The following is a 1,033,323-nucleotide window of genomic DNA, read 5'->3' as shown; positions in this document are numbered from 1 at the left end:
CGAAACACGTGTCGAAACACGGTTTTGTGAAGAGCAAACCTCACATTGAAGTGTGTGTTTTTTAAATACTTCATGAAATGTAAATTTTGCTTTCTATTAATTGTATTTTTCATCATTTTGTTCCATATCCTTGTAAATACGCAGTTTCTTGAAAAACACTCAAACATTTCGATTTTTTCAATCTCCCCTTCATCCTTGAGAAATAGCAATCGCAACATTGAAAATTAATGAGAAGGTAATGCCAAGGCTACTCATAGGTTTGTCAAAGAAAAAGCTTTTCTGCCATATGTAAAGAATGTTACCGTCCGAATCGGAAGAGTTTTGTAAAAAGATGAAATCGATATTGAAGCGAACGAAAACCACCAAAGAGGGTCTAAGGCTAGCTAAGAATCCCAGACTTCCTTCAGCAACACCGGTTCCCTTGTAGCTGTGTATAGGTCTACATTGGAACCACGGCTCTTGGAACACAAAAATAATTGTCGCCTAGGATACACGATAAATTTGCAAAAGCGGAAGATGCACTTAATGAAAGTACCCACGTTATCGTATTTAAAGGGACCCAAATCCTTGATAAATCAGAGTTACTATCCAAGACTACATAAGGAGGCGATAGAAATTGCAAAGTACAGAAATACTTTCAACTGAAAGGAAGAGGTAATCAACATTGAAGAAATCTGGTTACCTGGACTTATTCGAAAGCCTAACAGTGATTTAACCAATAGAAACGAAACCACGCCCACAACTAAAGGAATTAATAATGAGATCCAAACTAATTCTGTGGTATCTGATTTGACGACAATCAAAACACTTAGTAAACGAAACCAGAACACGTACCTTGTAGACAAAATGTTAGGTATAAAAACCACGGCTAAAAAACCCTCGAATGATGCAAGAAAATCCATATTCCACCCTTCTGGAGTTTGCTTCAGATATCGATACGTCAGAAAATTCAGTTTTCAGATATCCTCAATATAAATTTAAATTTCATCTATACAAAGTATACAGGGTGTCCCTGGACTTCCTCTTTTCCTCTCGGGAATGCATAGATGGGGTCAAAATATCACCAGTACTTCATATAACTTTTTTTTCTAAAAGTCTTCGTAACCAAGTTACGTGCCCTCGAAGTTACAAAATGAAAAATGTTTTTCTTTGATAACTTTTCAAGTGAATATTCAAAATCATCCAAATTTTGGTAATTGACTAAACAAATGAATTCCGTCGATGAGCTTTCATGCAGGAGTCAGTTGTTTTGCTACAAAGTCAGGAACGGACTACCCCCGATGGTCCACACCCCAAAACTTTGAAATGACAGATATTTTTCAATATTTTTCAACAAAATAAGGTTACTTGGACAATTTTATGAATAAAAGTACTCGTGTGGAAAGTCGATCGGAGCAACGAGTCTTGATAAAAATGTAGTTCTACTCGACAACATCAAACCCGCTCGTCCACCATTATTTGAAATGAATAATTATCAAAGCAGAAATAATAATGATAACGTTAATTCAACAACATTTATAACAGGAATAATACAAAGTATGCTAAAATGAAGTCGTAAACAAAAAGTACAGTACCTATATGGAAGTTTAAGTCACAATTGTGATAGCAGATATTTTTTCAAAAGAAATATCAAGTTCTGTAGATTCGTGGTGTTTTTAAACTAACAAGCTACTCTACTATGAAATATCGAATTCATTCCATATTTTGTATGTACCTAATACGTGTGGAATAATCACGTTTCGTGTTGATCAGTTATCTCAATCTCATGAAACTCAACATTCGAATGTTTCAAATTCTTCTTCACAGCTAAACTGTTGAGGAGTTTCACTGATAATTATAATTTTATGGGAGAAATTCTTTAACACGAATCTAAATTTAGCTGAAAAAACGCACATCGGAAAAAATATTTACTATACTAATAAAAAGCAAACGAATGAACTACAAAAACGGCTGCACATGATCAGGTGAAAAATATCCAGGGAATAATTATGTTCCATTTCTTTCACAGATGTTGACAAAAAAACCTTTTAGAAAGTTTTGATAAAAAATGAGAAACTGGAATGCGATTTTGTTTTGTTGAGTGGTGCGTTGTCATATGACTATCATTGTATTGTCAATATTCTATAGGATATTTTGAATTTTTTTGATATGGCTGAACAGTTTACATTCAATGAATATGCAGATATGCATGTATTTTATGGACGAGCATTTTGTAATGCTGCAGAAGCTCGTCGTCTGTATTCCGAGCATTTTCCCAATCGAACGGCACCGTCAAGAGAAACATTCGAGCGTGTCGATCGCAGCTTGAGGGAGACAGGTATGTAATAATTGATAATTAATTTGAGCACGTTGTTTTATTTCGATATTATTGTAGGTACAGTTTTGCCAAAACGAGGTGGTGAGGGCGCTCCTAGGACTGTACGTACCGTTGTATTGGAGGAAAATATTTTGGAAGCCGTCGCTGATGATCCTTCAATGAGCATCAGAAATCTATCAGAACAGTTCCATACATCCAAGTCCACTATTCATAGAATAATTAGGGAACAACTGCTCCACCCATTTCACATCCAGAAGGTACATGCCATGACACCTCAAGATTTTCCAGCACGACTGGAATATGCCAATTGGTTCATGGATAGGCAAAGAGAGGATATGACTTTTATTAATCGAGTTTTATTCACTGATGAAGCAGGTTTCAGTAGAGATGGAGTTATCAACTCTCATAATCTCCATATATGGGCCGAAGAAAATCCCCATGGGATATTGCAAACCAAACACCAACGGAAATTCAACGTGAATGTTTGGGCTGGTATCATAGGAAACCATCTTATAGGACCATTCGTTCTACAGGACCGATTGAATGGAGAACGTTATTTGGAGTTCATTCAGAACGATTTGAATGGACTTTTGGAACATGTTCCATTGCAAACCCGAAGAGATATGTGGTTTATGCATGATGGCGCTCCTCCTCATTTTAGTTTGATTGTGCGTGACCATCTGAACCATATTTTCCACAATAGATGGATTGGTAGAGGTGGGCCATATTCATGGCCATCGCGGTCTCCGGATTTAAATCCATTGGATTTCTTTCTGCGGGGGCATCTAAAAAGCCTTGTTTACGCTACACCTATTCACACAAGAGATGCATTGTTGAATAGAATAACATTACATTGTGAAGCCATACGAAACGACCCTGGAATGCTATTTCAAGTACAGAGAGGGTGTCTTCGCAGACTAAGAAAATGTATAGAGAGAGAAGGTGGTCATATCGAGCAGTTTCTGTAGCGGATTTTTCATTTCTGTTTGCTCTTGAGGCTCTTGAGTTTCGTTAGTTAAACGTGTTTGCATTATAAAAATTCGTTATGAACATTTTACCTATCATTTCCATTTTCCTTAAAAACTAATATTTTCGAATAATGGTAGACATCTCAGGATAAATGTTGTTGAATTAACGTTATCATTATTATTTCTGCTTTGATAATTATTCATTTCAAATAATGGTGGACGAGCGGGTTTGATGTCGTCGAGTGAAACTACATTTTTATCAAGACTCGTTGCTCCGATCGACTTTCCACACGAGTACTTTTATTCATAAAATTGTCCAAGTAACCTTAATTTGTTGAAAAATATTGAAAACTATCTGTCATTTCAAAGTTTTGGGGTGTGGACCATCGGGGGTAGTCCGTTCCTGACTTTGTAGCAAAACAACTGACTCCTGCATGAAAGCTCATCGAAGGAATTCATTTGTTTAGTCAATTACCAAAATTTGGATGATTTTGAATATTCACTTGAAAAGTTATCAAAGAAAAACATTTTTCATTTTGTAACTTCGAGGGCCCGTTACTTGGTAACGAAGGATTTTAGGAAAAAAAGTTATATGAAGTACTGGTGATATTTTGACCCCATCTATACATTCCCGAGAGGAAAAGAGGAAGTCCAGGGACACCCTGTATATTTGCACAAGAATTGTTCAATGATGATTTTGATCAACGAATGAAATTTTTGGAGATAATTATGGAACCCCCAATGTGATATCTACTTCAAATATAAATTTTGTATTTTCCAATGAGATAAAATTTTGCCGTTGGTAAACTGAACCCTGCGAAACGCCGGTTGGTGACTAGTACCTGGTGAATCTTATTCAAACGGTACTGTTAATGCCAATACAGAAGATCCTGATGCACACGATTATAGAATTTGTTTGCAGTAAGACAGTTGCTCTCCACATTATGCTGATCCAGTTCAGAAATACTTCGATCAAGTACTTCTTAAATAGTGTATTGGCATACAAGGAGCTATTGAATAGCCAGAAGAATAGCCAGCAAGGCCAGATTCAACCCCGTTTGGCTATTTTTTCTAGGGTGTTTTCAGGTATATTTTATACCTGGAAATATTGAGATGGAACTCTCTTAATCACACCAGAAGTAGTAGACATAAAGTTATTGATTTTCCACTAAGCTACTTGTTAAAAATTTACATGAAATTTGTTGTTTTCCTAATTTCTTATTCGAATTCACTTTTTGTGACATTTATCAACTGACTTTGACAAATTTTTCTGCACTGACGAGGGACAATAGTTCGAAACTAGGCCCTCGGTGATCACTCGATTGATTTCAGCGAGGTCCTGCTGCTGGACAAATGCGAAGCATCTGCAAGGATTTTCTTTGTGATGAACTTGCATAAATATCTGTCAGATATGATTCATGTCCACGAACCACGAACTCAATTCAGTTTACTTTGAATAGTTGTTTTTACTAGGGTAGATATGGTGGGTCCAAAGTGAGTGAATCTATTATCCAGTTTCTTAACGAAGCCAACTACTATTTAGTGAGTGATCTTTCAGGACAGCTGCTAAGATTAGAACGCTGTCCACGGTGAAGCAGGCATCGTTACCAGGGACTGCAATTTACTTCTGATGAATAATTCACAGCAAGGTTTACTTATCTAGCGATGAAGCTTCCTATATCTAGCGAAAGCTTTATCGGCAGTCAGTCTGAGCCCACCTTTTGTTGTTGACTATTTCTATATATATCTTACATCTTTGGAAAAATAAATGAGTTGGTATTAGTCAAGTAGGTGAGCAACAAAAGTGTATGGTTTGGGAAGGACCCTTGTTATGTCGATAAACATGAGCCATAAGGCGTCACTTTCGGCACCTTTCCGAAGTTTTGGAATATTGATGTATCCTTTTAGTTTTGAATGAGTACTGATGTTTGTCACACGTGTATAAGTTACTGATATTAAGATGGAAATGAAACAACGCAAGTAAATGAGCAATTTATTAATTGATGTTTACCCAGATAGAACAATTCTCTTACGGCTCAATTCTGGGGTCGCCCTCTGACGATAGAGTACTAACCTACCAACCTACCAGTCAGATGATCCTCTCTGGTAACCTGTAGCCATGCAGGTCAGAATGTGTATTTCGGGAATCATACATGTAGACCATTTTCTGAAATATCCTCGACGGCACGAGTTGATTGGTCGATATTGAGATTGAAAGATGTTGAAAGTGCAAGATTCTTACCTTATTGTTCCCAGCATGCTTCCCATATAAAGGCATCTGTAAGTCAGTTATACCTGACGATATATTAGATTCAGTTTGTAGGGCTTTTTCGCTCTGTCCTGGCTCAGGTCGTACTCATCGGAGCTTGGCCATATTGTATCATTTAATGGTATTAAGTCTGGAAAGCAAATCATTGAGAGTGGAGTTCCTCAAGGATAAGTTTTGGGCCCAACTCAATTTCTCATTTATATTAGAATTGGATGAATCTCCGTTCGACCATAAATGTTCACTGACCTGAGCATGGAAGATTATTTCCATTCCTGATGGAGATTCTGTTTTAGTTGCTCAATAAATTGGTGCAAGGTGGATTCATAAGTTACCTCGGTATTGGTAAGGCGATTAAGTCGCTTCCTGGCTGCACCACATATCCTCCAAGGATCAGGACCTGGAGTGCAATGGATTTGGATCCATTGTCAAAAGAAGGACAGTTGGGATCATTTAGTAGACATCCATATCATTTGTAGACTCAAGGTCGAATTATTTTGTTATTCCAAGGGGATAGAGGAAACGTATTGGTGAGGCAACTAAGTCGCCTCTGGCTGCAGCACCTAGCTTCCTACGATCAGTAGTTAAAGCAGTGAAAAGCTCTCAATCTTGATCCGATGACATAAGAAGGGCAGTTGAGGAGCGACTAAGTTACTCCTGGCTGAACCCTCAGCCTCCTACGATCAGGATCAGGAGTGGAAGTACTGAGAAGCTCTCGATCTTGATCCGATGTTATAAAGAGGACAGTTGGGGTCGTTTGGTAGACATCCTTATCTTTTGTAGAGTCAAGGTCGAATTATTTTGGTTATTTTAAGAACCCGTGAGTGGATAGAGGAAAGGAAGATCAACAAGACAGAGTCTCGTGAGAAGGCTTTCTACGACGTTATGATGATATCAATAGTCATGCAGAAAGAAGATTGTAATATTTTGAAGTACTAATAGTATGGCTTTTGAACAGAAACAAAGAGTAACAGTTGACCTCCTTTTTGAATCACTCAATTCAACTCTGAATAAGTCCGCGATAGCACTTGTCTGTTGCAAAACTAAGAAAGAGGCCAAATACAGTGGTGTTATGCGACATCTGCCATAGGATGAATGGTACCGGAGTCTTATCAGGTATCGCCAACAGAGCCGACCTCTCAGAATACTTATGGAAGCTCCATGGAAGTGGACAACAACCCCTCACTCATACTCATGGACACTGAATAGACCATGAGTATAAATAGATCAGATAGTAAGGGGTCTTTGGTTTATTTCGCTAAAGTTATTGGAAAAGAGTAAGATATTGTAATAACTTTGGGTCTAAAGGGCATACACAATATGGGATAGATCTGTTGGGAGTTGATTTATAAGAAAACCTGAGAGCCCCACGAATATTCACGGGGGGTATGGAAGAGCAAATGATGTCCGGCGAAACGTTGAGAAACTCATTATTCAAAACGAATGACGATCAACAATATCGACAATTACACAAGCAAAAATATATGGCGCAAAGAAAACAACGGATTGTTACAAAGTAATTTTTATTAAATAATAAGTTCTTAGATAGACTAGTTAAACGTACCAAAAATAATTAGGGTTCGAACTATCTGAGAATTACTTAATTATTACACTATATCAACGTTACACGTTCAAAAGAAAACATTACCTCATTATATATACATTTTACTATTGACGATGAGAGATTGAGGAATAAAGAAATTTCAAAAATAATAAAGGCAGATATTTTTTCATTCACATTTCTTACAATGCCTCAGCGAGTTTGAGAAGCATTGATTTGACAGGCAAATTTCAAGCATTCTTATTATGCTGAGCTCATCTTGTTGTCAACTATTCTCAATAAATTATGAAAGTACTGACGATAGACAGAGTGCCAAAGAGCTAAGAATTCTTTTCACATTCCTAATCATTACTTTCCCGTTTAGTTCCGGTGTAAGGATGAGTTGTACCTATCAAAAAATGTTTTATTTTTTAATTGGCTCCTTTGAGTTTCATTACTCAAGCAATTCTTGACAGTTAGATATCTAATGAATTGGTTGTCACAACATACAACTCAACCTGAACAATATAACATAAAAATTATCTGGCAGTTATTTGCGTTATCGGTAATATTGTTAAAAGCTTTTGTCGAAATATCTCACCAGCAGTTAGTTACTTCTAGAATCCCACTTTTTGAAGCTGAAGAGACATTTCTAACGTTCACAAGAAACTTCGTCTATACATTTCGTGCAGAACTATTGAATCACATCCACTACTATTGTTCATTGCTTCATTATCACAGATATATTTACAACAAAAAAATGTTACAATTTTGAGCCTGCACTTGCACGATTATTTACAAAAACAATTTGAAGAAAGCTAGAAGCAAAATTGGAATTTGCAGAACTGTAAGCGATGAACTCGATTGGGAATTGTCAGCTAGGATGGAGGTGTACTTTTCCTCTTCTTTCAGCTCCAGTACTTCTTGTGGTGGATTGCCTCTGAAGAAAGTTTTATCTAGGTAACAAATAAATCAATAGTTAGGCAGGAAAATTTGAACTACTTTCATTATTCAGATCCTGGATGTGAATATGTGAATCATATATTCCACAATCCGTGTTATGAATAACACGTTAAAAGGTAAGACCTCGTTAGTCCTTAGCTCGCACAAGTTTCGACTTCTGAGGGTAGTCGTTCGTAGGGGTACGATAGCTGGTTAGCGGAAAAAACATTTAAAACATACATATGAACAATGAACAATGGAGACTTCACCTAGCCCTTGCTTCAAAAAGCAACTTTGGCTTGTGAAACATGATGGTATGCATGACATAATGGAATATTTGGCAAATAATTTCAAGGTTAGGCTTTACTTAAAGAACAAACAAGTAAGTATCGAAGATTCTTGAAAACAGAATCAGAGAGGAAATGTAACACAGATAGAGAAATAGTACAAGGGAGATAAAGATAACATTCAATATTGAAATTGATAAAAATAGTAACGTCATTTTGTTCAGAAAGTCTAGTCTATAAAGTTTCTGAAGTAATAGTTCGGGTCTTTCACGGGACAACTAACCGTTGTTAACACATTCGAAAGAAAAGTGTGAAGATTTACCAATAGGATAAATTACAAGCGACAAAAACGAGGTGAATGCAAGTACTTGGAAGAAATGACATAGTCTTTGGTAAAATAACCCTGAAAAAAATGTGGGAGAGGCAGAAAAAATTTGAGAGAGGCAGAAAAAATTAAGTACCTTGTTTAAAATACTCATGAACTGGTGTTTTGTATGATCAGTTAAGAAGTTACTACCAGAAGAACACTTATACAGAGAAACAACTTTTTTTTGTTTTTATGCGAAGGTACTCCTAAAACAAGAGAATGATATATTAAAACTAGCTAACCCGGCGAACATTGTTTTGCCACATAAATTTCTAGGGTAGAAAATAATAACTAACTCATTGTAAGTGTGTGTCAGTAAAATAACAGGTATAATTAATATCAATAATTTATTTCGTTTAGTTCCGTTAGTCCATGTTTAGCTCATAGGTTGCCTTTTATGTTTCGGGATTTGGCCTAGTGTTGCAATCTGACAACTGACAGCTCTATCGTAAAGTTGGACATTTTTGAGCTTATGCTTATGCGTTTTGACATACGCGCGCTATTTGTGATGGTTACAGTAACTAAAAGATTCATCTTGGCCCAAAAATGGAACTAAATCGTGAACATTTTCGTGCGATTCTTTTTTACAACTTTCGACGTGGATTAACTCAGCAACAGTGTATGGATGAACTTAATTCAATTTTTGGCGATGAAGCTCCATCAAGGACCAGTGTTTATCGATGGTATGGTGAATTCAATCGTGGTCGTAGTTCACGCCAAGACGAATTTCGTGAAGGTCGTCCAAAATCGATTGTTGTTCCGAAAACGATTGATGCTGTGCGCGAACTGATATTGCAAGATCGTCATGTGACCTATCGTGAGATTGAGACAACCTTAGGCACTGGTGGGACCAGCATACGTACAATATTGCATAAAAATTTGACGGTCAAAAAATTTTGTTCGCGTTGGATCCCACACAGTTTGTCAATTGCTCAAAAAAAAAGGCTCGTGTCGATTGGTCGAAGGAAATGCTCAAAAAATACGATCGCGGTGCTTCGAAACACGTCTATGACATCGTGACAGGTGATGAATTGTGGATTTAGGCGTATAAGCCCAAAAGTAAACAGCAGACAACTGTATGGGTGTTTCAAGAAGAGCCAAATCCAACAAAAGTTTTTCGCGCACGAAGCACTTCCAAGCAAATGGTCGTCTGTTTTTTCGGAAAAACTGGACATGTCGCAACCGTACCACTAGAACAACGCAGAACAGTCAATTATTAGTGGTACACAACCATTTGTTTGCCAGTTGTCTTCCAAGAAATCAGAAAAACCAACCGCCGAAGACGGATCACTTTTCACCACGACAATGCGAGCGCTCACAGATCGGCTCAGACAACTGCATTTTTGAGCACCCAAAACATCGATTTGATGAGTCATTCGCCGTACAGTACTGACTTGGCACCAAATGACTTGTTTTTATTCCCGCACGTAAAAAACAAACTGAGAGGTCAACGTTTTTCGACACCTGAAGAAGCGGTTGCTGCATTCAGAATGCATGTTTTGGACATACCTCAATCAGAGTGGCAAAAGTGCTTCGACAATTGGTTCAAAGGCATGTAGAAGTATATAGATCTTCATGGGGAATATTTTGAAAAACAATAAAGTGATGAAAGTTAACCGTACGAACAAACTGGATGGTTTGCCCAATCGAGAGCATGCCACGTATAATTGTCCGTGTGAAAAACAAGGCGTGCTCAAATCCAAGCCACAAACGGATATTGTTTGGCCTTGGAACTTATCAATAGTCATTGCAAATGCCAATCTCATTGGAAATTGTACACGTTTAAAATAAATTGACACATCTGTAGGTATAATAGAGATTCTTGGTATTGATATATTTGCACCTCGGAACTTGCCATTTGAAATGTTGGGGTCGACAAATCGTGTTCTGTCGCATAGCCGTGGTGGATTCAAATTACGGGGCGATCTAACCTTCAGTTGTAAATTATGCCGTGGCATGCCTGGCAAATCCAATGGGTTCAAAAACTCTGACGGATAATTCACAGTTTTGGTGGCATCGGTCTATGGATAAACAATAACAGTGATCGAAAACTGTATATGAGGTGTGAGAGAGATAGGAGACCGGCTTCGTTCCCATCCCTACTCCGTGCTGTTTATTGAGTGAGAAGTGACACCTGAAGTTAGCCTGGCAGGAATAACTGATCTATGATCAGGGTTAAGAATGATTAAATTACTGAAATGGCTATAAAAAATTGGGGTTGGTGATAAAATGGTGGAAATTGGGGGTTATAGGTATGTATTTTTTAAAGCCACATCATAAAAAAATAAAAACAAAAATTTAAAAAAAAATGTTTGGGATGGAGCACCCTTATCACTTAAGGGTATGAGGAATAGATTACAACCTATTCTCAGACCTACCGAATGTACATACGAAATTTCATAAAAAACGGTGACTGTAGTTTTGACACGAAAATTTTATATGGGTATATAGATATCTCACCTTTGACGATATCTGTTTCTGTCATTTGATTTCCCACAATGAATTTTTTGTTATTATAAGTTTTTTCTTCGTTCACTGCTTCAGAGTTTTCTGAGCCGACCTTGATGAACGAGGTTATTGTGATTTCGAAAATCTTGTTCGGATCTGCAGGAAGTTCTGAAATGGCCCTCCTTTTTCTTCCATATCCAATTTGTCCGTCACTGCATTCCACCTAGAACGAAATGTGAATTGTTTTTTATCAATAGTTGAGAAACATGTCCTCCGAAGAGTACTTTGGATAGTAGAACTTCAAACTTTGCTATATTCTAATTGTCTTCTCCATAGTATCAGTAGTTTGAAATAAAAATTACTCAAAAAATCTTACCCCCTTGCATTTGTCAAGGCAAACGTTGACTGTTCCTTTGAATTGAACGTATGTTGATTCAGGAAATTTGAAAGCTCGAAATTTGGCTGATAAAAAGTCTCCATCAACGGTGTTGAAGTTCTCGAAAAGATATGGGTCTACAGAACATCTGAAAAAATCACAGTAAAAACATAACTCAATGTCAATGTCTCATAAGAATGTGTTTGGAATAATAATCTGATAATCTGGTATCCAAATCCTTGATAAAACGCCCATGGAGAAGAGAATACATTTTTTTTGTAAAAAAAAGGTTTCTGTTAGAAGCGTGATTCACTTGATCATGTTTTTTCTCAGAGTACTTTGTCTGGTGATATATTTCCCTCATCTGTATAAAGTTGTTGAACAGTTTGGTTTGTAGAGGTGTTAAAACAAAAACTGGAATATAACGCAACTGGCTATAGATATCTCGTAGTGGCATCTGTTGTAGCTTCGTGAATACGATTTTTTTCTTTTGCATATAAGTGTCGAACTTAACATTATACCATACTAATGAAAGCCCTATCCCCGAACCACACCGTAAAAGTGGACTTTTTGGGCAGCGTTGTGTCGATTGAATCAGGCTGAGACGGCATATGCTGGGTATGCTGACAGCAAGGGCATTAGAATCTCAGACGCCTCACCGCAGGCCTTGCACCTTGTGTTGGAAACGTATATACCCATGACGCCCCTGCGGTAGAATGAAGTGGTATAGATACTATCCTTACATGCCATAATGAACCAGCCCTCAGTTTCAAATTTCAGCCCTCTCGACCTGAGGAAAGCAAAGGTCAGGTGCTTTGATTAGCCCAAAGAAGACCCTAAGCATTAGCTTATATTTCTGTTGCCGCAGGAGTAAAGGGATCTCTGCTGTTTTCATCTGAGCCTTTTGCTGAACGGGTTCCAAATCGTTGATAGAGTTTTGATCACCCTGTTCAGTATCGAAAACTAAACCGAGTTGAGCCGCTCTGATAGCTGCCTTAAAATGCTTTGATTCCTGCTCTCTCATGGTCGCGGGAATCCGAACGACTGATGACTTTACAGGCTCCATCCAGTACCATTCTGCCATTTAGACACTGCAAACTCAAAAGTCCACGGCCATCCTGTTGTGGGGGAAAGTAAAACCGTAGAACGAACGATATTGAATTCAAACTCGTATGGAGATGCATCACTTCTCAGTTTTTTACGCTGAGTTGATACAACTCCTCCTGAGTCCACTTCACTACTCCAAACGAGTAAAGTGAGACTGAAACAGTAAGCATGTTAATAGCAGAAACTTTGTTCCTCCCCGACAGTTCCGATGACCAAATATGTCGGAGTATGCGCTGATTCTTGCCATCGAGAGAGTTCTTCACTGCTGTTACTTCTTGTGAGTCGCGTTGTATCACACCAATATAAGTATAGGTCTCTCCGGCATCCAGACGATACGAGATGCTCTCGCATCTACGAGCTGCACATCCTCTCCGTAGTCCCCGCATCATCCTCTCTTGAGATGGACCGTTGCATATTTTCCTATCCCGAATTTCATACCAATACCCTTCCAACACCCTCAAGCACTGATAGATTATTATTATTAATAATAATTACTAATAATTCTAATCAACTTGAGAACAAGTTTATGGAAATATTGATGTGAATATTACTACGGTTCTCGTACCAACCTTGCTTAAATTCCTTCAACTAATTACCAATTTCATCATTAGAAGAGAAATTTAACAGACTGTAATTATTATTATTGATTCTATCTTAAAGTATCTCACCCATTGTATATTATAGTTTCCTCTTGAGCTTTGGTATCCGTCACTTGCATGTGCGTCACAAGAAGTCCATAAATAGGAGACGAGACCTTATCTAAGAATATTTCCATTTGAAGCGGAGTACCAGGAGAGACATTGAGTTCCCCTGTAACTAGTTTCCCGGCTTGTCTCACCCCAACCCCCAGAATCGGTTCCGGAGCTCTTCCTATAGTATCGTTGGTGGTCAGAATTTCAATTTCTCTGAAAAAAAAACATGAAGTAACTGCCAATGACAGAGCCATTTGAATTTGCGCACAGCATTAATACAATTGGGTAACGAATCATTACATATACACTTGAGGCGATAAAACACATACTTTTCTTTTAACGGTGAAAAACAAAGAAAAAACATGTGATTTGATCAGAACGTAATCTTCATTGGATGCTTAGCTTGAGACGTTTCTACGGTTTGAAGTATTTCATATTATACAAATAATATGCTAAGGGCATTCCAGATTTTACAGTAAATAAATTTTACATCATAATTAGCAGACTCGGCGTACTTCGGACCATATTGGAATTAATAAAAATTTTGTCAAGTTATCAACCGGGTTATAATCCATTTTATTTCGTGCACGAAGCACGAAGTCGGCCATACTAACACTGCCAGTATCGCCAGGTCATCAGTAGATTGATACAAAAAACAGTAGCAAATATATTTTATAGATACATATTACATAAATGGTTATTTTCACTATTTACAGTCATATTATTATACAAAGTACACTGAGTAATCAGATGGATTTCAACTCTCAAACAGTAAAATAATAGCTCGAGAGCCAAAAACAAGAGATCTACTGCAAAAATACTAGACCTGGCAACACTTCTCTAGTGCGATTTCTTCTTCAATTGAAATGGATTGATTATTGTGGAAGATTCCATTCTATCGATCTCGCTCATGAGTGTCATAACCTCAATTGTTTTTACGCGCACCATGATTACTGTCTTAACCTAAACAAACCAAACATCGTCAATAATTGTGCTAATCCGGGTGGAGCCAAATCCAACAAATCAAAAATTACGACAATCGGTTCAGACGTTCTTGATTTATAAATGGTGTATTTAATATGATTTTGCAACACTGTTTAATATATAAAATTGAAAATTTTACCTTCAAATTATGATTTGATATTTCGAGAGAACAACTGAGTGCGTAACACTGATTTTTTTCTGCTTCTTGGTTGTTACTTTAATTATTCCATTCGAATAGCTTTCGAATTATCTCAGTGAATAAACTGCAAATAAATTCACAAAAATCACCAGCAACACAAGTGGCAATCATAGAGAGAAACCAAGTCAAAAAATTAATACAAATGAACTTGTTTCATATGGTTCATTGACTTTGGTAAGGAATTAACTTTTGTATGGTTGTTAGCTACCGATTGTATTGACTCTCAAAGGAAGTGTCTTGGTACCATATTCATGATATTTAAAACGAGAAGTTCATCATGAACAAGGAAATCTGAAAATTGATAAAATATTTTTACAGTGTTGTCATACTGAAAACGTTTCTAAAAGTCAATCACTAAATAACTGTTATATCCGCATCACCTGATTCATAAACATTCATAAATATATATTTCCATAGCTAGAGTGTAAGCTAATTTTGTTTGGAGATTTTGGGATGTGTATATTCATTACAATTCATATTTGTGTTCTGTGCAATGATTTGCAAGAACAATGTATCGTGACACAGAACACCAATACATCGTGTGTTCTGTGATCATTAAGCATAATCCATCCAACTCTTTTTTTTTCCCAAATAGAAATAGATTACGGGTTTTTCCGATGATACGTAACACACACTTATCAAAAGTAATGGATCTATTACAATAGTATTGACATGTCAAACACTGCATGGATACTTTTCAGCCCTTCTGCATTGAAAGGTTAGGTTTTTCGGAGCAGTAGCAACGTCACCGTTGAGTTTTTATTACCTTGTCTACTCATTCCAGATGCACAAATTGTTGACGCATTTGTAAAGATTCATCGTCCATACTGTAAATAGCTCATCGCATTCGTTTCTTTAAAATATACAGGGTTCTGAATCATTAAGTTATTCAAGGCTGATTGTTAAAGGTCAATGTATGTCGGAAATCCTGTATGTCTTTTCAACAATAGTAATTTTTGCTAGACAGGCTCGACAAGCTATGTCACTTCCGTGTGTCCGTGTGGTTCATCGGTCCCGTCGGGTATTCTTTTAATCTTGCTGCAAGTGTGAAAAACACTTTTAAGAATCATTAATGGAAATATCTCGATATCGGATTACATGCGGTTAGTCAAAGAAGTTCGATTGATGAATTATTGATTTTTGTTTGTTATCAAAATATTGATTTTGCAATCAAAGAGTGGAAATTCAGGAATTTTTATTAGTTAATTATATGCGCACTTCTTCTCAATAAGCACTATTTAGAATTTTTGTTGCTAGTACAAGCATTGGTTTCTCAATCAGATTACTTCTAGAGCGTAGTTCAAGGTCATCGCTTAAAATTGTTAAAATGAGAGTTTATATTAACACGAAATGAAACAAGCTCCACAACCCTTACCTAATACGGTTAGATAATGAACCGAATCAACGTTTATTATTCAAAAGATCATTCCAATTCGAGTCTTTCCATATTCAATCAGGTTTTAAGGTGAGTGAGCTTATGTAACTCGGTATTTATTGGAGTCATTAGATCCTCTTTGTAGTTCAATCACGACCATCTAGCCATCGGTGTCCTTGACATATTCATTTCATGATAATTTTTACATATATCAATATTTCATGAACGGGTGTGCAGCAAAACTATTTTGAAGTTTATGCATCCTTTTATAGGAGACTTTGTCGAACAGATAGATCAAGTAGCTCACATATGAAGAAAAATCAATGAAGTACTGCTAAAAGTTAAAATAGAAATGAAAAAATACTTTCTGTTGCATCTGCCGATAATTAAAAAAGGAAATCAGCTCTCGAACATCTCGAGCAATATGTTTCTAAAGCGAATACTACCTTCTATATAATAAAACCTATTTCAATATTTTCGGTGTTTCCAAAAGATTTTGTTGAGTATCTTTTCGAAGTAACTCATGGCGCAGATGTCTTGCAAACTGATGCCTGTCGCCTCGAATAAAACGACAAATCAGCTGTAGCTGAACACGCTCTCACGTGATCTCATTCGAAAATACACAAATATTCGATAAAAATCAAAATTAGTACCCAGAATATATAGAGAGGCAATCGAAATTCAGAAGAATGGGAATAATTTCAATAAAAAGAAAGAGGCATTGAATTTGACGAAATATGTCTATCTGTCCTTGATTGTACATAATCAAGGTCATTTAATTCAATTACCGTCAATTGAGGTGACTGTCCTCTGCGGTAGCTTTGCCCAGTTTTGAAAAAACCCTGGGTGCAGGGTTCCTGCACCCAGGTAGTGGACAGCTCACAACCTGGAGTCACTGCAGGGTTCAAACACTGCCTCAAATCCCACCCCTGACCTATCTGAACCACAACTCTGCCTGCCGATAACCGACCATCTGCTATTGTACCCAGACCACTAGACGCAACCATCATGAAGGACAATTACCACAAAGAACCATGGATCATAATGCCCGAGGACCATGAGGAAACCCAGGAACTCTACTGATATAGAATAAAGAGCATCGTTAACAACATTGTGAAGCCAAAGCCAAAATAACCATGTGGATTAACCCCGTCCCTGAAGAGGCATACGCCTATAGCAGGGCCTCTACATACCAATCAACCTACTCATATTATTGTTATATTTTTCTCCCGGATTTGACAATAATTGACTACACTGTATAGTTGAACATAAACACTTTAACTGAAACTTCAGACTAATATTCAAATATCAATCGCCTTAATGGAATACTTCGTACAGCACTTTCAACTAAACTTCGTCGATCTGTGTGTTGGTAGCGTTTATATATCGTATTTTAAGTCTCTGGAAGCCGATAGGGAAGTCGCTGGAAGTCTCTCGAAGCGACTCGACATCTAAAACAATCGCGAAGCGCAAGTCGAGTTGAGCCGACCTTGGCCAAGTCATAATGGATTGACGACGACCAGGGGCAGCCGGCGTTATTTTTTGTTCAGGTGATGATTTACAACGTTATGTTCAAAAAGGAATCGAACATCTTATACGGACATTGTCATACATAATTTCTCGACACATCTCTATCAACTTAAAGAAATATTTCACTGTCAGATAGTAATTTTCAGAATGAACTGAATTTCAGCAAACAAATTGCTTTCAACAACGGTTCCCAAATGCGAAAACAAGGCATCCCCACCTCAAAAACAATAAGTTTTATAAGAACCCACCAATAACATCGCTCGTTTTTTGAAAAGGAAATACTTGGACAAATAATCATTTAGGGTAACAATCAAGACAAAAACTTCAGTGGTTGATTTCATTAGTGAAACTAATACTGTTATAAATCATGCCCGAAAGAAAATAATGCCGACCGCCACTGGTAACCATAAGCCAAACGTAACGTAGTTGAGAGCGCGCGAATGCACGATGATTCCCCGCCACTCGAGAAGCAGCGAGAATAATGCCACCGACATCGACAGAACTTCGGAGAAATTTCTACGGTTTTTCACTGACTATAAAACTAGGTTTGTTTCGTTATAATCAGAAATCAAACCCGAGTCCTCAAAATATTCGTGACCCAACATCAGACAGCTCTGTTTCGACCCGCCAAGATCTCATCAGTGGTGCTAGGCTGAAACATAATTGCATTGTTGGACTTAACTGTCCTTGAAGGCCAAGCCTAAAATAGTGAAGACGAATACATTTTCCTTTACGAAGACTATGAGCATGATATTTTTCTCATAAAATATGACGAAAATGGCCTCCCAGAATGAAAGGCATAATTAACAATACACCCTGAATATTTAAAGTAGAAATATATTCCACTAAATCAACACCAGATACTTTCAAAGAGTGAAATTCAATTTAATATGAAAAAGTCACGCAATATTTTCTGTAAGAATCATTTATAAGTTACTCTCGAATCATAACAAAAGTTCCCATGGATTGAATTGAAAAAATTTAAATAAACATTATTCCTTGATGTGGAACTCACATTGAATAAACATACATATCATTCCTCGGATTTGAAATTAATTTCCATTAATTTCATATTCAAATGTCGTTTTTGTTCCAAGAGGTACCTTTCTAGGCTGCCTAGTGACACCCACAGTCTCTAAATTGATAGCATATGAATAAGAATAGCTGGTTATTAGCTATAAACATTTATATGAAAGTGTTTTTGATGATCCTCCTGAAGAAGAGTTTTTATTGATGTCGTCAAAAAGTTTTTTCCAAAAACTAATCCTTCTCAACAAATATCTCATTTTCAATTATTACAAAAATTATTCTGGCTGTATTATCCGAATCGTGTGATGATTTTTGTGCTCCGGAACTACTTTTTTCTAAAACTTGCCCGTCGTATAATCATAGTTGTTAATGAAATCTTTCAAAAAAAATCAATTACAGTCTCTTACTGAATCGCTTCAGATTTCAACAACTAATCGACTTAGGTACCGGCAGTTTCCTGAAGATAATAACGTATTGCTTCGCAGACGTGTTTACCTAATAATTAGATGAATTTGATTTATGGCTTCGGCTAGCGGTTTTCTTAAGTAAAAGTAAACTTTAACACCTGCATACCACGTAGCGACCAGATACCGATTTAAATAGAACAGTTATTAATATAATATCGTTTGTAATTTATGAATTTGTTCTTATTATGATTTCTCGTTTAAATACCGCGCTGTTTCGAGCAAGACATTGATTGATGAGCTTTCAGGCTCAATCAAAGTGAATTGAGAAATTTTGGTTGATTATAATGAACATTGTACGTAGGTGTAATTCGATTCAGTCTCATTCAATCTCTTATAATACTGAAACTGATTTGTCATCAAAACTTTCAATACAAAGAACAAGTTGAATTCATCTCAAGGTAGAGTTTTGATACAGATTCGTAGCCGAAACTTCACCCCAGGCAGCAAGGGTTGCTGTAGGGTTATTTGAAGAATGAAATGTATACATGACGCCATTTTGATGTGAACCGCTTACAATAGGAAATAATAATCAATCACTATTTATTTCCATTTTTTTGACATAGCTTACATGTATTGGAATTTTCAATTAGTAAGTAAAGTATGAAATTGAAGGGGTTATATTTTTCAGGAGTGATTAATTTTTGGGAAAGAAAGTTTTTGGCTTTCTACTACACAAACTGAAAGAAAGTCCTCCTGAAACAGCTACTTTCATATAAACATTGAATTATACGAAAGAAAAAATTCTTTCGAAACAAATACTTCTATATGAACACTGAATTATACAGAAGATACTTTTCTCTACTCAGTTTGTATTTCAAACATTCGTTGTGGAATGAAAATCAGATATCATTCACATGAGTTCTACTTTAAATGAAAGGTAACAAATTGCACTTACATAAAACACTGCCATCCTCACTGGTATACACCGATGTTTCGCCTTAAGACACTTGCCCTAACGCTCTTCAGTGCCAAATTGGATAACATTATAGAAAATACACACACTTCATTCATGAATTACGATTTTTTAATGTCAGCTTGATCTGCTTATGTCATCGATGATATCGTAATGACATCCATTCACCTATTTGATTTAATCCCAGCCAAGAGGAATCTTATTTGAAATTGAAGGGGTTATATTTTTCAGGAGGATTTTCAGTGGGAAAGAAAGTTTTTGGCTTTCTACTACTCCATCTTGATACAAAAAAGTTGCTGTTTCAGGAGGACTTTCTTTCAGTTTGTGTCTGAAAGTTACTTCTTTGTATGATCTACACATCCATGTATAGAGTTACTTCCTTCCTTTCTTTGGAAGACTCCCTCATCCTTCTTTTTTTTGTAACAAGATGGAGTAGTAGAAAGCCAAAAACTTTCTTTCCCCAAAAATAAGTAAAGTAGTACGTTAAAATAAAATCCACATCAAGAAAAGGTACATACACTAATACTAAAATTTATATCAACATAGTAATTCACATAGTGTGAATTTTTATAAATTCAAATATACTATAAAAACATTTTTCCATTAAAAACTCCATATATTTTAAACCCAGCAGTACATCAAAGGACAAATTAGGCTTTCATAATACCAAAAGACTATATAAACTTTTAGCAATTTTTTTTTATATATGAGAATAATACACTTGAATAAACAGTTGAACCCACTAGCGTATGTACAGATAAAAACATGAAAACGACGAATACAAAAGTTGATTATTTCTTAACTTACGCTAGTTGCACACACACACACACCGATTTTGGACGGCCAGTATAAAATCGGCCGTTATTTTATCGATAGCGGGTGCTTGCACACTCACCGGATTTTTATCGGTCAAACAATCAGTTGCTTTGTTGTCGTAATTAGCACGCACTACCAAAACGAAGTTAGTGCGTAGTAACTACAATTTCACCGAGCATTCGAGACTGGAATGGTCATGTAGGCCACTACTTCCCGGTACTGGCCGCGATACAGTGGCAGTGGACGGCTGCTCACCGGTATTTTACCGGCGACGATCACCGGTAGGCATGTGTGCAAGGTCCCGTTCCCAAATGTGGTTCACTATTGGAATTTGGACGACCGGTACAAAGTCGGCCGTCCAAAATCGGTGTGTAACATGTCATGGGAATATTCTGAATCCGTAGTGGAACTTTAATTAGGAAATCATTTAGACCTTGACATAAAAGTAAAATATCAGTCTGATTCAGTATGTCTTGCAATTCTAACACGAATGATAAACAGCTCACTTATAGAAATACATCTCAATCAAACTTAGCTAGCTTAAGGCTAATTGCACACACACCGATTGTGGACGGCCGATTTTATACCGGTCGTCCAAATTCCAATAGTGAGCCACATGTGGCAACGGGACCTTGCACACATGCTTACCGGTGTTCGACGCCGATCACCGGTATAAAATCGGCCGTCCAAAATCGGTGTGTGTGTGCATTTAGCGTTACAAATATGAGTTTTTCGTCAATATATGAATATCTCAATGATGCACAAAAGAGTACTGTTGATGGTGTGTATAAAGAATTTGTGAACACTCTACTTTACTATGTGAACAAAAAATCCTAGGTTGATTCTGATCTTATACAGATGGGCAATGGCCTTAAATTTATTTTGACTAACAAATAAGAATGCAAAAAAAAACTATTTAACCGAAATTAACAAAACAAAACAATCGTTCTATCAAAAAAGTCTTGAAAATAAAAATGGCAGAGAAAAACAAAAATATATTTGGCGTACTGTCCAGCAAAAAACTAGAAGGAAAAAATGCCTTGCAATAAACAGTGTTGAGCTGAATTGAATTATAATAAAAAACAAGTACGAAATCAGTAATGTTTTGCTGAATTTTTCTCAACTAATGTAAAACATTAGTTGAGAAAAATTCGTCTCGTATCCACACATTGGATACGAGACGCGTGTTGTCTCGCCGACGTGATCTTAGCCTCCATCTTGTGTACACGCCGTTCAATCTTCCGAACCGCAAGGCCGGGATATCGTCCTTCCGATTCGGAAACCGATTGGATGACGCTATACACGGCGGTGTTGATTTGCCAGATGTCAGCCTCTTCTTTTAGAACACTATGTACCTCCGCATCCAAACAAGCCAGTTCTTGTGGCTTCAGGGGCCTAATTCTGTGGAGCGCCCTGCGTGTTCTGATTGTCGTCTCCATTGGTGGTATGGTGCGAGTCTTCTCTCCAGCCGTGCCAACGGGTGGTAGAACTGTCACTTCTACCACTTCATTAGCAGGTTGGGAAGGAGCTAAATAGCCCTGGCGTCGAAGATAAGATACATAATCCCTAAGGTTTTGGGCGGAAAAGGCGGCATGCTCCGGATGTGTTTTACACCACAGAGCATGCAATTTCGCCATGCACCCTCTTCGCGGAGGCTCACTACTCTCGTAGCAATGCATAAGGCTATCTCTTATCTCATGCGTCCACTCAAAACGTCCGTTTTCATTGCCAGGGTTGTCATCAGTAGGCAAATCATCGTAATGGGCCCCACCACCTTGCCTCTGACCCCTCCGAGCGGGTCGATTGTGGGGGCCCCTTCCTTGATTATTGGGAACCAAGGGTTGGGTCCACCGGGTGGTTAGGCCTGTGGACCCACGGCCGGCACCGAAGGAATAATTTTTTTTTCACCGTAGTGCGCGCTGGTCAGGCCCTATCCCCTGAAGCCCCGATACTTTCGGGAGGGCGCGCCAGCATAATCAACCAATGACCACTCCCCGCACCGTGGGGTAAGTGATCATTGGGTCCGAGAATCATGTGCCCTGAACAAAGGCAGTGAGCCAAGAATGACAGCCTTCTGCATCTGTGAGGCTAAGATTTCTGCCTTAGTGCGGCAAGCCGGTATGATTCTGAGATTCGAGAGTAGAGAGGACATCATTCCACCAAGGACTCCAATAATCAGAACAACCATCTTGACAGAGTGATCTGGATAGAGTCTGCGGAGTTCGAAGAGAAAATCTCGATATTTTTCCCGTTTTTCCTTCTCTTTTCTGACGATATTCGTCTCGCCAGGAGCTGAAAACTCCACGACAAATATCGTTTTGGTCTGGTGGTCGAGAAGGACTACATTATGATTATTATTATTATAGGTATATCCCTAGAATTAATCTTGATACCGATATCATACTAAATTGGTAATATGTGAAGATCTTATTACTAAGTCCTTGTGCCACATGGTTACCATTAAACAAATACTCACTCTGGTTCTTGAAATCCGGCTGGAAGAACGTTTCTTTTGGACACGGTGTGGTTTTTGATTGAGAAAATGGAACATTTCACATGCAGCGTCTCCTTTATCGTGTGCCCGCTTTCTTCGACATTCTCGATGATTAGTGTTTGATAGTATATTTGCTTCCCCTGTAAAAAAGTAACAATTTGAACTTGGTACAATCGCCTCAACCATGGTTATGCATTCAAAAATCGTGTTATTAAAACAAGGAAAGAGTATAAATCAACGTAATGAAGGTTATTTATGTTCACATCATCCTGTGTCGTTCTGTCTTTATCCGCAGACGTACTTAATTCGATCTAATTGCAAATTTGTATTGTAATTGTTGTTTATTATCCCCTTGGTAGGTTTCACGGTAGAGCGATGAAAAATTGTAGCTTGTATTTCATGGCCATATGTATATTGTAGAACATTTGTTTCTCCAGAGTATTTATTCTTCTTACTTTTATATAATAAAAAAAGTAAACATTCTGAATTTCATTAGATCGGGGCATTGTCTAAGATGATGAAATGATGATGAGATGATGAAATTACACCTGAAAAACTCTGAAATGAAGTTACAATAAAATAAAATACAAGCAAAAATTGAAAATTCAACAAATTAATAACAAATAAAAATAAAAGATTTCAAGCCAAGTTATTTCACCACGTTTCAATTGTTAGTATATCCACAGTCATCACCCGAAGACGATTGTAGATACTAACAATCCAAAACGTCGTGAAGTAACTTGGCTTGAAATTTTTTAATTTTAATTTCTTTTTGATTTGTTCAATTCTCAATTATTGCTTGCATTTTATTTTACTGTTATTTCATTTCAGGGTTTTTTTTGCTCAATATAATTGTTATCTTCAGCTGTACATTTCAATTTTATTGATTCTTTCAGGAATTTCAAATCATTTTTTATAAAATTACACAATGGAAGTCCTAACTAATGGAATTCACCATGAAACATTGTCAACCACCTTCAAACAAACAGGTAAACATTCTGTTGAATGTGAAATAATGCATTTTCAATTGAGACAATAAATATATCGATATACTTCTATTTAGTTCTAGGTATAGTCGAAGTAACCTGTATTGTGAGAAGTTAAAGCTATCGGCATCTCAAAGGCCCAAAAAACCAATACAGAGAAATAATTCCGCCGCTAACTAGTCCACGTGGACTGAAGAATTGGTGGTTCATATTGGATAATTTTTACTAACCGAGTTTTATGATTGGCTGAAGAGTCATAGAATTAAATTTGAAGTCATGTAACGGTGACGAATAGAATGTGGGGATGAGTATCGCCGTTGTGTCGTCAATGTTTAGTTCACGAACTGATCGCAATTTGAGTGTTGAAATTCGATATTGGTGCAGTTATAATTACTTAAAATTTTTATATGTTTCAAATTTGGCGTCCTTCGACAAGTACTAATAGTAATAACGAGTGTGATAACAACGCAGATTTTTTCCTGTGTAGTGATTCGAATAGCGATGGTGAACAATGCGAAAAAGAGATACCAGTGAATACGATTCGGATGCATTTGAATATTGAAACACAGAGAGTATGTTTCAATGTATATAAGAATCTACATCTCAAGTTTGGTTTCGAGGGAAACAAACTATCACAAGCAACATCAGAATTGAACGAAATTTCTTTCTCAACTGTACGTAAAATAGTCAAAAACAAACCATATGAACGCAAGACGCGATGTGATACGGGATTACCAAAACCATTAGATGTTCATCTAATAAAATCATTGAAAAAAACAATATACGACTTTTACAAAAGCAATGAGATTCCTACAACTGAAATCATAAGAAAGAAATTGAATACTTTCGGTCATAACGTGAGCTGCTGTGACACTCACGACACAGTTACGAAAGCGTGGACAGATGGTTCGAGAATATGTACGCCTAACATGCCTGTAAACAATGGATCGCGACTAATCATTGAGCATTGCGAAGAAAGTAAAGGATGGGTTCCGAATTCTTTGAAATTATGTGGAAAAAACTTGAGGACTGCAATGTTGACTATCATAAGAACATGGAAGCTAATATTTTTGAGGAATGGTTTGAAAACACATTGATCACAAATTTGGATGCGAATAGTGTAATAGTTCTTGACAACGCTCCCTATTATTTGCGACAGCTCATCAAAGTACCGAATAAAAATTCGAGAAAAGATGAAATACAAAGGTTTTCAATGGATAACAATTTGTATTTTGAAGATAACTATACCAAAAACCAAGTACTTGAAGTTTTACAGACAAAACCATTTGAAAAAAGTGTATGCCCTCGAGAGTATTGCTGAAAAGTATGGACGCACCATACTATTTTTGTGTTTTCAATCCCATCGAGTTGATTTGGGGAAATCATCAGGCGTAAAAATAATTTTCCAGAATTTGATAAGAGGGTAATAGAGCTGGTTTAAGAAGAAGTATCTAAATTACCGAAGGAGACAGAAAAGGATTAAAAAAGTAATTTTGGTTGAAAAAGACTATATGGAGATTGGACACTTCCATATTAATGATGGAAATACATTCATTGTTGATTTAAATGACGACAGTGATAGTGAAACAGAGAATATGGCAGAGGAAAGATGCATCTCTATATGTGTTTGCATCCCAAATCGCCTGTTCCACGGTTGTACTCCCCAGACATCAAGGAGGCCATGGCCTATTGAGTTTGGAGTATCTACATGACAGAATGGTACTGACAAAATGGTTTTCCGTGAAGGGCGGCACTGATGTCTGAGGACTTCATGCCGTTATACCATCAGTCATGAACCCATTGGTCCTTCTCGAGACCAATAATCAGCCGAAAGGGTAGGGGAGCTGGACTCCATCCCGACTGACCCGAAGATGACTTTCCACTGACAAAATGGTTAAGACTAAGGTTTTCAGTGTCACTAGCTTCACAGTGGCTAGCTTCTTCAGAGATTCAAACATCCTGAGTTTATCACCGATGACTTGAAAATTTGATGTTACTGATCGAGTTTTTTAAAATTTGTGCACTTCTGACTTCCAATGAAAGAATACTCCGATGAGAAAATTATTAAATGAAGAACAATTTGTTCATAGTCATGCTAAGTCCTTAAAATCATATCAGCTATTGATAAAGTTATTGAAATAAAATATTTTTGTGTGTTTGAAATTGTGTCCTATGAAATTTTCAATTATTGTACTTCTACTGAAGAATTTTCATCCTGTCATAAATTTTTTACAGATTTTACAGATTTTTATTATAGATTTAATATACAATAATACAATAATTGGCACAAGTTCACAAGTATACAAGTAATTGGAACAAGAGCATGCAATATTAATCATAAGTCTAAAAATTTTAAATGTAAAATTAGGTAAATTAAAAGTAAATTAATGAAATGAATAAATAACTATAGGCACTATAGGGAGGCAGGTACTAGTGCCTGTTTTGCCAACCATTATCTTCTAATAAAGCTAAAAATGCATTAATACATTGGTTGGTTTGTGATTTAATGCTTATCAAACTCTCACTTACCGTTTTTTTATTCACAGCCCTAGTGACAGCGCATCTGTAGACGTCCTGAAGGTCAAGTTCAAGTACTGCTAGGGTCCCTGTTGCTATGGGCCTACAAGCTACATCAGGATAGTCCCTTAGTCCTTCGATATACACTCCCTTAGTGGTGCTAGAGATTGGGACTTCTATCCGCATTTGATCGGGGGTACATTTTACTTTGGGCGACACTGAAACAAGATGATTCAAATGAGTTCATAAATATAGTAAATGAATAAACGAGAAAATCAATAAAATTCCTGTACTTTGACCTGATATTATTTTCATCACATTACCTGTGTTCCAGAATATGTTAACGTATGTTAGTTTATCAAATTTTCTGTAAGTGATCAAATGAGATAGGTATCCTGATTGATACAATTTTTTTTAAGTTGAGAAGAAATGAAATACCGTCCACATTCATCAGAAACACAAATATCATTTATAAATATGAGCTGAGCATATAATCCAATAGAAATATCAAAAACAAATGAACTACCTTTGAATCAAACACGTGTCACGATTGACTAGTCTATTAGTTACCGATGTTACTTTTTTGAATAGATAAGACTTTGAGTCAAATAATGTCACGATTACCTTGTCTATTCTTTCCCAATATTATGTTTTCCATGAGATAACTACTAGACTAGTCAATCGCGACAGGTATTTCACTCGAAGGCTTATTGTATGCAATAAAATTGCTTTTCTCTTGAGTATCCAAGTCCAAAAATGAAAAGTGCAATATTGCTAAATAGAGAATTGAAAACCTCTTTTCATTTGAAATTTTTACAAAGTTAGCTATCACCTGTAGGAGGTTGAAGGTGCAGTTAAATAATTTTATTGAGGAAGTATATTTTCATATAAACATTGACCTGTTTAGGGATTTTTAATTTTCATTCATAATTACGTAGAAAATGAATTCATCAGCTACTTTTGGACCCCATTGTATATTATATTAAAAGTTACTTCTTTAACTTTATATTGAAGTATATCTCTTTTCCTATAAAAAAACCGATTATACTACGCGGTTTATTTTTCTCTTCCACTGAAAAAACAACAAGAATTGAAAGTATAATGAACTCTGTTCTTATTTTTTACTATGAGAAAATTAACCGCATAGTATCAATATATTTTAATATGAAAGGAAGTATACTTCAAGGTTAAAGTTTGAAAGCTACCACTTCGTTTTGAAAAATATGCCATTTCAAAATACAAACTGAAACATACGTGAAGTTGTGAAAATTGTATGTTTAGGTCAAAAACTAAGCAAATTTCGTGTTTTCCTTCATCAATTTTTTAGACAGTAGTTTCATAGATGACGTTACAGTATGCGCAGTTTTATTATATGTATCCATCTTGAAAAGAAAAGTCAACTTCTATTACATCGTCTCAAGGACAATAATTCAATATTCTACGGTAGCCTGAAAAATAGAAGATGTCCTAAAAGGTATATTCAATTGTTATTGGTAGAAATATTCTGAATAAGGAGTGTCTCGCCTTGCAAATGATTGGATGTTCATAGGCAATGTAAGTTCGTATATTACGGCCCAGGCGAAGCTCTCTTGCTTACAGAGACAGGCTTGTTTGGTCACCAGTGGTGCCATCAGTTCCACACCGTCAGCGGCCATGGAGATCCTTCTAGATCTACCTCCTCTCGACATTTTTCTGGAGAGAGAAGCTAGATGGACTGCATAAAGGCTTGTGCACATTGCCAATTGAACAAATCAATTGAACAGTGCAACAGACTGTTGGTTAACATTAAAAGTGACTTTATGCCTCCAACTGTCAACTAAAAACTGCTTTATAAAGTACTCTTCCCGAGTAGAGAGAACTGGATAATCCGAGAGAAGGAAATATTAAGAGCAGATAGTTGTTGGTTCACAGATGGATCAAAAAACACCTTCCGGTTCCGGTGCAGCTCTTGGCTCCTACCGAGCCACGTCTAAATTGGCAGCAAATTGCCAAAAACGACTCTTCTCAGTAGGAAAACCTAGCAGATTGTCTTTGGTCTGAATTCCTGGTCATACTGACTAGGTAATGAGGCTGCTGACTCCCTTGCGAAGGAGGGTGCTGCAAGTAGCTTCCTCGGACTAGAACCTGTCATTGACCTCGCTTTAGGCTTTGTCAAACAAAGATTGAACACCTGGATGGCAGGAAGATTTATAGGCTTTTGGCAGAATCTTCCAGGATTGGTTCATTCCAAGGCGTTTATTCACCCTTCGAAGCTTGATACCAAAAAGTTGTTGGACTACATCTGATCTGAAAGACCATGCCCTCACCATACAAACTAATCGGCTTCGTTACGAAGTTGGGTTTATTTGGTTGAGTGTGAATAGGTGTGAGCCACAATAAACCCTCGTGGGTCGCGGTAGAGGGTCAAATAGACCCACTCACTTTGGACCTAACCTGACTTGACCGTATATTACAGTTTTGAATTTCCTAAATTCAAAGAAATGTGTTTATATTATCATCAAGCTTGACTCTGCATTCACATTCAATTTCAATAAATACCCATTTACTTCGAATTTCTGTCGAGGATCGTTCGATCCTGCCAATTTTTTACCACAGAAAACTAAAATGTGACCTGAAATCCGCTACCCAGTGTGTCAATTTTCCACAAATTGATTCATATCTTGTTCCTGCTCAGGTATATAAATAAGATTTAACACCGTTGTCAACAATGTAACGAACGCGAAAGTAAAAGTCTTGCAGAATAGAACGTTACAGTAATGATATTCGTACTACAAGGTTAAATTCTTTCTCCATCTGACCTCATTGAAGGAATATTAATTTACGTCATTTTATTGTTCCACACGCTTTTGCACTGCTACTCTAAATGGATTTTAAGGTCAGACGTTCCGAGATAAAGAATCTCATTTGGAAGAGTCTATGAAAAAGTTGAATTTTTTGGCTTGATTTACGATCGAACATAGCTTTTATTCGATGAGGCATTTTTGTTTTTGTTGAATTCGAATTTCTGCAGAAATTCCCATTTTTGTGTGCAACAACATTTTTCATTTCAATACCTCTTAGTTACTAGATGGGCTGAAATACGTATTGTTGAAACACTACAAACAATATTTTTTTGTAACGTAGCTGAAAACACTAAACCACTAACAGCACTGTTTGTAATAGTTTCACTTCCTTGTGGGGTTCTTTGTCTTCATTTTAGTTATTTTACATTTATATCTTTATATAATTTTATTGGATACTTCAAATTTTATAATGTTCATAATGTTTTTGGCTGATCACATTGACACTAATGTATCTTGGAAATTTCATTTAAACCATGTGGTTAGAAAACTTAGTAGCAGCTTTTATGCACTATTGCAACTACGTCAGGTTTTGGATGTAAAATCTTTGATTAACGTGTATTTTTCTATGGTTCCATCAACACTCTCATACATTTTCATCTTGTGGGGAACGTATTTTTATAGCTCAGAACCGAATTCTTCGCCTAATTTTCAATCTAGATAGAACCGAATCATGCAGACCCTCATTTAAAACAAATAAAATTTTGACTTTCCCAGCAATTTATATATATATATATATATATATATATATATATATATATATATATATATATATTAAATTAAACAATTTAGGACTTCAACCTATGAAAAGTCTCCTTTTTTATTGTTGCTGTATATTGTTGTTATAAATATACTTGTATTTGATGTTTCCTACACTATAATTGTATGATCTAAAAGGAATTGAAATTATTATTATTCAAGTATGTTCTGATATTCACATATTTACAACTGTTTTCCATACCACTTTGCAACATAGAATCTCAAAATAGATAAATTTCTTTTTGTTTATTTACTAATTGGGCTAGATTAAGGCAAAAGACCATGTGAGAAAAACGAATGTGAATAAACACTATTATTATTCATCAAGAAAGATTTGTTTGAAGGTGATTGACAATGTTTCATGATGAATTTCATTAGTTCGGACTTCCATTGTCTGATATTATATAAAATGATTCGAAATCCCTGAAAGAACTAAAAAAGAAGAATTAAAAATGAATAGCTGAAAATAATAATTATATTAACGGAAAAAACCTGAAATGAAATAATTGTGAAATGAAATACAAGTAAAAATAGAACAATTGAACAAAAAATGAAATTAAAAGTTAAGAGACTCCAAGCCAAGTTACTTCACGACGTTTCGATTGTTGTTATCCATAATCGTCTCGGGTGGTGACGGAACTGATTCCTCCGAGAGATGACTATTTATGGGTCATTCGACTACTTTCACTTTCTCCGCTTTCCTTTTTTCGCTTCACTAGTTTAGTGGGAGATGACAGTTTGGCGGCATTTGGCCATTTTTCGCTTGATGATGGGTTTCCATACGTTGCGTATCTCTACGCTAGCTTGGCTGAATACGTTGTTGGACAACATGTATGCGGCTTCTTTGAATTTCCTCCTAAACCAATGTTTCTCTCTGTGTATGATCTCAGCTTGGGACCACTCAATATTATGTTGATGGGTCCAAACATGTTCTGCTATTCCTGATTTGATGGTTTCCCCTCGCTGTGTGTGTTTCTTGTTCTCGGCAATTAGGACTTCCAATGGCCTCTTAGTTTCACCGATATAGAATTTTCTGCACTCCGGTAAATGCAATTCTTGAAATCGTTTGGTGGCCTGGTTTTCGTGAGGCTGCTACGGATAGTGTTTCCGGATCTAAACCAGGTTCTGATGTTGTACTTGGAACCAATTCTTCTTATCCTTTCCGATACTCCTCTGATGTAGGGAAGTGCAAGTACTGGTTGTGACGGCTTCTCTTCCTTACAAGGCTCCTGCTGTCTTTTAGCCAAAGTCTGTTCAACCATCGCTTTGGAGTAGCCACTCCGTTGAAGATCATTTTTAATGATATCTAGTTCCTTCTCGAGACCTTCCTTCGTATTACAGAGCCCGAAAGCACGATCTAATAGAGTCTTGATGATTCTTCTTTTAGTCGATTGACGGTGGTTGGATTCGTGATTCAGATACTATCCCTTGTGAGTGGGTTTTCGTTATACAGATGTTTCCCACTTAGTGTCGGTCCTCTTCACCAATACGTCTAAGAATGGCAATTCGTTGTGGACTTCCTTCTCCATTGTGAAAGTGATGAAAGGTCTCACGCTGTTGATGTATTTCAGGAAGGCGTCCAGTTCAATATTCCCATGGTTCCATATTATGAAGGTTTCGTCGACGTATCTCAACCAGAAACAAGGTTTCTTGTGGGCTTCTTCAAGGGGCAGAGTTTCAAACCACTCCATATATATGTTGGCTATGACTAGTGAAAGTAGCGATCCCAATGGCAGTCCCTCATCTTGTGTGTAGAATTCACCTTTCAGTTGGAAATAACAGTTTCGTACACAGCATCCTAGTAATTCCATAAGCACTTCTATAGGTAAATCCGTTCTATCTTTCAGGTCCTCGTCTTTAGATAGCTTCCTCTGTATGATTTGGAGTGCTTCTTCGGCCGAAACGTTGGTGTAAAGGCTTTCCACGTCGAAACTAATTAGTTGGCTTTCCTGTGAGACTTCAATTGCCCCTTGTAGTTCGACAAAATGCCTATTTTTTACTTTTATTTTATTTCACTATTATTTAATTTCGAATTTTTTGCTTGATATAATTGTTATTTTCAGTTATTCATTTTTAATTCTTCTTTTTTAATCACTTCAGGGATTTCAAATCATTTTATATAATATCAGACAATGGAAGTCCCAACTAATGAAATTCATCATTAAAAAAGATCTTTTATAGATTAGATACTCTAAAAGTGTGGTAAAACAGACATTAATTATGAGAAAAAAGCTCAACAGAAAAAGCAGTTTCTATTTCTTTGGATCGAAGGCATACCAAAGAGGTTGAGAAAAATGTATCCTTCGTATATGCAACGTACACAGTAATCCACAGTAATCCAAAAAAGTTTTAATTTAAACTTCATGAGGTTTCAAGAGTTGTATACAACTTTCTAGCTCAAAATGCTGTTTGGAATTTCAAAACTTTATCTATTGGAAAAATTGAGAAATTCACCTTTTTCTTCGAAAGATTTCCACACTGCTGATGAAGAACCCAAAAATTATTCTCTTCCCGTTCAAACAAAATTCTGCATTAATTATTCCGATAAAGTCATTGTGAAGCACACTTTGATCATTCAGTTGTTTTTTCTATATGAAAAAAAAATCGTTGTGTTGAGTATAAACTCCTAACTTAACACAACAAGTTATTCCCCAAATTAAGGTTGTTTCGTCTATATAGTTTCTTAAATTCCATAAAATCCAATTTTCATTCAATTTGAAAGTAATTTTCTTATTGATTTTAAAACCAACACTTTTATAATTATCATATTTCCCAACAATTTTCATGGCACCCTGTACGCCAGTCTTGAAACCTTCGATATATCAACAAGTCCACTATCTTACGGTACCTCACATACGAATGCATATATAAGAGCGCTATCTTATATAATAATTTATTCTCTACGTGAAATTAACATGTTCGGAGTCCTTGAAATGCATACAAATTAAATGTTTTACTCATATGGTGTGTTTCCTGCCCGACTCATGCGAACTCAAAAACAACATTGCGTAAAATACATTGGACGCTATTGTCCATTGTTACATACTTTGCAACTAGTTGGCTTGCTTGATCTTACGATGAAGGTGGTGAGCATAGGCGGGAAATATGGTCATTTTTCCTAAACACATTTGAATCAAACCGAATTCAGGCTTCTGTGATCACTCAAATTTACTCTCTTACTTTTTTGCACCTAAAATAGTATTTGATGGATTTTATTTTCAATGCACAACCAGAAAAGTAAAAAAAAACTTGATTGTACGTCTCGATCTGGATATTTTTTTTTGTATTCTTTAATTCATGGTATATATCAATAATCTTTGTTATCTCTTGATTTGCTCATTTTGATTGCGGACATATTAACGTGAGATCGCTTCACAATGATTTCGATATTGTTAGAGATCATTTAGAAAATTTCAAATATGACATACTGGGAATTTCTGAAAGCTGGTTGCATGAAGGAATAAGTGGAGAAATGATACAAATAAAAAATTATGATTTCATCAGAGATAATCGGAATGGGAGAAGTGGAGGTGTTGGAATTTATATAAAAAAGCATTTGAAATTTAAGATATTGTATCGGGATTTCAAAGACTTTTTGAAACAGATATGGATTGAAACAACAATTCCAAATAGAAAAAACATCATAGGAAATATATATCGCCCTCCCAATTCGAACATTGCACAATTTATAGATCACTTTTAAGATACTTTAACTGAATTATTCACTGAAACCGATGATATTCGGTAACTTCAATGTCAATATGTTCATCATATTGACATTGAAAATCAGGTTTTCGGCCAGGCTACAGCTGTAGCTCTGCATTGACTGATTCGTCAGATGATGTTCTGAGGAGAATGGACGAAAGTAAGGCAACGACCCTGGTACTGCTAGACTACACAAAAGCGTTCGATATGTTGAATCATAGAATTCTATTGGCAATTCTAAATCATATCGGCTTTTCTGTGCGAGCTTGCGATTTGATAAAATCATTCCTAACGAACAGATTACAGCGAATAGTGTATAAAAATGAGACATCGACGGCGATTACTGTCACCACTGGTATACTTCAAGGGTGAATTTTGGGTCCATTATTTTATGCAATCTATACTGCACAGTTCGTAAAGTCATTAACTCGTTGCAAGTATCATCTATACGCAGACGACACGCAGCTATACTTTTCCTTTAACCCATCAGATACTGCAGCAGCAGAATATTTCCTCAACAATGATCTGCAAAAACTTTTTGAAATATCAAATGAACATTTATGGAAAAACAATCCAAAAAAATTCATGACTATAATTTTTTTTAAATGATGGATTAGTATGACTAATGAGATTATTTCTTTCAGAACATCCGCTAGAAATCTGGGTTTGATAATTGACCATGAACTCAAATTCACGGAGCACGTCACGTTTAAGTTGAGAATTGGCTATGCTAATTTGAAAATGATCTACCCCAAGAGAAAATTTCTAAATCAAAGCACAAAGAAAGAACTATATGATTCAATGGTTCTCTCACACATGAACTTCTGTGATAGCATATATGGGATAGCATATAATAGAGATTCCGGACGTATTCAAATATTACAAAATTCTTGTTTGAGGTTGATATTTGGTATAAGACGAAGACAGAGAGTGTCGCATAAACTGAAGGAAATAAACTGGATAAATGTGTATAATCGAAGACTACTTCATACAACCTGTTTCTTCTATAGAATTTTAAAATACGAAAAACTTTATTTACACAAAAAATCATCTTTAGAAGCCATGTCAATATTCGTAGAAGAGAAATTATAACTATACTCTCCCATAAGGAAGAGATAATCAAACGTTCCTTCACATACTGCACGGTAAATCTTCTGAATAAATTCCGTATCACTGACTTCACAAAATCGATGGCGTCATTCAAAAGACTATTAAAAGAGAAGCTATCTCAACATTAATATATCTAGTACTCAACTGGCAGTTTTCATAATATTGGAAATATAATTATCTTAGTCGATTACCACTTACATAGATATACGCATTTTCCCTCTGGGCCTCAACAGCACCTGATCTCGTATCAGAAAGCATACAATAGGCTAATTCATCTGTATATCACAAAATGTATGTATACTGGTCATGTAATTGTGAATTCGGATTAATCAACGTCTTATTATTATTATTATTTTCACCGTAGTGTGCGCTAGTCAGGCTCTATCCCTCGAAGCCCCGATACATTCGGGAGGGCGTGCCAGCATTATCAACCAATGACCACTCTTTACACCGTGGGGTAAGTGATCATTGGGTCCGAGAATTATGTGCTCTGAGCAAACGCAGTGAGCTAAGAATGATAGCCTTCTGCATCTGTGCGGCTAAGATTTCTGCCTTAGTGCGGCAAGCCGATATGATTTTAAGATTCGAGAGTAGAGAGGACATCATTCCACCAAAGACTCCGATAATCAGAACAACCATCTTGAACGAGTGATCTGAATAGAGTCTGCAGAGTTCGAACAGAAAATCTCGATTTTTTTTCCGTTTTTCCTCCTCTTTTCTGACGATATTCGTCTCGCCAGGAGCTGAAAACTCCACAACAAATATCGTTTTGCTCTGGTGGTCGAGAAGGACTACATTATTATTATTATATATGAAGAACTCTGGGTATAATTCCAGTGAATCATAGATCGATTGCCACACCAGAACAAAATACTATCTTTCGACGCGCGTTTTGCTAGCCAAGTTAGCATCATCAGGAGATGACTCATAAAAGATAAACTAAAAAACAGTATGGGTATGAAGGAAACTATGTTCAGCTCATACCCGTAAGTTTTTTTCATCATTTCAATGTCAGAGTGACATAAATTTATCTTGGGTTGAAACAACACCACTCGTATGATGTAATAGCTAGTACCAATATAAATTCCAATAGACCTGGTCGTAAGAAAAAGGTGGCAACTCAGAGTAAACCACCAAAATGATCAATCTAACTCATCTTGTCGACTGCTATACTTACTTTGGGTTTAGACTTTCAAGTTTGGAATCTGTATGTAACGAAATGGTTCTGGAGTCTATAAAGTTACCAAGAAAGACCTACATATTTGATTGACACGGTAGAACTTTTTTGAAGTAGCTGCACAAGAAAGCGATGAACTTTGGCTACTTCTATTTCTACACCAAGCAGTCAAATCGACATAACCTAGTACCTATATCTCCATATTCAGAAGACATGTGAGAAGTTTTCTTTGAAAACATGAACATTCTCAGTTCATTAAAGCACCATACTTTATTCTCTCATGGATTAAGTGAGTCGAAATCTGAGCTCACACCTTCTTCTCACACCATAGTCGCATAATGGATATGGTCCTTGGTATCAGATGCAGGTGTACTGAGTGTAAGCTTATTTAACAACTACACAGTTCTTACATAAGAGTTTCAATCAAATGTTACATAAAATATATGAGTATCAAGAACCTATATAAAATGGACCCATTTGGAAAGATGTCGTATTTTATGTATTATGCCACTTTCATTTTCTTCAATTTCGGCCAGGAATATGGCTAATATGTTGTAATGTTTGCAGAAGAATTGTCGATAATGACCAAGTGACTAATCTTATCTGACATTATAATCGACCAACTCAAACAACTGTTTGATGTTTTGAAACTTTTAGTGTCGAAATAATGAACCCTGCTCTGATTATTCTTTGTAAATTTTCCTCTCGTTGACTATTATTCACAGCTGTAGATTTCACTGCTTGCTCTTGGATATAGTAAAACTATGTATTCCAAAAATCACCAACCACAAACATTCGTTACAACATTTGCATTTTTTGCAGAGTGTGCTGTACTGAGGCTCCTAATTCTGGTTGAATTTGACCAATTCCATTTTTCAACCAATAATTGAGCTAAATTTAAACATCGTGCAGCACATTCTTGAAAAAAACCTGTATCCATGGTTGACAGACTTCACAAATATTCAAAAATATTCTCTGAAGTCAAAGTTTCTATAGTTAAAAATCTGTTTAAAATCTGTTTTTTCGTTAATCAGCTGTCGCCCCCATACGAACGACAACTCTCAGAAGTTGAGAAACTTGTGCGAGCTAAGGACTAACGAGGTCTTACCATGGTTGCATGGTTGCAGAATCATCCCAGTTTCAACCAGATAAATTCTCTCGAGAAAAATATCTGGTCGAGGCAGGAATCGAACCCACGGTCTTCCGATCATGAGTCGGGCGCACCACCGCGGCCAATTCCACTTGATGGTTTGAATATTATTTTACATTTGTGTTTTGCATCTGTAGAGTAGGAAGGGTGAGTGTAGCCTACAGCACTTAGGTTACTGTGACCCATTGTACATCATCACAAGGAGTTGTCCTCCTAGGTCATCGTCCATCCTGTCCTTTCCAGGAAGGTGGGATGTATCTGGGAGACATCTCCTTTATATCGCCAGGTGTGGGCCAAGACTCGCCGAACACACACTCTCTTATTGACGATAACTCCGGGCACTCGCATAGGACATGCCTGACAGTTTCATCTTCCTGTTCACACATCCTGCATAGAGGTGTGTCCACTAGCTCCATATTATGGAGGTGTTTCCTTAGTTGACAGTGGCCAGTTAGAAATCCTACTGTTAAGCGTAGATTCTTCCTGGTCATCGCCAGATATTTCTTCGGCGCCAGCTTCCTAGGGTCGCACAGGGTGATCCTGGAAAGATGGCGTCCTTCGATTTCATCCCATCTCTTTAGGGATTGAGCATGGGTGTGACGCAATTGTCGAAGCCACTGGGTTCTAAAATTCTTAGTCCAGCCGCTTCCTTGGCTAAAGAGTCAGCAATGCGATTACCTTTACTCCTTACATTTGTGTTATTCAGGAGGCTTTTCTGTTCGTACACCAAACACCAGTTTTTTGATGACCATGTTTTCATTTCTCTTCAGTTTTTTTAATCTCCAATTTTCCATGCAGTATCGAATAACGTGAACTATTTTCTACATTTCAGGATTTTTTTTTCAGTCCAATAGAATTAGAATTAAAAGGTAACAGGAATTGAATTGATGCATCGTTCTGGGCTGGTAACATCTTATAATAAGTTGGTCGACGCCGCTGATTACAATGGCATAATAAATTATAAAACTAGTGAGATTTCGACGGGTGGTTTGGCATGAGACTGAATTCAAAATTGCTGAAAACCATTATTTTTAGCCGCTCGCAGGTCGACGATCCGTATATCACATGTTGAGCTTCTCCGGAGGAAGTGGATACGTAGATTGATATTGAGATAAAGTTGAAATGGTAATAAATTGGTTAATAATGATGTGGAAGAAGAAAAGAAGGCGATAATGATGATTCGTTTCCACATGCAAAGGTTTTACTCCAGGTTTTTTCAGTTGTGGGATTTATAATTTCTTGATGAAGTATCACTTACTTGGATTATTATCAAATGCATTTGAAAATCAAAAGATTGATATCAAAAGATGATAGTCCAGTTTTTCATAGTCTCAGTTCACTTTCACACAGAATAATTTACGAATTAAGTCATGCTATGCTAACAAATAGTTCAGCTAACAGTTAACTTTTGAAGATATTCTAAATTCAAAAGAAAATCTTCAAAGAGCAAAAAATATACCGGAAGGAAGTCCAATCATTCGAAACCCTGGGGGGTGATTGGTTAATAAACTGATTCCAAAAATCTTATTCGTTATTAGTGAGTTTTACAAAGTTAACAAAAGTTTGGTACTCAAGCCAAAGATCTTGTTTCTTCTGTTTACTTTTGTTTGTATGCAACTACGCCAAATTAACTTCAATAAACCATCTAAACACGTATGATGTTTGAAATATATCCCAATTGATCATGAAGAGTAAGTATGTAGCCTCCGGTATTGACGGGTTCATCAGAACCACAACTAACGGTGTTTTTATGTCTGGGCTCGACTGGCAATTTAATGGTTAGTTTTACACTTGTTTATGGGATATGTCGAATTTATTCTTGTATTAATATTTCATAATAATTGGTAGTCATTTCAGGTGGCACTACCGGTAAAATCTTTCTATATTAAAAATCTATAATCGGTTTGTGTGACAGAAACTTACTCTGTTTCTACTAGCTACAGAGTTACCAAAATCAGAATACGTCTGTTCCAATAAATTATTTATCTGAAATGTTTCTTTTATTTATTTGCTACTGAACTAATAATTTATTAGATATTTTTTGAATAGTTGGCAAAAATAAATAGAATTTGAATACTTGTCAAACATAAAAACCACGTCTTGTCATTCAAAGTATTTTTATTCAAAAAAAACTATTAAAACCAAAGGTTCTTTCAAAACCAAAACTAACGGAGTCAGAAACAACGTCTGATCGCCTTCATCGAAGAGATTTATATACGTATTAAGAAAATAATTATTTTGAAATGAAATTTAGAAAAATTCACCCCAAGATACGTTCCTACATATTGTTTTCCGTAAGAATATATCTCTCCTCGATATACAGCCATCTGACGTTTTTTGTTTTGTCAGAATGTTTCTTTTCGGGTTTAGGGGATTTGTTCAAGAGATGGAGCTGTTACTAGTTAACAAATCTTCCTCTCAGAGGAAAATCTCATATATACTTTCGAACCACATTTGAAACTAATCGATCCACTCAAATAATTTCAGCATGTTCCTGTTGCTGGATGAGCGTAAAGCATCCAAAAGACTATTCCCTGGGAGGTAACTTGCTAGTCTGTCGTATACCATTCAATGTCCATCTTGGTATTAGCCAGGGAAGCAGGTATGGCAGGCATTTACCAGATCCTACTGTGTAGGACCGTTAGAAGAGGAAAATTTTTCGAAATTCCATTTCGAATTAATAATTTTCTTGATACAAAGTTGTTTCTATCACTTGGAATAAAATGTAGTACTGACTCAGTAATAATTGCTGACCAACCAAATCTATTTCATAAAATGGGTTTATTCATTACCAATTTCCATTAATTTGCTAAAATACTAGACATGATGTAATGAACATACATGTTACACGTAGGATGAATTGATTGAAAGAAAAAATGTGTTGTATTTTTGGAATAGAATAAATTAAGGTATAATCTTTATTAATCGATATTATATCTTGGTGTATTGCCATGCCATATTTCAGGTACACCACGAAAAAAGGTAGTTTACCTGATATATATATATATATATATATATATATATATATATATATATATATATATATCTGTTTTTTCCGTTAACCAGCTGTCGCACCCCTACGAACGACAACCCTCGAAAACAAGTCGAAAATTGTGCGAGCTAAGGAATAACGAGGTTTTTTCTTTTAATGTGTGATTCCTGACACGGGTTGGACGATAGCAAGTGAAAATCGATCGTTCATCCTAGAGCTTGAACCAGCGACCAACACGGGGGTCGATTTGAGTGCGTGAACAAAGCACCACGTCGAACCGACCGGCTACTGTCCTAAATAGTTACCAAACGTCGGCAGTTTCTTTGTATGGCATGGGCGGCCTGGTATAATATGATAATATATTGTAATTTTATTCTTCATAAACCTACACGGATTTTTTTATTAGTAGTTAAGAGTAATGTTATTAGTTTTTTTTTCACCTGTTCGGATTGTTCAAATGATAACATGGTTCACGAAAGATATGAACATTGAATTGTGCAAAATTCAAATGAGCTCATGGGTGTTGTGAATGTCTGCCGTCATAGAACGTGCCATCATTAAATTAAAAGTTTTTTGTGAACAGTCTATAAGTGTTATAGAGAAACAGCACTCCCATTCACGCCGGTTGGAGGCCGGGGTGGACCGGATGTCCACGTGGAGACAGGATTTTACCAAATAAATGTGTTAATTATGTGTAAAAAGTCTTGAAGTCCCCAAAAATATTAAGTGTTTTGTAATATAATAAAATATTTAGACAAAAAAGGGGTGGCAGCATTGCTGCGTGCAAGACAGCTGCGCCCCCCCCGAATCGAGCTGGCTAAATGCGCCTATCTGGAAGCAAAGGCCAAGAACTTTGAGTGAAGTGAAGTGAAATGAGCTCATGGATGTCTTTACGCACTGTAATCGTGATATGAGTAGATTTTTCTCATCCTGTCACAAAGTCGTAATGTTATGATGAGATAATAAGACAACTGCACTACTCAGTTTGTGGTCAAAATTTGAAATATGAGGAGCAACTGACTAATTAGACTCTCCAGGGGTAACTTTTGAATAATACTATTCATGATAATAATTACAAATCTTCAGATCATACACTTCATTTTCAAAAGCAGTAGTTTTCTCAGTTAGACTGCTGTACCTATATTTTTCATTTTACTTAATTGAAATCCATTATATGTACTCTCAACCTAACCAATTACCTTTGATGTTTAATTGTTTTAGATAATGAACACTTTGATTGACTGACGAATTAATCACATAATTTCAGTTCACTCAATAAATGCGCGAAAGAGTTTATGCCTCGTTTTCAATCGCCAGGGTTTTATTTCCAATAAATCACTCACAAATCCGAGATGAACGATTAACCTGTCGAACAAAAACTCAAACGACTGTTCTCTCCATTCGAATCTCATAAATATAAAACGAATCTTTGTTCGAGGATTGTATATTTATTGGCGAGATTCATGGTTCGCGGTTCCCAAAATGGAATGGCCACCATACACTCCTTGAGCTCACACTTGTTCTTAGTCACCGTTTTCGTAAAAGTTGATCCTGATGTCATTCGAGCTGGTTTGGAGAACTTGCGTTGGCAGAAGATTTAGATAAGATTGAATGACGGCCAGCACAGCGAATGTTCGTCGATGATTTTTGCACTTCAGGTAAAGACGAAGTAAATGATATTGTGCACTCTTAAAGTTGGCGGCACTCTCACAGGTCAAAAACACCAATACATAGAAATTAACCGGCATCGAACTACTCCACGTGGACTGTGGACTTGGCGGTTCGTATTTGATAATTTTTACTATGATTGGCTGAAGAGTTATAAAATTAAATTTGAAGTCATGTGACGATGACAAATAGAGATCGGGGAATGCGGTAATGGTTATCGTCGTCGTGTTCAGTTCAGGAACTGTTCGCGATTTAGTGTTGAAATTCAATATTGGTGCAGTTATAATTACTTAAAATTTTTGTTATCTGTTCAAAATGTGGCGTCCTTGGACAAGTACTAATAGTAATAACGAGTGTGATAACAACGCAGATTTTTTTCAGTGTAGTGATTCCAATAGCGATGGTGAACAATGCGAAAAAGAGATACCAGTGAATAAGATTCGGATGCATTTGAATATTGACACACAGAGAGTATGTTTCAATGAATCTACATCTCAAGTTTGGTTTCGAGAGAAACAAACTATCACAAACAACATCAGATTTGGCCAAAATTCCTTTCACAAATGTACGTAAAATAATAAAAAACAAACCTTATGATCGCACGACGTGATGTGATACAGGATTACCAAAACCTTTAGATGTTTATCTAATAAAATCATTGAAAAAAACAATATATGACTATAAAAACTGATTATTACAGTTTACTGTATGATTTTCACTATAAAGGGTTTTACCACCGCGACACGTGTTTCGCTATACAATAGCTTTCTCAAGCATAAACAGAGTTTACACATAAACAAACGTCAAGCAGTTATGGAAAGCGGAAGAATAGTGGAATTACGTAACAAATACTTAGAACAAAGAACTAAATATAGACAAGAACAACGGCAAATTTTCTTTTTAGACGGAGCTTGGTATGACACTCACAACACAGTTACGAAAGGGTGGACTGATGGTTCGAGAATGTGTCCGCCTAACATGCCTGCAAACAAAGGATCGCGACTAATCGTTGAGCATTGCGAAGAAAGTAAAGGATGGGTTCCGAATTCTTTGAAATTATGTGAAAAAAAACTTGAAGACTGCAATATTGACCATCATAAGGACATGGAAGCTAATATTATCTCGAGGAATGGTTTGAAAAACATTGATCCCAAATTTGGATGCGAATAGTGTAGTAGTTCTTGACAACGCTTTCTATCATTCGCGACAGCTCATCAAAGTACCGAATAAAAATTCGAGGAAAGATGAAATGCATGAAATGATGAAGTTTTTTAATGGATAACAATTTGTATTTTGAAGAGAAAAACATTTGAAAAAGTGTATGCCCTTGAGAGTATTGCTGAAAAGTATGGAAACACCATACTGAGACTTTCCCCCTATTTTTGCGTTTCCAATCCCGAAGAAACTGAAAGAAAAAGATTAAAAAAAATGATTTTTGTTGAAAAAGAATACATGGAGATTGGTGGAAATAAATTCATTATTGATTTAAATGACTTAGTGATTGTGGAACAGAGAATATGGAAGAGAAATAGAGAAATTATCGGAATCTTTCGAAGAAAGTTAGTGAAGTGTTTTTGAAGCGATCGATTATATATATATATATATATATATATATATATATATATATATATATATATATATATATACCGTCGTCAGTACCCGGTACTGACGATGCCCAATAGGCTGAAACAGCTGTATACCGGTGGCTCTTAAATTGAAATCAATATGGGAATGATCAAAGAGTACTTATCTATTTATTTTTTGATTTTCATGGAATTATTTTCCAGCAGCTTGACTGCATTAACCTTTCTAGATTATATAGAGATATATAATCTAGATATATATATATATTATATATATATATATATATATATATAGGTCCCATTAATAAACCAGGTGAATGTTGTTTATAGTATTCCGTGTCAATCATGTGATAAGATATATGTTGGCCAAACTTCGCGATCATTAGGTGCTAGAATTACTTCGCACAAAAGTGACTGTAGATTACACCCAGAAAGATGCTCTTTAGCAGACCATCTGAATAAGTTTGACCAACATATGGATTATAACTCAATTCAAGTGTTAACCACTGAATCAGCTCAGTTAAGAGGTCCTTTTTAGAAATGTCTTACATTTTTGAAAATTACCATTGTATGAACAAAAGAACAGAAATTAATCACTTAAATGAATGTATTCCTACTTATTGACTCTAGACAAGAACTTTAACAAGAATAATATCAATTTGAACAACTCCATTGTATGACAGATCTCAATTTTAATTTAATCATAAAAATTTTAAGCCAAACATAAATTACATTATAAACTAGAGTATACTTGGTACTCCTAGTGAAATTTTAAGCTTTCTATCACTTGTCAGTAGTCACTCTGTCATATTTCAAAGTTCTAACCTCGAACTCGTTCATTTGAATCCTGCACGAGGTCAGTAACGGTCTGACAGAAATTATAGTTAAAAAAAAATTTCAATCAGTCAGAATTGTATATCAAGTTTTATCTCCACCAATGTCTCATCGTTTCTTCTTCAACATCAATGTAACCATCCTCACATAAGATGTAAGTCATGAGCATGTAAAATTTTTTGATTTTACTGAAAATGAGAATGTTCGGTTCTTCCGTGAAGAATCCTGCACTGACACCTGTCGGATATAATCCAACGCCCTTCGTGGTCAGGAAAGTAGTCGTTTTTTGATTCGTGTCAGTCCATTAGCCTACAGTGTAGTGAGTTGAGACTGATCTGAAGGAATTGTTCTTTTGAAAACTAACCATCAACTTCAGTAAATTTACAATACTTCGTTCTTTCATTGTTCGAATTTTTGGACCAGCATGCAGCTTCTCAATTACAACTAGGTCAATTTTGTCAGATCTGCCTATAATCAAACCTGTTAGGCAAGATGAGACGCACCCAAACAAGATGGAATTGATTATCTTTCTCTTAAATAAAATTGTTCCGTTATGTTACGGACTTGAATGAGGAATATTATTTTATGGGTTCTCTTTCGTTATGGGTGTTTCTTTGATGAATGCATATGCGCATGGTTGAGACACGAAATTTATTACAACATTAATCACATTCTCATGCCACATTAGCTGTAAAAAATATTACTGATTTGTCTAGAGAAATTTTGTACAGGATAAAAGATTTTTCTTCTTTTTGATTATCCGGAAACGAGGGTCACTTTTGGCTTGGATTTATTTGTGTCAAAGCTAACTATGAAAAAGTTACATTCAAAAGGGTCTACTAAAGGCTTAATGATTTTTGTGACTAATAGTGTACCATATAATAAATAAAATATCACCAATACGAATATACTCTTTTGATGAACATGAATCTGTCGATCTAAATCATTGATGATGACATGCAAAATTATCAACAACTTAAATTGAAAGGTTATAATAAACAAGATTCCTTTGGCTGGGATTTAATCAAATAAGCGAATGAATGTCATGGTTTCATCGATGACATGAATAGATCAAATTCAATTCGTGACATTACCCTGAGGCAAGTGTCTTACGGCGAAACATCGGTGTCTACCAGTGAGGATGACGATGTTCCATGTAGGTGAAATGTTCACCTTTTATTTAGTATATTGTGTAGAAATCCAGTGAATGATATCTAATTCAGTTCCATAACGAATGTTTGAAATACAAATTGAGTAGAGAAAAGTATTTTTTTTGTTTAATTCAGTGTTCAAATAAAAGTATTTGTTTTGAAAGAATGTTTCTTTAGTGTATTTCAATGTTCATATGACAGTAGCTCTTTCAGGAGGGATTTTTCTTCCAGTTTGTGTGAATGTTACATCTTTACATGATCTACACATCTACACAGATTTTAAACAGATTTAAACAGATGTATAGAGATAGAGTAACTTGTTCTGAAATTGATTGCTTCTTTCTTTTCTTCGGAATATTCCCACAATGTTTGCATCAAGATGAAGTAGTAGAAAACCAAAAACTTCCTTTCCCATCAACAACTTCTTTGAAAAATTCTCTATACACCATCTGAAGGAACGATACCTTTATTGGTAAAATTGTTTTACACCTGTACATTAAATAGTTACATATCAAGTATTGTACTAAAGTTAAAGCTGTTTTTTGATGAATATAATAATAATAATAAAACTAAACTGTCTGAGAAAAGTTATGGTTTAACAGATTGTTTATATGCCTCTAAATAACTGACGAAATTTTTTTAGAAATCAGCTATATATTACGCCATTTCGTTTGATTCTAAGTTATTATATTTTTGCCCACCCAATTCTTCAGGAGGTATTAAAACATTTTTTACTGTTAAACTTGCAATTTTTTTAATGTTATTTTGCTTCTGGCGGAGGAGACGAACCGAGTTGTATAGTGTTTTCAAAAATATACCAAATTATTATTTCAATCCTTGATGATAAAACCATCAGGTGCGTCTTCCACAGAGATTGACTTTTTTATTGTAAACACCTGCGCCTCTTTTTTCAGGTAAACATGTGACTTTGCGAATGGTCGAACAAAAATATACATATTGTTTAAATAATATAAATACGATGTATCACAGTACATCATTGAAAATACTATAAAAAATGCTATCCAATGGTATGAATAATAATTGTACAGGGTGAAGCAATAATTGTGAGACTTAGACTTAAATGGAATATTTAATGAGGTTTTTGTTGAACTACAAATTTATAAAAAATGTCAATTAAGTAAATGTCCAAAGTGGGTTCCGTATTATTGTTTTGTAAACAATAATACAGCCTATTGTGAAAGTCTGCACGAACTTATGATAAGTGCCCGTCGATATTTTTTTTTGTTGAATAAAAACTTAATTTGCCGTTTTTGCAAAACAAGCTGGAAAGATCTGTTTTTTGGGTTCTGTCAGAGTCAATAATTTTTGGTTTGTTTGAGAATTTTAAATGTCATTAGTTTTAATCATTTGTCCGATCTGTATTGTCATTCCGCTGTAGTTGTCACGATTGTTTACAGTATACCTGAGCGCATGGAGATAATTTTCATATTTACCTCCCAGAACCAGTGTTATTTAAAAACAGCTCAAATATTTCATGAAAGGAATCCGGACAAAAATGTAAGTCACGTGTACGTCCGCAATTTAGTTGAAAAGTTTAGAGAAACGGGATCAGTGCAAAATAAAAAAAGGAATTCCCCAAGATTACTGCTGAATAAAGCAACCCAAATTGAGGTCCTTGGAAATTTTTCAATGGAGCCTACTGCATCAACACGTCAAGTATCTGCAGTGACAGGACTTTCACATGAGTCGGTTAGAAAGGTGTTGAAATTACATAAGTTTCACCCGTACTAAACACAAATTCTTCAAGAACTAGGCGATGATGATCCAGATCGACGAATTGAGTTTTGTGAACTCATGACTGAAAAAATTCGCTGAACCGAGAATGTTAAAAAATATTTGTTTCAGTGATGGATGTAAAACTGAATGTTTGGGCAGGAATATAAGGCGATGCTATAATTGGTCCCTTGTTCATACCAGGCAATTTAAGTGGCCACATTTATCTCGACATGCTGGAAAACACCATCGAACCTTCAATTGTGCATGAATTAGAGAACCAAAGGGACGACATATCTGTAGACGAAGTTTTGCTGTACTTTCAACAAGATGCAGCACCTCCTGACTATGCAGCTCCAGTTAGGCACTGGTTGGATACTAATTATCCCAACAAAGTGATTGGAAGGAGATGTCCCATTGAGTGGCCACCGAGGTCACCAGACTTTGCGCCACCTGACTTTTTTCTGTGGGGGTCACCTCAAGTCAGTTGTTTATAAAACTCAACCTGCGTCACTTGGGGAATTGCGAGAAAGAACTACGCAAGCATGTCGCGCCATTACTAGAACAACATTTGCCAAAGTTCGTGCAGAATTTAAAAATAGGCTGTATTACTGTTCACAAAACAACGGAACCCACTTCGAACATTTACTTGATTGACATTTTTCATAAACTTGCAGTTCAACAAAAACCTCATTAAATATTCCATTTGAGCCAAAGTTTCACAATTATTGCTTCACCGGTACAATTATTATTTATACCATTGGATAATTTTTTTAGTCTTTTCAATGATGAATCACAAGTAGGGGTTTGCAATTTGAACTTTTTTGTGTTTTGGAGGGTGGGGCCTAGGGGGTTGATGGGGGTGAGTTCTCTTTCATGTCACTTTAGTTCCCCCTTACTATCCTAGAAACGAATCATTTTTCGATATCAGCTTTCGTTCGTGAGATATAGATATACCCCGGAAGGTCTACTGAGTCGGCCCTTCACCATGTGGTTGGCAGAATCGAGAGATCATTGGACAACAAAGAATCCACCCTAGGTATATTCATAGATATTGAGGGAGCGTTTGATAAAACAACCTTTCCAACAATTACCCAGCAACTACACTCCAGGAATGTACCCCTGGTAGTAGGAGAATGGATACTCCAGATGCTCTCTAGCAGAGCAATAAGTATTAATGTAGAAGACATCACAGTTGAAGGAATGGTCATGAGGGGATGTCCACAGGGAGGGGTCTTATCACCCCTTCTCTGGAACATAGTTCTGGATACCCTAATTAATCACCTTAACAAAAATGGATTCTACACAATTGCATACGCAGATGACATAGTTATCTTGCAGACCGGCAAATTTGTAAACACACTGTGCGATAGAGCGCAGGATGGGCTCAAATTGATAGAAACATGGTGTAAGGAACACTCACTGTCGATCAATCCCAAGAAGACTGAGATGGTCCTTTTCACCAGGAAAAGAAGTTTAACGGGCTTAAAACCTCCCGAAATCTTCAAAAGCCAACTAAACTTCTCTGAAGAGGCGAAATACCTTGGTATTATCCTCGACAAGAAGCTAACATGGAACTCTCATCTACAGAGTAGAGCAAAAAGAGCATACGTGGCTTATGAGCAATGTCGGAGGACAGTGGGACGCGCATGGGGTCTTTCACCCCGTGTAGTCGCCTGGATCTACACTGCAATAATAAGACCTATGTTAACGTATGGAGCCATTGCATGGGGACCGAAAGTTCTACAAGCAACGGCCATCCAAAAATTATATCAAATACAGCGACTGGCTTGTTTAAACATCACAGGAGCCATGAGAACAACACCAACCGCGGCAATGGAATTAATCACGGGTCTGACCCCTCTGGATCTGTACGTTAAGGAGGTTGCGTTAATGGCCATGGTACGATTGCACACGGCTGGTGTAAACCTAGAAGTAGGAATGGGTCGATTGAGGCTGGGCCTATGGCGGGAAGCGCTTACTGCGCAACCTCTGCTGCAGGCAACAAGTGATGCAATTGAACCCAGGTTTGTGTTTAATAAACCTACAAAATACAAATTAAGCAGAACACAGAGTCAGATGCAACAAATGCAATACGGATTTATACAGATGGCTCAAAAACAAAGAAGGTTCAGGATGTGGAGTGTACTCCAGATCACTAAGCCTAAGGATTAAATGGGGAATGGGAAGAAATACCAGCGTGGTCCAAACAGAACTGGCTGGTATCTCAATCGCCACAAAAGAAATAACCAAGAAAAGAATTTCTGGCAGAAACATAACAATCTGCACTGATAGCAGACAAGCACTATTAGTCTTGAACAGACACCGTGTTACTTCAGGGCTAGCACTAGAGTGCCACCAAGATTTAGCCAAAGCCTCGGTAGATAATAACATTATCCTGAGGTGGGTTAAAGGGCACGAAAGGAGTAAAGGTAATCGCATTGCCGACTCTTTAGCCAAGGAAGCGGCTGGACTAAGAATTTTAGGACCAAGTGGCACCCACGGCCTGATGACTTCGACAATTGCGGAATTAGTCAAATGTTACACCCATGCTCAATCTTTAAAAAGATGGGATGAAATCAAAGGATGTAATCTTGCCAGGATCACCTTGGGCGACCCTGGGAAGCTGGCGCCGAAGAAATATCTGGCGATGACCAGGAAAAATCTACGCCTTACAGTAGGATTTCTGACTGGCCACTGTCAGCTAAGGAAACACCTACATAATATGGGGCTAGTGGACACACCTCTATGCAGGATGTGTGAACAGGAAGATGAGACTGTCAGGCATGTCCTGTGCGAGTGCCCGGAGTTAACGTCAATAAGAGAGTGTGTGTTCGGCGAGTCTTGGCCTACACCTGCCGATATAAAGGAGATGTCTCCCAGCGACCTGTCCACCTTCCTGGAAAGGACAGGATGGACGACGACCTAGGAGGACAACTCCTCGGGAGGATGTACAATGGGTCACATGTGGCCTAAGTGCGTGGGCTTACACTCACCCTCCCTACTCTACAGATACAGCCCATCGTAAGTTTTAATATTGACACACTGTGTATTTATCCATGTTGGCCATGGAACAATGAACCCAGAATGAAATTGGTTATACAGTACTTACCATTATTGTTTAATATTTGACAGATTTTCTAAAAGTCATAGCACTTGTCTGGCAGGAGATTTGAATTGAGTGGTCATATCGAGAAAAAAGTTTACTTCCACAAGGATTTTTTAAAATAGGTACCTATTTTTTAATGAAATTAGAAAGTGTGAAACCACATTCCCGAAGTCCATTTTGTGGTTGAAGGAAAAGTAAAAAATAGTTCAAAAGATAATTCAAAAGTTTCAATAACGCAGAATCACAAAAATAATCGGATCTGTATGAAAATATGGAAGAAAGTTAACGTTCATTTGGGAAGGCAAAAAAATTATTTAAGGTGAATAATATGGCACTTATAATTAGTTCTATGGAGATTTATATATGTTTCGGTGTAATATAGAGTTAGACCTTTGATTTACTTTTGCAGGTTTTGCTACGTATTTGCTGACGATTCGCGATTTTATTTATTGCTTTATCGCCTAAAAAGAAGCGATAAATTATTATACAAAGACCTGTAAATTTCAATATCTTGGCCTTCAATATTGAATATATTACTTACTGGATTTACACTGGATTCTGGTTTCCAATAGAATATAATTTTAACAAATAATAAGAATGAATGAATGAAGTTATAACGCAAATACCATCTTATGGGTACATCTACATGCTTTTCATCTGTTAGGAAAAATTGTTTTAATCGAAGAGATACATTTAGACAAATGTAAAACCGGCTTTACGACACGAAACAAGTCCTAGAATGTGCAAATGGCAAAAAAAAAATGTTTTTGATGTCTGCATGTAGTATACTTCATCCATTGTTCTCGACTCGGATCCAAAAGGACCCGTTCACGATTTAAGCCAAGCAAGGTCAAAAAATGAATGCCGTTTTTTTGTTTTGACCCACCTCAATTACGAAGCAGGTGGCAGGTCACAAAGAAGATTAGCCGAATCCAGTTTTTTATGGCTCAGACAATGAAGTCTGATTTCAAGATCGAGAATGTTAGAGCAACATTGTTTATTTATTCACAAGAAGGTCTACTTTATTGACCAAGTTTTTATCATGAAATAAAATTTGTAGTAGGTAAATGCCGAATATATTGAACGATGGATATATTTGAGTGCATTTTTTTTCTATTACAAATAATTTATTAAAAAAATGTGTGTGTGTCTCGAGTCGCCCCACAGAAGTGGTATAACTTGAACTAATCTAAGTTGCACTATTTAGTATTAAAATTGTTCAACCTGAGAAAAGCTTAGGTTATTACTTATATCTTATGTATATTCATATGATAATGTATAGTATAACAATTTTCAATTGAAGGTAACTCATATACAAATTGAACTGAGAGCTAACGGCAACAATCTTAAATGTTAGAACTACATTCTTACCGGGGTCATTTTTATTGTCTATGCATCGCCATTGTAAAAAATTGAAAAGTAAGATGATTCCATAAAATTTGCCCCCCGTAACAAGATAGCTTCTGCATATCGATAGGATGTACGAGCGAATAGGTGAACCAGTTCGTTAAATACTTTGAAACATCGGTAAACTGATCACACTTCACAGCTCTATTATATTTGCGTCCTTAAAATGACATAACTAGTCATTCGGTTTCTTCATTATCAAACGTCCTTATCTGCATAGGCGTAGTGTGTTCTGTTTCTTGTGAAGGTGACTTTGTTTTGTATTTATTAAATATATTTTATTATATTTATTAAATAGACTGTTATATTTATTAACTTTAAAATATAAAATAGAGTTGGCCGATACTTGTTTTTCAAACTACACTATCATAGATTTTCATCACATTCATACTTTATTGTGAGTAATGTACGAAGAAAGCGGAAGTTTATGTCATTAGAAAAAAACAGATTGGCTGTAGAGTGTACGAAAATAAAAAAAAATACACTCCGTACAGTGGAAGCTGTAGCCCAGTGTTCATTTTTAACGGGAATATTCGTGTCGACAATTGAACGCATTGTACGTGAAAAAAAGGTGACTGGGATTGTGCAAGCTCCAAAAGTACATTGTCGTGGTAGAAAAAAAATTGAATTGGACGAATACCAGAAAAATTTTGTACGCTATACCACTCATTCTTTCTTTTTTTGAGAATGAAGCGCCAACCCTTGAATCCATTAGGACAAAGGTAATGGATAATGATCTTATTCCAAAAATGAGCGCAAAGATAAGTTAAGGAAAATAATAAAAGAAGATTTGAAATTTATATATGCCAAACGATCCCGTAAATCTGTTCTGATAGTCTCATGGCGACGGAGATATCTTCGCTCTATTAGAGAAATGCGTCCTGCTAACAAAAAGATTTGTTATCTGGACGAAATGTGGGTGAATGCTGGTCACACAGTATCTAAGATCTGGCAAGATACAACTGTAACTAGTTATCGTCAAGCATTTGTGGACGGTTTATCAACAGGGTTACGCGGACCAACGGGTAAAGGGCAACGCCTAATTGTCGCCCATATAGGTAGCGAGAGTGGCTTTTTAAACGATAGTGCACTAATTTTTTTATCCAAAAAAACGGGTGATTATCACGAAGACATGGACGTCCAACGTTTGAAAGATGTCTTGAATCCCTTCTTTCACAAGTCAAGCCAAATTCGGTAATAGTAATGAATAACGCTTCTTATCACAGCCGATTAGTAGAACAGCTGCCAACTATGACCACCAGAAAAACAGACATGCAGAGTTGGTTAGGACAAAAAGGAATTCCATTTTCCGAGGACATGGTTAAGGCCGAGCGTGTTATTAAACAGCATCGTGACATATATCGCCAGCATGTGGTGGATAATACAATAGCTCGTACTGAAGGCATCACCATTTTGAGACTTCCTCCTTACCATTGCCAGTTAAACCCGATAGAATTAATCTGGGCTCAGATTAAGGGTTACGTAGCTCGTGAAAACGTGACATATAAAATTTCTGATGTCCAACGTTTATTAAAACTCGCAATGGAACAGATACGGAAAGAAGATTGAGCTAATGCTGTAGCCCATATTATCAAGAGAGAAAAGAAAATGTGGAGATTGGACGAGATGGTAGACACTGTTTTCGACCAAATAATAATAGATTTAAGTGTGACTGGGGATTCCTCTTCGGACGAGTCAATGGATTCTCAAACATAACATAGGTAATTATTTCTTTGCTTTGTAGTTCTCTTTCAATATAAAAGGAACATAATAGATATTTTGTAAATTTTTCTGTTTTTTGAAGTACTGTATTAGGCATAATAAAAAAATGTAATCAGTTTTACCATTGACACCAGGTAGCGCCACCTACTATATCAATTTTTACGTAATTACCTATGTGTTTAAATGATTAAAAATATTATTTTGGTACGCTTCTGTAGAGTTGGTAAGAGGATTATCCATTAAAGTGCGACGTCGCTAATGAATCACCTTCAATTGAAAATTGTTATAGTATAAGGAAAAGTTGTTTATTGATGAAATCTTCTATTGATTATTTTGTGGTACATATATTATAGTTACCCTAATCCAATTGTTACTCTTGTAGGATTAAATAATGATACTAATAATATACATATACAAAATTAGTAGATATCATCATTTTTAAGCCACGTTTCACATAATACAAGAATATTACGTGTTTGCTGGTTAGATTTTTATAATACTGTCAACAGTACATGTCTAACGCGCACCAAACACCGATCTTCTGTCCGACGAGAGAGGAGAAGCCTGCCTTCCGCTGACGTTACGCGTTAGGTAACGAAGTGGTTTGCCCTCTCATAAGTAGTCATCATTTCAAAACTTAGACGGAGCGGTGATAAAAAATGTAGAAAAAATGGCATTGAAAAAAAATGAAATCTAGTACCATTACTTTAAATTTATTGAAAGTTCATTCGATTTTATGCATCTTTTGGGTGCGGAATAATTCTTATCTCAAACATCTTAATCAATACATCAATTCCAACACATTCCATCTCATGACAAAGGAAAGCAAAAAAAAGCAACACTATAGTCGGCTTTGAATTCGAATTACAGATTTTATTGAGAATCATACATTACTATAAGTAGGTAGTATTTACCGATTCTAGTTGGTAAACTGCATTTATTATATCAACTACTTAGGGAAAACGTCAAATTTCAATGGACAGTTGATTGGAAAGGTAAGGTGAACACAGAATCACACTATTTGGCGTAAATATATCTGCTACAATTCCTAAAAATGCATCAACTAGGTGATTTATAAATATATTATGTTCATATGCCTATCAAAAGTAAAAAAATAACTACTGTTAATACGAAAAATAGACTCGAGTTGCAATATTGACTTTGAAATAATATTTTCAACAATACTGCAGGAAAATCATTAAAAACAAGTCACTATCTATTTATTCGCATCATAGTTATACATTTCATTAACTCAAACTGAAGCATTCAAAGAAAAATCAAGTATATAAAAAATAACAATACTGCTTATGTAGTCAGGTAGATATTATGTACAAGATCTTGTTGTATACTTAAAGAGAAATTAAACTTTCTATGTTTTTTACCACTTTTATAGTCCTTCTCCTACTTCTGTCATATTTTCTGACGTTTTGGAATAAGGGTGTCTCTTCTCTTCTCTTCTCAGTATACATAGTATACAAACACAGTTTGTAGAAGTGCCTTCCCTTTTTTGCATCCTTACTGGATGAATACCTTCTGGTCCTTTATATGGTTGAAATGTAGGACACAGGTAAAAATACAGTTTTTTATTTTGGTTGTCACTAAATATCTAACTTTTATATAAATACTCTACTATCTATATAATATTAGAGGTATGTTATTTTGTATATGCATATTATACATCACTTGCATTAACATGCACATAGGAATAATCATCATTTTCACTCATAAGAAAGTTTTCAGTGCCATAAAACAAAAACATTATTAATTTTCGATTGACAGAAGTCATTCGAAAATCCAATTATCTCGCACAATGTAGTTATACAAAAACTGGATGATTTCTCGAGTGACTGATGGCTATACTTCTGACAAGTAAATCAAAGATAAAAAATGTGGTCATTCGGTCAAGAACATTCACAGCATTCCATTTTGCCAATATCAAAACCATTTATAAACGTATTATTGTTTTATTATGCTTCAGACGGCTACTCTGTTATGATCTAGGTGAGTTCTTTTATCATGTGATTTATACCGGTCAAAGGATGTTCATTATTGAGTTATAATTTGATACACTTTTTATGGAAAATATCCGTGGAGGAAATAACTCAACTGGGATAATAATCTATTCCTTCTCGGTACATCTTTCTCAAGTATTTAATGGTTTTTGAGTTATGCGAAGACTTAAATGATTTGTAACAAGACGTTACATTATGAAGTTATAAAAAAAGACGAAGATAATGGTACTCGTTGTTTCAATTTCATGGTCGTTTTTCTTCTTTTTTATTCTAAAAGTTCTTACGCGCTTACTGTATCAGTAATTTTTGAGTAATAAGTATGAGTAATCTGTCAGAATTACTGGTTATTTGCTCAATGAAGTTGATTTTCATCATTAACCTATTATTAGTCTCTTCAACCAATTACAACCATCCATTATTCGGTAGAGGTGATCAGAGGGTAATACAGAAGGTTTGTTCTAGTTTCAACATCCGAAACTGTTTGGAAACTGCGCAAGACATGACGCCTACAAGCAAAAAATCTTGAGGAAACCACTGTGCCACCTATCGTATATATGAAGAGATGAAGACGAGGAAATACTGTTGATCATGTCCATTTTGTTATGTAGCGTATGCTTGTTCAGCCAGTTCAATTGTTATCTAACCTCAGTAATCAATTATTTGAATCAAATAAATAAAAAAACATCCTGGAAAATAGCCCTAACAAATTTCCACATGAATGCGCATGAACAACGGGAACAGTTCTCAACAGTTCAGCCTCGAGAGCAAGAACGATTCGGGACGGTTTAATACTGTTTGGGATCATTTCGCAGTCGAAACCTGAACAGAGAATTCATCAATCCGAACTTATCTTCAATAAACCAGAACGCTCTACATTAACTGCGCATGATCTTGACGTCTTAGAACCTGAATTTCGTAGAACCAGAACAAACCTAGAATCGCTGTACTACCTAAGCTGAAAAGTCTCGATCCTAACATATAGATGGCGCGCTAGTCTTTTTGCATTCACCGCTTTTTCAGTTAGTACTAATCTTCAACAGAAAGCTGGTGAACTTTCAGGATATTCTACCCATGAGTGTGTGTTACTGTGCTAAGTGTGACTCTACTTTTGTTATTTTGAAAACAATTTCGTGTTTTAATTCTTCACAGTTTCTTGGAAAAAAACACCGTTCAAGCGAAGCAATGGCTTGAAAAGTGTTATAAGGACTCCGCTCCATCACAAACAACAATTAAACGATGTTTTGCTGACTTTAAGGCTCGATCCACACTATGATGCCGTTCTCGGTCCGATGTCGCTCCGGTCTCGGTCCGTTCCCGGTCCGGTAAAGTATTCTCAAACAAGAAAGAATCAGAGTATTCTCACTATCGTGTCGCTCTGGTTCCGATTCGGCATCGCGCCGGTACCGGTTGGTCGAAAAGAATATGGCTCGATCCACACTATGATTCCGTTCTCGGTCCGATCTCGCTCCGGTCTCGGTCCGTTCCCGGTCCGGTAAAATATTCTCAAACAAGAAAGAATCGGAGTATTCTCACTATCGTATCGCTTTGGTTCCGATCCGGCATCGCGCCGGTACCGGTTGGTCGAAAAGAATATGGCTCGATCCACACTATGATTCCGTTCTCGGTCCGATCTCGCTCCGGTCTCGGTCCGTTCCCGGTCCGGTAAAATATTCTCAAACAAGAAAGAATCAGAGTATTCTCACTATCGTATCGCTTTGGTTCCGATCCGGCATCGCGCCGGTACCGGTTGGTCGAAAAGAATATTTGACCGGAGCGAGACTGGAGCGAGATCGGACCTGTCATGACTTGTACCGACAGTGTGAATACGTTTTTGTTTCAACTCCAGTCTTTCTTCGGTCTTGCAAGGAGACGTTACATTTTTCTTCTGGTCATGGCTAGTAATAAATCGTGGGAATCTGAAAAAGGTTAGTACTTTATTTGAGTCATTTATAACAGTTGATCATAAATAATAAACTTTTCTTCGTCGTCTATCAAATGACGATATAACGTGTGATATTTGCCTTCTTTTCTCGATAGTAAACTGGAATGTATCCACATTCTTCTTCTTTTCATTTTATGTTGTATTCTGTTCGTCCAAACTAATAAGCTATTATCGCTAATTCTTCGATTGAAAAATGAAATGCCATTTTTTGGCGAGTACAATTTATCGAATTTATCGAAACGTCCTATGTCGACCATGGATCGAGACATACTGAGTGTGAAACTAGTAGTGAAGTAGTGTAGACACAGCGAGATTTGATCGGACCGAGACCCGAGCGAGATCGGACCGAGAACTGCATCATAGTGTGGATCTAGCCTTAACGTGGTCGTAGAAACACCGACGATGCCGAACGCAGTGGACGTCTAAAATCGTTTTGAGTGATAGAAAATTGAAGTTTTATGAGTTAGCTGACATTGTAAAGATATCAAAAGAACTTGTTGGCTTCATATTGCATGAGTATTTGACTAAGAGGAAGCTCTGTTCAAAGTGGGTGCCGCGGGAGCTCACTGTTGACAAAAAAAGAACGTCAACTGGTGAACCTCGTCCAAAGGGCTGGAAAGGTTATGGTCTTGGTATTTTGGGATGTGTGAGGTGTAAAATTCATCGACTATCTTGAGAAGAGAAATACCGTGAACAGTGAATATTATACAGGCCGTTTCTTTTATCATGTGGTAAGATTGATATATTTTAAACCGTAACAGATACCAAGACGATTGAACGGATAAATAGGTGAATGTCATCAGGAACAATACAATGGTTAAAAAAATTAACGGGGACTCTCGCCCTTCTCAAGTTATACGGGAAAACAGAAAATGCTGTTTATCGTTTTTCTCGAATGGAATTGTTACTTCGGAGAGTATCAAAAAATGGAAAAGGAAAATGTTATTATATTCGAAGTGTTCTATGACGATGTGATAATTAATATTCGATAAAACGTTTCATGTCAACATGGCCACCATAAACTTTTTTTTTAAATATGGACCTGTTTTTTTATCGCAGATATTGATAAAGCGATAATTTCCCAATCCAAGGGTGTATCACATTTGATATTTTTATAGCGTTTCATTTGAAATAACTACCATCATCAGTGACAACAATTTTAAATTACGGTCCTGTCGTTACTTCTTTTGTAAATTGTTTCGATTTCTTCAAAATATGATTTGGACAACCCAATTAATTTGACAGGTAGGTACCGTAACACAATGCTCATAGATTGTAACCTAACATGGGAGGATCAAATGCAAATAGTATCTAAAAAAATCAACAAAAGCTTTTATATTTTGGCAACACTGAGAAATATTTTGAACACAGATTCATTATTACAGGTTTACTATGCATTTGTGTATTCCACAATTTCCTACAATATTATAGTATGGGGTCAGGCATCAGACATAACAAGAATTTTTGTTGCTCAGAAAAGAATCATAAGGCTTATCTTCAACATTAGTAGTCGCCAATCATGCAGACAGGTTTTTAAAACTAAACGGATCCTCACGGTTACATCAATTTATTTAATGAAACTATTAACATATTTTCAATAACAAACATTCATTTCCCATTAATAGTGATTCACATTCTTACAACACCAGAAATAAAAATGATATCAAAATGAACAAGCCCAAACACTCCTATTACAAAAAATCTCCCATCAATGCAGACTGCCGTTTTTTTAACTGTCTTCCGAACGAAATAAAATACGCGGGATCCCCGGCGGTTTTTAAGTATAGACTTAGGGAACTCCTTATCAGAGAATGTTTCTATACTGTTGAGGAATTTGAATTATACTTTTCAATTTTGAGATAATATCGAAGTGTATTTTACATAGTCTATATTAGTCATCATTGTGCTTGTTTCGTCCTGTTTGTCAATTAAAACTTAATGACACTGTTTTTGACTTATCCTATCTATTGTTAAAAATAGTTGAAAGGATTAAAACATATTTTATTTTATTTTATTTCATTTATTTAATGATAATTTGTACTTTTTTGTTTTGGAAATTTTTGTATTGCCGTAAACCTTCTTTCAATGCTTATTTCTCCCTAATCAATTATAACTCGTAATATTTTTATAATTCTCAATCTTGGAAGTAACGAAAATATCAGTTTTTGGTCAAAATTCGATTGCTTTATAATTTGGTATGATCAAATAGCATCTCAATTTATGTACCATCTTAAACACGTAGGCTTTGCTTGGTTTCCATGGCAGGAAAAATTAATGCGTTGTTGATATCTGTTGAGAACTGTCAGACGTTTATGAACATATTAAAGATGTATTCGAATGATGAAAGGACTGATATGCTATTTAGTTATGCAAAATCAAATAGAAATCCTTTTTCGGCAAGGAATATGTATGTTGACCTATACCGAATCGTTGTATTCCGAACATCTAAATGTTTAGACGATTAGAAAGAAATTTGAGGGACTATGGTGCATTTGACAGAAAGAAAACAAGAAAGTGTATGGTTTCTGAAAGTATGGGGGAACAAATAAATTTTATGGGCAAGCAAATATTACCACATAAAAATTTACACACTGAAAACATTTTTTTTAAATTCAGGATTGGCCAGTTACAAAAATTATGCTAATCAAGATTGTTCTTTACGAGAAATTGCCCACAAAATGGGTATTTCTGTAAAATACACAATAACTATTTTGAAAAAAAACAAATATAAATACTACAGGATACGCAAAGTTCACCCCAATGAAAGGGATTACGGTAGGAGAGTAGATACGATTTGCGAAGTGGTTGAGACGTAGAAATAGGGAAGTTGGAAATATTTGTAAAAAAAATAATATGGACGGACGAATCAAAATTCACCAACAATGGTTGGTTTAACAGAAATATCCATTATAGGTGAAATAATACAAATGAATATTTACATAGGGAAATCATAGGGAATAAATGTTTGGTTGGGAATTGTGGAAACAAACGTCATTTGCCCTTTCTTTTGCGATGATAATTTGAAGAGTGAAATGTATCTTCATTTTCTATTCAATGAATTCGATGTCTACTTAGATGAACTGCCACTGAATATCCGCCATGAAATACAATATTTTCAACAGGACGGCGCTCCTCCCCATAACGCAGGAAACATTTAGATACAATATTCCGAACAAAATGAATTGGAAACAATGGACCAATTAACTAGCCAGCTCGATCCCCAGATCTTACTCAATACCAAGTACAGATATCGTCCATTTTAAACAAAAAATAAGAGATGCATGTATTAGTATTTCACCTATTACGCTAGAAAATTGCTACAGTAATTGTCTAGATCAGGGGTCTCCAAACTTTGAAGCTTTCGGGCCATAATGATTTTTTCAGTTTGTTCCAAGGGCTAATTTCTGTCCTTAACTATATTTCTAGACTAGGATAATTGGTACAAGTAAAATTGATTCACAACTACAAAGTATTGTCGGTGGAAAATCACAATTACATAAATCTCATTAGTGTTTTTGTATTACTGTGATTCATTGCAATTATTTGTTAGTTATTAATACGCTTAAACTTAGATACTTGAGTTAAGTTTTCTTTGTCATCATTTCTGTCGTTAAGTTTTACCTTGCAAGTAAATAAAACCGAGTAATTATCATTCTGTGTTTTCTTCTTCAACTTATCACAGCAATAGTAACAACAATTAGGTAATCATTGGCTGTCGCGGGCCAGATTGATGACAGTAGGTAAATCATTGGCTGTCGTGGGCCGGATTGATGACACTGGCGGGCCGGATTTGGCCCGCGGGTCGTAGTTTGGAGACCCCTGGTCTAGATCGACAACAAAGAGGTCATCAATTCGAGCATTAATTGTAGATTACCATGTATCTTTGATTTTCCGTATTGATTTCATTTTTCCTAAAAGTGATGATAAAAATAAATTGTTTTTATGGTTGATTGTTGTCACTGATGATGGTGGTTCTTTCAAATGAAACGCTATAAAAATATCAAAAGTGATATACCTTTTGGATTGTGAATTTCTCGCTTTATCAATATCTGTAGTAAAAAAGACAGGTCCGTATTTAAAAAAATTGATGGTGGCCATGTTGACACGAAACGTTTTATCGAATATTTATTATTACGTCGTCATAGTATAATTCGAATTCAATAAAACATTTTTTTCTATTCAATAAAACATTTTTTTCTATTCAATAATATTCTCCGAAATAACAATTCCATTCGAAAAAAATGAAAAACAGCATTTTTGATTTTCCCCGTATAACTCGAGGAGGGCGAGAGTCCCCGTGAATTTTTTTCGACCATTGTATTGTTTCCGATGACCTTTCTTTCCATTCAATCGTCTTCGTATCTGTAACGGTGTAGTATATAGCAATGTTACCGCATGATAAAAAAAAACGGCCTGTATAGCGTTATTGGAGCGTCAGAAGTCGTTGTTAAATGAAGGCATTTCTGAACAAAAAAACACTTTTTTTTCTAGATCCGGAACTTTTCAGCCCAGGACTTGCAATCGAAAACTTATGAAATCAGTCATTATTATCCTATTCCCCTCGTATCTATAATTTAATCATAATTGCATTAGACTTGATTATGACGACACCGTGTCGGTGAAATCTTTTCCTTTTAGCCTTGTCGACTTTGCTGAGTTATGTGCACAAAACTTGAAAAACCAGAACCACTTCGTTGGCATTTTACTCCGTGGTGCAAGCTTTTGTCTTCATATGTTATTTATAGCTATATGATCAGTCACAAAAATTCCGTTTTCGATGTCGTAATGTTTCCCAGAAACCTCTCCGGTAACACATAATGAAACAAACTCAAATAAAAACCTGTTGAAATCAATAGGGAAGACTCGCAAAGCGAGTACTTGAATTCAATACTGAAAAGTGACATAAAGTTCAAATCAGTTCTGTTGAAAACACTTCTTGGAAAGTACTAAACGATCTTGTATGAGAAACAATGCTTCAAAATCTGTTAAAATTGAGAAATGCACTGGTTGAGGCAGGAGCGGATCAAGAAATAATAATAATAATAATAATAGGAGTTTTCAGCTCCCGGTGAGACAAATATCGTCCGAAAAGAGGAGGAAAAACGGATAGAATGTTGAGATTTTTTTCTTCGAACTCCATAGACTCCATTTTGACAACTCGAAATGGTTGTTTTGATTATTGGATTCCTTGGTGGAATGATGCCCTCACTACTTTCGAATCATGCCGACTTGCCGCATTATGGTAGACATCTTAGTCAGTTAAGGCGGGTTGGCTGTCTTTGTTCATATTTCACCACCTGAACCACTGTGCATGCTGTTTTTGGCGAGTGCATTGGTTTGGGATGTGGAGGTTGAGCAAACCGGCCATCGGACGCCTGCTTCCACGTAGCCCCGCTGGATACGGGAATGACAGAATCACTTGTGTTTATGTTATTCCCTAACTGAATGGAATCCCAACTATAACTTAATCCTAAGGTGTGTGTATCCGTGCCGAGAGGATGAATGCCACTGAGCCTATCAGCTGTCTCTTCGGAACCTTCGAGATACCGGGCGACCTCTCGTCGTAGCATCGCCTTGTCACGGTAATGCGGGGCTCCGCCGTGATTGACCTTCTTTCCCTAGCTACTCGTGGGACTTTTATGGACAGAGTAAACTTAAAAATTCTTTCGACGCTGAGTCTACAGAGGAAGTGGATGTCGAGCTTACGGCTCCAACTGACTTCCCTGTAAATTTGGTGGTGCAGCCAGGAGTGGTCTCCTCAAGAGCGGGGTACCTTGCACCAAATTCTTGAGCGGCTTACGCAGAATCTGTCTCAGGTGGAGGAACAAACCCCCCATGAGCAGGTTAGCAAACGTTTGCGCTCAAGTGATGATTCACCAAAACCAGAGGTGATAATGCCCTGCACGGTTGAATATGAAGCATCGTCAGGTATAGCTGACGTGCAAAAACCCTCATATGGAAAGGTTGTTTCGGGTATCAAGGTAGGAATCTTGCACCTTGACTATCCGACTACCTCATTAACGATGAAACAGCAGATCATATACTTTGACTGACCTGAAAGACCACTCACCATACAAACTAATCGGCTTCGTTGAGAAGCTGGGTTCATTTGGTCGAGTGTGAATAGGTGTGAGCCACAATAACCCCTTTCGGGTTGCGGTGGAGGGTCAAATAGACCCACTCACTTTGGACCTAACCTAGCCAGTCAAATATAGACGGCTGTCATTATTGGTTCACTGCGCTTGTTCAGGGAACATGATTCTCGGACCCAGTGATCACTTACCCCACGATGTAGCGGTGTGGCTCCGGGATTACGGAAATAGAATCCGACCGGTGCACCTTTTGGAAAAAAAAGTATTATGTTACAGATTAAAGACTGAATACAAAACAAAAAAAAATTGAGTAGTTGGTCAAATAATGTGAACTCACACGGCCGGAGATAACTATGTCATGGCTATTTTGCGGTTTTTTGGCGGTGGTCTACAGGTTTTTATGCCCGACGTTTCATCTACTACTGCGGTAGACATTATTGAAGGCGATGAGGTAACGATCAAAGTGCTCGAGTTGTTTTTCCTAACGCAGAAACTACAATGCTGGTATTTAATAATAATAATAAATGGGCTCCATTTATTGACATACATTGTTTATAAAGAAGAAGTAGATACGAAAATCAATGAAAGGGCGTTTTACAACTTAACCGGTTTTATATTACTATTGGTGGACGTGGTTTGATTATATTAATTGGAATACCTGACATTGTTTGTGTACAATCAAGGACAGGTAGCCAGATTTTATTAATGTTCATTGCCTCTTATTTTCTTTCGAGATCATCCCTGTTTTTGAATTTCTATTGTCTCTCTATATACTCTTGGATGGTAATTTTGAGTTTTATCGAGTATTACTGTATCTTCGAATGAGATAATGTGAGTTATTCTTTTTTGAGAGCATTTTTGGCTAACTCTGATTTGTCGACAATCATCTCTTGTGTAAGAGAGACGGGTAACTACACTTCATTTCTCAGTTTCAATGTAGACCGACCCGCAGCTACAAAGAATCTGGTATACCCCTGGATGTTGCAAAAGGTGCTACCACGAACGGGTCATTAACATAACTCAGCCAACAATATGGTTTCACAGCCGACTCCCACTCATGAAGCTGAAAACAGTTAACGGATCGTTGTTTTTTCGAGAAAAGAAACATTCAGATCATTCTCCTTTTCCAAAATTCCATTACATCAGGATCAGGCACACACTTTGTTTGTGAGGAAACACACAAATGTATGTCGAATATAATGCAATATTCGTCGTGGTGATAACCTAGGAAGCAGTTTTTTCCCCACAGTCATTTGCCAGATCTGCTTGTGTAGGAAAAAATGAATATTTCGTATTTAATTTCTGAACATTTTTTCCTCAATACGTAGGAATATACCTTTGATATAGTCATGAAATTAATTTCATTTCTATTCTATTTAGTACACGAGATGCTATGCCCTGTTTAAAGTATCGTTCACTGCCAGTTCACTGTAGTTAAAAAGGCTCCGGACTAGGAGAATGGTTTCATATAAGCGGTGAAGCGTCGTGGAAACCAATCGAGTAATACCTGACGACAATGCAATGAAGAGGGGTGTTACTCCAAATACGGTTTGTGGGTGATTACTCGATTTATTTAAAAAAAGTCGTATTGCTGAATGAAAGAGAAGTATCTGCAATGAATTTCTTACGAGAAAACTTGCATATATCTTTGTCGGATGAAATACAATGTTCGTCGTGGTATTAGCCAGAGAAATGCTTGTCGTTTCGTTATCAGGCAGGTATTTGTCAGATTCTACCGTGTAGGTACGTTGTTGAAGGGAAACCTTTTCAATTTTTATTTCAAATATTAATTTTCTCGATCAACGATTACTCATTCACTCATTACTACATATTCACCAAACTCAAACAATTGTTCATGCAGTCGCAGTTTCGTAAGAATGTATCATCTTTCCCATCAAGAGATTTCCTGGAGTCTTTAAAGTCCACTAGATACTCGTTAGGACAACAAGAGGATTGCTCCGAATTCTTGGGGTTCTTTTGCTGGAAAAATCCTCACTTGTTTACTTTGTAGTAAATGTTCAAGAGGTAGCAAAAACGAATGTGATTTTCTGGAACTTCAACTAGCGTTTCCTAATATAACTGATAACCAGCCCGTGCAAAGCTTATTGTTGAATCATCTGAAAATTGAATTTTTAAGTTGTGATGATTAACTGTATTGCCGAACATGCGCCAAACTGACTGACCATTATAAGAAAACAAGTATAGCTGAGGCACCGGTCAAGCTAATAATAACACTGATGATCTTCAAACATGACACAACCTCTGACGGAAGCACTAAACTCTTACGAAGGTTCCAAATGGATGAACATTTCAATCTAGCAGACCACTATTATAATCTTCATGCAGTCATTGTTCACTGTGGTTCTGGCATTGAATCTGGTCATTATTAAGCATTGTTCAAAGACGAAACACACTGGTTTAAAGATAATAGTCGTGTCTGGCGATGCAGTGAAATTATTGGAGCCTCTGGAGACACCCCACATTTTGTTTCATGAAAGAGATCTTCAGATGATTTGGTGCTGCAAGTTCTTCTGGGTTTTCCTGCAGCTGAAAAAGCATATGCGCCACTAGTATCAATGAAGTCGCCCCGGAGCGCCAATTAGTTTTTGTTGTTTCATAATCTCCTGATTTGTATTATTTTGTTCTTTAATTGAACCAATTAGTTTTACAGTAGCAGTAATAATGTATAGTGTTTTTGTGAGGCGAAATGAAGTGGACGAATTAAAAAATTGCAAGATTCACAAACATTATTATTTGTTATATTTTTTAACAAATAAATCGTAAAACAATGATTTTCTCTTCCCCATTTTTCATTCCAGAATTTAAAAAGATCATTATTAATCAAAAGCTTTTATTTAACTTGACTTGTATGTATGTTAACAAATCTTGCAAGTTTAATTTGACCCACTTCCCGGTACCCGATTGAAATTTTGCAAGCTGGTCCAGAACCGATGACAATGCATGTTAATCATAAACGTGACCTGATGCTGCTGCCAGGATCGGCTCCGTACGAAAGATCTCCTCAGCGGTAAATAACAGGGACACGCATTCGTTTATGATAGACAGCTGGTAGGTCCACCATGAAATAGATGCCACATTCAGGGTTGGCTTCAATAAAAAAAATATATTTCTAGAAAAAAATTAAATCAAGCTTTTACTTTTAAATACCTACTTCCCAACTCTAAAAAGAAGACAATAAATGGTGTAGTAGGTTGTAAGAACCCATATTTATTTGCATTGTGAAAAAATATTATCTACCACCCTCTAAGTTCCCAGGGTAAGAGGGTCCATCACGCAATGTGAACAACAGGCACAAGAGGCATACCATGACTTGTGTAATTTGGTGAGATGGGCGTCATTAGCATTGGTTCCTTAAGTTTTTCTGTTGAAGGAGTCTCCGTTTTATAAATGGATCGATAACTATCGATTGAAACTAAAAAATATAAAATACAATAATGATAAGAAACTTTTAAAACAATCTTTTATTTAAGTGCCCTAAAAAGATCAAAATAAAATTTTAAATCACATTAACCACACTCATTTATGACTTTACAGATTCGAAATTAAAATAAAAGCTTGTCGCGATGCCTGGAAGAAATCTCTACATATTCAGTCAGATGAAATTTAAATTAAGAAACATTCTGACAGATCAACGAGGTACTGCAATAAATTTCAAACCCGATAAATCCAATGTGTGCAAAAAAGTTATTCAGGGTTAAAGTTCCACATTTTAAGCATTCACGGCACTTTTATTTAATTACAAACATTATGAATTGCTTACAAGTTTAGTAGAAATTACAAAATTTCAATTACAAATTGAAATTATCACAACAAGCTTTTATTATAATTACAATTCTGTAAAGTCTTAAATGAATGTGGTTAATGTGATTTAAAATTTTATTTTGATCTTTTTAGGCCACTTAAATAAAAGCTTGTTTCAAAAGTTTTTTATCATTATTTTATTTTTGTACTTAACAAAAATATGAAATATTTTGTAAAATGGTCAAAATAAACTTCAAATTTGGCATATCAACCTACTAAATTCAATGTTAACCATTGTTATTAGATTCAATATACTAAGTGGGTACAACTGACAAACTTAAAAACCTTACCTAAATAGGTTCACAAAGTTACTACTAGGTGGGAAGTTTCAACGCGATGAGAAAGTACAGAAAGTAATATCTCTTAAAAACTGTTTCCAAATCACTTAAATTTTCTTACAGGTTCGTTAAGATATCCCTTGCGCCTTCCTTTTGAACCCGCCCCTGTATCGAAGATGCTTGCACAAGTGTTTTCCGCAAAGCACCTGAGCAAATACATGATGGGACATGCGATGTTACATCAAATGTCTTGAGACGATTACTGCAAGTTGTATAAAGGTCATGCTGGTACCAAGCATATTTCTGCGACCTATACAGGTTGGTTCAAATTAATTGTGCACCATTGGTAACTATGTTCACTCACTAAAATGCAGGAAAGATAAAACAGTTAGTAGCACATTTCTGACATTTAGAGTGAAACCTCTTTCGAGGGAAACTTCTGTATGCAATATTTTTTCTAAAGGGTATTCTATCAAGCGCTTCCTATCTTTGAATTTAAATGAAACAAAGTGTGTGTGTTGTTGCTATGTTGTTGTTGGACAAATTCAATCCAAAGATTACTGGAAGTTTTCCAAATGCATTCCTTTCCAGTGTTGTCAAATTGTTTCCCTGAAAAAGATACAATGGGTAATTGGTAGAGTTCGAATATTTGTTGCTCCAAGTTTCCTGTTACAACTAGACAGTCATACTAATAGAAACCAAGTAGACACCAGAAAAATAGACGATTCCTTTCTTGAATTGATTGCAGTAGGTATATGTTCAGGATTCTGGGCTTTCCGATACTGTGACCTTGAAGGTCATTTTACATAATGTTTATCTCGTTGAGCCTACATATATTGTGACTTCTGAGGAAGCTGATTAGATTCCTGGGGACTGATTCTCTGATCTCAGATGACAGTAGTATTGAACATTGCACTTGTGACTTCTTCAGAGGAGGAATTCTAGCTGGTGTTAGTAGTGACAACCCTTATTTTCATTTAACTGAGGTATATAAGCTCATCTTTATGAGGAGATCAGCTTTTTTATTGACTTTGGTAGTCTATTATTTTTTCATTTTATCATTCATTAGGCGCTTCCTATTTTAAAATTTGAAAATATGCCGCGTCGCAGCGCGACGCGGCATAATTTGAATCTGCCGGGTGTGTTGGCTTTTTGGCGCACCATTGTGATTCAATAGTTCGGTCGGCGAAGGATTATAAGTGGATCATCCCTAAAAACCCCATGGAATATATAGAAGTGGATACAAGTCTAAGTCTTGTTTGGATGATAAACTGTAAGTTACGAAATTACACCGCTGAAACGAATTACACGAATTATACGCATTTACCAGAAACTACATCGCCCGCTTTTTATATCAAAGAGACGACCTCAGTCCTCCGCTCCAAAATGCGTCTGTTCTTATTTACGACGAGAGTTACAGACCACAGAACTAATAAAATATAATTCTGAGTTCTGTGTTTCAAACCCTGATATTCCTTGGGCCAGAAGGTCAGAACATTGAAGGTCACCTTGAAGAGTCAGGATTATATAAAAATTAAAAAGTCTTGCACAATTTTTTTTGATCGACACCTTATATGCAGATTAACTCCAAAGGCATATGCCATACCCGATTCTGTATTCTATATATGCATGGTAATAATTGGTCAATTGGTCGATGGTTAAGATTAGTCCAAGATTTCGTTTCAAATACAACTAAACTAAATAAAGTCACGATGACTACTCCACTTGAGACAGTGATCTAAAGTAAGTTTCAAAAAACTTCAATCTGAGATTATTTATTATTATTAACCACCATTTAAATATTTTGGCAAATTACTTATCCATAATAAAATCGTAATGTTAAATTTTTATTTGGGTTGAAACGAAAGAGATTAATGCTACACCAGGAACATAAATTATTGAGAATCTCATCACACTTTTCCTTCGAAATTTTATCATCTTCATCTGAGATTGAGAGAGATGATTCGGCAGCATACATAATACATGTTGTATAAACCGTTGGGCTACTTAAACCATAACAGTACAGAATAGGTCCCAACATTGAGCCTTGGGGTACCCTACATGTGAATTTTCTATTTCAGAAATAATTTTTGAGTGAATCCTTTGATTCAGGGAGACAAATTGACGCCTAATTCTGATAAAAGATTCAACCCAATCAAAAAAATTGCCCCTTATTCCGTGAAGGTATAATTTATTTCAAATATTCGTAGTCGTAGTCAGTAGATTAAAAACTAGACAAGCGTAGGTAGAATCCTTCTATGAACCTACTACAAATTGTATAGTGACAAAAAATACGAGTACATACAGGGTGTCTCAAACTCGATCCTCACCATTGGGATCTCGGAAACTATGAGAGATACGAAGATGGTTAAATTGGGGCAAAGTTGCGCATTTACCTAACTAACAATATACCGTTGAGAAGGCAGTTTTTTATTGGCTTTTCAAATGAACCAAACTCGGTGAGATTTTGATCCAATAACTTGAACACAGTTCGATGTGGTTGTCGTCTTTCGAGATACAAGTTTAAATACATTTCCGATGTCCTAACACTGTTTCTATCGTATTTGTGATAAATCTGTATAATATCTCTTTTTTTTCATTCGTAAAAGCCATTTTTCGACAAAAAAATTATAACTTATGATACATCATTGAAAAGGTAAAATCTGGTTCTATTCAAAACAGAAAGATTCCAATGTAGCGCCCATTAGAAAAAATAAAGTTGATGATGGTGGCCGGACGACGAGACGTCGGATAGCGAATAGCAGAGAAAAAGTGGCAATGTGGAAGTGCAATTTATTTTTGAACCCTTCAAAAAAATGAACCCAAAAAAAAAATTAAAACCATTTTCCAAAATTTCTGTTTTTCCCGTATATCTCCGGATATACTCGAAATTTCAGAACTTTCTCAACGGCATATTGTTAGTAATGTGTATGCGCAACTTTGCCCCAAATTAACCATCTTCGTACTTTTCATAGTTTCCGAGATCCCAATGGTGAGGATCGAATTTGAAACACCCTGTATATCCAAGTCGTCATCCAATGAAGAATCAAAATAGCAATTTCGAGTCTTTTATGTTAACTGAAATATCTTCTCGGCCATATCTACTCACCATAAATCTTTATAATCAAATAACTGAAACTTTCCGTTGTAAACTGGGTCAGCTGTTTTTATTTGTAATTATAAACTTATTGACTGGTCGATTAGCCATACGTTTTGTGAATTTACGGTAAGCTATCTTATAGGTAGTTGTAACTAATTTTGTATATAAGTGTATATGAATACCACATGAAAAACGGCCAAAGAGAAGTCTATCGCGAAGCTACATACAGTTGTTGAATGTTACGTAAAAGTCATTATTGACTAACAATTCTACGCTTTTCCAAAAGAGCTGTAGGTCACGTTAATTTCAAATTAGACCTAAATGAGCACGTCTATTATTGTGAAGTCTGAATTGATGGGAGTGTTGACGTGAAAAACGTGTTTTTATTTTCAGAAAATTATTACCGAGAAATGAATATTCTCAACGAACAAGAAAATCGGGAATGTATAAGAAAATTGACTTTTATATCACTTCATTCTACCGTTATGCACAGTTATAATATTTGATTTGGTTGCTCAATGAAACAAGTGAATTCAGCTGGAGAAAAAACGTTCAATTGTCGTTTTTATTGTGAACAAGGCCAAGTAGAAGCAATGATTCCAATTCTCGGATAGCGAATAGTAATGAAACAAACATTTTTAGTCTTAACTGAAGGAGCTGTTAAATGAAAATAATTAGCGAAGTGGCGCTTCAAGGTTTTTCCATTACTTCTTTTGAACCTACCTAATTAATGAAAACTAGGTACAAAAATTATTCATAAAGACATTCACGCTCCAATGAATAGGTTGATTTGTACTTGTTCTGATATCATGATGTCATATCAGATATGAGGAACTTCCTCATCTTCATCAGAAGGAGCATTCGATTGTGAAAAATTCTACGAATATTATTTCTCGATTATAGTATTGTCAAAAATAGCTCAGATTTCGAAATTTTTTAAGTGTACGGAAGCGCATATTATTACTATTTGTCCTAATTTCAAGATTAAAGTCGTAATTTTCGAGTCGTAACTTCGAGTAAGGGCGATGGAATATTTTCGTACAAAGACGCCATCTATGGGATCGACAGAGAACTCAATTCTCGTAAGACGCCATCTATGGAATCTACAGAGAACTCAATCCTCGAATATCATAGATAAACGAGGCTCCAAAAGGGCGCCAGTTGCCCTTTTGCGCTTCCGTAGGAGCGTTTGTTTTTTATTATTGTTTGAAATCAGAAAACTTTTGAAGCGGTGACAGAATCATCTATAATTCATTAGATATTCATATATTTACTATAGCAACAGACTTGAAATTGGTTTTAATGCATATAATGCATGGTAGGATTATATTTCAATCAATTATGTCTAGAAAAAAGCTGTAGATCGCTTTATTTTAATTGGTATTATGTGGCTATCTTTCTTTCTTTTCGCCCTTTATCGTCATACCTTTTGTGTCGATCTTGTTGTACATCATGATTACTTGTAGCGTCTTGCCAAATGATGGCCCCACGTTGGGCGCCAGTATAACTTCTACTTTTTGGTTGTGGGTGGTTTTGAAAAGTTAGGATGATTTTGAACGGTGCGAAAATATTTAATTTGTGACAGACAAAGTTGAAGTATTAATTGATATACGTTCGGTGACCACTTCTCGCTCGTCCCTTTCGATGGGCAGCAGGTTCGACCTCGAGCGCTGGTACCTCGAGTGGAAGATCCGAGTGAACCCAGAAACAACTCAGGCGATAACCATGGGAAGAACGATATCTTCTCCGTCTAGGAAAGTGAGGGTCTCTGGTAGGGGGAACAACTGTCAAGCGCGGGTAAAGTATCTCGGCCTTCTAATAGACCGCAGGCTCACTTGGAACCCACATATTATATTAGTATAAACAAGGATCGAGGGCCGGATAGCCATTCTGTACACTCTGATCAACAGAAGATCCAAAATAAGTCTCAAAAATAAAATTACCATCTACAACACGATGTTCAAACCTGTCATCGTGTATGCTTCAGGCGACTGGGGACAGGAATCAGCGAGTTTTTGATTGCGCAGAAACTCATGAAAATCCGTTAGTTAGGGAAGTTATGGATTATGCTGTAGATGACCCCTCCCGATATAGAAGGCCCACACTCTGTCGAATGAGGCCCCTATGTCCTCCGTTAAAAAAAGAACAATCTTTTCATCCACCTCAGCCAGCTAGGGGTACACCGTGAAGGGCGGCACTGATGTCTGAGGACATTCGTGTCGCCATCCCACCATCAGTCAAGATCCATTTGTCCCTCTGGCAAACATCAGTTGAAAGGGTAAGGGAGCCAGGCTCCAACCTGAACGAAATTAAGACGATAACTCGGGCAGTAGGTAGAATGTCAGGTTGATTCCGCATTCGGGATATTTGGATCGTTACAATTTTAATTTTTGCTGTCTTCTAAACATTTTTCTCTTGTGTTATGGGAAGGCACTTATTCCTCTGATAAATAATCGATTTATTCATACGATTCTACCAATTTTCACAACAAAAACAAATTTAACGCTGGCGTAACAGTTATTACGTGGATGCAAATTGGGGTGGAAGTAACCAGTAACCACTTTCTGCTTCGATACATTTGTTGGGGGTTGCTGGTATTGCAAAAGTCGCTTCGCAAAAGCTTGTACACACCTCTGCAAATTTTGATGCTTTATAAAGCTAAGATCAGACCTTCTTTGGAGTATTGTTTTCATGTATGAAAGCTGCTGGATTTCATCCAGAGAAGAATCATCTGCCTGATTGGAGACGCGAACATCATAGCAACCTTTATAGGCCTAAACATCGAAGGAAGGTTGGATATTTGTCTCTTTTCTAAAGATACGGAAAGTGTTCAAGTGACATATTTGATTCCACCAAGAGCGGTACATATCAGAAATACGCGACGGACTGTGGCTGCTTATCATTTTGAGGTTCAGCTCAGTTTCCCTTTAACTATTCAAGAACTCTTTCATTTAGAGAACTGCGTTTTTGTGGAATAAACTTCCAGAGAACGTTTTTTTAAATGAATTCAATCTCCAGCGAATTCAAACTCAATTTGTGTTTTATCGTTAAAAAAACTGTTATATATAAATAATTATACGAAGGACTTTTCCGAAAGGAAACCACACAAAACTGAATTTTTTACATAAATACTCGAATCATACATATTAATTGCTGATATCAATCAATATAAAAACAAAATTTCCAGAAAAAATTAAAAAAGATGTTTTTGAGGACTTCCGAACAAAATACTTCGAAATACTTCTCTCTCTCTCTCTCTAAATTAATGGACGTTGCTTCCCACTTGGAAGCCACCCCTTTTTTGTCGAACTTTTTTTTTTCGATAAAAACAATATAACTTTTTATTGTCGCCTCCTATATATTCCACATATATATTTATTGGGTCGCCTCCTCTTCGGGAGATCTTTGGGTTTTTCAATTCACATACATGGCCCCCTTTATGTGGTTATCCGAATCACCCCGGCCTGGATACCGGCGTGAATAAAGGGGGCCCTCACTAAACATTTTTGACTAAACTTTCACATAAACTTTTAAATATTAATGACTCTCACATAGACAATCACAACATATATAGAAGCCCCGCGGTAGCACATGGCATCCGCGTTCCTTCTTTGTGGACGAACGTTATCGGCACGTCCGTCCACTACCACGGCCACTACGAAACTCCCTTCGAAATACTTCGATGATTTTACTATTAGAGAGGAATTATTAGAAAATGAATTATAACCCAGCTAAGCGTTCCTCAATTATACTTTCTCTCGAAAACGTGTCCATTTCTTCCTTTATTTTTCTTATGCAATGAATCTCGTCTCATTCTGCAATTTCCTACAACGAGAGTTTAGTCTTCGTACCATATAATTTGTTTGATGCCAAACTCACCTATAGAAATGAAAACTTATATTGAAGGTAGCTCTGATCGTATAAACAAATCTTTGAATTGAAAGTATGTTAGAGATGGGAGTCTTCGATAGTTATTGGGGAGGGGGATCATTGGGTTGCTGACTAGCATCTACATAATTATTTCTTGTGCTATAACTATAAGCTCAAATCTAAGGGGAAATCAGTGTTCTGCTGATTAAAATGACATTATTCTTAGAGTGAAAATGAAGTTCCTTCTTGGTGCGAAAGATAGTCAAACATTGATCACTGATTGTAATTTTTTTTCGACCGGTTACAATGCCATAAGGAACTATGGAAACTGGCCAACTGCAATAGATTGACTATCTACTGGGTGCCGGAACACTCAGGTATCATGGGCAATGAAAAAGCTGATCAAAATGACATTATTTTTGGAGTGAATATGAAGTTTCTTCTTGGTGCGAAAGATAGTCAAACATTGATCACTGATTGTAATTGTTTTATCGATCGGTTACAATGCCAATTGGAATAGATTGACTATGTACTGGGTGCCGGAACACTCAGGTATCATGGGCAATGAAAAAGCTGATCAAAATGACATTATTTTTGAAGTGAATATGAAGTTTCTTCTTGGTGCGAGAGATAGTCAAACATTGATCACTAATTGTAATTGTTTTTTCGACCGGTTACAATGCCAATCGGAATAGATTGACTATGTACTGGATGCCGGAACACTCAGGTATCATAGGCAACGAAAAAGCTGATCAAAATGACATTATTTTTGGAGTGAATATGAAGTTTCTTCTTGGTGCGGAAGATAGTCAAACATTGATCACTGATTGTAATTTTTTTTCGACCTGTTACAATGCCATAAGGAACTGTGGAAACTGACCAACCGGAATAGATTCGCAATAAAAAAGATCAATATTGTACATTCTAAGGGCAATGCCGTTTACTAATAATAGTGATCTTATATAAAAACAGTTAAATTCAAGAACACGGCCTCAATATGCTATCTATAGGAGGGCTCAGATTTAAAGCGAGCAGGCAGGTATACTCTCAATATTTGTGTGTCAATACTGAAGAATGGAAAAATTGCATTAGCTTGAATGTACGCCTACTTAGCTTTCTGATGAGTTTTTTGAACTATTCTTTCGTAAATAGTTGAGTAATCATAATAAATACTGGGGGACACCCAGTTATGCTTGAAAATTTCATAGCACAACAAAAATAAGTTAAGAAGGACCCATGAGGCCATTGAATGATAAGATTGTGTGTACATTGAATAAATAACTCCATTTGAATTAAATAATACCAGAAGAAGAACGTCTATGCCGAGGACTATACCTCCTAGCTTTCTGATAAGTTTTTCACGTATAGTCAGTGGGCATACTTGAAGACTGGCTATAAATCAAATCATCTAAAGGAACAATTCGTTCAGGCCAGTCTCAACACCCTACACAGTAGGTTAATGGACTGACACCTATCAGAAAACAACTACTCCCCTGGCTAATACCACGAAGGGCGTTGGATTATATCCGACAGGTGTCAGTGCAGGATTCTTCACAGAAGTTATTCCTGCATATGCTGTTGGCAATACAACTGCCGCAATAGATTTTCAATTATTGGAACACACTTGCAGACCGGTTTCGGGCTGTTTGGCCACTCGTCAGTGCAAGGTAGTGTATATCATCAACATAAAGTCGATGATTTCCGATAATTGAAAATCGAATTCCGTCAGAGTATCATTCCTCGAACTAAGCTGAAGACTACAACAAACAACAGGTTTGTCGTCGCTCCATCTGCCTGTGAACGAGGTAACCAACTGCATATCCAAATTTGCCCAATTCCTCGTAAAAGGAAAAAAATCTTTCACGTATAGTCAGTGGGCATACTTGAAGACTGGCTATAAATCAAATCATCTAAAGGAACAATTCGTTCAGGCCAGTCTCAACACCCTACACAGTAGGTTAATGGACTGACACCTATCAGAAAACAACTACTCCCCTGGCTAATACCACGAAGGGCGTTGGATTATATCCGACAGGTGTCAGTGCAGGATTCTTCACAGAAGTTATTCCTGCATATGCTGTTGGCAATACAACTGCCGCAATATATTTTCAATTATTGGAACACACTTGCAGACCGGTTTCGGGCTGTTTGGCCACTCGTTCACAGGCAGATGGAGCGACGACAAACCTGTTGTTTGTTGTAGTCTTCAGCTTAGTTCGAGGAATGATACTCTGACGGAATTCGATTTTCAATTATCGGAAATCATCGACTTTATGTTGATGATATACACTACCTTGCACTGACGAGTGGCCAAACAGCCCGAAACCGGTCTGCAAGTGTGTTCCAATAATTGAAAATCTATTGCGGCAGTTGTATTGCCAACAGCATATGCAGGAATAACTTCTGTGAAGAATCCTGCACTGACACCTGTCGGATATAATCCAACGCCCTTCGTGGTATTAGCCAGGGGAGTAGTTGTTTTCTGATAGGTGTCAGTCCATTAACCTACTGTGTAGGGTGTTGAGACTGGCCTGAACGAATTGTTCCTTTAGATGATTTGATTTATAGCCAGTCTTCAAGTATGCCCACTGACTATACGTGAAAGATTTTTTTCCTTTTACGAGGAATTGGGCAAATTTGGATATGCAGTTGGTTACCTCGTTCACAGGCAGATGGAGCGACGACAAACCTGTTGTTTGTTGTAGTCTTCAGCTTAGTTCGAGGAATGATACTCTGACGGAATTCGATTTTCAATTATCGGAAATCATCGACTTTATGTTGATGATATACACTACCTTGCACTGACGAGTGGCCAAACAGCCCGAAACCGGTCTGCAAGTGTGTTCCAATAATTGAAAATCTATTGCGGCAGTTGTATTGCCAACAGCATATGCAGGAATAACTTCTGTGAAGAATCCTGCACTGACACCTGTCGGATATAATCCAACGCCCTTCGTGGTATTAGCCAGGGGAGTAGTTGTTTTCTGATAGGTGTCAGTCCATTAACCTACTGTGTAGGGTGTTGAGACTGGCCTGAACGAATTGTTCCTTTAGATGATTTGTTTTCTGATAAGTTATTTCGGCCAGAGAGTTTCAATATATCGAAGTAGTATTTATAGCTGCTGGAATTTGGATAGACGGTTTTGTGGAATAGTTGAATAATCGTCGTGAGCAGAAAAAACTGATCCACCGTCTCCCTATTAGCTCCCAATTTAGACAATTTGCTAACGAGTTCCATAATTCAAACCCTCAGAAACAACGCAAGAGGGATAAGGTCAGGTGATCTGGTTGGTCACTAGATAGGCATTTCTATCTACTAGTGATTAAACAGTCAGCGCTGTGCTGATGTGGAAAGGAACAAAATACCGATCATTGCAAAACAAATTCAAACTTGTCGGAAAGGTCTTTTCAAATAAAAATATTTTGTGTGAATTCGATAACTTCCTCAATAAACAATTATTTCGAAAGCTATGCGATAGTTCGTCCGTACCTAATTATCCGTGACTGAACGATAATTGTGGTGATAATACGGAGAAATAACTGATTTCCATACGAGGTTCCGAACAAATGTAGATAATTATAGAAGACACATCTGCAAATATTAGTGATTCAGTTCTTTGATTTCCACTCTCTCCCAAGAACGTGTTCCTTCTTTTATGTCTTGTATCACTTCTAATAACTCATAACGAGTTCTATACATGATTTCCATTTTTCTGCTTCGCAGTAAATATCGTTTTCGACCATGCTTCGCGTATATTTGAAGTGTACAGTTATGTCAAGGGCCATTAACATTTATTATTCGGCATATTTTCGTTGCCATTAATTTGAAGAATGCGATATTCGTACGTGCATCCACTGTTTCAGATGTTCCTTCTTTAATGGGTGCCGATCTTTACGATTGCCAAGGTTAACACGAAAACACTTGGAAATAACTCGCGTGAGCGAATTTCAAGACTGATGTGCACTCTAATATTTCTTTGGCAGACAGTTTTCAAAGAACCTGCTCATTTATTCAACTGCCTTAGCTTGTGACAAGAAAAATGAGCAAGCAACACATGTGTTTTTCATTATACCCGTTCGAAATGATCATATTTTACTAGTTTTAATTCTGTCGACGGAAATTAACTTACTTAATAAATGAACTCGACATCCCATAAAACCAACCCGATTACCACCATGATTCTGCTCATTGAGTAACAAATAACCGGATAAATTCTTTTAATTTTTTTTTACATTACCACAGTCTCCGTGAGGTTCCAGATGGGAATAAAGAAAAGTGGTATCTCTGACATCAGTACCTAGGTATTATGTAATCCACCACCAACGTTTTTCGGCTCATGTGCGTTATCACATTGATTCTATGAGTCCAATTGCTGCAAATTTTGCTCAATAGAGAAAGGCAGAGTAAAATAAAAGCATACAAATCAAATCGTTGAAATTTATACCACTAGCACAGTTATTAACGTCAAATATTTCTATTAGATTTTAACCTACGAACTCAATTGTGTTCTAGATAAAAACCGATCCAAGTTTCTTTTTCCGATATCATAGATTCATCTACTTTTTGGGAGCTATTTGACTTGTCCAACTGTACGTTATCTTCAACTTTCGCAGTAATAATAATATCCATTATTATAATTTTTTCTAATAAATAAACAGTAGGTTGAATACACTGACTATTAGAAAACAACTACTCCACTGGCTAATACCACGAACGGCATTGGATTATATCCGACAGGCATATGCAATTGGCAATACAATTGAAAGAGTCGACCTTCAATTTTGGAACGGGCACACTTGCAGATTTCAGATTTAATATTCCATACCTTAACGGGGAGATGAGGTCAACTAAGAAGAAGAAGAACTCAGGTAAAACTCAACAACATTTAAGTAGTAGGTAGTAGAGAGTTTATGGACACTCTATCTCTGAACACGTAACGAATACCATTTTACCAGTATAGTAAGAAGTGAGTTGAACAGGGTCAACAAACTTCCGAACACGTTAACAGCACACCTAGATAATGACAAATGAGATTTTGTCGAAACGTCGGTGAAATTAGAGATAATATCACATACACGGATCAAATACCCGGAAAAACCAGTTTAGCATATATATACACACATCGGAAAAGTCTAGGGATATTTTTATAACATACTAAATATCATAAAAATAAATGCATGAGGTCGTTCAATTTCGATTAAATTGGTACACTCGACCACCCTGTAGATTTCTATGGGTTGAACAAAGCCTGCAAAAACCGTAACTAATCTTTTATCAAGTTTTTTAAAAACTGTAGGTTTTCGGCTAAAATGAAGAATCTGAAAGTGTCGAGTTTGTACATTCTATGCAGTTCTTGCTCAGCAATTAAACTGAAAATATTGTGCTTTAACATAGAACGCCATCACTTACCATTGGCTGAGATGAATAGAGCTGTACGGCTTCTTCGAAGTGGCATGCGACAAAATGATGTAGCTCTTTGTTTGGGGGTCTCCCAAAGTGTTATCAGTCGATTGTGGCGGCGTTTGCATGAAACTGGCAGTCCAGCCGAACAACATCCAGGGCGAGGACGCGCTACAACTGCAGTTCAAGACCGATTTTTGGTCTTAACCGCAAGAAGACAACCGACAATCACAGCACCTGAGTTGGTTAACGTGTTGCAGCAGACGCACCAGGTAACCATTGGTCGTGATACTGTCAGAAATCGACTGCATGAAGCAGATCTCCACAACAGTAGGCCACTTAGATGTCCACCTTTGTCGAGAGGCAATCGCGGTAGAAGATTAGTGTGGTGTCAAGAACATCAAAACTGGGATGCAAATGATTGGGCCACAGTTTTGTTTACAGACGAATCCAGATTTGGATTTCATCCAGATTCTCGTCGAGTAAGACTGTGGAGACGACCTGGAAATAATGAACGTTTGAGACACGTCCAGGAAGTCCACACATACAAAGGTGGTACAGTAATGCTATGGGGCGGAATCATGATCGGCGGCAGAACCGATCTCGTTTTTCCAAATCGCTCCCTCACAGCTCGACAGTACCTCGACACCATTCTTCTACCTATCGTCCGTCCGTTTGCTGGTGCTGCTGGTGAAAACTTCCACCTAATGCACGATAATGCTCGTCCACATGTCGCGCGTCTAGTGACTGACTGGCTCACCAACGAAAGAGTTGATGTATTGCCATGGCCAGCACAATCACCGGACCTGAATCCCATCGAGCATGTGTGTGACATGCTTCAACGAAGAATTACTCCGCATATGGGGAACATTCACACAACGTTTCAATTGAGAGAGCTTTTAATCGCTGAATGGGCAAATGTACCTCAACAAGACATTGACAATCTCATTTTGTCGATGCACGATAGATGTAGGGTCGTAATAAACCAGCGTGGAGGCCATACTTTGTACTGATTCCAATTTTTTTTGTATTATGATTTTTTTTCGGGGTGCCAAAGAAGAGCCATATTTTTTTTTTAGTTTTGCATATATGCGCACTCAGTATTTTTGACCATAATTGGTAATATAATAATTGGTAAAAATGACGATCCCATTGGCATTGGCGCTATATGAAACATTGTCAATAACTTTCAAACAAACGATGAATATTATTGTAATTATAATTCATTATTATCATTATTATTATCACATAGCAAGTTTGAATGGCCGTCAGCTGAATAGTTGGGGATATGAAGATATAAAAATACTTAAAGCATACATTTTTTCAATAATTATCACACATTACCCCTTTTAGCTGCACCGCCACTAGAGTAACTAACGTTTAAGTTTCTTCAGTAATAGGGAAAAACTATCACTGGTATACGGCGATACAACTGCCGCAATAGATTTTCAATTATTGGAACTAACTCGCAGACCGATTTCGGGCTGTTTGGCCACTCGTTAGTGCAAGGTAGTGTCTATTATCAACATAAAGTCGATGATTTCCGATAATTGAAAATCGAATTCCTTCAGAGTAACATTTCGCGAACTAGGCTGAAGCGGACAACAAACAACAGATTGGTTATCGCCCTATCTGCCATGTGAACGAGGTAAACAACCGCATATCCGAAATTTTCCCAATTCCTCGTATAAGGAAAGAAAACTTTTCACATATAGTCAGTGGGCTTCAAGACTGGCTATAAATCAAATCATTTGATTTGATTCATAGCCAGTTTTCAAGTATTCCCACTGACTATATGTGAAAAAAAATATCTAGTTTCATTTGTACTCAACCAAAAAACTACATCCTTCAAATGATTGAGTTAATGCAAACATAATCATCTCCATGAGGATCTGCAGAATTAATGCACTTGTTTCTTTAATTCACCACTCAATTTCAATAGGAAATAATTACAATGAAACAACTTTCATATTTCCTAATCACTTATTGTTAACGGCACTCACACCTACCATATGACTTTTAAAACGTCAAGGTAATGCGAGGCCCATAATGAGAAGATTGTCCTGTACACGTGACTTTATAAAGAAAGACAAATCCCAATCGCCTTCTCTAGAAATAGCTTTTAACGGCGATGACTAGAAATCAAGAATGGTTGAAAAATTGTTCGTTTGAGATTTTTCGACAACGAAGAGGTAGATTAAACTTTTTGTTTTAGTATCAAGATAAATCTCCTGGAGATTTGATCTGTTCATTTCAAGGTGAATATTTCTTGTGATATACTAAACAATGTTCTAAGCTTTATACTGAGTAAACGTTTTTTCAAGCAACAGAACCGCAACACTCTCTTTGCCGCACGTATTAAAGCGGTTTATAGGAAAGTGTTTTTGTTGTATTCCTGAATATATCTCATCACTAATTGTCCTGATCGAATTTTTTCTAGGTGTCATTGTTTTCAGAGTCCATTCATTCGTTTTGACTTAAGAGAAACATGGCGAATAAAATGTTTGGAGTCAGTAACAATAGGGTTACAAAATTTGGCCAGCAGAAAAGACGCATTCCTTTCGAAATATGATTCTACATTAGTCTGGTGCATCGATCAAATTTGTTTTAGGGTGTGTATCACAAGGTTCGTCTTAGGGTGGAAATATAATTCATTTCCACGTAAAAATTTCTCGAATATTGAGGCCTCCTCACTTCCTCAAATAATCGATTAATCTGAATATAAAAATTTCTCTTGATTCATTTATGACATGTGTGAATTTCATTTTCAATACTCATTCTAAAAGGTTGGCTACCAACGTGGGGCCACGATTTCGAAGTTTTCAAATGGGTCAGGAAACTGGAAATCCATAAATGAGATATTTTCAGAATCATATTTTTCAGATACGTAAGTCTTCCAGATTAAATGGGTAACCAGATGCATTTAAAAAAGGTTGCTAGTTAACAAATCAGCATCTAGAAATTATGGATGGGAATGTCATGTAAGTACAATATTAACAAATCGATAGTTTTGATGAAAATGATTCACATTATTTGAATTGCAGTTCGTTAAAACTTGTCACTTTTGGAAACCTACTTATCAAAGTAAAGTCAGAGTAATTATCATTTTCAAGTTGAGACAATTGGACTGAACATTTTATTATACTCGTTATAGATTCGACTCTAGAGAGCGCTGTTTTGAACCGCCAAAATATCATCAGATGTGATTCAATTATTTTTAAAGAACAATCCTGAAAAAGTGTAGAAGATGGCATCTCTCCTTATGAAGACGACGTCTAAACACAAATATTTATCCACGAATATAACAGATAAATGGTACTCCCAGAAGTGGTCAGTTGCAGACACTCAAAAACAAAGCATTTGTGCTTCAGGCTCTGGCTTCAACCGATTGGCTTGCAGTGAAAGCTACAGTGTAAGACAGAGGACGGATATCGTTCGGCGGTCGATTTCGAAGCTTGGATTTGCAAGTGACCGCTTTGGGAAGACCTGTTTCTTTGATAATTTCTCTGTTGATCCCTTGGATGGCGTTTCCATAAGGGGAAATGTCATTACATTTACATATATCTAGTACCCACAAAAATTGTGGGTATTAGATATATCCGACGCCTGTCGGATATAATCCAACGCCGTTCAGAGGAATCAGGCAAATTTCGGATATGCAGTTGGTTAGTACCTCGTGACATTTTTGATGAGGTATATCCGAGACGAACTTGAACATTCAAAGTTCATTTATTTAGATTTGTTTATTGCCCGTCTTCAAGCATAGCCCATAGACTAATAAGAACGTTTTTCTTCCCTATTCAGAGGAATCGGGTAAATTTCGGATATGCAGTTGGTTAGTATACCTCATCCACTATATGGAGTGACATTTTTGATGTTCGCCCCAACTCAACCGAGGAATGAAATACTCTGAAAGAATTTCGATTTTCAATTATGGAATATCGTTGACTTTAGGTCGATGATGGTCACGATCTTGCACTGACGAGTGGCTAAGGAGCCCGAAACCGGCTGAAGGTCGATCCTTTCAGTTGTTCAGTTGTATATGCAGGAAATTTTCTGTGAAGATTCCAGCACTGACGCCTGTCAGATATAATCCAACGCCGTTCGTGGTATTAGCCAGTGGAGTAGTTGTTTTCTGATAGGCGTCAGTCCATTCAACCTACTACGTAGGTATATCCGAGACGGGCTTAAACATTTAAAGTTCATTTCTTTAGATTTGTTTACTGTCCGTCTTCAAGCATAGCCCACTGACTAATAGGGAAACATTTCATTCAATTGTTCATTATTTTCAATTGTATCTGCAGGAATCGATTGTTTAAAGTCGATTCTAATGCAATGAGTCCTTAAAGTGATTGCAGGGAAATATTTCATATTTTTCCTCTGTTGAAGTCAAATATTTTATATTCCTTTATTCACTGAATTGTTAAATAGTTTATTGAATTTGTGTCATAAATATTCATCTCATCTTTCTCGTAGGATTTAGTTTTTTAATATATTAGATGTTTATTCCAGAATTTGTCATAAAGAATTGAACACAATGCTCGATTTTCCAAGTGTGCCTACACTCATAAAGTGAATGACTGCTTGCTTTCAATTGAAGCGTATGTAAAATAGTAAAGATACAATAGACAGGGCGATACTCTGAGGATCTTCATTCCGAGTCATATTTTCATTTGCGTCATACAGGGTCTTCAATAAATGCAGATACTTTGATCTCATGAAAAAATGAGTGGAAATCAATTTTTTCAAATGGAACACCCTGTATATTTCAACATTTTTGAGCTCTACATCTAATTTTAGATTAACTTTGTTCAGATAATACTATTTCTATTTTGAACCGTTTTCGAGATAAACTGTTTCGAACGGAAATTGACATGATGGTTTCCTTGTTCATCACTCATTTTTGTAAAACAGATTTCGTTTGATATTTCTCAATTAGTCACAGATAATACAATGAAAAGATAATTATTAAAATACTCATCAACCATCGAATGAAACTTCTCTTCAAACAATAGTTTTATTAACGCTGAAACACGAACTGAAAATAATAAACCTATATATTAATGAGTTAATTTAATCGTCAGTGTATTTCAGAATATGTTCAAACACATCTCTACCTCTACTTAAACATGTAATCTCTTCAAAAGATTGTCATGTGTAGCGCTTCTGATCAAGTCTGGAGTCAAACTATTGAAAGCAGTTGTAACTCTCGATTTCATATCTTCCATTGTTGTTATTGGAGTAGAGTAAACCATATTTTTAATAAAACCCCACACGAAATAATCTAATGGATTGCCATCCGAGGCCATCTGCCATAGGAGGCCAACAAAAAGGTCCATTATTACCAATCCATCTGTCATCGAAGATTTCGGTTAAAGCTTCGCTGACTGAATGAGAATCATGGGGTGGAGCACCATCCATTTGGTACCATACACGTTCTCTTCCTGGCCTATTATTTAAAATCATTTGAATTCCATTCCTCAGTAAATCTTCATATTTTGATGCATTCAAATTATCATCATAAAACTCGATATAAAAAATTGACTCATTCTTTATGGCACAAAATACATTGAATTGCCATCTTTCTTGAAAACCCCTTTGACGGACAACATGGGGATTTTCTGGCGCCCAATAATGACTGTTGTGTCTATTGAAAACTCCATTTTTTGTGAACTTGGCCTCATCTGTCCATATGATATTGTCAAGGAAATGTTCATCCTCTTGAGTCTTGACAAGTAACCATTCAAAGAATTCCACTCTACGAGGTAAATCAGTCTCTTTCAAATGTTGGACACAGTAGAACTTATAGGGATGCCATTTATGCTTATTAAGAATTTGACAAATTGTCACGTAGGGTATACCTATCTCCCTTTCAGCCTCGTGCAGAGAAGCATTTGGAAATGCATGAAAGTATCCTAAAACTTTATACCATTGTCATCATCATCCACTTTAGTCTTCTTACGATTGATTTTCGGACGGAAGGTTCCATTCAACCTACAGTTTTTTAGTAGTCGATTTATCACATTATTATTCGGCTTCGGAAGTTGTGGATATCTTTCATGAAATACTCGGCATGTTCTACTTGCAATTCTATTGTACTCACCATAAATTATTAATAAATTCAAGAAATATTCATTACTGTAACCTAATCTTGACATTATTCTATAACCACCAACGAAAGTCTGACGTTAAATAATTGGTTTATTTATTTTTCAAAAGCACACTATTAAAAAATAATAATGTGTACTGTTGTACGTTAGAGACCAATACCTCAATGTATACAAATTGTAACTTTTTCTAAGGTAGGTTCATACCAATTCCGAATTGACTGATCTGAAACAGTTGAAAAACTGGATCTAAAAGAAATATTACTAAGTATAAAAAATATGTTGAATATCCAAAATAAGTGATGAATTCAAAAAAACGAGCAAGAAAATCACGTCAGTTTCCGTTTGAAACAGTTTATCTCGAAAACGGTTCAAAATAGAAATAGTATTATCTGAACAAAGTTAATCTAAAATTGGATGTAGAGCTCAAAAATGTTGAAATATACAGGGTGTTCCATTTGAAAAAATTGAGTTCCACTCATTTTTTCATGAGATCAAAGTATCTGCATTTTTTGAAGACCCTGTAAGAGGCAAATGAAAATATGACTCGGAGTGGAAATCCTCATAGTATCACTCCACTCCATTTCAAATTTGATCGTTTTAGTGCAAGAGAGTTCAAGATTATCAGCATTTATGAAAGTACATGTTTGGTAAAAAAAATATCGAAATTAATTTATATCTTCTAAACGGTAATAGATAGGTAAAGGGAAATAGTATATGAATTTGTTGACAAAGTGATGATGAATCATAATATGATATTAAATACGGGGTGTTCCATTTGAAAAATCAAAGAAGCCGCTACTTTATAGTAGAAGCGACAACGCCGCTTCGTCTGAAATATTTTGGGCGTGTAGGTCATATTGATTTATGCATACTGTGAAATTTTCAGGTTGATTCGTTAAGTAGTTTGTCAGAAACGACTAATTAACCCTCTCATCATGAAAAGCCCTGTATAAAATACTAGTACCATCGCTGCTGTTCCACTGTTTTGACAGAATCAGAATCAACGAACTTAGGCGTGCGCGTTATAGAACAATGCTTTCAAAAAATTGTTCTACAGCGCCATCTAGTGGCGAGTTACAGAAAAGTTCATAGCCTAAAACTTTATGAAAAAGTACTTATACATGTTAAGTTTCATCACGATCGGTTGAACGATGTAGAAGTTTATCACTTAAACCAACCAACCAACAAACATCATTTTCATATATTAGATATAAACATTAATGTCTGCCAATGGGCTACTACCAAGTAATAAACTTTACACTTCTATTAGCGACTCTTTAAGATTCTAAACCCATATCAAACACATGTTCTTAGATGCTTATAATAACATGAAAATTTCACAGACCGGTCAACACATACTTTGAAGAACATTGAAAGTAATGTTATGTGCATTCCTTGTTACTAACTTGGCATCAGAAAATCCCAGAATTCTTCACAAACTCAGGGAAATTATTTAGTTGACTGTGAAACTTTGATTGCATTGAAAGGCGTATATTTTTAAGGCGGATTAGGTAACTTTCAAACAGCCCTCTCGAAACAACTACCTACTTCCATATAAATATTGAATTACACAAAAAAAACTTAAGAAAAAACACTTTCATAATAACTATTGAATTATACAGAAACACTTTTTCCTATTTAGTTTGTACTTCAAACATTCGTTATGGAATCGAATGAGACATTATTCACAGGATTGCTACACAATATATGAAAGAGGAACATATGGAACACTGTCACCCTCAGTGGCGGGCATCCGATGTTGCGGAATGAGATGCTTGCTTCATTGCCTCTTCAGCATCATAAATAGTTCTAGTACTAAATCAATCATTTGAAACAAAAGTTTGTATTGTACATTTTTGGAAATACTTTTGAAACTTTAAAATAGGATAAATATACTGCTCGTCATTATTAAATTTGAAGGCAATGCTTTCTAACGGTTGACTGGAATTAGTAAAAATGTCAACTTACAGAAATAGCCGTGCCTTTAGTGCATAGTTTGTACCATTGTTTCTCCCAAGAAAAAATTATACTAATGATTTGTTTTCACGAATAACTAATCTATGCAGAACTTCTTCGAAAAAGACCACGAAAGGAATTTCTCTATTGCTCTTAGGGAACAAAATTTCGAGAAATAATAAATGTAAAATAATAAAACATTTTTATACCCTACTTACACCAGTTTCATATCTGAAATAGTGCAGGTGATTGGTTAAAGATAAAAAAGGTCCCAACAACACGCTGGTTTTATTGTGTACCTTTCACTTCAAAAGCTAGTAATGGCATGACGAGCAGACAGATCGCAGCTCATAATTGATGTGATGCCAATGGAGAAACTCTGATACCAAAGAAGAAGTGAACTTTTTCACGATTTATTGTAGCAAATATGAAGCGCTTCAGAGTAAGAGACATCATGTAATAAATTTACGAGTATGTTCGAAGATGTAATATGCAGAGAATATGAGGAAGCTATTCACATTGCGCTTCCTAAATCTAACTCTTGGACCAAAAAGATGTTCAGTGAGGAATTGGAAGAGATTGAATTGGTTTCAAATTCATTTCAACAATACACGCGGCAGGGACTAAGCGGCAATCAACTAGTAATGATGCAAAAAGGTCCAAAACTTCTGTTTCAAAAACTGTGAGTGATACAGGCTGGTTAGAGTCACTTTCGTTCTGGGTAGGATTCAGCGAAGACTTCATGACCAGTCAGTCTCATAAAACTTGCACTGAGAACATCAAAAAAGCTACTTGATAGGCATATTGGGGAGCTTGTCATTGTCTAACATACCACTTTATCGAGACCAATATGCATATAGAACAGTACACCAACAGAAGTCACTGACAAGGTAGAAATGGAACATCTGGCGTAGAATAAATCCCAAATCAAGTTGGCAACTTTAGGAGTGATCATGGATACACTGCATTTTCAAAAGAAAAATGGATACATGACAGAGAAAATAGGGTTCTCGAAACTTTGAAGGGAAGAAAAATAATTGTCTGGGTAAGTTGAATATCTGGGAGCGATATCGAACCTATGACTGCCTTGGAACCAGAAAGGATCAAAAGACAAGTGGATGTAGCACTGAAGTTGACCAGATGTCCTAGATATGAATATTTAAGCCCCTGATGATTTATTCGCCGAAGAAATCTGGAAATTACGGGAGCTATAAGAATCACACCAACAACAGCAATGGAGACACTTTTGAATCTACCAAGGGTTGGCTAATTCAGATTGAACAATGCAGAGGAGTCGGCAAAATAGGAATTTTGGAATATATTGAGGATTGAACCACATGACCACATGGTAAACAATCTTCCCGAAAACATGTTCTGTAGAAACAGCTTGTCAACAGGCGGGTTGAAATGAGAAGAACACAGGTATATACTGTGCGGCTAGAAATTCATATCGCACTTGTTCTTGCGGTCAATATATGATCGTCTTCGATGCGAAATGAGCGGGTCAATATTTTTGCAAACAACCAGGTCACATTCGGGGCACTAATAATCTCATTAGTGTCAATAAAATTGGCCTGGGAATATGCTGTGAGAAACTAAAAGAATGAGTTAACAAGAATATCCAATACAGGATTTGTACAAAGGAACACTATTGGCCATCCAGGGATTTAGAAGAAATGTTCCTATTAGATAGCTCCCGAACATAGCAAAAGAAAAAGTTGTTTGGAACAACTTCAGAAGGATGGTTTTCCCAAGTTGTCTTATTACTTTCGGCTCTAGTGGGATTTGATGTAAATCATAGGTCCAACCGTCTCTTGAAAGTTCAGCGACAATAAATGTTAAATCATGAACACAAAATATTGTTAATCGGAAGGTTTTCCATAAAAACGTATTTTTCGCTTCCCCATTTGAATTAATTTCGAAATTTTCAGACAAGGAAAATCAAAGTGAGTTCATCGAGGAAGTATATGTCAAGTTTGAAACGGCCCTAAGACGTTTCCTTGTGGAACTTTTCTCTCTGTAACACCTTGATGACATTAGATTGCTACTCTATTCAGTTATCGGTAGTGGTAAATAATCAAATGAGATATTGTTCTTCTGATAATTAAACATTGGAATATCTTCTATCGAATGAGATCAGACTTCGGTTAGGAAATCGAATTAACCCCTTGCAGTCTTTAGAATTTCCTTGCGTCGAAAACCAAACATTGGTCTTTCGAACTAAAGTGTATGCAATCTTGCAAAAAATATTTTGTCGAGACCTCAACAAGATGAGCGAATCAGTGCCACACTTGGAGCACTGCTTGATCTTGAAGTAATATCGATATTGGTCTGGGACAACACAAATTATGTCCAGAAAGATACAACAAACTTCCAATAAATTACTTGTACACAAACTATTGAGTAGAACAAGAATATTAGAATGAGAGCTATGAAAAGGAGAAAGAAAGTAATGAACCAATGGAGTTAAAGCCTTTCCAGTATAAATGGCTTCAAAAACAGCAGCCAAAAATATATCCTTCTAATAACTCAAGTTTAGGATGTTACACAGAATGGACCCAACTTCGGTTAAGAAATCAAATCATCCCTATGAAATCTTCCGAATCTCCTTGCTCCTGAATTGTATCGATATTCATAACAGCTTTAATGATAATGTAGCAAACCAATAATTTCTTTATTATAACCTTAGCAGGCTTGGATGCGGCAGAAATGCAGAACAGGGTAATAAAAAGGCAGCTTCTCCTTTCGAAACGAAATTATGTTATAACAACCCGTTTGAGTATCACGAATGTTCTAATTACAGACTCACCTTTGGCATAACATATTGCAAGACATGCAACGAAAATCACCGCACTCTGACGCATTTTAATTGTTGTTTGTCGACGTTAAACCACCCGTCGCTCACTCGAAACCGGAGTATGTACCATTAATTTGAAAAGTGAAATGAGTACAACAGAACTAAGTCACAATATTGGTCATGTCTAGAGCCAGTAATACATTCTCTTCCACAGCGCAGAGCCCACTAAGCGACTCCAATCGTTGCATAGCTGAGATGCGGTTTTCTCTTTCTGTTTCAAAAGTTTTTCTTTGTCTTTTTCTCGCGGCGGAGAACCTTGTTGAGGTTTCATACCTGTCTGTGTCACATATGGGCATGCTGGTACCGCGGCGTATGTTCTTCGTCTACAGGGCGTCGCAAACTCGTCGCAAAATTACACGTATATCAATAGTTTTAAATAGTGTTTGATATTTATTGTGAATTCACAGAAATGATCATTATAGTGTGGCAAAGTGTGTCAGAATTGGCAATCTCTAAAGCATTCATTTATCTTTCGAAGTATATAGATTGATTAGATGAATTTTTGTTCTTTATTTATCCATGATAATATTCAAGCAATTTTCACAAATTAAATTTTTCTTTCAGGCGCGTTTTGCCAACACCGTAACGTCATCGGTAGTAGTAGTAAAAACACTGGTCTGCAGTTCTTATATACTTCTTGTATGTGACCACTGAATCATACATAAAACACTTTTTTCCCGCATAAAGATGAAGAAGAGGCAAACCAGAACCTTCCTTTCTCAAAAAAGATTGTCTTCTAAAAACATACCCCTTTCAATTTATTTTACAGATATATTTTCTAGTAAGAGCTAGACGTTACTCGCTTATTCCACTGTTGAAATCTCCATACATTTATAAACCTCAATTGAACTGATGTTCATTTATTTATGTGATTCACTTTAGAAGGTTTTCAGTTCTTCAATTGCACTTCAGTTTACATTTGTCTTATTCCATAGTTGAAAAACCATTCGAACCTATTCAATAGAAAGGGAACAATAATCCTGAATTCATTCTATGAAGTGGTAGTATTCCGTGTCGAAGCAAAATACTTTTTTATTTTGTGATATTTTTTATAATAATTTATTATTTATTTATAATATCTTGCACTTTTTTGTATCGTTTTGGAAGGTTAGGTTGAAAAGCAAGTATATTAGCTGAACCCTGCCCATTCATCATATATTGCCTGTTTCATTATATATTTTTATTGTTCATTTCTAATTATGATGAATAACAACCTGTCATTTTTATTCATTCATTCATCTTTTTCAAACCAAAGTTTCCGCTAAAAGCGGAAACTGGTCAGGCCCTATTCCTCGAAGCTCAATATATTTGGGAGGGCGCGCCAGCATTATCAATCAAAGACTACTCTCCACACCGTGGGGTAAGTGATCATTGGGTCCGAGAATAATGTGCCCTGAGCAAGCGCAGTGAGCCAAGAATTACCGCCTTCTGCATCTGTCCGGCTGATATTTTTGTCTACGTGCGGCAATCCGGACGATATTCGTCTCACCAGGAGCTGAAAACTCCACGATAAATATCGTTATGCTCTGGTGGTAAAGAAGGACTACATTAGGCTAATCAGCTTGTGTGAGCCTGAGGGTGGGGAACGAATGGTTCAAATAAATTCGGCATTTCTCTTTCCCCACAACAGTTTCAATATTCCTCGAAGTATAGAGTAACACCGGTGTCTCGTCAATACCGTAAGAGTGTCGTATGTGGTAATAAAGCACTATTAGGGCCGCATTATGTCGATGGAAATATGCCGAGACCGTATAGGCTAGACATGCTGAAAGCAAATGCATTAGGGTCTCGGAAGCCTCGAGGCAAGCCTTGCACCTCGTGTTAGGAACCTCTATATCCATCACTCGACTGCGGTAGACTGAGGTGTTGAAGACACCATCTTGGCAGGCCATGATGAACCCTTCAGTTTCCGACTTCAACCCACTCGACCTGAGGAAAGCGAGAGTCAGTCGCTTTCATAAGCCGTCGCTTTCATAAGCTTTCATAAGAAGATCCCATGCATTGACTTATCCTTGTGTTGTCACAGAAGTGAGGTGAGCGGCTAAACGGGTTCCAACTCGGTGACAGAGTTGTGATCATCTTGTTCAGTGTCGAAAACTAAACCAAGTTCACCAGTTGCTCGGGCAGCTGCTCTAAAGAGAAATTCCCCATTTCCTGCTCTCTGATGGTCGCGGACCATGCAGAGAAGAGGATCCGAACTCCTGACGACTTTACAGGCTCCATCCAGTACTATTCTGTTATGTAGACACTCCAAACCCAAAAGCCCACGGCCTCAATGTTATCGGGGAAAGTACAACCGTGGAACAGACGTGGGATGCAAACTCCTATGGAGGTGTATCATTTTTCGGGTCTTTACGTCGAGTTAATACAGCTCCTCTCGAGTCCACTTCACTACTCCAAACGAATAAACTGAGATTGGAACGGCAATCACATTCGTTGCAGTAACTTTGTCTTCCCCGACAGTTCCTATGACCAGATCTGTCAAAGTTTGTGCTGATACTTGCCGCGGAGAGGGTTCTTCACTGCTGTTACCTCTTGTGAGTGGCATTGTTCCACCCCGAGGTGTAGGATGATGTAGGATGCTTCCATCTACGAGCTGCACAACCTCTGCGTAGTACCCGCATTGTCCTCTTTCGAGGTGGACCTTTGCACATTTGTCTTTCCCGAATTTCATACTAATAGCATGCGTGTACTCTTCCACCACCCTCAAGGATTGAAGATATTGTGACAAATTAATGAATAAACTGTCTTATACAAATTTGTTTCCAACAATATTTCAATAATCACAAACTAATTCATTTATTACAACACTTAGCAACTAATGCTTGATTTATTTCCACTATTCGAATTTCTTGTTTGGCCGCCCGATTCACTTTCTCAACTGCCCTCTTGAGGCGGGAAGAAGGGCTTATATCGGTAAAGGTCCCTTCGAGGATTCTATAGACGGTTCGGTACTCGCCTAGAATTTTACCGGTAGTACCAATTCAACCGGTCAGGGGCGGCTTCAGATTCGTTAGAATATCTTTATTATCATTATTATTAATATTTTTCATTATTATTTGTAAAGAGGATACTCTCATGGCAACTGAGACTAAACCAATTTTGAAGGTCTCCTTAGTACTAATCCATGTCTGAGGCTGATCCGTCGATTTAATATTGCTCTATTAAGAAAAAATGCAGGAGGTCAATATAGTAGAAGCGAGGCCGGTCATTTCAGAAAAACACAGTTTTTCTGTTCGGCTCTATTGAATTGCCGCTAATCATTTCTGATGCTATTATGGATATATAGGTTACCAGTTATCCTCCATTGCGTTGATAATCGATAAATTGAAATCGCCAATCATAAAAATTCTCCTCTCGAAGAAGTCGTGATTTAATTATCGTTTAATTAAATATAAGATAGGCCAGCGAATGCCCTTTTAAAAATTGCGAACAATCACCTAGTTTCGTTAGAAAAACATGTTCGTCGTCCAGCTATCTTAATTAATTTTAATGGGTTTTGCGCTTATTTAGAAAATTTCGCTGACGCATCGTACTAAATTTGAAGAAATCGACGTTCAAGATGGATATATATTTAATTGAGACTCTTTATATTCTTGTGAGGCTATTAGAAGAAATATTTGTTTGATTGTTATCATTCATGGAATATGATATGAAGTAATTTCAAATGTCTTATTTGTTCGAAGCAAATGTTCTATGAGTAGTCAAGAAAATACGACTTTCAAAAATAGTTTTCTTCTTTCAACAGTGTAGCAATTCGAAAATGAACACGAAGAATCGCTCCAGTGCAAATCCGTTTTCTGACATGATAGTAGGGGAGACATATTAGGTTGCAAAGCTAAGACGATAAGAAAAAAAGTGTTATATAATATACACCTTTTCATCGGTGGGGGAAGCGGCTATAGATTTTTAAATATGTAAAAAAATACTGTTGCATGGACATACTCGAGCGTGTCAGATATTGATAGCATCAATGTACTACGTATTTTTAATAATGTTGGTACGTTAATCTGATCGTTTGCATGATGTGGGTGGTTGTACGTAAGAGTTAAAAGTGAAAATAAATGAAATTTATTGATCGCGTCAGATTTTCTAAGGGGGTGTTAAGTGCAACAAAAAAAGTTCTCATTCAATAATCTGACGATTTCGATCTGACGCAAACTCGCGGCCATTATTATAATGTGCAAAAAAATTCGCCATTTTGAAATACTCAAGCGCGTCAGATTAAGATATATATGGTTCATCTTTATGTCCTAGACGTGCCGTCTCATAATCTGACGATTATCTAGAGGGATTCGCATAATATGACAAAAAAAACAATTTTTTTAAATCACTGAACTTAATTGAAAAGCTCAGGAAATAGCATGCAAATAAATAAGTGTATGTTTTTTAAATAGAATACTTGTATTTATATAAAAATAATTGAAAAAATATGCTCAAAAAAATTTAATTCTTTGTAATCAACTGATTAATTAATCATCATTTTCATCTTCATCACGAACGAGTCTCTGTGATCAGCTGTGATGGCGTCATGGCAACAGAATTCAGAGTGGGGACGGAGTGAGAGAGTAATAGATAGAGAAAAAGTGAATAGGGAATAGAGGAATAGAAACTCGGAGAGGGAAATATAGGTATCACACAGCTGCACGCATTGAACTTTATCGACGAATTTTTCTTATTTTGGCTTGCGGAAATCGTCAGATTATATATTTTTCGTAATCCTTGAACTATTTCCTTCGAAATAAAAAAAAATTAGCTACGCTCGAGAATGTCAAAATGACGTTATTTCTTTACAACTTTGCTGCCCTCCCTTTTCTTTACGTCACTCTCAAATTGTCAGTTTACTGGAATATACACTTTTCAGCAGGTAATTAACTCACCCTACCTTAATCTGACGCGCTAGAGAATTTCCGATGATCAATTTTTTTTTACTAATCTGATCCTTTATCCCTCACAGGCGGCCTTATATATGGGGCTCATATTTGGTGGAGGTACTTAACCGGGTACAAGGTATCCTCCTGTATATTAATCTGCCGCGCTTTAGTAAATCCCGATATCCTCGCTTGGGCTCCCCTAATTATGATAGACATAAGTGAAAAGTTCACATATAGTCAGTGGGCATACTTGAAGACTGCAATAAAATTATCTAAAGGAACAATTCGTTCAGGCCAGTTTCAACTCCATACACTGTAGTTAAATTGACTGACACCTATCAGAAAACAACAACTCCCCTGGCTAATACCACGAAGGGCGTAAGATTATATCCGACAGGTGTCAGTGCAGGATTCTTCACTGAAGTTATTCCTGCACTCATCAGCCACTCATCAGTGCAAGGTAGTGTCTATCATCACCAGAAAATCGATGATTTCCGATAGTTGAAAATCGAATTCCTTCAGAGTATCATTCCTCGAACTAGGCTGAAGCGGACAACGAACAACAGTTTTGTCATCGCCCCATCTGCCTGTGAAAGAGGTAACCAACGGCGAAAAGAGGATCGGATACCATATGGATCCCTGTGAAACACCAGCGTTGATGTTAAAAGTATAGTAGAGTTATAAAAACCGACAAAACTTTTGAAACAACCTGATAGGAAAATGTCGATAAGGTGAACGAAATACTTCATCACAGTTGAGTATCTACGAATGAGATGATTCATGGCTAACCACTAGCTGTAGCTAACCATTAGGCTCTATATAGCTGTATAATTAGGTGTGTCGTCAAGAGAGGGATCAAATGTATCAAATGACAGATTTAATGTGTCAACTGCCAGATTGAATGTTTCTATCGCCAGATTGAATGTGTCAATCGCCAGATTGAATGTGTCAATCGCCAGATTGAATGTGTCAATCGCCAGATTGAATATGTCAATCGCCAGATTGAATATGTCAATCTACAGATTGAATGTGTCAATTGAAATATTTTTTAAATTTTTGCAGTGACACTTATGAGCCGTCGTAGTTTCTTCCTACTTTTTTCTCTGGACAGTCTATTTTATATTCTTCTCACATACAAGTTTGGAAGATTCTTCAGTTCCTTCTTCAATGTTACTTGAATTTATTACAAAAACTAATTTTATCTCCATGACAAGTTTCGCCGAATGCTAATGTATAGCTAATTTCATGGTGGGCTAATCGCATAGTAACACATAGCCACGAATAGAATTATAATGATATAAGTAAATATCAACGTTATCTCTAGGTAATTAAAATTAGCTCCTCGAATGTTTCGTAACCGATCTCCTCATATCATTACCGTTAGTTTGAATGATAGACATTAGTGATCAATTACTAACAGACGCAGATTTCTTTTCGTGATAAATATATTAAAATAACCATCATCTATATTATCGAACATATCATGGCTGTTCAAAAAAAAAACATAAAAGAACTGTGAATGATTTTCATGGTATTCGGTGCCATCATTTTTAACAATAATTTTTTTACGTTTTTCCGTTCTTCGTAAAAGACTAAAAATATCTTTAGATGTTGCGGATTTCCATGAAAATAAATCAATATTCCATAATCTTCGTCTGGGATCACATTTCCTTGGCATTGTTCAATGGATATGAAGAGCTTTCGAATTTCAATAAGGCCAAAACGAATAAAATCTGTTACTAATCGACGTATTCGCTGTTCCTGTATTTAAATACCGATTAAGAATTCAACGGCCTTTTGTTTCGATTTCATTTGCTTACAAAAACGATAAACATGTTTTGATCAAAGGAAACTACCGGTATCATTCTTCTCAGAGCAAACAAATGATTTTTTAAGTTACGGATATGGGTTTCTTTTTCAGAATAAGTAGAAAAGTATTCTCAAATAAGGTATGAAATAAATGAGGTCATTCAGGTCAATGGTCATTCAGATCATTCTCTAATCTATTAATTTCTGAGCGATCCAAAATATTGAGTTTTGAACCTTTCTCTTCCAAATATACCCGTGCTTGAATTGTGGCCCCCTGTCAAAAGTTGGTTTGCAAATGCTGAATTTGTCTTCACATTCAAGAAACTACTCCTATGTTCTTTTATTCTTTGGGAAAAGTTTCTTCCCATTTGGCCAATATATGCGACACTGAAGTTTGATTTCATTAAATTTGCCAAAATTATTGTGTGTTCGGTAGGCCACGTGCAAGTCAGTTTTTATAAAAACAATCATAAAAATTAAGACCATGTCTTTGACGAAGGCCAAGGCTCAAAATTTATAGATCTTCCACATGAATCAAAATACATCAACGGATTGGTTCAAAGTTTTGGAAAAGTGAGTACACTTAAAGGAACATGCTTTACGTATTCGGTTTCCTAAACCAGAGAAGTCCTGTTTTTTTGACTTAAACATGGAGGAAACTACTACATCAAAAAGCATTAGGTCTCAAGCCAAACTTGACTCAAATCAACAATTAGGAATAAACGAACAACTTGAGTGGTTCAAAATTAACATACAAAGTAGGGCCAATGAAAAAGTTTAACAGTATTGTTAAGCTTACATAGTTCGGCCACCTGAGCTTGACACGGGTTACCTCATTGCTAATAGAGAACTACAAATTGAAGCCGTTAGAGGTTATTTCAGAAAGCAGTACTATGAAGAGACCAAAAAATAAATTAAAAGGCGTGAAGGCCTTCTAAAATCCATGTTAACAGTGGAAAAGCTTAATATTCAAGAGGAATTTCCTTCCTTGCCAGAGAAGAACTTCCAGTTACATAAGAGGACCATCAAGAACATCAAGAGGAGACAGAACCCTCTTCGGCCAACATACAATGGTCAAGTAAAGAAACAAACAAAATGCGTAAGTCAGTTGTACGCACTCTCACATAATTACAGGTAGAAAGAAGTATTTGAATATAAGAGAGGTGACGAATAACAATAGGAACAATAACAAAATACTAGGAATTAATTCAGTGCCTCTCATTATGCAAAGTAACGATTCGTCTAGATGCATATAAAAACCTTGAAATAGCTGTTAGAAGTAGTTTCAGTCATCCCCTGACGATGTTCTAGTGAGAGAAAATATTTTAAATAGTTTCATTTCACGCTAGAGATTCCAAATTCAACTAATTGAATTAGAGATAGTTGAGGTATTGAATTATCAATTCTCAGATAGTACTGGAGATGCGGAGTTAATTCATTTTTGATTATTAGAAAAAAAAACAATATAGTAAGTGAACCATCTCACATATATCTTACCTACTATCGGTTGGTCGGTCGGTAGCCGGGCGGTTCGACGTAGGTGCTTTGTACACTCAGTCAATCGGCCGATGTGTGATTCGATGATTGAAGCCCCAGGCTGAACGCTCGATTTTTACTTGTTATCGTCCAACACGTGTTAGGTATCACACGTTAAAAAGAAAGACCTAGTTCGTCCTTAGCTCGCAAGTTTCGACTTCTGAGGGTTGTCGTCGTAGGGGTGCGATACTTGGTTGACAGAAAAACATGTTTTGAACATATTTAATTTTTTTATATCTATCACGTCCGGAAAGACGATAACGACAGTTCTTTCAACCATGATGGTATTTTATTCATACATTTGACTATATGATAAGAAAATGATCGGTAACATTCTGTGTGAAACTTTGGAGGAGTAAGCAAATTTTTTTTGTCGAATGGTAAGGTTATTGTAGCAAATCTGAAGGCGCCCCTGACCGATATGTCGGCCAGCGAACAACCACATGACATCACCGCAAAAGGAATGCAGTCGGCAACCGCCGATTAAACTCAAGTTGAGTACCGAAACGACTAGAATTCTACAACAATCGTTATCGATATATAAGGCCGGCTTCTCGTCCAGAGAAGACAGTTGAGTTCAGAAAGCGAATCGAGCGGTTAAACAAGGAATTCAAATAGTGGAGATAAATTAAGCGTTAGTTGATGGTGTTGAAAATAAATTAGTTCGTGATAGTGAAATATTGTTAAAAATAAATTTGTTCAAGACAGTTAATCCTTTAATTTGTTACATTATGTTAGGTTATCTTAGCGTAAAAATAGGGAGGGTTTTGATTTTAAAATTTTATGAAAAAGGCAACCACAATGAAGGAACCTTCACTTATATTTAGCCAGTTGTTAGTTTTCAATGTGTATGAATTCCTATAGAATTTTTTGATACTAGGCAACTATTTTGGAGCTTTTGAATTATTTTGATGTCTATAGAGTTTATACACGGAGCGTAAAGAAGATCGCGGTAATTCCTCCTGGCTACCACTAAAGTACCTACCACTTAGTAAACTTTCAATTATTTCATTCAGCAACTGTCTATTATGATAAATCAGTTTGGGATTACAGTATACTTTTTGTAAACTAATGTTAATATGATAGGAATATCTCATATCTTGGTCAATCTGCAAACCCAGATTCTTAACTTCATCAGAGAGTTTTAAAGAATCCCCTCTAAACTGGATGCTACCAAAGTTGTTTGCAATTAATTCTTTTCTTGTATTCTTTCTGCTATAAACGATTGCAACAGCCTGAAGGGTAGAGGTCCCAATACTGACCCTTGTGGTATTCCTTCCTCAAAATTTCGAGAATTTTGTAGCAGAAAAATAGGTAGAATAATGAAAATTGACAAAAATATATAATTTGAAGAAGTAGTTGAGATGATTACGTAATCATGCCAAATATGTTTTTTTATTAGTAATGCCTTCAATCTAGTTGAAAGCATGTTAATGTACATCTCAGATGATAGTAACTGGATTTTTTTCCGAACACCAAACCGTTATTTTACCACCTCGACACGTGTTTCGATACCCAAGTGATCATGTTTAAGAGGAACGAAAAATCGAAGGTGAAACAAATCTAAGCACAAAACACACTGTTTGTTAAAGGTGATTAACAATGTTTCATAATGAATTTCACTAGTTTGGACTTCCATTGTCTAATATACAAACAACAATATATAAACAACACGAATCCAACTACCACCAATCAACCATCACTTTCACAATGGAGATTCCACAACGAATTGCCATTCTTAGACGTTTTGGTGAAGAGGACCGACACTAAGTGGGAAACATCTGTATAACGAAAACCCCCTCACACGGGACAGTATCTGAACCACGAATCCAACCACCATCATTCAACTAAAAGAGGAATCATCAAGACTCTATTAGACCGTGCTTTCGAGCTCTGTAACACGAAGGAAGGTCTCGATAGACATCATCAAAAATGATTTTCAGGAGCCTAGCAAGGAAGATAAGCCGTCACAACCAGTGCTTGCACTTCCCTACATCAGAGGATTATCGGAGAGGATAAGCACAATTGGTTCCAAGTACAACATCAGAACCTGCTTCAGATCAGGTAACACTATCCGTGGTAGCCTCACGATAACCAGGCCACCAAACGCGGACTGCGATTCCAAGAATTGCATTTACCGGATACCCTGTGAGTGCGGAAAATCCTATATTGGTGAAATTAAGAGGACATTGAATGTTCGCATTGCCAAGCACAAGAAACACACACAGCGAGGGGAAATCAGCAAATCAGAAATAGCAGACCATGTTTGGACCCATCAAAACAACATCGAGTGGTCCCAAGCTGAGATCTTACACAGAAAGGAACATTGGTTCAGGAGAAAATTCAAGGAAGCCGCATACATGTTGTCCAACAACGTATTCAGTCAAGCCAGCGTAGAATTACGCAACATATGGAAACCCATCATCAAGCGAAATATGGCCAACTCCCGCCAAACGGTCATCTCCCACTGAACCAGTGAAGTGGAAAAAATGGAAAGCGGGGATAAGTGAAAGCTCTTGAACGACCCATAAATAGTCATCTCTCGGAGGAATCAGTCAGACTAACAATCGAAACGTCGTGAACTCACTTGGCGAAATCTCTTAACTTTTTATTTTTATCTTTATTTTCATTTTGTATTTCTTTATTTTTGTTGAACTGTTTTATTTTCACTTGTATTTTATTTCACTATTATTTCATTTCAGGTTTTTTTGCTTAATATAATTGTTATTTACAGCTATTTATTTTTAATTCTTCTTTTTCAGTTGTTTCAGGGATTTCAAATGATTTTATATATCAGACAATGGAAGTCCGAAATAGTGAAATACAAAAAACACTGTGTTGAGGTAGTCAAAAACATATTTGGCAGTTATATAGAGCTCAAACTGAGAGAATACTGGGACTCATATTAGCAAAAAGCAAACAACTCGTTTCTAGAAGGAATTTGATCTTCCTCTTGAAGATGAATCCTTGGTGATCGAAACACCTGTCGATGTGTTGAAATAACGGTTTGGTGTTGGGATAAAACTCCAGTAATATTCGTCACTACACAAAAAGTTCCAAACAGTGCATCACAAGTACATCTCAGATGTGAATGATGTTTCCAAAGGAGCACAAATTGCACATTTCATGGACTTCTCAGAAATAGACCAGTACTGCGAAATCTTCGTATTAGTATATTTATGGATCTGGTGGCATACATATGGTCTTGTCCAGGACTAACATCAATAGTCTTGTTTTTCCTATTTTCCCAAAGTTTTTTCCACTCGGTATACCATTCTCTAGCATCTTCTACCTTTAATCTTTCTTTCGTGGTTTGGTTTTGGTGTCCCATAACCGACAAGTGGGTCGTAGACAATGCCCTACATATCCCGCAGAGCACGGAGACTCGAAAGATATGTAGTAATTTCGAACATGAAACTTTGTTGATGGATTTTTTTCGAGTAGGTAGCTTCGTACCACCCACCGGTTGTAATTATAATAGCCGCGGCACCAAATCGAACCAATTGAGGTGGGCGAGGCAAAAATCGTGATTTCGTGAACCGCCTCCTCGTCGTATTAGCAAAAAAAGTGACTCATAACTGTCCCGAAAACGGTAAAATACCGGGTCAGAATTAGTTGTACACATATACTAATCAACTTTCTAAGACTATTGACCCGATCGGTCGGATATTCAAAGCGATCTTTTTTTGCTAATTCGTGTCAAGAAATCGAAAAAGAAAATAGCATAACTGTTAAAGGTCACTGGGAATTAACATGGTTGTATAATGGCGATTAGAAACGGTGAAAACGGTGTTTACGAATTCGATAGCTAGAAAAAACGAGTAAGTGCTAAAATCATAGTGAAGATGCAAATTTGAGCAGTGATGAAATAATTGGGAATTTGAAATAACTCAGAATTGTCAAATCAAAATTATAAAAAGGCCAGGGAAGAAAAACCCTTGCGATACAACTATTTCGTCCCTCAAAATGCACCCTTTTCAATTTAAGTTAAATTATTATGGCTGGGGTTGAGTTAACTGATCCTATGAATGTTTATATACACTGAAAGTGCGAATTTGTCTCTTCTGGTGACATAAATGTATGACATGATGTAATGAAAGAATGAGTGCTTCCTTTTGTAATGTTATCCAAAATAATAATAATAGTAAATGGTCTTTATTTTACGTGACGGAGTTTAGCAAAGCGACTCAACCACGTCTGAAGAAAAAGAAACATTACAAAAAAATAAATGGCAATTTTAGGACAATAGTAAAATGAAATATAAATGTTTGGATCACTGTTGACTGAGCAATTCAGTTTTAAGTTTACGTTTGAATAGCGGTAGTGATGAATTTTTCAAAAATTCACTGTATGAATTATACATTGTTACAGCATGAATCGTGAAAGATCGTTCATAGATTGTACTGTTATGATTCAAAATGTCAAAATTATTATTAAATTTAAGGTTTCTTTTGAATGTATTTGATGCCTGGGAACGAGTTCATTTACTTTTTATGGTACTGATGTGGTGATAAGACAAATTTCTTACCCGAAACTTCGAAGTATACCATTGAGAATGGTAGTGTTCTATGTGTGTGCCATTTAAAATCAATACTATCAAACATATCACGTCATGTAATGTTTCCATTAAGTTTTCTATCAAGAGTGTTTATTGCCGTTATTGTATGTCTTTCTTTCTTTCTTTAGAACAGAGGTTCCCAAATTTTTTTCATCATAGACACTTTAAAAATTTAGCTGGTTCCGGTGGATCTCCTGCAGTAATTTCCATCATATTCCCAAAATTTGACAAAAAATGTGAAGATTAGATCTAACTACTGAGTATGGAATTTGCAAGTTTTTACACGTAACAGTATGCCTACATTGACAGGTGAAGTCAAATCAACATTTTAGTTCTTCACTATCGAAACCAGATAAATTTTCATGAACCTCCGCTCACGAATTGTGAACCCCAATTTTTTCGTCACGCCAACTTAGACCCTCGTCGAACCTCTCGTGGCCCCTGGGGGTTCACGTGGACCGCTTTGGGAATCTCTGGTTTAGAAGTTTTCCACATGATCTAGCAATGGAAAAAAACAAAGCCAAAGGCCCGTTTGCGCATTGTCTGGGGGACAATGGATACCGTTGAAAAAGTTTTATAGAATACATAATTCAAAAACTCTTAACTTACGAGCTAAGTTTTTGGAGGTACTATGCATTTGTTGCCATCACCCAATGAGGATTTTAAACCTCCCGGTGACGGCAAATTCGTTTATTGACGTCAACATTCAAACAAAAATGTTGTGTCATCAGAAAAGACGACATTACGAAGCAAGACTTAGCATTGGGTGGTTCCAGCTTCTCTCACAAAATTTGCCGATCGAAATCATCATCGACTTTTTACGTGTGAAATTTGTGCTTGGGCGAAAGTGCGGAAACTCAAATTTTACAGAAATGGTGTGAAAATATATGAGGTAAATCGATAATTAAACAAAAAACAAAGCACTTCAAGAACTCATCAGTGAAGAAACAATAGCAAGACAAGGAAATACAATAAATAATGTAAACTTACAGCTATTAGGCAGAAATCACACTCGTGCTAGGAATCGCACGTTAAAAGGTGAGACCTCGTTAATCCTCAGCTCGCACGAATTTCGACTTCTGAGAATTGTCGTTCGTAGGAAAGCGACGGGTGGTTAACGGGTATCATTTTGTAGCAATTCTGGAAAGTACAATCAGTGGATCTGGAAATTGCGTTGCAGATCTTTTCAACAAACGGCAATCTGACAATCTCCTTTCTGGGAAAATTGTTAGCGAATTCAAAATAAAGAGCTCAGTAGAGCTAGAACCTTAGCACTATTAAGACGAACTGCAATAACTAGTATGAGTATGCTTAGTACAGAAAAATTGGCCACGGCGACGGGCGAGAGATATGAGCCATGTTTTAGGTCCCTGAATAGAACGAAGGAGTCCAACTTAGTGGCCTCCTCGGTCACCTGATTTTAGTCTTTTTTGTGGGGACACAGAAAAACATTGTGTATCGCACTCCATCTGCTTCATTGAAAGACCTGCAGTAACAATTCGTTGAGGTATGTCGCGAAATGACAACGCCAGGTCTCCAAAATGCTTGACTTGGGTTTGAAGATACCCTATATAAACACATGGTAGCTGGCGGACATTTCCAGCATTCATTCGTTCAATATGGTAAATTTTTGAGTGAAATCCATTTAATTTTTGCACTTTTGGAAAACATGTGATTAGCATTTTGAAGCTTCATATTCCGAGATTTTATTTCAAAATATCCATTTTCTAGTACGTATATATCTCTCCTCGATTCAGTTTTCAGACACGGTTTGATCTCTGTTAGCGTTTTGGAATGTTTCTTTCCCGCTCGGGACATTTTTAGATGAAGATGAAGTTGTTACTAGTTAACAATCTTTGTTAGACGAAAGTTTCATACATGCAGTTGAGCAGCGTTGAAATTAATCGAGTCCCAGGCGATTTGCTCTTTGGATCGGATCTTTCCTGCACTGATGAGAGGTAATGCCTCGAAACCGGTCTGTAGGTGATCTACTCGAATAATTTCAGCCGCTGCTGGAGGCTAAATATCCATTTCGTCTTGCATAAATGTTTGGCGGATATAATTCAATATCCAACGTGATATTAGCCAGGGAAGTAGTTGTTTCCGGCAGGCATTTACCAGAACCTATGGTGTAGGTCATAGAGAGAGATAAATGTTACGTCTTTCCCCGTGAGTTGACCAATAATTGACAACACTGAATCATTAAACAACTTTACTTCACTTTAAATACAACAAATACTTCAACTAAAACTTCAACTATTATTGTCTATCGCCTTACTAGATCGCTTCTTTTACCGCACTGTAACTTACACTTGACTGTGTCGATATGCTCGTACATTCGCGAGCTCTTAGCTACGTCACGATTGGTTTATGGCTACCAGTGGCGGCCTGCGTTATTTTCTTTTGGGCATGATTGACAACATAAATATTTTGAGATTTCATTTCGAAATATTTATTTTCTAGTACGTATTTACTCCTCTCCTACAATCTTCAGATATGGTTTGATTCCGGTTCAGTAATGTTTTTAGGAGAAAACTTCACCAGAATAGGGATATTAGCATTCGTGATATAGAATACCGAATTTGACAACGTATATTATAGTCAAGTGAGAGTAATTCAAATTTTAGTTTCTGGTGGTACCTACTACATATTTATTTTCAGTAAGAAAAGTTGATGTACCATTCTAAATTAAAGTGGTCAGATGGGAAAGTGAGAGTTTTTATGAAAATAATTTTCAAGGGAAATGAATTGAATGTGCATATTCCTCTTCAGATGCACATTTAGGAATGCACCCTTGAAGATGTTTTTCAAATGATATTGAACTGGAATGTTACTTAACTCGAATCGTAGTTGTTTTCTTCCAGCAATATGGTAGGTGATATGTTTTGTCAACATCATTTGCGAATAATTCATTAGTCAACAATTTCTGGACTATGATACGACTTCTCTCAGTTTCGTTTCTGACATGGTGGTGGGCGGACGTGCCGATAGCGACCGTTCACAAAGAAGGTACGCGGACGCCATTGTTGAAGGTGAAACTCATGTTGTGTATGTCCGCCGTTTTCTAACGTGCATGCAAAAGTTGACAAAGTGATTATAAACATTGTTTTAGTGTATTTGAATAAATAGTGCTCCCATTCACGCCGGTTGGAGGCCGGGGTGGACAGGATGTCCACGTGGGAGTGCTAAAGTGAAATAATTGTATAATACCTACTACCATTCACGCTGGTTGGAGGCCGGGGTGGACCGGATGTCCACGTGGGAGTAGGATTGCAATTAATAATATTCTATGAAAAAGACGTAAAATTTATATGTATGTTTATGTCCGCCGTAGATAGACGTGCATTTCAAAAATAATAAATTGGAATAATGCAGTATTGCGTAAAGCAAGACTTCTGCATTCCCTGGACAAAGTTTTTATTATATTTTTCAATATAATGAAAAGAGTACTGGTCATAATAGCGCCACCTGGAAGCTGGGACCATAATTAAGCTGAAGAAGAAGAAGAAGAAGACTATGTCTATAATTTTATTTCACAAATTACGTTTATACAAAATCGTCGGTGAAATGTAAGATATCTCCAAAGAGGTTTCAATGCAAACATTCTATTCACTTAATTATTGATGAGCAGGGGGACCCAGAACTGTGTCCTGGGGTACTTACTCTATATTAAATAGTTTTGAACGTGCAATCTATCTTCACGAGTTTTTTTCAAAATGTGAAATGGAAATACATACCAAAACTACACTCACATATCTGAACTACAGTGCCACATCACGTTTCATAACGCCAACTTGGTTGGCGAAACGCTCGTCGAGAAGAGTGTTGCAGTTCTGGAATGTGAAAGCCATTTTAATGGATTCCTTCTGAACACGAGTTTCTAGCTGAATAAACGCATTGCAATTGTTGCACTGTCTTCTCGATATTAACATTGTAATTTGAACAAATTTTGGTAAATGTTCACTTAGTTATGGATTTTTATATAGTTTTCTAGTAGTTGGTACAATTTTTTCCAAAGATTTCGCAGTATTTATACCTACGTTGTTTTTTTAAACACTAGAATGTAATTTCCAATTGAATTCGTGCTTATAATTTTTGTATTCGTTTTCTTTGTCATAACTTTATTTGCAATCCTTCCCATAAAAGTGTGCACTCTCTTCTAACTGTACATTCTTCAAAAAGTATTTACAAAACCATTGTCTTGCAGAATTCTCGGCAATTATAGAAGGAAATGTCACATAGTTTATTCAAATTATTATAATTACAAAAACAATGAGGCAATAAGATTAGTATCTGTCATGGGATGGGATAGATGGAAAATAATTTTCCAATGCATCACAATGAATGATTGGATCTATTAAAATATTAACGGCGAAAAATAACCGTGTGATGTAATTAAAATTTAAGTTCTCGTATATGAAATGCACTGTCTTACACATGAAATTATCCGTCAATTATTTATACAGTTTTCATGTTATCAGCTACTACGAAGTGAATATTCTTGTTTATGAAGTGAATATTCTTGCTTATTAGTTGGCATCCAAGAAGACTCTATACATGTCAAGAAATATCTGTATAAAATCGCAATACTATTTTCTGTTTTCTTAATTCATTTTTTAAAAAAAACTGTCTTCTCCACAAGTTTCAATATATTATTTCATTTCAAACATGTCTCATCATAGTATGTCAAAACATACGGACAAGACCTCAAGTTTTCCTTTTCTTCTTTTCTTCTTCGTTTCTCATCTGAAAATTCCTACAAATTTCCAACCGAAATCATTAACCCTCTTAGATATGAATAGAAACTTTTAGAGTTAGCAACTGGATCTTTTTTTTAATGAATATTCAATCGTTTGTTAAAATATTCTAAATGGGTAGGTAGCATATTCTTTCTTTCCATTTTTTCTTTCCTTCGGTGCATTTCTTCTTTAAATTATTTTTTCTCTCCTACTGAGATTGGAACTAAGATCAACGGTATCCTTACATTTCATTTGTAGTTCTAGTTCAAAATTTACTCATCGATTTATTTAATGTTATTATGAAACTACAAATAAATTATCATTATTATTATTATTATTTCACCTGAAAATAATTGCTGCTCAGTCTCTGATCCATTCGGTGGGCTTTCCAATATCCCACCCCGCAATCATGGAGTAAGTGATCTTTGGGTCTGTATGTCCTGAGAAAACGTAACGAACCAAGAATGACAACTTTCTGCATTTACCCGTCAGATATTTCTGCCGTTTTGAGACAAGATGGTATGAGGTTAGGATAAGATAGGAGAGTTTAGGAGATATTAAAAGTAGAGAATAGTGAATGCATCATTCCACCAGGGACTCCTATGAACAGAACAACCCTTGGTCTGGTAAAGTTTACGCAGGTCGCAATGTAGATCTAGATATGTTCCTTGATTTCTCTCCTCGCTTATGATGATATTCACTTCATCAGGAACTGAAAACTCCATAACTAAAACCGTCTCACTTCGACAGACGTTTAGGACATCTAGCTTACTAGCTCAAAACTGTCTTATTAGCTCAAATCTGTCTGACGTTGGGAATGGGTGATTTCAATGAATTCGGAACCTCTCATTTTCAACAGATTCAGTATCCTCCAGAGCAAAAAAGTGTCGTCGCTAAGATTACCAGAAATAATAATACAGCATAATGATTCAGCGTTGTATTGGTGGGTATAGGCTGTGGCAACTTATGTGAGACATGCTAACAGCAAATGCAAAAGGGTCTCATGAGACTTGCGGCAGACTCTTCATTTAATATCAATACGACCAAAATATGGAACATATCACTTTGACATACTGATCGATATCTCAACAAGAACTTTAAATCACCATCCAGGGCAAAAACTTGCTATGTAGAAAACACTTCCAATCGTGCCTCCAGGTTTTGTGAACCACATCTCCTTGAAAAAGAACTTCGTCATCTAGACTAAGTTCTACAGAACACTGGTTTTACAGCGGAAGAAACCAAACGTGCTCTACAATCTACAAGAAGAAATACTCACACTACTTCGACCACGATTCAGCCGACAAGAGAGATCCTTAGATTTCCGTCGGAGATTACACGTTTCCCTGTTCTTGTACCTCAGTTCACATCGGAACTACCAAAGGCAGCATCATCACAAGGATATAAGAACACAAGAGCAGTTGCCGTCTCATGCAACCGGAGAAATTCGCAATTGCTAAACACGTCCCACTAGAAACAAACCACGTGATGAAATACAAAGAAATTACCAAGCACGACTCGAAAAGAAGAAGATATACGGAATAATATAATGTGGTATTCAGTGCTCAAGAAGGCTATAAATAGACTAGAATATAACTCCGATCGACATCCCACCAATAGTATAGGTGTCAACCTGTCAACCAGTGCGGACCAACTAAAACGATCCAGAAAAGTACGGACCTATCAGAATTAAGCATTTGCCTGGGCACTCTGCCATCGCCCCACCACTACCACTATCCCCATCATAAACTCCACCATCCTCTGAAATTATAAATACGAGTGAACACGTAGCTCGCCAGTCAGTTGTTGCTGATACTTCGTGATATAAACTTTGTCTTCGTAGTTTTGATGTTTGCCTTAGTAGCAGACGAAACGTTTGGTACTTCAGATTTCATTCGATGACGGCCATGTTATTCATCATTGTGTCCCACTTAAAACTTTCTCTTATCTTCCGATATTTGCAAAATTATTACAATCTATAAAAATTCAAATGCAAATTTGTATCAACAAAACATATAATTCTAAATAAACACGTTCAAAACAATAACAGAAAGAAGAAAAACATACACAGTACTCGTTACACTGTAAACTCTCTCAGCAGACGAAATCGTCATTGATAAATCTTTGCATTGTTGTTCGTAGAAATTGTTGATAACATTATAACTATTTTTAGCCAACAAGCAAATTTGGTATCCTCCGCTCTTGATTTCTTTTCTGAAATTCTTATTGGAGTCTATCTCCAAAGATCTCTTGAAATATGGTATAGTAGCCTTGAACACTAGATTTTGGGCATTCATCATATCTCTGATGATGACTTCTGTATCTGCTATGTCAGATTCTTTCATAACTCGCCATTTGACCTTATACACACCTTTTCTCCTAAAAGCGAAAACCAGGCATTAGTTTTCATTCAACTTTCATATAATGCTGTTTTAATCATATAATAAAATATATGTAATGAATATAATCATACTTTCTATCCTATATAGAAGTAGTTTTCTACCATACACAGGCTATCTCTTAGAAAGAGTGTTTTATTGAGGAATCATAACGTTAGGAACTAAAAAACTCATATAAAACTGAAAAAAATGTGACAACCATGCAGCACAGAGACACCTGTTACAAACTTGAGCATTTGTTGACAAATGATATTTGTCAACGGTGAAACTAAAATTAGGAGCCTTGTTATAGATTCAAAACAAAACATTTATTATGAAATTGTCAAGCTACTTTTCTTATTAACTAGTTGAAATCAGAGCCCAAAAACAAAGCATTTGTGATAAAGCAGTGTTCCGACCTGCCAAGTCTTATCAGTGGTACGAGGGTGATTCACAAATGCGTTTCTGTACTCAACTGTCCTTAAAAGACAAGCCTGAGTTGTAGAGGCAATGATATTTCCGATTATGAAAATGACATCTACGGGATCGACAGAATATCAGAGATTAATGACTCTTCCCAAGGCGATCAGTTCACAAACCATATACCCTAGACGGTTCACGTAGGTTAGTTCACCTTGAATCCCTTTTTTAGTACCGATACAAATCTTAAGATGGCACTGTAAATTTGTTCTTTGGTTTTATGTCACGGACCCACATATATTCTTGTGGTTTGTGATGTATGTCAAGAATAAGAAGAAGAACATGTGCATAATATATAAAATATGGTCATGTGACTCATGTGTTGTTGGTCTGTGGTATTGTTGTCTGACTGTGTACCCTAGTGATTATTTATTTCGTTATTTTGATTGTTTTACAATGGTTTACCACAACAAATGTTGCGTTCCTTATTGCAAAAGTATATCTAGTATAAGACATGCGTTCCCTAATCCAGATAAAGATATAAATAGGTTCAAGAAATGGATACTGGTAATTAATAACTTGGAACTGATGGAAATGGACCCAAAAGAAATTTACGGTTCTAGAAGGCTGTGTGATAGTCATTTTGAGGCAAAATACATTTCTGCTTGGTCTCACAAGTTATTTGGGAACGCTGTTCCAACTACAAATCTTCCTGGTGAGTAAAAATTTTAATTCGTGAAACTTAAATGAAACAGACTTTTTTATAGGTTCGACAGGCCCAAATGATGTATATGATACTCCATCAACATCTAAGTCTTCAAATAGTTCTGCTCAAGAAAGTACTCAATTTAATGAGTTAGTCATTGAGATTCCAGAATTGAACGAATCTTCTCACAGTATTGAAGGTAATGAATATAAACATACAGTCATATATGGTGGATCTTTCACTAGAAGATTGTGTTACCCACCGTTATCATTTCTCACTTCTTTTTATGATATTGTCCAAGTGATAAACTATTGTTTAGATAAACAACCATACCCCAAACATTTAATTCGTTCGAACAGAATAAAGAAAAAAAATTTTAAGCAACCTGAACATATAATCACACAAAATGTTTAATGTTGAAATGTTCTGAATAAAAAATCTTTAATAATTCAGCTGTTTTTTTTCTCATTGCTCTGCAACATAAAGCAGTGGTTGAGAATTTGTTCTAACTATAATTTTTACATTGTTTTTGTAAATTTCAGCGTATTGTTTAAAGTCCACACAACACTCAATATAAAGTGTAGTTTGAGACTCTAAACAATACGCCGAAATTTCCAAAAAACATTTGAATAAAATGAATATTCCAACTATATACAACATTTGAATAACCAGCGTCCGTCACAATGGTACTGATACAAATCTTCAGATGGCACTTTTTTCCGTCTCTGTTGTTTAGCATTGCCGTGAACCGTCTAGGGTATATGGTCTGTGGATCAGTTGCAAAGTGGATATTCAACATCGAACGCCGAACGAAGTTCGTCATCCGTTAGTCCCATAGATGGAATATCGAAAGAGGGGGTGTATCGTATATGGATAGTTGGGACAATCGAGCACTACTGATGCAACCTAGTCGGGTCAAAATAGCGTTGTCTGGTGTTGCATCACGAATTCTTCATTATTAGGCTCTGGTTTCAACTGGTTGCAGTGAATGCTACAGGGATAACTATCGTTCGGCGATAGTTATCACAAGATTGTGTGGAGGTATTTTTGGAGGATTTGACTTTCAATGTAAATTGTACTTTTTGTTCAGTTCATTGTAATTAGAGCAACTCTGATCATTTTGACACTGAATGCACTATGAAATTGAACACATATTTAATGACACAACAGATCAAAAGTGAGACAAATTAACACATGCGTGTCTGACAGATTGTGAAACTGACGTCAATATCCAATTCCAGCGCAAATATGTCCTTGTCAAATTCGATATTTCAGTGTCCTAGTAGCCGAATGATCTAGCCTTCAGATACTGGAAAGAACCTAAGAATTGGTGGGCCACAATATATTCAACCCCTTTTATGGAAGCAGAACTGACAGCTGACTCACCAACAAGTATCAGTTCATATGAAGAAATCAACAAATTTTTTTATGGCACCTATTCCAACAAACGTGGACCCTGTGCTCATTTGTATAAATCCCTTGTTGGATGTATGGACTTAATTGGAGTTGCCCATAATTTGGGTTTTCCTCGTATGATACAGTGCCTCAGAATCGCTTAAAATATAACGAGGTGTCTCAGTTCCTCTATTGTATTACTACAGTTAAGGTCTTTGTTATACAGCCCTGTTCGGTTCATGTGTCCTCTCAATGGACACATGAGTAGACCTGAAGTTGTCCTGAGCTGATCCCTGCTTTTTTAAAGCGGTTCTTCAGTTCTCTTCTCGAATGGTCCCTTAATGAAGACTTATCTGTATGTCTACCCAGATATGTTTAAACAATACTCTCTATGTTCCTCATAGATTCACTTTCCAACCTGATTCCGTATCAAAGATGTTGGTACACCACCCATAGTTGGTTCAGGGACTAAAAACAAGGGTGATCTGCCATGAAGATGGCAGCACTCGTAAATAAAAGCTAGTGAATTTCGTTGCTCATCTCTTGACAGTTACTTAAAGTTTCAGCCATTTTGGACGAGCAGTTGTTTGTGTGAGTTGATGTAGGTGCTTTTTAGAAAATAAACGAAATCGAGTATCGAGCTGTCAATAAATAATTGTTTTTTGAAGGCAATACGCCAACGCAAATCAAAGAAGAGTTGGATTCTGTGTATGGGGACTCTGCACCATCATTCACCACAGTGAAATTTTAGGCAACTGAATTTAAACGTAGCCGAAAGGGATTGGGAGAGGGATTAACGTTTATGACGTCCAAAACCTACAACTACCAATGAAAACATTGCCAAAGTTCACCAACTGATGCTAGACGACCGCCAAATTGAAGTGGGAGAGATAGCAGAGGTTATTACCGTGTCAGAAGAACGTGTTTGTCACATATTGAATCAATATTTAAGCATGAGAAATCCGTCCCCGCGTTGGGTGCCGCGTTTGTTCACTTTAGACCAAGAACGTGTTCGAATGAACGTTTCTAACGCTCTGTTTTCGCAGATTAGGTGCAACAAATATGAGTTTAGGTGCCGATTAATTACTGTAGATGAACCTTAGATACACAATTACACGCCCAAATTGTGGACTGCAAAAGGGAAACCAACTCAAAAAAAAGCTGAGAAAGTGATGGGCACTGTTTTTCGGGATAGTAATTTTCCTTCAAAAAGGAAAAACCGTTACAGGAGCATACTACGCATCATTACTTGACAAGCTGAAGGTAGAACTTGCGGAAAAACAGCCACATTTGCAGAAAAAGAAAATCCTGTTTCTCAGATTGAACTGCTTGACCATCAGCCTTACTTACCAGATCTAGCCCCAAGCGACTTCTTTTTGTTCCCTCATCTGAATATTGCGCTCGGAGGACAGAGATTGTCGTCAAATGAGGAGGCAATCACCTTCGTGAACAATTATATTCCAGAAAAAGACGCCGAGTGCTATTTGGACGGTTTACAGAGATGGGAGTATCGCTGGGAGATGTGTTTAGAGTTGAAAGGTGACTATATGATTATTCAGCATTTTAGTTACCTGCGATGCCCAACACCCAGTATATAGTCAATCTATTAAAAAAATCATGCTTACTGTGACAACTCTCTGAATTTCAGATCCGATAAGATGTCGTAATCCTCAGCTGATTGCTTGATTAGCATGGAAGTGTTCACGTTTATAGGACAATTCAGCCTTTCTTCAGGAAGATCATACAAGGTATGATTTTCTAGGAATGAAGGTCCTCTGCATCTAACCGTCTTATAAAATGGTTTCAGGAAAAGTTGGCTCCTGAAATACCTCGTGAGCGGTCGCAAGAAACAATCGCAGTGTAGTGGATTTTCTGAAATAATAAGAGTTGTAGAGAACTTGACTCAACCGTCGCCCATTTCCGAACTAACCTTCGAAATAAACATCAACCTTGTTCTTCACTATCTCGATGAGTTCTGGAACAAACCGTTGAAAGAGATTGAACCTTAAATCTAGAACGGATAGCTGTTTAGCATCTCTCAAATATTTCCACGGTAGATCATCCAGTATATTTCCGTTCAAATAAAGTTCTGAAATGTTATCTGGCAACCTGAAGAACTCTTTATCACTTGTGAGGTCGTATAACTTGTTATTCGATAAATCTAAAGATCGCAGGCGAGTGAGGTTTCCAATGACTCCTACAACAGAAGAGCAGCAATAGATGTATTACTGAGCCGATACACACTATACACACATCGCCAAAATGCATGGAACCCCTCGTAAAATGTAAAACAAAATATTTATCATGGCTGGTTTTTTTAAAATTTCATATTTATTTCTTTCACCTGTGCTATGCAAAAATGTTTACAAAAACAATTTCCTCTAATTTTAGATACCAATGTTTAAACAGTGGTTCATATCGATTTAGCGTGTTCAAGTGACTGTTGAGTTCTTCTTTTCAATTATGCCTGGCAATATTTCAGTGTTCCATAGAGCAAGAATAGTGGCTTTGCATGATGAGGGTCTACCGAATCATCAAATTGCGGATAGACTAAGGATTCCACGCGCTTCAGTTATCCGAATAGTGCATTTGTACCAGGAAACTGATAGCGTTGACTGGAAACATGGTACTGGGCGTTTTAGGGCAAGCGCTACAGACTTTTTATCGGCCGATAGTTTAGTTCAGTGGTTCCTAACCTTTTCAATGTCACAACCCCTGTGAACAAATATGGGAATTGAGTTTACCCCTAGCTAATTTAAAATAATTCAAACACACAAATTCGAACAAAAATATCTCTATTAGGTAAGAAATTGCACGTTTAGGTAACTAGTAATATATAAATCTCGGACTTAACTAGTGTGAAGGTTGATATTGCTTTGCATTCGCAAGTTTAACATTAGGTTCGGTTTCACTCAACGCGCATCTCATGTAATGCTCCAAATTCAGACGGTTTCTGGCTTTTGTTTTTAATGTAATAAGAGTCGAGAAAACAGTTTCACATCTGTAAGTTGCAGCAAATGGAATCAACATTTTTTAATCTCTGTCAGCTATATTAGGATATTCTGCAGCTGAAAATGGTATTAAAATCCAGGATTAGGACTCACGACTATCCATGTTCGGAATAGATTGCTTCAGTGAGTCTATCACAGCAGTTAAATGTTGAACCACGGAATTTTCAAACGTGATTTTGTCTTGTTTAGTATTTACTAATTGCTCACTTAGTTGTGTGAACATTAACACATCGCCAGTTTGGACTCTACGTTGGTAAAGTTCCAATTTACGCAAAAAACTTGAGATTTTATTCTGCAACGTCAAAATGTTTGTTTTAGGTATTTCCTTGCAGTGAAATATTCATACTAATAATTTCACTGAAAAAATCAGCAAGGTACGCCGCCTTTGCTACAAATGATTGGTCTTTGATTTTTGCACAATATTCTTTTTCTTTTTGTGTTCTCTGATTTTCAAAAAACAATCCAATTTCTTCTCGTAGTTCGTAAACCCTACTTAGAACTTTCCCTCTTGATGACCAACGTACCTCTGTATGGTAAAAAAACAGCATTAAATGTAGCACCAACTTCATTGCACAACATTTTGAATAATCTTGAGTTCGTAGCGCTGCTGCCTCGAATGTGATTAACAATTTTTACTATGTTACTTAACATATGTAGCAAATCTGGTGGAATGGTGGAAGCGTCTTCACAGCCAAAGCGTAGCGGTGTATCAAGCAATGATAGCCGAAAAATGGAGGAGCAACTTGTTTCACGAGTGCTTGAAATCCAGAACGGATGCCCATCATGGAAGGCGCCCCATCTGTACAAACACCAACCAGCTTTAACCAGTCCAGGCCATTTTCCTCAATAAACTCTTTTAGCGTTTGAAATACGTCTTCGCCGCGAATAGTAGTGGGCAAAGACTTGCAGAACAAATGTTCCTCCTTTACATCATCATCTTCAATGTATCGTGTAAACACCAATAATTGTGAACACGAAGCAACATCTGTGTGACTCGTCCAACTGCAGCGTAAATATATGACTTTCCTTTATTTCAGCAATAATGGTTGCTAGAATATCGGCACTCATTTCACAAATGCGACTTTGAACAGTAGTATTTGAGAGTGAGATTTGTTTAATCTTAGCTTCATATTGCTCACCAATAACGAGTGATACTGCATCACACAAAAAAGGTTTGATGAGGTTCTCTGCTCTAGTTTGTGTTTTTTCAATTATTGCAATGCCATAAGCAATTTTGTGTGAAGCTTAAAGACACGATTCATTTGTTTTCTGCATATTATCTGTAGAATCCAATCGTGAAGACTTCAGAACCTTCTCCGTTTTTTTTTAATCTATATTTTTATTTGCGAACTCCTTGTGAACTTTATCAAAATGTTCTTTTAATTTACTCGGTTTCATGCTTTCTGGATTAAGCACTTTATTACATAAACCACACTGAGGCTTTGCTATATTCTTGTCCCCATTGTTTCTTTATAAGTGCGTTTTTTGCCAGATGAAGTAGAAGGGTAGAAGCCATCAAAAACCCCTGTAGGTACCTAAAACAAAAGTCAACAAATACATGTATACGTAACGTAAACAAATCACTCGTGACAATATTAAAAAACGCTGCTTACCTTTAAATTTGAACAATCCAAAAAATACAATTTCTGCGATGCGGTTCTGCGAACAAATAAAACGCGTGTTCTTCCTAAGGATAATTGCACACACACCGATTGTGGACGGCCGACGCCGATCACCGGTCGGCGTGTGTGCCAGGTCCCGTTCCCACATGTGGTTCACTATTGGAATTTGGACGACCGGTATAAAATCGACCGTCCAAAATCGGTGTGTGTGCATTTAGCGTAAGGTTGAGTAATTCAAAATGAAACGATCGGCGCGCGTCGCCGGCCCGGCCGCCGCCGCTAGCCACATCGAAGCCGTGCTTCACCCCTCCCACACCGCCGATCACCCGCCGTCACCGTCAGCCGCGCGCATAAGAGCGCCGTGCTACCGTACTATTATTTTGTTTATTATTTTAATACTTTTCTGTGCCAACTCTGTTACCCCCTTAGAATTGCCGTTTTACCCCTGCAGGAGTAATTACCCCAAGGTTAGGAAACACTGGTTTAGTTGGATGCTTATTAGTACAGACTCGTAATGTGAGTCCGCACATCTAAGCGATTTCAGTCGGCCGACTGAAAAATCAGAAACGAGTTGGATAGGGTTCCCACTTCTGATTCAATTACAGAGTTGGACAACTATCGGCCGAGTTCTAATCAGACTGTGTCTTTATGAGAGTACGCAGACTCATCAACTAAACAGTCGGTGCCTGCAGACTCCCCACACTATATTCCATTGTTGATATCTGATGTCAAATATCATCTAGTACCTACTTTATCTTTGAATATATTTGTGTTTTCATTGCATTTTTTTTTCATAATTATGTCGAATATTGCCGAATGTTCAGTAGAAAATTTAATTGCGGAAGTTGAAAAGCATAAATATAATAGCTTTCCTCGATAACATTCTTCAATTCTTTCAATACAACGCGTCAAAATACTATATACAGACTAAACTATCGCCCGATAAAAAGTCTGTAGTATGCGCTTGTCCTTAAGGTAACTAATGCAAGAGAAGATCGGTATCTAGCAGGATATGTACGTCGGAATAGAACCATAACAGTCTCAGCAGTCCGAACTCATTTAAGGAGAACGTTTGGTCGATTAATTTCCAGTACCACAATACGGTGGAGCCTTGCTAGAGCCAATTTACAATCCAGGAGGCCATATTGTACCCAGGCTACTTCCCAGACATATAGCCGCTCGTCTACAGTGGGCATAGGAACACAGAGACTAGCTTTAGCTCAGTGGCGAAATGTCCTTTTTCGGACGAAACCAGATTTGGTTTAGTTAGTGCCCAACCAGCAAAGTTGTTTTATAATTTCATGTTTCTGCAACAGTTTTATTTTATTGGTATTTTATAATTACTTCCAAAATGCTAATTGATTATATTAGAGGAGCGGTGAACACAATACAGTTATATGCAATAAAATTGTATTATAAATTTGTCATAGAAACGTTTATGAAATGAAATTAAAAAACCGTTATGAAATAGTTACGAAATTATCACAGAAACGTTTTAACAATCAATTTATAAAACTTATTTCCCTATAAGTAAATTGTTTTGTAGCAGTTTTATATCACTTTTCTGCGAGATTTTTATGACAGTTATGAAACTATTTCAAGCTTATTTTATAACTGTTTCTTGTAACTTTATTGAAATTATTTTATTAGAATGCTTTCAAAAAATATTTTATTTTCATTACTATATTGTCACTTTAATGATTATTTCCCAACTATTTTGTAGTATGATATATTCACTACAATTGCAAAACATTAATATAACTGTTATAAAATCAAATTGCTTTCGCGAATATATATTTGCTGCCACCAAGAATAAAATGCAGCATTTAAGAACAACCAGCTGACGTTGATTTTAGATGTCATGTAATGAAAATATAATTTGTCAGTTTTATACGACAAGCGCCCCAATAACTATATCTATAATAATGTTGTGTAATATTGGTCATTGGAAAAAAGAAAAAAAGTGGTTCGTTTAGACGAAGACTGAAAATGTTTTAGGAAAATATGCTGTGCAGTGATTGGGATATTTATGTTGTTAATGTTCAAAAATAATCAAAGAACAATATTGAGTCAATAAGTGAAAGTATTTCTACTATGGCAAGTACCAGTTCATTAGAGTATAAAAAAGAAACACTCATTTGTGTTGAAAACATGGCGGTGATCTCGATGGTGGTAGAAGGACGCCATTTTAAATGTTTGCAATCCGGAATTCTAAAAATAGATGAGTTGCAAATATGAAATACCGTTCATATAGTGATATTTACAGCTGAAAAGTACATAGATATTATAACCTTGTATTATTTAGAACAAACTGAGTTAATTTTGCGACTAGAAAATGAACACGTCGATAGAGTGAATTTTTGTATAATTAGTAATTTTTCTAGAAACATTTATAAATGAGTAGCGCGCTCAAATTTTGCTTATAATAGGCTATATTTCTGTCAATAAAATTTCATTTGCAGTGAAAATATCAATCTTCGAAACAAAAACAATGTCTTCAACAGTTTTATAAGTACAAAAGTGAAATATTAAAATGGCTTCAACCTTTCTATTTATTAGTTTTCAGTTGGTGAAATATCTATTATATTTTCCTAGTATTCAATACAAAATTACTTCTTGCGCCTTCAAGAAAACATTTTTAAAACTTTTTTATTTTATCGTTTTCGGCTGTATTATATTTTATAACGTCTTTACAAAACCACTTTTTGAGAGTATTAGACAAATTTTATAGTAACTCCCAACATGTTTATAAAACTGTTTTGTAGTGTAAAAGGCCTTACAAAATATTGATAAAGACTATAATGTTTTATAAAACGGTGCCAATTTCCTATTTATAGCTGTTTTATAAACACATACAGTTTTATAATTTGTTTCTCCGAAACTTTTTCACAACTATTATAAAATACGAAATTGCTAGTTGGGTGATAGTCAGCGACACAGAGTTTGGAGAGGGCCAGGGCGACAAGAAAGACTTTCTCGTGCTAGAGAAGTCTGAACAGGGATCATAATTCAAATGTAAAAACTATTCGAAAAGCAATGACCAAAGACATCACTATCAATAGTTCGCAATTGCTTTCAATATTTAACTTTGGTGTCGAAGCTAACGGTCAAGTCTGTCATACCACCGACCTGCGTTCAATTCTTCAACGAAAACTTTTTTTATGGCGTCATGAAACAGAAATGTGTTGAGCCAAAAGATGGCCTGACGTAAGCGCGCCACGTGACTGCATAGTCGTTCTCGTTGAGGGATACGCCTGGTCGTCTGTTTGCCTGAATTATTTATATCCACCGAAAATTCAAATCTTCCGCCACGATGTTGTGAGATGCAGAAGCGTGCACTCTGATTAGCTGGCGAGCTGCGTGACAGTTTGAGAACGCTACGTGACAACTTGGTTCACTCTGATTAGTTCACCGCCTAGCTAGCTGGGTGACAGGACACCACGTGACGGTATACTCTGGTTGACTGGGTGGTCTGTCTGCCCTGTCTGGCGAGCTGAAAGGTAACTTGACTGGTGTGATGACTTCATAGGCTGCCTGAAATGAGGTAACTTCTGTAACACCCATACCAATAATGTTTTGGGGAGGCATAATGCATGGTCGTCGTACGCAGCTTATTCCCATTCCAGATACTATGAGATTGAGAATATTACCGTGGCCAGCAAATTCACCAGACATGAATCCCATTGAGCACATGTGGAATTTCGGTAAATGAGCAATCTCAAACAGAATTATTCATTCTAGCACCCTCCCGGAATTCACACTCGCGGCACAAGAAGAATTGAACAATATCCCAATGAATACCAATAACGGCCTTATTGTTTCCATGCACAGGAGAGTTAACACCTTACTTCAGAATAGGGGAGGACACACCGAATATTAATGCATTTTTGATTATGCTCTACAATGGTTTTCTTCTACATTTCAAATTCTGGTAATCATTTTATTATGCACTATTTTTCGTTTGTATTTTTTTTTTGTTCAGTCAAAATTAAATTCAGCCAATTCGCAATGGCTACATAACCAAATTAAATGTACTTTGTAATACACTTCTTGACTTATGATAATAGTGTCTCATTTAGACAAACATAAGGGGGTCCAAGAATTTTGGCGATGTGTATATATTACAGAACTCACCAGTTCTGATATCAGCAATAGCATTATTGGATAGATTCAACCTCTCAACCTTTGAGGTTCCAACTGTTAGGTCAGCGGTTAACACTGGCATCAAGTTATAGGAAAGATCGACATCCCTCAGTTTGTACGGGATATAAGGATTGCTGGGGAAAAATTTTCTGGATAGAAAACTGATCTTGTTGTGACTCAAGTCAACCTAAAACTCAGATCATATTTCCAAGCTTTCTTTTGCTACTACAGATATGTACCTTTTCCAGAGATAGGCAGTCATCAAGCACTCCATGAGTTTTGTTGTCCATTTTCACTATTTTGTTGTGGGAAAGATCCAAATTCTGAAGAGCTACCAAACCTAAAAATTATGGTAAAATAGTATTGCGATTAAATCATAAATTTTATTATTTTCCTACCTTGGAATGCTCCAGTCGGGATGTATTTGAGATTGTTATTTGTCAAATTGAGAACAAGAATCTGAAGAAGCCCTTCGAACGCTCTTGAAGTTATGTTGCTGATGTTGTTATTGGCCAAATTCAATTCAAAGATTACTGGAAGTTTTCCAAATGCATTCCTTTCCAGTTTTGTCAAATTGTTTCCCTGAAAAAGATACAATGGGTCATTGAGAGAGTTCTAATATTTGTTGCTCCAAATTTCCTGTGACAACTAGACAGTCGTACTAATATAAACCAAGTGGACACCAGAGAAAAAGAAGATTCCTTTCTTGAATTGATTGCAGTAGGTATATGTTGATGATTCTGCGCCTTTCGGTACTGTGACCTTCAAGGTTATTTTACATAATTATTATCTAGTTGAGCCTGCAGATATGCGACTTCTGAGGAAGCTAATTAGATTCCGGGGGGACTGATTCTCTGATCTCAGATGACATTAGTATTGATCATTGCACTTGTGGCTTCTGCAGAGGACGAATTATCGCTGGCTTCAGTAGTACTAACCTTTATTTTCATTCAACTGAGGTATAGAGCTTCCTCTTTATGAGGAAATCAGCTTTTTCATTGATTTTGGTAGTATATTATTTTTTCATTCAACATAATCACTTTTCAAATACATATACGTACTATATGGTCTTTCGTTAGGCGCTTCCTATCTACAAATTTAAATAAAACAAAGTATGTTTTAGATTTCATCGAAATTTTCCTTTCGTTTGAAAGACCTATTGATGCCATTATCTGTGGAGTATAACATCGTTCGAATGTCTGCCACAGCTTCTCTGGATGGAGGGCATCTGAAACGTACAATTATCCATGACTCTAAGGCAAAAATCAGGCTGACTTTGACAACACCTACGACTACACAAGAAAAAGTCTTACTAATGAAATAGTTTATTATCATTGTTATAACTGACTTCTATCCCTTCCAGTAGGTTAAGGTTAGGTTCAAAGTGAGTGGGTCTATTCGATCCTCCACTGCAACCCGCAAGCACCACACTTATTCACACTCGACCAAATAAACCTATCTTCTTAACGAAGCCCATTAGTTTGTATGGTGAGTGGTCTTTCAGGTCAGATGGCAAGATTTCGGCTCTGCCGAACTCTAAAAACCTGATTCGGCCCCCAGCGGGGCAGACGAAAAGTATATGCTCTACTGTTTTATCATTAATGAGGTAGTTGAGTAGTCAAGGTGCAAGATTCCCACCTTGATACTCACGACAACCTTCCCATATGAGGGTTTTTGCACGTCAGCTACACCTGACGATGCCTTATATTCAATCTTGCAGGACTTTTTCGCCTCTGGTTTTGGTGAATCATCACCAGCGCAAAAGTTTGCTAACCTGCTCATGGGAGGTTTGTTCCTCTGCTTGAGACAGATTCTGCGTACGCCGCTCAAGAATTTGGTGCAAGGCGGTCTCATAATGTACCCCGCTCACCACCAAACATTTTGTTAAGGTTCAGACATTGGATCAGGAGTTGGAGAATTGAAAAGCTCTCGCTCCTGATCAAAATTTACGCGGAAGTCAGTTCGATATCCATCTCCTACGTAGACTCAGCGTCAAAAAGAATTTTTAAGTTTACTCTGTCCATAAAAGTCTCACGAGTAGCTAGGAAAAGAAGATCAATCACGACAGAGCCCCGCATTACCGTGACAAAGCGATGCTACGACGAGAGGGCGCCTGGTATCTCGAAGGTTCCATAGAGACAGCTGATAGACACAGTGTCGTTCATCCTCATACACACACCTTAGGATTAACCCATCGTCGAAATGCCATTCAGTTAGGGAATAACAGAACCACAAGTGATTCTGTCATTCCCGTATTCAGCGGGGCTACGTGGAAGCAGACATCCGATGGCCGGTTTGCTTAACTCCCACATCCTAAGCCAATGCACTCGCCAAAAACACTATGCACATTGTTTCAGGTAGTGAAAGATGAACAAGAACAGCCAACCCTTCCAGTAAGACTCCTAGTGAATGTACTCACCTCTAAATACAAATACTGCAGGGAAGTGAGATCACTCAAGGGCACCCAAGGAGGATGCTGAACACCATTATAATTCAAATTGAGCCTCTGCAGCGTAAGTAGGTTGGCGAAGTTCCCTTGACCCAAATTGTCTCCAAAATGGTTGTGGCTCAGGTCCAAACTCAGCAAAGAATTCATACTAGGCCATGCTTCTGGTGGAAATCTCTCGAACTCGTTGTGAGACAGATCCAAGTGAGACACAGAAATTGGAAGCTGGAACAGGTCCTTCAGCTTGTTGCCTCTGAGCGTCAGTTTCCTAGCACCAGAAATTCTCGCAAAAGCACTTTTTGCTACACTTTCCAAGTTGTTGTAGCTCAAATCCAGCTCTAGAAGCGTTGGAAGAGATCCGAATGCTCCCGGTTTAATGGTAACGAGGTTGTTGTGGCTCATATCAATGAATCTCAAGGAGAAGAGTGTTTGGAAGACAGCGTTGAAGATATCGGTGAGGTTGTTGTACGATAAGTCTATGGTGTGGAGTTCGTAGAGTTTGGGGAAAGTTTTTCTCGGGATGGTGGTTATGAAGTTGTGGGAGACGTTGAGGATTTTGATTCCTGTCATGTTGTGTAGAGGAATCTGAAAAATAAATCCAGTATAATATTATTTTCGAAAATCTGGAAAATTAAATATAGAGGATGGTCTTCCAGTCAATCATAGAGGAAAGTTTTGTTTTAGTGTAACTCTAGAAGTCATGATTGCTTTACAAAGCGTGTTTGTCATGTGAAAACTGATTCCTGAATAGTGTTCTGATCGCTAGTTCTGAAAGCTTGATTTAAATTAACGTATTTTTAGTAATGCTTCTCCTGATTCTTGAAAGTCCAGTAGTTGTAGTTGTTTTTATAGTTTTCATGAAAGGATGATTTCAATATCTACCATGTAAGTATTATAGATAGTAATTTGTTTTCTGAAATTCAATTTTTCACAAAAATTACTACCTGAAAGTTGATCAGTCAAGTCTCTGAAACTTGTTATTGAATACTACAAATTGTAGGGAAATCATATATGATTATGTCTGTGAATCATGGCTTGTGCTTCTATTTTATTTCACCAAAAATATTGATCTGATTAATATCCTACTTTTTTCCACTTTTTGAAGTGGAAGACGAATAGTTACTTACCATTCAATAATTTCAATTGGATCTTGTTTTCTAAAAAATACAAAGACACACAAGTATCAACCAAAAAATATTTCAAAGAATTTTTTAATTGGTTTTGATTATCAATTAATTTGTTAGTCAATTATTATTACTTTACCTGCGATAAATTACTGAAGAAATTATGAGATAGCTGCAACTCAGTGGCATAGGTAGTTTCATCGAAAGCATTCTTGGGAAGGTTAGCCAGTTGATTGAATGACAAGTCCAGGAAGGTTATGTTCGCACAATTTTCAAATGCCCCGTTTTCGATCTTATTTATTTTATTTTTAGATAAAATTATTCTGGCCAAGAAAATATCCTTGAAAGCTAACTTTTGTATTTCGGTTATTTGGTTTTCCGAAACGTCTAATATCTGGAAAAAAAATATGAAAATTTTGTTAAAAGTTAAAACATGAAAATCCATTGAAATAATTATTTGTTGATGATAATCATTTAAATGTCTAGCCGTTGAAAATGTCACTTCTATGATCAATAAATGTCACTTGAATTGATGTTTGGTTGAAGGTGGTTGACAATGTTTCATGATGAATTTCATTAGTTCCGACTCCATTTGTCTAACATGATATAAAATGATTAGAAATCCCTGAAAGCATCAATAAAATTGATGTTCAACGCCAATCGGGGAAGAATATATTTATAAGTTACCTTCCTAGAACCAATTCTATAAACCCAGAAATTTATCCACATCGAATCATTGTTCCAGACAGAAATAACTATTTTCGTCCATTAGGCACCGCACAAAAAAATCAAAGTATTACCCCTACCATATAAAATTAAGTTGGTGAAAAGTTATAACGATTTACAGGAATAACAATGTACGTGAGCTGTTCAAAAAATAAGGTGATCTTCAAATTTCGCGGACAACATGCATTCGATTAGCGATTTTTTTAAAATTTTTTGTGTTGGTATACTCGTCTCAAACATATGTTCACAGTAACAGCTGTGTTTTCAGCATGTTCAGTTTGTTGGTGCGAAGCATAAAAGATTTACGTCTTCGGCGATTTTATACTATCCAAAATAACGGATCAAAGAAATTGCATCAAATTTAATGTACTCTGAGTGAGAAAAATGTTTACTTCACAAGAAGTACAAGATTTTCACAGAAGGTCGAGATGTGAATGACGACGATCGTCCTAGACTCTCCAGCACATCAACAACTGATGGAAATGTTGAAAATCGTTACGGAGAATCGCGGAATTACTATTAGAGAAGTTGCATTTCGGTTGGCGCATGTCATACAATCTTTCAGAAATTTTGGGAAAGAGACGTGTGGTAGTGAAGTTCATTCCAAAATTGCTGAATTTTGACAATTGAACCGTCACGTGAGCATTGCTCAGGACCTGTTGAATGTCGTCAACGGAGATTCAGATTTGTTTGAGAGAGTCATAACTGGTGAAGAATCATGACATCGAAACTAAAGTTCAATCGTCCCAATATAAGAGCCCAGGAGAGCCAAGACCAAAAAAAGTACGCACAGTTCGATCAAATTCCAAGGTTTTGCTCACTGTTTTCTTCTATTACCATAGCGTAATGCATCAGGAGTTCTTGCCACATGGTCGTAGGGTCGATAACAAGTATTGTTACGTTTTTGCCCATAGGTTCACCAATAATTGACTACACTGAATAATCAAACTTTATTTCACTTGAAACACAACAAACACTTCAACTGAAAATTTCAACTATTATTTGAATGTCTATCGCCTTACTAGATCACTTCGCGTACCGCACTGTAACGTCCACTTCACTGTGTACTTGACTGTCCCAATACGCTTGCAGTCAGCGTTTAAATATCGCAATGAAACATCCTAGAATTTTCGCCGAAGTTCTTTGCTGCTTCTAGAGCGACAGGGAACATTGGGCATTCCCGCGCTCTTATCTACGTCACATTTGGTTTATGGTTTTCAGTGGAGCCCGGCGTTATTTCCTTTCTGGCATAATTTACAACAGTATTATGCGCCGCTTGCGAGAAGCAATACGAAAAAAAACGGCTGGTGTTGTAAAATAACATAATGCACGATGATACGCTTGCTCACTAAGCCAAAAACAACATCTTAATCAAAACTTCCGCCACCGTCATTTTGCGAAGATTGAGGAGATGAAAGCCGAGTCGCTGAGAGAACTCAAGTAAACGGTATAGTGCAACCAACAGTCCCCCTTTAATAATATAGTTAGGGAGCTAACTCATCTTTTTATTCAATAATCATTTGCCATTGTTCTTGTCTATATTCAGTTATTTATTCTAAGTATTTGTTATGCAATTCCACTATTCTTATGCTTTCCATAACTGCTTGACGTTTGTTTATTATTTTGAATATAAATCCTAGTTTCTTTATTCAATTCTGAAGAGTTTTGTCACAGCAGCTCACGTTATGGCCGAAAGTATTCAATTTCTTCCTTATGATTTAAGTTGTAGGAATCTCAATGCTATTGTAACAGTCATATATTGTTTTTTATGATTTTATTAGATGAACATCACAATGCGTCTTGCGTTCATAAGGTTTGTTTTTGACTATTTTAAGTACAGTTGAGAAAGGAATTTCGGTCAAATCTGATGTTACTTGTAATAGTTTGTTTCCCTCGAAACCAAACTTGAGATGTAAATTCTTATATACATTGAAACATACTCTATGTGTTTCAATATTCAAATGCATCCGAATCTTATTCACTGGTATCCCTTTTTCGCATTGTTCACCATCACTATTGGAATCACTACACAGGAAAAAGTCTGCGTTGTTATCACAATCGTTATCACTATTAGTACTTGTCCAAGGACGCCACATTTTAAACAGAAAAATTTTAAGTAATTATAACTGCACCAATGTCGAATTTCAACACTCAAATCGCGATCAGTTACTGAACTGAACATTGAAGACACAACAGCGATACTCATCCCCACATTCTATTCGTCACCGTAACATGACTTCAAATTTAATTTTATGACACTTCAGTCAATCATAAAACTCGTTTAGGAAAAATTATCCAATACGAACCACCAATTCTTCAGTCCACGTGGACTAGTTCGCAGCGGAATTATTTCTCTGTATTGGTTTTTTTGACCTTTGAGATGCCGATAGCTTCAAGTATTCACAATAAAGGTTACTTCGACTATACCTAAAAGTGCACATCAAGACTGCTTCGAGGATTAGAAAAAACGCTGCTACACGTTTATCATATCTGAAGGGGACTACTTTGAAGGAGACGAAATGGAAATTGATGATCAAATGAATATTTTTTGAGAAAAATTAAAATTCACCTTGTTTCTTGAACAGACAGCTTATTTTATTATAGGTGACTTAAATGTGTTCTAGTAATCAGACAAATAGGAATATTAGGGATTGTAGTGTTGGTTCCTCAACAAGAATGACACTTATTTATAAAGAAATCACAGAAATAACAACAATACACAAATTGTCATATTTTCGACTTACCTCTATAAAATTAAGCTGGTAAAACATCTGATAATCTATTTTTTTAAGTAAATTTCTGGCCAGATCGATGGTTCCTATCCTCTTCAAAGATTCGAAAGTGCCCCTACCGATATCAGAAATAACATTATCTGAAAGGTACAGTCTCCGCAGAAACCTCATTCCTCTGAAAGAATTCTGATCAAGTTTCTTGATTTGATTGAAAGACACGTTGAGAACTTTCAAAACCGTGTTTCTAGCGAATGCTCCCCTTGAAATAAATAATAATATTAAAAAACCTCTATTGAACTATTGATTGGTTCAATTTCAATACCGTGTAGAGTAGTAATCTTTATTCACCTGGTGATTTCTTTAAGTTTATTATTCGAAACATTGAGGAACGACAATTTGGTCAAATCTGACAGATGAGATCCATCAATTTTTGGAATCTCGTTGAAACTCAGATCCAACATTTCTACATCCCTTAGCCCCTTGAATTGGTTCCTTTTCAAGTCTTTGATTCGATTACCATGAAGGTCTAGCTTTTTAAGCCTCCTCAGCGGCTGTAAACTTTCTGGGGGCGGCGTTGACAGATTTCCATTTGTAATATGAAGTCTAAACAGAGTACCTGTCATGTTACTTCCTGCAAATGCATCTTTGGGCAATTCCGCCATCTTGTGTCCGTCCAAGTTGAGAACTGTCAAATTACCTAAAATCTAAACTTTCAATAAGGAAAAGTTTTTTGGAACACTTTTTTTATTTCTACCTTGAACGCAAGGGTTGGAAACTCTTTCAATGAAGCATTTTTCAGATGGAATTCGTTCAACGTGTTATTCACCCCCAGAAAAGTGTGTTCTTCGATTATTTCTACAGGAGTATCTTCTACATGCAACACTTTAAGATTGAGCTTGTAGAGAAGGCTGCCGTACAGTCTACCTGTAATCAGATGAAATTATTTTCCCGCGTACTAACCCCATGAAAACAAATTTTGTAACGCCTATGTTTTTCCAAAGGCTTGCTCACCGATATGACACTTGTAAATTGTTAGCTTTTCGATTGGTAGCCTGAAAGTTGCCAGATTGTTGAGTCCGATGCTCATACTAGCTAGGTTGGTGTTGTTACAGCTAACTGTTATCCCGTTATCGGATTCAGAGTCGCACGTGCAGGGGTACAGGAGCAGCTTTTCCTTTGGGCATCTATAGAAGGGGCCGGGTGGAATATATTCGGCTACAGTGAGATGGAGTGACAGAATCAGGAGTGGTATGTGGAGTTTCATGGTTTTATTTAATCTGAAAAAAATTATAAAGTTAGGTTGAATGAGAAACCCAGGCGAGTTATTCGAAAAGGGGACGATTTTGACTATAATTAATAGCAGGATTCAACCTATGGAGTAGATGATATCATCAAAAATGATGTGTTAAGTATAATAGTTTCCATATTTCAATTCACTCTGAAACTTCTTCTAGAATTTCCAGCTATTGTAGGAAATTCAACTGGATTCACCAAATCTCCGCGCACGACTGCCTTTACCTCAATTCAACTAAACCGCGAATATTTATCAATCCAGACACACTTCGCAAAACGGTGCCCTGAACTACCTCGTATTTCAGTTCGTCCAGAATCCACTCAGAACTTCGTAGGAAGTCCAACCGACCTTCTTTTGAGTACGTACACTCCTGACTTTTTACCTCGAGTAGGCTAGCCAAATGAACCGCGAATAACTCCCAAATATCGAGATCACTTCTCGAAACCGTATTTCACTCTATTCGAGTATTTTCCAAAACTCTACAGGGAATTCAACTGGCCTACTTCTGACTTCGTACGCTCCTGATTTTTTACCTCAAGTCAGCTAGTCAAATAAACCGCGAATATACATCACTACTGAAATCCCCTCGCGACCCAGTGTCTCAAAACACCCAGCACCCCAGTCCTCTCAACAGCCCTCCCAGCAACCTCCACAAAGAGGCCAACCGCCCCGGCCAAAAGCCCCCAAACGACCCTGTGGTCCGCGTATGACTGACTGCCTTAATTCTCCCAAAAAACCTTCCACCTTAACTCTGTTAGGGGATGTAATTCAAATAATCTCATAAAAATTCCGACCAATCAGAAAGTCTGAAATTGTTTCCAAGACTGGTACTCTTAACGTCCTGTACATGTCCAGCGAATAAGTCCGCAAGAATTCCCGATTGGTCTCCGATATTTCTAATGTCGTAAGCCTGCTACTGATATATAGATGTCACTGCACGGGTTATTTTGATATTTTCTCTGTCTCGAATAAGAGGTATCCCAGACGGATGCCTTAATTTTACCATGTCGTTAAACCTTTGAACTCATAAAATAAATTTCGATATTTATTATACTTTTAAGTGCTTATTGACAGTTATTCTAAATGGAGTACACATACTGAATAATATATTTTCGACCCTTAAAAAGTTCTAAAATATCAGATTTCTTGAACATTGAGGAGTTAATTTAACGACTTTTTCTTTGATTGGCTTCGCTCTCGTTGACCTAAAATTATTACTGAAAGCTGATAAAGGTTCCCTTTTCCTACGAAAACCCATCTGTTTTGGTAGTCCATATTTAGCGAAAAATAACATATCCAACTTATTACATTTAAACATTGGGAAAATTGTTGAATAATGGAAAATACGGATATAACAAAAGAGACGGTTTTTAACCTTAACAAGACAGTTATTTTGCGAAGTTTTAAATCTGGATCCGATCAAAACTTGGCTAGATATAAGCAAATTAAAATTTAAAATGGCGAAATTTTCTATTAGTTTTCATTTCACGAAATTCACTCTTATGTGGCTGATATTTTTTCAAGGGCAAAATACAAGTACTACAGGAAACCCTTAGGGTGCTCTAAGATCGGTGCCTATGCGAAAATAGCGATTCACATTGGATTTGAAAAGCTGGATTTTGAATCCATTTGGAAAGACGTCAGCAAGTTTATTCCACATGAACGCAGTTCTCCAAATGAAAGAGTTTTCAAACAGTGAAGTTCGAGGTGTACTGAGTTGAACCTCAAAACAATGAGCAGTCACAGTCCGTCGTGTATTTCTGATATGTTCCGCTCTTGGTAGAATCGAATGTGCCAAATCACTTGAACACTTCCCGTGAAAGTATCTATGAAAAAGACACAAATCTCCATCATTTCAGGGTATGCTTAGGGGCAGAGTTCCATATGTGAGAACAATACTCCAAAGAAGGTCTGATCTGAGCTTTATAAAGCATCAAAAGTTGCTGAGGTGTGTACAGTTTTCTGGTTCGGAACAGTGTTCCAAGCTATTAAGAAGCAACCTTTGCAATTCCAGCGACATGATTGTGCCAAGACATATTGATATCCATTTTAACCCCCCAACAAACTTATCGAAGCAGAGAGCGAAATTGTCTGTCATTACATTATTATATTCAGTTCGGAAACATTCTACTGCCGGTGAAGATTTGAATCCCCAGCCGATGTCCTGGAATCCAAATGGAATGACGAGACAAGTGTGCTGTCGTCAGCAAAGCAATATATTGGGTTCTTGGTTTTTCCAATGAGTCGTTGATATACAATTAAAAGAGGGTTGGAGACAATATGGATCCTTGGGGAACACCAGCGTTGATGGTGAAGGTATTCGAGATATATCCATCGACGACCACTTGCAGGGAACGTTTTTTCAGGAAGCTGGAGATTCATACACGAAAATGTTGTTTGGCCATGTCATGAATATGTTTTCCTCCTCTTTTATTATAAAAAAAATGTGGAAAGACCACTATTTTTGCGAAATATTGTGAATATTTGCAAATAACGAGCAAAATGTTTCGTTGAAATTTTACAACCTTCAAAAAGGGAATATTGCGACAGTGTGAATATCCAGAGCATGATTTTTTTGCATATAACTTCACGAATTTTCAAAATATCGATTTGTCTTCAACATATTCTTATAACTAACAGAAAACACACATTTGAAAAAAGAATGTCCTCGCCCAATCAGGAGCCGATATATTATTTTTTTCAAAAATTCGCCACTCCATTTTATATAAACATTAATGACTGAGTGAAGCATGTAAATGAAAATTGCATAATCAAATGCCAATTTCAAAACAAGAATCCTCCTACTTCCAATAAAAGTAATTAGAATTTAACAATTTCGCAAATGTGTTCGGTGCTAGGGATGCGCAAAAGTGACATATATTTTTATTATTTGTTTCTTGTAAATTTCAACTTAAACACTCGAAATTTTGAGATTGACATCGAAATTTCGAGTTTCAAAGTCATGATTTCGAAGAAACAAATTATAAAATGGTGCGTTTCCATACGAAGTAAACACAGTCAATAATAGAAATCTACATATGATTCCTAACCTTCCTAATAAAACCTCTGAACTACATCCTTTGATTTTGAATTGTTTGCCGATAGTAAATTCCTAATGAGAAAATAACGATAAGAGAGCCAAAATTTCGCCACTCGGGGTGAATGAAACATCTAAAAAGGCATCGTTTCCGTAATGTTCGCTTCTTGAATGTAAATTAGATTTTGATTGAAATATGATGGATAGGTTTATGTACCTTTTGTATCTATAGTTGTTTCACCAACATTTCAATATATCTTATAATTTGGGATTACTCGTCTTCTCATGTTACAGGCATAAGTAGTGGTTCAATTTGAAAAATTGGCTAACACGAGTAGTTGTAAAATGTGAATACTTTACCACAATTTTCGTTAACATTAACAATAACAAAGATGTTCAAATCAATGGTTGTTTTCTAAAGCCAAAATACGATTTTCAACATTTTCTCTTCAAAAATGGAGCAATCAATATCGAAATTTATTTCACTCAGTGAATGTACAATTAGGATATTGAAAGCGGTTATTGAAAATGATAATAGTCAAGGATATTGAAGTTGCATACGGAAGTCTATGCACAGTATTCAAAAACTTGTTTTTAATTTTCTCTCTAATATTTTTTATGATCATTTTGGTCATTTGCGTTTCAATGACAATCGCTCATTTTCATTTTATGAACAGAGAATCCCAATTCAAAGAAATTTATATTTGCCTAAACTGGACCACTTCATGATTATTGTTATTATTATTTTCTCAAAATATACTTCAAAAAATTCTTACCTTTTTGTCATTGAATTATAAACAGCTGTAACACTTTAATACGCTTTGAATTATATCTTGAGATCACATGAAAACATAATAGAATTCATTGTCAAATGTAACTAACTTCTTGTATTTGTCATATCGCGAGGTATACTGAGTCAGTTTTCACTTTCATCAAGGTGAGCTGCTAGATGGCAGAATTCCCTACTTTCTAATCTTCAAATTTGATTTTAATGTTTCTTTTTTTTCTTCATTTTACACGCACCCATCATTCATGAGTTGTGGGCTATATTGGGAATATTTTCAATAGGATACAGTAGTAAAAATATAATAAGACAAACTTCCTAATTATACGGGTCATCGACACATTTCAAATTTGAAAAACTTGGTTCGAATTGAACATGATGCTGCCATCTTTTGAATTATGCGAGAAACTTCAACTGAAAGTGTACTTATCGCATGGTAGATGGCGCAAAAAAATTAGGAAATTAAAAATGTAATCATTCATTAAAAGGGAATTAGAAATCAAACCTTGGTGATGAGAGTGTCATTTCAATTCGGTATGTTCAAATATAGACAATTCAAAAATATGTCATGTCAATATAGACAAAGTAACCAAAACTGGTGATTGATGAAAATGGTTATTGCATCTATTACTGAACAGATGTCATTTATAGATGTTTCCATTTTACTAAACTTACATCTTCTACCTGAGTGAATAAATTTGAAATTTAGGCCAATTCTTCATCTTTGAAAGCTTTATTAGACTAGTAGTTTTCAATAAGTATCTTATATTTTCCTAACCTCTAAGAACAAAAGATATATGAAAACATGGCCTGAGTCACGATTGAAGAGAACAAAATCCAGGCTGAAAGGCCTTGGTCGAATGGAACCTGAAGTGCCAAGCGTTTCGCGTGTTACTGCGACAGACATCATCAGTTGTATGTGCGTTGATTTCGAGATATAACCTTTGTCTTCTCAGTCAACACACATGCCACTGATCATATCTGCCAAAACGTTTGGTACTGCTGGTTCCATTCGACCATGGTCCAGCAGCCCAGATTTTGTACTCTTCGATTTTTAACAGATGTTTCTTTGATGGAGTAAGCAGAAGTCTTCGCAAAAGACTTTTATTGTTTCTGAGTGTGATAAGTTCGAAATGAGAATTTAATGTATTATTCAACAAGAAAGGAATATGACCGTTACTAGTGAGACTAAACTTCTTGTGCGTAAGATACTTTATTTTTTCTATGACTTTTCACTTTTATTTAAACAACGATAAAAATAAAATAAAAACAACAATAAAAATTAATTGGCGCTCCGGGGCGACTTCATTGATTCCAGTGGCGCATTTGCTTTTTAAGCTGCAGGAAAACCCGGAAAAACCTGCAGCACCACATCATCTGAAGATCTTGATCTAACAATGTCCTCTCTCTTATAAAACAAAATGAAGGGTGTCTCCAGAGGCTCCAATAAATTCAATGCATCGCCAGAACACTTCGTGACACGACTATCGTCAAACTTAAACCAGTCCGTTTCTTCTTTGACCAAGGCGTAATAATGACCAAATTCAACGCCAGAACCACAGTGAACAATGACTGCATGAATATTATAATAGTGGTCTGCTAGGTTGAAATGTTCATCTATTTCGAACCTTCCAAAGAGTTTCTTGCTTCCGTTAGAGGTTGAGTCTTGTTTGAAAATCATCAGTGTTATTATTAGATTGACTGGTGCCTCAGCTATACTTGTTTCCTTATAACAGTCAGTTAGTTTGGCGCCTGTTTGACAATACAGTCGAAAATTCCATTTTCAGATGATTTAACAATAAGCTTTGCACGGACTGATTATTACTCATATTAGGAAAAGCTAGATGAAGTTCCAGAAATTCGGTACTTCTTGAACATTTACCACAAAGTAAAAAAGTGAGGATTTTTCCAGCAAAAGATTTACAAACACAAGACGAGATGGGCTGTACGGAGTCATTCAGTCCAGAGCGGTCAGGAGTATTGATTTTGCTATTGTTTTGCTCACGAAGAGTATTCAACAAGAACCCCAAGAATTCGGAACAATCCTCTTGTTGTCATAACGAGTATCTAGTGGACTTCAAAGACTCCAGGAAATCGGTTGGAGGGAAAGATGATACCTTCTTACGAAACTGCAGCTGCATGAACAGGTGTTTGAGTTTGATGAATAAGTAGGAAACATTCCCGTTCTCGTTCATCATAAAAACTTCGTTCTTGAAATTCTTCGTCATGAACAACACTTGTAAAATGCTATTCATGTAGCAAGTGTTTCCTAAATTATCCAATCCAATTTTCTTCTCTAGATTTTCAGGACAACTATCTACTGATTCGTAAGGAAGAACATGTTTCTATGACTTATGCCAGAAAATGTTTAAAATGAGAACAAATTTCATGACAAGAAGCAACCTAAAAGAAGCGTTCATAACTATTTCCTATTTTTGTTATGTTATTCAATTCCTACAGAATATTGGCAGATATATTTGAATCGTCGACTATTGGTACTCGATCCCCAACTGTTCCACGAAGCTGCTTATAAATTAGTTCAATATACAGCTGTTTGAATTCAAAGTATTTTCATCTAACTACGCTCTTCAAGATGAGGCCATTAGGTTCAGGTTCACCAGGGGCTCCCCTCAGGGTGGGGTAGTATGCCTATTCTGTGGTCACTCCTAGACCTAGACAAAGAAGTAGATCTGGAACGACCTAGCAATGACCACATCGGGAAGAGAAACCTGTTATATTCGCTGGACGGCATTCATAGTCTGTATCACAGAGAGCAAAACATCTCACTTGGAACCCAACTTGGAAAGGGATTTGTGACAATCGATCGAAAAACTCAACATGCAGCAGTTTTCTAAAAATGTTTATTACTGGAGTTTTTTCACAACACCAAACCGTTATTTCAACACCTCGACACGTGTTTCGATCACCAGGTGATCATCTTCAAGAGGAAGATCAAACTGTTCGATTTTTCTCCCATTTTGTCATTTAGTAAGATATTTAGAAATTCATACATGTGATCAGTTTGTATATATTTTCGGACAAATTAATAAAGATTTGGCAGTGAACTCTAAATTCTGACTTGTGGAGTCAAAAATCAATTGAAATATTTTCAAGACCGTTCGAGTATTTATGTAATACATTTTCTTGACCGTTAGAATCTGAATTGGAATTCAGCATCAGTTCTCTATATTTTTCTCAGTATCTAAACTGATATTTTTCTCATGTATCATCTTTTCTTGGTATGACAAATTTTATTGTCCAAACTCTACGAAAACATCCATAAATAAAGTAAATAGAACTATCATCTTTCCTTGAAGTTTTCCACCAATGGGAGCTTGGCGTCTGAAATATTCGAAAAGGGTGAGAGTAAATTCTCCTTGTAACAAATCAATTTGACGAAATTTTCAATAACAACAACAAAATGAAAGTAACGAACAAAAAGTAATTGAATATTATTATTTTAAGTATATCATGTACAGGATGCTCACCCTTGGTATTTCCAAGACTGAATTGTATAGAATAGTCCATCCAACGGAGAAAAAGTTATAATAATAACAATAATGAGGATTTTTTTTAATTATTATGTTACAATACATTGTTCATTATTACGCTTTGGTCAAAGACGAAACGGACTGGTTTAAGTTTGACGATAGTCGTGTCACGAAGTGTTCTGGCGATGCATTAAATTTATTGGAGCCTCTGGAGACACCTTACATTTTGTTTTATAAGAGAGAGGACATTGTTGGATCAAGATCTTCAGATGATGTGGTGCTGCAGGTTTTTCCGGGTTTTCCTGCAGCTGAAAAAGCAAATGCGCCACTGGAATCAATGAAGTCGCCCCGGAGCGCCAATTAATTTTTATTATTGTTTTTATTTTATTTTTATGATTGTTTTAATAAAATGCTCTATATACATTAATATTTCGTGAAATGGCGAAGATCAAGTGTGTGAGGAAAATCCTCATACTCAGTCGTTCCACATGTGGGCCTAAAATATACGTCAACTAAGTTTACGACTACAACTTATCTTATTTAAACCAAAGACGATTGTGAATACTAAAAATCGAAACGTCGTGAAGCAAATCGGCTTGGAATCTCTTAATTTTTTATTTTTTGTTTGATTGTCCTATTTTTTACTTGTATTTTATTTCACTGTAATTTCATTTCATGTTTTTTTTGTTTAATATAATTGTTATTTTCAGCTATTGTTTTCCGAACTAATGAAATTCATCATGAAACATTGTCAATCACCTTCAAACTGAGATTTGATTTTTTCAATTCCATGAACGAGTACAAACTGAATAGAAAAAAGTGATTTCTATATAATTCATTGTTAAAATTTTGGAAAGTAGTTATTTCAGATGAATTTCTTCTTCCAGTTTGTATCTGAAAAAAATTACTCTGTAGGATCGATACAACTTTGTAAAGAGTTCATATTCAAGTTGATACCTTTCTTTTTGTCCAGAAGTTTTCCACATTATCTCTACTACAAATAATTTTTTTTCATTTTGGCAGATGATATATCACACTTACGAATAATACTTGTCGATGACATTGCAGACCTAAATGAGTACGTGCTAATCCTGAATGGGCTGTTCCATACGGCTGTCTATTTTCTAGATGCAAAAAACTGCACAATTCGCATAATTAATTACGACAAATGAATGAAATATCATTTCACTTTTCAAATAAATCAGTGATAAGAGATTATTAAAAAAATATATACGTTTGTTTGAAGGTAGTTGACAATGTTTCGTGGTGCATTTCATTTCATTAGTTCGGACTAATATGATATAAATTGATTTGAAATCCCTGAAAGAATCTTCAAAAAAAAATTTAAAAGATTAGCTGAAAAAAAATTTATTAAGCAAAAGACTGAAATTACAATGAAATAATATACAAGCAACAACCAAAAAAAATTAAAATATTAACATGAAATATTAAAAAAAATTTAACAAGAAATGAAAATTAGAAATATAAAATCAAAAGATTCCAAACCAAGTTACTTCCAAACCAAGTAACTTGGTTCGGATTCTTTTAATTTAATATTTGAAAATTTTGTGAAAAAATTAAAAAATTATTAACAAGAAATGAAAATTAAAAATATAAAATTAAAAAATTCCATACCAAGTTACTTCACAAAAATTAAAAATATAAAATTGAAATATTCCGAACCAAGTTACTCAGTTTGGAAGTAACTTGGTTTGGAAGTTACTTCACAAAAATTTAAAATATAAAATAAAAAGATTCCAAACCAAGTTACTTGGTTCGGAAGTAACTTGGTTTGAAATCTTTCAATTTTATATTTTTAATTTCCATTTCAGTCAATAATATTTTAATTTTTTCAGCTTGTGTTGATATTTAAATTTTTTTTTTTTTTTTTTTTGTTGATGCGTGTATGTTATTTCATTGTAATTTCAGTTTTTTGACTAATAAAATTGTTTTTTCAGCTGATCTTTTCAATTTTTTCACAGTTTCTTTCTGGGATTTCAAATCAATTTATATCATATTAGACAATGGAAGTCCGAACTGATGAAATGAAAAAAATATAACTCAATTTTCATTCCTGATAATAAATGGATTATCAATTCAAATAAACATGAGTTCTTATCGTACAGCATAAAAGATATATATTTTTTTCAAAAGATAGTACAATCAGTTATCGAAACTAATTCTGAGGATCGTGATATTGTGATTTACGTTCAATATCCATAAAAAATCAAGACATCTTGTGTTCTAATTATACAACTGATCATGGAACTCCATATACGCAACCCACACGTTTTGAACTATCTTTCATACGAGGCTCTAGTTAAAGTAAGTAAAATAATAAAAATAAGAAAACTCGGTTCACCTGAAACTTAGGGGAATGATATACAGAAATTATTGATATTGAGATGACTGGGAGGTCCCTCATAAATAATACGAAATTTTCACTACGGAATCAAGTGGAAGTGTAGGCTAAGACTCGCCGAACACTCACTCTCTCATTGACGATAACTCCGGACACTCGCATAGGACATGTCTGGCAGTTTCATCTTTCTGTTTACACATCCTGCATAGAGGTGTGTCCACTAGCCCCATATTATGGAGATGTTTCGTTAGTTAACATTGGTCAGTCAGAAATTCTACTGTTGAGCGCAGGTTTTTTCTGGTCATCGCCAGCTTTCCAGGGTCGCCCAAGGTGATCCTGGCAAGACTGCATCCATCCTCTGATTCTATCCCATCTCTCTGGATATTGAGCGTGGGTGTGTCGTTTGGCCAGTAATGGGGAATGTTCCTCCTGACGAAAATCAAGTAGCTTTCATAAAAGAGCTCTAAAACAACGCATTTTAAACTTATCATTTCAACCTTTTTTTTAATTATTCAAATACTTAAACAAGAGGAATGAAATAATGCATTCAACATTCAAAGGGATTCGTTTCTATTTCATCATTTGGCAACATCGGTTATAGCTAATGAAGGACAATGAATCTGTTACCAGTATGAGACGAACAAAGTTGACATATTTCAGAGGCGTGCTGTTCTGTTTACTCATGTTCCGAGATCCGAGACATTCTGTGATATATGACATTTTGTGCACCTAACCTGTCTTCCTCCATATGAATTAATAACAAAACAACTGTTGTTTATGTGGCTTGTGGAGGTGGTATTGAAGTATAATTTATATTTTGTCTTAATTGTTGATTTATAAAGATAATTTTCCTCTTTTAAAATAGAATATCTAAGAACGTTTAAATTATTTCAACTTGATATAGGCGTTGTTGCCAATATGTGAATTAGAGACAAATCCCTTTAAAAATTAAAACCCAACATTCGAAACATCAATTTGAATACTTTTCGAAGTGAATTTGAAAAACTCATATGAATTAAACTCAACTTTATTTTGTTCAAACTTGGATTTGCTGTAATATCCCAAATTGAGAAGCATTCCCTATTGTCGAAGTCATCAGGCCGTAGGTGTCAGTGAGTACTAAAATTTTTAGTCCAGCCGCTTCCTTGCAGATATGCATTTCTGTTATAGAATGGCTCACGGAAACTGTTCTGTTCTGGGAGGCCTGCAACGGTACGAACAGTTTAAATTAGAGAAGCTGCTTTAAATGAGATTGAAGTAAAAATTCCAGTCATGGAAAGATTCCGTATGTGGTACATGCACGATGGTGCTCTACCACACTTCAGTGTAGTGGCACGGCAATTTTTGAATGAAAATTACCATAATCACTGGATTGGGAGAGCAGGCCCACACCCATGGCCACCTCGCTCGCCCGAAATGAATCTCTAAGATTATTTTCTCTGGGGGCACCTTAAAGCGTTGGTATACAAAACTGCTGTTCAAAGTGAAGAGGATTTACGGAATAAAATCATTAATTCATGTGACATAATAAAATACACCAGGTATTTTCAGAAGAGTGCGAAATTCAATGATGCGGTGGCTAGACGGTTGTATTGAAACCGAAGGAGGCCATTTCCAACACTTAACTTAGTGCAATTGGTTAGTCTAAATGTTAATGTTATTTGACATTTGTTGTTCTTGTTACATAATTGGTAATGAAAAATTGTAAAAATAATAATTTCCAAAAGAAACATTTAATTCCCCATATTATTCCTTGTGAGGTCCAGGGATATGCAATTAGGTCGACTTTTTTTTCATTAAAACTAAGCAAGATTCGAAAAAAGTTCAAGAGACAAAAAAGTTGTATTTCTAATTGCTTAACCCAAGGAAATGCTAAAAATTGCACAAAAGTCAGTGGCGTACATTTTTAAGTCAAAAATATTCGTTCAAATCCCGCTCGAGACGCCACTGGACTTGATAAATTGAATCATGTTCGGGCTAAATTAGCTTATTAATGTTATCAATACCATTGCCAAATTACAACAAAATTAGGTGAATGATATTTAAGATATTTACGTATAACTCTTTTTTTTATTTAAACACCCTGTATCTTGAGAACGAAGGATTTGCAGACCCATGTTTATATGAACGTTTCGTCTCAAAATTACCTAAAGAATCGTCTGTTGAATTCATGGTACATACTTAATTAACTGTATATCTCAGAAATTATTAATATCGAACAATTCATAGATAAATTGAAAGGTTGTATAAAAACGACCTCGAGGATTGATATACATCTACAAATCGAAACCCCTTCATGATATAGTACTTCGGTCAACAGGAAAGTCCCTTCTGATCATAAATCCATTCCATGATATATATTTTCTGAGATATATTGCTTTGTCCATGCATGTGTTAATATGTAAAAATTACTCTCCAAAACATTATTTTTTACCTCAAGTGTATGTTTTTCTTGTATTTCTCAAAGTATTTTTCAAATTTATTTTTATGCATCATTTCTAGAAATTTGGAATAATGCTTATGTATCATATCTACTATTTATACTTATTACCCTACATTTTTTCAACCTATAAAAGAATTTGATTTCTTACAGATTTCCCACTTTGTTGTACATTATTTAGGTTACCTTATGATACTTCTATGTTGTAACGGTTTCCTTTGTGCAATAAATTATAACCTAATATCAAATAGTGGAAACTTTGACGCCTGGAAATAATTGTTTTGCAGCTATTAAAAGTTTGGGTCACTCCGTTTGTTCATAATTAAAATAAATTGTTTCTCCAATACATATGAAAGTTGGATTTCAACGATTCTTTAAAAATGATGGAAATTATTTTCTAAGACTGTTGTCCCGCTCTACGCTGAGAGTGAGTCGAACGATGTGGCGCCGCGGCGCCTTGAAATGGCGCCAATAAACTTGGGATGACTATCTCGCTTCCTAAATGCCATTTGTAAATGTGTATCCATTCCAGGAGAAGATCAGCAGAGGCATGCCCAATAGATTTGGGCAGGACCTCGCTGGGGCTCATTTCTGAGGTTCGAGTAAACTGGTCCGAGTTTTGAAGTTTTCAGAAAAATAAAATAATTTTCTGACATTTTTTCAACGTGTGATGAATTGCTTGGAAGTGGGAAAATAATTTCCACTTCCAAGCTTATACTCAGAAGGAAAATTCATAGGCATTTACACGCTCTTTGATCTGATAAAGCATTTATTAATTTAAATTGTTTTCCTAAACTTGTTTTGGTGAAATCTGTTATAGTATACTATAGTGTTTTTGTTGTTGTTTATTGAATGCTTTCGTTTATCTGTTATCATGTTCCTGGATGGACTAGCCGACAAATGTAACAAAGTAGTAGTTCTGGATAAATCGGACTACTACGAAGAGGTCAATACTCTCATTACTAACGGACCGTATTGTTCAGTAACCCGTTACCAAAGATGATTGCCGAAGTAAAAGACATCCTCAAGAAATGCGACAACATACTTACCCCTCAACTGAAACAGAACTTACAAGTTTCCAACCCAACGGTGTCGAAGCTATATTGCCTTCCAAAAATCCACAAACCGGGAAAATCAATGCGCCCCATCGTGTCAGCTATTGGAGCTCCTACCCACCGAATAGCAAAGTGGCTCATTAAGGAATTTGAAAGCTTGTCTATTGTGGAACCAGGTTTTAGTATAAAACACTCTTTAGAGTTCATACAACATACAAAAAACGTGGTTCTGCAAGAAGGTGAGATTTTGGTTTCTTTTGATGTTAGTTCCTTATTTCCTAGCGTATCAATTCCACAGACCTTGCAATACCTCAGGAAATTACTAGAGAAAAATTATTTTAATAATAATGAAATCGATGAATTCGTTTCTCTTACTAATTTGTGTATGAAACAAAATCGGTTCCAGGTAGAAGGTTGCTTTTATGAACAACAGGAAGGAACGGCCATGGGAAACCCCTTGTTCCCCTTCCTGGCAGACCTGTTCATGAGCAGATTCGAAATGGAAACCAAAGAAAAGTCTAAGTATTTTCCTAGGATTTGACTAAGGTATGTGGATGATATCGATACCAAAAAATCGAATATTGACAACTTTGTTTCCTTTTTAAATAATAGATGTCCATCGATAAAATTCACGTATGAGTTAGAAAATAAGGGACAGCTACCATTTCTTGACGTTTTGGTAATGAGGAGCCAATATGGAGGGTTAGAATACGATATATTTAGGAAAGAAACACGCACGTACAGGTATATTCCAGACATTTCACAAAACTGTGGACAGCACAAACGTGCTGGGTTGATTTCTTTAGTGCATCGTCTTTTGACTTTCCCTCTAACACATGATAGGTTCACAAAACAAAAACGTACAATACAGGAAATAGCAGCCACTAACGGTTTACCGACGGGTATTGTAGATGACATAATAAGGAAGAAGAAGTTTAGGTTAAGAATGAACGAAATCTCGACTTTCAGAAAGGACAAAAACCAAGATAAATACATCTCAGTTCCATACCACCAATACACGAAGAACTTTGGAAAGATTTTCAAGAAACTAGGTTCGAAGGTGATTTTTAAAACAAGTCATACACTACAGAGCCTTTTGGAAAGCCCAAAAGACAAAGTCGAGAATTCGGAAAAGTCTGGAATTCACGAAATTGAGTTTAAGGACTGCGATGCAAAATATTATGGACAGACAAAAAGATCTATTAAAGTAAGATATGAGGAACACGTAGCACAGTTAAAATATGGAAGACCTGAAAAGTCAGCAGTCGCCCATCACATTTTGCAAAAAAACCAATCCATAGTTTATTAAGATTAGTTATACAAGTTAACAACAACAGGCAACTAGATGCCTATGAGAGTGTAGAAATAAGTAAACATAATAATATTATGAATAACGATGACGGAGCAATACCAAATAGCATACTATATAGCTTGTTAAAATTATATTATTAGATTTACTGACTATTACATAATGACACATTATAAAAATAAATTTAGGACAAGTAGATAGGCAATATTGTGAAATTAACTTTTATATAGCTTGAAAATGGTTTAATATATACAGGCTGATTCACGGTGGATGGCACATGAGACGTTTCTGGTGAACCAGACAACGGATCACTTTGAAAATTTAATGGAGGGCATATTCGGACATTCTCTAGCCAACTAAAATATTTTCGACAATGCGGTGTTGCCGCTTCTATTAGAAAGCAGTAGCAACTTTGATTTTTCAAATAGAACACTCTGTATATAATATTATTTTTGGAATCTCCAACAATTGCCCGACAACTTTTCTTGATATTTCTCTATACCTATCTGTTACCGTTTTCGAAATAAAAATTAATTTCAATTTTTTTCTTCGAAAACTTTTCTGAATTCGAATAAATTTCTTGAGGTTCATTGGCGGTAGATTCGGATACATTTCATTGAACTTTCTACATGTTCTGCTGATAATTTTGTCACACTGTCCAAAAATAATAAACAAATTCATAAGAACTTCGTTTGAATAATTTTGTTCCATCGTTTTGAAGGTATTTGCAACTTCTGAAGTGACGAAAATGTCGATATTATTAGGAGAATGTCACAACGCTACTGTCAAATAGTAATCATGGCCTGCTTACCAAATACCGAATGGAAATACCATTCTGAAGGGACATTTTCACAAATAAATGTTCATAAGTCCGAAACGTGACTAGTTAGGTATAGGTATGATATACATAGAAAGAAAGCAAATTTCAGCAGCTTTCCGAATTTTTAATAATATACAGGATGTTCTATTTAAAATAATCAAATTTCAGCAACTTTTTCAAGCAAACGAAAAAACTGTATTTTTTTACCATCCTGTATTGAAATAACGGAGATTAGGCTGACGTGTGGGAAGTGTCCAAGTATCACCTAACTCCAAACCAAATTTCGATATCATAGTACTTCTTAACTAAAAGATATCGGCATTTTTAGAAGTCATGATTTTCGAAGAAAAAATTGAAATTAAATTTTATTTCGAAAACGGTAACAGATAGGTATAGGGAAATATCAAGAAAAGTTGTCGGGCAATTGTTGGAGATTCCAAAAATAAAATTATATACAGAGTGTTCCATTTGAAAAATCAAAGTTGCTACTACTTTCTAATAGAAGCGGCAACACCGCATTGTCGAAAATATTTTAGTTGGCTAGAGAATGTCCGAATATGCCCTCCATTAAATTTTCAAAGTGAGCCGTTGTCTGGTTCACCAGAAACGTCTAATGTGCCATCCACCGTGAATCAGCCTGTATAGCTATAACTTTTAAATATTAGATTCAACTGACCATTACATAAAGACATATTGTAAAATTAATTTAAGACACCAAAGGTGTGGTACACCTGTAAGTGTGGTATACCTGTATAGCATAAATAGGGTTAGCTTCGAAAACTTTTCAGTTTAATCTTCCTTTTGAAGATGATCATTTGGTGATCGAAACACGTGTCGAGGTGTTGAAAATAACGATTTGGTGTTTGGAAAAAAACTCTAGTAATATTCAAAGTGTTTGGTGCAAAGTTTTCTTTTTTTTTCGTTAACACCGAAAATTACTTGAAATTATACAACAGTATTATAACAATGTAACAAGAACTCAATATTCAATAATATCAAATAACAAAACATTAAAATAAAATAGGTATTTCAGAACGAACTCATTGTTTTTCCGGGGATTAAACTTAAAACACTTATTTTGGACAAGAAAATCTCCAGAAAATCAAAGAGTTTGTTGCGAAATACCTATTTTATTTTGTATTTTGTGATTTGATATTTTTGAAAGTAAGTTCTTGTTACAATACTGTATAATTTTAAGTAATTTTCGGTGTTAACAAAAAATAACTTTGCACCAAAAACTTTGAAAATTATTTAACTCTTCAAAAAAATTGACCATGGTTTACACCATAGTTGTGTAATTTGTAATATTACTGGCTCTCAAAATGAACCGTTTTGTACAGGATGCTGCCTATTTATCGTTTTAGCAAATTTTTTGGTAGTCCCCATTTAAGAAAAAATAATTAAAAAAATTAAATTTCACTTAGATGGACATGACTTCCAATCTAGATGTATTTTCCAATGCTGAACAACTTTTCTAATTAACATTTCCCCAAAGAGTACGTTACTCCTGTCTCAAAATCAAATATTTGAAGTTTCCTCGTATGTTACGTGTGTTTTACTGTATTTTGTTGGTGCATGTTCAGTTTTAGGGGGTGCACCAACTTTTATCAAGAATAACTTTTTGTCGAAAAACCCTTAATAAATAAGTTTCCCATATGGTGCATACTTTGGGGATGACACTGTATAAGGGGTTTGAAGAAGAAGTTGAACCCCTCTATCGAGAAAGTGTATTTTTATATATAAAAATTGACCTGTTTCATAATTTTTCATTTGCAATCATAATTACGTAGAAAATGATTGTATCCGTAACTTCAGGAGTTCACTGTATAATATTCCAATTTTCAATACAGTTAAATTTATAGTTCAAATGACAGAAAAGTGCTGCAGGTCATCCACCAATTTGTTACTGCTTTTGGCTCGACTTCATACCCAATCTTACTTCTTTGTATGATGTACTAAAACAAAATTACCCGACAAAGTTCCACTTGTTCAATTCACTCCGGAGAAAATGGGAAAACTCGTCGGAAAGCTCTTCCAGATATTAATCAATCAACATAAAAACATGTCAGGCAATAAATCCATAAAGATAAAATATGGGCCGTTATGGAAGATATGAAAAACTTTTACTGAAGTTAACCCTAGTCAACAAGACCATAAAAGAAATCACTAAATATATCTCGAGTAGGGAAAATCCGGAGGGATGCAGACACACACATTCACTTGTTTCTCCTAATATCCGGCTGCTGACGCATTTCCGGAAGAAGCTGCCATCGATGCCAACTATCAAGTGATCCATGACTTTTTTCTATTGTTCGCTGATAGAGACAAATTTCGCCGGAGAGGGAAATCTGGAGCTGTGTGCATGTTTTTAAGATTCGGGAATCCGGGGGATCATTCGATGTGCAAGAGGGGGAGGTGGTTGATGAAGTTGATAAGTAAAAGATGCAAAAACAATTTATTCAGTTTGAGAAGAGGAAACTGCGCTCTTTGTATAGTGAATGGAGATTATTTGACGTGTGATGATGAATTGGCCGAAGCACTCTTTCTATCATTACCATTACATGTGAGGCATAGAAAAATATGTAAATTTGCTTCATGATGTTCCAAAATTCCCTTTTCCTGTTCATCAACAATAACAGTTGGAATGCTTCCAAATATGGAAAAATAACTACCAGAAATTTAACATTAGATAAGTTTTGTAATGATACAGCACATTTTAGGCTCATCAGCTTCCATATAACGTTGAACAGAACTTTACAATGATCGGTGATCAACTATTTAACGTTTTAGGTTTCTATTTTTGATTCAGAGCTAAATACTAACGGAAAATAAAATGGGTTCCCAGAAAAGTAATGCTAGATGAAGGTAATCGGACCAGAACCTGTCATTGACATCGCTTTAGGCTTTGCCAAACAAAGATTGAACAACCTGGATGCCAAGACGATTTATGGACTTCTGGCAGAATCTTCCAGGATTGGCTCACTCCAAGGCATTTATTCATCCTTCGAAGCTTGATACCAAACAGTTGTTAGACTACAGTAGTTACAGTTCAATGTCATTTGAATCATCATATGCAGAGACTCGGACTGTCGGCTCTGTTTGGAAAATGATGAACCAGCAGAGCACGGCCTACCCCGCTGGGGGCCGAATCAGGTTTTTAGAGTTCGGCAGAGCCGTACTCTTACCATCTTACCTGAAACTCCACTCACCATACAAACTAATCGGCTTCGTTAAGAAGCTGGGTTTATTTGGTCGAGTGTGAATAGGTTTGAGCCACAATAAACCATTGCGGGTTGCGGTGAGGGAACGAATAGACCCACTCACTTTGGACCTAACCGAATCCAACCTAATATAAAATATAAGATACAATCCAGTTGAAGAGTCGTTAACATTTCAAAATCTCAATGCTGTTTGAGGGCTAAACTAGTTCAAGCTCGAAGTGATTCTTTAAATAAGCTATTTTTCAAATCACCTAAAGGAAAAATTCGTTCAGGCTAGTCTCAACTCCCTACACTGTAGTTTAATGGATTGACACCTATCAGAAAATAACTACTCCCCTGGCTAATACCACGAAGAGCGTTGGATTATATCCACCAGGTGTCACTTACAGGATTCTTCACTGAAGTTATTCAACATATTCAAATCAGCTTCTAGAAGAAAATTACATCTCTAATGAAGAGTTCGAAGTTTTGCACATAGAAAATAAAGGTTTGAAACTGAATCATTTGGAAGCAATGGAAATTAATAAACTTAAAAATTCAAACATTGTAATAAATGACCAACTAGATTTGAATAGATCACCATTATTGAGTTTGTTTTCTTAAAAACCGAGAAAGAATTATTATTGATGTAGATGTTAGGCAAAATGCTTTAGGTAATCATAATTGAGCAGGTACGTTATGTAGAGGTTCAGGTAATTTCTTAGAAGTAGTCTCAATTATGGTTACCTATAGTATATAAATAGTAATGTAAGGATAATTTGATGTACAAATCACTTGAAAAAGCTAATGTCTTAGCGAAACATGTTGTGATATATTCTCAAATAAAGTTTGCGGAGATCAAATCGTTGAGGTGTAGTTTTTGAAATCGTGATGTTTGTTGTCTGATGGATGTCAGTCCATCAATCTACGGTGTAGGGAGTTGAGACTACCCGGAACGAATTGTTCATTCAGATGATTTTAAAAAAATGCGTTTTCTTTCTTGGGCTCGCCATTCAACAAGTAGATAGGTTCAATTCATTTTCATTGAAATTACTTCTCTATTTAAAAAAAACAACTTGATAAGCTTTCCTAGAAGCTCGTTTCTGAAAATATTTTTTCACTTTTTTTTTGTATTCTTTGTGTCTTTTTTCTTATTACTAAGATACAATTCCAACTAGACTTGTTCGGTCAAAAGATTTCCATCCAGCAAAAATAATTCTCACTCAATCCAACCGGAAGGACGTTTTCTCCAGTCGCTTCTCGACACCCAGTCATTGTTTATACCCGCAAAAAACAAACTTTCGCAAGCCGAAAACAACCCTCTGCACCCACGCCCCTCCCATTCATAGAAAGGATTCCAAGATTAAACGAAATAAATGCGGATAGTTTTCCGGCGAGATTCCCGAAACATTTCGGCGCCGGGCGTCGCTGGCGCCGCTGCCACCCACCGAAGGAGCGGCGGCGTCGCGACGTAGCCGTCGACGACGCTGAAATAACAAATTGTTATAACATCGGAAAACACAAACAACGTTTTTTGACAAAACGCTACTTTCATGGATATGTCGCCTCGTTGGGATTTCGGGAAAGTGCTGTTCGATGGAGGACAATTGTTTGTGGAGTCGTCTTCTTTATAAGATGTGATTTTATAGCAACGGCAACTCTAGAAAAACACTTTTGGACATTACAAAGCATATGAGAAATAAATGAAGTTTCAGTATGTTTTTCAGTTGAAATATTTGATATATTATTTATTAACTGCCAATCGCGGTAGAATGGACGCATATCTGCTGCAAAATGATGAAATGACGGAAAAATATCGATCATATGAACATCATTCGTTACGCAGGGCTAGTACTAGAGTGCCACCAAGATTTATCCAAAGCCTCGGTAGATAATATATCCTGAGGTGGGTTAAAGAGCACGACAGGAGTGAAGGTTATCGCATTGCCGACTCTTTAGCCAAGGAAGATGCTGGACTAAGAATTTAAGTACCAAGTGCCACCTACCGCCTGATGACTTCGACAATTGCGGAACTAGCCAAATGTTACATCCTGAGCATGGAGAGTTGGGATGGAATCAAAGGATACAATCTTGCCAGGATCACCTTCGGCGACCCTGGGAAGCTGGCGCCGAAGAAATATTTAGCTATGACCAGGAAAAATCTACGCCTAACAGTAGGATTTCTGACTGGTCACTGACAATAAAGGAAACACTTCCATAATATGGGGCTAGTGGACACACCTCTATGCAGGATGTGTGAACAGGAAGATGAGACTGTCAGGCATGTCCTGTGCGAGTGCCGGAGTTATCGTCAATAAGAGAGTGTGTGTTCGGCGAGTCTTAGCCTACACCTGCCGATGTAGAGGAGATGTCTCCCAGCGACCTGTCCATCTTCCTGGAAAAGACAGGATGGACGATGATCTAAGAGGACAACTCCTCGGGAGGATGTACAATGGATCACATTTGGCCTAAGTGCTGTGGGCTTATACTCATCCTCCCTACTCTACAGATACAGATACATCATTCGTTGAAGTGGATAAAAACAACCCGGGAAACAGATATATAACGGTGGCAGAAACTTCCATTTGAAGCGAATTTTACGCACACTATGTGCGAAAAAATATCAATAAACCAGACTGTAAATTGCGGGAAAATATAGGATTTTCCAACAGGAACTTTGACAATTGATAACGGCCATCTTGTAAAAGCTACATCTGTTGAATTAGTTGTCATTTATTCAGTCTGTTTTGACAACTTACCATGAATGGATATAGCATTCAACAACACATGCAAATAATTAAATTGTTTTTTCAAATAGATGTTCCGTTCGGGCAACGTACCGCGCGCGTACGGTCGCCATGATCGTCCTACCGAGAAGACTATTCGCAATATGGTGGATGAATTTGAGTCCACTGATTCGGTAAACGATTGACCAACACCCGTACGTCGACGTAACGCAAGATCTTTCGAAAATATCGCCGCTGTCTGTGAGACTGTGCAGGAGATTCTGAGGCAGTCAATTTTGTGTCGCTCACAAGAAGTCGGTCTTTCGTCTGTCACCATTTTTGCGTCGCGACCTGGGCCTGCACCCGTACAAAACATAACTGATCCAGGAACTGAAAGTAAACGACCATAGACAACGACGTGTATTCGCAAAATGAGCTATGGATCAATTGGCAACTGATACTAATCTTCATCGTTTGGAGAGCCGGAAGTCAAGTTCCTTGGATACCTTGTTTCTGGCAAAGGCACGCAATCACTCCGGAGAAGGTCTCCTCAATTTAGGAGTATTCACGGCCCGAAACAGCAAAAGACCTCCTCAAGGGCTGGTGATAGGTGAATTATTAATCAGTCGTACACAGCGTTTATAAATAATAAAATTGATTAACAACACTAACAAACAGAAAATAACACTTTTATGAAGTTAGACAAAGAATTCGGGCATAAGTGGTTGATCCTTTTTGACTAAATTTATTACTCGACCTTTTGTCAGTGAGAAACTTACTTCCAATACAATTTTAGCAGAGGCATTTATTGATTCTGTTCTGAGATTTCGGCGGGGAACTAATCCTAATTCTGATTCATCTTCGGCGATGAGGCCCATTTCTGGATGAATTGGTACGTGAAAAACAAATTTGTCGAATTTGGGACGATACCAATCTACATGAGATCCAAGAGCGTCCTTTGCATCCCGAAAAAGTTACTGTTTAGTGTGGATTTTGGGCTGGCGGCGTCGTTGTCTTTGAGAAAGACGTTGGCCAGGCCATGACTGTCGACGGCGAGGACAAGGGTTGATGATTACCAACTTTTTTTGTCTGAATTGGGTGATCTGGACACCAACGACATGTGGTTTCAATAGAAAGGCGCAACGTGCCACACAGTCCACGGCACATTGGATATTCTGTACGAGCGATTTGAGGGCATGGTCATCTTACGTGTAGGTGATGTGAATTGGCCACCGAAAAGGTGCGATTTGATCCCGTTAGACTTTTTCTTGTGGGAATTCCTCAAGTCGTAGGTGTATGCGAATAAGCTACGAACCACAACGGTCCTCAAAGCCAACATAACCCATGCTATTCGGTCATATTCAGCCTGATTCAGGCGCCAGAGTCACACACACTTTGTTTTATTCAAATTCAAAGATAGCGCCTAATGAAAGTCCCTATACTACTAAGTCAAAGACGTACCAGGAATTGGTTATTGAAAAGAAAAATATGTATTATTCATCCAAATTTATTGCAAGGCCTTCAAAGTAGCCCTTTTCGAAATAATACACTTACTTCAGCGAACAACTCAATCATCAAAACATTTTTCAAACGCATGTCTTGAAAAGGATTTCAGTACTCGCTGCGAATACTCTTTGATGTCATATATCGACTGAAAGCGGTTGCCTCGATGTGGCAATTTGAGTTATAGAAACAGAAAAATATCGATCGGAGCCGTATCAGGTGAATACGGTATCTGTTCGTGTAAAAATGGAATAAAGTGGTCAAATACACTTGGAATATTGACAGTGGTATACGGTGATTGTACTCTAAATTAGAAAATTACTCACAAGTGGTTCAAGCTTTTCACACAAGGTTGAGAAGATGTAAATGACGACGCTCGCCCTGGGCGCCCCAGCACATCAACAGCCGATTGATATGCTGAGAAAGTGGAGAAAATTGTTATGGAGAATCATCGAATCACTACAAGAGAAGTTACTGAGGATGTCGGCATATCGGTTGGCTCATGTTATGCAATTTCTCGGAAATTTCAGCCATGAAGCGTGTGGCAGCGAAGTTCCTTCCAAAATTGCTGAATTTCGCCAAAAAATACGTCTTATGAGAATTACTCAGGATCGGCGCTCCAGATTTTCCTAAAGGGTTATAACTGGTGACGAATCATGGGTAGATGATTATAACATCGAAACCCAGTGGAGCCAAGACCAAAAAAGGACGCCAAATTCGACCAAATGTCAAGGTTTTGTTGACTGTTTTCTTTGGTTCCCGCAGTGCATCATGAGTTCTTACAACATGGGCGTATGGTCAATAAGAGTGTTATCTTGAAGTTTTGCGCCGCTTGCGAAAAGCAATACGAAGAAAACGTCTGGTATTATGGAAAAACCATGCGTGGCTTTTGCATCATTATGCACCTGCTTTCTCGCCATTGTTTGTTCGTAATTATTTGGTCAAAAACAACACCGTAGTCATGCTTCAGCCACCGTATTCACCAGACTTGGCGCCTTGCAATTTTTTCTTGTTTCCAAAATTGTAGAGACCCATGGAGGAACGGTGTTTTTCGATGATTGAGAAGATCAAAACCGAATTCATTAGAGGAACTGCAGCAAATTTGGAATACTGATTTGTTTTTTGGGAATAACTAGAGAAGAAAATGGCTTAGCCCAATGAAAAATACATCAAATGGTTTGAAAATTATAAAACTTCAATAATAGAAGAAGAATAAAACAAAACGAAAATTAAGAACATTATCAAAATTTTAATCTACCTAAAAAACTCCAAAAGCTATATTTGACTTATGGTGCAGATAATTTGGAATATATTATTCCAAATTATGATCACTTTTTTTCTTTGACTTTGCTTACACTTTTCCTTACTATCTAATAATTTTTTTATTTTTGTAACAGTTTTATAGTTTTCAGTTCTCTTGGTAATACTCACTATAACAAAATAGCTCACACTAATATAATTATTGAGTAATAATCAGTCACAATAATCACAGATGCAATATCCCAAATTACATTCACTTTCGGTATTCCAAATTAACAACATGATATCCTGAACTAAAATTTCATATCACATTTTTAATTTCAGGAATATTAACAAAATAAAAGTAAAACCATTAACTAAAAAGGTCGCTTATTAGTTTAAATAATTACAAGAAAGATTTTATGTAATATAGTAGCTAAATGATTATCAATGATTGCTTTCTTACCGAAAAAAGTTTGAAATTTGACGTTTCGCTTCTACGAGGTGGCAGCTGGAATGTCAAGATGGCGACCGCCATTAATATTTATTCCATATATACTCTGAAATAATAGCATTTCCTGTAACTGGGTACTCCCGTTGGAAATAAATCGCTTTTTTTTATTATAAACAGATTGAGATTTTAAATCTGGTATTTTGTTTGATTAGCAGGTGGAAAGATCAGGACCTCGGGAGAAATTATTGGTGAGTTTTGTGTGTGTGTGTGTGTGAGTTTAAAAGAGTCCATTATCGAAAACACATCATCTTTCTCTCGAATGTTTTTACGAATCACATACATTAACAGTATCATCTGCAGAACTGTATATGCAACCAGAGAAGTTGAAAGTAAGTTTTTTTACGACAGTGAAACCATAGTAACAAAATTACGTCACTATGGTGAAATCATTTTGAACAGCTAAATAAAAGAGTAATGTACCGGGTCTTATGAATTTACTAGTTAATATTATATAACACCTCCCACAAAAAATGATTAGACCTCGTATGAATATCACGCCGCCCATGCCATTAAAAGAAACTGCCGATGTTCGGTAACTATTTAGTTTTTATGCCATTCGAATTGACTTCGTATATACTATACCTCTCGATCAAATAGCTCTTGATCTGCTCCTGTGTTGGCCCTGAAAAATTCTAATACGAATGATTAAAATCATCAAAACAAGGTAGATATTGTTATCTTTAAAATGTAGACAGGTAGGTACTCAGTGGAAGATTACAATTTATTCAATTCACCTGCGAACTCTCATGTATTACATGAGGCACTCAGAGAGAAAATAAAACACATAGTAAGGTTTAAAAGCCTACTAAACAACTTCCATATTGAAATAATAAAGTTTATCATCATCAATAAGGGCAATAATGAATGAGAAAATGCCTATTGCAAATATTTGAGTGAAAATAAACTTTGATGCTATGACGTGTCGGATCATTTTTATGTATCGCTCTCCAGCTTCCTGAAAGAACGTTTCCTGCAAGTGGGTGTCGATGGATATCTCTCGAATACTTTTACCATCAACGCTGGTGTGTCCCAGGGATCCATATGGTCTCCATATGCATATGCATATCTTAATCAGGATCTAGAAGTGATTTCGAATTGGGGTGAAACTAACCAGGTTCAATTCAATGCCCCAAAAACCCAAGCATCGGTTTTCTCCAAAAAAGATAAATGTCTCCGAACCGGCTATAATAATGTCAGGCAGACAATTCCGCTTTCTGTTTCTTTGAGTTTCTTGTGAGTTAAATTGGAAATAATGTCTTGGCACAATCATGTCGCTGGAATTGCAAAAACTGTTTCTCAGAAGCTTGGAACACTGTTACGAAGCAGAAAACTGTACACACCCTAACAACTTATGGTGCTTTATAAAGCTCAGATAATAATAATAATAATAATTGCTTTCATTGACAAAATGTAGTACAGCATTTAGTAGACATAAAAAAAGACAGGCAGTTCTTAAATGATATCATACATTTTTGTCAAAAGGCAGAATTCAGGTTCTGATCTTGTCATTTGAGTAACGCAATCAGAACTTGCTCTTCCATTCAACCGTCTTCAAAACAATAATTACAAATGAATTCTAATCATCAACCACTTATGCTATCACCTATCCTTCTTTCGTTCAATGAACGACAATGAAAAAACAATTAAAAAAAATAGAAAAATGTTAACTTAAATCGCCTACAAATCGATAACGAAAACTAGTAAAGGAACAGAAAAATGTTGGCTAATTATTTTACCTAGAAACAGATATTTGCATGTATATACACATAGGCATTCATATACACACATATATAAGTGGATCATTATTTACAGCTAGACAATAAATTTGGTAGAAGAAATTCATTTAAAAGTAAATCATCTTTCAGCTTTTTTCTGAATTTTGCAAGCGACAGTGACTTCAATGTGTCAGGGAGTCGATTATACAGCCGAGATATATTATATGAAAAGGAGCATCGAAATAATGAAGTTTTATAGGATGGAGTGGCTAAATAATGTTTGAATCTCAAGTTCAGGTGATGAACATCGGAGCGGAAGCTGATCTTTTCATAAAGATAACTCGGTACTTTCGTAGAGATTGTATTATGAAATGAAATGCAAGAGTGGAATATTCTTCGGGCCTCCATATTCAGCCATCCTAGACTACTCAAATGATGAGAAATAGGTTGTCGCCTATTTGTTCCAATGATAAGTCTTAAACAAGAATTCTGCAACGTTTGTAGTCTTCTTTTGTTAAACTGTAACAAACGTGGGCCATATACAGTATCCGCGTAGTTTGCGTGAGATAGTACCAAGGCATCACACAGCAATTTCTTGAACTGTCTATTGAGAATCTCCCTATTCGAATATATAGTTTTCAAGCTGCAATATCCCCTCTTCAGGATTAGTGAAACATGAGGTGAAAATCTGAGAGACTGATCTATTGTGAGACCAAGATTTTTAGCGCGCTCAGACAAACTAAGATTAACATCATCAAGAAGAATCGAAACTTGATTTTGACATCTTTTTCTCATTGCTGTCCTCCCGAATAGCATGGCAACAGTTTTAGAAGGATTGATTGTTAGACAGTATTTTTTAGAGGTGGTTAATAACGAATTCAGATCTTGGTTGATTTGTTGGCAAGCTATTGCCGGTGAACTTTCAGGAAATTGCATATAGATTTGAGTGTCATCTGCGTAACTGTGAATTTTAGTATACTTGAGACATCTGGGAAATTGTGACGTATATATCACGAATAATGCAGGGCCAAAGATAGACCCTTGGGGGACACCTGCAAAACCTCCAAGATAATCTGAAGGATGATTATTCAGAATAACACATTGGGTTCGACTGTTCAAATAGTTATCAATTAGACCGGCAGAAGAATTCGCAAATCCAAGATATTTTGATAAGGCAATTAAAAGCTGATGGCATATTCTATCGAAAGCTTTGGAAAAGTCTATTGATACAAGAACAGAAAGTTCATTGCTATCGATTGATTTGTGAATATCATCTACGACTTTTAAAAGCGCAGTCGTGCAACTATGGCCTGGTCTAAAACCTGATTGGGACGATGTTGATATTTTATCACCATTTTACCATCAGAACTTTGTTGGACTATTTTTCTCATGTATGGAGCTTTGCCCGTAAGCATACCCTGAAGCTGCTGGATTCCATCCTGAAAACGGCCATCCGCCGCGAACATCACACCTTGACAGTCTGGAACGTCGAAAAAAGGTTGGGGATTTGTCTCTCTTCTCTAGATACCTTCACGGAGAGTGTTCAAGTGACTTGGCACATTTGATTCCACCAAGAGCGGAACATATCAGAATTACGCGACAAACTGTGGCTGCTCATCTTTTTAAGGTTTAACTCAGTACACCTCTAACTTCACTGTTTAATAACTCTTTCGTTTGGAGAACTGCATTTATGTGGAATAAACTTCCCGAGAACGTTTTTCCAAATGGATTTAATCTCCAGCGATTCAAATCCAATGTGAATCGCTACTTTTCCACAGGCACCGCTCTAAGTGCTCTGTTGTGCTCGTGCCTTCATCAAATATATTCATAATTTTTATTAGATTCCTTCATTAGATATTAGATACCTTTTTATACTAGTTTTACCCGCGGTGATTTTACCAATTTTTAAAAATTATTACCTAACCTAACCTAACCTAACCTACTCTACTCTACTCTACCCTAACCTCACCTAATGTAACCTAACCTAACCTAACCTAACCTATCCTAACCTATCCTAACCTAACCTAACCTAACTTGACATAACATAACATAACCTAAAGTAACCTAACCTAACCTAGCCTTATCAATAAAGTAGCTAGATTTTGAGATTTTTTTGACGAAAAATTTTTTTCTTACATATTTTTTTTTAATAAAAAGTATCGTACGTTACTTCTAATACCTCCAAGGACATGTGTACAAAATTTCATGATGATCGGTTGGGTAGTTTTCGCGTGAAACCGTGCCAAACAAACTTACATTCGCATTTATAATATTAGTAGAGATGTAACAAAAATTACTATACAAATCAGTATTTCTGAGCATTACTGAAACGCCTCTGAACAAATTGATCAAACTACAACCATGACGACTTGTTTTTATCGCCCAGATAACGCGAAGAATTTTGAAAATATATGAAAGCATTCAAATGTGTTGAAGAAAGTGACCAGTGAGCAAGTAAAATAAGTAACAAATGAAAAAAAGTAACAAATGGACGAGTATCTTGCCTCCTCGATCACCATGTTGGTTTCTATCCGATTACTTTTTATAAGAAATAGTATTGTTTATGACTTTGTGAGAGATACAGCCGAAATGTTAAGGATACTTCTGTTGAAACTCCTCCTTGAACAGCAACAATATATACATCTCGAAGTCTCAAGATCCTTATCAAAACTTTTTCGTTTTTTTTTAATTTGAATGGAAACGTTATTCTGAATTTCAATGAAATCGAAAAAAATACGCGACGTACAGTCAATGCATTTAACGGCGTCAAGTAAGTCGGGTGACTCGGGTGCCGGCTCCGCGGTGTCATGTCAAGGCACGATATATTTCAGCAATGAAATCCTGTTGTTGAAAAATACGAGTTTAGTTATTTGGATACTCTGTTTATAAATTCGAACATTGTATCTTCAATAATGGTATGTTTGTTTGAAAGTAGTTGACAATATGTCATGGTGAATTTTACTAGTTCGGACTTCCATTGTATAATATGATACTAATATGATTTAAAATCTCTGAAAGAAAATGAATAGCTGAAAATAACAACAATTAAACGTGAAATGAAATTCCAATGAAATGAAAAATAATTAAAAAATTTAAAATTGAACAATTATGAATTAAATGAAGAAAATAATTATTTCGAACCTAGTTACCTCACGACGTTTCGATTTTCAGTATTCACAAACTTCTTCGCATGATGGCTGATCTATTCCTCCGAGAGACGACCATTTATAGGTTATTAGAATGCTTTCACCTATCCCCTCTTTCCCCCTTCTGCTTCACCGTTTGTCCATGTTATTGAAGGTTTCGATATGTTGCGTATACCTACGCTAGCTTGGCTGAATGCGCCATTAGACAACATATATGTAGCTTCTTTGAACTTCCTCTTTACCAGTTGTCCTCCCTGTGAATGATCTCAGCTTTGGACCACTTGATGATATGTTGATTAATGTCCAAACATGCTCTGCTCTTCCCGATTTTCAAATTTCTTCTCGCTGTCTGTTTCTCTTGTGCTCGACAATGCGCACTTTCAATGGCCTCTTATTTTCATCGATATAGGATTTGCCGCACTCACAAGGTATCCGGTAAATTCAAGTCTTGGAATTGCATTTGGTGGGCTGGTTTTCGTGAGGCTACTACGCATGGTATTTCCTGGTCTGAAGCAGGTTCTGACGTTGGGAGGGCAAGCACTGGTTGTGGCGGCTTCTCTTCCTTGTGAGGCTCTTGCTGTATTCTAGCCAAAATCTGTTTCACCATCACTTTGGAGTAAGCATTCCGTTGGAGATCTGATGTTTGTTAAAGATCTGATGTCTAGTTCTTTCTCGAGACCTTCCTTCGTATTACAGAGCCCGAAAGCACGGTCTATTAGAGTCTTGATGATTTCTCTTTTAATCGATTGGTGGTGCGTGGATTCGTGATTCAGATACTGTCCCGTGTGGGTGGGTTTTCGGTATACAGATGTTTCCCACTTAGTGTTGGTCCTCTTCACTAATACGTCTAAGAATTGCAATTCGTTGTGGATTTCCTTTTCCATTGTGAAGGTGAAGGTTTTACGCTAATGATTTACTTCAGAAAGGTGTCGAATTCTGTATTGCCATGGTTCTATAATATAAAGGTGTCGTCAAAGTATCTCCACCAGACCCAGAACTTCTTGTGGGTTCTTCAAAGGCCAAACCACTCCATATGTTGGCTATAACTGTTGGCTATGAATTTTTTATGGTACTTTCAAATAAAAGTTCTTGTTGAAATGTTTCGTTGTTATTCACGTAATAAAATAGAATCAATTTCAAGAGTTTCCCCATATCGATGAATGCAACTGAAAATATTTCAGTAATTAATTTTGACAAATACCACTAGTTCAAACATTTTTTTCCGGTGAGTGTCAGTTCTTTCAAACTTTGCTGGAAAGTATTGCTAAATAACAAAGTTTCCGTCAGAGAATGGAAATTAATTGATATTATTACTTTCGATGAAAACCAATACTAAAACAGTTTTCTTTGCCACCCTGTAATTTTTCCATGTATTGATTGAATCAGTTAATAAACCGAATCCGACGATCTAATTCAGTATAAGCATCCTCTCTTGTATGTATCGCCGACGGCAATAAAAAGGAACCTTCTTTATTGTCCTCCATCAGAATTTACGAGCATAAATAACCCATTAGGGTTGTGAGAACTGCCCCTCGAGGACCATGACAAAGTGAGCCCTCGCGATATTATCTTGTCGACGGATTGTAAAATGAATCCCTCGGAATCGCTTCACATAAATTAATGAAATGACAATTACAGGGTATGTACGTGGTTGATGAACTTTTACTGGCAAGAATCGGTTTTCGACATATGCAGTGCAGAATCTGCATTTTTGTGAATTTATGGAAAAAATGATTGCTTGAAAAGTTCACAAAAATCGCTCACCACTTTCTTCAATGAATCGGTACGACCAATCAGCCTTACATTCTTCCTGTTGAGGAGGATACTGGATGGATACTGGCATTATATGCATCCCCCTGAACAACCACCAGTACCTATGCTTATCAAACCGGCAAATCGACAGATTTAGCATTAAACAAACTTGTAGAGAAAATCTGCCAATCCCTTGACAAGGATATTGCGATTGATGTATTTCTTGATGTTAAAGGAGCATTTCACAATGCAGTACCTAAATCTATAGGATCATCTCTGGCTAGGAAAGGTATGGAATCGACCATAACTGGCTGGATCTATGCCATACTGATAAACATAATTGCAACTACGACTCTTCAAGGCGAGGCCATTATGTTCAAGGTCACTAGAGGCTGCCCTCAAGGTGGGGTACCATCTCCCCTTCTGTGGTCACTCCTGATGGATAGCCAGCTCATGCAGATGACATTGTCATCTTGGCAAGGTTCACATCGGGAAGGGTAGCTTGTAATATCCTCCAAAGCACGATGAACGTTATTCACAGATGGTGCTTAAGGGAGCAGATGTCTATCTACCCCAGCAAAACTGTGATCATTTCCTTCACCAGGAGAAGATAAAAGGGCGATCTAACGCCACTCTCTCTCAAAGGTGGAGTCATTCTATTTGGAACGGGGTTGAAATATTTTGGCATTATCTTTAAAAAAACTCACCTGGAACGCTCTCTTGGAGAAAGTTTTACACAAAGCCAGACTGTCCTTATGGACATGTCGAAAGACATGTGGTAAAACTTGGGGTTTAGGTCCCAAACATATCCATTGGATGTATGTGATGATTGTCAGAACAATGATCACTTATAGTGCAATTGCCTAGTGGCCGAAGGCTTTACAGAAAATGACCAGGCAAAGCTCTCTGGCTTACAGAGACAGGCTTGTCTGGCCATCAGTGGTGCCATCAGTACTACACTGTCAGCCGCCGTGGAGACTCTACTACATTCAGCTCCTCTGGAGGGAGAGGCTAGATGGACTGCATATAGACTTGTGCACATTGTCAATTGCATAAATCAATTTAATGCAGAGTGCAACAGACTGTTGATTGACACTGGAAGTCACAGCATTCTGGAAATGACCTCTGACTTTAAGCCTACAACTGTCAACTACGAACTGCCTTATAAAGTACTGTCATAAATCACTTATCGAGGAACAAGTACAAATCAAAACACAAGACCTCACATTCAATATATTAAACAGAACCATACACATTCCTAGAAAAGATCTAACACAAAGAAGAGTACCTGATGCAGTACAAATACAGGCAAATTTACCTGAAGTACCTGAAATACCTGAGTTAAGACGCTCTGACCGTATAAAGAGGCAGACGACAAGATAACAAGTTCAGTTTGAGGAGTGCCTAGAAGATGACAGTACTACCAACTGTCGAAAGCGCTCGCAGATAATTAATAATATATATATATATATTATATATATATATATATATATATATATATATATATATATATATATATATATATATATATATATATATATCAAACAATAACGGTCCAAGTACTGATCCTTGGGGAACTCCATTTTTGGTGGGGCGGAGATCAGAAATACTTGAACCTATTTTTACTAGTTGTTGTCTGTGAGTTAGATAGAATGATAATAGTTTGTGAAGTACACCTCTAATGCCGTAACACTCTAACTTAAGCAACAGAAGGTCATGTGACCTTCATGATCATGGTATGACTTCCGCTTAGGAGGTTTATACACTGGTGTTTTGAACAATCTTGACGTGTTTTTTTTATTTTTCACGAAAAGTTATGGCATTTTGGTATAAAAGTTTTGGAAATTTCATGATTCTATATCTGTGGAAATCTAGTGAAATCTGGAGAATAATTTCTCTGAACTTTCAACGTTATCCATCAAATATATGGGGATTATTACAGACGTCGATATCCTGGAACGACGCTGCTGCACCAAAACCTTGAATTCAATTTGAAATTTATTCAGAATATTATATCACACTAGTAAATAACATATAGCTCTTTCTTATCTATTTCCTGGATCCCTCATATGAATCAAAACACAGCCCCTCCCAATCTCGAATATATATGATAGTGGTATCGAATTTGTCCTCGCAATGTGCTGCCGCCATTCAATATGCGAAATTGCTCATATTTTATCGTATCGCCATAAAAATCTGGCAAACAATCGAGGAAATAGAGAGATATGTTGATCAGGAGCGTGTTTCAAGAAGGAAGGGAAATCTGAATTATCCGTGAACTAGTGTCGATATTGCTTTTAAATCAATTTCGTGGTGATTTGATCATAATATTATCAGATTAAGAATGGTTGTCCGCGAATTGAATTTAATGCCAAGGACATATTTTTGACTGTAGATCATCTATCACTTCTGTATAACATATTCAGTTTTTGACAAGTGATACCTCACTGCACTGTTTTAATCTCAACATAAACTCTTCAAAGCAAATGAAGGAACACTTCTTTATGACCTTGTAATTTTTTAAACAGTAAAAAAACGTATTATATGTTATGTTATTTTGAAAGGCTCTGCAAATGGCAACCAAATATATGCTAGATTATTGAATAACTTTCTGTTGTGTATTGAGTATACGTGAGAAAAGTGAAGAACTACCAAAATCAAAAAGAAAACCCTTTAATTCATTGAAATCAAAAGTAAACAATAAGTTATTTTTGTGTTATAATCAATGGCTCAGTATCTTGCGTTTCCTCCCGGACAAAAATTATAGCTCGGATTCGCCGGGACATGGTTCTTATGAGGTTTTCTTGAGGCAAACGCTTATACTCTTCTTGAAGAGCGATTTCCAGCTCATCCAATGTGGTTGGTTTTGACGGCTTCAGATGCTTATTCCCAGTTAACCCCAGACATTGATGGGATTTTTGTCATTCTTTCTAAAAGTATCTGCCAATAATTATACTACCCACAAAAATATACTTGCATTAACTTTGTTTTATAAAGTATTTTTTGGCCGGGTGCTTATACAGAGCAAGATTTCAGGAAAAACAAGTAAAAGTAATTTTTTAACGCTCAGGCATTGAATAGTCATTTACGTAACAAGTCCGGGAAATACTGTTTTTTGAAGAGTAGAGAAAATTTTAGAGTCCAATAAAACTGTTTTCAGACATGATGCGTACACTTATTTTCGGCAATCGTGTAGAATAACAAACCAGTGAGACACATTTCTTCATTATATTTCTTTGTAGGACAAATTTTCAAACATTTCAATTCTTGTTCATATCAAATATTGAAATTCGAACAAAAGATATCTTTTTACAGAAACATTATGATTCTCTTTAATATAATTCAAGCAATTGCTAGTTTTGGAGGGACTCAATTTGTTCGAAATGTTCAGTATATTTGACTTTTGTTGAAATCATATTGATTCTTTCCATGTGATAATTTTTGAATGGTCCTGGTAAACTTTATTTTGTTCTCAGCAACATTGGTAGACTTCCAGCCACCGTGCCCTTACAAATTTGTGATGTTGACAACATTACCAGCAAATAACGTTGCTAAAGTTCGACGAATGCTATGGCCTATGTAAATTTTAGGACTGAGTAAATTTTAAAATTCTGCAAGTCTTAATCCGAGATTCTCAAAACTGTGAATACCAACTGGCTGAATTGAACATCTCTTTTTTTGTAATTCACGAGTAATCTGTTATTGACATTCTTGTTAGTTGTTTCAGTCTACACACACCACCTGACCCAAATAGTTGTTGCTACCTGAAAATAAAGATAATTAAATTGATAATTTTATACTCGTAGGTAGTGGCTGTTTACATTCATTTTCACTAAAATGATACTCTTCAACATAGAGTAGTACATGCTTCACAAGGTAAAGGCTTTGACGGTTTAAAATTTTTGCGTAAAATAAGCCAAAATTACATCCTCTATAATAGTTTCGCTTTTTTACATCGATCCAATTAGAGAACATATCCTGAACGTTTTCGTATAGTTCAAGTAAACGAGCTTCTAACAGCTCCCCTTTATTAATATAGTTAGGGAGCTAATATGTTTTGCCGTAAAAATGGGGTGTTCCATCGTGAGTGGCGGACAGTGTATATCACTTTGGCCAACCCCATTCAGGTGGTAGGTGCTGCATTTTGAGCATTTCCATCAGTCCAGAGAGTTTCATCGTTCTACCTCGAATATTACGGAAGATACGGGGGTGTTTCCATGAGAAGTGAGACACACTATATATATATATATATATATATATATATATATATATATATATATATATATATATATATATATAATATATATATAATCAGATGGTATCTTGAGGTTGCAGTCAAGGTCAATGATGAAAACTCTTTGCTAGTTTGTCAAGCTTTCGGAAATGTTTATTTCCTTCTTCAGGACAACTGAAAAGATGATTGTAAAAATATATGTATAAAACGTCACAGATATAACTTACTCAATATGAGATTAATATAAAAAATTACCAGCAAATCGAAACAAAAAATATTTTGAAAATTAATTTTGACATGAATCAATAAATGACAAGTATTTGTTGGTAACATAAAAATAATAATTTGTTTTTCATCAGTTATATACTGGATATACAGTACTATTTCTTCTTCGATTATCATTATCTAATTTAAACAAATAAGTATAAATTTGACTGAGACCATTCAAGTCAGTTCTTTCATTCATGGATTTTAATTCTTCATTTATGTGTATCATTTCTAGAAAAGAACGTTTGTAGGAATTTTGTTCAATTTCTAAAATACTAGCATTAGTATAGTCCATTTGGTGGTCTAATGAATTTGCATGTTCTGATAATGCATATGATAAAACATTTCTTCTGCAATCACTTTCATGAGACGTAATTCGACCTTTTAGAAGTCTTGAGGTCTGTCCAATATACACTTTATCACAATCTTTGCAAGGTATCTTATGAATGATATTATAATTTTGATCAGTATCAACATGTGTCTTTAATTTGAAAAGACCTGTTAATACTGATCAAAATTATAATATCGTTTATAAGATACCTTGCAAAGATTGTGATAAAGTGTATATTGGACAGACAGACCAGATATATATATATATATATATATATATATATATATATATATATGACTGACTAGCTAAGGAGAAATACGGAATATTGTTGTGGATGCAGTCAAAATTACTGAGCTGTTGTTTAAAGAATACTCTTTGTTATATGATCGAGCGAGCAAGTATTCGTGACTGTGGAAGGGGAGCCAAACAACTTAAATAATACCATAAATAATGATAATTTAAATATTTCAAATAGTGGAAATATACCTCCAAATATATTATTTTTGAAAACACTACCATATTTTTAGTATTTAACACCTAAAGTCCTGAACGGTTTCAAGAGTGAACATATTAAATTTGCTCAATGTATCGTTACCACTACTAATATTTTTTTTCCAAAATTAAAACTCTGTTGAAAACTTCAGAAAATTCAAATGTAGTAAATAATTAATAATATAAAAAATGGATTATACGAAATACAAAAAAACTGAAAAAAATGTCTTGAAGTGGATTGGTAATTTTATAGTTTCAGATATTTTTACTTGTATATGTTGTATTATTTTTGGTATGTCTTTATTCAATTTGTATGTTACACTATCCCTACTATAGACATGCAATGTTTCTAGGGATTAATACATTTGTGATTATAATTAAATAGCTGTCAGTCTTTATTTCGCTGCTATGATAATGATCAAATGCATTTATCAAACCACACCTACCAAGATGTTCAATACAATACCGATGTGATTCGTTCTGGCCTAGTGGCTGGAAAAAAATTGGTGAAAGTTATTCATTACAATATGAATACTATTTTCGAGTTCAAATTATCACTTTATTTCATATGAATTTATAAATACAACCACTGTTGAACAGCACATACGTTTCCGTTAATTTACTAACAATATTTTTCCAACAAAGTTTCTGCACCATATCCAAATCTGCCTTCTTGTCTTCATTTAATGGAAACAATTCGTATATCTACGCATTCCCTGCTAGATCAATTCGTAGCTAATGTAATTGCCTAATAGGATGAGGAAGTAACCAGAGCAGGACCAAGCGAGACACTCTAGTCTTATCCGAACCAATATCTAAGAACTAATTTGATAAACCCCCCTAGATTCGATGAGAATGCGTTTTGCAGCAGAAATCCATACAAATCAAGCGAAGTGAACGCGTACATCGTTGACACTCTACCCTCACATGATATAACTCGAACCATAACAGTGATTAAGTGTCCCCCAAGAACGTTTCGCAAGACCGATTAGTCGTTCTGATAGTCTTCCATCCCAAAGTTATTTCTCTATAGAAAACGAACGCTTAGATGTGGAGTTATATAATTTATGTAAATATCTAGGAATTCTTGAAAACACCCCAATCGTATTTCATAATCCTTAATATTTCTCAAAGTTTCTTCAGCAAGGAATGAATCTCGGAGATCCTGCCCTCATATCAGGATCCTTACTTTTTGTCAAGATCTCATTTAAAAAAAACCACAGATGACGTCAGAAATTTGAATGATAAATTCATAGATATTTGTTAACTACGTATGCTCATTGTCTAGAATATTGAATGTTTTGATTTGTATTTATTCCTCGGTAAGTGAATTATGACTCAAGGAGTACTTATCTATTTATATATATATATATATATATATATATATATATATATATATATATATATATATATTATATATATACACAAATAGAGATTTTATCGAGTGTTCATGATACAAATAAAAAATGAAACAATTCGTGGACACACCACTCCAAAAATAGCCAGAAACACGTGTCCGCGGTTTGCCCCCTTTTTTGGAGTGTTGTGTCCACGAATTGTTTGATTTTTGATATATAAATAAGTAAATATATTGATGCAGCTAGAAATAATATCTTGCAAAAGCCTCCTTCACTTTCAATAAGATTTATCCCCAGCAGTAAAAAAATTGTTATAATAGATCTTCTGGTAGATGTATTGATCGAAGAGGATTGACTAAAAGGCCATCAGGATCTTCTGATTTAACACCTATGAATTATTTTCTTTAAACTAAATAATTAAATAATCTAAGTAATTGTTAGTCATATACAATGTTTCAGTACGATACTAGCAATATCTAAACTTTTATAATGCTTTTCAGAAGATTTATAGAAAAATAAGTAATATAATGGTCAAGCAAGTAGTACATTTGAAACTGGCAATTGAAGTAACTTTGAAATACCTCCTAAACTTCTCCATTTAGGAATCTTAGATTTAAGAGTTTGTATCCAACCTTATTAGAGGAATGATGAAAATAAAGTATACATTCTTCTAAAATATACTCCTTTTGATGATCAAAAATCTTCAATTTGGTCATTATTACGCCTTGGTCAAAGACGAAACGGACTGGTTTAAGTTTGACGATAGTCGTGTCACGAAGTGTTCTGGCGATGTATTGAATTTATTGGAGCCTCTGGAGACACCCTACATTTTGTTTTATAAGAGAGAGGACATTGGCAGATCAAGATCTTCATATGATATGGTGCTGCAGGTTTTTTCGGGTTTTCCTGCAGCTGAAAAAGCAAATGCGCTACTGGAATCAATGAAGTCGCCCCGGAGCGGCAATTAATTTTTATTGTTGTTTTATAATTTCATGATTTGTATTTTGGAAGTGTTATTAAATATACATTGATATATCTGAAAAAAAACTTGTTTTTGCATGCCTTACATTTTATTGAACAGATGAAAAATCAGTTGTAGATCCTGCTCAAACTGAAACATGTATAAGATTAGTAAGGCAAGGAATAGTTGCTTTAGAAATTTTCATTGTAGCTTTGACAGAAAAACAGGTTTTTCGATAAATAGTTTTTTGACTGGAAAGCATGTTAAGAAAATCTGAATCTCTTCAATCAGAAAATTATCTTTCCGTCAGTGCCTATCAATTTCATTTCCTGAAAAATAATTTCCGAAAAAATTACTGCAAATGGCATTCGAGTGAAGTAAATTTGAAATAAATATTTATTTTCCTAAATTGATGGATGTAGCCGTTACTACGTGGTGGATCATCATGAAAAATGAGAAATAAAACGTCCTATGTTTTTTTATTAACACTATTAACATTAACACGCTTTTATTAGCTTCACCTGTATGTTTGTATGTTTGTTTGTTTGTATTTTCGTAACTTTCCTTTTCATTTCATATTCATTCCCGTATGAATGCTCAAGATCTGTATTTTTACAGAATTATCGATATTATTGCTTGATCTATTCGTGGGCAGATGGCGGTGTACGTAACCTCCTTGATATAATTCGAACTCACTTTACAGGTATTTCTTCATTTGAAAAAATTCTTTTTTTTATTTACACGCGCGCTTGCTGCCTTCCTTGGGCTTGGTAGCTGATTTTCAGGCTCCCTCTCCGGAATCGGAAAATATCAATGGTCATTTTTCTAAACAATATACGGCAAATTGATCCTGAAGTTTAGATAGAATAAATATAGTTTAAAAAAACTAAAAAACACGCTTTTATAACATACGAAACTAAAAAATAATAAAAATGAATATAGTTTAAAAAACTAATAAACACGCTTTTGAAGAACATCGAACTAAAAAGTTAAAAAAAAAATTTTGAATAAGCTTAAAACAATAACGAACGAAAAATACTAGTATTATTGTGAAAAAAGCGTGGGCGCTTTATGCCATATTTTTTTGTATATCAAGCGCCCGTCGCTTTTTTCAAAATAATACTAGTATTATTCGTTCGTTATTACATAAAAATGTATTGAAACAACGATAAAAATAAAAACAACAATAAAAATTATTGGGCGCTCCGGGACGACTTCATTGATTCCAGTGGCGCATTTGCTTTTTCAGCTGCAGGAAAACCCGGAAAACCCTGCAGCACCACATCATCTGAAGATCTTGATCTGCCAATGTCCTCTCTCTCTCTCATAAAACAAAATGTAGGGTGTCTCCAGAGGCTCCAATAGATTCAATATAATAATAATTCATTTAATAATAATGATAATTCATTTACCACCCTGTAGATTTCTATGGGTTGAACGAAGCCTGCAAAAACGGTAACTAATCTTTTATCAAGTTTTTTACAAACTGTAGGTTTTCGGCTAAAATGAATAATCTGAAAGTGTCGAGTTTGTACATTCTATGCAGTTCTTGCTCAGCAATTAAACTGGAAATATTGTGCTTTAACATGGAACGCCATCACTTACCATTGGCTGAGATGAATAGAGCTGTAGGGCTTCTTCAAGGTGGCATGCGACAAAATGATGTAGCTCTTCGTTTGGGGGTCTCCCAAAGTGTTATCAGTCGATTGTGGCGGCGTTTCCGTGAAACTGGCAGTCCAGCCGAACAACATCCAGGGCGAGGACGCGCTACAACTGCAGTTCAAGACCGATTTCTGGTCTTAACCGCAAGAAGACAACCGACAATCACAGCACCTGAGTTGGTTAACGTAACTATTGGTCGTGATACTGTCAGAAATCGACTGGGGCCACAGTTTTGTTTACAGACGAATACAGATTTGGATTTCATCCAGATTCTCGTCTAGTAAGACTGTGGAGACGACCTGGAAATGATGAACGTTTGAGACACGTCCAGGAAGTCCACACATACAGAGGTGGTACAGTAATGCTATGGGGCGAAATCATGATCGGCGGCAGAACCGATCTCGTTTTTCCAAATCGCTCCCTCACAGCTCGACAGTACCTCGACACCATTCTTCTACCTATCGTCCGTCCGTTTGCTGGTGCTGTTGGTGAAAACTTCCACCTAATGCACGATACTGCTCGTCAAAATGTCGCGCGTCTAGTGACTGACTGGCTCACCAACGAAGGAGTTGATGTATTGACATGGCCAGCACAATCACTGGACCTGAATCCCATCGAGCATGTGTGGGACATGCTTCAACGAAGAATTACTCCGCATATGGGGAACATTCACACAACGTTTCAATTGAGAGAGCTTTTAATCGCTGAATGGGCAAATGTACCTCAACAAGACATTGACAATCTCATTTTGTCGATGCACGATAGATGTAGGGCCGTAATAAACCAGCGTGGAGGCCATACTTTGTACTGATTCCAATTTTTTTCTGTATTATGATTTTTTTTCGGGGTGCCAGAGAAGAGCCATATTTTTTTTTAGTTTTGCTTATATGAACACTCAGTATTTTTGACCATTTAATAAATTTTGTTGTAAGTTACATTCGTTTAATAATCTCCCGTCAACTTTTTTTCCCTAAAGCGATCTAAAAAAAAATTATTGCCATTTTTAAAAATATCCCTAGACTTTTCCGATGTGTGTATGTCCAACCTTCCAAAGAGTTTCTTGCTTCCGTCAGAGATTGAGTCTTGTTTGAAGATCATCAGTGTTATTATGAGATTCACTGGTGCCTCAGCTATACTTGTTTCCTTTTAACAGCCAGTTAGTTTGGCGCATATTTGGTAATATAGTCGATTATCACCTGTTAAAAATTCCATTTTCAGATGATTTAACAATAAGCTTTGCACGGACTGGTTTATTAGTCATATCAGGAAAAGCTAGATTAAGTTCCAGAAATTCACATGAGTTTTCGCTACCTCTTGAACATTTACTACAAAGTAAACAACTGAGGATTTTTCCAGCAAAAGATTTACAAACACAAGGCGAGATGGACTATACGGAATCATTCAATCCAGAGCAGTCAGGAGTATTGATTTTGCTATTGTTTTGCTCACGAAGAGTATTCAACAAGAACCTCAAAAATTCTGAACAATCCTCTTGTTGTCCTAACGAGTATCTTCAACTTTTCAGTTCGATATTCTTCAAAAGCGTGTTTTTTAGTTTTTAAACTATATTTATTTTTTTTACCTCTTGTACTGTAGTGTTAGTTACAAATACAAGTGGTATAAAAATATAGCAAGTTTCTTTTTCCATTTTTCATTTATTTTCTTTCTGTCTACAATAGTGAGTAGGTGAGTGATGTAACGACAGTAACGACTATTTCTCACTGAAAAACAATCACAGGAAACAAAATGTTTTCAACAAATGTTTTCAAATAACAAACGTGCCTAGACTAAAAATGTTGTGTGCCGTATTAAATCTCACGTATCTATCTTAACTATAAATATATTACAAATATGGGTTACAGAATTGTACGTTTCACTATTAGTGGCATCAACGTACGTGTGTTCAAAAAATAAGGTGAATGTTCAAATTCCGCGGACTCGAAGGTACATGTAAGATCCATGAAGATACCCAGACATTGTTTGTTTTTGTCAAAACTTTCTTCAATAAATTATGGCATTGGCAGTCGAGACTCCTTTCCTAAAGCCATTTTGTTTTACTAGAAGTATACTGTGAGTATCTAGATAGGATGTTAAGTCATTATACATTTTTTTCTCCAAGATTTTAGAAAATACTGGCAGTATGGATATTTGTCTAAAATTATTTATTATAGATGGATCACCTTTTTTATAAGCGGGTAACATCTTTCCAATTGTCAATTCCGAAGGAAAATTGCCTTGTTCTAGACAACTGTTTATTATATTACATGATAGATCCATTACAAAATTCACACATTTTTTAAATATATATATATATATATATATATATATATATATATATATATATATATATATATGACAGATGATGACAGTTCTACCAACTGTCGAAAGCGCTCGCAGATAATTAATAGAAGATATAAAGCTTCAAATCCTTTTTGTAGAATTTAATATTGAAATACTCAAAATAAAGGAAAATTAGTTGCATCAATCAAATATATATATATATATATATATATATATATATATATATATATATATATATATATATATATATATATAATATACTTTATTGTCCAAAGAAAAAATCTTGTTCACAAAGTTAATTAATAAATATAAAAGAATACATAAATGTCATATGAATATAAAAATATAGATAAAATATAATGTAAACTTAAGTATAAAAACACTGAATAAAAAACCACAAACTATGGTTGAAACATACATACACATAAAACATGCTAAGTTAAAAATGATCGGTATAGAACTCAGTCAAACTGTAATAGGGTCTACTACTCAAAATTTCTTTAATCATGTTTCTGTACTGATTGGTATCAATATTCATCTCTTTAGTGTAAATCGGCAGATGGTTATACATCTTCACACCATTGTAAAATGAGGAGTCCTTGACCAGAGAGTTGCAAGGAATAGATCATTTTGAATTTTTCTGCACGCTCTGACGAGTTGTATAGTGATGAGTGGTAACCTCAAGTTTCACAGATGTTTCTTAATTAAACACACTGTTTCAAGAATACAGAGCTACAACCGTCAAATTTTTTTTATCTATAAACAGTTGCCTGCATGAATCACGAGGTTTAGCTTTGCACAAGTATCGTATAGCTCTCTTCTGTAATACAAATACAAACTCCAGCAAATTAAGGCTACACACACCCCATAAAGGTATACCGTACCTTAAGTGAGACTCTTCCAAAGCGTGATATGCTGTTTGCATATCACTGCATAACAGCCGGTGGGAATTTTACTTTTCATTTTCCTGATGTGAGCGTCAAATTTTAGTCCACCGTCTATATACAGCCCCAGAAATTTAGTACCGTCTCTGTTCTCAATGATACCGCTCGCTACAGATAAATTATGAAGTGAACATTTGAAAGTCATAATATTTGTTTTCGAAATATTGAGGGAGAGTAGATTGGAATCACACCAAGATTTTTTGTATGTCATGAGCTATTTATTGTCTCATTGAGTATAGTCTATACCTTTACTATGCCACAATATAGTGGTGTCGTCAGCGAAAAGAGTGAATGTTCCAGACTTATGTTCATCAAATCGTTAATATACAACAGGAACAATATGGGACCGTGAACCGATCCCTGTGGTACTTCAGTATCTATTTCAATACCGTTTGAACATTTATTCGTTTTCACAATCTGACTACGACTATTGAGATACGACTCAAACCACCGTAGTGTTATCCCTCTACATCCATAGATATTCAGCTTTCGTAGCAGTATTTTATGATCAACGCAGTCAAACGCTTTTGTAAGGTCACAAAATACTGCTGCAGCAGCATCTCCATCATTCATATTGGAAAACACCTCAAACAGGAAAGAGAATTTTGCATCATGTGTGCTCTTGTTGCTCTGGAATCCAAATTGATTTTTCCTTATAATGTTATGGCGAAGGAGAAATTCATTGAGTCTTTTCTTAACTAGTTTTTCAATTATTTTTGCAATAGTAGGAATGAGAGATATTGGTCGATAATTTGAAGGATCATCTACAGAGTTACCTTTATATAAAGGAACACTATCGACAATTGTAGAAAGGATGGAAACCTGACATTTTTGACAAGATTCAAGATTGATTAGTGATACAAGAGTTCTGAGCGCTTCTATCGGAAGATTTTCAATAATTTTAATTGAAATTTCATCATAACCAGATGTTGATTTATTCCTTATATCACCAAAAACTTCAAACAGTTCATCAATATTCGTATCATCCATTTGATGATACGAATGATGGCTTTTTATTTTTTGTTTTGATCTTTTGAACAGAAAATGAATAATTGAACACTTTGGTGAGTTGGTTATGGAAAACAAGAAAAGGATCATTTTCGGATAATATGTTTTTCCAGTCAAGTTCAAAACAGTTTCGGTAAAACCTATTATAATTCGCACTGCTGTATAGTCTTCCATATTTATATTTCTTACTTTTCATAACATCGAGATCTATGGTACATTTGATGGCTTCATGATCTGAAAGTCCTGAGGAACTAACTGTGCACTTAATATTTTCCAAGTGAAAATTACTCGAAAAATAATCAATACAAGACTACGAATATTGAGAAATGCGAGTACATGAATTAACATGCATGTACAGACTGAAAGAGTTGAATAGATGTGTTTGGGTGGTAGATATTCCATATATATCTTCAATAGTTTTACTCTTGAGTCCCATAATGATTACTCAGATATCATCAGGTGTAGTTGGTATGAAAAACATAGAATTGATGATATAATTTTATATTATATTAATCAAAGTTGTTCAGAATTGTCAGTCAATAAAAAAAATCTCAAATCTCCACATAAGGACTTTGCCGGAACAATCTGGAACTCACTTCATCGACCTTATTCTCAAGGAAATTGTGAAATTATTGTTGTTAACTAGCTGGAATTCCCGTGACATCCCGTATATCATATTACCCGACGCAGCGCACCGAAACAGTAGCAGCCGGCAAACAAATGCCATTAAATGAGACGTTTTAATTAAGATCTCTTGAATGCATCTCCGACTAACGACTCCATAATTATTATGAGTTGAATTGTTGATGTAATAAACCATCCCCTACAATATTTGTAAGTGGAAACCCTTGTAGAAAAACAACCCTAGCTGTCAACCGGCGCCCTATCCCCAGGCCTAACCGCTTTGTTATTCATATTTATGTATTATATTGATGGGTTTACGCCAGAGTAAGTAGTTTGGAAGTAATTCGAAAATTTTCGAGGAGCTCTTGGGGTCGGTCCGATGAAAAAATGGAAACTCTTCGGGGATGACAGATATGTTTTGGATCGTTAGCATGGACTGGAGATGTGGAAACACCCAGAGAAATATTGATTTCGAGCTCAGAAATGGAGTTTGAAAGTTAACCATCATTTAGTTTGTTTACAGTACTCAATTTGTTAAAAGTTATAACTTTTTTTTCCGGTCATTTTACAATAGAGTGATATCGAAGCAGACTTCTACAGGGTTTTTCAACAAATAGTTTCCACCATGTGTTTGTTTCATTTCATTGATTTGTCTCCGAAGTTGACCAGTTTCTTGAATACTCGTAAGAATACGATAAAAACGAACCATTACGCTTAGTTTTCTATTATATATTTTTTATTCAATCAATTTATCATTTTCTTAACACTCTTATGCTATTATGTCAGTATCCTATGTTATTATCTCCCAGTATTTACATACTTACATACATACATACAATTTTCACATACTTTGCACGAAGGAGATGAAATCCGCCGTATGGAGTATTGTTTATGGATGCAGGGAAATGATCTCAATGACAGGAATTTTTTAAAGTATATCTTATACAGTGATGAGGCTACCTTTACCACGAATGATGTTGTATCTTCCCAGAACATGAGGTTTTGGGCTGAACAAAATCCAAATTGGGTGGTGAATTGTAGAGACCAAATATCTCAGAAAGTTAATGTGTGGTGTGGTATCCTGAACGAAAATAACATCGGGCAATTTTTTTCGATCAAAATTTAAACGAATGACTATTCGTTGATTTTCTCGAAAATGCATTTTCTGATGTGTTGGAAGAACTACCTTTGGATGTGAGACACAGCATGATTTTTCAGTTAGATGGTTCACCAGTTCACAATAGTGGCATAACAAGGGTTTGGTTGAATAGAAATCTACCTATGAAATGGATAGGACCCAATAGCCCTCTCGTAGTATGGCCACCACGATCCCCAGATTTAACTCCACTGGATTTTTATTTATGGGGAAACTTGAAAAATAAAGTTTATGAGGATAGACCAACAAATGAGGAAGATCTCCGTGCAAGAATTATACAAGCGTGTAGAGAAATCACATCTAGAGAACTGAGAAGAGTTGGAGGAAATAATAGAAGGCGCATAGAAATATGTGTTCGATTGGAGGGAAATTTCATAGAAGGCACGAAAATATAAAATTGTCAACAGTTAAATCATTTGAAACTGATTGTTTTGATTTTTAATTGAAAGTGTGATTTTGAAAGTAGTACTTCGAAAGAATTTTGAACTACACAACATTTTTCGCCACAAAATATTCTTGTTTTTTTTTAAATAATGGGAAAATGAGAATATGAACTAACATTAACCATCCTAAAAGCCTACTGATTACATGTTTCCGTTCCTCTTACAAAATTACCATTTTGAGCCTATTTTGCCCCCTAATATGTTTTACCGTAAAAATGGGGTGTTCCATCGCGAGTGGCGGACAGTGTATATCACTTTGGCCAATCCCATTCAGGTGGTAGGTGCATTTTGAGCATTTCCATCAGTCCTGAAAGTTTCATCGTTCCACCTCGAATATTACGGAAGATACGAGGGTGTTTCCATAAGAAGTGAGACAAATTCGGATTTTTCAGGACTAAAATTTTTTCAGGAAAAAGTGTAATCGTAGTAAGTTGGTAGTCCTGATCACGAATCTGAAGGAATTTTGAGCCTATTTTGCCCCCTAATATGTTTTACCGTGAAAATGGGGTGTTCCATCGCGAGTGGCGGACAGTGTATATCATTTTGGCCAATCCGATTCAGGTGGTAAGTGCATTTCGAGCATTTCCACCAGTCCATCGTTCTACCTCGAATATTACGGTAGATACGGGGGTGTTTCCATGAGAAGTGAGACACACTATATATATATATATATATATATATATATTATATATATATATATATATATATATATATAAAGGAAAGGATTAGTCGGAACAGCACTCAAGAAAAATTATTGACAAACCGCGGACACGTGTTTCTGGCTATTGGCCTCATCAGCGCGGTGTAGCCAAGTGCAGAGATGAGCAACACTTGGTTGTCAGAAAAGAAAAAACAGCACAAACGAACAGAGTCACCAACAGGAGCCTACCGCACATTTGTGATTTCAATTAGTAGACCTAGAATTTCTAGGATATCATAACATCACCACGGAGGCAGCTACAGCTACCTGCGTGACTTCCGAGTCCAGGATATAAACATATAGAAGGAGGTGTTATCGAGTGTCTATGATTTAATTAAAAAAGGAAAGGATTAGTCGGAACAGCACTCAAGAAAAATTATTGGCAAACCGCGGACACGTGTTTCTGGCTATCAGCGCGGTGTAGCCAAGTGCAGAGATGAGCAACACTTGGTTGTCAAAAAAGAAAAAACAGCACAAACGAACAGAGTCATCAACAGGAGTCTACCGCACATTTGTGATTTCAATTAGGAGACCTAGAATTTCTAGGATATCATAACATCACCACGGAGGCAGCTACAGCTACCTGCGTGACTTCCGAGTCCAGGATATAAACATATAGAAGGAGGTGTTATCGAGTGTCTATGATTTAATTAAAAAAGGAAAGGATTAGTCGGAACAGCACTCAAGAAAAATTATTGGCAAACCGCGGACACGTGTTTCTAGCTATTGGCCTCGGTAGGCTCCTGTTGGTGACTCTGTTCGTTTGTGCTGTTTTTTCTTTTTTGACAACCAAGTGTTGCTCATCTCTGCACTTGGCTACACCGCGCTGATGAGGCCAATAGCCAGAAACACGTGTCCGCGGTTTGCCAATAATTTTTCTTGAGTGCTGTTCCGACTAATCCTTTCCTTTTTGAATTAAATCATAGACACTCGATAACACCTCCTTCTATATATATATATATATATATATATATATAAATTTCAATATTAAATTCTACAAAAAGGATTTGTAGAATGTATACTCACGTATACATACAATCGATCGCTTCAAAAACCTTTCACTACCTTTCTTCGAAAGCTTCTGATAATTCCTCTTCCATATTCTCTGTTTCACTGTCACTGTCGTTATTTAAATCAATAATGAATTTATTTCCACCATAAATATGAAAGTGTCTTTTTCAACTAAATTGCTTTTCTGACAGCCTTCTTCGGTAATATTAGATACTTCTTCTTCAATGAGCTCTATTACCTTCTCATCAAATTTTGGAAAATTGTTTTTACGTCTGATGCTTTGTTTCAAGTTTCCCCAAATCAACTCGATGGGATTGAAAACACAAAAATAGGGGAAAAGTCTCAGTATGGTGTGTCCATACTTTTCAGCAATACTTTCAAGGGTATACACTTTTTCAAATGTTTTTGTCTGTAAAACTTCGAGTAGTTGGTATTTGGTATAGTAATCTTCGTCCAAATGGAAAATTTGCCATTGTTCTTGTGTATATTTAGTTATTTGTTCTAAGTATTTGTTACACAATTCCACTATTCTTCTGCTTTCCATAACTGCTTGATGTTTGTTTAATATTTTAAATCTAAATCCTAGTTACTTTATTCAATTCAGAAGAGTTTGGTCACATCAGCAGCTCACGTTATGGCCAGAAGGTATCAAATTTTTTCCTCATAATTTCAGTTGTAGGAACCTCGTTGCTTTTGTAAAATCGTATATTGTTTTTTCAATAATTTTATTAGATGAACATCTAAAGATTCTGGTAATTCTGTATCACATCGCGTCTTGCGTTCATAAAGTTAGCTTTTGACTATTTTACTTACAGTTGAGAAAGGAGTTTCGGTCAAATCTGATGTTGCTTGTAATAGTTTCTTACCCTCTAAACCAAACTTGATTCTTATATACATTGAAACATACTTTCTGTGTTTCAATATTCAAATGCATCCGAGTCTTATTCACTGGTATCTCTTTTTCGCATTGTTCACCATCGCTATTGGAATCACTACACTGAAAAAAGTCCGCGTTGTTATCACACTCGTTGTTACTATTAGTACTTGTCCAAGGACGCCACATTTTGAACAGCTAACAGAACTTTTGAGTACAAATAACTGCACCAATATCGAATTTCAACACTCAAATCGCGATCAGTTTCTGAACTGAACATCGATGACACGACGGCGATAACCATCCCCGCATTCACCGATTACTATTCGTAACATGACTTCAAATTCAATTTTATGATTCTCCAGCCAATCATAAAACTCGGTTAGTAAAAATTATCCAATACGAACCGCCAATTGTACAGCCCTCGTGGACTAGTTTGCTGCCAGTTCATTTCCATGTATTGTTTTTTTCTGTCCTTTAAGAGTGTCGCCAATTTAAGTGGTCGTTTACTTCGTCTATACCATAGTTATTATGTAAATATCTAATTTACTGTTTCGATATTGATTGATGTATGAAAATGTTTTTCGCAAAAAAAAACACAAAAACTGCATTTTTATATAAATCATAACATATAAATTCATACAAAATGTTTAAACAATATAAATAGTTTTAGCCCCGCTTCAAAAGTTTTCTGATTCATAATTATTTAGGACTTCAGGACTTCCGATTGAAAGACCCACTGATTCTACTATTTAGACTCTGACTTTCTAGAGGAATCAAAATGAGTTGTGAAATTGATAGAGTTTCAAATGCTACGATTGAAACAGTATCAGGACTACTGGATTGAAAACTTACAAAGCAGAATTCGATGTGATCAAGCTTTCACATTTCTTGAGTGAAGGTCAAAAATCGCCCTGAAATTACAGAAAACGAATCGGTATTTATCCAGTCCGGAGAAACAGAACATCTCATATTTCAAGTTCCATCGACGAATCTTCCAATTCATAAACTAAAGAAGGATGATAACCCTCCTTCGTGAACCCCCACAATTGATTAGCCTTCTATCAAGTCAACAAAAAGAAGAAAAACATCGATTCACTTTCACAAAAAGCGAACGTGAGAGGCAAACACGCGGCTCGAATCGCAGGTTGTGGTTCACCCACGTTCATTGAGATCTGCGTTGGCGCCATTTATATGGGACATGAAAGGCATGAAATATGTGTTTGTGTAATAGTGCTGTCTTACTTTTACGGCATTCGAAATATACCTAATGTCATCGTTCGATTTGAGAATCATGGATTTCCTTAGAGGAAACACTTGAAAACTTTATATTCATCTCATTCAGAGGTTATTTGAATTCTGAAAATGGTGATCCGTCTAGCTTTTGGGTTTATTGGAAAATATGCGTACTTAACACCTTTTTTAGTATTTCTTAATAACACAAGCACATTTAATGAACATCTAATGCGGGTCCTAGTATAGTCGAAGTAAACAATATTGAAGTACATTTAAAGTTTGCGGCACTCTCAAAGGCCAAAAAAAAACAATACATAGAAATGAACCGGCAGCGAACTAGTCCACGTAGACTGTAGACTTGGCGATTCGTATTGGATAATTTTTACTAACCGAGTTTTATGATTGGCTGAAGGGTCATAAAATCAAATTTAAAATCATGTAACCGTGACGAATAGAAATCGGGGAATGCGGGGATGGCTATCGCCGTCGTGTTCAGTTCAGGAACTGATCGCGATTTGAGTGTTGAAATTAAATATTGGTGCAGCTATAATTACTTAAAATTTTTGTTTTCTGTTCTTTCCAGTGTAGTGATTTCAATAGCGATGGTGAACAATGCGAAAAAGAGATACCAGTGAATAAGATTCAGATGCATTTGAATATTGAAACACATACAGTATGTTTCAATGTATTTAAGAATCTACATCTCAAGTTTGGTTTCGAGGGAAACAAACTATTACAAGCAACATCAGATTTGACCGAAATTCTTCTCTCAACTGTTCGTATAATAGTCAAAAACAAACCTCATGAACGCTAGACGCGATGTGATACAGGATTACCAAAAACTTTAGATTTTCATCTAAAAAAATCATTGAAGAAAAACAATATATGGCTGTTACAAAAGCAATGAGATTCCTACAACTGAAATCATAAGGAAGAAATTGAATATTTCCGGCCATAACGTGAGCTGCTGTGAATTGGATAAAGAAACTAGGATTTGAATTTGAAATAATAAACAAACGTCAAGAAGTTATGAAAAGCAGAAGAATAGTGGAATTGCGTAACAAATACTTAGAATAAATAACCAAATATAGACAAGAACAATGGCAAATTTTCTATTTGGACGAAACTTGGTATGACACTCACGACACAGTTACGAAAAGTTCTGGAGCGTCCTGACACATGCACTGATCTAGGTGTTACTTTTGATTCATTCGTTTCTTTCAATAAACATATTGACACTACTCTGACAGCTGCTTATCGTATGTATGGATTATCAGTTAGAAATACAAAAGACTCCAAAAAAGCTTCAACATTGAAATTACTTTACTTCACTTTTGTTCGATCTAGGCTAGAATATGCATCTGTTGTATGGAGTTCCTATTATCAGGTTTATATAAATCAATTAGAAGCCCTGCAGAAGCGCTTTTTAAAATATATGTCTCTTAAACTTGTAGGAACGTGTCCTACCTACTGTAGGAATACCCTACTATCAATTGCTTGAAACTCACAATTTTCGTCGTTTTTTTATTCACGGTCATAAAGAATATCAATACCTACTTTCAAGTGTTACATATGTTGAGTTTTTGGGTTCTTAGACGGTCATCTAGGAATAGTGTCACCTTTTATCTCAACACTCCGCTAAAAAATTTAATGGAAAAATTGCCAATTTATACAACGTACGATACCTCTATTTTTGTCAGTCGTGTCCTAGATATATTCAACTGCCAAATTATACAAATCAAAAGACATTTTTTAGCTAACTGACAGTTCTGTTTTTGATTTTTTTTTATATAGATTCACAAATTGTATTATGTAAGTACATATTTGAAAATGCCACTATTCTGTAATTGGGTTCATCCTGTAGAATAGTCTATGAAATAAATGAATAAATAATGCTTTTTTGGTAAGGGTGATAATAGCAGAAAAGGAGCATCGAAACTATATATGATATTTGAAGGTCATTTATTCAAAAAAAAAATATATAACCCCTTCAATTCAAATGTTTCTTGTATTATCTACGTGGTTGTACTGAATGTCAACGTCTATAATCAAAGATTTTCCCACGCGATGCAAAAATAGTCACCTTATTGATTTTCCAAGATTTGGAATCAACGACAACAAATCACAAATCTATAAGTTCCTTGCAGGGCCGTAGCGAAAAGAAAAACCAGGGGGGAAGGGAATCCAAATTTTCCCAACCCCACCAGCAAAATTTTCCAACTTTCGAAAAAATCAAAGCCGAGGGATTAGTTACTACTATAATATATTAATTTTCTCACTTAACTATCCAAAGATTGGCTGAATGCTTATGTCCGTTAGGGTATGCACAAACAAAAATAAATTTTGGTAATTATAAAAATAATAATGGGAGTTTTTCTTCTTTGGACCAAGGTCCTTGGTATCCACCATGTATAGGAATATTCAATACAAATGAAAGGAAACAACACTTAAATAATATTGTGCTTATTGTTTTCTATCTATCTATCTTCACGGCCCGAAATTTTCCAACTTTTCCAAGTCGAAAAAACAGCGAAAAGTTGGGAATTTTGTAAAATTGTCACTTCAAAATATGTGGACTGTTCAGGACTGTTCTCTTACTTGGGAGAAATTAAACTTTTTACCTTTTACCTACCTACCTTTTACCTACTTTTAAAGTTATTACCTCTCCCTTTCTTTTCTCTCATTTTTATTTTTTTAATTTTTATTAATTTTTTTACTATTATTTTTTTCTCTCTTCACGGCCCAAAATTTCTCAACTTTTTCCCAAGTCGAAAAAGCAGGGGGGAGGCTCCCTCCCATGGCGACGGCCATGGTTCCTTGACATTTTGCGAGTTACGAAAGACAAAATTATACCTTCATTCTTCTAGTATAGTTTCGTAAAAGGCCTATTTTCATTTTTTACCACGCCTTTATTGATACACCTTTAAGAACAATAAAATGGTTGAAGTTCGATTAATTTTTTAGAAAGTTTTCAAGACGCTTTATTTGATTTTCATTGATATCTGAACTGATTGTGAATGAAATAATTCATCTTGTAATCAAATATCTATCCCTAGCCATATCACTACTTTTCTAAGTCATGCTACTTAAGTTACTGTTGTACACATCATCATTAACTAGAAGTACTGCCTTCATAGAGAATGAATAATTATTCCAAAATAAAAAAATGCCAACTGTTGTTTTTGTTTTCACAAAAAACTGATTGTTACGATGGATTTATTCATCAGATATTCAAAGTTATTGAATTGGATGAAAAAAAAATCGTTTATGAAAGATCTATACATAAAGAGAGACAAATATCAATTTGAAATTTGTCACTCTACAAAATGTTCATCAGTCACATTCATGAAATATATTCTATTCGTTTACGTTAAATGGACGTCTGATAAATATAACAAACAAAATTGTAAACACTCTCACTGGTAGGAATTTTTATTCTCTTTTTTTACGAGAAATGGATGCAGATGTTCAGTCATCAATGGCAATTAATTTCCAACAGATCTACTTCATTTAACTCATTAACGCATGTTCGCTTATAACTATGAGAACATATCTTTGTCATAACGGGTGACTCTGAATATGAGGAAAAAATCAGCCTTTTTCTATTGATGAATTGTGTGACGAACATTTTTCGGTAGGTAACAAATTTTCGAAGAGGAAGAATTTCAAGGCATACTTGCATATTTCATTTGCATGGACAAATCAAGGAGTGAGTTCTTCGCACAGTGTAGTGCGAAGTATTTCAAAAATGAATTTGTCATGTGTACGCCATATCACAATATGACAAAATGAGAAAAAATACTTTTATGGCCGAAGTGATGAATGAAGAGACCAAAATCCGAGCTAGTAGGCCGTGGTAGATTGGAACCTAAAATATCAAACGTTTCGTCTGCTACTGCGGCAGACATCATCTATTGGACAACATCCCCTTTTGAACAAAAATGAATAATCATTATGAATTTTTTTTTATATTGGGTGTTGTCATCTCTAGCTTGGACAAGAGCTTCCATTCTCCGAGGCATTCCACAAACTCGCGTTCAAATATACTCCTGGGACATGTTATTCCACTCCTCTATGAGCGCTTAAAACGAATACGTGAAGAAAATGAAATGCTTCATTCAATAATTCGTGAATATGTAACTAATCCCGACATCTCGATGAATGAAAAAATAATGAATAGGGAATGAACAATGCTTGCATATGGTTTTGAAGGTCATCCGAAAGCTGTATCATACAGTTCGAGCGTTACCGATAGACAATGAAAAAGCTTATCTGGACTACATATCGTTGATTTGGTAATGTTACCTATTACCTATCCTTGTTTTACTTAGGTTTCATTTAGGGTATTTTAGATGATTTTTAACACAGATATAAAACTATAGTTTCCTTAAATATATTTCAATAAATGATTTGTTCTTAGATGCCATGAAACTATTATACCCATAACGAATTTGTTTTAGTTGCCAATCGGCCTCTTGTTTATGATAAATATGGACAATAAGACATAATTATATTGAAATTTAGGATCTCTATGATTATCAGCATGTGCTAGCAATTTAAAAACTATTACTGTGAGGTGGGGCTACCGTCAATCCAAGACTAAGGTAAAACAAAGAAATAGGTATGTTAGATATTTGCAAATTGAATTCATTTCATATACTTTCTCAGTTTGAATTTCATAATACAAAAATATATTAGTTTTTTGGCCCTCCAGAAAATCGTCGAAGTATATATCAAGGTTATCGATATCTCGTACTAGCACCATAGATCTTTCACCATAGCGTCAGGTTCATCTGTCGTTTTCATATCTTAGGGTTCAAGCTTATTTCGAATCAGATCTACTTAGAAAAAAAATAACCAATTATTCAAACCAGATTTTCATGAATATGTCATTGTTCAAATCATAGTAAAGTGTTTCTTTCTCTCACTTTAATCGAAACAAAATAGCCAAAGATGTTTGAATGATCGATTTTCCAAAATTTTCTCGTGCAACTTCCAAAACACGCATACTTTAGTTACAATAGTTTTCCGTAAAATAATCAGGTGACACACCACTGGAATACAACATAGTCTTCTCTTCCTTCGATTGACCGAAGAGGTCGCCACTTTCCCCTCAGAGAATCAGTCGAAATCTAAATAATCGGGGTTGGGCGTGTTACTTCTGTAAATCGTGGAAAAAGTGAGTGTTTTAAAGATATGTAACTGTAGGATAAAAGGATTTTGGTGAGTTGAATAATTTGATACATGTTTTGTCTTCGTGCCCCAGCTTTGACCGCGTGGAACTGTCCTTTTTTGGAAATACGGAAGTCCAAAGATTCATCTGTTTGACATTTGTACATTTAAAGTGTTGAAAACAGTGAGAATAATTTGACACATTCATCCCCCAGTGCACGTGGGATACTTTCATTCACGATCAATCTTATCAGGTTGATGTAGAACTGTGTGAAACGGTTGCGATTTTACATAAGCGAATAATAGTGTTTCTCATCTAAAAGTTCACTAGAATCGTTCGGATTTTTTGATTTCCCTTGTATGCAATACAATCGATACTGAAATAAATCGGTATCAAATTTCAATTCCAATTTTTCAAGTAATCAATATATTCTGAATCTGACGTTGACTTTATTTATATTCGTGCTTGACGCATCTACTCTGGCCTGCTTCTGTGTTCTGCTTTCCAGGAAACATAGGCGTAACTGGAAGGGCCTTTTTAAGATTATTTGAAAAAGAAATAATTATTTCATAATATAACTTTTAAGCAGCAGGTTACGAATTTCATACTACTTTTCCGAAAAAAAGTGCAACATTATTTCAATTTGAATAAGTTTCTTTTTGTTCGATTTGTTTTGTAGAAATTCATGTATTCAATATATTCATAATTTCCAAAAAAGTCCAGTCTAACTATGTAACGTAAAGAAGTACCTATTTATAATCTTATCAGATCGAATGGTTTCATCCAACGCCGATATGAAGTTCATCCAACCTCTCTTGGAGTGATAAAAGAAAAGAAAATCGACTTCATTGCTCCTTTCATCAGTATAGACGCTTAGTTGAGTTATTTCCGTTTCTGCATCGGAAAACAACCACAAATTGATAAGAATGCTCGATATATACACAGCCGTTTATTATTCAAAGAGATATGCAGAGATAATTCTCAGTTGCGTTGCAAATTTCCGAATCGTGCGACAAAATATAAGTAACATTTCCTAAATATTCACTTCATCTTTCTCAGATTAATTTCAAATACTGCTCCATCGTTACTTTCAAATAAGATGGGTGGTTTTCCTTCGGGGTTCCAACCTAGGTCCTCTTTTGTTGTTATTATTAATCAATGATTAATGTGGAAGTTTGAATTGTGAACGTTTATGTTCTGCTGATTACTGATTATTTTCAATAAATAATGACACGAAGGATTGTGCATATCTCTCGAATTTTTGCTGTCTAGCACCAATGATTTTTATCGCCTCAATCATCGCGAAACACCGTCCTTTCACTGGTCTCTTCAATCTTGTGAACAGAAAACAGTCACAAGGGGGCAATTCTGGTGAATACGGTGGTTGAGTGTTGTTTTTGATTAAAAAATTTACGAACAAGTATATACCCAGCATTCGTCGCCAGTTATGACCTTTATAAGCATATCTGGATCGCCGTTGCTGTCATTCAATAATTCCTGAGGGATGCTCATGCGACGGTTTTTCTGTCAAAATTCAACAGTGTTGGAAAGAACTTTGCTGCCACACGCTTCATGCCTAAAATTTTTGAAAAAATTGCATGGCAATTTCCTTATCTCCTACAGAAATACAATGACTTCAAAGATCTATAGAGATTTCATTTGATTGAAAGCTATTATTTGGGAAACATACTTCACTTACACCGACATTCATAAGGTAAGAGCATCAATAGATTTCAGAGAAAGTTTATCAAAAACTGAACTGACTGAAAATCTATGTCAGAACTTACTAAGATTTAATTTGATGTTCACTGTGGAAGGTTTACAAAACCGCGACACGTTGAATTGGAAGAACATTTAAAGAACGCATAGAAAAACTTAGAACCAGTTTCTAGACTGGAAAAATAAATTCAACGTATGCTTCTCATTTCCTCGCGGAGGAACATGAGCTGAATCATGAATTTGAAACTAGACCTTCTGGAAAGTAAGAAAATCAGTAGGTACGAATATTCCCAATATCTAATGAACGACCAAATGGAATTGAATAGCTCCTCGTTACTTGATATGTTCTTACAGTATAATAATGTTTTTGTCGCCCTATAGTAATAAGTACTTATGATATTATTGGACACAGGCGAAGCTTACTGGCTTACAGAGACAGGCTTGTCTGGCAATCAGTGGTGCCATCAGTACCACACCGTCAGCGGCCATGGAGATCTTTTCAGATCTACCTCCTCTCCACATTTTTCTCGAGAGGCTAGATAGACTGCATATAGACTTTTGCACATTGCCAATTGCACAAATCAATTTAATGCAGAGAGCAACAGACTGTTGGATAACACTGGAAGTCACAGCATTCTGGAAATGACCTCTGACTTTATGCCTCCAATAGTAAAGTATTGTTCCCGAATAGAGAGGACTGGATCCTCCGGGAGAAGGAAATATTAAGAGCAGATAGTTAGGATCAAAAAGCACCTTCCGGTTCTGGTGCAGGTGTTTTCAGTCGTAGACCCAGGACAGAGATATCAACCTGCCTAGGAACCTGTGCGACTATATTTCAAGCGAAAATTTACGCTATTGAATAAATAATATTCTCGTACAGTCAAGTCTTCCTATCGACTCTCCTCGATAGGAAGACTTGACAGATTGTCTCTGGTCTGAATTCCTAGCCATACTGGCCTGGAAGGCAATGAGGCTTCTGACTCTTTTGCAAGCAGCTTCATCGGGCCAAAACCTGTCATTGGCATCGCTTGAGGCTTTGCCAAATAAAGATTGAACACCTGGATGACAAAAAGATTTATGAACTTCTGGCAGCATATTCCAGGATTGGCTAACTCCAAGGCGTTTATTCACCCTTCGAAGCTTGATACCAAACAGTTGTTGGACTGCAGTACGGGCAGTACGATGTCTAACGGGCCTCTTATAGTTTACTGTCATTTCAATCATCATATGCAGAGACGTGGACTGTCGAAAACAGTGTGTGTCGCCTCTGTTTGGAAACTGATGAAACAGCAGAGCACATACTTTGTGCCTGCCCCGCTGTTAACCGAATCAGGTTTGTAGAGTACGGCCCTGCCGAACTCTATTACCGTCTGACCTGAAAGATCACTCACCATACAAACTAATCGGCTTCGTTAAGAAGCTGGACTTATTTGGTCGAGTGTGAATAGGTGTGAGCCACAATAAGACTTTGCGGGTCTCTGTGGAGATTCGAATAGACCCACTCACTTTGGACCTAACCTAATATTTATCAATTGGTTGATTTGTTTTTCACGTAATTTTTATTAGTGAAGAAGTATTTTAACATGCCTTTATTGTCAATAAAATGATTGTATTCTCAAAGAATGTGAACTTTCACGGCCGGGGAAAACTCTGTGAAAGCTATTTTCTGGTTTTAATGACCGTGGTCTGCAGGTTCTTATACCTGACGTTTCGTCTGCGGTAGACATTATCATTATGAAGTAATGATCGCAGTGCTTGAGTTGTTCAGGGCAGAGCAAACTAAAAAGTTTGCCCTTTCTACACATGTAGAAAAGTAAAAACACCCATAGTGAATAATAATTCAGCATCACTCTAATTGCACTAATGTATCGCTTTATGTAAACATAAATTCAATCTGTATTCGAATTCAAAAATGACAGTTCAACTCAAATATTTTGAAAAAATGAGAACTGAAACCTGCAAATGCAAAGTTTCATTCTCATTTCATTCCGTCTTTGATGGTGACTTGCTTAGCGTTGAAAATGATGAATATGAAATTGCAATTCGCGCATTTCATCACTGTTCCTAAAGTAACTCGGGGAGTTCTTAACATAACCTGCCCCAAACAGGAGGCTAATGATCATAAGGCGTTGACTCCAACAGAAAAAATAGTTATATTGAGTCACTAAGGCAAATGATCCTGAAAAACGGTAGAAAAGATTCGCAAATTGTTCCTAAAGTGACTCGGGGAGTTCTTAACATAACCTGCCCAAAACAGGAGGCTAATGATCATAGTAGCCTAAGGCGTTGATTCCAACAGAAAACATAGTGATATTGAGTCACTAAGGCAAATGATCCTGAAACATGGTTGAAAAAATTCGCAAATTGTTCCTAAAGTGACTCGGGGAGTTCTTAACATAACCTGCCCAAAACTGGAGCCTAAGGCTTTGATTCCAACAGCAAAAATAGTGATATTGAGTCACTAAGGCACATGATCCTGAAACATGGTCGAAAAGATTCGCAAATTGTTCCTAAAGTGACTCGGGAAGTTCTTAACATAACCTGCCCAAAACAGGAGGCTAATGACCATAATAGCCTAAGGCGTTGACTCCAATAGAAAAAATAGTGATATTGAGTTACTAAGGCAAATGATCCTGAAAAATGGTTGAAAAGATTCGCAAATTGTTCCTAAAGTGACTCGGGAAGTTCTTAACATAACCTGCCCAAAATAGGAGGCTAATGATCATAGTAGCCTAAGGCGTTGATTCCAACAGAAAACATATTGATATTGAGTCACTAAGGCAAATGATCCTGAAACATGGTTGAAAAGATTCGCAAATTGTTCCTAAAGTGACTCGGGGAGTTCTTAACATAACCTGCCCAAAAAAGGAGCCTAATGACCACAGTAGCCTAAGGCTTTGATTCCAACAGCAAAAATAGTGATATTGAGTCACTGAGGCAAATGATCCTGAAACATGGTTGAAAAAATTCGCAAATTGTTCCTAAAGTGACTCGGGGAGTTCTTAACATAACCTGCCCAAAACTGGAGCCTAATGACCACAGTAGCCTAAGGCTTTGATTCCAACAGCAAAAATAGTGATAATGAGTCACTAAGGCAAATGATCCTGAAACATGGTCGAAAAGATTCGCAAATTGTTCCTAAAGTGACTCGGGAAGTTCTTAACATAACCTGCCCAAAACAGGAGGCTAATGACCATAATAGCCTAAGGCGTTGACTCCAATAGAAAAATAGTGATATTGAGTTACTAAGGCAAATGATCCTGAAAAATGGTTGAAAAGATTCGCAAATTGTTCCTAAAGTGACTCGGGGAGTTCTTAACATAACCTGCCCAAAATAGGAGGCTAATGATCATAGTAGCCTAAGGCGTTGATTCCAACAGAAAACATAGTGATATTGAGTCACTAAGGCAAATGATCCTGAAAAATGGTTGAAAATATTCGCAAACTATTCCTGAAGTGACTCGTGGAGTTCTTAACATAACCTGCCCCAAACAGGAGGTTAATGATCATAAAGCATTGACTCCAACAGAAAAAATAGTGATATTGAGTCACTAAGGCACATGATCCAGAGAAATAGTTGAAAATATTTGCAAATTCCAAAAAATTCTCAACTGCGACTTAACTCGTAATGATTTTATGAATAGATCGAACAGCAATTCCACATTTCAGTTACCACCGACTCCCATCTCGTCTATGAATCTATTTTTGCATAGTGATTCAGGCGCTCGGTAAACATCAGTTGGAAAACCTGCCAAGACATTGAGGAAATCCTTATTCTATATTCGACAGCGTTTATGAAACTAGAGGCTTTTGTTGTTTCTAATTTTGAAACGTCTCGTCTGGTTCCTTTTTGATGAAAGAGCAACATGATTAATGGCCACTTGCTCCACGGAATGGGAAGTGCCAGTGTATCGAATAATTTTCAGTATTAGACGATTTGTTGATTCAATAGTAATACTTTTCTAGCGTTATGTTACAATTTCCTATGCAAATATAATATTTCAAGTATTTCTATAATAAAAGTTCAGACGAGTCAGGTGGGGTGTTGTAGGTGGCCACTCCAGGATTCATCTTGAACATTTAATGGGAAAATGGTACAAATTGTGTCTTACGGTCAAAAATAGTGCGGTGTGTTTTCATTTTTATGAAATCTTGTTCAGATTTCGCAGCAACACTGTCTAAACCTTAATCCTAGTAAATCATCTTTAATAATTTTTGGAAAAGCCAAAGATCGTGGAAGGGTCTTAGATAATATCGATTTGCACATTATTGGACATTCTGTGGAACTTACTGACAAAATTGAATGCTTAGGACTTCATATAGACTACAACCTCAGATTTGTTCATCAAGTCAATACTCTCATTCAAAGGTCGTACGGTACTCACAACATATGTATGCAAACAGACCCTATCTTAGTAGGTCTCTCAAAATTACCCTTTCAGACGTACTGATTCTATCTATGTTTGAATATTGCGATGTCGTTTATGGCACTTGTATCGATTCCATAACTTCTGCAAGAATTCAGAAAGTACAGAACGCCTGCATTAGACTAATATTCTACTTGGCAGAGATCATGTGAATTGCATTTCACCTGTTTCATTCACAAACTGATAAAAAACAACAACCCACTTTTCTGGTAAAGAAACTCCCTCCCAGACATTAGATACATTCAAGAAACCTTAGATTTAACAATAATTTTGACATTCCGAATCATAACAACTCTATCTATGAACGATCCTTTACGTATCATGCTGTAACAATGTATAATCAATCCAGTGAATCTTTGAAAAATTCATCACTACCGCTATTCAAAAGTAAACTCAAAACTGAATTGTTCAGTCAACAGTGATCCAAACATTTCATTTTATTATTGTCCTGAAATTGCCATTTATTTTTTGTGATGTTTCGTTTTTTTTTCAAACGTGGTTGAGTGGAAGGATAGCGCTTTGCTAAACTCCGCCACGTAAAATAAAGACCTTTTATTATTATTATTAGTATGTCTAAAATTTCCGAAATCTTGCATGGCATGATAGATCCGATATGCTGACATCCTCAGCAACTTCTCTAATAGTGATTCGAAGAATCTCTATGACAATTTTATTCACTTCCTCCACGTGTTCAACGGTTGTTGATGTGCTAGGGCGTCCAGGGTGAGCGTCGTCATTCACATCTTGACCTTCTGTGAAAAGCTGGTACCACTTGTGAAGTAACCATTTTCCTGACTCGAAGCCCAATCACCGTATGCCACTGTCAACATTTCAAGGGTTTTTGAACACGCAGTTCCATTTTTACATCAAATTTAATGCAAGTTCTTTGATCCATTTTTATCGATAGCAAGAAATCGCCGAGCACGCAAAAAACTTCTATTTTTTATGCCTCTTACCAACGAACTAACCATGCTCAACAACTGAAACAGTACCAATTTAAAAATTAAAAAATCGCTAATCGAATAAGTTTTGTGAACACACTTCATGGTTCATGATACAGTCTAAAATCATTGATGAATTTTCATTCATTCCATGAATTGAAGTCAAAAATTTTGTTTCAGAAGAACATGATACCAATATTACATTCATGGTTAATGTGTCCAATTATCACATTGAAATCTCTAAAATTTACGAAAAACTGTCCGAACTTAATATCAACAAAGGCCCCGGCCCGGATGGAATTCCTACAACTTTTCTTAAATCATTTAGCTTCATTTTAGCTCGACCACTCATTTGATAATTCCCTATCATCTGGCAAATTCCCGGGATATTGGAAAACCTTATATGTCACCCCAATATGTAAATCAGCTTAGTGCAATCCCTAAAGTTTTTGAGAGCATCATTTTTGATTACCTACCTTACTTATGACTGCTTCCCAATTATAGAGACCCAACAATTCGGATTTACATCCAAAAATTCAGCCGAACTGGGTCTGATTACCTGCGTTGATTTTGTGTCTGATGCTCTGTCGGATGGTTTGCAATTTGCAAGTTGACTCTGTGTACACTGATTTCTCCAAAGCTTTTGACAAAGTTAATCATGAGCTATTGATCTATAAACTTTGTTTATATGGTGTTGATGGGCAAATATGGCAGTGGCTCAAGAGTTAATCAATACTATTCTCATACCATCGCAGTTACATCGGGTGTTCCACAAGGTTGACATTTGGGACCACTGTTGTTTAACTTTTTCATCAACGATCTAATCAGCTGTTTCCATGAAAGCGAAGCTTTGCTATTTGCCGACGATTTAAAATGTTTTAAAATAATTAAAAGTGAAGCTGATACATTGTGTCTACAAAACGATATAGATTGCGTATTTAACTGGTGTTCGCAAAATAGCATGTGTTTGAATGCATCCAAATGCCAAATTCTTCGCTTTCATCGAACACATCACCCAATCACTTTCGAATATAGTATAAATAATCGGACCTTACATTCTGCTATTGAAACCAAAGATCTAGGTGTGATCCTAGACTCCACACTTAGCACACATTTTCGATGTAATTCAAAAATCTATGAAGATGCTTGGCTTTATAAAGAGAACCACTCGTGATTTCACCAACATCACTGCTATTAAATCTCTTTATTTTTCCCTGATTAGATCTCATCTCGATTATTGTTCCACAGTTTGGTCCCCTCATTACGTTATACAAAAGTGAAACTTGAGGCCGTACAGCACAATTTCCTGCGATATATTGCCTGCAAAATGCATGTATACTATGACTATACTGCATTGGAATGCATTTTGAACATACCTTCTCTTGAGGCTCTCAGAAAACAGAGATTTAATACTTCTATTCAACGGACTTATAAACGCTTTATAAACCATATTCTTCACTTAGCCATCTAATACTTACTCTCTTCTTGTGTTGTTGTATTGATATATATATATATATATGGAAAAAAGCCAAATATAATAATGAATTATGCAGTACTTGCCAAGGTATGTAACCCTCCTTTCTTGAATTTTTAACACTCAATTTAATATGGTTTTTTTTGTTTTATCTTCCAGCTGTTAATTACTGAAAAATGTTACCCACCTTCACTGATTAAAAAAGAATTTTAATGAAGATGCCTCTGGCCAGAGGCGAAACGTTTAATTGAAGTCTTTCTTTTCGTATATTTTAATTTAACATGTGCCCAATAACCCAAGAAAATTAATCGAAAATACATACAAGGGCTCAAGAAATTACACTTTCTTATATATATATATATATATATATATATATATATATATATATATATATATATATATATATATATATATATAAAGCGAAGGGTACATTGAGAACATTACGGCAAAATTGTAAATCAAATAGGTAAAAAATGTACTTACTAACTTGAGGTTATAGTAAAAAGTCAGACGTTGCAATGAGAAAAACAAAGTTAATATTTTTCATCATGTAGAAAAGTGTCACACATTCAATTTTAGAGTTTCAGAGAAAAAGTACAATAAACTTATTTAATTTAAACATTTAAAAGATTTTGAAATTTTAAAATTATTTCACTGGCCATGCTTGACACTTACTAGTGGCGTGGTAGCAACCATAAAGAGAGAGGAAACAGGAAATATTTGAAATTTGATAATTGACATTCTATTTGAAGTTTGAAAATTCGACAGTAAAAAACAAAACAGGATTACCAAAAGGCACACCAACACCATGGTTGACACTAGCAAATTCAAAAGTATATAAATATAGCTACAGTGCTGCCAAACACTCACAAAAGAAGTGACTGGTTGTTTTGACAGACTCAGCACCAAACACTATCTGTTGCTTGGGAACCTGAAGGAATGAGTTCCAATTTTAAGATGTAATTATAAATGTTGCTGAGGTTGTTGAGCTCAGTCTATTGGTATTCCTTTTGATAAAGAACATTTCTTTAAACAACCGTTTTTGTAAATTGCTTTCAGTACACAAAACCCAGTTCTTTGACTTTGAGTTTGACTGCATTCCCAACAATAAATAAATAAATAACATAGGGTTGTGTGTGAAGAATATATGATTAGGTCTTTTATTGCTTTTTAGTTTTAGTTTATAAATAAAAATTTCGTCACGCTACCCGACCTTTTTTTTTCTTCTAAAATACAGATTTTTTTAAATCAGATCTAATTTGTGTTTCTCACATAAAATGGAATACATTGGGAATATGAAAATTCTGTAATGATTTATTTTATCATAACATGTAACTTCAATCTGACATTCAGATTTTTTCCACGGTATAATTATAAAGTAATTGTGTCCAACAGAAAAACATTTCTTTTAAATGCTCCAGTTATATTGATAACCTTGGCAAATTATCTGTAGTTAATTTTTTGTGGCAAATAATTTTTTATCATTTGCCTTTATGGGTTCTTTAATAATGAAATACTCTTCAACTAATTTATTTGAAGAGCCATAGTTGTAGCTCCTAAGTTTATGACTTCCAAAATAATGGGACAGCATTTTTTGCCTGTATTTTAGATATAAAAATCTTCAGTTGCATTGTTGCGCCATCTCTCGCTGAGTAGAACAAACCAATTGAAATGACAAAATTGAATTCAATTATTGACCAGTTACCAGGAAATAAAGAAATCTGTCTGCCTGAGAAGGTAAAAATTTTATTTACATGCTAGTTGATGAAGTTAATGATTGAAGGAGGAAATATACTGGGCGTTTCTTAATAATATTCCAATATTCGAGATAATTTTTGGGTTTGTCTTGAAAAACAACTTGATGTGAACATACTTTCTGAAAGTCTTCTAAACTGTACGGTTTTAAAGTTGAAAAAACTTCATTTTTTTGTGAACGAACAGGAATATAGGTGATGTTGAAATTATTCCCAATTCTTCATGTACTCCTACCCAACTGAATTCTAAACCTCTACATCAATTTCTGGTACTTCCTATACTTATAGATGATTATCTGGTTCAAAACTTCCCTTTTCATGACTTGTGAATGTGAACTAAGCCTTTACATTTATCTACAATGTCAGAATTTGTATGATCTTGATATGGTTCATTTTGATGACAGACAAGTGGACTAGAGAGACAACTGTCAGAACTGTTCATGAAACAAAATCGCTTTTTAACCTGCAAACATGATTGATTTTTTTTATGGTAATATTAAAAAAAATATCTGTGAAAGATGTCATCTGTGAAAGATGTGAGTCATAGTCATTTATTTTCACCTTTTGTCATACAAAGTACATAGGCACGTCTTACAAGTAACATTTCATAAAGGAACACATAAATATGTAGGTATATACAAAAAACATAATTATGATTTGTCGAATGAATAACACAGAAGTATTACATTACCAACAATCCTGAATCAGACTAATTCGTTTTAATTTCATGATCTGGTCAATTGGTCCATTGTGGTTATCTACTCAACAAGAAATGGTAAAACAAGTGATGCTTTTTTCGAAATTCACATAAAAATACATTTTTCTTCTGAATTATTTTTTTAATACTGAGATAAAACAACTCTCATGCTGAATAAATCCTTTTTCCAATGAAAGGTATCCGAGAAAGTGAGAAAAACCCCAATAAGTTTCAGCCCACAACGAATAATATCTAACTATCATTATTCTTATTATCATCGTTTTCCCGAATCGGTACGATTGGTCGTCAACTTTCCCCCGGGAGGCAATAAAAAAGTACTCCGCGAGAAACCCGGAACGGCACCTATCGACGACCTCGACAGGCGTCGTCGTCGCGTGCTGTAAAATTCGAGCGAGAGAAGCGAATTTCCCGAGAATTTTCCTGATCCGTGGAAGCGCGGAAGCTGCGGGAGTCCGGCTGGCTGGCGCCCGACGACTCTAGCTGTTTTTCATCATTTCTTCAGGTTGCGGCACCCCTCCGATCGCCCACGGAGGGACACTGGCGGGGGAGTAGAGCACTTTATAAAATGCCAGATGGAAATTTTTGAGAGAATGTTGAATAATCCGATTCCAGAAACAGAATTGTTCTCATATATCTTGTCGGTTAGAGTTTTCAATAATCATTTGGTCCTTCGAGCCGGATAGGGAACCTACGAAGCTACGGTATTCTCTATTTCGAAACAAAATTAGAGTCACGATTAACGGGGTCTTATCTTTCAACTCAGCCCAAGTCAGTCGATAAGTTGAGCACGTTTTAACTGACACACCATTTTTCTAAATGCATGTTTGTCTTCAATGTGTTTGAAGAAGAGGAAATTAATAATTAACGAATTGTCATTACTATTATCACTGGTAGTTGACAGTCACTCATAGATTATGTATTCTGTTTCGTGAAAAATAGTTTTATTTCTTCGTATCCCCTTTTTGATTTCCATCCCTCATTTCTAATCGATAGAGTTTCTGTGACATGAAAAATCGCCAGCACTTGACTCAACTATCAAATATATATCAATTTATGCAGATATTGATAGCATTTTCTTCAAGCTTACTGTCATAATCAGTTACTGATCAACAATGTTATTACTGTTATGCAATGAAATTGCAGGTTGAAAAATATTATGTAGTTTTGTTTTTCGAATTGTCCACGTTTGTAATTATTTAGTGAAAAATAAGAAACTCCGTTTTCTATGAAGCATCCAAAATCTTCGAATTTGTCGGTCAAACTTATTAATCCCATTCAATTTCCATCATTTTTAGTTTGGTTCCAAAATAACTACTTGCAACTTGTTAGTGTTCAACAAAATAGTTGAAGTGATACCAGATATGAGACACGGTATTGCGTAACTATGTTTTTAGTTTAATTTGAAATCGAAATTTCCTCTCTCAATTGGTAGAAAGTTCCTCTGTGATAACTATTTCTTTGACGACCAGAAATATCAGGTCAGGTCCCAGTCAGTCTCGCCTTTGGTAGACATCGTTTCAGAAAAATGAAATGTGAAACTAAATCCCAAATAGCTTTGTGTTTTTCGCAAACCAAATTTTTTTGCAACCCGCAGAATCAGATTGAAAATACCCAATGAGAATGTATAGTTTCCAGAAACATTTGACTGTCGCGCCGAACTGGCGCCACCAATCACATTCTCCCGTCATTTCCTACCCTCGGACCTGCTCCCCCCTCTCTCCGACCAATGAGAGCGCTCTTCGTTTCTTAGGGGATGCTGGATCGTAGGAGGTCTTGGCAAACACGAAATTGCGTCATTCGAGAAGTGAACATCGGGTTGTTCGGTAAGCCACGACGTTTTGTTTGTAGTGGCTGTTCCATCCTCAGACAGTTAAGACATAACCTCAAGTTTTTCTTGGGTTTTGGGCTTGTAGTATCTCTTCAGAACTGTTTAAGTTTCTGCGAGGTCGTGGGCTCACTGGAGTATGGCGTAAGTACACTTTTGTGTTTCGTGGTTGAGATTTTGTTTGTGAACATTTACAGATTTTTCATTTTTATAAATTTCTTATTCTCAGGTTCTTTGATATATGCTATTTCTCTTAGTCGGATATTGAAAAACAGTATGTTTTGCTGATCTACTGGAAAGTATTTTTAGAAAATGCGTAAAGTTATATACCTCTTTTCTGAATACAAATTTAAAGTTTGTTTTCATGACCCTTTGAAGACAAAATAGAATTTTATCAGCCAAAGAATCTTTTGACTTTATTCGGTATATTTAAAAAAAAATTCAAGACGACAAATGAAAGTACAAATATATTCTAGTAGAAAATAATAATGATATTGAATTTCGTACAAAATTCCTTGTATCACAACTTATTACTTTTTGCGTTGAAAAGAAAATGTTTTCGACTATTATTATGTACAAGATGTTCCAAAAATAAACTGAATCAGGTTTGCTGGTGTTTGTCTTGAGTTCTTTCAGTGTACACTCTTGAAGGAACTACAATTTTCAGATACCTCAGCACAGATTTCCTTGGCTGAAAATGGTGAATTGTCATGCCAATCAAGCTGTGCAACAAGCTACCAAAACAATCAAATCAATATAGACGGAACTTCTGAAGAAATCCTTTTATTTTTTGTCTAAATAGTAACATTTGAAATGTGATCTTTGTGAAGAAAGTATCCGTTCATTATTATTATTACTAATATTATATTATTTTTATTATCATAGTCCTCTCGGAGTCCAAAAATGTTCTTGTTGAAAATCTTGACAAAGTATTCCCTAAAATAGTTCATTAGGTGTGAGATCTGGTGATCCTGGTGGCCACTCGATGGATCCTCAATGACCAATAGGAATGAAATACCTACAAAGTATCGGAAAAAAGTGAATGAGCTTCTTCTTGTTAATACTTTCATCGTTTGAAATTCAGGACCTACTACGTTGTCTTCTCTCAGTCAGTTCTTCACATGAACGGTATTTTTATCTCTCTTCCTGTTTGAAATATGATATAAAGTAATGTCAGAAAACGATAGCAAAATAATCAAGGTCTTTCATTTGAAAGCAACATCCACGACAAACACACTGAATCGGAAGTAAATTATCTTGAACAAATTCGACACACCCTGTCGGTTAATTTACAAGCCGATTGCGTGGTTTTGACCATGAAATAGCAGATTCCTTGCGTAATATATAATGCTCATAATGAATTGAGTTAATTTATTCGTGTCATAGTGTCGTCCTTCTAATTAATCAACTAAATTTAGGAAGCATTTTAGGTGGTGAGGAGCAAAGGTTAATTGAAAAGAATTGATTTGCATCAAATAGGTATGGTTTAAATTGAAATGATTCGGTGCTACCAATTCAGGATAAAATAATATACGAGGAATTTTCATGAAGAGTTTTCTATTGCTTGTCTTTTGAACGGAGTTTTCGACATATGAGTAACTCAAAATGTATGAATATTATGTCCTAGAGGTGTTCCACAGTTTGGGACGCATAATGATAATGCATGGCCTGCGACCATGAGAGAGCTGAACTAGGTTTGGTTCTCGATATTGAACGAGGTGATTTGTTCAGGAAAAGGTCTACATCAAAGTCGCAGAGATCACCTCTCTCTTACGGTCAAATTCTTCCACAATACTGCAGACCTCTACTCATCAAAACATTTGGCCTTTGCTTTCCTCAGATCGAATAGTGGCTGAAGTCGGAAACTAGGGGTTTGTCATAGCCTGATAGGGTGATGTATTCAGCACCTTGGTCTACCGTAGTCGAATGATGGGTATAGATCTTCCTGATACCAGGTGCAGCTAGGCGACTGAGAACCTTATGCATTCGCTTCGGTATGTCTAGCATATGCGGTCTCAACCTATATTCATCGACATGTCACGGCTTTGAGAGTACTCTATTAATACCTTCGGCACTCCTACGGTATTTACGATACGCTGGTGTTGCCTTCGCTCCGGGGATATTGAATCCGTTGTGAGAGTTTATTAAAACTACTCGTTCCCCACCTCCCGGGCTGGTAATAAACCTGATTATCAAAGTGAGGCGATATTTATTGGGAATTTTTCACCTCCAGGTGAGGTGATTATCGTCCTCAAACAGAAGAAAAAACGGATGAAACCCAGACCACTCTGTTAAGATGATTGTTCTGATTGTGGAGTCCTCAATGGATTGATGCCTTTTCTACTCTAAAATCTAACACAGGCACTAAGGAATTGATACATTTCACGGGGACACTTAAGCTGCCAATTCTCAACTTATCAAGAGTGGTTAGAGGCGGCTAAGAAACGCCTATCCGGCATCAAGTCAAAGTTGAACGAGTTGTAATCCTAACCTGTTTCAGCATAATAACCGTGGCATTCAAAGAAGGACTTTGAACATTTCCTCCTATCAATTACATTTTTGGTGAAGCAATGATCAAATAAGCGTTGCCTATTTCAGTTTGCAGCTGACGAAGGCAAAATTAGACAGATGTATATTATGCATAAGGTAAGATTTAATTTTATACACAAGATTGAAACTTCTCGAAACACAAGGAGCTAGATCAGGAGCTCGAGGAACATACATATTATTTGTCCTCTTTGATAACATTTTTCAGAGAATCTAATATGACTAATAGTAGACATAAATATCCTCTGGTTCTATAGTAATTTGAATTGTACGTGGGAGGCCTTTCAAACAAAGTATTGTACCACATAACGATGACCAATTTTCTCCGTTTTCACAAATTCACCGAAAAGGTTCGCTATTGATGGCTGTCAAACAAATACTGAACAACGCAGCGTCTTCAAACTTGAAACATATGCTTCATAGATTGTGTACTTTCTAATGCCGTGATGTCTTTTAAACAACTACCGCCATCTCTAGGTCAGGCTGGGTACTTCTGGGACCACCCTGGTATTATTTGTTCTCTTAGATGACATTTTTTCAGAGAACCTGATACGATGACTTATAATAGTAATAAATGTCCTCCGGTTATATAGCATTTTGCATTGTTTGGGTAGTCACTCATGTGCTATGAAGTACCTACATTATATCGACTGATTATCAGTTGTCATCCAATAGATTATTATATCGTTTTATTACGTTGGGCGAAAGTCAGTTTTCATTGTTGATTTGAAGAGTTTTCTTCAGGGAAAATACAAGTTTACATTTTGGCATTTTTGCCATTCCCTTTTATGTGTGTTTTGTCAGGGTGAGTTATGAATTCTGTACTTATTTCTATTGTTTTCCTTGGACATTTCCATTCCGCAATTTTGAAATTTAGTTACAATATGCCTTTTTTATCTACATTTCCAATTATATGTGTTAATGAAGTGGTTTATATCCCATCGAATTGAGATAATTATGTTTTGAAAAGGCTTATCCGATTCTTTTCAATGTATCTAACAAGATATCAGTTCTATGTGCATTTGATAATTTTTTTGAATACAAGTTGAAGATATGATATATCATTTATTACTATCATCAGGGAAAGATTGACAGTCTATTTTTCTTTGTACATCTCACATATTATGAATTTACCATACAGTAACCACAAAAAAATTTGTCACTTGAAAAGCTGCTGATTTATTGTTAAATAGAGTTTCTGTTATTGTTTTCGTGATGTATGTAGTAAAGGGACGTTCGAAAATGTGTATTAGGATCAAAACTTTCTGTTCTTCACTAAATAAGTATATGGACCAACAAAATTGTCAATCCTGTTGGGTTTTTGTAATGCATTTTTTCAAAACCTATCATCATTTTCTCAAAAAAGAAATTTCACAGCCCTTTCAAGCCATAGGCGGGAACTTCATACAGTAACACTTTGACACTAATGAGAGAACTGATGATGGCTGCTGAAGTAGGAGTGGAAACGTTCGGTACTACAAGTGCCAGTCGACCACAGCTTACCAGCTCGATTTTTTTTCTCTCCGGCCGGGAAAGCCTAGGGACCTAGGCTCTTATACTAATGAATTCATTATGATTCTTGATGTTCTTGACTCGTGGCTGAAGCAGCTGACATAATTATTCACTACTCGTACATATATTTTTGTCCAAGACTTTTAAATCATTTGGACTGATATTTTGCTTCTATTGGATCCCAGCTGATAAACATTGACCCCGACAGGTTTTAAAAAACTCCTGTTACTCCGGGATTTTAAAAAAATGGTTATTTGATTTCCACTGAAGGAGAAATTATTCACTTTCATTTTCCCTGATATACATGACTACATTCTCAACAATCGCTGTAAAAGTGTGGGTGATACTTGTGAAATTTATTGATATGTTAGTTTATAATGAGTATATTATAATAATATTCTGCAAAAATTGAGGGATTTTCCTATTTTTGTGTCATACAAAATTACTAGGAACATCAGTACACAGTAACATATTTAATAGTAATTGTCATTTCTGTTATCTCAATTGATTCATTTTATTTTTGATAGTGAACAATTTCGATTACAATGATGATACTAGATTCATTTCACGGTAAATTTTGTCATTGTGTTGCAATGTACAAACTTTTCAATTCGAATCGGAAAACTTTCAAATAGTGTTCAAGCACAACTATTTTTAGCTTTTGTTTATGTTGCTTGGTTTTATTTTATACTTTGAAATGAACTGAAAACATTCCCAATTAGATTAAAAAAGGTCGGGTATATTTTTAGGAGAGATGTAGTTAAAGTTTCAACAAGTCTAAAATAATTTTGAATTTTTGAAAAAATGGTTGAAATCTGTTATTCCGTTAACCAGCTGTCGCCCCCTTATGAAAGACAATCCTCAGAAGTCTCAACTTATGTGAGCTAAGCATTAATGACACTTTGCTTTTTAATGTGCGATTTCTAACACGGGGACATAAACCAACCTTCTCATTGGGACTTGAATAATAATAATAATTGTAATAACTTCATTCATTTGAAAGGTTTGACACAACATAATAATAATAATAGTCGAATAAAGAAAAATGGCGCTTACCAACCACCTACTGACCGACTGTTATTCATATTTATATTGATTTATACAGGGTGGTCGGTAATTAATGAATAACCCGGTATGTACAGCTAGATCTACCTACCCATATCCTACTCGTGAAAAAAACAACCCTAGTCAAAGCTTCAGTTGTTTTTCTAAGGCATTTTTGTGAATTCAAACTATATTTTGAGTAATTATCTGTTTTTTTTTTCTAATTTATTCATTTATATATTTATGTCCAAACAGACCTATCGGTCTCATTACATGGATAAATTAAACATTGTAACTTAATATTAAAAAGAAAAAAAAAGTGCATAATGCAGCAACAGCACACATAAGAGCATTATACACTCATATCCAAGATATAATGCAAGCAAATGCTTTTAAATTCACTTTGTGAGAGAGTCGAATCCAAATCAAGCATTGCATTGAAGTTGTTGGGTAGTCGAAACATGGTCGCAAGAGGGGCCCTAGTAATTGTTACCAATCGAGGTATATTGAACATAGCCAGTGTTCGGGTTCTGCGAAGAGGTATATTAAATTTTATCAAAGCTAACAGTTCAGAAGAATTTATTATATTGTTAATAATTTTGTAGAGAAAAACCAACATGCAAAGGGTAAGTCTATGTTCCAAAGACAAAATTTTAAATTCATTTCTCATTAATTGTTCGTACTGTATTATAATCTGATCTAGTGTGATATTTTTTTAAAATACAAGTATCTCATAAATTTATTCTGTATTTTTTCAACTCTCTGAAGTATTGTCCGACTTTCTCCTGACCATATTATTGAAGCAAATTCTAATTTAGGCCCAACCAGTGTATAGTAAAGACACTTGATTGTATTAATATTCTTGGAATTTTCAGTTTGTCTTATCAAGTATCCCAACATACGATTTGAAGAACTAATAATTCCATGAATATGATTTGCAAACGACAAGACATTATTGTATGTTACACCTAAATCCTTGACTTCTTGGCAGCACTCATTCCTATCAATCATCCCTAACCTAACCTAATCATCTAATTTTTTTCGATTTTAATAAATAATGTGGCAGGCACTCTTAGATATTGTGAAAACTTATCACGGACGTTCATTCGTTGTGAAAATATTGAGGAAAAATTTATATAAAGAACTAGTCACTTCTTGAAAAACCGGAGCACCGAAATCAAATGAATGATACTTATGGTTGTCCTTGTAGACCCAGTTCGAAAAGAAATACTTAACAATTAGCTACATTATTATTATCTGGTTATATATAGTGCGACCCATGATAACATAACGGTGTAGTGACTTGGTGGAAAAGAACAAAGCAATTGGGTAGGACTAGGCTATTAGGCGGCATACAAAGGCTGGCGTGCCTAAGTGTCGCGGGAGCCATGAGAACGACCCCAACTTGAGGTCCTACTCGGACTTCCACCATTGCACATCTAAAGGGTTTTTCAATAAGGGCGGATAGATGTTAAAATGGAATAAAACAAGCTGTGTGTGAGGTATTAACAAAATTATTTTTTCATTTGAAAAGCGCATGTATGCCATTAAGTGTGGAATATGACATCATTGAAATGCCCGCATCGGCTTCTGACGCTGGCACGGATCCGAGTGGTCCAATTTTCAATGACTCTTTCGCATAGATCCGGCTGAATTTGAGCGATGGCCTGTGTTATGTTCACCTTTAGGGCATCGGTCGATTGTGGTTTATTTGCATAGACCTGCGACTTCAAAAAACCCCACAGGAAAAAGTCTAGCGGGGTCAAATCGCATAACCTTGGTGGCCAATTCACATCATCCCTGCGAGAGATAACCTTACCCTCAAATCGTTCATGCAAAATGTCAATCGTGGCGTTTGCTGTGTGGCACATAACGTCGTCCTGCTGGAACCACATGTCTTTTAGGTCCATATGGTTCAATTTGGGCCATAAGAAACTGGTTATCATCGTTCTGTAGCGCTCTCTGTTGACGGTGACGGCCTCACTAACGTCGTTTTCATAAAAGTACGGACCAATTACGCCGCCGGCCCAAAATCCACACCAAACGGTAACTTTTTGAGGATGCATTATCACCTGGTGAACCCCGCGTGGGTTGGTATTGGCCCATATACGACAATTTTTCTTGTTAACACAGCCATTCATCAAAAAATGCGCCTCGTCACTAAAGATGATTTTTCGGCCAAAATTGGGCTCCTCTTCCAAACGATTCGAAGCCCAGTCAGCGAACAAACGGCGTTGTCTATGGTTATGAACTTTGAGCTCCTGGGTCAGTTGGATCTTGTACGGGTGTAGGCCCAAGTCCCGACGCAAAATTCGCCAAGTTGAAGTCTGCGAAAGGTCGAGTTCTTGTGCACGGCGAGGAATATACTGCCTCGGGTTCTGCTGTACACTTTCACGGATCGCGGCGATTTTCTCGGCCGATCTTGCGTTCCTTGAACGTACGGGTGTTGGCTGATTGTTTACTGAACCGGCCACCAAACGTTGAAGAGTCGACTGTGAAGGGCCACCACGTCTACCGTAAAATGGGCGCAATGCGCGCAATGTTTGCGTTAACGAACACTCATTTTGATAATAAAGTTTTATCATTTGAATGTGCTGTTCAGTCGTGTAACTTGCCATGATGATTTGGCATAAACAACTGAATAATAAAGAAATGATTTGACAGATGTCACCAAAACAAAATGGCTGCCACGGGGTGCCAAAATCTACCCGCGCCAATTGAAAAACCCTTTACATACAAAGAGAAGCTCGACTGGTGACACACAGGCTAATGCAGGGGCAAACCCCAATCAGCCAGTCACACGGTGCAGAATATTAGAAACTGTACAATGAAGTGAAGGCGGATCCAATACTGAGAATGCCCGTGGATAACACAGTTCCACAGTACAACTTTCGAAAAGATTTCAAAATCATCATACCAAGTAGAGATGACTGGCAAAACGGTCCACCGGTAAACGCGGAAGAAACTTGGCTCAAAGACCCAAGGTCGGGGCCGGTATATACGGAGGCAGAGCAAAGATGAGAATCGCACTCAGCCTCTGACATAATGCAACAGTGTTCCAGGCAGATGTAGCGGCCATCCAACACTGTATAGGGGAAATAAACAGGCAGAAAGCCACAAAAAAAACGATTACCATTTTCTCCGACAGCCAGGCAGCAATTGAGGCGCTCAGCTCATTTCAAATCTTCTCAAGATTGGTGGGAAGCTGTCTGAGCTGAGTACCCAAAATAAGATCATTCTTGCTTGAGTGCCCGAACATGAGGGTCACAAAGGCAATGACGAGGCCGATGTTCTAGCCCGTGAAGGCGCATCCAAGTCTATGTCGGCCCAGAACCTTGCTGCGGGATAGCGAAAGCATGTATAAAGACATCCATAAATTCATGGATGCAAGCAGAATCGATAAATTGGTGGAATGAGCTCCCAGGAATGAGGCAGGCGAAAGAGTAAGAGGAAGAAACCGCACTGCATCTGCTCTGTGAATGCGAAGCGATAGCAAGATGCGGGGAAGAGAAATCGAAGGCTGCCAGCTATATGAATGGGTCAGTGTCAAGGCTATGGAGTCTCATCAAAGAGATCAAGCTAGACAATGAGCTCTAACAACCAAGGTGCATCACATTAGATCTAAAAAGGTAGCAGTGAATCAGGCCATGGGCCAGCTTTCCGACAATCTAATCTAATCTACATTATTAATCAGAAATATAAGATCGGTAAGTACTATTCATTGGAGAGAAAGACAGCTACAGCTTTTGATATTTCAGTCATGTAGTGGGAATGTTGAAAGAATTGCAATATTTGATTAATCGTTTGCCTTAAATTGAAATGCAAAAAATTTTCTGATTTTTTTTTTGGAATCAGATGATTGACGGGAATACAGGAAAGTCCTTTGTTCAATTTTTAATCATGGTAACTCCAGAAAAGTTACCGGAATTCTGTACTAATCATCTTTGTTGCCTCAACAGATGATTTTGTCGAGAATTTATTTTTTGAAAGCTATAATTCGTGCGCGATTCCACTCACGTGGCGTGCCTGGATTTCCGTATCACGCTGTATTTTAATATCGGTGGCAATAAACCGAGACATAAAAGTGAGTTAATGAGATATTTGTCGAATGATGAATACTTGAAGCGACCCTTTTCGCCTCCTTTTAACACTATTATACTGTGTGAAAGCACGCAGCGGATATTGCATATGGAATGAGATGGAAATTCATCAATTAAGTATTCCGCTTCGACATATTCGACGAAATTAGGATATTTTATATACATCCTTCAATTAAATGGTGCCCTAGCCCCTGCCCTTTGAGAAAGGAGGACAGTTTACGACTGAGCGGAATGCAGGGGAAAAATAGTACTGTACGAGTATGATTCTTTCTGATTCATTATGACATCAAATGGAAAACGAATCTTCATTTATGGAGCGACTGCTTCGGGAAAGGTTTTTTCTTCAAAACATGTACAAACTTGTGTAACTTCGCAATTTTCAACTTTAATACTCATCTCTGACGATTCTCTTGAGAACTCCAATGTCTCGATGACCAAACTTCTGATGTCAAATATAAATGATATTTTGTAATATAACCGTATATGTGTATTGTATTCATATATGGTTTTATATATCATTATTGAATATACCGACCGTTTTCATTGTGATAAATGCTCATTTCTGATTTATTTATTTTCTGAAATGAATTTGGCAGCGGCTGTCACCAGATGCAGATTTCTACGCATCAAATTTTGAATATCAAGACAGGTCCGAAAAAGCTGTATGGTTCCTGCCGAACGCACGAGGGCCGGTCTTTTTGAAACCTAACTACACCGTGTACCTTTTTGAGATTGTTATCCTTCTTAGATCCACTCCGGAACGAGGCAGGAGGCTAATACTCAAGGCTAAAGGCCTTTCAACTACCCTGAAATGGTGCGGGACTAGCTCGAATAGTGAGCCATTAAAAACAACAAGCTTCAGATTAGGCTTATATTACAAAACCAAAAAAAAAGAATAAAAGGGTATGTTTATAGATCATAACAAATAACTGTAATAAAATATAACATGAAAGTCCAACAAAACAATAAGCAAAAATGTTTGAAAAGTAAGATCAAAATTTTTATAAGAAAGCACATCTCAAATATCTGATTGTCAAACAAAAATTATCTCTTTATCGACTTGTGAAATCTTATATATTCTCTTATAAGGTAGAATTCCAACTTACACAAAAACCTAAATTACTCTACTGGAGTTTTGTGGAAATTCTGAAACGATTATTTGAAATTGCCTGTCTTCAAACTCGTGTGTACTATTTGCTGATATATTTACACATATGAAAGGGGTGTAGTGTAATTTATTGCCCTTCGTCCCCAATACGAAACAACAATAAGACAATTATTACAAAAGTAAAATGACATCTTCACTATCTATACCGACATGGGGGTTAGTAGAAAAAATCCAAATTGACTCACGATACTATACCCTTCTGGTCTCCCTCTCGGGTACGGTATCCGTGTAAAATACTGATCCGTTCTAAGTGTCACCAAAGGAAACAACAATTAACTCACTGACCGCAATTTACCGTAATTCCACTAAATGGAAAATGATATTTTTCGTTAACTATCACAATGGTAGTTATTACAAAGTTCAAAACATTCAATTCTGATAAACAAGACATTTTTTCAGTTTTTCTTTGTTTTCCAACATAGTGTCAACTCAACACACTTCTCCCAGCGACTCTAACGTCTCTGTGACCCGTTCAAAAAGTACTCGGCGTTTTCCTCTGCAAAATAATTGTTCACCAAAATGATTACCTTTTCATTCGACGAAAATTTTTGTCCTCCGAAAGCAATTTTTAGATTAGAGAACAAAAAGAAGTCGCTTGGGGCTAGATCAGGTGAGTTAGGAGGATGGTCAAGCAGTTCAAACCTTAATTCGCGCAACCCCGAACTTTGCTATGTTGGGTCACGTTTGCCATGATTTTATTTTGGGGGTCCCTTCTTCGATTCACCACCCTCATGATTTTGGATACTGAACAAATGTGCTGTAGTATTAGCGCACGTAGCATTATTCCATGAAAAAGGTCGGAATTTTGAATGAATGATAAAGTTTAGGTCAATGTTGGTGAAACATGGTTTATCGTTAGAGGGTCGCTCAATTAAAAAAAGGAAATATAGCTACTATTTATAGTGTCAATCTTGTTGCTATTCGCCTTTAATGCCATTCGACGCCTACGTCTATGCCGTCGACGCCGCAGTGTCGGGTCGTCTCAACGGCGACGACCGATTTTCCGGTTACCCCGGCAACGCAGCATCCCTTCTCCGCTACTTTCCAGAGCCACCCCCTGAATTCACCCTCACTTTCGCGTATGATTCAATTATCAGATGCGACATGTTCCCTTCTTAGTGGTTTATTGACTTATTTCTTAACTGGTCGTCGGGCTAATAGTGTGGGCACTGACGAAAACGCCGCTTATTTTTTGTTTTTTGATTTTGTTCCGGAGTAGCTTCGGTGATCGGGGGTGTTTTTTTCTTTCGATGAAAGAGATGGACGTGATGGATCATAACCTCCTAGGAAATTTGTGTAAGAGGTTTTTGTTTGTCGAGCGGCTCGCACATCGATTTCTTGTCGTGTTTTTCGTGATTGATTAATTAAATGGTGGTTGTCGCTTGTTTTCGACCGATTGCGAATCGGTTTGGGCGAATTTGGAAACAAAGGCGGCGGGGCATAACCTAAAACGCGCCCATTTAGCGAGGTTGACGAAAGCGCATTTTTCTTCATCGGATTTAGTAATTGGGCTTATTTTTAGGTGTGCCGGTAACGTCACAAAACAATTTTGATCTTTCACGAAATAATTCAGGACCGTTACGTTGGAAAATACCGTCTCGAGATCTATAGGTATGAAACGAATTTATTGTTGTATGAAAGAGTTAAAAAAAATCGCAGAGGTCAAAATTTTTAAGAAATTCGGTGTTTATTGTAGGTATAATAGATAAATATAGATGAAGTATCTCCAAAATCACCAAAAATTTGATAAAAAACATACAGCCTGCTTTGTTCATTATGAAAAATACTATATCCGTTTTTTTTCTTGTGTTTTGTCGAATAGTCTAGGAAAAATTGTCCATACGATTCAAGTTATCGTCTGTATCGATTTTATAACGTCTTTATTGCTAATTAGGTCATTGAAAAAAATTTTTCACAAATTGACACGGATTGAATTGAGAATGAGAATGAATTGAGAATTATTTTTTTCGCTCATTCATATCTTTTATTATAGACGCAACCGACATATTTTTAGTCTACTAGGCTTGTGACTTTGTTAATATTTTCTATTTGTTGTACTTATTTTTCTCGTTCTTTTTTTCGATCATATTCAAACGATCCATATTTATTTATATATTCTATTTTTTCCTTTATTATTATTTCGTAATTTGAATACACTACGGCTGTGCAACGGCACACGATTAGTCATTAAAAAATTAATTAAAAACGTCGAAGCCAACATTTTGTCCATTTATTGGACACTGCCATGAATTCATAATGTTTTATCCATGTATTTGGGTTAGCGTCTTTAATGTTTCAATAATTTTGAAATAGTCTGTCACCAATGACAGCCATTTTGACATATGATCGAGTTCATCCCTTCCAATAACTCGTTTGGCTTCCAGGTCTCCCTTATCTCCACTACTTTTATCAGAATTGATATTTCGTTTTCCGACAGCACCATTTTGTGATAGACTTTTAAAGAAACAAGAGGATGACTTGAAGTACAGCTTGTCGAATATATTCTCCTATGTTTGACAAGCTGTATATATAATATAACATTGATTACCATGCATCGTGAGAGTAACCTTCTATAAAAACTTTATTGTTTCAGATCAGTCCTTTCGAAATCAAGATGGCCTTGTCACTCAAGATCAACATACTCGACGGTAACGTTACCAAAACCATCGTCTTCGATCCCTCGACGTCGGTACATGACGCATGTCGAATCATACAGGAAAAGTGCACCGAAGCACATGGGCAAAGTGAGTATAGAACTTTTTTTTGAGATTAGTTTATACATTCGGGAGATGTGAGTTGGTCCGAAACAGCCATCTTGAGTCGCACACAAAGTTGAATGTAACTGATATATACCGGCTGTCGACAAATTCAGGCTCTCTCCTTTTTTGTATCTTCTGGCATCGATGTGGAAATTTGGTGTTCCACATGATATCACACAATTTGGATTGATTGAATCAAAAATATTTTTGTGTAATTTCTAGTTTTACGTGAAATTACCTCAAGTTTGGAATTCAGAATGAAACATCCAGTATATTTATACATTTTTGTGTTTAGCAGTTCATTTTTCATAAAAAATCCTAATTATGGGAAATCTGCATACAAAACGATGAGATTGGAATCTTTGGTGTGAAAGTTGAATAACTTTTTTCAAGATCAATTGCCCTAACACCAAACTGATATTTTTGCACTCGACGCACGTTTCGCCAACAAAGTTAGCATCCTCAGGATCCTGTGGTTGCATCCTGAGGATGCTAACTTTGTTGGCGAAACGCGCGTCGAATACAAAAATATCAGTTTGGTGTTAGGGTAATTGATCTCTAAAAAAGTTATTCATCTGCATACATGTTGAACCGGTACTTGATTCAAATCATTGATAAATAATAAATATGGGGCCCAGAACAGAACCCTGTGGAAGTGCAGTACAGAATCTGTTTCTCCTGAAAACTGCTTTCTTTGATCACTGCATTTTGACTGTTTGTGCTGAGAAAGCTATATTCATGTATCCGATGTAGTAAGATACTCTGATCCATATCAATAATAGGCAATCAAAAAGCAGCTGAAAAAAATTAAATTGTTCCATTTGGATTGTTGGCTCTACCGGTCCTATCTCTAATAACATGAAATTGAGGTACAGAAATGTTTTGTGCTATTTCATGTTTGTTATGATCTGCTAAGAATCAATTTTCAATGCGACGTTTCGTTCATTGAAATACATTATCGGTTTTTTTTTCATATCAGACCAATGGTGCATAGAAACCAATATTCTTCATACATTCACTTCAAATATCTCTCAGAAATATGCAGGTAGATGTCGCCATTCTAAAAAAGCGTCATCAAAATCCAGTCATTGAAAAAAAATCCCACAAACTGACACGGATTGAATTATTATTCATGTACTAGGTTCTAAATTAGAGGTTCATGTTCCTTGATTTCGTTACTATGAAAACTTTTTCCAATATTTTCATTCACCAAAAAGCAACAGAAATGAGCATTAATGCTTAATAAAAAAATGTTTTTGAACACTACTTGTAAATTATGAAAACTAGAAGAAATGCGTGTGCATTCACATCTACCTAAAGATTTTCCAGAGTTCTTTGAGTTCTAAATATGAAGAATATTGAACTTTTTTTGTCTGACGGGGAATTGTATAACCTCAATATATAAAACTGGTGTTTTGTAATCTATCATTATCAACAGTTTTCAGCATTTTACCATCAGAGCCTAATAATTTTCATTACCTTCTGACTACTTTACTAATCACATATCGTGAATTGATAAATGTAGTAATTAAATGAATTTTGAGTAATGCTGTTTTAGAAGCAAAGGAAACAAATGTGGTAATGATAATAAAAAATCGAACAGACAGCACTTTCATTCATTCAAGACCTGTCTGTTGAGACACCCTGTACATTACCTTCAGTAGTAATAAAATGTATTACGGTAGGTATGATTGATTTAAAAAAATTAATCCTATTTATAGGGGAGCCCAAGCGGGGATTTCAGGATTTACTAAAGCGCGGAAGATTAATATACAGGGGGATAGCTTGTATTCGGTTAAGTACCTCCACCAAATATGAGCATCATATATAAGGCCGCCCTTGAAGGATAAAGGATCAGATTAGTAAAAAAAAATTGATCATTAGAAATTCTCGAGCGCGTCAGATTAAGGTAGGGTGAGTTAATTACATGCTAAAAAGTGTATATTGCAGTAATCTGACAATTTGAGAGTGACGTAAAGAAAGAGAAGGACAGCAAAGTTGTTAAAAAATAACGATATTTCGACATTCTCGAGTGTAGCTAATTTTTTTTATTTTGAAGGAAATAATTCAAGGATAACGAAAAACATATAATCTGACGATTTCCGCAACTCAAAATAACAAAAATTCGTCGATGAAGTTTAATGCGTGCAGCTGTGTGATACCTATATTTCCCTCTCCGCGTTTCTATTCCTTTTTCACTTTTTCTCTATCTATTACTATCTCACTCCGTCTTCACTCTGAATTCTGTTGTCATGACGCCATCACAGCTGATCACAGAGACTCGTTCGTGATGAAGATGAAAATGATGATTAATAAATCAATTGATTACAAAGAATTACATTTTTTTGAGCATATTTTTTCAATTATTTTTATATAAATACAAGTATTCTATTTAAAAAACATACACTTATTTATTTGCATTCTATTTCCTGAGCTTTTCAATTAAGTTCAGTGATTTAAGAAAATTGTTTTTTTTGTCATATTATGCGAATCCCTCTAGATAATCGTCAGATTATGAGACGGCACGTCTAGAACATAAAGATGAACCATATATATCCTAATCTGACGTGCTTGAGTATTTCAAACTGGCGAATTTTTTTTGCACATTATAATGATGGCCGCGAGTTTGTGTCAGATCGAAATCGTCAGATTATTGAATCAGAGCTTTTTTTTTGGGTGCACTTAATACCCCCTTGGAAAATCTGACGCATTTGATTATTTTTGTTTCTTTTCACTTTAAACCCTTAGGTACCTACAACCACCCGCATCATGCAAACGATCAGATTAACATACGAACATTATTAAAAATACGTAGGACATTGATGGTATCAATATCTGACGCGCTCGAGTATGTCTATGCAACAGTATTTTTTTACATATTTAGAAATATATAACCGCTTGCCCCACCGATGAAAAGGTATATATTTTATAACATTTTTTTCTTCTTATCATCTAAACATTGCAACCTTATATGTCTCTATGACGCTCGAGTAAATCCCCATTCTGCATCGTGGGCTCCCCTACTATATCAAAATTAAGAATTGTAGAAGTAAATATGAAAATTGTAAACAAGTACGTTTTTAATTTACGACAAAAAATTTTGGTCAGAATCTATTTGAAAAATTTTTGTTTCTCAAGTATTTTGAGGATGATTTTTTATCTTGGAGTTTTTAGAGTTGCACTTTTTATCGTTTGGCTCAATGCTGATCCGACTTTGTTATTAGTTTTATATATTTTTTCTTTGCAGGCAAAGATTATGGACTCTTTCTCACGGACGAAGATAACAAAACAGGGGTATGGCTAGAGCCCGGAAGGAATTTGGAATATTATATTCTGAGAAATGGAGACATGCTTGAATATCGAAAAAAGCTGAGAGCTTTAAGAGTGAAAATGCTGGATGGTGAGTGATATATACTTTTTGCGTTATTGGTAAACAGTTATGAGTACATAGTTCCATTTTGTTGGCGAAAATAAGATTCAACTTTCTCTCTATTTCATCTTCATTGAATTGATGTCAGTCATAAATATCGTATTTTTTATACAGTAAATGTTTTTTTGGTTCGTGCTAGCTTTTTATGACGAATCTAAAGTGGAAACTTGGCACTACAGTCTACGAAACGATCAATTTCCTTGACACTGTATCTTTTTCAGCAAACTGTTACAAACACAATTGTTAATGAAACTGAATTACACTTTAAAAAGAACTTGGTCCTTGGTTTTGTTGGCAGTGTTGCAAATTCAAACTAGAAATTAATGCGATTTTGATATAATTTACTTTGAAGTTGCCGTATCTCCGAAAGTAGACCGGAGCTAAGTTGTGACTTCATATTCGTGATCAGAGGCCAAAAGTCTAGTTGCATTATTTTCCAAAAGCTTTCGCGATCCGAGAAAGCAAAACATTTACCTCGCATAGTATTTTCTCCAAAAACGAATGTTTCAGGCACCATAAAAACGATGATGGTAGACGACTCGCAAATAATAGCGAACCTGATGGTGGTGATTTGCACGAAACTAGGCATCACGAATCACGACGAATACTCTCTGGTGCTGGAAGAACCCGAGAACCAAGAGAACGTCGACAATCGAAACTACGGCACCCTAACTTTGAAAAGGAAGAAGGAGGAACGCGAAAGAGATGTCAAAATGGACTTGCTCCGCAAGAAGCTCCATACCGAAGACGAGGTGAACTGGTTGGACCCCGCGAAGACTCTGAGGGAGCAAGGGATCGACGAGAATGAGACTGTTCTGTTGAAACGGAAATTTTTCTATTCGGATCAGAATATTGATTCCAGAGATCCGGTACAGCTGAATTTGCTGTACGTCCAAGCTCGAGACGCCATTTTGAATGGAACGCATCCCATCACCCAGGACATGGCGTGCGAATTTGCAGGGATACAGTGCCAGATCCAGTTCGGGGATCACGTCGACACGAAGCATAAGCCAGGATTTTTAGAGTGAGTTTTTTTATTGAACTCAATTTTTCAACATGAACATTGATTAGCCAGTATACCAATAATTTTTTTCTGGGTTCTTACAAAATGATATGAGCATGGTTTCGGAGATGTTGCACTGGGATGAAAGTAACTCTAATCTGCCACATTATTTTTCTGACTAGCTCCAAGAACACCACATATCGGGCAATTCCTTCCTAATTAATTTTAGATAACAGCCATCTTCGATGTTTCGTAGATTCAAGACTCCAATAGATTTTTCCACGTCAGTTACCTTTTTAACGGCCTTGAGACTCTTCACTGGTCCCTCTCTTTATTCGAGTATTCTGGTCTTGTTCTAGTCTAAGAAGTCATTTTCTTTGAATATTATCCTTCCTGATTCTAATTATATGATGGGTTGAAAAGTAATCACTTTTGAACAACGCCTTTTGAGTTGCTGTTAGTATCCAACTAACTAGTTAGTTTATTGTATAAGTTTGAAAATGCCCGTATAGGACAAAACTGCAGTAACGTTAGTTACAAAAAAAGTGGTAAAAAACAGAAATTTTCATTTCTCTTTTCATCATAAGAACAACACTTTTATTCACTTTATTCTTTACATCAGCAGGTAGCTGATTCATTTTTATGATTAATTATATGAGCCTTCCATATTAGCATAACCGTTTTATGTTAATCCCATAAATTTAACTGGAAAATTGTTCTCCAGAATTCAGTTGTGATTCAGAGTAAAGAATAACGTTTGTGTTTCATTAACATCGTCATCACAATCAGGAAGTAACCCAGAGCACTTTTTAAGGTGCCTGATTTGATATTCTCAAACTGATCAGAATTTTCAATTGAATCTAATGATGTGGTATTATCATGTTTTGACAATAAATATCGAGTAAAATTATTAACACTTTTAATAAATAATATAGGCCCGAGAATGGTTCCCTGGGGAATCCCTCCAAGTAATTTTCTTTTTGTATGATACATTTTCAATTGACGAGATACACTGATACATATCTTCCTTTCGGGTAACTATGAATGAAAGAATAAGCATTTCGTCTCATACCATGATGTTCCACTTTCTTAGAAGAATTTCACATAATTAAAAGAATCGGGAAAGTATAAAAATGATGCTAGAATTGATTTTCTTTCTGTAATTCGTCTATGATAATATATAATATATGTGACTGCCAGTGACGGCTCATGCATTAGAGAACAGGGGAGGCTAAAGTCATAAAGACTATATACACACTAAAAGGTCCGCCGGAGACGCGAAAATTTATTGGGGTACCACACCTATTTAAAGCAGAACACGTAATATTTGCATAAATGCAAACAAAAATTGTGTATTGGTGAAAATTATACGTATAAAACTGACCATTAAAAAACAAAATCAAGGAAAAAGGGTTGTCTTTGAGTTTTTTAATATAAATGAACTCTTCTCAGTCAATAAATAATACTTTTCTCTTCTGATATAATAGTTTTGTAAAAAATTGCTACAAATATTTTATAAGCACAAGTATTTAATAATGCTTATAAAAACAGGTCTATAAAAGTTTATAAAAGTACATTTTATTGTCCAGCAAGAACCAACGGGGGGGTGAGAGTCGTTTCTTGCCAGGAAAAGAAGGATGGGGTAAGAAGGAAGTCTATCGGCAGTCATTCAAGTTCAATATAATCTGCGAGTGTCCCGCATTTTGAAAGGTGTATTTTATAATTTTGGATAGGAAGGAAAAAAATAAAAAAGAAACTAAAAGTAAACATAACTTTCGTTCTTAACCAAGACGATATAGCAGTTGCTATATTTTGTTTGCTAAACAATTTTAATTTACAAGACGAAAATATATGCTCCTCAGATTTAAAATGTATTTCTGTAGAAGGAGGTAAATTTTTTAAATCGGAGTCTTCTATTTTAGACCCCGTTTGGTATTCGGTTTGTACGAAAAATAAAACACAGGGCCAACAACAAAGTTTTTCTCGTTTAATGGAGCCGGTTAACCAATCGCATTTATCGTACCAACTAATAATAAATCCTCGATTTTGACGATTATGTCGATTATCTGACGCTTTAATTGAAATCAAACTTGTTTGAGGCCTTCCCAGAGTTTTAATAATGTAAAATTGATTATCATGAGACTTAAATTTATTTGTCAGCAACCAATCGACTATATCGTCAGATTTTTTAATTTCGTCCAACTTATCCATAATAATTGGAAAAAAACTTACCTACCGAAAAGTGAAAACACCTTGAAATTGAAAAAAAAAACACTTTAAAAACACATTAAAAATATTACCAAAAAGCACTGCTTTAATACAATACTGCCTGTTTTATACACAAATAACAAATATTATCAAGAAACTAAAACGATTCACCGAAATACTTTTCAGTCCCGGTCCGTCACGGCATCCCGTCCGAATAATTAAATAAAAAACAGACGCAGTCGTACACTAACGGAGACCAACTGGAGGCTAGCCTCCTCTGACGCTATAATTTCTGCAACTGAAATTACAAATCGGGACGTATGTCTCCGGTTGATCGGTCTCGCGGAGCTTGTGTTTTTTAAAACGGTCGGAGGCTTGGCAACGTATGGCATTTATTATTTCGGGTTGATAGTTTATTCGTTATTCGTTCATGGGCGGTGCGTTTGAGGTTTGTTGATGCAGAATACAGTGTGGTACGTACTACGTAGTGAGTGATAGTGTTTTTCGGGCATTATTATGTATTCATATTGAAAATTAATGGTAAAGTAATGATACGCAAACATTTTTAGAAAAAATAATTCTATCAAATACAGATCTCGAGCTTGAGAGTTACAAACAAACATACATACATACATACATAGAGGTGAAGCTAGTATAAAACTTGTAATAATAAAAAAAGAAAACGAATAGCAGAATTCATCGTTCATTATTCATTTGTAATGGTGACTCTCCAATTGTCAAAAGCCTTATTGATAGATTTTTCTCGACATGATTTTGAATTATTTCTTTTCAATTTCAACTACAAAGTTGTGAAATTGTTATCACCTGAAACACATACAACACGACTCAACTTACCACATGATGAACGGTTTTTCTTTCAGCTTGAAAGAATTCCTGCCCCAATCCTACACGAAAACCAAAGGAATCGAAAAGAAAATCTTCAGTGAACACAAAAAGAACCAAGGCCTCACTGAACTAGACGCCAAAGTGAAGTACACGAAGAAGGCCCGCTCTCTCAGCACGTATGGCGTCACTTTTTTCCTCGTCAAAGAAAAAATGAAGGCGAAAAATAAGCTGGTCCCCAGATTATTGGGCGTAACCAAAGATTCGGTGATGCGTCTCGACGAGAAAACTAAGGAGATACTAGAGACGTGGCCCTTGACGCAGGTCAGGCGTTGGGGGGCAAGTCCGAACACGTTCACTTTGGATTTCGGTGACTATTCCACGTCTTACTACTCCGTACAAACGCCTGATGGGGAGCAGATCCAGCAGATCATCGCCGGGTACATCGATATCATTCTGAAGAAGAAGCAAGCCAAGGATCATTTCGGAATCGATGGCAACGAAGGGTCCACCATGTTCGAAGAAAGTGTTGAGCCTCACAAGTAAGTTTATATCATCGTATTTTGTCTGACACAGTAAGAGTAAGCGAAGTAAAACATTTAATATTGAAAGACGACAACAAAAGTGATCTGAAGCAACATTTCCTTCCCAATTTTTTTTTTTTTTTAGTTATTACTTGAGTAGTACTCTCATCAACTCTACCTTGTGGACTCAACTAGACATAATCTGAAAATAAATTGAATAATATACTCAATAAACGTATAATACAGTCTAATCATGTATCCTTGCGGTCAGAGCAGTAAATTTGAAAGGAGAAATGGCATCTTCACTGACTTATATAAACCTCTGAAAAAACTATTTAGTCAGTTATTCATCACATTTATAAATTTGGCCTGTAGAATGAGATAAATTCGTTTTTAAGAATAATTTATACACTTAGCTTTCTTTACAGATGCTGAAGTTTCAGGAAACAGTCTCTTTTCATTCTCAAAACCTAAAATTCTATCTGTTTTTCTCTAAACTTCAGTAGATTCTCTGTTGATATGTTACTTTTTCAGATTGTGGAAGGATTTGAAGCCAAACAAATTTTAAAAACAATGACTTCCACAAAAAATGTCTTTCAAAGAATGATTTTTGCTCAAATTGCACACACTTTCAATTCCTTCAGAATCATGTTTTCTATTTTGCTATTGAAATTCAACCAGACATTCGAAACATATATAATAAACAGTAACCATCTATCTATTGATGCAGATAGTTTTCCTTTATTTTGAATGTTTTAATATTGATACTTGTTCACAAACAGGATTTGAAGCTTTAATAACTTCTAACTATTATATGTGAGCGCTTTCGATGGCAGACTGTGCTATCTTCTTCATGGCTCTACTTTAACTGAACGTTTTATCTTCTTGTTTATTCTTTTATACAATTAGATTGCCTTAATGAATTTGTTATTGTTGTTGATGGTTCATTAATTAGGGCTTGGGCAGGTATTTGTCCTCACCTTTCTTGGGATATCTCATTAAATTTGCCTGTACTTGGGTTATATCGGGTAATATTCTTTGTGTTGGTGTTTCTCTAGGTTCATGATTTCTAGGAATGTAAATTGTGTTGTGGAGTATATTGAATGTTAGGTCTTGTGTTTTGATTTTTATTTGTTCCTCGCTAAGTGAATTATGACTTTTGAACTCAAAATTCAAATTGAATTTTGAGTATATTGGAGTATATTGAATGTTAGGTCTTGTGTTCTGATTTGTATTTGTTCCTCGATAAGTGAATTATGACTTTTGAACTCAAAATTCAAATTGAATTTTGAAGCTTGAATTCAATTTGAATTCAAAAGTCATAATTCACTTATCGAGGAACAAATACAAATCAGAACACAAGACCTAACATTCAATATACTCCACAAACAATACATATTCCTAGAAACAATGAACACAAAAAAGGATATTACCTGATCTAGCCCAAGTACAGGCAAATTTAATCAAAACACAAACAAGTGTTGATGTTAAAATATTTATTGGATTATCTTAGCGACTGGAGAAATGTATAGTAAAATGGATTAACAGGGTCTCTCAGTCAAAAATCAAAATCAAAATTCTGCTTTACTTTGGCAGGCTTTCGCTTCTAATGGGAAGCTTCTTCAGGAACTAAAATTAATTAAGTTGTGGATTTTTTGCTATTTAATAACACTACAAATCATACTTACAGTAAAAATTAGTGAAAAACAATGAATTCTGTCTGTTTAAAAATCTTTTTTTTTCGTTAAACTAGCTGTCGCCCTAATGGGAAGCTTCTTCAGGAACTAAAATTAATTAAGTTGTGGATTTTTTGCTATTTAATAACACTACAAATCATACTTACAGTAAAAATTAGTGAAAAACAATGAATTCTGTCTGTTTAAAAATCTTTTTTTTTCGTTAAACTAGCTGTCGCCCTCATAAGAACGACAACTCTCAAAAGTTGAGAAACTAGTGCGAGCTAAGGACTAACGGGGTCTTACCTTTTAACGTATGATTCCTAACACGGTTGCGGAATCATCCCAGCTCCAACCAGATAAATTCTCTCGAGAAAAATATCTGGTCGAGGCAGGAATCGAACCCACGTCCTTCCGATCGTGAGCTGGGCGCATTACCACCGCGGTCAATTCCACAATTGAACGTATAAATGGATGAAAAAAAGTTGAACATTCATAGGATTTTTTTGGTTTGACAAATGTCATACCTTCACATTAATATCATTTTTCAATGGTCATGAAGATTTGATAATCTTTAACTCTAAAGACAGAGTTATTGATTGATACGATTTTTATCATCATTATGTTTTTGGTGTAGTTCCAGTAAGTTACTATATTTATTGCTGAGATTATCAATGCCAGTTTTCTTAATCATACAATCAGAAGACTTATTAATTTCAATAATTTCAAGAAAAAGGCGATTGGAATTATTTTTTCTGTATGTAAAACTTTGATATGTAATAGGGGGATCTGAATGTCGATTAGAGGAGAAAATAAACACCTTTTCAATTCAGAAATTAAAACTTTGATGTGAACTAAATATTTTTGTAAGGGTACCATCTTTTGGCAACTTCTGAACAACTACATTCCTGAAACAAAAACACATTTATTACCAAATGACTATCAGTACAGCAAAACTATAGTGTCATGTTCATTCAACCTATTTCTTGCTTACTTGTATTTTCATCTTCAGCCACTCTTCAATGTGGCTTTATTATGTTCATAACTAATAGTTTTTGCACTTTTGATAATTTCAACAATAAAAATTTTTCAGCTATACCATATTGCAGCATAAAACCGATCAAAAGATGATGCCAAACACTGAATCATTGTCAATGCCGGGCATATGGAGACCAGGCGATGGTAAGTTTTCATCAGTCTCAAGTATAGGATATCGTTTTTTTTGTTCATTCTTTTATTTCATGAATGTTTAATTTTTTTTTCATTTCTTCATTTCTTTATTTTCTATAAATTCAGGTGAGAAATCGTTCAGTACGGGTATAATGGGTGGCGCACAAAGTACCACTATAAGTCAACCTGTCAGTGTGGTTCATGTTCCTCCAGCGGTAAGATCATAATTCGTATTATTTTTACTAAAAAGTTTTCAATTCCGCTACTAATCAACATCTCATAAGATAATTTCAGTGGTAAGATTGAAGTCAGAGTTTTTTCGGCCATCTCTTTATTCACACTACCTGTAGGCTTCGGCTGGGCAGTTCAGAAAAAATTTGGATTACGTTTGAAACTGACCACGAAACCTTCAAGCAAAGTCTTGTGAGAATGTGTGACTTTGTCATTAAAACCTTCACTAACCGTATGGAATTTGCTAAGTCAATACTCATAGACATTCAATGATGATAGACATCCAATTTTCATCCAATGGATATATTGATGAGCACTCTATGTACCACCTTGCATATCCATAAGTTATCCTTCGTGATTGTCTATGAGATATCCGTCGATGATGCCCTTCCGCATGGATACCTTATGAACTCTTATATACAGAATATAATTCAATGTCCAGGGTGGTATTAGCCGGAGAAGTAGTTGTTTTCCAGCAGGCATTTACCAGAACGAGAGATGCATATTTATCTCCAAGTAAAATAAATATATTCATCTGCTGTTGTACAATATCTTCATAAGGATATTCATTCCAAGGCAGCTGAAGTATGTTTTATGGACATTTGTAGCAGATATCTATAACTTGACATGAATTGGATATCAGGAATTGCTTGGCTCGTTGATATTCGAAATAAAATAGATCATTCAATAGAATAGAAACATTTTTATGTCAATCGTTTGTACATCTGTCAATTTTGGTTACATGTCTATGTCTTGGACAGGGATGAGAGTAGGTACAGTAAAACACGTTTTCTGTAAATATTTTTGCACTTTAGAGTTCCACACTCCTTCGAGACCAATCAATTGCCAAATGCGATTATTGTAAATATTTCATTCACGAGTTATTGCATGTAGTAATATAATTTACGAACAAAGATAATCAATCAAGTAACATTTGCTTTTTGATTTTTGAACATTTTCAAAATGTGCATAACACACTAACAAGTAGAGGTTGCTTTCTTAACCTTATTTTCCTAGAGTTGGTTCCCTTCTCACAAAAATGCTAATTTTTTTCGTAGTTTTTTTCTGGAAAGGAAGATGTCTTCCAAAAAAACTGTTCTGTGAGGACATAATTCAAGGAAGTTGCATTGAGATACAAGAAAGATGAATTTTTATCATATATTTCATTACATTGAATTAAACCATGAATATTGAAATTATTTTCATAAACTACACCGTACGATTTGATCTCCACAATCTAATATTTGAACTTCATAAAAGGTACCTACTTGAAGATAATCTACTTGAAGAATATTCCATTTCTTTTTCAAGTGCCTGCAATAGAAACAATCTTCTGAAAGAAAATACTGGTAAAGCTATTTTACAAATATTAAACTTTCAGCTTCTTGCTGTTCCATTCAGTTGATAGTCATTTGGTTAGTATTTCATTTTATTCATAAACATTTGCTCTTTCGGCATCAGCAAAACCTGGATTCCATCTCGGGATTTGATCTCAAACCCTCAAAATCGTTTCAAACCTTGAGGCAGACCGCCCCTGACCGATACGTCGGCCAGCGAATAAACACATGACATCACCGCAAAAGGATTGCAGTCGGCAACCGCCGATTAAACTAGTTGAGTACCGAAACGACTATAGAATTCTATAACGATCGTTACCGATATATAAGGCCGGCTTCTCGTCCCAAGAGGACAGTAGAATTCAGAAAGTAAATCGAGCGGTTAAACAAGAAATTCAAACAGTGGAGATAAATTAAGCGTTAGTTGTTAAGTGTTGTAAATAAATTAGTTTGTGATTAGTGAAACATTGTCGGAAATAAATTTGTTTAAGATAATTCTTTAAATTTGTCACAGTATATTGATTAGATACCTTTTAATTTTATTTTATTAACCATCACGAAGCTGAAACATAGGTGAAGGTATTATGTACTAGAAATATCCCAACCAAGTTCATACACTTGTTTTTTCCTCAGTACTACTTATAACAAGTCGGTTATCAAATTTTGCGGTTTCAGATTCTTTAAAAATAATTAGTATTTTCAATCTACAATTATAGTTACGCCAAAAAACGTATACTGGGGTTTATTGGCCGCGGTCCACATATTTTTATCCCTGACATTCCGTCTACAACTGCAGTAATCATACATGCATCTTATCCTTTGATAATGTTCACCGCAGTTGTGGACGAAACGTTCAGCATAAAAACGCGATATTTGTCAGTTTGAAATATTTGGTACTTTTCAATTTGATTAGTTTCTAAACATTGAATTTGTCTTTACAGAACAGAATTGTTTTTGAGTTTATAATTGATCCTCAAGTTCCAGTGTCAGCATGAGTCTGGGATCAGTTTTTCTCCATTTACCAATTGTGCAAATTAGATAAAAACTCTATCATAAGTAACAATCTTTTAGTAGAAATATTTAATAAGCAAATTAGTGCCATTTGTATATTCAAATATATTGAAGCTTCAAACTGAGTTTGGGTACACGAAATCATTCACTTAACTTTTCGAAATAATATTTCAGTCTACCAATGTTCAACAAACAAAACTGACCTCAATCCTGACCGAACCGCAACGAGGGCTCATATCCACCATTTCCGCCACCCAGACTAGGATAAAAGAGTCCGAAATCGAACTGCAAGGCAAAGTTACCATCCCGGAACTCGGTACCGACCCAGCTGCCAAGAAATGGAAGAAGATGACCCTCGACACTAGGAAGCAGAATGTCGGTTCACAAATAGCTGCAATGAGCGCTGCGACAGCCCAAGTCGTCACACTAACTTCCGGTCCCCAAGACGAGGTAAACTATTTATCATCACCTATGCAAGATTCATTTAATGTTTTTTATGTTAGGTTGACCACACAGCAGTCGGGGCGGCCATTACAACTATTGGAAGCAATTTGCCGGAAATGACGAAGGATGTGAAAATCATTGCAGCGCTTATGGACGATGACAACGTGGGAGAGAAGTTACTAGATGCTACGAGGCAACTGTGTTCTGCGTTCTCTGATCTACTCAGAGTGGCAGAACCTGAATCTAAGGAGGTAAGTTTCTGTATAGATTTTTTTGCTTGGGAGTCGTCTGACTTGCACTGTCAACGAAACCTTTTCCACACTGTGTTTTTTACGAATACATTCGTAAGACTTGATTGATGCTATTACTAGTGGTGTATTATTAAACTATAGACGTTTCACTAGGAAATAGTTTCTGAAGACAGTTGGACTGACTAGACGTAAGGATTTATTAGTAAAATTTCAAAATTCAACCTGAGTATATCAATATTTCGAATTGTTCTTTATATAATGTAAAAGTATATCCGAAAATCAGTCCTTAATTTGAATGATTACAATGAAAAACCGACAATGAATACGAATAAAATTGTCGCCAAAAATAACCAGCGAGATTTACTACATTATGTATTCATCCTAAGAATATCTATGAATAGATACATCAGTTTGTTCTCTGTGGGGTTTATAAAAGTATGCGATAATCATTAAATACCGGTTTATTACATTTCTGAAAACCTACGTTTAGAACACCTTTAAACTTATCAACGATGTTAAAAGTAACTTGGATGTTTGTACTGTTAAAAACTGCTGTTTATTCATCTTTAGGGACTACTGCAAAACCATAGTTTTAATTAATGCAGTCACGAATTGTGCTATTGACTGTTTACTAAATTAAAAAGTTATAAACAGACCAATTTATCACAAAATGACGTGTCCCACGTTGGGCGCCGAATTGGGTGCAAGAGTTTCCACAATTTCGTGACGCCGCCGTTTTTTCAATTTGATAAATGAGAAAAAATGTTTTCAACGGTGAGGAATTGGTAGAGTGTCAAAAGCAGAAAAAAATGTATTCATTTGAAGTTCAAGAAAAGTTATGGCAAGGTCACTTGATTTGCTCTTATTCTCTTGTATGAAGGTGTTGCTGCTCTAGGTCTCTTTGTTTCTCAACACTTTCCAAAACAAGACGATACTAATAGTTTAATATATTTCTCACAATCAAGATTCTGGTTGAAATTACAAATATTTCATTGGATGTATATTCTGATTATAAAGCATTAGAGAAAAAACATTCTGGTTACTCTTTTTTTACAAAATATAGTGATTTAGTTGAAAAAGTAAATCCATATTTTCGAAAATTTGGAGATGTATTAAATACACATAAAACGGAAGATTCCTGAATAAATTTTCTATTTTAGCCGCGCCAAAATCTCTTGAGTGCCGCTTCCCGGGTCGGTGAAGCCAGTACCCAAGTGCTCGCCACCATCTCTGAAGAAACTGTAGAAAGCAAAGAACTTCAAGACATGCTCCTGTCGCTAGCCAAAGCCGTTGCCAATACTACAGCCGCGCTTGTTCTGAAGGCTAAGAACATTTCTTCCACTTGCGAGGATCAGCATGTTCAGAACAGGGTGATAGGAGCAGCGACGCAGTGTGCCTTGGCCACGTCACAGCTGGTTGCCTGCGCTAAGGTAGTGGCCCCGACTTTGCATTCCCCTGCATGTCAGGAGCAACTCAAAACCGCAATAAGAGAGGTGAGTTGAACTGATTGTTTTGAAGTATGACATTTCAATGTGATCTGATACTTATAGGTGGCCAATGCCGTAGAGAATCTAGTTGTTATATGCAATGAATCATGCTCGAATGAAGATTTGAACGGACAGTTGAAAAATGCCGCTGCTGATGTTACCAGGACTCTCAACGATCTATTAAACCACATGAAATTAGGTAATGTGTTATAATCAAGTTGTGGGAAAATTTATTCATAAATCTGTATTTTTAGCTTCAAGACAAAGAGCCCGGGAAACTGTGCAAGAGCACAGCGTTGAAGAAATTTATACTGCTACTGATAAACTCTCTGCAGCATCGGGAGACGCGAACGAAATGGTTCGTCAAGCCAGGCTTCTGGGTCAAGCAACTGCTCAGCTCATTCAGAGCATCAAAGGTGGGTGTTATTATTTCTTCTAAGAGGATAGAGAACATCAGTATGACATGAACTGAAGATTTTTTCTTAATAGAGCAGTTTCTTACATATATTCACATATCTGATGTTGTTTACACTAGGTGAAGCTGAAAAGCTCCCCGACTCGGACATACAGCGTCGTCTTCTGGCTGCCGCAAAAACCCTAGCAGACGCCACCGCTAAGATGGTCGAGGCCGCTCGTCAGTGTGCCAGCAACCCTCACGACGTCAACTACCAAGACATGCTACGACGCACAGCGGAAGACCTTAGAGATGTCACCGTCGTAGCCGCAACTACGCCTGCTCTCCGGGCCAAGCTAGTCGATAGGGTTCAAGTCTGCGCCAGGAAGGCTGTTTCCTCTGCCACTCAGTGCATCACCGCGGCGCAAGCCAGTCATTCTCACAATACGAACATAGCAACTAGAGAGGCGCTTTCGCAAGATACCCAAGAGTTGGCTGAGACGATACCGCTATTGGTGGAGTCTATCAAAGCTAACGGGGAGAATCCCGAGGATACGAACGGCCAGGTTGAGCTTATGTATGTCGCCGAAGTGTTCTTGCATCCTGCGTCTCAAGTCGTGCAATCGTCGAGGTGGGTACTTGTTAGAAACGTTAGAACATTCGTCTATACTGGAATATTTTCAGATCTGTACTGCCCACTTTGACCGACCATCAGATCAGAAGCCAGTTGTCATCAACTAGCCAGAAACTCAATACAGAATTAAGCGAGTTACATAGCGCTATAAGTCGAGCTAAGCCTGCTTGCCAAGGCTTAGGACTGGACGCAGCCAATCAACTGATCGCAGATCTCCAAGAGGAACTCGATGAATTCGAGAGGGCCGTGCAGGCTCACAAAATGCGTCCATTACCAGACGACACACCCGAAAGAGGCGCCCAACAACTGGCAGCCAGTAGCAAACTTGTAAATCAAGGTAAGAAATTAAGTGCTTTTCTTCAAGAAGTCTACAACTTTTTTTCTTAGGGGTCGCCCAATTGTTGAGCGCTGCAGCTCAAGGCAATGAGATGTACACTTCCCAAGCAGCGCGAGATACCGCACACAGTCTCAAGAGCCTCACGGGGGCTGTTCGTACGGTTGTTGCTACAACTGATAATGTAGAAGTTCAAAGGAAGATAATTCATTCCGGTCAAGAATTGCTAGCTCACTCTGCCGAACTGGTAATCGAGGCCCAGAAAAGTCTAAAATCGGTTGGCGTCACTCCCGGACTGCAGAAAGCAGCGAAGAACATTGGGCAGGCTTTGAACGCAACTATTGGATGTCTTCCTGGACAAAGGGATGTCGACACTGCCATTACCAACATTATAGGTATATTTACTTGTCATTAGTTGTTGATATATCAGCGAAATGTATCTATAATAACTCTACTGTGTTGTATTTTATATAATTGTCTGCCGAACTGGGCTTGTCTTCTTAATAAATATCGTTATTACAGAATGGTCGTCGGTAATAAACACCAATAACTTACCGCAAACTGATAAGAGTTTCGGAGAGCTGCAGCAAGAATTAAACTCAGCTGCTGCTAACTTGAACGAGGCCAGCTCTAGTGTTGTTCAATCGGTTTACAACCCTGTTCAGCTGTCTTCGTCTTCAAAGGATTTCGCTGCGGCATACCACGACCTGTTAACGGTATCCGCTGAAATGGCAGGGCAAACCCCCGATACCAGTGTTAGAGGTAGTATTTAACCCCTTCATTCATTCAGAGCTTTCACAAATGGTTTTTTCAGGTGAGATGGTTCATTCTCTCAAAAACGTTTCGACAACTTCTAGCGCGTTGTTGACCACTGCAAAATCCCTCTCCGCTGATCCCAATCTTCCCAATGGTAAAAACCAATTAGCGGCCGCCGCACGTGCCGTAACGGAAAGCATCAATTTCCTCGTCAATATTTGTACTTCCGCCGCACCCGGCCAAAACGAATGCGACAATGCAATCAGGAAAGTCAAGGCCATGCAGTACCTTTTGGACAACCCCACGGAACCGATCAACGAATCTTCTTACTATGAGGCTCTGGATACGGTAATCGAAAAGAGTAAGATGTTAGGAGAGGGGTTGACCGGCATTACCGCAAGTGCAAAAGCATCGGATCACGAGAAATTCGCCGAACACGTGAAGGGTTTCACAAACGCCATCTGCTCCTTGGTTGAGACGTCTGCCCAGACAGCATATTTGGTGAGCAGGATATTTTGCATAAATTTGGGTCCCACGTTGGGCGCCGAGTGATTTTCATCTGTATCATTTATACTTTAGAATAGTATTTTAACATTTCTCGTGACTTCATAGGTGATAAATGGCACTAAGTTAGACGATTCATTCAGCTATTCTGGATTGAAATATAATATTTGATAGAATATTTTAAAATATTTCACTTATCCAATTTACTACTGATCTCTTTGTCTTTTCGACTCACTTCTATTGCCTCTCTGTCTTCTTTATAGATTTTAATGAGATTCAAAAATTTCTCTTATCTCTTCAACTCTCTTTAGTTTCTTCTCCCTATGTCGAATATTTTTTCTTTTCACACTGCTCTTCCATCTTGGATTTCTAGCAATGCAATGGATATGTAAACTAGTTGACTCCTAAATTTGTAACAATAGAATTTTGCTGAATATGAAGTTAAGTAGTAACACAGATGATTAAAATCCTCTTTCAGATTGGTGTATCAGATCCATCTAGCATTGCCGGGCGTCCTGGGCTAGTAGACCAAGCGCAGTTCGCCAGAGCTTCACAGGCCATACAGCAAGGCTGCGCTGCTCTTTCATCATCGGTAAGTCCCCAGAAACAGGTTCTGGAAGCTGCCACCCTCATAGCTAAACACACTAGCGCTCTCTGCAACTCATGCAGGGTAGCCAGTTCTAAAACGTCGAATCCTGTTGCTAAAAGGCAGTTTGTTCAGAGTGCAAAAGCCGTTGCAAACAGTACTGCTGCTCTTGTAAAAGAGATCAAAGCTCTCGACGCTAATTACTCTGAAGAAAACAGAAGGAGATGCGCTGAAGCGACTAGGCCTTTGTTGGGTAAGCTTTTGCAAGACATCAGCATAAGACAGGGGTACTAATCTTTTCTTCCAGATGCTGTCGAAAATCTGTGCGTTTATGCCAGTTCCAGCGAGTTTGTTTCTATCCCCGCGAAAATATCGCAGCAGGCGCTCCAAGCGCAGAAGCCTATCATTGAGTCAGGGCGCAGACTCATCGATTCATCCTGTGCGGTGATAAACGCAACGAAAAATCTCATCATCATGCCAAAGGATCCGTCTACCTGGCAACAATTCGCTGCGAGTTCTAAGAACGTTTCAGATTCCATGAAACAACTCGTAGTTAACATTCGGTAAGACAAGCTAAACTTTCCTTTGGTCGTTTTTAATCATGTAATGTTCATTTTGTTCAGTAACGAAGCACCAGGAAGGAACGAATGTGAGCAAGCAGCGCAGATTATAACTAATCACCTGAAGTCTTTAGATGCGGCATACATGGATGCGGTTTCTCAGTCTTTGAAGCCGCAGAGATCTACTGCTCTACCGATATACAGTCAACAAGTTGAAAGGTCTGCTGCCGGATTATTGGATACTATCGAACCTTTAAGACATGCTGCAAAGTTCGAAGCTGAGAATATCGGTAAGGTTCGTCAATCTAATGTTGAAGTTTTGGTAATATCTAGCTTGCTTCTAGGTCATGGCATTAATCAACTGATTCAATTCTTCGAGCCTCTTGTTGAGAGTACTATAGGCGCTGCCTCCAATATGACGAATTCCAAACAGCAGGAACAACTTTTAGATCAAGCCAAATCTGTGGCAGAGTCCGCTCTACAACTGGTATATTGCACGAAGGATTGCGGCGGAAATCCTAAGGTTTGTGTAAGATTTTTCGATTTTTCTACAAATTTCTAATTTACCTTTTCTTTGTAGGCCTTGAACATCCACCCTGAAATCGACGAATCAGCAAACTCCACCCGCGATACTCTAAAAGAACTCGTTGCAAACCTCGAAGCCATCTCTACTCAGAGTGGAATCGTATCGGGAGTGGTGGACAACCTGACCCGCGCGATGACTCGTCTAACGGACAATCGGGCTTCGCTTATCATCTCGGATAGCGATCTCGGATTCGTAGATTATCAAACACGCATGGTGGACTGCGCGAAAGCTATAGCCAAGATCGCCGGAGAGATCTCGACCAAAGCTGCGACAGACACTCACAATATAGCTCAACTGTCGGCTAATCTATCGCATAAGTACGCGCAACTATCCAACGATAGCATTGGTGCAGCGGCAGCTGCTACTAATGGCGACGTTGCCATCAAACTAAAGGTAAGTGTCCATTATCCAAACTTTGAATTGTAGATATCAGTGACGGCTCGTGCATTGGAGGCTAAAGTCATAAAGACTATTTAAACACAGGAAACCCCGCCGGAGGCGCGAAAATTTTTTAGGGTACTGCACCTATTCAAAGCAAAATATGTAATATTTGCATAAATGCAAACAAAAATTGTGTATTGCCGAAAATTATACGTATAAAATTGACCATTAAAAAAACAAAAACAAGGCAAAAGGGCTGTCTTTGAGTTATTTATTATAAATGAACTCTTCTCAGTTAATAAATAATACTTTTACTCTTCTAATATAACATTGTTAAAAATTGCTACAAATATTTTATAAGCACAAGTACTCAATTATGCTTATAAAAACAGGTCTTAAAGTAAATTTTATTGTCCAGCAAGAACCAACGGGGAGGTGAGAGTCGTGTCTTGCCATGAAAGGAAAGGAAGGATGGGGTAGGAAGGAAGGTTAAATCTGGTTTGTTTAAGTGAATTCACAAGGCACCCGCAAACTACTTTTAATCGGCGGCCGTTCAAGTTCAATATAGTCCCGCATTTTGAAAGGTGAATTGAAAGGTGTATTTTGTAATTTTGGACAGGAAGGAAAAAAATAAAAAAAGAAACTAAAAGTAAACATAACTTTCGTTCTTAACCAAGACGATATAGCTGTTGCTATATTTTGTTTGCTAAACAATTTTAATTTACAAGACGAAAATATATGCTCCATAGATTTAAAATGTCTTTCTGTAGAACGAGGTAATTTTTTTTTAATCGGAGTATCCTATTTTAGACCACGTTTGGTATTCGGTTTGTACGGAAAATAAAACACAGGGCCAACAAAGTTTTTCTCGTTTAATGGAGCCGGTTAACCAATCGCATTTATCGTACCAACTAATATTAAATCCTCGATTTTGTCGATTATCTGACGCTTTAATTGAAATCAAATTTGGTTGATGCCTTCCCAGAGTTTTAATAATGTAAAATTTATTATAAGATGAAGACTCAAAATTATTTGTCAGCAACCAATCGACTATATCGTCAGATTTTTCAATTTCGTCCAACTTATCCATAATAAATGTAAAAAAAACTTACCAAAAAGTGAAAACCTAAAAACACCTTGAAATTGAAAGAAAACACTTTAAAAACACATTAAAAACACATTAAAAATATTACCAAAAAGCACTGCTATAATACAATAAATACTGCCTGTTTTATACACAAATAACAAATATTATCAAGAAACACTAAAACGATTTACCGAAATATTTTTCAGTCCCGGTCGGTCACGGCATCCCGTCCGAATAATTAAATGAAAAACAAACGCAGTCGTACACTAACGAAGACCAGCTGGAGGCTAGCCTCCTCTAACGCTATAATTTCTGCAAATGTTTTTAAAAAAATCTGTTTTAAAAATCTGTTTTTCCGTTAACCAGCTGTCGCACCCCTACGAACGACAACCCTCAGAAGTCGAAACGTGTGCGAGCTAAGGATTAACGAGGTCTTACCTTTTAACGTGTGATTCCTAACACGGGTTGGACGATATCAAGTGAAGATCGATCTTCAGACTAGGGCTTGAACCACCGACCAACACGGCAGGCAATTCGAGTGAGTGAACAAATCACCCACGCCGAACCGCTTGGCTACCGACCGACCAAGGCCTAAAATTACAAATCGGGACGTATGTCGCTGGTTGAATCAGTCTCGCGGAGCTTGTGTTTTTTAAAAGGGTCGGAGGCTTAGCTCCCTTGCAACGTATGGCATTTATTATTTCGGGTTGATGGTTTATTCGTTATTCGTTCATGGGCGGTGCGTTTGAGGTTTGTTGATGCAAGATACAGTGTGGTACGTACTATGTAGTGAGTGATAGTGTTTTTTCGGGCATATTATGTACTTATATTAAAAATGAATGGTAAAGTAATGGTACCCAAGCATTTTTAGAAAAAAATAATCATAATTACTTGTCAATATCTTTTAATTCATTGCGATGAATAGCCTCAAATTTTATGGGGAGGCTAATCCTCCTTTGCCTCCTCTGACGAACCGCCGCTGGTAGATATCAGGAAGCTATTGTTGTTTCAACACTTTGCGATCGGGGATCAATGTTATTTTTTAATTGTTTTTTGTTATTGACCACAGTATTCACCAATTGATTGAGGCAATTTCAATATATTATTGAATAAATATGATATAATAACTGAAAATGGTGCCACTGTATTAGTAACCCAATAACGTTAAATTTGGTGTCAGCAGTGGGTTAAGTGGCACTGAAGAAATATATAAAGGAATTTATATGTACATCAAAAACAAGAGCTACAACTGGACGATGTGGTAACAGTCACTGCTGAGTTTTTAAAGCAATGAGTATATAACTCATACCGCTAGTAAATAATGTAACAACTAAATTGAAAATGGGAATGAGATCAAAATTACCAAGAAGCAAAACAAAAGTAAAAAATGTAATTTCTTCGGTGACTAGATACAAAACGGAAATAAAAACATGGGTCAGTTTTTACAATCAAATCAACAGATTTACTATTTAGATGGCATGGTGGATGCCACAAGAAGTGGGCGGAAAATTAAACGTACTCGAAATAACAGCACACATCAAGTTTACATATCTTTTTGAAAACAAACTTAACTTTTTGTTTTGAATCAGATTTATTTATATTCATGTACTTTTCAATTAACCACTCGAAAATATTAGAGATATCTGGATACTGATCCTGTAATTTATGATTAACTATGATTCGCAATCTTGTTTGTAGGAAGTCGTCCAACAACTTGGAGGGGCTTGTGTCGAGTTGGTGCAAGCCGGAGGTCAATGTTTGGTCCAAAAGGACGACATTATTCTGCGTGAAGTCGGCGAGTGTTCCCGTAACGTATCTGAAAAAGTCTCCAGAGTTCTGGCAACTCTCCAGTCTGGCTCCAGAGGCACGCAAGCGTGTATCAACGCTGCATCGACGGTTTCCGGTATAATTGGTGATCTGGAAACTACTATCATGTTCGCCACTGCAGGCAATCTGAATCCAGAGAACGAGCAGGAATCGTTTGCGGATCATCGGGAGAATATTTTGAAAACTGCGAAGGCCTTGGTAGAAGATACAAAGACTCTCGTTGCTGGTGCAGCTTCGTCCCAGGAACAACTTGCTGTCGCTGCCCAGAATTCCGTTAAAACGATAGGTAAGGAGTTTTTATTGTTTGAGGGTATCGAAAGTTATCACAGACTGACTTATGATAAAAAATTTATTAAACAATACTGAGTTTTACACTTCTCATAGACTGCTGTTCTGGAAAATATTGTACTTATCGATAATTATGATATTCGAATTGTAAATATCCGGTATTGGCGTCATATGACTGTGAAAAGATAGGACTCATCTCAAATCTTGAGTAGTGCACAAGGTTATCATAAGCTTCTTTGAAATTTTCCTAAGCAAGTACGAGTTGTGTTCAACTCGTAGAGTTACACCTTCCAACATTCTCGATAATTTTTTTTATAAAAATCAACGTTAAATCAAAGAGGTAGAAAGTTATCTGGACATCATAGGATTTGCAGATATGACATCATAGGATTTGTATAGTGTAGACGAAGTCAATTCGAATGGCATAAAAACTAAATAGTTACCGAACGTCGGCAGTTTCTTTGTATGGCATGGGCGGCGTGGTATTCATACGAGGTCTAATCATTATTTTCGTGTGGGAGGTTTTACATGGTATTAACTAGTAAATTCATCAGACCCGGTACATTAGTCTTTTATTTATCTGTTTAGATTGACTTGTCGTAAACTATACTTACAGTATAAGTTGACAAGTAAGTTGACAAAGTAATGAGAACTAAACGATGTGTCACTGCTCCGAACAATTTGTAAAAACAACACTCTATTAGTTGTTTATCAAATTTATCAGTTTTGAAAACAAATATTTGTGTAATATAAAAGGATTGAAGAAAAACTGTCAAATGAAGTAATTCATCATTAATTGGCCTCAAAATCCAACAAATTTCCGACATGCCACGTGTTGTACCATTTGTTAATGTGATTCGTATGTTCTTTCGCACAATCTACACTGTTTTCTTTTGTTTTAGTGGATCTTGCAGAAGTGGTGAAATTCGGAGCAGCAAGTTTGGGCGCCGACAATCCAGATTCGCAGGTTATGTTGATAAATGCTGTGCGAGACGTAGCAAGTGCCCTTGGTGACCTCATCCAAGCTACCAAGGCCGCTAGTGGAAAACCCATAAACGATCCTGCAATGGCCCATCTGAAGGACAGCGCTAAGGTACGCTATTACAAAAGACTTAACATAAGATAGGCTTCTTTTCATTTTGCTGTTATTCCACTAATATTATTATTTTCTTAATAAATGGCTGTTGAACATTGAGTTTTGATTGATTTTGAGCCTGAGAAAGCTGGTGAGAACCAAGTGATGTCAGTTTACAAAGTTTGTGAATGTTTTTAGAGTATAACTAATTTTAAAAGGGAGTTTGGAAAAATCTGGGGTAAGTATTGAATTCACGTTTTGCAGGGGTGAAATGTTTAACCGCTTGAGCCTGAAACATATCAAGGTGGTTTTCGTGACTGAGTATGAAATGTGAAACTGACAAGAGTTTTTGCTGTCATTGTGAGGAGATCAGATGCTTTCAGTAATGGTTTTGAAGATATGTCAAACATGCATGTGCGTTATACTAATTTTGTTGGAAATTTGTTTCAATAAGTGGACTTTAAATAATAAACAAATATTAATATGGCGTGCATGCTGTGGTTTAACAAAATCCATTTTCACATCTAATATGAGGCTCTTCAAAACATGTTATTCTTGAAATTGTTTAAAGTCCACCATACTTGAATTTTATAATGAAAAAACGAGAGCTTTTCAGATGAACTGTAGAATTCTACGTTGAATAGAGAATTCATGAAAGCATAACTAGTTCTCTATAAAACTTCATAAAAATCTGTGTGAATCCATGCTACTCAATGATAGTCTGAAAAGCTCTGTCCAAAACTTACTGGTGGAAATTTTTAACGAGAACATGTTTTGATTGGCCCCTAGGTGACAGATTCAGAAACGGAATGGTGGATTTCCGATCAAGAGGAGGAATTGTTGAGACTTTTGAGTGACAGCAAGGAGAATGTTAACTCTGATTTGCAATCGGATATCGTTCAGTGTTTAGTAACTGCTTCTTAGTAGCTGATATTTATGGCTCTTCCCATGATTATAAAATTATCTAGTCTTCGTGTGATGCTTTGTGCAATTCTAAGTCCTTTTAGAGAATCCTAGGATTGTAGAGTTACTGCAAAGTTAAGAGTTTTTTGTTTGAATGTTTCAAAGCTATATTTTATACTTTACTGTTTGTTCTATTGGAAACTAAATAACTATTTTCCTGAATATTCATAAATAAAACACGTGTGAGTCAAGGGCTGTTTCATTCTTAGGATATCAAAATTTTTCCTCTGATACATTATCATTTGGTATGTATTCTAGTTGTTGTGTTCCACTTTTCGCATAAAATTCTGCTTCGAGTTCGCCAAAACTTCCCCTCTCCTATTCTATGAACAACATAACATTTTTCAGCTGCGTGTTTATCTAAAAGCATGTACGTGACTTTCCCGATATCAAACACTTACAAATGCCAATTTTTTTCAGGTTATGGTCACAAATGTAACGTCTCTACTGAAAACGGTGAAGGCTGTAGAAGACGAACATACAAGGGGCACCAGGGCTTTAGAATCCACCGTAGAAGCTATTGGACAGGAAATGAGAGTGAGTTCACATTTGCTTAAATTGTCTCATAAACTAAATGATGAATCAACTTTTTCCTCACTCCTCAATTGAAAAAGAAACTATTCCTAATGCACATTTCGTCAACCAAGGTCACATTGGTGATCGTCATTTAGAGATGTAACATATTGAAATATGAATGTCTCACAATTCAAATATTTGTCGATGGAATAGAAACAGTGCCTTAATAGTGAGTGCTTAACTCTAGCCTTGAAACGGTTATAACTCAGACCGGTAATGTCTATTGGTATTTTATTGTATAAATGTAAGTTGAGTGAATTTCGAGCTGATAGATCCAGTCTATAAAATTGAGGACTGAGGTGTGCACCCCTTCGAGTAGGGTAATTATGAAAGTCAGCATTTGTAAGGTACTTAGTATTAATGAAAAGAGAAATGAAACTTTCTATGTTTTTTACCACTTTCATATATAATGTTAGGTGGCTGTTAAAAAGACAAATGTATGTTTGTAATACCATACTTTGACTAAGACACATTTTCAGCTGTCTTAGTAGGAACAGTTGTGTAGAAAGTTTTTTGCGCAGACCAGCAACATGTGCTTCCCAAATTAACATGTCATCAATTTTAAACCCCAATAAATCTACATGGTTGCTTCTTCGTTAGTTGTCTAATTGATGATATTATAATTTTCTGTGTCTTATCCCTGGTTAGTTTGAGATAATTTGAAGTGAATCAAGTTTCAGCATCATTATCTGTTCTAGAGCATAGAATAGAATAGAAATGTATTCATCAATCAAAGGTTATACAAGGCATTATACATACACATACATAACACTTATCAGACTAGTCAAGAAAGAAAAGAAGGTAATCTATAAATAAGTTGTTAATCGCAAACAAACCAGAAAAATTGTACATACAATAGTCAGTCTTACAATTATGAGATATCACGAATTATAAAAGTCTTCAACATTATGAAATACTTTTTCAAGAAGAAAGTTTTTCAATTAATTTTTGAATAGAATGTCATTCAGATTCACATCTATCAAATCTCTTATTTTATTGAAACACTTGATACCAATATGCTTAGGTGAATTTTCACAGACTGATAACCTTGAATAGGGTTGTCAAAGTTTTTCTTTATTCCTAGTATTATACATATGAGTGTCTTCATTCCTCATTAGTTCTTTTTGGTTACGTTTTATGTACATAATCAGTTCAAGAATATATAAACATGGAAGGGTTAGTATGTGGAGATTCTTGAATAAAGGTTTACATGTTGTGGTTGGATGAGCATCTCAAATCGTTCTTATTATCCTTTTTTAAGATACAAATGCCCTTTTAAAGTGACAAGACGACCCCCAGAAGATCACGCCATATTGTAGAGTAGACTGTACCATCCCAAAATAACATAGTTTCAAGATGTCTGCTGATACAGTATCTCGCAGATTTTTTATTATATAGCATGTAGTGCTTAGTTTCGAACATACAGTATTTATGTGTGCTTCCCATGTTAGCTTACTATCCAAAGTAACACCTAAGAACTTGATGGTTTCCATGGATTGTATAGATTTACCAGATAAGGTTAAGTATAGTTCATAATTTGGATTCATGTTTTTTGGCAAGAACCGGACATAATTGTTTTTTTTTTATTCAGGCTGAGGCCATTCTCAAAGCTATACCTTTCTATTTCATTAGACGCCTTGTTACTTAAATTTGTTAATTGATCAGAAGTCGTTAATATTTGAGTCTGCTTCTACCGTTGATATATCATCTGCATAGCAAAACGATAAGCTTGGTAGTAAGAAATCAAAAATATCATTAATATATACCACAAAAAGAGTGGTCCCAGTATGGACCCTTGTGGTACACCGTGCAAAATGGATCTACATGTGCTAGAATTTCCAGATGTATAAACAACTTGTTTTCTCCCACGTAAGTAGGTTTTCATTAGCTCTAAAGCTCTGCCACGTATCCCGTAATATTCCAAATTACCAAGTAGGAGCTCACGATTTACACTGTCAAAAGCCTTACTTAGATCACATAGAGTTAGAGCAGACACTAGCCCCTTTTCGATATTCTCTATTATTGTATCAACTTTAGCCATCACAGCTTGGGTTGTCGATTTGTTAGACCTAAATCCAAATTGATTTTTATCAAATACTGAATGAGCATTTAAAAAGGAAATTAAGCGATTTTTAATTAGCATCTCAAAAATTTTACCAAAGATAGGAATGATAGATATGGGTCTATAGTTATCTGGAATATATGGCAACTGTCAACAAACGATTTGTGAATTGGGTAAATGATAGTGCAGCAAATTATAATAATTTCATTTCACTGTCCAAATAAAACTATTTCGCAAACTCTCACTTAATGTTTGATCTCAACTGTACATCATTTTGTCGCCTTCAGAATAGTCCTTATTAAATATTAAGCCATTATGCCAGTGCTTCTCAAACTCGATTTTTGGGATAGCCTTCAGCTCTTTCAGGGTTTTACTTTTAATGTCTTTCATACTTGCAAAACTACAGCCCTTTCTTTATATTTGGAAATAGAAAAAAGTCACACGGAGCCATGTCCAGCGAATGTGGAGGCTGGGGTATCGTTACAGTGTTTCTGTTAAAAAATTCACAAAGAGGCAATGAAGTGTGAGCAGGTGCAGGTGCCGGAATGCCTCGACGATTGACCCTTAGTTTCGACTTTATATATGTAAACCCATTTGAAAAAATTTCATTGCTTAAGCCAATCGATGTGCCAACATCATTAGCGACCTCTCTGATATCGATTTGATAATTTATTGAATTTGAATTCACTCCATCAATTGACAATTTGTTCTTATATACACTGTATCATTATAGATAAAAAATGCAGCTGTTTAAAATTCATCGGAAATAAGTTTATTCACAATTATTATAATTATATTGCATAGCAGTGAAAACTTAAAAATGCTGCTAGCTAAGGATGAAAAACATGCATTCGCTGACCTCGTATTTCCAAATCATGTAGGTAAAATGTTTGGGATTCATTAATTCACTTCCTTTTCTTCTCAGGCTATCTACTCTGCTGATGGCTATAAGCAAGGCGTGACAGCTGAAGAGATGATCCGTTGCACTAAATCCATCACCACTGCCACTGCCAAATGCGTTTCGGCCGGTATCAGCAACAAGCAGGATGACATCATCGCCGCGGCCAACTTGTCGCGAAAGTCCATCTCCAGCATGCTGATAATTTGCAAGGGAGCTGCTTACAGCTTGGCAGAGACTGAAGAATTGAGACGAGAAACATTGAATACTGGTCATGAATGCGCCAAGCAATTCAGAGAACTGCTGTTGCTCATCTTACAAGGGAATGGATCTGCGGACGTTAAACAGATGCTGCCTGCGGCATCGAGGAAGATAGCTCAAAGCGTTACGGATCTGCTCACCCTAGCCAAGAAATTGAAAGGTGAATGAAATTATTGTTTGAAAAGTGAAAATGGGAAATTTGTTCTGTAATTTCATACGCATCTGGCTCGAAGGACCATGTGTCATAAATAAAATACAGAATGATGAAACACTATTAGCGTATCAGTGATTTTCGCATTCCTCAATTTCACACTTTTAGTAATACAGACACTGGCATAAGCATAAAATGTTGGAAATGGAAAAGAAATGAAAATTTTTGAAATCTTTCTATGCATTTATTGAAAATGTGTATATATTATGTAGCATCCAGCAATAGCTCCAATATGAATTTTCTTAAATGTTTAAATATTTTTCAGTTTCAGTTCAATTATTGTTCTACAAAGATTCAAATTAAAAATTGTGAAAATTGGTGTCTCATCAATAAAATAAAACTGACATAATGCTGTCGGTTCATTGAAGATTGTTTTGAAATTCAACATTTTTCATCCACATTAATTATTATACTTCTCCATCAGGTTCCGATTTTGTGGATCCAGAAGATCCGACTGTGATTGCGGAGAACGAACTTCTAGGAGCAGCCGCCTCTATTGATGCCGCTGCCAAAAAGCTGGCCAGTCTGCAGCCGAGGCAAACCGTAAAGGTCAGTACGATTTTCGATTATGAACTTTCAAGGTAAATTGAAGGACTTTGTGAAGATGGATTCGATGCACGATAAATACATATTGCTGTGAGATATGTTTGATATTCTTGGTTGTTGTTTAGAAGCACCCAGGAGTCAAACATATTATTACAGCGGTGTGGCTACCGACAGGTTTAACGACCGATATCCCACTGGAGATGGAAGAAGCAGAATTACAAGTGACGAGTTGTTTTTCACATGAATCTTTAAAAAGTGAAGTAAGCCTTTTAGGAGGTGTTTGAAGATGAATAAATCTGTGATCCATATAAATAATTGGAGAGGTTAATTGCCAAAGTTATGTTTTTTTTTTGTTTCAGTTTCAACAAAACTGATACTGAAACTAAAAAAAATGGCTGCTTTGAAATAAAGATGAAATATTTTTTGCAAACTTCATAGGTATAGAGATATTGTATAGAATTTAAAGAAATTGTATAGAAAGCTATAGGTTAGATCTATTTGACCCTCCACCGCAACCCGCAACGGTTTATTGTGGCTCAAACCTATTCACATTCGACCAAATAAACCCAGCTTCTCAACAAAGCCGATTAGTCTGTATGGTGAGTGGTGTTTCAGGTCAGATGGTAAAAGTACGGCTCTGCCGAAGAGTACGGCTCTGCCGAACTCTAAAAACCTGATTCGGTCCCCAGCGGGGCAGGCACACATTGTCTTCCGACAGTCCAAGTCTCTGCATATGATGATTCAAATGACAGTGACCTGTAAGAAGGCCTGTTAGACATCCTATTTCATCCTTACTGTAGTTCAACAACTGTTTGGTATCAAACTTCGAAAGGTGAATAAACGCCTTGTAGTGAGCCAATCCTGGAAGATTCTGCCAGAAATCCATAAAGCTTTTTGCCATCCAGGTGTTCAATTTTTGTTTGGCAAAGCCTAAAGCGATGCCAATGACGGGTTCTGGTCCGATGAAGCTACTTGCAGCACCCTCTTTCCATCCAGACCAGAAACAAACCGTTAAGTCTTCCAATCGAGAAGAGTCCTTTTTGGCAATTTGCTACCAATATAGACGTTGCTCGGTAGGAGCCAAGAGGTTCCAACGCCGCATGACTGTCCGAGAATATTTTTATTGACTTGTGTGTGAGGTTGGACTTATCCAATCTCTCCGCACACAATTCAATAGCGTAAATTTCCGCTTGAAATACAATAATAATAATAATAATCTCTTTATTTACTCAGTTTGATTTGTATAACCACAGGAGCAGAAGTACAAATGAAAAAGAGGAAAACGTCAATGTACAATGTCACAAAGTTATAAATTAATAATTTTGTTAAAAAATATATATATATATATATATATATATATATATATATATATATACACAGATGTATACCACATAAATATAATAATAAATAATTGTTTCCTATACACACATATAGTACTGGATTAAAAATAAAAGTCATCAATACTGTAGCAGTTCTTTGACAGAAGAAGTTGCTTCAGTCTTGATTTAAAAATGTGTGCATTTTCAGAATTTCTGACATTGTCGGGGAGTTTATTAAAAAGTTTGCAGCCTTGAAACTCAAAACTTCTTTGGAAAAGAGCAGTGCCATGTTGCCATGTGGGCATTCCAGAACCGAAAGGTGTTTTTGATCCAACTGTGAACCAACAATTATCTGCTCTTAATATTTCCTTCTCCCAGAGGATCCTATCCCCTCTACTCGGAAACAGTACTTTATAAGGCAGTTCGTAGTTCAAATCAAATATGCTTTATTGTCCAAAGTATAAACTCGTTGACAAAGCTAATCATGTATAAATGAGTTTCACTGTAATAACTATACATTATACATATACATTAGTTTAATGTATGTGTCATACTGAAATATGGTTACGATTTTTAGTGCACAGCTAAAACAATTATAGATAAATAAATGAATATGCATATATAAACGCTCATAAATACCACACACATACATATTTATATACATCCTAAATGAACGAATAGTCAGACATTAACAGGTAAATAAGGAAGTAAATAGATAAAATATATGTTATATATTCCAGCTACGATACAACATATTAAAAATCAACATTAGCAGTGATTGAACAGGGAATAATTTTATTTCAGAATTCCATCTATATATTTATCAAAGTACTCTTGAACACCATAAAACACCTGGTCAATGAGAACTTGCTTTACAGACTTCCTGAACTGATAAGGTGATTGGATATCTTTAAAACTGGTCGGTAGGTTGTTATATATTTAGGCTGCATTATAGATCAATGAGTTTTTAATCAAATTTGATGATGGAATAGGCAGTCTTAATTTGTCGCTTTGGCGAGTGAAACCGATAACAACATCGTAAGATGATTTGTTCTTATGTACTAGGCACAGAGTTTCGAGTATGAATAAAGAAGAGAGTGTTAGTAATTTTTGCTCCTTGAACAAGGGTTTACAAGACTCTCTAGGCCCAACTTTGCACAGATATCAGATGGCACGCTTTTGAAGAATGAAGACTGTATTGTTGACAGAAAGTTGACAGTAAATGTAATGAGTAAAATGTGTTTCGAAGTCGTGAAAAAGTAAATGAATAAATGAGAAAATTTCCATTTTTCAGACCCATGATGTAGACGAGACACTGAACTTTGATGAAATGATCATAGACGCGGCCAAATCCATAGCTGCAGCCACTTCGGCTTTAGTTAAAGCGGCCAGTGCTGCCCAAAGAGAACTAATCGATGCCGGCAAGGTTTCCGGTACCCCCGTATCTTCTTCCGATGACGGTCAGTGGTCTGAAGGACTCATCTCAGCTGCGCGATTGGTTGCCTCCGCAACACATACCTTGGTTGAGAGTGCTAATGCCCTAGTACAAGGTAAGTACCAACTATTCACTAAGAGAAACATACTCAACTTGGGATACTATGTTTAGAATCTTTGGTGTAGTAATGAATATTACTGTTATCATCTTCAAAGGGAGATTAAACTTTAATCCTCTTGAGGAAGATTAAAGTTTATTCTTCCTATTGAAGATAATTACTAGGTGATCGAAACACGTGCCGAGCTATTAAAATAATGGTTTGGTGTTGGGAAAAAATTCCACTAATATTCATACATACTCATTTTTATACAATAAGGTAGTTGAGAAGACTTCGAATATATATTTCTGAGTACCCATCCCAAATCTATAGGAAAATACAATATATTCAAAAAACACTTTAGTGTGAGATTTTCACTAAACAGTTTTACTAAAACGCAACATGTATTTCGCTATACGATAGGTTTTTCAGGCGTGTGTATACTAACTAAAACCATGTTGTTGAAACCATCCATGAATATCAAATCACCAGCAAAAATTTGATACAATTTAGGGAAAAAATCAATTTTAATGCTGTCTGTTCAAAAAATAAGTTGAATTTTAATTTTTCTCAAAATATATTTATTGGTTCATCAATTTTTATTTTGTCCCCTTCAAAGTAGTCCTCCTCAGATATGATACACTTGTGCCAGCGTTTTTTCCAATCCTCGAAGCAGTTATGATATGCACTTTTTGGTATGTCCTTGAGTTCTTTCAGCCATTTGGGTTTTATCTCATCAATCGTCGCAAAACGCCGTCCTTTTATGGGTGTCTTCAATCTTGGGAACAGGAAAAAGTCGCAGGGGCTAAATCTGGTAAATACGGTGGCTGATGCATGATTACGGTGTTGTTTTTGGTCAAAAAATTACGAAGAAGCAATGACGAGTGAGAAGGGGCAGATGCAAGAGCTATGAATTGTTTTTCCACAATACCGGACGTTTTCTTCGTATTGCTTATCGCAAGCGGCTCATAACTTCAAAATTGTACTCCTTTTCAACTGTACGACCATGTGGCTAAAACTCCTGATGCACTACGCCATAGTAATCGAACTTGGCGTTCTTTTCTTGGTCTTGGCTCTCCTGATCTCTTCCATTGGGACAATTGGACTTTGGTTTCGATGTCATAACCACATACCCATGATTCGTCACCAGTTATCCCTTTGGAGCTAATCTGGATCGCCGTTGACGTCATTTAATAATTCCTGGGGGATGCTCATGTGACGGTTGCATGGCATAAGCCAACCAATATGGCGACATCCTCAGCAACTTCTCTAATAGTGATTTGACGATCCTTCATAACCATTTTTTTCACTTTCTCAACATTTTCATCAGTTGTTGGTGTGCTGGAACGTCCAGGGCGAGCATCGTCATTCACATCTTCTCGATCTTCTGTGAAAAGCTTGTACCACTTGTAAACTTGTAAGCTTAAGTGAAAGTCAGTTTGGTTTTCAAAGCAATAAAAATACCCACGATGCCATCTTTTCATTTCTTTATGGTATTTATTCAAAGTTTAATTCTGGTGAAGTAGCAGCTGCGGTCTTTTGTGATCTTTCTAAGGCGTTTGATTGCGTTGATCATACGATCTTGCTAAGAAAAATTCACCAATACGGCTGCAGAGAAATGACGCCCAAATGGTTTGAATTTTACCTTTCAGGAAGGAATCAAATGGTGAAAACAACAGGAGTTTCAGAAAAAAAAGGAAATTTTGTGTGGTGTTCCACAAGGATCAGTTTTGTGACCCATCTTATTCTTATTATATGTAAATGACATTGCAAATTTGAGCATTTCTGGAAATTTCAGTCTTCGCTGATGACACTACAATATTGTGGAACAACAAAAACTCAATTTTTTTCCATTTTTTACACAAAATTTGATGCAAATTCTTCAATCCATTTTTTTCGATAGCAGAAAATCGCCGAAATCGCAAAACACTTCTATGCCTCATACCAATAAACTAAATATGCTAAATATGTTAAAAAAATAAAAAAATATTTGATTGAGAAATTACTATCTTTCTTCAAATCAAGTTGTATTTGTCAGGAATAATTCTTTATTAAAATATTATATTTACAAATATACCAACTTTGTATTTAAATATAACTCGTTCCCTGTTAATAGTTAGTTTTATATATTTAGTGAGATGATACGTATGCGGATGATACGTCATTATTAGTGTCTGATAAATGCGACATTTCTTTGAAGGAGAAGTGTAACCGGTCACTAAATAATTTAGTTTTATGGTGCAATTCCAATTCTCTGTTTTTTAACTCTGATAAAACCTTTTCTATTCGATTTCACCATCGACAAAAAACTTGTTCTGACATCAAAATAAATGCCAACAACAGGATACTTTCTAATGTCACTGAATGTAAATTTCTAGGGCTTACATTAGACCACTGTCTGAACTAGAAAGGACATTGTAGCCAACTTACCTCCTAATTATCATCTACCACATATTTAATGAGAAACCTCAAAATGATTTTAACCAGTGATCAAATACTGAATTATTACCATGCTCATGTAGAATCGCGAATTAGATATGGCATTTGTCTCTGGGGTGGTTCTTCATCAGCGCAAAGTGTTTTTGTCGCACAAAAAAAAAATTCTCCGAATCTTGGCAGGAGTTGAACCTCAAACATCATGTAGAGACCTTTTCAAGCAATACAAAATATTAACTCTTGCGGATATATTTATATTTGAAATGTGTGTTTATATTTATATAAATCAATTAAAGTTCGAACGACATAGCTCCTATCATAGTATTGACACAAGAAATCGTAATAATTTCTATGTGAAACCCTATAAATACAACCTAACTGGCCGGTCCCCTTTTTACTTGGGATTGAAAATGTTCAACAAGTTACCTTCTTTTCTCAGAGAAATTGACAGAATCCATGTTTTTAAATTCAATTTGAAAATGTTTTTATTGAATTATAGTTTTTATACCGTGCAAGAATTTTTTAATGTGACTGTATGATCTTCTTGATTGTATTCATTCATATAACTGACTATTCCAATACATGTTCATGTCTTATGGAAAATAAATATTATTATTATTATTATACCAACTTTGTATTTAAACATTAGTTAGTTTTATATATTTAGTGAGATCCTTGTTTTGAATATTCATATTTTTGGGATCAACAATGATGATGATTTTTGATTTGCTAGGATTTGCCAGTGAAGAAAAACTCATCGCTTCCGCGAAACAGGTCGCCAGCTCGACTGCGCAGCTTTTGGTGGCTTGCAAGGTCAAGGCAGAGGGAGACACCGAGGCTACCAGAAGACTCCACAGTGCCGGAAATGCTGTGATCAGATCTACGGATAATTTAGTGAGAGCTGCTCAGCAATCGAAGAATGTTGAGGAAGAACACTATCTCGTGCTGAACAAAAAGGCGGTTCTTGGATATGCACAGGAATTGGATCAAGTGTAAGTTATCTATTAATGGATTCTAGTTTATAATGAACATGATTGAGATTCCCGGACTGATAGACTTCTGGTGCTTATATTGAAGAATATTCACAAATCTTTTTATAATAAATTTCTTCGAAATACAAAGCTCTCCCTGATTGGGAGTTAATAACACACATAAAAGTATAAATTGAGATATTCTTGATCTAAAAAACATAATTTATTTTCCAACTACTGAGGATGATCAAATTATTTTACAATTTCCAGATCTGAGATAATCAGAATAGAACGAGAATTAGAAGAAGCTCGTAACAAGCTGAGTGTTATCCGTCAAGCCAAATACAGGCAAAAAGGCAATGAAACTTCTGGAGATGATACCGATGGTTATGTTAGCTCTATTCCAGATCAAGATTCAATGAGGTGAGTATTGTTTTCAATAGCACACTGTTATGAAAATTGCGAACTAACTGTAACTCAACTTATTAGGGAATGAGTTTTTTAATGGTTGTTGTAACTTTGATGGTTATCGAGGCGTGAAATATAATTGAATCTGAAACATAAAGATTGAGCAGCAGTTGCAGAACCGCCATCTACCCTTCATGAAAAGATTTCAATTCCTCTAAATCATTTAAGATTAAAGTATCAATTTTTCATTGAACGAGTTTTAAAATATCTAATTCATTTCTCTCTTTTCTACAAATGAAAATATATATTTTCATCTTATCATTGAAAAGTCTTTATTTGGATCAATTTAGAATAGATTTCGAGACATTTATTTGATAAATTCCTTTCGTTTATATTTTCTATTAGGGATTTATAGTTCATGCCTTCTTATCTGTCAGTGATAATCACAATTTTCATTTTCCATTAAACAGCACCAATAGACTTGTCTCATATGTTCTTTAATACTGATTCTTTCACTACTAACTGTTTTGCTTCTGTTTGTTGCATGTACAGAGTGAAGGTAGATAGAAATTCTTTGGGTAAGTCCGTAATCAAATTTTAATTTCACTTGCAACTGTTTCATGTGTCATGTGTCTTGCAACTGTTTCAGTGTAGGTCACTTTAGATTAACGAAATGTAGCTATTCAGCACATGGAATATTTGCGTACATTTTTTGTTGTCAGAAATGATGAATGGATATTCTCTTTGAAGAGACGGCTTGCAGTGAAGCCCTTGTTCGTTCAGAATCTATATACCAGTTGAGCAGAATTGAAGAGGGAAATATTACTCAGAATATAATTTGTTGAAATAATGATAATAATCTTCATTTTCCCGAAAAAGTATAACAGTTTGTGTTAGGAAAATACAATTTTTAGTAACTTAAACTAATCAAGGAAAAAACTTATTACTGTGAATGAACTTAAATGTTCTGTTTGAGAGAGGTTGATCAAAATTACTCATCAAATATCTGATAAATACACAAAATACATTGAATAAAGTAGATACCTAAGTGGTTTTTTTTGGAGTATGAAAACATTCAGAAACTTTCTATTTTCAGTTTGAATGAAAGTTTCTATAAATTCAGCTATCATATTAGTAACCAAAAAAATTTTATATGAATTTTTTCTTATCAATGATACACTAGTTTACAAAGCCAATTTACGACTGTAATGCCAAAGGCAGTTCTTTGTTAATTTTTGGACTCTAAATGCGAAATTTCCTAACACGTAAGATTTTTGAGTTGTGATTTTTTTCACAAAAATTTAATGAACACGACATTCCAAATTTGCTTTTCCCCTAAATTGAAAAAAATGTTTAAAATTTGGCAACACAGCGGCTCTGCACATATTCGAATCTGCTTTCGCTGTATATGAGACTTTTAACGCCGCTTCTCGAACTTTCGATGCTCGAAGTTTCCAGAAAATGTTGCCAAACCTGTGCAGCAAATCTAAGTAACTGGTTAAAAGGCAAACGCTCTTCCATGCCTTTTGCAGTTCCAATGATTTGGCGAGAAACAACAAATCATTACAACGACTGTTACTTTTGCATGACAAACGTGTCTGGTTTTTCAAGAAAGAGCAAACACAAAATTGTATATCCGGATATTCCTTCTGCAAGAAGGTCGGTTCTTCATGGAGAAGGTTTACTAGTTCCAACACCCCCGGCAAATTGGAAGGAAGAACACCTCATTTAATCGAACAACCTGAATTAAGTGACCTAGTTCGGGACCTCCACTTGTCCAAAGACAATGCTGAACTATTAGGGTCTAGATTACAACAATGGAATTTACTAGCCCCTTAAACTAAAGTTACAACATTTAGGAACCGTAACCATGAGCTATCCTCGTTTTTTATTATGCAGGATAAAATGTATGTTTGTGTTAATCTAAATGGTGTGATGGAAAAATTAGGATTTGCATATAACCCAGACGAATGGCGTTTATTTATAGATTCGTCTAAAACAAGTTTAAAAGCCGTTCTGCTCCATAATGGTAACAAAAGACCCTCTATTCCTCTTGCACATGCAGTTGCCATGAAGGAAACACACGAAAGTGTGTCACGTATTCTAAATGCAATAGGTTACAATACGTATAAGCGTATGGTGACCTAAAAGTCACAAAACTATTACTAGGTCTTCAGGGTGGATTTATGAAGTTTTGCTGTTTTCTTTGCCTTTGGAACAGTAAGGCAACACCGAGCCATTATCAAGTAAAAGAATGGCCTCCGAGAGATAAATATATTCCAGGTCAAGCTAACGTGAAGAATATACCTCTTGTTAATCCCAAAAACGTTCTGTTACCTCCATTACACATTAAACTGGGGTTAATGAAAAATTTTGTAAAAGCGTTAGACAAAGAAGGTGATGCGTTTAAATATCTTAAACGCGTTTTTCCAAAATTAAGTGATGCAAAGCTCAAGGAAGGTATATTTGTTGGACCACAAATTAGAAAACTACTAAGTGATCAAAATATTAAGTAATGTTGAATTAGCTGCGTGGACTTCTTTCAAAAGAATTGTTTCGGAGTTTTAAGGGAACACTTAATACATTTCTTGCACTCCCATTTGAATTTTTTCCCAGAAAATTTGGGTGCTGTCAGTGACGAACAAGGAAAAAGGTTCCACCAAGACATACTGACAAAACGATGAAACATATAAACGAAAGTCAACATTTGCAAAAAGTTTATGCACAAAAGGCTTCCTTTGAATGTTTTTTCATGTGTATTGTAAATAAAGTCTGTTATCTTCAAAATATATTGTTTTTTTCTTATTTTGATCTTATATTTCCCTATAATATGTGAAAATTTTTGTATAAAATAAAAATAACTATAACTCAAAATCTTTACGTGATGGAAAATTTTTGATGTTGGAAGTCGCAGTCAGGATGCTTTAAACTCTCATGTATAGCCATTATAATATTAGTGGTATTTTTTTTATTTGTTGGCTAGTGGAATAGTAAATATTACAGTGCTTAACTATGCAATATACTATATATAGATATTGGTTGAAGTAGATATGAAATATTTTTTCCCAAAAATGTTCAAGGTATGTCATTCTTTACTCTGTTCCATTCATCAAATTGTTAGCTATAATTGGAAATTGTGAAAACGGCGTAAAATTCTTTTTGAAACATTTATAAATGTTATACAAATACAGCATGTTTAAACTGTCGAATCAAGTCCATTCATCATTTCTGTATATCCCCAAATATCAAACACTCATAAACATCATGAAACGTTTTAGGTATGTCCAAGGCTACGACTCATCGCACTCCCATCCCAGTCCCCAACAGAAGTTCTACGCAGACACGTACTCCCAATTAGAGAGTCCCGAGAAAGTGAATTCACTAGAGCGCAACAAAAACGTCCTCAAAGCCCATATCAATAGCCTAGATTCAGCAACGTACGGCGGTACCAACTCTTATGGACAGGATTACGGATCAGCGTTCACCCAAAATGCCCCGAGGTTTTCCCCCAAAGACAATTATACAAGCTCCCCCAGTCACATGAGGGGGTACGAGCCTTTGAAAACAGATTCTCCGTTCCAGTCTCCGAAGCACTACTCGGATGGGTATTCTAGTTCGGAATATGCCACAAATACATATAAGACTCCGGATGGGTATAAGTCGAATACGTTCAAGTATGAGAGCTATCACTCGACGCCACAGCCCACTTATTCCTCCAGTATAGAGAAATACTACACCAGCAAACCTGCAGTGACGTCCCCTTTGGAAAAGAAGTCTTTCGAGACATTCAGGAACGGAAGCAACACCCAGTATCAGTCATCGTTCTCCAGTAACGTGGAGTACATCAATGAGGCACCGCAACTGAAAAGCGAAGACACTTTGGAGCAGAAAATGCTCAAAAAGTCGGTGTCACAGCAGATCATAGAGAAGAAAACCGTGTCGATGACCAAAAGTAGTAAACAGGAGTCTTCGACAAGAAGTTTTAGGTTTGAGTGAGTTGGAGGAGTGCATAATTTTAGGGAGGAAGCCTCGGAGGATTTTAAGCTTCAGAGAGGCGAACCTAGCGGAAAGAGAAAACTTTTTTTTTCAATGCTCGAATATAGTTTTCCGAATGTTAAACTTCTATTGTATATTGTTTTTTCTGTAAGTGTCCTTACTTGCAATTGGTGCTATATATGTTTCCGCTTTCAACCTTTTACAGTTTATAACCAAATATATTAGATCTTATGTGCCAATAATATTGTATAAGCTTTTTAGAAAATAATCTTTATGGTTTCTTTCATTTTAAGTTGTAAATTTTTAAAAAACATTGTATTTAAATCGTAACTAAGTGCCTATCCTGATTATTTTTTGTAGGGTTATATTACCTAGTAACAAGACTTAAAATGGTGCCTGAATCAAAATATGCCTTATATTGATGCGAACTTTACACACTAAGTACTAGGATTGTTTTATTTGGATAATTTTATCATATATGAATGACAAATAAAGAACATTATTTAACATGTAGTGGGTGTTTCATTTTATTCTTCAGAGAGAAACCGACAACAAAAATTTCTAGTTTAAATTCTAATCTGAGCATTGCATTACATGAAATGTAGATCTTTCTTTGAAATAATTTGATTTATTAAAAACCTTTCATTCAAAAAATCATTTGGCTCATTCTTTCCTTTGTTGGTATATATAAATTATTAAACTTATTTGTTAATTTTATATTAATACATACAAAAAAAAAATCAATATGCTTCGATGATTTGAAAAATAATGCCTGTAAATGCAAAACTACCATTTACAATTAATATACAGGGGAAAAATATTTGAAAAATTTCAAAGAGATAACTTAAATACAGAATATACAGGGTAGTATAGCAGTTTGAACAAAGTTCAAACTGCTAAATAAAAAAAGGTTTTTATTTCTATCTGCAGCTTCCACTGCAACATAAAACTATGGATAATTGCAGAGCCTGAAATGCATTTTTAAGTGAAAGACAATTTTCAGTGGGTTCTTCTGGCAGAACAATGCAAAATTATATGTGGAATGTGTTTGATACCTACCAGGCAGGATGACTGTCAAAATATTTGTATGTGCCATGTTTATCGTGTATATTTTTTGATATCTGGAATATTTTAAGAATATGAAGTTATAATCAAAATAAACAAATCGGGAGTGAATACTGGAATTGTCATTTTTTCGTCTTGTCCATTTTCTAAATTCTATACCATTTTATCAGCACAGTGTTTTAAGAAAATATATAGTTTTCCTAACATGTTTACTACTCCAAAGCAATGTTAGAATAAAAATAAATTCCTTGACAATATCTTGGAACATGTCCTAACATTCCAGCCGGTTGGACGACACCAGCTTGCTCAGATGAGCTACAGCGTTTATTCTGGTCGGACCTGTATACTGTATATGCCGCTCATCGGAAAAATGGTAGGCATTTCAATTGAACAATGTGTCAATTATCTTTTATAAAAAGTATATAGGGATAAATGTACGTTATATACATGGGTTTTTAAGTGGTATAAACGTTTCGATATAAGGTGAGAAGGCATTGAAGATGCCACACCTAAGATGTTCATCAACTTCAAAGAAAGGATGAAAATAGAGAAAATAGGCAATCTCATCTGTTAAGATCTTGGTTATATTAATTTATTTACGGGTGAACCCCAATATTTGTTTACAATAAATTGTGTAACAAAAGACAATAAAAACAGACAGTATTAACTAATAAAATACATTTATATGACTAATGAGCGAGAGACTTGTTTTTTAAAAGTATTTTGATTATCACACAAAAAATTGACTTTATCACAGTAGTTATTTCCCAGTCTCAACATTTCGGATAAAGGAGAATGATAACCATAGTTGGTTGAGTGATACGGTGTAAAAAATAGCTTTTTTTATCTAGTGGACCTCTGTGGAACGTTGAAATTGATAAGAGATAGAATTTCCGGACAATCAATGAGACCAGATATAATTCTGAATAGATTAACCAATGTCGCAGTTGTTCTTCTATCCTCAAGACTCGACAGAGATAATATACTCATCACTTCACTGGAACTGTATTCACCTATAACCAACCCTAGTTTGTATGCCATGGTCCTTAGAAATTTATTTTGCACATTTTCTAATTGTTGTTTATACTTATGGTAGTAGGGACTCCAGATGACTCCATGTAGTAATACACATGCAGTGTTATTATTGAATATTGATGCAAGTATACTATGATTATACTGTATTGGAATGCATTTTGAACATACCTTCTCTTGAGGCTCGCAGAAAACAGAGATTTAATACTTCTATTCAAAATTATCAACAGACTGGGTATCAGTCCCGAGCTTCTCTCCAAAATATCTTTACATGTCCCCAGTCGTTCAACTAGACAGGTGCAAATGTTTTACGTTTCTTTTAACAGATTTAATTATTCATATAACGGCTTTATTCCCAGAACTCTTCGATTGGATAACTCTTTAAATAACATTTTTCAAAGTTTGCCTTATACACTTTTCAACTATTTTGACAATTGCCCACGTAAAGACAATGAAGAGAAGTGCGCTTCACTATGGTTCAGAATATTAATTTCTTTTGAATTGGAAAAGTTAATTGTAGCAAAAATATAAATGAAATTATTTTACAGCAATCTTAAATTTTTATTAGTCTTTTTTATACAATAGAAAGATCCTAATGCCTTGCTGGTACTAAGGTAGCTAAATAAATTGAGCTAAAATCTACCAATTCAGTTTTTTTTCTTGAAAATCTATCTTGTACTGTATCAAACCATCTGCAAACATTCAGGAATTTTTCCTTTTCAAGATTTGAAAGAGATCCCTAAAAATTTCAATCATTTTTTGTAGAAGGTAAAAGAATACATAAATGAAAAACAGTTACCATAGTCTTCAGGAGAACATGATATATAAATGCATCAGCTACAGTTATTCTTGGTGCTGCAAGGTATGTCTTTGTAGCAAGAATATTATTCAGTTCCTGGAAACAAAGTGATTATGATAATAAAACTAATTGAATATACTTTGTGACAGATTTCATTAAATTTTCTGCATTGTTCATTTCTACAGTTGGGCGAAGGTGAAGAGTTTATCTTGGAATCCAGTTATTTCCTAGTAATTACCTTTATTTACTGATTTACAAAACTTTTCTATATACAGAGAGCATTGATTTCTTTATTAAAGATGATTTTCTAAACCTATCCTCGCATCATTGAATTTTAATTAATTGATGGATGTACATTCAAAACTCCCTATAAAAATACATTGTTCAGGATGAAATTATCAACAATTGCAAGGATATGTTCACAGGTTAACTTATCGATGTAATTGGACTGTTCCTGTTAGCTGTCATCTGCCTACTTGTAGCAGGTACAAATTAAGGTTATATAAATGAAAACAAAGATTGAATTTGGAACTTCAAAAAGTATTTCGGCAGATTTTGTTACTTTTTTTGTAATGTGTGATATATGGTTCAAAATATATACATGATCGATGATGAATGAATACAATTTCACAAACTACACCCTAACGATTTCATCTTCAGTTCATTTTCAAAATTTCACATGTTTAGCTATCACAGTAACTTTTTCATAGTGAATAACATACTAAAAACGAATTCATTCTATAACTTTTATATACCCTACGTAATCACCGATGAGAACTAACTACTCAGGTACATACAAGGACATAATTACCAATAATGGTAATCTATTTAAAACCAGTTGGACATTCAGTAAAATGTTTGAATTTTCAAGTTTATCAATTCACAGTTACTGAACTTGTTTTCTTAGCAACATATGTTGTCCTAGTCATCATAGACATATTATTATTATGGTAGAATTGATATAATCGTCTCCAGGTAATTATGATTGTGTATGTACCTGAGTAGGCAGTTCTCCATGGTTTAACAGTTAGAAAATGAATTAGTTTTTAGTATGTTATGGTACAAAAAAGCTACTGTGATAGCAAAACATGTCATGGAATTTTTAAAAATGAAGTTTGTGAAGATCAAATCATTACAATGTAGTAACGGCCGAGTCAATTAAAAAAAAATGAATATAAGAAAATATTTTATTTTTACAATAATAGAATCTTGTCACTTATCAAATCGTCACTGTTCTTTTTTCACCAAAAATAATCATCATCTGATTCAGCTTTAACTAATCAGCGACAGCTTTTACAATTAATTGATGAAATTCGTCTGATGGAAAAAGGACTATACTCTTCTTGAATCTATGTTTTAGAGACTGATGAGTACCTGCAGGAAATTAAAATGTTTCCTCAGGATACGGGGTACTCTCGCTTGATTTTTAGAAAATATATATTTTGGACATCCTGAATAATATGAGTAATGATAAATTTCTAATTTTCCAATATGAAAAGAAGAATGTGGAGAGGTGAAGTTTCTCGAAGGAATTTTATATCAACTACAACTAAAGTACTCTTTAAAGTTTCTGATAACACCTTTGTGTTAAAGGGAGGTGGGTCAAGAAAGTTCTCAGAAATTTAGGACAGTTTACTTACGGTCAGAATAAAACTAATATTTTGTTGAGTTTCCAAGTGTGCCCCATATACAATTCCATATTCAATCCACTGATGAATCTCTGCAGTCTCTGTTCTATTTTTTGGAATATATTCCAAATTCTCCGTTGATTTCATAAGTTCAAAAATTGTGCTAATAACTTCATGTTTAGACTGTGGAAGAATAATGAATTTTTTTTCAATGTAATATGGAAAGAAGTAATAATTAACCTGATCTTTTGAAGTATCTTTTGGAAATTTCACCTGCAAAAGGGATGATATTGAATCCAAAATCTGATGAACATTCCCAACCATATTGAGTTGATTTGAAAATAGAATATCGGGGGTGTTTTATGGTATATGTATATAAGTATATAAGAAATTATAATGAATTAATTAATTTAACTTATTCCCACTCAACCACCCAATACCCAATATATAAATACAAACTGCACTACTGTGGAGCCGCCACAAAATGAAAATAGATTCTGTGACATTGCATTGCATCACAAAACATTGATATTCAAATTTCTATGATCTGCACTTTGCATAAACATAAGTCAACACAGAGAAGGCCAATTGGGTTAGTAAATGGAAAAAATTAGGCTTACTAGCTATTTCAAAGATAATCTATAACAGACTGGACCTTAAATATTTATACGAAATCTTAATAAAAAAGGGGTTCCAAAAATGGCAATAAACCATTCTCTAAAAAAATTAAGTTATAATTTTCATGTCAACTATCAACTTCCAAGATTACTCAAGAGAAGACGAAAGTGACGGAGAATAAAAAACGTTTCTTCTGGCATCTTTTCGAAACACTCAAAAAAGAAAGAAAGTTTAAAACAACTTTCTGGAAAATTAATGTTCGATTTGGAATATCCTATTGAGCATAATTCTGACTGAATACAATTTCTTTCATTTTTACTTTTCTAATAAACATAAATATGAAACCAGAGCAATAAACTTATAGATTAGAATTACCTAGTCCGAGAAAAACCAGAATTGATCTAAACGGCGCTTGCGCCTGACAGTCCTGGATGCAAAAATTTTAACCAGAATTATAGTATGAAGATAATACTATGCCAGAATATACCTAATAACTGACAATTCACCATAACCGGTAATTCGGTAATTTGACGTAACCGCAAGGACAGTCTATCAGTAACTCCGTAACTTCTTTAGATACTTGCGTCCAGACACAATCAGATTTTTGAGCAAATAAGCATATGAAATACGATACTCTTAAATTCATGAGAGAACCCCAAATAAAAAAATGTGCTACTGAAACAGAGAACACAAATCATTTATTGAAAATTTTCAAATGATTCCATAGTTTTACCCAACCTATATCTGAAGAAAATAAGTCTAAAAATACTTGAGAAATACCTACATAATTTTCCCAATGCACGTTTCGCCAACTAAGGTGGAATCATCAAGAAATGAGTTAACCAGCTGTATATACCAATCTTACTTTACATTATCTATTTCCAGTCTTCCAAGAAAAAGAACCCTATAATGATGGCAACCTTGATTGTCATATGTCATAGTGACGTGTCTGATAACTTTTATGGGTTATTTTTTGTGTTGAAAAGATGTTGAGATATAAACTTTTCTTATGAATTTTTAAAGTAGGCTGGCATAATGAATTATAACGCTAACAGTGGGGGGCGTCAACGTGAGTATAGAAGTCCTAATAAGCGACCTTACTAATCTCCAATCACTTCCTTTTTAGCCCTTACAAGAAAACTCAAAAGAGTTACAGATGTAAACTCCATGGGATTCAATCCCTATGATCAAGGACAAGGGCCTCAGCCTCAGCAAAACATCTATCCAAATCTGGACCCCTCAAATTTGCAGCAACAACAGAACTTATATCCAAATTTGAATCAGAATACCCCTTTTCAACAAGGTGTGTTTTCCTTAATCACTTTTGAATGTTTGAGTGTTGAGATATATCAAGGACTTATCTTTACAGGTTTTGCCAATGTTCAGTTTGACTCTTTTTCAAGTACCCCGAAGATCCCTCAGGGCCAACCTCCAAATTTCAGTCAGACCCCATTTTCTATTAATCCAATTGGAGCAACAAATTTATCAGTTCTTAATCAACCTGTTGTTCAGGACATGGCTCTTCAATATGGACAGCAGGTAATATCACAATTTTTTGAGAAATTATACTAGTGTGCTAAGTTTTCTGAGCAGCTGAATTAATCTGTTCATTTGTAGATACTTATTAAGCACTGGCCAAATGAATGTAATCTGATATCCATTTATATACTCAATTAGTCATAGGTTATAACAAGAATATTTTTTATAGCTTGCAGGTGCTGGAAAAACTATGTTGAAAAATGAAGTAGAGAGATATCTTCCTGTTACGAAACTGAAATATTATTTTGCTGTTGATACTCATTATGTTTTGTCTAAGTTGTTGTTACTATTTTTTCCCTTCACACACAAGGTGAGTTCTTATTATTTACAATGCATTCAACATCTTTATTAAGTAAATTGAATTAAACTTTCTCTGTCATTGTTTTTACTCATTTGAAAGTTTCTTAATGTTTTCTTAACATTTCAACATCTTCCGGAGCTATTGAGAAACACATTAATTAATACAATTTCTGATAAAAGTAAAAAATTGTCTAATTGAGATGTGTTCTTACTCCAGACAAGAATATAAGGCATATTTTTTAAACTGTTCGTTGGTATGTATATTTTGATGTTAACTTTTCATGCACCTGCTTTATATCTGTATTTGTTTTAAAGTGCTTATTTGAATTATTTTCTTGGTTGTTTCAAATTGATAAGTCTCAATATTATCAAAAAACAGCAAAACATTGTTCACAAAGCAACTGGAAATATTGATGATTTTTTGCTATCCAAGAACATATCAAAAACATCTGCCTCAGAGATATTGGAGAATAGATTTTACACTTTCCTATAGAAAAAATGATAACATCAATATCATTCCTTAGTTCCACAATAAAATGGTTCAGTCATCAGGAAGTAACACCAAGATTTGTTCATTTCAAAGGAAAATCTAAGTTTCAAAAAATGACGTCTCTACTATGGAGACGTTCCCCCTTCAAACCATGTTCCATAATGTATACGATTTTTGTGAAGCAAAAAAATCAGAAACGAATATATGACATAACAACTCTAACTATTAATGGACCTCAAATACAAATTGGCAATGTCATACTCACAGAACAACAAGAATACTGAAGGAATAAAATTAAATTATGCAATATGAATAAGTTTCACGGTGTTGCCAAGTTAATATCAAATGCTAGTGATTTCACCACTATCGGTTTTACTCAATTTTGAAAAAACTACTGAAGAAAAAATGGTAATAAATATAAAACGTGGTACTATTATACATGTTGTTAACTATTTACATGTTTATGTCTTATGGAAAATAAACGTTATTAATATTATTATTATTTCACCTATGCCGTTATCCTAATATCATTGTGGAGGTACAATAATGAAATATTTGCTCTTTTTAGGATTGGTCCGTGAAGTATGAACAAGATGGTCCTGTGCAACCAAGATTTGAAATAAATGTCCCCGACCTCTACATTCCCACCATGGCATACATAACTTACCTTTTGGTATCTGGTATCGTTTTGGGAATGCAAGAGCGCTTCACTCCAGAGCAAATAGGAATGTTGTCTTCTTCGGCTTTAGCCTGGTGCATCGTAGAACTCGTTGTCTATAAATGTACCTTGTACATCATCAATGTAGAAACAAGCCTACGAACTCTAGATCTTCTAGCTTATGCAGGATATAAGTTTGTGGGCATCATCACCAGTATCTCAATAAGCATTTTGGGAGGAAGAACTGGCTATTATTCTTCTCTACTATACACAAATTTAGCTTTATCTTTCTTTTTGGTTAGGAGTCTCAAGGTTCAGGTTTTAACAGAGGCGGTTCAAGACACCAGTTACTATGGGGGACCGCAGACCACTGCTGGGCATAAACGTAGGCTTTACTTTCTTTTGTTTTTGGCTGCGGTTCAACCTGTCTTATCTTGGTGGCTGTCATACCATTTGTTACCCAATGAAACTCTTGATAAACAGGTGAAGTAATATTGTGTAGGCTTTTCTGGTTTAACTTATTCCTTGTGCTTCTACATATTTATGTCTTAGGTAATAAATAATTTTTTAATTCAAGTGATGTAAAATAAATATTTTTTCAAATTTACAATGTATTAGTAGTTCCAATACCCGCCCAAAAAAGAAAAATAGTTCTTCAGTAATGAAGTCATCGACAGTGAAGAACCTGGTTTATTTTTAAAATATTAGCAAGGACGATGATCAAAACTGTAATATTTTTGAGTCATAGGAACTTTGTTCCTATTGCTAATCGTGTTGATACTGTATATTTTGCGTTTATTATCAAATTGCAGTTATATCATTCTTATGAATGGTAAAAGTTAGAGAGCATTGAGCGCGACGTATTACTAGAATAAATAAAAATCCTAATTTCACTACAGAAGGTAGAGATAGATATTTTATGATAAAATATTGCAAGAGTTTTGATGCAAGCAACTGCTGACTGAGATTGAGACCACACTAGTTCTTTGATCATATGTAATAAAACGTAATAAATAATTTTCAGTTATTACAAATATTTATCTTATGAAATGTCATTAATCAAAAACAATCGAAAATATGAATGGAATCCAACAGAAATTAAAATCAGCAAGGAAACTTGTACAAATAAATGTCTCTCGGATATAATTCAATGTTCGTCGTGGTTTTAACCAGAAAAGTAGGTGTCCCGGCAGGCATTTGCCATATCCTACTGCACAGGGACATTGGCAGGGGTAAATGTTTCAAATTTCAATTCAAAATATTCATTTTCTTAATAAATGGTATCTGTGTGAAATGAGGAATGTTCCTCAATTTGGGTTATTACAACAAATGCAAGTTTGAACAAAATAAAGTTGAGTTCAATTCATGAGTTTTTCAAATTCACTTCGAAAAGTATTCAAATTGATGTCAAATGTTGGGTTTTAATTTTTAAAGGGATTCTAATTCACACATTGGCAACAGCGCCTTGCATATAATATATCAAGTTGAAATAATTTATATGTACCTAGCTACTGTAAAAAAAAATAATTTTTATAAATCAACAATTAAGGCAAAATATAAATTATAGTTCAATACCATCTCCACAGGCCACATAAACAACAATTGTTTTGTTATTTATTTATATAGAGGAAGATAGGTTAGGTGCACAAAATGTCATATGTCACAGAATGTCTCGGAATTCGGAACATAAGTAAACAGAAAAGCACGCCTCTGAAATATATCATCTTTGTTTGTCTCATACAGGTAACAGATTCATTGTCCTTTATTAGCTATAACCGATGTTGCCAAATGGTGAAATAGAAACGAATCCCTTTAAATGTTGAATGCATTAAATTATTTAAATAATTTTTTAAAGAAGAAGGTTGAAATGATAAGTTTAAAATGCGTTGTTTCAGAGCTCTTTTATGAAAACTACTTGATTTTCGTCAGGAGGAACATTCCCCATTGAAAGTAAAACATTTTATAATCTATGTAAAATTGTAATGAAGTTTACCCGATAGTAGTAGATATAGTTCAAAAGTAATGAACCTGGCAACTCTGTCCTCCATATTTGTAACAAAGGTGAGGATTTCACCAGTGAATCCACCTTTTGGTCAAGCCATTGGAAAATTTGCCATCGTGAAGTTGGTTATGGGATAATTAACACCATCTGAATATTATAAACACATATAAGATATACCTCCTTCTTCACTGTATCATTGCCTAAATCCATATTAGACAATGACTGTATTCTGTTTTACAAACAGCTTCTACCATATTTTGTTAGATGGCAGACAGAACAGAATGAAATATCAAACACATAAAAGAATAGGTTATGTTGCATTTTATTTAAAAAAGTTTTTTCTTCTCTTTTAAAACATGAGCCTTGTTTTTGTATTCACTCAGAATATTTATCGAAATCTCCCAACTATATTGAATTCCGAAACACAATGTCTAAGGCAGTTGTCATGCATTAGCCAAAAATTTTATTATAAACTCAATTGGAGGCCTAATCAGGAGCTATTCAGAAGAAAATATTGCACAGACGTGAAAAAGCACGTAAATGTTGGAACAATAGGACATGTAGATCATGGCAAAACCACTCTAACAGCCGCTATAACAAAGGTCTTACAAAAGAAAGGACTGGCAAAATATACTTCTTATGATGAAATCGACAAGGCTCCTGAAGAGAAAGCGCGAGGTAGTATCGATGTAATAAGGCAAGTAAGTTTATTCAGTGATGTGTATTGTGCATTCAGTGGTGAATACACTCATTGATTCATATAAAAAGACAGTGAGGGTCAAAAAACAACACAACCATTTTTTTTTACAATTCAAAGTTTCATAACTTTTAAAGTAGGAGTCCGATTACGAATTTCTTTTTATTATATAGAATTCGTTGGCAGTGGCGTGGTCCCTTTTTCTCACTTAATAGGTGGATGTTTTTTATTCTACCTTGAAAAAGCACCATTACCCAAGTGAGATTAATTTTTTGATATACCTATCGAGTAGACTCCCTTTTACGATATTTTATTTAAATGTTTAAAACATTTTATTTTTGAGCCAAATTTTTGCAGGTGAGCGCTATTTTGGATTACACTGGGCACTGGGTTTGACAGGAGCTGTATTACCGGCCCCTCTATATTTGCTGTGACAATTTACAATATCATATTTGTTTGTTTTTGATTAGACTAATTCTGAAATAGCTTCATTTATAGTTATATGCATGAATATTTCTCTTGCACCTTCTCTGTATAAACCATTGCAGTTTCTTGAGATTGAGTCAAAAAAACTTTCAAACTAACGCTCAAACGTCTATCACCTTATTATCTCACTTGGCACTGTTTTTTCCAAACTAGACTCCACTGCCATGTAGCGGTAAGGCTCATATAACGTGATCCAATTATTTTGAAATAGGTGGAACAATTTTTCGATCAGATGTGGCGTGTCAGACTGTTTGCAAGTTGGGGTAAGCGTGACCTTGAACAAGTCCCAGCCGATGGAATCAGTCTCCCAAATAAAAAGTTATGGAACTCTAAATAGTAGCAAAATTCTGGTTGTTCAGGTTTTTGTGACCACCCCAGTTTACGTGGTTGACTATAATGCACATTAAAATAGCTGAATAAACTTACGTGGCTTATACTCTTCCTTCTAGGCATTGAATTTTTTTCAGGGATTACTATAAATGCTGCTCATGTTGGCTACAGCACTGGCAAACGGAGTTATGCTCACACTGATTGTCCTGGTCATGCTGATTTCATAAAGAACATGATTTCTGGCGTTTCTCAAATGGACGGTGCCATTCTAGTCGTGGCCGCAACAGATGGTCAAATGCCGCAAACCAGGGAACACCTTCTCCTAGCCAAACAAGTTGGTATAACGAAAATAATTGTTTATGTCAATAAAGCTGATTTAGTCGATCAGGAAGTGAGTATATACAAGTGAATAGTATGTTATGTTGAAACATTACTCAGTGTCTAACCCTCAGGTGCTTGATTTGGTTGAACTGGAAATTCGTGAGCTATTGGAGGATTTTGGATTCGATGGAGATAATTCACCGGTCATATTTGGATCAGCTTTGGAAGCTCTGAATGGGAAAGACTCCAAGCTGGGAGAAAACTCCATAATCAAGCTTCTTGATACTTTAGATGCTTACCTGCCGGATCCTGAAAGAGACACTACGTCTCCTTTCGTGCTGCCTATTGATAACGCTTTTTTGGTGCCTGGCAGGGGAACTGTTGTTGTAGGTACTATCAATAAAGGCACCATTAAAAAGAACACTGAAGCTGAGCTGTTAGGGTTTGATTTGCAACTCAAAACAACTGTCTCTGATATACAAGTGTTCAAAAAAAGTGTGCCGCAAGTAAGTTGTTAGTGTTTTGAGAAGATTTGAATAACCACTTCTAGTTTAATTTTTGTTCATCTTCAGGCTGTAGCGGGTGAGAATATTGGTGCACTCTTAAGGGGGATACGATTGAAAGACATTAATAGGGGTATGCTTCTGTGTGCCTTAGGAAGTGAGAAAATTAGCAATAGGTTCAAAGCAAGTATTTATTTTTTATCTCGTGCCGAAGGTGGTAGGTCGAAGCCAATTACCGGTAAATATTGTCAGCAGTTATTCAGTCGAACATGGAATGTTGCGTGCCGAATTGATTTAGGTAAGAATTTGCATTTTGGTATTATGTGTGAAAATGAATATGCCATAATAAATCAGTGAGATTCAAAATGGAATGCTTCTTTGAGTTTTACTTTTCATGATGAAAATTTGAAATGAAATAATAAACAGGTACTGAGAAAGTGAGTATCTCCTATAACTTTTTTAATCGTACCTCAAACTTATTTCTTTGGTTCATTCTAAATTTAAATACTTAATTTCGATTTGGGGACTGATAATAAAAACCTCAATGAATCCTTTGAAAATGTTACAGAATAAATTTATTGAATGAATATAAAGAAGCAACAGAAAATGTTACAGCATATTTATTTTCAACATTGCAATCTAACGGGGAATTCAGAAAGCTTTGATCTTCTTGAAAAATGGACTGAAACCGACATTGAAACTATTTATTTCATAGTTCAGTTAGTATGTTGAAGGAAGAAATATATATTTTTTATCCTTTTTTTCAATAGAATAAAGTATGTATTTAGAAAAATAAATTTATGCAATGGAATCGAATCAAATTCAAATCAAATTTATTTCACTCCACAAATAATTCAAACAAATCATTTATTTTCTTTGCCTGTTTAAACAAGAGTGACAATAAATTAAAATCAAAATAGGGGTGAAAGTCGGAAAAAAAGTAAACTGGAGGCCAGCACTAAGTAATGAGTTATTGGTAAATCATTTCAATATATTTTCAGAATATGTTGAGTATATTAGAATTTCCTAATATATGCTTTTCGATAGCATATTTGAATTCTTTAATTTTTGAAAATTTTTTAAGCTTCATAGGAAGCTGGTTATACTTGATACATTGAAGGAATATGAAGAAATCGGAATAAAATTCAATGTTCTCTTTCTAAAAACACTTATATATTCATTTTTCAATGTTATGCCATTTTATTTAGTTGGTTCTACCAATTAATTTATTTCCCTTTCATAAACTTATTCATCTCTTGGGTAAGTAGATAAGTTTTTTCAGGTAATTACATATTTTAAAAATGAAATAACATTGAATGATAAGTGAACAATTTTGAAGGCTGAGCTACCTAAGCAAAGCTTCAGTTGTAGTATTAACCTATAAACAACTAAAACGTTGATTATATATATACACATAACTTGGGAATTTTCTTTGGGTGATCAGCAGAACGGAAGTGTTCTCTTATAACACAAGTTATTCCAATATTTTGCCAAATTTTTCTATAATTTAATATTGTTGTTATTTTTTTTACATTTGAGATGATTTTGTTTAAATTGAAAATTCAAATATTACTTATGCAATAATATCTACGTAAAGCTTCAGTATAGGTCTGTTTTTGTGAATAATTATTCTGATATAAAACTTGAATTGTTCTCCCAGTTACTTAGACGCGGGTTTTAGGTGAAAATGTGGATATGATATTACCTGGGGAACACGGAGAAGTTAACTTGACACTCTTGTGGAAGATGGTTATGGTGTCAGGACAGCAGTTCACAGTGAGAGAAAACAATATTACCGTCGCTACAGGAATTATTACTGAAACTCTACCGAATGTAAATATCACTACCAGCTTAGGAAAACTAGTGTTGTAATTTTTTCAGAAGTATCAAGAAAACGTTGTTAATATATGTGTTTATAATTTTCATTAGCCTTATTACCCGAGTTGTTGGAATGACCAGTTGTATCAGCTACAGGTACCCCCACGTATAAAATCCCCAAATGGTTAGCAAAACAGATTAACACCCTATCTGTTCCACGAACCAGTTTGGGAGTCATCACGCAAGAATTCATCCAGAAAATCAAAGATGTAAGGTTGCAAGATGGTGATATTCTCGTACCTTTTGACATATCTGCGTTATTCCCACGTGTACCCGTTTCCAAAATACCCAAATATCTTAAGAATCTTTTAAAAATGAGTGAACTAAGTAGTGAAGTAGTCAAGTAGTATATCTAGTTCACTCAAATTTGCATGGAACAGAATAAAAAATCATGTTGTTTTCCTATTTACATACTTTTATTTCAATGTTCATACTTTTGTTTTTTCTACAAACAATTGTTTTTTTTTTCTATGAACTGATGATAGTTACTTCAATGTATACAAATCACTAGTATTCCTTTAAAAAGTCTGGAGGTTTCCGCCAAAAGTCAATAGATATTCCTATATATTGCGAGAGTATTACTGAAATCTTCATTTCCCAATGATGAATCCACCTTATTGATTTTTTCACTAACTCATCACATTTGTCATTAGATTTTAATGACTCCGAGTTTTTTAAGTGGGAAAATGACTATTGAGTCTGAGGGGAAAAACTAATGATGAAAAATGAGAATTGAAACTTTCTATGTTTTTATTACCACTTTAATTTGTAACTGACGTTACTGCAGTTTTGTCGTATAAGGACATTTTCAAATTTATACATTAAACATACAAAAAAAAAACAAAGTTTCAATTCTCATTATTCATGATGATTTCCTACCACGTAGTAACAGCTACATCCATCAATTTATTGAAAATCTGATGACTTTTTGTAAAATCTAGTGTCTTTTTGGAAAAATCTATTAATCTGGTAATTTTTTGAGTAAATCTAATGATTTTTGGTGAATCTAGTGGCGAAATTAACATCTTGCATGTACTTTTTTCATAAAGAGATTTACTCGAGATGTTCTTGTACTTTCATAGCATATTTACTGGTTTCAATTACTGAAACATCTAAAATATTTCAATATAATATATATTCAATATAAAATTTTAGATACATAAAGCTTTTTTAACTTACATACCACAATATATAATTTTATTTAATACGTTTCCTTAATTAATAAAAGATCACAAACCAAAAAGCAGTTTCACTTAAATCATAACAGTCTTTTTTGTACATTAAAAAAATAGAAAAAAATAAACTACTTATAACGCAGGTATAAATTTCAAATAACAATTTTCATATATAGTTCTGAAATATTTCAACAACAATAGGTGATTCGAAATATATTCTCTTTAAATCAGAGAAACTGTTTTTCACGAATTTGAAATTAAAATGAATGGTGAAAAGGCTTAGCTGAAACCTTCTGTGTTTAAAAAATGTTTAGAATGAATCAAGTAAAAACTACACTCTTTTTGAAAATAACGTATCCTTCCTATGAATATTTTTTTCAATCCTTAAATACTACGGTTCTTAGTGCATCTTCAGGAAGTACTTCGAGTAATGCTATAGTGCCATCATTGAAACAAAATGATACACCCCCATCAACCACCAAACAGGCATCAAAACAATTGGATTTTATTTCAATTTTCTTTGCGAATCCCCTAGATTTAATACCTTTTGGCTGAGGCCAAACTCCAGCCGAGATTAGGTCTCGGATTGTGTAACCCATATTTATATCATCTGAAATTATAAGAAGATGAAAATGAGTATATTCAAGTGAATGTTATTGTTTTTTTTTCTTATTAGTCAGTGGGTATGCTTGAAGACTGGCAATAAACAAATCTACAGAAATTAACTTTAAACATTCAAGCCAGTCTCGATATATATACCTACACAGTAGGTTGAATGGACTCACGCCTATCAGAAAACAACGACTCCCCTGGCTAATACCACGAAGGGTGTTGGATTATATCCGACATGCGTCAGTGCAGGAATCTTTACAGAAAATTTCCTGCATATGCAATTGGCAATACAACTGAAAGAGTCGACCTTCAATTTTGGAACGGGCACACTTGCAGACCGGTTTCGGGCTCATTAGCCACTCGTCAGTGCAAAATAGTGACCATCATCGACCTAAAGTCAATGATAATCCATAATTTAAAATCGGAATTCTTTCATAGTATTTCATTCTTGTTCCGAAGTTGGAGCGAACATCACAAAATGTCACTCCATGTAGTGGATGAGGTACTAACCAACTGCATATCCCTAATTTGCCCGATTCCTCTGAATAAGGAAGAAAAACTTTCTTATTAGTCAGTGGTTATGCTTGAAGACTGGCAGTAAACCAATCTAAAGAAATGAACTTTAAACGTTAAAGCCAGTCTCAATATACCTACACAGTAGGTTGAATGGACTGACGCCTATCAGAAAACAACTACTCTCCTACATAGCCCACTGACTCATAAGAAAATTTTTGTTCCTTATTCAAAGGACACTAGATGGAGTGACATTTTGTGATGTTCGCTCCAACTTCGAAAGAGGAATGAAATACTCTGAAAGAATACCGATTTTCAATAGGGAATGTTCCTCCTGACGAAAATCAAGTAGTTTTCATAAAACAGCTCTAAAACAACACATTTTAAACTTATCATTTCAACCTTTTTCTTAAAAAATTATTTAAATACTTAAAAAAGAGGAATGAAATAATGCATTCAACATTTAAAGGGATTCATTTCTATTTCACCATTTGGCAACATCGATTATAGCTAATAAAGGACAATGAATATGTTACCTGTATGAGACAAACAAAGATGACATATTTCAGAGGCGTGCTGTTCTGTTTACTTATGTTCCGAGACATTCTGTGACATATGACATTTTGTGCACCTAACCTGAACTCCGATCTAACATTCTAGGCGCTGTTGCCAATATGTGAATTAGAAACAAATCCCTTTAAAAATTAAAATCCAACATTTGAAACATCAATTTGAATACTTTTCGAATTTGAAAAACTCGTGAATTAAACTCAACTTTATTTTATTCAAACTTGCATTTGCTGTAATAACCCAAATTGAGGAACATTCCCCATTGTGGAATATCATTGACTTTAGGTCGATGATGGACACTATCTTGTACTGACGAGTGGCTAATGAGCCCGAAACCGGTCTGCATGTGTGCTCGTTCCGAAATTGAAGGTCGTCTCTTTCAGTTGTATTGCCAATTGCATATGCAGGAACAGGAAATTTTCTGTGAAGATTCCTGCACTGACGCCTGCCGGATATAATCCAACGCCCTTCGTGGTATTAGCCAGGGGAGTAGTTGTTTTCTGATAGGCGTCAGTCCATTCAACCTACTGTGTAGGTATATCGAGACTGGCTTGAACGATTGAAGTTCATTTCTTTAGATTTGAATGTTATTGGAGTTTTTTCCCAACACCAAACCGTTATTTAATCACCAAGTGATTATCTTCAAGAGGAAGATCACTTGGTGATCGAAACACGTATCGATGTGTTAAAATAACTAAAATGAGTTTAGTTTGATCTTCCTCTTGAAGATGATCACTTGGTGAACGAAACACGTGTCGAGGTGTTGACATAACGGTTTGGTGTTGGGAAAAAACTCCTGTAACATTCATTACCACACCAAAGGTTGCAAACAGTGCATTACAAATATTCAAGTGGTTCAACATACCCGGTGCAAAGATGAGATTTTTGTTGTAAATATCCGACAAAACTGCGGCGAGACTGTTTTTATCTTCTGTAGCTTCAATATCAAGCAATTTCAAAAGTTCGGCAACACTCTGAATAGGTAATCTATTCATGCTCAGGTGCCATGAGGTTGAACCAGTTCCTGTCGATACACATACTCCGGAGCACTTCAGATTTGTGTTTTCAGTGGAACCATTCAGTCTCATTTGGAGATGGGAAACTCTTGCTGATAGTGATTCACCGACGAAAACCTGAAATAAATTAATTGTTTGATGGAAATTTATGAGTGGAATAAAACTTGGTTGGTATACAAATATTGGTATGATAAATAGACAAAGAAAAGTTCTTTCTAACGCCAACATCTGTTATTGTTTATGAACCTCATTCAGAACTGGCTCATTTCCTTCTTCCCTGAAGACTTCCGTTGTCATTTCACTACATAAAGGTGGTAATCCCTCCAATTTGCGTACTATTTCCTTAATACCGACTTTAGCAAAAATTATTGAGAAATTAAAGTACATTTAGATGCATTCTTAAAACTGCACTGTATTATAAGCAAAAACCAGTTTGGGTTTCAGGCTTTCAGAAATATCTTTTTGGGGAACATGCAACTTATCCCTTCTCTCTTCTGTATTATATTATGTATTATTACTCTTTATTAGCAAATAATGCTCTTCATAGTACAGTCAGTCACTTATAAAATACAAAGCAATAAAAAAATATATAAAATTAAAGACAAGTCACATTTTAAAAACAAGAAACTAGAAAACAAGACGAATTATTGATGACAATTACTTGAAATATATTCACTACATTTTCTTTTGAATGAATTTAATGAATCACAGCTTTTTATATGGCTTGGCCAATTATTAAATGCAATCAGACCAGAACTATACAACGAGTCACAACCTGTTGATATAAAAATTTCCTATTCTATTTCTAGTAGAGTGTGTATGAATACTACTTGTGTAGGTTAACTGATCACTCAGATAATTTGGCAATAATATTGTGTTTAATTTTAAATATAAATATTAGCATATTCAGTGTTATCCTTTGTTTAGCAGACATAAGAGACAGTGTTTCCAACATGTATTCCACAGATGTATGTTCATTACAACTCAATATTGCCCTCATGGATCTGTTTTGAAGCTTCTGTAGTCTGTTTATATTTTCGTTGCTCACAAAATAAAGTAATGTACTGCAATAGTCAAAGTGGGGTGGTATTATTGATTTATATTGATATTACAGAAGAAGGCACTAAGAAGTCTCTGTAAAGTAAAACCCAGAGAATCGTGCAGGAATTTGTTCACTGTCAATAAAATTATAACAGTCATCGTACTTTTCATCTTAGAGACGGTTTGCCTTATTTATAAACATAAATCGAAGTTCAACTTTGCTTCTACTCCTTATGCTACTCGTAATAGCGATTATACCTTTAGACTTCCCATCCCAACTTCGAATTTAATCAAGGATTCCATATAGTATAATGTTGGTAAGTTGTTCAATCATATACCATTAGAAATGAGATCTGCAAATCTAAGCAACATTCATTTAGAAAAGGCGGTAAAGAACCTACTTGATAGACCCTATTACAGTTTGGAAGAGTATTTTAGCAAATCCTTTTAACAATAAATTAACAATGTATTCTTTGTACTATCATTTTATACATTGTGGTGTTTTATCTATGCATTTTTAAAACTTTTTTTTATATTTACAATAGTACTATGTTGCTGTATCGCTGCTGTTCCAATGTTTTGACAGAATCAGAATCAACGAACTTGGGCGTGCGCAGCGTTATAGAACAGTGCTCTCAAAAAATTGTTCTACAGCGCCATCTAGTGGCAAATTACAGAAAAATTGGTAGCCTAGAAACCTTCTCTATGAAAAATTACTCATACATGTCAAGTTTCATCACGATCGGTTGAGCGATGTAGAAGTTCATCACTTACCAACCAACCAACAAACATCCATTTTTATATACATATTAGATTAGACAATGGAAGTCCGAACTAATGAAATTCATATATATTTACCTCATTAAGAGCCAACACTGGTAAAACTTTACCACCATCACCATTACTTCTAGTTTTAACTTTGAACAAAGCATCACAGTCTCCTTCGGTATCATGTAAGTATTTTGGAACTAAGTTCTCTTCTTCGCTCACAACTAAGGTGGTTCTGATGCGGCTCCTCATCAGCCATTCAAAGCAACCCTTAAAGTTCAGAATATAATTTCAGTGAGCATTGTAAAACTCCACATTATAATTGTAAGTCATGATACTAGTCAGAAAATTGGTTATTCTTGAGGGCTTGAAGTATAAAACCTTGTCAATTTGGGTAAATTAATAGTAAGCACCATTTGAATCAGGATTTTGATCAATTCTACCCCCAAGGGGATAAAATACGGGATGACAGTTTGTATGAAACTTTGTCAATTTTAAACCGATCGGACTGAAACTTTGCATGCATAAAGCTACTATGACGTAGGCATCCCCTAAGAAAGGATTTTGATAAATTCCACCCCTAAGGGGATAAAATAAGGGATGATGGAGGATGTAAATGTATTAGTTTGAACCTATCAGTACCTAATGGAACGAATAAATTAAGACGAACAAAATAGTTTTTAGTTCTAAATGTTGACAATAGATGGCGTTAGTAGTAGTACAAAAATAATCGTGAGAGACGAAATAACGATGGTTCATAAAGGTGGTACTGAAGCCTTAAAGGATATAAGGGTTAATACAAAATTAATGGATGGCGTAACAGTTTTGCAGGCCGGAGACTTTTGGCAGACTCTACCAGTGGTGCCAAAAGGAACCAGAGCTGACAAAGTTAAGTCGTGCATTAAGAAATCTAATTTGTGGCCCCAGGTTAATATTCTTAAGCTTTCTAAAAATATGAGAGCACATTTGGGCGGGGATTAGTCTGATGGTAGATTTTCAGATCTCTTTCTTAAAATCGGTAATGGTGATTTTCCATCGTTTGATGGAATGATAACCATCCAGGAAGAATTGTGCGCAGTTGTTACTACGGTTCAAGAATTGCTGTCTAAAGTTTATCCAGACATTATTCATATACATGACAAGCCTATTGAATGGTTATGTGAGTGTGCCATACTTACTACAAAGAACGATCAAGCAGCAGCTATCAACGATATCCTGCTCATGTCGTTTGAGGGCGAAGAAAAGGTCTATACTTCGATTGATACTGTGGTTAAGACATATGGCGCTACTAAATATTTTTAAATTCATTGAAACCGCCAGGTTTGCCTTGTCATAAGCTTATTCTGCGTGTGGGCACTTCAATTATGTTGTTGCGAAATTTAAAACCACCAAAACTTTGTAACAGTAGTGGAAGCCACTATATTAACTGGGTGAGCAAAAGGGGAAACTGTATTTATACCACGAATCCCATTTATATCTAATGATATCCCGTTTGAATTTAAACGATTACAGTTTCCCCTAAAAGTCTGCTTTGCCGTGACAATAAACAAGTCTCAGGGGCAAACTCTCAAATTTGCGGATATTGTTTGCTTGGATGTTGCTTGCTCACGAGTAAGTTCACCCAATAGCTTGATAGTTTTATCGCCTAATGACAGATTAGTTAAGAATATTGTGTACAAAGAAGTTTTGTAGACCCTAATTTTTCACACACGCTAAACAAAAGTAAAGCTGCAACAACTATACCTAATTAATAATAATACTTCTTAATGACCGCGAAGCCGCGGTCAAAAGTTAGTGAATTTATAAATGAACTGTTAGTGGTACGTGATTATTTTACCTTTTGTAACCTTTCAATGGCTCCTCTTATATCTGAAGAATACCGCTTCGGAAGACATAGATATCCTTCAGATCTAGTTGGGTCTGAATTAAATCCTACAACAGGTTTCTTATTATCTAAAACCCTGCTGGCTGCCAATAAAAAAGTACCATCCCCTCCTGTTGGTAATACAACGTCTGCTTCCTTCACCATGTCTTCATTACAGTTGAGTCTAGAATTTGAAACGCTTTAAAATCTGGAATATCATCCAGTCTTACTTTACCTGTTCACAACTTCTACATCTATACCCATATCCCTTAAAGTGTTTGCTACGTTATCTTCAAATTTCTTTTGTAAATCATAAAAATGTATCAATTTTTCTACGTCGGTTCCTCTTTTTCGAAGGTGGATTTGTAACTCTTTATCTGTAAGATTTTTATGCTTGTTTCTCTCATATTCGTATCTTGACAACTTGGAAACAACCAATGCCTTTTGAATTTCAATAGGGTTAACTTCATTTGAAAAGTGTTGTAGCAATGTGTTCGAAATTCCTGCAAAAAGTGTTTTGCTATACAATAACTTTATCAGGCGTGTCTATATTAACTAAAATCTACATATTCAATGCTTTGGTTTATTAAGTAAAACACTATTTATTCAAATTAATATTTTATTTTTTATTACTAATAAAAGAAATGATTTCCATTCTTTTCAAGACAATAATAGAGTCTATTTTCAAACTCTTGACGTACATTGGCAAATGTTTCTCTGGAAATAGCTAGGCATTCTTGGATTTTTTTCCCTTTATTTGCTCTATTGTCAGGTCGAGTCTTAAAAACAACAGATTTTTAGGTGGCTTCAGAGGAAGAAATCAATAGGAGATAGGTCTGGGGACCTAGGAGGCCATTCATCAGGACCTATTCTGTCTAACTGGAACCACATAATGAGGAAGTGCCCCGTCCTGTTGAAAACGTAATGAATTATCTTTTAAAGATAAATTGCCGTGTATATCTCTCTTTGATTAATTGATAATATATTTATTGTTTAAGAATAAAATTCTTGTTACAAACACAATGTCATAAATAAATATCAATATAAACATGAAGTATAAGATGCGATGTATAAGTTTATAAAATATAAATGATTAAAATAAAATATAAACTATATATACATACATATGCAAAGGTTACATGCTAAAAACTAGGACAACGAATAAAAATATGTGTTTTACACACAGTACAATCGCAGTTTCATCACATTCTAAATTACAGGGCATCGTCAAAATATTCTTGTAGGTCATAATAGGCTTTATCACTTAATAGTTTTGAATATGATGAAAGGAGTCTCTTTGATTTCATTGGGAAGTTTATTGTATATCCTGATTCCATTATATATCAACGAGTTTTGACCCAAACATGTTTTTGGGATTGGTAGACTCAGTTCATTTGACCGCCTTGTGTGGTATGTGGCTGTAGCTGTAGATTCATAGTTCTCCCTATTTTTATGCATAACTGACACGGTTTCCAATATAAATATTGAAATAACCGTAAGGATTCTATGTTCTTGAAAAAGGGGTTTGGGAGTGAACTCGTAACTGATTGTGCTTCCATTAGATCTTTGATTTTTCTCGACTGATCCCATACTATCTGAATCAAATTGGGAAAACAAACCATTGATAGTTTTTCTATTAATGATTCCCATGAGCATTTCATCCGCTGGATTCAATTTGATTTCAGGTGGTGGGTCTCCTCCTGTCAAAAACGATTGTTTTTTGATTGTAATCGGCTGCTTTCCTTCCAATGTCTTTTTTTATTTTCATACAATCTCCTCAACTGCTCAGAGGCTCTGTAGCACACTACCGGGGCACTAGAATTAAATTCAGCAAATATCTTCTCACAATCCTAGAATTTTTCTTCAACGTTTATTCTGTTCGTTTCTTTGTTCTCCAGAATATGTGCTTATTCTGACACTATTCAGAAAAGGCATTCTTTTTCGGAAGGTGTGAAATTTGGGGTTCTTTGCTCCATTTCGATATGTATTTCACCGTTTTAATGATAGATATGACATAAAACGTTAAACCTTTGAACTATTTCAGTCAAATTTTCAGGAATCGACGACAAGTTACTTCATCAATTTTTTGTGTTTCTGAACAGACTTCAAGGACTGTTTTTCAAAAAATTGATCATTTGAGAAAAACTGTTAGAAGTTAGGGATTAAAAATGAGTTTTTGATGTTTTGATATAAATACCGGTTTTTGTTGAAAAAAAAAATGCATAGAATATAGAAAAATGACTAAGAAACCTAGGCACATATTAGACTACTAAAAAGTTTTAATTATCAATCAACAAGGAACAACTAACAAAAACCATGACATTCATGCATTCTCTATAAAATAGTACGCAAGCGCTTGAGCTTTTAGATTTTACCAGAAAAAGGAAATCTGATTATTGTGTATCTGTTATATATTTATTAACCCAGCATCAATGTCCACTTCAGCGATAATAGAAAAAAAATATTTAGGAAACATGAAATCAACATAACGCAGCTTACTATGTTTTGAAATTTGAAAATTATTAGGTTAGGTTATCCGTCAGTTTTACTGTGTGCGTCTGAAATGGGCCAATCCAATCAGCGATCATTTGCGTTCTAGATGCATACTAGAAAAATTTTTGGTATAATTAAAACTAGAAAGTCATTGTCAGTGGATAGTTATTCATATGTCCATGAAGAAAGTTGACCAACGTCTACTCGTCACTAGTTAATCGATAATTGTTAATTTTTCTGGATAAACGTGTCCATTGGAAAGTGATTAAGTTCAACTTATAATTGATAATTTCACTTTCTAATTATTACTTGCTACTTGTTAATCGAGTGTATATAAATTCACCATAAGTCAAATGTATCATAAATATAGTAGAAGGCCTGTTCTGGTTCTCTACCCGGACTCACCCAACTGAATACTGAGCATGTTGTCGCGCAAACCTTTTCAGTCCACAGCTGACTCACTGATTTTGGATGATTCGGAACAGAACAAACGTAGAACAAGAACAAACCTAGAATTGTCGGAGTCAGGACGTTATTTCAATTGATTGACACTTTGGTTCTAGAACAGTAGGTTGAAGCCATATTAATTTTATATGTGTAAAATCAGAATTTACCGTATAGGTTTTTGGAACAGTACATATGTAAAGCTAAGTTCACACTTTATATAAATTAATATATAAAGCATACTATATAATAACGATCAATCAAACAACGAATTCTAACCTATAATGAAAAAGGACATTTGTCAAATTTCGATTTTTAAACTTGTTTGGAAACTTTTTTCTACTTTTCCAATAAAACTCACCTGTGAATGTACCTTTAAAGAATGTTTTGGGGCTATACATTGAAATTGAAGATTTTCCCACTTCGAAAACCGAAAGAAGCACAAGTTTTTCCAAATCTCACACTGATTAAAGGTTAGTCCTTTCCACTGCACTTTGAACTCCACAAAAAGTTTATCAGTGAGTTTTAATTTTTAGTAGAACTTGTTTATATATACTCATAATCACTACTGTGACCTACTTGAGCAATAGTTTTATTATTGGGTCGGGTTTTTTCACAACTGAGTGCTCAATGACCAACAGCCTTTTATAAAATATAATGAAACATAACCTAACATTCGAGCGGAAAAGACGAAAACAACATTGGTAAACATTTATTTTGAGATACAATAAGATTACCTTTTGAACAACTGATCCATATGTAACAACTACAGTTAATATTTACATGTTTTTCTTACAATAGGTGAGTCTGATGTTTCCCTATTTCGGCACATTACGGGATATAAAAAAAGTAAACAAATTTAGTATCCAGTACTGTGTCGAAAATCGGGATACCTCAGTTGCGTACATAAAGTAAATAACGAGAAAAGGCCCTAAAATACTTCTGTGAGGTGGAAAATTTGTTTATTTCTGAAACTGATTGATAGCTGTGTAGTTTCATCGAAACATGCTGTATTGGAATGAAATGTGCTATATTTACAAGTCAGTGCACGTGTTATCCTAGGAATCTGCATGCACAGGTTTCTACTAAAACAAGCTTTTTTTCTAATAAATTCCAATGGGATTCAAAAAAAGGCTAAGAAAGATTCCTTTTTATCAAATTTCTCAGTGAATCAAACTAGCCTTTATCATGCACCTTTCGTAAGGTAACAAACATGCCAGTCATAGTATAAGCCTGTGCATTTTGAATTCCTAAAAAAGCTCTGATAACCAAAATGTTTCATTGAGATAGAATAGTTCAGAATAATATTTGAAAACTATGGAACATGCAAATTAAATGTTTTGAAATTAAAGAGCAAGCTTTTAACCGAACCTATTGAAACAGGTGTTTACAATTTCATTGAAATGTAGTTCAAGTTCTTTTCTGAAGGAACCACCAATATATGCAAATGAGTTTGGTTCAAAAAGGTTTGAAGATTGTATTTTTCATTAATCTAGATCAAATTGTAAGAATTTTGGTTGAAAATTCATCTGTTGACTTTGAAACTTCGGATATCACATCATGCATAACAAAATAGTGCATGTAAATACATTAAGGTGTTAGCAAATAGGTACTTGGGGATAAAATGATTATGGATAAAATATTTTTGTATGTCAATGTTAATGAAGTTGCTTCTGATTCGAACAGGATTCCTGAAGAATGATGTTTCGTGTTCAGATTGGAAATTTCTTGTGTAGTCACCCAAAAAAATTCTTATACCTTCTTATAGAAATAAAAGAATTATGTTATATACATCATAATATACAATTGCGGAAAACATAAATAGCTTTCCCACTTTGGTTCGATCCCAATGAAATAGAAGATATCGATTTTTAAACTACAGTTTTGCAGATTTTTCTAGTTGGTTTTGTGCAAATCGTGCATAACTCATGCCTTAAATTTCTAAAATATGAAAAACTTCGCAATTCTAAAAGCGACGCTTATGAGTTCTCAATGCGCTTATTTGTTGAAAAAAATGTCTTTTTTTAGTGAACTTATGTTCTATCAATAACAAGGGTACTTTTTGAAAATATACTGTAACTCTTTATACTGTATTTTTTCAAAAAAGACTGAACACTACAATGATATGGGTATTTAAATATGAGAGAATTTTGATATGCTATGAGTGTACAATCATTTATAGAGGTGGTACTTACACTTAGAATAGGAAATCTGAAAGTTGAGATGTGCGCAAAGTGACACTAGTTGGCTGTAGTCAAAAATATTCTTACTAGATCTTCATTAAAGGTTACAATCTCTTTTCGTTACTCCATAGAATCACTTTACACATAAGGTTAGAAATATTTTAGATGTAAATATGAAAATAAGCATCTACAGGTTGTATTTTTGTTCCAATTTTTTATTTATTGTCTAAGGCATAAAATAAGATGTTTTATTGAATTGTAAATGTCATGCTATTTATTTTTTTACAACTCTACCATAACTCAAAGAGTTTAAAATCGTTTGTGAGCCAGTAATTTGAAATATTTCATGGATATTTTGTGAATGTTTGAGGAATGTTTTATGCAATGTAGGCAAACTAAAAATATCCATAAAAGTTTCATTGTGTAGAATTCCTTAAAAGAGCTGCTTACTACTATAGGGTATAACATTGCTTCAAAAATTGACGGGTGAAATTGAGCTTGCCATTTTTGCCTCAAAAATATTTTGGAAAACCGTTCGAATGTTATTGCAAGTACCATTGTAGGTTTTTATAGAATCGATTGAGGGAGAGAAAAACTTCTAGAAGCACAAATGAGTACACCAGACGACAATGGAAAAACTATTGCCATGTTGATTATTTTGAAACTTGTTAATACAGTTTCCAGAAATCTAAAAAATCTCTCAGTTCTTGATTTGAAGTAGCTCCAAATTCGTATTTTATTCATAATATGGTTTTTATCACTCATTTATTGAGTAAATTGGCTCATAGGTATTTATATAACAATTTAATCGAGTCGGCTTGGTGACTTTTTACTTCATTTGAGTTATTCAGTTGAAAATAATTTTCCAAAAGAGGCTTCCATATGTATAATGTACCTACCTTTTTAAAGTGAATATTTTCCTTGTAAACATTTTGAGCAGTTTCAAGAACGTGCAGTTTGGCGTATTTATGAACAAGAAATAGATTTTTACTTTTATTACACATCCTAAAGGGGAAATTTGAATTACAACAGTGCTGAAATACAAATTGGCAGGAAGTGCGAAGAACAATTGTACAATCTTTTCAATACAATTGACAAAGATGAGATTTTGTCAAATATCAAACTAAGGTAATATAATAATTGTTAATTAATTAAATGATTCATTTATTATATACTCATTATTTATCATGTACTCATTGTTGTTTTTTTTACTTGCTGAACATTTTGGAACTTTAGTGAGGTGATTTGTATCAAAGCTTGTTTTGAATTTGTTGACCGTGGTTTATATGTTTTTCTACAACTACTTATGGTATGCATTATTTCAAAGGTGTGGAAGCAATGCATGTAGTGCTTTCGTTGTCTTCACAACTCCTAATTGGTGTTTATATAGGTTATTTTGTGGATTCTTCTTAGGTATATAGTTTGCCAAGACACCCATTTTGATGTTGAATTCACTTTCTTTATTATAGGGATTTTTTACTTCTTTTCTTGTTTGCCTACAGGAATGATGAGTTTGATTCTACTCTTTAAAGATTATTTCTTTTCATTGACTTCTAATTTCCCTAGATTTAGTTTTATAAAGTGGCTGGATTTCCAATTTTCGGCATGTTTAACCATGATATTTGGCTGTCTATTTACGCTTCTAATCATGATTCGGAGTCCAATGCAGTTTTTGTCGCTTTTCTCACTGAAAATTGATGTCACTGCTTCGAGACCTTTTCGACTACGAGTCACATTAAGGGATGCAGCAATAATGGATTGAACTTGATTCTGATCTCCTCATATTCATTAAACTCATGAAAAAGTCTTAGTAACATTATCTAAATTGATTTGTTCACCACAAAATCACATGAATCACCTCTTAGATCACATTCTTTTGGGAAGCTGTACATTTTGGAAGAGGTGACTTAAACATCTGAATAATTTGATTGAATTATAATAATAATGAAATAATTAATTTGAATGTTCGTGAAATAGTATTTCTCATGGCAATAATCAGAAAATCTTGAGTCTCTTCACATTTTGTAATAATGGATGAATTAATAACTGACCTATTCAGACTCTTATTTTCAAGAGATCGGAAATAACTACCACATTTACCATATGGAATTTAATAAAAGATTAAATTGGAACCTGTGGCTTAGAATAAATTAAAAAAGAGACCACAACTGCAATAGTGTTCTCGACGCACGTTTCATAAAGTAAGTTGACGTCTTCAGGAAGTAAATAAATGTATCAGTCATGGATAAACTCCATTTATATGGCCTTTGGAAGGACGCCAACTCATTGAATAGGCCTGAAAGAAACTAAGAGAATAATGGTAAAATATACCTAGAGAAAAATATTTTACATTATAGTAGGTACTGTACAAAACACACCTCATAGAACATGACTTATGAGTTCAAAAGAAACGGAAGCTATCGTTTGGAAGGAACGAAAAATAACGAAACAGGCAAGTGCCTGTGGAGAGATCGAAAAAGTAAATTCCAATAGATTCTCCTTCTGAATCATGTGAAGCCTCTCATTTTCATAACTTTGCCGTTAGCGACATCACCACTTTGGTTGGTATACCTACCAACCAAACTTGCAGAGCAGATTTTTATTGCGAAGATTATTTTGATGTGAACTTACAAAGATGAGTCAGATCTGAAATTCAAAATTTTAGGTACTTTGATATTACAGCAACAAACATTCCGTCTTAGATTTACTGGGTATCAATCAGTCCCAAGAGTAAATCTGACAACATAGCTACGATACAGTGAGAAAGAAATTACATCTACAGTGTTTTTCTCTCAGTAAACAAAATTATTTGATTCTAATAGGACGTGAACATTTCATATTTAATCTTGTATGACGATGATATTATTCTCGATCATTTATCTTTATTGGCCGTAACTTTGTGATTTGAATAAAAACTGAAGACATTGTTTGCTTTGAATATGTTAAAACCGTTTTTGGATTTTACCGTATTTTTTTTCAACAATTTGTTTTATGGGGTTGAATTTAAAATTACTTCCATACGCTTTGAGAAATCCAAGGCAATATTTGTCCATGATATCGAATTTGGTCTATAATGACTGTTTCTATATTGATTCTCATCAAATGAATTCAAAACAGTCATAAAACACATGTAGATAATGGATTGACTGTTATTTTACACACATCTATCGTTTTATTTGTACACAAATATTTTATCTTCAAATTTTTCTGGCGTCATTTCATTCCATATCAGTATCTTTATGAAAATATAAATAACTTATTTTTGAATACACGTGATTTCAATTATTATTTTCAGCTGTCGCTACGCCACCTTTTAGAATACATTCCAATACAAATGCTAATTTCTTCCATGAACGAATGTCGATTTAATATTTGTGCTTCTAAGCCTGGAACTCGCAGAGATGACTTTTATTTTTAAACATCTTATTAATAGTGATTTTCCAAAGGCAAAACCTCCTCCCTCCTATTCTTACTACACAAATGTGTAGTTATTATATTGCAACAAATTCTTATATCAAACATGTCTGTTTTCTGAATAATTACTCAACTTGTTTACTAAATCACTTCTCGCAGTGTACCCCATCCACTTGACCTTCGATTTGAAGCAATGTTTCTTTAAAAGTATGATCACATAAATATACCGCTACTAGTTCAAATTCGATCCAAAACAGCCTAATATCGGCCTAAAAAACTCTCTACCTCATGCACAGGCGTGATAGGAACAATACTACGGGGGGCAGGATAATCAGATCTGTCAATCGGACAGTTTTTAGTGCATCGTTGCACATGTCCTCCTCACAAAAGCACATGTGACCTGTTCCGCTACTTTCCATCATGCACACGTGATCAACCATGAATAGGTTGATCTGCAGCTGGGAGGTGCAGGTTCTGCGGACAACTTCGTACGCTGAAAAAGATAACTGTGTTTAGACGGATCGCCCTCTTCTGGTACAGTCGAAGTAACTGGTAATGTGCATACTTAAATTGTCGGCGTTCTCAAAGGCCAAAAAAACAATACAGATGAATAAAGCCGCTGCCGACTAGTCCACGTGGTCTGGAGAATTGGCGGTTCGTATTGGATGATTTTACTAACCGAGTGTTAAGATTGGCTCAAGAGTCATAAAATCAAATTTGAAGTCATGTTACGGTGACGAATAGAATGCGTGCCGTCGTGTTGTCAATGTTCACGTCAGGAACTGATCGCGATTTGAGTGTACTGATAGTAATAACGAGTACTAATAGTAATAACGTAATAACAACGCAGATTTTTTCCTGTGTAGTGATTCCAATAGCGATGGTGAACAATGCGAAAAAGAGATATCTGTGAATAAGATTCGGATACATTCGAATATTGAAACACAGAGAGTATGTTTCAATGTATATAAGAATCTACATCTCAAGTTTGGTTTCGAGGGAAATAAACTATTACGAGCAACATCAGATTTGACCGAAATTCCTTTCTCAACTATACGTAAAATAGTCAAAAACAAACCTTATGAACGCAAGACACGATATGATACTGGATTACCAAAACCTTTAGAGGTTCATCTAATAAAATCACTGAAAAAAACAATATACGACTGTTACAAAAGCAATGAAATTTCTACAACTGAAATCATAAGGAAGAAATTGAATACTTCCGGCCATAACGTGAGCTGCTGTGACAAAAACTCTTCGGAATTGGATGAAGAAACTAGGATTTGGATTTAAAATAATAAACAAACGTCAAGCAGTTGTGGAAAGCAGAAGAATAGTGGAATTGCGTGTACGCCTAACATGCCTGCAAACAAAGGATCGCGACTAATCATTGTGCATTGTGGAGGAAGTAAAGAATGGGTTCTGAATTCTTTGAAATTATGTGGCAAAAAACTCGATGACTGCAGTAATGACTATCATAATAACATGGAAGCTAAAATTTTTGAGGAATGGTTTGAAAACACATTGATCCCAAATTTTGGTGCGAATAGTGTAACAGTTCTTGACAACGCTTCCTATCATTCGCGACAGCTCATCAAAGTACCGAATAAAAATTCGAGGAAAGATGAAATACAAAGTTTTTTAATGGATATCAATTTGTATTATGAAGAAAACTATATCAAAAACCAACTACTTGAAGTTTTACAGACGAAAACATTTTAAAAGTGTATGCCCTTAAGATTATTGCTTAAAAGTATGGACACACCATACTGAGACTTCCCCCCAATTTTTGTGTTTTCAATCCCATCGAGTTGATTTGGGGAAATCATCAGACGTAAAAATAATTTTCCAAAATTTGATAAGAAGGTAATAGAGCTAATTAAAGAAGCAGTATTCAATATTACAGAAGAAGACTGGCAAAAAGGATTAAAAAATTCGCAATTTACCACAAACTGATCCATACATACCCAACTATCAATAACCATTCTTATTATCCTCATCAACATAAATTAGCAGCTCACTATGTAGCACTATTTACAAACTCATCAGTATCCTGATGTCCACAGAGAATTTTAATAAGAAATTGAATTTTACGAAACAAATAGCAGTCAACAACTTCATCGACAGAAAACTATTCAAACACGTCTATAAGCAAGTATACCCCCACATTAAAAATAACACAAATACAAAATACTCACATATACAGAAAATCATCAGATAAAATAAAAATACTATTGAACAAGTCAAAAATGGACAAAGATAACAAATCAGGGGTCTATAATCTAACATGTGGATCCTGCCCAAAAGTTTATATAGGAAGGAAATTTTAAAACAGGAATCTCCGAACATAAAAGAAGTTCTGAACAGAAAAAAACCTATACTTGCCAACTTTAAGACAACAACTTCGATTTCAACATGGACTACGACATAGAGAAAATGAAGGAGAAAAATTAAACCTGCTGGAAATCAATAAACGCGGGCAATAATGGACCCTTCATGGATATCCTATCAAAGTCGTTTTTAAATCAGTTGAAAGAAATCTATAATTGAAATGTTTACAGACATCCTACGGAAGTCCATTCAACATCCATCTTTGTGCTGCCAAATAATATACTTTTCAGCGACACCCACTCAGTGTCCCTTTCATGTCCATGGCCATAAAACATGGGCATTATGACTTTGTGAAACCTCTTATGGCTTTGTAAAACCTCTTATGCCTTCGTAAAACCTCCTATGACTTTATGAAACATCTTATAGCTTTGCAAAATCTTTTATGGCTTTATAAAACCTCTAATGGCTTTATATAACCTCTGTTGGCTTTGTATAACCTCTCGTGGTTTTGTAAATCTCTTATGGCTTTGTAAAACCTCTTATGACTTAGTGAAACCTCTTATGGCTTTGTAGAACCTCTTATGGCTTCGTAAAATCTTTTATAACTTTGTAAAACCTCTTTTGACTTTGCAAAATATTTTATGGCTCTGTCAAACCTTTTATGGCTCTGTCAAACCTTTTATGGCTTTGTAAAACCTCTTATGGCTTTGTGTTCCTCCTTATGGCTTTGTTAAACCTCATATGTCTTTGTAGAACCCCTCAGGGCTCGGTGTAAAACCTTTTAAGGTGAGTTTTTAATCTAGGATAATACCTAGATATTTCACTTCCAGGCAAATGGATATTCCGACCAGAATTTGGTAATCTATATGGTCTGTGTGCGGTCACTCAATTCATTACTCACTTGTTTTGGCATTCCGGACCATTTTCACGCAGCATCCGTTACACGTCATGAGAGGGGGCTGGTCCCTGGGCAGGGCTGTGTAGTTGAAGGGGTCTTTACATCTCATGTCCGACCATGAATCACACTCGTAACAGTAGATCTGTCTCGCTGGAAATTTAATAAACAGTTACTGAGAATTTAACAAACAACTACTGTCTTGCTGAATCCTGTTTACTCTGACACTGCCTAGACATGCGTTCAAACAACATTTGAAGTATTGTTTTGGTGTGTTCAGTTTCAGAATTGGATAACTCGAAAAGGTGTTTTGTTTTGAATGTTTTTTTTTGTTGAAATGTTTCGTTTTCAATGAAAATCAGGAAAAATAATAATTTTGACGGTATAATGGAAATACCAGAGCTCAAAACCTATGAAAGTGTATAACTTTCAACGACGATTCAAAATTATTTACTTTAAATTTTAGAGTAAAAAGTACACGAAAGATCTTTGAGAGAAAAAGTGAAAAAATTTCAACTTCTGGTTGAAATTTTGAAATGAAAGAAATGTTGCTTTTGACTTTTAAAGTTGAAATATTTGGTGACGAAAGTATTTCAAAAAATAAATGTTCTGAATAAAAAAAAAGTTGATTTTCAATCCCAACAGAATTTCGAAAAATTCATTCATAAAGTTGTTTCTTATTTAATTTTAGGACCAAGTATATGTGAAATTCATCAAGCTAGAACTGAACTGATTAATTTTGCTACTTTTAAGAAACAGTATACATTTATTTAGAAACAAAAGTTGTCTGAATTGGTTCAGATTTGTTTCTGAGTTAGTTTTTATGATCCATTTCTAGTCAAATTTTCGTAAACAGTAAAAGACAAATAAAGAGTGGGTTAAACTGTGGCAAAGTGGCCTATTTTCAGATATGAACGATACCAAAAATCAATTGTATAGCTGTTTTTGTTTCGAAGATATTCGGGAAAAACCAAAAACTTTTGTCATGGAGATTTTTTCCAGTTATTAGAATTTGTTCATAAAATGTTCATACAGGGTGTCGTTCGACTTCAACCACCCGCAACTATGAAATTTAAATAAGTTCCCAATCGCAATTCATAATTGCGATTGAACTATGAAATTTAAATAAGTTCCCAATCGCAATTCATAATATCAGTTTTGAAAAATTTGTTGCTCTACAATTCAGTGGGCTATCAATACGGAACGAAAAAGTCCAACAGCGTTAAAACAAGCGACCGGGGTGACCAATAATACTCCCAATCTGGTTCTGTAACTTTGTTTTGTAAACTTCGGTTTATGGGTGCGCCATCAAGGTGATGCCATACATTTTGCGCGGTATTGATGTCTGTATTATCCAGAACCTCATTCATTTTAGATTATTCAGAATGGGGCCTTTATTGCTATTTATAGTTCTAGTACCGATCATGCACCTGACTCAATAATTTCAAGGAATCATCCTTCAGTTTGTGGTCGTTCTACGAAGCTTATTGAGCTACCCTATACTTTTCTGATGATCTTTGAAACGAGCTCTTTCCATTTGACCAACATAGAATTTTATTATATTCGTAGCTTTAAGGTTTTCCAGTATTGTCGGTTTATTTGTTCGCTTCAGACTGCAGAAACTGGTTTCAATACGACCACATTTCACTCAGCGAGAGTATATGGTCCTCCGCGATGGCTTATTGCATCGAAAGCGGAAGAGTCAGATGAAGCAATGCAAATGTACCAGCTGGTCGTACCAAAAGTACTCTATCTATACGTTGGGTTAGGTTAGGTTAGGTCAAAAGAGATTGGGTCTAATAGAAGGTATTCACACTCTGCCAGAGGTCCATGAATCTTCTTGCCATCCAGGTGTTCAATGTTTGTTTGGCAAAGCTTAAAGCGATGCCAATGACAGGTTCTGGTCCGATGAAGCTGGAATCCAGACCAGAGACAATCTGTTAAGTCTGCTGCAACTGTACAGGAGTTTGTTAACTCCTGTGGTCATTTAAAATCTAGGTCTATGTAAACCCTAAAGTAACAGACCAGGCAGTATTTGTGAACTTTAAGATGGAATCAGGCAAGAAATACAGGATATGAGACCCGCTTTGTTACAAAATTTAATTTTGCTCCAGTAGGCGTTTAGCGGTCAATGAAACATTGAAGGTCATTACTTGAAGATAGATCACCCTGTATATTGATTTGTTATTTTGAGAATCACTCAATGAAAAAGAAAATTTTTTCTGATTTGCAATTTTCCAACACTATTGTCTATTTAGCAAATAATGCATTTTTGTTTTACTTTGTATGAAAACATTTCAACTGCAATATTATCCCAACAGCATAACCGTGAAGAACGAATTTCAGGTCTAAATTCACGACTAGTCATTTTTGAGTTATCCACTGTAGTTTTAGAAAAAAAATAACATAATAGTGTTTAATGTAAGTTATCTATATTGAAGATCTAAGCGTTGCTAAAATCTAAACAAAACCAACTAAACATATATGAAAAATATGAAGCCAGCTAAACTTTCTGTCAGAAACAATTATTATTAACACCAAACATTTAACGAAAAAACAGACAACAAAACTTACTTTGGCATTCTGCTTTAGATACTGTAGTAATAGCTATCAATATTATCACTGAAAAATAAAAGCATAGAAGATATTAATTTTTTGATGTAATTGTTATTACGTTTGTTTTTCAGTAATGGTATCAGCTTCTAGAGTTGTGTCTTGGAAAATTTGATAGTTTTTAATTTTGTTTCTGTATGAATTTAACCACATTATCAAGGAAATGGGAGTACGTGTTCAGATGAATTAATTTTCAATCAGATACTCTGATGGGGTTTACTCAATTTTATTCGAGATGAACGAACTTAAAAATGACATATTGGTGAGATGAAAGTTTAAGAAATTCTTTGTCGCATTCCACAAATATAATAAAAATAACTCCCGCTGGCTGATGTTTTCGAAGTAATTGTCCTCAAAAAATGTGTTGGGAAAGTCTATTAATTCGGTACCCTTCAAAACCCAGTCAACGTAATATGAATAATGATACACTTCTTTTATGTTACATCAAGTGTTTCTGAGATTCGTGAAATTGTGCATACCTGGCAACATCGCTGTTGATAAGGATGTTCATTTTTAAATTTTTGTCGAACTAGAAATGGATTCGGTAAAGGCAAATGTGTAAATGTTCTACAATTTTTTTGAAATGAATCGAAATAGACATCGCTAAATTTACTAATGACTTATTTTCCAAATTTGTGAAGAAACAGTCAATAGAATGCCTCGGTTAAGTTCGTTCAATAACTTTCTGACCCTAAGTGAACAAAAGCTAATATTTTGGCAATAAATCGGGTGATACGTCACATTCAAGCGCACCAATGTCACCGTATAGAAGTAAACACAAGTAAGTTCACTCTCCGCCATATTTGGGTCAAGATTCCCCACCTGGAATTTTATGCGCGGTTGACCTATAGCGCAACCGACTAAATCTGAGTCGTTGTAAGTAGTGGTTTTGTATTTGTGAAAAATTTGTGTCCAGTTTCAAAATGAACAAGTGTCGAGCTGTGGGTTGCTGTAATTTGCAGGGTGATGTCGGCATTCATTTTTTTTCGATTTCCAACTGACAAAAAAAGTTATGTTTTTCTAGTATTTATTATGTAAGATTGAAGGAATGAACATATAACGAAAATCATAAAATAAATTGTTATAGACCATAATAGTGGGGTCAGGTTAGGCAATTATCAAAAATTGAATTAATAGTTAGAGGTATCATTTCAGATTTAGGTTCTAATTTTTATAAACTTGCCGGAAAATATCTCGAAGTGACTGTACAGCAGCCATATTTTTTTGTTGATGAGTAAAAATTATTTTTTACTTTTTTGATACTCCTCATCTGCTGAAATATAGCCGAAACAATTTTTTGATGAGTTTTTGAAATTTGATGAATATACAAACAAAAAAAATCATCTTGAACAACCTAACAACTTGGATAAAGAAAAACAATATAGACTAGCACCCCAACTTACTGATTCTCATTTATTTCCAACTAACTCTTAAAGGATAAACGTTAAATTAGCAAGTCAAGTTTTCAGTCATTCGGTAGCTACAGCGTTGAATCAGATACCATCAACAATGTTTTCAAAAATCGACATTTTTCACCTTGTTTATAAACAAAACTCTCAATATTTTATGAACGATCAAACTGAATTGAATAATTTATTGAAACTGTTCATTTCCAGGTAAAAATAATTAGGTATATTTACGGTACTTTTGAAAAATTTATTGATATAGTTAACGAATTCATACCTGACCGTTTTAGGTTAGAGTATAAACTGGTTGTAATTTGGAAGTAACGTTTAGTTTATGCTTGAGAAAGCTATTTGTATAGCGAAACACGTGTCGCGGTTTTTGTAAAACCCTTTATAGTGAAAATCATACAATAAACCGTATTTATTAGTTTCAATATGGATTTTCATTAAGTATCGGCCAGTTCTCTTCAATTTACTTATTTTCGGATCATTTATTTTCTCTTTTCACAGGGGTATGAATTCATTATATTTGAAGTTTGAAAACAAATGTAAAAAAACAAAAACTCATCATTCTGAAAAACCTTTAGAATAGATTAGCATAAGTTTTTGGCCCAAATTGTATAATCTCACTTTACAAAACATACGTTTATTTCACCACCTTGTTTTATTTTTTATCAATTCACAGTTCACAATCATATGAGATATTTATTGTGAGCTCCCAGTAGCAATGATGAAGTCAGATCATGTTCACATATTTTTTGATCGAACCTCGTGCAAATGTGCACGATACATCAATAACGCCGACCGGGAGTGAATTTACTTGTGTTTACTTCTAAACTCTATACGGTGCTAATGTTTACATTTGGAAACGATTCTTGCACCATCTATCAACATGTATACAAAATTGGGTCACATTCATTTTTCGCGTCGAGATATTTTGACAAAACAGAAGCGAATCGGTTTAAATGTCATAGTAATTCTATTTCTTGGTCACATTGTGAAGAAAATGTATGTTAATAGCGATGATCAGGCGTTAGGAAATTGATCTCTTTTAAAAAGTAAGTACTGGCCGGCAAACAAAATGTTGGTAACATATTGACATTGGTGTTGTCAACATGTGTCCAGACAACTATACTATAATTCCAAAATAGTAGGCACTAAATTCTCAGAAATGACCGACGTTTTTGCCTTAATCTGTCTGTAATTATACTAAACAGATGAGGAAAAATGATGATGAATTATATAGAATCACAATCTCGACAACAACGTTTTCGTTTTAATGCAATAATTTTTCTGAGAATTTAGTGCCAACTATTATGGAATTGTACTGTAGTTGATGCTTGCTGGTCGACATATCAGGTGGCATAACGTGAAAGAAATTTGTTGCATGTTGCATGTTTCAATGTATACTGTGTTGTTAATAAGTGGTGTCGGTAGTGAGCTTTTTCATCACAACTTCATCTAGCAGGTAAGTTATTTGTGGATATTTTTATTATTCAAAAAACTTTAGAATGTAGTTCATTGTTATTCTTTTCAAAAGCAAACATGATATGGATCAAGGAGCTAATCGAAATGTTTAAAGCTGCTCCTGCATTGTGGGACATTAAAATTGTGGAACGACTTCTATCCTGAGATTAAGTTGTTGCCATAGCTCGACTCATTTGTTGAAAACTGTCTGCCACCATTTTTTTTTTTCGCTTTTGGGCATATGTAGCTATAATTATGAAAGCAGCAGTATTCAGTTCCATTTTCACTGAGTTAGTTTTGGACAGGCTAGTGGTTTTCGTTTTGACGCGCAACACTGTTGAAAACATGTATCAGGATACAAGTTGCTGTGTCCAACAAATATGTTGCCAACATCCATCAACATGTTACCAAAATTTTGTTGGCCGGTCTGTACTCACCTTAAGATTCAACATGAAGCCGTGGATACGGATAGTACCATATCTACTTCCTAACCTTGACCGTATTCTAGCTTTGCTATCACTGACAGTCTTTACAGTCGGCACGGCAAAGAATACACATGCGTAATTATTAAAATACTTAAACATTTTCTTCTTTAAGTCAATAAGAAAAACAAAACAGTTTACTTTTGCATTTGCTCACGATATATCAAAGAGATATAGCTATATAAGTATGAGTTATCGGCCATTTCTTCCTATTCTATAGTTTGACAGTTTACATATTTATCAAAAAGTTTCTTTCTGGTTACAAATTTTTTATACTTCACAACTGATAACTGTGGGCATTTTATATTTCACAGTACGTGAATTTTATATCATAAACTTATTTTAACCTCAAATTGAGAATGGTTCTGTGACAGTTCTGTCTGATATTCCGCATACCGGAAAATTCAAATTGCCAGATATCGAATTTGAAAACTGGAATATAAAATGTGTTTTTTCTGACTAATTTTCGCTATTGGTACCTTTCAAAAATAAAATCAGTTCTTCATTAAAAGATTAGATTGTCGACTCATATCGGATGCACAAATTGATGACGCATATGCATTTTTTCATTTTTCCAACTGTGCTTGCCCTTCAATGTGATAAATTCTCAGTTTTGGTCCGTCAAAAATTTTCCAGATTTCCTACAGATATATTATCTATTCCCGTAACAATCATCTCTAAGATTTATTTTTATGGATAAGATGAAATAATTTTTCCTGATTTTCTTGAAACAACCAACAAATGTAACAGATGAAAACGTGCATCGTGCATTGGGGTTCTGCCATGCGATTTTTACAGTACTTCAGTCAATGTGAATTTTATTACAGAAATTGTTCATTATTCATGAAGATACCGCAGAAAAATGGCATATTTATCTATACAGCGGTGTTGCCAAATATCTTCCAAAATTTCAACCGTTCCCATGCAACATTTGAGAACTTTAATCTCCACTAAAGAATATAAAACTCCTGGAGCAAAAAATGCATTAGTTTCCAAGAGTTCTTTAAAGTAAAATTGTTATTTGCTTTCATATGTAGAATTTAAATTACTCAGGTTATACATCGGATTTATCGGTGCTCAAAAAAATTACTTATATTTGTCAAGTCCAAGATGGTTAAATCCATATCAGGTTTAAAAATAATACAATGATATAATTTCCCATTGATTTTTGATTACTAAAAAAATTAATTCTTCTCAGTTTTCTATCCAAAACAGGAGTGAAAATAGAGTATTTTTGATAATAAAATTTACTTATTATTAATAATTACTGACAGACCAATTTTCACTACAATAATTTTGTAGACATTCCCTCACTACAATGTCAACTTCATAAAGTAATTTCGAAAATATTTGTGAAATATGTTATATCGATATAAAATACATTCAAATATATCCCTGGATATTAATTATTTCTAGTACGCCAGGTTTATTCGGTGGTACACATGACTTGTTAAAAACTTAGGTCAGCCTCTCACTCGTTTTTTCTTTGAAATTGCCACTTCAAAAACAACAACAAGTGTATATGAATTTGATTTTAATATACAAGTAAATTTCCTTTTTAATAATCGAGTTTACATTTACTTCGACTGGGTCGAAATTGCATATAAATTCAATTTTAACATATACGTAAATTCAACATATAACATGAATTTAATTTCAACATATACACAACTGGTCAAAAACTCAAAGTTAGCTTCTCAATTAATTTTTCTTCAAAATTTCCACTTAAACAATAGTTTCTTTTACATCGACTTGGTCAAAAGTGCATATAAATTTAATTTTAACCTATTCGCAAATTTAACATATAACATGAATTTAATTTTAACATATACACAACTTGTCAAAAACTTAGTTAGCTTAACACTTGTTTATCGTTCAAAATTTCCTTTTTAACATTACTTTTACTTCGACTTGGTCGAGTGCATATAAATTTAATTTCAGAGGAACATAAATTTAACTGAAAAGAGAAATGAAAATTTCTATGTTTTTTACCAATTTTAAAAGTGGTAAAAAACATAGAAATTTCCATTTCTCTTTTCATTATGATCTCCTACCACGTAGTAACGAGTACATCCATCAATTTACATAAATTTAAGTTATTATTCGATTTTAACTCTTTTTTATGAACGTGTTATTTATTCTCAAAGTTTCAACTTTTTCAAAGTTGTTGAAATTTCTTCTACAAGTAGATTAACTTTTCTAAAACAAGAAATACCGTTTTAAAAAATCTATGTCTTTGAAACCTTTGTTAGATGGTACCCGAAAGGTTTGGAAATGGAAATCGTGCAAGGATGAAATTTTGCCAAGGCCCAAGGCTGAACTAACAAATGATTGGTGCTGGAAAAATGAATAGGGTAGTGCTTGCGATGAATTGGTACACACACAAAACGTGTTTACAGGCTATACCAAGTTGAGTGAAGTATCAGGCATTTTTTGAGAAGAACAAAGGAATCAATAAAATACTTTTTTTTTTCAAAAAATCGATCGTGAGAAGAAGGTGTATCTTACAAGTTTTGAATTAAGATTCCTAACTATCGGATAGTAACGTTGAAAAATAACGTTTATCCATATGTAAAAAATTTCCGTAATGTTTTATGACCCGACAAATTCCATTTTTTCAGTTCTCCATCTTTATACAAAATCTCCCCTGAAAATATACCACTTTCAACCCGTGGGTTGGGCTACCTATCGGGCGCGTCTCCAGGTGGCGGATATGGGAACGGCCAGGGGACTGGGGGCTCTGCCTGGGAAGCCAACGTGGGCTTACGGATGGGGTCGCCGGACTCTTGGTCAGTGGCAGAAATAAGTAAGATGAGAAGAACTAAAACTCTCCAAAAGCCTTTGCGAAATATGCCACCGTGGGGAACCGGACGAAACCTCATTGTAATCAGCCTACCTTTGGTAATGCGGTAAGAGGTGACCAACTCTTCCCTTGCTACTCGTGGGAACACACATGAATGAAACAAAACCAGAAACAACAAAAACAAAACCCAATGCCGAGGCTGGATAGAAGTGCTCACCTCAATCTGAGGCGGTGGCTGCGGATGAACAGAAATGTCCAACCCAATCTACCGCTTGGAATGGGGCTGGACATTGCAGATCACCTCGTGGTATAATACAAAGGCCAAGGCGTAAGCGCATTTGCGGCACCGAGGCCAAAAGGGGAAAGACAGTGAGAAGCAGGAGTGGCAGCAACTATAAGTGCACCCTCTTCCTCCCCCACTCCACCTCCAACAGCAAGGGTATTTCCTGCGGCACACAGAGTGGTAAAAACACCTAAAACGTGGCCAAAAATGAATTCTCACTTTTTTTGAATGTTATGGATAGAAATTGACCTATTGTGATATTCTTAATAAAAATAAAGACAAATTAATAATGAAGATAATATAAAATATTTTTTTGTATCGAAAAAAGGTTTATTGCATAAGACATAAAATGAGATAAAGGCGATTGTCATCTCGAGTTTTTGTGCTTGGTGTTATACTCAATTTCTTCATTCGTGATATCTTTATCTTCTTCTATATATCTGATTCGTATATGCCTGAAAATCTTGGCGATTAAGATTGCGTGTTCTGCCATATTATTTGATTACCATTCATCGGTCATCATGCATCACTGCTTCTCTCTTCTTCAAACTTTTGCTTATATTGAATTTGGTTGGAACCATCACATCCCCATTTATACATCAGGACAAAGACGAAGTACGAATTTTCATCAGGAGCATATATTTGAGGAATAGGGTCTAAATATTTACAGAGTCGCAATGCTGTATGGTCTAACAAGTCTTGTAATTTTACCTTTGCAATAGTCTCGCTAATGTTTTTTGTATATATGAATCACCTCATATTGATTCATGGTCAAATCGGCTTCAATAATGAAGCCACAGTCCTACTCCCAATAGCAGCTGCTTTACGAAACTTCACCGCACTGGTTGGACTTTTGTTCACCTTTGCAATGCAATTGTTTCCACTAGATCGATGACTCAGCTGTGCTGCATATGTCAGTTCATCAATAACCACATTTTCTCTGAGTTCTTTTGTTTAACGACGTTTTGTGCGTTCACTTGATTCCGCGAATTCTTTGCTCGGGCGACCTTTGGAACTTCCAGGAACTGGGCCAGTAGGTAGTAAAATCTCACCATTAAGCCATTCGTGGTCTTTTTCTAAGAAACAACTATTTGTATTATTACAAGTGTATTATTACCACTTGAAAAGTCTTAACGACTTTTTGAAGTTTATCACTTTTTTCCGGGGGGCACTTGGTTGTTTAAACCAATTTTTCTTCCAAATCCTGGAGCTTTCTGTCAAGCAGTCGCTGTGGACTTGCTCTAACAAGCTCGTGTAGTTTTTTTCTTGTCATAGACATAACAGAAGGTCCACAATATGTAACAATTGATAAAATATCACTTGAATCTACAATTTCTCGGGAATTTCAAAAGAAAAATTCTATGAAATGTGAATACTTGTGAATGATTTTGCTTCATAAACTTGAATTGAAGGGGTTATATTTCTTAGGAATGATTAATTTTTGGGAAAGAAAATTTTTGGCTTTCTACTACTCCATCTTGATACAAAAAAAAGAAGGATGAGGGAGTCTTCCAAAGAAAGGAAGGAGGTAACTCTTCAATTCAAATAAGATTCCTATTGGCTGGGATTAAATCAAATAGGTGAATGAATGTCATTACGATGTCATCGATGACATAAGCAGATCAAGCTTATTCCGTGACATTAAAAAATCGTAATTCATGAATGAAGTGTGTGTATTTTCTATAATGTTATCCAATTTGGTACTGAAGAGCCTTGAGGCAAGTGTCTTAAGGCGAAACATCGGTGTATACCAGTGAGGATGGCAGTGTTCTATGTAAGTGCAATTTGTTACCATTCATTTAAAGTAGAACTCATGTGAATGATATCTGATTTTTATTCCACAACGAATGTTCGAAATACAAACTGAGTAGAGAAAAGTATCTTCTGTATAATTCAGTGTTCATATAGAAGTATTTGTTTCGAAATAATTTTTTCTTTCGTAAAATTCAATGTTCATATGAAAGTAGCTGTTTCAGGAGAACTTTCTTTCAGTTTGTGTCTGAAAGTTACTTCTTTGCATGATCTACACATCCATGTATAGAGTTACTTCCTTCCTTTCTTTGGAAGACTCCCTCATCCTCCTTTTTTTTTGTTTTGTATCAAGATGGTGTAGTAGAAAACCAAAAACTTTCTTTCATAAACTTATTCTAGAAACTTTGAAGTGTCATAAAACGTAAGTACTATTTTGTTGCAATTAGTTGCACATGTTTGAAATATCCACGATTGCTGGAGAATGGCGAAAAATACAAGTTTTTCTTTATACAAATGATTTTACACTCTATATTCGAAAATAAAGCCTATTGAAAAAAACTTATGTATCTTAAAATGTAGTATATACCTTGACCATCAATATCCAAAGCAATTTTTTTCACCAATATAACACAAATTACAAATTAATGAATAAGCAAACAAATGAGATTTGAGGGGTTATTTAAAACAAACACATGCATAGTGAACAAACGCTAGGTTTAAACTGCTCTCATGTCACAAATAATGGACATACACAGGTAAGGATGGTCACAAAGGATGACCCTTTCATCTACCTTTCCTAATGTCCATTATTACCGGTGACAATTGAAGTTGACAAATTTCATTTATGGCCAAGTTTTAGGTGATTTTACAGCTCTGTGTGGCGGGCGCAAAGAGCTCCGCCTTGAATAAAGGCAAGGAACCGGCTGCCCCTGCAGGAAAGCGCCCTCACTTGAGCACCCCCAGGGAGGGAACCCCAAGAAGGTTGAAGAAGCCGCGCAACGACAGTAATGTCGCTGTGCCTTCCAAAAACTTCGCGGAGGCCGCCGTGAGACACCTCAAGGTTGCCATCATAGATGACACTAACCCATATGGTAAGGTTACCACAGAACGGGAGAGTCTAATCAAAAATCAAATGCTGGAGGAGCTGGACGGGATCATCTTCCCCGCCTCCAGCAAACCGCCCACGTTCAAGTCGTAGACATTTCGGTGAAATTATCAGAGTGGTCTGTGATGACGACGTGAGGCTAGAGTGGCTGAAAAAAGTCACAATAAGAGAGTGTGTGTGTTCGGCGAGTCTTGGCTTACACGTGCCGATATAAAGGAGATTTCTCCAAGTGACCTGTCCACCTTCCTGGAAAGGATAGGACCTAGGAGGACAACTTATTAGGAGGATGTAGAATGGGTCACATGTAGCCTAAGTGCTGTAGGCCTCCACTCACCCTCCCTGCTCTACAAATACAAATACCACTTTCAATTTGAAAATTGTCATTACTAATCAAGAGAAAAAGTTTTCGGCAGGATGTAACACCTGCTCATAAATATAGAGGATCGTATTTGAAAAAATTAGAAAATATTGAAAAGGACCCCTATTCTACTATTTCAAACTAACATGACATTTTTCATTTCAATACCAATTTTTTTTGCAAAATAGTTTTTTTTGAGGGTTTATAGCAGCCCGAGTTGCTTGTTAGCTCCCGACTGGCGTAATCTAAGGATTTTTGAGAAAAGGTGCAAGCTAGTTTCTTCCGTTATGAAGATGATACCATAGATTGCGTCTGTTGTATCAACAGAACAAAAAACCTTGCTAATTCAAGATAAACGAGAGTTTCTACGGCGGTCAGTTGCAAAACCAAGCTGTCTAACGGGAAATCGCTTTCTCTCTGCCTCTGCAGCATTCATTGAAAGTTAACCAGATTGTACTATAGCCCAAAAATGAAGTATTTATGTCTGAGCAAAACATTTTCGAGATATACAAACACATTCTCTTACCGACTTCTCTTTTTATATTCTCAAAAAAGCCTGTTCAACTTGACTTATCCTGTATATGATCCAAGAAATAAAGTGAATAAGAAAATGTGGTTAAATTCCATCCAAGTTTGTTTCTTTTTGTTAATCTGCGTGGATGGATCTATTAGAAATGTTTTTAATTTTTTCATTTTATAGTCAACTAGCCGCTTCTATGAAAAAAAATCTAATCAAGTATTAGTAATAATTACTTCAAGCAAAATTACAAAAAAAATCATTTTTTTACTCACGAGCACACTCCCACTGAGCAGTTCCAAAAGTTATATAACAGACTGCAATAAAGTCAACTCCTTCATTAAAAATATCGCGAAAATTTTACTAAAGGGAAACTATGATTCTAATTCTTTGTCAAAAGCAGTTGAAACACTACGGTAATAATCTAGAACTATAATTTGAAGTTCAAATAATGATATTTCAAAAATATGATCACAAAAAAAAACGCTAATACTCGGTAGTAATATTTGAAAATACTCTCACATTACCTAAGGACACCAAGATTTTGAACATCTTTGTTGAACATGAGATTCACAATCACATATCAAGTACCTATTTTTACGTTGTCTTTTTTTCACTAATTTATTACTTTGTTTATTACTGTTACTATTTTGTACTGACGATGGTTTTTTATTCGAAGTTTGTTAATTCTACACATTTTTGTTCAAATAATCGAAACCGGAGGAATGCCTTTCTTAGAGCTGAACCACTATATGTACCCATATTGATTTTGTTCACCCTTCTCTTTCACTGAGGTAATGGCGTTGAGGCAGTGGAGTGCAGCAAGATGGATAACAGGTGCCTTTCATACGGGCTTTTGACACTTCAAAGCTGTTAATTCCAGAGTATCTTGAAGTATGTATTAACAATAATTATGGTAATCTGGATATTATTTGATGAACATTAATTTTTCAACACATTATTTGATAATTGATTATTTAATAATGAAAATTTTTTGCCAAAAAAATTATCCTATCAAATTTGTCTATTTCTAGTCATGTGTGTCGAAATAACCAATGAAACCATCATTACACTGATAACTACCCATGGATAGTTTTCACGGGTAGTTATCACTTATGTCATGACATTGCTAAGCAACAAACACAATAAAGTTGTTTGACATTTCAGTAATTCAATTTATTTCGAAAATGTCACTTCCTCGCTTTGGTGTTCAAAATGATGCGGCAATTGACTAAATCATTGAAGAAAATACACCAAAAAATACTGTCAATAGTAAAAAATACACTTGGAAAATATTTATGGAGTTTTGTGACGCCAGAAAATATGAATTGGATGGAAATCGTACTCTCGAAGAGCTTGCATTAATACTCAAGGATTGGGCGATTAATATGAGAAAAAAGGATAGCACAGAGTTTAAGGAGGCTACTGTTAAAACCGTATGGAATATAACAAGCAAATTATTACAAGAAAAGTATTACAAGGAGTATAATATCATGCTAGACCCCTTTAAAAGTGTTGCATTCAAACAAGCACGGAATGCACGCGACGCAGCACGAAGAAATTTACAAACAGATCCCACTAAACGCAAAACAAGCTCAGTACCATTAACTTCAAATGAAATGAGTAAAATTATAAACTTTTGGGATGAAAATACCCCTATAGGACTCCTACGCAAATTTTATCACATAGCAGCGGTGGAATTGGCTTGGAGAGGTGGTGAAGGTGCTGCTTGCTTAGTTGATTATTTTCATATCGAAAAGGACAACAATGGATCTCCAACTAATGGGATAGAATATAATCCAATTTTCAGTAAAACCTGCCAAGGGGGTTCAAAGAACTGCGCCTCTAGCAAATGGTTAGTTCAAAATAGTGATAACAATGCTTGTCCTGTCAGATTATTCATTAAATTATTATCAAAACGAGGCACAAATATCAAGACAAATAGACTATTTTTAAGGCCAAATCGTCACTGGAAGACAGGAAGCGATAACTGGTATGACAATATGCCTCTGGGTAGAAATGTAATCAACGGATGAACGAAATCTTCTGCTGAAGCAATTGGCTTGGATACGAAACAGGAAAATAACCAATCACTCTAATAGAGCAACTGCAGTCAGTCAACTAGCTAAGAGTGGAGTTCAAGAACAGCAATTGTTAAAAATTACTGGGCACAGTAATGTAAATTCCATAAAACCTTATTTGAATATTGATCAGGAACATCATAACCAAATAATCAATAGTATGCGTGGAAACACCTATGCAGTAACCAAGGCAAATACAGCAAGATCAACGGAATATCATTATACGAATTGTTCTTTTAATAACTGTGTGATCAATAAATAATTTTGTTCGAATTGCAAAAAATTTTCTCACCGAATATCCCTCGAACATTGATAAATAACTCATAATTTTATCACAACTTCCTCAAGCACGTTATTTTAGGGAACATCCCTCCGCCTTCGGCGTCTGGATATTACCAAATAATGTGCTTTCGAAAACTGTGATAACATTATTTCGTTAGTTATCAATGTCCTTGGGATATTATAGCTGATAACAATGAAAATATTGAATACAACTATTAACATAAACACATCACACACTAACATGAAATATGAAATTTCTCTATAAAATCGACTTGATAAAAACATATTTCCCAGAAATTAATGTCATTCTTTGCAAAAATTAAACATATTTTTCTGAATTTTACCAAATTTTCACAAAATTGTTTCTATTGAAAACCTTAAATAATTTTTGAAAATCTTGTAAAATAATATATTACTTGTGTTATATTTTCTTAAGCGGATATCACTTGAAATTCTCATATATGGGTGGCTTCCACTTTAGAATTGTATTCATTCTTGAGGCATTCGGGAAGCATATCATTCATGAATTTATATAAACATATGAATGTATGGACTCGCATGTTAAGAGGTAAGGCCGCGTTAATCCTCAGCTCGCACATGTTCCGACTTATCAGCGTTGGTTCGCAAAGCGGCGCTGCCAGCTGGTTAATGGAAAAACAAATGTTTCTAACTGACTTGGATGTATAGTCTTTCTCTTACACTTAAATATTGTAGAAAGATAATTACATCAGTTTTATCGCCTACTATAATGCGTTTTGAATAATGAATATAGCCTAGAAATATTTCAGTATCGTTCAACGAAAAATGTTTTATGAAAAAATGCGGGCCATATTTTCCCAATTGTTCAACCAGGATGACTCGACATCATTCAGATATGATTTTAACTGATAAACATTAGTAGTACCTATTCGTTTATAGGCAAGGAACACGTCATCCGTATTGGAAAAACACAAAGACTTCTTTCATGCCTAAGTTCACCTATGGAGCATCATAACTACTCGCACTCTCGTCAGCCATGAATGACCTCTGTGTGAAAAGCTGTGGGAACAGTACTAATGTGTCAAGAGCTGGGGACAGTACCACTGCCATGAATGACCCCAATGTCAAGAGCTGTAAGGACACCGTCGAGAACTGTGAGGATCTGTCAAGAGCTGTGCATACACTGTATCAAGAGCTGGGGACCGAACCACTGCGTACAGAGTTGATTACAGTATTATTCGCAGTATTATTCACGGCATCAGCCGTGAAAGACTCAATGTCGAGAGCTGTAAGGACACTGTCGAGAGCTGTGGAGGTACTGTGTCAAGAGCTGTGGGAACAGTGTGTTTTAAGAGCTATGCGGACAGTACTAATGTGTCAAGAGCTCGAGACAGTACTACTGTCTCAAGAGCTTGGGACAGTACCTTTGCGCACAGAGATGGGGAAAGTGCGAGTATTATTCGCAGTCTCGTCAGCAATGATGTCCCTTCTAATTTAACCTTCGAAAGATATATGGTAGCATATTTGCTTGAAGTATTGGGATCGTAAATTTTAGCTTTGAAATTATTTGTTTCGTTTTTTCGTTTCATGACACATTGTTTTGCATATTACCCCACACCGTGGGGTGAGTGATCATTGGGTGCGCAATGAGTCAACAATGACAACTTTCTACATTTGGCCTGCCAAGATTTCTACCTTGATGTGGTAATCCGACATACTCTTGAGATTCGAGAGTAGAGAGGAATAATTTCACCAAGGACTCCAATAATCGGAACGAACATATTATTATCATTTGTGGAACATTTAGCCGATTCCTCTAGGAATTTCCAAAAGCTACGCCCCTGTGATTATGCGAGTAATCCCGTGAGTCGCATAGTTACATAATATTTGCGAAAATGAAAACTGTGCCGGGAACTTCCTGACCTAGAAGTAAGGTTTCATCCCTAGACTTCCTGGCTCTGACTTGTATGCACCAGCGATAGTTTGTTTGAACATATGTTTGAACATATTCAACGAATAACATCGGTCCTTCCGAGCATGCGCATGATATTGCGGCATTTTGTACGGAACGCTGCCAAAAAGACAAAGGATTAATATCTTGTTCAGTAGAAAAGACTTCCGCACTGAAATTATCAATTATTTATGGACTAGAGACAGGCTAGAAATGTACCTTGTTAGGCTTTGATGCTAAGTTGACCACTATCTGAGCTTTCTAATCATCTTCTATTCCATTTTTTAATTTCGTAACACTCTACTACTAGAACTTTGGTTCCTAAAAATGAATTTATTAGTTTGTTTCAAAAGTTTTGTCCGTTTTGATTTTATGTGTTTTTGTATCTCCATGTCTCAATAAATATTCATTCTATTGTGTCGTATATACTGCTCGATAGAGAATTTTCTACTCTATACATTGATGCTATTCATTCTTTACAAAATATAATTTTTTGCCTCTTTTCAGCTTATCTATATGATGTCGTCGATCGATTTTCGGCCAATTTTTCTATACGAATTCAAATTGAACCAAAGCGCTGCCGAAACAGCCCGGAAAAACACCCAGGTAATTGGCAATGATAGTGTTAATGAACGCTTCGACGATGGTTTGCGAAATTTCGTTTTGGAGATTTTAGCCTCGGTAATGAGCCCCTAAGTGGTCGACCTACAGTAATCCAGGACGAGGATTTGAGGACCGTAGTGGAGACTGATTCATCACAAACGATGCGTGGGATGGCGGAAGAATTGGACGTCAGCTCCCTTGCAGTTTTTGATAGTTTAAAACGTATTAGAAATGTCATGAAGCTCGAGAAGTAGGTGCCTCACGATTTGAACGATCGACAAAAATTGTCTATTCTTTGCTTTTGTGCAACCAAAACGATCCTTTTTTGGATCAGATTGTCAACTGTCATGAAACGTGGATTATCTACGACAACAGAAGACTTTCAGGATGGTGGTCCTGACCGCATAAACAAAATGCGATACATTTTTTATTAAATGGTAATAAACTCATTTATTATTATTATTATTCTCTGCATTTTACATTTATATCATAATTATATGAAATCTGACACGCTAGACATGTAGGGCCATTAGTTTGACTTACTAGGCAAATATCATTATAGTACAGGATCCCGCTCGTGTACGGGCGCTCTAAGTCCGGCCGTACACGGATCACATATTTGCAGTTGAGGCAACCGCAACATTGTGGCTACGTTGACTGCACTTCGCGGTTGACCCAACCACATTTTTGTGGTCGACTTGCGGTCATATAAACCGCACTTGCAGTTGAGGCAACTGACATCAAAAATTGAATGCTGTGAGACCAATAGGTACGCGGTTGGGTACGACTGCAAGTTGGGGTTAGTGTACGGCGGATGTCGCGATGACATCTCGGCGGAGATCAGCAGCAAGTTGACTGCAGACGTCCGTTTTGACTTTTGTGAACGAATAAAATATAAAAATTTCCTTCCTGTTTTCTCGCAGCCAGAAGTGGATGTACCCAAAGCGATCGTACTTTTCTACGTCTTCTCCTTCTCATAATAAGAAGAAGTAGTGCTTCTTCGAAATCTATTTTGAAACTGGCACTAAACTCTGACACCACAAAATATAGATGTCAATTGCCTCAACTGCAAGTGCGGTTGATATGACCGTAAGTCCGGCCGTACACGGACCACATATTTGCAGTTGTGGCAACCACAACATTGTGGTCACGTTGACTGCACTTCGCGGTTGACGCAACCACATTTTTGTGGTCGACTTGCGGTCATATAAACCGCACTTGCAGTTGACGCAACTGACATTAAAAATTGAATGCTGTGAGACCAATATGAGAAAAAGTACACCACGGTGTACGCGGTTTGCGACTGCAAGTTTGTGGTTAGTGTACGGCGGATGCCGCGATGACATCTCGGCGGAAATCAGCAGCAAGTTGACTACAGACGCCCGTATTGACTTTTGTGAAGGCCCGTATACGTGTAGTACAGTCGTCCACAAAAATGTGGTTGGGTCAACCCCGAAGTGCAGTCAACGTGGCCACAATGTTGTGGCCATAATGTGTGGCTAACGGCGAAGATTTTTTAAATGTGAATATGTCTATATAAATTGAAAGAAAATGGGCCGGTAGTTTCACAAAAACAATGAATTCAGTCAGACTAGTGAAAATGGATTTCGAAAATATTAGTGAAGATGAAGACGAATTATCTGAACGGATACGCTGCCACTGTTGTGTGATTTATTCTGTTAAGTAGGAAATTGTTATACATGTAATTGTGTTTGGTATCATTATAAGCGATTCCATTCATCATTTTGTTGTTTATTAGCAGTCAAGGGTCAAGTTTGAATAATTTAACGAGATGATGCATCTTAAAGAACGTTTCTCAATTGATTTGGAGGTTTGGATTTTCCGTCACTAGCTATTGATTTTCCTGGCGACTTGCGTGGTGTCAAACTTGGGAATTAGCGAGTTGATGAATTGACGGAGCTTTTGGTTTGACTATTCGTAAATGTGGCACTAAAGTATTCTAAAAATGAATGAAATGTAAAACAATATATTATCCCAGAAGATATGGCGTGAAAACTACCATACAAATTGATTACAAAGATTAATTATTAGATAGAATCACGGACTGATTACAATTTTGAACATTGACGCTAACGCCACCTTGTGGAAAGGACCCTCCTTAACATTTTTGTGTTACAGAAGTTGCATGTATTTTCAAAGTTGATTTCGAGTTTGCCACAAAATTTGAAATTTGAACCTATTTCTCTGTGGTGTAATGACGTCAAAATTATCCAGTGTTAGCAATGACACGAACCGGTTTCGCACGGGTGGGAGAACATATATGCCTTCCATTTTTTCTGTCATAGTTTGGGAATAATATGGAACGTTCGGGAATATCTCAGATCATCGTGGAACGATGTTGTCATAGCCCTCTATCCTCCAACCATGAAAAAGGTTTTTTTTTATCTGAAAGGAGTCCTTTTTAATATACAAGGACTGTCATTTTCTAGGAGATGGAAAAACATTCTGGAATATATGATAATAGTCTGGATCGTTTTGGAATTTTTCAGATCATTATGGAGAGGAAAATCTAAATGACCCACTTCTGCTTTTGCGTGAAGATCAAGCAAATACTTGTTACAACTTAGATGACCGCGTTTCATCAAAACTCTTGGCCTTTCTTTTTCTCGGGTCAAGTTATTTAAAGTCGGTGACCGAAGAGGCCATGTTGACCTGCCAAAATGTTGTCTTCAACACCCATATTAACTAGTAAATTTTTGACCCAGTGGTATGACTTTCTGAGAATTTTAACAACAGTATATGTTAGCTTGTACTTTCAAAGTTGTTTTCGAAACAGTTTACCTCTCTGCTAATAAAATTTTGTAATTTTGAATGAAACAGAGAAAACTGAATTAGCTTCAGATGCTTATTAATATAATTCATATTATTTATTTTATATGGTATCTATATGATTGGTGCTGACTTTTTTCGAATTAAACCAATCTGGGTACTCCACCGAAAGAGTTTCATCTATATATGAACCTGAAAACTCAATACTAATCGATCTTTCATATCCTAAGATTAATATTTTGGAATTTGTTGACAGAGAGGTCCTTTTATCAATGAATAAAAATGATGGTTTCTTAAAATTCAAAATGTATTTGTGTATCGTGAGCCAAATATATGGTTTTTTGTATTAATTTGTATTAATTGTAAATCTCTTCGTTTCTCATTCACATCTTACCAACATCTAGATATTTTTGGCTATAAAACAAAATTGTACAGGCATCCTCGAAATTTTTTCGTATGTCAACAAATATGTTCATCATCAATTCCCTAATATTCGACCCTATCCTTGTATGGTATGACATTTAAGTCAATGATTTATTATATGTAATAAATATTCTACGAAAATAAAACGTGAAACTAATTCAGGGGATAATGAAGTGAAGATATTCCAGAGTTCAGTATTGCTGTAGCTCTTGTACAATAATTTATTTAAAAAGAAAACGTACAACGTATTAGGGAATAGACGCGAAAGTCTGAGTTAACTGAGAAAACGTTAACTTCAGAGTTTTCTATTTATTGATATTGTATTATGACTTCAAATATCCATATGTCTTAGCTTTACTCAAAATCTGAACTTATTTGCTTTGGTTTCTTCACGGGTATAAATGAAATGCCTATATTTATTATACGAGCACAATATTTATTAATAAATATCAAAATTCATAACATAGATTAAAATTTTGATGAGTGTGAAATAAGATGAAAAAATTAAACTCCAACTGAACAGAGAATTTGAAAAAATATCGTCCTCAAATATACCAAAAACTATAATTGAGACGAATTCAAATGTGAACAATTAAAGATCAATTGTATAAATTCAATCAGATTTTTTGGAAAGGTACAAGGCGCTACGTTTTTTCAGGATGTTAAAGAACTACCCTGTTACTGGGGCACGCTCAGGGCAATATTGAAAAATATGAGGTAAATATCAAAGAAGACGATGTTCTAAAGTGTAAGCAGACTATAAATCCAGTGCATTCTATTTTCTTACAATATTTCAGAACATCTCTCTTTCGGTAGCGATTCCTAATTTTGCAGCTATTTTATAAAAATCTACAATTTGGACGTAAAGCTTTACATATACAAGGCGAAATGTCTTAAAATATAACTACCAATATACAATGTTTATTTTACAATTAAAGCTTTACAGCAATTCAAAACTTGTCCGCCGTCTCTACTGGCAGTTTTCTATTTTGATACATATTTTCAACCTTCTGGAAAAATTCCTGAAATCATCGTTAAGGAAAAAAATTTAATTTTCCTTCATCGTAAAAATTGATATGGTTGATAATATCAATTAATATTTGATGGAAGATTTATGATCAATCCTGAAATAATGGAATGTATGTTTCTGATTTTTTGGCATGAAATCGATTTCTTTGTTAAGTGAGCAATTTTCTGTTCTAGGTGATTTGTCTAGATAGTCAGGCAATTATTTGATAGGTTGGATGAATAAAATCTGATATTGAATTCGTTCAAATTTGTTTATGTGCCCCCCCATAAATGCCACATTTTTTTTGTGAATGGTTGAACAATTCAGTTTTGGTGAAACATTCGAAATTTTACTATATTAAAAGAAATGAGTTAGAGGGTAAAACATTATTCTTCTTTAAGATCACAAAAATAGAAACGGAATAATTCGTCACAAAATATTAGTGTAGACATGTTTGTGACACCAGTGATTTCAGAAATTCAACCTACAGACAAAAAAATTGTCAAAGTTTCTAAACAATAATATAACATAGAACTACTTAGAAAATCAGTATAAAATATTTTAGCTTTAACAGAACATCTAAAACTAGAATCTAGTTATTCAAAAATTTCTCATGAATAAACTACACCATAACCAATTAAATATTAAATACTACTAATGTAAACATAGTTTATACACAGACGCATATAAGCGTAATAGTCAGGGTTTTGTAAATCTACATTTATAGCATCAAGACTAGGGAAAAAATATCATCTCATTGAAATAAAAAATTTCACAGATCTACTCACCACTGTTTATGATTTTCTTCGACAAAAACTTCACTATGCGAAAAAATTTGTAGAACTACGAGTTTACCGAAGGGGGTTGATTGTTTTCTCAAATATACTATAATTGATATTTTTCCAATATCAATAGAGGTACCTCATGAAGAACCTAGTACCCATATTTTTCCAATATCAATAGAGGTATCTCATGAAGAACCTAGTACCCCGTACATTGATCCAACGCAAACTATGAAGGTCTTCAAGAAAATCAAATGACAAGTCTTGACACCAGGAATGGGGTATTTACTTGCCCTACGTGATTATAAATGCCTATAAATTCATTACTCAACAATTCATTTATGTGATAAGACTTGATAGTTTACAAAATGTTTCTGTTGCGGATTAGTCTTCTAAGGTTCTGGTTCGAAAACATTTTCACAAACTGAAGAGTTATTTCGGTAAATGGAAATAATTCAACTTGAACGATCAGACTTAATAGTTTATCACGAACGTCTGCTTCAAGTTGTGAAAACTTTCGAACAAAAATATTATGAAATTCTATTATATAACGGAGCAAGGTATGTTTTGGCGGGATAAGTTTAAGCAAAATGGTCCCTATGGTTTTCTAGACGGTACACTTGACAGTTGTGTTCTAAAACGAAGATCACTCTTGTATGAAAAGCATCAGCAATATTATTTCGACAACGAAACGAATAGAACATGAAATTTTATAACATTTAAACAACAGTACATAGTCTTTTATAATTTGTACACTGAGAAAAACTAGTCAACTAGCTAACAGTTCCCCAGCGCGATCAAAACATCCAACAAGCTAAGATATACGTTATTCCATGAATAAATTAAAAAATAATACTGACAATATGAAAAGTCTACACAAAAATATAGAATAAATAATATTATTGTCATTTTCAAAAATTAAGAATATTCGAAGACTAGAGATTTAAGGAATAGTTTATAATAATATCACTTTCAGGTAAGAAGTACGTTTCTACCTGCGGAAGAATCTAAAGATGCCTTTTCCCTTTTCTGGAGCTGGTGCCATCAACATTGGCACTTGGTTCTTATGGGTGATACGTATCTGAAACATGGCACGGGAATATTAATCAAAACATCTCAAATAATATCGATGATATTACTGGTGTTTTTTCCCAACACCAAACCGTTATTTTAACATCTCGACACGTGTTTCGATCACCACCAAGTGATCATCTTCCTCTTGAAGATGATCACTTGGTGGTGATCGAAACACGTGTCTAGATGTTAAAATAACAGTTTGTTGTTGGGAAAAAAACTCCAGTAATATTCATTACTACACCAAAGGTTCCAAACAGTGCACCACAGGTAGATATTAATGATACTTTAACAAATAATATGAAAATATCATTTTTATTTATTATATTATATTCTATTTTTTTTCGAACTATTTCGATACACATATTGTTATAACCTCGAGTTTGATGATAATTAATATCATTGACAACTTACGGTTGTTGGTGGCTGCATCCAGGGTTCTCCATCAATCTGCATTGGAAAAGTCTTTTTGGTTTTTATCAGTACTGAAGAGCATTGTGCTAATCTTCTACCACTAGCTCTGAGTCCAGTTCTCACTTGTCCCATATGTAAACAGTTTTCCAGTCCTATAACTTCTATGAGGCCATCTCCAATATCTGGAAATAAGCCTGTTGTATCATTTATTGTAGGATTCTCTAACAGTGACTATTCTCAGAGAAAGTGAACTCGAAACTCAGATATATCGAAAGAATTGATAGTAGTGTACCATAAAGATATATACGGGCTTCGATAACTTTCATTATAATACTGTTTCAATATTAGATCTCAAATTATTAAACGAAATAACCTCTGTACCAAAGCAGTCCACATCTTTAAGTGATTCATTATCGAATTTGAAAGAAATCTCTCCAACAAAAGTATGTGGATATTCAACTTTGAACTATTTTCAAAGACTTCTAATAGCAGGGGAGCCCACGATGCAAAATGGGGATTTACTCGAGCGTCATAGAGACCTTTTAGGTTGCAAAGCTTAGATGATAAGAAGAAAAAATGTTATACAATATATGTATTTTGATCCGTAGGGGAAGCGGCTATAGATTTTTAAATATGTAAAAAAATACTGTTGCATGGACATACTCAAGCGCGTCAGATATTGATAGCATCAATGTCCTACGTATTTTCAATAATGTTGGTATGTTGATCTTGATGTGGGTGGTTGTACGTAAGGGTTAAAAGTGAAAGGAAAAAATATTTAATCGAGCGCGTCAGATTTTCCAAGGGGGCGTTGAGTGCAATAAAAAAAAGCTCTCATTCAATAATCTGACGATTTCGATCTGACGCAAACTCGCTGCCATTATTATAATGTGCAAAAAAAATTTGCCATTTTGAAATACTCAAGCGCGTCAGATTAAGATATATATGGTTCATCTTTATGTTCTAGACGTGCTGTCTCATAATCTGACGATTATCTAGAGGGATTCGCTTAATCTGACAAAAACAATATTTTTTTAATTTTTTTTTTAATTCATTGAACTTAATTAATTGAAAAGTTCAGAAAATAGCATGCAAATAAATAAGTGTATGTTTTTTAAGTAGAATACTTGTATTTATAAGAGACTAATTTAAAAAAAATGCTCAAAAAAATAATTCTTCATAATCAATTGATTAATTAATGAAGAAAAGAGAAATGAAACTTTCTATGTTTTTTACCACTTTTATCTGTAACTAACGTTACTGCAGTTTCGTCCTTTAAGGACATTTTCAAACTTATATATTGTATAAGTTTGAAAATGTCATTATATATTGTATAAGTTTGAAAATGTCGTTATAGGACGAAACTGCAGTAACGTTAGTTACAAATAAAAGTGGTAAAAAACATAGAAAGTTTCATTTCACTTTTCTTCATTATGATTTCCTACCACGTAGTAACGGCTACATCCATCAATTAATTGATTAATTAATCATCATCTTCATCACGAACAAGTCTCTGTGATCAGCTGTGATGGCGTCATGGCAACAGAATTCAGAGTGGGGACGGAGTGAGAGAGTAATAGATAGAGAAAAAGTGAATTGAGAATAGAGGAATAGAAACTCGGAGAGGGAAATATAGGTATCACACAGCTGCACGCATTAAACTTTCTCGACGAATTTTTGCTATTTCGGCTTGCGGAAATCGTCAGATTATTGGTATCAACTGTTATCCAACATTTCCTTTTTCCAAATTTACCTTTCATTTGTACATTTTGTACATTTGTACATTTCGAAACTCCGTTATTATTTCAAGAAATGAACCCGTTGTGTTTTCAATATCTTTGAACTGTAAGACAATTTTCTAGGTTATGTTTTCCAATAAGATTTTTAATCTGATATAATCTATTTTAATTATTTCGTTATCATTGAATTATTTCCTTCAAAATAAAAAAAAATAGCTACGCTCGAGAATGTCGAAATGACGTTATTTTTTTACAACTTTGCTGCCCTCCCCTTTCTTTACGTCACTCTCAAATTGTCAGATTACTGGAATATACACTTTTTAGCAGGTAATTAACTCAACCTACCTTAATCTGACGCACTCGAGAATTTCTGGTGATCAGTTTTTTACTAATCTGATCCTTTATCCCTCACAGGCGGCCTTATATATTGGGCTCATATTTGGTGGAGGTACTTAACCGGGTACAAGGTATCCCCCTGTATATTAATCTGCCACGCTTTAGTAAATCCCGAAATGCCCGCTTGGGCTCCCCTATTATAAATGAAAAGTCTTAATTTATTGTTCTTGCAAACAATTTTAGAATTCTTTCATATTTGCATTCGAGATCCAAATTCTTACTACTGTTTTAAATCATGCCCTAAAGAAAATAACGCCGGCCGCCACTGGTAGCCATAAACCAATTGTGACGTAGCAAAGAGCGTGCGAATGTATGATGTTCGCTGTCGCTCTACATGCAGCGATGGAATTTCGGCGAAGTTTTCTAGTGCATTCGATTACGATATATAAACGCTAGCCACGAGCATATCGACACAGTCAACTGGAAGTTACAGTGCGGTACGCGAAGCGATCTAGTAAGGCGATAGACATTCGAATAATAGTTGAAGTTTAAGTTGAAGTGTTTGTTGTATTTAAAGTGAAATAAAGTTGAGTTTGATACTGTTCAGTGTAGTCAATTATTGGTCAACCCGCGGGGAAAAACGTAACACTACTTTCTTAGTTTTGTTCCACCTTGAAAATGAGGTGTTCTGTATATGGAAACATAGAAAATAAATTGAACTAACCTTGCACCGCCACGCTGAGATCCACTGAATTAAAACTGCTGGTGCTCAAGTCTTTCTGCCGTTTTTTGGGTTTGCTTTTCCGTTTGGTGTTCGACAGATGTTCACCCCAAAGATTCGATCCTCCGTGGGTATATGGTATATTGAGGAGGGCAATCCCTTGCAACGGTGGCCCGTTGGCTAAATCCAACCCAACATCATCACACTGAAAAAATTGTCTGGACATTGGAGCATATAAAAACTATTGATTCTTACACTGATTTCAATATGTTCGTGCAGATTCTTGCAGGAAGCTGAAAACTGCTCGGAAGTAGCGTATTCAAAGTACCACAGCTTGTTTTTCATTCTGCTGTTGAATTTGTCGGGGTTCTTTTCTCTTTCAAGATGAAATTTCACACAAATTGCAGCATCCTGAATATTAATTCATAACAATTTTAGAGGAACACTTCAGAACTATATGAGACACAGTACTTACGACGCCTATTGAGAAATAATTGTTTATGATATTATAGGGAATCCTAGTGTCGATTTTCTGATCGGGATCTGGTGCCGCGGTGTCGTACAGCTCGATCTGCCATCTGTCGACCATTACGCTGGTTGCCCTAGCGATTTTGTGAAGGATTTTGTGTATCGATTCGCCTTCATAACCTCCTCCCCATCGCAAACACCTCGCTAAGTCATTTCCTGTGCCCAGGGGAATCACAGCAATCGCTGGTTGGCATTCTAGTTCTACTTTATCTGAAACGGCGTTACATATATATGTAGGAAGTATTTGGATCACAATAATTATGATTTGGTAAAACTTTCGCTTGAATTACAGATATTTCCGCAAAAAAATACTAGGTTGGAACAGGTAGAAAGAAATCACCATTTCTTAAATTCGACATTTCAAGATAATGCAAGTCCGATTTTTTACTAAAGAATGAAGAAATATTCATCAAAGTGAAAAAATCAATATTATTTATTGATTCTTCGTGACCTTAACGGTACAAATATGATAAGAAAAATGGATAATTTCAAAGAAATACATATTAGTTTTGTATTTCAAAAATATTGACTGATCATGGTAAACATACCTCAATTGAACAGTTCACATTATAAAAGGAAAGTAATACCCAAACTAGTCATAAACAGAAAGAAGAAATCAATGTGTGACTATTTTATGGTCAGAGCCAAACTTTTGATAAAAGAAAAGAAGAGTACAAGAGATTGGAAGTTCTCATTTTTTTCCAAAGCTGAAGATAAAATTAGAAAACATTAAACGTAAAGAGGAGAGGCGAGCGATATAGAAATTAATTAAATGTTACCCGTTAAAATATGGAGGAATACCAAAGGGTCATAGACAAGATAAGGACTTCTTCACGTATAACTTTATATCAAAAAGGGCTATACCACTTGATTTGAAAAAATTAAAACAATTCCATGAACTCCATGATGTAATTATTAAAAATTTCAAATATTTTCCTAGTGAGAAATTTCCTAATCTCATTTTAGATGAAAATTCATCATGGATACAACATATTCAAATGATAAGAAAGAAAATAACTTCCATAACTGGGATTTTATTTTTAAAAAATGTTCACCATTGAAATATTTCAATTTTTATTTAAAATTTCAATATGTAATAGGTATTAGTATAAGAAGTGTATGAAGTGTATATTCTAGTTAAACTACAAGGACTCTACAAACAACTTGTATAAAACAAAAAAAAAAGATTTGTTTCAAGCATTCAGATTTGACTTTCAAAATTAATAACGTTTGTGTGCGCATATTGTAGTTATAGCAGCTGAGATTTTAGGTTCGATTCAGATATTGAAGCGACATATCCCGTTGACTGCATGTTCTTTGATTCCATTAGTTGCCTAAGGCCGCTTGAGAATCTCCCTCCACCGCTTGACCTTGACCTTGAACGACGTCACATGCCCTTGACTTACGTGTTAGACTATATGGCCATGAACATGGGAGTTGATCTCAAGATTCGGATCTGCCTTCGGTATGTGACCTTGACGTTTTACCATGAAAGATGTCTCATGACCTTGATCTATGCACGTGTAGTAGTTGCCTAAGGCCGCTTGAGGACCTCTTCCACCACTTGACCTTGATCTTGAATGACGTCGCTTGACGTTGAGTTACGTGTCAGACCATATGGCCTTGAACATGTGCTTGGTGAGTGCTTGTGTGTGTAGTTTCAGTTCTGATTCATCTTTTTTTGTTGCTCTATTCGTACTTAGTTATGTTATAATTTTGAATTATTGTGTTTTTTATACTCTTAACATGTATTTTTCTTGGGAAAATAAATCTTAATTTTTTTAACCCTACTTTGCAACAGATATTTCACAAGTTCGAAATGCATAATAATGAACACCAATTATGGAAAATTTATATTAACATATCTAGTTTCGGTAGCTATTAAAACTGAAGTATCACCTGTTCGAAGATGTTACAACTGGATATTCTGGTGTATCAAGTTTTGTATTTTTATAATTTACGAACTTTAGGAAAATTATTTGCAGTGAATGTTGATTATATCAAGTTATGACAACATAAATAATTGAGAGAATATACAGATCCGATTTGGGCCCATTGGAATGTGTTGTTATCATTGGGAGTAGTTTATATCTGATCTACCCATTTTGTAGAACTAATCGAGAGAAATCAGATTCTTCATTAAGAAAATGAATGTATTTAATATTAAAGAGAGTCGGTTTGATATGACTTGAAACATAAATTAAAAAGTACCTATATCTTTTTTCATTTATTTATATCTGATAAGATTCACACCGAATACCTTTTAAATGTATTCTAAATATTAATTGAAAATACCAACCCATAGTTTCCAGAACCCATCCAACGGTGCCGTCACCTCCGCAACAGACCACCTTGAAATTCGGGACGTCCTTGAACATGCTGAGCCCAGCCATGGGACCGTTACCAGTTCCCAGGATATGTACTTGTCTTGGATTGAGTATGTACTGGAATTTTCTCAAAATTCTTGAACCCTGTCGTCCACCTGACTTGGGATTGATGAAGACCAGCAGAGGCACTGCATTCGGGGATGTCGTTATTTGGAAGGACATGGCCGGTTGTTTATTTGAATTTGATATGGAACCCTTCAAGAGATAGAAAACGAGATTGACTGTCTATTCCGGGCCATAATTTGTTTTTAAAACTTTGCGATCAACTCTACAATGAAAATCAATTTATAACCGGATACACCGGATACACGATTGAAGAGAACCTACTGGTAAGCCGTGGTCGTTTTTACCCTGACGTTCCAAACGTTTCGTCCGCTTCTGCAGCAGACATAATCAGTGATGTATGAGTTTAGTGGGATTGACAGTCGTTGCTGAGAAAATCTAACAATATATACCTTCATGTTTTTTTAGAAAGTTGATATCACTTGCAAAATGAAAAGTAAAATTAAAAAAAGACAAAATGATTGTAATTCCCGGACAAAGTTTTCTTTGCGTATATTACACAACGGGAAGAGACCTGGTCGTTATAGCGCCATCTTATGGACGCTGGGACCATCGCATTAAATAAAAGAAGAAGAAGAAGAACTAGATAATTACTTGGTTTCAAATGTATGATATAACATTAGGAAGAAGACTAGAAAACTGCAAAAAATTGTTACTTACATTATCATGTCCGTATTTCGAACCTCTTTTCTGCACGGATCTCTGCCGATCTAACACAATTGGACAAATGGAAACGGGAGGCAATATATGGACGGCATGTTCTCCTAGACCGCATTCAGCTTTTACTTGCGACACACATTTGTTATGCAACTACGAAAAAACACAAAATTATTCGTGAAATCGATGTAACTTGATGCTTGTAGCTTCTACAACGGCTCATTGGTGATTAAAAAAAAACAAAATTGAAACATACAAGATTTTACTTACCGTTATTTGACACCATCTGCAGTGCAAACCGGTGATGCCCGCTTTGACAGGTTTCCGACATCTGGCACACTTTCCGTGACAGTTTCCTTCTACCCAGAAGTGCTGCAAAGTTTGAGAAGATTTTTTACTCTTCACGTAGGTTGCGATACAGCTGGCTGGAGCTCTAGCGACACATCTTTCGTGTACCGTATATTTACAAACTGAAAATGGAAAAATAAGATTGATATACCTACATATCTACATGAAATATTCAACCTGAAAAACTTTTGTTTGAATTTTGAGACGTTAGTAATTCTGTCGAAGAAATCAACGAGAGAAATCTATTAGTAAAACATTTTCAACAAAACTGATTTATATTGAAAATTTTATCGAGCTGAGAAAGACACGTTACAATTTACCACCTCGTTAAGCAACTGTTACTCTTCTTCAAGTTGTTCATTAGTACACTCGAATCTAAGGTAACATACTTATGCGAATAGAGGTAAGCAATTTATGGTCAACCAATACTATGATGATATGATAAGCATCCAACAAAAGACCTATACAACTCAGTATACTATACAAGATTATTGAAAAAAACAGACAATGTTACGAGTATTATGAAGTGAAAATTGGAAAAAATGTGCCCCGACTGAGATTCAAACCCGGTTCTCCTATTTCAATTTATTCTTGGTATGCATTATCGATGATAATAATTATTACACATTTTCACACTACAAATTTTATTCAAAATGCCTTTCCCTACACGACAGTTTCATCAGTTCAACTGATGAAATTACTATGTAGTGAAACATGCTTCACCAGTTCAACCTTCAGTTCATAGAAGAGAATGCAAGGATTCGTTGGCGAAATAACAGAATGGTTATATTCGTACCACGTATCGCCATATGGGTGTCATCAAAATGCCGTACAATGCCCACTATGAGTGGTGCCTCTGTAATTCGAGAGTGCATAAATGTTATTGAAACACGAAACTGGAACCCGGCTTCCTTAACACAAAATTCACAATCAAAAACACAGACAACAGATATCTGAAATCCGAACTTGGCACCTACTTAGCAATGATAACTCACAACAGCCTTTGTGGAATATATTGAATCTAATAAGTAGGCAGATTGGGACCTTAGAACAGATGACGAGACCTGGGGAGTGGGCAGATTGAGGCCCCGACGTCAAGTCACATCAATTTCTTGAAAATGGCTCCAAAATCGGAGCCGAAACGTCGAACACAAAAATTCAGGCGCGGTTCAACCCGAACTCTAGGACAACATACTACTGACCGCGGAAGCGGAAGATTTTAAACAGAAACAGAAATGTTGTCTCTCTACTTCCTCATCATTACTATTTCTTAATAAAGGTGGAGAATTAGAAAGCCAAAAATCTTTCTTTCTCTATTTCACTTTTGACGGTCGCACTGCTAATCATGTGATAAGACAGTTGTTGTTGAAATATATCAGATCTTAGCGTAGAAAGTAGACTTTGATTTCTGAACTTGTCTGGTCATTTCATACTTACATACACAACTCAATCCTTTTTTGCCCAATCCAACCAACATATTCAAGCAGAGGTTACAATACGCAGGTCTGCTGAAATGCTTCAATCTCCACAAGTGATTTCCGTCCTCCTTGACATGAGAGTCCAGTCCTAATAATACTAGTAATGGTATGGTGGTCAATCCTCCTCTCTTCCACTCTTCCAGAGATACAGTTCCGTCCGCATCGTAGTCGATCTCGATCATCATATCTTGTAAGATCTACCACAAAAATATAAAATATTAGAAAGTACATAATCTATAAAGCATATATTTGAAGACGCTGAATGTGCAGTATTTGTTTGGCAGCCATCAACAGCGAATGTTTTCGGTGAATTTGTGAAAAACTTACCGGTTTCAGTTCTGAGACATCCCATCCGAGGTACTCAGCCACAGTCATCATTTGGTTAACAATACAATCCATTTCGTTTGTGTCCAACACTCCATCGCCATTTGTGTCGTATAGGCGAAACATAACTGAAAACACCGAAATGTGTTTCTTACTGAAAATACATTTCACATACAATTGAAGTTGATATTAATAGAATAACAAATTTTCCACCTTCAATTTTGAAATTGAATGTGAAGACGCATAAACTCGTCTTTGTATTTAATCAAAGGCACTTGATTTTGGAAATAACAAGAAAGGTTTTCAGTAGTAGAAAAGAAGGTCATATCCATATTTGCCTTTGCAGTCAGAAGGTATCAGATTTCATTCTTCGGATTCACCTCGTTGTTGAAACATATCTCTATTGAATGTAAACTATTTCTGTATATCAAGAGGGTAATCGGTTCAAGAGGCCCTCCTTCAGGTACACCACACTTGATGTTTTTATATTGAGTATCAGTAATAACTACTTAACAACTTCATTTTCCTTCAGTTAGTATTATTATTTCACACGGAAATGGATATTATTCAATGCAATGCTGTTTTTTCTCGAAGAGGTCGTCAATATTTCATTTTACTGGCAGAGTTTGGTTCAATACTGATAATGTTTTCAACATTAAGAAACTCTTGGAAATGCGCTAGGAGTTTGATTGAAGTGATGTTTTGTCATGTTCAAGGACGGCAATTTGTATATCTATTTTTATGACAGATCCAGTTACTCAAAATAAAGAACTTCACTTACACTCTAGTTTATCCTCAGGTCTTCCTGCTTCCAGAAGCGACAGATAGCAAACGATATCTTTCAGAGATACTTTCACTTGGTTGACATCTAACATACTAGCTTTCCTGACAATATGTCTCATTTCTGAAATAGAAAAAGGTATGGTATTAAAATGTGGTAGATAATAAAATTAATCTTTATTGCTCCAGAAAAGATTCTCGCAGGGATTTTTTCTAAATATAGAATATACAACAAAGTTTATTGCATAATTAACCAAAATTAGAATAGACAGGGTTAAAAGTTAATGGTTGAGAATTATTTAGGAATATATAAATTTATGGTTCTATACCTATTCATTCTTTCAAATGAATCCATTTATTTCGTTATAATACAATGTACATTGTGTTCTAATTCGCAGAAGTTATCAAGGAATTGTGATCAGAAGATTCATCTGATAGAGTAATTAGCACAGTCTACTTCAAAAGTCAGTATCAAAGATTTGCCCCTCGATTCATGGGTTCTGCCCATCAAGACGCCCACGAATTCCTTCGATATCTTTGAGAAGGTTTACATGAGGACCTCAACAGAATTACTGAGAAACCTGAACCGATCTTAACGGAGATTGACGAAAAATTGAGCGACAGCAGAAAAGCACAAGAGTCCTGGCTGAGATATTTGAATATGAACAAACTCTAAGATCGTTGGTCAATTAAAATCCACTATGAAGTACTGTGGACACTCATCAGTAACCTTCGATCGTTTCTGGGATTTGTCTCTTCCCATACCACAAAGAACTGGCCAATTGAGTTTGTCACATTGCTCATAAGAGAGGATGGAGATGAAAAACCAATGTGTTCGAGGTGCAAGCAAAGAAGAAAATGTACAAAGTCCCCATCAATATATAAGTTTCCCCGTACTTTAGTAATTTATTTGAAAAGATTCTCTCCAAAGGAAAGATTCAGAGACAAATAAAATGTTTCTATTGACTTTTCTTCAGATGGATTAGATATCAGCAATTATGCAGCAGACGATGTGGCTCCTTGTCATTATAATCTATATGCACTTTCAAATCACAGTGGGACTACTCACAACGGGCATTACACAGCATATTGCAGACACCCATATAGTGGCACGTGGCATGAATACAATGAATTACACGTGTTCCCAATTTGGCCAAATCCACTTGTGAGTAATGAGGCATACGTCCTCTTTTATGAACAGGAGCCAACGAAGCAGCACCTTTTTTTATTCTTTCTTCTTTCCTTTTTTTATAATCTTAGCTCCCTGAATTGATTTGTATTTCATGAATGTCTACTTGGTTGAAAAATGTTAATGACCACACACAAATATTCAATTCCATCTACATTTTTTTATTTTTTGTCCATTCATAGGAATACTTTTTTCTTGAGGTATTGCACTCAGAGGTTATCTGTCAGTTTCTGAATAACATCAATTCCGTTTTTTCAATAATGACCTTGAAGCCACTATCGTTCACCGACATATAAATAATCCATAGCAATTTGAATATATAGGGTCTTTCGTTAAGCGCTCCTCATCTTTAAATACGAATAAAACAAAGTATGTGTGAGATATCATCAAAATTTGTTATTCGCTTGAAAGACCTCTTGATGTAATTATGTGCATAAATCAGGCTGTATTTGACCAATGAAATCGGTTATGTTGGCTTTGAGAACTGCTGTGGTTTGTGGGGTTTGTGGGTTGTGGCATACACTCAAGAAAACCCCACAAAAATAGCCTAAGATGGCAAATCGCACGATCTTGGTGGTCAGTTCAATCACCTCCACGTGAGATGACCATGTCCTTGAATCGCCCGCGCAGAATATCCAATGTGGCATGAGCTGTGTGATACGTAGCGCCGTCCTGTTGAAAACACATGTCGTTGGTGTCCAGATCATCCAATTCAGGCCATAAGAAGTTCGTAATTATCAACCTATGGTGCTAGCCGTTGACAGTGATGGCCTGGCCAACGTCATTTTAAAAATCCACACCATACAGTGACTTTTGGATCTTATGTGCAGTAGTATCGTTCATCCAGAAATGGGCCTCATCGCTGAAGATGATTTTATGATGGAAATATGGTCAGTTTTCAACTGATCCAGAGCCCATTCAACGAACACACGTCTATGTCTATGGTCGTTTACCTCCAGTTCCTGAGACAGTTAAGTTTTGTACGGATGCCATGCCTAGGTAGGTAGGTAGGTATAAAGTGAGTGGGTCTACTCGACCCTCCACCACAACTGACAAGGGTTTATTGTGGCTCACACCTATTCACACTCGGCCAAATAAACCCAGCTTCTCAACGAAGTCGATTAGTTTGTATGGTGAGTGGCCTTTCAGGTCAGATGGTGAGAGTACGGATCTGCCGAACCTGAACCTGATTCGGTCCCCAGTGGGGCAGGCACAAAGTATATGCTCTGCTGCTTCATCATTTTCCAGACAGAGGTGAAACACACTGTCTTCCGACAGTCCAAGTCTCTGCATATCATGATTTAAATGACAGTGACCTGCAAGAAGGCCTGTTAGACATCGTAGTTCATCCTTACTGTAGTCCAACACCTGTTCGATATCACGCTTCGAAGGGTGAATAAACGCCTTGGAGTGAGCCAATCCTGGAAGATTCTGCCAGAAGTTCATAAATCTTCTTGCCATCCAGGTGTTCAGTGTTTGTTTGGCAAAGTCCAAAGCGATGCCAATGACAGGTTCTGGTCCGATGAAGCCACTTGCAGCACCCTCCTTTGCAAGAGAGTCAGCAGCTTCATTGCCTTTCAGGCCAGTATGGCTAGGAATCCAGACCAGAGAAAATCTATTAAGTCTTCCTATCGAGGAGAGTCGTTTTTGGCAGTTTGCTACCAATTTAGACGTTGCTTGGTAGGAGCCAAGAGCTTCCAACGCCGCTTGACTGTCCGAGAATATTTTTATTGACTTGTGTGTGAGGTTGTATTTATCCAATCTCTCAGCACACAATTCAATAGCGTAAATTTCCGCTTGAAATACAGTCGCATAAGTTTCTAGGCAGGTAGATAACTCTGTCCTGGGTCTGCAACTAAAAACACCTGCACCAGAACCGCAAGATGTTTTTGAGGATGCAGGCCTAAGTCACGATGCAAAATTCGCCAAGTTGTGATCTGAAAGGCCGAGTTTGTGAGCGACGCGAAATTGGCTGTCTCGGATTCTACTGCACAATATCACAGACAGTGACGATAGAAACAATTTTATTATTTGCACGTGTTGTTTAATGTTATATACGTCCATGGTAATTTGACAAAACAGACTGAATGAATGCCAACTGATTTGACAGATGTAGCTTCAACAAAGATGACCGTTACCTATCAATTGTCAAAGTTCGTATGGCAATGAACGTATTATACTCAGTAACTGATGTTACTGTACTAACTCCCAACTATTAAATCCCCAGAAAAACGTTTTTCTTCGTTTTCACAAACATCTCCTAACAGAAAATCCGCCCTTTCACATAAACCAATAAAGGCTCGACATACCTTCAAGTTTGCCGTTATTTACTAAAAGCGAATTATTGGACTTCTTGGACGAATTCCTCGATATCTGACTGTGGGATGGGGAGGAATCTGTGCTCTTTTTTCCGAGGACTTCATGGCACGAATACGAAGTGTGGGTTACTGTCAGCATGGGGTGGACTGTCCCTGAAAACGAGAATCCGTTAATATAAGCAGCCGGTTCACTAGCTCACGAAAATATAGGGAAATCGAATGGTTGTGTTGGCTGAAAACGGTGGCGTTTCAATCCTATTCTAACTTTTGAACGAAACTTTGTTTTAACTGTTTGGTTACTGTTTTTCTCGTATTAGCATCCTCTACAATTAATGAAGATCCACGTATTTTTAGTTCAATCAACACCTTGTTTGCATGCTTTGAGATCAGTATTTATGCACTTATACGTTTAGTTTTTAATAACATTGGTTATAGACCGCTGTATTCTTGAGGGATCACCCTCATAGTATGTTTAGAAACAAAGCTCCATATATAGTTGTATAAACAATATTCCGAAAAAAGTCTCAGGAGTAAAGGTGAATGAATGAATAAAAAAATATCAAGACTGAATATTCATGAATTGAAGGGGTTATATATTTTTTTTGAATATTCATCTGCTCCAATCATCTACACCATATGTTTCCTGAACTGACGAGAGTTAATACCTCAGAACTGATCTGTAGTTGATCTACTCGAATAATTTCAGCATGGTCCTGCTGTAGAGGGAGTCCATTTCAGACCACTATCCAGAACTATATCTAAAAGCTTAACATTTTCGCTCTTAGACACCTCTTGGAAAGAATATAATTCATTGTGTTTTATCACGATTCAGTTTCAATTTGTTGGAGGTTCAGTTCGTTTTGCAGAGAGTTCTGAGAGTTTCTGAAGACCAGATATTTCTTTGTATTGGTTGATGATTATTGTGTCATCGGCGTAACAGATACACTCTACAGGGAAACGTTGATGGAAAATGTCATTTATATACACCATAAATGAAAGCGGACCTAGAACAGTGTCCCGAGGAACACCATTTTATAAATTCAAAATCTGATGAAGTATCGTTTATAAAAACCACCTGTTTCCTGTTCTTTAGATAAAATGCAATGAGAGACACAATGGAAAGCTTTAGAGAGGTCGAATGAAGAGGCTTACGCGTGCGGGCCATACAAAAGCCTCTCGTAGATGTTGAATTGTTAAGCGACCTGTATGACCAGTATGACCTAAATTTTTCATTATTTAGGGTGTTATAAGTACATGTGTCGAACCTATATAGGTTCATTATCAGCTAATTATTTGAAAATTCTATAATAAAAGCAGAACAACATAACAATAGTTAATACAATGAAGTACTTAGATGGAGAAGAAAATTTAATAATGGAGAATACAAAATTATCACATGTTATCAATGAATAATTAGTCACAATAACGTGTTAAAAATGATGAAAATTTTATATTTGGTAATACAAAGGAAGTTTATAATATCCTAGCTATAACTGACTGAAGTATGGGAGGCTTAAAGGCTTTATACCCATCAAAATAAAAAAAACACCACATGAAAACGAATTCAAATGAGAGAGATTCGAACTGAATTGGATGAGAAAGGAGAATCAACTGTCAAAAATATATAAAGAAATAAAATCGAGATGACATGGAATAGTTTGCAGGTCTCTTGTCACTGTTCCATGTCATCTCGATTTTATTTCTTTATATATTTTTGACAATTGATTCTCCTTTCTCATCCAATTCAGTTTGGATCTCTTTCATTAGAATTCGTTTTCATGTTTTCTTTAGTTTGATGTTAATTAGTGGGTATAATGGCTCTAGACCTACCATTCTTCACTAATTTATAGCTGGAATATTATAAACTTCCTTCATATTACTAAATATAAAATGAAAACGAATTCAAATGAGAGAGATCCGAACCGAATTGGATGAGAAAGGAGAATTAACTGTCAAAAATATATAAAGAAATAAAATCGAGATGACATGGAACAGTTTGCAGGTCTCTTGTCACTGTTTCATGTCATCTCGATTTTATTTCTTTATATATTTTTGACAATTGATTCTCCTTTCTCATCCAATTCAGTTTGGATCTCTTTCATTAGAATTCGTTTTCATGTTTTCTTTAGTTTGATGTTAATTAGTGGGTATAATGGCTCTAGACCTACCATTCTTCACTAATTTATAGCTGGAATATTAAAAACTTCCTTCGTATTACTAAATATAAAATGAAAACGAATTCAAATGAGAGAGATCCGAACTGAATTGGATGAGAAAGGAGAATCAACTGTCAAAAATATATAAAGAAATAAAATCGAGATGACATGGAACAGTTTGCAGGTCTCTTGTCACAGTTCCATGTCATCTCGATTTTATTTATTTATATATTTTTGACAATTGATTCTCCTTTCTCATCCAATTCAGTTTGGATCTCTTTCATTAGAATTCGTTTTCATGATTTCTTTAGTTTGATGTTAATTAGTGGGTATAATGACTCTAGACCTACCATTCTTCACTCATTTATAGCTAGATCATTATAAACTTCCTTCGTATTACTAAATATAAAATGTTCATTACTATCAACATGTCATAGTGACCAATTATTCATTGGTAACGTGTGATAATTTTCTTTTCTCCATTATAAAATTTTCTTCTCCATGTAAGTATTTTTATACTTCATTGTATTAACTATTGTTATGTTGTTCTTCTTTTATTGTATAATTTTTAAATAGTTTGCTGATGATGAGCACGTACTGATTGATGATTTTACCGTTCTAACATCTGAGGGTGATAATTAATTGTGGAGACGAATTTGAGAATTTATGCATCGTAAACAAACATAAAAAAACAATAACAGTTAAAATATACAAAAATATTATTAAATAAAATGTACAGAAAAGTAATTGAATAAAATATACCTACAATTTCACAAGGAAAGTGAACATAAAATATGCATGATATTATAAAAGTTCAAGCACTGAGATTGTGGCAACATATTCCTCCGTACTATAAAAACTTTGTTTCATTACAAAGTCCTTGATGTGCTTTCAGAAACTTGACGAGGGTAAATTTATGATACTGGATGGTGGAATATTATACAGATTGATATCGAGTGAGTTCTTAGAGGATTTTTGTGAATTGAACCGATGATGTCTCAAAAGATTAGCCCCACGAGTATTATACCCGTGAAATTAGGAGTTCCTCTACTATCTACCTCGAAACAGGTTCGTAGGTGATCTTCTCGAATAATTTCACTCAGTCAATCGGTCGATGTGTGAGTCGATGGTTCAAGCCCCAGGCTGAACGCTCGATTTTACTTGCGATCGTTCAACCCGTGTTAGGAAACACACGTTAAAAGGTAAGACCTCGTTAGTCCTTAGTTCGTACAATCTTGAGGGTTGTCGTTCGTAGGGGTGCGATAGCTGTTTAACGGAAAAAACATATTTTAAACATAATTTTTTAATGGGTTGATTCAGTTTGAAGTTTGTTAGTGTCTTTTTAGAGCTTGTTTTCGAAAATGTTCCTCTACTATTTATTTATTCTTTGAAAATCATCTATGGAGCGGAAGGCGAATTGTTCAGTAAGTGAATTTTCGTTTTTGTTATTGAACCATCAGCTTATGATCGAATTGTGGATTCTGGCTGTTAACCAAAAAGGGCTAGCGACGTTGGGACTGGCAAGAAGTTTATTCCTAATTATTCCATTATGACGTTCTTCACTTCCGTTTATTCTCAATTCGGATTTGTTGCAAGTATTGACAAACCTCGTTTCAGCAGTGGAATTTTTAGAGTTTTTAGAGAATTTTTAGAGTTTAGAGTAACTTGAACCAAGATTTCCCGTTAGAAAATTGCTTCATTGAAAAGATAATTTATGTCAAATCAAATCAAAATGTACTTTATTGTCGAAGATGAAATCTCATTGACAAAGTGTTACTATTCTAAGAAATATAAGATGCACAACTTAAACGATATTGTCGAATATGGAACGCCGTTTTACTTTTTATTGTCACAAATTTTCATTCCTCAATTTATTCAACTAACAATTTATTTGTTTGAATTTAATTGACTCATGCATTTGTTCCACACATTAAAAACGATTGTTCGCAAAATTTGTTCTATTTTAAATGACACTTGATTTAAAATGTTACATGAATAAAATTGTTATTTGAATAAAAAAGAGTAATGAAATAACTTGAAGCTTTTATTGATTCCGAAGAAAAATATTGTTTGAGAGTATTGGAAAATGGAACGCCAATTTATTATATATTGTGCTGAAAAATAATCTATATACATATAGTTCAACTCAGCAATAAACCAACATTTTAATTCAACAATCAATGGAATGTATTATTCGAGTAAATTCAACAAACGTTTCAATTCCGCATATAATTTTGACCTTTCAATAAAATGTTAGTTATTTATATGACTGTTGAATTACAATGAATTTTTAAATTCACTTTCTAAAAGTAAGTTTGGGAATAAAATTTCAATGAATATATTTGAATGACTGTCAAAGTTTTTCCATGAAACATTGTTGGAAATAAAAATAGACTTTCGTTTGTCTAAAAATATAGCAAATTAACTTTCCATACTAAATATTTTTCTATGAATAATAAAGATTGTTATATTTCAATTTTATTGAAAGTGTTCAATATTTGCAACATTCACTTTAATGCATTCAATTTAAAATTTGGTTACAACTTTTGTGCAAAACATTCTCAAGCAAGTATCATTTTATTTCATCAGTCTTTTTAAAAAGCTAATTTCTGACAAAAAATTAAATTTTTTGATGATTCAAAAAGTTTGTTGTATTTGAAAGATACATTTAAAACGATTGTTGATAATTTTAATTCGGCGCTGGTATCGAGCGGATTTATCAAGAACTTCAATTGTTACATATGGCAACATGCTAGTTCATTTATAGTACGACAACACGCCGTTCAACCGTGGCGCCGAATAAAAATTATCAACAATAAATTTAATTCATGTATCACTGAAATTCAAGAAACAAAATAATTCAGATCATTTCAAAGGAATATTAATAAAAAGTAAAACGGCGTGGCACGCCGTTTTACTTTCTATTGGTATTTTGTGAAAATGAATTGTTTTGACTGTTGCATTTAGGTGATACATGAATTAAATTGATTGTTGATAATTTTTATTCGGATTATTACCGTACTATGACCAACGCCATACATATATACAGTTGAGTAGTTCCATAAAAATACGCCCGACGACAGCGCCGAATAAAAATTATCAACAATCAATTTAATTAATGTATCACTGAAATTCGACAAACAAAATAATTCAGCTCATTTCAAATGAATATTATTAAAAAGCAAAACGGCGTGCCACGCCGTTTTACTTTTTATTATTATTCCTTTGGAAAGAATTGAATTAATTTGTTTGTTGCATTTCAGTGATACATGAATTAAATTGTTTGTTGATAATTTTTATTCGGCGCTGCGGTCGAACGGATTTGGGCACACTAGTTCCTCTTACAGTTTTCTTGGTTGGTGTCTGTAAAATGTCATAAAGTTTTCGTTAATGGTACTGTTTGATTGTATAGATGGCAAATGTTATGCGACTTTTGAGAAACACATTGTAGACTGTGTCTAACGTAAGATGTCTAGACGTCATAGTTAACGTAAGCACAGCTTATAGTTATAGTCTAATACGCCTAATACTGACACTGACACCAAGAAATAGGTTACCCAACTGAACAGAAATTGATGGTTCAGGTTGTTCATAGTGAAAACATTACAATATTATATTTATCATGAGTGGTTTTAATGTGAAGCTTAGGATTCGTCAAACTATACTGGAGGTGAAAAGGTTTTTGGAAGAAGGAAACATATACAATGCAATACAATGCGCTGACGTCGGGCGTATTTTTGCGGAACTGCATATAATATGTATGTCATTGGTCATAGTACGGTAATAATCCGTTCGACTGCAGCGCCGAATAAAAATTATCAACAAACAATTTAATTCATGTATCACTGAAATTCAACAAGCAATATAATTCAGATCATTTCAAACGAATATTAAAAAAAGTAAAACGGCGTGGCACGCCGTTTTACTTTCTATTGGTATTTGTAAAAATCAATTGTTTTGATTGTTGCTTTTAGGTGATACATGAATTAAATTGATTGTTGATAATTTTTATTCGGCGCTGCGGTCGGACGGAATATTGTGTTACTATCACTAAACTATCATGTTGCCAGATTTAAAAATTTAGCTTCTGCAAGAATCCGTTCGACGCTAGCGCCGAATTAAAATTATCAACAATCGTTTTAATTCATGTAACTATAATTATGAACAAATCATTTTATTCATGTTTCACAGATATTGTAGTAAATTATTCGACAGTAACAAAAAAAGTATATATGACAAACATTTACTTCCAAAAATTTCAAACAATGAATCCATATTATAACTGTTCGCAACTTTTCATCAAACAAATTAATTCATGTAACATTTTAAATCAAGTGTCATTTAAAATAGAACAAATTTTGGGAACAATCGTTTTTAATGTGTCGAACAAATCCATGAATCAATTAAATTCAAACAAATACATTGTTAGATGAATAAATTGAGGAATGAATTTTTGTGACAATAAAAAGTAAAACGGCGTTCCATAGTCGAAGATAAAATATTATTGTCAGAAGTGTTATTATTTTAAAGAATATGAGTTATACAAATTGAAAGTAATATTTGAACTTTTGGTGTATGCTACATGTTGAAATAAATAATAATAATAATAATGAATATTCTCATGCAACACATAAATGTTGTATTAGAATATAAAAACTATAAAGCATAAAAATATAAAAGTGAATGCATAGAAAATAATAGTAAGTATCAACTCCGTAAACATTTTCAACTATACAGTTCAGAGCTAAATGTAAACATTAAACAAAAAATTAAAAAAGTCACATCACAAAATATTTCCTTATCAAACAAATAATTGACTACTGTGAAACTCATTGTTTCTAGTGGGGATATCGAAGATGAGGGTAAAACAAATTTTTATTATTATGAATCACTTTCTACTCCTTTTATCCCGAAAGACGTATAGAAACCAAAATCCACTAATTTGCAATCACCACACCGGAAATTTGTCTCCGAAATTGGATATGCCAGTGTGTGTCTGTGATTGAGTACTCATAAGGGTCAATAATGAAAATCCAGCTAATGATCGGATGTCGGATGATTGTGGAGTTGGAGGAGGAATGAGGAAATACAATAAACCATCAGGGCTTCCGCCTTTGAGAGCCATTGCAGATGAGAGATAATTTAAGGTACAGTAGTGAAATGTGTTTCGTTGGTGTCGGAAAACAAGACGATATTCAGAAGCGAACTGGGTGTTAGTGGATACACATCAGAGGTTTCCAAAAACTATTTTCAATTCAAATCTTCAAAATTTTTAAAGATATAAAGATATAATTTCTAATTGAAGTTCACATATGGGTTATTGTTTTTTTCAGTGCTATAAAAAAAGATTTATTTGAATTATGATTATATTTTTGGTTTAATTTCTATTTTTTTGGGAATGAGAGTAGCTCAGACGGATTAACATTATGATAGAACACTAGAAAATTCAATTTATTATAGAGTGCCATGGTTGTGACGAGCATGCATGGTCGTTAGAAGTATCCAATGTCCAATCCAATGTTCAATCATGATTTAATCATGTCGAAATCTCAATATATTTAATTTTATACGTGAATGAGAGAGTTTTGAAGAGGTAGAACTCTCTATCTCTCAACGTTAATGTTCAGTTACACAAATATTATCAGAAATCATCATTACAATTATACAATTTTTATTAAATCCAAACCAAGCACTTTTCCCTAACACGAGAACTGGGAAAAGTGCTCGGTTTTCTATGCCAAAGGTTCCAGTTTCAAGTCTAATAACATAAACTACATTTGCTACTGTGACCAGTCAAAAACCTCAACAATTTTTTCTACAGTAATGATTCAGTTATTTGGAAAACGAAATCAACAAAGTATCATAAAGCTTGTCGCTCAGATTTTTCAGTCCTTGCGTATATGCGTATTTGGCGATTATATGATAACCAGTTAAAAAAAAAGGTTTTGCAAGGTGACCGCGATTTGAAGGTAACCGTTTTATAATCTATGTTGAGTATATAATCATAGTTGCATAGTTTCCTCACATTAGTCTTGCAGATATATTTGCAAATGTCATATCAGATATAATTCAATATCCATCGTGGTATTAGCTAATGAGGTAGTTGTTTTTCGGCAGACATAAACCAGGTCCTGCTGGATAGGAACGCCGGTAAAGATGAACATTCATTTTTTTATGTATGTATCTCTTCTGGATACAGTCTCCAGACATGTTTTGCTTTTGGTTAGAATATTGGTACAGAGGAAATTTTTTTCTTGCTTTTATGTCTTTGTTCACGGGGTCTTTATTGTATAACTATTTGATACAGTAATAGGGGAGCCCAAGCGGGGATTTCGGGATTTACTGAAGCGCGGCAGATTAATATACAGGGAGATACCTTGTACCCGGTTAAGTACCTCCACCAAATATGAGCCCCATATATAAGACCGCCCGTGAAGGATAAAGGATCAGATTAGTAAAAAAAATTGATCATCAGAAATTCTCGAACGCGTCAGATTGAGGTAGGGTGAGTTAATTACATGCTAAAAAGTGTATATTCCAGTAATCTGACAATTTGATAGTGACGTAAAGAAAGGGGGGGACAGCAAAGTTGTAAAAAGGAATGTCATCTAGACATTCTCGAGCGTAACTAATTTTTTTTTATTTTGAAGAAAATAATTCAAGGATATCGAAAAATATATAATCTGACGATTTCCGCAAGCCGAAATAGCAAAAATTCGTCGAGAAAGTTTAATGCGTGCAGCTGCGTGATGCCTGTATTTCCTTCTCCGCGTTTCTATTCCTTTTTCACTTTTTCTCTATCTATTACTCTCTGACTCCGTCCCCACTCTGAATTCTATTGCCATGACGCCATCGCAGATGATCACAGAGACTCGTTCTTGATGAAGATGATGATCAATTAATCAATTAATTGATGGGTGTAGCCGTTAGTACGAGGTGGGAAATCATGATGAAGAAAAGAGAAATGAAACTTTCTATGTTTTTTACCACTTTTATTTGTAACTAGCGTTACTGCAGTTTCGTCCTATAAGGACATTTTCAAACTTATATATTGTATGAGTGACTGCAGTAACGTTAGTTACAAATAAAAGTGGTAAAAACTTAAAAAGTTTCATTTTTCTTTTCTTCATTAATTAATTATAAAAAATTAATTTTTTGAGCATTTCTTTTATATTATTTTTTTATAAATAAAAGTATTCTACTTGAAAAACATACACTCATTTATTTGCATGCTATTTCCCGAGCTTTTCAATTATGTAAGTTCAATGATGGAAAAAAAAATAAAAAAAATATGTTTTTGTCAGATTAGGCGAATCCCTCTAGATAATCGTCAGATTATGAGGCAGCACGTCTAAAACATAAATATGAACCATATATATCTCAATCTGACGCGCTTGAGTATTTCAAAATGACAAATTTTTTGCACATTATAATAATGGCAGCGAGTTTGCGTCAGATCGAAATCGTCAAATTATTGAATGAGAGCTTTTTTTGGTGCACTTAACACTCCCTTAGAAAATCTGACGCGCTCGATTAATTTTTTTTTTCATTTTTAACCCTTACGTACAACCACCCACATCATGCAAACGATCAGATTAACATACGAACATTATTAAAAATACGTAGGACATTGATGGTATCAATATCTGACGCGCTCGAGTATGTCCATGCAACAGTTTTTTTTTACATATTTAATAATCTGTAGCAGCTTTCCCCACCGATGAAAAGGTATATATTATATAACATTTTTTTCTTCTTATCATCTAAGCTTTGCAACCTAAAAGGTCTCTATGACGCTCGAGTTAATCCCCATTTTGCATCGTCATCAGACTTATTTTCAAATGCGAGTAACAATTCAAAAATTACGTAATATCAAGGAAAACATGAAACAAAAATGACTAACGAAGTGATAGCTACACTCTCATATAAAAAAGTAAATTCGTCAGTAAATATTAAAAAAGTATCTAGTAAGGTAACAAAAATTGTTTGTTTCATTTATTTCCGTATCGGCATGCTCAAATAAAACATTTTTACCTGTCTTTCCTCTTGTAGAACAGTCACTGTCGGATCTGTGATGTCCCAGTAACTTTTCCCCAATGCCATGAATTTTTTCTACAATCATCTCTCCGTACGTCACCGGTTTTTCTTCGGTGTGCCTGATCTGGGAATCGCCAACTGAGTTGACGTTTCCGGACGAACCTGTAAAAAATATAAAACGAATAAAAGACAAGGAACTTTTTATCCAAACTTTGTTGTTTGAATGAAACGTATCACTGAATATACAGAAGGCGAAGGTAGATGTGTTAGAGATTTTGGCGAAGGCGCCAACGCTACATTGTTTGTAAACAATCAGTTGCATCAACAACATTCATTGCTGGATTACTTTCCTCAATGAATACAAACGATGGAACAGTTGAAGGCTAGTTGCTTTCATAGAGCTCTGGTGATTAAATGCATTAGACCTGTGTTAACGATTGAAACGAACACAAATCGGTGCTTACGACAAGCATTGTCAATATCAATATTTTTGACAGGTAATTAGAATATTTATAGTATAGAATATAGATTCAAGAAACACTTCATCTAGAGATTTCAACTAAACAGTTTTAAAGCGCCACACGTGTTTCGCTAAACAATAGACCCTTCTGACACGTGTCACGTTTTTGTAAAACGGTTTAGTTAAAATCTCACAATTAATTTTTCTTGAATAAGTTATAGATTTTCACAATTATAGGTCGATTCCATCGCAATCATAACTTTTGATAATTATAACTATTTGAGATAATCCACATAACTTGAATTTTGAAATTGAGTTTTTCCGAGTTTTCATTATTGTTTTATTTTCCTGGTTCGTTCTAGTCATTCAATTGTCCGCTATGTGAAACGCTTGCCAGTCGATCGATTTTCATTGCTTGAAAGTAAGACCCAGACAATTTTTATGATAATAATATCGTTTATTATGCATAAAAATACATTTATACATAAAAGGAAAAGGGTTAGCCAAAGGCTATCTTCCACCCATCCCAAAAATTATACAGTACGTATAAGAAAATAATTATAAACATACTCATTTACATACTTATTTACATTACAACAATGATAGAGAAGAGAAAAAATAATACATCATCTAGTTGCTAATAACTCTTGATTTTCTTGACATTATTTTGGTCAATTTAACAATTTCATTGCACTACCGTACATTGAATTTTAAATCTTTCGAATTAGCACTGAGCAGTAAGCATCTGTGATTTTATTTCTTTCTTAAATTGATGAATATTATGATTTAAAAGGGGCAAAATTTCATTCAGATAGGAAGGGGCCATATGCATGTCAGAATGCCTGCTTAGTAAACTATATAAATAACTAGGTGTTTCAGTTTGAAGTAACTTAAACAAAAATATTTTTATCAAATATTGGACTCTGTACCTCATATTCAGCTCCTTCATTTTTAACAAAAATGGGGTGACATGTTCACCATATGGTATACAGCATACGAATCGCATGCAGGCATTTTGTATACGTTATAACTTTTGTTTGTTATATTGCGGCAAAAAATTGTAATACACCGAACAACAATACTTGATTTGGGGGTAAATAAGAGTTTTAACTAACCTGAGTTTCATTTCTTCTGATAACTGATACTTGAATTTATATAGCGATTTGAGTTTGAAGAATGATACTTTGAAAATGTTTGTCACATGTTCGTGGAAAGACAAAGAGCTATTAGCTATGGTTACGCCAAGATTTTATCACTGTCTGCGTTATCGAGAGTGAGCCTAAATTTACACTGAGGTTCTACTATTTGTCTTTGAGACCCTATGCATAAGGCCAAAGTTTTATTGGGATTGATTTTCAGTTCATGATTCTCCGAGTCATAGTTACGACCGCACCGGGGGGCCTGGGGGGCCGGTTAGGCCCCCCAGACGTACCCTGGCGTTGGATGCGATCGGGCGTGGAGGGGTGGATTTTCGGGAAATCCTTGCGGGTACCGCCCCTCACCCCACACCAACAGGATTTCGCAGGGCTTCCTCCCGCTCACCGAACCCGGAATTGCTTCCTTACATCTACTTAGTGTGGCTAACCAAGAGACAGGACCATCGGCAGCGTTCGACCGAACGTTCGTACAAGTTAACTAAGCTCTTCTTTCGCCAGAGAGTGCTCGCGTCGCACACCTGCCCCCGCCAGCCATGCCAAATCAATTGGGAATATGGTCCGGAAGTGGCCGGCCGGGGTCCTAAGCTCGGATACTAGTAGCTCCGTCCATCCGGGTTCCGACACCTCAAGCGTCTGCCTTGGTGCCCTCCAAGGCTAGACTCGGATACTAGAGCCCGGAAGGACCGCAAGCCCCGACACCTCGAACGCTTGGATCCGTACAGAAGCAGGCGAGGATCACGGAACAGCATAAGCCGTCCAGTGCCTCATGATGGGGCTGCAATGCACCCATGAATGGATTACCGCAGCCCTGTATCCCTTTACCCGCTAGCGGAGCCGCTGCCCCTAAGAGGCCAACGCCAGTTGGAGATGAGGCTCACTAGCCTCCAGCCGCGAGCGAGAACTCACCTCTCCCCTAGAACTCATGTTAGGAAAGTTCCCTTTCCAACGTGTTTTGGCCACGCAACTTTCTGTATCGGTGTTATGAGAAGATAAATATAGCTGTATATCATCTGCGTATAGATGTACTTGACAATGACAATAAGAAAGTGGGGTAATAAAAAATAAACACTGAAAACATCAAGGGTCCTAAAATACTTCCCTGCGGTACACCTGAGACTGTTTCTTTCAGGGATGACCATGAGTAATCATCCAGTTTGACCCTCTGTGATCGGCCTGTGAGATAGCTGGTCATCCATTTAAGAGAAATGTCATCGAATCTTATAAATTTGAGCTTGCTGATGAATAAATCGAAATTAACTAAATCGAAAGCTTTACTTTGATCAAGCAGTACTAAAATGGTGATTTTTGATTGATCTCTGAATCTCGCAAGATCGTCGATTACTTTCAAGAGGGCAGTCTGTGTTTAGCTCGCACCAGTTTCGACCTCATTAGTTTGGAAAACAAACGTTCTAGAAAATTGTTTTTTGTATAACTCAGTGTTTATTCAATGTTTATATGAAAGTAGCTGTTTCGAGAGAGCTTTCTCTTTCAGTTTGTGTCTGAAAGTTACTTCTTTGCATGATCTACACATTGTATCGAATAACTTTTTGAAATTGATTGCTTTCTTCGAAAGATTCCCACATGTTTTTTGTTTCAAGATGAAGTAAGCCAAAACCTTTCTTGGCCAAAAAACCCCTTTTATATTTTATATTCGTCGCGGCGTTTCCGTCACTATTTTCTGCAAAAAAGCTTATAAAGAGGGACTAACTTGATATATTCTGCACGGACCTGCTTTATAGTTAACTTGTTCATCTACCTACATCGTTTGTGAAAATCTTATGGCTGAAAATTAATTAACTAACGGTATGAATGTGTAAATATATACTGTCATGTGTTGACATGAAGTCGTAATGTTACAAAGTAATGAGTTCTTCGTTTTGTAATGTATTGTGTATATTTCATCAGTTCGGACTTCCATTGTCTGATATAATATAAATTGATTTGATAACCCTGAAAAAAATCAAAAAGATTAAACCGAAAATAACAATTTTATTAAACAAAAACTGAAATTACAAAGAAATAACATTCAACAACAACCAAACAAATAAAAAGTGAAAAAATTAAAAATATTATTAACAAAAAATGAAAAAACCTTCCGTGAAAGTATCCACAAAAGAGACAAATTTCCAACCTTTCTCCGATGTTCCGGACTAACAAGATTGTACGTGATATTCGTGTCTCCAATCAAGCGGATAGCTCTTTTCTGGATGCAATTCAACAACTTTAGGGTATGCTTAGGGGCGGAGCTCCATATATGTGATCAATAATTCAAAGAATGTCTAATCTGAGCTATATAGAGCCCCAAACATTGCTGAGGTTTGTTCAGTTTTCTGGTTTGGAACAGTGTTCCAAGCTTTTGAGAAGCAGCCTTTGCGATTCCAGCAACACGATTGTGCCAAGACATATTGGTGTCCATTTTAACCCCCAACAAACTTATCGAAGCAGAAAGCGGAATGGTCTGATCTGACATTACTATATCCGGTTCGGAGACATTTATCTTCTTGGAGAAAACCGATGCCTGGGTTTTTGTGGCATTGAATTGAACCTGGTTACTTTCATCCAAATTCGAAATCACCTCTAGATCCTCATTAAGATATGCAATCTCTTACTGTCGGTGAAGATGTGCATCTACAGTCTCTCTACTTCTTTCGTCCTCTCTTGTCCAGAGAGGAATCTCTAGTTTTTTCTCGCCCCAGCCTCTTGTCTTGTCGATAGACGGTTTTTAAGGGACTATAATCTATTTTCTTGGTGGCAGCATTGAAAAGGAAATATTTTTCGATGATTTTTCATGTTGCTTCTTGTCCCACATCAGCCTAGTACTTCACAGTATCCGAGTACATGGGTGAGACTGTATTACATCAAGTTCAAGGTCAAAACGACGAATTTCACTAGTTCGGACTTCCATTGTCTATTATATAAAATGATTTGAAATCCCTGAAACAAGTAAAAAAGAATAATTAAAAAAAAAGAATAGTTGAAAATAACAATTATATTAAGCAACAATAAACCTGAAATGAAATGATAGTAAAATAACCTACAAGTAAAAATATAATAATTGAATAAATAAAAATTAAAGGAATGCAAAAAGAAAATAATAAAAATAAATAAAAAAGTGTAGAGATTCCAAGTCACGTTAGTTCACGACGTTTCGATTGTTGGTATCTACAATCGTCTTCGGGTGATGACTGGACTGATTCCTCCGAGAGATGACTATTTTATAGGTCGTTGAAATACTTTCACTTTCTCTACTTTCCATTTTCCGCTTCACTGATTCCGTGAGAGATGACCGATTTGGCGGGAGTTGGTCATTTCTCGTTTGATGATGGGTTTCCATATGTTTCGTATATCTACGCTGGCCTGGCTGAATACGTTGTTGGACAACATGTATGCGGCTTCCTTAAATGGATACCGTTCTCTACGAACAGAAGATCGAAGAGGTTCTGCAGAAGGGACGATACACAAAGATCGTACGGGACCCAACTGCATCAATCGAAAGGAAGTTGTACCAGATTTTGAAAAAACACCAAGTCTATTTTTCGGACAAAGAAAGATCATGCCTAACACCGCACCACAGTAAGCCCCCTCACTTGTATGGTCTACCCAAAATCCACAAGAAGGACGTTCCGCTTAGACCGATCATCAGCTCCAGAGATTCGGCTACTCAAAACTTGTCTAGATTTTTACTTCCCTTAATACAACCATTACAAGGGAAAACATCGTCTTTTGTGAAGAATTCAAGACATTTTGTCGAACTACTAGGGTCAATTGAAGTCACACAGGAAGATCAACTAATTAGTTTCGACGTGGAAAGCCTTTACACCAACGTTCCGGTCGAAGAAGCACTCCAAATCATACAGAGGAAGCTATCCGAAGACGGGAACCTGAAAGAGAGAACGAATCTACCTATAGAAGTAATTATGGAATTACTAGGATGCTGTGTACGAAACTGTTATTTCCAACTGAAGGACGAATTCTTTACACAAGATGAGGGACTGCCAATGGGATCGCCACTTTCACCAGTCATAGCCAACATATATATGGAGTGGTTTGAAACTCTGGCCATTGAAGAAGCCCACAAGAAACCTCGAGTCTGGTTGAGATATGTTGACGACACCTTCATAATATGGAACCATGGGAATACTGAACTAGACGCCTTTCTGAAACACATCAACAGCGTGAGACCTTCCATCACTTTCACAATGGAGAAGGAAATCCACAATGAATTGCCATTCTTAGACGTTTTGGTGAAGAGGACCGACACTAAGTGGGAAACATCTGTATACCGAAAACCCACTCATACGGGACAGTATCTGAACCACGAATCCAACCACCATCAATCGACAAAAAGAGGAATCATCAAGACTCTATTAGACCGTGCTTTTGGGCTTTGTAATACAAAGGAAGGTCTCGAGAAGGAACTAGACATCATCAAAAGTGATCTTCAGCGGAATGGATACTCCAAAGCGATGGTAGAAAAGACTTTGGCCAAAAGACAACAGGAGCCTCGCAAGGAAGAGAAGCCGTCACAACCAGTGCTTTCACTTCCCTACATCAGAGGATTATCGGAGAGGATAAGAAGAATTGGTTCCAAGTACAACATTAGAACCTGTTTTAGATCCGGTAACACTATCCGTAGCAGCCTCACGAAAACCAGGCCCCCAAACGCGGACTGCGATTCCAAGAATTGCATTTACCGGATACCCTGTGAGTGCGGAAAATCCTATATTGGTGAAACTAAGAGGCCATTGAATATTCGCATTGCCGAGCACAAGAAGCACACACAACGAGGAGAAACCAGCAAATCAGGAATAGCAGACCATGTTTGGACCCATCAACACAACATCGAGTGGTCCCAAGCTGAGATCTTGCACAGAGAGGAACATTGGTTCAGGAGAAAATTTAAGGAAGCCGCATACATGTTGTCCAACAACGTATTCAGCCAGGCCAGCGTAGATGTACGAAACATATGGAAACCCATCATCAAACGAGAAATGACCAACTCCCGCCAAATCGGTCATCTCTCACGGAATCAGTGAAGCGGAAAATGGAAAGTAGAGAAAGTGAAAGTATTTCAACGACCTATAAAATAGTCATCTCTCGGAGGAATCAGTCCAGTCATCACCCGAAGACGATTGTAGATACCAACAATCGAAACGTCGTGAACTAACGTGACTTGGAATCTCTACACTTTTTATTTATTTTTATTATTTTCTTTTTGCATTCCTTTAATTTTTATTTATTCAATTATTATATTTTTACTTGTAGGTTATTTTACTATCATTTCATTTCAGGTTTATTGTTGCTTAATATAATTGTTATTTTCAACTATTCTTTTTTTTTTTAATTATTCTTTTTTACTTGTTTCAGGGATTTCAAATCATTTTATATAATAGACAATGGAAGTCCGAACTAGTGAAATTCATCACGAAACATTGTCAATCACCTTCAAACAAACGTCAAAACGACGGTTTTCCCGCCGACTACATTTCTACGCTTTCGTAATAGCTCGCTACTGAAAGCTTGTGAACCAACAGATAGCCGTACACCATGTTTCTAATTAATGTGATGCCCTCAAGTAGTTTCATTAACTATTCCTTTCAACGCGAGATTAAGTTATTCTCGCCGAACCTACACCTGAGAACGTCATCGTGATCCAGAGAAGAGGTAATTTATCTCAAAATGAATTTTGTCGGGGAGATTTAGGTGATAGTAATGGTTGCCGTAATAATGCGAGACGCTGAACTCGTTAATAATGCCTACGACGTGTTACGGCGACAAAAAATATTTGCCGCAGTGCTACCAATGCCGGAAAATCAACAACTATATTCCGGAGTCGTTTGACAAATGACGCAGCATGTTTCTATTAACTGAGTGTCCCATGGAACGTATAGCACCAGAGAAGATATTTTCAGATCTATAGATGATAAAAATATGACCTGTTTGATATTACCTGCTTCAAATAAAGCTCCCGAGACTATGAGATAATAATATTGGGTTGTTGCGAAAATTTTGTTCGTTTTTATAAGTCCATTTTGAACTGTAATATATCAGTGGATATTAATTCGATTCAATCGAAATAAGCGCCGTTTCAATCAGTGCATTTTTGCCAACGCAACAAGTAGAATCATTCCGTCAGCTAGACTATTGCGTGCTTGGGATTCGATGAAGTCGACAAAGGCCGTTTTGCCTTGTCCTGATTGGCGAAGGTTCTACCGGTGATACCCTCGAGAAACCGTTACTGACTGCTGTTTCCTGTATTGTCACATTTTCTTTTGTAAACCTCTCATGTGTGAGAGGAAACGTCAAAAGACGATGCAGTAGTGCATCTTTTTTTTGACGAAATCTCCACTTTTAGAAACGACGAAAACCAAGATAAATATATCTCAGTTCCATATCACCAATACAGGAAGAATTTTGGAAATATTTTCAATGAACTGGGTATTTAAAACATGTCATACACTACAGAGCCTTTTAGCAAATCCAAAAGACAGAGCCGAGAATTTGGAAAATTCTGGAATTTACGAAATTGAATATTATGGACAGACTGAAAGCACTATTGAAATAAGATATAAGGAACACTTAGCACACCTAAAATATGGAAGACTAGAAAAATCAGCAGTCGCCCATCATGTTTTGCTAAGAAACCATTTCATAGATTAGTTCATTGAGATTAGTTAGACAAGTTAACAACAACAGGCATCTAGATCAGGAGCGAGTCTACAGAGGAGATAAATGTCGAGTTTACGACTCCAACCGACCTCCCTGTAAATTTAGTTCAGGAGCGAGTCTACAGAGGGGATGGATGTCGAATTTACGACTCCAACTAACCTCCCTGTAATTTTAATTCAGGAGCGAGTCTACAGAAGAGATGGATGTCGACTTTACGACTCCAATGGACCTCCCTCTAAACTTAGATCAGGAGCGAGTCTACAGAGGAGATAAATGCCGAGTTTACGACTCCAACGGACCTCCCTGTAAATTTAGTTCAGGAGCGAGAGCTTCTCAACTCCCCAACTCCTGATCCAACAACTGAACCTTAAAATAAAGGTTTGTTGGTGCAGCCAGGAAACGTGTGAGTCGTCTCCTCAAGAGCGGAGTAACTTATAAAACCACCTTGCACCAAATTCTTGAGCGGCGTACGCAGAATCTGTCTCAGGTGGGGGAACTAAACCCCCATAAGCAGGTTAGCAAGCGTTTGCGCTCAAGTGAGGTCTCACCAAAACCAGAGGCGAAAAAGTCCTGCAAGATTGAATTTAAGGCATCGTCAGGTGTAGCTGACGAAGGGGAAGGTTGTCGTGGGTATCAAGGTGAGAATCTTGCAACTTAACTATTCGACTACCTCATTAACTCATTAACATTAACGTTGTGCCTGCCCCGCTGGGGTCCGAATCAGAGTTAGAATTCGGCAGAGCCGTACTTCTACCATCTGACCTGAAAGACCACTCACCATACAAACTAATGGGCTTCGTTAAGAAGCTGGGCTTATTTGGCCGAGTGTGAATAGGTGTGAGCCACAAGAAACCCTTGCGGGTTGCGGTGGAGGGTCGAATAGACCCACTCACTTTGGACCTAACCTAACCTAACCCTATATTGTAACCAAAAGTAAAACAATTTCTGATAACTAACAATACAATGCACAATTATGTTTGAAAGCGTATCAATCGTTTTCTGTCAGATTTAAATTCGTTAAAAATTCATTATTTGTCGAAAAATCCGGCGATAACCAATCACGAAGTGTGCATAATGTCGAGCTACGTTTCATATATGCACATTGTTCAATAGAGAACAATGAAGTTTTCATTTTGTAACGTGTATAAATTCAATGGACCGCATAATTCAAAACTGTTTGATCGCATTTATGGCATTCCTATTGAAAATTAATAATGGATTCAGTTTTGCAACAACCACTGGAAGCGATGTAGGTGGCTTAATTGAGTTTGCATTTGTTTTGTTTCGCGTTTCAAAGCCAGATATACGTTTTTTAGTCTGGCGTTAACAGTTATTTTCTGTTTCGATTTTCACATGTTTGATGTTTCAGCAGAGTTTGTGTATTGTTTCCATTAACCAGCCGACCTTCACATAAAATGAATATATTCATAGGTCTAAATATATGCGAGCCAGGGATTAACGAGTTGTTATCTTTCAACGTGTGATTCGTAGCACGGATCAAACGATACGTACGTAATACCCATTGTCTCAGAGTAGAGGTCAATCCCATATTCACAAAAGTAGTTCAGTCAATTGGTAGCTAAACAATCAGCTACTTTGTCACCATCAACTGTGATATAATTTTTAGGAAAACACTATTATAATCATCTAGACATTCTGCGTGAATATGCAAGATATTTTAGAATGGATATAGATCGTTAGTTACAGTTTTTTCACAGTCACAGTGTGATTTTTTAGAAGAAAAGTAGGTGTAGGCTGAACTCAGTCTTTCAACAAAAAAAGCCATTTTTCGTAAAACAAATTGAAGAGCATTTAGAATACTGGTAAATGTTGAGTACGACGGCCGGTATTTCATTAGAACCAGAAGCCAAATTCGATATAATTGAAATAGGACGATAATTCCGAATATCAAATAGATTTCCAGACTTAAGAATAGCACAAACTCATGATACCTTCCATAATTCAGGAAAAGTATGAGTTTTAACTGCAGTTGGGATGATACATTAGATTCAGCCATGAAAGGCTTTTCTCCTTTAGCTTAGGTGAATCATCTTTGACTAAGTGGTTGCACTATCTAGTGTCTTAAGTGTGTTAAGAGGATCAATATGTCTTGGCACAATCACGTCACTGGAATTGCAAAGGCTGCTTCTCAAAAGCTTGGAACACTGTTCCGAACCAGAAAACTGTACACACCGCAGCAACTTTTGATGCTTTATAAAGCTCAGATAAGACCTTATTTGGAGTAGGGTTCTCATGTATGGAGTTCTGCTCACAAGCATACCTTGAAGTTGCTGGATTCCATCCAGAAAAGAGCCATGCGCCTGATTGGAGACGCGAACATCACCTTGATAGCCTGGAACATCGAAGAAAGGTTGGAGATTTGTCTCTTTCTTATAGACACTTTCACGGGAAGTGTTCACGTGACTTCCATTTGGTTCCACCAACAGCGGTGCATATCAGAAATACGCGACGGACTGTGGCTGCTCATCGTTTTAAGGTTCAACTCAGTACATCTCGAACTTCACTGATTAAGAACTCTTCCATCTGGAGAACTGCGTTTATGTGGAATAAATTTCCTGGTAACGTTTTTCCAAATGAATTTGATCTCCAGCGATTCAAATCCAATGTGAATCGCTACTTTCGCATATGCATGGCTCTGAGAGCGCATTAAGGAGTTTTCTGTAGTGCTTGTGTTTTGTTCTACAAAAAAGAATCAAGAGAGATATCACAGGGAGGAAACTTGGGGTCGTTAAGTCAACGACCATCTCACAGTAGACATAGAGTCGGATTCTTTGGTTACTTCATGGTCTGTAAGGAATCTAACGAGTAGCTGAGGAAAAGAGATCCATCACAGCAGGGCCTCGCTTTTCTATGACGATGAGAGCATGTCCTCGAGCTCGATACTGAATCAGCTCAGAGCCTTTTGGCATGGATATACATACCTTAGAATGGGGCCGTCAGTCAGCAGGACTCTCACCAGTGACAGAGGTACACTGTACAATTCGTACTAGTGCCAAGTTTTCAGTATTTCAGGACAAAAGAATATATTCATCACCTTCATCAATATAGGCTCCCTCTTCCTAAATTATCACCCCAACCTACATCCATCAGTGACGTCCCCTGTATCAGCTTGGATTTACGAGCGAATGACCCTGGTAAATGAGTAATGAATAATCTGCGTGGTTTTCACCCCCAAGTTAGCGGTCGATGAGGACGGTAATCAGGCGCTCAGTCAAAAATTTACCGCAGCGTTGCTTTGAAAGGTATTATTGCAATTCCTCGAGCTTAGTATCTCGAGCTCGAATCTCTTCCAGGTTATTAAGGTGAAATGGATCGCGTGGAATCCAAAGATGGAAGCGTAAAATAATGAAGAATTGACTTACTTCCAGGCGTTTCGAGAATTGAACTCGGAACGGATAAGCTATATTAAGAAAACGCATTCACAAGGAAGAGGGAATGAACAAAGTCGTCTCGTTCTCTGCGGATACCTACTATCAGAACGAACTTTTCCAGATCTGGTTATTGAAACCTTCAGAGGAAAACAAAGATAAAACTATGAATGTGCTTGTGTTATAATTTCATTCACAGATATTTTGAGTACACTTAAAATTATCAAATATCACAATACGATATGGTTTTTCGTTTTTTTTGTCAACTTTAATAACTGTAATAATTTCAAACTAGTAAGCCGAACCGGCTTCGTACGGATGGCAGTTTTTTCTGTCATAGTGCCACATTAGCTAGTCTATGAAGAAGGTTCTCATTTTAACTGTAAGGGCGTGCTTTCGAAATAATAAGATCTGGAATTTTCGCCTTAAAGAAAGCTCTGGATCAGACCAGAACTTTCGATAAGTTTCGAAAGCATTCCCTACTATTCCAAAACTTTCCGGAACATTTTGGAATGTGGTGGAATATTCGGATTCAGTCTACAATGTTCTGGAAAATCCTGGAACATCACAGATTACTGTGGAACACTCCAGAAAAGTCTCGAATACTGTTCAATTTTCTGGAACATTATACACCCAGAGCGAAACCGGGCACCCCTGCTAGTAACTAAAATAATAATAATGACTTCGGATAAAATTTACTCACACAAAAGTATGTAGGCAACTATCAATTTTAGTTCTGAAAGTGATAAATACTAACACATCAATATTCAGAATTCAGAATTCTAGGCGTTGTTTGAAATCTTATATTTAATGATTATAATACTTATACAAATAATATCCAAAACGAGATTAAAACGTGTCTCAGAAAGTTCTGGAATTATGTAACTTCATGTAAGAATGATGTAGGTATTCCTAAAAATACCAAGTGCAACGATATGTTTGCTGAAAACGGTGAAAGTATATGCGATCTACTTGCCCAACATGATTCGTTAAAAACTTTGCCTCTGGTCTATGCTATGCCTTGAGTATTTTATTCAACAAATCCATGCAGTCTGGTGCTGGTTTAGAAAATTGCTCTCCTAGTCCCGATTTATAAAAACTCTGGTCATTGAAACTCAGTAATTTCAAAACTTGCTGGAATCGGTATACTGGGAGATCTCCTTAGATGGCTTTCACCCTACCTTCACAATCGCAGTCTGCTAGTGAGCGTAAATGGATACAGATCTACTCCATTTCTGGTAACCTCGGGAGTCCCTCAAGGTTCACATCTGGGTCTGTTCATGTTTCTAGTATTCATAAATGATTTGAAATATTGCTTCAAGCATTCACAAGTACTATTATATGCCGGTGACTTTGAAATCTTCGGGAAAGTAACGACGAATAGAGATTGTTCAAAGATTCAAGAGGACCTCAATGCTTTTTTAGAATACTGTAACCTCCATAAATTGAAACGTAACATCAAAACATCATACCGATACATTTCCAATACTCCCTGGACAATAATATTATTAACAGAGTGGGCCAAATTAAAGATCTTGGAATCTATTTTGATACAGAAACGACTTTCAATTCCCAATTGGATTATGTAATGAATTCCTGCAGCAAAACCTTGGGACTTTTCTGGCAGAATATGCAAAGGCTTCAACAACGATGCAGCAATCAAATCTATTTACATGTGTTTGTTTCCAGTAAACTCAATTTTGGAAGTGTCACATGGAGCCCACATCATGATACACATAAATTACGTTTAGAAAGACTCCAGAACAGATTTGTACGGTTCTTCCACTTCAAAACAGCGAAGACTTATGTAACACTTGGTATTAGCGAAATTCGATCTCACTACAAAATACGGCTTCTAGAACAACGAAGAATAATAACGACTTAGTTTTTATTTATAAAATTATAACAAACTGTTATGACTCACCCAATCTAGTATCAATGATTTTTTATCACGTTCCTCAAAAGAACATAAGAAACAGAAAATTACTTGTCAGTCCGAATTTCAACACAAATTTGGACAAAAACTCCCCAATCATTAGAATGTGTGATTCTTTCAACAAATACTGTAGTACGTTGAATTGCTTTAAAATAACTATGAAAAGAATATTTATCACATAGCAAAAATGATGAATAATTGGTTAGTACGTACAAAATTTATTAATTTTTACTTTTTTTTGTATCTGCTGATACCTAGTATCTCTGTAACCACTACTACTAATGTATGCTTATATTGGTATCTACCTGTTTGTATCACAAATTTTGAATAAATAAATAAATAAATTGAAATGGGTACAGTGAGCATAATATGTGAATTAACCTTTCAGTGGCAACACTTTTTATAAAAAAACGGTCTACAAGAAATGACCTAGATGGCCTTGGATACAGGTAATGCCAAGGTTCATGTCCTTGGGATATCTGTTGAGTCGAGGTATTTTTATACTATTCATGATTGTTTCAATATAAATAAAGCGCCAGGTTCAAGCGTGTTAGTATCTTGAAGTTCAAAATACGTGACAGTAAGCTATCCTCAAAAGTGGACATATACCATCGCCGACTTTTTTGTTGACCTATAAAAAACGATATGTAGGGAATTTTTTCGTTATATCTCGAAGAAATTAAGCAGCGTTTCCGATAAAAGTTCTCAAGGTAGTACCACCGCCTCGACTTTACAGGGCATATCATCATATTTCAAACAATGCACACAAAACAATAATAATACTTATAGCCGTGGACAGTTTAGCTGTGTTTCTTCTTTTTTGGAATGATGTCAACTTACACGAATACATATTTTTTAAAACTTCACTATCTGGCTAGCACAGCTTACGGACTAAAGCCCACTCTTGTGAGAGTATTCCAGAAATATGCACTAAAGCAACACGGTGCTTAACCCCAATAATTTATTCATCATTTGGCGCAAAGCGACAGTAGTTTCTCCAACGGCAAACAAAAATAAACAACTGCTTTGAAAATTGATCAACGGGAATCTTTCATGGGAATGCTGTTTTTAAAATCTGGAATGCTACCTTCTATTCATGAATCTTTCCGTTAAATTTTTGAGAAAGAGCATGAGTGAGTAGGGTTTCGTGTCAAAAATGGCAAATTTAAAGCGATATTTACTCGTATAAACGAGACGCTCTCGAACGTGAAACAGGAGAGATTATTTCCAGTAACTGGAATTGACGTGGTAAGCCTGGCAGAAATAAAAGTGCGATGGTGCAAATTTGATGCAGCATTTCAGTTCCGGATCGAACTGATTCTGACAAGTCATTCGGTTGGCGTTTGATCTGTTCGTGAGTGAATTCCGAACGACTATACCTGGATGACAAGTAAATATAGTAGATATGATACCTTGATTTATGTAGAGTGTTTCTCCTTTCAAAAAACTTTTCTGTAGCTCATAAAAGTTTACTTGACCGAGTCCTAGAACAATCCACCTTCTTCTTTTTCAGTGCGGTCAATGGACTTGTCCCTCAAATATGAACTGCAGCTCTTGTGATTCTGGTTACTTTTCAGTGGAAGAGCTTCATGAAGCAAGAGTCGAATCGATCCCTCCCAACAAGCTTATCGAAGCAGAAAGCGGAATGGTCTGACCTTACAACTATATCCGGTTCGGAGACGTTTATCTTCTTGGAGAAAACCGATGCCTTGATTTTTGTGGCATTGAATTGAACCTGGTTACTTTCATCCAAATTCGAAATCACTTCTAGATCCTCATCAAGATACACAGTAAAAATTAAAATCTTAAAGTGAAGAACATTATCTCGATTCAAAGAAATCTTGCTCTTCTATATTCATGAAGAAATATTTTTATAAACTGAGAAATATATTCTCTCGAGTTGAATTTGAATCATTAATTCAAATGGGCTGAATAAACGCTTCTTTCAAGTAAAAAAAAATATTCCACCAAGATTGTGCATACATCACATTAGCTCAAGAGAAGTAAGTATGCATTTTTTAGTGGGAGCAAAACTAATCTCGAAGCAAAACTTTTTTGGATTTTGAAAGAACACTATTTGAATATCTCCGTAGGAGAAATTAATTGTTTTCCTTTGAAGAGAAGCATTTTTCATTCAAACGCTTTTATTTGTATAAATCAAATAAACGCATTTACTTCACAAAAGATGAATTTATGCTTCTGTTCATGAACTGTCCCTCTCATACGGATGTCTTTAGTTACTTGAATCCAAAGTATCTCATGTAATATGTAATATGAACAGCTATAAGTGTTAAGGGAAGAAATTAAATAATACATTATATTTATGATTTGAAGCAATTGCAAATCATAAATATTATCCTCAAAAAACATATGAAAAAAAAAAAACAAAACATATTAGAGAAATACATTTTCTTTGCTAATCTTTGTTTAAATGTCATATTCCAACAGCACACTATTGAGAGGTCATACAGTTATACAAATAACAAATAAATATTAAATCCGAAAACATATATAAAAAAGTGACATATTTTGACAAATTGCAAATTAACAAATAAAATAAAACCGATTTGTTTGAAGGTGATTGACCATGTTTCGTGATGAATTTCACTAGTTCGGACTTCCATTGTCTACTATATAAAATGATTTGAAATCCCTGAAACAAGTAAAAAAGAAAAATTAAAAACGAATAGTTGAAAATAACAATTATATTAAGCAACAATAAACCTGAAATGAAATGATAGTGAAATAACCTACAAGTAAAAATATAATAATTGAATAAATAAAAATTAAAGGAATGAAAAAAGAAAATAATAAAAAATAAAAAAGTGTAGAGATTCCAAGTCACGTTAGTTCACGACGTTTCGATTGTTGGTATCTACAATCGTCTTCGGGTGATGACTGGACTGATTCCTCCGAGAGATGACTATTTTATAGACCGTTGAAATACTTTCACTTTCTCTACTTTCCATTTTCCGCTTCACTGATTCCGTGAGAGATGACCGTTTTGGCGGGAGTTGGTCATTTTTCGTTTGATGATGGGTTTCCATATGTTTCGTATATCTACGCTGGCCTGGCTGAAAACGTTGTTGGACAACATGTATGCGGCTTCCTTAAATTTTCTCCTGAACCAATGTTCCTCTCTGTGCAAGATCTCAGCTTGGGACCACTCGATGTTGTGTTGATGGGTCCAAACATGGTCTGCTATTCCTGATTTGCTGGTTTCTCCTCGCTGTGTGTGCTTCTTGTGCTCGGCAATGCGAACATTCAATGGCCTCTTAGTTTCACCGATGTATGATTCTCTGCACTCGCAGGGTATCCGGTAAATGCAATTCTAGGAATCGCAGTCTGCGTTTAGTGGCTTGGTTTTCGTGGGCTCTGTATTACACCAACGTTCCGGTCGAAGAAGCACTCCAAATCATACAGAGAAAGCTATCCGAAGACGGGAACCTGAAAGAGAGAACGAATCTACCTATAGAAGTAATTATGGAATTACTAGGATGCTGTGTACGAAACTGTTATTTCCAACTGAAGGACGAATTCTTTACACAAGATGAGGGACTGCCAATGGGATCGCCACTTTCACCAGTCATAGCCAACATATATATGGAGTGGTTTGAAACTCTGGCCATTGAAGAAGCCCACAAGAAACCTCGAGTCTGGTTGAGATATGTTGACGACACCTTCATAATATGGAACCATGGGAATACTGAACTAGATGCCTTTCTGAAACACATCAACAGCGTGAGACCTTCCATCACTTTCACAATGGAGAAGGAAATCCACAATGAATTGCCATTCTTAGACGTTTTGGTGAAGAGGACCGACACTAAGTGGGAAACATCTGTATACCGAAAACCCACTCATACGGGACAGTATCTGAACCACGAATCCAACCACCATCAATCGACAAAAAGAGGAATCATCAAGACTCTATTAGACCGTGCTTTTGGGCTCTATAATACAAAGGAAGGTCTCGAGAAGGAACTAGACATCATCAAAAATGATCTTCAGCGGAATGGATACTCCAAAGCGATGGTAGAAAAGACTTTGGCTAAAAGACAGCAGGAGCCTCGCAAGGAAGAGAAACCGTCACAACCAGTGCTTGCACTTCCCTATATCAGAGGATTATCGGAGAGGATAAGAAGAATTGGTTCCAAATACAACATTAGAACCTGTTTCAGATCCGGTAACACTATCCGTAGCAGCCTCACGAAAACCAGGCCCCCAAACGCGGACTGCGATTCCAAGAATTGCATTTACCGGATACCCTGTGAGTGCGGAAAATCCTATATTGGTGAAACTAAGAGGCCATTGAATGTTCGCATTGCCGAGCACAAGAAGCACACACAGCGAGGAGAAACCAGCAAATCAGGAATAGCAGACCATGTTTGGACCCATCAACACAACATCGAGTGGTCCCAAGCTGAGATCTTGCACAGAGAGGAACATTGGTTCAGGAGAAAATTTAAGGAAGCCGCATACATGTTGTCCAACAACGTTTTCAGCCAGGCCAGCGTAGATATACGAAACATATGGAAACCCATCATCAAACGAAAAATGACCAACTCCCGCCAAAACGGTCATCTCTCACGGAATCAGTGAAGCGGAAAATGGAAAGTAGAGAAAGTGAAAGTATTTCAACGGCCTATAAAATAGTCATCTCTCGGAGGAATCAGTCCAGTCATCACCAGAAGACGATTGTAGATACCAACAATCGAAACGTCGTGAACTAACGTGACTTGGAATCTCTACACTTTTTTATTTTTTATTATTTTCTTTTTTCATTCCTTTAATTTTTATTTATTCAATTATTATATTTTTACTTGTAGGTTATTTCACTATCATTTCATTTCAGGTTTATTGTTGCTTAATATAATTGTTATTTTCAACTATTCGTTTTTAATTATTCTTTTTTACTTGTTTCAGGGATTTCAAATCATTTTATATAGTAGACAATGGAAGTCCGAACTAGTGAAATTCAAAATAAAACCGAAACCTATAAACAGCATTACAACTCAGACAACAAAATGAATTAATTTATTAGTAATTTTACACAAAGAAAGTTTTAAAAACTAGATGCCATTCTGGTAAATAACATTAAAAAAATACTATCGTCTATCAAGTTCTGCATTCTGCTTTTGTTTATCCACATCAATTGCCGGAACATCACTTGGATTCTGAAAGGAAAGAAGAAATCAGCACATCATCGTTAGCCACTATTTCAAATATCTAGAAAGGTAAAACTATGAAAACAGCTGCCACTTAATCAAAAAAATATATAATTTTTTTTTAATAAAAAACTGTTTGAGTGGGTTTATTCCGTTAACCAACCCAATTGTTGTGTGCATTTCGGAAGTCAACAAACATTTACATGATGAAATCAGAAAGTGGCTGCCATATGTAGATGCTTTTTACACCTACTGCTGCCTATTTTGGTATTTTTTGTATTATAATTTATTGTCGAAACTATAAGTACCTCTCTCGTTTGATAAAAAATGAATTCGGTCTAAGAGAAAATCACATTTTATTTAGAGGAAATGCACTCATTGAAAACAAGATAAAATACATGTTCAAAACAAGAGATTGGCAAATTTGAATCAACGTGGAGGATTTTTCAGTTCAAATTAATATACACTTGCAGAGCTCAGCAAATGTAATAATGCATGCGTGAATAATTACGAAGCATTGTATAATTTTCGCAAAATGAGGGCAAAATTGAGAGTTGCTGTCAAAGTTCACCACTTTCTCTTCGGTACTACGTATACAACGCAGTACTTACTGATATAGCGGAGTTTCTTTCTCAAGTAACCTAAACACCTCAATTTTATCTAATTATAATACTCACCCATGAAAATACCTTCCAACTGTGTAAGACCCCAGTCTTGTAAAATGGTAGATACAAAATAATCGGAAAAGAATTGCACTACCTACAGACACATAAAACACTTTCTCCTTAAAATCACAACACACCAAAGTCACTTTCCAAGACATACTGGCGCGTACGCGAATACTGTTCTACATTGTTAGTTTCTCATAATACAAAATTTAAATTCTTTTCAATAATATGTTCAAACTGAAATGAATGAAATACTTCTTTAAAAGAAATCCTGTTCATTCTATGCAAATTTCCTGTTATCTTCAGTCGATCATAATATAGTTTTGTATACAGGGCTTTTCATGACGAGCGTTAATTAGCCGTTTCTGGCAAACTATTCAACGGATCAACCTGAAAATTCCACAGTATGCATAAGTCAATATGACCTACACGCCTAAAATATTTTAGACGAAGCGGCGTTGTCGCTTCTACTATAAAGTAGCGGCTTCTTTGATTTTTCAAATGGAACACCCCGTATATAATATCATATTATGATTCATTATAACTTTGTTATAATGAATCATAATATGATTTAGTTTAGAAGATATAAATTAATTTCGATATTTTTTTTACCAAACATGAACTTTTATAAATGCTGATAATCTTGAACTCTCTCTTGCACTAAAACGATCAAATTTGAAATGGAGTGGAGTGATACTATGAGGATATTCACTACGAGTCATATTTTCATTTGCCTCACACAGGGTCTTCAAAAAATGCAGATACTTTGATCTCATGAAAAAATGAGTTGAACTCAATTTTTTCAAATGGAACACCCTGTATATTTCAACATTTTTGAGCTCTACATCCAATTTTAGATTAACTTTGTTCAGATAATACCATTTCTATTTTGAACCGTTTTCGAGATAAACTGTTTCAAACGGAAACTGACGTGGTTTTCTTGCTCGTTTTTTTGAATTCATCACTTATTTTGGACATTCAACATCAGCAAAGCAATATATTGGATTCTTGGTTTTTTCCAATAAGTCGTTGATATACAATAAAAAGGGGTTGGAGATAATAAGGATCCCTGGGGAACACCAGCGTTAATGGTGAAAGTATTCGAAAGATATCCATCGACGGACACTTGCAGGAAAAGTTCTTTCAGAAAGCTGAAGAGCCATACACAGATATGATCCGATAAGCCATAGCATCGAAGTTTGGCCAGCAAAACCCTCACACCACACACGGTCAAAGGCCTTAGAAATATCAAGCGCAACAGTTCTTGATTCTCCATCCTCTTAACAGGCAAAACATGAATATGAAAACTGAATCTTGAAGTACAGTTCACCACTGTCGCAATAACCTTTTACATTTCACTATTTTATTTCGAAACCGATGGAAATATCCTCTTTAAGATCGCCTGAAAAATATTTTCAAATGGGACGCGAATCACCATCCGCCTCCATTAATGATATATTTATATGTAATCAAATGGTCTCTAATCCTAAACAAAATTTTCGAAAGACGTCAAGAAACTTTGTTTACCCGTCGCCGGCAGAATCAAAAAGTTGGCACGCATCCAGATCAAGTTGTCTCGTGTATCAATGAAAACAGAAACAAACATAAATGTTACTATAAACATGTCCTTCGATGTGCTTCCTGGTTCGTGAAAATCAAAATAAATCGGATCCCGTTGAGAGTTATAGGAGGGTCTCGGGAATGGACCGGTTATTGCATCGATCCCGTTCAGAAAGGGTATTTGATGGGAAAATATTTTTCTAGATATATTGGCGAGCTCGAATTTTAATATTTTATCCCATGAGAAAATTTGCGAATGTTTTATTCTCGGTTCGGGAATTTTATATAAAATTGAATGGGAGTGACCGCAGTGGCGGATACAGCCCTCCCTCCTTTTGGACGCAGAAAATGTTTGATTATGGGGCCAGTCCTACACTCTTACCCCCGGGTCCCCGGCCGGTGCCATCGCAACCGCTGTCCCTGCATTTTAAAGCTGTAATATCTTCGAAAATATTTAAATTACCTGATATAAAAGGCAATATTGATTCATATCAAATGCACAATGTATTTAAGGTATTTAAATGGATAAGGATTAACGCTCTATTGCTTAAATTCGCTTCGTAAATAAGACATTATTTCTCGTAAATAGTAAAAGATAAAAATGGTTATTCTGGGTTATCCCAAAGAGATAGACATAAACCATCGCGGACATTCCACCAAAAATATTTTTCTAAACCTAGCCGCATATCATTGAAAAAAATTAAATAAAAGTTCGGTTGTTCCTTAGTGCGACTCTGTACAAGCAGCCTTGTCTGGGAGATAACGTGATAATGTTTTAGAGCACTCCGTAGCTTAGAAGGACAGAGTATAGAAACCTCTAAAATTATCAGTGCAAGAATACGTTTGTTTTAGACTATCATATATAAAAATCAAACACGATGTTGTGAAAAATATATAAGGCACTTTTTTAAAAAAAAACTTCTATTCGAATGAGAGCTTTTGCATACCCAAATATTCATGCACAATATGTCCAACACGTTCCTTCAATATTGTATTTAGAGCCTCAACTGTCTCGATCAACTTCACTTTGAGGTCATCCAAAATTATTTATATTATTGGATATAGTTTGTGTTACGTTTTTTTAAAGTAACTCTTTTCTATTTAGATAATATTTTTTCAACAAATTCACCTAGTTTTGGAAATGTTATCACGACCTTAAGCTACATTTGTGTCAAGATATACTCCACATTTACGAAATCGCGTGCCATTATCTTGAATGAATAATTATCCACTGATTTACATTCACCTGACTCGTTTATCGATTGTATAATTTAAGACTGACGATAAATAGCAGCCTTTGTTATGAAACTTCTCGCCCTAGAAAACAAAAATTTGAATGGATGAAAAATATATTTACATTATTTTTTTCATGGGATCTTTCTTTAGAATTTTTTTTTTTTTGCAAACCTGTGATGACTTACACAATATTCTGTTTTACATCAAAATGATTGTTTCTATGTTATCCTTAACCAAATACTTGATTCCACAAATCGATGAAAATGAAAAATGTATATTTTTGATTTGAAAATCACATTAATTTGTCGTACGAAACTGCTACTTCCAACTGAAGGACGAATTCTTTACGCAAGATGAGGGACTACCAATGGGACCGTGCTTTCGGGCTCTGTAATACAAAGGAAGATCTCGAAAAGGAACTAGGCATCATCAAAAAATGACCTTCAACGGAATGGTTACTCTAGAGTGATGGTAGAAGAGGCCTTAGCTAGAAGACAGCAAGAACTCCACAAGAAAGAAAAGCCGCCACAACCAGTACTTGTATTTCCATACATCAGAGGATTATCGGAAAGAATGAAAAGGATTGGGTCCAAGTATAACATCAGGACCTGTTTCAGATCTGGGAACACTATCCGTAGCAGCCTCACGAAAACCAAGCCACTAAACATAGACTGCGATTCCAAGAATTGCATTTACCGGATACCCTGCGAGTGCAGAGAATCATACATCGGTGAAACTAAGAGGCCATTGAAAGTTCGCATTGCTGACCACAAGAAACACACACATCGAGGAGAAACTAGCAAATCCGGAATAGCCGATCATGTTTGGACTCATCAACATAACATCAAGTGGGCTCAAGCTGAAATCATCCACAAAGAGGAACACTAGTTTAGGAGAAATGTCAAAGAAGCCGCGTATATGTTGTCCAACAACGCATTTAGTCAAGCTAGCGTAGAGATACGTAACATATGGAATCCTCTAATCAAGCGAAAAACGACCAACTCCCGCCAAACGGTCATCTCCCGCTAAAGAGTGCGAAACGGAAAGAAGAAAGAGGGGATAGGTGAAAGCACTCGAATGACCTATAAATAGTCAGATTTCGGAGGAATAAGTCCAGTTATCACCCGAAGACGATTTTGGATACTAACAATCGAAACGTCGTGACATAACTTGGTTTGGAATTTTTTAATTTTCAATTTTTTTGTTAATAATATTTTTAATTTTCTTAATTTTCAGCTTTTATTAATATTTCAATTTTTTTTTTCGGTTGTTGCTTGTATGTTATTCCTTTGTAATTTCAGTTTTTTGTTCAATATGTGTTGTGTGTTGATTGTGTATGTGTTGTGTGATGTATATAGTATGCGTTTTATAGATTTTTTTCGTTTTTTCACGTTTATTGCGTATTTTAAGTTTGTGTTTATATGTGTTGCGCGAGTATATTTTGTTTGTTATGTGTAGTGTATTTCGTGTTGTATTTCGTACGTGTGTTTTGCGTTTTTAAAATTTTTGCTTTGTGTCGTTTGTTGTTTGCTGTGTGTTTTGTGTTGTGTTGTTATCTGTATATGCGTTTTTCCATTTTGTGGCGTTTTTTGCGCGGCGTGTTTTGGGTTTGTGTTTATATGCGCTGTACGAGTATGTATTGTATGTTATGTGTGGTGTATTTTGTGTTGTGTTTTGTACATGTGTTATTTGCGTTTGTCATTTTTTCGCGTTATTTGCGTTGTCGTGTGTCGTTTGCTGTGTGTTATCTGTATGTGTGGTGTGTTATTTGCTGTGTAGTTTGTATTGTGTTGTTGTGTGTGGTTTCTTATATGCACTGTGCTGTGTGTTAACATAGTGCGATATTTGCGTTGTGACGTGTGGCGTTTGCTGTGTATGATCTGTTTGCGTTGTGGGTTGTTTGCTGTGTGTTTTGTGTTATTGTGTGTATGTGTGAATATTATGTGTGGTTTCTTATATGAACTGTGTAGTGTGCTGTTTGCGTGTTGAGTTATGTTTATTGTATGATTTTCACTATAAAAGGTTTTAGAAAAACCGCGACACGTGTTTTGCTATACAATAGCTTTCTGAACCGTAAAGCTTCCCTTTTCATTTTTTTTACATTGTTGCGTTTTTATAGTCCCTTAATTTTTTGCGTAATATTCTTTTTTTGTGTTATTTCAGCATATTGTGTCATGTGAAGAGTGCTGTGTGTTTTGTGTGCGATTTTTTGGGGTTTTCCGTTTTGTGCGTTTTTGCGGTTTTTTCATTTCTGACGCATCTTGAGTTTATTGTGTTTTATGTGAATTGTTCTCTTTCTTGTGTGTTTTGTGTTGAGTTCGTCATCTCACCTGAAAGATCATTCACTGCGAACTAACTTTCTTGCCACTAGGAAACTCTACTTCTATTCTGAAACGATTCAGAAATCGCTTCATATCGCTGCGATAGAGTTATGTGGAACAATATCAAAGTTTGATGAGGCGAAACCAGTGCAAAAGGAAACGCCTGAGATCCGGCTGATCCACGGATATGCATAACGTGAATATCACTGGGAGACCGACCCTTTTCCGAGGGCTTTGTGAGAATCTATTAGCCGGTTTCCTTTTGAACTCCTGAATTGATAAGTCGGAGTCGAGGAGGAAAGTGGAAGTTTACTGCTCATATTTTATTTATTCGTCGGTTATGGAGAAGGAGAAACGGCGAGAAACTTATGCTTTGATTGTAGGGTGCGCCTTGAAATGGTGCAAGTTTCGTGGTCAATAAAGTCTCGTACAAACTATGCCAAGACTTAGATCTGTTCTCCCTGAATGAGTGATTAGAAAATCCCTTTCAGTCTCGGAAATAGAGGTCTGAATTATCATTGAGGTAAAAAACAATGTAAAACGGAGGTGTAGCAAAATGCGGATTTTAGAAAGTATCAGAGACTAGCGATTCGTCCCGATACGCTGAATAATAATGAGTTAGGTAAAATTTTGGTTTTTTCAGTTATATTATTGTAATTTTCGTAGGAATTTTCATTGAACAAAACACAGCCCATGTCTCTGCTAATGTAGCTTTCTGTAGGTGTAGTTTTTGAATTTACCCATTACAAATGTATAAAAATCAAATAAAACATTTTTTCTCTCTTTAATATTGGTATAGATGTTAATGTATATTCAAAGTATTTTGCACGACATTTTGGATTTTTTCAATTTGAAAAGTTGCAATTTTTCTTGAAGGAAAATGTACTATGCATAAGTAACTTGTCGTAAATAATAGTTCTACCCATAAAAAACTACTTTGCTCATCACTGATAGTGACTTATTTTGAAGAAAAGACAATTTTCCACAAAATTGCAATTAGATCCGATATGGAGCTGATAAATTTGCGATTTTTCACACAAAGAATTTTGAAGTAGAGCACTTTGTTTCAACTCTCAACAATATATCCTCGAACATTGAATCTACACATATTCCTGATTGCTCACACCATTATCCACAACAAGAAATGGCAGGACCAAACTGACCAAACTTTTGTGTCCATAGCCTTGTTACGTTCTCCTTGAGTAGAGAAAGATACGAAATGTTGAGCAAAAAAGTAGCTTTTTAAACTTTTTGCTCACTCCAACAAATGTTAGGTCAGGTTAGGACAATGACGAACGGTCATGGAACAAATGTGAACTGTCTGAAACTGTTGGGATCGGTACAGGACACTAGATTTTTGGATGTTTTCGAAAAACTGGATAGTGAGTAAGGTTCTAAATATTATCTTGGTTCTGAAAACGTTCGGTATTGTGGAAAAATCATTCATGGCTTTTACATCACGATAATAATCGACTTGCTCACTCATCATTGCCTCAGCCATCGTATCCACCAGATTTGGCCCCCTGTGGCTTTTTCCTGTTCCCTAGATTGAATGGACCCACGAAAGTACGGCGTTATACGTCGATTGAGGAGATAAAAACCGGACATACCAGAAAGTGCATATCATCATAGCTGCTTCGAAGATTGGAAAAAACGCTGGTACAAGTGTATTATATCTGGGGAAAATTTTACGAAAATTCGTTTACGGAAATTCTTTTACGGAAACCCAGTAGATGCGGTATAACTGGAATAAGTCTTAAGTGTTTGGGTCATAATTAGCAGATCGCACCCAGATGGCCAAAACCACTTCATACTTAAATGAAGGTAAAATTACTTGCGGTGTCCCACAAGGTTCGCTACTGGCCCCACGTTTATTCTTAATTTACATTGATGACCTATCGTCTATTAATATCCAAGGAAAATTAACTTTATTTGCTGATGATACCACATTTTTATGGCATGCTCCTAACAACCATACGTTGTATGAAGTTATTGAGAATGACATTACGTAAGTGGAAGACTGGTTTGACTCAAATCTCTTGAGCTATCGTTGCCAGATTCTAGTCATACATCTAAATAATATTCAAGTTGATAACGTACCAACTTGTAAATTCCTTGGCAATAATTCAAAATTCAACAAAAATGTAGATACTTTGAAATCCAAGCTCTCCTCTGGATATTATGCAATACGAGTAACTGTATCTGAGCTCGGATCTGCAGAAGCTAGAATGGTTTATAATTCCCTCTTTGAATCCCATCTTCGTTATGGTATTTGCTTTTGGGGTGTGTGTTCTACTACATGCCTTCAATCAGTATTACTAATACCTTTTGCCTATAACAGAATCCTAACTGTAGTATTCTTATTTATATATGAGACAATCTGCCTTCTCTTCAAAAATAGGGTCTTGTTTAACAACTTGGACGAGCCAATGTATCAAACCAGGCAAAGATTCAGCTTCAAATTACCGCTGCTTTCTTCGACCCTAGTTGAAGATTCCATTATTTACAACGGTCTCAAAATGTTCAATCACCTTCCTCGAGCAATAAGAACCATAAATGACCTTAGAGCTCTTAAGAAAGAGTTGAAAGACTTACTTTCTGTGAGACCTTATTATAGCTTAGCAGAATTCTACGATAATAATTTTAATTGAGTTGACTAACTGTAATATCTACGGTATTTTATTGATTTGATTCAATTTAGTTCAAATTGATTTATTTAATTTTATCCTGAACGTTTGTATTAGGTTATTGTTATTTACATGTCTCTTTTCAGTTCATGTTATCACTAACTGTTAGTGATTTTACTCCTGTGATACTTTTGTGATTTCATTTATAAATATTACCGGAGTTTTTTCCCAACACCAAATCGTTATTTTCAACACCTCGACTCGTGTTTCGATCACCAAGTGATCATCTTCAAAGAGGGAGTTTAATCTTTCTCTTTGAAGATGATCGATCACTTGGTGATCGAAACACGTGTCGAGGTGTTAAAAATAGCGATTTGGTGTTGGGAAAAAACTCCAGTAATATTCATTACTACATCAAAGGTTCCAAACAGTGCATCATAAGTATTTCATTTATATGTTATTTATATTTCGCACAAGGCTTTGTCAATAACAATTTATTCTTCAGACAATAAAGTATATTTGAATTGAATGTTTTTTGAAAAAATGGAAAATTCATCTTATTTTTTTGAACAGATCTGGTATGTATATCGCTCTGTTAAAACTAACGAAAATTTCCCGAAATCATTGATGTGTGCCCGGAAGTAAAGGTGTACCCTGTTAGATATGCATAGAGATCGGTTTCAGGAATAAGTGTACTTCATCTCCTGAAGGCGCCAACTTGATTATTGAAACGCGAGTCGAGAAAAGTGTTGCAGTTCGTGTGTTTGTGAACTGTGCTTGTTTTGGGGTCATTCTACGCCAGAAGTTCTATCGTTCATTTCAGTGTTGAATGTTGATGTCAGGGGGTACAATTACACTCATCACCCTTAAAATCCGCCTTGGCTAAAATTGATAACCTAACAGATAAGATCATAAAGTTTTGGGTCGCAAATGTTTACCACATTCCGGAGTAATATCGATTCAAGTTTGTGCCAACTGACTTATTCAACGAGAATGTTTATTTTGTTCGCGGGTCGTCAACGGGACCAGGCATTTCAAACTTTGAACAAGTACAACAACAACAAAAGCCACCTTTGTTATGCGAAGTTACTGGAGCGCAAGCCGTGGTCGAGCTAAGCACAGTCATTTCCTTGAAGGCTTTACCTTCCACTTTCGGGGCCCTCTTGACGAACGACAAAAACAAATGCCTGCACAGTTCCTCGGGCGTCCGCACCTCCAGAAAGGTGTCCAGGAATTTGTGGAAGCCCTCGTAGTCGATGTCCTGAAACAAATAATGACAACGTTAATGCATGAGGTTTGGTGATCCAACTAATATCATCAAACGTTGTTTTCGTTTCGAAAGAGTTAAAAAAATTCGTAGATTAACAATTTAGTTTTCTACCAACGTTTTGGACTCAAATAAATCCATTATCGGGGATCTACAATAAAATAATTTCATGAACAGTTACATGCCAGTGTAATTTGTAATTTAACACAAGTTTTTCCCTAGGTTTAGAAAAAAATTGAAATGGGAATAATAATAATTATATATTTAATTATATTTATTTTTATTTTGACATAAAATGTATAGGATTAGTCAATAAGAAATGAAATACAATAAAGTTCATGCAAAACAAAACAAAAATATCACAAAAACTAAAATGAAATGCAAAACGTATTGAAATGTAGAATACGAAAAATAACTATGGATGTTAACGAATTAGATGTTCAAAATTTTCACCTCGAACGTCTTGGCAACATCCAAATCTCAAATAAAACTTTCTTCTAACATTATTAACATATCAGGCGTGACATACCTAATCGCAAGCGTTATTAGTTGTTTTAAGTCATTCAAATCTGAACGTTTACTTTTGTACACATTACTCTTTACATATCCCCATAAAAAGAAATCTAATGATGGAAGATCAGGTGATCGCGTTGGCCATTCAATCGATCCTCGCCTCCCTATCCACCGATTGGGAAATGTCGAGGTGTAGGCGGAAATTAACTTGGTAATGTGGTGGTGCTTCATCCTTCTGAAACCATATCCTATTCACTGGAACTTGAGGGTTTCCTGGATAAGAATATGAATTTCCTAAACTTGGAATGACATCATTTTGAAGTAGTGTCAAATAATTATCGTCATTCAAGTTGCCCTCAATGGAAAAGGGACCAATTATATGGTTTTCTACAATCCCTGCCCAAACATGAACCTTTTGACGGTATTGCTTGTGTTCTTCTCTCATCCAGTGAGGATTTTCCGTTGACCAGTAGCGAAAATTTAGCTGATTAGCATGACCGTTAAGATACAAAGTACACTCATCAGAAAACGTCTTTTAATTAGATGATATTGTTATCCAACATGTCCATCATTTGCTCACAAAAAATAAATTCTTCTATCAAAATCGTTTTCCATGAGCTCCTTAGTAGGTATCATTTTATAGGGATGCATTTTATATTTTTTTTATATGTTTACTATCGATATAGGTCATAGCTAACTTTGAATGTAGGGTATGCTTGTCTACTCGATGTATGTGGGTTTTCCTCAAACTCAAGCATCACATCTAATTTGAGTTCATCACTCATTGCATTGGCAGCTGCTTTTTTTAACTGCCCCACATGATCAAGCTCGCGAGATTGCTTCTTTAATTTTCTTATTGTTGCTTGGGATATGGGCGGTAAATTAGAAAATTTTTCATGAAATAGGCGAGCTACTTCCTGTTGTGTTCAGGTTTCATCTCCGTAACCAATCATTTTTAAAACTGCATTTCCTTTAATGTAACCATTTGTCAGACTTGAAGTTAACGAACTTTAAACTCAAATTAAAATACTGACAACTAATGTAATATAGTACAAAACAAGTTGACAAGGCGTTTTTTACTAACGTTGCCACAGAAATTATTTACAGTTTTTTAAAGGATACCATCTGAAAAGAACATTGCTATGGTTTTTGCTTACTTTCTTACCATCAATACCTTAACATGAAATAAGTTTTGAGTGTATTTTATCGAATTTCGGTACTCACATGATTTTAATTTATTTTATCTTAATAGTTGCAATAAACTCAAAAGCGATAACATTTTTGAATAGAGAATGAAGAGACCTTTCAAACAATATATAACAAGCCTATACTTATTATTTAAAAATTGGGGGTTGTACCTGTAATTTATTCCATTTGGCTTTTACACACTGTATATCCTAGGACCAATGGTCCAATACAATTAAAAGAACTTGATGTAATAGTGAGTCTCGCATATAGAACGTGAAGATAATTGTTTGGCTTGTATTGAATGTATAAATATTCCATTTGCTTTCGATTTAATGATCGTATAACTATGATTCGTCACCAGATATGACTCTTTCAAGCAAATCTATATCGCTGTTGACGTCAGTCAACAATTCCTGAGTGATGCTCATACGAGGGTTTTTCTTTGTTACAATTCAGCAATTTCGGAAAGAACTTCGCTGCCAGACGCTTCATGCCCAAAATTTCTCCTCGGCAACTTCTCTGGTTCGATGATTCTCCATAACAATTTTCTTCACTTCTTCAACATTTTCATAGGTTGTTGATGTGCTGGCGCGTCCAGGATGAGCGTCGTCAATCACATATTTTCGACCTTCTGTGAAAAGCTTGTAAATATTTTTATGACTCAGAGTACAATCACCGTATGCCACTGTCAACATTTCAAATGCTTTTGAGCACTCAATTCCACTTTTACACAAAATTTTATGCAAATTCGTTGATCAATTTTTTTCGAAACACACGAAACACCTGTCACCAACAAACAAATTTAAAAAAACACTAACCGAATATACGTAGCTCGCGAAATTTGAAAATTCATCCTAATTTCCGAACAGACCTCGTAATATTAGTGTAGCCGCAAGTAATGTGACGGGTCGAATGTTACTAAACTGACGTCAATGGAAGACGGAAATAGAAGAAGAGATGAACGCTACACGGAAAAGATTGAATGATACCGATCATGTGACAGAACGTGTTAAGAGATGCGATAAAACGATGGATATTCGAGAAATGATCGAGATGATTTGTTGAGATATCGAGGAAAACAATGGTGTACGTACAGATTTAGCTCCTTAAATTTTCTTTACACCCATAAATAAATGTTTCCATGGAAATTCATTTTATTGATTTATTCATTTATCCACTTCGGGTTACAAACAAATTAGATTATATTCTTAATTTCAACGTATCAAAACAGATATCGAGTGGTCCAACGAAAAGTATGCACCTTGCTTTTCTCCTTTTTTTGTAACTTAACGCAAAAATGCTCGGACAGGTCAATTTTGCTTTTGAGGGGGACACATTTCAGATGTATTTTTCTACCTATGCCTTCAACCCCCTAGCGAGGGTGAGTAACAACCCTGAAATTTTAAATGGAAAGTGGGGTCGAGTGATATATCATTTGAAAGGGCACAAAATTCTCTTTCCAATGATACCTAATTTGTTGTATTCACTTGAATAGTTATAAAAAAATCAAGAACATTTACTCGATATTTTTGGTGTTAATGAAAATGCGGAAAAAACGGCATTTTTATCACTACTACATTCCTCAATTTCTCTCGGGCGTTTTTTGGTTCAAATAACAACAGCAGATAAGTGTACAAAAAGAATTTAAGCAAACGTTCATTGATTTAGTTCGGTTGCTTTTGAAATTATTTCAACTTTGCTGTAAAAATGGTCTATTCCATTCCTGAACGAGTTGAAATTGTTGAACTCTATTGTCAACATAATAGTTGTGCTAGACTTACTGCTCGCCTCTTCAATAACAGTCATCCCGGGAAAAATGTGAATGTTTCGTACGTTGCCAAGTCAGTCCAAAAGTTTGTCGATACCGGATCTGTCTGTAATGTGAAACACCAGTCACGGAAACCGATCAGAAATGAAGCAGTGGAAGTCGCTGTTTTGGGACATGTTGAATTGGATCATACTCAAAGTACCCGTCAGCTTGCTGCAGCCTCAGGTGTCTCCCGTTCGTTCATAATACGGATATTAAAAGCCTATAAATTTCATCCGTACAGAATTAAATTAGTACAGGAACTCAAAGAAGATGATCCTGATAGAAGGCTGCAATTTTGTGAACAACTGAGCCAGCTACTAATTGATGATCCGCACCTATCATTCAACATGTGCTTTTCCGATGAGAGTACATTTTTTTTTAATGGAGCTGTTAATAGGCATAATTGCCTTTACTGGGATGACAGTAACCCACACTTATTCCGAGAGGTCCATACCCAGTACCCTCAAAAAATCAATGTCTCGTGTGGCATATTAGGTATTCATATCGTGAGGCCACTTTTTATTCCTGGGAATTTAACTGGTGAGGTCTACTTGAACATGCTTGAAGATACAATTGATCCTCTCATAACAGAAATAGTTGAAAATGACCAAAATCATAATGATGATCGGCTTCATTTCCAGCAAGATGGAGCACCTCCAAACTATGTTGCTCCTGTAAAAGAGTTTTTAGATGACCGGTTTCCTGGACGGTGGATTGGAAGGAGAGGCCCCATCGAATGGCCTGCCAGGTCACCTGATTTATCGCCTTTAGACTTTTTCCTTTGGGGACACTTGAAAAATAAATGTTTTGCTACGCAGCCCGAGCCCATAGAAGATATTCGCCAACGAATTACAGCAGAGTGCAGAAGTATAACACCTGATATGCTACAGAATGTTAGGAATAGATTTGAACAAAATCTGTATTATTGTATGGAAGCAAATGGGTCACATTTTCAGCACTTGCTGAAGTAGGATTCTACTAAGTCAATTACAAATTTCAAAGTAGTGGGTTGTAGTTGTTTTTCTTCATAATACCTACATGTTTGAGTGAAATACAACAAATTAGGTATCATTGAAAAGATAATTTTGTGCCCTTTCGTATGATATATCACTCGACCCCACTTTCTATTTAAAATTTTAGGGTTGTTACTCACCCTCGCTAGGGGGTTGAAGGCACAGGTAGAAAAATACATCTAAAATGTGTCCCCCTCAAAAGCAAAATTGACCTGTCCGAGCATTTTTGCGTTAAGTAACAAAAAAGGAGAAAAGCAAGGTGCATACTTTTCGTTGGACCACTCTGTATATTGTTCAAAATGAATTACTATTTGAGTAAACCCCGTAATTTTTTTTCCGTCAATAGAAACATTTGATACTTGGCAAATCAATGTCATAATCAACTGCATCAAATACACCTTCTGGACATGGAGACATCTTGATGCATTTAGTTCGATGACACAATAATAGTCATAAAAATTCATCAAGCAGAGCGATGATGATATTATCACCACTGATATCAATGTGTTTGTGAGAGTTGATATTTTAAAGTAGGTACGTTCAAAATGCAAAAAAAACACTGTATTCATCTTCCTAATGAATCATTCCTTTATTTCAAGAGCACCTAACAACAATTAAATGATGTGAAAGTACCCACTTCTCAGACACTTTTTCTTTGAGAAAGTAGCATTTCACCGGACTAGTCCGAAAAGTACGTTCTTTCCGGAAGAGGTCTGGAATAATGGAATAATCACATCGTGTTGTTGACAATGTAAGTATGAAAATCTTGGTAGGTATAGTTTAGACAAATGCTGTTCTTTGCAGTGAAATAACGACAGACAGCTATTTGACATGAAATCAGTTGATTTTTGAAAATTTACATGGTTTTTGTTAGCAATTGTCGCAAAATAAACTATGAAAATCAGCAACCATAGTGAGTTTGCATTTTTAAACTCACTATGGAGAACTTACTATAAAGAACTGCAAAACTGTAGGGTTTTTCCTATAACTATTTAGTTTAGAACCATTTCATTTCTTTATTGATTTTTATTTTGTATTATAAATTTTTGGTAGGAAATTACCTTTGTATAACTGCATTATCGAGCAGTCGTCCAAAATATCCATATGCTTGGTTTTCTACATTAATTCTTTTATTTTCATTTATACTCATCATTTTCGTATTTTCTCATCACATAGGTATCATTGAAATACCGAAAAAATAGATAGATATTGAGAACGACAGACACCACTGGGGATGTTTCGAGTAGGTACTCATTGTTAACACTTTTAAGGATTAAAACAAGGCCCAAGTGGTTGACCTTTCTTGACTAAATTTATGACACCGACCATTGTGAGAGATAAGAGTTACTGGGAACACATTTTCTTAGCCGGTGCATGCAGTCTGTTCAGGGATTTCGGCCGGAAACTAATCCTAATTCTGATTCTCCTCGCCACGAAGTTACACTGTTATTTTTTGTTTGTCGTTTTGTTAGTTAATAAATTTTATTATTTGTAAACGCTGTGTTCGTCTCATTAATAATTCACCTATCACCAGTCTCGACAAAATTAATACAGAGGATGTAATTTTGGCCTATTTGGCGCAAAAATATGAATATGTCAAATCCTCTAACCCATAGAGCATGTACTCTAAGTGGAAAAGTACCATTTCAGTGAGAAAAAATATAAAATATCCACTTTCCCAAAGGTTATCGCATTTCTCAAAAGAAAGAATATTGGTTATAGAGTAAAGAATTTAAAAGTTTTCAACAGCGAGCAGATCAAACAGCTCGTTGGGAAAGCAAAATATGAAACGTATCTATAGCATAATTCTGTAATGGTAGGCTTAATTCTTAAAAATATTATTGCATTAAAACGAAAACAATGTTGTTAAGGTTGTGATTCTATATATTTTATCACCATTTTTCCCCATCTGTTGAAAAAACCTTTTAAAATGTTTTTCCGTTAACCAGCTGTCGCTACCCTACGAACGACGAGCTAGGGACTAACGTGGTCTTACCTTTCAACGTGTGATTCCGTACGCCAGTGCAAAAGATAGATTGAGGCAAAAACGCCAGTCATTTCTGAGAATGTAGTGCCCACTATTTTTGAATTATAGTATAATGATAATGGTAATTTCAACAAGAAAACTGCTTTGCATAATCAATATTTATCTTTACGGCTTTCCCATACTCCACATAACAGATTATTCATGATTAAGAATCGCGGAATCTTTAAATTTACCCAATCCTGAAAATACACATATCATCAAACTTCAGCTATGTTATTTGCTAATAATGGTGAAAACATCACAAATTTCAAGAGACATGGTGGCTGGAAGTCTACCAATGTGGCTGAAGAATATATAGACGATTAACTCACAAACAGAATTGAAATGGCCAAGACTATTCAAAAATTATTTGTTGAAATCAATCAATGTGAAACGGAAACTTTACCTTCTTGTTCCGACTTCAACAAAAGACGTTTGAATATACAAAGTATATCAAACTTTAATATTATTAATTGTTCGATATAAATTCTCATATAAATATGAATTAGAATGTTTCTGTCAGTACCTTTCTTCTGTTCAAATTTTAATATTTAATTATTTAATACAAATAAGAATTAAAACATTCGAAATTTTGTTCAATAAAGGAATTCAGAAAAAATAGTGTACGCAAAACGTCTGAAAACAATTTTTTTGGATTTGCACATTTCCAGAATTCTGTCTAACACATGTTTCGCCATACGATGGCTTCTTTGGGCGTGTCTTTACTAACTACATTCTACATATTCAATGCTTAATATATCTAGTTTTACAATTAGATTTACCTACAGTTCAAGTACCTGTTTTTTACCTAAGTTTGTAATGAATTAAATTACCTGAGCTTATGTCCCAGTTTCCACATTTGAAAAAAATTATCATTCAGTAAATGACCCGAATTCCTGAATCTATTGATTTCCAAATATTCTAGAAGATTGAGTTTCAAACTCTTCTGTTCTAAATGTAACACGTCATATTCATGATTGAATTCATGTCCTTCTGCTAAATGAGGAATTGGCCTTTCTATTCACAAAACTACGTCTATTCTCTTTAACTCTTTGGGAAAATGTTCTCTCTGTTTGGCCAATATACAGTTTTGGGCAAGAGCTACAAGTCAGCTTATATACTCCTGATCTATTTGACAGCGAAGTTTTGTCTTTATTGTTTTCAATAAATTTACTTGGACTAATATTCGTTCTGTAATCTACGTTTACGCATTCTTTCTTCAAAAAACGGGCAATATTATTGGTTGGTTCACCCAAATATGACAATGTCCTGTTACTGACGTTATCGCATCTTGAATTTGGGTAGACCAGGTCCATGGCTTGCTTTTATAGTCTTTTGGAAACAATGGAGTCTATAATATCTACCTTATACCCGTTGTTGACCGCGATTTGTTTGATCAAACCGTGTAAGATGGTTTGTGAAAAATTGCGAATTCATGTTTATTGTTATTTTTCGTAATGGTTAAGTCAAGGTGATTTACTAAATTATTTACCTCCCTCTCAGTGGTGAATTTTATTGACGGGTGGATGGAATTGACATATTAAATGAACCTGCCTAATTGCCTATCTGTACTAGTAAAACAAACGAAGATATCATCTACGTATCTGTACCAGTAAAAGAAACTGTTAGTTGCCTGATTATGGATTTCGTACTCTATGTTATCCATGAAAATTTCAGCTAGCTAAGGACTCAAAGAGTTCCCTATTATTAGTCCTTCACTGCATGAATAGAATTTTTTGTCAAACTGGAAATAATTTTGAGATAGAGAAATAGTATGTAAATCTAAAATTTCCTGTTTCATCAGTGGATTCACGTGGTTTTTGTCTAAAATACACTCAATCAGTCCAATTGTTTCAAATGGCGGAATACTGGGAAATACATTCTGGACGTCAAACGATATAAATCTTGATTTGATGGTAGGTGAATCAACATTTTCAACCCATTATAAATGAAAGAGTCTTCAATGAGGGAATATTTTGGAATGTGCAAATTAAATTCGTTTCTTTGTCGAGTGGCGTTTGTGTTAATTGAAAATTGATTATGATGTTTTGCTACGAGACATATAGTTTCAATAATAAAAATAGATATTACAGTGAGGATTTTCTTTTCCTTAAACAGTGGTCTGCAAGAATCTCGTGGTTTTGCTTTACATAGAAAACGTACAGCTCTTTTCTGTATAACTACAATTGATTGCATTGTTGTCAGAATACAAGCACCCCAGAAAGGAATTCCATATCGAAGATGAGATTCTATGAGAGAGTGATATGTTACTTTGGCAGCAGCAAATCCCAACTCATAAGATGTCAGCCTCACAGCATAAGACCCTGAGGATATCTTTGATTTGAGACTCTTGATATGGTCTTCAAATTTCAAATCAGTGTCAATGGATGGTCCCAGAAATCTGGTTGATGATTTATTCTCAACAAAGATGTTGTCAATTTGTAAATTGCTGATGGAACTTTTGAAGCAAAGTAAGTTCGTTTTAGAGATATTAAAACTGAGAAGATTTGTCACATCATCTTTTTATATTGCTAATACCATGATTTATTACTGTTTCAAGTTCAGAGGGATTTTGATCATGCCATAAAATTATAGTGTCGTCAGCGAATAGTGTGAACTCTCCTTCAATATCAATAGATGTCAGATCATTTATATACAAAAGAAATAATAGTAGACCTAGGACTGAGCCTTGTTAAATAAAACAGTATTTTCCGGACTTGTTACATAAATTGCTATCACACGATCTAAGTGAAGTGCAAATTATCTCAATTAACATGAACACAACCTAGCAACTGTGACAACTAAAAAACGAAAACGAAACGACCGTTTCCCTCAAACAATTCACGAATATTTCAATTATGCTGCAAAATTAAAAATTATAATTTAATCCCAGCGAATCGCACTAACTTGTGTTATTCGTTATCTCAAAGTTCAAGTTTGTTCAAACCCGGAATCCAGATGCAATTTGGCCTTTCGCCAACTCGATCGCCAGAGTTTTCTACTTTTGCGCCATGGGGGTGCTGCATACGTATTTATCTGGGGATATACGGGATTTTATATTGCCGTGCAATTTCGTGAAACGGCGGATGATATATTGCTGATCTTTTACGTACGGTCGGACAATATACGACGTTGAATGGAAAAAGGCGTTGATGTAGCGGTCAGGCTTTCAATCTTGCTCGTATGTCATATCAAGATGGAGAGGACAAAACGAAAAGTTACATACATACAAAGTACGTATAGGGTCTTTCATCAAACTCTCTATCTTTAAATTTAAATAAAAGGAAAAGTATGTTTGATATCATCGAAATTATTTCCTGAAAGGAAAAATAACTAGAGTTTTAACATTGGTGACCACGACAAACGTACGACATGGAAAAATATGCGTCGATAAATTCACAAACATGCTTGCTGGACAGACCTAGACGAGGAACTGCAGAGATTAACAGGAATCTTGATGACTATATCTGGCCTGACAAATTTCGCAAAGAAAGAAGTTGTATACCGTCAAATCCTGTTTCAATGAAATCGAAACAATCAAAAGACAAATTGAGTGAAGTTACACTCATTTTGCAATTAAGCATAGACCGAAAGCGATTGGCATGTGAAAATGAGAAAAAAAAACAAAAATTGGAGAAGAAGATGCGCCAATTAAAACAGGAATAATTAGTGAAATGTTTGAAATTGTTAGAGCTAGAGCGCCAATTGGAATAAGCTGAAATTAACGCTCGAGAAGAAACAGAAAGCGGCCGATCAAAAGTAAGAGAAAAATTACGATTGAATACCTCCACCACCGATGAAGCAGAAGAAACGAAACAAAGAGTGTATCTATAGGTAGAAAACCAACCAGAAGAATGCATATATGAAGAAGCAAGAGGTAGCAATGATAGAAAATAAGCTATCAGTGAAATAAAATTACTTTCTGAAACTATTTCGAATGCCAACAAGACAGTTTCAAATCCGATTGCTAATAATCAAAACAAGTTCCCAATTCGAAATTGTTTTGAAAATGATTTTCCTTGCTATGATGGCCACAAGAATGGCCTTTGTTTCACAAACATTTCAAAAATATTTGCAGTCTATGTGACTTCAGTAATGAAGAAATTATGCTTGAACTTCAGAAATGTTTGAACAACACGTCGGGGTCACCAATGTTAAGACTCTAGTTATTTTTCCTTTCAGGAATCGCCAATAAAACTGTATTTTTAGTCTAACAAAAATTTAATGACTTTTCCAAAATAACTTCTGACAGTCTCCCTTTTTTTTATCAACAACTATATGGTGAGCAAATGAATATAAAAACAAGCAACAAATTGAATAACAAGAAAATCTGAAAAACAAGTTTCAACACCTTGATGGAATCCAGCAACTTCAGGGTATGTTTCGGGGCAGAGCTCCATACATGAGAACAATACTCCAAACAAGGTTTGAACTGAGCTAAGCATCAAAAGTTGCTGAGGTGTGTACAGTTGTCTGGCCGGAACAGTGTTCCAAGCTTTTGGTAAGCAGCCTTTACAATTCCAACAACATGGTTGTGCCAAGACATATTGGTGTCAATTTTAACCCCCAACAAACTTATTGAAGCAGAAAGCGGAATTGTCTGGCCTGACATCATTATATTAGGTTCGGAGACACTTTATCTACTTGGAGAAAACCGATGCCTGGGTTTTTCTGGCACTGAATTGAACCTGGTTACTTTTACCTCAATTCGAAATCACTTCTAGATCCTCATTGAGATATGCAACTTCCTGCTGCCGGTAAAGATGTGCCTCCGTAGCTGGTCTCCTGGAATCCAAATAGACTGACGAGACAAGTGTACTGTCGTCAGCAAAGCAATTCAGGCTGATTCACGGTGGATGGCACATTAGACGTTTCTGGTGAACCAGACAACGGATCACTTTGAAAATTTAATGGAGGGCATATTCGGACATTCTCTAGCCAGCTAAAATATTTTCGACAATGCGGTGTCGCCGCTTCTATTAGAAAGCAGTAGCAACTTTGATTTTTCAAATGGAACACTCTGTATATAATATTATTTTTGGAATCTCCAACAATTGCCCGACAACTTTTTTTGATATTTCCCTATACCTATCTGTTACCGTTTTCGAAATAAAAATTTATTTCAATTTTTTTCTTCGAAAATCATAACTTCTAAAAATGCCGATATCTTTTAGTTAAGAAGTACTATGATATCGAAATTTGGTTTGGAGTTAGGTGATACTTGGACACTTCCCACACGTCAGCCTAATCTCCGTTACTTCAATACAGGGTGGTAAAAAAATACAGTTTTTTCGTTTGCTTGAAAAAGTTGCTGAAATTTGATTATTTTAAATGGAACACCCTGTATATTATTGAAAATTCGGAAAGCTGCTGAAATTTGCTTTCTTTCTATGTATATCATACCTATACCTAACTAGTCAAGTTTCGGACTTATGAACATTTATTTGTGAAAATGTCCCTTCAGAATGGTATTTCCATTCGGTATTTGGTAAGCAGGCCATGATTACTATTTGACAGTAGCGTTGTGACATTCTCCTAATAATATCGACATTTTCGTCACTTCAGAAGTTGCAAATACCTTCAAAACGATGGAACAAAACTATTCAAACGAAGTTCTTATGAATTTGTTTATTATTTTTGGACAGTGTGACAAAATTATCAGCAGAACATGTAGAAAGTTCAATGAAATGTATCCGAATCTACCGCCAATGAACCTCAAGAAATTTATACGAATTCAGAACAATTTCAATATGTTTGGATAAACTTTAAAAAAGCACCAAAAAACTTGAAATTGGAAATATTTATATGAATAATTATAAAAAAGTAAAAAAATCATGTGGAATATTTCAAAATATGTTCGAATCGCTGGCCGTTCACTTCCAAGCACTTTAAAATGCGGGTGTTGACTGCTTTCGTGGTGGCAGATCTGATTTCATTGGGATCCAAATCTTCAAATGTTTGGGCAATCCTTTCTAACAATTCATCTCTTGAACGCACGGGTATTTTGTAAACTTTTTCTTTAAACATTCCCCACAAATAAAAATCTAATGGATTAAGATCGGGTGATCTCGCTGGCCAATTCCATGGTCCCAAGCGCCTCATCCACCGATCGTCAAATAGTCTATCCAGTTCTGCGCTCACTTCTCTTGTGCAATGTGCAGGAGCTCCGTCTAGTTGGTACCAACTGTTTCGATAATCTTCGAGTGGCAGATTATCCACGAAACTGTCTACAGTATTCTCCAAAATATTCAGGTAGCTTCTGGATGTTAATGACTCCTCGTATATCACGTACCTCAATTTGTTGTCCATCAACATGCAGAAGACATTAAAACTAAATTTTTCTTGAAATCCGGCTTCTTTTGTGACCTGAGGATTTTCACTGGACCAATAATGACGATTTTTTCTATTGAAAATCCCTTCTCTCGAAAATTTCGATTCATCAGTCCAAATAATTTTATTTAAAAAAAGTGGATCTTCTTGAATGCGTGTCAACAACATTTCACAAATTTCTACTCTCTGTTGAGGATCTTGAGGCTTCATTGCTTGAATTTTGGTGAATTTATAATCATGCATTTCATGTCTTCGCAAGATTCTTTGAACCGATGAATATTTTATACCCAAATCTTCTTCAGCACTTCTTATCGATGACTCGGGAAATGCGTGAAAATATGCTAAGACATTAATCTGGTTGTCTTGGAAAGTTACGGGTCGAGGCAAGTTTCTTGGTGCTTTTAAAGTTGATCCAAATGCATTGAAATTGTTCTGAATTCGTATAAATTTCTTGAGGTTCATTGGCGGTAGATTCGGATACATTTCATTGAACTTTCTACATGTTCTGCTGATAATTTTGTCACACTGTCCAAAAATAATAAACAAATTCATAAGAACTTCGTTTGAATAGTTTTGTTCCATCGTTTTGAAGGTATTTGCAACTTCTGAAGTGACGAAAATGTCGATATTATTAGGAGAATGTCACAACGCTACTGTCAAATAGTAATCATGGCCTGCTTACCAAATACCGAATGGAAATACCATTCTGAAGGGACATTTTCACAAATAAATGTTCATAAGTCCGAAACTTGACTAGTTAGGTATAGGTATGATATACATAGAAAGAAAGCAAATTTCAGCAGCTTTCCGAATTTTCAATAATATACAGGGTGTTCTATTTAAAATAATCAAATTTCAGCAACTTTTTCAAGCAAACGAAAAAACTGTATTTTTTTACCACCCTGTATTGAAGTAACGGAGATTAGGCTGACGTGTGGGAAGTGTCCAAGTATCACCTAACTCCAAACCAGATTTCGATATCATAGTACTTCTTAACTAAAAGATATCGGCATTTTTAGAAGTCATGATTTTCGAAGAAAAAAATTGAAATTAATTTTTATTTCGAAAACGGTAACAGATAGGTATAGGGAAATATCAAGAAAAGTTGTCGGGCAATTGTTGGAGATTCCAAAAATAATATTATATACAGAGTGTTCCATTTGAAAAATCAAAGTTGCTACTGCTTTCTAATAGAAGCGGCAACACCGCATTGTCGAAAATATTTTAGTTGGCTAGAGAATGTCCGAATATGCCCTCCATTAAATTTTCAAAGTGATCCGTTGTCTGGTTCACCAGAAACGTCTAATGTGCCATCCACCGTGAATCAGCCTGTATATTGGACTCTTGGTTTTTTCCATTAAGTCGTTGATATACGATAAAAAGAAGGTTGGAGACAATTTGGATCCCTGGGGGACATCAGCGTCGATGGTGAAAGTATTCGAGAGATATCCATCGACGGTCACTTACAGGGAACGTTCTTTCAGGAAGCTGAAGAGCCATAGCATCGAAGTTTGGCCAGCAAACCCTCATGCCACACACGGTCAAAGGCCTTAGAAATATCAAGCGCAACAGCTCTTGATTTTCTCATGTTTCTCGATTGCGTTATTCCAAATATGGGTGATTTACAATAGAAGGTCGCCTGTTGATCTCTGTTTCCAAAAGCCATATTGATGATCGCTCAAGATGTTGAAGCCTTCCAAATATTTGAGGATATGACGATTTACGACTTTCTCCATGATTTTTGATATCACTGATATCATTCAAGTGCGACTTAAGACTCAAGAAAACCCCACAATAAAAAGTCCAGGGATCAAATCACACAATCTAGGTGGCCAGTTTACAACCTCCACGTGAGATGACCATAGCTCCTACAGAATATCTTGCTTGAGAAGTGTGCCATGTAGCGCCGTCCTGTTGAAACCAAATATCGTTGGTGTCCTGATCATCTAGCTCAGGTCAAAAAAGTTGGTAATCATCGACCTAGAGTGCTCGCCGTTGACAGTGATGGCCTGGCTATCGTTCTCGAAGAAATCTGGACCACTGACACCGCCAGTTCAAAATCTACACCAAACAGTGACTTTTCCAGGAAATATTGGACGCTTCTGGATTTCAAGTAGATTGGTATCCTCCCAAATTCAACTATTTTTTTTGTTCACGTACCCACTCATCCAAAAATGAAAGCGCGCGGTACGTTGTCCGAACAGATGTAGCTCCAACAAGATAGCCGTTATCAATTGTCAAAGTTCAGAAGTCCATGTTGGAAGACCCTATATTTCAAGATATAATAATAATAGTAATATAATATAATATAATGATAACAACGGTACAAATACAAATATATGTATGAATAATGAGATGATTTGTGCTAGTGTCTCTGCCTAAACCATAATGGCTTGTGCCGCAGTATTACCAACACTCTCATCTCATTGATAATAGTGTGAAAATAGATATGCAATTTTTGTTGTTGTTGATAGTTGTGCGGGGGATAAATATAATCATACAGTGTTAGTTAAAAAAAGTACTTTGAAGATGGCTATGTTGAAGAATATATGCTTTTGAGTCTGCTTCAAATTTATGAAGATTTTCACATTATTTCAGTTCGTTTGGGAGGCTGTTGTATATTTTTGGGCCAAAATAAAGGATATTTCTTTGAGTGTGAGTTTTGTTGAATCTAGAAACTTTCAGTGTGAGATCAGTGGTATATCTTGTGGCTCTAGATTGGTGAGCGTATTGTTGAGGTTTTTGTTTAAATGTCCAGATCAAGGTTCGTAGGATATATAAATTGCGAATATTTAAAAGGTTTGTTACTTGATAAAATTCTGATGTGGAGAATCGTCTATCTTTCTTGTATATGATTTTTGAGAATGTAGTTTTGAATAATCTGAGTTTTGTTTATAATGCTAGTAAATGCGCCCCCCCCCCATGCTGTGATGCAGTATCGCAATACTGATTCTATTAATGAATTGTACATCAGAGTACATCAGAGGTTTATCGGAAAGGATGAGAAGGGATTGGGTCCAAGTATAATATCAGGACCTGCTTCAGTTCTGGGAACACTATTCGTAGCAGCCTCACGAAAACCAGGCCACCGAACGCGGACTGCGATTCCAAGAATTGCATTTACCGGATACCCTGCGGAGAATCATACATCGATGAAACTAAGAGGCCTTTGAAAGTTCGCATTGCTTAGCACAAAAAACACACACAGCGAGGAGAAACCAGCAAATCCGGAGTAGCAGAGCATGTTTGGACTCATCAACATAACATCAAGTGGGCTCAAGCTGAAATCATGCACAAAGAGGAACACTGGTTCAGGAGAAAATTCAAAGAAGCCGCGTATATGTTGTCCAACAACGCATTTAGTCAAGCTAGCGTAGAGATACGTAACATATGGAAACCTCTAATCAAACGAAAAAACGACCAATTCCCGCCAAACGGTAATCTCCCGCTAAAACCAATGAAGCGGAAAGAGTGAAGAGAGGATAGATGAAAGCACTCGAATGATCTATTATAAATAGTCAGATCTCGGAGGAATAAGTCCAGTTATCACACGAAGACGATTGTGGATACCAACAATCGAAACGTCGTGACATAACTTGGTTTGGAATCTTTAAATTTTTATTTTTCATTTTTGGTAGGTAATAATATTTTTTAATTTTAATTTTTCAGCTTTTATTAATATTTCAATTTTTATTTGTTTGTTTGTTTTCTTGTATGTTATTTCTTTGTAATTTCAGTTTTTTGTTCAATAAAATTGTTATTTTCGGTTAATCTTATTAATTTTTTTCAGGGTTTTCAAATCAATTTATATTATATTAGACAATGAAAGTCCGAACTGATGAAATACACCACGAAAGATTGTCAACCACCTTCAAATCAAATTGAAGTTCCTCACGATCAGTATCAGAACAGACGGTAATGTCGAGCAACAGTGTAAGTAAAGCATTGAAAATACATAAATTCAATCCTTATAAAATGCAGATTCTTCAAGAGCTCCTCCACGAGGACGTTCGGATTTCCATTGTCTAATATGATATAAATTGATTTGAAATTCCTGAAAGAATCTGTAAAAAGACAAAATTAAAAAGATTAGCTGAAAAGTAACTGTTTTGGAATCTTTCAATATTAATTTTTAATTTTCATTTCTTGTTGATAATTTTTAATTTTCAGCTCGTGAAGTAACTTGGTTTGGAATATTTTAATTTTTTATTTTTTATTTTCATTTCTTGTTAATAACTTTTAATTTTCAGCTCGTGTTAATAGTTCAATTTGTTTTTTTTTGTTGTTGCTTGTATGTTATTTCATTGTAATTTCAGTTTTTGCTTGATATAATTGTTATATTTCAGCTAATCTCTTTCTTTTTTATTTTTTTACAGATTCTTTCAGGAATTTCAAATCAATTTATATCATATTAGACAATGGAAGTCGGAACTAATGAAATGCACCATGAAACATTGTCAGACATCTTCAAACAAACGTTTTATTGTATTTATCCATGACTAAACTTATAATTAATTTTTTTAACTTTAGGTTGCGCTGGTCAGGCCTTATACTCCGAAGTCCCGATACATTCGGGAAGGCGAGCCAGCATTATCAACCAACCACCACTCCCCACGCCGTGGGGTAAGTGATCATTGGGTCCGAGATTCGTGTGTCCCGAGCAAGCAGCAGTGAGCCAAGAATGGCAGCCTTCTGTCACTACTGATTCTGTATCCAATGAGCTATCGCTCAATTTTCAACAGCTGTATTTCAATTTATGACTAATATCAACAGTAACGTATTCAAGCTAAAGTAATTTTCTCAAAAACTTGGGACAAATTTTCGTGATTCAATCATGTCCCGATTGAAAACTCTTAAAGTAATTGTGTATCCTGATGAAGGCTCATCAGAAGAATTTCAAAATTGGTTCCCGAAACTTCGTCATGTCGACCTCTCGCAAAGAGGATTGAAAGTATCTCTTCGCCGGATCGATTTAATAAGGATGATGATACTTCCGATCCTCTTCTTGTGGGAATTGCGAAACGTTGTTTTATGATTGGTTCGATTTCGTTCGAGTGAAGGATCAGTTTTGATATTGCAGCTCGCCTACTCTCTTGATACTCGCGGTTTTGCGAAACGGCAGAAAGGTTTATCAATTATTAAAATGGTATTAGGGCTGTCATGGACCGATCAATCGTATTTTGATTTTATGTTTGCTATTACGAAAGCATTTGTGGGTTGTATTTTTTCAGATACATCAGATACACAGGATGTTTCTGAAACGGTTGGCAAACTGATACAGGGGATTCCCCAGACGAATACATCAATATAAGAAACACTTTCAAGATTTTCTATGAACAGTTTACAAAACCGCAACATGTGTTTCACTATAAAATAATGATTAAAAAAATTTTGAAACAAGCATTTATTTAAGTGCCCTAAAAAGATCAAAATAAAATTAAAAATCACATTAACCACTTTCATTTACGACTTTACAGAATTGAAATTATAATAAAAGCTTGTCGCGATAATTTCAATTTGTAATTGAAATTTTGTAATTAGGTACGCACCTACTAATTTTGTAATCAATTCATAATGTTTGTAATTAAATAAAATTGCTGCGAATGTTCAAAATGTGGAACTTTAACCTTGAATAACTTTTTTGCATACATACGATTTATCGGGTTTGAAATTTAAAATTTTATTTAAATTTCATCTGACTGAATATGTAGATATTTCTTCTAGGCATCGCGACAAGCTTTTATTATAATTTCAATTCTGTAAAGTCATAAATGAATGTGGTTAATGTGATTCAAAATTTTATTTTGATCTTCTTAGGGAACTCAAATGAAAGCTTGTTTTAAAACTTTGTTTATCATTATTCTATTTTATATTTTTTTGTTTCAATCGATAGTTATCGATCAATACGAAAGTCCATCTATAAAACGGAGAGTCTTTCAACAGAAAAACTAAAGAGGAACGGGGAAAATTATTAATAGGATAACCTATATTCTATAAAAGTAGGTAGGTACCTAGTCCTCCGGCATACCTTACAGAAGAATCAGCTTGATATATTTCTTAGTCTATTCATTTCATTGATGGCGTCATTATTATATGGCCGAGTCCCATAATTTCGAACAATCTGATTCTTCTATCAGGAGGCCTTCTATTAATGTGACTCTACTTAAAGCCACGTACGCATGGCTGGCAGCGAACAACTTTGAACCTAAGTATACAACAGCGTGGTAAACCGTACTACCCTGCATTTTGTGGACTGTACAAGTCCAGCATAAAACAATTGGCAACATTCTACGTTCAGCTGTACCATCACCTTGGCCCCCACAAATATTTTCAACTCTTTAGGCAACCCCAATGCAAATAAATATGGGTTCTTACAACCTACTCATTTATTGTCTTCTTTTTAGAGTCGGGAAGTAGGTATTTAAAGGTGAAAGCTTTATTGAATTTTTTTCTAGAAAGATATTTTTTTATTGAAGCAAATCCTGGATGTGGCATCTATTTCATGGTGGGCCTACCAACTGCCTATCATAAACGAATGCGTATACAAAATTTTGTGTTCCTGCTATTTACCGCTGAGAAGATATCTCGTACGGAGCCGATCCTGGCAGCAGCATCAGGTCACGTTTATGATTAACATTCATTGTCATCGATTCTGGACCAGCATGCAAAATTTCAGGTCAATCGGATACCGGGAAGTGGGGTCAAATTGAACTTGCAAGATTTGTTAACATACATACAAGTCAAGTTAAATAAAAGCTTTTAATAACACATCTTCCTCAGGCGGGCTCACTCACTAATTTAACAATGACAAGTTGACAATTTGAATCATATGAACTTCTACCTATTCAATTATCAGTATTAATGAATCTGTTAATTTCTGAGCATTCCAATAGATTGAGTTTCAAATCGTTTTCTTCCAAATGTAACACGTCATAGTCGTGGTTGAACTCGTCCTGTCAAGAAATGGTTTACAAATGTGGATGTTCTTCACATCGAAGGAACTACTTCAATGTTCTCTTACTCTTTGGAAAAATGTTTTCCTGGTTTGGACAATATAAAGATTTGGACAAGAACCACAATTCAACTTATATATTCCTGATCCTGACAATATTTAGGTATCGAAACAGAAAGGGATACTTCAAATAAATTGTACATACTTATTTTTCTCATTTTCATTTTGTGTAATGAGTTTTATCCAGCAATTTCTTCAGTGCTATTTTCACCGTACTTTACACAATATATGTTGATAGGGGAGGCGAAAAGTTCGTAGGTTAGTACACAGATGGTGCTGCTAGTATCGAATCCATATGATTTTCTGTAAACCCTAACCTTCAAAAGAAACGTGAAGAAATATGACAGCTGTGGGGGACTTTTAGTTTGTGGGGTGTAAAATTTTGAGTGAAGCAACTATTGTTAGTTTAAAGATAATGGATAAAAAGGAATTCCGGAAGGAAGCCAAGGCTTGGCTTCATAAACAACCGTTAAGAAGTGGTCCCAAAGAGGCTATTACCGACGAAAACATCAAAAAAGTCCATAAAAAACTTTGGGTGACTGCGAAGTGACATTTATCGATATAACTGAGGCTCTAAAGATATCAAAGGAACGTGTTGGACAGATTTCTAGCAGTGTTTGAAACTGTTTCACCAAAAACACCCGAATTTATGCATCGGTATGTGACAATTGATGACACATGGCTCATTCATTTCACACCAGAACCAAAACGATCGTCATTTGAATGAACTGCACGTGGTGAACCGACTCCAACGCGTGCAGAGACAAAATAGTCGGCTTGCAAGGCTTGCAGTAATCTGGGATGGGCATGGAATAATATTCATCGACTATCTTGAAAAAGGAAAAATGATCAACAGTAAATATTACAAAGCGTTATTAGAGCGTTTGAACAACGAAATCGCGGAGAAACGACTTCAACTGAAGAAAAAGGAAGAGATGTGTCACCAAGGCAATGCACCGTGTCACAAATCAATGAAAACAATGGCAAAATTGAATATTGGGCTTCGAATTGCTTTTGCATCCACCGTATTCTCCAGATCTGGCCCTCAGCGACGTTTACCTGTTCTCAAACCTCAAGAGAATATTTGCTGGAAAGAAATTCAGCTCCGATGGAATGGTAATCGTCGAAACTGAGAGACGTAGTTTGAGGCTAAAGGGAAATCGTACTATAAACATGGTATCGAAAAATTCTATGACCGCTATACTCGCTGTATCGCCTTCGAAAGCAACTATTAGATGATTAAACAAATTTCATCGAAAAAAAAATTCTATGTTAGCCTACTAATGATAGATCCCAGTTGGGGGCATCAGATATCTCGTAGTTTACGACTATTCGATGTGAACAATTTTCGTAATAAGAGACACCATGTTTGATACACTCGTTAAAATTTTGTGTTCAGTTGTAGTGTTCTGATGAAAGGAGGATTGAACTTTTTGAACGTTTTGAACGTTTGCAAAGAATTTTGATGTGATTTTCGTTAAATACTCGAATCGACAAGGGCATGACAGTGTATACGTGACAATACGTGACATTTTCCATAATTTTTATATAACTACCTCAATTAAAGTCCAGCTAGCAGCTAGAATGAAGAAGCACTTTTGCTAACTCTGTAGTAACTTCATAAAACGAACGAAGTTATAAAAGTTTTCGAATGAATTATGCTCAAGGGTATAACTTCGATGGAAAGTCACAGGTGGCTGAAAAAACTTCATGCTATCGATTTCCTTCTCATCAGTCCCGAAATAAAATTACTTGAATAAATCAGCACGTTGTTTATGTACTTTTGTAACTATTTCAGAGACGTCGTGAACAAATTAAATTCGAATTTATTATTTTCAATCGTCCAAATCTCATTTTTCCCCTGAGTAAAATTACACAACAGTTTTTTGTGAATTTTAAACATATTGTATGTATTGAAATATCAGAAATTGTGTGTTGACCATTTTTCACGTTATGGATTTTGGTAAAGCGGTCCTCCCTATAATAAGCAGTATCAGGATGTTCAGCTTCCTGAAAGAACGTTTCCTGCAAGTGGCCGTCGATGGATATCTCTTGAACACGTTTACCATCAAAGCAGCTGTATTGACTCCAACTATTTTTTCATGGTATATCAACGAGTTATTGGAAAAAACCAAGAACCCAATATACAGCGTGACTCACGGTCGATGGTAGGTTAGACGTTTCTGGAAAACGCAAAGCATGATTTTTCTGAAAATTTCACCTCTCACATTTCCTTACCTGTTCTATCGATCTAAAATATTTTCAGCATTGCTGCGTTACCACTTCCATCAAAAAGTCTTAGCAACTTTATTTTTTTTAATGGAACACCCCGTATATTAATACATTTTTGGAATTGCTCTGGTATTTTAATACTTTTTTTGTTGATAATGTCCTATACCTATCTCTATCTGTTTTCGAGATAAAAAATAAATTGTGCTAAATATGGTCCAAAACATAGCCTTAATTGAAATTAAGTATATCAGTACTCTCAATTCATGAAAAGTTGTTATTTTGATGATAGTTTGGACAAACTCGAAATATCCAAATAACACCAAGAAATCGACTCCATATCATACAGGGCGTGCTAAAATTACTCTTATTTCCATTGTGCATGAAAGTAGTCAAAAGTTCATTCTTTCAAATGAAACCCCCTGTATATTACTCGGTAAATTGAAAGATGGTGAAAAATGCTTCAAGATGATATATCATATCCCTATACCTAAATCGTCAAGTTTTCTCAATAAAGTCGCTTCTTCTAGAAACATTATTTTTTTTAGAATTTGGATTTAAGTAGCAGTGGAAATATCAAGCTTATAGCAGTTCGGTTACTTTTATGAGTAATTTACAAAGAGTTATCGACGGTGTTTCGAATCATCTTCCACAATGAATGCAAGTATCGATTATTCAAACGAAGTTCTTATGAAATTATTTATTATACACATGAACAAAGTGATCAAATCATTGTCAGAACGTGTAAAAAATTCAACCAAATGTATCCTGAATTAACACCAACGAACGAGAGGAAGTTTGTAAGGTTACAAAATAATTTCCTTAACTATGGCTCAAAGTTTCCAGGGAACAACTGTACCAAAAATCAGTCATTTCTAGCTAAAAAGTAAGATTTTGTAGGCTAAAACATGTGAAAGTACAGACAATAACAGAATAGGATGATTCAAAATAACAAAATTGTAAACAAAATGTCACATCTTCACAATAAATGCTGAAAATGTTGTCCATTACATTCTAAACACTTTGAAATGTTTTTTTGTACGCGACTTGTGGTTGCTTTTTCAATTTCCTGGGGATCCAGATCTTCAATACTCCGCGCTATTCGGCGTCGCAATTCTTCTTTGGTAGGCACTAGAGTACTGTATACCGTTTCTTTTAAAACACCCCATAAAAAAAGTCAAGTGGCGTGAGATCGGGTGATCTCGGTAGCCAATCACACGGCCCTAAACGCCTAAACCAACGATCGTCGAAGAGCTCGTCAAGTTTCCTGGAAACTTCCTGGGTGGAATGAGCTGGCGCTCCGTCCAGTTGAAACCACGAATTCCTATATTCCTCTAAAGGCAAATTTTCAAGAAAATCGGTTAGTGTCGTCCTTAATATTTGGTGATATCTCTCTGCATTCAGTGTGTCTTAATAAATAAAAAAGCTTATTTTATTGTTCTTCAGAATACAGAAAACATTCAGGTAAAATTTTTCTTGAAAACCCATTTCTTTTGTAACATGAGGATTATGATCAGCCCAAAAATGTTCATTCCTTCTATTGAAAATACCATCCCTCGTAAATTTTGATTCGTCGTTCCAAATTATTTTTGACAAAAATTCCAGATCTTCCTGTGTATAAATCAAAAGGGATTCACAAAAATGCATTCTACGTTCGAAGTCTTCTGCTTTTAGAGCGACTTCATCACTAATTTTACTTTTTGAATTGTGACTAGTCATTCTATACATAAAAGCTTTCATTTCTTTGACATACTTTTTCACACTATTTTGTATCGTAGGTTGGTATCTTGTATTTTTTTTTATGAATTTTGAATCCTATACTCTATATATTTCATGAATATCAATTACCTTGTTGCCTAGTATACGTACACTTCTTTTTAGGAGTAAGTTCAGGGGTGGATCTCCATATCGAACATTATCAATATTCCAAAGGAGCTATAATTTAGGATCCATCAAGCATTAAAAGTTGTTAAAGTCTAAACAATCTGTTCCAAATGTTTGATATTCCAGTAAAGTGTTAACTTTCACCTGCAAAATTCTGGCATCCCACTGTGGCCACCGTTGAGTCCCTTATTAGCAGATAATTTTATTGACAACTTAAAAACACTCGTATCCTGAAGAATGCCTTATCACATAAACATATTTTATCGTGGTTTAGACATGTGAATGATATCCTCGTGGGTTTCGACGGCTCAAAGAGACCTATTAATCAGTTCCTGAATTTCATCAACACTCTCCACGATAAGAAAAAATTCACGTTCGAAATTGAACAAAACAACAGCAATGAATTGCTGGATCTCACTATTACAAAAATCAATAATCAATTACAGTTGACATCTATAGAAAAAAACACTTTTACGGACTGTACAATTCCCACGGATTCTTTCAGTCCATTATCACATAAATTATGGACATTCAGATCAATGACACAGAGCATTTATGATTCCGTCATCAGAAAAGGTTTTTCGAAAAGAAATGAAGATCATATAGCAGATAGCATCTAATAACCATATTCCCTTCAACCTTATTAAGAAACTGATATCCAATAAGAACCAAAAATTGATCAGGAACGAACTACATCTGAATCATGAAGAATCTAAGGAGGTTAAGAAATATGCTAGCATAAGCTATTCGGAATTACATCATTTACTAGTAAGAATAACTTAGGAAACATGTTATTCAACGCAAAACACAAAAGGGATAAGTTAAAAAAGTTGGTCATATGTAGGCTAGAATGTGGTGATTGTTTAAGAGCTTATCCAGGACAGACAGGCAAACATTTCAATATACCGGGAGCATATATTATCAGTATAGTATAGTGATCTTCAAAATACAAATTGTTATCCATTAAAAAACTTTGTATTCCATCTTTCTTCGAATTTTTATTCAGTACCTACTTTGATGAGTTGTCGCGAATGAAAGAAAGCGTTGTCAAAAACTATTACACTATTCACATCCAAATTTGGGACCATTTTTCAAACCATTCCTCGAAAATATTAGCTTCCATGTTCTTATGATAGTCAACATTGCAGTCCTCAAGTTTTTTCCACATCATTTCAAAGAATTCGGAACCATACTTTACATTCTCCGCAATGCACAATGATTAGTCGCGATACTTTGTTTGCAGGCATGTTAGGCGTTCACATTCTCGAACCATCAGTCCACTCTATCGTAACTGTGTAGTGATTGCCATACCAAGTTTCATCTAAATAAAAAATTTGTGTTTCAATATTCAAATGCATCCGAATCTCATTCACTCATTCCCCGATTTCTGTTCGTCACCGTAACATGACTTCAGCCAATCATAAAAGTCGGTTAGTAAAAATCATCCAAAACGAACCGCCTATTCTTCAGTCCACGTGGACTAATTCGTTGCGGCATAATTCCTTTGTATTGGTTTTTTGACCTTTGAGGGTGCCGCCAACTTTAAGAGTGCACAATATAGTTTACCTCGATTATACCGTACTGTATCGTTGTATATTTAGATACTTGTTTTGACAAAATGTATCAGTTTATTTGAGAATGGTTCAACAATTCGAAACCGGTCGTAACAAATATGCTTTACAAATTGCATTTCTCAGCTGCCTGGGCTTATTGTTCTATCGGATATTACTGATGTACATCCACTCTTCCATCTCTCTGATCAAAGACGTTTCTCAGACGCTCTAATCTGAACCGCGATTACGGCTCTGTTGTCAAATCACTTAGCAGAATAGAAATATAGTTTTGGTAACACACTTCACCTTCGAAGGTAACACAATCAACTTTTCATCTCTTTGTCGGTGTTGGCCTCAGCGTCTCTTTGACGTCACGAGAAACGACCTAATTTTCCCTTCTCGCCCTTCCGCCCAAACAGCTCGGGGGGTTGCGCCATCCTTCGTATGACGTCATCTCCGAAACCGTCATATCGATTACACCGTATAGTCTAGTTCACGAGGGCTATTCAGCAGAATTTGATATCGTGTTCACAGAAAATTACGAATATAATTGAGCTGTATTTCGATACATAATTTCATAGTGATTTACTATTTGAGCCAAATTCCTCGACCAGATACAGTGTGTCTCATATCGAGTGTCCATTAGAAGTTTGATGCACTGGGCTTTTTCGAAATATTTTTCAATATACAGGGTACCTAGTAAAACATGGCATTGACAAAAAAATAGTGTGGGATGTTATGCATTTAGAGTTGTCTCAAATGAACTGAGCACATCTACAGCGAAGAGCTATGATTGAGACTCATTTGAGATATGGAATTGCCTTTTAGGGATTTTGCAGTCAACAATTACTACAATCAATGTTTGTCCGGAAAAGGGCAGTTAGATACCTATGCAAAGCTCGAATGCGTGAACCCTGTAGACCATTATTTATCAAGAAGGGCATTCTAACCCTCACCTGCATTTTTATTCTAGAGTCTATATGTCTGATACACAAAAACCTTAATATAGTGGATACCTCAAAATGTCAAATGAAATATGTTACACGGTAAATATCGGAAAACAAAATACCTCTCCCTATTCCGAAATCTACTTTAACAAAGGACCCTCCGATAGCAGAAATGAGAATATTTGACACAAATTCAGAGAAATAATGAAAGAAGCTCTACTCAAAAAGCATTTTATAATCTCGAGGAATTTTACAGTAAAACTCTGCTGAGATTTTATTCTCAGTATGTATTATTTATATTTTATTTGCTTTTTTAGCTAATTTTCATGTGATTGTTTTGAATACTCGCTAATTTTTTCTATATTTGACATATATTTATTGTTCAACTGATAAGTATAGGATTGTTCTACTTTTGTAAATGTTTTGTATATTTAAAAAAGCACTCTTTAACATTTTTTTTCCTAACATGCTTTGGTAATAAGAACTTGATTTTTTGGAGAATAAAGTATATTTCTTTCTCTCTCTCTCTATTAAATTTGGGATGTACTGTTTGGAACCTTTGGTGTAGTGATGAATATTACTGAGGTTTTTTCCCAACACCAATCACCTCGACATGTGTTTCGATAACCAAGTGATAATCTTCCTCAAGAGGAAAATTATACTGGGGGGTTCTAAAAAATAAAAATATAGGATTTTATGGGTGAAAATAGAGCAGAAGTTATGACAAAAAGAACACTGAAAAGTTCGAAGTATTCAACAGTCTCTATTTTCAATGAAAACTCATTTGAAGGGTCTGGTGTGTTTTGCAGATTTTTTCAAAATGTAGGTTCTTAAATAATAGAAAATAATTTGACCTCAAGTTTCTTTTTCAACACTGAGCGGATTTGATAAAATTTTTCATGATTTTATGAAATGGAACACTCGCTATTCCATTCAAAATGGTGATGAGGTGATCAACCCTCTAGGAAAAATGAAAAAAATGTGCAATGATAATTTGTTCAAGAGGCCTAATCTTGATAACGTAAAGTTTGTTTTCGAACAAAATCATTAACATTTTTGAAAATCCTCATAGAGAAATAATCTACAGAAGAATTACATTTTTTAGGATCTAGAATCTAGAGAGTTTAGATGTAATAGTTTTCACATAATAACAATAATAATTATAATTATAATAATGATAAACGTCTTTATTATTGAAAACAGTGGAATTAAAAAAATATATTTCTGCAAAAGTTAATATACTTAGTTTATTTGTTTGAAAATAAAGGGCGAAGATCAGTCCAGTTTCTGAATGAATTCATAAGCTGAACTGTTCTTCCACTTAACCTTAAAAAATTATTAAAAAATTAAAGTAACCTACAGGCAAATTTTTTTAATTGCAATTCACCTCTTACTCGTACATTGGTTAATTCAAAAACTTTTCTGAATCCAAAATTCTCATGAAACCCTTGTTAATTTTCAAATTTGGAGCCTGGAGTTTTTCCTGTTTCTTCCCATATTTCAAGACTTCAGGAAAGATACTCTCTGAGAAAATTTGAGAAAATATTTTCCATTTTCATGAACAATGAAATTTGTTGAAAATATGAAAAACTAATAAATTAAGGATTTTTTTTTCAAAAATTCTGACTGTATTCATAAAAGCTATATGATTAGGATTTTAAAACTTTTCATTATTTATGAGATCTTCAATTTTTTTTTTTAATTCTAATTAATAATGTGAATAATGACTTTCAGGCAAGAGAGCAGTAAAAATTATTTTTCTCAAAAATGGGTCCTTAATATTGATATTTTCTAACAAAAATTCATTGTTGATTAACCGATGCGTTTTTATGCAATACAGTTTTTCAAGAAATATTTTTCCCGAAAGTCATCATTTGCATTGATAATTGAATTTTTTTTCTCATTATCTCATAAACCATCCATATGTTTATAATTTTTCAAAGAATAAGCTTTCACCAAATTGAAAAAATTGAAAATTTGAATTTTTCAATTTGTCCAAAGATGATCTTTTCTAAAGCTTCAGCGGAATATATAAGAAAGAAGGTTTCCATGTAAATCTTCATTATGAAAAGAGTTCAGTTAACAAAAACATAATCAAGAGAAAAATTAGAATGATTTTTATTGCAAACGGATTACTGTTGAGTCAGTTATATAGAAGTATCAATTTTTTCATTCCTCAATATTGATATTTCATGGGTTGAAATACTTTTCTATTAACCGCGCGCCGCTTTTTTCTTTCGGATTCGTAATCTACGCATCAAAATACGTAAGTACACACAAACATTTTTTCAAAATCGCCGGGTGTCCTCAAAACGAAAATTTACCATCCTGAAAAAGTTAAAAATAATATTTTTATAAATAAGCTTAAAACAATTACGAATGAAAAATACTAGTATAATTGTGGAGAAGTTAAAAATAATATATTTTTAAATAAGCTTAAAACAATAACGAACAAAAAACACTAGTATTATTGTGAAAAAAGCGTGGCCGCTTTGTGCCATATTTTTTGTATATCTAGCACCCGTCGCTTTTTTCATAATAATACTAGTATTTTTCGTTCGTTATTGTTTTAAACTTAGGTATTAAAAATAAATATTTTTAAATTTTTAGTTTGATGTTCTTTAAAAGCGTGTTTTTTAGTTTTTTAACTATATTTATTTTCAGCTAAACTGTTTATAATTTTTAAACAATTTGTTAGTGCAACTTGGCTCGAATCTAAATTCGCTCTGGGTGAAATCACGAATCAAATGACACCCCAATCATAATTTTCTGTTAAGGCGAACTCAACTTCTGCGAAACGTAACTTATGGACTAGACTAATTAAGCCTCGGGGGTTTCTTTCCGATAAACAAGTTAGAGGAAATGCCTCTAAGGGTGCAGCGGTCGAGATGATTGTCTTGTCGATTGTTTATGTTTAGCAAGAAATGATGTCCATCTCTCCTGAAGATGTTTATGTGAACCGTTCATCACGGAGGCAGGAGGCGGCGATCGAAAAAAGAAAAGTGCCACGAACCAAGTGAGCGTGTAGATACAACGGGAAAGAAATATATTTCGAGGGTCTCTGAGAATTATTCAGTCACACGAAGAATAAGCTGGGTGTTCTAGTTATCTGAATCACAAATCACGAATGATGATGGCATTACCTGCCCAAATCTTGCGTATGATATATTCCATAATATAATTCATTATTACATTGAAGTGGCTTTTCCATCAAATCGTTTTCGTGGACAGAGAAAAAATTCTGATATTATCACGCAGGAACTCAAAGGCTTGGTTTCGCTTTATTCAGTGTGTGCCAGGGAAGATGATCGCTATAAAACTGTGAGCAAGCATCTCGCACAAATATATAGGGAAGATTTGAAGGAAAATCATAAACGCCATGCTGAGCATATAATAGCAGAATCCAATAATAAGTCGATAACAATGTGGCAGATGATTAACCATCTCAGGAAAAATGACAAACGAAACAATAATATTGAAATGAATGATGGTAATGTTGAGATATCAAAAATCGAGATGGCTAATAATTTCAATGTCCTTTTTTCCCCTATGAAGTGTCATGATGAGATAGACATAAAATTCATGGAAAATAATGTTTCCATCTGCCAAAACTCCTTTTTTATGCATCCCATTTGTGAATATGACATAATTGATTTGATAAAAACACTAAAAAACTCGGGTGCAAGTGGTTATGATGAGATTTCAAACAAGCTCCTAAAAAAATGTGCTCATGAGTTATAATATCCGCTGCATCACATCATTAACCTATCACTATAATATGGAATGTTTCCTGACAAACTGAAAATTGCTAATGTTGTACCAATTTATAAAAAGGGGGATAAAAATTTGTATGAAAACTATAGGGGCATTAGTTTGCTTTCTAGTGTATCAAAAGTATTTGAGTTGGATATCAAAAATCAATTAATTTCCTTCCTTTCTATGAATAAAATTCTCTCATCAAACCAACATGGATTCACAAGGAATAAGAGTACAGAAACAGTTCTATGTGATTTCAGTGAACACATTATAAACGCTCTTGATTGCAAATTACACATTTGTTGTTTATTTATAGATTTTTCAAGAGCTTTTGACACCGTGAACCATAAACTACTGCTACAGAAATTGGAACGATATGGCGTGAGAGGGAATGCTCACAAGTTAATTGAATCATTTCTGCAAGGCAGAATTCAACGAGTTATTGTTGACGTCACTGTGAGTGAACCACGGAAAATAGAGCAAGATGTCCCTCAAGGATCTAAACTCGGACCACTTTTCTTCATCATTTTTGCGAATGACTTGTTTCACTATTTTCAACAACTTTCATCAGTACACGTGGTAACATATGCGGATGATACAAATTTCCTTTTAACAGAGAAAGACTCGGCAACTTTATCAGATATTACTGGAAAGTTATACCAGCAAACTATAACATGGGCAAGTAAAACTCACCTGAAACTCAATATAACTAAAACTCTGCTGATGAAATTTACTATGGTTACAAATGAGTCCGAGATTTTCAGTATATATGAGGATGATGATTTTCATGTAGAATCCTCTGAAGAAACTAAATTATTAGGCATCACAGTTGATTACAGACTCACCTGGACACCACATATCGTAAAAATTGGACGTAAAAATTGTTATGCGTTAAGATTCTTGTCTAACTACTGTAATGCTGAAATCTTGTTGAGTCTGTACTATGCCACTATTCATTGTCTTTTGCGATACAGGATTTTGAATTGGGGTACGGGATCGTCCGTGGAAAGGATTTTCATATTACAAAAGTCGGCAGTTCGAATAATTGCTAAACTTGGATGGAGAGAGTCATGCAGGAGCTCTTTCAAAAACCTGAAACTTCTTACGGTTGTTGGGATATATGTTTATGAATTATGTATTTTTGTTTACAATAACAAATCAAGCTTTTTATCGAACAAGCAAACTTATGATTCAACTCGCTCTGGAAATTTACTAGTAACTCGATCACATCGAATAGCCCTCTACCAGAAAAGCCATCTTTATCTCGTACCGAAAATTTTCAACAAATTAGACGTAAATATAAAGGCAGCTCCTAATATAAATATTTTTTAATCAAGATTGAAAACTTTTTTAATTGAAAAAAATTGCTACTCCTTGGAGAAATTTTATCGATGATTTTACCCCTCTCCATGTTATTTGTGTTTCTTGTTCATTTGGCAAATCATTTGTAAACACCATTGGTTTTGTCTTTTTTCAAGCTGACGTTTTCCTTGTTATTGTATATTGGAAGATATATTTTTTCATCTTTTTTTCCATTGTACCTTTCATCAAGTAAAATATTTGATAATAAATAAATAAAAATGAAAATGGTCTGCATGGCAACATGCAATCTGTGTGTAGGGGCAATGTCCTGCAAAAAAATATCTCAAGACATTATTTGGCAGTCTAAATGAACAAGAATTTATCCAGCAGTTTTTGAATAAGAACTTTATCAGGCACCATAGTAACAACACCAATTACAGAGTTTGCTGTTCTTCAAAACAAGTACAGATCTAACTTCTCTCAGGTATAAATCGACATGAACTTAATGATATTAATTTTTGCATCCGTGATTAATCAGAATACAGCAGTGGCGAACGTAGCATTAGCAGCTATAAAAACATTAGATCAGTGATACAATCATCAGTCAAAACCCTGGGGTTCAATGCGTTGAAAAATATTGGCAACTTCTGTTTCATGAACAGTGTAATTCAATGTCTTTATGTTATGTCCAATGTTTTTATTGAACCCCAAAGTACATATTTTGGTGTATCCTTTCCGAAGCTCTGGTCTATCAGATATATTCCTCACAGTGGTAGGGGGCTGTGAAGAATCATTCTTTAGAGTTGTAGGGGGCTGTAGAGAATCAATCATTCCTCAAATCCTTAGGGGACTGTGTAGCATGGACAAGTTATTAGAAACTCAAGTTTCTAAATGCACAAAATGGAAGTGTAATCCAATGTTTATCAAACACGAGATGGTTACTGGAATATTTTATAAATATAGTTTAATAAAACTAAAAAACACGCTTTTAAAAAACATCGAACTAAAAAGTTGAAAAAATTTTTTAATAAGCTTAAAACAATAACAAACGAAAGCTACTAGTATCATTATGAAAAAAGCAACGGGCACTTGATATACAAAAAATATGGCACAAAGCGCTCACCTTTTTTTACAATAATACTAGTATTTTTGGTTCGTTATTGTTTTAAGTTTATTTAAAAAAATATTGTTAACTTTATAGTTCGATGTTCTTTAAAAGCGTGTTTTTTTAGTTTTTTAAGCTATATTTATTTTCAATTTTTAGTTTCGTATGGTACAAAAGCGTGTTTTTTAGTCTTTTTGAACAATATTTATTTTATCCAAACTTTAGGATCAATCAGCCGTATATTGTTTAGAAAAATGACCATTGATATTTTCCGATTTCGGAGAGGGAGCCTGAAAATTAGCTTCCAAGCCCGAATGAAGAAATATATGTTGCAATTATGTTGATAATTCTTTCAAATACAGATCCCGATATGAAATGAAAAGGAGAATTACAAACAAAGAAACATACATACATACTTATAGAAAGCGTGTAAAAAAGGATGAATACATGAAAATATATCAGTACTAAATTCAAGGGGTAATATTTTTGGGAGTGACTAATTTTCAGGAAAAAAGTTTTTGGCTTTCTACTACTCCATCCTGATACGAAAAAATGTGGGAATCGTCCAAGGAAAGGAAATCGGCAATCAATTTTTATTCAAACATTTGTAGATCATGCAAAGAAGTAACTTTCAGACACAAACTGGAAGAAAAAGCCTACTTTCATATAAAAATTAAAATACACAAAAGAAAAATTCTTTCGAAACAAATCCTTTTATATGAACACTGAATCGGACAAAAAACACTTTCCTCTACTCAGTTTCTATTCCAAAGATTCGTTATAGAATTGAATCAGATATCATTCACACGATTCCTACACAATACTAGTATTTCTAGTATGGAGTGTGTTTTAATTGAAGCTTTCGCAGAAGTTATCAAGGAATTGTGATCAGAAGATTCATCTCATAGAGTAGTGAACAAAGTCTCCTTGAAAAGTTAGATTCAAAGCTTTGCCCCTTGATTTATGGGTTATGCGCATCAAGACGCCTAGAAGTTCCTTAGTTATTTTCAAGAAGAATTACTTGAGTACGTAAATAGAATTGTTGACAAACTAAAAAATTGAAAAACAGCGATAAAGCAAAAAAATCATGGCTGAGATATTTGAGTATATATTATGAATATATAAAGTGCACATACTGTGGACACTCATCAGTAACCTTCGAGCCTCTCTGGGATTTGTGATAGCCATACAACAGAGCTAGCCAAGTGAGTTTGTAAATCTAAAGAAATGAGCTTTCAACGTTCAAGCCAGTCTCGAATATACCTAAACAGTAGGTTGAATGCACTGACGCCTATCATAAAACAACTACTCACCTGGCTAATACCACGAAGGGCGTTGGATTATAATCGACAGGCGTCAGTGCAGGAATCTTCACAGAAAATTTCCTGTATATGCAAATGGCAATACAACTGAAATAGTCGACCTTCAATTTTGGAACGGGCACACTTGCAGACCGGTTTCGGGCTCATTAGCCACTCATCAGTGCAAGATAGTGGCCATCATCGATCTAAAGTGAATGATATTCCATAATTGAAAATCGGAATTCTTTCAGAGTATTTCATAGCTCTTCCTAAGCTGGAAACACAAAATGTCACTCCATCTAGTGGACGAGGTGCTAATCAACTGCATATTCGAAATGTTCTCGATTCCTCTGAATAAGGAAGAAAAACTTTCTTATTAGTCAGTGGGCTATGCTTGAAGACTGGCAGTAAACAAATCTGAAGAAATGAATTTTAAACGTTCAAGCCAGTCTCGAATATACCTACACAGTAAGATTTCTACACTGACGAATGTCGGATATAATCCAACGCCCTTCGTGGTATTAGCCAGGGGAGTAGTTGTTTTCTGATGGGCTATTCAACCTACTGTGTAGGTATATTCGAGACTAGCTTGAACGTTTAAAGTTCATTTTTTAGGTTTGTTAACTGCCAGTCATCAAGCATAACCCACTGACTAATAAAAAAATTGAGTTTGTCACAATGTTTGAATTCCTTAACAAGAGACGAAACTCTGAATGAAAAGAATGAAATGTACAAATTCCCTATCAACTCATAAGCTTCCCCGTATTTTGGTAATTCAATTTAAAAAAGTTTCACCAACGGAAAGATTTAGAGACAAATTGGGAATATATGTTCACAGTTACAGCTGTTTAGCATGTTTAGTTTGTTGGTGACAGGCATAAAAGTCTCGCAAGGAAGAGAAGCCGTCACAACCAGTGCTTTCACTTCCCTACATCAGAGGATTATCGGAGAGGATAAGAAGAATTGGTTCCAAGTACAACATTAGAACCTGTTTTAGATCCGGTAACACTATTCGTAGCAGCCTCACGAAAACCAGGCCCCCAAACGCGGACTGCGATTCCAAGAATTGCATTTACCGGATACCCTGTGAGTGCGGAAAATCCTATATTGGTGAAACTAAGAGGCCATTGAATATTCGCATTGCCGAGCACAAGAAGCACACACAGCGAGGAGAAACCAGCAAATCAGGAATAGCAGACCATGTTTGGACCCATCAACACAACATCGAGTGGTCCCAAGCTGAGATCTTGCACAGAGAGGAACATTGGTTCAGGAGAAAATTTAAGGAAGCCGCATACATGTTGTCCAACAACGTATTCAGCCAGGCCAGCGTAGATATACGAAACATATGGAAACCCATCATCAAACGAGAAATGACCAACTCCCGCCAAATCGGTCATCTCTCACGGAATCAGTGAAGCGGAAAATGGAAAGTAGAGAAAGTGAAAGTATTTCAACGACCTATAAAATAGTCATCTCTCGGAGGAATCAGTCCAGTCATCACCCGAAGACGATTGTAGATACCAACAATCGAAACGTCGTGAACTAACGTGACTTGGAATCTCTACACTTTTTTATTTTTATTATTTTCTTTTTGCATTCCTTTAATTTTTATTTATTCAATTATTATATTTTTACTTGTAGGTTATTTTACTATCATTTCATTTCAGGTTTATTGTTGCTTAATATAATTGTTATTTTCAACTATTCTCTTTTTTTAATTATTCTTTTTTACTTGTTTCAGGGATTTCAAATCATTTTATCTAATAGACAATGGAAGTCCGAACTAGTGAAATAAAAGTTAATAGTGTTTTGCATGTTCGGCGATTTTCTGCTATCGCAAAAAAAGAACCAAAGCATTTGCTTCAAATTTTGTGTAAAATATTGAACTTTAAGTAATTATAACTGCAACAATATCGAATTTCAACAGTTAAATCGCGATCAGTTCCTGAACTGAACACGACGGCGATAACTACCCCGCCTTCCCGATTTCTATTCGTCACCGTAACATGACTTCAAATTTACAGATGTTTAGCATGTTTAGTTTGTTGGTGACAGGCATAAAAGTTAATAGTGTTTTGCGTGTTCGACAATTTTCTGCTATCGTAAAAAAAATTTGTGTAAAATATGGAATTAAGTGCTCAAAAAAAATACTTGAAATGTTGACAGTGGCATACGTTGATTGTACTCTGAGTCAGAAAAATGTTTACAAGTGGTACAAGCTTTTCACCGAAAACCGTGAAGATGTGAATGACGACGCTCGCCCTGGACACCTCAGCGCATCAATAACCGTTAAAATGTTGAGAGAGCGGAGAAATTTGTTATGAGCATGAGCAAGAATTATTGAATGACGTCAACGGCGATCGAGATGTCCTTAAAAGGGTTGTAACTGGTGAAGAATCATGGGTATATGGGTATAACATCGAAACCAAAGTCCAATGGTCCTAATGTAAGAGCCCAAAAGAGCCAAGACCAAAAATAACACGCAAAGTTCGATCATTCATCAGGGTTTTGTCACTGTTCTCTTCGATTATCGTAGTGTAGTGCATCAGGAGTTCTTGCCGCATAGCCGTACGGTCAATAAGTAGTATTATCTCGAAGTTATGCACCGCTTGCGAGAAGCAATACGAAGAAAATATTCGGTATTGTGGAAAAACTGTTCATGGCTTTTGCATCATGATAATGCACCTGCTCACTCGTGACTGCTTGTTTTTTGGTCAAAAACAACACCCTAATCATGCCTCAGCCACCATATTCACCAGATTTGCCCTCCTGCGACTTTTTTCTTTTCCCAGGACTGAAGAAACCTATGAAAGAACGGCGATATGCGACGATTGAGGAGATAAAAACCGAATTTCTGAGAGTTCAAGGATAAACCAAAAAGTGCATACCAGAACTGCTTCAAGGGTTGAAAGAAAAGCTGGCACAAGTGTATGATATCTGAGGGGGACTACTTTGAAGGGAACGAAGTAGAAATAAATAAATATATTTTGAGAAAAACGAAAGGTCATGTTACTTTGAAAAGACCTCGTATCCCCGTTGACTTTTGTATTTGTGATTTGAATCTCTGTGAATTACATGTTTTCATCGAAATCACTGCACAGCTCTCTAATTTAGCAAAAAGTAGAATGAAAAACAAAAAATAACCTAGATCCAGAACAGGTAACTGTCCTCAGCAGTAACAAATGAATCCGCTTATCCATATAGAAAAGAAAGCCTTTTCAACGAACAGTGGGACATTCACGGGGAATTTGACTGGAAAATTCATAGAATGAAATGCTCGTTAGAGCAAAGAAAAACGTACCGGCTTTGCGGTTATTTCTCCATCTCCCTTTGAAATATTCCAGTCCAACTTCATGAAAAGGATAAATTTTCTCGCATGTATTCCGCAAAGTAAAAGCCATTTCACGGCTCGATTGTGCTTTCGTGTTTTATTTAATATGCATTTCCTCAATGCACATCTCCGAGAAATCATCTTCGACAAACCTCCGCGTCTACTTTATATTTTCAATGTGTATTATTTTATGGAAATTTGAAATTCTCGTTTTGTTGGTTTTTCTTGTTTTTCCGTTGTTATTAGTCTCATGTATTGAACGACATGAATTCGAATGGTTTCGAAAATAACTGGGTCTTAAATAATAAACCTGAGAAAAAAAGAGAGATTGAGTATGTGTGTGTGTATAATAATAACTACTGTGAAACGTGAATATAGAAAACAATTAATAGAAGTCCTCCCCCGTGTATGTTTGTCTGTCTGAAAGCGATAAACTCAAAAACTATCCGACATAGTCCCTCAAGAAAGCATCTGAAGGCCACTTTCATTTACACCATACGAGGGTGGTCTGACCTAAAAAAAATACAAGACACTTTGTCAAATTTTTCAAAAAATTTCAACATAGTCTCGTTTTGACTCCATACATTTTCCCAGCGATGCTCCCATGTCTGTAACCCGTCCAAATATCACTCGGCGTTTTCCTCTGTAAAATAATTGTTCATGAAGGTGATTGCCTCTTCATTTGACGAAAATCTCTGTCCTCCGAGCGCTATTTTTGGATGACGGAACAAAGAAAGTCGCTTGGGGCTAAATCAGATGAGTGAGGCGGAACAAGCAGTTCAAACCGTAATTCGTGGATTTTCGCCATGGCAACCGGTGTGAGACAGTGCGTTTTGGTGAAACAGGATTTTCTTTTTCTGTGAAAGTTCTGCCTTCAACTTTTCAAGAAATGATGCGTAGTATGCTCCTTTAATAGTGTTTCCTTTTTGAAGATAATCGAATAAAATAATTCCATGACTATCCCAAAAAACAGTCGTCATCACTTTCCCAGCTGAAAAAACAGTTTTTGCTTTTATTGGAGCTAGTTCCCCCCTTTGGATTGTATTTTCATTTCGGGCGTATAATTGTGTATCCAACTTTCATCTGCACTAATTAAACTCGTCTTTGGTCTGAAGAGAGCAAACGCGGCACTCAACTTCAATTCTGCGGTCGTCTAGCACCATTTGGTGAACTTTGGCGATGTTTTCGTCGGTAGTTGCAGTGATTGGACGTCCCGAACGTTCATCGTCTTCCAAGCTCTCACGCCAACGTTTTAATTCTGCTACACAAAATTTCACTGCGGTAAATGATGGTGCAGAGTCCCCATACACAGAATCCAACTCATCTTTGATTTGCGTAGGCATATTGCATTTCAGAATCAACGACTGTTACATAACAAATGCGCGTCCAAAATGAATGAAACTTTGTTGAGTAACTGTCAACAGTGACAGCTGATGAATGCGCTAGACGCGGATCATCAACTTCATATATAGGTCCTGAATCAGCTCTGGGGGTACCAAAATCATTGATACGAAACCGGATTAGGACATGGACCAATAAGAAGCACACAGAGTACTGGACAAAAGTACCTGGCAACAAACACAGTAGAACCTTCATTAGGGAACCGTCCGAGAAAAAACCGAAGAACTACTTCAATATAGTAGAGATCGGCTCAGAATAATTACAGGGTTACTAACCGGTCATTGTCCGCTTAGAGGACACCTGAATAAAATGGGGCTGTACAACGTAGATCTCAGCTGCAGATTATGCAACGAAGGGATGGAAACAGCTCTACATATCTTATGCGAATGTGAGGCACTGAATTACAGGAGGCAGGCAATATATGGACGTACGAAATTACGTCCAGAAGAATATGACGAACATCCAACACGGAACCTGTACAATCTAGTACAGGGAACGAGACTGATGGAATGGGTGTCATAAGAAGATGGGAGAATAAACGCATTAAGCCCAAGAGGCTGCAGTGTTTTCTGGGGACTTGGACTGAATGGACAAGTCAGACAGCTCTCAAGGTACCAAACAATAAAGAAATGTCAACAGATGAAGATGAAGATTAAGAGTACTGCTATATTCATGATAACATACGGTGTAGTGACTTAGTAGACAAGAACAAAGCAATCGGGTACGGCTAGGCTATTAGGCAGCATACAAAGGCTGGCGTGCCTAAGTGTCGCGGGAGCCATGAGAACGACCCCGACCACTTGAGGTCCTGCTCGGACTTCCATTGCACACAGACTAATGCAGGGACAAACCCCAATCAGCCAGTCACACGGTGCAGAATACTTGAAACTGTACAATGGACTGAAGGCAGATCCAATACTAGGAATGCCCCTGGATAACACAGTTCCGCAGCAAAACTTTCAAAAAGATTTAAAAATTATCTTACCAAGTAGAGAGAACTGGCAAAACGGCCCACCGATAAAAGCGGAAGAAACTTGGTATACAGATGGCTCAAAGACCCAAGAAGGAGTGGGAGCCGATATATACGGAGGCAGAGCAAAGACGAGAATCGCACTCAGCCTCGGATATAATGCAATTGTGTTCCAGGCAGAAATAGCGGCCATCGAATACTGTATAGGAGAAATAAACAGGCAGAAGGTCACAAATAAAACCACTGCCATTCTCTCCAACAGCCAGGCGACAATTGAAGCGCTCAGCTCATTTCAAGCCTTCCAAAGCTGGTGGGAAGCTGTCTGAGGTAATGTGGTGGTGCTTCATCTTGTTGGAATACAATATCCATATCGAATTCATTAGGATTCGCTTCGACGATTTTAGTGATGAGAGGATCAACAGTAGTTTCCAGCATATTCAAATACAGTTCCCCTGTTGAATTTTGATCAATAAATAGAGGTCCTACAATATGGTTTCCCAATATTCCTGCCCAAACGTTAATTTTTTCTGGATATTGGATATGTGTTTCCCGGAAAACGTGAGGGTTGGTGCCACTCCATTAACGGCAATTTTGTCTGTGAACATTGCCGTTTAAAAAAAATATACATTCGTCACTAAAACAAGTATTGTGGAGATATGTAGGATGCCTTGCGACGGTTTCCGTCATGATTTCGCAGAAATATGTTCTTCGATCAGGGTCATCTTCAGTTAATTGGTGTACCATTTCAATTTTGTATGGATAATACCTATTCCTCTTCAAAAGTCTCCACACAGTAGAAGGAGACACCTCACAAACATTCGCGACGTAATAAGTAGACTGTTCAGGATTTACTACCATCTCACCAATTATTTGCAATTGCTGCTCTTCCGGAATGGACGGATGACCCGGGGCTTTTTGTTATATACACTACCGGTAGTTGCGAATTTGGATACAAGTTTCCTCAAATGTTTTCTACAGATAGGACGATTCAGAAAACGTTCATTGAAAATCCTTTCGGTCTCGTGAAAGTTACGCGTCGCACCGTAAATAAAAATCTCTTCAATTTTTTCTTCCAATGGACGAGAATTGACCGTTTTAGAGATTGTTGACGTGGTACCTTTCTACTAGTAAAACCGAAAACTAAATGAGAATATTCTAACTGAACAATGATGTTCATTGTCGTACTGACATTTTTTGACGTTTTTATAAACAAAAAATAACTTAACAAACCTTATCCAGTTGTTGGAATTGCCATATGGCAGATAAAAAGGAATATTTCTAGAAATATCGATATTAGTGTGTTTGTCTTCAGGATATCAATAAATGTTCCGCCATTTTGGAGTAGGTATTGACTTGTAAAGTATTCCTCAGGAGCTTCAAAATGATGTGTCATAAGACCCCCCTTTCCATTCAATCCCAGACGGCGCCCAGTCGCCATCTTGAAAGTTTCATTTGCCAATTTCACTTCAAAATAAAGTATTCATGCATTAATTTCATTATCCCACATTTCAATTTTTTGAGTTGACCCATTAAAAAAATAAAAGGGGGGGACGTTAAAGAAATTCACTGTATATCTACGCTTCAGAGAACATGTTACTAATAGAGTAAAACATCACTGATAAAAAAAACTAGACAGCATGCATTCCACAGTGAGAATACAAAAAAATGAACTAGCCAGAACAAAATTTCTGCTGCATACTGCATGTAATGTAATTCAACACCCATTTCTTTATCGAATGAGAGACGAAATCGCATTAGTCGTGTTTGCACGACTGATCACTGATTGCTGAACTGTCGACTAGACTGATTCATAAGTCGGAATGAATGAATTTATGAGTATGACGGAGAATGTTCCGATCAATCAATCAATGAAATATGAAGGATCTCGCTCGCTAAAATAACGAGGGTACGTTTTATTAGTTTATACGTAGTAGGCCAGTCGAATGGAAGTTTACAATATGCACCTATTGATGGCTTCATCCATCCAATATGCAAATGTTTCCAGACTTCAACCGGAATCTGTAGAATTACCAAGAAACTGACAGTTATTACCAAATTCAACAAACGTTTCGAGTTTTCTAGAACTCTATTTTCATCCATTGAGAGTAAATGAAAAGTAGCAACTGGAATGGGAATCAAGAGCATGAAAATGAAGGAAATAGTCATTCCGAAATTGGGGCTGTATCAAAAAATACAGCCTATGTACTGTCACATTTCTTTCGAAATAAGAGGTTATCTCTCTTTGGTGAACAAGTGACAATTTCACTGACAACTTGACAGTTAATAAATATCAATGATTGACGTCAAATCTGACCGTTGGAGATTCTTTGGACCTTTGGATATTCAAACTATATTTAAACAAATTTTCCCATAATGTAGTTCCTTCAAAACTCTAGAATTGATTCAGAAAAGATTGGAACATTTTAAGTTAGGTACTAGTTTTTTAATATAATGAAATAAAATATCTGGGATTGATCTTCGACCAACACCTGAGATGAGATCTACACATAAAATACGCGATAAAAAATAGCAATGTGTAGTATAAAAATTGAAAACCGTTCAAAAACCAAAAAAAAATTATATTGTGCTCTGATAGAAAGTTACCTGCGATATGGAGTACTACTTTGGGGGTCAATACTACGAATACATATGAACTTACTGATGATTTTGCATAAAGGATTCTGAAATTGATCACACATTATTTCTGTGCGAATACTAAATATCACTTCAACAAAAAAACAATCACATATTCCTAGACACGATTTCAACAACTTTCCCACAGGTTGAAAAATCGATATCACAAAGAACATACTCGTATGGTTTCTATTGAAATATACAATACGATACCGACAAAACAGGCAATTAGAAGTATATATAGCTTCAAAAACGAACTGAAAAAGATTATTTTACAAAATGAAAGAAATGAAATAACTGTTCTAACAGAAAACCATGAACATTTTATTCGAGGGATGGCAATATTATCACCTTTGATTTCAATTTGATTGTGCGATTTAATATTCTCATGTATTCTACATCTCAAATTACAAAAAAAGCACACTTATTTCATCTTATTTCTGCTAAAATTCACATCTATCTTGAATTTTACAATCACATTTTATGTTTTTGTTTTTCAAAGCGCTTCCTGAATTGTGCTTTATTCTAACATATATACCTTCATTATAGCATACCTTGTACCTTTATAAGCATTGTCCAAAAAGCTTATATTATCATTATTATTATCATATACCTATTATCATTATTTATATTTGATTTCAAATCCCAAGTGTTTCCATAGCTCTTCTATCTTGGTCCTCTTGGTGAATTCATCTACTATATTCGAATTCGAAACGCTTATGTTGAGTCTTTCTTCATTGGTATATCTTGTTATAATATTCAGGATACGCTGAATGTGTGTAAACATTGTTTCATCGTATTTGCCCTGGACTAAGATAACTGAGGCGCATGCTTAGCTCACAATGATCCAGAAGACGTAATATAAGCTTGTTACTTTTCTAAGTTTGATGCAGATGAGGTCAGAAGTACCAAACGGTATCACCATTTTATCACCGGTATCAACAATTTCCAACGATTTCGTCCAAAGAATTTGTCAGGGAAGGAGTTTGAATTGAGAACGCCATTTTTCCGCCTACCTCTATTCAAAGTATACATTTTCTGGCCTCATTGTAGGGAGCAAAGTCGTACTTTTCCTCACTAGGGAGGAAAAGTAAAAGTGACGTCATGGTACATAATCAATGAAATAATTTATACGGCATTGACAACCTAAACTATATTCTATTATATAAATATAAAGTTTACCGTTTATTTATAGAACAACCTGTATTTTGCAATATGGTATAAATTAGTAGGTATTTTAATTTAACGATTTTTTCATTGATAATTTGTTAGATTCATAGATCCATCCGGTTTTCGAATTTATGACAAATTTTATAGCATGCTATGGTCGTTTGACAGTTTCAAAGTGTGATTCACCATACATAATAGGTATATCTGTGAAATATTATTAATATTTTGAAAATGAGTGATTCAAGCGAAAGATATAAATAATACACCACCGGATATTTTGGAACAAGTTAATGTAACGGTACAATCTTTATTGCCCCAAAAATCTAAATACGAAAAACAATATTTACATTTCAAGCGATGGGCCGAAGAAAAGCATATTCGTATTTACTCAGAAAATGTTATGTTGGGATATTTTTCGATATTAGCAAATACACTAAAAGCCTCTACATTGCGGTCCAAGTATTCGATGCTACGTACCATGCTTCAAATAAAAGAAAATATGGATATTAAATACCCAAAATTGCTTTCTTGAAAAGGCAAAACCAAGGATATAAACCTAATAAGGCAAAAACCTTCTCAAGAGAGGAACTAAATAAATTTTTATTAGAAGCCCCCGATAATAATTATTTATTAATGAAGGTAAGATATTTTCGAGAAGTAAATATATTTAAAAAATAAAAGTTAAATATTATAATAGAGCTAAAGCTTTATGCTATGTTTATGATTCCGCAAAAGTAGTTTATTAGGCTCAGTAGCGCAGTGAGGTGGTGCACCGCTCATTATTCATGACGGCCTTGTAGTTTTTGGTTCGAATTCCAGCGTCGACAGTTTTTTTTTTTTTTTTTAAATTATTTTTCTTTGTTTTGTAGGTTCTCCTCATTTTCGGAATTTCAGGAGCATGCAGGTGTGACGAGCTCCTTAAAATGGCCACTACAGATATTGAAGATAAAGGTTCAATGTTAATAGTAAATATACCAAATTCTAATACAAATATTCAGAGAACGTTTGTAATCAATGCTTCACTGGAGAATGGCCCTAATTATATTGATATTTATAGAAAATATATATCGTTACGCCCTAAAATAGATCAGACACGTTTATTTGTCTGCTATAGAGCAGGAAAATGTATCAACCAAATGGTTGGGAAAAATACTATAGCTAAAATTCCTACAAAAATTGCAGAATTTTTAAAACTGCCTAATGCCATAAATTATACCGGGCATAGTTTCAGAAGAACCTCGGCAAGTTTACTTGCAAATTCTGGAGGAGACATTCTTACTTTAAAGCAACACGGAGGTTGGAAGTCTACAAATATCGCTGAAGGATATGTAGCAATCTCTTGCAAAAAAGCAAAAAATTTCAAACCTAATTATGGGAGTCACTAAAGTTAATGAAACTGATTGTAATCAGCCAAGTACGAGTATTTCTGAGGGATACCAGCTGTATAATAATATAGTTAGTGAAAATATTACGAAAACTGCGTTGGATCCAGCTCTCAGTTCTAGTGGTATTCAAATAACCACTGCTCAAAACTGCACGTTTAACATCACTATAAATAATTACTCTAGCAGAAATTAAAAATATGTAGGATGCAAGTATGAAAATACCGTCCCTATGAGTTATACTGTACCTACTTTTCAGTTTTAGTTCTTTAATAAATTTTGTTTGTAAGTTTCATAAATAAATTATTTTTTGGTAGTTTCATATATACATTATTTAAAAATATGAGGGAGGCGGAAAAATCATACGTATAACATGGGGGTAAAGTGAATTTTCCTCCCTTGAATGATTACTGCCCTCCGCTACGCGTCGGGCAGTAAACTTCATTCTCGGGAGGAAAAGTAACACTTTCCTCCCTTGTTATACAAATAGCTATTGTCTTATGGTTGAACCTGCATTCGTCAATATTCGTTCTACAGATCCAACGTTCTAACGTTGAAAGTAATTTTTGCATTTTCAAAATTGCTGTATTTGCTCACAGTTGAATTTGATGATTTTTGATATCCATAATGAAATCGGTAAAATAATAAGTGATATTTCACATTTTTGACAAAATGGAAAACGGAAAAATTGGGCGAGCTGTAGGTACCTTCAACTATATCTCTATATTTTTTCGGTATAAAACACCAATATACATCTTTTTCTGCAATAAAACTGAGAATATCTTAATACCGGACTAATGTAGTTATAACCAACATTTTCGAATTGATTCCCTGCGGTAGTAATTTGTCACAGAAACAAATAAGGAAAAGGATGAATAAGAAGAAGAAGTCTGACAAGTATTTCGCCTCGAATACCAATCGATTAGGATTAATTACTCTAGTCAGAACGTATTTGATGAACTTTAAGAACGACATCAATTTATCAGAAATAATTTACTGCTGGTCGATATCAATTTACTAAAACAGGAGTGTCTCCAATAATTTACGTTTGAAACGCGTATTAGAAAATTAATCTTCAATAGTAGTGCCTGTTTTGAAAATTATAAAAAATTTTGGTTCATTTCTTGGTCTTGATGGATGACTTGTATGATATGCTATAAAGGAATGTATCATATGTGAGTTGTTCAAATGAGAAGCCATGTGTTTGGAACACATCACCGGAGTTGTATAGTCGAAGTAACCGGTATAGTGCATAGTTGAAGCTATCGGCGAGCTCAAAGGCCAAAAAAACCAACTAGTCCACGTGGACTGTAGACTTGGCGGTTCGTATTGGATGATTTTTACTAACCGAGTTTTATGATTGGCTGAAGAGTCATAAAATTAAATTTGAAGTCATGTTACGGCGACTAATAGAATGCGTGATGTCAATGTTTAGTTTAGGAACTGATCGCGATTTGAGTGTTGAAATTTGATATTGGTGCAGTTATAATTACTTCAATTTGACCGAAATTACTTTCTCAACTGTACGTGAAATAGTCAAAAACAAACCTTATGAACGCAAGACGCGATGTGATACTGGATTACCAAAACCTTTAGAGGTGCATATAATAAAATCACTGAAAAAAACAATATACGACTGTTACAAAAGCAATGAAATTCCTACAACTGAAATCATAAGGAAGAAATTGAATACTTCCGGCCATAACGTGAGCTGCTGTGACAAAAACTCTTCGGAATTGGATGAAGAAACTAGGATTTCGATTTAAAATAATGAACAAACGTCAAGCAGTTATGGGAAGCGGAAGAATAATTGAATTACGTAACAAATACTCAGAACAAATAACTAAATATAGACAAGAACAACCGCAAATTTTGTATTTGGACGAAACTTGGAATGATACTCACGACATAGTTACGAAAGGGTGGACTAATGGTTCGAGAATGTGTACGCCTAATATGCCTGCAAACAAAAGATCGCGGCTAATCATTGTGTATTGCGGGGGAAGTAAAGGATGGGTTCCGAATTCTTTGAAATTATGTGGAAAAAAACTTGAGGACTGCAATGTTGACTATCATAAGAGCATGGAAGCTAATATTTTTGAGGAATGGTTTGAAAACACATTGATCCCAAATTTGGTTGCGAATGGTGTAATAGTTCTTGACAATGCTTCCTCATTCGCGACAGTTCATCAAAGTACCAAATAAAAATTCGAGAAAAGATGAAATATAAAGTTTTTCAATGGATATCAATTTGTATTTTGAAGATAACTATACCAAAAACCAACTATTTGAAGTTTTACAGACAAAAACATTTGAAAAAGTGTATGCCCTTGAGAGTATTGCTGAAAAGTATGGACACACCATACTGAGACTTCCATCCTATTTTTGTGTTTTCAATCCCATCGAGTTGATTTGGGGAAGTATTCAAGAAGTCAGAAGGTCATCCTCGTTTCCTTCAGGCTTGGAGTCCAGCTTCCCTACCCTTTCGGCTGATTGTTGGTCTCAAGAAGGACCAACGGGTATGACTGATGGTATGACGGCATGAAGTCCTTAGACATCAGTGCCGCCCTTCACGGAATACCCCTACCTGGCTGGGGTGGGATGGATGAGAAAGTTGTTCATCTGTTAACGGGGGACATGAGGGCCTCATTCGACAGAGTGTCGGGGCCTTCTATATCGGGAGGGGTCGTCTACAGCATAATCTGTGGCTTCCCTAACTAACGAAATATTCAAGAAGTATTTAATATTACCAAAGAAGATTGGCAGAAAAGGATTAAAAAAGTAATTTTATTTGAAGAAGACTATATGGAGATTGGACACTTCCATATTAATGCTGGAAATAAATTCATTATTGATTTAAATGACGACACTGATAGTAAAACAGAAAATATGGAAGAGGAATCATCAGAAGCTTTCGAAGAAAGTTGGTGAAGTGTTTTTGAAGCGATCAATTGTTTATATATGTGAGTAAGTAGTATTCAGAAGTATTTTCAATTATCACCCTGTTATTTGAATCCCTACTTCCCCACTCACCTACATAAACGAAATATTAAATTAAATTTTACAAGAAGGATTTGAAGCGTTATATCTTCTATTAATTATCTGCGAGCGCTTTCGACAGTTGGTAGTACTGTCATCTTCTTGGCCCTCCTCAAACTGAACTTGTTATCCTGTCGTCTGCCTCTTTATACGGTCAGAGCGTCTTAACTCAGATATTTCAGGTGCTTTAGGTAAATTTGCCTGTATTTGTACTGCATCAGGTACTCTTCTTTGTGTTAGATCTTCTCTAGGAATGTGTATGGTTTTGACACCCAAAAGACAATAGATAAACTAGAAAACAGAATCAAACGAAAAATACAGAACAAGGATCAAGCCACCCCAACAGACAAAACAACACAATGATGGACAGCATTTACGTACGTAGGACACCAAACCAAAAAAACTAACAAACATCTTCAAACCACTGAACATCAACATCACATACAAGCCGAACACGAAGATAACACAAAAAATAAACAAATATGAAAAAGAAGAAGACAAAGACCAAAACGGGATATACAGTATACAATGCTCGGACTGCAACAAATTCTATATCGGCCAAACCAAGAAAAAACTGATCCAAAGGTACAATGAACACAAAAAAGCATACATAAATCCAATAGTATATAAATCAAACCTCGCAACACACGCCATACAAAACAAACATAATTTCCCCTCACCAGAGAACATAAAACTCATAAATCACTAATCGAGGAACAAGTACAAATCAAAACACAACAAGACCACATTCAATATATTAAACAAAACCATACACATTCCTAGAGAATGTGTATGGTTTATATTTTGTTTTTCCTGTATATCTCCAGTATCAAAAAAGTTATATTCGATTTCTTCACATCATTGAATAGGTCTCTAAAATACGCAACTTTGCCATAATTCAACCGACACTCTATCTCTTATCGTTTACGCGATCCCCATGTACAGAAACGAATTTGAATAGCCCTGTATATGGAGCTCCGCTTCTAAGCATACCCTGAAGCTGTTGGATTCCATCCACAAAAGAGCCATCCGCCTGATTGGAGACACAAACATCACTTGCAACCTTCATAGTCTGGAACATCGAAAAAAGTTTGGAGATTTGTCTCTGTTTTATAGATACTTTCACGGGAGGTGTTCAAGTGACTTGGCATATTTGATTCCACCAAGGACGGTGCATATCAGAAATACGCGACGGACCGTGGCTGCTCATCGTTTCGAGGTTCAACTCAGCACACCACAAAATTCACTGTTTCATAACTCTTTCATTTGGAGAACTGCGTTTATGTGGAATAAACATTCTGAGAACTTTTTTTTTCAAATGAATTTGATCTCCAGCGTGTTCTGTGCTTTCATTCTGACCTTGAAAAAATGGCATCCATGTTAATTTCCATATTATGAATTTTATCATAAATTATATCACAATTTTGCCGCCGATAGGCGCACATGCAGAAAAAAATCGCCAGTTCTGCTGATATAATCTGCCCATCCATTTTGATTGCCAAAGATATCACTAATAAATCGTTCGCCTTGCTTTTAATAGCGTTGGAGTTTACATCGCGGAAAATAGAACCGTAATCTTCTGTTGTAATGGTATTTTTATGGAGATATGATAATAAATTAAGAACAAAACTTCACAATCATTATATCTCTTAGAACTAAGACCGTAATACACTTGATGCGATATTTATATACAACTGTTTATCCATTCAAAATTAGTAATATCAATAAAATCTAAGAAAATAAATGAAGTTTTGTAACTACCGAGAATAATCGAGTGTAAGCGTATCATCAAACACTTTGTTAGTACCGCCAAATGTAAACCATATCAACAAAGTATTATGAAGTGTTGACGCTTGAAGATGATGTTATATAATACTTCAACTGGCACGGGTCACGGCAGTAATAAATATTTTTTTTCACATCCGGTTGAAATCTCTTGAGTAAATAGCTTCCTGAAACCAATATATAAACTAGGAGATAAGAAAAGTAATAGGAATTATAGAGCAGTTTACAATCAGTCAGAGATCGCTAAGATGTTCGATTCTATGCTTACAGAAAAACTTTCCTGGGACTGTAAGTCTTTACTCAATCCTCAACAACACGGTTTCTCAGAAGGTAAATCCACTTGTACCAACCTTGCTCTTCATACAAACTACTCAACTGAAAATCTTCAGAGGAGGCTACAGGTTGACTCTGTCTATCTATACTGACTTTTCCAAAGCCTCTGACAGAGTCAACCACGGCCTGCTTTCATCTAAAGTTCAAGGGCTTGGTATAGGCGGGAATATTTTGCAAGTAACCAATAGCTTCTTAACTGGTAGAACTCTGTCTATGAAATACGGAGGTTGAACATCTACGCCCATTCAGGATATGGGCAGGATTTTGTTTTCAAATATTCAGAATTTCTTAGGTTTGCGGATGATCTCAAACTTCATGGAGCAATTACTTGTTATGAAAATTCATTAATATTTCATAATTCACACTTCGCTAAATGGTTTGTAAAATTGTAAATTGGAATGTGGACGTTAGACATGAGCTTTCAAAAATACTTTGTAATAAATACCTTTTGAACATCTTGTTGGAATTCTTAAATCTTACCAAATACCTTCGGGATACACAAAGCAATACTGGATGGTCGCTCTTCTTGAGTAAACATTTCACGAGGATTCAAAATCAGTATGTCAGTCAACAGAGAACAAAAATATTGCCGAAAATATATTTCCCAATTTCCTGGCTACCGCCCGGTCGGTAGCCGGGCGGTTCGACGTAGGTGCTTTGTTCACTCAGTCAATCGGCCGATGTGTGAGTCGATGGTTCAAGCCGCAGGCAGAACGCTCGATTTTCACTCGCTATCATCCAAACCGGGTTAGGAATCACACGTTAAAAGGTAAGACCTCGTTAGTCCTTAGCTCGCACAAGTTTCGACTTCCGAGGTTGTCGTTCGTAGGGGTGCGATAGCTGGTTAACGGAAGAAATATATTTTAAACAAACAAACAACATATTTTAAACGATTGGTACAGGTCATGGCAGTAATGAATACCTCTTTCACATCCTGTTGGAAGTCTTGAATCTTACACATCGAAATGAGTCTGATGACTGTGTCGAGGAAAGATATATGCGCATTAAATGAATATATTTCACAATGAAATTTGGAAACATTCATTTCTCCCAACATTCCTACACAGGAGGATCTGGTAATTGCTCGCCGGAAAACAACTACTTTCCCAACAAGTACTACGATGAACATTGAATAATATTCAACAGACATTTGTGCAAGTTGACTTGCTGACGATAGTCAGCTAACCTGATTCGGTCCCCAGCGGGGCAGGCACAAAGTATGTGCTCTGCTGTTCCATCATTTTCCATACAGAGGCGACACACACTGTCTTCCGAAAGTCCAAGTCTCTGCATGTGATGATTCAAATGACAGTGACCTGTAAGAAGGCCTGTTAGACATCGTAGTTCATCCCTACTGTAGTCCAACAACTGTTTGGTATCAAGCTTCGAAGGGTGAATAAACGCCTTAGAATGAGCCAATCCTGGAAGATTCTGCCAGAAGTCTATACATCTTCTTGCCATCCAGGTGTTCAAGCTCTGTTTGGCAAAGCCTAAAGCGATGCCAATAACTGGTTCTGGTCCGATGAAACTGCTAGCAGAACCCTCCTTTGCAAGGGAGTCAGCAGCCTCATTGCCTTCCAGGCCAGGAATCCAGACCAGAGACAATCTGTTAAATCTTCCTATTGAGGAGTCGTTTTTGGCAATTTACTACCAATTCAGACGTTGCTCAGTAGGAGCGAAGAGCTTCCAACGCTGTTTGACTGTCCAAGAATATTTTTATTGACTTGTGTATGAGGTCGGATTCTTCCAATCTCTCCGCATACAATTCAATTGTAAATTTCCGCTTGAAATACAGTCGCATAGGTTCCTAGGCAGGTTGATATCTTTGTCCTGGGTCTACGATGGAAAACACCGGAACCGAAAGGTGTTTTTGATCCATCTCTGAACCTGGAAACTATCCTTTGAAACAAATTGATATGTTTTTTTGTATGAACATATAAAAAAATAAAGAATAGTATTGAAGTCTTCATTTTCGAGATCCAACTCATATAACACTCCAACCAAGAAGTATGACAAGTAGATTTAAGAAACTGTCAGAGCCTCGACCGCTCCAAACTACCAACTTCATATTTCCTTCACAAATATGTTAAGTGAAATTAGGACGCAGATCCCCGAGGATGAGATGTATATGAAGCCGGTTCAACTTTGGGTAAACTGTACAAAATTCAATTGTTTAAGTTAGAAATTCGATTGTCTAATCCACTGCAACTTATCCGATTTGAGTTAGCAAACGCGATTTATACAACCCGCCCCAGGGGCAATTGTATCGCATTACCGGTAAAACGATTTCTTCGGAGATCTGGTGATGGATTGGTTGGGAAACTCGGTTTATCGCCTAGGTAGTAACGTGAGTTGGAACGACGTCGCCATGATGACGACAGTGATCCATTCCTGGGTGTATTTGTTTCTGTAGTGCGGAGGCCAGCTGCAAAACGATCAAACTGTCACACATTCCAGTTACAGGAAATAGGAAGTGGATACTACGAAATCTACACTCAGGGAAACAAATCAAAGATACAAAGGGAGATTTGACCCGAAACCTTGACAGCAAATATTGTTTTCATGCGTTTTTTTTCATATACGGTACCAGAAAAAAACATTATTTGTTATTTCGATCGAAAAAGACATAGTTGGTGGGATTTAGACCAGCGATAACTTGCTCAACAAGCTCCCTCTTTGAGCCAACAATATTTTTCATGGAGATGCCCAAGAACTGCAAAGAAATCCTCAAACTATGATAGCGATACATGTGGAATCAAGTGAGCTGAACCACTTGAAAACTCATCATGAAAATATCAATCAAAAAGATACAAACTATTAGTTTCAATCATTTCCTACTGACACCAATTCGTTCGAAGAAAATTAGAAGCAAACTCACTTGAGCGTATTATGATTTGTTTTCGGTTGATTTTTAAAGTCGACTCTACGGTGCAAACTGATTTGAGAACATACAAATTACAAAACTAAGTTCCTGCGGCAAACATGAAACCCTTGGTTGAGATAGATCTATAGGGATAGAGTGAAAACATTCCGAAACATTCATCTCACCCATTGCCTTGTTAGATCAGTTCGTTCTGCACTTTCAACTAGACTTCCTCGATCTGCATGCTGGTGGTGTTTATATATGGCAATCGAATTATCTCGAAGCCGATTGGCCATTAAGATTACCTATCATCCTAACTCTTGAATAACACTATACTATGATTTGCGTCTTAAACTCGGTCTTGAAATATAGAGTTAAATATATTTATCAAATTCTGTTCTACAATTTATCATTTACTTTCCTTTCTAATTCAAATGTGTTAACATGATGAAGGTCTGAACCAAAAATAATTTACATATTTTCATGCCACATGCTGATTTTATCAGTTTGTTAAATGTAGAAATATCTCCAGAACCAAAAAAACTATATTCGATTTTTTTACATCATTGAATAGCTCTCTAAAATACGCAACTTTGCCACAATTTAACCGACACTCTATCTCTTATCGTTTACGAGATCCCCATGTACAATACGAATTTGAACAGCCCTGTATATATTGGCTCGTCATTGCTTCCTATCTTCAGGAGCATTTGACCAATGGTCCTCCTGTTGGTTAACAGAAGCTTCGTCGGGGGGCGCAGCGGTCTTTGACGAAGCAATGCTGCCACCCATTTTTTTCCAACTTTTTTATTCATTATAAAAACAATTCTTTAAATAATAAAATCAATTTGGGTTTTATGGAGTCGCCTCCTGCTTGGGAGACCTTTTGTTTTTTTTTTCACATATACCCCCTTTACGTGGTTATCCGAACCACCCCGGTCTGGATACCGGCGTGAATGAAGGGGGCTGTTTATTATCACTTTTTTTTAATGACACTCACACATTTCCGTAATGAACATAATGGACTAGCACAACACAAAAACGAAGCCCCACGATAGCACATGGCATCCGCGTACCTTCTTTGTGGGCGGACGTTATCGGCACGTCCGTCCACTACCACGGCCACCACGGAACTCCTTCTTCATATTAATCAATAAGCAAAAGCAATGGTACGTATAAGAGGTCTGTTAAAAAAATTAAGTGAATCTTCATTTTTCACATTTTTCAGTTCTGATAAGCACTTCTTGGTATGTCCTTGACCTCTCTCGGCGATTCGGTTTTAATCTTCTCAATCGTCGCAAAACGCCGTCCATTTATGGGTCTATTCAATCTTGGGAACAAGTAATAGTTACAGAGGGTCAAATCTGTTGAATACGCTGGCTGAGGCATGATTACAGTGTTGTTTTGGCCAAAAAAATACGAGTGGGTAGGTGCATTATCGTGATGTGAAAGCCATGAATTGTTTTTCCACAATACCGGACGCTTTTTTCGTATTGTACGAGTGTACAAACATAAAAAAATAATAAAAAATTGCTTATCGAATTTACGTAGACTGCGAAATTTCAACATTCACCTTATTTTTTGGACAGACCTCATACATATCAGAACTTCATTGGATAATATCATTCCTGAACCTCCTCCTACTCGTTCAATACTGCGTAGTTTTGATAAAAAACTTATTAGTTTTATTAGCACGCCGTATTGTCTTCATTACATTCAATTTCCGCATTCGTCACCACTTGACTGTCATCCATTTATAGCATCGTCAAGCTGAGATAGATTTCAATGACTCTTGTACCCTTTCAGACTGATCCCTTAGATTCTGTCACTCCCGTGCCTTTTAACGGTTCTACAAACACACTTTATGACTTGGACTGTGATAATAAATACGAAATGACGTCGCTATCGTGACGAAATTACTTGATAGACACGTAAAAGAAGTAATGGAGATGGTGCAATTTATTTCATTTTGTGAATTGCATATAGTTCATCAGAATGGAACATTTCAAAACAGAATACATGTAGATTGTTCTATAGTCAACTCCAAGACAAAATGCTTTTCGAACATTTGTCCTCCAAGTGTGAAACTTCAGAGCCGTGATCGAGCTCATCCCTTTCTGTTTGAAGATGGTTTGCAAATGTGGAATTGGTCTTCACATTCAAAAAACAACTTCTATGCTCTTTTATTCTATGGGAAACAGTTTTCGCCGTTTGCCCAATATAAAGTTTGGAACAAGTGAACATATCTACTCCTGATCTAACCGTCACTGAAACTTCTCTTTATTGTTTTTAACAAATTTTCTCAAATTATTATTTGCTCTGCAAGCTATATTCTAGCCCATTTGAGAAAAAAAATGAGCGATATTATTTACGAAGGATACTATTCAATACTACTACTTTATGCTGTGAAGGATGTATAAGACATGACGGAGAAATTCGTAAATCTAACCGCCGAGGACGAATCATTATGCACCATGACAATGCGAGTCAAAACATCTAATTGATGACTGATCCTCCGTACAGTCCTGATTTGGCACCCTGACTTCTCCTTGCTCACGAATATCAAAGGTAAACTGCATGATAAACGATTTAAAACCGCCGAAGAAGCATTTGAAGCGTTCAAAAACCATGTTTTGAAGGTGTCTTAAGAGAAATGGAAAAAAATAAAGCCATTTCCATTAAAAAATGTTTGTTATTATTTGCTATTCCCGAAATACAGGGTGTAACTGAATAAGTGTAAAACATTTAGGGAGGTGATTCCTCATCGAAAAAAAGATAGGATCTTTCATATAAAGAAACTTCCATTGGAGCATCCCTTGTTGAGATACAGCCCCTTAAAGGGGGTACATAAAATTTGTATAACAATTTTTTTCACAAGCACTGAAAAAGTTACATTATTGAAATCAACCTGACGTTTTGTACTACCAAAAAGTCACTTAGCCAGTAATTTATTTGGTTTACCCCATGGTTGTAAGGGTTGGAAAACGCAACCCCTAAAATTTATTTCCAATGTAACTTTTTGTCTTATTATTTGTTTACCATTTAAAGATTTATTTTCGATAGCCTGTTTCATTCTTAACAAAAAATGTATCTTGGGTTTTTTGCCCAAAATAAACCAGTTCGCAGCAAAAAATTATTTTACGAACAACTACAGAGATACGTCGTCATACATGCGAACTGGATTTATTGTTATTTTGTAGTTAGTACCTGCATTAAACCATTAAAGGGTAATAAACAAAACTAATTTATTAATAAAAAAAATACAACATGCAGAAATCATAGTAAATGTTCAATATGTCTACCTTCAGACATTACGCATGCGTCTAGACGTCGGTGCATTGAGCCACGTATTCGCTCAAATATTCCTGGAGTCTCTCTGATTACCCTGCACGCATCGATGATGCGGTTTCTTAAGTCCTCTACATCGCGAACAGGAGTACGATAAACTAAATGCTGTAAATGGCCCCAAATGGAGATATCGAGAGGATTGAGATCCGGGATCGAGCGGGCCAGTTCTGTGGTCCTCCTCGACCTATCCACTGATTTGCATATGTTTCAGTTAAATGCTGACGTGCTACTTGACATCATGCATAAAAAACATATCCCTTCTGACGCCCAAAGGAACTTCCTCCAGCAGTACTGAATGCACTTCTCTTAGAAATTGAAAGTATGCCTCACCATTCAATCGAGGAGGTAGGAAATGATGCCCAATTAAATCATCCCCAATAACTCCGAGCCACACGTTAAGAGAAAACTGTTCTTGATGGTTAGTTTCGACAATAGCGTGAGGGTTTTCATCAGCCCATATGTGGTAATTATGAAAATTATTAATCTTGTCCCGAGAAAAACTACATTCGTCTGTGAATCCTATCGTCTTCAGAAAGTCACAATTTCTTCTAATCATTTCCAGCATCCAATTGCAAAATTCAAGACGGTTCGGAAAGTCTCGCGGTAACAGTGCCTGTACTCGTTGCAGATGGTAAGGGTATAAGAGTTGTTCCTTTAAAATTCGAAATACCGTCATATGATCAACATTTAGCTGAAGAGCAATCTTTCTAGTACTGGTAGTAGGTTGTTCTTCAATCAAATTAAGTACTGCTTCCTCAAGCTGTGGTGTTCGTACTTCTCGATGGCGACCACAATCCTGCGTTCTTTTGTCGAATGAACCATATTCTCGTAATCGTTGATGAAATCGAGCAAATATTCTATGTGAATGATGCTGTCGTTGAGGATACATTTCAGCATATCTTCTAGAAGCTTCTAACCCATTCCCCTGCGACAGACCGTAAACGTAATGCAGCCATTTCTTTATTTGTGTATGCCATTTTAATAACAAGTGAATTATTAAAGTAACAAATCAAGAACAGAACAACAACTCACAATTAGTATTAATTCAATTTCAAAAAATTTACAAACTGACAGCATCATACCAATTTAATTGTCACTATCGCTAATAGCGACCTACTAGATAAAATAGTTTCGTATTTTCGCATTTATGACGATGTATCTCTGTAGTTGTTCGTAAAATATTGTTTTGCTGCGAACTGGTTCGTTCTGAAAACTTGATAGCTTGTTTTTTAGGCCTCTTTGTATTATCGTATAGTGCCAATCTTCAGAGAACCGGAGAACAGTTGAAGCTGAATTGTATACAACAATTCGTTTGCCAAAAGTTTTCGCGAATTCGCCAAATTCAAAGGAGAATGGTTTCAACAACAATAAATCAGCTTGTTTCAAAAATTGTTTTTCCTACTTGTTGCAGAATCTTCAAAAGTTACATTTTTCCAGACCTTGAAATTTTTCATACAAAATATTGAATTTTCCGATATCTCAAATGGATTTAAAAAAATGCAAATCCCTGTGTACAAACATTCGCCATTCCCATGGAGAAAGTCAATCTTCCCATTAATTTAGAATTCCATCAGAACGTATTTTTGCTGCTAAGTCTTCCATAATTAATGAGGTGTTTAATGCAACAGCTCGGAATTAGTTCACTCGCGTTTTCCGCTCTTTTTATTTTTCGAACCGGCAGGTTCCACCGAGTGCGTCAGAGATTGAAAATAATTCACCTCAATTAAGATCTTTGGAAAAATAAATGGAAACGCCAGTGCAGACAAACAGACCGATCTATTAGGGATTGTTTATTGTTGTTTCTGTCAGAATTGATGATCGCTAGAGTTGTGTCAAAAAATGTTTCTACGAGGCGACAAAAAAGTTGTTTGATTTGACGAATGCTGAAAATTTCATATCAATTTAAAGATATCACTTATTCCACATACTAAAATTTGAGCACTTTCTCTCCTAACGCTAACCAAGTTAGCATTAGAAGATACAAATTAAGTTACAGTTCTAGTGTGCGAAGTGAGGTGATTTTGTATGTCTGACGTTTCATCTATCACCGCAGTAGACGTTATTGAAGGTATTGATGCAATGGGGGCAGTTATCTTTGCCCTGCATTGTCCTGAAGTCGGGTTTCAGGTTTTATTCCATCAGTAGTGCGTGTGACTTCATTTCCATTGGTTGGGTTGATAGGCATAATGAGTGTTGAGTGCAGGTAGTCGGGTTTTATTGATGTTGGTTCCTTCTCCTTCGATTGCAATTATGAATGTGTTTTTAAATTTGATTTTGAATCGACAATGATCAGAGAGAATTCAAGGTCAGCCAGAGATACATGTGGGTCAATTCAGACTGAAACTACAAAAAAAGGATTAGAACCCGACTCTTCAAACACAAGAGCAATAATGCGCAGTAGTAATTCGTAATCAGTTGAACTTGAGTAATTATTGTGAACATTCTAACAACGAAAACACCGCTGCTGTCTATGAGGGTGTGCAGAAGAATCCCAGACAGTCGATTTCGCGTCGCTCACATAAACTTGACCTTTCGCAGATCACAACCTGACGACCGATTTGAGGACATGTTCATCTCACGTGGAGATGATGAGAAATGGCCACCGATATCGTGCGATTACACCTCGTTATACTTCCTTTTTTTGGTATTTTCTTAAGTAACAAGTGTATGCGAATAAGCCACAAACTGAAAGAGTTCTCGAAACCAACATAATCCATGTCATCGGTCAAATTGAGCCTGATTTAACAGATTTTGACAAAGGTATCCGACAGAAAACAAACGAAGGATACCTGTAAGGAACAGTCTTGGAAAAAGCTGGGGAGCAACGAACAGTCAGCTGAACTGGGTCTAATTACCTAGGTTGATTTTCTGTCTGACGCTCTGTCTAAGGGTTTGCAAGTTGACTCTGTGTACACTGATTTTCCCAAAGCTTTTGACAAAGTTAATCATGTGCTATTGATCCATAAACTTTGTTTATATGGTGTTGATGGGCAAATATTGCAGTGGATCAAGAGCTTTCTTACGGAAAGAACACAAATTGTTAGAGTTAATCATTATTATTCTCATACCATCGCAGTTACCTCGGGTGTTCCACAAGGTTCACATTTGGGACCACTGTCGTTTAACCTTTTTATTAACGATCTAATCAGCTGTTTCCATGAAAGCGAAGCTTTGCTATTTGCCAACGATTTAAAATGTTCCAAAATAATTAAAAGTGAAGCTGATACATTGTGTCTACAAAACGATATAGATTGCCTATCCCACTGGTGTTCGCAAAATGGTATGTGTTTGAATGCATCCAAATGCCAAATTCTTCGCTTTCATCGCATCATCTATTCAAAATTATGAACGGACTGAGTATCAGTCCCGAGCTTCTCTCCAAAATATCTTTACATGTCCCCAGTCGTTCAACTAGACAGTTGCAAACTTTTTACGTTTCTTTTCACAGATTCAATTATTCATATAACGGCTTCATTTCCAGAACTCTCAGATTGGCTAACTCTTTAAACAACCTTCAAATCTTTAATATATCAGTATCCCGCTTTGAAAACCATATTCTTCTCTTAAGAAGGCTATTGTATAGCGAAACACGTTGCGGTTGTTTTCAGTTTTAGAAAGAGCAGGTATTTGTTTTAGATTTATTCTGATCTACAAGTTCTAGGTCTATCTTTTGATGTGGGTTGAACTTTGGAGAAAGTGAAGTTTACTTGCAATTGTTGCTTGCTTTTTCTACCGCTTTTATTGCTGAGGAACCATCCACTTGTGTTGGTAATGGAGTTATAAATTTTGACCAATGATTTCACTAACGGGAACCTTTGGCACTGGCAAGAAGTATATTCCTACTTATATAGTTGTTCAAATTTTTAAATTTGTTCGGAGGTTTCACAAACCTGATATGATTTTAGACGCTGGGATTTTTGGGCCACCAACTGAAGGCTTGATTTTGAAGTAACATATTTCAATGGTAGATGTGATAGAAGTAAAAGTACTTTTTCAGTATTGGTCGAAACTCTATATCAGACCGTGAAAATTGTCTCAGATCGCACAGGTACTGATGTAGACAAGCTTGCGTATAGGAGAATTTTAAATCACTATCTTTCGGAAATCACTGCAGCAAAAAGAAATGCCTCTGAGACTTTTGTTGCAACCTCAAATGATAAGAGTAAAAACTGTCGATGTTTCTCCCAATGACAATACAATAACTGCAAATGAGTTTGATGACTTTATGACCCTATGGTTGCACGTAGCATAATCAAAACTTTACCTCAAAACTTTTTAGATCCCAACTTGAAATTTCAACATTCATTTTTCTTGGACCAGTCACAACAAAAGAATTGTATTCCGCAATTAAAAATCTAAAAAATTCCCCAAGCTTTGATGTATATTTTTTAAAGAGTAAAATACTGAGATAATGGAAGTGATAATAAATCCGCTGACGAATCTGATCAACATTTGTTTTTCTGATGCCTTCAAGATATCCAAAGTAGTTTCCATTTTTAAAAAAGATGACGGATATCTTCCTGACAGCTACAGACCCATCTCCATAATACCAATTCTAGGAAAAATTATCGAGATCATTCTAAAAAATCGGTTATAACGTTTCTTTGGAATATAAAACACAACTCACTGTTGTCAATATGGATTTCGGACAAATTTTTCCACAGTCCAGGCAGTGAGCACAGTCGTAGGTGGGCTAGTTGAGGGCCTTTAGACTGGGGAGTTAACAGGTCTCACACTCTGTGACTTATCTAAGGCGTTTGGTAGTGTCTCCCATGAGATGTGGCTGGCAAAGTTTGAACACTATAGGGTTAGGGGAACCCCACTGAGCCTCGTAAGGTCCTATTTGACCAACCGTCAACAAATGGTATTGGTCAACGGAACCACTTCGCTACAGGCTCATGCTGATCATGGCGCACCACAGGGATCCGTCCTTGGGCCACTGTTGTTCACAATTTATGTCAATGATATATTTCATTACTTTCTTCCGGACACTTCGCTGATGCTGATGACACTTCGTTAATTAATTCGCACTATAGTCAATTTGAACTCAATAAACATATAGTGACTACTGCATCTAAAGCCGAACTGTAGTTTACGACCAATGAACTTGAAACTGTAACTGGTTACTGTCCGTCTAGTGATATCTTCAAACTTTCACCTGCTACTCGTGTAATTTATTCATCACGTAGTCAATGAAATTTCCCTTACTTTACTTTACAACAAAATACTCTAGGCCATATCATTAAATCGAGACCCGCATCAGATAGAAATGTGATATGTGAAACGTCTGTATTTACGCCTTCCGTTTTAATATAACTCATAACCGTAAAAAATGGTCGAAAGGTGATTAAATTCGCGTGAACGCGTCATAGATTGCGGTTTCCTGACACCCAAATTAAATTTCAATAGCCCGACAATTTTAGAACCGATGTTTATGAATTTCGAAAGAAACAGAAAATTGTTTACACGCCTTGAACTGATTAAGTACAGCAAAAATTGCAGCGCGAATATTAAAATTTTACAGAGGAAACGACCGAGGTGCCAACGCGATGTATGTTGTTATGGTTTCTCTGCGGTTCGTCCACACGATCGGAAATATTTTTGAAACAGAAACCATTAAGGGATTTTTAAGTATCTATCCTGGTTAATCTTTCGGGCTGTTTCGGCAGCGCTTTGATTCAATTTGAGAGAAAAATTGGCCAAAAATTAGTAAACGACGTCATATAGTAATGAGCTGAAAAGAGGCAAAATATTAAAATTTGTTATGTGTGATTGATGACTCATTTCACTCGAAGTTCTTGGCCTTTGCTTCCCTATAGGCGCATTTAGCCAGATGTGATTGATGACTTGTTAATTTTGTGATCACTTCAATGAAATGAATAAAAACACTTTGGTCTAATTCCCACTCTGATTACCGCATTAATGGATATTGCTGACTATGGTTCTATTTTGGCATTACAATTAATCGTGCGCACAATCACAAATGTCATAACCTCAATTGTAAAAGCGCACCATGACAACTGCCATAACCTAAAAAAACGTCAATTAGTTCAATCTTTTCATTTCTTGATTTTTCAGATGTTTCAATAATTATTTTGCTCTTCCAACAAGTCAGAAATAATGAGAATCATCAGTCCAATCTATCTCGAGTTATAAAACATGAAACTATTATCAATTTGCGACTATGTTTTACATATCAAGTTGAAGGTATTAGATCCAGGTCATGGAAGAATGAACAGAGATGAATCTGTACATACCTCAGTGAGATTTTGTATTAAAAACTAACAGAATGGCTGGGCTTCGCAAGTTTGCCTTTGCGACGATAAATCACAGGGAAATCAATGACTGGCACTAAATTTATACAAGAGGAAACTTTACCGCAGTAGCGTAAATCGACCTAATCAGCGAAACAATTAACTGGCACTAATTTTATACAGAAAAATCAACTGAACCAGCGAAAATCAACGGATACAGTAAAATTTTGTGGAAAAATCCACTCAAAAATTATTTCAGACTATTCAATGTGAAGGTGTGAACAGATAAGACAGGATTGATGTCAACGCATCAATGTTTTAAACGGAACAGGGTGGCATAACATAAATATATCATACTGACGAGATAAATTCATCCATTCTGAAGGATGCTTAGTAATGTAGATGTGTTTATAATAATCAGTGACGTGGATCAATACGAATTCATACAGGCAAGTGCTTAGTTTAGTTCCCAAGTGGTATTTTGCAAAATTTGTGGCCTGATTACTGTGTCATTCGATTCGTAATTCCACCCAGAATTAATTGAAGATTTTACACAATATCTGCGAACATCTCAAAAATTATTACTGATATTCAAAATTTGAAAAATAGCCTTGGAAAGCGGTAAATTCACAAAAGAACACCCCCCAGAAGCTGATACACCTCTATAATCTTAATTAATAAGTGAAAATGCGCGTAAAAACGGGTGGTTCGACTATATAAAAGAGCTCAGAAAAATCCACATGAAAGCTCTGATTTTCTCCACGAAAAATGACTTTTGTTCAAATTTTTAAACCTTCAAAGATAGTGAAATTGTCGTTAGCCTGACATGTAAAAAATGAATCGGAACTATTCCTGTGGCTTTTTAATAAGAATAATAATAATGATACTTTATTTTTTAGTGACATCAGAAACATGTATAGAATATGTCTAAAAATACGGTGGCTGAAACTAAAACTCTTCCAAGGAGTAAAATCCACCTTTTGACAGGTACTTCCTAAGACATTATTAAAATGCTTTCAATGGTACACATGATTTAATTTCGGCCGGAAGTTTGTTGACCTATATAAAAGATTAGTCCTTGAAAATGGCACGTGTAAGTCATTTCGCTGTCTTGTATTAGTAGTGTGAAATTGCTTATTAGTTTTGAAAGAGTTTAAATTACAAAATGAAAAAACACACACTTCAAATATGTACAAACACAGCAGGGTTAAAATTTGATAAGTTTTAAAAAATTCCCTACAACCAAAAGTGCGAGAGACACCAGCGATAAAATGAATCAATTTTTTCTGCGATATGAACACATCATGACACCCAAAAATATTTTCCGTATTTTCGACCTGTGTTTAATACAACATCATTAATTGTTTCTCCATCAAAACTGATCGCATATTTCTGAATAGATAGCTGACGGGTTAGGTTAGGTCCAAAGTAAGCGGGTCTATTCTACCGTCCACCGCAACCCGCAAGGGTTTATTGTGGCTCACACCTAATCACACTCGACTAAATAAACCCAGCTCCTTTAAAAAACCTGATTCGGTCCCCAGCGGGGCAGGCACAAATGATGCGCTTTGCTGTTTCATCATTTTCCGAACAGAAGCGACACATACTGTTTGGTATCAAGCTTCGAAGGGAGAATAAACGCCTTGGAGTGAGCCAATCCTGGAAGATTCTGCCAGAAGTCTATGAATATTCTTGCCATCCAGGTGTTCAATCTTTGTTTAGCAAAGCTTAAAGCGGTGCCAATGACAGGTTCTGGTCCGATGAAGCTGCTTGCAGCACCCTCCTTTGCAAGGGAGTCAGCAGCCTCATTGCCTTCCAGGCCAGCATGGACAGGAATCCAGACCAAAGACAATATGTTGAGTACCAATTTAGACGTTGCTCGGTAGGATCCAAGAGCTTCCAACGCCGCTTGACTATCCAATAATATTTTTAGTGACTTGTGTGTGAGGTTGGATTTTTCCAATCTCTCTGCACACAATTCAATAGCTTGAAATACAGTCGCATAGGTTCCTAGGCAGGTAGATATCTCTGTCTTGGGTCTGCGACTGAAAACACCTGCACCGGATCCGGAAGGTGTTTCTGATGACAGAGTCAAGTTTTGAAACTACTGACTTCAGTAAAGACGCTCATTGAGGAACATAAACCTTACACATGATATATTTTCCAAAACTGTATCATTAATATTTACGTGAATCGTAGACACTTGTTTTCGCTTTTTATGAAAATGTATTGACTGAGTTCTTTTTGCATTTAGATGCAATGAATGCATGCAGAATCATTCATAAAGATTAGAAAAAACTTATTTGTTCATTTTTTCAGAGAATAATTAGATTGTTCGAAGATAGACGTATCGTCCGCATACAATGTGAAATGTTCGCTCTAACGATGTCATTTACATATATTAGGAATATTATTGGGCCAACTACTGATCCTTTTGGAACACCTACACTGATGTCAAGGTAATCCGAATTACAAGCGGTCACTGTTTTCTCAGTTGCCCCTGGAACACTGGATACTGGATAAGATTTTTTTCATTCTAGGGCGTCCTTTAACACCAATTTTAAATAATTCTCTTATCAGATGAGTTAGATATTCTTTCAAGGCTACGAAAAAGATAGTTACTAACAATTTGTTAAGAAACACTATGACGGAAGATTAATATTTGGCTAATTGGTTTAAATGGTCCATGTGATCGGAAATGTAATAATTTGATTGGCCTCATTTGTTTCAACATCATTTTCAACACCATCTGGATTTTGAAGTAGGAATTAAAATGATTTTCAATGATATTTTCAATGGTACATCACATATGGAAGATTTCCGTTTATCCAGTCCAGTCCAAGTTGATTACAGAGAGGATGTGATATTATTAGGCATCACTCATTCACAGTTTGCCAGAAGCGAGTATGGGCATTTTTGAATACTTTCCCATTTCCAAGATATCCCTACTAGCAATTTCCAAACTTAACACCCTGTATAAATGTTGGTCGTCACTAGCTAATTTGACGGAAATGACAACTGGAAAGTACTGATCGGTACCCAATTCACATGTAGACTTTCTGAACGACTATCTGGACTATTTTTTTTTTCAGAAACATCATCATTGGCAGTCGGCAGTTTGTCTTCAGATCAACCAAGTCCGTCATGAGGCCCACAGACCAAAACAACTATCTGTCGGTTGACAGTTTGGATTAAAATCTGTTAAAAAACTGTTTTACCGTTCATCAGCTGTCGCTCCTCTAACGACAACCCTCAGACGTCAAACTTGCGCAAGCCAAGCATTAACGAGATCTTATCTTGCATCGTGCGACTTCTAGGATAGAATTGAAGGAAAATTTCGTTGTGAGTAATCTACAGGGAATTTGCTACAGTGCTTGTATACCTCTATAAAAAATGAACTAGCCTGTACGAATATCATCATTCTCTCAGAAACATAATCATAATCATAAAATCGTGTAAAAGGACCCCATACATTGTAGTGGGCAAATATTCATGTAATTTACGATTTATATATTTTGAATATCTGGTTATTCGCTACTGTCGTAATCATCTTACGAAAAACGGATCATTTCATCTCTACTTTGATGAAAAAACATCAAACTTGACTGCAAATTGTATAATAAATTACTTAATGACTATAAATTATGTACTGCAAAAAAATTTGATCAGCTGTATTCTGAATAAATTTATACTCTGATGGATATTTCACAGATTAATTATTTTTTATGTTGCTATATATGCCTTAACAGAGAAATAATGAATGTTTTCTTTCCAGTATGAACGCTGTATCATTTCAAAAAATGTTTTAAACAAAATAATGTTTTCAATACAGTTTCAGATGGCTCCACTTTTGAAATAATTGGAAAATTGTCATATTTGTCAACACTCATAATGTAATAATAATAATAATATTAATAAAAGGTTTATTTCAATAACATATAAATGAAGATACAAGTGACTAAAAAGATAAGAAGTAAACGTAATACGTCACGAACGCATCGTATTTGTGTGACAGACATGGCTATAATAAATAATTTGAGAAATACAATAATTCAAAAAATACAAAAATTCAATTCAGTTTTAATAATTTCCTAATGAATAAAAGTGAGTGTAGTAATAACTATAAATACATATATACACATACATATACACACACATATACACACACATACATACATAAACACATATATACATGTGTATATATCCCATGTATGCATAGGTGGATGCGAGGAGAGTGCAAGTGCATTTATGTATAAAACAGAGTATGTATCTCAGCACGGGGTATAGAGATAATATATCTTTTCAGTTGTTTTTTGAATGTATATATGTTTTTGATGTTCTTCATTATATCCGGTACATTGTTCTATCTGTAACTTTTCTGTCCAATACTGTTATTCATAAGTGGTATTTTTAATTTGTGTTCTCTACTTCTTGTATGATGTTTATGATCTATTCTATGTAATGTGTGCTTATTTTTTTGTAACCTTATGTTGCTATAGTAGAAGAAAAGTTGTATTGGGTCCAATATTTCTGTTTTTTGATAAAGATCTTCCGATGGATGATTTCTCTTTTTGTTGTATATGATTTTTAAAAAACGCTTCTGAGTATTTTGTTCATGCTAGAATTAAACATATTTAAACATATTAAATATTTTAAAGTAGACTCATAAAAACGCACAAAACTTTTGAAACAACCTACTTTCACTAATTAATGAAATGATTTCATCCGCTCTTTTCAATTATCTGATCTGACTTAACTTATTTTGGTCAACATATTGGGTTTCAGAAAGAATATGGCATGTGTAAAAATGCTTTCGATAAAACAAGCACGAGATCTTTCAAATCTGAGTTTTCGTTTCCACTCGAAAAAAAATGCAGCAATAAATTTAATGTTTTTTCATTCCCTTTTATATTTTATCCTCGGCATTTATTTTAACCCCATAATTATCCCCTTCCTTAAATCATACCGGAAAAACCCAGCCACGCGAAACAGTCGAATAAAAAAGATTTCTCCACTGGACTATCTCATCCACTTCATTCACCATTTTTCCCAAAAAATCCAGAAGGGGAAAAGAGGAACCTAATCGCGACAATAAAAAAAACTATCCCAGTTTCGGTTTATGATGAAGCGTTGGCGTTGGCAAAAACGACGGGGGGAGAAGTCGTTAAAAGAAAGGTTTTTCTTGGATGAAATAAAAACGGTCGTAAAACATCCCGAAACAAATCGCCACGCGATCTCCGTGTAGCGTACGGGATTGTGTCGAATTACACTTGATGCAACGAAAGATTACACTTGCGGTTTCAATTTGTGCATCCCAATATAAGTGGACAAAGTAACTGAATCAAAACAATCTAACCTTTCAACGTGCCTTTATTCGTTAAAATTCGCTAAAAACTACCCACCAATCGAAAAATTCGTCATTCTGTGAAAATATAAACATAATTCAATTCTCCAACTCCAATATCTGGCAATTCAAATTTTACAGGATGTAGAATAATTCCCAATTTCACGATGAAATTTATAGTCACTATACATACATATTAGTATATTATGCAACGATCATGTAATGATGGTTATTAAGACACAAGCATTAACCGGGATACGAAACGAGCCGGAGGCGAGTTTTGTATGGTATATGCGAGTGTATTAATAACCATTACATGAGAGTTGCATACGCTATTTTTTCTAAACCCGATAAATAATGAAAAACTATAAATATTATATTTGTATTGAACACATTTACAGTAATTAACTCATATTTTTTTGAAAAAACACAAACCTAATGGTATTATCATGGATATATGAAAACTATAAAGATTCTAATTATATTTATATTGAATATAACAACTGTAATTAATCTGATCTTTTAAAAATATTGGAGTTGATGGTATTCCTTCTATATCGCTGTTTTCAGACATTTTGATAACATAGGTAGGTAATATGAAAACTGATTTTGACAAATAAAGCAATTAGTTACTTAGGTTAGAATCTAGGACAAACAAAAGAACAGGATTCTTGATTGAAAAATTATAGGTTTCTATTGGTTGATAATCTGTATCGTTATGAAAAATCTGTATCATAATGGATATCATTATGAAACGGATTATGGTCATATAAGTGTATTGTTAGAGTACGGGTGTAGAAAAAAATGAAGATAGTTTAAAAAACTAAAAAATACGATTTTAAAGAAGCTTATTTAAAAAAAATTATTTTTAACTTTTTAGTTCCATGTTCTTCAAAAGCGTGTTTTTTAGATTTTTAAACAATATTTATTTTTCATTTTTTAGTTTCGTATGCTATAAAGCGTGCTTTTTAGTCTTTTTGAACTATTATTTTATCTAAACTTTGAGATCAATCAGCCGTATATTGTTTAGAAAAATGACCATTGATATTTTTCGATTCCAGAAAGCGAGCCTGCAGGCGCGCAAAGAAAGGTTACAAATAAAGTAGCAGGCGCGCGTGTTAATAAAAAAAAATACTTTTTTCAAATGAAGAAATACATGTAAAGTGAGTTCGAATTATATCAAGGGAGTTACGTAGAGCGCCATCTGCCCACGAATAGATCAAGCAATAATATCGATATATCAAGGAGGTTACGAACAGCGCCATCTGCCCGCGAATAGATCAAGCAATAATGTCGATAATTCTGTCAAATACAGATCCCGATATGAAATGAAAAGGAGAGTTACAAACATACATACATACAGGTGAAGCTAATATAAAGCGTGTAATTAAAGTGCTCTGGTATGTTTATCTATCTGTCTACACGAAACTCAAATACAACTGAACGGATTTTCAAATGATTTTCGTCAATGGACGGGGTGACTCGGAAGGAAAGTTTTTGCATATAATTTATCAATGTGAGTACCGTGTGAAAAAAACGATTCACTACATAGTGTTCTTCTTTTATAGGTCTACAAAAAATTCAGCGATGACAAATGTCTATCATTTATGGTATGCTCACTATACCATTTTTTCAAGTCAAAATAATTCTCACATATAACGTAGCGCATTATATTTGTCGTTTACACTACACAATTCAAATAAGTACGTTTGTAGGCTAATACACAAGTTTCACAGCTATAGGACAATTGGTTTATGAGATACATTACTTTGAGTGAAGCAACTTTTGTTAGTTTGAAGAAAATGGATAAAAAGAAATTTCATGTGTTGATGAAGGATTGCAAGAGCAAGCCTTTTAAGTAAAAAATTCAAGGAACTCAGACAGAGATAGTGGAAGATAGAGAGCTACCATACAGTATAACTCTCTTTATCGTTCCCAACTATTCCCGAACATTTCACAGTATTCCAGAATGTTCCGGTATCTTGTGGAATATTTTCGAACACACTGGGCCATTCTAAAACTTCCTTGAAGGCGAAACTTCCAGCCCTTAAATCTTGAAAAGCACACTCTTCAGGTAAAAACAAGTCGGGTTACTAGTGACAATATTAAACTTATTTACTGTGAAATATACTCACAGTTCATTTGTGAAATATACAAGGAAATGAACTAGAAACATTTATCAGATAACATTAACTGTCAAACGATAGTCTAATTCATCATTAATTGGTCTTTCTTCGCCGTACATGCTGCAAGATATTATCCAAACAGGATATTTCCTTGATTAAATGTAAACATCAACTGTTTTGTATTCATTTCTCACTTGTAGAAGAAAATGATGTCATAAAAATGTATGTGCGAATTACATGAACAAGGCACGTGTAATCTTTCATTTCCCCAACTGTATGCGATTCGCACTGCGGTTTTTAGTGACCTAGGATGGTTTATGGCGTTCGTTGCGAATTTCGTCACATTCGGTTGTTCTCAATTGGAACGATAAAGATAAGGATTCATTTACTGATGGAAGTCAACAGAGCCTAAACTAATTGCATAATCGCCGCCTAAAATCCAATATTTTTGTTTGGGTGAATAAAGCTTCCGTCAGGACAGTTGTTGCTTTGAATTGACTTTTATATGAAGGTAAAGGCAAATGAAATAAGTTTCAGCCAAAAATATTTTCGGAATAACAATGCAAGATACAGAAAGGATTTCCAACCAAATGACCCGTTTGAAGATGAGAAAGTAGTTATAAAGTAGTATCAATTTGTGATGAAGAATATTACTAGATTTAATCCCAACATCTGTTCAATTGTTTAATCTTCCTCTTGAAGATGATCACTTGGTGATCGAAACACGTGTCGAGGTGGTAAAAATAACGATTTGGTGTTGGGATTAAACTCCAGTAATATCTATTACAATACCAAAGATTCCAAACAGTGAATCACACGTTGTGATGGAGAGTCTTGAGGTTCGGTGTCATTAATAAAAGAAGTGACAGTATTTCCAAAGATCAGGCAGGGAAAGATACATCTGGAAATATGTTCCATTTTGTTACTGTCGATGACGACAGTGAAGAAAATTGGACAGAAACAGAATCTGACCCACAAATAATTGATTTCACAGGCCAAGAGGGTTTCGAAACATTTTCATTGATTTCGTATGACGATTAGACAAACAAAATTATCGATTGGACTAATGCACAAAAACAATAACGGGGAGATGCAGAGGCATCTCCACACAAAAACAATAACGGGGAGATGCAGAGGCTTCTCCCCTCAAAAACTCTTGTTTATTCAAAATGAGTAAGGTGTTTGAATAAGCGATGAATGGACTGTAATTTTATTTCTCTTTTATCGACCAACAAGGGTTCAATCCTACATTGGTAAACTGGATCTTCTTTTGTCCGGCCGGATTTTGAGCTGAGACTCTCTAATGATTATAAATTATATAAAATTCACCGTTCCTAATGTAACGTAACGATATTTTCAGGACAGTGATTTATTATTTATCATACGAGCACACTCCATCCTCTTCGCACCTTTTTTCATCGTAGAAGTGAGAAAAGGGTTTCTAATTATCAAGTGAGTCTTCCGTCAATTCTATAGGTAACGCCTACATAAGGAAATATGTTCATGTATACTTATACTCAGGCTTTTCTTCAAAGGTTGTTGAGTCCAACAATGCCGTTGGGTTTCAGTCTAGCGCCTTTTGTTGTGGGATGGAATATACTTTGTTTTTATGCTCTTTCGTCTATAATCGATCTGTTTTTAGGTGTATTATATATTATTTTATTTCTGACCGGGATATTATAAGCTTATATCGTCATAATTACGCTATCAATAAAGAGGGTCATAACTCCCTTGGGACATTATAGATTTTATAATTCCCTCTACCTTTCACAAGTAAAAATAAATAGAAATGAAAACTGAACCATATTTTATTTATTCACGTCATTACAAATAACAATTTTGAAATGTTCCCTGAAAATTACTTCCGCCACTGGAAACAATTTCTTCTTTTGTATGACTGGAGCTTCTGTTCACTACAGTCGAGGTACCTGCCTCTTCTGATGACAAAGTAGACAACATACGCGCCGTTTTATTTCTCAATTCGATGCTATCCTCCAAATACCCCTCCGCCACCGTGGAATAAACACAATTACTACCAAATCTACCGAAAAACATAGAAAATTCCTTACCAGTTCTTGAAAATATGCCAGAAATACAGTTTCAGTGACATTTTTTGGCATAACATTTTTCCGTGTCAGCCAGTCCAGATATATCTTGTATTCTTTTTGGTATACGGCTTCACTTTTCGATGGAATTAATGATTCTCTTGCTTGTTCAGCTTTTTTCAAAATATCCTCCATTATATTTGGGGTAGAAAACACGTTTTCACCGCAAACACAGCTTGATAACAAAGTTCTGTTTATAAACAAGTAACATAGCAACAACCTAGCAACAAGAAAACTCTACTATAATCAACGGTACCTGATTCAAATATACCGGGAAGGTAATGAATTGGTACATTTTTCCGTTTCAAAAATGAACAAAATTTTATTGAAATCGGTCAGAAATAAAATTATCTATGTACCACGGGAATTAATGAGCCTTAATAACCTCAGGCAATTGCTGTCCCTCGGGCCAGAGGCCCTCGGGACGCAAACTTTGCCATCGGTAATTAAGGCCCTCCTAATTCCCTTGATACATAAATAACTATAATGTCTGGAAAATTATTAATAACATAAAACATTTTTTTTTGTTGGCAGATAAATTATAAATTTTGCAGTGAATTATAAATTATGACTCGTATTAAACGGTTAACCACAATGTACCACAAGAGTTTATTGTAGGTTCGCTTATTTTTATCATCCGTATCAATGACTTTTTCTGCTTATTATTTCTATAATTTATTATCATGTTTAGAGTCTCGAATCTTTTTATCACATTTATTGATAACGTCAATTGTTTTCCTACGTTTCAACTGCCATTTTAGTAAAGTATTTCAACCCAACATGTTTATTTGGTTGGAAAGTCATGAGACTTTATTTGATGACTCAATCCCATGGCCATCTGCCAGAGATCACAAAAAAGGCTATCTCATTTTTGTAAGGACAAAACACAAGCACTACAGGAAAATCTTTGAGACGCTCTCAGAGCGGTGCCTGTGCAAAAGTAGCGATTCAAGTTGGATTTGAATCGCTGGAGGTTCGAGGTGTACTGAGTTGAACCTCAAAACGATGAGCAGCCACAGTCCGTCGCGAATTTCTGATATGTACCGCTCTTGGTGGAATCAAATATGCCAAGCCACTTGAACACCTTCCGTGAAAGTATATATAGAAGAGAGATGGCGTTTTTCTGGATAGATGAACTCATGTACTGAATCTTTCAGAATCCTACTTTTTTCCTTTCAGTATTCTCAACTATAAATAAATTCACAACAAAGGAAATAATGATAAAACCCTCTAAAATTAGATATGAAAATTCCCTTTGAAAATAGCATTTATGGTTCATATCCTTCAGATCTTCCTCAACTTCTAACCGACTCGCTTCACAAACTATTTGCTTAAACTCTACTTCACAGCAATAAAGTTATACAAAAGGTCTTTTGTAAAACAAACAGATAGCGGGGCATCTCTTGGGATTTGAAGAATAACACCCTATTTGTTTCTTGTTCAGATACGCTTCAGTAATGGAATATCCAGCGACGGCTTTCGTGGATAAAGAATTATTTTCGAGATTAGTATGGAAGGCTTTGCGATTGGCGATTGTCTTATAATATGCCGAATGCGGTAAGAAGTTCTTCAGCGGAATTCCAAGAAGTGGAGCAGCTGAAGAATTCATCATAGGTAGAAATACTGTGACTTAAAATAATTATTTCTCTTCTTTCGCTCGAAAACGTTACAGATTACTACGAAAATTGCAATCAGAGAACCAGTTTGTTGGCCTACTCGTTCTCCAGACATTACACCCTCGGATTTTCATTTCTGGAGATGTTTGAAAACATGTATAAAAATCGCTACATATCGTGTCGTGATCTCCAGAGAGCGTCTCGTGCCGTTTAAAAGGCTACAGGAGAGGCTTTTAAGTGTGCCCAAAATGTATTAGGCAAGGAAGATATGTTTTCGAAAATTGATTTTAATTTTTTACAACAATTCAAATAATAGATATTGCAACCGATATATATTATTTTGCTTCAACTTTCAATTGAATTGCAAACTTAACAAAAAAAAATAAAAAAAAATATTTTGAACGGTTTTATTGAAAAAAAAGATAATAGTCATGTAGCTAATGTACTAAAAAGTAAAAAAGAATAATTCTGAAGGTCCTAGGTAGTAGACATCATACCCCTCTTCTCAGCAATCTACGATCAGATAAAAAAATAATAATAAAATCGTTATGCATAGCGTAACCTGAGTAAATAGGTGAATACTATGCCCAACGGTTTCATTATTTTTTTATCTGATCAATACCGTAGATTGGCGAGCAGACTGGTGTGATGTAATCACATCAGCCTCCTATTTGTAAAGATTATATTGGATTTGCATACCCATATTGAGGCAGTTGTGAAAAAATACGTAATCCGCCATTTTGTATCTGCGGCCATCTTGAATTTACAATGATACATATTTTATTAAATTGTATTGTCATCAAAACTAAATGTGTGTACCAAATATCAGATCAATCCGTCAACAGGAAGGGGGACAAACTTCAATTACTAAATTTGATTCAAACAATCAAATATGGCAAGCTAAATAAAACCGATTAATATAAAAGGCGCATAGCTCCATTATATTTGGTTACATGATAGAATTCTTATGAAACTTTTCAGTTCAGAAAAGAAGTGGCAGTCGATTGACGTGGAAATATACAGGGTGTGTCATCAAAAAAATATATTTTTCAAATAAATCTGAAACGCAATATTCAATTGTTTTTCTGTAAGTACCACATTAATCAGTAGGGGCTATAGAGGGGTTGGTTTTCAATTGTGGCTTGCTGAAGCAAGGTGTACAATCTTGTGAAATGTGCCCCAACAAACGAGATGATTCACAAAGATTACCTCATTCATGGAGATCATTACTGTCATGCTGTGCATCCCACAAGACTGCACACACCTCGCTCGATGGACTGACCTCTTTCATGGGTCGTGAGTTGGGGGTCGTCTACATGCAACGCGCATTGGATGCCCTCGAACGCTGGTACCTTGACTGGAAGATCCGAGTGGATCCAGACAAAACCCAGACGATAGATTTGGGGAGACGTAACGTTATTCCGAACACAAGGGTAACGATCTCAGCCAGGAAGTCCGAATGGCAGTACCGAGTCAAGTACTTGAGTCTTATGATAGACCGTGGTCCCACCTGGAAACATCACGTCAAGACCACCAAAATTCAAATGAGGATAGCTGAGCTCCATCCTCTCATCAACCGTAATTCAAAGCCCAACCTTAAAAACAGGGTTTCATTGCACAACATGATGTTTAAGCAGGTCATCATGTATGCTTCAGGCGCCTGGGGACAAACCGCCTCGACTAATCTTTCCATTTTGGAAAAATTGCAAAATAAGATTCTACGGATGCTGGTGAATACTCCATGGTTCGTGCGAAGTGGAGCCACCTACAGAGATTTGAAGTTGTGGACCACAGAGCAATCTATCCAGTGAAGAAATCAAGTTCTCGAGTCAGCGGAAACTCTTGAAAAATCATGTTAGGGAAGCCATAGACTATGCCATAGACGACCTCTCCCAATTCGGAAGGTCTCATCTCTCAATTGCGTGAAGGTCCCACGACGTCCGTGAAAAAGTGAACAGTTTGTTCACCATATACCCCAGTCAGGAAGGAGTGCACAGAGCCAGGGCGGTATGAGGTTCACGTACCTTTATTCTCCAACCATCCACCCTCAGTCATGACGAACATACGTTAAAAGGGTAAGTCTCCAACATGGTTCATATGAAGATGCTATCGTGCTGCTGGATCGACAGTTGACACATGCCAGTAGGCAAATAGAGACCCTTGCGGAATCCAGCGACCAGGCCTTGCGAGTAGGCAGATTGAGGCCCCTGCGTCAAGTCAAAAAACCAAAAAACCCTTGCAGCGTGTCACTCCCTAGGGATTAGGCAGATAGAGACCTCAATGTAGTGATAGCTTCTTGAAAATGGCTTCAAAGTCGAAGCCGAATTTCGAAGTACCGAAAACACAAAACGTGGTTCAGATTTCTGACAGGGTTAACTATTCGGAACACATACACATACACATTCATATGATTAATATTCCGGAGAGGTGCATTATGACACGCTCAGGGTTGCCCCTCTCATGCAGACCTACGACTTTGTAGATACGACATTGTAATGCACTTCTCCGGAATATTAATCATTATTTTGACTCCCACCCCTAAACATGCTTGTAGAGTTGTTTCCTGGCTCTGTCTGCAGATGGCGCATTGGACATCCCACTGACTCAACTGCAGAGATACTCCATGACTAGCTGGAATTATATTTGTTAGGGAAGCTATAGACTATGCTGTAGACGACCCCTCCCGATATAGAAGGCCCCGGCACTCTGTCGAATTAGGCCCTCATGTCCCCCGTTAAAGGACGAATAGATTTTTCATCCATCCCACCCCAGCCAGGTAGGGGTACCACGTGAACTGATGTCCTCAGTCATGAACTCATTTGTCCTTCTTCGACAAAGATCAGCCAAAAGGGTAAGGGAGCTGGGCTCCAACCTGCTTGAATAGAAGACGACTTTCCACTGTTTGGTCGTGATACTCAGACGGTTCACACCATAAGAGACCATGCCCGGTACTAATCATGGGGCAAACACCAGGAAACCGGTCTATCGGTTGGTAGGATCGACCAAACGAAATTAATTTATGCTTTTCTTGGTGGGAAATAACTTGCGACTAATCTTCCAAGTCAAAGACTTGTGTGCAAAATGCACACAAATGCAAGGGGTCATCAACAGAAGCTAGCCGCAGTTTGTGGTTTCGATCAAGTCAGGTATTTTGATTTGTTCGACGTTTCAGGTTCGACTTTGAAGCGATTTTCAAGAAAGTATGACTACACTGAGGTCTCAATCTGCTTATTCCCCAGGTAGTGACACGCTTCAAGTGTTTTGTGACTCGACGCTAGGGTCTCAATCTGCCTACTCCCCAGGTCTCGCCACTGGTCTCCGCAAGGGATTCAATCTGACATGCTTTACAACTCTCAGTCTAATGAACTATATTTATTAGTTAAATCGGATTCGAATGGAAAACATGTGTCCTATGAAAACGAAAAGTAACAAATCGAAAAACCCAGCACACCGGAAAGCGAATTTTCGAATTACCCAGGCATACCGTAAACGTATTAACCGAGTTTGAGTGAACTCGTTCCAACCAGCTAACGATTCCCGGAAAACGGCATTCCTAACCGCAGCGAGTATCAGAATACACCCACGCTGCTTGTCCACCGAGAGAACAAAAGTAATCGTCAACATTTTATCACGAGGGTCCGACTATGCCGCCCCCCGACCTTCTCCCCGGTCCCCAACTCCCTTCGGCGTGAAATATAATCCCCAAACTGACGTCACTCGAATAACTATGGTGACGATGTCGCGTGCCAATGTTATGGGCGGCTGCCTCGCTACCGGGGAGCCTTGGGGGGACGATACGATCCGCCATGTTGGTGTAACGATCCCTCATCTCACGGCTCTGATGCCCGTCAAGGTCTCGTAATCCAGGAAAAAAGTCATTACGGAAACCTAATTTGAAATCGAGTATGTTGAGGATTTTTTAATCGAAATCGGCCCCTTTCCGATGTTGTGGAGGCAAACGGTTATGGATTGAACAATTTCTTGGGTTTACGTAAGGATTGATGATGATAAATTTCAATTTGGATGATTGGATTCCATCATTCTGTTACGGTGTACGAGGGTTACCTTTTATGTTTCGGGATTTGGCAACTCTAGTGTTGCAATCTGGCAACTGACAGCTCTATCGTAAAGTTGAACATTTTTGAGCTTATACGTACTCAGAAAGTTTTAACATACGCGCGCTATTTTTGTTGTTTAGAGGAACTTCAATGATTCCTCTCTGCTCAAAAATGGAAATAAATCGTGAATATTTTAGTACGATTATTTTTTACAACTTTTGACGTGGATTAACTCAGCAACAGTGCATGGATGAACTTAATTCAATTTTTAGCGATAAAGCTCCATCAAGGACCAGTGTTTATCGATGGTCCCAAATCAGATGTTTTCTGAAAACCATTGATGCTGTGAATGCTGTGATGCTGCGACGAAGTAATACTGCAAGATCGTCATGTAACCCATCGTGAGATTGAGACAACCAACCTTAAGCTTTAGTGGGACCAGCATACATTCAATATTGCATAAACATTTGACTTGCAAAAGAATTTGTTCGCGTTGGATCCCACACAATTTGTCAATCGCTCAAAAAACGGCTCGTGTCGATTGGCCGAAAAAATGTTCAAAAAATACGATCGCGGTGCTTCGAAACAAATCTATGACATCGCAACAGGTGATGATTCGTGAATTTACGCGTATGAGCCCGAAAGAAAGCAGCAGTCGACTGTGTGGATGTTTCAAGATGAGCCAAATCCCACAAAAGTTGTCAAAACATCGATTTGATGAGTCATCCGCTATATAGTCCTGATTTGGCATCGAATGACTTCTTTTTATTCCCGCACGTAAAAAACAAACTGAGAGGACACCTGAAGAAGCGGGCATTCAGAATGCATGTTTTGGAGATACCTCAATCAGGGTGGCAAAAGTGCTTCGACAATTGGTTCATGGGGAATATGGAATATTTTGAAAAACAATATATTGATTTTAGATGATTAATATTCGTTTTTGTTCTCTAATTCTGAAGTATAAAAGGCAACCCACGTTCAAAAAGCTACCCGAGCTAGGGATATTAGTTATCAGGCATATATTTTAAACAAATCTCCTTCAAATGTAGAGAAATACAAACAGACAAGAAATTTAGCAGTTAAAGTAATTCGACGAGAAAAAAGTAAATACTATGAACAACAAATTGAAAATAACAAACAAAACTCTGTTAAATTGTGGAAGATATTGAAGGAAATGACACCTAAAAATAATAAAGAACTTAGATTCACGGAGATTGAGGTGAGTGAAAATCAAGTTGTAAAAGATATATGTGAAATGACCGAGGTTTTAAACAAATATTACGTTGACAGTATCAAAGAAATAGTCAACAATATAGATTATATTGGTCCAGATTTTCCTATTGTAAATAGAACTAACAATATCTACTTAAAAAGTTTTAAATTAATTAACAGATACTTTAAAGGAAATTATTTTTGAAATGGCAAATAAAGGAAGTCCTGATGATATAAATGCAGAATTTTAAAAAAATTCTTTTGATAATGTTGCAATGCCCTTAATTAATGTCATAATTACTTCTATAGAAACCAGTACCATTCCATCAATCTTAAAAATTTCAACTATAACACCAATTGCTAAAGCTGCTAATTCGAATAAGGCATCTGATCTTAGACCAATCAATATGCTCTGTACTATTGAGAAAGTATTGGAAAAAGTAGTCTATAGGCAACTTGTTGAATATTTAGAAGAAAATAGTTTGTTGAATAGTGTACAGTCAGGATTTAGGGGCAAACACAGTTGTGAAACAGCACTGCAGTATGTTTTAGATGAGTGGAAACTAAACCAAAATAATAAATTAATCACAGGTGCTGTTTTTTTAGATCTTCAGAGGGCATTTGAAACTGTTAACCGCTCTTTACTTATTAGAAAACTAGAAAGCTTTGGTATTATTGATGATGCTTTAAAATGGATGATGGAATATTTAGATAATAGAAAACAGAAATTAAAATTAAATAACATTTTATCTTCAGAAATTATAAACGAGTGTGGTGTACCGCAAGGTAGCGTGTTAGGTCCTCTTCTATTTTTATTGTATATCGATGATATTTCATTTATAATTGATAGATGCTTTGTTCATCTGTTTGCAGATGATACTTTAATATATTATGCATCAAATGATCTGCTTGATATAATTAATGTAATAAATGAGACACTAAAATCTGTATATAACTGGTGCTGCTTCAACTCGTTCAAAATTAATAAAAATAAAACAAAATTCATGATTATAGGAAATGACAAGCAGTACCATGACTTCAAAAAATATAATTACAATATTAAAATATCAAATGATAAAATTGAGTTAGTAAGAAAAATTAAATATTTGGATGTAATTGTAGATAATAGAATGTTTTTTAAGGAACATGCTTCATATATTATTAAAACAATAGCATTCAAAATTAATTACTTAAGTAGGCAATCTAAGCACTTAAACCAATGGTCGCTTTTACTTTTGTATAATAGCTTGATTTTACCTCATTTTACTTATTGTGGAACCATCTTGTACTTACTAAACCAAAATGAAATTGGAAGACTTCAGAAACTTCAAAATAGAGGAATGAGAGTAATATTATCTTGTGATAGAAGAACACATATAACATTAATGTTGAATACATTAAAATGGTTATCAGTAAAAAATTACTTTCGTTATTTAGCATTAATATTTATTTTTAAAATTAAAACTGGTGATGTTCCTGTATATCTACGTGACAAATTAAAGTATAACTTTGAATATCATGAATACAATACAAGAAGTCGCAATAACTTTCATATACGTCAGACTAGTAATGTCAATTCAAATAATACAGTTTTCATTAAAGGAGTTCAAGCATTCAACGAACTACCGGAGGATATTAAGAATGCTACCTCTCTAAATATATTTAAAAGAAAATTAAAAGTGCACCTTTTAGACCTACAAAGTGTTTAGTATAGGAACCTGCTAATACAGTTTTTTTTTCTTCTTTTTATTTTATTTATTGTGCTGTTTTTATTTATATGTTTCAATGTACATTGTGACATTTAAATTTTTAACCTAGATTAAGACTAATATTGTAACTGCATTAGCTTGTGCTAAATAAACGATACATATATAGATAGCAAGAAGGCACGTGAAACTAACCTACTGACAAAAAGTTTAATTTCCACATTCTTCTTCGGCGCACAAGAATCGGAATTGAAAGAAAGAGATTTTTTATTCGGAGCTGGAATACGAATTTCTGGAAAACTGTACCGCATCGCAATTTCTAGGGTGAAAAGGAGTGCCTTTAATTCACTCGTTGCCAACTCCTCCAGTAAAACCAGAGACTTACGGAAAATTGTTCATCTTCAGCGAAACTTCATCTCTTGAAATACGGTAATTTCATCAGCTGTGGTATTTGCTGTGATCTATTATTTCCCGGAAAACATTATAAATGCCTTACTTCCAAATGATTGCGACCCCAATCGTATAAAATTCATGCTGACTGAAAATGTGAACTTTTTCTTAGTAACAACTAATGTCGCGGAGGCAGTAAAATTTTTAAAGAACACTCTCAGTCGAAAACACTCAAGAAAATTAGTACTCTTGTTAAGCCACTGACAAATCTAATCAACTCATGCCTCCCCATTTCTGAGGTCACTCCTGATGAATAGTTTGCTTAGTGTACTTGACAAAAGAAAGATCTGTAGTCTTATAAAGATGACCTTGACATCTTGTCGAATACCATGTCGAGAAGTGTACCCTGTAATAATGTCAAATATTAATATTTCATTTCCAATTCAGTCATATGTGTTATCGAAATTGAATTACTCAATACATCAAAACCGACTTTATTGCCCTGCTTCATACTTTGTTTCACGTTCAATCACTAATTTTAGAAGCCAATAACCTAATTCGATTATTGCCGAAATTTTCAACGTTAGCATTTTTTGAGAACTGTAACGTGTTTTAATGAATTATAAAAGGTTTTAAAATACTAGGGTACCGCCGCGAAACAACACTCGGTATGTATAGTGAATTTCCTCACACATGCGAATTCATTTATTTCGTTCGCCGGTCAAAATGAGCGATTTCAATTGGGAATGCGAATCTTATGGGAAAAAAAAGTAGGTACGAAAAAAAAACCGTATCGGATGTTTCGGTCGACCGAACAGTGACTGTGTGTATTTTGGATAGATTGGATGAATAGTGCATATTATGTATCGTTATTAACGGATTTTTCACTATTGCATTCCAAATTGGCGAAGTTCGTTTTGGATTATAGTATTTTCTGGATATCGCCGAATTTTCTTTAGTAATAGAGGATAAGTCTATAGAATATTAATATTCAACGTCTCAGGGTTGCGTCGGGTTTTTGCACATGAGGTGAGTTGTGGAAAATTATATTCCTTTTTATACCGCGTTCTGTTTAGATCAGACCGTAACACTTTCCATGACTTTTTAGGCGTTTTATGATACTGTTTCAACTTGTATTTCCAATTCTCCCGAGGAATAGGATTTTGTGGTAGTCTTCGAGGTGATAAAAGGATTGGATAATTTTTCCTTTGTCTGGGATCAAACATAAGACAGCTGATACGGGAACGGAGGAAGTCTCACCCTATCTCGTGGAACGTCCCGATAGAATTCGCTTAAGGATCCATTGATAAGTACCACCCAGTGGATGTTTCTTTATTTTTTGTCTATTCGCGCACATAAGGAAAACACTTGCTGTGTGGGAACAAGCCGAGTATTTTTTTCTTAAAGCCTCCTAGAATTTATATATATATGTATATATACCTATATTTGGTTACCTTGATTTAGTTTTACGAATAAGTAGTTGCGTTCTGAAATAAAGGTTGATTTTTATCGACTTTATTCTGGAACCTTTCTCTCGAGAGTTTTTTTGGCCTTTAACCTCTAAATTTTGTATAATTTGTGTTACAAAATATTTACTGTGCTATTATAGAGACATATTTATACCATTCACATATTTTTATTTCAACTAACATATAGGTTGGCAAGTAAGCCAATTGGATTTAGTGATTTCAACTCTAAGAGAGGTGTATGTTATATTTTTTCAAATCACTTGGCGCCCTCTCATACCATTTTTTGTGTCTAATACTAATAATAAGACCCACACCCGACTCCACTGAGATATTAGTCGGTGCATACACCTAAACTGTTTTATCGCTTACTAAGAAAAGCCAAAAATCACGTAACAGTTTTATTGGCGCTCAACTTTGGGGGCCCGATTTTTGAGTTCTGTATTGAATTAATTTCTAGTGAATTTTATGTTAGTTGAATTTTTGGAATATTTCATGAATTGTATTTGAAATCATTTTTATTTTTTTCGAAACTGTATATGATATATCGACTGTATTTTGTAGGTTGGGAAAAAAAAACTTGGCACATTTTCAATTTTTTTCCGAGTTTCTATCAGCCTTCAGCTTGTTTTTGTCCACAAAGCATTTTTATTTATCGAGAATCGGGATAATAGTAATAATATTTAGTAAAATTTAAGGACACTCACATTTTATATTGTTTTACGGTTATAGTTATAGTCATTTTGTTCAATATTTAGTTCACATAATGGATCCTTATCGTTTGGCTAGGGATGAGTTGATTTACGAACTCAAGGTTAGGGGTTTGGTGAATACTCAGGCTCTCACGGTTGAGGTTATGAGGAAAAAACTAAAAGAGAACCTGAACAATGAAACTTGGGGAGACTTGGTCACTGATGAGAATTTGACTTTAGATCCTGTTTCTGAAGTAGATTGTTGTAATAGAAAGGTTGTCAATTTATTGGAATATTTTGAGGAAAAAATATTTCAGTTGGGAGCACAGAACAGAAATATGTCAATACTAAGTTACTTCACTTGTACGGCAGGTTAACGAGATTAACTAATGTAGGAGGAACCAATGATACAATTAGAAGTTCTATTACTAATTTGTTCGAACAATTAAATGAGTTGGAAACAAAATTAGATGATAAAATTTTTATTAGCAAACCTCAGGGTGATAGTACTAGTAGACAGAATAATGATAATAACTTAGTGATTACGCCATCTTCATCCACTAGTTTAAGTAATAATCAAACTACTCACAGAGCATATGTTCCGGTACACAAATGGGGGATTCAGTTTAGTGGAAATTCAAAAGATAAATTAGGTTTGGGAGTGAATGCTTTTCTTGAGAGGGTGGAAGAATACAAGATATCACGAGGAGTGTCGGAGGAGGAACTGAAATACTCTATTACAGATTTACTCTTTGGGGATGCATTAATTTGGTATCGTTTAGTGAAAGATAATGTTAATTCTTGGTCTGATTTTGTTAAACTTTTGAAAGAAGAATTTTTGCCTTTTACATTCGAAAGAGATCTCAAAGAGGAGATTCGTACTAGTGTACAGGGAGCTATCGAAGGGGTTGGTACTTATTTTGCTCGAATGATGAATTTATTCAAGAGACTGCCACATTCTCCAACTGAATCGGAAAAATTGGAAATTTTGCGTCAAAATATAGATTTTTATTATATTCACGGTTTAGGTTCACGTCTACACGATATCAATTCGGTTGATTCTTTATTACAAGAATGTAAAAAATTAGAGAAAACTAAACACTTAGCCGAAAGTCGTCCTGTACCCGATCGAAGGTTATGTGTCCTTGAAACCGATTTGGCCGGTCCTAGTTCAAGACCATTGCTTTCAATAAATAATATTTCCAGTACTAATGTTGCCAACTTGACGTGTTGGAATTGCAAAGAGGTAGGACATAGTTTTTCTAAATGTTCAAAATCTCGTTCGCGAAAATTTTGCTTTCGCTGCGGAAAACCGAATGTAACTAAGTTTCAATGTACTTGTAATCCTCGGGGAAACGGCTCAGGAGGTCATTAAGTATCCGGTCTTCTAGGACCTCCTCATTGAATAAACCGGAAAACGATTCTTGGGGGGCATGGTTAAATTTTATAAGTGTTCAATATCGGAAAAGTAAAATAGATGCAATATTTTGTACATCTAAAGATGATCCCCGTCCATATATTAATGTGAAGATCCATGGAATCAATTTTTATGGACTTTTAGATACAGGGGCAGCGCAAACGATTATAGGTAATAAAGGCTGGCCTAAATTATTGAAGTTAGGCAATCTTGTTAGGTTAGAAAAAATAATTTTAAAGTCAGGGTTGCGAATGGAGACGAATGTAAAGTTTTGGGGTCTATCCTACTTCCAATAGACTTAGAAGGTAAAGTAAGAATTATTAGAGCTTTAGTCGTAGAAGATATTGAGGTTGATATCATTTTAGGAATAGATTTTTGTAAACAGATGGACATTGTCGGTTCTTTTTCAAATAATTCGTGGGAATTTGGGGATAATGGAAATCTGTTAGGTTTATGTCTGGTTGGAGTGGAGGACAGGTCTAAGTTAAATGAGCTAGTTACCGATTTTTTCAGTAAAATGAAAAGCGATTTAGGTTGTGCCAAGGGAGTTTGTCATGTGATCGATACAGGGGATGCTCTACCTATAAAGCAGCGATATTATCCAGTTTCTCCGTATATTCAGGAATTGATAAATAAGGAGGTTGATAAATTGTTACAGCTTGGGGTTATTGAGCCTTCAAAGTCTGCTTGGTCCAGTCCAGTGGTGATGGTGAAAAAACCGAACAATGAATATCGTTTTTGTATAGATTTCAGGAAGGTCAATCAGGTATCAAAAAAAGATGCTTATCCACTTCCGTACATCAATAGTATACTCGATAAATTACGAGATGCTAGGGTTTTGAGTTCAATTGATCTGAACAGTGCATATCATCAAATTTTGTTGGATCCTTCCAGTAAAGAAAAAACCGCGTTCACAGTTCCAGGAAAGGGTTTATTTCATTTCAATAGAATGCCTTTCGGGCTTCATAATGCTCCTGCAACTATGCAACGTTTTGTAGATACTATTTTTGGGGCCGAATTGGAAAACTCAGTTTTTGTTTATATGGATGATATCATTGTAGCTACCAAGGATTTCTCTTCACATCTTGAAGTTTTACGAAAAGTTTTTGATAAACTTTTACAAGCGGGGTTGACAGTTAACAGAAACAAATGTGAGTTTGTGAAGAGTCAGTTGAGATTTTTGGGATATCTTGTCGACGAACATGGTCTCCGAACAGATCCGCAGAAAGTTGAGTCGATGCTGAACTATCCAACTCCGAAGACAGTCAAAGAGGTTCGTCGTTTTATTGGAATGGTCAGTTGGTACAGGCGGTTTATTCCAAATTTCGCTTCTCTAGTTTCGCCCATCAGTCAACTAACTCGCAAACACCAAAAATTTGTCTGGTCTGAGGAAGCCGATTCTGCTTTCTTGAGAATTAAGGAGTTGCTGATTTCTACGCCCATACTCAGTTGTCCGGATTTTTCGAAGGAATTCATTTTGCAGTGTGACGCTTCACAGGTGGGAATAGGTTGCGTGTTGACACAGAATTTGGAGGACGGTGAACACGTGATTGCTTATGCCAGCAGAGCCTTGACTTCTCAGGAATCCAAATTTTCAACCACGGAACTGGAATGTTTAGCAGTCTTATGGGGAATTCAGAAGCACCGTTGTTACGTTGAAGGAGTTAAATTCAAGGTCATTACGGATCACTTTTCACTTCTATGGCTTCATAAACTTCAAAATCCTTCAGGTCGCTTAGCTAGGTGGTCTCTCCAATTACAGAATTTTGATTTTGAAATAATTCATCGTAAGGGTAAATTGAACGTGGTACCCGATGCCTTATCAAGAGCGGTAGCGTATATTGACGTTACTCAGGATGATTATGATCCATGGTATGAAAAACTTCTATACAAAATCCGTTCCGTGCCAGAAAAATATGTTAAGTGGTGTGAACGGGAGGGAAAACTTTACAAGCTGGTGAAGTCGACTTCATCTTCTGATCCTGACCATGATTGGAAATTACTGGTACCCAAATCTCTTCGGAAGAAAGTTTTCATGGAATGTCATGATGCTCCAACTTCAGGACACCTAGGGTATTTCAAAACAAAAAATCGAGTTGCATCATTATATTACTGGCCTAAACTGAACGTTGATATAGCAAAATATATAAAGAATTGTCAAGTCTGCAAGTCTCAGAAGCCTGAGCAAAAACTACCATTTGGTCAAATGAGTGCCCGAGTAGTATCTCGTCCATGGGAAGTAATCTGCTCTGATCTTATAGGTCCACTTCCACTCAGTAAGAAGAAAAATCGTTTCATTTTTGTTGTGGCAGATTTATTTACCAAATATGTTTTACTTTTTCCTATCAAGTCCGCTACTAGTCAAGCCATAGTAAATCATATGGAAAAAGATATTTTCATGATATATGGTGTACCTGAGCGAATAATTTGCGATAACGGTCGCCAATACGTAAGTAATCATTTTAAAAAGCTAGTTTCCTCTTACGACTCTCACATACAGTTCAATGCTCATTACCATCCGCAAGCAAATCCAACTGAAAGAGTTAACCGTGTTGTGAAAACCATGATCAGGTCATTTATAAAGGATAATCATCGCACTTGGGATGAAGATCTTCACAAATTCGGATTTGCTTTACGAACCGCAGTGCACGAAGTCACGAAATATAGTCCTGCTTACTTAAATTTTGGACGTGAGTTATATCTTTCGGGAAAAGTTCATAATAAATTGGGTCCAAATATCGAAAATACCGAATTTGAATTTGCAGATAGGCAATGTTTAGCTGACCATGTCAAAGGTTTAAGGGAAATTAATGATTTAGTCAAGTCCCGGTTAACTAGTGCCTACGAAAAGAGTGCGAATCGTTATAATTTCAGGAGACGACCACTCAATTTGGAAATTGGTCAAATAGTTTGGAAGAAAAACTATCAATTGTCCGATAAGGCGGCTTATTTTGCGTCAAAATTAGCGCCTAAGTTTATAAAGTGCAAGGTAGCCCGAAAGTTTCTCCTAATGTATATTCACTGACTGATTTTGTATCGGGTGCTTTTTTAGGTAATTGGCATATTAAAGATATCAAGTTAGATTAAAAAAAAAAAAAAAAAAAAAAAAAAAAAAAAAGAGTATATATGTAAATATATTTTTTTTTTTTTTGGGGAAGTAAAAGGGGAGTTTGTAACGTGTTTTAATGAATTATAAAAGGTTTTAAAATACTAGGGTACCGCCGCGAAACAACACTCGGTATGTATAGTGAATTTCCTCACACATGCGAATTCATTTATTTCGTTCGCCGGTCAAAATGAGCGATTTCAATTGGGAATGCGAATCTTATGGGAAAAAAAGTAGGTACGAAAAAAAACCGTATCGGATGTTTCGGTCGACCGAACAGTGACTGTGTGTATTTTGGATAGATTGGATGAATAGTGCATATTATGTATCGTTATTAACGGATTTTTCACTATTGCATTCCAAATTGGCGAAGTTCGTTTTGGATTATAGTATTTTCTGGATATCGCCGAATTTTCTTTAGTAATAGAGGATAAGTCTATAGAATATTAATATTCAACGTCTCAGGGTTGCGTCGGGTTTTTGCACATGAGGTGAGTTGTGGAAAATTATATTCCTTTTTATACCGCGTTCTGTTTAGATCAGACCGTAACACTTTCCATGACTTTTTAGGCGTTTTATGATACTGTTTCAACTTGTATTTCCAATTCTCCCGAGGAATAGGATTTTGTGGTAGTCTTCGAGGTGATAAAAGGATTGGATAATTTTTCCTTTGTCTGGGATCAAACATAAGACAGCTGATACGGGAACGGAGGAAGTCTCACCCTATCTCGTGGAACGTCCCGATAGAATTCGCTTAAGGATCCATTGATAAGTACCACCCAGTGGATGTTTCTTTATTTTTTGTCTATTCGCGCACATAAGGAAAACACTTGCTGTGTGGGAACAAGCCGAGTATTTTTTTCTTAAAGCCTCCTAGAATTTATATATATATGTATATATACCTATATTTGGTTACCTTGATTTAGTTTTACGAATAAGTAGTTGCGTTCTGAAATAAAGGTTGATTTTTATCGACTTTATTCTGGAACCTTTCTCTCGAGAGTTTTTTTGGCCTTTAACCTCTAAATTTTGTATAATTTGTGTTACAAAATATTTACTGTGCTATTATAGAGACATATTTATACCATTCACATATTTTTATTTCAACTAACATATAGGTTGGCAAGTAAGCCAATTGGATTTAGTGATTTCAACTCTAAGAGAGGTGTATGTTATATTTTTTCAAATCACTTGGCGCCCTCTCATACCATTTTTTGTGTCTAATACTAATAATAAGACCCACACCCGACTCCACTGAGATATTAGTCGGTGCATACACCTAAACTGTTTTATCGCTTACTAAGAAAAGCCAAAAATCACGTAACAGTTTTATTGATAAGTACCACCCAGTGGATGTTTCTTTATTTTTTGTCTATTCGCGCACATAAGGAAAACACTTGCTGTGTGGGAACAAGCCGAGTATTTTTTTCTTAAAGCCTCCTAGAATTTATATATATATGTATATATACCTATATTTGGTTACCTTGATTTAGTTTTACGAATAAGTAGTTGCGTTCTGAAATAAAGGTTGATTTTTATCGACTTTATTCTGGAACCTTTCTCTCGAGAGTTTTTTTGGCCTTTAACCTCTAAATTTTGTATAATTTGTGTTACAAAATATTTACTGTGCTATTATAGAGACATATTTATACCATTCACATATTTTTATTTCAACTAACATATAGGTTGGCAAGTAAGCCAATTGGATTTAGTGATTTCAACTCTAAGAGAGGTGTATGTTATATTTTTTCAAATCACTTGGCGCCCTCTCATACCATTTTTTGTGTCTAATACTAATAATAAGACCCACACCCGACTCCACTGAGATATTAGTCGGTGCATACACCTAAACTGTTTTATCGCTTACTAAGAAAAGCCAAAAATCACGTAACAGAACTAAGTGACCAGTTGAGGAAAGTTTTTGAGTGGGATGCAAAGTATACGCAGCTCGCAAAGAATTTTGAGATGACACGCCTCCTTGAACGAATATGACCTCAATATCGTAAGTATTTTTTTTATTATTGTTCTGTTATTTGATAATGGATTTTGTCACTATTTTTGTACCTCTCTGCTTTATTATTTTCAAAACAAATTACCAAAACTTTCGCAAACCTAATAGCGAATAGCACGTAACGAATCGACGAGCCTTCAGGAACTTGGGAACTTGTCTTTCAGCATAGGTTCATTCATAAATAGGATGAAAATAGGTAAGTACCAATCTATTAGGGAAATAGTCGTCATTCTCTGGAGAATTACAGGCCTCTGAATTGAATAGCAGACTACCTGTTTTGTAGAAGTAAATATGTTGCGGTCAAATGTCGTTACATACGACATTGGGGTTCCTCAAGGATCGGAACTGGGACCTATTATGTTTTTGTTATATATTAATGGCTTAGACACTTCAACTTCTGCAACTTCTTTACGATGTATGCAGATGACACACCAACACTCGTAATAGTATCTGATCGAGAGGATTCAAAGTTGGAAAGCAAATTTTACCAAGTGTTAACAAATAAGCTCTATCTGAGTATGAATAAAACTTCATCAATTAGATTTCATCATTGGCAACGTAGCTGTGAAGTAATCAGTTTTAGAGCAAACGACAACTCTGATTGTGTAAGTGCAGAATCGACAGAAACAATATTGATTTCAAATCAATTTATATTATAATAGCCAATGGAAGTCCGAACTGATGAAAAAACATTTTTTTGGTCTTCATACTGATTACTGTCTGAATTGGCAGAACGACGTTCATAGTTGGTGCTAGAGAAAGTAGATGTCTATAAACCGTAGCAAATAAATGATAGTTTCCTTCACCAAGTGGTGACGAATAAACTCTATTTTCCGCTCAGCTGTCAAAAATAACAAGAAATTTCACCAAGAGAATTTGTTTGAAAGTATAATGTTCGACTATATGGAAAGTGTACGTAAATGACTAAACTCGTCTCTGTCAAAAATAGCCGACCTACTTGACGCAGTTAGATGCACCACCAATATGTCGCGATCCAAGAATAATTACACCTAGATATAATTTCATGAGTGTCAGTTTTATCGGTTTCGTTTTATCGTGCTGAAAAGAAGAGCTTTATGGGGCTAAAACTCTGTTTTAGTAGCCTTGCCTTCAATTTTTTCATAATTTCATCGGTTTGAAGGAATTTATCAAAAATAGTGACTGACATTATTTGAGAAGTATATCGTTCCTTCGTCTCTCATTAATAGTGCTGCTCAAACTGTTCATATTTTGTTCACGAGGCTAATAAAATGTTTATTTGCAAAACCTTCATCGAAAACATAGTCGGGCTTCATTTCCAATTAATAAACTGAATCTATTTACAGATTTTGTAACTATAAACAAACGACTATTTCAAGATCGCGCGACACAACTCTAATTTCGAGTTTTGATTTATTTCCAATAATAAATCATATCGAGTGTCCCAACACAGTATATGGTACTATTCTGATCACTCCCATATTGATTTCAATTTAAGAGCCACCGGTAGACAGCTGTTTCAGCCTATTGGGCATCGTCACGCGGTCCTCGATTGAAGACAAAATGTGACGACGTAATCCATCTTGATTTTAGTCAGGTTGAAGCCTGGCTCCCTTCCCCTTTGAACTGATGTTTGCCAGAAGGGCAAACGGGTCATGACTGATGTTTGATGGTGGCATGAAAGTCCTCAGACATCCATAACGACCTTCGCGGTGTACCCCTACCTGGCTGGGGTGAGATGGATGAAGATATTATTCATCTGTTAACGGAGGACATAGGGGCCTCATTCGACAGAGTGTCGGGGCCTTCTATATCGGGAGGGGTCGTCTACAGCGTAATCTATAGCTTCCCTGACTAACGGAAGACAAAATGTGACGAAATCCATCTTGATATGTGTCAGGTTGATTGAAGACAAAATGTGAATAACCAAGAAAAGTAGTTATTAAAAATAACTGCGTAAACGCAAGCGAGACATAACCGAGACCACCTATTGGTGTGACAGCCAAGTCAACTTGCCAAGTTTTTATGTCAGTGTTGGTGGTTTGACCAATCAACTGACAACTGTGGTAGCAGAAATTTGGGAAGCTAACCTGAAATGCCATCGGAAAACGAATCCACATGTTTCTAGAAATGATATGAAATCGAGAGAGGTTAATGCAGTCAAGCTGCTGGAAAATAATTCCATGAAAATCAAAAAACAAATAGATGAGTACTATTTTGATCATTCCCATATTGATTTCAATCTAAGAGCCACCGGTAGACAGCTGTTTCAGCCTATTGGGCATCGTCAGTACCGGGCAGGCGGTGCTCGATTGAAGACAAAATGTGAATAATCAAGAAAAGGATGAAAGAAGATCCTTCAAAAATAGCCAGAAAGATTGCACAGCAGCTTGAAGTCAGCCCAAAGACGATTTGGAAAGGTCTGAAAAGAAACCTTCTATACCCATATCAAATACAACGGGTCCGAGTTCTACTGTCTCGAAATTTTCATCCATAATGTTCTGCTGACTTTTCCCACGTTTTGTTTCACAAGGGGGAATTAGAAAGTCAAACAGTTTTTCCTAAAAGCTATTCTTCAAAGTCCGCGTTGCCGAGTTCCATCAGAACGCCTGCCTTTGAATATCATTCGGCGAGTCATAAACTCTAATTATGAACCCCCAACATATTTATAACTTTTCTCCCATCTCGTATTTTCATTATGATCATCCATCTTCTTTAGGGAATTTTGCCTCTCGGCGAGAAACCCTTATCCCGCACCACGACCGGAAAACCTTTTCATTACTGGAATAATTAGGACTTTCTGGAAAGCATTTCCAGTAAATAAAAAGCGGATTACAAGTAGAGCCTTCAGATGGTTAGAAATGTGCCAAAAGTGTTGAAAGTTATATACAAGGTGGTCAAATAAAATCGAAATAAGGAGTTCTAGCCACTTCCATCCTCTCGGCGGGGTGCGATATAAAATTTAGATAATGAATGCGATTAGGAGTCAAGTATAACTCGTTTGATAGATTATCAATTTCTCTCTCTCTCTCAACCGATTCTATTTTTGAATTTGATGAAGTAGATATCAAGAAAAATGCCATAAAAATCTGAAGTGAGCACGATGTTTATCAATAATTCTTTAACTTGTTTATATACAATGTAAGATGTTGAATTTAACGCTTGTAATAGCAATTTTTGTTATCGACACTGACATTATTATGCCTCTGGAGTGCAGGATCTTTATCAGTCCTTGATTATGATGCATGCTATCGGTGATAGAGAAATGTGCAATGGTCTATGTCAAAACAGGACGATGCGGGAACTACGCAGAGGATGTGCAGCTTGTAGATGTAATCATCTGCCGTATGCTCACTTCAGGGTGGAACAACGCCACTCACAAGAGATAACAACAGTGAATAACTCTTTAAGGCAGTGGTTTCCAAACTATGGGTCGCGACCCACTAGTGGGTCACGGGAGAAATTTGGATGGGTCGCGGAAACAGATTAAAAACACTTAATACTTTTGAATTGTTTTCCCATTTTGGATAAAGGCTAGGGGAGAGTATCCAGTTCTTTCGAACATAGCCTTAAAAGAGCACATATTTCTTTGAGAGGGCATTCTCCACTTTGGTATATTTAAAAAATGAATATAGAAATGGGCTTTGTGTGGAAAGTGACCTGCGTTTAAAGCTTTCAACTTTCAACCCAGATATAGAATCTCTTGTAAATCGTAAGCACCAGCTCCACAAGTCACATTAATTACATAAGTCTCATATTTTCATTTTTTGTATTTGTTTAGTTTCAAGATTCTTAATTGAAAGTCTTTTTTCTTACTGAATCTCATCTTCAATTATATCATCTTTACCATTTTCTTTCAGAGGTGTATTCCTCAATAGTGAATTTTCACGATAATAATAATAAAAATATAATTAGTAATAATAATTATGCCTAATACTATTTGATATGTGGGTTGCGAAAAAAAAATCCACAATGAAGGTGGGTCCCCACGCAAGAAAGTTTGGGAAACGCTGCTCTAAGTTATTTCTTGACGCTGGTTTTTAGGACGTCATCCTAACGAGCAGTCGCGAACTGTTGCGGGTTATTCGCAACGATTTCTACTACTTGTCCGCTTTTCTTTAAGCTCTAGCTCTAGCTATACTTCCAGTTGTTTGAAAGTTTTCAACCAATTTCCTGATATATTTGCAGATCGCATTATCAGGAGAACACCCTTTTCGCCTCATTAAAATCACGGCCAGCCTCGACGTAAATAGAGATTGCTCCTGTTTTTCCTCTATTGATCTGGCGCGAATCATTTTTGAAATGAAATTAAGAGAATTGTCAGTATCGATAGTGATAGCTGTCAAGCTAACACAAAACTCACTGTTACGGACCCCATCTATGAAATGTAGCACAAAGGATCAATATATCTATGTATTAGTTGGTCTAATAAATACTTCATTTAGAGAAGGAATCTTTCCAGTTTTCTTGAAGAAGTCGATTGTGTTAGCACTGCCAAAGGAAATATTCATCAATGGTCGATCAAGTCTTCGTCCAGTTTCTCTAATCCCTGCAATGGCTAAATTGGTAGAAAAATTAGTTGAAACAAGACTCCTTTGCTTTCTGGATGAAAATAAAACAATAAGTGATTGCCAGTTTGGTTTCCAAAAGCAAAAAAACACTTCCGATGCCATACTTTCATTTCTTGACAATGTTTATTCCAACATGAATGACAAAGAAACAGTGGCTGCAGTCTTCTGTGATATAGCCGAAGCATTTGATTGCGTTAATCATAAAATTCTTTTACGGAGACTCAGTAGATATGATGTTACTAGAATTAATGTCAAGTTGTTTGAGTCATACATAGCAGATCACACCCAGATGGTCAAAACCGATTCATACTCAAATGAAGGTAAAATTACTCGCGTCGTCCCACAAGGTTCGGTTCTGGGCCCGCTTTTATTCTTAATTTACATTAATGGCCTGTCGTCTATTAACATCCAAGGTAAATTAACTTTATTTGCTGGTGACACCACAATATTATGGCATGCCCCTAAAAAACCAAAGGTTGTATGAAATTACTGAGAGTGACATCACGAAAGTGAAAGACTAGTTTGACTCAAATCTCTTGAGCTTGAATTTATCGAAAACAAAAGTAGTGTCCTATCGTTGCCAGATTCCAGCTATACATCTAAATAATATTCATATTGAAAATGTAACAACTTCTGAATTCCTTGGCATGTTCATTGACTTATTTATATTAGACTCCATTATTTACAACGGTCTCAAAATGTTAGGTCACCTTCCTCAAGCTATAAGAAGCATGAATGACCTTAGCGTTCTTGAGAAAGAGTTGAAAGACTTACTTTCTGTGAGACCTTATTATTGCTTAGCAGAATTCTACAATGATAATTTTAATTGAGTATGACTAACTGTAATATTTACGGTATTTTATTGATTTGATTTGTTTTCATTCAATTCAGTTTGAGTTGAATTATTTAATTTCATTGACCACATTCTTATATCCTGCACGTGTTTATTAGTTTTTGGGAAAGAAAGTTTTTGGCTTTCTACTACTCCATCTTGATACAAAAAAAAGGGAATCTTCCAAAGAAAGGAAGGAAGTAATCAATTTGAAAATAAGTAACTCTATACATGGATGTGTAGATCATACAAAGTAGTAACTTTCAGACACAAACTGAAAGAAAGTCCTCCTGAAACAGCTACTTTCATATGAACATTGTTCTTGTTATTTACATGTCTCTTTTCAGTTCATGTTATCACTTACTTTTTGTGATTTTACTATTGTGATCTCATTTATATGTTATTCATATTTCTCACAAGGCTTTGCCAATAAGAATTTATTCTTCGGACAGATTTCAAAAATCAGTAAATTTTTTGCATGTTTCTTTTCAGACTTAAGTTTGATAAGAAAAACAGACTCAAAATGACTCCTTCGTACCACGTACATCCGATTAGAAAAACACATTAGTTGTTCGTCATTCAGTACGATAAAACATTTCTGAAGATTTATTTATACATCAATACGGATTAGCACGTTCATCTCAACATATTGAGTGTTATAAAAATAGAAAACATTTCTAAAGAAATAAGTGAAGTTTACCAATCGTTAAATGGTGGAAATTCTATTTACTTTCCGCCTCAATTCTCAAATAATCAACCGTTTTATGTAATGTATTGAAATTTAAAATAAACATATTTCATTATATTGGGCAACTGAAAAGGTTATTGCTATCATTGAGAGTGGCTAGAGAAACTATAATTTTTCAACAATTGCTCGACTACTCGTAAAAGAATAAAATTTAAAATTTTATGGAATTTTTATGGTTTTATGTGTTGTGAATTGAACACTGTTATGTCGTTTCAAACGTTTTGTCCGTTTCAATGTCATGTGTTTTCGTGGTAAATTTTCGTTTTGTGGACACCCGGCGATTTTGAAAAAATGTTTGACTGTACTTACGTATTTTGATGCGTAGATTACGAATCCGAAAGAAAAAAGCGGCGCTCTCCCTTATTTAAAAAGTTACGGTCCTTCAAAGTTCAGAAAAGGGCAACTTTTCAGCCTTCTTTTTCACCAAATAAACTATTTAAAAACACAAGCTAGGTCATCTTTACACCTTACTCCTCCTTCTTTAACACTTTTCACTTCAATAATCAACATTTTTCTTATAAAAATGTTAATGTTTACGTTTTTAAAGTTAATGATATGGTTGGTAGGACTGATGTAGTCAATATTCCTAAAGTAATTCAAATGTTTCTTGCCTTAATTATTTAGCTCGTAAATTGGTTTTTGGCACTTTTCTTAAAATTACAACAAATGTACTGAGCTTTTTTCTTCTGTATTTTCATAATCCGCTTTCTATTGCATCTATACCATGAAGTGTCATAATTTAATTTGCACTCTTCATTGCAATTAGTACAACGTATTGTTGCTGCAAACACTCCTATTTGAACGAAATATAGAATTAAATTATTTCCTACTTTCACTAAATTATGAATTTCGTTCAAATTCATTTTGTATTTTTCTCTCACGTCAAACTAAAAATTCAAATCTACGAATTTAAAATAGTAGGTGACGACAAATACCAACCGCTTTTTTCTGAAATGTCACTAGTATCTAACCTACAAATATAAGAGTGTCACCAGCAGAAGCATTCGTTTTTAAATTCAGTTTTATTATGAGAAAAATGTTGATTATTGAAGTGAAAAGTGTCAAAGAAGGAGGAATAAGGTGTAAAGGTGACCTAGTGAATAAATGCTTGTGTTTTTAAATAGTTTATTTGGTGAAAAAGAAGACTGAAAAGTTGCCCTTTTCTGAACTTTGAAGGGCCGTAACTTTTTAAATAAGGGAGAGCGCCGCTTTTTTCTTTCGGATTCGTAATCTACGCATCAAAATACGTAAGTACAGTCAAACATTTTTTCAAAATCGCCGAAAATTTACCATTCTAAGATATTTGCAGTTATTTCTTTTGATTATTTATTTCTTAACATCTTCGACAGATGTCAAAGGAGTTTTGAAATATGAAATTATGTCAACGTTGTTGATTGACAACTGAAACATTCGATGTAATACAAGGTGCTCTCCGATATCAGTCTGTTGCCATTTCGCAACTATCCAAATTTTTCTTCAAGACGGGTAGCCAAGTACAGTCTATTTATAAGGAGCTGTTAGAGATAAAATTATCTCCAGATATGAAAATATACGCTGATTCTTTTAGCTTACGTGTCTTAGAGTGAGGCTCATTGGTAATCATTCTTGTCTTGTTCCATTCAACTCGATCTTCGTCGTCTAATTTCAAAATGTGTTCTGATAATTTAGATCCTGTCAATTGTCTATTTTTTATGTAGTATCGATGTTCATTCTCACGCACTTTCAATGGTCTCGAGGTTTCACCAATATAACTTTTACCACCAAGTGATCATCTTTAAGATGAAGACTAAACTTCACTGTAAAATTTACAGTTTACAAATCCGCAACACGTGTTTTATAGTGAAACACGTGTTGTGGTTTTATAACCTATTCAGCAAAGGGAAGATGGCAACAGTGGAGTGAGTATGTATGTGATAGTTGCTCTATTGAAACAATTCCAAATTTCCAAAAACCACGACAAACTATCGTGTCCCTAAATTGGAGAAATAACGGAGAAACTGCAAGAGTGACCGCAATCAAGGTATATTTTGAATCCCTATGAAGTAACTATTTGACCAATATGGCAATGCTGAACGATGTGTTTTAATGATTATAACTACTTTCCAGAAATTATGAATACTTGTGAAATTGAGACAGTTTAGAATCATATTGATAGTGGGTATGCAAAAACTAATATTTCCTGTCTTATCACATCTGAAGAGTTATTATCTAAAAACTAATCCTTCACAGTAAAAGCACCAAAACTTCAAAATTCGTAATGAATCATTACAGGAAAGTTTTGGAAGCTGGTTCCATTTTTTCCATAGCACTGTTTTCCACTCAATGATATGATAATGCTGTCAAATATCAAAACGTTCTGAACAAGGTTATGGTCAAACATGTCAAAGGTGCAACGTCAGATGTCACCTGACACTCAGTGTTGCCAAAGCACAAAGTCTAAGTGATGTCCTTCCCGTAGATTTTCTCTAGAGAAAGTCGGCCACGAACAATATCTATAGTTGGTAGAATTTCAGAATTCAACAAATACTCCAAGTGAGGAGCTTTGCTTATTGCGAATTATTTCATTTGGTAAATTTATGTAATACTTGCAAAACTAAAACTCTAATAGCATTTTTGCGTCTCATTTGTAAATTATTATAACCGAATGATATTTTTCAACCTTGGCTATAAATGAATATTAATAAACACATCGACATATGAATCATACAGCTAAATCTGTACATAGTCCAACTTTTTTGGATCTACGTTGACGTGCGGACTGTAAACGTCCAATCCAGTTGATTTACAGTCATCTTAATAGTGTTATTTACAGCAATTATCGGTCTGGCAATGGATATGTTTGATCATTTCACAGTGAAATTTGATTTACGGAAGCAGTATTTTTTCACTACGTTCTGTTTCTACTAGAGGAAAAATTGAGCAAAACTTATTGTTTTTGAAAAAAGATAACATAATTCTTGAACTGTTCCAGATATAAATCTGAAGAATATCATTCTGAAGAATCATAAGATCAGTTTGCCTCAGTAATATCGTATTTGCAAACTTTTCTATCAAATAAGTTGAAGTTAATTATGTGCTTAATTTTTATTTGAATAAAAATTATCGTTTGAAAAATGTGTTCCTCTAGTAAAACTACTGATACTTCTCATACTTATTGTATACTCCTCATTGACATACATAACGATACATTATATTTTGAATGTTACTGAAAGAGCATAGCTGTATCCATTAACAAATTTATTTGATCGAGTAGCAGTAAAATCAGAACTAACAATCACACACTGTTGTGATAATGGAGATTTTGCGGATTTCACGGATTATTTCATGATTACTGGCATTTCACGAACTAATAAAAGCACACATTCGTGATTGTTCCATGTGTTTTCACAATTTAAACTTTTTTTTCAACTAGAGATTATTAACATGTCAATAGCTTGTACGATGATGTCTTTAATTGGTATCAAAGGAGTACTTACCCCATCTGGATTATGTTTGTAAGGAGGCCCGGCACCACAAAATTCTACTAAAACGTCTTGTAGTTTTTTCGTGGAATCTGAAATAAAAACATAAATGTATCACTCAGAAATTCATATTCGGTCAGGATAAATAAAATACAAAGTTATAAAAAGATGTATCATGACGAAGCTTTCGAAGAATTCATACTTTCCAGTTCATAAAACCATTACCTCATTACCCAATTACCCCTCTTGGCATCGCTTTAGGTTTTGCCAACCAAACCTAGAAGGGAAGAAGAAGAACCTAGAAGAGAAGAAGATTTATGGACATCTGGCAGAATCTTCCAGGATTGGCTCACTCCAAGGCGTTTATTCACCCTTCGTAGCTTGATACCAAACAGTTGTTGGACTACAGTAGAGATGAACTACGATGTCTAACAGGCCTTCTTACAGGTCACTGTCATTTGAATCATCATATGACTGTCGGATGACAGTGTGTGTCACCTCTGTACAGCAAAGCATGTACTTTGTGTCTGCCCCGCTGGGGACCGAATCAGGTTTTCAGAGTTTGGCAGAGCCATATTCTTACCATCTGACCTGAAAGACCACTCAACATACATACTTATAGGTGTGAGCCATAATAAACCCTTTGCGGGTTGCGGTGGAAGGTCAAATAGACCCACTTACTTTTGACCTAAGCTAACCTAACCTTTAGATATGATCCAGTACATATTTGGTACACTTGCATTGCTTCATGTAGCTCTCCCGCTTTCGATGCAATCAGCCATCGCAGAGGAATATAGACTCGCTGAGCCCTGCTAACTTCGGCAGCTGCCGAAGACTCACTGCGAATCAGGTAGAACTCCTTTGTTGAAGCAGCTTCAGATCATCTTTCTTTTGACCATATGTCTAGTTCCGAGGAATCGGATCAATCAATCCTTATTTAGAGCATATGCTGTATTAATGGAATGCTCTTAAGGACCACTATAATCTTTGATAACACAAATCCATATAGGTTGATGTGGTGACATGGAAGGGGATCTTTCTACGTAGATGATAAACCAAGTCGTTTGGCTTCCCACCGACCAAGTGGTTGCCTTTCCAATACCTCTGTAGTTAAAGGCAGACTTCCTTTTTCTTCTGAGCTACCGGTATAGCCACACAACGTCGTCTCTTCGGAACTCGGTGCACTGACATTCCAGTCCAGCTCATTCTTCATCCTGTCGCTATAAACTAGGCGTTTCCTAGTGAGAAATTCGCATATTTTGCAGCACTCCTCTACGTCACCATAATAGTTGAACCAATAGTTTGTCTCAATCTTGTCAGGGTCCTGTTGGTGCCGAAGTGTTTTTCCACTTCTATTTATTTACTCCAGCACAGTGAGTGCTTTTGCTACGACCAGCTGATGCACTAGCGTTGCTTCATCTGGGCTTTCCTACTTTCGATGCAATAAGCCATCGCTGAGGAATAGATAATCCTACTGAGCCCATTAGGCCTTACCCCTTTCGCCAAACGTGGATTCTCATCGCCAATCAAGTCGAAATAGTTCGTTGATACAGCTTTGAAGCAGCTTCAGATTATCTTTCTTCTGACCATAGGTCCAGTCCAGTAGAATCGGATTGATCAATCTTCATTCGCCCCTTTGAGCTCACGAAGCTATTGGGCACGTCACTATAACAAGTGAAATGTCTGAGCCCCAAGATTCTGAAGAATTTTGAGAAAGCGATAATAGAGTATATATTTGATATGTGAAAATCATATTTTCTGTGAGTGTCATAATGATGAATTGATTCATTTTCGAGGAATTTCTCATTATTTTTATGAATGCTGACTTATAGAATAATGGGATAATAGAAATGAAGTGTCCTCGAATGTTTAAATGACTCCTCAAAAGAAGTGAAGTTTTCGACAAGTATCTCACTAAACTTTTCAGGGTCCCAAAAACAACCCGAACAGCAAAGGTGCTACCCTAAATGGTAATCCCATAGATGATCCTGGATTGTATTTCCCCAAACTACCGGGTGTCAGAAAAGTCTTGGTACGGGCTAATATATCCGAAGTTAGTGAAGATGGAGAAACGAAATTTTGGTAATTGCATATTTACGAAGGAATCTACTTCTCTACGCATTTACACATTGACTATCACAGGGGCGGCACCAAAGGCTGCACACTAAAATATGAGGTGGAACCCTGTATCGATATGTAACTCATTTCAAAGGCTTTGAAGAAACAAATATTTATGCACAAACTGAAGGTTCGTACGGCCACCCATTTCCGATCTATAAGGGAGAATAATAATAAGTGTCAGTAGTGATATGCATGTTTTATAAGATGTTCATAATAATGACTACCACCAATCTCTTGACAATACCAATGTTACATCCTATACATATCACATGTAGCTTCTTGATAAAGAAGTGACACACCTACTAGAATTCACAAACGTTATTTAATAATAACATTTTTATATTTACTTCAATATAATAAAGGTACTTACTCCACTTGTTCGCTTGCAACCTCGTCGATTGTCTGAACTTCGAACTGACTCCATTGTGAACTAATCTTATCCAACCTATCTAACCTGTTCCTGCAGAGAGGGAGTTAATAGTAGGATACAAGGGAAAAATGAACATCACCTGTGGTGTTCCACAAGGCTCCGTAATTGGTCCCACATTGTGGAGCATATACTATGATGGGGTACTGAATCTGAATGTCCCTAGGGAAGTTAACCTAATAGGCTACGCAGATGACCTAACCGTAGTCGTAGTGGGAAGAAATGAAAGTCTGGTTATAACTTCCAATAGAACTGTGAAGGATATAGCCGAGTGGATGACAGCGAAACAACTCAAGCTTGCCTCCCAGGAGTCAGAGGTAGTTCTGCTGGCAGCAGGCAGAAAACTGAAAAGTATTACAATCGAATTGGAGGAAAAGAACATCCGTAGCCAAGAATCTAATAAATACCTGGGAATCCACATGGATCGAAATATGAAAATGGGAGCTTATGTTATAAAAATAGCAGAAAAAGCGGGAAAAGCTATAAGCAACATAAGCAGGATAATGCCCAACGTTGGGGGTCCTCGAGAAGGTAGCAGAAGAATTATATGCTCAGTCGCCCAGTCGATCATGCTATATGACGCAACGATTTGGAAAAGAGCCATGGAAAAAAAATTATACAGGAATATACTACTTAGTGTTCAACGGAAAGCAGTCATAAAAATAGTGTGTGCATATAAAACAACATCAACTAAAGCTCTGCAGATGATTGCAAGAACCCTCCCAATAGATCTGCTGGCGGAACAATGGTACAAAAGAACGTATCAAAAGGGTTAGCAAGGTTACAAATTATAAAAAAATGGCAACAATCTTGGGAGATAGACGATGGAAAGGCCAACGGGACAAGAAGACTGGTAAGAGACATAGAACCATGGATGAACAGAAAATGGGGAGAAGAGAATTACTTCCTCACACAAGTACTAACGTGGCATGGGTGTTTTCAGGCGTATCTGTTTAGGTTTAAAGTGAGTGACACAGAAGAGTACAAGTATTTCGGAATGATAGATACGGTAGAACATACAATTTTTGAATGCATACGTTGAGAAGAACAGAGACGAAACGCAGAAATGACGACAGGAGAATTAACACCGGAAAACATGATAGGGAAGATGCTCAAAAGTATAGAAAACTGGGAAGCCGTTAGTAAACTCCGCAAGATCATCCTGACAAAGAAAAGAAAAGAACTGAAGAAAAAGGAAGAGCCCGGAACCATCACTACAGTCTGCTATTCCGAAGTATTGCCTGAGGGCGGTTCCAGTGTAGCCTGCTTGACTCATGAGTGGTTTTTTAGTCGGTAAAAATCCGACGCTATCTGGTCACAGAGCGACCAGGTGTCTTTCGAAAATGTTTCCACTCGCCGAAGAAAAAAAAACCTGTTCTTGCAGCTCGGCATTCTCATATATATATGCCACATTCGAATATTCTAGTATATTCGCGTTACCATGACGACAATTGACTTCACGATACAGAAGCAGGGCCACCATATTCAGAGGTGTTCCATCGGAGGAATTATTCACGTCACCATAATTTCTCTGATGTACGTTAAGACTAATCATCTTCATGTTGGAAATAGTATACCATATGAGAAAGAAGGTTCATAGAACGGTCAGCAATACAATTCATTGCTGCGGGTATCACGAGATAATCGTGAGTTATTCAGTTTTGGTTGTATGAATACCTTCTATTTATAACGGTTGCGAAGAAAACAATGAGTAAGAAGGGGTGGAGAATGAAATTAATGTTGAATTAACAATGGGAAAGAGGTTTGTATTGAACGATTCAACTAACGAACGAGTTCAAAATAAACTGAAAGTGATATATTTTCAGGAGAGATTATTTTTTTCGGAAAGAAAGATTTTGGCTTTTTATTTCGCCAACTATATGAAAAGAAATATTTTTTTTATATGAAGAAGTAGAAAGCCAAAACCTCTCTTTCCCAAAATTTTTTCTCTCATAACAAGATACCCCTTTCAATTCAAACAAGATTCCTTTGACTGTGATTTAATCAGTTGTTCCTTTAAAATTCGAAATACCGTCATATGATCAACATTTAGCTGGAAAGCAATCTTTCTAGTACTGGTAGTAGGTTGGTCTTCAATCAAATTAACTACTGCTTCCTCAAGCTGTGGTGTTCGTACTTCTCGATGGCGACCACAATCCTGCCTTCTTTTGTCGAATGAACCATATTCTCGTAATCGTTGATGAAGTCGAGCAAATATTCTATGTGAATGATGCTGCCGTTGAGGATACATTTCAGCATATCTTCTAGAAGCTTCTAACCTATTCCACTGCGACAGACCGTAAACGTAATGAATATCAGCCATTTCCTCATTTGTGTATGCCATTTTAATAACAAGTGAATTATTAAAGTAACAAATTAAGGACAGAACAACAACATACAATTAGAATTAATTCAATTTCGAAAATTCACAAACTGACAGCGATATACCAATTTAATTGTCACTATCGCTAATAGCGACCTACTAGATAGATTAGTTTCGTATTTTGGCATTTATGACGATGTATCTCTGTAGTTGTTCGTAAAATAATGTTTTGCTGCGAACTGGTTTATTTTGGGCAAAAAACCCAAGAGACATTTTTTGTTTAGAAAGAAACAGGCTATCGGAAATAAATTTTTAAATGGTGAATAAATGATAAGACAAAAAGTTACCTTGGAAATAAATTTTAGGGGTTGCGTTTTCCACCCCTTACAACCATGGGGTAAACCAAATAAATTTCTGGCTAAGTGTCTATTTGTTAGTACAAAACGTCAGGTTAATTTTTAACTTTTTTAGTGCTTGTGAAAAAAATTGTTATAAAAATTTTATGTACCCCCTTTAAGGGGCTGTATCTTAACAAGGAATGCTCCAACGAAATCTCTTCCTATGAAAGATCCTATCTTTTTTCCAATGAGGAATCACCTCCTTGAATAATTTACACTTTTTTAGTTACACCCTGTTTACGTTATCCAGATTTGGTTCTGAAGAGATGATAAGGCAAGTGACACACGGCGAAACATTAAATGTCAACCAGTGAAGATGGCAGTATTCCATGAAAGTGAACTGTTACCTCTTTCATTTACTAGATTGTGTAGGAATCCTGTGAATGATATCTGATTCAATTCCACAACAAATGTTTGGAACACAAACTGAATGGAGAAAAATGTTTTTTGTATAATTCAGTGTTCATATCAAAGTATTTGTAGCAAAATTATTTTTCTTTCGTGCATTTCAATGTTTGTATGAAAGTAGATGTTTTGAGAGGGATTTTCCTTCCAGTTTGTGTCTGAAAGTTTCTTCTTTGCATGATCTACACATCTTCGTATAGAGTTAATCCCTTTTGAAATTGATCGATTCCTTCCTTTCTTTGGAAGATTTCCACATTTTTTTTGTATAAAGATGGAGAAGTATAGTTTCCAACGACGTAAAATTTTGTTCATCCACGGATTCTAAATGATTGTAACATTATTTATCGAATTGATACACACTCTTTTATGTACTATGTTACCATCAAGAAGGGTTACAAATCTAGATGGGGAAAAAAGACAAAATAGATCACTTTAACAATTTAAAAAATTATGGATTACAAACAATATGAATATGCTTGGGAAAAGTCATGTAATATTATTGCGAAAGGAAACTGATTTACCTAATAAACTACTAGATTAGAAGATATCAAGATATTCCTTCAAAACGTGCTCATCATTCCATGAATAAGTAGACTGAGTGGGGCAATAACCTGACACTTTTCCCGGATTACGAAAACTACTTCTATAATAGATATGGAAACCGTGGGCGAATGAATAATTCATAGCTCGGTGCATATTTCGTGTTTGACGTTGATATTTCGTTTCCCTTCTCTTTCTGATCGCAAAATGTGGAATTTCGGTCGGCAAAAGTGGTAGTGTCTCTGATTTCTCAACAGTTGAACCCCTTGGTATTAGATTGTTAGATTTTGCAACTTTCGTCAACTTGATGAAGATTCGTTAATGATTTGCATTTGCAAATAGTTGACCAGAGATTGTTAGACCATAGTTGATTCACAACGTTCATTTTAAAAACAGCGTAGGCCGATAGTGAGGGTTTCCTTTTCGAATATGTTACAACCAGCCTCGTGAATTGTGCCTGAATTAGGAATTGACGACGATCGGTTTGATTGGTTGTAACAGTTGTCATGACGAGCACAATCGAGGAGAAATACATACTTTACTACACATCGAATCATCATGCGAGTATTTAAAAAGGTATAATAAATTGTCTTCACAACAGAGCAAAAACGATACGCAATTCAATTGAAAATTTCAATAAAGAAATATCATTAATCAAATCTGTTCTGAAAGATAACGCTTATCCAGATTCGTTCATAAATTCAACGATAAATGCAAAAGAAAATAAAGAGTCAATTAAAAACCAAACGATCCTACAAACAGCTTCACAAATTCAACAATATCCAACTCAACAATTACCGACTCAACATCCACCGACAACTTTAACAAATAACGTTATACCTTAAATTCCAGGACTATCTGGAAAAATAAGACGAATTGGATAGGTATGACGTTAGAAACTACTTTCAAAACAAAAACTACACTGATATCTATACTCTACAAAACCCAACAACACTGAAGAAAAAAAAATTGCATTTATGAGATACCTTGTTCTTGTGGTAAATGTTATATTGGTGAAACTTCGAGACCATTGAATGTGCGTGAGAATGAACATCGAGACTACATAAAAAATAGACAATTGACAGGATCTAAATTGTCAGAACACATTTTAAAATCAGACGGTGAAGATCGAGTTGAATGAAACAAGACAAGAATGATTACCAATGAGCCTCACTCTAAGATACGTAAGCTAAAAGTATCAGCGATTATTCTCATATCTGGAGAGAATTGTATTTCGAACAGCTCCTTAGAAATATCTCGTACTTAGCTAACCCATCTTGAAGGAAAATTTGGATAGTGGCGAAATAGCAACAGACTTATCGGAGAGCACCTTCTATTACATCAGTTGTCAATCAACAATATTGACATAAGTTCACATTTCAAAACTCCTTTGACATATGTCGAAGAATTTGAGAAATAAATAATCAGCAAAGGAATAACTGCAAAGATCTTTGAATTTTTTGTCCATTTCTGAAGACGAAGGCAGATTTTGGCCTCCGAAACGTTAATATAAGTATTGTACTATTTCTTAGCAATTTTTTTAATAGGCAAAATTGTTAAATACGACAAGTTACTGATAAATAGAACATTGAAAAATACTTTGATTTCACGCAGTAACTTATTGCGGTAAACTAAAAAGTTTGCCCTTTCTACACTTGTAAAAACTTCTCCGTTATAATTCTCATATTTTTCAAATTGTAAAAGGTAAAAATACCCAAGAAAGGTAGATAAAAAAGGAGTATTTCGAATTATTCACCCCTCTCTCTAACGGAAACATCTACTTTCCTGGCTAATACCACGAGGGGTATTTGGCCAAAGAAATTATTGCAGATGCAGTTATAACCTATAGATGAGAGAATATGACAAATTGATACTGAGCGGTTCAGAAGTCATTTTAGAAGTAACGTCGATGGATGGGTCTATTCATTCGTCTCCATTTTTGATGAAAACTCGTATTTTTTTCCGATACTGGGTGAATCAAAACTCGAAAACGGGTTTTTGTTGATTTTTCAAATAAACACCCCTTATTTCATTTTATTACTCCGTGTCAGGGTCATCTTCATTCATTTCATGTAATACCTTAAGTTTATAGGGGTGAAATTTATGTCTTCTAAGCTGACCAAAATCCTTTTTTATATCTTAGAGAAAATAACATCGTCTCGTCCTGTATATTTCATGACACCACTCACTTCATCAGAATTGACTGGAGTCTTCAAATCGATAAAAAATCAAAATGCTATGGGCTTTAATAGTAGATTCAATGCTGATTAATGATGGGTATCGAAAGGGCACATTTCATGAGTTTTTGAAGACAAGTATGATAGATCCTATTCACAAAGGAGCTAATACTCAAGATCCATCTAACTTCAGACCCATCTCTCTTATTCTGACTTTAGGAAAAGTGATAGAGAAGCTCGTAAAAATTCGCCCGATAAAGTATCTTGAAACAAACAAATAAATCCAGCAATGAACAATTTGGATTCAGAAATAACAAGAATACGTCTGATGCCATGTTAAATTGTCTAGAAATGACATACAACAGCATCAATGTAGGCAAAAACGTAGCGGCATGATTCTAAAGCTTTTTACTGTGTCAATCACACATTATTACTGCAGAAACTCTCTCACTATGCTATAAGAGGCATGGCCCTGAAGTGGATGGAATCATATTTGACCAGACGAAACCAACTGGTTAAAACTGACCATACACCCGGATTACTAAACGTTAGTTGGGGAGTACCACAAGGATCAGTTCTAGGTCCATATCTATTTCTTCTGTATATACATGATTTTTCCCTCTTAGATATATCTGATTCCTTCTCTTTACTTGCCGACGACACTACCATTCTATGGCACTCTGAAAATGTGAATTTGCTTGTGCGATGAAAATTTTCTATGTTTAAATTTTAATAAAGCAAAATTCATTACATTTAAATGTTTTTTCCCGATATAGAATTAGGTGCAGACTTTATATCATCTGACAACAATATAAAATTCTTGGGACTTATCATAGATACCAATTTGGAATTCACAGACGATATTTTTCAAGCTACAGATGAACAAAATTTGACCTGTTTAATACTTCTAGATTACAGCAAGGCATTTGACACTCTATATCATGAGATATTGTGTGACGTCTACTTCAGTTTTTCTCGGAAAGCAGTGTCATTCTTAAAAAACTATCTGAAGAAGCATACTCAAAGAGTTGTTGTGGATGAAGTTGTTTCAGATGTTCTACCGGTATTAAAGGGAGTGCCACAAGGATATATCCTTGGGCCCTTGCTTTTCAGCTTGTATATTTGTGATTTTTACCTGTTCGTAAAAAATGCTCAAGCTCAAGCTCAATTCTAACAAATCCACAATAATGATGTTCGGAGCTAAGAAGAACAGAGAGCTCACCAACTCTACTTTTCAAGTTCGCATCGAAAACGAAATACTTTCCTCCGTGGTCGAGATAAAAATGTAGAATTGTGGTTTGATCTGGAACTTCGTTTTATTAAACATGTCAGCTACCTGAACCAATCTTCTTATAACGTTCTCAGACAGCTTTTTTCTAATCGTGATTTGCTCAACACAAATTTAAAACTTAGACTATGCGAGTCTCTGATTATATCAAAAATTTCCTATTGCGACAGTATTTATGGACCTGCTTTGAAACAATCGGATGCTCTCCGACTACAGCGTATTCAAAATAGCTGTCTACGTTTCTCGTTTGGTATACGGAAATATGACCATATATCCCCAGCAATGCAAGAATCAGGATGGTTAAATGTTGAGAAACTCTACACCTTCTTACCAACACACACAACGTTTTGAAAACTCGACAATCTGATTACTTACTGAAGAAGCTTAAAACATTTTCTACGATTAACATGGAATAGGGAACAAGGAACAGCTCAGTTCTGGTCATTCCCAAACAGAATTCTTCCATCTTCACCCGCTGCTTCTCTTATGATGCACCCAAATATTATAATCAACTACCCTGCAAATTTCGATCATACACCATTGAAAACTTTAAAAAAAAACTGAAGACTTACTTAACTCTTTAGCCTTTTATCCGTTCCCGACCTTGGCATTTCAAAAATGAATATTCTAAAGTAAACAATAACTAATTTTTTTGATATTGTTAACTCGACTTGATTTCTTTTTTGTGTTTATATTATTTAATTATAGTTTCTCCCAGGTTGAGTTGAAAAACAGCCTTGGCTGATACTCCGCCTATTCACCATATACTATACTATACAATTTTTTTTTCTTTTTTTGTTTTTGTTCCTGTATACTGTTTTACTTTTGTCTATTCCATTTGTATTATTATTATTATTATTATTATTATTATTATTATTATTATTATATTAACATGCCAAATAAAAAATTATCATACGGCTGTTATGCCCTCAGGTCTCAGAGTTAGGTTATGCTGCTGCGGCAAAAAATACATATTATGCTTTCATTGAGTCAAACTTGAGTTACGCAATCCAGTTCTGGGGTTCGTGTAGTAATGAACTCTTTTAGAGTGTATTTTTGCAGCAAAAGCCAGCGGTGCGGTATTTGTGCCAACTAAATAGGTTGAGTTCCTGCAAACCTCTTTTCCTGATACACGGAATACTGACACTAACCTCAATCTACGTTTCAGAAGCTACATGTCTCATTTACAAGAATAAATCTTTATATGAAAATAACAATCGCACTTCACGGAATGCAATGAATTTATGATTAATCATCCCTAAATCCACACTGATCAAAGACTCAATAATTTACGTCGGTGTCAAAATGTCACATATTATCTCTCTCTCTCTCTCTCTCTCTCTCTCTCTCTCTCTCTCTCTCTCTCTCTCTCTCTCTCTCTCTCTCTTTCTCTCTCGACATTTCTTGACGGTGGTTGTTGAGACGAGCATTCTCACGAGCAACGTGTACTGTCCCGGCATATATGAGGATTGTTTCTGTTTTTTCCTCTAAAGATCTTGCGCGAACCATTTCTGAAAATTTACACATGACAAACTTAGTGTCACCTGCTAAGTTGGTTAGCAAAACGCCCGTCGAGAGACAGCAGTTTTGTTCTGGTGAGAGTGAAGTGTTTTCAATTAACCTGTGATATCAAACTTTGAAGCTGTTTTATTCTTTTTTTGGTAGCAAAGTTACGAATTATAAAAAATATAAACTTTCACAGCCGGAGATAACTATATGAAATCTATTTTCCGGGTTATTTGGCTGTGATCTGCAGTTTTTATGTCCGACGTTTCGTCTACTACTGCGGTAGACATTATCCAAGGCGGTGTGGTAACGGTCGCAGTGCCTGAGTAGGCTTTCACATAGTTACGAATTCCTAGTCTCAAATTCAAACAGCAGTACCTCCGCAACGGGCTAACCAAACTCGAAACAGTGAAGGTCGATTCAAAAAGTAGGTAATAAAAATGACTCCTTTCCATGCACATTCTCTAAGACTTCGATATCTTGCCCCGTTCAAAAGTTAAGAACGGGGGACTATTTACGTCCGCACTGTATAGTTTTCAATGTTCATTAGTGAAAATCTCTATTCGGACTTCCATTGTCTAATCTCTACTCCCTACTAATATTATAAATGCGAATGTAAGTTTGTTTGTTACGGTTTATTATTAAAAAAAAATATTTTGTATGTAATATAAAAAATTGTTTCAGCTGTTTGGAATTTTCTATATTTATTATTATCTTCTTCTGTCATTTTTATTTTTAGGTTAAGTTAGGTTAGTTTAGGTTAGGTTAGGTTATTTTTGTTACAGTGAAATATATCTTAAGATTTGCTGTTGCAATTCAATAAAGCATATTTTAAATTTTCGAAACTTCATCGTATGTAATAATTTTTAAAAATTGATACACCCCAGCCAAGCATTGAAATATAGTTATATTGTACTGACGACACTTATTTAATGACAAAAAATGCGAACGAAGCCGCGAGTAAAAGCTAGTATGATATAAATTGATTTGAAATCCCTGAAAGAATCTGTAAAAAATTAAGACTCTACTAGACCGTGCTTTCGGGCTCTGTAACACAAAGGAAGGTCTCGAAAAGAAACTGGGCATCATCAAAAATGATCTTCAACAAAATGGTTACTCCAAAGTGATGTTGAAACAGGCTTAAGTTAGAGGACAGCAAGAGATCGACAAGGAAGAGAAACCGCCACAACCAGTACTTGTACTTTCCAACATCAGAGGATTGTCGGAAAGGATGAGAAGGATTGGGTCCAAGTATAAAATCAGAACCTGCTTCAGATCTGGGAACACTATCCATAGCAGCCTCACGAAAACCAGGCCACCAAACGCGGACTACGATTCCAAGAATTGCATTTACCGGATACCCTGCAAGTGCGGAGAATCATACATCGATGAAACTAAGAGGTCATTGAAAGTTCGCATTGCTGAGAACAAGAAACACACACAGCGAGGAGAAACCAGCAAATCCGGAATAGCAAAGCATGTTTGGACTCGTCAACATAACATCAAGTGGACTCAAGCTGAAATCATCAGGTGAAAATTCAAAGAAGCAGCATATATGTTGTCCCACAACGCATTTAGTCAAGCTAGCGTAGAGATACGTAATATAAGGAAACTTCTAATCAAGCGGAACACGACCAACTCCCGCCAATCGTTCAGCTTTCGCCAAAACCAATGAAGAGGGAAGAGGGGATAGGTGAAAGCACTCGAATGACCTATAAATAGATATTAACAATCGAAACGTCGTGAAGTAACTTGGTTTGGAATCTTTTAATTTTTATGTTTAATTTCTTGTTAATAAGTTCTTTCATTTTCAGCTTGTGTTAATAGTTCAATTTTTTTGATTTTTTGCTTGTTCCTTGTATCTTATTTCACTGTAATTTCAGTTTTTTGCTTAATATAATTGTCATTCTTCAGCTAATCTTTTCAATTTTTTAAAGATTATTTCAGGGATTTCAAATCAATTTATATCATATTAGAGAATGGAAGTCCGAACTAATAAAATGCACTACGAAACATTGTCAATCCTTTCAAACAAATTCGAATGTATCTTTTCTAGGTGTACTTTCAAGAAATTACAACTACGGATTCGTTACCGAACATTCGACATCCCTCGTAGTATCCCTCGCTCGTGGACGCTGCCTGCAGGAAATCCATCGTACCACACAAACGCAACTTAAACAAACATTCATAACATAACAACTTCGCACTAATATTTACGAAGCGACCGGCGAAACGCTAATTATCTAATTAGCAAACGGGAGCACCCCAGGGTGCGTGGTAATAGGTGTGTACACGGCGATTTCGGATATGCACGCTGGAAGGACACTCGCAGACAATACACGACATTCTAATTATCAAAACGACGGTTTCGCCGAGTACATTGCCGGAAACTGCTCAACATGTCGGTCGGATGACGGTACATTGTACAGGGTGCGGCCGAATGGAACGACTTCGCGGTGAAAGGTGCTAGCTCGATGGGTCTCTGCAGTCATAGTCCGGTCGACAAATGAGAAAACAGGCTTGGACGTTAAATTGAGGTACAACCATTATTTCATAAACTAGTCTAGTACTGTTTGGCATACTGAATCATAATTATAGGTGGAGTGCCAGAGTGGAACCCTTTGCAACTTGGGCAAATTTCACGAGCTCCAAAGAAAGAGAACGCGTCCATTTTATTGCGAATAAAGGAGTCGGCTCACCAAACCTAGCTGACGTCAAGGACTGGTGTAGAAATTGTGCTGTATGTGCTACCAGTAACGGACCTCGGATACGACCGAAAGCTCCAATGCGCCAGTGTAACGTGGGAAGTCCCTTTGTGAGAATCGCCATCGACATCGCCGGCCCGTTCCCAGATTCCGACCATGGAAACAAATACAACCTGGTAGCCATTGACTATTTCAGTAAGTGGACAGAAGCCTTTGCCCTGCCCAACCAGGAAGCCTTTATCATCGCTGACATCCTGGTAAAGGAATGGATATGTCGATTCGGTGTCCCATTGGAGCATTCGGACGAGGGCAGAAATTTTGAGTCCAACCTGATCCAAGAAATGTGTAAACTGTTGGACATTCGAAAGACCAGAACCACAGCCTTACATCCACAGTCCGATGGAATGGTGGAACGAATGAATAAGACCATAAACCGCCACTTGTCCAAGGTAGTCTCTGACCATCAAAGAGACTGGGACCAGTACCTCCATCTGTTCCTGTTGGCTTATCGTTCGGCAGTGCACGAGTCAACCAGCCAAACCCCTGCCAGTATTATTATGGGCCGAAAGCTGCGGCTTCCTTGCGATCTGAAATTTAGGACGCCGCCAGAACAAGACACTGCGGGGGAAGACTATATCAGCAAGCTTCGGTGGAGAATGAACGAGTCCGTCTCTACATCCGGAGTGCCAGCGATAGGATGAAGCAGGCCTATGACATCAAGGCGAATGCTGGAGGATTCGAAACCGGTAACTAAGTTTGGCTGTACAACCCTGAGCGACGCATAGTTTATTACATTATAGTTCATTTTGTAATATTGCATAGTGAATACTAAGTCATATAACAGTATACGAGTACTATACTTTAACAACACTATCAAATCGTTTGCTTTCCTCAGCCCACTCGACCTGAGGAAAGCGAAGGTCAGGTGCTTTAATAAGCCGAGGTCTTCAATATTGTTGAAGGAGACTCAGCCTTGTATTGCCGCAGAAGTAAAGAGATCTCAGCCGCTCGGGTAGCTGCTCTAAAATGAAAAGATGTAGTTCTTGCTCTCTCGTGGTCACGGACCATGTAGAAAATGGAGAATGGAAGTCCTCATGACTTCACAGACTCCATCCAGTACCATTCTGTGTAGTGTAGACACTCCAAACTCAAAAGTCCACGGCCTCCTTGTTGGCGGGGGAAGTACAACCGTGGAACGGATGATTTGGGATGCAAACTCCTATAGAGATGAATCATTTTTCGGATCTTTATGTCGAGTTGACACAGTTCCTCCCGAGACCATTTGACTACTTTGAACGAGAAGAGTAAGATTGGAACGGCAAGCATATTCACTTTGCTCTTCTCCGACAGTTCCGATGACCAGCATCCAGATGGTGTAGAATGCTTCCATCTACGACCTGCACATCCTCTCCAGTCTCCGCGTCCTCTTCTTTCGGAATGGACCGTTGCACATTTGTCTATCTCGAATTTCATATCAATAGTATGCGTGCACTCTTCCACCACTTCCTTTCTCCAGAAGCATACAGTTTATGATGATCCATATAAAATAAATGGGTGACCTTATGCCTCCGGTTTCTATTGGTGCCACAGTTATACCCTCGACCATTTCTAAGCGCAATGGATAATGTCAACAGTGAGATGCTGAGGGACCGAGGGAATCGCCCTGAAATACACCCCTTCTGGAATTGACCTGCTTTGTTTGGACTCTAGCCTGACCAGATGTTATGGAGAAGCTAGTTTGCTAGAGTGGAGTCAGTTCTTCAAGGAAATTGGAATTGGCCGCGGTGGTAGTGCGTCCGACTCACGATCGGAAGGTCGTGTGTTCGATTCCCGCCTCGACCAGATATTTTTCTCGAGAGAATTTATCGGGTTGAAGCTGGAATGATTCTGCAACCGTGTTAGGAATCACACGTTAAAAGGTGAGACCTCGTTAGTCTTTAGCTCGCACAAGTTTCTCAACTTCTGAGAGTTGTCGTTCGTATGGGGGCGGCAGCTGATTAACGGAAAAACAGATTTTAAACAGACAGACAGACAGATCTTATCTTTTTGCCGATACCGCAAGGCATCTAAGAAAATGCAAGATGAACTCATGCGAAGTTGTTTCGAATGCCTTGTGGTAATCAACCCAGGCCATAGAGAGGTTACGCTTGAACTGTTTCGAGTCCTGCGAGTCATTATTTTTATTATAAGCTTCACTGGTACTTGTTAGCCACTGGAGAATGTCATATCGCAAACCAAACACATTACTTTTAGTCCTAGTATAATCTGCATGTCACATAGATTGCACCAGTTTTAAAAAAAAAGGTATTAGATTGTTGGCAAGAGTGATCCTTGTACAACATCAATATTGAAATGTAAACTCAAATCTTTGGCGCTGAATAAACCCAAAACAAGCACTGTTCCCAAACACTAGAACTGCAACACTTTTTTAGAAACGCGTTTCACCATCCACGGTGGCATCTCCAGGACATAAATTATTCGTCTACTTCAGCTCCTACGGTAGATTTTTCATGTTTTTATTCATGGGGAATTTGAGTGAACATTGTTATTTTTCAATTATTAAAAGCTTTTATTTAACTTGACTTGTATGTATGTTAACAAATCTTGCAAGTTTAATTTGACCACTTCCCGGTATCTAATTGACCTGAAATTTTGCATGCTGGTCCAGAACCGATGACACTGCATGTTAATCATAAACGTGACCTGATGCTGCTGCCAGGATCGGCTCCGTACGAGAGATCTCCTCAGCGGTAAACAGCAGGGACACAAAATTTTGTCTACGCATTCGTTTATGATAGGCAGTTGGTGGGCCCACCATGAAATAGATGCCACATCCAGGGTTGGTTTCAATAAAAAAAATATATTTCTAGAAAACAAATTAAATCAAGCTTTTACCTTTAAATACCTACTTCCTGTCTCTAAAAAGAAGACAATAAATGGGGTAGTAGGTTGTAAGAACCCATATTTATTTGCATTGTAATAAAATAATAGCACAACATAGTCTAATAGAGTGTACTAGAAAAAAATGACAATATAGATTTAAATAATATCATACCATCTGATATAAGCAAGACTGGGGATTGCCTAAAGAGTTGGACATATTTGTGGGGGCCAAGGTGATGTTGCGATACAATGTTGATATGGCTAAGGGTCTAGTGAATGCTGCCATGGGTCATATATTAGAAATTGTATGGCCCTGTTTTCGGAGAGCCCAAATGTATGCCACGGACATTCCATCAGTCCATATCGACTTCGGCAAAGATGGGATCCACGATATTCAACCGAAATCTGTGCAATTTCCAGCTAAATTAAGCCATGGTACAGCTGAACGTAGAATGTTGCCAATTGTTTTATGCTGGGCTTGTACAGTTCACAAAATGCAGGGTAGTACGGTTGACCACGCTGTTGTATACTTGGGTTCAAAGTTGTTCGCTGCCGGTCATGCGTACGTGGCTTTAAGTAGGGTCACATCAATAGAAGGCCTCCTGATAGAAGAATTAGACTGTTCGAAATTAAATGGGACTCGGCCATGTAATAATGATGCCATCAATGAAATGAATAGACTAAGAAATATATCAAGCTAATTCTTCTGTAAGGTATGCCGGAGGACAAGGTACCTATATTATTAAGATAAGCTATAGAATATAGCTTATCTTAATAATAGTTTTCCCCGTTCCTCTTAAGTTTTTCTGTTGAAGGACTCTCCGTTTTATAGATGAACTTTCGTATTGATCGATAACTATCGATTCAAACTAAAAAATATAAAATAAAATAATAATAAAAAAAACTTTTTAAAAAAGCTTTTAAGTGCCCTAAAAAGTAAAAATAAAATTTTAAATTACATCAACCACATTCATTTATGACTTTACAGAATTGAAATTATAATAAAAGCTTGTCGAGATGCCTAGAAAAAATATCAACATATTCATTCAGTCAGATGAAATTTAAATAAAATTTTCAATTTCAAACCCGATAAATCCTATGTGTGCAAGAAAGTAATTCAAGGTTAAAGTTCTATATTTTAAGGATTCACGACACTTTTATTTAATTACATACATTATGAATTGCTTACAAGTTTAGTAGATGCCTACCCAATTACAAATTTCATTTACAAATTGAAATTATTGCGAAAAGCTTTTATCATAATTTCAATTCTGTAAAGTCATAAATGAATGGGGTTAATGTGAATTGAAATTTTATTTTGATCTTTTTAGGGCACTTAAATAAAAGCTTGTTTTGAAAGTTTGTTTGTAATTTTGTTCAATTTTTTTTCGAAAAGAGAATTTAAAGTGTAATGATCGAACTATCACCAACTGTCTCCAGGCTAAATCAAGATACCAAAGCTTCAGATTTGTCGTCCCAATAATAAAGGTTTCTCAAAAACGTCACGAAAATCCACGAAATCACAACTTTTCATCGAACCCAATTAAAACGCTCCCGTTTTTCGCGATTCGTAATTCAAAGAGTCCGCCTTATCCTCGGCGAACGTGAAAGAATTTTTCTCTTATCACGGCCGTCACTCGAAAAAACGTTTCTTTTTCAGTCCTTTTAATTAAGGATCCAGTTGAACGGATTCAATATAGCGTCAACTCGAGTTTCCTATGAATGAAAGGAATGAGCGTTTCAGCCGGGTCTGGTTACACTTTTCGGGGAAAATTTCCGTGAAACGGCTGATATCCCATTAACGTAATAAAACTCCGAGATGAAATATGACGGAATACATAATTAGATGCTATTACTGAACCTCCGGGAGTGTTGGCGAAAACAAGAACTGTCGTCTAGTAAAATTGCCATGGGGTCGTCGAATAGACCTATCTAGTAAAATTTTCCAAATCCAATGAACATCTACACCTTTTTTTCATTTCGAGGCAGACAATAACCCAAGCAGAGTTTTTGGACAGTGTTTAGTACATGGATTCATTTATTAATTTAGTTTTATAGGAATACTAGCGATCCATCCCGGTTCCGCACGGGTGCAATGCTGATACTAAATATTCATATAAACGCATGCGATTACTGCTAATCATAAAGTGCCACCGGCCCCTACCGTCGCAACCGCCATGTCCCTGCTTTTTAAATCTGTAATATCTTCGAAAATAGTCATTCAAATTACATGCTGTAAAATGCCATATTGATCTATTTATTCATTTATTTATTTATATTTGTATTCAAACAGACCAAAGATCAAATTACATGGATAATGAATATAAAATAATATTCACATGTCAATAATTATAATCATAAAAGTAAGTTGTATACCTACTCGAAATCTTTGAGGTTGAATAGCAATGATGTATATAGTTTATAAAAAATTGAAAAATTTGCAATTTTGCGATGAATTTACGAAAATAATTGATAGGGATTTTGAGTAAAGATAAGAATTTGGGCAAATTTTTATTTTGATAGAAAGAAATTGAAAGTATCAGGGGAGATATTCATAAAATTGTAAATTATATTCATAAAATTGTTAATTGATAGGGATTTTAAGTGAAGATAAGAATTTGGGGAAATTTTTTCTTTCACAGAAAATAATCAAAAGTATCAGGGGAGACACTCAGAACATTGTTAATTAATAAGGGTTTTAAGTAAAGATAAGAATTTGGAGAAATTTTTTCTTTGATAGAAAACAATTAAAAGTATCAGAGGAGATACTCATAAAATTGTAAATTTATAGGGAATTTAAGTAAAGATAAGAATTTGGGGAAATGTTTTCTTTGATAGAAAATAATTAAAAGTATCAGGGGAGATACTCATAAAATGGTAAATTAATAGGGATTTTGAGTAAAGATAAGAATTTGGGAAAATTTTCATTTTGATAGAAAGAAATTGAAAGTATCAGGGGAGATATTCATAAAATTGTAAATTATATTCATAAAATTGTTAATTGATAGGGATTTTAAGTGAAGATAAGAATTTGGGGGAATTTTTTCTTTCACAGAAAATAATCAAAAGTATCAGGGGAGACACTCAGAAAATTGTTAATTAATAAGGGTTTTAAGTAAAGATAAGAATTTGGAGAAATGTTTTCTTTGATAGAAAACAATTAAAAGTATCAGAGGAGATACTCATAAAATTGTAAATTTATAGGGAATTTAAGTAAAGATAAGAATTTGAGAAAATTTTTTTCTTTGATAGAAAATAATTAAAAGTATCAGGGGAGATACTCATAAAATTGTAAATTGATAGGGATTTTGAGTAAAGATAAGAATTTGGGAAAATTTTCATTTTGATAGAACAAAATTAAGGTATCAGGGGAGATACTCATAAAATTGTGAATTGATAGGGATTTTAAGTAAAGATAAGAATTTGGGCAAATTTTTATTTTGATAGAAAAAAATTGAAGTATCAGGGAAGACAGTCATAACATTGTTAATTAATAGGGATTTTAAGTAGAGATAAGAATTTGGAAAAATTTTTTCTTTGATAGAAAATTATTATAAGTATCAGGGGAGATACTCATAAAATTGTAAATTGATAGGGATTTTAAGTAAAGATAAGAATTTGGGAAAATTTTCATTTTGATAGAAAAAAATTAAAGTATCAGGGGAAATACTCATAAAATTGTTAATTGATAGGGATTTTAAGTAAAGATAAGAATTTGGGCAAATTTTTATTTTGATAGAAAAAAATTGAAGTATCAGGAAAGACAGTCATAACATTGTTAATTAATAGGGATTTTAAGTATAGATAAGAATTTGGGAAAATTTTTTCTTTGATAGAAAATTATTATAAGTATCAGGGGAGATACTCATAAAATTGTAAATTAATAGGGATTTTAAGTAAAGATAAGAATTTGGGAAAATTTTCATTTTGATAGAAAAAAATTCAAGTATCAGGGGAAACACTCATAAAATTGTTAATTGATAGGGATTTTAAGTAAAGATGCGAATTTGGGCAAATATTCATTTTGATAGAAAAAAAATAAAGTATCAGGGGCGACACTCATAAAATTTTTAATTAATAGGAATTTGAGGTGGAGATAAGAATTTGGGGAAATTTTTTCATTGATAGAAAAAAAATAAAAATTTCAGGGGAGATACTAATAAAATTGTAAATTGATAGGGATTTTAAGTAATGATAAGAATTTGGAAAAAATTTTATTTCGATAGAAAAAAATCAAAAGTATCAGGGGAGATTTCACAGAAATGGAGCCTTTTGTTGCTGCTACTTTTGGTTCACTGTTTTGATTTAAGGAGATACTCTCGTTACTGATAAGGTTTTTCATATCAAACGTAGAAGCTTTTTAGTTTCCACTAGTGATTGAAAGCAGTAACAACCTCTGTATCTTAATTTGGAATGAGAAAATAAAGAATAGTTCAATGACGAAGATATAAAATAACAGTAACGTTCAAAGAATATCCACTATGAAAGTGAATTTTATAGGATATTACATTTTGCATACACGTTATTTTATACTCACATGCTGCCAAGTCTTGTAGCTGTTGAAATTCTTGAGGAGATAATTTCTCCCATTGTAGAGCCATGTTCAGGAATTGAACACAAAGTTAATCTGCCATCATTACCAGAATCATCTGAAAAGATATAGGAAGTTCATCAATTTTGTCAATGAAACGTTACTGGTTTAATAACGTATATTGAAAAGATAATTCGTATTCTCAATTTAACCGGATGGCCCTGTTAGTCGAAGCTCAAGATAAATGGAAAAGACGAAGGCAAGCAAGTATATTACTTGAATTAGGATCTGCCTTGAGATTGTGTTTCAGAGAAGTGTTATTCGGAAACTTCTCCATGCGAAAAGAGCACGGCCTATTTCATGTATTCGCAACACTTTATTATGAGATTTTCTCTAAACAGTTTGCAGTTTACAAAAACAGTTCCTCTAAACCTGTTTTTCTCTACCTCATTAGTGCTTTATATGATATATCACTTTGAATCGTATGACCTTCTATCTAATTAACGACTAATAAATAATAATTAGTGCCGGTTTTAGCACTACCAGTGCCCTAGGCGAGATTTATACGGCACCCCATAACTGCAATTCAAACCCATATGAAAAAAGGAAAAAGATATAATGGAATTACCATTTATTAAACGAAATAACCATTTATAAAAAAAAACTGATAAAATTTTACTTTTCTAGCCTTTCTGTGAGCGAACTCTTTCATTATTTTATCAAAATCGAAGTTTTCAGCAATTTCATTCTCGATTGACAAAGTTGCCAAGTTTGTCAATCGGGATTGCGATATTGTCGATTGCAGCTAGGTTTTTATCAGCTTAAGCTTAGAAAAACTCCTCTCCCCACTAGCAACCGTTACAGGTGTAGTTAATAATATGCGCATTGCTATCCATACATTTGGATACAGTTTTTGTAAGTTGCGATCTTTGATAAAATTTAAAACAAAAACAGGGATAGTCACATTCTGATCAGGCAAAAAAGATTTCAGACTTAAGAGTTCATCACACAACATACACCCATCTATATCTGATTTCAATTTGAGATCACCACAGAGTTTGACAAGGTCAGGTTTTATATTGTACAAAAAAGACCAATTTAACTGTTCAAATCTTTCATTGACTGAAATTAATGTAGTGTCCAGAAGACAGTTGAAAAATTCAATCTCAATTTTTTTTTCCGGAGAAGCTATAGGTCGGGGATTCCCGGTAAAATTAAATGCATGCAGTGCAGTGCTCCGATTTGAACACTACGTTCCATTCTAGTTTTGCCAACATAACGATTTTTTCGCTAAATTTAGGGAATTTACGAATAAGTAGACCTCGCTCAATGAGGGAGAGGAAATAAAGGGGCGCCTGTGGCGCCCCTTCATATCCGGCGCCCTGGACGGTCGCCCAACCGCGCCCTACCCTAACGCCGCTACTGCTAATAATTCTACAAAAGTTTAGGTATGAACTGGTTGAAACTTGGAACATTACGAGGGTGTTCCCAGAAGTAGCCGTCCTGACCTAGAGATGGCGGTAGTTGTTTGAAAAATATCACTGTATTAGAAAGTTAGAAGACACTACGCTGTTTAGTATTTGTTTGGCAGCTATGTTTTCCGTAAATTTGTGAAAATTATGTGGTACAATACTTTTATTTGAAAGGCATCAGCCCAACCATTAAAAAAATCTGATCTGGATTCTACTCCAAGCGAGTCTGCTCCTTCATTTACAACAGGAACATATTGAGTAGCGGAGTTTGAACAAGGCCGTACGAGCTGCCAAGACGAGCATGGCAGTGGTCGACCAAATGAGGTGACGACTCCAGAAACGGCGAAGAAAATCTACAAAGCGGTATTGAATGATCGTCGAATGAAAGTGCGCGAGCTAGCAGACTTAGTAGGCATTTCAAAAAGTGCGGTGCATCGTATATTATTTGAAAATTTGTGCAAGACGGGTGCCGCGTTTGCTCACACTCGAGCAAAAAAAGTGGCGTGAAGATGTTTCAATTGAGTGTTTAGCGAAGTTTCACAGCAACAAAGCAGAATTCTTGCGCCAGTAGACTCAAAAGGTAGAACCAGCTCCAAAAAAGGTGAAGGCCGTTTCATCTGCAGGCAAGGCCAAGGCATCGGTTTTTTGGTATCCGCGTGGGATAATTTTCATTGACTATTTTAGTAGATGAACAAGGCCGGTTCTGGCTCACTTCAAGGTCGCGCGTCAACGTCGAATATTATGCGAACTTATTGCAACATTTGATTGAAGAAATCAAGCAAAAATGGTCGCAGTTGGCTAAGAAAAAAGTTTTGTTTCATCAAGACAATGTACCAGCTCACAAATCCATTATCGCAATGGCCAAAATTTACGAATTGAAGTTTGAATTGTTACATCATGCACTCTATTTGCCAGATTTAGCCCCCTCGGATTGTTTTCGGTTCCCAAACATTTAAAAATGGCTCAGTGGTCAAAGATTTCCCAACGATGAAGAGGTGATATCGGCAGTTAATGGCTATTTATTATAAAAACGGTATCGAACTTATTGAAAGTCGCTGGGAAAAGTATATACAGCTGCATGGAGATCCAAAATTTTTGCGTTTTCTTTGTTGGTAATTACCACATTAGAAAACTGACTCAACGCAGAAAATAATCCAATTCTATTTGGTCATTCAGTGAATTTTATTAATTTTTCAAATCTATTAATTTCCAAGTACTCCAGAAGATTGAGTTTCAAACTTTTTTTTAAATGTAACACGTTATAGTCGAGAGTGAAATCATGCCCCTCTGCAAAAAGATGGTTTGCAAATGTCAACTCGGTCTTCACATTTAAGAAGCTAGTCCTATGTTCTTTCATTATTTGGGAAAAGTTCTTCCCTTTTGGTCAATATAGATTTTTAAGCAAGAACTGTTTGGTGAAAAACTCCACTACTTGATCACGTTACGGATTTTCAGCAAGATTCACTCGATTTTTGTCGTTAGTCGCGATGCTACAAAAATCGCGGCGTTTTCAAATGAAATGAAAGTGTCACTTTTGTTCGAGCGTTTCTTGTGTCTATTCAGCTTCAAATAAAATTTATTCAAATAGATCAGTTGATGAGTTGACATTTTTCTACACAAACAACTGTATCTTGATAAAAATAAATATATGTATTGTATATTTGATTGATATAAGTGAAATATAAGTAAAAATACATCAAAGGCATTGGGCTATTCGGTCACTGATTCATATAAGAATCATCAGGAGCGCTTACTGTATATCCTGTAGGGGTGGATGTGACCCCTGCTAGGTATCGCACGTTGAAAGGTATGACCTCGTTATTACTTAGCTCGCAAAAGTTTCGACTCATCAGGGTTATCTTTCGTAAAGGAGTGTCATCTCATTAATGGAAAAACATCTGTGACAGAAATTGAAAATTCCGCGATTCAATAACTTCACATACATATATACCCTTCCCATCTCTGGTGTACTTGAAAATATTCCAGTTATTACCATTATTTCATTAGATAAGAGTGGCTAATTTGATTATCTAGGTACTATTGGGAGCCGTTTTATACATTATTGATCATTATACCCCAGCGAGAAATCCCAAGGGTCCTGATAAACGTTATTAAAATTGAGTTTATACAGCACGGGAAAGCTCATTTCGTTTCATTATTTATTATTGGGGCCAGGTTTTCGAAGTAACTCATCCAAGTCGATGGAAAAACTACTTTATTTTGATAAAACAGAGTGTAGGAACCGTTGAAGGATTTTTTCAAGATTCAAGGGAAATTAATCTTTCCACTGACATTGGGATAACCGCATAGGTCGAAACCACATATCTAATAGAACCCGTTTTATAATTTTGAACATTTTTCAGTGATAAGTTTTTTCAAAATCGAGTAAAAATGATGTTGGTGACGTCACTTACATTTGATATCAGCTTGGCAACACTGTTGTTCTAACTATGCATGCGACATTGCCAACTTTTTTTTGAGGCCGATTTACGAAACAAATACTTTATATTTCAAAAATTTGGTGTTGAATCTGTTCACGGGCTGAACAGATACGATAATGGCGAATTATTACTCTTTCATATAGACATATCTTTTATATCCTCCATTTTAACATAGTTTATACCCATGCACCATTTTTATTTTAATTTCATTCGGTATGTATTGCATTTTTTAAGTATTTACTACCCAAGCTTTCTCTACAAGATTAGGTCTTATGATAAAGCATTTTTTTTCACCGTAGTGTGCTCTGGTCAGGCCCTATCCCCTGAAGCCCCGATACATTCGGGAGGGCGCCCCAGCATTATCAATCAATGACCACTCCATACACTGTAGGGTACGTGATCATTGGGTCCGAGAATCATGTGCCCTGAGCAAGCGCAGTGAGCCAAGAATGACAGCCTTCTGCATCTGTGCGGCTAAGATTTCTGCCTTAGTGTGGCAAGACGGTATGATTTTAAGATTCGAGAGTAGAGAGAACATCATTCCACCAAGGACTCCAATAATCAGAACAACCATCTTGACAGAGTGATCTGGATATAGTCTGCGGAGTTCGAAGAGAAAATCTCGATATTTTATCCGTTTTACCTCCTCTTCTCTGACGATATTCGTCTCGCCAGGAGCTGAAAACTCCACGACAAATATCGTTTTGCTCTGGTGGTCGAGAAGGACTACATCAGGCTTATTAGCTTGTATGAGCCTGAAGGTGGGAAACGAATAGTACTTTCCAATAAATTCGGCACTTCTCGTTCCCCACAACGGATTCAATATCCCCCGGAGCGTAGGGCAACACCGGTGTCCCGTCAATACCGTAAGATTACCGTATATAGTAATATAGCACTCTTAGGGCCCCGTTATGTCGATGGATATAGGCCGATACCACATATGCTGGACATGCTGATAGCAAGTGCATTAGGGTCTCGAGCGCCTCGCGGCAGGCCCTGCACCTTGTGTCAGGAACCTCTATACCCATCACGCGACTGCGATAGACTAAGGTGTTGAAGACATCATCCTGGCAAGCCATGATGAACCCCTCAGTTTCCGACTTCAGCCCACTCGACCTGAGAAAAGCGAACGTCAGGTATTTTGATAAGACATTTTGTGTCTCCGCAGAAGTGAGGTGATCTCTGCTTTTTTGATCTGAGCTTTTTGCTGAACGGGTTCCAACTCGATGACAGTTGTGGTCACCTCGTTCAGAGTCGAAAACTATACCGAGTTCATCAGCTGCTCGAGTAGCTGCCCTAAGGAGAAATGCTCCAATTCCTGCTCTCTCATGGTCACGGACCATGTCAAAAGTCCACGGCCTCCCTGTTGTGGGGAAAGTACAACGGTGGAACGGACGATTTGAGATACAAACTCCTATAGAGATGCATCATTTTTCGGGTCTTTACGTCGAGTTGATACAGCTCTTCCCGAGTCCACTTCACTACTCCAAACGAGTAGAGTGAGATTGGAACGGCAAGCATATTTGTTGCAGCAACTTTGTTCTTCCCCGACAGTTCCGATGACCAGGTCTGTCGAAGTTTGTGCTGATACTTGCCGCGGAGAGAGTTCTTCACTGCTGTTACCTCTTGTGAGTGGCGTTGTTCCACCTCGAGGTAAGTATACGTCTCTCCGGCATCCAGCATATTATTATTATTTGTTTTTGAATTTCAAACCTTTCTTCTGGAAATTTATGAAAGGTTATACAGCCAAGCTTTGAAGGAAGTTTAACCAATTCGAAAAGAAGTGGATAAAACTTAATGAACCTTAACCAACTTACTCCAACTCACTACAAATATTTAAGATTTTCTGCACAACAAAGGTGTGAATATTGCTTTAAAAACCAACAACAACTTAGACATGCACATTTAGAATAACAAAGATGAAAGTTCAGTTTCACAAAAATCGGGAGTGTATAAATTATCATTTGGGTCATGTTTTATATAGGTCAAACTAGAAGAACGTTAAAAGCCCGTATAAAGGAACACAAAAATAGTTTCCAGAATGAAAAAATCAACTTCACAGAGGGACATGAGTTCAACCATGAATTCAAGCCCCTCCATTTCCAGAAGAAGGGTTTGAAACTTAACCTGTTGGAAAGAATGGAAATAAAGAAATTCAAAAACTCACAATATTTTATTAACGATCAAACTGAATTGAATGATTCGCCATTATTGAATCTGTTCATTTGCAGGTGAAAATATGTAAGTATATTTAAGGTACTTTCGAATATTTCATTTATATAGTTAATTAATTCATACCTGACCTTTTCAGGTAGATTCATTAATTAGGCAGACGAAGAGGTGGTAGGGTGGAGTATGAAATGGTTGTAATTTAGAAGTACCTTTTAGTTTACGCTTGAGGAAACTATTGTCTAGCGAAACACGTGTCGCGGTTTTTGTAAAACCCTTCCTAGTGAAAATCATACAATAAACTGTATTAATTAGTTTTAATATGGATTTTCATCTAGTATCAGCAAGTTATATTCAATTATCGAATATAAAGTGAATATAGATCGTTATCCATTACTTCTGGTCATGAATTTTCATATTTCAAATCGTTGTATTTTTTGAAATTAGTCTCACCAACCTTCGTTAGAATCTCTCTGAACACATTATTAGCTACTCATAGGAAATTCTCCTCTGACATCGGGTAATTAGTTATAAGTTTAACGCGGCCCAACGGAAAACTTGGAAATGTCGTCGAGGATTTCAATGCTTTCCGAAACGAAAAGTTTTCAGCGATCGAATACACCTACTGCGACGAAAACTTCTAAAGTTTTCCAATACTCGTGCTCCCTAATTGAGTGTGATAAGTCATCAATGCGAGGAGGAGGAACTATTTCTCAGAAGTTTACTCCCGCATTATTCACTACAACGAGTTTCAGTCGAGACGTCTCTTCATTTCTTTGGTTGCCAAAGAACTTCTGGCACTGGTTCATTTATCCCACTTCTGATGATGAAATAGTGATTAAAGAAATACTCATTTCATTTGGCAGCAGGGTTTGCTGACTTGAACTAAATATAATAACCATGCCTTCGTTTTCAACCAATTTTTTAAATACATATATGAATTCGCATTAGTTTCGAATACTAATTCGGTATCACTCAAGCGTCTTAAGGCGTCAATCAGCTGTTGGCGTCGTTGGCGGAAAAGCATCAACAAAACATTCAAAACCGTCAAAAAGTGTCTAGAAACCGCGCATCAGTAGGCGCGGTACGTTGGAATGGCCGGTTCGTTCACTGGATTTGGCTCCTCTCGATTTTTTCTTTGGAGCTATATCAAATCGAAAGTTTATGTTCCGCGACCTAGGACTTGCCCCAGATATGTTCCCAAATGTTAAAAAGGAGTTCAGAAATAGACTGTTTCACTATTATATCAATAACTCCCCAAATGGTTATTGAAATTCGAAAAAGATGAGGTCATTGTGAAGAGATTTGAAATGTTCATACGAAATGTTAAGACTCCCCCTTTCCATTTGATAAAAGAAAGTTGATAGCACCTTCTAAGCGGCAAATGATGTCACAATGTTAGCTTTTTCATTAAAAAGTACAGCTTGGCAAATCTAGCTGTGCCTCTGAATATTGGATGCGCAGTAGATCAGCCGGCGGAAATGGAAGAGAGCTCTATAACATCGAGGAACTCGTGTAGTGAACATCGTGTTGGTACAGTGAGTGAAGACATTATTCTGTGTGGAGGGTCCGACCAGTTTGTAGATCCAGACAGTTATTGGGGAGTGGATCAGTTTGGTTACTTACCTTCCTACATTAGAACGAAAGACAGGAGAGTGCCAAGAATGGCCAAGCAGTTATGATCAACAATGGCATTCCATTCGGTTCTACGTGGATTTATCCAATGTTGCGGACCGATTGGATCGAGGGTGGAAGATGGGGATGAATTTCCAGGTTTTCTTTCGAATGGACTCAGTGATGAAATGTTGTATTACACTGAAGATGAAAAACCTCTCGTTGACTCTGCTTTGAATAGTGATTCAAGTAATGAATGGAACGTAATGTGATCGAAAAATAAAAGAAATCCAACCAGAAAGATCGACTTCAGGATAAGCAAAATCTTTGAGGGGCAACAAAAGTTGAGGGGCAACTATTGCATCTGCATAATGGGGATAACGGAAAGTTATTGCATATTTCGCAAACAGTCACGTCGATTACACGAAGATTATCAAAGCCTTGGAGTTTGGATTCAACTTGAACATTGATTCGACATTGGTATCGTCGGAAACGCTGCCTCTAACAGAAAAGCAGTACCAGCTATTCGCCGTCGTTTACCACGATGGCTAAGATGCCAACATTGATCACTACGTAACAGATGAAGCTTCTTTCAATTATATTCCACCTATACAAAAGAAATAATTGGAGTTTCATGGTATATGTTTAGTTGTCAACACTTGCCGAATTTATTCAAGCCAAAATTCTTTTCTCAATTGTATTTCCTGATAAAAGTTGGTAGTGAACAGTTACCATATCTCTTTATCGTTTGCGCATCTTAAAGACACAGCCAGATTTGCCAGACTGTACTAAAAATGTCTTTCCACAAACATTTTGTCCGACTTTGATATCTTGCGCCGTTCGAAAGTTGAGGATGAATCTATTTATAAATAATACATCAGAAAATTCTCAACCTAAATATATTCCGCTCTTCGGCGCACAAAAACATATGAAAGAAAAATTCTTGAAAATATTTATTGTTCTAATAAACTTTATTATATTCTAAAATTGAATAATTGAAAAATTCTCATCTTCGTCGTTTTTATTTAGTCTGACATTACTTAGCGTTGAGCTACTATCGCGGTAAATCCCCGGTCAGACACCTCGGGACTTCCCTTTAATAGAAAGCCAATCAACGTATCGCGTGCAGACGCAGTCTTGCTTCATGTTCCTATGTACAGTAACGTCAATATCTCTACAAATATTTATTATTCTCTGCCGTATATCCAGTATTGAAGCATGTTCAGTTTCGTACACCTTTTGCTTCAAATAGCCCCCAAAAAAAAGTCCAAAGGTGTCAAATCTGGCGAGCGGGCTGGCCATTCTGTAGGACCCCGACGGCCAATCCAACGACCGGGAAAAGTAGTATCCAAATAGTTTCTTACTTGTCTGGAGTAATGTGGAAGCGCTCCATCTTGTTGGAATACAAAATCCATATCGAATTCATTAGGATTCGCTTCGACGATTTCAGTGATGAGAGGATCAACAGTAGTTTTCAGCATATTCAAATACAGGTCCCCTGTTAAATTTTAATCAATAAATAGAGGACCTACAATATGGTTTCTCAATATTCCTGCCCAAACTTTCATTTTTTCTGGATATTGGGTATGTGTTTCCCTGAAAACGTGAGGGTTGGTGTCACTCCAATAACGGCAATTTTGTCTGTAAACATTGCTGTTGAAAAAATTGTGTATTCGTCACTGAAAGAAATATTGTGGAGATAGGTAAGATGCTTTGCGAAGGTTTCCGTCATGATTTCGCAGAAGTCTGTTCTTCGATCAGGGGCATCTTCAGTTAATTGGTGTACCATTTTAATTTTGTATGGGTGTTTCCTATTCCTCTTCAAAAGTATCCACAGAGTGGAAGGAGATACCTCACAAGCATTCGCGACGAAATAAGTAGACTGTTCAGAATTTACTATCATCTCACCAATTATTTGCACTTGCTGTTCTTCCGGAATAGACGGATGACCTGGGAGCTTTTTGTTATGTACACTACCGATAGTTGTGAATTTGGATACAAGTTCTCTCATATATTTTCTACAGATAGGACGATTCGGAAAACGAAAAATCCTTTCGGTCTCGTGAAAGTTACGCGTCGCATCGTAAATAAAAATCGCTTCAATTTTTTCTTCCAATGGACGAGAACTGACCATTTTAAATATTGTTGACGTGGTACCTTTCTACTAGTAAAACCGAAAAGTAAATGAGAATATTCTAACTGAACAATGATGTTCATTGTCGTACTGACATTTTTTGTCGTTTTTATAACCAAAAAATTACTTAACTTGTAGTAGGTGAAGATATTGACTTCATATTCTAGGGTTGTGACGTATTCGTCAGGAGCTTCAAAATGATGTGTCACAAGACCCCCTTTCCATTTAATTTTTTTTACCAGATGACGCTCAGTCGCCATTTTGAAAGTTTCATCTGTCAATCTGCAAATTATTATTTTTATGTATTATATTCATCCAATTTTTATTCAAACGAATTAGTCCACTTCTTAATTATACTTAAGGAATTTGTATAGGTTACGAATACATAATATTGGGGCATTTTTCATAATTTATCAATCATGGTTCAGCAAAAAAAAAAACAAAATTTTTCTTTCTTCAATTAAAGTAAAGTGAGAAAATAGCCGCTGTGTCATTGATTTTGACTGGGGTTTTTCAATACGGCGACCTAGACATGATGTTTTTTTATTACTTTTGAGTCGGTTTTATTAAAATTTTACTGTTTAATGTTCCAAAAAAGTACATAAGTTGAAATTTTTGTAAGTGTTCCTCTATGAATATGAAATTATTTAAATTCAATTGTTTTTTATTTTATAAACCCTTCTTCTTGCACCATCACAAGACCTCACGAAATGTACCTTGCCCGCGGTGAATTCAGGTCTTGCACCGCCACTGGTTATTAGTCGGATTTCAATTAAGAGTCACTAATTCAATTAAGATTTTTTGCAATGGTTAATAATTTCCGACGAATGTTTAATTGATTGAGCGCTATTAGCACTGAAAGAGGGGTATTCGACAGCAGAATTCTTAATTTGCAATTAAAACTTAATCGTTATCTTTATCACCGACCCAAAAACTTTGTAATACCTATAAAGTTACTATTATATTTGTAATCAGCCAGACTATCTTGCTGAATCAGGATTCCGGATTAATCCGGGCAATTTGCTATGACCATTGAAGATAACTATTGTCGTCTTAATAAGGTCATGATTCGGAACAATTTTCTCCGCCTACCTCAAACTTGTGGCAATTCTCCGGTTAGGCATTCTATTATGTGTTATTATTTACCATAAATGTTCAGCATGTTGGACAAATATCAAGTTTGTTCATAGGTGAAGACAATGTTTTATCATTAGCCATTTCCGGATAATAAATATGTTGTAGTGTCGCCGTAAAAAACGTACATAGTGTGTCAAAAAATTAGTTTTGTATATAGTAGTAATACACTACGAAACTTGAAACTTTTCTCGAAAACTTGTTTTCGAGAAAAAAGCATTTAATGTCTAATTGCGATTTCAGCAATCTTGTGCACTATATTAGTTTGTGCAGGTCTCTTGCTCAATGTCATATTCTTTTGGAAATAATTTGGGTGTTTGTCTCCTGTCAGTCAGTGCCTCACATTAGTGTGATATATGACAAACTGGCTCTACCCCTCTAAGGTATTCCCTACAGCTAAGGCATCCGTTGCACAGCCCTATTTTGTTCAAATATCCTCTCAATGGACAGTGTCCAGTGAGTAGCCTTATTATTGTTCTGAGCCAATCCCTACTTTTTTAAGCAATTCTTCAATTCTCATCTCAAATGGTTCCTTAATAAGGATTTTCCCTTGTGTGTTCCCGAGTATGTTTTTCCAGTATTATCGGTGTACCTTATAAACCCACTTTCCAATATAGTTCCGCACCAAAGACGGGTAGCCCTACAGTTAGTTGAGGCCCCTCATATGAAGATGATGATCCGTGTCTGACACGCTCATCAGCTCTTTCGTTGCCTATAAGTGTCCTGGCACCCAGTATACTCGTATACACAATCTATTCCTATCGGCCACTTTCCTCAGTTCTTTACGTCATTCCCAGTTTCGCCAGTTTCGATGTCACTTTTGGGTTCGTTAGTATCCCAAGTGCAGCTTTGCTGCCGCTCATTTCGTTGAGGCTTCAAATCAATATTTCTTGAGCATTGCAAGATTGCATACGCTTCAGCATAGAAGGAGAATGATTCAGGTGTGTCTCCAATACAACTGTAGAAGTGGTTTTCATTGCTTTCGTTATTCCCAAACATGCATTCCATTCTCCGTTTGTTGATAGTGGACGGTTTGTTTGATCTTTAGCCACCAGACTGTAGATGTATATGTTATCAAGGTTTTTACCATCATGATGTAGAGTTTTCTGGTTAAAACAGCTCATGTCTTTCCGAAGGTGAGTCAGTGCTCCATATTTCTTTTTAACTCTTTGTAGATGTTGGTTCCAAGTCATCCGAGATCTAGTATTACTCCCGGATAGTTGACCTCCCCCAACAGATCTATATCTTCACCTGGACGTTTTCTAGGTTGTAGGATACAAAACTTTAGAACGTTGTCAAGTGGTGCCCAGAAACAGAATGACGAAGACCTAAAGAAAGGTAGGAAGTAGGTAAAATTCTGAAGGTTAGAAGCTAGAAAGAACAATGTGAGAATAAGGAGGAATCCAAGGAAATCGTAATAGAGGAAAAGTCACACAATAAATTGTGAAATGAGCACATGGGGATTAATTGATTGCTAAAAAGGAAGAGCTCCAATATAGGAACGGCACTTGCTTCCAGTTGCTTTATATTACGCCTCAATCGAAGGAATCTTTGGAAAGGAGGACATGGAGTAATGGTGGTAGTCAAAAGAAAGACTTTTTGTCGAAATGTTTATCAAAATCTTTCATGATGTCGATTTTCCTCTTGAAGTGTTCTTGGTGTAAGGAATTCTGATTATTCCCCTGATGCCACTGGGTCACCAAAAAACCATAATCAATAGTCATAATAATAGTCTTTTGCGACTTCTCTAAAGCATTTGACTGTGTTAATCACGAAATTCTGCTCAGGAAACTTTATCTCTATGGTATTGAAGGTATTACTCATAAATGGTTTGCTTCTTATCTTTCGGGTAGAAGTCAAAGGATCAAATATACAACAGTATCTGATGTTTCTAACGTATCTAACGGAGTACCACAAAGATCAGTACTGGGACCTACCCTATTTCTACTCTATATCAATGACTTGACTACCATTGATATTGAGGGTAAATTTACTTTATTCGCCGATGACACTACAATATTATGGCGCAATACCAACACAAATGATCTATATAATGCCATTTGCTCTGATATTTCCAAACTTTCAGATTGGTGTAAGGCAAATTTATCAGCTTTCAATGTCTCAAAAACTAAAGTTTTATCCTTTAATTGCATTCTTGATAATATTCCTCTAGCTTCGAATTCGAATGTGACCGAGAACACGTCATGCAACAAATTTCTTGGGTTATTAATTGATAATAAATTGAAATTTGAGGACCACATAATATCTCTTAACAAAAAACTTTCATCTGGATTTTATGCTGCGAAAATAACTTCTAACGAACTAGGACTTACTGCAGCTAAAACTGTCTATTATTCATTAGTAGAATCACATCTAAGATATGGGATATCTTTCTGGAGGGTAAGTAATGAAACTCGACTCTAGTCGATTTTTATTCTGCAGAAAAGGTCATTAAGATTTCTCTGTAGAGCCAAGTGGCGAGATTCTTGTAGGCCTTTGTTTGTAGTAAACAAAATTTTATCACTGTAAGCTCTATTCATTTTAGAAACAGTTTGTTTAGTGCATAAACATAGAACAGAACTTCCCTCTATTGCCTCTCATTACACCACACGCCAAACCCTACATTTAAGTCTTCCCATACCAAACACTACTTTTATTAAAAATTATATATTGTATAATGGTCTCAAAATGTATAATCATCCTCCAAACTACCTAAAATGCGTAGTAATCTGTACTGAATTTCGAAAATCTACAAAGGATTTTCTTAGCGAGAGGCCATATTATAGTTTGCAAGAATTTTATGACAATACCTTCTAATCATATTTTATACACATTTCTCTCTATACATTATAATTTTTTTAATTATTTTTGTGTTTGTATATGTATGTATCTGTGTATGTATGTATATATGTATATATATATATATATATATATATATATATATATATATATATATATAGTGTGACCCATTTTTAATGGAAACACCCCCCTAAAATTTGAAGTTGTAAATCGATTTCAGAGTGCACTCCTAGGAGTTTGAGGAGTGCCTAGAAGATGACAGTACGACCAGCTGTCGAAAGCGCTCGCAGATAATTAATAGAAGATATATTTTATTATTATTATTATTAGTATTATTTTGTTTATATTTGTTTATATTGCATTTATATTGTATATGATCCAATGTTTTTCAAAAAATCCGACTTTCAAAATTTTTATTTTTATATTTATGGTAGGACTTTAGATATTTTTATCAATCTACTAGCTTATATTCTGATTTGATACACTTGACTATGTTTTTTTCTTTCTCAAAATGTTCACCAAAGCTTTGTCAATAAGAACTTTTCTTTGGACAATAAAGCATATTTATTATTATTATATTAATAAATCTCATTATCAGGATCGTTTCGAGAACGAATCTAAAAGGAGTCGTTGTAACAAAGAACAATGGAACTTAACCAGTAATCAGTATGGTGACCACACTGTAAAAGAGCTCGGGAGCCATGATGATGCTCCGTGCATTTATATTACCCATTTCGACGTTATTTGTCGCAGGAATTAAACGAGGATTTCTATAAAAGTTGATGGAAGTCGCAGTAGTCGTTGTTTGTAAACAGCGTTTCGACTCTTATTAAATTTGGTAACAAATGAAATAGAGGAGTTGATGACATGAAATTTCGCATCGTATTCACTCTGCCAAATGATATAAAAGTTTACGATGCGGGGAAATGTTTGGAGTTTGCGGAATGTTTCATGTGCGGGTTTGTGTCAACGCGTTCCTCGAGTGTATGTGCGTTGCGAAAGCCGTATTTTCGGCATGGTATCTTTGTGGGGCTGCTAATTTCGCTTGTTCGAATGAATATGTCTTTCTCAACATTTGTATAATGAGAAAAATAGCCAGTGTGCCAAGAGTGCATTAATCACACGAAATAACACAAAATAAAAAAGTTGTTAGAAGTTGCAGTAGGGGAAGCTGGGGTAAAACAGTCACTCTTGGAACACACGTTCACTAGTGAACTTAATGAAAGAAAATGCAATCACAAAAATTAGTAATGTGTATACAATTTGCTGTAGAATGGGCTTCTTTCATGCTATGGAAAATGATACTGGTTTACTTATAGACTGATCGAGTTAGGGGTATATTATACTTACCAAGCCTAATCGGTCCCATGATCTCTTTATATTTGCAGAGAAAAGAAAAATTCGAAAAGCAAGAATTTAAATTGGCCGCGTATCTGTTGACCAATAAAATTGATCGTGTTTACAGCGGAGTTGCCAAGTGTATTGGTTTTTAATTTACAATCACAGATCTGATGATCCAATTTGACAGACGCCATTTTTGTTGTTATTGTTGTCAACTCGGTGTGAAAACAACTGTTACAATTATCTAATTAAAGAACCTTTTTTTGTGAAAGGTAGGTCTAGGCGGGTGCCTATTTTGCTGCATATTCCGTGTCATTAGTTTACATTCCGAAAATGATTTTTTCAGGTTATTTTTGGATTGAATTTTACCATTACTACCCTGGCCGAGCTATAATAAAAATTGAATCAAAACTTCCCATCCTTCGATAAAATACAAAGCCTGAAGATAATATGAGAGAAACAGTGAAGACGGTGCGGTGGTTTGAAAATGAGCTGCGGGTATTGCGTGTAAGAAGGAAATTCGCTCAGACAGAACAAGCTATTGAAATTCGTTTCGTAGAATGATATTTAGACTATCATGTATCTTTACGAAAACTCGGGTACCAAAGTATTGCAAATTTTTCAAGTAAAATTCGATTCTTGGTAAGTTGTCGGAGTCAGCTTTAAGAAAACTAGGCTCAATATTCATTTTGAAATTATTTTGACAAAAATACGAAATTATGTGTAGAAACCATTGACATTAGAAAGAGCACATTTTCGCATACAATATAGAGGGCGCTTCCTCTCAAGTTTTGGAAGATTCAACAGACTACCCAAGCGAGCCTATAATGCTTGAATTCAGTAGCGATATTAGAAAGAGGTATGTATGTAGGAACCTTTTTTTTATAATAAATTGTAGTTGTACACATTGAGAATTGTAGGATGAATTGAATATTTGAAATGATTATTTAATCCAGTTTGCTATATTTTTTGATTTCCATAACTGTATATTATTAAATAATGCATAAAATCATAGTTTAGGTAAATATTTTGTGATCTTTCGACTTTGTGTACTGATTTCAGATATAGAACTTATTTCTGAACATTATTTTTCGTGTACATTTTATTCCATGTGGAAAATTTTTCATTAATCGAAACGTTAACGGGTTCTTATACACTTCCATAATTGAATTGATAATTATAGGCTTCGTAAATTTTACGATTTGGCAATGTTGATTATTTCTATTGTTCCTATTGGTCAATCGAACAAGAAGCAGAAATAGGGCCGTGACGTCACCGCCCTACCACATTCGATTTTTAATAATTAATTACGGGAAAACTACGGTACTTAGAGAGCTGAAACAAAGTGTACTGTTTTTTAATTTGAAATTTCTATCAAGTGAACTATAAACCGAAAATCATGAAACAAGCCCATTGAGAGACATATCAACAAATCAATGATATCTTATCTATCTCTTTTTAAGAACGCTGAATCCGAACGTGGAGCCATTTTCATATTTCTCAAATTCCAATTCGGGGTCAGCTACTCCTTCAGAAAAAGCAAACCATGAACCATTAAATGATAAAAAACCTTCGAAGTACACAACACTCCAGTCGGTGGAATTTTAACCTTGAATGTTCGAAATCAACCCCTCTTCCTCAAATTAAAATACCTCAAACCGTCAAATTACAAACCAAAAATACTAAAGACTCATCAATCCAATCTTGAACCCAAACCCTTCGATAGTGAACCTTCGATACCTGCGATAATTCGCGAGTGGGCGTAATTCGCCTTATCCTCGAGGTGCCTACTATACTTTTCCTACGACTGACCGTAGAAAGGAATGGTTCAATATATTATTTTGAGATTATGGTTTTGGATAATAAACCCATTCAGTCAGTCAGTCAGAACTGACACGCCTTACCGCTGAGCTACTCTGGCGATTACCAATGTGATGTCTGATTGTGATATGAGTAGTAAACATAATTGATATTAACTTTGTGAGTGAATAAATAATTTTGAAGAGTTTTGAATATCGTAATAATGTCAAATAAAAGTGCGAACAGATATTTTTTGGTCTGTAAAATATTTTCAAATCCTTTTGCTTGGCTGTTATAGTTCACAGAATTAACGTAAGTAGGCTTTGCTTTAGAGGCGTCTGGCAAATGAAATATGATTGGCTGTTGGCTGGTGAGGATGAATAATTCAGTTTTAACATTTATGTTGTGTTTTTGTATTCCAAAAATTGTTACAGAAGGAAAAAGTGGAGTTATATTACCTTCGAAAACAAATATTTGCCATCTGGAGCTTCCTTAATGAATTGACAACCATTATAACCATCAGATTTGCGTTTTGGAGAAGCACGTAATTTCAAAATATTTGCTGATGTCCACATTTTTTTTGACATTCACGGTACTTCTTGGCATGAAGTAAATTGCCCATAATGACGATGGTTTTAAACTTTTTGCTGAATAAACGAGAAGAACGTTTTCGAAAAACGGAAGTTATGTTTTTCTTCTCTCTCTCATAAAATTTTCGAAATTATATTCGTATTTTTGTCTTGATTTTGCTGGCAGCAAATTATTCATCGCAATATTTACTTCTTCGGGAATATCTGGTGGGGTAGCATAAATTTCTCAATCGTTATCGATCATTTTGAATTTCTACGAGATACTGAATGACAACTTATAATTAAAGCAAGTGGTTATTGATTCATTACCAACCCACAAACTGTTGAACAATAAATTTACTGAAAATATATTTATTTCGATTTAACAAAGAATTTGGGGGGAAAATTCACTGATTTTGGCTTTTGGACAATGAGCCTTTTTTCTGAGAATAGTACGATTCGTAGTGACGCCATTAATAATAAGATCCGCCAGAATGAAACGATTCACTTTGTGTTAAATGTTAAATTCAATAATAAAAACAAACTTTTCAATTTTATCTAACCTCAATTAGAATCGGATTTGTGCATACAATAATTTCCCACCTTTATTTTATACATCCTAACAACGCATTTGATAAAAAGAATTCAGCACTTAATAAACAATAACGATTGAAATAACGTAGAAACTGACAACTGACGTAACGTTACGTCAAATTCCGTTTCAAAATCAACCTCAAAATCATCATGAATTCGTTTCAAATTATATTTGATGTGACGTCATCGTTTCAACGCCAGAATGACGAATACGAATCATAGACGAATACATTTTGAATACATGAGCGCCAGAAAACGTCTTAAGTGAGCCATTACCTAACTGCTGTCAAACACGAAATGATTAGTTTAAAGTGGAAGGAGTAGAAAAAATTTTATTAACATGTAAACAGAGCGAAATATTATCTACATGGGGAATTGATTCGATGGTGGTCTATTCACAAATATTGAAAAAGTGAAACCACAAAATTGAGGACAAAAATCCACATTCACTAAAAAAACTGTGTTATATTTTGCAGTTTAAGGGTTAAATATAGTTATTCAATTAATACTTTATATATTCAAAACTTTATTGTGAGATTTTCACTGAACAAATTATAAACCTGCAACATGTGTTTCACTATACACTAACTTCCTCAGACGTTTTCATTGAATGGATTCTATGGATTTTCATCAAGTATCGACCAATTTTATCACATACTACTTTTTACATTTTTTATTACTAACTATGACTCTTATTGAATCTTCTGACTTATCTGACTCTTGATTTTGGTCCAAAAATTGTGAGCTTTGAACCTCATATACATTTTTACAAAGCTGCCTAACTCTAGTGTAATTGAAATCTAACCTCATTGTTTTGGGAAAGGCATCGGAATGATAGTAACTATATATTGTGTCTATATATGAGCAGAGAGGGTTAAAGAGAAGTATTACTGGATGTAAGGAATTTCATGACTGTTGGTGGTGGCTACATGAACGAAAAATCTTTGACTCCACCCGGTTTTCCTACACAGAAAGATCTAGTAAATTTCCGACGAAAAACATACACCTCTCTGACTAACACCACGACATACATTGAATTACATCGGACAAATATTTGTGGTAGTTTCCTCACATACAAAAAGTCTTCTCTCTGAAATCATTTGACTGTACAAGTGGTATAATCAAAAAACATATTTGATATCTGTTTGAGTTTTGGTACACGGGGTAGGTTCTTTCCAATTTGTAGCTCTGTTCACTAAATGCATATGACTGACATAACTTTGTTGTAGTTAAATGACTCCAGTCTCACCTGATTCTGAAACCTGTCTGAGGGTGATTACTTGATATATTTCAGAGAAGTTCTGCTGCTTGACAAAGAAAGAAGCATAAGAAATTGAATATTTCGAAATGAAATCTGTAAACATTTACCTCCCTCAACTACCTACACCGTAGGTAAATACCTGCCGGAAAACAACTACTTCACCGGCTGATACCACGCAGGATATTGAATTATATTCGAAAGACATGTATGGGAGGTATCACCCCCCATCAGTGCCGGACAGATTCGACCCAAACAACAAAGCACCTGGGACTTGATTCATTTCAACGCGGTTCGACTACATGTATGAAACCTGCATCTAAGAGAAAGATTGTTAACTAGTAACTAGACCAACCTTTGTGAAATATCTCGCATAAATGTCTGTCGGATATAATTCAATATCCAAGTGGTATTAGGTTAAGTTAGGTTAGGTCTAAAGTGAGTGGGTCTATTCGACCCTCCACCGCAACCCGCAAGGGTATATTGTGGCTCACACCTATTCACACTCGGCCAAATAAACCCAGCTTCTTAACGAAGCCGATTAGTTTGTATGGTGAGTGGTCTTTCAGGTCAGATGATCTGCTGTTTCATCATTTTCCAAACAGAAGCGACACACATTGTCTTCCGACAGTCCAAGTCTCTGCATATGATGATTCAAATGACAGTGTCCAGTAAGAAGGCCTGTTAGACATCGTAGTTCATACCTACTGTACTCCAACAACTGTTTGGTATCAAGCTTCGAAGGGTGGATAAACGCCTTGGAGTGAGCCAATCCTGGAAGATTCTGTCAGAAGTCCATAAATCTTCTTGCCATCCAGGTGTTCGATGTTTGTTTGGCAAAGCCCAAAGCGATGCCAATGACAGGTTCTGGTCCGATGGAGCCACTTGCAGCACCCTCCTTTGCAAGAGAATCATCAGCTTCATTACCTTCCAGGCCAGTATGGCCAGAAATTCAAACCAGAGACAATCTGTTGAGTCTTCCTATCGAGGAGAGTCGTTTTTGGCAATTTGCTACCAATTTAGACGTTGCTCGGTAGGAGCCAAGAGCTTCCAACGCCGCTTGACTGTCCTAGAATATTTTTATTGACTTGTGTGTGAGGTTGTATTTATCCAATCTCTCCGCACACAATTCAATAGCGTAAATTTCCGCTTGAAATACAGTCGCATAAGTTCCTAGGCAGGTAGATATCTCTGTCCTGGATCTGAGACTAAAAACACCTGCACCAGAACCGGAAGGTGTTTTTGATCCATCTGTGAACCAACAACTATCTGCTCTTAATATTTCCTTCTCCCGGAGGATCCAGTCCTCTCTACTCGGAAATAGTACTTTATAAGGCAGTTCGTAGTTGACAGTTGGAGGCATAAAGTCAGAATGCTGTGACTTCTAGTGTTAACCAACAGTCTGTTGCTCTCTGCATTAAATTGATTTGTGCAATTGGCAATGAGCACAAGTCTATATACAGTCCATCTAGCCTCTCTCTCCAGAAAAATGTGGAGAGGAAGTAGATCTAGAAGGATCTCCAGGGCCGCTGACGTTGTGGTACTGATGACACCAGTGATAGCCAGACAAGCCTGTCAGTGGTAGTAGCCGGGGAAGTAGTTGTTTTCCGGCAGGCATTTACCAGAACCTACTCTGTTGGGTAGTTCGAAATATTTTTATACGTATGTATCTCTGTTCGACACAGTCTTCAGACACGTGTTTATCTCTGTTAGAGTATTGTAACAGGAGATGTCCTTTCCCACTTGAGGCTTAGTTCACGAGATGGAGCTGAAGTTTTGTCTTTATTGTTTCAATAAATTAGCCTAAATTACTTTTTGTTCTGTAAGAAACGGCCAGTTTCTTTTTCAAAAATCTAGCGATGTCATTGGTAGGTTCACGAAAGTACATGCATGTCTTATGATGCTTATTATCGTCGTTCGAAGTATCGGACGATTCCATCATAAATCGGAGTGGCATCAGCCAGGGAAGTAGTTATTTTCTCACTGGCACCCACCAAATTCCACGTGAATATTGATTTCCTTGATGTATGTATATGTCCTCAACACAATCAACAAACTAATTTGATTGCTGATAACATTCCTTGCCTAATTTAAGAAAATGACAATTAATTTATCACATGATGATACAGTATCGTAAATTCCGTCGAGAGAATGCTTTCTAATAGTTCCAATAAAAATTGTGAATCATATGTATGCGAGTCTATAAAACTATTCATTGAAATGCATGGAGACAAATTTAATGATCCTTTTATACGTCATAATCTCTATATAAGCTCAACTATGGAAAACGTGGGAAGATAACAGGAAATGGTGGACAAAGTTAGAAGACTTTTATTCATGTTTTATCTGTAAACAAGCACATACTCCAGAATATGACACTAGAGACGACAGCAATTGAAATTCTCGTTACAAGGTTATTTATTAAGGGTGTTTCCTAACTATGGAACGAAACTTCAGAGGGTGATTCTTTAGGCCATTTTAAGAAAAAAAAAGTTCGAAGTTGCTTTGTTTCTGGGACACAAGGCGTTGAAGATGAAAAAAAGGTATTTATTAAATATCATAAATATCCTTACACCGATTTGGTTGAAATTTGCTAAAGTTATTTGAAGTAATGAGGTGCTTATTTAGCCCAACTACATTGAAATTATTAGGTCCAATGGAGTCTCTGTTGGCATTGGGAAAAAAGTACACCACGAACTTGTTGCTGTAGTTTTTTATTTTGTTAATAATAGTAATAATAATGATATATTACAGCCTATATTCATAGTACTAATACGCAGACTCTATCCAAAATGGTTGTATTAATTATTGGATCTCTTGGTTGAATGCGTATATTAAAATCGATGAGATTTTTGAACTTCAACAATTTCTGAAGCAGATTATTAGGTTGTTTCAAGTGTAATGTTTTTTTTGTAGCTCCACCTGGTGGAGACTGATCCATCACAAACGATGCTTGAAATGGCCAAAGAATTGGACGTCAGCTCCCACGCGGCATTTGATGGTTTAAAACGTATTGGAAAGGTCAAAAAGTTCTTCGAAGTCTGTTCTTCTTTGCTTTTGTGATGAAAAGTGGATCCTCTACAACAGGAGATGTTCAGGACAGTGGTTGGACACCAATGAGCCACCCAGGCAAGTCCCAAAGGCGAAAACCCATTAAAAAATACCATGGTTACTGTATGGTGATCAGCGGCTTGTGTGATTCACTATATATTTCTGCAATCGGGCCAAACCATCACAGGAAATTGACGAAATATACCGAAAATTGCGTTAGCAGCAACCGGCACTGGTCAACAGAAGCGGTCCGATCCTACTCCACGACAAGGCCGGTCCTCAGGTTTCACAAATCACCATCCGAAAATTAAACGAATTGAGCGTTGAAGTTTTGCCTCACTCACCATACTGCCCAGACCTCTCGCCAATCGACTACCATCTTTTCAAGCACTTCGCCAACGGTAGAACCTTCGCCAACCATCGGCCATCGTCGACTTCATCAAATCCCGCGCACACAATTTTCGTGCTGACGGAATCAATCGACTTGGAAGTGTACGGATTCAAATAGCGCTTATTTTGATTAAATTGAATGAGTATTCTCTGAAGTAACTAAAGTTCAAAGTTGGCTCATAAAAAAAGGTAAAAAACTGTTGAAACAAACAACAGGAGATTCTAATAATACTACTTTGTGAGTGGAAATTACATTCCTCTATTAGTTTTTTCCAACTCTTGAGACTAAAACTGGCAAAATAGGGTTACCTACAACGGTTTCCACAAGATTTGGTACTTTTTTGAAAAAAATTGAAAATTTTCAGGTGTGGAATTTTTTTGTTCGATATACGTTCAAACAGCCCCACATTTGGCTAATTTCAGTGTAGGTGACCAATTTTTGCTATTGGAATTCGAATGCTCATAAGAAAAAAAATGTTGAACTGAAAATTTGGTTTTTCATTCTCAGCTAGAGGAACAACTCAAATGTAGGTAAACACAAAAAAATCATAGGAATCCAATAGGATCGTGAGAACATGCTGCTTTTGTTCAAAAAACGAATCACAACACACTTCCAATACCAAAAAACTGGAACAATGCCTTCTCGGAACCTTCTTTCCAAAAATAAAGCAATAAAGAGTAGTATTTCCTCGGGATACACTTCCCTTTTTGACGATCTAGCAATCTCATAAAGGGGATAAAGATAACAATCCGAAAGCAAACACCATTGTTTATAGATTGTTGAGGATCTTTATTGACATAAACAGTTATGAATGGCTTTTTGAGAAGGGTAAACGGAATTTCAAACGAGGACGCTGCAGTTGTTTCTAGTAATCAACTGCTTTTCGGGTTTTTGGCAGTGGCTGTCAAATAAGAGGGTGTGTCTGTCAGTGGCTTCGTGCCCATGGTCAGGGCATTCTTGTTATGAGATAACAACAGGTTGCTACGTGAAAAAATTAACTAACACGAGTAATGTAAGTGAATTTTGAATGAACAAGAGTGAAGATGAACGGAAGAGAAGCAGCTATAAACATTTTGCTACACGAAACGGGATATTTTCTTGATGACACTGACTGAAACTATTTTCATAAACTTATTTTATAACTGCGAGAAATGCTTGATAGGATTATCTATATCTATAAATTAGCACTGCCCACTAAACATCACATTTTTGGCATTCCTAAAATATCAATTCTAATCTGTTTCCATATTTTACGAGTTTGGCACCAGCGAATCTCTTCCCTAATCCTTCCAGAACTCTCCCCAAAAGTTTAGCCATTGAAATTTTCCCAAAAACATATCGAAGTAACGAAAACATGAAATAAAACAAAGTGGAAGTACACGCAGTAAATCACAACAGCAATAAAAGCAATAATCTTACTTTTGTATATACGTGTTGACACTTTACGCACGTCTCAATAAATTTTTCGAGTCTCTGTTTTGCGCGACATTCGTGTGTGGAACGCGAAGCGTGCTATGATCTTAGCTTTGGAACGTTTTTGCTTGACTGCGGAACAAAAATCGTGAACCGGTGTATTTGATCCAACGACGTGCGCCAGCAACTCTGGAAGATGAAGCTGTCGTCGTCATGGTTACAGCCGGGTGTTACTGCAATCTAGCCATCTACTGACCAATAGCCGAAATATAATGATGAAAAAAGTTTCTGAGAAAAAAGTAGGGTTTGATGGATAAAACTTGTAATGTCACGTCAGAAAAATAAAATTAAATGTAAATGCGTTCGGTTATAGCACTAGTAAGGTAATGCTTGCTTCCAACAGCTTCTATCGATTATAACGCTTCACCTTTGAATGTGATAGACAGTAATTGCCGAATCCTTTTGCAATAACATTTGTAAACTGCCATATGTTTGAAAATGATTATGAAAAAACAATGTTCAGAAAAAGTATTGCTCTCTAAACTGTTTCGGCTTTATATTTCATACATCTATTAAAATTGACATAACATTCGACACATATAATGTACCGTTCAGTGGTATCATTCAGGTTTCATCCAGCGCAGCTCTTTTCGCTTTTTTGTTGTAGGCTCAGTCATTTGTGATCATAGAAGACGATTGTGTATTGTTGAGTTTTCCTAATTTAGGTCTACATCTCATAAACTCAAATTCAAACATATATATCTACTCGATGTTAACAAAACTTTTGATTTGATCTTTAAGTGGATCCACCAACGCGAAGAAGATATTTGAAAAAAGGAGCTGTTTCCCTTGGAAACTCATCATTTACTATAACCAGAGAAACAACGAACAGAAAATCAGGAGTAACCAAAAATGACTTTAAACATGATATTGATATTTAAAACTGGAGTTTGTTGGTTGTATACTTGAAAAATTCAGCCTACATCGACTTCACAGAGTTCATTGACTAAATACGATGTCTACAAAGTCCTGTCTAACACAAATCACTGCAGTTTCATGTGCTTCTCATTGATGATTTCCTGTATTTCACTTACCTGTTCAGTAGTTCACCTTTATAATAATCAAAAAACACTTCTCAGAAATATTCAACTGCTTGAAACACAGCAAAAACAAAATAAACAGGATCAACATTAAGCTTTATAGATCAGCTGTTTACCATTTAAAGTCACCATTTGTTGAACATATTATCACCTTCATCATTAGAAATGTTTTCTTATTGGAAATATTTAATTTTGTATTTGTATTTTTGTCGATGTACTCCTTTTTCCTTTTCCTTCAAAAAGAAACTAAACAGTCATTAAATACCATAATTGTGAATTCTACTACAAAGATTCTACGTATTATCGAATTAAATATGTCACCCTATTTGTTGTGAAATCAATATCGAATATGCATCCTGTATACGCCATAATTCAATAAAACTATATCAAGAATTATATAGTCTTTCAAAATTATGTAATGAGGATTAGATACCGTAGCGTCCTCAGTAGTCGACTAAGGACTTTATCAGTTCAAAATTAAAATATGAAATGGCAACAGTGTGGGCTACTAATTGGCAGGACAACAAGCAGGAATTTGAAAATATGAAAATTAGTGAATAGTGAATTGCTTTAGTGGGTAGTTCTGTTTATATTCACAAAATAAAGTAAATAATTATGAGCTCGGAAAATACAACACCTATCTTGGATTCGAAGAAATGCATTATAGTTTTATTGGATGTTGCAGGTACAACTACTTCCAATACGTTTTTGAAGGTGAGATCAATTTCGCATTTTTTCAACAAAGTATAAAATGTTTTGAAATGTGTATTAAGACCTTTGGTTTTGCTTTAATACCTCTTAGTTTCAGTATAATTAAAAATATTTTCAGTTTTTTCTAGTAACCTTCTAACTTGACTATGTATAAAGTATATTCAAAAATAAAAAATCCCTTATCAGTTCAAAGAGAGGTCATATGTAATAATTCATAGTAATCAATTTTAGGATACCCTGTTTGCTTATATATTGAAGCAAGCTAAAGAATATTTGAAAAAATCATGGGAAGATAAAGACGTGAAAGAAGCAATAAGGCTTATTCTCAAAAATGATGCAGTCGATATTGAAGAAACTGTTAGAATTATCAAAGAATTGACAGAAAAAAACAGTGATAATAAAGGACTGAAGACTCTACAAGGATTGATTTCCAAAAAGGCTATGAAAGTGGAAACCTTAAATCCCAGTAAGCAATTTTTCAGTGACTATTTGAAAAATTCAATTTTTGTAAAAATTTGTGAATACAAGTTGTCTGAAAATTTATAGATTATTCCAAGTATTTTGATAATCGCCCAGTTCAGTTTCAATCATTTATTATTATTGTTTTGATTTTATGTATAGTGTATTCTCCGATGTTCCTGCCTGCCTCAAATCTTGGTCTGAATCTCGAAAAGTTGCCATATACTCGACAGGCAGTGTAGAGGCTCAAAAACTTCTCTTCGCAAATACATCAAAAGGAGACCTCTCAAACTATATCTCAAAGTATTTTGATCAAAGTGTTGGTAACAAAACCGAATCGGCAAGCTATGAGAAAATTGCCAAAGAATTGGGAGTCAAACCTGAAGAAATCGTTTTTATTACAGATAATGTCAAAGGTGAGTAACTAGAGAATTAATGGATAAGAGATATGGAGCTACAAAAACAATGACATCCCAATGGATAAAACTTTTTAAACACCCAATATTTGAAAAATGATTTCATAATCACTGATGAATAAAAACATGATTTGGATGTGGTTATTATGAAGCTTTTTCATTACTTTAATTTTTTTAATTTACTCCCTTTTTTATAGAGGCCAAGGCTGCAAAATCAGCCGGCCTAGTTGCAACTGTCATCAGACGTGAAAGAAATGACCCTTTACCAGCAGAAGATTCTAAAGAGTTTCCAATAATCTCCAGCTTTGAAGACGTATTACTTGACAAACCTGTGAAGCGCAAAGAAGTGGATGAGCCTGTTTCTAAGGAGATGCCTTCAAGTAAAAACAGAAAACTCGAGTAGATATTTCACTTTCATGATATTTTTCATTTTAGAATGGGATATTTGGAAATATTTTATTTCTGGGGTAGATTTTCAACTAGATTAGAATATTCAGTACTTGAATTTGGTTATGACTGGTTTTGCAGTTTCATCAGTTTTAAAGTTTGTAGCTGGATTTTCTCAAATGTTACTGGTGCTACTATCAACTGTGATAAAATCCAAAATATTCCTATGTGGTATAACTAACTCAACACTTCGATTTCAGTTTTAAGTAACTTAGAATTGTCTCGGCAAAAGAAGTGAAATATTTTATCTCTATCCACCATATAATAGTAGAATACATCAAAAACATTTGTTCCTTCTATATTTTATTTAAATTGATGTATATGTGACAAATGAAGCATTCAAGGTTATGTTTTACCATATTGTGATTTCTCGAGATTGTTGAGGGTCATCTGTTTGTCTTTCGACTTTTTGTCATTGCTTGTTTTCCAAAACAATCAAAGATTAAATCAACAATCCTGAGAAAGAATAATAACAGGACTACTACTGTGTCACTTTAGATTTGTGAGAAGGTGGTTTCATCTATATAAGTTTGTTAAATTTTTTAATTGTTTTTATTATCCAATGTAAATAGAATGAAATTGTGGTTTTGAGCATTTAGTTTCTTTTTAGACAACAAGAATTATAGAAAATCAATAAGCTTATCATGGTCAAAACTCATCACAAGAGCAATAAGCCCTTTTCATGAAAACATCTTCCTTGGTAGAGTTTGTGAATTCAATATGACAATTAATATTTATAATTGATCTAGGAAATGGAAAAGAAAATTGTTAAGTTTGTTAGGGTTCTCTGAGCAATTTGTTCACTTCTTGTCCGGATGGGGATTACCTTATACTTTCTTTGTGTATCTCTTTGAATTTTTGTCACTGTATACTCCTTAAAATTTCAAAATAGACGAATTTAGTTTTGAACCCATTCCAAGCACTGACTAACAAAAGTTGTGTGAACTCAGAAAGCTCTAGAAAACAAATCAAAAATTAATCTGCTGGCGCCATCTCTGGGTAAGACTAGAAACTTTTCACACAATTTTTGAAAGACATCGTCTAAAGATGCACACTACCTCCCACGCTGTGATGAACAAAACCATTTACAAGAATGAGGAAATTTCCACAATTGTCTGTCAAATACAATGAAATGTCAGCCGCGGTATTAGCCAGGGAGGCAGTTTTCTTACGGAATTTTGGCAGATTCTACTTTCTAGAAACGTTAATGTGAATGTTTCGATCCGACATTCCAAGTATTTATCTCTCCCCCACAGTGCATTCATGTTTAGGTTGCATTTCAATTTTTCAAGCTATTCATTCTGAATTTCAAAATAGTTGACAGACAGACAAATTGAACCTCTTGCGTACATGAAACTCTTCTCAACGCCTGTTTCACCAACCAAATTGGATTCATCAGGAGACTAATCCCTAACTGTAAATATGGTCTTTTTATATATAAAAGGTATTTTACTTCTTACATCAGTGATTTCTGAAATTTGACGGGAAATTCTCTAATAGTTCCTGCAAATTTTAACAGAGTATTTCATATAAATTGTGTGCCGTTTGGAATAGTTCCCTTGTCACTATATCGAGTTCGCATGCCACTACTTTGCTATGTCTAGACTTTCAAGAGCATCCAAGAGTCTAGTGATCTCAACAATTTTAGACATTTATTCTATGGCTGTTTTGTAAAACATTTCAAATGACACTATAAATGAGACTGATTGAAACAGTGGCGCAGTCGGTAGGATACTGAAAGTGAAATTCATTGTGAAATTGTTACTCGTTTTAACTTTGTTCAAAATCGCAAACGGTACTTATCCATTGTGGAAAACATGAGTTGTGTCTCTAAAAGTGGAAGTATATCCTACAAGATATCAATAGACCAAATTTAGAGTTACGAAATTAGTCTAATTCATCTCACGAAGAATGTTTTAGCAACTTCATAGGTGAATCGCCCCTCTCAAGAAAAGTGTTACACTTTTGGTAATTGGGAACAATGCTAATTTTGCAGTTGATCAAAACATTAGTGTTCTATTGATAAAACATTGTATTCGCGGTTTTCACTGAATAAAGGATTTATTCCAATATTATTAACCGACAAAAAATGTTAAAATCGGTCAACTATTATAGTTCATTTTTGAAAGGTTGGCAGTAATAAATAACAGAAAACGTATACATATGCTAACAATGAATAAAAAAGTTTTCACTAAGTATGAAGGTGGTAATACAAAACTCTTAGTTATTTCATATCCTGCAACCCCTAATTAGTACTGCACTGCATTGAAAAATGAACTACCTATATCAAGGTTATTGCTACAGCCATTTGAACAATGAAACAACATTGAATAGAACGCTACAAAACTTTTAATATGGTGCTTGAACGTATACAAGAAGTTGCAGCCATATACCGTTATAGGCCTGTACACCAAAATAATACTTACATCTAACAAGTAACACAAAAAAATAAAAAACTTATTGTGATGGTCAATGAAATTCGCTTGTTCAGCGGTATATCACAAATCGAGTTAGAAATTTATTAAAAAAAAACAGTTCAGATCTAATGAGTATTTTGAACAGAAGAAAGTGAACAGTCAACGTGGCGGAATGCTATACGAATCGAAACTAAGTACAAATACTGGAAAAACAAAATACACGTACAGGGTGCCAAAAAAAAGTATCGGACATACACAGAAATCCAACTAAAGTGTTATACAGGACCCAGGGAGTGGTGGTAGAGTCCACGGTACTGGCTTCTGATACTTCAATATGAAATATCTTTGTGCAGAAAACTAACCCACTCAACACCCTGTACAGTGAAATACAAGATCCAGTCTTGACAGCAATTAAATAGATCGCAAAATAATACTAAATTCAAAAATATATAAATGCCAATTTTAGTCTTTTCGTATTCCAGTCTTCGCTCATCACTTGGCACTTTCGCTTTGGAAGAACTTTTTAAAGAACTATCAGGAACAATTTGGATCACAACAGCAAAGATAGAAAGAATACAAAAATCCCTCAAAGCGGTAAAACAGTTGACCGAAGGAGTGAAATGTACAGCAACTCTACCTTCTTTGATCTAGAAACACTCCCTCTAAAACACCCTGTACAAAGCGGTACAACCAAAAAAGCACCTACCTAAACGAGAGAGTTCCTTGTAAATAATAAATAAGGTAAAAAACTGAATACTACAACATTACAATTACATCCAAACATATAAAATATGAACAATTACACTTCGACACTCACAGGAGGCGCACCTTCAGACGCCTCGTCAATTTTTTTCACTTTGATATCTTCTACGTTGCTTTCGGACTGGCTTGATTCGCCATTTTGTTTCTTTTCTTCTGTTTCCTCCGAGGACTCGCCGTTCTTTGCAATCTCCTTCTCGATACCATTGGCAAGCTCGCTTTTATTTTCTTTTTCAGCAGTCTTCTCCCCATTTTCCTTCACTTCATCTTTCTTATCTACCCCATTTGCTGCAACTTCATCTTTTTTCGATTCCTCTACTTTGGCCTCTTCCTTTGTTTCCTGTTCTACTTTTTTCTCTTCTTTCGCTTCATTTGATTTTTCTTCAGATTTTACCTCCGATTTTTCCTCAGTCTTTTTTTCTGATTTATCTTCAGCTTTTCTCTCCTCCGGTTTGGACTCAGTCTGTTCATCTGATTTCACTTCTGTTGTAGTTGGCTCTGGTTGCCTATTAGTTTTCTCTTCTAGTTTTTCTTCAGTCTTCTCTGGTTTCTCTTCTGTTTTTGTCTCTACTTTCGTGTCTTCTATCCTAGTGTCCTCTTCTTTTTTGCTCTCATCCATTTTTTCTTCTTTTTTACTTTCTTCTGTTTCCACTTCACCCTCTGATTTTTTTTCTAATACTTTATCACAGACCAATTTCTCTTTCTTACTTTCATCCTCAATCACTTCGGTTGAACTACTCGTCTCCATTTCGGTTACTTCTGTTTTCTTTTCTACCTTATCATCTTCTTGTGGTGGGGAGTCTTCTTCCATTTTTTCTACTTCTACTTTATTCTCATCTTTCTTAGCGTTGGCTTCCTCAGTACATTCATTGTTTTCATTTTTGTTATCAGTCTTTGCAGTTTCAGAACAGTCATCGCAATCCATCGGAGATTCTTCAGTACTTTGGGCTATCTTCGATTCTTCAGTCTTTTCAGGAATTGGTTCAATCACTTTGGCAGGTTCCTCCATTTTTTCTTCTAATTCTGCTGCTTTGGTACACGTTTCTGTTTCAGCAGGTTTCGGTTCTGTGGGATTTTCAGTCTCTGCAGATTTTTCGGATTCTAACACTTTCTCACATTCCATTTTTATGGGCTCTGCTGATTCAACATGTTTTTTAGTTTCTGTTTCGGTTTCAGCTACCGCCTCAGGTTTAGCGATCTTTTCGGGTCCAGCAACCTTATCAGATTCCACAACTTTTTCAGATTCCTTAACCTTTTTGGGTTCCTCGACCTTCGCAGGTTCAGTAGATTTCTCGGCTTCGGCAGCCTTCTCAGGTTCTGCAGCCTTTTCGGAATCGGCAGCTTTCTCAGGTTCTGCAGCCTCTTTGGGATCGGCAGCTTTCTCAGGTTCTACAGCCTTTTCAGAATCAGCAGCCTTTTCGGGTTCAACTGCATTCTCAGGTTCTGCAGCCTTTTCAGTTTCAGAAGCCTTCTCGGTTTCAGCAGCCTTTTCAGGTTCTGTAGCCGCCTCGGGTTCTACAGCCTTCTTAGGTTCAGCAGCCTTCTTTTCTTCAACAGACTTCTCTGGTTCAGTCCCCTTCTCAGGTTCGGCAGTCTTTTCTGACTCATTGGGTTCTTTAGCTTTTTCAGATTGTTCAGGAACCTTTTCTTCTACATCTTTTTTAGGCGCAACATTTTCTGGCTCGACAGCTGCTGGTTCAACTGGTTTTTCTTGTTCTGTTGGCTTCCCTTGTTCAGCAACCTCAGTTGCTTTTTCTGGAAAGAACAATTCAAAGTTATACTCAGAGAAATTCAAATATTTAGAAGAATCACCAAGAAAAATTCAAAACAATACTTTATAACTGTCATATGCTTTTGGATGAATCACCTTCAACTTTTGAGTCGCTTTCCAGTTCTGGGGTATCAATTTCCATGCTTTCATCCTCAACTTTTTCAACTGCAGGAACTGTTTCGGAAGGCGTTTCTTCCATTGCTGTGTCAGAGGGCGGTGTGCTTTCTGGAACACTTTCAGTTTTGGCAACTTTGGTTGGTGGTTCCTGAACGAATAATAAATCAATTTATATTTCAAAGCAAATTGCATGAATCAATGTTCATCAACTATTTTAAAATTTGCTGACAAAATAAACAAACCTCTGTTACGGTTTCATCTTCGCTTTTGCGCTTCAACTGCTTGAACACAATGTCTTTGAGAGTTGATACTGATGAAATTTCTTTGGCAATTTCTTGCGGGAGTGAATCTTTACCGTCTCTGGAAATGAAGACTGGGACTGAACCAGCTGATTTGGCAGATTTAACACCTGTAGAAAGCAGAGGTGAGTTATAGTGTGTTAAGAAGTAGGTAAGTTAGAGCATAGGTCATTTGTCTCGGTTTGTTTCTGATTTGAGACCTTATTCAGGTTTGATGCTAGTGAATAATAATAATAGTAAATAATTTCAAAAAAATATATATAATAGAACAACATATTATTATTACTTATATCACATGATGAAAATACACAATTTTTGCCGTTTTAGCAGAGAGATTGTAAAGACGGACATAACAGACGGTTATAACAGAAAAAAGAAAGATTTCACTTCATATCACTGAAAAACAAAATCACATTGCAGTTGGGTGTCAAAAGTGCAAGATACTCATTTTCCATAACTTTCAACTCCAAATAAATACTCCTGTGACTACCTCTTATCCTTATGTTTAAATGTCAGTCATTGCAAGCTTTTTATCACACTTATTTTCTCTTCACACCATCATAAAAATAAAGTGAGTTGTGCAACCATTTGATATACATGTTTTTGATACTTTATGGCAGATTACCATGACACAAATGTAACTTATGTGATATCGTTGCGTGGGAGTTTTCTAGGATCAGTTAAAAAAAATAATTAGGAAACAAGCGTACTTTATTTCATTTATTTCCAAAAGATATTACAGTTCAGAAAATAGATACAAATATGCTGAAAGAGATTTCCTTCAAGTCATGATAAATGCTTGTTACCAGTTAAAAAGCATTCAGATAACTTGTCATACTATTGATAGACAAAATCACTAGAAAAAAAAAATGTTATGGCTAATGGTGGACGAAGACTGTTTCTCTTATTTGTGATAATAATGACATGTACTAGCCAAGAAAGGCACAAATTAGACATGAGGCAAGGGAAAAAAGTAAGCAAGAAAAAATTTCCTATAAACAAACATATGGAAACAAATACACCTTCATCACACATGCTCATTGATAAATGAATATTTAAAATAAAATCACCTCAAATTTTCAGAACCTACGTAACGTTACTTGGACAGAACATTTTTTAAGATATTATAAGTTTTAAAAGCCTGGAAGTCATAAGTTTCATAAGATGAAAAGGGGAAGTGTTCTGTTAATGAATGTTGTCGTGATACAATAAATGCTGTTGTGAAATTTTATCAAATATGCTAAAGATGTTTCTCACTCGACCTGAAGTCTTATTTGCAAAAATATATTGCCATGACAGGGATCGATAGTGATTCTCCTGAGATTTCATGTCACATGACATTAAAATTAAATCCAAAATCATTTCTATAACCAAAGTACTTACTTAAAAATATACTCGCTCACATGACTTATATTTTTCATTCAAAAACCCCTGCGAATTCCTCAAAATGCCTAATCAGGAAAAAATACTGGAATATCTTTACACATATCAAATTGAAACATACTTCAATCTCACTTACCCTCAACGTTACTAGTGATGAAAACGATCTCTTCAACATTTACCGACATTTCTGATGCGACTTTACAGAAATTGACAGCCGGAGATTCATCATTGATAGTTTTGTCAAAATATGTAGTGATGTGGGATGTAAGGCTTCCTTTGGGTATACTGGAGAACAGAGACTTCTGAGCTGTCGCAGTTTGAGATTCCTCCGAAGAATATGTGGCAACCTTGCAAGTCTTAGCCCACGATTCGAAAGCATCAGGAACATCATCGTAGACGTCTGCTGGTTCTTTAGAATCAGGTTCCTGAATGAAAAAATAACATCGCCAGTGAGATTGAAACTATTTACGATTGTTTTATTCATTTATAGTTGAATCAACAAAGTCTTATCCTTGGTAGTCCTCAGAAACAGCTCCGAGGTTAATGATTTTTTAAATGCTTTTGTTTTTTATATTATTTGAAATCAGAAACCTTTCGAAACCAGAATCATTCAGATTGTTCAAATGATTTATTTATTTATTTATACACGGGCAAGCCCAATTCAGATATAAGTAGTACAGTGCTATGTAGTACTTGATGCAATACAGTGGATTAAAAGTAAATTATAAGAATAATACAATTTCAAAGTAAGGTAGCAAGTAGAATATTTAAGAAAAATTTAAATGTATAACAATATGAACTAATATAATTCTTACAGGCAAGTAACACTAGACACAATACAACAACACAAGCAGAGAGTATTAGATGGCTAGGTGAAGAATATGGTTTTTTAAGCGGGAAACTGATATATTAAAGATTTGAGTTCTAGGAAAGAAGCTGTTATATAAATAATTGAATCTGTGAATAGAAATGTAAAACGTTTGCACCTGTCTAGTTGAAAGATTGGGACTATAAAGATATTTTGGATAGAAGCTCAGGGCTGATACTCAGTCCGTTGATAACTTTGAATAGAAGTATTAAATCTCTATGATGTTTATATAAAAAATTCATTTTTTGTGATTTGTTTTCGAAAAGGTTCTTCGTCTAATTCAACATTCGTATGAGAGTAGTTGTTTCAGAAAGGCTTTTTCTTTCAGTTTGTATCTAATAACTATTATGCATAATCTACATATCTTTGTAAAGAGTTCATTTTGTACAAAGATGGAGAAGTAGAAAATCAAGAACCTTCATTTTCCAAATTCATTAGATATTTACTTACTTACGCGACTATAACACCAATGTTAAAGTTGTTTTTGGTGTATATAATAAAGGAGTAATTGAAGCATCTGAGAGAAATTATAAATATATAGGTTATACTTCAATCCATCATTTGTTTAAAGAATATACGTGTTTAATTACAACTAAAGAGAAATATTTAGGGACTGGCGAAAATAAAAAGGTAAATCAATTCATCAGTTTTCCTTGTAAAAAAATATCAAAAAATAATAGGTACTCATTGAAGCAAAGCAGCAGAAAGTTCTGAGGATTATTCAATTGTAAAATCACCTATAAATAAGAAATATTCTATGATATACTTGTTGTATTGATATGTTAATAATATTGATGACTTTTGCACTCAATGATAAATTGATGTATTTTTAAACCACTGAACATTTGCTATCTTACAATGAGTTTATTTGAGAATTATGTTAATAAAATATCTTGATTTTACAATTAATTACCTCTTCTTTATTCATGCATTCACTGGATGTTATACTACATCCACGTTTTATAATAAAAAATGGCTTCGTGAAATTTTTCAATACCTATCAGATTCAACTCATTCCTGATATAGAGTCGTAATTTTATGAACGATTTGTGTGCTTCATGTTGTAATGTTATCAAGATTGTTGGTGAAGATGCAAGTGTTTTATTCCTAAACATCGGATGTCTGCCATTTATAACGACAGTGTTCCATGTTAGTGAAATTGTAGCTTTAGAAACATACATATATTCATTAAAATAGTAAATCAACTGAAGTTAAACTTATATATTTACAATTTTCCTCAGACACTCAATTTCCATCATTAGTATATCCATCAAAAACCATCTCAACATTGAGCCACAGGTATTATGTAGATATCTGATGTACTGTTATAGTAAATAACATACAAAAAAAATTTTCAACAAAAAAAAACATGAAAAATTGCATTTTTCACAAACAATTAATGTTTATTGATCCCAAAAAACGTACAATGTTTGACGATAACAAAAAAAAAAACAATTATACATGAACACTCTCAACATTATCAACAAAAAATGAATATTAAAAAAACGGAAATGAAGAAAAGTCAGTTGTTTAATCAATTTTTAATTTAGTTAAGGAAGAAGTTGATATTTTTAGTAGTCATACTTGTTATTCCTTAAGAGTATAATGATTTTCTTCCAAATTCAGTTTTAATTTCTGCAGTTTTCAAGTTACTGGATTACCTAGTATCATGCTTTTATGAGTATCTCAATCAGCTACACAAGATATTGAGGAATATTTCTTCAAATGTTTTGTAGAGTAAATAGAACGGCACATCTTCATTTTAAATAAGCAGTCCAGGTCTAACAGATTTCTTGGTCGATATAATTTTGAGGTTGGTTCCAAGAAAGATAATTTGAAAATACACTAAAATGCCTTATTTTACAAAAGATTTTAAGGGTTTTAAAATAGATTTTTTTTGCAGTGGACTGAAATTGAAATAAGAATTTATGAATAAATCAGATAAGTATTTGAAAAATACAAAATTCCAACTGCTGGAGGTTTTTTTGACATTTTGGAGGGACTGGGACCCGGAGGAGAAAGATTACATTTTGTACAATGATCACTGGTACATTTGAAGATAGGGTGATGTATCAAGCATATCGCTTAAACAATATAAAACATTATTATGTCCCTCTTCAAAATGCTTCTGATTTTCAAATTGAAAAAATAATCAAAATAGCAGCTGTTTCTTAGGACTTAGAAGATCGCCCAATAAAAAAAGTTGTTGTGATAGAGATATTAGATTTCTCTCTTTGTTTTGTTAAAAAAAATGTGAGTCAACTGAGAAAAATTATACAATTGTAATTCCATTTTATCACCAGTGTCGGAACAAAAATGTATTTCACAATCTGGAGATAACAGCTTGATCTCATCAGTTTAAACTGCCTTTTTTATTTTTAACCACCTGCCCTTTATTTAAAAAAATGTCTGAATTCTCTGGCATAATTTTCAAACTCAAGAATCATCTGATGTGAATGTAAGTTTGCAATGTGAGGTCAGCAGCTACTAATGATATCTCATTTATTCAATCAAAAATTATGAGAAATCACAGACTCATAATATGTATAAAAATGAAATCATAGCGTTGATAATTTAATAGCTGATTATGAAGTATTTTCATAAACAAGTCAACTGCTCGAATTCAACTCAGAATTTTTGCTTGTTTTTCAGTAAAAGTTATGCTACAGTGAATTTGGTAAAGTTGATAGTTCCAATGGTGAAACTGGCAATTATATTTTAACCAGATTAACATATTTGGAATTTTGATGTTATAATCTGAGTTTTTGAAGGTTTTTACCCAAGATATGCATACTTAAATGAACCTGAAACGTTCACACACGCTCAGTATAAAATTCATCTTGTGGAATGTTTCCATATTCAGAAAAATGCTTTTCAACAGTTTCAAACTTTTTGATGTAACTCTTTTGAAGAAATAAAATTCAGTTATTTCCAATATAAATACATCGTCTACTAAAGATAGACTCTATTAAAAAAAAAAGAAAATGTTTCAACATGGATTCACAGAAGTTTTCACAGGATAAAAGAGAAAAGTCTAAATTATTACACAAATAAAATCCATTCCACAGTTATTCTCTGAACCGAAGTGAAACTGGGAAAAAAATCAATAACTTCAAAGCGATAAAACCAATTTTGTTGTAATTCAATAAGAATATTTGATATTTGCTTTTATTCACCCATCTCAAATATGTGGAGACTGGGAAATTTATGTTGTAATACTGATTTCTTTTGCAAAAAGCCTAATTTAAAAAAACAAGTAGCTAGATTGTTGTTCAATTGATATTTATTTATAATTAGTGGCAATGTTAAAATTTTATTTTATTATGTTATTTTAGTTTATACATTTTAGATATTTTGATATTTTTTGTAATTTCGTAACTGTATTGGGGTAACCCGTTTACAAATATAAACCCAAGATAAGATTACCATAAGATTACTTTATTTGCAAGATGAATCAATAAAAAAAAATCAATGTGGAAAATCGTTCAATCTCATAACTGGACATTTTACAGACGTTTCACTTCAATTCATCATACTTTTCATTAATTTTCATGAGCAAGCCCAACAGGAGTCTTATTTTTGATGTCTGTATGATGCTAATTCCATTGCACTTACGTCAAAATAAAATATTTCATTTTTTCTGACTTGTGATGTTATTTTCACATTACATTCTGGTGATGCACTGTTTGGTACCTTTGGTGTAGTATGACTGGAGTTTTATCCCAACACCGAACCGCTATTTTAACACCTCAACACGTGTTTCGATCACCAAAATATTTAATATATTTATTTTTGTTTTAATTGGATTGCAAAAGGTATGGTGTTTATTACGCATTTAAGTGTTAGGAATCACACGTTAAAAGGTAAGACCTCGTTAGCTCGCACAAGTTTCTCAACTTCTGAGAGTTGTCGTTCGAATGGGGGTGACAGCTGATTAATGGAAAAACAGATTTTAAACAGGGATACATCTCTATCTTCTCATCTCCCGTGTGATCAATTTCAAAAACGGAGAAAGATTTTCATTTTCTACTGAATGGATTCGAGAAGAGTGATTTTTTTATGATCAGTCTGCCAAATTTCTACAAAAAAAAATCACATGAGAGTTATATATAAATTTTATCAAGACTTTGAGACGGGGGAGGGAGGGATTTTCCATCATAGCCATCTTCTTCAACACCATCATTTTCTGTTCTCAAAATTGAAAGGGGTATATTTCAAGAAAAGAATTATTTTTGGGAAAGTTACTTCTTTGCATGAACTACACATCTACCTCTGTAAAGACTTTTTTCTTCTTTTTTTAGAAGAGAAGTAGAAAGCCAAAACTTTTTCCAAACATTTTCAGTTTGTTTTAATATTAATGATGTGATATAAAATATAAAACTCAAAAGTGAAATTTTCCTTTTCCTTTGTGTTAACTTGTAATATTATCATAATTACTAATTCATATGTTAGTGGCCTAATATTCAACTACTGATATGTCAGAGGGTGAACAAGATTTTGTTTGGAATAGAACCATTATCGCTGTTCACTTTGAAATGTTTCTAAATACCTGTTGATCACCTATTCTGTGGCCATTCGCTAAAACAGCCTGAGCTAAACTAGATTTCTCTGATTTACTAACCAAATATGTGAAACATGTTCCATGAAATGTGTTAATACGGTTCACTTAGTTTGACCAACATACTTTATGTCAGGAAAACATCTTTTAGGCTTTTTGGATACATGAAGCATTGAAATCACTAATAAACTTTTGCATTTCAAATGATAGTAGCTGTTAGGTGAGTTTTCTCGTAAACAGTTGCCATACTAATTACTATCAACTTTTGCTTGCATTCAGCATCTTTCTGTTAAATTTTACAATTATTTTCACAGCTATTACAAATTTACAATAACAAATTGGGAGTTATAAATCTGTATATGGGACAGGGCTGGAAGAAAATGTACTCAGTAGATAGTTTTAATAAGGAGGTATAATTTTTTTCATAATTAATTTTTCATTTTAGGGTTACAATCTTTGGATTCATATTTACACCTTTAGTAATTAGAGAAATAAAGTGATAGACCTGAAATTTGTCAAATACAAGCTGACCATAATATTTCGGAAGTAATTCAAATTTAAGTAAAGATATGACATCACAGATGCATGAGAAAAACATTTGACCAGATGTATCCATCAACAATGAAAATGAACAAAAAGGAAACATGCAGGTAGAGAGTGAACTAACCTATTGTTCCCTTTCAAAAAAGGTGGTTCATGGGTAAATCTGAATCCTCTTTGAAATTACAAACCAGGTTAACAATAGGTACTACCATGTCAATATATTGAACTGAATTTTCAGTTGAAAAATTGAATGATTTTTTTAATCAAATCAAAGTTAGCCCCAAAAAGTAAATGACGCACTATGTAGTAAAAAGTCTAGAGAATTTAGAAAGAAAAATAGGTAGATAACCTTATTATTGGAATATTGCCTGCAATTCATTTTTCTAAGAATAACAGTACTAGTTAGTTCCTTCTAGTTAAGTGCTCTGAGACATACATTGAATTTCAATTAGTTGACATGATTCATCATTGAGGAATACTCAAATTTAGCATAAAACCAAATGATCCCCTTTGAAAAAAATAATTAAAAAGGCATGGCAAATATATCACGTCTCAATTAATCAATGAAATTTTCGTTTTGAAGAATAGTTTCCCAAAAATAGCAAGCAAACCTTCATTCCTTGCACCACAACTGGAAAAACAAAAATACGTGAGAGAAAATCTCTTGCATATTGCAAATTGTTGCAAGACATTTTGAATCGACTGTACAGATGTGAATGCACTATGTGTGGAACAAGGGCTGAATTTTTACCTGGCTCAAGGCCGACCACATATCCTTTAGGCTCAAAACTCGTGCAAATTGAAAAATACGAGCTATTCACAAGCGAAATAGTATGGAAAGCTAAAAAATGTCTTTTTGCAGAAATTTCCCAGCTAGCCATTTTATTCATTGAAAAATTGAATAACGATAACGCCTATCCCAAATCATCAAATAAAACCTAGAAATATTTCTACAACCTATTATAAAATCGAGCAACTTCTGCGATGTTTATGATAAAAAACGAAAAATTCTTACCCTGTGGACAAAGATAGCTGTGCCGGTAATATCCAGCAAAACCACTCTGCAATTCTCCAAATTCAGAGCAGCAGACGCATTTTCTGTACTCATTTTGTGTTCTTGGTGATACGTAAATGACTAGCACTATTTATTTCAATTTGTTTGCGACCTTTTGCAAATAATTGCAGTGTTTGAAACGTGAATCAAAGAAATAACGTCTACAAGCTTCTGCTTGCAGGTGGTATACGACGATATGGTGAACTTCGGAGAACGGAGACTGCGTAGAAGAAAAAACCGCCAATCGAAACTACGCGAAAAATAACGAATCTCTGTCGTGGCCAACTTGGGGTAGTTTAAAACGGAAAGTCACTGGGCGTTTTTAACGAATTCAAATCAGCTCACACAGTCTTTATTTTGTCGCACAAAACACAAAATGTACGAAAAAGCTAGAATATATATCACATTGAAATTTAAAAATAGTCAATGTTTGTTTGAAGTGGTGCATTTTTTTTCGTATTTTATCCTATTAAGTGGGATGGCTAATATTGTTCAACGAGCAAGAAATGTCACTGTAAATCATTCGAGCGAGTGATAATCATTTCTCGCGAGTAAAATACTTGACTTTTTCTGTGACAAATGGTTTGAAGATTGTAACGGTAAAAAAATATCTCCTCAGTAGCATTTGAATCCAGTAATAGGGGAGCCCAAGCGGGGATTTTGGGATTTACTAAAGCGCGGCAGATTAATATACAGGGGGATACCTTATACCCGGTTAAGTACCTCCACCAAATATGAGCCCCATATATAAGGCCGCCTGTGAGGGATAAAGGATCAGATTAGTAAAAAAAATTGATCATCGGAAATTCTCGAGCGCCTCAGATTAAGGTAGGGTGACTTAATTACCTGCTAAAAAGTGTATATTCCAGTAATCTGACAATTTGAGAGTGACGTGAAGAAAGGGGAGGGCAGCAAAGTTGTAAAAAAATAACGTCAACTCGACATTCTCGAGCGTAGCTAACTTTTTTATATTTTGAAGGAAATGATTCAAGAATAAGGAAAAATATATAATCTGACGATTTCCGCAAGCCAAAATGACAAAAATTCGTCGATAAAGTTTAATGCGTGCAGCTGTATGATATATATTTCCCTCTCCGAGTCTCTATTCCTCTATTCTCTATTCACTTTTTCTCTATCTATTACTCTCTCACTCCGTCCCCACTCTGAATTCTGTTGCCATGACGCCATCACAGCTGATCACATAGACTCGTTCATGATGAAGATGATGATTAATTAATCAATCAATTAATGAATGTAGCCGCTACTGCGTGGTAGCAAATCATAATGGAGAAAAGATAAATTAAACTTTCTATGTTTTTTACCACTTTTATTTGTAACTAACGTTACTGCAGGACATTTTCAAACTTATATATTGTAAGTTTGAAAATGTCCTTATAGGACGAAACTGCAGTAACGTTAGTTACAAATAAAAGTGGTAAAAAACATATAAAGTTTCATTTCTCTTTTCTTCAATAATTAATCAATTGATTATAAAAAAATACATTTTTATGAGCATTTTTTTAAAATTATTTTCTTATAAATATATACAAGTATTCTACTTGAAAAACATACACTCATTTGCATGCTATTTCCTGAGCTTTCAAATTAAGATCAATGAGTTGAAAAAAGATTTAAAAATATTGTTTTTATAAGATTAAGCGAATCCCTCTAGATAATCGTCAGATTATGAGACGGCACGTCTAAAACACAAAGATGAACCGTATATATCTTAATCTGACGCGCTTGAGTATTTCAAAATGGCGAATTTCTTTTGCACATTATAATAATGACCGCGAGTTTGCGTCAGATCGAAATCGTCAGATTATTGAATGAGAGTTTTTTTCTTGCACTTAACACCCCCTTAGAAAATCTGATGCGCTCGATTAAATTCTTTTTCTTTTCACTTTTAACCCTTACGTACAACCAGCCACATCATGCAAACGATCAGATTAACATACCAACATAATTAAAAATACGTAGGACATTGATGCTATCAATATCTGACGCGCTCGAGTATGTCCATGCAACAGTATTTTTTTTCATATTTAATCATCTATAGCCGCTTCCCCCACCGATGAAAAGGTATATATTATAAAACATTTTTTTTCTTCTGATCATCTAAGCTTTGCAACCTAATATGTCTCAATGACGCTCGAGTAAATCCCCATTTTGCATCGTGGGCTCCCCTGCTATAGCATTTGTAAAACTATTTGAGCTTCAAGCTATTCTAATTTTGTTATTGAAAGATGAATCTTTCGAAAAATATTAATTTTTCCGGTACATTACAAATTTTTGTTGCTGTACACACGTTTTCGATTCTCGAGTCGACGTTCTTTCCTTTTTTTGCATTGGAAACTAGATATTTTGAAAATAACTGTCAGTTTATAATGATTAAGTTTGACGTTTGATAATATATTTTGAATTGGGTGAAGTTTCTAGGCTTACTTGCGGTTAAAAATAATTGAAACACGACTGTAATGAATTTGCACCTCTGTTATTTGTCTCGAGGTAGTTATATGAATCTAGTCAACTATGATTATTTCGAAGATGTGAATTATAGATCATTTTGTCTACTTGCACAACAAGAAATGGTAACATGATTAACGCTTTTTTCAATAGCGATAGAAAAAAATATTTTTTAGAACAGTGCTCTACATAAGGTGGTCCAAGAAGTACTCAATTCTTCAGGTAAGTTCCTGAATTATCATATTTCATTTCTGTATTATTGAAGCTATGCTTCAATAATTTGTGTATAAATATTTCTGCATACGCCTACATATGTTTTTTCGCAAATATGTGAGTTTTTAATTGTCCAGCAGGTCTATCACATTCAAATGAAAAATGTGCTCTTGTTGATTTCCAGTAGCAGTGACCTTTTCCGAGAAAATAAATTGCCTGGCACTTCCATATATCTCATAAAAATTCTGGAAATATGAGTAGTCATAAGAATATTGGCCAAAAATGACATTCAAAATGTATTTAGAAGAGTCTATTTACCTTTTTTACAGTTGTTTTTATAAAGTTTCTGTTTCAAACACCGCTTTTATCAATCATCTGGGTTTCGTGAATGAATTTTTTTGCTTTCACCAGATTAATAACGAAAATGATGATGGTTACAAAAAGATCATTTCGTATAAGCCCTCAAAGTTTGGTTGAAATGGATAAACATCAAGATAAGTAGGTATAGAAGAATTTCCAAAGGGCCAAGATAAATAAATTTAGGATTAAATGGCTTTGAGTTTTACACTCATCGAGAAAATGCTGAGATGGAATAGCTTGTGCTCCTTTTTCATGTGTCTTCAGACTAGCAATCTGAATGATGAGTATGTCCGAATCCAGACTGTCAAAAGGCAAAACTAATAAAGCAAAAAAGTTCGTTATAAATATTTGAATGAAAATTTCAATGCAAAAATTACTATAGATTAAGACACGTAAAATATATATATGTCACTATTTTTAGTTCCTAAGTAGAACAAAAAACATTATTTTCCTTCAAATCAGTGACTCATCAAATATTTGGAGACTCAATAGTAGGAGTTTTTGGGAAAACCTTGATAGCATTGAAGAATAAAAGAAAGCAAATAAGGAATTGGCTAGGTTAAAATAAAACTGACTATGTCATTGAAGGGATTTCAGAGTTCATTAAATAAATAATATTTTTCTTTTTCTAATTTATATTATGGAGATTTTTTTTATTTTGGAAATATATCCTAGAAAATCTCTTTCATGTCCATTTTGGGAGCGATGCACCAATATCTGAAAATATATTCTCAAAAAGTGAAGAACCATTGTAGTTCTAGAAAAATACTCACCTTTTTTAAAAAGTTTTATAAAAAACATTTTTTACATTCACTATATACTTAATATTCACCATTATTAAAGTGAATCATCACTGTATAGATATAGAGTAAGTACATTTACATACAGCTTGTCAAATCTAGAAAGACCTGAGCATTTTCCAATATGACGAAAGAGAATGGAAACTAGCACTCGTCAAGAAGTACAATCCCACAATAAAAAAAACCATATAAATCAAATGCTCTGAATTTTGATTATTTTCATTTTCTAGTTATATTACTTGTAAAATAGCGTCTGAATAACAAAAGTTGTTATTATCAAAGTGTCATCAATGGAGACACATTATATTCGATTACGTAACAAATTTAGAATTTCCAGAGAAAGTCATTTTGTCTGATTACGGCTAACTGGGTCAAAATAATATCTTCTAATTTACATATTTCTGATTTCGTGTTAGAGGTAGATAGGAATTGAAAGATTGGTTATGAAATTTTGAACCAGTGAATCATGAGCGACTACTCAAGAAACTTGAATCTATTGGTTTCTGAGTAGGGGGTTTATTAACTGATGTAAAATACAACACGTGCAAATAGGCAAATTTCATCATTTTTAAATGTGGTGTCCTTAAGGTATCTCATTTATTAAATGGAAGGTAAATATCTTGCTTGTTTTCAATAATGATTCTCCAAATCGGAAAGAAATGAAACAAAATAGCAAAAGTACGCTTATTTCAATTAAACTGAATGAGTATCCACCGAGATATTACAGTTTAAAGTAGACTCAAAATGTAGATAACTTTTGAAACAACCTAATATTATCGAAATTCTCTACAAAACTTCATAATTATTGTTTTTCTGTTATTCATAGTCTTACTGTTGCTAATTTTTGATTCATGGGACGGGTGGAAGACCTTTTCTCCTTCAAGTATAAAAGTTGCTTTTGCACAATAAACTTAATTTTTTTTCTTTGGGTTTCAGCGGCATCGACCACATTGGTAATTAGCCTCGTGTTCTGGGTAGACAATGTTGTTAATTCTCCGAGCCACACAGGGAACATCATGGCTATTCGCAGTCCGTCAGTCATGTAACGTTGGAAAATCATCCTGACTTCAACTAGGTAAGTTCTCTCGAGAAAAATATCTGGTCAAAGTAGTTATATTATTATAAGTGCAAACAGATGCCAACTCTCAAGAAAAACCCTTTCAATATATCCTGAAATCTATATTACAACTTCCTATAACAAAAGACAAATAAATAATTACAACATTCCAAAACCACAACGAGCACTTTTAAAAACCTTATAATAAAATACGTTAGTTCTATTCAGTATCAGCACCGTTATTGCTTTGTGCAATATAAACTTGTTGGGTCCCAGTTGTCGCCGGTTGAGCAACCTGCAAAACGAAACAAAACAAAAATGGGTTTTACTAAAAGTTATCGTTACCCTTACTTGAATCAGTTGTGGCTGCGCCCCAGTGCCAATGGGGGCTGTTTGAATGATAACGGGTTGGGAAGAATTGCCTTGCAACTGCATTTTTATCATCTGAAGTTGCTGAGGTGTCAGTTGGATCTATAAATATAATCAGAAATTTAACCTCATATGTTACTTTTTAAACTGGAAAAACTAAAATTGTACTATATTGGAAAATGTAATTCATTTATAAATCATCATGAACCTGTTAATCACAATTTTTTAAACTTTATTTTTTTACAACAGAACCGTGTCAAATGTACCATAACCATGTCAAATGTACCATAACCATAAAAACATCCAACCATATATTTTTAAGTTACATCAAGTTCCAACAACCTCGATTGGTTGATTTTTTGGGTAATACCTTTGGGATCTTTGGAGATACGTTGTAATTTTAATGATATCTTGATATTCTTTACATGTAGAATTAAGTCAAACTGACAAACCTTGACAGATAACTTATCATTCATCTCTTACTATTTATTATTTATTCTCAATAAAAGTCGAGTTATCATTATTATTACCGTTTAAGTATTCAAAGACTCTCTTTTGTACAAACATTTTTGGATGATGTTCAGAATTAAAGACTGGAACTAATCTGGGTCTCAAATTATGAACACTCGTTGAAGGAACACCAAAATATACTTGACTATTATGTTGATGGCAAATTCAGGACATGAAAAGTTGCTGATTTTCTCATTAAATTGGGCATTTCTTATTAGCCCAATTTTTGAGGTAGACTTGTCAAAGAAATATTTCATTGTTTGAGAAATCTTTTGGAGATCAAAGATCTAGATAGTGAAGTGGTGGAAGAATATACCCAGTATACAAATCTGCATGAAACTCTGTTTTCAGTTCAATAATGGTTTCTAAAGACCCCAAGAATGTGTGGCAATGGGAAATTTATAGTTTCTCCTAGTTCTCTTCATAGACAGATATGGAATCGATCGAAGAGAGGATTCAAGTTACGTCCATGGACTTGAATCGGATATATCTGGCAAAAAGACGATTGAAATCAAACAGTAAGAAACAGAGTGAGAATAGCAATACTTGCAGATATATTTCTAACAGGTCTCATCACTGTGTAGAAGAAAAAACGGCGGCACAAAACTTTTCAAAAAGAATGAAATTGAAAATTTACTGGTACTGTTGGATTAAATTTATGAAAAACTAAACATCAAAATAGTCAGAATCTTCTTATGGGGAGATATCCATGCGTTTACTTTTACTCAGGTTTATTCTTCAAGGACAGTTGGTTCAACCTAGTTGAATAAATAAGCTCTGGTTTCAGTTTCTTGCAGTAAAAGCTGCATAAAAAGACAGAAATTGATTTCTCATTCGGTGATCAATATTGAAGCTTGGCTCTGCAATAAATCACCATGGGAATTCTCGCTTATCTTGGATGAAAAAGGTTTAACTTTTCGATCGATCCCATAGATGGCGTGTGACTTATGAAATGAGTTATGAGGATTGCTGAAGAAAGAATGTTGGTTGAACTGACAAGCTATTAAAATTCTGGTTTGGTAGACCACAAGAGTCTAGTGAAACGATGGTCATAGATTTTCTGAGATCAATACGGAACAGTAGACTCCTGAATACTTTTTGACGATCTGGAAAGAACAAAGTTCGACTGACACATGAGAATTTTCAAAAAAAGGCAAGACCTACGAAGACATGAATATTCTAGAGTTTTATCCGGACACCAAACCGTTATTTTTAATACCTCGACACGTGTTTCGATCACCAAGTGACCATCTTCAAGAGGAAGGTTAAACAGTTTAATCTTCCGCTTGAAGATGATCACTTGGTGATCGAAAAATAGTTTTAATATGAGTCCATATTTTCAACAGAAATGTTATTTCAATAAATATTTTCGTTGTATCTTATGATTGTAATCAAAATCATAACTTACTGGTATTTGCTGCACTTCTCCATTAGGGGTGACAATCTGTTGAATGATTTGAACATTTCCTTGTTGACTCTGAGGAATGGTTTGACTCTGTTGGATGATCACGGGAGTTTGGGTCGTTGTGGCCGTAGGTGAAGAATCTCCTGTATTCTAAAAGAAACGATAATAATAATGCACTTTTATAGAGAAATGCTCCACACCTAACAAATAGCACAGTCTGTTTGAGAGTTGACTAAATAAATTACAGGATTCGATCAAAAAGCCTGCTCAGATATAAAAAAATTACATGATTGAAGAAGATACAATTAATTAAAAATAACTCAAAAGTTAAGTTTAAAAAATATTTCTCAATCAATACGAATAATAAAAGTAAAAATCATCTGTTGTTTATGTATTTGCCTGTTTGTCTGTGCATTTGTGCACATTAAACTGAAAAGGCATCAACCGATTTGGGTACAGTTCTCACTAATCTATTATGGTAAGATTAATCTAATATCATGAATAAAAAAAGGTATGTTTAGTCAATGAATCAAAAACATCTGTTGATAAAAAAATTATCATAAAAATACAGTCAAGTTGATTTTGCTACAACTTTAGTTAGCCATTTTTATAGTTTGTAAAACGATTTTGTTATAAATCAAAGACAGGTAAATACACGAGAATTTTTTGCTGTTAGAAATTCTAGTCGAACCCAAAACTAAAAGTCCACGTGAACCAATTGATAATGAATAATGAAAATAAATAATAATTATGTTTTACTTATTTATTTAAATGTTTATAGCTTTATATTTTACATATTATTTGTTTAGGAATTTTGTAGAGCTACTGGATATTTTCTCCTTTACTCGAATCAATATTATTTTGATAAATACTATTTGCATTTCTAATATTAAATTCTACAGTTAATTGTTTTTTCAAATTATACATTCAGTTTTTTGAAGTCAATTGGTTAGTCTAAATGAAAAGTTAGCTTTGTCACTAAATCTGACTGTAATTGCTTTATGCATCAAGCAATACTTAAATGTATTTGTTTTATGTGAAATGACACCACAAAATCCTCTTGAAACATATTTTATGGCCATTTTTTAACTCTGTTTTTCACAATTTTGAACACATAGAAGAGCAAGAATATTACAATGATCTAAGCTAGATTTTGTTACACCATTTGTAAATTTCACAGATTTACATAACAATACTATTAATCTATTCTTAGTGACATTGAATTTTTCAAGCTGAGGGTTGTATTTATTGTATTTCAGTATCGATTTTTTAAAAGTTTTATCAATGAAAATTCTTTGTATCTGCCGAAAATTAAAAAGACCCCTGTTTTGTTAAATTCAAAATTATACTCTTCAGACCACTTGGTATTTGAGATACAGCTGATATCCATTGCCTAGAATGAAGGGTTTTGTTGAGTTTTTAACATATAAATGAAAAAGGACTGGTCCAAGAATTGAGCCTTGGAGTACTCTTTGCTCGAAGTAAACTGTATTGGATGTGCATTGATTTAGTTCTTTCTTATGCATGTATCTCGCAATCAATTTGTTATATGAGTTAATAAGTTCTTGATAAACACACCTTGCACCATAATTTTCCACCTCATTTTGAAATTAGCTTAATGTTCAACACAAAATACAATGAAATTTACTAATCACCTGCTCAATAGCACTGACTTGTACTGTTTGAAGTTGTTGTGGCTGAACAATTTGTATGGTTCCTTGAGGCTGTGTTACGGTTGTTGTAGAACCTGAGGTTGTGGAGGTATTATTTTGTTGCAAATTAGCATGGTGTTGCTGAGCTAATTGGAAATAGTAGTGGACCTGAAATAACATGAAACTGAAGAAACTAAATTAAAGGCATTGACCACAAACATACCTGATCTGGATTCGTTCCACTACGCGCTGTTGTCCCATCCTCTCTAATCTTGGTTGGTTTTATATCGTCCCTTGGCACAATGTCGATTAAGAAATCAAACTGATCATACTTTGTAATGGCCATTGCTATATCATTTCGCTACAATAAAAAAGTTTCACCTTCATCATCTGATCATACTTTATACAAGTCACTGCTTTGTCATTACACTGTAATAAAAAAGGTCCACCTTCATTTTTTATGAAGATAAAATAGAAAGCCAAAACCTCTCTTTCCGATTTTGTTTATTGTTCTTCCACATTCTATAATAAAAATCGAAGAAAATCACTAACTTCCCAATAAAATTGCTGAATGTTTTCACATTTTATGTTTTATCAAGAATATTCCAATTACTTTGACAATTCCAACATATCGTACCTGTAAAGTTCTTCTCTTGTTGTCTTCGGTATGAATCCAAGCTCTCAATGTGAGTTCATGTATAAAAATTTCTGCAGCCTTTGCGAACAGCAAAGGAGCCTCAGCGCTAATCATTTTGACGTCTTCATCAAGTTTCATAATCTTTTTTATTCGAGCCAAAGGTAGTACTTGTTGTTTCAGATCCATCTAAAAATAAATCATTTAAACAACATCAGTAGAGTGTAAAAGTATTTATTGAAAAAGTACATTACGAATGGATCTGATTTCGTCCATAACTTTTGGCCAAAAGTGTTGCAAAGCTTGTTGGGCTTCGCTTTGAGTCTGAGATTGGTCGTCCACACATTGTAGTTCTGATTTGTCTTCGTTTGAATCTCTAGAAAAAAACAGTAACAGAACTAGATATTTATTTACGTTTTAAACTTACGTATTAACAAAAAACAAAGAAGTCGACATTCTTCACTTAATTCAGATTGAAAAATTGAGCGCCTTCAATAACCAATCAGATATAACTCGTATTATTATGATTGAAAACAAACAACCAACCATAACTATCCGATAGCCGTCACTTGCCACTTGTCAATCATTTCTTCATCGTGTGTTATTGTCAGTGTTCCGGAATAAAGAAGGTACTATTCATAAGAAAGTACTTCAAAAGCTTTAAATTTTCCTTTCAAAAAGTTTAAAATCCTCACATTAAATACATCAGTGAGTGAAGTTGAACCCTATTTAATTATAAATGATAACTTATTGATGATATATCAAAACTCTGTAGAGTAACAGAAAAAAGTAGATAAGTGTACTGAAGCATTATCATTTTTTTTTGATAATTTTACAATCTGATTGATACTCAAATTTGCGTCCTGCATTTTTGTAAAAAAAACCAATCAATAAAACAGTTTGTAATTATTACTAGGTACAGTAAAAATGATTTCGAAAATATGACCTTAAATTTAACCTCAGAAGTTCAATTACTCATATCGTGAATATGTATTACTAGTTATCAATTTCTTTTGTAATTTTAAAATGTTCTCTAGTAATAACAATGAACTGCCATAGTTCCTTAAAATTATTCAATAACTATCTATTTTATTTGTAAAGTAATATTACATTGATAACTTATCTCTCAACCAGCTCGTTTTTTTTAAATTTTTTTGGGAATATCTACGATGTTATGGCAACTTCTCTGATTGCTCACAATTGTGATTCTAATTCGACAAATACCTAACCTTAAGTAATTCCTTGTGATGATTGATTAGTCTGTGGAGATGATATTTCTTCTCCAATAATTATTGGAGAAAACTACGAAATTTTTAAGCTTTCAAAACGTCTTCGCTCTTGTGCTTGTTATTTGATCAAGAGGCCTACGAACAAAGCAAGTGATCGGAACTTCCAAAAATTCTAACATTGGCAGCATTGTAATCTTAAAATTTTGAGTGTTACCAAAATGAAAAATGTTTATTCACTAGAATTAATATAAACATTAGGAGAATCACAGATTTTCAAATTTTTTTAATGCTTTTTGGTATGATATTCAGAATCCCGCAATCATCACTTTTTCAAACTGTTAATTACAACGTGAAATTTCGAGTTTATTTCAAACTATCAATTGAGTTATTTAAAAAGATTCAATTAATTTTTACATTCATGACCCACATGTTTATACCCTATATAATTTTCTAGTTTTTAAAGATCAAAGCAATGAAATTTATATTAATTTTGAGGGACAAGTTTTTCTCCTTTATGTTATAAAAAACGCATCTCTTTGAAGTTAGTAATTTGAATGTACTTTATCTCCCAATTTTGTAATTACTTTCAACCATACCTTAATTACTTTTCAATTCACGTATTTTAAAATGGTTTCAAAGAATAGAAATACTTGAAAGAATCCACATTGTAGATGAGGATTTGCAAAAAACAGCCTTTCATTTTCTTGGACATATGAAATGAAATAAATTTTGTAAATTCTAAAGGATATAATATAAAAAATACTCTACATTCAGAACACAAATCATTCACGAACTTTTTTCATTTCATTTATTTCTTATGTTTAGAATCATTACACTTATTTTTAAAATTTCCATTTTTACTCTTGAAATTGCTTTATTTGCAATATCTGTCTGCTTTCATTTTAGATCTGCGGTCCAACATTGCTTCGTGTAAACTACCTTCCTCTTTAGCTTTCTTCAGTACGTCTTTAGCCTCTGTACAAATTTTTAACTTCTTATCTTGAAACTTCTGGAATTTCCTAATATAATTTATTTCTATTTGCGATATATTACCCTGTTCTTCACTTGGAACGTCTTTGAGGGGATTCTCTTCTTTCACCGTCTGTGATCTGAGTGTAAGAAATTGTTCGGGGCCAGCTCTTCGAGTCTTTGCTACTACCGAATCATCTTCCGGGTCAATACTCAAGAAACACTCATTAGCACATTGCAAGGCCATTTTGCCGTCCTGAAATACAGGTTCCCATTGTTCCATGGGGCCGATAGCGTCAGATCGACCTGTTACGATTCCATTTTTCTCCACTCGTAGATATTTATTGTATCCTGATTTAAAGGCAACTTTTTTTTCGTCTACCAGAACAGCAGTAAGGATTTCTTCAGGAGAGGGACCGTCTCCTTCGTTATGTGGGGCTCCAATAGTGAAGAGACCATTGTCTAATGCGCTAACGTATGTCTGATCACCAAATTCTATAGCAATTGGTCCGGATATTTCTTCTATTTTGGTCACCTTCCACCAGTTTCCGTGTTTCACTCGATCAAGATCAACTTTTGGAGCTTCTTCTTCATGTTTTTTACTTTTATGTTTACGTTTTCTACTTTTTTGTTTTTCTCCTTTTAAAACTAATTTTCCCCTGCGTATACTGTCGTATTCCGACATATTTACTTCAGACAAGACAACTTTAAATAAACAACGAACAATAGTGACATCACATCATGTCAATGACAGTCAATGATCACCTGTCACCAACACTGTTGCCAATCCAATAAAGTTGTCTGATACGTTCCTGAATCTGTGATACGTTCCACAAATGCCACACGCATACCATAGAAACAAAAATTGTTTTTTGATGGATTTGGTTTGTTTGACTGACATTTCACTAATTTCACAAAATATTCACAACTGGAATTCTGAAGTTTCAGCGGAACATGATCTATATAGGCTTTTTGAAAGCTCAATAAAAATGAGATAGATTCAAGACACTGGCATTATTTTCAATTGGACTGCAGCCAGCAAGAAATAAAACAAATTTTAGCGATACTGCAAAAACAGTTTTCCTGCTTTTTTGAGGGAGAGAATATTTATTTTTTTGAAATTATTTCATTTCATGTGGTTGATTCAACATCAAATCTAAATATGGCAATCTGGCAATCATATTCCAGGGTGGCCAAAGGACGTCTCTCATCTAAATATGTTCTATTTTTTTATGATATGATACATGATCACATGCAACTTATTACTGTGTTGTCTCAATCAAGTTTTTTTAAAAATCGTTTTGATCTTTATTGCATTATATTTTGGTCCAACTCCAAACTTGGATCTCTAAAATGACAAGTTGAGCTCAATCGATGATAAAAAAGTTTGAAATGAAAGACCTGTACTTATATAATGGTATGTATGCTTTCACGGTTAGTGTTCAACCGATTTTCTGCTGTTTCCGGCTTCATTAGCGGTGGTCTGCATGTTTCCATGATTTACTTTTCGTCTAGAACTGCGGCAGCCAATATCAAACTCGATGCGGCAATGGTCGAAACGATGTTTATTGCTGCGATATGCAACTGAAAATGGCCCTATGAGTTCGTTTTGTAATCGAACTGGATATCAGACAGCCCACTGTCTTCTTACCTGCTTGGTCAGACTCTTTGAATAATTAGGCGATCCTTTATGCAATGAAGTGCCGATATCCATGTTTTATTGACATTGGATCTCTTTCTATGCCATTAAAATTATTTTCATGTGTATGGATTTCCTCTGGTTTTATCTAGAACTTGTTTCAACTCAAAGGAACGGTCATGAATGCCTTCTGGGTGCTTCATCAAACGCGTTTTAACTCTTCTTTTCGTTTTGCCGATGTAGAAAGAATCACAACCAGCAGCTATTCGGTATACTTTCTGGATTCCTGTATTGGTTTCAGCCGACCTGAGGCTATTTTCTATTGTCTCAGTGGAATTGAAAATGGCTCTGATTCATTGTTTTTTTGAGTCTGGTCTATCACAGCGCTTAAGAAGAGTAAAAATGTTCTTCTGTTGACCGTTTGTTTCTGTGACAGCGTGGGGTGTTGAGTCTTGAGGTCTGATTGATTTCAATCTCCCTGTAAACGTTTCTCAGAAAAAGTAAAGTTTATTTCCTTGATAATTCAAAAGTTGAATATAACCGTCAAAAATATTACAAAAAATTGGTGTACCTGTAGAAACAAATTTTGGGTTGAAACGCAGATAACGCTACAACTATTGAATCCATTATGAGGCGTTTCCTGGCATTAAATCGTATTCGAATGTATACTCAAAAACGATTCATAGTTACATCATCAATAACAAGATTCGCCAGAATGGCATGGCATGTCAGATGTCAAATTAAATAATAAAAAAACTTTTTGATTTTCTTCAACGTCATTTATACTCGAATTTGTGCAAGTAATAATTTTCGAGCTTTATTCTTTACATCCTTATAACATATCGAGCACCAAAGTTTTAAGAACACCTTTTTATATTTTTCAAATTGTGGAAGGTAGATAGAAACTTCTTTACTGTTGACATGGTCAGATAATGGTTTATATGAGTTAGCTTTCTGTAAAGTCCATTTCCCAGATTGTCATTCTCCCGTCTTTCCAGTAATACAAACAGAAAAGTTAATGTTCTTTCCTCTTCTTTATCGTAACCTGGATTTTAGGGTTCCGGGAATGAATATATTCCACGAATTTTGCATATTATTTTCTTGGATCTTCTAAAGCTTGTCGGTTAAATTATTCCATGAAAAGTTGGCAACTATTAGACTTAATGGACTCACCGTTGCAATATCTTCTTTGTGAGCATAGAACTCTAAGTCCCACTGCAAATATGTTGCGTTGTTGCCACATCACTTTTGATAATATCTGTCGCAGTTGCAAATGAAACATCAGCTCCACAAACCTGCAGACTATGCCTAACAAATCCTATAGTTACGTATGATTTTTGAGTTTTCAACAACATTGTTCTTTTTCATATTTTTTTTTGTATTTATCGTGAACTTCTGTTATCAGAACTAGGAGGGGGGCTCCTCATAAATTTGGGAGGGGGCGCCCCTCCCTATGGTATTTCAAAAGTATATTCTGCAAAGAAGACCCTTTTATCTGGATTCGAAATGAATTTGCACTTTTTTCGTAGTGGATTTACGCAAGGGAATCAATACATCTAATATTGCTTAAAGTAATATATTTAAAAAAATAATGAGAACATTGAACAATTTTCTTGGGTGGTACACATCATTACTGTAACAATTACTACAAGCGGGGTCCCGGTGCTGCTAAAAAAACAATTCATCGAAACAAAACAATCGAACAAAAATAAAACCTCTAATGAAAATGGCATGTATGTATATTTATATAATTATGTATATATAGAGTGCATTTTACAATTCTTAATACATACAATGTGTTCATCTATTCAACAAAATTTCGTATTTAAAATATCCAATATAAATATAATTTTCGAGGAGTAAAAATCAATAAATTAGTTGTTTGAAAAAGTTGCCGCAAACATACAAAATCACAAAAATTGTTCTATGAGAATACAGTTCGAGAATAACCCCTCGGAAAGGCAATTGGACACGCAATAGAATGCTAAATAAAAGCCAGCATGTCACTACTTAGGCCAAGTTTGTAGGAGAAATCAGGCTATTGAAGAACTGCATTCATTCAACTTAGGATGTTGTATAGGACAAGTCAAAAAATACTCCGACCAGTTGACAAAAATATCTTGAGATTCCTACAGATTTGAATATTACTTTGGAGATCAACATATAATGATGAACATTCCGTCCAAAAACGAAAACTGGTCAAACCGAACACTTTTCTCTGTGTAGAAGTATCGATAAACCATTGCTAGCAGAATTTTTTTGTCATGGGTTAATATTTATCACTATGGCTTGCAAGTAAACTTATTACATCTGATTATATTATTTAAAACTACTTTTCTAGACACAAATCTTCACTGGCGTTTTTAGCTAACGAATATAGGACAAAAATAATACAAGCTTTGATATGACATACAAAATTTACCAACATTTCAGCAAACTAACTGTTGTTAGCCTTTTCAAGGGTATTTATCTAGAACAGAAGTTGGTTCATCAAAACTGCATAGAAGAGAAAAATGGCAAGATAAATTAATGGCTAAATTGATCAAATTGAATAAAATAAAACCTAAATTGGCACTATAAAAATTATAATTATTACTTGATTATCACAAAATCGATAGTTGATATTTAAATCAGTCATGAATAAAGTATGACAGGGTGAATCAAAACTTCTTTCACTGGGCAATTAAAAAAAATGATGAAATTTATAGAACAAAAATTTAAAAAATTGGTTTCTCAGTTACTACCCCTAGTAATACTTCCAACTGGAAAAATAACAACCAGATATATGCAGGGGGAGTAATAATGAGAAGACAAACTAGAATATTTAGTATCAAAAGCCTTTTCTCTTTCATTAATCTGGGAACATCGCTGAAAAAAATACAGATACTTATAATCACCCAGTAATCAATGTGTTGATGGAATTCAAAAATAAATAAACATATTTAGTGACATTCGATACAGAATAAATTATTAATAAATAATTACAAAAATATAGCTGTAAAATACTTGAAGTGGACATTTACAATTACAAAAATACTAAATGACTTTGCTCATCAGTGAAAAATATTCACGTGCCGAGTTTCAAACTGATATAAGCTTTGATGAGACATGAAAAGCATTCACATCACTAACGATCAATTGGGATTTTTATTGCACTGAAACGAATGCAATTGATAAAGTTCAATGCAGAAATATAAAGCTGATTTCAGTTTTGAAATAAGTACCAGTTTTATGACTCAAAAACTGTGATATTACACAAAACATATAACCTCATCAGATGGTGAAAATAATCAAGGAAAAATATTCAATGTTCGAATAGAAATTACATTTCTTGGTAACGAACGTGTTGAGTGTTTTTCACAACAGTATCAAATGGGGCAATTAAATCCAGAGGTTAGGTCTTGGTTGATATTGAATAATACATTTTATTTTGTGTTATTGTGTTAGAATATCACTCAGTGAATATTGAACATATCCATGGAATTGGAACCTACCTAATATAAATATGAAAATGCTGTGGCAAGGTGAGAATTTCAGATACCAAAGAATTGAAATCACTGTCTAATTTGCAGTATTTGAAACAAGATATATGAATTCTATGAAATTTGGAATGTAAGGATGATACTAAATAACAACTTGAGATTAGATGTGAGGCAAATAAACTTTTTTATTTTCTGATTCAGGTGTACAATAACTAGAAAAATAATTTCAACTGTAAAAAGATGGAAGAAATATTGAGAAACGTTTTCTCCAGAAAACTATTTATGAAATAAGAGTTTCACTCTATCACTTCATGATATCTTTATGAAAATATGCAAGCACTAACACCACTCCAAAGACTATTAAAAAACAAGTACACAACAATGATCCTAGTTTCGCTTGTTGGTCGCAGAAGTGGGATGTATCGGAAATAACAAAAGAGCTTCTATTGAAAGTCTTTCAAGGTGAAATGAATGAAATATTCAACTCGTATATACTAAAAGTACAAACAGGAGTTTTCATATCAATTGAATTAAATCGTGGTATTCCACTGTGATAAGTATTTAGTGTATCTATAAAAAAATCCCCTCTCAAGTTGAACCGAACAAAATAACTTTTAGTATTATTTAAAATGGGTAATTCTAAAAAACAATTGACGAAGGGGTTAATTCTACAGAAAAAATATTCATACTTTCAGAGTATATGTTATTCATTTTAACTTTACTGGGAAATGATGTATTTGAATTTGGAGCTCAACAAAGTGAATCAAAAGGCTGGATAAATGGAAATGGGTTATAATTTTGAAACACTCTTTACATGTTGAACCGCCTACTTTGTTTCAGCATTATTATGTATTCTAATATTCGAAAAGAAACAAGTTTATTTTTGAAGGAAGTCAAGCACTTCTACAACTTATGGTGTTCAATAAAAAAAAATAAAACAACATTTAGAAGCAATTAATAATCCAATAGAATGAATCTGATTTTTTGACAAATTGGAGATAACGTCTCACATATTGAACCACTAAATTTTTTGTGTTTGAACCCCAAAAAATATTCAATAGTAAAAATGATAGGTGTTTGCAAATAGAAAATGTTGAAACATTCCTGTGAAGAGTTTCCCAAAGAATTTCGTTAAAAAAAGTCAAGTACAAAAAAAAAGGTTTCAATCAGTTTCTTGCAACTCGAACTATGTGTGAGATATTTTCTGGTAAAAATGATTCCACTCGACAAGAACTTTTGTGACACAATAAAATTTAAGACAACTGAAACAAAACAAGGTTGCTATATAAGAGTTTTGTACTTTGCAAATTGAGTTTCCCATCTTTGCCAAATTTGAATTATATGACCATGACATCAAAATTGCAATATTTCACAGTTGATTTTTTTTCCTCAACTCAAGAACACAAAACGAACATCATTCATCTCAATGGTATATGAATTATCCACTCACCTTGCCCAAAAAAGTCACAACCTTACACAAAAATAAGTACTAGCACAAAATGGACCTGCAGTTAAAAGTAAGATGACTAAAAACGCCAGGACTCGTATTCTATAAGGATAATACTTCGTATATAACACAATAAAAACTAATTTCAGTCTTCACAGTTATACAAATACGCGGTTATTTCAAATGTTCAACACTGTTCATATACTAAGAAACAATCAACTGACCGAAAAATATAACATTTACACATTTTTTCTTCTTTTTTTTCAGTTCGGAATTGGTCACTATGCGCTTCAATTTGTTTTCATTTACTTTTACTACGCATAAAAAATTATTATCGGGTTCATATCAACACCAAAACTTATATAGAAAACTGTACACCACCAATTCGTTCAAAGAAAGGAAAACGGCAATAAAAATTAGGATATTGTCTAAATTTGGTCGTTGAAATTTTACTTACTATACAAATATCATTAGGCCAACCTTTTCGAGGTTTCTCATCAGAGGCTAGGCGAACTTTGTTCTTTAAAACTCTTGACTAGGCCAGTATTTATCAAAAAGTTTGCAAGCTAACATTTATCGGAAAGAGAAACCAGACTTTTCCCAAAGCTTTTGGTGTGTACTGAATCCGACCTCAAAACTGTTCATATTTTTCAGATCTCATTTCGCCTCAAATAGTTGATTGATATTTATTATATTTCCATAAATCTTTAAATTAAACTCCTGACCAAACCCAATACCCCACACCTGTTAACTAAACCCTATAAGCCTGAATGTGATTATCCTAAACCTCCAAAGCTCCAAATGATGTAACTTAAAACATCATGACTGGAGTTCCAGGTTGAAAGCTGAAAATTAGGAGGTTAGACTTTATTGTGGTTAGAGTTGAGAGGTTTGGGATTTCTGGATTGCTTCCTTGCATTATATTTGCTCATTCCATTATGTTTTTGCTGCTGCAGCATTTTGCCAGTCTGGTGATTCTATCATCATCTTTCCTGTGATATTCAGGATGTCTCACTCGAAGTGATACCTTAAATACCTCAAACTTGTCCAATACACATGTACAATATTTATTGTATCTCGGCGAACAACAACATTGCAATGCATGTACTCCAGATGACTTGACATTCACACAACTAGAAAACGTGTACAAAATGGACTCTCCCGAGTTACTCGATTGAGAGGTTTGGGGTTAAGAGATTTGCAATTATTGGGTTTTATTTTACAGAGCATAGAATTTGGGGTAATGGGTTTTTGGAGATATGGAGTTTGGGGTTTAAAAGTTTGGAGTTGCCAGGTTAGACTGTTTTAGATTTGGTATTACTGGATCAGGAGGTTTGGGATTGAGAGATTCAAGATTATGGGATTTGGGTTATGTGTTTTGCAGATGTGAGTTTTTGGGACATGAAGTTTATGTTTGAGGTTAGAGATTTGGTATTATGGGATTTTGTAGTACCTACATGATATAGAGTTTTGGGTTTTGGGGTTTGAAGATATAGGTTTCTGATAGTTCTGGGTTTAAGGTTTGTAGCAATAGATATTTAAAGTTTCAAGAGTCGATTATATCCTCAAAACGAAATAAGATCCTGGAAAACTAGAAATGGGTTTTGAAAATTGAAATATTCAGAAGAAATCAAGCGATATGATATAACATCAAATATGCCCTTCCATTCATTTTGACCTGGGATTCAGTACACAAAAAGCTTTTCGTAAGATATTGTCTATTCTCTCCTTTCAAAATTTTGTCGCCCTGCGTTATTAATTCGCGGCTGTCAAAGTGATTGACCTTGCGACCTTGAAACCACTGCACACAAAAAATAAACGAGCTGACTAGCACCATCTGTTCCTAATTATCATGCACTCAATTAAAATATCACTGCATTAAGCACCAAATAATGAGAAACAGAATTTACTAGAAGTGTGCTCAGCATTCATTTGTTTTTTGTGGGGAGAGGAATCCTTGGATTGAATGAAAAAGAAAATGTACCTTTGGCAGATTGATGAAAATTACAATAATGTATAATGAAAAATAATCAACGAATTTAGTAGTTGTAATGCATTCAATTATGGTGGAACCAAAATTGAAATGTCGAATATGATTTTATTTACACTTGATAATCGCCAATCAAAGAGTACATTTTTTGAAAGACCATGGTTGAATTAATAAAAAATGTAGATAGTTCTATGATATTTCCATTATTATTACCTGCACTCAGTACATTTTCTTTTGCTTGTACTACTATAGGGTGTTAGAGAACTAGAACTCTCAGTTCATCATTGGAAATTAGAAACGAAAACAATTGCAACAGCAAGATTATTATTGAGACGTTCTTCTCTAGAAGGCTCACCCTATATTTATCAAAAAGAATTTTCAGGTAGTTTTCAAGACAACAAAATATCACTGTTTATATTGCAAAGAAAAAATTGTAAGGCAGAGATGGGTCTGTATCACTTTTTTGTCATGAAAAAAATTCAACACAAGTAAAATTGACTGGTGAAAACAGTCACTTTTTTTGGCTATAAAAATTTTGCAACTCTTTAATTTTTTGTATCATCAAGACCCCATCTCCGATTTTTTTTTGAAATTCAATGTTGATAGGCCACTAAAAAACAATGTAAAATAATTCAATAAAATATTGACCAATTTTGGAAATGTAAAATTCCAATGACTAAAAAAATAATTTACCTTACCAATTAATAGTTACCAATATATACAGGGTGTATCGCCCTAGGCCTCCCGCACCTGTATCACAGTTGACAGAAAGCAAGATCAAATTCAGTTGGAGAACCAGTTCATACAACAAGGTCTATAAAAAAATATATCACAATTCTTTGACAGAAAATTCAATAACTCAAGTTGATATGAGTAAGTAATTCCGAGTGTTTCAAAAATAAGTTCATTAATATTCTTTTTGTCACACCAATACTAGTCCATATTTGAATACTCCCATATTTTTTCTTCTCCCTCAAAATTTTGTGCTTTGTATGTCAAAAAAAGCTGTACAATGTACTCTAGATATGGAGGGGACGTTTTTAATATAATCATTATTTGTCTTCTCCACAGTTTTGAATAAAAATTTCTCCAATTTGCATGTCTTCTAGAGATTTTCCTCTTTTGTGAAACAAGGACGTCCTAATCCACTAATGGTTTCAATTTTCTTTCCCGTTTCAACGAAACAAAACACTGAAAATTACAAACTTCAGAAATATCATTTCATTAAAAACTAATTGGATGTTTCAAGTGAAACCTGAAAGTTTTTTTTGATTTTCAGCTAATTTTAATATTGAATCTCCTACAAAAAGAGCAATATTTCCATTATCTGTATTTCCAAAAGCTTTTTTTTCGAAAATATTCAGAAATTTATGAAAACATTTCTTGTACTTATTGGAGATCCCAATGGAAATAATTTCAGCTTCATGAAGCGAAGGTGAATAAATTGATCGCTCTAGACAGTGTCTTCGTGCCGAAAATGACCATTAGAGTATTTAAATTTTAAAACTGAGTCAGAGAGCTTTTGTCAAAACTAATAGTTCTGTATAAATTTATCTAAACAATCAATTTTTTTATTTATCCTGAAGGTTTACGATGGAATTAGTTTAATGGTGTCACTGTTTTTCGAGTTTCAAAGCCGTGGATTTTTGGAATTTCTTTCTGACGTTTCGTTGGCGCGAGTTGCTAGCTTCTTCAGAGGTTTAACCATCATAGCTTGCTGCCCGATAACTAACTTTTAGGCTTCGTAAAGCGTATTTATGCCTTTTCAGGTAATCAGTTGTAGTGGTACCTGTATTTGTACCTGTACTTGAACCTGAACTTGTACCTGTACTTGAACCTGGAACATTAACAATCTTGCTGCCTGTTGCAAGATTGTTAATGTTCCAGGTTCAAGTACAGGTACAAATACAGGTACCAATACAACTGATTACCTGACAAGGCATAAATACGCTTTACGAAGCCTAAAAGTTAGTTATCGGGCAGCAAGCTATGATGGTTAAACCTCTGAAGAAGCTAGCAACTCGCGCCAACGAAACGTCAGAAAGAAATTCCAAAAATCCACGGCTTTCAAACTCGAAAAACAGTGACACTGAAAACCTCAGCCGCAAAAGTCTAAACCATTTTGTCAATTACTTTCTTGTTTACACTGGTTTGTAGACACAATGAGCTTCGTCAAAGATTGAATATTCAACAAGGAATTCCTCAATTTTGCGGCTTACTCATGTTGGTATTTGCCCTTTAAAGAACTCATCTACAAATTTTAAAATTATTCAATGGAGCATTACTCAAAAAAGTAAACATTACTCAATCGATTTTTTTCCCCAAAATATTCAAGGACACAACTATTGGTGTGACATTACTCGATAAATTCGAAGAACCTGATTTTTCCTGGCTTGCCAAGCTCAGAAAAAAGTTCTCCGACGGAAACCGAAATTCCTTCGCAACCAACCCAGATACCGCTTGGAAACCGTTTCGGGGCGATCCACGGATACCAATTACTCTCATATTCATTTATATAAATTAGGATAGTTTTAGGTCACCGAAGACGTATAGTCCGGACATTTTACATAATAGCCGTACAAAAGGGAGGAGGGCAGAGGGAGAACACATTGAGTCTCGAAAAGGCTCAGAAATTTCATCGAAACGCAAACACCACCAACGAGACCGCGCACACCGCGACCATCACGACATTGGCGCCGCACGTGGCGCCGCCTAGAGTCAGTTCTTCACTTTTCACCACCTCGTTGGGGTGTTTGTTATAAGTCTTGGACTTTTTCGTGGTTGTCGTCGGAGGGCTTGTCGTGGTAGACGAGGTGGTGGACGACGTCGTCGTGCGCTGCGCCGTCACCGACCACCACGAAGGCTTCGACGTCACGGGGGGCGGAGGGCTGGTGATGGGTGCCTGAGGTGGGCCCACACCTTGAAGACGATCTTCATGTTGTGGGTCGTACACCGGCCGCCTATCCTCCGGTGCAAGTCGTCGCTCGTCGAGGTGGAGATGAAGTAGTAGTCATGACCTGAAAGGGGAACAAATGAATAATAATAATAATAATAATAATAATAATAATAATGCTCAGGGCACATGATTCTCGGACCCAATGATCACTTACCCCACGGTGTGGGGAGTGGTCATTGGTTGATAATGCTGGCGCGCCCTCCCGAATGTATCGGGGCTTCGGGGGATAGGGCCTGACCAGCACACACTAAGGTGGGAATTAAAATAATGTTTATTTCATAAGATTGAATACATATGCATATAAATAAGAAAACATGCAGAAATAAACATGACAAGCTACTGAAGCTCATAGAGCTTGTGTATGACGAAAAAAAAACTGAAACAATAAACTAATTTAAGACGTTTTGCGTATGATGTCAGTTGAAATGGAAAAATAAATAAAAATATCATGAACTTGAATCAGTGAACAAACAACATTACAAATGAAACTATCGGTCATAACATTCATTATTCATACAGCATATTCGTAGAGTAATTGAAATTCATAAGTCTTATATTTCATCCAATGTTCTGTTCTTAATGTGGTTCTTGATGACTGTACTTTGTAGAGTTGCTGTCTATTTTATAAGGTAAGTCCTTGTTCAGAAATATTGCAACAGTACATAATATAGTGAACAATAATGACATATGTAAATTAAAACATAGATGATAGATATATTTATTTGATCATGTTGTATGTAAATTACATTTATGACAAGTCAGGAAACAATGGTACAATGTACAAAGTTGTGTATAAATAAAAAAGACAGTAAAATTTGTGATGGTTCAGCACAACATCTAAAACATGAAAATATTTTACAGAAAGTGGTTTGCAATGTTCATGAAGTGGGACACCTGCTATAATCCTGAGAGCTTTTTTTTTGCATACGGAATGCTCTGAGAACATAGGAAGACCTACCCCATAGTACACCATATGTTGGGTGAGGCTGGAATAGTGAATGATAGGAGGTTATTAGTGTTTGGGTGCTCAGAACCTTCCTCGGCCTACGAAGTAGATAAAGTTGGCTGAATAGTTTTTTACACAACATTTCAATGTGGTTTTCCCATTTCAGTGAATCATCGACAGTTATGCCAAGAAGTTTAACATGATTGTTATTTGTTAAGCGATTATTCAATGATATAATACCCCTATTTAGCTTCAACTTGTTTCGTGAGAACCATTTGTCCGCCCTTTCTTCCAGTTCTTGGTTTACTTTCAATATAACGTCAATATCGGAACTTTCATTAAGCATTGTCATATCGTCTGCAAAGCAAATTATTGTTTTGGGAAGCTTATAGTCGAAAATGTCGTTTATGTAGATAACAAATAATGTAGGTCCCAGAACAGACCCCTGAGGGATGCCATGAGACATAATTTTTGTATTTGACAAAGTACTTTCCAAATGAACTGTTTGTTTCCTTGAAGGATATAAAGAAATTTAAAGATGTTCCTCGCATTCCATAGTACTCAAGTTTTTTGATAAGGAGATTGTGATTAACACAATCAAATGCTTTGCTCAGATCCCACAACGTTAAAGAGGTGTGTTCGCCACATTCCACATTGTTTATTGCATTTTGTATCATTTCCATAACTGCATCAGTTGTGGATCTGTTTTCCATGAAGCCATATTGATGTTTGTGGAGAATACTATATTCATTCATAAAGCTCATCAGACGTTCTTTAACTATGGTCTCTATTATTTTTCCCAAACGTTCAAATATACGTATAAAACTGGTGTAGATCATGCATTGTGAAATTATTTCCATTTATACTTGTAAATATTTACATGCATTCTTTTCTGTGACAACATGTGCTTTTTCTTTCTGTATCACAACTGCATTTTTTTTTCGTTCCAATATTTCATTTATCTTACCTATTGTTATATTAGTTAGCCATAATTTCAGTTCTTTTTCAAATCTGTTATCACTTGTAATAGACTTTATTTCAAATGGAACTTCTGCATCGGCAATAGGGCACAAGTATGTGAGAAATCTTTGACTTCGAGATGTGCTTACTTTAGGAATCCTTGAGGTTTTTTGCTTGAACCTGCTATTGTGCAAATGATCCATAGACAATAATTTTGTTTCATATCTTCTATGATAAATTGCAAAACTTTGAAAATATACCTAGATGTCTACATGTAAAAAATTTAGATTCCATGAAAAGTGTTTCAGACGGATAGGTATAATCTCTATTGAAAATAATTTTAATGAAATATTTTTGAGTGACATTGATAACCCTGATATGATTATCAGTAATACTTCCCCACACAATTATTCCATAGTTGATATGGGACGGTACTAGACTGAAATATAATGTTCGTAGCTGTGCTATGTCAAAAATCTTTTTGAAAAACTTAAATTTCGTTGTGTCATGGTCATTATGGATTCCCAACGAAGTATAATTTGGATAGTTGTTGCTGAAATAAGTGAAAGGTACAAAGTGCTGATCAATACAGATTGTCAGCAACCTGTTCTTAAACCAACTGACAATTTTTATGAAATCTTTCTCAACCTTGTCCTTCAATTTTTTCCAAGTATTAGCGCGATATAGTACGGCGGTGTCATCAGCGAAACTAATAATGGTACCTTTCGAATTGACCCTAAATAAATCATTCAAGTAGATATTAAATAGGAGAGGCCCCAATACAGTTCCTTGGGGGACTCCATATTCTATGGTACAGTAAAAACTGAGTGTTTCATTTATTTTGACGCACTGTTTCCTATCAGAGAGATAGTTTTCAAATAATTTCAGCGATGTCCCTCCGAAACAGATGTTTTTCATTACCTTTATCAATTTCTTATCCGAAACCGTATCAAAAGCTTTGGCCAGATCAACAAAGACACAAAGACATGGTTTACCATTATCCATCGAATCGTAAATTTCTCTCATTACGTGAATCATTGCATCTTGTGTTGAACTGGCCTCTCGAAATCCATGTTGCGAATCCAAGCGAACACAAAAAAACATTTGAAATATTGGCAATAGTCTTTAATCTTTACGTAACCGATCTTCCTCTTGAAGATGATCACTTGGTGATCGAAACACGTGTCTGGGTGTTAAAAAAACTGTTTGGTGTTCGGAAAGAACTTCAGTAATATCCATTACTACACCAAAGGTTCTAAAAAGTGCATCACAAGTAAATAGTAATTGTTCATTAGGCGAAACACTGAAATCGATCGCAGGGGGAGGAAAACCGGAGAAGGTAGAAAATTATACGTCGACATGTCTTGATATCTTTTGAAATGACTCTAGAAATTACTCTGTATAAGTCATGAATTGTTTTAGGGGCTTTGGGGGGTATTTCACCCCCTCTTTGGAACTGGCCCGGCTTCGAAATAGGTCAAGCCAACATACGCCGGCGAGAAATGACATGCCACGAGAGTTTATTCGTCAACCACCTTGTGTTGTTCTATGCCGAACCTCAGAAAATCCACCTATAACGACGCGTAATAAGAAAATAGTGAATAATTTAAGTAAACCTCCGGAAAATCCATAAACCGCCGATAGACTTAGACACGCCGTCGATTGCTCATCGGCAATTTTCTTATAAAATATTTAACCCGAAATTATATTCGTCGCGGAGACAAATTGAGCGGTAAACCGAGAGGGGGTAGGAGGGAAGGGGGGGCGTACGTTTAAATTGTTAAAACGTTATCAATAAAGTAGTCGAAGTAATCAATAGGATTGCCCGCCACCCTAGTGAATATTTAAACTGCTGCCCTATAAAGCTCCGCGTATGACATTTTCGAGGAACTTGATTATCGGATATATCTATCCTGTATGTCGGAGTACAAGGTGTTGAAATGTCAACATTAAGCGGAATGGCGACCATCGGTTTTCCAGGAACAAGTTTTTCAGTTTGTTTATCTGAATCGTGGAAACCGAGAGATTTTTTTTGGTTTACTGAATTATGATTTGCAACGGTATCTTTACAAAAATAGCTCGAAAAATAAAATGATATGATACATACTATTTAACTACACATTTCATTATTTTCTCTACACTTTTCATTATTTTCTCTACACTTTTCATTATTTTCTCTACACTTTCCGATACGCAGAAAATTATCTTAAAGAATTCATTGAAATAACCTTAGTATCAATAATTGTTCCACGAATCGGACACCTTCTAATGAAATATTTCGTAATTCCGTATATTGACGTTGGATAACTTTTTCAACCGTTCAGAGCTAATTACAAGTAATTAAAATCTCAATTGTAAAACCTTTCATGTATCGAAGGTGGTCTCTAATTATTGCATTATTTTTGGGGTCATTATATTTGCTCAAGTTTTGATTTCATCAAAAAGTGGGGGATGATCGGCATTTTGAGCTCTATTTTGGACCGAAATTTTTCATCAAATCAGATGATAATAAAAAAGCAGCAATTTATATGAATGTCGTATTCAATAATGTGAGATTTCCACTTGACAGTTTACAAAACCACGACACTTGTTTCGCTATACAATAGCATCTTCGGGCGACACAATAGTATTGTGACACCCGAAGATGCTATTGTATAGCTATTGTATGCACTGTATGCTATTGATGCTATTGTATGCTATGAAATAGCATCATCGGGCGTCACAATCGTATTGTGACAAAAGCATCTGACAACAGCATCTTATAAAACCACTTTACGTGTTTCGCAATACAATAACATCTTCGGGCATCACGATAGTATTGTATTTTATTGTATGGTATTGATGCTATTGTATGACAGTTCACGAAACCCCGACACGTGTTTCGCTATACAATAGCATTTTTGGGCGTCATAATAAAAGTGTGACAACAATAGTATTGTGACACCCGAAGATGCTATTGTATAACAATTCACAAAACCACGACACGTGTTTCACTATAAAATAGCATCTTCGGGTGTCACAATATTATTGTGACAAAAGTATTTTCGGGCGTCACGATAGTATGATATTGTATTTTATTGTATGGTATTGATGCTATTGTATGACAGTTCACAAAACCACGACATATGTTTCGCTATACAATAGCATTTTCGGGCGTTACAATATTATTGTAACAAAAGCATCTGACAACAGCATCTTATACAAAACCACGATATTTGTTTCGCAATACAATAACCTCTTCGGGCGTAATAGTATTGTGACAAAAGCATCGGACAACAGCATCTTACAAAACGGCGACACGTGTTTTCTATACAATAGCATCTTCGGGTGTCACAATAGTATTGTATTTTATTGTATGGTATTGATGCTATTGTATGACAGTTCACATAACTACGACACGTGCTTCGCTACGCAATAGCATTTTCGGGCCTCACGATAGCAATTTCTGGCGTCACAATAGTATTGTGACGCCCAAAGATGCTATTATATGCTATTGTATGACAGTTCACAAAACCACGACACGTGTTTCGCTATACAACAGTTTTATGAACTGTCATACAATATCATCAATACCATACAATAAAATACTATTGTGACGCCCCAAAATGTTATTGTATTGCGAAACACGTGTTGTGTTTCTATAATAATATGAATATTTTCAAAACAAGATTGAAAACAATTTCAAATGATGAACATTGCTTTTCTCTGAATGCTTTTCAATGATTTTATCTCTTTCTATATGTCTCCTTTGTTATTCGTTCATTATTATTCATATTCAGTTTGTTCTTTCTTGTTACTGAATATAAAGAAATATGTTTGTACTTTTTAACAAGTGACATTATTTTTATCTATTTTTTTTTGTTAATAAACCGAAAACCTTTAGACAGAAAGCGCTGGTTTTTTATTTCAATTCGATTGATTTAAAACAATCGCTTAGCCTGTTTGCTAATACTCTGGGGAAAATTTTCATTTCATATAATAACTTTTTCATATAGTAACTTTCGGAAAACACTCCTCTTCCTCATGATTGATTTTTTTTTTAGAAGAAAAATGGTTTGGATTACCTTTAAGATGTTTTATTTTATATTTCGTCTCAGATCTTGCCAATTTCTTCATTTACTAATAATTATCTAATTCAGGTATGGAAAGAAGTTAATTCAATGTTTTTATTGATTTTCACATATTTTTCATCTTTTTCAACACTTTAATAACCTAAAGATACTTGTGAAGCCCTGTTTGGAACCTTTGGTGTAGTAATGAATATTACTGAGTTGTATCCTAACATCAAACCGTTATTTCAAGATCAAACTGATCTTCCTCTTGAAGATGATCACTTGGTGATCGAAACACGTAACGAGGTGTTAAAATGACGGTTTGGTGTTGGAAAAAACTTCAGTAACCTAAAGGTACTGATGATATTTGTAAATACGAATAGCTTTTTTTAGATGTCATTCTATTACACTAGATTTATGAAACTGTCGATTTCAGATAAGAACTTTACGATTTGTCCAAAGACGAACAAAGACCAAATGAAACGATGTACAGAACACCTACAAATTCTAATCCTTACCTCAACGAAAGAATATATCATTTGACTGCGGTGCCCGAAATAGCATATTTTTTTCAAACTTTAGCGAGGCGTTACGTAAGGCAATATCAATAAAAAAATTCTTGTAAATTCTCGAGAATGCCGAAAGGGATTACCTATTAGAAAGCTATTAGTGTGTTTGACGAGCCGTTAAAAGTTTCGCACCAGTTAAAATCTCGGAGAGTCACTTCGGCGGGTCAAACTCATCAAATCATCAACAAATAAAACATTTATGGCACCGTTTCAAGAAAACAAACATTTCGAACGATTTGTGGATTGGAATGAATCACCAAGAATTTTAGTTGCAGTCACGGAAAATAAACATGAACAGTTATAGTTGTTCATAAATAAATATACTTCCACTTGTACAGTAACCAGAGATGAACATTTCAACTCGAGTAAAATATCAACTTTGAAATTCATAAGTGCAAATCACCGAAATATATGACCTATTTTTTTATGCTTTTTTGTTGCTTCTTGTCATGAAATGTATGTGTATTACCCTCATTCGGGATGTCCTTTACTGATAAATCTTATTACAGAATATTCCTGTCAGAAGTCATAGAAAAAGTAGAGCATTCTAGTTTGAATTGAAAAGGGTATATTTTATAGGAGACATAAATTGATTTGTCTATTCACTTTGACTCTCACTTTAGGTCATACATCAATGATTTTGATGTTTTCAGAATCGGATGTAACGATCTCAACAATTTCAAACCGTGTTCGTGTTTTCGAAAACGTGTTGAGAGACACTAGATTTTTCTGGTCTCCGGAATCTTAAGTGTGTACAGCGTGTTCTTTGAAACGAATTGTTATACTTCATTTAGCCTGACCAATATACTGTTGGTCACAATCCTGCTGATTTCATTTCTCCCTAACTTTTCAATTTACACCATTTTGTCTTAAGGGTCCATGATTGATGAAATTGGTGAATGGCATTATACTTTTGGCTGTTTTCATGGTTTCATTTCGTTTATGGTTTCAAAGATACTGGAGACGTTAAACTAAGTATCCACTGATGGTGATATATTTTATTCTGAAGAATTTTTCGAAAACCCTACATTTCTGAGTTTTGTAAGATCATTGGATTAGGCTGATTTATCTCAAACACCGATTCGTATTTTCAATGGTTTGTTTGTTGTATGACGTAGGAAAACCTTACTAGAATTACTGCAAGAGTTGGAGTTCCTATACATTTTAGTTATTTTGGGCCTTATTCCTTAAATAACGTAGTGTCAGCTACGTTACGTAAAGAGAAGTAACATAAATAGAAGCAATACTTACTTCTATAAACAAGTACATAGTTTAAACTCTCGAAAAATGTAGAATTTCTAGATTTCATTGAAATCATAAACACATTATATATTCAAGATTTGTATTCAAGGTTTTCAATCCCACTTCTGAATTGTTGGATCCCAAGAATGTTTTCTCGAGAAAATAATTTATCAGCAATCTATATTCTGGGTATATCAAGAAACCGAATCCCAAAAATTTATTCCACGTCGTCGTGCAATTAATTATTTGAAAAAGAAACACATGTAATTGATGACCTAACTACTTTTTTCCTCTATGTAAAATAAAACATGACAAGAAGACTTTGAAGATATCAACTTTATAGTGGAAAAATTATTTGGAAAATGATTTGAAGGCAAACAAAAGTGTGATCAATCTTGAAGGTGGATATTTTGAAAAACAAAAACATAATATCTTCCAAAAATATGTTTTTATTTTGTAAAAACTTGAAGAAAATAACTGAAAAAGTATTTCTTGACGTATTATCTGCAGATGCTTATACAGTGTCATCCCCAAAGTATGCACCATATGGGAAACTTATTTATTAAGGGATTGATTTCTTGTCCAAAATAAGTGTTTTAAGTTGAATCTCCAGAAAATCAATGAGTTTGTTCCGAAATGTCTATTTTATTTTGATGTTTTGTGATTTGATATTATTGAATATTAAGTTCTTGTTACAATTTTGTAGAATTTTGAGTAATTTTCGGTGTTGACAAAAAATGAAAATAACTTAGCACCAAAAACTTTTAAAATTGATTTACTTTTCAGAATAATTGACCGTGGTTAATATTACAGGCTTTTAAAATGAACCATCGTATACAGGATGCTGTCTACCCATTTAAAAAAATGGGTACAAAAATAAAACTTCACTTAGATGGCTAACACTTCAAATCTAGATGTATTTATCGTTTTAGCAAAAATTTTTTTTCGTAGTCCCCATTTAAAAATGGGTAAAAAAATAAAACTTCACTTAGATGGCCATGACTTCAAATCTAAATGTATTTTTTAATTCTGAACAACTTTTTTAAATAACATTTTCCGAGATTGAAGGATCCTCGTATATTACGTGTGTTGTCCTGTATTTTGTTGGTGCATGTTTAGTTTTAGGGGATGCACAAACTTTCATCACGAATAACTTTTTGTCAAAAACCATGAATAAATAAGTTTCCCATATGGTGCATACTTTGGGGATGACACTGTACAACAAGACTAACATTGTTCAAATAATGTGCTTAAAACAGGACATATTCTATACTTTTGGTGTTGGAAAACAGAACTTTCTTGGTGATTCATCCTACAAATCTCCAGTACAGCCTCAGAAGGAATTTCAGTATTTTATTCTGATTATTTCCCACAATGATTAAATGAGATAAAACGATCATAATGAACATAATTTGTTATTGATAACAACGTCAAAATTATTGACAGAGTCAGAATAATAACTTTCAAATACTGTTTTTTGAGTTTATATTATAGTTTCCCTTTTCTGAAAAAAACCTGAATATTTTTCTATCATACAATATCCCAGCTCAGACTAGTAAAGCTCAATCGTTTTTGTGTTTATTAATCCCTAGGGCTTTCATGAAATTATTATACATAGAAGTCACTTATTTCCTTAGAAAAATTTCGAAAATAACCCTTGAACATTACAGATAAATATTCCTGATATTGTTTACATTCATGGAACATTCCTTATTTTCCATCACGTGGAAACAAGTCAAGTGTGGTAAAACTTCGATCACCGACTGTAAAACCAATCTCAAGTGACATTAGTTTTATTAGGACAGTAAATATGCTTTTACCTAACTGATAAACCTTGTATCTCACCTGAATATATCTCTAGAAAACATATACGTTTATGCAGGTTGAGTGATACCGGGTTTATGTGATATTTATTATACGCAGGCGTTATTAGTTTTTATATCTCCGGAATAAGACGTTTTTCTTGTAAGCGATAAAATTTAATGCAAAGCGCATTTCTAGTTTTTTCACTTTTCAGAAAGATTTTTAGCGTCTTTCAGTTCAAGAAATGTCAGTATCAATTATATGAGTCACATTGCTCATTAGCGATTTTCTTCGAAAATTCGGAATGTTAAAATATTACTAACTTCAGTTAAGAAGTTATTTCATATTTTTAAATTTGTGTCTAGGAATCGATGGTTTGAAGTTATTTTTAGAAAACAGGAGAAAATCCTAAAGGTGTCTTATATTTGATTTTTGAAATCTTATTGACTGTCTGCCTTAAATATCTATCTCTCTTTTCACACATCCTTTAATTTTTTCTACAGGATATGTCATGACAAATGAGTTTCTTAAAAAACAAATGAGGATTGACTAGTGAAAAAACGGTGTAAAGAAATCAATATGAAAACATATTTTGTCAAGAACCTGAAATTGATTTCTTACACCATAATATTAATTGAATCCTGTTTGAATCAAACCCGAGAAATGTAGGTGATGAGTTAATGAAACATATTTTCAGTATTTGACAGGACTCTTAATCTGCCGAAAATTCATAAAACATGACACTAGAAGAGATAGACAAGTTTCTTAGATTTCGAGAGTTTGAACCCACAACTTAGCTTGCGAAAAATTTACATGTTTAATATATCCTGGAATCTAGAAAAGGGGATAATAATTGCTAGATGTTAAATATTTAGTTTATATGACATGAGTATTACAGCTTCACTCCTTAGTTATCTTTCTGGTTCATTCTAAAATTAGAATTCATCGATATTTTTAGAGACTGTAGAAAAAAATCTAGCATGTCCTTATTAAATAAAAATTGAGTTGATGAAATTCAATGAACGAAACGCCGCATTGCAAATGGGTTTATATATAACAAATATGAAATAGTACTGAAATAATCCGTGTAAGGAATCACACGTTGAAAGGTAAGACCTCGTTAGTCCTTAGCTCGCACAAGTTTCTCAACTTCTGAGAGTTGGCGTTCGTATGAGGGCGATAGCTGATTAACGGAAAAACATATTTTAAACAGAACAGATTGAAATATGAAATAGTATTCGAAACTGAGGAGGTAGAGCTTAAAAACGAAATTCGGCATTTCTATTTTTTGACGAATATTTCAAAAAACACTAATATTCTGGATCTGAAAAGAGATTATTCTAGTTCCCCAAAAAAGGACCCCTTCGTCGAATTTAACCGGCCTGTACTGTATTTGTTCAGTTCCTAATTTGGCATTGATTTATATTGATATTTGAATAACATATATCTAGACAATCGATTGATTTTTGTTTCACTGAAGTTGAAAAATAAATGAATAGTGTACAGCGTAGAAATATTATTTCTTTATATTACCAACTCCTGGAATTTCAAGTTATAAACTGTATTTATTGCAACACAAATCACAAAAAATAAAAACATATTTTGCAAACATTTTCGATATGGTAAAATAATAATATTCTTTTTTATTTTCATAAATTCTCTCATTTTAAAAAAATCAGGAGACTGAGGTGGAACTTCATAATATAGGGAGAGGGTGTGCAGAACACTTGATTTTCAAATGCCAAGTTCTACTCCGCACTCGATTTCCTTAAAAGAGTGAGACTAATATAACATCTGACATCAATGAACCAGTTCCTAATACACTGAGCAACTTTTAAGGTTAGATACTGTAACAACCCTTTTGAATAAAAATCTACATCACGAAGTTTTATGAATACTCATCATTTTCACTTTTTCTTTGGACGTTCACTATTCTCCAAAACAATGAAGTTGGAAAAAGTTCAGTTTGTTTTTCAATCAACCTCCATCAAACTCTCAACACACACCCTGTATTTATTTCCGTGACGTTGAGACGTAGGATTCTTTTCTTGGCATATTCCTTGGTTCGTTCACGACTACAATAAAATATTTTCCATATTGTGAAGCAGCTAGTTTTATCTAGAGACAGAGACTGGTTCTTTATTTGAATAATATATTTTATTGGGTTTCAAGAAGTTATAAACTTCAAGAGGATCTGATAAAAATTTTTCAGAGTTTTACTGAAATCGAAAACGTCGATTCGAAGTGATAGCACCATTAGAGTGAAATGGAAAACAATAGTGAAATCGACAAGTTCGGCAGATTTGATTGATGGAAGTTTTTAGAAAAAGTATACTTGAAAGTGTCAGATGCAGAGACGAGTTGCGTGATTTCTTAATTAAGGCTATCAAGTAACCCGTATAATGACTAGTCATTATACGCTTTTCTTATTTCGGCTCAGAACGAAATTATAGAATGATCAGTCTAGATTTGATAATGAATTGAGAATGAGTCCAATTTCACAGCTCACTTCTGTCCAAGCAAGAACGTAGAAATACTGAAATGCATTTTTATACGAATTGTATATATGAAAGAGGCTCTCATATACGTTGAGTAACAATGTATTGTCATACATTTTCAGTACAAAAAAAATTGAGACTTTGAAAGAGGTATATTTTATAGGAGACATACGTAGATTTGTCTCTACACTTTGATTCTCACTTTTAATCATACATCAATGATTTTGATACTTTGCCCTTTTCCAAAACGTGTTAAGAGACACCAAATTTTTCTGGTCTTTTTGTGTGCAGTGTGTTCTTTGAAACGAATTGTTATATTTCGTTTAGCCTAACCAATATACTGTTGATCACAATCCGGATGATTTTATTTATCCCCAACTTTTCCTTTTAGTATGAAAGAGGCTCTCATATCTAAAACCGAAAGTATTCAATGTAACCATCGAACTAAAAATTACCAATAGTGTTTTTTGAATACGGTAACCCCCTTCGATTCTTATACAATTTTTCCGACGTTCTCGCAATTTTTTGACCACTTTCCATCAAGTAAGAAAAGGCGATGATATTTCTTCTTACAAAAACGCCATCTTGGGATCGATAGAAGACTCGATTCTCAAATAACAATGATAAAGGAGGCTCCCAAAAGCGGTCCGTTGCAAAGCCATACTTACACTGTAGCTTTCACTGCAAGAAAACTGAATGAAATCAGAGCCCAAAGACAAAGCAGTCGTGATCTAGTACCACACAGCGCCGTTTCGATCCGCCATAGTGGTACTAGGCTGAACTACAAATGCACTGTAGTTCAGACTTAAAGGACAAAAAAACGCAACGCACCGCCTTTGTAAGCTTCTATAAGGACAGTTGTATGCAACAATAATTTAGCAGAAGGTGGCGGGTCGAAATGGCGTTGTCTGGTGTTGGATCGTAAATGCGTTATGATTGGGCTCTGGTTTCTAGCTAAGACCAAATTTCTCGAGTTATCTGAGCGAAAACTTGATATTAGGTAACAATCAGAAGTCAAATGGGGTCAGATATAGACTGTACGGTGGATGAAGTATGGCTGTGTACATTTAGAAAATTCACTGTGATCTAAATGAAGTCGCATATTATCTCGATGATCCAATCTTAGTGCAAGATACAAAACGCTGTCTACTGAAATGTCCAATGATGTGCTAACGATATACACCCTTTTCAATCAGTTTGAACTATGTTCTTGTAAACAAGAAAATATGCATTTAGTGGAGAACTGGTTGAATATGTTGTCGAAGTTATTGAAGATGAATATATTTTGAACAGAATTTTTTGAAATTCAATTTTCCCTGTTGATATGCAGATATGCTGCATGAATGTTAATAGTAATTTTGTGTTAGATATTTCATTTGTGAAACTCCTAGGTCGAGAGGTTTTTCTACGTGATAGAGCCTCAAGAAGTCCTATGTGTTTAGGCTATGTTCAAATGACTAGAAATCATAATTTCCAGATATTTTATGAAATGTTGATCGCACGACTTTCCAATTTTGGACATCAATGATTTTTGATAAAATTTAGTACATTAAATAACAGAGCGCCAAAAAATTGGTATATATTGAATAAAATGAGACCAAAGATATACCATATATTTGCTAGTTTTCTAATTAATTTTGACAAACTGAATTTTATTTTTCCGGGCCATCTCTCTACTGATGTGAATGCAGTACAACAAAAAAATGAATTTTTGTAAGTCGGCAACAACTAGGCAGAGACCAATAAATGAATTTTATTTAAGAACTATTGAAGGAGTAATTTTTCAAGTTGATTGATAAGCAAATGATCCAAAGGGAAACATGTGGAAGGCACACGAAAATATTAAGAAATGTTTCTCATCTATTCGATAGACTTGCAATTTCTGGCTGTTCCTTGGAAGTTAGGTTGGGACAGTCAAATTTATGCCAACACCAATATTATCAAAGCTTTGGAGAAAGTGAGAGCAGAGGAGTAACTTAGAAAAAGGGCATGAACATTTGGATGATTGAATAATTATTTCTGTAGAGTGTGTTAATCAACTATTTGAATAGCCCTCGTAGTAACATTAACTATTTTTGACTCCCAGAAAAAAAAGATCTAACATTTCCGCACTTTCCGATTATAATAAAAATAACAAAAGTATACTAATACATTTGAGATGCAGTACAAATAAGTTACGAGGGGAAAACGATACACACTGTCAAACCCCATAACCGTATTCTGGAGCTATTAAGAATCAACTTCATCATCATCATCGGTGTTCAATTTATTTGGATTGACGTTTGAAAAAATCAACTCACCTGGCAAAAACTCCAGCCCTCCCGGTTGAGGTGTGAACGGTCTAAACGTAATAGTAAAATACATAAGCTTGTAAGGTTTATCGCAAACAGCTATTATCTTGGGATTGGGGTTAGTTATCCTACAGGTTTCGTATTCATCCTTGGAAACGTTGTAGATGATGTACTTCTCCATCTCTTCGTCTCGCATGCCGGGCATGTACACGGGGCATATCAGGTTCACCTGGAACAAACAGATGACATACATATTTACGAGGGATATTCAAAAAGTAACGTTAATAAAGCCCCAGATTAAAACATTTTTTGTGGAAAGGAAAAATACTTCTCATTCCTGCAGTGTATATTAGGTTATTAGTTCCCAAAGTTAACCCCACAAGTACCGAAAAATCAGTATAAATTCAATTATTCTACAAGGTGAAAATGTTAGAAGTAATTATTTAGAAAAGGATTGTTACAAAAGAGTGAGAGAAGATCGTGTATAAATGAAAAAATACACATTCATGTATAGTGTTTCAAATTGATTACTTCCTTCCTTTCTTTGGAAGATTCTCTCATCCCTTTTTTTTGTATCAGATGGAGTAGTAGAAAGCCAAAAACTTTCTTTCCCGAAAAAAATATAACCCCTTCAATTCAAAAAATAGATGTTCTTACAGCTATTACTACAAAAATTACAACTTTGTAGCCATTCAAAAGTTATTTTATCTCAATACTATGGAACCAATGATATACCGAATGGACCAATGATATACCGAATAACATGAAAAAAAAAATTATAAATGAAAGAAAATGTCTTTTAAAAAAAAATTATGAATATTTTTATACAGCAATTGTTTCTATTCTGTAGAAGAATACAGAAAAATAAGAAATACAGAAATATAAGTCGAGTATATGATGCGTAAACGGTAAAAAGGTTTTAATTTCAAGTCATACATTGCATTTTTAGCAGTTTCAGTGAAATAACCTTGTTCATTGTCCTTAGATAAGCTATTTATGAGAACACAGGAACTGATTTTATGCAAAAGTATTTCCATAATGATTATTTGCTGTGCAAACTGCGATACTGAAACTCGTGTTTGTGCATTGAATGTTTTTTTATAGGTTTTTTTTCCGGTTCATATTTGAAGTTTTTCAAACTTCCTCCAACCATTAAACAGAGTGTAGTATATGTTTTTATGTAGAATTTTTGTTATGCTCAAGATATTCAACTGTTATCACTATCATTGACTGACCAATCGTTATTGTTTGTGTAACTTTCCTGTAATTTTTTTTTAAATTTGTAATTTAACGTGTCGATGATGCTTGTGTTTCTAAAGATCAATAAAAATCAGTATTATAATCTTTGACAGAATAAAATTAGTCTTTTAGTCATATTATTACGTCTTTTTCCTTTCATCAAATAGGTTATCAACATCATTGATGGTCTCACCTGATCATATTCAAACTTAACGTTGTTCCTATTGACATCGATGATATTGTCGGTGTTATCGATACGAAAAATGGGGTTCGACGAGTTCCAGTGTATCGTGTAAAACTTGGCGTTGCTCGGCAAAGTGGCCAGCGCGAACCAGTGCAAGCTGAAGGTTAGAAGAACGAGGCCCTGCAGAAGTACGCGGGTCGGTTGCCAAATCATCGTGCTTCTTCTAATTCGAGTGCTGTCGGTCGACGATTTACATGACTTTCTCCCTTTCCATCAATCTGGAACAAAATAAAGAAATATTGGCAAAATGATTTTTAGAGATGTTGTGTTTGCTATCTTGAACCCAGTTGAATTCAACACATTTATTCCCAAATCGAGTTTTTTTGAATAAAATGAAAATAGGCAGAATCTAACTTTATATATTATAAGTGATACGTTCATCTTACATTTTTTGTTCATTATTCGATTTTCTAAACATAGTCTACCGCAAAATGCACCTACTAGTCCTAAAATAATAAAATCTGTCATCTGTCAATAAAATTATTTGATATCTACCAACTGGCCGGGTAGCCTTATTTGCTGATGCCATTGAATCGAAAAGAAGAAGAAGTTATTTGATGTCAGATTCTTCTAGGCTGTAGCATAAGAATAATATAACTTCTCGACAATAGATGGAACGATGTTAAACGTGATAATTCCGTAAAATCACAAACACTGACTGGCGTAAATTGATATAGAAAATGTGGTCTCATGTTAAAACTACTAGTAGTAAAAGAATTGAGACCAGGGTCAGTCAAATCTCACTCAACTTAGAACCTGCTTAATCCGTTTTACAATTGAATGTTGAATCCGGGTGTTTTGTATGGCCGTTGTTTCTCTCTCGGCCAAGTTTCTCCTCTAAACAGCTGTCAGGAGATTTCGTGGGGACACACAGGAATCTTGCTGTGTGGGGAAACACTGCAAAACTAGGGGTGGCAATGCTGCCACCCCTAGTTTTTGTTCATTTGAAAAGAATAATTGTTTAAGTTTGCCTCCTCCTCGGGAGACTTTTTGTTTTTTTTCACATACATGACCCCCTTTACGAGATTATTCGAACCACGCCGGCCTGGTTACCGGCGTGAATAAAGGGGGCCCTCACTTCACATTTGATAAAACTCTTACATTTCACATATAAATTACTTTAATTGGCGGACAGTCACTAAACAAAAAGAAGTTCCGCAATAGCACATGGTCCCTCCGTCCAATACCAATATTAAAGCCCTGATGAATAAGAATTAACCTATAAATGGTCATATACTACAAACAACTTATTACACGCCATATGCCGCAGATTTGAATATTTAAGCTCATTTTTGACGAAATGAATGAAGGTATATAATTGGAATTCAATTGAGGATGACAAATCTAATAGTTTTTATGTTGATATATGTTTATTGTAGGCCCCTTGTAGTTCAACTTGAATATACACTTTATAATTTTGTTATGAAGTTAGCTGGTTTCAATAAATATTTGTTGTCATTTGAATATACTGATGAAAAATAAAGCAATCTAATTTATTGAAAGGGTACAAAATTTATTTTGAATAAGAGTCTAATTATGGGAGTTATTGTTGTTGATAAATTTTCATCTAGAATGAGACCAAGAAATGTAGCACTAGGACAGTGTTAATATTTTAATTATTGATCTTTTGAATAGTTTCATATAGACCTTTTTGATATAAACATATAGAAAAATTTCTAAAAATTGTGACATTTTATGGCATTGAAGCCATAATGATATTTGATCAAGGTGTTTTAAAATATCAATTGTAAGTTTTGGTACACTATTTACATTGTAAATTGAAGTGATTTCATCACCAAACATTTTTGATTTACCAAATGAATTTACTGTAGGTAGGTCCAAGTATTTATCCTTGCGGTACCCCCATATTATATAAGGACTTATTGCTTCCTATTCAGTCAATAATTTCGAAACCAATTAAAAAGTAAACCTTGGATATTATGTGTTATTTTTGGAAGAGTTTTATGGTCCACGGTATCAAATGTTATCTTTAGGTCTAATAAAAAACCCACAACTTTTTGTTCGAATCTAAATCTAGCTGGTAAATCTGATAATTATATGTAGAATTCGTTGTAAACAGAAGATCAAGATCAACAACTGAGCTCAGCAAATATGATATCGCTTTTCAAATGACTGCCTAAAAAATATGCTAATCGCCGCAATAAAAACTTGAACACGGAAACAGTTTCTCAAGTTTTAAATTTCAACCATCAACTATTTTATCACCTCTCCTAAAAAGTTAGCACTCCAGTACCTCGTAAATAATATCTATCTGGGTATCTGTCTTCGAACCGTTGCAAAACGTTTTCAAGAGGAAAATGTAGGCCGCTCGAATTGAAAGATCACATTCTGTCGACACCGTACGGAACACCTTGTATTATTCGCTGAAATGTTGTATTCCATGGAATTATGTGCTTATTACGGCGCGAATGAAGCCTTGAATAATGATATGGATCCATCTTATTGAGTGGTTACAGTCGAAGAATTCGCCAGGAACAAAAGAAGCTTGACTAACACGGTTTAACGTTGAAGGTGATTGCATCTAAATTATTATCTGCTATAGTAATTACGGTGAGTTGATAGACAGTTCTCCTGGATTCTGGAATGTACGAGGGAAAATTGCCGAATACAAGACTTACCATAAACTATAAAAGAGTACTGCACTCGTTTAAACAAAGTTACAAAAAGAACAAGGTGACGAGAAGGTACAGTTAAGAGAGAAAATGAAGATGCAATGAAAATAATCAAGCAAAAAAATTTGGACTTATGTCTCTGTAGAGTAGTGAGGGTGAGTGTAGGCCCACAGCACTTAGGCCACACATGACCAATTATACATTCTCCTAAGGAGTTGTCCTCCTAGGTCATCGTCCATCCTGTCCTTTCCAGGAAGGTGGACAGGTCGCTGGGAGACATCTCCTTTATATCGGCAGGTGTAGGCCAAGACTCGCCGAACACACATTCTCTTATTGACGATAACTCCGGGCACTCGCACAGGACATCCCTGACAGTCACATCTTCCTGTTCACACATTCTGTATAGAGGTGTGCCCACTAGCCCCATAATATAGAGGTAAGTCATCAGGCCGTAGGTGTCACTGGGTCCTAAAATTCTTAGTCCAGCCGCTTCCTAGGCCAAAGAATCGGAAATTCGATTACTTTTACTCCTGTCGTGCCCTTCAACCGACCTCAGGATAATGTTATTATTATCCACCGAGGCTTTGGCTAAATCTTGGTGGCACTCTAGTACCAGCCCTGAGGTAACACGTTGTCTATTCCAAGGCTAATAGTGCTTTTCTGCTGTTAGTGCAGATTGTTATGTTTTTGCCAGAAATTCCTTTCCTGGTTATTTCTTTTGTGGCGATTGAGATACCAGCCAGTTCTGTTTGAACCACGCTGGTGTTTTTCCCATTCCCCACTTAATACATAGCCTAAGTGATCTGGAGTAAACTTCACATCCTTAGCCTTTTTTTGTTTTTGAGCCGTCTGTATGTATGCGTATTGCATTTGTAGCATCAGACTCTGTTCTGTTCAATTTGTATTTTGTAGGGTTTATTGAACACAAACCTGGCAATCGTAACATGGCCATTAACTCAACCTCCTTAACGTACAGGTCCAGATGGGTCAGACCAGGAATTAATTTCATTGCCGCGGTTGGTGTTCTCATGGCACCTTTGATATTTAAACAAGCCAATCACTGTATTTGATATAATTTTTGGATGACCATTGACATTTAAGAGAAAGAAAGGTCATGTAATTGAATATCCATCGTGGTATTAGCCAATTGAGTAGTTATTTAGAGCAATCATTTGGCATATCCTACTGTGTGGATGACTGGGAGATATAAATGTTTCATTAAAAATATCTATCCTTCAAATTATCACACACTAATGACAACTCCCCTAGTGATTTCCTACAAACTTTATTCTAGTAATTTAACCTAATAAACAAAACGCGTGTTTGCTTTTTCAGTATCCATAATGATTATTATACAGTTTCCACAATAAATTATATGTAACATGCGTTTCGCTACACGATAGCTTCATCAGTTGAACTGATACATCAAACTATTCTATTTAAAATGTCTTTTATATAACAGTACGTAACTAAATAATTCAATAAGATGAACGATTGATATTGGTAAAGCAGGTATGATTTGAAAAAAACAATTACAATATATTACTTCTAGGAAAACAGTTATTCAATGTGCTATACCATTACCAACAGAGAATAAATGAAAACATTCAACATACCGATATCTCTGGAAATAAACGCATACTTTAAGTTTTTTTAAAAGACCAACAAGAAGTTATTTATTCACTCACCGTTATTCAACTTGTTTTTATAAAATGTCAATAATTAATATATTTATAAATAAGCAATTTTCCTAGAAGTAATATTGTACGTGGACTGTTAAAAAAAAGTGAATGTTCAAATTTCGCGGGCCACGTATATTCGATTAGCGTCTTTAAGTTGGTACACTCGTCTCGAACATATGTTAACAGTTTCAGCCGTTCATCATGTTTGGTTTGTTAGTGAGACGAAAAAAAATTCCATAAAATTTTGTTTAAAATATGGAAATTGAGTGCTCAAAAAATACTTGAAATGTTGACAGTGATATACGGTGATTGTACTCTGAGTCATAAAAATGTTCACAGGTGGTACAAGCTCTTCATAGAAGGTCGAGAAGATGTGAATGACGACAGGGGTTTGCTCACTGTTTTCTTCAATTATCGTGGCGTAGTGCATCGTGAGTTTTTGCCACATGGTCGTACGTACGGTCGATAAAGAGTATTATCTTGAAGAGGAGCAATACGAAATGAACGACCTGTATAGTGTAAAAACAACTGGCTTTTGCCATGTAATCAAGTCTCAGCCACCGTATTCACCAGATTTGGTCCCCTGCGACTTTTTCCTGTTCCCAGTAAATACACCGAAAATTATGTCTCACCCACCGTACTCACCAGATTTGGTCCCCTGCGACTTTTTCCTGTTCCTAATTAATACACTGAATACACCAGTCCAACGTAGGAAACTATTATTGCAGTGAAACGCGTATTGGAAATCAAGTCTATATTGTGAAAATTTGTAATTGTCATCATGAATAGTAATATTGTATTGTAATTGTTTTTTGAAATCTACCTGTTTTTCCAGAACTATTCATTTATCTAATCATGTTTTGTAAATTACCTACTGTTATATCCTCTCGTAAAAATATCCAGTCAGAATCTTGATACACAATATATTTGTTTGTAATTTTTGTCAATTGTCCAATGACCCGAAAACGGGTGTATCTTCCATTACAAAAAAGATACTAAATTGAGTCTTATATGACAACGTCACAAAGCGTTGTTGTAGGTGTCTCCTAAATTTGGATTATCCGCATTTAATGTAACCACATTCCGAAATTTTCGACTCCAATCATTGCCCAAGTTGAAGCCCTGCCTGACGATGTTAAGGATTTTCTATCATTTCGCTAATTATTATTTGAGAAGTTAAGAGTCGACCGATTTGAAACATTTTGAAAATAAATAGTTTTTGTAGTCATGAATAATTTTACACAGAAAAGAGTCGATATGGTATTTTTTTGATTTCGTTAATTTCCACATTGTATACACTTTCTGATAGTTTTTGAAATAAAACTTCTTTACCGCACGCTTGACTTTGGGAGTGAGCTGGTGAGTGCGTGACGATAGCGTTACGAAAAGTGTGATCGAGCAAGGCAAACGGAAGCTAAGAGGGAGGTATAAGTTAGTGAAGACAGAAAGACTATATCGTATATCACTGTGATATACGATATATATATATATATATATATATATACATTTTCACATATATACACATAAATATATAAATAAGCATATATGCCCACAAATTTAGTGAACATTTTACACCATTCACCCAATTTAATCTAAATAAAGTTACGTCTACTGTGAATTTGATTGTTTGCGAGATTGTCAGTTAAAAAATAAAACAATCGATGCAGTTTTCTCTAGATGTCTTTCTGATTTTCATTCGATAACATGTATCGTATTTCTTATAATACAAGCATATTATCTCGATCTTACAATCAACAACATCATTAATTACTGCTGTATCCGATAATGAAAATAGTAAATGAAAATAAAAATCTAGTCAAAAATATTAATTTACCAATGAAACCCATAAATATTTGTAAAAAATTAATATACGTATATGTATAGTATACATGTGTATATCATACATATATAAACATATATATATACACATATATATATATATATATATATATATATATATATAGATGGAGCTAAAGAAGGTTTACTTCTTTAGCTCCATCTTGATTATTATGCCCAAAAAATTTACCAAAAAACTATACCAAAAGAATCAAAATATTATTTTTCAGAAAAATGAATTAAAAGCAAAAATTAGTTGATGTTTCAATTTTGCAAAAGTTATTTTCATTCTCAGTGCAAACAACTATTCAAAAAGAATGTGAGACCAAAAATTGTGGTTTTCTAACATTGATATCCAATAAATGTTTTGAGAAAAATCTTATCTCTTATACTTTAAGGAAAGAGGTCATAATATTTTCATTTCTGCTTATACAGAAAGTGGGGTTATAAAATCATTATAATTTGTTTAGGTGATACTTGAAAGCTTTCGATGAGACCAGAAAAAAATTTATTGTTCGTTGGCAAGAATATAATTTTCACATGTTATGATTCTAATCGTTTTTAGATGAAATGGTAAACGTTACAGAAAAAAATGAATCTGACTTTTTATTGAAATATAGGTGAGCCCAAGTATTGCAAGTTGATTCTGTTACCTGCATGTTTATTTTCTATTGTATCCTTCCATTTTTACCTCATTACACCACTAAATGACTGACTCGCCCCGCAAAAAAATTAAAATTTTACATCAATGAATTGTATTATTTTATTTAAAGTTGTCGCCGTTCAAACCGACCACGCCAGAAAAGCACTCTTAATTGCCGTCAAAGCACAACAAAATATGCAATTCACTCAACTCTTCGCAGCAAAGGAATTTTTCAAGCACGGCATCCTTTCACAAAGTGACGAATATTGCGGTTTTTACCTCATATAACTCGAAAGAGTCAAAGTAAACACAAGAAACAGAATTCTTTGTCGCTTTGACCTACTGTTACATCGCCTATTCATCAGAATTCCGCAAAAAAATAGAGGCAGGACATCCTGTACAAATATTTGATATAGTGACGAACAGCAAGCGAGTTATGATTAAGAGGTGGATGCATTTTTGTCAGGAGGAAATGCCCACTACATATTATTCTCGACTGACAGAATACTTAGAAATACACAGTGATTTCATCTGATAAAAGTGTTCTTATTTTTGCTCTATGTACTTGTTCTCTCCATGTTTAGGTTAATGTTCGACAATTTAAACCAGTCGCTGCATATCTTCATAATTCAATTATGCAAATGTGCAGCAATTCTGGCAAAAATTTCACCTCAATAAAAGCAACTGTCATGGAAACAGACAACAGGATGTGCAAACTGTTTGATAATCTTGAGAAGTAGGTGGATCATAACTGATTTTTATTACTTTCATGTAGGCGTAAGCTTCTGATTGCCTTGATACGGTTGGCTCTTTCTTGGGTTTATGAATTGAAAGCAATATCCACTTTTTGTTTCCTATCACAACTCTTATGCACGATAGATATTGAATTTACAACAAAAATAAATAATGGAGTAGATGCTCCTATTTATTTACAGAACATAAAACGTGTTTTAAAACAATCAGTGATGATTTGTCCAGTCATTTTAGGTCGATTTAGGCCTGTATTTCGGAAAGTTGACATACCCAGCTGTAAATTTGTATAAATTATAAATAATTTTCATTTTATATTAACAAATACATTATATTTAAATATTTTTTTCATTAATGAACGGATGTATGAATTCAATAATGCAATTTATTCCTATATTTCAAAAAGTGATTAAGGGATATACTTTAATTACATTTCAATTGTATTTTCTTTTACTGTAATTGCATTTACTTGTGATTTTAATTGGGCGTACACTATCTCTTGAACAAGAAATTTTCTTTAAAAAAGTTGGCAAAGCAAATGTGAAAACGGAAATATACTCCTCTGAAAGTTTCGACAAATATTCAAGTTCTAAAAAACACAATTTGTTCCTTCACGACATAAGCGGCTGTGATACGACTTCTGCGCTCTTTAAAAAACAAAAAAAGAACGTTTTTAAGAACATTCGAGAAACGATCTAATTTGGATGAACTTGCCGCAGTATTTGAAGAAGATAAGATTCAAAGATTATTTGATAGTGGATTGCAAACTTTATTAGTTGTTTATAATACTCCAAAGTCTGTAGACACTATCGATCATCTTCGTTATGCACAATATGTCAAGCTAACAAAGCTCAATAAACCTGTGCAGTTATCAAATATCCCACCAACAAGAGGAGCAGCTTACCAACAATTTAATCGTGTTTATTACCAAGTTTAAACTTGGTTAGGACATGATTTGGAACCCCAGGAATGGTGTTGGACAATGCGTAACAGATTTCTAGAACCACCTGCTCCAGATGAGTTACTCAATATGATATTCTGTAACTGCAAAAGTGGTTGTGGTTCAAGAAGTGGATGCAGGAAAGCGGGGTTGCAATGCTCTTTAGCTTGTGGCCAGTGTAATGGGCAAGCTTGTCTCAATGCTGTACAATATGAGACCGATGTTAACGAAGATAGGTTCTTTGATCCAGAAATCATGGAAGAATCGGAAACGAGTCTGGATGAAGATGACAATGAAGATGATAACGCCCTTGAATGTTTACAGCTGCGAGAAGACGACGACGATGAAGAAGAAAATTGAAATTAAAACTCATTATTCTTTTAATTATTTTATCTGTTTTCTAATTTTGACATTCACAAATGTATCAAATGAGATTTTTTAATAAAAATATTATTTAAAATTTATTTATTTTCTATTCATTTTTATTCATTAAAGAATAATTTCTTTAGATTAGATTTGAATTATAATGTAATATATATTTTTCCCTCTACAAATTTATAACTACACGGGCAGGTAAGTGTGTCAATAAATTGATACTTAATTGAAAATGAATAATTAATGAAAAAAATATTTAAACATATTGTATTTGTTAATAAAAAATGAAAATTATTTATAATTATTTATTGAGTAATAATTTATAAACCTTAAATGAGCTGATTTCGATCGAGACAACCAGTTGATTTCAAATGATATTTAATCTGCGCTCGCGCTGCCCTCTATCTCAAAAACGATTCATCGTATGAAAAAATGTTTGAAACAAAAGTTGTAGAGAATTTAATTCTCTACAATATTGATAATAAATACAATTAGCATAAAACCCATTGGAAACGAGATATTGGCGAAAAACTTGCAAAAAGTTGTTTTTTTTGACTTTTGACCCCCAATTTTTGAAGTTGTGGCCGTCGAATCATATGTGACTTTTGAGAATAGTTTTATGATGCCAAAATACAAAGTTTATACAAATTTACAGCTGGGTATGTCCACTTTGCTAGGCAAACCCCCTGAAATGACTGGACTATAATCTAATTTGTTGTGACTGAAAGTGTTTAAAAAAAATATGTTTTTTTCGTTAACCAGCTATCGCACTCCTAGGAACGACAAGCCTCAGGAGTCGAAACTTGTGCGAGCTAAGAACTAACGAGGTCTTACCTTTTAACGTGTGATTCCTAACACTGGTTGGACGATAGCGAGTGAAAATCGAGCGTTCCGCCTGAGGCTTGAACCATCGACTCGCAGATCGGCCGATTGACTGAGTGAACAAAGCACCCACGTCGAACCGCCCTGCTACCGACCGACCCATGATCAATAGATAAAAAGGTAACTTTGCGCTGACTCCATCAAAAAATAATTTCGAAATGTTTCAACCGGCTGGTGTGATTCACTATAACTTTCTGCAACCAGACCAGACCGTCACAGCAGAGTCCTATTGTCCGGATATTGACGAAATGTACCAAAAACTGTCACTGATCAACAGAAGAGGTCCGATCCTGTTCCACGACAACGTCCGTCCGCACGTTTCACAAATCACCTTCCGAAAATTACACGAATTGAGCGTCGAAGGTCTGCTTCACCCACCATACTCCCCAGATCTCTTTCCAACTGACTACCATAGTTTCAGTCACTTCTTACCAGAAGAACCATCGCCAATCAGGATCAGGCATAAACGGCTTTCGTCGACTTCTTCGAATCTCGAGCACACAATTTTTATGTTGACGAAATTAATCAACTTGTGTTACGTTGGCAAAAGTGCAGTGATTCAAATAGCGCTTATATAGACTAAATTGACTGAGTATTTATTGAGATATTACAGTTTAAAGTGGTCCCATAAAAACAAACAAATTAAATATCTTTTTTTTAAATATTTTTGATGTTGTATTTCACTCAACAGATATTATCGATTGAAATTTATTAGATTGGCGTTTTCAACAATTTTAAAATGCCAAAATTTATAATCCTTAGGTCAAAGAAGTGTACAGTGAATGAAATGTTTGGAAGTTTAACGAATATTGGATTGTTTGTGAATTTATGATGTAAATGCAAATATTAATGCTTCTCAATATAATATATAACAATTGAACTTTCTAGTTTGAGAAAATAAAAAAATTGGAAACTGATTAATAACAATCACACAATAAACAGCAAAGTAATATAATGGATCACTAGAATATTCGATTAAACGTAAAGTATCTATTATTATCGATTCTAGTGTTCATAAATCGTGGTCTATTCAACCAAACACCAACATTTTCTCACTTCATTCAAACGAAATGATAATTGTCACCATACTTTAGAAATCATCCTAAGAATGCTTAATGTTACTTATCGGCTCTTTCGAGCCAGATGTGCCCTCCCAGATATATTTCGGTAAATTTATAATACCGCATTTGCATTAGCATCCAATTTGGACCGCGTCACGTAATGTCGAACATCTGTAACAGCCTGTAAATACAATAAAAATAAACGAGGAGGATACAAAACACAATTTAATTGCATCACAAAGACTTCAGCAGTCGCCCCCACTTGAAGTTCACCTATTCTCTACCCGTTTTATAAACCAATGTTTCGTTTAGCTCGCAAAACAATCTATTAAAGCCACCCCTATTGATTTACGACATAAAAATAACCATAATTTTAATCTCCCTTTCGGGACCCTCGACACTATCTCAATCTGAGATCTATATTTCCACATTTTTACCTTTTCCATTAACTTTTCATCGCTGCGAGGTTTTCGTTCGGAGTTTTGGCATGTGTGAAAAGCATTTGTTTTAATAATTTGCGTTAATTAGCGCGAATCCGTTAAAATTCGTCGATGAATTGAAATGTTTCGTTTTGTTTGTCATTCGTTGTATGTGCGGCTGCTTTTCACATGAAAGTAAATCCTGTCTTTCATCGGTTTGTTTGAATTGTGATATAATCAATTATAGAAAACAATGAGGTAGTTTGTTAGCCGACTCGACGAGATCATTCAGAATGTGTGTCACGGATAGAAATGTCAGTTTTTATATGAATATATTATAATTGAAAATTGGTTTTTCAAATTACTCTACAAGTTTTGACATTTCGGCTTATTCAGGAGCGTATCCGTATGTTCGGCTCGTTGATAGTTGACGGGTTTCTTCCAGAAACATTTTGAGTTTTGATATCAATCATTCCGTAACGTAATATGAGGCACAAAATAACGCCGCATGCAGTGGTGGTTCGGCTTGCAGGCATGTATCCACAATGGTCCGTAACGTAACACCATATGTATATTTCGAATTCACTGTATCCATTATTCCGTAAAGTAACCGAACAAGGTACGAAATAACACCGAATGCAATGGTTGTTCGGCTTGCAGGCGCGTATCCATAAGAGCCAATGGTCCATGACGTAACACCGTACATGATCGGCTCGTTGGGAGTTGACGGTTTTCTTCCGGAAGCATTTCCAATTGGCCATATCAGTTATTAAGTCAAGTAACCGAACAAGGTACGTAATAACGCCGCATGCAGTGGTGGTTCGGCTTGCAAGCATGTATCCACAAGAGTCAATGGCCCGTAACGTAACACCGTACATGTTCGGCTCGTTGAGAGTTGACACGGTTTTTTCCGGGAGCATTTCGAATTCACCGTATCCTTTATTCCGTAAAGTAACCGAACGAGGTACGAAATAACGCCGAATGCAATGGTTGTTCGGATTGCAGACGCGTATCCATAAGAGCCAATGGTCCATAACGTAACACCGTACATGATCGGCTCGTTGGAAATTGACGGTTTTCTTCCGAAAGCATTTCCAATTGGCCATATCAGTTATTAAGTCAAGTAACCGAACGAGGTACGCAATAACGCCGCATGCAGTGGTGGTTCGGCTTGCAGGCATGTATCCACAATGGTCCGTAATGTAACACCATATGTATATTTCGAATTCACTGTATCCATTATTCCGTAAAGTAACCGAACGAGGTACGAAATAACACCGAATGCAATGGTTGTTCGGCTTGCAGGCGCGTATCCATAAGAGCCAATGGTCCATAATGTAACACCGTACATTATCGGCTCGTTGGGAGTTGATGGTTTTCTTCCGCAAGCATTTCCAATTGGCCGTATCAGTCATTAAGTCAAGTAACCGAACGAGGTACGCAATAACGCCGCATGCAGTGGTGGTTCGGCTTGCAGGCATGTATCCACAAGAGTCACTGGCCCGTAACGTAACACCGTACATGTTCGGCTCGTTGAGAGTTGACACGGTTTACTTCGGCAAGCATTATAACTTTTGACAGTCAATAAATAACGCCCATCCAATGGTGGTGCGTCTTGTAGGCACGTTTCCATAAGAGCCAATGGCTTTTAATGTAATAGAGTACATGTTCGGCTAATTGCGAAGTGACACGCAATTAGCCGGAAGCATTTTGGTTTTGGCCGAATCAATTATTCCGTGATGTAACCGAACGAGGTCTGTGTCTTTACTTACACCGAAACACGCCTAAAGAAGTTCTTATTTTGGATTTACGATCGACGGACAAAAATATGTAAGGCTAATTGAAAAATGTTCAAAAACTATATTTAGGTACCCCTTTCAAACTTACCTTCGAAATTATAATTCAATTTTGTTTGCCGGTAAACGAGTGGAAAAAAGACTGCAAAAGTTTCCAGACTCCACGTTAACGAAATCTACGTTGGGCAAACTCGCGGCTACAAAATTGCCCGTTTCAACGAACACCCCGTGTATAGTTCCTTTGATTTCCACCACCGCCGATCGCAAATCATCGCACAACACGAAAACGCATGCCGCGTAACCGGACTAATTGTCGAATAATCGATGCACTTGCTCGAAAGCACGCCGACATACTGCGAATGCCTGGAAACGGATTGCGATAACTGCGTGAATAATACAATAGACGATGATACTGCGAAGTATTCGACTTGATCAAAGAAAGTGCGTTCTTTCATCTTCATCCTTTCGAAAAGGAAATGGCGATGTGACGATACCGCCGATGGTACAAGAAAGGTTGTTTTTTATGCTACAAATAAGCAACTCTTATTACTGGAGATATGTTTCTCTTATAAGTCGTCAGCCCTCGCCCTTTGATTTCTGCTTTTTGATAATAATTAGGTATGAAAGAAGTTTATCCAGATTCTGTCTTTTTAAATAAAGATTGGGTCTTTTGAATTCTTATCAATACGCATAATATCCAGATATATCAACAGATGAAGGGAAATGTCACAAGCCACAAAAATTATAATTTCTGTGATCTCACTCAATGTATTCGAAATCCAGAAATATTTTGTTGGTGGGTCACTTGGATGATAAAATCCTTGTATTTATCATCAAAACGATACGTTCAGCTGTTCAGAGAATTTTACTTGATGTGACATTTTCCCAGTTAACTTCCTTCCTCAGGTGAGGAAGCCATGTTGATTTTAATAGCACCAGTTGTTGAAAACCCTTCTTTAAGATGCCTTATAAGCGTGGTCACTGAAAATACAAATCCCACTTTTCAAAATTATTTCCAAAATTTGACCAGCTTCCTCACTGATAGTTATACATTTTGTTTTGGTGCGTTTATTTGTTTTTGTCTGATATACGGGGTCTGTTAGGTGAATTTTAATTTTCTTAAAAATATTTATTCAGTTATCAATGTCTATTTTGATCCCTCCAAAGTAGTCCCCCTCAAATAGGAAAAAGTCGCAGAGGGGCAAATCTGGTGAATACGGTGGCTAAGGAATAATTACGGTGTTGTTTTTGGTTGAAAAATCAGGAACAAGCAATGACGAATGAGCAGTGCCACCCGCTTCATGTCCAAAATTGCCAAAAAAATTACATAGCACGAGCCAAAGGATATGCCGACATGCTAGTGATTCGACGATTCTCCATAACAATTTTATGCACTTTTTCAACATTTCAATCGGTTGTTGATGTGCTGGGGCGTCCAGGGCGAGCGTGTCAACATCTTCTCGACCTTCTGTGAAAAGCTAGCACCACTTGTGAACATTTTTCTGACTCAGAGTACAATCACCGTATGCCACTGTCAACATTTCAAGCGTTCTTGGGCAAATTTTCTGATTAATTTTTCACGATAGCAGAAAATCGCCTAACACGCAAAACTTTTATGCCTTCTACCAACAAACCAAATATGCTAAACAGCTGTACCTTTGAACATATGTACCAACATAAAAAAATCGCTAATCAAAGAAACGTAGCTCGCGACATTCACCTTATTTTTTCACCAGACTTTCTATATCACTGCTTGGAATATTCTGAGATCTAATAATGATAAAATAAATACAAAAAATGAAAATATAATACTTGATGTACAGAATAACCTCGTCACCGAACCTGCAGAGGTATCTAACTCTTTCATTAACTACTTTAATGACATTCCAAATATTCTTTTGCAGAGAAATAAGGTTACCAAAAGCAAAGTAACTCTTAAATATATCAATGCTCATTCCTTCTACTTCATACCTGCACCGGTGACGACGGAAATATACTGAAAAACTGCATAAATTTTATAGCTGAACCTCTTACCTACTTGATCAATTGCTCCTTGGAATAGGGTATTTTTCCTGAGTGCCTGAAGATTTCAAAAATTGTGCCAATTTATAAGAAGGGAAATAACACTGATATACAAAATTTCAGACCAATTTTCCTCATCAGCCCATTCTCAAATGTATATGAAAAATATGTTTCAAGCCTGATGATAACATTTTCAAATAAATGGGATCTATTTAATGTGAACCAGTTTGGTTTCCGCAAGGGGTTGTCCATAAGTCAAGCGATTACACAGTTCCTCAATAACGTGTACAGGGAGTTGGATGAAGATAAAAAGACGCTAGGGGTTTTCATAGACTCAATAAGGCATTTGATCTGGTAGATCACAAAATTCTCCAAACAAAGCTTGAAATGTATGGAATCAGGGGAATAACCCACACATGGTTTGAAAGTTACTTAGAGGGTAGAAATCTGAATATAAAAATTGTTCCCTTGGGGTTCCCCAGGGTTCTATATTAGGTCCACTCTTATATATAATATATGTAAATGATTTTTATAGTGTTCAGTTCGTTATGTATGCTGATGACACATCTTTATTGATAACTCAGGAAAATATTAAAGCCACAGTTAATAAAGTATCTGTTGAAATAAAAAGAACCCAAAAGTGGTTGTCAGACAATGGTCTCTTGTTGAATCAAAGAAAAACTGTGCTTTTACTCCACTCCATATCACAGTTTACTAGTAACGTCAATTAATGGATCAATTCAACAACAAGAAGAAACAAAATTTTTGAGTTTGAAGATAACAGAAAATCTCAAATGGAACAAACATGTTGATACGATTTGCAAAAAGATATCCTCAATATCTTATTGTATTTAACAACTACGCTGAAATGTAAATTAATGTACTACCATGCATACTTTCATTGTAACATTTCCTATGGTATTATAGTTTGGGGAGCATCTAGTGATTGTCCCAGATTACTCAAAATTCAAAAAATAACCATAAGGTATATAGTAGGAGTTACTAGAAGGACAAGTTGCAAACTCATCTTCCAAAATCTGAGAATATTGACTGTTACAAAGTATATACACTTATGAGATATTAAAATATGTAAAATCGCATATTATCAGTTTTCCTACTCTTAATGGTAATAAGAATTACAATACTAGAAATTCCCTTCAGTTGGAAGTGCCAATACACAGATTAGTTGTATCAGAATCATGTCCCAGGCTTATGGCCTTTAAATTGTACGATAAACTCCCAAGTATAGCAAAAATCTGACTCTGAAACAGTATAACTATCGAATCAAAGAGTTGCTCCAGGATAAATCCTATTATTCTCTCAAAAAGTATATGGATGATAACTTGTGACTCTGTACATGTGTAACATTTTAGGAAGATTTTAATAACGATACTGTTGTATAAATAGCAGATTATTTTAGGTTTTGACTATTATATATTATATTATCTATGTAAATTGTATATTGTGCCTCTAAGTTCACGGAGTTTGTATTTTCAATTTTGTATTTGTACACGTATTGACATACGTATAGATGATACAACTGAATAAATATAATTATTATTAAATCTGACATAACATTGTGAAAACCACGATTCACCCTAGAATTATCAAAATTATAAAATGTTTCCTCACTGGTTTGAGCGTATTGCTTACTGAATCTGGTAGTCCCAATTTGCAACTTGGGCTAGTTTTTTCTTTTATTCAAAAAACGTCGGGCAACCCCACGGTACCAAATGAACAGAACAGTTTTTTGCGTTTTCCCACATCAAATAAAGCTCCGGAATCAATCGCAGAAAATCACTGGCATGTCGAATACGCAGAATATCACATCAAAGGATCGACCATATTCATATTATCTTTACCGAAAGCTTTCCACTACATTCCCAGCCTTCAATTGACGCAATAATTATTCCCATTTAAATGTTAATATTCAATATCGACTTCCTACTATTGAAAGGGATTTGGTCCCCGGTTTGGTATATTATGGGTCTGTCGTCGGTTTGATGAGGACATAAGCCTATAGAATACTAGCTCCGAGTGGGTACATATAAAAAACACTTGAATTTATAGCAAAGCTCTTGTCGAAGGTATAAATAGATCGGTCAATTTGTGAAACAGACGTTTTGCGAAACGAAAATTTGAATTTATTGCCACTAAATTGTTTTACAAAACAATTTAGTGGCAATTGTTTTGTAAAATTGTAGTAATTTTACAAAACAGCCGTATTGTATATTTGTTCTTGAAATAACGTGAAATTGTTTTCAATGAAACAATGATGTTTACATTTCTGAAACGGAAAAAATTTTGATCCAGCCAATTGAATTTTATTTAAACATCAATGAGTGAAGCTTGGTTTACTGATAGAAATAATGAATGAGTTACTCAGTTTGAAAGAAGTATAAAAAAATTGTGTCGTTGAGAATTAGTTCTTTGACACTTACATGGTAGATTAATTTATTACCTGGTTCCCAAAGGCAAGCAAAAGTCTAGTATTATATAACAGTCTTAGCAGTATCAAACTTTTTTTCATTACCAAATTTTATAAACGATGCAAAGATATAATCTATCATTTCTTATACACTAAAAAGTGTATCGACTATTACTTTATGAGTGGATAATGAAAAAAAAATTAACGCCCTTTGAAATTCAAAATATTCAATTATTTCATTGGAAGTTCAACTTCATTAATTTTTAGTAAACGCAGACTAATGATCTTTAAGTTTCGTGAATGTGATGAAAGGTAGAACTGAAATCTCTGGCGTAGAAAAAAATTTGAACCACAACGCCAAGTTGGTTCATTGAACGCTCGTCAGGAAGAGTTTTGCAGTTCTGGCTTTTGGAAACAGTACTTGTTTTGGTTTGAGAAGATGTTTTTCAACATGTTAGGTGTGATTTCAACTTGAAGTTCGACCAATGCATCCAGAAAAAATCGAGAGGAGACATAGGTGTATTGAGAATAAGCCGAATTGAGTTTCACCATCAATCTATCTACTTACAATTCTGAATGACTGTAGGGCATTTTCAACGAAACTCTCCTCTACCTTTAACTTAGAAAAGGCCACTTTTTGTTTCAAAAGAGTTCAATTTCAATACGAAATTCATTCCCAAAAACTTCGCTACCTTGCAGGCAGAAGCTACTCCCTTATCTTTTTCAATGGCATGAGGAGTCAAGCTCTCTTGTTCCTCTTCAAGGGGAACAGTTTCAAAGAAAATGTCTGGCCTTCATGGTTCACTCCCTACCTCCTTGCAGTGAAAATGGTTTGAATATTAACTGTCATTGTTCCAAGCCTTCATCAACGTGATCTCTTTGTTGGTTCTTTAATTTAATTTTTTTTTTACGAAAAATACATTTTGGAGATGAAATGTGAGATCTGCTTTCCCATTATTTTATAAACTCGTCATTTAGGATCATCAATATCATCAACTTGAATGCGGTGATTTGGAGAGCCGTTAAATTGCCACATTCACTAGTTCTACAAATGATTTTACTCTTTTTACATTCTTTGGGATAGATAATTTGTGCCCCAATCTTTTATGGGACCGGGAATATCTCGCTTTGCATTTTATTCAGAAAAGTACATTTTTTTGGTTTCAGTCTTACGACCCTCTCTTAGGTGATCGAAAACTTTTCCAAGTTTCTCAATGTACAGGCTACGAAATAGAAGAAAAGTATATTTCCATTTGTTTAGTTTGTTTTTGTTGACTTGACATCTCATCAAGAATCAGTATCATCTACAGAAATTCAAGGAAAAATGACAACTGGTAAAATTCTGGCACTGGTAAACCAGATCCCCCTTGTGTACCGAAAATAACGTTTTCCCGTCACATTAACTGCTTCAGAAAATGTGACAAACAAAATATGGCATCAACTCAACCTATTCTACCCATCTTTTACTTGGGAAAGCGGCGAAAGAGCAGATGAAAAAGTTTTCCATTGTCGACAGTTATGTCACAGATTGAGAATCTAACAGTATATTCACGTTGTGGAAACCCTTTAGAAAAATAATGACGATAAGCACCAATTTGTCCGAAGAAAAGAAGGCATTTCTCCCTCGCAAAGATTTCCACAGAGTCAGACGCGGCTCCACCTTGTATGATAAATTCCGCGTTTCCACGGCACCAAATCCAGCAATTTCCCGTATACATGTTCGCGGAAGAGCATTATCTGCCTTTATGTTTTTCTTGGAATAATGAAGCTCATCCCCCAGTAACTAGAAAGACCATTAAAAATCGATCTTTCTAGTTTTAACTTCGGATGTCATACACACTCCCCACTTATGCTGATATACGGCATGTGGTTTGTTTAGAATATGAATCTTGTGATGAACTTTTCGAATAAACATCCGTCTTCGAGAGAAAGAGAGAGAGAACATATCTTCCGTCCCTTAGCGAAGTTTACTTTCAATTGCTCTTTTTGTTCGGTGCTTTTCTGGATGTTCCCGGAAAATTATAGGTTTGTTTCTTTGTCGCAGTAATGGAAAACTAAGTTTCGTTTTATTGTCATTAACAAAGAATTTATGAAAGCGTTCGACATATTTACTTAGAGATGTTTTTATTCTCTCGCAGCTCTTTGTCGATATGGTTCATCTGATAAATAACGCGCAATGGTCGTATTTAACTAACTAATATTTGAACAGTCACTGTAACTACTGTAGACTATAGTGAATCCAGAAGCAATACAAAACAAACGTGTATGCATCATGAACAAACGACGTATTTTGCATTGCTGTGTATTACACCACAAAATTCCACTCACAAAAAAACCTTCATATCTCTACCCAAAAATTCAGAGGCGTTCTGAAGCTCACAATATAAACGTCCAGTTTCGACAGAAATTATCTGTACCCATACACAACACTTCGTTTAACCGATCTTGCTTCTCCTATGCCATCGCTAGAATCTACAATTGTATTCCCGATGATTTCAAAAACTTGTCGGTCTTCAATTCCAAGAAAAAGGTCAAAGGACTTTTGTTGGATGGTACTTTAGCAATAGACTTCTGATATAATAATAATAATATTTATTTGACTACGTTACATACAAGAAACGTTTGGACGATGTTCATACTTGGTGCCAGAGGGAACAGTTATCTGGAAACCTCACCAAATCTGTGATACCCACCTTTACCAAGGAGAGTAATACGAATGATTCCTTCAATGATGAGGTTATTCCATTTGCAGCGGAAGTGGAATATATAGGTACTATCTCCGATAAAAAACTCAGTCGAAACGGCAACTTGGATAACGGATATCACTATCATCCCTATGTTCTTGTTGAGGAAACTGTGGAAAACAATGTGGCTCCGGATCCAAAAGAATTTGATGTTGGATATGCATTATGATTGACAGACCAATGACCACGTACGCATTAATTACCTGCTGGCCAAAATATTTACAGCAAATAGCCCAGGCACGGTGTAGAGAGACAGGCTTGCCTGGCTATCCTCGGTGCCATCATCACCATAGCACCAGCGACCATCTAAGTCATTCTACTTTCTCTCCATATCTTTCTAGATCGAGCACACTGTCAATTACATAGACAGGCTCATGAGGAGCGTAGTAGACTACTGGTCCGCACTGAAAGTCTCAACATTCTTGGAATGACCTCGGATTTAATACCTCCAACAATCAACTAAAACCTGCCTTTTATGGTACTAATTCAGACATCGTTTCTGATACGGGTGGTTTGGCCACACTTTCCTAGAAGGTAATGAAGCTACTTACTTCCTCTGAATAGAAGGCGCTGCAAGCAAACTAAATCATTGTTATCGCTTTAGGCTTTATCACTGAAAACATAGATTGTAAGAAGAGTCTCCTAGGATTGGCTACTTCCAAGGCATTTATATATCCTTAGGAAGGATTTAAGTTTCGTAGAGGATAATTCTTGCCAATAAATCTCAATTAATCTTTGCAGTTTGCAGACAATGCAACGATAGATCTACTCATCTGGGACCTACCTACTTATCTCTTACCGAAGTTCACTTTCAATCGGTATTTTTGTCGGTGCATTGGTGGATATCATATTTTTTTTGTCGACAAATTGAGGAGGAATGGAAAATGAGTTTGGTCTTATTGTAATAAGCGGAATGATGAAAAATGCTGATAGCAACAACCATCTATAGTATACTACAGCTATAGTACACTAAAGCTATAGTATACTATAGCTAAAGTATACTATAGCTATAGTATAATATACCTATAATATAATATAGGTACTAGTATAGTATAGGTATAATATAGCTATAGTATACTATAGCTACAGCTACAGCAACTGACTGTTTTAACACTAATAAGAAATGAAGATTAAGAGATGAATTAGATTGAAGAAGTTGATATTACGGGTAGATGAAGTGAATCTTTTACAGAATTACTAGAATGAAAATAACCGTGGAAAAAACTTCAAGGTTTCGTGAAAATACAGCAAGAAATATAACTAAGAGTGGAAGAAGAATTAAACCTAGGTGACGAAAAAGAAGCCACATAAAAAATTAAAAGGGATCAAGCACAATGGGAGGATAAAATCATCAACAATATGTCAAAAGCGCTACCAGATAATTATGAATGAGGCTCTGAATGAGGAGACATTAAAATAATAACAAATGGAAATAATAAAAAATATACCGATTTACAGAAAAGGAGACGCAAGAGAATGAAGTAGTTATAGATGAATAACTCTATCTTGTACATTAACAGAATTTTGAGCAAGATTCCTGGAAAACGCCTCAGAGAAAAGTTTGTTTTTTGCAATAATATTACGGGATTCGTGGCAGAAATGACATTGAAATGATACGACCCTAATCATTGACATTTGTTTATAGACTCGTCAAAACGAAGTCTTGAATGTGTACTTTTACATAATGGCAATAAACTTGGCTCTTTACCTACTGCTCATTCAACCAAAGCTGAAGATGAATATTCCCCAATATCTCGGGTTATAGACAAAATCAAATACATAGAACACCACAGAACAATATCCGTGTTTTATTTGCTTGTGGATAGCAGAGCTAAAACTGAGCATTGGACCAGAAAAGATTGGCCGCTTAGACATATTAAAACAAGGAAAGTTTAATGTAATGAACCCCCTTCTAGTGCCCCGGGAACGAATAATATTACTTCCTTTACACATCAAACTAGGATTGATGAAACAGTACGTGAAGGATCTAAACCAAGAGGGGGACTGTTTTTAGTATATATTCGAATCGTTTATAAAATTGAGTGCTGAGAAGTTGAAAGCGGAATTTTCGATGGAACACAAATTAAAAAATTAATGAACGATGTGAATTTTACTGAAAGTATGACAACCGCTGTAAAATACTTGGAATGAGTTTTTTGGCTCGTGAGAAACTTTTTGGGAAATAAGAAGTCCGTCAACTTTCCTGACCACGTCAAGCAGTTACTATTATAATCTCAGCAACTTGGATGCAACATGAGCACTAAGATGAATTTCCTTCATAGCCACCTTGATCGATTTCCTGAAAATCTTGGAGACTCAAGCGAGGAGCAGGGAGAACTATTTGGTCAGGTTATTGGCACCATGGAGAAGCGCTACCAGGGCTATTGGAGTGAAAGTATGATGGTTGACTACTAGTGGATCATCCAGAATAGTAGTAACACTCCACCTCATTCAAGAAAGTTACATAAAAAAAAGTTTTGTTCTAATTAGATAGTTAAATAAAAGTAGAGCTGCTAGCAAAAATCTGAGTACAGATCCATAAAAAACATTCCATGCAACAAAAATGCTGTTGTGCACTGTAATAGATTTTCATCTAATATCGGTCAGATCTATTATAATTTTCTAATGATATTTTTCTTTCCCATGAAAGAGTAATTTTGAAAAGTTGATTAAGCCAATACAGTGAAGTCATGGACATTATCATAAAGACAGAAAAGAAGTTGACTGCCAGAAAACTGAAATTTATATGATCAGAAAATAAAATAAGATTGGATATAAATAAAAATATACATACCCACAGAGTCTAAGAATAAAATTGATAGACAAAACAATAGAACAAATCCAACAACATCAGTTGGATAGGCAAACAAATTAAAGATGAGAAAATAGAATAATGACAGATAGAAATAGAGTAGAGAAATGAGAGAATAGAAAAATAAGAAATACGACCAAGAAACGAAAAGTGCTGAGGCAGTGTTGGTACTGAGTCTGAGAAACAATAAAAATGAACAATAAGAAAAATACAACAACATACAGGTTTATAAGGATTTTTCCGAATTCTTGGGGTTTCTTGTTGAATACTATTCGTGAGCAAAACAATAGCAGATTCAATACTCCTGACCGCTCTGGATTGAATGATTCCGTACAGTCTATCTCGTCTTGTGTTTGAAAATCTTTTGCTGGAAAAATACTCACTTGTTTACTTTGTAGTAAATGATCAAGAGGTAGCAAAAACGAATGTGAATTTCTGGAACTTCAACTAGCGTTTCCTAATATGACTGATAACCAGTCCGTGGAAATCTTATTGTTAAATCATCTGAAAATGGAACTTTCAACAGGTGATGATCGACTGTATCGCCAAACATGCGCCAAACTAACTGACTGTTATAAGGAAACAAGTATAGCTGAGGCACCAGTCAATCTAATAATGACACTGATGATCTTCAAACATGACTCAACCTCTGACGTAAGCACCAAACTCTTACGAAGTTCGAAATAGATGAACACTTCAATCTAGCAGATCACTATTATAATATGCAGTCATTGTTCACTGTGGTTCTGGCGTTGAATTTGGTCATTATTACGCTTTGGTCAAAGACGAAACGGACTGGCTCAAGTTTGACGATAGTCGTGTCACTGAGTGTTCTAGCGATGTATTGAATTCATTGGAGCCTCTGGAGACACCCTACATTTTGTTTTATGAGAGAGAGAGAGAGAGAGGACATTGGCAGATCAAGATCTTTAAATTTTGTGTTGCTTCAGGTTTTTCCGGGTTTTCCTGCAGCTGAAAAAGCAAATGCGCCACTGGAATCAATGAAGTCGCCCCGGAGCGCCAATTAATTTTTATTGTTGTTTTATAATTTCATGACTTGTATTTTGAGAATTGTGTGAGTGAAGTTGAAGAAAAAAACTTTTATTGTGCGATCTCGAATTTACGACGACAAAACACTGGAACACATTGTTACAATTTCTTCGAAACAGTGTGATGTGGAAAAGAAGCTTTTAGGATGGCTATTTCTTCATTATTTACCGAAAAATTTGGGAAAATTCAAATTGTGATGTTCTCTTCTCTCCCTCCCGCCTTTCGACAGCAACGTTCGTCGAACCCTACACTTTCTAACAGATTGAAATATTCCATAACTAATTATAAATTCATAATATTTTTCGAAAAGCATCGAATGCGACACGACCGAATGCTAATTGAATTTATATGAATTATCATCGGTGCATCCGCGGCCGTTTATTAAAAATTCATATATATCTTAACGGGACGAAGAAAACTCATAACAATTAGTTTCGAACGTCGAGAAAAAAATTGTTGGCCAGCACTTTGTTCCTACACTCCTTATTAGAAATCCCATAAAGAATCATACAATGGCAGAGTTATCTGAGTTATGTCGGAACATTTACATATTTATGTCATGGGTGTAGAAATTTCAGTCGCTGGAAGAGGGGAGACGGGCATGGGCGCACACCAGACTAGTTCGAGAGGGGGAGCGGAAGGGAAGTAATTTCTCACACCTCCGAGTGCTATTTTTTTCTGTAGGGAATTTGTGTCGACGTTCCGTCCGACACCTCTATATAACATAACTATAACAATGGTTCTGGCCATCCCGGAAAACTATCATAAAAATTTGAATATGTAATTTAATTAACATGAAAACATAATAAAGTTCACCAGTTTCACAACAGCACGCTTCAATCTAATAGTAGTGAGACATTTCACACCTTGGTTTGGAATGGACCGCCTGTGGTAAAAAAAAAACACCAAATCAAAGATCTGGGTCATGTTATTGTCTTCAAGAAATCCTCTCTACCAACGATTTATAATTTTGTAAAGTTCATGAACATTCATAAAATATATTTGATGAAACAAAGGTAAATGTTGGATTTGCTCTCAAACAAATTTTGTCAAGCTCTTACCTATTGTTCGGTAAGAGTCAGAGCGAATAAAATCAATTCATATAACCAATTCATAACGGGGACACCATTTGGAACAAATCTTATAAGCAGTCTAGGTAGTTTTGACAACAACAATAAACATTCTTCTACTAATGGACAAGGAAAAGATACAGTATGAAAGGCTAATCTAACTAACACTTACTCTTGACTAATTGAAATTTGTCAATGTTTTCGTATCTTTTATTCCCCTAATTCTCATATAATTTGCAGTTGCACACATGTATCTGTGTATCTGAGTACTGTGCCTCTGACGGAGTGTTTGTAGCAAGTCAAGTGTATACGCTTTCTTAAATAAACATATAAAACAAAGAAGTAAATTGTAAAAATGTAAAAATATTCGGCATCGCAGGGGTTGCCTACGTACATATATAAACAAATAAATATTCACCTATGATAATAGAAGTATTTACAAACTACCATAGTACAATCGATATCGAGTATGTTTCATCTCGAGTAGACATAGCTGACGTGAACTGTCCTAAAGTGATCGTAGTATTCCGAGACTGAGTTAAAACATTGGTTGAGTGGCATTTCATTGATGGCTCTTGTTCGGACTAGTCAGTCCTACTGTGCATTCTTTGATTTAAAGTCGAAATAAACCAGGAATCAAAACGTTTCTTTATTTTAATACTTTTCAAATTATTATCAATGTCAAAATCTTTTTTTTAGAAACAAATCCAGAGAGTTAGGGAGTTGAGAAGCTCTCGCTCCTGAACTAAATTTACAGGGAGGTCACTTGCAGTCGTGAACTCGACATCCAACTCCTCTTTAGACTCGCTTCTGAAGTAAATTTATAGGGAGGTCAGTTGGAGTCGTAAGTTCGACATCCATCTCCTCTATAGACTCAGCGTCAGAAAATTTTTTTAAAGTTTACTCTGTCCATAAAAGTGCCACGAGTAGCTAGGGAAAGAAGGTCAATCACGGCATAGCCCCTCATCACCGTGACAAGGCGATGCTACGACGAGAGGGCGCCGGGTATTTCGAAGGTTCCGTAGAGACAGCTGATAGGCTTAGTGTCATTCATCCTCTTGGCACGGATACACACACCACAAGTGATTCTGTCATTCCCGTATCCAGCGGGGCTACGTGGAAGCAGGCATCCGATGGCCGGTTTGCTCAACCCCCACATCCAAGCCAATGCACTCGCCAAAAACAGCATGCACAGTGGTTCAGGCAGTGAAAGATGAACAAGGACAGCCAATGTTAGAGAGGACTTCGAGAGCGGATTTCATCACTGTTTAGAAAATAATAGACAACACTTCAAATAAGTATTGATATATATTACATTTATGGGTTTTTCAAGATTTATTGGAAAACATTTGATTTCTCAATATCTTCACGGTTTGACTTGATTTCTTCAAAAGTACTAAAATGAAAGGTCAAGTATGTGGTATTTTTGAAAAGGTAGTTGAACGACCTTTAATATGAGTTACCACCCAAACCCCCGCCACTAAATGGTTGATATACTACGAATGTACCATTGATATGTAAAATATGCATTCTATAGTATTCTATAAAACGGTGCCGATATAGCGATATCAGCAATGGATCTTCGACCGCGAGAAACTAATCTCAATTTCATTAATCATATTGACGCAAACGACGATGCCCTGAAAACAGTCACAGATTGACGATCCTTCTCTTTCGACACATCATACTCAAAAGGCTCGATCGCATTGCTTAGATTCTTGCTGCTCTCACGACGACAATAACTCCGATATCTGTATGCAAACTAATATATCCAAATCAAGTTGTCTATAAAATCGAACGCGTGACGAACTGTGATTGATTACCATTTCGAAACGTTCGCCGTGAAGTCGTTTGGATAATTATGAGTAAAGGTTTTTGCACAAAAAAAAAAGCAATAAATCGTAATAAACCCAACGAAATGTACACACGATTATTGTAATGATTTCTGATTGAAAAACTAGCCCGAAGAAAAACATTTCGAAGATACGTGGTGTACGAACATACCCATTTGGACACATCTATACTGCAGGTTGATGATGGTTTTCGCCAGTTTGGGCAATTAGAGAGGTTTTATTGGTTAGGATTTTTGGCATAATTGGTATATAATAACGTGTAGCAGGATACGTGATTCAAATTCAAGCCTCATCTATACCTTCACCTCGTTTACAATGACCGAATCATGCAAACTATCTGAACTTACTATTTCTAGTGCTTCTATAGCTGTTTAAATTTTCTTCTGTTACTGCTTCAATTTCCGAGCATCACAATTCACTGAGAAATTATATGTTATAGAACTTGTTATTGTTATTTGAATAGATCAGATGTTTACCTATAACCATTAACGAACGATAGATATGAATATATAGACTGCGATCAAAACAAATGGCCCCATGAAGAAAAAGCAGAGCAAACAAACTACTCAGTATATTAGTTGCTTAAATCGAGATGGTCATCGAGATTGAAGTGAGAAATTTAATAAAATGAGTCCCTCCTTGAGATGTCTCTTTACAGCAAAGTTGATTAGATATACCTCAAAATATGAACCTGTTGACAACTATCTCTTAAAGATTTTCCTGGTTCAAAGTTTCATCTTTCTGTTTTTCTATTAGAAATGTGGTGTCATTTGTAAGGGCTACATCCGTTAAAGTTTCGGAAATATTAATAAAAGTAATTCAACCATATACTAATTTTAAGCCAATTAGATGATGATACTAAAAATAGAACTGTTCCTAAATGGAATTGGTCACAACAAATTTAAATAATACTTCACAAAATCGTAAAAGTGTTCGTTATACAATAGGTTCCTCAGGCGTGTTCTGAATCCTACCTAATTAGTGCTTCTTATTACAATGTGAATCATTATGAACTACGACCTAATCAATGACTCACAAATAATTTTAACAGGTATAAACTATTTGAAAATCAAAGCATTATAAAAAACATTATGAAAGGCATTTTTACAACTCATTAAAAGGACATGTAATAAACTAATAACCATTTTCCACATTAAAAAACAAATTCAATACAGGGAAATCATTTTATTCTATTGGTCATTCAGTTAATTTTTCAAATTTCAAAGTTGAGTTTCAAACATTTCTCTTCCAAATGTAAAAACGTCATAGTTGTTGTTGAACTTATGCCCGTCTGCCTGAAGATTATTTGCAAATATGGTATTGGTGTTCACATTTCAGAAACTATTATGTTATGAAAGTCTTTGGGAAAAAGTTCTCCAAGTTTGGCCAACATAAAGGTTTGGGAAAGAACCACAAGTCAACTTATATACTCCTGATCTATCTGACACTCAAGTTTTGTCTTTATTGTTTTCAATGAATTTGCATACATTTTTATTTGTCCAAGTCTTTCTTTTTCAAGAAACGAGCAATGTTATTGGTGGGTCAATCGAAGTATGACAATGTCCTATGACGCTAATTATTGTTTCTTGAAGAGGGTTAGTAGCTTCACTTCCAGAAATAAATTTTCAAAGAGTAGGTACACAGATTCACTAAACAAATTTCTGTTAATACCTGCCGATTGAAAAAAACCGATGGTGAACATATGTTACATTAACCTATTTTGGTAAATCCATCAAAATTATCGCTCGATTTTTGAAAAAAGTAGCCTACAGAACTAACAACAGTATGAGCAAACTTTTTAAAAAGATAAAACTTTAGTGTTAGAATGAAACAGAAGTACAATAGATTTGTGGCCCATGTTCCAAAATTTATATTGGCCAAACTGGGAGAAATTTCTCAAAAAAATTAAAAGAACATAGTAGTTTTCCAATGAGAAGACAAACTCTACATTCGAAAGAGAAAAATTCGAAACTTAATCTTTTGAAACGTTTAGAAAAAAGTCAAAAAATTCAAGAATTCAAAACTATTGCTCAATGAGGAAAAATATGTTTGCCGAAACAACTGTCGCGGTTTTGTAAACTGTTTAGTGAAAATCTCACAATGAAATGTCATTTGACTTGGTTAATATACGTTGAGGCAATTGGCTCTAGCAAGAAAGTTTTACAATTTCTTTTAATATAGGCCCCAAACTTTTGCGGGATTTCGGACGGTTATTGAAAGACCGACTTGTTAGGAATACTGACTTCCATACTTTGCTTCTGTGCTTGTCTTTAGAAATTGTGTTCATGATTTCAGAAGTTTTTCCTCAGAGAGCTTGTATAAGTACAGGTGCTTTTTCTTCGTTCTGTCATTCCCTATCATTATAAAGATAGATAAACAGTACAGGACGTTGGACATGAATTTTGGTTCTAGTTCAAAAGGCGTTTATTCTCCCTTGGAAGCTTGATACCAAACAGTTGTTGGACTACAGTAGGGATGAACTACGATATCTAACAGGCCTTCTCACAGGACACTGTTATTTGAATCATCATATGCAGACACTCGGTTTATTTGGTCGAGTGTGAATAGGTGTAAGCCACAATAAACCCTTACGGGTTGTGGTGGAGGGTCGAATAGACCCACTCACTTTGGACTTAACCTAACCTAGCCTAATAGTAGTGTTCATCTCAACTTTTTCATAAAGTTGAAGGAATATATTTTTTTGTATGAAATGTGATGTTGAATATATATATTGGACATAAAAACGATTTACCCCCCTGGAAGCGACCAACTTTCTCATGACAAACGAATACGTTGATAAATGCAATTTCCCAATTAGGTGCCGAAAAAAACGACTTTGACTCAAACAGAATGTGGAACAGTAAACAAATGTAAAGTGATCTAGCCTCAATTACCGAGAGTACAAACATTCGGTGGAACCGAGTGGAATAGCGTAGTCGGAACTGTTGAAATTTCTTTTTATTGATCATATAAAAAGTTATTTCAAGAAACTTAATTCGATCAGGTCACGTACTTGTGTAGGTATCCGACATGCTGACCCCATCACACCGGTGCCGGTGCTTGGGAATGCAGGAAAACAAGAAAATTCCGTTTGTTCAGATCGTTACGAGCGAAATGGAAAGTGTCGAGTTTAGAGTCTTAGCAGTAGTCAAATGCTGGGTATTTGATAATTGTTGCGCTTTTTTTTTATCACGCTTTTATCAGCTTCACCTCTATGTATGTTTGTTAGTTTGTTTGTTGGTAACTCTCAAGTTTGGGATCTGTATTTGACAGAATTATCAACATAATTGCTTAATCTATTCCCGGAAAGATGGCGCTGTACGTAGATAACCTACTTGATATAATTCGAACTCACTTTACATGTATTTCTTCATTTGAAAAAACGATTTTTTCATTAACACGCTCTCCTGCTGCCTTATTTGTAACCCTCCTTTGCGCGCCTGCTGCCTTGGGCTTGATAGCTGATTTTCAGGCTCTCTCTCCGGAATCGGAAAATATCAATGGTCATTTTTCTAAATAATATACGGCTGACTAATCCCAAAGTTTAGATAAAATTAATATAGCTTAAAAAGATGGGAAAACACACTTTTATAGCATACGAAACTAAAAAATGAAAAATAAATATAGTTTTAAGAAACTAAAAAACACTCTTTCAAAGAACATCGAACTAAAAAGTTGAAAATATTTTTTTAAATTAAGCTTGAAACAATAACGAAAGAAAAATAATAGTATTATTGTGAAAAAATCCATATTTTTTGTATATTAAGCACCCGTCTCTATATATAGCTTATTAAAAAAAAACAACTTTTAAGTTCGATGTTCTTTGAAAACGTGTTTTTTAGTTTTTTTTTTGAACTATATTTATTACTTATATACGATTGCAATCAACTGACGAAGTTATTCGTTGAGAAAATAAAATTTTCATTAGAAAATATGGGGGAATGTTCAGGAAATATACAAAAAATGTGGGAAACTTTGATGAAAAAATAGCAATTCATTTAGATGTCATCTATTCACACACACACACATACACACACACCCACATATATATCCTCCTGTGTGTGTAGATGATACACATAATTTTCTTTCAGATAGGTAGGTACAAACTGGATGGAAAGCTTCATCCGAAACAACGATATACTTTCGAATATATAAACACGGAATAGAGGGAAATTACTTTCTATTGTCCAGTTTGTACTTCAAATATTCGTTATAGAATTGAAAAAAACTTTTTCCCGAAAACTATTTGTTTCCTAAAATTAATCCTTTGCGATTTGACCAAAATTGCTATTGTTTGCACGTCTTGACGATAACTGACTGAATATCTAACAATATTACTATTATGTTTGTTCACAAATACTGTCATAACTATGTTTGTTTGAAAGTGGTTGCTTCATGGTGAATTTTACTAGTTCGGACTTTCATTGTCTAATGTGATTTGAAATATTTGAAAGAACTAATAAAGTTAAAAATCAAAATAAATAGCCAAAAATAACAATTATATTAAGCAAATTACAATAAAATGAAAATAAACAAAAAAAATTGAACAATTAAAGATAAAAAATAAAAATTAAAAGAGATTCACGAAGACGATTGTGGATACTAACAATCGAAACGTCGCGTGTCTATGTTGATTTTTCATCTTTAATTGTTCAACTTTGAATTTTTTGCTGATTTTTATTTTATTGTTATTTTATTTCACGGTTTATTGCCTAATATAATTGTTATTTTTGGCTATTCATTTCAAGTCCAAACTAGTAAAATTCACTGTGTTGTTTATTACGATATTGAAATTGTGAAACACATCATCTTTTGTTAAAAAGGGCATCATTCTCACAAGGTTAGAGTAGGTCGAAAGTAGTAGGTCTATTCGACCCTCCACCTCAATCCTCAAAGATTTATTGTGGCTCACACCGATTTACACTCGACCAAATTAACCCCGATTAGTTTATATGGTAGATGGTAAGAATGCGGCTCTGCTGAACTCTGATCAAACTTTCACCAAGGACTCCTATAATCAAAACAGCCGTCTTGACAGAGTGGTTTGGACAGAGTCTGTGGAGTTCTCTATATTTCATTTGTTTTTTTCTCCTATTTTCGGACGATATTGGTCTCACTTAGAGCTGAAAACTCAAAGATGAATATGAATAGACAAAATCAAAATATTATTATTATTCTTGATACATGAAACTGAATAAAATCATGATTTTTACCCTCCATGAGTTATTTTATCAAATTTGATAACGTTTCTAAAGTTAATAACGTTTGTAAAATTCAGATAATCAACTTAAAACGTTTTGCAGCAAAGAGAAATAAAAGTGAAGCGATATATTGTCTGTATTGATATTTTTGGGTGATTCATAGAGCATTGTCTTCTCTGATCATCAGAAGGTAAGAATGCATTTCATTATCACTTTGAAATAAATGCAATGTAATTACATCAAAATTATTCTTGCAACATAAATTAGTTCATTAACTTCTTCGTACGAGACTTTTTTCGGCATTTTATTATCCTCCATACTTCCACAACATAGGCAGGTGATTACAGATAACTAAAAGATGAGCGAACGTTTATACCGCTTTCACAGAAACGTCTTTGGGTGATTTCTAGTCGGCTCAGCATATATCTGATGACGTCACACCCTCTTTCGCTGAACCTCTACTTTGACCCTGTTTACTGAAATATCGGATATAATTCTTTCTCGCCAATATTATTCAAATTACCTCAAAGCGTTCCTATTGTAATATTGTGCTGGATTCCAGTGAATATTCATTCGTTCAAAACGAATATTATTTTGACAATCATCGATACTTCTGCGTTCTCTCTGGTATTCTTGACCGACCTATCGTTAGTTCTACGTCGACTTAGAAAAATAACACCCCCATCACCGAAATAGATTATTTATCTCCTTCACAATCTTAACCTCCGACGTTAGTCAGCGATAAAAATAAAACCCGAATAAAGGAAAAACGGCAGATTAGCGCTGATGATGATATTCAAGGGTTACGCGTACGGCCAAACATTTTATGGAAAAACATAAAAGTCAAACAAATTGCGCCTTGCTCCGCTATAGTACCCGACGAATTATTGTCATAAAACTTGTTTTATGACACGTTATCCCGCAAAATAAAAATTAAAAGTATAACGTTCAATATTAGGAGAGTGAAAATTGATATTGGGGAAAAGAGTCAGTATGGGACAAGACTCTTGAAGACTTCTAAGGGTTGCTCATGGTAGATCCAGCTGCTGAATGATGACAAAAAAGGCGATGTATTGAAATATTTCCATGAAAAATATTATTCATTTTTCCAACATCTCTTGAGTCCTGAAGATTTTGTTAAAAGTAATGTTGCTTTATATATGATCAAGAAAATGTGGAAGAAATCAAAAACAGTCATTCTGGGCATCCCAAGGTATAAGTGTTCACCAGGAATTAATGAGTCACGCTAGAGATAATGATCACTAATTAAAATGCTGTGAGAATTATTCTTGGAACGATGATAAAACTTTATGATTCACTCAACGATTGATTTCCAATGTCCACTATTTCATCACACTATTTCAGTTTTTATGAATGAGATTTTTCAAAAGGGTTTTTTGAAACAACCAAAATGTTGGGGTCATTATAATCAGAAACTTCTTGATAAAGACATTACATCCCTACTTCCCTACTAATATTATAAACGCGAATGTAAGTTCATGAAATTTTGTACACATGTTCTTGGAGGTATTAGAGGAAACAAGGATACTTTTTATTTAAAAAAATATTATTTTTCATGTAAGATAAAAAAATTATCATTTCTATTGTACTGACACTTATTTAATAGCATAAATGCGTGCGAAACCGCGGGTAAAAGCTAGTTTATAATATTACTAGCTGACCCTGCGAACTTCGTTCTGCCTTAGAGGCAATAAAAAATCACATTTTCTATTTTATTAATTTAATTTTTTTATTAATCAAGTATTTCAATTATTCTTTATTAGGCTGCACTCTTCAGTTAAGCACCTTGTGATACACGACATTTTTTGTTTCATCATCAGGCGCAAGTATATAAACAACGCAGATGGTCTTCCGACCCATGAACATGCCACATATAATTGACCACGAGAAAAACATTGATTTTCCAGATTCAGACCACAAACTTTCAAGGATTGGCCTTGTGATTTGTTAATGGTCATGGCGAATGCAAGATGAATTGGAAAATGAAGTATTTTAAACTCAAAAGGCATATCGGTTGGGTCATCTGGCGGAAATCGCCAGATAGTATATTCATTGCACCTCCAAAACATCTGGAGTCATTGCGTAGATCTTTCAATGTTCGGTTAAGTGCTTCTAATGCACGATTGTGCGCCATTGTGCATTCGTCGCATATGATGATTTTCGATGCTGATAAAACTTTGGCAATTGCAGAATTTTTTGAAATATTATATGTTGGTTCTTCAATAGTTTGAAAATTTAACGGCAATTTTAATGCTGAATGAGCCGTACGGCATCCTTCTAACAATGTGGCTGCTGAAGAAGCAACTGCAAGCGCAATGTTGGATCCCGCACGAAAAGTAGCTAAAACTAATGACATCAGGAATGTCTTACGAGTTCCACCAGGGGTATCCAGGAAATATAAACCACCATTTTCATTATCAATTGCCTTCATTAACCATTGACAAAATTACGTTCAGCTGTCATTTACCTTTTTTGTTATTCCATGTTTTTGCTATACCACGTTTTACAGTCACTTCTTGGTGACTTTACGGAAGACGGTCGAACGGGATAAAAAGTATCCTATGTCCCTCTCCTTGTTCTAAGCTACTTCTCCACCAATTTTCAGCCAAATCGATTCAACCGTTCTTGACTTATAAATAGTGTAACTAACTCCACTTTCTTTTATATATTATATAAGATTTTGTACATGTACAAGCACGACAATGTATGTAATGCACCAACAAAGTAAGTATTCCGAAGTAAAAATTTGATGCAAATGCCTAGTACTTACTTGATCCATATAGAAACTTACTAATGCCTAGGTCCTGTTCGAAAAAAGCTTTTGTGTAGCGAAGTGTGGTGTTTTTGGGAACCACACTAAACTACCTATATCTATTTAATGATAAAGGTTTGCCAGATTATTTATTTTAACAGTGTTTCAAAAAATATATCATTTTGGCAAAAAAAACTTGTGCGAGTTGGGACTAGAGGAGGTTTTACTTTTTAAAGTGCGATCCCTCCTGAATATGGATCACCAGTCTCTCGACAATAAGCAAATCTACAAATACACTACTGCTCTACCGTTATTACTGATTTGAAAAAATCCAGGAGAGCTCTATTCAACTAATTGATGATCGATTTACAGGTCTACGCCATCTGTTCAAATAATAAAGTGAATTTTAATTTTTCTGAAGGAATATTCATTCATCAATTTCTATTTTGTCCTCTTAAAAGCGCCCGTCTCAGATATAATACACTTGTGCCAGCGTTTTTCCAGTTCAAGATGCAGTTCTGATATGCACTTTTTGATATGTCCTCGAGCTCTCTCAGTGATTCAGTTTTTATCCCATCAATTATCGCAAAACGCCGTCTTTTCGTGGGTCTCTTCAATCTTGGGAACAGAAAGAAGTCACAGGGAGCCAAATCTGGTAAATACGGTGGCTGAGGCATGATTACGGTGTTGTTTTTTGCCAGGTGCATTATAGTGTTGCAAAAGCCATAAACCATAAATTATTTTTCCACGATATTCATGTTGATTCTTGCAAGCAGCGCATAACTTCATGATAATACTCCTTATTGACCGTACGACCATGTGGCAAGAACTCCAGATGTACGCTACGGTAATCGAAAAAAACAGTGAGCAAAACCTTGACATTTGGTCGAATTTGGCATGCTTTTTTTTGGTCTTGGCTCTCCTGGGCTTTTCCATTGGCACGATTGGAATTTGGTTTCGATGTCATAACCATATACTTATGATTCCTCACCAGTTATGACAATATTAAGCAAATCTGGATCTGGATCTGGTCAAAAGTCAGCAATTTTGGAGCGAACTTCCCTGTCACACACTTCATGCCCGCGAAATGAACAGTCATCTCATTTTTTGAACAGTGGTCAATCTTAGTACCAGATGTATCAGATATTATTAATGTATAAAGTGCTATTTACATTGTTAAAACAAAACTTTTTTGTTATTTACTTTTAACAACCACTATTTACTAAATTATGATATCGTACTGAAGTAAGACTCCTTGTCAGTGTGGAAGCAGAAGTTCCCTACATTTCATGTAAGTATTTGGAAGACAGCAGATTCTTAAATTATTTTGAATTACTCTGAATAAAATAAAAGAAGTGGGTTTTAATAATACAACATAAGCTCGGTTGAACAAAATCACCAATTTTAGCCACATAAACGTACCTGACTTTTTGTCCAATAATAGAAATAAATGATTTTCGGCCAAATATGTTACACTACTTTTCACTCACCCTCACTCGATATAGGAATATTAGATTTAAAAATTGTATTCCTATGGAGTTTTAAAAAAACTACTACCTTTCCGCTACAGGTCAAATTCTATAATAAATATTTTGTGCAGGCAACAATGAATGCAGATAAATAAAAATAGTTCACGATAAGGATTAAACGAAAAATGAGAATCACCAGATATCAACAATATCTGATACGTCCCCACTGTCGTCAGAGCATAGTGAACAAAAGGTTTGGTCTTGCTCCAAAGTTCATGTTGGTCTGACGTATGTATTTCCAAAGCCACCGATTAGGTCTTTCGGGGTTCCTACAAAAATGGAGAATCATGTGAAGAACCCACGGATTGAACGACATCTAGGTATTTCAATTCGAACGCCTTGCACAAGGATAACAAGGTTATCGTTGTTCCATCTATCTATTCTGATATTCATTCCCATAATGATTGGAGGTATTGTTTAGTCAGCCAATATCAGAAAATGTGAACATGCAAAATATTCTCTAAGATTTGAAATCAGCAGAAGACTAGAAAATTATATTTAGAATCGGTCAATAAATCGTCATATTCATGTGTTTACACTTCGACTAGAATGATTTTACTCCAAGTACTCGTAGATGAAATATTGTGTAAATTTGTATACGTTTGTTATTGTTATTCGGTGTAGATAATCCGACTCGAACAAACACTATGACCCTACTGAGCAAGCTAGTGTCATTCAATTGGCTGGAATATGGTGCAGGGCGTCCGGCAATATGGCGTATGACCATTTGTCTCACAGAAAACCACCTACGTTATTTTCTAGTCACATCGAATGATTTTATATTCCTGCGAAAAGCTATTTATCGAATGTCGTTTGAACGAATAGGTTCATTAATACTGTTGTCTAAATTGTACTCTGCTGTGGCGTAATTGACTGAATTGTTATCATAATTTGAAATAAAGAAACTGTGATAAATATTTACTTTCTGCTCGTCTCCAGTCGTCTTGATGAAAGTGCTACAGCAACAACTGAAAAAGCTCATGGCGCACCCCCTGTTAATTAAACCGACCCCCGGAGTGGCAACTTCTGAATTCCTAATAAAGACATTCGATACGATCGTCTATCGCAAGATTTTCGGGTGTAATTTTCGAGTAGCATTTCTGCGAGATAGTATATCACAAACTTAGAAGTAATAATCCGAAAGCTTTTAATTACTCTCAAGGTGGTTTCGTTATTAATCGTTTATTAACGGCGTTATTTTGTGGATATGAGAAATTACTGAGTAGCGCCGAACCAACATTAATCGATCGCCTAATTCTATTTCACGTTCGAATTTTAGCCCGTAAAGTGTGTCAAGCATCGAAAATCGGCAGAGTATACGGGATACTTATTATTAATAATATGCTAATATTTGAGTGAGTTTTTTTTGGCCCTTCAAATGTCTTTAAGGTCTTAACAACAGGGTCTTAACAATGATAACTTTGTTATGTTATGTTAGGACTTCTGCTTTTTATCTTATATTTGAATGACATAAACTTGTTATAAATGTGGAATTTGTAAATTTATTTGCAGATGATACACTATTGGCATGCTACGATATAAACTTAGATGAAGCTATTGATAAAATTTATGCCGCATTAAAGGATGGCAAATAAATTGAAATTTAATAAAATGGAAACTAAAGGAATGATTATGACAACAAAATATAAATGGAACAACCTGATTCAAATGAAATGAATCTACAAATCGATAATGAAAACATTGAAATTGTGTCATGTATCAAATATCTTGGATTCCAGTTAGATAATTTATTACTTTTTGGCAATCATCTCGATTATATATGCAAAAATATCCAAAAAACTATATTTCTTTGCAAGAATTTCTGGTAATTCATCCACTCAGTCTAAAATTACTGTATACAATGCGATTGTCCAACCACGTTTTGATTACTATGCTTCTATTATTTTCCTGTTTAATCTAAATGAAACATCTCAATTACAAAAACTTCAAAATCGCGGCATGCGAATTGTTCTAAAAGTGAATAGATTCTGTGAAATCGGAATCATGTTACAAACTTTACGGTGGCTACCAGTTTCTTTACGGTTGTATTACTTAACTATGACATTAATAAGTAATACGTATCACCTTCATATTTTTCTGAATTTATTAGTTTAAATTCAGAAGTGCACAAATATGCTACAAGAAATCATACTAATTTGCATGTATGCAGAACAAATAGGAGAAGTGCCATGAATTCTTTATTTTTTAAAGGGTTTGATACATACAATTAATTACCAAATGTAATTAAATCTAGTCCATCATTAAGTATTTTTTAAAAACCGTTAAAAAACCATCCATAATGCTAGATAGAATAATACTTGGTAAGATAATATTAATAAATATAGTATTTGTATGTTCTTTTCTTCTATTTACATTGTATTGGAGCTGCACCTATATTGCAATGTATTTTTTAATAGCATATGTTCAAACTAGAAATTTTGATTTTAAATTTCGAACTATATCTACATTTGGAGGTTTTTATAATGATTTTCAATTTCTATATTGTCAATAATATGTTTTATATAATATTGTATATTAGGGTTACCTATTTCTATAAATATATTTTCTTCTCTAGATATTTTTGTATCCGTCTGCATAAAAAGTACTCTTTGTTGTCCAACATAATTTTTATTTAACGAAAGTAAGTTTTTTGTGGAGTGAATAATAGCTTTTATCGAACGTCTATGAATATTTTCATCTTAAAATTATGAAAATTGTAATGGAGAAAGATAAATCTCTTCAGTTACTGCGTGAATTCAAAGTATTTTTTTCAAAAAAAGTTTTATTCATCAGTAAGTTGCCGTATTTATTAATTTCGCATATCAAAAAACACGTTAATATATCATACAGATACTTATCTTAATGTTACGGAGGCTAAATTCTGCCTCTAATAGCCTTATTTATCCAAAAATGTATTTGTTATGTACCTCCCACAACACATTACTCTGTCCAGCGACCATGTGAAATTGTCCCATTGTGCAAAATACTTCCTTCGATTCTGTGTTGCATTCAGGATGGACGAAATCTATTTCGTAATCAAGCAGTCGGCTTCGTGTTGGCGAAAGCAAAATTCGAAACAAAAGATAACTTTTACCGCACGGTCATTTTATTAGTATATTATTATAGTGGATGTAGGTACAGTTATTATTGTTCTCACTTGATTTATTTCACGGTGTTGAGATGAATTATTATTCACCATGATTGGTGTTTGTGTTCCACATTCCTTTATCGTTTATTATATGATTGGTTGCCGGTATTTACACTGTATTTGGAGCATTTTGGGATCGTGCGATCAATTTTTCATAGTTACCAATAAATCAAACGAATTGAGACGGCAAAAGCAATGATTTTAGAAAATACGCCAGGAGGTTTCTAGTCAAATTCGTATAATTATATTGTGAAAATATATGAAGGAAAAAGATATTAAGTTTCTCCAGCAAGAAAACACGTTGTGTCTCACTTCTTGTGAAACTAACAGAAGAAAGGGTACAATCCATAAGCTACAACTCGAGGGAGCTACATGAGTCTATATAACTTAAGGAAGATAACATTTAAACTTTAGTCGCAGACCCAGGACAGATATATCAACCTGCTAGGAACCTATGCGACTATATTTCAAGCGGAAATTCACGCAAATGAATTGTGTCCGGAGAAATTGGAAGAATCCAACCTCATACACACGTCAATGAAATATTCTCGGACCGTCAAGCGGCGTTGAAAGCTCTTGGCTCCTACCCAGCAACGTTTACAGTGGTAACCAATTGCAAAAATTGCATAAAACGACTATCCTTGATAGGAAAACTCAATAGATTGTCTCTGGTCTGTATGAATGGCCATACTGACCTGGAAGGCAATGAGACTGCTGACTCCCTCGTAAAGGAGAGTGCTGCAAGCAGCTTCATCGGACCAGATCCTGCCATTGGCATCGCTTTAAGCTTTGCCAAACAAAGATTGAACACCTGTATGGCAAGAAGCTTGATACCAGTTGCTGATCAGTTTGTATGGTGAGTGGTCTTTCAGGTCAGATGGTAAAAGTAAAGCTCTGCCAAACAGTTGCTGAACTACAGCAGGGATGAACTACGATGTCTAACAGGCCTTCTCAGAGGTCACTGTCATTTGAATCATCATATGCAGAGACTCGGACTGTCGAAAGACAGTGTGAATCGCCTCGGTTTGGAAAATGATGGAACAGCAGAGCACATACTTTGTGCCTGCCCCGCTGGGGACCGAATCAGATTTTCAGATTTTGGCGCCCATACAAACTGATCGGCACCGTTAAGAAGCTGGGTTTATTTGGTCGAGTGTGAATAGGTGTGAGCCACAATCAACCCTTGCGGGTTGCGATGGAGAATCGAATAGATCCACTCACTCACGCTTAACCTAACTATTTAAAGAGAAATTTCAAAAAATAAATGCTGGTATTGCATTAATTAAACGATCGATTCACAGATCTGCGATAAAAAAATTGTAGTGACTTTAACAGTATTTTGTGTGCAGATTACGGAAAAAATAGTACAAAAATTCTATCACTTATAGCTAAGTCACAAATTTCACCTGAAATTTTCTTATTAAATGTATGTTTCTGTATTATATAGCCTACATAAGCGGACTCAGCAGAAATTTTAGGGTCTAGTTTCCTATGTGAATGGGATAGCCGTGATAGGGAACAACACTATGTCAAGCAGGTGTGGCCAATAAGAAAGGGTCTTATTCCTGCAGTTAAAAATGTTGAAACACAAAGTTTACTGGATCCTAAAAAATCTTACTTCCACCACTCCATATCAAATTGGGGCTAATGAAACAGTTTGTGAAAGCATTAGACAAAGAAGGAGATTTTTTCAAGTATCTTTCTGAAAAGTTTCCTGGTCTATCCGATGCTAAACTAAAAGAAGGAGTCTTCGTTGGGCCTGACATAAGAAAACTTTTGAAAGATGAAAGCTTTGTCACTAAAATGGAAATGAAAGGAAAAAATACCTGGAATTCATTTAAACTTGTTATAATAGGCTTTCTTGGAAACAAGAAAGGCCCAAACTACAAAACTTTGGTTGCTGAATTGATACAAAACAACAAAATGTTGGGCTGCAACATGAGTGTCAAAGTCCATTTCCTTCACTCACATCTGGACTACTTTCCCGAAAATCTAGGAGCTGTAAGTGAGGAACAAGGAGAACGGTTCCATCACGACATAAAAGAAATGCAACGCAGATACCCAGGTCGGTGGAATGATAACATGATGGCAGACTACTGTTGGATGTTAAAAAGGGAAAATTCACAAGAACACAGCCGAAAAAGTACCAAAAGAAGTCGTTATTTTCAACACCTCGACACGTGTTTCGATCACCAAGTGATCATCTTCAAAGAGGAAGATTAAGTTTGGTGTTGGGAAAAAACTCCAGTAATATTCATTACTACACCACAGGTTCCCAACAGTGCATCATAAATAAAAACCAAAAGAAGCTTTGACGGAAAAAGAAAACGTTTTTACGAAGACTTATAATCACTTTGAAAACACTTGTGTATCACTATTATGCTTAGTTTAGCTATGTAGCATTGTTTTTTTGCTTTTACGTCATGTTAAAATAATAAAAATAAGTCCACAATTCCTCGTTTTTTTGTACTTTTTCAATTATTTCATCCTTATTTTGTAGGCAAACCTTACGTGATATATAAAAACAAATATCATTTTTTAAATCAGCGCAAAAAACTACATAGATAAAGATCAGTTGACGAAATCAAAACAATTTTTTAAAAAGTTTTTTTTGCAGACCTGTGATGATGTAATATCTTCACGAACGTCTAAATATCCCATATGATATTCTTTGAAAGACATTTTTTGTGGAAAAATCTATGTTTCTTGCTGGTTTTTTTGTTTATTTAATCTTCCACAACATGAAAAATAAACGAATGTAAATCAATAGAGAATCTGCCGAAGTGTGATAAGTGGTAAACTGAAAAGTTTCTGAAAATACGTGGACTATTCAAAAAATAAGGAGAGTCTTCAAATTTCGCGGGCTACGTATAGCATGTTTAGTTTGTTGGTGAGAGGCATGAAATTTAGAAGAGCTTTGCGTATCCGGCGATTTTCTGCTATCGAGAAAAACGTTCAGTATTGTGAAAAAACAGTTCATGGCTTTTGAATCAAAATAAATACACCTGCTCACTCGTCATTGCTAGTTCGTATTTTTTTTGGCAAAATCGGGACTTACTCAACAAACAACTCAAACTAAAATTATGTGAGGCGTTAATTATTTCGAAAGTTTCATATAAGGATAGCATGTATGGCCCTGCATTACTTCAATCTGATTCTCTCAGACTTCAACGAATCCAAAACAGTTGCCTTCGTTTTTCTTTTGGCATTCGAAAATACGACCACATATCACCAGTCATGAAGGAATCAGGTTGGCTGCAACTAGAGAAACTCAAGACACTGCACTTATTCCTTACAAACACTCACAAAGTGTTAATGACCGGAATGCCACATTATTTAATGAAAAAAATTGAATTCTTTGTCGAATATTAACAGCTTTTCCACTAGAAACAGGTCGGTGCTGGTCATTCCTGAACACAGGTCTTCTGTTTTTACTCGCAGCTTCTCATACAACGCAGCTGAATTCTACAATCTCCTGCACAGTGAATTCAGATCCTACACTTCGAAAAACTAAAAAAAGTCTCGAAGAGCATTTATTTGAGTAGTTCACTTTTCTCATGCTGAGCGTGGCTAATGCGTTTACACAAAAGATTTGGTGACTGAATAATAATCACTCTTTGAAAATGTATGCATGTAAATACTGTAATTTTCTTTTATTCCTTTCAAATTTCATTTTTCTCAAAGGTTGAGTACAAAAACAGCTTTGCCGACACTCCGCCCATTCACTTCGACATTTTTTGTATATTCTGTATGTTCTTTCTCCAGGTGAATAATTATTATTATTAAAAACAACACCGTTATCATGCCACAGCCACTGTATTCAACAAATTTGCACCCTGCGATTTTTTCCTGTTTCCAAAATTGAAGAGACACATGAAAGGATACCCCTATATGTTAGTCATTTTTGAAAGCAGATATTTGATTTCTGGTATAGGCATAGACCTTCATGGATCGCACTTTTCGCAATATTTAGCCTGAGTGAAAGCTCAAAATTCGAAATTTGATTTTTTTTGCAATTTTCATATTTAAGTCCGGTTTTCAATCGATGGTTCCGAATAAGTAGCTACAGAAATGATAAAATAGTCAGAATCAATTAGATAAATGTATTCATAATAAGTATTAGGTTTTTCATTCTTATTCCTACATTATAACGAATTGATTATTCTCGTAGCTTCTTCCAACGAAGACAAAATGACTCATTTAATATTCGAGCCTGTCGAAACGAAACGATTTTTTCCTCTTCACCGACGGCATTGAGCGAATTTGACAGTACGGCGTGTTTTTTCGAGAAACAAACAAGAAACACGAGACGGCTGTTTAGTTGCAGTTTTCTACATGACCGAACGTGAGGCGACGAATTTGATATAAAACACGAAATCTGATATGCGAAAATGGCCGGTAAATATTACAGTGTCATCAGACGAGGGACACAGTGAGAAAGAGACAGATGGAGCTGTATCCAATAAATGTAAACCGACGTTATATAGTCTAGTTAACAAGTGTCATTTTAACAAAAAGTTTGCCTGCAAGAGCTAAAATTTCAATTGGGGTGTCATTCAATGCGAATTCGAAAATTTTTCGAACAGAAACCTTTTATGAATTCCAGAACTTATTACCATTTAATTACAAAAAATGATTCAGTTGTTTGCAAATAGCTGAAAAACAATTTGAGATATTCAAAATTAAAAAAAAAGGATTCTTAGAGAGCCGTAAATTCACTGAAAAAAAAATCATACCACCTCCGACCTACTACACCGTTCATATTCATAAATTTAATTTAGAGGTGAAAGTTCTCCCCCACGCCTTGAAAATCAAACACTTCAATGAAAACTATAAATTTATTCAATTAATTATCAATGTTTAGTGGAAAAATGAATATTTTCTGGACGAATGAATTGAAAATATACTTTTACTTCAATTTTTTATTCAACTAGGTATACTTTTGTTGATTAAAAAAGTATGGTAAATTTCCCACTTTTTCATGAACAACCGGACTCATTACAAAATAAAAATGTGAACAAGTTTATAAAAAATGTCTTTTCAGTTATTTCCATTATTTCATTTTTCTGATTTGAAAGGGTTATATTTTTAGGAGTGATTAATTTTTTGATTAATTTTTCTATTTGTAGATTACAGAAATGGAATGCTTTATTCAAATAGGATACATCCTAATATACAACAATGTAATAATGTTAACAATAATATACATATAAACACAATAATAGAAAAAAAGATCTACTGATTTTTGTTAATAAGTGGTCCTACCTACGATAATTGAAAATACAAAAAAAAATAATACATAATGATTTAGTATCACCTTAATTGTCTCTTAAATGGTCTGATAGATTTCATTTGAACAGAATAAGACTGTTAGAAGACTTTACATTTTCAGGTAGACTGTTATACTTAATAAATCCTTTAAAAATTAATGTTTTAGTGTTGAACATTTTTGTTTGATTATTTACATACAAATTATTTTTTATTCTAGTATTATACTGATGGATTTGATCATTAAAAATTACAAATTTGTCAAAATATGAAGGTAGAAGGTTATGTAACATTTTGTAAATACAAACCATCGTTAAATATGTAAGCCTACTTTCTAGAGATAACCATTCTGGAGTATTTAACATTAAAGACATATGGGGTACTCCTGTCACATCTCAAAATAATTCTCATTCAGAATACAACAATTACTGTTAAATTTCAACCCCTATTGTTTAAAAAACTGTTGCATTGTTGAAAAGGTTTTTGAAACATTTTCTGAATCAAATCCTTATTGAAAATATTTGACATTTTTATGTGAAATCGTTTCTTGAAAGATATTTCAATTGCTAAAAATCTATTCAATTTTTTGAATTATTGAACCACTGTTCAAATCATTAATAACATACTTCTTTCATAAAACAAAACAATTTCTTATGAACAAATTGGTCATTAGTTCTTCATACAAGTATTGTTAGGTACATGTGTTTTCTTATATTTCAATCTTTTCAAAAAATTCAGCAATTACTAATGAATGCATAAGTTTACATTGACATTTCTGGGGTATTTCAACTTTCCACAAGCTGAAGAAATTAAAAGTTGTCATGAAGAACTTTATACAGACAGAGACATGACTTACCCAACAATATACTTTTAGCATATCTATGAAAATTTAAATATGTATTTTATTGTGTGTTTGTGTGTGTGATGAGTTCAAATAAAATTCCTAACAATACTTCAATATTTTCAAAATGCATTATACACTCTTCCTTATTTCTGAAGGTAAGTATTTGGTTAGTCTTAATAAGTTGTTTTTCTTTTTGTCTTACTATTTAATTTTATTTTTTTCACTTTTCCTTTATGTAATTTCTTGTTTACTAAATGAATTATCTTTTCCATATTATGTTCACAATTTTTCCTCTTCTAGTTTTTTTTCCTTCTTTTTTCTTTTTATTTTTTCCTTCCTTTTTTCAATTTTCCTCTTCTTTTTTATTTTAATCTTTGTTTTTTTCTTATCTTTACATTACACTATACAAACCGATTTACATTCGTTTGGAGCGTGGCAGAACGCGACTTATAAGCTAGCTGTTATTTCTGTTTTATTCCACAATATATAACTTCTGTCCATCCAACAAACAAAGTAACCTAAACAATGATAGATGCGTGATCAAAGCATGAACACCATGCAATCGACTGGCGGAATTCATTCAGGTATATCGCAACCGGGTCGGAGTGGTGAGTTACGTTTCAACGCCATATACGGTGCTTAAAAATTTTCATATACCCAGCCGTATATTATTAAAAAAAAATCAGTCGTTCCTCGGTGAGACTTTGTACAAGCAGCCTTGTCTGAGAGATTACGTGCACTATGCATGATAATGTTTAGGAGCACTGCTGTTTGGTTGGACAGAGTATAGAGTATACAAACTAACTGAAAAATGAAATTATATTTCTGAATTAACTTTTTTGATATATTCGAAGAAGAAATGAAAATATTTGTATTGTTTCTATTGACTAGAAGTTCTTCCAATCTTACTGGGTGGGTACGTCATACTTTCACTTTTTTATTTTTTTTACAGGTTATCAATATGTTCTTTACTTTCAACACATTCTAGAATTGAATGATCTAACGTACCGCTTTTTCCACAAGAGCAATTTGGATTTTGCTTGTCGCATTCTACAGATTGTTTGGATGAAGTTTCTATTCATTTCATATTTGCACCACGAAGCCCTTTGCGGTATCTCTTGAATTATCTGAATCTCTGCCCAGAAATTGATCCAGGTGCCATCTTAATTGTATTTTGGAATTCGTATGCGAGGTTTTTGATAAAATTGCACTTGTGAACCAGACTAAGAGCGGGAAAGAGAGAGATGTAGCTGTATCGAATAAATGCGAACCGACGCGACGTGATAATTGAAAGCATGTTTTCTCATTCGAAAACAATAGACTTGATTTCATTGTTTGGTGTTTATTTTCGTTTTGATAAATTCGCGCCGCGTCGAACTATACTACACTAATCATTATTATTAATGAAAGGCCGCGCGATACGTTATTATTTATTTATAAATCATTCTGACATTCTATACTTGATGATATCATTCCTAGTAGAGGACGTTTTCAATCGATATTAATTAACATGATACAGGGGCCGCAGCAAACTCGGAAAGGTTCATATTCGTGAGTGAAGGCGTCTCATCATAACCACTCACCACTTTCAAGGAGATAATTAGATGATTCTGCAACGATTGGAAGACGTCCGATGACCTTTCCGTGCAAAAGCTGCAGTAGATTCAATTTCCAGCACATCCCACGCATTCAAATTTACATTGATTTTGTCTCGTAACAAATTTACTTGGGATTAGAAAATGCTCAAAGGAATGATGAAACCACAAAAAATTACAACAATGACAAAACGTTTGAAACAACCTAATATAACGTTTGTTTGAAGGTGGTTGACAATGTTTCGTGGTGGAATCACACGTTAAAAGGTAAGACCTCGTTAGTCATTAGCTCGCTCAAGTTTCTCAACTTCTGAGAGTTGTCGTTCGTATGGGGGCGACAGCTGATTAACGGAAAAACAGATTTTAAACAGTTCGGACTTCCATTGTCTAATATAATATGAAACGATTTGAAATCCCTGAAAGAAACTGTAAAAAAATAAAAATAACAATTTTATTAAACAAAAAACTTGAATTACAAAGAAATAACATACAAGCAACAACAAAAAAATAAAATATTAATACAAGCTGAAAATAAAAAAAATTAAAATATTATTAACAAAAAATGAAAATTAAAAAACAATCGAAACGTCGTGACGTAACTTGGTTTGGAATCTTTTTTACACATACACAAACAATGTTTTCAAGAGGCATAGTTTCGAAGTTATTCTTCTGTACTTTCCGCTTCTGAAGGTTTCCTGTTATGCCGATTACAATCCCTTAAAAATGTTACTATCTATAACGAAAATTGATTTGAGTATAGAAATTGAGTTAATATTTCTACAGAGAATAGGCAGAATTCGTTGAAATATTTACCGAATTGGAAAATTTTCAACTTTATACGAATAGTTTTTTCAAGTTTTGTTTTCTTCAGTTCTAGAATTGAGTACAATTCAATTTTTGACATTTTTAATACATCAAAAACTGAATCAACCAAAATTAAAATATAATACTGAACAAACTTCTAATACTCGTTTTTGACATCTGGATATTCAATACTATATATTTCAGATAGTGAATTCCAATGGTTTCAACAATTTTTTAAAATATTCATCATCAGGTTGCGAAACTCGTGTCGAGAAATAGTATTTTGTTCTGGTGTGGAGAACGTGTTAATAGATTAAAAAAGTAATATTTTTAGGAGATACTATATGGGAAAAAAGCGTTTTTGCTTTTTACTTTTCCGTCTTTGAACAAAAAATGTGGGAAACTTTCAAAGAAAGGAAGAAAGCGTCTCCTCTCGAAACTACGAAGCTGATGACATAGTGTTTCATGTAAATAAAATTTTTATCAATAATCTTCCATATATCACATATATCCATATATTCCTCTGGAGTTCCTCAAGAGTATCTCCACAGACAGTAACTGTGGTATCGTCTGCAAACATTGTAAATTTTCCAACAGTTATGTGGTTGGTAAGAACAAACAGAAGAAAGATTGACAGTCCCAGTACTGATCCTTGTATGAACGAATGTTTGTAGTACAAATTGAATGGAAAAAAAGTATTTTTTTTCGTGTAATTCAATGTTTTTCCAATTTGCAGCTGAAAAAAACTTCTATCGAGTTTTCAATTAGTTATTTTCTTCCCCCTTCGCTTGGAAGATTCTCACGTATTGATGTTTAACGATGAAGAAATCCAAAAACGTTTTCCCAAAATATTTTCAATGGATCTCAAGAGTTATTTGTTCACCCCAATTCGTTCATGTGTGACTGTATCAATTATTCACTCAATCAATTTTGACAAAAAAATCCTTCATAGTTAATTAAAACCATAGAGAGAATATTCTTCTGAAACATAGTACCTACCTAATTATATTTAATTGTCATACCTCACTCATCTAGAAGCTATCATTAATAGCCAAAATTCCCAAAAAGAACCCGTACATTATTTCTTTTGTTAGGATATGATGTGTATTAAAATATGAGATGTATTATATGAGACTTCCGTCTTAACATACTGCGGTTAGTAATTTCATTTCAATTAGGTCCTAGACTTGATGGATGTTTTTGATCGACAAGTATGAAGTTCGATACTATTAGACCAAAACCAACAATGAATACTTCGTTAAGGAATTATTATTTCTTTACATTTTATTAGTTTGTTATGAATCCTGTATTTCCACTACTTTTTGCATTGTATCATATCCTTGCCTTCAGCTACACTATATTTTTCTTTTAATTTTTCTGATTTTTCAATTTTCTCTTGGATTCATATGTAATTTAAATATAGTGAAACATTTTTGCTAAGACAAGATGAAATAAGATATTATCTTTCCTGTTTATCTTGAAATTCAGTGTTACTATCTTCATTCGGGTTTGAAGGTCGTCGTAGTTTGGAACTGCATCCTGACGTTTCGCCAGCACGAGTGGCTGGCTTCTTCAGAGGTTTATTCATCTTGATGATTCACCGATGACCGGTGATTTCTAGTTCGTAGGTTGTATTTATGTTGACTTTCGTCTTTCTTGTTGATGCTTCGCTATTGGCCGAAGTGTTATTATCTGCTGCGTTACCGCCTCCTCTTTTCTGTTGTAGTTTTCTGTATGTTTATGGATTTCTATGGCTTCCCCTATACAAGCCGACTGTGGTATCCATGATCGGGTGCAAGTAGTTTCACATCTTCAAACAGTATCGTGTGGTCTCCTTCGCTAAGCGCGTGTCTGCTACTGCCGATTTGTCTATTTGACCTAATCTACAGTTTCTCCGATGTTCATTTAGCCTTGTACCCACGGATCTTTTGGTGGTACCGATATAAACTTTTCCACAGGTGCATGGTAAACGATATACCGCTGCAACTGATAGTGGATCTCTTGTCTTTCGTAGATCTCAGGCTCTGTTGTATTCTTCTGGTGGGCTTGAACGCTGTTTTTATTTTATGCTTCCCTACGAATTTTCCGTTACTGTCTGTAACCCTACGGATGTACGGTAGAAATGCAAATGCAACCGTTTGATATTTCCCCGATTTTGACTTGTCAAAAGTGAGGAATTATCAACACCTTGACTGAACGTGTTCGTAGAATATGCGAACCGGAACACCTAGAAGAAGAATTGGAGCATCTTCAAGTGACTTTAAGATCGAATGGATACAGTGTAACCGAGATCAACAAGGCCATGAAACTGAAAACTTCCACAAGTCAAAATAGTGAGAATACTCAAACGGTAGAACGTTCATTTCTATCGTACATCCCTAGGGTTACAGACAGAATCAGAAAAATTCCTTTCATTTCGAGTATAATATATACCATTAACAGACTCCAATTTTTCAAGTTCATATAAATTTCCAGAAGCCGAAGAGATCATAAAAGATGAAATGGTTTTCGCGACAGCATTTACATAAAAGCGTACCCAATAATCTATGGTACATTCTCATCGATCAGAAGAACAACAATTCTTCGTTTTTGGGGTAAGATGAAAAATTACTCATGATTTCATGAGCTGAGTGTGATGTGGTATAAATCATGAAAACCATAATGCTTGTTGAAGAAGTATATCTGTCATTTGTTTTGTCAATTTGCTACAGGTTTCCTAAGATCTGTTTAAAAAAATCTGTTTTTCCGTTAATCAGCTGTCGTCCCATCCGAACGACAAATCTCAGAAGTTGAGAAACTTGTGCGAGCTAAGGACTAACGAGGTCTTACCTTTTAACGTGTGATCGGTAACACGGAAGATAGTTAGGCAAATTTGAAAAGATTGAAGGTCATGCAGTTTTACAATCTTTGAAGCAGACAGTTTGAACAGATTGATCTGCCAAAGCCAGTGGAGTATATTCAACGATATCTTCACACACCACCCTACTAGAACACGAGTCCAATTTTTCTTAGGTATTGCAGACATCCATATCTTTCTCCATTGTTCAGGAAACATGATTACCTGTTCTTAGAGATGTCATTTGATTTACACCCAGAGACGCATTTTTTATTGAATGTTAGAATTTTTATCAAAAATCAAAATGAATACATTTTGAAATTCTTTCGTTTTCAACGATCTTCAACACTCAACTATATGGCTGAACAATAATTTTGAATCCCTTACAAACTCATATATTATCAATAACAAAGGCGCGAGACTATGGAAAATCTATTTAATTTGTCATTGATATTAACCTGACTTTCAAAACATAGGACCCCCTTCATTTCTTACCACGGTTAGTTGTTACTGAAACGCTAATAGTCATATCGCTGGATATGGTCAACTGGACCACAATAAACTAGAACCTGATTGCTTAGACGTTCGATTTCTAGAAGTTTCTCCTATCTCCCTCTGCCTCACACACTCTACATCAATGTGTTTTCTCCCTCATAACCCATTCATTACGTTTTTTTTTTCAATCCGCCCTATAGACGGACTCGCTTGCATGTCAGTAAAGAAACCCATAGCGGGCGGTGGCGTAACTTCTCTCTCTTTCTCCCTTTCACGCTCTTTTGCGCTCCTTTCACATTATGCACCACTTTCAATTAACGCGTATAAGGTTCTAAAACACTTTTATAATTTTTTTATTATCGCTCAGGACGGGTTTCGATTGTGTTCAGCCGTTCGTAATGTGTGAAAAATAATATAGCCAGATGGCGTATTGCTTACATCAACTGTAAGGCCCGTAAAAATAAAATATTTCCACAGGGTCGGCTCCAGCATTTTTGGAGGCCGGAGAAAGGTTCCGGAATTTTGAACATCTGAAAACAATAACTTCAAATGTGTACATTATATGAAATGAAAAATGAAATCGACAACGTTAGAAGTTCGGACTTCAAAATAGCAGAACTGTCCAAGCAGTCCAAAGTTCATAAGGTTCATACAAAGGAACACTGATTTGAAAACAAATTCAAAGACGCTGCGTACATATTGAACAACGAACGTTCAATCTGATTAGCGTTGAGATCCGAAGGAGTAAAATTGATAGAAAAAATCAGGGAAAAAATATAGGATTATATATGGATAAGTAAACAAAAATGTTCGAGTTGTTCAGATAAAATTATGAAGTTGCATAGTTATTTTTCTCCCCATTCCATTCAATTCGAATATATCATTCCTATAAAAGAACAGTAACAGTGTATTATTTCAGTTAGGATTCATATGTGAAATACATAACAGTAGAATTTTAAAAGTCATCCTGATATTGATGAGATGATCTGCTTAGATTCTGTCGAAATGTTACATGTGCTATCAAAAATGTCACTGAGAAAACTACACTATTTTATCAAGATTATCATCTATTTACCTTTTCTGCTTAAACAGCGGACAAAGTTTTGAGTCCTGAATTCAAACATACATTTGGAGTTTTTTTTCATAATATTTGCATCACAAATCTATCAGTCAATGGATTTTGTTAGTAATTTATTTTTAATTTACTGTTTAGTGAAAATCCCACAATGGGGTGTTTCTTCAATATGGATTTTTTTCATCAAAAGTATCGGCCAATTCCATTAGAGAAATTCAATGATTCAGAACATTTTTTTCGAGTTGTTTCGGAGAATATGAAAATAAAGCTTACACTTATAGTATTTGTTGAACTAATCACAAATTCTAGTAAATTCGTGTACATGATAAAAAAAATGAATCCAGTCATAACATTTCCAAAGTTAGTGAACGAATAAATACATCGAAAATGATTCATCCTATTCACTATAAACAAAACAAACAAAAGCATAAAATAAAATTTTATAACCGTATCTTTATCAAAGTCTAAACATTGTCGACATGAATACAAGCTAATATTTTTTTAATCGCAATCATCGCTTTGTTATTCAAAACGTAGCTACGTTGTGTGCAGAATGATATGCAAGCCCCTTTGATTATACTGAATTTCAGTAAGTATATCATTGATAGTGTTCTAGAAATGCTCCTAGGTCTTCGTGATTTTCCCAATGGTTGACTTTTTTGAAAATTTTCAGATATGAAAATTATTTGAATGTCAGTATGAAAAACAACTATGAACCCGGATGTAAATTATTGAGAAACCAAATTAAGCCTTTCTCTTATAATAATCAGTCAAATTAGTACACCTTCCGTAAAGTTACTTTCTATTTTTTCTATATTCCTCAAAAAATATGAAAAATTGTAGAACAATAATCCTGCTTTTCAATTCACAGTCGATCAATGCATCTCATTTCTTTTAAGTTCAGTTTTTTGGTATATTCAGAGTTTTTTCGGCAGAAGTTATGTTATTTTGGATAGGTACATTGACAGTATAGAACGACCAGATTATTCTCCCGACTTAGCTCCGCTCGATTAATTCGGAAAATTGCTACATTTTCTTCTATAAAGATGGGGAAGTGGAAAGCCGAAACCTTTCTTTCACAAAACGTGAATCTATTGAAAATATATTCCTTCAAAACAAGATTTCTATGGCTGGGATTGAATCAAATAAGCGAATGAATGTCATTACGTACTGTCATCGATGACATTAGTAGATTGAACTCATTCGTGACCTTAAATTGAGTGCTTCATCTTGTAATCTTATCCAGATTGATGCTGAAGGAGCAATAAAACAAGTGTCTTATTCCGAAACATCGATGTCGTCATTGGGAATGACAGTGATGCATCTTAGTGAAACCTCTTTCGTAAGCAAAATTGTGTAGCAATCCTGTGAGTGATATCTGATTCAATTCCATAACGAATATTTGGAGTACAAATTGAATAGGAAAAAGTTAGGACAGGACTTAGAAAGCTGGAGACCCTGGGGCAACGGAAGAGTGGAGGCCCCCTTTTTTTTATAAAAGTTGAATTTTGTGCAAGTATTCCTAGTAGAAATGCAAAAAAAATTGGGAGGAAATATTGGACATTTTTTAATTTTTATTGTGGGAGAGCTTCTCTTGTGAGGACCCTGGGGCGGTAGCTCCGCCTGACCACCCCCGGCCATGTCTGTACATCTTCGTAAAGATTTGAAATAATTTGTTTTCTTTTCTTCTTTGGAAGATTCGCACATTTTTTTGTATAAAGATGGAGAATCAGAATGCCAAAACTTTTCTTTCTTAAAAAAAAATATATCTTCCAATTTAGAGCTTGTATGTAATATGAATTGTGTAATATAATAGATTGATGGGTTTCAACTGATTTAAGTTTTTGTTTAACTGTCAAAAATGGAGTCAAATCTGAGACAGTAAAGACGTCTTCGCATGCCGCTGACAATTCATCGGTCTCCGGGGTTCCCTTTTATCCCGAAGCCCGGTCCTGTTCATTCTCTCGCCTGCATACCGCGATTCGGCCCTTTGATGCCTCTCTCAACGAGTCGCGATACCCCTTTTTCGCGTGAGGCGAAAACCGTCTTTGTCCAACATTTGTTTTTTCACACCCCGTCCGTATATTTGAGAAGTGTATTACGATAGGTTTTTGTGTTGGGCGCGATTGGAGGAAATTGAAGTGTATTGTGTGTCTGTAGGTCGGCAACGACGGGAGACACCTGTGCTTCGATTCATTCATTGTACATTTTTTTTGTTATTGTTTGTTGCGCGATTGTTTTTCAACGATATGGGAATTGGAGTGACGGTATTGACTTCATTTTTGACTGCAATTTTCGCTTATTTTTTCTGGGGAAAGCGGAATAATCTAGTTACAAAAGAATCCATATCATGTGCTTGGGACCGTAGCAATACATCTCCAATCAAAAATCTGGTGAAACCCCTTTTATTTTGAAGTACGAATAAAAATAATTTATTTTCATGTTATGCTGACCGTGGTATGCGTTTTTGTCTGGCGTTTCTTCTACAACTGCGGTAAACATTAACATAGGTGCAAATGAAAGCCAAAAAATAGTTTTGACTCAACAATGGATACTTGGTGTGTTCGGTTTCAAAAATCTGAAGCCGAGCGAGATTTGAGCAGATTTGATACCACAGAGATCACCGAGACAACGGAGCGACATATATTCAACAAACGCTCGATTCTATCTGAATGATGATACGAGGGTTTGCCTTTTATATTTCGGGATTAGAGAACAAACACGAATATCAATCATCGAAAATCACTTTATTGTTTTTCAAAATATTCCCCATGAAGATCTATACATTTTTGCATGCGTTTTAACCAATTGTCGAAGCACTTTTGCCACTCTGATTGAGGTCCGAAACATGCATTCTGAATGCAGCAACCGCTTCTTCAGGTGTCAAAAAACGTTGACCTCTCAGTTTATTTTTTACGTGCGAGAATAAAAAGAAGTCATTCGGTGCCAAGTCAGGACTTTACGACGGATGATTCATCAAATCGATGTTTTGGGTGCTCAAAAATGCAGTTGTTTGAGCCGATGTGTGAGAGCTCGCATTGTCATGGTGAAGAGTGATCCGTTTTCCTAATTTCTTGGAAGACAACTGGCAAACAAATGGTTGTGTACCACTGTTCTGCGTTGTTCTAGTGGTACGGTTGCGACATGTCCAGTTTTTTCGAAAAAACAGGCGATCATTTGCTTGGAAGTGCTTCGTGCGCGAACAATTTTTGTTAGATCTGGCTCATCTTAAACACCCATACAGTCGACTGCTGTTTACTTTCGGGCTCATACGCGTAAATCCACGGTTCATCACCTGTCACGATGTCATAGACGTGTTTCGAAGCACCGCGATCGTGTTTTTTGAGCATTTCCTTCGACCAATCAACACGAGCTTTTATTGTGTGGGATCCAACGCGAACAAATTTTTTTGACAGTCAAATGTTTATGCAATATTGAATGTATGCTGGTCCCACTGAGGCCTAAGGTGGTCTCAATCTCACGATAGGTCACATGACGATCTTGCAATGGTTTTCGGAACAACAACTGATTTTGGACGAACTTCACGAAATTCGTCTTGGACTGAACTACGACCACGATTGAATTCACCATACCATCGATAAACACTGGTCCTTGATGGAGCTTCATCGCCAAAAATTGAATTAAGTTCATACATACACTGTTGCTGAGTAAATCCACGTCAAAAGTTGTGAAAAATAATCGCACGAAAATGTTCACGATTCAATTCCATTTTTAGGCCGAGATGAATCTTTCAAGTTATTGTAAACAACACAAATACCGCGCGTATGTACGTATAAGCTCAAAAATGTCCAACTTTACGATAGAGCTGTCAGTTGCCAGATTGCAACACTAGAGTTGCCAAATCCCGAAACATAAAAGGCAACCTAAGAAGAGAATTTCGACCACGCCACTGAAGATGGCTGTCGCACCTGCAGTTGAAACGTTTGGAGATTATACTCAAAGAAGACCGCAGCAAAACCCGGAAACCAACCGAAACATTGACGCCAGCCTTGAAAGCACAGGATTTTGAATTACTTTTGGGGAAATTTACGAAAAACTTTACTTAAAGTTACATAATATGTGCAAAATTACTCCAATTCATATTCTATTGTTTTATCATTATTTGTGAGAAAACACACGAGTTCGCGAGTTCTTATCCATTAGAATGATTTTTTTACATGATTTATTATGGACGGTCTTAATTATACAGTAACTGTTGTAATTTCACATCACATTACGCTGGTTATTCGTGGACAACGTAATGCTCTGTGAATTTACACATTTTTTTACAGTGAATATGCCAGACAGAGGTTTTTTTTATCTGTGATCACATTTTATCGTTTATTTTGCAGTTTTTTAGGAAGATGCATGATATCGACTAAAATATCACAGACCCAGAGGCGGAACCCCCGCGTCGTGCCCAGCCACAAGGTCAAGCAATTACCGAGTGTTTCATTAGAAAATCCGTAGGACATCGTTCATTAACCGAAAACGGCGAGATAAATAAATTTCAGCGGCGAGTATCGGAAGAAAATGTCAAACGACGCAGCCTCTATTAAAACCGTACGAAAGTCGTAACTCAGAGTACAACTAAAGATCGTTAACTTTACACTGGGAGTGATTAATGGCCGATGGTGGTCGAAAATGCAGTACTACGCGAAAATAACGTTTAGACGGGACGCAAGCGATCAGCTGTCTTGAGTTGTTGGATGAGACCGGCAACAATTTCGGTTGTCTCGTTGCATTCGCTAAATGATATAATATGCCGATTAAAAAACGTATTCGAGAGATAACTCATATTTCGATAGATTTAAAATCGATGTATACAAATTTATTACTTGAATTACATGAAGGTTTAAGAAAACGAAACGTTTGTTTGGTACGTAAAGTGTTTGGTACTAAAGGGATTATGCTCCGACTAATACCAAATGAGTTAACAAACATATTCTAAATTTCACCTACTTACGACATCTTTTTAATCAGTTCTCGGTTCAAAATGAAGTGACGAACACTTCCATCCACATATAATTATTTGAAAATGAATCATTTTTAGCGATATTCTTCGAAATCGAAACAAAACTTCTGTATAATCTGAAACACCACGACAAATGTCTCTTCCTTGACTCGGAATTTTAGACAGTAAGAGCCTGAAATAGGCACCCCGTAGCACCCTGTAAATCACCTACTATCACTTACTGAATAAGTAAAATTTTTTTATATAAATTGTTATTATTTATGATTGTCAGTAACATCAATAAAGTTGACTAGCAGAATTTGTATTTTTTCAAATGATGAAAAGTATCAATAAAAATTATATCAAATCATAACCGGATCGCGGGCGAAAAAAATTGTAATATTTGATTGGGTAGATACAAATGAAGTTATATGTATTTGAACAACGAACAAACCCTAACACTGAAACATAACTTTGTTTACCGGTGAAAATATCATAATGAAGTGTTTTACATGAATATATTTTTAGTTAACATTTAAACATAAAGGCTTTGAACAATCACAGAAATGAAACAATTAAATCAGCGGAGTTATTGCCACACTCCGATGCAACACAATCAAAACGCTGACATCTTAAAACTATTTCTTCAACTTCAGCGATTTCTATTCTAACAATGTAGCCTTCAACTCGTACTTTAGAGTTCAGGAGTCATTTAAGTTCTAACTCTGTAAGTGAATTCTAGATGATTTCTAGGCTTGCCACTTATTTCTATATACTTGTTTGCTTTCAAATTCCTAACCTCAGTATCTGTGAAATCCAGATTAGATTTATAACAATTAAAAAGTATTGTGGAATCAACAACGAGTAGATTTCGAATCCTACTTTTTTCAAAACCCTCGACTGCTATGAAAATAGATACGAAAACTGTGAAAAAAAAAAAAAAAATAATGTCATACTTAGACGCCCTGTGTGTTATGTCCGAAGGGACTGAATGAACAGGTGGTAACATTGCCTGGGTGAAGGATGAAATTTTGAAAGAGTCGTCTCTGTGTATGATATTTATTTGAAAGCGGGTTAAATAAAATTAATCTTTGAATTTGGTAATTTAATTATAGAGGATTCTGGTACAACAATTTTTTGTAGTACTGTTCTGCCAAGTGAAAGCAAAAGAACTAGTAAAAGTGAAACCTAGGTCTGAGGTAGCTGCTGCTGAAGACTGCCAGAGATTCGGATCTCAAGAATCAGAGGAGTCTAGATGGAGTTCCTTTGGAGTCTTTGAGTTCCCCTGATGGTTTCTGGAAATAGTATTTCAATCGGGAGTTGTGAGGTTTCATTTGTGAGGGTAAGACCCTGTATTTTGTTACTTGAAGCAACCATTAGGAAGTGCAGAACATTTCAGAAATTGGACATTCAGATTTCTTGATACAGTAACGGTTTAAATTCTATGGAACTCATAAAAAAATGTCAAGATCTCCTTTCACCGTATTTGTCGAAACTAATGAATATGTCTGTCGAAAATGGCAAATTTCCCACTGCCTTGAAGGTGTCGAAGACAATACCTGTTTACAAAAAAGGTGATCCAGAAAATATTGACAATTATAGGGGAATAGCGGTGCTCAGTCCCTTTTCAAAAATTTTCGAACGAGCCATGTATGAGAGACTTTCAGATTACTTGAAAAAATTTGATTTGCTAACTACCCATCAGTATGGATTTCGAGAAAAGAGATCGACTGAGAGTGCTACGTCAAAATTGGTGCAATACATATATGATGAAATGGATGTAAATAATTATGTGGTAGGAATATTTTTTGATTTGTCCCGTGCTTTTGACGCGATAAATCTAGACATTTTAGAAACTAAACTCAATGTCCTGGGTATTAGAGATCGGGCAAATAAGTGGATAATGTCATTTGTAAGGCATCGGCAAATTTTTATCAAAATTGAAAGGGAACTTTCCAAAGGAGAAGTTATTGATATTGGAACCCCCCAGGGTAGTATCCTTGGACCACTTCTTTTTCTCTTATATGTGAACGACTTACCAAACTTCATAGAAGGAGGCAGGTTGTTCATGTATGCTGATGACACCTCGATGGTGATTACTGGCCACACACTGGAGGAAATTTCTATCAAAACCGACAATGTTGTCAAACAATTTCTTTGGTGGTGCGACAATAACCGTCTAATTCTCAATTCGGAAAAAACTAAAATTATGCAATTTTCCACAAATCCTAGGTCACTGTCCAATAATATATCAATCAAAATAGATAATTTTATGGTCACTACCAGCCCGACCAATACCTTTCTCGGCATAATTATTGATGAAAAATTTATGTGGTCTGATCAAATCAACAGCGTATGTCAGAGATTGAACAAATCGTTTTTTGCCCTATATTCACTTAAATCAACCTTGAACAGATCATCCCTGCTAAACGTTTATTACGCCTTAGCCTACTCAGCTATTAGCTATAATACCACCACATGGGGACAAGCTACAGAACGGAACCGGGTATTCATGATCCAGAAACGCATTATTCGATTAATATATAGCCTGGAATACCGTGAATCGTGTAGACCAACTTTTAAATCTCAAAAAATTCTTACCGTAACAGGTATATATTTATTCAAATTATTGATAGACACACATAGGAATATCATCAACCTACAAAAAAATTCAGATCTTCATCAATACTCTACGAGAAAACAGGAGAATATACATCTCAGAAGCTTCAAGCACCTCTCGTATAAAAAATCACCAGAGTGGGTAGGAAGTTACTTTTATAACCTGCTGCCGAAGGAAATAAAAAATACCACCGTTAACAGATTCAAAAAGCTTGTAAAAACTCTACTGGCTGACAATTCGCTTTATAATATTCAAGAATTCGTAGATCTTCTAAATGTTAATAAATAGTAATTTTGCATTCAAATCTGGGTGAGAATACTTGTTTATTGTACTGTTTCTTTAACATTTTTATATCATTAATTCTATTTTTTTTATTTTTTTTATTTTATTTTTATTTTTTCAATATAATGTTAGATTTTAAAGATTGTATCCGGTTGTATCCGATGATTGTAACTAACGAACCTACACTTATGTGGCTAATGAGGTAATACAATTATCTATCTATCTATCTATCTATCAAAGGGACAGTATTTCTGTAAACTTCTGTAAATGATGCCCGAATGAGAGCTTTCAATTTGGTAACCCTTTTGCGGCACTTATGACTGAATTTCTATAAAAAAACAAAAACTGACCTGCACCCTTGTCTCAGCAAATCAAGAGTTAGTCATTCCAATTGAGCACAGGTAGAACCCAAAACTGATCGCGAATAAATCATCGAAAGACGACAAGAAGACATCCAGTATAAACCGAAACTATTAAATGAAAATAAACCTCATCTCCTCTATATCGGAAATATTTCCTCCGATATTTAATTAATGCCATGATTGATATGTGACGGGTACAGTGCCGGCATCAAAGTGTTCCGCACTGAATATAATTACCAAATAATAATTGTCATCGGAGCCAAAGTATAATGCCTACCTGTTATAGGCTGAAAATTGAATTCGAAACCTATTACAAGTTATTAAATCTGTGTTAGTTTTATAACAAAAATTAGTAGCGATCCGTTTACATAATTTCACATGCAAATACAGTGACGTAATGAAACAAAAAAGGAGCAATTTGAGATTGGGGTCGATAGAGTCGATTTATGCCAAGACGATTATGGATTATGGCTTATTAGGTTTCAAGTACACAATTCATATGTTGATATGTGATTTTAATAAACGTGTCATTATATTCTATGTGTTTTCACCTTTCAGCTGTGAGGATCCCGGAGAGTCTATTCTGGGTACTCCTCTTTGTAATAATGCCTTTTTGTAAAAATATCGATTTGAAAGTACAATTATTGAAGACACAATGTTCCAATACATGAAAAGAGTACCCAAATGACCAAACTCGTATTTTTCAACAACAGGATTTCATTGTTCAAATCTATCGTGCCTTGACATGCGACCCCAGATCTCGCACCCGAGATGCGTCACCTGTATGTCCCGTATTATTAAGAGCAGATAGTTGTTGGTTCACAGATGAATCAAAAACACCTCCCGGTTCTGGTGCAGATGTCTTCAGTCGCAGACCCTTGACAGAGATATCAACCTGCCTAGGAACCTATGCAACTGTATTTCAAGCGGAAAATTACGCTATGTCTAAGATGTCTAAGAATCCAACCTCATACACAAGTCAATAAAAATATTCTCGGACAGTCAAGCGGCGTTGGAAGCTCTTGGCTCCCACCCAGTAACGTTTACATTGGTAACAAATTGCAAAAAACGACTATCCAGTAGATTGTCTCTGGTCTGTATTCATGGCCATACTGACCTGGAAGGCAATGAGACTGCTTGCAAAGGAGAGGGCTGCAAGCAAGATTTATGGACATCTGGAAGAATCTTCCATGATTGGCTCAGCTTTCGAAGCTTGATACCAAACAGTTGTTGGACTACAGTAGGGATGAACTACGATGTCTAACAGGTCATCGTCATTTAAGTCATCATATACAGAGACTAGAACTGTCGGAAGACAGTGTGTGTCGCCTCTGTTTGAAAAATGATGGAACAGCAGAGCATATACTTTGTGCCTTCCCCGCTGAGGACCGAATAAGGTTTTTAGAGTTCTGCAGAGCCGTACTCTTACCATCTGACCTGAGAGACCACTCACCATACAAACTAATCGGCATCGTTAAGAAGTGAGGTAACTTTGTATCTATTTTGATAGCCAAAAAGAAAAACCTATTGGCGAAAGTTTCGGCCAAAACAAATATTCTGAAAATGTAATCGAGAACTGGGAGAATGTTATAGAACAATGTTTGAGTCTATCCACGTCTTCATCACTTAAACCACATTTTCTTCTTCTATGGAAAATCACTTTTTCAAAAAGAGTATTATTGGCACCATCAGGAGTTGATAAAGATACACTTTATTATCTGATAATGCTAGATGGCTAGTGAACTGTGCCAACAAACAGTGTGTTTGTTCTGGTGTGGGAAAAGTATTTGAGAATTATTAAAATAGGAATACAAATTAAAAGTTATGAACACAAAGTTGACCAACAAATGAAGTGTACTAGGTCAGAATGTAAAATAAAAACATCAACAACTTTAACCACACTGTATGTTATGTGTCAGATCCTGTTTTAACTATCACAAAATTCAGTTATTACACCAATAAAACCGATAACAAACTCAATTTATTGTTTGATTTATCTTTTAACGATATTTATATCTAATAGAATAACGTCATTTATTAATCAATGTATTTATCAGTACGATTACCAGGAAAAGTGACCTGCTCTGCTGAGTACAATTAATCATTTGAGGTTCAAATCGGGTTGACATTTCATTTAGGTGTTCAGGGTTGCTTCGGTAAATTCTAATACAGTTGAGGTGTACACAATTCAGAAATGAATTTTTACTTTTTATTGGAGAAAAAGGTGGAAGGTTCATAGAAAATACAATTCTTGATATTCAAAATAATCACGATAGTTTTCCAAATTGAAACTGTATTCAAAATGCGGACATTGAACAAGTAATATAGTAACAGTAAAGGTTTCTCGAGGGGTATTGTAGATGATATTATGAGGAAGAAAAAGTTTCGGCCAGGTATGAAAGAAATCTCGACTTTTAGAAACGACGAAAACCAATCCGATCTTGATATTGAATGAAAACTTTCCTGCCCATTTCAATTAGACAAACTTTGAAAAAGATACGATATCAGCATTGATAACATCAGTATTATATATCTATATCGTTTTCTTCATCATATCATCATGGTAACAAATTTTTTGGATATGCTTGTTTTAAAAAGTGAATAAAGTGATGAACATACCCGTCAAAATGTTTTTAAACTGCCTTCTTTGGAAATCATAATTAGAACTACAGCCCCGTGTTGAAATTGATAACAGTCCAGTCAGTGACCTTTTCCCGTATACATTTTTTAGATTTAGGTTTTACTTACCCTCTACTTCAGAGTTGACCCTGTGCCGGGGGATGTTTTTACCCTGGGGGTGGAAGATGTTTCATTGAAATCAAGTCCGGGAATGGATAGACTGACTAAGTCCTAGCAACTGTTGTTCTATGGAGTTTTACCTGAAAGTCAATATTACTCGATTTAATTTTCAACCAATAAATCGACATTTTTAGATGGTATATCGTACTTTATATATGTATATAAGTACTTTATGGAAAGTAGAAATTTAGCTGTAGTCTGTAGGCTCATTACAAACAGAGGTTGGCTCTTATTCGTCAAACACTAGAATTGAAAGTTTCAACGTGAAGAAATCAAACAACAATGCATTTTTATAAGGAAACCCATAGAATTTCTGTTGTAATGCTCGAAAAAAAAACTTCAATGGTCCCTATCTTTTCCGTTAAATTTTTTTCACAATAATCATTAATTATTTTCACTCGAGTAATAACTTGAAAAAATAAATAAACACAGACAGAATATTACAACAAATTATATTTCCTTTACAATAATGAATTGCTAAGAATGAATTTCTCGATTCACAGAAGTGAAACAATATCACCACTAGAGTCAAGTAATGTTAGTCTTCAACATATCGCAGACGTGAGATAATGGATCACTTGAAGTTAAAATTATAGTAGGACGTATTTTTAATAACTGAAATTATGTTCAGTATGTACCTAGTTAGTGTTGATTTAACGTACCAGCACCGAACATATTATAAAGTTGGAATAATTACTGCCAAGCAGAAACGTTTATATATTATTAGGATTCGTATTTGAATACATTATAATTATTATTATATTCCCGACAAGCTCACGCCGAACTACACACCTGATTATCAGTGTTCCATAATATATTGCACAAATTTCTGTTCGAAACCAACCATTTTATTGAAAATTCCCGGTACATATTTAATTTTTATTTCAATTCCCAACTTATAACATATTTTTGAATAGGTTTTCATTAAAAAGAAAATGACAGCTATATTATATTAATTTCCCTAGTGGTTTTGAATAATACACATAACTCGGAGAAACTGAGTTTTCTAAAGAAAAAACGGACAGAAGCACATCCCGATCGAAATACATTCTTTATTAGCATAATATACAGGTTGAGTCACGTTTAATGAGACGTCTCTGGAAGTTATACAAAACATATTTTCAAGGATTTTTCATGACACTAATATGCACATCACTTGTAGCCATGTTTTACATTATCCAATAAACAAGATGTCCCTGAGAAATTTATATTCAACAAATAAGTTCGAGAGACCATAAGGTGATTAGTAACTAGTAGCAGATAATAAATAAAATATTTGAAACATCATAATAACAAAACCACATAACGTGTTAGGAATCACACGTTAAAAGGTAAGACCTCGTTAATCCTTAGCTCGCACAAGTTTCGACTTCTGAAGGGTTGTCGTTCGTAGGGGTGCGACAGCTGGTTAACGGAAAAACAGATTTTAAACAGAATTGGACCTGTACAAACAGTGGAAATGGATGGCATTCATTCATAAAGTCATCCAAAAGATACAGATTCAATAACAGGATGGCAACAATCAAACATAGGAGTGAGGATTGACAATTTTCGATGTACAATAGAGAACTCATATTAACTGTCAAGTACAAACTACATATAGAAAATGAAACTACCAATCTAGTCCCGAGCAAAAAAAAGACAACAGAATCACATATCGTATTACAAATCACTGAAGATCTATTGAGAGGTGAGTTGCCATAATGGTTGCTTGAGAGTTTTGCCGAGTTTTATATAATCTGCAGTTGAAGAAGAAGTATAGCAAGCGCCAAACGTGATGGTGAGCGATCGCGCAGGTATTCCCCCCCCCCCAACTAAATTACTATTGGATTACGATAAGCCTCATGCCGGCTAGTGTCGTACCTATAATAAGTTTCAATTAGGTAGCAAATGGAACATGAATTCTTTGTAATTTCTTGGTTAGGCGATGAAATTTTTTCAGAAACAATACAAATTATTCAGACAATGCCAAACGCCTCAGAGCATTTGTATGTCTTGCAAGAACTGTAGTGGGGGTTACATTGAAAATGAGTTTGGGCGCATAGGGGCGGGCTTGCCATCACGTTTGGCGCTTGCTGTAACTGATACAATAGCTGGAGTCTGTCAAATCGTTCAATAATCCATACACAAATAAGATGCCAGCACAGTCTTTGTGTGTTGATATTTCTTTCATCTTCCAATGAATAAGATTACCTTTATATGAGAAATAGTTTCGATTTATGAAGAAATGTTTAAGGAAAAACACAATAAGTCCTGGAGATTGTAATGTTTTGAAATATTTGAAAGAAATGGACAAGTCACTCGGCTCACAAAAAGCAAAAACAATGGTTGAGTTTGATTCTTTGTTCCCGGTTTGTTTTAAATAGACACATCACAGTTTTTCATTGATATTTTTCATTTTCACATGCTATTCACTCATTCATTCGTCATTTCTCATCTCTCCTTGAAGGAATGATTCCATGTACTAGATCCCCACGTATATCTCCCGCGAAGTATTGTTCAAAAAATCTACCTTTAGAAATTGAGAGTTTGTCATATTTCCACCCTCCTAACCTACAATTTCCACTCCAACACAATCCACCTTCCCCGCGAGGTCGTCGACACCCTCATCCCTTCGAGGGCGACAAAGAATTCGCACGTCAGTGCCGGTAACGCGACACCACCTGACCTGACACCCAACGCGAGTCCACCCTGTAACCCCATCCATTCTCACACACACGCTACCCATATAATTGTCGTATGTTAGATACTCAAAATCACATCCTCCGGCACGCTGTCAAAGGGTTTCTCTACCCCGTTCGGCCGACTTCACCCCATCGCCGATGCGCAAGGGCGGAGAAAGGGGTTGAAGGAATAGATGGATGACGCACAGGTAGAAAGTGTTGGAAAAAGGTAGAATCCTCTTTTTTTCGAACCGAGTTAGAAATAGAAACCAGCAGGTGAACTGATGAATATTCTAGTTCTTCACTGAAATAACTTTAAATTTTTTATTTATTCTAAAAGAAATTCAGTTTTTCAAGTCTGGATATTCATGAAGTATAACTTAACATTGATTACCTAATTGTTGTTACTATTGCTGTGATAAGTTGAAGAAGAAAACACAGAATGATAATTACTCGGTTTCATTTACTTGCAAGGTAAAACTTAACGACAGAAATGATGACAAGCATCTGAGTTTAAGCATATTAATAACTAACAAATAATTGAAATGAATCACTGTAAAACAAAAACACTAATGAGATTTATGTAATTGTGATTTTCCACCGACAATACTTTATAGTTGTGGATCAATTTTACTTGTACCAATTATCAAAAGAGATTTAAGATGCTCATCGGTTAATTGAGATCTGTAAACATTCTTTGTGTACTTCATCTTGGAAAACGTTTTCTCACACAAGTAAGTAGTACCAAAAACAGAAAACAACCCACGAGCAAATTCATGCAAATTATCAAATTGTTCCAGTGGAAGACTCTTATAAAATTCCAACAAAGATGAATTTTGATATTTGTTCTTAAGCATATCACTGCACCGTTAATCAATAATTTCCATCTGGACTTCCGGAGCCAGGGTTTCAATGTCAGAATCAAAAGGATTTTGAAAAAGCTTAATTTCATTCGCAATGAAATCAAAATCTGAAAAACGAGTATCAAAATTTACCTTCAAAGCACTCAAAGTTTCAATTGCAAAATTGACGGGAAATTCAGTCTCTGTAGTGTGGCTGAATATTTCACATGTTTCAAAATGTGTGAAACATTTTTTACGTAATTGCGATTGAAATAGTATTTTCTGCCTGAAGGATTTGATATTGGTGTATAAATCAGGGAGAAGCTGATTTTCTCTCTGCAATCTCAAATTCAGTTCGTTCATATGATTTGTCAAATCGACATAGAAGGGTAACTTCCACATCCATTCACCATTTTCTAAATCGGCAAAAGGGCACTGCTTCCCATTTAAAAAAATTTCGGTCTCTGCTCGAAGTTCAAAAAAGCGCTTAACGACTTTTCCGCAACTAAGCCAGCGTACGGTAGTATGATATGGTAAATCATTTTCTCCAATCTGTTGAATAAACTCGCGGAATTGTCGGTGATTCAGCCCAGTGGATCTGATGAAGTTAATAACTGATATGACTGGTTTTAGAACTTCAGACATATCCAAACATTTTCCGCACACGGACTGTTGATGAATGATACAATGTAAGACTAATGGTTTTGAACCACCATCATTCTCTACAGCCTTTGACACAAGTGCAACCACTCCTTCATTTTAACATACATATTTTTGCCTCCATCAGTTGTTATAGATTTCAAATTTCTCCATCGAAGGTTCTTTTTATTAATGGCATTTTCAACTCCCTTAAAAATATCTGCCCCAGTTGTCGTGCCGTGAATACTATCAATATCAAGAAGTTCTTCATACACTTCATAGCTTTTATCTACTCCGCGATTAAAAATCAACACCTGCGCAGTATCTGACACATCCCTTGACTCATCCAATGCTAGAGAAAACCACTCATGATGTCCATTTTTGTCAGACAGTTGAGATGATATATTTTTTGCGATGTCTTGCATCAAACACCAACACGGTGTTTGCTGACAAACTGACACTTTTAAATAAATTTATCTTTTCGGGGCATATTTCTTCGGCTACTGCAATCAAGCATTCTAATATCTCCATCGGTGAATGGTTTGCCACGTTTTCCGATTTCACAAAGATTACAGCGATTTGAGTCCGCGTTTCAAAGCTTCAAATATTTCCTTCCGCAAACTTCCTGTATACTTGGAGTAACTTTGAAGATGTTTCGATTCATAGTGTCGTTTAATGTTATAGTCCTTGAGAACAGCTATGATTTCATTACAAATTAAACATAGCGCCTTATTACTGGACTCAATCACAAAATACTGAAAGTTCCATTTTTCTTGGAACGTTCTGCATTCACTGTCGATTTTTCGCTTCTTTTCCAAACTAACAAATCACACATAAAAACAATAAGTCAAATCAAAATACTTTTATTGACGGGTGTTACTTTATTTCACAATAGACAGTTTCGCTTCCTTCGCCTTTCCTACGCAGACTAACTCGCAGTTGCGCCGCTAGCCTTTTTATATGCAATTATTACTGCCATTTCGAGGTGATATGAATACACTAGCTAGAACCAGAAATTTCTCGAACCAACGCGGTAATTCCTACCTAGATATATTAGATAGATTAGCTACCTAGCGGGTAGCTGAAAAAGATAGTACATAGTACCACTACTCGCCACTAGACGTCGTTAAGTGTCACAATACACAATAATAATTGAAATGCAAAAAAAGCGTAAGTTTGCTTAGGTCACGCACTTTGCGACTATCCTAGTCTAGAAATATAGTTAAGGGCAGAAATTGGCCTTTGGAACAAACTGAAAAAATCATTATGACCCGAAGGCTTCAAAGTTTGGAGACCCCTGCTCTATGGTATTGGCTTATCAACTGCAATAAACTACCTGTTTCAATTCCATTGTGTAGTGTAGTGTAGTATCAACACTATCAACTGCAATAAACTACCTGATTTAATCCCATTGTGTAGTGTAGTGTAATATTAATAATAATAATATGTCTTTATTAGAACAGCATGAAAAACATTTTTTTTACATATAACTGTGATTTTCTTTTCTTTATTTGATTCGGGTTTTATAACTTACGGGTCTAATTGGTTTTATTATAATCGTTTAGCCAATACCATATACCTACCGTGAAACCTACTATACTTGGTTGATCCGATACATACCTCACGACCCGTGTGGACCGCTTCTCATACAGCGGTAGTGAGCGGTATAGAATAATTTTCATTCGTGAATATTTAGATTTAGTTGTTTTGTATTTTTCACCCCAGAACCCAATAACAAAGTTTTTCTAAGAATTGTAATAATAATAATGTCTTTTATTTACCAAGGTAAAAAAAAGTTCATAAAGGAAAATTCAATGGGTTTGGTAAAATCCTGGATCGGAATTCAGGAGACAAGCGTGTGCAGAACGCCGAATCCTGCTCTTCCATTCAACTGCTTTAGAATATACAAAACTTAAAAGTATTCATCGAACATATGATGTACAAAAAAAATTATAGTACCTATGTAGTAAGAGAGAGAGATAGAGAGAGAAAGAAAATAAAAGGAATAAAAGAGAGGTAATTCATAATGCTTACAGAATAACTTGAATTTTGCATTTTATGCAAGACTTTAGTTGCATGTTAGCTGTTTCTCATATAGCCAGTTATGAGCCTGAAACTTGAAAAGTGGTAGTTTTTTTTCAGATGTGTGGAAAGACTATTGTAATGAGTGTAGATAGAAAAACTGAACCTCTCGAACAGTGCTGTGCTGTGGTGGGGGCAATTATTGCATTTTTGTGTCGGACATTCACTGTATGTTCATTTTCACGAAATCGAACTTTATCATAAAGATACTGCGGTGATTTGTTGATGATTATATTGTGAAATACGGTTAGACATTGCAATAAGAAACGATTCTTCATTGACAGCCATTGCGACTGAGAAAGCTTATGAGAGATATGCTGGAACTTACGGATGTCATAGATGTAGCGTAAACAGGAATTTTGGACTTTTTTATTTCCTGCATAAATTTAGACTATCCAAACAGGGATAATATACAGGTGAACAGTAGGTGAACTGTGAAGGGATTAGAGTCTGGCATAAATTGATTTTTGTCTGAGTATTTAGGTATGCTCGGTGAGAGTAAATTAATCTTAAGTTCGCGTAAGCTCTCTGGATATATAATGAAACTTGCTTTTTGAACCTGAAATTAGTATCCAACATCAAGCCAAGATTTGTTGCCTCCGGTACTATATTCAGAGTTATACCATTCAGAGAAATATTTACTTGAGGTTAATACCTTTGGCATAATAACTTGGGACCAAACATAAGAACCTGCGTTTTATTAGGATTGAGTTGCAGTTCGTGTTTCACAGAAGAATCATAAATGTTTTGAAGTTCAGTATTGATGTTAGCAACAGCTTCATTCAGCAATCCTGGTTTAAACGATACATACAGTTACAGAGATTAATCTTAGCCAGTATATTTGAGGTATATAAACTAAAAAGCAATGGCCCAAGTATAGATCCTTGCGGAACACCGAGCATTAATCTCACCGATTCAGATAGTTTGCATTCGAGTTTCACCAATCACTTCACAACTGAAGAACTACAGTTGTCCCGTTTTTTAAACCTGTAAAAAATACTCTGAAAATGAATATATACAATAATCCTGAGAATAATTTGAAATACCTTCAGTTTTATTGAAATCATCAAGGGAGGAAACTATTGCTGAGGAAATTAATTTTCAATTTTTGTCGGTAAATATGGCAAACTAGCATATCAAACTAAAGGAATGTCTAGACGTGGCATATATTTTCATCAATTTCTTTATTTATTTCACACCATTCGTTTATGACTTGACAAAAACTCTATATATGCAATCTTGTCGAATAAACTGAACAGGCCTAAATCGTTAACAAAAAATACTCGACAGCTTGCGTTAATAAAAAATACTGAGCTATTGAAAGTGAGAAAGGGTCTGGAGCAGTGTTGTTTCTGTTCGAAAAAAATGTGTAACTGGTTATACTGAAAAAAGTAACATTTTAGAGAAATGAGTCGCACACAACACGTTAACTCTCAGTAAAGTTGTGATAAGTCAACTGTCAGTTTTGATGCGTCACTTGTCAGTTCTGTCAGTTGTTTTTGTCATCTGTCATTTGAATGTTCATCAAAATGTAACAAAACGAGAAAAACTCCTATTGATCAATGCATAAACCGTTTAGGGGGTCGGTAAAGTCGGTAAGTAAGAGAATTGAGTTTTGAAATACCTGTCAAATGAAATATAACTTTACCTCTAGGACAAACGGAAACTTTTGGAGGGGTTGATCCATGCAGCAGGTTCAAATATTTATATAAACAATATTTTTAATAAAATTCATTCCATCAGTTTCTGCACTAACAAATTATTGATTTGAGTATATTAACAAATTATGCATCTAATATAATTTCCGGTGAACAAATTACTCCTTTAGTGTGGAGTATCACTATATTAATGCCTTCGACCAACGCATAACTTATTTGCAGACGAGAAACCACTTGAAAAGTCGAAAACTAGCAGAGATCACCGGATAATGTTTACTCTAGAAAGGTCATTACACTCATTACATATTATTATTCATAATTTCCATAAAAAAAAGGGGTCAGTGTACTCATACTCTAAACTGAATTGTCAAATCAATTTTTCCAGAATATCTCCATGCTAGGAATTGCACATTAAAAAGTAAGACCTCGTTGAACCTTAGCTCGTTCAAGTTTCGACTTGTGAGGGTTTTCGTTCATATGGGGGCGTCAGCTGGTTAACGGAAAACCACATTTCAACAGAACTAATAAAAATGTTTAAACTTAAAAACGTCATTTGAATAAGCTTTGAAACGGGTTATTTTTTTGTAATCTAGCCTACTTTGTTTCTCTCCTGCTGCAGTACAGAACTGAAATACTGTATATTAAAAAATTTTCAAATAATTTCTCACTTAGATATAAAACGCAAAACTCGTGACAAACCTGATTGTTCCACCCCTCTCGATCTCCGCCCCTGGAACCAGCGTCGCATCGACAACGTGACGGCTCTATTCAGCTCTATATGTCCCTCCTGTTCGGCGACACCTCTTAACTCACTTTATACACCCCAAGCTCGTTAACACCACGGCTTTTAATATCGCTCTGTGTGCGTGAAAATAAAAAGCGCCTAAGAAAGAATACGAGTGACGGGGGGCGGGGGAATATCGCCGAGGGCTGGGCCCATCTCCCGTTTCGCACCAATCTGGTACGGTCAATGAGCGAAAAAAAAAAAACACGGCGACGACATTGTTTTTTTGCCCGATGAATGAGTTCCGTCGTGTTATGGTCGTGTTATACTTGTCTCACGAGTTTTTGCCGGTTGATTTCCCCTGATCGCCGGTTGGTGTGTAACCGTGTACTCGATGGCCTATTTTGACTTTTTTTTTATTTCCGCACTCATTAATACGAAAACCAATTTTCAGGCTGTAGGGTGGGGAGCAACATTTACTGCCCCAACTCGATAAAATATATGGATATTTTATTGGTTTTGAAGTTTTAATGCAAGATATGCAAGTAATTTGCTGTATGCAGAAACACACATTTTAGATATCAGACAATTAGACATAGTTCAGACGTATATGCATATTTGAGAATGTATATGCATGCAAATATCAATGTATATGCAAAGCAAAACCGAACATAGCACTTCAAACTATCTTGTTTCAAAATCTATAGGACAGAGAAGCTAAGCTACTGGTATCCAGCTCCCAAACTATTCAAATTTTTACCAAAAAATATTACATATGAAACATCTCTGAAACGCTTCAAAAAACACTTAATATCATAAACTGATCGAAGGTTAACCACTGTCCAAATATATTGTTTTATGTCTATATTTGCCCCTCAAGGAAGCAATTTAGCACCTCTTTTATTCTCACTCTTCATTAACGACATAGGAAATAATTTCTCTAGCAATTTTTTACTCTTTGCAGATGATTTGAAAAGCTTTCGGCCCATTACATCACAGAACTGCTTAATCTTACAAAAAGACCTTGACTTTTTATACAATTAGTGTAACGAAAATAATCTTCCCCTCAATATAAACAAATGTAGATACTCAAAATACACCCTTAAACGTAATGTTATTTCTCATGATTACAGCATAAATAACACACCTCTTCAAATAGGCACTCATCAAAGGGATCTTGGTGTCACATTTGACCCTAAACTGGGTTTCTCTATTCACTATGACACAATAACATGCTCAGCCAAACGGATGCTAGGGCTCATTTATCGTAACTGTAACAACTTTCGTAACAGAGACAGTTTTTCAACTCTTTTCAATGCATACGTCAAATCTCGGCCTCCCTTATATGGTCACCCATATACAATGTCCACATAAACAAATTCGAGTCTATAGAAAGAGTCTTCATGAAATATATTACTTACAGGCTAGAAGGAGTTTACCCTGAACAAGGCATCGACAACATAATACTACTGAATAAATTTAATCTATTATCTCTTCAAAACCGAAGAACCTACTACTCTATGATATTCATTTATAAACTAGTGAATAATCTGATTGACTGTCCCGAACTACTTACTCTCCCACTTCAACTTTCATGTTCCACGAATCAATACTAGAAATGAACTGACTTTTTATCTACCAAATTCTAGAACAAACATATTACTCAAGTCACCAGTTGTTGCAATGAGCAAACTTTTCAATAAACTCTGTGAGAATCTCGACATGTATTATGAACATATTGGTCAAGTTAAGAACCACGTTAAGAACCTTAAGACGTTAAGACATTGTTTTTTTGCCCGATGAATGAGTTCCGTCGTGTTATGGTCGTGTTATACTTGTCTCACGAGTTTTTGCCCGTTGATTTCCCCTGATCGCCGGTTGGTGTGTAACCGTGTACTCGATGGCCTATTTTGACTTTACTGCCGAATTATGTTTTTTTTGTAATACACCTAAACTATGTTTTTACTTGTTAGATATGTATCTGACTTATGGTTTTTTTTTCAATTACTCTCCTAGCTTGCTGCAGACAAGTGTTCCACCTAATTTTTTGCTTAACTCTCCTAAATGTTAACTTCATTTTATTTTGTGTTTACTCGCTTCAGGTGTTTCTAGTTGATAAATTAGTATTGTATTCATGTATATGTGTATATATGTATGTGTATGTTATTGGGATTTATTCCTGTTTAGACATTAAACAATTTTTGTTATATATCCCATTTCATAGCACATAGTATAAGTTTCTCAACTTCTGAGAGTTGTCGTTCGTATGGCGGCGACATCTGATTAACGGAAAAACAGATTTTAAACAGATTTTTTTTGAACAGATAGATTACAATGATTAATAATAGCCTATGAAATATATATTCATTAATCATTAGCTATAAAATTTCTGCAGATATTGAAATGTATGTACACTCACGCGAGTGATGCCTTTTAAATTTCGGTATTAAAGAACAAAAACAAATATTAATAATCGAAAATCACTTTATTGTTTTTCAAAATATTCCCCATGAAGATCTATACACTTTTGCATGCGTTTGAACAAATTATCGAAGCACTTTTGGCAATCTTATTGAGGTATCTCCAAAACATGCATTCTGAATGTAGCAACCGCTTCTTCAGGTGTCAAAAAATGTTGACCTCACAGTTTGTTTTTTACGTGCGGGAATAAAAAGAAGTCATTCGGTGCCAAGTCAAGACTATACGGCGGATGACTTTTCAAATCGATGTTTTGGGTGCTGCTCAAAAATGCAGTTTGGGCCGATGTGTGGTGAAAAGTGATCCATCTTCGGCGGTTGGTTTTCCTGATTTCTTGGAAGACAACTGGCAAACAAACGGTTGTGTACCACTCAGAATTGACTGTTCTCCGTGGTTCTAGTGGTATGGTTGCGGCATGTCCAGTTTTTCTGAAAAAACAGGCGACCATTTGCTTGGAAATGCTTTTGCATTTGCGTGCGTGAAAAACTTTTGTTGGATTTGGCTCATCTTGAAACACCCCTACAGTCGACTGGTGTTTACTTTCGGGCTCATACGAGTAAATCCACTATTCATCACCTGTCACGATGTCATAGAAATACCACTGGTCCTTGATGGAGCTTTATCGCCAAAAATTGAATTAAGTTCATCCATGCACTGTTGCTGAGTTAATCCACGTCGGAAGTTGTAAAAAATAATCGCACGAAAATATTCACGATTTAATTCCATTTTTGGGCCGAGTTACTGTAAACAACACAAATAGCGCGCGTATTTCAAAAAGTTCTGAGTACGTATAAAAGCTCAACTTTATGATAAAGCTGTCAGTTGCCAGACTGCAACACTAGGGTTGCCAAATCCCAAAACATAAAAGGCAATCTATCGTATTCATCTATACTACATAATATAGTTCAATTAGGTATAATTCAGCAATGTTGAAAGCCAAATACATACTACTTATCTACAGAAGGAAGAATTATGAAATGATAAATTTTTGAATTCATCAAGTGAACAATTCCTGTTAGTTCCGTTCATTACATACTTTAATTCCGCCGTCCGCTTTTTTGATCATTTAACGAAACGACGAAAAATCCCGTAGTACAATCCTTCGCCAAACCCCTTCTCTCGCTCGCTTTTAACGGACAAATTCGAACCGTTTCCAACTCCGATTGCGTGAGTAGATTTGTCTATCGGATGCCCTATAAAAGTCGCGGTATATCGACAAAAGTAAATGTTATTTCTCTTTATTGGGTTTGTTGCTCCGGGTTTATGTGACACATGTACAACATGGTTTTAGGAAAGAATCCGGAACTTGGTTCAACACTCAACCGAGGCGGCCGATGTGATTTATTGTGCTAGAACGTTGTGTCGACGCTAAAATAGAAAATACCGAAACACGGAGAGCCCGTTACAATCTTTTGTCGTTGAGATGAAAGCGATGTCGACGCTATGTTTATTGAAAAATTGCTAGCAATAGTTCAAATTGTAACGTTTTCGATACCGAGTGTCCAAAATATTAGTGAACGCGTGAAATTTTCAATTCAGGAAAACTTTGTTCACTTACTAGAAGCATTGTTTCATATGAAACAATTTTTTCAAATTTTCTTTGAAAAACATTTTCGCGAAGAAGATAATTTCAGCCATAAGATTCTTGTTTGAATTGACAGGAAAATAATTTTCAAGAAAGATTAGTCTCTAGAAGAAACCTCTCCATGTGTAAACAAAAAATTATGCAAAGAAGTTACTTGGAAAAAATGTGATTTTGCTATAATTCAATATTCGCGTGAAAGTTTATTATAAAGAAGAAATTAATACAAATGATGAAATTATGAACTTACGATGCACTGTTTGGAACCTTTGGTGTAGTAATGAATATTTCTGGAGTTTTTTCACAACACCAAATCGTTATTTTTAACACCTAGACACGTGTTTCGATCACCAAGTGATCATCTTCAAAGAGGAAGATTAAACTAGAAACTAACGCGAAGCTAACGCTATTTATGCTATACAGGTAAACCCTACAGGTAAACCATCCAGGTGTACCACCCATTCAGGTATTCCAACCTAAATTAATTTTACAATTTTGCCTTATCTATTATTTTACAATATATTTTTAACTTTTATAGCTGTATATAAATCAATTTTCAGCTATATAAAAATTAATTTCACAATATTGCATATCTAAATTAATTTTTGCAATGCGTCCTTATATAGTAATCAGTAAACCCAACAACATTATTTTATTTTAACAAGCTATATAGTATGCTCTTTGATATAGGTCCGTCATCGTTATTCATAATATTATTGTGTTTGCTTATTTCTACACTCTCATAGTTGCCTGTTGTTGTTAACTTGTCTAACTAATCTTAATGAAGTGAAGTCTATGGAATGGTTTTGTTGCAAAATATGATGGGCGACTGGTGATTTTTCAGGTCTTTCATATTTTAAGTATGCTATGTGTTCCTTATATCTTACTTTAATAGATCTTTTTGTCTTTCCATAATATTTTGCATCGCAGTCCTTACATTCAATTTAGTAAATTCCAGACTTTTCCGAATTCTCGACTTTGTCTTTTGGACTTCCCAAAAGGCTCTGTAGTGTACGACTTGTTTTAAAAAACACCTTCATACCTGGTTCCTTGAAAATCTTTCCAAAGTTCTTTGTATATTGGTGGTATGGAACTGAAAAGTATTTATCCTGTAGCACTAAATCATCTGAAGATCTTGGTCTGCCAATGTCCTCTATTTCATAAAAGTAATGTGGGGTGTCTCCAAAGGTTCCAATAAATTCAAAACATCGCCAGAACACATCGTACACGACTATCGTCAAACTTAAATCAGTCCGTTTCGTCTTTGACCAAGGTGTAATAATGACCTGGTTTAATGCCAGAACCACAGTGAACAATGACTGCATGAAGATCATACTAGTTGTCTGCTAGATTGAGGTGTTAATCTATTTCGTACTTTCGTAAGAGTTTGGTGCATCCGTTAGAGGTTGAGTCATGTGTGAAGATCATCAGTGTTATTATTAGATTGACTGGTGCCTCAGATATACTTTTTTTCTTATAATAGTCAGTTAGTTTAGCGCATGTTTGGCAATACAGTTGATCATCACCTGTTTTCAGATGATTTAACAATAAACTTTACACGGAATGGTTATCAGTCATATTAGAAAACGTTAGTTCAAGTTTCAGAAAATCACATCCTAAAGAGTATCTAGTGGACTTCAAAGACTCTAGGAAATCCACATGAACACTGAATTACATGAAGGAACTTTCGTTGGGGGGGGGTTCTTCTAGTTTATATCAGGAAGAACAAAACTGTTTGAACGGATAACATGAAAACATGAAAATACGAGTGGAAAAACGCAGTGAGTTCACACAGTATTATTTATCTAGGCACTGAAAAAAAATCTGAATATGATTGTTAATATTCTCTCAGGTACCTTTTCTCACTTTTTTTCATCAATAGGTGCAGCTGTTTGAAATTTTTGCTATCAAAAATTCAATTATTTTTACTACTTTCTAAATTCTAGTAATTCCATCAATTTCTACTGGCTCGCACAACAATGGATCTTTTCATAGATACAATATCATTCGTTGTATTAGTGCAAATGAGGGAAAACTCCAAGCTTTATCGCCTTATCGCTTCTACATTTTTGAAAAATTTCACAAAGAAACTTTATTCATAGATAAATTTCAGATCAACATGATATTTGAACAATATTTTTTAGTGCAAGTTAGGGTACTGCGACTCTTATTAGATTATAAATCTTATCAGTTTTTAGTGGCGAAAATATTCATCAAAATATTTGCAAAAGTAAAACCTGAATAAAAGTTACTGTAGGCAAATATGGAGGGAACGAATACTTTGAAGTGAAAATTTCCAGAGACGGTTTTTTCTTCGGGTTTGTTTGTTGGGGTTATGCGAAATTAACACGTGCATTATCTGTTTACGATGCCATTGTTGTGCATTTCTGCTAGTTAATGTGAATTGGGAGTAGAAGTGAATATACACAAAGTGTCAATTTGCAAACTTTCCATTAATACCATTTCTGCACAGACTGAGAAAAATCGAAAAACGCGTTAATTTTATTTCCAAAAAGGAAAAATATTTAATCGTAGGGGGTCTAGTGGAACAGTATTTTGAATGGGGTTTCAATTCTCTTTAAATGGTGTTATTGATTCATTATTTATATAAAAATCATTGAAGTGTTAACTTTTGCTCACCTGGATTTCCAAAAAATACTATATTATTTCATTTCTTTCATTTATTTCATTTCAAATAAACGATAAAGTACAACCAGGGTGATAATTGAAAATACTTCAGAATAATATTTATAATTTATAATATATATATATATATATATATATATATATATATATATATATATATATATATATATATATACACAATCGATCGCTTCAAAAACGCTTCACCAACTTTCCTTGAAAGCTTCTGATAATTCCTCCTCCAAGCTCTCTATTTCACTATCACTGTCGTCATTAAAATCGATAATTTTAGATACTTCTTCTTCAATTAGCTCGTTTACCTTCTAATCAAATTTTGGAAAATTATTTTTACGCCTGATGCTCTTTTTCAATTTCCCCAAATCAACTCGATGGGATTGAAAACATTAAAATAAGGGGGAAGTATCAGTATGCTGTGTCCATTCTTTTCAGCAATACTCTCAAGCGCATACACTTTTTCAAATGTTTTTGTCTGTAAAAGTTCAAGTAGTTGGTTTTTGGTATAATAATATTCAAAATACACATTGTTATCCATTAAAAAATTTTCTACTTCATCTTTCCTCGAATTTTTATTCCTCAACTTCCTCCGCAATGCACAATGATCAATCGCGATCATTTGTTTGCAGGCATGATAGGCGTACAAGTTCTGAAACCATCAGTTCACCCTTTCGTAACTATGTCATGAGTGTCATAGCAAGTTTCGTCCAAATAGAAAATTTGCCGTTGTTCTTGTCTATATTTAGTTATTTGTTTTAAGTATTTGTTACGCAATTCCACTATTCTTCTGCTTTCCATAACTGCTTGACGTTTTTTTATTATTTTGAATCTAAATCTTAGTTTCCTTATCCAATTCTGAAGAGTAATGTCACAGCAGTTCCCGTTATGCTGAAAGTATTGAATTTGTTCCTTATGATTTCAGTTGTAGGAATCTCATTGCTTTTGTATATTGTTTTTTAATGATTTTATTAGATGAACATCTAAAGGTTTTCGTAATCCCGCATCAAACCGCGTCTTGCGTTCATAAGGTTTTTTTTCGACTATTTTACGTACAGTTGAAAAAGGAATTTCGGTCAAATCTGATGTTGCTTGTAATAGTTTGTTTCCCTCGAAACCAAACCTGAGATGTAGATTCTTAAATACATTGAAACATACTCTCTGGACCAACTGCACCAATATCGAATTTCAACACTCAAATAGCGATCAGTTCCTGAACTGAATATTGATAACACGACGGCGATAACCTTCCCCGTATTCCTCGATTTCTATTCATCACCGTAACATGACTTCATATTTACTTTTATGTCACTTCAGCCAAACTTAAAATTCGGTAAGTAAAAATTATCCAATACGAACCGGCAAGTCTACAGCCCCCGTGGACTAGTTCTCAGCCGGTTTATTTCTATGTATTGGTTTTTTGGCCTTTGAGAGTGCCGCCATCTTTAAGTATGCACATTATCGTTTACTTCGACTATAATAGGAATTTCATTCGATTTAAAAATAACAAATTTCTTCAATAGGGGTTCATTTTACGGAAAAAGTGACTTCTGTGTAATTCCATGTTCATATGTTTTCAAGTAGTTGTTTCGGGTGAGATTTTTCTTCCAGAAACGTCAGTGTATATTCTAGAAGTCTTTGTAAAGAGTTTATATTGGAGTTGATCAATTAGTATCTTTCTTACTTCAGCAGTTTCTCACATTTTCTATAACGGTGTGGAAGTAGAAAGCCAAAAAGTTTTTCCCAAAAAGCTCATCTCTATCAAAAAATACCCGCAAAAGAAGCAAACGTTAATCTTTTCTCACACCAGAACAAAAATTCTGTTTCTAGACGCGTGTTTCTCTAACCAAGTCATCTCACTACAAACGGGAAAAATTTTTTGATGTCGCAATCAAGGTACAGACATACTGTCTTTTACTGTCAAAAGTTGGAAACGCGTGTTCCCAACTAATTATCTTCTCATTTTCATTATTACAGTGCTAATCACAACCATTCTCTGGCTCTTCAGTATTAATTAATCAGACCGTACCGTGTTAATTTTTACGCAATGTGTTCCTTTCGAGAGGTAGCCAGCATATTCCCTCTGAATCTCATTTATTCCGTGTCTCTCAAGAATATATCATGCAGAGAAAATAATTGACGGGGAGTAAAAGCCCCAATCCGAATATGTAAGCAACCGCCACACGTAAACTTAGGAATGTGTGGGTGGTGTAGTCAATAAAACTCGCGTGAAATTCAAGGCCCGAAGAATGGAACACAATGTATGACTCGCTGTGCGAGTACTCTCGCTTTGCTTTCCCATTAAAGGAATGCCATGTAGAGTGTGAATGCATATCCATCATTAATAAAGCTCTTTTGTGTGAACATTATTTCCTAGACACCCGATATCATTAAATGAGCGCGCACACACACACATACCGCGTTTGTGGCTTTTGTGAAGTTGGAAGTATTATTTTACGAATATTACACCTGAGGAAATAGAATATATTTACTGAAGATAAAGAGAAAGGAAAACTTTTATATTGTTTGTATAATTGAATTATTGCACTGCAACATTTCATTTTTCCACTTTTCATTTTATTCCTTTCGCGAGGTAATCTAAACACCGAGAAAACTGTTTTGTCAATTTCAACTCGTAGATTGTAACATATCAATTATTTAAATTTTTATTTTTTATTTTCTCTTCTCTGAGCAGTCTGGGGTGGAATTCTAATAATTGCTCGTATCGTATCGGTGCGAGGCTAAACACAAATCGAAACGATAGTACATTGATTGCTATTCTAACTCTCTCACCGAGGAACGATCGGTTATCGTCGGAATTTGTCTTAAGGAGGTCTTCCACTCACATGGAAATTTGTGTTTTGTACGTTTCATGCATAAATATTTCTATGTTCTATGGTTTTATGTGAAGAACGAGTGAAGTACTCAATTGTTAGGAATAGTAAAATCAGCAATTTCTCATTTTTGGTTATTGAGGAAATTTCATTATTTTCATAAATATGTCATTCAAAGTAAGAGAGGCCCTGTTAAAATAATAAGCTGATATAATAATTTCTGAATCATTATATTGTCGCCATCTACGGAGTGTAGTTCGAACATATGTTGTTTCTTAGTATAGTTTTGTGTTGAACAGTTGGCAAAAATGTATGCTTGACACAACGACACAAGTAGTTGTATGACAAAAATAAAAAAAAGGTTGTTGATGGTTGCTTCACAGTATTTTTATTTCATAGTAAAACAGAATAGAAGTTAAATAGGTAAATTTGTTGGTCCTCGAGGAAAGGATCTGTATAAAAAACATTGGGACGAATTGGCGCATAATCTGAATGCTCTAGGACATGGAGCAAAACCTACTAAAAATGGCAGAAGGTAAACCAAGATATCAAATATTTTTTATAACTTAGAACGTTTGAGACACGAAACGATACCAAATACTACTTAGAATTCCTGCTGTCGTCTCAAACGATACAATAGCTATCTTATAATTCCACGGCTGCACCAGTATTCCCTAAATCATAGCCGATTTTCTGTTTGAAATCTATTTTTCCGTTAACCAGCTGTTGCACCCCTACGAACGACAACCCTCAGAAGTCGAAACTTGTGCGAGCTAAGGATTATCGAGGTCTTACCTTTTAACGTGTGATTTTTAACACGGGTTGGACGATAGCAAGTGAAGATCGATCGTTCAGACTAGGGCTTGAACCACCGACCAACACGGCAGTCAATTCGAGTGAGTGAACAAAGCACCCACGCCGAACCGCTTGGCTACCGACCGACCGAATTTATTTCATTAATTCGGACGTTGTCTAATATGATACAAAATTGATTTGAAATCCCTGAAAACAATCTGTAAAAAAAGTAAAGACAGTATCTGAACCAGGAATCCAACCACCATCAATCGACTAAGAGTGAAATCATCAAGACTCTAGTAGACCGTGCTTTCGGGCTCTGTTATACAATAAGGTCTCGAAAAGGAACTAGGCATCATCAAAAATGACCTTCAACGGAACGGTTACTCCAAAGTTATGGTGGAACAGACTTTAGCTAGAAGACAGCAATAGCTTTACAAGGAAGAGAAGCCGCCACAACCAGTACTTGTAATTCCCTACATCAGAGGATTGTCGGAAAGGATAACAAGAATTGGGTCCAAGTATAACATCAGAACCTGCTTCAGATCTGGGAACACTATCCGTAGCAGTTTCACAAAAACCAGGCCACCAAACGCGGACTGCGATTCTAAGAATTGCATTTACCGGATACCCTGCGAGTGCGGAGAATCATACATCGGTGAAACTAAGATGCCATTGACAGTTCGCATTGCCGAGCACAAGAAACACACACAGCGAGGAGAAACCAGCAAATCCGGAATAGCAGAGCACGTTTGGACTCATCAACATAACATCAAGTGGGCTCAAGGTAAAATCATCCACAAGGAGAAACACTGGTTTAGGAAAAAATTCAAAGAAGCAGCATATATGTTGTCCAACAATGCATTTAGCCAAGCTAGCGTAGAGATACTCAACATATGGAATTTTCTAATCAAGCGAAACACGACCAAGGCTCAAGTTTTAATTTTAATTTTTTGTTAATAATTTTTCAATTTTCATCTCGTGTTCATTTTTCAATTTTTTGTTTTTTGTTTGTTGCCTGTATTTTATTTCATTGTAATTTACGTTTTCTTCAGCTAATTTTTTTAATTTTTTACATATTTTTTTCAGGGATTTCAAATCAATTTATATCATATTAGATAATGGAAGTCTGAACTAATGAAATGTACCACAAAACATTGTCAACCACCTTCAAACAAATTTTATTCATTTCACGGTTAGATAGACAAACTAATGTCAAGTATTTTTCTTTTATTGGGTCATAGTGAATAGCATGAAGTGGGAAGTATGGTTAGACAAAGATATTCATCTACGTTTGCGAGGATGTCATACTTAGAATTGGTGGGCGCCATCTTTGTATATGTTCGAAGGAATTGATAGAACAGGTGGTATCATTGCCTGGGTTCTGAACTGGAACCGTTTCTATGTGTGAAGGATGAAATTGTGAAAGGGTCTTTTCTGTGCCTGGTTTTACATGAATAACACGTAGTGGCGATTAAATTAGAAATTTTCATATTCTAAAGTTGGAAATATTCCAACTTTGAAAGTACAATATAAATATTGATATAGAAGTAAATTACGTAGTCATTTTCTACATTAGGTTAAGGCAGTAAGTAACACGTCTCTATGATACCATTTGAAACGACAGCGAAACGCTGATTTTTGAAGAACTACTAAAGGATGAACACCCGAAAACCGTTTACTGTTCGGGAACTGGAATATAAGATGGAGCCGAAGAAAATGTAGGTTTTTTTTATAACATTATTGAATATATGAGCATTAAAATATTTACATTGTTCAAATATTCCTCATGTTATGTAAAACTAGAAAAATTGTCATAAATATTGTGAAATTTCACCAAATAGTTTTTAATAATAACAAAAAACGTTAGTTTTATCAAGTTATTGGAATTTTGTAAGAAGTTCTATAGAATTTTGATGTTAAAAAAATTACAGAAACATTTTAAAAATACATGTTCCACTTTACAATGGAGAACTGACATTTTAAAAAGTCAAGAAATGTCTGAGGAATGCAAAACCATGTGCAATTAAAGCAATGATTTGCTCCAACACTCTTTTCGAAGTTTCAGTGGCAAAACCAACAACAATTAATAGCCATTAGATTGCAGCGGCTCGACATCTAACAAAACACAATTCCAATTTTAACGACTTCACAGGAAGCGGTAAAAGTGTTTCATAATACGCACACATATACGAAAACATTGAACCCCGGCATTTAATTTTAAACATTTTTTTCTTCCGGCAACAAAATGGTTTTTTTCAACGGAATCGTCCTTACTCAAACTAATCTACCGACAGCGATCATTTCTGAAATTAAAATCGGTGAATCTCGCTTATGCAAGGTCACTTAGTTGAGACTTGAAAAACCTTGGGATTCAACCTTCATTTTTAGATCGTAATTATAGGATAATTCATTACCAATCGTGATTTATTAGCTGTTTATGTATACGAGATATCACGGTTTTGGATAGGCTAGCCGGCAGAACCAGAATAGCGAATCATTTTTTGTAGAAACAAGCCAGAGCTTTTGCTTTTGCCTGTATGAAAAAAAATAGTAGGATTCTTGGTTCAATATTATTAATTTTCCGAAATTACTGTTAATGTTACTAAAACTATTTCGATTTGTTCTTTTTCAGCATTGTGTTAGATCAGCCTATGCTTTTTTACAGCTAGCAGTTATAAGAATCTGCAAACAAACGATAAATCGATTTTCACTTGCTATCGTCCAACCTGTGTTAGGGATCACACGTTAAAAGGTAAGACCTCGTTAATCCTCAGCTCGCACAAGTGTCGACTTCTGAGGGTTGTCGTTCGTATGGGTGCGACAGCTGGTTAACAGAAAAACAGATTTTGAACATATTTGAACAGATATAATAATTTGAAGAGAAAATGCATTCCAAACTCACTCCAATTTATTCCAAAACATGGTACTGTAGAGCCCTAAGGCAAGTGTCTTACGGCGAAACGTCGGATGTCTACCAGTGAGGATGGCACTGTTCCATGTAAGTGAAATTTTCATTTAATATATTGTGTAGGAGCCCTGTGAATGATATCTGATTCGATTCCATAATGAATGTTTGGAATACAAACTGAGTAGTATGTTTCTTTCGTGTAATTTAATGTTTTAATGAAAGTAGCTGTTTCAGGAGGGTTTTTCCTTCCGGTTCATGTCTGAAAGTCACTTCTTTGCATGATCTACACAACTGTATATAGAGTTCCTTCTTTTGAAACTAATTGCATCCTTCCTTTCTTGGGAAGATTCCCACATTTTTTTGAATCAAGATGGAGAAGTAGAAAGCCAAAAACGTTCTTTCCCATGTTCATAATGTAAACCATTCACTTTCTTACAATGAAAATATCTGTTTACTCGTTTTCTATCAACGAGTTCTAAAATGAACTGTATATCGTAAACTTCAGATATCACACATCTCAAAAACATCTAGAAGCGTCATTTCAGGTGATCTAGGGGGTCATTCTGAGAAACCACGTTTGTCTGTCGATCGGTTTGGATACTTTTTTTCATATAGCCTTTTTAAAATCAGAAAAGGTACCTTGTTGGAACTTAACATCCGTTAAGAATTCATTTAGGTTTGTCGCATTTCCTAAGCGGTAGATAAGAAGACCTGGTCCTTTAAAATGGCTCACTGGATCACCTGATATGGTGCCTCTAGATATGTTAACCAGAGAATCTAAATCCATTTCATGTTTCTCTAACACTTGCAAGAAAATAATTATTCATTCGTTACAATTAGTTTCATAATATTGGAAAAAAGTGTATTATTATTCAACTTCTCGAGTGTTTACTGTCAAGCTGATGAAATGAAAGTCAAAAATAGTTTCAAAAAACATTGATGAGCAATGTCACTACGTATATAAATCAATGTCGTTTTCCGCTGTCTGTTCCTAGTATGCCAGATCTTTAAAACTACGCAACAGATTTTGATGCAGTTTTTTCAATATATAGAATGATTCAAGAGGAAGGTATATATGTATACAACATGCATAATATAGTAGTGAACCACTGATTATATTAGAGGTTTCTAATGTGATGTTGTCAATAAACACCTTTTTTTGCGCCTATATTGCAAACGCTGGCTGACCCTTACGAGATAGATAAAAAAATGTACTACAGTATTGTACACTACAATAATCTACTAAATCTACAGTAATTCTACAAAAAAGTCCGTGATGGTATATGTCTATTTCTAAGGGGTAAAACCACAAAAACATTTTTTATCCTCGACAAATAATGGCTTATCTACGAAGCGACTTTAAACAGCACAGCATTAATCCTTATCCAATCAAGTACTTTAAATACATTGTGCATTAAATATAGATCAATATGGCCCTTTACAGCATGTAATTCAAATGAATATTTTTCGAAGATATTTCCGATTTAAAATGCAGGGACATAGCGATTGCGGCGGTACCGGCCAAGGGGCCAGCGGCGGTACCGGCCAAGGGGCCAGCGGCGGTGCCTGATAGCGCGTTGAAGACTGGTGCTTTGCACTATAGCACTTAATGATTGGCAGGGATCGCACGCGTTAATATGAATATTAAGTATCAGCATTGCACCCGTGCGGAGCCGTGGCGGTCACTATTAGTATATTCTTCTTCATTCATAAAATTACGACTCACGAATGAGTCAAATCTACTCATGTCATCGATGACAGTACATAGTGACATTCATTCGTTAATTTGATTAATTCCCAGCCATAGGAATCTTGTTTAAATTGAAAGGGGAATATTTTAAGGAGATATACGTTTTTGAGAAAGAAAGGTTTCGGCTTTCTAATTCTCCACTTTAATACGAAATAATGTAGGGAGTCTTCTGTTTAAAATATGTCTGTTTTAAATCTGTTTTTCCGTTAATCAGCTGCCGCCCCCATACGAACGACAACTCTCAGAAGTTGAGAAACTTGTGCGAGCTAAGGACTAACGAGGTCTTACCTTTTAACGTGTGATTCCTAACACGGAAGAAAGGAAGAAATTAATTAATTTCAAAATCAACTATTCACAAGTATGTGCTATGAATTTGTACTACTTGATCTTTTTTACCAGTTTGAATAGTACACTTTCAGTTGAATCAATCATGTCGTACCACAGATGCGTTGATGTGACGTATCAATACTTCATTCAACAACTTTTTGCGGTTATTAAGATTGAAATAGAACGAAAAATTCTATCTCCGTGAATTCCTATTACACCATTTCGCCAAAGTGATATTTACCTGGTCAAAACCAAATTGCCTCAGTTAATAGTCAGGTAGTAGGTTCAGTCTGTTTAAACACTTGAACTTCGGAACCTCAAATTGTAAAGGTTGCATGGGATAATTTTCAACTGGCTATCTATCTGACTTGTAGGCTGAGGAGCGTGAAATATTTCAAAAGAGGAAGGGACACGGTTGGAGAGATAATATAGAAAACTGCATAAAAACGAATCCAAGACAGGCGTATACATTTTTAATATATTCGATGACAATTCATCTCTTGTATTCTCAAACTAGAATGACATTTGGCACTTCTACTGAAAACTAGACAACTGAGAAAACCTTGAATTGTAACAATTCAAGTAATGGCAATTCAAAAAATATTTGATAAAGAACCTTATCGAACAGAGTATTGTACAATATTAAATTTTCAAAAACGTGAAAATCATTGACAATATTAACTTGGGGAAACTTTAAACTGGGCACAGAAAAATGAATATCAGTTAGTGTTTTACTTTTCTTACTACTGAAAAATAGTTCAATATAACGGAAATTAAAAAAGAACGATGATATACTTTAAAATTATTAAGGAAATATCCCCACGTTCTTGAGACAGTTTATCTACTACATTTCAAAACTTTACATTTTCATTAAAATTTCTAGACGCAAGTATGTATGTATCGCCAACAAAAAATGTCGGCTGTACCTACAATGCATAATAATATACTTCTTGAGAGTAGTCAAACCATGTGCACAATTCAAAAATTATGTATATAATCCAAAATATAATTCCTTATTAAAAAAATCAAGTGGTGAGAGGTGTGGGAATCTGGGGGTCATTCTATTGTCTTTCATTCACTAGTCCATCTCTCAGTGAAGCAGAAACAATAACATTATGAATTATTCCAATGATAAAGGTTTACAAACTATCAAACAGCTTAAACGCATTTCGTTATATTTCTAATAATTAACCAGTTTCTTTCCCAACAATCCCTAAATATTTCTATTTCTTACATTCAACAGGAATTATTTTAAATTGCATTCAAAAAAATCTACACAGATTAAGAGAAGTTCTCTCGTAAAAATAAACACTCTGCAATTTAAACTACACACATCGGAAAAGTCGAGGGATATTTTTATAACATACTAAATATCATAAAAATAAATGCACGAGGTCGTTTAATTTCGATTAAATTGGTACACTCGACCACCCTGTAGATTTCTATGGGTTGAACAAAGCCTGCAAAAACGGTAACTAATCTTTTATCAAGTTTTTTACAAACTGTAGGTTTTCGGCTAAAATGAATAATCTGAAAGTGTCGAGTTTGTACATTCTATGCAGTTCTTGCTCAGCAATTAAACTGGAAATATTGTGCTTTAACATGGAACGCCATCACTTACCACTGGCTGAGATGAATAGAGCTGTAGGGCTTCTTCAAGGTGGCATGCGACAAAATGATGTAGCTCTTCGTTTGGGGGTCTCCCAAAGTGTTATCAGTCGATTGTGGCGGCGTTTCCGTGAAACTGGCAGTCCAGCCGAACAACATCCAGGGCGAGGACGCGCTACAACTGCAGTTCAAGACCGATTTTTGGTCTTAACCGCAAGAAGACAACCGACAATCACAGCACCTGAGTTGGTTAACGTGTTGCAGCGGACGCACCAGGTAACCATTGGTCGTGATAGTGTCAGAAATCGACTGCATGAAGCAGATCTCCACAACAGAAGGCCACTTAGATGTCCACCTTTGTCGAGAGGCAATCGCGGTAGAAGATTAGAGTGGTGTCAAGAACATCAAAAGTGGGATGCAAATGATTGGGCCACAGTTTTGTTTACAGACGAATCCAGATTTGGATTTCATCCAGATTCTCGTCGAGTAAGACTGTGGAGACGACCTGGAAATAATAAACGTTTGAGACACGTCCAGGAAGTCCACACATACAGAGGTGGTACAGTAATGCTATGGGGCGGAATCATGATCGGCGGGAGAACCGATCTCGTTTTTCCAAATCGCACCCTCACAGCTCGATAGTACCTCGACACCATTCTTCTACCTATCGTCCGTCCGTTTGCTGGTGCTGTTGGTGAAAACTTCCACCTAATGCACGATAATTCTCGTCCACATGTCGCGCGTCTAGTGACTGACTGGCTCACCAACGAAGGAGTTGATGTATTGCCATGGCCAGCACAATCACCGGACCTGAATACCATCGAGTATGTGTGGGACATGCTTCAACGAAGAATTACTCCGCATATGGGGAACATTCACAAATGTTTCAATTGAGAGAGCTTTCAATCGCTGAATGGGCAAATGTACCTCAACAAGACATTGACAATCTCATTTTGTCGATGGACGATAGATGTAGGGCCGTAATAAACCAGCGTGGAGGCCATACTTTGTACTGATTCCATTTTTTTTTGTATTAGCCAAATTTTTTTAGTTTTGCTTATATGCGCACTCAGTATTTTTGACCATTTAATAAATTTTGTGGTAAGTTTCATTCGTTTAATAATCACCCGTCAACTTTTTTTCCCTAAAGCGATCTAAAAAAAAATTATTGCCATTTTTAAAAATATCCCTAGACTTTTCCGATGTGTGTATTTTGATGACATTTTTTCATTTCCATGAAGTGGCTAAATTATAAATCTAGTATAATATTGTAGGTCCCTGATTATGACAAAATTCATATCGAATATAGAAATATTATAATCAAAATGTCGCTTGTAGAGATGTTATCTCTTGAAAAGGCAATTCTATTTTTAATTGAATTTATGAATTGAAAACTTCCAGACAAACCTCAGGAAAAATGCCTGATTAAAAAAACAACGTCCAGCATGTTATTCATTAATCAGTCCTTTTATTAGCTTTGATGTAATCAGTATATTTTCAACGCTGGATTTATATAATATATGTACGAGACAGAAATATTCACCTATCTCTTCATCTATCTCATAAACTATATTCATCAAACCCACTTGAGGGGCAAAAAGAATAAAGAACCACTGAAAGTTACCTGTGAAGGGTTCTTCAATACTGTGAATACATTTGGATTCGATATAAAATAAGAAACTATATTTCTTTGAAGCATCTGAAGCAAATTTATTACTTCTTACTCAGTCAGTTTTCATTTAGTGTGTGGGAAACTGTTTCAAATACAACGCTCAAACCATCAAAGCTAATAAATGCATTTTTCATTGTTCAAAAACAACTAAAAATCTTTATAAACCAAAGCGTTTACTTGAATATCAATTATATTTATGAATGAGAAGAATGCACCTTTCTGCAGTCTGTTATAAAGAATAAAAATCATTCCACTATAAAATTATAGAACATAGAAATGTACATGATTATCAAAAAAGACTGTTCGATAATTTGTTTGTGTCTGTGTTAAAAATAAACTGTTGGGATAAAACTCCCATAATATTAATTACTACACCAATGGTTCCAAACAGTGCATTACAAGTACATTTGTAAAGTATTTACTTTTTATATATTCAGTTCTGTTTTAGGTAAATAACTGTTGATTCAGAAGTATTCACATTGTTTAATAATAATAATGAAATAATGATCAATTTATCACTGTGATTTCTATGCGAGCGTATTTGTGAAAAATCACTGTGAAATGCGAAACATTTTGCTTTTCTACTGTTCCACAATAAAAAGCAAAGAAAATAGCGGACTTTACCACAAAAGTATTATTAGATATACATGAGCATCAATAAACGATGTTTCAAAAAACGAAATGAGATTCAATTCATATAGTTATATCCTTTTCTTGAAATAATCAAACGTTTTCAATAACCAACCCTTAACAGGGTTGTCAAGAAATTGAACAAAAAGAACCAAAATTCATCACCAAAATGTCCAACCCATTTGAATCCACAATCTAAAAAAATTACGACAAAAAAAACTCTCACCTAGTTTTGATGCTCGCACATTTATAGAAAAAACGCACCTAAAACAAATAGTTTCACTTCTCATATTTCTACATCACATCCTAAAAGCACACAGGACTCCTCGAAAAAGCCATCGACCCCAAAATCACAAAGCAAAAACCACTACTTGAACCGCGCCAAGTCACAATTTCAACGTCTAATTTCCATTCCTCAAAATCACTAGACCACTAACCCCTTTACTTGACAACTTCCCCACCATTGAAAGCTCTATAAGTGCGAAAACCTTGCAAAACTTCACAATAAACGGCGAATTTCGATACGTTTCTCATTCTTCACCACATTTTTCCGCTATAACACGTCTCGTTTCTGTTTACCACGCGGTTAATCTAAACTTGACTGAGCGCTCCTACCTTTGTCCCCCCCACCTTTGGGTAATCTGTGGTTCAAGCCGCACACCAGTCTTCTTCGGATAGTGTCGGTGATGCCCGAAAGAAATGTAGGAAACCGTATTATGTAGCTTTACACCATGTTATTGGTAAAGGCGTGCCATTATAGGGTAGTTATGGGTGATTGTGGGTTACTCAGTTACATCACCCCACGGCTCCACTTTTTATAGATGGAAGATTATCAAAATTTGGAGAGTTATCTACCCAACACCGCTATTGGTTGGTATCAGAAAATATGAAAGGCCTAAATTGGCAAAACTACGGTGAGTTAAAGGACATTCGTCTTATAAAAAACCGACTTCAAAACAAGTTGACGAATACAAGAGCAAAGTAATCGCTTCCGATGCAGAAAAATATCAAACGTGTGAGATCCACGCCAAAAATCATAGAAATCAGTTGCTATTGTTTATAATTATCCGTCCATTTGTCATGAAAAGTTTGTGGTCCACTTCACGACTGTAATTTCACATAATTTCAGTTCACAATAATCGCAAATTATGACTGACGCGTCATTTGATTCGTACCTACTTTCACACAGAGTAATTCACGGTTTGAGCCAAGTTACGCTGTCACATAATTCAAAAGTTGTGAACAATTTAGTTGAACAAAAGAAGAAGACAATCAAAAAACCCTCTATAAACAGCTACATTCATATAAACATTAAATTATACGAGAAACCCTCTTTCAATTCCGTTTGTATTCCAAACATTCGTAATGGAATCGAATCAGATATCATTCACAGGATTCCTGAACAATATTATTAATGTAAGAAGCAAATTTCACCTACATGCAATACTGTCATCCCCACTGGTGGACATCCGATGTTTGGACCACTGGTACCAGTGGTATTTAGACAAAAGTATTTTTTATTCATTTAATTTAAGTGATCATGAATTACCATAAATACCATAATTACCATAAAGTAAACAAGTCATCAATCACACATATTGATGTAGAGTGCAACAGACTGTTGGTTGACACTGGAAGTCAAAGCATTCTGGAAGTGACCTCTGACTTTATGCCTCCAACTGTCAACTAAGAACTGCCTTATAAAGTACTGTTCCCGAGTAGACAGGATTGGATCCTCTGGGAAAAGAAAATATCAAGAGCAGATTGTTGTTGGTTCACAGATGGATCAAAAACACCTTCCGGTTGTGGTGCAGGTGTTTTCAGTCGCAGACCCAGGACACAGATATCAACCTACCTAGGAACCTATGTGACTGTATTTCAAGCGGAAATTTACGCTATTAAATTATGTGCGGAGAGATTGGAAGAATTCAATCTCATACAAAAGTCAATAAAAATATTCTCGGACAGTCAAGCGACGTTGGAAGTTCTTGGCTCCTACCGACCAACGTCTAAATTGGTAACAAATTGCCAAAAACGACTAAGCTTGATAGGAAGACAACAGATTGTCTCTGGTCTGGATTCCTGGCCATACTGGCCTGGAAGGCAATGAGGCTGCTGACTACCTTGCAAAGGAGGGTGCTGCAAGAATCTTCATCGGACCAGAACCTGTCATTGGCATCTCTTTAGGCTTTGCGAAACAAAGATTGAACACCTAGATGGCAAGAAGATTTATGGACTTCTGACAGAATCTTCCAGAATTGTCTCATTCTAAGGCGTTTATTCATCCTTCGGAGCTTGATACCAAATAGTAAGGATGAACTACGATGTCTAACAGGCCTTCTTACAGGTCACTGTCATTTGAATCATTATATGCAGAGACTCGGACTGTCGGAAGACTTTGTGTGTCGCTTCGGTTTGGAAAATGATGAAACAGCAGAGTACATACTTTGTGCCTGCCCCGCTGGGGACTTAATCAGGTCGTTTTTTTATTAAAGCCTATGTTTCTGGGTGAGCGTCAACCCGCTAACATCGCTGGGGGCGTTCCCCACCGCCTCCTCTCGGAGGGGGTGCGAGGGCGCGCCTGTCTGTAGTCACTCTGCTACTCTGCCCTCAAGGTGGAGGTACTCATGAAATGGGGACATGTAAATAGTTCATTTTAACAAAAACGATTTTGCTTTTGCTTTGCATACTGAATATTTGGAATACAAACTGAGAGAAAAGTACAATTTTTCCTTGTTTGGAAGATTTACACATTTTTGAATAGAGCTAATTTTTTAAAATTGATAAATTCCTTCGTTTCTTGGGAAGATTCCACATTTTTTATATGAAGATGGAGAAGTAGAAAACCAAAAATCAATCTCTACTAAAAATATACCCTTTCAAAGATGTTTCGTTTTTTCCGAATATTTGAAAATAATTATTTCATTAAATATAAATATGCATGAATAAAAAAATAATAATTACTTGGTGAATAGTTAAATAAACCATAATTTCAAAACTCCAGAATTGAAGAGTTTATTGTCTTGAATAATTCTTTGAAGATTTTAAAAAGATACCTCGCTGGAAAAATCGAAAAATTTTAATTTTCCTTTCATTTACTAACAAAAAAAAAGTAAAAAATAAATGAAGAATTGCACATTTTTTTTCAAATATTCCCATTGTTTTTTTTTCTCATCAACAGAAGCTACATAAGTATCTTTTAAATTTTTATGTTATTTGTTGGAAAAAGGTTATGAACAAATTCATTTATGATTCAATTTATTTTGGGAAAATCTGAATTATGGAAATGACATTAGAAAAAAATGTTGCTTAAACAAATTTATTGCATAAAAACGTCTCTTTCAACCCATACATATCAATTGTTTCTTGAAAATTATTATTTTCACAGCTGTTTTGAATTATAAAAGATATATTAATTTCTATGATTTTTTATTTACTCTTTCAATAAACAGTTTGTTATAAACAAACACATTTTCACATTTTTTGACTATTTAGTGAAAAACTAAATAAAAATAACCATGTGTTGTAATATGATTATATTTCAAAAATTTCAATAAACTAGTTCCTTCCATTTCTTTATTTCAATCTTATTTCAAAATAAAATATGGTGATTTGTATTTGATTTTTCACTTTTGAAAAAATGTATAAATTGTTAGAATTTATTTGTTTATGAGAGGAAACAACATTTGAGTAAGCTTCTAATCTGGTTCTTGGAATCTGACGAATTTTATCAACAGATAGGTACATTCATGAAAAGGCTTTCAACATCGAACATGTAATGTTCTGGTGAATATTCTAGTGATACATCATTACAATTCTTTATTTTTCAGATTATGGAAGTCGAAAATCCCCAGAAAAATCAGAAGAATAATTATACCACATATCATCCTTTACATCTCAATATGAGACGAATATATATCACATATACTCACTTACCTAACCCTATTTTCTAGCGAATAGTCGGTTGATCAAGCAAAAAGCAGTTCCATGCTATTTATTCTGAACAATAAAAGGTTTCGTATGAAATACGACCATCATTAGATCGCCGCACGCCCCCGATCTCTCGAGGATCCCCTTTTTCTTCTATTTTCCGGCAATTATTGTAAAAAATTTCGTCAACTCTTCCATTCGCTTACACACGATCGCGATCGTTTTTTGTTACGCCGCGGCGGCGAACAGAACCAGACCAGACGCGAGCAAAACCGGCCATTCTAAATGACCCTTCATTTTCAGACGAACTATCAGTCAAAAGTGAAAAATACACCGAGCATTTCTTGTAAAAAATTCGACGCCATTTAATTTCGCTGATAAATATTTATGCCGCGGGGTGGTTTACGTCCATCGGACGGGGAGAAGTCGGCGAAGAAGGATCATTAGAGTTCAGTTCGGGGTTGTCGAAACCCTAGCTTAAATACCCTATTTACAGATTTTATGAAAATGTTAATATTTTACATCAAGACCGCATGATCACGTTGAATTTTTGAGGGGTCATACACCTCTCAAAAGCGTATGATTTTTATGGTATAGTACTAGAACTCGGCCTTTCGCGGACCTCAACTTGGCGAATTTTGCGTCGTGACTTGGGCCTGCACCCGAACAAAATTCAACTGACCCAGGAACTGAAGGTAAACGACTATAGAGAACGACGTGTATTCGCTGAATGGGCTCTGGAGCAGTTGGCAATTGGCTCTAGTTTTCATCGAAAAATCAGCTTCAGCGATGAGGTCCATGTCTGGATAAATGGGTACTTGAACAAACAAAATTGCTAAATTTGGGACGATACCAATCCACATGAGATCTAAGAGCGCCCAATGCATCTCGAAAGAGTCACTGTTTGGTGTGGATTTTGGACTGGCGGCTTCGTCGGTCCATATTTCTTTGAGAACGATTTTGGCCATGATATCACTGTCAACGGCCTGAATTGGATGACCTGGACATCAACGACATGTTCATGCCACATTGGATATTCTGCACGATCGATTTGAGGGTACGGTCATCTCAGGTGGAGGTGATGTAAAGTGGCCAGCAAGATCGTGAGATTTGACCCCGTTAGACTTTTTCTTGTGGGGTTTTCTCAAGAGTCGCAGGTGTATGCGAATAAGCCACAAACCACAGCGGTCCTCGAAGTGAACATAACCCATGCCATCGGTCAAATTTTAATCTGAGATATGCGCCAGAGAAGCCATAGCGGACATTTGAACATTTCGAAGATATCCCACACACACTTTGTTTTATTTGAATTCAAACATGGGAAGCATCCAATGAAAGACCTTATAGATATTAATTCATTTCCGGAAAAGTAACTCCTATATGCAAAGTCGAAAATTTTGTTACGACTTCTGTAAAATTAGTTTTTCATATCAAAAATAGCCGTTAATGTTGCCATGCCTTATACAATCTTCATAGAACGGTAAATGTAAGAACCCCTGTACGTTTCTCATATTTTCCTGACCAATTTCCGTTGTACTGTAGTAGGAAAATATTCCAGTCGCAATTCATATCTAAATTCATAAAAGCCGTACAAGATTTTTTGGCACTACCATGGGGGTAGCGCAAGGATCAATCCTAAGGCCATTGAATTTCTTACTTTTCTCAATGACCCACTAAATACCAATAGGCCGTTCGTGGTATTAGCCAGGGGAGTAGCTGTTTTCTGATAGGCGTCAGTCCATTCAACCTACTGTGTAGGTATAATCGAGACTGGCTTGAACATTCAAAGTTCACTTTACTGCCTGTCTTCAAGCATAGCCACTGTTTTATTGATATCGCTGATGACACCACCCTTGGTATAGCTGAAGAATCTGGAGGATACAATCTTATCGGTTGAACTCGGTGTTAGTGAAATGACAAGGTATTGTCATTCTATTAAACCGATGCTAAATGCACAAAAAATAAAAATGATATATTTCAATAAGATCCGCCTGATCGATAGCGAAATTTTCGGTTGTTTTGATTGACAAATCATTCTCACGACCTGAGTACGAACTTAATGAGGCCATTTTTATCCAAGTTTATTACGCATCAGTATATTCCGAACTATATTCTGCCCATCTAAGTTATGGAGTGCTCCATTACTTAGATGGGCAGCACATTCATTGTGCACGTGATCTCCCAGACAGGGCTGATTGTACAGAGTCGCACCTAGGAAAGAACGAAATTATTTTTTTCAATAATATGCGGCTAGGTATAGGAAAATTTGTTAGGTCCAGTGTAGAAATACAAATTAGCAGTTTCTTCAGTCGTATCAGTACTTGACATTTTAAAAATTTCAAACTTCAAAATACCGTATGTGTATACACCACTCCGCCAGCCGATTGCAGTTAAATCTGATTGGCCAGCGTAAGAAAGCTTGTTCATTTTACCCAATAGACGCAGATGCGAGCGGTGATCACGAGCTTTGATCACGAATTTATCTTTGTTTGGGTTACTTTGTTTATTGGATGCAGTTCAGCATTCTACATCATGTTGAGAGAAATACAAAAATACAATATGTAATTTGATCTTGATGTAATTCTTGGAAAAAAAATTTATAGTGTTCTTTTCCCTCGAAACCAAACTTGATATGTAGATTCTGATATACAGTGAAACATATTCTCTGTGTTTCAATATTCCAATGCATCCGAATATTATTCACTGGTATCTTTTTTTCGCATTGTTCACCAGCGCTATTGGAATCACTACACAGGAAAAAGTCTGCTTTGTTATCACACTTGTTATTACTCTAAGTACTTGTCCAAGGACGCCACATTTTGAACGAATAACAAAAATTTTAAGTAATTATAACTTCCCCAATATCGAATCAACACTCAAATCGCGATCATTTCCTGAACTGAACATTGACTACACGACTCTTCTAACCATCCTCACATTCTATCAGCCAATCATAAAACTCGGTTAGTAAAAATTATCCAATACGAGCCGCCAATTCGTCAGTTCACGTGGACTAATTCGTAGCGGCATTATTTCTTTGTATTGGTTTTTTTGACCTTTGACTTCGCCGATAGCTTTAAGAATTACTATATCGGTTACTTCGACTATATACAATGTTAATATGCATTGATTTCATTTCCAAAATCAAATATAATTTGTTTCTTTTTCATTTTTAGATTTTTATTTTTGTTATTGATACCCTTCATCTGGATAAAAATCAAATAATATTATGAATAAATTTCTACGTACTACTGTATGAAAAAACATATAATAAATTTCTCGCACTTATCTCCATACAATTTGAAAAAGTAATTCTCTATGATTCCCTAACTTCTGCTGAAGAAGCCGCCGTACAGTAATGAATACAATTTTGTCACATCTCGTTAAATCAGAGACACCAATTTGATTGATGTGTGTTATTAACTGTAAAATTCCTCGAGCATTTCTCACATATTATGATTTTACTTTTATTTCAAGTTTATTTTTAGGAAAGAAGCGTTTTGGCATTCATTGTTCCCTCTATTATTTACATATAGAAGGAAAAGTAGAAAGTCAAAACCTTTATTTCCCAAAAAACAATCTCTCCTAAAAATATACCTTTTTGAATTTGAAGTTTAGTCTTTTCTTTTTTTTTTTGAGTATGCAAATGAAAGCCTGTTTTCAAAAATGTTTTTACTATCAATTCATCAGACTTTGGGAAAGGGCAAAGGGAATAATAGTAATAATTTCCGACGATTCTCAAATCTAACGAATCACGATTCACATTGTTTTTCAGTATAATTTTCCCCAGAAGAATGATCCTCACGAACTTTTCTGTATAAACTGTACTATAAGACTAGCGGAAGGGACGGTAACAACTCATCCCTCATTTCTTGCACCTATCGAACGTACGCGTGAGGGGAAAATAGGGGTGGAAATTAATGCTGTGCGTTGAAGTACTCGAGAAGAGGAGGAGGAAAAGCGCCCCGTTTGAGATATACGACCTAATTTTCATTACTAGCGGGAGGCAACGCATAAATTTTGGAAAAAATGTGCCCGGAATATGAGCACATCGATCGAGTGCATACTCGAATGAATTGAATTGAAAAAGTGTAGACGTAGGTGCCAATAAATTTCCATATTCAAGGTTAAGGGGAACGTCACGGCCATTTTGTCCGCGAAAAGGGCGAAAACTGAAAACAGATCGATGGTATCTTTGGAATTTGAGAGTTGTAACGTTTTCCTAGAAAGGTATCGTGTTGGAGTTAGTAGTGACTAGTGTTGGCTGCTGCATAGACAAGAGATTCTCGTCTCATGACTCGTCTTGTCTTGGGTGTTCTTGGTCGAGACAGGACAAGAAAGAGAACAGAACAGAAACAGATTTTTTAAACAGAAGAGATTAAAAAAAAATCAATTTATTACACGCTTTATATTAGCTTCACCTGTATGTATGTATGTTTGTTTGTTTGTAATTCTCAAGCTCGGGATCTGTATTGATATAATTATCGACATTATTGCTTGATCTATTCGCGGGCAGATGGCGCTGTATATAACCTCCTTGATAGGTTGTTCGAGAGAAAATCATAATAAAAAATGGATTTTAAGAATTATAAGTGTTAGTGAAATGTTGTACTACAGATGAAATATCTAGATATTTAAATAATTTCAATTACCCGTGATTTAGTACAGAAAAAATTTTGAACGAAACGAAAGATACATTTTAAAATCTAATTCGATTATTTGAAAGTAAACCAGATAATGGATTTCAACAATGAAAACGTTATCGTAAAATGTACACCTAAAAAATTAAGTTACTCAAATATTTCATAAATATAGTTTAAAAAACTAAAAAACACGCTTTTATAGCATATGAAACTAAAAATTGAAAAATAAATATAGTTTATAAAAACTAAAGAACACGATTTTAAAGAACATCGAACTAAAAAAATAAAAATAAATATAGTTTAAAAAAAAACTAAAAAAACTTTTTAACAACATCGAGCTAAAAAGTTTTTTTTTTAAGTAAGCTTGAAACAATAACGATCGAAAAATACTACTATTATTGTGAAAAAAGCGTGGGCGCTTTGTGCCATATTTTTTGTATATTTAGCGCCCACGCTTTTTTTCCAATAATACATATAACACAAATTATTGTTTTAAGCTTATTAAAAAAAAAACTTTTTAGTTCGATGTTCTTAAAAAGCGTGTTTTTGTGTTTTTTTTTTTAACTATAACGAGAAATAATGATTATATTTTCAATTTTTCTTTGATGAAGTACCTGCTGTTTCTACTTGGCTACATAGCGCTTTATGTGCATCAACTTTTGTCTCTACAGTCTAAATAGTTTAAACTTCTACAACCACTGAAATAGTGAAATAGACACTAATAGTATAGTATATAGGAAGTTAATTTGAGTGGCATAAATTCTTAATTGTTACCGAACATCGGCAGTTTCTTTGTTTGGCATGGGCGGCGTGGTATTCATACGAGGTTTATTCATTATTTTTATGTGGAAGGTTTTATATGGTAGATAATAACTAGTAAATTTATCAGACCCGACACATTAGTCTTTTATTTAGCTGTTCGGATTGACTTCGTACACGTAGAACAATACCAACACGGCAAAAGCTTCAGAACTTATCGGTATACAGTGTGTGTGGCATATCAAGTTTCTATTAAAAGTTTGAGATGAAGCAGTGAAGTTATCCGACAATGTTTCATGTAATTTTTCAGATATCAATGCAATGGGCTTTTTTGAGATATTCTCCAAATTACAGGATGTCCAGTGGAACTGTGGCGTGTCAGTCAGGTTTTTTTAAATGCACTTTTAGTATATGTAGGATTGTATAGTTATGTACCAAGAAGTTATGAAGTTGTGCCAGAAATAATGTCCAAAATTTTATATATTCAACCGTCCACATTTCAGATGTCCGACAATGAGGATGACAGTGTTCCATGTAAGTAAAATTTAACCTCTTTCATAGACTGTAGTAGTATAATTCCCTTGTTATTCATATAAATTATTCTAAGTGGAACGTTGACGATTCAAATAGGTAAGTAAGACAAAGAAAAACGGATGAAACACTGAAAAGTCATTTTGGATCAAAAACTTATAGATACCATTTTATAGATGCTTTGTGTTATAAAGATTTTTCGAGCATATATAGAACACAAACGGTATCTCATTCTAGATTCTACTGTTCAATTTATACGTCAACTGTTCAAAGTGACACTTCCAGTTGAGAAATTAGATAACAATGATTTCTAGAAATTAGGCCTGCTTGTTGTTTGATTTGAAAAAATGATTTGGGAAAGAAAGTTTTTGGCTTTCTACTACTCCATCTTGATACAAAAAAAATACAAAAAAAGATGAGGAAATCTTCCAAAGAAAGGAAGGAAGTAATCAATTTGAAAATAAGTCACTCTATACATGGATGTGTAGATCATGCAAAGAAGTAACTTTCAGACACAAACTGAAAGAGAGTCCTCCTGAAACAGCTACTTTCATATAAACATTGAATACAAATACTTCTATATGAACACCGAATTATACAGAAGATACTTTTCTCTACTCAGTTTGTATTTCAAACATTTGTTATGAAATAAAATCAGATATCATTCACATGAGTTCTACTTTGAATGAATGGTGATAAATTGCACTTACATGGAACACTGTCATCCTCACTGGCAACATTATAGAAAATACACACAATTGTGTATGTTATCCAATTTGGTACTGAAGATCCTTAGGGCAAGTGTGTTAAGGCGAAACATCGATGTATACCAGTGAGGATGATAGTGTTCCATGTAAGTGCAATTTGTTACCATTCATTAAAAGTAGAACTCATGTGAATGATATCTGATTTTTATTCCACAACGAATGTTTGAAATACAAACTGAGTAGATAAAAGTATCTTCTGTATAATTCAGTGTTCATATAGAAGTATTTGTTTCGAAAGAATTTTTTTCTTTCGTGTAATTCAATGTTTATATGAAAGTAGCTGTTTCAGGAGGACTTTCTTTCAGTTTGTGTCTGAAAGTTACTTCTTTGCATGATCTACGCATCCATGTATACATTTACTTATTTTCAAATTGATTACTTCCTTCCTTTCTTTGGAAGATTCCCTCATCTTTTTTTGTGTAAAGATGGAGTAGTAGAAAGCCAAAAACTTTCTTTCCCAAAAATTAATCACTCTTGAAAATATAACCCCTTCAATTCGAAAAAAGATATTGCATAATCTCTGTGTATTATGGAGCCTCAAAATTTCAGTTTAAATTTGGTATAAATGTAGATCATCAATGTTGATGATCTACATTCATGTTGTTATTTGGGTGTGACCATGTCGATGTTGAAATATTGGTATATAAACTTCATTATTTGAACTACTTTCTATATCATGAATATAAAGGATAAAGAAGAAAAGGGCCCAAAATTGAGCCCTGCAGCACATTCATATCAAGTTTATGTCTTCCTGAATTGTTAGTGCGAAGGGTTTGACTTTTTCTTTTTATGTCTTATACTGGCATACTGGGATTTGTTCCATAGAAAAGATGTACTCCCTTGAAATGTATTTCTTCTAGTTCCAGTTTGTTTCCAAGTTTATTCAATAACAAAACCAGTAATTTCTTTTACCGCCGCCTCTAGTTGAATATTTCAGGACCCGTCAGTCATTCAAACACATCAACTGACAAATCAACTCACCTCTTTCTTCACCACCTTTTATCGCATTTCACCACTTTACAAGCATCTCGTCTTTTCAATAGAAACACTCCCTCTGACGAGGGCGTCGGAACCGCCTGTGAAATACCCACCTGAAAAAAAAAACCATTAAACTAACCATCTTCTTCTATTCGACAGGACGACAAAGCAAATATGCGTCGATCGATAATAATTAGAGAGCTAGAGAGACCCTTAATAAAATCACAGACTGCCCGTTTCGATCCCATTTCGAACAGAGGACCAAAAACACCTCCTGAATAATGAATTTATAAGCCGGTAGAAGATCATGAATTATAAATTATTTGTTCGCGGCGAGTTATCAAAAAGGGGGCACGATTTTCAGTAATGGTTCGTTCGGGAGTTGAAACGAGGAGCTGAAGGGGTAGTTTTCCCTTTCCGGGAAGCTGCGATGTCAGTCCTGGATGGATGTGTGAAAGCTGTCGTGAAAGCGGTCGTCTTCAATTTGACAGCTGAATAATCAGTGACGTAGCAGATTGAAATTTCTTTCAGTTACGAACAAATAAATACTCAATAACGGAATTGGGAAAAGGCAGAATATCTACAAATATAAATTAAATGTTGAAAGGGTATCCAAGAATGGAGAGAAAAGAACAATAAATAATAAAGTAGACAATTGAAAGAGAAAAAAAGAACAATAGCAAATATAACAAAAACAGTCCAAAGTACTTCAGAATTTTTCGGTATACAGTGTATGTGTCACATCAAGTTTCTATTAAAAGTTTGATATGAAGCAGTGAAGTTACCGGATAATGTTTCAAGTAATTTTTCAGATACCAATGCAATGGGCTTTTCTGAGATATTTCCAAAATACAGGGTGTCCAGTGGAAGTGTGGCGTGTCAGTCAGTCTAAAATTTACTTCAGTTACGAACAAAAAAGTACTCACTAGCAAAAATTGGAAAAGGAAAAATATCTACAAATACAAATTGAAAGTCAAAAGGGTATCAAAAAAATAAGTGAAAAGAAAAATAAATAATAAAGTAGACAATTGAAAAAGGAAAGAAAAAAGAGAACAGAACAATTCAAAATATAAATAAAATAGTCCAAAGTATCCAATGAAAAATAATAATTTGATTTGAGTTCTATCTGTAATTTTTATTGTTGAAAAGAAAAGAATACTGAAAAATGAAAGAGGAATATTTATAAGAGAGATTAGTTTTATTAGAAGGTTTCGGCTTTCTACTTCTCTATCATGAACAAAAAAATATAGTGGTTTTGAAACTGTTTTTCCTTCTTGACTACATATCTTTATGAAGAATTTTTGTTACAGTTATTATCAATCATCCTTTCGTTGGAAATTTCCCATATAGTTTGTACAGTGGTGACAAAGAAGGCCAAAAATCTCTCCTGAAACCAATTCAAATGAGATTCCTATGCCTGGGATTAAATTAACCAATCGTATGGGCTGTCATCGTGACAAGCAGCAGAAGAAATGAGTGCGTCGAAAATGACGTTATAAGACGAATATTTCGTCCCGAAACTTTGAAGTACACCAACAATGATGATGATGATAGAGTTCTATGTTGATAAAATTTCCTATCAAAACTTTTTATAAATTATGTTATATTACAGGAGTTTTTTCCCAACATCAAATTGTTATTTTTAACACCTCGACATGTGTTTCGATCACCAAGTGATCATCTTCAAAGAAGATTAAAAACTGTGAACAGTTTTTAATCTTCTTTGGTGTATTTACTACACCAAAGGTTCCAAACAGTGCATCATAAGTGTATACATTATGTTGTGTAGCGTGCTAGGAATCACACGTTAAAAGGTAAGACCCCGTTGGTATTAAGCTCCTAGCGACAGGTAGTTAACGGAAAAAGATATTTTTTAACAGATTTTAATGATATCAGTTTTTTCAATTTCATAACGTACGTTTGGAATACAAACTGAATAATTTCAATGTTGATATGGAAGTAGTTGTTTCGAAAGGGTTCTTCTCCCAAAAACTTCTTTACTTACATGATCTACATATCTTTATGAAGAACTACCATATCTTTGGTAGTTCTCCAAATTTTTTGTTCAGTGATGGAAAAGTAGAAAGCCAAGAACTTTTTTCATAAAAAAGTCTGGCTACTGAGTTCCTTCTGAAGTCAAAAAACTTCCCGAAGGTTTCAGTAGATAAAAGCTGAAAATGTTTATTGTATACATTAGAATTCTTTGAAAATATTATTGTTTACTAATTCTGTGGACACAAACTTGACAGTAATATCAATTTTATATGATAATGATTTGTAAAGGTGACTTGCCAATGAAAGCACAATCTATCTCCTTGAATATCTGGTAACGAAGTAGTACTTTGGCAAATGTTTTTTATGATCGCCTTGATGATATTGTAACAAATTAATGAATTATTTCCAACAATATTTCACTATCACAAACTAATTTATTTACAACACTAGCAACTAATGCTTAATTTATTTCCACTATTTAAATTCCTTGTTTAACCGATCGATTCACTTTCTGAACCCACTGCCCTCTCTGGATGAGAGCCGGTCTTATATATCGGTAAAGGTCCATTGTAGATTTCTGTAGTCTGTTCGGTAATCGCCTAGAATTTTTCCGGCAGTTTCAGACTGTATTCTTTGGCGGTGAGTCATGTATTTATTCGATAAATCGGCTAGCGTATGGGTCAGAGGCGGCTTCAAATTCGTTACAGTATAATAGAGAAGTTAAAATTCTCCTCACAGATGTTAGTCCTGCAGATGATTCTTCTTTGGATCGGATCTTTCTTGCACTGATGAGAGGTAATGCCTCGAAACTGGTTAAAGGCGAGCTACTCGATTGATATCAGTGTGGTCCTGCTACTGGATGAACGAACACATCTGTGAAGTAACTTGCATAAATGCTTGTCGGATATAATTCATAGCCTATCGTGGTATTAGCCGGGAAAATAGTTTTCTGAAGGACATTTGGCAAAACCTTCTGTGTTGATACACTGGTAGATGCATGCTTCAAAATTAAATTTTAAAACATTTATTTTGTTATATGAATCTGATTTTTATTTAGGTGTATTTAATGCTGAAGTATTGTGTGTACCAAATATGCTATTGTTAGGTGAAACATGCTTTGTGATTTTTTCAAACTGTTTAGTTGGAGCCACACATTACAATCGTCAAATAAGTTTATTTGTAACTTACTGGTCTCAACAAAAGTTGGTAGCATTGAACAACAATTTTTTGAGGCCGACAGAAATATTCTTATTCGAGAATGAATACTTTTTTCTCAAACCTTGTATAACCCAATGCCTGTGTTTAGATAACTCCCGTAAGAGTTGATACTCACCCTTCAAATAATACTTCTGGCCTGCTGAAATGATTACGGCAACTTCATGCGTTTAGGAGAAACTTTCCGAAGACTTTCTCTATGTATTCAAGAACAAAGGAGCCCCCAAACAAACTTATTATCTACTGACATGGCGAAATAGCGGTTTTACGAATGCAAGATCTTGTTTGCTTTATCCCAAATGCCCCATTCAAGTATTGTTGGTTTGAAAAATGTGAAGATTAATTTACACTCAATGCACAGTGAATCAGTATGTGAGTTATGTATATTCCGTCAGATAGGTTCTAGAATGAATCAAAAAAGATTGCATTTATTTTTTTGTAATCTGAAATCATATATTACGAGTAAATTATATCCATTCAATTTAAAAAAAAACAAGAAATGATAGATGCGTGATCAATGCATGATCACCATGCACATTTGCATCTATTAGGCAAAATGAACAAGCCTCCTTACAACAAGCCTTCTTACAACAAGCCTCCTTACAACAAGCCTCCTTAAATTGGCCCATCAGATTCAACTGCAATCGGCTGGCGAAATTCATTTTTACAGTGTCGGAGTGGTCAGTTACGTTTTAACGCATGTGGTGTGTACATATACGGTATTTTGAAATTTTCAAAATCTCAAGTACCGATACGACTAAACAAACTACTAAATTGTGTCCTTATACTTCACATAAAAATGTTCCTATACCCAGCCGCGTATTATTAAAAAAATCGATCATTATTTAGTGCGACTCTGTACAAGCAGCCTTGTCTGGGAGATCACGTGCACTATACATGATAATGTTTTGGAACACTCCGTTGCTTGGTTGGACAGTGTATAGTAGGTTGAGACGAATTATGAAAGAGGTTTTAATGGACTTTTGTGTGTTTGTGTTATTGACGTCTGGACAACGACTCTCAATATCATCAATTTTCAGTTTCTCGTTCCATTGCTCTTGATGGCTGTCTCAACTACATCCAACTTTCACAGGTGCTAGGCATCCAGAAATGTTGACAAAAACAATTTCCTCCAATATGAAATACCAATGTTCAAGAAGTGGTTCATATCGATTTGATAATAATAATAATAATGTTTATTTCAGAATATGTCAACCATACAATAAACATATAATGACAACATATAATGAAATGACTTCAATGAGGGTTACAAGACACAATAATCTAATAATAATAAATAAATAAAAATATAAGATGCATAAATGAAGATAATTTTAAAAATTATGATTAAAATAGTCCGCAATATTATAAGGTTCCAGATGTATGAGTACCTTTTTTATTTCTTTTTTGAATTTATTGATGCTGACCAATACTTTTATTCCATCTGGTAATTTATTGAACAATCTTATTACACATGTATTGTGGGCTATTTTCAGTTACCGTGAGTCTGTGAACAGGGTAGTTGATATTTCTAGTCCTAGTTTCATATTGGTGAGGGATGTAATTTATAATAAACAAAGATTTATTTTCAAAGAAGAACAATAAACATTCATAAATATAAATTGCATAAATGGTCAATATATTGTTTGATCGGAAAATACTTCGGCATGATTCCCTATATGGCATATTTAAGATTATTCTTAACGTTCTCTTCTCTTCTTTTTCCGTATCAGAACTGCTTCCCCAAAACATGATGCCATATTTAGCAGCTGCTTCAAAGTTTGCATGATACATAATTTTCATTGAACTGAAATTTAGAAATCTATTGAGAGTTCTCATGACAAATACGACTGAATTTAGTTTCATGCATAATTTTGTTATTTGCTCAGACCAGCCCAAATATTCATTAATGTAAACACCTAAGAATTTAGTACCAGGAGCTATCTCTCACTTTCTATTTTTCATATTTATGCTTGATGGACGTTCTATCTGTAGCTGTCTTGGACGAAACAGGATCGTATTATAGTTTTTGATTCATTAAGAATCAATTTATTACATTCAAACCAATGTTTGGTACCGCCAAATAGATTACTTGCATTTTGCATAAGATCAGGAAATTATCACCCCCGCATAAAAGGTTTGTGTCATCAACATAATTTGTAATAAACTGAATTTCTTCAATACTGGTTGCACATAAATCATTTATGAAAATTATGAAAAATATTGGACCGATAATACTACCCTGTGGTATTCCGATATTTGATGATGATATTTCAGATTTATAAATTTTTCCTTGATTCTTAATGCACACACACTTTTTGAGTTCGTTCAGTGAGATAAGATTTAGCCCATTTCAGAGCATTCCCTCTAACACCATATCTCTCTAGTTTAACCATCAACAGGTTTATATACAAACAATCATAATTGGAAAGGTCCAAAAACATTCCAAGGCTAGTGACTTTTTTTCCATGAAATATAATATATTTTGAGTGAACTGAAAAATGGCCGAAATTGTTGACTTTCCATGGATATATCGATGTTGATTTTTACTAAACAGGTTGCATTCATTGAAGAAGTCAAATAATTGTGTACAATATGCCAATTGAAATATTTTCGTAAAACTTGGTGGTATACTTATGGGTCTGTAATTTTCCATCACTTCCACATCACCCTTTTTGTAAATAGGTTTCACTAAAGACAGCTTCAGTTGTTTAGGAAATATCCCAAAGTTCAAAGAGTTGTTTATGATATAAGCTAGAACTTCTTTTATGTAAACCATATTCTCTTTCATTAGTGAAGTAGGTATTTCATCATCTCCACTACTTTGTTTATTTTTTATTTTATGTCCTAATTCTAGAATGATTTAGCGTGATTGTTTACTTCTTCTTTACAATTATGCCTAGCAATAGAATCTCAGATCCATAAAGCAAGAATCTAGTTCTGCATGATGAAGGTCAGCCAAATCATCAGATCGCGCATAGACTAAGGATTCCTTGCGCTTCAGTTATCCGAATAGTGCATTTGAACCGGGAAACTGATAGCGTTGACTGAAAACGTGGAACTGGGCGTTCTAGGATAACTAATGCAAGAGAAGATCGCTATCTAGCAGGATATGTATGTAGGAATCGAACCATATTAGGTTCAGCTGTCCAAACTGATTCAACAAGAACGCTTGGTCGATTGATTTCCAGCACAAAATAGAGCCAATTTGCGATCCAGGAGGCCAGTGGGAACAAAGACACAGAAACTGGCTTCTAGCTCTGTGGCGAAAGGTCCTTTTTTCGGAAGAAACCAGATTTCGTTCAAAAAGACCTTCTTTTGCCGGAGAAGTCGTTCCATACCAAGGAGCACCAGTAATGTTTGGAGAAAGCCTAATGCATGGTCTTCGTACACAGCTTATTTCCATTCCAGACACTATAACAGGGGATAGATTTGCTCGAAACATTATTGAATCCATAATTCATTCTCGCCGAAATGAAATTGGAGCTAACTTCATTATCATGGATAATTACGCTAGACCCCATCACACGAGGAGAGTTCAAAATGCACTAGAGATTGAACATATTCAAAGAAACCCGTGTCCAGCAAATTCGCCGGACATGGATCCCATTGAGCACACATGTGATTTCCCTAAATGGGAAATCACATGTGTGCCCTTCAGGAAGTCACACTCGCGGCCCGAGAAAAATGGAAAAAACAGTCCAATGGATACCATTAATGCCCTTATTGTTTTCATACACAGGTTAGTTGACACCTTACTACAGATCAGGAAAGGACAAATTGAATATTAATAAATTTTCAATTTCGCTCTGAAGTGGTTTTCTTCTAGTTTTCAGATTATAGTAATCATTTTATTGTGCACTATTTTTCGTTTGTATTTTTTTTCTTGTTCAGCCAATGCAAATTCAGCCAATTTGCATCGATTATCCAAGCAAATTAAATGTATTTCGAAGTACACATTTCGACTTATAACAATAGTGTCTCATTAAGACAAACATAATGGGATTCAAGAACTTTATGTGAAGTATTTCTAATTTATGGCGGATGCGTCGATATAAATATTATAACATCGATATTGTATGGATTTGCTGATGAAAAATAGAAGTGAATTGGAGAAGAGTAATTGAATAACAAGCACTTTTTCAAACACTAGCACTGCTATATTCTTCTCGACTTAGATCAAGTAGATTTGAGGATCCAAAGACGCCAACTATGTTGGTGATACACGCATCGAAAAGAGTGTTTTTTAGAGTTGGCCGATATGCTGATAGTGTAACTAAAGTTGATAATACATGTTATTGATCAGTCTGAACGACAATAAAAATCAAAACAATCTGGTGACTATCGAAGAAATATTAATACGCAAAATTTCTGCCTGAAAATAACTATGTACCTTCTAGGCTGATGTCACGACGAATATTGGATAACATCCGACAGATATTTGTGTGAGTTTCCTTACAGAAAAAAATATTGCAGGTGTACAGCGACAGAACTACGATAGCAAAATTTTAAAATGATTATTTAAAATAATAAACACAACTATTTAGTTATGAATATGCTCATCTGTGATTGGCCTACAGCTAGTGAGTTATGAATCAGGTCAACTGTTATTAGTCAGAAGACACAAGTTATGCGTCATTTGGATACTTACTCGACAGAAAACGATCATATAATCGATACTTTTTGCGATAGAAACATATACTGAATCCTCATTAGAGTAAAAAATAATAATGAAGCAATCAGCATAGTTGATCTGGTCCAGCTTCTCGCCTTGACTATTTTCAACGCCTTGACTATTTTCAACCTCCTTCTGATACTGATAATTCAAAAAGGATTTCAAGGTTTTTATTATGATTTGCGGAACAAACCGTTTTAAAAATTCTCCCATAAAATGCCTACTGATGCTATAATCTAGTACAAATACCGTTATTATGTTTACAAATCTAGTACCATTAGTAAAGCAGTGAAAAACGGCAATGAAAAACCCATACGCCGTATATTGTTTTGACTGTAACGACCAATTAATGAATGATAAGTTCTTTAATGTTCATCCTACTGATTCTAGATAATTGCCATTATGAAGTATAATGCGAGGCTGACAACACACATTAAAATCAATTGTTTTGATATTCATCAATTATTACTGCAATTGGAATGACATCACCCAGCACGAGAAGACTATGTCAAATGTTTTGCAATGATTTCCAATGGGTTCATTAACGATGCATGGGATACTCCAGCGCAATTCGGCTAATATTCATAGAAAATAGACATTAAAAAAACAGCGACACGTGTTTTATGGCGACCAAAAAAGATTAATTTAATTTGATGTAAAACACAATACAAGATCACTGTTGGAAGAGGTCAACTCTGATGCAGGATGCCACAGAACGATGTAAAGAAATAAGAAGAGACACCTTGGAAAAGGTTCATAGACCAATCTTTGCCAAGATTGAAAGCACGTGCTTGAATACCCACAACATGAAGTGGGGAAAGTTGGTGAGGAAACAATGCCCAAATGCAGACCGAAAACAGGACAACTATGAAGCCGCCAATCTCATCAACATAAGTTCCCACCCACTCACGGACATAAAGGAATCCTTGTTGAGGAAAGGTCTTAAGTTCGCCATCTGTGCCCATTTTGGAAATAATAACTGCAGTGGAATCCATCAGTTCCTTATTGATCAGATCGAGGCAGAAGAGTTCAGATGGAAAATCAGAGAACAGCCAGATCAAGAACCAGTTCCAACATCTAACATCAGCAATGAAAAACGGAGAGCTATGAACGGTCTACGTAGATATAACACCATCAAGATCTTACCTGCAGATAAGGGCAACGCTACTGTTGTGAGGGATGCTGATCTCTAAGAACAGAAAATCAAAGAGGTGTTTCAGAAAGAAAAATACACAAATATCAATTGAAAGGAAGTTGTACCAGACTTTGAAAGAACACCAAGTCTATTTTTCGGAAGAAGAGAGATCATCGCTAACACCGCACCACAGTAAGCCCACTCACTTGTATGGACTACCCAAAATTCACAAGAAGGATGTTCCGCTCAGACCGATCATTAGCTCCAGAGATTCAGCTACTCAAAACTTGTCCAGATTTTTACTACCAATAATAAAATCACTGCAAGGAAAAAGCCATCTTTTGTGAAGAATTCAAGGCATTTTGTCGAAGTCAGAGCAGGATCAACCAAGCAGTTTCGACGTGAAAAGCCTTTACACCAACGTTTCTATCGAAGAAGCCTTTTAAATCATACACAGGAAGCTATGCGAAAATGGGGACCTGAAAGATGGAACAAAGTTACCGATACAAGTAATCATGGAATTACTAGGATGATGTGTACCAAACTGCTACTTCCAACTGAAGGACGAATTCTTTACGCAAGATGAGGGACTGCCAATGGGGTCACCACTTTCACCGGTTATAGCCAACATATATATGGAGAAGTTTGAAACTCTGGCCATTGAATAAGCCCACAAGAAGCCCCGGTTGAGATAAGCTGACGACACCTTCATAATATGGAACCATGGGAATGCAGAACTCGACACTTTCCTGAAGTACATAACTTTCACAATGGAGAAGGAAGTCCACAACGAATTGTCATTCTTAGACGTATTGGTGAAAAGGACCGACACTAAATGGGAAACATCTGTATACCGAAAACCTTCTTTGACGGGATAGTATCTGAACCAGGAATCCAACCACCATCAATCGCCAAGAGAGGAATCATCAAGATTCTAGTAGACCGTGCTTTCGGGCTCTGTAACACAAAAAAAGGTCTGGAAAAGGAACTAGGCATCATCAAAAATGACCTTCAACGGAATGTTTACTCCAAAGTGGTAGCGGAACAGACTTTGGCTAGAATATAGCAAGAGCCTCAAAAGAAACAGAAGCTGCCACAACCAGTACTTGTACTTCCCTACAACAGAGGATTGTCGGAAAGGATAAGAAGAATTGGGTGCAAGTATAACATCAGAACCTGCTTCAGATCCGGAAACACCATCCGTAGCAGCCTCACGAAACCAGGCCACCAAACGGGGACTGCGATTCCAAGAATTGCATTTACCGGATACCCTGTGAGTGCGGAAAATCCTATATCGGTGAAACCAAGAGGCCTTTGAATGTTCGCATTACACACACAGCGAGGGGAAACCAGCAAATCCGGAATAGCAGAGCATGTTTGGACTCATCAACATAACATCAAGTGCTCTCAAGCTAAAATCATCCACAAGGAGGAACACTGGTTTAGGAACACGACCAACTCCCGGCAAACGCTCAGCTCCCGCTAAAACTGATGAAGCGGAGAGAGGGAAGAGGGGATAGGTGAAAGCACTCGAGTGATCTATAAACAGTCAGATCTCGGATGAATAAGTCCAGTTATCACCCGAAGACGATTGTGGACACTAACAATCGAAACGTCGTAAAGTAACTTGCCTTGTTATCTTTAAATTTTTCAATTTTCATCTCGTGTTAATAGTTCAACTTTTTGATTTTTTGATTGTTGCTTTTTTAATTTGTTATAGATTCTTTCAGGGATTTCAAATCAATTTATATCATATTAGACAATGGAAGTCCGAACTAATGAAATGCAGTATCTTGGATAGTGTTGATTGATTTCAAAGTATTCATAACTTCGCGTTATAAAAATTAATTGAAATAGATCCTAACTGCTTCATTTCTTTACATATATTCATTGAAATCATCAATCGAAACAACTTGGGTTTTTCAACAACCAATTGTTTTGTTTTTGCCTAAAATTCCTGGAGTATGTCCCATAAATGTTTTGCAATAATTTCCGATAGAAATATGGAGTCATGATTCACTGGAGGAATTCACGAAAGATATTAAGGGCATTAGAAAGTATGTGTTGGCATGAATCATAAATGTTTTATGTGCATTTCATTTATTGTTTATCTATTTACCATTCTCAGAATCTATTTCTCTATCTATAATAAATAGTAAGTGTGAATTTCGTACAACTAACACTTTAACAAAATTTTTTATTCGAAGTCTGATGTATTATATTTGTTCTGTTTAAAATCTGTTTTTCCGTTAATCAGCTGCCGCCCCCATACGAACGACAACTCTCAGAAGTTGAGAAACTTGTGCGAGCTAAGGACTAACGAAGTCTTACCTTTTAACGTGTGATTCCTAACACGGTATGTGTCAATAAGGAATCAACAGTAATTTTTGTCAAGAAACATGGTTCTGAACAATTGCGGATGAAGACGTACAACTGTCTATCAGATTCAACTCTTGAACAGACACAAGATATTCCACATGATCTGATATGATATGTGCAACTTTAAGTACTAGCTGAAATCTCTGGCGCAGAATGAATTCAAAAAAACAAGCAATGCTCCCAATCACCACAGCTACAACACTCACTTAGCAGACTCACTGTCTACTCCATCTTCTGAAGACGTCAACTGGATTGGCGAAACGTTTTGGTATTTGAGAGCAGTGCTTGTTTTTGGATCTGGGGAACTTGTTGGCACATCTTCCAAATATAATATTAGACAATTTAAATTCTTTTAAGAGTTGTTCAACTGTTCTAATAATTTGAAGAATTGAGTTCGTTGAATGTAACGACTCTAGATTAAATTTTCGTACAGGAAAAAAAATTCGTTAGATGCATGAATGTCACTTATTGTATAGGGTATTGCATTAAGCGCTTCCTATCTTTAAATTAAAATAAAAGAAAGTGTCTGAGATATTATTTTTATTCGTTTGATGCCATTATGTGTTTAAAAAATATGTTTAAAGTATGTTTTTCTGCTAAACTAGCTATCGCACCCCTACGAACGACAACCCTCAGAAGTCTAAACTTGTGCAAGCTAAGGATTAACGAGGTCTTACCTTTTAACGTGTGATTCCTAACACGGGTTGAACGATAGTAAGTGAAAATCGAGTGTTCAGCCTTGGGCTAGAACCATCGAGTCACATATCGGTCGATTGACTGAGTGAACAAAGCACCCACGTCGAACCGCCTGGCTACCGTTCATATGTCCGCCGTGGCTTCACTGGTTGAAGTGCATGACTCTGGCGCATAAATCAGGATGAATTTGACCGATGGCATGGGTTATGTTGGCTTTGACGACCATTATGGTTTGTGGTTTATTCGCATATACCTGCGACTAAAGAAAACCCCACAAAAAAAAAAGTCTTACGGGGTCAAATCCCGAGTTCTTGTGACCAACGATCGTTCATTGAACCAGTGGACTCAAATTTATCCACCACTTTGAGAATAGTCCTCAATAGGACGATTATGCAGACCGTAAAACAATTTTATTATTTGCACGTTATTTTGACTTCACCTGTAAATTGAGTATAATTGGAAATATCCGTCTCCGAAGACCATATGCTTTGACTTTACCTGTAAATTAAGTATTATTGAAAATATCCGGCTCGAAGGACCATATATTTTGACTTTACCTGTAAATTAAGTATTACTGGAAATATCCAGTCTAGAAAAACCAAATTAGAATCCAAAATTTTCGTCTGTCAAACTCTTATAATTTTTTTCAACGTCACAGCTAACTCATACATATTATTAAAGATTAACAAAACATCACAATATACGTGTTGTTGACTGCTATATCCGTCCATTCTGATTTGGCAAAACAGACTGAATAAATGACGACCAATTTGACCGATGGCCCTTATCAATTGTTAAAGTTCGGAAGTTCCTGCTGGAAGACCATATACATGCATCCCTGCTATAAATTCTAATTAATGTTTTCATTAAGACCATCATTGTTAGAAATCACACGTTAAAAGGTAAGACCTCGTTAATCCTTAGCTTGCACAAGTTTCGATTTCTGAGGGTTGTCGTTCATAGGGGTGCGACAGCTGGTTAACGGAAAACAGATTTTAAACAGATATATTATTTCATCAAACCCAATAAATGAATTGAAAAACTTAGACCTGATAGGCATTCCTAATGCCAAATGTCTTCATTTAGATCAACTTGTGTATAAATAAAATTTAATTCAACAGTGAAAAGCTGTTTCTAGTGAATTGTTCTTTCTGAAGCCTTGCTAGTTATTATTGAAGATATTGTTCTAATGTGTGTAATTCAAAATTCTCTACTAACAAATTCTCCAAACAGTTGAGACAGCGAGAGAGAGACAGCGAGAGAGAGCGAGCGAGAGCAAGAGAGAGAGAGAAAAATACATTTTCCTGTAGCTATCCACTTCTGTTGTGCTATTTTGATCATGTGGAGGAAATATAATGAATACATTCGGAAAAAATGACGAGCAATCCCCTGAAACTAATTCCATATCCGTTATTGTTTCCGAATCTGTAGCTGCGAAGCAGAAAAGCTTCGCCAGATACCTAGAAACGCGTTGACTCGTGCAATCCCAAAAAGAGAACCCCTAATTAATACTTTCTGATATTTGATCATCATAGCTAACGGGGGGCTATCAGCCAACCGTAATGAATTTGATTAAGAAATTAGTTCATGGAAAATGCTCGTCGAAGTTTCGGTAGGATGTCGTCGCTCATCAAAAGATAATTGGAACGATTTGACGGCAATACAGTAGAGCTCGATGCAAGAACAAACAATGCGATACTGACGCAATGTTACTGAAATTCTATTTCCTGAAAATAACGTCACATAGTCTGGTCCGCGAGTTTCGTTTTATCGAGACTCTGTTCCACGACCGAAAATTACGATTAAGTTGAATTAGATTCGGAATGGGGTTTGGAAACATTGTCAAACTTTTTGCAGAGGGGCCAGCAAAAATTGCGAAAGTTATAGATAAGAAAGAAGAAAAAAGCGGTTGTTATTTTTGCAAATATCACAAAAACTATTCGAGATATCAAAAAATTGAAAAATAAACGGGAAATGTCCTAAAGAAGTTCTACCTCCTGAAACTGTTCTGGTAATTAATTTTTTCAGTTGATTATGATTTCGTTAATTACCAGAGTTTTGATAGTTGCAAAGTATCATAAGTATCCAGGTAAGGTTTTGGCTTTCTACTTCTCTATATTCATACAAAAAAATGTGAGAAACTTCCAATGAAAGGAAGATGGTCAATTAATTTCAAAATTAGGTACTGTCGTGATTACATTTGAGTTATCAGTGACATAAAGTGGTAATTTTATGAATGAATTGAGTGGGTCATCGCAGTGGCGGATCTAATGGGGTGCACAGGGCGCCCTCTCCCTGGAGGATTGAAAGTACACTAGATATAATTTAAACCTCATTAACACAGTTTATTGTATGAGTTTATTAATGAGTTTTAATATGTATTTGCATCAAGTATCGGCCAGTTCTAATCAATTAGATATAATCTGGTGTAATAAATTTCATCACTGGGAAAGAAAAATCAGATCGATATGAATTGATAAAACCTAATATATAAATAGAGCTTAACTATTTTCATACGTTACAGAATAATAATTCAATTCAACAACTTACAATTTGCATAAGGTATTTAATCACCAAGAAAACAAGATTGAAGATTTCATCAAGTTTGTGGATGTGGTGGATCTTAGTGGAGAAAACTTAGCTCACACAAATTCACAAGAGCTAGGTGACTTAGCCTTGATATGGCTAATTGCCGAGGAAAATCTTGTGATAGATCCTCCAATGTGAGTGGAATACTTGGGGGTGTGCAAGCCCGCATTTCCAGACTCAGCCTCTCGCAATCTACAGCCACTGTACCAACCATAGGCTAAACTTGGCTATGAGCAAAGCTTTGTTCTGCTGCTAGCATCTGAAATACTATGGCAGTTATATCTTCCCTGGCAATTTTTTCGAGATTCCGCTGCAAGATCCAAAGCTTTGGAAGAAGAGATGTGGAAAAATCATGACCTCAAGCCAGGAAAACGTAGTGTGTCAGACAAGATGAATAGAAAGGCACAAAGCTGTGTTGACGTTCATGGAACACCTTCCTGCACTCCCCACTGTCCTCGAAGCCATTGCTAGTTCACCGGTAGAGTCTGTCGTAAGAGTTTTTAATTAGTGAAGTAGTGTTGGCAGAGGTACTTGGAGTAACTGTACCCTAAGTTTGCAAACTCCAAGCAGAATACGTGGATGTGCTACAAGCTTCGCAGCACAGATTGTTGCTGAAGAGGCAAAAAGGAAAGTGTCTTATTCCGAAACATCGAATGTCCGCCATTGAGGATGACAGTGTACCAGTGAGTGAAATTTAGTGTGTTTATTGAATGTAAAGTTGTAACGTCTTTGAGATGTTTCTTGAGAAGACAATCTATTGTCATGTCAGCAACATTATTAGCCCCAATCAACATAGTTTCATGAAAGGACGTTCAACCACCACGAATCTTGTAACAATCACTCAATTTATTGCAGAAGGTATTGATTGTCAGTCTCAGACTGATGTCATCTACACTGATTTTTCTAAAGCGTTCGACAGACTTGACCATAGTATCCTGCTCAACAAGCTTTCGACTTTTGGGTTATCCAAGGAATTAATTACCCTCTTCAAATCGCACTTTTACAACCGTAAGCAGTACGTCCAACTCAATGGCCACATCTGGTGTACCACAAGGATCAAATCTAGGTCCCCTACTATTCAATATGTTCAATAATGATATCGGAGCTGAGATTAAATTTCCTTTTATACACAGATGACTTGAAACTCTATCAGAATATAACATGTTCTAATGATTGCGAACGTCTCGCCCTAAATTTAAATCACGTTGCTACATATCCAAATGTGATGTAATGTCTTACTCACTAAAAACCAACCTGAATTTACACAACTACGTCATGAACAATCAAGTTCTGGAGCGTCCTGACACACTCACTGATCTAGGTGTTACTTTTGATTCAGCTCTCTCTTTCAATAAACATATTTACACTACTATAACAGCAGCTTATCGCATGTATGGATTCTTAGTTAGAAATACAAAAGACTTCGAAAAAGCTTCAACATTGAAATTACTTTATTTCACTTTTGTTCAATCTATTTTTGTTCATCCCATTTATTATAACGGAAAATATATTTTTGAAAAATTATTCTCTTTTTAATATATAACTTTCGATCTCTACAAAAAATAAGATTGAAAATCCATTTATAAAAATTGTTTTTTCAACGAATGAAAAAATAGTATAAGAAAATATACTTTTATCAGAGTTTGGATTATAATTTTTTTCAATACATATTTCCAAAAGCGCCTTTTTTTTATAACTTTTTTTAATACGAAACTTATCAACCAAACAAAATAATAGAAACATTTTCCCACACCACAACAAAAATACTGTCATTCGACGCTCGTTTCGCTAATCAAGTTAGCATCATCAGATAACAGAAAAAGCAATGATTGAAAAAAGTAATTTTTTATTGATTAATTTATTTTTCCAATTTCGTAATGCCTTGTAATGTCACTAAAATGTGGAAAATTTTTTTTTTACAATATAGACAATAGCTCCAAGTAGTGAAAAATATTCAGGTTGCCAATTCAAAGATATCTGGATTTTAATGTTGACTTGCAACTAGCTGAAATTCATTTGTCTAAATAGTATCAAAATTGTTTTTTTTAGTATTTATATTCAATTGGTTGAAAAACGGTTTTTGTTTTTACTGTCTAACTCAATCACAAGAGGCGCATAGAAGCGAAATTAATTATTTCAAGCACAAATTTCACTTCGAAATTGAAATTATTTATATTGCTTGACCCACTTCTAAAGTTTGAAGAATTATGCCTACTGAGATTTTTGCAAAAATCAAACCGCTTTTTCCACTCAAATTACCCAAAACTTTTTTCCCGGCCCTTCCAAAAGTTTCATAAAATGTTTACATACAGTTCCGCATCGAATGACACCTTAATTGTAATTTTCAGACTTAAAGAATATATTTTTAATAAAATGGCTGATATGAACTAGACTATTACTGAAACTCTAGAGAACAACGTCGGCGTCGAATTCATTACAGGTACGCGTCGTTGATGTCTAGAACGAAACACAGAAACTTTCACAATGGTGTGTTAACGAGCGTTTTCGTCAATATTTTCATTGCCTAGGACTACTACTCGCTTTGTTGTTCGAAGGGAATAATATTTACCGCGCCTTCCTCGTTGATGAAATAAAGTGATCATAATTGCGTTTTCAGAAAATATATTTTTTGACCCACTTCCACAAACATCAGCTGCACTTCTTTTATTATCAATAAAAACACCAGCGAGTGGTGTATTGAATTATTTTATCTCTTACCAGTTCAAAAATGCTATGGTTATAAATGGCAAAGCCTGTAGTGCGAGCTGTAGAGAAAGAAAAAAAGCGATTTCTTATTCAGTGGTTGATGTCGAAGCTTCGCTTTGCAACAGAGTTTTGTTTATCTTGGATAAGTAAGATACGAGTTTTCTGTCGTTTCTGTAGATCGGATCCGTGCAAAAAAACGGAAATTTATTTTCTAAATATTTTTCGTTCTTTTTGGAACCGTATTTTATTAATATCAATTAGAATTAACAGGAAGCAGCTTCCATATTTGGGTACCTTACGAAGTATTTTTAATTGAACAAAATTGCAACTGAAACTTGTTTATAATGCGGTATTCGTGAAATTACTACATAATATACTATTATGTTTGTAACCAGCTTCAATGAACGTTTTCTGAATGATGAGCCCTAAATGTTTTCTTGTTCAACTAAAATGGTTTACCAACTGTATAATAGCTACTAATATATTAGTTATTGTTTCAAAATTTTCATTTTGTAGAGTTAATAACTATAAACATTTTTTGACAGTAAACTGTGATATTCTTTTTCATTTATAACATCGACGAGATGTCATCGATTAGAGATGAAAAATGTAAAGAAAGTTCGCTGTAAGTAGGATCTCTTGAAAATTATATATTTGCTTGTAACTTGTTAAGAAACAAGGTCGTTTCGTCCTAAATATCCTAATAGGTGCGCTAATACTACAGCACAGTTGTTCTATTGAACAAAGTTCAGTTCTCTGAAATTATATAATTTAACTCGTAGCCAAATTTAGAGAAACAGGATCGGTGGCAAATCGAAGAAGAACCCTTCAAATGAAATAATGGGAAACATAGTTGAAGAAACTACCGTATTGGGCCATGTCAGTATCGATCATATATTGAGTATTACAAATATTTGCGATTGCTTGGAACTTTGCCAAATACCGTTGCAACCAACGTGAAAGAAAACACTGAAAAAGCATATTATACAGGATGAATTAGAAGTAAGGAACTTCATTCTTGAAGGAATCTAATATTTTTCTTTCAATTGATCATCGACCTTATATTCAAACCCGATTGACTAATGAATAAAAACAATCATTTAATAGAAACAAAAAGAAATATTACCAAGAAACACAATTTTTGGAAAAAAAAATATTTTCTTTCAAAAAATCTTCATGTCATCTAGTACTGATGATATTAACGGGTGATTTTTCAAGAGGTATATGATTTGATTTTCAAAACAACACAAAAAATTTGAAAAAATTGATGAAATCTTTATTGGAATCGATAGAACGATCAATATAATTTGATGTTTGAAGATGATTTCATGCAAAATGTTGTCCGCGGCTCCGCTTTAGATGGCCCATGCGCAAGGTCCAATTTTGGCACACTCTCTAACATATCTACCGGTATGTCACGTATAAATGCTTCAATATTGGCTTCCAGAGCGTCAGTCGTTGCTGGTTTATCCCTGTAGGCATGAATCTTAACATGACCCCACAAGAAATAATCCAAAGGCGTTAAATCACACTATCTAAGGGGCGAATTGACAGGCTCCAAACGTGAGATGAACTGTTCACCGAAGGCGGTTCTTAATTGGGCCATTGTTTCGCGTGCCGTGTGGCATGTGGCACCGTCTTGTTGAAACCACATGTCAGGCATGTCGAATTCTTTCATTTTGGGCAACATAAAGGAGTCAATCATCACACGGTAGCGCTCACCATTCACAGTAACGTTCCGGCCGTTGAAGAAGTACGGCCCGATGATGCCACCAACCCATAATCCACACCAAACAGTGACTTTTTCGGGATGCATCGGTAGCTCTTGCAATACTTGTGGCTGGTCTTCAATCCAGATGAGGCAATTTTGCTTGTTGACGTATCCATTCAATCAGAAATGAGCCACGTTGCTGAACATAATTTTTCGATAAAAGCGTGGATCTTCCTCCAACTTTGCCAGCGCCCATTCACCAAATGTTAGACATTGTGGGAGGTCGTGAGGCCTCAATTCTTGCACCAGCTATAGGTTATACGGTTTTACACCCAAATCCTTTCGCAAAATTTTCCACGTAGTGGAGTAACAGATATTCAATTGCTGCGAACGGCGGAGAATCGACATTTCACGGTCAACATGAACACTGGCGGATACAGCCGTAATATTTTCTTCGGTCCTCACTCTACGTATGCGTGTTGGTGGTTTAATGTCCAATAATGTAAACTGGGTTCGAAATTTAGTCACAAGCTTCCGAATAGCTCCCTCAGTAGGCCGACGACACTGCCCATAAATTGGGAGAAGTTCACGATGCACTTTCTTCACCGGGCATGAATTTTGATAATGAAATTCAATAATTTGCAAGCGTTGTTCATTCGTAAGTCGATTCATGGTTAAATTATAGACCAAACTGAACAAGTTTGACAATGACACACGATTCACGCGTGATCTGCCAAAAACAGTGTTGCCAAAAAGATACCAGCAAAAAATCACTCATTATTACGTTTTGTCTATTTTTAAAACGAAGGTTAAAGCTGCGCGACCCCATAATCGTGAAAAAATCCTAAAATCAATCATGCACAACGAAACGCACGCACATATTTTTTTTTTCGATTTCGACACAGACCTAGACTTTCGACAAAAAGCAGCTCAATATAGCATTTCCGGGCAAACCACGCTTTGAGGAATTAAATTCTACGCAACGTTTTGTGAAATAATAATTCGGAAATATGTGAATGTTACGTCCATCAATCGAAAATATTCGGAATAACTTTTCAATGTAGTCAATTAGTCGAATGCAATATTTCGCATAATTAACAAAAACGTTTTTTCTTTTCATTTCATTACGTAACTAATCCGGAACAAATGTTTTTCATGACCAGGTGAGTTCTTTGATGCAAATATCCAGCCTTTGTTTTGCCGGTTAAACAAATAAACTTCAAATATCCACATGGCGATCTGTGAAACTCCAATTTAGTAATAAAAAGCACTGCTAATATAGAAAAAATGGAATGTAGCCACTTCATGCATGTCAAAGCGCACTTGCTATATAACTTCATATGGAAGGAATTTAGATTAGTTTCACACATCATTTCATATGGTAATACTTTACCTACTTCCATGAAATAAAAGTTGCTTTTATTTTATTTTTTTCAGTTTTCAGTAAATGTTTGCGTAATCGTCGCAGTCACCAATATTACATCTCTATATGGATTTCTAATGAATATGTATGTTCCCGATGGCATTCCAATATGCAACAATTCAAGACTCACGCACGTACCGTTGTGACGTCACACATACTAAGTAGCCGGATTTGTGCCAGTGGCAGATCGTTGGCTTTCTCGTCTTGCAGGCCTTGCCATGGGCAGAACCTCCTCAAGTTTGTTGTTTCACCAGCAAATCCTTTTGCGAATATGTTGCATCGAATCACATCAGACAATTGTTCACCAAATGATTTATAAAAAGTAATACAGGGGCCGATATTGTTACAGAAAAAATATAGTATTTTCCGGAAAATTGGAAAATGTGTGGACAAATCAGAAGGTTGCCAACCTGCAAAAAGTATGGAGACCAAGATATTAGTATTTCATGCAGTTCCTAATTTTTAATTCAAAGAGTTGGTCCTAGAACAAAGAAAGTCATTGAAGCCATTTTCTGTAATTTTTCAACTTCTTGTACGTAAGGACACCCGTAACTGCTATGCATGGTTCGAAAGTAACCTTATAGAGAGAACCTAGATTGTTTTACAATTCAATTAGGAATTTCTACCAGTTCCACAGTAGTTTCAGTTTGTTGTCACGAAAAGGGTTACCACAAAGTTCGGAACTCTAGCCAATTTTCATCTATATTTGAGTGATTTTGGAAATGCAAGCAAAGATTAAAAATTATCTATTTCGTTTTATTATAGTCATTATAGTCATTGAACCCGTCAACATTGTTGTCTCTTTTGTTTGTATGAATATTGCTATCTGGAGAGAACATTTCACTCATTGAAAATCTAGCAAGCACTCAATATGGGTTAGAATGGAGTAGATTGACTCTCATTGTTATCCATGAATTCCATAACGATTCAACCAAGTCATGGACCCAGTAAATGTTTTTTGTGGCTCGAGTTCTGGCATTCAAGTGTGTTGAGGATATTTTACTATCTACTACTACTTTTACTACTATCTACTACTATTTTACTAAGTATGCACCTATGAAATAAATGGACTTGATGGTAAAATGTTGATGAATGATTTCTTGGTTTAACGATATTGACTTCTGCACCAGTGGAGATAAGACCAACATCGTAAAGTTCAATTCAACTCTAAAGGAATTCGAAAAAACTTCATATTTATGAATGTGTATACGTATTGATATCGTGATAAAAGAAGATTAGTCCCTTTCAGAGACATGAGATTCAGAATGGCATGGAAGAAATGAGTGCTTCAACGTATAACTTTATCCAAAACGGTGCTGACGGAGGTATAAGACAAGTGTTTCGTCCCGAAACTTTGAAGTATACCATTGAGAATGATAGTGTTCCATGTTTGTGATATTTTATATCAAAACTATTTCATAAATCACGTTGTGCAACGTTCCTATGCGAATATTACTAGTACAAACTGAATTAGAAAAAGTAATTTTCGTGTAATTCAACATTTATAGGAGGGTAGTTGTTTCGAAAAGGTTTTTTCGGGTTTTTATTCGGCACAAACTTCTGTTAATGGTTTACACATATCTTCAAAGCCTTAGGTTTAGAATTTCCCTTTCTTTTTTTTGCAAGTTTCCCACATTTGTTGTGATGACAGAGAAGTAGAAAGCCTAAAAGTTTTGTTCCCAAAAAAGAAATATATAATATTCGGATATTGAGTAAATATTATTACAGCTCCTCAAATCTATGAAGCGACTCGTAACACCACTTGCGTACACTAATGAAGCATTAGGATAGAAAAAGATGAAATCTACCGTGCGACTTGGTGCGCCTATTTGGGTGGTTCGAAAGTACAGTCCTCGCCGCAAGTAGCAATAAGCAAGTTGATGGTTTTTTAATCATTTACACCCGCCGCTTTTGCACAACGCTCTTGAACCGTTTTTCAGGTCCATGCTTATGCCATTATCAGCTTCTAGTTGCATGAAAAAAAGGACATTAGCCTCTCTCGCTTGACCACACAAAACTTGCCAATTTCTTAGAGCACAGACTTTCATCACTTATTATACTTCACGGAAGTGGACACTACAAGTTTGTCGTTAAGATAGAGCTCCGATCGTCTTTAAGGGTTTTTTACCACGCGAATCTTAGAGGATTGGCCGCGGTGGTAGTGCGCCCGACTCACGATCGGAAGACCGTGGGTTCGATTCCCGCCTCGCCCAGATATTTTTCAAGAGAATTTATCTGGTTAAAGCTGGGATGATTCTGCAACCGTGTTAGGAATCACACATTAAAAGGTGAGACCTCGTTAGTCTTTAGCTCGCACAAGTTTCTCAACCTCTGAGAGTTGTCGTTCATATGGGGGCGTCAGCTGATTAACGGAAAAAACAGATTTTAAACAGATTTTTTAAAACAGGTCCTAAGCCGACACTTTGAAGTCGCTTCCTAGATTTGACAAGCTGAAGAGGCCGAACCAAGAATCACCCTGTACGCTTTCGCATCGTGGAGACAATGCTTTATTCCAACCGTCCAAAAGAAGAAAAAAAATAAAGTTGGAACACAATGTAGTTTCCGCGAAGATTTAAATACACTTTTTATCGCAATTTCATTACGTTAAAATGTATGTTATTACCGAGTTGTAGTATTAAAAACGGCGTGCTTGCCAAGAAATTTAATGCCAAGCTGTCAAAACATTATGAAGACGAATGAATGAATGCGAAAATAAATGTCTCATAGAAAAGGTTGCAATTTAATTGAAAATTGCGGTTGGGTTCGGTTAGTGTAAATAAAATTAAATTCGCAGAAAGGCTTCCCATACAATGGAAACTTGCTAGCGATGTTCGACGATGGGGAGTCGATTTATGGCCCCTAGTAACGAGCTGATCAAAAACGAGCCGGCGAACTAACTACGGAAATATTGCGGGAAAAGTAACAATTGGACTAATTAAATTTATAACGAAGCTTCACCGCAATTTTGTTTATGTTTTACGCTGGGCTTTGCAAAGGGTGCACTGACCATCAAAATCATTTCGTATATGCTAGACCATTTTAAACCAATAGTTTCAATATATTTTATCAACCCTAAATTTCAGGTTTCCAACTTTGAAACTGACGAAATTCATTACAATCTTTGAACCCCTATTTTTCCCCCTTGGGGGTAAAAATTCCTGATTCACTTTCTTGATGCTTATTTACGTTATACAAAGAACCTACCTGCATATTTCAAGATTTTAGGTTCAGTAGCTTCGGCTGTACGTAAATATAAGAGTGAGGACCGAAGAAAATATTACGGCTGTATCCGCCAGTGTTTGTGATGACCGTGAAATGTCGATTCGCCGCCGTTCGCAGCAATTGGGCCTCTGTTACTCCACTACGTGGAAAATTTTGCGAAAGGATTTGGGTGTAAAACCTTATAAACCTGGTGCAAGAATTGAAGCCACACGACCTCCTACAACGTCTAACATTTGGTGAATGGACGCTGGCAAAGTTGGAGAAAGATCCACATTTTTATCGAAACATTCTGTTCAGCGACGTGGCTCATTTCTGATAGAATGGATACGTTAACAAGCAAAATTGCCGCATCTGGAGTGAAGACCAGCCACAAGTATTGCAAGAGCTACCGATGCATCCCGAAAAAGTCACTGTTTGGTGCGGATTATTTGTCGGTGGTATTATCGGGCCGTACTTCTTTAAAGACGACAATGGTCGGAACGTTACTGTGAATGGCGAGCGCTACCGTGTGATGATTGACGACTTTTTGTTGCCCAAAATGGAAGAATTGGACATGCCTGACATGTGGTTTCAACAAGACGGTGCCACATGCTACACGGTACGCGAAACAATGGCCCAATTAAGAGCCGCCTTCGGTGAACAGTTCATCTCACGTTTGGAGCTCGTCAATTGGCCACCTAGATCGTGTGATTTAAGGCCTTTGGATTATTTCTTGTGGGGTCATGTTAAGATTCATGGATACAGGGATAAACCAGCAACGACTGACGCTCTGGACGCTTTGTGTTGTTTTGAAAATCAAATCCTATACTCCTTAAAAAATTAGCCGTTACAATATTGAATAGCAAAAAAAACTGAAAAGATTTAGAATGAAAAAACATTGGTAATCCTACTAATCCTAATCCTACTCCTACTAATATAGTAAATGCTTTTTTGTTTGTGAGGATTGGTGAATGTAATATATGTATTTAAGTTTTTTACATTTTCACACCTAAACAGCTCAAATGTAAACTTAATATACAGGAATCTGTTGTTGAGAGTAGAGAATATACTCTTTGTATTTTTATTTTCTTTGACACTGTGGCATGGTCGAATAGAAAAATATTACTTTCTATAACGCAATATCGATTTCATATTCAATCATCGGTCATAAAGCAAATGCTCGCAATATTATAGTCGAAATCAAAAAAATTCGTGCGTCCTTCACAAAGAGACCGAAACCGATACTTACACAATAAGAATAAAGGGTCGCTCAAATAGCGTGCCCAGAGAATATTTCTCAAAATGGCCGCCCTATGCCAGCGCAGATTCCCCAGACCGAGTAATTGTATAATTTGAATTTGTTTGAATATATTATTCGCATTTTTAAAAACAAATGACAATGCCACGAAGGAAGTAGTTTGTCTTGTAGCGCCAACTCTTTGGGAAAGTTTCGCAAATGGAAAAATCCGAACAGAGGAATGGTTTTGTTTTCCAGATTCCGATCTAATATCTAATGCGGATCATTTACTTATCAAGTTTTCCCATCGAGAGAGACGGAAGAATGTTTGCGAAGCGAAATATTTTGTAACGCTAATGCCACAATTACTGGCGGTTTTGTTTTTCCTATCGGTGTACCGAATAATCGGATTTTTCTTTATATTTGCTTCTCCAGCAATAGTTAATATTCGTTAATTGTAGTGAATATTTTTTGAGTGATTCTTTTGAGTTTCTGAATCTACAACTATCCAAAAAATTCAAGATATTTGTCCCTATGTATGTTTAGATCTCTAAAACTACACAACGGATTTTGATGCGGGTTTTCAAAAGATAAAGTGATTCAAGAAGAAGGTTTATATGTATTCAAAATGCATAATATAGTAGAGAAACAATAAGAGGTATCCAATGTGATGTGAATAAACACATTTTTTGCGCTTACATTGCAAACACTGGCTGAACTCTACGAGGTACATCAAAAAAATGTACCACAATATTGTACACCTTGAATAGGGGTAGAAAAAAGTCGGCTATGATGTATGTTGTAGTTGTTAAAACCGGATTTCCTTAAAATATGTACCGTTAACGAAATAACGAATTTATTCCATTTGGCTTCTACACACTGTATAAATCAATATGGCCCTTTACAACATGTAATTCAAATGAATATTTTCGAAGATATTACAGATTTTTAAATGCAGGGACATAGCGGTTGCGGCGGTACCGGCTGCGGGCGGCGGCGCGTGCCTATGGCACCAGTATGCATGTTTCGTCCTTATACGTTCAAATAAAATTGGACTCAAAACAAACAAACTGTTCTAATGTCTAACTCCAATTTAGTATAATAACAAATAATTGTGAATATTGTTTCTCGAAAATACAGGTAAATTTTTGAGGAAGTACAGCAATTTGAGATCGGAAAATTTCGGATAAGTTGTAAATGATCATCATTTAAATTCATTTTTGATTCTTACGTTTGTCCAGGATATTCTGTGTCTAACGTACCGTTTTCTTGAATTTCTGGCAATGGGATTAATTTTTATAAATACCAAAGCTCGGTGGTTGTGAGAAAATTAATGATTTTACAAATATTTATCCTTATACACTATTTTGAAATCTTCTTTGACAAATTTTACAGAAACTCATTTTATTTAAAATACATCTTGAAGAAATTCAGACGGCATTTTTTATATGATTCCTTATACTTAAAATGAACATTTTTGGAGATATTCAATCAGGAAATGGGAAAAATTATTCGGAGAAGTGGGAATTATGTTTATTTTCACAATTCTGTCATCCAAAACTATGAAAATCTGTATACCGGGTGGTGAAAATTCAATTACACAATATTGCTATCTCGGTAATGGTAAAAGATACGATGTTAGTTACTTAAATTAAATAAAACATATACTTTTTAGAATATAATTGAATAATGTTGAGGAATCCAGACTAGTGTGAGACGTTCTCGAAATAATCGAAAAAATTGATATCGTTATCTATATTATACAAAATATGAAGAAAATGAAGGCTCTAATATGCAATCATTTTATTTTTCATTCGACGTTTCGTTTGCTTAGTGCCACTCTCATCAATTTTTCTTCAAAAATACGGTATTTTATGTTTCACAGCGAATTCTGATGTCTCTTTCAATTTTTAATTCGCAGTTCATATTTCTATTTTCTAAAATGTAGTCCTCAGTATTTCTTCAGAAGTTTTCTTAAACATTGCCTGGCAAACATGTTCTTTCATTCCAAATTTGAGAATATTCATAAATGAGAGGAAATGAATAGACTTTCCTCAATAAGTAATAATGATTCATTGTGCTAGTTTTCGAGAGGTATCTTTTTTCTGATCTGTTAATTGAATGACCAGGAAATCTAGGAGTAATATTAGTTACCTACTAAAGTGGATGAAGTTCAGATAATGACAGTAATCCGATACGCTTTACACTTGTCAAGTAAGGTATTCGATATTATAAATCCGTCTTAGGAGGGTAATGCACGCACGCACATTCTCGACAGTGGCGTAGATGTATTAAAGTGCATAATACATCATGCCGAACAAAAATATTTTCCCACGATATTCACGAAATGTGCACATTTCATTTGGTTTGGTCTGAAAATCGAAAATATAATTATTATTAGAAATATTATTTGAATTCAAAATTCAAAAATTACTTTTTTCAATATTACTCATTATATTTGATACCAATCGAAAGTATGAAGCCCGTGGGGTATGAAAACGTTGAGTTGACAATTTTTTTTAGCGCAACTATCGGTTTGGCAAGTGGAAACAGTTATAAGTCTATACTAGTTTTTCAAACCCATATGTTTATTAAACGAATTCTATATCAAAATGATTGTTTGTTTGAAGGTGATTGACAATGTTTCGTGATGAGTTTCACTAGTTCGGACTTCCATTGTCTACTATATAAAATGATTTGAAATCCCTGAAACAAGTAAAAAAGAGTAATTAAAAAAGAATAGTTGAAAATAACAATTATATTAAGCAACAATAAACCTGAAATGAAATGATAGTGAAATAACCTACAAGTAAAAATATAATAATTGAATAAATAAAAATTAAAGGAATGAAAAAAGAAAATAATAAAAAATAAAAAAGTGTAGAGATTCCAAGTCACGTTAGTTCACGACGTTTCGATTGTTGGTATCTACAATCGTCTTCGGGTGATGACTGGACTGATTCCTCCGAGAGATGACTATTTTATAGGTCGTTGAAATACTTTCACTTTCTCTACTTTCCATTTTCCGCTTCACTGATCCGTGAGAGATGACCGTTTTGGCGGGAGTTGGTCATTTTTCGTTTGATGATGGGTTTCCATATGTTTCGTATATCTACGCTGGCCTGGCTGAATACGTTGTTGGACAACATGTATGCGGCTTCCTTAAATTTTCTCCTGAACCAATGTTCCTCTCTGTGCAAGATCTGAGCTTGGGACCACTCGATGTTGTGTTGATGGGTCCAAACATGGTCTGCTATTCCTGATTTGCTGGTTTCTCCTCGCTGTGTGTGCTTCTTGTGCTCGGCAATGCGAACATTCAATGGCCTCTTAGTTTCACCAATATAGGATTTTCCGCACTCACAGGGTATTGGTGAAACTAAGAGGCCATCGAATGTTCGCATTGCCGAGCACAAGAAGCACACACAGCGAGGAGAAACCAGCAAATTAGGAATAGCAGACCATGTTTGGACCCATCAACACAACATTGAGTGGTCCCAAGCTGAGATCTTGCACAGAGAGGAACATTGGTTCAGGAGAAAATTCAAGGAAGCCGCATACATGTTGTCCAACAACGTATTCAGCCAGGCCAGCGTAGATATACGAAACATATGGAAACCCATCATCAAACGAAAAATGACCAACTCCCGCCAAAACGGTCATCTCTCACGGAATCAGTGAAGCGGAAAATGGAAAGTAGAGAAAGTGAAAGTATTTCAACGACCTATAAAATAGTCATCTCTCGGAGGAATCAGTCCAGTCATCACCCGAAGACGATTGTAGATACCAACAATCGAAACGTCGTGAACTAACGTGACTTGGAATCTCTACACTTTTTTATTTTTTATTATTTTCTTTTTTCATTCCTTTAATTTTTATTTATTCAATTATTATATTTTTACTTGTAGGTTATTTCACTATCATTTCATTTCAGGTTTATTGTTGCTTAATATAATTGTTATTTTCAACTATTCTTTTTTAATTACTCTTTTTTACTTGTTTCAGGGATTTCAAATCATTTTATATAGTAGACAATGGAAGTCCGAACTAGTGAAAATGATTGTTGTTTCTTTGCTAACAGGATGATATAGCCTGCGAAAAATTTGTCCACATGCGCAACATGGCGTAACAATTTGGGCGACTGAGGGAACCAAGATATGTACTCAACAATCAGACAGAATAAAAAGACATGTAGTGGTAGCACTGTGGTAGATTATATTGTCGGGGAGCTGGCCCATGGCCTGATTCACTGCGACCTTTTCAAATCTATTGAGATGATCCTTGATTGTTAGACCTCATTGTCTAGCTTGATCTCTTTGATGAGACTCCATAGCCTTGACACTGACCCCTTCATATATCTGACAGCCTCTGGTTTCTCTTCCCCGCATCTTGAGTGTCTCAGCTTTGCCATCGCTTCGCATTCAGAGAGCAAACATACAGTGCGGTTTCTTCCTCTTCTTGACAGAACCTGCATTGCGTTTCTTCTTTCAGACCCATGTTGCTCATAGGTTTCCTGAGCCGGCTATGCCCCGTTAGTAGACCCACCACCACCCTTACAACCTTATAGTTGTGGTTTAGCAGGTCTTCCGTGAACCTGGGCAATGCTTTCTTAATGAACTCTTTTGCCTGCCTCATTCCTGGGAGCTTATTCCACCAATCTATCGATTCAGTTTGCATCCATGAATTTATGGATGTCTTTATACGTGCTTTCGCTACCCCGCAGAAGGGTTCTTGGCCGATCATAGCCATTATTGCGCCTTCACGGGCTAGAACATCGGCCTCCTCATTGCCTTTGTGACTTTCATATTCAGGTACCCAAGTTAGAGTTATCCTATTTTGGGTGCTTAGCTCCTTGAGTGTGCAATCAGTATGTGACCAGATCAGAAAATGAGTCAACAAGGAAGAGACGCTTTCTGATGAGAAAGTTGAAAGTTGAACGGTGTCTCGAGAGAAAAAGTGAAGAACTGTTTTAGAATAGAGTAAGGATCAGCTCAGAACAATTATTGGACAACTACTCAGTGAACATCCGCTCCCGAGAACATGAAGATTTTGAGACAAACCAGTTTCAATATTGATTCTGAGCAAATAGATAATATTTAAACAGCATGAGGATAATGACGATTAAATCTCGGAATTTCATAAAAACATTAAATAAGGGGGAAATCTAATTTTTGTCCTGTATTTTTTGTATGTAATATTTTATAGTTCATGTAGAAACAATGGTTGTTCTTTAAAAACATAGGCGGAATTGGTATTCTTTAGTTCAAAACTGCTTTTGTGTTCTGTAGTTATGTTCTGTTTGCTTAGTTGTCTTTTTATTTATTTTTATGGCCTGTTTGAAAGGCTTGATTGTTAATGGCCTGTTTGAATAGTTTTTTGTTAAGGATATGATGAGTCATGTTCGGGTTGAGGTTGTTATGGACTGCAATTTGACAAAATTGTTGAACCTTTCGAGTCCAAGGATTTCAGTGTCACTATTTTTCGAAGGCAGTCAATTTTTAGAATTTCTTCTGTGGATCATGCTATAGTGAGCTGCTAATTTATGTTGATGGAAGTGATTAAAATGTCTGTTAATAGTTGTGTCTCCAGGTAAACCTCCAGGTAAATTGCGAAATAATGTTAGTTGTTAATTTTTCTGATTGAGAGGTCTGAAAAGGTTATCGAATTATAGATTTCTGTAAAGCATGCTGTAACATCGTCAACATGTTACATATATACTGTTTTTGGTTACTGGTATTGAAGAAAGAAGAGTGTCAATGAATAATCAGATTTTATAATGATAATAATAAATTTATTGTCCATCAAAATAACAAGACAACAACAAAAAATATACAAGAGAGACAAAAATAAAAACACTTTGTGTTTGATGTGCAAATGGCTTTTGGTTCAGATTGCGAATTTGCATTCGCATCTGTTCTTCCACAAATCCTGAAAATGTAAAAATAAAATATTCTATTAGGACTTGAAGAGAAGAAAAAAAAGATAGAAGAAAAAAGAAAAGAGAAGGTAATATATACACAAAGCTGAAACCTTTTTCAGGATTCTCCGCTGTTAAAACATACTTTTGAAAATAGTTTCTGACATGTTGAAACAATTGTTTTCCCATTTATGAAGATACTTTATTGTGGAGGAGGTATTATAGAAAAAAAATCATTTGAATATTTCCTTTTTATGTACAGGAATACTTAACACTGTATTTTTACGCAATTCAGGTTATGGAAAGACCAATGTTCATATAAACATATTCAACCACTTCAAATCTGCTAATTTGTGTGAAGTTCTGGACTTTCTTCTGATACCAAATATTAACTTGATGCAAGAGTTTTGAACTTTTTGTATGCGATACCTGTCGTTCTTGTCTAAACATAAATGATAAACAGCGTCACAGTGGTTGAAATGAGATAAAACTAATGAGTCACATAGCATTTCCTTGACATCTACATCCAAATAATGTCTATGGGGATATATGAGTTTCAATGATGAATAAGCAATTTCAAGTTAGTAGGTTACTTGTTCATGAAATCTCAGTTTATGATCTAAAATCAACCACAAATTTTTTGAATACCGTCTAAATTGTATCTCAGAGTCTCCCATTTTCAAGCTGTAGTTTTTCACTTCTTCCCTGATGCTATCACTTCCCAAGATAATAGCTACTGATTTGTTTGGATTGATTTCCAACATATGGTCAGTGGACACTTTTAAAATCGTATTTCGATCAGAATTTATATCGGTTACTGCTTCAACTATATCTGAAGATTTGAAAGATAAATATATTTGAGAGTCATCTGCATACAGGTGATATTTGCAAGACTTCAACTTCTTGATAAATGTGGCAGTATACAAGGTATAGAGAAGTGGGCCTAAAATGCTGCCTTGGGGTACTCATGTTTTAACTTCTCGTCAAGTAGAAGAAATATCATGATGACAAATGGAAAATTTTTTTTGAGAAAAGTATATTGTGTTAATGCAGGGTCAAATGAGAAGTTTGTTTTTTGTCTCTCTTCATGTGTGAAGTTCCACGTTACAATTTTGATTTTTTCAGATTGAGAAAGGTGAAAATGCAATAGCCAAATGGAATTTCGTGCATTTTTAAAATATTTTTATAGTGCTTGCCATTCATCTAGAATACAATGACAAACATTTTTCAAATCGTTAGCATGTGAATACCGTTATCAAGATACGCGACTTTGAAACTGCACGTTCGTCGGAAGCTAGTCTGACGTCACGAGATATGTGCGAACAGCGTCTGAACCACTTTTGAACTGTTACGAAGCATTTGATTTGTGAATGAAGGAAAGTTTCATTGAAGTAAACGCAAATAACTTTTCACAAGTGATCTCATCCATTATTATGGAATACTATTTTATTATATTCTGGTAAAAAATTCATAGCCCAACAAAGCTAGTAACGTGGGGATTGAAGGCAAGCAAAAAAAATGAACTGAGGAAGAATGAAAAACATACCAATTTCTTCGACTAGCCCTCCTGACACTATTAAAAAACCTTTTAACATAATAGTTTTCTTAATTCACTGTTTGTTGCGCAAGCAAAACTACACATAACTTTACAATTCACTCATCTCGAGTGTACTTTTCCGGAAAACTCCACGTACATAAAATAGCCTCATCCATTTGAAATTGCACCGTAAATCATCAGGATAATGCATTCGATCTAAATAACCCAGAAATAAAGTCCTTTCTTCTGCATTTTCCTCATAAATAATCCTTTTCGAAGTACCAGCTCGATTTTCCTCATTTTATTGTCACATAATATCAGCAATTCTGTTGGCTCTCTTTGATTGGAAACTTTATAGAGGCAAATTACTAACTACATATTTGATGTCGAATACGTGTCCGTTTCGAGAATAATACGATCGGTTTGAAATTTTAATCTTGATTGATCCACTTTTATCTGGATAATGGGTATGTCAGAAGGAAAAAGAGTTGCCATACTGGTGGTTAGTTTGAAATGATAGAAACATGAAAGGACATTGATCAGAGGGTTTTAAAATTATAAGAATTTATTTGATTGCTGCGATCGTGGGGAAAATTTTCTGTGCATATATAAAATAAAACCTTGAGTTGAATAAGCTAATGTTTTCAATGTTGATGTTAAAGATAGGAGGATAAATGCAAAAAAGAGATTTGGGAGAGATGGGCAAGTCAGGCAGCTCCTAAGTAGAAAAAGAAAACAGAAGATGTTTCATGAAAAATGAGAAATAAAACGCTCTATGTTTTCATGTTTTTACATTGAGACTGACTGTCTTGTAGGTCAATTTTTTCCATGATTTTCTAGTAGTATTCTATAGATTTTCAGTTCAGTAACGTTTTCCTAGTTAACATGCTCCTCCGGGCTTTCACCACTGAACAACTGTGCTGTAATATGAGCGTCCCTACCGTTGTTTTGATAAAGTACTATCGAAGTCGTCCTCCAGATGAATGAATCAGTGTGAGCGAAATGATAAACCGAGCAACTGCATCAGTTGGAAATGCAAGTTCTTAATGGTAAACAAGCCCTTAAGTCTTCATAAAAACCGGTCTAATCGAATAATAACGAAAAAAAAGACGCCACACTTGTTTTTTTGACATATTTTATCAACAAACTTATCAGTTCGGAGACATTTATCTTTCTGGAGAAAACCGATGCCTCCTGCTGCCGGTGAAGATGTGCCTCCGTAGACGATATCCTGGAATCCAAATGAAATGACGAGACAAGTGTGCTGTCTTCAGGAAAGCAATATATTGGATTTGTGGTTTCTTCCAATAAATCGTTGATGTATAATATAAAGATGATTGGAGACAATATGGATCCCTGGGGAACACCAGCGGGATATCCATCAACGGCCATGTTATAATCTTTATAGTTGATCGTTAAAATGAATATTAGAGAGGTTAATTGACTTTCTTTTCATTATCGACTGTGAAAAGTCAACTTCACATTTTTAATCATCGGTATCGACTCAATGTTCCTTGTATTGTTCTCTTTGGAGGTGAATAAATTACATACCGAAGGCATGAATCTTGAGAACCGATGAAGATCCATCCATTCTTTGACATAAAAATTTAGGATATCCATATAAAAAATATTAGACCAGAGATCTTCAGTCTTAGGGGGTGCCACAACTTTTTGAGACCATTCTGAGTGTTTCTAAGCCCAATGAATACTGATCTTAGTGGTGAGCAGAAAATAAAATGTTGCTGAGTTTATCGACTTGAAACAAACATCTTCTGAAAGAAACTTGTTCTTTTAGATCTGTAGCCTGACCAAATTTCATTGTGGAGAGTGTCAGTCTTTCAGGAAGGTGTATATAGTTCATCTGTTGATGATCATGTTCAACTTCTGGCGAAGTCTCCATCCCTGTGACCCGCTTTGTGAACATTTCTATTAGTGGGTGAACTGCGGAGTGTATTAGTGTATATTTAAGATACTCGTATCCGACCAAATGATGGAACTACCGAATAGTAAAACGCATTGTGTAAACAAGTTGAATATCCAAAAGATTAAAGGGTTAGAGCTGTTTTCTTCTTGTCAATGATGTCCTTCCTTTTAGTCATCAATCAGTTGAAAACTCTGGATACGGGACAGTAGGTGCTTGGTAGTTTTCTACCAAGCTCTACCAGCTCAAGCTTTTCAAGCTTCTTCCGGTGTTTTCAGGTTCATTGTACTTAGGCAATTGACATATTCTATACAAAGTTATGAAATGTGCCTCAACAGCAGCCCAGAATAATTCTACACGATCAGCGATGGAAGAATTATCTACAACACGTGGAGCTCTTGAGCTAAACAAGATTTCTGACAGACTTTAACATTTTTGCGATGCTCCTACTTTAACAACCACTATGATTCGCACCACCTTTCCCCATCTACTGTAATGGTTTAGGGTTTGAATAAACACATAATTAACATACGTATTGGAAATTTACTGCAGAGAAAAGCAATATTAAGGAATAACGATAAAAATACTCCTGAGAATCAATTATAAAAATAACCGAATCATCATTGTGATAGTTTGTGCAAGCTTATATATCTAAAACCAAATACCAAAGCTCTATTCATATCATTTTCACCCAATGATTTTCCGAACGCATGTGAAATCTCAAATAACTCTTACAGGAAGATTTCTTCAATAAGAAATGCCAGAAATCCAGAAAAATATTTATTTCTCCCATATACATTATCGCTATGCACGAAGGCTGTCCTTACAGTGAAACACGCGTCGAGAAGAGTATTACAGTTCTGGTGGCTGGTGCAGTGAGAAAATCACTTGTTTTGGACTTTTTCTGCTTCAGCTGGAAAATCATCAGTTTGTAACCCACCACATCTGATTCATCGAAAGGATTCAAAGCCTTCAGTCTTCATTTGGCCATGGAATTGGTCTAATTTTGGATGTTAAGGGAAGGTACAATTCCACCAAAGAGTTTTACATTTCATCAATTCTCCCTCGTGTCTTTACCGTTATGATTTACACTGTGGAAAGTTCCAGTTTCTGATGCAGCAGATAAATATTCAGGCAAAACTTGGCATTATCAAAAATTCATTTCCAACCTGCCCATCAACAGACCGAAACCGAAAAACAAACCACCTTTCGAAATGGAATGGAACCCTTAATTCTCAACACCGAATCGAACGCCGCAACTGCCGTCAATCATCTTTCAATTCGTCGATAGTCCTCTCGTCACCTAATGAAGATGCGACCCGACTAATGAAGTGTCTAGTCATTCGTTGAAGGCTCTTTTACTCGTGTAATGGCGATATCGATTCCTGATGTCAGCGCTATAACCTGCCGCAGACGAGGATATTGGTGAATGTGTGAAACATGAATTATTAAAATGTATGTTCGACTCAGCAGAGTGTATGTAGTTCGAGAAAAAATTGCCCGAATAATCAGTTTATTTTCACTGGCAATTCGTCGAATATGAATCGTTCAAATCGGCTCAGTACGTAGTTATATCTGGGGTACCACATGGTTCTAATCTTGGTCCTCTTTTATTTTCAATTTTTATTAATGACTTGGCAATCTCTTTAAATATTCCTAGCCTACTATTTGCAGACGACCGGAAACTATATTATAAAATCGACGACATTACTGACGGCCAACGTGTACAACATGAATTAGATGTAATTAAACTTTCGTGTAATAATAATCGACTAAAACTGAACGTATCCAAATGTAAAATAATTTCAATTACAACAATACCCCACGAGAGGCATCGACCATAACATTTTGTTGGCACGATTTGATATGATATCTTTGGAAAATAGGAGAGTTATCCTTGGTATAAAATTCCTGCATAAATTACTAAACAACAATATTGACAGTACGGTTCTTTTACCCGAGATCATTTCTCAGTACCAAGAAGCGAAGGTCGACACAATCTGAAATTCTATTGCGAAGCATCACGCACAAATGTTATGCTACGATCACCATTGAATTTTATGTGCAGTAGCTTCGAAAAAATCTGTGAACATTGCGATATTCATTTCGACTCTCTGAACGCCTTGGTATTTATTATGTATCCACAATCACTTTTAATGATACTATAAATAACATTTGTGTCAGTACTGCTACATTGCATGATTTGTAACTTCTTGTGTTATATACTCAATTTTTCATTATCTTTTGAAATTCTACGTATACGTATATTTTATATATACTTTGTCTTAGAATTTATTTTTATACTTTTCTATATTCCATTATTTTTAATATTTATTTCATATATACTCTGTAACTGGGTACTCCTGTTGGAAATAGCTTTTTTTTATGAACACGTCAACTGAATCTTCAGACTCATACTCAAATGTCTATCGCATGATTTTGTACCGTATCTCCAACTAGACTTCCCCGATTAGCCTGTTGGTAGTGTTTATATATGGTAATGGAAGGCTTTGGAAGCCGATAGGGTAGTCTCTGGAAGTTTCTCGAAGCGTCGCGACACCTAGAACGATCGAGAAACGCAAGTTTGGCCAAGTCACAATCAATTGACGATCAGCGGCGGTCGGTGTTATTTTTTTCCAGGGGATAATTCACAATAATACTATCAACTGTAACTTGTCTCATTAAGTTCTGGGTTTTGAACCGACCCAGACGTCTCCGTCTCCTTAAGACAGTCAACTTGATTGGTGAAACGCGAGTCAAGAAGAGTGTTGCCGTTTTGGTGTTTGGGAGCAGTGTTTGTTTTGGATTAAATCGAATTAAATGACTACCTGATCTTACATATAGATTACATAGAATTTAACTTATATGAATATTATATTTTATTATATTATCATACGAGAGCCGAATACCTAGGAGAACGGTTCATTTTTGTGTAGGGTGTATTTTATAAACTCACATTAAAATCATGTCAGGGCAGAAATTATGAAAAAATGTGAAATAATAATACTAATAAGAGATTTCTGACATAAGGTGCAGGGCCTGCCGCGAATCTTCTGAGACTCTAATGTACTTGCTGTCAGCATGTCCGACATATGCGGTCTCGGCTTATATCCATCAACATAAGGCAGCCCTAGAGATGCTTCATCAACCTCTACGGCACTTTTAAGGTATTGACGAGACACCGGTGTTGCCCTTCGCTCCGGGGGTTATTGAATCCGTTGTGGGTTACGGGAAGTGCCAAATTTATTGGGATTATTCGCTCCCCACCCTCAGGCTCATACAAGCTGATAAGCCTGAAGTAATTCTTCTCGACCACCAGAGCAAAAAGATATTTCAACTAGAGTTTTCAGCACCTGGCGAGACGAATTTCCTACGAAAAGAGGAGAAAAAACTGATAAAATATAGAGATCATCTCTTCGAATTCCGCAGACTCTATCCAGACCACTCTGCCAAGATGGTTGTTCTGATTATTGGAATCCTTGGTGGAATGATGCCCTTTCTACTCTCGTATTTTAAAATCATGCCGGCCTCCCTCACTAAGGCAGAAATCTCAGCTGGACAAATGCAAAAGGATGCCATTCTTGGCTCACTGCGCTTACTCATGGCACATGATTCTTGGACCCAATGATCACTTTCCCCACGGTGTGGAGAGTGGTCGTTGGTTGATAATGCTGGCGCGCCGTCCCGAATGTATCGGGGCTTCGGGAACTAGGGCCTGACCATCGCAAACTTCGGTTAAAAAAATAATAACAATAATAATAAACAATTTCATTAGTAGATTCAAACTAAAAAAATGATAGCTCTAGAGAAAATGAGCTACCAAAGAGCAGGGTTAGCACCGGCTTGCACCCGAAGAGGGGTGGAAAAAGTGCTTTCTTCCACTCAACCAACTGAACAAAATTATTACAGGGTGTGACATTTACTGCAAGCAAACAAGCAAATTCATATTTTAAAGAAGACTTTCAATTATCCCTCAAGTTCCAACATAGCATAACAAATTAAGGAATACAAAAATTCACAGTCATAACTCACCTAAAAGAAGACATCTTTTCAATTTGAATTTGGAGGAAGGAATGGACAAATTTTTCGAATCATTTGGGATTTTGTAATGCACTGTTTTATCCCAACACCAAATCGTTATTTTAACATCTCTACACTTGTTTCGATCACCAAGTGATAGCCTTCAAGAGGAAGATCAAAACTCCTGTTGGGATTTTGTTATTAGTTATGTTATACCAGACAGATCATCAAAACTGGATGTTGCATTTGAATTAAAGAAGTTGGGTGCCGGTATAACCGGAAGTGTTGGAAAATGCCAATATTTTCAGGATATGAATCCTATTGATTTCCAAAATACGGCTAAGCGACGGTCATTGTACTGTACCCCGTATACAATAGCTTGTGAAGTAAAACACATATTGCTATTTTTTTGGCTGCTTATGTGAATATTTCACAGTGTGATTCGGCCTCTAATTCGTCTGTTGTTTCTTTTATATCTCGAATGAGTCAAGATTTATTTTCCACTACTGATTCGAGAAAAACAGATGAAAGGTAAAATCAAAGCTTCGCCCGAGGGAACCCCTCTCCAGCGTGCCCCCATTAAATACCTCCAAAAAAATCCCCGATATACGTCTTCCATTCCGCAGCACATTTTCGCGTGAGAATCGCCAAGCCATTCCACTTCATCGGATGAACAAAAAGGAAAAGTATTCGCATACATCCACCTCGGTTAGCTTGATAATCCGCCCGCTGGCGTGCCTCAAATAAGATTCGAAAAAAATGACATACACTTGGGGCAACGAAAGATTACACACGCATATTTTCATACAGCATCCTTTTCTTCTACGAGTGTGAAACGAGGACAAAACAGCTGAGGTTTGCTTTTAATCAGAAAGAGGTTGTCCCGTCTGGAAAATAGCCAGATATATCAAAGCGAGATAGTAATATAGACGTTAGTCAAGTCCAAATTTGGTAATTGATGACGTATCGTTAATAATGATAATAATTCAAGAATTTTCACAAACATTTTATATTTCTGAACGCGTTTCTTTAACACCGTAACTTCCTATTTATTGTTTGACAACAGGGCCGGATTTAGGGGAGCAGACGGGGCTACTGCCCCGGGGCCTAACATTGTTTTGCATTTCTACTAAGAATTCTTGTACAAACATAATAATATTGTTATCTATATATCAGAAAGCCCCAATTGCAAGTTTCCATTCACTATCAATTTTTTATTTGACCGGGCATTTCAGTAGCAATTCTCTTTTTTTAACGGGAAGTTAAAAATTCAACTTTAGGGGCCTCCACTTCTTGGTTGCCCCTGGACCTCAAGACTTCCAAATCCGGCCCTGTTTGACACTCCAATGGGTTTCTCCGAAAATTGTAAGCATGTCTTATTTCAAAGTATCTTTTATATCGTGATTATGAATTTTAACCTCAAATTGGGAATGAATGTGGGTAATGTTCCAGATACAAACTGGAATATTTAAAATGCCAGATATCGAAGGTGGAAAGTGAAATATAAAATATACGTATTTACAAAATAAATAAACGATTACAATTCGAAAAACAATGACAAAAGTTCCTCTTCTCAAAATACAAGGCAGAAATAAAATATCTTGATTGGAAAATTTGTCTGAAAAACTTGGCCTGTCATTCGGAAACGAACAAATTGAAGTGACTGTATCAAATAATAGTTGGAGAATATTTTTTCTCTAAACAAAAAACCAAGACAATGTGGAGGTTTAGTTGAACTGTGGAAATTGATCCAAATGCTACGTCGGCCAAACCGGACGTTATCTGCAAACACGAATTTCAAACCATTATGAGAACTTACACCTAGATGTCCAATCATATTCATTCAAAAATCTATTGATGAGAATTATACATATCCTCAAACATAATGGTGTCAACAGTAAACAGGATTTCGGTGGTATTAACACTATAAATTTCGATTTAACCAGCAAAATACCAAAGTAATGCCTTTTTTTTCTTCCCATTCTTCCTCACATCAATAAAAACAGGAGCCGCTTTATCAATATAGAAAAAAACATTTATTTGTTTGATATCATTTGTGTGATGTCTGTCTCCATTATTTTTCGGAGTTATTGAAAAAAAGAACGTTTTTAGAAGAATTTGTCAAAAAAGAGTTTTTTACTTTTCTGAAAAACTTCTTTTTAGTGATTAATTTTATTAAAAACGTATTACTCCTTATAATATTCAAACGACTATAGCTATAAGTGATTTGTATTGTGGAATGTGTGTTATGAGAACTCATTTAAGAAATACATTTCATAAATAAAAGCAGTTCCTTATTGAAGAGTTGAGTTGTTCGTACTAATAGTCCCGTGGTTTCGTTTCCATAACTTTCTCAACTGTGCTAGGAATCGCACGTTAAAAGGCTGGATCTCGTCAATCATTGGCTCGCCCAAGTTACGACTTCTAAGGGTTGCTTTTCATAGGAGGGCGATAGCTGGTTGATGGAAAAACCAACTGAATGGATTTTTTGTCGATCTATTTCTTTTGATGAGGCGTTTGTAAAGACCTATTGACCGTACTGTAGCTTAATAATCCGCTCGCCAGCGTGCCTTAAATAGGTATTGCCCGAAAATATAACATAAAGTGCCCTCTCTTCAAATTCCACGACCCACATCGTCGGGAAAATGACCCGGAAAAATTATATATTCATAAAAATATATCCATAAATATTTGAGAACCGGCCGAGCTGTCTCGGTCAGTTAAACTTGCTATGTTTTAAATATAAGGGCAGGGCTTTAATGGCGACGAGACTTTACTCGTGGCATTTCCTAGGATAAACGACGTTAGGGGCATTAACTGGAAACCGTTTCGGACGGGCGTCGACCAGAAAAAAACGCGGACGGCAAAGAAGGCCAAGTTTTTATTTTTGCGTTATTAGATTTTTGCTTTCTCGTGTTTCGATTCGCGATTCGGAAAAATCAAGTTCTGCTCTAGATATTTATGATTTAACGCCGAAAGGGATGAAGCGGGAACAAAGAGAGGCAAAATCTCCGAAACTATTATACCGATAATTATCAAACGAATTTCTGTTACCAGACAGCCTCTTTTCAGCTTATTGATTCATGATGTCGTTAAGCGATTTTTGCCCGAAAAATTAACCAGGCATTTGGCAATGATATTGTCACTGAACGCATTGTTCGACGTCGGTGTGCGGAATTTCGTTCCGCAGATTTTAGCTTCGAAGATGAGCCCCGAAATGGTCGAAATACAGTAATTCAGGACCAGGATTTGAGGACCTTGGTGGAGACTGACCCATCACAAACAGTGCGTGGGATGACGGAAGATCGACATAAATTGTCACGTTTTAAAGTCTGTTATAGGTGATTTGATTTTCAAAACAACACAAACATTTTGAAAACATTGATGAAATCTTTATTGGAATCGCTAGAACGATAAATTTAATTTGATGTTTGAAGATGATTTCATATTAGACAATGGAAGTGCGAACTAATCAAATGCACCAAGAAACATTGTCAACCATCTTCAAACAAACTGCTAGTGAATCTTCTGAATTCATTCTGAAGAATTTATCAATAGTGACACCACAAGACCTCAAATGTTTATCGACTGATGCTAAATCAGCTGAATGCTTGGTTGTCAGTTCAATCGCTGTTGGGAAGAACCGTTTTATCGCAGAAAACCTCTGTTTAGGTCAGCGGTACTCAACCTTTTTTTCCTTGGGCCACATAGTCGCTACTGCTAGACCTTGCGGGCCGCAATAATAAAACTCAACTGAACAAACTACTTTCAGGTTTCGCGTTATCAGAGATAGACGTTGCATGTAAAATACAAAAAAATGCAACTGTAAAAATAAACCATTTATTAAAAAATTAATGTGATGATTGACATTGACGCAAACTATTTACAATTTCTGATAAATCTGGCACATGATTACTAAATGTTACTTTCAAAACGTCGTCCATAATAATTTACAAGTACCACGTGGCTTTGGGGAACTAACCTCGAAATGAACAGATTTACTTTGCACAAGAATGAGATGTTACTCGCTTGAAGACTTGAACTGAAGAGAGGGAAGAATCATGATTTTTTTCCACGTGTTGATGAAACCGGAAATCCGGCATTCAGTCTTGCCAACACCGTTTGCGAGTAATCGAACACTAGGCTTTCTAGTGTTCGACCACAGTATTCGATTTGGGTCAAAAACCCCTACACATTTTTGTGTCGTTATCAGAAAATAGTATTGTCAAATAATCTAAAATAAAGTGGGCCGTTGTTCAAAAACGAAGCAGCAATGGTTGAGGAACCCATCCACACAACATTAAGTGGTCCTTTTCTGCAAATTGCAAGTGTGCCCGTTTGGACTGTATTTTTGTTTCGGGCGTGAAATTGTGAATCTAAGTTTCATCTACAGTAATTAATCGGCGCCAAAACTCGATTTATTTTTACTGAACTTTCCAAATGTTCATAACCTCTGCTATCTCTCACTTTGATTCGGCGGTCGTCTAGCATCATATGGTGAACTTTAGCGATATTTTCGTTGGTAGTTTGATTTCCGTAGGCGCATTGCCTTTTAAAAACAAATATTTGATAACAGCTCGATATTCGATTTTGTACATTTTCATAGAAACACATCAACTCACTCAAACAACTATTTCATAAAAACTGCGCGCCCAGAATGGGTAAAACTTTGGTGAGTAACTATCAACAGATGAATAACGAAGTTCACTAGCTCTTCTGAACTACCACATGTTGACTTCGTTTCATAATGAGAAACGTTCCAAAAACATCTCGGCTTTTTCATCAGATCATGAGTATGTGTATTATTATCATTATTATCGGTCTAGTCAATGCTCATTACTCGTCGTTGTAACGTGCCATCTTTCGAGCACGCCGCCTCCCGTTGGCGTATCTCCCTGTGGCGTGGAATTCCATACATATCGAGATATTGGAACCGCATTATTGTTCTGCGTGGTTTCTGCAATAATTAGTATTGGAGTTGCTCTTTGTCAAAACTAATATGGGTCTTATGACTGATTCTGGCGCTGTATTAATATCGACAAAGAACGATCACCCACGAGCTTAATGGAGAAATCGAACTATATTAGAAAGTAAATCCTTTATTGTTATGCATGCATGCCTAACTTGTGATATAATGAATTAATACATTGTAATATCGGTTCGATTGGAGACAAAGACGCGATGTTGTGACATCGATCTTTTGGTTACGTTATATACGATCCGATTTTGATTTCTAGGCCTTGGTCCGCGTTCGATTTTGCCAATTAAATAACGCAAGAATATATTATTCAGGATGCCGAAATAGTTTTTCACGTTATAAGTCTGGTAGGCGACTTACAGACATGATATATCACATGATATTTCATTTTATTCTGTCCCTATAATATTTCATGCATAAATTGAATCACTTGTTTTATTTAGCAGTTTGAACTGATAGTACCAATTTCAGTCGAACAAAAAATACGAAAAATTATAAGTCTAATAGACTTAAATGGGCTGAAGAGTTCGTAGGCTAACACACAGAGGACAGGTGTACCAAATTTACATCCATCGGACTTTTAGTTTGTGGGATAGAACATTATGAGTGAAACAGCTTTTGTTAATTTGAAGAAACTGGATGAAAAAGAATTATATGTGTTGATAAAGCAGTACTTTTCCATGGGTTGGGCTACCTATCGGGCGCGTCCCCAGATGGCGGATGGAGGAACGGCCAGGGGACTGGAGGCCCTGTCCGGGAAGCCAATGTGGCCTTACGGACGGGGTCATCCGACTCCTTGTCAGTGGCAGAAATAAGTAGGGTGAGAGGAACTGGAACTCCCCAAAAGCCTTTGCAAAATATGCCACCGTGGACCAGCCTACCCAAGCTAAGGTGTAAGGAATCGTGCCGACAGCTGAATGGCCGCAGGGTGATATGCGGTCACTAACGATCCCCTTGGGCAACTGGGCGAAACCTCATTGTAATCAGCCTACCTCTGGTGATGCGGGGCTCTGCCAGAGGTGACCAACTCTTTCCTTGCTACTCGTGGGAATACACATGAATGAAACACAAAAACAGAAACAACAAAAACCAATTCCGAGGCTGGACAGAAGTGCTCACCTTAATCTAAGGCAGTGACTGGGGATGAATAGAAATGTTCACCCCAATCCACCGCTTGGAATGAGGCTGGACATAGCAGATCACTTCGTGGAGTAATACAAAGGCCAAGGCGTAAGCGCATTTGCAGCGCTGAGGCCAAAAGGAGAAAGCGAGCGAAGGACGCAGGAGTGGCAACAACTATAATTGCACCCTCCTCCACCTCCAGTAGCAAGGGCACTTCCTGCGGCGGGTGCCAAGAGCTTTGAATGAAGGAACCGGCTGTCCCTGCAGGAAAGCTCCCTCACTTGTGCACCACCACGGAGGGAACCCCAAGAAGGTTGAAAAAGCCGCGCAACGACAATAATGTCGCTGCACCTTCCAAAACCTTCATGAAAGTCACCGTTGAGACACCTCAAGGTTGCGACTGTTCGGCGAGTCTTGGCCTACACCTGCCGATATAAAGGAGATGTCTCCTAGTGACCTGTCCACCTTCCTGGAAAGGACAGGATGGATGATGACCTAGGAGGACAACTGCTCGGGAGCTTGTTACCGACGAAAACATCAAAAAGTTCACAAAATAATTTTGAAAATGCATGAATATTTGGGTATGCGAAAGCTCTTTTCATAGTAGGTGCTGTGCGAGCTCACAATCGACCAAAAACAACAACGATTTGGTAATTCTGAGCAGTGTTTGAAACCGTCCCATCATAAAAAAAAAACTAATTTGTGTGTCGATATGTGACAAAGGATGAAACATTGCTCCATCATTTCACACCAGAATCAAAACGATCGTTTTCTGCGTGAACTGTACGTGGTGAACCGACTCCAAAGCGTGCAGCCACAACAAGGTTATGTATGGTATCGGTATTTTGGGATGCGCGTGGTATTCATTGACTATCTCAAAAAGGTAAAAACATCAACAGCGACTATTACAAAGCATTATTGAAGCGTCTGAAAGCCGCAATCGCGGCACATCTGAAGGAAAAGGAAGTGTTGTTTCATCAAGCCAATGCACCATCTCACAAATCAATGAAAACGATGGCAAAATTGCATGAATTGAGCTTCGAATTGCTTCCTCATCCCCCGTATTCTCCAGATCTATGCCCCAGGGACTTTTTCCTGTCCTCGGACCTTAAGAGAATGGTCGCTGGAGAGAAATTTGGCGCCGATTTTTTCAAAGACAAGGCACTACAGGAAAATCCAGAAGGCGCTTAAAGATTGGTGCCTGTGCGATAGTAGCGATTCACCTTGGATTTGAATCGGTGGAGATTAAATTCATTTCGAAAAACGTTCTCATGAAGTTCATTCCACATAAACGTAGTTCTCCAAATGAAATACTTTTCAAACAGTGAAAGGTGTACTGGGTTGAACCTCAAAACGATGAGCAGCCACAGTCCGTCGAGTATTTCTGATATGTACCGCTCTTGGTGGAATCAAATGCCAATCAAGTGCCAAGTCGCTTGAACACCTCCCGTGAAAGTATCTACAGGGTGTTAATTAAGTATGTACCATAAATTTAACAGACGATTCTTTAGGTGATTTCAAGACGAAATAATAATAATAATTTCCAAAACAAACATTTAATTTCCCATATTATTTCTTGTGAGGTCCAGGGATATGCAATTAGGTCGACTTTTTTTTCTTAAAAACGTCAACAGTTTGCTGGGGTTTGTAAAGTTTTCTGGTTCGGAACAGTGTTCCAAGCTTTTGAGAAGCAGTATTTGCAAATCCAGCGACATGATTGTGCCAAGATGTATTGGTGTCTATTTTAACCCCCAACCAACTTATCGAAGCAGAAACCGGTAATCGTCGAAACTGAGGCCTATTTCGAAACTAAAGGCAAATCTTAGTTCAAAAATGGTATCGAAAAATTGTAAAGCCGCTTTTAATCATTGTATCGCCCTCAAAGGTATTATACTGAATAATAAAGCTTCATCAAAAACATTTTTTCTATGTTAGCCCAACTGTTATTCTATAGTTTCACATATTTGCTCAAGTTGGTAGAAACATTAAAAAGATCTAAAGATTAATAATAGGTATCAATATAGATAAAAGGTCTGATAAAACAAAAAATACAAATTTTGATTGCGCAAAATAAAAAAAAAAAATGATGAACAGGAGTATATTCCATAGTTTTCCAAAATTTTTTTTTAATTAAATGAGGTTGAAAAATTTACTTTACAAGTAGAAGTGCCCAAACTGTGTCAATAGATATAGGTCCAGATTAAATAAAAATTATCAATTTTCATAGAGCTACGAGTAAATAGTTGAAAAAACGTAATTTGAAGTCAATTTTACAATTACAATGACATTCTTCATTCACTAGTGTTATAGCAGGGGAGCCCACGATGCAAAATGGGGATTTACTCGAGCGTCATTGAGACATATTAGGTTGCAAAATTAGATGATAAGAAGAAAAAAATGTTATATAATATATACCTTTTCATTCGTGGGGGAAGCGGATATAGATTTTTAAATATGTATAAAAAAACTGTTGCATGGACATACTCGAGCGCGTCAGATATTGATAGCATCAATGTCCTACGTATTTTTAATAATGTTGGTATGTTAATCTGATCGTTTCCATGATGTGGGTGGTTGTACGTAAGGGTTAAGAGTGAAAAAAAAAAAATCAATCGAGCGCGTCAGACTTTCTAAGGGGGTGTTAAGTACAACAAAAAAAGCTCTCATTCAATAATCTGACGATTCCGATCTGACGCAAACTCGCGGTCATTATTATAATATGAAAAAAAAAATCGTCATTTGGAAATACTCAAGCGCGTCAGATTAAGATATATATGGTTCATTTTTATGTTTTAGACGTGCTGTCTCATAATCTGACGATTATCTAGAGGGATTCGCTTAATCTGACAAAAACAATATTTTAAAAAAATTTAGTTCATTGAACTTAATTAATTTAAGAGCTCAGGAAATAGCATGCAAATAAATAAGAGTATGTTTTTCAACTAGAATACTTGTATTTATAATGAAATAATTTAAAAAAAAATGCTAAAAATATTGTATAAGTTTAAAAATGTCCTTATATATTGTATAAGTTTGAAAATGTTCTCATAGGACAAAACTGCAGTAACGTTGGTTACAAATAAAAGTGGTAAAAACATAGAAAGTTTAATTTCTCTTTTCTTCATTATGATTTCCTACCACGTAGTAACGGCTACATCCGGAGTGAGAGAGTAATAGACAGAGAAAAAGTGAATAGAGAATAGAGGAATAGAAACTCGTAGAGGGAAATATAGGTATCACACAGCTGCACGCATTAAACTTTATCGACGAGTTTTTGTTATTTCGGCTTGCGGAAATCGTCAGATTATATATTTTTCGTTATCCTTGAATTATTTCCTTCAAAATAAAAAAAAAAATAGCTACGCTCGAGAATGTCGAAATGACGTTATTTTTTTACAACTTTTCTGCCCTCCCCTTTCTTTACGTCACACTCAAATTGTCAGATTACTGGAATATACACTTTCTAGCAGGTGATTAACTCACCCTACCTTAATCTGACGCGCTCGAGAATTTCTGATGATCAATTTTTTTTACTAATCTGATCCTTTATCCCTCACAGGCGGCCTTATATATGGGGCTCATATTTGGTGGAGGTACTTAACCGAGTACAAAGTATCCCCCTGTATATCAATCTGCCGCGCTTTGGTCAATCCCGAAACCCCTGCTTGGGCTCCCCTATTATTAGTTGAAGAGTAGTCAAGTTGACGAGAACGCCCAGTACGTATTTCTCTAGTTGGCCATGACTTTCAATTATGACAGTTACTATTATAATAATTGTATACGGTTATTAAAATCTTAGATTTCGTCAATGAGGCAATAATAGTGTACACGGCTTGAACATTTTGTACAGATTTCAATAGATTTTCTAATTACCATTTTTTAAATGAGAACTGGTCAAGAGTCGAAACTGAAACGTTTTTGCCCTCGAAAACAAAAAGTGTTGCTATAATCACATTCCGGTATCAGATACCGTTGGTTGGCGACAACCAAAGACAAAATGAATATTCAGAAAAACTCTTCATCCCTAGCAGCCTACGAACGCAACACGAACCCCCAGACGTCGAGCACAACCCTGTACATTCATAACCTGGACGGTCAGTTCAAAGTTTGATATTACACCAGGGTTGGGCACTCCGGGCGGCTACCGTTGGCATTTTATAAACTCCGCCGACGACCGGATGGACCGTGACTGGCGAGTGCTGTCCGTCCGCCACCCCCGACCGTCCCCGCCGCCCCCCACCCCGCAGGGGACTAAATATTTTCTAATATAATACGGTCTAAATGTCATTTGCTTTAGTGGTGTGTTCCATTTGAAATTTTCATTGATGGCGCTTTTCGCCACAAAAGGAGGAGAGCCCGGTTGACGTTCGGAGGGTGGCGGTGAGGGGCGCGCCGGGGAAAGGGGGGCGGGAGTGAGGACGAGCGGCAAAAGCACAGGATGCGATTCAAAAGGTGTATTCGCGCCGTCTGTTTGGCTTATTGATTTGGTAAATATAATAGGAGCGAATTAAATTTTCGTTTTGTGTGTTTTCGGAGCTTTTTGGAATGATAATAATGGCGACGCCAGATAGAGTATAAAAGATGATAATCGTAACACGGAGTGGAAAGTCAAAGAGGTATTTTCCCGGCGAATTATTATTCGCGGGGGAAAATCCTTCGAAGATGTTTTGATAGGGAAGTGCGTACAGGGAGGCACACCTAAATGAATTGAATCAATGCAAGTTTTCAGTTTTCTTGATAAATTAGTCACTTCCTGACGATTTTAATTGAGTAAGCGAATGTCGCGTCGAGAAACACACTGTTCTTTCATTAAATTTAATATTTTTCTGATAAATATTCATAATTATAAAATAACTCACTGGGGATATTTAAAAAAAAATTCAATATTGTTCTTGACATTTTTATGTAGGTCCAACAGAACATGAAATATATTCTTCGAAAAATCGACGTTCTGAAATACATTACAATAGGCATACAACTCATTCTTTCAGAATACATTTCAAAAGTTTCAATATAAGGTTCAATAGTGTATGTATGAATTATGTATGTAGTAAGGGCGATTGAAGAATGTACATCAACAAAATTAGCGATAAAATAGAATTCTTCTTCTGAAAGTGAGAAAGAAACACAAAACAGTAGACGCTTGTGTTCAAGAAGAGACACAGCTCTTGTTTGGATGATAATTTTCATTCATTACATCGAAGGGATATAGCTGAATAAACGTGGTTAGCTGACAAGTTCATTGATTTTCAGACCGTGTGACACGTTTTTACTTGTTTGTAGAAAAGTTTTCATGGTTTCAATCTTTTATACTGCAAAGATAATTATTTTCTACACAACTAATACACTGTGTTCCCAATCCCTTGACAACAAGGAGATTGGGAGGAGCATTTGACAATGCACTACCTAAATCTATAAGATCATCTCTGTCTAGGAAAGGTGTAGAATTGACCATAGCTGGCTGGATCTATGCCATGCTGGAAAACAGAACTGCAACTACGACTTTCCAAGGCGACTCCATTAGGTTCAGGATCACCAGAGGTTGCCTCAATGTGGGGTACTATCTCCCCTTCTGTGGTCGCTCTTGATGCCCTCGACGGAAGAAAAGTAGATCGGCAAGCTTATGCAGGTGACCTTGTCATTTTGGCAAGGTCCACGTCGGGAAGAATAGCTTATATCCAAAGCTCCAAAGCACAATGGACGTTGTTCACAGTTGGTGCCTGAGGGAGCAGATGTCTGTCAACCGCAGCAAAACTGTGATAATCCCCTTCACCAGGGATCTGGTGAAGGGGAAGGCTTTACCCAGGAGAGGATCTCTTGCTTATAGAGACAGGCTTGTCTGGCCAAAGATTGAAAACCTGGATGGCAAAAAGATTTATGGACTTCTTTCAGAATCTTCAGATTGACTCACTCCAAGGCGTTTATTCATCCTTCGAAGTTTGATACCAAACAGTTGTTGTAAAAGTTATGAAGTAAACAAAATAAAAAAGTAGTTACACAAAAAATTCAGCTGTTTTAGCCAAACCTCGTGGCTTGGGTTGACAAAAGTTGTAAGAGAATTGAAATGTGAGAAAAATACATTATCTGTCCATTATAATGTTGTTTTTTCAACATTTCCTTTCTATAGGAAGGTAGGTTTTCACGGCTGGCGTCAATGATATGATTGGTTCCTGGGTTTTGCAGTGGTCTTCTTCGATTACAATCCCCAAACGTTTCAACTGCAACTGCGGCCGTCATCTTCAGTGGCGTGGTCGAAGTACTCTTCTTGACGTCAAGATGACATCTGAAGATGACTGCCGCAGTTGCTATTGAAGCGTTTGGAGATGATAACCAAAGAAGACCACGGCAAAACTCGTGGACCAACCAAAACATTTCCTTTCTATATTTGTTTTGAAGAAAATGTATTTCTCAAAGAGACATCGAGAAGTATGCTAAATTCATTTCATATTCTACATTTACGATAATCAACTTTAAAATCTTCACATTCCAAATATTACACAGAAATTAATAGTTTCACAGATAATTGGCTAAGCGATTGCCATTTCGTAAACCTTACAAGTTTAATCACTCTTCACATATCTCTGTCTCAGTTGGCTTTGCATAAAACGGGGCGTGACATTCCGACGACACACCCTGTATAAGTACCTAGTTAAGTAGTCGCGTTTTTATGTATCTCGATTATTACCGGCATTATGTATACATCATACCGAATAATCTGCCGGTTTACACCCACATTTCACAAACTAAACGCGAATAAACGAAATATTCCTCGAAGAGAACAACCGTTACCTATGTTGGGTGCTGTCAACGTTTATGATTCGAATCCCACAAAAGCGTTCTCTTAATATGGTTCGTCCCGATCACAGAGATTATTTTTCTTCGTTACTTACACGTCAAATAGTGACAGTAGTACAAAATTTCTTTAGACACCCAGCTAGGCAGCAGCAGCCAAATAACATGGTGCAAAGAAAAACAGACATGACGAGTGATATATCTTCTAATCTCAATTTTATGCATAAGAAATTTGAGTATGAGTATGAAGCAAGGAGGGATATTATAAAGCATCCAAAACAGTTTCAGCAATTTCAAGAGGAAACTATCTTCAAGATTAAATAAAACAAAGTGTGTGTCAGATATCATAAAAAATTTTCATTTGTTTCAAAGATCTATTGATGCCGTTATGTGTGGAATATAACATCGTTGAAATATTCCCACGGCTTTACTAGGTGGAGCGCATCCAATTTTACATGCCTCTGGCGCATACATCAGGATGAATTTGACCGATGGCATGGGTTATGTTGGCTTTGAGAACCGCTGTGGTTCGTAGCTTATTCGCATACACCTGCGACTTGAGGAAATACCACTAGAAAAAGTCAAACGGGGTCAAATCCTGCAATCTTGGTGTCCAGTTCACATCACCTCCACGTTTCATGACCATGCCCTTAAATCGCTTGTGCTGAATATCCAACGTGACATGAGCTGTGTGGCACGTAGCGCTGTCCTGTTGAAACCACATGTCTTTGGTGTCCAGATCACCCAATTCAGGCAAAAAAAAGTTGGTGATCATCAACTTATAGTGCTCGCCGTTGACAGTGGCCTGTTCAACGTCGTTTTTAAAGAAATAACTATAATAATAATAATCACCTTAATTCTGTGGAAACACAAAGATAAGCCAATGCATGGGGTCTTCTTCAATAACATTGGAGATCTTGGCCTATCAATGCGCCTGACGTTCACTTTTCTCAGGTCGAGAGGGCTGAAGTCGGAAACTGAGGGGTTCATCATGGCTTGCCAGGATGGTGTCCTCAATACCTTAGTCTACCGCAGTCGCGTGATGGGTATAGAGGTTCCTGACACATGGTGCAGGGCCTGCCGCGAGGCGTCCGAGACCCTAATGCACTTGCTATCAGCAAGTCAAGCATATGTGGTCTCGGCCTATATCCATCGACATAACGCGGCCCTAAGAGTGCTATATTACCATCTATGGCACTCTAACGGTATTGACAAGACACCGGTGTTGCCCTACGCTCGGGGGATATTGAATCCGTTGTGGGGAACGAGAAGTGCCGAATTTATTGGAACTATTCGTTCCCCACCCTCAGGCTCATACAAGCTAATAAGCCTGATGTAGTCCTTCTCGACCACCAGACCAAAACGATATTTGTCGTGGAGTTTTCAGCTCCTGGCGAGACGAATATCGTCAGAAAAGAGGAGGAAAAACGGATAAAATATCGAGATTTTCTCTTCGAACTCCGCAGACTCTATTCAGATCACTCTGTCAAGATGGTTGTTCTGATTATTGGAGTCCAGACAGATGCAGATGGCTGTCATTCTTGGATCACTGCCCTTGCTCAGGGCACATGATTCTCGGACCCAATGATCACTTACCCCACGGTGTGAGGTAAGTGATCATTGGGCGTGCCCTCCCGAATATATCGGGGCTTCGGGGGATAGGGCCTGACCAGCGCACACTACGGCGAAAAAAAAAAAAAAATAATAGCTTTATTACCCAACAGTTAAAAAACATTTACAGGGTTAACTAAGTATGTTGAAAAAAGTAATATCGATTCTTACAATTACAAAGTTACAATTTGAGAAAATGAGAATGGATATTATGATATAATAAAATAAAATAAAAAAAAACTATACCAGAAAATTAAAAATTCTCCATGAAATACTGAGATGCAGTGTCAACAATATATTCTAGGGAATCGAAATTGATATCACACAAATTTGAAATTAAATTGAAATTATTGCAAATGCTATAGGTAGGTGACATGAGATACAAATTGGTTCTGGCCAGTCGGCTGTAAAAAGTTTTTGTATTTCTAGTTTTAAAATGAGGCACACAGAAATTTATAAAAGATAACACCTCTATAGCATCCACATTGTTGTGCAGTAAGTTATACAGAAAAATTATTCCAGCAAGTTTTCTGCGTAATTCAAGACTTTCAATGTTGAATGTTATGGCAAGAGATTCATATGGAATACCTCTATCACGATAGTTACCATAAGATTTGAAGTAAATAAACTTTAGGAAACGACGTCAAACTTTATCAATTAATGTATTATAGCAATAATTGTAGAATGGAGGTCATAGAACAGAGCCATATTCTAATTTTGACCTAACGTAGGTTACATAAACAGTAAATAAAGCAGATATGTTTGAAAAAGACCTACAATTGCGAACTATGAAACCATAAACTCTCAATGCTTCACTTACTTTCGATCTAATTCGATCTAATGTGGTTGGAAAAAGACAAATTTTGATCAAAATATACACCAAGTTCCTTAATTGAGCTACTTCGTGACAGTGAAATGGTCTCTACTAGATAATTGTACACGATGACTGAAATTTTTCAACTATAAGACACTACTTTACATTTGGATGCATTGAGATACAGTTTGTTTACTTTACACCAAGTCTGTATATTTTCTAACTGTCGTTGCAATGTATTACAGTCTTCGATATTTTCGACAGGTAAATATATTATTTAATCATCTGCAAAAAATAACTTATTACAATCGACATAATTACTGAGGTCATTAATAAATAATAAGAACAGAAGTGGTTCGAGATTCGACCCCTGAGGTATTACAGATGAAGGATTGTAATAAAAAGAATCATAGCCGATATAATATAAACACTGTTCGCGTAGGAGTAGGTAGAAAATATGGACAGATGACGTCGCCAGCCCAAAATCCACACCAAACAGTGACTTTTTCGGGTTGCATAGGACGCTATTGGACCTCATGTAGATTGGTATCGTGCCAAATTCGACACATTTGTTTGTTCACGTACCAATTCATCCAGAACTAGGCCTTATCACCGAATTTGATTTTTCGATGGAAATTAGGGCCGGTTGCCAACTGCTCCAGAGCCATTCAGCGAACATACGTCGTTTTCTATGGTCAGTTCCTGCACTCTCTCACAGACAGCGGCGATGTTTTTGGCAGAACTTGCGTTTCGTCGACGTACGGATGTTGGTCGATCGTTTACTCAACCACTGAACTCAAATTTATCCACCACATTGCAATTAGTCCTCTCGGTAGGACGACTATGGTGACAGTGAAATGAGCGAAGCGCGCGGTACGTTGCCCGAACAGAACACCCATTTTGATGAAAGAATTTTATTATTTGCACGTGTTATTGAATACTATATCCGTCCATGGCAATTTCGTAAAACAGACGGAATAAATGACAATTTATTTGACAGAAGTAGCTTCAACATGATGGCCGTTATCGATTGCTAAAGTTTGGAAGTCCCTATTGGAAGACTCTATAGAACCAACATCAAATTGTTACAACCTTATCTCTCCTTTAAAAATACAGGTTGACATAGGTTCGTGATGTATGTAAGATAAGGTAGGGAAAAGAGGAAGGGAGGAGAGAAACTTTTGAAGAAGTCGCTTTCAATTTTTTGATAATTACTGAGCTAATGTGTCTGACATAATATGGCTAGTCTGAAGGACCTTTCATGTTCAGCATCCCACCACATTGTCCCGTTTCTCAAAACGGTATGCTGAATATTAAAGGTCCTTCAGACTAGGTAAAAACGATTCGACGTTTTCAAACCATTCTTTGGAATGCAAAAACAAATGCCCGAATCCAAAGGATACGGAAATTTTGCAGTATGCAAACAAAGGTTTCAAACCCAATTATATGAAATTCTTAGAAATTCATGAGCATTAGCATTGTGGGTAATCTCCTAAATGGCGGGTTGTCTGTCCTTGTTCATCTTTCACTGCCTGACCTACTGTGCATGCTGTTTTCAGCAAGTGCATTGGCTTGGATGTGGGGGTTGAGCTAACCGGCCATCGGATGCCCGCTTCCATGTAACCCCGCTGGATACGGGAATGACAGAATCACTTGTGGTTCTGAATGGCATCCCAATGGTGGCTTGATCCTAAGGTGTGTGTATCCGTGCCGAGAGGATGAATAACACTGAGCCTATCAGCTGTCTCTACGTAACCTTCGAGATACCGGGCGCGCTCTCGTCGTAGCATCGCCTTGTCACGGTAATGAGGGGCTATGCCGTGATTGACCTTCTTTTCCTAGCTACTCGTGGAACTTTTATGGAGAGAGTAAACTTAAGAATTCTTTCTGACGCTGAGTCTACAGAGGAGATGGATGTCGAGCTTACGACTCCAACTGACTTCCCTGTAAATTTAGATCAGGAGCGAGAGCTTCTCAACTCTCTAACTCCTGATCCAATAACTGATCCTAAAAAAAAGGTTTAGTGATGCAGCCATGAAACGACTGAGTCGTCTCCTCATGAGCGGGGTACCTTATGAAACCGCCTTGCACCAAATTCTTGAGAATCTGTCTCAGATGGAGGAACAAACCCCCCATGAGCAGGTTAGCAAACTTTTGCGCTCAAGTGATGATTTACCAAAACCAGAGGCGACAAAACCCTGCACTGTTGAATCTAAGGTATCGTCAGATATAGCTGACGTGCAAAAACCCTCATATGGAAAGGTTGCCGCGGGTATCAAGGTGGGACTTTTACACCTTGACCTCCCAACTACCTCATTGATAAAGAAAAAGCAGAGCATATACTTTGTGCCTGCCCCGCTGGGGACCGAATCAAGTTAGTTCATATGGCGAGACCACTCACCATATGAACTAATCGGCTTCGTTTAGAAGCTAGGTTTATTTGGTCGAGTGTGAATAGGTGTGAACCACAATAAACCCTTGCGTGTTGCGGTAAAGGGTCGAATAGACCCACTCATTTTGGACCTAACCTAATCTTCTAAATGATCAAATCGAGCATTTACCAGTTTTAAAATTAGCGTATATATATATCATCAGAGGTTAACAAATTTCAGGTACTCTATTATTACCTACAGTAGGGCTAACATTATGATTTATTTTCAGTTTATTGTAATTGTTTGAAAATGTCCTTATAGAACGAAACTGCAGTAACAGCTTTAGTTACAAATGAAACTGGTAAAAAACCCAGAAAGTTTCATTTCTCATTTTCCATTATCGTCACAATATTAACGAAAATAATTACACTTCTAAGCTCGACAGAAATATCAAATCAAGTGTATTGAAATCACATCGTCCGCAACATCGAAACCGACGAAACTTACCTTTGAGCTGCAATCGTGGAAAGGGGTTGATCTTGAAGAATCAATTATGGATCGCTTGTAGGCCTGCAATGAAAAAAAGATGACTTAGTAACAATAGCAATTTCCATAAATTTCAATTTCAATCGGGCTCGGGAAGACGGCGGATTTGAACCATGATCGATTGACAGAAAAGAATGATCGGATACATCGACCATGACCTGTTAAAACAATTCGCATTACAGAAAACAATGCTTGGGAGATGAAGAGAATAATGAGATGGTTGAGCGTATACCGAAAAAAAACTACTAGTATTACGGAGAACGTTATTTTCTTGCTTTTGCAACGCTAATAATCGTGAATTAGGAATCATAAATATCCTCTCAATTAATTCATTGGTGAATTTACCGTAACAAACTTTAGAAAAGACAGAGGCGATGGAAAAGTATTTTTTTCCAATAAACTATATTATGAGGGTTAGAAAATAACTTCAAATTCATTATTTGTAGGAAATACTCACATAATAATATTCTTGATTATTCGAAGAAATGAAGTATTTTTTTGTATGAAAGATTTAGATAACAATGAATTAGTTTATTTTGAAATATTTTATAGTGAACAGGCCCAGTGGAAGAGCTAACAAAGTTGGACTTTTTAAAGCGAATGGCATATATTGCTTTTCATATTCGGATTCTGTCAGGAAATGAAATGTATAGGTATGAACCTAGCGGTTTAGAAGCTATGACAAAAATTACGTCAACGTCAATTGTACCATTTTCAAAGCCCGGATTTCTTCGTGACTCTGACGAAAGCCTATGTTCTCATAATTATAATGTGTCATATTTCTCACAAAACGATTTCCTGGAGTCTTTGAAGTCTACTAGATTTTTCGTTCGGACAACAAGAGGATTGCTCCGAGTTCTGGGGGTTCTTGTTGAATACTCTTCGTGATCCAAACAAAAGCAAACTCCGCTCTGGATTGAATGATTCCGTACAGTCTATCTCGTGTTGTGTTTTAAGATCTTTTGCTGGAAATATTGTTTGCGCTAAACTAACTGACTATTATAAAAAAACAAGTATAGGTTTGGCACCAGTCAATCTAATAATAACTCTTGATGATCTTCAAACATGACTCAACCTCTGACGGAAGCACCAAACTCTTACGAAGGTTCTAAATAGATGAACACTTCAATCTAGCGGACCACTATTATAATATTCATGCAGTCATTGTTGACTGATTCTGGCGTTGAATCTGGTCATTACTACGCATTGGTCAAAGACGAAACGGACTGGTTTAAGTTTGACGATAGTCGTATCACTAAGTGTTTTGGCGATGTCTTGAATTTATTGGAGTCTCTGAAGAGAGGACATTGGCAGATCAAGATCTTCAGATGATGTGGTGCTACAGGTTTTTCCTGGTTTTCTTGCAGCTGTAAAAGCAAATGCGCCACTGGAATCAATGAAGTCGCCCAGGAGTGCCAATTGATATTTGCTGTTTCATAATTTCATGATTTGTATTTTTGAAAGATATTATGAAATATTTCAAATATAAAGTTTATTGATATTACAATTATCACCAATTTTAGTACCTCTGGCACTAAAATTAAACAACTTCCCCAGTCAACCAAAACGAGAAATATATTTTCATCTGCGTCCTGTGAATTATCCTAATTTCATAATAATTAAATCGACATCATTGAATTCATTATTTATAAATCTACATGAATCTGTTTGAAGGGAACTGAAAATTGAAACAGTCAATTCTTTCGTATATCTCGGGATGTATTTTGAAGTGATATCGATTGAATTTAATGATTCTCATTAGCACCCAAACCGTTCAAATCAATATAAAAAAAGCTGTTTTTGTCAAGATATAACGAAAAAAATTATTGTTTGACACATCGAGGCGACCCCCATTAGAGTGTGGTGGAGTTTAAATTTATTGAAAGATGTTGGACATGTGGAGCCATCTCTTGATCAACATTCTCACTAATGATAGATATAGTATTCACCAAATAAGTTTTATTTGGTGATATGATGAATTTAGTACCTATGTTTTCGATTGTGATGTCAATAATTGAAAATAATCCAGATGTGTATGAATCAGACCTCACTGGAAAGTTCTGTTTATTTTTCCGATAACTTCTCAAAATCCGAATACGTAATGATATCCGTGAACTAAACGGCGTGTAAATACTATAACTATTTTCCGAGGCAGGTCCAAAACAAACATCCAAAATAGATATCCTGTTGCGTGAAGCGTGAATCAGAATCGTCCAACGTGAAGCCAAACTAACTGCTCTTTCACCTCGTATCGAACATCGATAAGAGATCGATATTGGCGATTCGAAAATCACGTGTAGTGCCCTCGTAACCTCGTCAGCCTCGCATTTTTTCTCACAGCCATCTTGTATTTTGACGCACATTGACGCGACCTTTCGGGCATCTCGTACACGTTTTTTAATGTTCTAGAATAACCATCGACCATCGAGAGAAACCGACCCATTTTACGATTTCACCGACACCATCTCCTCACGAGCGTCTATCAAAAAAATAGACCGGTCTTCGAAGAAAAAATTAATGAGTACCTGAAAAAATGGGCGTTGAATAAGCTCTGGTCTTGGAGGAGAACAATTCACAAATTTATAATTTTTTTTTCATAAATTAATTGGAAAATATTGGCGTGAAGTTTATACTGTATATGTTATAGTCTAGTTTTGCATGTATATAACAAGTTTCATTTTGAATGCATCTACTTTCATGAAGTCCATTAAAATTGACAAATACGTACTTATATACAATATAAGTTGATTGCTAATTTCTACGCATATACATATATACTGTTCAATTCACGCGCATATATAGATTTGTTAATTTCACTTTATCATTACCGTTATTAGTATTGTTCGAATGTCATAAAAGCTTTTCTGTGATTGGATTTGCATCTGTTTCGATAATACAAGTATTTTATATATTTTTTCTCAAATCCCTATTCATTTCACCTGATTCAATTTTTCGAAGCGTTAGTGGCACATTGTTGCCCTGCAGTGAAAGCTAACAGAGAAAGAGAGAAGGTGAATTTTCATTCATATTTCAACCCAGCATTACTGATGGACAGTATCCAATATCCAACCCACTTTTCAGAAGGTACTAGAGCTTACTTTTTTCTATTATTGAACTTGCATGTAAACCCTTCTGATATGTTATTTTGCTGTCAGAAGTTACGGATTGAGTTGTATACTATTTTCAGAGATATCCAAAAAAAACAATTTGATTTTGTAAATAATTATAAGGCACTTCCAAAATGTTCAGACAATAATTCACTTCAATACCTATCAAGTACCTAGTACCATTATTACCGGAAAAAAATTTAAATAAACTCATTAGACTCTAAATGCTTATGGAAAGTAAGCAAAAAGTAAGCAATACGCAAAAAAAAGAAACGTCCAATTACTCGAATAAAAAAACGAAGAAGGTAATACTGTTACAGAAAAACATGCAATCGCTAATGAATTCAATGATATATATATAAATATATATATATATATATATATATATATATATTATATTCCATCTTAGGCAAAAAAATGGCAGACAATATAATAATACTTTCGACTTATATACGTCTCTGAAACTGTTAAAAATTCTTTTGTTCGTCTCCCCACCAACAGAAATGAGATCAAAGAGCTGAAAACAAAGAAGTCCACTGGAATCGACGGTATCTGTTCTGGAACACTGAAGTCCATCTCTTCTTATATAGAGGAAATGGTTTTCTCGCCAACAGATTTCAAAAAAACCATAATAACCCCATTATTTGAAAAAGGCGATGAGACAGACATAACCAACTACCGACTAATATCACTCATTGCACACCTGAACATAGTATTCGAAAAGATCATAAAAAAAGGGTAACATCGTATGTTTCAAAATATAATATCATATCTGACAGTCAATTTGGGTTTCGCGAACAATTATCCAAGACGCAATCTTAGCTTTACTTCAGAAATATCATCTGCTTTTATGAGAATGAAGCATGCCTATACGTATTCTTTGACTTGTCGAATCCATTCGACACAGTTGGCTACAACCTTTTTACCGAAAACACTAGAAGGTATTGTATTAGAGGTGATACTCTGAACTTGTTCAGCTAACTCGCCAATAGATTTCAGTGGGTAAAAATTCATGATATTTTGACTGATACACGAGAAACTTTTATGAGTACCCCAAGGTACAGTTCTGGGGCCAATTTCATTCAACATATATGTTAATGTACTATATTCCATCAGGAGCAGAGGTAAAATATCGGGCTTCGCAGATGATACAGCAATTTTTTACAAGGCAAATAGCTGAAAGCCACCGGAACATCGATTATTGACAGTGAATGTGGAAAAACTGAAACTGAAAATTGATCAGCATGTAATACTTCCCGAAGCTAAAGGGAAAAGAAATACTTAGGAGTAATAATAGATTCACATATCAAATGGGATGCTCATGAATATTAATATTGGTAGTTTCATCATCAAATTCAAAAAACTTCACCCTCTTGTTATTTATAGCTGATACTATGAAACGTTTATGTAGAAGTTCATTTGAATTTTTGACAGTTTTGGTAACATACATTGTGAAAATGTAATCAATACCTTCAATAAAAAGTACTTCACTCAGTTCTTCAACAATGAAAGTTCCAACTGATGCACGTAACTTTTAATAATTATAGAATTAATTTAACTTTTTAATTATAAAGAGGCGGTTGTAATATCATATTACATCGTTTTTGACGAATAATCTCGTTGTTGAGCATTATATATTTGAGTGCTTTGAAAAAACATTTCATCAATCGCTAAAGCACTATTGACACTACTATTGACACTATCGAGAAACCGTTCCAATTCACTAGATCTTATATTATACAATTAATACCGGACCATATAAAATTTACACCATATCAAAGTGAAAAAAATCTTGAATAATTTTCAATTGAAAAATGAAGCTCACCACAGTATATGATCCGCAGACTCTTTGCTACTCCGATGTCCACAGATAATTTCAATAAGGAATTGAATTGAAACAAATTGCATGATTCAACAAGTTATTGAGGAAAAACCTTTCAAACAGCCATTAACTAACCCCTCCTTCTTCTCCTCTTTTTTTTTATGGTATTTGCTTCCCTTCGGCGCAGAAGACCAGTAGTTCTGGTGTTTGAGAAAAGTGCATGTTTTGAATCCATTCTACCACAAAAGGTTCCAGTTTTACCTTCTATAATTCATATGTTATATAAAAATTAGACCCATTCTTTGTCAGGGAGCACGCCTCTGATGAGAAAACTCCTAATGAAGATTCCTGTAAACCAATATTTCAAACAAAGGAATAATGGGATGCGTAAGAGTACATTTCGATAACACATAAGTTCAACAATAACCAATGTATTGTTGATAAAATAATATACAGAGTGTAACTGAATGAGTGTAAAACATTTAAGGAGGTGATCCCTCATCGAAAAAAGATAGGATCTTTCATATAAAGAAACTTCATTGGAGCATTCCTTGTTAAGATACACCCCCTTAAAGGGGGTACATAAAATTTGTATAACAATTTTTTTCACAACTACTGAAAAAGTTACAATATTAAAATTAACCTGACGTTTTGTACTACCAAAAAGACACTTAGCCAGTAATTTATTTGGTTTATCCCATGGTTGTAAGGGGTGGAAAACGCAACCCCTAAAATTTATTTCCAATGTAACTTTTCGTGTTATTATTTGTTTACCATCTAAAAATTTATTTCTGATAGCCTGTTTCATTCTAAATAAAAAATGTCTCTTGGGTTTTTTGACCAAAATAAACCAGTTCGCAGCAAAAAAGTTACGAACAACTACAGAGATACATCGTCATAAATGCGAAAATACGAAACTAATCTATCTAGTAGGTCGCTATTAGCGATAGTGACAATTAAATTGGTATGACGCTGTCAGTTTGAGAATTATCGAAATTGAATTAATACTAATTGTGTGTTGTTATTCTGTTCCTAATTTGTTACTTCAATAATTCACTTGTTATTGAAATTGCATACACAAATGAGGAAATGACTGATATGCATTACGTTTACGGTCTGTCGCAGGGGAATGGGTTAAAAGCTTCTAGAAGATATCTGAAATGTATCCTCAACGGCAGCATCCTTCACATAGAATATTTGCTCGACTTCATCAACGATTACGAGAATATGGTTCATTCGACAAAAGAACGCAGGATTGTGGTCGCCATCGAGAAGTACGAACACCACAGCTTGAGGAAGCAGTACTTGATTTGATTGAAGAACAACCTACTACCAGTACTAGAAAGATTGTTTTCCAGCTGAATGTTGATCATATGACGGTATTTCGAATTTGAAAGGAACAACTCTTATGCCCTTACCATCTGCAACGAGTGAGTACAGGCACTGTTCCGCGAGATTTTCCGAACCGTCTTGAATTTTGCAATTGGATGCTGGAAATGATTAGAAGAAATTGTGACTTTCTGAAGACGATAGAATTCACGGACGAATGTACTTTTTCTCGGGACAAGATTATTAATTTTCATAATTACCACATATGGGCTGATGAAAACCCTCACGCTATTGTCGAAACTAACCATCAAGAACAGTTTTCTCTTAACGTGTGGCTCGGAGTTATTGGGAATGATTTAATTGGGCCTCATTTTCTACCTCTTCTATTGAATGGTGAGGCATACGTTCAATTTTTAAGAGAAGTGCATCCAGTACTGCTGGAGGAAGTTCCTTTGGGCGTCAGAAGGGATATGTTTTTTATGCATGAATGGGGCCCACGGCCATTTTAGTCAAGTAGCACGTCAGCATTTAACTGAAACATGCAAATCAGTGGATAGGTCGAGGAGGACCACAGAACTGGCCCGGTTCTGGAATATTTGAGCGAATACGTAGCTCAATGCGCCGACGTCTAGACGCATGCGTAATGTCTGAAGGTAACATATTGAACATTTACTATGATTTCTACATGTTATGTGGTTTTGTTATAAATAAATTAGTTTTGTTTATTACTCTTTGATCGTTTAATGCAGTACTAACTACAAAATAACAATAAATCCAGTTCGCATTTATGACGATGTATCTCTGTAGTTGTTGTTGTTTTAGGAGTTGCATTTTCCACCCCTTACAACCATGGGGAAACCATGGTTGTGCAATTTCAATTCGTTCGAAACCCTTCAAAACAAAACAATAAACTACATAGTCAATCTGAACCGCCGCGAACAAACTTCAAATCTTCAATTCTTTCAACAAATATTGACCGAAAATAACACCATTTTGTAATAAGTAATGTTCCGTTTGGAATTCCCTCTGTGAAATTAACGTCACGAGTTTCACACCAAAACAAGCCAATTAAAACAGTAATTAGCCATACACCAACCGGGGCGATTACCGCTCGATTTTTCGACTACGGACACCGGCCTAAAAGCTCCAACACGGCCGAAAAAAAATACACCAACATATATCATCTCATTCAAATAGTCGATCCATACGAAGAGTTGGAAGTAAAAGTTCTGTGACCCCGCTCATACGATGATACCGGCATTATAACACTCACCTTGAAAGTGTTATATCTGCAAGCCAACAACAATGAAGAAAGAAGCCATGGGCGGGAAAAGAATGCGTGTTAGAAGGTGTCAGGGGATACCGAGAGGAGTAGGGAAGATATATCCCGATGCGAGGTTGTCTTCATTAAATGCATTCCTTTGTGCTCATTTTTAAAGAGTTGGCTTCGGCTCGGTACTTTATGCCGTCGTTGAATTTCTAGTTGGTAAATCAGGCCGTTAAGGTAATCACATATGAGATTTTGAGATATTTTTCTCCGAAAGCTGGGCGTTTACAAGATTCTTGGAATGAATTGTTGATAGTTAAGAAAAAATATACCTGCTCTCTGCCATCCAGTGCTTTCAAGCTGGAAATTTTATTTGTTTTTTACGATTTTTCAGTAGCTGTTTCACCTCAACCATTTTTTTGTAGCAGTAAATAACCCGCGTCCCCAATTCTCGCTCAACCTTGGTTCTCAAGTTACTTTCTTCTCTTTATTTCCTAACATTAACTCAAGTTTTGAATCCATTCAACAATTCTATCCTAGCGGCACTATTTCTCGGTTTGAAGGCCGTCGATTTTTGGAATGGCTAACTTATTCGGAGGTTTATAAACCTCTGAAGAAACTAGCATTGTACTTTCCGCCCAGTCGCGAAAAGGTAGTCAACTGTCACAATAGAAGAAGAAGAAGACCCCTGATTTGGAGTTTACTAACTAATAAAAGTTTATATATGATGAAGGAATTACTTAGCGATATAAGCCCATCTATGTTTGATAGTACGAACTTCAAACTCGAGGAAAACATTGATTACATTGCCATAGTGTACCGTAGTCACGAATAATCAAATTTTCGTTGTCATAATTTCTCTATTGCAATATTATTTTACAGGAAGAAATACGCGACGGACTGTGGCTGCTCATCGTTTTGAGATTCAACTCAGTTTACCTCGAACTTCACTGTTTAAAAACTATTTCATTTGGAGAACTGCGCGTTTATGTGGAATAATGAACTTCCTGAGAACGTTTTTCCAAACGAATTTAATCTCCAGCGATTCAAACTCCATGTCAATCACTATTTTCGCACAGGCACCGCTCTTTTCGAGAGAGCTGAATTTTAACGAAGTGCCGATACTTTTTTGTTTGCCAAATCCTCGTCCTCACATAATAACACTTGACGGATCCTGGAAACTGCTTCGTCTTTGTCGATAGAATTAGTATTATTTTTTACATAACCGATTATTTTCGGTAAGAAATCTTTCACAACAGATATTTTGACATTTTCGCAAAACTGGTCCCTTACAATCGAATAAGCTGTATCGGTTATACGGGTTCACTGTCAACATTTATTTTTCGACTCAACTTTCGTACTATTCTTGTCGTGTTGGTCATCTGTAAGACCAATAAGAACTCAACATTCATTTTTCGACTAAACTTTTGTACTATTCCTATCTTGTTGGTCATCTTTAAGAGCAATAAGAACTTAACATTCATTTTTCGACTCAACTTTTGTAATATTCTTGTCGTGTTGGTCATCTGTAAGAGCAATAAGAACTCAACATTTATTTTTTGATTTAACTTTTGTATTATTCTTATCTTGTTGGTCATCTGTAAGAGCAATAAGAACTCAACATTTATTTTTTGACTTAACTTTTGTACTGTTCTTATCTTGTTTGTCATCTGTAAGAGCAATAAGAACTCAATATTTATTTTTCGACCCAACTTGTATATTATTCATGTCGTGTTGGTCATCTGTAAGAGCAATAAGAACTTAACATTCATTTTTCGACTCAACTTTTGTAATATTCTTGTCGTGTTGGTCATATGTAAGAGCAATAAGAACTCAACATTTATTTTTTGATTTAACTTTTGTATTATTCTTATCTTGTTGGTCATCTGTAAGAGCAATAAGAACTCAACATTTATTTTTTGACTTAACTTTTGTACTGTTCTTATCTGTTTGTCATCTGTAAGAGCAATAAGAACTCAATATTTATTTTTCGACCCAACTTGTATATTATTCATGTCGTGTTGGTCATCTGTAAGAGCAATAAGAACTTAACATTCATTTTTCGACTCAACTTTTGTAATATTCTTGTCGTGTTGGTCATCTGTAAGAGCAATATAAGAACTCTCAAGATTCATTTTGACTAAACTTTTGTACTATTCTTATCTTGTTGGTCATCTGTAAGACCAATAAGAACTCAACATTCATTTTTCGACTAAACTTTTGTACTATTCATGTCGTGTTGGTCATCTGTAGGAGCTGTATGACTAACTGAAACCGCACAAAATAAAACTCCTGTGGATCATCGACCAAGCATCTTCAAGGCGAAAATCATAAAACGCACTTGGCTTTGTATCGGCACAATCGTATTTTTTTCACGAATTCCAACGTATTATTACACACACACGTTGAAGCAAAAAAAAAAGAAAAGATGGCGATAAAAGACCCGAACCGAGGAGGAAAATAAAGAAGCGTCCGAAGCAACCCAGCCAACAGATTGTATCGCATAAATCTCAAAATGCATCAATATTTATTACCATCGTATACATTTTTGACAAGTGTTGTGTACGTGTGTGATTTGTATGAGGAATCGTTAATACTAACTCGGTATGGAGAGAACTTACCGATAATACTAATAGAGGTATTCATATGTACAAAATTAAGCGTTGTTAATTTATATTCCTCTTCGAATAGACTCTTTCATTGGGTCATTTGCAGCGTTATTTTGTTGGCCGGTTGATGCTTTTTTGTTCGGGGATCTGGTCTTCCAGCAGCGCCTCGATCGGTTTTGTTCGAGGTGAGGGTGTATTTTTTCGAGTGAGTCATCAGACAAGGTCAGAGGTGGAGAGGGCGTTGGGTCTGTAAAAGCAGTCGCAGGGTCGTTATTTCGGATTTATGGCGCACCGGAATGATATTAAAGGTAAATGAGCACCAGGTGCGCAGAAGATTTTGAACACAACGCAATTTGAAATTTTCAAAACAGGCACCACCGAAAATGAAGAATTACGTTTAATTTCAATATTTTTACCAAAAAGTAAACTCTTCTAAAAACACTTTTTTTTCAGTATTTGCAATCTGTCAACCTGACATTATATCTGGCTATAAACAAGGTTTCATGAATAGACCATATTGGATAAGGATTTCATTTGGACAACATGTATTTTTTCTGAGTTGGCTACTCTGTTTATGTGTCATTGCTGTCAGTTGTCATTTCAATTGTTCACCCCGTTACCTCAACAAATGAATACAAGATAGAGCAAATGAAACTCAAAAATAGACAATTTCAACAACTGAATATGACAACTGACACGAACGACAAATAAACAGTAAACAAATTTGAGAAATTAACACATGGATCAATAAGTCCCGAGACTAACAATGAAAACAACATTTTTTTTACAAAATTTTTTTTTATTCATCAAAATAATCTCCTTTTAGGGTGATACAATGGTTCCAACGCTTTTCCAATTTTTCAATACCATGTTTATGTAAAATGTATCTTTCGCTTCAAAATAAGTTTCAGTTTCAGCGATGACCTCCTCATTTGAGCCAAATCTTTTTCCCTGGAGCATTTTTTTAAGATCAGCAAAGAGCCAGTAGTCACTGGGGCTAAATCTGGTGAGTATGGGGGGTGGGGAAGCAGATCAAAGCCCAATTCGTTTAATTTTGCCATTGTTTTCATCGACCTGTGGCAAGGTGCATTGTCTTGGTGAAAAAGGATTTTTTTTCTCTGCATGTGCGGTCGTTTTTTTGCGATTTCCTCCTTCAAACGTACCAGTAAGTCAATATAATAATCACTGTTGATCGATTTACCTTTTTCGAGGTAGTCAATGAAAATCACGCCATGCGCATCCCAAAAAACTGACGCATCACTTTGCCAGCTGACTGCTGCGTTTTCGGACGTTTCGGACGGCTTTCGCCAGCTGTGCGCCACTCAGATGACTGCCGCTTTGACTCTGGAGTGTAGTGATGTATCCATGTTTCGTCCATGGTCACGTAACGACGCAAGAAATCTTTTTTGTTGCGAGTAAATAGCGATAAACAGCTTTCTGAATCATCGACTCGTTGCTGTTTTTGTTCCATCGAAAGCAATCGCGGCACCCACTTAGAAAAAACCTTTTTCATGCTCAATTTTTCATGAAGGATAGTAAATACACTTCCATATGATATCTGTGTCATCTCAGCAATCTCACGGAGCTTCACTTTACGATCTTTCATTACAATTTTTGTCACTTCACTCATATTTTCCGGTGTAACAGCTTCCACAGGTCTACCCGAGCGTTCTGCGTCATTTGTGTCAGTACGACCACGTTTAAACTCGGCAAACCACCGACAAATCGTTGCTTTTGATGGACAAGAGTCCGGTAACATTTTTCAATCCATTTTTTCGCTTGCACGGTGTTTTTACCCATTAAAAAACAATGTTTTATCAGAACACGAAACTCGGTTTTTTCCATTTTTTAAACAAACTACAAAACGACTTTACTCTAACCTCGATAACTCAGCTGTTTCTGGTCCGATCGACTTAAAATTTCGACACGTTTCAAGCAAAGGTTAGTACTCTAGAAAGACGTGGTTACTGGTTTACTAAGAGCGCCATCTCTGGGTTAGTCTCGGGACTTATTGATCCATGTAGTATATGTACTGCAAATGGAATCCTTATTAGTATTAGTATGAACGATGAAATAAATAAATGTGCCTGGTGAGCATGCTTTGAGCGCGCATCTATCTTTGTTTGGCTTACTTTGTTTTTGGATGGATAAAGCTTACATATGATAGCTGACACTAATGACAAATACACAGATAAGCCAACTTACAAAAAAATAATCACCATCCGATATGATTTATTCCAGATCAAACATTTCCGATGTTTTCCATCAATATTTAAATGAAACATGAGCTGACTGGGGCCAGGTTGACGCGATATATACCTACCTCAAAAATAAAATCAGTCACATAATTCTCATTCATAAATTTTTCAATATGGGATAGGTATCAGCAGTTATCACACACCAGAACAAAAACACTGTCTCTCGACAAACGTTTTGCTAAGCAAGTTAGTATACTAAGAAGATGGTGCTAACTTAATTAGCAAAACGTGCGTTGAGAGCACGTTTTGCTAATTAATTTCGATCAATAACATATTTAACACGAAAAAATCGACCCGAATAACTTTCGCATCTAGTGCCCGACGATGACTCAATCGATGCGAAAATAAAGTTTCGCGTTTTTCATCGAGTCGGTATCGTAATCGACGTATATTTGCATATAATTAAATAAAGAATGGTTTCTTATAAACCGCCTTGGGGAACACCGTAATTATATGTAATCTCGCATTTCGTTTTCGATTCGAAAGGAAATTTTTTATTATTCCGGAGATAATTCACGCACTCTCCTAATATCAGAAAAATTCGAGGAATGGTTCTTTCCGCCGTTTCAACGTTGGAGGCGCCTTCGAGGTCACCGAGTGCTAGATTCCTCCTAAGTGGTGCCGTTTTCCACGATCAAATTACGGGTGCGAGGTTTTTTCGTCTATCATGAGGCTACTGCTTACACCTCCCCGATTTCAAAAAGTGGAAGTGGCGTATGCGACTATGATAGTTTCGGTTTACAGATTGAATCGTGAGTTTTATGCTGCCCTTGCGACTTATCCAAGACATTCGATATCATCAATCATGAAATAATCCTGAGTGAGTTCTGGACCTTAGAATTGAAAGGGCGGGTGTCCATCTTTGGCCAATAATGGGTTAGGCAAATAAATGTACATAAAATCCTTAGATCTAAATAGTAATGATGAAATGGCGGCTGTCCCACGTACCAATACAGTTTTTGTAGTCGGTAATCCATATTTTGATCAGTTTTGAAAGGTCGTATGTGGGACAAAAGGCTTTTTAGTCCTTACGATTGATTCAAAAAAGGCGGCTGTCCTAATAATGAGGACATCTGCCTTTTAAAATTCTCACAGAATAGGAGGACATGCGCCTTTTTAAAGATAAGGTTAGGTTAGTAATATCAAAAATAATATTGTGTTTATTAGTGTGTTAACAGTTCATTACATTATTTTGAGAATGTATTCCAACACAAGAACTAATCGAATATTGCAACAAGCATTATTACAAAATAACGGTAAGTCAAATAATCATAATCGAGTTAGTTTTCTCAATACCTAATTTATTATAGATCAAAACACCAAAGAGATTACCAAAAAATGATGTATGTGCTGTGCCGATAAAGCTAATCAAGAGGTTTTAAATGTTTCTGATCATGACGATGAGCCTAGACAAGGCAGAAGCAGTTATAACGTCTTCGAAGACAAAGAGAACATGAGATCCTTCATTGAATTGAGGCCAGTGGTGGATATTATTGTTGGTGAGAAAGAACAGCGGGAAAATATTACCACAGCGATGGTGGAAAGTGACGATGCCTCTCGCATTCTGATAAAGATCCAATTACCGGATTTTCTGATGATTCTCTAGAGGACAGGAACTATGAACCTGAAACGGATTCAAATGATTCCAATCGAGATAATATAGAAGATTTCGATGGAGACAACGTTGACACAAATTTTGTAGCAGGACAACGAATTAATAAACAAGAGAAAGAGCAAAGGAAATCGAGAAAGAGAACAAGGCAGCCTTGTACCTGGAAAATTAACGTGGCTAAGCAAAAGAGGTTGATGGGAGAGGAATATGAAGGGCATAAGAAGAAAATTAAAAGGAAGAAAGAAATAGGTCCAATATCTAATAATTGCAAATTAAATTGTGCTACAAACATCTTAGACGAAGTGAGAAAAAATATTCATGAGAGTTTCTGGAAAATTAAAACAGACTGGAAGCAAAGAAGACAGTTTTTGGCACAAAGTGTGGATGTAGTCCCTATTCAAAGACGCCGACCACGAAGTGGTTCGCAGAACAACCGACGACAACACAATTATATATATAATTTATTGGACAATGGGATTAAAAAAAAGGTCTGCAAAAACTTTTTTCTCAACACGCTTTCAATCTCCGAAAAAATGATTCGTAACGCTGTACAGAAATGCCTTGAAAATTCCGCAGGGTTGGTTGAAACGAATAAGGTTTCTAACCACAAACTTGATGATATGGCAGTAGGCTTAGTTCGTGAACATTGTTTCCGAAAATTGATAGCCATTATTCAAGAAATAAATCGGATAGACAATATTTAAATCCTCAACCTAGTATTACTGCTATGTACAAACTGTACAAAGAGTGGTGCATAGAAAAACAAGTAGAAAAAAAGCATATATTGTTAAAGAACATAAGTATCGTGAAATTTTTTCTACTGAATTTAATTTACACTTCAAACCTCCTAGTATAGACACGTGTGATACGTGTGACCATCTAGAAAATTTGAAGCGTAATGTTCTGAATGATCCGGAAGCAAAAGAAGAGGTAGAGAGAACTTTGAAGGAGCATATTGAGGAATCAAACAGAAGATATAAACTAAAAAAGGAGGATAAAGATAATTTGAAAGTAGCTCAAGGAGAGGTAGTAGCGAGATGGATTTACAAAAATGTCTACCAACCCCATTCTTATCAAACTCCAAGACATTTTACTTAAGACAGCTTTGGACGTTTAACTTAACAATATACTGCGACACCCTCAAGAAGAGCTATTGTTTCTTATGGGATGAAACTATAGCTAAGAGAGGTGGCAATGAAATTGCTTCATGCATATTGAAATTCATAAAATTATTGCCACTGAGCATAACAGAGGTTACCATTTGGTCAGACAATTGCTCTGGCCAAAATAGAAATTTTCAGTTATTTTGTATGCTTCTGTGGGCTGTTCAAAATACACATGTTACTGTCATCCAGCAAAAGTATTTGTTAAAAGGGCATACTCATAATGAAGCTGACACTGTACATGCAAGGATAGAAAAGAAGAAAAAACAACTTCCTACCATGTCAATATCAGTTCCCCATGAATGGGCTCAATTTATTAGAACAATCCCTTCACTTACTGACTCAGTGTATGAGATGGAACAACATGAGTTTTTTAACTTCAAAGCATTGGGTGTAGGACCTGGATGCTCATTTGTTAAGCGAAAGAAGAACTGTGAAAAGGAACCGTTTTTGTCGTCCAAAATAGTCCATTTGATGGTAAAGAAAGAAGCGCCCGGTATTTTGTATTACAAAACTCGGTTTGAAGAGACGAACTTCAAATCTGTTAATTTCAACAGAAACGCATGATCTGTAAAATCCAAAACAAGTCTCAAAGTAATAACTGGTCAGCTTTTGGCTGTAGATAAGAAGAAACATGATAATTTACAGGAGTTACTTCAGTGGGTGCCCACAATTTATCATGATTTTTATAAAAACATAAAAGTGAAAAATAATGACAACAGCGATCCAGATGATAGTGATGACGACCAGTAGTAATGTTTTTTTTTTTTTCTGTTTCTGCTGTTCTCTTTGTTAATATTTAATTTTTTATCATGTATTATCGAAAGTGGATGTTTTAGTTTTGACTTCAGAATTTATTTCAGAGATTTTCTGCATATTAGCAATATTCTATTTCTATGGTATGTGAAACCGTATAAATTTTTTTGAGAGTTTTTTTTTTTTTAATAAAATACACAATTGAAAAGACTTGTGTCCGTTTTTAATGTCTAACGAATAAAAATTTTAAAAAGTCGGTTGTCCATAATTATTCAATTATTATTTTTTTAAAATATTGTCAATAATGCTTCTTGATGACTATGATATCTGACCATTACAAAATATTTTTCAGATCAGGCAAAAATTGAGAAAGATAGACCATATTATTAGGTTGAGTATCGAAATGAGTACCACTTTATTTGGCCCTCCTTTAAAATTTGCAGAATGTGACAACCGCCCTTTCAATTCTAAGGTCCAGAGTTATAATCGCTACGATTTTGAGAAAATGTACCTACTTTCATGGCTGGACGAATACTTGACTCTCAGGAAGATGTGCGTGTCATTCACAACCATATGATAACAGTGTCGTTGCTTTTCGAGTTTGAAAGCCGTGGTTTTTTGGAATTTCTTCCTGACGTTTCGCTGGCGCGAGTGGCTAGCTTCTTCAGGGGTTTAACCATCATGGCTTGCTGTGCGATGACTACCTTTTAGGCTTCGTAAAGCGTATTTATGCCTTGTCAGGTAGTCAGTTGTATTTGTACCTGTGTTCGTACCTGCACTTGAACCTAGAACATTAACAATCTTGCTGCCTGTTGTCCTGTTCGTTATTCTCGAATTCCTCAAAATGGGGTTCCATATTTGATTGAGGTTCACCGCTTCTTCTTTTCTGTTAAAATTATCCATGTGTTTGTGGATCTCTATTGCCTTCCGTACCAGTCGGCTATGGTATCCCTGGTTGGGGGCAATTAGTTCTGTGTTCTCAAACAAAATTCTGTGGTCCCTTTCACTCAGTGCGTGTTCTGCCACCTGACTTGTCTGTTTGGCCTAGTCTGCAGTTCCTTTTATGCTCTTTTAGTCTTGTTCCCATGGATCGTTTGGTGGTTCCGATATATACCTTTCCACAAGTGCACGGAATGCGATAGACCCCTGCTGCTGATAATGGGTCTATGGTCTCCTAACTAGAATCACAATGGGAAATGTTCCTCCTGATGAAAATCAAGTAGTTTTCATAGAAGAGCTTTAAAACAACGCATTTTAAACTTATCATTTCAACTTTTTTCTTTAAAAAATTATTTAAATACTTAAAAAAGAGGAATGAAATAATGCATTCAACATTTAAAGGGATTCGTTTCTATTTCACCATTTGGCAACATCGGTTATAGCTAATAAAGGACAATGAATCTGTTACCTGTATGAGACAAACAAAGATGACATATTTCAGAGGCGTGCTGTTCTGTTTACTTATGTTCCGAGTTCCGAGACATTCTGTGACATATGGCATTTTGTGCACTTAACCTATCTTCCTCTATATAAATAAATAACAAAACAACTATTGTTTATGTGGCTTGTGGAGGTGGTATTGAACTATAATTCATATTTTGCCTTAATTGTTGATTTATAAAGATAATTTTCCTTTTTTAAAGTAGAATATCTAGGTACGTATAAATTATTTCAACTTGATATAGGCGCTGTTGCCAATATGTGAATTAGAAACAAACCCCTTTAAAAATTAAAACCCAACATCTGAAACATCAATTTGAATACTTTTCGAAGTGAGTTTGAAAAACTCATGAGTTAAACTCAACTTTATTTTGTTCAAACTTGCATTTGCTGTAATAACCCTGAGGAACATTCCCCATTGTGCGGTAAGTTCCTGTTGTTGAATCCGTTCGTTTGTGCTGTCTTCCTGTTTTCGGTAACCAAGTGTTGCCCATCTTTACACTTGGCTACACCGCGCTGATAAGGCCAATAGCCAGAAACACGTATCCGCGGTTTGCCATCAATGTTTCTTGAGTGATAACCAAGTCAACCAATAGGTGGTTCCACTTATGTCTCGCTTACGTTTACGCAGTTATTTCTATTAAGTACTTTTCTTGGTTTTTCATATTTTGTCTTCAATGAGGGCCGCTGCCCTGTACTGACGATGTCCAATAGGCTGAAACAGCTGTCTACCGTGGCGCTTAAATTGAAATCAATATGGGAATGATCAGAATGATAGTTATTCATTCATGAATATGTATTCAAGAAATGGTAACTTTATTAGATTGAAGAAACTTTCAACTAATTTATATGAGAACAGTCCATCCTACGTAGCGTCAAAGCTTTTTAATAATCTTCCCGACTGCATAAAAAAGGAATTTCAAACAAACCCTGCAAGAATTCCTGATTAACGGTTCCTTTTACAGAGTAGCTGAATATCGATAAAAGGGTTTTGTATTACATTATATTCACAATATTTTATTTGTCTCTTGTCACATTCATTTATCAATTTGTTATATCACGTTTTTGTGACGATTTTTATAAATGTCGACGCATCCTATGTCACCTTGTTATTGTAAAGGGTTCATTAAATCATAATATTATTTGTTTTTCAGTTGAACACGGTCTCAGAGATTCAAACTTTCAACAGAATTTCCTGAATGGAAATGAAATCTGTGTTTTTTTTTAATTAAAGTAACTACAAAAAAAAAGGTGTGATCAGGGTTTTCATTACAGAAGTAATAGGGGACTGTGAGAAATGTTGTTGTTAATGTGTTGTCCAAATGTAATAATAATAATAATAATGAGAATGAATTTATTTTGATTCGAAATACAAAATATAATTGAAAGAAATCAAACAGTTTGTGTCTTTAGACTGACTCTGTTCAGCTACTTATCATCAACAAGCAAATTATGACGAATTTCCAGAAGGAAATCAATCAACTTCAAAGCACTCCAACCAACTTCCTGCTCATAACTATAACACACGAAATAGAAACTACTACAAACTTCCTTCTATGACTAAAACAACAACACAAAGATCGTTTTCTTACCTTGCACCAAAACGCTATAATCACATTCCGGAAGAGATTAAATCTCTGAAGAGCACTAATATGTTCAAAAAACGACTGAAATGCTTCATTAATAGCAACCCGAGAAATGTGATAAGTAAATTGTTAAATGAATAATACTCACAGTCGTCTGTGTTTACCTAAATCATGCCTCCTACTTTTTGTATCAAAATCATCATAATCGACTCCCGTTTATATATTATATTATATTGTTGTCATTGTCATATGTGTGTGTGTATATATGTGTATATGGATATATGTGTATATATATGTATATATTGTCAACTTATTTATTCATTTTATTCTTGTATTTATCTATATATTGTGGATTTATTTATGTATTGTGTATTTATTCAGTATTGTGTATTTATTCAGTATTGTGTATTCATTCATGTTTTTACGATATTCGTGTATTTATTGTATATTTATTCATGTTATTACTTTGTACTAGGCGATATCACGCACAAGAAACATTTTTTCGAAAATGTTTCTTTTGTGATGCCTTTGTTTGTTCACCCTGCTATTTTATAATATTTATAACTAGGTTTTATAACTTACCATACTCACCCAAAATTGCTGTTTGATTCATTGATGTATTTATGTTGAATTATGACTGTTTTCAATGGAAAATGAATTGTTATCATTACTTTTAGTTTTTTGGCGGATCTTGAAAAATCACAGTGAAGTGATGCCTTTTCTACTGTCAAACCTCAATATTATAGAAAATTACCATTCTTCGGTAACATATATTTGCAAAGCTACTTAGTTGTCAAGTCGAGTGCACCGAGTTCTAATCCTCGATTGAATTCAATGATTTATCAGCAACTTCAACAAAACCCCTCCTCGAATATCGCCCCGTAGATCCCGTCTCCGTCACAATTCCATTTGCGAGTTCTCGTCAATTAGCGTCCAATTATGAACTTATCCGAAGATACATCTCGATCCGTGCCTTGCGCCCCTCCCCACTTGTGCTCCCCCGATCCGACTCGATGAATTTATCATCGACAATCGCAATCGAATTATGGATTCAATTAAACCTGCCATTGACGTTTTCATTTGTACTGACGACGCACTTAACACTCATCATTTTCAAATACATTAACCGACACACTACAGATGCCGGTGCTTAACCTTATTTCCTTGTAGGGATCGCCGCTTTTGCTCGCCCAATACCGGAATATGAGCTCTGCATCATCCTCCGGTATTTGAGTTCGTTATTACGTCGGAGATTACGCTGTAACTAACCGTTTGCTGCGGCTGATGAATCAAGACGCCGTGGATCTCTGCGTTCTATTAGAGAAACTCTTTGACATCCATTTTTTCGAACGATATTTTATTTGCAATGGTGATCGATGTATTTGTACCAACGAAAGACGCCTTGAATATAGTCTCACCACCTTATCAGTCATAATGTCTTCACTTAGCAAAATTGCATCAATAAAAACAATCTTTGTCTTTTTACTGGTACTTTGTTTCATAATAGAAGAAGGGAATAATAAATTAGCGAAATGTCAGTGTTTTTTGGTCCAATTTCTTTGAAACAATGAAGAAAATGATCTATTCAGTTCAATCAGATACAAATGGCTCTACCAAATCTGCTGAGATAATCTCTGGTTGAAAAATGTAGAAAAAACAAAAGATTCTGGTTTAAAAAACTTCAAGCCTCAAACCAACAGTTTTTCAGTGTTATATGCATAATCAATTATGATCGTAACGTTTCTTATTTTGGTATATTGGTGCATGGTGGTTTGATTGGTAATTCACCAATTGGTGCCATGTGGTTTTCATTCCTTCTAGTAATTCGACAAAATACTTTTGAATTCTTCAGAAACGATGATGTTACAGATACAGATAATTTATTCATCATTGAAGTTTTTTACACAATGGTACAAAACTTATCAGACTACTCAAAACATATAGTATTAAAACCCATAAAAACATTATAGAGCCCACACAAAAATATAAAAAACTCACAGACAGTGCATCAAACAGTGAGGTACTCCTCTATTGTATAAAAAGTATTTTCATTAAGGTAATTGAATAATGTTGTTTTAAAGGAATTGAAATTTTTCATCTCACCAAAGATCCTATTGAAACGGTTATAACATAGAATTCCTTGGTATTTTGGAGAATTCTGTCCCACACTAAGCCTAGAGAATGGTAAGCGAATGTCATTTTTATTCCGTGTTTGGTGTTGGTGAATTTCACTACTTTTCATGTAGGTATTTTGCTCTTTTTTAATATTCATAATTAGAAGATAAATATAAAGTGATGGAAAAGTTAGAATTGACAGTGACTTGAAATAAGCTTTACAAGATACATTATTTCCAACTTCCATCATGCATCTTATGATTTTCTTCTGAGCAATGAATACTTTATCAATATGTGTTTAATTACCCCAGAAGATCAAGCCATATGTGAGTGCCGACGACACTAGACCATGATATGCCATTCTGAGAACCTCTATAGATACAGTGTCCTTCAGTTGTCTGATAATAAAGTTGATACTACTCAATTTCCCCACCAGATTTTCGATATGAGTTCTCCATGTCAGTTTCTCATCAATTGTTACACCCAGAAATTTTATATTTGATACTTGCTCAATTGACTTATGATTTATTTTAACAAGAAGGCTTGCGTCACTGCTGATATTTTTTTGTCAAAAAAACTATGAAGAACCACATGATGAAATCATGTCATCAATAAATATGATAAAAAGCAGTGGACCAGTTGCTATTAAAATTTGAGTAGTGGTTATTAAAGTTTATTCTCAGTGCAGGTTTTTTTTATTCCAAATACGATAATGAAATGACATACCAATCAAAACCTCTAGTTCCATACCAATTATTCAAAGCCTCTAATTACCAATCGAAACCTCTAGTTTCTACAAGCAGAAGGACTAGTTGAGATGAGTACTTTATTGAATTATGAGAAATACACTATTTATTAACAATTAATACATTTTCAGCTTGGATCAATTAAACTGTTTCATACAAATAAAGAACTGTGATTATTGTAGTAAGTGTTCAAATTAACTATTAAATAGTCCTTTCTAGAATTTGGTTTTTGTTTGATGGTGACGGTTTGTTTTCTATTTGTGGTAAGTGATTGTGTCCCATTCACTTATTTAAATGAATTTTTCAATTGCTGCTATTACGATTTTAGTAGTGGTTATTGAAGTTAATTCTTGGTGCAGGTTTTCTATTCCCATTACAATAATGGAATGACATACCAATAAAAACATGACAGAACCTCTGGTTTCACAATACCAATTGATCAAAGCCGCTAGTTTCTATAACAGCAATCAAAACCTCTGATTTTTACAAGCAGGACTAGTTGAGGTAAGTGCTCTAGTGAATTATGAGAAATACAGGATTTATTAACGATAAATACATTATTAGCTTAGACCAATTGAACTGTTTGATAGAAATAAAGAGTTGTGGTTATTGTCGTGAGTGTTCTAGTCAACTACCAAGTAGTGCTGTCTGGAATTTGCTTATTGTTCATAAGTGTCAAATACACGCTTAATTTTTTTTATTTATGGTAAGTGAACTTTGTCACGTATTTAGACGACCTGTTCAAATTTCAGTAGTGGTTATAAAAGTGTATTTCAAGTGCAGGTATCAATTCCAACTACGATGATGAAATGACACACCAATCAAAACCTCTGAAAAGCAACAAAGTAGGTGAACTCTGGCGTGACATAATAGATCGATAATTAATCAAAATAAACGTAGAGAGCAAGCAGCACATGAGAGAAAATCGGGACCGCTGGCTGATTGGAACAATACCCAAATGATTGGCCGGAACTTTTCACAAAAGGATATTAGAATGGAGTTTGTACCACCTTTTACTAAAACGTCGATAATTGTGTTTCCATATGCTCGCCGCTTGCTCCGGAGCGCACAATACTTTGTAATAAGCCGCTAAGAACCGTAATTAGTTATCAACGTATTATATTAAAATACAATTAAGAGAACCAGTTCTCAAAGGATCAATAACGAACGAGTAATCGGGACAGATTGAACTGACGCTGCATACCAAGCAGATTTCAATGTATCGTTACGGCCGAAATGTAATGTTCGGCTCGGGCCATTTGGTTCTTTTTTTCTAAGAATATACGAGGGTGGTTCGTAAAGTAATAGTAATGGCAAAATTGTCCTCTATACTCACGCAGAATTTGAACGCCATCCACCAGTTAGTTCTTTTTACAGCATTCAATTTGTTAATCAACCTAAAACGTGTTCTGCGATTTTTACAATGGATGAAAATATCGAACAACGAATTTGTCTTAAATTTTGCGTTGCAAAATGTTGCATGAGACTTCATAAGAAACCCATGCTTAAGAGTGGTACAACGCATTTCAAAACCGTTGAGATGTGGTAGAAGATTTGCCTGGCTCTGATCGATCATCAATGTCATCAAATGAACTCAACCTCGCTCAAGTATAGGAAATTGTGACTGAAAATCTTCGTTCAAATCTGAAAGAGATAATAACGAACCTCATCGAACAGCCATCGTATTCACCTGATATGTCTCCAGTCGATTTTTTCCAAACTCAAACTCGCAGCAAGTACTGAAGTCGATTCTAAAAAATGGCATGCAAAATGCTGTAATGATTGGGTTGTTCGTTGGCGTAAGTGTATAATTATGGAAGGGGCCTAGTTTGAAGGTCGTACGAATAATACATATTTTCGTTGATGCCATTAATAAATCATTTCATTCTGGCAGATTTCCTACATGCCTGAAACTTGCAATAGTCATTCCGCTTCATAAAGGTGTTGAAATGAATAATAATAATAATAATAATTGTCTTTAATGGGTGAAATACAATATAATATCCAAAAGGCGAAGTTCAAAACTGCAGTGAAGAACACTACAGGTTTGTTCTACCACCACTTACCTCCTTTAATGATCCATCAAACTTCCGGCCTATATCTTTGCTTTCGAAAATCTCAAAAATAATTGAAAAACTGGTCAAAAAAAAATGCTTAACTTCTTAAGTAATCATAACATACTATGTGAATCTCAATATGGATTCCAAAGCCATAAAAACACAGGCGATACAATCTTCTCTTTTTTGGAAGATGTATATATTGGTTTAAATAATAACGTATCTATTGGGCCAGTATTCTGTGATTTCTGAAAAGCATTCGACTGCGTGAACCATGAAACACTTTTATTTAAACTTCACTGCTATGGCTTTACAGGATTGTCATATAACTGGCTTTACAGTTACCTGACAGGCAAGAAGCAGTTGGTAAAACTCCAAAGAAATACATCGCATATTGAGAATAATACATCAAGTGTACCACAAGGTTCGGTTCTGGGTCCTATCCTTTTTCTGATTTATCTGAATGATCTGGTAACCATTGACATTGAAGGGAAGTTCACACTTTTTGTGGATGACACCACAATCCTTTGGTGTGGGACAAATAAAGATACTCTCAGAAACATCATAACTCTGGATCTCTATAGGGTTAAACAGTGGCGAGATTCAAACTCCTTATATTTCAACACAAATAAAACAAACATAGTTTGCTTCAAACTCAATTTTGATGACTTTCTTATAGAAAGTCACGCTATAGTAAACAAAACTCACACAAACTTTTTAGGGGTACTTATAGATGATAAATTAAAATTTGATGAGCATATAACAAATTTGTGCAAAAAAATAGCATCTGGCTGCTATGCGGTTCGAATTGTTTCTAACGAAATCCATCAATCCTCAGTCAGAACTGTGTATTTTTTCTTAATAGAGTCGCACTTGAGATTTGGGGCTTATGTACTTAGCAACTACTAAATTCAGTATTCGTTCTACAAAAAAAGGGCTGTCAGATACATATGTAGGGCAAAATCACAAGACCACTGCAAACCACGTTTCATCAGTCAGAAAATTCTTACTGTACCTTGTTCACTCTTTTTAGAAACTGTTTGCCTAATTGACAAAAAATACTCCATATATGAGAGCAAGAAAATACACAACCACCTTCCAATGTGCTATAGGGCAAAAAGCCTACTATGACTTAAAGGAATATTGCGATGATGTATTTTAACTCTTAGTATTTCAGATGCTTACAAATCTGTAATGATTTATTTATTTATTATCTGTAATGGTTTATATATTGTTTCATTTGTACATTGTACATTTTTAAACATATAATGATCATAATTTTAATATTTTTTAAAAACTTTAACATTGTGGACTTCATAAAGTTTCACTAGCTTAGCCAATAATAAGAATAAGAGCATTTATTAATATAGGAATCCTAATATACATAATACTGTTATAACAATCACATTTTGAAAATACAAACAAAAGTATAACAAGAATAATAAAAATAAATAAAATCAGAGGATGGAGTGTACAACTCTCGATAGACCAATGAACTGAAAAGCTGATATAAATGTGGAAATATGTTAAACTCAAACATATTTTTCTTTCAGATATTTAGATAGACGGTTTTTAAAAATTAAAATGGAGTCACTACATTTAATACCATTGGGAAGTTTATTGTAGTCCAAGAGACCCTTGTGGAAAAAGAGTTCATTGTCATGGTATATTTTGTTCGAGTAACATATAAGTTCGTATTCCCTCGTGTAGGGTAATCATGGATTTCATTTTGATAAGTTATGAACTGGTTGAAATAGGTAGGAAATTTTCCAGTAATAATTTTGAAAAAAAAATATCATGGAAAACAGAAAGCCTGTCTTTTACAGATAGCCTATCAAGAATCTGAATCATGGTCATTATAGGGGTGTATCTATTACATTTTAGGAGTATACGCATACATTTATTTTGTAGTTTTGCAAAGAGGATATAGAGTTTGCATCAAAAAGGTTGAGAAGTGTTGGATAGTAATCAAAATGAGGTCGAATTATCGTATTATAGACTGTTAGTGATGTTTCAAATGTCAACGTGTTGCTAATTCTTGTAAAGAAGAATATTTTTTTAATAATTTTGTTATGAATGTAATTAAAATGTTTTTTAGGCTCAGAGTGTTGTCTATCATAAATCCGAGGTATTTGAATTCCTCAACCAATTCAATTGTTTCACTATATATTTTTATGTTTATGAATTTTTTGTCGATTAGATTATATTTATATTGAGTGGTTATGATTATTGATTTGGTTTTGTTTATAATGAGTTTCATTTTATTGATATTGAGGAATTCGGATATTCTAATAAGCATATTATTTTTTTTTGACAGCATTCGTTAAGCTGATATCGCTTGCTGTCAGCAAAGTGTCATCTGCAAAGAGATTTATAATGATATAATGAGGATTTCTTGGACAATAAAGCATGATTGATTGATTGATTGACTTGTGTCTGACTCTCAATACGGTTCATGTAATCAATATTGGAAATAATTAAAATACATTATTACTGGCTATTTTCCTACAGTGTTGTATTGTGCTAAGTAAATACAAACTGTTTCTGTTATCTTTTCCTGTCCTATTTTGTTACATATACATATATTCAGTATCTACTTGAAAATGTATATTATTTTATAGTTTTCTAGATTTATATGACTAAGTAGCGATAGCTAATATGTGTTTGTTTTTTTATTTATTCAATTATTTTAACCAATCTTTGTCAATAAGATATGAATATTCAGACAATAAAACATATTTTCACTTTGACTTTGAAAGAGCTCTTCGAGATATTGTCTTCTGAATAGCTCATCTTTAAATTTCTATCCAAACATCAACCTCTGCCACATTTGTTACTTGTCATTTGTCACTATGACATGTCTACCGGTGGATTACTTAGACCACGGAAAAATTATCATTTCATTTACAACTTTACCTAAGAACATGTATTGAACTGATGGAAATAAAAAACAAAGTGTTAAAGGAACATTAAACGTGCTAATGAAAAAAAAAATAGTCGACTACTTGAAAAATCCACAGGACATTTCTCAAATAGCATGAATCTTTTATATTCTTTCATTATGTCATTCGAACAGAGTCGGTTCATTTCTTGATACCGGACTTCATCAAACCTTCGACAACATTCTCGACTCACCCCGTACACAGGCGCTCTACTGCAACCCAATATTTCGCTCTGAAATCCCACAATGCGATTAATTTGTTACAACGAGGTAAGAGGATGAAGAGATAAGAGAGCAATGATTATTATTTCGAAGTGGATCGAGAAAAAAAATATATATTCGAGTAAGTAGCGAAAAAATTAGATGTTTTCCACGGATGCCGACTTTCTTTTTCATCTGGTTGGCTTCCCCGACGGAATCCCCCCCGTAACAAGACGAATTAACTAAATTAAATAACGGAAATGATTTTGGTACAGAACGAAGACTTGTTAGGCAAGTTCAGAGCTAGAACGTGTTTCATAGCCGAATTTAATTTCAGGACAAGAGTTTTTCCTGTTCTTGAATTAACGTTCGCCATCAGGAATTTTTCGGTGAGGGCGAATTTTTTGTATTCGATTGTTGTTTGGATTCGTCGAGTTGAAAAGAGTTGATTGTACCTTTCGAGTGGACAGGATTCAAGTAGGGATTGGAACTAATGGTCCAGTTCGGTGCTATTGAAAAGGATAATACAGGAGCACTTGAAAATACTTTCCTGCGTAACATGAATAAAAATCCTAGGCACAAAGTTTTCCTTTTTAGGAGATTAACGGAGCGAATATTTTTGCACAAATAAATTCTCATTGTGTTCTGGGTAAAATTTTTTTCATAAATACGGTGTCTGTTCAAAAAATAAGGTGAATTTTCATTTGTCCCCTTCAAATTAGACTACCCCCCCCCAGATATAATACACTTTTTGGTTTGTTCTTGAGCCCGCTCAGCGATTCGGTTCTTGTCGTCCCAATCATCGCAAAACGCCGTCCTATCATGGGTATGTTCGAACTTGGCAACAGGAAAAAGTCGCAGGGAGCCAAGTCTGGTGAATACAAAGACATGATTACGGTGATGAATTGTTTTTCCATAATACCGTATTGCTTCACACAAACGGCGCATAACTTCAGGATATTACTATTTATTGACTGTGCGACCAAGAAAAGTTACCTCAGAAATCGGACTCAGTCAGTATGTCTGGATGGAAAGCGTTCTAGTGCATTACTTCGAACACCCAAAATTTTGACTAATTTTCATGTGATCTGATGCAGAGAGAATAATTGTATGAGATATTTAAAAAAATAATAGTCGTTCTCAAGACTTTACATTTTAAGCAATAACTCAACAACGCCGTAACCGAATTTCAAAAACCAAACATGAAATGATATCAGAATTTAACGTAGCATCTGAATATGTAATGATATACAGGGCGTTCTATTTTAAAAAATGGAATTTTGGTCTGTAGCACCTACACCAAACACCCTGTATATTTAAAAATTATATCAAAATATAGCTCTTATGAACTCCTAAAACTTTTGTATGAAACATTTTTCTGTATCTCCTTCAACAAACCAGATATTGCCTGTCACATAAAATGTGGGACACCCGGTATATATATATATATATATATATATATATATATATATATATATATATATATATATATATATATATATATATATATAGTGCAAGCCGACGAGGCCAATAGCCAGAAACACGTGTTTGCGGTTATTATTTATATTATATATATATATATAAATATATATTTATATCTCTGACTTCCATAACATAATTGATCATTGCACAGTTAATCATTATGCAGACGACACTCAGTTATATTATCGATTTCCTCCAAGTAAATGGCAGGTGGCAATGGAAAAAGTCAACAGATGTCTATAAAAGTGACTGGATGTATCTATAGCCCATAACCTGAAATTGAAGTCTAAAAAATCTCAGCTGATACTTTTTAGCCTGAAACACAAAAGGTGGGAAATTGAAGGAAGAATGGAAATCCAACTTGGACAAGACTTATTGTAAATAATTACAGAAAGCAATAACTTGGGTTGGTGGCTAGATGCTGATCTGAGATTTCACAAACATATAAATTCACTTTGTCGTAGCTCGTACAGTTTCTTACGTCTACTCTATCAAAGTAGAGATATTATGACTTCCAAATTGAAGTTGAAACTTTTCGAAACCCTCATATTGCATAGATTAACATATTGCAATATAATCTACGGGCTTGCTTTGATACGATTTGATGTAAATCACTTACACATACAAAGCAATTGCAGTTACCAATACACATAAATTCCTTATTCACAAAAAGCCAAATTCTATTTATGAAAGAAATAAAACTTTTAAATCTCAAAAAAATTCGAGGACACGAAACCGTCACACTTTTATTATTCCAAAACACTCAACAGCCAGCTTTTCTCGTAGTTTTATTTACAACTCTATCAAACAATATACTGCCCAGTGAATTTAGGCACTACTCCATATATTATTTCAAGAAAATGTTCTTCTGGATAGAAAATATATTCATGTGATGCCTTGTTCATATGGTTTTCCCTTAGTCTCACTTTTGTGTATGGTTTGCTACATATTTTATTTTATTTAAGCAATATAGCAATAGCCTTTGTTTTACAAAAATTCATGAACTACCCGCTTATTAATGTATACTAGGTGGTTAATGTTATATTTCTATCTATTTCTATCTACACGCTATCTCCTAGATTAAGTTGTAAAACATCCTCGGCTGATCCTCGCCCTTTCATTGATTTTTATACCTACTTATTCTTTATATGTCATTGGATGAAGCCCATTTATTATTATTATTATTAACTGTTGGAAAAATATAATTTCGAGTTGAAAGTCAGAAAAATCGAAAAAATAACCTGTATGTATGTTTCGGTTTCGAAGGTAGCTATTAAAAAAAATGGAATGGCTGCATTATTTATAAAAAAATCAGAAGTTTTATTTTGGACCGATAGGGTTCAGATCTGGACGGTACGAGTTGTAGTGGACTTGTTAGAAAATTCCAATCTGTATGCAATGTTTTGTAGTTACTAGGTTTTACATTAATATCCCAACTGCACAAGCTCTCAACGAATAATTAAATATACAAAAACTGAATTCGATAAAGCAATAGCCTCAGCGTTCTTTCAAATAATTTTCCCCGAGTCATTCCAACGTTTTCCGAGAACAGCCAGCATGTATATTTACCAAGAACCGAATATTAATAACAAATCTTGGTACGATCTGAAATAACATTCTCAAATTCCAACCGCATTGCTCCCAGAGAAGAACGTTGATCTGCAGTTCGCGACATCGAAATTATTACAGACAAGAGAACTTTCATCTTTCTAAGAAACATATTTTGAAACAGTACACCAGGTGTTGAATAAAGATGATTAAGGAGAATAATCTGGATTCATTTGAGACGAACGTGATTTGCACTTGAAAATGCTGAGAATTATGTAGTTTGTTTTGGGAAAAAACGGAGAAATCAGTTTTGACTTTCATTGTTTGAATCAGAGTATCGTTTATCTTTGACAGGAGTATTTTCCCAGAAAATAATGTATGTGACGCGCGAGAATTTGTTCCAATCCTTTCGAAAGTATTATTGTTATACCATTTGAAATCAGAGGCGAATTACATTAACCTGAAAAAAAGATACAGACATTTCAAATAATCAACTTCAACTGAGTACCTAACCTGTGTGAAGTTGGCAGAATCACTATTCTTCATATATATTTTCCGACCATAATTTAAAGCTACTTTTGTACTGTATTCCAGAATTTTTTGCTTTTCATTCAATGGGGATATCGTATATAGTAGCTTAATGTTGAGCTAACAGAACCCAACCACGGAAAAACATTTTCTTGAATCAGGCTGAGTCATAATTAAGGGCTCATTTCAGGCTCTTATTGCCCCCTTTCGCCGATTTTTTATGCGTTGTTATTATTTTTTGAATCTATGATTTTGGCTACCTTAACCGTTAAGCTGGCGGAACCAAATCGAAACTCAATTTTTGAAAAATTTGGACTTGCAATAACTTTAGTCCCGTTTTAGATACATTCATAGCGATATTAAAAACGTGTTGCCCCTTGTTTGAAGTGAATTTTTGGGTGATTACCTCAGACACACACGATAAAAGCTGGAAATGATTTTTCGAAAATATTGTTCAACTATGGGTGAGAAAGAAATACGAAGTCTATTTAAAAAACAAGATGGATGTTCAAATTTCGCGGGCTACGCACATTCGGCTAGCGATTTTTAATTTTATATGGTGGTACACTCGTCTCGAACTTATATTTATAGTTTCAGCTGTTGAGCATATTTAGTTTGCTGGAAAGAAGCATCTGTATCTGTGTAGTAGGGAGGGTGAGTGTAAGCCTACAGCACTTAGGCCCGAGGAGTTGTCCTCCTAGGTCATCGTCCATCCTGTCCTTTCCAGGAAGGTAGACAGGAGACATTTCCTTTATATCGGCAGGTGTAGGTCAAAACTCGCCGAACACACACTCTCTTATTGACGATAACTCCGGACTCTCGCATAGGACATGCCTGATAGTTTCATCTTCCTGTTCAGACATCCTGCATAGACGTGTATCCACTAGCCCCATATTATAGAGGTGTTTCCTTAATTGACAGTGGCCAGACAGAAATCCTACTGTTAAGCTTGGCAAGACTGCATCTTTTGATTTCATCCCATCCCTTTAGGGATTCAGCATGAGTGTGACGTTTGGCTAGTTCCGTCATCAGGCCTCCTTGGCTAAAAGTCGGCAATGCGATCACCTTTAGGAAAGAGGAATGAACATGTTTCGCGTATTCGGAGATTTTCTACTATCGAAAAACATGGATCAAAGAATTTACTCAAATTCTGTGTGCTCAAAACCATTTGGAATGTTGACAATGTCATACGGTGATTGTTAGAAAAATGTACATGCAAGCGTTTCACAGAAGGTTGACAGATCAACAACTGATGAAAATGTTGAAAAAGTGAAGAAAATTGTTAAGGAGAATCATCGAATCACTATTACAGTGCTGAGGATGTCGGCATATCGGGCTCATGCTCAGTGTCCTTTTGGCATGTCACATGTTCAATTTTTATAAGGGACTATTATTTGGGAAAATCTAGTGTCTCTCCAATGATTCTAGTGGCAAAATCGACAGTTGAATTCGGTTGTCGTACTTTCCCTATATGATTTTTGGGAAAATATAGTGACTTTTTTGGAAAATCTAGTGACAAAAATGACATGTTTGACCTGCTTTTTTCTAAACAGATTCACTTGGGAAAACGGCCATTTCTGTCCTAGTTCTCTCATAGCATATCTACTTTTCATATTAAAACGGTTGTTCCGAAAATACTTCCTGTCCAGATCTACACATTTTTGTCAAGAATTTTTGTTGAAGTTGATTACTATCTTCCTTTTCGAAGGATTACCAGAGAGATGGACGATTATAAAACCAAAAAGATGTTTTCAAATTCTCATTCATTGTAACATAAGCGAAAATAATTTATATTTTCAAAAGTATTAATAAAACAGGTTGAAGATGGAATTTTCTCATCAATCAGTTGTCATCTCAAAAGTTGAAACCATTTACCTGCTGCATTAGTCTGCATTTCAAAGTCGCCAAAGCAAGATATTTCATAAAAAATATCTTGATGGTCCATTCGCGCCCCATAAAAATCCGTTGTGTGCCGCCGCTGCCGCGTCTTCTAATCTTATCCGCAATAAGATTTCCTTTTATGATTCGTTGTAAAACGCCGTGTTTAAGGGTCCGATATTTCCGAGCATCTTTTTACTATTTTACCAGGAGCCTAGGCACGCCGTACAATATCCCCCCCTTTGGGGTAGGGGGCGTAATCCGATAAAAATTAGGAAAGTCATAAAAACGACATAAATCTCGGGAATTTGGCGGAGCCGAAAGAGTACTTGAGAACTTTGGTCTTTTTATTTCGTTTTATTACAAGTTTGAGGAAATTGTTATTCTTAACTCTGTCTACAGGGTGTAGGCTCGGAGATGCGGTCTCCGTTAATGTGATTGGTCGTTAAAAGGTGAATAACTATAGACTCCGGGAACATTTAATGGTTTACTAGATGGGTCTTTAATGCAGTCGCGCTAAATTTACCGAATGGTCTATTTTAAGTTGTTGAGATTTCGACGTTAGCATCAGCTGTATTTCTTGTCTGAATTTGTTTATCCCATCTCACGCCTGCGTCGATAGTTATGCCAATATTTCAATATGATCTCACAGAAATTAGTCTACACTATTGAGGTCTGTGGATCTAGGTGGCTATTCCTGTGGTTCATCGCCATCCATTCAGAGATAACTGTAATTTTCGTTCAAATATTCGCCTTCTACGGCGAATATTTGACAGACCTTTTTTGAAGTATTGTTCTCATGTATACAGCTTCGCCTCTAAACATACCCTGAACCTACTGGATTTCATTCAGAAAAGAGCCATCCGCCTGATTATAGGCTCGAATATCACTTGCGACCTAGATAGTCTGGAACATTGAAGAAGGTTGGAGATATACTTCACGGGGAGTGGCACATTTGATTCCACCAAGAGCGGTACATATCAGAAATACGCGACGGCTGCTTATCGTTTTGAGGTTCAACTTCCTGAGAACTTTTTTCCAAATGGGAAAAGCTTTCATCGAAATCAAAAATTTTTCTTCAAGAGACTGCCGGCAGATTCAACCAGTTATGAAGATCATGAGTGTCTCAATAATATGATCATCGCGTATTCTAAACCCCTATATTTATTTGGATGGTGTTGCACAGAAAAAAAAAGATTGTGTGGGTTAGTTGAAAGTTTTTCAAACAAACTTGTCGCGAAAAAAGTTGTTCCTCTGTCAGTTTTTCCTTACGGTACATTTATTACGGCCCACTCTGTATAGTCCACACCAATAGCCCAAATGGCTGTCAGCACAAATATCACAAATATCACTTTTCTTCGGCTATACCGACACCAAATCAAAATCACATTCATTGTTGAATCCACCAGATTTTCAGACATTCCGTTTCCATCGCGTTCACCAAAATGGCGCTTGATGGAAACGAATACTTCCTCTGTTTGGCAGTACGTTATCGAGAAGGTGCGTTCCGTTAATTCGTCGAGATTCCCCGCCGAGGAAATCGCATCGTTTTTTCAAACACGAAGTACTTAATGAGCGAACAAGTTTAATTTTACATGTGTCACGATTCATCCATCATTTTTTATGCACCTCGTTAACGGACCGGTCCAGGTGACACTTCTACCTGACAAAGAAAAATGCTTCCCTCGGTTGGTCATAAGACCGATATGCCCCGTTTGGTTTTCGCTAATGGTGGAGAAGAAGACGTTGAAAAAGCGCTTTTCTTCAAATGTTTGCCATTATAAATGGGATGTTTATCAGGAATATTAGGCTGCTATTAAGGTGGTTTAAAAAACTATAAATATATAGAAGGTGAGCCAATAAGAAATATTTGGTCTTTCGGGCCGGATGGGAAACACTTATGAAAACGATCATTAACAAGAAGTTAAGTGAGAGTGTCTTCGAGTTTGTTTTATTTTTTCCAACAGGTGTATGTGAACTGAAGATTGCTGAATGTATTTGTCAGTTTATGCTGATATAAACTGAGCAAAGATAAGTACCTTTCTTTTGTTAATTGGGGTGTCTGATTTGTTTCAAACAGATGATTTCCTGGATCATCATCTTCCTTATGCTTCTTCGAACCCTTACTTTTCATTAAATCATCGTTCCCGAATTACTTCTAATATATCAAAAAGGTAATTCTCAGTTATCGTCATCTTACAACTCAAATGAAAATCTTGTCAACTTCGAGTTTCAATGGATAAGTCAAGGATATGCTCTTCACCGATGTGAACCCAGAGAATTAAGTTTTCATTCTAGGTGTTCTCATTGTTTTGAAAAATATATCTATTCCTCCGTTTAAAATCTGTTTTTCCGGTAACCAGGCTGAAAGGTGCTGCATATTCTGCAGCACATCTGTAGGAGATCATATGTGATTATTTTTCATTATTCTTTTCCCGATTTTATGAAGCACTCATTGACTGAATGCGTTGTTAAGTAGGTAGGCTTTTTTAACTCCTATGTGTTAGGAATCTCACGTTAAAAGGTAAGACCTCGTTAATCCTTAGCTCGCACAAGTTTCGACTCCTGAGGGTTGTCGTTCGTAGGGGTGCGACAGCTGGTTAACGGAAAAACAGATTTTAAACAGATTTTTTTTTAAACAGATTTTTACCAGTATTTCTTCTATTGTTGAGCGCAACTATAGAGCCACATTTGTTGGGTCCATATTCGCTATCTGTAATAATTAGGCTTTGTAGGTTATCACCGCTATAGTCTATATAGAAATTGAAAAGCGTATTAAGTCTCGAAGCAGGTGATTTTCCAAGTGAAAATACTGCGACCAAATGTAGATCAGTTGGGACGACCAAACATACACCGCTTAGTAGTTTCAACTCGATTTCGAGAAAATATTGGATAACAATAATATGAATTCTACGACCACGCTTTCAAATTGACGAAATATTCCCAACTCATTTTGGATTCTGAAATAATTCCTGAGCTACAGTAATAACGAAATTTTCAGTATTTAGTACCAACCTGCCAAAAATTCCCCCAAGTCCAAAGATTTGCCAGACGTCCGTAATATTGTTTTCAGAGTTAAGAAGGTCACTAGAATATCTCCTATAATTTTCGTATGTATGATATTCAAATTATGCAGATTGCTTTCCACTACAACTCCCCAATTTTGTATTCCATATGTCATTTTTATTTGTTCAAGTACGTAAAGTACTCGTACTCTATTGAAAAAATTTAATTTTGCAGCTGAACCTCTTAATTCGTTCTAGAAATGCTGGATATGAAAATCTCATCTCAAATGCCGATCTATGATCAATCCTAGTAACTTGGCCTGATCTTTCCCATCTATCATAATTCCATTAATCACTCAGTCCTTTGAGGTTTCTTTTTAGATCTGCTCAATTTTGCAAAACTGGCAATTTTCTCTTCAGATCGAAATGTCAAAAAACTGTTTACACATATATGCAAGTGGCCGTCGATGAATATTTCTCGAATAATTTTATCATCGACGCTGGTGTTCCCCAGGGATCCATATTGTTTCCAACCCTCTTTTTTTGTATATCAACGACTTATTGGAAGAAACCAAAAATACAATATATTGCTTTGCTGATGACAACATACTTGTCTCGTCATTTCATTTGGATTCCAAGACATCGGCTGTAGATGCACATCTTCACCGGCAGCAGGAGGTTGCATATCTTAATGAGGATCCAGAGGTGAACTGGAACTCCACAAAGATAATTGTCTCCGAATCGGATATAATGTCAGAACAGACAATTCCGCTTTCTGCTTCAATACGTTTGTTGGGGGTTAAAATGGACATCAATAAGTCTTGGTACAATCATGTCGCTGGAATTGCAAAGGCTGCTTCTGAAAAGTTTGGAACACTGTTCCGAACCAGAAAATTGTATATTCCTCAGCAACTTTTGATGCTTTATAAAGCTTAGATCAGACGTTCTTCAGAGTATTGTTCTCGTGTATGGAGCTCCGCCCCCAAGCAAACCCTGAAGCTGCTGGATTCCATTCAGAAAAGAGCCATCCGCCTGGTTATAGACTCGAATATCATTTGCAACCTAGATAGTCTGGAACATCGAAGAAAGGCTGGAGATTTGTCTCTCTTTCATAGATACTTTCACGGAAAGTGTTCAATAGCGATACATATCAGAAATACGAGACGCACTGTAACTGCTTATCGTTTTGAGGTTCAACTTAGTACACCCCAAACTTCATTGCTTAAGAATTCTTTCATTCGGAGAACTGGGAACGTAATTTAATCTCCAGCGATTCAAATCCAACGTGAATTGCTACCTTCACACCGCTCTCAAATCGCCTTGAGGATTTCCTTGTTGTGTTTGTTTTGCCCTTTGAAAAAAAAAAGTGGTCCAAGTACCGCACCCTGTGGAACACCATACGTAACATTTCTTGAACTATCTCTTACTCCTTCAACTTCTGCTACTCATTTCAGGTTCGAAACGTAATCCTTCAGTATATATTTCGTGAGTACTCTTATTCCATATTTCTGTAATTTTTGCAACAGGCGATTATGGCATTCAGATCTATGAATATACACATACAGGAGGGGAGGAGGTTTTTTATAGATTTCTGAAGTCAACTAGAGGATGGCATCCTGAGTATTCCTTTCAGTTAATCAACTGTTACTGCATTTGATTTTAATATTTTTTGATTGACGTGTGGATTATGGATTTGCATTATTACTTGGTAGTTTTCAGTGTTTGAAACTTATTATAAATACAAAATTAATGTATTTGACGACATGCTAAAGTCAATGATCCAAAGAACTTCAATCAGCATTTCATGTGCTACACCAGAAGATTAAGAGAAAGTCATAAGCATTCAGATTCATCAATACCTTGAAGATGATATAGTACTGTGTCTTAATCTGGATTCAGATCCAGCAACAGCAGTACTATATATAGTACTGTTGGAAGTAGTTGAGAATATACACGAAACTATTGACAGTATCTTAGCTCTTATAGACTGCTTCAAGGCATTTGACAAAATATGCCATTCTGTATACCTGCTACATAACAACATCCACAACAACGCTAATGAAATATTTTCTTATTGTAAATCCCAAAACGTTACAAAACGTGGTTACTCTAACTTGAATCAATTTATTCGAACAGACATATTTTTAACCAACAGTCTGAAAGCTGACTTACTTGAAAGCTTATTTACCTTTTCTCAACTATGCTATCAATATTTTATTTTGATATATCTAATGTAATCTGATTTTGATTTGATTTTTTGTAATGTTTCAACTTAATCCTGGCAATAAAAAAATTATAATTATCATTATTATATCTCATACCTACCAATAATTTAAATTTTTTATATTTTTTTGTCGAGGACCAGCTGCATATCGCGACACAAACTGATGATTTCAAGATGGTGAACAATTCTAATGATCACCATTTCCTAACATAACTTGATACAACTATGCCATTGTGTGCGGTTGTCGACATCATTAACTTTGCCATTTATTTTTGAAGAGTTGGAACTAATGCTGGCGTGAAAGAAAGTTGCAGGCGAATGGATGAATCGTGTCTCAAATGAATTGATTAGAATAGTCCCAACGATTCGTGCAAATTCCGTCTGCCGAAACAATCTGCATGCGATGGCCTAGACGAAAAAAAAAGGCAGAGTCTCCTAATCATCTCCTCAAACATATCAAAGACGCGGCGATTGAAAGAATCGGAATTTTCGGATATTTAGTCCAGACAAAATGGGCGAAAAATCAATAGTAACTCCATTTGGGCTGAAAATTGCTACAATTATTAAATACACCATTATAAATAATATATAAAAAGTCCTCATTGATCTCATATGTTATTAAGAGCAAAAGTGAAAAATGTAGGTTTCTTACATGACTATATTTTGCATTAGTCATGCCGGTCCATTTAAAACAAATAGTTACAATATTTTTTTATCAACCCAAAGCTTCAGATTTCCAACTTTAAAACTGACCAAATCCAACACAATCTTCAAACCCCTGTTTTCCTCCTGGGGATGGAAAGTCTTGATTTTCTTTCTTGATGCTTATTTACGCTTTACAAAGAACCTACCTGCATATTTCAAGATGCTAGGTTCAGTAGGTAAGGCTGCACGGTAATATAACAGCGGGCAAAAGCTAGTAATTTATTTTTTCACTTTAAAAATACAGTAACTGGGAAAATATGCCAACTCAACTAAGTAATGAATAGCTTCGAGAATCGAATTATGTTACCTATAAAGAAATTCGCAAAACTAACACAACCGTCAACGGCGTCTGTCCTCACAAATCTGCCCGCGTTTGTGTCGCGTTCTCGGCGACGGCGCTTCATTGATCAGACCGAACTTCTGCTTCCGCGCATCATCCCCGTTCATCTTACAGTAGACGCGACACGTAATGGCTTACTGCGTTGCGTCAAGTTAATCTTATCGTGATCACTTTTAAGCCATTCGTCCAAATTACTTAGTGTAAAAGACAAAGTTTATCCATATTAAATACTTGAAACACCAATTGTACCAATTTTTATAAGAATTTGACAGATATTCTAAAATGTGCATTGTAAAAAAAGTATACAATTCAACTGTATTTATGGCTTGGTATTTGGCATATAGTGGCTACCACATAAGAGGCAGATATATGCTATCGCAGACTTTTACTCAGAACTATCTAAGATAAGCAATCTTACTCCACCATTGATATAGAAGTGTCCTTATAACCTTTTACAACTTAAATTACTATTTTAATCCATTTCTGCCAGTCTTCTTCGGTAATATTAGATACTTCTTCTTCAAATAGTTCTCTCTATCACCTTCTTATCAAACTTTGGAAAATTATTTTTACGCCTGATGCTTTGTTTCAATTTTCCCCAAATCAACTCGATGGGATTGAAAACACAAAAATAGGGGGAAGTCTCAGTGTGGTGTGTCCATACTTTTCAGCAATGATCTCAAGGGCATACACTTTTTCAAATGTTTTTGTCTGTAAAACTTCACGTAGTTGCTTTTTGGTATAGTTATCTTCAAAAAAATTGTTATCCATTGAAAAACTTTGTATTTCATCTTTCCTCAAATTTTTATTCGGTACTTTGATGAGCTGTCGCGAATGATAGGAAGCGTTGTAAACAACTATTACACTATTCGCATCCAAATTTGGGACCAATGTGTTTTCAAACCATTCCTCAAAAATATTAGCTTCCATGTTTTTATGATAGTCAACATGGCAGTCCTCAAGTTTTTTTCCACATAATTTCAAAGAATTAGGAACCCATCCTTTACTACCTCCGCAATGCATAATGATTAGTTGCGACTCTTTGTTTGCAGGCATGTTAGGCGTACACATTCTCGAACTATCAGTCCACCCTTTCGTAACTGTGTCGTGAGTGTCACACCAAGTTTCGTCCAAATAGAAAATTTGCCGTTGTTCTTGTCTATATATTTGTTTTAAGTATATGTTACGCAATTCCACTATTCTTCTGCTTTCCATAACTGCTTGAAGTTTGTTCATTATTTTAAATCTAAATCCTAGTTTCTTTATCCAATTCTGAAGAGTTTTGTCACAGCAGCTCACGTTATGGCCGAAAGTATTCAATTTCTTCCTTGTGATTTCAACAATATACAGTCGTATATTGTTTTTTTTATGATTTTATTAAATGAACATATACATGTTTTGGTAATCCCGCATCACATCGCGTCTTGTGTTCATAAGGTTTGTTTTTGACTATTTTATGTACAGTTGAGAAAGGAATTTCGGTCAAATCTGTTGTTGCTTGTAATAGTTTGTTTCCCTCGAAACGAAACTTGATATGTAGATTCTTATATACATTGAAACATACAAATGCATCCGAATCTTATTCACTGGTATCTCTTTTTCGCATTGTTCACCATCGCTATTGGAATCACAACACTGGAAAAAGTCTGCGTTGTTATCACACTCATTATTACTATTCATACTTGTCCAAGGACGCCACATTTTAAACAAATAACAAAAATTTTAAGTAATTATAACTTCACCAATACCGAATTTCAACACTCAAATCGCGATCAGTTCCTGAACTGAACATTGACAACACGACTCTTCTAACATCCTCACATTCTATTGGTCACCGTAACATGATTTTTATGACTCTTCAGCCAATCATAAAACTCGGTTAGTAAAAATTATGGAATACGAACGGCCAGTTCTTCAGTCCACGTGGACTAATTCGTAGTGGCATTATTTCTTTGTATTGGTTTGTTTGGCCTTTGAGTTGGCGATAGCTTTAAGAGTTACTTCGACTATACATTATCTGCAGGTAATAACTGTATAGGCAGCACACGCGAAAATAGCTCTCAGGGAGTAAGAATTTTTCCAACTCACTTGATACTTACCGTTATATTATGTCCAAAATTACACAAAACCTTTGTGTTAATTGTAGCCTATATGTTATTCTGATGTATGAGCTGTATTTATGTAAAGTTTCATCTAAATCCGTTCAGTCGTTTAGGCGTGAAAGAGCCACAAACATAAATACATCCTCACAAACTTCCACATTTATATCAGTATATATTTGATATGGTTTTATGAAACTCGACGCGACAATTTTCTGACCGAGGAATAATTAAAGTGAAAAACTATGCAACTTACTTGCGAAGTCAAAGACCACTGAAAAAGCGTTGTGATGTGACTTGAAAATAAAGTAAGAATGTTGTGGTATATACAGTTTTGTTTGAAGCAGAAAGTGAACATATATTCTTGTAATGTTAAATAAAAGGATTTAATTGGAATTTGAGCGAAAATAACGAGATACGTAAGTATCCCATCGTTGTAAACCTAAATGTCTATTTTGACTGGACTGTATTAGCTGTGCGAGATTTGGTAAATCATCTCGCAAAGCCCGGCCTTAATTGAAGTTGGGACGTTGCGAATAATTTAGCCAATTAGGAGCTCCCTCCGCGTCTTCAGCTTCCAGTTATTTGATACGGTCCGTTTTACGGGGAACGAGTGATTTTTATGTGTGTAGAAACGCGCGCCATAATTGCGGAATTCGCGGAGAAGGTATTTCATTTCGGAAATTTTGTTTCCTCGGCCGAGTCGCGAACGGCAGTGATGGAGGAGAGCGATTCGCATTTTTGGCAGGACGAATCGAGCAAAGCGTTTTGTTAATTCGCCAAGAACATAGCCTGGTTGGCCTTCTGGGAGTCGTTGACAACGGGGTTGAGTTTATCTTCAGTACAGGGTGTCCCACGAAAAAATGGACAACGTCAAAGGTTGCAGTTCACTACTTAAACTTGAAATCGTTTATATCTAGGCTAGATTTCAAGTGAGGGGGTCTAGTCGACATTCCACTACAACCTTTACTGGTCTTTCGGGTCAATGGCTTATTCAAGTAGCACTTTGTGACATTTTCACTGAAAAGTTTACAAAACAGAAACACGTGTTTTATTATAAAATAGTTTTCCCAGACGTGTTCACAGTAACTGAATTCTATCTAATAAGTCCTTCACACTACATGAGCTAAAAAGTCTCGAGTCTAACACATAGATGGCGCACTAGTCTCATAGCATTCACACCTTCTGTCATCTAAGTGGAGAGCAGCTGGTGAATATCGTCCAAAGCGCTGGAAAGCATCACACTCGGCTGGAAATTATAACTTTGGTATTTTGGGATGTGGGTGGTGTGATATTCATTGACTATCTTGAGAAGCGAAGAAAATCATATTCTCATCTTTAGGTAAACAATCTTCGGAAATATTTCATTAATTGTAGCTAGCACGATATTATCAATATTGCAAGCAATGTTTTGTAGATTATCTACCCGAGTTATGGAACGACCGTTCCCACGGATTGCTGCTCTCACGGAAACATGATCTGCTGACAGCGGTTTTTCAAGAAATCCTTATCTGGACTTGCGAGGCGACGTTGATCATTTTAATGTTCATTTTTATTCATTCTATTTGTAACTCTTGATAGAGAAAGTCGTTTTCAATTGTACATTTATAAAATAAATATTTTTTTAAAACACAATTGTCCGTTCAAAGTATTTAACTGGCGCAGTCGGTAGGATTTGTGCAGTGCGTTAAAAGTAATTTTTTCGCGACTTGGAGTGTCTACTTCTTAAGCACAAATTCGAAAAATCGTGATCCATCGAGGATTGTACCGGACGGACCAAGGAACGACCCTACTTCCGGAGGCTACAAAGAATCATTGGAGGAGGAACTGGAGACTACAAGATTTTGGACCACCAAAATAACTGTAAGTGCCAAATTTCCTTTTCGCCTTTACTGAACCCTCTGCATAAGGATTTCGGTGAAGATAATTTAGGGCAGTTCATTGCGAACAAAATCGGTGTCTATTCTAGACGAGTAATTTAAGAAGAGAAAAAAAATCAATTTTGTGAATTTTTGTTAAGAAATTTCAATAAATTCGAATCTGAAGTCAATAATACAGAATTATTGATTGAATATTGATTCATGAACGAACTTGACGATATTTTGAATAGACTAGGCAATTTATCAGTACAAGAAAATTCAGTAGTTAGCGAAAGTAATTCCGAACCTGAACTACTATTACCAATAATAACAATGGCTCCACCACAGCAACAGAATGTTCAAATGAACTGGGATCTTTTCAAGTCTCGACTTAATAACCTGAAACCTTTCGATGGTGACAGTAACACACTTAATAAATTTATTGATAGGTGCGATTCATTGATTAATACCTATGAAACATTCAACGATCCATCTTTGAACGAACATGTCTTTGAATGCATCCAGGAAAAATTGATCGGGAAAGCAGAATATATGGTTGGAAATCGACCAGAACTCAATACTTGGGCAAGTCTGAAAAATGCTCTGAAACAGTGTTTTTCTGACCGTAGGAATATAGATTGCCTCGTTCTGGAACTAACGAGGAGTCGACCTCATAAAGGCGAAGACTTACTCAGTTTCGGAAGTAGGTTGCAACTGATTAGAAGTAGCGTGGTACAGAGAATCAGTAATGATTCAAATTTGAGTAGAGAACAGAAACTTTGTCAAATAACACATTATGATAAGGTTGCACTTGGTACATTCATTGCTGGATGTACAGGTATTCTCAGAAATAATTTACATCTAAAAAACCCAAATTCTCTTGAAGACGCAATGGCGTATGTGAACGAATACGAAAATTTTGAAAAGTTATATGGCACCGCCCAAGATAACTATAGAACCAAATTCAATACTCATACCAACAGACATATCCACATGACCAATGTCCCAACGAACACCACCGTTCAACAAACAATACCAAATCAATCACAGAGACAATTCAATTATCCCAACACCAATTTTTCGAACCCAAACTTCTCTCCGAGACCCATTTGGCCCAATCAACCAATAAATGTCCAACCCAGGCAACTACCACCCCGGAAATATCCTACTAATCGAGAAGTGTTTGGTACCCCTCAAAATGTCTTCAAACCCAAACAAATTCCTTCAAATCAACTGCCAAAACCTGAACCCATGTCGACTACTTCTAGAAACCCCACTAGGATGTCCCACCAACAAATTCCTCAATACCGGCAAGACCCCAGGACCAACTTCAGAACGCAATATGGTTCAAACCAATTCCAAAACCAACCACGATTCTTCCAACAGAATCAAAACCCAAATTTCATATCAGAGGAATTATTTTCAAATGAATATGAAAACCCGATTGATTTTTATGATCAACCTACCAACCAATATCAATATTACGAACACCCCAATACAGACGAAAGCCCTGATCAAGGCAATAATTTCGAAAATGAATTCGATCAACAACCACCTTGTATCTCAAACGATGACATTTTAGACCCTGACGAAATCGCAAATTTTCAGACGGCGAGCCAACGAGACCAATCGACCTAGCTGAAATTAATCTCTCATGCAATAATGCCTTACCATATGTAGAAACCAAAAACCCAAAATTAAAACTACTTATCGATACGGGAAGCTCTCGATCGATAATCAAACCTTCGATAATTGAAAAATTATTTCCAGATAAAATATATCACTCCAATACCATTATAAAAACGGCAACTGGTTGTCGAAAGGTCAGATATCAAGCTTCAATACCAGCCTTTTCTGAATTCAATACGGATTATGAAATTGATTTCATCTTATTCGATTTTCATGACTATTTCGATGGCGTTTTAGGACTGACAGATTTAATAAACATGAACCTCAATATCGATTTGATTAATAAGAAATTGATAGGAAAAAATACTGAAATACCTTTCAAATTCAGACAACCTTCAGATTTCAGTGTTTCCTTTTCAGTAAACCCACTGGAAAAGATGATAAAAAATCTGCCAGTGAGTGTGTACGAAGGCGAAATTTTGACAATCGAAGGAACTATGAATAATCTCATTATTCCCCAAATATTGACTATTGCCAAAAACGGATATGCCCCGATTGAAATTCAAAACCCCACCAATAAAACGATTTCAGTAAAATTACTTGAACCCCTACCTGTCACCCAATTTGTATCCTCGACATACGAAATATTCACCCTCGAATCTTTCACAAACCCCGACAGACAGACAGATGACCATTCCGTATCAAACGAAGCCGACCTGAATATCGCAGACTTAATTCGCATTGACCACATGAATTCAGAGGAAAAGACCGCTATAATCAGAGTATGCAAAGAATATTCGGATATCTTTCTCAAACCAGGAGATGAGTTGACATTTACTTCAAAAATCAAACATGAGATAAGGACTACAGATGAAATACCGGTACACACCAAAATCATATAGGTATCCATACGTTCACAGACAAGAAGTCCAACGTCAGATCAACGATATGCTTGAGAAAAATATCATACGACCCAGCTGTAGCCCGTGGTCGTCCCCCATTTGGATCGTGCCCAAAAAACTCGATTCATCCGGTAAACAAAAATGGAGAATAGTTGTTGATTATCGTAAAATCAACGAAAAAACTATAGATGATCGATACCCAATCCCCAATATTAATGACATATTGGATAAATTGGGACGTGCTCAATATTTTACTACCCTCGATCTGGCCAGTGGGTTCCACCAAATTGAAATGGCCCAAAATTCTATCGAAAAAAACCGCATTTAATGTGGACCATGGTCATTATGAGTACTTGAGGATGCCGTTTGGTCTCAAAAACGCACCATCAAGCTTTCAACGAGTAATGGATGAGGTCCTCAAAGACTTGCAAAATAAAATCTGCATGGTCTACATGGATGACATCATCATTTTCAGCACCGGACTTCAGGAGCACATTCAAAACCTCAAATTGGTATTTTCCAAATTGCGTGAAGCTCGTTTCAAAATTCAATTAGATAAATCGGAATTCCTTCGAAAAGAAGTCGAATTTTTAGGACATGTGATTACACCGGAAGGTATCAAACCTAATCCCCTAAAAATCACGGCTATCAAAAATTTCCCAATTCCAAAGACTCAAAAAGATATAAAATCATTTTTGGGACTATTGGGCTATTATCGGAAATTTATTAAGAATTTCGCCAGACTCACAAAACCCATGACCAAATGTCTTAAGAAAAATGAAAAAGTAGAGCACACGAAAGACTTTATTGATTGCTTCAATACATGCAAATCAATACTTATGTCTGAACCTGTTCTAGCATATCCTGACTTCGAGAAACCATTCGAACTGACCACGGACGCCTCAAATTTCGCAATAGGCGCCATATTATCCCAAAATGACCACCCAATATGCTATGCCTCCCGGACACTGAACCCAGCAGAAGTCAATTATTCGACAATCGAAAAAGAACTTCTTGCCATCGTCTGGAGCTGTAAATATTTCCGGCCCTATTTATTCGGTCGAAAGTTTACAATATTTTCCGATCACAAACCTCTTCAGTGGCTCTTTTCATTGAAAGAACCCAACTCTAGGTTGGTACGCTGGCGTTTAAAACTCGAAGAGTTTGAATACGTCATACAGTATAAAAAAGGCAAGTCAAATCAAGCAGCTGATGCCCTTTCTAGAAACCCTTCCAACGTTGATTTGAATGCCCTTGAAACTTTATCCATTCAAAATAATCCAGGTGACGTCGACGAAATAATCAGAGACATATTGACAAATCCCCCGAAAAATCCACAGAAAATCAATATAATTTCTGACATTCAAATCATTCCTCCAAAAGAAAAAGAAGAAAATTCTGACTCAGAAACTGTTCACACTTCACTTGAAGATCCTATATGTAATATTCCCATTTCAGAGCGGGCTATAAATACATATAAAAACCAGTTAATCATCACACTTGGGGATATAGAAAAATTGAAGTGCAAGATCGAAAAAGTTTTTGAAAATTTTCGGTCATATGTCACACTACCGAGAAAAAACATCAAAAATAACATCGTCAAATTACTCAAAGAATACATTGATCCAAAACAAACGTACGCACTTCACTTTAAGGACCCTTCATTGCGAAGGCTTTTCAGCAATACGATTCAATACCTTTTCAAAAATTCCTCTTTCAAAATTGTCGAATGTCCCACATTCCTTACTGATGTAGAAACATCAAATGACCAAGAGGAAAAACTTCAACTTTACCATACGAAAAAAAACGTGTCACAGAGGTATCAATGAAATGAAACAATCTCTGAGTTCACGTTTTTATTGGCCTAAAATGATTGATGATATCCAAAATTTTGTCAATAACTGCGGAATATGTCAAAAGAATAAATATGATCGAAATCCCCCAATCATAAAATTCAATCTCACTCCTACCACTTCAAAACCATTCGAACATATTCATATCGATACATTCACGATATCGAACGAAAGTTTTACTACAATTATCGATTCCTTTTCTCGATATGGTCAAGCATACCCCTTAAGAGCCCTTACCGGTGTCCTAGTTCTCGAAAACCTTCTCAATTTCATTTCTCATCATGGATTACCGCTAAAAATTACCACTGACTCTGGTACTGAGTTCAAAAAAAAGAACTAGAAAACTTTTGTAAATTATATCGAATAGAACTTCATTATACAACTCCCAAAAATAGCAATTCCAATTCCCCTGTGGAGAGGTTTCACTCGACCTTGATCGAACATTATCGATGCTTGAGAGAGGAAAACAAGAATCTTTCCCCTGAGCAATTAATGAAACGTGCCCTCCTAGGATATAATAACTCAATTCATAGTGTCACAAAATTCACCCCGTTCGAAGTAGTGAAAGGTCACATCAATAATACGAACCCATTCGATCTCAGTGATCATATCATTATTTCAGAATACGTTCAAGCCCATAAAGACACTACCCAAAAATTGTACCAATCTATACAACAGACAAACCAACAAACCAAAGAAAAATGTATAGAAAAGAGAAATGAAAACCGAGATGAACCCCTGATTTTTCTGATCAACAAGTAGCATATATCAGGACCAAAGCACGACAAAAAGACCGACCCAAATTCAATAAGACTAAAATACTCAAGGAAACAAAAATAAAGTTAAAAACCAACAAAGGAACCTATCACAAAAATATTGCCCGAAAGCCCATGACTAACAAAAAAACTTTGTTACAGGGAACTGACGAAAATGAGGTTACCAACCCTGACCCTAATACTTCACGTACTTCAAGTACTATGTGACGAAGACATTCAAATCAATACCATTCATAACCCCATTCTTCCCATACAATTAGGCAACGCCAAAATTATCTATAGTAAACATACATTTCTTTACTACATCGATTTGAGTCCAATTATCAATCAATTGAATAACTTAAAAATATATTTCAGTATAATCAAAAATAATTTCAATAAGGAAAACGTTACCAATCCAATTTCCTACCATGGTCTATCCGAAAATATGCTTCAGAGAACTGAATATCTCATTCAAACAACTCAGACAAAACTAGACAACCTTCAACACATATTCGTGTTAAACGTGGCATGATCAATGGAATCGGCAAAATCAATAAATGGCTTTTCGGAACACTTGACGCTGATGATGGAAAGCGTTACGATCAAACCATTGCAATATTGGAAAAAAATCAAGAAAATATCATTCACGAATTGAATCTTCAAACCTCTCTATCAAAACAATTAATCAATCACTATAATCGAACCATTCGAACGCTCAATTCAAATCAAGAAGCGCTCGAAAACAGCTTGAAAACATTCCAGTTTGCCATTCAAAAAACCATTGTCGATCTCAAAAATTATATCAGTTTTCAAGGTGTACTTTCTCAGATCATTTTGGACTGCCAAAATATCATAACATTCATTGACAACCTAGAAGACGCAATTACCTTCGCAAAATTGAATGCTTTGCATAATTCAATTATATCCAGTTCAGATCTGGAAGAAATGATAAAATACTTGAGTCAAATTTACGATGAAAGCGAAATTCCAAAATTCGAAAATATTTTGTCATACTATCAATTCTTTGGCACACAAGTTACATTTTCGAACACGAAATTGATTTTCTCAATTCATGTTCCAATTATCAGAAACGAAATTTTTATGTTTTATCACCTGTACCCCATCATCCAAAACCACCATATTTATGTCCTCAAATATCCCTATTTGGCACGAGCAGCTTCGAAAAATCAATTCGAATCAAACCTGTGTCCATTATTGGAGGAAACATATTTCTGTATAGAAGACTACTACCCACAGGACCAGTGCACAACCCAGCTGATTGAAGGCAATATCACAACAAATTGCCAACCCATTCCAATCAACGTAGGCGAATCCATAGCCGAACAAATCACCCAAGAGGAAGTGCTGATCATTCCCGTACGAGAAGAAAGAATTTTCTCAAAGTGCAGAGCTGATCGATATATCGAAGTTAGCATCCCCACACTCGTCAAAATACCCAAATCATGTGAAATCCGAATAATCCATAAGACGTTTTCCAACAACATGAAAATTCAAAAAGGAAAACCTCTGATTCTGCCAAAAATCCATATCAACAATGTGGAAACCCCAAATGGCTACGAGACGCAAAACTTCTCCAAACTCAACTTAAACGAAATGTACGAGCTCCACAACTTGGCAGGACAGTTGTCAACAGTGAAAAAGATCGACGTAGTCGATAACACCAACAACACGTTGATCGTCGGAATCATCTTCGGATCGATCATACTGATACTGATTCTGATCGTACTGATCAGAAAGAAGATCATACCCAAATGGCTTCGCTCTAGGAAGACGAAAAAGGACGATAATACCCCAAATCGAAATGGTTCCTTCCAGACAAAAATGACTCCGTCATTTTTGAACTCAAGGAGGGAGGAGTTATGGAACGACCGTTCCCACGGATTGCTGCTCTCACGGAAACATGATCTGCTGACAGCGGTTTTTCAAGAAATCCTTATCTGGACTTGCGAGGCGACGTTGATCATTTTAATGTTCATTTTTATTCATTCTATTTGTAACTCTTGATAGAGAAAGTCGTTTTCAATTGTACATTTATAAAATAAATATTTTTTAAAAACACAATTGTCCGTTCAAAGTATTTAACTCCCGCTACGTTTGATGATAATTTCTAGCATTCAAATATCTATCAATTATCGGTTGTAAATTTATCCATTTTCTCCTAATTCATTCATCTCTAATGAGAATGTATGTATCTATTATTTGCATTTATCTACCTATCACTCATCATCTTTCAATTATTTTCCACCTGCACAAAAGGAGATTCCGTTCTTTCTTTATTGAAATTTGAGATAATGGAATTATTTCATGACTACTTTATTTTAAAGTGAAATTGACATATGAAAATGTTAAGATGACAACTGGGCGCCATCTGGAAAAAAAATTAAATGGAAAGGGGGGTCTTGTGACATATCACTTTGAAGCTTCTAACGAATACTTCGCAATCCTACAATATGATCATTAAATTAAATAATTTTCTGAAGACAAACACATTAATATCGATATTTCTAGTAATATTCCTTTCTATCTGCCATGTGGCGATTTCAACAACCCGATATGGATTATTAAGTTATTTTTTTATTATAAAAACGACAAAAAATGTCAGTACGACAATGAACATCATTGTTCAGTTGGAATATTCTCATTTAGTTTTCGTTTTTACTAGTAGAAAGGTATCACGTCAACAATCTCTAAAATGGTCAATTATCGTCCATCGGAAAAAAAATTGAAGCCATTTTTATTTACGGTGCGACGCGTAACTTTCACGAGACCGAAAGGATTTTCAATGAACGTTTTCCGAATTGTCCTATCTGTAGAAAATATTTGAGGGAACTTGTATCCAAATTCACAACTGCCGGTAGTGTACATAACAAAAAGCCCCCTAGGTCATCCGTCCATTCCGGAAGAACAGCAAGTGCAAATAATTGGTGAGATGGTAGTAAATACTGAAGAGTCTACTTATTTCGTCGCGAATGTTTGTGGGGTGCCTCCTCCTACTGTGTGCGGACTTTTGAAGAGGAATATGTATCATCCATAAAAAATTGAAATGGTACATCAATTAACTGAAGACGACCCTGATCGAAGAACAGAATTCTGCGAAATCATGACGAAAACCATTGCAAGGCATCCTACCTAACTCCACAATATTTGTTTCAGTGACGAATGTACATTTTTTTAAACGGCAATGTTCACAGACAAAATTGCCGTTATTGGAGTGATACCTACCTTCACGTTTTCCGGAAACACATACCCAATATCCAGAAAAACTTACCGTTTGGGCAGGAATATTGGGAAACCATATTATAGGACCTCTATTTATTGATCAAAATTAAAGAGGGGAACTGTATTTGAATATGCTGGAAACTACTGTTTACCCTCTCATCACTGAAATCGTCGAAGCGAATCCTAATAAATTCGATATGGATATTGTATTCCAACAAGATGGAGCACCACCACATTACTCCAGACAAGTAAGAAACTATTTGGATACTCTAATTTTCCCGGTCACTGGATTGGCCGTCGAGGTCCTACAGAATGGCCAGCCCGCTCGTCAGATTTGACACCTTTGGACTTAATTATGAGACTATTTGAAACAAAAGGTGTACGAAACTGAACCTGCTTCAATATTGGATATATGGCAGAGAATACTTAATATTTGTAGAGATATTGACGTTACTGTGTTCGAAAATGTTCGACGGGAATTATCGGATAGCCTGGTCATATATTATATTATCTAGTTAAATGTCAATGTATTCAGACAATTATTGAAAGTTTCGCCATTTTGTAGTAGTTAAAGATATTGACATTATATTCTAGGGTTGTGAAACATTTGTCAGGAGCTTCAAAAAGATGTCACAAGACCCCCCTTTCCATTTAATTTTTTTTCCCTAGAGGGCGTCCAGTCGCCATCTTGAAAGTTTCATCTGTCAATTTCACTTCAAAATAAAGTATTCATGCATTAATTTCATCATCCCAAATTTAAATTTTTTGAGTTGACGCGTTAAAAAAAGGGGGGTTCATTTAAATAAAGCACTGTATTAATAATGTACGAAGAATTTTACGAAAACAAAATAATCAACGCCAAAGTGAATGTTTTATATAAATACCATACATATTGTTCAAACAATATAAATAATACTGTCCTCGCATCAAAAGGCTTCTGATTTTTAATAATCAGAAATAAATTGAGAAAAAACAATCAAAATCGGACTTTCGAGGGAAATCCTTCATTGATTTGATTATTATAACAGAAATAACTGTATTTGAATTGAAGGGGTTATATTTTTAGGAGTGATCAATTTTTGGGAAAGAAAGTTTTTGGCTTTCTACTACTCCATCTTGATACAAAAAAAGAGGGATGAGGGAATCTTCTAAAGAAAGGAAGTAAGTAATCAATTTGAAAATAAGTAACTATATACATGGATGTGTAGATCATGCAAAGAAGTAACTTTCAGACACAAACTGAAAAAAAAGCCCTCCTGAAACAGCTACTTTCATATAAACATTGAATTACACGAAAGAAAAACATTGTTTCGAAACAAATACTTCTATATGAACACTGAAATACAAACTGAGTAGAGAAATGTATCTTCTGTATAATTCAGTGTTCATATAGTAGTATTTGTTTCGAAAGAATGTTTTTCTTTCGTGTAATTCAATGTTTATATGAAAGTAGGTGTTTCAGGAAGGCTTTTTTTCAGTTTGTGTCTGAAAGTTACTTCTTTGCATGATCTACACATCCATGAATAGAGTTACTTATTTTCAAATTGGAAGATTCCCTCATCCTTTTTTTTGTATCAAGATAGAGTAATAGAAAGCCAAAAACTTTCTTTCCCAAAAAGTAACTGTGTTGAATTCATCAACTGAAATATTGTTGACAGCGAAGCCAATCCCCTGGAAGATGTCGAACATGGCACAACAAATAATCCGTTTTTTACGATCATTATAAAACGGAGTTTATCCATCCGAAGTTAACCCAAACCACGGCAAGCAACAGCATCTGTTTCGGTAGCTTCTGCTCACCGCCGCCACCCGAATCACCCAACTGTCTATGCCCCTTCACAATAAAACATCTCGTATTACAAAATTCCGAAAATGACCCGTTTCTGCTGCATTTAATTATATTATGACGGCCTCTTGTTATCGGAATTCTCGGGATACGTTAAAAATTCAGACAACTGTCGGGCCGAACGCAAAGAAACTACAAAATGTTTACATCAGGTAAGGGTCTCACAAGAAAACAGGTAAAAGAAATGGCTTCATATTATTCTTTTCTTCGGCTACTTCATCATTGGGTCAACAATCTCGTAAATGTCTCAAAAAATTGTCGGACGCGAGGCGAGTAATAACCGGAGGTGTTTAAAAAAAATTCACATCATTTTTTCGGTTAAAAAAAAACGAATTACCAAGCCAGATTGTAGTTTTTATGTTCCTACTAGAGAGAGTTAACGTTGAGAGGTAATTAATTTAATTCTAGGAAAGTACGTGATCACAGTCGAATGTTTGGATGTGTGGTGGGTTCATGGGAATGTTTATTATCTAAGGGTGAATGTGTGAACGTAATAAACGATATTAGTATATTGTCATTCGTAACGCTCAGAGGAGCGTACGCAAATTAAGATGATTTACATACAGCAAACGCCAAACGTGATGGCGAGCGATTGCCCAGGTATAGTCTCTACCAACTGAATCACTATTGGATTACGATAAGCCCTTGGCGGCCAATGTCGTACCTATAATTAGTTTCAATTAGGGTAGCAAATGAAACATGAATTTCTATGTTTTTCATCACTTTTATTTGTAACTAACGTTACTGCAGTTTCGTCCTATAAAGACATTTTCAAACTTATACATCAAACTAACAACAATTGACTACATCATCCCTTATATAACACCATTGTAGTATCGTGCAGAGTTGAAGGTGTCGGGGTTCTCAAAGGCCAGAAAATCAATACAGAGAAATAAAGCCGCTGCCAACTAGTCCACATGGACTGAAGAATTGGCGGTTCGTATTGGATAATTTTTACTGATTTTATGATCAGCTGAAGATTTATAAAACTGAATTGAAGTCATGTTACGATGACGAATAGAATGCGAGAATGGTTAAAGCAGTCGTGTTGTCAATGTTCAGTTCAGGAACTGATCGCAATTTGAGTGTGTAAATTCGATATGGGTGCAGTTATAACAGCTCAAAATTTTTGTTATCTGTTTCAAATGTGGTATCCTTGGACAAGTACTAATAGTAACAAGTGCGATAACAACGCAGACTTTTTCCTGTGTAGTGATTCCAATAGCGATGGTGAACAATGCGAAAAAGAGATACAAGTGAGTAAGATTCGGATGCATTTGAATATTGAAACACAGAGAATATGTTTCAATATATATTTAAGAATCTACATCTCAAGTAGTTTGGTTTCGAGGGAAACAAACTATTACAAGCAATATCAGATTTGACCGAAATTCCTTTCTCAACTGTACGTAAAATAGTCAAAAACAAACTTAATGAACGCAAGACGCGATGTAATACGGGATAACCAAAACCTTCAGATGTTCATCTAATAAAATCATTGAAAAAAACAATATGACTCTTACAGAAGCAAATGAAATCATAAGGAAGAAATTGAATACCTCCGGTCATAACGTGCTGCTGTGACAAAACTCTTCAGAATTGAATGAAGAAACTAGGAATTAGATTAAAAATAATGAACAAACATCAAACAGTTATGGAAAGCAGAAGAATAGTGAAATTGCGTAACAAATACTCAAAACATATAATTATATATAAACAAAGAACAATGGCAAATTATTTATTTGGACGAAACTTGGTATGACACTCACGAAATAGTTACGAAAGGTGGACTGCTGGTTCGAGAATATGTACGCCTAACATGTCTGCAAACAAAAGATCGGACTAATCATTGTGCATTGCGGAAGAAGTAGAGGATGGGTTCCGAATTCTTTGAAATTATGTGGAAAAAAACTTGAGGGCTGCAATGTTGACTATCATAAGAACATGGAAGCTAATATTTTTGAGGAATGGTTTCAAAACACATTGATCCCAAATTTGGATGCGAATAGTGTAATAATTCTTGACAACGCTTCCTATCATTCGCGACACCTCATCAAAGTATCGAATAAAAATTCGATGAAAGAAGAAATACAAAGTTTTTCAATGAATAACAATTTGTATTTTGAAGATTGCTATACCAAAACCCAACTACTTGAAGTATTACAGACAAAAACATTTGAAAACTTGTATACCCTTAAGAGTATTGTTGAATAGTATGGACACATCATACTGAGACTTCCCCCCTATTTTTGTGTTTTAAATCCCATCGAGTTGATTTGGGGAAATTATCAGGCGTAGAAATAATTTTCCAAAATTTGACGAGAAAGTAATAGAGCTAATTAAAGAAGAAGTATTTATATTACCAAAGAAGACTGGCAGAAAGGGATTAAAAAAGTAATTTTAGTTGACAAAGACTATATGGAGATATACAGATAGTATGGAAGAGGAATTATCAGAAGCTTACGAAGAAAGTTAGTGAAGTGTTTTTACTTAGCTTGATTGTGTACCTGAATATTGTTTACGAGTGACAATGTGGATATGCTAATTTGAGAAGGTGAGTAAAAAGATTCGATCATTTAACAGGTTGCACCTGCTAAATCGATTCGATCATTTAACTGTCACCTGCAATGTTTATGCTTATGAATTTCAAGGATTCCAAATAATTGAGTTGGCAACCCTTCCTTATCGTTTAAATTCGGGAACTTGTGGTTGCATGCTAAGAAATAGTTTGAAACGGTCGAATTATTTTTACCTAGTCTGAAGGACGTTTCATGTTCACCATACCGTTTTTGAAAATTTCGACCACATTGCCCCACATAAACACTATTACACTCCGGACACTTGAGCTTATAAACTCCAGATTTCTCCAACTTGCCTACTTTATCTTTGGCATTGAAAAGGAAATCCGATAACCTGGCATGTGGTCTGAATGCCAGTTGCACATTGTTTTTTCTGAAGAAACCTGCCAAAAAAAGTTGCTCCTGCAGCTATCGTGTTCGCCGAATTTGGCTTCCAGCGACTACTGAGACTGGATACTGTAATGATTTCTAGTAAGAGAAATTTAATAACAATTCTTTTTCATATGTTACGTACAGCTGACATAAATCTATGTGAATATGCGTAAGAACACTGTGACACTCCCCTCAAGTTGAACTATATTCATTCCTCAAATCGAACTCAGCCTATTTATATTTATCACGATCACACATGGTTTTTTTTTAGTACAAATCAGGGAAAAAAGATCACGGAAAAGTTTGAGTGATTCATAAAAGAGTAAGCTATGTGCTGTTTGAAATGGAACCTCATCACTGTGTTTTGTGTCACGATCTGCTATTCTTGGACTTTCGAAAGCATCCAAAAGTCTGATGTTATGAAACGCCGCCTCAACAATTTTAAACATTTGATTGTGACTATTTATCGAAACCTGCTAATAAATACTAGAGCGTTCTTTGTCTACGAAATCGGAATGCGACACGTGTTCTTTGAAACGAGTTTTACAAACTCTTCCGGTATGACCCACATACTTTTTGTTAGAGTCCTCGCAAACTTATTTTATAAATCCTAAATTTTCATTTTCAATATAGTAAAATGTACATTTCAAGTAGAATATTCGAAACTGGAACTTCGCGGCATGGCAGGCAAAGCAAGTTTTCTGAAAATATGTATTTTCTTCGATTAATTAGTTTTTCCTACCTGCTTTCCAGAGATGTTCAAAGGATGTCAAAGCCTTTACTGAAATGATGATGCACTTTCTCTCAACTGACTTCTTACCTCCCCCACATCCATTAGCGAAGTCTGCCTTTCTATAATCGATCGACGAACAAAACAAAAATTTTTTTATCTCCCGGCGACATTACCAGACCGACAAAAACGACATCGATATTATAATACCTAGAAAACAAATAAAAGCCGGTGATCGACCGACGAGACAAGACAACGCAACGTCTCAATATATCACCCCACGAAAGTTGGGGCGTATTTCTCCCCTACGAAAAACTATAAGACATATTACGCATAAAACATGTACAAAGGCTCAGAGAAAGTCATCTTTTAAAACGTTCGTTTCTCGCCGAAACTTTTAGTACAGCGGTGTATCCCAAAAAGGTTTGTAAATAAATATGGTTTTAAAAAACTAAAAAACACGCTTTTAAAGAACATCGAACTGAAAAGTTGAAAATATTTTTTTTGAATAAGCTTAAAACAATAATGATTGAAAAATACTAGAATTATTATGAAAAAAGCGACGGACGCTTGATATACAAAATATATGGCACAAAGCGCCCACGCTTTTTTCTCAATAATAGTATTTTTCGATGTTATTATTTTAAGCTTATTTTAAGAAATATTTCAACTTTTTAGTTCGATGTTCTTTAAAAGCGTATTTTTTAGTTTTTTCAAACTATATTTATTTTTTACTTTTTAGTAAATTAAAATTCTTGCTTTTCGAATTATTCTTTTTTCTGCAAATATAAAGAAATTTTGGGACCGTTTAGCAGCATCATTTTCTATAACATGAAACAAGCCTATTACCGACTATACCGTATACGAAAGAATGCAATTAGATAATGCTCGATTAAAATAAGTTTCATCCAGGAACTTCTCGGTGGTTGGTTATCTCGTATTTCATTGGACATTTTCAGGGGTGAACCACTGTACTATTTCGTCTTGATTGACGCCTCTGTTTCCCATAAGGAATCAATCTGGCACAGATAAGAAAAGCGAGCACGACTGAGTATTACATTAGTGCTTTTTTCCACGTGCAGCACTTACGGGGGACTTGTTGGAACGATGTCGATATATTTCACCGAATGGAACGTTTCAATATACGCGAGGGTATGTGTATATTTGATACCAAGGGACTTCATGTTTAGCACCGTGTCGGTATCGATCTTGGGTGAATTTTCATTTGCAGGAATTCGTTTGGGACGAAAGTTCTGGAAATGTTCCGTTGACATCTTGAATCAAGTCACTAACTCTGTAAAAATATATTTGAATGAGATAAAAATTAAACTAGATCTGCGAAACTAATCACAAATGAATTTGAGATGCTGGAAAAGCTTCAAGACCTGGTGTAAAGTAAAAATGTAGAAACGTTCTCGACCGATGAAAGCAGTATTGAACTGTAGAATATATTAATATTGAACTTGTGATACGCTGTTTGGAACCTTTGATGTAGTAATGAATATTATTGGAGTTTTATCCCAACACCAAACCATTATTTTCAACACCTAGACACGTGTTTCAATCACCAAAGTGATCATTTTCAATCTTCCTCTTGAAGATCACTTGGTGATCGAAACCAGTGAAAATAACGGTTTGGTGTCGGAATAAAACTCTACTAATATTCAATATTATTGAATTGAAGGGTTATATTCTTGGGAGATATTATTATTTGAGAAAGAAAGGATCTGTATATGTAGAGAAGGGAGGGTGAGTGTAGGCCACATGTGACCCATTGTACATCCTCCCGAGGAGTTGTCCTCCTAAGTCATCGTCCATCCTATTATTTCCGGGAAGGTGGACAGGTCAACAGGTCACTAGGAGACACCTCCTTTATATCGGCAGGTGTAGGCCAAGACTCGCCGAACACACACTCTCTTATTGACGATAACTCCGGGCACTCGCATAGGACATGCCTGGCAGTCTAACTTGCCTGTTCACACATCCTGCATAGAGGTGTGTCTACTAGCTCCATATCATGGAGGTGTTTCCGTAGTTGACAGTGACCAGTCAGATATCCTACTGTTAAGCGTTAAATTTGTCTTGGTCATCGCTAGATATTTCTTCTTCGGCACCAGTTTCCCAGGGTCGCCCAAGATGATCCTGGCAAGATTGTATCCTTTGATTCCATCCCATCTCTTTAAGGATTGAGCATGAGTGTAACATTTGGCTAGTTCCGCAATTGTCGAACTCATCAGGCCGTAGGTGCCACTGGGTCTTGAAATTCTCAGTCCAGCCGCTTTCTTGGCTAAATAGTCGGCAATGCGATTACCTTTACTTTACTCCTGTCGTGCCCTTTCCCCCACCTTAGGAGAATGTTAATATTTACCGAGGCTTGGGCTATAAATCTTGGTGAGATTCTAGTACTAGTACTGAGGTTACCGTTGTCTCTTCAAGGATAATAGGCTTGTCTGCTGTCAGTGCAGATTGTTATGTTTTGCCAGATATTCCTTTCCTGGTTATTTCTTTTGTGGCGATTGCCAGTTATGTTTGAACCAGGCTGGTATTTTTCCCATTCCCACTTAATCCTTAGGTTTATTGATCTGGAGTACATTCCACATCCTGAGCCTTCTTTGGTTTTTGAGCCGTCTGTATATACGCGTATTGCATTGTAGCATCTGACTCTGTGTTCTGTTTTCTGTGTTCTGTTTCATTTGTATTTTGTTGGGTTTATTAAACACAAATCTGGGTTTAATTGCATCAGTGGTTGCCTGCAGCAGAGCTTCAATTGACCCATTCTTACTTCGAGGTTACACCAGACATGCGCAATCGTACCATTGCCATTAACGCAACCTCCTTAACGTACAGGTCTAGAGGGGTCAGACCCGTAATTAATTCCATTGAAGCGGTTGGTGTTGTCATCTGTTTAAAATATGTTTCTCCATTAACCAGCTGTCGCACCACTACGAACGACAACCCTCAGAAGTCGAAACTTGTGCGAGCCAAGGATTAACAAGGTCTTACCTTTTAACGTGTGACTCTTAACACTGGCTCCTGTGATGTTTAAACAAGCCAGTAAAATAAAGAATTTTGGTTTACTACTTCTTCATCTTTATAAAGTTGTTGTTTCTAAAGTAGTTTTTCTTTCATGTAATTCAATGTTCTTCTGAAAGTAGTTGTTTCAGGAGAGATTTTTTCCAGTTTGAATCTGAAAGTGACTTCTATGGATGATATACACATCTTTGTAAAGTGTACATTCTAAAGTAGTTGCTATCTTCTTTTTTGGAAGTTTTCCACATTTTTTTTAAATGAAAAAGTAAAACGCCAAAAAACTTTCTTTCATAAAAATATTGATGATAATGATGGACTTTTGAAATATTCCACTTTTTCAATGTAATATTGAGGAGAGAAAATTCACCATCTTGTTCCACCATCTTTTGTAAATTTTATTGTCGGTTTCTTTAGGCATTTATTTAGCCGATATTACCATCATAAAAGATTTTAATATTCAGTACTTGATTAGAAGTATCGCTGTTTGGAAACTAAAAAAGTGAAAGTACAAAAATACTTGAAAACAATCTCTTCAGATCCGAGGAAGTTCTTAGGCCAAGATAAAATTATAATTATTGAATCTTTAAACAGATCATGTTTATTATAGACCTGAGAGGCGAACGCAATGAATAAAAATTCAACGTTTACTTTTTTCCACTAAAACCAATCAATTGATAGAAATAGGTACCTCATTTTCCAAGAAAAAGCACATGGAACCTGGATCATCGGGCAAATAAACCTCCATTAATAAATTTCTACATTCCAATGTGAGACACTGAATGACTGCGAATATTGTTTTTGTCAGTAAAATTCGTTATCCTGAAAAATTATTAATTGAACTAACAATTATATTGATATTATACTTCAGAGCAGGATGGTGACAAACTTCCTGGATCAACGATTCATTGACTTTGATGGTGGAACACCATTAGATCCAGAATTGATTGGATTGGAATCGCTGGAGATTAAATCCATTTGGAATCAACTAAATCCATTTGGTGGAATCAAATGCACCAAGTCACTTGAACACTTCCCGTGAAAATATCTACAGAAGAGAGACAAATCCCCAACCTTTCTTTCATGAGAACAATACTCCAAAGAAGGTCTGATCTGAGTTTTATAAAGCATCAAAAGTTTCCAAGGTGTGTACAGTTTTTTGTTTCGGAGCAGTGTTCCAAGCTTTTGAGAAACAGTCATTACAATTCCAGCGATATGATTGTGACAAGACAGATTGGTGTCTATTGTAACTCCCAAAAATGTATCCAATTCGAAATCACTTTTAGATCCTCTTCAAGATATGCAACCTCCTGCTGCGAGTGAAGATGTGCATCGGCAGCCGATATCCTGGAATGCAAATGAAATTACGAGACAAGTGTGCTGTCGTCAGCAAAGCAATATATTGTCATCATAGTCAATGTTATAAGAAGGGATACTGTTGGAAGTTCCAAACTCATATAGAAAAACTCCAAATCACTTGCATTCACAAAAATTGACATGAGCTTGAGATGGAACCTAGACCTATTGCTTTCGAGTCCAACGTCCAAGGTCCTATTTTGTAGGGGAGCCAGGAAAGGTAAATTCATCATATTAAATTGTTAACGATACAAAAAACACAAATGCGTCGCCAACCCGTGGAGTTGTGGAACACAGCGACTCAGCATATCGCAAAATGTGTCACGATAGTGAAGTTGATACAAGAGTTGAAGTTGCAATTTTTGATAATGTGTTCAACACGTAATCGGAAGGAAACAAATTTGACCTAACAAACGACTTCAGCAGGTATCCTACTAGTTACCCTTGCTAATTTACTGATCTCTGCTTATTTTCTAACGTAATATATCAAGTAAAGGTACAGATTTTTTAGCACTAGAAGTCCCGCTGTAAGAGGTGGCATTAAAGTGGCAGAACAAATCTCTCTCGGCATTGGGTGAGAGTTCACCCACAAAAACGAGAGAGAATAAATTCAAAATTGATTAGTCTCCTGATGACAAACGTCGTGTTGAACAGTCATGTGGAAGACTTTGAGGTGTAGGAAAAGCATAGTATAGTCAGATCCAAATACATTACAGATGCCAAGATTACCCAGTATGGAATAAATTACATTTATGATGATTCAAGAGGTACCCCAATTGCAAATAGTATATTCATTTGATTATGAATCTGTTTCCACAGATGAAGTTTAACCCTTCATTGCATTCTGTTGCAGAAATGCAACATACCGTTCACCAGTTGTAAGTTTCTATTCCAATTAGCAGAAGTATTCGTGCACGTTGTAACATATCTGCAACAATGTCTGGTACGGAATTTCGTACCTCAAAAAGCCCGGAACGGCCCTGGTTTTAGTTTGAAATGTGTTTCCGTTGAGAGTGTGAGGTTAGAATTTCACTACTTGTTTATGGTGACATTTGATTTCTCTCCTAGCGTTCAAGAATACGAATAAATTACCAAACCATCAGGTAAGACACATTTTATCTGAGTGAAAGTGAAGACGGCTATGATTTTTCTGATGATAGCATCGCAGATCCGAATTTTCTGCCGAGCGATCAGGATTTGGAGAATTTTGTTACAAATTTTGAAGATCAAGAAGGCGAAAACGAATTGGACTTGGATGATACAGCCGATGAAGAGGAAACCTTGATGAAACCCAGCAAGAAACTAATGTTGGGTAAACGACAGTATCAGTTCCTTCCACATGAGAAAGCTCATCGAATGGAAAGAGCAAATTTGTTCTACAAAAGCAAGACATTTTCTGAAGCAATATTTACCATTCAAACCTCATAAGTGGGGGTTCAAACTCTTCTTTCTATCCTCCGTATCTGGATTTGCTCATATAGTTGTAATTTATGCAGGACAAGAAAATGGCAATTACTCAACAGAAGTTCTTGATTGGGGTGCTAGCAGCAATGTCGTGGTTCGTTTGGCACAAATGATTCCAGACTACCTGAATCACAGAATTTACTTCGATAATTATTATACCTCAATTCCGTTGATATCATACTTAGCTGAAAGAGGAATACTGAGCCTAGGTACTGTACGAAGAAATAGGATATCAAACTGTAAGTTGCCAGATGAAAAAAGCAGAGGTGCTACATATGAATATGTTGCCTCATATAAGGGCACAGAAATTTCAAATGTTGCCTGGAAAGATAATAAAACTGTAACACTCCTATCGAATTTTGCTGGAGAAAACCTCTGAGTGAAGTTCAGCGTTTTGATAGAAAGAGAAAGGAAAGAATTGAAGTGGATTGCCCATACATTGTGAAGGAATACAACCGGCACATGGGTAGTATTGACTTGTTGGACAGTCATTTGGCACGGCACAAAATTTTACTACGCAGTAAAAAAAGTGGTATTTCAGACTGTTTTATAATCTGTTAGATTTGGCAGTGGTCAATTCTTGGATACTCCATAAGCAGGCTTTGGTTCAGCGTTCAAGTACTGACAAATTGCCAATTTTGTCTGAGTTCAAAACAGAAATAGCAGAATGTATGTGTAGAATTGGTGCACAGCGGAAAAGAGAAAAAAAAGGTAGACCGTCCTTATCCATTGAAACAGACATTCAAAAGAAAAAATTAGGGGTCCCGCCCAACATGTACCTCCCAAAGACGTGAGACAAGATTCAATTGGACATTGGCCCATTTGGACAGAGAAGAGAGTAAGAAGTAAAGTTCCAAACTGTACAGGAATTTCACAAAAAAACTTGTTCCAAGTGTGGTGTTGGACTTCGCAACAAAAAAAATAATTGTTTTCTTCAGTTTCATACCACCTTAATATTGATAGCGTACACATGGTGTTGCATTTCTACAACACATAAAAAACATTTATTGAAATGAAATTATTTTTTTTAATATTTTTCCATTCATTCTCATGCAAAAACAATCCTTATGAGCGATGAATAAGACGAATATAAAAAATCATGCAATGAAGGGTTAAGATAAAAAATTCTAACTCGTTTATTATATTAATAAAGGTGAATGCGTCTGTAGGAGATCTAGTTATAAACTTCCAGACCATAACGACGAAATAAATTTCAAGACGGTGTATTTTCCTAGGGATGGAACCAATCATATCGAGAACCCATACAAATTCATATCACTCGCCCCGGTGACATTCGTAATTCGAGTTTTTCTCCGCTTCTGTTGCCTTTATGTACCGGTACATACGCAGATTTTTATTAAAAAGTCCTTTCCGCAAAAGAAGCAGCACAACGTAAAATTTAATTTACTTCCATAATTAAATCTTTCCAGATAGCATTTATGTGTACTTCTACTCTGAATCTGAACGAACATCAAAACATGTGTTTACCGCTTTGATTTCGATGCGGGTCGCGAGTATTACGTTTCTATTAATATTCATATTGAATTTTGTTCGCTGAAAACGGGTGGAATATGCGCTTTTTATTCTTGAATCGGCGGTTGGAAATAAGTGGAGATTACTTCCGATACGCGGTTGAGGTTGGGGAAGCTTATGCGCGGTCCTCACATAATTTGTATTGATACGCAGAATAAAATAGGTTCACTGAAATCGAATGATTGGATTTTGGGGACAAACAATTAAAAACATGTTCATCTACTGTTATGGATGGTTTTCGGGTTTAGTCGTGATCTGCTTTGGTTATAATTCCAAACGTGTGGACTGCAACTTCGGCAGTCATCTTCAGTGGCGTGGGTTGAGTACTCTTCTTGACGTTTCAATTGACACGTCAAGAAGTTGACAACCATTCAAAACATTTGACGCCAGCCGTGAAAGCCCATCTATTGATTAACTTCCAGGACGAATTGATTGTTTGCACCCCACGTTGGACGCCAAAGTAGCGTACGTTTGGTACAACAAAATTCGTGTTGATATAACGTATAAATTTCTCAACGTTTGGCGTGGACAATACAAATATTGATTCTACACGACAGAACTGCATTCCCGATGTGCGTCTCACCAACCAAACTGACGTCATCAGAGGGTAGTTATAATAGTTCATACCCTGACAAATTGAGCTTACATCAACAGTTATGCTGCCCATATAGTTTTTTTCTGATTACCTAGTGGAAGGGTGCGGGAGAAGCCAATACTAACAGTGTAAATCTTGGGAAAACCAGTTTGAAAATGATAAAAACTGAATCCTTCACGCATATGAATAGTTACAGTTGCAGTCCTTATTATTGTTGAAAAAATAACTTTTTTCTACGGATGCTATACAATGTGCCACTTCTCTCATCACTTTCATACGTTCAAAACGAAAAATTTCTCACGCAGTGAGAAATATCCGCCATTACAGTGAGAAATAATTTCTCACTGTTATCACGATAACCTAAGTCAGTCATGAATTGTTACATGTCAGATTGATATGACACGTTCTCCATGTTGACAACGCTACGCCGACGATTCGCGTGCAATATCCAAGTAGCCCATTATCGGCGTTTCCATAACAAAACCGAAGCACTACATAATTATTGCTGTCAACTTACCCAACGAAAATAGTTTTACTGTTGATTGTAATAGTATGAACAGTTCAGATTTATTAAATATCGAATATAATGGAATACAAAGCTTTCGAGTTGGAAAGTACACCTCCAGAAATTGTTCGGAAATCAATAGATGTTTGCAGTAATTTGTTACCAAGCACATCAAGAGAAAATATGAAATCGCTTACAGAAACTTAATATAATAATAATAATTTTTTATAATAATATTTATTTACTAAAATAGAATGTACAAATGAATAATATGAAGACATTTGGTGAATAAATATAGGAACCCACAGAAGGTTAAGCCTGTGCAATTTACACTAAAGCATATAATATACATACATATTAGAAGTAATATTTAAGGGTTATAATATACAGATTCATATAAGAATGATTAATAAGACTATATACATACACATAGAGGGTGATATAAGAGAATACAATAAAGAAACATATGAACTTGCTTAGAGATAATTATGTAATGATTCAAGGAAGTATTTATTTATTTAGTTTTCTAAAGGGTAATAGACATTTTTTATGTCGACATATTGATGTATCTGAATTCTTGGCAGTCTCAGTATCCACATTTCAATGTGCGTTTAAATGAGTGAATGTTGAAATTATTTTGATTTCAGATGGAATAATATTATAAAGTCTAGGAGCTAAATAAATATAAGCTCTTTGGAGAGTGTTTTTTTTGAGAATTTATTACATGATAATTTTTGTTTTTGCTACGTGTTGAGTAGTTGTGGTGAATTTGTTTAAGTTCCCATCTGTGGATATATTGCCTGGTGGTTGCTTTGAAGAAATATAATTGTCTAATATCGAAAATCATAGTTTCTTTGAATAAGGTGTCGGTTGGATATGTTCTTTTTTTGTGATATATGACTTTTAAAGTAAATTTTTGAATCTGTTCTTTTGACTTTATATGGCTTGTGTTTGCAGCACCCCAGGAGACTATTCCTTAGGAAAGATGAGTTTCAAATTGCGCGTAATATAGCATGCGCATATAATTTATTTGTAAGTATGGTCTTATATATCTCAATTTATAAGTGACAAAACGTAGTTTTTTTATGAGATAGTCGATATGACTGTTCCATTTCAAGTGGGCATCTAAATATATTCAGAAATATTTGATGGTGTTTACTGGTAAAATGGTAAATCTTTCACTTTGGTTAGATATTTCAAATGATACCAGTGAATTGAATAATCCTAATGCCAGTTTAAGGAATGCTACTTCAGATTTGAATATTCCACGAGAAACTATTCGGAGATGTCTCAAGGCGAAGAATATCAAACCTTTCAAGCCAAAATTTTTACACACACTTCAAGAAGGCGACGAAGCAAGACGCCTGGAATATTGTTTATGAGCCCCAAGGGGAATATTAAAACAATAGAAATTTCCTAAAAAATATTTTATATACCGGCGAAGCCACTTTCACTACAAATGGAGTAGTGTCATCACAGAATTGTCTCTATTGGGCAGCGGATAATCCTAACTGGGTAATAAACTATAAAAAATCAACGTCTGGTGTGGGATATTGAACGAACGAATTATTGGTCCTTTCTTTTTTGAGGAAAACATTAATGCGCAGAGGTTTTTAGAATTTTTAAAAAACAGAGTTTTGGGATGCTTTTCACGATCTGCCAATCAATCAACGCCACCCAGATCTCCAGACCTCACTCTGAGGACTGCTCTCACAAAAGGTTTACAAAAACCGCCCAAGAGATATAAATGAACTTTGTGCAAGAATTCGACAGGTATGTGCAGATATTAGCCCTCAAGAACTAAGGAACCTAATCAGAAACATTCGTAAGCGCTACGACACTTGTATCGAAATACGTGGTGGATTAGTAGAGGCTACTAGAATATGAGTTAGAATTAATTGTTGCACTGAATCGAAACATTTCAATAATTAGTTATTAGTTACGTTTATTAAATTTTTTTGCTTCATTGTTAGTTGAATTGTGTGAATATAATTCCGATATTTTCATTGAAAATATTCACGCTATTTGTTTTTTTTTTCATCTGGCGGCACTTTATTGTTGAAATCATAAAAAAATTATATATTGTGACTGTTAGCTGTGTGAGTTTTCGAATTTTTGAGTTGTCAAAACTTTGTTAATAATGAATATTTTTTCATAAAATTTTGGTCACACCTATTTAGAGGCACTCTGAATCCAGCGGCGCAGTGATTCTTTCAATAAAAAAATCGCTAATAAAAAATCCCGATTTTCGACTAAGAAAAAATATCGTAGTATGCCCTGAAACTTTGATAAACATTTGAAATTTTGTCCTAAGGTAAACCTTTTAGTACTTGACACTAAAAAAAAAAATTATTAAAATCGATTTACAACTTCAAATTTTAGGGGGGGTGTTTCCATTAAAAATGGGTCACACTGTATAACAACGGTGTCATCTGCAAAACTGATAACATCACCCTGAATAGCTAAATTGAAGAGTATATGCTCCAAAACAGTCAAAAACATTAACTTCTGAAGAAATTCAACAATTTTCAAAAGATGCACCTGATAAAAAAAGTATTTGCTGATAAAGGTATGAATTGGAAATTTTTAAATTGTTATCGATGAACGAATGTTTGATTTTGATGTCAGACTGCTTTAGCTATTGGCCTTACAGGGGCATACCGTTGTGAAGAACTTCCAAAAATTAAAAATTGATGACAAGGAAGATCTCAATTCGGCCCTTTTAATAAAATTACCCGATACTAAAACCAAGGTTCCTAGAAATTTCACAGTCACAGGAGAATTCTACCAAATTTACAAAAAATATGTGAATATTCGACTATGCACAAATGAAACACTTTTTTTTTAATTACAAAAATAGCAAATGTACGAAACATCCTGTATGGATAAATAAATTTGGCACCATGGCGAAAGAAATAGCGAAATTTTTGCAATTACTGAACCCTGAATTATACACTGGCCACTGTTTTCGAAGGTCGTCTGCGACTATTTTAATTAATGCAGGGGAAGGTTTTTTAACTTTAAAACGACATGGGGGTTGGAAATCCAGCCAGCAATGTTGCTGAATTTTATATCGACAACTCCATACCTAACAAAATAAAAATTTCAAAGAGTATAGTAGAATCCATTCAGCCTCCAGCGCCTTTAGAACCTGAACACAACAATGCTGTGGAAGCTCCGTACGTTTCCCCATCAACTTCAACTGTAGCTAATATTTCAATATGTCATTTCAATGACATACAAGTATTATATATACATATATATATATATATATATATATATATATATATATATATATATATATATATATATATATATATATATATATATATATATATATATTAATTATCAATACTTAAAAATAACGCAACCGTAGAAAAACTACAGTGTACAATGCGTGTGAAAATGACATATTTCTCACTCGCTTGATTTGCGGCACTTGCCTGCGGCTCGTGCTAACAAACTTCTGCGCTCGTGAGAAATATGTCGTTTTTCTCACTTGTTGTACAATATACTATTTTACAATAAAACTGTATTGAATAAAACTTGCTGACTTCATTTTTTCCATGTATTCACTTTTTTTTTGGTAGATTGCACCAGGATTGTACCCTCCACTTGAGTTGATCCTCCAAAAAAATCATGGATAAACTTTTTCTGAAGTTTAATTCAACCATTAAAAACAGTTACTTTTATACTTCATCAGTTGGATTATTTTCTGAATCAAACTTGAGATTTGTATAAAGAGGTCTGTTTTTTTTTTAATTTTCGTTAATGTTACTCTGGCTAATTGTAAGTAAGTGAGTATATAACGGGAACAAAAGTGGGCCTAGGACTGAACCTTGTGGGACACCCAAATATTCCGAATTCAAATCACCGATACACACCTTTCATTTCTGTGAAAAAACTGATCGTTGCATACACTTCGAAACTGTCCCCTCGTAAAAAACTGAAATTTCTGAACTCCCCTCGTACCAAACGCACACGCAGTTCAAATTTTAAATGAATCTGGTAGATTCTGTAACAGGCACATAGATAAATCGAGGCATGTTTTAACGAACATTTCTGTCATCAGTTTACCTCGCATGGTTTCTTTATTTTGTTATGCTGAGATTTATGGCGAGAGATATAAAATCATAACACAAATATGAATACCGACATGTGCGTGTGCGATAATATAAAATTGAATGACGGCCTCATCGTGAGAGATTAAAAAGTGTTGGAGAAAATTCGTTTAGTATGATCTACTGTTGTTTATTTGAAACATGAATGAGAACTGTAGTGGTAGTGTTACTTTGTGACATTTTCTAAATTGTAAAACATATGGGCAGAATACTCTTTTAGGTTCTGCCAAGGGTAGGCAGAAATCGAACGACACATTTTGTCCACTGTGACATGGGACTGACATGGAAATCATATCCGAAACTTCACCCCCCTGCGGTCAGCACTTACCGCCCTTATTTTTTCAATAGTATGGGGGTCGAGTGATAAATCATTTGACAGGTCTTTTGTCTCTCTATTACTTCTGTATTTTTTTCGAAATTGGTTCATTCGCTATAGAGAAATGAAATGTTGAACGTTTTATTTAAAAAAAAAACAGAAAATTCGCTGTCGCTCATTTTATTGAGAAAATCATTAAAAGTATAGTATTTCCAATACCAATTGGAAAAGCACAGAGAAGGAATTCCCGCCTCGACATATGCGTCGGCATATTATTTTTCAGTGGTAGTTTTTCAGTTACTTATTCTTACAATCATAGCAATTGATCACCCCATGAAACTGGATTTTTCCACCATGGGTAATTATGAAAAACTTCGGAATTTAAGGTAGTTAATTTCCGAGTCGAAAACTCTAAAATACAATGAAAACATAAATAATCACACCGAATTCTCGTCAAACATATATTTACAAAATAATAGAGGCCAACAAAATTGCTAGAAAAATCAAAATTCTTCTTCGCTATATTCGGATGAGGTGGAATCATCATCGGGTTGAATAACGATCGGATTTATGGAACTTTGCACATAATATTTGTTCTCTTCTTTTATAACGTGGCCACACAGTTTTTCCACACATCACTATTACCTACTTCATTCACCACTCGCATTATATTGTCAAGCACTACAGCATTCAACGACGGTAACTGATTACATTTCCGCAAGCTTTCTTTCATTGAGTCCAAACCATTTCAATTGAATTGAACACACAATAGTATGGAGGCAAACGTAAGAGAATATGACCACGTGTTTCACACATCGAATCAATAATATACTCTTTTTTGAAATTACGTTGCTTTATGGTCGCCAGTAATACCTTTTTCGTTGGAATCTTTTCGGGTATTTCCATGTCATGATTTCGCATGGAATCAACAATATCTGCTTTTTTTGTGTTATTGTTTCGTATTGTAGAGAATGATACATAGAGAATGATACGAAGCGTTATCCCTAACAATAACCGAGTTTGGAGGAATATTTGGGAGAAGCTGCTCACTGAACCAGGTTTCGAATAAAGCCGCAGTCATATCTTCGTGGTAATCAACAGACGAATCTTTTATATTTTTGGCCGACAGAAGCAAAGCGTTAGGTACGAAAGCACTTTCATTCCCGACATGCAAAATTATAACACGTTTTCCCCTTGAAGAAGGTGTGTTCAAAGCACAATACTTGGTTTCGTCTACCCAGCCATATTTGACAACATCATGGGTGTCAAACCAAGTTTCGTCGAGGTAGATGATATGTCTGCCGGATTCTCGGTAGCTTTCCATTCGCCTCAAATATTCTTGTCGGAGTTGAACAATGCGTGTCGATTCCATTATGACCATCCGATTGTTCAATTTTTTATATTTGAAACCACAATCGGGATAGTCGAGTAATTTATACCAAATCATTTCCAAGGTTGGTACTTCATTTTTTTGTTATATACCATTTCGCCGAATCACATCTTTTGTAGCACCATCAACGTTTGCGAATATTTTATTCCTTGGTTTTCGTTTCATTGCATGGTCAATGACATCCCCTATTTTAATGACTCGAAGAACTGTCGAACGAGATAGTTTCGTTAACTCGCATATTCATTTCACAATAGCATTCTGTGAAGTGTGACAGTTTTCCTTCTTCAAGCATTCATGAATATTTAAAATTACTCGCTGAACTTGAACATGTAATCCGGATCCCTGTCAATTGACAGAGATTCCTCACACGTAATGTTATCATTTGTTTCAAAAGGTCTCCAGAAAGCCATATTAATGAAAGTACCCAAAAACACTAAGATTTTCACAAAAATCGGTTTTAAACGATAAGATTAGAACCTTTGCTGTAAAAGTTGTCAACAATAGATTAAAAAGCGGACAAATTAATTTGCAGGTAGTGGTTCCACGAATTAATTACCGAAAAATCAATTAGGATAATCAGCATTTAACAAACAAAGTCCACATCGGACAAAAAAACTTTAGGTATATGAACAGCTAACCCTTGTCTTTAGATTCAGTATCAATTTGTTTTTTTTAAGATGTTGACCTTGTTAGTGAAACGCGCGTCGAGTGCAAAAATATCAGTTTGGTGGAAAAAGTTTTCAAATATCGGTTTGCAAAACCACTCACTACCTCACCTAACCCCACGAACACACGGCACTGATAAAGAAATATTGTGAAAAGGACAAAAAATTAGTATTCAGCCAGTCCAGCTAGCCGAACCGTTATTCCTCAACTACATTTGATAGCACGTTTACTAGCTATCTGGGCGACTGGGGGCCACAGACAAGAAATGTTTATGACTGTACTCTTATTTTTATTGCCGTTCCAATTGGGAATGGATAGACTATAATCAATGGTAACATAATCAACGGATAAAGTATTCAGAATGACCTCCATCTAGTTCCATACAATAATACAGTATACTTTCGAAAGCGTTTCTTATATTATTGAAGATGTCCGGAGTCAGAAATCGGCATTCTCGAACAATTCTCAGTCGCAGATCTTCTTGTTTAAACTATCGATGGCTCATGTTGTGGTCTGGATGATTCGTATTACAAATTCTTGCAGCAGTTTTAGCACATTAATTATTTCGATAATATGTTATACAACAATTTCTATTCTTTCTTTAGTAGAATAAACCATGTTGGAACACAGTGAACAAGGATGACTGAATAATAATTCGTGAAGAAGCGACAGTGGCCAATTATCAACTTTTTGTTCTGCGACAACTAGATTTAACAAGTGCAGAAAAAACTAACGGTGTCGTACATTTCAAAACGTGTACTACTAATTAAATAAATTCTACAAATCTAGAAGACCTGCGACAGAGAATTGTTCGGGAATGACGATTTCTGACTGAGTGAATTGCATTATTATTATTATTTCGTTAAATCAAAAGTTGTTACTGATTCCGTTAGAAAAATCTAATTAGCCAATGGAGTTGGTCGATATATTCCACGGAAACAGCTTCTCCATTAAGACTGTCCGTCCACACATTATCTGCAGTTACAAATTTCTTCTCACCTCATAGGTATGTGGCCCGAGGCGACCAGTAAATCATGCGTATCTCCATCTTGTGACATCTAATTCATCCGATACATTACTACATCTTCACTTATCTGGCTTTCTTACTAAAAAGCTTTTTAACAAAATCGATCTTGAGCAATTAAGTCGAAATAATTTTTTTATCTATTCCGGAGACACCAAGAGTGTTATAGCGGTAGTTTCTAGAGATGCTGCTATCAGGATAGGACCACCCCGTATTGCGATAGGACAGGACTTGCCCAAAAAGAGCCCAAAAGTGATTTTAAAAATTTTGCTTTATAATTATATCCTTTACATTAAAGGCAAAACCTTTGTTATGTTCACGTTTATTTTATATCATTGTGGAAATGAACATTAATATTGAAAAATGGGGGATTTGATTATACAGAAGGACCTCACTTTCAGCTTTTTCTCAATAATATATTGGAAAAGTAATGAGAGCAATTTTCTAGAAAAAACATTCTTCGTCACTTGATGTATCTATCAAGCATGCCACAGGGTTCTGTTCTGTTCCAATGCTCTTCTACATATATATACGTAATTAGACAAAAATGTGTAATATTCACACTAATGGAATAGTGATCCCCTTAGTTCAATTACTAAACAAAATATATAAAATTCGTGATACCTTGTAATCAGTTTTTCAGTTGTTTTTATGAATTTTGAAAAAAAAAATCGAAACTGAACATTATGGCACTGTCAACGGTAACTACTCGAAATATTTTCATGATGAGTTTCCACTGACAACCCAAATTAATGAGGGGCATGAGCGGATGAAAAGTGACAAAAAAAAGAAGGCAATTCCGATTCAACATAGATCCTATCAGTGGCTCTAGACTGAACCACGAAAGCATTGTTGGAGCAAGCCACAAAATCAAACCATGATTATCTAAGATAAATAAAAGTTCCCACAATTTTGCAGTTTCAACCTCTAGACAACTTTTTTTAAGGACAAAACACAAGAACTACAGGAATATCTTCAAGGCGCTGTCAGAGCAGTCCCTGTGCGAAAGTAGCGATTCACATTAAATTTGAATCGCTGGAGATTACATCCATTCGGAAAAACGTTCTCAAGAAGTTTATTCCACATGAACCCAGTTCACATGAAAGAGTTCTTGAAAAGTGAAGTTCGAGGTATACTGAGTTGAACCTCAAAACGATGAGCAGCCACAGTCCGTCGCGTATTTCTGATATGTACCACTCTTATAGGAATCAAATGTTCCAAGTCACTTGAACAGTTCAGTAAAAGTATCTATGAAAGGGGGACAAATCTCCAACTTTACTTCGATGTTCCAGGCTATCAAGGTTGCAAGTGATGTCAGCGTCTCCAATTAGACGGATGGCTCTTTTCTGAATTGAATCCAGCAACTTCAAGGTATGCTTGGGGGCAGAGCTCCATACATAAGAACAATACAAAGAAGGTCTGATCTAAGCTCTATAAAGCATCAAAAGTTGTTGAGATGTGTACAGTTTTCTGGTTCAGAACAGTTTTATAAGCTTTTGAGAAGCAGCTTCTGCAATTCCAGCGACAATTTGGTGTCTATTTTAAACTAAACGAAACCAGAGTCAAGAAATGAAGAATGCGTTGTGCAGCTGAGCACCACTGATAAAAACTATAAAATGTTAAAACAGTGCCGTCTGGTGTTGTATCTGGTGTATGAGAGCTGCAAAAATATGCAGAAAACGATTTTTTATACGACGGTTAATGTCGAAGCTTAGCTTTGCAACACATCCGTAGGAACCCTTCGTCATCATAAATAAGCTTTGTTTGACTTTTCTGTCGTCAGGGAAGTTGTCCATGCCTACTTCTACTAAGGACTTGACATTGGCAGCTCTGTGAGGTGGTGTACTATGAAACTGGTTGTTTCCATACGCATTCCTCCTAATTTTTTTCCAAAAAAATACTGAGGTTCAATACCACGAACGGCGTTGAATTCTATCCGACAGGCGTCAATGCAGAGTTATTCCGGCATATGCTGTTGGCGATACAACTGGTATTAGCCAGGGGAGTAGTTGTTTTCTGAAAGACGTCAATCCAGTCAACATACTGTGTAGGTATATCCGAGATTCATTTGAAGTTCATTTCTTTAGATTTATTTAATGCCTGAGTGGCTATTAAGCCCGAAACCGATCTGCAAGTGTGCCCAGTTCCAAAATTGAAGGTCGATTCTTTCAGTTGTATTGCCAATTGCATATGCAGGAAATTTTCTGTGGAGATTCCTGCACTGACGCCTGTCGGATATAATCCAACGCCGTTCCTGGCATTAACCAGGGGAGTAGTTGTTTTCTGATAGGTGTCAGTCCATTAACCTACAGTGTAGGAAATTTGAGTCTAGCCTGAACGAATTTTTCTTTTAGATAATTTAATTTACAGCCAGTCTCCAAGTTTTCTCACTCATTTCATGAAGAAAATACTGTATTATTGATTTGTGAGATGAATTGAATAATATAGTTGAAATGATGTTGGTTTTCCTCTACCCCTGGAGTTGCAAATACTTTGGTGATTGGACGAATTAATAATTAGTCAAGCTCTTTAACTAGTATTGTAGACATAAACTGTCGAGAATAGTGACAATTAAACTTGGCGATAGAAAGAAATCCCCAAAGTTCCTTCAGTTCGAAGTAACTATAATTTTCCGTTGTTTTACGTACATCTCAGGCTGTCTGTAAAACGTAATATCGACTTAATTAAAATTTCTAACAAGAAAAATGAAATGCAGAAGATAATTAAGTTGCCAGGGAATATTCATCGAGGAATTCCTTAAGATACTGGATGATGGGTTGGAAGAAACTGGTGAGACTACAAATATTCCAAAGGAATGAAATATACCTTCAGACACACTAAAACAACAGAAATAAATATAAATCCATTGGAGATGTTGAAATGAATAACAAAGATTGCTACATTTATGTAACAAGTGCTGAAAGTCCTGAGTAATTAAAGTACAAAGTATGTTAAAAAATGAGGGGTGTTTTTTATTTTTTCACGTTGGTACACTCGTTTCAAACATATGTTCACATTTTCAGCTGTTTAGCATGTTTAGTTTGTTGTCGAGAAGAAAGACGACGCCCCAGTATATAAACAACCGATGAAAATGTTGGGAAAGTGAAGAAAATGTTTATGGAGACTCAGTCGTCGAATCATTTCTAGAGAAGTTCCTGAGAATGTCGGCATCTCGGTTGGCAATTTTTTTGGAAATCTTGGACATGAATCGTGTGGCAGCGAAGTTCGTTACAATTTTATTGAGTTTGGATAAAAAAAACCGTCGCATGATCATCGCTCAGGAATTGTTGGATCCAGATTTGCTTGAAAGGGTCATGGGTAGGTATGAGGTTATGACATCGGAACTAAAGCCCAATCGTCCCAGTAGAAGAGCCAAGACCAAAGAAAAGCACGCCAAGTTCGGTCAAATGTCAAGGTTTTGCTCACTGTTTGCTTTGATTACCATGGCGTAGTGCATCAGGAGTTCTTGCTACATGGTCGTACGGTCAATAAGGAGTATTATCTTGAAGTTATGCGCCGCTTGCCAGAAGCAATATGGAGACAACTTTTGGTATTGTGGAAAAACAAGTCATGGCTTTTGCATCACGATAATGCACCTGCTCACTCCTCATAGCCTGTTCGTGATTTTTTGGACAAAAGCAACACTGTAATCATGCCTCAGCCACCGTATTCACCAGAATTGACCCCCTGTGACTTTTCACTGTTCACAAGATTGAAGAGACCTAAGGCTTTTTTTAATGTTTCAGGGCCTAAAACAGTATAGTTGAGAGAACTCAAGGACATACCAAGGACTCAGGGACAAGTGTACACTACTTTGAAAGGAACAAAACTTAAATTGACGAATAAATGAATGAAAATTCACCTTTCCTCTTGAACATACGTCGTATTTCGAGTGCAATAAACCTTTTTCAACATGTTGTATATAATATCCTGCAAAAACGAAAAATATTTTATTCATGTGGCACCAAGTGTACCGTCTTTCAACAAAATATTTACTTATAATCTTCAAACGTTTCAACTGCAACTGCAGCCACTTTCAGTGGCGTCAGTGACGTCAAGAAGAGTACTTCGACCACACCACTGAAGATGACTGCCGCAGTTGCAGTTGAAATTTTTGGAGATTATAACCAAAGAAAACCACGCAAAACCCAAAAACCAACCAAAATATTTACTGATTATAACTTATTAAATTATGAATATAAAATACGCAGTTTTTTTCAGAAGTAATTGAATATCACAGAAAAACTACTTTATGGCATAGATTTATATTTTTATTTTCGCCATAAAATATCATAGAATTGAGGGCAATATAGAATCAGATTTTCCTCACAAAATAATGTATTGAAGTTTAATTTTTAGCAGGAACGTAAGAAATAACTTTCACAACGAGAATGTCATTCAAAAAGTCACAAACAATAAATATAAAAATGACCAGAAAAAAAAACGAATTTATGAAAAAAAAACCATGTGTTTGGTTTTATAAACTTTTTCCAAGTCGAATGGTGAGTATGTTTTTGACTCTATTATATGAACTGTGTGGGAGATCACGGAATAAGCCTCCTACAATCAACATCATGTTCTCACAAGTAAGAATATAAATATTCACAAGTATAGACAGAAATAATTTCACAATTCATGATCTACACCAGCTTTATGCGTATATTTGAACTTTTATTGATATGTTTTAATTCACATCTGTCATTATTGTTCACCATATTCTGTAGAATTGCAATCTTTCTGATCAAGAACTTACCTTATAGAATAGACAGCAACTCTACAAATGCGCAGTCATCGAGGACCATATTAAGATCAGAACATTGAATGGAATATAAAAGATATGACTTTCAATTACTCTATGTATATGGTGTATGAATGAGGAATGTTATGACCGATAGTTTAGTTTGTAATGTTGTTTGTTCACTTGTTCATGTTCATGATATTTTGTTTATTTCTCCATTTCAAGTCACCACACAAAACATCTTGATTTAGTTTATTGTTCCAGTTTTTTTTGTCTTACACAAGCTGCATGAGCTTCAGTGGCCAGTCATGTTTATTTCAGCATTTCTTCTTGTTTATATGTATACGTATTCAATTTTATGAAATAAACATTATTATCATTACCTATTATAATTATTATTCTCAATTCTCAATATTATATGAACATAATAGTTGCACTTTCATTGCATCAACATCACAATTGAATTGTATTCTCGAGTGCTTGAACATGCATATGTTTCAGACAAGAAGGTTAACTTTCATTACTTTTTTAAGGTGCAAAATAAATCTTAGTGCTAGAAAAATTATAGCAACATGAAATGTTGAAGTTAGTTGTAACCCAGTCGAATTTTCAAACACCTCACATATATCCCGTTTATTTCGCGAAAACGCCAAACGGGCCAGTCCGTCCCCGTATTTCCACGTGTTTATCGTTGGCTCTTCGAGCATCGGTCCTCGAGATTGGGAGAAAAGGTGGCTCAAGAACACTTAAGTGATGTCACGGACTTTTTACGAACGAGACGCCTATAGTCGAGAGATGTCGTTAAAATTGCTATACTTTTAGAAATCCTCAATGAGGGTGTGTGGCTTTTTTTGGTGGCGGGTGATATCTGGAGGTAGGAGATTCGTTTCGATTCGTCTCATAATGGCATTGTGGCGTTTCGAGTGCCCGACAAATGCCAATCGTTTGTCATGAAAGGCTCTGTGGGACACTTACGGTCTCAAGAGACGTAAAAAGGGTTCGAAAATTTCTTTATGTAATACTAGTTTATTATTGAGTTTTCAGTGTTTAGTTACCAGCAACAAGGGAGTATACTTTATGCTTTCAAAGACACAAAAACGTTTCTTGTTACTTATTAATAACCTTTTTGCGAAAAGAAGCTTTTTGGCTTTCTACTTCTCCATCATTGAACAAATAATGTGGAAACTTCTACAAAGAGAAAAATTAAAAGAGAAATGAAAATTTCTATGTTTTTTATCACTTTTATTTGTAACTATCACGTAGTAAAGGCTACATCCATCAATTCATTGAAAATAACTATAATACAAACTTTGTATAAAGAAATGTAGAGCAAACACAAAACAGTTTTTCCAGTTTCCAAATCGTGCCAAAGGTTTCGCTGAAAATAGTTTTACATTATTTACATTACGGTAGGTTAGGTTAGGTGCAAAGCGAGTGGGTCTCTGCGACCCTCCAAACCCGCAAGGGTTTATGGTGGCTCACACCTATTTACACTCGACCAAATAAACCCAGCTTTTTAACGAAGCCAATTATTTTGTATGGTGAGTGATTTTTTAGGTCAGATGGTGAAAGTAGGGCTCTGCCGAACTCTAAAAACCTAATTCGGTCCCAAGCGGGGCAGACACAAAGTATTTGCTCTGCTGTTTCATCATTTTCCAAACAGAGGCGACACACACACTGTCTTCCGACAATACTAGCCTCTGCATATGATGATTCAAATGACAGTGACATGTAAAAAGGCCTTAGTTCATCCCTAGTGTAGTCCAACAACTGTTTGCTATCAAGCTTCGAAGGCTGCATGAACGCCTTGGAGTGAGCCAATCCTGGAAGATTCTGCCAGAAGTCTATAAATCTTCTTGCCATCCAGGTGTTCAATCTTTGTTTAGCAAAACCTAAAGCGATGCCAATGACAGATTCTGGTCAGACGAAGCTGCTTGTAGCACCCTCCTTTGCAAGGGAGGCAGTAGCCTCATTGACTTCTAGGCCAGTATGGCTAGGAATCCAGACCAGAGACCGTTTGACTGTCCAAGAATATTTTTATTGACTTGTGTATCAGGTTGAAATACAGTCGCATAGGTTCCTACGTAGGTTGATATCTCTGTCATGGGTCTGCACCAGAACCGGAAGGTGTTTTGATCCATCTGTGAACCAACAACTATCTGCTCTTATAATTTCCTTCACCGGAGAATCCAGCCCTGTCAACTCGGGAACAGTAGGTACTTCGTAGTAGTTCGTAGTAGGTAGTTCGTAGTTGACAGTTGGAGGCATAAAGTCAGAGGTCATTTCCAGAATGCTGTGACTTTCAGTGTTAACCAATTGATTTGTGCAATTGGCAATGTGCACAAGCCTATATGCAGTCCATCTAGCCTCTCTATCCAGAAAAATGTGTAGAGGAGGTGGATCTAGAAAGATATCCATGGCCGCTAACGGCCATTAGAGTAACCTGTCGATGTAAAAATATCTGTTTAATTACCAAATAATTTGGAAAAAGAAAACAAAGCAACCCTCTGAGTCATTGCCACTTGACAAATATATGAAATTTAATTGAATTTAAAAAAATGATTGCATGAAAATGTCTCCGTCATCTCACAGTTACAATAAGTGTTTCGTAGAATTACAGAATGAACTGTGAACAAAATGACAATACAAATCTTATAAAACAAAAGAATAGACCCCTAAGAAAACTCTAAGCTCTAAGCAATTGAAATAAAACCCATAAATCACCATTATTTCAAAAACCTTTGCCAGTAGATATCATCAACGCTGGTATTCCCCAGGGATTCATATTGTCTCCAACCCTCTTTTTATTGTATATCAACGACTTATTGAAAAAAAAAGAATCCAATATTCTATTTGGATTCCAATATTCAATATTCCAATATCCTGGAATCCAAATTCTATTTGGATTCCAGGACATCGGCCGCAGATACTCCGTTCAATTCAATGCTACAAAAACAAAGGCATCGGCTTCCTCCAGAAAGATAAATGTCTCCAAACCGGATATAATAATGTCAGATCAGACCATTCCGCTTTCTGCGTCGATAAGTTTGTTGGGGGTTAAAATGGACACCAATATGTCTTGGCACAATCATGTCGCTGGTATTGCAAAGGCTGCTTCTCAAAAGCTTGGAAAACTGTACACATCTCAGCAACTCTTGATGCTTTATAAAGCTCAGATCAGACCTTCTTCGGAGTATTGTTCTCATGTATGGAGCTCCGCCTCTAAACATACCCTGAATCTACTGGATTCCATCCGGAAAAGAACCAACCTCGATAGCCTGGAACATCTCTTCTATAGATACTTTCACTCTTCAAGAACTGTTTCATCTGGAGAACTGCGTTTATGTAGGATAAACTTCCTGAGAACATTTTTCCAAATGGATAATCTCCAGCGATTCAGAGCCATTGTGAATCATTACTTTCGCACAGGCATCGCTCTCAGAGCGACTTAAGGATTTTCCTCTAGTGCTTGTGTTTTGCCCTCGAAAAAAAAATGTAAATTGTAACACAGACTCTCTGAATCTTTCAAATTTTCTGTATGAAACAATTGCCAGAGATATTCTGTGAAAAACTACCTTATAATAGGTTGGAAATATAATATTTTCCCTTAACGTATTTGGATAAACTTCCGTATTTCTAAAATGAGATTAACAGTTTAAGGTCATCATATACCGATTAATTTCCCTCCGGATAAAATATTTACAGACAAAACAACCCCCTCATCTGAATTCGCAAACGCTAATATAATCAAACCATTTGATCCTTCGTCCTTATTTCTTCCAAACGGGGTCGCAATTATCCTAAACTTTGTCAATAAATGCACAATATCGGAGTTTACCATATCTGGAGGGTTAATTGGGGTTCTGGGGTAACTATAGTAACCAAGAATGAAGGTAATCAAGGTGAAATGTTGATTCATGCCGCTACATTGTTTCCCCCTGAATAAGGCCCCTGCAACAGTGATTCCAAATTACGTTATTTCGCACAAAATAAATTGAGGGAATCCGGCGTCGTACAGACGCAGAGCTGGATGATCTTTCAAAAAACTCAATTTATGTACCCTCGTCCTGTTCAAAATTCAATAGTTCATTATTTTCGAATGGCAATGACGAAAAATGCAGCTGTGATTTAAAAAGATAGCAGCAACTTGCAGATATTACGTTATTTCGAGAATATATTCGGAATTTGAAATATTTCATGCATATCTTCTCGTGCCGTAAATTCCTTCGAGGTGACAAAACTTAAATGATTTGCAACAGATTCACTCTTGAGTTGTCTATCGGGTTGTACGATAATAAATTCATTTAGTGAATGTTTCACAAAAAACAATAAATATTAGGCTAATCACACACTATTTACACTATTAAACATCCCACAAAAAACCGATATTTATTGGGGAATGATGTATGGCATATCTATCACATATTTGTTTACAGTATAATTCCATAATAGTGGGTAATACATTCTCAAAAATATTATTGCATTGAAACGAAAACATTGTTGTCAAGGTTGTGATTCTATATATTTCATCATCATCCATCAATTGACTAGAGGAATCATCAAGACTCTAGTAGACCGTGCTTTCGGGCTCTGTAATACGAAGGAAAGTCTCGAGAAAGAACTAGGCATCATCAAAAATGATCTTCAACGGAATAGCTACTCCAAAGGGATGGTGGAACAGGCTTTATCTAGAAGACAGCAGGAGCCTCGTAAGGAAGGTAAGCTGTCACAACCAGTACTTGCACTTCCCTACATCAGAGTATTATCGGAAAGGTTAGGAAGAATTGAGTCCAAGTACAACATCAGTACCTGCTTCAGATTCGAAAAAACTATTCGTAGCAGCCTCACTAGGTCACCAAACGCGAAGTGTGATTCCAAGAATTTCATTTATCGGATACTCTGCGAGTGTGGAAAAACCTATATCGGCGAAACTAAGAGGCCATTGAAAATTTGCATTGCCGAGCACAAGAAACACACACAGCGAGGAGAAGACAGTAAACCGGGAATAGCAGAGCGTGTTTGGAACCATCAACAAGCTGAGATCATCCACAGGGAGAAACACTGGATTAAGAGAGGAAATTCAAAGACGCCACATATATGTTGTTCAATAACACATTCGGTCAAGCTAGCGTTGAAATATGCAACATATGGAAACCCATAATCAAGCGAAGCACGGCCAACTCCCGCCAAACGGTCAGCTCCCGCTAAACCGGTGAAGCGGAGAGAGAGAAGAGGGGATATGTGAAAGCACTCGAATGACCTATATAAATAGTAATCTCTCGGAGAAATAATGCCAGTCATCCATCGAAAACAATCGAAACGTCATGAAGTAACTTGGCTTCAAATCTTTAAATTTTTAATTATTTTTCATTGTTCAATTTTCAATTGTTGCTTGTATTTAATTTTATTGTAATTTCATTTCAGAGTTTTTTTGCTTAATATAACTGTTATTTTCAGCTATTCATTTTAATTTTATTAATTCTTTCAAGGATTTCTAATTATTTTATATCAAATTAGACAATGGAAGTCCGACCTAAAGGAATTCATCATTTTTCCTCATCTGTTTAGTATAAATTCGGGATGTTACTGTACGACACAGATTAAGGCAAAAAACGTCAGTTTCTGAGAATATAGTGCCTCCATGCTGGAATTATAGTATAAATAAATCAGCGACAAAATCAGAGGCTGTCGATGATAGAACCTTTTTTTGTACATTTTTAGTGACAGAAATTTCACATTTTATGTTTTGACACATTTTATGAATATAAACATACATATATACATTTATTTATATATACACACATATATATTATGTTTTTGTTTTTGATTAATCATTTCCAATTTTCAAACAGACTATGTATTTCACGCCTAGTTGAATTGAGTGAATGCATTTTTTCCAACGAATGAAGCATATGAATTTTTCTTTTTTCGAAAATTTTGTAAATACAATTTTTTAAAGAAAGAATTTTTCTTTTTTCGAAAATTTAATCCTTTCAGATATCAAGAACGTTTGCTTCTTTGAACAGAATGCAGATTAATATTAAAATGATTTTTTGTACAATTTAATTTTTTGAAAAGTTTTTTGAACTATTTCTCTACACTTTTCCCTCCTATATACCATCTAGATTACACTAAAGTGTGATGATTTTCAGATAATTTTGGTCTAAAAATTTTGAAAGACATTTAAATCTACGAATCATACTTCTGAAACTGAAACTATCACAAAGAATCCGAATACGTACATCCATCTGGGGGGTTTCTCAACAATTACCCCTAAGTCTATATCATTAATTTGTAGATCTCCATTAATCATCAGGACGGTAAGAGGTGGCTGAGTATTTTCTATACAAGAAAACGGTAGGTGAAATGTTTTTTATCAAAATTAAACTACTTTCTTTATGAATGATGTCTCTTATTTTTCAGTTGTCAGACTCGACTATTATAGCGGTATCATCCGCGAAGCTTATCATCTTATCTGCAGATATATATATATATATATAAAGCGATGGGTAGTCTTGACTGACTACCCATCGCTTTAAATGTTACTTCTGAATAAGTTTTATATATATTTTTTCTTCAAACCATAAAAATTTACTTTTCTACATAATGAAAAGTACTAAGTTTGTGTTTCTCAGTGAAACGTTCGACTTTTTACTATAACCTCAAGTTAGTAAGTACTTTTTTATCTATTGTTTTACAATTTTGCTTCAATGTTATCAATTTATTGTAGATGTCTTGGTAAAGGAAATAAACATTCTCGAAAGCTCGACCATATAACAAAGAGTATTCTTTAAACAACAGCCCAGCAATTTTGACTGCATCCCCAACATTATTCCGTATTTCTATATATATATATATATATAATATATATATATATATATTATATATATATATATATATATATATATATTATATATATATATTATATATATATATTTATATATAATATATATATATTGTATATATGTGTGTGTGTGTGTGCTCAAAATGCTGTTGGTATACATAGTGAACAATATTGGACCCAAAACAGTACCCTGAAGGACTCCATAAGTTACCGTTTTTTTCTAGACTAGTACACTTATCAACTTCCACTTGCCGTTTTCAATCCATCAGATAATTTTTCAATAATTGCCTTGTCCTCTAAGGACAAATACGTTTAGTAAACGACTTTGCCAAAATCTCAGAACACAGTAATATTTTTTTGCCTTTGTTCAGTCCACATAGTCATAAACATGTACCCATGACTCGTTTACAAAAAAATTACTTGGATTTAGCCAACCGATATGCAGTTTCAAGGTAGGATTAGGGGCGGAGCTCTATAAATAAACCTTCCGACTTAATTTAAAAAGACACAACAAGAACATATTAGAAAAAGGTTAAAACTGTCATAGTATGAATGACAACTGTCAGTTGAAAAACAACAGCACAAATATAACATTTGAATTGTCACTTTATTCACTTGATGAATATTTTCAAACTGATCTGGCTGCTTGACATCACGATTGTTTGCTTGTTAATATTCTACTGTTTATACTATGTTTTTTTTTAATTACTACTATTGATTTAATTTTTTTTATGTATGTTTCATATTTTATCACTTGATATTTTTCAACTCCAATCTTTACTGTGTATATGACGATTTCCATGCTTATAAAAAAGTCTCAGGAAAAATAAAGTATTGTATTGTATTGTCAACAAGAAAACATCTTCATAAATATAGTATTATGTCATAAATTCACTAATACTGTAACAGTTCTTCTCAATAATGAATGCTTTAAGTCTGGATTTAAAAATATTAATATTTGGAGATGTTTGGATAGAGACATCGAGGTGATTAAAAACTTGCATCCCAAATATAAGTGACTTTTTTGGTATAGGATAGTTCTATGCACAGCAGGCACAAGAAAATTTCTGGATCTAGTGTCTTCTATTGAAGAATTTATCTTTATGTTTGTATACATATATACACAGTTCATACAGATACAAGCCTGTCAAAGTTAGGATCTTTAGTCGCTTAAAGCCTCTCTACATGACTGCCTCCAATTTAGTCCTGCAACAATTCTCACAGCAAATTTTTGCAGAGCAAAAACACGTGACCAAGAGGTACAAGTACTCCAGTTAAGAATACCATATCGCAGATGACAGTTGATGTTTGCATAATAAACGATTAATAGTATGTTTTCGTGACAATTTGATAAGAACTTCAACGCATAACAATTTTTTCTTAACTTTTCACAAAGTATATCGACGTGTGGTTCCCAGCACAATTTGTAGTCGATTGTTAGTCCAAGCAACTTAGTCGTTTCACTAGCATATACATTCACGTCATTGTCCTTAAAAATTTGAAACTGTTCCATAGTTCTCCTCACACAGTAAATTTCATCAAAGAGGTTTTAGATATATTTACCGTTAGATGATTTATTTCGGACCACTCCATTACTTTATTTTATACCATTTCTGATGTAATCACAAGTTCAGTAGTACCTTCACCAGTTATTTGAACAGTACTCCAAAGAAGGTCTGATTTGAGCTTTATAAAGCATCAAAAGTTGCTGAGGTGAGCGAAAGCGGAGTCTGACCTAACATTATTATGAAGCGTGTTTTTTATAGAGGTATAGAACTTTAAGTTGCAATAAAACAACGATGGATTATTCGATTGACATGAATTTTATTTATCCAAAAGAAATCTTGTGGCATTACATTTCAAATATGATTTCTGGCATATGACCGCCACGGCTGGCGCGGATGTAGTCCAATCTGGACGTCCAATGTTCGATGACTTTTTCCAACATTTGTGGCCATATATCGGCAATAACACGGCGAATATTGTTTTCCAAATGGTCAAGCGTTTGTGGCTTATCCGCATAGACCAATGACTTTACATAGCCCCACAGAAAGTAGTCTAGCGGTGTTAAATCACAAGATCTTGGAGGCCAATTCACAGGTCCAAAACGTGAAATTAGGCGGTCACCAAACGTGTCTTTCAATAAATCTATTGTGGCACGAGCTGTGTGGCATGTTGCACCGTCTTGTTGAAACCACATCTCCTGGACATCATGGTTATTCAATTCAGGAATGAAAAAGTTAGTAATCATGGCTCTATACCGATCACCATTGACTGTAACGTTCTGGCCACCATCGTTTTTGAAAAAGTACGGACCAATGATTCCACCAGCCCATAAAGCGCACCAAACAGTCAGTTTTTGTGGATGTAACGGTGTTTTGACATACACTTGAGGATTACCTTTACTCCAAATGCGACAGTTTTGTTTGTTGACGTAGCCATTCAACCAGAAGTGCGCTTCATCGCTAAACAAAACTTGCTTATGAAAATTGGGAACAACGGTAATCTCGTTTTGGGCCCATTCGACGAATCTACGCCTTACTTGATGATCGTTTGGCTTCAATTCTTGCACGAGTTGGATTTTGTAAGCACGCAAACCAAGATCCTTCCGCAAAATCTTCCATAAAGTGGATGGACACAGATCCAATTCTGTGCTCGATGGCGGATGGACTCCTCCGGGTCTTCCTCAATGCTACGCTGTACAGCAGCAAGAGCTTCTTCTGTACGCACCGTACGGCGTCTCTGGGGATGCGAGTTATCAATAAGAGTAAACGTGGTGCGAAAACGTTCCATGGTTAATCGAATTAACTGCTCTGATGGACGATTTTGTCGACGATAAAATGGACGTAGTGCGCGATACGTTTTCCGCACAGAACCATTATTTCCGAAATAAAATTGCACTATTTGCAAGCGTTGTTCAGGCGTGAGTCTATTCATGATGAATTGCCAAACCAAACTAAGAATAAATCACTTGACAGCTGTTAAATCGGTCGCCATCTTGAAAAGTAATGCCAACTTAAAGTTCTATACCTCTATAAAAAACACCCATTATTAGTAACATATTGGAATGAACTTCCCAGTCTGTTTCAATTACATTTTAGCAGGTTTCCCGATTATCAAAATGTGAAAGGTTAAATACTCAGAAGAACAACAAGAAACTGTTTACCAGTTGATTCCAATTTCTTCAGATGGTAAACTACAATCGCCATCTAGTGGGTGGTAAATGAAATACCAAACACAACACGCAACAAACAGTCCGTGGGTTTAAAATTACAACACACATGTTTTTTTCATATCAATTCTGTCACCTTCTGATACGCAAACGGACCTTAATGGTGTTTTTCGCATCTGTCTCACTTGTCGCGAAGGCCAGAACGATCAATTTCGTTATCGAATGTTTGTTCGATGCGAAAGAAAAACGGCCCATTCGATTCGCATAAACCCAACAGTTCCATTATCGCACTTCTTTTTTTCCTACCGGTACCGAACAGCGATAGCCTAGTTCACAAATACCATTTTTTGGAAAACCTTTTGCCCAAGACCAAAAATTACGATTGTGGCAGAATTCTCAAAAACCAGGATATTTGAAATCTGAAGAAATCCTTGAAATTTTACGTCATTTCCCTAAAAAAAGTTCCAGAACTGTACCGCAGTATTTACAATTTTCATTTCGATTTGTACATTGGGCCCAAATACCGCTTCCACGCTTGATTGAATAGGAACATTAAAATAAATTAAATATAATAAATAACAAAAAAATAATATCATCTATAGTCCGTTCATAATTTGTCGATAGCACAAAATGAGGGCCCAAGTCAAAACGGTCGTAAAACTCGTAAAATCATAGGCGGAGGTTCCTGAGGTGTTTATTCATTAAATATAAAGCTTCAGTTTATATTCGAAACTTGCCTTGAAAGGGTGAAGTTGTTACGAACGAAAATAATTTTTGGTTTAGTACATTTTTTAATCGCAGTTAATTTACGGCTCGTTGGTGTTTCGGCGTCTACGGCAGTAATTAACGTCTCTAATATTTATTTTGCGAATTTTGTGCAGTGCGTGAGTAACTTTTTTTCATATTCCTACAAACATATACGTACCTTTCGTTCCTGCTTGTTTTGTTTGATTGTTTGCGATGGCTTCGTCATCATCATCAACATCATCAAGTTTTACACCGGTACTGTTGCGTACAGTCAGTAAGTCTGTCTATTCACCAAGAGAGAAGACTATTGTTTTGAACGTTCACGATGCTCTGGTTTCTCAGAATCCCACAAACACTGTTCAGAACATAATCAAGAGTTGTGCCAACATGACGGGCGTAGGGGAGTCAACAATATATAGGTTCCTATCAAAAAGGAAAAAAAAGGTATAGCTAACCCAAATACAAACGAATACTTAAAGAGGGGGAGAAAACCTATTGAAATTGATGAATTTGCCAAAAATGGTATTCGAAGGAAAATTCACGAAATTTTTTTACAAAAAAGAAATACCCAACTGAAACAAATTTTACAAGAAGTTAGAGACGACCCGGATTTGCCTCATGTCGGACGAACCAAATTGTGGCAAGTTTTAAAAGAATTAAATTTCCGGTGGGAGAAATCAGACCGAAAATCACTTTTGATTGACAGGGAAGAGATAATATGTTGGAGAAGAAAGTATCTAAGATCTATACGAAAATTTCGGGCTGAAGGAAGGCCAATTTACTATCAGGACGAAACGTGGGTAAACGCAGGTCATACTCTCACAAAAATTTGGACAGATAAAAATATATCAAGCTCCAGGCAAGCCTTTATGGAAGGTTGGTCTACTGGTATTTCCCCATCCTCTGGTAAAGGCAGTAGATTAATAGTTTCTCACATTGGCAGTGAAAAAGGATTTGCTAAGCATGGTTTGTTGGAATTTGAATCCAAAAGCACAAATGACTATCACGAGGAGATGACAGCTGATGTTTTCGAAGAGTATTTTGAGCAGATGATTGAACATATACCACCACTCAATTATAGTATTAGATAATGCACCTTATCATTCACGACTAGTTGAAAGACTTCCAACGACTGCGTGGAAGAAACAGGATATCATTGACTGGCTGCGGAATAAGTCCCTGCCTTACGAAGATGGAATGGTTAAAGCAGAACTTTTAAAAATTGCCCGGCAACACAAATCTAAGTTCAAGAAATACGTAGTTGACAAAATGGCGAAAAGACGAAACATCACAGTCCTTAGACTTCCACCCTACCACTGCGAATTAAATCCAATTGAACTCATTTGGGCACAAATGAAAAGCTATGTGGCTAGAAAAAATACGTCATATAAAATACAAGCTGTACGTGAATTGTTATATGAGTCTTTACAACATATTACAGAACAAAATTGGCGAGATGCAGTAAGACATGCAATAGAAGAAGAACAAAAAATGTGGGATCTTGACAATATAATTGATGCGACTGTAGAGACACAACCGCTAATTATTAACCTGCAAGACGACTCGGATTCCGAAGATGATCCTGTTTATTTTGAATTTGAATAGTTTTGTAAGTAATCGTAGTTTATATCATTTAAAAATAGGTATTAATTAAATAAATGTATCTTTTACAAATTGTAAGTAACTTATTATTTTTGAATAAAATAAAGAAATTTTTTTAAAATAAAAATACAGTTTACAGTACCTACAGTTTAAGAATATTAATATATTTATTATTTAAAGTAACTAATGTTTTAATCATATACTCTACGACACTGGTCACTCATTTCCACTCAAAATACCTACATAATCGGATTAAAAGTTTTATAGCTGTATTGTATTTCTTCAGATACAAGGTGAGTTAGTCGAAAACATCTTAAACTGCCAGTTTTAGTTTGGTTTTTGTTATTATATCATATTAGCTGTCCTCTCTGTATTTCAGTTCTCTAATGAGGGTCAAACTTACAGTGAGCTATCAACAAATTATGAACGGACTATAGACCAAGACACGTAAATAATCCGTGGTGAAAAAATTCATTGCCTCTTTTCAATACCAGCGTTGATGGTAAAATTATTCGAGAAATGTCCATCCAAGGAAAGTTTTTTCAGAAAGCTGGAGAGCCATACACAAAAAAGATCCAACAAGCCATAGCATCGAAGTTTGGCCAGCAAAACCTCATGCCACACACGGTCAAAGGCCTTAGAAATATCAAGCACAACAGCTCCAACGGACAAGTAACCGAAAATTTGGAGAACAAGCCAGAGACCCAGAAAAACACAGTGAGCCAGAAAAGTGGACAAAATCCAGGAATAGGTGAGCCATCCATTTTTCCTCTCCTTTTATTTGAATTTTATGGCAAAGTTGACTATTGATTAAAATAATTAGTACATATAATTCATAAAAAAATATAACCCTTTCAAATCATATAATTCAAGTTTAGCAATAATTCAGAATAGAGTGGATATCAATTGCGTTTTAGGTATTAGTAAAATTATTGATCTGAAACATAAATTCAGCATAAGAAGAAAAAGAAGATAATTACAAATTATTCGAAAATAATAATAATAATAAAATAAAATTTTATTTACAGTCAGTCAAAATATTATATAGAGATAATATGGCAAATCCTCAAAAAAGGGTTATCAATTACCAATTATTGAGACTTTATATTGATACTATTCCAAATTTTAATGGTGATAATGAAAGTACCTTGGAAGTATTTATTGAACATTGTGAATATTTGATTTCTACCTACAAAAATATTCAAAATATTGATGATCCAATCAATACATTTTCAATCAGAGCTATTAATGTTAGTTGGAAGTAGACCTGATATCAGAGATTGAGCTAAGTAAAAAAATCTCCTTAGGCTTAGTTTCGGAGACCAAAGAAATCTAGATTGCCTTGTTCAAGAAATGATGATAATGAAACCTTTTCGAGATGAAACTTTCTTCTCTTTCGGTGAGAGATTTCAGAAAAGTAAAAGTACAATTGCTTCAAAATTAGTTCCAATGAACCTGAGTGTGGAAAAACGAACTTTCAAATTGAGAAATTACGATGAACTTTCTTTAAAAACCTCTATCCGCGGTTCAACAGAAAAAATATAAGACATGGTTAGACTACGAAATCCAAACTCTTTAGAACTAGCCATTTCGTATGTTCTAGAAGAACAAAATTTCATTTATAATCAAAAACAAAATAATTACTTTCAAAATCCTCTTCAACAAAATAAAACGATGCTTCCAAGACCGCAATCAACTAATCAATTCTATCAAGAACCAATTTCAAATTTTCGAGAACAAATGCTAGTTCAGAATTTTTAAAGACCAAATTTCAACATCCAAAATGTATTTTCTCATTCAAATAATTATAAATTTAAATAATCATAAAAATAATTCGGTTTTCGACACTGGGATTTTTGCGCCGGTAGGCTCGCAATTTTTGTTGAACCAATGTTTGCCGTCAGAAGTTCGTTTCGTTGAAAAAGGAATATATGCATTCATGGATGATAGTACAACTTCCGTGACTTCAAAAGCACAAGTTAGTAGATCATAAGAGCTGACACAACTATCTAGCCAGGATAAACTTCGGAAATGGTCTTGAAGATCCTCCCATTCAGCAGCCAAACTTTAATGCCAAACACTTATTGCCTCCTCAGCACCAAACTGGATAACATTGTCCGCCATTGAATGTTGCTTTTTTCCCTTTCGTGTCTGAAAATTACTTATTTGCATGATCTATAAATCTCTGTATAGAGTGAATTCTGAAATAAATTCCTCCCTCCTTTTTTTTTGGAACATTCCCAAATTTTTTTGAATAAAGATGGAAAAGTAGAAAACCAAAACGTTTCCTTTCCAAAAATTACCCTCTCCTAAAAATAAACCTCTTTCAATTCAAAATGTATGTATTAATCAACATTTTCTTGCAATATTGAGACTATTAAGATTAACAATATTCATAGTAACTGTATATTGGGCAAACAGGAAGAACATTTTTTCCAACGAATTAAAGAACATAGGAGTAGTTTTGTAAATAGAAAGACCACTTCCACATTTGCAAACCATCTTTTAGCAGAAGGACACGAGTTCAATCATGAGTACGAGGTGTTACATTTGGAAGAGAAGAGTTTGAAACTTAATCATCTAGAATGTTTAGAAATCAATAGATTCAGGAATTCGGGTAATTTACTGAATGATCAATTAGAACTCAATAACTCTCCGTTACTGAATATATTTTTTCAAATGTGAAAATGGAACATAAGTGCAGGTAATTTAATTCGTTAGAAACTCAGGTAAAATATCAGCTACTTAAAATTCAGGTACTTCGTTTACAGGTACTTTGATTTCAGGTACTCCATAAACTATATATATATTTAGTATTGAATGTGTAGAATTAGTTGAAAGACACGCCAGATGAAGCCATTGTATGGCGAAACACGTGTTGCGTTTTTGTAAAACAATTTAGTGAAAATCTCACAATAAAGTGTTTTTGGAATACGTTAGTTATGGATTTTCATCAAGTATCGGCCGATTCCATCATATAATATTCATAGTGTTTGAAATGAATATAAGGATGAATACCCGTGCTGAAATCCGTTAAGTTTATTATTATTTTCAAGTATTTCACCGCGGAATTGGAATTATGACTATTATCGGTGGAATTTCGGGAAGTTGGTTCTTGCTTCCCATATTTCAGATACCTCAACAATTTTTACTGAAACCAAACCACTATTTTTTTATCAAATGGATTAATTAACCTCTTCAAATCGTCTTTTTACAACCGTAAGCAGTACGTCCAACTCAATGGCATCAAGTTTATCGAATATATAGCCACATCTGGTGTACCACAAAGGTCTAATCTAGGACCCCTACTGTTCGATATGTTCATTAATGATATCGAAGCTGAGATTGATGTCAATTTCCTTTCATACGCAGATGACTTGAAACTCTATCACAATGTAACATGTTCTAATGATTGCGAACGTCTCGCCCTGAATTCAAATCGCGTTGCTACATGGTGTCGCAAGAATAATCTATCTCGCAACATATCCAAATGTAATGTGATGTCTTACTCACTGAAAACGAACTTGAATTTACAAACAATCAAGTTATGGAGCGTACTGACACACTCACTGATCTAGGTGTTACTTTTGATTCATCCCTCTTTTTCAATAAACATATTGACACTACTCTAACAACAGCTTATCGCATGTATGGATTCTTAGTTACAAATACAAAAGACTTCTGAAAAGCTTATTAATTGAAATTACTTTATTTCACTTTTGTTCGATCTAGGCTGGAATATGCATCTGTGTGTGGAGTCCCTACTATCAGGTTCATATAAATCAACTAGAAGCCCTACAGAGGCGCTTCCTAAAATATATGTCTTTTAAACTTGAAGGAGCGTATTGTAATTCACAATTTTTGTAGTCTCGAGGTAAGGCGTAAATATTATTCATATTATTTTTCATTCAAGGTCATAAACAATATCATCACCTGCTCTCAACTGTTACATATGTTGAATATTTGGGTTCCTAGACGGTCATCTAGGAATAGTGTCACATTTCATCTCAACACTCCGCGTACAAATATAATAAAAAAATCTCCAATTTTTACAATGTGCGATACCTTTAATTCTATTAGTCGTATCCTAGATATATTCAACTGCCAGATTATACAAATCAGAAAAAAATAAAAACAGAACTGACAGTTCATATTTGTAAATGCCACTGTTAATCCCTATTCTGTAATTGATTTTTTTCCTGTAGTGTATGAAATAAATAAATAAATAAACTTCCACAATTCTCATTGTTCCTTCTAAGATAGTTCCATGTAGTTTTTCAGATACCTTTCCGGCTGGTATGATTTTTCAATCGTAATTTTCTGTCTCAGAGGACAGGTTTTGGATGAAATACCACTCCTGAACCAGACTATACCGAAGATCGAGGAATCCGGCAAGCACCCACGGCCAACTCTTCGAAAATCTACCTGCGCGACACTCAACAAAGGACACACGTTTTCGGTACCGATCGCCTTTCGATTATTTACGGCCCTGCACTGACCTCCTGTCGAAGAACTATTGATTCAACATTAATTTATGCCTCTGTGTACCGCCCACTGCACGTAATGAAAGTTGAATAAATTGCTGAATAAAAAAATTACTTTGTTATGTTCTTATACTCCTACATGCCCGTCAAGGACATCTCAAGAAATCGGCAAACTTATACGCGTCGGTCGTCGACGTTAGACAGTTATCTACGAGGTCGATTTGGGAGATTTTCCCAAAAAAATACAGTTAACTTCAACTTTGAAACAATAAGGGAGACAATAATGAATATAGTTTGAAAAACTGAAAAAACACGCTTTTAAACAACATCGAACTAAAAAGTTAACAATACTTTTTTTAAATAAGTTTAAAACAATAACGAACGAAAAATATTAGTATCATTGTGAAAAAAGCGTGAGCGCTTTGTGCTATATTTTTTTTATATCATGCGCCCGTCGCTTTTTACACTCTTTATATTAGCTTCACCTGTATATATGTATGTATGTTTGTTTGTAACTTTCATCTGTATTGACAGAATTATCGGCATTATTGATTGATCTATTCACGGGCAGATGGCGCTGTACGTAACAAAAGTAATAAATATAGTTTAAAAAAAAAACTAAAAACACACGCTTTTAAAGAACATCGTACTAAACGGTTAAGAATATTTTTTAAATAAGCGTGGGCGCTTTGTGGCATATTTTTTATATATTTAGCGCCCATGATTTTTTCACAATAATACTAGTATTTTTTGATCGTTATTGTTTTAAGCTTATTAAAAAAAATATTTTTAACCTTTTAGTTCGATGTTTTTTAAAAGCGTGTTTCTTAGTTTTTTAAACTACATTTATTTCACAATAATACTAGTATTTTTCATTCGTTATTGTTTTGAGTTTATTTTAAAAAAAAATAAGTTTTTTGTACGATTTTCTTCAAAAGCGTGTTTTTTAATTTTTTTGAACTATATTTATTTTCCATTTTTCAAATGAAGAAACACATATAAAGTGAGTTCGAATTATATCAAGGAGGTTACGTACCGCGCCATCTGCACGCGAATAGATCAAGCAATAATATTGATAATTCTATCAAATACAGATCCGAAACTGGCTTGAACATTCAAAGTTCATTTCTTTAAATTTGTTTACTGCTTGTCTTTAAGCATAGCCCTCTGACTAATAAGAAATGTTATGTGTTTATTTTTTTAAACTACAGACATAAGAAACGTTTCGTCAGTAAGAATTTTTGTTCTTCAGACAATGAAGAATATTTCTCTCTCTCTCTTAGTATTGATATTCGCAGCTAAAGATTTGGGGGGTTTCATATATATAGTAAAGTAAGTGGAGTACGAGTGAATTGAGACTCGATAGCACAAAAACTTTTGAGAAAATGTTTACTAACTCATCAATATCTATTTTGTCTCATTCAAAGTAGTCCCTCACAGGTATAATACACTTGTGGCAGTGTTTTTTTCCAATTCTCTAAGCGTTTCTGATATACATTTTTTGGTATGTCCTTGGGAACACGAAAAATATACAGTGGGCCAAATCTGGTGAATACGGTGGCTGGAACCTGATTACGCTGTTGTTTTTGGCCAAAAAATTACGAACAAGCCTGTCGAGTTAGCAGGAGCATTATCGTGATGCAAAAGCCATTTATTGGTTTTTCACAGTATTGGACGTTTTCTTCGTATTGCTTCTCGCAAGCGTCGCATAACTTAAAGATGATACTCCTTATTGACCGTACGAACATGTGGCCTGATGCACGCCACGGTAATCGAAAAAACGATGAGGAAAACCTCGACATTTGAGCGAACTTGGCGTGCTCTTTTTTTGGTCTTGGCTCTTCTGGGCTCTTCATTGGAACGATTGGACTTTGGTTTCGATGTTTTAACTATATACCATGATTCGTCAGCAGTTTTGACGGATGTTGAGCAAAAATTCTGCTGTTTTGGAACGATACATCGATGCTTGCCACACGCTTGATGCCCAAAAAGTAGTGATCCAACGAATCTCCATAACAATTTTTTTCACTTTCTCAACATTTTCATCGGTTGTTGATCGATACTTGGCCCCCTTCTCTTTCAGTTCTGAAATTTTCCTTTCTAGTACCACAACTCTGACGATACATAACGTGTTTACGTGACAAACAGTTCTCATTGGCTCGCGTTCAAATTGCAGTCTCTCAACTTCATGAAGACTTTACTTCATTTAATGCGACAGTAATGAAACACGGTAATAGCTAACACATTGATACCATCAAAGAAAATGATCTAAAATTCGATATTCACACCTCTTATTCATGCAATTCATATAGAAGATCAGAACGTTATTAAAACCATTAAATCTCAACGTGCACTTCATGGTAGATGAGTTCCTTTTTCCGAGACAAATTGCATCATTAACAAAGTGGTGTCAAACTTTTTACAACGTAATAACCTTTTGACTGTTTGATGATGATAGTGTATTGTTCAGTAACAACACCAGTCGACAATGGAAAAAATGTAATATCGATAATAAATATTTCTTAAAAGGAAAAGTTTCATTTTTATCTACGGAATAGCGAGAACATTGACATTTTCGACATTTCTGTCTAACGCCATCGGACCAAGTTGTAAATTGCTGTTTATTCTCGACCCAGAAATAACTTTTCATTCAGCTCACCGCCGCCGAAAAAGTTTGGAAAACCACCTAGTTTTACTGCTGAATTTCGAAACGGAAACGAGTTTACTCAAAACATTAAAACAATGTTCCTAACGAACTAATTAAAATGATTTGAAAAGTCGATTGCAAATAAGTCAATTCATCGGGTTCAAAACTAATTTGCACCTGGTTCGGCATGTTTTAAAGTAACAATGATACGTTAGAATTATATTTATCAGAACGAATTTTCAGTGTATTGATTAAATATTAAAAAACAATCGAGAATGAGCGGCTAGGATTAACGACATTTTCTCTGAGGTCTACTAGAAATGATAAATCACATTATTCCTTTTAAGTCTGGGCTGGAAAGTCCCGGGCCTAAGAAAGAAAACGAGTTTTTTTGTTCAAAGTTGGCTTTTTTCAGCAACGCAATCTTCATCAGGAGCCACACAATCATTTTAGCGCCGCTCTAACGTTTCAATACCACTTTCGTGGAAGGATTTATCTTTTGCCTCAAAGTAGGCGTTACAGCAGTAACATCTTCATTCGAGCGAAATTCCTTACCGGTGAGCATTTTTTTTTCAGGTCTGCGAACAGCCAGTAGTCACTGAGAGCCAAATCTGGCGAATACGATGGATGTGGGAGCAATTCAAAGCCCGTTTCATGCAATACCATCGTTTTGATTGACTTGTGACACGGTACAGTTTCTTGATGAAACAATTTTTTTCTTTACCATATGCGATTGTTTCTTTGGACCTTCAAACGCTCCAATAACGCTCTATAATATTCATTGTTGATGGTATTTTCCTTTTCAAGGCAGTCTATGAATATAACACCACGCACATCGCAAAATACTGAGCCACAACCTTCCCAGCCGATTGTTGTGCTTTCGGGCGCTTTGGGCGAGGTTCACTAGTTGATCTCCACTCAGATGACGATCATTTTGATTCCAGAGTAAGTGATGGATCCATGTTTCATCCATTGTCACATATCGACGCAAAAATTCCGGTTTGTTTTGTTCAGCAGTGAGCTCGGGTGGCACTCAGTTTGAACAAAGTTTTCTCATAGTCAAATGCCCATGCATTTGACTGGTGTTATCTTGGCATTGGAACGCTCACCTGGAACGCTCACTTGGAAAAGTTTTACACAAAGCCAGATTGTCCCTATGGACATGTTGAAGGATTTGTGGTAAAACTTGAGGTTTAGGTCCCAAACAAATCCATTGGATTTATGTGATGATTGTCACCATTGATCACTTATGGTGCAATTGCCTGGTGGCCGAAGGCTTTACAGAAAACGACTCAGGCGAAGCTCTCTGGCTTACAGAGACAGGCTCCTCCTCTACACATTTTTCTGGGAAGAGAAGCTAGCCTATAGACTTATGCACATTGCCAATTGCACAAATCAATTTAAAGCAGAGCGCAACAGACACTGGAAGTCACAGCATTCTGGAAATGACCTCTGACTTTATGCCTCCAACTGTCAACTACGAACTGCCTTTGTTTCCGAGTAGAGAGGAATGGATCCTCCGGGAGAAAGAAATATTAAGCGCAGATAGTTGTTGGTTCACAGATGGATCAAAATTACCTTCCGGTTCTGGTGCAGGTGTTTTCAGTCGCAGACCCAGGGCAGAGATATCAACCTGCCTAGGAACCTATGCGACTGTATTTCTAGCGGAAATTTACGCTGTTGACTTGTGTGCGGAGAGATTGGAAGAATCCAACCTCATACACAAGTCAATAAAAATATTCTCGGATAGTCAAGCGGCGTTGGAAGCTCTTGGCTCTTACCGAGCAACGTCTAAATTGGTACCAAATTGCCAATGAACAATAGGTGAGATAAATTGAAGATAACAACATAGTTAATAGTGTTCAATCTGGTTTTCGAAGCAAGCATAATTGTGAAACAGCATTTCAATGTGATTTAGATGATTGGAAAAAAGTATGGAAGGAAATAAACTAGTAGGTGCAGTATTCCCTGATCTACAGAGGGCTTTTGAGATTGTGCAAAGAAATGAATTAGTGCTAAAAATGGAAAATATCGGTATTGTGGGTAAAGCATTGAAATGGTTTGCAAATTATCTAGATAATAGAAAACAAATGTTGCTTCTGAATAACATAGAATCCGTCGTTAGAAAATGAATTTGGGGTGCCACAAGGTAGTATTCTCAACCCTTTACTCTTCCTTATTTATATAGATGATATAATAGGAGAAGCTGGAATGTGTGAAATCCACTTATTTGCAGTCGACACCCTCATCTATTTTTCTTCCATAGACCATGGAATTTTGACGGAAACGATAAATTCTACAATAAAATGTATTCATAAATGATGTTGCGGTAATCTACTTAAAATAAATGAAAATAAAACAAAAGATATGCTCATTGGAAGAGAAAACCAGATTAAAACACTGCCAAGCCAGAATTTGGAAATGAAACTATGCGGGAACCCAATTGAACAAGTGAAAAAAATCAAATACTTGGGTATTATAGTTGACTATGGTCTAACGTTAAAAGACCATGCAAACTATATATTAAAAACTATTTTTTTAAAGTAAACTTTTTATTCAGATGTTCAAGATACCTTAATGCATGGACAAAAACGGTGATATACTAGTATTATACTTCCCCATTTGAACTATTGCTCCACTATTTTATACCTATTGAACCAAAACCAAACTAACAGGTTCCAAAAACTACAAAACCGATCGATGCGTATCATTTTGTCATGTAGCCAGAAGCACTCCCTTAAAAACCATGTTGGACAGTTTAGGATGTTTAGCAATTAAAGGTTATCTGTTATACCATACACTTACTTTCATTTTTAAAATCAAAACAGAACGGGCACCTAAATACTTAATTGATAAAATAAGTTACAATTTTGAACTGCAACTGCAGATTTTATTGATTTCTTTTAAAATTGTTACTCACTGAAATGTATTATTAGTCCTTGACTAAATAAAAAGGAAGACTTAACAGATTGTCTCTGGTCTGGATTCCTGGTTATACCAGCCTTGAAAGCAATGAGGCTGATGACTCCTCGTTTGCGAAGAAGGGTGCTGCAAGCAGCTTCATCGGATCAGAACCTGCCATTGGCATCGCTTTAGGCGTTGCCAAACAAAGATTGAAAACCTGGATGGCAAGAAGATTTATGGACTTCTGGCAGAATCTTCCAGGATTGTCTCACTTCAAGGCGTTTATTCATCCTTCGAAGCTTGACACAAGCCTTCTTACATGTCACTGTCATTTGAATCGGACTATCGGAAAACTGAGTGTTGCCTCTGTTTGGAAAATGATGAAACAGCAGAGCACATACTTTGTGCCTGCCGAATCAGGATTTTAGAGTTCGGCAGAGCCGTACCCTTACCATCTGACTCACTATACAAACTAAGCTGGGTTTATTTGGTCGAGTTTGAATAGGTGTGTCACAATAAACCCTTGCGTGTTGCGATGGAGGATCGAATAGACCCACCCACTTCGGATCTAACCTAACCTACTTCCTCATTTGGACGTCCAGTGCTGCATCATCGGTGTCTCTACGACCACGTTTAAAGTCAGCAAATCAACGTTTAATTGTTGTTTCTGATGGGCGGAGTCCTTATAAAACTTTTCAAGCCATTGCTTCGCTTGAACGGTATTTTTTCTCATCTAGAAGCAGTGTAAAATAAAACACTACATTGTTTTTGATCCATTGTTTTGAAAATAACAAAAGTAGTGTCACTTTTAGCACAATGACTTACAAACTTATGAGTAGAATATCATGAAAATTCAACAGCTTCCTTTTGCAGGTTAGTACTAACCAAAAAAGCGGTGAATGCAATAAGACCAGCGCCCTGTATGTGTTAGGCCCTAGACTTTCTAATCTAGGGAATTATTTGGGAAAGCGGAAATATTGCGAATTTTTTAGATGTGGGGAAAAACAATAACTAAACGTTATTAGTAGTTCGAAGTTTCGGCTTCGCCTTTGAAGCCATTTTTGAGAAGCTTTCAATACACTAAGGACTCAATCTGGCTACTTCTCAAGTAGTGATACGCCGTAAGGGTTTTGTGGAGCAGGGCTTCTTCTGTTGACCAATGTCGTTGATGCTAACGCAATTTTGGTACATTTCGTCGATTTCCTCACAATAGGACTCTACTATGATGGTTTGGCCCGGTTGCAGAAAGTTATAGTGAATCACAACAGTCGTTGTCTACCATAAAGTAACCGTGGTCTCTTTTTGGGGTGTTTGTGCCTTTGGGAAGTGTCTGGATGTCCAACCACTGTCCTGAACGTTGCTTGTTGTCATAGTCATGTTGTTCGTTGCGCAAAAGCAAAGAAGAACAGACCTCGAAACGTGCCAATTTCTGCCGATTGTTCAAATCGTGAGGCATCCACTTTTGGAACTCTATGACCTTTCCAATACGTTTTTAACCATCAAAAACCGCATGGGAGCTGCTCTTTTTGAAGCTTCTGACAAATGCTTCGCAACCCTAGAATATAATGTCAATATCTTCAACTACCACGAAATGGCGAAACTAATAATAACTATATGAATACATTGACATTTAACTACATAATACGAGGTAATAAGTTTGAGGTCAGTTCGGAAGATGCTCGAAATGGTTGCCTTGAACTTCTTGACATATGAACAGCCTATCCGATATTTCACGCCGAACATTTTCGAACACAGTAACGTCAATATTTCTACAAAAATTTATTATTCTTTGCCGTATATACAATATTGAAGCAGGTTCAATTTCGTACACCTTTTGCTTCAAATAGCCCCATAAAAAAGTCCGAATGTGTCAAATCTGCCAAGCGAGCTGGCCATTCTGTAGGACCTCGACGGCCAATCCAACGACCAGGAAAAGTAGTATCCAAATAGTTTCTTATTTGTCTGGAGGAATGTATTGGTGCTCCATCTTGTTGGATTACAATATCCATATCGAATTCATTAGGATTTGCTTGGACGATTTCAGTGATGAGAGGGTCAATAGTAGTTTCCAGCATATTCAAATACGGTTCCCCTGTTAAATTTTGATCAATAAATAGAGGTCCTACAATATAGTTTCCCAATATTCTTGCCCAAACGTTAATTTTTTCTGGATATTGGGTATGTGTTTCCCGAAAAACTTGAGGGTTGGTGTCACTCCAATAACTGCAAATTTGTCTGTGAACATTGCCGTTTAAAAAATGTACATTCGTCACTGAAGCAAATAGGTAAGATGCCTTGCAATGGTTTCCGTCATGATTTCGCAGAATTCTGTTCTTCGGTCAGGGTCATCTCTAGTTGATTGGTGTGCCATTTTAATTTTCTATGGATGATACATATTCCTCTTCAAAAGTTTCCACACAGTAGAAGGAAACATCTCACACACATTCGCGACGGAATAAGCAGACTGTTCAGGATTTACTACCATCTCACTAATCATTTGCACTTGCTGTCCTTCCGAAAAGGACGGATGACCTGGGGGCTTTTTGTTATGAACACAACCGGAAGTTGTGAATTTGGTTACAAGTTTCGTCAAATATTTTCTACAGATAGGATTGAAAATCCTTTCGGTCTCGTGAAAGTTACGAGTCGCACCGTAAATAGAAATCGCTTCAATTATTTCATCCAATGGACAAGAATTGACCATTTTAGAGATTGTTCACGTGGTACCTTTCTACTAGTAAAACCGAAAACTAAATGAGAATATTCCAACTGAACAACGATGTTCATTGTCGTACTGACATTTTTTGTTGTTTTTAAACAAAAAATAACTTAACAAACCTTATCGGGTTGTTGGAATTGCCATATGGCAGATGAAAAGGAATATTTCTAGAAATCGAAATTATTAAATGTTCCGCCATTTTGTAGTAGGTGAAGATATTGACTTCATTCTCTAGGGTTGTGAAGTATTCGTCAGGAGCTTCAAAATGATGTGTCACAAGGCCCCCTTTCCATTTAATTTCCTTTTCCCATATGGCGCCTAGTCGCCATCTTGGAAGTTTCATTTGTCAATTTCACTTCAAAATAAAGTATTCATGCATTAATTTCATTATACCAAATTTAAAATTTTTGAATTGACCCGTTCAAAAAATAAAAGGGGAGAGGGACATTAAAGAAATGAAATAAATATTTTTTGAGATATGGAGCTTCAAAAACACATGACATAGAAACAGACAAAACTTTTGAAGCAACCGAATATAATAAAGAATAATAGAACCTAATGTTCACCTTTATTGTACAGATGACCATAACGAGTCTACTCTTCTGGCAAACTAAATCATATCCTGATGATCGGCCAGTGGCATGCACACCCCTTAGTCCTTGTACCCGCCCAAATTACTGGAAACTCCGGCTAGACTAGCAAAGGGGACCTTTCAGACAGAAAATGCCCTTCTGACGGCCGTAAACTTGGAAAAATATATTGCTCGAAATATCTCCAAGTTGTAAAAACCGAGGAACAACAAATAGAGAGGAAACAGACGAAGGAGCGGGACCAGTAATTTTCTAAATATAAATCGACTGTCTTTGAGGTAGCCGTTTAATTGACATTTTCTGTTTACACAATAAATTCACGAGCTATTCTTGGAGATACACTTTAATTTCCAAAACAAACTTTCATCAATCATGCACATGCATCCAGCGATGGTTTGATTTTCTTTGATGGACTGAAAGGGATTCTGATTGTGTTTTTTTGCAATTAGCGCTGAAATGTCAATATTTCAGTTTCAGGAAATAGCTGGTGCGAAGAAAACACATTTACGTCACGAACATGGAAAATAACGCTTTACTGGACAACATGCAGAAAAGCCCCGCCTAGGAATGTTACGTACAATATTTTTTGAAGTAAAGTCTACTTTTTTTTAACGAAGTCCCGGTATATAATAATTTTTTTTAATATTCGTAATCTATAACATTCAGTAATAATTACTTTTGAAATACAAATTAATTAACAGAATTTAGTTTTGCTTCCTCTTTCACAAGCGAATTTGGTGAAATTGGGGACACGTGTGAATATGCTGTGTAATGCACGTTGTAAGTAGTCCCGCTGTGATTCGAAAGTGCATATAGATTATAACGACAAGGAGCCACATTGTTTGCTGCATATTTGCTCATATCTAATCTTTCTAAAGAAAAGTCGACGAGAACATTCAATTCGCCTCTGAACCTTTCCGTTGGAGAGAATCTTTCTAAAAGAATTACTGAAATACGGAGAAACTTATGGACTGATAGGGATTTTATGCATTTTCTTCTTTCCTTGCACCTCGAACACGTTGGTTTTTCATCTCCATCCAGAGTTTCCTTTCTTGTGAAGAAATCCAAGCATTGTGACAAACTCAATTGGCCAATTCTTTGTGGTATGGGGAGAGACGAATCCCAGAAAGGATCGATGGTTACTGATGAGTGTCCAGAGTGTGTGCACTTCACAGTGGATTTCGATTTACCAACGAAATTGTCTACAATTTTAAAGTTGTTCATGTTCAGATATCTCAGCCTTGACTCTTGCGCTTTTTCGCTGTCGCTCAATTTTTCGTCAATCTCTTTGAAGATCGGTTTAAATTTCTCAGTAATTTTATTGAGATCCTCATGAAAACCTTCTAGAAGATATCGAAGGAATTCCTGAGCGTCTTGATGTGCAAATCCCATGAATCGAGGGGCAAATGTTTAAATCTGACTCTAAAGTAGGCAATGTTTATTACTCTTTGAGATGAATCTTCTAACCACAATTCCTTGATAACTTCTGCGAACGCTTTGATTAAAGCAAATTTCATACTAGAAATACTACTAGTAGTAGTATTGAGAGGAGGATCAAACCAGTTTGATCTTCCTCTTGAAGATGATCACTTGGTGATCGAAACACGTGTCGAGGTGTTAAATTAACGGTTTGGTGTTGGGAACAACTCCAATAATATTCAACGAAGAAGCATTTTAAAAAGAATAGTTAAAGGTGTACATGAAGTATGAGGACAATTTTTGCAGAAAATTGCAGGTATTTGATCGGGTCCTGCGTACCTTCATTAACATCTAATTAATAAACCTAGTTCAACTTCATCTTTGCTCAAAATAATTTGTGATACATCTTCCATAAATATTGGTATTAGTTTATCTCTAGAACGAGCTGGAAAATTATGTTGTTGGAAAATTATAATAAGCTCGTTCCTATACACCTACATTAATAATTCATAAATATACAGACCAGCAACAATTAATACCTTTAATGCATGTACGTACATGCATCTCTCCACCCGATATCAGTAATGTTTCTTATTGAGTTTTTTGCAAAATAAATATTCTTTCAGAAGACTTGATATACCCCAGTATGAAATTACTGCAGGCGGTAGTTTATGGTGGCAAGCCCAGTAAAATTTCCTTCTTAAAGAAATTAGCCATGAACATCAAAGCATTCCAGTTATTTCTCAATCTACTACTCTGTGTTTCAATATGAGGAGTCCATGTAAGTTTGTAGGCCAATGTGAGACAAATGTCATTGTTTGTAGACCAATGTGAAACAAATGTCAATGTTTGTAGACAATGTGAGACAAATGTCAATTGTAGGCCAATTTGAGACAATATATAAAAATGTCAAGGTTTTACTCACTGTTTTGAATCAAAATTTACCCTATTTTTTTTAAATACCCCGTATGCTGATTTTTTGAGCTCAAGTCTCAGTCTCATTCGAAATCATTCTCGTCTTGTTCCAAAATGTGTTCTGACAATTTTGATCCCTGTTTAGTTTTTCAAACTGTTATTCATTCAGATTGTGGAAGCCGAAAAAAACCTACTGAAGGTCGATAAAAAAACATTGAATTCACGTTTTTACAAATTAGTGTTAATTAAGGCATCGCTCTAGAAGAGTTTTAAGGATTTTCCTGCAATGCGCGTTAATTTCCATGAAAATAGGTGTGGAAAAATTAAAAAAGCCAATCGCCTCTATTTTCAGCTTATCGGCGCCACAGATACCTTGACAAAACTAACAGAGAACGACATCCCTTCAAGTCGTTCGTTGATGAAAATAATAAATCCGTTGATTGTCACTTCCTCGTCAAATACGCCAAAAAATATAATCGACATATTCAGTCCTCTCGGGACTCGACGACATTACCGCATAAATCACACCTTGACAGGTGTGAAACTAATGCTTCGAATCGAAAGAGAAGGCATAACATCGTCGATAGTTTAGCAGATTCCTTGCGAAAAGCCTTCTATTTATCGAGTAACCCAATCATAGAGTACAACTTGATAAGACCTTGAAATAATGTTGAATCCATTATTTTTACATGTGTAATGGAGAATTACGACACTCTCCATTGGTCGAGAGAAAAAATATTGACATTAATGTGAAAAAACTGAGATTTTCAGTTTTCTCTAATAAAATTGATATATTTCGACTATTATATACGATAGGGAAATGAAGTTTTTTTCATTATCTAGATAAATTATTTGGCTTCCTATCAGTATAGAAAGATATGTTTTTATTACTTTCGGAATAAGAGAAAAAGTCAAAATAGTAGGAGGATTGTGCTTTTTCAACACATTTCCATTCGCTTCAACACCCAATAAGTTCCTTATTCGATCAATAATCGATATTATTTTTTTATATAAAAAACTGCAGAATTTCATAACGATCATTTCGTCTCGATTATGTGAAGATCTATTTTGAACGGATCTCCCGATATAAGCGTTTTACTGCACCCTTGTACCGCCCGCTGCCCGGTTCTCGGGACGAGCTTCCGCGATAATACCGCGCTAAAATACCGCCAATTAAGTATTTCACTCATTACATTTGAGAAGTTTACGTGTATGAGGTGTCTTTACTGTCAGATGCAATAAACATAATAAGTGTTGTGGCATTCTTTGAAATACTGGTTGGTGAGTAGATCATTCTGAAGATTTATAGTATTTAGTTTAATAGTTATTTTTTCGGTATAGTGGGTTCATAGCAATAATAGATATATGTTCGTATGTATATACATAACCTAAAAATGGATTATTGTATCATATGTGGGGCAGACTTCGAGTCGTCAAAAGAGGAGGCTGTTGTGAAAAAGCCAACACGTTCTGGTATGGATACAATTATAAGATGCGCAAAAAATCGGAAAGATGAAAATTCTCTAAAAATCATAGCACTGGAAACTTCTTTCTTGTCTCACCCAGATCGATTTCGATATCATTATAATTGCAGAAAAACGTTTTGCAGCAAACAAAACATGGCTCATATCAGAATAAATTCAAATGAAGAATCTAATCAGCCATCTACCAGTAGACAGAATGATGACTCGTTCAATGTAAAAACCGACTGTTTGATCTGCGGGAAAGGCGGTACTAAAAAAAACAGGGTCTTACAAAAATCAGTACGGGAACGGGTGAAAACACCAGGACGAAAATTTTGAATGCTGCTAGATGTAGAGAGGATTTGAAGATGCAAGGACGTTTGGAGTATTTCACTGATTTATTTGCTAATGATGCGAAATATCATCGATTGTATTATTCGACTTATATTGGTCGAAAAAATGTGGAATACTCGAGACCCAAAAATGTAGAGCAACAAACTGAGGAACATAAAGCACACAATAATTTTCATGCTGAGATAAACCAGTCTGTCATCATTGACAGGAAGCCTATGTATATGAATACACTATGCAACATGTTCTGAGGTAAGATCAATAATTAAGAGTATTTTTAGAATAAGTACAATATTTCATTCATTTTTAATTTTCAGATCCTTTTATCAGACCAGAATTTGGATCAATAGTCATATTGGACATATGGAAAAACATGACCCCTTCAATATGGATGGCAAAGAAAGGAAACTCTGATTGAACCCTGTATGATGACATATGCCCCAGTACCAGACAACGTTAGAAAAATCATTTCTCTGTTCTGTACAGAGAAAACGTGTTCCACACAGAAATGCATTTGCAGAATAGAGGGTGTGTTTTGCTGTGATGATTGTAAATGCAAAGCACGTTGCAACAATATTGAAAAACCTGACGAAGAAGATAATTAATAAAGAATACCTTATTACTGTTTTGTATATTATAAGTTTTTATTACAATCTAATTTGCATCGGTGACTATAAACTATTTATTCGAAAATATCTACATATAAATAAGTATATACAAATATAAATTGCCTACCATATCTAGATTTTCGCAAAAATATAACAGTGAATAAATAATAAGCTCATTTGATTAATGAATAAGTTCTAAGCGCAAGGGGACTAGATGTCTGACTGACCGGGTACGCTTAGAATGGTATATTTGTGCACTGCCGCAACGCGTAGACTGTGGTGCGCTCTTCTAGTTAATCGGTTCTAGAAGAAAAACTGTTGGGAATATCAGTACCATTAATCGAGATGAAATATTCCTTATGAAATTCCGCAGTTTTTGGAATAAAAATATGATACAGTCAACTTAGCAAATGATCGAGATTTTGATTGATGAAGATTCATCAAAGGTTGAATGATCGAGATAGTATTTCGAAATGGTGAAATTTCTATAAGTTCGCCTGATCAAATATGAATGGATTATATAATATTCGATCGGCAATACTTCAGGCTACAAAATGAGCTCTCATTTGTCTTTCTAGCTGTAATAGTTTTCTTGTTACACAGCTTTTTTGCGGACATATCGAAAAATGCGAGTTTTGTATAATTTCTACTGTAAAAAATCTCTCGACCATGGGGCGATGTCGTAATTCCTCATTTCATATGTAGATAATACTCAAGAATGATATTCTTAAGGTCCCATTAAGTTGTACTCCATGATTGGGTTAGTGAACGATAGACCGCACCGTCTGCCGTACTACGATCTTTACAGTTTACAGACTTCCTCGGTGAGAGCAGATTATGAAGACACGATTACATGTGTTAATTTATTCATTTATTCATAACAAGTTATTGTGAAGACGAACGAATTAAAATAAAATAATAAAATCTCTTTTGGCAAGAGTACGGAGCCAATTTGTTCTTTGCTGGTCGCTGGTCGGGATCATACATGAAGATAAATAAAAACTGAAGCAGAATCCAAATGTGTCGGGAATGAATGAATGAATGCTTTATTTATCATCGGATAATCAGATTACAATGTATAAAGAAAATATAAAAAATGCAGATTACAGAAAATATAAAAAATAAAAGAATAGTATGGAACATGCTAAAATTTTTACACAGATCTATCAAATCAAAATCAAATCAAAATGTACTTTATTGTCGAAGATGAAATCTCATTGACAAAGTGTTACTATTTTAAGAAATATAAGATACACAACTTGAAAGATATTGTCGAAGATAAAATATTGTCAAAAGTGTTATCATTTTAAAGAATATAAGTTATACAAATTGAAAGTAATATTTGAACATTTGGTGATTTCAGCATTTTGGGGTGAAAAAGTAGTCAGAAAATAATAATATATATGCTACATATTGAAATAAATAATAATAATGAATATTCTCATGCAACACATAAATGTAAGTATGAGAATATAAAAACTATAAAGCATAAAAATATAAAAGTGAATGCATAGAAAATAACAGTAAGTATCAACTCCGTGAACATTTTCAACTATACAGTTCAGAGCTAAATGTAAATATTAAACAAAAAGTTAAAAAAGTCACATAGTTTAAATACCAGTAGATACTGAAACACAATAATTAAAATTAATTATTTATATAATTGAAATTTCTGTCTGAATAGAATTCGTCTAAAGAATAAAAAGCCTTTGAAATCAGAAGCTTTTTTACAGACTTTCTAAATTTACTGTTATGCCTTTGATCTCAATTGGCAAGCGGTTAATCATATATACATATACATCAACATATACATACATATACACACACAGATATATATACCTACATACACAAAATAATATCATAATGAACCCACATCAGGAACCACCTATTTTATACATACACATATACATACATATAAACATATACACACACACACACACACACACATATACATATATATGTTCAATTTGTCACATATTCTTTCAATTTTGTTTTAAACAATTTTATGGACGAAGATTCTTTGATTTCATGAGGAAGTACCTTGAAAACTTGTTTTGAACACTTTCAAGCATATCAATATCCACATTATATGAATGGCACCAAATTGTAAATTGTGGAGTTGTATTCAATTATTGATCAAACAATTGAGCAATATATGATTCTTAAGGAAGAGAAAGATAACACCATTCAAGTCATTTACAAATAGGTTTTGAAAAGTGATTGAGGAATGGATTGAACACGGTTGGTGATGATGATGCACTGGGTGACCATTCAAAGTAGATATCGCTTGTCCAAATACTGATCTCAGTTCGATAGAATTTTTAGAATTTTGTTTATTCTTGTGACCTCATTCATTCCCTTTGTCTCCACCGCAACAGAATTGACTCTCTCTCGATTCTCAAGTGTCCGATAACAATGTTGTTTTTCATCATTGTCGGGTGCGAAAGAAAGGAATAAAATTTTTCGAGATTATTTCTGAGAACCTTTATTATCTCATTTGACGGAAGTACGAAGAATCAACAAGTCCAAGGCCCATTTCTATAAACGCAGATAATCCCTTTACGAGAAGTGCTTTCGAATATTTGTCGTGCGCAGGTGAATCACACCGTATTACAAATAAAAATCTCGAAAGTCGAGTGTTAAATCAACAACAACAAGAAACATAGAATTTGCTTATCAATTTATTATATTTATTTATGGTACTTACCTACGTTCAGGTATGCGAGACAACGGTCTTTAGACGAGATAAGAGCCAAACAAAGCAATTGTCGTTTCTTCAAATAAATATCTTATCTAAATGAAAATAAAAGAGGTGCATCGGTTTGTGGTGGCGTCGATTTATGTCCTGGAGAGACATATGAGCATCAAAGATGGAATTTGTTGTCGTCAACAAAGAGCGCAGGAGGATTTTTCAATATTACGTTGTTTCTGGCTTTCTGATACGAGGTTTCTTTCTTACACCAATCATCTTACACCAGTATTCCGGAATTTGAGATACCCAGGTATAAACTCGTATCAACTTGTATTTTGACATCACAAAAGTTGTCGCAGAACCTACATATGGTAGGATGTAGCGACTATTAAAATCTAAGGTCTAACGTCACAAAAATCGATGTTTTGCACATTTTTTGCCAATATCTTTTTTCCTATGGGTTTTTGCTATTAGTATTTATTATCAATATTGTAGCGGAATAAATTCCCTACCTTCAACCTTTTTTTGTACGTTAAATCATTAACGAGATAGAGGGCGGAGAGCGCGCGGTTAGAGTATTATTCAAGGTCAACCGGTAGTCCGGTCAAAAACACGCCATATGAATTCATTAATCATTGATGAATACACAATTACTATTAATTTTCATTTCTTATTACCTATCACATTATATTTAATAATTTTTTTCAATAAATAAATATATATTCATTCCCCTTTTCAACCAAACTCTGATGTTAATAGCTTGATATATCAAGCTTCAGTGAAAACGAAGTATATGAGGCACGAAGATCGCTCAAGCCAAAAAAGACCTCTGGTCCAGATGATATTCAAACTTTCATCCTGAAAGACTGTGCACCTGTGCTTGCTCGTCCTCTGGCTCTCTCTCTCTCTCTCAAAATCGGCTACAATTCCAATTTTCAAGAAAAGGGATGGACAAGATGCTTCAAATTATCGGCCTATTTCTATTATTTACAACTTTGCAAAGGATTATGAGATTCTATTGAAGCGAGTTATTTATCGTCATGTAAGATGCAATATAAGTATAAACCAACACGGTTTTATGAAAACGGCCACCACCCTTCTGACTGTAACCCAACAAACTGCTGAATCTATTACAACAGAGCCCAAACTGATGCTATTTACACAGCTTTTTCGAGGGCCTTCGACAGGCTTGACCATAGCATTCTATTTAATAAACTAGCTTCTGAATTATCCCCATCCTTAATTGCATCCTTTCAGTCCTATCTACGGGATCGAAAACAATATGTCCAGCTCAATGGTTTCAAGTCTACCGAATATAATGCTTCTTCCGGTGTCCCACAAGGGTCAAATCTGGGACCGCTGCTCTTCAATAACTTCATTAATGATATTGCAGATGTTATAGATGTATATTTCCTTTTGTATGCCGATGATCTAAAGTCCTACAGTTTGAAAACGAACATCCTGATCTTTATTATTCAATAGAAAGCGTTTCCATCGAGAGAGAATCATTTGCTGATCTTGGCGTCACATTTGACACTGCACTATCATTCAATAAGCATATACAGTGACCTGTAAGAAGGCCTGTTAGACATCGTAGTTCATCCCTACTGTGTTCCAACAACTGTTTGGTATCAAGCTTCGAAGTCGGAGGGGGAATACACACCTTGGAGTGAGCCAAAGTCTATAACGATGCCAATGACAGGTTCTGGTCCGATGAATCTGTTTGCAGCACCCTCCTTTGCAAATTCAGTTGTGTATATATGCAACTTCTTTGAACTACCTCTTAAACCAGTGTTCCTCCCTGTGGATGATCTCAGCTTGGGACCACTTGATGTTATGTTGATGAGTCCAGTTTACTGGTTTATCCTCGCTGTGTGTTTCTCTTGTGCTCTGCAATCTGGACTTTCGCAATTGTCTGGTTTTCGTGAGGCTGCTCCTGTTGGTGTTTCCGGATCTGAAGCAATTCTTCTGTTCCACCATCACTTTGGAGTAACCATTTCGTTAAAGATCTTTTCTGATGGTGTCTAGTTCCTTCTCGAAACCATTAGAGTCTTGATGATTCTTTTTTTTTGTAGATTAATGGTGGCTGGATTCGTGATTTAAATACTGTCCCGTGTGGGTGGGTTTTCAAAAAAGAGGAATAGGTACTTTATTCAAAAAATTATAATAAATAAATTATGAATCGTTCTAACCGAAGGTAGTTGCAAATATTTTGCATATATGTTAAACCGAGATCAAACCACTATTCAGTCCAAGTTTTTCAAAAGATAAAAAGACTTACCAGATAAAGGTATTTAGTGCCAGTCACACATACCTGAAAAAATTAAAAAAATATCATTAATATCGGTTCAAATTTAACAGTTTGACAATGTGGAAACCCTGATCTGGGTCTAAATAACTCTTATATATAAATATGGTACAGAAAATATATGCAGTACGCCTTCCTTTTCTCCATATATTGGCAAAAGTGTCTATGTACAGAATTTTCTTTCAGATGTAAACTGCAAGAAAAAGCCTTTTCTAAACAACTACTTTCACATGAACATTGAAATACACGAAAGAAAAAATCAATCAGTAAGGACAATTAGTATGTGTTTTGTACATTACAAGTAATATTTCTCTCTTTCTCAAATATAAATGATATTATTCGATGAACTGAGTCACTTGGTTTATTCTCCACTTTATTATTACCATGTTAATTTACTCACTTCAGCGATGTACGAAAGTTTTCAATGTAGAGTGTACAGCTTCAGATCAATTCCAAAACTTTCAACGATGTTAGCAATTTTTCATCTCCCGCTTCATTTCGAAACGGGTAACTTGAGGAAGGGTTAACCATTACCAAATCATATCATATAACCTGGCATTGTATGTCTAGCAAATTTCATGAAATATAAAGATCCTGATATAATTAATTCTGGTTCGTTTTCAGAACAAAAGTCCAGCACATCCTGAAACCGTCTAAATTCTATTGTCTGGAACAACTAATTGCAAATTCATACGTTTCATTTATATTTTGGAAATATACATGTAATTTTTTGAATGAATTGAGAAAAATCGGTGTCCGCCATTGAGACTAACAGAGTTTCAGATAGCTAAAATAAAATTTCTATTATAAACTACGAGGGTAGTCCTAGAAATACCCGGCCCAACAAAGATACTACAAAAATAATAGAAAATTGTATTTATTCTTCAATATAATCTCCTTGCAGCTCTATACACTTTCTCCAGCGACGTTAAATAAATTCGATGCCGTTCTCATATAAGAACTGTCTTGCTCCTCAAAATAGCCATTAACTGTCGATATCACCTCTTAGTCGTTTGGAAATCTTTGACCACTGAGCCATTTTTTCAAGTTTATAGACAGAAAATAATCCAAAGGAGCTAAATCTGGCGAACAGAGTGCATGTGGTGGAAATTTAAACTTTAATTCGTTAGTTTTGGTCATTGCGATAATGGGTTTGTGAGCTGGTGCATTGTCTTGACGGAACAACACTTCTTTCTTAGCCATTTGCGGCAGTTTTTGCTCGATTTCTTCACCCAAACGTTGCAATAATCTCGCATAATATTCGCCATTGATAGTTTTAGCTTTTTCAAGATAGTCAGTTAAAATTATCCCACGCTCATCCCAAAAACAGATGCCATGACCAATGGTGCCCCACGTTGGGCGCCACTGTTACTTGTACTATTTACTACCTTCCAGATATAACATTACACTTCCAATTTCTCGAAATTATGCAATAGAGGATCCAAGGTTGATGTGTGATTGTAGGGAGCTGTATAATTTCCAACGAGAAAAACTACACTTCTGTTATGTTTCGGTGTGAAAATAGGACAACATGTCCAACATGTGGCAATGGGACCTTGCACACATGCTTACCGGTGATCGGCGTCGATCAACGGTAGGCATGTGTGCAAGGTCCCGTTCCCACACGTGGTTCACTATTGGAACTTGGACGACCGGTACAAAGTCGGCCGTCCAAAATCGGTGTGTGTGCAACTAGCGTTACGCTAGTTTGTACTTTGTACCGGTTTGTAGACTTTGTACCGGTCGTCCAAATTCCAATAGTGAACCACATGTGGGAACGGGACCTGGCACACACGCCGACCGGTGATCGTCGCCGGTGAAATACCGGTGAGCAGCCGTCCACTGTCGCCGGCAGTACCGGGAAGTTGTGGCGTACACTCTTGCATACTCACCGGTTTTTTACCGACCATTCCAGTCTCGAATGCTCGATGGAATTGTAGTTACTACGCATTGTTTAACCGATAAAAATCCGGTGAGTGTGCAAGCACCCGCTACCACTAAAATATCGGCCGATTTTTTACTGGCCGTCCAAAATCGGTGTGTGTGCAACTAGCGTAACACTGCAGATGAAACAATCTTCGTCCTCTGTGGAGCTGGTCCTCCCTTTTGAGTCTACTGTTTTGATTGTTATTTTGTCTCGGGTGTAAAGTGATAGACCCCATCTTTCATCCATGGTTATGAAACGACTCAAGAATTCTGCTTTGCTGCTATCATACTTCGCTAAACACTCAATTGAAACATCTTCACGACACTATTTTTGCTCGAGTGTGAGCAACCGCGGCACCCATCTTACACAGCTTTCTCATGTCCAAATTTTCAGATAATATACGATGTACCGCACTTTTTGAAATGCTTACTAAGTCTGCTAGCTCGCGCACTTTCATTCGACGATCATTCAAAACCGCTTTGTGGATTTTTTTACGGTTTTGGTCGACCACTGTGATGCTCGTCTTGGCAGGTCGTAAGGCCTCGTTTGAACTCTGCCACCCAATATTTAACTGTTCTAAACGAAGGAGCAGATTCACCTAGAGTAGAATCCAGTTCAACTTCTGTATTGGTTGGGCTGATGCCTCTCAAATAGAAGTGCAACATAACGATGACCAATTTTCTCCATTTCCACAAATTCATCGAAAACGTTCGTTATTGATGGCTGCCAAACAAATACTTAACAAAGCAGCGTCTTCAAACTTGAAACATATATTTTATAGATTGTGTACTGTGTCCATGACTAGTATTCCAGTACCATTCTGTCATGTAGACACTCCACTCAAAAGTCCACGGCCTCCCTGTTGTCGGGGGAAGTACAACCGTGGAAGGACGATTTGGGATGCAAACTCCTATAGAGATGCATCATTTTTCTGGTCTTTACGTCGAGTTGATACAACTCCTCCCGAGTCCACTTCACTACTCCAAACTAGTAGAATAAGCAGTTCCGATGACCAGATCTGTCGATGTTTGTGATGATACTTGCCGCGGGGAGAGTTCTTCATTGCTGTTACCTCTTGTGAGTGGCGTTGTTCCACCCCGAGATAAGTATACGTCTCCCCGGCATCCAGATGGTGTAGGATGATTCCATCTACGAGCTGCACATCCTCTCCGTAGTCCCCGCATCGTCCTTTTTCGAGATGGACCATTGCACATTTGTCTATCCCGAATTTCATACCGATAGCATGCGTGTACTCTTCCACCATCCTCAAGGACTCATGGAGATCCTTCTCTCCAGAGGCATAAAGTTTAATATCATTATTTTTTTTTCACCGTAGTGTGCGCTGGTCAGGCCCTATCCCCGAAGCCCCGATACATTCGGAAGGGCGCGCCAGCATTATCAACCAATGACCACTCCCCACACCGTGGGGTAAGAGAATCATGTATCCTGAGCAAGCGCAGTGAGCCAAGAATGACAGCCTTCTGCATCTGTGCGGCTAAGATTTCTGCCTCAGTGCGGCAAGCCGGTATGATTTTAGGATTCGAGAGTAGAGAGGACATCATTCTACCAAGGACTCCAATAATCAGAACAACCATCTTGACAGAGTGATCTGGATAGAGTGGCTATGCCAGGTCGGGTACTTGGACCATCCTCATACATTGTGTAGCAATCCTGTGAATGATATTTAACTCAGGATTAGAATGGAATAGTCGAAAATCGTGATACATACAAAATGGGTTGAATCAAGAAAAAGTTGTTTATAATTTTATATAAATGATCTTGTTATAGAACCATTGCTATCTCAGAAACGGTAAGACCTACAAGATCGGCTGAATTGGACAAAAGATTTCTATTTTGGGGAACTAGATTAATTTTTATTCAGATCGAAAATACTAGAATTGTCGAATTTCGTGTTTTGGCTCAACCGCCTCCACTTCGAATGATATAAGGGGCTGACGAACTTTCAATACTGTTTCATATTTAATATAATATAGACCAATTTCCAATGCGAAGTTTCGTTCATCAGATTGCATCATCTACTTTATTTTTCTAAATACGGACCTGCATTGTAATAGATAGCTGAATTCGTTATTAAAGTGACTACAAAAATCAATGAAAAAACAAGTTGTAACCGATTTGAAACGTATTTCACATTCATGATAATTATAATTTTACGCAGTTACAAAACTTAATAATGCATCATATACAATTATATCTTGGAGTCCAATTTTTCGACATAAAATCCAACCAAAATGATACATTCATTAAAATATCGTGGAAATTATACAGATATTTTTTATGTTTCGTTATTCATCTGCCTAATGTGAATTGCGGGATCATAATAATTATCCACCGATCGCCTGTTTGAATCGTATGTCTGATCCAAGATATCCATGAGGTAGGTCCAAAAACTATAGGTGTTTTCTTTATTTCGGGACGGTTGACACCAACCACGACTTAAGAAGTATTCTAACAGGGGTAATTACATGTATGTACTTGTATAATTAGTTTCTCTATACTCGTAATCTTTATTTTAATAATGTCAATTATAGATTTGGCGTCTCTTCAAGCCATTAAATTGGTGAAAATGTTTTGCAATTGTTTTTTGTATTGTTCATGTTATTTGGAGAATTATATGACGATTTCTGAGATTAGGTTGAGTGAAAAAAGAGTCTGTATCTGTTTGTCATTGTCAAAAAATATTCAGATATTGAATAATGCGTATAAAATTGCTTTCGGAACTGAAGTTATAGTATTTCCAATACCAATTGGAACAGCACAGAGAAGGAATTCCCGCCTCGACATAGGCGTCGGCATATTATTTTTCAGTGGTAGTTTTTCAGTTACTTATTCTTACAATCATAGCAATTGATCACCCCATGAAAAAGTTATCTCAACTAAATTTTTCCACCATGGGTATTTATGAAAAATTTCGAAATTCAAGGTAGTTGATTTCTGAGTCGAAAATACAATGAAAACACAAATAATCACACCGAATTCTCGACAAACATATATTTACAAAATAATAGAGGCCAACAAAATTGCTAGTAAAATCAAAATTCTTCATCGCTTTATTCGGATGAAGTGGAATCATCATCGGGTTGAATAACGATCGGATTTATGAAACTTTGCACATAATATTTGTTCTCTTCTTTTATAACGTGGGCCACACAGTTCTTCCACACATCACTATTACCTACTTCATTCACCACTCGCCTTATATTGTCAAGCACTACAGCATTCCAAGTCGGTGACTGATTACATTTCCGCAAGCTTTCTTTCATTGTGGCCCAAAACATTTCAATTGCATTGAACACACAATAGTAAGGAGGCAAACGTAAGAGAATATGAACACGTGTTTCACACATCGAATCAATAATATACTCTTTTTTGAAATTACGTTGCTTTATGGTCGCCAGTAATACCTTTTTCGTTGGAATCTTTTCGGGTATTTCCATGTCATGAATTCGCATGGAATCAACAATATCTGCTTTTTTTGTGTTATTGTTTCGTATTGTAGAGAATGATACATAGAGAATGATACGAAGCGTTATCCCTAACAATAACCGAGTTTGGAGGAATATTTGGGAGAAGCTGCTCACTGAACCAGGTTTCGAATAAAGCCGCAGTCATATCTTCGTGGTAATCAGCAGACGAATCTTTTATATTTTTGGCCGACAGAAGCAAAGCGTTAGGTACGAAAGCACTTTCATTCTCGACATGCAAAATTATAACACGTTTTCCCCTTGAAGAAGGTGTGTTCAAAGCACAATACTTGGTTTCGTCTACCCAGCCATATTTGACAACATCATGGGTGTCAAACCAAGTTTCGTCGAGGTAGATGATATGTCTGCCGGATTCTCGGTAGCTTTCCATTCGCCTCAAATATTCTTGTCGGAGTTGAACAATGCGTGTCGATTCCATTATGACCATCCGATTGATTGTTCAATCCTTTATATTTGAAACCACAAGACGATAAGACACCTCGTAGAGTTTCTAAAGATTTGTAATTGTAATCGAGATAGTCGAGTAATTTATACCAAATCATTTCTAAGGTTGGTACTTCATTTTTTTCGTATATACCATAAGTTGTTCGCCGAATCACATCTTTTGTAGCACCATCAACGTTTGCGAATTTTTATTCTTTTGTTCTCGTTTCATTGCATGGTCAATAACATCCCCAATTTTAAATACTCGAAGAACTGTCGAACGAGATAGTTTTGTTAACTCGCATATTCTATTCACAATAGCATTCTGTGAAGTGTGACAGTTTTCCTTCTTCAAGCATTCATGAATATTTAAAATTACTCGCTGAACTTGAACATGTAAGTCCTTATTTTCAAATTCCGGATCCCTGTCGATTGACACAGATTCCTCATACGTAATGTTATCATTTGTTTCAAAAGGCCATATTGATGAAACTACCCAAAAACACAATAAGATTTTTACAAAAATTGGTTTAAACGATGAGATTGGAACCTTTGGTGTAAAAGTTGAAAACTTGTTCTAGAGATCAATTACCCTAACACCAAACTGATATTTTTGCACTCGACATGCGTTTCGCTAACAAGGTTAGCATCTTCAGGAGAAGCAAATTGATACTGAATCTAAAGACAAGGGTTAGCTGTTTACATACCTAAAGTTTTTTGGTCCGATGTGGACTATGTTTGTTAAATTATGATTATTCTAATTGATATTTCGGTAATTAACTAGTGGAACCACTACCTGCAAATTCATTTGTCAACAATAGATTAAAAAGTGGACAAATAAATTTGCAGGCAGTGGTTCTACCTGCAAAACAATAGATTATAAAGCGGACAAATTAAGTTGCAGGTAGTGGTTCCACTAGTTGATTACCGAAAAATCAATTAGGATAATCATCATTCAACAAACAAAGTCCACATCGGACCAAAAATCTTTAGGTATATAAACAGTTAACCTTTGTCTTTAGATTCAGTATCAATTTGCTTCTCCTGAAGATGCTAACCTTGTTAGCGAAACGCGCGTCGAGTGCAAAATTATCAGTTTGGTGTTAGGGTAATTGATCTCTAGAAAAAGTTTTCAAAAATCGGTTTGCAAAACCACTCACTAACTCACCTAACCTCACGAACACACGGCACTAATAAAGAAATATTGTGAAACGGACAAAAAATTAGTATTCAGCCAGTCCAGCTAGCCGAGCCTTTATTCTTCAACTACATTTGATAGCACGTTTACTAACTAGCTGGGCGAATAGAGGCCACAGGCAAGAAAAAAGTATATGACTGTACTCTTATTTTTATTGCCGTTCCAATTGGGAATGGATAGACTATACTGAGAATGTCGGCTTATCGGTTGGTGCATGCCATATAGATGCTGTATTTTGACAAAAAAAACCGTCGCATGAGCATCGCTCGAAAATTGTTGACTGACGTCACCGGCTATCCAGATTTGCTTAAAAGGGTCATAACAAATCATTGGTGTATGGTTATGACGTCGAAACCAAAGTCAGGAATAACGTAATCATACCTCAGCCACCGTATTCAACAGATTTGGCACCCTGTGACTTTTTCCTGTTCCCACGATAGGACGGCGTTTTGCGACGATTGGGGAGATGAAAACCGAATCCCTGAAAGAGCTCTAGAACATACAAAAAAGTGCATACCAGAACTGCTTCGAGGATTGGAAAAAAACTCTGGCACAATTGTATTATATCTGAGGGGGGCTAATTTGAAGGTAACAAAATAGAAATTGATGATGAATAAACGCTTTAAAAAAAAATCCAAATTCACCTGATTTTTTGAACGTGGACCGTTTTTTCAAGTGAATCAATCAAAATAAATGAATATTTCCACTGATTTGAAGAAACACTGGATCCATTATGAAAAATATTAAATTTCGATGAACTACAGATTTTTTGGAAAACTCTGTAGCGGCGAAGCGTAAAAACTGTGACTCTGGTTCTCACCTCACTGACTCTTTCATGAGATCGAGCTGTTGCAAATTATATGTTAGTCGGAGAGTTCGTTTCAGTTCCCGGCTGATACGAATAATTGTCATTCCGACATGCAAAAACAGAACGCTGATTATCCTGTCCGGTGACTGGAAAACAATTGTTCCATCCTTTTTGTCAATCAAGATCTCTGCTCGTCGTTAAATAATTTGCGAAATCCTCTCTTCGTTAAAACTCTCCAATGTTTTCGTATGAACAAGGTGTGCCAATCGCATTTCCTTTGTAAGTAAATAAATTGCTGCGAGGAATGTTTTACTGACATGATAGTGGAAATGAGTAAAAACATTTACTCGTTTTCCGTTATTGTTAAATTAAATTCATCACTGAAGCTAGATCTGAATCGAAACTAATATTATACCCAAAAAGAAAACAGTTCTCTGTGTTTTCTCGTAATAAACTCAGACGGTTTTAAAAATTTTTCACCTACATTTTTAGCGAGTAATAGAAGCCATGTTATTTGTGAAAGAATTCAGTCAACTATGAAACTACTGAATTGCGTTTTGAATTATCCACTAATAAAATGCCACATTATCCCAAAGGCTACTTTTCATCCAGATATACCCGCGGGATCGGAACCTCCGCGGGTAAAATTAGTTATATTATTTTATGTTCGATAAGGATATCGATCATAGAAATTCACTTCTCAAAACAGTTTTTCTTAAAAGTGTGATCTGAGAAGTACGTTTTGGGAAAACTATTTCGCTTATTGACACCACGACGCGCATTGATTAACATCCGACAGACATTTGCGCTAGTTTCCTCCTCGGTTTCTTCACGAAGGAAAATCCTACAGATATTTTTCGTTGCTTCAGCACCAAAACTTTCCAACTTTCAATCGAGTGGTCACATGCGATTATCAATGTTCAAGGATGTCAGAAACACACAAAAACCACATCTGCAAGCTGCTCAATAAAGCTTATTTCGCCATTTTTCAGCTTAAAGACACAATTGCCAAAGAGGGTCTTTTAAGTGTGTACTATGCTTTAGCTTATTCACATATTTCATTGAATATATTAACCTGGGGACGATCGAGTCATTTATAGCGCGTCTTTCTTGCTCAGAAAAGATAACTGAGACTAATTTTCAATATACAGTGTGGTCCAACGAAAACTTAACACCTCGAGTTTCCGGCGTTAACATGAAAATGTGGAAAATCGCTCGAACCCGTCAATTTCTGATTCGAGGGGGAACAACTGTTCCACTGTTTTCATCCCCGTGACTTCAACCCCCTAACGGGGGTGAGCACAACCCCTTGATTTTGAATAGGGATGAGGGGTGTTGAGATACCTCATTTTGAAGATCTTATCGTGTACTATCTGACCGTAAAATTTCGCTCCAAAATATCCATCGATAACGACATGACAGGTAAAAGAGTGGAAGAGTACGTACTTTTGTGATTACTTTATTAAATGTTCGAAATGGGCACCATCCACTTCCATGCAGTAATATAAGTTTTGCTGAAAACGTTCACGTACATTACTCAAGATGTCTGGTGTAATTTGACGGCATTCATTAATGATCCGAATTCGCAAATCATCCAGTGACTCAGGCTGGGTAGCGTAAATCTTGGATTTCAGGTGACCCCATAGAAAAAAGTCCAGTGGAGCCAGATCCGGTGATCTGGGTGGCCACTCAATATGTCCCCTTCTTCCAATCCAGGCGTGAGGAAAATTGTCATCTAAAAACTGACGCACCGGTTGAACAAAGTGAGGTGGTGCGCCATCTTGTTGGAAAATGATCGTTTGATGGTCTTCTGCATTCTCCAATACTTGCACGAGGGCTGGATAAATAGCGTTCTCCAATAGATCGAGATAAAGTTGGCCTGTGAGATTACCGGGTAGAAAAAAAGGGCCGATTATGTGATTTCCATAAATACCCGCCCAAACATTTAATTTTTGGGGGCGCTGTGTATACACCTCACGAAATAATCGTGGATTTTCATCTGACCAATACCGACAGTTATGCCGGTTTACAATGCCGTTAAGGTAAAATGAACACTCGTCCGAAAAACAGATATCGAACATGTAGTTTTGATTGCAGTTAATTATTTCACTGATCACTTCACAGAACTGGAGTCGGCGATCGGGATCATCCTCATTCAGTTCCTGAACCAATCGTATCTTATACGGATGGAATTTATGTTGTTTCAGGATTCTCATGATTGTTGTGCGTGAAACACCAGATACCTCGGACAATTTCCTAGTACTAACGGTCGGATCCATTGCTATATGACCTAAGACAGCCACGTCCCTCGCTTCGTCTCTTTCATGCACCCTCTTTTTGTTTCCAACTGACCCAGTAGCGTCAAATTTGGCAACCAGTTGCACAACGTAAGCAGCGGATACATTTTTTCCAGGATGTCGTTCGTTAAATAAAGCCGCTGTTGTGCGCGCAGAGTCGTTATTTCGGAAAAATAATTTTATCATTTCCACCCTTTCTTCTACGGAATACACCATTTTAATTCCACTACAAATTTACAATCGCTTGTACACACTTGTACCGTTCTTAACAATTCACGATAGACTAAGGTACAAAAACAAGGTCCGTCTACTTTTTTGGACAAAAAATTAACCACTCAATACCTTTGAAATGCGTCGGATACGAATAATATTCTCGAGATAAATTCCATATTGCCTCTTTCACTATTTTCGCTGTTATTTCATTATCGATGGATATTTTGAAGTGAAATTTTACGGGCAGATAGTACACGATAAGATCTTCAAAATGAGGTATCTCAACACCCCTCATCCCTATTCAAAATCAAGGGGTTGTGCTCACCCCCGTTAGGGGGTTGAAGTCACGGGGATGAAAACAGCGGAAAAGTTGTTCCCCTCGAATCAGCAATTGACGGGTTCGAGCGATTTTCCACATTTTCATGTTAACGCCGGAAAATCGAGGTGTTAAGTTTTCGTTGGACCACACTGTAAATCGCTTAGATAGCTGTAAAGAAATTTTTATAAATAATAATATTTTTACGGTACCTAGTATGTACATCTATAAATGTCTGGTGTACGCGAAAATCAATATATATTCTTTTAATACCTCTGCGGAAAGGCACATGTACGAAACACGACATAAAAAAAAATATTGTCGATACCTGGGCATAAAACAGCTGCATTTAAAAACTATCTATACTATAATTGTATCATTTTATTTTATGGTGTTCCGTTGCCTATCAAAGAAATGAAGTTGTCTTCATTTAAAAATGAAATAAAAAAATATTTGATGCTGAATGCTTTTCATAGTATAGATGAGTTTATAAGTAGAAATAAATGACCTGTCAAATTGAAAATAGGAGGAATGAGAAATCTATTTCCTCATAGTGTAAACTTTTTGTGTTGTCCCATATACACCTGTTTTTTTTGTGAATTTTACAAGTATAAGTTATATTATATAATCATATTTTTAAAATATTTTTAATTGTAAAAATGTGATGAGTCAGTTTTCAATCTGTCTTTCCATCATTTATTTTCTCACATGATTCTATTGTATTTAATTGACGTGCCAAATGTACGATATTGTATCAAATATTGGTAAATGAATATTCTATTCTATTCTTTTCTATACGTAATGGCTGTTTCATTTAGGAATTCTAGAAATATTATGAATATTTCTATTGTACCTGACGCCGTTCAAAAATGTATGTGAAGCAGTTGAATGTATTTCAAAGCGAATTCCGAACTCGGCATTGCTCCCTAGTCGTTCCACGCCAACACGATGTCTCTTCATATGTACCCCCCATCGAAAACTAATTATAAAAAACATAGATCATCCTAATTGCTCGCATCTAATCAACCAATCGGACACCGCGAAGCTTCTTAATAACTCTTTTTATCGATCTTCGCGAGACAAAAGCAGAAAAACATCACGGCGATGACATACGGCCGGGGATATGGAGACCGCCGACTCTATTATATACATTGATAGGTTGTTTTTTAACGATAATTACGGTAATAACAACGTAATTACTTTGGGAGACTTTTTGTGCATTTTTCATTCCCGGCCGATGCACAGGTGCATTGTGCATTATTGATGGTCCCGAGGAAGCTATTGAGAGGCTTCCGTTCATCTGTATGAGAGATATTATGCAAGGATTTAGATTGTTGTCGATCGTGAATCGCAAAAATGTCAGCGATCTTATCGAAAAAAACCAATTACGAACACCGATAGCTCGTTCGATTCTGTAATGAGGCTGTCCCAGCGATCTCACGTCTTCGGTATGATCCTACGAAAGGGGAAATTAAATTCTTCGGAAAGCATTAACAGTTGTTTTTTTTTCAAAGTTAGAGTCGAGTTGGAGGTGGACGCCAAATCGAGAATTTATCAAGATGAGTTAGAATTGAAGATTAAAACAAAAAAATGTTCTACGAGGTCTGTTCAAAAAATAAGGTGAATTTTAATTTTTCTCAAAATTTATCAATTTATATTTTGTCGCCTTCAGATATAATACGCTATGACGGTTTTTTTGGTCAAAATTCAGCAATTTTGGAACGAACTTCGTTGCCACACGCCTCATGCCCAAAATTTACGAGAAGAATTGGATGGCATGAGCCAACCGATATGCCGACATCCTGAGTAACTTTTCTAATATGATTAGACAATTCTCAATACGATTTTAAACTTCAATAATTTTACTAATTATATGCGAGCGCTTTCGATAGCAGGCTGTACTATCATATTCATTGCTCTACTCAAACTGAACGTTTTATCTTCTTGTTTGTTCTTTTATACGGTTAGAATGGTTAGTGCAGGTATTTGTTTGCTCCTGTCTTCCGGATGTCTCTCTAAATTAGCCTGTTTTTAGGTTACGTCAGGTAATATCCTTTGTGTTGGAGTTTCATTTGTTTCTAAGAATGCGTATTGTATTGTGTAGTATATTGAATGTTATATTGTATATTGTTGCTGTGTTTTTGATTTGTATTTGTTCCTCGATAGGTGAATTATGACTTTTGAATTTATGGATGTTCATGTTTTCCCAGATGTCCATACGATTTCCTTTATTGACTTGTTTTATAAGTTTGATGTTTTCTGGTGGAGAAAAGTTATGTTGGTTTTGTATGCCGTGTGCTGCATCAAGCTTGTTTTCCCTAATATATATGCTTTCTATATTCGGATTCGGCAAAAAATATAAGGTTGTATGGCTATATACCAAGCAGTTCAGTAGTTATGCCAAAAAGTTGATCTTTTCAACATCCCCTGTTTTGTTATGAAATCAACTTTTTTCTCATTATCGAATAATAAATTTACCAGAATCTTTCAAACAATTTTTTTTTCAATTATTATTCTGGCATCGACTGCTGAGGTCATTAGCCATTTTGTAGTGTATGATATCTGTTAAAAGGTCTGTTGCTTTCAGAAAGTTCAAAACATTTCTTATAGTTTTGGTACCGAGGCAAGTTCTGATATTATCCAGTAAATTATATCGTTGTCAATCGGCTTCATACTGGTGGCATTCTAAGACAAGGTGTTTAACTGTCATCAAAGTTTGGCAGTTTTCGCAGGATGGTTGTCTTTGTCTTCTCAGTATATAAGAGGATGTTAAGTTCGTATGTCCTATCCTAAGTCGTGTTATTATGACTTGTTCTCTTTTCGTTAGCCCTTGTGGAAGTCTCATAGCTGCAATATCAGGTTTGATATCTTTCAATTTTGAATAGTTGTTTGTCCATTCGTGTTGCCATGTGTTGAGTATTGAGTTTTTTATGGTTTTTTTTTGTGTCATTTGGACTCACAGGTATATTCAGATCGACATCATTCTCAGTTGCAGCTCTTGCTGCAGTGTCAGCTTTCTCATTACCGTCAATTCCTATATGACTAGGAACCCAAACAAATACGATCGATTTTCCTTTGGACTGGAGACAACTCATCAGTGTTAAGATTCTTTGAACCAGCGGATGTTCACTGAAAGAGTTTTCAATTGCTTGAATAGGACTCAGCGAGTCTGTACAAAGGATGTATGAATGAAAATTAGGTAAGTCCATGTGTAGTAATGCTTGCCAGATTGCATATAGTTCTGCTGTGAAAACATTCGCTTCATTCGGTAAGGTCCAGAAGTGGGTTGATCCCAAACATGGGAAAGCACTTCCAGTTCCTTGCTCAGTCTTCGGTCATCCGTGTACACTATATGGCTATTCGGGTATGTTTCAATTATTCTTTTGAATTCAGCCCTGATACCGCTGGGTTGATTTCCTCTTTGTTGAATACAGAACAATCTAAGTTGCTTTCAATCGGTTTCATTTCCGACGGGGGAGAATCGCAGAATCCTAGCTTGTATGTATCTGGAAAGCGGGTATCCATTGAGGACAACAGCTCTTTCAGTCGTACACCGGTTGGGCGGGAAATAGTAGGAGGTCTTGCGTAAATGGATTCGTCTTCCTCTATAAACATAAATGAAAAATTAGGGTGTGATGGTTGGGAACAAATTCTTATCCCGTATGCTGCTAGAAGTTGGTTTCTACTGTATTTAAGTGGCGGTATCCCTGCTTACAACACAATGATTTGAGCGGCTAGTCCGGTAGGCCCCCAAGGCCAGTCGCAATCCAGTACAGTAGATTGAATCTGACACTCTGGGAGTAGAAGAACGAGCTGCACCGTATATGGTACAACCGTCGTCCATCTTAGGCATCACTAGAGTTTTATATAGTTGCACTGCGATGTCTCTATCACTTCCCCACCTAATCTTAGATACTGCTCGCACAGGGTTCAAAGCTTTATTGCATCTTACGGCTAAGTCATTGATGTGAGATTTCCAATGCAGTTTTCTGTCTAGAATCAAACCAAGAAATTTGATTGTTTCAACACATTAATTTCAGTTTTGGGTCATTGTGAATATTGCGTAGACGACAGTCTTATTGGTAGAGAATTTGAAACCTTCTCAAGCAAAAACTCAGTAGAATCAATCAACGTTATTGAACACAAGAAATCAATAGTACAAAAAAATGTCGTGTCCAGGTTACATTGTGGAATATGTAAAAGTATATAAATTGTCTTAAAAAAAATAAGAAAAAGATTATTTCCACACAGTGAATTCCTCAATATATAAGACAAATTACTTTTCAACAATAAGTTATTGAAAGTTTTCTTCTGAGAAGATTGTTTTCGATTTTTTTAAATAACGTTTCAAATAAAAAGTGAAATAAAGGGTGTGCTACATGAAAAAAAATAAAATGTTTTCGAGTATTGATGGTGTTTTTTAATGATGAAAGAATTACTTTTTTTAAATTACCAAAAATAGACTTTTCAAATGAGTTTTCATTGAAATTAAAATTTTTCGACATCTTGTAACTATTTTTTGAAGTGGAAGGCAATGTACACACATCGGAAAAGTCTAGGGATATTTTTATAACATACTAAATATCATAAAAATAAATGCATGAGGTCGTTTAATTTCGATTAAATTGGTACACTCGACCACCCTGTAGATTTCTATGGGTTGAACAAAGCCTGCAGAAACGGTAACTAATCTTTTATCAAGTTTTTTACAAACTGTAGGTTTTCGGCTAAAATGAATAATCTGAAACTGTCGAGTTTGTACATTCTATGCAGATCTTGCTCAGCAATTAAACTGGAAATATTGTGCTTCAACATGGAACTCCATCACTTACCATTGGCTGAGATGAATAGAGCTGTAGGGCTTCTTCAAGGTGGCGTGCGACAAAATGATGTAGCTCTTCGTTTGGGGGTCTCCCAAAGTGTTATCAGTCGATTGTGGCGGCGTTTCCGTGAAACTGGCAGTCCAGCCGAACAACATCCAGGGCGAGGACGAGCTACAACTGCAGTTCAAGACCGATTTTTTGTCTTAACCGCAAGAAGACAACCGACAATCACAGCACCTGAGTTGGTTAACGTGATGCAGCAGACGCACCAGGTAAGCATTGGTCGTGATACTGTCAGAAATCGACTGCATGAAGCAGATCTCCACAACAGAAGGCCACTTAGATGTCCACCTTTGTCGAGAGGCAATCGCGGTAGAAGATTAGAGTGGTGTCAAGAACATCAAAACTGGGATGCAAATGATTGGGCCACAGTTTTGTTTACAGACGAATCCAGATTTGGATTTCATCCAGATTCTTGTCGAGTAAGACTGTGGAGACGACCTGGAAATAATGAACGTTTGAGACACGTCCAGGAAGTCCACACATACAGAGGTGGTACATTAATGCTATGGGGCGGAATCATGATCGGCGGCAGAACCGATCTCGTTTTTCCAAATCGCTCCCTCACAGGTCGATAGTACCTCGACACCATTCTTCTACCTATCGTCCGTCCGTTTGCTGGTGCTGTTGGTGAAAACTTCCACCTAATGCACGATAATGCTCGTCCACATGTCGCGCGTCTAGTGACTGACTGGCTCACAAACGAAGGAGTTGATGTATTGTCATGGCCAGCACAATCACCGGACCTGAATCCCATCGAGCATGTGTGGGACATGCTTCAACGAAGAATTACTCCGCATATGGGGAAAATTCACACAACGTTTTAATTGAGAGAGCTTTTAATCGCTGAATGGGCAAATGTACCTCAACAAGACATTGACAATCTCATTTTGTCGATGCACGATAGATGTAGGGCCGTAATAAACCAGCATGGAGGCCATACTTTGTACTGATTCCATTTTTTTTTTGTATTATGATTTTTTTTTCGGGTGCCAAAGAAGAGCCATATTTTTTTTAGTTTTGCTTATATGCGCACTCAGTATTTTTGACCATTTAATAAATTTTGTTGTAAGTTACATTCGTTTAATAATCACCCGTCAACTTTTTTTCCCTAAAGCGATCTAAAAAAAATTATTGCCATTTTTAAAAATATCCCTGGACTTTTCCGATGTGTGTATTTATCTTTCTATTGAAAAAACAACTTTGATATGCCGCTCTTCTAATGCACCAAACCTTCATTTTGAACACCTTGACACGTGTTTCAAACAACAAGTAATCATCTTCAAAAGAAAGATTAAAGATTTTAATCTTCCTGAAAAGGAAGATTAGAGAGTTTAATCTTCCTCTTGAAGATGATCTTTTGGTGATCGAAGCACGTGTCGAGGTGTTAAAATAACGGTTTGGTGTTGAGATAAAATTCCAGTAATATTCATTACTACGAATTTTCTGTATATCATCAGGAGCCACCCTGTATATCGAGCCTGAATAACCCTTCGTTAGACTCACAAACAATCTTACAAAGTTTCAACCAATTCCACCATTTCTGGATATATTGTATCTAACACGAGGCAAATTTGGGTTGGGAAAGCAATTGAGGAGTATTTTTTGGCACGGGTGTGAAGTTATCCACATCCACAACGTACACTGAGAAAAAAATATCGCATTATTATTTTTTCCTTTACCGACTCTGCACTCCTACCATTTTTCAATATGATACGCTTATTGACTAAATTAGTAAAAAAACAGAACCGTCCTAGTTTATTAAACTGTCTGAAGGGGTGAAAATAGGGTGTAAATATTTAAAAAAAAACGTAACATGAAAAATCGACTTTGTACACCTACAAAATTGAGATATGTTATTCCTGATGATCTACCCGACAGAAAAAACTTCACGTCATAGTTTTCCAGGCCGTCTGAGGGGGTAAAATGGGGTGGAAAGTTGAAAAAATCATATATTTGATAATTGACTTTGTACACCTACAAGATTAAGATATGTCATTCTTGACACCCGATTTGACGAGAAAAACTCAACGTTATAGTTTTCCAGGCCGTCTGAGGGGGTGAAAATGGGGTGGAAACTTGAAAAAATCTTATATTTAAAAATTGTCTTTGTACATCTATGAGATTGAGATATGTTATTGCTGATACCCGATTTGACGAGAGAAACTTCACGTTATAGTTTTCCAGGCGTCTGAGGGGGTGGAAATGGGGTGGAATCTTGAAAAAATCATATATTTAAAATTGACTTTGTACACCTACAAGATTGAGGTATGTCATTCCTGATACCCGATTTGACGAGAAAAACTTCACGTTATAGTTTTCCAGGTCGTCTGAGGGGGTGGAAATGGGGTGGAATTTTGAAAAAATCATATATTTAAAAGTTGACTTTGTACACCTACAAGATTAAAGTATGTTATTCTTGACACCCGGTTTGACGAGAAAAACTTCACGTTATAGTTTTCCAGGCCGTATGAGGGGTGAAAAGGGGGTGGAAATTTGAAAAAATCTTATATTTAAAAATTGACTTTGTACACCTACAAGATTAAGGTATGTTATTCTTGACACCCGGTTTGACGAGAAAAACTTCACGTTATAGTTTTCCAGGCCGTCTGAGGGGGTGGAAATGGGGTGGAATCTTGAAAAAATCATATATTTAAAAATTGACTTTGTACACCTACAAGATTGAGGTATGTTATTCCTGATACCCGATTTGACGAGAAAAACTTCACGTTATAGTTTCCAGGCCGTCTGAGGGGGTGGAAATGGGGTGGAATCTTGAAAAAATCATATATTTAAAAGTTGACTTTGTACACCTACAAGATTGAAGTATGTTATTCTTGACACCGGTTTGACGAGAAAAACTTCACGTTATAGTTTTCCAGGCCGTCTGAGGGGGTGAAAATGGGGTGGAATCTTGAAAAAATTATATATTCAAAAATTGACTTTGTACACCTACAAGATTGAGGTATGTTATTCCTGATACCCGATTTGACGAGAAAAACTTCACGTTATAGTTTTCCAGGCCGTCTGAGGAGGTGGAAATGGGGTGGAATCTTGAAAAAATCATATATTTAAAAATTGACTTTGTACACCTACAAGATTGAGGTATGTTATTCCAGATACCCGATTTGACGAGAAAAACTTCACGTTATAGTTTTCCAGGCCGTATGAGGGGTGAAAAGGGGGTGGAAATTTGAAAAAATCTTATATTTAAAAATTGACTTTGTACACCTACAAGATTAAGGTATGTTATTCTTGACACCCGGTTTGACGAGAAAAACTTCACGTTATAGTTTTCCAGGCCGTCTGAGGGGGTGGAAATGGGGTGGAATATTGAAAAAATCATATATTTAAAAGTTGACTTTGTACACCTACAAGATTAAAGTATGTTATTCTTGACACCGGTTTGACGAGAAAAACTTCACGTTATAGTTTTCCAGGCCGTCTGAGGGGGTGAAAATGGGGTGGAAATTTGAAAAAATCTTATATTTAAAAATTGACTTTGTACACCTACAAGATTGAGGTATGTTATTCTTGACACCCGGTTTGACGAGAAAAACTTCACGTTATAGTTTTCCAGGCCGTCTGAGGGGGTGGAAATGGGGTGGAATCTTGAAAAAATCATATATTTAAAAATTGACTTTGTACACCTACAAGATTGAGGTATGTTATTCCTGATACCCGATTTGACGAGAAAAACTTCACGTTATAGTTTTCCAGGCCATCTGAGGGGGTGGAAATGGGGTGGAATCTTGAAAAAATCATATATTTAAAAGTTGACTTTGTACACCTACAAGATTAAAGTATGTTATTCTTGACACCCGGTTTGACGAGAAAAACTTCACGTTATAGTTTTCCAGGCCGTCTGAGGGGGTGAAAATGGGGTGGAATCTTGAAAAAATTATATATTCAAAAATTGACTTTGTACACCTACAAGATTGAGGTATGTTATTCCTGATACCCGATTTGACGAGAAAAACTTCACGTTATAGTTTTCCAGGCCGTCTGAGGGGGTGGAAATGGGGTGGAATATTGAAAAAATCATATATTTAAAAGTTGACTTTGTACACCTACAAGATTAAAGTATGTTATTCTTGACACCCGGTTTGACGAGAAAAACTTCACGTTATAGTTTTCCAGGCCGTCTGAGGGGGTGAAACTGGGGTGGAAATTTGAAAAAATCTTATATTTAAAAATTGACTTTGTACACCTACAAGATTAAGGTATGTTATTCTTGACACCCGGTTTGACGAGAAAAACTTCACGTTATAGTTTTCCAGGCCGTCTGAGGGGGTGAAAATGGGGTGGAATCTTGAAAAAATTATATATTTAAAAATTGACTTTGTACACCTACAAGATTGAGGTATGTTATTCCTGATACCCGATTTGACGAGAAAAACTTCACGTTATAGTTTTCCAGGCCGTCTGAGGGGGTGGAAATGGGGTGGAATCTTGAAAAAATCATATATTTAAAAATTGACTTTGTACACCTACAAGATTGAGGTATGTTATTCCAGATACCCGATTTGACGAGAAAAACTTCACGTTATAGTTTTCCAGGCCGTCTGAGGGGGTGAAAATGGGGTGGAATCTTGAAAAAATTATATATTTAAAAATTGACTTTGTACACCTACAAGATTGAGGTATGTTATTCCTGATACCCGATTTGACGAGAAAAACTTCACGTTGAAGTTTTCCAGGCCGTATGAGGGGTGAAAAGGGGTGGAAATTTCAAAAAATCTTATATTTAAAAATTGACTTTGTACATCTATGAGATTGAGATATGTTATTGCTGACACCCGATTTGACGAGAAAAACTTCACGTTATAGTTTTCCAGGCCGTTTGAGGGGGTGAAAATGGGGTGGAATCTTGAAAAAATTATATATTTAAAAATTGACTTTGTACACCTACAAGATTGAGGTATGTTATTGCTGATACCCGATTTGACGAGAAAAACTTCACGTTATAGTTTTCCAGGCCGTCTGAGGGGGTGGAAATGGGGTGGAATCTTGAAAAAAATCATATATTTAAAAATTGACTTTGTACACCTACAAGATTGAGGTATGTCATTCCTGATACCCGATTTGACGAGAAAAACTTCACGTTATAGTTTTCCAGGTCGTCTGAGGGGGTGGAAATGGGGTGGAATTTTGAAAAAATCATATATTTAAAAGTTGACTTTGTACACCTACAAGATTAAAGTATGTTATTCTTGACACCCGGTTTGACGAGAAAAACTTCACGTTATAGTTTTCCAGGCCGTATGAGGGGTGAAAAGGGGGTGGAAATTTGAAAAAATCTTATATTTAAAAATTGACTTTGTACAACTACAAGATTAAGGTATGTTATTCTTGACACCCGGTTTGACGAGAAAAACTTCACGTTATAGTTTTCCAGGCCGTCTGAGGGGGTGAAAATGGGGTGGAATCTTGAAAAAGTTATATATTTAAAAATTGACTTTGTACACCTACAAGATTGAGGTATGTTATTCCTGATACCCGATTTGACGAGAAAAACTTCACGTTATAGTTTTCCAGGCCGTCTGAGGGGGTGGAAATGGGGTGGAATCTTGAAAAAATCATATATTTAAAAGTTGACTTTGTACACCTACAAGATTAAAGTATGTTATTCTTGACACCCGGTTTGACGAGAAAAACTTCACGTTATAGTTTTCCAGGCCGTATGAGGGGTGAAAAGGGGGTGGAAATTTGAAAAAATCTTATATTTAAAAATTGACTTTGTACAACTACAAGATTAAGGTATGTTATTCTTGACACCCGGTTTGACGAGAAAAACTTCACGTTATAGTTTTCCAGGCCGTCTGAGGGGGTGGAAATGGGGTGGAATCTTGAAAAAATCATATATTTAAAAATTGACTTTGTACACCTACAAGATTGAGGTATGTTATTCCTGATACCCGATTTGACGAGAAAAACTTCACGTTATAGTTTTCCAGGCCGTCTGAGGGGGTGGAAATGGGGTGGAATCTTGAAAAAATCATATATTTAAAAGTTGACTTTGTACACCTACAAGATTAAAGTATGTTATTCTTGACACCCGGTTTGACGAGAAAAACTTCACGTTATAGTTTTCCAGGCCGTATGAGGGGTGAAAAGGGGGTGGAAATTTGAAAAAATCTTATATTTAAAAATTGACCTTGTACACCTACAAGATTAAGGTATGTTATTCTTGACACCCCGGTTTGACGAGAAAAACTTCACGTTATAGTTTTCCAGGCCGTCTGAGGGGGTGAAAATGGGGTGGAATCTTGAAAAAGTTATATATTTAAAAATTGACTTTGTACACCTACAAGATTGAGGTATGTTATTCCTGATACCCGATTTGACGAGAAAAACTTCACGTTATAGTTTTCCAGGCCGTCTGAGGGGGTGGAAATGGGGTGGAATCTTGAAAAAATCATATATTTAAAATTGACTTTGTACACCTACAAGATTGAGGTATGTTATTCCAGATACCCGATTTGACGAGAAAAACTTCACGTTATAGTTTTCCAGGCCGTATGAGGGGTGAAAAGGGGGTGGAAATTTGAAAAAATCTTATATTTAAAAATTGACTTTGTACACCTACAAGATTAAGGTATGTTATTCTTGACACCCGGTTTGACGAGAAAAACTTCACGTTATAGTTTTCCAGGCCGTCTGAGGGGGTGAAAATGGGGTGGAATCTTGAAAAAATTATATATTTAAAAATTGACTTTGTACACCTACAAGATTGAGGTATGTTATTCCTGATACCCGATTTGACGAGAAAAACTTCACGTTATAGTTTTCCAGGCCGTCTGAGGGGGTGGAAATGGGGTGGAATCTTGAAAAAATCATATATTTAAAAATTGACTTTGTACACCTACAAGATTGAGGTATGTTATTCCAGATACCCGATTTGACGAGAAAAACTTCACGTTATAGTTTTCCAGGCCGTCTGAGGGGGTGAAAATGGGGTGGAGACTTGAAAAAATTATATATTCAAAAATTGAGTTTGTACATCTACAAGATTAAGAGATGTTATTCCTAACACCCGATTTGACGAGAAAAACTTCACGATCTATGTGAAAAAAAATTAAAAATCTAGCTATCTGATGGGTTTGAAATACTAGTGAGGTATATTAAACATATCGATAACTCAATCTACCGGTACACTGAAGCAATTTTTTATATTGTTCTTCTGTTTTCATCATATAGAATTTTTTATAGCCTCATACCTTCCACAACAAATCGTTTTGTGTGATGTAGGCCTGTTTAATTCAAATATACTGTTACGATATTTACTCGGGGTTCGTTTTTCAAACAACAACACTAATAATACTTAGACAACTTTTATTCACTTACTACACAACTAGGTACTGCACTGATTACAATTCACTTAGAATACTCGCTTGCTAATCTTACTACTCTCTGACTAATAATGATCTCTGTCGAAGGAATTAGCTGTTTATATAGTCCCATCGATTTATCTCGAAATTCTAAGAAAATCGTCGAAATTCGCTTGCTATAAATTTCCAGTTAATCGCCTATACGTGCGTGTGACGTGATGATCTACCTGAATACAGATCCCTTCGTGGAATTGGGTCAGCGGCGACGTTAGATATTTCGTAACAATACCATTGTGGCAACGCTGAGAGGCTCTGATTTTTCTTTTAGTAAGTACGTTAAATCAGTCGGAGTGAACTATTTCAAATTAGGAATATAAATGAATTCCATTGACTGTCAGATAACATAAACACGAAATCTTCGAATACAATATTTATTCTGATCCCATAACGAACATTAATAAACAACACGTGTTGGACTTCAAGAATGCTTAGCTGTGACTGTTCTCATTCAACCGTCAACCTATCCAGGGTTATTCCTACATGACAGTGAACATATATCACCAAAGTACGAATGAAACATTGCTTGAATCATTGTCATCAGTAACTAGGATTATTTAGGTAAGTACTGCCGTAAAAAATATTATTCATTGAAATATATCTATTGTTTCCAATATTTGACAAAATATTGAATAATCTTTGACTTGAGTTCATACCGTTGCGTACACCAGTTTTAAAATATTCATTATATATATATTATCCATAGATAGTTGGTAGGAAATATATTTGCTTAGATCCGTGGTGTAAGACCTCTCTGCTAGAGAAGTCTTACAAAACGCAGGTAGTTTTATTCTCTATCGGAGCCCTATAAGGCTAGCAAGGTGAATCCAGCAAAATTGCAAAAAAAAGTCAATTTGTAGGTAATTAGTTGCTAAAACAACGATTTTGTTGCTCGTGTGCCGATCCCTAGAAATCGCAAATAATGCTATCGTGATATCAAGGTAACTCAATAAATTATATAATTTTCCTTTGATCTTTACAGAATATTTAGTTGATATTTAGTTGCTAAACCTTGGGTGTAGCGAAACATTTTTAAATATTTTTTTTTAAATTTTTTATGATCTTGCTATCTTGAAACTGTTTCAGTTTCCTCATTCTTGCTACCTTGAAACTGCTTTTCTTTGGAATGAAAAGTATTTTAAATGTATTGCTCATCAGGAGGGTACTCAAATACACCTTGAGTATCAGCAACAAAATAGTCGAAACCGATCGTCCGATTTAAAATTTTTTTTTCCTCGTTCGCTATCTTGAAACTGGTTTTCCTTAAAATAAAAAGTGTTTCAAATTTGTTGCTCACAGGGAGTATACTCAAATACACCTTGAGTTTTAGCAATAAAGTAGTTGAAACCAATCGGCCGATTTTTATTTATTTTTTTTCATTTTCCTCGTTTATACTATATTTTCTAAGGAAAACCAGTTTCGAAATAGCAAGAACGTAGGAAATTAAAAAAAAAAATGAAAATTATCCGATCGGTTTCAACTATTTTGTTGCTGTTACTCAAAGTGTATTTGAGTTTATTCTTGGTGAGCAATAAATTTAGAACATCTTTATTTCCAGGAAAAAACAGTTTCAAGATAGCAAGATCATAAAAAATTAAAAAAAAAAATTTAAAAATGTTTCGCTATATCCAAGGTTTAGCAACTAAATAGCAACTGAATATTCTGTAAAGATCAAAGGGAAAGTATATAATTTATTGAGTTACCTTGATATCACGATAGCATTATTTGCAATTTCTAGGGATCGGCACGATAGGGCTGTCTATCGGTACCTATGACGTCGTCGGTACGTATCTTTTACGTCTATTTCTAAGTTTTTGTTACAATGTCTGGCACAGTGTTGCCAATTCTTTTCATGTTGGATGGAAAATAATGTATAAATAAATAAAAGTTCTTACAGGGTTCTCGAAGACGTCCACTTTCTTCAAAACATGTTTGTTTCTGTTATTAAAGTACTCCAATGCTTTCAATTACGTTCCTGATATCTCTTTTCTCTCTGTTGCAATTATAAATAAATGTTGTCATGACGGATTATTCAAAAAATTGAAATTTGAACACCATGCAAAATATAGTAACAAAATTATTGAAAGTTATTGATGACAGGACCGCAAGCAACAGATCATTATTTTTAGAGATATTGACTCGAGAATCACCGTTGATGATCTTACATATATAGATATAAATAGCTTTTATTTAACCGATTATAGAATTACAAAAATGCTCTTTATATTGGTCTTCAACCTGACATAATACTATTTTCTCAAATATTCTTTTGAAAATGATTCCTTATCTGAAACATGAGCCTGCGAATATGATTTGGAAAAATTATTTTTTTATTTCAGTTGATCCTTTCATAATTTTCACATAATGGTACGCCCGTTGTCTTTCGATATTGACAAATTGATAAAATTTGTGAGAGACTTTTGAAACTCCTTTGAATATACCTCTTCTGACTGTCTCCAGCAAGGAAATTCAAGATGCAACCCAATTTATTTTCGGCAACATGGAATACCAAAAATGTTATGTGATATTGGGAGCACTTAAACGATTGGGAACAGGTGACTTGCAGCCAAATGAAAAAAATTATCTTCGAATATCATTATTTAGAAATTTAATGCGACTTGTAGAGAATGGAAAAGTAGACTTTCAACTTTCATTGAACGAGTCACCAGCAAAAGAAAAATCTTCTCTTTCTGAAATATGCCTTCTTCTGGGAATAAAGAATAACAGGCGAAATAGATTCAGAATAAAAGTATATTGTAAACGAATACATGCAAACAAAAATAGAACGAATACCACGGAATCAATATCCTTATGTAATAAGTCGAATATACTCGGAAATCTTACTAGTGCTTCTTCAAAAAAAATCAATATAATTTCTGAATATATATTACCTAAAGAATTGCACATTTCAATACCAAAGCTACCCAAAATATTGGACAATAGCACTACTGAACATACTTTCATTACTTCAGAAATTCATAACCCCTACACAAACTTACAGAACCACCCTGAAATATTTCACCAAAAAAATTCCTCACATGAATTCACTGAATCACATACCTCTTCACAACTGCCAGTATCATGTATTGATGATTCGAAAGAAACCAATATTTCTAATATAACATTCCAGAGTGAAAACGTTTCAACAGATATAGAAAATATTCCAAGTATTATTGAAAATTCAGTTATGCCATATGAAAGTTTTAAAATTCTTCCAGAAAATTCATTTAATATTAAAAATAATAAATGGATAAGACCGAAATATAGTGCTTGTAAAATAAAAGAAGGAGAATTTGTTATATCTCATGAGGAACTCAAATCCATTACTAATATGGAAAAAAAAAAGTTATTTTCCGAAAGATGGACATATGTGATTAATAATAAAATAAAATCTGTCAATAATGTTTGTTTAATCAATTTTAAACACAAAAGGTATGTTCCATCTTTGGATTGTTTTAAAATATACTGTTACTGTACCCACAATTGTAAAGTCTTCATTTTGATAATCCATAACATTCAAAAAATTTGTGACCACATTGTTACTGTTTTGAGTTCTTCATTGAATTATAATCACATTGAAAAATTAACTAGGCATCTGAACGGAATTGAAAGAAAAGTGGTGAAAAGAACGGTACGTTCATATAAGCCTTCTAATCTAAGAGAAACCTCAATCAGAAGCGCCTCAAGTAAATTAATTCAAGCTGGAAATTTGCAAAATATCAAATCTGATTCGGTATTCAGAAAAGTAAGATCCGAAAAATTTGGAGCTCATGACCACCATCATGATGATCTTATTGACATGATCTTGATGCAAAGAAGTAATCCCAATTACATACAAGTTGTTGGTCAACCCCTTCATGTTTACATTTTCAGTCGCCAGCAGTTGGAAATTTTATCCAAAAATGTAAAATCACAAGATCCATTGACATTACATTTGGATGCAACCGGTAGCATAGTTCGAAAACCGAGTGCATGTCATAAAAAAGTTTTTTATTATGCAGGGGTTATTAAAACATCTTTCAATTGTCGCATTTTTCCAATTCTGGAATTGTATAGCTCTGAACATGACACGTTTTCAATTGGTACATGGTTGGCTAAATTCAAGTATTATATTCTGAATAATAAAAAAAAATGGCCAATATTTACAAGGGTCGTATCCGATTTCAGTTATGCTATAATAAATGCCATTTTATTGTTTTGGAATCACGTTTCTCTTATACAATACTTAGAAATCACCTACAAATACATAGTCAATAATAATGATGGTGAACTCAAAAACTTGATAACGCTTCATATTTGTTGTTCACACTTTTTTAAAATAATCTCAAATGATATAAAAAAACATTTCCCTCATAATGAAGCACAGACAGTTATGAAGAAAGTGATAGCTCCTTTGTTTAATATAAATGAATTTGATTTGATCACTTCGTATATTAAGTATCTCACTATCATTTTGAATAAGGAGTATATGGACAATCAAGTTGAGTCAGCCTTGAAATATTTGTTTAACAAATCGGTTTATTATGAGTCAACTATTATGGAAGACAAGGAAGATGAGTCGACTGCGATACCTCTCACGTCGGAACCTGGCAGAGATGCAATTTATGAAAATAGTCCATTCTATAGACATTTTATTACTGAATATAATGCTTTCATTAATGAAACTCATGTCGACATGAATTTCAGCCAACTTCCTAACCCGTATTTCAACCCAATGTACTACAAAGAAGTATTTCTTAAACGGTATATCACCTATTTGCCCATGTGGAGTGGATTACTACTTGATAGCAGAAGAGTGAGCAATGCTGAAGTGGAAAACTGGTTTTCTTTAGTAAAAAAACATTATTTTAGAGGGAAGAACTAACCAAAGGTGTAGTAGAGTTATTAGACAAATAAGAAAGAGAACTCTTGCTCTACATAAAGAATTAACTCTTGAAATACCGAAGAGTCGCTGTACTAAAAAAAAATTGACAAGAATTAGTTGCCAGTCTGATTTTATAAATTTATTGGAAGAAGAAAAATGGAATAAGCGGTTAAAACCATCTTCTAATAATTTTCAAGGAACTGAAATCAAAAAAATTCTTGATAGAATGGGCCAAAAAAATACATTTACTGGAAGTACCCAGGAGGACTCCGTCGAAAAAAAATTACCAGTAAAAATATCTCTCGGGGAACTATGTAATAATTTTATTCAGAATTTAACATTAAGTCATTCCGAAATACAGAACCTCACAGTTGTTACTGTAAATCAGTGTCAATCATCAATCTGGAAAGAAGAGAGACGAAAACGTTTAACGGCCTCAAATTTTGGTTCAGTGTACAGCGCCAGAAGTCCTGAGTCTCTCTGTAAGAAAGTAAAGAATATGTTGTATTATGACAAACCTCTAACTAAAGCAATGGATTATGGCCGTAAACACGAATTTCACGCATTAAAAATCTATAGTCATCAACATTCCCATAGAAAAGTGTATCGTACGGGTTTGTGGGTTCACCAAGAATACCCCTATCTAGGAGCTTCACCCGATGCTTTAGTTGACGAAGATGGTCTGATTGAGGTCAAATGTCCATACATAATTCGGAACATGAATCCCACCGAAGCCATTTTTAAGGAAAAACTGAAATATTTCAATAACAATGGATGTTTGAAGGAAAGTCATCAGTACTATTTCCAAATTCAGGGTAATTTGGCTGTTACTAAAAGAAAATGGTGTGATCTTGTTATTTTCAGTCAAAATGCAATATTCATACAAAGAATTGCATTCAGTAAACAATGCTGGAAAAACATCTTACCAAAACTACAGGATTTTTATTTCAACTTTCTGTTACCTGAAATAGTAGATTCTGTCTACCCAGGTGAAATCAAAAGGCGGGAGTGGTCGAAATATGGGACTGAAAACAAACAGTATCTCGAAAAATCATCAGATTTTTCGAACAAAACTGATATTTCATCCGTGAAGCTACTTTCTAATGGATTAGTTGCAGACATTGACTACTACAGACCCAGTTCTATATTGGGCAATTACACTATTTGCAAATTCACAAATTTATTGTGTACTGAACTGAAAATTTGTGATTTTCAAAGTTTAAATGGAACAACGTGGTTGACAGATTCCATCATTAATTGCTCTTTGTATATAATCTTCAAACTTTACCATGACGTAAATGTGACATTTATTCCAGTGGAAAATTCTTATGCAATCTTTAATTTAACACATCAACTCCAAAAATCTTTTTTCGATGGTCTATTAATTTTTCAGATAAAGATAGTATTATATTCCCTTTACATGTCAATAGAAATCATTGGTGTTTAATAATCTTAGAAATAAGAAAGAAATATTTCACTTTCATAGATCCCAGAGGTAGTTCAATAAAAACATCTGAGAAATATTTAGGAATATTCAAAGAATTTTTGGAAAAATATGATCAATACAAATGTACAAATTTATTTAATTTGTCTTGGAAACTTCAAACTCCAAGACATATTAAACAAACGGACACTTTCAACTGTGGAGTATTCATCATTTATTTCTGCCAACAGTATGTATCGAAAGCATCGTTTTTAACCCCAATAGATATAAACCAATTCAGAAAAAAAATTAAAATGGAACTACTAATGAATTCAGAGGATGTTTCCGAAATGTGCATGGTTTGTGGTGGTTCAGTTACTGAAGAAATGGAAGTATGTTCAGTATGTAAGAGAGTGTTTCACGGTAGCTGTTTCTTATCTAGAGATGAAAATTGTGATTTATGTTCAACACGTACCTGACGAATGCGATATTTTTAATTTTTACTTATTTCTAGAATGAGATTTAATTTTTTTTATTTTGTAAGAGAATAGCCAGTCTACCATTTTAGTGATATTTCATTTTTATTTATTTCTGGAATGAGTTTTTTTTAATTTCTAAGAGAATGGTCAGTCTACCATTTTACTGATATTTTATTTTTATTTATTTCTAGAATGAGTTTTTTTTATTTTGTAAGATAATAGTCAGTCTACCATTTTACTCATATTTCATATGTATTTTGAAATATTATTTATTTCTTTATTTTGTTGTCGCTAATAAGAATCGAGCTATTTTTGAAAATATATTTTGTGTCAATTTGTTTCTTTTTCCGTTTCAGTAAATAATGTGATTATTTGTTAATTTTGTATCATTTAAATTTGTTACGTTTCCCAATAAATTTTTTTCAAACTTCTTTTTTCTTTCATTTACTATATGAAATTCTAACGGATTATATTCAGCATCGAAAATTAAAAGGAAATACCATATTTAACCAAATCGATCTTTTCGAAACATACAATTGTTATAATTAATGAATAGTGTAAAATATTTTTAAAAACATCTTTTACTAACTCCAATGTTTTTTTGCTTCGGTTTTATGGTTTATGAAAATCAAGATGCTGATATGTTTCTTTGAGGCTATTTATTACTACAGCTTAATCATATATGTATTGAGCATCTGAAAGATAGTGATTTTGCAGCGTTGTCAGACTGTTTCCGAAGTATTTAGTCCTACATACATTACACTAACATTTTCCAATTCATTACATTAAACAACTAATATGGTACAAAAATTTCCAGTCTTCTCAGAACTGAAAAACAATGATACGTTGTTTTTTTTTGTTAAATCGATCATCAGGAGTATCTGCCTCCTCAAAACACTAAAAACTAAGAAATGAAGTTTTTTCTGTCGAATAAATCTTCAGGAATAACATATCTCAATTTTGTAGGTGTACGAAGTCGATTTTTAATGTTACGCAATTTTTTATATTCTCACTGTAGTGTTGAAAAAGGACAATGGAACACTGATTGTCATTGCACCCCTATATTACATACAATACTACAATAAGACTGAATCCCTTCATGGAATGAAAACTTCTCTGGTAGTAAAGTAGAACATAAAATATATATTCCTCAATAACTAGAAAAAAATCGTAAATTAAACATAGACGTAGATAAAGAATTTTCAGCGGGTAATGAATGGTTTTATTATATTACACTCACCCCCTCAGATGGCCTAGAAAACTATGACGTGAAGTTTTTCTTGTCAAATCGGGTGTCAGCAATAACATATCTCAATCTCATAGATGTACAAAGTCAATTTTTAAATATATAATTTTTTCAAGATTCCACCCCATTTTCACCCCCTCAGACGGCCTGGAAAACTATAACGTGAAGTTTTTCTCGTCAAATCGTGTATCAGGAATAACATACCTCAATCTTGTAGGTGTACAAAGTCAACTTTTAAATATATGATTTTTTCAAGATTCCACCCCGTTTCCACCCCCTCAGACGGCCTGGAAAACTATAACGTGAAGTTTTTCTCGTCAAATCGGGTGTCAGCAATAACATATCTCAATCTCATAGATGTACAAAGTCAATTTTTAAATATATAATTTTTTCAAGATTCCACCCCATTTTCACCCCCTCAGACGGCCTGGAAAACTATAACGTGAAGTTTTTCTCGTCAAACCGGGTGTCAAGAATAACATAGCTTATACTTGTAGGTGTACAAAGTCGATTTTTCAATATATGATTTTTTCAAGATTCCACCCCATTTCCACCCCCTCAGACGGCCTGGAAAACTATAACGTGAAGTTTTTCTCGTCAAATCGGGTATCAGGAATAACATACCTCAATCTTGTAGGTGTACAAAGTCAATTATCAAATATATGATTTTTTCAACTTTCCACCCCATTTTCACCCCCTCAGACGGCCTGGAAAACTATAACGTGAAGTTTTTCTCGTCAAACCGGGTGTCAAGAACAACATACTTTAATCTTGTAGGTGTACAAAGTCAATTATCAAATATATGATTTTTTCAACTTTCCACCCCATTTTCACCCCCTCAGACGGCCTGGAAAACTATAACGTGAAGTTTTTCTCGTCAAACCGGGTGTCAAGAACAACATACTTTAATCTTGTAGGTGTACAAAGTCAACTTTTGAATATATGATTTTTTCAAGATTCCACCCCGTTTCCACCCCCTCAGACGGCCTGGAAAACTATAACGTGAAGTTTTTCTCGTCAAATCGGGTGTCAGCAATAACATATCTCAATCTCATAGATGTACAAAGTCAATTTTTAAATATAAGAGTTTTTGAAATTTCCACCCCCTTTTCACCCCTCATACGGCCTGGAAAACTATAACGTGAAGTTTTTCTCGTCAAATCGGGTATCAGGAATAACATACCTCAATCTTGTAGGTGTACAAAGTCAATTTTTCAATATATGATTTTTTCAAGATTCCACCCCATTTTCACCCCCTCAGACGGCCTGGAAAACTATAACGTGAAGTTTTTCTCGTCAAACCGGGTGTCAAGAATAACATACTTTAATCTTGTAGGTGTACAAAGTTAACTTTTAAATATATGATTTTTTCAAGATTCCACCCCATTTCCACCCCCTCAGACGGCCTGGAAAACTATAACGTGAAGTTTTTCTCGTCAAATCGGGTATCAGGAATAACATACCTCAATCTTGTAGGTGTACAAAGTCAATTTTTAAATATATAATTTTTTCAAGATTCCACCCCATTTTCACCCCCTCAAACGGCCTGGAAAACTATAACGTGAAGTTTTTCTCGTCAAATCGTGTATCAGGAATAACATACCTCAATCTTGTAGGTGTACAAAGTCAACTTTTAATATATGATTTTTTCAAGATTCCACCCCGTTTCCACCCCCTCAGACGGCCTGGAAAACTATAACGTGAAGTTTTTCTCGTCAAATCGGGTGTCAGCAATAACATATCTCAATCTCATAGACGTACAAAGTCATTTTTTAAATATATTTTTTCAAGATTCCACCCCATTTCCACCCCCTCAGACGGCCTGGAAAACTATAACGTGAAGTTTTTCTCGTCGTCAAATCGGGTATCAGGAATAACATACCTCAATCTTGTAGGTGTACAAAGTCAATTTTTGAATATATAATTTTTTCAAGATTCCACCCCATTTTCACCCCCTCAGACGGCCTGGAAAACTATAACGTGAAGTTTTTCTCGTCAAACCGGGTGTCAAGAATAACATACTTCAATCTTGTAGGTGTACGAAGTCAACTTTTGAATATATGATTTTTTCAAGATTCCACCCCATTTCCACCCCCTCAGACGGCCTGGAAAACTATAACGTGAAGTTTTTCTCGTCAAATCGGGTATCAGGAATAACATACCTCAATCTTGTAGGTGTACAAAGTCAATTTTTAAATATATATTTTTTTCAAGATTCCACCCCATTTTCACCCCCTCAGACGGCCTGGAAAACTATAACGTGAAGTTTTTCTCGTCAAATCGGGTATCAGGAATAACATACCTCAATCTTGTAGGTGTACAAAGTCAATTTTTAAATATATAATTTTTTCAAGATTCCACCCCATTTTCACCCCCTCAAACGGCCTGGAAAACTATAACGTGAAGTTTTTCTCGTCAAATCGGGTGTCAGCAATAACATATCTCAATCTCATAGATGTACAAAGTCAATTTTTAAATATAAGATTTTTTGAAATTTCCACCCCCTTTTTCCCCTCATACGGCCTGGAAAACTATAACGTGAAGTTTTTCTCGTCAAATCGGGTATCAGGAATAACATACCTCAATCTTGTAGGTGTACGAAGTCAATTATCAAATATATGATTTTTTCAACTTTCCACCCCATTTTCACCCCCTCAGACGGCCTGGAAAACTATAACGTGAAGTTTTTCTCGTCAAACCGGGTGTCAAGAATAACATACTTTAATCTTGTAGGTGTACAAAGTCAACTTTTAAATATATGATTTTTTCAAGATTCCACCCCGTTTCCACCCCCTCAGACGGCCTGGAAAACTATAACGTGAAGTTTTTCTCGTCAAATCGGGTGTCAGCAATAACATATCTCAATCTCATAGATGTACAAAGTCAATTTTTAAATATAAGATTTTTTGAAATTTCCACCCCCTTTTCACCCCTCATACGGCCTGGAAAACTATAACGTGAAGTTTTTCTCGTCAAATCGGGTATCAGGAATAACATACCTCCATCTTGTAGGTGTACAAAGTCAATTTTTGAATATATAATTTTTTCAAGATTCCACCCCATTTTCACCCCCTCAGACGGCCTGGAAAACTATAACGTGAAGTTTTTCTCGTCAAATCGGGTATCAGGAATAACATACCTCAATCTTGTAGGTGTACAAAGTCAATTTTTCAATATATGATTTTTTCAAGATTCCACCCCATTTTCACCCCCTCAGACGGCCTGGAAAACTATAACGTGAAGTTTTTCTCGTCAAACCGGGTGTCAAGAATAACATACTTTAATCGTGTAGGTGTACAAAGTTAACTTTTAAATATATGATTTTTTCAAGATTCCACCCCATTTCCACCCCCTCAGACGGCCTGGAAAACTATAACGTGAAGTTTTTCTCGTCAAATCGGGTATCAGGAATAACATACCTCAATCTTGTAGGTGTACAAAGTCAATTATTAAATATATAATTTTTTCAAGATTCCACCCCATTTTCACCCTCTCAGACGGCCTGGAAAACTATAACGTGAAGTTTTTCTCGTCAAATCGGGTATCAGGAATAACATACCTCAATCTTGTAGGTGTACAAAGTCAATTTTTAATATATAATTTTTTCAAGATTCCACCCCATTTTCACCCCCTCAAACGGCCTGGAAAACTATAACGTGAAGTTTTTCTCGTCAAATCGGGTGTCAGCAATAACATATCTCAATCTCATAGATGTACAAAGACAATTTTTAAATATAAGATTTTTTCAAGTTTCCACCCCATTTTCACCCCCTCAGACGGCCTGGAAAACTATAACGTTGAGTTTTTCTCGTCAAATCGGGTGTCAAGAATGACATATCTTAATCTTGTAGGTGTACAAAGTCAATTATCAAATATATGATTTTTTCAACTTTCCACCCCATTTTCACCCCCTCAGACGGCCTGGAAAACTATGACGTGAAGTTTTTTCTGTCGGGTAGATCATCAGGAATAACATATTTCAATTTTGTAGGTGTACAAAGTCGATTTTTCATGTTACGTTTTTTTTTAAATATTTACACCCTATTTTCACCCCTTCAGACAGTTTAATAAACTAGGACGGTTCTGTTTTTTTACTAATTTAGTCAATAAGCGTATCATATTGAAAAATGGTAGGAGTGCAGAGTCGGTAAAGGAAAAAATAATATTGCGATATTTTTTTCTCAGTGTACGTTGTGGATGTGGATAACTTCACACCCGTTTTTTGGCAACGAATTGCCAACGAAATTTGAGGCAAAACCTTGAACGAGTGAAGACTGAATATTGTGCATTTCGTCAACGATAATGAGATAAAACAATGGACATCGAGAGCATCGTTAGATCAATTCAATTATAAAACGCCCCTATGACAATAGATTCCACGATGCTGCTTCATGAATGTAGATGTACTTAATTGAATATTTTCCTCATTAAGATTGAAAAAACAGGATATTTCTATTGATGGAATACAAAAGGAAAGACCATAAGAAAGGAAAACGAATTAAGTAATATATTAGGCGGGAAGAATTGTATATTATCTCTCCACAAGATCACAGATTCACTCTAGATGAGATCGAGCATCAACAGTGAGAGAAGAGAAAATTTAAAGAGTTGATCCTCGGAAGTTATTCCGTAGACAGCCAATTGTCATGTCAAAATATCGCAAATCATCTTCCACTTTCGAAGAGGATATGACTGGAAAATGCTTTCTCTACGACTATTGAAGAAAGCGAAAATATTCTGTTGTTAATAATAATGATAATAATAATGAACTCGGTAGTTTTCGACACTGAACGAGGTGACCACAACTCTGTCACCGAGTTGGAACCTGTTCAGCAAAAAGCTCAGATAAAAGCCGCAGAGATCACCTCACTTCTGCGGAAACACAAGGATAAGCCACTGCATGGGGTCTTCTTCAATAACATTGGAGACCTTGGCTTATCAAAGCGCCTGACCGTCGCTATTCTCAGGTCGAGTGGGCTGAAGTCGGAAACTGAGGGGTTCATCATGGCTTGCCAGAATGGTGTCTTCGACACCTCAGTCTACCGCAGTCGCGTGATGGGTATAGAGGTTCCTGACACAAGGTGCAGGGCCTGCCGCGAGACCCTAATGCACTTGCTATCAGCATGTCCAGCATATGCGGTCTCGGCCTATATCCATCGACATAACGCCGCCCTAAGAGTACTATAACACCATATACGACACTCTTACGGTATTGACGAGACACCGGTGTTGCCCTACGCTCCGGGGGATATTGAATCCATTGTGGGGAACGAGAAGTGCCGAATTTATTGGAACTATTCGTTCCCCACGCTCAGGCTCATACAAGCTAATAAGCCTGATGTGGTCCTTCTCGACCACCAGAGCAAAACGATATTTGTCGTGGAGTTTTCAGCTCCTGGCGAGACGAATATCGTCAGAAAAGAGGAGGAAAAACGGATAAAATATCGAGATTTTCTCTTCGAACTCCGCGGACTCTATCCAGATCACTCTGTCAAGATGGTTGTTCTGATTATTGGAGTCCTTGGTGGAATGATGTCCTCTCTACTCTCGAATCTTAAAATCATACCGGCTTGCCGCACTAAGGCAGACATCTTAGCCAGACAGATGCAGAAGGCTGTCATTCTTGGATCACTGCGCTTGCCCAGGGCACATGATTCTCGGACCCAATGATCACTTGCCCCACGGTGTGGGGAGTGGTCATTGGTTGATAATGCTGGCGCGCCCTCCCGAATGTATCGGGGCTTCGGGGGATAGGGCCTAACCAGCGCACACTACGGCGAAAAAAGAATAATAATAATATGATTTCATTTCCTTGAGACAGTACAGGCTGTATGGAAAAAGTCAAAGGAAGGGTTTAATACAAAGTCCATATACCATCAACAAACGAATAGCAAACACCGCATAAAAAACATACAAACGTTATATATATAACAGATAATCAAAGGCAAATAAGTACATAAATAGATGAGAAAAAGAATATTCCCTCAGAAGTGATGTTCTAAAAACTATTCTATGGAGTAGTAAAAGCAATTTTGCACTAGAAAATCTTTCAGATTTCGTTTGAAAATGAAAATTGAGCTACTATTTTTTATGTTTTCCGGGATCGAATTAAATATTTCTGGAGCCCTGAAGTTTGGGGCATTTTGAGTTATTCTAAGTTTTGTTAAACGCAAGCGTTTACGCAGCTATTTTTATCAAGTACTTTCTTGGTTTTTTCTCATTTTGTCTTCAATCGAGGACCGCCTGCCGGTACTGACGATGCCCAAAAGGCTGAAACAGCTGTCTACCGGTGACTCTTAAATTGAAATCAATATGGGAATGATTAAAATAGTACTTATCTATTTATTATATATATACAATTTTAAAATATAAAGTGAAGGTAAGGTTAATATCTCCAGGTCTTTGAATGCATTTCTGCAGGAGGTTTGAGAGCTCAAACCTAACATTGAACGTACAATACGTTTTTGTGCTATAAAAACACAAAACGATGAAGTTGATGTTGCCCAGACGGTCAAGCCATATCGTAGTCTACTTTCTACCTGTGCATAATAGAGCTGCATCAACTGATCAGAATTCAGAATTTCTTTTATATTCCTAAATTGAAAGGCAACTTGGAAACAAGATCCTCACAGTGAGATTTCCAATTGAGATGGTTATTATCAACATTTAATCCCAGAAATTTCGTTCTTGTGACATTAGTTGAGATCATAGGAATACCAAGTGAGATATATTCACAGGTTCTTTGCGGGATATGAAATCTAAGGCATTTTGTTTTTTATCAATATTCAGAAAAAGACGAATTGCCGAGAACCAATTATTAACTGCGGATAAAGTTTCCTCACAGTTTTCCGTTATAGAACTTTCTCGGGTTTTGGAAATTATAAGTGAGGTGTCATCTGCGTACATAGTGAAGGATGCTGGCACAGGGAGCTTATCAATGTCATTGATGTAAATTATGAATAGAAAAGGGCCAAGTAGCGACCTTGTGGGACACCCAAGTCGTTTTTCAAGTACCCAGATGACTCCTTTTTAATTGAGACATACTGCCATCTGTCACAAAGATATGACCGTATCCAATCCAGAGGGGTACACCTCACACCATAGTGATAGAGTTTAACCAAAAGAATTCTGTGATTTACACAGTAAAATGCCCTGCTGAGATCACAAAAAATCCCAACAGGGCATTCGCCTGCCTCAATGTAATCCACTAGTTTGTGATAGTAGGAATATAGTGCTGTGGTTGTTGGGTGAGTGGTATCCATAGAATAGAATAGAATACTCTAAACACAGAGGCTGTTACCAACGAAAACTTCAAAATAATTTTGGATGACCACAAACTGAAGTTGATTGATATACCTGAGGATCAAAAGATATCAAAGGAACGTGTTGGACATATCGTGCATGAATATTTGGGTACGCGAAAGCTCTGTTCAAAGTGGGTGCCAAGCTAGCTCACAATCGACCAGAAACAATCGAATTGATAATTCTCAGCAGTGTTCGAAGCTGTTCCACCATAAAAAAACTTAATTTATGTGACGATATATGACAATGGATGGAACATGGCTCCATCATTTTACACCAAAATCAAAATGATCGCAATCTGAGCGGAAAAGCCGCTTCTCAAAAGCTTGGAATACTGTTCCGAACCAGAAAACCTCAGTCTAGAATGGAGAGGAGATTTCTATGAGCAATTAGACGGCGTAGCGATGGGGAGTCCACTCAACTCAGTGATAGCCAACTTCTTCATGGAGAAATTTGAGATGAAGTCAATCGACGCTTTTGATTTCAAACCAACCATTTGGCTACGATATGTGGATGACGCCTTCGTTATCTGGAGACATGGGAGGGACAGAGTGAACCTATTTCTGAACCACATAAATACTCAACACCCAAGCATCAAATTTACCATGAAGACTGAACAAGAACAACGAATAGCTTTTCTAGATGTACTCGTCGAAAGACGGAACGTGCCCGTAGAATATTTGAACCGGAACACCTACAAGAGGAATTGGAACATCTTCAAGTGGCTTAAAGATCGAATGGATACAGTGTAACCGAGATCAACAAGACTATGAAACTGAAGACTTCTACAAGTCAAAATAGGGAGGAAACTAAAACTGTTACACGTGCATTTCTACCGTACATCCCTAAGGTTACAGATAGAATCGGAAAAATCCTAAGGAAGCATAACATAAAAACAGTGTTCCAGCCCACCAGGAAAATACAGCAAAGCCTGAGATCTGCGAAAGACAAAAGAAGTCCACAGCGGGGGTATACCGTATACCATGCACCTGCGGAAAAGTTTATATCGGTACCACCAAAAGATCCATGGGTACAAGGCTGAATGGACATTGGAGAATCTGTAGGTTAGGTCAAATAGAAAAATTGCCAGTAGCGGAACACGCGTTTAGTGAAGGAGATCATACGATACTGTTTGAAGATGTGAAACTACTTGCACCCGATCATGGATACCACAGTCGGTTTGTACGGGAAGCCATAGAAAGCCATAAACATACAGAAAATTACAACAGAAAAGAGGACGGAAGAGAACCGGATTTGGAATCCATACTAAAAGATGCTAAGGTGGCAGCAGTGCAATGCAATGTAACAGGTAATAACACTTCGACCAAAGATGCTAAGGTGGCAGCAGTGCAACGCAATCTAACAGGTAATAACACTTCGGCCAATAACAACGCACCAACTAGAAAGGCGGGCTACATGTGTCAACATAAATACAGCTTACGAACTAGAAATCACGAGTCATCGGTGAACCATCAGGATGAATAGACCTTTGAAGAAGTCAGCCACTCGTGCTGGCAAAGTCACTTGCCAAGTCACTTGACCACTCCCCGTGAAAGTATCTATAGAAGAGAGACAAATCTCCAATCTTTCTTCGATGTTCCAGACTATCAAGGTTGCAAATGATGTTCGCGTCTCCAATCAGGCAAATGGCTCTTCTCTGAATGGAATCCAGCAGCTTCGGGGTATGCTTAGGGTGGAACACCATACATGAGCACAATACACCAAAGAAGGTTTGATCTGAGCAGCAAACCCTCATGTCACACACGTTCAAAGGCCTTAGAAATATCAAGCGCAACAGCTCTTGGTCGCCTGTTGGTCTTCGTTTCCGAAAGCCACATTGATGATCGCTCAAAATGTTGAAGCCTTCCAAATATTCAGGGTTTACGGCTTTCTCTATGATTTTTGATATCGCTGATAGCAAAGCGACTGGTCTATAGTTAGTGAGCAAATAAATCCTATATAATTTATTTTATTTATTTCTGGATCGCATCTATCACTCTCAAAGCACAAACTGTAAAGTTTCGAACTGACTTTCAGAGAATTTCATTCCTAAATACCCGTACATTGCCAACTTTTCGCTACGCAACGTCCGAAAACGTGACCCAGTTCCTTATCAATCCATCTCCCCTAATATGCATTCAGGAAGTGGCGTTTCCCTTCTTCCGGAAAGCACGATATGTTTTACGGAAAGCTCCGTAAAATTACATAATTCGTAATGAATCTTGTCTTTGACCGGTCGCAGATAAATTGAAGCGCTTCAGAATGTTTCCAAAACAATGGGGAGTTTCTGTTAAAACGACAGACTCCGAACAGTACTTTTATTTCCACCCCGTATCCGCGAAGATATGTCGGCATTGTGGGTGAAACTCGAACGGAAAGACAAAAGGGAGGGATAGCGTTTGAAATGGAATTCATCATATGTGTTCCGATATACGGGGTGGAGGCTGACAGCCAGACAGAACATCTACACCAAAATCAAATCAAATTTATTTCAATTTTTCAGTACAAATATGTGAAATTTAGTCATTAACATTTTATGTCAAAACCACTACAAATGGGTGAAATACACCTAGGCATCAGAATGCCTGTTTGTGCTGTTTCATTCCACTCATAGTTGGAATATCATTTAACAGTACATGCTTACATAATTCAAACAAAAATTATTTATTTTTCATTGTCAATTTACAACAAAAGAAACATAAAAGTGACAGTAAATTAAAATTTGATTAAAATTACAATGGGGGTGAAGGTCGGAAGAAAATAAACTGTAAGTTACCTCCAGCACTAAATAATGAGTTGTTGGTAATTCATTCCAATATATTTTCAGAATATGTCAAGTATTTTAGAATTTTCTGATATATACTTTTTGATAGCAGATTTGAATTTTTCAATTTTTGATATTGTTTTAAGCTCCATAGGAAGCTAGTTATATAATTTTGGCACGAAAAAAAAGACGAATCTTTGCGTATGGGATTTTCGGTAATGGGGGGTTCTAACATTTTGATTATCAGTTAATCTAATTTTTTTAAAGTTGTCGTTGTATATTTTTTCGAATTTGAAAACATCCTAATCAAACACTGGTAGCAGTAGTGTGCTCTTTTATTCAGTACTTTGGTTTCTTCATACAGTTTTTGGGTCGAAAATCGTTTACCTTTCTTTAATATTATTTTTAATAAGGAATTCTGCATGGATTGTAGAGGCTTTATCAAAGTATTAAAAGTTTCCCCCATACAGTAATACAGTAACGTAATATACTTTTTGCCAGTGAGCTGTATATCAGGAACAGGTTTTTCTGTGGCAGAATGTCTCTGAGCATATAAAACTTATACATTAGAAGCCTCAGTCTTTTCATGACATTTGCAACGTGGTCGTCCCATCTGATGTGTTGGTCGATAATAACTCCCAAATACTTAACCGACGTGTTATCTATTGACGAATAGCTACATGTAGTTTTATCGTTGCATATTAGTGGCTTGTGTATTTTTAGGGTATCGATCTGAGGATTATCTCGAGTACTTAATGATAATGTCATGAATTTGGTCTTACTAATGTTCAAGCTCAGCAGGTGATTATTCAGCCAAATGAGTATTTTTCCAAGTTCGTTTTCAGCAGTTTCATAGACGTCGTTCCAGGTTTTGCCTCTGAAAATCAACGCTGTGTCACCTGTATAACAAATAATGTGCCCACGAAAACCACTGATTTGTGATACACTGTTGATGTATATCAAGAACAGAGTTGGGCCCAAAACTGTACCCTGAGGTACACCAACAGTTATATTCGCTGATCTGCTGAGTTCTTTCCCTATCTTAACCTTCTGTGTTCTCTGTGACAAATAATTCTGCATCAATTTCAAACTTTGCCCTCGTATTCCGTATCCAAAAAGTTTTCCCAACAAAACATCATGTGACACGGTGTCAAAAGCTTTTGCAAAATCAAGAAAATGTAGACAATGTTTCCACCACAGAATAAAATTGTCATTGATAAGAATTCTCAATATAAGGTCATTAATTAAAAAGTTATATTTTTAGGAGATATCAGTTTTTGGGGAAAAAAAGGTTATTGGCTTTGCACTCCTCTATTATTATATAAAAAGTGTGGGAAAACTGCATATAAGTTACTTTAAGATACAAAATGAAAGAAAAAGCCCTCCCGAAATAACTACTTTAATGTATTTGCTTGGCATGCTAGGCATGATATTCACATCTTTGTATAGTCGAAGTCAAAGATATTGTGCATACTTAAAGTTGTCGGCACTCTCAAAGGCCAAAAAAACCAATACATAGAAATGAACCGGCCGGGAACTAGCCCACGTAGACTGGGTTTGGCTGAAGAGTCATAAAATTAAATTTGAAGTTATGTTGCGGTGACGAATGTAAATCGGGGAAGGTTATCGCCGTCGTGTTCAGTTCAGGAACTGATCGCGATTTGAGTGTTCAATATTGGTGCAGTTATAATTACTTAAAACTTTTGTTATCTGTTTGAAAAGTGGCATCCTTGGAAAAGTTCTAATAGTAATAACGAGTGTGATAACAACGCAGACTTTTTCCAGTGTAGTGATTCCAATAGCGATGGTGAACAATGCGAAAAAGAGATAACAGTGAATAAAATTCGGATACATTTGAATATTGAAACATAGACAGTACGTTTCAATGTATATAAGAATATACATCTCAAGTTTGGTTTCGAGGGAAACAAGCAATATCAGATTTGACAGAAATTCCTTTCTGAACTGTACGTAAAATAGTCAAAAACAAACCTTATGAACGCAAGACGTGATGTGATTTAGGATTACCAAAACCTTTAGATGTATGTTCATCTAATAAAATCATTGAAAAAAACAATATACTACTTGAAGACATTGAGTACTTCCGGCCATAAAGTGAGCTGCTGTGGCAAAACTCTTCAGAATTGGATAAAGAAACTAGGATTTAGATTTAAAATAAACAATCGTCAAACAGTTATGGAAAGCAGAAGAATAGTGGAATTGCGTGACAAATACTTAGAACAAATAACTATATATAGACAAGAACAACGGCAAATTTTCTATTTGGACGAAACTTGGTATAACACTGAAGACACAGTTACGAATGGGTGGGCTGATGGTTCGAGAAAGTAAACACCTAACATGCCTGCAAACACAGGATCGCGGCTAATCATTGTGCATTGCGGAGGAAGTAAAGGATGGGTTCCGAATTCTTTGAAATTATATGTAAAAAAACTTGACGACTGCAATGTTGACTAGCATAAGAACATGGAAGCTAATATTTTCAAGGAATGGTTTGAAAACACATTGATCCTCAATTTGGATGCGGATAGTGTAATAGTTCTTGACAACGCTTCTTATCATTAGCGACAGCTCATCAAAGCACCGAATAAAAATTCGAGGAAAGATGAAATACAAAGTTTTTTAATGGGTAATAATTTGTATTTTGAAGATTACTATACGAAAAACCAACTACTTGAAGTATTACAGACAAAAACATTTAAAAAAGTGTATGTCTTCGAGAGTATTGCTGAAAAGTATGGACACACCATACTGAAACTTCCCCCTATTTTTGTGTTTTCAATCCCATCGAGTTGATTTGGGGAGAATTGAAACAAAGCATCAGACGTAAAAATAATTTTCTAAAATTTGATAAGGAGGTAATAGAGCTAATTGTGTATTCAGAAGTATTTTCAAATATCACCCTGTAATTTGAATCTCTACTTTCCCACTCACCTAAATAAATGGAATATTTTTTATATATATATATATATATATATATATATATATATATATATATATATATATGATTATTGAATAACAAAATTAGTTAGCTCCCTAACTATATTATTAAAAGGGAGCTGTTGGAAGATGGGTTGCACTATATCGTTTACGTGAACTATAATTGTATAATAGTTTAGTCTGGATCAGCATGAAATCAAATACATGCAATTCTCCTCTATTAACAAACGAATCCGGATTCTGCTGCTCTACCATGATTTGAACAGGTGACCAGAAAATTTGTAGTTTCTTACACTAATAAGTGTTTAGTCTAACTGAGAGCTGTGTCTCTCCTCCAGTTCCTCACCCAGGAATCAAATAAGAATACTTAAGTAAATACTGACATTTTTTGCTTTGTTAATTTTACATAATCCTACAAAGAACAATTATTTTTCCGAAGAAGGAGAAGTATGCATGTTATTTTATAATAATGACTACAATACAAATTACTTTTCATAATATTCAAGCAACGTTACTTTCAAAAAAGTTTCCATTATTTTTCAATAACGAATCAATTTTCTATGATCACAACAGTGTAACACGTTTTTTGGGATTTCGTTGAGAAATGTTATTCTATTATCAAAAGACATCAAAATATGATTCGAAAAACATATCAGTCAATATTATATTGACTGAATAGACAAAATTCCGAAATGAGATGGTCTAGACTGATTTTTTGCTAGTGAGGCAATGAAGTAAGTGCGAACCTAATAATCAAAGGGAAGTATATCATCCTATTATGTATAATATGACTATTCGAGAATAGATTGATTTGGAGAAATTTTCAGGATCATATAAAGGCAGTATAGTAGAATATTCGCAAAATTTTATAGAAGCATCAATTTAAGTACAGGTTTAGAACTGTATTTCGTTATTTTAGTATACGTAGTGTATGGTATGGTGAATATTTTGAATTTTATGAATGCTAACAACAGAGAAGCAATATAGAACTGGAATTGGTTCAACTTGCGTAAATTTCATCATTCCAAAATGATAATTTATCTATTAATCACCGTTATATTGCCATGGTCCACCATTGTAGGTCATATCAAGAGCTCTACTGCTCTGTCCAATATGATATTGTTCATTGATAATTGAATTCTACGGAAGTTCATAAGCTACTAAATTTATTTGAGCTTCATACCAAATAACCATCATCTGAAAATTAGTTATTCTTGGAGGTTTTGTCACCAGCAACAGAAGGTCTACCAAATCGAAAGCAGATATCGATATGGTGTTCCATGGTTCCAAAGCTACTACGTCTTCAGGACCATAACGGATATGAAAGGTTTATTCTGGTTCTCGGGGAATATAGTAAGTATATTGGTTTTTCTGATGTTACATCACAACATTTTTCAATATCACTGATATCAAGCAGTGGAGCAATATTCACATCAATATTCACTTATTATGATACTGTCTGTAATCATCAAGATTTTGAACGAACCTAGAAGGCCAAATATCAAATAAAAAAGAAATTTGGGCCTAGGATCGTGCCTTGAGGTACACCACAACAAGTGTCCCGAAGAAGCTAACACGCTCATTTATGACTTCCCTGATAATCATGTTTTGAATTGTGTGGTGAGTGGCGGGGGATCACTGTCTCTCTCTTATGGGTGTTTGACAGTCCCCGGTGCAGACCACACGGCACTCACCCAGTAAAGTTATCGGTCAACCACCCAATCCCGCACCTGCGGGTAACAGGCGTTGGCCGGTTTCAAGCTAGATGTGTGGGAGAGGTGTCTCGCAAGAGCCCTCGGCGGTTACTCATCCAACGCTGAAAAGGTAACTTTCCTAACATGAGTGTCCCTCGGGGTAACGTAAGGGTATGCGGTGCAGACCACACGGCGTACACCCAAAAGTTGTTGATGAACCGCCCTATCCCGCACCTACACGGGTAATGGGCGCGACATCTTCGACATATGATGTGTGGTAGAGGATGCTCGAGAGAGTCATCGACGGTTACTCATCCACGTTAAGGGAACTTTCCTAACATGAGTTCTAGGGGGGTGGGTGAGTGCCCGCTCGCGGCTGGAGGCTAGTGAGCCTCATCTCCAATTGGCGTTGGCCTCTTAGGGGCAGCGGCTCCGCTAGCGGGTAAAGGGATACAGGGTTGCGGTAGTCCATTCATGGGTGCATTGCAGCCCCATACCGAGGCACTGGACGGCTTATGCTGTTCCGTGATCCTCGCCTGCTTCTGTACGGATCCGAGCGTTCGAGGTGTCGGGGCTCGCGGTCCTTCCGGGCTCTAGTATCCGAGTCTAGTCTTGGAGGGCACCAAGGCAGACGCTTGAGGTGTCGGACCCCGGTTGGACGGAGCTACTAGTATCCGAGCTTAGGACCCCGACCGGCCACTTCCGGGACCATATTCCCAATTGATTTGGCATGGTTGGCGGGGGCAGGTGTGCGACGCGAGCACTCTCTGGCGAAAGAAGAGCTTAGTTAACTTGTACGAACGTTCGGTCGAACGCTGCCGATGGTCCTGTCTCTTGATTAGCCACACTAAGTAGATGTAAGGAAGCAATTCCGGGTTCGGTGAGCGGGAGGAAGCCCTGCGAAATCCTGTTGGTATGGGGTGAGGGGCGGTACCCGCAAGGATTTCCCGAAAATCCACCCCTCCACACCCGATCGCATACAACGCCAGGGTGCGTCTGGGGGGCCTAATCGGCCCCCCAGGCCCCCCGGTGCGGTCGTAACTATGACTCTCTTAATGGTAAATCAATTCCAATACATTTTTACCTCTACCACCCTATCTTTCATGACTTACTACGATTTCCGCAAAATAACTCATCATCTTCTCGCCTGCCAATTCGCAAGACCTCGCCGGGCCATTTTTATGTACGTAATTAAGGCCAAGAAGGCATTTTTTCATCTCGTATCTCACCGCTTAATTCTCTATCTCCCGTTCGAACAAAGTAAACGGCACCAACCAAGATTGCACCTCGGCGCTTATAAATTCGAATTTGTCCGCTTTTAGAATACCTCCCCGCTGAATTATGGCCCCCTTTTAATTGATCGCCCTGCCGAATGCATCGACCGTAAATAGCTTATAATCCGTGAAGCTGCCGGGACGGGAGGGAGACTTTTTATTAAGGCCGGATAGTCAGTCGGGTTGAACAACATTTTCATGGCTTTCAACAGGTTAAGGGAGCTTACGTTGGAGTTTTGTCGAAATGTCGCCGATAAAATTCGGGATTATATATTGGTTAAGGTGCAGGTTATAACTATATTGAGAATTCCTACAGCCTAGTTCACATAAATTCGGTTCTCCATCGTAGAAAATTGTGGCCGAGTTGTCATGCGATTTGTAATTTCACACAGAGTGATTTACGAAATGAAAAAAGCTGCGCTAACAAATACCTCAAAAGCTATGAACATCTGTATCTGTATAGTAGGGAGGGTGAGTGTAAGCCCACGGCACTTGGGCCACATGTGACCCATTGTATATCCTCCCGAGGAGTTGTCCTCCTAGGTCATCGTCCATCGGCCATCGTCCATCCTGTCCTTTCCAGAAAGGTGGACAGGTCGCTGGAAGACATCTCCATTATATCGGCAGGTGTAGGCCAAGACTCGCCGAACACACACTCTCTTATTGACGATAACTCCGGGCACTCCTGGACATGCCTGACTGTCTCATCTTTCTGTTCACACATCCTGCATAGAGGTGTGTCCCCTAGACCCATATTATGGAGGTGTTTCCTTAGTTGACAGTGGCCAGTCAGAAATCCTACTGTTAACCGTAGATTTTTCCTGGTCATCGCCAGATATTTCTTCGGCGCCAGCTTCCCAGGGTCGCCCAGGGTGATCATGGCAAGATTGCATAGTTTGATTTCATCCCATCTCTTTAGGGATTGAGCATGGGTGTACCATTTGGCCAGTTTCGCAATTGTCGAAGTCATCAGGCCGTAGGTGCCACTGGGTCCTAAAATTCTTAGTCAAGCTGCTTCCTTGGCTAAAGAGTCGGCAAAGCGATTACCTTTACTCCTGTCGTGCCCTTTAACCCACATCAGGATAATGTTATTATCTACCGAGGCTTTGGCTAAATCTTGGTGGCACTCTAGTACTAGCCCTGAGGTATCACGTTGTCTGTTCAAGGCTAATAGGGCTTTTCCGCTGTTAGTGCAGATTGTTATGTTTCTGCCAGAAATTCCTTTCATGGTTATTTTTTTTGTGGCGATTGAGCTACCAGCCAGTTCTGTTTGGACCACGCTGGTACACTGTCCCAAACCATAAAACTGTACACACCCCAGACACTTTTGATGCTTTATAAAGCTCAGATCAGACCTTCTTTGGAATATTGTACTCATCTATTTAGCCCGCCCCTAAGCATACCCTGAAGCTGCTGGATTCCATCCATAAAAGAGCCATCCGCCTGATTGGAGACACGAACATCCTTGATAGTCTGGAACATCTAAGAAAGGTTGGGGATTTGTCTCTCTTTTATAAATACTTTCACGGGAAGTGTTCAAGTGCCTTGGCACATTTGATTCCACCAAGAGCGGTATAGTCGAAGTAACCGATATAGTAATCTTAAAGGTGTCGGCGAAGTCAAAGGCCAAAAAAACCAATACAAAGGAATTATGCCGCAACGAATTAGTCCACGTGGACTGAAGAATTGGCGGTTCGTATTGGATAAGTTTTACTAACCGAGTTTTATGATTGGCTGAAGAGTCATAAAGTTAAATTTGCTGCTAGAAGGTAGGGGGCACTATATCTTTTACTTGAACTATACATATCAGAAATACGGGACGGACTGTAGCTGCTCATCGTTTTGAGGTTCAACTCAGTACACCTTGAACCTCACTGTTTAAGAACTCTTTTATTTGGAGAACTGTGTTTATGTGAAATGAACTTCCTGAGAACGTATTTTGTACTTGAAAAAAAATTAAAAGAAAAAATTTATTCTGATATGCATTTGGTTAAAAAAGAAAAAATGTAGGGGCTTTAGTGTTTTCTCCTGTTGCAATGATTCTGGATTACATTCTGCGAAAGATTTTTCTATTCTTGTTCCAATATGCCGCGTAGTTCTCTAGAATTTCTGGGAGCCGGCACATGCCTCCGTGAACGTTTCTTAAACGTTCACGTGTTCAATGGGATTTGAATCCGGACTGTGCACAGGCTAAACAAATCGCCAGAGTTGGACCTCATCACCTGCATTAAACGATTAAAGGGTAATAAACAAAACTAATTTATTAATAACAAAACACACAACATGTAGAAATCATTGAGCCACGTATTCGCTCAAATATTCCTGGAATCTCTCTGATTACCCTGCACACATCGATGTTGCGGTTTCTCAAGTCCTCTACATCGCGAACAGGAGTACGATAAACCAAATGCTGTAAATGGCCCCAAATAGAGAAATCGAGAGGATTGAGATCCGGGGATTGAGCGGGCCAGTTCTGTGGTCCTCCTCGACCTATCCACTGATTTGCATATGTTTCAGTTAAATGCTGACGTGCTACTTGACTAAAATGGGCGGAGCCCCATTATGCATAAAAAACATATCCCTTCTGACGCCCAAAGGAACTTCCTCTAGCAGTACTGGATGCACTTCTCTTAAAAATTTAACGTATGCCTCACCATTTAATCGAGGAGGTAGAAAATGAAGCCCAATTCAATCATCCCCACTAACTCCGAGCCACACGTTAAGAGAAAACTGTTCTTGATGGTTAGTTTCGAGAATAGCGTGAGGGTTTTCATCAGCCCATATGTGGTAATTATGAAAATTAATAATCTTGTCCCGAGAAAAACTACATTCGTCTGTGAATTCTATCGTCTTCAGAAAGTCACAATTTCTTCTAATCATTTCCAGCATCAAATTGCAAAATTCAAGACGGTTCGGAAAGTCTCGCGGTAACCGTGGCTGTACTCGTGGCAGATGGTGAGGGTATAAGAGTTGTTCCTTTAAAATTCGAAATACCGTGGTCGAGCAAATATTCTATGTGAAGGATGCTGCCGTTGAGGATACATTTCAGAATATCTTCTAGAAGCTTCTAACCCATTCCCCTGCGACAGACCGTATACGTAATCCATATCAGCCATTTTAATAACAAGTGAATTATTAAAGTAACAAATTAAGAACAGAACAACAACACATAATTTGTATTAATTCCATTTCGAAAATTCACAAACTGACAGCGTCATACCAATTTAATTGTCGCTATCGCTAATAGCGACCTACTAGATAGATTAGTTTCGTATTTTCGCATTTATGACGATGTATCTCTGTAGTTGTTCGTAAAATAATGTTTTACTGCGAACTGGTTTATTTTTGGCAAAAAACCCAAGAGACATTTTTTGTTCAGATTGAAACAGGCTATCAGAAATAAAATTTTAAATGGTAAACAAATTATAATACAAAAAGTTACATTGGAAATAAATTTTAGGGATTGCGTTTTCCACCCCTTACAACCATGGGGTAAACCAAATAAATTTCTGGCTAAGTGTCTCTTTGGTAGTACAAAACGTCAGGTTAATTTCAATATTGTAACTTTTTTAGTGCTTGTGAAAAAGATTGTCATACAAATTTTATGTACCCCCTTCAAGGGGCTGTATCTTAAGGGATGTTCCAATGAAATTTCTTTATATGAAAGATCCTTTTTTTTTTCGATGAGGAATCACCTCCTTGAATGTTTTACACTTATTTAGTTACACCCTGTATTTTATCTAAACTTTGCGATCAATCAGCTGTATATTGTTTAGAAAAATGACCTTTTATATTTTCCTATTCTGAAGAGGGAGCCTGAAAATCAGCTACCAAGCCCAAGGAAGGTAGCAGGCGCGCAAAGAAGGGTTACAAATTAGGTAGCAGGCGCGCGTGTCAATAAAGAAAATACTTTTTTCAAATGAAGACATACATGTAAAGTGAGTTCGAATTATATCAAGGAGGTTACGTACATCGCTATCTGCTCGCGAATAGATCAAGCCATAATGTCGATAATTCTGTCAAATACAGATCCCGAGCTTGAGAGATACAAACAAACATACATACATACATACATACATACAGACGAAGCTAATGAAAGCATGATAAAAAACGCGTTTTCTTTCTTAGGCCCGGGATTTTTCAGCCCATGTGTTATGTTAGCGTTTGGCATTCATAATGAGCATCCATTACATTTTACTATTAGGAAACCAGAGCATAGCTGTCGAAGTAGGCTAAACAACAGATTACTCCACATTTTATCTTTGTTTATTTAATTCGATTCGTATGAGTAATCCGAGTCAGATCCAAACAGTTGACGTTCGCTTTATTTTCGGGCTAATTTCGAGTTCCGGCAATATCGCGAATGTGTCGGCCAGACTTTGAGCAGACGCCGCTATTTTTATCCTCGTTATGTCAAGTGCTAGGTGGAAATACCTGAACGGAAATAACACTCTGTGCATGGAGAGCGCTGCGAGTCCTGATAAGAGACAATGGAACTACCGGGATTCGCTTCGGATGACGATTTTAAAGATTGGACAAAAGCCAGTTCGGGAAATGTATCCTATTGGACAGTTATTCGTCATTTTGTGCCAGTGACAACCGTAAAACTGAAGAAATAAAAAAAGTTCAGTCCTGCATCAAAACATGCATGCAGTAAAAAGTATTAAATGCTCATTAAAAATCAAAAGTGCTCAAACACAGTTTTGTGATATCGTTATGATTTACCCGTTATGATTTGCCGGTTTATAATACTTTACCAGGACCAACCTATTTTTGTATCGCATAATAATAATTACTATTTCAGAGAATAAAAGTATATTACGTACCGAGTAGAATAAGAAGCCAATTACCCACGAACGAAAAAATGTAAGCAGGAGGCGTTACTGGGGTTTTTTCCGAACACCACACCGTTATTTTAACACCTCGACACGTGTTTCGATCACCATGTGTTCATCTTCAAGAGGAAGATCAAACAGTTTGATCTTGTGAGAGGTCTGTTTATGAAAATTCATTTTCACGGAATCCGGAAGAAAATTTATTTATATTCGAAACGTTGACAAGGAAACAATTGTTTTTTTTAATCGATCCTGTTACCTAACTAACCCTACGGGTGTGAAGTTATCCACATCCACAAAGTACACTGAGAAAAAATATCGCATTATTAGTTTTTCATTTACCGACTCTGCACACCTACCATTTTTCAATATGATACGCTTATTGAATGAATTAGTGAAAAACAGAGCCGTCGTAGTTTATTAAACTGTCTGAAGGGGTGAAAATAGGGTGGAAATATTTAAAAAAATCGTAACATAAAAAATCGACTTTGTACACCTACAAAATTGAGATATGTTATTCTTGATGATCTATTCGACTGAAAAAACTTCACGTTATAGTTTTCCAGGCCGTCTGAGGGGGTGAAAATGGGGTGGAAACTTGAAAAAATCATATATTTGAAAATAGAGTTTGTACACCTACAAGATTGAGAGATGTTATTACTGAAACCCGATTTGACGAGAAAAACTTCACGTTATAATTTTCCAGACAAGTCTGGGGGTGAAATTGGGTGGAAACTTGAAAAAATCATATATTTAAAAATTGAGTTGTGTACACTGTCTATGATATATGTCGTGTTGATCTATTCGACTGAAAAAACTTCACGTGATAGTTTTCCAGGCCGTCTGAGGGGGTTGAAATGGGATGGAAAGTTGAAAAAATCGTATCTTCGAAAATTGAATGTGTACACCTACAATTTTGAAGTATGTTTTCCATCATGATCTATTCTACAGAAAAAAACTCCACGTCATAGTTTACCAGGCCGTCTGAGGGGGTGGAAATTTCAAAAAATCAGTTCAGTTCTGAGAAGACCGGAAACTTTTGCACCATATCAGTTGTTTAATGTAATGAATTGATGAATGTTGGTGTAATATATGTAGGACTAGATAATTCGGAAACAGTCTGACAACGCTGCAAAGTCAGTATCTTTCAGATGCTCTATATGAATACATTTCTGATTGAACTGTAGTAATAAATAGCCTCAAAGAAACATATCAGCCTCTTGATTTTCATAATCCATAAAACCAAAGCAAAGGAGAACATTAGAGTTAGAGTTAGCATATTTTTGAAAATATTTTACACTATTTTTACTATTTAAAACAATTGTAACAATCTTGTAGGTGTACATTACTCAATTTTCAAGTTTCCACTCCATTTTCACTTCCTCAGACGGCCTGGAAAACTATAACGTGTGAAGTTTTTTTAACTGAATAGATCATCAGAAATAACATATCTCAATTTTGTAGGTGTACAAACTCAATTTTTGGATATATGATTTTTTTAAGTTTCAAACCCACATTTCACCCCCTCAGACGGCCTGGAAAACTATAACGTGAAGTTTATTTCGTCAAATCGGGTGTCAGGAATAACATATATCAATCTTGTAGGTGTACAAACTCAGTTTTCAAACATATGTTTTTTTCAAGTTTCCCCCCATTTTCACCCCTTCAGACGACCTGGAAAACTATAACGTGAAGTTTTTCTTGCCAAATCAAGAGTGTCAGGAATAACATATCTCAATTTTGTAGATGTACAAACTCAATTTTTGAATATATGATTTTTTCAAGTTTCCACCCCATTTTCACCCCCTCAGACGGCTGGAAAACTATAACTTAAAGTTTTTCTCGTCAAATCGGGTATCAGATAATAACATATATCAATCTTGTAGGTGTACAAACTCAATTTTTAAGCATATAATTTTTTTCAAGTTTCCACCACATTCTCACCACCTCTCAGACGACTTGGAAAACTATAACGTGAAGTTTTTTCAGCTGAATAGATAATCAGAAATAGCATATCTCAATTTTGTAGGTGTACAAAGTCGATTTTTCTATATTAAGATATTTTTTGATATTTTCCACCCCATTTTCACCCCCTCAGACGGCCTGGAAAACTATGACGTGAAGTTTTTTCTGTCAAGTAGATCATCAGGAATAACATATCTCAATTTTGTAGGTGTACAAAGTCGATTTTTCATATTAAGATATTTTTTGATATTTTCCACCCCATTTTCACCCCTCAGACGGCCTGGAAAACTATGACGTGAAGTTTTTTCTGTCAAGTAGATCATCAGAATATAACATATCTCAATTTTGTAGGTGTACAAAGTCGATTTTTCATGTTTTTTTTAAATATGTCCACCCTATTTTCACCCATTCAGACAGTTTAATGGTAGGTGTGCAGAGTCGGTAACTGAAAAAATGATAATGCGATATTTTTTTCTCAGTGTACTTTGTAGATGTGGATAACTTCACACCGTACTAACCCTTCTAGAGAAAAATTATTGGACTACTAAACCTATCAATTGAAAAAATATTATTTATTTGTCTTTTATTGATATTATTAACATTCTCAAGATTGGGAGTTCAATCCGAGACATGTTGAATTTAGCAGTTTAGGAATTTTGCAGGAAATGTTTTCTTCTACTATTTATCCGTTTCTCCCAAGAGAACGATGGGAGGAATGTTAAGCAGAATCTCTAGATTTTTATAGTGAAAGGAAGAGTCAGATACTTCAACATTTTGATTCATTTGCTTGACCGTGGTAATAATAATGTGTTTATTCCTTTGAGATGATCATTTAACAACCTTGATGGGAATCACACGTTAAAAGGTAAGACCTCGTTAATCCTTAGATCGCACAAGTTTCTCAGAGTAGTCGTTCGTAAGGGTGCGACAGCTGATTAACGGAAAAACAGATTTTAAACAGATTTTTTATAGGAAATGCCAAGTAAAAAAAACATGTAGACGTAATACGAAGTTAATAAATAACATAGAGATTACAGTACATTGTTCACAATTATTTGGAAGTATACTCAAAATACTCATTGATAGAATAAAAACATCTCTCTGAAAGATATTCTTTAACTTTCCGTTTGAAAGTAGACATTGATGGGATACTTTTTATATTTGAATGCAGGCAATTGAATAATAGCTTGGGGCCTTCTAGAGAGGGTGATTTTTGAAACAATCTCGTACGATGTTGCTGCAGTTTAATTAGATTTACATTTCTTGTTGGGTAATTGTGCTTACGATAAGCTCATTATTTACATGTATCTATCATAACTGATAGTTTTTTTCTATACCAGTCAACGAGAATGATATTATTGGAAGAACGTATGAGTTTGATATCAAAAAGAACGCTACGCTCATCTTATCCATTTTCGATGAACTGTATGTAAGGGTCAAATATGTTGAAGATTTCCACAATTTCTGTGTCTCCACAATCCTGTGTATCCAGAATTATATCATCTACATATTGTTGTATTTGCAGAGGGAGGACACTCAAGAAAATATAACAAGTCAACCATAACAAAATTAACCAGAATGTGACTTAGTTTCGCGTCCATAGTTGTAACAAAAATTGTGTTTATATGTCATTATTGAATGAGACCCCAAGAGAGACATGAACGTTGCAAAAATTATTAATACTAAACCAAATATCATGAATGGTTTGACTTGTGGTTCTTGCCTAAAACTGTATATTGGCAAAAAGTGGGAGAACCTGTTCCCAAAGAATTAAAAGAGAACATAGGATTGGTTTTATGTCTGTGAAGATCAATTCCACATCTGCAAAACATATTTTGAAGGACATGAGTTGTTTAACCATTACCATGACTTCTTACTTTCGGAAAAAAGGTTCAAAACTCAGTATATTTTGGAAAGCTTCGAAAGTATTATAGTTTATACCTGTAGTCAGGTAAAATCATAAGTCATTGAGTAGATAAAAGATCATATAATTCATGATTCAGATTATCATATAACGCACTAATTATGTAGAATTCAGTCAGTGTGAACACGCCTGAGGAAGCTTTTTTATAGCGAAACACATGTTATGGTTTTGTAATCTGTTCAGTGAAAATATCACAATGCTTGTTTCGTTTTCGGTGCCGTACACTGTAAGTCAGCATTACGAAGAATATTTTGTTTGGGAAATATAAGGAATTTTACATATTACTGTCTCTGCTTTTGAAATAAAGTGGGAAGTAGGTGCTAAGTACATAGAACACAGCACAGCAGCATATTGCGTGTGAACTCAACTGAACATACAAGTCCAACGGTGCATATGATATATATCCAAATAACCAAATGAATGCTGAACCCTTATCTGTACAAATAAATAATGTTGATAACAACGAGCAAACACCACACTCTGTGCTTTTTGTTAGATAGTTTCCTATTTGTTTCACCACGTGTCGTCACGAAGTACACTCTGGTGATGATGAATAGATAATTCTATCAGAGAATTCAAAAAAATGACTGTAGAATGTGTTTTACCGTTGACCAGCTTCCTTACAAACAACCCTCAGAAGTCTAAAGCACGGAAGGTTCAAGTGCTGTGAAACAATGGCAAAATCATGTTATTAATGGAAGATACGTTGTTTTCCTTTTCATTACATTCTATTAAATACATTATTACACACACTAACACTGTTCGAATATACCTAGTGAATAATTATTCTGAACATTTTATTACTTTCTGTAACAAATCACATAGTCTGAAAAAGTTGAACCAACATAAAATGTTACATTCATTTCATTGTTTCGCAAATTAACTGATTAAGAATCAAAATAAATGAATACAGATAAGAGTAACACGAACACTTTCCTAACACCACGTTAGGTATCACACGTTAAAAGTTAAGACCTCGTTAATCCTTATCTAGCACAAGTTTCGACTTCTGAGGGTTGTCGTTCGTAGGGAAGCGACAGCTGGTTGACGGAAAAACATATTTTTTTATTAGTTCAAAGTCCGGGCAGCTGTCAAAGCTGCTTTCATATTTGCCTTGAAATTTAATGTTTTGTATTCCTCATGAATGAAAATCATACACTTCAAACTCTCTACATAGAAAATTCCAAGGGAGTTTAAATCTGGTGTTCGAGCTGGACCCTCTTATCGAGATACAGAATCATTCATAATTATTGCTTACTTATATTGTATTGGAATGCGATACATTGTTTTATCAACAATTCATAGCTCAATAATGTGATGTAACCATATCATACATATATACCATCCAAATAGAAAATCAACATAAACATTAACGGTATTTTCTAATATTCGTGAACACAAATTTTCAGATTGTTGAGAATATAATTCCAAGCACTTTATAAAGGTTCCTTTTGATATCTAAAACCAGCCAAAAATCTAGTAGCCAACATACATTTTTGAAGTCAACCCTAACCTTCAAAAGGCACGTGTAAAAATTTCACAGCTGTTGGACTATTAGTTTGTGAGATATCTGAGCCCCAGCGACTTTTTCTTGTTCTCAGACATCAAGCTCTATGCTAGCCTACGGACTTCTCAACCCAACTGTTACAGTTTATTAATCAACACTAAATCAGTTGTGGTAGAAGTAGAAAATGCCAAAATATTTTTCAAAGACCTTTTTGATCAATTTTCAAAAATTGTAAGGTTATAAGGAAGGTTATAAAATGCTCTAAAGAGACCACCACTATTCAAATGTTAGTGCTTTCCTGGGGAGGACGAATTCACCGAAATGTTAGAATATTGATATTTTTTATGAAGAGTTACAGTGACTGCATTACATCCAGTGGAAAATTATCTACTACATATTTTGCTGGTGCGCCTATTTGAATTATTTTGTGAAAATTGTGAAGCCTCCATTTGTTGCGATATTGTTGTTGAGAGGATCCTAGTTTTCTTCTAACCCTGTATGTAGATCAAACATAAATCTAAAATACTATCCAAGATTGCTTTAACTTCCATCTAGCAAATGTTGCTGTTCCTTGAGGTATCCCAGAAGAATTTCAGGAACGAGGTTTTAATGATGAACGAGAACGAGAATGTTTTCTTCTTATTCCCAAAACTCAAACATCTGTTCATGCAGCTGCAGTTTCGTAAGAATGTATCACTTTTTCCTCCAACCGATTTCCTGGAGACTTTGAAGTACACTAGATACTCGTTAGGACAACAAGAGGATTGTTGTCCTAACGAATTGTTCCTAATTCTTGGGGTTCGTGTTGAATACTCTTCGTGAGCAAAACAATAGCACTTGTTTACTTTGTAGTAAATGTTCAAGAAGTAGCAAAAACGTTTGTGAATTTCTGGAACTGGTCCGTGCAAAGCTTACTATTAAATCATCTGAAATTGGAACTTTTAACGGGTGATGATCAACTGTATTGCCAAACATGCGCCAAACTAACTGACTGTTATAAGAAAACAAGTATAGATGAGGCACCAGTCAATCTAATATCAACACTGATGATCTTCAAACATGACTCAACCTCTGACGGAAGCACCAAACTCCTACGAAGGTTCGGAATAGATGCACACTTCAATCTAGCAACCCACTATTATAATCTTCATGCAGGCATTGTTCACTGTGGTTCTGGCGTTGAATCTGATATTATTACTTGGTCAAAGACGAAATGGAGTGGTTTAAGATTGACGATAGTCGTGTCACTAAGAGTGGTGGGTGCAGGGTTTTTTCCGGGTTTTCTGAGCTGAAAAAGCAAATGCGCCACTGGAATCAATGAAGTCGCCCCGGAGCGCCAATTAATTTTTGTTGTTGTTGTTGTTTTATACATAATTTCATGATTTGTATTTTGGAAGTGTTATTATATTTTTAAATTTAATATTGATATTGAATATAATATTTATTATTGAATCTTTTTGAGAAAAACCAGAAACCAGAAAACTGTTTTTATTTTCTTAAATACTTTCGAGTGTTCTTCAAATGAAAAACTGCCAACCTCGTTGACAGCGGTAAATGATGTCTCTTAATCAAGTATAAATAACACAGTTAATTTATCCGTTTCCTAATCTCCAGCCAAACCAGGTGATGATTAAATAAATAGGAAAAGAGGTAATTTGAAAACCACAAACCGCAAAGGAGATTACAAACATGAATGGGAAGTCATTAAAATACCTGTAAATAGATTCCGAAAACTAGCGAGAACACCACAAATACGGATTCGTTTGATTTAATTCCAAAAATATCGAAAATTGTTTATCAAACAATTAAAATTCTGGTGAATACCGCAGGAATTTCTTGCTATTTAGGTTTGAAAATACAGGGAAAAAATGTATCGCTTACTATTTTTCCATCATTGGAAAACTGGCGAAGACAGCAAGGAAAAGTTATTGAATACGTCAATAAAAATTCCTTCCAATAATTTATAGATAATGCACAAAAGTTACTGGCGCCAATTGGTAAAATCCAAATAAACAAATTTTTTCTGGGTTTTCAATAAATTCTTTTTTCAAATTATGATATTTGTAGATGCATATAAAAAAACATTCTTACAATGCCACTTTTACAAAAAAAAACTGCAACAATTCCGAGAGAAACAATGACTATATACCACAATTGTAACATGTTATTTACTGATGGATTCGTTTTTTTGTAGTCTTTTGTTAGGTACAGTACTTTTTTCGTTCGTCTCCTAGTATTTTTTTAAAGAAATTGCGGCAAACTGTCATCAGCACCTTTTTGGATAAATTTGAAAGACTCACTCAAAACTTGCATAAAATTATACATCTTCATGCTATTGCAAACCTTTAGAGAGTAATTGATTTTGTCCAAAGCTTGTAATACCATTTTAATTGGATATCACTTGAATTTGCTGTATCATTTGGATGGTTGTTAATTGATAATTGTATTTCATCTCTGAGATATCTATTCTCACTTGAGTCTGTGACAAAAAAAGATGTGTCTGTATCAAGTCGTATAAAATATTTGTAAGGATCATCTTTGAAAAGTTACCCAAAAAGGTGCTGATGACTATTGCTTTCACCCGAAACCTCGAAGTACACTTGAAGATTGAGAGTTTTTTCTGCCAGTTTGCATTTGAGACCTCTATGCATGATCTACCAATCTTTGTAAGGAGTTTTTAATATTATTTCTTTCTTTCTTAGAGAGAAACCCACATTATATACACTCAATGATGGAGAGGTACAAAAACCAGAAGAACTTTTCCTAGAAACTAAATCTTTCCTTTTCATTAAGGAATATGGTAAGGCTATAATTTCAAGACCAAAGCCAAGAAACCCTCGGGCAGGCAAATTCGAAACTCATATCAACACAATCAAGTAACTCGAACGAAAACAAAAAACGAAAAATCCAGTGGTTCACTCACCTCTTTATCAACAAATCTAAGTATCCTCTGCTCGAGCAAGATTTTGCATACCCATACGTTTTTGTGCAATATCATATTGCATTGTTCCAACGTACATAACATGCAAGTAGTTTCTCGTATGTAACGCACATTTCAATAACAGCTAACCGGTTAGCCATAGCCAGCGATAATTTAGGATAAAATATTTCTCTGCATTTTTTCATCAGTTGCCGTTCTTTCTTTTTACCCCGTTCGAGAAATCACGACTCCAATCAAGGCTTTAAAAAGTAACAAAAAGAGAATTTCGCTCGAGAAACACAGGAATTTCTGAAGGCAGGTATCCCGATAATAGGGTTAATGAAACATGAAATGATAAAAATTTCATTCCAGCAGAGAGAAGGGGCCGTGAAGCGGATTGATTTTCAGTTTGGGTTTAATGAAATCTCAGTTATAGCGGCTAGACTGCGGAATATTGTCCGATTTAACAGGTTTTAAGGTGGCTCTTTCAAAAATTCTACTCGGAGTATTTGGAAGGCATACACACCATTCTTGCAGACCGTTGCCTTAACGATGAATTACATTCGATCAAATCACCCTTGGTCCTTCGTAAGAAACTGATCGCCACCGCTCTGATCAATAAAACAAACGATATTTACAAAAAATATACAAAGGTGAATGATAAGACATGGCTTACCTATTGTTAAAAGTATATGGTACATAATTGGGAAAGAAACACCACAAACGGATCCAAAAATAACACACACATTCACCCGAATCGTTCACTATGAGTTTAAATGTTAGTAACGCGACATATTCAGTGAAAATTCGAGGTAAATTCCACGAAAACTGTAACGACAGCACTCACAAAGTTCACTTCTTGCGGCCACATTCCATTGCCATTTTGTCACTCACTGCACAGCTTCTCTGGTATCGACAGTGGCGACACCTGCAGCCGGTGCACGCAAAAACCAGCCGAAGAAATCTCGTTGGAGCTTTTATCTCCTGAAAACCGCTGAAAGCTTGTTTACTCAAAGCTGTTTCTTGCTTGTATTAAATTTGAGTCTTGTGATTCTTACCATTCGCAGGAATATGTGAAGAATCAGTAACAAATCAAATGTTTAGTTGAAACAATTCAGATGGGCCTTAAGCCCTTCATAAAAGTTATGAGCTGAGTTTGGTATAGGCAACCAACCGTTCGTGAGGATGTATAACTGGTTGGTTTCGTGTCTAACACAAAATGTTGGGAAATTTTCAGAAATCATTTTCAGATTCAAATCGAAAAAAATGGGTAGAGTGAATTATTTTCTTGAGACCTCATGCCAGCTAGTTCACTTCAGATCCACTTCGGACTCTGCACCCAGGACCCTTATTTGCAAAGCTAACAGTAAAATTGGCATTTATCAACTGATTTATTGTCATTGCATAAACTTTTCTATGGTCTATTCTATCAATATATTTTGTATTTGCATTTATTTGTTTCACTACGTTTTGACTCAAATTTTCAACTGAAATCTTCAATGTGTAGCAGAAAGTTGAAGTTTATCAAGTTCAGTGAAATTAATAAAACTGTCAAAAAATTGAATGATACTGACCGATAATCGATGATTATCTATTTCAAACTAATGTTGTTTGCTGAGATTTTCACTATGAATGATTTACTTAATCAAGACTGACTCATATCAAATTGATCGTACATTAAATATAAGGAATTCTGAAATTCATTATTTCCGTGTTAAGAAGAATCACACGTTGAAAGGTAAGACCTCGTTAATCCTTAGCTCGCACAAGTTTTTACTCCTGAGGGTTGTCGTTCGTAGGGGTACGACAGCTGGTTAACGGAACAACAGATTTTAAACAGATATATTTCAAAAAATGTTTTGTGTTTATGCTTGAACTCATATTCCACGGTAAGGAGGCGAGTGGCACACGTTGAAGTCGTTTTTCCATCCGGAAAATGTTCATATGTTCTTTTATACGTGCTTAAAATGTTCTAGTTTGACCTACGTAAAACATGCCCACTGGACAATTCATGATCATTAGACACCAAACTCTTGACATTGTTATTTTCAATGAACATACTTAAGTTATTATTGGATTTAAACCATAATAATACATTTTTTTATTAGAAATATTCCTACTAGTTTAGCAAAAAATAAGTTGATGTTTCGTAAATTTTCTCCCAAATATTAACATGAGCAATATGAACATGCATATAATAAAAATGAAACATAAGAGTTGGGTGTCAAATTAATCAGCACTTTGAGAAGTGTCAAATGGTTCATATCTCGCGTTTTACATGGGTCAAACTTGAGGAACATTCAAAGCGTGCATAAAAGAACACCGAAACATTTTTCAGAATGTAAAAATGAATGTGTACTACTCAACTCTTTATAGAAGGGCACGAAAAAGTTTTGTGATATCTTTTGAAAAGTATGGAAATTATTAAATTCCAAACATCTAATGAACGATCAAATTGATTTGAATAACTTTCCTTCGTTTAATTTGTTCTTACCAAATACTAATACTTAGTCCTCCAATAATCACTATGTGAAGATTACAGACCTGTTTTGTTAGTGGGTGAAATTATGTCTTTTCTAGAAGTTAAATATAGGCTAATATCAATCACCTGATTGGGCCGTAGATAACATTAGATTGGTTCAAAAGTTTTGTCCGTTTACATGAGTTTACTTTGAACTGAAATATTTTAGTGAATACCCATTTGGGTTAATCGAAACAAGCCCCATTTGAATACTTAAGTGCACTTTTGCAACATAAAACAAGTCAATTTATTCCGTCAGCATAAAAATTGGGTAAAAAAAACTAATTAATACAGTTTATTGTATGATTTTTCATTATAAAGGGGTTTTACAAAAACCGTGACACGTGTTTCGCTATACAATAGCTCAATCGTAAACAGAAAGTTACTTCTAATTTATACTCTAACTCTTACCTACTTGTATGCCTAACTATTTTTACCTGGACCTGAACAGATTCAATAATGGCGAATTATTCAATTCAGTTTGATCATTCATAAGATATTGGGAGTTTTTGAATTTGTTTATTTCCATACTCTCCAACAGGTTGAGTTTCAAATCTTTCTTCCGGAAATGGATGGGCTTGAATTCATGGATGAACTCATTACCCTCTGTGATTAAATGAGTGGCATATGTGGAATTCATTTTTCCATTCTGAAAACTTCCAAAGAAATGTGTTCCTTTATGCGGGCTTTGAAGGTCCTTCCAGTTTGACCTATATAAAACATCGAACATGACCCACATGATAATGTATACACTCCCGATTTTTCTGAAACTGAACTTTCATCTTAATGTGTTGTTGTTGGTTTTGAAAGCAATATTTAGTCCTTAGTTGTGCAGAAAATCTAAAAGTAGGCCTAAGTAGGTTGAGGTTCTATAACTTTTATCCTCCTCTTTTCGAATTGGGTAAACTTCCTTCAAGGCTTGGTAGTACATTTTTTTTGATAATAAAAAATGTATTAGATTGCTATCGTAATCATTGTTGGCGGCTATTTGTTTTATTATGTTCAGTTCTTTATTGAAACCCGGTTTCTAGAATTCTAGAGTATGAAATGTTATTGATGTCGGTATTGAAGAATCTACTGTAAGTTTAGTAAATCTTTCATGGTGAAAATCTCTGTAGACTGTATAAAGTGAGTTATAAACTTTCAATTTTGACTTTTCATAGAAACCTTTACTGATCGAGTAACATAGGTAAAAAAAAACAACAAATGTAACTAACTGTTTTATTAGGAAATATACTATAAACTTAAGTCGAAGTTCTTAAAAATTAAAACAATATTGAAAACTGGAAACATGACGATAATCATCTCTTTTAACAAAACATAATTTTCAACCCTTTAGATTTATAAACAATATACCTTGTAAATTTTCACATTACACTTAAAAAAAGTTTTGCTACGATATTCAGTATTAAAATAAAGCGAAACTAACATTATGGGACAAAAAAATCTAAACATGGGCTAATAACAAGGAACTCAATAAACATTAAAAAAAACCTTATTTTCTCACAAAATCTCAGCCAAAAATACGTCTATGTGGCAGTTTGTGTCATGGAGCTTGTTCACATTTTCTGCAAGATTACTGAATCAATATACCTTGTGCAACTTGTTAGAAAATTTCTCATCAAATAACTATGAGATACCTACATTTTCTATAAATCCTTTAAAAATTAATGTCTCCAACAATTTTATTGCTATTCATTATAAAAATGTAACAAAAACACCAACCTTTCAACCATCAACACATTTATTCAATTTCTATGGTGTGGTTTGAAAAGTCGCCGGTACGGTCCAGAGCTGAAGCCAACAGACTTCTAGATTGTCCCTGTCGAGCTTGTATACAAACTTTTCGGTCAATTGATCCAAAACGCTCAAATAAAACATAGAAATGGATTTAACAATGAAGAACACATTATAATCAATTATATATTGTTACCATTAACTTAAAAAAAATTAAGTAAGTATTGGATGAATATAAAAGGTGTATTCATCATTTACCTAGAGGTTTGTTTGCTCAAATCAAGGGAGGATTTAAACATACTTATAAGTCGGGAATTCAACTTACTTCAAACCAATATTTAAAAAAATAATATTCAAGTTCATCTATCAATGAACAAGGGATTAGTTGCATCTATTAAAAAATGTATTATGTTAAATTTATATTTATGTAAAATGTTTATATGTAAAAGTCATTATGAAGTTATTTATATTCCATGGAAACAATTTATAAATTGAAAATCTTGAATTCACTTCGGAGCATCAAAGGCAAGGAGGTGCTTTGACCGTTTGACTGTCAGCGAGACAGTTACAAGTTTTATTTTTTGTTAACATCTGTGATCAGTGTGAGTTATCATTATGCCCGTTTGTTGTGTCCTAGAGCGTGAATGCTGTTATAACAAATGTTGTATCATATATAGAAATAACCAATCATAATGAAGTGAACAATAAAATAAATGCTTTCAATATATTGAGACACCTAACCTCAACGAACCTTGAGGTCAGATCTGTTCGTCTCTTTTCAAATGAATATGATCGATAGATTCTTATGAAACGAGGACAACATTCTTGAAGAAAATTTCTTCTTGAACGTATCAAATTTTTATGATACTTCTAACAGATCCGAAAATCAATAATATAAAAAAAAATATTTATATATAATTGTGGTAGTCACAATTTTCTGTTTTTTATTGTTCTTTCATTCTGCAACAACGACTCTATGAAAAAAATGAAGTTTGCATTGAAAAGTTATACAAATGCTTATTTTGGAAAGCCACAAAACTCTTGATAGAGAAAATAATTGATATGTATACAAACCAAAACATTGCAAAATAGTGACATAATTGTGTGAAAGTTCTTATTGATGAAAAAAATCCGGGTAATTTTGTTCACAATAAGCAATGAAAAATGCAGTTTTTGAAGTTGAAACTTATGTTTACCATTAATGCTAATTATGTCAATCAAAAATCTAATTGAAATCAAAACTGAATAATTCAATTCAGGTTCATAACATCTCAAATTGAAATATATAAATTTGTTAGTTCATTTCTTTATGGCCTTCCACTTCTAGGCGCCCGACAAAAATTTGTTGTCAAAAGTCGAAGAACTTATATATGTGTATAACTGTATAATTATAAAAAATTGAGTGAATTATTTAAACGCCAGATCTCAATAATTCGACAGGCTGCAAAACTCAAGAAACATAAATAAATGTCTTTTTGTATTGAGATTTCTATGAGACCTTTGTCATTTAAAAAACCTTGAAATAACTGTTATTTGCAGACAATAGTAGAAGGCGAAACAGTTTTCGAAGACAATCACATATGTGTAAGGTGGAGAAGGTGGCAAAGAAAAAATTGCTCTTCGCCTCAAAAAGTCACAGTTGAAATCCTCTTCTCACAAAGTGAGATTTACTCTGGAATTTTTCACGAATGATATGGATAAATGATTATACATAGTTGTAAAGACTTGACTTCCCAAAAATATTGCAGCTTTTTGAAATATTAATAAAGGTTGCCTAAATATCAATTCCAAAGAATTACAGCCAAGTCGTGGCATGTTAATCAATACAAAATTTAAAGGCATAATAGTGTCTCATACTATGAGTCAATTGCAAATGTCACCATGAATTATTTCTCTGGCTCATTTTTCATAAAAACCTGCAGACTACGACCAACAAACCGGGAAATAGTTTTGACACAGCCATCCCTGACTGTGAAGAAATTATACTCCTATGATTATTTGTAATGTGGTCAAAGATTGCAAGAAATCAACAGCCATGAATATTGCAAGGTGATACTCTCAAAATTCTCAATTTCGGGAAGAAATTTTTGTAGCTTATTCACCAAAAGCACAACACGTAACTTCCTAAACGATTATTGTATGTGGCAATAATTTTGGACCATATCAACACTAACAACATACTTTCAAACTATCAAGCTGGATTTAGAATAACTTATTCGCATGAAATTGCATTAAAAACTCTACTTAATGACTGGAAGTCATCGATTGATGATGAACAACAGATTACAAGTCATAAAATTCAACAATGAAATCTCAAATAATATTTTAACGAAACATGGCGTTTCACAAGGGGCTGTTTTGGAACCCCTATTGTTCATTCTATACATAAACAATATTGTTAAAATTATAAAAAAAATGTAATTTACAACTATTTGTAGAAGAAACATTGATTTATGAAACAGCAAATTCGGTGGATGAAATTATTGATTTTTTACAAAGATATATGGAAAAGTTGTTGAAAATGTATCCAAGTAAATCAAAATATATGTATAAGCTCTTTCAATTTGTTGAGAACAGCGTCATTATATGGGTTACCTGAAGAAGGAAATGTCTCTCATAGCTTGAATACAAAATTTTAGATCTCACTTTCTTGAAAATTAACTATTGAAATTGTTCCAAAATTCAAATAGGTGTATTTTTGGATAGCTCATTGAATTTCAATGTACATCCAACATATATTTCAGAAAAAATAGCTAGAAAAATTGGACTTTTATCAAGAAAAAGAAAAGACTCGACAAATGAAACAAAATTCACGATAGGGTCTCATTTTCAATATTTTTTAACAATTCAATATTATTCTCACTAAATAAGAATCAGATGGAGATTACTGAATATACAAAAGTAATGTAGTTATAATATATGGCCAATAGAAATAAAAAATTGTATAAAATGTGTTTAAATTTTTGTACAAAACAATTCTTTTAAAAAAATCCATTGTGGTTTGTTTTTCATATCGACTGTATACAGAGTTTACTTGAAAATAATATAATTCCTTAATTCATGCTGAAAACTCACTATTACTGTTATCATTGTTTAGAGTTACCTTTATTTGTTAATTTTTTCATTAGATACGCAAATGATAAGTATATCTTTTTAAAAAGTCACAAGTAGAAGAGTTGGGATAAAAAGTTTGTCTCAAGACAGTAAAACTTTGAATTGAAAACAGAAAATTTATGATTAGTATCAAAATTATATTTTCAATAAAGTGCAGGATATAAAATTACCAAGTGGAGATTCAAGGACAGCCTGTAAAACTTTTTTATTGTGAATTTGTGAAATATACGGTGAGCATTTTTATTTTTTACATTTTTTGACATTTTTTAACTGAAAATTAACCAAAATCCAATAATGAAGACTGTGAAAAAGTTATGAAAACAAAAAGATAATGAGAACTTCTAACAAGTTTCTTTCGACGTTAGATTCCAACCACTTGGGCTGACCAGTGGTTGGCATCTTCAAAAATACAAGAACTGGTAAAAAAATTGAGATTCACCAATTGAAATTAAAATCAAGAATTAAAATGTGAACATTCTGCCACTGAACTTGAAAATAACAACTTCGAAATTATTTAGGAGGGAGTTTGCACTGACAAGTTCATGAGTTCTGAGACCATTTTTATAAACAATATGATTTGAGAAAATAAAAAACTAGCACCCCACAATAACAACTGTGGAAGTCAGGACAGTCAAACTTCTAATCACTTTTGCCTTAAAACAGTACTGCACGACTAAAAGATGGAAAATGCAATCTGCCAGTAAAGAAAATGATTTTACGGTGAAAGACAGGCTTCAAGATGAATCTAAAAACAAACTAATAAATCCCAAGGAACAGATAGATGAATACTGAAGTTCATAAAATAAAAAGTCCATACAAGTTCAGCATGCGCTAATAGATGAATGTTTCTTTAAATCACAATGAATTACTAGGTATGTTGATACACACATCCTGGGCAGGTATCTTCACCTGTTTAGTCTTTAAAAAAATTTTTCATAGAAAAAATGATCTACAAGAGGATTTCAGTTCAACACAAACCCTCTTCCTTCAAAATTTTATACACATTCGGTAGTTCTATTTGGTATTTCAGTTCTTCAAATCCCTTGACTACCACAGTCACTTCTTCCCCTTCGGGTATAAGCTCTCTCAATTTGTTGAGAACAGCGTCATTATACGGGATACCTGAAGAAGAAAATGTCTCTCATAGCTTGAAAACGTAAAATGCTGTTGTATGGCTTAGAACAGGTGGTAGGATCCAATACAACTATTGTATTGTATATCTCAACTTACCAACACATTCACAGGAAATTCCTAAGATAGGTATGTTTTTCAGATGTTCCTGGAACCTCCTGATATCCTTGCTTTTGACTACTATTTGATTTCCGAAATCTACGGTCTGACATGAATAGTCTCCGTTTTCTTCTTTTTCAAGGACCACGCCTCTATACCATTGAGCTGAAAAAAAAAGATATAATTTTATATTGGTACTGTATTTTGCTTATTTAACTTTAACTTTTAAAAACACACGCATTTCAACAACATAAACAACACTATAAATGGAAAAAAAATCAAGATTCACAAATTATTTGTGTAGAAGTGACTTCCAATTTCATCAGCGTTGAAGAGAAATGAAAAACAAATTAAGTTTGAATTTTGATAAATCATCTCATATATATATTTTCAGAAAAATCAATAATATTAACATTCTACTTCCATTTGGTAACAAAATTATTTCCTATAAACAAACTACTTAATTACTTGGTCTCTATATTGATCAAATTTCAAATTGGAAGGTACAGTAAACAACTTATGTAGTCGGTTTTTGTCTTCCAGGAAAGAGATATTAGGTACCTATGTTAAGGGATATGGCGGGATTCATGTGAAGCCCTTTTTCGAGAACATAGAATCCTTACGGTTATCTCAATATTTATATTGGAAACTGTATCGATTATACATAAAAACAGGGAATATATTCTACAACTACACATACCACACAAGACGGTCAAATGAATTGAATCTACCAATTCCGATAACATGTTTGGTTCATAACTTGTTGATATATATCAATAATGACTCCATTATCTCTGATGATTTTCAAACAAGACTCAACCTCTAACGGAAGCAAGAAACTCTTTGGAAGGTTCGAAATAGATGAACATTTCAATCTAGGAGACCACTATTATAATATTCGTGCAGTCATTGTTCACTGTGGTTCTGGCGTTGAATCTGGGCATTATTACGCCTTGGTCAAAGACGAAACGGACTGGTTCAAGTTTGACGATAGTCGTGTCACGAAGTGTTCTGGCGATGCATTGAATTTATCGGAGCCTCTGGAGACACCCTACATTTATAAGAGAGAGGACATTGTTAGATCAAGATCTTCAGATGATGTGGTGCTGCAGGTTTTTCCGAGTTTTCCTGCAGCTGAAAAAGCAAATGCGCCACTGGAATCAATGAAGTCGCCCCGGAGCGCCAATTTTTATTGTTGTTTTTATTTTATTTTTATCGGTTTTTTATTAGTTAAAAATGGAATCAGGATATACAATAAACTTCCCAATGAAATAAAAGATACTCCTTTTATCATATTCTGAAAGAAATGTACAAAACTATCAAGTGATAAAGTCTATTATGACCTACAAGAATATTCTGACGATGCCCTGTAATTTAGAATGTGTGGAAATTGCTATACTGTGTGAAAAAAATATTTTTATTCGTTGTCTCAGTTCTTGTCATGTAATCGTTGCATATGTATGTATATATAGTAATAACATTTTTTACCAGTATTTTTTTTACATTTACTATATTAAGTAAAATTTTATTTATGTACATACGAAATGTTCAAATATCAATTTCTATAGGTGCACATTTATTTCATTTATATTTTATATGCCTGTGTGTATTTCTGCCTAAATTTTATTTCTGTACTGTGTATCTTTTACTTTGTCAACAAAACTAGATTTTTTCGACAATAAAGTATATTTTGATTGTATTTTGAAGTTTAAGAAAATGTTCTTTAAAGATTTTTATAACTGCTAGTGGGGTTACTTACACTCCGGAAAAATAAATAAATTCCTACTTACGTTCATCATCCTCGGGGGCTTGATAAGCGACCATGATCATCTCAAACTCGGATGGCTCGTAGGGAACCTCATCACTTACAATCAGATCAGTTATCATCTCCATGTATTTTATAGATTCATCCCCCAGAGAGATTAACGTCAAGTCTTTCAAGTCTTTTAATGTGTAACAAAGAAAGTTTTCTGTCGAACCTACTTCGAGCTTGATCCAGTCCATGTCATCGTAAGTTATACATGGCGCCTCCTCTTGAACTGAAATTAGAAATAAAAGGTGGTTTCTATGAACCATTAATGTCTCAAAGGAAGATTCAGTTGAAATGTTTTAAACATTTCAAAGAAAAATATCGACTTGCAAACACACATTTGTTAATTCATTGTGCTTAAGTTTCTTATGATCTGTGAATCATTCAATATTTGTTTGGTATGTTGCATTTACGGCCAAAACAATTAGTGTCAGTGGTTTATTATATATTTATAATAGAGTCGACAATATTCAAGACAACCTATATTAGGGGGGAATTTTAATTGAGTTCGCAACTGATTTCCACAGTCTACTTTAAAGAAATGAGTTGAGACTGACGACCAACACTCCATTTTAAGATTATTTACGTAGGAATTTTGAAATTCAGACCAGGAAAGGTAGAGATTGAAATAAACAGGCAATGTTGAAATATTTCCTCTTTTTTCGAGATCATTCATTAATGCTTATAATTAACTAATACTTGATCTAAAAATCTGTTCTAAAATCTGTTTTTCCGTTAACCAGCTGTCGCACCCCTACGAACGACAACCCACAGAAGTCGAAACTTGTGCGAGATAAGGATTAACGAGATCTTACCTTTAAACGTGTGATTCCTAACACGGATATAAAATATGATATAAAAAATATATGATATAAAAAACAATAAGATAAAGTATATTGACAATTACATAAATAGGGTTATTCAATTGGTTAGATAACACAAGTATACCTCTTTTTATTGCACAAAAATGATTAACTTGGACAAGTACTATTATAATTGAAAGTGTGTCTATGATTTGTTTTGATTTCATCTCTTCAAAATTTACCTATTTCGTATTTGAATAAATAAGATATTTCTATCTGCCAATTGAGTAGAGATGTTTCTTTTTGGCTGTTATTCTTACTGTATTTATGATTTCGATTGAATTATTTTCTATTTTTAGGAAAAAAGATTTTGGCTTTCTACTCCTACATCTTTACACAAAATTTGTGGGAAACTTCTGCAATAAGTAGAAAAGTAATTCAGGTCAAAATAAACTCTTCACAAAGATGTGTAGATCATGAATAGACTTTACTTTTAGATACTTTTAAAAGAACGAACAAGCCATGAACATGGAATTATTGAGAATCGCCATTTTTTTTATTCCGTTTGTATCTGAAAGTAACATATATGCATGATCTAGACATCTTTGTAAATAGTTTGTTTTCAAATGAATTGCTTTTTTCCTTACCTTCAGAAGTTTTCCACAACTTTTGTGTGAAGTTGGAAAAGTAGAAAGTCAATAGCTTTTTTCCCAGATCTAATCTCTCCTAACAAATATACCTATTTCAATTTAAGGTATTTTCGATCATGATACATTCTATAAATTGAATTTTATAGCATACCTGTCTTTGCAACTTTCGGTTTTGCTTCCTCAGTGTTTGCAGACGTGCTGTTACTTTTAATTTTATTTTCAGAGCTAGAAACGGATGCATCTTCAACCTGCACTTTTGGTTCTTCCTCTTTTTTATCCAACTGTTCAATTTTCTCAGATAGTAGAGAACCATCATCTAGTCGAAAATCAAAGTCTCCATCATCTGTGATTACCTAAAAATGAATCATTCAAGTTCAAAACAATATATTTACCCAAAAAATAGTTTATTGAATATAAGTTTGATGAATTTATCATATGATTCCGTTAATCACGACTGATTGAAGCAGAATTAATGAATATAGCCTCTATGAAATATTAATTTTAGGCCGAATTTAAAAACTTTTCAAGAGTAGAACATTGACAATGGGTGTTGATATTTGGAAAAATATTTTTTTCTATAACATTCGAAAAAATCGTCAATTATACAACTCTTTTTGATCAGTATTGCACAATCAAGCCAATTCGTTACAGTCCAGTTGTGTTTCAATTATTTATATTTAAAATTGTCTTCGGACATTATAATTATTGAATAATAAAAATAACAATTTTATTCACAATATTTCTCAAAGTTGTAAATTCAAAGTAAACAATAAGTAAGTAAATATGTAAAACTTGTGAAGTTTGTTGAACTTGTAAGAATTCAATTATTATTAACAATTCATGTACCTAAAGAAATCAATTAACAAATAATTACTACTAAAATTAAAATAATACACGTATAATCAAAACACTCGGTAGTTATGGATATTTTACTTCTACAAGGATCTATAAAAAAAGTTTTGCATATTTTTATCAGAATATTTTGATGTGACTGCTTTAAATGAATTTGGCAATTTGTAGTAATTAAATGGTGATGAATATGAAGAGTTTTTCGTGGATTCTACTTTCTATATTTCATTCAATATTATTATTCAATAATAACGTTAATTCTTCAATTATTTCCTTAGAAAAATTATCAGTTTTTAGAAGAATTGGAAAAAAATGGATAGGAAACACTTTATGTAAGGTAATGCTAAATTTATTCTCTTCTAATCATTTCTTCATCAAGTTTTATAAATGTATATGAAAAAAAAAAAAATTTGATAGGTAAATCCAAAATAAGTTGACTTTTTTCATCTACTGAAAACGCCACCAGAGCTGCAATACTCTTCTTGAAACGCTTTTAGCCAGTTCTGTTTATTGGGAAAAGTACTTGTTTTGGAATTATTCTATGCCAGACGATTCTGGATTTATATTCAGGATTCTCGAGAATCTTGAATATAAACAACCAACATTGTTCCAAACTGAGTGACATCATATCCGATATTCTGGTCATTTATTTTACTCATTAACAGATTATATGAAAAACAATCGACATACCACTTTAACCTTCTCCTTTTGACTCAGCAACTGAAAAACATACTCAGAACCCTTTGGTCCCAATTTGTCAAGCGATTCAAATTCTGGCGAGCGGAGCAAGCACGTGGGTTGGCTGGCCAAGAAATCGTCAACGTTCCTCAAAGAGTTAATGGACAGTTGTTCTTCTCCAGGATAGTCGAGATACCTTACAGTAGCAGCATCAGAAGTCTTCTTAGAAACTACCGCTCGATAAAGGCTGGATAGTCCATCTTTGCAGCAGAGAACCATCTGTCCTTCTTCAACACTAGGCATGAGAAGATCTGTAACCGTTCACAAAAATAATACTAATGAAATTACAGATATCAAAAATGAAACATTTGAACTGACATTTTTTGTGAAAGACTCAATATTTTATACTGTTTTTTTGGGTTTATAACCTTCCACAATCTGAAAAATAAAAACTAAATCAATAGAGAATCTGTTAAAGTATAGTGGGCAAACCAAAAAGTTCACCCCAAAAAGTTACTGCGTAATATAAACTACTGGAAAGTCAAATTGGTCAGTAACGTTTTCTATTCATAAATTTTGCCCATGAATTGAAAAAATCATTTGAAAAAATTAAATATTGATACTTAGCTTTCTTAGGTGGTTAACGCTTCAGAAAACAATCCATTTCTGTTTTTGAAACCTGAAATTCACTATAGAAATCTCTCCCCAAACTATGGTAGTTCTATTTCCTTTTGACAGCAATCTTTTGACTTGTGTTAAAAAAAAATTGGAACTATTACAGTTTGGGGCGAGATTTTTATAGTGAATTCCAGGTTTGAAAAACGTTAAAGGATTGAGAAAGTTTTTGGCTTTCTACTACTCCATCTTGATACAAAAAAAGGATGAGGGAATCTTCCAAAGAAAGGAAGGAAGTAATCAATTTGAAAATAAGTAACTCTATACATGGATGTGTAGATCATGCAAAGAAGTAACTTTCAGACACAAATGAAAGAAAGTCCTCCTGAAACAGCTACTTTCATATAAACATTGAATTACACGAAAGAAAAAAACTCTTTCGAAACAAATACTTCTATATCAACACTGAATTATACAGAAGATACTTTTCTCTACTCAGTTTGTATTTCAAACATTCGTTGTAGAATAAAAATCAGATATCATTCACATGAGTTCTAGATAGATAGATCTTTATTTCAAAAATAGGTAACCCTAATATACATATATATCCCAATTAAATCAACGGTGTATATATACAACATTAGACAAACACAAAAAAAAGAAATACAATGCAGCAATAATATACGAAAATCACAACTTTAAAAATAGAATTAATAGAATTAGTAGAATTACAAAAATTACAAGAATTGCTTTCTACTTTGAATGAATGGTAATAAATTGCACTTTTGCGATTTTCAATGTCAAGGAATAAGCTTGATCTGCTTATGTCATCGATGACATCGTAATGACATTCATTCACCTATTTGATTTAATCCTAGCCAAGAGGAATCTTATTTGAATTGAAGGGGTTATATTTTTTGTATTTGGTACTGAAGAGCCTTAGGGCAAGTGTCTTAAGGCGAAACATCGGTGTATACCAGTGAGGGTGACAGTGTTTCATGTAAGTGCAATTTATTACCATTCATTCAAACTAGAACTCATGTGAATGATATCTGATTTTTATTCCACAACTAATGTTTGAAATACAAACTGAGTAGAGAAAAGTATCTTCTGTATAATTCAGTGTTCATATAGAAGTATTTGTTTGGAAAGATTTTTTTTCTTTCGTGTAATTCAATGATTATATGAAAGTAGCTGTTTCAGGAGGACTTTCTTTCAGTTTGTGTCTGAAAGTTACTTCTTTGCATGATCTACACATCCATGTATAGAGTTACTTATTTTCAAATTGATTACTTCCTTCCTTTCTTTGGAAGATTCCCTCATCCTTTTTTTTGTATCAAGATGGAGGTAGAAAGCCAAAAACTTTCTTTCCCAAAAATTAATCATTCCTAAAAATATAACCCCTTCAATTCAAGTTAAAGGATTGTTTTCCAAAAGGTTAACCATTTAAGAAAACTAAGTATCAACATGTGATTTTTTCAATTCGTAGCCAAAATTTATCAATACAAGTCACTGACTAATTGGACTCTCCAGTAGTTTATATTACGCAGTAGCTTTTCGGGTTGAACTCTTCAGTTTGCCCTTTACTACACTTCAGCAGATTCTCTATTGATTAAGCTTTCATTTTTTCAGATTATGGAAGGTTATAAACCACAAAAAACAGTATAAAATAAACTGAAACTAATACAAATATTTTGATAAAGGACTGATGATGACAAATCTACCAATTCTTCAATATTATTTCTCTAACTCACTTGATTTATCCAACTTCTTGATGTACTCCGTCAACTCCTTGTTTTTTTGGACACTCTCTTTAGTTTTGGTTGCAAATTGGTTACCAACAACATCGAGAAGCATGACCTTATCTCCATTTTTCAGTTTGGATAGCTCTTTCGGAACTTCCATATAGACTTTTGACGCAGTCTTAGGAGTGACTTCTTTTAGAGGTTCATGTTTTTCTTTTACTACAGGTCTAGGCTTTTCTTGGGATTCAGATCCAGCCTTCTCTTGTGCTGGAGGTATAAGCTTTTCCTGTGTTACAGGTTTGGAAGACATAAATTCTTCTTCTTGGGCAACATTAGCCGGTTTGACAGATACTTTGATTTCTTCTCCCTTTTCAACTGAATCAGGCCCTGTTATTATTTTTTCAACATCTACCAGATATGTACCATCCTCATACTGAATATGAAATAAAACTACTTTAAAACCAACTTTGAGAATAACCAGGTGGGCAAAAAAACTGTTTTCTACTCCTGTGTGTGAAATTTAGTTTTTCTCATCAATATTTGTAGGTAAAGTACAATTTCAAGCACAGGTGTGTGAAATGTCATCTTATGGGATTTATTTGAAAAAGAAAGCATCTGACGAGACACTTTTATCTAACTTAGAATTTGACTTGTTAATAAATAAATTCATTATATTATTTTAATACTATTATCTGAAATGAATCGCAATGTTAACAAAAATGCTTTTCCAATTATTTGATTTCACTAACTCTAGAAACACTCAAAATTTCAAATCAATACCTCTTTTATTTTGAGTTATTTGCAGCACCAAACTCTTACGAACGACAATCAGGTTTTCCCAAAAATTTGTATTTGTCAATTCTGAACAACTTAAAGGTTGTTTGGTTGAGTTTAAGCCACAAAAAATCGTCGCGGGTTGCAACGCAGGTTCCAATAAAGCCACTCACTTTGAACATAACCTAAAGGTCGTCGTAATATAATACACATATCCATTTTCAAAAAACAAATAATGCAATAATTTGATTCAAAAATCGTCATGGCCCTGCGCTCTACAAACTATACAGAAAACAATTTTTTTGTCAATCACCAATCTGGCAGATAGATGTACCAAACAAGTTATGAGAATTAATGAAAGCGACAAGCCCCAAGTAAAATTGACATATTTCTCAATGAACCAAAAAAACTATATCATTAATAAAACTGCAGAAAAAGACCTACTATAGAGTCTTCATCTAATAATACAAATCAAACAGAAAGTAAATCATAAGTTGAAAATCTATACACTTGAATATCAATTATTACTATAGTAATGAAAATTAATGTTTAAAATGTTTTCAATTGGGAGTATCCATTTTATAGTTGTATATAATAATAAATAAGCTTTATTGTCAGAAGAATGAATCTTATTGACAAAGAGTGTGTGACTAAGATGAAAAAGTATACAAGCATATACCAATTCTATGTAATTTAAAACCTATAAAAATATTTATAGGAACATATACACATATACATATAGAAATATGCTAAAAACAGATGTTTACTATGATAAAGAAACTGTCCACGTATGTTATTACAGATGCTTAACGGAAAAGGAATGGAAATTATTTCAGAGAGAGTGTTAGTGGAAGTTATCATCATAAAATTCGCCCAAACTGTAATATGATCTGTCAGAAAGTAACACTTTGATTGCTTTCCCAAACTCTGAGGGGCTTTCTATACATTTAATGTCGTGTAAGTGTAGATAAAGTATAGTGTACCAACATAATGTGTGAAGACTTTTATGCCCTTGCTGCACTCTAATATTTTTTTTTATTAAATAAGAAAACATACCTTTTTCTTAATCATGATCCTCAGTTCTAAATCTGTAGCCAAAGATACATCGGTTTTACTCAGAGCAAATCTCAATCCAAGGACTGGAATCTTCCTTAAATTTTCAGGAAAGACTTTCAGGGATTCTGCTTTATGTCTATTACCGTAGTCGAGAAAGTGGACAAAATAATCGCTCTCGTTCAAAACCCTGGCTCTGCACCTGGAAATATAATGTCTTTAAAAAAACTACCACTTTCCGCTTATATTCTCATTATATTGTTGTAAATCATGCCCTGAAAAAAATAACGCCGGCCGCCACTGGTAGCCATAAACCAATTGTGACGTAGCTAAGAGCGCGCGAATGTACGATGTTCGCTGCCGTTCGAGATGTAGCGAGAATAATGCTACCGGTTTCGATGGAAGCGCCATCCACTCGCCCATCGAGACAGTCAAGTGGAAGTTACAATGCGGTACGCGGAGCGATCTAGTGAGGCGATAGACATTCAAATAATAGTTTTAGTTGAAGTGTTTGTTGTGTTGTGTTTTTTAACTTATCTGGTAGCACGTTATATAGTTTGTAGTTGAGTGAGTTTTTGGAAGATTTACCAAGTCTATATCTGGGTACTCTGATTTTATTGGCTCCGCGGGTATTGTGTTCGTGGACAGGGGATTGCAGAGTTAAATTCGGCAGGTTCTTATGTATTTCCAGTAGTGTGCTCAAAATAAAGAGAGATGGAAGGGTCATAATTTTCAGTGCTTTATAAAGTGGTCTGTATGTATCACGATAATTAGCGTTGGAGAGAATTCTTACAGCCTTTTTTTGTAGTATGAATATTTTTGGTGCCGCTCCAAAGTAGTAAACCCTAATTAAGATGGGTTTGAAAGAGGGGAAAAAAGACAGTTCGTAGGGTGTATGAGTTTATGAGATTATAAAGAGTGATCTGGACAATTTTAGGCTTAGTTGACTGACATGGTTTGACCAGGTGAGTTTGTCATCCAGGACAAGGCCAAGCAGTCTGGCATTTCTGTCTTCCTGCAGATATGTATTTGTGGTTACTATTAATTGCTGGAATTTGTCGTTGTTTGCTTGAGTCTATTTGCGAGAAACCAAGACTCGGTTTTCTCTTCCGCTTCCTTAGCCAGTCTGACCAGGGAGTTGTGATTTTTGTGTGAATAAATTAATGTGGTATCGTCTGCGAAAAGAACACTTTCGAGTGGATATAGGAAAGGGGTCAGATCGTTTATATAGATAGTGAACAACAGCGGACCCAATACAGAACCCTGAGGAACGCCCAGTTTGACATCTCTGAAACCGGATACACAGATAATTGTTTAGTGTAGTCAATCATTGGTCAACCCACGGGAAAAAACATAAGAATATTAAATTGAGGTTAACAATATGTAACTATACAGAGGAAAGGGGAGAGAAAAAGAAGGAAAGAGGGAGAAGGAAGAAAGAGATGAAATATTTGATCAAAACTTGAAGATGATGAATGTCGCAAATGTAATAGACCACTTACCAAACATCCTCATACACTGCAAGAGCTAATTGGCCTCTTATAGGACTTTGTAAATCCTCTAATTCTGGTGCCGTGTCAAAAAGTTGTATCAACATGTTTTCCAGTTCAACGGACGAATCAGTTTTATGAGCCCAAAATATATTCTCCTTTTCTATGTGAGTTATCTTCATCTAAAATCGAATCATGGGGAAAAACATTTATTGCAAGATATGGCATTATAAGTCTACTAGTTGACATTGTATTTGTTACGACCGGTTTCGGTTTTTCAGGCTGTTATCAAGTATCTGTCCCCTACAGTTACTTATGAATGGTCTAACAAACCGAAACTGGTCATAACAAATAATAAACTTCGACATATTTGTCCCATTTTGGGGTACAGAAAAGTTAATTATTCATTATTACGATTTAGACATTCATTCTATCTTTCTTGTTCAATTGATGACCTATTATTTTGTAGAAATTCATATTGAATATTAGATAAAGAAAATAACTTTTGTCTAATTTCTACAGAGTTTATTATTTGTTACGACCAGTTTCGGTTTGTTAGATTATTCTCAACTAACTGTCACCTACTGTTATTATTTGTTACGACCGGTTTCAGTTCATTAGATCATTCTCAAGTAACTGTCACTAACGCTATTAATTGTTCTATTTATTGTATATCCATCAATTGACAAAAACATTAATTTGAAAAAATGAAACTCACATCATAATAACATCCGCTTTCTAGCTCAACTGTGTCAATTTTGTCTACAGATTCAAGATCGGACAATTTCTTTCTCCTATCAGAATTACTGCTGGTATCAGAGATATCATCCCGATGCCTACTCTTACTCCTTCCCCTATTAGAGCCAGAAGCAACATTGTCTTCTAAAGGTGATTTGTGAGTGAACGATCCCCTATTTTCGAACTTTTCATCATCAAAACCATTGTTTTCCCTGAAAAATAAGATTAATAATCAGGCCAATCAAGTTTTCAAACAATAGGGAGGAAATATTCTACTATAATTGTAAAAATTTTGAAGCAGTTTCAATTTTGGATGCCCCACAAGGTTCGGTTTTGGCTCTTAACTTTCTATTTGCTATATGTTGATATTGAAAATATAGATTTGATGGGTGATCACTTTTCATTTGCAGATGATCTTCAACTATTCTATTGAGAAAAAAATTAGAATTCATTGAGAAGAAATCACATCTGTTTATATTAAGTTTCAACTCGTTACAGTTGCAGTATTCAAATAATACTTATGCTTGTTTAAGGACAATGCTGTTAGAATGTATACTTGGTTATGATTAAATGTTTTATGCCATGAAAAAAATTGATGAAATAAAAAAAGTAAATATTTAATTTTTTTTCCTGGATAAGAATATATAATTATTTCATATAAAGATTAAATTCATTATATAGTATTATTTCTTTGAATAAAAATTATATTGTTTACACTTTTCTTAAGCCATTTTTGTTCCAAATTTCGTCTACTGCTCTTTTTATAATTAAGCTATATCCGAAATTCTCAAGCTAGTTTAAAACACATTCTTTTGGTTAACCTATAATCTCATTTTTACCCTTGTTTTCTTTTCCATTAATTTGACTGTATTACATTTGATTCGTCAACATCACACCAGAATAATATGTCACCACACACAAGCTGATAATATCAGCTTCGGTGGATTTTTGTTTATTCTAAGCCTAATATTACTAAGTTTTTTTTTTATTAGATATTTGATTTTGTAACAATAGAAGGTCTGTCGCTATTTATGAATAAACAGTATTATTATTATTATTATTATGACATTTAAATCAACAACTCAAAAATAACTTTTCAAAACCCTCAGAAGTGCGAACTCGTTTCCTCGTTTTCATAAAAGAGGATGTATGCATCTCCACTCACAAACGATTTTGGTGAAATTGATGACACGTGTGAATCATTGTATTCATGCCACATACCAGTATAGGGATGTCTGCAGAATGTTGTATAATGTCCGCTGTAGGTAGACCCACTGTGATTGGAAAGTGCATATAGATTATAACGGCAAGGAGTCACATTGTTTAATATTAAACAAAAGTAATTTTTCGCGGAGGAAAATCAGTTTTTTATCAGAATGTGGAAAGTAAAAATACCCAAAAAAGGTCAATAATGAATGTTTTATATATACTGAATAGCTGTACATAAGAGGACTAATTAGTAAATTTTTGATAATCATTTTTATTGAGATGGAATGTATAATCCACAAATATGTATTTTTCTTCCCAGAACTCACCTATTATTATAATTATTCTGCCTTGGCTTCTGACGATCACCAGTTCGTGTTACTGAATATCTTTCGTTTGGTATGAATTTGCTTGGCAGTGCCTTCGGAGTAAGTTTTTGCCCAATGGGAGTTGAATTACCGGAAGAATTAAAACCACCCCTCTGTTGACGTATTCTTTCGGGCCTGGCAAACGTGTCATTTTCCCTTGTATGGTTCATGAATCGGTCGTGTTGTGATTGGTTTGTAGATTGGTTCCATGACGCTTGGTTTCTCGCAGTATCGTTCATGGGTCGGTTACTATCGGCGGGCTGTTCGCCAAGTAGTTTGTTCTTGCACCTGAAATTGTTCATCAAAGTTTCAATCCTGAACAATTGAATATATGAAAACCTCGAGATTTCGTTACAGTGATTGAAATGAAAAAAAATTATAATATATATTGCTGAGTATCAATGTACGTGGACTGTAATTAATAATAATAATAAACAGCTTCATTTCAGAATAGATTACAAACTTTTATTGCGAAAGCTCAGTAACATAGAATAAAATGGCGTCAAACAAGGAGTTTCAGATTTTTTTGTTATAACTATTTTTAAATGAATGTTCCAGTGAGATATATACGCGTTCAAATTATATGGCTCTAAGTCTATGAGAAGTTTTTTTAGTCCTCTTTTGAAAACTCCAATTTTCTTAGTTCGTTTTAATCTGTCAGGAAGGTGGTTGAAAAGCTTGATGATATATAGTGGGCGCTTTTTTCAGTTACTGTTAATCTAAGAAGGGGATACATATATTCGTTTGTTCTAGTGGGATACTTATGAGTAGGTATATTCTCAGTGAAGAGGTGTGAATTTTTATAAATGGACATTAGGCATTCATAGATATAAATCGCGTAGACTGTCATTATATTGGTGGATTTGAATATTGTTCTGCAAGTTTGGTTATAATTGAAGTTGTTAATTCCTTTGAACTATGTCCGTCTTATGATGGAAACTACAAAATTAGCCATTATCAAGAGACGTACAAGGAAATACGGGGGTCTGAGTGAGAGGCAGAAAAATCCTATACCAGAGTACAATAGTTGGTCCATGAATGAATAAATTTCTTTCTTTCTTTCACTATCAGAAGACGACTGCGGCATACTCGCCAACGGTGGAAACTTTCCAACCTCAAAGTGAGGTTGGAAAGCTGATGAAGCTATTTATTCAAAAAATTTAACCACAAAGTATTCATTGGTTAACATTTCACTTTTTAGTATTACAAAAAATCATTATGAGGAATACCCATATAAATTCATTCACTGTAACTATACTTTGAGGTTTTGAGGTAAAAACTTCCAAGCGCTTTAGTGTGAAAATCAAGAAAGGAAACAAAAAGTGCAAAAAATAACTGGAAAATACAAAATTAGGTATCACTTCCTTTTGTTTGAATTCACACAATAAACTCACCTTTCTATTGTCCGTAAGATATGTTCTTCATCTATAGCAACAGCTTTATTTTTCAGAATGTAAGTCTTTGCTTCTGACAACAGATGCAATTCAAATTCCATCTGGATTTGCCTACAAGAAAAACGAATATTTTTGATGACCTGTTACCGAAAAGTATTTCATTTTTATTGGTAGTTTCTAGGAGAGATGTCACTTAGATGATATCTTTCCAGTGAAGGAATTGATCATATCCTTCTGACGACGAGTACGAGGTCTGTTAAAAATATTTTTAACAGACCTCTTATGTGTCAAGCAAAGTCTATGTGAACATATATTTTCATCACTTTAAGGAGCTACTGAAGCCTTCCAAAAGTGTATCATTCTTCGAAAAATTTTAAAAACAATAAAACCTTATTTTTCAAATAATTTTCTTCTACTTTTTGCAAAAACTGCAGAGGTCTCTTATAATTTCAATATTATCGGTAGAGTTTGCTAACAAGTGCCATGTTCATGAAAAAACAAATCTATCTCAATTTAGCAGTAAAAACTGTATACCAACCTTCTATCAACTAACAAGGGGTTGAAACAATCCCTTCTGAAAATGGCAAACCCTGCCTTTCGAACATCCTCTACATTAACATACTTTGCACCAGAATCTGCTTGAAACAAAACCAGCGGATTTCCATGTATATCACAGTAGTCCGTGTTTTCAGAAAATTCGTCATCTAGATAGTCGTAATTGTTCATTTTGTTTTGAGGATTCACGGAAGTTGTCCCTAAATTTGAAGAAGCAGATTGAGAAAAACCCCTAAAAGTAAACACATTAACTATATTAACTTTTAAAAAGGTAATTACAAATGAAGACATTGGCCAATGGTCAGCTGACTTTCAAGTTGTAACAAATGGTATAACAAATATTGAAATATGCGAGAAAAAGAGGAATATGTTTATTGTCTATAAGATTGAGATGTTTACATACCTTGAACTGTTCTCAGAGTTCCCCCCGAACGGTTGTGAATTACCCCTTGGGGATTTACGAAAATTTTTATTTTCTTCCTGCTCAACTGTCCAGCCGAATTTGTTATTCAATTCTCTACAAGCTTTATGACAGGATCTAAAAATGTAAATTTCAAAAAAAAATTAGATCTCAAACATTTTTGTTCAGTATAAAATCCAAGCAAAAGATTCAATACACAATGAAGTGAAAAAATGTAGTGGAATTGAAAAAGTACTATACAAACTTACTCTAAATCGTCGAAATATACTTTAGCAAATTCTTCTGTTAGATATAATTTTGTTACGTTTCCAAACTTTCCAAATTCTTTTTTTATGAAACCCTGAAATGAAAAATAAATGAAATACGGGTACTCATACTATTTACAGGTACTAGTAGATGAGCAGTATTGGTAAAACCATTTCGTTATTCCCGGAAATCTCTTTAAACGCAACAAAAAAAAAATATAACTTGAGAAGCATTTTCTGATCAGCCCAAAGAACACTGCTGAAAAGATCAGACAATGAAAGGAAGAAGTGCAAGCAATTTAGAGAATATTTCATGCATCTGAAAGAAAATTCTGTATATGATCTATAAAAGGCCGAAAAGCTTTTTCCAAAAAAACTAATCTCTCCTAAAATATTCTTTTTTGAATTCAATGGTAATTTTTGGTGGCATTAAATGTTTGGGTCAGTGTATAACAAAGTATTAGGAAAAGAGGGAAACATTTTCAAAGAATAAGTAAAAGTGACGCATTTTTTACCGGTTTGGGACTTTCTTTTCTCATTGTAAGTGATGTGTTTCCTTCAAAATACAGGGTTTTCCAAAACTTGACCCCCCTGTAAGTCAGAAACGGACGTGTAATCGAAAATTTTAAAGAACACGCCAGTTTTTATTTCTAGGGGGACTAATTCTGATATGGAAATCATACCCGAAACTTCACTCACCTGCGGTCAGCATCTACCACCCCTATTTTTTTCAACGCCATGGGGGGTCGACTGATACATCATTTGAAAGGTCTTTTGTCCCTCTATTACTTCTGTAATTTTTTTCGAAATTGGTTCATTCGTTATTGAGAAATTGAATGAACGTTTTATTTAAGAAAAAACAGAAAATTCGCTGTCGATCATTTTATTGACGAAATTAACAAAAGTTATATCAATGGCAACACAATCAACAGATAAAGTGTCAAAATTACCTCCATCTAGTTCCATACAATTGATGCGGGTGAGAATCCTATTGGGGTATTTTGCAACCTAAGCAGGGCGTTCGATTGCATCAGTCATACAATCTTATTGAATAAACTGTCTCGATTCGGTATCCGAGGTGTCACTCATAAATGGATAAAAAGTTTTTTGAGTAACCGTAATAGTCGTGTCACTATTGGTAACCATGTCATCGTGCAATGATTATTCTAAAGTAGGTGTTCATCAGGGTTCGGTCCTAGGACCTACCTTATTTATACTTTATATCAACGATATTGTGAAGATATGTGATAGCTCAATTATTGTTTACGCTGATGATACATTAGTTATTGTATCAGATAGTGATGAATATTGTATACGTCAGAAATGTAAAAAAAATCCTTTGATATGGCTCAGTGGTTTAGAACCAACTCACTTCATCTAAATACAAATAAAACAAAATGTATACGCTTTTACAATAGACAAAAAGAAGCTAGTGTAGTTGATTTTGGAGACTTATAGTCAGTTGAAAAGACCGTCCGATTTCTTGGATTATATATAGACGAACATATTTCCTGGGGAGAACACTGTAAAATCTTAATCAATAAATTGAATTCTGTTTCCTATCAATTACGTAATTTGAGATCAGTTCTGTCCAACGATCAGTTGCTGATACTCCACTATGCCCAAGTAAACTCCACACTTCGATATGCCATCTCCCTCTGGAGAAGGTCTTCGAGAGCTATGATGTATTTGTTGCACCAAAGAGAATACTCTGAGTAATGTTTAGTCTATCCTCTCGACAAAGCTGTGTTGATGTATTCAAAACAAGTAAAATCATGACGGTACCATCATTCTTTATCTTTGAAGTTTCTGTGTATATATTTAGTAACTATAACAGTTTTTCAACGAGATCTAGCATTCATAAACATGACAAGAATAAAAAATCAGCTGAATATACCCTTTTCTAGGGTCCAATTATCTAAAAACTCTCGAAACTCACTAGGTCCTTTATTATTTAATAAATTACCAGACTATGTAAGAGAGAGTCGAACTTTAACATGTTTTAAAAAATGTCTTAAACATTTTTAATTGAAAGATGCTATCATAAAGTTGATCAGGCACTATAATAAGTATTTGTAAATCCTTTATGATTTTTCTGTTATTTGTGTATTTGGGTGAATATATGTATATATGTCTGTATATGTATATATGTGTTATACAATTAACTGAGTATGTACTATCATATTTTTTTTAATGCTTACTTTTACTGTTTACCATTACTATAGATGAACGACTATAATACCTGCAAATTTACTGTTTTGTTATATACAATTTAACTGAATGTTATCATGTTCTGTTAATTTTAGATAAACGACTTGTATTGTTCTTCTGGAGAATAAAGAATTATTATTATTACAATAATACAGTCTACTTTCAAAAGCGTTCATTACATTATTGAAGATGTCCGAAGTCAGAAATCGGCAATAAACAGATAGGAAGGTAATCTCGATGGAGACACACTTAAATCTATTACAAGACTATAACTAAAAAAATTAAGAAAATGGTGACAATTTAGTAGAAAATGAAATAACATTTCAGCAGGAATTCCCCCACATCTTGATGTTCGGGTGAGACATTTTTTGGACGAACAATTTCCAATGCGTAGGATCGGCAGAAGGGGTCCAGTGGAGTGACCAGCTAGATCACCTGATCTCACACCGATGGACTTGTTTCTGTGGGGACACTCGATGTCAAAAGTCTCGATGTCGAAAGCCTACAAATCTAGAAGACCTGCAAGAGAGAATTTTTGGGGAATGCAGATTGCTGACTCCGGACATCTTGAATAATGTACAGAACGTTTTCGAGAGTAGACTATATTATTTATTGTATGGTACAAGGTGGAGGTCATTTTGTTTCCACTGATATTATTTGTTGTTGATTTCCTCATTAAAATGAACGACAGCGAATTTTCTGTTTTTTCTTGAACAAAACGTTCAACATTTAAGTTCCCAATACGAATGAACCAATTTCGAAAAAATTACGGAGGTAATAGAGGGACAAAAGACCTTTCAACTGAAGTATCACTCGACCTCCCATGCCATTGAAAAAAAAAATAGGGGGGGTACTTGCTGACCAAGGAGGGTAAAGTTTTAGGTATGATTTCCATATTAAAATTAGTCCCCTAGAAACAAAAATTGACGTGTTCTTTGAAATTTTCGATTACACGTCCGTTTCTGACTCACAGGGGGGAGTCAAATTTTTGTTGGAACGTAATGTAATGTTTGAATTGAAGGGATTATATTTTTAGGAGTGATTATTTTTTGGGAAAGAAAGTTTTTGGCTTTCTTCATCGATGTATACCAGTGAGGATGACAGTGTTCCATGTAAGTGCAATATGTAACCATTCATCTAAAGTAGAACTCATGTGAATGATATCTGATTTTTATTCCACAACAAATGTTTTGAAATACAAACTGAGTAGAGAAAAGTATCTTCTGTATATTTCAGTGTTCATATAGAAGTATTTGTTTCGAAAGAATTTTTTTCTTTCGTGTAATTCAATGTTTATATGAAAGTAGCTGTTTCAGGAGGACTTTTTTCAGTTTGTGTCTGAAAGTTACTTCTTTGCATGATCTACACTTCCTTTCTTTGGAAGATTCCCTCATCCTTTTTTTCATCAAGATGAAGTAGTAGAAAGCCAAAAACTTTCTTTCCCAAATGAAACAACGTCCATGTATTCTTCAAATCTCTGAGCAGTAGTTTTTCTCAAATAAAAATTCATAACAGTTATGGAATCATTAACAAAAAAAAGTTTACAGTGAAGTTTTTCTCCATGTATCAAGTCAATTTTATATCTGTAGTTTGAGATAAACACTGTGGCATCAAGAGTTTATCAACTCAGAAACAGAGTTACTGCCAATCAATATTTTTCATGTAGCGTCGTTACAAAAACTGGTTCACACAAATTATTATTTTACCACCATGATTCAATTGAATAACAGAATAAAAAAAGCTCAACTAAGGCAATGCTTAATATCAATATTGCTTACTCTGTCAATATCCTCCTCGAATCCAGAAAGGAAACAAAAATTCCTGAAAAATTTAAAAAATGATTGTGTGGTTTCAATAACATATTATTTCTGTCTATAGAAGAAATAATGAAGATATCTAAGGTAAACTTCGGTAGGTTGACAAGCAACTTCTACAAACAGTGCTTCTACTCAAGTAATTTCAGTTTGAAACATCACCATTAACGTAAGTTTGAAAAGTGTTAGTAGTGAAGTAGAACGTAAAATGAAAGAATCACCAGTTGAAGTTTCTTAGTTCTGCATTTCTAGAAAGCTGATATTTGTTTCGCTTAGTGTTTATATTATAGACTAAAAATCATAAGTGTACCAGCTTTTCATTGTTGGGTTTGTTAATAACATTAAAAAATATAATTAAATGCTGCGTTACTATCTTTTACCTACAAGACTGATGTAGGATGAATAACAAGACCTCAGAATGAGGCATTTCTCATTGGGAGATATCACCCAACATAGCCTGGACTTGTGAAACAAGACAGAAAAATGACAATCTACCCCTTATGATAATAACGAAAGCCTTTATCACCCTACAGTTAAAAACCATTTACAGGGTTAACTAGGTATGTTGAAAAGTAATTTAGGTGCTTATAACTACAAAGTTACAATTTGAGAAAATGAATAACAAAAATATAATATAATAAAAAAAAACTATACCAGAAAATTAAAAATGATATCACAAAAATTTGAAATTGAATTGAAATTATTGCAAATGCTAAAGATAGGTGACTTAAGGCACACATTGGTTCTAGCCAGTCGGCTGTAAAAAGTTTTTGTACTTCTAGTTCTAAAATGAGACACAGAAATTTATATAGAAAACTTATTCCAGCAAGTTTTCTGCGTAATTCAAGACTTTCAATATTGAATGTTATGGTAAGACGTTCATATGGAATACCTCTATCAGGATAAGATAATATAATAAATAAGCTACATAAAGAGCAGATATGTTTGAAAAAGATCTACAATTGCGAACAATAAAGCCATAAACTCTAAATGCTTCACTTACTTTCGATCTAATGTGGTTGAAAAAAGACAAATGTTGATTAAAATATACAACAAGATCTTTAATTGAGTTATGTGATAGGGAAACGGTAATTACTCGATAATTGTACTCGATGACTGACATTTTCCCACTATAAATATCTTAGGAATCAACCTCATACTTGCAACAAACAAAATTTTTCAAGCTCTGCCTATTAGAACCAAGAATTGAATCGATGTGTGTGTAGTTCGATTTCATTCACTTGACATTGACATGGAGATGTTATTTTCTGTTGTCTGTTTATATTTTTTTTGCGGAGATTGTACATTCCATGACAAAGACAAGACTAGCAGTAAACCATTCTACGAAGCTTCACTCTAATAGGGCTATAATTATAAAACTTCAACACGATTTTTATTTGAATGTTTCGAAAAAAAAATGTGTACGCATGTGATACTCTATATCAGCAGCTTTGTAGAACTTCAAAATTTCTAGCACTACCTCCCAACCTATAAAGACCTGAATTATAAATTATTACTAAGCATGCAAAACTAACTACTAATACAAGTTAGTAGCCCAGCTAACTATATTAGTGAATTGTGTGTATATAATTATGAATCGAAAAGATTCGTGAACATGTGCACTGTGGTTTATACATAAGGATATTAACTTCAGATGATCTAATTGTGAAGACTGTATCGTCGAGAGGTACCTACACTTGTATAAGGCAATAAATATTTCGAAATAAAATATCGAAACATTTATCTTTTCCAATTACCCACACCGTAGGTTGCTGCAAATGCCTGCCAGAAGACAATTACTGTCCCGGCTAATATCACGCTGGATACTTAATTATATCCGACATACATGTATGCAATATATCTCACAGAGGTTAGGTTAGTGTCGTCAGACTACACTGCACCTATGAGAGGTAATATCTCGAAACCTGTTCTTTAGCTGGCTTCAAGAATAGAATATTATTTCATGTTCTTCATACTACATGCTTCCAATGATCAATAATATACAAAAGATAGAAAAAGAGAAGCAGAACACATCAATATCCTCCAATAAAATTTTCACATCGGGTTTAAAACTATTAGATTTGAGACTTGATTGCGAGAGCTGCGAACAGCACCTCAGAGAAAACGATTACCTCTTAGTGTCAGGCCTCTGCCAATTATATTTTTCAAGTAACATGAACATTTCAATATGCAGCAACCAACAGGTGTTATAATTCTGAAATTTTTCAATATCCGTAGGCAGTAATCATTATACTTTGTGTGAGCTAAGATTCTGATTGAAAAAGATCTGTAATCAATACTGTTCAGACTATCCATGACTTCAGAGTATGTACATTATTGGTAGAGTTAGTTATAGTTTATCTTCAGCTCTAATTTTTCTTTTCATAGAATTCTTAGTTTAGTTGGATACATAATAAGTCATGAGTATCTTTACAGGAATTTGATGTAGCAAGCTGTGCAAGAAAGCCCTCATTTTCAAGCATGCCAGGAGCCAGTTTTATAAGAAATATACAAAGTATCAAGAATCCAGAAAGTCCACCATGAAATTGGAAAGACTTCATTACATATTTGATCAACTACAACTCATTTGAGATTGAACCACATTGAACAGGTGAGTATTAGGTTTGAAAACATGCTACCTTCTCTCCATGTGTGCCTTTTGAACTTACTTTTACCAGGCTCGCGAAAGTAACTGAAATATGACTCACCTGTTTCTGTCAGTCATAATTGTCGATGATCAAAACAATCCTAATGAGCAAGCACAATATTAAGAAAATAGAACACAATTTAAAAATACCTAAATATGAATGCTGAATGCCGACAATATACACCAACAATTAAACAATCTGAACAGGGTTGCCGCTATGCCACGCGAGATTTGTTTTTAGTACTAAAATTTATATTATTTAGTTTTCGTACTTCTTATATCTGCCATTGTTTTATTGTCAAATTTTCAGAAACTAGCATAGACTTGCTGAAGAAAAATCGATAGACAAGTCCGTGAAATTGAAACGGGTTATGTGTTAAGAAGTGATTGATTCTTAGGAAGGAAAAGTTATAGTTTTCTACTCCTCAATCCTTATACAAAAAAGGATTTTAGAACAACTACTTTTTCTTTCGTGTAATTGAATGTTTACATTAAAATATTTTTAGGAGAGGTCTCTTTCTTCCAGTTAGTGACTGAAACTTACTTCTCTGCATGATCTACAAATCTTTGAAAATAGTTCATTTTGAAATTAGTTGCTTTCTTCGTTTCTTTGGAAGTTTCCCTCATTTTTTGTTTGAGGGCGAAGAAATAGAAAGTCAAAACCTTTGTTTCCATGTCCATAAACGTGTGACATAAGCTGTCAAGATGTACGTGAAACTGGTAAAAACTACTAGCATAATAATCAGAAATAGAAATACAAATATTTAACAGTAGTATTTCATTACAAAAGTAATGAAAGTGACAACTCTGAATCTAATAACAAGAGCATCGTTCTCGAATAAGTAGTTAAGATATCTTGCCGTTAGACTTTTCAGCGGGTGCGTTCGATTCATAGTATAAAGATAATATCTTCCTCCCAAAGTTTCTGACACCTACATTTCGAAAGAATACACAAATTTTGAGAAAAATATTGTAAATAATTTTTATGATTTGAATATTGAGGCAATAAATGGCGTTTTTTCGACACTGATCAGTTGAACACAATTCACACGATCCACTTCATTCGCGAAACACGTTTTCTTAGAGAAATATGTGTTTCATGATTTAATTCTTCTATGACATATTTTAGAATCCTAACAAGAATCCATTTACCCTGTCGTTTCATGATTTATTGTTTATAACAAAAATCCGATTTGCTCTATTCGAAAGAAATATCAAAAAAATGGATTCTCATATTGAATAATACTGGAGTTTTTTCCAAAACCAAACAGTTATTTTAACACCTCGACACGTGTTTCGATCACCAAATGATCATCTTCAAGAGGATGATCAACAGTCTGATCTTCTTGACGATCTTGAATTCATAGACAGTTTACTTAACCCAGATACAGGTATTAGCACACCAAACTATCTGAGTCAAAATAAACGCTTATAGAAATTAACCTAATGTTAGCACACCAAACCAACACTGAGTCAACATAAATACGCCTCAGCCAGCACCGTAATAGTCCATCATCGAGATTACTCAGGATGCATAAATCTCTAAGAAGCTAGCCACTCGCGCCAACGATATGTCTGGAAAAAATTTCAAGAATCGACGGCCTTCAAACCCGAAAAAATAGTGTCACTTAAATCCTCAGCCTCGAAAGCCTTAGACCATTTTGGCAAAAATGAATTTTTTCCTTCGATATATATTTAAAAATATGTTTAAAATATGTTTTTTTCCGTTAACCAGCTATCGAACCCAACGAACGACAACCCTCAGAAGTCGAAACTTGTGCGAGCTGAGGACTAACGAGGTCTTACCTTTTAACGTGTGATTCCTAACACGGTTTGGACGATAGCAAGTGAAAATTCAGCGTTCAGGCTGGTGCTTAAACCATCGACTCACACCGACCGATTGACTGAGTGAACAAAGCACTCACGTCGAACCGCCCGGCTACCGACTGACCACAATCTTGTGTTTTAACTAAATATCAGTTAGGGTTTCCATCTCTCTTGATTACTTCTTCTGTAGTCCATTTTCTTAGAGCCTGTTGCATAATAACTGGTTGTGATGGAAACGGAAGAAGTGTTTTTTATTCATATTATAATGTTTCGTGCTGATAAGTTTGAAGTAACGAATCTCAGTTGAAAGGGTAAGGGACAAAAATTCCAACCTGATGAAAATGAAGATGACTATGAAGTTTGAAGTATTTCAACGTGACGTTCAATATTGAAATGAAGTTGTAGGATATTTCAGTAATAGTTCGGTTGGAGAAGGTAGTGATTGCTTGGAGATACTATTGAATTCCGTAAAAATTAGACGAGGCTGATTATTCCTCATTTCTGGTTTCCATTCGTCGTTCTATTAGCCCATTTGAGTAAACTGAGTGGTTTATTTTTCTATTAAAAATATTCGAGAGTCTCTCATGCAAGAAGTAGCATTAATATGGAAAAAGTTGACAGAAAATGTGAAAAACAATAAATGTATTTTAAAATTTAGTTTTTCAGTAATCCCCATTTCCTAAAAAATGTTTTCACATTAATGAATTCGATTACAATCTGATAGTAGATAGTTTGACAAAATGATATGACTGATATTCATTTGCTGTTTTCGGCAAATGGATGTTTCAGTCTGAAAATAAGTTATTTTTTAGGTTCAAAATGAAAATAATAAAAAGTTGTACTGGATATTTTAATGAAAAAAAAAGTATACACAGAACACATTTAACGATTGGTGCAAAATAAATGATTTTTGCAGGTAAGGAAAATCAAAAACAAAATATATTCTTTCCAGTTTTATCGAAAAATTTTAAGTCATGTGGAAAAATGATTTATAGAAAAGTTTTAGTCCGTGATATTTTCTGCAACTTTTGTGTTCAATTTTTTTCAAAGGAGGTCTAGTTTCAGAGGAAATAATGAATTACCATTAAAATACCAGAAAAATTCGGTCCAATTCATCCCCCGTACCTCATATCGAATTCAACTTATGAGGTTAGGTTGGTTAAGTTGAAGAGCAATTGAATGATGACTTGTCATCATGTAAACTGAACTTTGCCTTTTATATTCATATAATAAATGAACTGTTCCTGATTAATTTGCTTTAAATGTATTAGAAGATAATAAAGACGATATTATTATTATTATTATTATTATTATTATCACCGTAGTGTGCGCTGGTCAGGCCCTATCCCCGAAGCCCCGATACATTCGGGAGGGCGCGCCAGACTTAGCAACCAATGACCACTCCCACACCGTGGGGTAAGTGATCATTGGGTCCGAGAATCATGTGCCTGGGCAAGCGCAGTGAGCCAAGAATGACAGCCTTCTGCATCTGTGCGGCTAGGAGTTCTGCCTTAGTGCGGCAAGCCGGTATGATTTTAAGATTCGAGAGTAGAGAGGACATCATTCCACCAAGGACTCCAATAATCAGAACAACCATCTTGACAGAGTGATCTGGATAGAATCTGCGGAGTTCGAAGAGAAAATCTCGATATTTTATCCGTTTTTCCCCCTCTTTTCTGACGATATTCGTCTCACCAGGAGCTGAAAACTCCACGACAAATATCGTTTTGATCTGGTGGTCGAGAAGGACTACATCAGGCTTATTAGCTTGTATGAGTCTGAGGGTGGGGAACCAATAGTTCCAATAAATTCGGCACTTCTCGTTCCCCACAACGGATTCAATATCCCGGAGCGTAGAGCAACACCGGTGTCTCTTCAATACCGTAAGAGTGCCGTAGATGGTAATATAGCACTCTTAGGGCCGCGTTATGTCGATGGATATAGGCCGAGACCGCATATGCTGGACATGCTGATAGCAAGTGCATTAGGGTCTCGGGCGCCTCGCGGCAGGCCCTGCACCTTGTGTCAGGAACCTCTATACTCATCACGCGACTGCGGGGGTCCATGACCTGTCGGGGGAAGTACAACCGTGGAACGGATGATTTGGGATGCAAACTCCTATAGAGATGCATCAGTTTTCGGGTCCTTACGTCGAATTGATACAGCTCCTCCCGAATCCACTTCACTACTCCAAACGAGTAGAGTAAGACTGGAACGGCAAGCATATTTGTTGCAGCTACTTGGTTCTTCCCCGACAGTTCCGATGACCAGATCTGTCGAAGTTTGTGCTGATACTTGCCGCGGAGAGAGTTTTTCACTGCAGTTACCTCTTGTGAGTGGCGTTGTTCCACCCCGAGGTAAGTATACGTCTCTCCGGCATCCAGATGATGTAGGATGCTTCCATCTACGAGCTGCACATCCTCTCCGTAATCTCCGCATCGTCCTCTTTTGAGATGAACCATTGAACATTCGTCTATTCCGAATTTCATACCGATAGCATGCGTGTACTCTTCTACCACCCTCAAAGACTGATGGAGATCCTTCTCTCCAGAGGCATAAGGTTTAAGATCATCCATATAAAACAGATGGGTGACCTTGTAGGTGTATTTCTGAGCGCAACGGATAATGGCAATAGTGAGATGCTGAAGAGAAAAGGGGACGGAGGGAATCGTCCTGAAATACACCCCTTCTGTAAGTGACCCACCCTGTTTGGACTCTTGCTTGACCAGATGTTATGGTGAAGCGAGTTCGCCAAAGTGGTATCAGTTGTTCAATGCATCTCACTATGTTATCGGGTACCGCAAGGCATCTGAGCAAATGCAAGATGAGCTCATGCGAAATTGTATCAAATGCCTTACGGTAATCTATCCAGGCCATAGAGAGGTTACGCTTATATTGTATCGAGTCCTGCGTTACACATTTATCGATGAGCAGGTTCTCTTTACATCCAGCGACTCCTCTCTTCGACCCTCTCTGCTCATATATCCGTTCGAACACTCGGTCAACTGCGGTGAGTATTCGTGTGTATAAGATGCTTGTAAACAACTTATAACACAACTTAGGAACCGACAAATCTCCGTTTTTGGGGATAAGAACGGTCCGCCCCTCGACAAACCAATCCGGAATCGGCTGCTCTCCATCCAGCCATGAGTTGAAAACTCTGGCCAGATGGCGGTGAGTACTTGGTAGTTTTTTCCATCAATAAGTGTTCAGCCCATCTGGGCCTGGAGCAGCAAAGTTCTTGGAACCAACAAGGGCCCTTCGAACGTCATCCTAGGTTATCGGGTTGCGCAGTTCATTGGGCTCAGGCTGTCGAAGCTCTCTGTTGAAAGCTTCGAACTGCGCTAGGGCTGGAGTGTCTAAGTTGAGTGGCTGCGGGTGTTCATAGATATCCTTCCAGAAGGATTCCACCTGATCAGCGGTCGGCGGATTATCCACAACACGTGGAGGCTCTTGGAATAAGCGGAATCTAAGGTTTTCCGCGATACTTCTCGCTCGCCTCACTAGTGACTTCTTCGCAGCCACTAGCATTCGTATCCCATCAAGGCAATGCTGTTTGGTGGTCAGCAGCACGCCTTGGCTTAAAGTGTGATGGATACGTCATAGATTGGCGGCTATTCGCCGCACTGCGGGCGTGAAAGGCCTGTTGGCCGCCCTGTAATCCATCACACATTGGATACGAGACGCGTGTTGTCTCGCGGACGTGATCTTAGCCTCCATCTTGTGTACACGCCGTTCAATCTTCCGAACCGCAAGGCCGAGATTTCGTCCTTCCGTTTCGGAAAGCGATTGGACGACGTTATACGCGGCGGTGTTGATTTGCCAGATGTCAGCCTCTTCTGTTAGAACACTATGAACCTCCGCATCCAAACGAGCCAGTTCTTGTGGCTTCAGGGGCTTAATCCTGTGGAGCGCCCTGCGTGTTCTGATTGTCGTCTCCATTGGTGGTATGATGCGAGTCTCCTCTCCAGCCGTGCCAACGGGTGGTAGAACTGTCAGTTCTACCACTTCGTTAGCAGGCTGGGAAAAAGCTAAATAGCCCTGCCGCCGAAGATAAGATACATAATTCCTAAGGTTTTGGGCGGAAAAGGCGCATGCATGCAGAGCATGCAATCTCGCCATGTACCCTCTTCGCGCAGGCTCACTACTCTCGTAGCAATACATAAGGCATTATTATTATTATTATATCTGTAATATCCTATGAGGATATTGTCAAACTTATACATTGTCACCATCTGGGGACTGTTCTCCTTTGCTTTTGAGCAACTAAAACGATCCTTTTTTGGATCAAGCCAATCGTTGTATTTGATGTACTTTTTGGATGGCCGTTGCTTGTAGAACTTTCGGGGGGATCAATCCCCCTTGACCCCTTCCTGGCTTTGGCCTTGCAGGCACCTCTCGAAGGCAAAAACCCACCAAAAAATCTGTTTAAAAATCTGTTTTTCCGTTAATCTGCTGCCGCCCCCATAAGAACGACATGCAGCTGATATATTACAAAAATAAAACAAACGAACGACGAATATTCCATTGAAAAATAATAAAAGTAAAATAGTAAAAGAAAATTCTGGTGCCCGTTCTCTGAACTGACCTATTATAATAAATAATTTTTGATAATTTGAGCGCAACCGCTCAAATTGAATAGGAATGAATGGCTCATCCATGACAATAATTACAACTGCCAATTACGCTTTTAGAAGAAACCGTGGGCACTCGGAGATATTTTAATCACGTCCTGTCTACAAATCGATAAAGTTAAATCGATCCCGAAATACGTAATCACGAGGCAAATTGCATTCATTCAGTGTTATACAAGAAGATATATTTTCGCTTTCAGAATATTCGCGAAAGGAATATTATCAAACTGAATATTCGATAAGGATTATGCGTTTGCGCTGTATCGATAAATTCCAAATTTTCAGTTTTCGGAAAACAAAATTTAAACTTTGTATTGATGTCATGTCACCTGATTCTGAGCGTGACTAACTGTCTCAAAAGAGCCAACGTGACTCTGTCATACGGTTAATAGGAAATCGCAGAGATAACGACGAATGATTTCATTCGATTCAATTGTTTTATTGATGAGTGGCACCGACTACAAAAATAAATTCAAGAACAAGGTTCCCCACCACGTCAACTGGCTACATTTGAGCCAGTTGTTTACCGAATCCGATAGAACCGACTTCTTCTGTGTATTTCCGTTGTTTTTGTTCGAGTGCTGTTCCTAAAAAGCCGCCAAAATGGTGTTCATGGTTATGATACAGTTATGTAAAATCACCAGGGCCAGTAAACTGTTCCAGCGCAATTTTTACCTGCCGCTTCTTAAGCCTTTGTCGCCCAAAGATGCACTCCGTCGCCATATCATCACAGGAAAAAATGTCCTGAACAGAATGGAGCATTACATTCCCGTTCTGGAGGAATACCAAGAAAGAAGGTACAGGAGAAGATACATGCGGAAAGGTGTGGGAAAGAAACGCCAGAGAAGGAAGGCATCTATGAAATACGTCATGCCCTTTTTCGACGAAGACATGGAAGGCCACCTAAGACTGATGTCCTTGCTTAGCGGAAAATCACCGGGTCGAGGACAGTGCTACACCTACCACGTTTTCGATAAAAATTGCACCCTAGTCATTAGCCACCAGATGGAAAGGGCCCTGAGGGATATAAAGATATAATAGACATAATGATGGCCCAGAGGAGCGAGAAAATCGTCGTGGTACTCAAAGACAGGTCCAAAATCACCCTGCCGCTTGTCGTATACGACGGCAATGCGCCCTTCTACAGGGGTGAGGGTTGGACAAGGAAAGAAATAGAAGAAACCCATCATCACGGCAAGGAAACCATGACTGTAGCGAAACTTTTCGAGGCCAAAGAATCCGGGGTTGAAGAATGGGAACTGGAGATGATGAGAATGGCCTCTAAACGCAAGAGAAGGCACAGAGGAGAGGGTACGGCGGACTGGAAGGCCATGATGGCCGCCCAGGCCGACAACATAGACTGGGATAAGTTCGAGGAGGACGCCAAGCAGATGGTGTTGGAACAGCACGATCCGGTGGATGACAAACCAATAGCTATGGAGGTGAATGACATGGACAAGACAAAGAACGTCAACGAGAAGTTGAAGAACGCGGGCGAGGAGGTCATGAAATTGCTGCCAGCTATGCCTGAAATTCCAGAAATTATTTCCATAATCAAAGAAGAGGGCGAGATGGTCGATCTCGCCAACGTTTCAGGGTTGAAAGTCAATATGAAGTCGACCGATTTAGAACGTTTCGTGCCCGGACAAATGGTCAAGTCAGAAGATGGCGAGTTGTTCGTGCCCGGTCAGACCATTTTTACAGAGCAGGGAACGGAGGAGTATACCCCTGGTTTCACCGTCTTGCTCGAAGGTGAACCAACTCTCATCCCAGGTTTGGTAATGGGCGACGATCCAAATAAAGCTGTATTCCTGCCAGGGGACTCGTCCATAACGAAAACGGGCGAGCTCCAATTCACTGAAACCGAAGACGACTACAAAGTGGAACGGTCCCCACCACCACCACCACCACTTGAGCCTGAACCAGAGCCAGAAGTGGAAGAGGTTGAGTTAGAGGAGGAGCAAAACAGCGAGGAAGAGGAAATCGAAGCACGACCACCGCCGCCCCCAAAACGAGAAAAAAAGGAGTTCGTTTACGAGAGGCCAAAGCGACAGTACACGCAAAGTATGGGTCCCAAACACCGTGAAAGAAAGTCAAGAAAAACAGCAAAAAGACTATCTGAGGCAGCCGTAGAGACGGTCAGCAATGAGCCCGTAGTAAAACGAAAACCGAAGGAGCGGAACCGATTGATATGACAGTGCCCGTGGTTGAGAAAGACATCTTGGAACAAGAAAAAGAACGGGTCGGGTTGTTCAACAGGAAGAAAGCCAGTGAAGAAGTATCTATAGACAAGAAGAGAAGAGAAATAAGGATGAAAATGAAGAAAATGATGGAGAATAAACCCCCGATACCAGAGTACGTTCCTCTTGAACCTGTTAAAAAAAGCGAGAAATTAAAAGAACTCGAAACAAGCATAAAAACGGGCAAATTCTTCGAAGTCGATTATAAAAAATATCTGAACAAGGAGAGATCAGAGCCGTTCAATTGGGTAGAGCCAGCGCAGTATGGGAGGCTGTTTGATACGGTGGGGATTATGCGTCACCGCATATGGAAGTCGATCATCTAGCGGACAGCTGCCAATTAGGACAGTCCATTGTGCTATTTTAATATCAATCATCGGGCCAAGCATCGATTACATTCAGTTCGTACCCACATTCATCGAAATCCATCCGCATTCGTTGGTATTCTAGTTCATTATCGATGCTGGGCCCCACTCGCGCGTGGACTCGTAGTACTGTAATAGCGATCATTTTTTAATTGAATATTGGCATCGACTTTACCTGCGCGAGATGCCCGTCAACATCAAAATATCCCTCTGCAAAATCACTCGAGCCAGCAAACTTTTTCAAAGAAATTATTATCTACCTTTACTGAAGCCTCTGTCTCCGAAAGATGCCCTTCGAAGAAAAATCATAACTGGGCAAAACGTTCTCGGAAGCAGAATCGAACATTACATTCCGGTCCTTAAGCCTCAAGATGAAAAACTTGCTGAAAGGAGAAGAAGGGGCAAAGGTGTACCGATTATTAAGAAGAGAATTCGCAAAAGCGTTAAAGAACGATATGTCGAGCCCTTTTTCGATGACAACATGGAAGGCCACGCTATGCTACAGGATCTCCTTCGAACAAAGTCCAAAGGTAAGGGCCAACATTATCTTTACGAGGTGTTCGACAAAAACTGCAACCTTGTCATCAGTTCGCAGATGGAGAAGGCTGTCAGAGACAGAGACATCATCGACATCATTATAGCCCAACGCAGCGAGAAAATAGTCGTCAAACTTCAAAACGGAATGAAAATAACTCTACCTCTAGCACCGTTCAACGAAGATGTTCCTCTCTATCGTGGAAGCGGCTGGACTAAGGAATTCATTGAACTGGAACATCACCATGGTAAAGAAACCATGTCTATCGCTAAAATGTTCGAAGCTAAAGAATCCGGTGTTGAGGATTGGGAGCTCGAGATGATGAGACTGGCGAACAAAAGGAAGAAGAAGCACAAAGGCGAAGAAAACAAGGACTGGAGAGAGATGCTTTCGGGTTGTCTCGAGAACATGGACTGGGACAAGTTCGAAGAAGAAACGAAACAGATCGTGGAGGAAAAAGAAGAGGTGGTGGAGGAGGAAAACATCCCAATGGAGGTGAACGACATGGAAAAGACCATAAATGTGGCAGAAAAGCTCAAAGAGGGCGGTCCAGAGGTATTGTGTCAACTCCCTGTAATGAAGGAAATTCCGGAAGTCATTAAAAATCTGGATCAGGGGCACCTATCTGAGTTACAAAACGTATCCGGAGTCAAACTGACACTGCCAAGCAGCGGCAAAGAATGTTTCGTAACCGGACAGATGGTAACAATGGATGAACAGGAGGTTTTCGTTCCAGGCCAAACTATCATCAATGAGAACGGCACAACAGATTACACGCCAGGTATCACCATATTAGATGATGACGAGCCGACGCTTATTCCTGGTTTGGTAATGGGGGAGGAGGAAACCCCTCCCATGTTTCTACCAGGTGATTCGACTATAACCGAGCAAGGTCAATTGAAATTTGAAGCGACCGAGGAAGACCGACCTAGACGAAGACAGCGTACCCCCTCTGTTAGTCCCCTCCACCACCCAGACCGAAACCGAAGCCAAAAGTTGAAGAGGAGATCATCATTCGTCGTCGAGTCTTTGACGAACCAACAGAGCCCGAGAAAAAAGAAAGAGTTAAGAAGAGACCTCCGATCATCGAGTTGAAGAAAGACATTTCTCCCCCTAGAGAATTTTTCAGACCGCAAAGACAACCTATGGAGGATCCAATGAAGTTACTCGAAGAGCAGAGACGAAGCGGGAAGAGGCAGAAAAGAAGCGCATGAAAGAAAAAATAGAAGAAAAGATACTCAGGGAAGAATCCAAAGTGGATAAATTGAGAATGGAGATGAGGAAGAAGTTCAGAAATATGAAGTTCGAGAAGCCCAAGGAATTCGTCCCCCTCGAGCCTGTCAAGAAGAGCCCGAAACTGGAAGAGTTGGAGAGCAGTATAAAAAAGGTACGTTCTTTGACGACGATAAGACGAAGGATATTTTGGAAAAAGCTAAAAACGCCACCAGACTGTTGAAGTATCAGCACGTTCTGAACGCATACGGAAACGATTTTGGAAGACGATTCTAGCCGAGGAAGCAGCGTCCGTTGCCAAGCGTCGCCGCCGCGACGCAGCTTCAGTCACATCGAAGACGCGGGCATGTCAACATCTTGCGCCGAACGAGCCGATTCGAATACGAAATATTATTTTTGATTTTCTTTTGTTTAAAACTTTGCTTGTTTTTTACTCCATTGTGTAGTGCCGATCATTTCAATATATTAAAATCATTCTTGTCGAAAATAAATCATTGTATCCGTCCATCACACTTAAAATAAAACAAATTAAAACTGTGTGAATTTTATTTTTAAAATGGTCAACTACGTGCTGTCTTTCTGCAAAATCACTGGAGCTAGTAAGATTTTCAAGAGAAACTTTTATTTGCCTTTGCTGAAGCCGCTCACCCCCAAAGAGGCTTTGCGAACTCTGAGAATAACTGGGAAGTGGCTGCTTGGGGCCAAGGTCCAGCATTACATTCCAGTTTTGTTGCATCACTCTGAAAAAAGGCCAGAAAATTCTGAAAAATTTGGCAAGCTACCCCATAGCAAATTAGAGGATTATACTTATATGACTCCTACGTTGGACCCAGAAAACGACAGCCATAAAATACTCCTAAAAATTCTTCAAAGCAAAGAAACAAAAAGTTTTTTCGTATACGCTGTCGATGACAAAAAGTACTGCATAGTTTTCAATTCCGATTTTGAAAATGCCATCAGAGACGGGGACATCTTGGATGTGCTCGTTTCACAAAAGAACGACAAAATCATAGTTAAACTGAAAGACAGAAAAAAAATTCCCTTAGAAATGCAATACTATGAGGAGGGCCTCGATGACCTGCTCTGCGGTGAAGGGGCCACTACCCCCGAGGAGGAGAAATTCCATCACCATGGTAAGTACACCATGAGTCTAGCTAAAATATTCGAGGAGAAAGAAATGCGAGAGGAAAAGTGGGAGGAAGAGTTGAAAAAAATAATGAAACGTCGCAAGAAGCAGAAATGGGAAAATTCCAAAGCGTACAAAGAAATGATGAAGCGCAACATGAAGAATCTGAACTGGTCAAAATTCGAGGAGGAGGCCAAGCGAGTCATTGATGAACTATCGGAACCTGCTAGCGAGTGCCCTATTGAAATGGAGGTTGACGACTTGAACGCCACGAAAAATGTCAACGAGACTATTTTGAGCCGCGGCCCAGAAATGCTCAATCAACTGCCTACACTAACCGAGATTCCAGATCTAATTAAAAACATGGGCACTGCCTGCTTACATGAAATCGAAGACATTCCCGCGAACGAGAACGATACTGCTCGAAAGGTATCGGGGGTTAAGGTGGTGAAACTCCCTTCTGGGAAAGAATGCTTCGTCAGCGGGCAAATGGTGCTTACTGAAGAGGGTGAGGTGTTTGTTCCAGGGCAGACAATACAAAGCGAATTCGGGGATGAATATATTCCTGGCATAACAACAAACGTCGGTAGCCAACCCACCCTTATCGGAGGCTTGATTTTAGGCGAAGACCAACGGGATCCCATGTTTTTACCGTCGCAATCGGCCATCACTGCTGACGGGCAGCTCACATTCGCTACAACCCCTGAGGAACGACCCCCTCCCCAGGACGAAAGTGAGCGTAAGTTGAAGAGGAAAAAAAGCCGGTTGTCGAGGAAGATATTTTGGAAAACTTCGAAATCATCGTCATCGAAGAGGATCTGTCGGATCAGTCCGAGTCCGATGAAAAATCCACGGACGAGTCGAGTATCGACCTGAACAATTCTGAAATCGAAGAACTAGACATGGAGGCCATCAGGCTGAAACAAGAGCAGCACAGACTGGACATGGAAAAACTGAAACAGCAACTCGTCGACGATATGGACGACGTAATCGCCAGCCTCGAGGATAAAAAAGCTCAGTTGAAAAAGAAACTCGAAGAGTTGCGACAACAGCACATGGAAAATCAAAATAATTTAGTAACGTACGTGAACGAGAAAGACGCGCTGGAAATAGCGTCAAAAATGTCCGAGGATAAAGACACTATTAATAGGCTCGTAGACATACTTCTGACAATGACTAGAAGAGATCGACTTTGCGAGATAAAAATAGCGTTCGTTCAAACAACATTAATTCGTCTTACTTGAGTACGAACGCCACGGATTCCGAAATTAAATTGCACTCGAGCTCAAACAAACTTAAAATATTGTTCAAGACAGCTTTGGTGGCTGCTAATGACGTGTTCAAAAATAGACCGAAGGATCAGGTATTGGCGCTTACGGCCATCGGAGACATCTTAACTCAACCATTGAAGAATGACATCAAACTCCTTCTGGAATTTGTAAGCCTCATGAAAACACAGTTCGACAGAGATGAAGTCTGCAACATGGCCTTCAAACAGCTCTCTAAAATTATCGAAGACACTAAAGTGGCTACTCTGAATAATATCCTAGACAAACAAATGTCAACGCAGGATATTTTGGAGAATATCAGCAAAATCCTTGGCCAAGAGAGTGTTATGAACGTGGCTTTTACGAAAATAGCGAAGATAAACCCTGAAACGACGAATCCATTACTAGACACTTTGAAAACGCTGATAGAAGAAGTGAAAACGGACGAAGATGCCGTTAAAGCTCTACAACGAGCCATTGTAGCCGCAGTCGAATCTATGATGGACAAAACCCTAAAAAAGCTGATGAAAAGTAACGGCTTTCGAGAGCTCAAGGAGGAGAAACGTTGAGTTTCGCGAAGGCCTTAGGTCTGGACGATGTGGTAGACGACTTGAGCAAACCTACTGATGGTTCTCTTCTTCTGGAGGAGACCAACAATATGTTGAAGAGAATGACATTGATCAGACACCTAGCAGAAAGGGATTATTCCTTGAAAACCGCCATTACGAGGATCAAAAAGAATCCGGAATGTGCCAAATCCGACCCTAGGATCAGACAACTGATCCGTGAGAGCGCTGTTCTGATTTCCGATCAAGCTCCACTTCTCACTTCGAGAAGCATCCCCTTGCAGTTGATGAAAAAGCAAAACTTGCTCGCCATCGAGGACTTCCTAGTGAAGAGAACAGACATAGACTTTCCTGTTTTGATATCCAGGGGTTCTCTGCAGGCCGTGATTCCCAAAGACGCATCCAGAGGCGTGCTAGCGGGCAGGGTGCCTTATGTGCTGATCGACGAAAGTGGTGTTACTAACTTTAGGCCTATGCACATGATGGCGGCTATTCACGTGAACAAAAATCGCGAAAAGAGGATCGATGACTATTTAGGTGTCGGAAGAAGTAATTCAGTGGAAAAAGACGATACGGCAACGTTTCTGAAAGCCAAGAACAATGTAAGGAGACTCAAAAACATGTTTAACCACCGTAAAAATGCATGAGAAGTGTTTAGCAAACCTGTAAATAAATGTATATGAGACTTGTGGTGAAAAATCGTATTCAGATATTTGTTGGATTGAATTTTTTTATATCAACTATGAGAAATGTTCTACGAGAGTTTCTTTTTCTCAACAGGTGAGTCTGAGCAAGCATCTTAGAAAACTTTTGTCTGATAAATCTGAAAAACAATGTTTGCCCCAAATATTTCAATATTTGGTGCAGATATAACTTTAATAGAAAATTAATATCAATTTGTTAGAAAAAACAAATACGGTTTACTAGCTTCATTTTTCATGAAAAGTTTCCATTTCCTAAATACCAAAAATTCAAAATGTGGAAAGAAGTCCATCATGAAGTCCATTCCTTCTTCTTCAATGCCAACCAAACATTTCACTTTAAATATTTCTTTTAATCCAAAATACAGATTCATTGATTCAAACTCACGAACTCCTTGATTCGAATAAACTTGGAAGAATCAAGCAGTTTCTAAAGATGTCAAACGAGATGAATATGTGTATTAACTAAAGTACCTACCTAATATTTCAAATGAAATCGAAATCTATCTCAGTTATTCAAGAAGAATTTGTTTATTGATTGTTAGAAAACAATTAGGTACCTTCCTTGATAATATCGCTACGGCTGTTGAAAGTCATTCAGAAGACATTTGTATAGACTTCTTTACAGAGAAAATCTTTGTAGATATTTCTTGTGGTTGTACGCGGTGCATATTCATGTAATTCAATATCCGTCGTAGTTTCGCTAGGGAAAAACCCTTACTTTCCCATTCAGTTTGTTTAGAATAAATGAAAGAAATTAATATTTAAAATTTTATTCGAAATATTATGTGCTTAAATTTTCAAATCATCCATTCAATAATTCCTTCAATGTCAAACTGATTTCCGACAAAATAACTGTTATTATTAATTGTTATATTGAAATATTTCATAAGATATTTGGGAAAAAAGTAAAAAACAATTGTATTTGACTTTAATTCAATTTTCATGAATTCAGTTCTTAGTTCCTATCAAATGTACCTACTCAAATTTTGATAAAAGATTGATTTTTTAGAAATTAAAAAAAAAGGTTTTGAGAAACAAGTCAAAACTACGTGTAAATATTTGAGATATCAATAAAATGTTGAGAGGGAAAAAGAAAAACATCTAGTTTGGTCCCTCTACGGTTTGGTGTCTACCTGTTTGACAGGAAACTCTCTAGAATTTTCCTGGTGAGAAATTAATACCCATTTACAGGGACCAATTTGCTATGTCTTCATTACCATAAAAAATCTGAAACAATTTTTCACTTATGTATGTGTGTTTACTGCGAACGCGTGAAAAACCCAAACATTTTTCAATCACCAATGCACACGCCTATATCATCAAAATTTAAATATCCACTTTATAAACATACGACCACCCACACAAACAGCAAAGAAATATTTTTGGAACCGATTGAAAAAGGTGAGTCACAAAATTAGACGTGCTTTATGTTTTTGTGTTTATTTTCGAAGTTCTGATGTTATTTTCGGTTGATTTTGCAAGTTTCTAACTGAATCTTTGATAAAACTGTTTTTGTTGTTTTCAATACTAACGCTTGATGATTTTTTAAGCAACATTTTATTATTGACAATCTTATAAATAGCTCAAAATGTAGATATAATAAATACTTTTTGTTTCGACTTAATTTCAGATTTATATATTTTCTGCAAATGAAATAGATAGTTCAAAAGTTGATAACATGAATAAAGTTTTTCCTGGGGTCACACGTTAAAATATAAGGTCCTCTCTTGCTTGAGCTCGCATAAGTCTCTCAAAATCTTTCAAGGCATAGAGAACAATTAGTTGAAAAATAAAAAATTTGATTTCATTTTTTTTATTAAATATTCAAAACGTTCATGACCGATTTCAAGAATACAACTATTCTTGGATGAGGAAACTACGTAGTAATTTATACGTTATCTGTTCAAAAAATGAGTGTGAAGTTTCATTTTTGTCAAAAAATATTGATTTATTCATCAATTGCTATCTTGTCCCTTTCAAAGTTGTCCCTCTCAGTTGTCCCTACAGCTGATATGCACCATGCACCGTTCTTTCACAGGGGGCCAAATCTGGTAAAAACGGAGGCTGGAGCATGATTACGGTGATTCGTGACGCAAAAGCCATGAATTGTTTTTCCAGAATACAGGGCGTTTCTTTGCTTCTCGCAAGCGACGCATAATTTCAAAGTAATATTCCTTATTGACCGTACAACTCTGTGGCAAGAACTCCAGATGCACTACGCCACGGTAATTGAAGAAAACAGTGAGCATACGATCAAACTTGGCGTACTTTTTTTGGTCTTAGTTCTTCTGGGCTCATCTATTGGGGCGATTGGCTATGGTTTCGAGGTCATAACCCTATACCCATGATTTGTCACCAGTTATGACTCTTTTGAGCAAATCTAGATCGCAATAATTCGTGAACGATGCTCATGCGACGGTTTTTTGGTCAAACTTCTACTATTTTGGTGTCGCTGCCATAAGCTTCATGCCCAAAATGAGCCAACCGATATGCTGACATCCTCAGCAACTTCTGTAGTAGTGATTTGACGATTTTCCATAACGAAAGTTGTCGAAAGTAAAATTGATTCCACATGGCGGGAACTCGACGTAGTGGAAATTCGACGTAAGAAGAATTCGAAGTAGTGAGAATTCGACGTAAGAAAATAATTTGCCTTGGAATAGGAAGTCTTATCACGTCGAATTTTCGCTATGTCGAATTGTCGTTACGGCGAAATCTGGGTAATAACATTTCAAATAATCATATCATTCATTTTCATATTATTTTATGATAATCATGTATTTAAGGAAACGTGTCATTAGCGATATTATTCGCATAGATTTATTTGTTATTTTATCTATACAGGGTGTTCCTTAAACACATGCTAATATTTAAGGGGGTAATTCTTAGACCCATTTTAAGAAAAAAACTTTCTATGGACGTATGTCCTAAACGCCTTAACTTTTGAGATACAGCGTGGCAAAGTTTTCAAAAATAATCAGTTTTTTAATAATAACTGAGATAATTTTGTAGACATCTTTGGCATATTTGGTACATATGTTCCATGCCTCAAGGCGCATTTTCTGATGTACACAAATTTGTATTTTTCCAAACAGTGGCATCCCTACGGGTTTCGCATTGAATATTTTCGGGGAAAAAGTACTACGCCAATGCTTTCTTTTCAAAATAAAATCATTTTTAAAATCCTCATTTATTTTTGAGAAAATTTGATGTCTTGGTATTTCTTTGTCCGACGCATGATTTTCACTCAAAAAAATAAAAATCGACAGAAAGCAAATTAAGAAATTAGATCAATTCTAAAATGAATGAGAATCTGAAAATTGCTTCATAACGCATTACCAATTCCCTAATAATATTTGAAAACATAATCTGCAAAAAAATATATTTTTCACAAAAACGAGTTTTATTTTATTTTGTGACAAAAAGTCTAAACGAATAGCACAAATTTGTTAATTAGTAATAATACCAAAACTGATTATAAAAATTGTTGGAAGTGGCCACCTGCACTTAGTATGCATGCTTCCGCCCTTCTACGCATGGAATTACGCACCCGTTCAAATATTCCCGGCGTATTTCGTATAGTTTCACACGAGGCAACTATTCGCTCTCTTAAATCTTCTAAAATATTAACGGGAGTTTTATACACAAGAGTTTTAAGGTGACCCCATAAAAAAAATCTAAACTGTTGAGATCGGGGAATCTTGCTGGTCATTGCTGAGGTCCTCCGCGACCTATCCAACGATTACGATAAACTGTATTTAAATGGTTTCGGACAATTACACTGAAATGAGCAGGGGCGCCATCGTGCATGTACCATATTCGATTCCTTAACGCAAGTGGCACATCTTCCAATAACCCAGGTAAGTCTTCTTCGAGAAAGTGTAAATAAGAACGACCATCAAGGCGTCCTGGTAGAAAAAATGGGCCTATTAGATGATCACCTATAATTCCTGCCCATACATTAACCGAAAATTGGTGTTGGAAATGGGTTTCGGTTATTGCATGGGGATTTTCTTCAGCCCACACATGATTGTTATGGAAATTTTGAATGGCATTCCGAGAAAAATTTGCTTCGTCTGCGGATTTAGTGTAATACTTTGTAGATACCACTGACTGAAGTTCACACGCTATGGAAAATCTCTGGGGAGTAATGCCTGCACTCTTGAAATATGGTATGGGTATAACAAAAAATCAACCAAAATACGCCAAACTATTTGATGATAAATATCCAGAGTTCTAGCGATCTTCCTCGTACTCGTCTCAGGATGTTCCTCAATTTCTTGCAGCACCGCTTCCTCAATTTCAGGAGTTCTTACTACACGAGGTCTACCTTCCGGAGTCCCTTTCTTGAAACTATCAGTTTCCCCAAGTCGACGATGAATATTTGAAAAGGTTCGGCTATCTGGTAAGGCACGATTAGGATATCTTTCCTGATAAATGCGCCTGGCTTCTGTTGCATTACCATCGGCAAGGCCATATACGTAATGCATTTGCGCCATTTCCGCATTCGTATAATTTACCATATTTACTGATATTCAGAAAAACAGCGGACTACCAAAATAACTTCAATAACACTTCAAAATCAATCAAAACGCGCTGTGACAGTTTTTAACACCAACACCTTACTTTAAACCAACATCAATATTAGCTACTGACGTTTGTACATACAGAGAATTCGTTTTTTATTGCTATGGTGGGTACGCTGTTTTTTCTGCTTTTAATCTTTAAAAGAAATCACATATCGACAAACTCCATATTTCCAAGAGGTGCAGTAAATAAATTCTGAAACACGTCATTTATTCCAGGATAACTAAATTTATGTTTTCAAAAATTATTAAGCGGAGCAGCGTTATAACGTAATTTTAATTGAGAACAGTGCATCTGACAACAAACAAATATCTTTTATATCCTAAATCTGATCTCTTAGTTTGCTTTCAGTCGTGCACGATACCGCATCAGATTTTTAAGAAATTTATCCTTAAGTAAAGCGATTTTTAATTTTTTGAGCGAAAACCATGCGTCGGACAGAGAAAACCCAGCAAATCAAATGTGCTCAAAAATGTATGGAGATTTTAAAAATAATTTTTAATTCAAGATAAAGCAGTAGCGTAGTATTTTTTCCGCCAAAAATATACATTTCAAAACTCGTACGTACGCCACTGGCAGAGAAAATTAAGAAAATTGTACATCAGAAAATGCGGTTTGAGGCATGGAACATATGTACCAAATATGCCAAAGATGTATACAAAATTATCTCAGTTATTATTAAAAAACTGATTATTTTTGAAAACTTTGCCACCCTCTATCTCAAAAGTTAAGGCGTTTAGGACATACGTCCATAGGACGTTTTTCCTTAAATGGGTCTAAGAATTACCTCCTTAAATATTAGCATGTGTTTAAGGAACACCCTGTATACTTACTCTAAAGGTTCAGTTGAAAAACAGCTTTAGCTGACATGTTGCGCATTCGTCATAAGTTATTTTTCAATTATTGTGAGTACAAATAAGATATCCTGTGACTCTTATGACGAATAAAGTCGATTACTATTTACTTATGATGCACTGTTTGGAACCTTTGGTGTAGTAATGAATATTACTGGAGTTTTTTCCCCAACACAAATCGTTATGATAATCGTTATGTTAAAACAGTTTTAATCTTCCTCTTTGAAGAGGATCACTTGGTGATCGAAACACGTGTCGAGGTGTTAAAAATAACGATTTGGTGTTGGGGAAAAAACTCCAGTAATATTCGATTACTATTATTATTAAATTAACTTCAGTTTCTACGACTTTCATATTTTGGTGACGACAGGGGGAAGGGTGGCTTTTGACGTAGTGAGATTTCGACGTAGTAGGAATTCGATGTAAGAATTCGACGTAGGGATATACGTACCTTTTATAATAATAAGCGTGGCTTCGTTTCGATTGATTGAAACCACCACTAATGAAACAAAAACGAAGAATCAAGCATTGAAAATAGTGTCTGCTGTTAAAATAGTCCGAGTATTCTGTCCAAAGTCTCATCGCCATCTACCGCAGTAGTATACGATACGTGAAGCATAATAATCCTGCACACCATGGCCACCAAACCCGAAAAATAGCTTTGACACAATAAATTTCATTCAAAAATTTGCCAATGATGGAATATGACGAAAATACAAGGAAGTTTCTTTTTTTCATATCTCTATCAATTATTTATTTCAATTCTATATGTACATGATGACAGTAACATCTGAAAATCAGTGGGTTTCACTTTTTCTATCAATATGTAAGAGATAGTGAGATTATATATTACAAGGGGCCTAAAACAGAACCCTGTGAGACCGCAATTTTTCAATTGCCCAAATTTACAGCTATTTTGACGACATAGCATTCTTTATAGAACAGGTAATTTTTTTATTGAGATATTCCTCTGAAACATAATTTACTTAACTTTTCTAATAAAACTGTATGACTGATTATAATTATATTCTAAGTGAAGTTCTCATTCTTCATAATTCTGTTGAAGCAAAAAATAATAATTCCAAAAACCCTGAATTTCATTAGTTCGGACTTCCATTGTCTGATATTATAGTAATAAATCAAAGAACTATCTGTCTTGAACAAATTTATTTCCAACAATAGTTCACTATCACAAACTAATTTATTTACAACACTTAGCAACTAAAGCTTAATTTATTTCCAATATTTGAATTCCTTGTTTAACCGCTCGATTCACTTTCTGAACTCCACTGCCCTCTCTAGACGGGAGCCGGCCTTATATATCGGTAAAGGTCCATTGTAGAACTCTGTAGTCTGTTCTGTACTCGCCTAGAATTTTCCCGTCGGTTCCAGATTGCATTCTTTCGCGTTGTGTCATGTATTTATTCGATGAATCGGCTGGCGTATGGGTCAGGGGCGGCTTCGGATTCGTTACATTATACATATAAAATGATTTGAAATCCCTGAAAAAACTGAAAAGAAGAATTAAAAATGAATAGCTTAAAATAACAATTATGAATATTAAATATTACTGGAGTGCATCATAAGTAAATAACAATTATATTAACAATTATAAAAAAACAAAATAGTAGTGAAATAAAATACAAGTAAAATTAGAACAATTGAACAAAAAATAAAAAAGATAAGAGATTCCAAGTCAATTTACTTAACGACGTTTTGATAGTTAGTATCCACAATCGTTTAGTGAGAGTTGACCATTTGGCGAGAGTTGGATATTTTTCGCTTGATTATGGGTTTCCATATGTTGCGTATCTCTACGCTAGCTTGGCTGAATGCATTGTTGGACAACATACATGCAGCTTCTTTGAATTTCCTCCTAAGCCAATGTTCCTCCCTATGTATGATCTCAGCTTGGGACCACTCCATGTTATGTTGATGAGTCCAAATATGCTCTGCTATTCCTGATTTGCGGATTTCCCCTCGCTGTGTATGTTTCTGTGATCGGCAATGCGAACATTCAATGGCCTCTTGGTTTCACTCACAGGGTATCCGATAAATGCAATTCTTAGAAACGCAGTCCGCGTTTGGTGGCCTGGTTTTCGTGAGGCTGCTACGGATAGTGTTTCCAGATCTGAAGCAGGTTCTGATGTTGTACTTGGATCCAATTCTTCTTATCCTTTCCGTGTTAGAAATCAAACGTTAAAGGGTAAGACCTCGTTAGTCCTTAGCTCGCATGAGTTTCGACTTCTGAGGGTTGTCGTTCGTAGGAGTGCGATAGCTGGTTAGCGGAAAAACATATTTTAAACAACATTATCCTCTGATGTAGGAACGTGCAAGCACTGGTTGTGACGGCTTCTCTTCCTTGCGAGGCTCCTGCTGTCTTTCAGCCAAAGTCTGTTCCACCATCGCATTGGACTAGCCATTCCGTTGAAGATCATTTTTGATGATGTCTAGTTTTTTGTCGAGACCTTGTTTCGTATTACAGAGCCCGAAAGCACGGTCTAATAGATTCTTGATGATTCCTCTTCTAGTCGATTGATGGTGGTTGGATTAGTGGTTCAGATACTGTTCCGTGTGTGTGGGTTTTCGGTATATAAACGTTTCCCACTTAGTGTCGATCCTCTTCACCACTAAGAATGGCAATTTGTTGTGGACTTCCTTTTCCATTGTGAAAGTGATGGAAGGTCTTACGCTGTTGATGTGTTTCAGGAAGGCGTCTAGTCCAGTATTCCCAAAAACCAATTTTTTTTCTATAACCAAATCACTGTTACACATATTCATCTGAAAAAGCATAAAAAACAGCCCGAGACAGATGTTTCTTTTTCTTGCCGAAATTCCGTGCCAACCGAATTTTTTCCATCCGAAGTATGTCAAAATAACGAATTAAGCCAGGCTTTCATCTCGACATTTATCGCTGTTACTGATGATTTATAAACTGCACTCTACGGTCATCGTGGCATATTTCCAAATTTTCTGCGATGAATAAGTGGGACTCGAATATATTTTTGTTTACGAAAAATCGAGAAAGCTTTACTGTGCCGATAGTCGGAGTGCTCCTCGATTTGTTTGGGATATTTTAACGACTGCCACTGAGCAAGCCTCCTCAAGTAATAAAGTTTTATTCAAAAGAAATAAAATGCATAGGTTGATTTGACCCCGATTAGTATTTCATTAGGTTTATTTTTGTGCGTTCGAGGTAAAACGAAACGGTACGGTAATTTACTTCTTATAGAGAACTATGAATAATCATCTGTAGTACTCGTAGTAGCTTGAGATTACTGATAATTAGGAGATATATTTTTCTACTACAATTTTTGGAAACACGTACTTGAGAAATTTGAAATGATAACATCTATATCTATACTAATCTATACTGATATTATAAATCTGAAAGTTGTGGCTCTTTCACGCCTAAACGACTGAACGGATTTAGATGAAACTTTACTTAAATACCGCTTATACATCAAATCATATAATATATATATATATATATAAAGGCTACAATTTACAAATGTTTTGTGTAATTTTGGTCATCATAATATAACGATAAGCATGAAGTGAGCCGGAAAAATTCTTGCTCCCGCCTGAGGCGTGCGCTGCCTATACCGTTGGACTTACATGAAGATAATAGCAACATTCCGACAATTGCTGCTGGCGACTTCAATGTCAAGCACAGACCTTGCAGCAGAGCCACAAATCGAAACGGCCAAGCGCTCCATGCGCATGTTGACAGGCATGAATATCTTGTGCTGGGACCAGATGAGCCTACGTATTATCGCGGGCAGACTAGGCCCGACGTACTAGACATCGCGCTTCTCAGAAACGTCTCTCTGACTAGCGAAATTTACGTTCTGTCGGAACTGGATTCCGATCATAATCCAGTAATCCTGGTATTGGGCGATGATCTTCCTTCCCCTGATTATCGCATGAGAAACAAGACGGACTGGATGTTTTCATAGCCCAGCTCGAAGAGATGCGCGCCCCTCCTGAGGTACTCGATTCTCCCGACGAACTCGACGCGGCAGTTGAGCGTTTCGAGCTTTCTGTGAATGATGCGTTTCGAGCGGCACCTCCAGGGAGGAGTGTCCGCTGAAGAGCAATAACGAGAGTTTCCCCCTCGTATCGAAGTATACGAGAGAGAAGAGAGAGAAATGCTTGAGAAGGCTCTACCAGCGAACCTTTTCCCAGGGGACAAACAGCGGCGAACAGGATGGAACCAAGTCAAACAGGCCATCATTGAACATCGAAACGAAAGGTGGGAAGAGCTTTTGGAATCCTTCGAACCTGGGAGTGACGAGCTTTGGCGAGTCACTCCTAGGCTAAGAGGAAAGAAGACTGCTCTCTCACCCATTCACGGAGAGCGCGGAGTGTGCTACTCCCCCGCCGACAAGGCGTTGCCTTTGCAGACACGATGGAACGTCAGTTTCAACTTAACGTTGACGACGATCACTACATCGATCGCGATATGCTGCTGGAAGACCGCGTTCACCGACTCCTCAGGGAGATGACGACGACGATATCCGTCCGGCTTCTATGAAAAAACTGAAGGGTTATATCAAGGCCGCAAAGGCCAAGAAGGCCCTGGGGGTCGACTCAATAACCAATAAGTTATTGAAGAGGCTCCCGAAAACTGCGTTGAATTCCTTCTGAACTTGATCAACAGTTCGTTGGCCCTCAGACACTTTCCTAGAAGGTGGAAGCATGCGATCGTCGTCAAGATCTCAAAACAGGGTCAGAACCAGCTGTTCCCGCAGAACTATCGCCCGATCAGTCTACTCTCGTCGGCGCTGGCTGAAAGAGTTGTTCTGCAAAGACTCAACGAAGAAGTTGAGGACCAAAATGTTCTGCCTAACGAACAATTCGGCTTCAGGAGAGGTCACTCCACTGAATTACAGGCTCTAAGGTTGGTCGAAAACACCATCAGCGAGCTTAACGATGATGCTGAAAAGTGCACATTGTGCTATTAGATATCTCGAAGGCCTTCGACCGAGTATGGCACGAAGGCCTTCTGCACAAGTTAAACGCGTTCGACCCACCTCGGGGCCTGATCCGGTGGATCGGGTCTTTCCTGAAAGACAGAACTTTTCAGGTCAGAGTAGAGGGCTCTCTGTCTGATAACAGAGAGATCCTCGCCGAAGTGCCACAGGGGGACGTGCTCTCTCCGACGCTGCATTCACTCTACACCAGCGACCTCCCCAGGTCCGAGCGTGTGAAGATATCCCTGTACGCCGACGACACGGCTCTTCTCTCATCTTCCATGGGTCGGGAGCTCGGCGTCGTCTACATGCAACGTGCATTGGACGACCTCGAGCGCTGGTACCTTAACTGGAAGATCCGAGTAAACCCGGACAAGACTCAGGCGATAACCATGGGAAGATTACTATCTTCTCCGGCCAGAAAAGTGAGAATCTCTGGAAGGGAGATTGACTGGCAAGCGCGGGTAAAGTACCTCGGCCTTCTAATAGACCGTAGGCTCACTTGGAACCCGCACATTATGTGCGTTAAGTCAAAGATCGAGGGTTGGATAACTAGTCAGTACCCTCTGGTCAATAGAAAGTCCAAATTGAGCACAAAGAATAAAATTACCATCTACAACACGATGTTCAAGCCTGTCATCATGTATGCTTCAGGCGTCTGGGGACAAGCGGCTCCGTCCAACATTTCCATTCTGGAAAGACTTCAAAATAAGTTAATTAGGATGATTGTGAATGCTCCTTGGTTCGTGCGGAACGAAGCCATCCGCAGAGATTTGCAGCTGCCTTCCATTCGGCAGTCCATTCAGTCGAGGAATCAGCGAGTTTTTGAAAGTACGGAAACTCTCGAAAACCCGTTAGTTAGGGAAGCCACAGATTATGCTGTAGACGACCCCTCCTGATATAGAAGGCCCCGACACTCTGTCGAATGAGGCCCTCATGTCCCCCGTTAACGGATGAATAGCTTTCTCATCCATCCCACCCCAGCCAGGTAGGGGTATCCCGTGAAGGGCGATACTGATGTCTGAGGACTTCATGCCGCCATATCATCAGTCATGTACCCATTGGTCCTTCTCAAAAGGGTAAGGGAGCTGGACTCCAAACCTGAACGACACGAAGATGACATTCCACATGAAGATAATGTACCCTAAGATTGTTTATCTTGAATAGTTCTAAATGAAAATCCGCGATAGCATAAATCCACATTTTATGTGGTAGCCACTATACAGTGCATTTTTTGAATGTCCCCCCCTTTTATTTTTTGATGGGTCAACTCAAACAATTGAAATTTGGGATAATGAAATTAATGCAAGAATACTTTATTTTGAAGTGAAATTGACAGATGAAATTTTCAAGATGGCTGCTAGGCGCCATCTGGGAAAAACATTAAATGGAAACGGGGGACTTGTGACACATCATTTTGAAGCTCCTGACAACTCTAGAATTTATATTGACTTCATAGTCAATATCTACAAAATGGCGGAACATTTAATAATTTCCTGAAGACAAACACATTAATATCGATATTTCTAAAAATATTCCTTTTTATCTGCCATATGGCAATCCAACAACCCGATAAGGTTTGTTTAGTCATTTTTTGTTTATAAAAACGACAAGAAATGTCAGTACTACAATGAACATCATTGTTCAGTTAGAATATTCTCATTTAGTTTTCGATTTACTAGTAGAACGGTACCATGTTAACTATTTCTAAAATGGTCAATTCTCGTCGATTGGAAAAAAAATTGAAGCGATTTTTATTTACGGTGCGACGCGTAACTTTTACGAGACTGAAGGATTTTCAATGAACGTTTTCCGAATCGTCCTATCTGTAGGACATCTGCAGTTCATCCGTCCATTCCGAAAGAACAGCAAGTGCAAATAATTGGTGAGATGGTAGTAAATCCTGAACAGTCTACTTATTCCGCCGCGAATGTCTGTGAGGTACCTCCTTCTACTGTGTGGATACTTTTGAACAGGAATAGGTATCATCCATACAAAATTAAAATGGTACACCAATTAACTGACGATGACTCTGATCAAAAAACAGAATTGTGCGAAATCATGACGGAAACCATTGCAAGGCATCCTACCTATCTCCACAATATTTGTTTAAGTGACGAATGTACATTTTTTTTTAAACGGCAATGTTCTCAAACAAAATTGCCATTATTGGAGTGACACCAACCCTCACGTTTTCCGGGAAACACATACCCAATATCCGGAAAAAATTAACGTTTGGGCAGGAATATTGGGAAACCATATTGTAGGACCTCTATTTATTGATCAAAATTCAACAGGGAAACTGTTTTTGAATATGCTGGAAACTACTGTTGATCCTCTCATCACTGAAATCGTCGAAGAGAATCCTAATGAATTCGATATGGATATTGTATTCCAACAAGATGGAGCACCACCACATTACTCCAGACAAGTAAGAAACTATTTGGATACTACTCTTCCCGGTTGTTGGATTGGCCGTCGAGGTCCTACAGAATGGCCAGCCCGCTCACCAGATTTGACACCCTTGAACTTTTTTATGGTGCTATTTGAAGCAAAAGGTGTACGAAACTGAACCAGCTTCAATATTGGATATACGGCAGAGAATAATAAATATTTGTAGAGATATTGACGTTACTGTGTTAGAAAATGTTCAGCGTGAAATATCGGATAGGCTGTTCATGTGTCAAGAAGTTCAAGGCAACCATTTCGAGCATCTTCTGAACTGACCTCAAGTTTATTACCTCATATCATGTCATGTCATTGTCAATGTATTTAGACAATTATCAAAAGTTCCGCCATTTTATAGTAGTTGAAGATATTGACATTATATTCTAGGGTTGTGAAGTATTTGCGAGGAGCTTCAAAAAGGTGTGTCACAAGACCCCCTTTACATTTAATTTTTTGTTTCTCAGATGGCGCCCAGTCGCCATCTTGAAAGTTTTATCTGTCAGTTTCACTTCAATTTCATTATCCCAAATTTCATTTTTTTTAGTTGACCCGTTTAAAAAATGAAAGAAGGAGGGACATTAAAGAAATGCACTGTATGCAAAATACTGAGCCATGAATATATACAACTAAATTGGATACTTTCACAATACACTTTTTAGAATATCTGTCAAATTCTTATAAAAATTGATACGATTGTCTCTTTGAGTATTCAATCTTGATAAACTTTGTCTTTTACACTAAGTACTTTGGATGAATCGTTTAAAAGTTATCACGATAAGATAAGCTTGACGCAAACCATTTTGCATCGCGTCTACTGTAAGACGACGGGAGACGATACGTGGGAGTAAAGGGGCGGTCTAAGCAATGAAGTGCCGTCGCCGAGAACGCGACCCAAACGCGGGCAGTAAAAATATAAATTACTAGCTGTTGTCTGCGGCTTCGCCCGCGTAGAATTTGGTTTGTCACATTAAGTTTTGTGACAGACCAATTTAAATAGATTGTTACACTATGTTTCATCAACCCCAAACTTCAGGTTTCCAACTTCAAAACTGACGAAATTCAATACGAACTTTGAACCCCTATTTCCCCCTTGGGGGTGGAAATTCCTGATTCCCTTTCTTGATGCTTATTTGTGCTATACAAAGAACCTACCTGCATATGTCAAGATTCTAGTAGCTTCGGTTGTTCGTTAATATAAGAGTGCTGTCAATCAATAGGTACCCACTTATATAATATTGAATAGCATCAGCAAAAAAAACTGAAAGGATTAGAATGAAATATATTGGTAACCTTTCGGTTCAATAAAGTACAATTAAAGAACACTTTACGTTAAGATAAGACACTGGTGACTTCTTCTCGAATATTGTGTCATTCAATTCAATACTAGCGTATTTTAAATGCGTTTTGTTTGGACTCTAGTTTTCAGCTAGTTACCTCGCTGTAAAAGCTAAAGTGTAAGAGAGCTGACGAATTCCGTTAGCAGTGGCTTTGCAGCTGTCCACCTTGTGGATCTTTGATATTAGGGGATTAGGTTCTATGTTGATCCAGCTAAGAGATAATTTCTATAAAAGCAAGAATAATTCTAATATACTGGTCAGTGTATGAGAAAAAATGACATGGTATTCGCTGGTTTGTTAATCAGTAGTTTAATCAAGTAGCAATTTTTGTAATCTTGCATTTCTGGTGTTAGGGAAAAGTGCTTGCTTCAGATTCATTATACGCCAGAAACTTCAGTTTTACGTTTGATCGTAGACTAATCATAAATTCCAAACGTATAGTCCATATGTGAAACTTTGAGTGAAGAATTTTCCATGACCAAAGTGTTTCATCTTATATTGTAAAGGAAAGGCTCAGTAGTTTTTCTCCGAGTTATTGTTAGCCAGGTATAAAATCATAGGTTGCTAACAAACAACTTGATTACAATAGAAATATCATTTACTAACAAGCCTGATCATCTTTGAGGCCAAGTCCTAAATGACGAAAATAGCCCATCGAACCAGATCTCTCAATTATTCTTATCCTTAATTGTCATTCCCTGTTCGACCGTTCATAGAATAGTTCGCAGTTTATTTCGAGTTGCAGGGTTGCAACAACGAGTTATTTTTATTTTCGAAAACAATCGGCGAGGCATCAGTGTTCTCGAAGGTTAGCCATGACTTATTGTGATGTTTGCGTTTTACCTGGATTGAATGGGATTATTTTGGGATAGCGAATGATGTGCGAGAGATTGTTTGTTGTTTTTGAGTTTGAGGTGAACTCAGTGGATTGTTTTTGTGTTTTGATTGCTTCTTCAGCGTTTTCTACATATGTGTGTACAGGGTGATACAAACACTTTTAGTTAAAGGGTGCTTTTTGGGCTACAAAATAACAGGAGAAGAATATTGTTTCTCTATTACAAGGCTGATCACGTTAATGAAAGATTTCTCTGGCACTCTCCCAAAAAATATGTTTAAATTAGGCACAACAGGGCGAGCCAAAATTAAAAAAAAAACAATATAAATAGGTACCTAACTTTTTGAAGTTATGATGAATATTTTTTGTAAAAACAAGTAAAAAAAATCTTAGAAGTCAAATTCAATTGTACTTGAATTTTTTGAAACATTCTCTTTTGATCGATTGCATCCACAAAAATACACTTCTGGGGAAGGAATATATAAGGTGTTTCCCCTTTGAAAGTTCAGAAGGTGATTCGTTAGGCCGTTGCTTTGTGGGAAAAAAAGTTCCGAACTTTAAATGTTCAAGCCTGTCTCGGATATACCTACACGGTAGGTTGAATGGACTGACGCCTATAAGAAAACAACTACTCCACTGGCTAATACCACTAACAGCGTCAGTGCAAGAATCTTCACAGAAAATTTCCTGCATATGCAATTGGCAATACAACTGAAAGAGTCGATTTTTAATTTTGGAACAGGCACACTTGCAGACCGGTTTCGGGCTCCTTAGCCACTCGTTAGTGCATGATAGTGACCATCATTCAGACATTCAGACAAATTCAGACAAAAACTAGTCTGAGTTGCGTGGTTTCTTGTGAAATGTTTTCTGTCGTTTCCACTACAAGAACAGTTTTCATCATACCTTGTCTAGTCATGTTTTTATAATAGGTTGCGGTTTTTTTTATAATCGAATCCTTTGAGCGAAAGTAGCGAAAGCCAAAAAAATAAATTCAGATACTGGATGAGATCATTGTTAAGAAGAGATGGAACGGATAAAATTATGACAGATTTGGGAAATGATGACGTACGAAAGAATGGAGAAATGAGATCATCGAAATTTATATAAAGTAATAATGTCACATGAAGTCACACACAAAAATAAAATAATGAGCTGAACAGTTACTTGTTGTTGTCGTCGCCCGTTTCCACATAGCGAAATCTGTTTACAAAAACACAGACAAAACACCGAAACCTTTTGATCATTCAGCCTACCGACGGTACATTTCGTTGTTGACAAAAACAGTAGTCCACGACACAAAGTTTTCAAAATGTTTCTTATTTTGACAACTCAAATTTTTGTTTTGTCGAAATCGACACATTACTGTTTTATTGTAGTTTTGTCTGTTTAATTTAAATCCGCCTTGAGATTTGCAATTGCTCTTGTTTCATTATATTTTCAACACTTTGTATATTCTTCTGACTTGTTTTGTTATTTGTCTTGTCACTCAATCCTTTGAATGTATTGCTTTGGTAGCGTCAGAGAGCAAAATTACCGTAGGCACTGTCATAGTTTTACTAAACGAAAAACAGAAAAACATAGTAAAATAATTTAAGCCTTCCTCAGTGCTTTGAGACAAACTTCAGAAAAAGTAACCTCTCCTTAAGAAACATCGCATTTCAAATAACAATATTCCTATTGCTAGGATTAAATAAACTAAAACGTATGTCAATTCTTTACGGTTTGTCATTGTGACAAGAACAGATATCTCTCTTACGATTACACAAACTGTAATTTTTTGCAATTTTTTGAATACTGATTGAATGGTATGTGTACCAGAAACTTCGAAGTACACATAGATATTGAAAAATCTCCATGTGAGTGAAATTTAATATAAATACTTCCTCTTATATTACGTTGTGTAGCGTTCCTTTGAATAATATTCGTTTCAATTCCATTATGATATTTGGAGTACAAATTGAATGGAAAAAAGTCATTTCCATACAATATGAGTTTCTTTCAGAAATCCATGTGCATGATCTGCAGATTTTTGTGAAGAGTGTTAATTGATATATTCAATTACATTTTCCTTTCTTCGAGTTTCCCACTGTCTATATAATGATAGAGAAGTAGAAAGTATGTAGCTGTATTAGAATAAATCGGCGCGAAAAGAAGAAATAATTGAAATTTGTAGTTGTCAAACACGTTTGAAATTTATGAGACTCAGTGATTTTGTTGATAAGATGTAAAATAAATAACTACTAAGAAAATTGGACCATTTTCTTCTTGATTAAGGGCGGTGGCATCTTCCATTGCAAAGACGACATGTATGGTATCGACAGAGAACTCAGTCTACGAATATCAAAGATAAACGAAGCCCCCCAAGTCCGTCGATGAGATTCGTCCTCTGTCTTTCACTGCGGCAATCACTGCAAGGCAACTAGTTGAAAACCAGACCCCAATCAGTGGTACTAAGCTGAACCACAAATGCATTGCTAGACACAACTGTCCTCAAAGGACAAGGGCGATGGCATCTCCCCTCACGAAAACGCCATCTATGGCATATTTGGTTTATGCCGATTTCGAACCCTCCTCCTACTAATTTTGACCTTGAAATGACCTTTACATACGCCGCACGACGTAGTGAAGGTGATTTTGAGGACGGAGGACGTCACACGACGGAGACAAGGCGGCTTTGGAGTAGTGTTTTGGGTTTGACTTTGAACAACCTTGATTCACACACCAATTCACGCGACTATCTTGAAGTTTTGAGGATTCGACCTTGGACGAGGCGGCTTTTATACTTTTTATTTCGACTTTTAGCAACATCACATCGATAATTTAAGCGCTTGATCTGTTATTGATTGACCTTGAAAACCCAGCTTATGGTAAAGAAGCAACCCCTATAAATATCTATAAATATATAAATATAAATATATACCGTGTGACACAGACTTATGTTACCCCCACTTTTTCTCCTTTATTTTTCTCTAGCGATATTTCTGAAACTTGGAACATTGAATATGCTCACTAGACGGCACTTTTTGACATATTTGTCAAAAAAATTCAACTTCCTGCTTTTACGGAAATGACAACAACTTCTGATTTTCAAATGGAACTTCCTGTATATTATCACAAGAACGGTTAGGGAAGATCATGAGGAATCCAACAATAACAGGTTTGATGGTTTTATCTCTAATGACTAAGGAGATATCGCCATTTATTTTATCCATAAGCTCAATGGGTGGGAGAGAGAGTTGGATGGACCCTCCAGAAAAAGTTTATCTGTCCTACTCATTGAGCCTTTGTATAAAATAAATGGCGACATCTCCGTAGTCATTAGAGAAAACACCATCAAACCTGGTATTGTTGGATTCCTCATGATCTTCCCTAACCGTTCTTGTGATAATACCTATATAGGATGTCCCATTTGAAAATCAAAAGTTAATATCATTTCCGTACAAGCCGGAAGTTGAATTTGTTTGACAAATATGTCAAAAAGTGTCGTCTAGTGAGCATATTCAATTTTCCAACTTTCAAAAATATCGCTAGAGAAATAAAGGAGAAAAAGTGGGTGTACCATAAGTCTGTGTCACACGGTATATAAAGATCACGACATAAAACTCAATCCTTTTTTTATTTTCGATGGGTATAAATGGAGATTTTTCATTCCACCAAATTTTCCTTCCAAAACACGTAATATGTAGAAAAATCAAGAATTATTCAAGTATGTTATTTGAGTTTTCTTGTACATTTCAATAGGTGCCTTGTGAATCTGGGTAATTTCAACGAGATTCTATAGGCTTTCAGAAGTCAGAGAAATGTTTCCAACCAAAATAAATCTAATTAAAGAAATACATAAATCACTTGTTATAAACCATGTCCACATTAGTATAATGCAATTTAAGATCAACAAATATTGTTCCATAGTTTTATATCACCCTGTGCACAAGTATTTGATACAGTATCCCAACATTTCCAAACCATCACTTTTTCAGCAGTTTTTCTAATCAACTGTCCACGCAAATCCACAAAAACGGAGCCCACTCAGCCCCCCATATACCCCTCCATCCATCCCAGATCTATGCTCTACAAGCCGATATACGTCAAGGGCAGAAGAGTAATGCATGAAACTCTGATCCCGATGGGGCGGCCCATACCTTCACCACCCCCTGAACCACAAGCGCCCAACCTTCCGGAACCTCCTGTCGAAGAAGAGGACGAAGTAGCCACTGAAGATGGAGATGAAGGGCTGAAACGGCTCCCTATGTTGATTTCAAGGTGATTTAAACTAGGGTAGAACTGTTTTGGGGTGACCAAATGGGCGATTACGTTTTACTTTTTGGAAAAACGAATTGGAAAATACACGTATCGTTTTCACATAACATACGGCAGAGAAATAATGGCAAAGAAAAACTTGTCTGTGGATAATTCACAAGTTGGATCTGTTTTTAAAGTACTTTTTATACTCAGACAGAAAATGTGAATCATATGCCAACTTTTTATCATGTTGTTTCAAAAGTTTTGTCCGTTTTAATGTCATTTGTTTTTGTAACTCTTTATTGCAATAAATGTTTATTCTACTGGGTCGTGATATATTATACTGGTTGATAGAGAATTTTGTACTCTATACAATGTTGCTGTTAGTTTTTTCCAAATAATGATTTTTTACCAGTTTTCAACTTATCACTATATGCTGTTTGTTTGAAGGTGGTTAACAATATTTCGTGATGTATTTCATCGGTTCGGACTTCCACTGTCTAATATAACATAAATTAATTTGAAATCCTTTAAATAATCTGTAAAAAAATAAATAAAAAGATCAACCGAAAAATAACAATTTTATTAAACAAAAAACTGAAATTACAAAGAAATAAAATACAAGCAACAACCAAAAAAAATAATAAAAAAAATTGATATAATAATATAAGCTGAAAATTAAAAAATATTATTAACATAAAATGAAAAATTGAAATTGAAAGATTCCAAAGTTACGTCACGACGTTTCGATTGTTAGTATCCACAATCGTATTCGGGTGATAACTGGACTTATTCCTTCGAGGTTTGACTATTTATAGGTCGTTCGAGTGCTTTCACCTATCCCCTCTTCCCTCTCCCCGCTTCATTGGTTTTAGCGGGAGATGACCGTTTGGCGGAAGTTGGTTGTTTTTTGCTAGATAAGAGGTTTCCATATGTTACGTATCTCTACGCTAGCTTGATTAAATGCGTTGTTGGACAACATATACGCGGCTTCTTTGAATTTTCTTCTAAACCAGTGTTTCCCTTTGTGGATGATTTCAGCTTGAGCCCACTTGATGTTAAGTTGATGAGTCCAAACATGCTCTACTATTCCGGATTTGCTGGTTTCTCCTCGCTGTGTGTGTTTCTTGTGCTCAGTAATGTGAACTTTCAATGGCCTCTTAGTTTCACCGCACTCGCAGGGTATCCGGTAAATGCAATTCTTGGAATCGCAGTCCGCATTTGGTGGCCTGGTTTTCGTGAGGCTGCTACGGATAGTATTCCCAAATCTGAAGCAGGTCCTGATTTCATACTTGGACTCTATCCCTATCCTTTCCGATAAACCTCTGATACCAGTACAAGTACTGGTTGTGGCGGTTTCTCTTCCTTGTGGAGCTCTTGCTGTCTTCTAATTGAAGCTTGTTCTACCATCACTCTGGGGTAACCATTCTGTTGAAGGTCATTTTTGATAATGCCTAGTTCCTTTTCGAGACCTTCCTTAGTATTACAGAGCCCGAAAGCACGGTCTAGTAGAGTCTTGATAATTCCTCACTTAGTCGATTGATGGTGGTTGGATTTCTGGTTCAGATACTGTCCTGTGTGAGTGGATTTTCGATATACAGATGTTTCCCATTTAGTGTCGGTCCTCTTCACCAATACGTCTAAGAAAGGCAATTCGGTGTGGACTCCCTTCTCCATTGTGAGAATGATGGAAGGACTTACGTTGTTGATGTGCTTCAGGAAAGTGTCTAGTTCTGCATTCCCATGGTTCCATATTATGAAGGTGTCGTCTACGTATGTCAACCAGACTCGGGCTTCTTGTGGGCTTATTCAATGGCCAGAGTTTCAAACTACTCTATATATATGTTGGCTATAACCGATGAAAGTGGCGATCTCATTGGCAGTCCCTCATCTTGCGTAAAGAATTCGTCCTTCAGTTGGAAGTAGCAGTTTCGTACACAGCATCCTAATAATTCCATGATTACTTGTATTGGTAAGTTTGTTCTATCTTTCAGGTGACCATCTTCGGATAGCTTCTTCTGTATGATTTGGAGTGCTTCTTCGACAGGAACGTTGGTGTAGAGGCTTTCCACTTCGAAACTGATCAGTTTATCCTGCTCTTTGACTCGATTTTCCCTAGTAGTTCAACGAAATGCCTTGAATTTTTCACAAAAGATGATGTTTTACCTTGCAGTGGTTTAATTATTGGTAGTAAAAATCTGGACAAGTTCTGAGTGGCTGAATCTCTGGAGCTAATGATCGTTGTGACGTTACTTCGTTTGGAATCTTTCAATTTTGATTTTTCAGTTTTTGTTAATAATATTTTGCAATTTTTTAATTTTCAGGTTGTATTAATATTTAAATTTTTAATTATTTTTTTGGTTGTTGCTTGTATGTTGTTTCTTTGTAATTTGAGTTTTTTGTTTAATTTTTTTTACAGATTCTTTCAGGGATTTCAAATCAATTTATATTATATTAAACAATGGAAGTCCGAACTGATGAAATTATTACTATATGATGTCGTTAAGCGATTTTGGACTAGTTATTCTCTACGAATTCAAATTGAACCAAAGCGCTACCGAAATAGCTCGAAATATTAACCAGGCATTTGCCAATGATAGTGTTCGACGTTGGTTTGCGAAATTTCGTTCCAGAAGTTTTAGCCAAGAAGATGAGCCACGAGGTGGTCGACCAAGACGGGGATTTGAGGACCTTGATGGAGACTGAACCATCACAAACGGAGCGTGGGAGAGCTGAAGAACTGGACGTCAGTTCTCAAGTGGTTTTTGGTGGTTTAAAACGCGTTGGAAATTGTCAGGTTTCGAAGTCTGTTTTTCTTTACTTTTACGCAACCAATAATCGCGGATCGTCACGTGTGGATCCTTTAGGACTCTAGGACAATAGGAGACATACAGAACAATGGTTGAACACCAATGAGCCACCTAGGCACTCTCCAAGGGCCTCGAGGGCCTCACAAACGGAGCGTGGGATGATGGAAAAACTGGGCGTCAGCTCCCATGTGGTTTTTGATGGTTTAAAACGTGTTAGAGAGGCCAAAGAGCTCGAAAAGTGGGTGCCTTACAATTTGAACGATTAGCAGAAATTGTCACGTTTCGAGGTCTGTTCTTCTTTGCTTTTACTCAACTAATCATCAAGGATCATCACGTGTGGATCCTCTAGGACAACAGAAGACGTACAGGACAGTGGTTGAACACCAATGAGCCACCTAGGCACTCTCCAAAGGCCTCGAGGGGGTCAACCAGGACGAGGATTTGAGGACCCTGGAGGAGATTAAACCATCACAAACGGTGTGTGGGGTGACAGAAGAACTGAGCGTCAGCTCCCATGTGGTTTTTGATGGTTTAAAACGTGTTAGAGAGGCCAAAGAGCTCGAAAAGTGGGTGCCTTACAATTTGAACGATTAGCAGAATTGTCACGTCTCGATGTCTGTTCTTCTTTGCTTTTACTTAACCAATCATCAAGGATCATCACCTGTGGATCCTCTAGGATAACAGGAGACGTACAAGACAGTGGTTGAACACCAATGAGCCACCCATGCAGTCTCCAACGGCCACGAGTTGGTCAACCAGGACGAGGATTTGAAGACCCTGGTGGAGACTGAAGCATCACAAACGGAGCGTGGGATGACGGAAGAACTAGGCGTCAGCTGCCATGTGGTTTTTGATTGTTTGAAACGTGTTGGAAAGGTCGAAGAGCTCGGGAAGTGGGTGCCTCACAATTTGAACGATTAGCAGAAATTGTCACGTTTCGATGTCTATTCTTCTTTGCTTTTACTTAACCAATCATCAAGGATCGTCACCTGTGGATTCTCTAGGATAACAGGAGACTTACAAGACAGTGGTTGAACACCAATGAGCCACCTATGCAATCTCCAAGGGCCACGAGAGGGTCAACCAGGACGAGGATTTGAAGACCCTGGTGGAGACTGAAGCATACTCAACCAATCATCAAAGATCGTCACGTGTAAATCCTCTAGCTCTAGGACAACAGGAGACGTATAGGACAGTGGTTGAACACGACAAAGATCATGGTTATTGTATGATGGTAAGTGGCTGGTATGATTAACCGTAACTTTCTGCAACCGGACCAAAGCATCACAGCAGTGTTCAACACTGATCAACAGAAAAGGTCGGATCCTGCTTCACGACAACGCCACAGACCTCTCGCCAACCGTCTGCCATCTTTTCGAACACTTCGAGAACTTTCTCACCAGAAGAACCTCGGCCCTCAGGACCAGGCGAAAACAGCCTTCGTTGACTTCATCGAAATCCGAGCAAGCAATTTTTATTCTGGCGGAATTAATCGACATTCGTTATGTTAGCAAAAGTGTACTGATTCAAATGGTGCTAGTTTTGATTGAATTGAACGAGTGTGGACTCAAACTTTTGTGTATGGGTGAAACTTTTGAAACAGCCTGATATTATTCTGTTTTATTCTGTTACTGAAGTGATATTGATTTCTTTTTGTCTACCTTTTAACTATCATCTATTTTCACTTTCAATCAGCCTGCTCAGTGAACATGGCATGGGTGTGCTAATCAAATTTTTCACGGGGACAAAAATCAAGAACAAAACATTCTGTCAGAAAAAGGCATATGACAATTAGTAAAACACCTCATAAATGAAGTAACACTAGCAACAATTCACTAATTTATCGAATAAATACAGTGCATTTCTTTAAGGTCCCCCCTTTTTATTTTTTGAACGGGTCAACTGAAAAAAATTAAATTTAGAATGATGAAATTAATGCAAGAATACTTTATTTTGAAGTGAAATTGACTGATTAAACTTTCAAGATGGCGATTAGGCGCCATCCGAGAAAAAAAATTTAATGGAAAGGGTCTTGTGACACATCATTTTGAAGCTCCTGACGAATACTTCACAACCCTAGAATATGCTGTCAATATCTTCACCTACTACAAAATGGCGGAATATTTAATAATTTCATGAAGACAAACACATTAATATCGATATTTCTAAAAATATTCCTTTTTATCTGCCATATGGCAATTCCAACAACCTAATAAGGTTTATTAAGTTTTTTTTTTTATAAAAACGACAAAAATGTCAGTACGACAATGAAAATCATTGTTCTGTTAGAATATTCTCATTTAGTTTTCGGTTTTGCTAGTAGTAGTTTTACTAAAATGATCAATTCTCGTCCAATGGACGAAAAAATTGAAGCGATTTATATTTACGGTGCGACGCGTAACTTTCACGAGACCGAAAGGATTTTCAATTAACGTTTTCCGAATTATCCTATCTAAAGAAAATATTTGAGGGAACTTGTATCCAAATCCACAACTACCGGTAGTGTACATAACAAAAAGCCCCCAGGTCATCCGTCCATTCCGGAAGAACAGCAAGTGCAAATAATTGGTGAAATGGTGGTAAATCCTGAACAGTCTACTTATTCCGTCGCGAATGTTAGTGAGGTATCTCCTTCTACTGTGTGGAGACTCTGAAGAAGAATAGGTGTCATCCATACAAAATTAAAATGGTACACCAATTAACTGAAGATGACCCTGATCGAAGAACAGAATTCTGGAAAACATGACGAAAACCATTGCAAGGCATCCTACCTATCTCCACAATATTTGGTTTAGTGTCGAATGCACATTTTTTTAATGTCAATGTTCACAGATGAAATTGCCGGTATTGGAGTGACACCAACCCTCACGTTTTCCGGGAAACACATACCCAATATCCAGAAAAAATTAAGGTTTGGGCAGGTATATTGGGGAATCATATTGTAGCACCTCTATTTCTTGATCAAAATTCAACAGGGGAATTGTATTTGAATATGCTGGAAACTACTGTTTACCCTCTCGTCACTGAAATTGTCGAAGCGAATCCTAATGAATTCAATATGGATATTGTAATCCAACAAGATGGAGCACTACCACATTACTCCGGACAAATTAGAAACTATTTAGATACTACCCCCCTGGTCAGTGGATTGGCCGTCGAGGTTCTACAGAATAGCCAGCTCGCTCGCCAGATTTGACACCTTTGGACTTTTTTTATGATGTTATTTGAAGCAAAAGGTGTGCGAAACTGAACCTGCCTCAATATTGGATATACAGCAGAGAATAATAAATATTGGTAGAGATATTGACGTTACTGTGTTCGAAAATGTTCGGCGTGAAATATCGGATAGGCTGTTTATATGTCAAGAAGTTCGAGCATCTTCTAAACTGACCTCAAGCTTATTACCTCATACTATTAGGGCAATTATTAAAAGTTCCGCCATTTTGCAGTAGGTGAAAATTTTTTACTTCATATCCTAGGGTTGTGAAGCATTTGTCAGGAGCTTCAAAAAGATGTGTCAAAAGACCCCCCTTTCCATTTAAGTTTTTTTCCAGATGGCGCCCAGTTACCATTAAAGAAATGCACTGTATATGTTTGAAACATAGAAGAGCAGGTTGCAGATGTAATATTTCTTCAGAGTTTGTCAGCCTCTCAGTGTTAATACCTTCAAGGCCATTTATGAAGATCTGAATAAATGAAAAAATATGAATTGAGAAGAAAATTACATCTGAATATTAGTACAGTAAGTAGTTGTGGCTTTCAAAATAAATAACTGTGAATTATAAGGTTCAAAAAAGGTAATCAATGGTTTATGGTTGAAGAAGTACTTTTAAATGCAAGTATTCTTACAATATAACTGCCACAAATTTAAACTGCCTTACAAATGTTTCATAATATTAGCTTTAAAGATCAAGAGAGTGAAGTTTTTTCAGAGTTATTCTAAATTGACAATATGCTTCTACATGAAAAAAAACTAGCAACCAGCAACAAGATATTCGATGAAATCAAAAAGAATTATTGTCAGACTATTTGCAAGCAAAGACGCCGCAAAGAACGAGTAGTTATTCACAAGCAGGAAGGTACTCTGTCAAGTACCTTCCTGCTGGTTCTATCATTTAGGGTTAAAACGCCATAAAACTATCTGTTGCAACCTGCGACTTATTGTATTCCTCTAAATTTTTTCTTCGAAAGCATATCGTCAAATAATTCAAGTATAATTCATATATCTATAATTTTTCTCAGATTATTTTGTTCCATCATCATTATACAGGGTGGTAATTGAGTATCTTGAATATCTTAAATATCCTGCACTTAATTTTGTTGTAAATGCTGCAAGACGCATTTACCATGAAAGATTTCCTCAGCGTGTAGTACCTAATAGAAGAACTTTTGTACGTCTCCATGCACGACTTTCTGAAACAGGCAGCTTTAAAAGATCGACGGTTGTCATTGGGAGGCCTGCAACGGTACGAACAGTTTAGATTGAAGAAGCTGTTTTAAATGAGATTGAAGTAAATCCTAATACCAGTACTCGGAAAATAGCTGAAGAACTTAATATTACCCATGTCACACTGTGGCATATTTTAAGAGCTCAGCAGCTATATATCTATCACATGCAACGTGTGCAAGCTCTATTGCCCAGAGATTTGCCTGTAAGACTGGATTTTTCTAATTGGTTACGCGGTATAATAAGAGGAAATCCAGGTTTCCTAAGTCGAATATTGTTTACAGATGAAGCTTGTTTTTCTGGCAATTCAATTATTAACTTCCACAAGAATCACATTTGGACCGAAAACAATCCACACGCCTTGATAGAGAATAATTTTGAAGAACAGTTTTCTTTTGATATTTGAGTTGGAATTGTCGGTGACCATCTCATTGGGCCTCACTTCCTTCCACCTAGACTCAATGGAGAAGAATACCGAAGGTTTTTAGAATTTGTTATACCTGGACTTTTAGACGATATTCCAGTCATGGAAAGATTCCGTATGTGGTACATGCGGTGCTCCACTACACTTTAGGGTAGTGGCACGGCAATTTTTGGATGAAAATTACCATAATCGCTGGATTGGGAGAGCAGGCCCACACCCATGACCACCTCGCTCGCCCGAAATGTATCCTCTAGATTATTTTCTCTGGGGACACCTTAAAGCGTTGGTATACAAAACTGCTATTCAAAGTGAAGAGGATTTACGGAATAAAATCAATAATTCATGTAGCATAATAAAAAATACGCCAGGTATTTTCAGAAGAGTGCGAAATTCAATGATGCGGCGGCTAGACGGTTGTATTGAAGCCGAAGGAGGCCATTTCCAACACTTAATTTAGTGCAATTCGTTAGTCTAGATGTTAATGTTATTTAATATTTGTTGTTAATGTTACATAATTAGTAATGAAACATTGTAAAAATAATAATTTCAATAAGAAACATTTAATTCGTGTCATGGTTGCCAGTGAGTAAACACGTTTGTCGTGAGCTCTGTGTTCAAAGCCGAATAAAGTGGTTAAATCGTGCTATAAAAATACAAGTACATTTTTAAGTCAAAAATATTTGTTCAAATCCCGCTCGAAACGCCACTGGACTCAATAAATTGAATGACGTTCGGGATAAATCAATTCCTAAATGTTATAAATACCATTGACAAATTACAACAAAATTAGGTAAAGGATATTTAAGATATTTACGAATAACTTTTTTTTAATTTTTATTTTATCACCATGTATCTGGAGAACGAAGGATTTGCGGACCCATAAATGAAGAATTTTTTGAGAAAAATACAAGATGAACTGTATTTCTTATACAAGTATCATACATATTGTTCAAATAATAGATTTCTGATTTCGAATAATGTCAAAAACAAAAATCTGAAAAAAAAATAAAAATTAGAGATGTTTCTAGAGGCTTCCGAAAATTTTCTGTTTTGAGTATTCCTTGACGCGACTATTTATGACAGAAGCTCTACGCATTTATCAAAAAAAAATTATACAAGAATCTGAGTCAAATTACCTGGAAAATAATAATTCATATAATGATAACGGAGAATTCCATAGACGTAACAGTTTCAGTACTATTTTAATTTTGAACTTGGGGTATTTTGTCACGAGGCTAATAATCACTCGTTGAAAAATAACAGCAACATTCACCAACATCCATTTCTATTTGAGGAGAATAGTATTTGTTAATTTTTCCCACTCAGATATAAACTCGTCGTACCCCGGAAGCCACCAGGGACGTACTTGCCGGCAGGGTGCCGTACCTTCTAGTGGAAAACGACGGTGTTACCGTTTTCCGACCAGTCCACGTGTTCGCTGCTTTGAAACTGAAAAAAGAAACAGTCGAGAGATTCGAGGACTATAGATGTGTTGGAGCGCACGAGAGAATCTTGGAAAAAAAGCCCAAGAGAAGGGTGGGGTTGGGATACAGAAGGAAATATATTTCGCCGGAGTTGATCGGGAAAGGAATTTTCGTAAGTAATTTGCCTGGATTTTCAGAATTTGTATTGTGATTTCTGGAGGTGAATTGTTTTTGTAAGCTTCCACCAGTTGGAAGTGCTATTTTGAAATTATGATATACATTATGCGTCCGTCAAAGCACAAAACTAATCGCGTTCTCGAAAACCGCGCATTTTTTTTTATTAAAGAGATACTGCACAAATTAAAATGAGAGGTATTATGTGTTTTTTAGGTTAGGTTAACGGTTAAGTTAATTTTTCACGAGCATTTGCTTCAAACCAATAGAATCATAAAAACATTCAAAGCCAAGCCACCAAAATAGAGTTTCACAGCAATGAAATTCTCCCTCCCGAAAGTGATGAAACTAGCAGTCATGAAATCCTCATCTAGGAGTCTTTTTTTTTAATTATACTACTGCCATGACCTAAATATGCAGTATTCTTACAATTTCAATATCTGTCATTCCATCAAATTGAACCAATGGAATCAAATATTCAAATATGATATATTGAAACTTTGCATACATGCTTTCACAAAAATTCATGGATGTGATTTTATATTATTGTCATGACAGTGACTAGACTCTATCTCAGGCGTGCTCAAACGGTCGATCGTGCTCGATTAGTCGATCGCGAGTGCTTTTTGAGTCGATCTCGAGAAAAAAATTCCGATATAGAACAGATACAAGAGACCGAAATGACAACTACAATCCTTCAACAATCCTTGACTACTAACATTTTTATATAAACTGTTAGTTGTAAGATACGAAACATTATTCTGAATGATATTAGTTTCATTTGAAAAGAAAAGAATAAGATACATGTAGTTAATGTATCTAGCCGCGTTACTTGGATGTCCGCTCTGCGGTTTCATGTCAAGGCATGCCAGATTTTATCTATGAAATCCTTTTGTTGAAAGATATGAGTTTAGTCATTCACGTAGCCTGTTCACAGCATTTTGGCAATGACCTCTGACTTTATGCCTCCAACGAAGTTTAAAGTGTGTCCTTCTACATAATCGCAACAAATATAGAAGTATACCAATTGGGCATTCTACAAAACTGATAGAAGAATATAAAACAATATCGCTGGAAAAGTTCTTATTTTTGATTGATTCTACGCCAGAGGTTCCACTTGTACCTTTTATCAAGTTGACTTTATCAAATTATTTTTTAAAAGGTTCCTCCTCTATTTCTTCAAATAATTTCACGCAATTTACACATTCCTTTTTGGCGTATAAACATTTACCTACCTACAGATTTGTTTCACTAACCGCAATGAAACATGTCGGCAACAAAAATATTAACTATTAAACGTGCCGTCTACTACAAAACCTCCTGGGATTTCGTTCAGGTGTTTTGAACATCTAATTTTCGATAATTTGTCACGTAAGAAACCAACTGCCTTCTTCCAAAAATAATAAAAACTACTCACGAGAAACCGTTACGAATCAACTGTGCGGCCTCTATTTTTCGATATCACGAAGGGGTTTCGATTTTTGCACCTGTCCTCCTCAACAACAGGTGAATAGACTTCTCTGAACTAACTTCCACCGGCATTTCTCTTCTTCGACCATTCAGTATCTAGCAGGTAACCATACGTGACGTTTACCTGCCCGTTGCGCCTTTGTTTTCTTGGTTCAGTCGTGTACGGTTGCTTCGAGGTTGCGTTCACCAATTTTTGACAGCTGGAGTGTGGTGCCAACTTGATTTAGTTTGTGCGCGAATTCCCGAAGGTTCTTTCGTCGATTTATGACTTAAAAATGTGAGTTTTTGCGTAATTAGCGAATGCCTTCATGTGATTCGTTAGCAAGAGAAACCTGGTGACAACATTCTTTCCTCCAGTCACGTATTTCATTAGATAAATAGTTGTGCGTCTTCAAATCTCGTTATTAGAGTTGTTCGATTTGAAGGTTATACCGCGAAAATAAAAAACAATGTTTCTTCAAGAACGTTTGTTTTATGCAAATCAACTCTGACACTAACCTACTATTCGAACACTAGATATCGAGAATATTAAAATATCTTGACAATTTACGGTCGGTTGGTACTGCGAAGGAATTTAAATGATTTATCCTCTATTTTCTCGGGATAACAATCATGTACTTATAGTGATTATATGTAAATGCAAACTTGAAAGAATATCGCTACGGTCTGAGGAGCATTCTTGATTAATTCTTCTTTTCAATGTCAGAATTACCATTTTCAACTGTGCATAGATGCTACAGGAAGTCGCTGAAAACTTATGTTTATGAGGAGCGTACCTAATTGGATACAGGGTGACCTATATAGGGTTTTTATACTCGTTGAATGTTGAAGCAGGTGCTGTACTTTAAACAGTCTATTAAAATGTTAACTAATTATAACTACAGCATAGAATTATCGTAGAAGTTGTTCATTCTCCCAGGGCTATGTTTTCCCGATTTTCGATTTTTGATGGACTTTAAAAATAATGAATCGAAGAGGTTTTGTATTAAAGTGTATAATATTTTAAAATTCTTGCAAAGCGCTTTCGACTTTCGTCATCATCAGTGCTCACCTGAAAGTAAGTGATCTGGTTGAAAAGGGAATTTAGTGATAATTGAAGTTGTAACATTTTTTAAGGTTAAGAAATTTGGAAAAATTGTTTGAGATTATACTTGTCAGGCAACAGAAAGTATCAAAATAAGTGAATTGTACATTTGTAATATTTGAATTATATAAAACAAAATAGGCTTATAGCCAAGAAAATACATTTTTGGATTGAGGCCATTTGGTTCGGTCACTTTAATACAAAACCTCTTCGATTCATTAATTCAAATAAGTGTATTCAGCTTTTCCAAATCCTTTTAAAAATAAGTTTTTAAAGGATTAAGTACCTGAAATTGGTCAACTTGGCATTAGAAACCTGTCCATTTTAGTTGTTATGGTACCTAGTAAGGTCCAGTTGATCGCATAAAGATTATACGTTTGAAAAATATTTCGGGAAGTTTATTTTACTGAATTGAGTTGAACTTCAAAGCGATAGACATCCAATATCAAGCGGGCTAAGACAGTTTAATACTTTCCGTGAAGGTGTCTATAGAAGAGACACTAGCCCTCAACCTCCCGAAGTTAAATTCATATTTTTATTAAATCCCGATAGGCAAACCTACAAATACAAGTTACTGACCTATTGGACTCTTCAGAGGTTTTACAGAAATTTTACAGTTCACCCTATATAACACTTCTGATTGTTGAAGTTGAAAACTCAAAAACGCCAAAGAATAGTATTTTTTTTCTCATTCACTCATTTCATGTTTTTTTGAAATGGAAACGCACAAAAATTACAGAGAAATTCAGAAAATTTTACACTTTTTAGGACCTGTAACTGGATTTAGCTGTAGAAACTAGTGGAATATCTTTCTAGATATGTAAATCAGCCGCTGCGCTCTTTTACAATCATGGATTGGTTGCGTCAGAGTGACAAGATAAAAAAAATCATTGTTTACCCTGATTTAATTTTGGTTCTAACTTCCAAAGTAATCCTACAAATAATAAAACGGCTTGAAATACTCATCCTACCAATAAATATTAGCAGCAATACTGAGAAGGTCACTATTTTTCACAATCTTGGCCTGCTAATTAGCCAAAGCCTACTAAATTATCCATAAACCCTTTGAGATAATCATTCGAGAGCCTATACTTTCGCAGAGAAATGTGTATCTATGAGATGGACGGATTTAGTAATGATTATATTCTTATGGTCTCAAAATCGTTTCATCATTCAACGCTGGTTTTTCCAAGGATCCGCATTGTCTCCAAACCTTTTTCTATCGAACCTGGAAGAGAAAATCCAATATATCGCTCTGTCGATGACACCACACTTGTCCATTTAGCCTGCCAATGTGTAGCTCCTTGAAAAATCAAAACAATATTCTGCTTGAGGGGCCAGTAACAAAGTAGGATTCAATGCCTACAGGTATTGAATTTGTTTGGTCCTCCGATTTGGTTGAATTTGTTTGGTCCTGCGATTCTATTTCAATTTATCTTGGCTTAATCACGTTACTAGAATAACACAGATAATTTCTCACGAGGCTTCTCAAAAATTTGGTTTTATAAAAGTTCGAATCAGACTGTATGTAGAATACGTAGCAAAAATCGGTGTTCCCCAGGAATCTGTAGTTGGTCCACTGCTTTTCAATATATTTGTCAGCGATCTCGTAAGTGAATTTCAAGCCAACATTTCCGTCTTTGCCAACGATACAAAATTGTATACAACCCATAACGTGGATAAAACTACAATGGTTAATGATCCTCTGCCAGTAGAAAAGTGCATGGTTTTTAAAGTGGTTCCTGGATCTGAATTAGTTCTAATAATCCACATATCGATGTTATGATGAGCCATGACCAAAAATGGAGAATACACGTTGTAAAAACCACAATAAAATCAATCATATATCTCACATGGTAACTATTTCTTTCAAAAGTATATCTTCTGAACAGTTTTCCAAAACTTACAAATATATACAAGGGCAATCCTTGAGTAAACTGGGTCAGTTTGGAATCCTTACTTTGCCAAAGATATTTATGCGAACTTCACAGTGAATTTGAACTGTTTGTACTAAGTTATGATGAACGACTGAGAGAATACTGAAAAAATAATGCTAGAAAGATTCCTGAAACTATGTCGCCAATATTTCGTGTTCATTTCACTAGTTCGGACTTCCATTGTCTACTATATAAAATGATTTGAAATCCAAAACGAATTGCCATTCTTAGACGTTTTGGTGAAGAGGACCGGACACTAAGTGGAAAACATCTGTATACCGAAAACCCACTCATACGGGACGAATCCAACCACCATCAATCGACTTAAAGAGGAATCATCAAGACTCTATTAGACCGTGCTTTTGGGCTTTGTAATACGAAGGAAGGTCTCGAGGAGGAACTAGACATCATCAAAAATGATCTTCAACGGAATGGCTACTCCAAAGCGATGGTAGAAAAGACTTTGACTAGAAGACATCAGGAGCCTCGCAAGGAAGAGAAGCCGTCACAACCAGTGCTGGCACTTCCCTACATCAGAGGATTATCGGAGAGGATAAGAAGAATTGGTTCGAAATACAACATCAGAACCTGCTTCAGATCCGGTAACACTATCCGTAGCAGCCTCACGAAAACCAGGCCACCAAACGCGGACTGCGATTCCAAGAATTGCATTTACCGGATACCCTGTGAGTGCGGAAAATCCTATATTGGTGAAACTAAGAGGCCATTGAATGTTCGCATTGCCGAGCACAAGAAACACACACAGCGAGGGAAAACCAGCAAATTAGGAATATCAGACCATGTTTGGACCCATCAACACAACATCGAGTGGTCCCAAGCTGAGATCTTACACAGAGAGGAACATTGGTTTAGGAGAAAATTCAAGGAAGCCGCATACATGTTGTCTAACAACGTATTCAGCCAAGCCAGCGTAGAAATACGCAACATATGGAAACCCATCATCAAGCGAAAAATGGCCAACTCCCGCCAAAACGGTCATCTCCCACGGAACCAGTGAAGCGGAAAATGGAAAGCAGAGATAAGTGAAAGTACTCGAACGACCTATAAATTGTCATCTCTCGGAGGAATCAGTCCAGTCATCACCCGAAGACGATTGTAGATACTAACAATCGAAACGTCGTGAACTAACGTGACTTGGAATCTCTCCACTTTTTATTTTTATTTTCTTTTTTTCATTTCTTTATTTTTATTTATTCAATTGTTCTATTTTTACTTGTATTTTATTTCACTATTGTTTCATTTCAGGTTTATTTTGGTTAATATAATTATTATTTTCAGCTATTCATTTTCAATTCTTCTTTTTTAGTTGTTTCATGGATTTCAAATCATTTTATATAGTAGACAATGGAAGTCCGAACTAGTGAAATTCATCATGAAACATTGTCAATCACCTTCAAATATTTCATGTTCAATAGCGTTTTCATCCTCTGGAACGACCTGCTCAAGCTTATAGTTTGTGCCCTATCATATCATTTTAATTATTTCAAAAATGCCTCGGACTATCATAGGAATTGTAAAAACTAACTTTTATTTTCGTTTTCTTAATTTGATACGTTTGATCGTCTATGCCGCTTAACATTTATTGATTAATATCAGAAGTATCAGAAACAACTTCACCTGTTTTATATCAAAGGAAAGTTGAGAGACTGTCTCACTTTTATAGATACCTTTACGGAAAGTGTTCAACCGACTCAACCCACTTGATTCTACCGATGGCGGTATATACGTTGCAAACTTATGGCTAATAATCACTTCGACATTCAACTTAATTTTGGAGTACGTACGGCGTCCAGCCAAGAACTTCCCGAATTATTCTCCAAATGAAAAATGTATGTGCGCTCAACTTAAGTTTACCAGCTACTCATGATTTTTGACATTCAAGTCAACCACAGTTTACCAACATCTCATCAGGTAATTGCTAAAGAGTTACCTCTAGGAGTATACGCAAAAAAATCTTTGTTCTCAAAAGTAATTAACAAAGTTATCAATATTGACTTCGTTATTCAAAAAATAATTTTTTGCCGTAAATACTTTTGTTTTCTTGGTGGTAAAAAGTTGCCGAAACAGGGATCGAACCAGGGACCTTTAGATCTTCAGTCTAACGCTCTCCCAACTGAGCTATTTCGGCGAATAAATAATGATTCATCATTGATATTCTCGAGTATCGCAAGTCCTGATAAGACCGAGTTTAGTGAAACATTTAATAGATAACATTATTGATAAGCAATTAATTAAAGGAAATCAGAATTTTCACCTGTATTGCACACAATTACAAAATTCAACAACGAACATGATTTCTCAATTGACCACAAACCAACCCATTAAGATACAACTGTGAATAACAATTCTTTCAAAATCTACCTGTTTAGCCAGAATTAGTCACTTATCTGAATAATTTTTTCAACTATCAACTGTTTTATAAAATACTTTGTAGAATAGTTGGATGGACCAATTCAACTGGTACAAACTGCCTTCTTGAAGAAAATTCATGATATGAAAATTGTATAATCATTATTTTGGATACTATAAGCCATGTGTTTCCCTTTTTCTCTGAAACACGGGGCTCCTGAAAGAACGGAGGCCGAGCATTGCCCCGCTCGCCCCTACCTAAGGCTGGCCCTGCACGGAGCAGGATTTGCGCTTGTCGTGGGCTTGGTGAGGGCGACGACTTGTTGTTTTCTGTGTTAAAAAACTTCAAAATCAAATTGGTAATAGTATAAAGAAATAAAACAGTCCACCCAAAGATATTCTGACAGAAATACAGCGTTTGCTTTTAGACTAAGACATGTGGAGCGTCGTAACATATTTCACGGTGAGATATCCGAGATTAATGGTCGGACCTACTCGCGATAACCGTCTAATGGGCATAACCAACCGAGTCATATCTGGAAAATGTCATTAAGAGTCTTGTATATGATATTGTCGTTGGAGCCTGACATTCTGTAATACGAAGAGTGGGTCGTTAACCGGCAGGCAAGGTCGCTATTCCACCACACTGGTCATTATTATTGCTCATTCTCGTATTTCATGTACTCCACAAATCTTGGAGATTTCGAAGAAAATTTCGTTCTTAAATTCTTTTTCCTAATAGTGAAAAGTAATGAATGCTATTTGTAAATGAAAAACGCTAACAGACCGCTCAAACGAACTTTTATGCTGGTATAGGCGAGTTTATAATACTTTAGCGAGTTTACCTTTTTTTTCATATCGCAAATAGGTCGCAAACAAAAGATTTGATGAGCGTTCGGGTAGTTTTCCACGTGCAGTGGCGTGCGTTTCGGTATTTGATCACAAATACAGGGTCTTCCAACAGGGACTTCAGACTTGGACAATTGATAACGGCCATTTTGTTGATCTGTCAAATTAGTTGTCATTAATTCAATTTTTGTTGCCAAGTCACTATGAACGGATATATCATTCAACAGGACGTGTAAATAATGAAATTGTTTTCTCAAAATGGGTGTTCGTTCTACCTAGAGGACTAGTCGCGATATGGTGGATAAATTTGAGTCCACTGGTTCAGTAAACGATTGACCAACACTCGTACGTCGAGGAAACGCAAGAGCTGCTGAAAATATCACCGCTATCTGTGAGAGAGTGCAGAAGAATCCGAGACAGTCGATTTCGCGTCGCTAACAAGATTTCGGTCATAGGCAGAGCACAACTTGGGCGAATTTTGCGTAGTGATTTGACCTGCACCCATATGAAATTCAACTGAACCAGGAACTGAAGGTAAACGACCATAGACAACGACGTGTGTACGCTCAGTGGGCTCTATAGCAGTTGGCAACTGACTCTAATTTTCATCGAAAATTCATGTTCAGCGATGAGGCCTATTTCTGTTGAATTTGCGACGAAACCAATCCACGTGAGAACCAAGAGCGTCCAATGCATCCTGAAAAAGTCACTGTTTGTTGTGGATTTGGGCTGGCGGCGTCATCGGTCCATATTCACTTGAGAAAGACATTAGTTAGCCAGGCGACTCAACAGAACGGTGATTCAATAGGCATGGTCATTTCACGTGGAGGTAATGTGAATTGGCCACCGAAATCGTGCGATTTGGCCCCGTTAGACTTTTTCTTCTCTCAAATCGCAGCTGTATGCGCATAAATCACAAACCACGGCGGTCCACAAAGCCAATATAACCCATGCCATCGGTTAAATTCAGCCTGATATATGCTCCAAAGTCAAGGAAAATTGAACGTTTCGGATGCGCTCCAAGCAGAGAAGCCATGACGGACATTTGAACGTTGTTATATTCCACACATAATGGAATCAATAGGTCTTCCAAAGGAATAAAAATTTCGATAATGTCACACACACACACACACACATACAGTATTTCATTTGAATTTAAAGACAGAAAGCGCGATGAATCTCCGTCGAATGTCACGATTGAAAGTTCTACAATTTCCTTAACCGAATGGTCTAATTTCCACTTCTTTTTATAACATGTTCAATACTCCTCCAAGAATATTTTACCATCTTTTATTTCAAATGTCGCGTTCCTTCTCACAACGCAACCCTTCAATGGGATTAAGTTCGGAATGATGAGGGGGCCGACACAGAATAATAATATTTAGTTTCTGTGCCATCTTGTCGAGCTTTTTTTGAGCATACTTTTGTCAAATATTTTTTTTCAGACTAACTGCTGAATTGTTCTTTGCTGTATTCTTTTTGGTGAATTGTTTTCCAGTGAATTTTTTTTCGGAGAATCCCCGGGCACCTTTCAAATCATGTTCAATAATCTATAATAGTTTTTCAACCCATAGCAACTTCTAGTAACAATTTAAGTTTGAATTGTTATATTCATAACTCTTGTTATTTAAGTTGTATATTACACATAAAATGTTATGTGAGTCTCTAGTTTTATCACAATTCAATTATTGTTATTCGGTCTATGGACCTTGTCTTGACCTTGTCTTGATGAGTGCAACGTGTTCAAAACTCTTGTATTCGTTATATTTATGGAATAAGGAAGTATGAACATGTGTCCCACAAGCTTACGAAACAACTAGTTTACCATGAAAGATAGGTTAAAATTTCATTCAATATGTTTATTTCATAAAATGTTATTTTGTAGAAATCCGCCTTATTTATATCGTAAGCTAACATTGAGGACCAACGTACTCAACATAAATCTGAGAAGCAAAAATGTTATTACATACCAAAAACACAAGACCCCAGTTTTCCAAAGAAACTTTTCGTGTTCGATTTTTCATCTATATAATTCTCTTTCCAATTCGCTAAAAACACAGAAATATTGATAAATTCAAACAAGAACTTGAAGGATAACACAATTTGATGCATTTCTTTTTCGTATTTCCCCCTTTTTTTCTCAGCCTGTGTTTGACAAGTATTCATTTCTCGCTATCTTCCATATAAATCTTTTTTATTTTTGTTATTTGATTTCAAGTGATCCAACAAATGCCAAAAAATCTGTGATGTAGATTTATGTTTTGGGATGAGTTAGCTTAGTTTTTTAAGTTATTTTATAATATTTAAAATAGCAAGGGTTGAGTGGTAGAGCACCCTTCGGTGAACTCCCCCTTGGGATTTCAGAGTAGCATAAGGAGAATACCACGTTTCACTGGAAATAAAGGTATTATTATTTTTTTACCGTAGTATGCGCTGGTCAAGCGTTTCCCCCGAAGCCCCGATACATTCAGGAGGGCGCGCCAGCATTATTAACCAACGATCACTTCCCACACCGTGGAGTAAGTGATCATTGGGTCCGAGAATCATGTACCCTGAGCAAGTGCAGTGAGCCAAGAATGACAGCCTTCTGTATCCGTCCGGCTAAGAGTGTAAGTCTGCGTTAGTGCGGAAACCCGCACCAAGGGATTCGAGAGTAGAAAGGGCATCATTCCACAAAGGACTCCAATAATCAGAACACCCATCTTGATAGGGTAATCTGGATAGAGTCTGCGGAGTTCGAAGACAAAATCTCGATATTTTATCCGATATTCATCTCGCCAGAAGCTGAAAACTCCACGACAAATATCGTTTTGCTCTGGTGGTCGAGAAGGACTACGTCAGGCTTATTAGCTTGTATGAGCCTGAGGGTGGGAAACGAATAGTTCTGAAGAATTTGGCATTTCTTTGTTCCCCACAACGGATTCAATATCCTCCGGAGCGTAGGGCAACACCGGTTTCTCGCCAATACCGTAACAGTGCCGTAGATTGTAATATGGCACTCTCAGGGCCGCGTTATGTCTATGAATATAGGCCGAGACCGTATATGCTGGACATACTGATGGCAAGTGCATTAGGGTCTCGGGCGCCTCGCGGCAGGCCCTGCACCTTTTGTCAGGAACCTCTATACCCATCACGCGACTGCGGTAGACTAAGGTGTTGAAGATACCATCGTGGCAAGCCATGATGAATCCCTCAGTTTCCGACTTCGGCTCACTCGACCTGAGGAAAGCGAAAGTCAAACGCTTTGATAAGCCAAGTTCTTCAATGTTTTTGAAGAAGTCCCATGCATTGGCTTATCCTTGTGTTTCCGGAGAAGTGAAGTGATCTCTGCGGCTTGTATATGGGCTTTTTGCTGAACGGGTTCCAACTCGGTGACAGAGTTGTGGTCACCTCGTTCAGTATCGAAAACTAAACCTAGTTCATCAGCTGCTCAGGCAGCTACCCTAAAGAGAAATGCCCCACTTGCTCTCACTTGGTCACGGACCATGCATAGAAGGGGATCCGAACTCCTGACGACTTTACACGCTACATCCAGTACCATTCTGTCATGTAGACACTCCAAACTCAAAAGTCCACGTCCTCCCTGTTGTCGGGGGAAGTACAACCGTGGAACGGACGATTTGGAATGCAAACTCCTATAGATATGCATCATTTTTCGGGTCCTTACGTCGAGTTGATACAGCTCCTCCCGAGTCCAGTTCACTACTCCAAACGAGTAGAGTAAGATTGGAACGGCAAGCATATTTGTTGCAGCAACTTTGTTCTTCCCCGACAGTTCCGATGACCAGATCTGTCGAATTTTGTGCTGATACTTGCCGCGGAGAGAGTTCTTCACTGCTGTTACCTCTTGTGAATGGCGTTGTTTTACCCCGCGAGGTAAGTATACGTCTCTCCGGCATCCAGATGGTGTAGGATGCTTTCATCAACGAGCTGCACATCCTCTTCGTAGTCCCCGAATCATTCTATATTGAGATGGACCTGTGCACATTTGTCTATCCTGAATTTCATACCAATAGCATTCATGTACTCTTCCACCACCTTCAAGGACCGATGGAGATCCTTCCCTCCAGAGGCATACAGTTTAAGATCATCCATATAAAACAAATGAGTGACCTTGTGCCTCCGGTTTCCGGGGGTGCCACAGTTATACCCTCGAGTATTTCTGACCGCTACAGATAATGGCAATAGTGAGATGCAGAAGAGAGAAGGGGACGGAGGGAATCGCCCTGAAATACACCCCTTCTGAAAGTGACCCACCCTGTTTGGACTCTGGCTTGACCAGATGTTATGGTGAAGCGAGTTCGCCAGAGTGGTATCACTTGTTCAATGCATCTCACTATTTTGTCGGGTACCGCAAGACATCTGAGCAATTGCAAGATGAGCTCATGCGATATTGTATCAAAAAGAAAGGCATTATTATTATTAAACTCATTGTTAATAATTAGAAATTATCTCAGTTGAAGCACCACTTCCCACAATGCCATGATTTTCTTTTCAGTATTCCGAGTTCGTCTGGAGTATCATTAATCCATAATCTCTTATCTCTGCTTCATCAACAAAGGTGCCAACCCAGACTACCTGGTGAGAAGCTAATATATATCCGTTATCATACTGGAAATGTAAGAATTCTCGGTTTGTTCGTTGATGACTTGAGAAGTGGCACCGACTTCTAGCCATAAAAAGAATAAACGTTGACTTACTTCAATGTGAGAAACGGAATGTTATTACCTGCAGATTGAAAAACGCATTGGCGTGCGAAGCTACTTAGAAATAAACCATGAATATGTTAATCTATGCTGCAGAAAAATTATCAGTAGTTTCCTTTGAAATGACTCGATCGTCAAGTATTTTTCAACCTACATAGGTTTTGTGTTCAGTTTTTCCTACGGAGCTCAAATCTGAACAGTTTAACTCTTTGCTGTAGGAAGATTTCGATCTAAAGTTTGCATAAAATAGGTTATCTTTCTCACTGGTCCACAAATGATGAGTTTACAATCAACATGAAGAGGACTCCTTTCATTTACCAGTACAAAATAAATATCACTTATGAACAAATAAGTGGCTTGTCCTTTAAAAACTGTTGAGTTCAGTAACGAATGTGCTGTTCAGTCTAGTACCGCTGATGGGACCTATGACCAGCCGAAACAGCGCTGCCTGGTGTTGAATCGGCAAAATCAGCAAAGGACAAAATATCCTTGGAAGAGTCCAAGGAATAGTACCTTAATTTTTTTTGCCGCATGTTTAATAAACACCCTGTGTTTATTTCTATTGCCTAATGCTTCGATTTATACTCATTAGAAAACTGAAAAACAACTATTTTCTGTTTGGTTCTTTTACAATTAAGTACCTGGCGATCAACCTAGCACGGCCGACTTCTTCAGTAGGTGTCCTTCAAACTGATTTATTTGCCAAGAAGATTCCAACCTCTTCCAAATCAGGTTTTTCAATTGGTATTTCATTAAAGTATTTCTGAATATCATAAATATAAAATGAATGCTGACCGAAAATAACCGTTAGAATATTCCACATCACTGAAAATAATCTTTAATTATTCATCTGGGACTTATTTACGCATTGTCAAGTGTGTTTCGACATTGTATGGTCATTATTTTTATTCCATATGTTTTTGAATGACTGACGAGGTTTGGTTATAATTTTTCCTCCAAACCCTAAGTTATTCGGTATAGCAGACACCGTATCTGAATATCTGGAGAATAAAAGAAAAACGTATTTGATTCAAAAAGAAAACAACCTAATTATGATTAACGATCGAAAAAATGTGTTATAATTTCACATACAAAATCACATAATTTATTAAAAAGATGGGTTATCTTGTTTTCGAAGTGATATCTCAAGTCAACAATCTCCAAGAATAATATTTTATCGTAGAACCGCGCTGTTGTGTGATTTATTATTATTGAATTTACATTGTGAGACAAACTAACCTACATTATTTCTTTTAATTCCTCGGTAAGAATTGATTGCAAGAATCGTGATCCGCTGCAGATTTATGTGAGACAGAACTCGTTCTAGGTTGACCGTAGACACAATAGATGGAAATCGATTTGAACATGATGACTGCACCTAGAATTCTCATTCAATTTTCGACGAGTCATGAAAACATTCATGTACTGATTGACTGTGACGTTGTTGATCATATAACATTTTGAGTGAATCGATTTTTCACACTTTTTTCTCGTGGCACACTTCTCGAAACGCCGTTTATAATCAAGTCGGCAGGTCGTGGAAAAGGAGTGTCACGACGAAAAATTCCCAAGTTTTTCGACATCGAGGAGGTTGTGGAAAAATTTTGGTGGACGAAAAACCGCGAAATGTTTGGACTTGTTTTAATTTTTCCTATAACTGGAATACGGTCAATCTTAAGTGAAAAGTCATTCAAAATTGAATTGAAGAAAACAAAATTCCCCGTTGATAAAAAAAATGATCCGAAAAGTTTTTACAGACGATCAAAAATTTTTTTTTCAATTCCGCTATAACCCATTTTCAAAGTGCTGTAGCGCTACACCATCAATTCCAATCGCCTACTTTCTCCCTGAAAATTGTAAATCATCAATTGGAGAGTTCAATAAGCCCCAAAACTGATTTTCCAAAATACCATACCGTGTCCATTATAAAATACCCAGGGACCTATAAGGGTTCACCTATATAAGTATGTACGGAGAAGGTCATACCTAATAAATAGTAAAACAAAAGTCATTATACAAAACAATGTGTTTGCAAAAACACGAACAAAATAGTGGAATGGCCGGGCCAACGTCGTTCTCAATCAAATCCTCACCAAACAGTGACTTTTTCGGGATACATTGGACGGTTTTGGATCGCATGTGGATTGTGGTCTGCGAAAGGCCAAGTTCTTGTGAGCTACGAGAAATCGACTGCTTAGGATTCTCCTGCACACTCTCACAAACAGCGGCTATGTTTTCGGCAAATTCCGCCTATCGTTAACGCATGGTAGTTAGTCGATTATTTACTTAACCAGTGGACACAAATTTATCCACCACATTGCGAGTAAACCTCTCGGTAGGAAGATTATGACAACTAATGACCACTAATTTGACAGATGTAGCTTCAACAACATGGCCGTTATCAATTGTCAAAGTTTAGAAGGCCCTATACAAGAGCCTGAGGCAAAAACAGTCTCCGAGAAATATTTCAGCTTCATGAGATTATTGCGTTTTTTATCCCATTCCCAAACCAGTCTTTATGTTACTTTTGGTTTCATCAGTTCAAGTGTAAATCCGCTCATTTCGTTAAGTCCTGATGTTTCTTGAACACTGAAAGATTTCTGCTTTGCCGATCCCTTGCAGTAGTATTTTTTACTTCAAGTATTCCCAAACGAGCAAGTTTTTGAACCCTGCTTAATCTGTTCATAGCAATCGTTGATTCATCTCTGACCACCAGGCCAAAAGTACATGTGGGCTTAACCACCATAGTGTACAACTAAAGCATCATGCCGGGTTTTCATGAGTTTGGCCTTCTTCACTTTCTTCACTGCGAAGTTTCAGAAGTCCTAAGCCCTCTATCTTGGAGCTTTTGGTGAATGCTACTATGATATGGGCTTATGTTCAGTTCTTCTTCATCTGTTCAGTCAGGGCCTGCATGCATATCTTCACTAGGATATCTGAGTCTTGTATATCGATCTTCCTCCAAGCAAACTGTCTATACCCCATGCAGCTTCTAGTTGTTGATTTTACTAGGGTGGTTCTAGGGTTCCCGGCCTGACCAAGAGATGGCGGTAGTTGTTTGAAAAATATCGCTGTATTAGAAAGTACACAATCTACAAAGCATGAACATAAGTTTATGACACTGCGTTGTTGAGTATTTGTTTGGCAGCGCTGATTTTCATGTCATCACAGATATTTTTTAAGAAAATGAGGATATTATTTATTGTGCAATTATACAACCAAGCAGATGGCGTTTGTTTCTTTCAATAAAATAGCTTACGTTTTCTAACAATTCAATCATTTACCATCTATCCAAATGTAAATTATAATATGACCTGGCCTAAACTAAAATGTAAAACAAGTAGCTCCAGCTTACATGGGCATATTTCATAAAGCTACAAGTTCAACTCCACAGCTACAATTAAGAAAAAACCTCGAAACCGACGAATGGGAGCACAAATGTCAAGGTTTTTTGGAATTGTAGCTGTAAAGTTGTACTTTCTATTTTATGAAACAGGCCCCAGCTAAAGGCCTGTTTGTGAAAATGTGCAATTGCACACTTTCTTGCAAGATATCTTGTATTAAGGTAATAAGAATAAGGTGTTTGTTTATTTGGAATAATTGTTCACAGAAAAATCACACAAATTTGATAAATCGTTTTTCACGTGTTCGCTTTAAACATAATATAGTGACCGATGGCGGGCTTTTGAAAACTTATAAACAGTAACTGACCATGCGCATCGGAAATTGGATCTTAACTAACGCATTCATAGAGCTGTTCTAAATATGCGACAAAACGTTTTGGGCACCTACTCGAGATTTATTAGCTTTCAAATGGGGAATTTGATGTGATATCCTGAATTTAATACATTGAGCACTGTAGGGTTTAATTGAATGTATTTAGCAATTCCCTGCTAACCTTGTTTTCTTCTATGTGAGTAACAGTTGAGGTAGTGAAACGATGTAACTTTTTTGTCACTAGTCCTGGCTATTGGGCCAATGTGAATTCGTCCTATTTTTTCTTACCACCCAGCTGTACCTGCGAGTAGTTCAAAATTTCCTTGGTGTCTTCAGAGGGGAGATCGACAGCGAGATGAGCGATTCAGCGAGATGAGAAATGTATCCTTCCTTTTGCGATGAGGTCTTCACGTGATGTATGAGTTGAGAACCTTGAGTTTGCGAGGTGTGTGAGGTGTGGAGCCAGAGAGAGAGAGAGATCTTGAGCAATTGCTTCTACTGCGGCTACTGTGTGTAAAATTACCTTTTCTTTTTAGATCTTTGAGTACAAAACTGAGAATCCGGTTCGAACTGACCACTGACCATACCTTACAACCGTAAAGGCCTACATCTCTTGCTGATATGTGACGAAATTGGCCAATACTTGATGATAATCCATAACGTAGTCAAAAAACACTTTAATACGGGATTTTTTCTGAACAGTTTACAAAACCAGAACACGTGTTCATACAATAGCTTCCTCAGGCATGTTTATGCAGCTGATTCATTTCTCGATTAGGACACGAATTGTGACTCGTTTCTTGAGTTATTATAAATATTTATTACAATTTAATAATTATAATCAGTCGTGTATCAAAGTCGCCTGCGGCTGGAGACTTCTCCATAAATTCTGTTCGCTTCCCATATGGTGTCTCGGCTATCTAATTTCTACGATAAAAAATGCTTCATCATTCGTCTGTAACCTCGTTAAAAAAACGTTTTACGCATTCAACACTTCATCGACAAAGAACAGCGTTTTTCCGAAGTATTTTGATTAATTGGTGAAAGGGATATACTGACTTTGGTCTGGAATGTCGGACTGGTTATTTATTTCATGTTTTGTAGGTATATGTAATATATGTAACTTGTCGTATTTAATTTTGTCAATAATTCAGGTTTTAATGACACCCGTAACGGGCTTTCTTAATTAATATCTGAATGAGGAACGGCTTCCAGTTTTTGTGACAAAGTTAGTCTTATGAATTTATAGAATTTTGAACACGAGAATTAAGTCGAATGGAACACTCATTATTCGTTCATTAAAAAAGTGTACTCTAAAACACAAGCACTACAGGAAAATCCTTAGGGGGCTCTAAGAGCGGTGCCTGTGCGAAAAAAGCCATCCACATTGGATTTGAATCGCTGGAGATTAAATCCATTTGAAAAAACGTTCTCAGGAAGTTTATTATCCCACATAAACGCAGTTCTCCAGATGAAAGTTCGAGGTGTACTGAGTTGAATCTCAAAACTATGAGCAGACTCAGGTCATCGCGTATTTCTGATATGTACCGCTCTTGGTGTAATCAAATGTGCCAAGTCACTAGAACACTTCCCGTGAAAGTATCTATAGAAGAGAGACAAATCCCCAACCTTTCTTCGATGTTCCAGACTATCAAGGTTGCAAGTGATCCAATCAGGCGGATGGTTCTTTTCTAGAGGGAATCCAGCAGCTTCAGGGTATGTTTATAGGCGAAGCTCAATACATGAGAACAATACTCCAACGAAGGTCTGATCTGAGCTTTATAAAGCATTAGAAGTTGCTGGGGATTGTACAGTTTTCTGGTACGGAACAGTGTTCCAAGCTTTTGATAAGCAGCCTTTGTAATTCCAGCCTCATGATTGTGCAAAGGCTTATTGGTTTCCATTTTAACCCCCAACAAACCTATCGAAGCAGAAAGCGGAATTGTCTGTCCTGACATTATTATATCGGTTTCGAAAAGATTTATCTTTTTAGAGAAAAACAATTCCTGGGTTTTTCTAGCATTGAATTGAACCTGATTAGTTTCACCTCAATTCATAATCACTTCTAGATCCTCATTAGGATATGCAACCTCCTGCTGCCGGTGAAGATGTACATCGGAAGACGATATCCTGGAATCCAACTGAAATTAGAGACAAGTGTGCTGTGGTCAGCAAAGCATTATATTGGATTCTTCGTTTTTTCCAATATTTTCTTGATTTGGTAACGTATCAGTTAACCTTTATCACTACAACACCATCGTTCACTGTCTCGTGAGGAAAAATCATTAGAAAATTCTATAAATGTGAATCAAGTATCTCTTAACACATTAGTAGGAAAAATAGATGGTGGAAAGAACTGTACAAATAAAAAATTAGCAATAAACTGATTGCAAGTTACTGCTGTCTCTGGTCAACTACAAATGCCAAAATTTCACCAACTCTACCTACCCTAATACAATAATAGCAACAACATCGATAGTAAAACAAATTTGGCTGACAAACATTCACCACAACAGCATTGCTTGCTAGACCCAATGGTTCTAGATCGTTATGGTTAGTGGCTAAAGCTGTTGGTCGAAAGTCCACTAAAAACATCAATGAATGTGGCAATAGCCACAACAATAAGACAACAAGCAAACTTAGTTGCTGAATAATTTCCATTCCATGGTAGGTTTTTAGGGAAAACCCCTTCCACTGCAAGTTTTTTTTTCTCACTGTACAGTTCATACATATCTGAATAGGCTCAACATCAAGAAATCTTCTGGTCCTGTTGAAGTTCTTGTCATGTTCCATAAAATCTACGCTATTAAACTTGCATTAGTATTATAGCTCACACCTAATGAATCTAGCTCTTCAAAGAAGCCGATCAACTAACTTGATGACTGAGGATGAGTGATCTTCCAAAGTTTCTGCATCATAATGATTCAGATGACATTGACCTGTAAGTAGGTCTGTTGTCTAAGTGTTGTTTCGTGACATAAATGCATGAGAATTGGATTGGAATCAATCTTGATATTAGGTTGTTGGATTGTTTCAAATGTTTTGTCACTTTTTATGAGTCATTTGAAACAGTGCAGTTTTGCCAACGTAACACCAGTCGAAAAATTGACGAAGGCCGGTTTATCCTGATCCTGATTGGCAAAGTTTCTATCGGTGAGAAGGATGGTAGCCGATTGGCGAGAGATCTAGTATGGTGGGTGAGGCAGAACTTCGACGTTCAATTCGTTTAATTTTCGGATAGTGATTTATGAAACGTGCGTACGGACGTTTTCGTGGAGCAGGACTGTAGCTCTTTTGTTGACTACTGCTGATGCAATTTTTGGTACATTTCATCGATTTTCTCAGAATATGACTCTGCTGTGAAATTTGGCCCGTTTGCAGAAAGAATCACACCACCGCTGACCACCATACCGCAACCATGGTCTTTTTTGGTGGGTTTTCGCCTTTGAGAAGTGCCAAAACGATCCAAAAAAGGATTGTTTTGGCCGATTAGTAAAGCAAAGAAGAACAGACCTCGATACGTGATCATTGTTCGTTCAAATCGTGGTGCACCCACTTTTCGAGGGTTTTAACCTTTCCAACACGTTTTTAACCATCAGAAACCACATGGCAGCTGACGCTCAGTTCTACCCACGCAATGTTTGTGATGGGTCAGACTCCACCAGGGTCCTCAAATCTTCGTCATGATTCACAGTAGGTCGACCACTTCGGAGATCATCTCTGAGGCTACGAAATTTCGCAAACCACCATCGAACAGTGCGTTCATCAATATTATAATTACCAAATGCCTGGTTAATTTGTTGGACTGATATTGAAACGGACTGAAACTGTTCTTGTTATCCAGGTTTTTTGTGTTTGTTTGGCAAAACCTTGGGCGCTTCGCTTGCAGTGCCCTTCGGTGCATTATAGTCAACAGTTTAAAAGGAATCTACAGCAGACACCATTTGTTGAGTCTTCCTATTGAGTAAAGTCTTTCTTGGCAGTTTACTCCCAACTTAGACGTTACTCAGTGAAAGCCAAAGGTGCTTCCAAAGGAAGGTGTTACTGATCTATCTTTGGACCAATAGCTACCTGCTTTCAGTAATTTCTTTTCCGGAGTATCAAATCCTTTTGGATGTTACGATTGCGCACCGCTGGTGTAAACCTCGAAGTAGGAAGGCGTCAATTGAGGCTGAGCCTATGGCAAGAAACGCTTACTGCGCAACATCTGCTGCAGGCAACCAGTGATGCAATTGAACCCAGGTTTGTGTTTAATAAACCCTACAAAATACAAATAAAACAAAACACAGAGTCAGATGCTACAAATGCAATACGCATATATACAGACGGCTCAAAAACCAAATAAGGCTCAGGATGTGGAGTGTACTCCAGATCACTAAGCCTAAGAATTAAGTAGGGAATGGGAAAAATACCAGCGTGGTTCAAACAGAACTGGCTGGTATCTGAATCGCCACAAGAGAAATAACCAGGAAAGGAATTTCTGGCAAAAATATAACAATCTGCACTTATAGCAGACAAGCCCTATTAGCCTTGAACAGACAACGTGTTACCTCAGGGATAGTACTAGAGTTCCACCAAGATTTAGCCAAAGCCTCGGTAGAGGCTTTAGTCAAGGAAGCGGCTGGAATAAGAATTTTAGGACCCCGTGGACCTCGGGAAGATGTACATGTGGCCTAAGTGTACGGGTCACATGTGGCCTAAGTGCTGTGAGCCTACACTCACTCACAGTTTTCAAACTAAGTGAATTTCCAACATGTATTCCAAATTTATTGTTTTCCATGTCTTCACCAGAACAAAAAATTTGACCTGAACGAATTGTTCTTCAGATAATTTGATTCAAAACCAGTCTTCAAATATGCCCACCTACTATAGGTGAAATTTAGTTCTACGAGGATTTGGGCCATTTGGATATGCGGTTGGTTAGTACCTCGTCTACAGGCAGAGGGGGCGATGTCAGATATGTTGATTATCGTTCGCTTGAGCTTTGTTCGAGGTATGATACTCTGAAATGATTTGACTTTCAATTATAGGAAATCGTCAACTTTGTGTTGATGTAGGACACTACCTTGAACGGACAAAAGGCCAAATAGCCCGAAACCCGTCTGCAAGTGTACCTGTTCCAATAATTGGAAACTAATTCTGGCAGTTGTAGGTACCTCCAAAAGCATATGCAGAAATTGTTTCTGTGGAAAATCCTGCACTCACGGCTGTCGTATATAATTCAATGCTCCTCGTGGTATTAGCCAGGGGAGTAGTTGTTTTCTGACAGGTGTCAGTCCATAAACCTACGGTGAAGGTGAGGGAAAACTGGCCTGAACGAAATGTATCTTCATATAATTTGTTTCCAAAACGAAAATCTTTACATTTAATGAAATATATCGCCATATTCATTTGAAAATTTGTTGAAAAGTAAGCGAAGGAATTTGATTTTGTGTCTCAAATGATTCGTCATAGAAAAAAAATACAATAGTAAGTCATATACATTTTTCGTCAAATTTAGAAATTCGGAGACATTGAAGATTCTCTGCAGCACTATACTGTGAATAAAAAGTTACTAATTGAACATTTGCATTGCATGCTTTGCCCAACAATTAATTTTCTTGGAGCTATATTTTCTCAGTAAGGGACTTTTGCGTTTCATCAGATTGGCCATTGCAAATTCAAATTTGAGGTGTCAACAGTTTAAAAAAACAGAAATCTTATATATTTCCGAATGAAAGGAATAAAAACATATTTTCTATTCTTTTTCCAGGGTTCCGATAATAGCAGAAGAATGAGCTCGGGACCCCTTTTGAGGGGCTACGGGCCACGTGCCTAACACAATGAGGGAGGAAGAACTAGAAGTGGCCTTGAAGGTGAGTTTTACTAGTAAGAATTCGCCAATGAACAATTAATTGAGCAAACGAATGGAAAAGATTTGTTATGTTTATTGATGAACTTAAAAACCACTTGACCGCTTTTAAAAATTCTTCCAAACAATGCGGATGTAGCCGGTTTTCAAAATTCAAAAAAGTGAAGGTCATTGGATAGTGAAATGAAATATCATACAAAATGTCACAAGACCTCCCTTTACGTTGAGAAAAAGTTGAGTGGCATCACTTGCCACTCTCGGTGGCAAGCGATGCCACACTACCCGTGTTAGGAATCACACGTTAAAAGGTAAGAACTTGTTAATCCTTAGCTCGCACAAGTTTCGACTTCTGAGGGTTGTCGTTCGTAGGGATACGACAGCTGATTAATGGAAAAACAGATTTTGAACAGATTTTTTCAAACTACTAGCTTTTTTATCAGAAAGTACTAAAATTATCCTTTTTTATAAAGATTTTGTCCGACTTTGATATCTTGCCCGTTCAGAAGTTGAAAGAGTAGAGGTTATTTACGTGTGTATAAATTGTTTACTATCTCATCATCATCGTTATGATATTCAAATCATTTTGCAATAATAATTGTCACAGTCACTCCTATGAATTTAGAAGTCGCCAGGGTCGTAGCGAAAAAAAAAATCAGTGGGGGGAAGGAATCCAAGTTTTCCCACCCCACCAGCAAAATTTCCCAACTTTCGAAAAAATGAAAGCCGAGGGATTAGTTACTACTATAATATATTAATTTTTTTATTTAGCAATCCAAAGATTGCCTGAATGCTGATGCCCGTTAGGGTATGCACAAACAAAAATAAATTTTGGTAATTATAAAAATAATAATGGGAATTATTATACTTTGGACCAAGGTCCTTGGTCTTCCAGCATATCCACCATGTATAGGAATATTCAATACAAATGAAAAGAAACAACACTTAAATAATATTGTGCTTATTGTTTTCTACTATTATTTTTTTTAATCTTCACGACCCAAAATTTCCCAACTTTTCCAATTCGAAAAAACAGCGACAAGTTGGGAATTTTGTAAAATTGTCACTTCAAAATTTGTGGACTGTTCAGGACTGTTCCCTTACTTGGGAGAAATTAAACTTTTTTGAATTTTTCAAACAACTCAGAATTTCAAAGTGTGGGATCTCCCTTTCTTTTCTCTCATTTTTAATTTTCATTAATTTTTTTACTATTATTTTTTTCTATCTTCAGTGCGTTGAATGTAATCTGTATAACATTGTCTAGATGAGGACTTACATCTAGATCTCAAATTGCTAAATGCTGCGTAGCTTTCTGGACATCTTGCGCTCTTGTAAGCTGATTTCTTCTCATAAACGTATTCCAAAAACACTTTATTGTGAGATTTTCACTAAATTGTTTTACAAAAACGCAACACGTGTTTCGCCATACAATGGCTTCATCTGGCGTGTCTTTCAACTAATTCTACACATTCAATACTAAATATATATATAGTTTATGGAGTACCTGAAATCAAAGTACCTGTAAACGAAGTACCTGAATTATAAGTAGCTGATATTTTACCTGAGTTTCTAACGAATTAAATTACCTGCACTTATGTTCCATTTTCACATTTGAAAAAATATATTCAGTAACGGAGAGTTATTGAGTTCTAATTGATCATTCAGTAAATTACCCGAATTCCTGAATCTATTGATTTCCTGTTCTTCATCTCAGGGGAGTGCCAGTATGCAAATCTCCTTTCACAGATGTCTTCAGAGGAACGATTTTTGTGTAAAAAATGGAGTCAAGTGTTCAGAAACACTTGAAATATTGACAATGGCATACGGTGATTGTACTTCGAGTCGGAAAAATGTTCACAAGTGGTACAAACTTTTCACGGAATGTAGAGAAGATGTAAATGAAAATGCTCACCTGGACGTCCCAGCACATCAACAATCGATGAAAATGTTGTGAAGTGAAGAAAATTGTTATGGAAAATCGTTAGAGAAGTTGCTGAGGATGTCGGAATATCGGTAGACACATTTGGGTATGAAGCGTGTGGCAGCGAAGTTTTTTCCGATTACCATAGCGTATTGCATTAGGAATTATTGTCACATGGTCGTAAGATGGATAAGGAGTATTATCTTGAAGTTATGCGCCGCTTACGAGAAGCAATTCAAAGGAAACGTCCGGTATTGTGGAAAAGCAATTCATAGCTTTTGCATCACCATAACACATCTGTTCAGTCGGCATTGCGTGTTCGTAATTTTTTAGCCAAAGACAATACCGTAATCATACCTCAGCCACCTTATTCACCAGATTTGTCCCCTACGACTTTTTCCTGTTCCCAATATTGAACAAATCCAAAGACATACCAGAAAGTGCATATCAGAACTGCTTTGAGGATTTTGAGTGACTTCTTTGAAGGGGGCAAAATATAAATTGAGGAATAAATGAATATTTTTGGAGAAAAATTAAAGTTCACCTCATTTTTTGAACAGACCTCGTATTATTCTCAAATTTGTTCAACAAAACCGAGTAGAAGCAGAAAACTTCTTCTTCTGGAAATATTGTTATTTGCTTCAGTGCTTCAGTGAAATATTGTTAGATATCTAAAGTAAACCATCAAGTCCATGATTTGAAAAATGCATTCGAATATCGTGCGTCCTGTTTTCTGTTACTACTAACTATTTAATCGTTTTGCCATCTTCATATCTACCACGGTCGTGAGAAAAAAAAACGAAATCGTGTAGGTACTGGCGCTCGATTTACCTCAATTGCAATTAGAAACGAAACAACAAATTATAGAGGAGAAAGTAGAGACTCCTTATGCATTGTGGTTGATGATATGCCTACTCGCAAAGCATGTATTATCGGCATTTATTGAACAAATTATTCTAGATGAGCATGCTACTTTCACAGTTAGACAATTCTTGTTCATTTCTTACATATGTACTGGGTGTAACAAAAATAACTTGAAGTATTCAAGTGACGTATTCCCGAAACAACTGAAAAAAAAGGTGTATAAACTTGTGTCCGGAAATCCTTCGTTTCAGAGATACAAGGTGTTGAAATTGAATTGTTTTGTTCTTATTTTGAAAATAACTTATGTAAAAAATAAGTTCTTTGCACGAAATTTGGTACCCGAGTTTTTTTTGATGTGGGAAATGATGATTTCGTATTAATTTTCATAAGGAAAAGGAATTATTTTTCATAGGAAATAGTTGTTCATCATCTAATGCGAAATTTTCTGGAATCTGTCTGTCTGTCTGTTTTTCCGTTAACCAGCTGTCGCACCCCTACGAACGACAACCCTCAGAAGTCGAAACTTGTGCGAGCTAAGCATTAACGAGGTCTTACGATGGACGATGGCAATTGAAGATCGATCGTTCAGACTAAGGCTTTAACCACCGACCAACACGGCAGTCAATTCGAGTGAGTGAACAAAGCACCCACGCCGAACCGCTTGGCTACCGACCGACTGATCATTCACTTTCATTCTGGATTCAAAGAAAGTCAACTGGTAGACTATAAGATATATCTACAGTGCATTTCTTTAATGTTCTCCCCCCCTTTAATTTTTTGAACTCAAAAAATTGAAATTTGGGATAATGAAATTTATGCATGAATACTTAATTTTGAAGTAAAATTGACAGATGAAACTTTCAAGATGGCGACTGGGCGCCATCTGGCAAAAAAATTAAATGGAAAGGGGGAGAATCTTGTGAAGCATCATTTTGAAGCTCCTGACGAATACTTCACAACCCTAGAATATGAAGTCAATGCCTTTACCTACTTCAAAATGGCGGAAAATTTAATAATTGCCTGAATACATTGACATTCAACTACATAATATGAGGTAATAAGCTTGAGGTCAGTTCAGAAGATGCTCGAAATGGTTGTCTTGAACTTCTTGACATATGAACAGCCTATCCAATATTCTCTGCCGTATATCCAATATTGAAACAGGTTCAGTTTCGTACACCTTTTGCTTCGAATAGCTTCATATAAAAAGTCCAAAGGTGTCAAATCTGGCGAGCGAGCTGGCCATTCTGTAGGACCTCAACGGCCAATCCAACGACCGGGAAAAGTAGTATTCAAATGGTTTCTTACCTGTCTATAATAATGTGGTGGCGCTCCATCTTGTTGGAATACAATATCCATATCGAATTCATTTGGATTCTCTTCGACGATTTCAGTGATGAGAGGGTCAACAGTAGTTTCCAGCATATTCAAATACAGTTCCCCTGTTAAATTTTGATCAACAAAGAGAGGTCCTACAATATGGTTTCCCGATACTCCGGCCCAAACGTTAATTTTTTCTGAATATTGGGAAAACCGAAAACTAAATGAGAATATTCTTACTGAACAATGATGTTCATTGTCGTACTGACATATTTTGTCGTTTTTATAAACAAAAAATAACTTAACAAACCTTATCGAGTTGTTGGAATTGCCATATGGCAGATAAAAAGGAATATTTTTAGAAATATCGATATTAATGTGTTTGTCTTCAGGAAATTATTAAATGTTCCGTCAATTTGTAGTATGTGAAGATATTGAATTCATATTCGAGGGTTGTGAAGTATTCGTCAGGAGCTTCAAAATTAAAATTTTTCTACCTAAGGTACTTTCGACGTTTCGATTGTTAGTATCCACAATCATCCTCTTCAGGTGATGACTGCTTACTTGTATCTTATATCATTGTGATCTCATTTCAGGGTGTTTTCCTTCACATAATTGTTATTTTCAGTTATTCATTTTGATTTTCAATTGTATTGGTTTTTAAGGGACTTCGAATAATGTTATATCATATTAGACCATGAAAGTCCGAACTAATGAAATTCACCATGAATCATTATCAACTACCTTCAAACAAACAAAGTACTGGATACTTATGATGACCAGTCGTGCTGACAAGTTCATTGTGAAATATGTACACATTTACGTGGGCAATATCGCAAATACATTCTTCGGTAACTGTTTCATCAACATTTCGGATTATCTCTTCGAGTCATGCAGATGGTTGTTTTGCAACTTCTAAGATAAGAGATTGACTCACATTGGCCATTGTTATTGCCTATTAATTGCCTCGTTTTTGTTCATCACGCAATAACGTGTTATCAGGAATTGTATACATTATATCGGGACTGTTAGATTTTTTGCATTCTTCGCCTTTCCGCGTCTGCATAATCTCTCGGATATTCATTCTAGGTATTTGTCAAATACAGCAAATGGAGGCTAGTAGCAGTTTAAACAGCGGCGTGCGGTATTTGTTGTTGCCGCTATACAGTTTGACCTTCAAAATAAAGCTAAGGTTTTAGAAAGTGCAGCGACATTACTGTCGTTGCGCGGTTTCTTCAACCTTCTTGGGATTCCCTCCGTGGAGGTGCACAAGTGAGAAAGCTTTCCTGCAGGGGCAGCCGGTTCCTCGTCTTCATTCAAGGCGAAGCTCTTGGCGCCCGCCGCAGGAAGTGCCCTTGCTGTTGGAGGTGGAGTGAGAGAGGAGGAGGGTGTAGTTATAGTTGCTGCCACTCCCGCCTCTTTCGGTCTCTTTCTCCTTTTGGCCTCGGCGCTCACGCCTTGGCCTATGTATTACATCACGAGGTGATCTGCTATGTCCAGCCTCATTCCAAGCGGTAAATTGGGGTGGACATTTCTGTTCACCCCCAGCCACCACCTTAGATCCCGAGGTTTCTGTCCAGCCTCTGGATTGGTTTTTGTTTTTGTTGTTTCTGTTTTTTTTGTTTCATTCATGTGTATTCCCACGAGTAGCAAGGGAAGAGTTGGCCACCTCTGGCAGAGCCTCACATTACCAGAGGTAGGCTGATTACTGTCGGCACGATTTCTTACACCTTAGCTTGGGTAGGCTGGTCCACGGCGGCATATTTTGCAAAGGCTTTTGGGGAGTTTTAGTTCCCTTCATTCTACTTATTTCTGCCACTGACCAGGAGTCCAGCGACTCCGTCCATAAGGCCACATTGGCTTCCCAGACAGGGTCTTCAATCCCCTGGCCGTTTCCCTATCCACCACCTTGAGATGCGCCCACGGGCATATCTTATATTATCTCACTGCCATTTTTTCAGACACTTGTGGCTCATACATGTCAGTTCAAAGAGGCTACACAGTTTCACTGATCCAGGTAGTCGAATTCACTTTCATTCGGATTCATCATAGTATGTTCCAGTGTGAAAGAATTGTAGAAAAAATGGTTTTAAGTAGTTGAAACAGATAGTGGCAGCGTTAGCTGCTATAGGAGTAGACGAATTGTCTGCTCAAAAATTGAAATGAAAACATTCATAATATTGATATATCTGTTTTGAAGTCATATATGTATTTAAAATTATTAAACAACAATTAAAATTAATTAATTGGCGTTCCGGGGTGACTTCATTGATTCCAGTGGTGCATTTGCTTTTTCAGCTGCAGGAAAACCCGAAAAAACCTGTCTCCAGAGGATCTAATAAATTCAATACATCGTCAGAACACTTAGTGACATGACTATCGTCTTATAACAGTTAGTTAGTTTGGCGCATGTTTGGCAATACACAAGAGCGCATGTTTGGCAAAACACAAGGGCAAGGGGGCAGTTTCCCCCCCTAGAGATCAAATGTAGCTAGCCGCAAAGCGACCAAAGTGCGAGCAATTGACTTCCTTACCTATTAATAAATTCCGCATCGTATGACAAAACGTAAATAAATTCACAAGGTTTGATATATATTGTAGAAAGTATTGAAATATTCATAATAACATTAAGATTTTGACATCCGTTTTTAAAATTGCCGCCATTATCATCACGACTATATCAGATTTGCCATTAAACAATGTGAAAATATGTAGGTAGGAGGTAGGTATGATGTCTCTGTTGTGTGCATTCCATTTCTTTCTACGACAGTCGTTCACCAGCATACAAATTAGTTTTGTATGATTTGTATGCGGCATATCTATAGTAGAAGTTACTGTTACGAACAATGATCCAAATTCACTTCCTGAAATTAGAAATGCCATGGAACCACCAAAGATATTATAAACTTTTTTCGGGAATCAGTTTTGAGGAGGAAGTTGATACCTAATATTTCTAGACTTTGCGAGACAAGATGGAGTGATAAACACGAAACCATCAGAGTTTTTAAAGAAAATCTTCCAATAATTCCGGAAGCCTTACAAACATTATCTCAGAAAGGAAATAGTGAAACTCGAAAAAGTGCCTTCCAACTGCATGCGGCTACTTCCAGAATTTCTTTCAATCTCGGGATTATGTTGGTAGCCAAATACTCGGCTTTGTAGGAACCCGTTGTCAACGTACTCCAATCTGTAGCTTTGGACGTGGCAAAGCCTCGGAACACGTTAAAAGGATTTTACTTTTAATTAAAAACCACCGTGGAAATCCGAAAAAAGTGATCGACGAAATTATAAAGGAAGCTACTGCTGTTGCAGAGAAAGTCGGACTGGAGGAGGACATTACATCAATGCCGCGTATTACGTCATAGAAGAAATCATCCAGCAGAAAGCCCTTCAGAATACTGGAAGAGGTCTTTAATAATACCATACATCAATCATCACCTCCCTTGAAGTACGTTTTGCTGAAGGAAACACACCATCATTCGCATTATCTAAGTTACACCATGCCATGCCACCAAGCCATGATGCAAAAGATGACAACTGAAAATCTGAAACAAACTTGTGAATCTATTGCCCAGTTTTATGATATACCGAACATAAAGAATCAAATCGAAGTTTGGCAGCAATTGTGGCACGATGGGCTTAATCTAACAAATCTTACAGTTGTTGATGTCCCGAAACGGAAAAAGCATTGAAAATTTTGATCGCTTCCCCATGCCCGACCTGTACAGTAGAACGATCCTTTAGCAGCCTCAGAAGACTGAAAATATGGCACCATGGCAGAAAATTGCCTTAATGGTCTGGCCATGATGGGTGTACACAGAGCTATAATAAATAAAAACCTAAATAATTTAATGATGAAGTGGTTGAAAGTTTTGCAAAAAAATCTCCGCAGGTTATGTTTTAATAAAATATTATTTTTGTTAAAATAAATAATTATTACTGTGTTTGAAACTTTGATTTAGTTATTGTGCTGTCGAGGGCTTGTGAAGTTTTATACATTGATATCAGAACCGTTCTTATCACAATCGTCATCGAGGCAAAGACTTCCAAAATGTAACGCTTTATGCTTTCAACTGTACCAGGCGTTCATATTTTTTATCCTTCATAATATTGTCCCATTGCCTCCCCCCTTAGTCATAAGCTAGCGACACCCTTGGCAATACAGTCCATCATCACCTATTAAAATTTCCATTTTCAGATGATTTAACAATAAGCTTTGCACGGACTGGTTATCAGTCATATTAGGAAAGGCTAGTTGAAGTTCTAGAAAATCACATACGTTTATGCTACATCTTGAACATTTTTTTTGTTAACGAACAGTATTCAACAAGAACACCAAGAATTCGAAACAATACTCTTGTAGTCCTAACGAGTATCTAGTGGACTTTAAAGAATTCAGGAAATCGGTTGTTGTGAAAGATAATACAATCTTACTGAACTGCAACTGCATGAACAGGTGTTGGAGTTTGGTGAATAAGTAGGAGTAATATTTGAATAATATGATAACAAGAAGACTGCTGTTACATGGGCTAGAAAGTCCGGGCCTAAGAAAGAAAACGCGTTTTTTGTTCTGAATTGGTATCATTCAGCAACGTGATCTCCATAAGGAGCCACAAAATCATTTCAGCGCCGATCTTACTTTTTCATACCTTTCTTGTAAAAAGACTTATCTTTTGCCTCAAAATAGTCCTCAGTTTCAGCAATAAACAATTCAAGCGAAATTTTGTACCGGTGAGTTACAATTTTTGTCTGAAGTATTTTTATGATAAAACTTACCGTTTTGCTGAAAATCGCGAAAAAATCATTTTTTTTGACCTTTGACCTTGAATAAAATTTTTTCTAATCAGGGAAAAGATGGGGAACTTTCAAATTTTATTTTTAATCATATTTCAAACAATCTTACTGATTTTCAGCTTGGTGGGAATTTAGTTAGCTTTACTCTTATTTTTTGGTCTAATTTGACCGGACTATACATAAATAGTGTATTGAACTAATACTAGAAATAAAAAGTGTGTGTTGAAACAGTTAAAAGCACTAGAATGTAGGTGAATTCGTCCAATCTTAGGGAAATAGACATTCGATAGTTAGTTTTCCATTGATCTCATCAGAATTGAAGCAACAAACATATCGTGAAACGAAACTTATTCTTAGAAGTCATAAAACGAGCAATAAAATCTCTTTACGGTTGAGCGAATATGTTTACGTTTCTCCTGAAAGAAATTGATGGTTTGCTTCTGATGAGTTTATTTATTCTTCATTCGAAAATTATCAGTTCGAATACATGCATTGCATATGAAAAACCTATGATTCCAATAGTTTCCTATTGAGAAATACCGGATGGAGCGAGGAATATAAAATGAGACTTTCAAAATCAAGTATTTCATCATATAAATAAAGTTAGAAATTTGCAGCTTATTTAAATTCAGTTTCTGAAATTTTTTATAAGTTCTACATTCTACGCGAGTCATTAGCTAAGTATATACTTCTTCTTTTGCTTGAAATTTCATTTCTAAGTACTTTGCAATTTGGCAGAAGTGATCCGCTTACTAATATTTCACTTTTTGATAGCGATTCCACATAAACGCAGTTCTCCAGAAAAAAAAGTTCTCAAACAATGAAATTCGGGGTGTACTATGTTGAACCTCAAAACGATGAGCAGCCACAGTTCATCGCGTATTTCTGATATGTGCCGCTCTTGGTGGAATCAAATGTGCCAAGTCACTTGAACACTGTCCGTGAAAGTATCTTTAGAAGAGAAACAAATCACCAACCTTTCTTCGATGTTCCTGGCTATCAAGGTTGCAGGTGATGTTCGCGTCTCCAATCAGGCGAATGACTCTTTTCTGGGTGGAATCCAACAGCGTTAGGATATGTTTGGGGCAGAACTCCATACATGAGAACAATACTCCAAAGAATGATTCGGCAAGTAAGAGATTGTTAAAACTACTTGATTCAATCCACAATTCAGCGCTCCGTACCGTACTAGGAGCACATCGCACCTCCCCAATCCCAAGTATTTACTGTGAGGTAGGAGAACCCCCATTGCAGTTGAGACGTCAATACCTTAGCCTTTCGTTTGCAGCAACTATTGCCTCGCACAAACAACATCCTACAGAGAAATATGTATTTTCGAATAGATACAAAACCCTTTTTTCGAGTCGAAACAAAATAGCTATTCCAGTCTATGAACGCCTGAATAACCTCCCAATAACCCATAAAATCAACTTTTCAAAAATTTGTCAAACACACCTCTCAATCAGTCCTCCTTGGTTAATATCTAAGCCAAACCTCGACTTATCTCTGCAGTGTTTTCAAAAAACCAACACTCCTGCCAATATCATCTCCCAGACATTCCAGATTCTTCTCTCCCGCTTTCCTGATCATAATAAATTCTATACCGACGCATCTAAGACAAAAGACAAAGTTGGAGCGGCCTTCGTTCATCGAAACGAATTCCAGAAATTTTTCCTGCCAAAAAATTCCAGCATTTTCAGTGGCGAAACTCTCGCTATACTTCAAACTGTCAAACATATATCCACTCTAGAAACAGAAAAATCTCTCATCATCACCGACTCACTAAGTGCCATCAAAGGCATTCAACAAATATACAGTAAAAACCCAACCATACTAGATATTAAAGAAATTCTACACCAACTTACAATATCAAACAAAGAAGTCGTCATAGTATGGGTGCCATCACGTGTGGGTATCTTAAGGAACGAAAATGCAGATAGAGCGGCTAGAGAAGCAGTAAATTGTGGGTCAAACCAATCGAGCATCGCTTGTGGATTGGAGATGTGAAATCCAATATCAAAGCTCAAATGAAAGAGCAATGGTAAAATGAGTGGCAACGTAAATTATCGAAACTCAAAGAAATAAAAAATTCTGTGGAACCGTGGAGGAATCTTCCGGCGAAAAGAAGCCATCAAGTAATTATATCAAGATTAAGAATAGGGCATACTAGATATACTCACGACCATATTTTCAAAAAAGAACCAGAAAAAATGTGCGTAAACTGTACGGTGCCAGTAAGTGTTAGGCACATACTAGTAGAGTGTCCCGCATATGATGACATCCGTAGAAAGTATAAATTGGAGCCCAACCTGAAAACCCTATTAGAAAACCGTTCGGATATTTCTGACTTAATAGCATTTCTGACTGAAACTTATCTAATAGACAAAATATGAAAATGGAATTATTGTTACGTAGCGTTAAAACAATCACTATATGTAAATTGAAATTGTAATGTTGATTGCTAATGACCCTGCGTGGTCGATGCAATATTTTTCTTTAAATATAAAAAAAATACTCCAAAGAAGGTCTAATCTGAGCTTTGCTTTATAAAGCATCAAAAGTTGGTGAGGTGTGCATCTGGAGTTTACTGGTTCGGAGCAGTGTTTCAAGTTTTTGAGAAGCAGTCATTGCAATTCCAGTGAGATGATTGTGCCAAGACATATTGCTGTCCATTTTAACTTATTCGGGTACAGGAAATTCAAAATTATACACCCCCTAGATGTACAGCTTTATTTTTTCGCTATTTTTTGAGAAATTTATCAACAAACCAAATGGAAATCATTCAAGAAAGGAAAACAAATAAACACAAAAATTGAAAGTAACCAATTTTTTCAAAAAAATAGAGGTTCAAAATTCAACCCACCATTCCATTAGTTGAAATTTCTCATGAAATTTCCCTCATTTCAAATTGCTGTGATATGCCTCGAAACATGTTTTGTTTTTCCCAAGACAAAGTGGACCTTTACAAACTGAACACAACCAGTTTGTTCTAATCTCAAACTCTCCTGAACTGCAACGAGCGCATCTCCTTCTACTCGTTCGTTCAGGCTGATGTGCACTCTGTGTAAGCCTCAAAGCCAGACTTTGACAAGGTTTCATTTTCTTTATTGGTATCGTCAATTCAGTTGATATTCTTGAAGATGATACCAATTTATCAGCGACTAAATGATCTATGATAGTTCTGCGGAAGTATTTAATTGACAACTTCGGAAGACCAAGTAATTTGTATAAGATGAATGAATTCATCAGCAGCAGCATCCAAGAAAAAGAACATTATTCTGTGCCGCCACTTTTTACTTTTACGACCAATGCCATAAACGGCCCGCATCTGATCAAATGTATCAACTGCATTCATGTATTTATTATAATCTACAAGAACAGCAGGGCACGGTATATTTGTGATGCTTCCATCACCTCCTTTTCGTCTCAATTCAGTTACGTGATGAGGACTGTGAAAATTCGAGAGGAGATGAACTGCTCTTTTGTCTCGCCTTATATAAGCACAAACTCCCGTGTTACTGCAAAACCATTCATAATCACCTCTTTTCATGCTCCTCTGGAGCGAAAATTGGTAAATGTTTTCTATTAGTATTGACAGTAGCACACGCATATATATATTATAATCTACTGAGTCTTTTTTTCATCAGACTAACACTCGAAAAAAAATTGTCAAAGTATAGTCTGTGAATTTTACCTTCAATCATTGAGGAGACATTTATCTTCCTGGAGAAAACCGATGCCTGGGTTTTTGTGGCATTGAATTGAACCTGGTGACTTCCACCCCAATTCGAAATCACTTCTAGATCCTCAATAAGATATGTAACCTCCAGCTGCCGGTTAAGGTGTGCCTCCGTAGCCAATGTCCTGGAATCCAGATGAAATCACGAGTGTGCTGTCGTCAGCAAAGCAGTGTATCGGAGTCTTGATTTTTTTCCAATAAGTCGTTGATATACAATAAAAAAAGATTGGAGACAATATGGATCCTTGGGGAACACCAGCGTTGATGGTGAAAGTATTCGAGATGTATCCATCGCCGGCCACTTGCAGGGAACGCTCTTTCAAGAAGCTGAAGAACCATACACAAAAATGATCCTACAAGTCATTGAAACATGCTGCGTCAATCGTAAATTATTAGCTAAACATGCTGAATTATGTCAATAATGGAAAAAAAAGTTCCAAACGCATTCGAAACACTGAAACGGAGTTACAGAGCTTGTGCTTGCATATTTTACGGTTTATAAGAAACCAAAAAGTAAGGGGTTATTAATGATTTTGACATTTAAAATCATAGCATTTTCATACTATTCAATGATAAAATCTGTATCTGTAGAGTAGGGAGGGTGAGTGTAAGCCCACGCACTTATGCCACATGTGACCCATTGTACATCCTCCCGAGGAGTTGTCCTCCTAGGTCGTCGTCTATCCTGTCCTTCCCAGGAAGGTGGACAGGTCGCTGGGAGACATCTCCTTTATATCGGCAGGTGTAGGCCAAGACTCGCCGAACACACACTCTCTTATTGACGATAACTCCGGGCACTCGCACAGGACATGCCTGACAGTCTCATCTTCCTGTTCACACATCCTGTATAGAGGTGTGTCCACTAGCCCCATATTATGTAGGTGTTTCCTTAGCTGACAGTGGCCAGTCAGAAATCCTACTGTAAGGCGTAGATTTTTCCTGGTCATCGCCAGATATTTCTTCGGCGCCAGCTTCCCAGGGTCGCCCAAGGTGATCCTGGCAAGATTACATCCTTTGATTTCATCCCATCTCTTTAAAGATTGAGCATGGGTATAACATTTGACTAGTTCCGCAATTGTCGAAGTCATCAGGCCGTGGGTGCCACTTGGTCCTTAAATTCTTAGTCCAGCCGCCTCCTTGGCTAAAGAGTCGGCAATGCGATTACCTTTACTCCTGTCGTGCCCTTTAACCCACCTCAGGATAATGTTATTATCTACCTAGGCTTTGGCTAAAGCTTGGTGGCACTCTAGTGCTAGCCCTGAAGTAACACGGTGTCTGTTCAAGGCTAATAGTGCTTGTCTGCTATCAGTGCAGATTGTTATGTTTTTGCCAGAAATTCTTTTCTTGGTTATTTCTTTTGTGGCGATTGAGATACCAGCCAGTTCTGTTTGGACCACGCTGGTATTTCTTCCCATTCTCCACTTAATCCTTAGGCTTAGTGATCTGCAGTACACTCCACATCCTGAGCCTTCTTTGGTTTTTGAGCCATCTGTATGAATCCGTATTGCATTTGTAGCATCTGACTCTGTGTTCTGCTTGATTTGTATTTTGTAGGGTTTATTAAACACAAACCTGGGTTCAATTGCATCATTTGTTGCCTGCAGCAGAGGTTGCGCAGTAAGCGCTTCCCGCCATAGGCCCAGCCTCAATCGACCCATTCCTACTTCTAGGTTTACACCAGCCGTGTGCAATCGTACCATGGCCATTAACGCAACCTCCTTAACGTACAGATCCAGAGGGGTCAGACCCGTGATTAATTCCATTGCCGCGGTTGGTGTTGTTCTCATGGCTCCTGTGATGTTTAAACAAGCCAGTCGCTGTATTTGATATAATTTTTGGGTGACCGTTGCTCGTAGAACTTTCGGTCCCCATGCAATGGCTCTATACGTTAACATAGGTCTTATTATTGCAGTGTAGATCCAGGCGACTACACGGGGTGAAAGACCCCATGCGCGTCCCACTGTCCTCCGACATTGCTCATAAGCCACGTATGCTCTTTTTGCTCTACTCTGTAGATGAGAGTTCCATGTTAGCTTCTTGTCGAGGATAATACCAAGGTATTTCACCTCTTCAGAGAAGTTTAGTTGGCTTTTGAAGATTTCGGGAGGTTTTAGGCCCGTTAAACTTCTTTTCCTGGTGAAAAGGACCATCTCAGTCTTCTTGGGATTGATCGACAGTGAGTGTTCCTTACACCATGTTTCTATCAATTTGAGCCCATCCTGCGCTCTATCGCACAGTGTGTTTACAAATTTGCCGGTCTGCAAGATAACTATGTCATCTGCGTATGCAATTGTGTAGAATCCATTTTTGTTAAGGTGATTAATTAGGGTATCCAGAACTATGTTCCAGAGAAGGGGTGATAAGACTCCTCCCTGTGGGCATCCCCTCATGACCAGTCCTTTTACTGTGATGTCTTCTACATTAATACTTATTGCTCTGCTAGAGATCATCTGGAGTATCCATTCTCCTACTACCAGGGGTACATTCCTGGAGTGTAGTTGCTGGGTAATTGTTGGAAAGGTTGTTTTATCAAACGCTCCCTCAATATCTATGAATATACCTAGGGTGGATTCTTTGTTATCCAATGATCTCTCGATTCTGCCAACTACATGGTGAAGGGCCGAATCAGTAGACCTTCCCGGGGTATATGCATGCTGATTTGGATGAAGTGGGTTGTTAACAAGTACTTTATCTCTTATATACCGCTCACATAGCCTCTCCATGGTTTTTAAGTAAAACGATGTGAGACCAATTGGCCGGAATGCTTTTGGTAGGGTGTAGTCCATTCTACCTGGTTTGGGTATAAATACTACTCTTACTTCTCTCCACTTACTGGGAATATACCTCAGAGCTAGAGAGGCTCTGAATATTCTAACCAGTTGTGGCATAAGAGTGTCCAGTCCCCACTGAAGTAGGGCTGGTCTTATACCGTCAGGTCCTGGTGACTTGAAGGGGGAAAAGCCCGATATAGCCCATCTTATTTTGTCCTCATCAATTACTGCACTAGCATATTGCCAGTCATATTGTGAGGGTGTTATTGGTACATCCGTCCAGTTCGCCGTTCCAGGAAAGACAGAACCTGGGAAGTGAGTTTCCATAAGAATCTCATCACTCTCCTGGAGGTTGGCGGCTTTGTCGCCATTTTCCCTCGTCAGGATGCCGATAGTCTTATGGTGGTCATTTGAGAGTGCCTTCTGTAGCCTAGAAGCTAGTGGAAAGTCTTCGACTGCCTCACAATAGGCTCTCCAGGCTTCTCTTTGTTTTCGTCTGCAGACTTTTTTGAACTCTCTGAGGTTGGCTTGATATATAACCCAGTCCTCTTCGAGTCTTGTACGTTTTGCCTTGTCAATAATAAAGAATTATTCAACGAATGAGAAATGTTTGAGAGCGAAGTTTGTCGACTCGAACTGAAGGCCCGAGAGCATAATAGGCATTTCTCGCGGGTAGAATACTTTTCTTTTTCTATGACTTATAATAATAGGAATATTTTAAAATATGATTCATTCCTGAAGAATATCAAGAATGAGGTGAACACCATTAAATTTCGTAGCAGGAAGTGATCTCAAAAAGCATTCAAAAATAAATAAAATGCTGGTTTCAATCTCGGGCATCCTTTTGTAAGTCATAGAAAAAGTATAGTGTTCTACTCGAGAGAAATGACCATTACAACTTGCCTCCGGCACGCGTAGACAAACTTCATTCTCATCAATAATGCCCGATTTCTTGCTCGTTGATAAAATGATATATTTATTTTATTTCAAATAGTACAATTCGCTTAGGCCCAAAGGTGTGGTTAGATGAGAAACTCTACCACTACTAGTACCTTTTTGTAAATTAGTATTTAAAAACAGACACTTTACTTTATATCACATCAGTATTTTGGAGAAACGCATATGTCATATGTAAATGGTTACTGTGAATTAAAGAATGCCATTGGTTTACCTATATTCGAAGGGAGGAGTGAAGAAGTTCGACTTTCAGGATTAACACATGTTAAATGAAAAAAAGGCAATGTGGCTGTTCCACTTGAAATAACAAAGGGGGCGCCCAATTGTCCATTTCCTGTATAATATCGGCAGTATTACATTACGTTTAGCTGGTCGACTTTATAAAAATATGTGTTCACTCGTCTTTTCCTCCATTCTGCAGGATGGTGCATTTCCTGTGATCCAAATATTTCTTTTTGGGTATACATAGGGTCTTCAAGAGGAAGATCAAACTTATCTTTCTCTTGAAGAGCAGAATAATATTTTGAAGGTCTAGACGTGTTGCAGAATCGCTTTGATAAATAAAACCAATTAAAAGGGAAATATGTTGATCAATAAAGTATTTTCAGTTTCAAATTGTTTTGCTTTGTTAGTAGGCTACGAATTTTACAATATATCCTCGTATTTACTATCCTGTTTCTCAAAACAGAATAATGCCCCTGTACGACACTGAAACAAGCAATTATTTTTGAAAACTACGTTTCAAAATAAGACATTCACTGTTGTATATTTCCAGAGCCAGTAAAAACAAATCGTTAACAGAATTTTTATTGTGTATTTACAATTTTGAGAATTAGGATTCAGTAAGTCATGTGGAATTTAATTGTATAATTTCTGGCAAGTTCATCAACCGATTGAAAGAAACAAAATAATGTTTTCGTTTGGTATTTTGCCAATAAGAGATGAGTCAATGCCATATGTGAAACAACGTCAATTGCTTTCTACGAAAAAATCGAATAATCTGATTGGTTTTTACTTACCAATGACGCGTGGGATAAGGCAAGGTTTTGCAAAAATATTGGATGCCGAGTATTGAAATTCTTTCACAATTATTGTAACTTAACTTTTGTGTAAATTTAAACTTTGATAATAAGCACGTAAAATAATGGTTTTTTTCTACACCCGTACTCTAACAATACACTTATATGACCATAATCCGTTTCATAATGATATCCATTATGAAACAGATTTTTCATAACGATACAGATTATCAACCAATAGAAACCCATAATTTTTCAAGCAAGAATCCTGTTCCTTTGTTTGTCCTAGATTCTAACCTAAGTAACTAATTGCTTTATTTGTCAAAATCAGTTTTCATATTACCTACCTATATTATCAAAATGTCTGAAAACAGCGATATAGAAGGAATACCATCGACTCCAATATTTTTAAAAGATCAGATTAATTACAGTTGTTATATTCAATATAAATATAATTAGAATCTTTATAGTTTTCATATATCCATGATAATACCATTAAGTTTGTGTTTTTTTAAAAAAATATGAGTTAATTACTGTAAATGTAATCAATACAAATATAATATTTATAGTTTTTCATTATTTATCGGGTTTAGAAAAAATAGCGTATGCAACTCTCATGTAATGGTTATTAATACACTCGCATATACCATACAAAACTCGCCTTCGGCTCGTTTCGTATCCCGGTTAATGCTCGTGTCTTCATAACCATCATTACATGATCGTTGCATAATATACTATTAATCGATATCCACAAATAGACAACCTGCTGAACTTTCTGAAATAAAATTCTAACATAGTTTTGAGGAGAAAGTGGGTCTTTTATCGCACAAAACGACTTACAGAAGTTCCAGTTTTTCGTTTTATTACTGAAAATGAGTCAAATTTCAGAAAAAAAAATTCACGAGTTTTGTAAAAGAACTGAGTCTGGCTGGCCCGTCGAATTTTAAACAGTCTCATAATTAATAGGTTTAATTAAATTTTATCAGCAGAGTTATATTGACTCTTTTATATTGTGTTTGTGAAGCACGAAGTCGAGTCATACTAACACAGCCAGGTCATTTTTATGCTTACCAGTAGATTTTGTGCCAGAAAAACAGTAGATCGATACAAAGTTGAAAATATATTTAACAAACCCACACTCTACATTCATGGCAATTTCCACTACTCACAGTCATTTAATAATTATTATAGAACTAGCGAGCCGCCCGGCTCCGCACGGGTGCAATGCTGATACTGAATATACATGAATTGAAGAGGTTATATTTTTTAGGAGTGATTAATTTTTGGGAAAGAAAGTTTTTGGCTTTCTACTACTCCATCTTGATACAAAAAAAAAGAACGAGGGAGTCTTCCAAAGACTCCTTCATCCTTCTTTTTTTTGTATCAAGATGGAGTAGTAGAAAGCCAAAAATTTCTTTCCCAAAAATGAATATGCATATAAACGCATGCGATCGCTGCTAATCATAAAGTGCTAAAGCGTGGCCTTCAACGCGTTATTTATAGACATGCACCGTCGGCCCCCCGATCGGTACCGCCGCAACCGCTATGTCCCTGCATTTGAAATCTTCAATATGTATCTTTGAAAATATTCATTTAAATCACATGGTGTTAAGGAACATATTAATCTATATTAAATGCACAATGTATTAAACGTACCTTATTGGATAAGGATTATTCCTGCATTGCCTAAAATCGCTTCGTAAAAAAGTAAAGGATAAAGGTTATTGTGGGTTATCCCTAAGATATAGACATATACCCTCGCGGACTTTTTTGTAGACGTTTTTAAGGTGTACAATACTGTTGCTTTGCAGAAAACGACTCAGGCGAAGTTATCTGGCTTACAGAGACAGACTTGTCTGGCCATCAGTACCACACCGTCTGCGGCCATGAAGATCCTTCTAGATCTACCTCCTCTCCATATTTTTCTGGAGAGAGAGGCTAGATGGACTGCATATAGACTTGTGCACATTGCCAATTTCACGAATCAATTCAATGCAGAGTGCAACAGACTGCTGGTTGACACTGGAAGTCACAGCATTCTGGAAATGACTTCTGACGTAATGCCTCTAACTGTCAACTACGAACTACCTTATAAAGTACTGTTCCCGAGTAGAGAGGACTGGATCTTGGTGGAGAAGAAAATATTAAGAGCAGATAGTTGTGGATCAAAAACACCTTCAGGTTCTGGTGCATGTGTTTTCAGTCGCAGACCTAAGACAGAAATATCAACCTGCTTAGGAACCTAAGCGACTGTATTTTAAGCGTAAATTTACGCTGTTGAATTATGTGCAGAGAAATTGGAAGAGACCAACCTCATACACAAGTCAATAAAAATATTCTCGGACAGTCAAGCGGCGTTGAAAGCTCTTGGCTCTTACCAAGCAACGTATAAATTGATAGCAAATTGCCAAAAATGACTCTTCTCGATAGGAAGACTTAACAGATCCTCTCTAGTCTGGTTTACTGGCCATACTAGTCTGGAAGGCAATGAAGCTGCTGACTCCCTTGCAAAGGAAGGTGCTGCAAGCAGCTTCATCGGAACAGAACCTGTCATTGACATCGCCCCAGGCTTTGCCAAACAAACATTGAGTATCTTAATGGCAAGATGATTCATGGACTTCTGGCAGAAACTTCCAGGATTGGCTCACTCCAAGACGTTTATTCACCCTTGGAAGCTTGATACCAAACAGTTGTTGAACTCAGTAGGGATGAACTACGATGTCTCACAGGCCTTCTCGTATGTCACTTTCATTTGAATTATCATATGCAGAGACTCGGACTGTCGAAAGGAAGTGTGTCGTCTCTATTTGGAAAATAATGAAACAGCAGATTTTCAGAGTTTGGCAGAGCCGTAGTCTTATCATCTGACGTGAAAAACCACTCACCATACCAACTAATCGGCTTCGGGTTCAGCCAGCGCTTGAAATGAAAGCACAAAAAATGTGTTCATTGAAAAATGTGTTCACATTAGAAATCTCTGAAATTATCAGTATTTCTCTATTATATTATGCATGATATATACGTATAAACCTTCCTCTTGAATCATTCTATCTATTAAAAATCCGCATCAAAATCCGTTGCGTAGTTTTAAAGATCTAAGCCTACATAGGGACAGACAGCGGGATGCGACTTAGTTTTATATTATGTGGTGAAGCAAACTGTATCGTGAACTGTAACATGGATTTTATCAAAATAAAAGCACCGAAACAGCTCTTTATGAGTTCAGTGAACATACGGTGAGTGGTTCGTGCAAATTAAATGTTTGTGGCTTTTTATTGCCTTCTCCGGAACATTTGACTGCGTAAATCACGTATTACTTCTGTTGAAAATATAGAGTTGTGGTGTGAGAAGTATCATCTTAAATCTTACGGAGGGATCTTTATCTGCAAGAAAGAACCCAAATTAGTCACAAATAGCACTACAAGTCTGCCTGACACCAATAAGTCAGGTATTCCTCAAGGTTCCGTACTAGGAGCCTTATTATTTCAGGAATATGCCGATGTCTTGATAAGCTACTCCCATAGCCTCACCAATTTTCAAATGGAGGCCTACGCAGATGATACAGATTTCCTTGAGTTGAGGATCGGAATTTATTGAGCCTAACAGAAAGTCCTCAAAATATTCATGAACAAGAGCTAAAATGGACAAAGAAAAATTATCTGAGTTAGTGTAATGTAACTAAAAGAGCTATCATAAAATTAACTTGAATAATATCACTATCTGGTAGTAGTATACAATAGTTTACCAGCTATGAGAATACTGAATTGTATATATAAGAAAATGAATATTTAGAAATGGAATTTCTAAACAGACACTTTTTCCAACACAATAGTATCTGATACATTCCTGCTAGAAACAACTACTTCCCCAGTTAATACCATGGTGGACATTGAATTATATCTGACGAATATTTATGCAAATTACAGAGGATAGTCTTGCAGATGCTTCATATTCATCAAGCAGCAGGACCCCACTGAAATCCGTCGAGTATATCTCCCACAGACCGATTTTGAGTTATTACCTCTCCTTTCCAAATATTATTGTGTCTGCTACTCGATTTACTTCAAACGTGAGTCGACTGCAGTGCAAAAGGAAAAAAGTGAAGCTGATGATTACCCCTTCGAAAGCGTCATCTTTAAAGTCGAAAAAAACTCAAATAAGGAAGAAAGCTATGCATTAGTCAAGCTTCTACATTGACCACCAAATGGAAAATTGCTTCACTGCCAACAGGTCGATTCATTCAAGCTTATTGATGAGACATCGATAGTGTCTGATCCAGACAATTTTTTTTGGTCTCTCAGGAGCTGTCTAACTAGTCCAAGTCTCCAGAAAACACTGCAGCCTCTTGGGCTAATTGCGTTCATTCTCCCATCTTCTCATGACACCTATTCCATCAGTCTCGTTCCCTTTACTAGTTTGTACAGGTTCCGTGTTGGATGTTCGTCATATTCTTCTGGACGTAATTTTGTACGTCCATATATTGCCTGCCTCCTGTGATTCAGTACCTCACATTCGCATAAGATGTGTGGAGGTGTTTCTATCCCTTCGTTGCAAAATCTGCAACTGAGGTCTCCGTTGTAAAGCCCCATTCAGGTGTTCTCTAAGCGGACAATAACCGGTTAGTAACCCTATAATTATTCTGAGCCGATCACCACTATATTGAAGTAGTTCTTCGGTTCTTTTCTCGGACGGTTCCCTAATGAAGGTTCTACTGTGTTTGCTGCCAGATACTTTTGTCCCGTACTCTGTGTGCTTCTTATTGGTCCATGTCCTAATCTGGTTTCGTACCAATGATTTTGGTACCCCCAGAGCTGGTTCAGGACCTATATATGAAGTTGATGATCTGCGTCTAGCGCATTCATCAACTTCATCATTATCTGTGATTCCTGAATACCCTGGCACCCAGTACAAAGTTAATTTGTTCCTGTTTGCAAGTTCATTCAGTCTTCATGGCATTCCCAGACCAGTTTTGATGTCACCTTCGGGTTTGTCAGAGCCCCTTGAGCTCTTGCTGTCTGTAAAAATATTGATCCGCTCATTTCTTTGAAGTCTCAATTTAATAAGCCTTGCACACTGCAAGATAGCATACACTTCCGCCTGAAAGACGGATGTGTATAATCCTAGCGGATAACTGTAGATTCAATTTCTATCCGCTCGGTATATTCAAGCTCCCGTTCTATATTTGGTCTTCGATCCATCTGAATACCAAATGTTTTTTCCAAGCATATTTTCGGGATGACTAATGGTCGTCCACTCTTCACAGCTTATGATTTTGGCCGTGAAGTTTGTGTTAAAGGTGTACTTCGGTGTCATGTGGTCCGTGCACATATTCAATATGTGCTCCTTCCTCCACATGTTCCGAAATTTCTGTTCGGTCCGATATTTTGTAGTTCAGTGAGTTTTCTAGTCTGAATTGGAAGGAGGTAGATTCAGGAGTGTCTCCAATGCAGCTGTTGGGGTAGTTCTCATTGCTCCCGTCATTCCCAAACATGCAAGTCTTTGCACCTTGCCTAGTTTGTTGATAGCGGTCGCCTGCTTCATCTGTGGCCACCAGACCAGAGATGGGTATGTTATCATGGGTTCAACCACCATCATGTATAGCCAATATACCATGTCTGGATTTAGCCCCCAAGTTTTCCCATAGGTGCGTCTGGCGAGCATCAGTGCTATCTCCGCTTTCCTCTTCATCCTGTCCAAGTGTTGGTTCCAGGTCAGTTTGGAATCTAGAATTACTCCCAGATATTTAAAGTCCCCCGACACTTGTATTTCTTCACCTCGAAGTTTTAGAGGTCCAAGACCCTCCGTTTTAGTCCTCTTGGTGAATGCTACTGTGGTCGATTTGGATAGGCTTATGTTAAGCCGTTCTTCCATCCTTCCATCTTGTTATAATACTCAAGGCCTGCTGCATGCATACCTTCACTACATTATTGTATTTACCCTGGACTAAAATGACTAAGTCGTCTGCATAGCCCAGTGCTTTATACCTATTGTGGTCCAGGAGACATAATGGCTCGTTCATTACAAGGTTCCATAACAGAGGGCATAAAACCCCCCATTGAGGACAGCCCCTTGCTACCCGTGCCACGACTGTTTCCCCCATAATGGTTGTATATACTAATCTTCCCCTAAGTATGCAGTCTATCCACCTACAGCTTGTCTTGTCGATCCCTCTTCCAGTCAATTAAAAATGGCGAATTTTTTTGGAGTAAGTTCCCATCCTCAAGTATATAAAAGCTAGTAAGCTTAACATTCGTCAAAGTAAGACGTTCTGTAAAGTAAGACGATAAATCTGGAAAACATTTCTATAGAAAATAATGGCAGGAGATTTTATAGGATATCTTGTTAAATAGAAAAGTCAATCTTACCGCGTGTTATAGGTATTTGACCGTATTCAATGAAGACATAAAATTTGCGAATTCATTATAACACGGTAATAAAATTTTCATATATAGACGATTATAACATCATTCAACTAATTACTATTTTTATAAAGGTGCAAGAACCTCTTCATGGTCACTTCATACAGGGTAAAAACCAAAGTGTCCATTATCGAAAATATTAGCCTTATAAATTATTTGTTCCAATCGACTTGGTTTTATCTTTTCACCAATTCCAAAGCTTATTAGCATTTAATATTCCACCGTTTTGAACTATGTTCAAAGCAGTATGAGTACCATTTAATTTGTATCGGTTTTGATTTCATATAAATATGTTTCGTTCATATTTTAAAGTCAATTGGTCTTTCAAAGATTTATCGAAATTATTATCATACAAAAGCAGTCCAGTTGACTTTGAAATCACTTATATTTTACGGCGTTGTTACAAAATTATATGCCATGAATCCTAAAATTTGCTGCAAAATATCAGAGTATCTCAACATAGTTTCTGTTTTTTTTGTAGGTGGTCATCGTTGGCAATGGTGGAGTAGGCAAGTCAAGCATGATCCAAAGGTACTGCAAAGGAACTTTCACCAAGGACTATAAAAAAACCATAGGAGTAGATTTTCTTGAGAGGCAAATAGAGTGAGTAGATTTTTTTTTGACCGGTGTTTTCAATTGACTTATCATCAGTTAAAATTTCAGCGAAATAAACACTATAGACAGTTGAAGTAACAAACAATTTTGGGTCAATCTAACCTTTTTTTGTGAACCTAAAAATATGTTTCTACGTATTTAGAAATACTTATTCAGTGGAATCGTCAGCCATTGCTGAGACTTCAAGATACTATTTTTGAAAAAAACAATTGGAAGGGATATATTCTTAGGAGTGATTAGTTTTTGGGAAAGAGAAGTTTTGGCTTTCTACTTCTTCACATTTTTTGCCAAAAACAAAAAAATTTATTCAATATTTTTTTAACAAGGAAAATTTGAACAATATAAAAATGCTAGTAAAAACCTTAAATGAATGCCATTTGTATCAACTATATGGAAAACGATATTAACTCGTAAGTGATGAAAATTAAATTCAGATCCGTCCAAAAAAAGTTGAAATTACTAAATGAGTTTATAATGTACGCCATCTGTTCAAAAATGAGGTGAATTTTAATTTTTCTAAAAAAATATTCATTTATTCATCAATGTCTATTTTGTCCCTTCCAATGTGATGTGAACCTTTTTTTTCAATTCTCGAGGCAGTTCTGATATGCACTCTTTGGTATGTCCTTAAGCTCTCTCAGTGATTCGGTTTTTGTCTCCTCAATCGTCATAAAACGCCGACCTTTCATGGGTCTCTTCGATCTTGCGAACAGGAAAAAAGTCGCAGGGGGTCAAATCTGGTAAATACGGTGGCTAAAACATGATTACGGTGTTGTTTTTTGGCCACAAAATTACGAACAAGCAATGATGAGTGAGCAGGTGCATTATCGTGATACAAAAGACGTGCTTTTCGCAAGCTGCGCATAAATTCACGATAATACTCCCTATATACCGTACGACCATGTGGAACGTACTCCTGATGCACTATGCCGCGATATTCGAAGAAAACAGTTAGGAAAATCTTGACATTTTTTTGGTCTTAGCTCTCCTGAGCTCTTCCATTGGGACCATTGGACTTTGGTTTAGATGTCTTAACCAGATATGTCTCTTTCGCCGTTAACGACATTCAACAATTCCTGAGCGATGCTCATGCGACGGTTTTTTGCTCAAAATTCAGCAATTTTGAAACGAACCTCACTGCTACACGCTTCGTTCCCGAAATTTCGGAAAAAAACTCTCAGTAACTTCTGTAATGCTCATACAACGGTTTTTTGCTCAAAATTCAGCAATTTTGAAACGAACCTCACTGCTACACGCTTCATTCCCGAAATTTCGGAAAAAACATCCTCAGCAACTTCTGTAATACTGATTCGACGAATCTCCATAACAATTTTCTTCACTTTCTCAACATTTTTGTCGGTTGTTGATATGCTGCGGCATCCAGAGCCGCAGCACAGTAAAAAGCTTGTACCACTTGTAAGTACACTGACTCAGAGTACCACCACCGTATGCCACTGTGAGCATTTCAAGTATTTTTGAGCACTCAATTCCATTTCTTACAAAAAGTTGAAATAAATTATTTGATCCACTTTTTTCGCTAGCAGAAAATCACTCAAAACACTTCTAACTCACTGCCTCTCATCAACAAACTAAACATGGTAAACAGATGAAACATGAAACATGTTAATGTTATACTTGGTGTAGTACTGAAGTTTTTTCCCAACACCAAACCGTTATTTTAACCCTTCGACACGTGTTTCGATCACCAAGTGATCATCTTCAATAGGAAGTTTAAACAGTTTAATCTTCCTCTTGAAGATGATCACTTGGTGATCGAAACACGTGTCGAGGTGTTAAAATTACGGTTTGGTGTTGGGAAAAAAACTCCAGTAATGTTCATGTTGATGTTATCTTTTGTCTGTATATTTTAATTTTACCTGATTTTCCTGTTTATGTGAGGGTTTTGTAGGTGTTAGTGCTAATTTTAATATGAGGGTATACTTGATTAATGACCTGTTTGAAAAGATGTTTGTCAAAGATGTGTTGAATCATGTGAGTGATAATTTCGAATATTTTCAGTGCCAAGTGCCATTTGGTCTTCCCGCATACCTACAACCATCATATTAGGAGTTACGGTGAACATGGTAGTCCGCAATTCCAATGACGGACGACAGTTGTACTCCCATCAAATAATGAATAACAAAATATAATTAGAATGTCGTTTATCTCTTCAAGTAATCTCGCAAGTCAATTATAAAGCTTTTGCTGTGTGCGACGGGAAAATTCAATTAATAATGCGATTAAGTTATCCGTGTTCTCATGCATGTTTACCAACGGTGTCTATGCAAACACAAAAGTGAAATCATAATGGAATGCCTACATTCCATTGCCAACGGTATTATTTATAGAATTTGCCATTTATTTTCGTATGTGCCGACGACTTCCTACTTCCGCGTCATTATACTTTTATAGATCAATAAAAATTGAGTTTACTGCCGGGAAAATTGCAACGAATATGCAGTATTATTTTTACGGGACGCAATAAAATGTTGATTGCACGTATTATTTTTGTCACCGCGACTGTTGATTTTATAGTCCATGTGATCAAGCTTTATTTAAAGTTTTCAGGCAATATCAAGTTGACCTGCAATTTTGGTTTGTCAAATGTTGGTTTGTAGAAGGATGTGTTTTGCAGGTTATATAAGGGACCAAGTAGGCTCGAAATTTGCCTCATTATCCTTTTTCTATCTTCATTCAATGTCGCCAAGAAAAAAAGACACCGTAATTGTATCTTTTTTGCTGGGAGGGGTAAAACGCATGTGTGAAGTTTCACGAAAGGTATAGGCCGTGATAATATATAATCATAATTATAGGTGTGTTTTGTTCACACTAATCTTATTCCAGATCGTCATTTCCGCCAAACTCTCTATGCTTGAACAAAATACGTTGAGCAGAGATTTTTAATAAGTTTTGCTATTTCTGCTCGATGTATTTTGAACGAACAAAGAGAATGAATAACTTTTAGCGGGAATTACTCAATCTGGGTACCAACAAAGCACAGCTAATATCTTAGATATAATTATGAGTTCAGTGGCATAGATCTAAAAAAGAATATGACAGCTTTTCTTATTCTTCCATACATTTCAGTCTTTATTGGCCTTGGCTATCACGATTAATCAGTGAACCGGTATCAATTTCTTCATGTCAACACGTACAACACATCATAAAATAGTGCAACATGTTTTATAATTGTACAACATGGAGCAACAATGCTCTTTGTCCAAAGAAAACAGTTTTTTCTTACTATACTAAAGTGCGCTCTCTTAACGCGCTTTTTGCCTACCAATTTAGCGCAAACAGTTTTAGTCATCTCCTGATGATGCTAATTTGGTTAGCGAAACGTGCGTTGAGTGAGAGCGTCTTAGTTCTAGTTAATTCTTGTTTCGTGAATCCAAAACTTTCTCTCTAGGAATTATTTTAATGACACTCATTATGAAACGTGATGATTCGATGCAAATGAAAATATCAACATAGCTTGTTGAAATTAGTTTTAGTCATATTCTGATAACGCTAACTATCTTAGCGGAATGATGGACAGCGTCGATGGACAGCGCTTCAGTTCTGGTGGATCATTTTAGGCCTGAGGTTCCAATAAAATGGCAATAGCAGTAGTTATTTGTCAAGTGGGTCTCATTGTACAAAAGTGAACGATTCAAATCAATTTGGTCGTTGATGAGGTCGTTGAATTTTGAATTCATTGATTTCGGTGAGTTTCAATTCTTCTGGAAACGCAGAGTTTTGAATTCACAATTGAATTAATGTGCCTCTGTAAGGAAGTGAGGAGCATACGTTGAGTCCATTTTTCCGTCCTGTAAACCGTTTCTATGTACTCTTATATGTGTTTTAAATGTTCTTCAAGTTTGGCCTATGTAAAACACATGACAGTTTATAAACTCCTGATCTGGTTATCTGACATCAAACTCTTGCCTTTGTTATTTTCAATATGTCTCCTTAAGTTATTATTGATTTTATGAGCCGTGTTTAACTTTTTTTTTTTGTAAAAAATAAGAAACATTAACGCCAGGTTCACCCAAATGAGTTAATGGTTTGTAATATCTATACCTAGTGACATTTGACTATCACCAAAATACAGTTCATTTGACCAACAGTAAACTTTGACTCTCCACAAGCGACGAAAGTTTTTTATTGGACAAGACAAGTGTAGAGTGCGAGAGAGACAAACCTCTATGAAAGCCATTTTTGTTGAATCTCAATTGGCAAAGAACAGAATTGAATTTTAATTGTTATATAAAAATATATGAAACTAAGTGAAGTTACAAAATTTCATGATAAATCTAGAAGGCCTTGTGCACGAAGCGGTCATTGGGTCTGAGTCATGTGCTCTGAGCAGACGTAGTGAACCAAGAATGACAGTGTGCTGCATTTATCCAGCAAGATTTCTGCCGTTTTGTGGCAAGACGGTATGACCTTAAAATTATTTAAAAAAAGGGGTTCTGGTCAGGCCCTATACCTGTAGCTCCAACCAATTCGGAGGGCGTAACCGTATCGTTAACCAATGACTACTTTCCTTAATCGGAAAATAAACTGTCATTGGGTTCGAGAATCGTGTGCCCTGAGCAGACGTAGCGAACCAAGAATAACTGCCTTCTATATTTGACCGGCCATTTTGAGATGAGCAGGTATCTTGAAATCAGATTAGTGAATGCATCATTCCACCTAGGAGTTCTATAATCGGAGCAATCATTTTAACAGAGTGGTCTGGGTAGTTCGAATAGTAAATATTAATACTTCATCCATTTTTTGTGTCCTTTTTTCAAACAATATATTCGCTTCACTCGGGGCGGACAACTCCAACACAAATTTCGTCTTACTTTGATCATCGAGAAGGACTACATCAGGGGTATAAGCTTATATCGATGTAAGTAGTTTCGATGAATTCCTCACAACGGATTCAATTCTCTCCAGAAAGTAGGGCAACACCGGTACCTCGTCAGTACCATAGGAGTGCCAAAAATAGAACCTAATAATCACTCTTAGGGCCGCGTTAGGTCTTTGGATATAGACTGAAACCGATGCCAACAGCAAATGCATAAGGGTCTCGGGTGACTCATGGCGGGCCTTAGAAGTGTTCATCTTCGTCTGGCAGGCCATGATGAACCCCCCCAGTTTTCGAATGAAGCCCACTTGACTCAAGAAAAGCAAATGTCAATTACTCTGATAAGCCGAGGTCTTCAAAGTCGCTGAAGAAGATCCCATGAATAGGCTCATTCTTGTGTAACCACAGTCACAGTATATTGTACTATACAATATAGGTCAAGTGTGCTGCAGTTCTAGTGCGGGGTAGCACTGGAACTAATCTGTTAGTCCTGCTAGAAAGTATTCTTTGGACTACATGGGATTGGTATTATACTCTTCTGAACGACTATATTTATAGACTCTTTGGAGGAGGTATTTTAGCCAAATAACCACGCAGAAGGTGCTCAACAGTTTTTTTGCGATAATCTGGGACATTATCCCTAGTTCATTATTCCAGTGACATCTTATCCTCTTTCAAGCGACTCACTAGTAAATAGTTTTAAACACTACAAAATAATTATTTTTACTTCACAGAGTAGACGGAGAAGACGTCCGACTGATGCTATGGGACACTGCGGGACAAGAAGAATTCGACGCAATCACCAAGGCCTACTATAGAGGAGCTCAAGCATGCGTTCTAGCTTTTTCTACGGTAGACCGGGATTCTTTTGAAGCTGCGCATTCATGGAAACTCAAGGTAGTGTAGAGACCAATTTGTGTGAAAAGTCGCAAAACTAGTACTTTTGTAACGAAGAAACGAATGCGGTGTTTGCGTGTTGAAAGTAGAAGTTATCAATAGTTTACATTGTATTCATTTATTATTTTTCTCACATTGGTAGATTCACTAATATTATAGCATAGTTGTTCAATAATCTTGAATATGTTGCTGCATTTTATATGAATCAGTAGGAAACGAAACTGTAGAAATAATTATTAAATTTATTCATCAAATATGGAAAATCGTCATAAAATAATTCAAATCCATTCAAGCAAATACATGAATTTAAAGACGTTTCAACCTCAACTTCAATATTCGAAAACAAAAACACTCAGTATTCACAATTCCATCTTTTAATATTTTTAGTTCATAGACATCAAAATTGATGCGATTACAGGATATAGAAATATAAAACAATCTCAAATACGCAAACTTGCACGGATGCGCATTAAGCATTTTACCTTAGTACGGTGACGAAAGCAAAGATGCTGAGGTTCAGCATAAGAATCTTTATAAATATTGAGGGAGGTCAAGATCATCAAAGAGTATCAAGAAATTCATTCAGCATTCACTGATAACTCTTCAAAAACGGTTCCAGAGCACCGGTAGAGTCTTCGTCAGACAAAAACGACCTTCATAAAAAAGATACAAAACTTTTGAAACAACCTAATACATAAATCTCATACTGAATTCAATTTTCCGCAAGGCAAAACGCACAAAGTCCTATAATAATAATGCCGCGGTCTCCTCGCTCGTTTTTAAAAAAATGAAAGATCTAGTGTGTGTTTTTCATTTCGGACGCGTTCAAAGCAGAAATTGGCTTGTCGGAAACCAAGTCATTTATTTTAAATTAATGTGTCCCATAATTAGGCTGTTAGCATACCTATTTTTCTGGCAAGGTGATCTGGTCCGTTTGAAGCACGTGTCAGTCAAAATTACCTCTACCAAGAAATGTGGGAGAACATAGGCATGTTCATTCTATGCTCGGACAGATCTAAAAGTATCTTTTTATTTCTATTTGAATTTCTTTGGCAAAGCTCCAACCAGCTCCAGAAAAAATAAGCCCTTACATCATTCATATGTTTGAACAATCACCTGGATTGTTATTAGATTTACGTTTTTCGTTGGAATTATGGTTATTGCTGCTCCCGAAATGATTGTTTATTAAAGCTGTTTCTGCCGGTGAATATTTAGAATAATTCATAACTTCTTATAAATATTTCAGATAGATTATTAGAATTTCTGGCGTTCAAAAGATGCAGGAATTATTTTCGAACCATATTTCATTCAGAATGTTCGCGGAAACATAAATTAATTGAGGTTGTTGAAAGAAAATTAGTTTTTGGGTAATCCATCACGCTCGTTTGGTCTGCGATCTGCGATCATTATTTATTATAGTTTTGAATAATGATCGAAACGTTCTTGGAGTCTAAATAAAGGACTTCGTTCCGGATCTGAGAAACTGAACGAGAAACTAATTAATTCCAATAATTATTTTTCACGAATGCCAGGCGCGTGTTTTTGACTGTTTCTTTATGTACCGTCTCGGTGAATTTGACATATACATTAAGTATGTTTTAATTTTTATCAGAACATATTTATTTTATCATCAATATTTATTTTGTCCCCTTCGAAGTAGTCTCCCTCAGATATAATACGCTTGTGCGAACGTTGTCGAATCAATCAAACTCAATTGCCACAAAACGCCGCCCGTTCATAGGCCTCGTCAATCTTGGCAACAGGTGAAAGTTGGAGGGGGCCAAATCTGGTGAATGTGGCGGCTGAGGCATGATTACGGTGTTGTTTCTGGCTGAAAAATTACGAATAAGTAATGACGAGTCAGCATGTGTATTATCGTGTTGCAAAAAGCCAAGAATTTTTTTTCCACAATACCGGACGTTTCCTTTGTATTGCTACTAGCTAGTGGCGATATTGAGATTCAAGAGTAGATGGGAAATCATTCCACCAAGGACTCCAATAATCAGAACAACCATCTTGATAGAGTGGTCTGGATAAAGTCTGCGGAGTACGAAGAGAAAATCTCGATATTAAATCCGTTTTTCCTCCTCTTTTCGCCATGCCAGGAGCTTAAAACTTCACGACAAATATCGTCTTGCTCTGATGGTCGAGAAGGACTACATAAGGCTTATTGGCTAGTATGAGCTTGAGGGTGGGGAACGAATAATTCCAAGGAATTCGGCACTCCTCAAATTATTCCATTTTCTGGAAAAGAAAAGAAAGGATTAATTAAGTATTCTATTTTATGAAAAATAAAGGAAAGGATTGAAAGTATTGAAAAGGAACTGAATAGAAGTAATAAAAGTAAAAAATTAACATAAACTCTGCTCCCACACTGCAAAACTATTCCGCGACATTCCAAACATGCAAAACATCAATGAAATGCGAAAGAAACTTGTAATAAAAGTAATTTTTTTCAGGTAGAAAATGAATGTGGAGAAATCCCCACTGTGATTGTACAGAATAAAATAGATCTCATGGAACAAAGCGTTGTCAACCGTAAGTACTCATCCAAATAGAATATACAGTGTGTCAATTTGAAAACTTCCCACCCTCAATATCTCCCTTCCAGTACATAATATGAAAAAATGGTCAGACAGGTCAACTTTATTTGCAAGGGGGACACTCTGAATGAATATTTTCAACCCTCGGGGTTCAACCCCCTAGGAGGGGTGGATGTTACCCTCAGAATTTCAAATGGAAAGGGGGGTCAAGTGGCACATCATTTTGAAGGGCATTCAATTCGCTTGCCGACGGTGCCCTCATTTATTATTTTCCGATCAGCAGTATCCGAAATGTAGTAAACTGATAGAAGTAATTAGAATTGGCCTATACTAAAATGCCTGGTTATCAAGTTAGTATGCAAAGAAATACAATTTATTGACTCTCTTATAAGTAAAACTTGTGATGACGGGTCAGCTTTTCAACTTTCCATCAGGGGTAAAATTAGACAAGCCTCAAAAAATTACATTAATTAGTTATCTGATTTCGGTGACTTTCATTTGGGTTTATTATCGGATTTAAAACTCTTATCCCTTTTTGTTACTTCTGCTATAAAAAGTATCGTTTTTTGAGCAAAAAAGGTGTTCATCGCATTCAAGCCATTTGGTAGTACTATCATTTCAGTTTCATTTGTTGAGCTGATCAGCGATACCTTAGAAAGTGTATAAATTGTAAGAATGGTTTACACTATCCAAGACCGAATTGAAATAATTTTTATTTATGGAGAGGTGGCAAGTGCGCACGAAGGGCGGCATCTCTTTTTAATGAAAGAAATCCAAATCTTAATATAAGTCACCGGTATGTGCTTGATTTGGTGACAAAGTTTTCCGAAACTGGTTCGGTGAAGAATAAAAAAAGGAATAACCCCAGAGTACTGAATGAGGATGCTCAAATTGAGGTGTTGGGAACATTTGCTGCAGAGCCGACTAGCTCCTTACGATCAGTAGCAGAACAGACGGAATGTCACACGAGACTGTAAGGAAAGCACTGAAAATGCACAAATTTCATCCATATAAAATGCAGATTCTCCACGAGCTCCATGAGGATGATTATGACAGAAGAATAGAATTCTGTGAAATCATGACTCTTCGAATCAATGCTTTACCTAATCTTCTGTTCAATATCTGTTTCAGTGATGAATGTTCATTTTTCCTGAATGGCAATGTTAATAGGCAAAATTGTCGCTATTGGAGTGACGAAAACCCTCACAATTTTCGAGAAGGACATACACAACACCCACAAAAAGTTAATGTTTGGGCTGGTATTCTTGGAAATGCCATTATCGGACCTTTATTTTTTGAAGAAAACTTGAATGGTGATCTGTACCTAGATATGCTTCAAGCACCTATCGATCCACTTATAACTCACGAGCTCGAAACTCAAATTGATGCACACGGTAATTTACTGTTGCAGGAAGATTTGTTACATTTCCAACAGGACGGTGCGCCACCTCATTATTTTCGCCCCGTCCGACAATGGTTGAACGAGCGATTCCGGGAGAGATGGATTGGCAGAAGGGGATCAATTGAGTGGCCACCGAGATCACCGGATTTGACTCCATTAGATTTTTTTCTTTGGGGATATCTCAAATCTGTCGTTTATAAAACACAGCCCACTGATATGGATGACCTCAAAGGACGAATTACAGCAGCATGCCGGTCAATTAGTGGTGAAGTTTTCCAAAATGTTCGAGAGGAGTTCGAAAACAGACTGTATTACTGTTTAGAGCAGAATGGACAACATTTTGAACATATTATCAGATAAAGCGTAACAAGATGGTTGAAATTTGTTTTTTGCAATTTAGTATTTTTTGTTTGCACTCGATGCGTATTTCGTTAACTAAGTAGTTCTACATTCCTCTCACATCCACGAATTCGAATATTACTCAAGGTTGGAACGATGCTACCTAGTACGATGCTCACCTTTTCCAATAGTCCATTACAATCATTTGTTTTGAATACCAACCTGAATACCAAACATCTAGTGCGGGCGAGTTTTAATCATTTATTCTTATTCACTTCTAATCACCGTTCGTTTGGAACGTTATTGTTCAAAAACTGCTCATCAAAAACTAATGAAAAAGGTATCATTGGCAAGAGAATTGAATGCCCTTCAAAATGATGTGCCACTTGACCCCCCTTTCCATTTGAAATTCTGAGGGTAACATCCACCCCTCCTAGGGGGTTGAACCCCGAGGGTTGAAAATATTCATTCAGAGTGTCCCCCTTGCAAATAAAGTTGACCTGTCTGACCATTTTTTCATATTATGTACTGGAAGGGAGATATTGAGGGTGGGAAGTTTTCAAATTGACACACTGTATAATAATGGAGCAGATAAATGTGGCATTTTGTAAATGTGACACTTACAAGAAGGTTGTCTTAGTGAATAATCTGTGATTTTATGAATTGAAAAATGATAGATGCAAGTATAAATAAATTTGTTGTATTCATTGCTGACTCATTCAATTAATTTCAACTTTTATCGTTGATAAATAGTAATAGTATAATGTATCATTATATATTTTATCATTATTATACAACGAAGATCTTTCTGGTATTGCTTGTACAGTGATATCTTCCATGATAAACATAAATCACGAACCAACAGGTTTCTTGAGAAAAATCAATTTAACTGATTTTTTGTAGCTCCTATTACGTCACATGAAGTCATGAAAACAATATTGGCTCTCAAAAATCATTTCTGTATTGATATTTATGACTTGAATAGTTATATTTTGAAAGAAGTTGGAGATTTGTAGCTCATCCTCTTTCTGTGTTGATTAATTAGTGTTTTTCCGCCGGAATTGTTCCCGACGCATTTATAATCCCAATCGTGATTGTCCTATTGACAAAAAAGCGATACACTTCAGATTGAGAACTTCAGACCTATTTTCATTATACAAATACTTGTTAAAGTTTTGAAATTCAATTGGAATCCAATTCAATGATCTGCACAGGGGAGTTTGGTTTCAGAATAAATCAGTCCACCACAAAGGCCCTCAAGAGTGGACTGTACTTGTTTGATTAAAATATTCAAATCAAATCATTTCCCTGAATAATTTATATTAATATGACACCGTCATAATGTATATATTTTATGGTTTACATACTGAAAAGATCATTGATATAAATATTAAAGAGAAGTGGACCTACTTTGGTTCCTTGGAAAACCGAAAATTTTCAATTCAACACATACATCTTTCAATATAGTATAATGTAACGATCATCATACGACAAATTAAAATCAAACCTTTCAAAATTATTTTCAAAAAGATGTTGACGTGTAGTCATTCCATCTTAACGTTCAGATCTGTTAGTAAGAGGCTTTGTCGGTGTAGTAACACTAAAATTTCACTCAAAATTATTTTTCAGAGAAGAAGCAGATCTTTTAGCCCGAGCGTTAGGCTGTCGATTGATTCGAACGTCTGTCAAAGAAGACGTCAACGTGGTGGCCGTCTTCAGGCACTTGGCATCGAAATGTCTGGCAGAACTTCGGGATCCTCGTGATTATGACTACTTCACCACGCCAACCACCTTCAGCCCAGATACCCTCACTATTAGTAAGTGTTCCTAAGCGGCTTGATTTCCTTTCGATACAGAGGCCTTTATTTAACAGATCCCACTGTTGCTATCTCGGAAACGGTAAGACCTACAAGGTCGATTGAATTGGACAAAACAACCTGATCTGAATAGAGATTATTTCAATTCCCCATCTCTCTCCCTATCATTTGAAGTGCTGCACCTTACGATCCGAGTAGTATTAACGAAAATACGGTTCAGTCCCCTTTTGACATGACGAGATGTTCAATTTTTACAAGGGACTATTATTTGGAAGAATCTCTTCAATGAATCTAGTGACAAGTTGGATTGGATTATCGTACTCTCCCTATATGATTTTGGGGGAAATCTAGTGACTTCTTGGGAAATCTCGGGACATTTTGAACAAATCTAATGACTTTTAGACAAATTCAGTGACTTTTTGGAAAATCTAATGACAGAAATGACATGTTGGATCTGCTTTTTTCTTATGTAGATTTAAATGGGAAAACGGTCATTACTGTCCTAGTTCTCTCATAGCATATCTACTGAGTACACTTTTTCATATCCTCAAAACTAATTAGCAACAAAGTATATGCTCCTGTTAAATACTCACTTCCGATAAAATAGTGTTCATTGTATTGAACGATAGAAATCATCAGCTAGAAAATAACGCCCATAAGTATTAGATCTTCGAAATGAGTTACTTCAAGATATCAGCTGCAAAATATACCTAAAGCACCATTCATTACAAATATCTTGAAGAATTTTTTCTGGCGTGGAATGCATTTATTCAGAAGAAGTAGGAGTTTTCGATAACCACAGATGGGAAATAGAAACTCATTAAGAAAACCACTATTAATTCCACAAGTCGAATAATAGTCTCATTCAAGGCCGTTTGAATAACTTTACAAATGGTACTGCAGTTGTTTCGGGATATTTGCAAGTCGTCTCCAGATTTGAATTTAGCAGAAAAAGAGACGTGGAATTTGTGCAATTACTTGCGAGCGGTAATTATTGAGAAATTTATTGGCAGCGACGGCGATATGAAAGTTAACTGCTGATTTCTCGAGGTGAAGGAACCTCAATAGTTTTGTTACACGGCTGCTCCTACGCACATTACCTATTTTTATAAAAATCATCACTTTCTCAATTTTTTCTTTGGATAGATTCAACAATTTTTTAAATTCTTTTGGGTTTATAATTATTTCTCAGAAAGGTTTCACGATTTGATATACAATTCAGTTCTTAAAAAATATTTTATTAAAAATCCATCAAAACTTGTCAGTTAAAGTTGTTAGGTTGTTTCAAAAGTTTTTTCCGTTTCAATGAGTCTAGTTACAAATGTAATATCTCGGAGAATAGTTAGTGAATTCAACCGAAATAAGCGTCATTTGAATCGTTACACTTTTGCTATCGTAACATAAGTCCATCATTTCCGTTAGCAAAAAAAAATGTGTGGTCGGGATTCGATGAAATCGACGAAGACCTTTGACGAATATATCCATTCGGATATATCCGTCAAAGTTCGTAGTATGGCGCTTTCCGATTGGTCGGAGGTAAGAACGCAACGCAGAAAGTTGAAATCAGCCAACTTTTTACCTTGCGTTACCTTGCCTTACCAAGGTTACCTTACTTTACTTTTTATCTAGAACGCAAGTGGGTTTTCTCAATACTCCAACTTTCTTACCCCTTACCTTACCTCATTACCTCGCGTTTTATAAACTAGGGGTAACAAGTTGGCTATTTTCAACTTTCTGCCATGCGTTCTTACCTCCGACCAATCAGAAAGCGCCATACTACGAACTTTGACGGATATATCCGAATGGTGTAAAGGTAATGTCACCAGATAAACTTAAACGGCACATTGTGAAATTTGATTTTTCTTTTGATGGATATGAATACAAAAATTGCCGCGATCGTGTCAATAGTAACTGTGTATGAATGGGGAATGTTCCTTCTGACGAAAATCCAGTAGTTTTCATAAAAGAGATCCAAAACAGCGCATTTTAAACTTATCATTTCAACTTTTTCTTTAAAAAAAATTATTTAAATACTTAAAAAAGAGGAATGAAATGATGGATTCAACATTTAAAGGGATTCGTTTCTATTTCACCATTTGGCAACATCGGTTATAGCTAATAAAGGACAATGAATCTGTTACCTGTATGAGACATACAAAGATATTTCAGAGGCGTGCTGTTCTGTTTACTTATGTTCCAAGTTCCGAGACATTCTGTGACATATGACATTTTGTGCCCCTAACCTATCTTCCTCTATATAAATAAATAACAAAACAACTGTTGTTTATGTGGTTTGTGGAGGTGGTATTGAACTTTTATTTATATTTTACCTTAATTGTTGATTTATAAAGATAATTTTCCTTTTTTAAAGTAGAATATCTAGGTACGTATAAATTATTTCAACTTGATATAGGCGCTGTTGCCAATATGTGAATTAAAAACAAATCCTTTCAAAAATTAAAACCCAACATTTGAAACATCAATTTGAATACTTTTCGAAGTGAATTTGAAAAACTCATGAATTAAACTCAACTTTATTTTGTTCAAACTTGCATTTGCTGTAATAACCCAAATTGAGGAACATTTCCCATTGAAGGGGTTATATTTTTAGGAGTGATTAATTTTTGGGAAAGAAAGTTTTTGGCTTTCTACTACTCCATCATGATACAAAAAAATGTGGGAATCTTCCTTCCTTTCTTTGGAAGATTCCCACATTTTTTTGTATCAAGATGGAGTAGTAGAAAGCCATAAACTTTCTTTCACAAAAAAATAAGTGTGTATCTTTTACTCAAGAGAAAGAAACGAAAAAGAAGGAGGTTTAATGATAAAGGCCATTCTCTCCTATCAGTTGCTTCTGTACCAGACTTTCCGCACTGAGCCACTTCTTTTTTCTTTGGTATATCTGTCTCTTAAAACTTTATATCGCATTTGATATTGCTTCTCTGGTAGCCCTACTATTTTAGCAATCACCTGCCATGCCTTCTCCTTCATTAATTTGTTTCAAAAATTTTTATCTTTTTCATCATAAATTATTGGGTATTGTTCTATTAATGATATAAAATATGCGTCTTCCATAATATTATAGAAATAAAAGTTAATATTTATTTCATATGAATGATTGCTGCTGTCAAAATTATGGAAATGGAATGTCAATATTTTTTATGCATTCTTGCCAACCCAAAAATTACCAAAACCTATAATCACCATGACAATTCTTCATACTTTACTTTTCGTGAACGTCAAAAAAATGGATACCTTACCTTACCTAACCTTGCATTATTATAAACTAGGGGTTATTCTGAACATCTTCTGTTGATTCACTTTTCATCACACGTTACGATACGTTTAAAAAAAAAATTGTTTTGGTTCCGCAAAAGCAAAAAAGAACAGACCTCGAAACGTGACAATTTCTGTCGATCGTTCAAATCGTGGTGCACCCACTTTTCAATCTTTTTGAACATTCCAATACGTTTCAAACCATCGAAAACCGCATGGGAGTTGACGCCCAGTTCTTAAGCCATCCCATGCACGTTCCAGAGATTTAAGCCTTGAAGTGATCGACCTATAGTAATCCAGAAAGAGAATTTGAGGACTCTGGTCCACAACAAACGGTACCTTTGAAGTAGACTCATAAAAAAGGACAAAACTTTTTGAAACAACCTACTAACAACACAAACTCGCTTGCGATGACAATGCGGTTTCTGTTTTGTTAGCCATTTGGCAATCTTACGTTAGAAAGAACTTCCCAACACCAAACTGTTATTTCAACACCTCGACACGTGTTTCGATCACCAAGTGATCATCTTCAAGGGAAGATCAAACTGATCTTTGATGGAACTAGTCCCCAAAAACAGCGTTGGAAGCTCTTGGCTCCCACCAAGCAACGTCTAAATTGGTAGCAAGTTACCAAAAACGACTCTCCCCAATAGGAAGACTAAACAAATTGTCTATGGTCTGGATTCCTGGCCATACTGAGGCCAATGAGGCTGCTGACTCCCTTGCAAAATAGGGTGCTGCAAACAGCTTCATCGGACCAGAAGCTGTCATTGGCATCGCTTTAGGCTTTGTCAAACAAACATTGAACACCTGGATGGCAAGAAGATTAATGGACTTCTGGCAGAATCTTCCAGGATTGGCTCACTCCAAGGCGTTTATTCACCTTTCGAAGCTTGATACCAAACAGTTGTTGGACAACACTAGGGATGAACTACGATGTCTAACAGGTATTCTCACTGGTCACTGTCATTTGAAACATCCTATGCAGACTCGGACTTTCGAAAGACAGTGTGTGTCGCCTCTGTTTGGAAAATAATGAAACAGCAGAGAACATACACATGTCACTTGGTGATCGAAACATGTGTCGAGGTGTTAAATAACGGTTTGGTGTTGGGAAAAAAACTCCAGAAATATTCATTGAATAATACAAAACACACTTTTTGCTATTCAGTTTCAAATAAATTTCTTTCTTCCTTTCTTTGGAAGATTCCCATATTTTTTGTATAAAGATGGAAAAGTAGAAAGTCAAAACTTTTTTCCCAAAAATTAATAATTCTTGGAAATAGTCCCCTTTCAATTGAATCAATTTCATCTTTTTTCGTATTAACTAATACTTATTTTTCTTTTTCAGGTGCTTTTAACCCTAGTCATTCTTCCAAAAACCATAACGGAACCATAGTACTTCGACCTCATAAACAAAAAAAGAAGAAAAACGTTTTGAAAAATGCTTGTAGGATATTATGAAAGGCCACTTTGATGAATTAGTCGACCTAGTTTTTTTCTGTTTTTATTGTTTGCCATGTATATTGTCAATGATATTGATTAGTAGGTTTATAATATGTCCCTGATGAATATTTTTATCCCTCTAATATATTTAAAATTTGTATATTTTGCCCCTTAGGCCAACTGGTGAAGTGCTAATATACGTGAATGTTATTTCCTAGGTAGGATTTTTGTATGCGTTAAAACCCCTGTATGATATTCTAGAATAAAGTATTTTTGTGTGTTAGTACTAACTTTTGGACATTGTGTGGTATTGTTACGTTTTAAGTTTTTACCTACCAATGTAGTTGATTAATAAAACAAAAAAATATAAGAAATGTTTCATTACCTACTAACTAGAATAGACAAACTAAATTAAAAACTTTCAAAAAAAATACACGATGTCATAGAAAAACTACACTTTATTTTTTCATTTTACTTCGATGTTTTTTTGAGACTTTGGACTCGAAATTAAGGTTAAGATCAAAACTCCTTTCATTACCAAACTCAACCTATAATGTAGTTATTGCTACAAAATGATAAACACTACACCTCAGTAGTCACATCATCATACAAAGAAGGTGACAGACATTATCATGAAATCCGTTCTAACGAAATTGCTCGAGAAACTTATCAGACCGAGAAAAAATTTATTGAAATAACGATTAATATAAAATAAAAACAACAATAAAAATTAATTGGCGCTCCGGGGCGACTTCATTGATTCCAGTGGCGCATTTGCTTTTTCAGCTGCAGGAAAACCCAAAAACACCTGCAGCACCACATCATCTGAAGATCTTGATCTAAC

The 1,033,323-nt window shown here is 35.8% G+C and overlaps 19 protein-coding genes, 1 long non-coding RNA gene and 1 other non-coding gene across 42 annotated transcripts; 9 read left to right on the top strand and 12 right to left on the bottom strand.

The window, feature by feature from the left end:
* Positions 1-7,057: 7,057 nt before the first annotated feature.
* Positions 7,058-91,178, bottom strand: qsm (Zona pelucida superfamily protein qsm). Its single transcript, XM_074179729.1, has 7 exons — positions 90,954-91,178; positions 26,633-26,838; positions 23,100-23,257; positions 13,287-13,523; positions 11,512-11,659; positions 11,148-11,358; positions 7,058-8,047 (listed from the first exon to the last, which is right to left on the bottom strand). Exons 1-7 carry the CDS (start codon positions 91,006-91,008, stop codon positions 7,887-7,889), a joined length of 1,176 nt encoding a protein of 391 aa, XP_074035830.1. The 5' UTR covers positions 91,009-91,178; the 3' UTR covers positions 7,058-7,886.
* Positions 91,179-110,514: 19,336 nt separating this feature from the next.
* conv (insulin like growth factor binding protein acid labile subunit convoluted) lies at positions 110,515-154,996 on the bottom strand. Of its 2 annotated transcripts, none has more exons than XM_074179718.1 (13): positions 154,947-154,996; positions 130,232-130,497; positions 129,975-130,144; positions 129,569-129,924; positions 129,233-129,479; positions 125,902-126,156; positions 124,612-125,223; positions 122,591-122,774; positions 122,432-122,532; positions 122,184-122,379; positions 115,347-115,613; positions 115,042-115,288; positions 110,515-110,896 (listed from the first exon to the last, which is right to left on the bottom strand). In XM_074179718.1, the coding sequence occupies exons 2-13, from the start codon at positions 130,482-130,484 to the stop codon at positions 110,539-110,541; spliced, it is 3,246 nt and encodes a 1,081-aa protein (XP_074035819.1). In that variant the 5' UTR covers positions 130,485-130,497; positions 154,947-154,996; the 3' UTR covers positions 110,515-110,538. The 2 variants fall into 2 exon arrangements, with proteins under 2 accessions (XP_074035819.1, XP_023012445.2); XM_023156677.2 differs by lacking the exon at positions 154,947-154,996 and adding an exon at positions 134,328-134,487.
* On the top strand, positions 140,050-253,689 carry rhea (Talin_middle and talin-RS domain-containing protein rhea). 6 transcript variants are annotated; one of them, XM_074179716.1, is made up of 33 exons: positions 140,058-140,151; positions 155,147-155,182; positions 212,205-212,355; positions 215,618-215,770; positions 216,311-216,824; positions 219,893-220,396; positions 223,148-223,236; positions 223,351-223,439; positions 225,978-226,253; positions 226,307-226,498; positions 227,659-227,991; positions 228,049-228,184; positions 228,240-228,401; positions 228,521-229,010; positions 229,064-229,350; positions 229,401-229,742; positions 229,870-230,109; positions 230,162-230,604; positions 231,086-231,446; positions 231,501-231,756; positions 231,817-232,043; positions 232,098-232,276; positions 232,334-232,732; positions 235,506-235,920; positions 236,825-237,015; positions 238,381-238,497; positions 241,524-241,917; positions 242,393-242,517; positions 245,128-245,383; positions 248,535-248,793; positions 249,043-249,195; positions 249,733-249,758; positions 252,459-252,676. In XM_074179716.1, exons 1-33 carry the CDS (start codon positions 140,089-140,091, stop codon positions 252,536-252,538), a joined length of 7,938 nt encoding a protein of 2,645 aa, XP_074035817.1. In that variant the 5' UTR covers positions 140,058-140,088; the 3' UTR covers positions 252,539-252,676. The 6 variants fall into 6 exon arrangements, with proteins under 6 accessions (XP_074035818.1, XP_074035817.1, XP_074035813.1 ...); XM_074179712.1 differs by lacking the exon at positions 249,733-249,758 and having other exon boundaries at positions 140,061-140,151; positions 252,459-253,689; XM_074179713.1 differs by lacking the exons at positions 140,058-140,151; positions 155,147-155,182; positions 249,733-249,758 and adding an exon at positions 186,278-186,432 and having other exon boundaries at positions 252,459-253,689.
* A 2,121-nt stretch (positions 253,690-255,810) lies between these two features.
* AIMP3 (aaRS-interacting multifunctional protein 3) lies at positions 255,811-258,188 on the bottom strand. Of its 2 annotated transcripts, none has more exons than XM_074179711.1 (4): positions 257,974-258,188; positions 257,713-257,883; positions 256,073-256,168; positions 255,811-256,012 (listed from the first exon to the last, which is right to left on the bottom strand). In XM_074179711.1, exons 1-4 carry the CDS (start codon positions 258,022-258,024, stop codon positions 255,866-255,868), a joined length of 465 nt encoding a protein of 154 aa, XP_074035812.1. In that variant the 5' UTR covers positions 258,025-258,188; the 3' UTR covers positions 255,811-255,865. The 2 variants fall into 2 exon arrangements, with proteins under 2 accessions (XP_074035812.1, XP_023017982.2); XM_023162214.2 differs by having other exon boundaries at positions 257,941-258,185.
* A 1,042-nt stretch (positions 258,189-259,230) lies between these two features.
* Positions 259,231-261,915, top strand: Yif1 (Yip1d-interacting factor 1). The gene is made up of 5 exons (XM_023162216.2): positions 259,231-259,387; positions 259,445-259,621; positions 259,688-259,857; positions 260,027-260,167; positions 261,216-261,915. Exons 1-5 carry the CDS (start codon positions 259,354-259,356, stop codon positions 261,795-261,797), a joined length of 1,104 nt encoding a protein of 367 aa, XP_023017984.1. The 5' UTR covers positions 259,231-259,353; the 3' UTR covers positions 261,798-261,915.
* Positions 261,916-263,353: 1,438 nt separating this feature from the next.
* LOC111507003 (elongation factor Tu) lies at positions 263,354-267,565 on the top strand. Its single transcript, XM_023162217.2, has 5 exons — positions 263,354-263,985; positions 264,958-265,211; positions 265,273-265,647; positions 265,714-265,942; positions 267,326-267,565. The coding sequence occupies exons 1-5, from the start codon at positions 263,664-263,666 to the stop codon at positions 267,514-267,516; spliced, it is 1,371 nt and encodes a 456-aa protein (XP_023017985.2). The 5' UTR covers positions 263,354-263,663; the 3' UTR covers positions 267,517-267,565.
* A 1,075-nt stretch (positions 267,566-268,640) lies between these two features.
* On the bottom strand, positions 268,641-278,531 carry Nadk2 (NAD kinase 2, mitochondrial). Of its 4 annotated transcripts, none has more exons than XM_074179708.1 (6): positions 278,392-278,531; positions 275,317-275,584; positions 275,055-275,265; positions 273,308-273,487; positions 271,258-271,525; positions 268,641-269,307 (listed from the first exon to the last, which is right to left on the bottom strand). In XM_074179708.1, exons 1-6 carry the CDS (start codon positions 278,417-278,419, stop codon positions 269,075-269,077), a joined length of 1,188 nt encoding a protein of 395 aa, XP_074035809.1. In that variant the 5' UTR covers positions 278,420-278,531; the 3' UTR covers positions 268,641-269,074. The 4 variants fall into 4 exon arrangements, with proteins under 4 accessions (XP_074035809.1, XP_074035808.1, XP_074035810.1 ...); XM_074179707.1 differs by having other exon boundaries at positions 278,380-278,519; XM_074179709.1 differs by lacking the exon at positions 278,392-278,531 and adding an exon at positions 277,980-278,117.
* Positions 278,532-278,715: 184 nt separating this feature from the next.
* On the bottom strand, positions 278,716-300,538 carry qvr (glycosylphosphatidylinositol-anchored protein quiver). Of its 4 annotated transcripts, XM_023162218.2 has the most exons (5): positions 300,158-300,538; positions 299,906-299,947; positions 289,419-289,466; positions 286,851-286,997; positions 278,716-284,108 (listed from the first exon to the last, which is right to left on the bottom strand). In XM_023162218.2, the coding sequence occupies exons 1-5, from the start codon at positions 300,180-300,182 to the stop codon at positions 283,897-283,899; spliced, it is 474 nt and encodes a 157-aa protein (XP_023017986.1). In that variant the 5' UTR covers positions 300,183-300,538; the 3' UTR covers positions 278,716-283,896. The 4 variants fall into 4 exon arrangements, with proteins under 4 accessions (XP_023017986.1, XP_023017988.1, XP_023017987.1 ...); XM_023162220.2 differs by lacking the exon at positions 289,419-289,466 and having other exon boundaries at positions 300,158-300,530; XM_023162219.2 differs by lacking the exon at positions 299,906-299,947 and having other exon boundaries at positions 300,158-300,521.
* Positions 300,539-308,154: 7,616 nt separating this feature from the next.
* On the bottom strand, positions 308,155-507,535 carry Dgk (diacyl glycerol kinase 1). 5 transcript variants are annotated; one of them, XM_074179702.1, is made up of 17 exons: positions 507,350-507,535; positions 483,170-483,281; positions 461,875-461,951; positions 362,342-362,531; positions 334,077-334,241; positions 323,878-324,039; positions 320,381-320,503; positions 319,603-319,727; positions 319,235-319,472; positions 317,720-317,919; positions 317,453-317,602; positions 316,642-316,924; positions 314,290-314,552; positions 314,070-314,225; positions 313,818-314,019; positions 311,019-311,200; positions 308,155-310,611 (listed from the first exon to the last, which is right to left on the bottom strand). In XM_074179702.1, exons 2-17 carry the CDS (start codon positions 483,231-483,233, stop codon positions 310,522-310,524), a joined length of 2,670 nt encoding a protein of 889 aa, XP_074035803.1. In that variant the 5' UTR covers positions 483,234-483,281; positions 507,350-507,535; the 3' UTR covers positions 308,155-310,521. The 5 variants fall into 5 exon arrangements, with proteins under 5 accessions (XP_074035803.1, XP_074035806.1, XP_074035804.1 ...); XM_074179705.1 differs by having other exon boundaries at positions 362,414-362,531; positions 507,350-507,534; XM_074179703.1 differs by lacking the exon at positions 507,350-507,535 and adding an exon at positions 500,526-500,905.
* Positions 507,536-508,916: 1,381 nt separating this feature from the next.
* LOC111506145 (enolase-phosphatase E1) lies at positions 508,917-511,067 on the top strand. Its single transcript, XM_023161142.2, is given in 5 exon segments — positions 508,917-509,157; positions 509,386-509,587; positions 509,590-509,620; positions 509,776-510,029; positions 510,227-511,067. Coding segments are annotated over 5 exon segments (792 nt in total). The 5' UTR covers positions 508,917-509,058; the 3' UTR covers positions 510,433-511,067.
* Positions 511,068-512,807: 1,740 nt separating this feature from the next.
* Positions 512,808-524,457, bottom strand: LOC111506155 (uncharacterized). The gene is made up of 5 exons (XM_023161154.2): positions 524,207-524,457; positions 517,359-517,647; positions 515,783-515,949; positions 515,520-515,688; positions 512,808-515,407 (listed from the first exon to the last, which is right to left on the bottom strand). Exons 1-5 carry the CDS (start codon positions 524,297-524,299, stop codon positions 513,693-513,695), a joined length of 2,433 nt encoding a protein of 810 aa, XP_023016922.2. The 5' UTR covers positions 524,300-524,457; the 3' UTR covers positions 512,808-513,692.
* Positions 518,484-520,054, top strand: LOC141484636 (uncharacterized). The gene is made up of 2 exons (XR_012466716.1): positions 518,484-518,720; positions 519,994-520,054. It is a non-coding gene; the product is annotated as an uncharacterized lncRNA (long non-coding RNA).
* A 4,791-nt stretch (positions 524,458-529,248) lies between the features above and the next one.
* Nf-YC (Nuclear factor Y-box C) lies at positions 529,249-534,297 on the bottom strand. Its single transcript, XM_023161165.2, has 8 exons — positions 534,139-534,297; positions 533,961-534,087; positions 533,715-533,900; positions 533,301-533,438; positions 533,081-533,245; positions 531,429-531,575; positions 529,493-529,612; positions 529,249-529,436 (listed from the first exon to the last, which is right to left on the bottom strand). Exons 1-8 carry the CDS (start codon positions 534,165-534,167, stop codon positions 529,362-529,364), a joined length of 987 nt encoding a protein of 328 aa, XP_023016933.1. The 5' UTR covers positions 534,168-534,297; the 3' UTR covers positions 529,249-529,361.
* Positions 534,298-535,667: 1,370 nt separating this feature from the next.
* FRG1 (FSHD region gene 1) lies at positions 535,668-536,661 on the bottom strand. Its single transcript, XM_023161177.2, has one exon. The coding sequence runs from the start codon at positions 536,592-536,594 to the stop codon at positions 535,815-535,817; it is 780 nt and encodes a 259-aa protein (XP_023016945.1). The 5' UTR covers positions 536,595-536,661; the 3' UTR covers positions 535,668-535,814.
* A 2,447-nt stretch (positions 536,662-539,108) lies between these two features.
* LOC111506181 (ephrin-A1) lies at positions 539,109-896,706 on the bottom strand. The gene is given in 7 exon segments (XM_074179692.1): positions 539,109-547,383; positions 547,386-547,484; positions 561,794-562,013; positions 563,217-563,485; positions 626,798-626,928; positions 722,857-722,919; positions 896,475-896,706. Coding segments are annotated over 4 exon segments (804 nt in total). The 5' UTR covers positions 563,421-563,485; positions 626,798-626,928; positions 722,857-722,919; positions 896,475-896,706; the 3' UTR covers positions 539,109-547,102.
* A 2,820-nt stretch (positions 896,707-899,526) lies between these two features.
* Positions 899,527-926,683, bottom strand: LOC111511057 (uncharacterized). 3 transcript variants are annotated; one of them, XM_074179680.1, is made up of 16 exons: positions 926,528-926,675; positions 923,784-923,826; positions 919,798-919,889; positions 919,532-919,666; positions 919,112-919,360; positions 918,574-918,684; positions 917,141-917,467; positions 915,586-915,817; positions 914,880-915,049; positions 913,381-913,579; positions 911,560-911,983; positions 909,203-909,501; positions 907,815-908,016; positions 906,191-906,439; positions 904,401-904,565; positions 899,527-904,292 (listed from the first exon to the last, which is right to left on the bottom strand). In XM_074179680.1, the coding sequence occupies exons 1-16, from the start codon at positions 926,542-926,544 to the stop codon at positions 904,138-904,140; spliced, it is 3,069 nt and encodes a 1,022-aa protein (XP_074035781.1). In that variant the 5' UTR covers positions 926,545-926,675; the 3' UTR covers positions 899,527-904,137. The 3 variants fall into 3 exon arrangements, with proteins under 3 accessions (XP_074035781.1, XP_074035782.1, XP_074035783.1); XM_074179681.1 differs by lacking the exon at positions 923,784-923,826 and having other exon boundaries at positions 926,528-926,683; XM_074179682.1 differs by lacking the exon at positions 923,784-923,826 and having other exon boundaries at positions 919,112-919,328; positions 926,528-926,683.
* Positions 926,684-933,381: 6,698 nt separating this feature from the next.
* On the top strand, positions 933,382-939,441 carry LOC141484580 (uncharacterized). The gene is given in 5 exon segments (XM_074179550.1): positions 933,382-933,953; positions 933,956-935,121; positions 935,187-935,451; positions 937,197-937,454; positions 937,833-939,441. Coding segments are annotated over 5 exon segments (3,582 nt in total). The 5' UTR covers positions 933,382-933,530; the 3' UTR covers positions 939,303-939,441.
* On the top strand, positions 935,491-937,837 carry LOC111511061 (uncharacterized). 2 transcript variants are annotated; one of them, XM_023167066.2, is made up of 2 exons: positions 935,921-936,062; positions 936,121-937,837. In XM_023167066.2, exon 2 carries the CDS (start codon positions 936,128-936,130, stop codon positions 937,160-937,162), a length of 1,035 nt encoding a protein of 344 aa, XP_023022834.2. In that variant the 5' UTR covers positions 935,921-936,062; positions 936,121-936,127; the 3' UTR covers positions 937,163-937,837. The 2 variants fall into 2 exon arrangements, with proteins under 2 accessions (XP_074035792.1, XP_023022834.2); XM_074179691.1 differs by having other exon boundaries at positions 935,491-937,837.
* Positions 939,442-940,868: 1,427 nt separating the features above from the next.
* LOC141484634 (uncharacterized) lies at positions 940,869-969,391 on the top strand. Of its 2 annotated transcripts, none has more exons than XM_074179695.1 (4): positions 940,869-941,040; positions 942,156-942,365; positions 959,985-960,264; positions 969,251-969,391. In XM_074179695.1, the coding sequence occupies exons 1-4, from the start codon at positions 941,010-941,012 to the stop codon at positions 969,315-969,317; spliced, it is 588 nt and encodes a 195-aa protein (XP_074035796.1). In that variant the 5' UTR covers positions 940,869-941,009; the 3' UTR covers positions 969,318-969,391. The 2 variants fall into 2 exon arrangements, with proteins under 2 accessions (XP_074035796.1, XP_074035795.1); XM_074179694.1 differs by having other exon boundaries at positions 959,982-960,264.
* Rab23 (RAS oncogene family member Rab23) lies at positions 969,380-1,032,853 on the top strand. Its single transcript, XM_074179701.1, has 7 exons — positions 969,380-969,520; positions 991,408-991,510; positions 1,015,789-1,015,910; positions 1,021,494-1,021,656; positions 1,024,116-1,024,198; positions 1,027,570-1,027,757; positions 1,032,385-1,032,853. Exons 2-7 carry the CDS (start codon positions 991,478-991,480, stop codon positions 1,032,495-1,032,497), a joined length of 702 nt encoding a protein of 233 aa, XP_074035802.1. The 5' UTR covers positions 969,380-969,520; positions 991,408-991,477; the 3' UTR covers positions 1,032,498-1,032,853.
* TRNAF-GAA (transfer RNA phenylalanine (anticodon GAA)) lies at positions 976,091-976,162 on the bottom strand. Its single transcript has one exon. It is a non-coding gene; the product is annotated as a tRNA-Phe (tRNA).
* Positions 1,032,854-1,033,323: the final 470 nt, after the last annotated feature.

Source organism: Leptinotarsa decemlineata, unplaced genomic scaffold, assembly GCF_025532065.1.
Source record: "Leptinotarsa decemlineata unplaced genomic scaffold, Ldec_3_MD MMD2_tig00026282_RagTag_RagTag, whole genome shotgun sequence".
Lineage (NCBI taxonomy): Eukaryota > Metazoa > Arthropoda > Insecta > Coleoptera > Chrysomelidae > Leptinotarsa > Leptinotarsa decemlineata.
The sequence above is the reverse complement of the archived record's forward strand: the minus strand, read 5'-3'. Positions and strand labels throughout refer to the sequence as shown.

Excerpts from the sequence above, each read along its gene's own strand:
- qsm (XM_074179729.1), bottom strand. The coding sequence starts at position 91,008 with ATGCGTCAGAGTGCGGTGATTTTCGTTGCATGTCTTGCAATATGTTAT. Across the intron at positions 23,258-26,632 it reads GGGCTGTGAATAAAAAAACG|GGGAAGCAAATATACTATCA; the intron begins GTAAGTGAGAGT and ends ACTTTTTTACAG. Across the intron at positions 13,524-23,099 it reads GCCGGATTTCAAGAACCAGA|AGAAATTGAAATTCTGACCA; the intron begins GTGAGTATTTGT and ends TTTTTTTTTCAG.
- conv (XM_023156677.2), bottom strand. Across the intron at positions 122,380-122,431 it reads ACTGCCTATCTCTGGAAAAG|GTTGACTTGAGTCACAACAA; the intron begins GTACATATCTGT and ends TCTGAGTTTTAG. Across the intron at positions 115,289-115,346 it reads GGTTGATGTTTATTTCGAAG|AAAATCCACTACACTGCGAT; the intron begins GTTAGTTCGGAA and ends TTATTATTTCAG.
- rhea (XM_074179712.1), top strand. The coding sequence starts at position 140,089 with ATGGAACTCCATATACGCAACCCACACGTTTTGAACTATCTTTCATAC. Across the intron at positions 226,499-227,658 it reads CAGAACCTGAATCTAAGGAG|CCGCGCCAAAATCTCTTGAG; the intron begins GTAAGTTTCTGT and ends TTTCTATTTTAG. Across the intron at positions 228,402-228,520 it reads GCTCATTCAGAGCATCAAAG|GTGAAGCTGAAAAGCTCCCC; the intron begins GTGGGTGTTATT and ends TGTTTACACTAG.
- AIMP3 (XM_023162214.2), bottom strand. The coding sequence starts at position 258,024 with ATGGTTGGGAATGTTCATCAGATTTTGGATTCAATATCATCCCTTTTG. Across the intron at positions 257,884-257,940 it reads AAGATACTTCAAAAGATCAG|TCTAAACATGAAGTTATTAG; the intron begins GTTAATTATTAC and ends ATTCTTCCACAG. Across the intron at positions 256,013-256,072 it reads ATGTTCTCCTGAAGACTATG|GGATCTCTTTCAAATCTTGA; the intron begins GTAACTGTTTTT and ends TGAAATTTTTAG.
- Yif1 (XM_023162216.2), top strand. The coding sequence starts at position 259,354 with ATGAATTATAACGCTAACAGTGGGGGGCGTCAAC. Across the intron at positions 259,388-259,444 it reads TAACAGTGGGGGGCGTCAAC|CCCTTACAAGAAAACTCAAA; the intron begins GTGAGTATAGAA and ends CTTCCTTTTTAG. Across the intron at positions 259,858-260,026 it reads CTCTTCAATATGGACAGCAG|CTTGCAGGTGCTGGAAAAAC; the intron begins GTAATATCACAA and ends TATTTTTTATAG.
- LOC111507003 (XM_023162217.2), top strand. The coding sequence starts at position 263,664 with ATGAGCCTTGTTTTTGTATTCACTCAGAATATTTATCGAAATCTCCCA. Across the intron at positions 265,648-265,713 it reads TCAAAAAAAGTGTGCCGCAA|GCTGTAGCGGGTGAGAATAT; the intron begins GTAAGTTGTTAG and ends GTTCATCTTCAG. Across the intron at positions 265,943-267,325 it reads TGCGTGCCGAATTGATTTAG|GTGAAAATGTGGATATGATA; the intron begins GTAAGAATTTGC and ends CGCGGGTTTTAG.
- Nadk2 (XM_074179707.1), bottom strand. The coding sequence starts at position 278,419 with ATGTATAGCCCCAAAACATTCTTTAAAGGTACATTCACAG. Across the intron at positions 271,526-273,307 it reads CAGTGTTGGCTCTTAATGAG|GTTTTCGTCGGTGAATCACT; the intron begins GTAAATATATAT and ends AATTTATTTCAG. Across the intron at positions 269,308-271,257 it reads AAATCTCATCTTTGCACCGG|ATGATATAAATATGGGTTAC; the intron begins GTATGTTGAACC and ends TTATAATTTCAG.
- qvr (XM_023162218.2), bottom strand. The coding sequence starts at position 300,182 with ATGTTCAAAATCTTGGTGTCCTTAG. Across the intron at positions 289,467-299,905 it reads TGCTCAGTGGGAGTGTGCTC|TGATAATATTGATAGCTATT; the intron begins GTGAGTAAAAAA and ends TTTATTTTTCAG. Across the intron at positions 286,998-289,418 it reads ATCTAAAGCAGAATGCCAAA|CGAGACAGATCTACTGTTAC; the intron begins GTAAGTTTTGTT and ends TTAAATTTCCAG.
- Dgk (XM_074179702.1), bottom strand. The coding sequence starts at position 483,233 with ATGGCTCTACAATGGGAGAAATTATCTCCTCAAGAATTTCAACAGCTA. Across the intron at positions 314,553-316,641 it reads ATGGGTTCTGGAAACTATGG|ATAAAGTAGAACTAGAATGC; the intron begins GTTGGTATTTTC and ends ACGCCGTTTCAG. Across the intron at positions 310,612-311,018 it reads GGATGCAGCCACCAACAACC|ATACGTATCACCCATAAGAA; the intron begins GTAAGTTGTCAA and ends GCCATGTTTCAG.
- LOC111506155 (XM_023161154.2), bottom strand. The coding sequence starts at position 524,299 with ATGAGTACAGAAAATGCGTCTGCTGCTCTGAATTTGGAGAATTGCAGA. Across the intron at positions 515,950-517,358 it reads CATCACTAGTAACGTTGAGG|GTGTTAAATCTGCCAAATCA; the intron begins GTAAGTGAGATT and ends TGCTTTCTACAG. Across the intron at positions 515,689-515,782 it reads AAGATGAAACCGTAACAGAG|GAACCACCAACCAAAGTTGC; the intron begins GTTTGTTTATTT and ends TTATTCGTTCAG.
- Nf-YC (XM_023161165.2), bottom strand. The coding sequence starts at position 534,167 with ATGTCGACTTCTTTGTTTTTTGTTAATAC. Across the intron at positions 533,246-533,300 it reads GTGGAACGAATCCAGATCAG|GTCCACTACTATTTCCAATT; the intron begins GTATGTTTGTGG and ends ATGTTATTTCAG. Across the intron at positions 531,576-533,080 it reads AAGTCAGTGCTATTGAGCAG|AATACAGGAGATTCTTCACC; the intron begins GTGATTAGTAAA and ends CGTTTCTTTTAG.
- FRG1 (XM_023161177.2), bottom strand. The coding sequence starts at position 536,594 with ATGTCGGAATACGACAGTATACGCAGGGGAAAATTAGTTTTAAAAGGA.
- LOC111511057 (XM_074179680.1), bottom strand. Across the intron at positions 909,502-911,559 it reads CAAGAAGTTGGATAAATCAA|ATCTTCTCATGCCTAGTGTT; the intron begins GTGAGTTAGAGA and ends GAACGGTTACAG. Across the intron at positions 906,440-907,814 it reads ACCGAAAGTTGCAAAGACAG|TTCAAGAGGAGGCGCCATGT; the intron begins GTATGCTATAAA and ends TTCTAATTTCAG.
- LOC111511061 (XM_074179691.1), top strand. The coding sequence starts at position 935,717 with ATGCCCGTCAACATCAAAATATCCCTCTGCAAAATCACTCGAGCCAGC.
- LOC141484634 (XM_074179694.1), top strand. The coding sequence starts at position 941,010 with ATGTTCTACGAGAGTTTCTTTTTCTCAACAG. Across the intron at positions 941,041-942,155 it reads GAGTTTCTTTTTCTCAACAG|GGACCAATTTGCTATGTCTT; the intron begins GTGAGTCTGAGC and ends ACCCATTTACAG. Across the intron at positions 942,366-959,981 it reads TTTGGAACCGATTGAAAAAG|CAGTTTTTCTAATCAACTGT; the intron begins GTGAGTCACAAA and ends TCACTTTTTCAG.
- Rab23 (XM_074179701.1), top strand. The coding sequence starts at position 991,478 with ATGAGGGAGGAAGAACTAGAAGTGGCCTTGAAG. Across the intron at positions 991,511-1,015,788 it reads AACTAGAAGTGGCCTTGAAG|GTGGTCATCGTTGGCAATGG; the intron begins GTGAGTTTTACT and ends TTTTTTTTGTAG. Across the intron at positions 1,021,657-1,024,115 it reads CGCATTCATGGAAACTCAAG|GTAGAAAATGAATGTGGAGA; the intron begins GTAGTGTAGAGA and ends AATTTTTTTCAG.